The sequence below is a fragment of the Podarcis pityusensis genome, assembly GCF_964106645.2.
Source record: "Podarcis pityusensis genome assembly, chromosome: 2".
Lineage (NCBI taxonomy): Eukaryota > Metazoa > Chordata > Lepidosauria > Squamata > Lacertidae > Podarcis > Podarcis pityusensis.
In genome coordinates this window covers 48,066,325-49,219,757 of record NC_138029.1, presented here as the reverse complement: position 1 = coordinate 49,219,757, position 1,153,433 = coordinate 48,066,325, and the positions used below count along the sequence as shown (strand labels likewise).

The 1,153,433-nt window shown below is 40.0% G+C and overlaps 5 protein-coding genes and 2 long non-coding RNA genes across 23 annotated transcripts in view; 4 read left to right on the top strand and 3 right to left on the bottom strand.

Annotated features, from left to right (window-relative positions):
* Positions 1-124,853, top strand: part of SLIT3 (slit guidance ligand 3) — a 415,965-nt gene extending 291,112 nt beyond the window's left edge. Inside the window, exons 15-36 of one of the 2 annotated variants that reach the window (XM_080995211.1) lie at positions 12,866-13,016; positions 14,237-14,311; positions 21,211-21,354; positions 24,185-24,328; positions 28,729-28,892; positions 34,062-34,194; positions 47,024-47,092; positions 47,973-48,044; positions 48,215-48,286; positions 51,293-51,364; positions 54,222-54,385; positions 58,065-58,189; positions 62,423-62,511; positions 73,915-74,054; positions 83,854-83,947; positions 90,440-90,577; positions 99,968-100,208; positions 103,197-103,327; positions 117,604-117,758; positions 118,500-118,785; positions 119,755-119,963; positions 121,667-124,853. In XM_080995211.1, coding sequence (XP_080851337.1) covers positions 12,866-13,016; positions 14,237-14,311; positions 21,211-21,354; positions 24,185-24,328; positions 28,729-28,892; positions 34,062-34,194; positions 47,024-47,092; positions 47,973-48,044; positions 48,215-48,286; positions 51,293-51,364; positions 54,222-54,385; positions 58,065-58,189; positions 62,423-62,511; positions 73,915-74,054; positions 83,854-83,947; positions 90,440-90,577; positions 99,968-100,208; positions 103,197-103,327; positions 117,604-117,758; positions 118,500-118,785; positions 119,755-119,963; positions 121,667-121,905 — 3,107 coding nt within the window. In that variant the 3' untranslated portion in view covers positions 121,906-124,853. Of the gene's footprint in view, positions 1-12,865; positions 13,017-14,236; positions 14,312-21,210; positions 21,355-24,184; positions 24,329-28,728; positions 28,893-34,061; positions 34,195-47,023; positions 47,093-47,972; positions 48,045-48,214; positions 48,287-51,292; positions 51,365-54,221; positions 54,386-58,064; positions 58,190-62,422; positions 62,512-73,914; positions 74,055-83,853; positions 83,948-90,439; positions 90,578-99,967; positions 100,209-103,196; positions 103,328-117,603; positions 117,759-118,499; positions 118,786-119,754; positions 119,964-121,663 lie in introns of both variants that reach the window. The other variant, XM_080995210.1, reaches the window with a different exon arrangement.
* A 5,313-nt stretch (positions 124,854-130,166) lies between these two features.
* Positions 130,167-220,984, top strand: LOC308471314 (rho GTPase-activating protein 7-like). Of its 5 annotated transcripts, XM_080995213.1 has the most exons (15): positions 194,634-194,809; positions 197,696-197,838; positions 201,409-201,480; positions 202,786-202,867; positions 204,825-204,888; positions 205,828-207,179; positions 207,515-207,685; positions 208,870-209,029; positions 209,926-210,124; positions 210,770-210,986; positions 214,562-214,676; positions 217,592-217,807; positions 218,269-218,486; positions 218,732-218,905; positions 219,796-220,984. In XM_080995213.1, exons 1-15 carry the CDS (start codon positions 194,649-194,651, stop codon positions 219,890-219,892), a joined length of 3,441 nt encoding a protein of 1,146 aa, XP_080851339.1. In that variant the 5' UTR covers positions 194,634-194,648; the 3' UTR covers positions 219,893-220,984. The 5 variants fall into 5 exon arrangements, with proteins under 5 accessions (XP_080851342.1, XP_080851340.1, XP_080851341.1 ...); XM_080995216.1 differs by lacking the exons at positions 194,634-194,809; positions 197,696-197,838 and adding an exon at positions 130,167-130,384; XM_080995214.1 differs by lacking the exons at positions 194,634-194,809; positions 197,696-197,838 and adding an exon at positions 155,213-155,601.
* A 204-nt stretch (positions 220,985-221,188) lies between these two features.
* On the bottom strand, positions 221,189-248,436 carry RARS1 (arginyl-tRNA synthetase 1). Its single transcript, XM_080995249.1, has 15 exons — positions 248,290-248,436; positions 245,994-246,128; positions 243,993-244,187; positions 239,431-239,542; positions 238,299-238,399; positions 236,851-236,972; positions 230,563-230,683; positions 229,094-229,223; positions 228,473-228,577; positions 227,066-227,244; positions 226,337-226,446; positions 224,683-224,788; positions 222,691-222,863; positions 222,283-222,530; positions 221,189-221,403 (listed from the first exon to the last, which is right to left on the bottom strand). The coding sequence occupies exons 1-15, from the start codon at positions 248,332-248,334 to the stop codon at positions 221,294-221,296; spliced, it is 1,992 nt and encodes a 663-aa protein (XP_080851375.1). The 5' UTR covers positions 248,335-248,436; the 3' UTR covers positions 221,189-221,293.
* A 1,603-nt stretch (positions 248,437-250,039) lies between these two features.
* On the bottom strand, positions 250,040-328,673 carry WWC1 (WW and C2 domain containing 1). Its single transcript, XM_080995218.1, is given in 25 exon segments — positions 250,040-251,893; positions 252,426-252,547; positions 254,200-254,430; positions 255,035-255,127; positions 258,275-258,439; positions 259,532-259,606; positions 259,609-259,623; positions 259,625-259,676; positions 260,774-260,874; positions 261,733-261,882; positions 263,468-263,660; positions 266,106-266,192; positions 267,271-267,345; positions 267,814-267,922; positions 270,915-271,450; positions 272,903-272,992; positions 277,973-278,215; positions 282,645-282,718; positions 282,975-283,121; positions 284,186-284,315; positions 285,079-285,158; positions 288,246-288,322; positions 289,548-289,751; positions 297,453-297,562; positions 328,414-328,673. Coding segments are annotated over 25 exon segments (3,345 nt in total). The 5' UTR covers positions 328,533-328,673; the 3' UTR covers positions 250,040-251,826.
* Positions 328,674-348,020: 19,347 nt separating this feature from the next.
* Positions 348,021-1,045,015, bottom strand: TENM2 (teneurin transmembrane protein 2). Of its 12 annotated transcripts, XM_080995195.1 has the most exons (33): positions 1,044,997-1,045,015; positions 997,409-997,705; positions 950,554-950,829; positions 746,062-746,145; positions 621,182-621,238; positions 620,454-620,663; positions 570,471-570,705; positions 553,274-553,512; positions 501,018-501,140; positions 489,691-489,896; positions 481,980-482,175; positions 477,816-477,917; positions 465,427-465,621; positions 451,388-451,588; positions 450,337-450,549; positions 426,566-426,712; positions 414,186-414,396; positions 413,387-413,506; positions 405,626-405,887; positions 404,291-404,558; positions 403,117-403,260; positions 401,490-401,739; positions 399,892-399,912; positions 396,165-396,221; positions 392,149-392,381; positions 390,440-390,594; positions 389,000-389,874; positions 380,307-380,482; positions 376,561-376,796; positions 357,172-357,468; positions 354,369-355,983; positions 351,615-351,745; positions 348,021-349,962 (listed from the first exon to the last, which is right to left on the bottom strand). In XM_080995195.1, exons 2-33 carry the CDS (start codon positions 997,632-997,634, stop codon positions 349,201-349,203), a joined length of 8,523 nt encoding a protein of 2,840 aa, XP_080851321.1. In that variant the 5' UTR covers positions 997,635-997,705; positions 1,044,997-1,045,015; the 3' UTR covers positions 348,021-349,200. The 12 variants fall into 12 exon arrangements, with proteins under 12 accessions (XP_080851321.1, XP_080851326.1, XP_080851329.1 ...); XM_080995200.1 differs by lacking the exons at positions 950,554-950,829; positions 997,409-997,705; positions 1,044,997-1,045,015 and adding exons at positions 820,402-820,555; positions 886,310-886,690; XM_080995203.1 differs by lacking the exons at positions 621,182-621,238; positions 950,554-950,829; positions 997,409-997,705; positions 1,044,997-1,045,015 and adding exons at positions 820,402-820,555; positions 886,310-886,690.
* LOC308471381 lies at positions 361,542-362,507 on the top strand. The gene is made up of 2 exons (XR_013982937.1): positions 361,542-361,972; positions 362,361-362,507. It is a non-coding gene; the product is annotated as an uncharacterized lncRNA (long non-coding RNA).
* LOC308471374 lies at positions 531,961-534,665 on the top strand. The gene is made up of 2 exons (XR_013982930.1): positions 531,961-532,081; positions 534,503-534,665. It is a non-coding gene; the product is annotated as an uncharacterized lncRNA (long non-coding RNA).
* Positions 1,045,016-1,153,433: the final 108,418 nt, after the last annotated feature.

Sequence of the window (1,153,433 nt, the reverse complement as noted above, 5' to 3'; positions counted from 1 at the left end):
TTGGAGAATTGGATTAGTCCTCCAGAAAACCTATTTACCTTATGCATTAAAAGAGAGGCAACCCTTTAGCTTGCCTTGTGGTTTATATATTTATATAGGTACAAAGATAGGATGTAATTTTAAAAGAATGCAGGACTGTATACTGCCTCTAAAAGAGATAAGGTACAAGTGGCCGAATATGTCATATGACTTCTTCTTTAAGAAATGAAAGAATTCAAATGTTTCATTCATAAGAAAAGATCTCACTAACTGAATAAAGGGTTTGTCATGAGGACTTATTTTGCCAGTTAATGAAAGTATGCTTTGTTTTAACTATTTTGACAAACCCCCTCAGGTGACTTTTCAGTAACAATGGTGCAGTCAGTATCTCTTTAGAGGTAGTAGATGTGGAGATAGTTGCAGAGGCCTCTTTTAAGTAAGTAAATAAATAAATTGGCTAGAAGTGCTCCTGGGCAGGAGTTGGGAGTGCCCAACATCTGAAGAATAAAATCAAAGAGATAATACTGATGAGATGATTGGGAGAGGAGAGTCTTTTTTAAAAAAATGTCTGGCAAGTTCTATGCTCTATGGATGAACTATAAAACAGTGGCATAACATGAATGGAAGGAAGGAAGGAAGGAAGGAAGGAAGGAAGGAAGGAAGGAAGGAAGATGGATGCACCACACAGGTCTGTGCAACTTGTGCGACCTACTGGCCAAATTCAACCTACTGGCCATAAATGGCAGTTCACCAGAAGATCAGTAAAGCCTCTTTCTTTTTATCCTGCTTTTAAGACAATTATTGTCTCCCAAAGAGAGTCAAATAAACAAGAGAGTGAGAGGTCCCACCACTAGACTTACAAACTAAAACGATAAGACACACAAGGTAAGGGCAGTAGAGGGAAAAGGTTGGCTAGGGAGATAAGTTCTTCAAGGCCAGAATATAGTAGCGAACTACAAGAATTTATATCCAATTTGGACCAGGCTGATCTTCCATCTCTGGTGTTCTTGCTTGAATAGTAGTTGGTGGCTCTTGTTCTTTAGGACAGTGAATGGGGACAGAGGGTCCTTTCTATTTGCTTCTGTGATCACTGGACAGCTAGCAGCTGGAACTGAGTGTTTTTTTCCTCCCAGGAAGGGGGAAAACAGGCTCCCTGCAGCTGCTCCTTCTTTAGTGGATATATTTAGCCAGGTTGGTCTTCTTATTACCATGATGATTTGGCCAATGGCAGAGTATGTTGCCCTTCAGCTCCACTGGGCAACTCCCCAGGTTAGCTGTCCAGCTGGTCTTCATTTCAGGCCAAAACTCTGGGATGATGAGCTTTGTTCAGCTTGGTAGGTCTCAATTTATGCCATCTTAGGTTCACAAAATGTTAAAGGCAATAGCAGCATTCAGAACTGAGAATGGCAAAAAGCATCTCCACTAGTTGCCCATGAGAACTGTGCCACATTGGCATCATAATATAAACAACTAGGCAACCTGAATTAAAAATATGGTGTTTTAATAGTGTTTGATGTTCAATTGATGTCCCTTTGTGTTGCAAAATTGTGGCTGAATGGAAGTATGAAATATTCAGGAAGAAAAGCAACGGTTAACTCTTATGGAAGCCATACAATAAGCGTATGTCTATATGACAACCGCTTAGAGACTATTCTGATTGAGCAATATACAAATGGTTGTAATAAATAAAATAAATTATTAGTCAAGCTGGCCTTTAAGATTGCAAACATTCAAAAAACAATGTAATTGAAAGAAATATTAAGAATTTATTGTAATGTTTGATCATTTTAACACACCTCGTGTCTAGAGCTCTGCAGTTGATTCAGAGTATTACAGATTGGGATTTTTTCAAGTCTCAGTCAATGATTACTGTTAGTCTGTGTTTCATCTTTTAGGCATGTGCAGAGGGCCGTTTTGTAATATTCTATTTGCTCACATTGTAAGGATGGTATACAGCTAAGTTTTCCTCAGAGCAGACCGATTTAAATTAATGAACCCAACTGAGTGCTGTTCATTAATTCAGTGGGTCTACTCTGAGTAAAAGTTAGTTGTCTACTTCCTCATGTTCTTTACACATAAATGATTTAAATGTGTAGCAGTGGTATAATATGCCACCTCTTTCAGAGCTTCAAGTATAGGTAGATTTTTATGCGGCAGAAAATCATTAACTAGACTGAGAAGAAAAAATGGCTGTCATTGATGGAATATGTTGCAGTACCTTCACATAAAAATGAGTACTGCTACCTTTTCCTCCTGAAAAAAGGATTATGATGAATTGCACTTCTGACAACTAAGAGCAGATGGCAGAAGACACTAGTTTCTTTGTGAGGAAAGATGACATCCACCCTTCTTTTCCTCAATAAGCCTTCATTCATAAACTGCCCTTTGTCAATACAGTAAACGCTATGGCATCTAAATCATATTTATGTAGAGAATATTAATTATATAAATAAGTTAGCGTTCTGCTTGCAAAACATTAAATTTACTTCAAGTTTTATGTATCCAATTAATTTTGCTGTTTTTCACTTTCCTTTTAGAGTTTCCTCTGCTCCCCCCCCCTCAAAAAAAGTGTTCCATAGGGTTGGGGAAAACAGAAGGAGGATAGTAGAGGGGGTTGGGGGAAGAAGCAGAAATTTGGGCAAATTTCCCCCCTTGCTCTTCCATTCACTGAAGTTTCTATTGAATCAAAGAATAGTCCATTAATGGAAAGACAGTGCTTGATACAACCTTGTGGTATTTTGACCAAATGTCTTGTTGTAAAACCATATCTGTTACACAAAAATTAATCAATGTGTACGGATATTTAAAGAAACTGATTGTTAAAACAATACCAGTAAGAGTCAACATAGTGCAGGGAGTGGGCATTTTGGATATGGGTTCAGGTTCACCTCAGCACTGGATGCATTGGGAAGTTACAGTTAAGTTCAGTCAAATGAAGCAATAATTTATTAACTTATTTTCAATGGATTGGAATACATCATTCTTTTAATCGAAAGAAAAATGCATTTTGGATAATAACTAGTGAAACAGATTTTCATTGGTGGGAAGGAAAACTGCATATGACTGGAAACAAGTTTTACTCACATTCTATGTCTTTGTGTGCTTAGCTTTTGGTCAATGGTTATGTAGGTGTAAACAATACATAAATTCAAAAACTTAAGTCATGTGATATGGCTTAATTATGGAGGTATGGAGTCAGTTGTGTCTGAAAATCATACTTGGGCCTAATTGCATGGAAGCTCTTGTCCATAGTTACACAGAGAATATTTGATGGGATCTTTAGAGAGGAGACAACGGTGTTTTGCATATCTGTAATAAGTGTTTTACAAGTCCTATTATGATGAAGACAGCAATGTTAAAAATTGTAGCCAAACTAGGTCAATCCTATGCATACTTACCTTAAACTTAATGAAACTTAATTCTGAGTAGACATTCATAGGACTGCACTGTGAATTTTTCCTTTTGATAAAATTCTGCTTGGTATCTTCCATGTGTAGTTCTTGACAATTAAGACTCATTGAATTTGTTGTTTACTCTCTGTAAATTGGATATAGGATTGCAGCCTGCGTTTGCAAGAAATTATAGTAAACAATATATATACAGTACTTCTAAAGTATATATAATCATTGTACATGATGAGAGCTGGCCATTGCAAGTTTAAACAGTGTATGGTGCATGTGAATGAAAACATATATGTGATGGTGTTTTTAGCATTGTTTTGAGAGGCAATTAATTTTTGAAGATACTTGTTTCATACAGGATATAGTGGAGAAATGTAGGTGATGGGATCTTTAGATTACTTGTTTTGATGGCTTTTTAATTTAAAGGGGATGTAGTAGTTTTGTCTCTCATCCTGAATTGAAGAAACTCAGATTATATTGTGTGAAGAAAAGTTTTCATATTGCCTGATATATCGCAAAGCAAGGTTGATCTGCCTGTATTTGCAAATATTAGATTTAATCGAATGGCTTTTAAATCCTCTGTGCTTGGACCGTTATAAAAATTCAAAGGAGAATATGGATGAGGACATTTTTTCCTAGCTGCAGCCTTGCTATGTATTAAATATGAATTCTCAGAAAAGAGAGGAATGCTGCCATTTTTGGTAACAGTCATAAAAGCAGTCTTCTCCCTCGGTTGCACCTGCCCAGTGGCAGCCAAGCATCAAGTGAGACATGCCAACTCTATTTCACCAGAGGCTCTCCTTCTCAGCAGGCTTGTTCGCTTGGCATCTTTTGATTAAGATAACTGCTATACAGATTTGTTTTCTAAAGGGAAATCAAAAGGAATCCAGCAGTAGATTGTACTTGTTCAATGGCAGTCCTGCGCCGCTTTAGAATTGGCAGGGCTCCTTGATTAGTGTGCAGCTCTGTGGTGTGCACTGCCAATGGCATGAGAAATATTACTCCGCTCAGAGAAACGTCTCTTTTTGTTTTCTCTTGTAGGTTTCTTTCTGTCCACTCTTTCTGTCGCATTTGACTAGCAGTTGATTGATCTGTCCATGTTCTGCAGTTTCCCTGCTAATGAACGGATATTTAAAGGAAACAGAAAGTCACTAGAGCTTTGCCCTTTCCTGCAATAACAATAAGAGTTTTTTCCCCTCATTTGAAGCTCTGATAACCAAATGTGTTTTCCCAGTATCTGCAGCATTTGATTCTTGTTCTATTTAACTGATTTAATTAGCTGCTACAATGCCAGATAGTTGTCATACACACCACTAACACAACTAACAATGAAGGTAGGACAATGAGCCATCTGCCAACAGAAATCTCTCCCTGTCACATGCTGCCTCTCAGTAATTCAATCCAAATTGATGATAGCAGCATTGGTACAAATGTGGAAGACTGAGGCAACATAGGCACCCGCATATTTAGTGACACTTTTTGTAACCTCTATCATTACAGCATAATTATTTGTGTCAGAGCACGTTGTCCTCCATTTATCAACATTTGTAGAAGAAAGGTGGTCTTCATGGCATTTTGGATCACGGCCTGAGTTCTCAACAACTGTTTTCATAGTGGTGACGACTGATTTCAAATATCATTGGCCACTGGTCCAAGGCGGTGTCAAGTGCATGTGCTGTTTTGTGCACCATGTCACTCTCCTCTCCCTTGGTATGCATTGAATGGTACTGGGCAGGCAAAAAAAATAAAAGCTAACAGCCCAACTTGCACTAAACTTGCTTCCTAGAGTAGACTATAACATAACACATTTTAAGCCTTGGTGTCTGGATTAACAGCAGTTCTAACAGTGGTGGTTCTCTGTTTTCCTACAGGTCTGTTCAAATGACAAAATTCTCATGATCGTAAAGAAAATTCAGCTAAACATGAATGCAGCCTATCTTGAGCACAATTAAAGCACAAGTAATAAAATAAAAATATAATGTAATGTAAAATATAAAATAATCTGATAAAATGAATAACAATTATAATAATGTAATAGAAACTTAAAAGCAAAAAGCAAATATAACATTCTGTTCTAGCTTCAAGTGTTGGTTTCCATTTTGATGCAGCATTTTCCCCATCCATAAGAGTCTTCAAATCTTAGGCCTATATATCTGCATTGCAATTTTTTATCCGTTTTATACAAGTATAATTGTAATGGCTTAACCCCAAAATTCTGAGAGGTCTCTATTATGGATTCCTACTTTGCTTACAGAACTTCAGTTACAGGGTTTCCCAGGAAGATGGAATGACTGGTGTAGACATGCCCTTGATCATGCGGACCATCTTCAGATCAGGAAATTTGTTTAATGATGTGGGAAATAGGATGCTGGACTAGATAAGCCTTTGGTTAGATGGAGCTGCTGTTATGGGACTGAGCCCCATTGAACACTGTTGGGTTTACTTCCATGTAGACATACTTAGAATTGTGCTGTGAGGGTCCTTCTCTTAATTGTGGGCAGTTTCACACATAAGAAACTTCCTGCTTAACTATCAGTGGCATATATGAAAACGCTGTACCTTTGCTCTAACATTGGTGGAATTTTAAAGGAAACAAACACTATCAAAATAATTGGGAGTATCAAAATAATCATAAGAAAATAATACATTAGTCTTAAAAGAGGCTAATTGCTTCAGAAATTACTACTGTATTGGCTGGACGCTTTATTAAGAAGAGTAAGAGTATTACATCACTGTATTAAATCACTAGATACTGTGGTATATATGTTGTTCACAATTTGAGCATGCTCACTTTGTATGATCTGTTGAACATTCATTGAAGGCTGTCAATTGCAGACCTTTAACCGGATTCCTACCATACACCTTCAGAAATTTCTGGTCGTTATTCTCATGCACTAACAATCTGTGCTATAGGGCGGGGTTTTTTTTGCATTTGTAGCAATAAGTATTGACTTCTTGAACTTCAGCTCCTTTATGCATGGGAGAAGTGGACAGCAGCTCACAATGAAATCTCCAGCTTGTGCTTCTCCATGCTGCTTCCTCTTCAACGCTCCTCTCTCTTTGGCGGCTGCCTAACTCTGACTCTGACTTGATGGGATTTTCCTTTGTGCTTGATCTAACCATGTGGTAGAACAATACAAATTGAACATGGTTCTGTCAAGCACCATGGAAGGCTCCATGCTTTCCTGCAGCATGGCATGCTGGGATACTTCTGCTGTTTTCAGAACCGTCAAAAGGTGAGCTATTTTCTTGTTTTGACAGGAAAAGTGATTTTAAAAAGAATCGTTATGGTTAAGAAAATTCCATAAAACTAGAAGGCTTACTGCAGATCTCACAAACAGAAAATCCTCAAATGGATAAAAGCAATCAGAGATCAACTTTGCAAAAATCTTGCATGTAACTTTATTTATTTCCTTACGAAAAATTCTAAACTGTGTCTTCAATCAAAACATGAACTCTAGGTGTTATTCATAAAAATCCCAGATATAAATGCAATATTGAAATAAATATCAAAACATTATGAATGGTATTCAGAGTAGACTCGGTTAAATTTGTGAATGTGACTGTTAGGTCCATTAATTTCAGTAGGTCCAGTCTGAATACAACTTAATTGAATAATGCTCTGTAAAGTATGAAAAGTTATAACTGCAACAAGTTGCATTAATTCCTCTTAAAATGAACAAATTGAACATTTAATTCATTTATTACATTTAATTCATTTATTACATTTATTACTTTCAACTTCAGTGATTATTTCATGGCTGGAGAAATTTTGTAAAAGATGTTAGCATTGCATCATTAGCTGAAGATGGTAAGCAAGGCACAGTTTTTGGCTATTATCTGCACTTTTGAGTAACACTGGGGATAGAGGTGTGGGTGTTTGGATATCAAATGTAGCTATTTAAGAAAATGGTGTTGAACTAATCAGCATTCAATCATAGAATTGCAGAATTGCAAGGGATCTCGAGAGTCATCTAGTCCATTCTGCTTGAAGGTGTACTTGGTCACACAATTGGTTCAAATCCTTTTCTTGGCCTTATTTAATGTCACAGAAACAACTTTTCCAAATATAGTGAAACTGAGTTTAAAAGTCAGTAAGTAAGGAGTGTGGTGGAGTCTCCTTCTTTGGAGGTCTTTAAGCAGAGGCTTGACAACCATATGTCAGGAGTGCTCTGATGGTGTTTCCTGCTTGGCAGGGGGTTGGACTCGATGGCCCTTGTGGTCTCTTCCAACTCTATGATTCTATGATTCTATTCTAAGTACTGTCAAGATAGTTGGGAGAGACAGTGCTGAAACCCCTAATTGCAATGCTTGGGGAGTGGTTGCTGAGGTGTGTGGACTTTACAGCAATTGATAAGCTTACAAAGAGGATGTTTATAGGATAGGTTGCGTGCAGCATCTTGAAAATATAGCTGACAAATGAACTTACTGCATATTGGATAACAGTTTGTCGGATAAGGTTTGAAATAAGTTTATTCCATCAAACTTGTATGTTTGTATGAATGGATTGTGATGTGGGTGGCGCTGATGCTAGGGCTTGCCGATCGGAAGGTTGGCGGTTTGAATCCCCACGACAGGGTGAGCTCCTGTTGCTCAGTCCCAGCTCCTGCCAACCTAGCAGTTCGAAAGCACGTCAAAGTGCATGTAGATAAATAGGTACCGCTCTGGTGGGAAGGTAAACAGTGTTTCCGTACAGTGCTCTTGTTTCACCAGAAGCGGCTTAGTCATGCTGGCCACATGACCCAGAAAAACTGTCTGCGAACAAACATCAGCTCCCTCGGCCAGTAAAGCAAGATGAGCACCACAACTCCAGAGTCATTCGCACCTGGACTTAACTTAACTTTACCTTTTTATGAATGGATTATGTATACGCAGCACATTCTATTTACTTTTTGTGATATGAAAACAACAACAAAAGTGCATATGGCTGCAGTGAGTAGGTAGAATACTGGAAATACATAGTTAGAATCCTGAGTCTTATATATGGACCTCCCTTCAATATATTTGCACATTCCATACTGGCAACTTGGGTAATGTACCACTACAATGTGTATGTAACCACTTGACAAATGTCTGTCTGTGCTGGTGTTTTTTATTGTTGTTTGTACCCTTAGAACAGCCTTTCCCTATTGTCTGCTGAAGAATCCATCTGTATCTGTAATGGGACTGGTTCCTCTTTCAGAGGATTCTGGGGCAGATCACAGGGCACAGTGGCCTTCCCCATTTGCATATATAAACTTGGAATGTGCCCTAAATTACACACAGCACTCCCCTTGCAACTGCATGTTATGGGAGATATTTTGGTGGATGGACAAAATAATTTTCAAGGAAAGTCCCCCCCCCCCCCCAATTGTTGAACATTTTATTGAGGAATTTCTATTAAGTCTCCAAGGAAACTGAAAACTCCTTGTCTATGTAATCCTGCTAAGTAATGTACATTGTCCATTGCTCTGCTTTCCCTGATTTCTCATACATTTTGAAGTATGGTAGAATGTTCCTGACCATTAGGCAGGGTGATGCAGACAATCAACATATTGCAGACTAAGAGATCAATTTGGTCATCTGATTCCCATGTCTGGCTTTCCAAATAATTGCCACTTGGTAAATGGTCTTCTCACCTCCAGCTGAATCTTGAAGTTACCTTTTCACTCTGCTGTTGCCTTCCACTGAGAGTACTTCTGTAGGTTGCCTTATTTGCTTAACATGCATTTGAAAAGTAAGTGGATCACACAGTTTTCTTGAGTTTGCTCCCATCTCCTCCCTAGCCACCAAGAAAAATGGAATAGTCTGCCGTATGGGATTAGAAGGAATGGAGCTACATTTTTAGTAGATTTCAAAAATTGGTTTCAGAATTGTCTTTCAAATTGGCTGTTTTGACTAGCATAACAGTTGAAACTATTACATGTGTAAATGGAAGTACCGGTAAAGTATTTAAAAGTGATTTCATGGACCAGGTCATTGAAAGCTTTTATTTGAATACTGAAGTTGCAAAAAAAAAAAAAAAAAAAAAGGATTTTCATGTTACGCTGAAGTTTTGAAGGTAATATTATATTCTGAGCCTCCTCTGCAGGGCTCCCCAACCTTGATTTTTATGATTTGCACATAATGCTTAATGTTGTACCTCTTGAATTGCACCATATCCACTTTAAACCTCATGGGAACCTGCTGATAAAGTAATGTATGTAGAGATGGACGGACACCTATAACTGGTAATGTAACCAGATGGCTGGCTTTCACATTAGTATCTATAATGGGAATAACATGATAGAGCAGCCACCTGTCCAAGTGATCTCAAGGCTCAAGTTAAGTAGTAAATTTCCTCTCTTTGGCAGTTGATTGCTGCTGCCTTACAGGTTGATGGGTAGCCTGGAGTACTTGATGGTGGCATGTGGTGTTTATCACTTTACACTGCATGGCCTCTAGATAATCCATATTTAAAATTTTAATATACACATATATTTATACATAAGCAGTAACCTTTCTTTTTCTTTACTGTTGCTACATCACCTTTACTAAACAGGAGTGTGCCCTTGCCCTGTCCATAGCATCCCAAATCCTTGGGCATAGGATCCAAAGATTCATTGCTAATGGCCGAAGTATTACAATGACACACAACGTTTTGGAGTGGGGCACTGGGGGCTTGGAATATGCTGGATCCTAAGACTTGCAGATCACCTGGAGGTGGATGGGCAAAAACCAGTGGGAAAACCCTCCCACCTTCTGCCCCACTGATAGGAGCCAATGGGATTTGGATTGCTATGGAGGGTATGCCACTCCGCGCCTCCCTGGCCCTCCCCCCTCCCTAGGCATCTCACAAAATACCAAAAACATAAAAAATAACTCATAATGTAATTTCAAACCATAAAACCAAAATCCATAAAACATTTAAGGTCCAGGCATTCAGTGGATGAAGAAGTATTCATTGCAAAGCTGAGTGGTTTACTTGCTTCAGTGTGTGATTGTTTGCATGCCTGTTTTCAGGGAATAAGCTATATATAAGGGGGTGGGGTGCAGGGTCTGTTTCTTAGATGAAAATACAGTTTTCTCCTTCCCCTGCCTAATCTCACTTTGCTCCATTGTTTGAAGCACTTTTGAACCAACTCAGCTCTGAAAGTGAGACAGGTTGGGAGTATTTGGGGGGGGGGGGCTGCAATGAGGCAGCGCTGCAAGGCAGAGGAGGGTTTAGTTTCTCTCACTCATACTCAGCTTTTCATGTAAAAAAAACAGCAGCCTCCATCTGCTGCTTTATACATAAATGAGGAAGACACATGAATAAATACATGTGACTTCCCCTGTCACATCTAGTTTGGCTCCAAGGCATGCATACTAAAAGTGAGAGAAAAGGAGAGGGAATTGTTTCGTTTCATTTTACATACCCAGCGTTCGTGATGGTGGTGTTATGTTACAAGAGGTAATGTGTAGCCCATTTTCCTTTCTGTATCATAGTCTCATATTTGGTGTAATGTTTATTAGTTTTCCTTGTAGCAGCACTTATTAGGTGTTACGTGATTTAAAGAAACCAAAGTATTTCTGAAGCAAGTAGGAAGGAAACTATTCCACTCCTATATATAAAAACTAAAGAAATTGAGTTAATTGGCTGAGGCAATTCAGTGCATCCGTGACTTAGCTGTGATTCGAACCCAGTTCTCACCTTCATTTTCAGCAAAAACATTACACTGATTAACCCAGCACATATGAATGGGTGCCTCAGAAGCCTTGTGCACGTGAAGATGATCCTTGATCAAATCTTTAAATCCTGTCCTATGTGTTTGATTTCAGCCTGATGGTGCAAAATTTAGGCTCAAAACAAAATATTTAGATGTCATCAGTTTGCTGCATACAGTAGAGATGAAAGATGTTGAGAAATAATGCAAGTGGGACCTGCAACAAAATGTTGCAGTGTCTCTTGTCCACTAAATACACTGATCCTGTTCAGGGTTCTAGCCTGTTAGTCATGCCCTTCTCAAGGTTGCCAGAAGGTAGCTGTAAGAAGCTCAAGCAGGTCAGTCTGTGTGTTTCCCCCTTCCCTTTGGCTTCAAAAAACTTGTTTATGTGGAGCTTTCTGTGTGGCAATTTTTGAAGATGTGTATATTTTCTGCACAGCTCTGTTCTGTTGCCATTGCAGGGGCTAGTGATGCTCTCAAACTGGATCGTTAAAGCTAAAATTAATCCAAATCTCTGTACACAGATGCCAGCTTAGAATGAGGACCATTTCAAACTCTTCTTGCAGAGTTCTTCCAGGGACTCTGACTTGGGCCCCAGGTTATGGGTGCCCAGTGGTACTTGTGACGTAATGTGACGTTGTGACATCATGGTGTCACATTGCATCAGTGGCGCAGCAGCTCTTCTAAGGCCTTGTAGTGTCTCAGAGATTACGTACAAGACCTCGCAAGACCTCCGAACGCAACTTCCTCTTTCTACCGGAAGTTGTGTTCAGAGGCTTGGCAGGGCCTGGGACATCAGTTCTCAGGCCTCGCAAGGCCTCGCAAGACCTTTGATGTGACTTCCAGTTTCTACCGGAAGTTGCATTGGAGCCCTGCGTTGTGGGTGCCCTGGCACCCAGGGCCCCCTAGATCTGGCGCCCATTATCCCTTCCAATCCTTTCCCTCCCCAAAATTATTCTTATGGAAAGTTATCATTTTCAGATAAATGAATTTGACACTGGGAAATCAGTGTTCCGATTGTAACTGGCTTATAGAGTCCTGGAAAAGTTAAGAATGATTAGGTTTGTTAGGATGGTTGGACATCACAAATTATTTCAGAGAAATATTTAGTTGTTTCCATAATTAACTATGAAGTGAGTGGGCAAATATCGCATGATTGGATCTGTGCTGCCAACTCTTTGATTGCATATCCATTAATATTTTGGCTGCCATAAGCACAAGGATCACATTTAAACCTCCAAGTAATATTTCAAAAAAGAAAATAAAAGCTGAAAAGATTGATTTGCTGAGACTAAATAAAAAGGCATTTCATTAAAACAAGTGAAAGGGGGTCTGAGTTGTAGTCAATATCAGGCTGAAGTAGGCAATTCTTCCTAAATATACACAATACCAATCATGATTAAAGTAGAAACATTTGCAAGTTATGTTACTTTCAACTGCAGTCTTGTCTGTTAAAATATTTATCCTTGCAAAGCAAACTAGTTGGTTCTAAACATATATGCTGTTTCTAAGTGGATTGAATGCCTTATATTTCTGTCAGTATTTGTTCTAACATGCTATTTGGTATAGCATGATGGATATTAATACCACAACAAATACTTTGCAAATGGTGAAAAGACACTGGAATAGTCCTCTGAGAGACAAGGTGGTCCCTAATTTCTGGAACTACATTGGAGTGAATTATGCAAAACATTTTGAGCATAGTCTGGACTGATTCTTATGGACTTCCCTAAGTAAAGGGAAATTCTCTCTTCTCCAACTCTTACTTCTGACAGTTATTTTATAACTAGCTATTTACCTGGAAATACTTCTATTTTACAGGTTCAGAAGACTACAGGAGTAAGTTCAGTGGGGAGTGCTTCATGGACCTTGTCTGTCCTGAAAAGTGCCGCTGCGAGGGAACAATTGTAGACTGTTCTAATCAAAAGCTCACTCGACTTCCCAGTCACCTTCCAGAATATACCACAGACCTGTAAGTCTGGCACGTTTGTCAAAAAATATATATAATGCTCAATTATGAAAATATTTCAGTTGTTCCTTCCTGCTTTGCTAGCTAAGCTTATACATTTTCAGAGTTATCAAACTATAATGTGTGGATCTTGTAATGCAATTGCCATATTGTGGCCTGATATTTAGTGGTACTACTTTGGAGGAAATGAAAATCTGTCTAATACAGCTTTATATATTAGAACAGCCATAGGCAAACTCGGCCCTCCAGATGTTTTGGGACTACAACTCCCATCATCCCTGACCACTGGTCCTGTTAGCTAGGGATGATGGGAATTGTAGTCCCAGAACATCTGAAGAGCCGAGTTTGCCTATGCCTGCATTAGAACATTTAATGTGTATCAAATATGGCAGTTTATGTTTTAAGTTAAGCGTAAGTTAAATTAAGTTAAAGTGTTCAAATACACACTTTTTCATGCTTTTGCATTTTTATTTATTTTTGTTATATTTATTTATACAAACTTACTGCACACCATGGGACGTGGGTGGCACTGTGGGTTAAACCACAGCGCCTAGGATTTGCCGATCAGAAGGTCGGCGGTTCGAATCCCCGTGATTGGGTGAGCTCCTGTTGCTCGGTCCCTGCTCCTGCCAACCTAGCAGTTCGAAAGCACGTCAAAGTGCAAGCAGATAAATAGGTACCGCTCCGGCGTGAAGGTAAACGGCGTTTCCATGCCCTGCTCTGGTTCGCCAGAAGCGGCTTAGTCATGCTGGCCACATGACCCGGAAGCTGTACATCGGCTCCCTTAGCCAATAAAACGAGATGAGCGCCGCAACCCCAGAGTCGTCCGTGACTGGACCTAATGGTCAGGGGTCCCTTTACCTTTACCTTACTGCACACCATAATTTTCAAAGGCTGTGAAAATGCAGTTTACAGTAGCATTTATATTCTGCCTTTCCTCCAAGAAGCTCAAGGCAGTTTATATGTCCTTTCTACACCATTTTATTCTCACAATAACCCTATGAAGTAACATATACTGAGAGAGAGGACAGAGTTAAGGTTATCCTATGAGCTATGTGGGATTTTGCATCTGGACCTCCCCAGCACTAGTTGAGCATCTTAACCACTACCTCACACTGACGATAGCTCTTTGCAGTTAATATATGTGTGACAAATTTACATAACATGTTGGTTCATCTGAGGCCTAATGTGTTTTATATGCTTTTATTGTTGTTTTTCAAAAGGCGTTTACACGATAATGACATTTCTGTACTGGAAGCTACTGGAATATTCAAGAAACTTCCAAGCCTAAGGAAGATGTAAGTTAATCACTTTTTAATTTTTAATACCAATGTGTTAATACATACAATGATTTAGGCAGGAAGCCTTAGCACATTTACTAGGGAGTAAGCCCAGTTGAGCCCAGTGTGCTTTGGTAAGCATATGGGACGCAGGTAGCACTGTGGTGTAAACCGCTGAGCTTTGGGCTTGCCGATCGGAAGGTCAGCAGTTCAAATCCATGTGACGGGGTGAGCTCCCATTGCTCGGTCCCAGCTCCTGCCAACCTAGCAGTTCAAAAGCACGTCAAAGTGCAAGTAGATAAATAGGTACTGCCCCAACGGGAGGGTAAACGGCGTTTCCGTGCGCTGCTCTGGTTTTGCCAGAAGCGGCTTGGTCATGCTGGCCACATGACCTGGAAAAACTATCTGCAGACAAACGGCGGCTCCCTCGGCCTGTAAAGCAAGATGAGCGCCGCAACCCCAGAGTCGTCTGTGACTGGACTTAACTTTCAGGGATCCTTTACCTTTACAAAGCCCCGTTAAGCCCAGTGTGTTTTGGTAAGCATACAAAGGAGGATCTGGCTGCTCAAAGTGATGCTACATAAAGAAGGCTTGCTGCTTCAACAGGTATTTTGCTGCTGAACCAGATGGAAGCAAACTGTTGAACTACATAATCATAATAAAAAGCATTGTTCTTTCATTTATTAAAATCATTTCTATCTGGTCTCTCTGTCTCAATGTCATCCCAAAACTGCCTTAAAATGATGACATATAGTTTTAACAAGGAAGCTTTCGACTTGGCCTGTACATAATTGTCTTAGGTGCAGAACGGCCTAAAATATGGCATATGTTCATTTTGTGGATAGCACACCAATTGGGCAGCTGCTGTTAGTTTCCCACTCAAATTTTCTCATGGCAAAAAGCATACTTGTACCACCAAGAGTAAAGCATATATTCCAATTACCCCTGTGAAGGAAAGTTTTGATTTGTGGTGCAGTCATTATTTTGCATCATGGGTTGTACAGAATATTTGTATCCTTGAGAAAGGTATTACTCAAATCAAACTTGGTATATGTTTTAAAAGTTATGTTAAATTTCGTGATATAGCAAGTTGGTTCTTGTCTGACCTTGCTGTTGAGCTTGCATCTGAAATGAATTAATAATGTGCTAATACTAAATTGCCTGTACCTGATGCCCAGGGTGAAAGTTAAAGGAAACTATAGAGGTTATATTTATGTATTGATGTCTCTTTTTCCCTTTTCCCATGTCCACAAATAGTGAAACATCTGGTGCTCACTATTCATTCCAGGCTACGCAAAGGTTCCAAGTTCCAAGGGTGGCTTGGACCGCTTTTCTCAGTTCTGGTCCAGCTAGTCTATGTCAAATTGAGCTTTGTAGATCTTGGTTCACAAAAATAATGGAAGAATTTATATAGCTTTGTAAAACTGCCATAAAATCACTCTAATTTAGAGCCCAGAAACCTAAAGTAGAAAATATATCAGGATAAACTGACAAACTTTTGAATGTTGTAGTTAGTTTAAAAATATACATATACTTTGATTTTCTTTTTTTCACTTAATTTCATGTGAGATTTTATTAATCTGGAACTGCAACTGTCCTTTTTTTTGCATTTTGATTTTTAAAGAGTAGGGACAGTTGGACAGAGCCACATTGCTTTTCAATAAATATGGTGTGGAATAGCCATGTTCCTATTTAGCATTTTATGTTTTATGACGCAATAAATTATCTGTGTCCTACTCTTGGCAGAGGATAAGAATTGAAGAGTACAGGTGCAGTTCAGATGCCTGTATTCTGGCAGCAAGAGGTAATAGTGCCTTGCAGTTCATCATAAAACAGTCTCATTAAGATACACCATAGCTGCCTCCAAGCAGAAAGCTCTCAAGTTTTTTTAATTACATTTTTAAGCTCTCCCTTACCTGTATGCTTTTTTGCCCCATGAGAAATAGGATATATTGTGCTCCATATTGCAGTGTTAAAGACAGACTTAAATTAGAAACCATTTCCTTGTGCACATGACTATTTCCTAAAAATCGTGAATCAGGGTTGCTCTTGCCAGCTCCTGCTCATTGGAATTCTGAAACTAATTCAATTTTGTGAAATAGTGTGAAGCCCAAAAGCACTTCAACAAAGATTTATAATAAATAATTTCATGTTTATCCCAAATGCCTCTAGTGTATCAAACTCCTCTTTCTCCGTGTATTCACCTTTCCAACCAAATTAAATTAACCAAATTAAATGGTTTATTAGTCACACAACTTATTTACTTACTTATTTTTATCCACTTCTCTTTCACCATGATGCTCAGAGATTATTTCAAAAGCAAACAGAGAAATACCCCACCCATAAGATGGGTAAGAACAATTGTCTTCTCCACATGGGAGTTAGTAAATAAGTCACAACAGTAACTTTTGCTAAGAGTTACTTTTTAAAATTATTATATAGCCATTATATGCATCGCAGCAGCAGCAGGACCAGAGGAGAAGTAAAAATGGCAGTAGTCTCTGCGGGAGCCTGCACTTTCATGCTATGCCATCATTTGACCACTGTCAGTTAACAGATTGGAATAGGCACTCAGGATCCAATCACCTATTCTCATTCTAGAATTATCCTTGTTAATTGTAAGTATAGTATTACAGAAGGACTATTACTTGCGTGCAAAAGTGACAGTAGTGGTAGGCCCAGAACAGATGATGGACTTCTGTATTAAGGTATTATGGCCGTTCCATCAGCACCAGCACTTCTGCTTGTCGGACAGAAGAATCTCTCCTCTCCTTCCCCCATGTGTTGTTCTGGGGGCTTCCTGAACCCTCCAGGGCAGATTTGGGGGAGGTATTGGGGAGGCAGGTGAATCCTTGTTGTGCTAGCTGAATCCTTGCACTGGCTTCTGCAAGCGTCCTAAGATAGGAACATAGGAAGCTACCTTATACTGAGTCAGACCATTGGCTCCATCTAGTGCAGTGTTGTCTGTAATGACTAGCTGAAGTTCTCCAGAGCTTCAAGCAAGCTTCTCTCCCAGCTGTATCTGGAGATGCTTCTGATTGTACCTGGGACCTTCTGAGTGCAAAGCAAATGCTCTGCCTCTGAGCTACCGCCCTTCCCCATAGTGTGGTAGGAGCAAGAAAAGTTTGTGGGAGAGCACCTGGAAATAAGGCACTACTGTTAAGGAAATTTTTCAAGTTTCAGTTCACTTAAATTGATTTACCTACACCAGTCTGAAGATGTCAACTTTTACGCTGAAAATGATATGACAGTCTTCTAGATACCTCTGTATCCATTTTTTGGCACTTATACTGTACCGGAAGTAAAATCTGTTATACCTTAAAGCTTTAATATGGTAATATCTCTAAACATTAAATCTCTCCAGCTTTCCCCATTTTCTCTCTGTCCACTGTATCAAAGGAGGCAAAGCAATACCTAGATAATAAGACAACTTAAAATGCATTATTGGTATGCAATAACAGTATATATGGGGCAGCATTCACTTGGAGCCTTTGTCTGTTCTGTCAATAAGTCATGTGCTTAAGTGGACCCAAAGGATTCATTGACACAATTGATTTCAGGGTCAACTGTGCCTGCTTTTAAGAAGTCCCTTGGTACAAATTTACATGATAGCTCATCATGAATACTGAAAAGCCATTAGATGCTTGCCTCTAATGAATGTGAACTGCAAGGCTTAGGAGGAAAAGAATATCTGAATATAATACTAGCATGCTGAGTGCTTGCTTGTGGAAAATATTTCATGAGCTGGGGGGGGGGGGGAATCTCTCCCGTGTCACTGTTACGTAAAATGTTGGCAGAACTTGGGAGTTTAGTGTCAATTCACAAAATACATTTTGCACATTATTATGTTACCTGCCATGAAACACGTGCATCTGTGTGAAGCTATTTATTGTAGTTTGGATTAGGCATTTCAAACCTGATCCATAATGTTAATCACCTGAACATGTCTTGCATCAAGTAAGGGTATATCATCTCAGCCTTTGGCAGCTACAAGAAACTTTCATTTGTTTCATGTGGAAGCCATCCACTAAATGCTGAATCCAATATTTAGCAGCTTTTGGCATTCCAGTTCCAGTTCTTTCTTGTAGAAAGTCTCTTCCCCACATAGCAGGGTCGCTTCCCATCTTGTGGAAGAGCTTTCCATTTTAAAACACCCCTAATCTAGAGAAGCTCTATTTGTGAAAGTACTTGCACAGTACTTTACACATTTTTTCCTAAACACGACTCAGTAGAATTCTGTGTTGCAACCTGTATCTTCCTTACTCACCTAGTCTCCTGTACACAACCACTGTCACATTTACTGCTTCTGCATGTAACACTAAATAATGATTTAGCGCTATGTGCATGAGCCTCCTACTAGGCCAGGTGGAGGACTTTTGAAAAGTTTAATTTCACTTATGCTTAGTGTTATGTTCAAACAAGGAATCCTGATTCATAATACTGGGTAATTTAATGAGGCAGTTTCATAAACCATAGTCTGAAGTTGCCTTAGAAAAGTGACCAAAATTTTTTAAAACCCACATTTTTAGCTTGAAATTAATGTTAAGCAGTAAAAGTAAAATCAAGCTCCTTCCTCTTGGCTGCACAGTAGAAGAATGAATGAATAAATCTTTATTTGCATCAGCCATTGGCCATAGCAATGAAACAACAATACGATATACAAAGAACAGAAATAAAAAGTCAATTACATAAAATACATTTTAGGGTTTTGAATCAATAGTCAAATAGTGGGTCTTATTCTAATTGCCCCAGCTAAAAACCTTGCAACCTTTGCACAGTAGAAGAAGGATGGAGGGGCAATGCATGCATCCTGACACCTCATTTGGGGTTGTTTTGGCACATCCATGCAGAGCTAAATTATGGTTTAGTGTTACATGTTAACCAGGCCATTGCAAGGCTGTACTGCTGTTGCTTGTGGAGGAGTCCATAGCATACCACTGACATATGTACTGTACACTTTTCTCTCAAAGTTTTTTGGATCCAGGCCATTATGTGTGTGTTTTTTCATTAGAATAAAACAAAACTGAATATTTAAAAGGATAGATTGGGTTGGAAAAATACTATCTAGAAATAAAAAACAGGTATCTTAATTAGCCAACTTGAGTCACTGAACCTGAAAGCATGCATAAAGTCAAGGTTGTTCCTCCTGTGAGATTTTACAGGTATGGGCATGTTCTCATTATTCATACTGCTTGTAAAAGCATGGGCAAGTGTGACATGATCATTACTATACACAAATCGGTATCTGAACAAGGTACAGATACCCTGCCAATTTGAGGCTCACTATTTTGCAGCCTCCTCAGAGATACAATTAACCTATGTACTTGGGGTTTTTTTACTGTATATTTGCCCATATAAATAAATTTCACAAGCATGTGCCTGTGTCTGTTAAATGTAATGAGAATAGTGGCTCTAAGTGGCACTGATCATTAGACAAGAATACATGATAGCAGCAAAAAGAGCCCTTGCATTATCTGAAGATTTAAAAGAGATGCTTAACTAAATTTTTCATCAGACAACAGCTCAGTACCAGATGAAATGCATCTGTCATAATATTGTTTCTAAGCTGTCTCTGACATTAAACATAAACTCTAATCTCTATAGTATGGATAGAAGTAAAAAGGCATGAAGCTGCTTTAAGAGACATGGGGGGAGGGAGCAGCTCATATTATTGTGGTTATTTTTGTGCTTTATTGTTGCCGCTGCTTCCTTCACTTATTGACTCAGACTGCAAGAGGGGTGATGGGTCACAAGCTGTGCAGCCAGGCTGTCTCTGCTGTTCAGTAGACAGAAACCAGGCTACCAGTTACTCATACAAAGCCTAACCCCAGCCTTCAAAATTACTTTCACCCAATAATAACTATTACAAATTATAGTCTTCTCATCACATACAAGCCTGATCTGTGCTGCTGTCATGTTCGCAATGAATTATTTGCAATTGTTGTCTCTTATAAGTAAAACTGAGTTTTATGGCTGGCTGATGTATGTCCATCTTTAAGCAGCGGCTTAAATACATTTCCTCTCTCACCTGTTTGTCACATAAGCCCCGCTCCTCCATTTTTGTTTGTTCCTATTTCCATATTTCCTTCTCTACCTCACCTCACATCTTTTAGGACTGTAATTCAGTGAGCCAGGCCTGTTCCGCATTTTACCATTTTGTGTACAACACTTAGGTTTGAGAATTTTCTGGTTTTTGTTTCTTAGTGTGGCAATGTAAAATTTTTATTACTTGCTTGCAGCTAGTCTATCAGAAAACACTACAAGGTTCTCCCTTAACCTTGTTGGCATTATATTTTCTATACCAGGATTTACTAATCAGGAAATGCATGCTGACTTGGTTCAGGGTGAAATGACTGGGAACCTGTCAACTGGAAAAACTTGCAGCTGCTATGTAAAATAAAAATAAAAATTCTAAGCTTAATTAATGGAAATAGTTGATGAATTTGGGGTTTAATATTGCAGGATTTCCTGGATTTTCTACCCGCAGTCAAACTTCAGGTGTTCCTGTGTGATAGTATATATATTGAACATAACGGCTTATAACCTGCAAAGAAAAACAGATTCTTAGGATGGAAGCAACCTTGCTGCTATGCCAGCACAATGTCACCAATTACAACTTTACATTGGTGATGCCCTGTAATTAAAGCCAGATATGCTGGTAAACATATCAAGGAACTGTATGCTAGTCCCTTGATTTCATGTCATGCATATCTTTGAAATAATGGGAGGTGTGATAAAAGTTGAAAATGAGGGCAGCTTTGACAGCAGGAAATACCTCGACTTCTATCCTTTTAATATATATTATACCGATTGTTTGCTCCTTTCACTGTCCCGTACAAGCATGTCTGTATTTGTATTACAGAAAGCATGTAGCCTTCTTAAATAATATTGCCTATCTAATTTGTTTCCACTTTCAGAAACCTGAGTAACAACAAGATCAAAGAGATTCGTGAAGGCACTTTTGATGGGGCAGCAGGGGTTCAGGAACTGATGTTGACAGGGAATCAGCTGGAATCTGTGCATGGGCGAATGTTTAGAGGTCTCACAGGGCTCAAGACGCTGTAAGTATAAAATGTTTTTTATTTTGGTGGGGAAAGGGGACAGAGGAAAGAAACAACTGTTATCTGTTGGCTGATTGATCACTTATACAGTGGTACCTCGGGTTACATACGCTTCAGGTTACATGCGCTTCAGGTTACAGACTCCGCTAACCCAGAAATAGTGCTTCAGGTTAAGAACTTTGCTTCAGGATAAGAACAGAAATTGGGCTCCGGCGGCGTGGCGGCAGCAGGAGGCCCCATTAGCTAAAGTGGTGCTTGAGGTTAAGAACAGTTTCAGGTTAAGAACGGACCTCCGGAACGAATTAAGTACTTAACCCGAGGTACCACTGTACTGTGAATCACTGATGTAGTAAATCAGTGCTCCTGGTTTTGACAGCAGCCTTTTTGGGAACAAGACTTAATATTTAATACTTTGCATATGCATAGATCTGTGCTAAATCCCTAATCTAATCTGTTAGTAGTTTCACTGTAATCTTTGGGTGGGTAATTTAAGTCTCTCTGACAGTACTGAATACAGTAGTACCTGGATTCTCGAATGTAATCCGTTCCGGAAGTCCGTTCGACTTCTGAAATGTTTGCAAACCAAGGCGTAGCTTCCAATTGGTGCAGGTGCCCCGGAAACAATAGCCAACAGCCATATCACACGTTCGGCTTCCAAAAAAGTTTGAAAACTGGAACACTTACTTCTGGGTTTTTGGCGTTCAGGAGCCGATTTGTTCATCAGCTAAGCCGATTGAGAACCAAGGTTCCACTGTAGCTGTCTAACAAACCTGTGCTACTTGTCTTAATAATTCCTTAATAATTCCTTAATAATTCCTATAAGAACAAGACATTTCTGATGTTCTAGAGCAAGCATACCATTTCCTAGTGTCAAAGGGAAGTTATCTTGTTTTGAAGACCTATCACAAAGTAAGGGTTGGTGCATATACTACATTTTCCCAGCACTGAAACTGCTCAGAAATCCTTTTCTACTTTGAGCTGCATTTCCCCCCTTCAGCAAGCTGTTGCTGTTTGGTTTGCTGTATGGAATGTTGTTGTAGAAGCATCATAGCCCCCTAATGGATAATGATAAACAGCACTGTTCTGGACTATCTTTTTAGATAAGTATTTTAAAAACAAAACTACATTAGAGGCAGAATGTTTATACTATTGTTGTATGTCCTGTGTACCATTGCAATGAAACATCTCATTCCTCTAGATCAGAAACAAGTTCAGAACTTATCTGTAATTCTAAATCGCACAGAGGTGAACCACTACCTGGCAATGTGTGGTGTAGTGGTTAAGAGCAGTAGTCATGTAATCTGGGAAACCGGGTTCGTGTCTCTGCTCCTCCACATGCAGCTGCTGGGTGACCTTGGGCCAGTCACACTTCTGTGAAGTCTCTCAGCCCCACTCACCTCACAGAGTGTTTGTTGTGGGGGAGGAAGGGAAAGGAGAATGTTAGCCGCTTTGAGACTCCTGAAGGGGAGTGAAAGGCGGGATATCAAATCCAAACTCTTCTTCTTCTTCTCTGTAGTTCCAGATATTTCACTGTACTTCACTTGATGAACACACTGGACCTAAAGGCATTGCCATTTTTTTTATTCACTTATGTTAACTATTTATAGGCTGCCCTGTAACAGAAGTCTGAGAACTATTTTTAAACTGTAATAATAATGATTATTTGTTTGAACTGAAGCTATATTTCTGAGTGGGCAGACTTTGGCTCCTTTAAGCTTCCCAGTCCCAGTGCCTCAGACACAAGGCCTTCTTTTGCATCTCTGACATTGGGCTTTAACAGGGGCTGCAGTTGACTTTTGTCTTTATAACACCAAATATATAATTTGGCCATGTGTGTACATAAGCACTATTCACTAATAGAGGTGGGCAGCTCTCCTTTGAAAATATAACAAAAATTCTGAACTTTATTAGAAAAGCTCATAAAAGCCAAACACCAGGGGATCAATCCCATTTCTTTCCTTAATCCCCATAACAACCTGTAGCCCCCTAGAAAATAACTGTCACAACTTCCCTACCCTACCCAACCACTTCCCTTCCTGCTTCACTGCTGAAGTGAACTAAGGAGTGGGAGAATAGGAGAGAAGTCTTGCTTGCCTACTCTAGCTCCCATAGGAGCCAACCCCAGGGGACCGTGGGGGCTTGGGCACCCACAATGATATACAGTGGTACCTTGGGTTAAGAACTTAATTTGTTCTGGAGGTCCGTTCTTAACCTGAAACTGTTCTTAATCTGAAGCACCACTTTAGCTAATGGGGCCTCCCTCTGCCACTGTGCTGCCAGAGCACGATTTCTGTTCTCATCCTGAAGCAAAGTTCTTAACCCGAGGTACTATTTCTGGGTTAGTGGAGTCTGTAACCTGAAGCATATGTAACCTGAAGCGTATGTAACCTGAGGTACCACTGTAACTGGATTGTCAGAGAGTTAGAAAGAGACAAATTCTTATCTGTTTTAGTTTTTAATCTGAGCCAGAGAAGAATTAGGGGATGTAGTGATTATTTCATATTTGAGATAACTGGCTTATGTACAAATTTCAGTAATTTTTGTATATGCTCATTTGAAACATAGGAAAATGCCTAACACCAAGTCAGAACATTGGTCCATCTAGCTCAGTACTGTCTACATTGACTGGCAGCAGCTTTCTAGAGTTTAAGACAGTCTGTCTAGCTCTGTTTGGAGATGCCAGGCAAAGCATTGCTTTACTTTACTACTGAGCTACTAATATTTATCTAGCACATTATGCCTTTTGATTGCCTCACCTACACATATGGTGTCTCCTTCACCTGCCCTCTTTCAATAAAGGAATTCTAATTCTAGGTTTAAATCATTTCAGGATGCTCAGAAGCAACATAATCAGTTGTGTGAACAATGATACATTCACAGGATTGAGCTCAGTAAGATTACTTTCTCTGTATGACAATCGCATTACTACAATCACTCCTGGAGCTTTCAATACACTTGTTTCTTTATCTACAATGTAAGTATTACTGTTTTTGTCATTTTAAGTGTTGAATTTGGCTTATAAAACTATTTTAATTTAATCACATGAAAGCAAGAAAGATCAATATATTTTATTTTTAAAATTATCCAACAGCTGTTCAAGTAGATTTATGGTTGTGGTTTATTATTACTATTACTATTACTACTACTATTACTTAGCATTTGTATACTGCATTAGAATGTTTCAGGACTTCAGTTACTTTATCTTTGTGGTCCTTAGAATAACTCTTTAGTTATTAGGAGGTCAGCATAATTGTTCCATGTTGCAGACAGGGGCCTGGGACCAAGAAGCATCAGCTTACTTAAGAGAGACAGGTTTTGAAATTTCTGGTTTACCGCTTAGTTTCTTAACCAGTACACATGAGCTACTGTACTAGGTGCATAATTCTGAAATCCTATACCTACTTACCAGAAAGTAAGCCATTGAACTCAGTGGGATTTACTTCTGAGGAGATATGTATAGCAATGCATTGTATATCTCAAAAATAAAAGTAAAGGCTCAAGCAATGGCTTCATATCTGTTCTGGGACCAATCCTGATACATTCCTGTTGCCCCTAAACAGGTTATATAAATTGCAAAGGAGAATATTGCTGGCACTGAATGAATTCAGCATATGTTTATATGCTGGGGGGCAAGAATACTGCAGTGACAGATTCTTATACAAGGCTAATCCCTTATATGTTGTGCCAAAGATGATGATGATGGTGGTGGTGATGGTGATGATGATGAAATTTGTATACCGACTTTCATCCAAATATCACTGGGTGGTTTGTAACATGGAACAAAGTGTTTCCTGCCAAACCTACGCATCAGTAACACTTGTATAACAAATGGTTCTCCTACTAGCATCATGTGAATTTAAATTTCATGACTTAGATCCTTCAGGCCTCTCACTAATCTCTCTTCCACAAATCTTACAAGTTTTGTTCTGGTTTGCTTTTTCTGCATCCATTAAGGCCCTTTGAAGTGTTCTATTTGTATGCCTCATCATTCTTTATTTTAATTGCCACTTAAGAATGCTCACATTTCTTTCCAGTTTTTAACTTGGCAGAACATCAGTTTTATTTATTTTTCGCCTCACAGTACTTTTTAAGAATCACAGCAGAATCCTAACCATGTCTACTCAAAAGTAGGTCCCTATTGAATTCAAATGGGCTTATTCCCAGGTAAGCAGGGCTAGGATTCCAGCCTTACACTTCTCTTTTTGGCTATAAACAGAGTCATCATTAACAAGGAGAATTAAATGCTTACTTCAGGCATGAGGTTAGAGCATTTAGATACAGCTGGTTCATTTCTGAGGTACTCATGCCATTTTGTTCATGCCAAGCCATATGCAACCATATTTATGCATAGTTTGTGTGTCATGTGAATTAAAAGGGCACAATACTCACTTTAAAGTGTAGCTTGGACATTGCTCCATATCTGAATCATAAATAGCTTATCTTTCTTAAGTTCATTGGGTGATACACAGCATAGCTGAAGCAAGCATCTGATCATGGGGCTTCTTCAACCTCTCCTCCCTCTGCAGCCTCATGCGCCCCCAAAATCTGCTCCAGAGGGTTGACCCTCAGCAAAGCAGAATTTGGGGGATCATGGGAACTAGAACAGGAAGAAGAGACACCGAAAGCCCCATTGAAAAAGCAGGTTTCATTGCACTGTTAGGTTGGCATCACTGAATCTAACTCTGTTCTAATCCACTGAGTTTTGCCTAAAAATATGGCTGAGTACTTTTTCCCAGCATGGTATGCAGCCTGGATTTCAATAGTTAACCTGTGTTTTTCTTATGTAAGCCATAATAAAATGAAATATTAATCAACTTTCCAGAAGCCTCACTGTCCTACCTCTGTGTGAGTGACTGTGACTCTCATGAGAGGAAAATATGCTCATCCAATTGTGTAACCTTTTAACTGTCACTGTTTGCAAATTGTAATTCTGTTCTCTAATATCACAGTCAATGCCTTAATAATGCTGCATATTATTGTCCCTTTGATGATTTTCAGTTGTTTTCATTGAAAATAATTTTACACAGTGAAGCTCTTTTACTGTCCAATACTTTCAGTGACATTGGCCATCATTATCCTGTTATAGACATCCAAATTGTGCTGTGGAAAGGGGTTTGACTTTGCCAAGATATGAGTAAATCTAATAATCAATTTATCTAATAAGCTTACATTAATCGGGGAAAGGTACACCGTAACGTTAAAGTTGCAAAAGGCATTATCCATGTAACCTTAAATGGATGCATTTTCCCAAAGGCTTAATTTGTGCTACTAATTTATACTACCCAAGATTTTGCAGTCAGTCAAGCTGTATTTTATGCAACTCGGTTACTAGTTCTACTTACATCTTTAATTGATTTACGACCTATTGGAGCTAATGGGACTAAATTCAAATATATCAGTTTGATAGTAAAGTTGATAGTAAAGTATCATTTAAAGACTACGTCACACATTCCAACGTAACTGGCACACCTCTAACTGTAGCAAGCATGTTTTGTAAACCAACTTCGACACTTTTTAATGCAAGTATGATATGGAAATATTTCAAAATAAATACTTGCTGTATTCATAAATAGCTTGTAACTGGAAAGAACTATTGGCCTACTGTAGTTCACAAAACAAGTGAAGCCAAAATGTAGCTTACCTAGACTGTAAATGTGTGGGCTCCTGGAAGGGTCCTGTTTACTCCTTTGTCATGCTGAGCAAAGCCAATATTTACCTTAGCAAGTTGTCCAAACCTAGGCTCGCTCCTTGCTAAGCATAAGCTATGACCAAAGTTTGGCTTAGCCCAGTGCAGCACAGAAATAAAAATTAACCAGGGGAGAGCAAAGTGGCTGTGAATGCCTCTCTAGGAGCCTGCATGTTTGCATGTTCCCTGTAAGCCACAGTTTGGCTTTCATGTTGTTCAAAGACATCCATTGTAGCCTAGTACAGGGGTAGCCAACCTTTTTATACCTGCTGCCCACTAATGCATCTTTCTTGATGGTAAAATTTCCTTACCGCCCACCAGTGCTCGATGGAAGGAGGATTCAGCTTGTGCCGTAGAACCCCCTACCGCCCACCTAGAATCCTGAAATGCCCACTAGTGGGCGGTAGGAACCAGGTTGACAACCCCTGGCCTAGTAGCATAAGAAAGGGTCTTGAATGTTCAAAATCATTTTTTCTCAGCTTAACTTGATGGTATAATCATAATAATAGTTATTATTATTATTTATTGTACCCTGCCTATCTGACTGCATTGCCACAGCCACTCTTGGTGGCTTCCAACATAATATACAGAAAACAACAACAACCCAACAGAACATCACACATTAAAAGTGGCCCAGTATAAGGATTTTAAATCCAGGGACCAGGTTGACATTTATTTTTTAGTTGTGGCTTTTGAGTCTGGCAGTCACATGCTCCCCCCCCCCCCCTGTGATGTATTTGAGCTTATCTTCACATAACCATTAGAATCCCAGGATCTTATAATGGCTGTATGCTGATCCCTTCCTTCCCAACCATTGGCAATAAAAATGTCACTGAAGTTTTATGCATTAATGCATTGCATACTGCCGGGCTTGAACTCTAGTAGTGGAATTACACCTGTGAGGGTTTTTTTTTGGTGTGTTTTTTTAAATGTCTCTTACTCACTGCTCTTAACCTTACTTGATGGCACATTTCCGTTATGCTTTTGATATATGATGTGTACAACCAATTTTACTAATAAAAAACCCTGTGTTAGCCAAAAAGGATTTGGAAGACTTTTGTACCCCATCAGTCAATATATTTCTTAACATGATTTGTTAGCTTGAATTCCTGTTAGCGTATAACAGCTGGATTGAAACTATACTGAAGTATTCTTTAACACACATATTAAAGGTTACCTGTATTTTATCACCATGAGGCAAATAGAATCTTTGGGGGTGATTTAAAGCGGGAAAATACATAGGAAAGGGTTGAATGTCTCCTTTCCGCAGCATTACAGTACTGATCCAGTACTGTAGCTGTTGTTTTTTTAAATTAATTAAAAACAAATTGATAAGAGATCGTGTTCACAGATCTTCTATGTCATTTTTAGTTTGGCCTTTAGTAGAAGCCAGGTAGGTGGCATGTTGAAACATATTACAGGTTGACTACTTTCCTGCAGGCTGTGATTTGTCAGTGTCTGATCAGGAGAACAGTGGTAGAGCATAGACAAAAGCGCATTGAGTGATGAACAGTTGCTTCCTGCTCAAGTGTCTCATTTTTGAAAAGAAAATGCAGCCATTGGACATACAGCTTCCTTTGTAAGATAGTTAACAGACTTCATTTGCCTGTCTGCCAATTTGCTTTTGAAAAAGCCATGCCTTGATTTCTGCAATGACTGTCACTACGTTTTACCTCATTTCCATCCAGTAATTTGCTGTCTAATCCATTTAACTGCAACTGCCACTTGGCATGGTTGGGGAAATGGTTAAGGAAGAGGAGGATCGTCAGTGGAAATCCACGTTGCCAGAAACCGTTTTTCTTGAAGGAAATTCCAATTCAGGATGTGGCTACACAGGACTTTACATGTGATGGTAAGAACAGTTTCTGGAAACGATAACGAAGCCCCGGCGCAGTTTGTGGTGAAATCTTTAATATTAGCTATATCTTAAGTAGCTTGAAAGACCTGACCTGTCAATAGGAGAACATTGCTATCTCAGTGCCTAATGCATCCAGAAATTTGGTTTTGGCAATATAATTCAAAATCCTTCCATCTTAGGCATCTCATTTTTTCACATTAATAGATAAACATTCTCTTACCTCTCCCCTTCAAGTGTATTGCTTGGTGGAATTTTTCTTGAACTTACATCCTCATATGGACTAGTTTTCCCCAATCTATTTGATAGTAAAGGAAATAACTGCTTTTGAACTGGACACCTGTATGAATTTTAAGTAATGTTTCATGACACTACATATCTGCACTTTAAAACTGAGCATCTAGAAATAATAATGTCAGGGGTTCAGGGACAGAGGCACAGGGTAGGCAGGAGATGGAGAGCGATGGGGATGAATCCCAGGACAGCGAGGAAGAGGATAACAATGACTCAAGAGATTCCATGAGTCTTTCCAGCGAATCAGAGGATTCCCAGAAGGGGGCGCCGGTGGTCAAGGCCAGGGGAGCCCCAGGGGGGACGTGTCAGGAGCAGGGGGCCAGCGGGGGATCCCAAAGTGGCAGCTGGGCGTCAGGACCAGCCTCCCCGCCAGAGTGCAGCGAAGGGGGTGGAGGTTTCAGTGTATCAGGGGAAGCAGCTCCGGCAGCAGAGAAGGGAGGGAGGTCGGAGCAAGCCACCCTCCCGGAAGGGGAGGGGAGTAGTGAAGGGAGTAGTGTAGCTGTTAAAAGGAAGGTTAGAGGTTGGGCGCGCGCGCCAAGTTCAAATGTAGAGGCGCGCGGAAGTACAGGGAGCCCGGAGGAGGGGCCAGGTCCCAAAGCCCGCAGGAGGGGGCAAGAGCAGTCTGGGGATTCCGCGTCAGAGGAATCCAGGAGGGGCGAAACCCCAGCGGGCAGGAAGACCCTGCGGAAAAGGAAAGAGAGAAAGAGGTGGAGCAGCGCAAGCCTCTTAAACTGGTGCAGGGGAGGGACTGATTCAGAGGGGACTTCAGCGGTCTAAGCGTAACAGACGTAGGGCTGCGCGCCTCGGATGTGAAGCAAACAATGAACTGCAATAAACACTTTTGTATATAAGAAGAGATAGGCGTTGGTCTTTTGTGAGCTGAGACTTGAGGCAGCCCTGACAAATAATAATAATAATAATAATAATAATAATAATGCCCCACCCATCTGTCTGGGTTTCCCCAGCCACTCTGGGTGGCTTACAGCATATGTAAAACATAATAAAACATCAATCATTAAAAATTTCCTGATACAGAAATAACCAAAATAGAACTTCTAGGTTTTGGAACTCCTAATGTTCAAGTTGTGTTTTTTGGGGGGGAGGAGTGTTTTAAAAATCAGACCAATTCTCATGAAGCTTAGTGCAATTCTCATGAAGCTTAGTAAGGGTAAATTTAGATCCTGTTGCATAGGGGAGAGCCTTAGGGCCCTCCCAATGGATTATCTGGAACCAACATTTACAACTCCTCATTTGTTTGCATTAATGTTACTTTATCAATGGAAATTATCAGTTTTACAGTCATAATGTAAGCTATTTCTTGTACCTGATCCTATCAAGTGTTGAAATTTATGTTCAAATAGAAGGTACTTCTGTACTAGTAGTGTTGAGAGGACAGGAAAAATCTGATGACTTTGGTCTCCCATGTGCATGCCTAAAAGCAGTTAAAATCTAGTATGTGAATAATCACCAGAGGCTATATTCTTTGTTACAATGTTCAGTACAACCTTGTTTGAATTACAGAACATTCCAGTTTTTATAGGCCCAATTGAATATATACTCTACAAAATATTTCTAGACATATGTTTGGATACCACAGTTTGTTTTTTCCCTGATCTTTGTGAAGCCACATACTAGTTTGAGTAGAAGTCCATGCTTTATTGTTCTTCACTTCAGAGGCTTAATTCTGTAACACTAGCCTCCTGCTCTCTAGTTGTGAGGTTTAATCTGTTTTATAAACTCTGTCTTATAGAAATCATCACCCATGTTGGAAATACTAGATATTTTTATACATGCGCAGATGGATCTCTAATTATTGTGGATGCTTAGCTCATTTTGTTCCTTTATTTTTCATTGCACTTGTCAAAAACAAAAATCCTTATAATTTTTTTTTTAAAGGAATGTGACATATTCAGAGTCTTCTCTTTAACAAATAAATATAATCCATACCAAGCTGCATGTGATATTGTAAAGCACTTAGTTTTCACCAAAATAATAGACAGGAAAGACTGATATTTCAGATTGGTTCATAACTGCATATTCATCAATATATTGTATCATCAAATAGTCCACCACAAATAGAATTTTCATATTATCTTGTCGTCCAGCACCGGAGGAGGAAAAATCTTAAACATGTAGCGGAGTTTCTAAAAAAACAGACCAGAGGCAATTGTACTCCATTCAGCAGAGCTTTACTGGTACTGAAGGCAAATGAGCATAAATGGTCACAAATCCAGTACATTCAGGATTGGCACAGTCCCTAAAAATCCAGTTGCAGCAAAAAACAATAAAACTTACAGACTAAACCGTATCACTACAGCATACGGATACAGAACACTAAAACAGACAGAAAACAGAAAGTGAGTGATACCCAGACTCCTCCTGGTCTTAGTATTATAGTCAACTTGACCTTGACAGAAAGGATAACAAAACCAGTTTAATCCAGCTGTATGCATCTTCCCAGAGAAATAACCCAAACATCAGAAACCTTCTTCCTGTTTCTCTCACATAGAAATAAACCTTCTTTCACAAAGAGAAAAAACCTTCTAGAACCCTTTTGAACTAATCAGAATAGGAAAGATCTCTACACATCAGATCAATACTTTCTGTACTAAGAAATGAAAACTGACATATTTCACATAATAATAATAATAATAATAATAATAATAATAAATTTTATTTATATCCCGCCCTCCCCAGCCAAAGCCAGGCTCAGGGCGGCTAACAACAAACAAATAATCAAACAATCAAATAATCCAACATTCTAAAACATTTCATTATAAAAATTAATTAAAATCAAATTAATGGCAACCGTTAAGCAAAGTTCTGTGCAGGTTGCCAGAGGAGGGAGTCAGGCTGGGCCCTGACCAAAGGCCTGGCGGAACAACTCTGTCTTGCAGGCCCTGCGGAAAGATGTCAGGTCCCGCAGGGCCCTAGTCTCTTGTGACAGAGCGTTCCACCAGATTGGAGCCGCAGCCGAGAAAGCCCTGGCTCTAGTTGAGGCCAGCCTAACCTCTCTGAGGCCTGGGACCTTCAGGATGTTTTTATTTGCAGACCGTAGGTTCCTCTGTGGGGCATACCAGGAGAGGCGGTCCCGTAGGTACGAGGGTCCTAGGCCGTATAGGGCTTTAAAGGTTAAAACCAGCACCTTAAACCTGATCCTGTACTCCACCGGGAGCCAGTGCAGCTGGTATAGTACCAGATGAATGTGATCTCGCAGCGAAGACCCCATAAGGAGTCTCGCCGCGGCATTCTGCACCCGCTGGAGTTTCTGGGTCAGTCTCAAGGGCAGCCCCACGTAGAGCGAGTTACAATAATCCAGTCTGGAGGTGACCGTCGCGTGGATCACAGTGGCTAGGTCAGGGCGAGAGAGATAAGGGGCCAACTGCTTAGCTTGGCGGAGATGAAAAAATGCCGCCTTTGTTATAGCTGTAATCTGCGCCTCCATAGAGAGGGAGGTATCGAAGATTACACCCAAACTCTTAACGGACGGTGCTGGCACTAATTGCACCCCCGCAAGAGATGGGAGTTGCCCCCCAATCCCATATCGTCCCGTCCCAGCCAGAGGACCTCTGTCTTCGAAGGATTTAACTTCAACCGGCTTCCACGTAACCATCCAGCCACAGCTTCCAAACATCTGCTCAGTGTGTCTGGGGCCGAGTCAGGATGGCCATCCATCAACAGATAGAGTTGGGTGTCATCGGCATACTGATGGCAACCCAGCCCAAAACTCCGGACAAGCTGGGCGAGGGGGCGCATAAAGATGTTAAAAAGCATCGGGGAGAGTATCGCACCCTGAGGCACTCCACACACCAAGGAGTGGCGGGATGACAATTCCCCCCCAAGCGCCACCCTCTGTCCCCGACCGGAGAGAAACGAGCGTAGCCATTGAAGGACTGTGCCCTGGATCCCCACGTCGGCAAGGCGGTGGTCCAGGAGTTCGTGATCAACCATGTCGAAGGCTGCTGACAGGTCTAGAAGAATCAGCAGCCCCGACCCGCCTCGATCCAGCTGCCTGCGGAGATCATCTGTTAGGGCGACCAGAGCCGTCTCGGTCCCATGACCAGCGCGGAAGCCAGACTGGAATGGATCCAGAGCCGATGTTTCATCCAGAAACCTACCAAGCTGTTCAGCAACCGCTCTCTCAATCACCTTACCCAGGAATGGACATCACATTAAATGCTTTTTTCAAAGACACACATTTAGCTGCCAATCACGAAGAATACAGTAATTAGATAGACAAATACAGTGACAAAAATGCATGTGTGAACCAGGCCTCAGCAATGTAGCTAAGGGTGAATCCAACTTGTGCCCTTATAGGCACAGAAGGACTTTTGATCCAGCATAGGCATCTACTTATGGAAGAAGAAAGATAGAAAACTGCAATTAGCATGAAATGTTGCCTGAGCTACCTTGCATTTCTTCCCCATATAGTGTTCAGAAGACACTTAACATTTTACTCAGTTATTTATGATTACTAGCGAGATATCCAGGGACATCTTAGCCATAGAGGCTAGTGGCACGGGGTGCCACGGCACCAAGTTCTGGAGGGCACCAGGGAAGAGGCGGAGGCTGGATGCGGCGCCACCTGGCATCAGTTCGCTGCCCTTGCCCGCCTCCGCCATGCCATGCCATGCCTGGAGCCTCCTCCCTGCCGGAGGAGCCGCCCTCTAGCTGCTGCCCACCCGAAGGGAAACATGGGGGTGGGAGGCTCCAGAGGGATCCTTGCACCACGGTGCCAGATATGCTTAAGACGGCCCTGGAGATATCACAGTTTTATAAGAGGTGAGCTGTTATTTTAGAAGTGAATGATCTCAGGTTCCTCTCATCTCTTTCTGACCTTACCTTTTTGCACTTTTCTCTCTCTCTTCATAGGTAATACTGAAAGCAGCTGTCATTTTTCTCCCCGTTGTCCAGAACAATGCACTTGTGTGGATTCAGTAGTTCGCTGCAGTAACAAAGGGTTGCGTTTCCTGCCTAAAGGTGTCCCCAAAGATGTGACAGAACTGTAAGCCATATTTTCATTTACAATAAAGAGTTGGCAATATAAATTAAATTGCTTGGGATGGGCAGCCTTCAGAAGGGCAGTTTTTTAAAAGACTAAAACACTGAGGTCCACCAACCAGCACCAGATTCAAAATAGTGGCTCAGAGTATGGGTATAAATTTCAATATGAGCTACTGAAGTTCAAGTATTTGGGTAGAAAATTATCAAAGTTTGGGATTCGGACTGTTGTTTTGCCTTTCAGTCTCCTCTCCCAAGTTCTTTATAGCATAGTTTTGCATTTTATTTTAAGTGTGGTGGTTACAGATTTTTTTTTATGCCTCATTAGGAATGAAAGACATCTAGAATGGTGTAATTTTGACAGCTAGGTCTTTTGCTACCTTCTTGTTCTTTCTGAATATATCAGGTAAAATTAACAAGTTAAATATTGAATGTTCTGTGCTGCTTTTTCAGCAGGAAGGGAGCATGTTCACAATTGCCCACTTGAATGAGCTATTGAAAATGTATTCCCAACATAATCATTTGTAGGCTAATTATCCCTGCTGGTTGACATTTTTTTAAAAAGAAGAAGAAAAAGAGAAACATTTGAAAGTAAAATTGGATTATTTACTCTGATGCTAACAAAATGGCTAAAATAATAGGCAATTAGATTAAATTATAAAGTAGATTTGCAGGAGGTAAAGGCAGCTTCTTGTTTGTATCTCATTTTAGAATGTGGTTTTCTGTGGAAAGGCACTAAAAAGGGGAAATTGGCAGCCAAGTAGTAGAGGTTTTCCCTGTTAGTTTCTCCATGTGAACATGTTTAGAATTCAAAATGGCTTGAAATATGTGATTTATTGGTTCTGTGGTATGTGAGGTGAGTTAGTGTCTGCAGAATATAGCACTGAAATGTGAGGAATACCTTTTCAACATGTGAACTGCATGAAGTGTCATCTTCACTGCATTGGTGGAAGGCAGAAAATATCAGAGGCTCTGTTGTATTACTCCTAAGGCTGCCAAGACTATCTTAGATCACATGGGTGCAACTCAGTTTCGGATTTATGTATAGGCTACGTAGGCTGAAGCATAGGGCCTCTAAATCTAGGGGGCCTCACCAGCCTGCCCACTCCCCAGTGCCGCAGTCTCCCCTCTCCCAAAATTGCAAACCCAATACTTCATGCGAGGGCAGGGCAACTTGGGCCTCTAAGTTTAGGGGGGCTCACCAGCCTGCCCTCTCCCCAGTGCCTCAGTCTCTCCTCTTCCAAAATTTCAAACCCAAGACTTCATGCAAGGGCAGGGCAACTCAGGCCCAGTAACTATGAGACTCAGGGCTAGCAAGTGGGGCCCAGTTTGAAGAAGTGGGGCCCAACTTTAGTTGTTTTTGTTTTTTGTGGGGCCCCAGTTCACAGCCAAAGTCTGCAAAATCTTATAGATATAAATAAAATCCATATAGATTGCCCTGGTGCAGGGGCCCCCGTAGGAGCAGCCCGGGGGCCCAATTGCTCCAATTGCCTTAAGGTCAGCCCTGATGAGACTGTGCAGGAGTTGGACTGGCAAGCTCTGTACCTTCTAGGTCCCTGGTGTCACTATTCAGAGTACAGACTCAAGGACTTGTTATGGAAATGAAGGGGGGTCCACTTATTAGAAATCAGTTTTGTCACCTCTCACCCCCCCAAACCCCGAGACAATGAGCCTAGCCACCTTTTATTCACAGTGGCATAAGCACTACATTACAGCATGGCCATAAACCTGTATGTTCAACCACTGAAATATACACCAAATATTTAGCAGTGGAGATTTATGTTACTGCTTTATGAATGAACACTGTGTTTTATGAATGGACTCTGTATTTTGTGAATTACCTAAGAGCCACCAATAGGGAGCTCAAGAATCTGACCACTAACCAATTGGGTACTACCAAACAGCGACCCCTATTGCTGAAAGCAGGTAACCAGCAGGGAACGCTTCAGCTCAGCCTTTGCACTGTTCACTGAACACCCCCTGCTGTGCAGATAATGGAGAAAGCTCATAAATTGTATCCCTTCTGGCATCCTGGCCAACTCTATTACGCTGGTGTAAACCCTGGTGCACCAAAAGCCCAGAAAAGCAGGAAATAAAATCTGCTCATACGTCAGCAACTGATAAGACTTTTCAACCAGTTCTTCCAAAGTCTTCCTAAATTATAAAGCTCCAAAATATAGGCCAAAAGAGAACAGGTCTGGGAAGAGCAAAGTATACAATGGGCACCACCAGTGAAAAGGCCCTGTTCTGGGTAGCTCTTGCCCTGTCATTTGATAGGGTGCCCACTTGCCCTCCTTCTTGACATGGAATGCTCTCTATTGGAGTCTTCAGGTCCAGTACAAAGACCATAAGAAGGGAGAACAGGGACCTTGAAGTTCCCAACAGCTGTTAAGCAAGCAAGCACACAGGTCACCTTTGTCACAGTTAGGATGCCTATGACCTGGCCAGGCTTGCACTCAATCTTGTTTTTGTACAATCTTGTTTGTTCTCAAATTATATTACATATACAAGCAGAAAAGTTGTTTTCCTTCATTTGCAAGGAATCATACTAAACAAAGTGGCACTAATAAAGAAAAGTTCCAGGGTGGCAACAGAAAGCAAACTAAAAATACTTTTGCAGTTCATCAAAACTATCCAGCAATATCAAGTTATGATGTGTGATGCTAATTATTTTCCCCAAGAGTTAAATTATAACTAATCAGAGGCAGCTACAGTTGCAAATGGCAACAAAATATCTGTGAAAGGAAGAGGAGCAAGTTTGCTCAAGTGTGTTGCAGGTAGAAATACTGTTTGTAATGAAGTGAGAGCAGTAGTTTACTTGCTCAAATTTACAAATAAGAAAGTTTTGAGAATTTAAATTCTAAATTAAAATTGATTATTTAATTGAGAAGGGGATTGTAACAAAAACACTGGTATCTGGTGGGCAATCTCATCCTTTATTTCCACACTGTGTCTGCAGACCAAATCACCTGTCAGGAGAGTTATGAAATTCAGGTGAGGGTCAGATTCCTTGCCAATCCCAGCAGGTATATAAGAGGACAACCGCCCTGGCCAGGCCTTCGCCCAAATTTTAAATACACGTCATCATCCTTGGCTTCACTCAATTTTGTTTATAACACTCTTCCATTTTCTTCTAGCGTGAAGGTGGGGGATGGGGAAGGGCCTCACAAGTGGAGTAGCCTAGAGCCTCTCTTCATCTAAAACCAGCCCTGGTGCAATTGCTACCAGTGGAATGTCAAAACAACTAATTCTTATTCCAGTTAAACCTAAGGGAAATTTTATTGATTGAATTTCCCATATTATATAAGTTGGGAAGCTGTAGTTTTGGGACACAATAATCCAACATGTGGCCCGTGGGCTGCATGCGGTCCTTGAGGCCTTTTTTGGTGGCCCTAGGCAGGGAAGAGGAAGCAGCTCCTGGGGCAGTGGCCCTGGGAAGGAGGTGTGAGGGCTGTCATGGAGAGATCAATGAAGATGTTGACCCTAGTGCATGGCAACTGTGAAAAAGATGGATTCCATGGTAAGGATCATTAGGAAAGGGACTGAAATGAAACTGTCAACATCACAATGCAGTTATATAAATGAAGCTAAGTGTTTGAAGATTCGAGACAAACTAAAGAAAGTATTCCTTCACATAGCACATAGTTAAACTATGCAATTCAACCGCACAAGATGTAGGAATGGCCACCAGCTTGGATGGCTTTAAAAGAGGATTAGACAAACTGATGAAGGATAAGGATATCAGCGGCTGTAGGCCATGATACCTGTGCTCTGTCTCCACCACTGGAACAAGTTTTATTCTGAACACCAGTTGCTAGGAATGGGCTTGGCGGGGGGTGCTGCTTGCAGGCTTGTCATGAGCACCTGGTTGACCACTGGCAGAGCTCTCCTTATGCTCTTAGAAGTCCTTAAAAGTCATTTGGGTTTTTGAGTCCTAGGGATCAGTACTGTGTGGGGAGGTGGGGGAGTTTGCACACTTTTACTACCATAGAGACCAGTGAATCTAATTTCATTTTCATGTTTTTATTTTCTATATTAGAAAATTGTGCTCAGGAAGTCACTTTTAAATTTAGTTAGTTTATACCCACTTCCTGCATAGAGTCATACTTGTGTTTTAAGATGTCAGAAGGTAATACATGTGTTGACCAGTGAAAGATGCACAAACTCCCAATATGCCTTTGGATGCTTTCCATTTCTGTCCAAAATAACGCACCAACATTCCATTTTCTTTTTTTGAGAGAGACAGGTGTGACTTCTATGATATGTCTCATGAAAGCAATGCTGGAAGTAGTTTTGCTAGCAGCATTTGTCACAAAATAAGAAAGGACTGAGCTTCATACTTCATTCTGCAAATGGTACTTGTGCATCTGCTTTCTTATACAGGGTCTGTATCTAATATTCTAGCTCTCTCTCCTCCATCTTAAACTTCAGAGTAGTAACTAATATTGATGTGTGGATAGCATGCTTTTGCCGATAGCTGATGCAGTGTTTTAGAGAGTTTCTCTGGCATCCCATCTGTCTTTCTCTCTGACTGGCTTGATCTGGCATTCTGACATAGTTCCAATAATAAAGGGGAGGATTTATTTAGTAGCATATTAATGAATGCTGTGGAGCCTTGCATTTATAAACTTCCATTTGCCAAGAGAAAATCGCATCCGCTGTGTGACAAACATGTTCAGCTGAAATGCTTTTTATTAAAATGTAATCATGCATGTTTATACATTACATTTTAATAAAAAGCCTGCCATACATCTAACAAGACCTAGTAAATTAGAGCTGTATATAAAGTTCCAGAATATCCATACAACAGGAAATCTTTTACTGCAACAGGTCCTAAATAATGTTACACTGAAATGGATACACAGACAGATGGAAAATTTCATTCTGCAGCAGGTAGAGTTTCACCATAGCAAAATGCTAAAGTAATACTTAAAATAGTACTCTTTCTCCAGCAGTAGTGAACTGAGGGCAGATCTACACCATACATTTAAAGCACATGCAATGCATATTTAAAGCACATTACTTCCCCCCAAAGTGGGGAATGTAGTTTCACCCTCTCTGAGCAGTTGCAAGATGCAGTTCCCATGATTCTTTGGGAGAAGCCATATGCTTCAAATTTATGCTGAATATGCTTTAAATGAATGTTGTGGATCAGCTGCCTATCCCCCCAATGAATCTGAGTACCCAGGGCAATGTAGAAACACATCACATTTTTCCCTATAGATTCACATGCTGAAATTCTGTATCCTAGAGCATACTTCTAGGTCTAGTTGAATTCCCAGAGGAAAAATATGTTACTGTACAGCTAGATTTGCTTTCAAGTTTGGTATCAAGGAATCTAGAAATGTAGGTTGTTTAAAACTTTGTAAATTAATAACAAAACTTTAAACTTGGCCCAGTGCAGTTCTTTTAATAGAGATGTTGCATGCTGGTGGAAAGTTGCACCACTCACCAGCCTAGCTGTTGTATGCTATACCTGCTGCAGTTTCTGGTCAACCTTAAGGGCAACTTCACATAAAGTGCATTGTAGTTGTCCATTCTTGCAGTTCTCAATGCCCGAGTCAGGGTTGTCAGTGCCTGAACAGGCCACTGAGTGATATCCCAGACCCAGAAACCACTTGCCCACAAGGCTTCTAATTTGCTGGGGTTCATCCTAAATACTATCCTAGGACTTATACAACCAGATATGACTCAGATGTTGAACAGAAATAGCATTGGGTGGTAGCATAGTGGCAACCCCATTCTCCAAATACCCTAAAGCAGCCTTTCTCGACCTTAGGCATCAAGATGTTGTTGGACTACAACTCCCATCATCCCTAGCTAGCAGGACCAGTGGTTAGGGATTATGGGAATTGTAGCCGAACATCATCTGTGGAGCCCAAGATTAAGATTAAGAAACGACTTCACATAGATGTTCAACCAGTTCACATATATGTTAAACAGCATTGGGTACAACCCACAACATAACTGCCAGGGGCCTTGGAAATGCCACTCTCTGAAATTGGTCCCAGAGATAGGGGTGGCAGCACTGAGGCACATTGCCTCCAACACCCAATCTACCAAGTTGGTCTAGAAGGATACCATGTCCAATGGTATAACATGTAAAGGAGTGAGTAGTCGCAACAACGTCAGGCTTCTCCTGTCCTTTTCTCAATAAAAGTAATCCAAAAAAGTTCTTGTGAGATGCAGCATAGCTTCAGCAATGGATGGCAGGAGAAAGATGGGCATGACTGGGGATGACAACAATGCCTTTGACTACTGTGAACTTAGCTGTACCGTCACAATCCTATATGCTGTGTAGTAATTTGTAAGCATGTAACAGTTTTCCCCCTTTTCATCCAAATCTTTTTTTGAAATGTTTTATCTCTTTATTCATAGCGACTTAATTCAAACCACAAGCCAAAAGTACTTAGATGCGTTAAGAATAGATATCTAATGTGTTAAAAATCCAAATCCAAATTTGTATATTCCTATCTTAATCATGAACTGAAACTGCTACCCTCACTCCTGAGTTTAGAACATTGATCAGTTTGGGAGAGGATAGTTGGCCCACATATCATATGACTTGATGCACAGTTAAATGTGTTATTTGTAAGTCACCCAGAGAACTTTATGTTATCAGGCAGCATTCAAAAGTCCTGAACAAATTAAACAAAAAATAAAATGAATTGTCACCGTTGTAAAATACTTTATTGGAATTGACAGTTGGCAATGTCAAATATGTTTTGGTTGGTTAGGTACATGAGTCAATATCATATTGGAAACACTTTTTTTGCATTTGTCTGGCAAGGAATTTCTATTAATATCACCATTTCTCTCCACTCCATAGTAGACATCCCATAGTGCCGTTTTCTATCTCCAGTTCTCTCACTTCACCACATCTCTAAGTTACTCTTCTTTATTTCACTGCTGCCTAATTACACATCTCTCTCTTTACCTTCATCTCTTGTTGTTGTTGTTTAGTCGTTTAGTCGTGTCCAACTCTTCGTGACCGCATGGACCAGAGCATGCCAGGCACTTCTGTCTTCCACTGCCTCCTGCAGTTTGGTCAAACTCATGCTGGTAGCTTCGAGAACACTGTCCAACCATCTCGTCCTCTGTCGTCCCCTTCTCCTACTGCCCTCAATCTTTCCCAACATCAGGGTCTTTTCCAGGGAGTCTTCTCTTCTCATGAGGTGGCCAAAGTATTGGAGCCTCAGCTTCACAATCTGTCTTTCCAGTGAGCACTCAGGGCTGATTTCCTTAAGAATGGATAGGTTTGTTCTTCTTGCAGTCCATGAGACTCTCAAGAGTCTCCTCCAGCACCATAATTCAAAAGCTTCAATTCTTCAGCGATCAGCCTTCTTTATGGTCCAGCTCTCACTTCCATACATCCCTTCATCTCTTAGCTACTCTCTTTTTCACACTTAGCATGTTTCCCCGAACCCAATCTGAACAACAGAATAAGAGTCTTTCTCGATCCAACCCATCTAGTCTAGCATATTATTTCATGCAGTGGCTATCCAGAAGTATCTAGGGAGCTTACGGGGCATAAAGCCACATTGTTTATCCCCAGTATTTAGTATTCGTAATATATTATCCTGAGCATGGATGTTGCTGTTAGATATCCTGGCTGATAGCAGCTCTAAAAATACATCTAACTCTTAAAAAAAATATACTCTAGCGGACATCATAATTTCTTATGATAGTTAAATCCCATACATCATGTATTTATTGTGTTATGAAATGCTTTCTGGCTTTTTTGTTGTTGTTGTTGCTAAGACTCAAAGTTCTGGTATTATGAAAAGAGTAAAAAAATTATCTTTTCCCACTTTGTAATTTTATGTTGACATTTTTTTGTCCCTCACAGAGGTGGGAAAGCTGTGGCCTTCCATACATTACTGGACTCCAACTCCCATCAGCCCCCAGTTAGCATGGCCAACAATCAGGAATGATGGAATTGTAGTCCAACAAGATCTGGAGGGCCGCAGATCTCCTACCCCTGTCCAAAGCAGTAGTCTAAGCTAAGTCTGTAATCACCATATTAACTTTTGTTTTGGGAAAGACTGTAGACACTGTAGACACGATCACTTTTCCATGACTGTACAATATACTATGTTATATGGGATGGACCCCATGTAATCTTATAGGATGCTTCACCAATGCCTGATACAGAATTCAGGCAGTTTGCTTCAGCAGTGTTTTATATATAGTGACAACTTCCAGAAAGTCATATTATGATGATGATGATGATGATGATGATGATGATGAAAGGCTGCTTTGCTTGTCTGCCTGTTGTGGGGAAAACCCTGATTTGCTCTTTTGTGCTCATAGTTTTCTCAACAACCAAATGCATATGCTACTAGGGATGCAGGAATGTGCTTTAATGAAGGGTGGGGGCAGGACTCTGTTTTGCTGCAGTTCACAGTAATGAAGAATAACTCTCTGTTTTTGCCACTGCATTTCTTTTGAATCCTTTTTGCATCCATATAGTTAGGTCTGGCACATTCAGAAGAGAAAACTGAGCAGCTTACATCATTACTAGAAACTGAGTGTTGATTGATGCTGCAGTATTCTGTCATTACTGCTGATGAAAGTCATAAGTGTGAAGCTGAATGGATGCTAGAGAAATCAGTTTGTAGATTTAGAGACCTGTACTGTCTGGATAATAGCTGCTATTTATATACTACCTGTTAATTTGAAATAGAAAGAATTTTCCCTTTAACATCAATGGCAACCAAACAATTCAACAGAAATCTTGCATGGCCCTGTACTGGTTTCCATTAAAATAAAACTGCACCTCACATAGCACACTGTGGTTGAAAAACTTTTTCATTATAGTGTTTTTATTATTCTCTCAAATGATTATCTATTTCAGCAGTGAGCAACCTTTTTCAGCCGTGGGCCGGTCCATCGTCCCTCAGACCTTGTGGGGGACCGGACTATATTTTTTTGGAGGGGGCGTGAACAAATCCCTATGCCCCACAAATAACCCAGAGATGCATTTTAACTAAAATGACACATTCTACTCATGTAAAAACACGCTGATTCCCGGACCATCCGCGGGCCAGATTGAGAAAGCAATTGGGCCGCATCCGGCCCCTGGGCCTTAGGTTGCCTACCCCTGATCTATTTTAATGGTCACTGCATTAAAATATGTAAGCTGCATTTCAAATCCCGAACAGCAGTATCAAATGGTCAGCTCTATCAAACGATGCATAGAGTAATGAAATTCTCACAGGTTTCAGAAAATTGGCTTCACAATAAGCAAATTGGCACTGGAATCCCTGTTTCTCCTGAGGTTGCTGTACACTTGCTGTATGCAATTATTTCAAAAATAACAAATTAATTTAGATTGATGAAATTGCAACTTTTACCCAAATGTGTGTAAATTTCAGTGGCTCAGTTTGCATGTCACAGTAAGCAAGACAAAATATTATTTAGGCAATATACTGTATAATCTAAAGGTGTGCTGAACTAGGTCAGGGGAGAGTTTCACGAACATTTTTGTTCTTCTCAAAAAAGCACCTCTCTAATTTGCAATTACCTTTTAAGGGCACTCAGAAGGACGTTTTCAGCTGGTGAAAAGAGGACAAGTCCCCTTTGCCTTGGCAACTAAACTAGTGTTCCCTGTTTTTCTGTGCTGCACTTTGGCAATGAAACCTTCTCAGTGCCATGTGGCAAATTAGGAACTGTTGGAATGCACACCTGACTGCAGATCTGCATTATACTGCTCTCAATGGGAAGCATGATTTAATGCACTTTCCAGTGTGCATTCTGGCATAACTAAGAGCTATATCATAGCTTCAGAATAAGGCAGTGCCCTCAGTGATGCCAACACATAGCCGTATCTGATTGGCTCTGAGACATCGTTACTCATTGAATGGTCCTAATTTGCTGTGGTCATGAAGGGAAAAGAAACCCTATTAAAATTTTAAAGTGCTGCTGAAGGTGCAGTAGATCAGCTATGAACAAGCTTGAAAAGAGCAAAGTGAAAAGGTTTGGGGCATCATTCTTACACCCTTCAAAAACATACAATTCCCTTAAATGTGTTGGAGGGCAAAAATTTGGCACTGCCAGATCATGTGTATAATCACATGAAAAATGTAATTGCCTGTTCCTACTTATGTTTTCGAGGCACCCATTTACAATAATTTATTTTGTAAAATCTAAATACAGATTTAATAATATCTGACTTTGCATTTAAATCTTAAATATTGCTGCCTCAGTTATTATCAGTTATTGTGTATTCATTTTACATTTTTACTAAACAGTTAAAGTAAATGGTTGTATGGATTAACACAGCTAGACTGAGTCAGCTTCTGATGTGTTATTGAAATATTGCCTGCATGAGCAGTTTGCAGTCAGAGGGCAGAAATAATTCTAATGAGGTCAATTTGCATTTGGAGTTCTTTTTAGTAGCTTTAATTAAGCACAACCTTATAGCAAGGACGTAAGTGATCCTCCCCCTTCTTTGTTAATGTGCTCTCTAGAAGAGGTAAATGAGTTTATTTCAGGTTTCTGGAAAAGATTATTCTTGTATTCACTAATTTTCTTTTTAAAAAAGGAAGCAGTAGTATTTTCCTGTAAGCTCACTGATTTACAAAAGAAGAAAAGGGATATTCAAGCAAGCTACTCTATCAATACATCTAATATTTACTTACTCCAGTATTTACTTACTCCAGTATTACTCCTTGTACCCTTTCTTTTAGAGCTACACTCTTTTACTTTACTTTCAAATCCTTTTACAAACTAAATGGGGGGGGGGGGAGCTAGCAAACTGCGACGTTTAGTACATATAAACTGGTGGGGTTTCTGAGGAACTAACTCCACCACTGCCTATTAGAATAGGGATTCCCAAACTGTGGTCCCTTGACCACCAGTCATCCACAAGCTTTATTCAGTGTCTGTGGCATGTCTGTAGCTTTCCATTGCATTGGAAGTTAGCGCTGATTTTAAAATATGTATGGTATTTATTGCTTCTTTTATTTCTTATATTGCATTTTATTGAATTACGATTTAAATTCTATGGAATCACAATTGCTACACTAGACAGAAAAATAATTTGGTCTTCCAAGACCCTCAGCAAATTTCAGGTAGTCCGTGGTAGCAAAGATTTGACGCTACTGCATTAAAGGATTGGGTTACAATGAACTACAGTGGTACCTCTACTTATGTTCACCTCCGGTTATGTACCCTTTGGGATACGTACGCAGCTAGCCCGGAAGTATTTTTCCGGGTTTCGCCGTGTTCGCATGTGCAGAAGCGTTCTATGTACTGCACGCATGTGCAGAAGCAGCACCTCCAGATACACACACCTCAGGATCTGACCGGAGCTCTGAAATGGATCCTGTGCACAACCGGAGGCACCACTGTACTTCCATTACTTACTATAAGCTCAGCTTTGAACCTAGGCATTTTAGATTTCTCCTTTTCTCCTGAGCTTCCTGGTAGCCCAGTAAGAATTGCCTAATTATTGGGTTGTATCTTTCCCCAAATTACATGTCACAAGTTTGTTTCCCCAACAAAACATATACTGGCACTGCTCTCTAAAATAATTTTTATTGATTTTCCAACACAAATATACAATCTTATCAAAATTTCCACAAATTTAGTTCTTTTTGGACTTCCTTCGGCTTCTCTGACAATCATCCATATTTACCTCTCAATTACGCATTTCTTCTGATTATATTGCCATTAAACTTCCCTCCCACTTCTATTTCTTTTTAACAATATATCTCAACTTTCACAGTGCTTCTTGAAACCCCACCAGCTTTGTTTGCACATCACATATTCTTTTCAGATATTCAACAAACTTCCCCCAGTCCTCAATGAATTTTTGGTCTCGAAGATATCTAATTTTCCCGGTTAGTCTGTCCAGTTCTGAATAGTCTGTCAGCTTCAGTCTCCATTCTTCTATCGTCGGTATTTCCCCTTGTTTCCATTTCTGGGCCAGTAGAATTCTTGCTGCTGTAACTGCATATTGAAAAATGCAGAACCATTATAAATAATAATGGTGAAAGTGGACATACCTGTCTGGTTCCTTTTGTTATTTTTATATCTTCTGTAGTCACATTATTAACAATTAGCTTTGCTTTCTGCTCTGTATAAATTGCCTTTACCCCATTAAAGAACTCTATCCCCACATCCATAAACTCCAAATTCTTCAACATAAAATCCCAAGCACTGCTCTCTATATGTGCTTTTTTGTTCTAAAAAATAAAGTTAACATTGTGGAGTCTGGTGCATCCCAATAGATGTTTTTTTTACATTGCTTTAAAAAAACCTAATTTTTATGTTAAACTAGACTAGTTTTGATGTCACATTATATCTTTATTACCAGCCAGGATTTTGAAGGGGTCCATAGGACACAAACTGCAAATTGGTGCTGTCAAAACAAATAATGTGTGTTTGGCAGAGGTAGTACAAAACTGATTTAACTTGACATGTTCCAGAAAGACCCTGGAAGAAGAAGTTTTAAAAGAACCCAAATGGTCTTATATAGATAAAAGCCCCCCCCCCCGCCTCACTGCAATATAACAATAGAATTTTAGCTTTGCTTTCACATACACTGACATAGACATCTGATTCGCTGATGGCTATCACTATGCAGAAATAGGCTTTTGGATAAGCAGTGGTTGAAATCGTGCAACTGGGTGCATATTTGTATCAGTATACACATTCTGACCCTGTTGAACTGGCTGGAAACATATTTTGGTGTAGTTGGGAATTCACCACCATCATTTGCAATTAAACCTGCTTAAAGTATTTAACATAAACTCACAATTATGATGGTTTCTGGTTGGACATTTGCAGATGTAGCCTATAACTATTTTCAATATATATTGCTTCAGATATCTGGAAGGAAACCATTTACCTGCTGTGCCAAAGGAACTCTCCCTGTTCAGACACTTGACACTAATGTAAGTATCTCAGAATTTGGAGCCAGCCCTTCCTTTCCAGTGCTTTTTTCCTAGGAAAAAATGGTGCCGGTGCTGCGTACCATTGAGCAGTGCCTTTCTATCATGCTGGGGCATCTTATGTGTTCCTGTACAGCAATATATTACCATAACGACTTATGGTACCAGGAGTTGCCAAACATTATTTATTAAATTTCTATACTGCCCTTGATCTGAAGATCTCAGGACGGTTCACAGCAGAAATACCTTGTGAGCAGCATGGCATCCATCATGGCTTTCACTAGTGCCCCTGGGCAGTTGCTCGGGACTTCCATTTAAAAATAAAGTCACTCTCTAGGCATCTTAGAAACTTATGTGGCTACCTTGTATATTTTTCCAGGTACTAAGGAATGCTCCCTGTTGCTATTAGGCAGCAGAAGTATTGGTATGTGCATGTAAAATCAATATTGTATGATCTCCACACTCAAGACCAGTAGTACTCCCCATAGTAGGCTGACTTCCCAAGATAAACATAAATTTGTCAGGGGTCTCTAATTTTGTGTTATGCCACACTCCCCATTACAACCTCAATAGCAGCGACTTTATGATTGGTGCCCCCACAGCACTTGCTCTAAATTCAAAGCATTCTCACTGGTCAAAAAAGGTTGGCAATCTCTGCACCAAGCACATGGAGGAGTTGCCAGCGTAACTTTGTTTGAAATTTCAATAATAAAATTTTCTACTTTTTACAGTATTTGGTTTGGTTTTCTTACAGCATTACATTCTTAGATAATTGGTCCTTGTTGATTTATTTGCTTTGAAATAACTTGAACTTTGACCTAACTTTAAGAAAAGACTTATTTTCATTGCATCAATGACCTTTATTTTGTGTATTTTTCTTCAGTGACTTAAGCAACAACAGCATCAGCATGCTGGCCAATTACACCTTCAGTAATATGACACAGCTATCAACACTGTAAGTACTTAGTAGTTCTGGTATGCACTGTAATTGCTGTTCAGTGTGAGATCAGTTGCATTAACTAAGCATTTAATGTTTCTAAGTTAATGAATTCTGATTTCTGTTCTGCTTTTGCTTCAGTGAATCAATGACGAAGTAATGCAACCTGTGTTCTTTTATTATCCCAGGATCCTGAGCTACAATAAGCTGAAGTGTATCCCAGTCCATGCGTTCAACGGGCTTAAGTCTCTCAGGGTGTTGTAAGTATTGCTTGTTCACTGTGGCTGGGTTATAGTTTAAGAGGCTGCAGGTAACAGCAAGATTTTTAACGAGCAGATGGCTTTCACTTGAGTCACCACATCACGCTCATTTCCAGACAATTAGTTCCAATGTACTTCCACTGAGATGTAAAATAGCCTGTAACCACTGTTCAAGGGGGATGTTGGACTTTTGTGTAGAGAGCGAGATCCTTTTGAGCTTTAAGATGATTATTAATTTTCAAGATACTAGAAATGCAGACTGGCCCAATGCTCAGGGATAATGAGAGCTGAGGTCTGGCAACATCTGAATAGCCACAGGTCCCCAATCCCTGTATTAAAATATACATGTTCTTATGCAGTATGGCTGATATCTAGCATTGCCAGAAGACCAGTCTAGGATCAGGTGCAAGGATTTTGAACCTATAAGTTTCTCTTTCCCTTCTTGGCTGGGTCCAGTACAGTTCTGTATGCGCCTTTTCTAGGAATAGAGAAGGGACTATAGGAAACAGATCATTCATATTTGCAATAGCTGCTCTTATTTTCTGCAAGGAGGTTCATCACTGCCAAGTAATGAATGGAGCATAAACTTCCAGAAGCACATGGGATGCACTTCCTACATGTTTCTAAAAGCTTCCTTTCTCCTTCTTTCTGGCGCACCAGGCAATGTGCCACTCTGAGATATTCATAGGCATTGTTGGGGACGTGTGAAAGGAGACAAGGGTGAGTTGCAGGTCAGTTGAAGATTGTGTACAGCAGGATGAAACCAGTAATCTGCCTGCTGATGAGGCAATATGGTAGTCTGTTTTGCTGAGGACAAACTTCACACACAGTGAATTTTTGTAGATTAGCTGGTGACTCTTTTTCTCGTCATTTGAGAAATGCAGATACTGGCTTGCTTAGAAGACTTGCTTCATCATATCTTGGAACAGGCATTTGCTCTAAGAGAAACAGGGGTGGGAAGAGGCTTTTGCTCTAAGAAAAATAGGAGTGAGAAAAAGGGTGGGAGCTCTTCCATATCTGGGCAAAAGTGAAATGACGCATGAATGAGTGTCTCTCTTTCTGAGTTCTGTGCATTTGGAAGCCTCCAGATTGATTTGATTTATTATAGTCTACAAAACTCTGGTGTCAGCAAAAACCCTCGCCACATGTCATCTACATTGTTATTAAAAATCAATTCTCCTGGGGGCGGGGAAGTGCTTCTGAGCGACAGTGTGCAATCTGTTAGTGTCATTTATTTATTATCAGGATTCCCAAGAGAACCTCAGTGAGAAATAATCAGCAAAAGCATTTCCAGGTTTCTTTCTAGAAAGGATACATAGCTCATTGTCTGTCTGGGTTTGATGTGCAGGTAAAGAGTCCCTTTCAAGCAGGAGCCACTCCTTTCCTAATTGTTTTGTTTGCCAGAAATTTGCTCTATCAATATTAGAAAGGGAAACTATCTTATCAATCAAAATACATGCCTAATTCTAAATTTAGTTATAGGTATTGCAGTGGGAGCCTTGTCCTGTAGCTCAGAGGCTGGGTTCCTCTTAACACATCTTCATATGTTGGTTTTTTAGGAGTATGCTTAAATTTCTAAAAAAAACTTAATAGTGTGAGTGTACAAAGAGATGTTAGATAAGACTTGTTATGCAGGTACAATCTCCTTATTGTGTGTACAATGTATCTCCTTATTGTGTGTACACTTTGGACACATCCACATGTAATGTGGATTTTGCGCTGTGTGATCAAGCTGGAATAGATTCAACTAAGCCCGAGCCATTTAAGCTTTATGGGATCAAAACCAGCTATTTGAATTGGGCCCAGAAACTAATTGGCAGCCAGTGCAATCAGGCCAGGACTGGTTTTATATGCTTAAACCGTCTTACCCAAGAGAGCAACTTGGCTGTTGAATTTTGCACTAGCTGAAGTTTCCAAACCATCTTCAGAGGCAGCCCCACGTATAATGCAATGCAGTAATTGTTGTATTTGTTTGAACTGTTTGGAATACTCTCACAGTACAGTGCCTGTTTCAAACATTATTGAGCTAGAGTGTGCCAATAATTATAATATTGATTGTGTTAAAATGGTATTAATAATGGACTACATTTGCTACAGCTCTTTACTCCTGACAGAATGGCCCACAGTTCAAAACAGAAGCACAGAATCGCAGGATAATATATTTATCTCTTGCTCTTCTTGTTAAGAATAAAGTCCAAAATGTTAAACTAATATCTGCTTAAAACAGTCCGCAAGAGAAAGCCAAAAAAACAAATGTATGTAAATTCTGTGAATCAGCACAGAGATCATGTCACAGGATCATGTGGTTAAAGCTAATGTGTTCACACTTAACCACGTTTCAAGACAGTTTCAGATCCTGAGTTAAGTGGTTATCCCAGTTAACTCTAAGTTTGGTAGATGCAAATGATTAATTGCTGTTGCACCTAACAGTTGAAATTTGTGCTGCAGAATGGAAGGTGCAGAGAGACAGTCTGTGATATCCTGTATCTTGGTTTGATATAATATTGACAATTGGTTTTACAAGCCAATTGTCCATATTGTACCTGCAACAGATTTGTTGATTTTAAATTAGAAATGGTAATTTTTCCTGATGATACAAAGGTCTTGAAATAATTCCCCAGTTGGACAAAATCTCAGATATTTTTATATTATTGAATGGGTGGATGTCACCACAGACCTTAACTTCCTTTCTGAAAGTACATGTTTATAGTTTGCCCCATAACTCCTCCTTTAGTATTCACTGTTATATGAAATTGTATCCCTTTGCCCTCTTATACAAGGCTTGATGAAAGAGTTTACATTCTATGAGTGATTTTTCCCTTGGTTTAAATAAAAAAGCATCTTCCTCAAACCACCTTATCTTTAATTTGTGAAGGCAGCAAAATATGTTGTTTCCTAAGTTATGTATTGAATATGCCTCGAAAAGTGGTTAAAAACACCTGCACTTCTTAACATAATATTTGGTCGAGCTGCGTTCTAACATTGTATTATTCCCGTCTCTCCTAGGACTCTTCATGGCAATGATATTTCCAGCGTTCCTGAAGGGTCTTTTAATGATCTTGTGTCACTTTCCCATCTGTAAGTACTGTTACCCTCAATAGACTAGTGACACTGTACAAATCATTTTGCTAAGTAGGATTTGTACAGCTATTTCACATTGCAGTTGCATTTATTCTTACCAGCGCTGAGCAAATTTCACCTTCAGAGCAAATCTGAAAACTAGCTACATTTGAAACATTAAGCAGTGACTGAGGCTAAACGAAATTTTCACCAAGTTTTTAATACTTTAAAATACTGTGCACATTTTTGATGCAAGATTTTAATGCCAAAATGTCAGCAGAATATGAAAGGGATGAATTTGTCTAAACTGATAGCGTAGGCAAATTTACATTGTTCTAAAATTTCTGGCTCAAGTAAATTAGATCATCGGAATCACTACCATGGTCATAGGGTTTGGGTCTTTGGAATAGACTTTTTAATGCAGTATTTAGGAGGTTTCTGTAATATCAGCTCTTAATTAGCTCCTTCATCCAACCTCTAATGCAAATAATGAGTGTAAAGCTTGAAAGCCTTATTTTGGAATAATATATTCAAGGTCATTTCATTATTTTAGTTTAGCAGAACCATGTTTTATTAGTAAGAGTATATATTACCACACATAGGCTCCTATCATAAATATGTTTGGGTTTGTTATAATGTATTTTAACTGTAAATATTATGGCCTCATGCTGAATTGTCCAACTTGGAAAACTGCACTTGCCTTTTGAAATGATTAGAAGCATTTGAATCTACCAGATCATAATTGTAGGCAGCCAAATGTAAAGCATGTACATTGCAAATTTTTATTATTGTTTGGTTTGATTTGAAACCCACCTTATCCAAAATGCTTTGGGCAGCTCACAATATATTAAATAAAAAAACATTTTATTGTCATTCTAACTACCCTTATCCCACCTATTCCCTGGTCAGTAAAAGCCAACTGAACACAGTAAAACATCAGACATTAAAAGCTTTGCTATACAGGGCTGCCTTCAGATGTCTACAGAAACTCGTATAATTGACATCTGATGAGAGCTTTCCAAAGGGTGGGCGCCACTACCGAGAAGGCCCTCTGCCTGGTTCTCTGTAACTTCACTTGTTACAATGACGGAACTGCCAAAAGGCCTCAGAGCTGGACTTCAGGGTCTGTGAGAGGAGATGCTCATTTGGCTATACAGGGCCGAAGCCATTTAGGACTTTAAAGGTATTGTTCTGGGGGAGTCATTTAGAAATGTTACCTCTTTTTCTTGACTGGAACACACATTTACAGTATCTTAAGGCACCCCTTACTACAGCTCTTCTTCCTTTAGATGTATCTTTGATCTCATTCTCCATCTCAAGATCTTCCTGAGCATTTGGGCAATTCATAAGTGTATGTTTGTGGAACTCCAGATACATGCTTGTTCAACAGCTCATATATAGTATGCCAAATTATTTTTCTTACATGAGAATTTATAAATGGGGTACATTTGGCCCCTTTCAGGAAAGATTGCTGTTCCATTTACTTAATGTTGATGGATGAACCCCTGCCGGTAGTTCAACTCATGAACTCTCAGCATGAATTTGTCTAGGGCAGAATTGTTTAATCAGTCATGTCTCTGGAATTACATTAACAACATTAGTGGAATTTCATCTGTCAGTATTCCATCCGCTTTCCCCAAAAAAACATTTTTTGAGCATGAACTCCATTTTAAGAAATTATTTTTGTTATCTCCAATGGAAAAAGTATACATGTAGACTTAATTTTTGATCACTTTTGTATGTGTAAATAATTTCTTAACTTTCTCTCTAGGGGATGAACCCATCATAATGTTTTTCCTCTGCAGGAACCATAGCTAAGCACTCCTGTGGAGTAAAAACTTGGTTAGAACCAGCGTAATGCCACTGGGATCATACCCCTTAGCCTTTAGATCGTTCTCCCAAAATATTCCACTTGAACTGCAATAGTTTATTTACTGATAAATTCAGAGTTTCAATAAAGTAAAATCTTAAGTGGTCTTACAATGAATTTTTGGGTAGAAGGCATAGAAAAGTATTGTAAAGTATTGGTTAAGGCCAATATGTCCCCTACAGAGAGATGAAAGCCATTGTGCTTTACAGGATGAGTTGACTGACCAGGTAGTGGGATGGTGAGGAGCAGTGAGAAACAAAATAGAGATATCTTGTGAAGAATGAACATGTTTTCTCCCCCTACGGTCCTGTGCTTCTGGGACTTAGTCAGTATCTTCAGATCCTCTGAGAGATATTCATGATTAGACCATGCAGTGAAAGAGTTAATTGCCACCTCTCTTTCCTGAATAACACCAAGGTCTTACTTTTCCCAAACCATAATGGGTTCCTAATCCAGAGTTAGGGAGGGAGGTTTTATGATTCCCCCACTTGCTGTGGATGGACATGGTTCTGCTTCATCTGCATTCAAATTAGCAGTGACTCTGAGTATGGTGGGCTTCTTTCTATCAAACTGAATGTGGTTAAGGCTCCCTTTAAGGCAGGCTAGGTTGAGTATCACCTGAACGGAAAACTTTATCTCCTTACTTCTGATCCCCAAGTGTGAGCTGTTAATTCTCAAGGATGATGCCTGCTACGTTTAGGATATTATTAGTTATTCAGTCTCTACCACAGCAGAAAGATGGGAATTTGTGTTGAGCAGTAGTATACATGAGGAACGGTGGAAGAAAGAGAATTGATGCTTTGATGCTGAAACTGGCCAAATAACATATCAAGAGGCAGCATCAGGGGCACAGATTAATGGCTGATCATCAGAAAGTTTCATTTTAATCACATGTCCATAAAATGTTTTATTGTTTAAATATTTTGATAAAATGAGACAAAGAGTTTTAGGGATTCTCTGAACAACTATTGGTTATATATGCGCCTGTATTTTAACCCACCTTAGGGCACTTGGTACCAACCCTTTACATTGTGACTGCAACCTGCGCTGGCTTTCTGAATGGGTGAAGGCAGGCTACAAAGAGCCAGGAATCGCACGATGCAGCAGTCCAGATGACATGACAGACAGGCTGTTGCTTACAACGCCAACCCACCACTTTCAATGCAAAGGTAGGTACAAGTCCTTAATGTGCAGTGTGCTCTGTTATATACCGGGCTTCTTACTACATCATAGGAAGCTGCCTTACCCGGCTTTGGGAAGGTAGGATGAAGGCTCTAGGATGCCGATGACCCCTCACACCACTTTCTGAAAGTCTGTGTAGTATGGCTGGAAAGAATAAATAAATTGAGAGTGGGTTTCAACTACTCTTCATCTATTTATTTCTTTTCCCCACACCACACAAAGCTGCAGTCACTAAGTTAATTACGTATAAGTGTGAGTTACCTGTATTGTCTTTCGTTTAAATGCCCAAGGAAAATGGCAAAAAAAAATCCCTTCTAGATAAAACTTCTTCACCATGTTTTAACACAAAGAATTTGACTGCAAACGTTTGACTTTGGTTAAACATTTTCATCTCTCATGAGAAGGATTTCACAAAGTTTTTGCTTTCTAAATTTTACTGATTAAACATTTTAATGCAAAATAAATTACACTGGGCAACAATTTTTTACTTTTTGAATGTTGTCTAGATTTCTACAACTGATTTAGGGTATTTTTGCACTGCTGAATCAGGAAATGGCATCCGTTTCTCTCCATCAGGTCAGGTTTTATGTAAACTGAATGGTGGGCATTGATAAAGGTAAGTACCCGTAAATTGCATGTTGCTTCACCATTTTTCAAACTTCAGGGCTTGAACTTCTGTTTCTTGGAACTGCTGGAATGCTCAGCAGCACGGAGGTCTCTCTTCAGAGTCCAACAGTAGTCAGCCATCATGACTGCGTCCCAGCGACCCTGATACCTGGTCTCCATCTCTTTCATGTCCTGATGGAATCTCTCCCCCTGCTCGTCACTCATTGAACCCAGGTTCTCAGGAAACTGGTCCATATGTGAAAATAGGTAGCGCATCTTGACGGTCATGTTGCAGCCCAGTCAGCATGTTGTTGACAAGTTCTGCGTAGTAAGTTCTGCGTAGTTTCTGGCCTTATTGTTGCCAAGAAAGTTCTTCACTACCAGAACAAATGCCTTCCACGCTTCCAGTTCCACTTCATTCATTGAGTTTCCGAACTCTGGATCTCTGATGAGTTGACAGATCTGAGGACCGTCAAAGATGCCAGCTTTCAACTTCTCCATGGTCAATCCTGGAAAAGCCTGGCACAAGTAAATGAAGCAGTCACCATCCTTGTCCAGAGCCTTGGTGAACTGCTTGATTAAGCCAAGCTTGATGTGCAGCGGTGGGAAGAGTATTCTTTCTCTGTCCACCAGAGGGTTGTTGATGACGTTCCTTTCTTTGCAAGGCACCATTTCCTCCCGCACAGGCCAGTCCTTCTTTGTGTAATGCTGAGCACGGTCCCTACTATCCCACATGCACAGAAAACATGGGTACTTGGTGAAGCCAGACTGTTGTCCCAACAAAAAGTTCACCATCTTCAGGTCAACACAAATAAACCACTTATGCTGATCATAACCAATTTTCTCCAGCACATACTTCACCGCTTCATAGTTCTCCTTCAGTGTACTCGAGTGAGCCAGGGGTATAGAGGCAAACTGGTTGCCGTTGTGTAGCAGAACACATTTCAGTGATCACTTGCTGCTGTCAATGAACAGTCTCCAATCTTTGGGTTCGTACTGTGGCACTCCAAGCTTGAGCAGAAGCTGCGCAATATCTGCACAGTACACCAAGTCCTTCTCTTCCGAGAAAAAACGGAGGTACTCTTGATGCCTGTTGCGGAAGAAGCTGATGCGAGCACTGTCAGAGAGGAGGTTTTTTTCCTTCAATCTGGATGCCAACAGTTCGGCAGAGTCCTTTGACAAGCTGAGGTCGCAAACTAGATCATTCAACTCCTTTTGGGAAAATGGATGTGGAGCATCATCTTCAAGAACCACTTCTTCTTCTTCATGTCCTTCAACACTGGAGGCATCTTCGTCACTAATGTCAGGAAGTTCTCCGAAGACAGGCACTGGAATTTCATCACAATGAGCTACAGGACGACGTGCTGATTGAAGATCAGGATACTTCATGGGGCGGCTGCCCCATTAACTTAGTTTTGATCCCCCAACTTTATGCTTTGCTGTACCAATTTATGGAAGATTTCGAGGTTTTATGACTTCAAACTGATCCCTTTTCGACATAATCACCCAGAACTATCGGACCTGAATACTTCTTGTCATTAAAATAATCATTTCCAATCAAAACAATTATTTGACAAGGCATTTTACCCCCACCAACTTCTTCTAAAATGCTCCACACAAGTGTACATGTGAACAAAAACGTAAAAAAGACATGTGGCCATAGCTCAAAAACTTGACCTGATTGAGCAAAACCAATGTGATTTTGGGATTCAGTGCATCAGATTCGTCCTAAATCAGCTGAAAAAACACAGACAACAAATTCATTGTTGACCAGTGTTATCACTCATTATTGTTTAGCAGTGTATGACAAAGATATTACCGGCATTTTCGTTACTCATTAATGTAAAGCTCCTGAGCCCCTCAGAAATCCTCTTGTTTCCATATTGGCAAACATGCATAGCTATAGGCTGCCTCCATAGCTATCACTTTTGCAGATAGACACAATAGATTGTAATTGCATTCAGTGAAGAAGTTTCCTGCCTTTCAAACAGTTTGCTAAGATAAAAGTGTCACATGTATTTTCATAATTGCACAGTTCTCTATGTAATAAACTATGAGGCTTCCTTCTATATGTGGAAAAATGTGTGAGGTCTCTGTGTGTGTTTGTTTTAATGTATTTTTATGCTTTTAATTACTGCTTACATTTGTAGCCTTTTTCAACTACCATGGGGAGTTAAAGAAACAAAAAGATTTCAAGCTGAAAGGGAACCACTTGCTATCTGTAAATAGAAAACATGACATTCAACTATTTTGCTTCAAAATTGAAAAACTGAAAAATAAATGTCAGGCTTAATAACAAGATATGCTATACACCCTTGTAGCTTTTCTGCCCATCTTACTTTGCTGCCATACTATTGCTAAGCTGTAAGAACCATAGAAGGTCTCTTACTCTTCCTATGATGCAGAGAAAGGCATACAGTAATCTATATTCCATTTCGAGAGTGGTGGCTCAGATCTCTAAATAAGCAATATATTTGATTGCAGTTGTGGTAACCCACATTGAGCTGAAGGGGCAGAACTCTAAACACCTTAAAGGATCTTAGATTTCAGATCAGGAGATAAGTTTCTGTTGTGGCAGCTTCCAAGTCTAATTTCCCTAAACTATAAGCTCTGGGCTGAAGGGAAGCAAGTAGAAAACCAAATACTTCCTATCAGTGTAAGAGACATCAGGCCCACTGAAAGCTTGTACCTCTGCATTGCTATTATGCTAGGAGAGTTCCATGGTAGCAGCAAAGAGGACAAAACACATACAAGTTTTGGTCTTTCAATTTTTGGTTTCACCATCACTACCTTTTAATAGTATTTAAACTAATAATTATCAACACACCTAAGGAGTTCCCTCCCTTATCTGGTGGTCCATTTTTCTACCCTACAGACTGGACCACCCACTATTGTTAAAGAGGTTGGTGTTAAAGATCCAGCTCATCCGTAAGAACAGGCCCTTCTCTACTGTCCTTTGCCTTTTCTTCCTTACTGTAAAAAATTATGTCAATAAAAATCAATGTTCATTACATAAACTGTACACACACATTTTTCAGTTGTGCTTTTGTTTCTTTTTAGGAGTTGTTGATATCAGTATTGTATCCAAGTGTAACCCTTGCCTATCCAATCCATGCAAAAATAATGGGACTTGCAGCAATGACCCACTGGATTTTTATCGATGTACTTGCCCGTTCGGCTACAAGGTATGATAACAGCTGGGCCACACCTCTCAGTGGAAATTTAATTTGCCTTTTGACTACTTAAATAATGCAGTGCAGCAGTGGGGATGGTGTTTATGATGAACAACCTCTGCAAGTGATGCATAGGTGGCAGAAATTAGTATGGGATGTGAATTTGGAGCACCTGATTTTTTGGGATGAGTGCAAAGATGTTTCAAGGAAGAAATGACATTTCCTGGGCTCCCTTTTAAATGCTATAGTGCCCAGCTGGGGAAACTGCTGTCCAGATGTCGAGTAATGTTAACACATTTCATAACTTTTCCATTTCATACCGTCTTGAGATTTTGAAGACATTATGTTTGTGTACATACTAATCTAAAAATACTGTTGCATCTGTATGGGCCGTATTCAGATAGTATGGAGTAAAAGAGCAACTAGTACCAGAGACATGGGAGAAAGAGAGTAGAAGCCCTTCTACAACCCTCAAGAAAACCCCTACATTGTTGCCACATATTTTTTTACAGGAGTGACATTTGACAAATTCAAATGTGAACCATATGAAAAGATAATTCTTTTTGTACCAAGCTGTTCTTCTAGAGTGTCATGCTAATTCAGTAACAATACCTTGCTTCCTTCTCACCAACCAGCACCAAACACGTCTGTCCATCTGGAAGCTATTTCCTTTACCTTGATAAATTGTATTGTGTCTGCCCTTTCAGCATTTGTTATTCCTTGTTTGATGTCGATGTGAAGAAAATCTTGTGTGGAGGAGTGCGTTGCTACATCAGTTAGATGGCAGGACCCCTAATCCAAGCATGGTTGTCCAAGAGAGCTGAAAGAGTTTAATTGATTATTCAGTCAGGCAACTCAAAAAGTATTTCCTTATCTGGAACACAGAAGATGTAGCAAGTCTTCAGCTGCATGTGTTGCTTCAGATGAAAGTAGTCACAAATGAAGCTGGAGTGTTGAATTAAATGAGTAGAATTCATTGGATAAAGTCTTAGACATGGAACTTGGGGACCAATTGTAGCTAAATTAGGGTAGCTATCCCCAGTCTGGTGCCACCCAGAAGCTTTGAACTTTAACTCTGATCATGCCTCACCATTGGCCATGCTGGCTGGAGCTGACGGGAGTTGGAGTCCAAAACATCTGGAAGTCACTGGGTTGGTGGAAGGCCAACTTAGAGGCTATCTACATGGACATTTATATTTCTTGATGAGCACTGTAGTGCCTCACCAGACATAAAAGAAGCACTCCCAAAAAGTAGATCAATATTAATTGAATGAACTTCCGTAAGCAATGGATCATAAAGTTGGTGTAATACAACTTTTTAACTCTTTCTACTGTGTAAATGAGTGGGAAACCAGAATAAAACTCTGCTTAGACTTGATAGGGGTTGGATGCGTTGAAGTCCCAAAGTCCTTGGCTGTGCTGAGGACTTGCAAAGATTGTAAACATACGAAGCTGCATTGTACTGGAACAGACAATTGGTCCATCTAGACCTTAGGCACGGGTTTTTCCCAGCCCCATCAAGACCTTAGGCATGGGTTTTTCCCAGCCCCGCCGCTTGAGATTTAGAGATGCCAAGAAATTGACCCTAGGACATTTATGTATGCAAGATGTGTGCTTAATCTCTTCTGAAGTTTGATACCCTTCTCCATCTACTCTAAAACACTTTGTGCATCTAAAGTGCCACACAGACATGGTCATCCATTCAAACACATCTCGGGGAGGGGGTGTCCAAAGAGCCCCTTTGGCATGTCCATGTTATTCTGTACCCTCACTAAGTTTTTCCCTATTTACTTTTCTTCAATTTCAGCTCCTTGTGTCAGAGGCCATTCTTGAACTTAATCTGGTTTTCAGGAGTGGCTTTTCAGATTGTATAAGAGGGTTGTTTATGAAAGGGGGGTTCAAAAATACCTCTATGAGGCCATTTTCATATTTACCAAAATATTGATATGTTTTGGAAACTAATAAAAACCATTTATGCTGTAGTATTGAGAGAAATTTAAAGTAAAATGGATATAGTTGTGTTCAAACAGGAAGTCAGATGCATTTGAATTATGTCAGTCATGTCAAGTAGTGGTGTAGAATGCTGATTGTACCACTTCTTCTTTCTAAGGTTAGCAATGCAGCCACTGGGCAACAAGTGGCTATTGTAAGATCCCCAGGTATTATTTATTATTACAACTTATACTTCATCTTTGGGAGAGTCAAGATGCCAATCAATGACTTTATGCTTTCTTTATATCTGTAACTGAATTTGTTTGCTTGTAAGAAATTCATAGCTCAAGGGGAACTACTCCCAATTATGGGTGAGACAGAGAAATCCTGTGAGAGCTCTCGTGTCTCCCTTGTGAGATGTACTCTAGCTCCACACCTTTCTTAGGTGGTTGAAATTGCATACAAAGCACATTCCCAAAACATCAGATTCAAAGCACTGCTGCTCTTATAAGCAATGCAGCCATTTAACAATGAACTCAATTTCCCTGATGCACTCTGTCACATTCTTGCATTTGCCCAGCAAAGGTTTCAGAATGTTATCTTTAGCAAGAAAGATCTTATCAAATCCAAGCCCGCTTTTTGTCCTCAGTAGATTGGTGATGAAATGTGTGAAAATGTGGCAGCATAAACTGGATGAAATGCTTGCCCTGATAGAACAATTACCTTAGTATGATGTCAGTTTCCTCCCATCATTTTATGCCAATAAGCATTAGTGAAGCAAAATCTATATATTTATGTATAGTACTGTCAAGCCATGTGTATAACAAGGGTGGGGAACATCACACCCAGGGGCTGGGGCTGGGGCTGGATGTGCCTTCCAGGCCTCTCTATCTGACTCTTGGGTGTCTTCCCAAGCCACACAACCTCACCAGCCCTGCTTTCTACCCCACCTTAAGTGTTTTTGCCTAGCTGGAATGTGTCCTTTGATAATATTTATCACTTATTTGCATGGAGGACCGAGAAAAGTGTGTTAGTGTGTGCAGAATCTAAACTACTGTATCTTCACTACTCACTTCATTTTGCCTCTGGCTGTGCCTATCATTGAGATGTAGCCACCGGAAGGTGGCCCTTGAACTGGGGAAAGTTCTCTGTTCTTGGTGCAAAGTTTAACACTGCTTAATGCTGGAGAAATCAGATAAAACATTTCTAGCTAAGATATAATCAGCCTTTTATCTTCCTTTGAAGTTATGCTTTAAAGATACAACATTGAAAGTATCTGAAGAGCAAAGAAATTTAAGCTTTATCTGGTGTTGTATGCAAAATGCAGTCTCCTTGACTTGCTTTTAAAATTTATTTATTCATTAATTTAGTGTAGGTTGTTGCAGGTGTCCTTTTGTGTGTATAAATGACACATTTGATTACATAGGCAAACATGCCAATCTGACAACAGTTTAATAAGCTTTGATTCCACAAGGATAGTTAGGTAACCACTAAGCAAAGCAGCTTGACAGAGGTGTTTGTCAACTGAAAGTTTGCTTTTAGGTATAAACCAGGGGTCAGCAAACTTTTTCAGCAGGGGGGCAGTCCACTGTCCCTCAGACCTTGTGGGGGGCCGTACTGTATTTTGAAAAAATATATATGAACGAATTCCTATGCCCCACAAATAACCCAGAGATGCATTTTAAATCAAAGCACACATTCTACTCATGTAAAAACACCAGGCAGGCCCCACAAATAACCAAGAGATGCATTTTAAATAAAAGCACACATTCTGCTCATGTAAAAACACGCTGATTCCTGGACCATCCACGGGCCAGATTTAGAAGGTGATTGGGCCGGATCCAGCCCCTGGCCTTAGTTTGCCTACCCATGGTATAAACACTAACTTGCTTGGTATTTTTAATGAATTAACTCTGCTACAAAGATAAAAGTCAATAGTACATAATGCTGCTTTGCTGAGATGTTGTTTAAGTTACAAACATTATGTATCTTGCCTTATGTCTCATATATATTCATTTCTTATTGCTTATGTTTGATACTTTACAAGTGCATTACTACATAGGAAGCAACTATCTCTAGGTGATAAAATAACTATATTTTCGATTCCCACTTGACTATTTCTTCTTCTCTTCTCAAAACCCTACTTTAAGGAAAATGCTTTCAGTGAATAGGACTGGATGATCTCTTTCTGAAGTTTGCATCCTTTGTGTCTCTCAATGAGAAAATGCAGGCAAGGGAGATGAGAATCAGCGTCTGCATCAAAGATAAAATAGGACTAACCATTTTACATGGACTTTTTGTTGTTGTTGTTAGGGTCGAGACTGCAGTACTCCTATTAATGCCTGTATTCAGAATCCCTGCCAGAATGGAGGCACTTGCCATCTTACAGACAATGGATTCAGGTAACTGAAAGCAAATTGTGTTAAAACAAAGATAGTGGATAATGCAACTTAGCTGTCATTATTGTGAAACAGAAAAGGCTATCATACAAAAACGTCCCATAAGATAAAATTGTGTTAGGTCATTGTGGCGATCACACAGGGCCCCCGGACGTTTGACGGTCTGTTGACCCTGTGCCACCACTGTGATTGCTTTATTCGCTGCCACCACCCCGTTTCTCACAAGGACACACGGAGTCCAGACAGTTGTTAACATTAACAAATAATCAAGTTTATTTTTAAATGCAGGAACAAGCGTATAGTTTCAGTTAATTTTTCTCTTGTCAGTTTCTTAATCTTAGTTCCTAACAACTCCAAACTGATTATTCCAACTATCTATCTGACTCAACCTAACAATGCCTCTCACGCTCTCACAATGCAACCCGACCAACCCACTGCCTATTCCTCCCTCTTCCTTCTCCAACTCCCAAACCTCAACTAACTTTCAAAACCTCCCACTCTAACTTTTACTCCCCCCTTGCATTCTCACTGGCCAATCACATCACACTCATTTTAACCCTTTCCTTATGACCCATCTAGGAGGCAAACGTCACAGTCATGAACCAAGTAAACCTAAGCATTTTGTTCCATTGTTTTGAATGGGTGTGTTAAGCACATACTTAACTCTCCCATTCAAAACAGTTGGAATCACAATACTTAACTTTCAGCTGGATCATCACCTCAGTTTGATTTTACTGTGACATATTTTCCTTTAAAATGGGCTACCTTGTTATGACAGACTATGTTAGGTTCTTGTTATGGAAAGTGTTTGAACTGGAGATGCTGGTGAAACTCATTTGTCAAAGTTTTTGATAAAAGTTATGGGGACTCAGAATATGTGATTTAAAGAAAAGGGAGACATTAGGCACCACAACCTCATCACAGAGTTTCCCCCCAAGAACTATTTAAAGAGAAAGGGTTTGGAAATTGGGGGACAGGTGGGTGGGAGCTCCGAGGGCCTTCTGGCGGTTCCCTCACTGCGAGAAGTGAAATTACAGGGAACCAGGGAGAGGGCCTTCTCGGTAGTGGCGCCCAGCCTGTGGAACGCCCTCCCATCAGATGTCAAAGGAATAAACAACTATCTGACATTTAGAAGACATCTGAAGGAAGCCCTATATCGGGAAATGTTTAATGTCCGATGTTTTACCATTTTTTATATGTGCTGTAAGCCACCTAGAGGGGTTCGCTCTGATTGTTTAGAAATACACAATCGCTTTGAGGTCCTCTCCCCTAGCATGGAAGACGAAGAGCAGACTCCATTTGAGGATCTCTCCCTCATTACAGTCGATCAGGTATATGAAGACGAGCAGCAAAGTCAGTCCTCAGGGAATGTGCAGGCGACCTTGGAACGGACAGCTCACGGAAGAACCCCGACCAAACCTAAGAGGAGGCGTGTAGTGGTGATAGGGGATTCCCTACTGAGGGGAACAGAAGCAGTGATCTGTGGGCCTGACAAGATGTCTCGGGAAGTGTGCTGTCTCCCCGGGGCTAAGATCCAAGATGTAACTGAACGACTGCAAGGAATCATAAAACCCACTGACAAATACCCCTTCCTCTTGGTTCATGTGGGAACCAATGACACTGCAAGCAATAGCCTCCAGAAGATCAAAAGAGACTATGAGGCTCTGGGCAGGAAATTGAAGCAATTAAATGCACAAATTGTCATCTCATCTGTCCTCCCAGTTGAACGACGTGGCCCAGGGAGAGAGGGAAAAATAGTGGAAGTGAACAGCTGGCTTCGCAAATGGTGTAAACAGGAACGGTTTGGATTCTTAGATCACGGACTGCAGTTTCTTGAAGATGGACTTCTGGCAAGCGATGGGCTGCACCTCACAACGGTTGGGAGGAATGTTTTTGCCAAAAATCTCAGAAACCTCATCAGGAGGGCTTTAAACTGACTAATGTGGGGGAGGGAGACAGTGCTCCTGAAGGTAGGAGTCTATCAATTGATGAAGATGATCATCCAAATGTCATAGACCAAATGGAGCAAACAGCACGCAGACCTAGTGGTGGGAGGAAAAAATCCTTAAATAAGAGACACGGGGGAATGATTAATGGACTTCAATGTCTGTACACTAATGCGCAAAGCATGGGAAATAAACAAGATGAGCTTGAGCTCTTGGTACAGCAAACTAAATATGACATATTAGGCATCACTGAAACCTGGTGGGATAAGTCCCACGATTGGAATGTAATAATGGGGGGATACAATCTATTTCAGAGAAACAGACCAGACAAGAAAGGAGGAGGAGTGGCGTTATATGTCAGGGATGTGTATACCTGTGAAGAGATCCAAGATTTAGAACCTCAAAGCCAAAGTGAGAGCATTTGGGTCAAAATTAAGGGAGAGAAGAATAACAGTGACCTCATTGTGGGAGTTTACTATAGATCCCCAAGCCAAACGGAGGACATAGATGATGCCTTGCTGGAACAGATGGCCAAGCATGCAAAAGGAAGGGAGATAGTAGTAATAGGGGACTTCAATTACCCAGATATTTGTTGGATGTCAAACTCAGCCAAGAGCATAAGGTCAAACAGATTCCTCACTGGCCTTGCAGACAACTTCATTGTCCAGAAAGTGGGAGAAGCAACAAAAGGAACAGCCATTTTAGATCTGGTCCTAACCAATGTTGATGACCTGGTTAGTGGGGTAGAAGTGGAAGGATCATTAGGCGCGAGTGATCATGCTCTTCTGAAGTTTACTATACAGCGGAAAGGAGCAGCCAAGCATACTAGGACTCAATTTCTTGACTTTAAGAAAGCCGACTTCATAAAACTTAGGGAAGTGCTGGGTGAGATCCCATGGACAGTAATATTAAAAGGAAAGGGAGTTCATGATGGCTGGGAGTTTGTTAAGAGGGAGATAGTAAAAGCACAACTTCAGGCAATACCAATGAGACGGAAACATGGAAGGTGCCTAAAGAAGCCAGGGTGGCTATCTAAAGAACTTTTAACTGAGTTAAGATTAAAAAAGGATGTGTACAAAAAATGGAAAAGGGGGGAAACCACCAAAGAGGAATTCAAACAAATAGCCAGCACGTGTAGACACAAAGTCAGAAAAGCTAAAGCACAGAATGAACTCAGGCTTGCTAGAGAGGTTAAAAGCAACAAAAAAGACTTTTATGGGTATGTTCGTAGCAAAAGGAAGAACAAAGAAACAGTGGGGTCACTCAGAGGAGAAGATGGTGAAATGCAAACAGGGGACACAGAAAGGGCTGAACTCCTCAATGCCTTCTTTGCCTCAGTCTTCTCCGATAAAGAAAACAATGCCCGACCTGAAGAATTTGGAGCAAATGATTCAGCAGAGGAAACACAGCCCAGAATAACTAATGAGATAGTACAAGAATACTTGGCTAGTTTAGATGTATTCAAGTCTCCAGGGCCAGATGAACTGCATCCAAGAGTATTAAAAGAACTGGCAGATGTGATCTCAGAACCACTGGCAGTCATCTTTGAGAATTCCTGGAGAACAGGCGAAGTCCCGGCAGACTGGAGGAGGGCAAATGTTGTCCCTGTTTTCAAAAAGGGGAAAAGAGAGGACCCAAATAATTACCGCTCAGTCAGTCTGACATCAATACCAGGGAAGATTCTGGAGCAGATCATTAAGCAAACAGTCTGTGAGCACCTAGAAAGGAATGCTGTGATCACCAATAGTCAGCATGGATTTCTGAAAAATAAGTCATGTCAGACTAACCTGATCTCGTTTTTTGACAGAATTACAAGCCTGGTAGATGAAGGGAACGCAGTGGATGTAGCCTACCTTGATTTCAGCAAGGCATTTGACAAGGTGCCCCATGATATTATTGTAAAGAAGCTGGTAAAATGCGGTCTTGACTATGCTACCACTCAGTGGATTTGTAACTGGCTGACTGACCGAACCCAAAGGGTGCTCATCAATGGTTCCTCTTCATCCTGGAGAAGAGTGACTAGTGGGGTGCCACAGGGTTCTGTCTTGGGCCCGGTCTTATTCAACATCTTTATCAACGACTTGGATGATGGACTCAAGGGCATCCTGATCAAATTTGCAGATGACACCAAACTGGGGGGGGGGGGGTGGCTAACACCCCAGAGGACAGGATCACACTTCAAAACGACCTTGACAGATTAGAGAACTGGGCCAAAACAAACAAGATGAATTTTAACAGGGAGAAATGTAAAGTATTGCACTTGGGCAAAAAAAATGAGAGGCACAAATACAAGATGGGGGACACCTGGCTTGAGAGCAGTACATGTGAAAAGGATCTAGGAGTCTTGGTTGACCACAAGCTTGACATGAGCCAACAGTGTGACGCGGCAGCTAAAAAAGCCAATGCAATTCTGGGCTGCATCAATAGGAGTATAGCATCTAGATCAAGGGAAGTAATAGTGCCACTGTTTTCTGCTCTGGTCAGACCTCACCTGGAGTACTGTGTCCAGTTCTGGGCACCACAGTTCAAGAAGGACACTGACAAACTGGAACGTGTCCTGAGGAGGGCAACCAAAATGGTCAAAGGCCTGGAAACAATGCCTTATGAGGAAGGGCTAAGGGAGCTGGGCATGTTTAGCCTGGAGAAGAGGAGTTTAAGGGGTGATATGATAGCCATGTTCAAATATATAAAAGGATGTCACATAGAGGAGGGAGAAAGGTTGTTTTCTGCTGCTCCAGAGAAGCGGACACGGAGCAATGGATCCAAACTACAAGAAAGAAAATTCCACCTAAACATTAGGAAGAACTTCCTGACAGTAAGAGCTGTTCGACAGTGGAATTTGCTGCCAAGGAGTGTGGTGGAGTCTCCTTCTTTGGAGGTCTTTAAGCAGAGGCTTGACAACCATATGTCAGGAGTGCTCTGATGGTGTTTCCTGCTTGGCAGGGGGTTGGACTCGATGGCCCTTGTGGTCCCTTCCAACTCTATGATTCTATGAATTTGACATCACTAAATTCTGAACTTACTGGCACTGATTTTTTTTTCTGTTTTATTTCAATTCACTGTGTGGATTCTGCTGGCAGAAGCAGAACTGCATTCCTACAACCCTTGTGTGTCAAGATGAGAGACTATTATCTCCTGTGCAAAAGAGAAGGCCCCCTTGGAACTTTCTGTTGTGTGGCCTGTGAAAGAAATTATATATTCTATTCACTCCCCCTCTCACCTCCCAGAGAAACATATAAATATATAAGCTCAGCTGCCAAACTTGTCAAATCTTTGCTCTTGTAGAGGGGATTTTAAGCCAAAGTATTTCTCCATATGAAATGCCAAGTGATTTAACTCCCAAGTTCCTGTAGTCACAGACAAGAAAATTATCTTTTGAGTAATGGGAAGGTGGTGACATAAGCCAGGAAATTCACCCTGTTAGGACTGAAACTCCATCCTCACACCCTTCCTCATCCTGCTGTTTGTAGGTAACATAAGGGGCCTAAACAGCAGGTGATCCCACTACTCCTATCTACTGTCATAACATGCTGCCACAACAGTGTCAGCAAAGGGCATGGGATAAAATGAAACACTGAATCAAAATCAAATTTAGGTTTTTAACAGTAAACAGTTTACTCTAAAGTTGTATTTTTCTTCATGTAAATTCCTGGTTTAAGGAACAGCAAACAAAGCTATATGTACTCATTTCACTGTTTTTATTTGCTTCCTCCAGGAGCAACGGTTGATATTTCTGATATTGTTCTGATCCCACTGGTACATATTTTAACAGTTACATTTTTAGAACGTGTTTTTGTGTTCAGGGCTGTAGGGGTTTATCCCAGCATTGCATTCTGAGATACAGGTGACAATAATATCTAAAATTAATTAACATTAATAAATAGATCAGAATAAATACTGATTTCCAGCTAATATCCGCTTATACACTTCTGTGTCAAAAGTTGCCCAGTGAGAAATAAGTGCCACAAATATCAGGAAGGTGCTATATTAGTACCATGCTGTTTTTACTAAGAATGAATACAAACCTACCTTCATACCAGCCCTTCATCATTGCTGAAGCCTTAAGAGTATCAGATAAAATCAAACTGCAGAAAAGCATTTTTATGTACTGTTGATATGAATGGGAAAGGTTTAAGCATGTGTTTAACTAATCCATTGAGATATATGTTACTCACAAATACTTAATTTTAGTTGGAACTTGCCTACTGTGATGAAGTCTATATAGCTGCTGTGCTGAGTGTATATGTTCTTTCTTCAGCTGAAGTGCACCAATGTGCTTTGCATTATTCCAATAATACAAAGTTCACTTAAGGTTTTTTTTAACTTAACTAATAGATTTTGCAGTGTTAATGTTCCGCAGTTGATGGATGAGTTCGGTGTTTATGGGCTATTGAGTCTGTCCAGTTGATATGCAGGTGTGTGTAGTTCTTTAGCCAAGGGGCTCTAAAACATTTGCTGTTTTGAACACAACAGCTGATTTGTAAACTGCAGTACATCTGGCCAGCATTCATCTCATTCAAATACTAAATCACTTGATAGAGCATGCTAATATAGTACATTTAATATAGCCAGCCATCTCAAGTTCTGTTAAGATAAATATATATATATATATATATGTATATATATATATATATATGTTAAAATAAAAATTCTACTAAGATAAAAATATTTTAAAAGTTTATCATTAAGTTCTGTGCTGTTCTGTGCTAGACTGAGATGCATGTTTCTTAGTGAAAATACAACATTCCTCTGCACCTCAAAGGGTTTAGAGTTTGACCCAATGAATATGTTTGAAAAGTGCATGTTTCTTAGTGAAAATACAACATTCCTCTGCACCTCAAAGGGTTTAGAGTTTGACCCAATGAATATGTTTGAAAAGTGCATGGCTACTACAACTTAAACAAAGAGATTGTGTGGTTCCCATTCAGTAGGGAAAATGTGTAAAGAATCTTCAGCCAATTACACTATGGTAACAGAAATACCCTTTCTGGGAAGGAATATGCAGCCATAGTAATTGGTCCTTATTGTGGCTTATGTAGTCAGCAGCTTCCTGAAACCTCCCACTCTAAAGCCTTGTACACACAACTCCATTTTGCCACTATAATTTATGTTATAAATTTCCATAACAACAACAAAAAAAACACCTGCATCTTTCAAAAAATTCAGACCCCACCAACACGGTGATGTTGTGTAAGCTCGGACTCTACGGATTGGTAGCCCAATCAATAAAATATAGCACTGCATGATCCAGCTGCTATAACTTTGTAGAACATATAATCACATCCAGGAATTGGGGAGAGAATATCTCTTCCTTAATCTGAGTTGTTAATACAGCAGTACCTCGGGTTAAAAGCGCTTCAGGTTACAGACGCTTCAGGTTACAGACTCTGCTAACCCAGAAATAGTACCAGGTTAAGAACTTTACTTCAGGATGAGAACAGAATTCGCACAGCGGCGGGAGGCCCCATTAGCTAAAGTGGTACCTCAGGTTAAGAACAGTTTCAGGTTAAGAACGGACCTCCAGAATGAATTAAGTTCTTAACCTGAGGTACTACTGTATGGCATATGTACAGGCCTCCAATCTCTTAATTCAGGCAAGGCCAAACTTGGCCCTCCAGCTGTTTTGGGACTACAACTTCCATCATCCCTAGCTAACAGGACCAGTGGTCAGGGCTGGTGAGAATTGTAGTCCCAAAACAGCTGAAGGGCCAAGTTTGGCCATGCCTGTTTTAATTCCTAACCTCTACTCTAATAAAGTTTCCAACCTCTCTGACAACACATTCAGATTTGATTAATCTTTATGTTTTCTCTGGCAGTTATTTCTCCGTAGCTTATGCTTGCATATGAAATGAAAAGTGTCCCTGAATCTTTTCAGTTAGTTTAAGGCTAATCATGTTTGCCCTCCCTGAAGTCTTAGTGTGTCACACAGAAAGAAATGAGTGGTTTGTGTTTAATGCAGTGTAATCCTCTTGCTTGAGATGCCAGTCAGAACAGACATAATTTTTGCAGTAGCTCTCCCAGCTACATCATTTATTTATTTATTTGATTATTGACACAGACATCATGAAGGAGCTAGACACATTTAAGTGGCAAAGGAATTCCACAGGCATGGAGCCACAACTGAAAAGGTCCTTTCCTAAAGCCTGGTGCTGTGTATTTTAGGCTGTATTGGGACCACCAGGAAAGCCTCATCTGTACATCTCAAGGCATGGGCAGGTATATATGGGAGCAGGACTTTTAGCACCAAGCCAAACAGATTAACTTTTAAAATGGGGATTACCGGTAAATGCATTCAATCCACTGCCCCATCACCCCCGTGGCCACTACATTTTGCATCAATTGCCATTTCCAAAAGCACATTACAATACTACATCTGGAACAAAAAATTGTATAGATTAATGGCTATCTTTAAGGAATAATAGGTCCTATCCAAAAATTCACTTATCCTCACATTAAGAATTATGCCCAAACCTTGCTATATGCTCTGCAGATTCACTTATCCAGTCAAATGGCTTCCTTACTTCCTTGTTTTGCTGGCCATCAGCAGCCATTTCTGGGCAGAAACAATGGAAGGAGGAGGGGAACTAGACTGAATGAATCAAAGAGTAGGAGTGTTGAGACAAATCAGTTTTTTACTTTGTCTTTCTTTTGCTGATTGGCTGCAGCCATTCAAAAACAGGGAGAGAGATTCAAAAAATCCTAGTTTAGAAATATATCAATAGGAAATAATGGTAACCATGGACTCGTTATGTGAACAGTTTCCATGGAACATACTGTGTTCAGAAAGCAGGACCTGCTTGTATTATATTTAAACTGCTTAGTGCTTATTTACAGTGGTACCTCGGGTTACAAACTTAATTCCTTCAGAAGGTCCGTTCTTAACCCGAAACCGTTCTTAACCTGAGGCACACTGTAGCTAATGGGGCCTCCCGCTGCTGCTGCCGGCACACGATTTCCGTTCTCATCCTGGGGCAAAGTTCTCAACCCAAGGTACTACTTCCAGGTTAGCGGAGTTTGTAACCTGAAGCGTTTGTAGCCCAAGGTACCAGTGTATTTATTTAGCAGTTAATCAATCTGGATGAAATAAATAAATAGGCCCTCATTACATATGCCAATAAATAATACTTCTGGTTTCAAAAGTTCCCTCTTCCTTTTCTGTCTTTTTTAAACAAAGATACGGTTCCTGAGTTTATAGCTATAGCTTGAATGTTGTATGTTAGTGATGGAAATGCATATTATTTGAACAGTGTTGTCTTATTGCCAGTCCTTATTAGTAGTATACTGTTTATTGTAAACATCACCTGTTCTAGTCAGAATGTGGCATACAGAAATAGACAATAAAAGAAGCTAGTACAGGCTCCTCATTTTTCTTTTCTTTTCAAATGAAAGAATGAATTTGTGCTCCCAAACTGAGACCTTGTGTGCCAAGTTGCAGCCTAGAGCACATTTTTATGGCTGAGTTATAAAGCCCTGAAAAATGGGGTTTTGTAATGGAAACGGGAGACATGATGAATGGATCACTTTATTTAATTAGAGTTCTTTTATCCTGCTCCCCCCATCCCCTTTCTTGGCTACAAAAGATGCTGTGCCAGCTCTTCCTGTCTTCTCTTATCTGCCTCATGTGATCCTGAGTATCACCAAAGGGTCAGAAAGAGGACGTTTTTTATTGGTACTAATGAGGTAAAAGACAGGCAAAGAAAATATTTCATACTGATTTAGTGTGCTTTAAGTAGAATTGATTCAAGCAGTTTGTTTTCAGTCATCCCTTCTAAAGATATATCCCTGTCCCTTCTAGCTATTATAACCTATGAGTGGTGAGTGTGGGATGAGAAGTGTCAGGAGCTCTTCTGCACAATCAGTTCAAATGGCTTTTATGGTTCTTTTATTATTTTGGGTGCATATGGTCTGCAAGTATCCAAGTTTTGTGTTGTCATGCTATATAGCTGTGTACTACTTTGTCCTTATACTTTTAAAAGAAAAGTTGTTCCTTTTGCTCAGGAGAGACCACTTGCCCCTTTTTTGTTGTTCATGAATATGAAATAAGCAGATACCTTTGACTCCGCAATGTTGGCTTCTACAAAATTGCCTGCCTCTGCTTTTTATTCTTTGTTTGTTCCTTTATCCAGCTACATATTTTATTTACGGTTTTCCCACCTCAGGCTTTTTGCATAGGAAGCACACAGACTCCAGTGTACACAACACATACTGTAGCTTTCAAGATCAGGGATGACTAAATTTGGCCCTGCAGATCTTGCTGAATTAAAGCTCCCATCGTTACCGGCCATTGACCATTCTGGTTGGGAGTGATGGGAGGAACGTTTGAAAGGCCATATGTTACCCACTCCTGTCCTAGAATATACTCAAGTGATGGGCTGTTTTTTTTAATTGTGGTATGTATAACTACAAACAAATTTCATGCTTCTTATAGTGAAACTGTGGTATGTGGATATTTTTAAAAATAAAAAAGTGAACTTCTTAAAATGTTCCAAAATCACATCTTCAAAACATTGCTAAGTCTTTTTTTGTTGTGTTGCCTGTTGCTGGTGAGCTGCTATAGACTTGAGTTAGAAAATAAATAAAACATAATTCAGAATTACTCCTGTTCTCAGTTATTACACAAACATGCATTCACAGTCACATGTAAAAAGATGCAATTAATGTTGGCTACTAATCATACAATTTTTATTGTTTTTTAAAGTATTTTTACCTCACATTTATCTCACTTTTCAGCCTAAATAGGCTCCCCAACCAAGCAGATTACTAAAACAGCTCTCTAGTATTGTTACACACCACCACAATCTCTGAGCTGTGCAACATTCCAGGGGTACCAGGCACGCTTACCAGAGTCTTTGTTTTCTTTTGTACAATAAGGGACAGCAGAGACTTTGGTTTATGATTTATGGTTTATTTACACATATATACAAGCTGAGCCTATTCCAAAGGGGTCCTGTTTCTTCCATTGCTGCAGCCTCCGATTCAAAGAGAGCCCAAACACTGACTCTCTCTGCAGCATAAAACAGACTGCCTGCCTTCTCTTCCCTGCTACATTTCCGCTTGCGAAACAGACACCTTTTTCCCTGTTCACTTACCTCATCACCCACTGCAATTCTGCCCCTCCCTCCTGAATCTCTGGCCTTTTATATCTGCTTTACCCATTTCTGTCTGGTCCAGAGAGTCTCTGTTATTGGCTTTCTGACATACGACCAGCAAATAATTTTGAAGCCTGGCTTATAGTCAGTTTTCTGATGTGGTTATTAGGAACCTTTAGTGCTGGATATTGCTGGATTCTGTCAATAGTTGATATTGGGGACCTTTCATGGGTGCCAACCCTCTTTGTTCAATACTGATGACCTTTAGTGGTCAACACGTGCAAAACTAGTTTGTGCTGTTTCTGCTACCAACTTATTTCAGTCTGAAATGCAAATTAGTCTTCCTGTCTTGTTTACTCTTCTATTAAAAGTTGCTCCTGCCCTATTGGATTTGAGGGTGAAAAATGTGAAAGTAATCCAGATGACTGTGAAGATAATGATTGCGAGAACAACTCAACTTGTATGGATGGAGTAAACAATTATGCCTGCCTCTGCCTCCCTAATTATACAGGTAAGCAAATATATAAAGTATTTGCCCAAGGATCTAAGAATACAAGCCACCAAATCATAACTGCTTATATTCACTGTACAGTGGTAAGAAAATATCTACACTCTTATAAACCATGAAAATGTGAACTGGTCTTGCTACTCTCTGAGCATCAGACACTTAGTGAAAGGCTCCTTGTAAGCTGGAGTATATTACATATCATGGGATTTAATAAGTATCAGGTTTGAGCGGCTTGGTAAGTAAATCTAAAATTTCCCAAACTCTTAAAATGTTGTTTGGGGCCCTTTTGGGATGCTTTTGTAAATGGTTGGCTGGGAAAAAAACCTTACACTTGAACGAAAACTAATTGTAGCTTTTAACCATCTTTCTGCCAGAAACTTGCTGGAGCTCCAAGAGGAGACGTTAGTAACTGATGCTTTGAGTCAGTAGTTCTTTTTGTGTTATATCTATTTTTTTATCCATTTATTTTTACTTTATAGTTTTGCTTTCTATATATATTTCTGTATCTGCAGAAAACAGCAGCAGGAGACTTTTTCAGGTGGTTCGCAATTTAGCGGAACCACCTGTTACATCGGGGCCCAGTACGGGCCACATGATCTCCTGCAATGATTTTGCAAAGTTTTCTGCAGATAAAGTCGCTCAGATTCGGGAAGAGGTAGGCACCACCGTGGGAGCAGGGCCGGGGCGGGAGAGTGCTAGAGTCCTGTCTAGTCAAATTGCATGGGATCAATTTCAATCTGTTACCTCCAAGGATGTGGACAGGGTGCTTGGACGAGTGAAACCAACCACCTGTCTCCTTGATCCTTGCCCATCCTGGCTTATAAAAGCTAGCCGGGAAGGGCTGGGCGATGGGCTTCGTGGGGTGATGAATGCTTCCCTCTGTGAGGGAGCCTTCCCAGACCCGCTGAAAGAGGCGGTTATTAAACCGCTTCTTTAAAAAACATCTTTAGATGCGGCCACGATGGCCAACTATCGCCCAGTCTCAAATCTTCCATTCTTGGGCAAGGTGATTGAGCGAGTGGTTGCTGAACAACTCCAGGCACGCCTGGAAGAAGCGGACCATTTGGATCCCTTCCAGTCAGGATTCAGGCCTCATCATGGGACAGAAAGTGCCTTGGTCGCACTGGTTGATGATCTCCGGCGGGCTAGGGACAAAGGTGAGAGCTGTTTCCTAGTTCTGCTGGATCTCTCAGCGGCGTTTGATACCATCGACCATAACACCCTTCTGGACTGTCTTGAGGGGCTGGGAGCTGGGGGCACTGTCATGCAGTGGTTCCGCTCCTTCCTCCTGGGCCGTGTTCAGAAAGTGGTGGTGGGGGATGAATGTTCAGACCCCTGGGCTCTCACTTGTGGCGTGCCTCAGGGTTCTGTCCTCTCCCCCAAGCTTTTCAACACCTACACGCAGCCGCTGGGAGAGATCATCAGGGGGTTTGGGCTGGGTGTCCATCAATATGCAGATGATGTGAGATTTTGACCAGCTTCGGCCCATCTGAAGCTGATACAGGCTCGTCTTATCTTGAGCCCAAGCAGAGTAGTCCACACAGCAGAAGGATAAGCAGTATGTGCCACATTCTTAACTTTATTTCCACTCTATGCTGAGAGAATACAAACATGCATCTTGCCTCTGTGAGAGCAGAGAAGCAACTGTCTCTCTAACAAAGAAACCGAGAGAACAGTGAAAAACAGGAAACCAGTGTACATCACATCCAGTCTCCCATTCCCGTGGGAATCCAACAGTAACTTGGACTGTGGAATGCAAAACAATGTCTTGTGACTGCAGTTGCTGCTCAGTGAGGGAAATAGAAACCAACAGATGATACCCAGCCCTACCGCTCTTTTAAATCAGAACCAGTGAAGGCGGTGAAGGTCCTGTATGAGTGTCTGGAGGCGGTTGGAGGATGGATGGCGGCTAACAGATTGAGGTTGAATCCTGACAAGACAGAAGTACTGTTTTTGGGGGACAGGAGGCGGGCAGGTGTGGAGGATTCCCTGGTCCTGAATGGGGTAACTGTGCCCCTGAAGGACCAGGTGTGCAGCCTGGGAGTCATTTTGGACTCACAGCTGTCCATGGAGGCACAGGTCAAATCTGTGTCCAGGGCAGCTGTTTACCATCTCCATTTGGTACGTAGGCTGAGACCCTATCTGCCTGCGGACTGCCTCGCCAGAGTGGTGCATGCTCTGGTTATCTCCCGCTTGGACTACTGCAATGCGCTCTACGTGGGGCTACCTTTGAAGGTGACCCGGAAACTACAACTAATCCAGAATGTGGCAGCTAGACTGGTGACTGGAGGCAGCCGCCGAGACCATATAACACCGGTCTTGAAAGACCTACATTGGCTCCCAATATGTTTCCGAGCACAATTCAAAGTGTTGGTGCTGACCTTTAAAGCCCTAAACGGCCTCGGTCCAGTATATCTGAAGGAGCGTCTCCACCCTCATCGTTCTACCTGGACACTGAGGTCCAGCACCGAGGGCCTTCTGGTGGTTCCCTCACTGCGAGAAGCCAAGTTACAGGGAACCAGGCAGAGGGCCTTCTCGGTAGTGGCGCCCTCCCTGTGGAATGCCCTCCCACCAGATGTCAAAGAGAACAACAACTACCAGACTTTTAGAAGACATCTGAAGGCGGCCCTGTTTAGGCAGGCTTTTAATGTTTGATGTAGTACAGTATTTTAATATATTTTTTGGAAGCCCAGCCAGATGGGCGGGGTATAAATAAATTATTATTATTATTATTATTATTAAAATGACACAAACGAAACAGCATCTTTCCTCTCAACGTGAAATAAGCAAAACGGTGTTTTCAAGCATTTGATGTGGGATGGGGATACTGCATCTCAACAGACTCGCTGGAAATAATTTTGAACAGGGGCTTAGGATGGGATTTCAGCGTTGATAGTGGCTTTCATTGAGTTACTTCTGTCTCTGCTCAGAATAGCTCAAATCTAAAGCTCTTGGCACAAAAAGTCAGTCTGTGGGGAAGATTTTCAGTCATCTTCCACTTAAGTCTATAACAAAGCTCACTGGGGTTTGTTTACCTGCTTGCATGTTCATCTTCATTATTTCAAGTGTGCTGCTCAGAAATGAATGGATATTTAGGTTCAGAGATTATTGCTTTGTATTTCAAGAAAATCTATTTTGATCATACTAGGGAAACAGAATTTTATTACTGCCTTGTGACTTGTGTGCAGCTTAGAGCTATTTCCTGTACTGACTCTCAAAAGAGTTTGGAATTCATTTGTATATTCTTCGTATAGTTGTATATTTGATTTTTTTTTTTTCCAAAAGAGAGTGATTGTAAAAGTGTCTTTGAATTTAGATGAAGTACACTAAAGGTTGGATAATTTAGCTTGGAAAAGAGAAGTATCAGAGAAAGTAAGGTATAATTCAGTGAAATATGAAACCTACCTTGTCTAAAAGCAGTATGTAGGTTAATTTTGCACATAATCTAGGAAGGCTTCCCCCCATTACAGCTGAGCATGATCCCACAGCTGAATAAAGATAGGGTCAAATACTGTTTTAACCTTATTTAAAAATATTACAGCTGAACAATTTTACCACCAGTAATATCTGAAGTGGTACCAATTCAGTTCTCAGGGAATTATGTCATCCTTACAAGGATCAAGCATGGCTGGTTTCTCATGCCTAAAAGTTAAGAATGGTCTGGCAGTTTGTAGGTTTCTTCTGGAGAATATTGCCATTTGATAGACAGATGCTAAAATTACTGCAAAATTCCACTAGAAAAATCTCTTTTTGGCTTAAACATGGTCAAGATTTTATCCCTAGTGACTAAATATGAAACCAATAAAAATGCCTTTGACATAAAGCACCTCTTCTGTTCCTTAATCTTTTAATCTGTGTTGAGTTGTTCTTGTTTTGTTACTTTTTGTGACCTTGTTTGATTACAGAAATACCTTGGAAAGATTTTGTGCCTAGAAGTGGCACACACTTTACTTTGCAGTGTAACCTCCACATGCAGCTTCTGGGTGACCTTGGGCCAGTCACACTTCTCTGATGTCTCTCAGCCTCACTCACCTCACAGAGTGTTTGTTGTGGGGGAGGAAGGGAAAGGAGAATGTTAGCTGCTTTGAGACTCCTTCGGGTAGTGATAAAGCGGGATATCAAATCCAAACTCTTCTTCTATATCAAATCCAAATCATAATATAGTAGTAAGGTACCCTAAATAATGATTTTTGGCTTCATAACCCAGTAGTGGGTTTCCCTGAAGCATTTTGCTTGCCTTGGGCTGCAGGACTACATGAACTGTGGGTCTGATGTAGCAGAGCTGCTTTAATGCTTTTATATGTCAACATTGCCCACTGCATATACATTGCTAAAGGAAAAAAACCTTGCCAAAGATTGTTTCCAGAAGTCCTAGTAAATATATGAACGTGGTGCCTACTGTTTTGCAACTTTATGCTATTTTTTTCTTTAGGTGGTTGCAAATGTTAGCCAATTGTATAATGCACATTTTATTCCTGCCTTTTTGGGGAGGGGAGTTTTTTTCCCCTAGCTTTGGGCTCTGCACAAGATGTTTCTGAATAAAGCTGAAAATATTTTCCATGTCCTATTTCTTATTATAATTAATATTAAAAACAAATGTAAGGAGTGTCCTATATTCAGGCAATGGAAATACAGAACACATGGTATTTGGCTTTACCTTAACCAATCAGCTATTACAATTGGAAGAAAATTTGGATTTATTTTTTTAAAGTTGTTGGTACACCCAGTAGTTTCCCCTTCCACTGAACAAGTTAACAATATGATTCAGATTATGGGTTTAAAACGTTGAATGTGGCATGAAACAAATGGCATGTATTCTGATGTGGTAATTCCATTGTGGTGAATTGGCAAAATAATTAAATGAAGCCAGCTCCATGGAGATTGTTTCTATGTTAGCTTGTTGTTTAGCTGCCTTAGTTCTGGAGTCATAGGAGGTCAGGATGAGTCAGTATTAACATATTGTTACATTTCACCCCAATCTCTGAACAGCATGAGATTCCAGGGGTTGCAGGCTTGCTTTAACCCAGAGTCTATGTTTCCGAACAATGAGGCACAACAGAGCTTCTGGTGTCTTCATGATATATGGCTTATTTACACATATATGCAGCTGGAGTCTACTGGGAAAGGTTCTCCAGCTTTACATTCCAAGAGTTTCTGACTTCTCCCATAGCCATAGCACTGGATTCAAAACAGACCTCAGCATCCTGCTTTTTTGACCTTTGCGCTTTCAGTTCCAACATCCACCTTGCACCACCATCCCAGCTTACAGTGATTTGGTGGCAACCAGAGTCTGACATACAGGTGGAGAGTCTCCCATAAAAAAAAATAGACAAGGAAAAGTTCCACATGAACTTAGAACATTTCATCTGCTATATCGAGCAACGAAAATCCTGCTAGCATGTGAGATGCTCTGTTTCAGTCTACATATCTCTTATTTACGTTATCAGTGCATTGTTTTGAAGAAATTTGCAGAATTTACAACATGGGTTGCTTCCAGCACACTAGCCATTTCATTTAGAATATCATAATTTGTTCTGTTTTTATTGGAAATGTAACTGACATCACCAGTCCATTGTATTCTACTATTTTTTTGTGTTGTTCTCATCAGAACAACACATACCTGATTTGTTGTAGTGTTTTGTCTTGCAAATGTAATTGCAGGATGAGCCAATCCAGTATATTTAATAGTGCCAGAACCAGGCAGTAGCACAGAGTTGAGAACTAGGCTTCTACTGGTGTCTGCCTGAGCCTAACTACCAATTACTGTGCAAATAACAGAAATGAAACTGAAACTAAAGTGCTTTGCCCCTAAGGAACACTGTGAAACTTACTAAACTGTGTAGCTGTGGAACAACCCCAAATTCTCAAATGCCAGCCAGAAACATATATAACAGTATGGATTTGCAAATTGCTGTTGAGGCTTTTCAGGGATGCTGTTTCTTTCATTAGAAACTTCCTCCTTCCTGCTTTTTAAATTTAAGTAGATAAGTAGTTTCTTCCTGTTCATTCCTTATGACTTTGGCAGTTGTGAGTTGTCTCTCGATTAGGCAGTTCCTGTTCTTGTTGCTTTGATTTCCCCTTAGTAACCAATTGCTCATTTATTATATTTTATGAGTTAAATTGTATGAATAAAAAAATAAGACAAAACAGCGCTAAAGGATCCTAGTGTGCAACTAGGAATGTCATTCACACATTAATCCAGTGCATGATAAAGTTTGTTACATATATTATTTTAAATTTAAGCTACTTTAAACTGTTTTAATGTTGCAACCTGCTCTGGAACATTAGGGTGAAGGGTGGTGGGTGGTTGTTGTTGCATTAAAAAATGCAAAATATGAAAATATTAGTACATTAGAGGATGCTAGTACAAGCCAAAATATAATTCGGTATGTCAAATAAATTACATTTTAGGTTTCTTGTTCAGTTTGGTATGGTACTGAAAAAGATACATTTTATTTCAAGCAATGCAATTAAAAAAACTTTTATGACACATGGCATCTATACCTAGAGGCAAAGAATGAGCCCAAAGGCAGAGAATTCTGTTTTTTAAAATGTATTACACAGTATTTTGTAATTTTCAAAGCTTTACAAATAAAATATAATAAAATAGAGGTATAATAATAGATTAAAAAATCCTAGCTTATATGTTTTAGTTTACATGCAAAAATTGAGATTTGGAAATGTGATGTCATTGAGAAGTGATTCAGGAACAAGAATTAAGCTTCATGCTGTGAATCTGTAGGTTTAATAATCATGTGCCAAAATTACCCCACAGTTCCATGTGGATAAGCACATTGGAGACGATGTGGTGAGCAGCTCAGTTACTGTGGAAATGATAGAAGTAAGGTTAGATTTCTTGCTTATTGCATAATTAAAATGGCAGATTTAGGTCTTGTAGTTCGGCAGAGCAAGGAACTAGATGGTAGCTCATATCTTTTATATATCAGGAAGAAGCTTTCTTGTAGAGGCATAGGGATGACATATGGTCTGGGAAAATACAAAATTCTTAAGATTTTCTTTCAGAAATTACTTTTGGGCTTGACAAATTTGAGGAGTAAGTAGCACTGCTTCAATTTTGCTAAAAGTCATTTTTCTAAAAGTGTATTAGTTGGCTACTAAATATGACATTGAGACAACAATCTTCTACCTACTTGGAAGGAAGCTTCATTGAATCAATGAGTATAAAATTGTGTTCTTCATTACACTTGAATTTATTATAGTGATTTCCAGCCTGGTGTGGTCTCAGGGAATAAATGATATCAGTGGAGAAAAATGATGGCATATAATTTAATTATTTATCTGAACCTGCCTCTTTATTCTTTAAATGAAGATTTCAAATGTAGGAGAGATTGGTCATGACCCAGTAGTTCAGGCAATAGTTCTGTCTGTAAGTGAAGGATGACTTGTTGAATAAAATTAAGCTTCATATGTTTGGCCAACAGACAAAATACTGTATAAGATATTTACTACAACTCATTGGTACTAGAAAAATTCAAATTCAGCTTTAGCAAAGTTCTCATTTCCATAATCAGTTGTGAGATCCTTAAAACTATTAGAAGGCCTGGGCCATTATTGACAGGTGCCAATTCCTGGTAAGATGGTTCTACCACTTTGTAGCTGTGATGCTCTGAAAATTGCCTGGATTCCCCAGTCTCCAAACATTTGTTTTAGTATTTGAATGCAGTTCCATTATAACAAATCTGCAATGCCAGCATAAATTCATGCTTTGTGGGTTTTCCCCCATGTGCTCAGACAATATAAATAATTATTATTACCGAAGCATCCAACATAACTAGGTGCTGTACACAAGATAATATGCACTATCCTGATTTAGAAAAGAAAACTCTCTGGTTTGGCATTCTCTGCAGAACTGAACAGGTGTCAGCTGGATTTATAACTGTTCCAGTACTACCTCAAACTGATTTCCCCTCTTTTGTAAGAAAATCCCAGGTTGATACACAATAGGCCTAGCACTTTGGAGTGTCTGCTGGGAACCAGCAGCAAGTTATGAAAGTGGCTGAGTTGTGCTGTAACTATACACAACCATATACTTTTTGAATACTCGTTTGCTCATTCCCCTAAATCTGACTTGAGTTAACACTGCTCCCCTCCCTTCAAGCAAGGTGAGTGTCATAAATTATTTATAGTTAGGGGAACCCCATGTGGTTCTGACTTTGTTCAATTCCTTTTGGCATCATTTACAACAGACACTTAGCGCAGGTTTGTGAGTGTACAGTGCTTTAGCCATAAGCACTAGTAATATTGTAGGATGTTATTGTTTGGTTTTTCCATTATATATTTTGCTATATAAGCTGAATATATAGCAAAATATGGAATTGACTCTGATCTGTTTGCATATTTACAGCTTCATTTTTGCCAGTGGAATTTTTTGTTGTGGCTATTTAGAGACAGTTATGTGTTTGAAATGCATGTTGGGCTATCTACATATATAGGACTTATCTGTGCAGTTTTACATTGTGGCTCAAACTGCTCAGTAGACTTCTAGAACAAATATGTTATAAGGGTTTAATAAACCAGATATTACATATACAAAAAGGGTTTTGCATCCTCCATGGGCAATATCTCAAGTCTAAGTTACAGAAGTGTAACCAAATAGGGCTGGATTTGAACATTGTGGATCTGTTCATTATTAGTCGTTAAAAATACAAAACTAGACCTTAGACTGAACAGGTAATAACTAAAACCAGCTGAACTATTCCTTGCCCTTGAGGGCCATATTACTTAGAAGACAGCATATTCTTTGGGTTCAGGAGGTTCTGTGCTCTTTTAGTAGATGTTTATTAATCATATGAAGTCTTCAATCTGTTTAGCATTACAAAATAGACTATTTTTACCATTTTGAATAAACTTACAATATTCTTGCAGGAAAAATAAAACATTGGCTCTCAATGAAAGTTAGTGCTTTGTTCAAAACATTTTTGCAGCAATAATGTTACTCCACATGTTAATAAATGAGTCACTAGTTCTCTTTGCTGCTGGATCCAGGGACCTTGTCATGTGGTCAAGTACCAGTTAAAGCTTAATGTTGTGCCAAAGCAAGGAACAGTGTATGTGATATTACTCTCTATCCTGTTGTAAAACCTGTTCACTGAAATGGATATAATTATTGGTGTAAGGTAGTGAGCTGCTCCAAATCCAGAGGGCAGCTGTGGCAGTGTGTTGCAACGAAAACAACTTACTTTTGTGGCACCTTGGGCAAACAGGTTTATTGTGGCCTGATAACACTTCATCAGATGCCTCTTCATCTTGTCCACAAAGGCTTAGGCCACAATAAAGGCTCATCCATGCTTACCTTTGCTCTGACTTCCATGCATGTCCGGACTTTCCAGGTTCATGTTTGACAGCTTATTGTTTTGCCCCAGCATTTCCCCCACAAAAACCCACTCTTTACTGCTGCATTGGAGCAAAACTCAATCCACCGAAACCCCAAATTGCTGTTTGCTCCAATTCAGCGGTAAAGATTGGGTTTTCACAAGGAAAGCATTGAAGAAGAAGAAAAGCTCACTCTGACACAGAGTTTTAGAGAGCGAACTGCGCCTTGAAAGCACAGAGGAACAGTAAGTGTGGATAAGCCCTTAATCTGTGCCACAAGATTCAGCTTGTTCAACAGTTTGTGGATTCACTTTTCTTTAGTCCACACACCATCAGACCTTTGCATTAATCTGTTATTCTTCAATGGCCATGTGTCCCTAAACCTTTTTTCCACAATAGTTCAAGAAAATCAACCAATGTCTCACATCAGAGTTATTTTTAAAGCCCTCTTAATTTGTTTCTACCCCAGGGGAGCTATGTGATGAGGTGATCAACCACTGTGTCCCAGAGCTAAATCCTTGCAAACATGACTCCAAATGTATCTCTTTTGACAAAGAATACAGGTAAGCAAACACATATTGATAGTTTCAGAATGGGCCATTGTAAACTACATGGGGGTGCATGTATCCTAATTAACAAAATTCCCTTGAGTGTTGTTTTCGAGAAATGCCTATGGAATTCCACATGTGAGGATGAAGTGAAAAGAGGAGTCTGCTCTTTGATCCTGCTCTTTCCAGTCTGGCACTTTCATTTGACACGGAATCCCCTTTAGAGTCATTCTCATCTCACCACTCTTGGTGCTGCCAACGTTGCCTTTTATATCATTGTAGCCACCGAATCTCTCCGTCTCTGGACTTAGTCACACTTAACTTTTGTCCACATTTTCCACGCCCAGTCAGCACTTTCAAGCTCTGTGTCAGAGCACTCTTTTTTGTTTTCTCCGGACAGAATGCATCTGAGGAACAGCATCAGGAAATGGAACTGTTCTCACCTGAAAGGTGTTTCTCAGAGGTGTTAAACACATGGTGTGGTGGGTAATGCTGCCATCTTGTTTCAGGAGTCAGATAACACATATGTTTGTCCATTCCTTGTTTCCCTCCTCCTTTTGACCAGTCCATTTTATAACAAGCTATACAAGCCTGAGGAGGAGTAGAAGAACTGGGAGTGCACACACATTCCTGCTCTGAGTCAAGACAGGAAATTGATCCAGAGGAGGAGGAGGAGAGCACGTAACAGACAAAGATCTGTGTTTCCTGTCTTTGAGCACTAGAGGGCAGCATGCATAACCTACCACTGCTGTTGGAGAACCATGGTGGCTGGAGAAATAGCAAATTCAGTATTCTTAGTTTTGGAACAAGATGCATTGACAGGAGCATAGCAGGCATAGAATCAAAGGCAAACCGAAGGTAATCTAGATTGAAATATAGTTGGAGAGATGGAAATAAATTTCCAAAAATAAAGGCACAAGACTCTAAAGCGAGGTCCACAAAAACTAGCTTTGGAATTCCACAGTAGCACTTAACAGAGAATCTTGAACTATAATCCTCTTCAAAGCGAAGAAAGAATGGTAAGTTAAATGTTACCATTTCAATTATCCCTGCAAAGCATGATGTCACCATTTATGGAGATAAAGGAAATCTGGTAATTTGTTTCTACTGCAATTAGTAGTTACTTGGGGGAGGGGAATACCGTATTTTTTGCTCTATAAGACTCACTTTTTCCCTCCTAAAAAGTAAGGTGAAATGTGTGTGCGTCTTATGGAGGGAATGCAGGCTGCGCAGCTATCCCAGAAGCCAGAACAGCAAGAGGGATTGCTGCTTTCACTGCGCAGCGATCCTTCTTGCTGTTCTGGCTTCTAAGAGTCAGAAAAAAATTTTTGTTTGTTTTCCTCCTCCAAAAACTAGGCGCGTCTTGTGGTCCGGTGTGTCTTATAGAGCGAAAAATACGGTACTTACTCAGCAGTAACAAAACAAATGCAGTAACACAAGGTGGGGGAAATCAGCACCTGGGGAAGTGAAAGCAATAATAATTTGAAGTATTTTGCTGCACTAACATATTTTGGATCACCTTTAGTATTTTGGCCTCCATGGCTGTAATTATTGAAAGGGGGCATATATATATATATATATATATATATATATATATATATATATATAAAATTGCCCCCTCTACATAATTAATTGCAATTTGCTTATTTTTATTTTAAGAATTTCTATGTCATTCTCCGCAAAAATGTCCAGAGCAGTATATACAGTTAACTAACTGAATGCATCTCTCACAGAAATAAACCTGTTGTTCCAATTGCCCAGAATGTACGTATTAGAGTATTGTTATAAATAATCTTTATTATTCTGGAGCTTGGAATTACTACCTGACAGAATAAAGCACTGATTTAATACAGCTCTTCCAAGAAAAGTGGTGGTTCTATCATTACTGTGATAGCCAATACACATCATAAAAGTGATCCATAGCAGCTTTGAATAGGGACCTGCACATCGTTCATTATTACATCACTTTATATTAGGACAAGAGGGATCGATAAAGTAACAGGATTAAATGCTGCTATTTCCTCCCATAGCATCTTATGATGGATACCGTTTGCATGCCAGTGTGCCTGAAGCATTGCTGAGCTGTTTTGCTATATATTTGCTACATTTTTGAGAAAGAATAGTCCCGGATCTCCAACTTGCTTTTTTACTGTTCCAGAGATGATTAATTACAGAATTATTGTTCTGAACGGCAATAGAATTCTGAAATAGTGCCTTCAGACAATTGTTCCGGATTTCTAATGTTTTGTAGATGTTTATGTGATGTGAATGAGTGCAGGATCAGGTATATAGGCTATGGATAGAGATTATAATGGAGAACTGGTGGTGTACAAACTTGTCAAAAGAGCATGAAATCATTAGATTGTGAGGTAAGCCAAAAGAAAGAGAAAAGAGATACACTATTCATAGGAAAATGGTGAATAATGATAAGTGCTCTCAGACATGCTGAAAAGGCAGGTCCTTAGGGAGGATTTAGCAGAAGGTTTTAGTGTTCCACCAAATAGTTCCAGGTAGCACCTTCACAAAGGCTGCTGAGTTCAGAAAATGCAGAGGGAGAATTGCATGCTGTTGAAAACCTATAGGTTACCTGATTTTTTAACACATGTTGCCTAGGTATTTGTTTCATTTTTATTTATTCTTTCATTATTTAAAATTATAAGCCACATTTCCAGTTTAAAAATTCCAAGGTGACTTGCAATAACATTAAAATTAAAAAAAATTGAAATTACAGGAAATAAAACAGCAATAGAGGCGGTAGAAGATATGGTTTGGTTGACCTAAAATTCCTGTAATTTTCTCCTCTAGTCAGATGCCTCAGAAATGTAGGGAATAAGGAAGATGCCAGCTCTCAAGGTCCAGGATTTGAAAGCTAAAACATTTCATTTATCCTTCGGTTATATTAAAAGCCGTTCCCAGTTGCTGTTCTTCTGCAGCTACTTGGTTGTAAAATAGATCCAACTGTGCCAATTTAGAATTTTTGGAATTAAATCAGAGCTTTTGGACCTGTTCTAATGTTACCTGGCTGCTGGCATTCTACCTAAGGGAGTAATTGATTTAGTCTTTGAGTGTCATGTTCCTTTTTCTATTCCTCTATGCCTCTCCCATGCCCCTCTCACCAGAGGCGGTTTTAGGATAGTGCGAAGGTTTGGCCACACCCGACGCCGTGCTGCAGTGGGTGCCACAACAATGCTGTAAAACAGAGTGTAAGAGGCAAGGGCACTGAATGTTGGCATCACACAGGGTGCCACTGAAATTTGAGAGCTCCAAGTCTGCCACTGGTCTCACTGGGTAAAGGGTAAAGGGACCCCTGACCTTTAGGTCCAGTTGTGACCGACTCTGGGGTTGCGGCGCTCATCTCGCTTTATTGGCCGAGGGAGCCGGCATACAGCTTCCGGGTCATGTGGCCAACATGACTAAGCCGCTTCTGGCGAACCAGAGCAGCGCACGGAAACGCCGTTTACCTTCCCGCCGGAGCGGTACCTATTTACCGTATCTACTTGCACTTTGACGTGCTTTCGAACTGCTAGGTTGGCAGGAGCTGGGACTGAGCAACGGGAGGTCATCCCGTTGCGGGGATTCGAACCACTGACCTTCTGATTGGCAAGTCCTAGGCTCTGTGGTTTAACCCACAGCACCACCCACAAATAAGCTGTGATTAACTAAATGAGAGATCTTCCAGTAACAACTTGCCTTGCAATGAGGGGAGTAGAAGAGCTAATATCTGAGCCAGCCTTGTGCTTCCCTGTTGATCAAATCAAGCAAGTGCTTATGCTCTGTAATAATAGTTAATATTTTGTAATAGTAATTAATAACTTGTAACTGGAGTAGTGCGTTTCCTTGCACATTCGAAAGGGAGAAGACCAAATACTTTTGTTGCTGGCCACTTTAAAGACCATGTCTCTGGTTTAAGTGGTTACTTAAACATAGAAAAGGCATATTCAAAAAGAAGAACAGACTAGGCCATCAATTTGCATAAAATTAGCACATAGTGATTTTTATTATTTGTATGTATAGATGCAAATTTAGAAATAATTATGATAATCAGAAATATATTACATCTCACCATAGTAGTGGAAACTGTGGCCTGTGTTATCTGTCAGCCTGCTGCTGTCCAGGTTCTGTTGAGAGGCAACTTCAAGCCCTTGCTCTTCCTTCAAGTGGTTCTTTATCTTTAAACCAGACTTTGACCCAATGGTCCTGCAAATAGGGAACAGGACCACCCTTCCCTGATTACAACTTATCCTGTGAAAGTGAGCACAATTCATACAGCTTCAAATGCTTACGGGGTCTGCATATAAAACAAGCCTGACTCTGAAATATGTAGGGTCTTAACTTGCTTTGGGCTACAGGAATGGAAGTGTATAAAACTAGCTTCATGTATCAATATATAACATACAGATGCAAACTACAAATTTAGAAATTAGTAATCCAGATACATTGAAAGACTAGAAATCTGTTTCCCCTGGGTACTATTTAAACACCCATGAAACATAAGATGAATCAGTTTCCATATCTATAGACTGTCTAGTCTCTGTCTCTTTTATGCCCATACTTCCTGTGGCCACTAAATACAACCACATAGTAAGGTGACATGAAGTTATCCTCTTAATCTTAATACACCTCTCTTTCCAGCTTTCTGCACCAGTCTTTTTTGCAGTGCAGGAGGAAATCTAGAAGTAAAGAGGCTAGCATTAGAATTAAATAAGCTGTTGACATCCAGAGTTCAGAGGTATACGAAAGTACAATCTCCAAAATATGTAACATATGCTAAACTGGGGAAGTAATGGATGTTTCTCTTTTGTTCTGGTTTGAATGATATGCTTATTATTTTCCAGCTGTACAGCAACATCCAGCTGGGAGGTTTGAAATGTGGTTTATAGGCTGAAATACATTCAAGCCAGTCCAAAGCATAGTGTCTAAGATTTTGAGAGACTGCCTAGATTTCCAGAGAGATTTGCTCCCCCTGGCCTGAGAACTTGAATGCCAAGTTTCAGCCTAGAGCACATTTTTTATGGTTGAGTAATAAACCTCGGAAAATAGGGTATATAATGGAAATGCTGACACAACTTTAATACAAGCAACTTAACAACAGTAATAAATATATAATAGCTTATGTTTGCTGTTACTTTGGATCCTCCAATCCGCTTTCTAGAAATGAGTTGCCATCTAAAGGTGGTGGAATGGCATCAACTTGTTCTTTTATCTTCGTATTAAGATCTGAGAAACAAATATTTATTGCTTCTTTTCATTATAATTACAGTTCAAATGGAGACTTATTAAGTGATTGTCACTTCCATAAGATACAGTGCTTCACTATACACTACCTTGAGGGAATATGAAGTTTTTCTAAATGTTTTTACAATTTGAGAGACCTGTTTTAAATGATCAAATACTTTAAATGGTTAATACTATAAACAGTGATGTTAGTATGTATGGTTACTTATTAAAGAATACGGTTTAACTTCAGTTAGTTACAATGGCTTTAACAAAGAATGTTTACACTATATTGTTACTGTCACTTTAAAATAGAAATTGGGGGATCCTTTTGGCTCCACAGACCAGATCCTTATTAGGATCTACCTTATAGAACAAAATTTGATGGGCAGGTGGGAGTGCCCACCTGTCAGTCACCTGATGTCATAGTGATGCCTTGTGATTGGGTACTTTGAAGTCAGCTGATGGACAGTAGAGCCAAATCTTGCTTTCTGTAGGCATTGGGTGTGTCTGCAAGTTCCCCATGGAAAACATGCTTGCACACCTGATCTGACAGGTTTCAGATTTACCTTCCATCCGCTGATAGGTGGTAGAGCCAAAGACTTGTTTTCCATTGCCAATGCACATCTCTACCTGCCCCATACCTAACATCACATATGATGTCAGGTGTCAAGCAAGTGGGTGTGGTTTGGTGAAATCAGCCATTCTGCTCAAGTCTGAACATCCAGCCGGCAATGTTTTGCCTGCAGGCCAGAGATTCCCCATCACACTTTAAATTATCTATACGCAATGCAATATAGGACTCCTGTCACTTTAATATGAATAGCACCAGCAGAAAGGATGCTTACCTTTCTGCCTCCTTCTCCTCTGCAGCCCCTGAAAAGCCTCCCCTGAGATATAGAGGACCCTCTTGGATATAGTGGGCTGTGATGAAATTCCCAGTCAAGCTGCAGTGACACAGTCCACCCAGTTCCAGAAGGTTCCCTGACCTTCAGGCGCAGCTTTGGGGAGATTAAGGGCTGCCAGGTGTGGTTGTGACAGTCATCTTCCTGATATCCCCCTTCCATTGGCACTTCTCAGGATTCAAGTCAATATTTGTACTCACCCAGCCTCCTATTATGGGCTGCAAAAACAAATACTATACTAACGCTCTTTATTTATCATCAGATATATTGAGGTATGCTGTGGCCTTTATGCTTTGGTTTCTATGGTACTTTCACCTTCACATCACAAACACTTTTGTTGATATACACTGATTTATGCTTATGGATTCACTGATTGATCTTGTTACAGATGTGAATGCTTGCCTGGCTACAGTGGAAAACATTGTGAAATTGATGAAGATGACTGTGCGGGACACAAATGCCGCCATGGTGCATTGTGTGTAGATACTGTCAATGGGTACACCTGCATTTGTCCTCAAGGATTCAGGTAAGCAAAGTGGCATGGGCTCCCTCCAGATAATACTCAGACATTGGAATGTACAGGCTCATGGAACTATTTTTAATGGTTCAGAAGCTATTTGCACAACATCTAGTAGTCCACTTGTATGACAAAGCCATTTTCGGCATGCACGCTGTTACTTCCAGTCATTGCCCCCTACATACCCAGCTGATCACTGTGTTCTGCGGGATAGAGCTTCCTGCAGATACCATCCTATCAGGAGATTTGTTCTGCATGATGTTGGAATGGGGTCTTTAGTGTGTCAGCACTTCCATTTGGAACGACCTTCCATTGCATATCAGCATAATAATAATTTATTCCCATTATCTGAGGCCTCGTAGGGCAGACACTTTTTTTTATATATAAATACCCTGGTTAGTTTATTAAACCATGAACTTATCTTTGATTTCCTCTTCACTCTGTTGTACTTTTCTTCAAAAGAGTATCAAAGCAACTTAGAGTAATAAAATTCATAGACTTGTCGCTAACCAAGTTTTACTCAGAGTAGACCCATTGAAATTAATGGACCTAAGTTAGTCATGACATTAATTTCAAAGGATCTGCTCTAAGTGACTTGGCTGAATACACCCCATGGAAATGCAGCTTTATCAATAATTCACCCGGCATCTTTACTTCAGGCAGGTTCTCTACCCTCCTATCCCAGCATCTTGCATGCCTGTCTGATTTAAACATTTGTTTGGTGCTTTGTTTTTTTGTAAAATCCCCCTCAGTGTTAATTTTAAAAACTGTTCAAAGGAGTAGCAGGTTACGGGCCTGCTAATCGTGCAGTGTACAGCCCAGTTTAGCCATTCGTTTTGAATGTACAAAGAGTCATGTGCAGAAGACTTGTCCCCAACATTTCTATCCCCATCAGAGACCACTGTGTATTAAGCAGAAAGTTGTGAAGGAAGCACATTCTGTTGCTCCACCATTAACTACATTCACAAGAAATGTAAGGCAACAACACGCCCAGAGGCTGATTGGGAATGTTTAAGTTACACTTTATGTTACATAGAATTCCTACCATCATCACACTAAGTGTTCAGATTCTGATTGTCATAAAAGTGCTTTGCATTTGGTGTACAGGATTTCTGTAGCTCTGTCTTGACAATTTCCAAGTTTAGTTCTGTCAGCTGTCAATAGGCCACTCTTCTGAAAATTTCACTGTATGTCAAAGATAAGGACACTTCACCAAATGAGTTCAGTAATCATTGCCTGGAGGGTTAGATATTGCTTCCTTCCAGTCAAATATTTTCTGTATTTGAGAACACATTCACAGCAAGAGAGCAGTCACACCTGGAAAAAAAGAGCTATGATAAAATAGAAACGCAGGAGCATTTGTGAACCTTTTTTCTGGTCATTGAACCTACAGCAATTTACTGTTTTCCCGATTTCATTGCTTCTTTCCTTTTGTTCTTACCATGTACTTCTGTTGCATTACTCTGCTTTTAGCATTCTGAAGAGCAGGTATTGATTCTTAAAGTGATGTAAGGCCATGCTTTCAAAAGCTCAGTGCTTACAAAAGATAAGATAAGGAAATGAAGTTCTTTGTTCACCCTTCCTGTTCTATTCGCTCCTTAAATCTTTGACTTTATGCTGGTTGTACAGAAAAAGGCTAATGGATAGATTTGTCTAAGTTCCTAAATCACCTCTGCTCCTAAAATGTCTATTTGTTGGTGGCACATTATTTTAAAGTATGTTGCTCAAAACGTACCATGCTTAAAAGTAACATGCCACCAAAAAAAAGATGGTTTGGGGGGACATAGTTTTTAGGAACCAATGTAGTGGGAGCACAGTGCCTGTGAAAGTCTAGAGACTTCAGCACGGTCAATGTTTTGTATGTTTATTTTCAGAATTTATATTCTGCCTTTCTGGTAAAGATTCAAAGCCACTTGCAATCAAAACCAGAATTGTCCAAAAATATAAATAAGTTAGTCAAATAGAAAAGAAGTGTGGCACTCTCTAAAAACATCAGGAACAAAAGCAGTAAAAGAACGTCACCATTTGACGTTTTTACAATAAGGATTCATATGGAATTTATATAGAACATAGATACATTATAATAAAACCATACTTTTAATAGCTTGAGTATTTTATGCTGTCCTAGGTGCTCATGCTTTTGCCTTATATAAGAAGATTTGCAGTTGTCCATTTTCCATTTTTATCCCTTTCTGTCACTCCTAGTTCACCTGTGGTGTTCCTCACCTTGCCAAACATAAAAGACAATGAAATGAGCATTGCAAAGATGTATTTACGAGAGGGTAAACCAGGCAACTGCCTAGGGCAGCAAATTGGAGGCGGAGTCGCCTCCCACAAAAGCTCAGCCCAGGCCCTGGAGCCAATGGCCACCATGGTGGACTCATGGGCCAGCAGTGGGAAGGGAGAAGCAAATTCATCACACCAGCCAAGGACAGTGCCCCTGTTGTGAAAGGGGAGGTGACACAACTTCACAACAGTTTCTCCTGAGAGAAAGTGAGATGGGAGGGTAGCACTCGTTTATCGTTTATTGTTGAAAGGGACGGCAGCAAATCTCTTCTGCAGACGCTATAAATACAACACTGTATGTATACTTCCTCTTCAATGCTCCTTTGGCATGGCTGTCAGAAGGCATTTGGAAGCTTTCACTTCCGCTTTCATTTTATGAAATTATCTTGTTTCAACAAATCATAAGATTAATCACAGTTTAGGCCACAGATGTAATGCTAAACTGTGGTTAACTGAAATCAGAAGTGAAATCTTTCCATCTCCTCATGGCCATACCGGAGGAGGAAAGAGGAGCAGTGGAAGAGAATGCCACCCCAAAGGGCTTGTTCTCATAATGACAAACCAGCTTATTGTTCTTTGTAGCTGTATCTTACATTTAGAGCAATGGAGACTGAACTCTTCTGTAGTGAACTCTTTACACTTTAGGCATGGGAGTTTAAAATGAAGTTTAAAATTCTGGTAACAAAATACTTCTACTTATTATTCTTTACACGAACTTTGCCTTCTGTATTTTCCAGGCAGGCTGCTCTGCTGGGGATTTGGAATCCCTTTTTTATTATTTTAAAGACAGCAATGGCAAACACTGTGAGCACCACAAAGTTGAGTTCTCTGATGTGCGTGCATGTAAAATCAATTTCAATTCATTTACAAAAGAGAGCAGTGGTACATGCCTTGGGCATTAGCTGTGTAGTTATTTGAAAGTCTTAAGTGCCAATGAAAAAGAAGGATTGCTTATGGTGGCCTATGGGAATGGAAATTAGGATGAATGTAATAAACTGCAGCCAATTTAGCTAAAACACTGAATGATCTTGTCATGTGTGTACCAGGCTACTTCCAGCTAGGCATTTTGTGTGAAATCACCGTTCATGATTCACGCACACTGATGTCCTCATCTATTTGAAACAGACAGTTTCACCTTTTTTTGAGAAGGATGAGTAAGTATCAGTATTAAGAGATTCAGTTTTGATGTTGTTGTTGTTGTTTAGTCGTTTAGTCGTGTCTGACTCTTCGTGACCCCATGGACCAGAGCACGCCAGGCACTCCTTTCTTCCACTGCCTCCCGCAGTTTGGTCAAATTCATGCTGGTAGCTTCGAGAACACTGTCCAACCATCTCGTCCTCTGTCGTCCCCTTCTCCTTGTGCCCTCCATCTTTCCCAACATCAGGGTCTTTTCCAGGGAGTCTTCTCTTCTCATGAGGTGGCCAAAGTATTGGAGCCTCAGCTTCAGGATCTGTCCTTCCAGTGAGCACTCAGGGCTGATTTCCTTCAGAATGGATAGGTTTGCTCTTCTTGCAGTCCATGGGACTCTCAAGATTCTCCTCCAGCACCATAATTCAAAAGCATCAATTCTTCGGCGGTCAGCCTTCTTTATGGTCCAGCTCTCACTTCCATATATCACTACTGGGAAAACCATAGCTTTAGCTATACGGACCTTTGTTGGCAAGGTGATGTCTCTGCTTTTTAAGATGCTGTCTAGGTTTGTCATTGCTTTTCTCCCAAGAAGCAGGCGTCTTTTAATTTCGTGGCTGCTGTCACCATCTGCAGTGATCATGGAGCCCAAGAAAGTAAAATCTCTCACTGCCTCCATTTCTTCCCCTTCTATTTGCCAGGAAGTGATGGGACCTGTGACCATGATCTTAGTTTTTCTGATGTTGAGCTTCAGACCATATTTTGTCCTCTCCTCTTTCCCCCTCATTTAAAGGTTCTTTAATTCCTCCTCACTTTTTGACATCAAGGTTGTGTCATCTGCATATCTCAGGTTGTTGATATTTCTTCTGGCAATCTTAATTCCAGCTTGGGATTCATCCAGCCCAGCCTTTCTCATGATGAATTCTACATATAAGTTAAATAAGCAGGGAGACAATATACAGCCTTGTTGTACTCCTTTCCCAATTTTGAACCAATCAGTTGTTCCATATCCAGTTCTAACTGTAGCTTCTTGTCCCACATAGAGATTTCTCAGGAGACAGATGAGGTGATCAGGCACTCCCATTTCTTTAAGAACTTGCCATAGATTGTTGTGGTCGACACAGTCAAAGGCTTTTGCATAGTCAATGAAGCAGAAGTAGATGTCTTTCTGGAACTCTCTAGCTTTCTCCATAATCCAGCGCATGTTTGCAATTTGGTCTCTGGTTCCTCTGCCTTTTCTAAACCCAGCTTGCACTTCTGGGAGTTCTCGGTCCACATACTGTTTGAAATTTTGACATGGGCAGTGGCATATCAGGCAGGAGGATGTATCACAGCTCAACACACGTTTGCTATAACGTTTGTGGTGAGCACCATTTTATTGCCCTGTTAATTTTGTTTAAGCAAGTTTAAACAAACTAAACACTTTCCCATCTATAGTGGGGTTTGTTTGTTTTTTAAATGTTTGTGAAATACTAGTTTAATGAAAGTGTAACTACAATGCAGTGGGAAGAAGCCAGAGTCCTGCCCTTCCAACAGCAGCTTTCTTGCGACTTATCAGAATAGGGAGCGGTAGAGTGGTGGTGAAGTTGAAGCTGTGAGGATACACTGTTGGAATAAACTTGGCATATTTGCTGGTGTACCCACATAACCTACACAACCTCAGTTCAACACTTCCAATCTATCTTTTTTAAGCAAAAAAATGTTTAAATGGAGTGTTTTAGCAGTATACCCCTGTGACCCTAATTTAAAAAATAAATAAAGGGGGAACCCTTTCCAACCCTTTCACCATATTTCCCTACATAAAACTTCCAATATACCGTATACGTCCAATCCAATCGTTTTGACATTTCATGGGTAGCAGTAGGCAATCGTACATAAACCCTTATTGATTATATTTTGACTCAATTACTTCTTCAAATAACAGTCTATGTGATTTGTAGCTTTGTAGCACCCACTGGTGTGGACATAACATGGCATGAGGAGCATACAGGCACTCACAGCCAGAATGATTATGTTGTTGGCATCCACCTGTCTTGAGAGACAATGGATTGCGCCTCTAGGGGTGAAGTCAAACTGATAGGTTAGCAGCACTGAAGTGACCTCCCTGGGGTGCAAGCCTGGGCAAGTTTGACCTAGTTTCATGTGTTGGGGTGTGTTATTTATTTATTTTTGTTATTATCATGTGTACTCTCTGGTTTTTTGTTTTAAACCACCCTGTGATCTTTGGATGAAGGGCGATATATAAACTTAATAAATCATCATCATCATCATGATACAGGAAGGTTTTGAGCAACCTTTTCTGCTTATTTTTTACACAAAATATTCATCCTGACCTCATTATACATGTTATTTGTAAACCTACATACAAAATATATCTATGAATTTATTAAGTCTGTTCCCCCAGGAAACACTGTGGGATGTCAGTTGGCATGAGTATATTTTTGATTTTGCTAATTTCAACGTGGCCCACTCCCAAGTAAGTGTGTTTAGGACTGTGGCCTAAATTTTGATAGAATAGCCCAAACAAAGTGCTGTTAAAAAAAAAAAAAAGGCTAACAGGCTGGAGTTTGCTGAAGACTTAGTGGCATCATACCAACATGAAGATGCTGTGAAACTGCAGTCTCACCACCCTTGTAGACGGGCTTTGATGCTGTTGCAGCTGTTGCCAATGTCACAAGTCTTTTTCAGGGCACTTTTGTGAACCTGACATCAGGTTCCAACTTGAATGAAGTGCCTGTGGTTGCAGACTTAGGTTGTACAGTTTGGTATGATCCCTGCTTACTTAAAGGATTTCTGCAGAAACTCCTTGCTGCAAAATGTCACAGCGGGAGAACTTCTGAAATAGCTATGTAACAAAGAAATAAAACAACATGCATTATACAAAGCTCAGCAGTTGTAATGTATGTTTCCCCTCTATAGTGACATCTATCAGAAAAATAGGTGGACTACTAAAGGGAAGGTTTAATAAGTCAGACTCTACTTACCAGGGGTTCATGAATTCTAAAGAGAGTTCATACAAAAGTTAAGGGGGAAAATAACACAGAGTCAATATCTGGGAGAAAGTGGCTGTATTATTTATTTCAGAAGCGCTCACACTAATAAGCTATTTCATAGTTTATAGAGTTGCAGTCAAGAAAGGTTGGCGAAACCTGTGCTTGCTACTGATTCATATATACTAGAATGTGACTTAAGCAACAAGAAAACAATTATCTTTGCATGTAAGTTTTAAAAGCCCAGCTCCTCCTTCACATCACTTTAAGCCGAGGAGAGTCAACTGTCATTTTCACAATAAGAAATTGCTAGATGAGAAGGTACATTAGACACAGTTCTATCCATCTTTCCTTCTCAACTTTCAAAAAAACAAGAGACACGGGGCCAGACAAGTTGTGAGATTAAATGCAGTTTTTGGATTTAATGTGCGGTCCTCTGTCCCCCTGAAATGCATAACATTACCTGGAAGATAGATCACCAGGGTTGCATCATGCACAGAGGGGAAATGTAACCCTTTCCTCTCCTGCTTTGGTGCTGAGGAAAATCCTTCCTCTGAAGATGCTATTTGTATTGTGAGGAAATCCTCCATTGAAGCCATTGAATTGAGGGATTCCAGCCCTTCAAGCTAATGCTATTTGAAAAAGCCTGCACATTCAGTGCGAAACATAGTGCACAGTCTCTGTTGCTACCTTTGTCTGGATATTTTAGGATGTATTGTTCCATTCAATGTCTTTTTTTTTAAAGAATTCTTAATTATTCATTTATATTAAGCAATGCTGCAGCCCTATGCATGCTATCTGGGAGTCAGCTACATTAAATAGTGTGGTCTTAGTTCTGAGAAACATGCATAGATTTTTGCTCTCCTTTGTTTTTGTTTTTTGCTCTCCTTTGCTTAGTGCAGAGAAGTTGTGGTATTATCTTCACACACATTTTCAGTTCTTAAACTGTGTGGGTTTTATTAATATCATACATTTGCTTGTAGCTTCTTGCTTTTACTCCAAATCCATCAAAGGGGCTTTTCTGCAACAATGACAGAATAAACCTCTTAATTGGAAAGCCTATAGAACGTCTTTGGAAAGAGGGCATGCACCATAGTCTGCTTTACATTTTCTGTGTGCTATGGTGTGACTTTCATGTTAATGATACGCTCATTATGTTATGCAAATAGTTTGGTTGGTTTTGGAAAGTTGTTATAAAGAATAACTTTGGGACAACCAGCAGAAAAAATAAAGAAATAAATCTTGCACTCTATCTCTACTTAGCCACATTGCCTGCTCAGAGGCATACATAAGGGTTGCTGAAACTGGCCCCCACCAGGAGTGCAGGCCCAGGGGAACGTGCGGAAATCACCTATCAGGTGTTGGTTTCCTCCCGCAACACCTGGAGCACCCCCTGGCTCACCATTTCAGCTCCTGCTTTGCCTGCAGAAGGAATCTGCTAGGATCTCCAACAGGAAAAGCTGCTTCTGATGATGATGATGATGGTGATGATGATGATGACAGAAAGGGGTCCTCAGAGTGGCTTCCCTGTTAAGAGCAGCACATGCAGCCTGTCCAGACTTGAGGTGGCATGATCCTCCTGTCCAGGCAACCTCGCTTGCTTCTCAGTTTTTTTTCAGGAAGATGCTCATAGCATAGCATAGCATAGCATAGCATAGCATAGCATAGCATTGCCAGGGGTCAATGATACAGCTCCTTGCCACCTTTGTGCCTGCCTAATGTGCCAGTCTGGCAGCATTTGAGAACTATGGGTGAGCACAGCTGGCTTCATGGGCATGCAGTATCAGCATTCTGATCAGTCAGACAATGAAGTAGTCTGTTGTTGGAAGGTCACAGTAGTTCTTCGCACGTCTTCCCTCTGGTGATTTTTCAGTGAAGTGTCTTGTCATTGGCCCTATCCCACAAGGGAAAGCAAATTGTATTGGGTGGGGGGGATTCAAACAAATGAGAATACTTGGAGGCACTACAGGGAAAGACAAAACAATGCAAATATTGCTCAAAAGTAATCTAGAACCACTTCTTTACATTCTGACCCAGTCTTACGTTGTGGCTGACACCTGAAAACTATTTCTCACATAACAGTTTTCTTAGATGTGCCTCACTTTCATTTAGGACCAAACATGAACATCACTACATACCTTGTAAGCAGCATGACTGGCTCAATAAAACTAGACACTAGCTGTAAGTGTGACCTAAGAGAGAATACATTTTTCTTATTAGTAAAACCACTCCTGGAAAGAGGAGCAGATGTCACTGAAAAGACTTGAATTCCATTCAAGTTTCTATTTTAGTCAAAATGTGGACAGAATGGACACACACAGGAATAACAAATTAAAAACAAGTTGAAACTTCATTAGAAACGGAAGGCTGGTAATTGCAAAGAACATGATTACAAATATTTATTTTCAAACCTCTTATAAGAGACTACGGTATGCCTTGCTTTCCAAACCACCTTGCTGCAATTTTACAAGTGCCTGATATATTCTTTCATTTAAAAAAAAACTTAATGAAGTGAATGGTATAGTTTTGAAAGGTTGGTGGTGTTTTCCTTTCCAAATGTCACATGAATATCTATCTGCATATTTAGCAGTCAAATAATTCAATCACACATTTTGATTTAAATATGAATTTAAATGAGTGTTTTATAGCCTGATTTCCACCCCACCCCCATCAGCCATGTACCACTGGTGATTTTCCACTCAGGGTGTAGGATTGAAGTACCAGTAATTGATATATAATGTTTCCTGCTCATATGGTTTTATAAAGTGCTCTCGTGAACATATATACTCATATATATAGTCCATTATGTACTCACAGGATTACCTAAAAAACCAACACAAGAGCTGGAAATGTTTCTTCTGTTTTGGCCCAGTATTTGTCACTTCTGTATACTCTAGAGCAGCAGGAGTTGACAACGGTACATTTAGATCTGAACTTCATATCTTTAAACTTCTGGTGGGTTTAGAATAACATTCTTACTTTCTTATTTTTTAAGTGGGCTTTTCTGTGAAAATCCTCCGCCGATGGTTCTGCTCCAGACAAGCCCTTGTGACTACTATGAATGCCAAAACGGAGCGCAGTGCATTGTCGTGCACCAGGAACCCGTCTGTCGTTGCCTGGCTGGTTTTGCTGGCCAGAAGTGTGAGAAACTAATTACCGTCAATTTTGTTGGAAAGGATTCCTACGTTGAACTTCCACAAGCCAAAATCCACCCTCAAGCAAACATCTCCCTTCAAGTAAGTCAACCCAGTTCTGTTCCCATATAATGTGGCAAAGAATTTATACAAAGGCCAGCACACACATTACATTCACTACCAGCGAAAACAGTCTTACTGTGATAAGCCATACCCACTTAAACCATCATTGGAAGGAACACCTGATGACTTTAAAAGCTGATTAAATTAATCTGCATGCTTTCGCACGCTCCTGATGCAGTTTAAGCATCTTGGACTGGGAGAGAGCCATAATTTCTTTCCTCACTCAATACGATGGATCAAAAAAAAATGAAGAAACAATTTTGTTTATTTTTTTGACATTGCTCAACCCCTCTTCATTCTCTCTGGTTTTGCTTGCATAAAAAAGCAAAACGTGCCATGATCTAGGAGCCGAGGCACATTCAGTCATATAGGCCACATCTTGGGCTTCATGTTGAAAACAGGTTTATGACAAAAGTAGATTTTGAATGATAATATAAAAGCCAGACTTGTTTACTACATGGATCTCTCACAGATGGTGTTCTCAAAGCTTATTTTGCAGTTAAAATATTGCTTCTCCATCTGGTAGCTAATGCCACACAAGTAAAAAATTAGCTTTAATGAAGCATCTCTTAAAACAGGATTAAGGGGTGCTTCCAAATAAAAAGAACTGAAATAAATAAAAAGTCACTTTCAACTTACCAGTCTGAGCAAATACTTTGATTATTATTTTTTTTAGTGAATATTTCAGTTTCAAATAATGCCATTTGTCTTGCAATTTAAAAATCACTCTGGCACATTTACTGCAGAAATAATTGGAACTAATACTTGTTTCTGAGAACCTTAAAGGCCTTTTTAAAAGCATGTCGCTACATAAGAAGGTTGGAAGAAGACTTGTATAGATAAAACTTCAGGAGCAGTGGCTAAATGCCTGAAAACTTGTGTGGAACTAAACTAATCACAATACAGGGAAAGTTGAAATAATGCAGGGGGGAGGCTGCAGAAGCTAGTCATGCCAACTGCCGCTGCTACCTGCAGTGAAAGTGTTTTCAGTAGAAACGCTTCCCTGTTATCTGAATGCATGGGCAACATACTAGAAGACTCCTAAAGCATCTCCACATGAGAGGAGACCTTGCCAAATCCCTGCTAAATATGACATTTGGAATTCCTCCCCCACTCACACAAGCATTCAACAAGCATTCGTCAGTATGTGCATACAACCGCTTTACACAACTGCTGAATGCATGGACGGTGGTTTAGTCTTAATTCTGAAATGGTCCATTGTATATCAGCTGTTACTACTGAAGGATGCAGACAGGAGACTTGGCGAGTGTAGCCTACCACTTGACTTGCCTGACCTGGTAGGGCACTGCACTATTTTCTGAAGTCATTGTAAGTGGTTTACTTATTTTAAAGCCTTCAGTTCATGGCTGCAGTCAGCAGTTGAATAATATTTTTAGAAGTTTGTTGTGTTCCATTCTGTCATTTTATTTCTCAAGCACATTGAGCTATGTGAGATTTTGGGTAAAAAGTTATCAAAAAAGTAAAAAAAAAATGAGAGAAGATGTATGCCATTATGAGTGCTTCTTAAGCAGAAAGAATTAACTATAAATTATATAAACAAGTAAACTCAGGATTTCCTTGGATGGACGGTATAGAAATTTAATAAATTTAGTACTTGGCTGCAATGTAATTTAAAGTTTCATATGTTCAAAAGCTTCCCTCTTCAAAACTGACCTGAGGGATGTTTGACATGAGTAATTCTCAGTGTACATTTTACCTGGTTGTGTTTCTGGTGGTACAGAAACTGTATGTATCCTGTTTATTAACTTTCAGTGAACATTTGTCCTAGCAAAGCTCCTTTTATAGAATAAGCACAGTAACTGTGATCTGATTCCTAATGCCCACTGCACACAGAGATGCTTACTGAAATATCTAGAGATGCCACACTTAAAATGGTACATGCAAAGGAAAGAGGATTTTCAATCATTTTGAGTTTAGGTTTCGGTTGTAAAACTTGGGTTGTAAAATGGTTTTTTACTTCAAAGGCTCTCCAGCACAGGGGGGCAAAAGTTCACAGTAAAGTTAAAAGCACAAATGGATGTTTTGTTCGAGAAGTTGCTCATAGGAAGTTTAAAAGGGGATGTTTTGATCAGGATATTTTGCATACAAGGGCCTAAGGTTCAGCCTAGGAAGCAGACAGTTAAGGGGAAATAAAAACTTTACCAGAAAGCTACTCTCCTTCTGACTGGTAAAAGTTCGGAAAGGCAAAGGAAATAGGGTAGTTAGAAAGCTGTGGAATCAGAGATTTGAAGAGTTGGAGTTGACAAAGCTGTAAGAGATGGAGGGAACTGAAACACTGGAAAGTATAAGAGCATAGTTGAGCACTGCAACAGGAGGAATGTGGAAGAGACCACAAAGAGACCCGGAAGTTGAACAGAGGGATGCCAAAATTGCTGAATACTGGCTTGGTTAGGGGGAAAGTCTAGAATAGGTATAGAATGCATTTATCTCTATTTATGTATCACTTTCTTGCCTTACTAAAGGTTCCTAAAACCTTAAGTAAAAGCATATAGTAATTTGTGGGAGGAGGGGGCAGAATTAGTCTGAGGACCTGTTATTTATGCCATGCCTAATTGCTTTATCACTCTCTGCAGAGGAGGGAGTAGGTTAGGCCTGATAAAATCTGAAAGGCTAACAGGTTGTTCAGTGAAAGCAGCCAAAGAAAAATCAAGATATGCACTGGGTGGCAGTAGCGAGAAGATAAAGGATTGTTGTGTTGGCTGGTCTGCTTGCCACCTTTCCTTTTAATGGTGCAGGCTACAACCAGTGGCATCACACTGTAAAAAAAAAGAAAGTAACCATTTTCTTTACCAAAGAGCACAGTGCAATGGCTTTGAGATAAATGTTTTGGTATTTACTAACTATACATGAAGTAATAGTTGTAGTGACAATACATAAATATTATGTATATGCCTTTGCTTTTTATATATATATTGCCATTAATCACTTTTACTTTGACATTTAAAGGTAGCAACAGATAAAGACAATGGCATCTTATTATACAAAGGAGACAACGATCCCCTGGCTTTAGAGTTGTATCAAGGTCACGTGAGACTTATCTATGACACGCTGAGTGCCCCACCCACAACTATATACAGGTAAGTACACTGGCTACAGAATTAGAAAATGAAGGTTTCCTTTTAAAAGTAAAATTGCATTCTCTCTCTCTCTCTGCTTACAGTTTCACATTTTCCTTATCAGGCTATAAGAAAAGATGCTGTTGGGAATTAAAAAACAAAAAACAAACCAAAAAACCAGTATATTTACAGACCCACACTTCATTACTGTATGGACTTCCTCCTATAAGTTTTTATCTATCCAAACAATCTATTCTAATCCTCATTCTGACACCACACATATAGAATAGGTCACAACCTGATTGCCTTCAGTTGAATCACAATTGGGCCAGAAGGTATTTTGAAACTGGAAGAAATTATGAAGTTTCAACCATGAACCACCTAGACCAGTCCCTTCATGTGAGTTAAAGCCAATTACCCAGAGGTAATTGTTAATGAATAAAGCACCCAGCATTGTCACAGTTCAGCTGTTGCTACTGTCACAGAGAACACACACAGTGCAAAAAGAAGCTTACAGACAAAACAGCAATTAGATGCCTTGCACAAGGAAAGCAAACCATGTATGGATTGAAAGCAGGGGAAATTTAGCCAGTCTGACCTGGAAAGGGCAGAGGGGGGAAATGCTTTTCTGGTTGCACAAATACCAAGAGCACATCCTTACTTTGCACAACCACTGTGTTTGTCCCAAGTGCAAAAATATTTCACACAATAAGCGTGGAAAGTGTGGATGATACGCATGTGTAATATGCATGGTAGAATTAAACCCAGTTAGGGCTCCTGGGTGTGTATGAGTGTTTAATGCTTCATGTCTATTCTTCACACATTGTTTGTTCTCAGCACATAACCTCCTTTCTCTAATTCTGAGAGTTTCTAGTGCCCCAGAGGATCCAAATATGGTATCTTTCTGTTTTAAAGAAATCCTATCACCCTGCATAGTAAACATAAAAAAGACCAATTTGATGTACAGAGGAACAGGAAACTGCTTACAGAGGCTTCAGTGCTTTGTGTGAATTTTTTAACACTCCGGAAACAAGACAGGATGGGTAATTAGCTCAGTTTGGTGCCGTCTGCTCTTTTTAGGGGACTGTGTTGTATGCAACAGAGTGGAAGCAAGCTCAGTAGGCTTCCTTCTTTGCTGGCGGTGTATCGACTAATTAGGCAGTGCATTGGCCTCAGCTAGCTCTGTACTGGAACAGAAAGGCTAATCATTAGGTCTGAGCTAGCCTGTCTACCCATCGGAAGGGGTTTTGTTGGTTACTTTCACCAGTGATTATAGTCTGGTGGGATAGCCATGAAAACAGACTCTTTATTCTGTAGCTAATCCTAATTAATTCCATGTTATAGCAAAAGCAGAGTTGTTACAGCAGTTTTATGCCACTAATTAGAACATAGGGGAAGGCTCATTAGTTGCAGACAACACATGAGGTGGCAGATCAGAGCGGGTGCCTGCTCCCTATTGTTGATAGCAGAATGCTGTAGTGACAAGGGGCTGCTTCTGATATCTCAGCATTTCATGGATCCTCTCCTTCCCGGCAAAGTTACCCGTGGCGTGAAGCATCAGTGTCCTCATTATTCCCGTGCCCTTCATATTGATCAAGGAGGAGGTCTCCATTCAGAATGACACCTCATTACCATAAGATTAATGGCCTGCTCGCTGGCTGTGTTTTGCACTGTGTGATCTGTTGAGATGGTGAAAGCTGCTGCTTAATGTGATGCCCTTTCTGAAATGTCACTCTAATCTTTTATTAGTTTAAGGAGTATAGCAGAATGGGGATTAGCATCAAGCTCCATAGGAAAAGATTGGGCTGAGGGAGAAAAAGCTACAGCTGAAGAATGTCAAAAGGCAGGGGAAGGTGGGAGGAGCTTCTAAGTGAATTAGATTCCCACCCCCACTCACGGAGGGGGGTCCAGAAGGGGAAATTTCCGGCTCCTTGTGCTTCCTATTATGCAAATGGCCATGTTTTCCGAGAAGTAGATCTTGGGTTCTATTTTTTAAAAATGTGTATTGTTGTGACTCTGCTGATAGGACACACCTCTACAATTCTATTATTCTGTGGCTTCAAAAACTGGGGAGATCCTGCCTGTGCTGTGCCATCCCACCAGTGACGGGATCTTTGTGTGTCATGAGGCAGAAGGCGCAGGCAATACTCTGTTCATTTAAGGTGTACAGTTATTGAATGTGCATGCAAGTCAGCAGTATCACCCACAGCACAATATCAAGCCAATCCAGACTACAATTGTGCCACAGTAAGAGAGAAGGAAAATCTGTACACAAAGCAGATATCCCAAGAAGTTAAGCCAAGACCCTAAGCATATATCACTGATGATAAGATATTTTACAATAAAGAAATTAAGTATGCAGAAGGTTTTCTAGAAAATTATTTACCTATTTTAAAGTTGAGAGAGCATAATACCAGAGTGGGGGATGGGGAAAGTAGCACACATTGGCCATGTTTGGATCCAGTGCTACATCAGGGCTTCCTTCTTTGTGAACAAGCTGCAGGAAGTCTTGCTATCCCCTGCCAGCCACCCAAACTCCCACACAGGCAAGAGTAGGACTTTAACAGTGTTTACTTTCAATTTTAAAAAAATATTCTTTATTGAAATATAAAAAGTAATGTGTATATAATTTAGGGTTGCCAAAAACTTTATTATTTTGAAGAAAAGAAAAGAAAAGCAGCTCAACAATTTTCCCAGTTTGTGTCCAGATTTTCACTTTTTGAAATATGACAACCCTAATATAATTGTAAGTTTCTCTGAGTCTCAGCTTGTTACTGCATCTCAACTGGGGATTGTAGTTTACACTAATTATGATTGGTTTAAACAAGCCAGCTTCATAATGCATGGTTTGAAGTTGGCTTGTGAAACTGATCAAAGTTACTGATATATCACTGTCCCTGCTTCAGGTGCAAGAACAAGCTGAGATTCAGGGATTCCCAGACATGCAGCAGGAAGTAGGTAGGTTGTGAATGCAAGGCTCGCTATGGCTTGTTCACATAGCACTAAACCGTGGTTTAGTGCTGTAAAAGAATCAATTTATTTCCTGCTTTGCCAGTTCTGTCCTTTCTTTTTGGTGCCTCTTGCTGAAAGGGAAAGGGCTTTTTAAAGATGTGAGCAGAATGGCAGCTCCTGTCCAGTCAGTGCCTTGCCTTGAATTTGCTCCACCACCACCTACCCTCCATCTTGGTAAAGCAGAGCCATTTGGAATTAGTTACTGCTCTATGGGGGCAGAGAAGAACCTTCATGCCAGCACATTGGCACCAGCTACAAAGAGAACCTGAATTTAAAAAGGAAAGGGGGGAAGTGAGAAAATGTTTTTATAACTTGCCCAATGTGCACTGATTTAAAATATGTTGTAGGGTTTGTGGAAGGTTCTTTTCAAGATTGCTGTTGTTGTGAGAACTTCATAATAGGCCATCACTGCTTAAACTTCTTTTAGCCAATTTCCCCTCTCCAGAAAGAAACCAACCTCAGAACCTTATTTATGTCATTGTTTACTTTAGAACATGTTGAACAGGGTGCAGCTACAGTTCGTTGTTCTAGCACATTTTTTTCAGTATTGCTTCTTTCACTGTAGAATAGAAACTGTCTGGCCTACATATTAGTCCCCACCAGTGGAACATGCCATACATGGAAACTACCTTTTATATGACCAGATCACTTTCACAGCTGGAACTAGTGTTTTAACTGAGCTCCTTGGCACTGGGCATTTAGGATCAGTTTCAGAAATCAATATTAGGGCCTTGGAACAAGTGTGCTCTCAACATGCTTCATTAGCTGGGGCTAGGTATTTCTTTCTACTTTCATAAACAGGTTGGCCAAGGAAAAGGGTATCTTCAAATATTTGATTCGTGCTTTTCCCTAGCCAGCATCTAGGGCTAGAGGAGTGTGTCTTGAACCCAGCACCTCTGTATCACAGATACAATTATATAGTTCTTCTTTGCTTAATACCAGGAAGAACTATGTTCATTCATATAGCTCTGCTATATTCACAGCAGTTTGATCTGATGGTTTTCTACTTTAAGCATACAGAGTGATGTCAAATGAGAATGAATTGTGATCGTTCAGTATGTGCACTATGTGTTCAGCAGCTGCCTTGTATAATGTGCACAATAGAAAGAATCCATCTTTGGATTTTGCTGATTCATGTTTGCTCTGAAGCAATGTGGAATATCTGAGATTCTTTGGGGATTCATTTCAGATTTCCTCAGCCTTATAACTTGGAGTGGAAATGTCAAAGTTTGCATTAATGTTTTCCTGGGCACTCAGCATAATGTCAGGTAGAAGTCAGTAAATATATTTTAGTGGAGATTACATAAAGTATATTGCCATTTATCGCTAACTTTGAAAGAGAAGGAAATTAACTAAAGAAAACATTTCAATTAAACCTGAGCTGTTTTATCAGAAAAAAACATCCTAGGGATATGGGGTAGTTGGTAGAAATTTTTAAGCTAGGATTTTTAAAACATGCAGATATTTTATTACAAACATTTTTAAAAGACACTGCCTGTGTTGATATTTTCCCAATTTATATATAAGGCTTTTTTTTAAAAAAGGGTACTCTTATTCCTTCATTTAAAAATAAATAAATTTGCATTTGAAGACCAGATTTTTTTTCCTTAGCACTCTGCTTATTGCTTTATGTTTTGTAAGAATTTTAGTTAGGATAACAATTGTGATTCCATCTGACATTTGCAGCACAGAATTTCATATTCATTTATTTTTCTCCACTAGACAGTTTTGTTCTGTACTGTAACTGGAATGCTAAGCATCTTAAAATGGAACTTTACAGCCTATATCTTTTAGGAAAATATCCATTGTCAATTTAAAGTAATGTAATTCAGCTGACAAATGACTCCATTTACCATTCCCCATGAGAGTTTGTTTATGGTAAGTATTAAAAAGCTTTAGTGATAGTTTTAAATTTTCAGCCACTGCATTTTTTGCAGTTAAAATTAGAGCAGAATGATGCACTGTTCAACCAAGGTCAGAAGCAGGCTACTAATCTGATCATTTTCACGTAACTGGTTTTCCTACTATATGCGGAGGAGACGGTTGCATGGAACAGGGCTATCATTCTTTCTTTTTTCCTAGCATGGCTCATGTGCCCTACATCATGACCAGAAATTCAGCAGGTTTGACTTTTCCTACTATACAGGTGCAGTCATAAGAAACCATCATATTTCTCTCTGTCATATCACACTTACATTGTTTGTTTGTATGCTCTCCATACTGATTCTTGCCAAATGGCCTCAAGGCAGCACTAAAATGCAATAAAAACAAGAAGAAGAAACTGGAAACAAAAGCAGCAGATAAAATACAGCTGAACTCCTTTGGGAGGAAGGGCAGGATATAATTTTAATAAATAAATAAGTAGCCCAAATGAAAACGGTATAAAAGAACCTTCAGTGCCATTGAAGTTCATTTAAGGGTTAAAGGAAGAGGATATGTTTTTTACTTGTGCATAAAAGACAGTAAAAAAAGCACCAAGTGAACACGTCTAGGGGAGGAAGTGTTCGGTAATTTGAGCATCACCACTGAAAAAAGTCTTCTCTGTGGTAGCAACCCAGTTTACCCACAAGAGTAGACAAACCTCAAGAAGAATCTCTGAAACAAATAGATGGGCAGGTCCATGTGGGAAGGCAGTCCTTCGGATAACCCTCTATCAATACCTTTTGTGGGTTTAAAGACCAAAACCAGCACTTTGAATTGACCCTGGAAATAGAGAAGCAGTGAAAATGTTTTACACTGGAGTGATTTGCGTGTCGAGGTCCCCAAGACACCACCCCAATAAAATACAAGTTAAACATTATTTTTGTTTAAGGTTTTTGGCATAATTTTGGCCACAACTTTATTAAATTACAAGCAATGTAATTTGAAGTAACCTGCCAATAACCCTCTTTCCCTCTCTCTGGTTGTTCACTTTCAGAGCAGGTGAAAAGTGAGAGGTGCTGGATTGCATGCATGCTGGGTGTATGTGTATGTAAGGTGGGGGGTATGGTCTGTATGTGTGGTGGATGCAGTGAGCATGTGCAAGAACAACAAATTGTGTTCAGTGGCTACTTTGGCTATGTTCACTGCTGGCATGTGAATATCATAGGACTGACCAAATTTGAATGTGACTCTCTGGCCAAAAAGTTAGTAGCTTCTTGGTTAAGGAAATTGTTAAGTTGCATTTTATGTAGTAAGGTAAAGGTAAAAGGACCCCTGACCATTAGGTCCAGTTGTGGCCGACTCTCGGGTTGCGGCGCTCATCTCACTCTATTGGCCGAGGGAGCCGGCGTACAGCTTCCGGGTCATGTGGCCAGCATGACTAAGCCGCTTCTGGCGAACCAAAGCAGCGCATGGAAACGCCATTTACCTTCCCACAGGAGTGGTACCTATTTATCTACTTGCACTTTGACATGCTTTCGAACTGCTAGGTTGGCAGGAGCAGGGACCGAGCAATGGGAGCTCACCCCGTTGCGGGGATTCGAACTGCTGACCTTCTGATCGGCAAGTCCTAGGCTCTGTGGTTTAACCCACAGTGCCACCCGCGTCCCATTTTATGTAGTAGGCAACAAATAAATGCAATCAATAATAGAATAAAATGCAAAAAGACCAGTTGGCAGCCTGTGAAGGTTATTTGCTTGCTGCTACTCCTCTGGAAGCCCAAAATGTTTTATGGGTGTGCAGAATGATAACCCTTTCCTAGATCGCTCATATGGAACACAGAGCGGGTACTGAAAATTCACTGGAACAAATTTGGGGATTCCTCCATGGATGAAAGACCTGAGGGAAAGTGTTTTCATTTGAGATATGCAAATTAGATGAAACATACTCTCAGGTACAAGAAATAACAAATCAGTTAAACTATCAACAAAGCAAATCGTATGCATTTCAAGCTGCACTCTTCAGGAATACTTAAATAGATGTATAAATAAATGCAGTGCTTGCTCCGCTGATTCTGTTAATGAATGCTACTTTTAATGTATTGATTTGGGGTTTTATGTTATATTTCTCTTTCCTTTCTAAGTAGCTTGATTATTTATTTGAATTGGAGAAAGGGATAGAAGTATTAAAATGATAACTACACATTATATTAAGTACATGATTTAACTGGACATTGTGTTTGTTTAACAAAAGCAGTTGTGATTTGGCTTAGGACTGTAGTACACAGGGAGATGAGATTTAACCCCTTTCATCCTTGCAGCATTATCCTGCAAAAATATAACCACATAACAGATTAGAATGGGTATCCCTCCAGATCATATTATTCTGTATAGATATTGTGTAATATATTATTTAAGGTATGCTTAAACAGACATGCATGCTGCTAAAATGTGAGCGTTCTTGCATATAATTTTTTGGGATGCATTAGCTTTTTGAGACATACATTGCCCTCTAGATCTCCATGCAAGTAACTGAGAAATCCTTTTTATTTGCTTGATTTCTTTTAGCTGTACTGGAAATGTTGAACCTTGGGCAGCATGTTGCCACCCAACTAATAAAGGGAAAGCAATTTCATTTCCTGGCTAGCTATCTGGTTTCTAAAGAGACAGCAGAGTGATTTTTTTTTCCAGCTTCCAGTTTCAGCTAAATATCTTCATTTTTCTGCTTTCCATTCAAAGCTGGGAACATTTTTAATTATATCCGGCACTAATCACTGTCAACAGAGTATCTCCAAGTGAATAAAGCAGGTGCATGTCTTTTCAGAAGAAGAAAAAGTTATTATAAACCACTTCTGAATTAAAAACTTCCTTTTGAATACATTTACATTTTTCCCCTTTAGTCTTAATCATTATTTCTGTATTGATCTATACTATGCAAACAAATTTAAGTCCTAGCCACTTACGCCTATTTCAATCCTGAATGTAAAAATGCCGGAAATAGTTTCTTGCAAATATTATATAGGAATGCCATTCTTCACTTATATTTGGTAACAGAAGCTGCTACCAAGTAGCTGTTCCCTATGGGTCAAATTACATATGACATTTAATCATGTGAAAGCTGTCCCTGAGGTTTATGGTTCTTTGCTGAAGTCTATGTCAGACATTCAAATGGGAAGAAGGAGTGCTTATCTCTCTCGCTTTTTCTTCTCAAAATTCCACCCACTCCTTTTTTTGCCTGGGGTGGGGAGCAATATCATATGAATAACTGACTAAGCATCATATATAATTTGAGGGGTTTTCTTTCTTTTTTTAACCGAGTAACTGACCACTGCATCAATTGAAGAGTATAAATTGGTGACTGGGGGCGGCCGCCGAGACCACATAACACCGGTCTTGAAAGACCTACATTAGCTCCCAGTATGTTTCCGAGCACAATTCAAAGTGTTGGTGTTGACCTTTAAAGCCCTAAACGGCCTTGGTCCAGTATACCTGAAGGAGCGTATCCACGCCCATTGTTCTGCCCAGATGCTGAGGTCCAGTGCCGAGGGCCTTCTGGCAGTTCCCTCATTGCGAGAAGCAAAGCTACAGGGAACCAGGCAGAGGTTGGTAGTGGCGCCCGCCCTGTGGAACGCCCTCCCATCAGATGTCAAAGATATAAACAACTACCTGACATTCAGAAGACATCTGAAGGCAGCCCTGTTCAGGGAACTTTTTAATGTGTGACATCTTAGTGTATTTTTGGTCTTTGTGGAAGCCGCCCACAGTGGCTGGGGAAACCCAGACAGATGGGCAGGGTACAAATAATAAATTATTATTATTATTATTATTATTATTATTATTAAGCATTATAGTTATTTATTGCAAGCTAGCTCAGACTAAGAATCCTAGTAACCTCTAGTCCAGAAAATAATTGCTGGGTATAGGAGACAACAGAGGGAAACTAACGTTTATGTTTGTAAGGGAGACAAGTTCATTGCATGTTGACGTCATGTTGTTCAAGACCATGTTTATTGCTTGTCTGGTGCACTTTATTGAAAGATACTAACAAGGATGGGGAACCTTTTTCAGCCCGAAGGCCACATTGCCTTCTGGGTATTGCTCTGGGGGCTACATGAGAATACACCAAGAAACCTGACCTGAAGAAACCTGGAGATTCCACCTGAACATTAGGAAGAACTTCCTGACAGTAAGAGCTGTTCGACAGTGGAATTTGCTGCCAAGGAGTGTGGTGGAGTCTCCTTCTTTGGAGGTCTTTAAGCAGAGGCTTGACAACCATATGTCAGGAGTGCTCTGATGGTGTTTCCTGCTTGGCAGGGGGTTGGACTTGATGGCCCTTGTGGTCTCTTCCAACTCTATGATTCTATGATTCTATTCTATTCTATGATTCTATGACCTTGAGCATAGATTTATTCCATTCAGCTTTCAGTTCTCAACTTGGGTTCCAGGGAGCAGAGTCTCTGCTTCTTTCTGAATACTGTATCTGTTTTAAGAAATTCCTGTTGCGGATATCAGTCCACAACAAAGGAAGGGTGAAATATGTGTGCGAATAAACCAATAACAATAACAAATAATTCCACCCTCATTCTATCATAGTCCTGGTTACCCAGTTCTGTTCTTCCATGAAAATGTCGATGAATCACAAATTTGTTTTGACACATCTGTTTAATACAATACCTCCCTGAAAACTGGAATAGGGTTGCTCGATGTGATAACTGCTGATGTCAGCTACTTTCCATACATTTTGTTTGTTTGTGTGTGTGTTGGAGGGGGGTCATTTTATAGGCAGATAGAACAACATCCTTTACAAAGGCAAATCTAATGCAACTATTTTGGAGTGTGTTTATATTTCAATGAGGTTTTTTTAAGCATATATTGTGAATTCCAGAAGAATGGTTTCAAACAAGGCAGATTCCACTTATTGTACAGCATTTTAATAGTTTTACTGGAACGTAGCCCAAAGTAAAAACTTGAGGACTGTTTCTAATTGGTTGGCAGAAAGTTGCTAAGACAAGCTTTGGCTTTATGAATCCAAACACAAAGTTGGTGCTGATCCAATTCCTATTTTAAATTCCCCCTCTTTCTCTCTCTCTCACGCACATACACATATTGCTATTTCTTATTTAATTTCTTATCAAAATAATCCTTGAAAAAGTGCTAGATGTGTTTGCAATCCTAGATCATTTACAGATGTTCGGATCTTATTACATTTTCCCTTTGACAATTGTACAGCTCAGCTTCATTCTTCTCAGTTCCTAGAAAGCTTTAAGTTTCGTGGTACTTTATCCTGCCCCAGCTCAATTTTTCTGCCAAGCTGTTTACATTTTGATTTGAGATGATCGGGTAGTTCACTGTGTAAATATGAAAGCAGCACTAGTCACCATCACCCTTTGCCTGAAATTGCCTTTCAGCAATGCTCTACTGCCACCTAGAAGTCAAATGTTAGACTGCACCTTAATTCCATACTATGCAACTTCATTTCCCAAGGCTGTGTACTTGACAAAATCACCTATGCCAACAATAGTTTTCACTGACTGTATCTGTCTGAAGACAACGAATACACTAGCATTGACAGTATTCTGATTTATGTTAGATATTGACTTCATCAGTTTGGTAGCTAATTCAACAAATTATTTGCCTTATTCGGGTAGTTGCACAACTGAAGACGAAGAGCAATGTAGTGCAAATAAATCCTTGACATAATGCACTGTTTTGAGAGAATGTTCTGAAAACCACCTGGTTGACAACTGACCTCCCATTTTAACAAAACCCTGTCACCATAGGCAATAGCCCTCTTCTCCCTTCAAGGCACAGTCAGTGTGCACTGTTGGCCCAACTGTGATGCACTGTTCAGTGTCTGTGGCTTTCTTCCCTTCATCTCTCGCCAAGCCACTGTCTCCAACTGTCTCAAACGATTGTTGACTCCCCTATAGCAGCAGCAAGCCAGGCTCTCTAGGAAGAAACATTCACATAAGCACTTATCATCTTGAAAGGGAATCCTTTCTTGGAATCCAGAGTTGTCTTTTTGAGGGTACAGCAATTGTATTTAACAAAATGCAATTTTTCAAGTGCTCCTTGGAGCATTAGTAGGATGGTCTTTAATTATACATTATCAGCTTTAAAACTCTGGGGCACAATCCAACCAGAGTCCCATTTATATCTCGCATTGGTTTATATCACATAGGCTTGACCATGCATTTAGCTTTCCCATTGAATGCAATGGAGATTACATGCTTAACTTGGACTGGATTGTGCCCTTATCGTCCACCCTTTTTCAATAAAGTTTAAGTAAATGCTGTTTCACATTGATTGGCAGACCACCACAATGCTTCATCACAAATTGCTTTTGAATCTCACTTTCTCAGTTTTAAAAAAAACGTTTTCCATGTGGCAGGCAGGTGCTACTGCCTGGTAATGTTAAAGCTGTGGACAGAGGCCATGATTGCAGCTATGATACATTCACACTAATAGTTTCCTGCTTGTTTGTAATGGTCAGTGTCCCTCTGGTGGGTAGGCATCATCCATCACTAGTGGTGGTTGAATGTTTTGTTACCTCTACAATATCAAAAATCATTTATAGAATCTCAGTGGCAATAGCAGTAAAAGCTATGCACTTCAGAATAGCTACTGCTAACCCTTGAGTCAGAAATTGCTGATCATTTCCTTTTTAAATGCAGCATATTTCTTTATTTGATGAAGTGTGTACTTCAGAATAGTAGTAAACAGTAAAATGAGGAGCAGTCCGTTGTTTAATCCACACTGAAGGATGATGAGAAGTAAAATGCTTTGCTGAGAGTGTTTGTCTTCAAATACATGTTATGTATTGCCACATTTTCAGTAATAATAATAATAATAATTCGTACCCCACCCATCTGACTGGGTTACCCCAACAGCTTAATTTGTGTAAATGGTAATGGTAAAGGACCTCTGAACAATTAAGTCCAGTCAACGGCGACTTTGGGATGCGGCACTGATCTTCTTTCAGGCCGAGGGAGCTGGCGTTTGTCTACAGACAGCTTTCTGGGTCATGTGGCCAGCATGACTAAATCACTTCTGGCACAACGGAGCACCGTGTCAAAAGCCAGAGCGCATGGAAAGGCCGTTTACCTTCCAGGTGCAGTGGTACCTATTTATCTACTCGCACTGGTATGCTTTGGAACTGCTAGGTTGGAATGAGGTGGGACAGAGTAACGTGAGCTTAGCCTGTTGTGCAGATTCAAACTGCCAACCTTGCGATCAGGAAGCCCAACAGGCTCAGTGGTTTAGACCACAGCGCCACCTGTGTCCCCATTTGTGTAGTTTTTATAGTCAGGGCATCCAGGTCAGTTTGGACTTCTAGACCGGGTCCTAGATTTCTGATTGTTGGAAGTTTTGGGTGAAAACATTTTTGTTATTGGTTATGATATCCTCATCCATTAAATTGCTAGACAGAGAGTACAAAGATTTTTTTTTAAAAAAAAGACTGGCTATGACGACAGACTTAAAGTGTAATTAAAGACAGGACACACTGGAGGCAAATGAAGCAAGGGAAAGGGACTTTTCATCTTGTCAGAATTCTGTTACTAAAATTTAGAAATATGAACCCAATTAGGGCTAAAAAGATTTTTGAAATGGAAAACGATTTAAAAATTAAAAATTTTAATAATGTTAACAGTTGAAATATTCTTCCATTTTTTACAAGTAAAAAACTTTCTTATGTGCTCTACCAAGACATATGGGCCTCTATATAATCCTGTTAATCAGAGCATTTAAAACTTAATCTCAAAAGGCCATATGCTGCAGAGGACCCAGTGATTTATGTCTGTGCACTCTGGCCTGAAATAAAAACCAGCAGTGCTAAATACTGTAGTGTTATCTTCTGACAAATGACTGCGGTTTTGACTTCTTCAGATAAGAGGGCTGAGTTGGGAGAAGGGAGACTGTTGCTGTATACATTTATTCTACCTCAAAAGTTCAAAGGTCATTAATTATGCTGCCTCAGCTCAAAGAAGCAGCTCCTCCCATCACAAGAATTTGAGTGGCTGTGTTTATACCACCACATGGAAGTCCCAGTTCACACACCTGACAGTACCAGCTGGTTCATATGCTCATGCAATAGTTGTGCGTGTGAAGCCCAAGATGTTTTGAGAGTCAACGGGTCTTTTCCTGATCTGGCCTATGTAATAGCCCCAGTGAGAAGAATCAAATGTTATTTTTCACCCTATCACATCAGAACTATCAGCACATCCCGCTGAGTTTTCAGCTGGAGTCCATTTCTCTCTGGCAAGCTTGACAGTAAGCTTTCATAAGTGCTGCTATTACCATTACCACATGGCTTAGATCAGGCATAGGCAAACTCGGCCCTCCAGGTGTTTTGGGATTACAACTCCCATCATCCCTAGCTAACAGGACCAGTGGTGAGGGATCATGGGAGTTGTAGCCCCAAGACATCTGGAGGGCCGAGTTTGCCTATGCCTGGCTTAGACTATTCTCCCAAATCCAGTCAGCTCCAGTGCTGCTGACTCTTACTCCAGACCAAGTAGCTAGTTCCTGGCTACTCTACACATGTAATCAGAAATCAGTACAGTGGTGCCTCGCAAGACGAAATTAATCCGTTCCGCGAGTCTCTTCGTCTTGCGGTTTTTTCGTCTTGCGAAGCACAGCTATTAGCGGCTTAGCGGCTATTAGCGGCTTAGCGGCTATTAACGGCTTAGCGGCTTTAAGAAAAAGGAAGCAAACTCGCAAGAATTCGCAAGACGTTTCGTCTTGCGAAGCAAGCCCATAGGGAAATTCGTCTTGCGGAACAACTCAAAAAACGGAAAACTCTTTCATCTATCGAGTTTTTCGTCTTGCAAGGCATTTGTCTTGCGGGACACCACTTTACCATTAAGATAATTGTGTGTTCATAGGATAATTGTGTTCATATGTTAGCTTAGGTTTCTAATCCTGGCTACAGAATAGAACATGAAAAACATGGTCACCATGATTCTCAATAACAAAGGGTGTAAATCGGGTGCAGTTCCTTGATAAGAACTTCTCACAGTTTTAAAACAAGATATTAGCAGTGGGGTAGGGATTGGATTGGCCCATTGTAATGGTTTAGCCCTCCCCATGTCATTTTCCTGATACCGTATTTTTCGCTCTATAAGACGCACTTTTCCCCTCCAAAAAAGTAAGGGGAAATGTGTGTGCGTCTTATGGAACGAATGCAGGCTCCATGGCTTCAGGGATAGCCGCCCGAAGCCTCCGGAGCGCAGAGGGAGATTGTTAGAGGATCACTGTGCCTCAGTTTGCATATTGTTTTGGAAAGTGCAGATTTGATAGATTCAGCTTTAAATGTGTACTGAATCAAATTTCTTCTCCGACTATAGTAGAAGCCTGAATATTATAGTTAAACACCTTCCTAATTTCCACTTTTTTTCTCTTCCCCCCCGCCCCTCACTCTTTCAGTGTGGAAACAGTAAATGATGGGCAGTTTCATAGTGTGGAGTTGGTAATGTTGAACCAAACACTGAATTTGGTTGTGGATAAAGGAGCTCCCAAGAGTCTTGGCAAAATGCAGAAACAGCCTGTAGTTGACGAAGATACTCCACTCTACATTGGAGGTAAGTTCAGTTTTTGACAGTTTGTTACTTAGAATCAAACCAGATGTAACAATGGAAGAGCCACAATTGCATATATTTTTTTCTAAATGATAGATGCAACTGAAGGGAACAGTTTGAATCAGGGCTGAAGTGCTGGGGGGAATTATTTTTCCAGTTCAAATTACCTTGCCAGAACAGGTATTTTTCCCATAAGGAAAAGTATAGTTCCAGGGGGACAATTCAGATTTGGAAAATGGCAGAGGCAAAAGGGTTAAAACTCCTTCTTTGTGCCACAGTCCCTATCCTAATCAACCTTTCACCCCAACTGGCAGCTTCCTTTATCTTTTTTTTTTTTTAAAAAAAAGAAATAAATAAATGCAAAAATCTGTTCCTGGGGGTACTTGTCTAATATCCCTTGGGAGGGAGCTCCACAAGCTGAGCTGAGCACTGTTTTGAACCTGGGCCACAGTGTCCAAACCTATTAGTTTAACCATTGTAATTTGTTTTGTTTGTACATAAGGTATTTATGTATATTTGAAAATCCAGTATGACTTATACTTTGGAATTAGATACAAAACAATCATGCTTAAGAAATGATGGAACAGGAGAGGCGTAAACCGGAATATAATGTACATTGCAAACTACTACTATTCACTTACCTAATTCCCCAGTGTGACCATCCCATTTCATTGACACATATTTCTCAGAATACCTTGAAGATGCTGAAGTATTCCCTAAAGTGTTTTGCTATGTTCCTTGCAGGCATCCCTACATCCACAGGGCTTTCTTCGCTGCGGCAGGGCACAGAGAGGACAACCAGCGGTTTCCACGGGTGTATTCATGATGTCCGCATTAATAATGAACTGCAAGATTTCAAAGATCTACCACATCAGTCAGTAGGGGTCCTTCCTGGTTGCAAGTCCTGTAACATTTGCAAACATGGCATCTGTCGCTCTATTGAGAAGACAAGTGTTGTCTGCGAGTGTCATCCAGGCTGGACTGGATCACTCTGTGACCAAGAAGTTAAAGATCCCTGCCACAACAGCAAGTAAGGGTGCTTCCAGACTTTTGCTATTTTCAGGTGGGATTCAATCACATATAAGCAAATCCAGGTTGCGTAATTAAGGTTGATTTAGCACTATTTCGCAACAAACCTCCTAAAATAGGATTTTTTTGCAATAGGGAAAGGAGCAGGGAGATGCACTAAGAAAACATTTTCCTCTCATGTAAAAATCAGAATGAATGCTGAATAAATATCTGACATTGTCTGGTCTCTAGACAATGCATACAAACCAGGGGAAATGATTGATAAATAGGTTGCCTGGAAGTAACCTAAGTTTTCCTCTGTGTTGAATGGAAAACAGGGCAGGGGAATGGGATATTTATGCACCAGTCAACAAACATGCTGAGAAAATGTGTGGGAGCCTGCGCCTGTCTCCCCCTCCCACCCCACAATGGTATGTTTTATGGAGAGCGAGTTAAATTTCAGATTATTTCTCATCTGTATATTTAGAACTGTGGATTTAAAATATGAGTCACAAAAACAACTACCGTTCTTTCTGGTTTCTAAATCTCCATAGAATCTCCTTGTGCTTGCTGTGGACTAAGTGCTACTCATACATGCATGTTTTTCGCAACCAGCTCACAATGCCAGCTCATATTTTTCCCATTTAATCTGGATTAATCCTTTCCATGAAAAATCCAGTAAGTTAAAAAAAATAAGAATGCCAAAGACTCATTTGTGATATCAAGCCTCATCTGTAAGCCACAGAATCTACACTTTGGGGATGTTGACATTTATTGTACAGCATTTATCTGAGGCTTTTATGCACCACTTTTCACCATCTGATGATGGTGCAGTTTCTATATAGAAAAGCATCACAGAATAAAACATCAAAACTTACAATTAAACCGTTCATAAAAATCAACCTACGATTTCATTCCATTTCTGGAAGCTCTTTGTTCAGCTTGTGGTAGACACAAATTAGCTTTCTCTCTTTTTCTTCTTTCCTCCAAGATGCCTCCATGGTAAATGCATAGCCACCACCTCTGCTTACACATGTAAGTGTGTAGAAGGTTACATGGGCATGTATTGCGACAGAAAGAACGATTCCTCCAACGCCTGTAGAGGTCTGAAATGTAGCCATGGGCAGTGTAAGATCTCAGCACATGGGGAGCCTTCTTGTGAATGTGATCCAAATTACAGTGGAGAGCGCTGTGATAGAGGTTGGTATAATTGCAAATTGTGTGCTATTGTGCTTTGCCCTTACCTGTTTTGTTCATTAACAAATGAGTATAAGTGAAAAGAGTTCTGCAGATTTTCCTCTATTCCAGAGTCGATTACCATGTTAATACTGTATTTCACATAGTAAGATCGCAAACTTTAAAAAAAGATGAAACACGTCTTGGGTGGTTTGACTGATAGCAACTTTCTTTCTAGGGTCCACTTAGCACCAACACTAGGATCCGTTTCTTTCATACATTTAAATGTATGAACATATGATCAAATAGCAGGCACATGAAGAATCTGTGGGAGTGTTCTCATCTCTCCCAGCCAACCTATGCCACTCAGTGCATCTCCAAGCTATCACTGTCTTGAAAGCTCTGGAAGGCCAGAGGTTATCTGCTCCTGGTCGATACTGACTGCCAGCACCTCTCCATGGTTTCAGATAGGGGCCTTTCCCAGGCCTACCTGGAGTAGGGATGCTAGGAATTAAATCTGGGAACTTTTGCATGGACACTATGTGGACTACCATTGATCTATGACTCCTCCCTAAACATGTGTCCAATCACTGAGAAGAAAACATATTATCAACTCATGACTAGGATGGGCGGTCTGCAAAGTTCATCAGCAAATTCTTTTTCTCAGTTTGTTGCAATTTGGTAAAGATTTTAATGAAGAAAATAATTTACTGTAGCTAGGAAATAAACAGGAAGAACCTCCGGCATGCAGCTAGTAGTAGCTTTCTACCTAAAAGATAGCAACATAGCTCTCCTACATGCCTTCTGTCCCAAAGAACTAGTTGGATAAGTCCCAATAATGCCAATAAGTACACATGGTTCAATGCATGATTAATCCAACTAAAATAGTCATCTGGTCTCTTAAAATATAGGAGCTAAAGTTAAGATAGTCCTGCACAGAAAAAGGGAAGAGGCACTGATACAAAACCCACCCACCTATGGGATATGAGATGGGGTATGATTCTGGTTCTTCTGTGCTAGCAGCTTCTATGCAGGGCAGGAAATGGGTGGTATGTTCAGAAGACCTCCCACCCCCCAAGTACTGTTGCTTACCTGTATGAGATACTTGGTTCTTATATCCCGCGTCACAGCAATGAACCTGAGATTTCTGTTGGGTACTTTTATCTGGACCCACAGTTCCCTGGTGGATAATGTACACATGGACACAAGTATTTAGGTTTATGGGTTCAAATAGGCCACAACTTGATCCCGCGAAGGGCGAGAGAGGAGCGCTCCCTGGCCACGCTGTGGTTTAAATTACCTGCAGCCACGCCTCCCGCCAGTGCTGATTGGTCAGCAGGGCCACCCCTGGGTGGTGCCCTGCCCAGTGACGCAGCCCAGGTGGCAGCAAGTGGGGCATCAATCTCCACCCCCCGCCGGATCACTGCAGGGGGCTGCAACGCTACCCACCAGAAAAGGCGAATGGACTTGCTGCATATTGGGCTGTGATTTGATGCAGAATCCCATCTTCTACTGTGTCAATGTGTAGAATTCAAAGCAGTGTTGTGGAAGCTGCTGTCATAGATATATAGAACCAGCATATCTTTGAAATATTCTGGTATTAAGTGCACTTTGTAGCAATCTGATCTCGGCATAAGCCAAGGATAGGGTTGTGGTTTGGATTCATGTTCTGGATGTTCAAACAAATGATAAGATTTCTGAAAGCATGTGTTTGTTTGTTCTAGCAGAGAATCAGTGCCAAGGAGAGATTATCCGCGAATTCATTCGGAAGCAACAAGGTTCGATTGCATGCGTCTCCCTGGTCAAAGTGCCTCGTGTGGAATGTCATGGCACTTGTGGGAATGATCAGTGCTGCATTGCCCTCAGGAGCAAAAGGCGGAAATATGGCTTCCAGTGTGTGGATGGCTCCTCCTTCACAGAAGAGCTAGAGAGGCATGTGGAATGTGGCTGCGCAAAGTGTTTATAAACAGCTGATCCACCTCTTTGCCCCTTTGTATCGACTCAGATGTGCTATCAAAAACAGGACCTATTTACTTTTAAGTGAAGAAGAGAATATTAAGTATATTGTAAAATAAGCAAAAAATAGAAGTTATTTTTATTATGAAAAGTGACTATTTTCATCTTTTATTATATAAAGTATCTGACCGTTTTGGGTATATGTATCATATAGTGAGTTATTTTTACTATGGATTTTTTTTTACAGTTGTAAAAAAGAAAATTGGGGAAAAATTATTCCAAACCTAAACACAGGGAATAATAACAGAGTATAGTTGATAAGCTTTGCACGATGGCCAGACGTGAAGGTAATAAAGAGAATGCCGCAGAAATCACAAAACAAGTCTTTGAAAGGTTCTGGATAGATACACATCTAAGAGCTATAGCTCTCAGGCCCCCTTCCTATCCAGGCATGCTCGGTTAATAGCCCTTTCGGTTGATTATGGAAATGTTGGTTGTGTTTATCACTATTGTGGATCTGCTTGACTCCATTGCCAAAAAAAAAAAAGCACACCACAATGTTGCCGTGGCTTGAGCCTTACGCACAGATATTATGCACATATTAATGCAATGGTGATAGTAACATGGTGTTTTGTCTTCTATGTATGAATAATTCCCCCACTGTTGTTTTTGTAATTTGTAGCATGGCCACTCTTGCAAAAGCAAAATGAAATGAAGGCTTTTTTTAAAAAAAGTAACAGATGAAAAGTAAGCACTGTGTAACACCTCATCAACAGTAGACGAGATAATCCTGGTACTTGGCACAGCCTTCCCTGGCCATCCAGCACATGGAACAGCAATACCTTGACTCCCATTCTGCATGCGCAGACTATTGCACATTCCTACGCAAGGGAAGGGCCATAAGGAAATCTCCTGTGGAGGTGACACCCTCTACCTCCAGATGACTTTATGTTTTAGTTTGCAATGCAAAAGATGCACTGAAAGATGCCTTACCAGACTATGACAATCCTTTTTTTTTCATCCCCACATCCTTACTATAGGAGTATTTCACTTACTCCAAGGGTTTTGCCACAGTGCCAATTAAGTAAACACAAATCTGTTGTTCATGGCAGTTGGTTTCTGCACATGCTGAATATAAAACTACAAAGTAATGCAGATGACAAATCCTTCTTTAGATTCGAGTCTATCCTACGTAGCCTGAAACATCCTCATGGCAGCTGATTCATACAGCAGTGTGTGGAATGTCTCAACATGTAGATTGCATCCATAGCACTGCCAGACATTTTAATGGGCTAGCAGTGGCCCACATGGGAAGTCACTCTACATGTTACGACTGCCATGTGGAGCAGCCACTGTAAGGAGGCTCTTTGACACAGTTTTCACAAGGCAGTCATAACACAGAGACCAGTCTTTGTAAAGGGAAATGTTAACAGAACAAGACAAAGTCCTATTTGTTGACCACCTTAAATGCCTTTGACATTTTGTATACCCACGTCTGGCTTATTTTCTCAAGTCCTTCCCCCCCCCTTCCTTGCTTGGATGTGTAGTAAGAACAGCCTGTAATTCCAAGGAATCCTTGATGAGACAAAGTGGAATATTCAAAAGTGCCTGAGAGAGCTAGTACTCCACGTTCCAGTTTGATCCTGAAATCCTGGCAAGATCCCCTGAACTTGGTATCAAGTCTCTTCACAGCAAAGGATATCCATATTTATCGGGAACAATGTTTGTCTTTAAAAACAACCATGGGAGTGAATCCCACTAATGACCAGTGCAGCCTCTCCAAACAGAACAGATTTGTATCATGCTACAAGCATTTTACCCCTTTTTCAGATTTCAGGAGTCTGAAAATGCTTAAGAGTCTTTATTATAATTACAGTCTTCTGAAAGCCACAATAGTTTGTTCAGATTTCCTTATGGATTCTCAGGATAATTTCAGACAGGAGGGAAATGACTGATACAATAGTTGCCTTTCAGAATAAATAGTAGTGCATGGAGCCTGCAATCAGTGAAACGTAAAACAATCACTAGTTACTTTGCCAAGAACTGATTGAAATAATACAGTTCAGGAGCTGGTGGGGGAGAAAAGGCCGCTATGGAGAGTGGGGGTTGTAATTTTGAGCACAATATGTGATGCTAGAAGCAGCTGGAATTTATAATGTAGAAATGTACCACAATCTGCAGAGACCAAAAGTTTGCAAAAGCAAATGCAACAACACTCTCTTGTGTGAACAAGACTTTGGCACAAGTATCCTTTTCTTAATGATTTATTCTTTTTCATGGCATCTGTTATACAAGAAGCTATTGCCTCTCTGTTGCTGAGAATGAAAATCCAGCCAGAATAGCCCATTCATAGAGTTGTAATGCTACCAAAGGCTATACACTGCCAAGAAGAAAGTGGGGAAATAATTGTATTAAGATTTAACAAAGTAAAGAAAGGAGGTACGATTTTCATAAGTGTCTTCTTTAAGTACACAAGGTAAAAAAGCCATCAGTGTTTTGTGAAATAATTTCAAGAATGTTTCCAAAATTGACAGGCTGAGGAAGAACTAGCTACAGTAGAGTGAGGCTGGCAGTGTTCCATCAGTACATATTTGGACTATGTGGTGATTTAGAAGAAAGGACACTTTATTTGTTTTCTACCAGTGGCAGTTTATACTGTGCTGTGTTTCAGCTGATATGATATGGAATCTTTTGTTTTGTTTCTAAGTGCCAAAAGGTCTATGAAGTTAGTTTTAAAAGTGTTAATTAGATCTCTTTAAACTGCCTAAATGACGGTACGTTTTGGCTATTGTAAATGGAACACAGTAGCTTACTTTAAAAAAAATTAATATAAAGAAAGATGCTAACCCTATAAAAATTGTACATTGGCAATGTGGGTTGCTATGAATTTTGTGTATTTTACTAGATTGTCCTATTGTGATGTATTAAATTTAAGTAAATTGTTGGGTTATGGACAAATGTACCTTGTTCTGTGTTGCTATGCAAGTTATTTTTCTATCCATTAGGTGCACATTTTCATCAGTACTTGCTTTAATTGAGTGAGCGCCTCTGGTAGTTGCCCATCTAGCTACACAGTTCACGGAATTCATTGTAGCACATCCAGTAGTGGACAAAGCATATGTGGATGAATGTATGGAAGAAGGTGTTGCTTAATATACACAGGTCCCAAACCATTTAGAGCAGGGGTAGGCAACCTAAGGCCCATGGGCCACAAGCGGCCCACAGGGGTTGTTTAACTGGCCCCCGAACCGAGCCACTCGCTGCGCTAAACCGGCACAACGCAGTGTGGGGACTCACTTCTGTGGCGCTGAAAATCATGTCTGCACAGACGCAGATACTGGAATCGTGGGCGCTTGCACAATCTGACCCACAGAGGGATCTCTGCTGGAGTGAACCAGCCCAGGCGAGGGAAACCTTGCTGACCCCTGATTTAGAGCTTTAAGGGTAACACAAGCATCTTGGGTTGAACCTGGAAACAACCTGGCAGCCCGTGCAAATTTAACAAGGCAGGCATGATTTGATCACTTAAATCAATATGAAGTAAATAAATAGGTAGAAATAAGACTCCAGCTACAAAACAGAGTGCACAAAGATGACTTGAAGCCCCTTGCATCACGCTTGAAAGAAAGCATATAAAACTGAGTCAGCCTTGGACATCTGCCCCAACCCAAACAAAGCTTCTCCTTGCCAAAGTAATCAAAATGAGTGTTTCAAGTGTGCTTCTGACTTACTAGCTTACTTAAAAACAACAAGAAGCTGAAACTTCCTTACATACAAAGGGTGCCTACCAGTCATGGCTACTGTATTTCCTGTACGCATTCTCCCTCTATCTGTTGTTAAATAAATAGGCAATAGAGAAAGATGCATACTAAATAGTCTCTTTATGCATTGAAACAAAAAGGCTTTCACCTAATGCTTCTCTTCTTTCCAACTCTAAATATCACATTAAAATGTTAGGGGCCAATACTGATTCTATGAAGGTTGTAAACCATTGGTATGGCCTCAAACTGGAGGGAGTGGCGATATATGGTGATGGCTGAAGACCAATAATGTTTTCCTCCAAATTGACCAGAAAAGCAGGCATATGACATTCAGTTACAGAGTCCAGACTCATAGACCCATGTCACAGTGCATGAGACAGGCTGAGTGACAACGTATCTAGTTTTGCTAACCCAGAAGTACCTCAGGTTACAGTACAGTGGTACCTCGGGTTACATACGCTTCAGGTTACATACGCTTCAGGTTACAGACTCCGCTAACCCAGAAATAGTACCTCGGGTTAAGAACTTTGCTTCAGGATGAGAACAAAAATCATGCTCCAGCGGCGCGGCAGCAGCAGGAGGCCCCATTAGCTAAAGTGGTGCTTCAGGTTAAGAACAGTTTCAGGTTAAGAGCGGATCTCTGGAACGAATTAAGTACGTAACCAGAGGTACCACTGTAAACACAATTTTTTCTTTCTTTTTTGGGAATGGGAATGACACATTGGGGCTGGTTAATTTTTTAGGTTGGAACTACTTTTATTGAATTACTTCTAGCTCATGCTAGCTTTAGGTCTCCTTTTTGACAGCCCAGTGGAGTTTCTGACGTACATACAACACTATGTCATATGAGACATCCAATAGTCCAGGGTGACTGTAGGTGTTTTTCAGGGTTGAAGTAATAATGTAGCAGGAGCCACATTGATTTGTTAATACCTGCAATGTTCACATACATTTGCATCCCTACCCACCACTTTGTAACTCCAATACCAAAAGCTGTGCATGGGAAGGTGAACCCTACTCTGTTCCCTCTCGCCCCCCAACTTCCCTGTGGTCAAGTGCCCTAGTGTGCGTACACACACGTTACCCAAGAACAGCAGAAATTAGCTATGCTGGTAGAAAAGTACCTGGGATAAAGGAATGCCATGAGGGGAAAAGGTTCCCTAAGTGCCTTTTTTCGTTAAAGTTTTATTTTGGTCCTTCAAAATCCAGTGTCCACTCATGACTCAACCAAGTTCTTTGCACATTATGAATGAAGCATTTTTCTGGAATATCCAGTGTGATTCAAGACTGGAATGATTAACATCAAGAAGGGTGGGTATGGGAGTGATCAGCACAACTGACAGATCAGGAACAGTAAATTCCTGTTTGCCCATTCGAGAGAAGCAGAACACATGATCAGACCTAACAACTTTACATTCCAGAACAACACAGCATTGCTGCAAATCTAACTGGTGGTCTAATGTTTTTAGGGTCTTATTACTGCACCTTGGGAATATTTTCCATTCTGACATATGATGACATCCTATTGATGTCAGTTGCTTTTCAGATATTAGGCTGGCTACAAGGCTTTCCATGCAGTGCATTCATATGTAAATTTACTCAGAACCAAGTTCCATTGAGGGTTGGACTACAATCTGAGGTGAAACTGCTTGCTCATTCATTATATTTTGATTAACAAATGCCTTTTATTTTGGATACTTATCTTGGCTTGGTGTTACTCAGCTTGAATATGAGGATTAGTTTATGGATTTCTAGGAAATAAAAACTTTAAAAAAATAAAAGTCAAAATATATGCATAATGTTCCATGCAGTCAGCATTTTTTCAAAGAGGTTCATGGTGCTGAAAAAGAATTATAGTAAGGCAATCCAGACGTAGATGAAGTCACTGCTGAAACAGTGCTAGTTTTAAATAATACCAGGAGAAATCTGGAAAGCTTTGCAGGGAGCCAATTTTAAAAGACATATATTCAGATTTCTTTGCGTTTACATCATAGGTATCACCATCTTTAACTTTAACATTTATGATGCAATTCAACCATCCCTCTTTAAGAACTAGAGCCTATAAGCCTTCAACTGAAGTTTAATTCTAATAGTCTTGGCTTGCCAAAGCTTCCCATGGCAGGGAGCTCTGCCACCATCACTCCTCCTATCCGTTTTGATGGCTGTGCAGATGAGGTAGCATTATTGTGCGGTACAAATGTTTCCCCCCACCCTGCAAGATCGTTAAATCTATTTATTTATTTATTTAGTAGCTGTTTAAAGCCATTGTTATCTGCAAATGAACTACCTGTATGCTTTCTGTCACTGTTTCAGCTTGACGTTAAAAGTAGTCAGTAGGAGGGTGCCGTGGCTTTATTAAGCCAATCAGATTTAGTCATGCTGTGATGTCATGGTGGGGGAATTAAGTCAATTCAGAATGGTGATACAGAGTTCCTGCTTTGTATTGTCCTCATTTTGAATTGCTTTGTTTGATCTGAGTGACATCACATGGTCAAATCTGATTAGTTACGCAGTGTTGTGACTGATTAGGTTAACACTTTTGCTCTCTTGGTCCAAAGTCCTGCAAAATCAGCTTTGTACCAGTTGCAAAAATATGTGAAAAATGCAGCTGCCCCCAGCCCTTTTCAGATCATCTTCAGCCCAGAGTAGCAACCCAACTCTTACTAGGGGCTGTCTGCCATTCTCAACCTGACATTGTAGCTATCCAGAGAAGACAAGGAAGGTACTTAGAGAAAGATGATTAGCCAGCACATAAATACACCTTGTAAGCAAATGCATAACCTGCAACTGAAATACAGTTGAACAGTGGTTTCACAATACAGTTTTAATGACAATTAGGCTGCAGTCCAGTTTGCACACTTACTTGGAAATAAGCCCACCAAGTTTAATGGCCCTTGCTTCTGAGTAGATATTAAAGAATTGCATTGTTAAAATTTCATAAAATCCCCACCAAGGGATTACTTCATTGTAAGAAATACTGTGCAGCTTAGGTGTACATCATCTTATGAAAGCTAATTTCAGCCTGCAGTAGAATCTAAGAGGCAATACACCACATAATGTATGTGTTATTTTACAGTGAAACTATGGGACCTAAGCCAAAAGGAATTTATATAATAAAATAATAATAATAATAAAAAACATTTTACTTAAAAAAAAATGAACTGCTTCCTCAGGCAGCTCTTTCCTCTTAAATGCTACTGTAAAGGGTCCTAAATTGCCTCATTATCACAGAGGACTTTTCTGCGTGATCAATTTAAATGTTCTTCATGGCATTTGGTTTCAAACCACTCTACTGTCTTGTTCTGTTTTAATCCTAAATCTTCAAACAAGTGTTATCACACTATACTATTTTCTTTGTCCCAGTTCACTTTCATGTTATTCAAAAGAGGTGTCTCTGCTCTCCTTCCTCCTGGCAATTACAAACTATACAGACTCGCTGCTCAGTAATGCCAGCTTCTACAAGTAATGCCTGCGTTTATTTTTTTAATTCATTTATTTAATATGCAAATTTTCTGTGTCTTGGTGACTGTGCGCTCGGATGTACAAGATCTGTGTACCATAACTAGCATGTTAACAGGCTGAAATCCAAACTGATGCAAGCTGACTTCTGCTTGTACTTCTTTCCTTCCCCTACATCCTGTGTGTGCCCCGCCCCCTCCAGTCTTCTACAGAAAGTTTCCCAATCCTTCGGAGCACAGTTCTAGGGATGCACAAAGTATTATGTTTTGAGGACGTGGGTGTGTGAACATCCAGCTTCATCTCACGGTCTATTATTTAATGTGTGAGGTCATAAAATAAAGGAACCAATAAGCTGCCCTGAGCTCCTAGGAAGAATGGTGAGACAGAAATGTAATAAAGTAGGAGGACAAAGAGAGGCTGTAATGTATGTTCTATCCATTAAATATCTGTCATGTGGTCCCTTTAAAATAAAAAGCTATATGACCCAGGAGGCCAGCTCTTGGAGAGTTGACTCAAGAGGTGTGGCCTGGCTGGAGAAGCTGGTTTTCTACCCTATGCAGTCAAGTCTTCTGGGCCTCATCAAGAATAAAGCTTACCATTAGCTCTGCTTGTAATTTGTTCATAGTTAAGCATAAGACAACAAGACAGAAGCGTGACCTTCAGAATGTTGTTGTAATTGATACACAAGCTCAGAAGAATTAACAATAGGTTTGAGCCACAGCATTAATTCCATACAGTGTAGAGATTGCTTTGCTTCATTCATACAGGGCTGGCACCAGACTTCTGGCGGCCATTGGCACACTGCTGTTGATACCACCACCCCATGGCCAAAACTACAGAGAATTTTTTTTCCTCATCTGCTGCCTCCATAGCAGCATGACCACCCTCCCAGCCCTCTGGACAGCATTTTAGCAGTGGCCAGCTAATTATGCCATATTTTTTTAATAGTCTTAATTTATCCACGCTGCCTATAGATCTATAAACCTTAGCCTTTACATCTACTAAATTTACAGAGTTCATAGATCTATAGGCTGAAGCACTGCATTTTGGGTAAATGTGGCCTGCACAGGTGGGAGCCAAGTGTGGCTCCCATTTCAAAAGCGGCATGACTGCCTGCCTTCCAGTTAAAACAACAACAACAAAACCCATTGAAATAACTAGGAATTAAAGTAATGCTGTTTAAGAGGCTCAGACCCCCGTATGTTCTAAAATGGAGTGGAAGGAGATAGGGAAGAAACATGGGCAGGCCGTTTCTTCAGCTGCGATCAGGTAAGTGCAAGCCTTTCATTCAGGTACGGGGTTATTTGCATGCTACCATGTCATTTATTACAAGGCAACTTGCATGTAAAATTGTTTCCATCTGTGGCAACTTGGATGCCACCATTAAAGCAGGGTCAGTACAGGGGGAATTTCTATCAGCGCCTTGTTTACTTTCTTGCCTCAATATCCTCCTCGTTTATCTTTGTGGCCTATACAATCCCAGGCATTTTAGAAGCATGTCCATCTTGGCCAGAGATATCCAGTCAGGAGGGGCTGATTTCTATGCCAGAAATGGTCACATTTACTTATTAGAATAGTGCATTGGTCTAATGTTTTCTTAATGGATTTAGGCAACAATCTTAACCCAATTTACCTGGGAGTAAGCCCCTCTGAATTCAGTGGGGTTTACTTCTGAGTAGACATAGTTAGGCTTGTGGTGTTAATTATTGAAAGCATTTATATGTATCTCTCAAAAAAGTTGGAAGTCGTTTATAAATTGAGTTCCCCACTGCTATGGGAAAGCACACCTTGGTTTAAGAAGGCCTTAGTTTAAGAACAGACTTCCAGAACGGATTAAGTTCGTAAACCAAGGTACCACTGTATACAAATTAAAGCAATTGTGTGAAAACATGAGCTAAGCAAGCCAGCAGAGGGTGCACAGAGAAAGACTCCCCCCCCCCCAAAAAAAAAAGATTTTGTGCACGCTGCTTGGAGTTCCATCACAGAAGGTGGGACAGCAGGATTAAAAAATAAAACCGAGAAAACATGCGGGAAGACATGAACTAAGCAAGCCAGTAGAGGGAGTACAGAGATCACTGTTTTCTGATCCCCCAGCGAAAGCACATGTAATAATTTTTCCTCTTGTAAGTATCCATGTCTTATTCTCACCCATGTAGAAGGGGCATGCAAACAACTACTTAAACAAGTTGTATCAGATGCATCCTGGTTAATGAAATTTGCACTATAGGAGCTGTGTACATGGTTTAAGTTATCTTCCTTTCCTTGGAAAAGCAGGGTGCATGAGTACCATAAGAATATTGGATTTATGTCAGTGTACTGTATAAACCTTGACATAAATCTCTGGCTAATGCTGTTGGTACTATTATTTGTATGCCTTTTGCCCCTAGGCTTCAAGAGTGGGTTACAACAATAAATACAAAACCATCAAATATGAAAATAAATTCAGTTATCTACATTATGTGGTCCTAGCATATTGACTATCAAAGGCCTGTTGAATAATACACATTTGAAACAAGGCAGGGTTTCTGCCAGCTGTATACCAATGGGAGTGGTGTGCCCTAGTTGAGAAGACCCACTGTCAGGTTACTGCTTCTTGAGGTTTGCTTACAGATGGCACTACTAGCAAGACCTTTCCAGCAGCTTTCAAATCACAGGTTGGCTGATACAGGGAGTTTCTTTCTCTAAAAGCTATCTCCAGTAAATCCACCTGTTTCTTCTGCCTACTGGTTCACATTCTAATTCCTCACTGGAGTTGTTGTTGCCAGCTACTTGGATAGCTGATCATCCACAGAGAGACCAGTTTGGGTCTCAGAGGGTGGGAGCAAAGATTCACAGTAAGAGCCAGAGGCCCACTCTTTTGCATTCTGGGAACAAGCACTAATCACGACTACGTATCTTGCCAATTCAAACAATGCCATGCTGCCAAAAGAAGTGTGAAAAATTAGTTAAACAATACAGAATATTTGGAAACTCTTGTTTGGCACATGGGTAGTGTCACATAGTACATTTTTCAGTTTGTTCCTGCTTGGACAGTGTACACAATAACAGTTTTAATGTTAGATGATACAGAAATGACTAACTGCATTTAATCTTCAACCTCATTCTTAGCCGTTCAGTAACCAAATCAGATTCCTATCTGCGTTTAACTCCCTTCACCCAAGACTCCTCCTCATTCCTTTCTGGAACAGTTGTAGCAAAGAGGGCCATTGCTTGTAAACCCATCTGTTCATCTCCTCTTACTGAATATTTAAAATCTAGAAAGGAATTCCTGGTTAATCCCAATTGCGCAAACACAAAAACTAAGGAACGTTGTTGTTGGAGAAAGGCACTTGGAAGTGCATTTTACTGCTAAATAATCTTGGGGATCTTTTTTTGGACTGTGTTTATGCAGATTGGTAGGCAAAAGACTGCCCCTGCCCCATGATATCAGCCTGCCTGATATCTGGAGAGATCCTCCCCAATGCCCTGCCTTTATCTGAGGTGCATTTGATACAAAAGAGGCTGCTCTTCAGGTCAGCACCTACCGGTAGGTTGCTGAATTCCATCCCCCAGAATATTTTTATAGCTTTCTAATACCTTTTTGTTTAGGCAGCCATTTCATCTGAGTCGACTGATTACTTTTTGCATTGTTGGGTTGCTTTCTATCACCTCTAAATTCATTTTATTTTAAATCAGTTGTTTTATGGCCTTGTCTTGGGCAGTATCCAAATAACACTTCCTTGTCAGCGCAAGGATTTAAAGTTATGCAACAGAATTTTCTCCATGCACCCCCTAAATCTATTCTAGGGGTTCCCCCAACCCTCCAGAATAGATCTGGGGAGAATGTGTGGTTCATGAGGGGAGTGTTCAGTTGCACAATTGTAAATCCTTCATGGATGGGATGCATTCGTTGAATACCACCTTTCTTTAATGGAATCCCTTATTTTATTGTGAGCCACCTAAAGTGCTGTGTGTGCTAAAAGGTGAGCTAGACACCTCCACACCATACATTTAAAGCACATGTAGACCACTTTAACAGTTAAAGAATCCTGGGAGCTGTAGCTTAACCCCAAGAGAGCTGCAATTCTTAGCACACATAACTCCAGTTCCCAGCTTCTTCGGTGGAAGCCATGTGCTTTAAATGTATGGTGTGTGTGTATTTATTTATAAATCTTATAAATAAAAATGAATGATACCTCATAAGTAATAGCAGCATAGCTTCTAAGTCTCATCTTAGTTATGGAATTTAAAACATATTTTGTTGCATTGTGCAAAATATGAGCAAGCCAGGGCTGAACTGATACTACCCTTGCTGGTACCTTTCCCGGGAAAATCAGAGGCTCACTATGTCAGGTGGAAGACCGGACAAATGCTAGAACATTAGCAGTGGCAAAGTTTTTATCGGTGGTTGCAAGAACAAATGATCCCTATATTCTAAACAAAATGCTTGTTTAACTTGGAGGTAGGCTGTATGAATTGTGTACTGCTTTGTAATGATTTGTTGGGTCTCTGGACCGTAATAAAGGTTGATGAGTTATGGAATTATTATTATATGAAGTGCTCTGTATCAGAAAGCCACAGTAAAACTGTGTAGTTCTCCTGTAATTATTTGGGACCTGCTCTCTTGTTTGCAGAGATGGTCTTTGTACCTCTATTGTTACTTGCATATGAAAGCAATAATTACAGAACTGAGGAACTTTGGGAGTGTGGGGATGAGAGAGGATTAATTTCTGCCCAGCTATGCCCATAAAATGAGAAAGGATAGTTGTGGGTTAGAGGTTTAGGGCCTTAGAATAAGGTTCCCTACAGAGGCCACATGTCCTTTGCATTTGGTCCTTGTGGTCTTCCCTAAAACTGCTGCAGATAAGTCATTTTCCCCCTTTTGAAGCTGAGCTAGCAGTAGTGCTGCCAAGAGCTCCAGCTGAAGAGCAAAAGGTCTTGGAACTGTAGCTTGCGGAAAATCTATGTCTTCTCTCCATTCATTCTGGAATAGTGCCAAGGGTGAACTAAAGCCAAATGTATGAGATGTGTTATTCAAGAAATCAACATTTGTTGTGCAACACACACACACACACCCTTATCACAGCACTGATGTAGGAAACTTCCTGTAACCACGGCAACATGTTAGATTTTACTTTCATTTGAAAGTGTTATCTTGTACTTAAAGTGTTGGCTGTGAAAACTGGGGGATCAGTTTGTTCTACAGTCAAAACTTCCTGGATTTGTGAGAGGCTTCCCATGGAAAAGAAAACCCCAGCATTTCTGTTAAATCTCTCCACCAAACTCAGAAAAGTCTTACTTGTTTATTTAAAAGATACCATTTCAAATGTAACCGTGTGTGTTTTAATTAATTTTTCTTCCTCCATTTGCCTCTTACTGCCAAATGAATTGTAAAGAGTGCAAGTCTATGTACTCAGAAGTAAGTCCCGTTGAATTCAGTGGGGCTTACTCTCACATGCCTAGTATTCAAGTTGAAATGGATTGCCTGGGTTTCCCCATTACTGAAAACATTTCATGTTTTAATTTCATTGATTAATTTCAGCATGTGTGCAGAGTGCCTAGAGAATGGTCAGAATGTATAGGACACTTCATTAAATATAAAAAAATATTTCTACTATAATCATAATAATTTTATTGAAGTTTTTCATGGTGTTCAGAAGCCAAGAAAGCATCCAGAAAGTCTCTAGGTAATATCAGTCTCAGCATTCCTCCATGTCCCATGACAATAGAATTGATCCAAAGTGATGCAGTTTTCCATCCCACTGGTTTAAATGGGAAAGGAGTAAGTATGTTGGAACATAGGAAGCAGAATCAGACCACTGGCCCATCAAGTTTAGTATTGGCTACACTGACTAGCAGCAGCTCTCCAGGGTTTCAGACCAGAGACTTTTCCCAGTCCTACTTGGAGAATGAACCTGAGGTCTTTCTGCATAGAAAGCAGATATTCTATCCCTGACTTGTAGCCCTTCCCCCAATAGAAAGTCCTATTGACTTTTAATTAAGAATGCTAATAGGGTTACCTTTACCTGAATCACATCCATAAGCAGCAAGACAAGTTTGTTATGCAATTATAAGAAAAATCTTCCCTTCAGGGGCCTGGGAGCTTTTCTCCATAATAGGGGTGTTTTTTTGTTGAGATCGGGACCAGGAAAGGAATTGTAAAAGCTCTCCTCCTTGCATGCTGCACTTCCAAAAAAAGTTACATGCAGTTAGTGTTTTTAAGCATAGTTTCAAATGATGATGTGCTTAGCATCTCTTCCAGTTTGGTTCTTCGACTGTAACGTTCCTCAGGACAGGAACCTGCCCTTTGTGCTTTATAGTGTGTCATGAGCATTGATATTAGTATCAGTGGACTTAAACGTTTGTGGATGCCTTTTTCCTTCTAGCCATGAGCTGATCCAATGTATAGAATACACATTTGGATAGCCCATACTTAATGTACAACTTGGTATTTAGGTTATCTGAAGCAACTAATGCATTTTTTAAAGATGCATTTTTTACACGCACAATCACTTAAGAAGGACAGTTAAGGCTGAAAGCCCGTGCAATCCTGAAATAAGCAGGGCTTACTTCTGAGCAATCATGCATTCAGCTGAGCTCTAAGTGGTATTCTTTGTAATGTTCTGGAGAATATGCTTTCAGTCCCCACCTAACAATTACGTTAATATCAGGGGTGCAGTGAAAATTAGCATATAAATCGGATTCAGAATTTCATCTGAAACACCTCTCTCTTCACCAATAGGGTTGCTAGCCACTAAAGTTGAGATTGTGCCTGCTACTTTAAAAGCGCATAAAGACCCTAACTGTTATGTTCCTCTTTCACGTGATGTAAAAGCCATTACTGGAACAACAGTGGAATACACTGCAAGCTTAGTGCTCATTTCTGTGCTCTTTGCTTCCGTTAATAATCTATTTGCAGATAATATGGAAATGAGTGCTAAACTTGTGCTATATTCCCATATAGTTCTGGAAGTGGCTTTTACATTGTGTGAAAGCTCAAATAGAATGTAGAAATTAACAGGGAAATGTGAAAATGGAATAAACTGTCATGTGAATGCAGTGCTTGATTTCTTTTTTCTTTATTTATAATTTTCATTTATGTGTATTACAATTATTCAATCATAGTTTTAGCATTTCAAACTCCGACTCCCTTCCCCTTCTTTCTGTGATTCTTTACATTTCTTTTCATCTTCCTGCATATTCCAAATTATCTCAACATATTCTTTTATATATTCCCGTATATATCCATATATATTTTGAAACTGCAGGTTTTTACATTAATCCTGATTCCTGCCAATGTCTTAATCTGTTTACAGTTTGTTTGTAAATAATAAACTATTTCCATTCCTTTCTTTAAAAAATTTTATCTTGATTTCTTATTCTCCCGGTAAGTTTCACCATTTCTGCGTAGTCCATTAACTTCTGTATCCATTCTTCTTTCTTCGGGACCTCGTCTTCCTTCTATTTTGGGGCAAATAACATTCTTGCAGCTGTGGTTTCGTATATAAATGCATTTCTACAATGTTTAGGTAGTTCTGATCCCATGATTCCCAAAAGAAAAGCTTCTGGGTTTTTTTTAAAATAAATGTTATCTTAAACATCTTTTTCAATTCATTCTATATCATTTCTCAGTAAGCTTTAACCTTATTACAAGACCACCACATATGAAAAAATACCTTCTTTCTCTCTACATTTCCAGTACATATTCAATTTGGATTTGTATATTTTTGCCAATCTACTAGGTGTTAGGTACCATCTATATAACATTTTCATAAAGTTTTCTCTTAAACTATAACATGCTGTAAATTTTATATCCGTGTACCATAAACGTTCCCATGCATCCATTTCTATATTATGACCAATATCTATTGCCCCGCGCAGTGCTTGACTTCTGCTTGTTCTGTTGCACAGGACAGAAGGATGAGCAGCAGGTTAGAAGGTGGTGCTTATCTGAGCTCTTTAAAGAGACAGGTAGAGCATCTTAGTTACGGTAGTTTCAGGCAGCCTTAACCTCTGGGAGCTCTTTAAGAAACACATTTCTAAATACCCCAGAGACTGCCATTTTAAACACCACCTGTTTAATTAGGTTACACAACTAATCACCCAGATCTCTTGGAATATTGTCTCTGTTTGAATTGGCTTCCAGAGCCATTTTCTCAATTTGCTTTGGGCTTCTTTCCTATGAGGCTGTGAGATGAAGACCTTCCATACTATTACATTTTAGAAGTAGGTGGTGAGTACTATCTGTACTGCCTCTTTTCACTTTCTGCATTCCCAGTTATCATCTCTCTCTGCTGGTGGCGGTGGAGGAAAAGTGGAACAGAATTGGACAGAGCAGAATAGATCTCTGCTGTTTCAAAACTGGATTACACCAGTGGAAACAACTGAGATGAAGATTTGTTAATCCGCCAAAGTGAGTCATATTCTAGAGAAAATGCTTTGGGAAAGAAACTAATTAATGTTTTGGTCGTTGTGTGATTACAATATCTAGGATGGGAACACATGTCCAATACTACCAATAATTAGCTTATTCTGAGGAAATGTATTTAAGATTTAACATAATGCTGAGATTTCCACACCTGAATGGCAGCTATGTGGTTTGCTAAATGGAGAGGCATTCTATCACAGGTGGAACTTGTTAAAAATCAGGTACTGCAGCTGAGGAAAGAAAACAGAAAAAGGGGAGGCTCCTTTGCCTGATATTTTGGTGAAGTCATCCAAAAATGTTTGGAAGTTGCTTTGAGTGAATTTTTGAATGGTGCGATTTGAAGAGAGAATAGATGTAAGTCTAAAGGGAGGGAGGGAGGGTTGTTGGTCTGTGGTGTTAATTGTGCTTCTTCAAGGCATGGAATGCTGAATAATTTTAACAAACACAAAAATTCTCAAACATTGATGTCTGTGCTATTTGATCTGAGAGTGTCCCACACTTGGTAGACCACACTGGAAATTCTGACAATCAAGTTAATTAACTTGTAGCACCTCACTGCAATGCTTCTGTTAAGGCTTAATGTTTCTTTAACACCTGGTTTTCCTTGAGCTAATTCTTAGGTAGCTTTCTGCCTGCATTGGCCTCATTAATTCATCTGGTACTTTACAGATATAGTAGGAGAAGAAGGTGAAACTAAAGAATAGGAGAGAAGAGTGGTGAAGAACCCAGGGCTGGGCTAGGAAATTTTCAAAGTTGGTAAATTCTGGCAGTTACATAGTATAAACATATGTAATCAGTATAAAATACTCTCTAAAACACAGTAACCCTGGGTGGTGGGGATTTTTTTTCTCATTCAATAACTCTCAACTCTAAGCATTTCCTGATGATAAAACAACAGGGGCCGATCTTATTCCCAGTGGGTGGGGTGTTCTGATCCTGAGATGTGGGAGGCAGGAAGGAGGGAGTTAAATGAAAACCATATGTTGTCTGACTTTGCCTCTGTTAGATTTCTGAAGTTTTATAGTAGAAAGAGACAGATACTAGATTTAGTTATTGGTTAGCATGAACGGCTCCTGGAAATCTGTCTCAAATGCTCAGATAGATAGATGCAAGACCAAATGTGTCTCCTTTGCCATAGGTGCAGGAATTTTTGTGGTTTGTCAGTGCTGCTAAATCACAATAAGGCTGCATTCAGATGTGGGGCTTACTGCAATAGTTTTGCTGGGTATAATGCTAGCACTTCTATCCCAATTTCTCACATTCCTTTTCCACCGCAGTACCTTGCTGTGTTATGCAACTGTGGCTTTTGAATCAATATACAGTACAGTGGTACCTCAGGTTACAGATGCTTCGGGTTACAAACTCTGCTAACCAATAAGTGGTTGTTCCAGGTTAAGAACTTTGCCCCAGGATAAGAACGGAAATCGTGTGCCAGCAGGAGGCCCCATTAGCAAAAGCACACTTCAGGTTAAGAACCATTTCAGGTTAAGAACGGACCTCCAGAACGAATTAAGTTCTTAACCCGAGGTACCACTGTACTGCCTTGACCTGTTAATTTTGAAATGGTGGCAAAGAGCTGTCGGAAAAAGGATGCCAACAGGATTTCCTAGGCCTGGTACAGTGTATGTAGTTTGGGGCCCCTGCAGTCTATAAGAGCTGTTGCTTATATTCACTTAGGCTATACGAGTTCTTGGTGCTTGAAACCAAAGGAGGGAGGCTGTGGCTATTGTGCCACAGCCATGAGGTTTTGGGTGTTAATTTCCATTTCTTGAGTCAGTTGATAACATGGGCTCATAGGTTTACAAAAAAAGGAATACTATATTGTATTTTTGAAATAATATGCTTACTTTAAATCCCATTGACTTTAGCTATGCAATTTTGTGCTGAATTACAGCCTTTATTTTTACTTCCTGCTTCAGGAAGTAATTCCTGAATACTGAAGCTATTACTGCTTCAGTAATAGCCCTTAAAGTGGCATCCATAAAACCGTTCTTGATACTGGCCAATGCTTGCTCTTTTTATTGCCTGATGACAGTAAAAAGTGTCAAGTGCCTTGGACTCAGTATAATATTGAGACAGGCCATGGTATCTTCTTATGTGTACATGTGTATTCTTATTTTCTTTAGCTATATCAAATTAATCCCACCCCAGTCCTCAGGATCATTGAGTGGAGACAACGTTATTATGGACCCAGAAAAAGAGTTTGTTTTGTTATCTCTTCTGCGGACTGAGAATTCTTGGACAGATCTGCGAGACAACAGGAAATGTGCTAAAAATTAAGTGAACAATCAGTTCTTGTTCTCATGCTTGAAATGGCTTGATGCAACTCTATATTAGAAATGCTTGCTTTTAGATTCAGGAAACCAAGATAGCAGAGCAAGGTTACATTTTCCTCATATTGCATGCCTAACTGGCAAGTTCAAACTGTGCATGCTGCAAAATAGAATGACTTGCAGTGCGATCCTTTCCCCCATGCTCAGTGCTGCTGGATTAGGGTTAGGTTTAGGAGATGTGTCCCTCTGTCGGGCTCCACCAGTAGGAGGCTTTGTCACTGTGGAGGTCCCTGCTGCAGCTGCTGAAAGAACATAAAGTGGAGAAGCTCCTACCAGCAGCAGTGTTCCTGCTGACAGTAGCTTGCTTAGATCCTGAAACAGGATGTTACTGGGGTGAGGAAGGAGCTGAGCTGGCCATGGATTCACCAGATCCACAGCTTCATTATCCATCTGAGAGGGAGCCAGTTTGGATCCCATTACTGTCCCAGCCTGGAGTGCAACAGCAAAAAAACCGGGGCTGGAACAACACTCTGGCCTTCAGAAGCCAACAGAGCTGCAAATTCTATTGTGAATTTGCTAATCTGTGCTTCCTGGCCACTCTTTCTGCCCATATATATATATTTGACATACACCGTGTGACGTGTGGAAACTGTTATTTCCCATCTCGTAATCACTGACTGTTTTGAAGCTACTGTATATTCCGAGTGGTTTTGTTTTTAGAAAAGACCTACTTACAGTGTATGTAACCCAGGCAGTTTCATGGCAAGAACTTGATGGCGTTAGACCTTGATGTTTACCCTCTGATTTGCTCCATAGAAACAAATAGGAACACAGGAAGCTGCTTTACATCAAGCCATACATGATCTAGCCCAGCACTCGCTGGCAGCGGCTCTTCAGGGTCTTGGGCAAGATCTTGCTCCTCACCTGCACCTGTTCCTTCTAAATGGAGATGAACTCAAAACCTTCTGCTTGCAAAAGCAAATGTTCTGCTACTGAGCTGTGGTCACCCCTGCCCCTTTGTTGTAGATGTTTCTCCCTATCTCTAGTTTTAATTCTGTTCTGTATTTTGGAATGTGGATATTTTATCTCTAACTGTTGAAACAGTTGCTGTTTTGGCCCCCAGAGATGTTGGCACAACAATATGAGTTAAACCAGCCCTAAGATTTGTAGCATATCTGCTAAGGGCTTGATGGGTTATAAATGCAATCAGTTGCCAAGATAGAAACTGCAAAACAAAGAGCTTTCTAGTACAAGGGAAGGCAAAATTAAGAGAAGGAATCTCCATTTCATAATTAAAATTAATGAATGATCATGCGGCTGAAATCACAGGTTCCTTACCTCAGTTTTCCTATTGCAGCACATGAAACGGAAAACGCGCCATCTTTTTTGGCAATCCAATGGCGCTAATCATTGCAAGGCAAATGGTCTCTTGTGGCAAGTCAAACACTCCTCCACGTGAAGTCTAGGAAATACTATTTTTCACACGAGGATTTATCCCCTCTGAACCACACAGTTCTCTAGGAATGGATATCAAGCATATGATAATTGTATAGCAAAATGTGCATATCCTAAGTGATTGCATCATCTTTGGCTTGCTATAGTATCAAGAGGGCCAGCAGATTCAATCAGCAAGTGGAGAGCCTTTGGCCACAGACCTAGTTAGCCCTACCAAGCCTACCAGTCATAGGAAGGCTTGAAAGGGAATTCCAGCTGCAGCTACAAAGGAAAAAGCTGGAGCGTGCTCCTGAGCCTTCCTCTGCAGCCATGGCTTGTATTTTCAATCACCTGTTGTCATGTGATGTTGGATAATTGACAGGAGGGTGACTTCATCTACCTGTCCAAGGGGCGCACAGAGGGCCAGATCAACACCTCTCTGGATCAAATGGTACTGTCAAAAGCAGAATATTTGTTTTTGGACTTGTAGCTTCACTGCTCTGACTAATTGATCTAGCACTATACTGGCGATTCACTAAAGAACTGGGAGGATCTGAACCATGTCCGTAGCCAAGGGTGGGCAGGGAGGAGTAACTCCCCCCCCCCCAATAATTTTTTTAATAAAAATACATAGCAAAGTGAGGTTCTTCCCCTGCTAACAAAAGGCCTCCCCCCCCCCCAACAAAAACCCTGGCTGCACCCATGATCTGAACAGAATGTGTGTGTACTTTTGTTCTTTGCGCCTCACAGTAAAACATGTTCCCCGCTGCTGGAGATATCAAGCTAAAACACCTTTCAAACACAGGAATAGCTTGATATTGACTAGGATACCTTGGGGGACCTTTAACGTAAATCCTTTCGCTCTCCCACATTCACTACTGTTGATGCTATTTTTTCTTTTGAATCTGCTTTCCTTCAGTTCTGTCTGATGATAATTCCATTCCTTCTAAGGAAGGATCTCCCTTAACTTGTATGTGTGTGAGAGAGCGTGAGCGTGAATGCACTACTGCCGAGCTGACACATGGTGGCTACAGTTTGCCCCAGTTCCAGAGTGTCATCCAAATATCTCTGTACTCCCATAAGTTCACCACCACCCCATTTTTTATTTATTTATTTATTTATTTATTTATTTATTTATTTATTTATTTATTTCTGAGGTTTTTAAGGTAGATTACAAAGAGGAGAATAATGGTAAGGCAATATTATATGGTCAGTTAAAGTACAGAATAATGCTTATTTTCAAAAAGCTTAATTAGATTGATAGACATTGGTTTAATAAAGATAATATATAAAAGTACAAATATTATGCATTTCTAGCTTATTTAAAATGACACAACCAAGTGCTTAAACTGTAATAAAATAGTATAGCTGTAGCGTATAGTTTCTGATATGAAATACAAATTTGTTTGTTCATGCACTTTGTTCTTGCACACCCATTCCCTTCAAACACTTTCACTTGATCAAGATGAGGATTTAATTTAAGCCTATGCTGGGTAGTGTTAGTTCAAGACTGGCCAAGAACAGTTCCCTAACCCAAGTGACTATACAATGGCAATCCAAGATACACAACCCAGGATCCCTTGAAATGTCGTGGAGGTAATTATTGGCATTTGCATGGCTATACACAAGGTGAGGGTTGTGCCCTGGCCTGACTGGCAAGTTGCAACGGATTATAGGGTGCATGTCTCAGATCTCATGCTGCTTCATTGGCATCCATGAAAAACCTGTTGCCTCCAGCAACTATTTGAGTTGCTTGTGCTGCTGACACCAGCTCTGTTCATTCAGCAGAAGGAACTGAGAAGAATGGAAGGAATCTGCCACCTTTCATCCTCTCCCGGCCTCCCTGCAGTGTATACTCAGCAGGATGTAAATTTCTGTTGGCTGGCTAGTCCTCCTGAACTACAAATTGTGGACTGTGTCCTTCTATTCAGTGTCTTGGCCCTTGCTGCATGAGTGCCTCCTTAACTCATCAAGTTGTGCTTCTGCTTGGCTGTGACTGGGTCCAACTCTCTGCAGGAGTAGCACAATTCATGTGGTAGGCAAGGGAACAGATTTGAGCTGGCCTGAGCACTTTTTGAAAGCTTGCTTCTGTTTTTCCCCTCCACCCTTGCAGCATGAACAGCCAGGATATTTGGAGAGCTGTGAATAGTTTGGAAGGGCACAAAATCCTTATTGAGGCAACAGGGACTTGAGGCAACGAACCGTGTACTTCAAACTGTGTGTCTGTGTATGTTGAGAGAAGGTGCAGTGGGAACCTAGCGAAGTAGGTTACCTTCCTTGGTAGTGTGGAATTCGGTCCTGCTTGTATTGCTCTTTTGCAAAACTTGTTGCAGCTTTGCTTGCTGCAGTGCTCCGAGAAGCTGTGTGTGTGTGTGTGTGTGTGTGTGGCTTTCCAGTCAGCAAAAACTCGCTTCAAACTCGAGGATCTTTTTCCTCTTGCTCTCTTTCTCCATGCTGCCAAACTGAGCCAGGTCCTCTGAAGAGCAGCTCATTCCTGTACAAGCAGTTGGCCTCCTCGAGGGTCCCTGACCTTATTAGCAGTAAGGGGATGCTTCTCTGCCACTTCCAGGGAGGGAGGGTCATGAGAAGCAGCCATGAACGTGATGAGAATGTAAACAAAGGGCCAGATGCACCTTCCAAGACCTACATGGGGGACAGTTTCCTGAGGTGATACAAAATTCGACTTTACAGAACTGTGTTTCATTTTGTGTAGGGTCTCCCCTTCCCTTTTGATTTGCTTGCCCAAAAGGTAAGACTAACAGTGTTTGAGTCTTGCTGACATAACTCATTCCCTTTTACTGAATAATTAAACATAACTGTAGCCTGTTTTTTGCTTTGAGCTATCCTTAGAATGCTAATGCCACTTGTGAAGAGGGTCATTTTGATCGGGGTCCTCTCAGACCTTAACCCCGTGCTGCCCGGATGTGACGTTAGAGGGGTATATAATTTATTATATTTAAGAGCTGCATTGGTCTCTCCAATTTATTCTGTACCAACCTGAAGGCTGTGTAACTTGTCAATTAAGTTGCTTGCCTCCCGTTCTAACACTGATCAGTCTGCCCACTGCTAGAAGAGGTGGGGGTGGGGTGGGGTAATAAATGAGTGTTGTGTCTTTTAGCAATAACTAAAGTGAAGCGCAGGATATTCCTATTAAGCTTTTGGTATCTTTTATTCGCAGGATCAGCTGAGCTCATTAAAGCTAATCTCCTAATATCTTATACAGAAGCCTATTGCCACATGTATTGCTATGAGTTTAGAGGGGTAGGCTTTTGCCTGAACCCCCTTCTAATTCCTGGATCCAGACCAGATTCAAGTTCTGGAATAGCCAGGCTACCTTCCTGGTGTGGTAACTGCCCTCCAAGTATAGGCCATTAAGGTAACAAAGGAAGCGGCTCTGTGCCAGACAACAAATGGGCGGGTAGATAGAAATACAAAAGGCCTGAGTTGGGAGTTGACTTATGTGAACTAGAAGCTAGAAGTAAGGCTGAAGGCTGGACAGCTGGGACACAGAATGATGCCTAATATGTGCTAGAATCCAAGACTGTGGCTATGGGAGAAGCAAGACTATCTTGGGGTGTTAATGCTGTGAGCCTGTCCATCGTAGGCTCAGATTATATATATGCGTACATAAACCAAATATCATAAAGACATCACAGTCTCCGCTGTCTCTCATTTCAAGGAGAAAAAGAACCCCTGGGGAAGTGCCTGAAACCCCTGGAATCTCGCACCGCTCAGTGACTGGGGTTGCATAAAACAGTATTATAGTTACAAATCGGCCACTTGACAGCAGGTGGAGTCTAGCCCATGTCCTCCCTTTATTCAGGTTTGCTTAGAAAGTAAATGTCAGTCTGATTCTAAGTATGGAGACTAACCTTTTCTCTTCTCATATGTGCATACATGAAATTGAATAAATAAGCAGACTCTCCACTATGTTGAAGGAATTTAGTATAAAGGGGCCCACTTGGGAAAGATGTCTCTTGGCACAATCAGGGGAAGTGGTGATAAAATCCCTTTTTAAAATATACTTGCAAACAAATGCCAGAAAACTGGAGCTACATTAAAAGAGATTTCTGAAGAAATAAAAGGGAAAGACTGCTGGGTGGCAGTGGTTTATAAGTCCTGCTTAATCTGCATGCTAAAGTTCTTCAGGAAAAAGGAGCTTAATGAAAAATGCTAATTACTGAAATCATGTATTCATTAGTACCGTAGATGCAGCATGAGACACTTGAAGGAAGAATTTCTAAAGTATTTTTGGTGGTATTCTTAACTGAGAAAGCCAGTTTAGCTGTTTGACTGCTGCTTCTTTTCCAGGTCTCAACTGCTGTTGTACCATATATGAGAATCAAATCCTGAACTGGTTGCTGTAAAATTCTGCAGATTAATGTCCAAGAATTATTACAACAGACTTCAAGAAGCAATGTATTAGGATGGCACTGTGCCATTTACAGAGGGCATTTCCTATGGCCCTCTTAATCAGATGCTCAGTAGTGAGCCACAAAAGAGAGCCTTTCAGTGGTGGGCCCCTAGATAGGGATTTTTTTCCGCAGGGAAAAAAAGCCTGCCAGCCACTATGTTGTTACTTATTTGGTACTAGGTCAAGACTTCTCTGTTCCAATACCTGGTTTTAAGGTCTTGTAGTACAGTTGGTGGTTTAAATGGCAACATTAAATGGCTGTTTTTGTTCTGTGGTGTGTCTATAGTCTTGAATTCTGATGGCTGGTTGCATCTCAAGTTTATTTTACAGCATGGTTTTATTGTAATTTTTATTCTCTTTTCTTTAGTACAATGTCTTGAGAATTTATGAGGTGTCTCATAAATATAATTGTGATACATCCTTTGTAGATGTGAGTTGAACAGTGAGTCCTCTGCCTTGCAATATTAATTCCTTTGTCCTCTTTCCTCCCTGCCTTACTTCCTCCACAGTCCTTTTTGCAAACTTAGGTGGGTGATGGGGTGATGGATCATGACTTATACAGTGGTACCTTGGTACCTGAAAGGCTTGGCTCCCAAACGTCGCAAACCTGAAAGTAAGTGTTTGCGAATCTCTTTCAGAAGCCAAACATCCGAAGCGGCTTCCACTTGAGTGCAGGAAGCTCCTGCAACCAATCAGAAGCAGTGCCTTGGTTTGCGAACGGTTTCAGGAGTCAAATTGACTCCCAGAACGGATTAAGTTCGAGAACCAAGGTACCACTGTATTGAATTTGTTGGTCACCTTTCTACAGGGAAAAACCAAACTGTACCAAAGATAGAAGAATAAAAATGAAGCATTCCATTTTAAAAGTTTCATACTGTAAAAATATGAAACCCAGTCTCAATATGGCAATCATGTCATAGTTGTGTACATATTGCATCTTTTAAAGCACATTCTCCCCCCTCCCCAATATTTCTGGCATTGTAGTTTGTTAAGGATTGCTGAGAATTGTAATTCAATGAGAGGTAAACTACAGTGGCCAGAATTATTTGAGGAGGAAAATGGGCTTCACATGTGCTTTAAGGATAAGAGTGTGTTCACAACCTTTGGTGTTTGACCTTGTGAACTAGCCTTTAGGCCAGCAGGTAGTTAATTGCCTAATACTTGTCTGTGAAGCGAGTGCAAAATCACTGTGTGAACAACGCGGATTCTGAGCTGGCAGGTGGCTGAAAGTTTTATTAGAGAAAATTACAAGTTTATTATATATGCAAGTGGATGGGAATTGGTCAACCTATGTTATTCTGTTACTAAATTATAAGAAACATCTTATATTAGAGCCAAATGATGTGGCAGATTTAACATTTCTTCTTCCCTTGCTGTGTTCACATGCGGTGGTCTCTTCTTATGGAGCTTAGAGGCCTTTTTTAGCTCACAGAGTCTCCAACAAATTTGGTAAGAATACCCTTGTAAATGGCTTGCCCATTTGCAGCTCTTTCCTAGTAGCTGAACCCTGGGGAAGAAGCCATGTCAGTACAAGTCCTGAAGTCTGGCAATAAGAGAACAAGATAGTTGTTGGAGACTTTTAAAAGCAAAAGTTTTTGTTTTGTAGTTCTTGACTAGAACCACTTCCTCTTTCGTAGGAATAGTGTCTGCTAATGCAGAACAGAGCCACTTCTCACTATTTTTAGTTGAAAAGCTTTGTGGTTTGCCTTGTGACCAGCTTCTGTTTTGACTCTGTTCAGACATCATGTGCTGATCATCCAGACATCCATGCTCCATTCTTCTCTTTTTCATGTCAATTCCCTCTTCCAAGTTCACTCTAATTACAATTCAAACATCACAGCAAGCTATGGTTAGAGGAAACCTGGCCCTGGAGGACGGGAGAAAGAAACTAGGTAACGCATGAGGCCAATCTTCTGAACCTGTGTCTGAATCATCCATATCTAGGAACCTTGACTATTTATTTTTATTTATATTGCACATTAAGCACATCTTAAGAACTGCCTTACATCCCAAATACTTGTGTATGCAAACCAATGAAGATGTATCTATAGTCTTTGCACCAGCTATGAAAGTTTTTTTCAATTTTTTTTGTTCTAAAAAGTAACATAATGACAAGCCTTGCCAGACAATAACCTAAAACAGTTTATTTTAATAAATGGATATCAATGAAAGATAAAGAGCTTACTTTCCTGAATGTGGTTTCAAGTATAAATGGAATGTAGGTGAAATTATTAAATTTGTATTTATATAGAATAGTTCATCTTAGTGATTGTGATGTGATTATTTTTTTATTAGTGTGAAAGTGAAAATAAATGTGGACTTCTTGTCATGTTGCATAATCTCTCTTACCCTGCAACATCCCACTGACCTTAGTTCTCTCGCGTGCGAGAGAAAATGAAACCCAAAGATGCTTGATTCTTGGTCTCACAAGAGCATGATACCCAAAAAATGAGCGTCTTTTGGTCAGACGCTCTGGAATAAGGTAGCTGATTTGTGCCAGAGCGCCGGACCAAAAATGGGACATCCCAGGGATCCAATCAGAAGCTGGAATAGGCTTCTGTTATTCCGGCATATCCTGCTGAAATCCCGTTGAGGATTAGGGCTGGGCAGTATCAGCTTTTCAACATCACGGTGCATCACCAGCCAAACATTGCAGTTTGGTGATATACAGTGATGTTGAAAAAACGAGATGCATTAGCCTCTGCCTGCGAGGCATTGTGTGAAACTGTCCCAGCTCTCATCTTGAGAGCTGAGGTGGTTTCTTTCTTTTTTTTTTTTTAAGATATTTATTAGGAGTTTCCAAGTTACAGAAAAAGAAAGAGAACAATAAAGAATTAAACAAAACAAAACAATACCTTACAATACATAAAAAAAAGAAAAGAAAAAAAACCAATACAATAAAACAACGAAAAAACAGAACAAAAACATTTAAAAACACATCCAGCCTTTCCATGTATTTACCTTTCATATACTTGTTTCATCGACCTTCTCACACCTCCCTTTTTTGTATTCTAGTTCAATTAGCTATTTCAGCAAGTCCTTTCCATCTTTCTCAATTTTCGTTCTAAAATTTGACTTAAGACACTCTAACCTTAAATTTTCCACTTTGGTCCATTAACAGTCTATTTTTACTTGATTCTTTATAACATTTCTGCTAAAGCCATATAGCTTCGTTCCAGCATCCTTCTAACATTCATTAATTTTGCAATATTTCTGTAAATATACTTTATTTTTTTTCCAATCTTCTTCCACTGACTCTTCTCCCTGGTCTCGGATTCTGCCAGTCATTTCCGCCAGTTCCATGTAGTCCATCAGCTTCATCTGCCATTCTCTTTACAGTTGGAAAATTCCACTCCTTATAGCAGTTTCAAAGTCCTCCTCCAGAGGGAAATAGTTACTGTTTATATTAAGTTAGTCCAAAGTATCCCTTTTTTTTTTTTTTTGGAAGTTACAATTGCACCATTATATTTTGTATCAAATCTCAACTTTTAAATCAAGAAAAAATAGTTGAAACTTTTGAGTCCAGCAAAGATAGTTAAAACAATGTAGTTAAGGTAGTTAAAACAATGTATCACTCTTGTTTCGCCGACAGTCAGAATGAACGATCTATTCACAGTCTATGCGGAGCTCCGAAATGCAGCAATTTTAATGGCTGCCGTCCCCAGGTTCCGAGCGATGGAAATTTAGCTTCTCGCTCTCTTTTAGCAGGCAACTAATGTCCAAAAACTCCCCCCCCTCTTCCCCTGCTTCCAAGGGGGGATCTCTATTTTTATGCTGGAAATTTAAACGTTTAAAGTAGACTTTTCAGGCTTTAGCTTAAACCTGTTTGCTTCTGATTATTTACAAAAAGAGGAAAGGCGGACTTCCTGTTTTAAGCCTCCCCCCGTTCGTTGTCAAATTCAGCTTTTAAAACTCCAATTCTTCACTTTACTCACGGGTAGTTATTTTTAAGTCCAATTGTCCACAGGGAAAATGTCAGCGCTCTCCGGCAACGGCTGTGTGGCTTCACTCCATGAAAGTAGCAGTCAGTTCGCAGCACCGCGCCACTCACCCCACTTCGCTCCGGAGCCCAAAAATGGGATTCCCTGCGAGTAGGGTGTGGGATATAAACACAGGAGCAGTCAATGACAACATTCCTAGAGTGTACATGTTAGAACATGGGGAGGGATGTCAGTCCAGCAAGCAGGTAAACTTCCTGGGGACGGACTTCCTCCGCATGTGACCAGAGGTGGGTGTGGCCTCACCTGTGCAGGTAATGACAAAAGCACAGGGCAGGCAGCCACTCTCTCTCTCTGCCATTTTCCTTCGATGAGGAAACATCTAAGGATGCTCTCTTGGCTCCCAGCCAAGAGAGGAGATAAGGACTATCTTGCTACAAGATAGATTCTAAATGTATGTAACCTTTTTAAGCTGTCTGCCTTCTGGGATCATATTGTGAACAGAACGTGAGTAAACTCTTTTATACTTTTATAAAGACTGTGTCGTGACTTGTATTTTAAGAGGGAACAAAAGGGGAAATTACCAGAGTAATTATTATAGAGGTTCTAGCGAACCTGCGCACACGTTACCGTTGCGAACTTAAAGGGGAATGTCTATAAACTCTGCTGATATTTTGGGAACTTGTTAGCACAAGTTGGATAAGGATATAATTAGTCAATATATCCTCTCCTGCACCCCAGAACATTCCCACATAGGGGAGGCGCTCTTGGTGCCCGCCGAATCCCACGTTCCCAGGCTACCTCCACCTGGGATTTTTAAAGGGTCCCCACCTTCGCCGCGGCGGGAAGACCCAGTTCTCACGGAGCAGGTTCCTCCGGTCAGAGGAACTCCACCATTAGCCGATGGCGCCGACCCGGAAGTCCTAGAGCTGAGGTGGTTTCACCCAGGCACTCGCGGGCTGGGACAGTGCAGCTTGTTTGCACAGCTCAATTGGGCATTGGGAAGGTTCCCTTTCTGCACCTGAGACAGCCCTGGTGCTTTCCCTGCTTGTGCATGAGTGGCAGGAGCCTCGGGGCTGCTTTGCGCCGCTCACCTGGGGGAGAGAAAGGCTCCCCCTCCCCAGCTGTGATAGCCCCGGTGCTCTGTGCACAAGTGAGCAGAGCATCGGGGCTCCTTTAACTACTCGCAGCAACTGTGCTTACTAGCTGCATTTTGCTCTGGCAGGGATGGAGCCTAGTCAGGTTGAAACAGGACAGAGTTTAATTTCCTTGCCAAATCATGAGGCTCTGCAGACTTCAGAATACAATGGAGACTGGAATTAAACAAAGGGAAGATAAATTGCTACTAAAAAGTAAACAGGTAGATCTTGCTTTCCACTGTATTGCTGACTGCATCTTGTTAAAGATCACTTTGCTGAATAGCTTGCGCCTTATGGGATTTGGACATAGATTTTGCAAATTCAAGGTGATATTTGAAATGACAGATATTGGCAATTTGTGTTACTTTTTTGGTGTATGGGAAGCTAAACAAAGTGCAAAGTTGAGAGCATATGTCTATGGTGATGCAGTTCCAGTGAATTTGAGAAGACAAAAACAGAAAAGGCTGCAGGAGGGTGCAATGAAAAGATAAAGGTGCAGATTTATATTATATTTATTATAGGTACAGTAGTTTCAAGGCTTTGTAGCAAAACCCAATGCTATCCAACCACCTGTGTCAACTTCCATAGTATTATTTCTTAATCAAGCTTGATGGGCTTCATCTCATTTTGATCTGTACAGATCTCACTTCCTTAAAGAACTTCCTGTTTGAAACATTGACAAATGTGTGCTTTATGTAACTCTCACTCAGATCTGGCTGATGAAGAACTGGTTAGGCTCAGGCAATAAGTTTGCAGTACACTTGTGAGTTTGCCTCTTCCCTTTTTTAGCAGTTAACCCCTACTGCAGATCACTAAAGCTGCCTTCTGTTTTCAAAGCCACTTCCTATTATTCCAAGTAAAAAAGCCTGAAGTCTGCACTGATACATCCAAGAATTGAAATATGTAAGCCAAAGTGTTGCAAATTCGTATGGTGGAAATGTTACTCTCATAATAATCTTGGACATTATATGACATAAGCATAGCACTTTATGAGAAATTAGGTTAACAATGGTTTTGGCAAACTACTTCTATTTCTATATTTTTCTACTTGGAAATTGAAAAACTTTATTTCATTTACTTCAGATATACTAAAGATCCCACTGCAGAACTGGTAGCTTTATTTTGCTCCTGGCATGTGTAATTACTATGTGATTTGTCTCAATAACACATTGGGCTTATATTGCTATGCAAATTACTTGATAGATTCAAATGACAAACTCTAGCAATCGTTTAGTGCAGCCACTCTGCTGAACCCTCTACTCTTCCTGCCCCTTCACCATACATGACAACCCATAATATTGCAAAGAGCTGCAAATATGGTTGTAAATATACAGTAAAATTAAAAAGAAACAAAACAATGTGGCTAATACATTGTTTATTGATAAGTGATAACCAATAAAGTTGTCAAGAAACTATTTGCATACATGCATTCTTTTGGAATAATTAAAGCACACTAGCATATGTTTAAAATCAAAACTATTTACAGCAGCTTAAAATTTAGGTTAACAGGCATAGCAGGATTTTCCCAAATCCACAGGCTAGTAGGGTAGAGTTGTCTCTTGCTTGCATAACTTCCTGTAAAAAAGTTCCAAATGTGTCTTGGAATATATTTTTCTTTTTAAAAGATTTGCTTGCTATTTGAATTCCTGAAATGAAGGTAGAACAGTTTTTAAATAAGCTTCCTAAATGTAGTTCCTTAGCTTTATAACTTGTACTATGGAAAGGTGAACATAAGGATTAATATTCAGAGAATGTAATATCAATAGAAATACTACATTGCTACAGGCAAACCTGCAGTAAGTTATTCCTTGCGGAGGAGGGAGGTATGTTTCTATCCAGCTTTTATCACATCTCTTCTCCTCATGTCTCCAGTAGATCCCAAACAGATCCATGCCCTCCAGATGTTTTACACTATAATTCCCAGAACCCTCTGCAGTAGTATTTTATTGCAGGTGTGTTCTGCAATATGTTCCTAAGACAAAACAGAGCTTAGTGGTAAATTTATTCAGCTTTAATTTGTTCTGTGATGCTTCCCCAATGCCACCATATTATATTGCTCTCTGGAGAGGCTCTAATGCAACAAAAATGGGACAAAAATAAACCAGAACATATGAAATAGTTAATTTCTGTTAATTTCTGATTGTGAAACATTTGTAATGTGAATGAGCATTCTGGCCAATATAGTTTTGCATTCACATTGAAAAGTGGTTTAAAAGAAGAAACACTTTCTGGACTTTTTCCACTTGAGGCATAATGTTGTTCAATAAAACAAATACTGTATTTTCCCTCCATAAGGCACACTGGACCATAAGGCACATCTAGTTTTTAGGGGGGGGGGAAATCAAGAAAAAAAAATCTTATTTCCCCCCCTCCCAGCCCCAAAGAGCAAAGAAGCCAAGACAGCGAGCGGGATCCATCTCGCTGGCTGTCTTGGCTTCCTCTTTAGCCGCGCGCAACCTCTCCAGGCAGGAGAGGCTGCGCACGGCTTTGGCAGAAGCCAAGACAGCGAGCGGGATGGAGGGAGCGCTCCCTCTGCACTTTGGAGGCTTCGCGTTGCTATCGCTGAAGCCAAGGAGCCTGCATTCGCTCCATAGGACGCACACACATTTCCCCTTAATTTTTGGAGGGGGAAAAGTGTGTCCTATAGAGCGAAAAATACGGTAATAGCAACTGATAGGTACACCTATCCTTTGCAAAACCATCACAGATTATATGATGTTTGTTTGTTGGCATATTGAACAGAGCTTGGCGCTTTGAATATTATGTCCTTTTGTCTAAAGCAGGGATAGGGAACCTGTGGCCTTGTGGATGTTGTTGGACTTCTGTTGCCATTGTCGAGAGCTCCACAGGTTCTCCATAGCCAGCTCTAAAGCAAATAGACAAAGGGGGGTAGGGAGTTGAGGAAGTGAACAGCCAGATTCTGGATAATGCTTGGGGAATACGGATAGTATTCAACAAAGTTTTACTCAGAATAAACCCACTGAAAGTAATGAATACGACTTAGTTAAAACCATCAATTTCAGTGGATCTGCTCTGAGTAAAACCTAGTTGAATACCACCTTGTTTATTTTCTGACATAACAGCCAACAATTCAAACTGGAGAATCCATTCAGGCTTAAATGATACACTTGAACATAATCTGCAAATGAAATATATCTGTAAGGTGACACCACGTGTGGCACACTCTAGCAGTTTGAGGGAAGAGGTCCTGGCACTGCTGTCTTTTCAGTATACTCTCTCATCCTAGGATGGGAATAGTTAAAAACCTACCACTGAAGGAAATGTCAATGTCAAAGCAGTGTTTTCCACAGAACATCTATTTGAATATTAAATGCACTTTCATTCCAACGGTCATTGTGGATATGACTGCCAAGGTTCCACAACTTTTGTTTGAACTATTCATTTATCATAATGAAATGACAAACACGATTTATCTGGTATTGGGAAATATTGGGCAGTGTGCAGCGCTTCCTGCGCATGCAGTCTGAAATCTGTACTGTATTAACCTTAAAGTCAAGCTATGGAGATGGGAATAGGATGGAAGGGAGAGTGGGCTTTTATCTGTTGAGCGCTTAGCATTTGTTAAGCAGTGGGGGGAATATATGATTTTAGCATGACACATAATCACTGTGGAGCATTTCCTGTCACAGGATAAAGTAATGGCCCCCGGCTTAGATGTGGGGTGCAGGGGGGGGGGATGAGACAGGCAGAAGGTAGCTCAGGATCTATGGATATAGTTTCTGAGTGATTTGAGTTAGACCAGCAAGGATTTTTGACTCCCAATTTAGCAGAAATAAAATGGCTCCTTTCTGCCCCTTGGCCGTCCTAATTTTGCTGCTGAAATTAAGACAGCTTGGGATATTTTTTATGTGCAGGATTGTGAGCTCCTGTACTCGTACCCTGTACCCTGGGCTCAGAATTATTTCATTCTAAGTGTATAAGAATCTTGAGGATCTAGGAAAAGCAAACTCGAACCTGCAAGCCTAATTTCTGCCTGCCTTTGGCTTGCTTTTAATAGGAATCTGTCGAATTCAAAGATAGCTTTGTGCAGTGAGTATGACCTGTAATACTTAAATGAAACTTCCAGGTTGAGACGCATTTGCAGCAGCAGGAGGAGGCAGCAAACTGAAGGGAAAGCCTGCCGTGTTAATTCCTTGCTTTGGGGTTCCCAGACACATCTGGCTGGCCATGGTGAGAAACAGGATGCTGGACCCTTGGTCTGATCCAGCAGGGCTGCTATTCCCACACATAAGAGAAGAACGGAGCAGTAAGAAAACTGGAAAACAAGGAAGTTTGTTATACACACTGTTGAGCTGGAGGAGCTTGGAAGTAGTACAGAGAACTGCCTGCCTGGCAATGTTATTCTGTGGTTGCCTAACTCTTTTATTTGCACTGCAGAGCAATCAGCATGTTTTTTGTTTTTTATAAAATGTGGCAGCTGAGATGCAGATCTGCTCTGAGTCAGGGGGACTCCGTCAGGCTGCTATTTCCTTTTCAGCCTGACCCCAGATTGTTTGGAAGGAGTTTCTCACTCTTCCTCCACCCAATTCCTCCCCCCCCCCTTTCCATCCTGGCCTCTGAGGGGTGTTAACAAATTACATGCATGCTCTTTATACAGCAACCTTCTCTCTCCACACCACACCCCCCATCTGATCTAAAAGGAGAAAACTGCCTGGGAGAACTGCATTGTCAACGATGGTAATTTTTTACTCAGCTCATTGGATCTTAATGGGCTAGCTGTGCCTCTGTGGGTTGCACAGCAAAGGATGGCATACCCAGGGAGGTCTCGTCTGAGGAGGTCTTTCAGTGAGCATATCAGGGTCTCCACCAACAAAGCCTGGGATGTCTTCTGGAAGAGCGCACGAGAAAAACGCTTGTCAGGTCAGTTGTCTGCGTTCTTTCACTACTAATCTTCACAATTTACTTGCCTTTATTGACTGTGTGGACTTCCCATACCAAAAATGGAGAGGAAGTCTCTTAGGGAGCTATCAATGTTGTATTGGCATAAGTATATATGTTATCCCACCTGAGATCGTGGATCGGGGTCATACCTTGGTAGTTCAGAACGGGAAATGCAGGATATCGACTCATTGCTTTCTTAGTTGTTGATGCAAACCAGCCTCAGTACATCACTTTCCCAGTTAAATATGTCAAGTGAATATGTAATAAACTAGACATTGGAATTTGGAATCGTGTGAAATCCTGGATTGTGAAATGTCAGATTAGTCCTGTTCTTTCTTAGTGCATGCAACTCTCAAGTGTGGTGACCAAAAACAGCTGTTATGAAAAGCCGTAGAAGAAATCTAAAACACTTGGAACGAAATGGTTGTATATATGTTCAGTTCACTGCAGTATGCAATGTTTTGATGTTCTAATGCCAAATGGAGCATATATAACTATTGAACCTTAAATCTATGTGATAGCGTGCAGACTGACATGTTGATACCCTGACACTCAGTAGGGAAATCTGGTAATACCAAGCGAAACATTTTAGAAATGTGTTCTAAATACAGCACTTTTCAAATGGTGCAGCTGTGTTCGGAGGACACCTCTTTTTTGGCAACGAAATTTTGACTTTTTAGCTTAACCCCAGAGTCATCTGCGACTGGACCTAATGGTCAGGGGTACCTTTACCTTTTTAATACTGCTTAGCAATTAACCAGATCTGTTGTTAGGAGAATATTGCTTCCTGTTACCCCCAAGTTCAACCAGGTGAGTAGGGACTGTGGGAGGGAGGCTTTGCACCTGTACCAGGATGGGGCAGGTGTGGTTCTGTGCGGCTGCCTGTCTGTCAGCATGTCTGCTAGCAGTGGGGCGGGAGAGGGGGCAGAGCCTGAAGCTATCAAAGTCTACTCTGCTCTTGGCTGTGGTCCTCTATCTGGTCTTTGAATTCTCACTCACTTGCCCTGGTGTAATATAGGTATTTGTTTATTTCTATATTACATTTATATCCCATCTTTTTTTCTGAAAGGAGTTCAAGTAGCATGCATGGTATTAATTGCCAGCCTTGTTTAACTAGGTTAGTCATATTAGTAGGGTTTGTACCAAATTAAAAGCATTGGTTAGCATTTTGAGGTACACCTTTATAGTAAAAGAAGGACTCTTAGACTAAAGACTGTAGGACCCTAGGGTGGGGAAAGGGCATCCTTTGAGACTTGCTTGAACCCCACACTCAAAATATTTAAGGCTGGGAGGGCCTGGGGGATGTGAGTCGGCTAGGCCTTGGTCAACCAAGAGATCCCTACTGCTCCTATTTGGGACAGCTTTCTTTGCTTACTATGAATGACATCCACCCAGGTATTCAAGCTTAATTGTTACATGTTCAGGTGGACAAGTAGTGCCTTCAATGAAATGGTTAACTATGTCCAAAAACATGAGTATTAACCAATAGTGGAGGTGCTCAGGGCACCATTCTAATTGGTTCTGTTTCTGTAAATTTTGAACGCCTAGAGATTTTGGAATTGATTAAAGCAAATGAGAGGCCTATGGCCCTCCAAATGTAGTTGGAGTCCAGCTCCCATCAGTCTCATCCAGCATGGCCTTTTGTTAGGTGTGGTGGGTGTTCTGGTCAAAAAACATCTGGAGGACCACAGGTTCCCCATACATGCATTAAAGGAACCTTAATTCAAACATTGTGATACTAAAGGTTTACTTATACGGCTAGGTCTGCTTATTGCCGTCTGTCCTGGTAAGGTCCAGTAGGCCTGCTGTTTATGTTCTTTGCTGAGTCTGGGCTCATAAGAATGTTAAGAGTCATAGGCAGGCAGAGCAAAGTGTCATTGACATGGACACAGTTGCAAAGATATGCTAGCAGTGGGGAAGCTGGAGATCAGTCTTTGCCAGGAACATCTGTATGTGGCTTTGGGTAGGCCAGTCACTCTAAGTTTTGGTTCCCCATATGTGAAGTATGATATACTGCCATATGTCCTCTTTTTCCAGTACACATCCTCTTTTTCATGGGTAGAGTTGTCATAGCAATCCATAGAAGAAGTCGGCAAATTTGTCCCTTTTTTTTTGCTCTTCAAAACATGGCAACCCTGAAAAACTACAATCTGTAATACAGATTGTGGTGTAAAAGAAGTAGGATAAAAAAAATAATCATAGGGACAAGATTTAGAACATGAGACATTAATTAATTAATTGCTCTTGTAAGTTAAACAGAAAAGTTAGTGCATCTGGGAGATAACGTTAGGAATCTCCTTTGCCTGGCAAAGAATAATCCAGAGTAGTCTAAAAATCTCATGTATTTGAAAAGGTTTCAAGAACTTGTAGATACTGATGCTTGCCAGGGTTAAATCTAGTGAATGGAAAAGCTATTTTCCAGGATCCTCTTCCATAATCCCCTCTCTTTCCTTTGCGATATTCATCATTGATTGATTGATTGATTGATTGATTGATTGATTATACTCTAATCTATTTGGGGTAGGGTGGTAGGCACATATGCTTTGCATGCCCAAGATCCCACGTTCAATCTGTGTCATCCCCAGGTTGAGCTGAGCAAGACACCCACCTGGAGAGCTGCTGTCAGTCTGTCTGCAATGCAGTGCTGAGCTAGGTGGACCAGTGGTCTGATTCTGTATAAACCAGCTTCCTATTTATTCTGTTATCCCGCAGCACAGGCTTGCTTTTTACAGAATTAAAGCTGGGAACCTGAAGGTTGTGGATCATCCTGGTGAACATTCATGGACTTACATCTAGGGAATGGTGGCATATCTCCAGCTCCACTTAACTTAAAGTGAACATACATTATTAAATAACTAGCAAGATGTCTCCCCCAATGATAGAAGGATGCAAATATAAATGACGGGAGTGTGTTGCTGTCAGGATGGACTGCAGCCAGGGCCCATTAACCTCACTGTGGCAGTTCCCTCAAGCAGCAGACTGATGACGCTGGGAGGGGCAGCGGATCAGAAAGAGAAGGGCCTCCTCATGTGCTTTTGCCACTCTTCCTTTGGCTGTGGATTCAGCGCTGTGAGGATCTTGCCGCTGTCCACCTGGGCAGGGCTCTGGGCCTGACGACACCCCAGGCTGCCTCCAGTTGCCTAGGACACAACGTCCCCATGGAGGCCGCCACAGGGCAGAGGAGGCAGTGAGGGGTGTGGACCGCAGACACTGCCCCGTCTGCCACCCTGGTCCCCAGCATTGCCCCCACTGGGAATTTCCTGATGCCAGTGATAGTGCTGTTGCTGCTGCTTGTTGAATCACCCTTAACAAACTATGATTCTTGCAGGGGAGCACCAGTTTATTGTTTGCCTTCGGTGGCAAAATTTATTGGGCCAGCCGTGGCTGCAAGAATGTGTGGTATTGAGTACCAGTTCCTACTTCCAGTCTGATTTTTTGAATGTGTTATTTCCATTGTTCCTCACTTTCTGCATTCATTTGGAATCTCATCTGTCCCTTTATTCACCTTCAGTTTTGACACTGCAAGAGTGACAGATGGAAAAGATCATGTTGCTTGCTCTATTCCTCCAGCCACTAAATTGGAATCCCTGCTTACTTGATTTGATTAGCAGAGATAAGAAAACTGATAAAGGTATTATACAGAGTGGCTCTCTGGGCATCCTCTATCTCCACACATTTTGAATTTGAGCTAATCATCAAACACGTTTAAAAACCTTGCTATCACCTCATTCACTCACCAGAGCAGGGGAGGGGGGATCTCTTGCCATAATTCCACTGCAAGAAGCCTGCTCTTTTGACTGTGTTCAGGATTCTCCCAATAGCAGATTGATGAGATGGCTGTGGGAGACTGGATGTTAAGAGTATAATGCAAATGTTTTTTCTCAGGCACCCATTGGAAAATTTATATTGAAGTATTAAATAATATAAATAATCTTAAAAAAAGTTAAGCTGAATTGATGATGAGAGACATTACTTTTTGTCTACCATTCCACCTCTCACTATAGACACCAATATTTAATTAGCCAAAAGTGGTTGCATTTGCATCACCTAGTCTGCAATCCTAACCCCACTTACGTGGGATCAAGACCTATTGAATTCAGTAGGACTGACTTCTAAGTAGACATGGTTAAGATTGCACTGTTAATGGGCCTTTTTCTGCCCCTGCTTGATTCCTGCTTGTTGCTGTCATTGAGGATTCTCTGTTCTTTCTCATCTCCCCTACCAGCCAACTCCTCCAGTACACTCTAAAACTTCAAATGCCATAGATTTATATAAAAGCCAGTTTGCAATGTTCTGTTGTAATCTAGGCCTGGCAGATAAGAATGACCTCAAACCTCTTAGTGGCTGAGGTCACCAAGGCCCGGTCTCAGCAGCACTATCCCAGCCATCTTATAAGCAATGTGGTTGGTTTTATATATGGAAGTTTTAGAAGAATCTGGGGGAGAGCATGAGATCTGGGGCCTGCATCAAAAAATTGTACTTCAGCCACAGACATACCCAGTGACCCCCTAACTATGCCCCTCTCTGTTTTCCCCCAGTAGAATTCAGGCTTGGAATGAAGAAGGCAAACAGAAAGCAAAAAATGTTCCTCTTCAACCAGGCCTTTGGCCGATTAATATTCTACAGCCTTTTAAATGTGTCTGTGGGAAGGGGGGTATTGTTTTGTTGTTTTTGTTTTAAGTACTTATTTGTGTTTTTATATTGTATTCTGTGAGCCACCTTAAGTTGTTGTGATGAAGGGTGGTATACAAAATTTAACCACCACCATCACCTGCCACAGCGGTAAGAAAATGCCCCCCATATATAATAACATAATAATGAATTAACATAATTATATAATAATGAATCAACATTTAGGTAAAACATTAAATACTTGGCACAGGAGGACTCCTGTGACCAAAATGAAATAATAGATTTATTTCAGTCACTGACCAGAGTGCAACATAAATTATATAAGTTAAAACCTTAATCGCTAATTTAAAACATATTAAGACATTGGCCGTTAGATTAATTCAAAGCTTGTCTCCTTAATTTGTGACCAAAATGGATTTGGAGCTTTTAGTAAGTACAGCAATGTGTTGGCACACTGCTTCAGATTCCAGGAGGTAATCTCTAGCCCCCTAAAGGGGGGGGGGGGGCATAAATACCTGACTCTTCTATGTGTGTAGGTAGCCTCTTCCCCAACAGCTACAATTAATCTTTGATGAAATAACCATTTTTCTTCAGCTGTTGGGAGATGTGAGAGTATTTTGGAGCTAAAATAAAGCATTCCACACATAAGATAAATAAAAGCTTTAATGGCAATGACAGTAACAAATGGCCAAGTTACTTGAACTGGCTTTATAAATATTTTTCTTTTAAGGAGCTTTATGGTTTGTTCATTTGAATCATCTAGTCCTCTAGTACAATCATCTTGTGTTAATCTCAGTTAGGAAGAAAGAGAGATTCATACGGCTGTCCTACAGCTGGTATTTATCCTGCTTTGAACATGTAGGAGTTCCTATAAGTGGGATCAGTCTCCTTCCTGAAAAAGTGATATAAAGAAACATAAAAGTTATTTCTTTGTTTCTTTATTAAAGCAAGGGTGAAACTGCTGTCAGAGCTACCCTGGATATGCTCTATTGCCTTTTGATTTATTTATTTTTTGTGGTTAACTCATTGGTTCAACCTGGGGGTGGGGAGTAACATATAGCTAATTAAAGAAGGACCCCTGGATGGTTAAGTCCAGTCAAAGGCTACTATGGGGTTACGGCGCTCATCTCGCTTTCAAGCCGAGGGAGCTGGCGTTTGTCCACAAACAGTTTTCTGAGTCATGTGGCCAGCATGACTTAACCGCTACTGATGCACGGAGGACCGTGATGAGTGCCAGAGCGCACGGAAACGCCGTTTACCTTCCCACCCCAGCGGTACCTACTTATCTACTTGCACTGGCATGCTTTTGAATTGCTAGGTTGGCAGGAGCTGGAACAGAGAATGGGAGCTCACCACATCGCAGGGATTCGAACCGCCGACCTTCTGACCAGCAAGCCCAAAAGGCTCAGTGGTTTAGACCACAGCGCCACCTGCGTCCCTTAGATAATTACTGAGAACTGGCTTGTGCCTTTGTTAATTCCAGCAAAGTTGGATGAGAAATCTGGAGAGTGTTAGCATTCACATGTAACACAGATAAATGCTGTGAAATTCTGAACACTTGGAGCTGCATCTGAGTGGCCTGCTTAGCCGTTATGGAGCACATGATGCTGCAGAGTTGCTTAAGCTAAGCTGGTGCAAATCTGATTAGTAACCTAGCACCAAGGAGTTGCCTTCATTGTTAGACAACTGTAAGGGAAATGAAGGCACATCTCTCATGTATTGTTAAAATAAAGGCGAATGTAAGTATCTGCAGTATAAGACTGAGGTGCTTCTAGTACAGTTCCATGCCAGAAGCAAAGGGACAAGAAGCTTGGCAGGTAAATGAAAGCCCAGGAGGATGGCAAACAGAACATGCTTGTTTGGGCTTCTGATTATTCCTAGAAGGATTTCGTGACTGATATAAAAATGGTGTTTACCTTTTTTTTAAAGGAATCAATATAAAACTGTTAAATCTCCAGAACATTCTTGGAGCTACCACTTGGAAATCATGGTCATTGAGAGGACCGTTCCCCTTCTGGAGAAAGGCTGCAAAGCTTGCACAGACGGATGAGACATCAGGTGGAATCCTTTAGTCTAACATCTGTTAGGGGGTGAAGTGGTGCTTCACCCCCACCTTCAAATAGCTCAATCACAGGGGTACCCTGTTAGAGGGGGTCTAGTTGGAAGTATGTGTCCAAAAGCCAAGGCGTTCAGCAGATGGGCCATGGAGCTTCCTGCAATGACTTGGGAGGGCCACTTGTGTAGACCTGTGTCTTGCAGTGGACCCATCAACCCTAGGATTGACTTGTCATGCCTCAGTCCTCCACCAAGAAGCTAAGAGGGGTATACACCCAATGTCTACTCCAAATCCTGCCTACATCTGGAATAAATAACATTGTGGCCAAGTTTAAATTCCCAAAACGTTGTCCAGTTTGTTCACTTTCATAGGGTAGGCCTTGCTCCAGTAGGAGGGATCTCTATAAGTGAGCCCACAATGACAGCCCTGTGTCACTATCAGTTGGAGAAAAGGCTTGTTTTTAGCTGGGGGAGTGAATGAGCAATAGTGAATACTAGGCTTTGAGATGGAATTCCATAGGAATATCAACTAGGTGACAAGCAATGTTTCTACAGCAGGGTGACAGTGAATTTTTACATATCCAGCTGTGTTTTATTATCCTCTGTAAACATAGAAGCATGGGGAAGTTTTAAAAATTCCTACATATTTTTCCATTCCTAATGTTTGTTACTATTTTGGTTCTTAATACAAATTGCACACACATTTTTTGTCTAGCATTCCCCACGTCCCTCACACACACCAAAAGCCTGCTGTAGCAACGGTCAGAATGTCCTCTACCAAACATACAATTGTTCTGCAAGAGTAGACATTAAGTAGGCCTTTAATGTGGAACTGTTCAGGGTCCTTTCTTTTCCAATATGCCAATTATATCTTGGTTGATCTAAGCATCTGTTGCAGCAGGCAAATCTCTATATTTGTGCTGGTTCCCAATTTTCTGTCAGGCTCATTCACTGCATTGTAGAAGTATCTAGGCTTAAGAAAAGAATGTTATATTCAGTGGTGTGTGGGTGTGGGATTCCTGTCTTTAATTCCACTTCCAGCTGATTTGTGAAAAACTGAAGCTGTAGAAAGGCTAAGGAACTTTAGGGTGGAGTTGAAATGGGGATTCCATGCAGGAGGGAGGGAGAGAATTGTCTGAAACTGTAGAGGAGCAGTAGTGTCTGAAGGTGCAATCTCCAGGGCGGCTTTGTACAACCTAGTGGGGAAATTAATTTCTAACTAATTTCATCAGCCGCTGCAGAGAATCCAGCTGTAGCAGTGTTTGGATGAAGACCAATCCTGGAACTATCACTTAGCTTCCCTGCTGTGCAGTAAAAGTTGAATTGAGCAATCCTTTTCACTTGCCTTGGCTGCTGGAAGGAGAGGATATGTTGCAAAAGTGAAGAAGGGGCAGGGAGATCTGATGTTCAAGCAGCACTCAGTGTTGTACAGTATTCTTTCAGTTTATTTTCTTTGAATGGTACACATGTGGAAGCCATAAATGCAATGTTGTTCCTTAAAAGCTGTTTAATACTTCTCTAGTACTGGTGACTAGTACTAGAGACTAGTACTGATCGCCGAAGAATTGATGCTTTTGAATTATGGTGCTGGAGGAGACTCTTGAGAGTCCCATGGACTGCAAGAAGATCAAACGTATCCATTCTTAAGGAAATCAGCCCTGAGTGCTCACTGGAAGGACAGATCGTGAAGCTGAGGCTCCAATACTTTGGCCACCTCATGAGAAGAGAAGACTCCCTGGAAAAGACCCTGATGTTGGGAAAGATGGAGGGCACAAGGAGAAGGGGAAGACAGAGGACGAGATGGTTGGACAGTGTTCTTGAAGCTACAAACATGAGTCTGACCAAACTACGGGAGGCAGTGGAAGACAGGAGTGCCTGGCATGCTCTGGTCCATGGGGTCACGAAGAGTCGGACATGACTAAACGACTAAACAACAACAGTACTAGAGACAACTTTCTGGCAAAGTAGTTTCCCCACAAACCATCAAAGGAATTTGTTTCATAGAATCATAGAGTTGGAAGGGGCCCTGAGGATCATCTAGTCCAGCCCCCTGCAAGTTTAATATCACAACTGCTTGTGTCTTACATGCTACTATTCATAAAAAAAATTCAGAGCCATTTACAACAGTCAGTGCAGATGAAGCATTTGAGCAGTGGTGAGTCATTTCTGAAACTCCCCATTTCCCACCCAGAAGCGATTTAAGATGTTCATTTTTGTGCATCTTCAGCAGTTGTTGCCCGTAACTTCCGGCATGGTGCAAAAACTTATGGCAGCCATCACAACTCTCTCACCAGGCTCTAGCCTCAATGCAAGCGGAAAGAATTGTGTCCCTTCATAACCATATAGTCACGTGGATGGCACGCAAAGAAGTATGGCAATATAGACAGTTAATGCATGGCTAAACCTAGATCTGAATGAGATTGGTGCAGCCTCTTACAGTCCCTGGCCTGCTGTCACCAACTTTCAACCAGTCACAGGAGACAGCTCTGTTCCAGAGTGGGATTTTGTTAAAAATATTTTGGGTTTCTTCACATTTTTAGTTTCATTTTAAATTCAGAGTTTATTTAAATTGCAGTCATTTACTGTTAAAATGCACACTTCATTACATTTGTTTATTTAAATAATTGTTTTGTGTACTTATTTAAAATGAAAACTAAAAATGCCCTTTTACGTGATTTTAAAGTGCCCTTTTGAGTTTGTCTCTCCTCCACCTTGCAAAATTCCAGCATACCGCAAAAAAAGCATCTCCAATACTTCCCCTTTGATGTGCATAAATGAACAGTGTCTTGCCTGCTGTCTCCTTTTAATGAAGTGTCAGTATGACTGTGTGAAGCTATTGTAAAAATAAGTTAAAGCCTAAGGGGAAGATCTGCAGGGCTGTGTACCGTTGGGAGATTGGTAGTCTGTACAGGAGAAGATTAATGGAGCCAGAGGCATAAGTTTGGTTAGAGAAGGGAAGGGTGATAATTGTTAAATGATCTTCCTTAAGCTTGCTGACCAGTGACAACATCTAGTTGTTTCTGTGAGTGAGAAGAAACAATGAAAAAATGCAGACTGATGGGGGGAGCTGAGTTTTGTGCTAATGGTATTTTGTTGGGTTGGTTGTTTCAAGGGCTGTCTGGTCGAAGTTTAGTTTGGAAATAAAGAACCATAAGAAGGAAGAGCAAGGGGCCTTGAAGTTGCCCATCAACAGTGAACACCTGAACTGCAGAGTAAGCAGGTACACAGGCAATCTGGTCAGAGTCTTCCCTGCTATGATGAGATGTATTGTATTACTACTTCAATTATAGTAATCCTATCTGAATGTGCATCTGCACACATAAATTAGCATATGTGAATCTTCACCTTCCTTTTTCATCCCCCCCCCCCGACAATCCATTCCCTCCTATTTTGGTGATTTGTATCTGGCCACCTTACAGATATATAACAACATGATTTAATTTAATTTAATCAAACACATAATTTAAAAGTAAGATGGTAACACTAAAAGTAACAGGCAAATATCTCTAAGCAATGATCAAGCCCAGCGGAGCATTTAAAATTATAATACAACCACAATAAAAGAGCATGACAGGTTTCAGGTCCAATTAATATCATTACAAAAAAAGCTACAGTAATACAGTAAGCAAAGATTTTCAAGGCCTGAAGTGATAGGTGCTTGTCTAATAATGCTTGGAGCATTAAATAAAGTGTCAGATTACTACAAGTGAAAATCTCGGTCAGAAATTCAAAACTATCTAGTAGTAGGAAGGTCTACTGAGTTTTCAGTGGCTAAACTTAATATCATTTTTAATACAGTACACGTAAATGTCTGCTGATTTTGTTTTCTTAGTGCCTATATGCTGAGAGACAGCTATTAGAGTCCCTGGATTTCAAACAGAAAGCATAAGTCTTTGAATGGAATTATAAGTTATGGGATAGGAACAGAACTTGTACCTGTGGTTCTGGAGAAAGTGAGGATCTTCCAGATTTTCTTTTAAATGCTATCTACAGCTTGGCCAATGAAGCTGTACTGGCATTGGTTCTTACTGGACCACCGTTTTGGAATTCTGCGCAAAGGTTTGTTATCTGTAAAAAGGCGTCGGTGAGACAGTTGAAAAGATGCTGTGCTTACCCCAGAAGGGGGCAGCAAAGTAGCAGCATCTACTGCAAATCACTACTGAAATACAAGAGCTGAGATTAGAAACTGCAAATAACAATCTTCTTGCTTTCACATGGCAATGCTTTTCTTTTAAAAAAAACCTGGAATGCTGAACTAAAAGGAGAATAGGCAATGTGGACAACTTTTTAAAAAAATTCTTGAAACCACCATTGCTGCATTTTCACTAGCACTGATTCTTGCAGTCCTCCTTTCTTATCAGGCTTTAAGTTTCATACTATTAAGTCACAGTAATTTATCAAGGTACCCAGTTCTGCTAATAAAATAACTAGTTCTTTAAACCCTCAGATTTAGCAGGTATTCTGCTTACTGTAGTTTTAAAACAGATGTAATACAAAATTGGTAAGAATAAACCTTTGTGCATTCCATAAAGATCCTCTTAAGTGTTGAGATCGGCAGAGGAGGTCCTTTTGGTAGTTCCACCATTATCTTCAGAAGTTTAGGGGGTGGGGTCCAAGAAAGGGCATTCTTGGGGCTTTAGTGTAACCTACTTGATTACTTCATTATTTCTAGATAACTGTGGGTGTTGGTTGTGATAAATGGGTATACATAGGATGCAGCTGAATGGGTGTAAGGAACTCCAGATGGCTGAATTTCAGTTTGGGGTTTGTTGACTTTTGAAAGCAGATTGCTGGTATGGAGGGTAGTTTTGCCATAAAACAAGCTGCTAGTAGCTATCCTGTTAAAAAAACCACTCTGAATTAGTGTCATAATGTTTCACACATAGCCATAGGCTCTGTTTGAAATGAAGGCTACTGTAAGGAGTCTGTCTGCATGTGAATAAGGCTGAGAGGTTGACTGTTCCTCAATGGGAGCTAATGATTAGGATATCTTTCCTTAAAGATAAACCTCTTGTATGGTGGGGTCTGAATTTTGTGACTAGCAAAAATGAAACAACGTTGTGGTTTTGAATGTTGGATGAGAGAGAGAGGTTCTAACCCAATGACCCCCCCCCCGCATGTCAGTTTTCTGCTTGCTGGATTTAATAATGTGATTCCCCTCCCTGCAAATCAGAACTGACAGTACAGAACAGAAGCAGAAGAATAGCTCATCTGATTCCTACCTCATTTTGCTTTATGTGGAGAGTATGTTGCTGACTGGCTAGGAGGAGGAAGGTGTGTTCTCTGGGGGAGAGATGCAGTTATTGCACCTCCTTTACAAGTATGCTTTCTTCCACTATGTTGGGTTTCTATTTTTGTAATTAATATTACAAAGTATCTCTCCTCCAAAGGAAAAAGGTAAAGGTAAAGGACCCCTGTGAACGACTCTGGGGTTGTGGCGCTCATCTCACTTTACTGGCCGAGGGATCTGATGTTTGTCCACAGACAATTTTTCCAGGTCATGTGGCCAGCATGACTAAGCCGCTTCTGGTGAAACCAGAGCAGCGCACGGAAACGCCATTTACCTTCCCGCTGGAGTGGTACCTATTTATCTACTTGCACTTTTTTTGGCGTGCTTTCAAACTGCTAGATTGGCAGGAGCAGGGACCGAGCAATGGGAGCTCACTCCGTCATGGGGATTTGAACCGCGACCTTCCGATTGGCAAGCCCCTAGGTTCAGTGGTGTAACACAGTGCTAAATGCTGTAGTACTTCACTGCTTGAGATGGGAAGTATATAGTACACCAATGGAGGAAGAAGCAAAGGGAGGATTGAGAGGCCACTTGTTATTACTTGGTAGGTGGAAGTGTTGTAATCTGAGCTCTCCCAGTTTTTCCCTGTTAACTTCAGAGTGCTCCAAAAGTATGATATAACGGTGAAGAAGTACAACTGGCATAAGAGACTCTGTTGTGGTTTCAGTTCTAATGGAAGAAACAGTTGCTTGAAAATTGAAATGGGAACAGAAACCAGTGTGTTGTTCTAACTCAATTACCGAGCTTGACGTAAACTACAACAATGATTTAACCAAAGAAACCATCATCCTGCCAGCTGACTGTCCACTCAGCACTATGCTGTGAGCTGTGGGAACAACCAGATGAATGGCTTCTTCACACCCCCCCAAAAAAAAATCAGCTGCAGATGGCAGGATAAACTTTTTTTCTGACTTCATGTATACACACAATTTTGTAGCAAGACAGCCCCAGCCCAGCCTGTAGTAAAAATTACACCATTTGAAGTTTGCAATTGTTGGCATCCATCTGTTTCAGCAGGCAGTGGAAGAGTGTGCCTTCAGGGCTGAAGTCAAACCATTGGAGAGTTACATTACTGCTACAGGACAGACATATTTTGTTGAAACTTGGGCCAATGATGGCATCTGATTGTGCTGCTTCAGTCTCTCTTGATTTGTTGCCACAGGGGCTTGAAATTGTGGAGATATAGTTTGTTGAGGCTTCTGGTTATTTGAACCCCTAGGTACCAGAATTTGGTGTGGCAGAGTTTTACCTTTGTGATGTTGGTGAATTCCTTTTGGGTATGCAGGGTGTGTGGGGGTTGAAGCACATAGCCTCAGATTTTGCAAAGTTTACTTGTAGGCCCAACATCATTGCGAATGTGTTGAGTTCTTTAGTTAGGGTGGTTGCTGTGTTTATACCAGTGTAAAGTTGTGTGAGGATTTAAGTATGCAGTTGAGGTATCTCTTTTGAATGTTAAAAGATGTTTGTAATACATTTTGAGTTCTGTACTGGCAGGTGTCCAGAAGCAATACCTTTATTGGGATTTCTGCATTTCTAAAGGTTCGATATGGACTTTCTATACAATGGGGAGCAACAAAACAACACAACTACATAAAAAGCAAACAGTGAAAGATGCTGCCTTCTTTGTTACCACTATAAATACAGGATGGCTTCAAGTGACAGCAGGAACCAAATACCAGCCAGGAGCTGGATTTACTTCCCAGTGTCTTTGAAAGGCTAGATCCTTCCTTCCTTTCATTTCTTACTGCTTTAAATTTTTAAGGGGAAAAAAATCTCAAAGTGGTTTACTGCATATTAAAGCATCAAATAAAACATTACTGAAGAAAGTCAAATATAAAGAAGATTGTTGTTGTTTAGTCATGTCCGACTCTTCGTGACCACATGGACCAGAGCATGCCAGGCACTCCTGTCTTCCACTGCCTCCCGCAGTTTGGTCAAACTCACGTTGGTAGCTTTGAGAACACTGTCCAACCATCTCGTCCTCTGTCATCCCCTTCTCCTTGTGCCCTCCATCTTTCCCAACATCAGGGTCTTTTCCAGGGAGTCTTCTCTTCTCATGAGGTGGCCAAAATATTGGAGCCTCAGCTTCAGGATCTGTCCTTCCAGTGAGCACTCAGGGCTGATTTCCTTCAGAAAGGATAGGGTTGATCTTCTTGCAGTCCATGGGACTCTCAAGAGTCTCCTCCAGCACCATAATTCAAAAGCATATTTTTCTAAAAGAAGATAGCTTCTGCAAATGAGGACCTACATAATTTCCAAGGTTGGAATAGCAGGAAATCCTAGGTGTTGGTTGCAACTAATTTATCATTGAGAGTGCACATATAAGTGTGACTTGGAATACTCTTGAGGGATATTTTATCAGCTATGTTGATTGATGTTTAATGGGCCAATGAACATTTCAACACAAAGTGTAGATAATAAGTGAGGCATACAAAGTACATACTGTGCAAAACCCTGATGGCTTCCAAACACAACACAATCATGCATCTATATTGTAAGAGGGTATAATGCACAAAATATTCATCTTTTGGCATCTCCTGGATTTACTGCTGAAGCTGGCACCTAAATAAGGATCAGCTGCCAGGTGGAGGAGCACAGAATGTTCAGGGAGGACAAGTCAAGTTTTTACTTGTTTTGAAACATCCAAACAATATTGAAAAGTCCATGGAAACGTGATTAAAATAACTCTTTGCACTAGAAAACAGGAAACCTTTGGTCTAAATATTACTTTAAAATATTGGAACGGGGAGCAGGGGGAGAGAGTTATAGAAATATGTGGTTCACATATTATACTTTTGTAAATTTGATGTAGTTTTCTAAACTGACCAGTTTTACATGGAAATGTCTCCTCTTCTGTGGTTTTATAATAAGATTTGGCCATGACCCCTGGCATCCCTACTTAGATAAAACAAACAATATTCATGTATGTTCCTTCAACATGATCCTTAAGGAAATGAGCTTTTAAAAAACAGATAAGCGCTGACAATATTTTGGAACGGTACATCCAGGAGCTTTTCCTTTATAAATATGACAGGTTCAAATTACTTTGGTGGGGTGACAGAGTGAGCTAAATGGAATGTCTTTGTGCCTGTTAATGTTCAACATGATTGAATGTGACCTTTCAGGTTACACAGAACTCTTCAGCAGAAGTTACCTGTTAAATTCAAAATTTCATAAAACTGCCTCACTGCTTTAGACCAGAGGTCAACTTACTTAATACTTGGGTTTTATAAACAGCTAAACAAAATCTCTGGGAAACTAAAAGAAGAACATAATATCAATAGCCTTTCCCTGTTCTTTGTCCCCAGCATTTGGTAATCAGAGGTATAGTGTCTCTGAGCTTAAGGTTCCATTTTGAGCAATTATAATTGATAGTTGGGTCTATCATTCATTTAAATTGTCTAATTATTTCTGAAAGCCACCTCATCTAGTAAGAACCATTGCATTGTTCAATTATTGTCTTAAGCATGAACTTCCTAGGTGACCAAACTACTATTAGTTCAGTCTGAGCCCCATTCATGCAATAGTGGGGTGACTGTGGCCAACATAAGGTGACTGCTTATAAGGGTCATTGAGATAATTAGGGTTTTTCATCCATTGTTAATAATTTTTCAGTTACCTAAAAGGACAGTTCTGATATAGCACAATTGTTCTAAATATAGCAGTTTTACCAAAGTCGCTCCTAATTTCTAGTTAGAGATGTTTCTAAGTGTTCACTTGAATTATTTTTAAAGGATTTCATAAAGTTTTTCCAATGTGACTGACTATTGCATTTTATGTTACATTGTTGCCTGTTTGCACAGCTTTAAGCTCCTCTTGGGACCTCTTCAATTTGCTTTGGCTTCACTTTCCTGAATGATTTTGTGTCTGCTGTTGTTCGTCTTAATTGTAAAAACTGCATTTATTCCTACGCTCTATTTCCTGTGCTTTGAGCAGTTATGAATCTATATTAATGAGTCATGTTCTATTATCTGTTAATTTCTTTGAAGCTTTGGTAAGGAACTTTATGAAAAAACTGAAGTACAAGTACATTAAGTCTACAGAATCATCCCTACTAATATGTTGATACCCTCAAAGAATTTTAAAGGAAGAAAAAGCCACACTATCTCTTTGTGGAAGCCATCCTGATTCTATGTGAGCAAGGTGCTTTGTTCAATATGTTTAATAATTCAAGCAAAAATGATGTTTACCACTTTACCTGGTGCAGACATTAGACTGCTAATTTCCCGGGCATCCCGTCCGTCCATCCGCCCCCACCCCCGCTCTAGAGCCTTTCTGTTATTTTATTTTTTAAAATTGCTTCTTCCAAATATTCCTCCAGATTGTAAAGCAGCTGGTTTTAGAAGTGTGATGAATAATTTTAACTGTAGAGTTGTTGGTTTTTGAGCTCATGCTATTTGGCATGCGCGACTTGTTTGCAAGTACTATAGTTCCCTATACTGATGAGCACGTGTTGAATGTAAATCTGAAGGTTTTGTTTGATACTCCCATAGAATAATTGAATAGCATTTCTGAACATTATTTTGGCATGCAAAAAGTGCAACTCTCTGTAACTGCCTCATGCAGCAATAGATTGTAACATGATTTGTATTTTTAACATTAACACGCGCACCCTGCAACTTCAAAAGAAGTAAGTGACTTGAATAGTCTGCTTTGTATAATAACTGTTCATTCATCTACCCTTCGCATGGTACCTAGAGCCTGCTTAACTAAGGTCATAATTATTCATAACTGCTTACTTTCGGTAAAAGCTTGAGGCAACCCCACATTCCTATCTGACTAAAAGCCTTTAGCATTTCTTCCCAATGTGGTGTTATCTAGATTGGTTCAGTACCGCTAAAGCTGCTGCTCTTATGATTCAGTTTGATATTAGCCAATTCTTCAGGTATGAAGAGAACACACCAAAAAGGGGAGCCTTATCATAGTATGAATGATTTATATTCTATTGGCTGGGAAAGGGAGAATGCCAAAAATGTATTTGGAAGAAGAATGGCTTAGCTTAGACTGGTGGCAGGGTAGAGAATGTAATTTATTTATGGCACCACTTTGAAACTGGCCTATGTGGGAGGTGGCTGGATTTATCTTGTATAATCATTTGTGCCTGTTGATATGGAACAACCATTGTTTCTAGGAAGGCGGGATCAACATCTCTTTCCAAATGACACCAAATAGTGGAGCCAAAATGTGGAAATTGGTATTATTGGTATCAATGGCATGAGATAGAAGTGTGTCTTATTATTAATTTTTTTGGACCAGGCATATTATTTTGCTATCACATAGCTATAAAATTATTCTGTAACGCAGTGATGGATAAGATAGAGTATTTAAAACCACTATGGGAATCACATTTGAACTGTAATATTGAGCCAACTAAATGGCATAAACTTTGGGAGAAATGGCCATTTAAGCCTGTATCAACAAGATAAAAGAAAATACGGTGGTACCTCGGGTTAAGTACTTAATTCGTTCTGGAGGTCTGTTCTTAACCTGAAACTGTTCTTAACCTGAAGCACCACTTTAGCTAATGGGGCCTCCTGCTACCGATGCGCCGCCGGAGCACGATTTCTGTTCTTATCCTGAAGCAAAGTTCTTAACCTGAAGCACTATTTCTGGGTTAGCAGAGTCTGTAACCTGAAGCGTATGTAACCTGAAGCGTATGTAACCCGAGGTACCACTGTATTAAGATTGGTGGCATCTTTCACCTCTCAGAGGCTACAAAATAAACCGTCAATCCAACCCATTATATTGGAGGAGTCTTATTAGCACATGTAGTGGAGCTGTGAGAATGTTCAAGGTTTTTGGAGTTTAGTAATAGATAAAGGTATTCGTTTTACAGTTCAAATGTAAATCCCTTTTTAATGATGGCAAATTTTAGCTCAAAATTGGAAGGTAGCTGCTGATTTGACCCTTGAGGAATGATAAAATAAGATCTAGAACACTGCACTCATGGAAAAACTATCCAAGCAACTTAAGGCTCTAAAAAAATAATACACCAAACAAAGACTATTTTGAGGAAACATGGTATATTTTTATTCAGCATATCAGAAACAACAGGATGAGGACACCGCCTTCAGCACTTGGCAATTTCTGGCATAATCTGTGGAAACAATTAACATGATATTATATAATACCTACAGTTGATCTTAATATATACACATGATTTGTGAAATAACTTACCTCTGTGTGAATGATATACAGGTACACATTGAATGAATGGTAAGGGAGCAAGAATAGGGGTTCCTTTGAGTTAGTTTATCTGTGTTTACTGTTCAAAATGCATAAATAAAGACTACATAAAAAGAGAACTGGAACAGCAAGAATCAATTAACCCTTCTTTAAGATAATTGAAGTAAATATTTAAATGCAGAAGTACAAAGTGCAGAATGGGCATGAATCTTTAGCAAGATACCATCTAACTTGATCAGTGTGAACTTAAAAGGATTTTGCTTTCAAAAAGGTGTATAAGTGGTGTCTTAATTCAAGAAGATTAAGTAGGATATATCCCAGCTCCTGCTGTACTTGGCTGGTGCCAATCCCTACAACTTGACTTGATTTACATTTTCTGATCATGCTTTCATATTGGACAACTCTGGAGAGACTTAAAATTCAACAGATGACAGGTTGCTACTTTTTGATCTCAATCTGACCATACTCAGTCACTGGTGTATATTGGAATAAAGTGCACTGATCTTCCAGAAAACAGTGGCATGTGATGAGTGTTGAAAGTCCACTACAGTTTTGCCCCCCAAAAAACCCTATTCAAACAATAAGTGACTATAGCACTATAAACATCTCATTTGGAAGGGCCCTTGGTAGAGTCTGAGAGGTTCTGACTTCTGAGAAGTAATGGTAGCTGGTATTCTTCATGCTGCTTTACCATCTGAAAGGAGGTAGTTAGGAACAACAACAGTCTTTGTTTCTGGGTAGACCTTGCTGTCAGCCTGCTATGTCAGTCCAAAAGTGTGTGTGTGTGTGTGTTGCTCTTGCTACCTTGTGAGGGACAAAGTCTGTGCCACTTAAGAATCTAGTTCAAAGGCTGGAAGGATTTATGTATACTAGTCTTTGTCTCATGGCTACTTCATTTGCTAATTTTTGCACTTAGGACAATTCAGGAAGACACATCCACAATTTTGGGGGTTTGCTGTAAAGATGCATGCAAATAGTGGACCAATGTGAACTGATATTTCCAGGATTGACTGACACTTGAATATGTGGAGATGATAATAGCGAATGCAACAGCTATGCTGCTTCATAAATGAGTGGCACAATCAACTTTTCCTCTGTCGTAGCTTTAACTTTAACTGCCTTTCTCTCTGGGGTCAATGCTGAATTCAGGTAAGATCAGGAATTTCCGAAGTAAGGTGTTCCTTCAGAGTTTTTAATGGCTCTGTTCTGTGACTGTATTTGTGGTAGTCCAGATTTCCTCTGCTTTGGACAAAGGAACCTGTAACCTCAGAAGGCAGGCCTCGCTTTCATGGTTGCTGCAGCCCTAGAGTGTAAACAAAGATGGGTTCTTCTATACTTAAGGAAATCTTCCAACAGCTTGCAGGAAGTTACAGGGTTTAGGAGTGTTTACACAGTTTCATTAAATAAAAATAAAAGTATATTTGTCTTCCTTGGAATGTGTTAGAGAGAGCAGTTTCTTAGTAGTTAAGAAAAGCAAGATCAGAGCCCATCTGATACAAAGAAAATTTGCCACTTGTAAATTAGATATAAAGCTGTAAGCTTGATCGTTATGGTAGCTGTCTGGGCATTCCTTTGTTAGAGAAAGTGCTTGTTATTTTTATAACCTGCCCTGGGATTTTATGGTGAAGGTCAGGTATGAAATCTTACAAATACATTGGAGAACTAATAGCTCTCCTGTTCAAAATGCTCAAGTGAGAACTTTGAAGATGACAAACCTTCCTACTACCCCAGCTAGGAGGAGCGCAATTATATGAAGTGGTGTGGGTGTGGGTGTGGAGTGGGTATGAGGACAAAAAAAGGAGTTTTGGAAACAGAGAAATGGCCAAGAGTTAGCTGGAGGCTGGCAGCATCTTTGGTGTTGAGTGTCTCTTTGGTGTGTAAGAGTGCACATGTTGCTTGCTGGCTTCCACTTACTCTTTTTGTCAACAAACGAAGTATTTTAAAAATGTCCTAAGTCTTGAGTGCCGCCTTCAAAGAAAGCCAACCTAAGCAGTGCTGCCCCAGAAACTTCTCACCATCAGCAGTGGTGTCTGTGTGTGTGTGTGTGTGTGTGTGTGCGCATAATCACGTTTTCTAAGCATCTGTTTTTAATGCAGCAGTTTTCTGCTTCTTTCTACTACAGCTACTGCTACTAAGGCTTAGAAACATAGAATTGTAGAGTTGGAAGGGACCACAAGCATCATCTAGTAGTTCAACCCCCTGCAATGCAGGGATCTTTCGCCCAATGTGGGGCTCGAACCCACAACCTTGAAATTAAGAGTCTTATGCTCTGCCAACTGAGCTATCACACAATTGTTGCTTTTCCATTTCTATACTAAAGTCACAAATAAAGTTCACTGCTTCAGGAGTAGGAAACTCTTATGTGGTATGTGAAACATGCTTTAAAAGACATGGGAAATGTAAATAACACATCCGGTCAAGTTTGTGCTGCTTTAAAAAACTAACAGGAAAGCAAATGCTTAAATCAACAGAACACGTTAGCATTTATATGTTTACAGAAAGTCTTCAAATAAATCAGTTGTTGAAATAGCTTTCCAAATCTGAGAACTCATTTATTGTGCATCTAATTATCACTTTCTAATAAAATGCTATCAGTTTTTGCATTTTTTTAACGAATAGGTTTCTTTTAAAAAGTTATGAAGATATTTCACATAGCTGTGAATGGTAAAATCATTCACTTTTGCTCTCTTCCTGATGTTAGCCAGACAACTCAAGGGAAGCTGTGTCCTCTTTCACAATCTTAGATACTGCCTTAAAATATTTTTATGGCAAAGCAGTAAGAATGCTTTGTACCTCCATAGTAATCATCACCCCATTCAAAAATAACTGTGGGAAAGTTATACAAATTACATAAACACTTTTGATAGATCTCTATTGTTGAGAACTTGAGCCAAGATGGATTATCATAACTTACCGTAAGTGGCCACTCAGAACAGGGGAAGGGTTTAGTTCTTATGAGCTTTAATGGTGGCAAGGGTCTCTGAGATAGTGACTAGGTGTGCTTTTTGCTTAGTTTGTCAGCCCTAAAGACCAAAAAATGGTTACTATACCAATTTTGTATAATCAGGAAAGTGGGTGTTTCATAGTGTGTTTTTTCTATGAGATTACAAATGAGTCTGTCCCTTGAATCATATGTTTATTTAAGAAATAAATGCAGTTATATCAATCCATATCCACTATCTTCAAGTAAGGCACAGATCAGTCTGTTTACTGTGAATTCTGAAATTCAACGGGCTCTGGTACAGCAAAGGTGCTGACTGTATTTCAACAGGGTGTTATCCTTAATCAGGCTTGAGGCATAATCCTGAAATCTGACTGGAACCTATTGGACTGGAGCTACTACTAATGGATTATCCAGGCAATTGTTTCAAAGAATGACCCTACCACATGTTAGACTTGGGAGGAAAGTTATGCATAGTTTGATTCAGAGGTGTAGCTAGGAAGGGGTGGGGCACACTGGGAGCCACACCGCGGGGGCAGCACTTACCACAGGGCCTGCAGCATGCCTGAGTCACGCAGCTCTCCTGGGAGTGACGCGGTGGCTCAGACTGCCTGTAGGCCCCATGTTGCTTGAAAAAGCGGTTTGGGCACTGGGATTCCGGCACACCTTGCCCTGTCCCATGGGCACATTGCCCCATCCCCTGTGCGTGGCACACGTTCACAGGCCACGCATACCACCCTGGGCGCCCAAGCAGCTAGCTATGCCACTGGTCTGATTAAGATACAATAGTGTGATCTTCTCTATTTCACATGCAATGAATGGAGAGGATACTTTTCATGCAGGTAGTGAATGGAAAAGGTAGTTTTTCTGTAGAAGAGGAACTGTGTTGCAGCTGTTTGCTCCCCTTCCTTTAAAGTCTGTTTGCGTTCTAGCAAATAAGGTGATCATTCTTAGCTGTCCTTAGGGACAGAAAAGGAGGAGCAGAAATTGATGAGAGAGTCCCAAGAAAATGGCTCCATGGAGAAAAGTTGTGCTATCTAAAGGAATGTCTTCTCCAACATGAACCTACCTCCCAGGAAATACCTTCTCCAGGTGCTCCAGCCTAGGGGTGTGGTTACTGGATAGGGGGCCTTTTCGCTGGTGGTATTCAGATTATGGAACTCTCCTCCCTTGCCTGTTTAACTAGTGAGGCACCAGGGCAAAGTCTGTAGAATTCTCTCAGGCCTTTAGTAACTGTCCCCTTTTTATGGCCTGAGCTGCTATCTTCTTTTGCGTGGAAGTTGTCTGTTAGCTGCTTTTTTGTGGTATTTTTTGTTGTGTTATTGTAAGCCTGAGGCTTTTGCAATGAGTGAGCGAGAAATGGGGAAACCGCTTCAGACATCCCCTGGAGCTATTCATTTTCAGTTGTTGTGGATGATGGTCACTGCAATAAGGCACAAATAGGGGAGCTTTGCAATTTGACACTGTTTAAAACCATATTTACTATCAGGAGCCTATGTATGCAGAGTGGCATTTCTGATAAAACTCAAATCATAAGTGGTTTTATCTAGTGCTGCACCAACTGCATTCCATTCTGTCAGTGGGATTTGCTCTTTCTCTCTGTGCACCCAGAATCTGCTCTGGATGGTGCCCCAAAACTATTTGCATAAACACTACATAAATCTGGAGTGGAGTGGCTAAGATGGTTGGATGGTACCTTGTACACCTCTTTCTGGCAACTCCTACAGCCAAGCTGGTGCCAAATGCTGGTGTTTTCCATTGGATCACATCAGTGAGGCCAAGAGGGGGGCGGGTCTTGTCGTCTGGGCTACCCAAGATTTCCATACACACCGCCTAGGCTTTAGCCCCAGAAAGATCACTTTGGTACCTCTAATGCAGGGGTTTGCCTTCACCCCTGGAGGCACACTCCATTGTCTCTTGAGATGGACAGATGTCAACCATAATTGCCTGCATAGAAGTTACACTTCTGATGAAAGATGTGTGGTTTATGTGCAACAACTGAGTAATTTAAAAATGGTATGCATAAAAAAAATAGAGTTCCACCTTCTGGAAAAGCCAAATGCCTGTGTACGGATTGTAAAAATTTATCAACCAAAACATTATGAGGTACGCTAAAGTCCAGCCTCTTTATCTGCATAATCTGTTCAGTGTTGAAGCCATTTTGTTAGACCTCCTTCATCAAAATTTTCTGGAGTTGCTGAAAATCATTAAAATACTACAGGCCTCCTGTTAAGGCTACCATTAGCCTTTAAATATCTTAGAAATCATCTGTTGCTTTAACAAACATGCTTAGTTTCCTTCCTGCATTGTAACTCTATGACTGAATGAGAAAGCGTATTTCACATTCTTTGTGCAGTGATAAGTACAACCTTCTTCATCATAGCTGTGCTGTGCCGCACCTTCTAGGTGGTGCCAGAACATTTCTGCCGATTTTTCATAGCTATGACACTTGAAGAAATGTAGTAGAAAGGATGAGTGGAACTGTAGACTGATAATTAGTAGAAATCCACTGTTTCAAAATTGGTGAATGAATAGGGAGACAGGCAAAGTAAGTAGGAATGTCTTTAATCATCGCATTAATGTGTTGGTGGAAATGCCAAGAAAGTCAGCATTCACACAGAGCACATTCACTCACACGCAGATACGCAAAAAGGAAAGGCTAGATTAAGCTAGGCTGGGTGTTCCTTTTTAGTGTATCAAAAAAGAGGCAATTAGGGAAATTACTTGGACTTTCAAAAAGCTGTTGACAATTTCTGTCATCAAAGACTCCTGAGTAAGCTTAGCAGTCATGGAATAGGAGGAGGGGTGCTCTTGTGGATGAGAATGGGAAAAGTAGAAGTAGGAGAGAATAGGAATAACTACATAATTCACCAAATGGAGGGATGTATTATTATTATTATTATTATTTATTAGACTTCCATACCACCCTTCATTACAAGATCTCAGGTCAGTTCACAGGATAAAATACCAAGGGGTGTTGTTTATTATTTTATTCTTCTTTTATATTCTGCCTTACTTCCATCATGCAACTGAAGTCTGTGTGTACATGGGGTTTCCAGGCAGTTACATGCCCAGGTGCTGAACAGACTCCTAGAACATGTCTGTAGTTCATAGCTTAGTTGATGTAGGTAGGAGTATTATTGTGAAATGAAGTGGCAAGGGGATCACTAATGAAAGTTAAGCGTGTGTGTGCCAAGGAAACAAAAGTACCATATTACTCAAATGCATAACTTGCATGCATATTTTACCAACAGCTCATCACCAGTTGTATTTCATAACACAAGATCAGTTGGCTTTTGCATGTGAGGAGAGGGAAAGATAAGGTGCTTGAAAAATGTGTCTGCAAGCCAGGGCAAATTTGAAAATGCAGGCTTCGTGTAGAACAGCATCCGTTGAGGCCTTCTAGCCCCTGGCTGCCCCTTGTCTTTTTTATTTAAAAAAAATTATTGAATTTGTTGTCAAATATTTCCCATTTTTGCTACATTTTTATGTGATTTTTCAGCTGGTTCATCATTATTTTCCCCACTGCCCTCTCCCAGCAGCTGTCTGGTCTCACAAGGCTGAAAATTAAATCCTTCTCCTCATTGTTTTCTATTTTCAGGACAAGTAGGTGATTTTGCTTCCTAACCCAGAAAAGAAAAACATTTTTTAAAAATCCATTTAAAACACATTTTTGAACTTTGGTAGACCTCCTGATTCAAAGCTAACACTTCTTTTCTAGCCAACAATATGAGCTCATTCCAGATCTGGAAAAACAAAGAAAAATAAATACAGGGCACTTAGCGTTCTTATGTAACATCCGTGGATTTTTGGCACAGACCGTGTGGAAAGCTGCATGGAACTTATTAATACGGCTTGAAAACTGGGTGGACTTCCTTTTCTGTGTTTAACCTTCCCTAGCAGCAGCAGTGAAAGCTATATAACTAAAACAGTGCAGTGTGGTAATAAGGAGTTATCTTGCCAGAGTATTTCCTCCTCTTGTTTGAGCTCTTCAAAAGAGTTTCCTTTGGCTAGGATTCACTGTTTGCTTGGTGGTACAGAACTGGAGGGAACTTTTGCCACTGTTTAGCTATAATGAGGATCTGTGGTGGCTGATCTAGATATGTATGGGTGCCCCATATATCCTCACCCTGCCAAGCTGCTCATAAGGACATGAGAACAGTACTGCTGGAACAGACTAAAAGACTATCAGGTCCAGCATCCTGTTTTCCCACAGTGCTTTGCTTGTTCTCTAATCAGAACACTGGTTATCAAGCAGCCTTTTTTGCATAGTTGTTGTCAGGTGCAAAAAGGAACTCTTCCTCCATGCTTAAGCTAATTGTAAATATCAGATACCTGGTCTTTGGTTACCGCCATACCACCAGTGTTTTTCAGGAGAGTTTCAAGCACATACTGGAAATTTCAGTTTGTGCAGTTTAAGTGGTTTAAAGTGCCTCTGTCTCTAGCACAACAAATCCACTTTAGAATAATAATAATAATAATAATAATAATAATGATGAACAAACAGATGTTTTGTGGTTCAGAAAGCATTGAAGAAATGCATTGAAAAGTGTAGTGTGAACAAGTGATTAACAAGACATCTAAACACAGCAGAAGAAATCAAGATGACAGCTCATTGTCGTATAACAAACAAATCAGAAGAAATTCTCAGTGAAGACCACACATAGTCTAACCCAGGCTTCCTCAACCTCGGCCCACCAGATGTTTTTGAGACTACAATTCCCATCATCCCTGACCACTGGTCCTGCTAGCTAGGGATCATGGGAGTTGTAGGCCAAAAACATCTGGAGGGCCAAGGTTGAGGAAGCCTGGTCTAACCTCTGCAAAAGCTTTATGCAAGCAAATGTGGATGAATGCTCCAAAACATTATTTGGAGGAGCCTATCAACTCTCCTCCCTTTCTCCACCATTATAGCAGCTTGAAATCTTTCATTTGTGAATTAACATCAACATGAGCCAGGCACTGCTGGCCATCTTTTGCCAAAGCTTTCCATTACCTTGTGGGAATGCTGCATGGGCAGAGGGACTTGGCTTGGCTGAGAGACCTTTGGCAGACAGTGCAGCTGGGGTCGCAATCCAGTTTTAGCCTTTCCCTTTGCTCATGGAGCCCTCTCTTCTCTGTTTACAACAGTAAAAAGGTCCGCTGGCAACTGTGTTAATTGCTCACATGGAAAAATAACTTTAGTGTGTGTATTTTTAGCTGCATTTTTCTCCTAAAATTCAGCTGAAAACTAGGAGAAGGGTTGTGGTTGCTCATCTCTTCACAGAAAGCAAGTTGTGAGCCTCTCTCTCAGATACTGGAGGTCAATTTCAATTGACCCAAGGGTCTTTTCGCAGAAGACTCTTTTCAGGTCAGAACAGCTTGACCAGCCTATAAAACTGAAAAAGTACAAAACTTAATTTCTTCTGTGAGGTAGCTCACCTCAGTTGTCCTGCAGCTTACAGCTGTGAACCAGATAAAGGTAAGACTACTGATGTTCTGCATTAAAGTTGGTAGGACCATTATTGAGGGGGAAGGGCAGTAACAGTACTGACAAATATTATCTTACAGTTGCGTTCTGTGTGGGTGGCTGTGTGTCAGATACAATATATTAGTAATGTGCTCATATCAATTTTGCTGGTTTTGGGGTCTTTCTAATACAGTGGTACCTCGGGATGCGAACGGGTTCCGTTCTGGAGCCCCGCTCACATCCTGAATGGAACATAAGATGTGATGGTGTGTCTGCGCGTGCGCGGGTTGCGTTTTACCGCTTCCGCGCATGCGCGTGATGTCATTTTGAGCATCTGCGCATGCGCTCTGCAGCAACCCGGAAGTAATGGAGCACGTTACTTCCGGGTTGCTGCGGAGTGCAACCTGAAAGCGCTCAACCTGAAGCACATTCAACCCGAGGTATGACTGTAATAGTTTACTTGTGAGACCACAGAGTACATGCAAAGAGTACTGCTGGATTATTTGGAAATGCTGCAGTTAGGATTGTCTGACTCTTTGCACAGATGTCTTGTTAGAATGACACTTCTTTTGTGCTTGGATGACTTGGCTACATTCAAAGCTGTTGTCATGTGATAGCAGCCAAAAGCAGCTGTCTTTGTATTGATGACTGAAACCTTAAAGTGAACTTTCTTTAGAAGTGGGCTGTGATTGTGGTGTTAACTCCTTGTATACTTAGGAGTTGTTATGTGTGTGTGGAGAGGGGGGCAGCTTCTAAAAGCTTCCTGAATTGCAATGATGCTTTTACTATAGTATTCCTTCAAGTGTAGAATATCTTTTTTAATATATATTACAAATAGCTGGTGCAACCCCCTCCATTACCACCAAGCTGGATTGAGACAGTGAAGTGGGTGGACAGGGGCTGTGGGTCTTCCAGGTCTCATCTTTCACATCTGTCAAGCAAAAGCAACAAGACTAAAACCTCTGTCAGAACTGTAATATATATATATAACATTTTCTGAAAGCTCACACACAAACACAGATGGTGTATCCAAAACAGATGATGAATCACTATTGCTCATCTTTGCCCCCACCTCCCCAAGGCTTTTTCACCACCCCGTAATTTTAATGTGTGTGCTTGTGCTAATATAGCATCCACACCTGTTTGGGGGAATTGTGTGGGAAGCTAAGTTGCTGGATAGGTATTGGTTACTATTTCATTTAGGAATTTGTTACAATCTTACAGCATTTGCCTACACAAAACTTAAATTAGCAAGGAGTTAATTACTGTACCTGTGATGTGATGGAAACAACTATGAAAACCCTTCTTAAATTTAAACCAACTGTAAACAGTTTTGTTTCTAACCTCTGTGTACTCCAAGTTTTTATTTCAATTTATTGATTATAAGGCCCCCACCTTTTACTCTTGTCAAATTCCAGTAGGAATAGGCTTAAGGCAGGTATGGAGAACCTTTGACGCTTCAGATGCTGCTGAACTACAGCTCCCATCAGCTCCAGGAAGCATGGCCAATGGCCAGGGACGATAGGTATTGTAGTTCAGAAACTCCAGGAATGCCAAAGGTTCACAACACCTGACTTTAGGCTACATTGCTTAGGAGAATTACATATGTGTGCTATGGGCAAAGAAGGGAGCACATTTTGTACTTATCTCAAATCTCAAGGTAACATGCAATCAATGTGTGTTCCTCCTCTTGCTGCTGCTTTTGCTAACGTAAAACAATCCTGTTCCCCCACCTTTTCCCTTTATTCTTCTTCAGTAAGTACATCCTTACATTGTTAGCTACATCACACAGTCCCTGTAGCTGTTACTTGGTTAGACTGGCATGTTTGCACGTATCTGACTCTTGCTTTTGTTTTCTCAGTAGTATTCCTGTTTGCTGGCACATCCTACCCATTTTATTCTATGGAATGGAGAAGGCACATACAGACATACTTGTGCTTTGTGATATGGCCCCAGGAGCCAGCTTTTGTATTAACTGCTGAAACAAAAGACCAATTCATATGCAGTGTAAAAGCTGTCAAACCCCTTAAGATTTCACAATGTGAAACAGAGGGTTTACTTTGCTCTGCTTAAAGGGGATATTTCATCCAAAGCAAATACACCTCTTACTTGGGGGTGCAGGGAATAAGGTTAGTCAGTTGCAAAAGAATCTATCAGAAGATGCATCAGACTCTTGTCCTTTAAGCCCTGACTGGAATGTGCTTTATCAAGTTGAGTGCTGCCCAGCCATATTCTTTCCGAAAGTGCAGTCTGTAGTGCTAATAGTGTGGTACTCAAGTCTATGTGTTGCTTTTGGAGGGGGTAGAAAGGATAGCATTGCTGCAGGGGAGCAGCTGTGCTGCTTTTCACTCTGCACAACCCTCTTACTTAATTCTTTTTAAAAAAAAGAAGGGCTGCCATCAGAACATTGGAGGAAGCTGGAGGAGGTTAGATTCAAAAACCAAAGAAGTCACATGTCAGGTGCTTAGGAGATTTTGCAAGAACATCCCAGAACTGGAGCACTGAGTGCCCCTCAAGCAAAGGGGAGAGCTTAAAAGCTCTTTCTGCACCAGGTAACCCAAAGTGGACCCAGCACAAAACAAGCTTTTTAGTTCTCCACTTTGCTTGGATTTAACTGCACAAGTTCAACCAGCCTGCCTTCAACTGGGTTTGGTTGAGATTGCAGAAGTTAAATGTGCATAAGATGTGATCATACTGCATGTCATCCTGTCCTCACAGTGGCCGAACAGATGCCCGTGGGAAGCTTGGAAGCAGTGCAACAGCTCTCTCCTCGCAACTGCCATTCAGCTGCATACCTCTGACAGTGGATGTAGAATATAGCTGCATAAATGCTTTTGGGGAGCAAATGGGCCTTTATTTTGTCATCTCTACCTAGTATGTTATTTTACTTATCCATGTATCTATTGCAGCTTCTTTCTTTAGTGTAATTTTCAGTTCTGCCCTTGAAACATACTGCCAAGAATAATTTTCTTGTTTGTTCCCTTATGTAGATTAAATGTCCAAGAACTGTTGAAGATTTTTAAAAGGTGTGGTGGACTTGCATAGCTTCTAAGTGTCTCCTACTGTAATGTAATGGAGAAGTTATCACAGCCTAGATCAGGCTCTCCCTAGGTTGGCATGTTCCAGAGGATGCTGAGAATGCCCCTTAGGCACTGATGTGGGTGGGAGAGAGACTATATTGTGTTCTTGCATAATTTCTGTTCTGTTAAGATACATAATGAGGCAAAGACCAAAGTGCTTATGAGTCCTAGCTATTTTGTTACTGGATTTCTGTAGTTGCTCATCAACACATGCTCCCTACAAGCTTGCCAGACAAAACAAAAAATAATATGATACAGATGCCTTGTTGAGAGGTGAACAGCATGAAGTAGATGCATCTAATGCTAAACTGGGAATTACAGTCAAACCTCTTCTTACGTCCACCTCCGCTCGTGTCCATTTCACCCAATGTCCGCAGCAAACCCGGAAGTAACTGGCGGGTTTGCCACTGTTCACGCATGCACAGGAGCGGTGATCGCCGTTCGCACATGCGCAGAAGCGGGCAATCACCACCTGCGCCTGCGCACAATGGCACCTCTCCCAGCGACCCATTTCGACTTCTGGACTGCCTCCAGAACAGATTGTGGTCATGAGTAGAGGTTCCACTGTATGTATTTACAATGGAGTTCACTGAATAGATAAGAGCCCAGAACATAAAGCTAGACACACTTTAAAAAATGTTGCTACCTAGACTATGCGCCACCCCCAATCTCTACCAAGCAGTAGCAAGATCCCAGGGGGTCCAGGTGCTCACCCAGAGTTGTGTTTCCATTGGGAAATCAGGGCAAAGTGGAGACTAGTATCTTTAAGAAATATGGTTTATTGTACACATATTTGCACCTGATCTACTTTGGAGTTTGGAGCATTGCATGTTAATAGGGTCTTGTTTTCCACAGCAGTGCAACATTAGAGTCCAAGGCATCCTGCATACCCTCTTTATGCATCTGTCCCAGCCAGCGCAAGATGGTTCTGCCCTTCACAGCAGCTTATGGAGTTCTGCCCACTTCCTTTCTTCTTCCTAAATACTCCTGCTCCAAGCAGCAGCTCCCCATCTATCTGCTTGCCCACCTTATCTAGACCTCTGATTTTAAAAAGACAGTATTTTTTCTAATGTGACATCACATCCTCCCCATCACCTTGGCAGCTTCCTGTCCTCACCAGCAGAGCTTCCTACCTGGTTGATGGATTCAATCAACCAGGTTATTGTGCTTCTGTCCCAGCTGTCCCAGTTTGGTTAATGACTTGTTTCTAGCACCTTTTTTCATTCTTCAGGACTTCTATCTCAGGTGAGGCCCTGGCCTGGCATCTTCCCTTTAGTACTCCAAATATTATCTAAATTCTATCATTTATTCATTTCTACAATTCGCTAACTCTAGCAGTTATAAACTTTGCTTTGTGTCCACAATTATAGCTCAAGCAGTTCCTTTGAATATTCATGGTAAGGGAGAGCAAGCAGGGTTTCTGGTGGTGGCATGATTACATAGGGAATAGTCTAGTGATATCAGAGTTCAAATATGTAGCGGGTGGGAGGGGGTTGGCTCCAAATGACTCCAGTTGTTGGAACAGTGCCGGTCTTGCATTGCTAGTGTAGTTTTCTGGAATGTGTGTACTCTACAAGTTGCTTTCCTCTGAAGTATAGGATATTAGAGTTCAGGGGCAGTTATCTTAAAAAAAAAGAGGGGGGGAATTAAAGGAAGAAAATACATGAAAGGAAGAATAATTGATCCCAGGGATATACCTGTGGCATTTTGGAAGAGAAGAGGGACCCAGTTTTCTGAAACATTAGTGATCCAATATTATTTTAAAATGTGTACCCTGACAAACATGGCTCATGGAGTCCTTGATGCACCCAGTGCACAATTATTACACCCACCTGACTTCTCTGAATGTTGAAAAGTTTACAGCTGCAACAGAGTTAGTGTCCTTTTGGAAGGAGGTCACTGGAGGCTTATAGCAACTGGCACTATCTGAGTTGATTTACTAAATATTCAGGTTGGACTACATATGGGGAATCTGTGGCCCTCCAGCCCCCAGCCAGCATGACGAATGGTCAGGTACAATAGGAGTTGTAGTCCAAGAATATATGGAGGGCTACTGGTTCCCCATTAAATACTTCAGTAGCCAAAGTCTACTGTCCCACATATTATCCCCATAAAGTGATGGGCCCCCAAATGTTTACAGAACACAAAGCTCAGTTCTCCATTTGCAATTTGTCCGCAAGCACATATGCTGCCACTTGAAAAGGAGAAAAAGCAGGTTTTAGTTTCAAGAAGAACCCAGCTGCCTACTCTGAACAATTGTGTCTGAAGTGGCTGGGTAGGGATTTCTAGGGCTTACGCATGTCCATCAGTTAACGGCTGCATCAGTATTGGGATTTTTTACAGACTGCACCTGCACTGAGGGTGTTTTTAAAGATGTTTTTAATTGCCCTTTTATTGTTTTATTGCTTGTTTGCCGCCTTGGGATCCTTTGGGACAGGCATCTCCAAACTTGACCCTCAAGCTATTTTGGAACTACTATTCCCACAATCCCTTACCACTGGTCTTGTTAGCTAGGGATGGTGGGAGTTGTAGTCCCAAAACATCTGGAGGGCCAAGTTTGGCCCTGCCTGCCTTGGGAGAAGGGTCAGGATAAAAGCATAAAAACATGATAGATAAAAAATAAAATTGCATTTTAATTCTACCTAGCCCTTAGTCTGATCTTCTTTTTAAATTGGACATGAAGCAAGCTAGGCAACCCAGCTTTGTCCCTTGGAGAAGACACAGTAAGCCAAAATCTGGCTTGGGAAAAGGAATGCATATTCTTCTTCAAAAAAATAGTCGGGAGGTGGAGTCCAGGCTTGATTGTGTCAGCTGTAACATATCTGGCAGTTAGGATTGTCCCCATCTGCCCTACTTAGGGCCTAAGAGATTATTTTATAATCTTTAAATAGTTTGGGAATTTTGTTTAAAGTGAGCTGCTTTGAGATGACTTGCAGGATAATTCATAACCAAATAAGGGTATATTTGTCCCCAAGACTGCTTCCATTTCGTAGATACTCCATATATTGTGGAGAATCCCTAAACTAGATTGCATTTCGAGATCCCAGGTGTATATGATTACATCTGTATTACTTCAGTTTAGCAAATAACTAGAATTTGCAGTTTAAAAGCTAGGTTGAAATTAGTCCCACCTTTGTCACTAAACCGTACAGAATCTGAAATACTAAGCAGTTGAGAAATAGTTTTGGAGACACCAGTCGTTTATACGAAACAATTATACAAACAGAAAGCTACAATGTTAACATATTTTGTTTTCTATTTCAAGTCAGCTTAGCAAATATCTGAGAAATGAGCAAACTCATAATTATTAAGTTCTCTTAACTAATAACTATAACCTTTCAGTTTTCCCCATGTTCCTCTGCCTTTTCTTAGCATGATCTAGAGGTGTGTTTTAAATTGTACTCAATTTAATACCTTATCGCTAATACCTTATCGCTCTCCTTTTCTGTGACTGGCTAATCACTTTGACATAGCTGGTCCTTTTAAAGACTATTCTGGTGTGCATAACTTCAGGTAGCATTGTGCTATATGAATCAGGGGGCTTGGAAAGCAAAGCAAGTAAAGGGAAAACTTGAAGCAAGTCTAATCTGGTTGCTGAATGGATCAGATAAATACGGGGCTGTTGTTTGTTGAGGCTTTGCCATCTGTGCTGTGAGCAAACACTTGAAAAACTTGCACCTTGTAGCATCTGTGTGGGTAGGTGCATTGCCAGTCCTATTTAGGTAGGTAGGAATCTCTCTACGGGACAGTTTATATATTTAACAAATCCCACTTTACATTAAATATAATTTAAAAGAGAATAAACATTTGGTATAAATATACAGTGTGTGCTTAAATCACACTTGTGCTCTTCCTCAAATCTGAAGGGAGCTAGGCAACATGCTGTTCACCAAATACTATAGACTACAACTCCTGTCAGCCCCAGTCAGCATGAGAAGTGGGCTGGGATGTTGGGAACCGTAGTTCACAACCTCTGGAGGGCACCATGTTGGCTACCCTTGGGACAACTATTGTCATTTTAAAATAGACTTAAATGCATAGCATTAAAAATGCTTCATAAAAGCGAGTGACATCCAGCACAACAGTTCTGCATCCCTCAGCCCAGTTTTATAGGAATTCCGCTGGTAAGAGATCATCTGAATTCGGGCTGCCATACGTCTGGATCTTCCCAGAGATTACTGTGATTTCAAAGGTGGAATTGATTTCCGGGGGGAATTTCCGAAAGGTGATGCTTTGTCCTTGATTTTAGGCAAGTCAAGTCAACAATTTCAGTGGTTTCTCCCTAAAAAAACCCAACAACAACAACTCAACGACTTTCAGGGTGTCCTGGTTTTTACTTTTTTAAATATGGCAACCCTATCTGAATATATGTTTTTGGATTCTAGTTGTGAACATCCCCCACCCACCCACAACTCCTCTTACAGCAATGAATGATAAGGAAATCCTTGAAATGCATGCTGACAGTTGAGCAATCCTAAATGCTGAAGTTTGCTACTGATGAAACCACAAACTATTTTTGTCTAGACTAAATCCATTAAAAAAAAAATATTATTAATCCCAGCTAGCCAGTTAAATTAGGACACCTGATTACAACACAATGGGAACTTGAAGTAATGCTGGTAATCTTTGTGTTTCTTTCCCCACCCCTTAACTCTGTGTTTAGGCATCTTCCTTTTAAAAGTGAGAGAGCCTTGGACCTGTACAGAGATACCATATATGCTCTTAAGAGATCACACTCTTTGAACTATTGAGGGCCTGTGAACATTTTGTTGATTTATTTATCCCACAATTTATAAGCTTCCTTTGAAACTAGTGCACTCAAAGCAGATTACAAAGTAAACTACAATTAAAACAACCTCCACAGTATGATCTTGCAAATTGCAGTATGATCATACAAATAAAACAAATGGCATAACAGCAGTAATTTAAAATGTAATGATAATAATAATAGGCACTAATTAAGTACATAAGTGTCTTGTTGGATCAGACCAAAGGCCTACCAGGCTCAGCAACCTTTTCTCACAGTAGCCAACCAGATGCCTTTAGGAAACCAATCAGGAAGACCTGAGTGCAATCTTTTCCTGGCAACTGGTATTTGGAGGGGTAGAACATAGCCAAAATGGCTAGTACCCACCCATAGCCTTATTGTCCATGAATTTGTCTAATTCTTTTTATAAAACCACCCAAATTTTGTGTTGTTATTTATTCCTGTATCTGCCTATGAAAAGGCTGTCATGTTTGAGCATGTTAAGGCAGCACTGGGAAAACACATTACTTCTCATTCCCAGCCATTTTGTAATTGGGAACCAGCAGATTGTCTGATTCTTCCGGTCCCCACCCTTGACCCCAAGGTGTTGCAATCCCTTGTTTGCAGAGTGTTTTATGTAAATGCATCTATATGAAGTGTGAATAGGATATGCATATCTGTCACACAGGTACAATTGCTTAGGATCTGGCCTTTCTGACTCTTTGAAGTTCACATTCAGTGGCAAACTTGAGATTATTATAGATAATATGTGAAAGCTTGGTGAGCCAGATAAGAAATCCACACATTTCTCTAAAAACATATTTTTAATAGAAAAAGGGTGACCTGTAGGTGGATTTTTGTGATTAGAGTTAAGCATAGGACATTCTTGGGAACAGATAATGGTTTTCACACACACACCCCACACCCCTCAATTTTCTACATGTAGCTCCTGGCAAAACATAGGTGCAAAATAACACACCAACCTTACATAATGTAGAATAAGATACTTGATCATATCCCAGAATTGTGTCTGTATTTTTGTAAGTCAGCTCACTGATACAGGAAGTTGAAGTTTTTCAAACACAGCTGAGATCATATAGAAGCTAATTGCATTATGCAAAACAGCCTTTGACAATTAATTTTCAGTGGGTGTAAATAGAATCATTTGGAGAACTGCCAAACAGCTAGTGCATGCAAGCCCTTAACGGCAGGCTGAAATAAGTGAAATTTAATTTGTAAGTAAATTCCATTACGCTTAAGTGGCTAAACAACTGTCTAAAAAGCTATACACCATTATGCAGTTTGTTTGCATACAAACTGGTATTTACAGGCAATAATGGCAATATCTCACTCTTAAAAAAGGGTTGTATGACGGAAGATTTGGTGTAACGTTGGCTTGTGTTCTTATAGGGACAGCTTGCATGCTGGGTGGGTTTATGTTTTGAACGTTATGTTGAACTACCCACAGAGTATCTTTTACAACTTTAGATAAGCAGTGATTCTTTGAAGATGTGGGTGTTGTGGTATAAATGCCCACAAGTTTACATGCCCACCCACACACTTTTTTTTATTTCTGTTTTTAATTTTCCTTTCATGTGTCATTTCATGCCCATCTTACTGCTTGGGTGGAAGACTAACTAAACAATCCACTATGTTTGCGCAGAAGTAAGTTGCACTGATTTCAGTGAAACTTAGTCCAATGCAAGTGAGTATTGTACCGTAGCCTTACTTTTAAATGTGGAATCTTAAAAGTGCTTCCTCTTGACTAGAGTCATCCAGAGCTTTAGCTATGAGGTTAAGATACCTCACCATTTCTGTGGTGTGTGTGTGTATAAACTGCATTTAATTTCCTCTGCCCTACCTACTTAAGAAGAGTACATCTAGAATGTATGTAAAATAAGCACAGAGATAAGAAGTGCAATTTGTCTCTGGTCATATCTAAATGAATAGAATTTAATTACTTGATGAATTCAGAAATTTTACATTGGAGCCTTCCTTTGAAATTCCTTTGTTCATGTAGCAGAGTGTTAAGACTGAAAACTTCTACTGATTTTTGAATACTCCCATTTCTGATGTCATTTATGCCTATTGATTCTTTTCCATAAGGACTGGCCTTTTTTTACTTATTATGTAGAATGCAGAAGGAGATTTCTAACACATGACATATATCACATTGGAAGATAAGCAGGTGATGTTGTGGCTCTCATTATGATGTCCTGTAATAGTGTTGCCTGACGACATATGGATTTGTTGCAGGTACTGGTTCCTCTGTGTGTGTTTGTTTTGTGGTCTTTTATTGCTGGTAAATAGCTATTTTGGGTTAGTGGGCTGTAAGTGACCTATCACCTACAGCTTGTGAAAAGGAAGTGTCATTGTCCAGGTTAGACTGTAGGTCCTTAATGGTATGTTTGGCTAGTTTTAGCTGGGACCTATAGATGACAGGTGGTCATTTTTTTCTTCTGTACTAGACTGTTCCTAAGTATCAATGTTTCTTTGTTAATCTGTTGGTTTTTACTTAATTAGAAGGTTTTGTAACCTTAAGCTGCATACACACACCATACATTTAAAGCACATGGCTCCCCCCCCCAAAGCCTGGGAATTGTAGTTTGTTGCAGGTGTTAGAACTTGTACATCTGTGAGGGATAAACTACAGTTCCCAGGATTCTTTGAGGAAAGTCATGTGTTTTAAATACATGTTTTATATGCAGCCTTAAGAAATGTACCTTCTGCCTCTGATGAATTAGACTCTGGGCCACAAAATATTAGTCCATAATCAACATGTTAGCCTTTAAGGTGCCATAAGACTCTTGTTGTTCTTGTGAATTCAGTTTCTTAACTGAAGCATAGGATAAATAAATGCTTGACCTGACAAACTGGTTTTAGGAAGCTTATTGAGTGAAAGGCTCTGTTGAGTAATAAAAAGAGCTCTGGAACTGTGGTGACCCAATACTTGATAAATTCCTAATCTAAATTCAATTCGTGTGCCGATAAGGAAACAAATGTCCAAACTTACATATGCCATTTTATGCCATTTTAGTCAAGCTGCTAACTAGGGATATCTCTGCAATAGCTAAAAGACAGGCCATGGAATCTTACTCTTTAGAGGTTTTCAGAAAAGAACAGGGAAAGAACTTCCTCCCAACTGGCTACTGAAGGTCATAGGCAGAAGTCTTTCCAAGGCACAACAGCCCTGTTACCTGGAGGCAACAAGGTGAGAGAATGGGCTATGTGGTTAAATCAGTGCTAAGAGTGTCCCTGTCCTCAGGCTCACAATCTAAAAATACACAATACACAGGAAGGAGGTATATGTATTATTATGGGTATGGTTGCAGGGAGCTGACGTTGCTAGTGGTACAGTTCACACCCAGTGGCTACCTTGCTGATGCAAATTTACTATGCCAAAATCTTTGCTTCAGGTTGCACAGCACCTTTTCTCTATTCAGGAATGGCACTGGTTGCTTAACATAAGGCTGGGTTTCCCTTTGTTGTGGAAAGCTACTCCCATCCTCCCTGATCTGGCTGAGGTGGTTGAGAGTTCTGTATCCCTGCTGCCCATTCTGGCTGCCCTGACCTCCCTCCCTGTGTTAGTGGCTGGGTCCCCCACCAAACTCAAAAACAGAACAGGGCAGTCAGCTATTCATTGACAAGGGGAAGAGGCCACCCTGAGAAGAGTATGCTGGAGTAGGCGGGTCATGGGCTTCATCCAGCAAGCTGTTGTGGAAGCTTATTGCCCAAAGATGGAACAGAAAGGGGGCATCCTTATGTCTTCCCCCACCCTGTATTTTCATGCAGAAAATTAAATCCTCGAGGCACTGATATAGATAAGCTCCTCAGGCCCTCCTGGCACGTCGCTGTCAGTCACGTCCACAACAGCGACCGTGCCTACTTATTGTCCGCCCAGCCCAGCCCAGCCCCTCGCTCGAGGAGAGGAAGTCGCCAGGTGCCTGCCAGGCTGAGGCAGCCGCCTCCTTCCCTCAGCGCTTCGCCGGCCGCCCAGAGAAGTTGGCGGAGTGGGTGGAGCCGGGGTGGAGGCAGCAGCGCCTCGCTCCATTCGCCTCAGTGGTGCCGGCGGGCGCGTCGTCTCTTTTGCGCAGCGGCGGGGCGGGATCTGTGCCTTCGGCGAGCCCTTCACAGCCTCTGTCACGCTCCCGGCTCCCGCTCTGGTTTCCTTCGGCGGCGATGAAGTGAGCTGGAGACTGAAGCTGCTCCGTTTTCGCTCAGCGCTCAGGACCGAGGCGGGATGATCCTCACGCGTAAGTGGCTTCGCCTGGGGGAAGTTCTGGCGGCGAACGAGGCGCCTTCAAACGGAGAGCGGGAGTTTGGGGAGACCGAGGAGCCGCAAGCGCCACGCGACAGGGAGGGGGTTGTTTCTCGGGAAGGGGCTGCGGGTTTTCCCCGCGGAGGACGAGAGGTTTTCCCAGACTCGAGGAGGATTTTGTGCCTGGGTCGGGTAGTTGCCGAGCTTGGCTTTTCGCTTGGGGTTGGCTGGGTTATTTGAAGGGGTTGAAGTTTGGGGAACGAACAGGTTTGTTTGCGCGCATGTTGAACACAAACGCGACCCCTTTTTTTGCAGCGGGGCGGGGTAAGATACTAGTTTCAGTAAATATAACGCACATTGACTGCAGAACGTGTTTTAGGAAAGATGTATGCCGTTAATAGTGTTGCGAAATACGAACTCACTCGAGCATGGTGATCCGGCAGAGATTGTGCCTCGCCGTAAAACAAATCCATCGTCTGCGCCCCGTTTTGTCACGTGTGGAAGCTGGCAGAAGCTGGCTAGCTATCTTTCCTGGAGCGAAGCTTTTGAGTGAGTGAGAGCGTTTTCTACTTACCGTAAGTGAAAGAATAATAATACTAATCTGCCACTGTTGGGCTTCTAAACAGCCCTAACTCAGCTCTGAAGAATGTAGGTCAGCAGTAGTGGAACATTTAAGGTTAGTTCTCTTCTTTGCAATCCAGACAGTTGGGAAAGGATCCATGGAACTGATTTAAAGCTGAATCTTCACTCTCACACAACTATCTAATAAAACCAACGTGACTCAGGCAATAAGTAGTTGCCTGATATATTATGAGGGATGTTCCCACTCCATAGAGACAGAAGTGATGCTAACAAGTTTCCAATGAGCACCTTTGATATTAGCAGAATGAAGTGCTGCAACCTGCAATTTTGTACATGGAGGGTGAGACTGAAGAGAAGACCTCCTATTCTAGACCATATATTCTGGTACCCTCTATCTCAGTGATTCCCAGTTAGGGGTCCAGGGACCCCTGGGAGTCTGCAGAATACACCCAGGGGGTCTGTGGCCCCATCCATTGCCTCCCCCAACTATTTTTTTGGTCATTTTTGCGTGGTAATATCACAAGTTTTATGGTATGTTTTAGCACTGTGCGTTTTTTAAATATATTGGCCAAAATTGGTTTCAAAATCACACCGCAGTAATGATTTTGACCCAGCAATACATCACTCATTGCATGAGGAAGAGCAGGGGCAGCCAATTTCAAGGCACTGACTGCCACCACCCATTCAATCCCTGTGGCTGTTCCTTCCCTCATCCCCATGCCTGATCTCCAATTTCAGACATTGGGATATATCAGAATATAATGATGCTTAACTACTGATATATCATGATGTTGAAAACCAGATAATCGCTCAGCCATATGTTTTTTAGCATACCTAAAATCTTTTGCTTATTAGGGGCAACCCGACGTTTTGTTTAAAAAATTGCTTTGCAGAAGTAGCTACCATAGTTGTCAAAATTTTCAAAAGTTGTGGGTCCGTGGCTTGGCTTTTGAAAAATAAGGGGTCCTCAGTAATTAGCAAATTGGGAACCACTGCTCTATCTGAAAAGATGACTTCTTAGTTATGCAGTACTTGCAAAATACTTTTTGATTTTACCTTACTATTCTGATACAGTAGGTACCTTGTGAATTGGAGCTCACCAACACCACTGATGACAATGGTGGATGGGAAAGTGACTTGTACTTAACAGTATGGTCATGTGTATGCCAGATTTTGAGCCATACCTTTTTCTTGACACTTTTGTGGAACAGCAAAAATGCTCAAGTATGTGGCTATCCAGGAGGAAACTTGCTGCTGCTTCACTCCTCCCGGCCACTGCTGTGTATCCAAGGCCAGGGGAGGAGCAGAGTGGCAGCAATTTTCTCCCTTAGTACCCACACACTTGCCCCTTCTAAGTCCTAGTTTGACTTAGCATTAAATTTGAACCAGACCATTCTATGATAGTCTGAGCATAGATTTAAATGAAGAAATACTTCCTTAAGGCATGATGTGGCATCCAAAGGATAGTTGGTTTAGGTTCATTCAACTTTATTATGATTTTCATAGAGATATATATGCAATAAAATAAAATAAGCTTATCTGTCTGAGAACAGTATGTGAAAACATTTATTTTTGGGAATAGGTGCTTTATTGGAAGGACTAATAAAATTAATATGCAGCATGTCCTTGCCTTACTGGTAACTCCCCAGCCGCAGACACAGCCAAGAACAAGAACAATACAACAGAAGGCTGCACAAAGGGTCTTGTCAGAACAGTTGCTGATGGGATAGACTCTGGTTCTATAGGTAATGTGCATTTCAGTGTGTGACATCTGGCTGTTGCAGCTGTCAGGCAGATAGATCCCATGCATATTGACTGGTTCTGGAGCAGATGGAGGGCGTTGGAGGAAGAACAATAGAGTTAAGTTTCCAAGAACAGGAGGAGTAGGAGGCAAAAATATTAGTTTAGTTCTGGGGCAGTTTGCTTTTTATTCTTCAGAACTAGCAAACACAATGTTTTGTTTTGTTTTTAATTGTGTTAGGCTTTTTGTTTTGTTGCACAATGAGATTAGTATGCAAAAGTGAAAACCTACAAGTATTGGTATAAGTAGCAATGGGAGCAAAACTATCATAATGTATTTTTTCCCCAAAGCTGGGAGTCTTGTTCCAATGGTAAAACATAGGATTGTAGTGCCAGTTCTATATAAAATGTTTAGATTATTGAAATGTGGTGTTGTACATGCAGCTACCTGTAAAACTCTATGGGAGATTCAGTTAGTCCAAAATAGGGCTGCAAGGTTGTTAACTGGGATTGGACTTCTACCTTTGGTTATTGCTTTTAGCCAGGTTACTTCCCATATGTTACTTCCTGGACCTTGAGGTGATTATTAGTAACCTTCTCCAAGTGTCACTGCCAAGTGAGGTCCTGTAAGTGACTATGAGTCAGAAGGGCCTTCTCTGTGACCACCCTGGTTGCAAAATGCTATCCCCCAATGAGGCTTCTCTGAGGCCCGCTTTGTATTTATTTTGGCACTAGGCAAAAACATTTATTTCCCAAGCTTTTAATGGGTAGTTTAGGACCTTTTTAAGGTTTTGAGGTCTTGACTGTCTAATTTGCCATGATCTGTGGAGTGTTTGTATTTTTATTGTAATTGTATTTTAAATTAGCTAGATCTAGACTTTGCCTTCCATGAATAGAAAGGCTTGTGATCTAGTAGAAGAATCCTGCTGATGGAATGGGGAATGAAACAACATTTGTTTATTTCCCCCACCCTTTACAGCCCTTATGCCCCACTGAAAATATGCTCTGTAGGGGTTGGGGGATTCTATGCAGTAGCATGAGAGGTGGCACTGGGGGTTATAGAAGGAAGTGGGATTCATTGAAAATACTACCGTCACTGTTTTCTCCTGGCAGGAGCATCCTGAGCAGAACTTCACCAGGTGATGCTGCTACCAGTGCCAGCAAACTTTGGAGCCAAACCCTTTTGCTTGCATATTGTGTTAACAGTTTTTATGCACAACAGATACAGAGGGGCATAGAAATACCACAAGCTAATGGTATACTGTACTTTCGATTGGAATTAACATTCAATTGATAATCCAGTATCATTTTCATGTGAATGCAATAATCAAGATGTAAAGCAACAAAGAACAGTAGAAGAGAAACATTCTGCTTTTGAGACATGTATGGGCATTTTGAAATCTTAATATGGAACTAAATGTTTGAGATTTACTCAGTTCTTTCAGGTCTCCACTACCCCACGACATGGGAAGCTGGAAATGGTGGTTGTGCATCGGATATGATTGTTGTGAAATTCAAACGTAGTTTATGCATATAATTGGTTCTCATTTGCATCTAAGCTTAAAAACTGTGTATAAGATATAAAGCTGAAAGAGGTGGCCAGGTGATGAACTTAAATCAGATGTCAGTAGAATGACATTTCCTTCTCTAACCACCAAAGATAGTTAAAAATGAATTACTTAGTGTTTGTATATATGTTTACTGTCAACTAGACATTTTTATATTCTGTAGCTTTAAACAAGGGTCTTTTAGAAGTAAGTACCAGTTTAGATTGTTAAAATGAAATACTTGGACTATTAGTTTTTATTTTTTTATTTTTAAAAGTTTTCAATAATAAAGCATTGTAACAAAGCACAAATATCAAAAGTAACCAATGCTCAAATATGTTAGACAATGGTAAAGGACAGGCATTATTCCTACTTGCATTTCTATAAAATAAAGTTTGATTTTCATTCTTCTGGCTGCTACGTGATTACTTTCTGCTTGTGTGTTTAATGTATTTTCACAGTAATCACAATGATGCATGCAATTAGAAGTGGATATGCTATTGAAATAACTGGAATGGAAGCATGCTAGATTATGTTAATCAGTTTTGCATTAGTTTGCTTCATACCTAAGGGGAAGCTGGCTTAATTTTCTTCAGTACTAGTTGTAAATGTTGCTTAAGGAAGATTTGGTATCTTTGCCTCAGCACAGAAGAAAATTAATAGCACATTCTTCCTGTTTTCTCAGGCACAGACTGATCTGACCTGGTAGCATCCTTTTTAAAGTATTTGTCCTGTATAGCACTCAGAATGAAAAATTAACCAGAATTCATAACACATGTTTGTATAATTTCTCAAAAGGATCTAGCAGTGATAAGTTTTATTAAGGAAGAACAATTCATTTTGAACTTCTGCTTGTTCTTTAATCTTTGAGTAATGAGGCCTGCAGGAAGTGGAAACATTCAACTGTTCAAATGTTTAGAAAGCCAGGAAATGTGTTACATACAAAGAGTAGGGGGTCATGTCAGAGCTGACTCTGGAATCTTGCGCTATATGCCAGTGGTTCCATAAAATATATTTAAAGCCCTGTCATCTTTTTTTCCTTTAGCAAATGCCACTCAATGGAAACTAGAAAACAAAAGACTAATACTGGAGCATTCTTTGAAAAGGCAGCCCGGGAATGAGCTACACAAAAGAAGTTGTCCAATTTGAATCTGTCTCCTGCTAAACAAGCTTCTTTTAAGTAGCTTTTCACACAAAAAAAACCTAGGGCTTGCCGCATATTTTCTCTCTATTGGTGGCATGTATGTGAAATAGGACCGTCAACATATCTATTTTTATGAAAACAGACTTTGCTGACTAGCTGATTTAGGGTGTTCATGCCAAATGAGATATCCCTGGCTCTTTATAAATTTCAGTATGTGTGGCTCCATGTGGCTGGTCTCAAGTCTTCAGCCCCATGTTGATGTGCTGGAAGTGCATAATTTTGAGCAGGGAAGCTTGTTCATTGAATACTTGGTACTTAGCTAGTCCCACGTAAAGCTCCTGCTTCTACACTCCACACATCTTTCTTAAAAGTTTACCTGCCTTAGACTTAAAATCATTTTTGTAAAGGAAAGGTGTTCTCCATAATATTGTTTTGGAATTGCCTATACCAATAAAAGTTGGTTAATCGTCAGTGTGGAACTAGGACAAAATTATTATTATTATTATTATTATTATTATTATGATTATGATTATGAGAGACTGAAAATTTGTTTAATAAGATACAAAGCAAAACTTGTGAGACTCTGGAAATATTTTTTCATACTCTTCTCTATAAGCTGATAACTTAATGATGATGATTATTTTGAGGAAAGGTACACTATAAATTGGGACGCGGGTGGCACTGTGGGTTAAACCACAGAGCCTAGGACTTGCTGATCAGAAGGTTGGCGGTTCGAATCCCCGCAACGGGGTGAGCTCCCGTTGCTTGGTCCCTGCTCCTGCCAACCTAGCAGTTTGAAAGCACGTCAAAATGCAAGTAGATAAATAGGTACTGCTCCGGCGGGAAGGTAAACGGCGTTTCCGTGCGCTGCTCTGGTTCGCTAGAAGCGGCTTAGTCATGCTGGCCACATGACCCGGAAGCTGTACGCCAGCTCCCTCGGCCAATAAAGCGAGATGAGCGCCGCAACCCCAGAATCGGCCACGACTGGACCTAATGGTCAGGGGTCCCTTTACCTTTACACTATAAATTAACAATAATGCATTCCATCAGGAAAGCTTTGCCAGCTGGTGTGTGTGTGTGTGTGTGTAGGGATCCTTTTCAGTCAGCAGTCAGAAGGCCTTGGGTGGCCATATGAGGGCTGTAACATGAACTGGACTAGAGGAGAGAACAGCCTGGGGTCTTCCTTAACAGGAGACACAGTAACTTGCAATATTGGTTCACTTTGGAGACTGATGGCTTATGCTCTTCCAGAAGTATATTAAATATGTTTACATTTTTAAGGCATCTGGTGAATGTTCTGTAGTTCTGCAAAGTTGTGTTTTTCCTTTTTCCTGTGGGAATGTTATACTGTTAGCCACAGGATTTTTATTAATTGCCACAAAATAAGTCATTAGTTTTTAGTTCCTGACATCTGTTTTTGTGAACTAGATGCCAGGTGTTATAGATAGTGAGCTGTAAAACAAATAGTAAAATACTTTAGGAAATAGGTGGGCCATATGGAGCATGGTTGTTTCCTCAAAGCACCACAGAACACCTTCCAAGCCACCAGAGCACCTAGTTGTACACTCTAAAGCAACAAGCATTTCTCGGCACACTGGAGGCATTAGCCTTGTTTTCAAACCATCATCATTTCTCAAATGCAGAAAGTTGCCTCACAAATAATTTCTCAGTGTTTAAACAAAAGTATTATTCTGACTATACAAAAGATGCATCTGAGCAGGAAAATCACTAGGGGCACCGAGTAAGCAAAGATATTATACTCAATTCCACCAGCTTAGATGCAACTGCATGTCAAAAGCATCTGTTGTATGCTTGGATACTCAGAATGAGTATGAAGAGTACAGGCAACCCCTGGTTTAGGCGAGTCCAAATGATGTATGCCAAACCCAGAAGTAGCTCCAAAATGTCATAAAAACAGCATGAAAGGGGCAGAGCAGACTCATGCACTCTACTGACACACATGGGGGTCTGGACACAAAACAAGGATTGCCTGTAATATATTAAAAGGTAGGGAGGAAAGAAAAGGGGTTGCTTTAAAGCTAGTAGCATAACTTAACAATGGGTTGTTTTTTGCTCAGTGTTGGAAAACAAAACTTAATTTGTGTTTTTGTTTTGTTTTGTTTTTGTAATTGCAGAAATTGAGGCCAAAGAAGCCTGTGATTGGCTGAAAGCTGCTGGCTTCCCCCAATATGCTCAGATGTTTGAAGGTACTACTTCACCCATGGCGTTCTGAGATGCAGAATAATTGAAAAGTATTGGCAATATGTTCCTTCCCTTTATAAACAGAAACGCTTGTGGTCCAAAATGCAGTCAGTTATAGAGAAATACCTAACAAATTCATGGATGACAAGGCCATCAGTGGCAACATAGCCATGGTGGCTGTGTTCTACCCTCCATTGTCAGAGGCGTTATGCCTCTGAATATCAGTTGCTGGGAACTGCAAGTGGGCTAAGGGCTGCTGTGCTCATGGCCAACTTGCAGGCTTCCCACAAGCAAACTGGTTGGCTTCTGGGAGAAGATGATGCTGGGCCATTGGCTTGATCCAGCAGGCTTGTCTTATGTTCTTTTCAATGCAAGCTTATTCAAGCTTATTTGTGTGCAGTGGGCAATTGGAACATAAAGCATTTTATTGTCTGCTAATTATTCTGTTTTAAATGTGCATTTTATATTTGACTTTCTTCTGTAATCTTTTCTTCTGGACTGTTTTATTTGATTTTTTAATGTAGGTTGTGAAATGCTTTGAGATTTTTTTAAAAATCAAAATATAAAATGATCTAGCAATGAACTTAGTGATAGACTCTTGACAATGTTATGAGTCTGTTTTGCATTATCTGCTTGTTCCTATCTCTGAGTAGACAATGGAGATAGAGACTGAGCATCTAATAATCAGTGGCTATGTTTGTAGGTAACACTAAGCAAAATCACAGATTAGCATGAATGCTGGGGAGGAGATTGCACCTACCTTGCACCTCTCTGGTCACTTTAGCTCAGTGTTGTCTTAGCATGTTGTCTGAATCCAGGCGTGTGGTTAAGCTCTCTCCTCCTTAACCACAAGCTGCAGCTGAGGTTGCTTCTTTTCTTAACAGCCATGTCTAGCTGAAAGGGCAAGGTAGGCACAAAGTGTGTGCAAGGTCTTCTCTGGGAGCTACTGCATTTCTGCTGTCTTGGTAAGCCATAGTTTGCTAGGCCAGTGTTTATTTCCTTCATAGAAGATTTTGAACCTTTTTTGATTAAAAATGAATCCTATCAGCTGGCAAGCTGATGGTGTGTTCATTTATAAATCTATGCTTTATTCCTTGCAGAGATTGAGACCATTTTGAGACTGGCAGCTGTCACTATAAAAAAACCACTACTTGGGGAGTTGGTTTGTTGTTGCTGGTTTGTATTTTTATTAAGGGTTTTCTTGATTTACAGAAGTGGGGAGTTTGTTTTTGAGCTGATTTGAGAAATTGTGAAATTAATCCCCCTCTCAAAAAAATAAATCATTTACCATTTTGAACTCTGTTTTGCAGATATGCAGTTTCCTATTGACATCAAAACTGTCAGAAAAGATCATGAGTTTTTAGACCAAGATGCAATAGAATCCCTATACAGGTAAACTTTGCTCTGAATTAAATAGATGTGTCTTTAGATTGACAACCTGAGGCTTTAACTAAGTCAATTGGTGTATCTTACTAGTTTCCTGTTGGGATGTCTGAAGACAGGCACATTACTATATAATTATTAGAATATTTGTAACTAGTAAGAACTGCTATATGGCTGTACAAGTCTTCGAAGGGCTTTTTCTTTTGAAAGCTAGGACTATTCCACACATACAGTGTTGCTGGCATGCTGTTGATTGCCTCCAAATCAACCTGGGTTTGCTCATGCATTATCTTCTAAACTGCATAGGAATAGTCTTGTATCTTGTATGAACTGAAATAACAATTATTATTATTATTATTATTTTATTATTATTATTAATTTTGTATACTATTTTTCATCTGAGGATCACAAGGCAGTTTACAATATAAAAACACAAAAATGCATAACATAGAAACAAATAGAAACAATAGCTCTCCACAGTGTAAAAGGCCATAGATGGCTTAATTAGCTTGGGGAAAGAAGAATGTTTTTGTTTTGTGACTAAAGATACTTATGTTTTTGGATTGTTGGCTTTCTGAGAAAGTTAGTAGGTTATTTTAGAACGCTATTTTATATGTTATATTGCAATGGACCAACACTGACTCCACCTCACATCCCTTATCTACTGACTTCCTTTATTTTGCCTACACTAAGGAAGATCCCTCTCCCCCTGTATTCTAAATTTTCAGGGTGCATCATGTTTAGGAATAATCTGACCCAAACTACAGTGAATAAAAGTAGCAACATTTGCAAAATTATGAACCCTGGAATTATTATCAGAAAGAGGTTTGGTAAGATGCTGCAGGCACAAAAGTGATGCTGACATTTTGCCAAAGCAGCTGTAGTAATATAGGTGCACTTTATAATTTCTTTTTCTTTTTTTAAGGCAACAGTAGCTTTGCTAAATATATGACTCTTACCCACTCCAAGGGAGTACTGGAGTAATTGCTTAATTGCAAACAAATTGCACAACAATCTTTTTAAAAGCTGCTTAATTTCTCAACAGATTGCTTAAAGGCTTCATGTAACCCACACTAACACAATTTGGGCCTCCCTTTTAAATAGCTTCTCAAGATAAAAAGAACAAGTCTCTCTTCATAGAGTCAGGTCTGAACTGGCAAATTTTAATTCATTGATCTATTGTTGAGGCTTTTATCAACTTGTGCAAAAGTGGAAAGATAAGAAGGTGCCAGATGTTCGTAATTGGACTGCAAGAATTTGAGATTTACGAGTTACAGAAAAATAAAACTTTCTTAGAAATGACACGAACCCCTGTATTTTTATTTTTTGGGCTTCCGTTTATTCGCTGCATAGAGCAAAAGCACATCAGGAAATTTATATTATACCAGGCAATATGTATATATTAATAGTTTGCTTATATGTGCTACCTTGAATTCAGCATGGAATAAATGATGTTGCCCACATTAACTTTTTTAGCCATTACTTTCTGAAAGAGGGACTTGTTTACTTTACTTTACTTTAACGTTTTCTACCTGCATCTCAAGAAGGTTCTCAGGCACTTTTATCACTGTTGACATTCTGACAATTTTTGTGTTACCGAGGCATGATTTTGTACCTGTTTCCATTTGTATGTGTTTAAGAGCGTTAATAGGGAATTGTAGGGTTTTATCCAATATTAGTTATACTCAATGTAGACCTACTAAAATCAGTGGCCTTAAGTATATTAGATGCATTGATTTCAGTGGGTCTACTCTGAGTATGGATTAGCTTCCCACATTATGAGGTGATAGCCAACTATTATTAGTGGAATAGTGGAGCAAAATGAAGATGGCTTAATGAAATTACATGTTAATTTCCTTTAAGAACTTTAGTGGATTGAGAGCCATTTAGTACAAGAGCCATTTAGTACAAGATTATAAGTAACCTCAGGTTAAACGTCTTAATGTGTCGCCCCCCCCCCTTCCAGGCGTTTGAATACACTGAACAAGTGCACAGCAATGAAGGTGGAAATAAGTCGGCAAAGAAAGAGGGTACGTTTCCAAATTATGCAATTGTTTTTATAAAAGAAACTTCTCAATATAAATTCAAAGGTGTTGACATAGAAGACTATAAACCACAGAGAGATTTAATTTTTTTACAATTTCTGTTTAATAATCAGCAAGCACCAGTTATTTATGACTGGGAATTGTTTGTGAGTTTTGTTGTGCTGAAGTTCTTCCTCAGTTACAAATATGTTTGAACCATTCTCAATTCTCACCAGGAAGCCATGCCAATGGAATAATGTGAGAACCCAACCCTGAAGCTGAGCTCTGAATTGCCCACTTTGATTTTAGAGTTTTAGTAAGATAACTAGAAGCAGATGCAAAGTTTAAAAAAAAGCAAAACAACTCACCTAAGCTAGCATTAAGCAGAAATAGTTCTTAAGTGGTTTAAAAATCACTTTAGATTGAACCATTGCAGCACTAAAATGTTGAGCATAAGTGCAGCTGATTGACCAAAGCATCCTTTTACATTACATGATGTCTTGGCTGCAATCCTTTGCATTTTCAAGGCAAGCTTTAGGCTGACAATATTAGGTTGAATACTTTGAAAAGCACTGAATGCTTTGAAAAGCATTCTCTCACACATGTAAAATATTGCAGGCCTAAAATCCACCATTCATAAGTATATCTTACTGAAATCAATTGGACTTGCTTAAGTATCTTGGATTCAAAGATGAGATCCATGAGTCTAGGCATAGTATTCCCATATGTAGGGTAGGTGTCACACTTCTTTTACCCATGGAATATGTGTCTGGAGTCAGAAGAGTTCTCTGCATTTTTGGAGTGGCTTTCTTTGTGTGTGGGAGAGCTGGCAATAGCAGGCAGGGACTGAACCATAATGCATTGTAGTAAAATGTAAGAATGAATATTAAATCAAAATTTTGATCACATGTCTTATCTTTTTTTAACCTCTTTTCTTGTCTTAAGAGTGATGAATCTGAAGAGGATGAACCTTGTGCAATAAGCACCAAATGGACTTATGAGAAATGTAGTCGGAGATGGTCTCGGTTAGAATGCTCGGAAGGTTCTGGTACACCAGCCTTTGACGGTCTCAGACTTAAATGCTCTGGCAGCGGGGATATAGCCTTTTCTGATCAAGGGGAGCGAAATGACGAGTCTTCAGTTCACAGTTCTAGTAGCGGGGATAGTGATTTAATCAGCTTTCCAAAGACGTTTGAGGAGGTTGAGATGAGCAGGAGTTCTTCAACATGCTCCTCAAATATATTGGCATCTCCTGACTCTACCTTCAGTTGCTCTTCTTCACCTAGTGAAACCTTGAACATAATTAGTGAGGACAAGCTCTTGGATAAGCCATTGCACAGAAAGGGAAGGAGTTTCTTAAAGAGAATGGAGAAGCTGCGCCTGCGAAGCAGCAGCTTGAAGAGAGAAGCACATTCAAAGGCCAAGCCCATTATTAGCGAGCCTATTCTTATAGAGGGACTAAATGAAGAAAAGCTGAAAAATTTCAATTGCGTAAGTATTTCTGACGTGTCTGAGAGTCAGCCGATGCAGCAGTCTTATTCCTCACAGACCTGCAGCAGTAGCAGCCAGTCTGAAAACAGCAGCACTGTGAGCACGCCGAGCCCCATTATCAAAATGAGGAGACACAGTAAAAGAGAAGGAATTTATGGAGAAGAATTTGATTCCAGCAAGTTTTCCTTGTGGAATTATCTTTCGGAGCATAACGAGATACATTTGCACAAGAACAAAGTGTTTCAAGTACCACAAGGCCATAAACCTGGGACTTTCCCCAAAGCCCTTACATACAGCCTCTTGTCTCCAATGGACAACACTTCTGTGAACTGGAGAACTGGCAGTTTTCATGGGTGTAGGAGGAACAGGGTTCAAATGGGTTCTCAGGAGCCTGAAACGCCACCTGGCTCCCTTTCATTGATGGATAACAGACTGAGCATATATGACAATGTGCCAGGCAATCATCTAAACAAAATGGATACACCAGAGGTTGGTGATGATGATGTTTTTACAGAGCTAGACAGTGTTATGGAGCATGTCAATGGACTCAGGAAGTTGGTCAGTCAGTGGACAGAGAAATTCTCTGATGATGGGGACTCCGACTCTGCCAGTCCTTCCAACCAGTCCATCTCTCCGTGCCCATCATCCCCTAAAGAGATCCGTCTTGAGACTGAAAAGCATTCAGAAGGGAAATTGCCAGAATTGTCAGTTACTGACAGTGAAGGGAACTGCAATGAACATGGCCTCACAGAACTGGCATATGTAACAGAATCGAGGATGAGACGGACATTGGCACATTCTATCAGGTCAGCTATATACTGGTTGAAGTGGCAAAGAATTAAAAATGAAATTTGGCTGGGGTTGTCATTGTAAGGGGTTAATCAGTTGGGCTTAAAGCAGTGTAGCATAAACTTAAGCTGAAGTAATGATTTAATAGTGAAGATAATCTGGCTGAATAACTTGAGGTTTTGATGCCTGAACACCGCAGAACTTGGTCACTAAAGTACAGTGTTCTACCTTTCACAAGGTATTTTGAAATTCATAGTGATTTTCTGTGGGTGTGCAGGTTTAGAGAGAGAGGGGGTATGGACAATAGTAATATTGAAGAGCACTGAAACAAATGTGTTTTTTCCCCCTTTAGACATGTGAGGAGACAATGGTCTACTGAGGAAGGCACAAATTTGGAAAGCCTTTCTCAGCAAATTGACTGCCAGTCAGCTGCCCACCTAAATCGATTGCAGAAGCTTGCTTTGTTAAAATTGACTACTTTAATGGACAAATACTCTCCTTCCAGCAAGCAAGGATGGAACTGGTAAGTTAGAATGAAGTTGAAGTGTTTCTACAGTGAAAGAACTACCTTAGTCTTGAATTGGAAATTGAGCCTGACCCTATATGCTGATTTTCAGAGCAAATCCCTCCAAAGGAAACTTACAAAAGACAATCAGCTCCATATACATAAGCAGGAACATGGTGCTTTCAATTGATTTACAGTACCAGTCCACTTGTAATGCTTCTAATACAGGACACCAATGATTTCCCTTTTACTTATCCAATCTGTGACCCTTACTGCTGAACCTATCCACCAACCGGAGCAGTTCTCAAGCTGTATACCTCCTCCCCCCGCCCACTTCATTTCATGCTCTAGATGGTTCAGTTCCTCAAGTCTGTGAAACTTCTGCTGTAATTGCAGAAATATTTTAGACTTTTAGCAGCACTTCCTTTCAGGTAATGATTAGACTTGTCTTGACTTTCTGTCTTGTGTAATGGGCAGTAATTCTCCTTCTCCTTCTGATGGTCTCAGCTGGTCTCAGAACTGTATGCATGTATGATGGAGGTGTGCCCAAATGCTTCTCTCCTTCTGATAACCTCTGATTGCATTAGCAATCAAAACTCAGTGGCATAAATTTTACAAAATGTATTTTGGTCCTCAAGGCACCTTTAGGAAGTTGCCTGTATGTAATTCTCTCATCATAGAGTCCCTGTTTCTCTGGCTAACCATGTAGAACTCTCTACGGAATCTTCAGTATGTTTATGCTGATGTTTTTGCTTACAAACAAGTATATTGGGGTTTGCAAAATTTGGGGGAATAAATTGGCTGAGGATTGCAATAGAAGAAGGGCAGCAGGAGATAAAGAGTAGGAAACTGGAGGGTGGATAGCTATGCAGTAAGTAGCTGTACTCCAGCTTAAAGAAACTGGTATTTCATATTTGAACAGTATCTTGTTTGGCATAACAAATACTAAAGTAAAACTTCTATTGGGATGCCACATGGCTAGCATTGGCAGATGCAGCAGCTCCAATGGTATGTTTCTTTTTCCATTGCTTTGGTAAATACTGCTTTCCTTTCAAACTAATAAGGGTTAGAATTGTTAATTGTGTCCTCCTGATACTTTTTGTATTCTATAAATGAATTCAGTGTATCTACCCCACCTGCCTGATATGCATACCCAGCTCAGAGCATAAATCTGCATAAAAAAATGAATTCTGTATTTTCAGGACTGTTCCAAAGTTCATCAGAAAAACAAAAGCACCAGACTATAAGGACAAAAATGTATTTGGAGTACCGCTTCTGTTAAATGTGCAGAGAACAAGTCATCCTATTCCAAAGAGCATACTCCAAGCCATGGACTACTTAAGGGAACATTTTCTTGATCAGGTATCAGTATGAAAGCTTATACTGTATTAAATAGGAAAAAGCCTTTCTGTTACTAATATGAGCAAATGTCTTATAATATTTCCCCTCGTGATGGTTCTTCCACCCCTTCAAAACTTAAGCAGTTTTCTTTAAATGGGGTAAAGCTTTATTTTACTCACAAAACACTCATTATCTCCATACTTGCAACAATTTCTTATGCTGAATTTATGAAGCTTTGCTCATAATTTTTCATAGCCCTGGCCGGCTCTCAACCCTCTCTTTATTAGAGCCTCTTATTCTGATTTTGTGTACGTACACACATATGCCAATAACATTCGATGTGTTTGGCTTGGTATAGCTGCAAATTCCTTATTTTGGTGGGGTTGGGGAACCCCTGAGTTTATTGTTCTAATGGTCTGAAATGCTTATGTGCTGGAAACAAAAACAAAAAAAGGGATACAAGGCGAGGGGTTGGGGCAGAGTAACTTTGGGACTGCTGAGGCAGACATTTTCATCACTCAGAGCCTGCACTATCAAGCAACAACTTGCTTGTAGGTGACTGCCATTATAGTCCAGACACCATAAACACGACACTCTTTAGCACTTTACATCACCTCCAACCTGCTGAGTGACAATATAGTGTGTACAATACTGCAGATGAAGGGGTCTATACATGTAACAAGGAGAGATTAAAGATGCATTATCAACATTCTTTTTACATTTTCAAACGAAATAATCTCTCCCCCCCCCCGTTTCTTTTATTGCGCATATATCAAAGTGCCTTTGAACATAGTACAATCAAAGTGCCTAGAAAGCTTGTGGATATGTAACCACATTAAGAGTTCCATGCCACAGCCGGAGTCAAAGGACATTATTCTGCAGATTGAATGTTTACCTTTTTTTGTTCTTTTTCATAGGTTGGCCTTTTCAGGAAATCTGGTGTGAAATCCAGGATCCTTTCCTTAAGGGAAATGAATGAAAATGACCCAAACAATGTAACTTATGAGGGACAGTCAGCATTTGATGTGGCAGACATGGTGAAGCAGTATTTCCGAGACCTTCCGGAACCTATATTCACCAGCAAGCTCTGCGAATCCTTCCTCCATATCTACCAATGTACGTACCTGCTGTTGTTTTAATTCTGGTTGGCTATTTTAGACATTGATTTTATAAGTGGAATGTAATTTTGCTTTGTTAGTTTAAGTGTGCCTGATGCTACTTAGTTCTGATTATCAATTAATTCAGTTTCTTAAGTCAGAGGTCAAGGGACAAATGATGTAGGAATATATTTTTCTTTCTTTAAACTAGTCTCTAAGATGAGCCGCCTTCTTCTTCTTCTTCTTCAAATTTGTATACCACCATATACATGTAGATCTCAGGGCAATTCACAACATAAAATTGCAATATAAAAACACAGAATACATAATAGAAATACAAACAAAGACAACCCAATAATCCCCTCTACTGCAACACATTTAAAGGGCACCAGATGTCAGCTCAAAGCCTGGTTATAGAGGAAAGTTGTGTGCCTGATGCCTAAAGATGTGTAATGTAGGCATCAGCCAAACCTCCCTGGAGAGAGCACTCCACAAACATGGAGCTGTTCAGAAAAAGCCTGTTTGGTATGTGTGTTTAAGTTTCTCCCCTACTGTATTAAAAGTAAATGGAAACTACATTGTACTCAAGTAATAAATGTCAACTCTTTTTGTAAGAAGATACCCTAGTTCCTGATCTTGGCTTCCATCTTTTTTTCCTCTCTAGATCTGCCAAAAGATCAGCAGTTTTGTGCTGTCCAAGCTGCTGTTCTTCTGCTTCCAGATGAAAACCGAGAAGCTTTGAAAACACTGCTATTCTTTCTCAGAGATGTAGTGGCTTTTGTGGAGGAAAACCAGATGACTCCAACCAACATTGCTGTTTGTCTAGCACCATCCTTGTTTCACCTTAATACCCTGAGGAGAGAGAGTTCCTCATCGTCTAGGTATTTTTGCGTGAATAATACTTGCTTGCTGATGAGCAGTGAAGGAAAATACATTGTACAAGTGTAAAGGTGCTTCAAGTCAGGTCACCTTTTTATATGGCATAAGCACAGTATTGCCTTTTTACTTGCTTACAACGGTCATTTCTTTCAAGTGTAGGTTTCTTTTAGCCAATTTGTGCTGCTTTAGCTGAGTTCAGGTACAAATCATAGGTCTGTGAGGGTTGGAATGCACCTTATTTCAGATGTTAACAACTGTTAATGGCTGTTAATTGAATATGGCTGTACTTTTTAATCATGGTGATTAAAAAAAAAGAGTTAGCACTGCCAGAATGGACAGTAGATAGAGAAAATATCCCCTGTACTGTTTGGATATTTGGTGAGTAGCTGCCTAAGGATAGCTAAAGGGTTTTATATCAGCCTGTTAATATTTAAAAATCATAGTAGTGCTGATTGTTAGGGAACAAAAATAAGTAGATCAAGAATGGGAAACCTGTGGTCCTCAAGGTGTTGGTGGAATTCAACTCCCATCAGCCCCAGACAGCCTGGTTAACGGCCAGGAATGATGGGAACTTCAGTTGCCTCAATATTTGGAGGACCACAGGTCCCCTCCCCCCAGTAGTTTGAAAGCTTTTTCTCCGAGAAAAAATTCATTTCCTGACAATAGTTAGTGTATGTTGACCTGCTCCATTTAAACGTTAGTTTCTTGCAGAGGGGTGAGTGGGTGGGGTTTTGCTTATGGCTATTCCAGACATTCTTACTCTGGAGGACCTTTTAGCTTTATTATACTCATCAAGTTAACCAGTGATAAGCACTACACTGTCCTTCTCTGAATGTATGTACTTTCCTAAGATGCTGTTATTATATTACCTCATAAGTATAGCAGCGCTTCAGTGTAGCTTCATGCCATACATGGCTTGATGACGCAATAACACAGTGGTCCTGGGCCGATTACTTCCTGGGCCAGTATGCTCCCACCTTTTAAAAGAGGTAGCGTAGGGGTGGGAAGTAGCGACATAACTGGCTGCTCCCACAAGAGATCTGTGACCAGAGTAGTGGGGGAAGCAAACCCATGGTGAAGTAACAGCACAAAACGGGATATTGGACTGCATCCCTCAGGGCTATACTTCCAACATAACATTTCTGTAGAGGCAACCAGAAAAAGGTGGCAGACATTTTTTTAAAAAAAATATGGGGGTAGCTTTGGATCAGCCTGAAAAGACCAGGGTGGTTTAGCAGAGACATACAGCTCAAAGAGGCTTTCAAGAAGTGAATGAATCTCAGTTTACTGATCCCCATATATACCTAAAGTGTAACTTTTTCATCTCTGCCACAGTGAGATGTAGACGTTGCCTCTGCATTTGGGGAGCTTGCCTATCTCCACATGCAGCAATCCCCACCGTCATTTAGAAAGTTGACTGGGAGTCAGGTTTAAAATCGTAGAAAAATAGTACTGTGGGTACAGAAAGTTGCATCAGTACCATCACTGTACCAGAGGCCTGTTCATGATGAAATGCATATGCAGTCATACCTCAGGTTAAAGTCACTTCAGGTTAAATCTTTTCAGGTTGCGTCCCATGGTGACCCGGAAGTAACGGAACAGGTTACTTACAGGTTTCACCGCTTACGCATGCACAGACACTCAAAATGCCGTCACGCGCATGCACAGAAACGGTGAATCGCAACCCGTGCACGAGCAGACGCAGGTTGCATTCTGCTCAGGATGCGAACGGGGCTCCGGAACGGATCCCGTTCGCATCCAGAGGTACCACTGTACTAACTAATAGGAAAAACTATATTTGAGCAAGAAGCGTTCTTTAGATTGTGTGAGCTGAATGTCTGTGGCAGGTTAATGCCATTAAGAGTGCAAATTATGTTTCATGAGTGGGGGTGGGAAGCTTGAAAAAGTATCTGCATGTTTTAGGATGATAGCTCAATCTTTGAGAGAGGTGAAGAGAGGTAAAGCATGTGAAGAATGTGCTTTTAAGAAGAGTACGCATCCCAGATGCGTATCAGGCTATAAAACAAGTCCTGTGATGCTCAGCATTCCCCAGAGAGAGAGAGAGGAATCCAGAACTGAGATGATGACAGCATTGTCAGTCATAAGAGAATGAACACATAATCACAGCCAAGAATGTGTCAGAAGAATTGATTGCAAAATAAAATGCTAAATTCTTAATTCCAGGTGAAGAAACTTATATTTTGGAAGTTTAGAACTTTTAGATGAGGAGGCCTCTACCATCAGACTTTCCTTTGAGCTCTGTACTACAGCAGGAGCAGCTATCTTAAGAAAAGAGGGAGTGCTTGTCTTTTCTCCCCCTCCCCACCCCACCTCGTTGTTTTAACAGCAAGGTTGCTTTGAACGGGAAATTTGGATAATAAATTTGCTAATATTTTACTTTCAGTGTTGGGACTTCAAAAGGACCTAATCTAACAGCTTTGGCTTCAAGGATTAAAGTCAAGCATCTTTATCCAACAACCTCTTTTTAAAAACCATTCACAAAGAATTTTCCAAGATAAAGCTATTAGAGATGAATGCCAGGCTCTTGGCAATCCTAATCTTGGCATGATGCCACAAATAAGCTTAAAATATGAATTAATGCTCTTTGGCAAAGCATTTGGAGCTCTTAAATAATGTGATTGGCTTTCCCTTAGACTTTCTGGGCCAGCCTTTAATTAAACACGTCTAATGATAATAGGCAAATCAATGAGAGCTTTGTGTGCGCCTTTGAATTAAATGTACCTGACCAGGATTGGTTAAAGTATACTCACTTAATAGGCCATTCTTCACTTGTGGCTGTGCAGCGCATTGGGCAGTGACAGCTCCATGACCATAGTTGAGGGAGTTCAGGTTAACCTTTGGTTAACATTAAAAATGAACCACAAACCTTAGATATTGAGAGACCGTTTACCATACTTAATAAACCATAGTAAGCTATGGGGCTTGGTTCACATACAGTGCCAAGCCATGGTTTAATAAAACATGTACCATTGTTTTCCTCCTTCGAAGAAATTCAGTGTTGTGCTTTGGCAATAATTTCATCAGCACAAGCTGTTCAGCTTGCTGGATAGGATGATCCTCCCTCTCTTCTTCCCGCACACTCTTCTGGGGGTTTTTTAAGGACCCACCCTGAGCCAGTCTTGCGAGGGCCCTGGAGGAGGAGAGGGGGAATCTTTGTGTGGGCTTCTGATAACAGGACCAAAGTTTGTAAGCCGACAGCAAACCATGGCTTCAGCTCATGGTTTATTGGACTGCATATAAGCTGCTGGGCACGGTTAAACATACTAACATTGTTTAATAAACCATGGTTTAGCATTATGTGCAAACTGTCTTTTGACATGTAGCCTTCAGGGGGCCTGCCCAACCTATTATCTGTTAAATTTTTAGAATGTTGGTGAAGACTACCTTATACTAGAGGGCTGTCACTGTTTAGATTGACAACAAAACATGCCACAGAACCAGGAGCAGTTATTTTACATTTCTATCCCTCCCTTTCACCTGCAGTCTGAAGTGATAGTGCCCTTACCAGCTACATTGTGTGATTTGAATAAGCAGCCCTTTGTATTCTTCTCCTTAGGTCCAGCCAGAGGAAGCACAGTACAGGAAAACCTGACCAGAGAGACCTGAGTGAGAACCTTGCTGCAACTCAAGGCCTGGCCCATATGATAATGGAGTGCAACAGACTCTTTCAGGTAACTTGCTTTCTTCAGGAAGAATCACTGCTTAACTTCATTGGCATCCACCATCTCTCATGCTGCTTAGAAACTTGTGTAGTGGATACTTTGTTGGTTTGAAATCGGAACAGCAGCCCTTTTCATTGTTGGCAATAACAAAAAGCAGATGTTGGACCAACTCTTAATTGGTATTCATTAGTACCAGACACCTATGGTCTTTTGCTCCAGGAAGTATACCTCTCTAAACAAGTAAAATTTACTTTCTCTTAGTCCCTTGATAGCAAGGAAACAGTTTGCATTTTTATTTTGAGCTAGCTCAATATAAAGGTATATTCATAGGACTATGAAGCATATAATTAATGCTATATATATCAAATCACGATATTCCAAAAAGCTGAACCCCGAGCTTCATGCATCTCTGCTAGTGGTGATAGTTCATTCAATTTATATACTGCTCAGTATTAAAATAAACAAATCTCTAAGCAGTTTACAACTATATTGGCAGGATTACTGAGTACATATAAGGCAGTGTCACTACAATGGTTCAGTTATAGGCCATCACTTGGAGCTGAACAGATAACTGTTCCAGGCTGAACAGGTAACTGTTCCAGGAGCACTTGTCTTTTGTACTTTACAGAGTAGGATCAGCTCACCTTCCTGGGGTTTGATGCTTTCCAACATTTCCTCCCAAATCTCAAAATCCAGTGACTCATTGAATTTCTTGATGGCTAGAAACACTGGTACCACACTAGTTTCATCTCCAGAATCCTCTTGCTCCTCTTCATCTTCATGTTCACTACTTTCATCCTGTTCTTCATCAGACTCCTAATCTTCTCATTTGTACTGTCACCATCACCTTCCTCCTCCTGTACATGGTCTTTGATTCATTGTATGAGAGTTCAGAGCCGGACTAGGTTAATAGTGGAGATGTTTAATTTAGTATGTCATAAATTTCTAAGCACAGTTGAAAGCGAGTGCCTGACTATTTTGATTCTTTGATTTGCTACTTTCCGCCACCCTTGGTTTCTTCTTGGCTTATGCTAAATATGGGCTCAGAAATGCCTTATGGTGTGGACATGACTCAGCCTGTCCTTTTTTGAGGGGCAGCACCCATGTTAAGCATGAAACCAACAGAATACCACTTTCTACATTGATCTAAAAAGTTGTTAATGATGAGGGAGAAGTGTGAGTTTTCCAGTCGCTTGTTTGAGCACAGCATAACCTTGGTTATGCCCATTTAGTCCTGACTTGTAGACCCACTGGAATCTCTTCTTCCTGCATTACGTTGTTTGCATCTTGTGTTTGGGAGTTTGACCTGCTTAGTGTGAGGCCAGAGCTGGGAAGGGTGAAGAATGTGTGGCATTTGGGCCTTCTGACCACTCCTCTTGGCAGCACTTGAGCAGATATGAACTAGTGCCAAGATGCCCTTCCACTCTGGCATTGAAATTACTTGTTGGAAAGGCCTGGTGAACAGGGCTTTCGTGCATGAGGCGGGAGAGTGGCTTTTAATCAATTGAGATGTTCCAGTCATTCTTGCTTCCTCCCTTGTCTTTGACCTTGTTTTGTGGCATGAAGTGTGTGGGAAAGGGATTAAAAAAACAACAGAAAAGCAAGAAGGGGAGGGTGGGGAGGAAACTGCAGAGAAGAGAGGATGGGAGGGAGAGGCCACTGACTATTTGTGCAGCGTGCTGGGCCAAAATTAGACTCAATAGTTCAGGCTAAACACTTGCTAGCACGAACTTTTTCTGCTTTGGCACAGGGAGCTGGCAGTGACTTTAAGAGCTAGAAGCAAAGCCCCAAAGAGTGCAAAGGTTGATATACTATTTGTTCAGCCTCAGTTTTTTGGAGAACGGCAGCTTAGGTTCCTTCAAATAAGTGTTTTATATGTATCAAAAATCCTTTCCTCCCTTTTTGACTTAAGTCATGTGTTTGATTCATACATAACTGTAGAAGCGCTATACTGTAGCATTCAGCATCAAAAAATCACATTCCCAATCTGCTTGCGCCTTGATGGGTGACTGTATGACAATTGTGTGTATACTGTTCTTGAGCTCCTTTACAGGAAGCCTGGGATACAAGTGTAATAAATACAGTGGAATATATTGGGATATCCATTTCTTGTGTGGCAAGTTCCCGCCCCCCACCAAGGATAAATAAAGACACAGGACACAAGAATTAAGGTTAAATGGGCGAATTAGGCCACAACTTTATTGATTTCAGGAATGAGAGGCATTGGCTTAGGCATTGGTCTTATCGACTATCCGGCTCCAGCCCATTTGCTGAAGACCGGGAAGGGTTAACACCATAAAGGGGAGAGTCCTACTGAGGCATGTCAACTAGGAGCTCCCCCGAGTCACCGCTCGGGGGCGTGCCTTAGGCCCACACCTCCATAGGCTTCAGACAGGGCCACACCCTCCGGAGTCCTTTATCGGACCACCCTTCGCTCTTTGGGGGGAGGTGATGACGTTCCTCCCCACACACATCCTCTTAACCCCTCCTTACCAATGCCTAACTGCCAATGCCAAGGAGTTGTGACGAGTTGCTGCGAGGTAGGCGAAAAACCAAATGGCTGCAAATCGCCAATTGGGTAAAATTCCTACCATGCCCCTTGCGGCAACAGACCGAAGTCCATAGCAAAGTCAGAAGCCTACCTAAAGGGAGGGAGGGTGGGAAAACATGAGGGCTGGCCGGCAAAAGAGGGCAAGCCCCGGCCGCGCCGGCCCCCAATAGGGCAGGCCACGCCCCCCAGCCACCCGATTGGCTGGCTGGGCGGACGATGCGGCCAGGGTTCCCCTGCTCTCATGGGGGCTGCAAACCAGCCCCCGCTCACGTGGGGTGGGCGTGATGCCCGCAACCCCACCTCCTTGCCAGGTCCCGGAAGTGGCTTTATGACCTATGCTTCCTAGCAACTAATTTCTAGTATTCTTCTGCAGATTCCTGACTACTGTTTGGATCACAGTTATGAAAATTTACATGATCAAACTATCTCCAGTGAAGTAGATCCACACCAAACCTCCTTATCAAAGCACTGTAACACAGTGGTCTCCCTGGAGCGCTCCATGCAGGACTTGCTCCGAGATGCCAAGGAAAAATTCAAGAACTGGGTTACTTGCTCCACCTTAGAAGGAGTGGATTCTGCATATAAAAAGGTAATGTTGGCATGAGAACGTTAATGAGGCTCAGAGTAAATGAGTTTTAAAATGACATTAATACATGTGTATTCTGTGAAAATAACCAGTTAACAGTATCTTGTCCCATTTGCAAATAACCTTCCTCTGAGAAATAGGTCACACATTAACTGGAAAAGGTATGGCATGGAGCACAAAAGTACTGAAATGCCACCATGGTACTGTTTCCCAAACTGGAAAATTTATTTTTCTTTTGAATATGTGGATAGTCACTTTAGGTGCTGTGATATGACATCCATAGCTAGCAGGACCAGAGGTCAGAGGTGATGGGAGTTGTAGTCCCCAGACCCAAGTTTGGGAAACCATGTCTTAATGGATTGAGGGTCCATGTTGACTCTAGTCCCGGGGTTCTACAGCCATTGGATCCCAGGCTGCTTTTGGCAGACTCAAATAATTTTCTAATGGATTAACTGTCTTCAAAGGTGGATGATAACTACTTGGTCCGGGTATGGAAAGCTTCAGCTGAAATTGATGCTGCCCCTAAAGTGGTTCTATATCGGATACTGATGGAACAGCACCTATGGAACCCAAGCCTTCAACAAACAAGAGTCCTAGAAATCTTAGATGATGAAACAGACATTTACCACTATGCAACAGAGAGCATGTCTCCACTTCCTCCACGAGAATATGTGGTTCTAAGGTAAGGAATCTACAATATTCCTGTCTCTGCCAACTGCTGTTAATTATGAGATGAGCTGCAGCAGATGTAATGACTTAACCGTAGTTGAATATTATTTTTATACATACAGCTGAACACCTTGATCATGTGCAGAGCCTGGAAGTTGATGTAAATGAGCTGTTACAGTTGATAGCATGGTTTCAGTTCATAAGCATAATGGCATATTGATAGGCAATGAGATGATTGATTTGACCTTTTGTTTCCAGGACTTGGCGGACTGATCCTCAAAGCAGCACATGCATATTAGCAGCTACCTCAATAGACTGTGAAGGTGTTACCATGACGGGGATCTTGGGTCAGGTCCTACTTTGTCAGTATCTTATAGAAGTAGTCGGCACTCAGAAATCCAAAGTCACACATGTCTGTCGAACAGATACCAGGTATCTATATTTCTTTTATTTTTCTTTAGAATGGCGTGACATAATAGATTAGGTCCAAATGCAATGAAGGTCAAGGGCTTGCTAGAGGTATGATTCAATTATGAAAAACTGGCATTCTGTTTGTGAATTGGCTGGCTGCTTGTTATACGTCACTGCACGAATTGTTTTGCCCACCGCTACAGCTGTTTCTTCAGATGTATAGAAATGTGATAGAAGCTTTGATTGCAGTCCTTTTAGTTAATAATGATTAAGTGCTTCTTTCATGGCTACATGTGATTTAGAAAAGTAATTTCAGGCAACCTCCTCATAAATCTGCATAAAGATTGAACAATTTTCAGAAGCAGTGCTTCAAGTGTGTGTTGTAAACATGCAGTCAATACAGTGGTACCTCTGGATGCAAATGGGATCCGTTCCGGAGCCCCGTTCGCATCCCGAGTAGAGCGTAACCCGTGACTGTGCGGGTCGCGATTCGCCGCTTCCATGCATGTGTGTGACGTCATTTTGAGCGCATGCACAAGCGGTGAAACCCGGAAGTAATGCGCTCCATTACTTTCAGGTTGCCGCAGAGTGCAACCGGAAAATACTTAACCTGAAGCTACTTCAACCCGAGTATGACTGTAATTTTATAGCACTGGTGGTGGAGGAGGAATGCCTAAAATGAGGGTGGATTTAAGTGTTGCACTAATAGCATTTCTGCTTGCCAGATGGAACAGTCTGTACTCTCCTCCCCCTGTGCACTGTTCTGTGGGTTCCCCAGAGAGATTTTGGGGGAGACATGGGGTGGAAAGCTTTGCTGGAAAGCATAGTTAGCTCAACCTGGCCCAATAGTCGGGAAGAGAAATCGTTTAAGACTTTAGCTTTTTTTAACAGGCTGTTTCATTTATTGGCAGGGGCCGCACAACTGAATGGTACAACAGGGCTTTTGGTCACATGTGTGCTGCAGAACTGGTAAGGATTAGAGAGTCCTTTAAAACTTCATCATACTGAGAGCAAGCCAAAGATGACATGGTGCTTTTGGAAGTTAAATCAAATGTGTGGTGCCCAAAGCTGAAGTTTACCAGACTTCATTATTGTAATTGAAGCATTCTAGAACTGTTAAGACATTTTTATGCATTTTATAAAGTTACTGCTTTTTTATTAAAAAATTCTACTGAGAAAATTAAATTGTTCAATATTACCTATCAAAATAAGTTATTGAAAAATGAACATCTTGATGTTCTAATAATGTGTAAATGTGAGATTTTATTTCCCCCCAGATGCTTTATAAACTAAAAATGTGAGAACAAATGTGTAATACTTTAGCAGTGCTATCTGACTAAAGAGAACTCCGCACCTGTGATGTCTTTTTCTGTTTTTAGCATTCTAAACTATTAGGAATATAATGATCATATAGGAAGCCATGCTGTATTTATTGGTTACAGACATTTATACTTTTTACAGTGAAGAAACAATAAGAAAAAGGATGTCTTTTTTCAGTGGAACTGTGTGTTCCAGCACCTCTGATCTGCGCCCCAGAAGTGGGGGGGGGGGGGGGAGAGAAACTTGACCTGCACCTTTTATGGGCTCCAGAAAATTGCAGGAGGCCTTTGGGGAGGGTCTTCAGCCTAACAGCTGGCATGGGGAAGCCACTTAGGTGGGGGCCTTGTTAAACTGCTCCACCGAGGTGCAGGCAGCTGCACCCCTCAGCGGAACAGTTTAAAGAAGGCGCCCACCTGTACCTCAGCTGCCTTTGCACAGGCAGGCAGTTGGGACACCTCTTGCTCCTGGGAGGAAGAGATGGCCTGCCTGTCGCCTGTGTGAAAGCAGTTGAGGCAGCCCCGCCAACAGAGCAGCCTCTGGCTCGTGAACATACATATTTTGAACTTCAATTTGCAGTACACCGCTGTTTTGGAAATGGAAAAAAGGGTTGTGGGGGTGGGAGGGAAAAGATAATATATTGATACTACTGGTACTTCCAGAATATATATGATACTTTTAAGTCTGTACATTCATTGCATTTCCTAAAATACTGTAATTTAGTGTCAATTGTGTTTTATAAGCTCAGACAATATACCTTTAATAAAAAGGTTAAGCACTCAATGACTGCTTTGTTCACTAAGGGTTATATTGTGACATTTGTGGACTACAGCAGTGGGAGAAATCACATTACCTCCTGCTTCTTGTGACTCTAGCCTTTGCAGGCAAGGTCAAAATGATTGTTTGTTTCACCAAAAACTGGCATAACACTGTATATACACAGTGAGATCTAAGCAGTTACAATAAATACTGCCCTACAACATGGAGTAGAGACACTGAAACTTAAACATTTTTATTTTTCAAATAGGCCAGAATAGTCAACTAAATAGTTCATTTTTGTGTGTAGAAAAGTTATCTGAAAAGTCAACATAGTTACATTTTCTGCACTGGTTTGATTCCCAAGATGTCAAAACCTTTGGCCATAACAGCAGCTGTTGCTTCGCACAAGAGCATTCGCCACATGTTCACTTTCACTATTTTGCCTACACAAGAGACAAAAAAACCAAGTGAGATATGTTGCTATCCAGATTACTAGTCAGCAGAGCCAGCTGTCTCTCTCTCTGGTCCCTTCACATTTCTGTGCAATAGTACTCCACAGTACTCTGCTACATCCCAAGGGGGCACGGTGGAAGCCCACTGCTTTGAAACAGTCCAATCACACCCCAGGCTTGCAAATTAGCATGGGGGCTGCACTCACACTCCAGAGGGGAAGGAATGCTGCTCTCATCAGCCTCTGCTCTAGGACTGGTATGAAGGCTTTACCCAGCAGCACTACAGCCGCTTTTGAGTCCCTCAGCCACCATACACAGAGGGACCAAGTGGGCAGGCAGCTGCCCCCACTCTGGCTCATGCAAGCAGGGCACTTGATCAGCTGAGAAGCAGGCTTTCCTAAACCACACCCTCTTCCTCCCTCCTGGAGGGCGGCGGCAGTCTCCCCTTTTGTGGAGGGGAGACCTGGTTGCGCCCCCCCCCCCAAAAAAATGTGCCTGGGACCACCCACCCGTTATGCCACTGTGCTGCTCAATTAAGAAAACAGTACCACTGCCCCATGCCTTGGAAATTTCAGTGATTGAATCAATGGACCACTTAGTTCCAAAAAGGGAAAAGAGTAGATTCCTCTAAAATGTTTTATTCTACTCATAGAAAAACTCCCTGAATAACCTTTACTCTTACTCAAAATTCAAGTTAAGCTGCCCCTCTGCCACAACACATACATAAAGTAGATGTTTCTACCCTTTTAGTTTACAAAGAACCTTGAAGATATATGACTGGGGTACCTCCCCTTACATCCATTACTCTCTCGGGCCCCCTGCAACCCTCTATACTTGTCCCTTATCTCCTTTAAAATGAACTTAACTCACCAGTTTGTCTGTCTTTTTCCACACAGTAGCAGTTGTCATAGAATTCAGTAAATGTAGTAGCCAGTTCATAGAGGTAGTCACAAAGGGTGTGCAGTAAAAGATCATCTAAAATCTTTTGCAAAATCTCAGGGAACCTCAAAATGCATTTGCCTAGTTTCCATTCCTTCTCATGGTCCAATATTATCTCCGTTTGTGTAGCTGCCTTCTGCAGTGTCTCTTCTCCAATATTGGCCAGCCTTGCTATAGATCTGCCACAAAAACAAGTCTCATATTAGACTCAATAGGAATGCAGCTGAGTCGATCTTCCAACATCAAAGTTGGAAATGCAGCAGTATCAGGCTGTAATTGTCCAATACATGTATTTAAACCTCACAAAGTCTTAAATTTAGAAGCTAGCAATTTCTTTACCTGATTCGCGTGAAGGCATACAGCAAATAAGCAGCAGTATTTCCTCTGTCGTCAAGCATTTTGTCAAAAGAGAAGATATAATCATTTATTCTGTTATGGGAAAGATCTGCATACTTAATGCAGCCAAAGGCAACTGAGGTCTGAGCTGCCTTCAGTTCTTCAGGAGTAAGAACCTGTGAGAGAAATAAAACACATATTGTGACAAGGCTGCACCAAAAAACCAGGGGACAGAACTGGGGAAACCTAGACTGAACAGCAACTGAAGTGAACCCAAGGCAAACATATTCTGAACAGCTGAAATCATTTGAGCAGAAGCTTGATACATTCACAGAGTATGAGACCAGCCATGGAAGTGGTAGCAATTACACAGCCCCTGGCAAGGTGACCAGTGATTTCTACAGCTTTGGGACAATTTTACTCTGAGCAAATGAAGCTGATGTCCCATGCAGAAGCCACACACAAACTGATCTACTAACCTGTCATTTTATCCTCTGCTGCCATCTACTGGAATGCAAGAAAGATTTACTTTGTGGACCAGATAAAAAGTTCAAGCAACAGAGTTTGGGGGCGGGCGGGGCTTTTATTTTCATGTTTTAAATTCAATATTCTTAAAACGTGAAGCTTGAAAAAGTCCAAGGCAGATATAGAGAACTTGTGGCCCTTGTGGTTAAGACTGTAGTGCACTCTAATATTTCTAAACATTGGCCACAGCTCCTAAAGCTGATGGGAGCTGTAATTCAATCACATATTGAAGGCCACAGACTCCCCACCCCTGGTCAAGAGCTCATGTAGTCTACCTAATCCTCTGGAAGATTCCCCTGGGAAACTCTCAAATAAGCATAATGTAATAGCCAACCATGTTTTGTACACTGGTTCTGTTGAGCAGAGGTACACATGCTCTCCTACAGGTGGTTCCACTTTTAGCTATTATGGTAATTGACCTATTACCCCCCAATTATATTTGGTGTTTTGCAGCACAATTGTGAGTGCTGCAAGTTAGACAAATAACATGGATTCATTACTTTAACCTATTTCCATGAGAAAAATCCAAAGCTAACCTAATTCAAAAAGAAATTATCAAGATCAGACCCCATCTTTCTTCTCTTTGCTTTTAAGTAATAACACTGGCACTGCGAAATAAAATGTCATATTCATGTTGATGGAAAGTTCTGTGCGCGCGCACACACACACACACACACACACACACACACTAGTTTTGCTAGTCAGCTGCATTCTTTCAATTCTGTTACTTCTCATTTATCCTGTAATCCTAACAGGATCCAGACATCCACAGAAGACAGTGTCTGCAGTCAATACCACTGAAAACAAATCTTTCTGCTCATTTCCCCACAGACTTACTTTTCATATACATTTTCAAATTTGCTTGGGTGCACAGGCTTTTGGGGCTCTGTATAGTTAAGTACAGAATATATCACATGAATTTGTAGGAACGAGAATGAACACCAACTGTCTATGCTACCCTATTTCACTTCGGAGAGATTTGAACAGCTTTCTCCTAACACTAAGCAGTGAGGTCAACTCCCCGGACAAAGTCAGGGAAAAGTACTATTGGCAACACAGCAAATTCACTGCCATCATATGATGAGGCTAGACAAATATGTGGACAGACTAACAGAGCAATCATATCTTTAGAAAGCTGGCGTAACATGCCTATTCCAAACTTCCCCAGAAGAATTTCACTTACACTACCCTTTTTGCTGACTAAATTGCACTGGGTTGCTAAGTCACATGATCCAATTGAGTAATTATCTCCTTGTTCTGTCCTACTGTCTTAAATTCTGCCAGATGAGCTCGGGTGAAGGACTTAAGCTGCCATAACTGGGAAAGGACAAGATCTGCTGAACTCTTAACCCCGGCAGGTCTTGGGTTGGGTTTGTGCTACAAGCCAGCAACATGCTCCCTTACAAGAACCAGATAGAAGAAGAATAAAGTCTACTTTCTTGACACTGGAAAAAGGAAGCCCATTGTTACCTTATCTCTTTCCTTTTCCTTCAGTTTGTCCATTGAACGCTTAAGTCCCTCTTGAAGAAGGTCAATCAGCCGTACCGTATCTCCAGAACGGGTTTTAAATTTTTTTCTGGCAACAAAAGATGGAAATTGTGGCTTTTCTAAGTAGACAACTCATTTTCAAGTAGAAAGTTTTACTCCAGATGAAAACAGTCAAACAGTGAAACTATTGCTGGTCTTTTCACCAACATAGATACATTATCCCAGACACACACCTTGTTGCATGAAAGATACAATAAATATTTTGTTTCAGCTCAAGCACTCCATCACTGAACTACATAGATTTTAAATTTGTGGCCACACTCATACCATTACAATTCAGCAGGATTATAATCCAACTAATATAGGGATAGAGAATGTATTTAGATAAGGAAAAAGAGAGAGGAAAGATCACCACAGCCCCAGGAAGGAATGGGTACAGTCAGTTATAAAAAGGGGAAGGCAGAAGTAGCAAGTGTTCCCAAAGCAAAACAGTACACTGCTCCCTGCTCTTGAGTACTACCTACCTTGTGATTGCTACCAAAACAGATAATAATACCCATAAAAAGTGCATAATGTGTAATGGGCAGATATAGTTGCACAAATTTCCAATTTCCAGCGCAGACAGCAGAATCCTGACATGCATATCAAGAAAGAGATTGCACAGCTGTTCTTTCATTATAACCATTAGGAACAAGGGAACAGATGTAAACCAATATATGATGTTGTAACATAGCAGTGAAGCTTCCGAATGTACATCAAAGAAGCATGTATATTTACAATGGGCCACTAGGTTGCAGTGAGGATGCAGTGCCATACACCTAACGAGAAAAGTGCAAAATGAAGGTAACGCTGGAATAGTAATGGCTATTCTCTAAATGTGAAGTGTGCCGACAAATAAGAAAAACTCAACAAACTGATTTGGTACATGATTTCAAGCTCAAACGACAGAAAAAGAGTTAGGCCCAGGCAGGCACTCACAATGAAAGGTTTGGGAACCAGTAATGCAACAGATGAGTCCAGTTATTCAATAGCACAAAACACCATCCTGTTAAGTCCTATAGTAAAATTTCTGATTTCAGGAACATATTTGCTATTATCTACAAGTTATCTACATGTTGACCAGAAGTGAACAACCAATACAATGCATGACATTCTTCCTACATGATTATGTTAGCATTGAGACCCACATTCACTGAAGGATTTATCTATTCTTAACATTGCATTTTTCAATAACTATAGCAATGCACAACAATCAGAATCTACAAGAGCTGCAAGGGTTGCCGAAGTCTGTGTACGGAACCTAAAGAGGCACACTTTCTACCATAACTACCATGTTCCTTGCACACACACACCCAGGAGACACTTTAGGTGGGAAATGCTCTGGACTCGTTTCTGAAGCAGCACAAGGAGCTGCAGCTAGAAGGCAAGAAGCCTGGAATTTCTAATGTGCAGCCTATGGGGTGCTCTTACATAAACACAAGGATAGAAGATTTGAAGTACAAAGCCAATGCACATAAGGAGTTCCTTGGTGATCACATGACACATCTTTAACAGAAAAAAATCCTGAGCTTTCCAGTCTGTGAATAGCAACACAATTCAGTCTACTGTATACTGAAGAAATTATCTGCAAACTTACTTGTCTTCTCCCAACACCACTCCAAAAGCAGCATGAGTTACTCTGGTCACTTTGGGGTCATACCAGCCGATCATCTGACCCGCTGCAAATATGGTTTGTAAGTGCACAGCCTGCAAAGCAACACGTCATTAAAGCAACTGATGGTAAAGCACCAGCACTAACATAATAATAGAAATGTCAAACTGGAAGGGACACTCAGGGTCATCGAGCCCAGCCCCCTGTAATGCAGAAACCATAACTAAAGACTCCCTGGTAGATGACATTCCAAACTCTACATGTGTTAACTTTGCTACATTAAATGTGCATTCTGTAGCCGACCTCCTTTGTAATATTTACTTTGGAAATATTTAAGATAGTATTTTAGTTACCGGTTAATTCTGTGACTCTGGATGCATACTTTGTCTTTTACTTTCTTCAGTAATATTGTATTCTGGATAGTGTTGTTTTTAATGTTTTAATGTGCTGTCAACTACTTTGAGTTTTTTTCTTTAAATATATATATAAATGCTTCTACCCTTTACAGTACTGTGAATAAGGTGGCTTGATCTGTAGGCTTAAAATATGGGGTGGATGTAATTTATTATGATTCAGAATCCTGTTTTAAGACAAAGGAGAAGCAACTAGAAAGAGAAGAATACACTAGTGTGTGGTTTTAGTGTCACACCAACACTCAAAAAGCTAAAAACCTGAAAAACAAAGGACTACAAAATAAAGGTCAGTGAAACTCACCTGTCCACTATCTACCACATAAATTATACAATCAGCTTTTTCTTCAAACAGTCTCTGTTTCAATGCTGCCAAGTCTGAGGTGTCATATGTGAACCCCCCATCAGATTTCACAATTGTCAAGGGAACGGAATACCCTGGAACAAATACAATCTTCCGACCATCATCCACTTGCACAAATCCTAAGGGTAGAAATAAATGAATGAGAAATAAGGTTTGGAAAGCAAGGTATTTTTACACAGTAATGTACAAATAAAAACACAAATACAAAACCTTTCAATGAAGAACACTTAACAACCAACCTATTTTGTCATGCTACAAAATGCCATGACAGCAGGTATACAGAGTTAGAACCTACACATTCTCCTGGGATGTGCTTTTTTCCATACCTACATTTGCCAAGGTAACACAAATGTGGGCGCTGAGGGGAACCTGCTAGTGAGAACTGGCAGGAGGGATGAGTGTTTAAAAAGATTTTGCACCTGCCAGTTCTCTCCAGCAGAGCTCATCCACCTCTGGGTCATTTCCTCATGGCTGGTTTCAGAGGCTGGTTAAGCAAAAGAAAACAGTAAACACAGCCTGGAGGGTGGTGGTAGTGAGGAGGGCAAGTAGTAGACTTTAGGATCTCTCCTCTTGCTGAGAGGTTCTTTCCATAAGTGCCCCTGCTGCAGCATTTGCATGTAGTTCGGTGCTCAAACATTATCTTTCCAAATGCACAGTGCCATCTTTTGAATAACCTTTCGTTCCCACTTTGCAGCACTTCCATCTGGTCCCTGGGGCCTCTACTCCTCAGCTTTCATGCTGGCTGCAGAATGAGGGCTTTTCTTCCTTCCTTGCTAGCATGGAAACTGGGGAAGCAGAAGCCCATGTTGATTCCTGATCTGGAAGCTTTAACCTTTTGCTGCCTCCTGAGAGCCTGCCTAATCTGGATCAGCCACTTGTAATTTGCATCTGGAAGAACTTCAACTTGCTTCAATGGGAGTTTTTTTCCTTAAAGCTAACAGCAGCTGCAGGGCCATTATCTACTTTTGGACTACAGCAGTAAGCAAAGTGTTAAAGCCTCTCTGCCTCAGGATCCCTAACCAGATCCAGAGCCCTGCCATTGGAGCAAATGAGAAGTTTTCTCCCAAGGCAAACTGTAGCAAAGACAGTCTCTGTGTGTGTGCATGCACAAGCAAGAATGGATTCATGGGATATGCTTGAATGGATGGGACTGTGTCACTGCCATGCGACCACCCTCCCCCCAGCACACTATTTCTAAAGGACTGTGGTTCTTGGGTAGTAGTGGTAAGGATTCCCCACTTCTATGGTAAAATACAAGCTTATCAAAGAGCTTTAGAAACCCATTGTACTATGGTGAAAAACAGTCTTGAGGAATTTAATTGCCCGTTCTGCAAATAGTTGTGTTACCTCCTTCTTCAAACTCCTTCACGATATCATTCATCTTATCTTGATAATAAGATTCTCCTCTCTCTATTATGGTGACGTCCAAGCAATCGTAGATTTTTTGGAACTCTGACCAAGAAAGAGTGAAATGAAGAATTTTGAGCCCTTTCATTTACTTCATATAATGCATCATCAACATCATAGTAAAATAAGGAAATTGAGGTACTGGCTTTAGAACAGCCTTGCTAGGTCATGTTTGTTCACTACTACTAAAATGCTGCTCTAAAGAATCAATCTGAACACATCTAAACGCTAACTGTACTTTTTGCATTGCCATTCAGCTACAACTTTTAAATTTGTTTTCCTTCACACCTATATATGTATATTTGTGTGCGCACATACAGAAACACACACACAAAAGCACCTGAGGTTCTCACTCCATGCATCTAGTTTAGAAAAGATTTTGTCAAAACAAAGGTGCCACAAGCTCTTTGTTGTGACTCCTGAAACTATCACCCTCAAATCCCAGACAGGGCTTCAACAACAACACTAATAATAATCCTCATCATCCAAAACTGCCGAAAGTGGTCCACTTGAAAAAGAGGCGGATCCTTAAAAGTTAGAGGTAGCATAATTCCTAGTCACCTTTCCGGGACACATCACATATAAGTTTCCAAGCTTTAATGAAATCTGGATTTTTGCTCTGTAATAGCACCACACATCGGTATGCGTGCTTCTTAAACTCCTCTTCTGTGTCAAATCTTCTCTTAGATTCCTAGGTTAAGAAGAATACAGACACCATGAAACAATATCCTCCACAATATACTAAAACAAATCAAACAAAAGCACAGGTAATAAATAGTAAAGAGAAATACTTTTAATGGTCGAAACAGATCAAATAGACAATATTGAGTCGCCTAATGCTTAGATTAATATCCCAGGGGAACATCCACCAACAGCAGCCTGAACCTCTCCATGTATTAGCACATATAAATTGTTGTGCAGTATCTGGAGAGGATTCTCCAAGTTTCCAATGAGAACTAACTGAAGAATTAGTCATCACCGAAGAGCCCTGCATCCCAGCAACTCTCATTTTATGAATTCTCAAGATAAATTGATAATCAAGAATTATGCTTAATGCTGTCAACGATTTGATCAAGAGCAGAATTTGATCCAATATTGTTGCCCTCTTACCCCCTCTAGAAATAGGTGATGAACAGTATCAAATCCATGTGGATTTGTGCATGCAGATCCTGGATTGGGCTTTTTAAGCCATCAGGAATGAGTATACAGAATCTGTTTGTATATTTATTTTACCCTTTTCAAAAAGGTGACTCAGCAATTAGTCCAATCTTTATATAAACTGCCTTTGTTTCAATAAGGAGGGTTACGATGCAAGGAAGTTTCAGAAGATTGAAACATTTGCAATATTAGTTGACATCAAACTGTTCACACAGTGGAACTACTTTTTCCTCTTCTATCTGCTGTAGTCTCCACAATCTGCTCTGGATGGCTGGGGGACCTTTCAGAGCAGACCTGGGAGAGCACAGAAACTGCAGGGGATGGGGGGATAGGAGAGGAAGGAGGTAGTGCTGTTACTTCAGCTTGTACAATATTTGATTTCACCCACTGTTTGTTACTAAACATTCTCTCATCCTAAGTCTCTGCACTGACTCACTTCAATCATTATGAAAGTCTTACAGCAAAATACATTTTTGTAGACGTTTACAAGACAGCTAAGCATAGATTGCAACCATAGTTCATGCAGACTTCCTTCAAATTCCTCCATGGAAATGGCTGCCATTTGATTTTTTATTTTGTTAAGTGCTCTAAACCTTCCCTCAACCAGTACTTCCTTCTGGTCTTACCAAGAGCAAAACCCTCAGGCAGGATGTATACATTTTCAAGTGCTATTAGTATCCTCTCATCCAGGGGTGGCTAACTTGTGGTTCTCCAGAGGTCGTTGCACCACAGCCCCATCAGCAGCATGGCCAGGGGTAGGGCAACATCTGGAGGGCCACAAGTTAGCCAGCTCACCTCTGAGCAATGTTAAGCAGCAGCAGCAGCAGCAGCAGCAACAGGAGGGGTAACCATATATCTGAAATAAAACATACCTTATAAAAAGCTTGGAGATCTCCAATGGGAGGAGAAACAGTCAGATAGTCTGGGAATTTATCTTGCAGGTGAGCAATAAGCATGCCAAACTGGGTACCCCAATCTCCTAAATGGTTTAATCTAGACAGTAAAGATCACAAAACAAGTGAGACTGTAAGCAGAACTGAAATATCTTCTGAATAGAGCTGTGGATAAGATACAAGGCTTGTTCTGAAGTGCTCCTGTGAAGGAAATGGACTGCTAAAAAGGGATCCAAGATGGCGACGTGAGCGGCAGCCTTGTCTTATGCTCGGTAAAGCTATATTTTTATTATCTGCTTTGACGGGTTCTAAGGGCTCTAAGATGCCTTAAGGCGTTTATTTTAGAAGTTTTATGGTTTAGATTATTTCTACTTCTCCCATAAATCTGCAAGAAAACGCGGCAGATAAAGACTGTTAAAGGGAGTAGGGCTCATTAACAGCACAACCTGCCCTGACCCTGCTATTTTGAGAAATTTTCTCCCTATTTTCTTGCCGACATGAGAGGGAAGAAACGCCGCAGGCAGCATTCCAATGAAGCTACGAGCACTGCCAAAAAACAGACAAATATCAGGGATTTCTTGCCTGACAATGACCTAAATGAGATCTGTAGAAACTTCCCCACAGCAAACAGCTATGAGGTCCTTGCTCCCAGTACTACTCATGAGGAGCCTGCCGGCATTGTGGATGGCCCACAACTAGCCTCGAGCCTGTGTATGAAGGAACAGATGGAACAGACTCTTGAGTCCCTGCAAAAAACTTCACCTGAATTATCCCAGTCACCAGCCCAGTTAAACAAGGACCGAGAGGCACTGGAACTGCTAATCTGCCAGACTGAGTTGATAACACATACCATCACCAACTTATATAAAAGGCTGGATGGGATCGAAAAGAAGCTTGAAAAAGTCTTTGGCTTGTTCAGTTGCCCCCCCTCACTTCCTCAGCTTAACAATATTGCAAACTCCGCTCACCCCTGCCCAAGTGTGCAGGCCAACCTTGCACAAAAACAAGTGAGATGCCTGCCCAACCAAGTACAAAACTCAAGTCTGCAACTCCAGAACAGCAAACTTGCAGTACTGGTGGGAAACCACCCCTTGAATTATAACAAATGGGCGGATAAACATTCGGTCACAAATTCCCTGACCCAACTGCTGGGGCAGACATTACGCCCCGTAGATATCGTGGACATCTCATGGCTGCCTTCTGGACCTTATATGAGACGTATGGTTATTAACTTTAGATCTGCCCATTTCGTTGCAAAGATTCTAAAATTAAGAAACCGCACAAGAAAATGGTACATCTATTTTACAAGGGTATTCACCAATCTGACCCGTACACCGCTATGCACCAGGATAGGTGCTGTCGGTGTTGATGCTGGGCCTGTGCGCCATAAAGAACAAATAGACGGGGGAATGGAGCCGGGATCTATTACCCCACAGGGAGTGGCAAGCCTGCCCGCAAATGACTTAATTGATTTCCTACACCCCCCGCTTGGTACCCTGGTCTCTACGTGCAACGAGCCTGGCATTGGACTACCCAAGCAAGACCAGTCTGAAATGCTCTCGTCCTCATATGCCTCGATGCCGGAATTGGAGGCTTCCATTATTCTAAGCCCAATACGCAATCAAGATCCACAGCTTTTGTCAAATTTTGACCCGCTAGCAGTACCGACGCAAGATGCAGCTGTCGACCTGCTACCTGTACAGCCTATACGGGTCGGCAAAACCCTTGCTCAGCGAAAACCAGCTGAACATCATGATACATCAGCTGAACAACATGATATTTGTAACGGTGTCATCGAAGATCCTCTGGGCCAAATCAACCTATTGGCCCCCCAGTTAAAGCTATCACACCTATCTAGGGACCAGCGACCTCAAACCTGGAACCACCAAGCAGGGCAGATAGAGGAGGAGCCCAGCTCAGGAGCCTCAAACCACCGGAAAAGAGATTGACTGCCACTATTTCCACCATCACCCTATTTCCACATTCTATCCTGGAATGTGGCGGGATGGCTATCTAAGCAGGGTGACGTCGACCTTCTGGATTTCCTTACAAAATTTCAGATTTTATGTCTACAGGAGACATGGTGTCTAGATCTCCATGTCCCCTCTTTACAGGGATACGAAGCCTTTGCTACCCCTGCGATAAAACCAAATTCCCGAGGCCGACCTAGTGGTGGTTTAGTCACTTTTGTTTCTACCAAGCTAAAGTGCAAGGCCCGGCAACAGCAGTGGGTGAAGAGTAACAATTTACAAATCTTACTTATTTCTAGCAGTGAAGGAGGAGATTTCCTTTGCTTTAATATATATATCCCTCCCATAGGCACCCCTCCCCAGTCGTCACAAATCTGGGAAGATTTAGAGCTATGTTTGGAGAAGGCTGAACTAGAACTCCCTGGCATGGATATCCTGCTGGCAGGTGATTTCAACGCCAGGATAGGAAATGACATTAATACGTACTGCTCTAAATCTCAGTTCCTGCCAGAGGCAGATTGGTTTATTCCCTGGTCCTCTGACGATAAGGTCTTGAATAAGGCAGGCATTACATTAATGGAGACTGCCTTCAAACATAATTTGTATAATTTGCATGGTACCCATATGGACAGGTCAGGGGGTTTCTTTTCTTTCCTTGGACCTAGAGGTGCGAGCGTTATTGATTATATCCTGGTCTCCCCAAAACTCTTGGAGAGGTCACAGGGCTTCAGGACTTTCAATAGAACTGAGAGTGATCATCTTCCTATATCAATTTCACTAATTCCCCGTGGTTTGGAGGATCCGCAATACCGCAATCACTGTGCAGACCCACCTCCAACTCTGGCCCTTCGTAGGCGTAAATGGAACAGCGACCTGGAATCTAAAATCAAACTACACCTGCATTCATCAGACTTACTGGCCTTGAGAGACCAGTGTATCTCATCTATTTCTGACCCCTTTTCAACATTTCAGCAGGTCTCAGAGTCGCTCTTCCCACTACTCACGAATTCCAACCCTCCCAAAAAACAAAACAACTCGAGGGCCTGGTTCGACAAAGACTGTAGGAATCTAAGATCTTTGCTTAGGAAATTACAAAATAAGGTAAAACAGGAAGGGACCCTGTCCTCATTGGAAAACCTGCACAGGTGGCGTTCTCATTATAAAAATACTCTAAAATTTAAGAAATCCCTCTACAGAAAGGAACAATGGGAGGCACTTGACAAAGCGATCAAATTGCGGGACGACAAAAAGTTCTGGGAAATAATTGCTCAGGGAGTTTCACCCAAAGGGAAAATTGTAACCAACAGTATTTCATCTAACTTATGGTACCAACATTTTTCCCGGCTATATACAGCTCCAAACATTGCTAAACCGAGCCAGTTCCCTCCTCTTAAAAACGATCTATTAATGGGCTGGGATCCTGTTACCGAATCAGAATGTTTACAGCTAATTAAAACACTCAAGAATGGCAAAGCTCCCGGTGAGGATATGATTCCTCCTGAGGTGTTTAAACTAAATGCCCAGTGGTGGGCTGCTATTTTGGCCCAACTTTTTACGGTAATAAATGATATATGCAAAATCCCAGAAAACTGGAAACTGAGCCTGGTAGCCCCCATCTATAAGAAGGGAGACCCCCAAGACCCCTCAAACTATCGCCCCATAAGTCTCCTGGACATTGTGTATAAACTTTATACTCGCTACCTGCTAAATAAACTGGTTGACTGGGCTGACCACTCTAACCTGCTTAATCCGGAACAGGCAGGGTTTAGAAAGGGCCATAGTACAACAGGCCATTGTTTGGTACTACAGACAATGATAGATAAGTATACAAAGGTACATAAGAGCAAACTTTTTGTGGCTTTTGTAGATCTTACATCCGCTTTTGATTCAATCTGTAGGGACAAATTATGGCAAAAACTATATGAAACAGATATTGATAGACGACTTCTCAAAATACTTAGAGAGTTACATTCAGACACCACAGTTAAAATCAGAACTGGGATGTCAGGCAACTATACTGACCCACTGCCACTGGGGAAAGGGGTTAAACAGGGCTGTTTGTTAGCGCCGTTCCTCTTTAATTTCTATATAAATGACATTGTTCAACATATGGCAAAGTATAAGTCATCAGCTCCTGCCCTGGAAGGCAAACACCTGAATATATTACTATATGCTGATGACATGGCTGTCATGGCACTTACTCGAAGGGGCCTACATAGCATGCTGGAGGGGCTCGCAGCTTATTGTTCCCAAAACTCTCTAAAGATAAATTATGACAAAACAAAAATTGTGGTATTTACTAGAGCTCGCCACACATTTAGATGGTCTCTAGATGAACACAAAATTGAACAGTGTCTTTTTTTTAAATATCTTGGTATCACTTTCCAAGCTACATCTAGCTGGCTTGCCCACTTCAAGACTGTAGCCCTTCTAACACGTAGGACAATCGGTGCTCTGCTCAGCTTTTTTTATTCGAGGGGAGGGCAACTGGTGATCCCGGCACTAAAAGCTTTTGTTGGAAAAGTGATTCCCCAGATGCTATATGGAGTAGAACTCTGGGGATGGAATCAGAAGCTGTTAGAACGGCTCGAAATCTTCCAAAATTTTTACCTCAGAAGAATTCTAGGCCTCCCTCAGAGTACTCCGGCAGCTCTCCTAAGAGTGGAAGTAGGATTACCTTCTGTGTCTGCCAGGGCCCACTTAAGATTCCTGCGTTTTTTCACCAACCTCACAGATGCCCCGAACACCTTATTGGCTAAACAAGCCTTTGTATCATTACAAAATAATACTACTTGGCATAAAAACCTACTAGATATCCTATCCAGATACAATCTACCTGAGTTTAATACCCTTAAATTGTGGAGCCCTGATAAAGTTCGGGAATGGATCTTTGAAAAAGACGCCTTTTTGGACTCCACAAAGATAAAAAACTCTGGGTTTTCCTACTGGTTTCCCCGAGTAAAAGCAGTCAAAATCTGTGCCAACTACTTGGTGGAGATCACTGATCCCACCCTTCGGAGAGCTTTCACTATGGCACGGTTTCAAACACTGCCAACTGCATATCTGACCGGTAGATTCACAAAAACCCCAGTAGAACATCGTTTATGCCCTTGCCTTATGAAAATTAAAGAGGATCTTACACATTACCTCCTCTATTGCCCCATCTACTCGGGCTTTAGAGACGCATTGCTGCAAATTATACCCAACTCTATAACCAATCCTGAAGATAGAGTAAAATTTTTGTTAGTTGATGCAAACCCACGTATTACCCATGTGGTAGCGGTTTTTGTGATGAAGGCCATGAAAGCCAGGGAAAGATTTATGGATGACAATGTAAAGACCCCTTCATCGTCTGTTTAACTCGTTGCTTGTTTTCCCTCTCTTTCTATTTTGTGGGATGAAGGTTTTGTTGGCGTAGTATGTAATGAATTTTAATATTTTTTAACTATTGTTGTGTTAATGTTTGTGTACAGGCATGGTCCTCACAATAAACGGATTTGATTTGATTTGACTGCTAAAAAATATTTAAAAATCATGTATGTGGTTTGTTTGGGGATTATGGGCATAATTTATTGTGCAACTCATACACCATCCTTTCCTAAAAAACAAGTTGGAAGGTGATTTAATTTTCTAAATTAATTAGGCAAATTTGTTGCAGTAAAATTATATCTACTACAGGATGAAGACCGTTGTTCTCCTTTGAAGCTTTAAGATGTTTGTGGAGTGAAATACAGAAGATAGGTGACTCCAGGCTATAATTAGGAAGCAACTTGCATTGACATTCAAATCAAGTTAGATCTCAGTGCCGTGTTGTATGGTGTATGTCAAATGTCAAGGACAGTAGGTAAAGGGCAAGTTGGATGCATTCAAGCCAAAGGTGGGGAACTGGGGGGGGGGGGGCAGATCTCTATCTGGCCCCACCCCACAGGCCAAATTTGACAGGTGGGTGGGACAACCCTGTCAAAATCCCTTGTGCAGGGTTCCCAGATGCTTTGCAGCTACACCACAAGAGGTGTGGCCAGCCCTGCTTGGCACCCTGAGAGGCTCTGAGAAAAAGAGGGGGGGGGTCTGAAAGAGTTCTAGAAGGAAAAGTAAGGTTAATTAAAGGATGGTGGATGTGTGCAGGGTTCAAAACATAGGGTTCTGCAGTGATTTTCATAAAGGAATAGCACTTCCATGGAACATAGCAACACTGCTGTATAGGCAATTACTGAGAATCCACATTGACAAGAGACATGAAAGCGTGTGCCCATATACATTTTGAGCATTTATGCAATTCTACCATGGCTGGACTTACCTTAGTACATCGAACCCCACAAACTCAAAGAGGCGGCACATGCTCTCCCCAATTATAGTTGATCTCAGGTGACCTACATGCATCTCTTTTGCAATATTAGGGGAGGAGAAGTCAATCACCACCTTTATGTAGGACAAGAAATGAAAAATATGCGCATTATAAACAGTGCAAAGTATTTTTTCAAAGAAGCATCATTTATATATATCTGCAATTAGGAAATGCACATAAACACTGGCTGTTGTACACATTCACTGGTTATTGTGGGAAGCATGAAGAGAATTGCGCATATTATGCGCTCGTTAAACATAATCTCCAAGTGATGTTGAATGACTTCCTGCACCAAGTACTGCATATGCACAGGGCCTAAGTGAGCCAAATAGTGAGTATTTTGTTCACGCTGTTCAGTTATGGACACCTTCAGATACTATCCACACCGACAAGGTAATATATAAAGTCCTGTTTACGCTGCTCGTTTGTGCAAGTTCTACATGGCGGCTGGTGCTTACACTCACCGTGCACCCAACTGACCTGGCTCACACATAACAGCAAGCCAAACCATGGCTTAGCATGAGTGGGGAAACATGCAGGCTTCTGGAGGGAAGATTACAGCTGCTTCACTCCTCCCTTAATTCTGCTGCTCGCTCTCATGCTATCTGGGCCCTATCCAAACCCAGGCTTGCGACTTGTCATGCTCCAGACAAACCATGAGCTGTAACCAAAGTTTGTTCTTGGTTTACAACTCATGATTTATTTGAGAGGCAAAAAACACAGATCTTGGCTTGGATGTAATGATATGTCAAACCATAGCTTAGCACTGGGTAGCAGAGCAACACCATCAGGAGAGGAGCATGGTTGCTGCAATTCTTTCTCCAGGAGCCTGCGTATGCACGCTTAGCATTATCTGCAAACTGGGCCACTGACCGCTTCACAAGGTGTCAAAAGTGTTGAACAAACAAAAAACTAAAAGTTGATTCACAGAACTTGTCAAAGAAATAAAAAAATAAAATAAAAAAATGAAGGGAGGCAATTCAACTAAATATTAGGACTAAGCAATGGGACTTTCTGACTTTCTGCCTCTCCTGTAGCAGATGTGCAGGGGAGAACATTCAATGAGAATCCTTGGCACTCTACAGAACACAACTCAAAATGTCTCCTTTTACATCCGTCAAACATTAGAACACCAAAGATGCCCATTCACATAAAACACTTCAACGCTAACAAGACCGGGGTGGGTGGGGTGGAGGTAAGGAATGGCTGCAAACAGCCACCTCTGACCTTAAGAAGGGCACGGAACATGCCATGTGGGGCTCTGGAACCCTGCTCTTGTATGTCTGCAGACTGAGTGCATATTAAACAACTGAAATAGTTTATCTGCAAATGCACACTTTGCCTTGAACATTAAGCAGCAGTACCTAAGAAAAGACCCAGTTAACCATTTACTGTCATACCTTCTTCCTTTCACCAAGAGCAGGCAGCTGAACTCCATTCACCAGCATACTGCTTAGTTGTTTAGATACAAAATCCTTTTTCAAGTGCACATTAATGAAACCTTCAGAAAAGCATAAAAAGTGAAAATGATTCCTGAGACTATATACATATTAAGGCCTTGATTTCTTTTGCACAGAGCACATACTTTGCTAAAAACACAGTATTGCATAATTACCCATAACAGGGCAACTCATTTGCAGTGACAGGGGAAAAATCAATTTGATAATGATACAAGGACAAAGTGCCATTGGTTTTGATCAATAAATAACAGAAGCCAATTGTCCAGACAACAGATGCTGTCCTGTAAGCAGCCTTGGTCAGCAATTAGTTTGCTAGGAGCATCACTTTCACTGAGGGGCACTGGGTTTCAATAAAGTTTCTTCTTTATTTTGCAAGCACTCAGGTAATGTATATGATTAAGTAGAATGATAATATTTATATAGGGAAGATTATTTTAATTTCTCTCCAAAACTTCTTCATTTAAATTGCTGCTAACCTCGCTGAAAGAGCCACATTCATTTTTAACTGCAGAGCTAAATAAAATGCTTCCCCACTGTCACAAATACCAAGCTGAAACTCACAGAGAATTATCACACGGTGCAACCTTCCTAATAAATGCCCAACTGAGTACAGTCGTACCTCGGCTCCTGAACACCTTGGGAATCGAACATTCCGGCTCCCGAACGATCAAAAACTGGAAGTGAGTGTTCCGGTTTTTGAAGGTTCTTTTGGAAGCCAAACACTTGACAGGGCTTCCGCAGCTTCCGATTGGCCACAGGAGCTTCCTGCAGCCAATCAGAGGCTGCACTTTGGTTTTCAAACATTTTGGAAGTCGAATGGACTTACGAAATGGATTCTGTTCTACTTCCAAGGTACGACTGTACTCCTCTGCCTATGGAAGCCAGAATGTCACAGGGGTACACGTCAGAATTCCTGGTAGGGTGAATAGGCATCAAGCTTAAGGAGAGGATTCCCCTTATCCTCCTATAGTTCATCTCTAAAGGACTCAGAATTCTACTGAGTCATTTCATCATAATACTTCATAACATTAGATTCAGATGTCCCAGAAAAGTAAAAACAGAGTAACTGTACCAGGACCGGCGATTTCAATCTTTGCGATGCATTCATTGTCAGGAATGTTTCTGGCAATCTTATCAGCTATTTCCCTCGGGCTCACTTTTTGCTCCTTGGTTTTGAGCAGTATCTGAAAGACACAGCAAGAGGTCTCAGCACAATCCCTGACTGAGGAGAACACAGAGAACCTGAGGCAAAGCTCTACAAGCTCATATCATTTGAGCAGCTGTGATGAAAATGGAATTCCCTTTTCACAGGAATCTGTCAAGAAACCAGCCTGCCCTGAAAATCCCACTGGGTAAATATAGCAGAGGCAATCACAAACTGAATAAATACCCTAGGACCCTACTGTTATTCAAGCATATGTGTGGTCCTTTGTTGCCATTTCCTGTCAGAGGAAATGGGAGCAGCAGGAAGTTGCCAATTCCACATCTGCCACATGTAAGCCAGAGCAATTCAAATGATTCTTCTGAGTATGCATCTTTTGAGATGCATAACTCATTACAGATGACTTTTACACTGGCCTTTCCCAACCTGGTGTCCTACAGATTTTGGCTGGGCTGGTGGGAGTTGCATTCCGAAACATCCTAGAGGGCACCAGACTGCAAAAGCTGTTCTACACATTCAAAAGGGAGGAACCCACTGATCTTTATGAAAGGAATTGGTATTGGAGAAGGACAACAGCCAGATGGTCTTCCATGGCAAAATGTAGGTGATTCTAGGTTTCCTTTCTAATAAGTAGTCTTTCTATGGCAAGTACTCTCTCTCTCTGATGTATTGCTTGGCTTCAGAAAGCAATCCTCAAAAAATGGCAAGAGCGTACGTGCCAGGCGACAGTCTCTCCATGTGCCCTGCCAATGTGGAAAGCTGTCACAAATGTGTTTTGTCTTTGTACATGCTCATTAGCATATTGTGCTTGCACTCTCAGCTGGAGGGGCTAGGCGGCTATTAGTTTTAGAGATATATTGCTTGCTTTCTCCTTTGCTTTCCCTCCCTCCCGCCCGCATACACAAACAGCTCTCTCCCTTCACCTTTTAGAATTCTGCTTCCACATGTTTGCTGTTTGTCAAGTGCTGAGTGTTCTGAAAAATGTTGCACGATACATCAAGAAACTGCTCATTCACGTGGAGCAGGAGCTAAAGATAAAAGCAGGAGTTTCCAAATGGCTGGTGTCCAGAATGATTGATACAGAACAAAAATTTCACTGCTTCACTTGGGATGAAAAATATTTTTTGATGGCTGGAAAGTGTGTGGAGGTGGGTGCATGGGTGTGTGGGAGATTCCTTTTTTTTAAGGAACAGATACTATTTCAAAACAAATTTAGTGTCTGGGAAATGGCCGGGGCAGGGGGGTATGTTTACTGAAATCAATTTCAATGAAAGTAACGATCAGCCAAGCAAACATCTAGCACTTGCAAAACTGCACAAAGTAAGCAGCGACATGTCTTGGGTGTCAACGCTGGCAGAGAGAGAGCTCAAAAAGTGCATCAGGGTGGAGACATTCCATAAAGCAGCTTGTGTCCATGCCGATCTCTGGAGGGGCTGTCAAAAGTTGTGGGGAGGGAGGGGAGGCCTTATGATATCAAGGAATACAAACAATACAGACATTGAGAAACCTGCACCAGACAAGACTCCTAACAGTGACTTAATTGGGGTAAAGCAGCGGTCAAAAATATTTTAAAAAGGCACTGCAAGCTTGTGTTGGGCTGGCTGACACCCAAGTGCATATGCTAATGAGCTCTATGAAGAAAAGAACACACATTTGTGGAGCTGTTTCTCCAAAAGAAGTTCATGCCGAGAGGCTGCCGGCTGGCACGTAACAGTATTGTTTGGAAAGAGATCTCTGCCAGGCCAATTTGCTTAGCAACTTTACCATCCTCCAAGGGATGTGACAAGAAGTCCAACTTCCACTGCAAACTTACATTGATTTTTAAATCAAAGGGGGAAACTATACTGGTAAGGATTTTAGAGGTGATTTTTTTAAAAAAGGTAGCTGTTCTGTAGTTCAGGATTTAGCTTGCTGTTATTTTATTTGTTTATATGGAAATACAGGTCATTATTCAGGACAGTTTACAAAAATGAAAATCACTGCTTCATATTAATACAAATGAGTAAGATTCTAGAAAGTGTTAAGCCAAAATTGAACCATTTTTTAAAAAAAAAACATGTATTTTTCCCCCCTAAGCCAAAATGGGGAGGGGAATAAGTTAGTGTGGCCAGCAGCAATTATGCAAGCTGTAGTCCAGCAACATCTGGAGGGCCCCAGAGGCAAAATTATATTGGCTTTTCCACAAATGATATATAATCCTTCCAGGGTTGAGCCAACGCTGCAGCTCTGCTTGAATAATGGAGCTTCCTGTCACGTTCCCTCCAGCCTGTTCTCAAGATCAGTTCCCAAAGATTGGGGGACCCTCTGGAGCAGATTTTTGGGGTATACAGATGAATGGAAATCCTGTTGCACCAGCAGAACCCCATTGGTGCAGCACTGAAAACCCATAGTTTTGATGATTTTTCATGTTTGCATGTGACTTGATTTTCTTCATTTTAAATGCTTTAATACTTGTCTGCTGTGTACTGTGTTCATTTAAATGTGGCAATGTAAACAATAGAAGAGTGCAACAAAAGATTCCTCAACTGTAGGGTAGATTTCTCTGAGAAATTGAGAGGCTGATATAGAGTGGATGGTTTTCCGACTTCCGGGTTGGCGCCATCGCCGAATGGCGGACTCCCTCCGAGCTCCGGAGGGAGTCTGCTCGGCAGGGGCTGGGTCCTACCGCGCCGGCGACGCGGGGACCCTTAAAAACCACGGGCACAGAGCCCGTGGACATGGGTGACTCGGCTGGCACCATTAGCGCCCTCCCGACTCATGAAGGAGCCTTTTTAAAGGCTTCGGATCGGGTGCCGGAGAGCGGCGTGGTGCTTTGAGTCCTCTGCTTTCCCTGCCGAGCGCAGCCGCATGCCATTCGACGGAGAGCGCTGACTTCTTCCATTGGAAATTTGGACTATTAACAACAACCCGTGAGTAATTGGGAAACCGGGTTCAAAAGGAGAAAAAAAAGGAATTTTTTTTCGGATTAGGCACGAGCGGGGGCGATCTAAAAAGGAAGTCAATCCCCCCCTATTGTAAACATTCCAAAACAAGGACTGGGTAACCAAGGTCGAAAGGGAAGTATACTCTTGATAAAAATCATTAATTCCACGATGGGAAATTATAAGAACTGTGCTGGAGGAGAAGAGTGGAGGGTGAGAAGGAAAATGCAACCCCCCCTGGGAACCGGGGCGATTCGCAGAGCCGGGTGAAGAGAGACGGAGACTTTGACAGCTGTCAAAGTAGCTGTCAAAGCTGGAGAATATAAAGAGGACTTTGTTATGAGGACTTTGCTGGTCAATTTTGTTACAATTTCCTGCAATATGGATATAAACTGTCGGAAAATAAGGAACAACAATTTGACTTTTGGATTAGAGGATACAAAGTTATTACAATCCCCCTAGAGGGGTTTCAGGACATTACAAGAACGGTCGTAAGTGGAAAAATACTCCGGGATTCGCACAGGACTTGTTATCTTCTGGGAAAGCTGCAAAACTGAAATAGTATTTTGTCTACAGAGGTATTTACATTAAAGGAGACAATAGAATTTTCTATTGAAGAAAGGAAGGGACTGGACGTAAGTTTTTGTTCCTGAATAACAAACCTCTGTAGAGATACCAGATTTCTGAATTAGAACGTTTTAGCAGCTGCACAGGACAAGAAACCTGAGAAAGTGAGGAATAAGAAGAACAAAGGACTGACTACGACACGGAAAGAACAATGGTAGGAGTGGTAAAGATCAAGGAAATTAAAGGCCTCTGTTAGATTGGACGTTTGAAGTTAAATGTTATTAAAATTAATAAATTAAAAGAAAACTGGCAAGATGGAATTGGGGAGAAATTTGGCCATGACTTGAGACCTACAGGCTGATAACATATAGACTGATGGACATGGGGAATTCAAACCGGGGAAGGGGGGGGGGAGATTTGGAATCCAAAGGCTGTGTAATCATCTTTTGAATCTTTTTATATCTTTTATTTTCTATTTCTTTATATAACTTACATATGTCATTTTATTTTGATTGGACGTGTTTAAAAAAGGGAATTCGTGGAAGGAACTGGGGTGGATCTTGGGGAAAATCTTTTTTCTTTTCTTGTTAATGATGTGGGACGGTGGTAAGATTTGTACAATTCAATTTGGAGAGTGGGTTAAACAAATTAAGCTTCAAATTGGGAGTGAGAACTTGTAGAACCAAATTAATGAAAAGGGAATACAATTGGGAGGGGGAGGGGGGGAGTCCCAGAAAGTAGGTAATGAAAGTAAGGTTTCAAGTATCTTTTTTTTCTTTTTCTTTTTCTTTGTATTTCTATATTTCTGGAAACTTTAATAAATATGATATAAAAAAAAAAAAAATAGAGTGGATGGTTTTCCCTGTTCCACTCAAACTACAACATTATCACAAAGCTGAGCAATGTATATTTTCAGCTGGGTGGCTTTGTGCTGTTTGGATACAGCACTAGAGAACAACGACAAATTCTCACATTATGAATTACCTGGGTTATGCTCATAGCACTGTTGCACTGATAGTCACCAAACTTGGACTGCTGACTTGGTGTCACCAACAGTGGAGGATTTTCCAGATCTGGATACGCAGCTTTAATAGCCACTCCAAAAATGTCTTGAAGGCGACTATTGATGTTAATCATGCCTTTTGATGGCTTGCTTCTACTCCTTTCTTCCTGAAGGCTCTAAATGAAAACACAAATCTAATTATCCATCCATCAGATTGAGGAGCCCATTGGAACAGTGCATCTCAATTCAAGGACCCTAAACACAGTTCATGATTAAAATGAAATGTGTGTGTAAACACAAACACACATAAATCCTAATCTGCTTTTTACAGAAACACAACTTCTTCCAGCTGACGGGCAAAGGAATGCTTTGCACTGCTTACAAAATGTATCAGACTTCATGTGAACCAAGATTAGCAAACCCCGATGGCTGTGTCAGTTTCCATCTATTTTGACCTAGAATAAAGGGAGACATGTTCTCTTTATGTGCTCAGAGTACAACAATAAAATAGCTGCATACACAGAAATGATTTGTAAATAAAATACCCTGCTAAAGAGAATGAAGATTGTCACAGCTTCAAAAGCCTGCTGTGTGAGAAAGTAGCAGGCAGAAGGTTTTCATGTTCAAGAAATATTATTGCAAACAGTCATTTGTTTACAAGTAGACTTGTGGTGGTGTAAAGAAAACCTGCCACTTTAAAAAGCAGATTGCAACTCTCTTTTTCCCTGAGCAGAATTGCTAGATTTGGGGAGGGCAGAATGTTCCTTGACTACCCCCAGCCAGATGTACGCAAAAGTACAGCCCTAATTTACAGCACCAGAGACTCTACCAGGATGAAGTGCAGCCTCTCACTCTTAGAATCAAAAAATTGTACAGTTGGAAGGGATCCTGAGGATCATGTAGTCCAACCATAGCTGTCAACTTTTCCCTTTTCTTGTGAGGAATCCTATTCGGAATAAGGGAATTTCCCTTAAAAAGGGGAAACGTTGGCAGCTATGAGTCCAACCCCGTGCAATGGGGGAGCCAGTGTGGTGTGGTGTAGTGGTTAAGAGCGATAGTCTCGTAATCTGGGGAACCGGGTTCGCGTCTCCGCTCCTCCACATGCAGCTGCTGGGTGACCTTGGGCCGGTCACACTTCTCTGAAGTCTCTCAGCCCCATTCACCTCACAGAGTGTTTGTTGTGGGGGAGGAAGGGAAAGGAGAATGTTAGCCGCTTTGAGACTCCTGAAGGGGAGTGAAAGGCGGGATATCAAATCCAAACTCCTCCTCCTCCAATGCAGGAATATGCAGCTGTCCCATATGGAGACTGAAGCTGCAACCTTGGTATTATCAGCATCATACTCTAGCCAACTAACCTATCCAGGCATTCTTGTTCCTTGGATGTACGCTGGGGGAAACAGCTGGTGTAGATGCATCCCAGGTCAAAGAACAAGAATACTGACAATTAGGGCTGGGCGATATATTGTTCAAAACTGGTCTGAAGTCCATATTGTGGTATCAGTTTCATAATTTTTGACGTGGCAGTGTGTGTGTGTGTGTTATGGGAAAATCACAATGTGAGGAAAACAGTGAAGCCAGCTAATGCCTCTACATAGCTTCATCCTTATTTCAGACATTGTGATATATTGATATATCACAATGTTTAGCTAGTGATATATTGTGATGTTTAAAACCAGGTTATTGCCCAGCCCTAGACAACATAATCAAACAGAGAAATGCATTTCTGTGTAATTAACTATTTCAGGTTCTTCATAACATTTTAAAACGAGCTTCTTAAGGGTCAACGTATCAGTAAAACAGAACAATACTGCACAAATTTCAAAGGAAGAATGATTTCAACAGTAAGGGGGGGGGATCTCTCCTGCGTTAATCACATTTTCTCATTCTCTTCACAATGACAAATGATAATTTTGAGAATCACGACAGTCATGACCATTCGTTTACTTTTTGCACACTTCACACTATTCAGAAAGGGAACATACCTTTTGTAGAACATTTAAGCGATATTTAAGTTTTGCGTTCTCTTCCCGCAACCCTTCCAAATTTGGGGAAACTCCCAAACATCCATAGTTTTTCAAACGATCAACTTCTGCAGTCAGAAACTTGATTTCCTTTTCCTAGGATGCAAAATAGAACCAGTAGTATATAACCTACTCTTTCTTACCCTATGGTAATATATGATAGGGATTGCATCAAAATTTAATCTTTAGTGTTTATTATCCATAATTAAACTAACTACACTGTTAAAAATTAGTAGCAACAAATTCAACAACCAATCCCTAAGGAAAGACTGGTAGAACATAATGACATTAGCTTTTCATTAAAAATCTGATATTATAGAACTTTATCTAGCAACATATACAGTAGATAAACATTGCTGATTGTGCTATTCATATAATAACCATATCATCTAAGATTTCCATTAAATGTAGGCTTGTTCTGTGTAGTGCAAGCAGAACTGATTGAATGGAGCAAAGATAATCCATTATGAGTTTCACCACCACCTGAGTGAGTGATGAGAACCTATTGTTACGTATCAGTATTATTTTATTCAAAAGGTCCTACCATGCTTCCTCTTTTATGGGGAAAACTAAGAAACCAGAACTGAATGCAAAGTACCCCGACATCAGAGACAGTTTGCCTGCTTTGGCTGATTACTGAATATGTTTACCTTCACCCCTTATCAAATTTGGATACAAATCAAAGGCAGCATCAAAAATATTTTGTCTATCATCCTAGGAATACAACTGCCTGAGAAATGAAAGTGCCACACGAAACTACGCTGTGGAAGAAACAGAAGCCATCAGTCCCTTTCTCTCAACAAACCTGCTCTGTTGTTTCCTTTTGCAGCCTAGACCTTCTAGGACCTCCCAATATATTGTATGTGTATAAATACTTTATCATATAAAGTTTATCCTGAGTGCTGAAGTAATGAAAATCAGAAAGAACAGTTTCCACCACTAAAATTATTATGAAGTGTAGCCCTCAAAATGTTGCAGGTTATCTTCTCTTTCAGTTTGCCTCTCTCAAACACCTGGCAGAAATTATTTTAGAAGCACAAACAAAACAACATGCCCTGCATTTCAAAAAAAGAACAAGTCTCCACATGGCTTACCCATCATGTTCCCCAGCTCAAAAACTAGTTCATGAACTATTTCATTAAATTGCTAACCACACCTAAACTTGTGACTGAAGAGTGTCTCATGTGGCAGAATTATAGTTATTAGAAATTATTATGAAATAAAATTACTATTAGCAGATTCAGATTTATTTATTTAGCTACCTAAAAGTTAGGCTAGTAATGAGCAGCACCCTACTGTAAATGAAATTTTCTCTAAGAAATGCCCACATATGCTAGAAATTAAATGTAACTATGTGCCTCTTTAGCTTTGGAATATGGTATAAAAAAGCACCGAAGGATTTTTTAAAAAATCCATTCACCTTCTGCCAAGAGTTGTTGCATGTATCCGGTTTACAAAGAGAATTGTTACATGTCTTGGAATGCTTACTTTCCAGATATTTTAGTTTCTACTAGTACATTTACAAATTTACAGCGTCTCCATCCAAGCGTGCCCAAGGCAATGGATATATTCCGGTTTTTTGAGATTCGTTTTGGTTTAACAAGAACGTAGCAGTTGTTACCTTCAATTATACTGCACTGTTGTGCGAAAATACAAATAACTGATCGGTGGGTGAGGGCAGAGGAATTTTCTTCTTGTAAAAAAAAAAAAAAAAAAAAAGGACGGGGCAGGGGCCCTTAGGAAACCTAGCTTTGCCAATTCCAACACAGGGGGGCTTCCCAAGGTAACGCCCATGAGAGCTAATATGCACTCGCGACCTCTCTCTCCCTTGCTCTCTGCAGGGGCCCTGCCCACTTCAGACGTTGACCCGAGAGAAGCGTGCAGGGGTGGGGGCAACTTAGCTGGCGAAAAGGGCAGGTGAGCAGCCCTCGTTTTAATCATTTCTGCTGGCGTCAAGGTTTCACCCAACGACCCTGCCCCCTAAGGAGCCAGGAGGAAGCGAGAACGCCTCACACGCCTTGCTCGCACGGAGGAGGGAAGAAGCGGGGTCTGCGCTGACGTAAAAGCCTCGAAAGAGAAAGAAGCGCCGCGCTGGCGGCAGAATAAGCAACGCCTCCCGCCGCCGCCGCCTGGCCTCCTCCGAGCAGCTCCGCGCTGCCGCCGCCCCCCCCCCTTTGCCTCTGCCGCCCCGAGCCCCCCGCTCCTCTTCGCCTTCCAGCCGCGCCCCATAAAAGAGAAGGACGCACGCGCCTCTGACCTGCCGCTGAAGCCGCTCCGCGCATTGAGCCACCTGCACCTCCATCCTCGCGGGCCAGACAAAAGGAAAACCAGGACCGGAAGCGGAACTCCTGTTCTCTATGGTGAGTTCCAGGCAAGAGCGGCAGCGGGAGAAAAAATCCGTCTTGCCTCCGTGCTGGTGCTCCGTGCTCTTGCGCCCCCTCTACCGGTCCCTTTGCGCGCTCCGCTCTTCCAAGGCAAAGGTGTCTTTTTGTCCAGCCCCCCTGAGCGAAATCCGCGTAAAAGCCAAACAGAGCGAGGAGAAAACGGCAAACTTCCCGCCCACAACGGACCAAATTTCCAAATGATTATTGTTTTTAATTCAAGGGATCGTTCCTCCTCGCTAGACAAAAGACTAATAAAGAAAAAGAGGGCCATCCTGTGCGCATCCAGTCTCTTGAATTGCGAGTGTGTATCGCAGCGATGCCACGGAGCGGGAGAAAACGCCGACCCCGAGATTGTTCCGGACGGATAAACACAGCGGCACTTGCTGGGGAACTGATTCGCACTATAAATGATTCTCACTAGAAACAGATAGCATGGCAAGCGTGCTATATATATTGCTGGCTCAGATTAGTGTCTAAAGAACCCGTGTAGTGTAGTGGTTATAGTGTGTTGGGACCTGGAATACCGGCATTCAAACCCACAGCCCCCGTTTTTGTTAATGGTCACTAGTTCCTTTTCAAATTCGAGGACATAACTTCACTTCCCCGTCCATATTTTAAAGTGCCCCTTTATATGCAAAATATGCTGTGGTATAGCTTCATACACACAAGCATTTTCTGATTAGCGACTCCATGAACTGCAAGGATCTCGTAGTCACTACTAGAATCTATAGAGTTGAACACATAAAAATATTTTCTTCATCGAGTCAAAGCCACATCCAGTACTATCCACTCTGGTAAGATGTACCCATAAGCCCATTTGCCTTTCTATTATTATCCAGCTGTGAAGCTCTCTACTGAGATGATGGTCCAGTTCCCTTTTCAGAGTGAATACTTGACCCAATGAGGTAACAGCATGCAATGTAATTATCAGATATTGTTGCCCTCTTTCTTTACAGTGATGGAATTCTAAATTGACTCTTCATGGCCTTTAAGCTCAATAAAACGTCAAAAACAAATCAGGATGCAATTTGGAAAATATTTTAGCATGCTCTGGGAACTATTATAGCAATGGGGGGGAAATATCCAGGTTGACGTGCTTAAAGGAAATAAGTACAGTCATAACTCGGGTTGAATGTGCTTCGGGTTGAGCGCGTTCGAGTTGCGCTCCGCGGCAACCTGGAAGTAACGGAGCGCATTACTTCCGGGTTTCGCCGCTCGCGCATGCGCAGACGCTCAAAATGACGTCATGCGCATGCGTGGAAGCGGCAAAATGCGATCCGTGCAAGTGCAGGCGCGCCGTCGCTTGTTATGTTTGCTTCAGGATGTGAACAGGGCTCCGGAACGGATCCCGTTCACATCCTGAGGTACCACTGTATATCCATTTCTAGCAAGCATCCAATGAAAACAAAATTAATAAAGAAAAATAATCCACAAATTGTATTTTAAAATTTTATACACAACAAAGGCCTACACAGCTTCTTGGCCCCTGAGAAGCATCTTTCTTCCCCAACTCAAAGTGTGGCTTGAAACATGTCTTAAAGATCTATACCTTCAGCAGCAGGCACTGATACAATTCAGAAACATCATTTACACAGTCAGAAAAAGAGACAGAGATTAGGTATATAAATTTCTATAGCAATTTTAATCTGTTAATCCTGACAAAAATTTAAAATAGATATAAAGTCAATCATTTAGTGCTTGCCTATTAAAGTGTTTTTATACATGAAAAAGAACTATGTACATCTCAAGAGACTTCCAGTTTTAAACCACTCATCAACTTTACTCATGAAGGTGCATCTTGGCTTGTGGACCTTTAAGGCCTTTGTATTCCTATCCCCATTGTTCTCATTCTTGTGTTGGCAACAGGTAGAGAAATGGGAGGGGGAGTGGTGCTGGTGAAAGATGGAGAAAGTGTGTGAACCTGTTCAGGTATCACATTCCAAATAATTCAACATGGTTTGAGTTTAAAGCTCTCACACACAGCGCCTTCTTGTTTATTCACACATGATATCCTTAAATAATTTATGTCTGTGATTTTTGAAAGTTGAGTGTTCATCAATATACTAATGTTCAAAAACAGTATACGTACCACAATTTGTTCCCACACCTCACAGTGACAGGGAGCAGAATAAGGCCTGGATATAGGACTCACACTAGGCTGAAAGCTTTCTCCAGAATATACTGCCTGAATAGTCTGTGCATACGTGCATATATGCCCCCCCCCCGTGTGTGTGTGTGTGTGTACACACAGGCAAAGGTGAGAGTGTAAGCAAGAGAATGCTTGTGTGTGCACGCAAGTCAAGATAAACACATTACCAACCAAGGTGAACAAGCTGAGGAAAATATATACACGAATACTAACAACAATATGGTAAACTATGGCTTTTAGACATGGTTACAGTATTTCTAGACAAGGCTTCATTGTATTTTGTTTAGTAGCTGTTTTCAAAAGTAGCAACAGGCAACCCACTCCAAATCAGTTATTCCAATCAATAAAATAAGGGAGATTAGATTAAAGAAACCCACAAAAGACTGCTTAGAATTTAATAGAAAATTTTGGTCAAAATACTTGTTTGTAAAAGCTCTTTATCAGGTGTTAGGATTTCATGAGCATTTCTTTGCTTGCTTAAACCAACTTGAAATATAAAATAAAATAAAAAACCAAGTGTCATTTTCCTTAAAAGATGGAATTATTTTTGACTGCTAGTTGGTCATGATTCTATTTTCTTTGTTCAGTAAAACACAGCCATCAGAAAGTCTCACAGGGGCATATGTTCCATGTAGCTCTCTCCCTATACAGAAATGGGTTCACTGAGCTTTGGAACTTTTTATAGGTCAAGTACATAATGAGCTGAAGTAACAATCTCCAAATTAAAGTGCAGTAGATATCTTGAACTCCACACCCATTTTTATGACTTGGAAAGAAATAGAAGTGTTTCATAGCTCACAGAGCACTCATTTACAGCTCTTTAAAAAAAACTTATTTCCTCTTCTGTTGGGTACAAAAATATTTAAATTAGCAAAAGCTAGCTGTATAAGAACTGGGATATATTTAAGAATCAAAGAATTCTTGCTGTCTCAAGATTCAAATTTATTGTGGTAAAACCTCTTTTAAAAAAAGTAGAGCTGTACAAAACATCTAAATGGAATTTATTAAAACAAAAATGTTGAGCTGAATTTGTTCGTATTTAAAAAATCTTTCCCAAAAATACATTGCTAAATATACAAACTATATAATCAAGTCATTTTAATGGTGGGGTTTGCAATGACATGGAGAAAGCGAAAAATCTGGACATGGAGCTGCAACATACAAATGACTTGGTACCTTTGTAATACCACATAAATAAACTTCAGTGAAACAAAAATTATACTTTTCTGAAGTGGTTTGAAAAGAAATACTTAAATAGACATTAAACATCATCCACAGAGAGAGCAGGAATGTTTATCCTCGGCCGTGTGAAAAATGCCATTTTCTCTCTACAAAACACAAACATCAATTGTTAATGAAAGTAAAAAATAAGACTTCACTATTCAACAGTCAGAAAATAAAAAATCTATGTATGCCTTGTCATGTACAACTTCACAGAAGCCCTACAGTAATACTTCCAAAACACTTTTGAAATTGTCATTCCATGTGAACAAAGCCAAAAGATTTCAATACAATAAATCTTACTGAACTATAGCTACCACAAAAGGCATTTTATCAAATCCCACACTGTTTTCTATTTGATAAGCATGCTACAGAATGTTATAGGTAGGTCATTCATTTAAAAACAAAGGGATCTGACAAGTAAGACAGTATTGTGTCACTGCCAGATAAGGACATCATAATAGGAGTCTGTTTTCAGAAAACACCGTACAAGGTTGTGACTCATTATCAGAAGATGACCATGATATGAGCATGACTACTTTGTTTCTACAGCCAAAGGTTTTTACGGTGCTGGTTAGTGAAGCTACATGAAAGGGGTAATCCATGCATTTGAGCAAAATCTGCAACGCATTTTCCTACCTGAATGACTGCACCTCTAGAGGCTCCTTTCGACTCTGGCCTCGTAGCCTATGCACATCTTTAGCAGCTGCTCTCATCATTTTATTAGCTTTGAGCTCGCACTTACATTCGACTTTTTCCACCTAAGTGATTGAGGAATGAAGCCATTAATTTAAATAAAAGCACAATAGGTTCTTTTCTAATCTGGCATCCTCTGTGTAAAACAAAACACTTCATTTCCATGTCCAACATAGGGCATTCAGGTGGGACTGATTTATTTTGAGCCATAAACCACCAAAGCTGTAAAAGAATCGAGAATGGGAGAGTGATTTCATGGGCACTATTGTTCCTACCAATGTGCCTAGAAAAAGCCTCCTTACCTCTGGCCACTTGCACCTGCTGCACACGGTCCTGTGAGCTTAACATCAATCCTACAATTCCATTCATATGAACAAATACAGAGGTAGATGAGAGGGAAAGTATGTGTCTCCTCATATACTTTTTGATCTGGTTTTGCAAACAGATATTTTTTAAATATGTTTTAGCTGGAATTTAAAAGCTTTTTGATGTTTTGAGTCACTGACTTGCCAATCATGCTTGTAATGAACCTACTGTCCCAAGTTACTGAAGCCTTGCTAGCATCCTCCATAAGTTAGGCATTTAGTGTTGCAAGTCCCATGCTGTCAACAATCTCTGAGCAGAGATTTGGCAGGCATCCTTACTTTTGACTTTCAGGTGCCTCTTAAAAACCCTTTTATGACAACAGGGTTGTTGTTTTTTTTAAAAAAGAGTAGCCAGTCACTTTAGTGATAGTTCTATTTTTAAAAATGTATTTGTATTGCTATAAACTGCCCAGATATTTCATGATAGGGCAGTACAGAAATTCTTGAATAAATGCCTGCAGGTCCCACTATGCAAATGTAATCCATTCCAGAGAAATGGTTCATAAAGCGAGCCTATGATTTCCATTGTTTCCAGTGGGGAAAATCCCACTGCGTATCCAACCAAGAAAAAAATTAGAGAGAGAAATCCATGGCTCCACCCTTGCTTCCACCCTACCAATTGTAAGCCCAGCAGGGTGTTGGATGAGCTCGCTTGACCATATTCAGGTCTTCCTCCCTATTAGCTTTGAATTACAACCTTGTGCCTTCCGACAGAGAACCTCATCAGAGGCTGCGTACATCTTTGGTTCCAGGGGTTCCCTGGTGCCCTTGGCAAGGAGCTGTATCAGCACGTCCCCCATTCTCTGCACCCTTGGCAAGGATGGCCTCCACTCCAAGTCAGAGTGGAGAGGTGTGATTCTTGCCCCGCCCCCCGGGCCTGCACCCTTGGTGGGGGGCCAACGTACCCAACCTCTCAGTATATCTCTGTTTGGTTCATATACACTCCCAGAGACAGAGAGATTTTGGACAATCAGGTGCAGATGATATCATGGTATTTCACCATGCCATACACTTCTTTGAGATTGGGCTGAAGAGGGCAAGACAAGACAATTCTGACTAGACCCACTGAGACAGAACGTGTTTTAAATCCCACTAAAATGACAAGTGCTGAAAAAGTACCTCAAAGATTCCAGCAGGTTTCACTACCAGCAGGAGAGCTTTTTTAAACATATCAAGGGTGGTATTCAGCTATAGTTTAGTCAGAGTGGGCCCACTGTAATCAACGGACCTAACTTTGTCATGTTCATTAATCACAATGGGCCTACGCTGAGTAAAACATAATTGAAGCCTATTCCCTTGTTGAAAATTTAATTGATAATGAAAAAGTATTCTGTAGTCGAGGAATGACTTGCCTGTTTCTCTACTAGTCTCATCAACATCTGAAATTGTTCATCTTTGTCTATGCACTGGGGTAGTTCCTTTTCCCCCTGACTTTGAGCTTGCTCTAGTTGTTCCTTCAGCTGCTTGAGGACAGAGATCTCTTGAACCAGCTGGTTGTGCCAGGTCTTTGAAGCCTGCAAGTCCAATTCCAGATCCAGTGAGGTACGGATTAGACGCTCACCTCCAGTGGACCTAACAGAAGACTGAACAACAACGACAAAATATTTATTATAATGCTGAATTGTGATATCCTTTGATACACTTTGTCATGCTTATAGAGACTTGAAATACTAATGGTTGCTGACACCAAACTGAAAATAATGGTTTGCATCCAGTGCAACAGGAATTCCATCTGCTCCTTCCCGTGCACCTCCAAAATATGCTCCAGAAGGTCTCCCAGTTCTCAGAGCTGATTCTGAGAGTGCAGAGAGGGCTGGAGGGGGGAAGTGAGGAAGTGGAAGTTCTGTTGCATGCACAGAAGTCTCCTGCACCAGGGCAGTTGCAGCATTGGATGCATCCCGATATCTTTATGAGAAATGCTTCAGAAACTATGACAGCTTCAAAAATTATTCAAAACTACATGCCAAATGCTCCGCAATATAATTTCTCTTTGACACATTAATGGAAACACAAACCTTCAATAACATGAAGAGCCATTGATGTTAATATGCAAAACTGGAACAGGGCACACAAAGAACAGTTTTACTAATCGTTATTTTAAAAGAAACTAGGCTAGCTTGTGAAAAAATGTATACAGCTCAACAACTCAATAAAAGAAAACAGAATGTAAGATTTATTTATTTTTACCCTTTTCATCCTGACACTTCGCCTCTCCACAGCATTTCGAACAAAGGGTGGTTTCTTGGATAGTGTTGAACTATCGCTATCACTACGATTAAGCTGAAAAAGAGAAATGAACAAAGGCACTGAGATAGGAAAGTTGCTCATCTAAGGAGAGGTGGCTACACAGGAAGTGGCTACAGCGGAGAAGGAGAGCACATACTTTCTATAGAGAAAGTCCTAGCCTCAATCCCTGGCATCTCCAGGCAGGGCTGTAGAAAGACTCCTGTCTGAAACCTGCTTCCAGTCAGAATAGACAATACTGAGTTAGATGGACCAATGGCCGGACAATATAAAGTAGTTTTTATGTTGCCAAGATAAGGTTGTGTTGAGGTGGGATTAGAATCTTAAAACAGCGCAGCCTCTAAGACTTGCATTGGGAAATATTTTTTTAAGCAGGGTTTATACCAACTGCTACTCTGCTTGAATGCAACAGAATATGAAAAGTGAGTTCTGCAATGGGTTCTTCAGCCAAACACGTTGACGCAATATATATAGGATCAGGGTAATAGAATGCAAAAGACCTACTTATCCATATTACTGAAATAAAATCTGTCTCACAACAGAAAATAATATTTGAATGTCCGCAGTTTGTTTAGAGCAGCAGAAGCGTGACAGGATTATATTCCTAGAGTTGAAATTCTTTGCCTTTGTGTTGTTTCAGGATGCAAGGGAAAGCCTTTATCTGTGTGACTTTTTATCCTGAACTCAGATAATGTTCCTTTGCTCTTGGGATACACCTTCCAATTGCATATTCAAGGCACTCACTACATGCAGTGATCTGGCAACAAAGGAAGCAGCTTTATACTCCTTCTCCCTCCTTGAGGCATCAACTATCACACAAACAGTACCTTAATTTTTTTTAAAAAGTGTTGTTATATTTTTGGAAGCCCCAATGCATTCCATTCAGGGTAAGTAAATGGAGCAAAATCTGGAAAACCCTTTAGTGCATCTCCTGTTCACTGCACTGAGCCATCCATCTATCTTGCCATGCCTGAATGCCCCCTGTCATGTGCTATTTGTTCCATGGCCTGTTGCCCAAAGGCCTGTCTTAAAAAACAAGATGATGCAATTTAGAGGTTTAGCCTAGTGCCGAGAGTTCAACTTGCAGCTAAATCAAAAGGAAAATTGATAGCTGGTGAGCCTAACAGTGTCTGAATTGGGAAGCAATAAGTGTATCAGACCCTGTTGTGCTTCATCACAGCAATAGGCAGCCTTGATGTGCAGAAGGAACACCTCGTTCCTCAGCAGAGCGAGCCCATGCGTCAATGAAAGGACCTTCCTGACAGTGTTTTCCTTGTTTGCTTCACAGACTGAAGTTAGAGAGAGAGGTTATTTATAGTCCCGCCTGATCCTGTCTTCTGGAACTAATTAATTATGAATAAACATTTAATCAAAGAGGTGAACTTGGAGCATACGTAACAGATGGACTGCACATATTCAGCCATATCGTACCTAGTTGAAGTCACAATTTTCAAATTTACATTCTCCCTCTCACCTCCACCCTTCTCTATGCAAAGGTCACACTGTTTTGAAAACACTTTATTCATTATTATGCCAGGATAAAATTGGCAGAGGTCTCACCCATGAGGTCTGTTATTAAGAATATTGGCCAGTAAGTCTATATGCTAAGTTTTTAAGAAAACAATACAGCAACACAGTAATAAAGAATCTAATTCAGGGTCAAGTGATTTAAAATTAAAAAAAAAACACTTAAGGATATTTGTCACAGTTGTCCCCTAACTTCTTTTCCAGTTCTAGAGAGACAGGGAAGAATATAGGAAGCAAGCTTTGGAGGTGAGATTAGAGTTCAGCCTATGTGTCGTAACACAGGTAACCCTTGAGAAATTCTATGGCATGTAGAATTGAGTCAACTGCTATCTTTCGATGGACAGCCATCACATGCAATGAACTATTTATTTATATAATAAGTAAATTTATATCCCACCCGTCCTCTCAAAGGAGCCCTACACCTACTGAGATAAAAACTACAGAAAATGGACTTGGTTCAAAACTCTGGGGAGACTCCTGTGAAAGAAGACAAAATCCCATGGGACTCAGAACTGGAAAATGACCTGAAATTGTGATCTCTTCGCTGATGTAAACATTTTCCAGTTCATGGAAGACAAAACAACCCTTGCATATTTGAACCTCTGTGAGTGCACACATTGCTACTGCTGGATGTACACAAAAGACTCTTCTGTTAATGTTTAGATGAAGAACTGCTCTGCTGTCAAAAAGTGACAAACCAAATAGGTATGACTACAAAATTGAACTGATCTAACTCCTGCTGAAAGAAGAGCCAATAGTATACATGCAAGTTTCCCTTAGTTTGGAAGGGTGATCAGAGATAAGATCTACACATAACTTATTTACTATAATCCATATAGTCACTTTAGGCAAATACTGACCTAACAGAAATAGTTATATACTACCAGTTTTATTGTTTGGTAGTATATGTAGTTCTATATGTTTTTCAGATATTATTAAATGTTCTATCATGTTGTGAATCACTTCACTATTTGTTGTAATTAAAGGGCACCATATAAATAAGTCAAATAAATAAATACAAGTAGGAGACAGTTTTATAATGTATTTCTTTAAATTTGAGTAAGCTAAATGAACAAACTAAATGATGTGCTTATGAATCTGTTTCCTTGACTGCCTATATTGGTAATTCTTTAATGAAAACATGTATTTTAAAATGCATTAATATAGGGTGCAATCCAGATAGATGAAACAACCACTAAGTGTTAAGGGATTTCTGAAGCTCCCTGAAAGAACACACCACTGTTGTTTAAATTCTCCCACATTCAAAAAGTGGGGGATCTGAAAAAGAAAGCAGGAGAGGCACATGTTCACTAATTTTTCCTACAGATTTCCCCTTTAAACAGTGGTTGCACCAAATCCTCACACCTTTTTTTGCATTTGAGAGAACTGAAAGCACAACTGGAGTTTCTATGGATGTGCCTTCCAACAATTCCATATGTACGTGTGGGTAGGGCTATTGGGTGTCCTCTGAATCATGGCTTGCAGTTTGCAACTTATGTTTTAATTACTTCTAGGCCATGGCATTTAATACTGGATTTCAGATGTCAATTTATCTGAGCGTCTTAGTGACATTTTCATCTACTTTTTACAGAAAGAGGGTATATGCTACCTATGAGTATTCTGTTCACAGACAGAGAAAAGTACTGTTTTTCTTACCCGACACACATACTGGCTCTGTGGTCCTGGAGAAAAGGTTTTGGAACGGATAATAGTGCTGCCTCTAACAAAAGGAGTTCGTAGAGGGTTAGAAGTTCTTTTATCTTTTGGACGAACTACCGCAGAAGATTGTGCAAGGCTCTCTGTGTTGGTCTCTTTATCCACCTACAATACAGATAGATATTTGTAAGTTTATTTTTCTCCACCAAAGTGCCATCAATCTGTCTTACAGCTCTAAGGTTTGATTGACCGGGTGAATTCTGCACCTTTTTCTTCAATGTATTTAGGGCAGAATAATATTATAGTGCATTTCAGACAAGAATCACTACCATCAAGTTTTAATTTATAATCAGCATTCTAAAAACACCACAGTACAGACACATACCATAACAAGAGAGAGAAAACATGAAAGTTAAAATCCAGCACAGAGTTAAACCTATTTAAGGCTAAACTCATTCATTTCAGTGTCTCAAGTACCCTGGGTTCTGTGTTGGAATTATGGACTATAAAATTTATAAATACAATTTTATGTAAGAAATTAGTACTGGCTGGAAGCTGAGGGGGCAGGGTGCCAGAAGGAAATGACAGGAGAAACAGAATCCAGGAGCTCTCCTTGTAAAACTGCTAACATAGAAATATAAGCCTGTTCAACAACTTCCTAGATTTGCTTGAGAAAACAGATAACTGTGCATGGAAGCATGAACGTAACCTGGTTTGCCTATGCAAATATTTGTTTGTGCTGCCAAGGTCATACAGGTATACTGCATTCTTTGACAGCAATATATTTGGGCAGAGTTTGCTGGCCTGATTCACCATATCTCATTACTGGAGACTTACATGACTCTCTTCTAACAACAAATCAGGGACTTTCAACTAGTTCGGAATGTGAAGTTTCACCCTACAGTAAGAGTGCTACAGAAGATACTTAACTCACTTGGCAATAATGTTTGCAGGCTACAGTGAAAAACAAAACAAAATAAACATCAGACCCAATACTGAATGTTTCTCGCTTCCTCCCTTCTTACCTTCTGTATGCCAAATACTTGTATTCTACTATTTCCCTGATGCGTTCACAACTAAGCATGTGCCGTGTGAAGCCTAGCAAACAATTCACAAGCAAATGGAAAACAAAAAAGCTCAATTCCATCATGTTAGAGGTGAAACAAGGGCACTGCAGCAATAACATAGTGCTTAAGTCAGCTTGTCCTTCTAATCACCTGCTTACATAGGACTTTGCATTCCTTGTGCTTTCTTTACCTTGATGGCTGCTGACTCAGCCGGTGACAAGGATGTGGTCTCTTCTGTTTCCCATATTGCCCTTCCACTATAAAACCCTCCTCCTCCTCCTCCTTCTTCTTCATTTTCACTGTTGCCATCTTGCTCAGCATCTTCTTCATCTTGCCTGTTACATAACAAAACTTCACTGTGAATAGGCAAAGCACCCTTGGAACACCAACCGTAAGAGCTTTGGCAAAGCTAACAGTATTCTCAGACAAAGTGAGCATAATTTCTACAGCACTATGAGATGCACCGCAATGCTATATAATACAGTGGCATGAGCACGCTACTAGTTAAAGGGAGAATAAATTTGGGCTTATCAGTGTGATACACCACATTCCACGCCATACCTTATTCATCCTTTGTGAGGTCTTAAAAACAACAACTCAGAACTACTACCCAGGAAGAGAAACCCCAAACAATCCTTCCACATGGTGTCACTGCATGCAGCAAGCTGTACTGTTTGTACTAGGACTTATCACATTAGTCATCTTGGTTGCATGGAATATAGTCATCAGGGATATGAGTCACCAATTGTGAATATGCTTCACTATACTGGGTTGATTCACGCAGGTTAATACAAAGGTTGTGCGCTTCCATGTCAATATGCAACAAAGGTCTCCAAAAGGTATGTATAAGATGAGTTGGGCTTAGCCCAAGCCCAAGAGGTTATAAACAGAACATTTAGAATGAGTATTTCACTTGCCTTATACATATGAATAAAGTGATCATCAGACACAATCTGGCTCAAAAGGGCAATCACACAGATTCTTTTTTGAACATAATAAAAGCACCACTCCAGCATTTCTGGGAAAACCTTAGCAGTTTTTTTATCTAACTAATTTAAACAAATTAAACTGATTAGGCTACACTCTGTTGCGACACACTATTAATGGAATAAACTAGAGCCTATGCATTCAATTTAGGTAAAAAAATAAAATACAGTTTCTTCAAAAATTAGAAGTGCAAAGGTTGACTTCTAAAAGTTAAGAATTTAACTTTTAACCTTGTTATCTCCTTCATTTCTGAAAAATGGTTAGAGAGAAATATTCTTCTATGGGGAATTCAGGGAAGGGTATGGGCAAAATTGCTACCACAACTACATGTTTTGACTACATGTTTTTACCTTAAATTTAACTCTTTCCTTTTTACTATTATCATAAAAGCCCATAGAAACTACAGCACTGCAGTGTTGTAATACAACAGCTTCATATCACTTACCAGTTCTCACTAGTAAGTAAAGTGCTCCTGCTTTCTTCTAGCTTTTTCTCTACAGCTTCGAGTTCAACAGCAGTCTGTTCCAGCAGTGCAGATACAGAGTCCTGTGGGGAATGAGTTAATGACATTGTTATTTCTTAATGTCCATTTAGTTTCAACCGAAGCTATCATTACTGAAACCCAGAGAATAGTATTCTGCCAGCTAAGTACACAGTTTAGCGAAAAACAAAAGCTTCACATTTTCTGATAGGTGTTACCATATTTTTCTGTGTGTAAGACGCCCCAGTGTATAAGATGATCCCTATTTTTTTGAACCCAAAATTAAGAAAACAAAACCCTAAAACAGAAGGGAAAATCTGGACGATCGGCGACAGCGGCAGAAAGTTGATGATATGTTTTTTGGCCAATTGCCCTCAAAATTTCCAGCGTGAGGTACATGCAGTGGTGCAGAAGTAGAGGCGGAGGCTCCCCCTCTGTGGCTGCAGGGAAGTGATAGGCAGGAAGCTCCCAAGCAGGATACCAAGGCCCAGTCTGCGCCAGGCCATGCAGTCAAGCAAACCAAGCCAAGGAAGGCGAGGAGCGGGGCGGGGCGGGGGTTTGAGGGAGAGAGAAAAAAGGAAAGAAGGGTGAGGAGAGGTAGCCGAGGCAGCTCTTGGCAGTGGCTGCTCTCCCTCTGGTGCTTGAGCTAAGAGTGGCTGCAGGAGGTGAGCTAGCTGCCAGTGCGCAGCCAGCAGGGAAAGGAGAAGGAGGGGACGGTGGCAGGAGGGACCGCCTCAGCCTGCCCAAGCCAAAATCCCAGACATTTGCTTAAATATTTAAAAAATCCCCCCAGATGCCCATGTTCTGTGTATAAGATGACCCCCAATTTTTAAACTATTTTTTTGAAAACAAAAACCCTTGCGTTATACATGGAAAAATTGTAGTGTGGCTTGTGCAAAACATCTTCATTCACAAGTTATTACCATTTTTTCAGTGCAGGGTAGTTTGGAACAGACATCATCTTGCTTATTTTTACTTTGTGCCTGCAGGTATTTATAGCTAAGGAGGTTATACCAACGCGTTGACCTCTCTCCAGATTTGCAAGTCTCAGCGAGGCTAATTTGTGCACCTCCCTGCAGAAACAAAAAAAAAGAGCAGCAATGGACATCTTCATAACATTCAAATAGCAATGAAAACATATGTTGATAGAAATGCATGACCTTGAGGTACGTATATAATTTTCCTTCCCTTGCAATTTCTGCATTACACAGATAACGATTTCCATAATTGCAGCAGCACCTTTATCAGCTGCCAGCCCCACAGTGGGGAAGTCACACCGGCAGTATCTACAAGCATGCCTGGCAAGACCAGTTTGCAGAAATAGCACTTCGGCATGAGTGCAACCCCTGCTTCAAGCGCCATGGGCACTCCCAGGATATTTGTGTTGGGATCCACTTTTCAATATCAACTGACCCATGCAGACACACAAATAAGTCGCTTCAGTAAGCACTGCCTGCTGCATCTGCCGGCAGTCCCATATGCTCCCAAGGTGCTTGTGAGGGTACCATCATTAAGAGAGAACAAAATGAAAGTGTGCAACCTTATGGCAAGAACTTGAAGTCATGCATTCATAAATTCATTGTGACAGAAGAAGACCAGTGGTAAAAATACATATATCTGTAATTTTTGTTCTGCTTAGTTTTTATTAACAGTTTTATGCTAGCTTCATGTTTATAGTCGATACTATTATAACAATCTACAAAAATGCAAATGCAACACACTGGCTAATAACTGTTAGTAAATATATAATCGGTTATGATGTCATTCAAAATATACGAATAAGCCACTTCAATATGATGTATATATCATAAAACACATCTCACAAAATATAGGGATGCCGGTTTTTATAGGGATGCGGGTGGCGCTGTGGGTTAAACCACAGAGCCTAGGACTTGCCGATCAGAAGGTCGGCGGTTCGAATCCCCGTGATGGGGTGAGCTCCCGTTGCTCGGTCCCTGCTCCTGCCAACCTAGCAGTTCAAAAGCATGTCAAAGTGCAAGTAGATAAATAGGTACCGCTCTGGCGGGAAGGTAAATGGCGTCTCCATGCGCTGCTCTGGTTCGCCAGAAGCGGCTTATTCATGCTGGCCACATGACCCAGAAGCTGTACGCCAGCTCCCTCGGCCAATAAAGCGAGATGAGCGCCGTAACCCCAGAGTCGGCCACGACTGGACCTAATGGTCACGGGTCCCTTTACCTTTACATTTATATGTATCAGAGTCAAACAAAGAATCAAACAAATCAATGAACAGCGAGGAACACCAAGCCGTCTCTCAAAGACGTCTCTTATAACAGACGTCTCTATTATAACGGGCTGCAATCCTAAGCCCATATACCTAGGAACAAACACCATGGGACTAAATGGGACTTGCTTTTGAGTAGACATGCTTAGGATTACAGCTCTAGTTGTTTAATATATGAGCTTGTTTTCATTGGTTTGCAGTTTGCATTATCCTTGTATCAATAAACACTGACACAAATACCTTAAAAGGAGGGATATAAGTGCATTAAATAAATAAATAAATAAAATTATTACTTTCCAGAAAATAGTTACAAAGTTCTGTCTGATAATGTAATAGTTATACAGGGAACTATCTATCAGTCAAATGATAGTTTAAACACTAAAAGCATTAAGAGAACAGCATAAACAAACACTAACCAAGCATTCTTCAAGGTGGTACTTATTCAAAGCGCAGACATCAATCCTTAATGTCTTCTGTCGTAATACAGAATAAGGGATTGCAACGCAAAATAATTCATTGTAAATTAGATTGTCTGATGCTTCCATTAGGCTTGTGCGGAACAAACAGCTTGTGCTTTCAGAAGAAGGAAGAATAGCCACACGAACACTCCTGTTGAAAAATAGCTATAATCAGCATTATTTACTTTACAAGCATATGCGGAGAATATTACAGTTCGGCACAGCGTCCCCACACAAGAACTTTGCATAAGCAACAGGATCAATCCCAAATATAATAATGAGCACTATGCTGTTGTATACTTGCCCTGAAACAGTAGCCATATAGTAGGCGCTGCTATTTTACAACGTCTAATTATTTCAGCAGGGTTTCTGTTGGATATCTATCATACAGAGCTGGCAAGATGAAATATATGAAATTTCATTTATTAGCATAATTTAGTCAGAAATTAAAGACAGGAAGATTGTGTACGAGCTACAGGCATGTGAAAATATCTGGGAAAGACTGTCTAAAAACCTCTGTTTCTGTCTTGGATTATTTTCTCCCATCTTTTGTACACAGACAGAAGAGAGACAGAAAACTGTGATGAGCCACATAATCTACATAAAGCAAACAACAGCTTGCTGAAATTCCCTTATGGGAAGACATTAGGACAGATAATTATACAGTTTCCCAGAACTATTCATTACTATTCTTTTACAGAGAAAAACATTTACAAATAGACTATAGTCAGATAATGCATGCATTAATCCATTAACCCATTTATTAACTCCAGTTTATGCTTAATCTTGACTCGGAACTACTATAGTTAATTTCCTATGCTTCCGAGAAAATATTTTCAAGACGAGTACTCCTTAACCAAGCTGGGTCAGTTAACATTTAACGCTTTTAACATTTGCAGTTTTGCTTGTATGTGCTCCATGGAAGTTTCCTTCTAACTTTTGTATTTCACAGAGGCTTCTGTGAGCTATTCAATGAGGACAGATAGAAGGACAATCTATGGTTGTTACAGCTACCAAACCCCATGCTCTGCTAAGTCCTGTACTAGCCAAGGCGGAAAAGGGGGAGTGGCTGGAGGAAAAGAGGTTTCCCAGCACTACAGCGGTGTACTCTCCTCTTCTACCCCGCTCCTTAAACTGGGTGTGTGTCAGGTGAATGGGAATGCTTTGGATCCAGCACTACTGAAATTATGATTCAGCAGAACATCCAATTATACCAATATATACCACTGCATTGCGAAATTTACCATCCTATTTCCTTTGTATGGGTTGTATCCAATACTAGTGAAAGAACTTCGAAGAAAAAAGCACACCAAGAACTCAGGCCAATGTAAGTTTCAACGGTAGGAGTGGTCCCTACTCATAAATCAATAGTAACAAAAATTAATCCATTCAGAAGTATGTATTCTGACAAGGATTACAAACTCAAATAGAGATTGAAACTTATATTGGCCTGAGTTCTTGGTGTGCTTTTTTCTTGGTATATTTAATAACAAGAACTCCAACTTACTTTAAGTGAAAGAACTTCTGCATATGCAATAGGACTTCCTCTCCCCCATCCTGAACTCTCACCCCACTTTGCTTTGGGTTTCCCTCCAGAGTGATTTTTTTTTGGGGGGGGGGAGGTTAGGGGTGTGCAGGAAGTGGGGTGGAGTCCCATTGCACAAGCAGAAGTCCTTTATGCTAAATAGAGTAGTTTGCTGCTTGGTTCCTCATACTACAGGATAATGAGTAGCCATAATGTTCAATTATGGAGATTATACCCCAAAAGAGTGATGTAGCAGTTAAAGTGTGGAAACTCTATTTCACACATTTGGAAGCACTGTTCTTTTCATTTCAAGTTAAATTGTGAATGCATTCTGGGAGTGGGGACTTTAATTTAATATAATTTTTGTACCTATAAAACACTGTACCTGACTTAATAAGCGCAATCCTATACAGTGGAACCTTGGTTCTTGAACACTTTGGTACTCGAACATTTTGGCTCCCGAATGCCGAAAACCTTGAAGTAAGTGTTCTGGTTTTCAAACGTTTTTCGGAAGCCAAACATCTGACACAGCTGTTGGTTATTGGTTCTGGATCGCCTTGCTTTTCAAACGTTTCAGAAGTTGAACAGACTTCCGGAATGGATTACGTTTGAGAACCAAGGTACCACTCTATATGTCTATTCAGAATCAAGTCCCTCCCCATGTTCAGTGGTGCTTACTCCCATGTAAACGTGTATAGGACTGCAGCCCAACAAGACTCCTTAATTAAAGTTTAGGGTAACAACAACATAAACAACAACAAACAGTTTTACTTCACAACTGAAGTAAGCATATTTGGGTTATCACACTTGCAAGCAATAAAATGGATCCTTTATGAGCTGGTCAATTGCCTTCATAACAAATTAGCCAAAAGACAATGAATCTGCAAAAGCACAGAGGAATGAAACAAATTTTAGAAAATAATTCCAATTTCCCATGCCATATGCTAAAGTTGACACTTATCTATCTTTTGATAGTCAGCTTATTCAATACTGATTTCTCTGTCTCGCTCTCCCCCTCTCCTTCCCACAATCTTATACAGGCATGTCCAGCATGTCATTCCACTTACTTACACTTTCTGGTCTTGCTGTGGCAGGAGAACAGGCACATTATTCATCTGGGCAACTAATATTGCAAATTGCTTATTTTTCTCATCATACCTAAATTGGAAAATAAAGAGAAAACATAACTGTAGGCAGTGATAGAAATGACCCTAATCACAAAAGAGGTTGTTGATATTCTAAGACACTTTCTGATTTTCAGACCTGTGTACTCTTAGACTAGCCGAAAACAGTAGAACTCACTTCTGAGTGCACACACAAGATTGGACTACAGGTCTACAACCACAAGAATATTTACCACCAAACACAGTGGGATTTAATTTATGTAATTAAGTTTAGGATTAAAGGTAAAGGTAAAGGTACCCCTGCCCGTACGGGCCAGTCGTGTCCGACTCTGGGGTTGCGCGCCCATCTTGCTTAAGAGGCCGGGGGCCAGCGCTGTCCGAAGACACTTCCAGGTCACGTGGCCAGCGTGACAAGCTGCATCTGGCGAGCCAGCACAGCACACGGAAACGCCGTTTACCTTCCCGCTAGTAAGCGGTCCCTATTTATCTACTTGCACCCGGGGGTGCTTTCGAACTGCTAGGTTGGCAAGCGCTGGGACCGAGCAACGGGAGCGCACCCCGCCGCGGGGATTCGAACCGCCGACCTGACAATCAGCAAGTCCTAGGCGCTGAGGTTTTACCCACAGCGCCAGAGACAAAATTGCTAGATGAAGTGACAAAACTTTTTGGCAAATCAGAATTAATTTACTCAGGGGTCCATTAAAATGCAAAATAGGACTGGGAAATTCACTTTCTGTCTATAAAAGTGAATACAAATGTTTAACATTGTTAACAATATGGTGGAGGGAAATGTATTCAAAGCAGGCAGCCCATCATGCAGTTAGATTTCTCCCACGACTTACACTATGCTGAAATAAGCAAGGGATACTGTATTAAGAAGTACCAGAGGCCTGTACTCTGAGGCCCTGTCATCAAGTCAGCAATATTCTCCCATCAACACCACAGATACGCAAATCCAAAAAATATTTTTATGCCATTTATTTAACTAAATATTACATGAATTGTTGAACACTGAAAGTTATTTGCACAATATAAAAGACTCCAGAGTGGGAGAAGTATTGGAAATTAATTAAGATATTAGTTCAAAACACTGGAGAAATAACTCAGCTTACTTCATTGAAATTTGAACTTTAGCAGTCTTAGTTGCATCTTCATTGTCAAACACAACAGCTTCTGGCACACAAGGCCTGGAAAAAAGAGGACATTTAGATGGCTTAATGTCTGCAATACTGGGGTTGAGTTGGGCGAATCATTCCACAAAAACAATTACTGTATTTTTCCATGTATTAGACGAGGTTTTTTGACTCAAAAATCATGTCAAAAAACTGAGGTCGTCCTATGCATGGATAGTGGACTGGGGGGGGGGGGGAGCGGTGCGCCTGCCAGCCAGTTGGCGGGAGCGCAACTTCCCCTGATGCCACTACGCGCGGGAAACCATCTAGGGAGTGTTTCCTGCCTGCAGCTGTGTGGGGGAGAGAAGCTCAACAACTCTGGGCCATCTCCCCTCATTTTCTTAAAATTGAGTCCGCAAAAATAGGGGGAGGTCTTATACATGGGGGTGTCTTATAGATGGAAAAATACGGTAAATCCTGGAAGCTCCCTTGTCACACTGTCTGATTTGGTTAGGATGTATCCCATGTAAAACATAAGAGTACCTTTGCACAGATGCTTCGTACACTCCACTGTCTCCAGCCACAGACTCATCTGACACTGCAGCTGATACACAGGCTGTCTTCAGCGCAGCTCCTTCAACCATACTTACACCTACAAAAACAGAGGGAGGAAAGGAAAAGCAGTTTTGATCATTTTTATCATGAGTTGGATGCATCAGCAAGTGAAAGACTAATCCTTAATTTGTATGTTGTTATCCCCTTAAAAAGAACCTTTTATTTAGACAATAGACAGAACTTTTAAAATGTTTGCAACCAAGTCTGTTATATTGGGAATTAAAAAACAAAAACAAAAACTTTGCCTAAGGCAGGGGTAGCCAATGTGGAGCCCACCAGATGTTGGATTAAAATTCCAATCTTCCCTGACCACTGGCCAGAGTAGCAGGTACTGATGACAGGTATGAGTCTACCAGCATCTGAAGGGCAGCGTGTTGACTACTCTGACATAAAGTCTTGGAGAAGGGATGCAGATAGATGGTACTGAGCTAGATGAACCAACGGGCTGACTCAGTATACACCACTTTCATATGCTAAGATCAAGAATGTTTTTTAAAAATAGATGTCAGTTGTGCAGATGTTCTGCAGAACAAAGTGATGATCAGGTAAATAAGACAAGGCCAACACAGCATAAGACCCAGCAAGTCAAATGCAGCCTGCCAATTACAGAAGTTCTGTACATTGATTGTCAAGACAGTATGTGAGCCCACCGCAAATTAATTCTTGGCCTCAGTTGTTCTACTATCCTAAGACAGTGGCATGTTCTGCAACTCACCTTCATGCCTCTTACCTTAAGCTGCTCACTACTGGTAATACTTCTCTACATGGGACCTACAGATTTGCAGTCTTTTAAGAATGCAACCTTTGTGGCTTCTCAAGAAAATCCAGTAAGTGTGACAGAAATTATTCTAATTAAATATTTTCCCGATACAGGTTCATTCTATCTCCTGCCCCCCCTTTAAAGCCCTACTTCATTATTATTTTTAAAAATCTGGATGATAGTTTTTAACTACACATAAGCAAAGGCAAATTCCATTGTTCAGGTTAATTAAACTAGATAAAAGATACTGAAATTGGGGACCAGAAAAAGCTTTGGGGAAAAATACGATTTCACTAAAGAAGGGGTGCTGGAGATTTGGGGAATATGCTATTTAGTTCTACTTACAAGAACATGTGAGGACACATGATCCCAGGAGGCCAGGCTGTAACTCAGTCATGCAGCTTTTGCGCTACTCTAAGCTGTGTGAGCAGAACCCAGGGAGTGGATGCTTTCCTCATTACTGCCCTGAAATAAACTACCTGTGGTGATTATTATGTCTGCTGACTGAATAACAACCCCAAATCACTTAATCTGCTTAGCGCCTTATAGCTTTCACTTTAACAGCCGCAGCCATTCTCAAGGAGCCAAGAAAGGTTAAGACTAATTACTAGCAAGATCTAATGGGAATAATAACCATTTCATGCTACAAACGTGGCCATTGCTCAAAAGAGAAGGGAAAAGCTCAGGGCACGATGTTAAAGGCAAACACCATTCCAGTATCTTTCCTTGATCAGGGTTATGTGACCCATTAATATGATGCTTACTTAACACAACAAAACCTTAGAGATACTAACTGAAATTCTACTTGGTGCTCTTTTACAGATTAGCAAGTAAGTCTACAGGGTAGGTGGACTGTGCAATACCTAAAGAGTTCCAACATACCAGTCCTTCAGCAAGCTCACAAAATAAAAGCTCTGTGGCCATCTTGTTGTGGACTATTTGACACCATTTTGTGAGTCATTTTGGACTCAAAGCTGTCCATGGAGGCTCAGGTCGATTCTTATGTCCAGGGCAGCTGTCTATCAACTCTACCTGGTATGCCGGCTAAGACCCTACCTGCCAGCAGACTGACTTGCCAGAGTGGTGCATGCTCTGGTTATCTCCTGCTTGGACTACATGGGGCTACCTTTGAAGGTGACCCAGAAACTACAACTAATCCAGAATGCGGCAGCTAGACTGGTGACTGGGAGTGCCCACTGGTCCTAAAGGATCTTCATTGGCTCCCAGTGAGTTTCTGAGCACAATTCAATGTGTTGGTGCTGACCTTTAAAGCCCTAAACGGCCTCGGCCCAGTATACCTGAAGGAGCGTCTTCACCCCCATCATTCAGTCCAGACACTGAGGTCCTCTTCAGAGGGACTTCTGCTGGTTCCTTCACTGCGAGAAGCAAGGTTACAGGGAACCAGGCAGAGGGCCTTCTTGGCTGTGGCACCCTCCCTGTGAAACACCTTCAGATGTCAAGGAAATAAACATCTGACTTTTAGAAGACATCTGAAGGCAGCCCTGTATCGAGAAGTTTTTAATGTTTGATATTTTAGTATGTTCTGATATGTGCTGTGAGCCACCCAGAGTGGCTGGAGAAACCCAGCCAGATGGGTGGGGTATAACAATAACAATAACAATAATAATAATAGTTGTTGTTGTTGTTATACAAGCAGCAATCCTAATGCCACACTACTTTAAAAAGAGTCACTGACAACAGGATGGTTGTCTGAATCCACCTAGAGTGTGGAGTCTACATACAGATTTGATGATGCTGCTTGATTAAGATTTTAGAATCCTTTGCACTCATAAACTGTGTACCATTTCCATAAAAGAAAGAAATAACTAAGTTGCAGTGTTAACTATTTCTCTTTCAATTAGAAACAGTTGTGCCAGAAGCAGCCTGTTTGCATCTAGGGTGTTGCTTTTATGTTTGACCAACTCCTCTCCCACTTTCAAGAACATATTGTAGTTTCAGTCACAGAGCTATTTGTGTGTGAGCGGGGGAGGGGGAGGGAGAGAGATCTGCTGAATGAATAGACACTTGCTTATGGACACCAAATACACTAAATGTATCTTCTTTCTGGACACACATTAATAACAAAATTTCACCTCCACTAATGTCTCCACCTATGATGGTTAGTATATCTAAAAACATTTTTTTATTTTTACAGTTGTTCCTTGCCTTATAGGTTGTTTTATTTTAAAAGTATTGTTAAATAAAATCAGTTTTTAAAGGGGGGAAATAATTTGGCTGAATGTGAGGAGGTGGGCAACAGTCACTCTACCTTGGTCTAGATGCTTGACACCAGTCTTAGATTCTTCCACTCTGTACTTCCTGCCACTTGCAGTGTTTAGACTAAGTTCAGAAAGACCACTGTTTATTTCAGTATCTTCAAAATCCATTTGACCCGTGAAGGTATCACCTGTGAAGAATGGGTCCATCACTAGTGGTGAACAAGGTGGAGAGGGAGAAGAGAGAGATGACCTTGGAGACAAAGAAGTCAATGATTTTGGTGTCCCAGATAAGGATCTCAGGGCCTGAAAACGGTTAGCAACGTCAGTTTTCTGAGTTTTCACCACCTCATTCTCATGGATAGTAGTGATGCAGCCTGAAGGCCGAAAACCAGAGGCTTTCTCCAGAAGCAACATGTCCATTTTGCTCTGGTAGTCAGAGTCCAGCTGCTCAAACTGTTCATTGTACAGATCAGTAAAGCTGGCTGAGGTTGAAGAATCCTGGCTTGAGGTGACCAGAGATCCCCTACTGGATGCAAGAGAGCCGGGACTGCTGCCAGAAGACAGGGAAAGCATGCTAGACGATAGGCTGCAAAAAAAGAGAGAGCAATATATCTGAGATGAGTATGGTATAGCAGCTGGAGTGTCCTAACTAGTAACAGGGAGACCTAGGTTCAAATTCCCACCCAGCCACAGTTTGTAAGTCTAAGCCACTAATGGGGTTGTTGTGCAGGATAAGGAGAGACATTACCTTGAGCAGGACATAAATTGAGTGAAGAGACAACAAACTCTTAAGTCTTAATTAAACAGACTCCGGAACTTTGTGTACCGGGAAATCCATCAGATTCCCACTTCTTGATGACCTTCCATTGTCATGCAAAAACCCATCTTGTTCCAATGAATATATATGATATCCCAAACTGTGTGTGTGTGTGTGTGTGTGTGTGTGTGTGTTTTGATGCTTCATTTTGTTTGAATAATATTTAAGACAAGGAAAAAAATATTTAAAAGCAATTATCAACTGCTTCCTATTTAAAAAAAACAGCCTAAATGCAATCAAAAAGCAAGACAGAAATATTTGAAGTAAATGAAATAAATACAGATGCATTTTGTATAACAGTACCTGCTAGGTGCATGCAATAAGATAAGATATTGTGTTGGTATCTAAATTCTACAGGAGGAGACATGTTGATGTATTGTGCCCCACAGCCACACATCAGCTCCTTGCATCTCCAGTTGCATCTCCTTATAGTAGTTACTGGGTTGTCATGGGGTTGAGACATATATTGCAAACCAAATGCAGCTTTTCTGCACCAAAGCAAAAAGCATCTGCTCATGCTAATGTTCAGGGCTTTATAATTTTGGGTGGGTTCAAGACAATGGGGAAACCGGTTGATGTTTTTTCTCCTTTTCCTAATATTGCAGTGCAAGGTCACTTAAGGAAGATCAAACAGATAAAGGATTTTTCCACACAATACACAAATAATCTATGGAACTGACAGTTCAGGGTATAGTGATCACTACTTTCAATAGCTTTAAAGAGGGTCAGACAGATTAACGGAACTATCAATGACTATTAGTAATGATGGGTAAATGGAACGCCTATGTTAAAAGTCTATATGCCGCTGAATACCAGTTGCTAAGGGTTTAAAAAAATAAGAGGTCTGTTTCATTCATGCCCTGCTTGTGAGATTCGCAAGCCCAGCAGTGGGCCATTGATGGGAATAGGACACTGAGCTAAGTGAATCACTATAACCAATTCATTAGGAATAAAAAAATTCCTTCCTGTAGCACCTTAAAGACCAACTCTTCTTTATGTTATTACTTGTATTTCAAGCAAAGAACAATGTTTGAAAACACCATTTTGCAACACTATTTCAATCCCAAAGTTAACACAGCAGCAGATGGCACAAAGAAGTGGTGTTGTTTTATGATTGGCAGCAAGTCCGTTTTGGAAATATGTTTCCCATAAGACAGAATTGTAGGGGTATACAGCCAATATTCATGTGAAGTATGTGTAAAAAGGCTGTGGAAAACTTACTTTTTCAGCTGGATGTGCAACATTGCCATTAATCGCGTTGTTTCCTCTAGTTCTCGGACCAACTGGTTTCTTTTACTATTTAATTTCAATCTGCAAACAGGAAAAAACCATCTTAAAATGCAACTCAAAGCATTATCCTATTAAGGGGCCATAGTAAGCCCTTCCAATGCAATGCCCTGAAGATGGGCAGGGTGTCATCTCCAAAGCCCTGTCTATAGCAGCATTTTGTTAAAGCAGCATTTTGTTCTTAATATTCACATTCAACTTCACATCAAAAGCTTCTTGCTACATAACATTTTAAAAGCAATTATAGTGTAACTCAATAAATGTTACGTCAAATAGATCAGAATAGGAATAATGTTTGTCACCCAAAGAAACTTCCTATCTATATAACTATTCCTTTATTACTATTTTTAATTTCTGAAATTCACAATTCTTCAGCATCTTGCACTTCGGACGCATCTTGCACTTCTGGCTTCACACTTTCAGGTGCAGTTTAAGATTTGTTGGTTGTAGAGAACTTTAAGGCAGTTTGGAAAAATAAAAAGTATCACCAGCCATGTTAGTTTTGCGTACAGAAGGCACCTGACCTTCTCTACATTATTCGTCTTTGCAAAAGGTATGCAAACTATTCAGGAAGGAAAAAAAAGATCTGTTACATAAGCAAGATTAGTGTTTCCTGGCAGGGACCCAAAAATATGTAAGGTGTTTCAGGAGGATTGTCTCTCACTTCCTTATGTGAACAGGCTGAATACAAGAGTTGTTTTAAAGAGAACACTTAATAATATTTCTTGGAGATGAGAGAATAGGTGAGATAATTTCAAAAATCTAAGAAAAAATAAGTTTTTTCAATTGTGAATGAACGTTAAAACCTGTCACATCTAAGGTACACTAAAGCCACGTTGTATTTATCTCTATTATATGACAGAAAGGAGAACAAGGGTCACCTTGAGATTTGGGCTTGCCAGAGGCGAGGGTGGGGAGCAGAGAATGCTCCAGCATTAAGTGAGTGTAAAAATGTAGAACCTTGCTGTTGCACACTCAGTTCTTACAAGGACCTGTTCATGCTAAAAACATTAAAAGAACCAGACTTGAGGTCTTGTTTCACAATGGGAAGCACCCCACAATGACAAGCACTTGTTTCACAATGACAAGACTGTTCCTCAGAACACCCCACAACTTTTAGAGGATTCAAGGGGCATACATTTACCGGTAGTTCACATGGGAAAACAGCCAAACTACTAGCAGCGCAGGACCACAAGTGCATCTGAAACTCTTTATAATATACCCCACCACTATTTGTCTAGAACATCCCTTTTTTGGCTGTTAGGAGCTGCCATAATGGTGTGGGTTGAGGAGATTAAGTCAGAGGTGGAACAAATTCTTACAAGAGTGGAAAGACTGAAGAGAGAACAAAGAAGTGAGAGACTCAGGATATTATCGAGATGAAGGGAGAAGCAACCTGGAACACTGGAACACTTTATACTGAGTCAGACATTGGTCCAGCTAGCTCAGTACAGTACTGGTTGTCAGGAGCTCGTCCTACTCTCAAGTAGGACCCTGGCAGAGACACATGCCCGACTGGCATGTTCCCTCCCTCCTGGTCGATCGTTCCGGAGCTTCAAAAGCTTTCTTCTGCCCGAACATCACAGCGACCGATGCCAACAGACATCGGCACACTTAGGGGTCTGTGGAGTCTTCGCAGCTTGTGTAACAGACCTCAGCAACTCAGCATTTTGGCTAATCTACTTTATTTACATATAAACACACACGGAGCACTGCAACATGACTCGCTCTCTCTCTAGCATCAGACAGCAAACAGAAAAAACAAAGGACAATAGTCCCACTTCATGGAACACAGCAACACAAACATCCTGTCTCCGTCACTTCCCACTCTGTGGAGTCAAAACATACACCGTCATGTGCTAGACAAAAATCCCATGACTGCAATCATGGAGCAGGAATTCCAACACTGTCTGCACTGACTGGCAGCAGCCATCCAAGGTTTCAGTCAGAGGACATTCACTGCCCTACGTGCAGATGGCTCAGGATTAACCCTGGACCTCTTGCATGCAAAGCATAGGTGTACATCAATGAGCCATGACCCTTCCCCACTGAGAGAAGACCGAGAACAGAAAGCAGGAGCTTAACATGTTTCTTACACACTGACTAAAATTTTACACCTATCTGAGTTCCTTCCCTTTCCCATCCACCTATTTTAAACACATTCTACTTTATATTCTACTGTATCCAGCTGCCCATTAGTTGGTTCTTTCTCCTACCTCTTTTCAAGAAACATGGGGACTGTAAGGCTGGAGGCACCACATGGTTTTTTAGGACTCTAGCCTTCTTCGCCCTCACAGTTCCCTCCACAACAAGGGGCTACTGCAAGGCACTGTTGGGATAGGAATAAATCCCACTAAAGAGTTGCAGCAGAGACTGGTCGTACAGTGTAGCTATCTAGTATCTAGAAGAAACTACCCTATTGCTTCTATGAGAGTTTCTATTGTTGATGCGGAACCAGGAGAGTCTATCACCACACAAATACCTTGGAACAGCCTTCCCCTCCCGTGAAAGGAAGCATGAAGCTTGCTAGAAAACCTTAATTTCTGGATACTGCTTAATTGTAAATAAAGCCATTAAGCAGGATGAACCTGCTATAGGAGTTTGTTGGTCCCTAGAAGATAATTCAGAATCCACTCAATGCCTTTAGTGGTCTCTTCAATTTTGGGAGGTAACTGTGATGCTGTACCACCCACACAACATTCTACTAATGTAAGAACAGTTGTTGGAAATTATTTTTAAAAAAGTTTGACTTTTAAAAAGGCCCTGAGATCTGTAGAACTATTCAGGATAGATTCAATCAGAGATTGCTCATGTTCTTTTTGAACGCTATCTATTAAAGCAGCCTGAGTGGGAACAAAGTTCCCCAACCTTCAGCCATCAATCAATTCAGCAGCTGCCCTATAAGAATAGGTACATTGGAAGGAAGAATAATAGGAAAAATATTAATGATTTTTTAAAAATTAAGGGGAGTAAAACATGGAGCACAGTACACACCTCACCCAAATGTATTAAATAGTCCCAGTGGAAGATGCATGTAGCAGAATGTTTGAGAAAATGGCCGTCTGTAACTAAGCAGCACCACCTCAATAAGCATCAAGTGGTATTTTTAGAAAAAGAGTTGTGTATGTCCCTCTTTCTCATCTAGACAGCATTCGAATAGCTGGAGGGCAGCAGGAGATGAATAAATATCACATGCACTTAGGATTCTGGAATTTTTCAGATGTCAGGAGGTTTTAAACCCCACAAACACGTTTTTAGTTCATTTGTGTGGGATGGCTGTTAGTTATGCACAAAAAGAAGCCTATAAAATCATGCACAAAAAATAAAATAAGATAAAGGACAGCATGTTCAAGTCATTTTTAGCGAGAAAAGCCTGACTGTCAGAAACATCACTGCAGACTCAAAGTACTATCCACCCACACACCAAGTCTAAAGAATGGCAATTACAGAGAGGCTTTTCACCCTGTTACTACTGCACCTTCCCATGGCGCTTAAACTACAGCTGAAATGGTGATGCAGTCTCACAAGATCCAGTCACCAAATATAATTCTTTTACTAACCAAATGAATTACAGGAGACAGAATGTGAAAAGCGGTAGTTTTTACGTGCTTGATAGTCTTGTTGTCAAACTGCATCCCTCCCAAAACTTTAGTTCCTATGGGGATAACATTTAAAAGAAACATTTGAGTTTAAATATAGCTACAATTCTAATGTTTCTTTGGAGGTGTGAGCCTTGCTTCTGCCTAAATATCCAAGAAAGACAGCACAAGAAAGCCCCATTTCCATATCAATTTCCGTGTTTGTTGGGGATACTGATGTTGAATGCAGCAGCTGAACACATCAACTTTATAGAGATTCACACCATGAGATGACACTTTTTGCCATCTCATGCCTGTTCATTCCAAGGTTGAAACAAATGTCAGGAAGAATGTCACTTATGTCAACAGATATCTTAAGTGACTAGAGACCAGAACCAAGATTTTGGCTGGTAAACCCCAGGTTTTAGTATTCTCACTCTCTTGTAATATTAGAACTTGGGATCATATGACGAAGTCAAATACAAGAAAACCTGGAACAGACAAATAGAACTTATTCACACCACACATAATTAAACTGCGGAATTTGCTGTCAAATGATACTGTATTGGCCACCAACTTAGGCAACTTTAAAAAGGAGGTTAAGACAAACTCATGGAAGAGAAAGCTATCACTGGATACTAGCCATTATGGTAGTACTTCCACTGCCAGAGGCCTTTGAATACCAGTTGTTGGGAACCAGCACTCAAGTCCTGCACTCAGGTCCTGCCTGAAGGTTTGCATAGGCCAGGGGTGAGGAACCTCTAGCTCACAACCAAGTGAGATGAATAGTCAACCCAACAAGAAAAATGCCACAGAAAGGAGAACAAAAGTGGCAGTTAACTGATGCAGGTAAGTCACAGAGGAAGCCTCCATTCTCGTTAGACCTTCTCCTGTGAGGAGTCGCAAGGCGGCAGTGAAGAGTCTAGGCAAGTCGTGGAGGAAGAGTCATGAGAGGCCAGGACACCTTCTCAGCAACAGTCCCACTCATGGAAGAAGGCTTAAAGGGTGTCTTCAGCAAGCTGGTCAGTGGCAACAGCAGCAGCAGAGCAGGACGACTGTTGAGGAGTTGCCCCAGCCTTTCATGACTCATCCTCTGAAGCTTGCCTGCATCATCTGCAACTGCCCTCTGAAGCTGCTTCAATGGTCCAGCAGCAAACCCAGGGCTGTTAACACACTGTAGTTTGCAACATCACCTGCCTGTGACTAAGTGAATTGAAGTGCGATGACATTCTTACATTTTTATTATAGGTATAGATAAAGCAAACAAAACAAAAGATTGTAACAAATGCAATTAATTACAGTCAGATGCAAGCACCTGTAACAGTTTTATTAGATGCAAGTGTCTGTAATGAGTTTTCTAGTCCACAAGAACAGAATAAAATAATCAATTTTTACTATTTAAACAAAGTAAATATGTTAAATGTACCTTTCTGTTAAAGCTTTGCTTTGCGTATCTCTTGCAGTCTGAAGATCTTCTTCTAGACGTTTTCTTTCCATCTCCAGTCTTTCCACTTCACCCTGAGTCCACTTCCTAGGGCTAATGAACCTCATTTCCTTTAGAAGTTCCTCCTTCTCATTGATTAACATTAATCGGTCTCGTTCAGAATCCAGCACACCAGGCCAGGCCTCACTATCCAATTTAGCCAACTGTATTTTCAAATTTGCTATTCTATAGGACGAAGGAAAACAATTAAGTTTGCATATGGCACATATGTTCTAGCAATCTCAGAAAAAACTTCCTGTTGGGCTCTCTTGCATATTCAACTAGAGCAGTACTGAACACCACAATTTATCAGATCTCACCAATCGTATATAAATTGTGTCCTAATCTAGTGACATAAGATGGCGTGTCAAAGCACAGAACCCATTATATCAGGACACTTATTTTTTTAAAGAAGACGTGATTGAGCTTGTTCCCATAGCAGGGAAGTTGCTGCTTAATTAATTTAAATTCTATAATTAATAGAAATCCATTCAAGCTGCACTGAAGCCTTCTTTGCAGCCATTTTAATGTTCAGCTGCCTGGTTAAGCCCAACATTGTGCTCCACTGATGAATTAGCATTGGCATTAGTTCCTAATCTGTGAATTCCACTGTGAATTTATAAAGAGTGTGTTCTAAGAGGATTGCTCAACTGTAATTTGATAACTTCTGTCAACTATCAGCATGGATATGGTAAGAGGTCAGATTTGTTCTTAAGGTGGAATACTTTCCACCTTCAAAAATAAAACAGCATTCTATGCATCCTACATAGTAGTGCTTATGAAAGTAAACAAGCCATCTTTATAAATCTGGCATCATTCTCTCCCTCTAATTTTCACTTTGCAAGTTTCACTTGAAAGAAAGCCATGATTCCACCTGTTCAGCATTCACTGATAGGGAATTTTAGCTTAATCATTAATACCTTGTAACACTCATATCAGCATTACCAGGAAATTTTGTCAATGGGGATTGTAGGATGTCAGGCACCAAATCAATTTTTGTTCCTATAGCTCATAACAAATGAAGGAAAAGTCAGTTCAGTCTTTTACTTGAGTTTGCTTAAATAAAAATCGCATTGCACACATTCATATGCAAGGTTATTTATCATTTGCATTATGCCAATCCTTGCTATTTTCATTCTTATTCTTATTACATTGTTACTACAGTTTAAAGGATTGGGAATTGAAGCTCAGAGATAGCGATAGGCAGAGTCTGATTTCCTAGATTTAGGACAGTGACTTGCAGCTGAACAATATTGGTTCTCAACCATTTTTACTCTAATTAATGAAATATGGGAATCTGACATCATCAGAAAAGGAAAGCAAACAGTGCTTTAGCTTAACCAAACATTTCAGTGGGACCAAGCCTTATCTGAATCCACTACAGATGTAACATGACATTCCATATATAAATAAATAAGTAAATTTAAAAATGGATGCACATCTCAGGAGTCTTAACCTGAATTCATACTCTAGTAATGAATAAGAAATTTATTTTAAAAGTAACTGGGATTTAATTGAAGAGGAACATGGTATCTGAAGCAGGAGTACGTTTTTTGTGGAAACAAAACTAAGAAAATGCCCTCACAAAGTCCGTTATTTTAAAATAGTGTTAAGCATGTCCTGTTGGCTTGAGTTTTTTTTTAATGCTCTGTGGTTCTATACCTTTGTTTAATTTTAATAACGCAAGCCAACTTTGAGACCCTTGGGGACAACTTTGGGGGATCAAAAAGTGGTATATAAATATTTCTCTAAAGAATAAATGAAAGTTTTAAATGCCATTTTTATATGTATGGTCATTATGACGGGCAGAACAACCTCACTGTGTTATTATTTATTTATTTTCATATATAGATGCATGCCCTGCCTTTCTTCTATCATTGAACCCAAGGTGACGTGTGTGGTTTCTGAGTGATGACTTACCCAAGCACTGACCGAACCCAGACATGCTTAGCTTCAGCAAGTGGGGGCCTCCTGTGACTTCAGGACATACCCATGGGCATACCTTTGGTACTGAACCAAAATACAGTGGTGCCTCGCAAGACGAAATTAATTCGTTCCGCAAGTCTCTTCGTCTTGCGAGTTTTTCGTCTTGCGATGCACGGTTTCCCATAGGAATGCATTGAAAATCAATTAATGCGTTCCTAGGGAAACCGCCTTCAGACCAGGTCCGGGGACAGTCTGTCCCCGGACCTCTTCTGAAGGCTGGGGGGGGGCAAGGGCTTTTCTTCCCACCCCCAGCATTTTAAAAAACCCCGGGACAGCGGAGGACTTCTCCGCTGTCCGGGCGATCTTAAAATGCTGGCGGGCGGCATTTTAAAATCGCCCCGGGACAGCGGAGGACTTCTCCGCTGTCCGGGGCGATTTAAAAGCCCCTGGGAAGGCAGGCAGGGGGGACAAAGACTTTCGCCCCCCGCCAGCCTTCAGAAGAGGTCCTGGACCTCTTCTGAAGGCGGGCGGGGGGCGAAAGTCTTTGCTCCCCCCTGCCTTCAAAAGCCGTCCGGGACAGGCAGGCAGGGGGGAGCAAAGACTTTCGCCCCCGCCCGCCTTCAGAAGGTGTTCTCTCCCCCCCCGCCCGGCTTCGGAGCACCGTTCCGAAGCCAGGCGGCGGCGGCAGGTCTTCCCTCCCCCCCCCGCCCGGCTTCGGAGCACCGTTCCGAAGCCGGGCGGCTGCGGCAGGTCTTCCCTCCCCCCCGCCCGGCTTCGGAGCACCGTTCCGAAGCCGGGCGGCGGCGGCAGGTCTTCCCTCCCCCCCGCCCGGCTTCGGAGCACCGTTCCGAAGCCGGGCGGCGGCGGCAGGTCTTCCCTCCCCCCCGCCCGGCTTCGGAGCACCGTTCCGAAGCCGGGCGGCGGCGGCAGGTCTTCCCTCCCCCCCGCCCGGCTTCGGAGCACCGTTCCGAAGCCGGGCGGCGGGGGGAGGTCTTCCCTCCCCCCCGCCCGGCTTCAGAGCACCGTTCTGAAGCCGGGCGGCGGCGGCAGGTCTTCCCTCCCCCCGCCCGGCTTCGGAGCACCGTTCCGAAGCCGGGCGGCGGCGGCAGGTCTTCCCTCCCCCCCCGCCCGGCTTTGGAGGAGCCTTCCGAAGCCGGGCGGCTGCGGCAGGTCTTCCCTCCCCCCCGCCCGGCTTTGGAGCACCGTTCCGAAGCCGGGCGGCGGGGGGAGGTCTTCCCTCCCCCCCGCCCGGCTTCAGAGCACCGTTCTGAAGCCGGGCGGCGGCGGCAGGTCTTCCCTCCCCCCGCCCGGCTTCGGAGCACCGTTCCGAAGCCGGGCGGCGGCGGCAGGTCTTCCCTCCCCCCCCGCCCGGCTTTGGAGGAGCCTTCCGAAGCCCAGCGGCGGCGGGAGGAGGTGTCCCCGCCCAGCCGCCAGGCTTCGGAGGAGGTCCGAGGACAGTGGGGAAGACGCGCTGCGCTTCCCCGCTGTCCCTGAGATTTCCTTATGGGCTGTCGTCTTGCGAAGCAAGCCCATAGGGAAATTCGTTTTGCGAAGCGCCTCCAAACCGGAAAACCCTTTCGTCTAGCGGGTTTTCCGTCTTGCGAGGCGTTCGTCTTGCGGGGTACCACTGTAGTTGACTATTCTGGCAACAGAGACTATCTAATAACAGGAATCCAATACCTTATTATTCATGTTTTGCTATCCCCTGAATAGGACAAAAGTCACCAAAGAATTTCAAGGAACAACTTGGGCACATTAATTCAGACTATTCCCCCATTTACATTATCTTTCTTCCAAAGAGACACAATCCTTCAACAGGCTCTGAGTCTTTCTCTAGACCAGGGTAGTCAACCTTTTTATACCTACCACCCACTAATGCATCTTTCTTGATGGTAAAATTTCCTTACCGCCCACGAGTGCTCAATGGAAGGAGGATTCAGCTTGTGCCATAGAACCCCCTACTGCCCACCTAGAATCCTGAAACGCCCACTAGTGGGTGGTAGGGACCAGGCTGACAACGCCTGCTCTAGACAAAGGAAAGAGGGAAGAAAAGGGCTCTGTTCTCAGATGCTATGCATAGCAACCGGGGAGAAGAAAACGAACCAGGAAGTGATTGCACACTGGTGTAAGTCTGAGGGAGCTTCAGAAAAATTGACCATGGGTTGCTTACAACACCTACTGACTTATTTAGTCTTTAGCTTATTACTGTACTACAGGTCTTGTTTGCTCGATTCTCATAGTGGGAACAGAACGGGCATTTGATGAAATCTAGAACTGTTTTTAGGTTCTAGCAATATCTCAAATTTGGCTGCAAGATGTTCCCTAACTCTAGAATAAAATCAACAGTGGCAATGGTTTGTACCTTCACAGTAAGCTGCCAAAATGAGAGTTAAAACTAGTAATCAGTCTTTGACAACCAAACACTATATAAAAAGTTTTAAACAACTGTAATAAAAGTTTATAGGATCATCACTTATTCTGATCCAAAAGCACATTAGTTCCACATGAAAAGGAAAAGTCCTCTGAGAAATATTTGACAGAAGTCTGTCTGTAAAGAAAGAAATTCATCCTCATGTTATGTTCTAAATGTGTACTTTTAAAACATACTTGTCCTCTTAAAAACAGCTGTTTGTCTGCACTATTGATTTAAGTGCTTATTGTCAATAGTAGTAGGGGAAGGTCCACTTACTTTCGCTTAGCATCTTCATATTGGAGGCGCAGTCTCACCTTCTCAGCCAGTTGATTATTTGTGTTCACAATAAACTAAAGAAGCAAATAGTAAAGTTAAAGGGTGTTGACACATTTCCCCCTTTGTAGATTACGTATGTTGACATGAGTCAGAGCCAAAGCTCAACATATGCATCCAAAGATTAAGAAATAACACATATGCTATAAATCTTTTCCATAAAATTTTACAAAGCAGTGGTTCAAACACTAGGTCCCCACAAAACATTATTTAATAGCTAAGATGGGATACAAGACTAAGAGAAGCTCACACAGTATTTTAGATTTTACATACATTTCCAGAAACATCAGTTTGGGAACCAGCATCAAGATACTGCTTAGACAATGGGAAACTGGAGTCTTCCAAGGATATATTGCTGGCCCACAAGTCTGAATGTGATCCTCTGTCTGTCACAAAATTAGCTGTCAACCTGGCAAGGTTCTGGAACAAGAAAAAAATCAAAGTCATCTTATTATTGCCTCACTGCTGCCCTGGTGCTTTGAAGGAGAAATTTAAGACTGAATTGACATTGTGAGGGGGATATCAGTCCCTTATCAACTGATGGTCTGGTTCACCAATAACTCTCTCTAAACCATGGTTAACATTAACTATTAATGAACTGAAGTGTCTGGCAGAAGACCACCTGGTTTATTATGTCACAGAATAGCTAAAAGCACCAGCAAAAGTTGCTGTGCCTTGACAACAGTTTGAAATTTTTGGCGCTCTTCACTCATGGTTCTTTAGCTTTTGGGTGATGATGGCTCCTTAACCATGGTTAAGGAGGAGGTTTGGATTCACACACAACGCAAAGCAATAGTTAAGGTTCTCTAAGGTTTATAGACTAACGACAAATCTTGTTGAATCAGCAACATTTTGAATATAGTTAATAAAGCACAAGTAAGCTATTGAACTGGGTTCACATGTAATGCTAACTCAATGTTTAATAAATCATATATTAATAAACAATGATTAGGATTATGTGTAAATCAGGATAATGTGAAAAGGCATAGGCCCAGTTACACATCACATTAAATCAGGGGTCAGCAAACTTTTTCAGCAGGGGGCCAGTCCACTGTCCCTCAGACCTTGTGGGGGGCTGAACTCTATTTTCAAAAAATAATAATAATGAACGAATTCCTATGCCTCACAAATAAACCAGAGATGCATTTTAAATAAAAGCACACATTCTATTCATGTAAAAATACGCTGATTCCTGGACCGCCCACGGGCCGGATTTAGAAGGCAATTGGGCCGGATCTGGCCCCCGGGCCTTAGTCTGCCTACCCATGCATTAAATCATAGTTACAGAGGTGGGGGTAGGAGAGACAGAAAGTCTAGTGTAAAGAGATTGCCTGGATTTTTAAACAATGATCTTGTACTGATAATATAAGTTGATGTGTCAGTTCCATACAAGCATTTCTGTTTTTGTAGTTATGGAAACAGAATTGCTGTAATGGTAGTTTGAGATCTGCCTAGCAGAGGAGTTCACCCAGTCAATTTCATACCATAATGAGATCTTGTTTTTCTTTCTCTCCTGAAGTGATGGCCTTCTTAATAGCTTTCATTTCACTTAAGATTGCTTGTGCCTCATCAAGTTTATATCCACCTTGGGTATCAGCCATTTTCATATCAATTCTTCAAGATGATGTAAAAAATAGAAGAGAAACAGTTATTAACAGGAAAAACAAGACTAGTTAGCTCTAAAGTCAAGGGACTTTGCTTTATGAATCTTGTTTCAGGGGGTGGGGGTCAAAAGAGTGCTGTACCCTGCTCAAAATCCACACCAATGGGATTTATTATCTGTCTCCAACTTAATGAAAAAATTTAATTTAAGATTTCAGAAACGGCAGCGGCTGTGTTATTACTGATATTTGTAAACCGCTCTGGAAGCCTTTTGGCTGAATAATAAGTTAATGTTTATTAATTATTTATTCAACTTTCAACTTATACACAGCCCTATACCTGGAGGTCTGTCTCAGGGTGGTTCACAACAAGACCACAACATGTAAAATCAAACCAAAAGCAATAACCCAATAACACCCCCCCCACACACACAAAAGCCACATTCTAAAAGGGTGTTGGATGTCAATAACATCAACCAAAGGCCTAGTTAAAAAGGAACATTTTTGCCTGGAGCCTAAAGGTGTGTAATGAAGGCTCCAGGGGAACTTCCCTGGGGAAGTTAACTTACGTCTGTTTTCATAAAGGAAGAAAAGGGGAAGTATCAAATTAAACGATGAACGGCAAACTATAGGACAAATCTTGGTTACAAGCTCATGGGGAGTCTGGAGAGAGCAAAAATCACAAGCCCAGGTTCAGACGAAGTCAAATCATTACATTACCCAACTAGATATAACTAGATATTAAAAATGGTAGCAGGTGAAGATAATTAACTTACTTCTTCAACGTTTGGAAACCAATTTCCTTATACTGTAGTTCCTGTCTCATGTGGGCAACTTCTCTCTTCAGTTTATTAACCTGTTGAAATGTGAACAGAGCAAAGTATTTTGTTACTTTAACAAATATTTTCCACTACTTTATTCAGAACTTTACTTTAAAACCCCTAAAACATTTCTCGACTTTCACAGAAAATGAGTTTAATTTAATACCAAGTGAGGTAAACCAAGTAAGTGCTGCAAACCTTTGGAAGACGTTAAACAAAGAGATAGCGTACCGTATTTTTTGTTCCATAGGACGCTCCGTCCCATAGGACGCACCTACTTTTGGGGGGGGGGAAATAAAGGAAAAATTTTTTTCCTTTATTTCCCCCCCAAAAACCAGGTCGGGGAACAGTAGGATGGCGGCGCTGTGCCTCCCCGTTGTCCCCCGAGCTTGTGGGGCTGGCCGATGTCTGCCCGGCGTGAGGGGCGCTCTGCTTCAGGGCGCCCCACGCGCCGGGCGGCAGGCTGCAGACACCTGCGCGAAGCACGGGGCGTCCTCCGGAGGGCGCCCCATGCTCCGCGCTGCAGGCTGCCGCCCGCAAGCCTTGCGCTCCCGGGGGAGATCCCCGGGCGCGCAAGGCTTGCCGACACCTGCGCGAAGCACGGGGCGTCCTCCGGAGGGCGCCCCGTGCTCCGCGCTGCAGACTGCCGCCCGCAAGCCTTGCGCTCCCGGGGGAGATCCCCCGGGTGCGCAAGGCTTGCAGACACCTGCACGAAGCACGGGGCGTCCTCCGGAGGGCGCCCCATGCTCCGCGCTGCAGACTGCCGCCCGCAAGCCTTGCGCTCCCGGGGGAGATCCCCCGGGTGCGCAAGGCTTGCCGACACCTGCGCGAAGCACGGGGCGTCCTCCGGAGGGCGCCCCGTGCTCCGCGCTGCAGACTGCCGCCCGCAAGCCTTGCGCTCCCGGGGGAGATCCCCCGGGTGCGCAAGGCTTGCCGACACCTGCGCGAAGCACGGGGCGTCCTCCGGAGGGCACCCCGTGCTCCGCGCTGCAGGCTGCCGCCCGCAAGCCTTGCGCTCCCGGGGGAGATCCCCCGGGTGCGCAAGGCTTGCCGACACCTGCGCGAAGCACGGGGCGTCCTCCGAGGGCGCCCTGTGCTCCGCGCTGCAGGCTGCCGCCCGCAAGCCGGGCGCGCCCAGGGGGGATCTCCCCCTGGGCGAGCAAGGCTTGCGGGCACCTGCGCGAAGCACGGGGCATCCTCCGGAGGGCGCCCCGTGCTCCGCGCTGCAGGCTGCTGCCCGCAAGCCTTGAGTGCCCAGGGGAACTCCCCCCGGGTGCGCAAGGCTTGCAGATAGCTTCCTGGAGCCTGAAGAGCGAGAGGTGTCGGTGCGCACCGACGCCTCTCGCTCTCCAGGCTTCAGCGAAAGCCTGCATTCGCCCCATAGGACGCACACACATTTCCCCTTCATTTTTGGAGGGGAAAAAGTGTGTCCTATGGAGCGAAAAATACGGTATATGGAACAATCTCTCTACTATCAATTGTTATGGTTTTGCCATCTTTTAAGGTTGGAAGAAAACAGTTATTAAAGTTTTTGTAAATGCAATTATAAATTGAGGAAAACTAAATTGTAGGATTATGGCCATGAAACAAAGGTCTTTGTTTTGCACTTTGCCTTCCTTTCAATCACTTCTTGTTTTGATTTGGTTCAATTTTGTTTCTATTTTGCTGACTCTTCTCTTGGATGCATGTATGTGATATATGTAATCAATAAAAATGTTGTTGTTGTTGTTGTTATTTTGTAATGGGCACTGTGCATTGGCCTGGTTCATACATCACCAAACCATGGCTTCACCCTGCACAGTAAGTAGCACAACCACCAGCACATTCTTACTAAGCCATGCTTTGGAGCAGGGGTCCTCAAACTACAGGCCACGGGCCACATCCGGACCGCCAGGGTCCTGAATCCGGCCCACCCAGGGTTGTGAGAGTAAAATGCCTGGAATTGCTGGTGGACAGACACCTGGAGGGAAGCTCACTGGCCTCAGCTGCAGGTTTGGTTCACCTTCCCTCGTGCAACCCCCTCCCCTTCCTCCCAGAGGAAGAGCTGCCTCTTCCTGTCTCTCCAGGTCCCTCCCTCTCTCCCTCTCGCCCAGCCGGTCTGAAACTTGCTTGGAGGGGCGTGTGGCTTGCCCGAGGAAGGTGAGCAGGAGCCATGCGGGAGACTCGGGACCTTGTGGTGAGCGGGCTTGGCGGACAGAGACCCAGGACCTTGCTGGTGAGCGGGCTTGGCAGGTACACCTGCGGAAGGGGCCACGCAGTGGCGGCGGCCTAGTTGTCGAAGTATGTGCAGGATTGCTCGCCAGCCGCATACTTCTGGGCAACTTTGCTCTCCCAAACGCCACCCATCTGGTGCGTGCTCCTCAGCTCCCACTGCCCTTCAGGTCACTGCAGATCAGGGGCCGTGGTTGTCCCAAGAAAGTGCACGAGGAGACGCTACTTTTGCAAAAGGCCACAGTGAGTCATAGGGATGGGCGACACACAGGCAGGCTGTGGAGATCAGGGGTAGGGAGACAAGGACAGGCTGGCGTGTGGGGATTTGGGGTTGGAGGACAGGCGTGCAAGCTGGGGGGTATGTGGATGGGGGTTAGGGAGACATGCGGCAAGTTGGGTCATGAGGATGGGGCTAAAGGAGACATGGGTGCAGGCTGGGTTGTTGGGTTCTGAGTTAGGGAAGCACATGCATAGGCTGGGTCATGGGGAAGGGAGTTAGGGAGACATGTATAAGCTGGGTTGTGGGGATGGGGGCATGGAAGGCCTGCATGTAGACTGGGCCATGGGAGTGAGGGAGATTCATGTGTAGGCTGGGTTGTAGGGACGAGCATTAGCGATATTGACCATCTCATTAGCCAAAAGCAGGCGCATACTTCCCATTGAAAGTTTGTATTGATTAAAATCGTTCTTCATTTTAAATATTGTATTGTTTTCCCCCACAAATAAAATATGTGCAGTGTGCATAGGAATTTGTTCATATTTTTAAAAAACTATAGTCAGGCCCCCAACAGTGTCTGAGGGACAGGGAACTGGCCCCCTGTTTAAAAAGTTTGAGGACCCCTGCTCTGGAGCATTGGAAATTTCAGGTTGTTATATTACAAGGAATTAAAAGCACCACTTTCCCCTCTTACCCTAGATTTTGTGGTAGCAATTTCCGCTTTAAGAATTTCTGGATCATATTTTGAGCTAGATGAGGAACTGGAAACTACTACAATAAAAGGAAACAAACAAACAAAACAAATATTAAAAGCACACCAAAGAAGGAACAGAAAAGTATACAAACAAATCACAATATTTCCCTCGTAAGCATTTGCGTTAATAACAATAATAATAAATGGCTGTAAACACAAAATTTTGGGTTGGCTATCTAGCAGTTTCCGGAAAAAGAAGGGTTAGAGGGACAAAAAGTATTAGAAAATGGAAACAAGGGACTCTGCAGTGATTTCAATTGAAAGCTTGTCTCAAATGTAACGTCAAGATTCGAGAAATAACAGCTTGCTCTTCCAATCCTAACTTTCCATTTTAAAGGTGTTTTCTGTTTTTAAAATTTCAGCATTTAAAGTAAAACCTTTCCTACTTACAAAAGTCACTGTGACAGATTCTACTCATCAAACTTATTTGTATACATTAATGTCATATAGTATTTATCTGGAACAGCAGTGACACAAGTAGCATTTTTATATATACATGCATGTAGACACTATGTGTGGTAGTTTATGTGTATTACCTAATGTTATTTGCGCTTGAATAAGGGAAATAATGCACAGCTGATTCTTCTTTTGAAATTTGTCTGCACTATCCACCACTTTCAAAAGTCACTTTTAAAAACAGAACAGCAGCTCAATTCTTGGCAGTGGGAGCTGCTGCAAGGAAAACCTCCAGGTTTTTATGAAGTTCTTTTTCTCATGGATAGTTATTGTGGATTGTAGCCCATATCTTCAGACAGTTCCAAATCTTAACCTTCAAAAGGCAAGACGGAAAATTCCAAAATATAGCTCAGCTATGCAAAAAATTTAAAAGGCTACAGGCACCAATGATCATGAAATGTTTTTAGTGTATAGCTTAAAGGAGATAGGTTTGTTTTCAACAGACTGATCCTATGGTGTAAGGGACAGGAGGTTGTAAGACAGAATTACAGTGGTACCTCGGGTTAAGAACATAATTCGTTCCGGAGGTCCATTCTTAATCTGAAACCATTCTTAACCTGAAGTACCACTTTAGCTAATGGGGCCTCCCACTGCCACCACGCAATTTCTGTTCTCAGCCTGGGGCAAAGTTCTTAACCTGAGGTACAACTTCTGGTTAGCGGAGTCTGTAACCCGGAGTGTTTGTAACCCGAGGTGTTTGTAACCCGAGGTACCACTGTAGATGCCAAGCTCCATGACATACTAGCAGAACAAGGATAAAGAACAAAAATCTAACCAAGAACTCACAACTAGTCTGAGACCCCAGCTTGTGCTCCCAGACATCATGAAGTTGTTGGTATTCTTGCTGTGCTAGTTCAAGCCTTTGTTGCTTGACCTGGTAGATCTCCTTCTGAGCAGTCAGTGCTTCTTGTGCCAGTACAAGGTAGTCCTTCAGCATGTGTTCCTGCTCCCGCCGCCATTGCACTCGAGGATCCTCTATCTGGGTAGTTTCTTTGAAACAAGTGAACATCTTTACTATAAAGGGTAGAGATAACTTAAAACAAATAAACACAGCCAAATCTAGCCTAGAACATAAGTTTCCACCATTTCTCATTTCTGACACTGCCAACTTGCCCACTAAAGGCGTGCAATTGTTTATATACCATACACCTTCCTTAAAAACAGAGGTCTGTTTCCCTCTCTCTAGAAGCTTGTTTATCCCTGTCAGGAGACCAGGACAGATTTAGCATAAATGAAGCACCTCCTTTCAGATTTGTTTCTGTTAACACAGTATTGTTACTCCCATGGAAACTGGTAACAATCTTGAACATACCAGTGGGGAAACTAAACAGCCAAGACAGATATTGTGCACTGTACATAACACATCTTGCATTTGACCAGTTAAGCTTACTGTTTGCTTCTTTCTCTGATCACTCCCTATGCAATTTGTTCTCAAGATTTTTCAAATTACTGATACTAAGCTTTTCAGGGACCTTCTCTCCCATCACTCTTATATGAAGTATGTTAGTGATTTCCAAATCTAAATTTAGGATTTACTAAAATGACACAAAGGAAGTTTGGATTTCCCTGTTCCTTCAGTACAGATACATAAGGTGGTATTCAACTAAATTTCACTCAGAATAGACCCACTGAAAGTCATGTTCCTAGGTTTTTATGTATCTACCCTCTCAGACCCTCCAAGTGTCCCTATTTTCCAGGGACAATCCTGAATTTACAGAAGCTTTCTCGGTTTCTAGGTTGATCTTGGAATGTCCCGCTTTTTCTTAGGAAATCCCTATTTTCATCAGAGAAATGTTGGAGGATATGGAGTTATGAGACCCCCCAAGCCAAGGAGGTAAGTAAATTACAACCTTTAGAAGACATCTGAAGGCAGTCTTGTATAGGGAAGTCTGTTAATGTTTAATGTTTAATTGTGTTTTTATATATGTTGGAAGCCGCCAAGAGTGGCTGGTGCAACCTAGTCGGATGGGCAGGGTATAAATAATAAAATTGTTGCTGTTGTTGAACAGGACATCCCTATTTCCATTGGAGAAACGTTGGTGGGTATGCCCTGTGTAAAACTTAGTTGAATACCACCCAGCATATGCCAACTCTTTTTAGGCCTACTCATGCTTTTACTTGGCAGGGAACAGACAAAGGCAGGGAAACAAGAACAACCTTTACATAATGCAGCCAAGACTGTGGTAAGTAATTGAATTGGCTTGTAATGTTAGTTATTCCCCATGTGAGATTCACAGAAGCTCCTGGGTGTCATGTAAGCAAAGTGCCCCATGCCACCAATATATGAGAGACTGCAAATAATTTGAATTTGTGTTGCTGATCAAGTGTTGAGAAAAAGAAAAGTCTTGTGTTTCGCTCAGTTCTGCTGCAGGTTTTTGTTTGGAAACCAGGATCAGGCGCTTCAGTTCTTCAGCCAGCGTTAAACGCTTCAGGCTGTCTGAACTAATCATGCTTGAGTGAGGATGCCTAGTTACCACATAATGAATAATTAATATGGAGGGGCTGCAGGATACCAAAGGAATCTAATCTGCATAATTTAGGCGTTCCTTTAAATATTTAGTAAAAACTGTTGTGGCAACGCAGCCATTAAAGGGATCCAAGCAAGCCAGAAGGTTTTCTTTAGTGCTTAATGATCTATGATCCAGAAAGTCACCTGCCACTGACACAAGCCAAAACATTTAATTTTATCAGCATCTGGAGGCTGCTGGTATGATGGCTATAAGCAGGCACAACTCATTTTGACTGGAATACACTGTGTACATGCCAGCAGGTTAATGCTATTAAACACAGAAATGCAATGGTGTGAACAACACTTCAACAAATGGGCCCAATCCCCATCTTCCCGCTTTACACACTTAAACTTGAGTTTGTAACTTCTAATCTAGTCCTTTTCAAGGACCTCTTACTTGACGTCTTCCAGAGCTTCTCAACCTTATTTGGTAAATAATCAAGTATATTCAAGTATAGAGAACTGGGCAAAAACAAACAAGATGAATTTTAACAGGGAGAAATGTAAAGTATTGCACTTGGGCAAAAAAAATAATGAGAGGCACAAATACAAGATGGGTGACACCTGGCTTGAGAGCAGTACATGTGAAAAGGATCTAGGAGTCTTGGTTGACCACAAACTTGACATGAGCCAACAGTGTGACACGGCAGCTAAAAAAGCCAATGCAATTCTGGGCTGCATCAATAGGAGTATAGCATCTAGATCAAGGGAAGTAATAGTGCCACTGTATTCTGCTCTGGTCAGACCTCACCTGGAGTACTGTGTCCAGTTCTGGGCACCACAGTTCAAGAAGGACACTGACAAACTGGAACGAGTCCAGAGGAGGGCAACCAAAATGGTCAAAGGCCTGGAAACGATGCCTTATGAGGAACGGCTAAGGGAGCTGGGCATGTTTAGCCTGGAGAAGAGGAGGTTAAGGGGTGATATGATAGCCATGTTCAAATATATAAAAGGATGTCACATAGAGGAGGGAGAAATGTTGTTTTCTGCTGCTCCAGAGAAGCGGACACGGAGCAATGGATCCAAACTACAAGAAAGAAGATTCCACCTAAACATTAGGAAGAACTTCCTGACAGTAAGAGCTGTTCGACAGTGGAATTTGCTGCCAAGGAGTGTGGTGGAGTCTCCTTCTTTGGAGGTCTTTAAGCAGAGGCTTGACAACCATATATCAGGAGTGCTCTGATTGTGTTTCCTGCTTGGCAGGGGGTTGGACTCGATGGCCCTTGTGGTCTCTTCCAACTCTATGATTCTATGATTCTATAAACTTCTGGCAGTCTGTACCCCAGGATTGTCTCACATTTATAACATTAATGGTTTTGTATGGACAAGTTTGGGGAAGGGGATGGGGACGAGGAAAGAGAACACTGAAGAGAAAGACAGAAGCAAAGAATCCCTGGCTGACTTGTCTCAATTTCTGAATGAGGAACCAAGTACCATATTTTTCGCTCCATAAGGCGAAAAATACTTTGGGGGGGGGGAATCAAGAAAAAAAATATTATTTAAAGGGAGCGCTGAGCAGAGCCTGTATGCATCCCAGGCTCTGCTCAGCGCTTCCTTTCACGAGCCTCGTGGAGTGTGTGTGTGTGGCTCTTGGGGGCTTTTCCCCCATGAGGCAGAAGGGCAGCCCATCACTGACATTAAAGAACACTGTGCACGGTTCTTTAAAGGGAGCGCAGCTCTTTGGGGCTTTTGCGGAAGGTGGGGGAAGTGAGAGACCCTCGCTCTGTCCCTTCCCCCACCTCCTGCAAGAGCCGCACGCTCTTTAAAGGGAGTGCAGCTATCCCTGGCTTTTGCAAAAAGCCAGGGATAGCCGTGCGAAGCCTCCACAGGGTAGCGGGTTGAAGGCTCCCTGCTGCCCTGTGGAGGCGCAACGCAGCATTCTCTCTAGCTATTTTAGCTTCTGCCTTAGCGGCGCAAAGCCTCCGCAAGGCAGCGGGGAGCCTTCATCCCGCTGCCCTGCGGAGGCTTCACTGGCTACCCCAGAGCTGCTCAGGAGCTTGTCGGGGCTGGAGGGGGAAGCCCGGGTTCCCCCCCCAGCCCCAAAGAGCAGCTCAGGGTGCAGCGGACAGGATGCGCAGAGCCTTCCCGCTGCTCCCAGAGCTTGTGGGGCTGGTGGGGGGAGCCCTGGTTCCCCCCCCCCAGCCCCAGGGACCACACATTCGCTCCCTAAGACGCACAGACATTTCCCCTTAGATTTTAAGAGGAAAAAACTGTGTCTTATGGAGTGAAAAATACGGTAGTTCTTACTGACAAAATGGGTACCACACCGAGGCATGTACTTATGGAATCACACAGTGTGTGCCACAGAGTTGGAAGGAACCATGAGGGTCATCTAGTCTAACTCCCTGCAATGCAGGACTCTTTTGTCCAATGTGGGACTCAAACTCATGACCCTGAGATTAAGAGTCTCATGCTCTACTGGCTGGTCCTAAATGATGGAAAACACACTATTGATTCTTCTCCACAAACATTGATGCTGTCGTTGTCCAAGGACCATTTGCGAGGTGGCTGCTCCACTTCCTCTCCCACACAAGAGCTTACCATCCATAAATACATCTCTCTCGCACACATGCACACAAAGCAAAGGAATGTATTTCTCCATCTTTCTCAGCAGAAATCTATACTTCTGTGGCACACTTGTGAGTGCAAACATGTGGCGTAATAAGTGGAACACACATATGGAAAAAGCCCCCTCCTGGGACAAAGCAAGTGCTCACAAACAGCGAATGGACCTATCCCGCTGCCCCTCATTTCCTGCACACCCAGAAAGACAGAAATATTTCTTTATTAGGGTGCGGGGAAGGAACTAACAAAGGGATTTCTCTAACAGGGTGATTGTGGTGCCTCTTCCTTTCTCCCACCCCAGACAACCAGGAAAGCTTCCTTGATGGGGGGAAGGAAGGAGTAATGGGATTGGGATAATCTGTTGTTCCTTTCTTTTCCCTATTCCCCTTTCCTTGATGAGGTGGGTGAGAAAGGGGCAACAGGATAGCTCCAATGGGGAAATTTTGTTCCTCGTTTTCCTGCACCTCTGACAATCAGGAAAGCTTTCTTAATGTTTTTTGGAGGGGGTTGCGAAGGAAAAGGCATAAGATTCCACCATTCACTGTCAAATTTTCTAAGTGTACTAAGAAGGGACTGAGGCAAAGAGAAAACTGGGCAACAAAATATAAGATAAAAACTAATTTCAAAATAAGCAAGTGTAAAAATAATTGCAAACTCAGCAAGTGTAGACTCAAAATGAACTCAAATACTCAGGCTGATAACAGCCTGCTAAAATAACAATTGAAAATGTCACAATGTAATTATTGTAGTTTGGTGAGGAGAAAAGAGAGTAAAAAAACCCAAAACACCTCTTCCCAGAGACCAGAGAGTATATATTGCCTGAAAGAAAAACAAAATGCTCCTAACTGAAGAGGCAACCCCTGTAACGGAAACAGTCACGGTAAAGACCGCAGAAGCAGCCAAAAAACCAAATAGGAGTGGGTGGGTTTGGGTGTGGGTGTGGTAGCTGTCAGCCTGAAACCACTAAATGTTAACCCCAAAACTTCAAAGAAGTGGATGGAGGATACAGCTAGCCGATACCACACCAGGCAATAAGCAGGAAAAATATGTCAGCAGCCCAATGTTTACTCGTTGCTGTGGGTGCTGCAGAGGATAAAGGAGGAAGGAGGAGTTTCCTTTCATGGGAGACAGTCATTCTCCAAAGCTCTCTCTTAGCCAGAGGAAGCCACTGAGCCTTCCTTTATTTTGAAAGAGGGGGTGGGGGGAGCACACCCCTCATAAAGAGCAGTGGAGGAGGAGGAGCAGCAGCAGCAAAAAAAAAAAAAAAAAAAAAGAGCTGTCAGTTCCATCCAAAAAAACAACGGCTTATAGTATTCCTTAAACTTCAAAAAACAAATAAATTATCATCTTCGGCAAGTACTCAGGCACTGGCTTTTATTCAGTCCAGCAGCTATAGAAGAATGGCCCACTGGGGCACTCACAAGTCTTTTAAACCAAAATGCCAAATATGTGCAGTATTTAAGAAAGCTCAGATTATTTTGAGTCTGAGGAACAACCCAGTTGCTTGCGTCAGAGACAAATGCCAAGAGATAGTAATTTTTGCTTCTTCCCATAGCCTCAAAATGAAGCCCTGGGAAAAATACTTGTGAGAATGTTCATTAATAATGTAGTCAGGAGGCGAATATTCTAGGTTCTGAGTTCCATTTTATTATCTTTGCTTTAGATAGCACCATATAAACCACAATTTTCGGCCAGTGAAAGGTCTGTGTAATAGAATGAAGGAATCTGTGCCAGAAAAACATTTTTAAAACCAGGCTTCCTATTTATAATATGCACGCATTATGTTCACTTAACTAAATTTAAAACTTTAAAAATTGCAATGTACTGTATCACTAATAAAATTTCAATTTATCACTTCCATAACATGACATAAAGTAGATCTTAGCAGCAAAACGGATTACAGGTTTTGGGATGGGCCAACACTAACTTTTTTTCCTTTCAATTGAAATCTGATTCTGGTTTTCCAACTGTTGAATTTTTCTGTCTAAGCCTTACAGATTTATATTTAACTAGCAGCAGCTAGCATTTTCACAGTGGTTTTGACTGTAATCGTATGGCCATTTAACTGAGACTTAACATCTACTGAACTCAGTGGGACTTGCTTTGAGTAGACAGCTAAAGAACTGAGCTTTCGACCAGTCTAAAGTGCTTCAAACACCATATACTACAGATACAGAACTGAGGTTAAACAAAAAGTAGCTTTTCTAAGACCACCTTTTCACAGCTGAAACAAGACTTGAACCAGGGATTTATGGTTCATAGTTCAGAATCTAAGCCACTCTACTGCAGCAGGTATCTAACTGAGCAATGACAAGGCACCTGTTGAGATGTACTCCAGAATGAAACAGAGCATTTTTTCAACGCCTAGGCAGGTGCAATATGAGTTTTCATGTTGGCCCATTTATGTAAAAGATGGCTGTCCAATCAGCTGAAACAGTCAAAAGCTGTTATGTGGAGACCATCAAAGGAAACTCCACCTCTCTTAAGAGGTGCCAACATACATAGCAAACAACTTTCCAAAATAGATACTTCTAATCAGTATTAGAACTAACGGGGCTTTCCATCTAGCTCAGCTACCAGGTAACATTCACTGACCCTAGCGTGCACTATGATGTATGATGAGTTTACATTTCATTAACAGACAGTCTTAAATCATTTACACCTTGCTCAACACTACTGCACTAAGCACTAACACCCAAGCAGTAAGTTTACAACAAGAAAAGTTTCTCTATAGCAATTTATGTTATGAGGTAACCATACAAATGTCATAAATAAATAAGAAATTGTATGAATAAAGAGAATGTCTTCAATCCAAAGATCCTGTGAGCAGAGTTCCACTCATGGGATGCTCTGGCCTGATCCCTTGCCACCCCCTTGCTCTGGAGGGTTTGGGTGACCATCCAAACTAGTGTAGGAAGTGGCATGGAAGGATGTAGGAGGAGCGGCAAAAATCACCTCCTGCCCCCACCAGCACCAGGTGCCACAGGATCAAAGACCTCTCTATGAACAGAAGGAACAACTCCATATGCAAGCCAATAACAACTTAACAATATGTTTAAATATATCAGCAAACTCTGAGGAAAAAATTGAATGATTTTTTTGGGGGGAGGAGTCACTAAAATTATGCCTATATTCAAGAAACAGGTGTATCCTCAGAATTCCAAATCAAAAGGAAAAATGAAACAATGAAAGAAATGGATCAGGTGGGATGTTTATAATATGTAATACTTGAAAGTAGTTTCTTATCTAATTCTCATTAGTAATAATGAAAAACCCTCTGTCATATACCTGCAATAGAGGATTCATGTCCCTTGTATCAATCACAAGGTGCATCAGGAATGTACAAGGACAGAATGTGAACAAGCATAGCAATTCTGTTTTTATTAATATATATATATATATGCTTTGATTCGTCAACAAAAAGTTACATGCTTTAGCTAAATAAGAATCAGACCAGCCAGACATTTTGAAGCAGGAGATCAGTGTATGGTAGAGTTAGGGATATCAAGCAAATTCAAGGTGCAGATGTATCTCAACATGAGACGCCCAGATGGATTTTATTAGATGGCTATAATATGTGTGAATTATTATTACATACAGAATCATTTAACACTTACGGGTGTTGTGGTCGATATAATAGACTCCAACCTGGGGGTCATATGCTTCTTCCCATCCCAATGGTAATTCATCACTTATGCAGTCAGCAAAGGTTAGTGGTTTAGTATACCTGAAATGGAAATCATGTCAGTATTTAGATCACACCAAATTGTCCCCAAAGTAGGGCAGACTTTCATTAAAATGTATTAAGGGAAGAGTGGTAGGTTTCTGCACATCAAAGGTTTAATTTTTAGCAACACACCTACAAATTCATTCACTTTCCCCACTTACTCAAGACAGAAAGTTGATTTCAATATTCTTCCTAGAAAAAGGTTCCTAGACCTAGCTCTGGCTCAGGAAGTACTCGTTCAGAAAGAGAACGTGGAGAACTCCTATAAACAAATTCTGCCCCCACAACTGAACAGGCTTGCCTGTGGGGGAGTCTTATTTCAAAAATATGTAGGCATGTAGGAGCAAGTTATGTTTGATTTATGGTGTGTGAATTATTAACACTGTGCAATGCAGGACAAGGAGATGAGGAATATTAACTGTGTCATGTGACTTTTTTCATTCCTGTGTATGGTATTACACCCAGAATTGTAATCGACAAACTAAATTATGTTCTTAAAGTTTTAGACCACTGCAAAGTACAAACCTAAACATTGGGTATCTCAATCAAATCACCTTTCTTCAATTATTCACGTACATGTGAGATTTTTCAAACTATAAAGACTCAGACTAATTCACTTTTCTGAAAACTAAACTAATTGTATAATTGTCAAGCCTCCACTCTTTAGCTTAGTTCTGCAATTAAACTAGGAGGGGAAGGAGCACCCAACAACATTTATGACCAAGAACATTTATGAAAAAATCCAGCCAAGTTACTTTTAAATCCTATAGATGTCACTGAAAGTTCAAGGACTGCTAAAATTCTACTAGTTAACACCAATTACAAACTGCTTTAATAGCTCCACAGTGGCACCTTATATTCCTGTCACAAATCCTGCTGATTCATAATGAGGACCTAAGACTACACTAAAATGTCTTTGAGTTCTCTCAGAGAGTTTATGACCAAGTATCAAAGTTTTAGAGCCACATGGGACATTTAAAGCACATCCAACGCACATTTAAAGCCCATGACTTCTACCCAAGAATCTCTAGAGGGTAGGACCCAAACCAATGGCTTCAAATTACAAGAAAGGAGATTCCAACTAAATGTCAGGAAGAACTTGTCAATCCTTCTTAAACTGTGGCGCCAAGAACTAGACACAGTATTCATTCTTATTGAAGATTCTCCTCCAAGATTGTCCCAGCTTCCAGAAATGCGTGTTTAAATAGCACTAATCTCAGAGCCTAGAGGTAGAGCAGGGCTCTGCCACTCTGGGCCAACTTGTGCAATTTGATTTATGGCAAGCATGCATGTGAATTAACCCTAGGCAGTGGAGAGAAGCCTACTTGTTCTCTTGTTTAAGCCTGAAGGAAATGAATAATTAAGCTGGTAGTTTTTTAATATTTTAAAACGCCACTTTAAAATGAACCCTTTTGCCCTCTTTCTTTTCTCATACCATATTCTATTGGATAAATAACTAAAGAGAAACACAGGTAGAAGGAAAATAGGCATGCTGTCTGTGCTAACAAGTGCTTTAGTAGATGTTGGCAAATCCAAGAAGCAAATCAGTTACTGCGGGGTAGAAAGAAGCATGTCAAGTTTAAGTCTGTGGCTGGTGGGTGGCTGAAGAAACAGCAAGGAAAACAGATTATTATATGGCTTCTTTTACTATCAAGGGAAGCAACAGTTTGAATTGGGTATGGAGGGAGCTAGATTATCTTATGGAAGGCAATAAAATATGATATCTGAAAATAATGGTTTCCCCCACAACTCTTTGAAATCTAGCAAAGGAATACAATTAAGACAGGGTCTATTTTGGAGTTGAGAGAAGTGGGAATTGTGGTCCAATTCCATAGGGAACAGAGTGGAAGGGAGGAAGCCTTGCTGCACAAGTGAAAGTCCTTGCCTCATTGATGGGGCTCTTCTAAAGCCTCTTCCCTCCCCTCCCAGTACCTCCATCCAGGCAAGCAGGATACATTATCCCAGTTCAAAAACACTTGAGAGAATGAGAACAGGCCTGTTGGGGCATATTTCCTGGGGAGAGTCTGAAGCACTGGATAAAGAGGTCTGGAGGGCTGCATTAGGCCCTGTGCCTGAGGTGCATTACTCCAGGCTACTTGATTAAGATGTGAATAACAACGAACCATGCTAACACATTCAGCATGACTTAAGGTGAATGTGCACATCATTTGTCTATGAAGATGGAATTGTACACATGTCTCTGGCAGGCCTTGGGGCATTTGTGTATATTTTCATAGCTTAGTTGGCAGAACATGGGACTCTTAATCTCAGGGTCATGGGTTTGAGCCCCACGTTGGGCAAAAAGATTCATGTATTGCAGAGGGTTGGACTAGATGACTCTCATAGTCCCTTGCAATTCTAGAATTCCATGTGTCTATGGCCCAATTTTGTACATTCTCTGAGCACATTGCACAAACCATCGGTAGAAGCCAAACTTCTTCATCCACAAAGAGAAGGGCTCCTTCCATCTGCAGAAGGGCTTTTGATTCCCCAGAGGGACTCTGTTGGCTCAAGGGGAGAGCTTACTTTTGTCAATTCCTCTTCCCGTCTGCAGCCTCTGTGCCACTTTTCACATTGCTCAGTTTTTTGGGAGGACCTCCCACTTGCCTTCAGTCTAGGTCTTGAAATGTTAAAGGTCCAAAAAGCAAGGACTACCTTACCAGCTTCCCTAGGGAGCCATGTCAGTGTCACAGAATTGTAGAGTTGGAAGGGCCCTGAAGAGTCATCTAGTACTATCCCCTGCAATGCAGGAATCTCAACTAAATCACCCATGATTAACAGGGGGTGGGGTGTCATAAGGGGGTGCAAACAAACCTGCCCCTACCAGAGCAAAAGCTACAGCTAACAATTTTTGTCAACACAGGAGAAACAGTAAGCTTGTCATTGCTGATGCTGAAATGAATGAATGCAAGCAAAATGCATTTGATCTTCAAAGGGATGGACATGTTGCTGATTTATTGGTACCATTTGCCTACTACACCAATATAGAGCTGCTGGTTTACAAAATGAAAACCTTTCTGTACTTTCTTTTTTTTTAATGCATTTGGTGATCATGTGTATCGAAAGAGGTTTTATTTAAAAGTTATCAATATGAAATTAAAGGAGATTTGTCAAGAACGATTTCCCATCACCAAACCTATCCTAATTCTAATTTTTATTGAATTAAGAAACATGATTTTGAAAAAGAATTTTTAAGGTGTGGCTCTTTCCACACCATCAGTCATGATTACTTTATGTATTCATTTGTAAGCACAAAACAAAGAAAAACTACAGAATTCTTTGAGCTTTATTTGCATACCGCATGCAAATTCATATCCTCAGAAATCCCCTAAATTCTCCAACACATTCACATTTATCTGTAAGCTCTCTTGTAATAGAGAAAAAACCATCTCTGCTTCCTTCCCTTTTTCTACATCTGTACACATGATAAAAAAATCTTTTGTCTTGTATGTTTTATTCAAGTTTGACTAACAATGGCTTTCCTGTGAACATTTTACCAAATTTACCTTGCATATCTCCATGCTTATCTCTATAAATATTTTAAGATTCTAAAGTTTGGTACACCAGCACATGCACATGAGCAGCCTACTAAATCCACCCATTCCTTTTTTTGTTGGACACAGGTCATATACACAGATATACACACTAACACCTTGCATCACATCTAGAATTCTTGTATTCAACTGTGAGAAGAAGCAACTTTCAGCAAAGATGGGTAAGTAGTTTATTTTAATTTTCCGTTAACTACCACACCTGAAGAATAGCTTATTGAATACAAAAGTTTGCACCAAAGAAAAAAACTGGTCAAACAAAAAACATAACTTTACTATTTGACAGAACTTAAAAATTGCTGAGGATTGTGCCTATCAATCAACTACCATGAAATGGAATTTAAATTTATTCAACCTTTACTGTCTGACATTTTAATGTATTTTTAATCTTTCTTGGAAGCTGCCCGATGGGCGGGGTACAAATAAATTATTATTATTATTATCAACATCATCATCATCATCATCATCACATTTCAATAAATAAATCTGCACAACCAAAACCTCTATAGAGTCTTTAATAGATTGCTGTCTAAACTGATTAAAGCTTGCAGTGCCATTAATAATACAGAAAAGGCTAGCCATTGTACTTTTCAGTTTAAATAAAAACCCTTTCTTTGCAAAAAGTTTATCTTAACCAGTTTCATCATAGATCACTGGTGTCTTCTATAATCATAGGTTGCACTGACATTATTAGCAATAATGTAGCAAAACAAGTTATTTTCTCTTTTTAGCTGACACACAAATATTTCTGAATTACTGTTAGAGAGGTGAGAAGGATTTAGGCTTTTCTATGTCTAGTTCTGATCCATATTTGTTCCACAAATTTTGACCAAATTATTAAAGCAATAAAGTGAAGTATCACTTGTATAATATGGAAATTACTGGCAAACTAGCAAGAGACTAGCAGACTCCCAATGACTGGTTAATAATAATAATACCCAGCCGATCTGGCTGGGTTTCCCCAGCCACTCCGGGCGGCTTACAGCATATCTAAAAACATAAAACACCAAGCATTAAAAACCTCCCAACAAAAGGGCTGCCTATTCCAGGGCAGTCTAACTTTTAATGCTAAGTGGGCTGCAAGAGTACTTTCAGGCAGGAGACTTTTCCAGCCCTATCTGGAGATGCTGAGCATTAAACCTGGGACTAATTGCAGAGCCAATGCTCCATCACTGAGTCGTGGACCTTCCCCAAATACTGTAACGAGAGAACACCCCATATAAGGCTTCAACTGAGTTGCGCTGATCCTGAAGAACATAATTCAGCGGGGAGAGGGGCAGTAAAGGTACTTTTCTAATAAACATAAGGGTTTCATTTTCTGGCTGGTAGGTTGTGGCAAATGAAGTCAGTAAGGGCTGCCTCACACATGTTTTATACATAATTTTATTTCTAATTACTACCTAGAGGGGATATGTGAACTACTGAAAAGCTCTGTTTTAGGGGGGGGGAACTGCATCTGTGGTGCTTGATCAGCAATAAAGGATGCATACACAGAAATAATGATTTAATGCTACAGTCACTGAATGATTAACACGCATGTGTGAACCAGCTAGTAGTGAACAGTAGATGATTCTCTACATACTTTCAAGTTTACTCGCAGTTCTAAAATAGTAAACTACAGAGAAAAGGGCCACCAAATTCTTCTCCAATGCAACAAAATGTTTCTTTTGTTTACATATTTCTAGGCTCCCAGAGAGAGTTTCCGAACAAGAAGCATGCTTTCTGACTTTAGAGAAGACATTGGAGTGCTTCCAGCTGGAACCTATCTCCTCCTCTGGAGAAACAAAAAACTGGGTCAGTACACATTTTTAAAGGCCCAACAGAGATAGCTTCCGATGAAGAAAAATGTTTCTCTTGAACACTCTGACAAAATCAGGATAATGGAAAATTTGAAGAATATGGAATACGGAAAACTAGAATGCAAAGCTAAGGTAACAGCCCAGCTATACACATGTTGTCTTAGAAACAAGACCTGCCCCCAATCTAGTGGCATATACATCCTAGTATGTGTGTGCATAGGTTTGCAGGCTAGACATCTACTAAAAAAATAATCCACCAAAGAAAGAAATACTTTCTATCCCTACAACAGTTCTGTTAGACTAAAGACAACAATGTCCACATTCAGAAGTAATGCTAAACCATGATTTAGCCTCCTATTAATTTACATAAAAATGTGCATAAATAATTGATGCGCACAAAATTACAGCCCTGTAGATTCCTATTTTGTCAAAAACATCTATCTCCGAGTATTGGCTTGCAAATCCACAAGCTACAATGTAAAACAATGACAGGAACTTGTTTAGTTTTTTTACATTTAATTTGTATGCTGGTTAGAGCAATGTTAATTATAAACAAAAACCAACAACAGATTACAATAATTTAGAATACCGCTGAATTTTAATTAGCAAGAGGGTTGTTGTTTTTGCAAATAGTACACGTCTAGCTTCTTTGTTACAGATATAGCTAAATAGTGGATCTTCTGAATAGACATACTTAGCCCCATTAAATACACAACTGTTATTTGACTGGTCAAGTAACAAATGTACCGTATTTCCTGATGTGAAGTAGCCTACATTAATTGATAATTATGACAATATGAAATTATGAAGTCCTTCTTAAAACTCTTCCAGGGTGAAGGAGTAGGTACCAATAGTACAAATTATTGACAAATAATGAGCAGTACAATTGAGGCCATTTCTGCAGTTATATCTGCCAGCAACTGACCCATGGTCTGGAAGATCTTACAGAGAGAATGAGATGCGTACTGAGATGTGTACTGTAGTCCAGCAGATTAAGTTGCATCTTGGAAGAATTGTGTTCAAATTCTTGCTCAGCAATGAGCTACTCCTGGGTCTGACACAATGGGCAAGCCTACTTTCATTCATCCACTCATTAAGAGGTAAACTGTATTAAAATAACATCTTTAATAGGCAGTTCAAGTGGGGTTCATGTTTTGTTTTCTATTAACATACAAAATTATAAAAACACGAAGGAGGAAAGAGGTGTGGGGTGGGCATTTCTGCTTGTACCGTAGAGGAACAGAATGAACACATGAACATGAACATGAACACACAGACACACATGAACACACACACAGAGAGAGAGAGAGAGAGAGAGAGAGAGAGAGAGAGAATGCAGTGAATATGGATGTGACATTAGGATTGCTATGGAGCAGAACAACAAAGTGTCTTGGCAAACAAGCCACAACGGGCTTCTGAAGAGTCTAACATGTTTTTGTCAGGAGTAGATGTTAGCAGACCCTGGACAATACAGAAAAGCTCTACTGGATGCAGTGGAGACGGAGAAGTGGGCCTTCTTGCCAACTTCATTGCCATGCAGAATGCATGATTATGCACTGTCACTGACAATGTATACAGTGGTCCCTCGGGTTGCATAGGCTTCAGGTTACAGACTCCGCTAACCCAGAAATATTACCTCGGGTTAAGAACTTTGCTTCAGGATGAGAACAGAAATTGTGCAGCGGCGGCGCAGCAGCAGCAGGAGGCCCCATTAGCTAAAGTGGTGCTTCAGGTTAAGAACAGTTTCAGGTTAAGAACAGACCTCCAGAACGAATTAAGTTCTTAACCCAAGGTACCACTAGGCATTGCTGTATGCTGGTATTCATGAAATCTGAGAAGCCTTCTGTCCAGCTATGGATTAATGAGACAGGTTTCTAAGGTTCATTGTTGGTGGACTAACTTCTCTGGCATCAATGCAGCTAAATATACGGTACATTTTCTCTGTCCAACCAGTAAGTTTCATATTGTTAGTACACAATTAAGCAGTCTGTGGACTACAATAAATTTCATAGAATCATAGAGTTGGAAGAGACCACAAGGGCCATCGAGTCCAACCCCCTGCCAAGCAGGAAACAATTTAAAGGAGACTGAAAGAATGAAATTGATGCAAATACAAATTTGCTCCACAAAAGGGGGCTACACCTGACAACAACAAAAATTAGTTCAGTGGGCCTGCAAGCCATTATTTCAGTCTTAGTGTTCACCTTCATAGTTATCTACCATATCGAACAATGGCAGATTATTCCATAGCCAAACCAAAAATGTTCTGCTGCCTCTATGGGGCCTAATTCAAAGACAGCTAAAGGGAAGCTTGAAGCAGGTATGAAGCCTTTCTCAATATATCTAAAGTACTGCTTGAGTGTTCACATCTTCTTCACCCACAGGGTATCTACAGCTAAATGTGCATAATTTCATTATTATAGTGGGATGGATGGGAAATTATGAGTAAGACTTGCACAGGCATGCTCTTAATACAATGGATTGTGAAATATCCTTGGTTTTAACACAGAATCATTATGGCAGTATATAACACTATGGCAATAGCTTATAGGGAACAGCTTATAGAACTATTTGCAGCTGAATATATCTGCACAGATTCAATCATAATGTCTTATTGTAACACATAATCACATAATGCTAGGACACAAATAAGAATTCATACTCTCCAATTCCTACTTTTTATTTATAATAGTAGGCATTTAAAAGTTTTTTTTTTACTCGTTTCCTTGTTACAAACACAGTGAGAAATAATTAAAACATAGCTGCTGAAGCTATAAAGTTTAGATACCAATATGCCGTATATCCTGGGACAACAGGCCAGGTCCTTAATGCATGCACGTAGCATAAGGCAAGTACGCTCCACTCCAGTGAAGAATCCAGATTAAAAGCCAATGTTATTAAAGGCTCCCATCTGCACAAATATCTGCTCACACAAGAGATTTACTCGGTGTAACATTGGGGAAGCTTACTCACTGGAGTCAGTGGCAGCTCCCATGCCTAGGGATTCTTGCATCCCAAGCTCAACCTACTCACAATAAAATGTCTGGGGTCAGACATAACACTACATCATAGTGTTGCTCTCAGGGTGGATTTGATTTAAATCACGATTTAAATCACTAGTCACTAAGCCGTGATTTAAATCACTAGTCAGTAAGACTTGATTTAAATCATTTTTTTTACAGAAAGACTGTTAAAAAATGATTATATTTCTGGTATAATCTTAATATTTACAACCAGATGAAGATTTCATTTTTGGAATAATAAATTTTCAGAGTAGTTTTTACAGTTATATCAAAAATTACTGATTTGGTTATACTATTAGAAATACAAAGACAGGTAATTTTTTGTTTATTTTTGGACAACTTTTCTGCTGTACTTTATTGGAAGGAGAAAAATAATCATTTCCTTAGTAACAATTTAAACAATTTATTTAACTAAAACAATATACATTATAGCATATGTATCAATGTTTGTTAACTGATGTGGTTAAATGATTTTAAAAAAAAAACAACACCACCAGACTTAGTTTTAGCACACATGAAAAGCTTAAAACAAATCCTTATTTCCTGATGAATAGCCTTTGGACTACAGTGGTACCTCGGGTTACATATGCTTCAGGTTACATACGCTTCAGGTTACACACTCCGCTAACCCAGAAATAGTGCTTCAGGTTAAGAACTTTGCTTCAGGATAAGAACAGAAATTGGGCTCCGGCGGCGTGGCGGCAGCAGGAGGCCCCATTAGCTAAAGTGGTGCTTCAGGTTAAGAACAGTTTCAGGTTAAGAACGGACATCCGGAACGAATTAAGTACTTAACCCGAGGTACCACTGTATAATGTAACTTAAATAGAACACTATCTTTTCCTCCAAAAGCATTTTATTTTAAAAATCCAATTTAATTTTTTTAAAAAATCTGATTATTATTTTTTTAAAATCATTTATTTTTATCCACCTTGGCTGCTCTACAGAAGTGAGCCTGGGTGAGTGTTGGGTTCACAAACACCTCCCTCCCATGCTATGGATGCAAGGAAGAGATCAGCAGCTTTCACTTCTGTTTTCAACTAACTACAGTGACTCATTTTGTCCAAAGAAAGAACTGTGATTAGCATTAACTATAGTTTAGGAAAACAACCCAGGGTTTTAAACCAAGTTTGAAGTGGACTTGTTGCTCTAAATTCTACTTAAAGGCTAACCACAGTTTGTCCAGGTTCTGCTGCAAAAAAGTAAACATAGTGAGTTGCTATCAAAATTGAAAGCTTCTAGTCTCCTCACTGAGGCCATACAAGAGGTTTTTTGCTCAAAGAAGGGGAAGAACTTGTATCTTCCATATCAAAGGCCTTATCAAAGCAGCCAGTTTTCCTTGCTGCAAAGGAAGCACTAGTACTATGTTTGTGTGCTATAAAATCATTTCAGTCAAATTGAATTCATTTTGTGACTTCGGCCTGCTTCATATACCACAAGAAACTATGAATGAAAGCTGGAATGTTCATCCAATTCTGTAACATACCTTTGTGCACCCATTTTCCCTGTAAGGAGTTAAGCACCTTTAATAAAGTGCCAAGTGGAGTATGCTTAAAAGCTGTTTTTCCAGATCAGTGCATCTATGGCACCACAAATGCCTGCCAAGTTTAGTGCAAAAAACAACTTAGATGAGCAAATTAATCTTTAATACATAAAAATAAGCTTGGATCATGAACAAAAATGCAGATATTTTACACCAAACTGATGGCTACCATGTTCCTATATCACTTCCATAAGCAGCAAAAACTTCAAAGTTATCCAACAAAATGATATTGGGGCGTTAGCTTAGCTACAACAATCTGACAGATTAAATGGTGTTCCATGGCAGCAAGAGGCGATTGTCAGAGTGAGCTGCAGCTGGTGCTACCAGGGAAACCGGTGGCGCCCCGAAGCTCCGTGCTTGCATGCATGGTGCTATATGGCGCCCTGGGTGATGCACTCACCAGGTCTTGTCGGGAAGCGGCAGAAGCTGTGCACGGTGGCACTGATCATCTGTGTAGCCAGCTACCAAGGGCAGGGGGCAACTGCTGTCTTCCTCCCCACCTTCTTTCCTCCCTTCTGACATCATAATATATCAGGATATTGCAAGGTTTGGCTGGTGATATATTACGGTGTTTAAAAGCAGATAACACCCAGCCCTACTGATTAATAATAACTCTTGTCCATGCTCCTGGCTGCTTTCAATGTCGTCTTCAGTTAACTTACTGCTCCCCTCACTCCCTGTTTTCCAATGGTAAACAACAATTTATAAGCTAAAAGAGGTTCTGTGTCTGTCAGTGAAAATTCAAATTTGGTGAATCTGCTACATCCTGGGTTTAAGAAGGGAAAAAAGCTTCACCCCAAATTTTGGATCCCCTCCGAACTGATACTAAAGTTCTGTGCTTGTTTTGTGCCGCAAACCCAGTGTTTTGTGCCGCCTCCAAACTGAGTAATTTATACCCAAACCACAGTTACAAGTTAACACCCAAAAATCCAACATTGTGCAAACCCTCCCTCAGTAAGGGGGAGGCCATTTTTGCTGATTTCTGCTTTCATCCCTTCCAAGCGGGAAGTCCCTGCCGCTTCTGCTCACAGAGAGTTCTCTGAGCAGAGGGAGGTACACAACTGGATACAATCCATACATACCAAGTTTCACTGTAATCTCTCAATCATCAATGGGGACATCAAACAGGTGAGCTAAGCCGAGAACTCACATTATCTGGCCAACAATGGAATTTGGTATGTATGCAATATTAATTCTTCTGAAATTCCAAACACGTCACATTTCTCCACTTATAATTATTCATTTGAAGTTCACACCAAAGGTCAAGTTACAAAACAAATTTGTAATGTGCTATCTCAAACACTGCCAAACTATCTAGCAACCATACCAGAGGTTTTCCCATGACACTTTTAACCCAAAAGGGCTTTCTTTTCTAAAGCAATGGTAGCTTTAGAGGGGTGTATAGGGTAGTATCTCTGGTGGGGGACACCTTCTGGGGTAGTTTGTCCACCTTTGGTCCCCATCCTGCACTCAGCTCTTGCCTGTGGCTCCTAGAAGCTGTCAGCATGCAACAGCAGCCATACCCTGGGAACTGGCTGGCTAAACCAGGTGAGAGTAGTCAATGGGTCTCAGTGAGGTGGATTTGAGCAGACAAGAGGAATAGTGGGTTTAACAGTCAAGAAGGCAGTTCCTGCACATGCTGTAGAGAGAAGGGCCAGATGAGTCTCATCAACCTGGGAAGGTAGCCCAACTAGAAGGAAAACTCTGGTCCTAAACCTGTGCTGCCTTGCAGAAGATGAAGAAAAGGCTAAGGAGATAACCCTACACAAATCTGGAGTGGAGTCTCTAACACAGTTGGATGATACCTTATACATCATCTTCTGGCAACTTCTGCAGTCAAGCTGGAGCCAAACGTAGTGCTCTGCTTTCCTTTGGACTACATCAGTGAGACCAAGAATGGAGTCTTGTTGTCTAGGCAGCCCAGTACCTCCATACAGTGCCCCCAGGGGCACACTTCATTATCTTTCAAGACAGATGGATTCCAACAACAAGAGATAGCAGAAGACAGATTACACTGAATTAGGGGCCTACTGGTCAATTTATGGGTGTTACTAGCCTACTTGCAAATAATGCTGATGAAATACTCTGTCCCAAAAGGGTACTTCTTACATTCTTAACACATGCAATTACTTATGCCTTGCCTATTAAGGGGTCTTGCTGTTAATTAAGTGCATATTTTCTAAATCAACACCCTCTTGGATCTACAATATCAAAGGCTGCTGAACTCTTTAAAAAGACATTAAAAGAACATTTCATATTTTGCTTGATAACTATTTAGAGCAGAAACAGTTTGTCATGTGCTACTCCTATGAGACTGCCTTTCAAAAAGCCTTATGGTTTCTGTGGGCAGCAGCAGTTGTGGCTTGGCACAGCCGTGGGTGATCTGGGGGTGCCCCAAACCTCCCACAGGGCTGGATGACGGCGCTATCAGTTGTAGCTGGCCATGGGAAGTGATGTGATTCTTTCCTAATTTTTATTCAAACTGGCCAGACTTTAGGGCGGAGCTTTGAAGACAGCAGCACAGTCAGCATAAGACATCCCACCCTCCAACACTGTATAAATTTGGCCCCACTTGAAGTTAAGCAGACAATGCATATGGATGACCTTGTTGTAGAGTAACTCAGTTGCCATATTTGAGGCCAGGGAGGGATTTTCCTGCAGTCAAATTCGGCCAGTTTGAGGGGTTTACCTATGTTGCAGCAACTGCCATAACTTGTTTGCAGAAAAAGGCATTGGGTTGGATCCTCGGACTAATCAGCGGTGGGTAGGAAGGAGCCTTGCCCTCTCTCTTCCAGTTCAAAGTATCAGGGGACCCTGATAAAGGGGTCCAAGAGGAAGGATTTTGTCCATATGCTCAGACAGGGGCTAAAAGGCCATAGAACTCCCCAATTGGCATCCTGGAGGGGTTGTCCTTATTTGATGTGTGTCATATGGGGATCTTAACCCCAGGATTAATTAACCCTGAGAAAGTAATCAGCCAGCAACCAGGTTAGCTGACCTGGGATACATACCCAATGCCTAAGTCTAAGCCTTCTTACATCTGTAATCAATAAAGTTATGGCCATTTCAACCCCCAAATGTTGTCATGCCATTATTGCTTCCTATGCCCCTGTCCCAGCAACCCCAAGGCTTTCTGTGACTAGGCCAGCAAAGAATCACCATGCCTTGAAAAACAGCACAAATTAATTCTAGCAGTTTATTTTTCTCCCAGTGAGTTTTCTCAATTAGTTAGTACAAAATACTTCCAGAGGGGTAGCCATTTTAATCTACTGCACTGAAACACAACACACTCTCTTAGCACCTAAAGATGAACAAATCTTTTAACAGCATCATAAGCTTTCAGTGAGAGCTAATTGGCAAAATTGTTTTATAACAAATTTGTTTGTTTTTAGGTGCTACAACTTTCATTAGTCTTAAATGAAAACTTGGTTAATAGCTGGTGTAGAAGGGAAAATGAGTACGGTATTTAAAATGTTCACATTTTCTCTCTCTCAAGGCTGGGTGCAAAATGTTCCCTGTAACTGTTCTTGGGTGTCAAATTCAATGCAATGAGTCTAAGGGGCCTGTCTCCCCTCCTCTGGTGTTAATTGTTTTCCTTTTCTCATGCTGCGCTACATCTTATCAATCTCGCCTAGTGGTGAAAGTGGTGAAACTATGTATCATATTTACAAATCAAGTCATTAATATGAAAGTATAATCCTTATTAATGTAACACTAGAAAAACATTTTTGCATGTCTGTTGAATACCCTACATGTGATCCCACAGAGATGGCATTTAGGAGATGTTCGATACTCTTAAATACTTCACTGTTGGTTTTGAAATGGTACAGTAAAATTTAGCACTATGAAGCTTGGTCTATTTATACCAGAACACTGTGAATAGCAGATATTACCCACTGCATTAAAAAAATACAACACAAACCAGCAGCCCCCAATTTACTGAACTAAGATTAGTGAGCCAAATGTTTTTATTGATTACAGAAAGATATATGCCTGCATGCACACATGCAAGCCAAAAACAGATTTTATGGCTCAAGTTCTGTTTCCCGGTCATTTACATACATTGTTAATAGTTTCTGCAATATATTCAATACATCTGTGGCTTAAAACCTTCTGTGGTATACAGGGTTAATCTGATTTGGGCTCATCTCCAGAAGTTATTGGACATGCTAAAATAGCAATATTAAAGTGATTTTTTCTTACTGTGAGGAAGGAACAGCAACAACCTTACAAAATTGACATTAGGAGGGGCAGGGCTGGTAAGCCACTGAGCACAAATAACTGTGATTTTTAGAAATTAAGCACAGAAAACAAATCACCATAATTCCAGTGCTACCCATAGGTGAACAGAAACCTATAGGCGATGGGGTTGTACCCAATCTTAGTCCTACACAGAGTAGACACACTAAAATTAATGGACAGCTCATTAATTTTAATGGGCATATTCTTAGTACAACTTAGCTGGATATAAACCAGTGGCTTGGAGCCAGAGTTCCAGTGAGCAGCACTCTATACCCACTGGATGTTCTCACAAGAGATGGGGGAGGTAATTTTCATGGGTGGTATTCAATGCAAGTCCTGCTCAGAGTAGACCCATTGAAGCTAGTGAGCATGACTAACTTAGGTGCATTAATTTCAACGGGTCTACTCTGAGTAGGACTTAGCTGAATACAACTCACCAGTCCCTCCTTTCCTCCGCAGTCCCCTGTGCCCCATGAAAGCCTTCCATGATCTTTTGCAACAGTTTGAAAAGTGGAGAGGAAAAAGAATCAGCAAAAATCATCTTCCACAAGCACCCTCCCTCCCTCCAGAAGCCGCCTCTGCTGGATCACAGTCTCCTCTTCAACTACAAGGTCAATGTTGGATCCAACCCAATGCCTTGCCCGAGGCCACCTTCTGAGCACATATGGCTCAGATGCAATTTGAAGCCACGTTGACACAATAGACACACACTCACCTACTTCAACCCACAGTGTGTGTTCAGAACTCATTGTGCAATAGTATAATGCACCAATTGTTTGACTCTTCTGAGGTGGAGATACCTGCTTTTCTAGCATTCTGATCTTGCTGTGAAACATACCACCTTCTTCCACATTTTGCCATGTTATCAGATTACTGCACTACAACACTTCAACTGAAGAGACCCTTATTAAAATCACTTCCCCTGAGAAATCCCATTTTCAAAGAGGACATTTCACAGCAGCGACCACAGTGAGTTTTATTTTATCTTATCTGAGTTACCTACTTAAGTGCCACTATCAAACACAAGCTGCTCTAAAGCAAAACTTATTAAGTAACTGCTTCCTCACAAATACAAAGTTGGGTGGGGGAGGGCTTTTTCCCATGGAAATGCAGTACCTCTTGGCAGTAGCAATTCACCTGTGTCACAGTAACGAACGTGACACTGAGGTTTTGCCCCCAGCATAACTCCAGGTTGTTGTTTTTTTAAAATGTATGTGTTCCGTATTAACACCTTTTATCTTGATCCGAACTCTCAAGTACTTGAGATCATGTTCATTTCCCTCCTTCTCTCGACTGAAGTGAAATCCCAGGAATGTGGCCATGGGCTCTTGTTTACATTCCCACCCTCCATGTATCCTGGATACCGGATCAAGCTGTCACATTCCACTGAGCCAATACTATATAAACCAAGAGTCCTTCTGGTGCATGTACATAGCTACCTGATTAGCAAGCCCCCACCCCCGCCACCGCCGCCCTAAGGAATCCAAATTACACTGCTTCTGAAACTTATGAAAAAGCGAATTGCCTGTAGGAACAGGAAACATAGGGGGGGGGGAAATCTTTAAACATTCTACAAAGAGTTCTGGGTAATTTTAAATACTAGCATTTTAATTGAGACATGGACCACAATCCACTTCATCGGAGTCCTAGACCACAAACAAACCTGTTAAGATTTAAGGTTCTGTAAGATTCTCTGTTGTAGTAATATAGGGCTGCTAAGACCAAGCACTATACTACAGAGAACTAAGGGGACAGTCTGCACACAACTTGTTCATGTAAGCACTTCATTGCTGGACTGTAATATACTGCAAGACGGGATGGGGGATTTGTGATTTTAAAAAATAGAGGGAAACAGTTTATCTAGGCATAAAGAAAATTACATTTCAAGGAGCTTTAAGCCAAGATTTTCCCCCAACATGCTATTTTTCTATGTCCAATGATTTGTTATTATTATTTAAACAAGGAGGAACATTCAAATTGTTTGTGTTTGAAGTATACCTTCCAGGAACAGTTTTGGTATGTGATGTATGTAAACCAAGACCTGCTCCCTATCTTACCACATACAGAGACGAAAGTAAAGTCCTCCAAACAAGGCCATTGGTTGCCAAAAGTGTCAAAGGAGAGGAAATTTCACCTGTCCTTTGGTAAGGTGAGAGAGCAGTCCATTGCAGTTCATTCACAGCTAGTGATTAGGTCAGGACCGGCCCCTCCAGATGCTGTAAGACTCCAACTCCCATCAGCCCCAACTAGTGCGACCAACTGTCGGAATTTATAGATTCCAACAATATCTGGAGGGCCACAGGTTTCTCACTCCTGCTATAGGTGAACATACATTGAAAATCTGACAAGCATTATAGGAAGAAAAAGAAAGTAAAATGCTTGTGCAGACATCATTTTTAAAGTATATTTGCAGAAAGCTGTATGCTGAATTTTCAAGGAGCTATGCTGCAGCAAACGCAGCAGAGGCTTGTGGAAATTTCAGCATAAGCTTGCATGCACTGCAGTCTACTTCATCAGATGCATTTAGCCTTATCCTGACTTGCTAGTACACATGAGTACCTGGGAGGTTGTAAACAGTGTAGGTCAGAGCGAAATAAGATGTATGAAGTTCATACAGAGACAGTGACAATTACACCATTAAGCAGCAGTCAACAGGTCCATGTGGTGTGCTCAGGTCATATGGTGCATGCCTTGTTATAAAGAGTTGAGGAAATGCATATCTGATTGAAAATTAAGTCAAACTGATCATAAGGAGTCACATATTTGTTATAAGGCGTCAAAAACATACAGGGGGGAAAACCAAGTTAAAATAGAAGTAACTTAACTCGTGTGGTTGGCTATTTTTCTCCCACAATCACATATACAGAGCTTAACTAAATATCCCTCAAAACATTTTTCTCTCAATGTCCAGGAGTGGAGAGAGAGAGGGGGAAACAAGCAGCAGACATGTTGAGACTATAGTGGGAAAAAGGCACCATTTTAAAGCACCACAACATACATTCCCGACAGCGGTGGTACAGCTTGCAGCAATATAAAAACAAAACCCACTTGCCACCAAATTCATAGTTGCTTCTGGATCTCAGACTAAATTGTGACCATCTTGAATGAAGCCAAGATTACAGCAGCAGGGACTCCCATCCAGTCTTGCTCCCATTCAGGCAATTTATCACAAAGCACATAATCCAATCTAAAGTCCCTGGAGATTCTGCACTTGCTCAGAGGGAAGCCTCTTGTCACTATGGCAGCAGCAGTAACCAGCAGGCAGCTCAGAAGAGCATCCCCATCTGGCACTCTCTTGGCGTATTTACCAGACCATTTAATAATGCGTTAGAAAGTCAACCTTCAGAAACACTCTTTTCATTTTGGATTCTCCACCCCCCTGGCTTCACACTTTAGTCATCCTCGTTTTAAATGTCTGATTCCTACACCTCTGAAGAGCAACAGGAGTGCAGTGGAGCCCTTTGTGGAGTCTGCACGTTGTTCTTCAGCACAACGAAATCAATGTGCTGTGGTTGGCTATGCAGATCCTTTGGCATCTAACAATGCATTGGGTGCTACTTTACATATCCTCCCACATATCACTCAAATGTTAAGGTAATCACAGAAGCCAGGGAGTTCAGAAATACAACAGAGTCCATCTGCACCTAAGGGATGCGGGTGGCGTTGTGGGTTAAACCACTGAGCCTTGGGCTTGCTGATCAGAAGGTCGGCGGTTCGAATCCCGAAGGGGTGAGCTCCCGGTTGCTTCGTCCCTGCTCCTGCCAACCTAGCAGTTCGAAAGCATGAAGTACAAGTAGATAAATAGGTACCGCTCCAGCGGGAAGGTAAACAGCGTTTCCATGCGCTGCTCTGGTTTGCCAGAAGCAGCTTAGTCATGCTGGCCACATGACCCGGAAGCTGTACACCAGCTCCCTCAGCCAGTAAAGCGAGATGAGTGCCGCAACCCCAGAGTCGTCCGCGACTGGACCTAACGATCAGGGGTCCCTTTACCTTTACCATCTGCACCTAGTGATGCTTTCGAACTGAGTAGAAAATGCTGCTTTCAACAGATCAAATGCAGGTCATTAAAGAAAATCTACTGGAAACAATTTTTTCTCAGCAGTGACTTTAACATGTTTTTTAACATAGCAACATTCTTTTTTTTCTTTTTAGAAAAGTGGGGTTCTTGTTAGAAAATATGCTTTGAAGTTAAAGATTTAAAGCATCGTATCTGTTTTATAAACACTTATTGAAGAGCCAATCACTGGACACCTTTTTTGAAATGCATCCCATGCCACTTCAAATGACAGAAATGCACCAGAAAGGGGTAGCATTGGATAACTATCTAGTTTTGCACTTAAAGTAATAAAGGATATATGAAGAACTTATGAATGGACCCAAGACACTAAATAATTTCTGTAAGTTTTATTTATAGCAGCAGTGTTGTTATTTACATGTACCAATAGCAAGAATTGCTATTTCTGGCATAGTAAATGACTTATTAATACACACAAGGCTGTGACCAACCATGAAATAACTCCGCAGGGTTCAGTCTGAATTAGGACAATGTGAACCAGAAAACCACTTAATTGATTTCTAAGCCTTTGGTGCAGCTTGATCACAAGTAGATTAAGTGATGTCATATTTAAGGGGCTTAACTACCAGCATAGGAAGTATAGAAGTCACATATGGACAACCCAGGTCACATCCCAAGGCCACATGCAAAACTCCTGGTCTCTTCTATGCAGCCTCCAAGTCCGTTTTCACTCCCCTGCCAATTAGCACAGGAAGCAGCTGAGGAACATAAAATCAGAGTGCCAATCAGATGGAGAGCAGGGAGAGGTGCATGATGGTAGAATCATCCACATTCCACAACATTAAGCTTCAATTTAGAGCAAGGGGAAAGGGAGAGATAATCCAGTTGGTGTATTTTATGCATATAGCATATCTAATGGAAAATGTTATCATATTAATTTTTTACTGATATTTTAAAATTGCATTTTGCTACCTTTCTATTGAGTTGCTTTTGGGTATATTTTATAGAAAACAGGTTTAATGTAGCCAGGATCCCAAGAGCTGCCTAGAGTCAGACATAGATCATCTACGTGTGTCTGTGTGTTTTAAAAAGCAGGTGTCATGTGAAATGGAAGGTGGGGCCACTTCTTAAGAAACAAAAGGTCCTCTTAGCTCAGAAATTTCCACCAACAGCAACAAGCCATGACTGTTGCTGTGTGAATGGTTGATTACAACGTTCCAACTCAATCTAGGTCACAGTCAGTCATCAGGCTAGTATCTTCTAAATGTAAGATGCTATGTACACAGATTTGGAAGACAGAATTACCATTCTGGAGTAAAAATGGTAAGGCCGCTAGTTCATCAATACTGAACGCAATGTAATGTCTCCAGTAGTTAAGGGTCAAAGAACAATAGCATACCAGTTGCCAAACAGCAACACATACATTTTTTGCATTCCTTAGTTACTTGTAGTCATAAATAACTAATATTTAACCATGTAGAATGTCACTTTGACCTCACGCATAATGGCTTCATAGATTCTTTTAGGCAGAGTCCAGGGTCATTCATGCATGTTCATTTTCTCTAGTATTCTTTCACACTCTTGTCTTAACATTAAGTTCCATCTCACTAACCACTATCAGAGCACACCTTGTGCAAGAATAAGTAGAACTGTTTCCTTATACATCTTCCATATTTATTCTGACAAGTCTCATCTCCCTACTCTCTAAAAGCAAGTATGTTCTTCACTTTCCATTCTCTATACCAATCTAGGCAAAATATCAGTTCCAAATGTAATATGATCCTGTTTTCAGCCAGTCCCAGATGGGACTGGAGCTCTTGTGCTTGACGTACTCCACTTCTGGACCACTGCAAGTCCTGTTTATCCCTCATTCTGCATTTTCACCAGGTACTGGCCACACATAATGACAACTAATTCTGTATCCTAAAGTTAGGAATCCACTTTTTAACAACAATGAAAGTAAAGGTAAAGGGACCCCTGACCTTAGGGTCCAGTTGCAAATGACTCTGGGGTTGCGGCGCTCATCTCACTTTATTGGCCGAGGGAGCCGGCGTACAGCTTCCGGGTCATGTGGCCAGCATGACTAAGGAACTTCTGGCAAACCAGAACAGTGCACGGAAACGCCATTTACCTTCCCACCAGAGCGTTACCTATTTATCTACTTGCACTTTGACGTGCTTTCGAACTGGTAGTTTGGCAGGAGCAGGGACCGAGCAACGGGAGCTCACCCCGTCACGGGGATTCGAACTGCCGACCTTCTGATCAGCAAGCCCAAGGCTCTGTGGTTTAAGCCACAACGCCACCCGCATCCCTTTGACAATGAAAGTAGAGGTTCTCATATTACCAGCTCTTTCATCAAACATACCATTTAAGCACTCAGCACTGACACAGAATATGTTCAGCTTTTGCTTGAACCTAGTCCAGCGAAGAAACCTTTCATTAACCCCATGCCTGGAAAATCTGCCATTCCTTCCCTGTTGGCATATATACTGGTAACTTTTGAAGCTGCTTGGGTACATTCGTTGCAGGCCTGATGTCATCCGTCAACGGTTTCTGTCATTGTTAGTAATTGTTAGCATCAGAGTTTTGGCCTTGACTGAAGCAGCCTTGCAGTTTCTCCACTTCCTGCTGGTAAGGTCACTGCCCAGGCAGAGGCAGGTCACGGGCTGCGCTTGCTGCAAGCAGCCCTATCCATCTGCACAGCCCAACCCACCTGCTCCCTCTTTCTTTACAAATCTTCTGGAAGACGTTCCCTGCCACCAATCACTATGGTGTTCACACAATACAGACAGAGATGTGGCAGTACTTGGACAGTAGTTTATGTATGCAAAATCCCAATAAAGTGTACAAGATTTATAAATTAATGAGAGGGTGACTGCACCCAAGTAGACGCAACATGAGAATGTAGAACTAGAATCACCCTAGGCTACAGGAACACATACCATCAGAAAGAGAAGGAACATTAGCATAGGATTGTTCTTTAGGAGCTCTGTAAATATGGTTGATCTCATAAATCAGTGACACTGTTGTTTCAAAGGAGCTGATTTTTACTCGTACAAAACAAACAACGATTGTGGAACTAATATGATGCAAGTAGAAGAGCACATGCTTTGTGTGCAAAAGATGCAACGCCTGGCATCTCCCTGCCTCAAACCCTGGAGAGCCACTACAAGTCAGTGTGAACAGTACTGAGATAGATGGACCAATGGTTTGAATAACACAACTTCCTATGTTCACAAGTAATAGCTTTGCAACCTAAATGAGCTAGTTTTAGAAACTGTATATGGGAAATCTTTATACCTCTTGAACATGAAGGTTTTAACAACAATATCCAAATTCAGAAGGTGCACCCAACCTTCTGTATATACATTCCAGAATACAGCACTGTAAAATGCCATTGCAGTTTTATGTCAGTTTCCTTAAGTATATTCTTTAAAGGTATATAAGATTTATAAAGGCATTTAATATTGTTTTTTATTTATAAAAATCTGTATATACCAATTTGTCATAAATAGATATCAAAACCATAGAATAAAACCATAAAAAGTTAAAAACAGACATCAATTAACCTTTGTGGAAGGATGTTTTCTTAGCTGCCTGTATAGCCTGGTGGAACAGAAAAGTTTTCAGCAGGCATTTAAAAGTTGGCAAAGAAGGCACCTGCTGAATCTCTGTTGGCAGAGTATTCTACAGAACTGGGCCGATGACCCTACATACACAGTTTCTTGTTGTCAAATGAGCCTCAGCAAATTGAGGAATGGCCAATAAGGCTCCCACAGATTATTTCAATGATCAAGCTGGGATATAAAGGTTCAGGCGATCCCTGGGGTACCCTGGACCAGAGTTGTTTGGGGCTTTGTAAATTAAAACAAGAATCTTGAACTTGGTAGTAGATGGGCAGCCAGTGCAGGTGTTTTAACAATGGTGTCACATGAGCCAGCTTAGCCCAGCGGTTTGATCGACCAATGCATTGCTTGGATCCTGCAATCGCCCACAGCGGTTTGAAACCCGAGGATACTACATGGCTTAAAAAACAACAACAATGGTCTCACATGTTCTTGACCGGATGCTGCCATCAGCAGTCTGGCAGCTGCATTGTGCAGCAGCTGGAGCTTCCGAACCAGACACAAGGGCAGCCCCACATATTGGACTACAAGTCACACTGAGCGATTGTTGTATATTTAATGTGATTAGAAGGGGGGTCTGATAGGTCAGCTCTTTTGCTATATTAAAAACATCAACATGAGGATATGTCAGTAATCTGTATGAAAGTGTATCACTCATGTCACATTAGAGCAGGAATGGAGAACATCAGGCCCAGAGGCCAAATGTGGCCCTCGAGGAATCTCCATCTGGCCCTTGAGAGTGTCACTGGACTGTGATAATGGCTCTTGCCATTATATCTGACTTTATTAAGGCTATTAAACAAAAGACTTAGTTGCGCTACCCACTTTTGTCTCCGGCATGCAGCCCTGCAAGGCTGCCCATAAGAGAATGTGGTCCTCAGGCTGAAAGAGGTCTCTGCATCCCTACTTCAAAGGGCCTGATAAGATCCCTGGGGCATCGGCTTAGCGGTCCTGCTCTATGAAGAAGAACCAATTCCAATAAGACAATTGCAGTTAACTGGTACATGCATTGTTTAAAGAAATAGATAAACAATGTAATACTATCCTATTCTAGTCATTAACATTCAGCGGGTGCAACCCTACGAGCCAATACAATACTGTACAATAGTCTCTGATTCAAGTAGCCTGGACTTCCTCCTTCACACTGCCTATGTACACTCTCCCACTTACTCTGCCCCCGGTTCAATCCCACTGCTGATTTGGGAAGCCATGTACACACATTAGCCACCATCCACATCTATCCTGGGTTTTCTGTATGGGTTTTTCCTGAACCAGCTTCAAACCAGCAGCCAGAAAGAACTACCTCTCTGTGTTTTAAGCTAGTAACCATGTGCACAGCCACTGACTACCACAGGCTACCCCTAATTTAAGCCATCACTCTTGCTTGCTGTAGAGCCATGTAAGATGAAGAAATGAGACATGTGCCAAATTACCAAACATGGAATTTTCCGCAAGACTTCAAATGTTAAATTCCCAGAACAGAAACAACATCTCTATTACTAAATCCTGACTTTTCTCGAAACTCTTGAAAAACCCACATTAAAATGACCCAAACCACATTTATAGCCTCACTGGGGGGGGATATAGCCCACATACACAAAAGTCTCACAGTTTGATATTCTTCTTTGTTATCTGTATTTTAGCACCAAAAAAAATGTACTTTGTACTAAACACAGTCATTGTAAAATGTGTTTTGAAAGGAAAACACACAGTATTCAAATATTTTATTCCAACTGCTACAGCAAGGATGTTATTTATAAGTGCTTAACAGCTAGGATAAGATTTTAAACATGGGCCTACAGAGAGATATACAATCAGTTATGATTACTGCAAAGTACCTTCATGAGTTTATAGGTGTAAAGTACTTTGATCTTCACTTGTATTGTCTGTTACATAAATGCTAAACAGTTATATATAGGTAAATCATTTATTTTTTAAGGTAGAAAATCTCAGTTACAAACATAGTTCAGAAATTCACTTTAGGTTTGTAATTAGCAGTTAAAAGATGCCTCAGTGAAATGCAATTAAATTTAGTTAAACAAAATAAGAGTTCTCAAAGAAAGTGATTTGAGAAGAAGAAGAAGAAAGTGCAGTGAGAAGCACAAACAACGAATACCACAGGGCCAATTTACAAATGAAAACCCAGTGTGTAAAGAAAAAAATCTCAGAGATGTGGGGCATCTCTCAGCTGCTTTTGTTCCTTTTCTTGACTGCTCTCATTATTCTTTTTGGCAGAACTGCAGCTTATGCAGCTGCAGACTTTCCCAATCCAATGCCTGCTGTTGCCCTTTCTTGACTGGGTAGCAAAGCAAAATCACCCAACTGCACTCATGACAGACCCTAGCCAAAGCTGGCTACTTATCCAGCCTTCTCTGGAGGATGAATTCAGTTACAGTACCAACAGAACACATTTCACATCAGCCGATCAACAGAAACAGAACAGAACGTCACTAAACTGCAATACTGAAAGGTGGTTCCAATCTGAAAGTCTATTGGGGGAAGGGGAGGGGAATTGAAAAGGACAATGAAGAGAAAGAGTGCTTTGATTCTCCACCCCCACCAGAGTATTGTAACTTTTCCAGAAGACTGAGAAGTATATTTGACAGTTAAAAAGAGAGAGAGAGAGAGAGAGAGTGCATCTCAAACCTAAGCACTATTAAAACTGTATTAAGAAAGCATGTTTCCAAGACGAGCAACTTAAGTGCACCTTAAATCCTTCTGGTGGGGTTCAAGTGAACATACTTAGCACAATGTAAACCAAATACAACAATTTTCAAAAAGTGAGTTTTTTAAACAGCACTTATAAAGCAGTATAGCAGAGGAAGCATTCACATTGAAGCCTTGCTGAGAAATGTGTTTATTTTGTCACATGCATTGCCCCACATTACTCCAGCGGTCTTTCTAACCTGGAAGCCAGGCTGGAATAAGCTCATCTTCAGAATGCCAATGTTAACACACTTTAAGCACTCAACAGCTTTTTTTTTTTTTAATTGACGCTGGCTTGACTGGCATTGGGAACAAGTATCAGCAATATTTGCCTTCACATATTCAAATTTCTCTCCAGAACCTTAGGACAGAAAGCTTTAAAGCTTGGCTTTCATGTTTTTTTGGAAACCAAATCAAAATTAGATGCATTATGTCTCCACCCCTTGCAGTTCCTCACAAGTAATATTTATCAGCTATGGTAATCAAAACTTGTAAAACAAAAATTGAATACCTGCTAGAAAAACAATATACTGGTGCCAGGACTCAGCTGGTGATCAACGATTGCCTGCAATACAAACTTTGGCGTAATCCTACAGAGCTGCATGGCTGAGTGCTGTGTGTGCGCGCAAGAGAGAGGATGTGCTCTGAAGAAAGGGGGTGTGGCCTTTGGAGAGTTGGGAGGGCCCAACAGAGAGGATTATGGGTCAGCATTTGGCCCTAGGGGCTGAGACTCCCCCATTCCTGGTTTATGCTCTTAGGAAAGCGTATAGTTAGGCAGTGTTGGCACAGAAGAATTACACAGTCACTAGTTGGCAAGACTCTGACTGCCTTAAATTAAAGCTGAATGGTTTATTGCTAATAGTTAAATTAAAACCTCTGCTTCACCACAGATGCTGCCTCGATAGCAAGGTCAGAAAAAGATGAGGAGCAATTTCCATATAGATTGAACAACACTGCAAGATCAGATAGAATGTAGATGAGTCAATTCAAAAATGCAGAGGGAAATAAACAGTGTTTAAGAAACAAAGGAATTGTCGGAGAACATTAGTTTTGTGAAAGGTAATATGTGGTGACATGAATTCATTCCATTATCTGGGTTCAAAGGAGTAAAGAGGAAGTGGCAATCGCCTCCCAGCCTCTTTCTGCCAACCTTCCACTTGCAGGAAGTTGGGATCTATGCCCACATACAAATGCACGCTCTGGTTTAATGACTATCACTAGTACTATACCGGAGAGTGCTTGGGCTTTAGCATTTACTAGTGTACCGTAATTTACTGCACCAGCGCTAAGTAAGCATAATGCATCATGAACCTTGTAAATAATGTTTTAAAGGGTATATAAACTCTTTAAAATGTCCATGTATGAATGTTTCAAGATCAGCAGTGATCTAGCATTTTAATTGTTCAAGATTAAAATTCTCAGTCATCATCTCCCTTTGTTTCTGCTCATGGCAACGTTTTGTGTGCACAGGCGTTTGTTTTTTAATAAACCTTTCATACAATCACGCATATGGAACCCTAATTTCTACTCCTTAAACTAATCTCGGTAACAGAAGAAAAGCACAGAAAAGATATACTGTATATTAACCTGCAAATATTTAAGTTACCTAGGCAACTGCAATAAAGTACAGTGGTACCTCGGGTTACAAACACCTTGGGTTACAAACACTTCAGGTTATAGACTCCGTTAACCCGGAAGTAGTACCTCAGGTTAAGAACTTTACTTCAGGATGAAAACAGAAATCACACAGCGGCAGCACAGTGGCAGCGGAAGGCTCCATTAGCTAAAGTGGTAGCTCAGGTTAAGAACTGTTTCAAGTTAAGAATGGATCTCTGGACCACCACTGTACTTGACAATGAAAGGAGGGGGGACACAGAAAGCAATATAGAATTTACATCAAGGAGGCAGATCCCCCTACCGATCTAGGTATTTAATTTTATTATATTTGTATCCCCCCCACTCCTTTCCCTTTAGTGAATTCAGAATGATGTACATGAGATCATTCCCATTTTATCCTCACAACCGCTCTATATTAGATATAGCTTGAGGCAAGAACTCAAGGTTACCAGATGAGCTTCTTATTGTCAGAGAAGGGCTTTGAACCGAGGTCTTCAAAACCACACCTAGCTTTCACTAGAAGCTACACCTAGGTTACTCTCCCCCACCCCAGTTAAGAGTCTTTTATTGCTCACAATATATTTCTGTGCATTTTCTCTACAAGCATACAGTGGTACCTCAGGTTAAGTACTTAATTCGTTCCGGAGGTCCGTTCTTAACCTGAAATTGTTCTTAACCTGAAGCACCACTTTAGCTAATGGGGCCTCCTGCTGCTGCCGCACTGCTGGAGCCAGATTTCTGTTCTTATCCTGAAGCAAAGTTCTTGACCTGAAGCACTATTTCTGGGTTAGCGGAGTGTGTAACCTGAAGCATATATAACCTGAAGCATATGTAACCCGAGGTACCACTGTACTTCAAAACCATGCTCTCCTATGTTCTCACGAACGTAACATAGGAAATGTGAAGTGGCATCCTAGATGTGCACATAAAATGAGAACTACTACATTCTTGCAATTATGGATTTATGAGATTATATTATATATATTATTAGGATTCCGGGATGAAATATAGTTTACATAACTAAGTGTTGCTAGATTGACCCAACCACATTGAGAACAAGGAAAACAATCATTTTAACTATTGTTATATCATCACATTTGTGCATATGACATATTTTTTGTGGAAAGCAACATGGTCCTTAAAAGCCTAGGTGGACCGAAACCATTCACCCTCAAGACTGAAGCTATACAAGTTCTTAGATCACCTTAAAACTACAAGAACAGAGAAACTGGTGCACTGCCACCCTGTGAAATCAAATACACAGCAGTGTTCCTTCAAGGTATTTGTTATAGTACAAAATATTGACAACAGGATTTCTGAAGCCACACCACATATGCACAAGTCTTTCAGTTGTTTACATTACTTCAGTACCATTTGAAAACTAATTGTTCATTAAGCTTAAGCTGCACAAGATTAAAAATTCTTCTGAGTTCAAAGCAAGATCAGTTAGACATGTGAGCTGACAAGGCACAAAGTCTGAAATTTCTTGCCCATGCACGATTAGTATTTTTAATGGAAAAACAAAGCTATATTTGGATCAATCTTTCTTTATTTGAGGCATATTTTTTATATAAATAAAAAAATAAAAATGCCTGGTTACAATATTTGCCTAACTTTGCTGGAAGGAGGATAGAAGCAATCTTTTGCAAAAGGAGTTAAGTATTATCTAACATTTCATATACACTACACTGTACCATATGCACTGTATACCTTTCACAGAAGTACCATGAACTTTAAAACTTACAGAGAAGAGGTCAAAAGAGAGAGAATTGGAAATAGAAAAAAAATAAAGCAATAAGTGACTCAGCAATAAATAAATAGATAAAAATTATTTAGAGCACTCTTCCCTAACATGGAGCCCTCCAGATGTTCTGGACTGTTCATCCTGCACAGCTGCTCCAAATCCAGCACCCACATTAATGTTCTAATTGCTTAACTTTAGAAGCAAACACTATGATATTTTGTACATCTCAACAAAATCAACATTTGTCTGCATATATAGAATCAAAATGCAGTTAATTGCTAAGATAGCAAAACTGGTGTAATAAGGTTTTTGAAGGTTTTCTGAATTAAATTGGTATTAAAGAAAGAGTAGCAAGGCACAACAAAATACACATTTTTAGTTCTGCACTTGAGTATTTTATAGTGCTATTAAAATCTTAATTTCCAACACTTTTAATTAAAACACAAAGCGAACCTTTGCCAAATTTCAGGTTTTCAGCCTTCAAAGACGTTATGCTGTTGCAACTAAAAACAATGAGGCAACCAAATTACCTGCATTCTGTTCTTACAATCTGGGAGTGGCAATTTGTGATATTTGGGCTTTGCCCAAATGTGTACAGCAACATTACATTTCCAAGAATACATACTTGTTTTTACTCACACCCAAACTGCTCCCCGGAAAGGAAATAAATAAATAAATCTCCAAATACTAAACACTTAAAAGTTTGTCAGCCATGAATGTGACCAAAGAGCAGTGTGAAGACTGTATCCACGAAAGAAATTCTACAAAGCTTCTCCACTCTCAAACTCTTTGGCCAGACTATCATCTGCAAAAGTAAAAGCCCAATAAAGTGAGGTACAACACAAAATAGAATAGGATCTTATACTGGTCACAAAAACAGTCAATTTACAGAGTTTTTGCTCTACACTTCCTACCATTCATCTTGCTCTGGAACAAATTCCAGGATTCTAAACGTTAAAGTATTTTCTTTTCATCTCAAACAGAACCTTAACCCATCTATGCATACTTAAGACCAGTACATTTTTTCTGTGGGGAGGCAGGGGTACGCATACCCCTAAACATTTTGTGAATCTAAGTTTGGCCTTATTGAGGGGCAGTATTTCAATATGAGTAGGAAAATGAGAGTACCTCTAAACATTTTTTTTTTTTAGAAAAAAGCACTGCTTAAGACTATCATACTTAGGTATTTTATACTGATTTGACAGTTGGTGCCTTCAGAATAGAGATAAGCAGGGATGTCCTAAAGTGTTTTCATCTGAAGAAAGTGTTTCAGAAGTGGGGCAAGTGAGGAACCAACATGTACACCTCACAAAACTTCTACATCATGCAATCTGCAATACAACCAAGTGATTTTAGGTAGTTGCACAGAGATTTATCATTGCTTTTGGCAACAGTCTCCTATAAGCAATAGATCATTGTGTTCCTGGGGGCAAATTTTGATGTAGCTGTTCCTAAAAAAAAATAAACTAAATTGGCTTAGCATGTAGCAACCAAGGAGTCTGACAGGTTCTATGCACCTGTTTGATTTCTCCAGTTTCCTGAGACACACCTTCAGTTGAGCAGGTGCAATTGTGTTCTGACAAGTCTTAAAAAATGGAGGAAGGAGCTAGTCCTGACTAGCATCATTCCAGGTAACATTCAATTTACATAAATATCTGGGAACCCATTCAAGTGTCAGGATTCACTGTACAAAATGCAAAAAGGTAAGGGTAACTATTAGCAAGCAGTCGCTACAACCACCAGCAGGACAGCAAAATGGAGCCCTTGGGATAGAGACTGGTATGCTGCATTTCAAAGTTTCATGCCGAATCTGAGCTTTAGAACTTGTGCTGTAATAATATAGAATGAAGCGTCCCTGGTGTGATTTGGGAGTGGATTTCCCAAGCAGATTTCCCTGGGCACCAGGTAACCACAGCACTGGCTACGCCATATTTCTGGAATTAGAGGACAAGACTCTTCTTGAGTCTCATAACTTCCCCACCCCTTGCCTTTTTACAACTTAAGGCTAAAATAGAAAGGTGTCAGGCTCCTGTTGTGAAATGGGAAAGGCAAAGAGAACTGTGGCAAGTCTGTAGAAGCCTTTTCACCTGTACAGTTCAGTTTAGGACTGAGACAAACTTGATATAGGCCACAAGTAAAGTGCTTAGCCATGTAAACATTTCACACATGCCTATCTCATATACATGCATCTACTAAATGGAGAAGCACCTAGAATTACAGGTTCTGGGACAATTTTGTTCACTACAAAGCTCAGGAATGAAACTCACCAGGTGGTTTGGGAGCACACACTGTAAACCTAATCTACCTCACAAGGTGGTTGGGGAATAAAATGTGGGCGCGATAAAGAAAATAATGCACACTACCAGAAAAGTGTGTGCAGAGGTCTAAGAAAAATGTAGTAAATACTTACAATTAGCTTGAGGTTACCAGCAGTGTACCCTACCAGGCCTCTGAAAGCTTATGAGTACTAAAAGCTACATGTGAGTGGTTTGTCCCATATGGCAAGTTGATGTGAACAAGGCAGGCAGCTAGAGTAGGTCTCCTTCCCATGGTGTCTTTCAGCCATTTACAACTACACAGGTGCCAGGGGCTAACGCTTCCCACTGTCTGTGCGCGCGTGTCAAATCTAGAGTAATTTAAGGGCCGAGGGAAAGGCGCTTTGCACATGCTCAGAAACCCCTTTCTGAACTGTACTACAACTTCGCATCTTCCAGAGCGGAGACCAAGCATTGAAAACAGTCGAGCCCACCTTCCCCCCGGCTAGCCCCAATCCTCGCGTCCCTCTTGCTCTCAAGTCACCCCTCCCGCTGACTAGCTTCGCGCCGAGCTGGAGGAGGGGCGAGATGGAGGCGTGTGGAAGCGCACGCTTCGCCCCCAAGTCGCTCCCCTCCTGGCCCGGGAGAGCTCAGGCACCTGCTGCCCTCGCCTGGCAAGCCAAGTTCCTCCCAGCCGGCCAGCCGGCTCTCTCTCTCTCTCGTCCTGCCTCACCTGTCCCGCGGGTCCACCCAGCTGGTGGTCTTGGTGGCGTGGTCGATGTAGTAGACTTTGCCGTCGTAGTCGCGAGCTTCCTCCCAGCCCTCGGGCAAAGGCAGCTCCTGCCTGGGCATCTCCTCCTCCTCCTCCTTCTCCGCCGCCGCCGCCGCCGGCAGCAGCAGCAGACAGACAGAGCGAGCGAGCCCGGCAGCGGCCCCATGCAAAGAGCTCAGCAACCCCCCGCCCAGCCCAGCAGCTGGCACGGCGGGCCGGGGCGAGGGGCCGCGGCGGGCCGCGGGGCGAGAGCGAGGCAGCCGGCGGGGCGGGAGCCTCGCATCCTCAGCCAGGCGGCGCTAGGGACGGGGGGGGGGGGCGGGGGGCGAGTTGGAGTCCTCCAGGTGTTGCAAGCGGCGCCGGAGAGCCCCGTCGATCCTGGCTCTGCCCGTCCCGCCAGGAGCGGACCCAGCTCCCCTCTTTCCCCTTCGCCGGGCAAGTTCCCCGGAGCCCGTGAGCTGCAAGACCGACGCTATTCCTTCGACGGGGCCAAGCCCACCACGCTCCCCGCCAGGCTTTCTCTTGTGCCGCCAGCCGAGCTCCCTCTCCGTCGAATGGCTCCGGCGAGAGACGCGCACAATGCTGAGCCTGCCTCCCAGGTTCCTTCTGTCCCCTCCTCCTCCTCCTCCGCCCCTTCTCACGCCGGTGCTACTGTAATGCAGGTAGTAGAGCCGCCTCAACCTTACATGGCGCGCGCGCACACTCGCACGCAGAGGGGAATGTGTCGGAGGCGGCTATTAGCGCAAAGACGGCCAGCCCGCTGGAGACAAGCGCCGCCGCCGCCGCCTCCTACTGCTCCTGCCTGGAGCGGGGAGCTGATAATCCACGGGGAGCCTTAGATACTCCCCAGCCTCTGGCCAGGTTGGGAGAGGCCGAACCTGGAAGGAACGGGATGCGGGGGGGGGGGGGATTCGCACGCAGCCCTCCCTCTCTGCGGCTAATGGAAAAGTTGCCCAGAGGCAACTGGGGAGGACGCGCTTCCCCACTGCCACTATCTGCGGAGAGCGGGCGGGGAGTTCTCAGGCTGCTAGGGGGTCACTGAGGAGGGGGGAGGCGGTTTCCCCCCGAGACCGAGCATCTCCCTCTGTGCGAAGTCTCTGAACTGAGGAGGGGGAGACCTGAGGAGCGTGGCTGCCTCGTTGGCTCCGAGACAGGTTGCCGTCGAGGAAGCAGGCGGCACCAAGGCAACGGGGAAAAGGGAGGACGCACTCGAGAGACGTCGGGACGGACGGCCCCTGTTGTCAGTCGAAGAGGGGGAAGGAGTCCCGGAGGTGCTGCCGGGTTTACCCCGGGAAAAACATCGAGAGCCTTGTGGCAACTTAAAGTATTATTATTATTATTATTATTATTATTATTATTATTACCTTGAGCTTTGGGGTGCGCCTCTCCACTTCAGCAAAGGACTGCAACTTACCCCTACACCTTTAAAAGTTGGTAACTTTCTTTCAAGGTGCCACGGGACTTTGTTTTCGCTGCAGCTATCCTCCGGGGAATTTTCCATATACCTTTCTGCAGACATATCTGGAAAATAAACTTATTTCATCAAAAATATCCATGTGATCAAAACTGTTAGTCTTGAAGACACTACATGGAAATTTTCCCAGCGAGCACCCCATTTCCAGATGTACAACTGAACACACACACACCCTACGCACAGGAGTGCCAGCCTTGTGTATCACCACAAGCATGTGCCAAAGGATGGGGGGGGGGGGAGAGATTCTGTATATCCTGAAAAATGACACTGATTTATAACTTAACACTGTTTATAAGTCCTTTCAATTTCACAGATCTTCAGGCTGAACAAACATTTTTTAAGCTGCCCATTTCATGGGAAACTGCAAATGAAGTGGAAAAACTGAACACACTCAAGGATAGCATTTGCATTACCTATGCTCAGCTGACAGTGTCACACAAATGCAGCAAACTTTAAGATAAAACATAGGTAGGTAGTGTAAGCCATTATGCCGACCACAGATGCCATGGCAAGTGCACCACTCCTCCACCAATCACAAGGATGCATCAAAAGAAAGCGCCTCTGCATACGGAGGAAGTGCAACAAAAATGAGCACGTATTTTGTTAGGATGTAGAATGGCTGCCCTTCACCTTGTCACTGCAGTTCTTGTCTCATAATAAAGCTGAACAATCTGATTTAGAACAGCTGTTAAGATCCCTACTGCCATTTGCCAACACCATTATTTTTTATAATAAATGTATTTTTCAACTCTGATAGTAAAAATTGATTCCTCCACTCTGACCTTTTGGTTTTTTTAATATTCAAGACGACGTTTTAATTTATTGCTTCCCCCACCCCCATGTTTTAAAATTCTGATAAGGCCCCTCCATTTCAGTCAGTGGTTTCCAACCAGTGTGCCGTGGTACCAAGGTCCTTGAATGATGGTCAGGGGTGCTGCGGGCAACAGTGGCCTCCCCCCCTCTCTCCTCCCCCCCCCCATGCCCTCTTGCGTCTCTGCCTCTCAAAGGCTTTTGCGGCTGTTTGTTGCAGCAGCCCTGGCTACAAGCTCCAGAGGCGAATGGTGCCGGCCAGGGGGTGCTGGTTGCCAGGTGCTGAGGTGGCCTTGGAGTAAGCAGGCAAGTGGCAAGGAAGCCCAGCCAGCCAGCCCTTGCTGTTGGGAATGGACAGTCAAGTCCCAGCATAGCTGTCAACTTTCCCCTTTTTTTAAGGGAGATCCTATTCGGAATAAGGGAATTTCCCTTTAAAAAAAGGAAAATGTTGACAGCTATGAGTCCCAGGCACCTGTGGGGTAGTGTGAAGAGGCACCTCTCTACAGGGCAGCTCAGAGACCAGGGGCAGCGGCAGCGGCTGCCCAGAGGGCTCCCAAGGCTGAGGGAACACTCCACAAGGGTGTTCAAAAAAGAGTGAGAGCCTGCCAGCTCTGCAGGCAAGGGGTGACATAACAGGGCTCCTGAGCCCCACAGGGGTGCTGCAGAAAGAATGTAGTTGCTCAAGGGAGCCATGGACTCAAAAAGGTTGAAAACCTCTGATTTAAGTATCTGATAGAATTAGTTGTGTTTTACAGGGATAGAATCCTATGCATGTTTACCCAGATGTAAGACCTGTCATGTCACTACACAGGAGCACAGTCTTAATTGTTCATCTTATCACTGACAGTCACAACAAAAGAATTTGACATTTTCAAAATATGTTTGAATTATGAAGTAATGGGTGACTCTTGGCTCATGTACAAATAAGGCAGAGGGTGGATGATTCAGTGGTATAATAGTTTTTACCTATGTAAAAGGGAGTGTTGTTTACTATACAGAACAGGGAACTTGCTGTGAATTCCTAGCAACCTGCCACTGTGTGTAATGCTAAGTAGTTTACCATGCTATGAATGCAAATATCAACCTAGGTATACAACGGACAACCTAGACTCAATTAACTGTAGTTGGCATTTCTTGATTTCTATGTTTTCCTACAATAACTTAATTGTACTGTAATTGCCATTTCTGATTTCTGTATTTCCCCCCAATTGATAAATATATTATTGCTGCTCTTCCCTAGGCCAGTATGTTTTGTTTCTTCCCAAATTCTTTGTCTTTAAAACACTCCCAGGGAAACACACACCTCACTCCATTGAGGTGCTGTGGCAGAATGGAACAAAAGGATCTTCCTTCAGCAGTGGAAAGGAAAAGGCACGCTCTGCTTACGTCAAGCCATACTGTTATGTGATTTCAAAACAAAACATCTATTTATTTAATACCGAATCTTCAAGGGCCAACATAGCATAATCTAAACAATCTCAATAAGTTTTAATCCAGTGTTGTGGTTGCTTTTAACACAGGGGCAGCTCCCTGCTAGCTACCACTATAAGGCCTGCCAGATCTAGGTGAGTATGAGCTCTGTGTAATGCTTTTGTCTCCTTAGTGCTTGAAAAGCCATGCAGATAAGAATGCCTAATACCAGTACTTTGTTTGCTGTTCTTTTTGTTGTACAGAATGAAGGGAGATTCTCCCTCTGCAGACTCCTCAGCTATTCCTGTTTTGTGGTACCTCTCCCTAACTGGTTGTTGTTTTGCTTTGGGGTACTTTTTTTGGGTGGTGCTACTTAGTCATGCTGGCCACATGACCCGGAAGCTGTCTGTGGACAAACGCCGGCTCCCTCAGCCAGGAAAGTGAGATACGCACCACAACCCCAGAGTCGTCCAAGACTGGACCTAACAGTCAGGGGTACCTTTACATAGGGCATGGCTGGCCATCTTACATGCTGAAAGTGGATGAGGTTCATTTTGAATGATTAAATATGATACTATTGTTATGAGTTTGTGGGTGTCGGATGCCTAATCCCTAGGTCCAGCAAGTGTTAACAGCTAATCAGGCCAGGCTAGCCTCCTGGTGAGGTATAAGGAGAACAAAGGAAGAGGCTTTGTGGGAGATGCAAATGGCTGGGCGCCCTCCCTCAACACCCAGATAGTGAGAACAAATAAAGCCTGGAATGTAGGGAATTTTAGGGTTTGCTGTGATGTGACCTAGAGGGAAAAGTTGCAGGCCGGAAAGACAGAGAGAGCCAAGGCTGATTTCTGTTTGAATCCAAGGCTGTGGCTATGGGAGAAAGAAGGCCATTTAGGGTGTCCATATTGTGAACCCCTCCATTGTAGCATTGTAGGCTCAGGCTGTATATATGTATGTGTAACTAAACCATGTATCATAAAGAAACACCACAGTCTCCACTGTGTCTCATTTCTAAAAAGAAGCACGAACTCTGGGTAAGCTCCTGGAACTCCTGGAATCTTGCACCGCTCAGAGATTGGTGTGCCATGCAACAATATATTAGCAGACAGGCCATCGCAGAGCAAACTAATGCAACCATGAAGCAGGTGGATGAGAATCTAACAGTAAGTAATAGTATGTGCGGAATGAGTGATCATTTGTATGAGAAGAGTTTGTTACATGTGCCCAAGACTAGAGTCCTTTCTTCCATCCTGGTTCCTTATCTATGAAGCCTCAAATCTCATCCCCACCTATTTCACCTTGCTCTGATGTGAAGTTATCTCAACTCTGCGCGTCTCCTGAGTGCATAAGAAGCAATCCTTCTTGGCAGACTACTCTGTGGGGGTGTAGGGGGTTCTTACAATCTTTAATCTCTCAACATTTAAAAATCTGTTGGTACAAATTCTATCCCTACCCGCAAATGCATGCAGTAACCGTGACAATTCATATTCTGACTGGCTAGTCTTTAAATCCTTCCCCTTTTCTATTAATCCTGATTTGGTAAATTCTCAACTCTCATAGCAAATCCAGGTGTATGCATGTGATTCTCTTTTGGAGAAATTGTAGCGTTGCATGACCAGGCATGGAACACAGTTCCTGCTTCTCCTTTTTTTCAACAAACAACATATATCAGTCTCTGTTTTGAAAAAGTACTTGTGGATCACTATGTAAGTTATTGGAGAACCTTGCTAGCCATAACTTCTAAACCAGCAATCCAGTATTTTCTACTTTTTAAGTGTTTGGGTGCTTTTTATAAGCATTGTTTATAAGCACTGTGCAAATTCTAATATCTGTAAATAAACTCTTGCTTTTCAACTGCATTCTGTGCCTTGTGAAATTCCCTTCTGCCTTCCCAGGTTGCTACTGAGTCTTATTACCAGGCTTGCGTCCCAGATAATAATGAAGGATTTTAGTAAAGTGCCTCTGGAGAACCGATGAATGTCCAGCATGGTTACAATGTACTGAACTTTTAAAGTAAGTTTGGTCCTTTGGGAAACTAATAAACAGGGTGGGAATAGGCAGGAAGTTTAAAGAGAAACTCTGCATCCCCTATTTTTGTCACAAGCAGGAAGTATTGGATATATTACTCCCCGCCCCCCAGCAACATGTTGTATACCCTCCTGCTGTGGAATGTGATTGCAGTAGAAGTTGATGGATGGATGTTTAGAAAGATATAGCATCACTTCATTCTACCTACCCTGAAGGATGGGAAATGGAGGAAGCATTCTGCCAAGGGTTATTCCCCTGAAGTTGGTTGCCCTGGCCCAAAGATGACCTCGCTGTCAATCCATGGACTTGAGTTTTGTTTACTAAACAGAGAAACAGGATATCCTAAAGAAACCTATGCTTAAGAGATCGGTTTCATGACGCAGTGTATCACTTTTACTTGCCTAACACATAATATAGGAGAATCCCAGTAATCATTGCAGTGTGTGTGTGTGTGTGTGTGTGTGTGTGAGAGAGAGAGAGAGAGAGAGAGAGAGAGTGTGCTTTTTCTGGGGGGATGCAGGGGTACACATACCCCCAAACATTTTGTGAATCTAAGTTTGGCTTCATTGAGGGGCAGTATTTCAGTGAGTAGGAAATGAGAGTACCCCTAAACATTACTTAAAAAAAGGACTCCCTCTCCCTCTCTCTCTCTCTCTCTCTCTCTCTCTCTCTCTCGTGTGTGTGTGTGTGTTCTCATTGTTGGCCTGGAAACAAGCAGGTTATATGTGATATTAAGCCCAATATTAGTTTTCAGATCTGTGTGTTCGTTGTTGTGGTCCTCAAATCCACTTTCACTGCTTGAAGTGGAAAACTTCGGGTTGTGATGACTTCATGTCAGACATCCCCCCTTATTACATTTTACTTGGAGAGGAAAGCAGAGACGCAGGCTACTGTTTTGGACGGGTGCAATATCTGTCCCATAATGTGCAGTTCTGTGGTCAGTGCTGCTCCAATAAAAAGAAGGGGGGTAGAGCACAGAGGTGCTATGAAGCCCAGTGGCAACATAGTCAATAGCTTTTTAAAGAACAAAAATCCAAAAAATACACCTCCACCTTTACTGGAAAGGAGTAGGCCTTGGGATGTCATAACCTATTAAGTACAGAGCAAACATCACTCAGTGAAGCACACTCTTCCTATGGAATGTGTGTCAGGCATGCACCTGCTCTGGATGCATGAGTCATGTGGAATTTAAGTGACAGGGCTTGGCTGGTGATTGTTAAGTAACTCAGCAGCCTGTTTGTTCTGCATCACCTTTGTAATCATTAGTACTTTGTACACCTGCAGTAGAAATTCCTATCACTCTACAATTAGGTCTGTAGCAAAAGAAATACTTAATTCCTTACCACTAAAACCTACAGATGCTAGAAGGGCAACCAGTTGTTTCTACTGTTGATGTAAGACTCTGTCAGCAATGTGGCTAAAAAACACTATGGACTCAAGTACGGTATATTGTGTTGGCCCCAAGCCCTCACTTATAATAATTTCATTAGGGGAAATAGGGAGGGGGGCTTGCAAAGTGAGGACCTTAAGGCTTCCCAGGGGCTGATATCCTATTCAGGCACACATTGCATGTATGAATGGTTTAGTGAGCTTACTTTCTGTTTTGCAGTCTATCAGTAATGGTGTTGGTGGTAATATGGAAAGAGATAGAATTCATATTTGAGAATAAAGTTATCTGATTTATCCTCTTTGCTGCCTCAGTTTTTAAAAAAGCTTCCCCCCACCAGGCATAGAGAGAGCAAGAGAGCATTACCAAGTAGGTTGATCCTCTGACATATTGATCCAAAAGTGAAACATTTTTATGGAGTACAGGTTTCAAGTGCATGGTGGCAGCAACATGAGGCCATTTGCTTTGGATACGGAGGACACTGAATGTAGGATAGTGTGGTCAATTGATCAGGAAAACAACTGTCCCAGCTATTCATTGTGTCAACAGGTAAAGCTTTTCCTGGAACAGAAAACATTTTCACTCCCAAACGCCGCAAACCTGGAAGTGAGTGTTCCGGTTTGTGAACATTCTTTGGAAGCTGAATGTCCGATGCAGCTTCCACAGCTTCCAATTGCATGCAGGAAGCTCCTGCAGCCAATTGGAAGCCACGCCTTGGTTATCGAACGTTTTGGAAGTCAAACAGACTTCGGGAACGGATTCCGTTCGACTTCTGAGGTACAACTGAATTTGCTTCTGTGCCACATAATGCCTTTTGTACTCTTGAAGATAGATAGATGAATTGTTTTGTCTTTGGTACTTATCGCCTCCCAAATAAAACTTGTCCTGTGAAAACAACTCAGGCTGCAATCCTAGAGATACTAACTAGGGAGTAAACCCCACTGGATACAGGAGGACATAAGTCCAACTACATATTGAGAGGGTTGCACTAAGTTTTGTGGCACCTTTAAGGCTAATGCTTAATTGCCTTATTGTGGCATAATATTTCTGCAACAGGACATTTGTGTCTTTAAGCCACCACAATACTTCCCCCCTCTCTCTCCTCCTGCTTCCCCCTCCTTTATACTGAAGCAGATTAATGTGGCTACTTCTCTGGAATTTGTTCTGTGAAATCTCCTTACATTCTATGCCACTCAGGAATGGGGGAATGTAAAGGAGGAGTAAATACATTTTCAGCTGAAAGCTCTTTATTTGTGTTGCTGGGCCAGATGCTGCGATGCCTGCTTGGTGGTTCATTATTGTGCTCTAGCCTGTCATACCAGGGCTCAGTTGGAGAGAATCATATTTAAATTAGTTTTTTTAAAAAAGCTTGGTGGGTCAGCACTATGGGCACAGATACTGCTGGAATGTCCTTTGATTTGCTTTATTTGTATTGCCTGCTGGTTCATTGTATTTGCTCAGAAGTTAATGAGGAAACTTGGCCAGTCAGAAGTATCTTTCTTGATTGCTAGGACACTTTTTAAATAACTGCTGGGTTCGGGCGACTTCACTACTTCTTTTACACACACACACAAAGTCCCAACACTCTCTTTGGGTTCATCTGCTTGCTTTTAAATCTAGCTGTGTGTTTTCTTAATGATACATTTCACAGCCTTTCATAAAATCTCTTGTGCACACAAAATATTTGTCAATTACTATTAAAGGAATAACAAGCAAACAGTTACAATCAATTCATGGTTCCTTACTGAAAGTTAATTGGGCAGCATATACTTTTGGAAATATATGAGCCTACTCAGAAGTAAACCCCATTTAATTCAATGAGATTTAATCCCAAAGTAAGCGGACTCAGGATTGCAGTCTATGAGTCAGTGCTTGCATATAATGGAAACTACCGTATGCATGCCAGTCTTTTGGTTACATGGGGAAACATAAGCTACATAAATCAGAACTGTGGATATTAAAAAGCATAAACAAACATACTTCAAATAACTCATTCATTTGTTGACAAAACCAGTTGCGGCAGGACACTGTGAGCAATGCTAGAAATGGAGCTCTGGGCGGATGGTTCATAGCAACCAGTGCTGCTTAGCAGACATGTGGCAACGTTTTAAACTAGGCGTGTAGGTGAAAGCAATGTTGTTTTCTTCTTCCTGTGCAAGATCTTCCCCAGTTTGGACTTGGCCCCTTGCAGAGATATGCTAGTGTGGCAACTGCTGGGCAAACACAAATAATGTGAACAAATGAAGGATGCTCCAAGGTACTTGCACTCCTGAGCCCTACTAGTTATAGGACTACAGTTGTGGCCCTATGTCAGGGGTCAGCAAACTTACTGCACCTCGGGCCGGTGTCTCCAGCACCGATTGTGTGGCGGGCCAGAGGGCAGGAGAGGGCGTGCCCATACGTGTGCGCACACACTATTTCCGGTGCACTTCCCGGTCGGAGCACCGGAAATAGCTTGTACACATGTGCATGGGCCTCCTCCGACCCGGATGTGCACCAGAAATAATGCTTGAGCATGCACAAATAACGCTTGCGCATGCACACAAGCTATTTCTGGTGTTCCTCCGACCCGGAAGTGGGCAGCTGTGCAGCGCAGCGTCGGTAGTAGCAGGCAGCAGCAGCAGGTGGTAGGGGGCACAGCGGGCAGGATAAATGAGTCCCTCGGGCCTTATCAGGCCCGCGGACCTTAGTTTGGGGACCCCTGCCCTATGTTAAGGGTGAACTGGCTGAATAACATTCCGCCATTATAACGAGAAATGGTAGGGGCAGTAGGTTCTATGGATTAAAGTGAGGAAATAGTTCATCTGCCTAATATGTAACAAGTCTGCATAGAAGAAGAAATTCCAAGGGTGATCTGTGCCAAATTTGAAGAGAGGGGATAAAAAATGGCTTGTTTTAAATTAGTTAAACATTTGGTGAGTGACTTCATTAATTCACCCTCCTACAAGACCTTGCTGGGGTGGTTTTTCCAGACATGTTTATCTGTTTTCAGTGCATGTTTTGGGAAACTTTTAGATCAAGGTGAAAACTACTGCATGCTTTTGTCTAATAGTAGTGGAATATGATTGTAACATGTATTATTTTGTGGCCAATAATCATCAGCTGGAATTCAGAAGGGTGTCCAAGGCACTTGCTTCATACCAACCTGATAGTTGAGAGAAGATGAAGAAAGGGGGGGGGGGGCGGTTTGAAGAGAATTCCCTGGCTGAGCAGTAGTTTTTCAGTTGGAGCTGAAACCAGCATCAGCAATTCCCTGCATGGCGGGTAAAGGTGGATGAGAGTCAGAAAGTTTGGGATGGGGAAGGAAAAAGAGCTCTCCCTCATCAGGTGGAAAAGGGTCAGAATCAACAGCGTCATATCTCAGGTTCTACAAAAGTTAGAGTACGGGGATTATGGTTCATCCAGGGAGTCAGCTGTCCCACTTGCATTTTTTGAATACATACTGGTCTGTGCTGAGTTTGGGAAGCGGCAGCACAATTCACTGTGTCCAAAAAGTTTCTCCTGCAGCTGCCAAGTGCTGCAGATGGACTATGTTATATACTACTGTGCAGGCAGTACACATTTTCAGCTTTAGTGATGTGGGACTCCCCTGAAGACTCAATGTGGGGCTGCCTTCAAAAAGAGTTCAGAAACTTCAACTGTCTCAAAGAGCTGCAGCCAGACTATTGCTGGGTCTGGTTATGGGAAGCATACGACTATCTTGTTCCAACAGCTCCGCGGCTACCACCCTATTTCTGGACGCAAGTGAAAGTGCTGGTTGTGACCTATAAAGCCCCAATGCAACTTAGATCTAGGCCATCTGAAAAATTGTATTCCCTCATACAAACTTGCCCATGCTCCAAGATCTTTACAGGAAGTCCTTCTCTCAGCCCCACCATCCTCACAGGCATGCATGGTAGGGATATAGGAGGGGGCCTTCTCAGTGGCTGCCCCAAACTTTGAACTTTTCTAGAGAAGTTAGACTGTCTTCCTGCCAGTGGATGAAGTCCTTTCTATTTCAACAGGTCTTTTGGAATGGACTGTTTTTGAGGAAAGGGCTGGTGCTGTAATATTTTTAATGTTACAGTGGTACCTCGGGTTACATACGCTTCAGGTTACATACGCTTCAGGTTACAGACTCCGCTAACCCAGAAATAGTACCTTGGGGTTAAGAACTTTGCTTCAGGATGAGAGCAGAAATCGTGCTCCTGCGGCGCAGCAGCAGCAGGAGCCCCATTAGCTAAAGTGGTGCTTCAGGTTAAGAACAGTTTCAGGTTAAGTACAGACCTCCGGAACGAATTAAGTACTTAACCCGAGGTACCACTGTACTGTCTGTATTTAATGGATTTTAAAATACTATTTTAATTCTGTTAGTGTTTAATTACAATTTAATGATTGTTTTCCCCGTTGTTTTTAGCTTGTTCTATTTTATCTGTGTAAGCCACCTTGAGTCCTAGACTGAGAAAAATGTGAAACATAAACAAACAACAACAAACATCTTGTGTCCTGATAACTCAGTCAGGAAACACTAAAATCTTGCATGTCCCCAATTCTTTCACACCATTAATTTGTAGTTAGTTGATAGGTTAAGATCCAATATGAAATCAACCATGGCTCAACTGATGAGAATAAGATCAAAGTTCTTAAGTCACTTCAAGCCCATGAGTCTTTCAAGGTTCTCAAAATAGCAGAACATTGTACTGTTCTGACTGTGGCAGAAACAACATAGGCTGAGAAAGTTATCATAATAAAAATAGTCATTTGCCCTGTGGAATGATTACACTAAATCAGAGGTTTACAGAAGATAGAGTTAACATTTTCCACATTTGCCAATACAAAATCCAGAGTTTCCATGAAGTCTACTAAATGTCATGAAGCAAAGTACTTCTATAAAAATGAGGAAATGCTCATTGTTGGGACTTAAAGAAAATATGCTCTGTATTTGTAAATACATGCTTCTTGTCACAAGACATCTGGAATATATTAGTTGCTTCATTTAGTGACCCTCCACAGTCACGCCTACATCCAGGTCTGTCCATTTCCCATGGCTGAGCAAAATGCTTAAGACTTTTCTTCATAACTTTTAAACAACAAAACTCCCTAGTTTCATTATATTACAGACATGTTTTCCTACATCAAGGTAAATTTTTATGTCAGTCTTCTTGGAAGCATGTAGTGGGACCTCTCTATTCAATATAGAACTACCTGTAACTTTACTAGGGCTTAGCCACACTTACCTTTTGCCTTGCTCTTTGCAGGCAAAGGTTTGCGCTTTAAAGCTCTGTGTCTGAGTGCTACTTTCTTTCTGCGTAGAGCTTTTCCCACAAAAACCTGCTCTTGAAAGCTGAGGTGCAACAAATGGCAATTCAGGTTTTCTATGGATTGCTGTTTGCTCCCATTCAGCTTTAAAGAGCAGGTTTTCACAGGGAAAGCTTCGGAACAAAAATAAAATGGCACTCACCAAGCTTTAAAGCGCAAACCATGCCTGGAAAAAGCAGAGGGTACGTAAGTGTAGATAAGCCCCTAGGGCTTGGTATAACTTGGTGGTGGTGCTAAAGCAGCAGGAAAAGCTACTTCTGCAAAAAGTTTCCCATGTGCAAAGGAATAAAAGGTACAGGAGCTCCAGGATCTGCTGAATATGACCGAGGTGTGGAGGGCAATTCCTTATCTGAAGATCTTGGAAAACTGTAATAAAATGAAGTAGGATAATTCTAAGGATCTTCACGAGACTGCATTTGCAATGACCTTTGAACAGAGGATCAACAAGAACCTACTTCAGTCATCACATATTAGCAAACGTGTAGATGCACCTGGAGGAAGTAGCCAGATTCTGAATCAGTCACTTCCAAGCTTTATGCCTTGCTGAAATGGCATGTTTGCTGCCTGCATTTGTTTACAATTTAAAGGTAATGTAATGCGTGAAGCAGCCTTCTTTAAAAGGTAGCTTGTGAGAAAAAGGTTATAATCCTTCTTAGGACGATCTCACATTTTTGTTAACCTAACAAATACATCTTTTTAAAAAGTATTAAATGACTTTCACATGTGTTTAGTGCAGATAGGTCCAGAGACAATGTCTGGCTTGCCTTCACATATTTTTGATTAATTTATACATGTTTACACAATCAATATTCAAATATGTTGGCAAACATCCACCTACCAAACCACAATTTCCCCCCAAATGAAACTAGCAAATACTAGCAACACCTTAGTATTGTTTTGGAGGCAAGTGTTTCTCTTCAACTATGCCTGTGTGATTATTGGTTGAATAAAATGAAAGCAAATTTAACGTGAATGAGAATTCTGCCTAGTGTATGTTTACATTAGATGTACCAGTTTAAGTGAAAACACTTAATGCCTTATAAATGCAAATGCTATTACTTTTGCATGTGATTGTTCATTGCTTAAGCCCCTTCTCCACTAAATTTCAGTAACCAACAACATTTGGTGATGGAGGGGCTATAATAGGGATGGCTTATGGCTTGAGAGTTTCCCTGTCAGCTTTGCTGTTGATTTGCAACAGAGAGCCTCTGAAATGAAAGGTTCAGGCTACTGTTTTCAACGAACAATGAAGCTGCGCCCCATATGTGTATGGCAATTATCTTATACATCTTGAAGTAGTTCTTCTATTTGAGAGTTTCATATTCCTGAAAGGCAGCATAGTACTGTAGTTAAGAGACTAAATCACGAACCAGCAAGGGCTTAGTTAAAAACTTCACCTTTACAATAAGCTCATCTTGTGGCCTACGGCAAGCTGAACGTTGCAGTGAGCTTATTTCCAGTGCTGGACCACTAAATGCAACAATAAATATTAATGATTTGAAATCTAAATTGATCAAATACATGGTTTGGAGAAATTGTACAAGTTCACTTAGGCTGTGGGAGGTATTCTGTTTATCTCCAAAATTGAGAAACCAGGTTGCTGGTGATTAGCCAACAGTGTGTTTCTTGAATGTCCAATTTCAAACCCTGAACAGAATACAAACCCTGAACAGAATACAAACCCTGAACAGAATACAAACCCTATTCCATCACATCTACTACTAGGCTCGAGGTTTTGTGAATGTTGAAAAAATAGATTTAAGAGATTTAATTCAAAAGTTAATGTGAAAAAAAGATTTACAAGAAAATTAGGACCAGTTTCATTATTATGCTTAGTGCAGAACTTGGTATCACAATGAACACAGCTTTAGGACTGTGTGAAAAAGAATCATCTTCATCAACATCTCTCAAAGAGGGAAAGCTCTTTGGAATCTTTGACAAGACTGCCACCATGTGGTTTCATAGTAATGGTACACCACCAAAAGAAAAAGGGATACTAACATTTAACATTGACTATAGGAATGACTGAGATCAGCAACAAAGCTTGTTTGGCCTGCAATCATTTAGGGATCAAAAACAGTTCACTGCTCATTTTTAAGCTTAAATACAAATTTACCTTCCCCCTCCTGCTTTTCCTTGATTATATAAAAAGAAAATCTGAATTAGTCACCCAATAACATAGATCAGATAACTGAATATTTTTTTTTGAAACGAAGCTGAATATCAAAAAAATTATTATACAAAAAGCATAAATGTGCTGGCAGTCTCCAATAAATAAATTAGGAAGGTAAGATTGTTTTCTGATCTTCTCCCCGCTCCTTTCTGCTGAGATCCCTCTGATTGCGACAACTGCTGATGGAACAATGGATGAAATTAACAGGTTCCTGAGCCAGCCCTACCATTAGGCAAACTGAGGCCATTGCCCCAAGGAATAGATGCTGAGGGCAAGAAGTGATGGGACAGTGTAGGAGAACAGAGATGTGCGCACCACATGGCCTGCCCTGCACCTCCCGTTAGCCTGTTGCCCAAAGGTGTGTTGGAGGACGCCATCCTCTAGCTAGCAATTTTAGTGCAAATCTTAATTATTGTTGTTATTATTATAAACCCTGATCATAGGCTTGTCTTTAGTTATATATAGTTATTTTGTCATGGCATTTTGGCAGAATAGTCCCTAACTTGGGATTTTATGTCTATTCCAGTTTAAACGACCCTATTAATGACAATAACATGTTGGGGTCTACTATAATTAGAAATCCATCTATATCCCAGTTTAGAATTAAGGATAGTGCATAATAGATCTTAAAGGGCAACTAATAAGTTAGAATTAGCCAACAATAAATTAAGAATTTTATTGTAAGGAGCATTCATCCACCAAGTGGCTTGATATTTTACCTGGAATTATCTGGGCTTCTTGTATTTACCCAGAATCAATACGCTTGTATTTTGGTAACTTTTCTGTTTCTGTTTTGGTAACTTTTCTGTTTCCAAGCATCTTTGATATGTTTTTACAGACAATATTACTATAAAACAAATCACTACAGTAAACATATTGTTAAGGATTTGTGGGGTGCCTGGATTCCCTTTCAAATTTCTGGATACCAAACATTGGCTTTAGCATGGTAAAATACAGGCAAAATCTGTATTCCTGTGTCCAGGCCACGCTGAATGGCCGAGTCTTAAGCAAACAAAGACAGGTTGGTGACTCATCAAGGAAGCCATCAACAAAGCAAAGACTCTCTGAACAGATGCAGAGGGGTGGAGTCCCATCCTGGGCTAGAGATAGTTAGCAGGAGACAAAAGGCAGAGTTGCAGGAGGGAGGGGCAGAACTGGAGTGGGCAATGATGCATTTTACAAGCTGGAAAAAGCAGGGGTTACCACACCAGGGGGGCAGGCAGTTTTAGATCCAACGCTGCAGCCATGAGAAAGAGAGAACTTGCTTTGAATGTAATGCTTTGCACCCCTCTACAGCAGGCTCAGGTTGTATATAGTAGAGCAGGCTTCCTCAGACTCAGCCCTCTAGATGTTTTTGGCCTACAACTCCCATGATCCCTAGCTAGCAGGATCAGTGGTCAGGGATGATGAGAATTGTAGTCTCAAAACATCTGGAGGGCTGGGTTTGAGGAAGCCTGTACAGTGGTACCTCGGGTTACATACGCTTCAGGTTACAGACTCCGCTAACCCAGAAATAGTACCTCGGGTTAAGAACTTTGCTTCAGGATGAGAACAGAAATCGTGCTCCGGCGGCGCAGCAGCAGCGGGAGGCCCCATTAGCTAAAGTGGTACTTCAGGTTAAGAACAGTTTCAGGTTAAGAACGGACCTCTGGAATGAATTAAGTACTTAACCCGAGGTACCACTGTAGTAGAGTGTGACTAGAGAGGCAGAAAGGGTGCTAACAGTTGAATCTTAAGCATGAAGCAGAAGATAAAACACGTTTCGAGTGTGTTGGGGGAGGATTCTGCTGCGTGCCGAGACGCTTCTAATTCCTGGATCCAGCAAGTGTTAAAATCTAGGCAAGGATTTAAATACCTTGACTAGCCAGGCTATCTTCCTAGGGAGGCAATAACCTAAGTATGGGTCCTTAAGGTAACAAAGGAAGTGGCTTTGTGCCGGATAGAAGATTGGAGTGGTCTCCCTCTCTCAACTCTGGTAGTCAGGAAGACAAAGGCCAGAGTTGATGGCTGAGTTATGGGAGCGAGAAGCTCAATAAAAAGTCATCTGGTATCTTAAATGATTTTGGGCTGGGATTTGTAGTAACAACCTAATTCACATGGCTGTTTTAGTTATAGAAATCTGTTAACCAGTTCTGTGCAATGCTTATGTTTCATTGCCATTATTGCCCTCATGCACACTTAGTAGCTTATATACATGTATTCCTTCAATTTCAGTAGCATACATGCATGAAGCCCATTCTATTAGCTATTGAAGCAAAGTTGATTCCTTCTTTTCTGAAGTGCTGCATCCAACAAATAATTCAATATTGTCCTTATGCACGCTAATTATTGACTTAGACTTATCCGTATCCATCCACTAGGCACCCACTAGGCACCCACTAGGCTAGAACTTTAGCTCAAGGTTCCTTATAAAAAGGTGTTTAATAGCATCCAATTTGAATGGATTTCTTTTTGCTGTTTGTAAACTTTATTTTTGACTACATTCTTCTGTGCTTGTTCTCATTTCTAAAATATGCATGTCAGATAATAAAGATTACATATTATTTTAAACAGTAAGTTGTGAGATACCTTGGGGATCACATGGTTAAAAGGTAAGCTAGAAAATCTTTAAAGAAAAATGTTAACTACATCTCAGTGAAAACCAAATTCACCCTGTGTGATGCTAGGCTCAATAGGCTTTTCGTTCTTGCCAAGTGAAAGGTGTTTGGAAAGGTAGGTACAATACTTGCTTCTTGAAGAATCGTACAGCACCAGATAGCTGACCTAGCAAGGAAACAGAACAAGGAATGCAGAAAAATCCTTTTAAACTACTGGACTACTTACATTCAGTGACACTGCTGTCTGAACATTACTTAATGGTAGGCCTCTTAGGCCCCGTGGTAAAATATCTACACAAAGGAGTTAAACAGATTGTTGAGTGACAGGCTCTGTAGGTATACAAGAATTACTAAAACTATTGTTCTTATTTCAACTTCCAGTTAGGGCCAATATGCCTCCTGCTTTCTGCTTCACATAGGTTCTTCGATTGTCTCTTGCTACATCCGCTCCAACTAATTCAAACTGCATGATGAACAGACTGTAAAAAGGCAAATATGAGACAGAAGGAAACAACACATACCTTTCCTGAGTACATATCAATTTAAGGCAGGAAAACAATAAGCAGAACAATGGTGCCTTTCTTTTCCTCTAATACCGCAAAGTGTCCTCAACAACTTGCCACAGAAAACTGTGGTGTGATTGCTGCCTGGGTGGGATCTCTTTGCACCTGTGCTGGAAGGAGAATAGGCTTAAGGCCAACATTCCAAGCAGCTGCTAACCATTTAGCTCACCTGTGCAAGCTACAGGTTGTGTCAGCTGAAGCTGAGGTAAAGTTCAACACAACCTTGTAGGAGAATCCTGTTCAGTGCAGCACACAAGCAGTCTGGGAAGGTGGAGGGTGGCTATACTTTTCCTCTTTGTATTTTCTTCACAGGATTGCAACACTTGCTTCCCTCTGCTTGACAAAAAGATTGGCTGCCCATATTCTGTGTGAGGTAGAAAGTGTTAGCAGCTCTTGTTTTATCTGCTGCTAAGTGGATGCTACTAATTGTTTGAGCCAGCTTTACTCGGTCTTCTCCCACTGTTTGTGCTGCTGCTTTCAGAAATGAACTATAAGCACTGGGTCGACCATGAGCAATGCGCCTAGATGCTGTGACAGATGCCCTGATATTATGGGGAAACACTGTGTTTGAAGCAACTATGAGGCTGGTTTGATTGAACTCCAGGAAATGCAAGGGATAATTACTATTTGGGTGTGTCTGTTTTGAAATCCCACATGGGCATAACCTACTGATAAACAAAACTTCCAAGAGACTGCGATCTACTCACATAAAAAAAAACCTGGCAGTGATCTACCCCTTTTGGGGAGAGGTTCAGGTCAAAGTTGTTGAGCTTTTTTGACCTATTGGACATCCCTGCTCTATGACACCTATGGAGAGCAGCCTAAGGGCAAGCTGCACAGTACTTACTTTTCTGTCCTTGAACATCTGGCTACTGCTTCCAGCATTTGCCACTTGAGGCTGCTGCCTCACTCTGCCTTATGAGAGGGCTGGTTCTCATATTTTATTTTAATACATGACACTCCAAGTAAAAAATCACGGGCATTTCTAAACATTTGCTTAAAGTAATTTAATAGCAATCTCCCATGGTAGCCCTGGGAACTATGAGGGGTACTAGACATTTCACGAGTCATTCACCAATCCCAGGATTTGTTTGGAAAGCTGTGATAGTTTATATTGTAGTGTAAAATGCAATTCCTCATACATTACTATATTGCAGACTACTTTTCTGGGTTTATTGTTCTAACCAGGTAACCATATTTTCTTACGTTACAGCCAGAGTGTAGAAGGCCAATTGAACAGTTCCTGGATTTTAAAATCCAACAGAATGTGTAGGGTGGGGGAGGAAAAGGAACATCTAAGAAAGAGGAAGTCATTGCTAAGTTTGCACATGCTGCATATTATCATATTATCATGGACCGCTTTGTGCAATATAGAGCGGCAAACCTGTGAGTCATGAAGTGCACAGTCTTTGGGGAGCTCCAGGCAGTCCCAGAACACAAATATATATAAATCACACATTTGCTTATGCATATTTGTCACATTATCAAAAATGTAATATGCAAGATTTGTCAAGCAAGACACTACTATGGTGGGTCAATTAAATCATCAACCTTGTCTGTAACAGGAGTTTCTTTCTACTGAGTCTTATCATACAAAGTCAATGAAGTAGGCAACCATGTACATTAGAACAGTGGAAAGGGCAAGTCTCCAAAAGGCCTTATCTGGAAAGGATGGCTGTTAATATATGTATAGCTGTCAAGCTATCTTTACCTCCCCATATACGAGTCTTAAAGCATTACATCTGAAAGAAACATAATGTAATATTTCCCCACTGCTGACTATTATTCTATTCATTTTTCTCAGGACATCTCTAATACAGAAGACATTACATTCACAGGGGTTTTAGAGACTTTATTTATGTATAAACAATTTAAACACTTTGCCATAAATTATCTTTGCCTGTCTCTATTCTTTGCTTAGCAGCAAATTAAAATTAATATAAAAACTCAATGAACAATTCATACATGTATATTACAAAAAAGTTCTGTACCAAAGTTCTTATTAGACTTGTTTTTATATATTTTTTAATTTCTCCCCCCCGCCCTCGGTGACCATAATGTGATTGTCTCAGTTTCTCGACCAAACAAACACACTAATAATTTTTTCTTTTTTTAAAATCTGAAACAGTGATTGTGCCTTCTGGCTGATGTATGTACAGGGTGATCTGAATTGGTGCCCATTTGCAATAGTGTTAACACAATGCCCACAGCTCTACTAGAACTGATACCAACAAACTACTGAATCTAAACAGACTACACCCTGTAACTGTGTTATACTGTCCACAATGGAATCTTCAAAGACATACAGAGTATGAAATTTATCAGTAGTGATTTATAGCCACCATTTTGAATTGAACTTTACACTCTGCCCTCTTTGAATAAACTAACTTTAGGCCAGACAAAAGCAGGGTTGGAGTGCAAGTGCAGGTTTATATTCCTTAATATACTTCTTTTGCTATTTCCAGTGCTCTGTTGCTCCTGTTCTCATTTCTTCCAGTTGCTACACACAAATCACCCCAGAAGTCATGTATTAAATGCACCTGTATTTTGCTTTTAAATGAAAAAACCTCTTGAATGTTTATCAAACAAGCAGCCTGAAGAATCTTTCCCCATCAGCTGGTCTAGTGGAGGTGGGTGGCCCTCTTGAATATCTTGAAAGTTTGCTCACGTGTGAATGGAGTGAGGTAATATAAGATGAGGCCTTCTCTTTAAATATTTTTTTTCTGTTTTGATTTATGTTTTCTTTAGACCCAGAACAAGTGGGTAATATTTATGGGGTACTTTTGAATCTGCACGGTTTAAAGTTTTCAGTCTGGCTTTAGTCCACTTCAGGATGTGGTTTTTAATCACTTGGATAGCAGCATTGAACTCAAAAAATGTGAGCTTTCTTGCCACTTACTATCCCAAAGTAGCTCAGCCAAGTGCCCCCGTTGGTCTTCATCTCCTTAGGAGAGGAGATAACAGTTGTAACTACTGGTTCATCCAGACAAGGATGACAGCAGGTTAATTTGTTACCTCTTTCCCATTTCATTCTGTCTTAAGAACTGGATGTTGCTGCTACTGTCTGCCAGCTCTGGGTACTGCTCCACTGGGAGCACATAGTATCCTTCATAACCTTGAACCCTCCCTGTGCTCAAAAGCTGCTGCTTCTCTCCTTCAGTCCACAGGCGGCTACCCTCTTTGCCATCCCGTGCCTTCTGCTGTTCTTTGGCCCAGGCTGACCCCAAGGCTCGCTGCCGAGCTTGGTCCAGCACTCTTGCCTTCTCTTCATCCAGTGTGTCAGGGGTCAGGCCATAGCGTATGTTAAGGAGCAAGGTGGAGTACTGGAATTCAATATTTGTAAACCTTCGAGTCCTTCCATTGATTAGGAGGGTTGGCTGGGATACCGTAACGTTTACTCCACTGTCCAGCACCTTACGCCCACTGGTCATTGCCAGGGTAACAAGGTCGCCGTCAGATGAGCCAATCTTGACAAAATAATGGGTGTCCTTCCCCTCAATGCTATAGTGCATCTTTTCCAAGTAGTAAGCATTGTTAAGCACTGAGGCGATCTTTCGGCTGTCTTCCGTTGTGACACTTGAAACCCCTGTGGTTACTCTGCCTTCCTTCACGGCAAACATGATTCCCTTGCCAATAATAGGAGTGGTGGTTGCAAACCAGTGACCTGCTTTCTCTCTTATATTGGCATGTAATCTTTTAGATATGACTTGTCCCTCAAGGGCCATGAAAGCTTGGTTGTGCCTCTCTGTCGTCTGCTGGACTCCAGTAATTAACTAGAAAAAAAAGGAGGGGGAAAAGTTACATTATTGTTGAAGCACAAACAGTAAGGGATTATTTAATTCAGGGATAGTGAATCTGTGGATTCCAGATGCAAGCTGGACTACATCGCCCATTGCCCATGCTGTTCAGAACTGATGGGAGTTGAGGTCCAATAGCATCTAGGAAGCCACCTGTGCTATAATTCTCATTGAAAGCCCAATTCACATGAATAATTTCTGTTGCAGATCATTTTACTATGATACTAATCAAATTATACCTAAACCTCACGATTTATGCAAGTGCACAGAGAGCCTGTGCAATACTATTGTAATATGTTCTGCATGGGGCAGACTTTAAATATTATTTTAAAACTTTACCTGGCACAGAAAACAACTGCTCTAACACTTGTAGAGAGCCAGGCATTAAGAACATATAACATCACTACTATAATAACTGCATTTACTTCCTGTTCAGTTCCGGGCTCAATTTAAAGTGCTGGTGTTTAAAACCCCAAGCAGTTTGGAGCCACACTATTTTAAGGTCTCACTGTACCCATGCAAACATGCCAAAGCCCTAAGATTGAGATACTGCTCAATCAAGATCTATAAGGGAATTGAGGGAAATTAAAAGTATTACTATGTCTAGCTGGCTACAGATGCCCAGACTGCCAGGCCAGAAAAAAAGTTAAAGGGAGCCCAGAGTAGGCAGTGGGCCCTGGCAGCTGTCGAAGGTTGCCAGGTGTTGACATCAACCCTGCAGAGACTTACCTGGTGGTAGCACATAGCCACCATGGCTGGAAGCCATTGGTAGCCTTATCCTTTATAAATTTGTCAAACCCATTTTTAAAAGTTATCAAATGAGATTCAAGCTAGTAGTACCCATGCAAAATCTTATGCATTTGTGAACATATTTTACAATGTGGTATCTGAAGTATTTTGTAGAGGAGAGATACCACATCCAATTCTGACATTAACAAAGGCAAAAATAATAAAATGTTTTTGACTATATTCATGAGAATTATTCAAACTTTTAAAATCCAAAACATAATTTTACTATTTTAATCCAAAATAAAAAGTGCATCTGAGATTATTTTTGGATTTGTATCAATAAATAGTTCAACTAATGTTTGCAGCTAAATTTTAGCAAATAATATGAGGTAATTATTGAGAGATGATCCCTCTTACATTATGTTTAAGTAAACTGAGAAGCAAAAATTGCAAGTTGCCCACAAATCCAAAACTCTACCAAATGAAATACTAAGGATTTTGGCATTATTTTGATTCAAGCATGCGTCTTGACTTTATGCATGACACTTAACCATATATCACAATTTTTAATGCTTATATAAAAGGTGAGCAGAAAGGGTGTATGATATTACAAAATGAACATATGATAAATTATTGTGGGAGTTTTTTATCCATGTTAATCAAGCATCATTTCAAAGGTAAATCCAGAAAGGTCTGCATGCTGCATTGATGGTAATAATCTGTGCTGACAGCAAACAAATGTGCAGAGTGTGAAATCCAGCTGATTCAGTTTTCTTCAGTTTCATCAGTTTTACTTTACTTTCTCAAGTATGCTTGCTATTGTTAATTTGCAAAATAATGCTAAATGCAACATGAACCAAGGTAAATTTACCATGTGGCGAGAAAGAGCTTTTGCTTACCTGTCCCTTTTCACATGCCTGAGACACTGACAGCTCATATGGAGGTGGAACAAAGTACATTTTTGCTCTTGGGAAGCCAGGTATAATGTTGCTGAGCTGAAAGCCAAACATCACTAACCAGCTTTTCACATCTGAGAATTAAAAGTAAATATGTGTGAGACTTGAAGGTGTGCAGTAAACATCTGTAGCAGTGAACCTGAACTCCTAATTATAAGGCAGGACAAGAGTTTCAAGATTTCTACCCTACTTCTTTCTTTCTTTTTTACTTTGACATTTGGATAACAAAAATTCCCCAGCAAGTGTAAAGGACAGTGTTGTGACATTTGCACTAAAAACAGATTACTGAAAGGGAAGCCCTCTTCTAAATTATATTTAACCCACAGGAATCCTAAGAGCCAGTGTGCTGTAGTGATTAGAGTATTGGACTAAGACCTGGGAGACCAAGGTCCACTTAGCTATAAAGTTAAGTCATCTTGTGCCAGTCACTATTTCTCAGCCTAACATACATTACAGGGTTTTGTGAAGATAAAATGGGGTGAGGTGGGAAACTATATATACCGCCTTGAGCTCTCTATAAGAAAAGTTAGCACATAAATGCTCTCAGTTCTACTACTACTACCAATAAATTTTAAAAGAACTTCTGAGCATACCAAATACTTTATAATATCTAATTTTGTGGTTACACATTGAAATGATTATTCCACAAAATGTTCTCAAGTACCGTGACAAATATTTTACCTCAGCTAGTTTCACTATGATGGGAGGATAATGTCAAAATACAACAGTGTCTATTCACCATCAGATAAAGAGATTCCCCTCCACACCTGCAGCCCCTCCATGTTATCCCCCCAAAAGAGGGTTGGGGAAGCCTCTGGAGCAGATGTTGGGGGCACGAGGGCTGCAAAGTACAAAGGAGCCCTGGTATATGAGTGGAAGTCTACCAGGGCATTGTTGGATGTCATCCACTGCTTGTTTCTCAAAGTCCATGTTTTCAGCAAATCATTTAATCCTAGAAGAAATTATGGCCTCAGCTAAAGTATGTCTGCACTTATATTTGACTATTAACAACTGCAGAGCAGTTATTTATGGAAGGCTGAAGGGACTGTCAACTTAGAAAGAAGTGTTGAGCAGCTACTTCACCAGGGGTATAATAAATGTACAATATGACAGGATAACCTATTCCTTCTCTGTATGTGTGAATAATTATTGTTGCAGCTTCAAGCAAATATTGATGGTTCAACTAGTCTGAAAATGAGCCAAGTTCATAGAAGCCCTAACAGATGTTACATAGCAATAGGCCCATGGTTTCTTAAAAATAAAATAAAAAGCAGCCTCAGGAGCCTCTAACAGCTCCTGAGTAGATAGTAACAGTCCTTAACTCTTCCCCTTCCAACCATTTTTACACTCAACATGCCCCATTTTCCACTGTTGCTCCACTTAGAGCTGGGATATAACATAACACTTTCAGACCACTAATTAGTCCTCTCCCTTCCCCCCTTTCTGCAGCCTTTATAAGAGTATATCACAATGTAGTTACCCCAAACGCCAAGGTGACTTTTAAGAAACAATACAAGTCCAATGAAATCCTGAATAACCTAATCATATATACTTCCACTTTCTTGAAATATAATTTACTGTTCCTTGAAGTTTTAACCTCCTCTGAAATTATATTAGCTGCATTTATGGGGAGGGGGTTCTTAGTCATAAAAAAGGCTGTGACTTTAATTATGGCACACTCCATGTTCTATTCTGAAAGATTTTCTCTTGAATAGCTCTTAATTGCCTTTCTTTTAAGAAATAGTTAGCATCTAGTTCAGCACTGTGTGATTCTACTAAGAGGCAAATTAGTACCAGTGGAGCAGAAGTTACAACTTCCACCCAAGCTCAAGGCATGCAGTTTATATTTACTATCTCCAAATGTTTCTTAATAGTTCTCAGCACTTACAGGAGAAAGAATTATTTTAAATTGTAAGGTTTATGCCTGCCCCCCACCCAGTTGGGCTTTAAACTGTAACTCCTACTGGGCTTGATCCTCAATCTTTTTAGGATGATGGCATCATTTTCACTTCCAGGACATTATGAGCCAGATACTATATTTGTTGTTAGGAATGTGGCTTTACTTCTCAGTTCTAGCACTAGTTTATTTAATGGACCTTTGCATACAACTTTTCTCAAGGCAATGGCTTAAAACTCACTGAATTAAATGGCTGCATGACTGCAGTGTTCTCATCTGTACAATGAAGGAAGCAGTGGCATTGCATCTGTAAATCAAGGTGAGGTCTGCTTGCAAACTGTCATTAGCACAGTGTCTTACAAAGAGATGAACATGAAGCTCTTGTACGGCATTCAGCATTTTAAATTGGCAAGCTTTCTTCATATGCATGAACTTCAGTGGTTTTGTTTGTTCTCCCAGTCAGCTTAGAAACTTTGGGGATCAAGGTTATAGTACTTAACTAAAAATATGCTGATTTGTTATCAGGTGGGGTGATATCAGCTAATTTCAGAGTACCTTAAGGCCACAGAACTGGATGAAGGACTGCATCCCAATTTGAAAAACATGAAGCCATGAGACCCTTTCTCTGTACTGCTGAGTCCCAAAGTTTTAAACTGAAAATAAACTTCCAATTTTTTCTAAGCAGAAGGATTCTGAAATCTTATTTGATACTAAATTATTTACCCAAATACAAAATCTATCCTATACACGTTCCACAAATCTAACTTCCACAGATTCCTAAACCACAAATTATTTCTCACCTGTCACATAGTTCTTTAAATCCAGTTCATTGCTGAGAGGGTTGTTGCTCTTGAACATATACAAGTTGAATGGGGCAGGTTCCTTACCAATATTTTTCCACATTGTATAGTCGGGAGAGGTCCAACGTCCAGCCAAAACATCATAGTCCCTCTGAGTAAAATGGACCAGTTTTGTTAAGGGATCATACAATCCTCCATGAAATCCAATTACTATCTGGAAGTCAGGATTAGAATCATAGTAGATTTCTCCATATGCCGTGTACTGTAGTTGCTTGATCATGAGGCCATTGATACTGAACACTGCCAGAGGTGTACCTGTGTTATCTGAGGCAACATAGTATTCTTCTCCACTGCTGCTTTCCATTGCAAACAGATGACCTTGCAGATCATAGTAGAGAGAGGTAATTTCTGAATTTGAATGATTATACACATGTGTTATTCTGGTTGGGTTGTGAAGATCAGCATAAAAGTACTGAAGGTGGTGTCCCAAGTTAGTCTTGTAAGAAGCCCGTCTTCCTACTCCATCATAACGGTACTGAATACTCCATCCATTAGCCTTATTGTAAGCTCTTGTTAAGAGCCCTTTGGAATTGTACTCAAATATGTCAGAGCCTCTTTGACACAGAAAGCCATCATCATCAATTTTATACTGCATATCACCTAGGCGTGTAATCCTATCTCTTAGATCATAGCGCAGTGGCATCAATCGTACACTGTTTCCAGGATTCAATAGATGCAAGTTGCCATTTAGATCATAACTATAACGCCAGTTTGGTCTATCATTGACTGCCACACTTTGGAGTTGCCCATCTCCATCATAATCATAGGTGTATTTAGTTGTGTTGGCATAAGGCCCAAGTTTCAATTCTCTCTTAGTTACCCTCCCCATGCTGTCGTATTGCACTGTCATCCAATACATGAGCGATCGGAACATTTCATACTGAACTTCTTTAATGCGTCCATGTGTATCAAAGTGTTTGCTCAGTGTCATTACAGCTGTAGTGATTATTTGATTTATATCATAATAGATCACCCCAAATTTTCCGAAGTGTTCTACTTTGCCTGAGATTTCATCATAACGATAAAGGTCAACTGGAAGAGGTATCTCACTTATTATAGGCTTGATGCTAGCAATTCGAAAACTATTATCATGATAGGTATAATCAAACCTTGCATTGACCATACCTTCCTCAGAGAATCTGTAAATCTGTTTGTCAACCAGAGGGCCAATTTTACGATAGCGGATTGTACAAGAAAAGCCTCCACTCTGTAGGTTTACCATCTTGAGAACTCCAGTTGTTTCGTCATATCCAAAAGTCACTGCTGTACTGTCATAAACTATTTCCGACAACTTGGATAATTTCCCATATTTGTAGAAAACCTGCCGACCAGTTCCTAAAAAAGATGTTTTCAAAATCCTTCCATCATCGCTGTAATCAAAAATTACGGAGGCATTACTCTCTGGAGGGTTATAAATATTGCGAATATAGCCGATAGATGTGTGAGTGGACATACTGTGACGAGCAATGCTTGGCATAGTGACAGCATGCAGTCGGTCTGAAGAATCATATTCAAAGATGTACTGCCGCTGACTCTGAAGTAGTAGTACCATAGACTATCAAAAAAACACATAAAGAATATTAATTATATGTTGTACGGTCAAGAACGTACCAAATAAGGTTTTAGAATTCCAATCCTGAAACATTAATAAGTTTAAAGAAACATTGAAAATTGCTTCTATGTATGTGACAGTTCCACCCACTGCCATTAATATATTTTAATATATGTGCCAAGTAGCTAGTAAAAAAAAGCAATTGTCAGATATAAACTAAAATTGATAACCTAAACTGCATTTTGTCAAATTCTATTCATTTCATGCACTATATTTAAAGAGGGGGAAATGGAATTTTTTAAAAAGTCGCCTCCTTTCTAGATCTTGACATTGTTACTGAAGATATAATAAGGGTAGGATTCAACTAATGAGGCTTCCGCAATGGGGCTTTGCCCCCTCCTCCAAACCAAAATTGGCTCAGGTGGGTGTGTGCCAGGTAAATCCCGAAACAGCACACAGAGGAAGGAGGGCAGATTGTTCTGTCTGGCAAGCTGAAATGCTTGCCTTGATGGAACAATTGCCTTAGCGTGATGTTGAATTCCTCCCCAGTTAATTAACAAATGGTGGTGGTTTTATTCAGTCCCTAGACCCACTGAAATTCATGGACCAAATTTAGTTATGTCCATTAATTTCAAGGGGTATGTTCTGTCTAAAACTTAGTTGAATACCACCCAATAGTTTTGGTTTCTTTTAAAATTAATGCACAATTTTAAAAAGCTCACCTAGAAAGGTAAACATGGCATAAACAACTAATCTTCCTAGAGGAGGTTAAGAGATAAACTATGTGCTGCCAATCCACCTGGTTTAGTCAGTGATATTAAGCTTACTGTTTTCTTACCAGAAACTGACATTTAGAAGACCTTTCATAACAAAGGTGCACGTATATGTAGTGGTCTTTCCTGCTTTATGGCAGCACCAAAATGCCAAAAGGTTATCAAAGAATTGCTACTAATTAATATATGTTACGATCCTAAACACACTTACCAAGGAGTTAGCCCCAATGGACATAAGGAGGAATACTTCTGAGTAAATGCTTATGACTCTGCTGTTAGAAATGCTTTGGCACACACTTTCAACTATTTGTACATCAATGTTTGCAATATATTAGATACATGTCTATGTTTAGATATTTCCCACAATAGATGGTATTCCATGTCTGTAATGCTGTTGCTCATGGCAAAAGTTACCTACTTTTTCCAGGTATGTGTAACTCCATACTTTTCCATCAGCAAACATGCGGGAAATAATCCTGCCTTGTTTATCAATATCTGTCCTTTCACTCATGGCACCACGCTGAAGTCCAGCCAGCCGCCCATTGGAGAAATAGGATACATTCACAGCAGCAAGCCCACTGCTGGGTAGCCAGAGAAAAGGGCGTCCCAATTGATCATAAATAATACGCAGTGTAAACTTTCTGTGATCATCATATATTTTCTCTGTACGAATGTTTCTATCATAATCAATGGAAAGCAAGTTCCTTCCATGGACCTGTTTAAACAAAAGATAATTTTGTTTACTTCAGTAAATAATTTGTCGTTTAGAAATTCAGTGTAAGAACCATGTAGGAGGAGCATTCAGTAAGTTCACTAAAAAATTTCCAAACAGATTTACTTAGAACTTTTAGCTCTAAATGTTTTACATGACAATTAAATAATTGCATCTTTTTGTGATTGGATGTTGCTCTTCTTCTCAAACTAGTTACTTTACTTGCAGCAGTTCAATACAGTGGTCTGGAATATTGGACACCCCCTCCGTTGACCCTATAACCAAACAGGTTATCTTACGGTTTTTGTGTGAGGTAAAACTTTGATATTGGAGACTCAGGCAGAAGTTGAACAAATAAGAAAGATTTATAATACAGAACTAAGTTGGTAGAACAAAAGGTGTCAGGAAATAAAGTTCTTTGAGGAAACAGTTAACTTATTAATAATTATACTAAATCTAGTGGATGTTAAGGTTTCTAAACAAGGTAGTTAACACACAGTGTTTTTAAATTCCAGTTGCTTGTTTTGAATTATTACTCTCAAGTTAGATGTTACAGGTTTCTAGACTAAATGATAAATTAGCTTATTTCACTTCAGTTCCTTAACTAAGTTGTTGCAGTGTTACAGCTTAATACTTTGGTTTTTAAACAATGTGTACTTTCTGTCAATGTCCCAACCCAACAGTCACACTTCTGAGGTACTTCTAGTAGTATAACAGACCCAGGGGATCACTACACCCCTGTTAACTTTCTTTGGATTCTTCTCTATTTAGAAGATCACTCCCCTCCTGAATGAAGACCCAAGTACACTGCATCCTCACAGTTCTACTTCTCCTCACTCACACTCCGCCCTCTAGTTAACTCCTGTCTGAATACTCTCACAAGACACTATTCAGTAATATCAGAAATATTAAAAAATGATGCCCAGAGGCATCAGGGGTAAGTGAGCAGGAAAAAGACTACATATATTTCTTATCCAGCAATGATTTCTCTCCCACCCCCCTTTACCTGGCTAGAAAAAGCAGCCCAAAAATTTAACCAGAACGGAACTTCAGAGGATGAACCTTTTGCAAGGCTATAGGATAGCCAGGCTCATAGCAGGAGCATACTTTCAGGCAAGCAGATCTGAAAATATTAGCATGAGCCCTAAGTGTTATAAGCATTTTTTACATATAAGAGTGCTATCTATATAGGTCATGGACTAATAGTTACAGCATTGTGATGTTCATAAATGATATGGGATTCTAGATAGTATAGGATAGGGGTGATCAGAAGGGAGGACGCTGGATGATTTGCAGTAAATCTACACTCAGCTGTTTAACAACAGCAACAACGACAACAGCAACAACAAAAGGCTTTCCCCACCAAATTTAGATTACTAAAGTGAAGAAAACCAACCAGAAGTGGACTGAGCTTAGTTTGGGTTCTGGTACTGAAAACAAATTCGTAGGGGCAGAATGTGCTCAGAGGCACCCTGTGCTTTAATTCTATATCTTCTGCACCTGGTCCTGACTAATAGATATTGGGGGTTCTAGAAGAAAAAGTAGATCTGAGATATCTGAAATCTGGTATATGAGTATGAAAAAGATGGTCAGGGAAAATGTGTTTGGGATTGAATATGAGACATACTATAGGATGACACATCTAATAGTAGCATTTCCCCTTTTCACCTCTCAAATTCTAACCACTTTCCCCAATGACATCTGTTACTTTACATTTATCATGCTTTTAATACAGGCCCCAGTCAGATGGAGAGCTTCTAAGAGAGATTCTCATTGCCTTGCTCAGCAAGAGGCTCTGTAGCACAAGTATTGGCTAAGCTATAAATTACATTTGACTGCTGCCCCAGGAAAGACAGTAACAGATTGAAAAAAGAGTGGACTATCGCATCTGCACAAGTGTGGTATAAGGCCATGGGCATTCCTGTCCCTGCTGAACATGCATGCTGATGAGCTGACTCACCGCCAGAAAGATGCTGCTGTGTTGCTTAATGACAAGCTAGGGAACCTGAAATCAGCCTGCAACACAGTCAACATTCATTAGCCTGAGCTAGTGCTTCTCACACTAATGTGGGTAAGATTCTATACACAGACAGAAAACAAAAAGTCAGTGTGGAATCTGAAATGCTTCTGCTGACATTCCTGCAGCAAAAACATGCTGTGTGTGTGTAAATGCAAATGCAAATAGGGCAATGAGTGGAACTAGTGTGGACTAGCATAATGGCCTGTCTCCCTTAAATTTACTCACTGCCTTAAACTACTCACTTACAAAACTCTTCTTTATCATGCAGAATTCCCCTTTCAGCTATCCTCTCCCAGCTATCTATGTATATAGATTTCTCCTGTCAATCACAAGCTCCTCCCCTCAGGTTAATGTGTCAAGGAAATTTGAAGATTTTAAACTTCCAGCAGCTATGGAGTTTACATTATCTTGATATTTGAGCCTCTGACTATTTGCTAGGTTTCTGCATTAACCATACACTCCCCAAACAAGAGAGATATGTAACAGACAGGAAAGATATGTGTGCCCCTCTGATAAGCAACGGTCCATACAAGTAGCGAAGGACATCAAAGACCAATTCCTTCATACACTTAAATTTTGAAATCACAGATGAAGTAAACACATCTATATCATCTTAAGAAATTCCTGACAACCAGGTCACTCCATATCCATGCACCCTGGTGAGAGAACAGACATCAGAATGTTGGGATCAATTGACATGTTGTACTTGCCAGAGGGTGAAAGAGGGGAGCGCAAAATATGGTCTGAAGCTCAACATTAAAAAAACGAAGATCATGGCCACTGGTCCCATCACCTACTGGCAAATAGAAGGGGACGAAATGGAGGCAGTGAGAGATTTTACTTTCTTGGGCTCCATGATTACTGCAGATGGTGACAGCAGTCACAAAATTAAAAGATGCCTTGGGGAGAAAAGCCCCAAAAACCTAGACAGCATCTTATAAAGCAGAGACATCACCTTGCCAACAAAGGTCCGTATAGTTAAAGCTATGGTTTTCCCAGTAGTGATGTATGGAACTGAGAGCTGAACCATAAAGAAGGCTGATCACAGAAGAATTGATGCTTTTGAATTATGGTGCTGGAGGAGACTCTTGAGAGTCCCATGGACTGCAAGAAGATCAAACCTATCCATTCTGAAGGAAATCAGCCCTGAGTGCTCACTGGAAGGACAGATCCTGAAGCTTAGGCTCCAATACTTTGGCCACCTCATGAGAAGAGAAGACTACTTGGAAAAGACCCTAATGTTGGGAAAGATTGAGGGCACAAGGAGAAGGGGATGACAAAGGACGAGATGGTTGGACAGTGTTCTCAAAGCTACCAACATGAGTTTGACCAAACTGCAGGAGGCAGTGGAAGACAGGAGTGGCTGGCGTGCTCTGGTCCATGGGGTCACAAAGAGTCGGACACGACTAAACGACTAAACAACAACAACTTGCCACAGGAATGCTGCTGAAAACAACTTTCTACTTTAAGGAGAAATGTGAGTTTTCAAATAAAAGATAATAACATTTTAGACTGAACGGCAGCAGGCCTGAATTTTAAAGCTTGACAAGGGGATGGACTAGATGATATTTGGGATCACTTCCAACTCTATGATTCTATTGATTTCCTTCAAAACCTTTTCTCACCATACAGTGAGAACTTTGAAGTGCAGTGCTTACCTTTCCTCCTTTTGGAGGAAAGATCACTGGAGACTTCTGGCATTTCAGTAATGTTTGATTAATTTCCAAGTGGAGCACAGGTGGGACAAACAGGATAATGCTTCCCTACCAGGCAGCTAATCCACTGTATGCATCAGTTCCCTGGAGAAAGTTATCTGCAACCCAATATGCTTCCACAGCAAACTGATAGCCTTCAGCTTGCTGACTCTTGCTTCTGTCTCTATCTCATAGAATCACAGTTACAGATAGGTAGCTGTGTTGGTCTGCCATAGTAAAAAAACAACAACAAAAAAAAACAAAAAAAAACCTGTATCTGAAGAAGTGTGCTTGCACACGAAAGCTCATACCAAGAACTAACTTAGTTGGTCTTAAAGGTGCTACTGGAAGGATTTTCATAGAATCACAGAGTTGGAAGAGACCACAAGGGCCATCGAGTCCAACCCCCTGCCAAGCAGGAAACTCATTCGGTGTTTCTCATTCGGTGTTTCTTTGTTCCAAAACCACACACAAAAGCGGGTAACATCTTCCCCATTTAGAATATTCCAGAGAAATCTCCAACTATTTCCCTGCCATTGGCTCCCAATAAATACTGTAATCTGTTTAACAAAAGACATGGCCCCAGCCCTCTTTCAAAATAAATCTTTTTGTTTTCTGAGAAGCAACCTGGATTAATAAGAACAATGTAAACCATTCTCTTATTTGGTTTTCACAGTCCACAGTTAGGCAACACTTTGTTAGGACCAACCAAAATATTTATTCTGTGGATTTTGTATGCTTCAAGAAATTTAAGGTAGTCAGCTGACCTGGCACCAAATGTTATGGGCCTCAGGTAAGCCAGTTATTCCCATGTGTTTGAATCCTAAGCAGCAAACTGTGAGATCCAATACCTAATCCAACACACACCTTTATGTTACCTCTTTCATGATAAAATGTCACAAATCAGGGCCAACCTTTCTGAGATCTCCAGAGCTCTTCATTAGGCAAGATGGTGGACAAAGCAAGGTGGAATGGGATGGGGGGTTACGGTAAGAAAAGTACAATAATTACTGTGGATGTAGCAGCTATAACGCCAGTTTTTAGACTTGCTTCCAAGATGGAGATTGCAGACTGAATAACCTGCCATTTTCCCCTGGAAAACTGCCTTCTGCCCTAGTCATATAGTCACCATTCTCATTCCAGTGCAAAGCACCCTTTGAATCTTTCTTTTTTTCTTTCAGTGCATGCTAGCACGAAGAAGCTTTAAGCCCTTGTTTGCTGAGATTCCTCCAAGACTTCCCACAGTGCATAAAAATGGATGTCCACATGAGTGTAATATACTTGCAATGTACAATAATTACTTGCTCTGATAAAAATCGTTTGATGGAGACTAGACTCATGTCATCTTTATTCTGTTCTCAAATAGTTCACTAATTCCTTATAAAAGGAGGTAACATATAGATCAACTCTCAACTCTACCAGTTTACACCCAAACAAGTAATTCCTTCCCCAGCCTTACAGCAGAACTTTTAAATTGCACAAGTGCTGGAACATGGTGAGAGACGCCATGTCCTGGTCATATGATTGGCAGAAGCACATGAACCCTCTAGATGTGACTGGAACGATCCTTAAGGTAAGCAGCTTTCAGATTGGCCCTCCAAGCAGAGCCCACAACACAGCAAAGCATTTGCAGCAGCTTTCCATGTTGCAGCTGTAATCTTTGCATTGGGTCTTAGTCAATGGTAACTATGCCAAATGGATGCCATATTCCTCTTTTATAGGCAGCTGTCACTTTCTTCAGATTCATATTTTTGAAGGTCACACAATAAACACACAATATGTAAGAAGTTGGTGGTTTAGGGTCTTTCAAAAGTGAGAACAAGGAATTGTAGTAACCTTAAATGTGTCATGTGCAAACAGTGAATGCTGTAATACGAAAGATAAATAACTGCATTCACTGGAGACGGACCAAAGGATCCAGGCCAACCCTGTAATCTAATAAAGCTTCTTAAGCAATTTAATTGTGAATGCACCATTAATAAAGTAGAAGTCTTTAAATTAGATATCTTTTGACAGCAGTGACTACTTAAGAAGTATTCATCGCTTCCTGAGAATCTGTTCTTCAGCTTATATTTTACAGTAGCTTTGATTAAGCAACATTTTCTCTTATCCAAATTTAAACAGCACATCAAACAATATGGAAATAGACCCCCAGCCTTTCTTGAGGACATGAAAGTTATTCTGAATTATTTTCACAGCAAGGGTGAGCTCAATTCCCACCCCAACCCACTCTGTAGGAATTCTGTTACAGAGAAAGCAATTTGAAAATTAATACAACTCTATATTTGTAAGGAAATAATTTTTAATTATCATTCATTTTCTGCATTCTGATTTTTTCCACTTAATGAAGTAGATCTCTCTTTACCATGGTTTTCATTTCCTCAGTGGATAAGTCGTAAAAATCACTATACATGCAGGATTTCCCAGAAAAGGTTTTGATACTGCCAAGTAGGCTGTCTCCAAAGAAATGAGTAGCTTTTTTATTTTTAAATGAATCTTCGTTTAAGCAACAACAAGAAGTCCTAATTCTTACCCTGCATTTCAGCGGTCCCCATAAAGAAACCAAATTTGCCTACATCTCGTGTGTGTGTGTGTGTAATCTTAGGTGGAGACAGAGGGTGCTCACTAATAGTCATCTTCAAAACAGCACTCTCCCAACTTCTGATTCCTAGCAACTAGTACTCAGAGGCATACTGAGGCAGAAAAGAGCCTCTGTGGCTAGTAGCCATTAGTAGCTTTATCCTCCAAGAATACTGTATTTTCCCGTGTATAGGTTTTCCCCCCATAAAAAATAATGTCAAAAATTTGGGGGCATCTTATACACGGATATATCTCTCCCCATTTTCTTAAATAGGAGTTCTCAAAAATAGGGGGTGTCTTATACATGGGGGCGTCTTATAGACAGAAAAATACGGTATGTCTTAACTTCCTTTAATGCCATCCAAGTTGGTGGCTATCACTCTGTCATGTGGGAGTGATTTCCATAGTTTAACTATGTGTTGCATGAGGAATACTTTAGTCCTCAGTCTTTCAACATCTATTGGATGATCCCAAGTTTTATTATTATGAGAGAGAGAGAAACTTCTCCCAGTCTATTCTTTTTTCTCATCATGTCCAATTTTACACACCTTTATAATGTTGCCCCTTACTTGCCTTTTCTCTGAGCTAAAGAGGTTCAGATGTGACCTTTCTTTCTACAGGAATTGCGCCAGGCTCTTGATAATTTTGGTTGCCATTTTCTGAACCTTTCCCATCTCTACTGTATCCTTTTTGAGGTGCCACAATCAGGCTCTGGCTTTTTTGTGCATTCTCTGAGGCAGAGAGAGTACCTGGCTGGAGACATGGTGAACGTAATACATTTCACACTTTTACTGCCTGCTTGCTTTTATAATCTCACCCTCGTCCTACAACCAGACCCTGGGAAGTAGGTGTGATGGAACTGAGTTTATTATATGCCATCATTCCGATACAGAGTGTTTTGTACTCAAAAGCAAGTACTCAAATGAATGGCTTAATGTTGCCCCGTATTTTGAATCCAGGTGGTCTGGATCACAAAGTTCTACTTAGCTATACCCTGGGACATCATGGTTAGGCAACCACTACTTCAGTTCACCATCTGGAAGTGTGGAGGGAAACTACATGATTATTATGAGAATGACTAATCTCTGATGCACCATTCTAATAATGGAATATGTATGGATGTGTCTATGTGCAAGCAAACAAGCTTCATAAACATTACTCAGGAACATAGAGCACCTGCTCCAAAGCATCATTTTCTACTGGCAGAGTAAGAAGCACCACAGAGTATAATTGCTGTGTCATATTAATTATATGGAAACCCAAACAAAATGACTAATTCCCACATTCCCACTCTCTCTGGGAACAAGAATAACATTATTATCAATGGCATGACTTTAAATTATCTAGTAAACTATTTTGCCTTTCTTCTGCCACCTACCCACACACCTGTTCTTTCATGCTTGTGTAAGGCACAAGAGGCAATTCCTACGAGTGCTTACTGACTCTTCCAGAAAACATTTCTCACTTGAAATTAAGTTGTATGCAAAAGAGATCAGTCTTCATGAGGACTCACATAAAACAGACTAGCATTCAATTTCTGGCTGATAACTTATTTTGTCAGTAGGTGCTAATACTTGTCTACACAACAAAATTATAGCACACCTCTCATTCTGCAAGCTTAATCATGGTTTTTACCTGACTGATTAAAAGTAGAACTTTATGCAGCACAGGCAGAAAGGGGCAGAAACAACTTCTCTAGCCATTTCAAAGAGCATGCTAAGCAGAGGTCTTTTATATAGGTGTGTGTGATGGGACGATGAGCTGCTTGTGTGTAAAATCCTAGTCCCTCAGAGTTTGGTCAAGTTTGCAAACCTCTGTCTGTAACGGAGCCCCTTAAACATGGCTCCGTCAGTCGCTGGCAGATTCCGACAGTGGTTGCTTTCGGAATCGCTTCCAACATAAAAGCTCCTTAACGGAAACACGTCTTCTGGACTCTCTGCGTGACAGTTTCCGGCGAGGAGTGGGTGTCCCTACAGGAGGTCCTGAAACCTCCCCACTGTTTTCGCTGGAAGTGTCTCTGAGCCATCCCTCCAGCTCCCTTTCCCTCAGCCCAGCTCCTCTCCCCCTACTGGTTCCCTCTTCAGCTGCTGAGTCTCTCCCAACCTGTGTGAGCCCTTTCACTTCCCTTCCTTCCGATGGCAGTTCCCTGACATCCACCTCCCCTCCAGGGCCCCCTTCATCCCCTCTCGCCCCCTCCTCTACGGGCGGTGAGGAGGCAAAACCCCGGAATGAACTTCCTTCATCTTCCGATGTCCCGAACACTTCTCTCCACCTGTTGCGGTTCCTGGTCTCGAAGTACTCCTCCTCCTCAGAGTCCATCTCCCCTTCCCCTTCCGATTCCGAGAATCCTTCCAACTCCTCCTCCTCATCGGTGGTCCCAAAGTATTCCCTCCGGAACCTCTCCACAGGCTGAGGTTTCCTTGGGAACCTTTGATGGAACGTTTCTATCAATACCTCGTCATTGATATCTTCTGCCATTACCCAAGTGTTTTCTGACTCCGGTTCTCCTTCCCACGCTACCAAATACTCCACCTGATCCCCCTTCCATCTGGCGTCGAGGATTTCTGCCACATGGCTGCTGCATTCCCTTTCTTCTATGACCGGTCCCCGAGTGGCCATCCCTTCTCGTCCCCCCTCATACGGTGACAGTAACGACCTGTGAAATACTGGGTGCAGTTTCATGTGGTTGGGTAACCGGAGCCTGAAAGCCACTGGGTTGACCTGTTGAATGACCTCAAAGGGACCCAATCTCCTGGGTCTTAATTTCTTACAACCTCCTTTGAACGGCAACCCTTGGGTTGACAGCCACACCCTATCTCCCACCCTTATGGTTTCACCTTCCCTTCGGTTCTTGTCTGCCTGCCTCTTGTATTCTTCCTTCGCCCTTTCTAAGTTGAGTTGGAGCTGACGATGGATTGCTTCCATTTCTTCTACAAAATGCTCGGCTGCCGGGACACCCCATCTCTCCCCTTCTCCCCCTGGGAAAGCCCTGGGATGACACCCATAATTAGCCAAGAAGGGGCTCATCCCTGTGGACACATTCTCGGCATTGTTGTAGGCAAATTCCGCCAGCGCCAACTTTTCTACCCAGTCATTCTCTCTGTCATTGACATAACACCTCAGGTATTGCTGGAGGACCCCGTTTGCTCTTTCCGCCTGCCCGTTGGTTTCAGGGTGCCGGGCAGTCGAAAAGTTGACCTCCACCTGCAGTAAGCTCATGAGCTTCCTCCAGAACCTGGAAGTAAATTGTTTTCCTCGGTCTGAGACCACCCTCAATGGCACCCCGTGCAACCTAAAAATGTGTTCTACAAATAACTTCGCTGTCTCTTCCGCCGTGACTGCATGCGAGCAGGCTACAAAGTGGCACATCTTTGTTAGTAGGTCTACCACCACCATGATGGCTGTTTTCCCCTTGGACTTCGGCAGATCAGTCATAAAATCTATCGACACTGCCTCCCAAGGTCGTTCTGGGGTTGGTAAGGGTTCTAATAGCCCCGCCGGTGCCCGCCTCTCCCCTTTGGCTCGCTGGCATTGCTCACACCCTCTTACATACTCCCGTACATCTTCCCTCACCTTAGGCCACCAAAATTCCCTGGTGACCAACCACATGGTTTTGTGTTGTCCAAAATGCCCCGCCGTGGGGCTGTCGTGCAACTGCTTGAGTACCCTCCCCCTTAAGTCTCCTTCAGGGATATACAGTGCCCCTTTGTAATACAAAGCTCCATTTCTTTCCTCGAAACCCCCTGGTTCCTCTCCCTCACCCCTAAGACCTCTGAGCTTATTCTGGGCGTATTCATCATTCTCTGTTTCCTCTACCAGTTCTCTTTGTCCCACCAATGCCGCCCCACACACCCAGCGGTCCTCTGGAATGACATGTCTCTCTTCGGGTGCTCCCTCCTCCTCCAAATATTCAGGTTTGCGTGAGAGAGCGTCCGCCCTAATGTTCTCTGGGCCTGGCACGTAACAAATCTCAAAGTTAAATTTGGAGAACTCCTGGGCCCATCTCACTTGCCGTTGGTTGAGCACTCGTGCCGTCCTCCAATACTCTAGGTTCTTGTGGTCAGTGCACACTTGCACCTTATGTTGTGCGCCAATTAGCAGGTGCCTCCATCTCCGGAACGCCTCATGAATGGCTAGTAGTTCTCGGTCATACACCGTGTAGTTCCTCTCGGATTTGTTCAGCTTTCGCGAAAAAAAGGCACACGGTCTCCACTCTGACTCCTCCTTCCCTGGCTGCAGAAGCACCGCCCCAATCGCTCTGTCTGATGCGTCAGTTTCCACTCTCATCGGTTTTTGTAAATCCACATGCAGGAGTTGTTGTTCCGAGGCGAAGGCCCTTTTTAGTTCCTCAAATGCTCGCTCCGCCTCCTCAGTCCAAACGAACTTCTTCTTACTGCTGAGACAGTCCGTAATGGGCGCCGTCAGGTGGGCAAAGTTTCGGATGAACTTACGATAGAAGTTCCCAAATCCTAGGAACCTCTGCACATCCTTCCTTGTTTTGGGTGTTTTCCATTCCAGCACCGCCTGGACCTTGCCGGGATCCATGGCCAATCCCTTGTCTGACAGGCGATACCCCAGGAATTCCACCTCCTTGGTATGAAACTGACACTTCTCCAGTTTCACCCACAGCTGGTTGGCTTGCAGCCTGCTCAACACTTCTCTGACGTCTCTCACATGCTGCTCCTCATTCTCAGAATACACCAACACGTCGTCTAAGAAGGCCACACAATTCTTGTAAAGCAAAGGCCCCAGGACGTGGTTCATAAACGATTGAAAGCACGCGGAGCCTCCTTGTAGGCCGAAGGGCATAACTAAATATTCAAATGCCCCCAAAGGGGTGAACATGGTGGTTTTCCATTCATCCCCCTTCCTTATTCGTATCAGGTTGTACGCCCCCCTTAGGTCCAGTTTAGTAAAAATCTTTCCCTTCCTGACCCTTGTCAAAATGTCGTCAATCCTGGGCATAGGGAAAGCCACTGGTTCTGACACTGCATTTAAGGCCCTGAAGTCACACACAAGCCTCGGCTTGTTCGTGTTTTTTTTATCCACAAAAAACACTGGGCTGCCCCCCACCGCCCTGGACTCTCTGATGAACCCTCTCTTCAGGTTCTTGTCAATGAACTCTCTTAGCTCCTGCATCTCTCTGTCTGACATGGCGTACAGCTTGCCTACAGGGAGCTGTGCCCCAGGGAGTAAATTGATTTGACAGTCAAAGGGTCTATGCGGGGGTAATTGGTCAGCTTCCCTTTCGCTGAAGACGTCGCGGAGATCTGCGTATTGTCGTGGTACCTTCACGTTCTCCGTTACTTCAGTCCCTGCTAGGGTGGCTTGCGCCCCTGCCAAACCCTTTCCCTCTTTGCAGTGTTCTAAGCAATGTGCTGAACCAAAAGAAACCACTCTCTGATGCCAGCCCACCAGCGGATCATGTAACGCTAGCCAGCTCATCCCCAATATAATGGGAGCTCCTCCCAAGGTGGCCACATTAAACGCTATCAGTTCGGTGTGCCTTGCCACCTTCATTATCATTGGGACGGTCTGCAAGCTGACTTCTCCTCCCAACAGCTCCCTGCCATCGATCGTGGTCACCTGCAGGGGGTTGCTTAAAGGGATCGTCTGTATCTGGTGTTCAGCTGCAAACTCTTTGCTCATGAAATTGCAGGAGCTGCCTGAGTCCAACAGCGCCTTTATCTTTAGAGGGTGTCCGTTTGGCAGCTCTAGCGCCACTTCTATCACTAGGGCGGGTTTAGGAGGTTCTGGCGTGGGCACTTTCACTGCTCTTTGGCCTGACTGCTGTGCCCCGACGGTGGCAGCCAGGCGTTGGCTTTTACTTGCTTCGGTATTTCTTCCTCTCTTCCCTCCACAGCTCCTACCATCCCTTGCCATTCCTTCCTCTGGGGGCAGACTCTGGCAAAGTGACCTGGCTGTTGGCAGAGATAGCATTTCCGGGCGCCTTTTCCCTCCTTCTTTCCCCCCTCACTGGGCTTTGAAACTGCGCGCGCGCGCGCTGTTCCGATTTCCATCGGCTCTGCCGGCGGGAAAGTTGGCTCTGGAATGTCTGGAATGCGGAACTCCTTCCAACGTTCCCCCTTCCCTTCCCGCCTCTCCAATGCTCTCGCCTCCTGGCGCGCTCCTATGGTCAGCGCTGATTTGGTCAGCTGGTCCATAGACTCCGCCCTGGGCGCCCGGGAAAGTTCGTCTTTCACAGCCGAAGAAAGCCCTTCTTCAAAAAGCATTTGAATGGGTTCCGCCGATAGATCCCACCCCAATTTATGGATCAACATGGTGAATTCAGTCCAGTACTCACGGACAGATCGGCTCCCCTGTTTGCAAGCCATTAACTGTCTGCGGACCACTCCCTGTTCAATATCGCTGGAAAACATCAGATCCATGGCGCGAAAGAACTTCATCGTGTCCTTTAGGACGTCACTATTCGCTGCCATCAGGGGTCTAACCCAGTCTCTCGCCCCCTTTTCAAGATGCCCAATCACGAAAGCCACTCTTGATTCCTCGTCAGGGAATTCATCAAACTGCAGATTGAGGGCATATTGCATCTCTGTCCGAAAGCCATGATAGTCTTTGGGCTCCCCCCCAAACTTCTGCACCAATCCTGGTACCTTTCTGACGAGCTGGGTGTCTTTCCCCTTTTTGTCTGCATCCTGAGCCCTCCTCTCCTCAAGCCTCGCCGTCTGCAGCGCTAGCTGGACCTCCAACACCCGGTACCTTTCTTCCAGGCTTGGACCCGCTCCAGCTCCTGCTTCTCCGGTTCCGGCTGGGTTGCTCATGATGCCTTCTCCTGCACAAGCTGCTCACGAAGACTGTCGGAATGCTGTGATGGGACGATGAGCTGCTTGTGTGTAAAATCCTAGTCCCTCAGAGTTTGGTCAAGTTTGCAAACCTCTGTCTGTAACGGAGCCCCTTAAACATGGCTCCGTCAGTCGCTGGCAGATTCCGACAGTGGTTGCTTTCGGAATCGCTTCCAACATAAAAGCTCCTTAACGGAAACACGTCTTCTGGACTCTCTGCGTGACAGTTTCCGGCGAGGAGTGGGTGTCCCTACAGGAGGTCCTGAAACCTCCCCACTGTTTTCGCTGGAAGTGTCTCTGAGCCATCCCTCCAGCTCCCTTTCCCTCAGCCCAGCTCCTCTCCCCCTACTGGTTCCCTCTTCAGCTGCTGAGTCTCTCCCAACCTGTGTGAGCCCTTTCACTTCCCTTCCTTCCGATGGCAGTTCCCTGACAGTGTGCTAATGGTTCAGCATGATTTCCAGCCCCATCCCCCTAGTTTTAGACTTGGAAAGCCATTGAATGTTTCATTTTCCCAGGAGTCTTCCTTGTGGCACTATCATAGCCAGTGCCTTTTCACACGGTTGGCAGTCATGGGCAAAAAGAAATAAATAAAAGTTGCATCAGACCAGGATCCACGTTGTCCATTTTTCTATTTCCAACAGGAGTTCAGTCCTCCTCTGTAGCATGGGTGGGGAAATGTACAGACTGAGGGCCAAATCACGTTGGTGGAAACTTATTGAGTGCCACATTCCAGCGGATTTCTGCAAACTTAACTCTATGCATTCTGAGTAAATGCATGCAAGAACCCTAACTGGATGTGATGCTAAAAAATCTGTTAAGACCCCACTTTCAAAAATCAAAAATATATTTGGGAACTGAAACCAATTAACAAGTTTCTGTCCAGGTGCTACAATTACCTGACTTTCTCAAGTTCACCTCCAATCTCGTTAGTAATGCTCTGGGCACTCTTCCAAACTGTCAACAGCAAAGGAAAGGGGGAAAACAACCCCTCCTTAAACACAGAACACAATCAAATGTGTTCACTTGCTTCTGTGTAAAGTATTCTCCATTCCTGATGCTTGAGAAAACAAGACCAAAATATAGATCATCTCATAGTTCCCCTGAGCTTATACATAGAGCTTTCCTTCTTAGTTGTACAATTCAAATACAGGTGGTGACCATTTTAGGTGCGTCCAATTGAAGCGTGATCACTCATGAGCGGGTCCTTTTGGACCCAGAAGAGTGTATAATGGGGCATAACAAGAGGAGCATACTTACACTCTGTTGACACTTGCAGGGGCCAGGAACAGAACCTCTGCATGAAATGATTGTCTCCTGTACTGTCCATTTCCACAAAACAATTATTTGACCCCCCCCCCATTGGGCATATCAGTCCATTAAGTAGCTGGCAGAAATTTTAAAAACCTTAGAAGTAAGTCCCACTAGGCTCCATTAAAAGGTGTTTAGCACTGTAGCCCAAGACTCTAATCCTATGCACACTTACCTTGGAGTAAGCTCTACTGATACATGGCTTACTTGTCAGTAGACATGCATAGGGTTGTGCTGTTACTGCTGGCTCAAAATCTGCTATTTTCAGGTCGGCCAGAAACAATATAAATTAAAAGCTTTTGCAGATGACCTGGTTTTGACCTTGCAGAAGCCAGAGCCCAGTACGAAAAGAGCATTACAACTGATTAATGATTTTGGTCGGGTGGCTGGATTTAAATTAAATAAACAGAAAACTAAGGTTTTGGGGAAAAACTTGACTAATACAGAGTCAGAACGGTTTCAGAATGAGATGGAACTTAATGTGGTAAAAAAAGTAAAATACCTAGGGGTAAACATAACAGTAAAAAATCTAAGTCTATTTAAGGATAATTATGAAAAATGTTGGACAGAAATTAAGAGAGACTTAGATAGTTGGTCAAAATTGAAACTTTCTTTGTTAGGCCGAATTGCTGCTATCAAGATGAATGTATTGCCAAGGATGTTGTTCTTATTTCAAACACTTCAGGTTTTGGACAAAACGGAGTGCTTTCAGAAGTGGCAGAGAGATATTTCCAAATTTGTCTGGCAGGGCAAAAAGCCCAGAATTAAGTTTAAGATATTAACCGATGCAAAACAAAGAGGGGGTTTTGCCCTGCCAGACTTAAAGTTGTATTACGAAGCCGCAGCGTTTTGCTGGCTAAAAGACTGGCTACTTCTTGAAGACACTGATGTGTTGGATTTGGAAGGATTTAACAATACCTTTGGATGGCATGCATATTTATGGTATGACAAGGTTAAAGCAAACAAGGCCTTTAAGAACCATATTGTCAGAAAATCATTGTTTAATGTCTGGTCAAAATATAAAGACTTGCTGGAAAATAAAACACCAAGGTGGCTTTCACCTTTGGAAGCCAAGGCCCGAAAAAGACCCAATATGGAGGCTAAATGGCCAAAATATTGGGAAATACTAGAAAAGGATGGAGACAAATGGAAATTGCAGAGTCTAGAGAAAATGAAAGACAAAGTGCGAGATTGGTTACACTACGCTCAGATTAAAGAAGTTTTCAAAAATGATAAGAAATTAGGGTTCCAGGTGGAGAAATCGAAACTAGAAACAGAATTGTTAGAACCAAAGATTAAGGTACTTTCAAGGATGTATAACTTGCTGTTGAAATGGAATACACAAGACGAAACGGTTAAATCGGCTATGATAAGGTGGGCACAGGACATTGGGCACAATATCATGTTTGAGGACTGGGAGAGGTTGTGGATTAATGGATTGAAATTTACTGCATGTAACGCCCTGAAAGAAAATGTAATGAAAATGATTTATAGATGGTATATGACCCCAGTCAAACTTGCTAAAATTTACCACCTGTCTGATAATAAGTGTTGGAAATGTAAAGAGTGTGAGGGAACGTTCTTCCACCTCTGGTGGACTTGCCCTAAAGTGAAGGCGTTCTGGGAAATGATTTATAATGAACTGAAAAAGGTATTTAAATATACCTTCACTAAGAAACCAGAGGCTTTCCTTTTGGGTATTGTCGGCCAAGGGGTGGCAAAGAAGGACCAGACATTTTTTATGTATGCAACAACAGCAGCAAGGATACTTCTCGCAAAACACTGGAAAACTCAAGATCTACCCACACTGGAAGAATGGCAGATACAACTGATAGACTACATGGAACTGGCTGAAATGACCGGCAGAATCCGTGACCTGGGAGAAGAGAGGATTGAGGAGGATTGGAAGAAATTTAAGAACTATTTACAAAAACATTGTAATTTGAGTGAATGCTAAATAAGATGCTAGACTAAAACAACTGAGCACCACTAAATTTAGAAGTTTTTTAAGAAATTAAGTAAGACTGTGAAAATTTAGCTCCTTTTGAGAATTATATGAGTATGAAATATAGAAGGGATATAAGATTTTAAATAAGATGATAAATTGCTGACAAAATGTTTTAACGATGAAAATGGGAGCGGGAGATGCGAGGAAGTCCAAAGAAAATGTGAAAATATGTTAAGATCGATGTTACATTGTTTATTATGTCTATTTTTATTGTAAAATTTAATAAATTGCTTTAAAAAAAAAAAACAAAATCTGCTATTTTCAGCCAAATCACAGTTGCAAATCACAGACATATTGAGGCATCACTATTAATCACAAGCCTTCACCATTTGTCTCCATCTGGAGGCCAGCACTTCACCAAGGTGTCGTCTGTGACTGACCTGAGTGTTGTATTTTATGCCTCCTGTCTGCTCCTTTGCTATTTTCTAGTGCAGCTTTTTAATTTCATTCACTATGCAGTTTGAAAAAATGCTGAATTAAAATAAATGAGATGCAAATACATTCAACGCTTTCCCTCTTGTTTTCAAATTGCACTTTCAGTCCACTCAACCTGTTATAATCTCATAGTGATTTTCATTTAAAAGAGCTAAATGGATATGTGATTACTGTTACAGGAACTAACACAAGACAATTAAATGCTGAGGTGTTGATAGATAAAGCTATGTTTTGATTTGCATATACATGGTGCAAAAAAAATAAAAATCTAACTCTGGCAAGAATTCAGCTCCAATACTTGTACATCTAACTTCTGCTAATTACTGCAAGTATTTCTATTAAGGCTTTATTACTCAGAGCCAGGACTATATCCATTTATTTTAGGGTCTTATTATTTGAGAGCCTCCTCAAACTGCAGAGTTGATTTCATGCAAAGAGTATAACACAACCTCTGCAAATATTTGAACTTGGGTTGTGGTGTGTGGGTGTGGAACATTCATTGTCTTCACTCCCTGATCAAAGAACTGTACCATGAAAATAAATGAAAACATTTTATATATATATATCTATATATCTATATATCTATCTATCTATCTATCTATATATATATATATATATATAAAATCTACAATGGTAAATATGGAATGATGTGACTACAAAACGTTTCAAAAGATAACTGCCGAATGTGACTGTGTTCTGCAGGATTTCAGACTCTGAGCTTTGCAAATGAAATAGCCCAGAATTCCTCAACCTTTTTGTGCCCCCCACCCTGAAATGTTTGGTGGAAAGCATACACAGCATACACAGCTGAAGTAGCATATATGGTTCTCTGTCTTGCCAAAAATACAGCAGATCATACCAACAGCCCAGGCACAATAGGGTAGGGAATAACATTGCCTAGGGCCCTTTTCTGTTGTAGTGCCCTGTCTTTCGAACTTACTGCCTTGCCTGACACTATCTGTGTTATCTTTTTAGTGTCAGGAATGCTTATTTATTCAGGTAGGCTTTTATGAATGTTTAGTTTATCTGGCTTTTTAAATGCTCTTCTACTGTGATCTTTTTTGTTGTAAAAGGTAAAGGTAAAGGTAACCCTGACCATTAGGTCCAGTCGTGACCGACTCTGGGGTTACGGCGCTCATCTCGCTTTATTGGCCGAGGGAGCCGGCGTACAGCTTCTGGGTCATGTGACCAACATGACTAAGCCGCTTCTGGCAAACCAGAGCAGCTCACGGAAACGCTGTTTACCTTCCCACCGGAGCAGTACCTACTTATCTACTTGCACTTTGACATGCTTTCAAACTGCTAGGTTGGCAGGAGCAGGGACCGAGCAACGGGAGTCACCCCGTCACGGGGATTCGAACTGCTGACCTTCTGATTGGCAAGTCCTAGGCTCTGTGGTTTAACCCACAGCGCCACCCGCGTCCCATCCGCCACCCGCGTCTTTTGTTGTACTGGATTATTATTCAATGAGGACCCATCTGCGCTATACATTTAAATCAGTATCATACCACTTAAAATAGTCATGCCCTTCCCCCGCAAGAATAACGGGAAGTGTAGTTTGCAAAGGGTGCTGAGAGTTGTAAAAAACCCCTATTCCCCTCATAGGGCTACAATTCCCAGAGTTCTCTGGAAAGAGGGGAATAGGGATCTCCTAACAACTTTCAGCACCTTTAGCGAACTACAGTACCCAGGAACCTTTGGGTGAAGCATTGACTGTTTGAAACTAGTATCATGCCACTTTAATCTATAGTGCAGATAGTGCCTAGGGCTGTATCATTTCAAATTGTTGTAAAGAGATATGGAATGGTGTACACCTGAAAAACAATGCTTGACCAGTTTTCTTTAGAGTGCATTTTACCACACTGAGGAGCAAACCATATGACAACTGCAGGCACCATTCATCAAAGCCAGGTGTGCCCCAGTTAACATTATGGCCAGGAGCTACAATTTAAATTGTCCCTTCTTCCCCTCTTTAGTCCCTTCTTTCTGGGGCTTTATCCCAGTCAGGCTCACTTCTAATACTGTAGCTCAGATTGGGGTGGGGTTGATTTTGGTGAATGGATTGTGGGATAGGATTTGCAAACAGAGGTTGAAGCTTATGTGTACATATAGTTAATTTAGTTCAAATAACCCAGGCATATATCACTTTCACATTTTATATGAAATAAATGATACAGCATATAGGAATTGATAATAGTCCCCATTTCTGAAACAACTTGTTTTATTGTAGGACTGGGTTGAACTTACCCTGAGCTTTCTTCCAAACACAGTAACTTTTCCTTTAATCTGTTCCTTTCTGAGGCGCCACTCTATGGAATTTAAGCCATTCTCCATTGGCAAGGAAATATTGCATCGTCCTATGGTTGGGGTCACAGTACCGGCTAGCACATGTGGTTCGCTGTGGAAGCTAATACTCATTCCATTGGCATACATCACCCTTAAGGTGCCATTATTGCAGAGCTGGTAGCTGTTCCTCACTTGATCTGAAGCAATAACAGGGGTGGGGGAAAACTTAGCAGCATTAGTCATAAAGAAAACATATTACCTAATTTTCTAGGCTTTCATGGTGCATCTGCAAATCTAAAATGATGTTTCCCAGCAACTGTTGTGTGGTGGGGAAGTGGCAACAGTATTTGAGATGTTAGTTGTTTATGTGAAGAACAATATTATTAAAAATTTGAAGCCAGCAGAGGTGTTTCAGTTAGGATTAGGATTTTGTTTCCCACTTGCTTCTTAATTGTAAATCAAAATGTCTATTGATGTTTTTTATAGCAAATATCATTGATATTTGTGGCTACATGTATATTGATATTTTTATAGCAAATATCATTGATATCTGTGGCTACATATATAATCTGAGGAAAAATTATTTTAATTGAAGTGTTGGGTCAGCAAGAAATCAACACAAAAAAAACAGATGGCTGGAGACTTTTCTTAGAAATAAGCAGGTTTTCCTTTTAAACTGGTTTAAGAGCTCCATTAGTGTATGTGTGTGTGTATATATATATATATATATATATATATATATATATGGCACAATGTTATAGATTAGGTTTTGGTCCTTAAGGCATGATGCTCACTCAGAATGAGCTGCCAGACGTAATCTTTCGTGAGAATGTCACTCTTCATTCTGTCTTGAATAAATAGTACTAGCCAAACAGACACCTGGCTTTTTACTGACTGACAGAAGTTACAGAAATAAAACCAGGTTTATGACTTAGTTATACTCTCGAGTGGCTGTTGCAACCAGACCTATTCTTTAGAATAATAAAAAAAGAGTTTCTCCAGCAAAGCAATGCTGTGACCAGCTGCTATCGAAGAACCTCTATCCTTCTGTCAGAAAGAAAAGATCTACATAATTAATCATCATAGCACAGAAATAAAGGCATTGCAACACAGGCAAATAGCTCATAAATGTTGGCATTTATATGTCAGAAGGCTACTGTTGTGTGACAATGTTTGTTTTCAGTGACATTATTTCTCAATTTTAAAAAATCAACAAAATTCATTTCACTGCAGTTTTGGTAACAGTGTCATAGCATATGAAATATGGAATTGCTTTTGTAAGGCTCCCATTAACTCCCTTACAAATCCCTGCTGCAGTGGCTATGATGTAAATTTGTCTTCTGAAGCTGAGGAAATCTAAGCCTTCCTTAACAGAATAAACAAGACTGTTAGTTCTCTTGGCAACTCTCTCCTGACCTCAGACTAGAGGTAAATTGGTCACAGGAAAATAGGTGAGTGAATAAAAATGCTTTAAACTGACCCACGGGAGACATACCATGGGGAGAGACACCAGCTTGCTTATCTGTACTTGGATTTTTTTTAAAAAAAAAATATTTATAATTTTCACTTACATACATTACAATCATTTAACCATAACTTTAACATTTTCAATTTTGACTCCCTTCTCCCTCTTTCTTCGGTTTGTTACATTTATTTTCGTCCTTTCCTGCATACTCCAAATTGCCTTAACTTATTCTTTTAATCGTCTATTCTCTCATGTTTACAGTTTGCTTGTTAATACTCAATGAACCCCTTCCATTGCTTTCTAAAAAGTTTGTTGTTCTTGATTTCTTAATTCTTCCAGTAAGTATCGCCATTTCTGCATACTCTATTTGTTTCTATATCCAATCTTCTTTCATTGGGACCTCTTCATCATTCTACTTTTGGGCTGTACTTGATTTTTGTGTGCATGGTAATGAACTCACACATCTGTTCGCTGCATCTGTGCAGAGCATGCCCTGGAAACTTTCAAGAGTAGAAGTTCAGGATAAGACACACATGCCTCAAGGTACAATGATTTAATTGCTGCACATGCCTCAAGGAGGAAAATAATGTCCTTTGCCTCATGACTGAGATGTAAAAAATGTCCCAGTTGAGAATGAGGCATCTTTAGCGGGAAAGGGTATGTGAGTTGTGATCATCTAAGGTAACATCAATTAGTGACTGGTATTCAGGCAAAAAAACAGCAGCACCCTGTTTAGAAAGCTCTAATGAATTATATATCAGGCCTTGCTGATACACCCAAGGTGTAAAGCTTTATGAACATGATTACACTGGGTCATGCAGGTAAACATGGCTTGTTTGGAACAAAGGTAAATTCTATCAAGGTGGCAGGACAAAGTCCTCTAAACATGTGGCAATTGAAAGGTGCTTTCCATGTCAGGAAAACATGCAGAAGAACCAAATCTTGACTGAGATGGAATTGGATATAAATTTAGGCAAAAAAAATAGCATTATCAAGGTATAAAAGCACTTTATCTTGATGGTTGCAAAGATATGGTGAGTCACAGAATAAGTCACATGCTAGCTGATGTAACAGCTGCCAAAAGGGCAGTTTTAAATTATAACAAATAAGTGTCATGTGCCCATGGGGGAGCCAACAACCCAAGTACAAGGGAGGTGGAAGCAAGTGAACTCAAAGGCCATAATATCAGATGTCCGCAAAATTCACTTCCAGAGAAAAGCACAGAAATATGATGACCAATCAGTTCCTGCAACCTTGTTTAGCAAATTCCTTCCCCTGAGGGCAGGATGTATTTCCTAAACAGATGAGGCAGCCATCACAGCTGTTGGAGATCTGTATCTTAGTTCCATCACTGTGAATACTTGGGAAACAAGACCCACTGCCCCACAGGTGCACAGGGCAAAGGAAGAAGCAACTTGATTAAAATAAACAACCACAAACCATGAAAAAAACATCTAATTAATGTAAACTGAGTAAGTAAAAGTTTCCTAACAAACCACAAAAAGACAGGGACTTAATAAAGCTCACTGAAGAGAATCTCCACTAGGAAGGTTTCTTCAGCGTGACTGTTGTATCAGTCAAAAGAAAACTGAAGGAAAGAGTTTTCCTCCTCCTTGAGGCATGTACAATAGGTAAGATATTTTTGCTTGAAGAGAGGGACCATGTGCACTAGTTCACAGGTTTCAGCTTTAGAAAGCTCCTGAGATAAGCTCTACACGGGTACCTAACACACATGTATGTCTGCACAGGGACCATGACAAAGAATAAATGGCTTTCAAAATAAAAGCATGGTTGTCACCTGGATCCCCAGCATGGATAATCAATGCAAGATACATATTGCATTGAGTGAGAAGTTGCAGATCTGGGTTAGTCCTGTGTCTCCTGGCCTAAGAAGCACAAATGTGTTGAGGTCTGGAAGGAGCTCATCTTGGGAGGCTCTTCTATCACTCTTGAGGAACGTTTTTAATGTATGGATATAGCTCCTTCTCAAACTTGTCATTAGATCTTATATGGGAAGCATTAAAAAAATGCTGAACAATCTGATTTCCATTTTTGAACTGGAATGATCCACAGGACATGAAATTATTTTTCTGTGAACAAATGCATTTGCTCAGCGACAGAACATATAATATCTATGCTTCCTTCCAGTCCTAAGGAAAGGGTGGTAGTGATGTGGACATTCGTTAACTAAGATGTGATTATTGTTATTGGATAATGATTCTTTTGAGAAGCATTTCTATACCTTGAACAACTGTATAGGACGCCTCCACAGAGGAGAGATTGGTAATTACAGTGACATCATCGTCCCGGTTGGAGTTTTCAATATCAATAGTAATGGACTTTTCCATTTCACGATGAAGGCTGGTTACTACACCAGTAGGGCGAGTCACATTGGTTAGGCGTCCTTCGTGGTCATAACTAAAAGATGCAAGAAAGAAGTCCCACATATTTAACTTTTCAAAAATGAATGGAGCCAATATATACATGTACTTTCTGAAGTTAAAAAATATGAAACAGATGTGAAAGTCTAGAGAATGGAAATAAAAATATCACAGGAGCAAATTATTACAGCAAAGATGAATGGTGTACAATATTTTTTCAGTATCAAAACCAAAGATGCACCAGCATTTTAGAGAAACAATTAACTGTTAGATTCATGTGCCAAGGCAAATAGAACCCTAGGACCAGAAAGGAGTATGCTGCATATAGCAAACCTTTGGGGATGCCTTTTTCCCTATGAATCTTCCTGGAGAATGGTTATTTGGATACTCAGTTTTAATTCCTGATATATTTACAGAGTGCAAGAACATCTTCTCTTTGCCTCTGCTTACTGAGCAACCATTCTTGCCATTTTCCCCTCATAAGATAAACTAAAAAAAATATTGCAGAGAATTTCATTCTTCAAAGTGTGTAGTGACATTATCTGCCTGGAAATGTCTGTGAGAGGGACAGCAGAAATTTCAGATGGGAGAAGGAAGAATAAGCAAAGTCCAAATGTCACTCTTGGAAACGTTAAAATCTAAATTGCAAAAAAGCAATAAATTTTAAACACTTTAAATGTAAATAATTTAACATACAAAAATAGTAACATTTTTACCTACATTTCAGAAGAGTCAGCACACAGGTGCATATCAGGGCATTGTATCTCAGGCAAACCACTTCTGTTCATGTGCTTCCTTCTCCTGATATGCACTTGTGCAATAACTCATCTAAGATATATCATAGTTTGCCATTGCATCTGAACCAGCAAATTATGTTAGTATCTCACAAAGAACAATTTGCAGTTTTGGTTTGGACAGCAAATACAGCCTATAGTTAGTGGTTACATCCACTACATTCCAAATCGTGTCTTGCTATGAAATGCAATAACCAGAGTGTGCTATGTAAGGTGTGAGGTCTGAATTTTATCATGTTTTTCTCACTGTGACTTGGTATTATGTGTGAAATGAGCCAGTGAATAGGACCAATAAGTTGACCACAGATAAAAGTGATCTTTAGGGAAAACTGTGTGTCCTGATTTCCTTGTTTCTGTCGTTATTTTGGTTGGTGTGGAAGTTGCTGACTCCCACCCAGGCCCGTAGCTGGGGTGTGTGTGAGGTGGGCCTCTGCCAGGGGTGCAAGCGATGGGGTCGCAAAAAATCGGCTAAAAAATGTCCATAAATATCAATATCCATTATTGCCTCATAAGAAATGGTTTTAAAAAGAGGGTGAATTGAACAGGTGGAAATGGGTGGTTGGGGGTTGGAGGAGAGGCGGAAAGAAGTGCTTTGTCCGTGGCTAGGGGGCACAATCTGGGCGGTTCTGCCAGGGGCAGAAGATCACCTAGCTACAGTTCTGCTCCCACCATGGGGGAGCAGCCTCTGGACAAGTTCGGGATCTGCTGTGACCAAATTCTGTACATTTTGAAGATAAAGGTACTCTACTTTGGAGGAATCTTTACTCTGCAGTTATTGCAGCTCCAATTGAAATACATAATGCTACACTCAGTGATAAGGTTAGGCAGATCTTTGTGTCAGAAGGGCAGAGGCGCAGTTTTGACAGGGAGGGCCAGTTTCCCCCTCCTCATTCCTGTGGCAACCTCAGAGGCATTTGCTATACTGATGCCAGAGGCTGTGAGGTCGCTAGGTTCAAAAGGAGGGCATGCCAGGGAGAGGAGCAGGGGAAAGCATGGATCCAAAGAATGCATAGCCTCCCCAGTCCCAACACACACACCCCAAAACTAGCAAGGAAATTACACCAGCCCAGGAGCTGATGTAATCCAATCTTGCTTATTTCCTCCCCTTTGTGACAGGACACTGGATAAGGCAGAAAAATCACCTTCAGCCTCCACCCCCACAGTCCCCTAAGCTTCAGAATTGCAGCCTTAGAGAGACTGTGTGTGTGTGTGTGTGTGTGTGTTTGTGTGTGTGTGTGTGTTTCTTTTGTCTACCTAGCCTTCACAATCCTTGATGGCAGGGATAGTCTTTGTTCCTCCTTTTTTCTGCTTTGTGAGACTTTTTTGGCTGCAGAACAGAATTTTTTAAAAAATCTCGAGATGAATTCATAAACAAATATGCAAGCAGAAGGGGTTCAGAAATAAGCAATACCATTTTATCAGGAGGAGAACCTCACAAAAAGAACTACTGAGAAAAAGTGGGTGGTATCTACTCCTGAAGCAATAGAAAACACCAATCATTGTTCGGGGAATAGAGCTATTAATGCCTTCTCTCATGGCATAACTGGATTTAATAAAGCAATTTAAAATTAAGTATATGATAAAAATTACTTCATTTGGCAGAAGAAAAAAGTCATTTGGTGCAAATTGCTTTGATCATTTTTTTAAAAAAACCTCTGGATCAGCAATTTTTTGGGAGGAGCAGAAAATTAATGTTATCTGTTTCTCAAGAGACATGGGGGGGGGAGCAAGGGGGAATAGTGATGTGTTAATGAGGCACTAATAACTGAAACTGGCAAATTGTCCCATTGTGTAACTCTTTCTATACTTGTCCAGGAGGAAAGGTAAGCAGCAGACTGAACAGCATATGGGGAATGGCAGCTGCTGTCCTGCTTGTCATCATCTGGAAACGAGTCCTCCTGACTGGGTTGCGTTAGGTGCTCAATAATGTGACTTAATTATTGCACAGACCCAGGCAGTAGGCAGCTATAAATACATTTATTAAGCAATAATTATGATGGAGCAGGACATTTCCTGGGAACTGATGAGTGGCTGGGAGGAGTTAGTATCTCAGAAATGCTGGAGAGTCATTAATCTGAAGAAAATGCCCTGATCTAGCAACATTAGTTAGAGGAAACTGAGGATGGGGAGGAGAATGGGATCACTTTATGGCCATGGTAGTTCCTTTCAGCATGTGGTGTTTATTTCTAAATGATGTAATGTATTACTACAAATTAGCCCTATAGTTAAAATAATTGCCAGGCATTCACATGTCAGATTCTACACCATGTTCATTAATTTAGGAGAAACCGGTTTACATTGGTTTACATGAATGAGACTCTTAATCTCAGGGTTGTGGGTTCGAGGCTCACATTGGACAAAAGATTCCTGCATTACAGGGGGTTGTACTAGTTGATCTTCAGGGTCCCTCCCAACTCTAAAATTCTAGGATTCCATGAATCCTGCTACTATTTTTCCTAACGTATTTCAGGTTGCTCAAATTGCTCCTAGTATCTTGGATTGTTTTGGGTGTCCCTTATGCCTGGTTATGCCTGACTGCTATTTTTGTTGTTGTAAATCTTACATTTGCCTGTGACAATTCATTCCCTAGTGGGCTTAGCCAGCAACTTGGCATTTAAAATATACAAGGCTCAGCAGAATGTACATGGAGCATTTTAGCCAATATACCCATTAGACTGTTTTCACATCATCCACAGTCACTAAATTCTGAACAATTAGAGTCAATCCTATTCAGTGTTTTCAAAATAGGTGAGTTATTCTATAGGATACAGAAGCACCTGACTCTGCCATTATCTAATGGGAGCTCTCTAAAGTGTGACCCCTCCAAAGTTACACTGCCCAAATCTGCTGTTAGTTATTACCTTAATCATAAATTTTTATTATTCATCAAATGAGCATTTCTTTCTTTTTGTAACCACGGTTAGCTTTAAAAGGTTTATATTTGTATGCCAGCACTAGTGAGCCTAACCCCCCCCCAACAAACTGTGCAGTACCAAATCATAGAATCATACTGTTGGAAGGGATACTGGGGGGTCATCTAGTCCAACCCCCTGCAATGCAGGAATCTCAATACATGACAGATGGCCATCCAAGCTCTGCTTAAAAACCTCCAGTAGTTGACTGTTCATGAAACTGCTTCATGCTATTCTAGATGAAGCCTGTTTCAATATCATTGTAAACTGTCTTTCAGACAAGGAATGACAAGGTAGTCAATATCTCCTGGTTCAAAAAATAATAACGTAACTCCATCAGCAAGATCCATGAAACATACATTTACAAGTGGCTATTCTACAAAATGATCAGCAGGTGGCAGTGCTCTCCTACTCCATTGAAAAACTCCATCAAAACCTAAAAAAGAGATAGCTTTAGAAATGGTAGTTAGTTTCCAACTATATCAGCTATGTGACTTTTTATGTCCTTGAATATAGTTGTCTGGTGTACACATTATGGGGGTATATACTTTGAAGAGGCCACGTAACGATTAATAATTACCAACAAGTAGCCTGATCTAATGGTGCCCTGAATCTTTTAAAAAGTAAGGTTTATTTTTTAGGGTGTGGAGGAGAAATGAAACATACATAGGGTGTCTTTGCATCAGTTTTTTCCCTCAAGAAAAGCTGAAATAGTTATATTCATGTTCTGGAGGAGGCACTGATAAAATGAAGAGGAATGTACTTCACCACAGTGTTTGTTTGATATCTGTAGACACATTAGTCCAGTGCATATGTAAAAACCTCTGCACACACCACTACTCTGCTACAGCCACAAGGAGATTCAAAGAATCCACTACCTAGCTGAAACTAACTGTAGTCTGTCATTATGTCTGAACCAGTGAATTTTGGTTTGTTAAAACTAAGGAAGCTTGAAGAATTTGGCTTTTATTAATTCCAGTGCAAACAGACCTGATCCACAACTCCTGTACTAACTGAAACATAATTATCACACTTCTCTGAATTCTGTAATACAGTTCTTGACTCTCAAAGCATACCAAAATGCATTATAATGTGCATTTTAGTAAAAGAAAAAAAGTGTAGAAATGCATTTTCATTCTGTGACAGAACAGCATTTAAACACATATTTAAATACAAATTTTCATGCAGTTTTTTTTTTTTAAATGCAGACTAATGCAGAAATGAGATAGAACGTATGCAAAATTGATATGGATCATAAACAGTTTAAACTAGCATTTATTGAAACAACCCAGGATAATAAGTCTGGGTTTGACCTTGTCCTGTTTCAGTAAGCCACAGTATAAACTATAGACAGCTTGACCCAGTCTGAAGGTAACAAGAAACGACAATTAGTTTAAACCAGGAAATGGATGCTTCCAATTTATTTGTGGCTGCATCAGAGGAGAAATAAACAGCCAAATATGCAAGCCTGAGGCTCGCCCAGCCTCACTCACGTATTTCTAAACAACAGCTTAGCATTATTATCACTGAACTGAGCTGCTGTAAGGAACACTGAGCTGACCATACTTAAGTGAAGCAGAAGGCTAGGGTGCTTCCTTGCACATAGATCTGCTGCTTGTCCAGACTTCCCCTTAAGATGGAAGCTTTCCCCAGCAAGCAGAGCTATTGCAAAAAGAAAAAAAAGTTTTGTTTGCTTTTTTATACCAAACGTCCATACAAACATATATAAGCATGAAAAAAGTAGGGGTGGGATTCAATACTAGAGAAAGATCACTGATGTTAATGAACATGGAACCACAATTTAAGAAGGATATTGACAAGCTGGAAAATGTGCATTGGCCACCACAATACTCAAGGCAAGGGTCTGGAAACCAAACCTTATGAGAAATGGCTGAGGGAGTTGAGGATGTTTAGCTTGGGGGGGAAAGGAGACCCGAGAGGAGAGATGATAGCCATCTTCAAGTATCTTGAAGAGATACTTTGGAGCAATGGATCCAAACTACAAGAAAGAAGATTCCACCTAAACATTAGGAAGAACTTCCTGACAGTAAGAGCTGTTCGACAGTGGAATTTGCTGCCAAGGAGTGTGGTGGAGTCTCCTTCTTTGGAGGTCTTTAAGCAGAGGCTTGACAACCATATGTCAGGAGTGCTCTGATGGTGTTTCCTGCTTGGCAGGGGGTTGGACTCGATGGCCCTTGTGGTCTCTTCCAACTCTATGATTCTATTCTATTCTATTCTATGATCTTAAGGGCTGTCACATGGAAGATGGAGCAAGCTTGTTTTCTCCTGCTCCAGAGGGTAGGACTTGAACCAATGGCTTCAAGTGACAAGAAAGGAGATTCTGACTAAACATCAGGAAGAACTTTCTGACAGTAAGAGCTGTTTGACAGTGGAACAGATTCTCTCGGCAGGTTGTGGACTCTCCTTCCTTGGAGGTTTTTAAGCAGAGGCTGGACGGCCACCTGTCATGGATGCTTTAGTTGAGATTTCTGCATTGCAGGGGGTTGGACTAGATGACTCTCAGGATCCCTTCCAACTTTACAATTCTATGATTCATTTATGGCATGACTTAGGTTAATTAATTTCAATTGGTATACTGAGTAGGGTTTGGTTTAATACAACCCAAGAGCCCAGATTCAGGTAACCTGGCACTAGTGGAAGCCAGTGTGAGGGCTCCTTGCTAGCACAACGGCACTTTCTCCCCTCTCCTCCCTCCAAATCTGGTCTGGAGGTTCAGGAGAACCCCAAGGACAGCATGCAGGGGGATTGTCTGGCAAAAAGGAACGCCTGTGCTGATGGAACGATGAGAAGAGTGTGACACTGAATTCTTACCAAGGTAAATATGTTGATACAATAAATAATACAATAAATAATACAATTGTAATTAATCACCAGTGGGAAGCACATTAATCATAGTAATCCTTACATATTGTACCTACAAAATGGAAAAGAAAAACAAATCAGAGTAATGTTAAGGGTGTATGTAAGCTAATAGTAAACATTTAGATCATTCTTTTAAACTCTCAAAATTAAATAAAATTTATTTTAGGGGGCAGTAGAAAAAAGGGGGGAAAAGAAAACCAAAAACCAGCTTACTAATCATATTGTTCCTAACACAGCATGTGGCTGAAGTGCTTCTTGTACCTTGCCATTCTTGTAGTGAATAATCAAGCTCCATTTATGTATAAACAAATCATTTTGTTGCTTCCTCTCTCTTAATCTTATCACATTGGTTAGTTTGACCATGTAGCCTAATCCCATATACCATTTCTTAATAGATGGTGGATTAATCTTTTTCCATTTACAACTGACAGATAACTGGGTGGCTGTCAATAAGCGCTATCAAAAGCAATCTTATCTTGGAAAATATTTGATTTCCAACAGTGGGGATGGATACTTCCCTGACAAGGACTCTACTTATGAATACTAACCACCCCAGCCTACTGTGTCACATGGCAAGTTGATGTGCTTTCTTAGAAGGGTGTGAACTCCATATAAAGGACAAGAGATGCCACATAACTATCAGTAGGCAGCTAAACATTTTACCCTTAATCATCTACATCTGCATATTCATATTTTTCATAATCAGTATTTGCAGAATGTCACTTACTTGAAGAAATTATACAACACTGGCAAAATATATAGCTGAGGATGTTCTTTGGAAAAACATTGGTTAATGACACTGGTTTTCTTGTGCAGACACGCATACACACGCACACGCACCCTATTATCTTATCTGTCATCTGTTTCAGTTAAAGAGGAAATTTTGTCTTTCTCATCTACTAGTTCCTGAAACGAGTGTAATTTTGAGCTCTCTAGAAATTATATAAGTCACACTGAATTTCTTTCAGATACCTTAGGATCCAATTTCCTCAACAATCTGAGGAAAGAGCAATCAGCAAAGTCAATCAATGCTTTATCTGCCCAGATAGAGCACGGTCCCAATATCCTGCCCATTTGAACAGCAAGACTTGTCATCTGAGTTCCAAAAGAAACTGCAGTATTGAAATCCCTGGAGAAAGAAAGCTTAGTAGGGTGTAGCCATCATTTATTAGGTTATGAGTTGGGCAGAGCAAGTATGGGAAATATTCTCTGTCGTGGCATGCAGGATCATGAAAGCTGGGTCCTATCCTGGCAGCTGCTATACATATGCATGCATCCTAATCATCCATAAATTGTAGTTGCATTTTAGGCTGCTGGGCATTGTACTACAACTGCTTCTCCAAAGGACATTCAAAACATTAGCAGTTATCCAAATTCACTTGAATGTCATTACCGTATTCTCTGAGCTGCACTGAAAAGATGTGCACATTTGTAAATAAACAAATAAAATTTAAAGGCAGATATTCTGGGGAAGGGCCAGAGCTCAGTATTAGACTATCTGTCTTGCATGCATAAGGTTTGAAGCTCAATCCAGGTAGGGATGCGAATGTCCTAGCTGCTGCCTGTGAGTATAGGCAATGCTAAGCTAGATGAACTGCTGATCTGACTCTGTATAAGGCAGTTTTATATGTTCCTATGCTTTTCTCTAAAACAAAGACCACCAGTTAATTCACAGGATGGTTCTTCTCTATATAATTCTCTACCCGTCTATCCTTACCTGAAAATTCTTTCACCCATCTCAAGCCTCCTCCTTTGACCTTGCCAAATTTGGACCTTGAAAAGCAGTTTTCAATTACGCAGAAAGGAATTTAGAGTAGATTATGCCAAATAAGAAAATGTGTGCAAAACTAGTGGTCTTTTGAGGCACAGAATATGCTGCCTTGTCCTTGAACCATCACAAAGCCCTACTTGTTTATCACCTAGACACAAAATGAATGTGCAACATTATTTTGAAAAGAGCCTTACTCATAAAAGGTCGTCCATGCTGTCTCATCACTTTTTGTTGCCAAGAGACCACTGCTCCCATGATAAGTCATTAATCCAAGTTCCAAGGTCTGGGTTGACACTACCTTAAGCCCACCATTTGTGCCAACAGCAAGAGTCACTATTTGATTGTCGGGCATTAGAAAATGACGTGGTGCTCCATTGGTATCCCGCCGAATTTTTAGAGAGTTGCCATTGTTATCAATCACCTCCGTCACATCATTATCGGCACTATAGGTGAAATTATATAGATATTCTCCCGTAACAAGGCTGAGGGTATATTGGTGGATGCCGTCAATGTTGAAGACATACAGTTCCTGCTCTCCCGGAGATGCAATTTCATATTGGTTGAAAGAGTTAAGAACAGGTTTGTTTTTGCTGACAGCCCTGATACGTATATTTCCAAGATCTGCTATGTAAATAGTGCCATCTGGTGCCACAGCTAAGGAGGATGGGGTATTTAAGATGGCATCAGTGGCATAAGCGTCATCGCCAGCATAGCAATTACAGTTGACATCATTTTTGCAGTCACAGTCTGAAGCTGCTCCAGCCAAGAGGCAAATCTCGCCATTCGTGGTGACCTGGCGAAGCCGGTTAATTTTTTTCTCATCTGTTTCACTGATGTAAAGAATTCCAGTGTGTGAGATGGCAATGGCACTGGCTGACTCCAGTGCAGAATGAATGGCCAGTTTGCTGAGAGAGTAGTCTATACCAGGAACCTGGCAGTGCATTGGACGGCCAGCAATGATGCTAACCTGATGGTTCTCGGTGATCCGCAAAATGACATTGTTCTCCAGTACATACAGGGAGTTATCCATTGGATTAACAGCAAGGTCAGTTGGCCACTCCAGGCGCACCTACAAGAGGCACAATAAATTAGGACTGGTTTTAGAACAATCTGGACATTTCTTTGAACGCATATAAATTATGTACTGAGATTCCTGCATTCAGGGGGTTGGACTAGATAACCCACAGGGTCCCTTCCAACTCTACAATTCTATTATTCTATGTATGAAATAACAACTAATTGCTCAAATCTTAACTGAGCAACTCAAAGAGCTACGCTGTGTGTAGTTCACTTGGACACATTTCTTTTCTCTATTTATTAAAACTACACACAGTGCCTACACTGAGTAATGATATATGCAGTACATGGGACTAAATGCTTCAAAGATATATAGGAAAAGCAAAGCCAATTAAACACAATATGACCACAGCTCTATTTTTCTATCACTGAGATATGTCATCTGCTGCAGAGAAAACTTGTTTGTTATATCAGTAACTGTATTTCATCATCACTACATTCAAAACCCCTTTTCTCCATCAGGTTGGAATACATAGTGTTATCTAGGGAGAACAACTAGGCATTTATCAAAAATAAATAACCATCTGTTTTATTACAAACAAGAAGTAACACTCTACCTGGGTAACATCCATGCTGGAATCACAGCTTAGTGGCCGAACAGCAGTTAGGTCGTTAGAGCCAAGCAGAGTTGATATGATTCCATTCTGATCAACTTTTCGGATCATTGTAGCATCAACAAAATACATAAGGCCATACTTATCTACTGCAATTCCTACCAGGGTGCAAAGAAAGTAAAAATGAGTTGTCTGACCTCATGGTTTGCTGATAAATTCACCAATTATTGTAGCTGTCCCTCACTTGTAAGTATTTGCTTCTGACTTTTTGAGCTGAAGTATGACGCCATTTCAACCATCTCAAAAGTACTGCTCCATTAGAGTGAATGAAATCTTTGGTTCTAAATTCTCAACAAATTAATTTACAAGCTAACATTAACACCACTAGTTTCCTGGTATTATATACAAGTATATAAAGCTGACACTACTTTTCAGTATTTTTTTTTGGCAGAAAATAAACTAATTGAAATAACAGTCCATCTAGTCCGCTTTTTATCTGTACAGTCTTAGTCTCTGTTTGTTCTCTATGCTGTAATAAATCTGCGCTTTTGTTGCCCCACCAAAACTGTACTACTGTAGATATTGTAGCCAATCTCCAGTCATTAGGCAAGGCAACCTCCCCCTGGTGCATTGTGACTCCAGTCACAAGATCTTAGTAAACACATTTTGGCTGGATACCCATGTGCATATGCATGTGTGTGTATGCCTGAACAAGTACATATGTAAGCACTACCTTCTTATCCTTTAAGTGCTTCTTCCTTTCCTTCAGATGTTACTGTCCTTGAGCCACAGAAGCATGTGCACCAAGGCAGTTTTGGTAAGGAAAAATACCACCAGTTATGCCACCTACATCATGTAAGGTAATAGCTTCTGTGTTTGGTGCCACTAAGGTGAATTTAATTAGCGCAATGAAAGAAACCTCATGCTGCAGAAAAAGCTAGAGTACTTCATATTGGTTTATTTTAAGAGAAACAATCAAGTTATAAAATTAATGTTTATCATTTTTATATTGAAAAATATCCTAAGTGTTTGAATTTTCAGATTTTTATGATTCGCTTCAGCTGTGCCTTTCAAATTTATTGAATCAGAATTATTTATTTATATGAGCTACTGAAGCTGGAATTTATACTCTTCCAATAGGTAGACATTTCTTTTATACAGTGTTTGTTTATATTTCTTCTGCTCTACTTTCATTCATTCCCAAAGGGAACACTAGCTGAAGCGTAGGCACTTAGGCTGCAGTTTTTTTAAGTGCAATATTGACAAGCAAGCAAAGGAAACATTAACCTAAGAACCATTATTCCATACAATCTTTACATTTAAAAAAAAATATATATATTATTAAAATGGAAAATAAAGTCTGGCTTTTGTTTCTTTTGCAGAAACAGAATATAGACCAGACAGTGCCAACCACCTTTGCCCAAAATAACAGACACTTTTGCATCTCCAAAGAGATTTTGCTTCAGACAATCCTGATTGTTTGTACTTCTTCTCCACAGTGGAATGTGAAGGTTGTTGTTGTTTTGCAAAGGAACAGGGGCTGCAAGCAAACCCCATGAAAAGAATTGTCTGTGGGAAACAATTGCCAACTTGTTGTGATTCAACCACAGATTAAAAAATAAGTCAGCAAGCAGTGTTTTAATTACCAGATAATTATATATGATTCAGTCTAGCTTCAGATTATAGTTTGTGCAACTTTTTACATCCCTTACCTCGTGGGCTCATTAAAGTTGCATCCACTGCTTTCCCTCCGTCACCACACCTGGCTTCATCAAAAGGCAGACACTGCTCCCCTGTACCTGCCACTACTTCAGAATTTCCAGCTAGGTCTTTTGCACCAGTAAGGGTTTTGACTTTGTAAATACGGCGGCTGTTAGTGTCTGACACATAGAGTGAGCCCGAAACAGGATCCACAGCTAGGTAGTACTTGTGGGCAGGGTTGTTGCTTTAGAAGAGAAGAAAGAGAAAACACAATGGCTAAACCAGACCCCACAAAGCGTAGTTCTTGTCAGTAATGAACTGGGATATGACAGGGGTAGTCTTGGGCAAGAAATGTAGATAGTATCAGTCCCACCACCCTTCTGTCTGAGGGTGACTCCCACCCTCCACCCCACAACAGTGTAACATTAGGTTTGGCAAAGCCTGCCCTTTTCTCAGTCCCATCCCTTAATTTGGTTATATTAGAGTAGAGTTTGGGTGTGAGAAACTCAGCATCAAATCCCTTCTGTGCCATTTGCTGGCCTGGGGCAAGTCGCTATCTCTGAGCCTGCTCTTACTTCCCAGGTTGCTGTGAGGACTACATAGGTAATGCCATGGATACCATCTTGGATGAAGGGCTGGATAAAAAAGTGACAAATAAATAAATGAATCTGAACAGGGGCTGCTGGGTAGAAGGTAGCGACATAGCAACTTATGTAATTTAATAAACTCTGGCAAGGTGTCCCATCTCAAATGATGTCTGCAATCCCATGCACACTTTATAGAAAAGAAGTTCTGTTGAATTCAGTGGGATTTACTTCTGAGTAAACTTGCACAGGATTGGGCTAGATGCGTTAGACACTGGCTCTTAACAGCTACACTCACTAACTGTTAGGTAGTGTCTGCCTTGTATAAGACCAGTTCACCTTGGCTTCTAATCAATCTTCCTCTGAATATTACATCATTCTATATCTTTTTGACAACTGGAAATTGTTTTATATCTCAATAATTTGGACACTGAAGATATATATGGTTCTCATTAGCTTCCATTTATGGATTGCTTTTTACCACCCATGTGAATCCATCTATTTTACAGAGCATGGCTGTTTCATTTAGGTACAGAGCTTTGAAAAATAATATAGCCACAAATGCAAAATATATGGGAAGCCAACGTGAGATGTCTTCTGACAAGAAGCTGTAAGTTATTTTTGAAAAAGGTACAGCATCTGTGCCTCCTCGTAAAATCTTTAGCTGTCTTCCCACTGTGCCAAATAATAGAATACACTACAGCCTGCCCTGAAGCTGCATAAAAGACGAATAATCTCATAATTTTTAATTGCAGTCCTTTCCCTTCTCATTCTTCACTCTTCATAGATATGTTTTTTTTTAAATAAAGAGTTCTGTAACGCTTTATAATAAGATGGTCAGTTTGTGAGGGTTAGAGGTTAACACTACCATTTAGGTATTCCAAAATGTTGACCTCACATTTAAGGTTAGTACTGAAGAAGCAAACAGAAAAGTCTTTCTTATTACTCAGAATAAAAACATTCTAAATCATTCTCCATCTGGTAAACCATATGCTGTGGACCACTTCCACATTACTTTGAGAAAAGACTGACATACATCCTATCTATCTATCTATCTATCTATCTATCTATCTATCTATCTATCTTCTTGCATTTTTACTCCACTTTTCTTCTATCATGGAACCCAAGGTGGTGTACAAGTACCGTATTTTTCGCTCTATAGGACGCACCAGACCACAAGACGCATCTAGTTTTTGGAGGAGGAAAACAAGAAAAAAAATATTCTGAATCTCAGAAGCCAGAACAGCAAGAGGGATCGCTGCGCAGTGAAAGCAGCAATCCCTCTTGCTGTTCTGGCTTCTGGGATAGCTGTGCAGCCTGCATTCGCTCCACAAGACGCACACACATTTCCCCTTACTTTTTAGGAGGGAAAAAGTGAGTCTTATAGAGCAAAAAATACGGTAGTTCCCAGATGGTCATCTAGTAATGTACTGACCAGACCAAGGCCTGCTCAGCTGCAGCAAGATGCTGGCCTCATGTGCTTTCAGAACACAACCAGGGCATCCTAAGTGTGGTGGATCTGGGTTTTATGCACATTCTCTGCCCTGAAAACAAATGCCTCAAAATGAAGCAAATGCATGTTGACACCATTCCATCACACTTCTGAATGCATGCATGTTTTCACCCTCAATCTGACATAAAATCCTTTGCTGCACTATCTAAGTATGTACTTTGTGACACTGAAACGCTGTCCTGATTTTTTCTTTTCCTTTAAACTCTAAAGACACAGATGGAAAAACAGCTAAGATTCCAAATCTGTGTATTTGTGGCATAAAAACACCAGTATAGTGGCAAAAGTGGTAGCCAGCTTTTAGTTTCTAAACTGTGAACTACTGGATTCAGGCATTATAGGGTTCCTGTAATAAGGGGACATCAACAATGCCCTTGCTTGCCCCACCCTATCTGTCAAATTTCCATCGCCTGGCTCCACCGTGAACATGCTATACAGGAGTATAGCAGGCTCAGCACTGCAGACCTTATTCTCCAATGCCTGAAGACAGCTGGGATCTCAATGGTGGGAGGCAGGGCAAACTGCAATCCACACAATTCTGTGAGAGCTTTCACACCTGAAAGGGCCTTGTGGGGGCTTTAAAATTTGAAGTCTTACTTCCTAATCGCAAATGTTTTGGGATAACAATGGCTACTCCATAGGAGGGAAGATTTATTTTATGATTTATAAAGTATTTATAGATCTCCCCTCATATAAAATATCCAACAAAATTATCAGCATATGCTCAGAAGTACATATGAACATGAGAAAACCCCTGCTGGATTAGACCAAAGCCCTGTCTAGTCCTATGGGAAATCTACCAAGACAAATGGAAAGGCGGTAGCTTTCTTTTGCTGTTGTTCCCCATTGATTTGGGGGTACTATATAGCCATCATGACTAGTAGCCATTGATGGCTATATCATTCCGGAATTTGTCTAATCTTGTTTAAAAGCTATCTGTTGTGGGCTATCATTGCATCTTGTAGAAGTAAATTCCATAGTCAACTATTCACTTTATGAAAAATTACTTTCCCCTTTTACAATTATTTCACTATTGAGATACCTTGGGGTATTAAAAACAGGTTTTGAGACTGAGCTCTTGGTCATATTGTTATTAAAATGGGACTCCTGGAAAAGTCATGAATATATCAGGGAGAGGGGGAGGTAAGAGTGTAAAAGTCCTGAACCATGCACTAAAGTGTTGAGTATTTAAAATGCTCCTTTTCTTGTACCTCCTTCATAGGTTATTTGATGGAGAATACAATGGCAACAAAATGGTTCACTGAGCAAAAGATATTCATTCACCACTATGCAACAAACAGAAGTGGAGCGGAAAGATGTTGCTACTGCACTCTAATTTGGAAGCAGGAATTGACTGCAGATTCCTATTTTATAGGTTGCATGCCTTTGTCTTATTTCTGCCCATGTCACTCCGGTGTATCAACAGCCCTCTGGTTATCTCACACCACCCCAACAAGTCTCCAAGAAATCATAGCTAAAGGTTGTAACACATTGCTGCAGAGAAGATGCTGATAATATATCCATCTCTAAGAGGACAACTTATAGGCCTCTGGTCAATTGCTAACATCAACTGATATCGCTAACATCACTATTACTTTCTTTGGTGAGGCACAATTGGATGGTTTCGTTTCCCTTGTCAGAAATAGGATTCAGTGCTAACTGCAGCAGTACAAGCAATAGCTTGTGGCCCCAAAATTAATGTACATCAATAGAATAGGACTGTAGCAGTCAAGCTTATAATGCCTTAGTTTTGAGGTAAACCTGTTTCTTCTGTGTCTTCATACCATAGAAAGCCCATTATATTATTTGTGCAAGGCTGCAGTGCTAACTGAAACAAGCAACAAGTTCCCCAGATTTGACAGTAAGCTAAGCTAATGTTCTGCTGAAGTTTCCCCCCTATCTTGTGGGGTCAGTGGATGTCTTGAAGTATTACCTTATTTCTAATAAATCTGTTTTGACAGCTGTTCGAGGTGTGGAGCCAGTGAGCCACCTGCAAATTTAGAAATGTCAGCCTCAGCTATTCAAATAGACAACTGGACTAAATGGAGAAGTTCCTGCACAAACATGCCTGGCTAAAAACAGGCAGATGTAATGAGTATTTTAAACAAGATTTCTGCAGATGCCAGCCATGGGTGATATGGGGCAAACTTCTTTAAAAGCCAGTAGAGGCTTTAAAAATCAGCAGGACGAAGACAGAAAGTGAATGATCTAGTTATTTTTCTGCAGTTGGACCTACTGGCCTCTGAAGAGCCACACTCTTGGATTTTTGAGATAAACAAAACCAAACCCCATGAGCAAGGGGTTATGTTGAGACAAGTACAGAAGTAGGCATTCTTGCGGACAGAATAGTTAGGTGGTGTTACCCAGATTTTTGGAGGATGGCTGTGGATGAAGATATAGATATGACAAAAATCCAATCTTTTGTTAACTGTTTTCAGAGGGAGCACCTGTGACATTGTGAGATTCTTATAGTCCTATTCTATGGTTACCCTGGTAAATAAGTGTTTATGGCAGGCCACTACAACTGCCATCCTAGCACAATATCGTAACATGCAATGTTGCAATAGTATTGCAAGCTGGGCAAGTATGTGTTAATACTGGTCTAAGGACAATAACCATACAGCCAAAGATATTCCTGGCACAGAAGTGGAGCATGTGGGAGAGAGACAGCATAGGGGTCTGGTAGAACTGGGCTCCTAACCTGGATAATCCAGTTTGCCCCTTTGACTGCAAGAGCCCTATTATGAATACTGCTTGTTGGTCATTCTGGAATATTGGGAGAATAAAATGCTGAGATGCTTCCACTTAGGTATTTAGTGCAGCATTGCTATGTTTTGTTAATTCACTTTTTATGGGGTGTGTGCATGATGTTGCCATCCAATCATTGCCATCCCAGTTCTTTTGCCCTTTCTCACAAAACAAAAAGTTTGAAAAATAAGAGAGTGGTACAATCTCCATAGCTGTAAATGACCTTTTTTGCAATTCTATCTTTTTAAAATGATGGGGTTCTTATGTGGGTAGGGATGTAGTGGACAGAGGAACCTATTAAGCTTAGCACACACATACTGTACTTTCTGTGTGGGCAGTGCAGCTATTTTATTACCCCCTTTTTAAAAACCAATTTTATAGTCAAAAATTATTTTAATGCTATTAAAAAACACACACATAACAGTGAAATACCACTTAAATGAAAGGGTGTTATAACATTATGATGCTATAAATGCATTTTTTAAAAAAGGAAATGCAAAAATCCTTTTGAGCAGCTGCCATTTTAGCAAGATGGTTAATGCTGTTGATCTTAATTAGTATTATTTTAAAATTATATATTTTGGGTGGGATTCACCTAACAAATACAGTCAGCAGAAGCCCTCTGCAGGGGTTTCCATTTGCGCATTTAGGTTTCTCCCACCTTCTTCCCCACTAAATTTGCTTGGGTTGCTCAGAAAACCCCCCCAAACAGCTTGCATTGTGAGGGGGCATAGTTCCACCTGACAGGATGATATGTTCACACTGACAAAATGTTCAGCATAGAGTGATGTTGAATTCCATCCTTTGTTAATTATTCTTTTAATGATCAGAACTACACACACCACAAACAGCCACAAATACAACCACAATTTCATCATTCCTCCTTCCTAGTTCAGTATCCTTTAATATAAATATGCTAATATAGGTGGCCCCTCCGGTCTCTTTGGGGCTTCCTCTGCCCTCCATAGAGTCCTCTTTGGGCTCCAAGGAGGGTCTCCTTGTGAGCCGCAAGGATTCTCCAGCTCTCTCTCGCCATTTGCATATACACATATATGCAGTCTCATGTGAGTCAATCGTGTGTAAGTTGGTGGATATTTCCACCAAATTTGCCACACATCTGCTTTATAGTATTTATACCTCCAGCATTCAGCTTATCATTAGAGTTTTGTAATGCTATAATATAATAAGGTCATAATACTTTAAAGCCACACATTATCAAACTCCTTTCTGGTCACCGCCTTTAATCGCCTTTCTAACCAACTTTGATTTTCATCATTGTGTTGTTACAATACAGCAGCATTTTCATTTAAGTGGTGTTTGACTATTCTTATATATATCTGATGATTGGCTGAGGCTGATGGGAGTTGTAATATGACAATATCTGGTGGCTACCCTTGACATGCACCAAAAGTATAACTTTTCCATGTTTGGGACAACAGAAGCAAATCTGTGATATTGGTAATGTTAAGCAATGAGCACAGTTGTGTACTTGTGTACTATTGTTATTTGAAACATGTTTCCTTTATTTCCAATACACTATTTTTTTCTTTTATGTCCATTTATTGGGTCAAATGCTTTCCTTTTAACACTTATATTAAGAAGATTCTTTTTTCAAATAGACAGCATTGACTTCACAGGAAACTTAAGAAATATAGCTTCCCCTTATTTTCTACTTTGATATATTAACACACACCTTTTTTTAATGAACAGCTACCACTAAACTTAGTTCTAACCAATACAAATGCATTCCTCTTTGAACACTGGCAAGAACTATGTACTGATTTATTTATTTTTTTACTCTTTAGCATATGGATACCAGTTTTTGTCAGTTACAAGCAGCTATAGCTTGTGTGGCACTCACAACAGCATCTACTCAGACAAAAGAAGGTACTTAAAGAGTAAGCCAGGAAGTGAGGGAAACGGCAGGAAGTAACATCATTTTGGCAACAATGTGGATATATTAATAGAGCCCTGGGCTCTCCTAGCATACACATCACACCCTTCAACAACATGAATTCCATCTAATTAATCTAGAAGCTTCATTTTTTCTTTCCGCAGGTTCATGCCACAGTTGGCAACTTGTAATACATATTTTCAGTCATTGTGAAAGAGGAGAGCAATTATATTTATCAAACACAGCAGGAGGCTTACACTATCTCAGACACCAAGTTTGAGTTACAGGGCCAATATATTTATCCTGGTCCAACTGGGTTGATGAGCTAATACCTTGAGTGTTTAGTGTAATGTTTTATTTTTTTAATTTTGCAGTAAATTAACTTTTGAGTACAGGCAGCTCCAAGAATTGCCACTGGTGCCAGCAAGCAGATGCATGAGTGTTTCATGCTTCTACTGTGCTTCTACTGTAATGTCCAAGATGTACATGCACCTAAAGAGTGAGCAGAGAAACTGACCAAGGAATTAACTATTTTGCAAAAGAATTCAAACTCTATTTGAAATAATAACAGATCAACCAACTAATATTGTATTAAAAGGGAGGGAGGAGCTGAATCAAGAAAAAAATTAATGAGTTGGAAATGAGTTTTTGACCCATTTCCAGTTCATTAGTGCCTTCTGAACCCTCTCCAGAATTTACAAAAGCCACTGCTGTAGTTTGCCTCAACCATTTAAGCCAATTACAGACTGCAGGGAGAAGTGCTCATATAAAAGTTAACTTGGGGTTCATTATACTTGCATTCCATTAGACATTCCTAATTGCTGTCAGAACTTATTTGGTTGCTTTTTGACTGCAGTGTATAATTGCTAATGCTTATCATATTCATAACACACAATTAGCATATTAATGTTGCTATATTTGATACATTTAAAACAGAACATTGCAAAAGAAGCACAACAGAAAAAGTAAACACAATGGAACAAACTATAGTAAATAACGATTGTGGTTTTGGTCTTACCTATGTTTAAATTCTTTATTTCTTTATAGGAAGGAAACAGAAAAGAAAGGGGGGGAGGAGAACAGTTAGCTGAAGTAAAGGCTGTAAAGCAAACATAACATTTTATCTTATGCGACAAGAAGACATGGCAAAGGAAACCTCTTTTTAGCTTTAGCCTTAGGTTAATTTAAGGATGAAGCACAACAGTCACAAGATAGTTCCCTGCTGGAATAGCCCCTCAAGGCATTTTTTTTTTGTAAGAAACTTTCTGGATCACTGAAAAAACGTCATGTGTAAAAGCGTCCTGTCTTTTATACTGACAGTGAAAAGAGTTGGCAGCTGCCTGTCAGCAGGCTTGATGCAGTGTAGGCCTGACAAAAGTGAAATGTGCTAATATCCTTTCCATTCAAACAATTGAACCACAAGAGTTTTTAAACCCTGAGCCCATCTCTACTTTGCAACTGGCTTTCCTCTTCAGTCCCTAAAATTGTCACTTAAGGCAGGTTTGACTGTCAGTGCAGCTATTCATCTTATGTGCTGTCTAACTGAGCAGAAGTGCTGTTTTATAACAGAGCAAAGCGACACTGAGCTTTGTAAATTCACACAGTATTAATCAGTGTTTATCTCAGCACTATAAGATGAGATTTTATATTAAATTTTAGGGTCAGGATGTATATATATCACACATATATGTGCATACATATATCAATATTAATACCAATACCTATTTATCCTGCAATGTTTGTAAGCCATGCTGTGGGATGCCTGTTTTGCTATATACATGAGAACAAAAGTTGAGCCCTGTCAAATCAATCACTGGGTTAGTGCAGTCCAGAATCCTATTTCTTACAGTAACCAACTAGATACTTCAAAGTAGCCTACAATCAAGACATAACAGCAACAAATTCCAGGAAATGGTATTCAGTGGCATACTGAAACATGACTGTGCTCATTATGTTATCAGGCAGTTATATGTGATCACACTTTCAATCACATTTGCCTCTGCAAAAGTTTCAGCTGTCTTGGTCATACTGCTGTGTTTAAAACAGCTGCACAACCCACAATTTCCTTCCAAAATCCTTTAATTTTTCATACAACAAATGTTTCATTGTGGGGAGTTTTGCCCTGCTTTTGTTGCACTATAGAGCAAGATTACCTCTCCAGACAGCAGTAATGCAGTAACATTTGGGAAGCACTGCAGAACCAACAAAGAGGAACTATATGTGGATGATTCAGTTATAAATCTACCACTAATACACTGTTATTGTGTCAATCACGTGTTGCAGAATACACCTGCCCAAAAACCACCAGTCTGGAGGAACCCTAAATATAACTATCCATCTTGAGTATGGGGGAGGAGCCCATCTGATTCCAGGTGGCCTTAGTAGAAAATGGTGCGGCTAAACTGCTGCTTGAATTCCTACTGTAATCCTTGGAAGAAGGGATAAGGCAACTTCAAATATACTCTGATCCAGCAGCCTTCCCTAAACTGAGTCATTCATGTTTACATACTAAGCTACAGTGGCAGGTAGTGCTGAAAGCAACAATGATATAGGGAAACTAGAAAGAAGGACCAAGTACAAAGGCATTTGTAGCAGTGCAAATAGCAGCAGAATTACCTTAATTCCAAAATGCTAGTGACATTCCTAGAAGGAAAGATGCGCCGAATGTAGTTGAAATCCCCGACAAACAGGCTTCCATCAATTCCTACCGCAAGTGCCACAGGGGCCAGAAGTTTGTTTCCTTCGGCAAGACCATTGCAACTTGGACAGGAAATGCTCCTTCGACGACCGTTTCCCATGATGCTGGAGATTACAGCAGGCTGCTGCGTTAGAAACTGATTCTCCCCACTACCTTTGTGTAGAATACCTAAGAAGAAGAAAAGCAAGGACTTACAATAATTTAGAACAAATGACTGTTAAGTGGCTGAGCCAGTTTACCACTGGTGACTGTTTAGGACCCAACACATCCACTGACTCCTTTCCCCCCAGTATAGGTCCAAACCACTTTATGCTATGTCCCTTGCTCTCTTGCTTGCAGCTGCCACTAGCAACTGTTTCTTTTCACTTAACCCTGTTTCAGCTGTTTCACTTTTTGTTCTTCTGTAGCAGGGGTGGGGAACCTATGGATGGTACTGACTACAGCAGACCCACCCATGAAGTAAGGTGAGGCAGCAGACTTCGATGTAGGTCTTTCCTCCCCCTCGTGTTCCTGATGAAGATCTTCACTCACCCCTTCTTCCTTGGCGGGGAGGGCAGCACAATTTTGTGGTTCACTTCAGGGGCCAATATTTCTTGGGCCAGCCCTGACTACAACTCCCATCATATCTGACCACTGGCCATGCTGGCTGGGACTGCTGGGAGTTGGAATCAAACACTTTCCATTATTGATATTTAAAGTGTGGTTTATGGTGACCTGCTTCACGTGTTGTGCACAGGGAGGTTTCGCTTGTGTGTGTGAATGAACATTTAAACATGAAACCTGCCACATGTGTCCCAAAGAACTTGATGATCCTTGGGTCCCTTCCAACTCTACAATTTATGAAAGTGATAAAGTGCAAGAAAACCTTTGCTGCTTGAATCCTTGCACAAAGTGGCCCCAAGAAGCACTTTTAGGAGAACTATACACCTCACAAATTGTAGGAATAAGAAAATGCATGGTGAGACGTAGAAGGGAAGAGAATATCAATATTATATCCCACTCTTATATGGAGCTTCTGGTGGTCTCCCATTAATGGAGGAATTAGGTTTCCATTTGCCTTTCACAGATGCTTAGTTTCATAAATGCTGCAATGGCAAAGACAGTGGATTTGTCTTCTCTTGTTCGCTGGCCACCCAGCAACCTATCTGCTATTACTTCTCATTCCAGGCGTTCTGGGCAAGGTGGTCTTGGATATCAGCTGTATCCAATGCTGCCTTGCAGCAGCTAATACCGTTTGCAATCTCTAGTGTGGCAGCTGCTGCTTGTGTGGACTTCTAGCCACAAATGTACAGTAATACAAAAAGGCCAAAGGCACTGGCCAAAGGCAGACAGAGAATTCTCAATATATTTCAACTGTTTGCTGCAGTGTGCTATAAACCAGTCAATGAACACCATATGTAATGCTTATGGTTGGCATACAAATAATCGCTTGTGTGAGTACCACCCATCAGATGTCAGCACAAGCACTCCTTGATATTCTGGAGGCAACATGAGAATAGGGCTTGCACCCAAAGCTTAAACACATATTAAAATTGGTGAACTTACCACTTTTTATATTAAGCACATGATGTTTTTCCAAAGACCAGCCCCCTAGATTTGAGGGGTCAAGTTCAAATCCTTGGAGCAGGGCAGTTCTTTTCTCCCATAAAATCAGACTAGGACAGGTCTCATACTCAAATCCCACAGATACTGAAAAATATGTATCAATAATCAGTGATTGTGAATGATTTGTCCTCTACCACAAACTACAGTTCCCAATATATTATCTTTTATTCTGAATTAAATTCAGATAATTGACTGCAGTTGACTGAAAAACTTGATTCACTGATACCCAGGGGAACTATAGATCCTGATAGTTTGGGGGACTGATTTAATGACGGAGAAATAGGGGGGAAGTCAGTTATGATGAAAAGGCTAGATTCTATTTTTAATTAACTGGCTGTTCAGCACTGACTGTATTCAATATATATGCTCAATACAGTATGTGATTATGAGAAAAGTGAAAAAGAGTGTTAATACATTAACTGATGCACTAAATATACAGTAGTGAGATTTCTTCATGTGGAGACCTTTAGAAAATATAAATTGCACTTGATCACTCCTACCAAATTGACTTTGCCCTTGCTCCAAATTTAACATGAACCCATTTATTGTTTACTGTAATAGTTATTTATGGAATCTGAAGAAGCCTTCACCCATTATGCGGTACCAAACAGGTTTGCCACTGCACTTTTACTGAGAAAAAAGCCACAGTCCACACTGGCTTCCTGATATTTCTTGTGGTAAGCACAGTGCATAATATATATTTTTAATGCACACACAAACAGTTTTGTGAGTATATATTAAAACATTGAGTTCCTTACATATACCGGTATATTTTTTACCAGAAAGCTCGTGTGTTGTAGTGGATGGAAAGTCAAACTAGGAACTGGATGCAATGCATCGTTCAGGAATGAAGCTCAGTTGTGGCCTAATGAAGTTCTCTCTAAACTTCATCTAGCTCACTGTATGAGGAAAACATGTAAACTGTCCTAAGCTCCTCCAAAATACAAATATGATAAATCAATAAATAAGCAAAGTATTATCTTTGAACACACAAAGGACACATATGACATCAATTATGCTGTAATGGCTTTTTTCCCCAGATGAAATTTAAGATACTGCTGTTAGCATAACAGCCAATACTTAAAACCTGCAAAATGTGAATCTGATGGCTTACCTACAGCATCTGAGAGCCCATAAACCTTCTGGCCATAAGCATCCGTTTTGTCCCAAATAAAAGTGTAAGCCAAGTTGGGAGATGCTTGAAATGACTTTTGAAAAAGATGTCCTTCCACTGCAACCATCAGATGTACTTTAATTAAGTTCAGAGGCACAAGTGATTGTGTCATGGTGATCTTAAGCAAAGATTTGTATCCAGCAGTACGGGAACTCAGATAGCAGAGTTTTATGTTGGAGCCTGGGACTTCAATTTCTTCATGAAGAACCTGAGTGAGAACGCAAAGCACACTTCAAATATGCACTGGAAGAGGGGTTTTTTAAAAAATAAAATAAAAAAAGATATATCATGTGTTTTATTTCAAGACTGATGACTTTTTGCTGCTGAGATGTTTTAATCTGGCCTTCCTGCAATGACCCAATTTAAAGTAAGATTTCTGGATATTTTGGTCACTTTTATAGTTTCTTTTTAAAAAAACAACAACACACTTCTGGTAGATGTGTAAATAGGAAACACATGTTATATTGCTAGTTATATGCAAGAAGGTCACTAGAGACTGTAAGTATTTGAACCTGCAACTTCCTCTGACAATAAGCATTAAACAATATGAATGCCCAAACGGGGAAAACATCAGCAAAATAATAATAGCAATCAAGGTGATTACAGGGCCCCATATTACTTATGAATCCTTGCTTATAGGAAGAAAAATCAGTTTGTTTTTAGTTAATTATAGCAGTGGGGTCTGCTATAATTATGTCTAGTTTGACTTGTACTTGATCTATAATATCAAGAAAGAAAGCTAAGTGTATTTTTAAAAAGCAGTATATGGGGGGGGGAATTAACAGATGCAAGCGTAGAATCAGGTACCTATTACTGGAAATGCACATTTGTCAGCAAGGACAGACACAAATCTGACACATATTTGTTTCGTTGCTACAATAATTCTATGTACATGAAATACTCATGCCTGTCTTTATGGATGTGATTAAGACTTTGGCCTCCAGAAGTTTTGTACCCAATTTTGTTCAGAAATGCAATGTCAGAAATGGCCACAAAGAATGTCTAGACAAGTATTTCACTACTTCAAGTCCAAATTAAAGATTTTAATCTGATTTGCACATTATGCAGCAGCAACATTTGCTGTACTTATATTAGTGTTTGATGAACACCTCATATGCGAAGGGTTGAGTGTCTCCCCATGCCAGTGAGCCCTGGCCAGCCATGCTATACTTGTGCCTGCTATATATTCTGAAGTATTTGGATATGTGTGTCTCCCCCTTCACACTTTCAGCACTATCACCTGCTTGTGGCTGTTTTTACATTCATGCTTGATACCTGAGTCTCTGGAACAATGGGGTTTCGGCCAGGAGCATCACTGAAGAATGTGGAGAGTGGAGATGAAATTATAACTGGATCAGGTCGGATAAAACCACTTAAATCACAGCTAGGAATGGAATTCTCTTCAGTCTTCATTGCAAGTGTATCCATGGCATAGAAGCTGTTCCATGGCAGCCATACTGTCCTCTCTTGGCTCATGAATGGTGCTCGCTCAAAGTGTAGAGTTAGAGATGCTCCACCATTCGCAATCAAGTCAAACCTAGGAAATTTTGAAGTCCACATCAGGAATAATTCTAGAGTGAGACAAGGGAATAGGCTAGCCTTTACCAACTTGGTGTCCCCGTCCCCCCCGGATTATTGGTCATGCTGGCTGAGATTGGGAGTTGTAGTCCAAAACATCTTGAGGTCACCAGGTCTGGTAAGGCTAGGACAATGAAATGTAGGAGAGTATAGAATAATGAATGATCGAGACCTGCTGGAGGCAATTGCTGTCTTAGGTTATACCCAGATCAACAACAGTTGGCTCACTGGTGGCACATCATATTAACCATCAACCCACACTGCCATATTTATGTGAATCTAATGCACTATTGAATCTAATGTGCGCCTCAATTTTCAAAACCTTGAAACCAAAAAAGTAGTTGCTGGCAAATGTAAATGCCCCATCAAATCTAATGCGCACCCTAATTTCCGCAACGTAATTTGGCCTAAAAAGGTGCGCATTACATTTGTGTAAATACGGTATATGTACAAGGTGGGGCTGTGGTATAATGCAATATCCTGCAAAAAATGTGTAGTTGCTGGTGTGACTGTAGTGCTGTATATACACTGATTCAAAAAGTTTAGGATGTAGCTGAACCTTTGAACAACAAGGGAGTGTGTTAAAAAAAGTAAATTTACATATTTATTTAGAAGTTTTCGTAGCTCATCCTTCCCTTCAAATCAGAGCACAGAGTAATTTACAACGCATGAGATCGCAGAGAAGATTAATAGATTCTTGCATCTATCTTCACTTCAAAACCCACATGACCTGAAAGTGTTGCTGTGCAATGCCAGGTCAATGATGAATAAAACCACTGCCATCCACGACTTGATTGTGGATGGAGGATTTGACCTGGCATGTGTGACGGAGACCTGGTTGGAGGAAGCAGATGGGCCTGTCCTTGCCGCTGCTTGCCCACCAGGTTTCTCTTACGCACAGCAACCCAGGTCATGTGGGCGGGGAGGGGGGTTGCAGTGATTTTTAGGAAGTCACTAGCTTGCACCAGGCGTCCTACTGGGAAGATCCAGTTCTCTGAGTGCATGTTCTGGAAGTTGGGCAATAGGGGCAGTACAGGATTCCTTTTGGTGTACCGACCTCCCCGCTGCACCAAGGATTCCCTGTCCGAGCTGCTTCAGGTCGTGGCGGATTTTCTCCTGGAGACACCTAGTTTGGTTGTCCTAGGGGATTTTAACATCCATGCCGACACGACCTTACAAGGGGCCGCTCGGGACTTCGTGGAAAGCATGGCCTCCATGGGGCTGTCCCTGAATAAGTTTGGCCCAACTCATAGTCATGGACATGCCTTAGACCTGGTGTTCACCTCTAGTGACGTGGGTGATCTGACACTAAGTAAAAGTGAAACAAAAGAAGTGCCATGGTCAGATCACTTCCTGGTGCAACTGGACTTCTCCGCGACCCTTCCCCTCTGCAGGGAGGTGGGACCAATTTGGATGGTCCGCCCCCGCCACTTAATGGATCCAAATGGTTTCCAGAGAGTGGTAGGGGATGCTTTAGCCCATGTTGATGGCCTTTCAGCTGATTCCCTGGTGGCCCGCTGGAATGTGGACTTAACCAGGGCTATCGACTGTCTGGCTCTGAAGCACCCTCTCCGATTGCATGGAGCCCGGACAGCCCCGTGGTTTTCTTCGGAGCTGAGGGCGATGAAACAATCGCTGAGACGGCTAGAGCGTCGGTGGCAGAAAACTCACTCCGAATCTGACCGGACACAGGTTAGAGCTCAGCGTCGAGCCTACCAAGTGGCGATAGCGACGACGAAGAAGACTTTCTTCACCGCCTCTATTGCATGTGCAGAAAATAGTAGCAGGAGACTCTTTCAGGTGGTTCGCAATTTAACGGAACCACCTTTACCACCGGGGCATTGTAAAGACCCCAAGATCTCCTGCAACGATTTTGCAAAGTTTTTTGCAGATAAAATCACTCATATTCGGAAGGAGCTAGACACCACCGTGGGAGCAGGGCCAGGGCGGGAGAGTGCTAGAGCTCTGTCTGGTCAAGTTGCATGGAATCAATTTCAATCCGTTACCCCTGAGGATGTGGACAGGCTGCTTGGACGCGTGAAAGCAACCACCTGTCTCCTTGATCCTTGCCCATCCTGGCTAATAAAAGGGCTGGGCGATGGGCTCTGCAGGGTGGTGAATGCTTCCCTCTGTGAGGGAACATTCCCAGATCCGCTGAAAGAGGCGGTCATTAAACCGCTTCTTAAAAAACCATCTTTAGACCCGGCCAGTATGGCCAACTATCGCCCAGTCTCAAATCTTCCATTCTTGGGCAAGGTGATTGAGCGTGTGGTTGCTGAACAACTCCAGGCACGCCTGGAGGATGCGGACCATTTGGATCCCTTCCAATCAGGATTCAGGCCTCACCATGGGACTGAAACTGCCTTGGTCGCGCTGGTTGATGATCTCCGGCGAGCTAGGGACAAAGGTGAGAGTTGTTTCCTGGTTCTGCTGGATCTCTCAGCGGCCTTTGATACAATCGACCATAACATCCTTCTGGACCGTCTAGAGGGGCTGGGACCTGGGGGCACTGTTATACAGTGGTTTCGCTCCTTCCTCCTGGGCCGTGTTCAGAAAGTGGTGGTGGGGGATGAGTGTTCAGACCCCTGGGCCCTCACTTGTGGGGTGCCTCAGAGTTCCGTCCTCTCCCCCATGCTTTTTAACATCTATATGAAGCTGCTGGGAGAGATCATCAGCGGATTTGGACTGGGTGTCCATCAATATGCAGATGATACCCAGCTCTACCTCTCTTTCAAATCAGAACCAGTGAAGGCGGTGAAGGTCCTGTGTGAGTGCCTGGAGGAGGTTGGAGGATGGATGGCGGCTAATGGATTGAAGGTGAATCCTGACAAGACAGAAGTACTGTTTTTGGGGGACAGGGGGCGGGCTGGTTTGGAGGACTGCCTGGTCCTGAATAGGATAACTGTGCCCCTGAAGGACCAGGTGCGCAGCCTGGGAGTCATTTTGGACTCACAGCTGTCCATGGAGGCGCAGGTCAATTCTGTATCCAGGGCAGCTGTCTACCAACTCCACCTGGTACGCAGGCTGAGACCCTACCTGCCCGTGGACTGTCTCGCCAGAGTGGTGCATGCTCTAGTTATCTCCCGCTTGGACTACTGCAATGCGCTCTACGTGGGGCTACCTTTGAAGGTGACCCGGAAACTACAATTAATCCAGAATGCGGCAGCTAGACTGGTGACTGGGGGCGGCCGCCGAGACCACATAACACCGGTCTTGAAAGACCTACATTGGCTCCCAGTACGTTTCCGAGCACAATTCAAAGTGTTGGTGTTGACCTTTAAAGCCCTAAACGGCCTCGGCCCAGTATACCTGAAGGAGCGTCTCCACCCCCATCGTTCTGCCCGGACGCTGAGGTCCAGGGCCGAGGGCCTTCTGGTGGTTCCCTCATTGCGAGAAGCAAAGCTACAGGGAACCAGGCAGAGGGCCTTCTCGGTAGTGGCGCCCGCCCTGTGGAACGCCCTCCCATCAGATGTCAAAGCGATAAATAACTACCTGACATTTAGAAGGCATCTTAAGGCAGCCCTGTTCAGGGAAGCTTTTAATGTGTGATATTTTAGTGTATTTTTGGTTTCTATGGAAGCCGCCCAGAGTGGCTGGGGGAAACCCAGCCAGATGGGCGGGGTACAAATAAATAATAATAATAATAATAATAATAATAATAATAATAAAAGATGTGGGGAAATCCCTGTGCCTGATCTAACATTCTCAGAAGGGGAGTCTGAAGAACACCTGAAAATAGTGGTGATGAGATGAATTCTAAGTCTTTACTGACAAAGTAAAAACTAGCAACTCACTGCCTCCTATGATATTCACCTGAGAACAAGACTTGCTAAAGAAGAATCAGCATGGCTCCTGTAAAAGTAAGTCTTGTCTACCAAACTTTTCAGTGTATTTGAGTGTCAATAAGCATGTGGGTACAGGTGATCCTGTAGACACTGTGCACTTGACCTTTCAACAATTTTTTGATCAAGTTCCTCCCCATAGTCTCTTGACAGTCATATGATAACAGGACAGGTTTTATCCTCTTATGGAACAGTTACTAGCTAAGGGACAAATAGTTCTCATGATGAAGAGATGTAGGAAGTGGGTGCCCCCATGAATCTGTATGGGAACTGGTGCTTTTTAAGTTGTTCATAAATAATGTGAAATTACAGGTGAGCAGTGAGGTGACCAAGTTTGCTGATGACACCAAATTAATCAGGGTGCTAAAAACAGATAGTAATTGTGAGGCTCTTCAAAATTGCATTAAAATGGCAAATGTGGTACAGTGTAAGTAAGTATATATGGTGTGACCACACTTGGTATACTGTGTACAATTCTAGTTGCTGCACTGGAAAAAAAGATATTGCAGAGCTGGAAAAGGTGAAAAAGTGCAACCAAAGCTATCAAGGGGCTGGAACAAATCCCCTATAAAGAGAGATCATGTGGACATACTTAATTTAGAAAAAAGGGAGAAAGGGAAAAATTATGTAAAATTATGTATAAATTATGCATGGTGTAGGGAAAGTAGATGAAGATATGGTCTTCCTCTCATAATACTAGAACAAAGGGTCATCCACTGAAGGATTTATTTGAAGCAGCATTTATATACTGCTAAATCACAAAACATATCAAAGTGGTTTACAACATTAAAAAACCATACAATAAAAGCATTACAAAGATTAAAAGCAATTTAAAAACAAATATGCTAAAAACAAGCATCATTTTGAGAGATGTACTCTTAATTTCTTGCATAGGCATGGCAGAATAAAAAAAGTTTTCAGCAGGCGTTTAAAAATTGGCATAGAATTGCCCGCTGAATGTCTAGTGACAGCGTATTCCACAGCACCGAGCCAATGACACTAAAGGCTCAAGCTTTTTATTTTTTACACATTGCATAGTTAAACTTTGGGACTGCAGTGGTGGCTACCAACTTGGATGGCTTTTAAAGAAAGGATCAAACAAATTATTGGAGGACAAGGGTATCAATTATTAGTAGTAATGAAGGTTTTATTATTTTTGTATCAATGGCAGCACACCTCAAAATACCAGCTGCTGGGGATCAAAAATGTGATAGTGCTATTGTGTTCATGTCCTGCTTGTGGGCTTCCTATGGACATCTGGTTGGTCACTGTGGGAACAGAATGTTGGATTTCATCCAGAAAGGTTCTTCTATAGAAGAAATGTGAGACGTGTGTATGTATTTTACTTATCTGCTGTTCACATGTTCTCATGATAGAAGTCATAGATGCAGATATAGCCTAGTAATTACAACAACATATTTTTGTATACAGCGATACCTTGGTTTACAACCATAATCTGTTCCGGAGGTCTGGTTGTAAACCAAAACAGGTTGTAACCCAAGGCGTGCTTTCGCCAGTGGGGCCTCCCCCCCAAAATTGGTTGTAATAACAAAAGAAAAGGTTTGTAATCCAAAAAAAAGGGACACACACTTCAGGGTTTGACGTGGTTGTAATCCAAAATGGTTGTAATCCAAAACGTTTGCAAACCAAGGTACTACTGTACTGCCCTTCATGCAAAGATCAAAGTGGAGTTAATGATACAATATGGATATGCATTGTATGTATAGCCTGAAACAATGTTTGTAATACTAGGACTCCTCTTCCCTTCTGGGGGCTCTAAAAATGACAGTTCAATAAGGTTCTCCACTAAATAATTTTAAGCACCCTCACACAAATTCCAATGGTTCCATGAGGAAATCATGAAAGTTTTATAATAGTTTAGAAGAGTAGTACAGAGATGGTCTTAAATGAGTATGCAGGATGACATATACAAAATATTATCAGATTCCACGTAAATGTTTTTGTGATTTAATCCTAGCCATCCTTTCATTAGGTTGTGGCAGATGGCAGAGAGCAATGATGGAAATTTGCATGACTGCTCTCTGTGCTGGATCAATTTCAAAATGAAGAAAATGTTTCTCTCCAGAATTTAAAAACACTAAACATTTCCTCTAATGAACCTAGTAAACCTGTGGTTTTCAAAATGAGAGATTGGCTTTCCAAGGGAGGTGAAGACATCTGGTAGAGAAGAGCTAAACCCTCCCAAATACTTGCCATAACTGGAGAGGTCATATTCTCTCCCATCATTTAATCCAGGAAGCAATACTGTTCTGTACTGCATGCTCTCTCTCGTTTGTATCAGCAAAGCTGAGAAATGGAGAGTGTAAAGCACTAGTTTCAAACAAGATTGCTTCCTTCTTTAACCGCCCCCCCCAAAAAAAAAACTGTTAAGGATATGGCTCTGAATTGCTTTTTTAAAATTCTGAGTTCTTTCAGAACAGAGACAAGTAGCTTGCCTAACAGGCTGTTTCTTTCCCCCCATGTATACATAGGAAAGTCCAAATATTCATTTTCTTGATTCAAGGATGCATTCTAATGCAAACTTTGAGAATTTCCACTGTGAACATGGAGCTGCTGTTAACAGCCCTTGAAAAAAAGAATGCACATGGGTTTGTGAAACATGGTAAAGCACTGACTGGGGCGTAGCTATCACTATGTTGCTCCTGTGAATAATCCTTGAAAAACAATGCGAATGCATTCATGAGAAACTATAAAACGTTGAATGGCAGGTAGCTTTGAGCAAACAAAATTCTATGAAGCAAAGATACAGATGGAACAATGTAATGTATCAAAGCCCTGAACCACCATGGTTACTGTGGTATTTGTCCTACATAAAACCTGGAAAGCTTAGTACTGCAGCTGTGCAACAGCAACTTGAAGCCGCCCCCTAGCCACAGCTTGGTTTCTGATTAGTTATTCCAATTCAAACTATTTTATATGAGTGCATACTGCTGCAAACAGTCACAATGCCTTTTTCAGAGATGTATTATTTTATTGCCATATCCAATAAATTAGGTAAAGCGTGACATGTTGCATTTTGTTTGCGCTGAAGTTGTGTGAACTTCAAATCAGATGATAAATAGGAAAACAAGACACACTTCTTCACGCAGCAGGAAACTGTCTAAGTATATTCAATTATACTCCTTTGATTGTGTTCTGCCCCCAAGAAACTCTGAAGATAGTGTATTTTCAGAAAGGAAAGGGGGAAATAGGAACTTTTAAGATAACACACTGTTTTATAAAGAACTCCCCACCCCACTCACTGCCCCCCATATGAATGTTATCCTTCCTTGAATTTCAAAATTAAGTATTTCTGGTCTCAGTTGGATATTGCTGTAGCCCACAAATGTTTTCAGAGATACAGTAGAGTTTCTGAGAAAATAAGCTCGACTGCTAACACATTATTTTCAGAAGTCAGCCCTTTCATATTTATTTCAGTTAGTATTCAAATGCCATGTGAAAAATTACTTTATTGTTTCCTTGAAAGCTCTTTAGCCCAGTAGGAATTCCATACATAATACCACATGGTTTCATTAGATAGCACCACCTGTTAATCTGCACAGATACTGCATACTAAACAGGGCAAACACTAAATGAAGGAAGCAAGTAGACTTACGTGCCATCCTGGCGAGTGATGGTATAGCCATACTTGGGAAACTTGACAAATGACACATTGACTCCAACGAGTGGAGTTCCATCTGTAGTCACCACTTGACCTCGTATAAGAGATACAAGACTAGGAAAGAAATGCAATTAAATGTCAGTTCTGAAAGATTCTTTGGGAACAAAGAATACTATTCTAGATGTGTTTACTCCTGCACAAATGCACATTCACTCTTGACTCTGATCTCTTCAGTTTCAGGGAACAGACTACAGGAATGTACAGTGGAACCTTGGTTTTTGAACATAATCTGTTCCGGAAGGCTGTTCAACTTCCAAGACGTTTGAAAACCGAAAACTGAAAGCGGAAGCCTCAATTAAATAGGGAAACTCAAAACGGAAGCTGTGTTGGATGTTCGGCTTCTGAAAAACGTTCGAAAACCGGAGCATTTACTTCCAGGTTTTTGGCGTCCGGGAGCCAAAACATTTGAAAATGGTGCCATTCAAAAACTGAACTGACTGTATTTAAATTGAGGTCATCTTGGCTTCAATCACTTAGCTATTCTTTTGGTTCACTTAACATTTCAATGCAGAATAAGAAAGTATTCTGGGTTTATGCCTATATGGAACTAGAGTTGAAAGCAAGCATCCTGACGACAGTGTTAGAAAATCACGAGGAAGCCCCTAGAATGAGATTTTACCTCAAGATGGAAAAGAATATCATTTCTAAAAGCAGCAATCCATGTTAAGCCATTATTAAAACTTGTGTCAGAAGTACTTCCCTGTCTCTATAAAATCATATTTTTGGCCATTACCTGCTGTTGAAGGGATTTTCTCCTGGGATTATATGAGTGCTGTCTTTCCCCACTAAAAGCTTGATTCGATCATAGAATGACTTTACAGTTGGTGAACCAGAGTGACTTTGTTGTATAATGTCTAGAGGGTCACGTGAACCACGGCATAGCAGGCTATTCTGACAAGTCGACTGGAGGCAGCAGTCTGGATCAAGGCAGTCAACAAGGCCATCTGAAAGCAAAAACACACAGGCTGTTGTTGTAGTTGTTCATTCATGGATAGAAGTAGCCCCAATGTTTTTGCCGTCTGCAAGCATTCAGATTGGTTGTAAAAGGTAAAGGTAAAGGTACCCCTGCCCGTTCGGGCCAGTCTTGCCAGACTCTAGGGTTGTGCGCTCATCTCACTCTATAGGCCGGGAGCCAGCGCTGTCCGCAGACACTTCCGGGTCACGTGGCCAGTGTGACAAGCTGCATCTGGCGAGCCAGCACAGCACACGGAACGCCGTTTACCTTCCCGCTGGTAAGCGGTCCCTATTTATCTACTTGCACCCAGAGGTGCTTTCGAACTGCTAGGTTGGCAGGCGCTGGGACCGAACAACGGGAACGCACCCCGCCGCAGGGATTCGAACCACCGACCATGCGATCGGCAAGTCCTAGGCGCTGAGGTTTTACCCACAGCGCCACCCGCGTCCCCCAGATTGGTTGTAGTGCTTAGTTATTTCCATACAATGAAATTACAAGTATACTGAAAATAATATACGTTGTATATATTAGCTGTACTAACTTATTGCTACCCCCTTGTTTCATATATGGTGTTTGCTGTCTTGGTGTCCTAGACAACATTACTGTATTTATGATCAACCAGAAATAGGGATTTTTTTCTGTCTGGGGCACAGGACAAGATGATGTCACCCCCTACCCACTGCCACCCCATATATAAAAGGTGATTAGATTGACAGTTGAATCTTAGTCTGATTCTGGCAATGGGACAAAGTCCTCCCCTGCACCTTGGGACAGTAAACCAGGTTAGGGGGCATGGCAGGTAAAGTAGCACACAGAACCTTGTCCACTTTCTACCCCTCAATATTTGATGCATTAGGTGGCTGCCTCATTCTGCCTCTTGATAGGGCGAGCCCTAATCCAAAACTGTTTTGGAAGAACATGTGTGGAGGAAATTCTCAAGGACTGCTAGTAGTGGATGACATGGTGGGTGGCAGCGCTTACCTGATCTCAGGTTCGTTGCATTAATGCTGCTTATGGAGAGGTAGAGGAGGAGAAATAAGTGGCTTAGTTTAGACACACTAATGGAGTCAATCTGGTGCTTCAGCTGGTGTGTGTGCACATGCCATTCTCCCCCCTCCCCACCACTGCTTGGTAAGCAGCAGCAACATGACTCACCAGAGGTCAGGTGAATTCTGCTGCCCCAATGCACCATCCACTACTGGCAACCCCATAACTTTGGAAAGTTTTTTCACTCATAAATCTGCTAAATGCTGAATATTCACACCTTGCAAATGGGATGAGAAATTTATCCAAACTGAATTTTGTTGGCTATCCAGGGAGAGGGCAGAATAATTAATAAACTGTTATCTGTCCCAATACTTTGTGGTGGATTGGGCTATAAGTTCAAGAAATAAATAATACTCTGCTTGAGCTTGCGTGGGCTTTATTGTAGACCTTTTCTGTGTTGGTATTATTACCCATGGACAATGCAATCTCTTAGAAAAATTAAAAATGAAACAGTTCTTGATTAGTTCTCCTTGTTGTTTGAGCTGTAGATGTTTTTCTTTTAAGGTCAGCAGCCTTTACACGTTAGGATCCCCATTCATCTTGAAGCCTGTTTCTGTCATGGAGCAAGGATGATCCACCCCCATCCTTTGCAGTCCATTTGCTACCCACTTTATATAATCAATGTGAGAAAATAATTGGGTTCCAATAATAATTCAAGACAGTTTTTCCATTAAAGCCTGAACACTTTTTCCTTGATATCCTTCCTAGGCTTGTTGTATTTCTACCACTACAGACTGAAAATTGTCTTCTGCTTTTAGTTTGCTCAGTGCTTTTGTTCAGGCAACTGTGAGAGAAGAGAATCCTATCAATACATTAAAGAATCAAAAAGGCAAGACACAGGATAGAAATTACTCCCTTTCCGCAAATTTATATTTACCTGCTCAAGCTATTGTGTGTGTGTGTTTTGCTATGTCTATGGGGGTGAGAATATGTTATGCCTATAATGACCTCATCAAGTTGCATGATTATGGGCTGCAGCGGCTGAACACTTTTGACGACACCATGAACTTTAAATTGGCACACCAATCTCCCAGTGGCCTGTCAGTCATGTGAATAACATCTTCATGCCAGCGAGCCCCCTTGGATATAGTCTGACATTGCAATCTTCAGTAAATTACCCTGTCACTGCCAATCTTACAGTTATCTCGCAAACAATCAAGGAGGCAATCAAACTGTTCTGAAGTACCAGTTCAGGACCTAGGGGGGCTAGAAATGCCTCCATTCAATATCAGTGAGAAACCTGAATATCACTGCTTAGATACTAAATTGAAATATACACACACCTCTACATAAGAATAATACACTATAGGTTTCATGGTTAGGTCTGTACAAAGAATCCACATAAAAAAAAATCTAAAATCTCTGACTGGGCAATACTTTTATTAGGCCAACCAAAAAGTAAAGAAAAGAAAAGAAGTAAGCTTTCAAGTTCTTTAGAACTCTATATCAATAGACTGGATGTTTTTTTTAAAAGAGGAGGGCAGGGTGGAGGGAGCTGGTTTAATGTTAAACTTTAACATAGCACAAGGGTCTTTGCTAGCCCTTTGCTTGGTGCTGAATACAGAGTTTGCAGAGCTGGCAGTGGGGCATTTGGCTGTGCAAAGCACTTTGGAAGCCCTGTGCTCAGCACTCCCCCAGTGCTGAGCATAGGCCTGGCAAAGCTGTTTCTATAGGGATCTGCTGCATGATCAACAGAGAACTCAGTCTTGCAGACAATGCAGCATACTTACTTGAACCCGCTGCCCATCACTTAAATACAGCTTTCTGTAGGGGTTGGCTGCAACTAACCCACACCTGATGTGATGCAAAGTTTGGACAGGTGGGTGTGCTTGGTCTTATAGGCCAAAGTGGGACCCATGCTGGGTCCAATTTGACCCACAGGCTGGAGGTTCCAAACCTACGACTGCATAGAAATTGGCACTGCTCAACTATGATGCATATTCATGTTTTTGCTTGTTTTATATATGTAGATTAGATGCTTTGGAAACACAAAAGCCCTTTCAATTTCAGCACACTGTCAAATATCTGTTTGAAATTATGATAATGTAATGTACACGGTGACAGGACACATTACAATAGATGTCCAAAGAAGTTATCAAGTTTACCTGGAGAGAAAACATCCAAAGTGCAAATGCCCATTTCCCATTGACCAATTTCCCATTACTAGGGAAGCACATTCAGGTCTAGCATTAGCAAAAGCAAGTCTTTCTGAAACTCTAATGCTGCAATTCTAAACACACTTACTAGGGGGTTAATCCTATTGAACGCAGTGGGATTACAATAGAATAACCAAGCACAAGATTGCTTTGCAAATGGGAGCACAAAGGAAAATGTAATATTGAAGAACTTTAGAAAGTCTACAGTCACACCAATTATTCAAACACTCTCACATTTTTATATATTACACTGTATACATTTGTATTATCACTGTATTGATCCTGGGTAATGAGGCATACAAATGAATATATTTTACTGAAGCAATATTTGCTAGTGAGAGTAGGTAACACTTTTAAGTTTCGCATAACTTTATTTGAAAGGAAAAATAAGGCTATCTCCAAGCTTAAGAATTATACATTTACTATTCTGCTTAACAGATAAAATACACATTTAGTTTACCTCATTTTCCATTTAAATAAACCTAGGAAAACCTGAAAGCTAACATTCTAATAAACAAGTTGGAATATTAAAGGGAAGATGTTAAAACCTCAAAACCTAATATGTTATAGATAAAATATAGATCACATAGTCTTACAAACGAAATTCAAATATGTTGGTATTCAGCAAACACTGCTATGCCTAACCTTCTATTTTTCTGGGGTTAAAACCTTACCCCAGGCACACATATTATTGTGCAATTTACACATAAGTAGACCTGTAGGGTAGCACTTCTAGGACATTGTTACAAATTGTTACCTGTACAACAACATCCTGAAAATTTAGCCAGATGTCACTTACCATTTTCCTTCCAGAAACAACACACACACACACACACACACACTTTGCCACTGGCGTGCATTTACTACCCCAGCCAATGCTAGAAAGCCCCATCATCCCCCCTCCCCCCATGAAAGATCAAGAAAGTGTCAACAGGCTGGCAGAAACTGTATAATGTTGTTTGGGAACCGTTTTTTAATCAATGGCAGTTTCCTTGAAGGTTTTTTAATGGGATAGAAAAACACCCCCCAAATTCACTAACATTAGTTTATGTTTGTTTTCAGTTGTAATAAAAATAATTCTAGACAGTTTACAATATTTTACAATATTTTCACTTTAAATTATATTTTTGTTGTTTGCAACAGAAAATAAAAATCATAGCTAATGAAAAGAACAGAAATGGTGCTGTTTATTCAATATGCAAGATCAAGCATTCAGCAGAGACAAATTCTGCCTCTTCTGAGTAAATCCCCCCCCCCCCCTAGAGTATTGGGTATTGTCAAGCACACTTCATCTGACACTGGAGACACAAATATTACCTGTGGTTCACACCCTGTCCCCACTCAGCATACATTGGAAATCTCACTGGGGCAGAAAATCACACACACAACCTTGATGAAGGTTAAGTGCCATTGAAATTATATGATAAATAAATAATTGAAATAATATTAGAAAAAATGATGAAATATAGGCTAACTAATTTTTTCATATAATGTATGCATCTGTATGTGAATGCATGCACACAGTATCTCATGTAACATTCCCTAAACTTTAGGGAAGGCTACATTAATATAAGACTACAATGGAATAAATTAAAAGCAGTAGCTTTTGTTCATCCCCTTTCTAAAAGCTTGTCGTGTCAGGAATTTATATTTTTTATGTCAAAAAGTGGTTTTGTAGGAAGATAATTTGTCAAATTGCAGCAGTAAATAATCCGGAATGGAAGCTGAAATAATGAAGAACCTCTATCTGCTTTATAACACAGCTCAACTCAACTATCCCAAGTGGCTAACTCTACTGAACTCAATGTGAGTGATGATTATACCAGTATATAAATATGGTCCCGTTGTTGCAGCAAATTCATACTTGTCTTTTCATTAAACCAGGGGATTATACAGCATCTCCTCCTCCTTGCTTTGCTGCTTCCACAAACTCATGACCTGATCATCAGATTTGTCAATGAAAAGCATTCCTAAGGGAAGCTGGAATGTTCTGGATAAGCAAAAGATATACCAGCTATGACAATTTAATTTACTCTTCCAAAGACTTTAATCAGGAAATAACTAGAGTATTTCTAATCTATTTCCCATCTTAACCACCTGTATTTACAGAGACAATTTGGCAAGTAAGTTGGTTAACAACTGATGATTTTTAGCGCACTGTGTTTTAATTGACTAACTAATGGCAGGATGCCTGTATTATCAACCACAGTTTTGTGAGTTGTTGTTAAATTACATGATTATCACAGTTTTCGGCTGTTATGAGTTTGTGGGTACTGGACACCTATAATCCCTGGATTCAGTGAGTGTTAGAATTTAATCAAGCCTTGGGGTGTTAAGATACAGACAACTCTAATCCCTGGATCTAGAAAGTGTTAAATGCTAATTAAGACAGGCTAGCTTCCTCATGAGGTGACTGCCTAGGGGAATGGGCCATTAAGAGGATAAAGGATCAAAGGGACCCAGTGAGAGACAGTAAATCAGTTGGGCCCCTCCATCAACAGATTAAGCCAAAGTGGGTGAAAAAAAGGCTAGGGGTGGGATGCTTGCAGCCTCCAAGCCCCTGCCCCCAACTGGCTAAGTTATCACTGTCCGCCCTTACCCTGATGTGGCTGGAGGTGGACAGCGCCAGCCATAACCTCCCCCAGCCACACTGGAAGATGGCAGCCTCCCTGTACCACTACAGACATGGCAACGGCTGCCCACCCAGAGTCCCCAGTTAGTGGCTATTATCTAGTAAAACATTAAAACTCCCCTTTCGTAGTGTGTTATTAGGCTAATAGCCACATGTCATGAGAAGTATTTATTTGATGTTTAAACTTGCTAAATATTTGTGGCTACTGTTCAGCGTATCTAAGAGGATTTTGTATAAATTAGCTGAATGCATACAAACACTTGCATTTCTCTCATTAGTCTCAGTGGCCACTCGAGGAATAATAAATGGATAAGATTACAGATTGTTACAGGATAGCATGATGGCTGTTGTTTAAGCACATGACCAAGTACAGCGGAGGGGATATTTTGTCCTGTAAAGAAGTAAGTATAGCAGGTATTGATGGAGGTACAATGCTCATTCAGTCAAAAGAGAACATTGCCTGCTACCTGTAGATGCTCAAGAAACAGAAGCATAGTTGAGGAGGCAACTGACGCCACTGTTTGAGTGACCTGCTTTATGTCTCCTGAATATTGCCACCCTAATAGATGTATTCCCTTTTTCTTTCTTTTTCTTTTCTTTTTGATAACCGGAAGCCTGGAACACAACCCTGGTCCCTGAAAATGATCAGCTGAAACCTCTGGGCCTGCTCAACTGGTTGCAAGTGCCAAGTGCCAATTTTTGAAAATGCTAGCACTAGCTCTACTGCACTCATGTCCTCTGTAGCTGCTTTCCCAACTGAGTCATTGCCAGAATCAATAAAGTTAATGTCAGTAACAGTTTGGGAAGACAAGAAGTGCAAAGCCTTTGTTACAAAGTATAAAAGATATTTTCTTTAAGTTAGAAAAACAAGCAAATGAGGATTTAGTGACTCATGCGAAGAACCATATTTGCTGCAGATGCTGCCTATATTTTATACATATTTAAAACTGTCAATAACAGATACCAATTGTTTATTATAGTAGCAATTTAAAAGATGCCTTTGAGAACCAGGTCTATTGTATTTGCTCTAGGGAGCCTTTTTATCTCCTGAGGTATTGTGGGTATTTGTATTGAGAACCTTATAAATCTTTTGTCTGACTTGAATTAGAGACCCCTGCTGTGGCAAAGCTTGATGAGGCAAGCTAAATTACATGATTTGCTTTTGTGCTGTGAAATACTTGTATTATCTTAACTATCACAGGCCTGATGAAATATCAAATCACAGGAGTCACTGTTCTATAAAAGCAAAGCTTGTCCAAATAATTATTGCAGAAGGGCAGGATCCACTTTCCCCCTTTCCCATTTCCCCCCTTTTTGTTCCAAAATTATTTGTTCTAAGAAACTTAAAAACACACCCTTACATTCCAATATATGAACAGGGCAAACATGTTCAGAAACAGTATTGCTCTAGAAGTGAATTTACCTATGAAGGGAAGAAAACGTTAATTTACAGCTACAGGCTTAAGTGAGAAATGGAACCAACCCCTGGTAGATTGTGCAGCAGACCATGCAAAAATCCCCTCTAATATCATTTTGTGCAAAAGACACAAATTGGGAAACCTGCTGCTCCAGATTGGGCTTCAGTGGTATATTTTCCTTCATATTGAATAGTATTTTCTATGATGTGCAATATTTTGAAAACCAAAACAAGATGTAATAATAAAAAGGAGGGGTTTCTGTTTGTTTGTTTGTTTCAATGAGTATTTATGTGATCAATTATTGATTTTAGGTCTTAATCACTGATGGAATGTTTAATTTCATGATATTCCCTCCATTTTTAAAGCTGGTTTGAGACTTTCCAAAAATAGGAGCAAGAGCCTGTAAATTATACATAAATAATGAGATACTCTTTTTAATTTTGTGTGTGTACGCGCGCGCATATGCGTAGAGGCAGTAGGAGTGGGAGATAGGCTTAGGGGGGGAGAGAGAAAGAGAGAATATGCCATATCCCAAATTCCTGGAGAAAATCCTCTTAGCTATTATACCAGTGTGTTCTGTGATTTTGGGATATCAGGCTGGCAATAGAAGTAAATGGGCAATGCCATATATATAGATGTTTTATGCCTATGGACATTTCACAATGGCATTTTGCATTATACAAAAATTTGTCAAGACTTTCCAAAGTTTAGGTAGATTTTAATAGGTAGAGTTTTCAGTACTGAGAAGGAATATAATTGCAACAAGCTAAAATAGTGATGAGAAATATTTTGAGTTTCTGGCTTAATGCTATATGTACATACTGTTGCACACCACCCCAATCTCTGAGGGGTGCTAGAATCCGGGAGTTCCTGGTGCTTACCTACAGTTTGTGTTTCCTTTTGGAATGAGGTACAGTGGAGACTGGGGTCTTTATTTACACACAATACAAACTGAGCCCATGATGGAGGGGTTCACAGCATTAACACCCCAAAACTCTGTTGCTTCCACCATAACCACAGCCTTGGATTCAAACAGAAATCAACCATTACTCTGACTCTCTCTCCAGCCAAAAGCACATGGGATTTTGCAGTTCACATAACCCCAAGGTTTGCAAGCAATCTAATTGTTGCTATTAACATTGGAAATCCAGAAAAGTCTGTACTTGATAATAACTTTTAGCCTTTTGTTATCTTGTGAATCTTGTTTTGAAATATTTTAATTCTCTGAATTAAGTCATGGTGTTTTAAATGGTTATATGTGCCATTTTGAGAGATTTATAGATTTAATCACAGTACTGTGAGTATTAGATTCGTCATTTAATCTTGAATAACTGTTCATAATCCCCACCAAAGATACTTAACAGTTATTTAGACTACTGAGGACTTGATTAGAAGAGGGATTAAATTTTAAAGGATGCTGCATAGAGTAAATTAATGGACTTCAAACATCTTTTTAAAACCAAAAAAGGATTCTGGAATGAAAGCCTTTAACAGGGAGTTGGCCTCAGGAAAACGCTATCTTTTAATTAGACTGCCACCTTTGGAAAATTATTTTATAAAAAGCCTCACCTTTCACATACACACACTTTATATATTAAAAAAAAATCAGTTTAATGAAATCAGAAACAAATACCGTATTTCATAAGACACATATACTGCGCCATTCTTCTCCTGGGCACAGAAATTTATTTTGTTTCTATATGAAAAGGTACTTAAATTTTGTTCCACCACCACAACAGAATACTAGTATGTGACTGAGATTTCACTGCGTCCAGCTGTATTTGTATGATTAATAAGACTAGCAGATATCCATAATTAGGAATACATAATTCCCTTCCATGGGCAGGACAGCAAAAGCATACCAGAAATAATTATACTTAACTCCTACAGAGATTCCGACCTGAAGATAACCTGCTGAAAGCTTAGAATTCACTCTATAAACATTTAGTAGAATGGCATTTTTTCTTTTAGTTCGACATTTCTACACCTTGGATCTGATTTATGCCACATGTAAGGCTGAACATGACCCTGCCTTTATAAAGACGAGAGACTACTTAAAGGTATGATTCTAACTAATAATCTCTGTATGGCAAACCAAAAGCATCCTTGATTATGTATCTCCTTTGTGAGCAGTTTTCTGCCTTTAAGGCTGTAGCAGCTGGACATAAGAACACAAAGAAGGAAGCACAAAGAGAGAAACCACCGGGCATCCTGCCCCCTCCTGCAAGCCAGCAGACAGAAAATCTAGTAAACAACACTTTAGCTTCTTTAAATGCTTAAAAGTACAACATTATCACTGTTTTCCACTAAAGATAATTGCCAACAGCCATACAATTATGGAGAAATTCTGGTCAAGGGCACCCTGTGGTGTAACCCTATAAAAATATTGAAGGGAGAAGAAGCATGAAAATTTGTTAACACAGCAGCAGTGTGGAGTAAGGAAACAGACTACAAGAACAAACGAGTATTGGGTCACAAGTAACTCAAATTCAACAGTTATGGGGATGTCACAGCAGGCAGAGACAAATGGAGAGGTGAAGCTCTATTATGGAAATCGGAAGATTTCTGTGAGCTCTCTTATGAAGAACGCCCAAAGAATTTAGAAAAAGCAGCTCCAATAGAGATGAAAAATGATATTCGGAGTAGCAGAAAGAATGGCTGGTTTTAACTCTTGGCTCAGTCACAAGTTTCCTCTGTGACATTGGGCAAGTCCTTCAGACATACATTCAAAATACTTTCAGAAGCGGATTATTAAAAGAGCTAGTGGCATGTAGCTGCGGGTATATGTGAAGGTGAGCCTCCAGGATAAATATTTTACATAATCATGAGGCAGCTACTGAGAAGATGCCTGTGTGCTTCTGTTGTAGTAGTTTCTGCATTTTTTCTAGGATTAGAACATTTCCTCTTCCCATGGCTTCTGAGTACTTGGTCATAATTACTGAAGCTATTTGGCAAACTTACTCAAAGGCGTATCTTGATGTCCTAGAATAGTTTTTCATGTTGGGAATGCTGCATCAGGGTTTTTATTAAAACATTTAGAAATACTTCTTGAGATGATGACAAGACAAGGAGAAATTTATTAGTTGAAAATGCTGAGCAAATATTTAATGTTTAACAGGGCAATTAGTTTTGTTAATTATCACATGGCACTAGGTACTGTATTGAAGACTTCATGAAAAGTTTATGAATTCTGATCTGAAGTCTACTTTTATCAAATTTTTGAAAAGGTTCCTTGGAAAGGAATGTTTCTACAATAACATACGTGGCACTGAGAGATTTAGACATCATTGCATCCACTATTTTTGATCAAATGTCAAGTTAAGTATTCAATATTTCAAATGAAGTAGCAATAAATTATTTCTATTGCAATAAACAATTCAGTTTGTCAGTTTGGGGAAGGGCTAGTTAGAGCTGAAATTATAAATGAAATGATAAATGGATGGAAATGAAATTGACAGGTTCAGGACAGACTATATAGAAAGCCTTTTCTCATGGAAGATATCATTCACACAAAGAATTCATTTTTACATTATCTGGTGATGGCCAAATATTACACAAATCCATGAACAATAGGCATGATAAACCTATTACACATAACTTCTAAGTAAGGCCTCTGTGTCAAGAGGGAACATGGTCCTTGATTATCAGATACTATGAGTAAAGAAAAGGAGATGCCTTTATGACCTGTTTATGACATTTCCAGAGGTAACAAGCTGAATGCCTTAGAACCCAGAGTAATGCAAGAGATGGCATTATGGGCTGAACCACCAAGGCAATTATTCTGTTCTTATTTACATAGCTATTTTGGAGGCAGCCATTCCTGTTTGCAATTCTGGCAAGTACAGTTAGCACAATAGCTCTGGGGAGATCTATGTCCCCAAGGTTTGTTTCAATACCTTAAAATGTAAGCAAATTATAATGCATTGCATCAGTGCTTTTTGCTTGTCTGGTAGGTTTGAGAAATATATTGACTGATCCTGGGACTGAACCCTCGCCAAAACAACCCTGGGTGAAGGAGCAGGATGAATGCTAACAGGGGTGGCATTGGGAAGGAGGTGGGAAGGCACCCCCCTACCCCCTGTGCACCGTGTGAGGGAACCCGTCATGCTGCCCTAAATCCACTCTGGTGCTAAAATGAAACACTAAATATGGATTAAAATTGTCTGATCAGCAGGACTTTAAAGCACAGCTCAGGGCTCTTGCAAGCCGCCTGCAAAGAGCACTGTGCGGCGCTTTCAGACATCTGATCCGCAGCACTTCAGGAGCCAGGTGTGCAGTGCCTTCAAAACTCCACACACCCCGATCGGCAGGCCTTCAGAAGCCCCTTGTAGGCTTCAGAAGCCTAACCATCTTTTTATCTGCCAACATGTGATGTCCTATATGATTTCAGGTGATTGGCAGCTGGCTTTTCAACTGCATCTCTGAACGCAGAATATAAAGTTTCCTGTGTTATCTTTGTCTAAGATTCTGCCTGTCATCTTTGCACTAACAAATATTTACAGTACTTTGTAAAGTACCCTACTTAATCAGCTGTGTCTTTGCTTGAATAATGTGTAGTGCAGGCTGCTTTTCTGGACTTAAAGGTCATAAAGGGTGCATACCTGAAGACAGGACCGAGTCCTAAAGTTCTAAACCATACAATTCCCAACTGTAAACTCCGGCAGCAAAAACCTTAGTTTCACCAGAGATGAATGAAGCTCTACATTTTAAAAAGAAGTCTTTAAGGTCACATCATTTCCCCCACAAGAGCTCTTCTTTCTCCATCTCATTTGTTTCGAAGGAAATGTAACAACAACACTTGACAATAGTAGGAGAGGGGGTCTTTCTCTAGTAAAATGACTCATGACGAAGCCGCACATAACCCTCTGTTCTTTAGGGGCTGGGAATTGGAAGACTTTTGCTCACCTCCCTCATTATCCTTGTTATCAGCACAGGAGGTTTCCATAGCAACATTGCATCCAGGCCCTCTCCAGCCGGTCTGGCAGACACACTGCCAGCTGTTCTGACCGAGTGTGCATCTCCCATTGCCATTGCACAAATCAGGGCAGCCATCTGGTTGAAGAAATGAAGAAGATAAGTACAAGAAATACTATTTGCACTAAGATTCTATGCTCAAGGCACATTAAACAATGTTACTGTGCACTCAAAAAGAAAGCTGAAGGCTGTATCAAACATGCTTGCTGGTGTAAGGAACATCTTTTTGCTTAGAGGGTGACTATGGGAAGTAGAAGGCAAAAGAGAAATAATGCGTAAAAACACATGTAGTCTTCAGTGTCATAAATGTATCTTTAGGGTTGATTTTAATAGCAAAAAAGAATTAAGCTTCTACTGCAGCTAGATCTTATTCCTATTTTTTTTACTTTTGAATATCTATAATTTTATGACATGTTACTAGCTTTATATAAGCATCCCCCCAAAGAATCTGAGACTGTGGTTGGATTCCTGCTGCAAGTATCTATAAATTATTAGGGGACAAGTGTAATCTCAATAAAAGGAAATTTAATCCACGTGCATTTTTGCTATATCACAGTTCTATAACCTAGATTGTGGGCTTGTACAAAACTCTGAAATAGAACCACATTTCAAAATAAATGTGCACTTTATACAAAATATGGTTATGGGTGGGAAAATGAGTGCACTCGTTCTTCTACTTAGTGTCGTATCTTATTACCTGCAAAGCTACCTTAAAATAGCGCAGAGATCATTTAAGGGCTCCAAATTATTGAGGGTGTCTTTCCTTGCTTTCAACTAATTTTAAGTCTTGGATTTCCCTGGATTTTTAATATACACACTTGGAATTCTGCAGCAGCCAAAGGCTACAACCAAACTACTCAGGAGTAACCATGTCACAGTAAAAATTGCAGCCTCCCTTGTACAAAAACACAAGAAGGTTAAAAACATCTAATAGCTGAAACCCCTTTCACAAATTGGAGGCAAAGTAATTTGTGTTCTGATTGCATAATTTGCTGAGCTGCAACACTAATGGATGTGGAGCGGTGACCCCTGCGGCAATGGAATGTCATGACTTGTGGAGTTGCACTAACGCAGTGAACTGACCTGGAACTTAGAACCACAGGATCACAGAATGTGCTTGTGACGCAGCAGAAAGTGATTTATGTGCACCAGAACCACCCATCAACAGCTGTGGTCTAGCACAGCCAAGCAAAGCTGTTGCATGAAGAAATTCAGTGGGAAATTAAATCTAAACAATATCTTTAAGCCTTCCTGGGTCACAGCTACAATATATACAAGATTCAGAAATGAGATGATGATTCAGTGCCAACTAAAGAAATATAATCCCATTGAAGCCACAGTTTAACATACTACAAACAAGCAGTATTTTGACTCTTTAACCATAAAAATGAATTAAAAATTGAACTGAAGTGAATAGTTACTTGTTCTCTCTTCCATTTCACTGAACACTTTTTAAATGGGTTTGGATTTTTATTAATGATCTCGCACTATTTTGACATGTGGAATTACATGGAAGCTAACAATTTCAGTAGGTCCCTATGATCTGTAAAGTGAGTAGTTCTGTTTAAATGTTTCGTTGTTCTGAACATACAAATGTGTACAGACAATTCTGACCACACAGAAAAGCAAAATATTAATGGATAATAGGAAGGCTTTGGCACTCAGTATCCAGAAGGTAAAAAAATCTCAGAAGAAATAGGACCTGTACTTTTTGATCAATAAAACAACGACATAGAGAATAGGAATCAGGAACAAGAGTGTTTGAGCAACTTCTTTCAGGAATATATTTTCTCATTCATGCGATGGCATTTGATGCATGAATGTGATACAGATCAAAGGCTCGTAAGCTAACCAAAAGGACATGATCTGATCTATAACGGGAATATCCAAGACCCTTAATTATTATACAGATCATGCTATTTTATAATCTCTGCCTCAAAAAATAGTCACACTGACATTGGCATAATTACACATAAGTTTTTCAGGATTGTGACCAAAAATCCAAAAGAATCAGTTTTAATGCCAGAAGCAATAATAAATATGAATATGGATGGTGCCTCTTGGTTATGACAGCTGCACAATATCGGAGATAACATCACATATCTTGCATCTAAACAATGTGCTTGTTTACTGTGATGAAGTAAAATAAAATAAAATAGTTCTTTGATAAAAATCCTTGGGAACGTTCCTAGCAGGAACGTTCAAGCAACAACCCCACACCAAAAAAAATCAGGGCATGTTTCGCTATCTTGAAGGGCAGTAAGCACAAGCACTGGTGTTAGAGGACATCCTCTGGGGAATTGCATTTTCTATGCCCTATGCCTGCATAGGGGTGCAAAACAGGGCTGTGGAATAGAAGTCAGAAGTGGCTTTAGAAATGGGACAAAATTAAAAAAATTCCACCCAGTAGTATATTAGTAAAGGTAAAGGGACCCATGACCATTAGGTCCAGTTGCGGATGACTCTGGAATTGCGGTGCTCATGTCGCTTTATTGGCCAAGGGAGCTGGCGTACAGCTTCCAGGTCATGTGGCCAGCATGACTAAGCCGCTTCTGGCAAACCAGAGCAGCGCACAGAAATGCTGTTTACTTTCCCGCCGGAGCGGTACCTATTTATCTACTTTCCTTTTAACGTGCTTTCAAACTGCTAGGTTGGCAGGAGCAGGGAGGAGCAACGGGAGCTCACCCCGTTGCGGGGATTCGTACTGCTGACCTTCTGATGATAAAGCTATTTTTAGCCATCACACCCCTTGCTTTTTCCTGTAAGACCTATTGCAGTTGTTAACAGTTGGCAACAGGTTTACCACACCTATCATCCAATCATCCGTTCCCACCACCCTTCTTAGTAATACCCTTCCCCATCCTCTCACTAAATATAAGAGTCTGGTGACTTCTGTTTCAGTGTATCTGAAGAAGTGTGCATGCACACGAAAGCTCATGCCAATAACAAACTTAGTTGCTCTCTAAGGTGCTACTGGAAGGATTTTTTTATTTTGTTTTGACTATGGCAGACCAACACAGCTACCTACCTGTATTTAGAAATGGGGTTAGAAGATGACAAGAGAAGTTAAGAATTACATTGGGTGGGAAGGGGAAGCTCTTGGGGTGAATGGGGGCAGGCTGCTGAGTGGAATGAGCACAGGCACAGCCCCTAGTATAAGGTGGGGGGGAGAGAGACATATTTCTTCCTTCGTACTTCAGCTATGGCATAGTATACCACCTAATTCAAGAGACGGGTTGAGAGAGCACTAAAAGTTTCATAACAAAGTGCAAGGTGTATACATCTAAACTTGGCTTGCTGAAAAGACAACTACTATGCCCATTTTGGATGTGGGTGGCGCTGTGGATTAAACCACAGAGCCTAGGGCTCGCCAATCAGAAGGTTGGCGGTTCGAATCCCTGCGACAGGGTGAGCTCCCATTGCTCGGTCCCTGCTCCTGCCAGCCTAGCAGTTTGAAAGCATGTCAAAGTGCAAGTAGATTAATAGGTACCGCTCTGGCGGGAAGGTAAATGGCATTTCCGTGCACTACTCTGGTTCGCCAGAAGCGGCTTAATCATGCTGGCCACATGACCCAGAAGATGTACGCCAGCTCCCTCAGCCAATAAAGCGAGATGAGCGCCGCAACCCCAGAGTCGTCCGCGACTGGACCTAATGGTCAGGGGTCCCTTTACCTTTACACCCATTTTTACTTTTTCAAGCGAGACAGGGGACAACTTCAAGGTACAATTTGCAACACTCAGCTAGTGCTGACAGGTTCCTCAGAGAAGCAGTACATCAGCCTTAACTATGCCTTCATATAATCTTTTCTATTTGAACAGAAAGTATGTGTACAGCTTTAGGCAGGAGGGAATTGGATACTTCAACTTGTTTTAGGTATGGTGTACCTACCGGTACTATTGCTGAACCATTATGTCTAATCTGGACCATTTCTTTTTTGAAGGTAAACTGTTCACTTTCCTTTCACAGTTAGTCCTTGAGCTCTCTGTTGCTACTGCCAACTGTGTGATGTGGGCTTGTTTTTCACAAGCCTGGAGAAGGCAACCTCAATTTATAATGGCCAAGAATCACTACATACTAACAAGCCCTATAAAACTCCTTCTGCTGCTCATAAAGTGTTCTTAGAAAGTACTATTCACCCTGCTCTCAGGCAGAAAAAAAGAAGTGCTTGCATTATACAGGCACAAAAGGAGGCAAGTACTCTGTGCAGTCTAAAATAAATCTTGAAGATGTTTTATTTTACCTCTTCAGCGTGTCATGCATGCTGTCTGAACAACCACAATGATACTATATCAAGGGAGGCATCATGCTGCAGGACACCTGATTTGTTTTAAATGTAAAATGAGCATTAATTGTGAATAGCTACACTCTGGGTTTTCTTGATGGAGGGAAATTGGAGAGAGATAAACAGATCAGAGTAGCAGAGGGGTTTTCTCCCCCAGTACATCTGAGCAAGATGAAAACATGAACAGTAGGAAGCCAACAAAATCTCTGAAAAAGTTTTCATTGCAGCTGGGAATTAATGGACATGACTTTGCTTTTAGCTTGAAGAAGGAAGGAAGGAAGACTATAACGGACATGGTGTTGCTAGGAAACACTTTACCACCACAGCAAAGTTCATTCCATTTGTGGCCTTCCAAAGACAGATTTTATATTTCATAAACATATAAAAAATCAGAAACAGTTTCCATTAAAATATAATAAATACCTAAAAGCTAGTGCATAGATAGTCCACAATGTGATCTAATTATTTACGTCAACATGGGTTGCTTTGTGCCTGTGTCCCTTTTAAAAAGCTGTGTAAATGAAGGATAAATTTAGCTTTGACAAAAAGCTCTAAGTGCAAAGTAGTGGCTACTTAGGATCTTTATAAATGCAAAAAAGCACATTCAAATTATCTCCGCATAAATATTTATTTGGTAGACAACACAAAACTGCTTTGTCAACCATTAGATAGATAGCTAGATAGACTGATAGATATATATACATATAGCTTGTCTTAAGAGCCCATTTATACAATACCTAGATGTCTACACAATCATCTATGGAGTAATAATTGTTGTTAAAAGTGTGTCCATTATTTTCATGCAATATATTTACATTTCAATCTAAATTACTTGCTCTTAAAAACTTCCTGAATATGTATAAGAGCTGGTGGTGACTGGAGTATCATGAGATGCTTATATTCATCTAACACTTACTAAGGCTCTTTACCAAATTATCTTGAAGAGCAGGAATCAAACTCTGCATGCTAGAATAGTGCTAACATTTTTATAAAACTCCAAATGCTCTCACAAAGAATTCTGTTGCAACACAACAATATGAGTACTATCTATGTAGGTAAATAATGGGCACTTCAATCATTCCTTACAGAAACTTGAGCCAGAGTTTTAAAGTAAACTGGAAACTTAATGCAAGCAGAGTATCCTAAAGATAGGTACACTGCTGTAACCCTATATATATGAAATATGTTAACAAAAGATATTATCAATGGGCCTCTGAAACAGAAGGACATTATACTAGGACAGGTTTCCATTAGCTTCACATAATACACTACTTTAACTATGCTAGCGCAGATGTCTTAGTCTCCAAATTAATATACAGGTATATTTTCATGACAGCTTTTTAGCCTATCAGTTATTTAGAGCAACAGTAGCCCTATCCAGGCCTGTGCAGAGCTTGTCTGAGCCCTGGGGTGGCAGTTTTGTTAGAATAAAGTTAACATTAATGGCATTTCAAAGGTGGAATTGACGTCCGGGGGGGATTTCTGAAAGGCAGTACTTTGTCCTGGATCTTAGGCAAGTCAATCGAAAAATAGCAGGTTTTTGGCGTTTTTGTAAAAACAAAAAAACTCAACAACTTTTGGGATGTCCTGGCTTTTACTTTTTGAAATATGGCAACCCTACTATAAACTCAATAAAAAAAGCAGCTGGTTCCTGGCAGGACCTTGGCTGGCTTATCCCAGCAAGGCCCGGGGTATGTATACCTGGCTCCCCCCACCGTCTGTGGGGGGCCGTCTCACATGCTCCTTCCATGCAATAGGCAATGTATGAACAGGGGCAGGCTTCTCTAAGTGATGGTTCCCTAAGTGATGACAAAAACCCCTCCCCATATTTCTTATTTTCATGCTGTCGTCCCTCTTGCTTTCCGTTGTGCACTCCCTCAGCTCAGTGCCCTGAACAAGGGAACCGCCCACACCACCCTAAATCCGGTGTTGGTCTCGCTATTCTCAACCTGTGGGTCCCCAGATGTTATTGGACTACAACGCCCATCATCCCTGACCTCTGGCCTTGCTAGCTAGGGGTGATGGGAGTTGTAGTTCAACAACATCTGGGGACCCACAGGTTGAGAAAGGCTGACTAGAGGCAGGCAACAGCTCCCAAAACTGTCCCTTAGATCATATGTTGTGCCGTCCCCACTCCCCAGTGTCCATGCATTGAGCATGGGCATCTGCAAAGGACTGCATCAGCTGCAATTGTCCACGCTCAATGCACAGATGTCAGAAGTGGAGTCAGAAGGCGCACCCTGTGCTCCAAATATTAATCCTATGTGTGGGCAGAATGCATTAATACAAATATTGACTTCATGTGTTGCAGAGATACAACTTGGGAAACAGCATTCTCTGCATTAAACAGAGTTGTCTTCCTTCCAATATATAACAGAAAATGTATTTTAAAAAGCTCTCTTTGTTCAACTGCAGTATACACAGTCGAGCAGATAGCTTATCAGAATGGGCAAAGCATAAGTAAATGAGGGCAGAACTCTTGGATGTCTCCAGCAGTGTGCCTCAACATGATCTAGCAAGACCACATATCTGGATAAGAAGTTACCTTTTCTTGACCTTTTGGTTCTCAGCTTGCCTAAATCAATATTAGAGGAGGATTGGGAAAGGCTATTAATTAAGAGAATGAACTTACCTGACTCAGTAAGTTTTGTAAATTTATTGTTTTTGCAATATCAATGCAAAGATAGATGATTAAAGTTCTTTTGTATAAGAACAAGAAACAATTAGAAAATCCCCATCCTATACTATATACTATGGATAATGGTATTAAAGTATAAATAAATCACTGTGAACTTGAGAGCATAAAGCAACAAGACCCAAATTAACATGGTTTCCTAGTATAGGATTCTATGTTCATTTTAAATTTGATTAAACTTCCATATTAAGTCTAGTTTATCAATGGTGGAAATTGTTAAACAGCTTAAGTAAAATGTATGCTAAGCTCTCAAAATGAGTTACCAATTTAACTCACATATTAAACCCTAACTAAACTTTTCAGACTTGGAATATGGAGAATAGAGGGGTATTGGTACATAGGATTTGATGTGGTTTTTGTTTTTGTTTTTAAGTTTACAGTATGTGGTTATTTGTAGTGGGTATTAGAGGTGGACAAATATGTAAGTTTCTGTTTCTTTCCATTTCTCATTTTTCCAATCTTAAATTTGGTTTTTATAGTTCCACATTGGTTTGCAATTTCTTTTTAAAGGCCTCATGAAACAATTCCTCCCAACAACCACACTTTTGTGAAGCAATTTCCACTGATACAATGCACACACACTTGTATTAATTGAATTAATGGCAATATAAGGGGTATAAAAGTGGGCCAACAACATTATAAGTTAAAAGCTTATGTGGATGATGTCGTTTTGACATTGGAAAACCCACTAGAAAGTGTTCCCGTGGTTTTGGAGGAATTAAAGGAGTTTGGTAACTTAGCAGGTTTTAAACTAAACAAACAAAAGCAACTAGTCAAAATGCTAGTCAAAAATATGGATGCTCAACTCACGAAAGACTTGGAAAGAATTAGAGGTATGAAGAGTGAAAAGAAAGTAAAATACCTTGGGATGTGGTTAACAGTAAATAACCACAATATCTTTAATGATAATTACTAAAGGGCTTGGAAATAAATTAGAAAAGATTTGCAAATCTGGAGTAGAATGGAGTAGAATATTTTCTGATTTTTTTTGTCAATTCCTTGAAATCTTTGAAAGGAAAGATTTTTCTTTGTTGTATCGTTTTGGTTCATGCTTTGTTGATGTGGAATGTTATCAGAAAAGCACGTGCATGTGCACGCACACACACACACACGGTTCTTTCTGTGAAAAAAAGAAAAGCATGACTGATTTTTTCCAATAAGGTTGAAAAATCAATAACTCCTATGGATTGTACCTTGCACATTCCTAATGAACTCAGACCTTGGCATTCTTACAGCTGCATTTCTTCTCTGTAGAATCTATAACAAGTTGAAAAGCAGTCTTTGGTTTTATTTTGAAGGACGGGGAAAATGATCAACAGATTTAAGCAGTACTCGATGAAATTTAGTCCTGCTGGTTGCATTTGTGTCATGTTAAAGGTATTGTTGACAGATTCATACGAGATTTAGTAAACAGTATTAGTTTTTGAGATCAGATTAAACCACAGAGTACTGTTATACAACTATTGTACATGAGTTTACAAAGAAACAGGTTCCCTTTTGAAAAACAAAGATACTATGGGCTCCTGTCAAAAAGTTACTTGGTTCCCTCAGGAGATGAAGTATGATGAATACAGAGTGCCATAAATCTGTCTGCATCTAGGAAGAATTGCACTTCTAGGCCATTGTAACATGAAGTAGACTACTGCAAATACTACATATCACACAGTAAGCAATCTTTAACCGAGAACCCAATGATTTGATAACTTCTGAAAGTTTTAAGGACACGGCAGCATCCTTGTTCTTGATTTCATATGGCAGTGCATTATATCCCAACACTAATAGCAGCTCAATCCAACAGCTCACATCAATTTAAAGGGCTGGTTCAGACATAATACTAAACCAGGAATGACAAACTTCTCCTTTTGGCTATGAAGAAGGAATTTAGAAACTAGTAAAAGCATGGCCTCAACTGGGTTCAAAGACTGGTTTAAAACAGAACCATTTCTTTTATACCTTAATACACTTGTGTATTTGCAGAAACTAAGGCAAGGTATTACCTTTTCCCAAAGTACAAGCTACTTAACAATGCCATTTCAAAATTCCTCCCCCAACCCATTACACACACAGTACCAGAACAAATGTACTGAGATATATGGGTCCTGAGAGACAAATACAACAGCTATCCTAGTCACACAATTCCCAAAGGAGGAATTGTTTGTATATGGGAAAGTGCTCCATATCCGCCCAGATGGAAAGGCTCTGCTGTAAGACCCCAAAACCAGTCCAGGGGCTATGGCAGATATCTATCAGTTCAGGCAGGGGCATGGTCAAGAGGCAGCAGTTCAGGTAAATTAGTTGCGACTGCCATACAGAGCTAGTAGAAAGATATTGTTCCAGCAGTTCCTTCAGCCTGGTACTGAGACTTTCAAACTGGAACTGCTGGAACTACGCCCAGGATGATCCCCAGGCTCCTTGGACTATGATTCCTGACTCTTCCTGAGCTTCGCTAAGGTACAGGGCCTCCAGGTCATCCATCAGTGAGGAATCCTACAGCTGAAGTATGACAGAGAAAGACATAGCCATACTCCAGGACAGTGAGGGGCAAAGCTGTGACAAAACTGTGACAAAAAGTGATGATGGATCTACATAATTTGAAAAAACTTTGAAATAGAATTTCCAACATTTCTGCACTGCTGATATCCTGAAAAATGGTTCCAATACCAGAAGGTCACAGGTAAAATGTATATTGTGAAGCTCATCCTTAGTGTGAACAGTGTGTAAAGCCCTCCTAATCCCTTTCTTTAATCTATACTATATGCAGGGACTACGTGTAGCATGTACTTTCTACTGACTACTACATTTGGGCTCCTTCATTGTACAAATTCCTTCTATTTGCACACTGACTTGGACTACTTCTATTTGTAAAAACTCATTTTTTTTCACACCACATTAGATGATCAGTAATGTAGTCTTGCTTGTCCAAAGTGCGGCATATCTCCATTAGGGAATGGTTGTTGCTGTACTCATAGCTCATGAACAAAGCAAAGTAGAAAACCTGTTGCCTCCTTCATTCATCATCTTAGTTTCCTTAAGACAACCACAGCCATGGGATAAATTGTCATGCAACCATCTCAGATCAACCTAAAAATACTCCCTTTAAAATAATTAATACATTTTGCTTTATTGGATCCATAGTGAACAACAACTTGCTACTTGAACAGGAATAAAACATTTGTATCAGGAAGGAGGCCTTGATAGAGTTGACAGAGTTGGGAAGTATGTTTGGAATAATGCCAAATTAACCACCCAAATGAAAGGCGCTTCAGATGTTATGGAATGCAGGAAGACCAGCAAGTAGTATAAGCTAAGGTTATTATTATTTATTTTATTTATTAATCTCTTCCTATGAAGCGGATCAAAGCAATATTATATAACAGCTGCCAAAAAGAGTAATAGTTAAAACAATTACAAACCAAGTATAGATATTGGCTGGGATAAAAATATCCACTTAGAAGGCTTGTTGAAAGATGAAAATGTTCAGCAGAGGCCAAAAAGACAATAGAAATGATGCCTGGTAAAGGTAAAGGTAAAGGTAAAGGTAAAGGTAAAGGTAAAGGTAAAGGGACCCCTGACCGTTAAGTCCAGTTGTGGACGACTCTGGGGTTGTGGCGCTCATCTTACTTTACTTGTCAAGGGAGCCGATGTTTGTCCGCAGACAGTTTTTCTGGGTCATGTGGCCAGCATCACTAAGCCGCTTCTGGCAAACCAGAGCAGCACACGGAAACACCATTTACCTTCCCGCTAGAAGAAGGTATGTGCTTTGGACTGCTAGTTTGGCAGGAGCTGGGAACGAGCAACAGGAGCTCACCCCATCGCGTGGATTCGAACCGCCGACCTTCTGATTGGCAAGCCCTAGGCTCTGCGGTTTAGACCACAGCGCCACCCTGATACAGTGGTACCTTGGGTTACAGACGCTTCAGGTTATAGACTCCGCTAACCCAGAAATAGTACCTCGGGTTAAGAACTTTGCTTCAGGGTGAGAACATAAATCATGCAGAGGCGGTGCGGCAGCAGTGGGAGGCCCCATTAGCTAAAGTGGTACCTCAGGTTAAGAACAGTTTCAGGATAAGAACTGACCTCCAGAACGAATTAAGTTCTTAGCCCGAGGTACAACTGTATATAGCAAGTCACAAAGGGTAGTTGTCACCACACTAAAAGCCCCATTCTGAAACTGTGAGGAATGAAGCTCCTGATAAGATGGTATTTGCAGGATGCTCTTTCCTGCAGAACACAGAGACCAATTGGGTATATGAGGGATGAGATTACCTTAATTTATGATTAGGTAAGGTTACATTAATGGTTTTAGTGCCACAGATGAACCCTGAAGAAGGACTTTGCTGGTAGATTGAAGAGTATTGCCATGAGACTGAACTGCATCAGAGCACTGTACTTGCTGCCCATTTACTCCAGGCCCAATTCAAGGTGCTGACTCCAGTGTATAAGACAAGAACTTGAAGTTGTGTCTCTCCCATGATCTGTCAGCCTGTGCCTTAATATTTTTAGGGGAGTTTCTGCTGGTGGTCTTGTCTATAAAAGTTCATTCAGTGGGGACTCAGAGCAGACTTTTCTTTTATATGGTGTCCCAGTTGTGGGGACTTTTTCCTGGTGGCGATACAACTGTCCCTCATACAACTGGTCTTCAGATGTCACATGAAGACATATTTATTCCTCCAAGTCTTTGGAGATTACTGAGCTGACTCCCGGTTGTTTCCTGCTGAATTATTTGCTGCTTTTAGTATTCCTTGTGATTTTTGGATATGTATCATAATCTAAATATTGATGGGTGGTTTAACAAACAAACAACATCTGGAGGGGCACAGGTTAGCCAACCCTGTTCTAGACTCTTTTGTATAATTTCACCCTGAATTTTACCATGAGGCATTGCAGCAGAAAATGGGAAATATAAAGGACATTCATCAGTGGAAAAAAATTTATATAGTATGTATACACATATTTGGATGCACTTTTAACTGGATGCTTAATTAGCAGATTTTCTTAACAGCTTTATTAAAGCGGTTATGGTCTGTTGTGAAAATCCTTCTTAATCAGGATTTTATGCAACTGTGCAATGACCCAAGAGTCTCTTTCTGGTCAGTGTACAAATCTAGGAATGATATATACTTAACGCATTTAAAGTATTTTCTCCATATAATTTATAAAGCAGTTTGCTCTTAATCAGAGTTATCTGAAAGCTGTGTTTTCAGCTGCACCATTCCAACCCAATATGCACAAGAGATATCTAATGTTCATATGGAATGTGATCACAAATCATTCTGCTCGCCTTCCCAGTTCTCCCACATAAAAGAGAATGAGACTGTTTCTGGTTGTGTGGAGCACTTTGTGTGCCCAGGCATCTAACTCCTGCAGGTCATCAACCAGGTATGTTGCTGATGTCCTTTGCACAATAAAGCACACCTACCATCCCTAATAATATTACACTCAGCTCGTATACATTATATACGGTTAGACCCATAGATCAGAGACTACTTTCACTAAGAACAGTATAGTACACGGAACAGAACTGGAAAGAAATGCTGGGGAAATGCAACAGCAAGTATCTGGAGAAAAAAGATCTGGATCCCCCTTCCCTTCACATTTCTGCATTTATTATGAGCCAGTGTGGTGTAGTGGTTAAGAGCGGTAGTCTCCTAATCTGGGGAACCGGGTTCGCGTCTCCGCTCCTCCACATGCAGCTGCTGGGTGACCTTGGGCCAGTCACACTTCTTTGAAGTCTCTCAGCCCCACTCACCTCACAGAGTGTTTGTTGTGGGGGAGGAAGGGAAAGGAGAATGTTAGCCGCTTTGAGACTCCTGAAGGGGAGTGAAAGGCGGGATATCAAATCCAAACTCTTCTTCTTCTTCTTCTTATTGCATTAAAAATATAATATGTAATAATATGTAAAGAATTAATCTAGGAAACACACAACAACAACAGCAGCCAGATTGCACAAAAATACCTTACACCAGCATGCTGGCCTTTGCTCCTTGTTTCTCTTGAGATTTATAGTGCTTCAGTATATACTACTTCATAATTTTTTTAAAAAAACAAAACACAGTTACTACTGCCATTTTAGTTAAACTATAGATGCCCTTGATCCAATGCCAACCCACTCTGTATTTTCCCACTGTAATTGATGCATTTCATGCTTTTATTTTATTTTTTCCATCAGTTTCTCAGAGCATGCTCTCTATGGAGAAGGCCATAATCAGAAATGTGGGGATTGGTATTCCAATAAGGAATCAATTAATAACGATTCTAGAGAAACAATAGTAAAATACAATTTTGTTTCTATGATGCCAGTTAAGGAATCAATGGGTCTAACCATTTGCACACTTTGTTTCTTTTCCTTGCTTTTATTATCAATTCCTATCACAACAAAGAAACCAATGACAAATTTCATTTGTTTTCCCTGTACCTACTAACTTTCTAAAACACAAATATAAACAAAGCAAAACAAGAGCTTCAGTCAGAAATCGATGCTGCATCTTGGAAATTCCATTCAGGAAACACAAGACTTGTTACCGTTATGCTACCTGTGAACTGTTACTGTAAGACTTTGAAAACAGATGAGGAGCTGATGAAAAGGTGGAAACAGGCTGGGTTTATGTGCCCAGGAGTGGACTGGAGTGAAGCCTGTGAGATTGGTCCAGTCCGCCCCCAGGGCGGAGCCAGTACTGCAGCCTGCCCACAAGTGGCAATTTGAGGGCAAGCTACAATCCCAGCTGGCTGGGATGAAGACCAAACAAGGTTGTGCCAGCCTGGGAAAACCCCAGGCCATGTCTCTCACTGGAGCCAAGGGGATGGGGAGTTCCTGTCCTGCACTGTTGCCTGACCACATATGATAAGCAGACCTGTAAGACTTTGAAAATAGATAAGCAGGAAGCACAGCTTATCAAATGCTGTAACCCTAATGCTGTCTCATATTGTGCTTTATTTTTTATTTTAAAAAGGAACAAATAATTATCATGAAATAAACTTTGACGTGGCATGCAACCCCCCCCCCCAGTAAAAGTGCTATGATACTTTAAAATCAAAGGAATGCAGATTTTTTTTTAAAAAAAAAGAAAATTAAACCCTGCTTTCTAACTTTAATGATAAGCAAGCTGCTGCCATAAAGCTTTGTGCTATGATGCTAATTTCTTTATTGGCTCACAGAGGGAATAGGTCTGCAAGAGCAAAAACACACATTCTGCCTTGCTTCATTAAAGGGAAAAGCAAAAGATGTCGGCTTAGTTTATATTCACAATGTGCTGAAAAGTTGATGGCAGCATGCTGAAAGAACCAAGTGCCACTTTCCACCATTCCCAGTGGTAAAAACAAAAGAATGTTCTCTCATCTGTACTGACGTTTCTTTGGTTTTATGAGAATTACAATCATCAATGGCAGTTACTCCTTTTGTATTTGCACAAACTGAATTTGCAAAAATAACATCAGTTCTCTCCTTGTGGGAGATTCCAAGCCATTTGAGATCAGTATTTTGATGCTGAACCACTTTTGTGATCAATAAATCACTAGCTTGTAAAGAAAGAGAATTAAGTAAAATGTTATTACTAAACTAGTAAGATACTTATTTTCTCTCCCTCCCCACTTTAATGCAGCTTTCTGGATAAAATATGAGACTATAATTTCTATACTTTTAATTAATTTTATATACAGGGAGCCCCCCGTTTACGAAGGGGTTATGTTCCAAGGCACAGTGCACGTTGGTCGTGTATAACTGAAACCCATTGAAAAAGACTGCAGACACCTGCTCCACCCTTTTAGTGACATTTCACTGACATCTTTATGATGTTTCCCAGTCACTTCTGGGTCCACATATTGAACACGCTTAAACAGGGGGCTGCCTGTATTCCAATATCCTTCACATATTAAAAAAAAGTATGAATAGCACTTTGGAATGGACCTATCACTATCATGCTAATGGTGTTATCGTTTTCAGTAGGATGGTGAATTGGGACCATGTTCAAGATATTTGGTGGACCTTTTGGAGAAAATTAAAATGTACGCAGCTGAAATTCTAGCTACATATATTATTCACTAACAACTTTGTTATTTAACATACACCTAAAGAAAACATAATCACCTTCTTTGTGGCTTTGACTTAGAACTCATATAAAATTGAACACATATTCTATAGTTACCAGTGCTTGTATATTTCAAATTTTTGTATTAAGAAATGAATCAATGTTTAATTATATGAAAAAATACCTCTATTAACTCCTGTAATTTGATGAAGAATAACTACCTCAAAATGCCTACATGCTGTCCTTCTTTGCTGTGCATAAATAACATGACTTGTTCTTTGTAAGTTGATTGAGCTACTCTGCACTGGACTGCTAATGCATCAATATAGAATAAAGATATAATGGGATTAGGAGAAAAGCAATAAACCTGCATCTTGAATGGCAGTTTTTCAAAATTATGGTTCCCTGTTACCAATACAGCAAACCTAGTGCCTTTTGATTTACATAGTTTCTTAGAGTACTATGAAAATCTTATAGGATTTAGGATACTATGAGTCTTATAGGATAGGATTGAAACAGGAATGAAAAGAAACAACTTGCTCGTTTGCTTGTTTGAAAACCCAAAGGGGGAAAAATAGTCTTGATAAAAGAAAAACATGTGACATGACAATTGCCATTACAAATTAAACACTGGGATCACATAAAACCTCATCCAAGCTGCTGTGGGGGTGGGGTGGGGAGGACAAGTACAGACGGTCTCTTGCACATCAGCTGCCACTGAGCAGTTCACATCATGAAAAACCAGCTGCATGTCCTGCATCTGGAGCAACCTATTATAGGGAGAATGCTATAAATCAGTCAGTCTACACATGCAATAGTTGCTTTAATCTGGCAGGGATTTTTGCAACCGCACAATACATTTTTCAGCCACAGTGATTATTGGAATCATTGCTAAATTGCTGGGGACAGCCTAGATCACACATTGTGGCTTTAAATGATAAACCATATGAGATGGGATTCACCTAACGAATTGCATCAGTGCAATTCTGCCTATCCTCCATACCACAGTCCCAATCCACAACTGCACTCAAGCCCAAATGGCATGGTCAGTGTCACATGTAGTAAGACTCTTACAAGGGCATTATTCATTTTCATCCTACGATTCCTATTACTATATCAGACCACAATGTAAATCTAATTGTAAAATGTCTCTTTTGCTTCTTATCCCACATTAGCAACACTCAGGTATGTACATAAAGAACCTGAGAGGCTCAGTTACATTTTTGGTGTAAAGAGTGATAAGTTATAGGAGAATGTTTTTTCAAATATATTCAATTAGTAGCAGAAATGATTGAATTATACTGAAATAGGACGCGGGTGGCGCTGTGGGTAAAATCTCAGCGCCTAGGACTTGCCGATCGCATGGTCGGTGGTTCGAATCCCCGGGGCGGGGTGCGTTCCCGTCGTTTGGTCCCAGCGCTTGCCAACCTAGCAGTTTGAAAGCACCTCCGGGTGCAAGTAGATAAATAGGGACCGCTTACCAGTGGGAAGGTAAACGGCGTTCCGTGTGCTGCGCTGGCTTGCCAGATGCAGCTTGTCACACTGGCCACGTGACCCGGAAGTGTCTGCGGACAGCGCTGGCTCCCGGCCTATAGAGTGAGATGAGCGCACAACCCTAGAGTCTGGCAAGACTGGCCCGAACGGGCAGGGGTACCTTTACCTTTATACTGAGATAGTGACAATACCAGGATCAGCCCTTCACCTTCATGCTAGGTCTTGATGAGGATAAAGTTGGTTGAGAATTTGTGTTTACAACTCTAAGGCATCTCCATAAAACCATACATGATGCCTGTGGAAATAATGCCACCGTCTAGCCCATCAAATGTCAAATAAATAAACAACTATCTGACGTTTAGAAGACATCTGAAGGCAGCCCTGTTTAGGAAAGTTTTTAATGACTGATGTTTTAATGTATTTTTAATCTTTTGTTGGAAGCAGCCCAGAGTGGGTGGGGAAACCCAGCCAGGTGGGTGGGGTATAAATAATAAATAAATTATTATTATTATTATTATTATTATTATTATTATTAAAAAACAAATATTTTTTTGCTGACTTTTATTTTTTATAAAGATAAAGATTGAACATTGCAAGTTTACTTACAAATAGTTCTACTGACCTCAGTGAGTGTGCTTCATCTGAGCTCTACAAGAGAATATCACCCAGATCATTTGCAAATTTCTATATACATACAACTTCAATATGCAGCTGGTGTCTGGAAATGCATGATTTCAGTCTCAATAGTTAGCTGAATATTCTGGATTTTTCATTCAAGAATTAAAAGTATGATGCTATATTTTTTTCAATAAAATAATAATGCACAGACCAATTCTGCAAATCATTTTCATGTGTGGCTCTGAGAGTTTCTTCTTTTTAAGAAGCTCCCTACTTTTTCTTTGACTTCCAATAGTGAGCGCCCAACTACCACCAGAGTTTATCTCTACAGTTAAAATATCTCTGTTATTTTGTCTCCAGCAATACTGTGTAATACCTTCACTCACGGAAACTGGTGCTTGACACTACAGGGTATAAAATAACATAGAAAACACATTGTTGGAACATTAACAGTTGGCTAGTGCAGTAAATACACTTCAGGAAAGCAAACTCAGCTCTGTCCTTTTAGCAGTTAGATCAGCAGCTTGATCAATCCTATTTCATTTTTCTTTTCTTTCTGGGGCTTCATAAAAGTTCGAGAATTGATAGAAAAATCAATATAGCCCATGTAGACATAGGAAAGAAATACTCTGATTTAAGTCAGGAAGTTATTTACAAATATCTGCAGGATGCAGCTCTTTGAAGTCCTTCATGACACAGCTGAGAGGAACACAGCTGAGAAGTACACTGGTTGCCTTTTAAAGTGGCCCAGAGAAGGAATAAAATTGCATGTTTTGCACATAAATAAATGGAAAGGGAAAAAATGGCAACATTGTGTGGCATTTTCTAGTCATGACTAGAGGCGCAAAGTTAAGTGACAGACTGAAATTGTGTTTTATCTGTTCCTAGATCATACAACAAGCAACTGTTGATTCTCAATAAAGCCTGAATATAATTACGGTATGTTTTTACCCTATCAGCAGATAGAAAAAAATTGTCACCCAAGTAGATGCAAGAGACAAAAAATGAAGCACACTTTAAAATTCCACTAAATTATTGATACTTAGGCTGTAATCCTAGACATATTTATTTGAGAGTAAGTTCTATTCAACACAATGTGAATTATTTCTGAGTAAACTTGCACAGGAATGTGCTACTAAGACCTATTAGTGCGCAGTTACCAACCAATGGGATCACCACAGCATCAACAGCCTTACCATGCATGGAGGCCAGAGCGGGGGGAGAGGCAGATTGCTGCACTAGCGAACAAGAAAATTGTGGTCATTTTGATCCTAAGACACTGTAACGCCATTATTGTTGCTTCCTGCACCCCGGCCCCGGCGACCTCGGACTACCTGGCTGGCAAAGCCACAGTTTCTTTTACTAAACTCAGGTGTGCCTGGAAAGACTGCTTGGCAATTATGGTATTATTTCATTATAATTTTGTTTCAACATAGATTTAGGCAAATGTCATATATTCTCTCGTACAAAAGAAAATGCAGTATTGATCACATTGGATGAAGACATTTAAATCTCTATTGTAGAAACTTTGTTGATTAAGCAGAAGGTGGCATTTGTATTCTTTATCTAGTCATGTCCTTTTTCTCACTTTCTTATAGATTGGAGTGAAAGGGCTAGAAATAACTACAGAAATATGACACCCTCTCCTCCCCAGCACTTTTTCAGAATTGCTTGCTTTTGTCAGAGGTAGCACATTTCCCTCTTTGTTATCTTCAAATTTTATCCCATCTCGTGCGGAAATTGTTTCTGCTTTCTTAAAGCTATTATTGTAATTACTTTAAGGAAATCAGTAAGAAAAAAAGAAATATTTGACACAAAGAGTATTCTAATAGGACAAAACTATCCAGCAGTGCTAGAAAGTAACACAATGTTCTACTGGGCATAGATTTGTTGATTACTGACTTAGCTATAACAGTAGATGAAATGCAAGCAATATTCTTGATCGGCTGCAACTCTTTCCCCCTTCCCTAATACTCTCCACCCCATCTGCTCCCTGGGCCTGGAAAAAGCAGAATGTTTGTTGCCTAACAGGGCAACAGATGCCTAAAAGGGCAAATGTTTTAAAGTGATCTTATCGAAACAATATCTACTGCTCTACACAGTAAGGTTAGTGGTGAATACCAATAATCACAATCTAATGTACAATATTATTATTTTGTCATTCCAAGGAATAGGGTCCAAAATGAAAGCACTTTTGCCGCAGAAATATCCAGTTGAATAAAATATAATACCAAATATTACATGTAGTTGAGTGTGTGCTGTTTTAAAAAATATCATACATGTGAGTAAAGCTCAGTTTAACTCTTCATTGAAAAGTGGAATCAAACACACAGCAGCAGCCCTGAAAAACATTAACAAGACTTCTATGTAAAGTCTTCTACAACTCTGTATTCCAAGAGTCCTCAACCATGGGTGTTTCATCACCCCTTCATTTTTTAAGTGAAAAATCAATGTTTTTAGCTTTATGATTCTTGACGTAATGCACATAAAGCTGCTAAGGGTCACACTGACTCAAACAAATGCTATTTAAAGTAATTAGTTACTTGTCATGTCTACAGATGTTTAGCTCAGAATCTGTACTGTTTATTTCATGGGGGGAAAAAAACATAGAAGGTAAAACACCCACCCCACCCTAATATTTTGTTTATTTTATAGTAGGCAAATCACCCACTTTCCTTAATATCACCAAAAATGGTATCAGGGGTCAACAGTATCCCACAGGTTTGCAAAACATATTTACAAACCTAACCGGTTTAAATGTGTTCTCTCATTGTTTAAATTTTTATTTGGATCCAGCAAAACTATTTTTTCATCATAGCTATCACATTGCATGAAACTTATTAATCTGGCTTGGGTTTACTGAGTTCCAAATTTAAGGCGCAATAATTTGCAAGCCAATAGCTCCCACACCTCAGCAAGATACCAGACTTAAGGGCTATTCTTAGTCATGAACCTTTAGGTGGCCCTTTTTCTCTGTTCATAGTAATGTGTTGCTGAGGGATGCCCTCATCACTTCTGGGGCACAATGTCACTTGCCTCCTCGAAAAAATTCAATACCATCATCAGATGTGATGATCAGCTTCAACACTGAAGTACCACTGTGGGACAAATTTGCTGCTCTGTAAGATCTATGGGATATGTTTACCTGCACTCCTGCACAATCATACTTGCCATGTGAAAATAAATGCCATTCACATGAGATGTCCAATGAAGCAGCATATTTATGATTGAAATCTAGGCCCAGTGGAGGTTAACAAAGCAACAATACATTTAATGGGGCTCTGTATATATAAAAACTGGGCAGTGGATGATCTAAGCAAAAAAGCAACCTCTGGTTTTCACATGGAAATCATCAAACAAATCACAGAACAAAAACAAACAAACAAACCCCAAACTCTCATGGTAAAATTTTAGCATGTAATATGTTCAAGAATTCACTTTGTATTGGCATATTTCTTTTTGTTGTTGCTCAGTTGTAATTTCTGTTCTATGGTTTCATTATAACCTTATCCGATGATTGTAAATCACTTCATAAGTACACCACAGACCTTCATTATCACTGCAGGGAGCTGTTTGTGAGTTAGCAGGTGCAGGAATGGGATAGTGGTTGCAATATGCCATATAGAAAGATCTCTGGGATCTACTTCATTGACATAAGGCCACCACCTACTGTGGCTGTTTAAGTGAAGATCAGTGGCAATGAGCACATTTTTAAAATGGTGCATAAGGTTTTTGCATTACCACTTTTCCAGTTAGATATATTCACTTAACCTCTTAAGATTGAAAACGCATCATTTTCAACATATATATTATTATTACTGCACTGCGTGTTCTTCAGTAGTTGTACAGTACTGTTTTTACCTGTAGTGAGCATCCACGTCTAGAATAGGTGAGAGTTTGTGTCAAAAATTAACTCCTGTATTTCAGAATTCTCCTACCCTTTACACTCGAATTAATCTGGCAGTTGGGGTAATAATACTGGGGACAGTAGGGGCTGGTGCTTTAATTTTATTGAGAACACTTCTGCAGCTGCATTCTGGACACCAGGACCCCCCCCCCCCAAGTAAACTACATTCCCTGAGGGAACCTAGGACAGCATTCCTCAAGGTCCTCCTTGCTGTGAAGCCCAGTGTTAGCACCACCACTGTCAAGGAACGTTTTGGAAATACGGAAGAGGGTGATTTGGGGGGGGGGGCAGGATATGGAATCACATTTTTTCATCAGCTTGGAAAAATTATGGGGAAGTCTACTTCTATGTACATGAAGCTCCTGGCAGGACTGAAGAAAAAATGAAGATGCTCAAATTCATTTGTTGAAAAAAATAGAAAAAATAGAAAAAAATAGAAACCGAAGGATAAAAGTTAATTTTGTAAACATTTTAAGATTCTGTAAGCTCCAATCCTAAAGCATAATAAGGCCACATTATTCTCAGTATATTTTCTATTCACCAATAATAAGGCTACAGTTTTTATACGACTCGTAAGTCCTACAAAGTTTGAGAGGAGTGCTTATGTGTCAATATTTTACACTGGAAAAACAAAGTTCAAATCTGTAGACAATGCTTTGGAAATTATTTGCAGGAAAGACTGTGACAGTGTACATTGACAGTACTTCAAAAGTGGCTGTTTTTTCCTCTCACTTGTGAAAAACAAGGTAAAATGCTTTCTTCATAGTTTAGCCTTTGTAGTTGGAACTATTAACCAGTAGGCATAAAGTGTTATCTAGAACAAATCATATCCGAGCAATCTAAATACATTCATCTTGTTGGGTGCACAGTAACATCAAACTAAGATTGCAGTCCTATACACACTTACCTGAGGGTAAGTCTCACTGAATTAATTCGGACTTACTTCTGAGTAGATATGCATAGGACTGCACTGTAAGACACTTAGGTTACAAAAATACATGAAGACGTTTTTAAGAATAAAGACGTTAACACAAAGTTAGTGGAGTAAGGTAAACCTTTTTGGAACAATTATTAATTAGATACAACATTCATATAAACCGAAATTAGTCTTGAAATTTACCCCATAAATGAAATTTACCCCATAAATGAACCACATTAAAAAGGGATGCTGCTGCTGTTGCTGCTGTAGAAATGCATAACGCCAAAACAAAAACAAAAACAGAAAACCAGCCTGCATCTGCTTGGGAATATTGATTCAATGTTTATAAACTGTGTTAGAAGTATGCTATAGCAGTATGCTAGCATCACCTTTAAATATGTGCAGGATATATATATATATATATATATATATATATATAGTCATTTCTCTTTCTAATTTAAGTGTGTGTCCCAAAAGGTTTAGCTACCCAAAGAGACTTAAAAAAAAGACACTTAACAAAAATAAAATAAAATTCTGACAAACACATCCAAATAACTTTGGTTTAAAACAAAAACAAGTCACTGGTAATAGGGCTGTCCTTTTAGAGTCTCCAGTTGCCATCATAATTTCAATTATAATTTGTCCTTTTAAAAAATGTTTCATTCACCCACCAAAGAAACGTTAAAAAAAAGAAATATTGAATATCTGCTTGTTTTTAATTCTCCTGGACATTTTGAAAAGAATTCATTATCTAAATAAATGGCACAGGGGAAAAAAAAAACAGGCACACATTCTTGAGGTTTTTCTTCCAGGTTTACAAATAATGATGTGCTCAGTCTTGTATTACTTTTGTACACAACATAAGTAAATTCTCAGCAGCTATCTGGGTTTTCCATGCACAACATACATCTTGAATGGATAAATTAAGTAACTTAGGTTTAAAATTCAAAATGGTCAAAAACATCTGAAGCGATATATGTTTGTTATTACTTTCCAGGCTGACATATCACAGTGGAGATGCAATTGTGTTAGTCATGGCACTCGGCATGATTCCAAAGCTGTGCTGAGTAGCATGCTGTTTGGAAAGGGTATACCAGCATGCTGTAGCATTGGCTCGGCCCTCCCATGCTGTGTCAGTCTATAGGCAAACACCATGACCACTGTCACAGAACAACGCATGAAAATGCTAGGGAGCTATTTCTGTAACAACGGGAAGCCAGTTCCCCCTCAACTTGACCCCTGCTCCTGATGGGTATTGTGGTGATGTGTTTTGGATGGAATATTTAATAAGCAGGAAGCATCAGGTCAGGAAGTGAAAAAAGAAGGACATTTGTTGAAATACACACACACTAAAATTTAGTTGAAAATCTCATCTTGTAGGTAATACCCACATAGAATAAATAGTATATCGTTTAGTGGAAACCTAGTTTACATCAGTACACAATTTAACTTAGTACTGACTTGAAACAGATTTTCCTGCTTGGGGTTTCAGAAATGAAGCTAGCGATGTTTGTTTATAAAAACTTAAAACCTAAATATTTTTCAATAGAAACTGATGACTGCTACAGTTATAAAATTAATTATTTATAAAATATAAAACAACCCACATCTCAACCAAATCATAAATACAAATGTCAGCATAAAAAACAAAGACCACAATAACACTAAAAATTGGAAGCATAAGAGTCCATAAAGGGACAGCCCTTTGCCATACACAATAGTAACTATGTTTCTACAAGTTATGAAAAGAAAGCAATATGTGCCTGTTTCGGTGGCTGTCGTTTGCCTACCAATGGTGCAGTGCTCCCCATTCCAGCCCTCTCGGCATTCACATTTCCCATCTTTACAAGTTCCATGCTCTGTGCAGCGGGGATGGCAGACACGTTGGTCACAGGCTACCCCCGTCCAGCCCTCTTCACAGCGACATGCTCCGCCAATGCAGACACCATGGGTGCCACAGTCTACAGAGCACACTTCTGGGAGGAGAAAAAAGAGGAATTCGGTTATTGCCAAACATTGTCATGGATACTGGCAGCATCTTGGATTTACGGATTTGCACTATCATCGGCAAGATATGCAGAAGGGGTACACCTTTGGAACTGAAATGGTTGCTACGACCTACTCAAGCCTTTGCAATTCTGCTAGAAAGGCTACTTCAAACTGAAATTTATGCTACAGACATCTGAGTAAACCAGCCTAGCTTCAAGATTCACCCCAATTAATACCTAAGAAAATGAGTACATTTTTAAATCACCAATTTGTTGGACGTACTCTGAACTGCCACATCTAGATCCCAGGATGCTTCTTCATGACCATGCTACAAAATACAGCCTCCCAAAATGAAATAAATTGGAAGTGTAAGTCTTTTGTATTTTGACCTTATGTATCAGCAATATATGCCAGCTACATTATCATTCAGATACCTTTTGAGGAGTGAGAGTAAGTCGGATGGAATCATGTTAGTTACCAAGGATCATATGGATACGTGAGGAGGGGACAATCAACATTTCCCCTTAAAATATAAAGTGAGAATGGTGGGGCAAGAACTAAATTTCAAAATTACATTGTATTACTCTAATCAATGAAAAAAATAGAATTAAAAAATATGTGTCATATACTATACCTTCATGTAGCAGACTCATCAGAATCATTAAGAGAACTTCAATATAGGTGTCTGAACTTACCTTAGAAGTGTAGCAGTCACTGTAACAGTTGAGTTACTGAGCTGAATCACTGAATGAGTAGTCAAGGACCATTGACTATCAAGATTTCAAAAGGCTAAAATAAATTGCACAAATTAAATGTTTTTCTTACCAACGGAGCAGTCTGGTCCCATCCAGTTGGGATCACAGTTACAGAGGCCTGTGTCAGAGAGGTATGTGCCATGCCCACTACACTGGTCTGGGCACTGGGCACGTGGAAGTTCACAATTTAAGCCTCCCCAGCCTGGGCTACAGAGACACTCTCCATTTACACAGATACCATGGTTGGAGCAGGAAGGATCCAAGCAATCAACTAAACACACACAAAAAAAGAAAAACAAAACAAACACTCTGTGAAAAAGGTCAGTGCAAAGAATGTACAGTCTGAATTGACACCATTTGATGGATCTGTGCTCAGCAGGTTCCGCCTTGCTGCAATGAACTAGAGCAAACACGTGCAGTTGTTCTTTAGGCTATCTATTTTGGGAATCTGAAAATATAAAAAGGTCACTCTGCTTGCTCTGGAAGAAATTCCAAAAGCTGAATCTAGTCAGAAAAACAAAGGAAGGGGAGATCATCAAAACAAAGTTGCAGGCAGGGCTAATTTGAAAACACACCACAATATTCCAAACATTGGGATACCTAAGTGGCTTTTATTCAGTTCTAATTCTGCAGATGTTCCAACAGCACAAACCTGTACATAGCAATTTCTGTAACTGAGAGTCATTAAGAATCTAATCCTTTGTGTTTTTCTGCAGAATCTCTCAAAATAATTACCCCTCTAATTTACAAAAGCTTTATCCTGTTGAGAAGAGATGGAAAGGCTACAATAGAGATGGAAAGGCTCTCTCTCTTTCTGTTACCTGATTTAAGCTGTCAATCTGAATGCTTAAATCAGCATAAACCAGGTTGTCAACACAAGACATCCATATTGATAGACACACACGTTTTTCCCCCAGCTCTGCAAATGACTCCAGTGTACCATACATTCACACCAGCGCTGTTAAGTTCAAGTGGGAGAGGGGCAGATTTGGTGGGAAGAATAGTACTGAACAATCCCACTAAATGTGCTGATCAGGAAAACATCAGATCCCCGATGAACATGCCAAACAAGAGCACAACTTTTGAACAACTTGTGACAATTGCCTGTTTCCACACAAGCATCTGTATCTGAAAGTGTGAGCTATTTTATCCCAGCAGCTATTTTACCTGTGATGGGGTTTGGAGTCCCCTTTTCCTTAATTTCTCCTGAGTCCTGCCACTCTGCACTGAGTAGTTCTGCGAGATATAAATGCCACCTTGCCAAGCCCCCATCAGCATTACTGATATGAAAGTTTGCTAAGCAGCCAAAACACACATCCTTAAGTTCTGTACTTTGAATCATTCTGTGTGGCTGTTGAACAGTGGTAGTATCGGGGGTGGGTGAGTGGGATGGGATCCAGGAAGGGACACATAAGGGCACAAAATGCATTTCTTGGCGGGGTAAAGCTTTCCCCCCAAAATAAATATTAGCATGGAACTGGAAGGCCTTTCCATCTACACTGCTGAGAGAAGCTTCACCACATTACTCCTTTAACTGCCATTTAACCCCACACATTTCATCAGGCTACAGCAGATATGATGGGACTTCAGAGTTTCTTCATTGATTCATCTGAGGGAACCAATCACTTTTGGCTCCTCTTCTTAAACTTTTTACATTCCAGCTGGATATTACAAGAAATTTGTAATTAAGAACTAGTGCTTGACTTGGCTTCCTTCTACCTTCCAAATTGTTGCATGCACAGAACAGGGCCCGCTCACACAATGGAACCTTTCTCCCTTCTCCTTCCCCAACAAAGCCCTTACTCCCAAAACTGCTCTGCTGGGCTGGGGGAACCCCAAGAACAGATTTAGAATGTACAGGGGCACTTGCACTACTTTGAATCCCACCCAAAATGTCTAGGAAATTTTAGCATACTTGGGTCTCAAGGATTTCAATAACAGTGCCTGCTACTGCTGCTACTGCAGGACAAACAAACCCTCTTGGGACTGTGTGACCTGCTGCCACCACCGCCACTGTGGGGCTGTTTGGGTTTTGTCCAGCTCTGGTACCCTCCATCACTCCCATAGGGCCTATCAGGCCAATCTGCACCTCCACTTGCGCCTTTAGCACTCAGAAAATGACAGGTGCCAGTTGCCATGCCAGATCTCTACTCCTCTAGGTCTGCCATGTCCAGCATGAAAGCTAATTAGCATGTCCTTCTGGTCTTGAGTGAGGACTTGACTGCCCTTTAGTTTGATGTTTTTGTCATGTTGCTGCATAATTGGTTCAGTAAGTTGAGACCCAGCTAGGTAGGATTTTAAACAGGTGGTAAGCAGCAGCTCAGAAAATTTTGTATAAAGTCTGGCAACTGATTATGAAAGGGATGAGTTTAGAGGTTGATCAGGTCAAGGTATATATGATTAGTTGTAGAACTGATCAATAGGGGAGGGATAAAGTAAGAATTAATTAAATAGTAAAGGAGAAATCAGCTATGAATTAATTAGCAAGGGAATATAACATATACAGATGCTGAGGGGAAGGTGATGCCTCAGAGAAAGATCAGCAACAATGTACAGGGGCAGGGGTAAATCCCAGACAAACAGAGTTCTGAATTAAGAGAGGAAAATGGTAACTTTACCCTAAGTCTCTAATCACACACACATTCCTCACTGCACCCAAATTTTCTGCACTTGAACACATACACAGAACCAGAATTAGAAGGCCACAAGGGAACCATCAAATCAGATCCCTTTCAAGAGAGACAGGAAAAATGAACTGGCTCTCCAAGGGAAGGATAACTCTAAAGATCATTTTGGAGTAATGATGCTTTTCCTGCCTTCGAGTGATTGGAGGATGACAACCCATTTGGTGATGTCCTGTGCCCACACACAAAAACAGAAAACACTGCTACTTCCAAGGAGTATCACGAGTGTACTAACTTATAATTCTGTCAGTTTCTAATCTCTAGCTACATCTTCACCAAAGAATTATCATATTGTTTCTTTAAGCAGGGCCTCAAGAGCCACCTCTGTTTCGCCATGGGCCATGGTGTTTGAAGCATGGTTGATGATGGTGAGAAGGAAAAAAAATGTGAGAAGGGTGCCAGGGCAGAAACAGACATACTAGCATGCAGAAAGTATCCCAGCCCAGGAGGAAGATACTTTTGCCATGGTGGCTGAAAACAATTCCTTTTAGAATGATTAAGGTTTTAAGCTCTCTTTGTCTTTCATATAACATGCAAATGCTGAATATTTTCAGTTTAGAGCTACTTCCATTCTAAGATAGTAGGAAGGAGGACATTTTCTCAACTGGAACTCACTGGAACTGAGTTCCGGCACCTCTCAGGTGGGCGCCATTGCCATTGTAAGAGAACAAGGAAGGCATTCATAGTGAGTTCTGGCACCCCTTTTCCAAAAAAATAAAATAAAAATAGCACTGGTCTGAAGTGATCATTTTTCTTTCAATTGTACATCATCCTCTAGATTGCATGAAAGAGCATACTGTACAACTGCATACAAAGAATTAATGAAATGAAATCAAGAGTTTAGACTACATACTATCCACCCAATATAGCAGCTGTCCCAAGAAAGAAAGAAAGAAAGAAAGAAAGAAAGAAAGAAAGAAAGACTAAAGGCCACAATCCATAAACTGTTGAAGCTAACAGGACTTCATCAGTATAGAACTGCAAGTAACGTGGCTTAAAGGGCTCATGGATCTTCATCATAGATTTATTTAGTATGACTAGTTTAACAATCCATTTTGGCTACTAACAACCATCCCATTTCCTTCCATCTGCTCACAAGCTGGTTTTCATCTTTTCATCATTTATTTTACCTTTTTCAGAAATAAGACAAACTGATCTATAATTCCTGACCCTTGCATTTCTTTCTAGCTTTCCTTCACCTGACTTCCAGGAGCCCTCAAAGATAATTGCTAATAGCTTTGCAATTTCTTCAGCTAATTCCCTCAGCACCCAAACATATACTTCATCAGACCATGTTGATTTAAATTTATTAAAATATGATCTATTCATTTCCTGCCCCGACCTGTATTTCTTCTCTTTCTTGGTTATCTTCATCTGATTAATTTGTCTCTTTCAGTGAAAACTGAAGCAGAGTAGGCACTGGAAAATTATGGTTTTTGTATGTGTCACTAGCTTGCCTTTTACACAGAGATGGCAACCCATGGTTTCTTTTCTTACTTTTAATGTACACAGCCGGGCTCACCGACTATGTCAATATCCCTTGTTAATTTTAATTTGTTATGTGCCTTTACCACTATGGATTCACACTTGCCCCAGTCTTTAAATCTAACAACAATAACAACAACAACAACAACACCACACCTTTAGTAGCACCTAAGTTTTGCTAAGAATAAAATACACAAATTCCAACCCTCATTTTCATCATCTTCTGGCATTTTGCTTTATGAAAGAAAAAACTTGAGTTCTATGCACACCATACTTTTAAAGCACTTTCCCCACCTGCCCAAAGAAGCATGGGAACAATAGTTTACAGAGCACCTTTAACAAACTACAGTTCCCAGGATTCATGGAGAGGGGGATGAATGGACATGCTTTAAATGTGCAGTATGTATTCAGCCTTGGTTGTTTAAAACAAAATTCTAAAGATACTAGTTTAGCATAAGGTGAGCCTATGCATGTTTACTCATAAGTAAGACTCACTGCCACTGGGACTTAATTACAGCAGTCATATAAATGTCTTCTCCAAAGATCTATGGGACTTAGTCCTAAATGTGTGTAGGATTGCATCCTTAATCCCACTGAGGTTATCAGGGGCATAGTGCCAAAAGGTTCTCTAGCATTGTCAAAGTGCAAGAATACCAGCCAGAGGTTTGCCCCTTTAAGATTAATTTGTTTTATAGATTCCAAAGATGTACACATTTGCTGTGTAGGTAAGAAAATAAAACCATTTGAAAAAATACAATCTAAATAATCAATTACAGGCAGCATCTAGAGCAAATAAACAAGTAGCAGATGAACAAACACAAATGTAAGCAGCAGACTGACCAAGGATTTGCTGAAAAAGAGGTGTTTTCTTCATTGAACAACAGACCACTTGTGAAGAAGCAAACAAATCATTTGGGGAAGGGTTGTCTTCTTTGAGTGTCACAACAGAAAAAGGCCCTCTAGGAGCGACTGTGCCTCAGAAGGTGGTGTGATGCACAGAAGGGCATCACCAGTTGATCACAGATTCATATGGGAAAGTGGTCCATCATGGTCCAAAGCTGATTTGTATAAGGCTTTAAACATATACCTCCTACTCTGAGTTGTACCTGGAAATAGACTACTAAGTAGGACTATTGATATAGCTGTAAAGTAATACTCGCCAAGAAACCAGCACTAGCCGGAACTCTTGCAGCAGCATTTACAACTAGCTGAAGTTAGACTGTGTTACCATAATCCAGTGTAGATGGAGCTAATTCAAATGTGTAACTATGAGCTGGTTGCTATACTAGCCTAAACTAAGCTAAAGCACTCCCAGACACAGCTGCCTCCTGGAATGCAAAAGGAGAGCTGTTCCCTTTAAATGTGAACAAACTTTGAAAGCAATGGAGAAGGAATTAAAAGCATTCACCTTTCAATTACCTTGAATGAGATGCAAGTAAGTCAGAGAGAAAGTATAAAAGTTGGTTAATGGATACAAGATCCCTTCCAGGTGACCTCTTTATTGATTGTTCGTCCTGATTTGTTCACAGGGAGGCTAGATGACGTTGGGTATTTAGCGAGCATTCATTCTGATTTGTTTGTGAGGAAGTCAGATGATGTTGCATCAAAGCAATTGTTATCCCACACTTTCATTGCATTTCCCCAGTCACTTTCCTTACTGCAAGAAGCCTGATCTTTGGGGGAAGTGGGTTTGCTGCGCAAGACCTGTGAATGAACTAGAATTGCACATCCTGAACTTGGTGGTATGTTATTAAATCCCACCTGAAAATAGTGACGGTCTGGAAGCACATGTCCCGTCTGCGTCACTTGAACAGAAAAGGCTCACTCCTACTAATCTGCACAGCATTAATTAAGCTAATCACTTTCCCCCATTGTATTAGGCCAGAAGTAGAGAACTTGTAGTCCTCCGTATGTTGTTGGACTCCAGTACTCATCAACCCCAGCCAGCATGGCCAATGGTTACGGATGGTGGTGGTTGTAGTCCAGCAACATTTGGGGGGTTACAGGCTCACTATTCCTGTACTAGGCAAATGTGTGTTACAGATTCCTGGCTCCATAGCTAGTTCACATAAAATAGATACAAGGAATACCTAGCAATAGTGATGTTACTGCTGCTTACTGGGACAGTGTAGGGGTGGGCAGAGCAGTGGTGCAGTTATGACTACAAAGGTACATCAATAGGAAACCTGGATTGGATTTACCAGTGCACCCAACCCGTCCTGAGACATCAACCTCCCCACCCAGTAAACTTCAGTTCATCACATAGCATTATCATGTGCATGACAGTCTAGCTACAGAGTGATGTCAGCACTAGTTGCTACAGGCTCAGGAGGTGAGAAAGGGCCCTGAGTCACAGCCCATTTCTTTTTTAGAAGGATGTCCAATATTATTCAGAAAGGATTTGTGAATGGAGCCTATCATACTTAGACAGTGCATCTCAAAAGTTGTCTTAACAATATGAGACTTAGAATCTGCAACCCCTTAGAGCTCAGATCATTAGAACTCATTTAGTGATGAAGCCTCCATGGATTGACAAAAGGGGAGAGTGAATGTAATTTATTCCCACAAGGACAAAAAAGAAGGTCAAGGAGTTTCCCCGACAATGTGTTCTGTAAGCTCCTCTAGGGCCAAGAATTACACTTACAAAGTTAAATGCCATTGAAAAATGACTCAACCATGAAAGTGACAAGAAAAACACTGTTAACCTAACCTAATTTGTTAATTTCACTCACTTTCTACCCCAAATTGCATTGAATGAAGCCTGACAAGTTAGCTATGTTCATTTTTGTGTGCAGACTTAATAGAGCAACAGTGTTTATGCAGCAAAATTTGTAGACCACAAATATTGATTTTGGTGCCATGGCCATTTCAGGTAAATTGTTTGAACGATATGACTATGATGAATATCTGAAATAAAAAGCTAGCGGGGGGAAAATGCTGACCTACAGTATCCAATTCCATTTCCTAGCTGGAAAGTAGCATATGAATCAACCTTGATCATTCCTTCCAAAAGCACAAATCAATAGAGAAGATTTTTACCCTTTAATAAAAATTCAGGTATGTTTATGTGTTTTGTTACTGTGTTAATTCCTGAAATGCAACGCAACAAGATTTTAAAACTGTTGAGGAACTGCCTAACTATTCATTATCTACACTACTAAAGGGGTGGGGAAGCTGTGTCCCCCCAGATGTTGTTGGACTCCACCTCCCATCAGTCCTGGCCAGCAAGGTCAATAGTCAGGGGTTATGGGAGTTGTAGTCCAGCAACATCTCAAGGGCCAGAGGTTAATCCTGTACTATTGTATTCAGAAACCTTTGAAGAACTGTGCATAATGTTTGTAAAACGAAAGTGTTTAAAAGAACATGTGCCAATACTATGGAAATCTGTTTTTTCAAATGAGGCGTGCAAAAGGTTATTTTAACCTTTCTTGTCATGTTATTTCACCTTCTATGCTTGTAGTTAAAACACATTGCTTTCTAAAATCGATTTATCTTTCAAATTTCTTATCCTTCCATGCTTTTGATGAAATTATTTGCACCCTTTTTCCTAACACAAAGGAAGGTCAGACTCTAGCAGTCACAAAGAGTTTTTAAAAAGAACAGGATTTCATTAATGTTCAAATGTTTATGGAAAATGTAAAGGAACTGCAGTACAAAGGTGATCTGCCTGTAGCTGATAGTATTCCTTTCCCGTACTCTGATAACTTGAAGATGAAGACTTCCGGGTCAGCGCCATTGGTAAATGGTGGAGTTCCTCCGACCGGAGGAACGGGCTCCGTGGAAACTGGGTCTTCCCGCTGCGGCGAAGGTGGGGACCCGCTAGAAATCCCAGGCGGAGGAAGCCTGGGAACGTGGGGTTCGGCAGGGCACCAGAAGCGCCCCCCTATTCGCGGGGAATCCCATCTAGGGGCTCCGGAGCGAAGTGGGGTGAGAAGCGCGGTGCTACGAACTGACTGTGGACAATTGGATTTAAAACAAGTACCCGTGAGTAGAAACGGAAAATTGGATCAAGAAATTGTTTAATTTGGTATCGAAGCGGGAAGGTGCAAATAGGAAGTCCGCCTTCCGCTTTTTTGTATATAGACTAAAGCAAAAATTTTGCAAGCTAAAGCCGGGAGCTGTCAAAAAAGACTAAAGTTCCTTCATTCAGAACTACTGAAACCCCCCTTGGAAGCAGGAGAAAAGGGGGGGGGGACTCTGTTTAACCCTGGCAGGAGAGGGAGTGAAGAAGGATAAGTTTCCACCGTCTCTAACCTGGGAACAGGGTGTCAGAGACAGAAACTGTTGGAGAGGTTCATTGACTGTGAACGTAATACTTTGACAGATAGCTAATGAAGAGAAACAAGGGGATTCTAATGTTGCCTTTTGCATTTTAAAGAAACAAAATATCTGAAAAACATCTGAAATATCTGAAAAATGAAAGTAACTTTCCTTTGTCTTCAAAAAAAATATGGATACAAATAGTTTGTCTCCTCTAGAGGGAGCTTGCTAAATTGTTGCTGTAGGATATTTGAGACCCAACATCTGTGAGATTAAGACTGTGGGAACAGTCTTTTCTGACCTTGAACAAAGATGAGCTGGGAGGGAGACTGGGTGCTTGCTATATGCAAGACAAATGCTTTGCTGGAACAGATGCATGAGAAGATGGACTTGATGAATGAGAAAATGGATTTGACTGTTGTGGTTGATAACTGTGGACAAACAGGGAACATTGATACAGAAATCAGTCAGGAACCAACCTTTGAATTTGTACTGACTGGGCAAGTGCAGATGACAATGGAGGAGGATGTGGCTGCACCTCAAATAGTACAAATGGAGAGACCCGAGGCCCTACAGGAGCATAAGCCGCTGTTATTGAAGATTGAAATTGGAGTGGGCCAAGGGGAGTCTGGAGATGAGGAGATTCCTAGCTTTGGAGAGATCTTGAAATTTGATTTTAAATACATTTTGGATTATATCGAGGACTGTGGGCAGTGGGACTGTGGGGAATGGGCGAGCTGGATGAAGGGTGATGGAGACAATTTTGGGTTGGAATTCCCCAGAGAACTACTCCTCAATGGGAAAGGAAAGAAACTAAGACAGAGACCAACAAAAGACAAGGAAAAGGGCAAGCACAAACAAGATGAAGAAGAATTGCAGAAGGGATATGGAAGAGACTTAAGGGCCTCGGACATAAGGCTTCCAGGTTGATGGACTAGATGGGCTGGGCAGTAAGGACTGACACGACCCGAGACCAGGAAGAAGAGATGCTGGATGATGATTGAAAGAGAATTTATAATGGAAATTTTGTATTTTAGAATCAGCTTAATGAATATTAGGGAAAATGTGGGAATGAAACTATACGACTCTAGCAGAAATGTTATCAGGAGCTATGTATATTTGAAAACTAAGATTTAAGTCTTAAGGTGCATAGGGGTAAGATAAGGTTAAATAAATTAAGATAATTTGAATAACAGAATATGGGGAAAGATAGAAAGGATTTGTTGAGTTAATTATTAGGTTAAATTGTTAAGATAAATTTTATAACAAAAATTGAGAAAGATGGAAAGAATTTGCTGAAATAATTATCAAACTAGAATACAAAAAGGGAGGTGTGAGGAGGTCAATGAAACAAGCAAATGGAAATTATGGATATGCAATTTGGGATTTGTGTTTTTTTTCTCCTTTTTTCTTCTTCTTTATTTTCTTTTGCTGTATTGTCGTATATTTCGTGCTTTTCTCTTATTTATTTATTTATTTATTTATTTATTTGTATTGTAGTGTTGTTGTTTTTTATTTTTTATTTTTCTTGTAATCCTGAAATTATCAATAAATATTATTTTTTAGAAAAAAGATAACTTGAAGATGAAAACTAGTTTGAGGGAAAGGCAACACAGGTTCTGACTACTATGACTTGTAAAGGACAGTTGAAATGGAATAACAAAATGTCACGAGTATGTACATGTATAGACATTAACGGTAATAACTGACTATGGACTATGAACATTAATGTGTTATACAGCATTAACATTTCCTAGGTTTAATTTTGAAAATCTATTATAGCATTTCTTTCAAAGGAAAATGTGCTCATCTTGTAAGTAGTTCTTAAGCAGATGAATGAGCCCCTGTAATTATGTCGGATACAAAAAGCTGCAGTATACATTCTGAAAGCCAGCATTACTATATGCATGCATGGCTACTGTACATATAATGCCAGGTATTTGTAAGCACTTTATGCAATAATGTAGTGATCATCAATCACTGCCCCTGCCTCTGTCTCTGTCGCGCTCTCTCTCTCTCTCTCTCTCTCTCTCTCTCACACACACACACACACACAGACATAGAAATAATACACTTTTATTAAAGGCTTAGGTAATATTAATAGCTTTCACTTCAGTAAGCTTTAGATCAGATAGTAGGGGAATTCACACTGCTCACAAGATTTGGTCCAGCCCCCACTTCTGTGCTTTGAACAAGAGCAAAATTCAATCCAAAGTGCTTTGGAAGCTGTCCAATTCAGCTTGGAGTTTGAATCTTGACTTGGAAAATGAAACTCATGCCTTCTGCATCATGGAAAAATTCTTTTGACAGAAATGGATGAAATGTGCAAGCAAAGTAGCCCCCCCCCCCACTTCTGAGGGGATAATGTCTGCCAAACTACAGATAAAAATGTTTACAGATTTTTGTGCTGAGCATCTTTAATTCCTCCCCCCCCCAAAGGATTATATTATTGGCAGAACTGGATGGAAATGGCTTGCATGGTAGCACCTTTGGAAAGATGAACACACATGTTTTGGGCAATGAAAGAGTTAAGCAAGAAACTACAATCAAAAGGTCCAGAGATATTAGTGTTGTGCACCTTTAAAGTGGATTTTAAAGTGGGGGGTGAGATAACTAAAAGGCATATGCTTCAATTTTTGTGGTTTTATGGACAGCAATGTTATTATTAAAACGTCATACATTGTAAAGGAAATGTCAGAACAGTGGAGCCAGAGACATATGATTAAAAAAATAACTTGAGCCTTGTGTTCTGCTCAGTTCACACCAAAACTCACAGAAACAAAGTGCAACACTGATTTGACAGGAGAGGATGTGTGGAAACATGACACAGAGACCATGTCCAGCAGTTTTCAATCAAGCACAACCAGCAGAACTAGCAAAGAGCACAGACAAGAGAACAAGGTGATACACATTGTTTCAACATCTCTTCCCCAAAGCGCAGTGCGTAGAGAGCTCTGGTAAAAGCATGCCATCTAATTAGAAGCTTAGATCTATCAGTTATGAGTATCCCCCTCTAACCATGGCATTTTATTTATATGGCAAATCTAACGAGAAATGTTTGAATTTTTGCAAATCCACTATTTGCAACATTTTTAAAACATCTGAACCTCTGAAGCACCACCAAAAGGTCCCCGCTTCACTTTGGAGAGATTCTACCAGGACAAATAAGCCCCAAGCCCCAAATCTGTCTGTAGTAATTCCACTTTCATTTTTGGTACAAGATTTGTCAGACCCTATTGCACGTCCCTATCAAACAGTTCCTCAGTACATTATCCATGGGGAAACACAATGTGATAAAACTGATGGAGACTAAATGGCCATTAAGGCATTAGCAGCATACATCTGAAGCCCACAACAAAATGTGGAAGCATATTCCATAAGTGGAGTGCTTCTGTGTACACCTCCAACCTGCAACAGAGCCTTGTAATTCTGTTCAGGTTATTTATTTATTTCTATGAAACAAAATTTATATACTTCAAGACTAGTAAAATCTCTAAGCAGTTTACAATAAATATTAAAATTATCAATACGTGCACTTAAAAAATAAAAACAGAAAATTAAAATTAATACCAAAAACAAACACGTCAACAGTCATGTTTGGATACATTTGCTCAAACAAACATGCTGAAAAAAGCACAGCAAAGGCACCTGTCTGATATCAGTAGGCAGGGAGCTCTAAAGTACAGGTACTGCTACACTGAAAGATTGATATTTTACAACCGCAAAACAAGTAATATGAGACAGATCAAAGTGGTCAAGTGGGCATATTTGGGGCAAGGTGAGACATCAGGGGAGGGTTGAGTTTCAGGAGTGGAGGGGATAAGGGATAAGGAACAGGCCTCACACACAAAAATCTTCTCCTACTATGAAATATAGTATTAGAGGGCTGGTAATCCAAACCTTATTATTTTACAGCTATACAGCAAGGGTGGGGCAGAATGCATTTATGGAGATGCAAAATGTATCCATCAACCATAATCCCCAGTTATCAGAGGCTTCAGAAACAGGGCTGGCTTTTCTGTGCAGCAGGGTAAAGCAACTTGGAAAGGAATTGGTGTATGAATTTTGCAGCAAGACTTTTAAATGTGTGTGGCTCTAGCCGTACAAGGGGTGCATGCCATTTGGGCTCTAGATGAGGCAGCAAAATGCCTCGAGCAAGCACTGTTCAGCACGTACATCCCTGTGTTCTTCTGCTCTCAGTTTTCTTTTCAATGGGTTATTTTCACCTGACACATGACAATCTTGTGTCTTAAACTGCTCTCAGCTACAGACTTACTCGATAGCCTTATTCACACATTATTCCAAACTGTGTGGAGTTAATGCATGGAGATGATGCCAGGGCTGCACACAGTGCTCCCACCTGCTGCATCATCTTCCCAAATGGAAAGATCTCAAAGCAGAGTCTAAGTGTATCCTCCTGCACTTAGAAGCCTCCCTGTGATCCGGAACCTACATGTGGCACACATACTGCCACAGCAGGACTCACTTTACCTTAGCAATTAAGGAAGTGCACTAAACAAGGAAGCTGCCTTTGCAAATGACTTTAGAAGAGGTTGAAGCAAATCAGCATGCTTCTACTATTCCTGCAGTATGTGCTAATATAAAAGGAAGCTGGAGGTGTTTCAAATTACCTCTTACTTTCCCTTGAAAGGAGTGCTTCCTTTGCCTACAAGTATGTCCTGACACTGAATTCTAAATATGTAGGTAAAAATTTGACATGCTCATCCCCCGAGGACAGGTATGCTCAAGAACAGAGAATGGTCCATACTGTCACATGCATTCCTTACATGATAATTTAGTAGGAACATAGCATTGGATGCTGATAGCATATATCTTCTACTGTACATGGAACCAGCTACTTTGCACGCTTTGACTGTAGCACCTTATTTTCTGGCAAAGTGGAGTATGCGTCTGAAAGCAGCAGTATTAAATGAAATCTCTCCATTTATGGCAGGCAACACCTTACAAAAATTAACCATATACAAAAATCATTAAAAAGCTTCATTGTTGACTATATATGGTCATGTTCGATTCCACTTCTCTTCTCTGCCCCCAACTCCTTCTGCAGAAAACTGCAGCTACTTAAATGTTCAATACAAAGTGCTTTTTAGAATTCATTAAATTGCCGTCCTTTCTGTGTACCATCTACTTTCCTTTAATTCAACGTGATTGCATGTAACAATAATAATTTACTCTACATGGGGTCACTAAGTGACATGGATACCTGTAGTCTTTCAAACCTGGTTCCTCTTTTTCTGAATTAATTATGACTGAAGTGTTTGCTTTTATGGGTTTCCAATTATGCCATTTTATATACCGTCTTTTTTATTTGTTTTGTTCTGCATTTTGCACTTTAAAAACGTTCAATAAATATAATCCATATTTCAAAAGAAAGAAAAGATGGATCTGGACTCTTCAACAAAAGAATCACTCAGATTTACCTATGGTATATACTATTCTGCAATTGGTAGAATGATTAGGACTCTAAGTACATGGAAGAAAAGAAGTATAAATAAAAGTTCTACCAGCCAATAACACAGGAGGTACTGAATTTCTGAGATTCTTGTCCAGTACTATTATTCTTATTGTAACCACAGCATTATGGCACATTTCTTTTTGTCCTCTCACCCCCTTTACTCAACAAAAGCTGCAAAAATATAGTTTGTATTGTAGCATTTACCTTCCTCACAGTTTTCGCCTTTGTAGCCAACAGAGCAGACGCAGTTCCCTTCAATGCAAGAACCATGGCCCCCGCATGAAGGATCAATACATTGGCTTATTGGTACATCACACTCTGGCCCTTTCCAGCCACTGTAGCACAAACAGGCTCCTTTGGTGTATTGTCCATTGCCACTGCACAGAACTGGGCACGCAGCTGGAAAATTGAATTAGAGAAAAAAAGGTAACAGCATGTCATGCATATATATCCACATACTGACTGTGTACAAGGCTATGGGTAAGACTATACTCATAAGCAACAGACTTCAAATTGTGATTTAATGGAAAATGCAAGTCATGCTGCTCTGATTGATCTTTGAGGACCTATAGATCTATGAGAGATGCAAATAACTTTTACTGAATAACCTATACTTGATGAAAAGAGACCCCAACTTTGGGGTCTGAATTGCATTTTATTTCAACAGTGGATATAATTTCAATAAATAGGTTCACTTTCTCATTTTGCACAATTTATAATCTGAAATCTATTACTTAATAAATCTCTATATCAAGCAGCATACAACTGTGGATATTGAATATTATAGCACTATCTTTGCATATGAAAGAAAAATAATTTCCATGCATTTTATAGTTACAACTATAAAAGCAATCGCCAAATAAGGTATACAGCATTAAATACAATAGGGCATTAAAACATCCTTAATTAAAAAACACAATAAAATAAACAAGTTTAAAAACCAAGAATAGAGATAGTATTATTAAGGATGAACATTGTTTGACACGGTAGTAACATCTAAACGAAGGGACCTTTCAGACTAGTTGGGCTCTAAGTCAAAATAATAACATGAAAGATACATTATAATAATGTATTATTATAATGAGAGATCCAGGGAGGATGCTGTGGCAATGGCTTTACATGCTGTCCTGACTCATTTGGTGAAGGGAACTATGTGAGACTGTTATTTGTAGACTTTAGTTCTGCATTTAATACTATTCTTCCGCATAGACTGGTGCCCAAACTATTAGACCTGGGACTTCCACCATGTTTGTGCAGGTGGATATTAGATTTTCTAACAAACCATTCCCAACGGGTCAGGAAGGGTTCCCACATTTCTGCGGATCTCATCATGAATACGGGGACGCTGCAGGGGTGCGTGTTGAGCCCGCTTTTATATACACTCTATACAGCTGACTATGCCCCCTAATACCCCAGTAATAAGATCATTAAGTTTGCAGATGATACAACGGTGGTTGGTTTAATCACGGCAGGAGAGGGGGAGGCGGCCTATAGGAAGGAAGTTGAGCAGTTGGGGGAGTGGTGCAGGAAAAACAACTTACTCCTTAATTTAAAGAAAACAAAAGAAATTATTGTGGACTTTAGGAAATGTAAATTGAATATTCAGCCACTTATTAATGAGGGGAAGTGCGTGGAACAGGTCTCGGTGTTTCGATTTCTGGGAATGGAGTTGAGAGATGACCTAACCTGGGGAGAAAACAGCAAAGACCTGGTGAAGAGAGCACAGCAGAGGTTATATTTTCTGAGAATCCTCCGGAAAAACAATCGCTCAAAGGACCTGTTGATGACACTTTACCATTGTACTGCGGAGAGTATATTAACTTATGGTCTGTGTGTGGTTTGGGAGCTGCACGGTCAGGGAAAAAACAATGCTGTCCAGGGTTGTAAAGACTGCGGAGAGAATAATTGGGTGCACTCTTCCCACCCTGGATAAAATCTATGCTTCCAGGTGCCATAAGAAAGCTGCAGAGATAGCGCAGGATAGTGCGCACCCTGGAAATGATCTCTTTCAGCTTCTGCCTTCTGGAAGAAGGTACAGGGTTATAAAGACTAGGACTAGCCACCTGAGAAACAGTTTCTACCCAAATGCAATTTTGGTTTTAAACGCAGTGTAACAAGTCTCTATGGGAGTATACTGTATTTAAAAATGGGGTATCAGAGTCATTAGGGGGCTAACCAGGTTGGGATAGCTGGAATAGCAGGCTTGTTGGGTTTTGAATGTTTTATGTAGATTTTTCAATTTCGTTGTTCTGTATGGGACAATGACAATAAAGATTATCGTATCGTATCATAAACGTCCTTAACACAAATAACTGAAATGTTATAGAAAACTGTTATTACTCCTAACATTTTACCCGTTCAAAAGCATGAAGACCTGAGTTTGTGCATATTAACATGAAGGTATACTTATGTTATGGGACGTGGGTGGCGCTGTGGTCTAAACCACAGAGCCTAGGGCTTGCCGATCAGAAGGTCGGCGGTTCGAATCCCTGCGATGGGGTGAGCTCCCGTTGCTCGGTCCCAGCTCCTGCCAACCTAGCAGTTTGAAAGCATGTCAAAGTGCAAGCTCCAGCGGGAAGGTAAACGGCGTTTCCGTGCACTGCTCTGGTTCGCCAGAAGCGGCTTAGTCATGCTGGCCACATGACCCGGAAGCTGTACGCTGGCTCTCTCGGCCAATAAAGCGAGATGAGCGCCACAACCCCAGAGTCATCCGCCACTGGACGTAACGGTCAGGGGACCCTTTACTTTTTTATATTTATGTTATATAGTTATGTATATATTTATAGAAAGGTCATTATAAAAAATCAAATAATGACTGTAAGATATTATTTTAGGTATTAGCTATTTCTATTAATGTCAAGATGCGTTTATAAGTGCTGTGTGAGGCTGCTCCAAGAATGCATCTCTCATATCCTGTCTAACCCTGCTCTTTCAGCTCAATCAACAAATGCATGCATAGACGTCCTGTCCCATTCTTTGTAACCACCTGGTGTGCTTGATGGGGATCCATCCATGCATAGGAATTATGCTCACAGAAGAAGCGGACTGAACTCATTTGTTTTCAAGGGATTCTAAGAAGATGATTATTGATAGCTACTTAATTAGTTTACATCATATTTATTTTGAAATGAATGGAATGTAAAATAGATATATGTAAGATTTGTGGCTGATGATGTATATAATGTAATGTGTGTTGTTGTGTATCGGTAAGTAAGTTTATGTTGATTGTTGGATAAAGTTCTTTTTAAAAAAGGAAATATCATGCTGATGTTACACAACACAATACATACAAAACAGTACATACATACATACATGTACACAAAGAAAAACTGTAGAGGCTTCACAGTAGAAAGCATTTACTGGCTTCTGATTCATAGTTATGTCACAAACCACATGAATTTTCGTTTCTGACAGTGCCCAATATGATTTTTTTTAAAAAAAATCTATTTAATTAGACCAAAGCAATAAATTGCAGCTTATTTCTCATTATGATGACATAGAAAATGGTGGAATCCCCGCCCACGTCATGGTCATTATGTTTCCTGAATAACACTCAGGAAAGCTCAGGTTTGTGCTTCTGCAGCTTACTCCCTCTGTCAGTGCAGTCCACCTGTTATTCATGGCTCAACTATCTGTTCATTTCACTCTCTGTTTTGAAAGCAATGGAAAATGTATGTATGTGGGGAAAGTTCCACAAGAACATTCTAACACCTAACATGTGGATCCTCCTTCTTATCACTTGGAACTTTCTCCACTCTAGCACGGTCACTATGAGGAAGGCTCTCCTCATTCATTCATTCATTCATTCAACACTTCTTCCTGTAGGAGCCCAAGGCAATGAAGACCATAACAATATAATCTACACCAGGCGTCAGCAAACTTTTTCAGCAGGGGGCTGGTCCACTGTCCCTCAGACCTTGTTGGGGGCCGGACTATATTTTGAAGGGGGAAAAAATGAATGAATTCCTATGCCCCACAAATAACCCAGAGATGCATTTTAAATAAAAGCACACATTCTACTCATGTAAAAACACCAGGCATGTAAAACTCATGTAAAAACACTAAGGCCCCCGGGCCTTAGTTTGCCTACCCATGATCTACACTATAAAACTTAAAAAAAACAACAACCCTAAAACAAAGTAGTAACAGCTGCTAAAATTTCAGTGGACATCCCTATCTCAAAGGTATTCTGTGTGGCAGCTGCTGTCATGTTTTCAAAAGCTGTCACGTGAAGACTCTTCACTGCGGCTTAAACACAGAGCTGTAATATGTAATTCTGAGCTGTGCTGCAGCAAAGAAGGGGGAACTAATCCTGTGTAGAAAAGGCAAGTCCCAGTGCAGGGCCCTGCAGTCTGCTCCCTCAGCACAAGCACTCACAGGAGCAGGGTGAAGCTTTAAGGACTGGGCTGTATTAGACAGTATGGTGGAAATCCTGTCTTTTATTATTTCAGAAGTAAATGACAATTTAAGACAGAAGTTCATTATTCCACAGACGACTGGGAAGTATGCTGTAGACAGATGTGCAATCAATTTATTACCAGTGCTCTTCAAGCTGACCCTGTGAGAATCCTTCCTCAAGAGGATAATTAATTCTGCATCTGTAATAACTCAAGCCAAAATGTTCTTTTTAGCAGAAATTAAACTGCTGCTGTGATATTGTATATGTTTTCCCCAATGAGAAAGATGGATGGTGGTTCACTAGGGTCTAAGCTGAAAACTACAAACTTACTCCATATCTAATTTTACTCTAACCTGGAAAAAAAACTTCAGTTGTTAACAAAATGCTTCACAAACAGGCAATCTATTTTACTTTCCAAGGAATGAGCAGGAAGTGAAGATGTTGGGTTTTCTTATCTGTCAGAATTATATAATCTTATTTAACCCTCCAATCTTGAAACCAGCACAGTCTTCAGAATGTATGTTTTAAAAGAGGGGAATTTCAATATTTTTCCAAACCCATTTCAACTATTTTCCCTCTTTCATTCCCATCCTCATTCAGGACATTTCCAACAGAAAAAACTGTTTCCAACTCTTTTTTTCTATTTCTGTTCTCACATGGCCAGCCCCCCATACTGGCAGTTCCTGTCTCCTTAGTTTTACTCAATATGAATTTCAGACAGTGTTTCCTAATCCCAGTTTTCTCTCTTTCACCACCAAATTCTCAGGCTAACTTCCCTTAAGATCTGCATACCTGCTATCTAGGAAAGATAAGACTAACTAAATTGCATGTTTTGTTTGGCACCAGAAAGTATAGACAACCCTGCTGACACTAAACTTTCAAGGACAAAAATACACCTTTAGCTCCAAGCAGAGCTGCAGCCAATATGGCTGGTTGTTCAAAGCATTCATGTTGACAATGCACAGCTGAATGTTCAGTTTAGAAGCAGAGAAGTTTCTTGAGTGGGTGGCTGTCCAATTGTTTGAGACCAGGAGACACTGCTTTCTTGAATCATGCTCGTCTAGCTTCCATCCAAATGAAGCTTAGCTTCAAAATTTGTCATCAAGATCTGGTTGCTGCTACAAAAGCTTTTTCTTCTGAGGGTGGGTTCCATTTACATAATGTTTGGAAATATCAGCTATATAGGTTTGTTATTTTCTGAATTTTGAAATATGATGAAAAAATAGTTTACATTGCTTTTCAACTTTTAAGTAAAAATTGAAAAGACAAATATAAAAACGTATTGTTTTTGTGTGAAGTCACTGCATGGTAGTACTTCTCTAGTAGTAATTGCATTTTTAACAGACTTCAGACAGGGATAGAGGTCGTTATCCTGTTTTATTGTTAAGTGGCCTTTGAAATGTGGTCACATTGGTATTGTAGGTGCACAATACCAATTTTACCACATAAACTGACCTTCTGAGGAGTCGTTGATCACCATAAATAAGGCTGACACCATCTAGCAAAAAAGGATTCCCCATTATGGATGATACTCACTCAGGCATACTTTGGGAAGTTCTCAAAAAGAAATGCAACCTTTAATGATATATTTTTATCCTATCTTACAACTTACTTCTTCTTTCATTGTAAGTAAAACTATGGGCCACCGATTTGCCATTTGTGGTATAGATAACAGAAAACCAGGTAAGGCTTACAAAGCTTTATATTACTTTACATTCAATACTCTTGGTTTTAAAAACTGCAAGAGAAACAGATACAGAGACACAAATGTATGACCATTCTCCTAATGAGAACTGTGGTAATAATTTAAATTTCTTATTCCAGTGCTATCAAACTACACATTAGCAGGCAAAAAAAGAGAATTATAGAAGGACAAAAAAATCATCAGGTGTGTCAAATTCCTGACATTCAGAAGCCATGTGGGGAAAGCAGCACACGCTGACTTAAGCACTAAAGTATAGATGCTTTAATTAATCCGGGGTGAATTTAATTGCTTTAGTTAAGTGGAAATCGGGTTAAAAATGATGCAGAGCATGCTGGGGTGTGTTAAAAACATGACATATGAGTTGGATGAATCGATAAATTAAAAGTGCACAGATGTTTTAATTAAACCCAGAGAAGTTAACCAAGATCACTAGAGACTTTTAAGCCCATGATTAATTCAATTCATTTTAAATACCTGTAGAGATATGAGGCTGCCTCCATTTTGAGAGTTATAAAAGTTCTCAATCAATAAGCACTTAAGCTGCTTGGGTAAAAAAAGCCTTTAAGAATAACAGAAGGCAGATCACTGGGTTCAAGACTTGCTAGTACTAGCAGCTATGAACAACTGGAAAGGATGAAAAAGAGGAGCGAAGACATAATAATGTAAGAGCCTGGTGGATCAGACCAATGGCCCATTCAGTCTGGTATCATGTTCTTACAGTGGCCAACCAGATGCCTGTGGGAAACCCACAAGCAGGACCCGAGCACAAGAGCACTCTTCCCTCCTTTGGTTTCCAGCAACTGGTATTCAGAAGCATTACTGCCTCCAACCATGGAGGTGGAACACAGCCAGTAGTATTCACTGATAGCCTTACTCACCAAGATTTTGTCTATTCCTCTTTGAAAATCATTCAAGCTAGTGGCCATCACTGCCTCCTATGGGACTGAGTTCCATAGTTTAACTATGAGCTGCAAGAAGAAGCACTCCCCCCCTATCCTGAATCTTCAGTGGATATCCACAAGTTGAAGTGCTATGAAAGAGGAAGGAAAACGTTTCTCTGTCCTATTTCTCCATGACATGTATAATTTTATACATGTCTTCTATCATGTCTCCTTTAAACTGACAAGTCCCAAATTCTGTAACCTTTTCATATACAGGAAATCTCCCAACCCCTTGATCAATTTGGTTGTCCTTTTCTAACTCTCAAATAACCTTTCTGAGGTGAGGCAACCAGAACTGTACACAAAATCCAAATGCAGTCACAAATTTAGAGAAATGTGGAACAATTAGATTCGGATACTGACTCAGGAAGGAAACATTTGAGGACTCCTGTACAGTGGGCAGGAGCTCAGAGGGGAAGGATCTGGAAGCGTAGTTGTAACAAAATGGCAAGACACCATTATGGGATTGAAATGGCTACAACTTTATTGATTACAGAGGCAATTTGGTTTTGGCATAGGCACTGGGTATGTATCCTGAATCAGCCAACCCGATTGCTGGCTGATAGCTCAGTCAGGATTGATCCAGGGGTTAAGGATCCCCCTATGATGCAGATTGAATTGGGCAATCCCACCAGGTTGTCATTTGGGGTGTTCTATGGCCCATCAGTCCCTGTCTGGAATTTCTAACAGAACCCTACCCCTGGACCCCTTTACCTGCATGCCCTGAATTTTGATCCAAGATCCAGAGGTGGGGCACCCAGCCATCCCCTAGCTTTTGACTAAAGGATCCAATAAAATTCTTCTTTCAAGCAAAGTTGTGACAGTTGCTATGAGGAAGGCAGAACCCCAAGACAGGCCCAATTTGTCTGCAGGCAAATTCTGCCCTGGCCCTGAATATGGCAACAGAGTAATTTCATAACAAGGCCATACACATGTTCTGCCTACTTTCCTCCAGACAGAGCCAGAACATACTGGGTAGTTGGGCGGCATGACCAATTCTGGTCTGTGCTGTCTGACCACAGTGCAGCTGACTTTTATGCCTTTGTGATGGACCTGACAGAAGACTGGCTCTGTGAGGTTTGCGACCAAAGCACCGTGCCCCGCCTCCCCCGAGCATGATTGGTCAATTTGAATTTGAAGTTTTGGGCAGCCAATCCTGCCAACCTCCATGGGTGAAACTGACTGTGACGTCAGGAGGCCATGCGAGACTCTCCCCTTCCAGCCGCGCAGGGCTGCACCTGCCACCACTGCGTGGATATGATTAGCAGTGGACAGAAGCGGACAGGGCAGTGGACAGAAAGTCTTGAATGACTTGTGACACAACTATCTGTTGGAGCTCCTCTACCCAAACCAACCTTTCCAAACCTTACAGTCAGTAGAGGAGCCCTTCTTGTTGTCCCACCAACAATGGTTGTGTTATGTGGGGACTCAATGGAAGGCCTTTTCAGCAGTCACATAGTGTTGTGGAATTCCCTTCCCCTGGAGACATAGATGACCACATTAATAATGAGCTTCTACTGCATAATCAAAATGTACCTTCACACCTAGGCTTATTGTGAAATCGAGATCATGGAATAGTATTATACCATAGTACTTGAATTGCAGTATTTTTGTTACATTGATTTTATGATACTATTATTTGCTTTACTGTGAAAATGTTATATTATTTTAACTGATGAATTTTACTTGGAATCAAATAAAGCTCCTGGAGAATATATGATTCCATCTGAGCTCTATAAGGAATACATAGAATGGTGGGTGCTTCTCCTGGTTGGCTCATTTAATCATATAATGCATATTGACTAACTGTCTTAAGTTATCTCTGTGCATGTAGGGAACTTTCCTGCTTTCTAGTTGCTGGACATCTTGCATGGACTAGAAGCCTACAGATGGGTGGAGGGCCCATCACATAAGTGTATTGGGCCCAGAAAATCCCATTAGTACTTTGAAGAAATCACATTTTAAAATGTATTTACAGGGACAAGCCGCTTAACAATCTATGATCCGGCTTTCCAACCCAGCTTTCTTTCTTCTCCTCTCCACCAACCCACTCTGTAGGGTCAAGGGAACACCAGAACAGTGTGTCAGGATTGTTCCATCTAGCAAACTTGCACTGACAGAATGATCAGAAGAGCGCAACATTGAACTCCTTCCCATAGCTACCCCACTGTTATTAATTAAATGGGTCCATGCAATGAATATACATACCAAATTTACAAACCCCTATATTGCTAACCATGGGTCTAGCAAAGGGGAGGCGGGGGGGCAGCTGCCCCCATAAATAAAATAAATTTACGTATTAAGTAAATAAAAAAAATACTTAACTGAGGTTCTGCCCCCCAACATGAAGCCTGTCCCCCCTAACATAAATCCTGACTATGCCCATGTTGCTAACAATGGTTTAATGCCCCTGTTGATTACATTACTTCTCCTTCTGACCCAGACTTTGTAAATGCTGTGAATGCTCTATGGATAATGAGTAAAAGGAACCTAACGAGATGGTAGATTTGTAGATATTGAGCCTTTCTCGGTTTTTTTTAAAAAAACTGCATGAGAAGTTATCAACAACGATTAAAATTTCATTAGTCTTATTTAAGAAAGGGAAATGTATGCCTGCTACCATTATGACAACTCCTGGATTACTCTCAAGGTAATAGTTTCACAGGAAAGTTCCAAACAGCATGACTGCAATGCACATTTTTGTTATTTGCATATGTGAGAGCCCCTGCTTTGCCTACAAGCTGGAGAATGCCAACATACTTTCACCAATGTCTAATTAAAGACAATGTCTGTGTTTTCTAATAGTAACATTGTTTGGCCTTCAGTGACAGATGCGGACCAGCAGGAGTTGTCATTTCCAGTAGTTAGTATCTACTTACTTACCCAGTAATTTGAAATTTACCTTGTCAAGTTCCTATACAGGAGGTCACAAGAATTCATGTAACATAGGGAGTGGATATGGCATGAGTACTCAGCTTGTCAGAGGTGGTAATCAAACGGTAAGCATTTAAACATGAAAATGGATGCACTGTGTTTAATGGGCTTAATTATTTTAAACAAAACAAAATGGAAGGCTATTAATGAAATTTACAAAAACAACTACTACAGCAACCTACCCTTATATTGATACTTATTGAAATAGGACCATCCTTTGCCAGCAGTCAAAAATAAACGAAGTGAAAGCAGTAAAATGATGAAGCCACATTGCGGGGGGGGGGGGGGGGATGCTGACAAAAAACTAAGCTTAAGAAAGCAAAACACTTTTATGGACAGAAAGGGGAAGTAATTGTAGCAGGGTGGTGGTAGTACAAAGTAGTTATCTAAAGGTAACAAAAATTCAATTAAAATTATTAAGGTAAACAAATGGTTTTTATGTTTATTCGCTTAAGCTTATCTGCTTAAATGATAGTGTAAATGCCACTAACTGAATATTGCTAGCTGTGTCTCACAGCATAGTCTTAAGCACATGTAGTGGGGTGTAAGTCCCATTGGGTCTTACTTCTGAATAAACATAGGTCTGCATTGTTAATTTATCTGAATGCTATGAATCACATATCTCTGAATCAAATACTGCCCTTTAAGTTAGCTACAATAGCCACAGACCTATTTATATTAATCATTTACGAAAGTAATGCAAGCCTTCAGTTTTCAAGACACGTGCTATGCAATCCTATGCATTTTTACTCAGAAGTAATAGCCGCTGTGTCCAATGGGGCTTACTCCCTAGTAAGTGTGTTTGGAATTCCTGTGGACCCCATAGAGAAAGTGTAACGTATTGAAAATGAGTCCAGGGTTGTTGTTGTTTTGTTTTTTGTTTTTTCTTAAGAGTGATGCAGAAACAAACATGACAACCAACTATGGAAGATACAATGGCTATCTCAGCAGCAGGTGAATATCATGTAACAATAGAACTCATGGAAACCCTTTCACAAGACATATGTTTCCTTGATTTTTCCTTGCTGTGGTTACTTCTCCAATCACATATAAAAATTGCTTCTTTACAGCATTTAAACTGGCTAAGTAATTTAAGAGCTGGCTAAAAAGCCTTTTAAAAAATGAAATAAATTTTGCCTGTAGAGACACACAAAGAACATACCTTAAAACATAAATAAATTTCTGAACATAACTTTAAACATAAATAAAATTCACTTCCAGAGATTAACAGGCATAGCAAATATTCTTTGCAATGTACAGCATGAAGATAACAAGTGTCACTATTATTCCTACTGTTACTACAGCATAAATAAACAACTATGAGTTTTACAAAGTAGCATACTGAGAGAATTAATCACTGGGATTACAACATTAGTTTTCTTTTTCACATATATGACAAAAATCATACCATTCTGAGTTAAAACTCTCTCTCTCTCTCCAGTCACTCTAGTCAACTTAAATAGTCACCTTTTCAACCTAAGCTGTATCCCCAAAATGGGCCGTCATTAGATTTCTTCTGTTAAAAGATGACTTATCAACACTTTACTTCTCAAACTGTTATTGTTGTTTGAAAAAAAAGTTGTCTTACTATTTCCTAACAAGTTTACTTTCTTCTTTACACTGCTTGACGGATGGTGCAAACATTGTCAGGCATATATCCAACAGATTGTAACAAAAGAGGGATTACAAGAAAACAGGGCTCATGTAGCCATAAGATGTCATCACAATACTAGCCTTCATGCATGACTAACATGTGGAGCGCAAGCACAGTGAAAGGGTTGTGGGGCCACACGTTCAGCACTGCACCCAAATACGTGCTGCTGCTCCTATCCCTGGGCTAAATCACATGGGAAGACTCCCCACATAGAGAAGGATCATGCCATATATAATGGCATGATCCTAAAAATGTGTAGAACAGAAATCTCATGGTTAGCCTACAATATAAACATTAATAGTATTAATATTAATAGATGCTACTGTATATGCATTAGCAATAATAATAGTAACAACAACAACAACAACAACAACAACAACTTACCTTTCTTTGTGTGTTATATGCTACATATGTGGGCAGCCGAACTCTAGTGTTTGTGCCATTGGAATTAACTGGCAGGAAACATCTTTAGGAACCTCTTAAATATACTTAGTCAGTATAATAGCCCTATGCTTTTAAGTCCTAAATGTTGCAGTAACATAAAAAAGCCTTACACTTGAAAAAACATGCTACAAAATACTTTCTGCAAAATCATAGGATTAAATGCAACAGGCTTTACACCAGTGTGAGAATAAAAGAGATGCCAGTGCCAATGATCTAAACAAACCCAGACTTTATCAATTGTACAATTTAATGTTAATATTTTCTGGGCGTGAGATGGAGATGGGAAGATGCATTTGTAGGATTGGGCTGCTACTCACTCTACATTTGATTCTTTTTTTCTTGTATAGCGTAGCACAGAAATTAAGTCTCGCTTTCAAAAGTCCTACAGGAAAACAGAACTCCAATATGTCTTAGGTAAAATGTTACACAAATCATTTTCACTACAATGACAAATGATTCCTATAGCACAGGATAAAACACATAATGAGGAATATTTGAAGACAAATATAACACTACCTTTAGCACAATCTGCTCCATGGTAGCCAGGAAAACAGTGACAAATTCCAGACACACATTCGCCATTCCCATGACAATTACGTGGACAGTCCTGCACAGAATCTGAAAGACAGGTGCAATTAATGTGTTAGCCCTTTTTAGTCTATGGTGATGTTATTTTTTAATGGTCACACACAATGTAAGTTCAACAACTGAACTCCATAATCAGAAGTTACCTGAAGAAAGACAAAAATGTTAACACGTCTAAGAAGTATATCTCTTAAGGATTCTTGAATCACAAAGACTGTGTTTAACAGGTGGTTTCTGTAAACTTTTTCCATTTTCTTTTTCTTTGGCAAAGCTGGTGTTTCCGCTACATGGAAAAAACCTATTATATTGCACTTGTAGGCATTAAACAGACCTATTTTCCATATGAGGAAAAGAAGAAGCAGAGAGGTCCCTTCTGTCATATAATGAGTCCAAATTACACAGTCACAGCCAGGGGTCTCTTGCGCTAATGATTAGAACGAGTCATTGTAACTTTGGTAACCGACTGCAATCGTATATTATGAGTCAGTAGGGAGGTTCCTATATAAGATGTGGTTTTTGTTACTGTATGTAGCTTTTGTGTGTGATAATTGCTATACCTTGACAATAGTTTTGCATGCACAAAGCATGCTAATGTGGCAATTTTTCAACCTGTTTTCCACAGCTTAACGTATTATACTTATGTTTGAGATACTGGAAGCACAAGCATAATACTGCATCAATCTCAATATAGAAATTATGTTATTATTGCTGTATTTTGTGTGAAAATGTTCTTCATTTGCATAAATGTAGGAAAGCATATGTAAAGGACCTCCATGTTTGAAAGCTTGATTTTACAGCTACTTTTGTTTTTATCCACCCTATTAATCAATTACTTTCAAAGTTATAACACAATAACCATAATTCTGTCACATGTAAATTATTAGTGCATAAATTTAACAGCGAAAATCTGCAATTTAAAAAGTTATACATTTAGAAAACGCTGAAAGTACAACCCTTCTTATAACAATGGAATCTTATCATGTCTATTCAGAAAAAAGTCTGAAGGAATTCAATGGGAATTGCAGCTACATACTACATAAGAGTTATTGCTGAGAGTATTTTATATCTCATCTTAATATGAGGTCATATTTTAGATTACTGCCTCTGGCAATACTTTTCACTTTTCCAAAAGCTATTCATTTCAGCCTTTGTGTCATTCCTTGTATTTCTCATATTTAGACTGTGAATGCTGCTGTTTATGCAGCCAAAATAGCAGGGACAAGATTTGCAGAAGTACTGAAAATATTTAGGGGAAAAACCCATAAGGAGGTACTGTTGGGAGACTCTACAGAAATTCCAGAATTCAATTTGCTTCCTAGTACTCTGATACAAAATGTCTGGCCAAAAAAATAGCAATGGAATACAAAATCAGCTACTATATTATCAGTTCAATATTTTGCTGCTGACATAGTATTGTCAGATTTTAAAATTGTATCATAATTTAAATATAAGTTATCAGGGTTCCAAATCTGTACGGCAGGCTTCCCAGCTATAAGTATTTTCCTAATTTGAGGCTGGTGTGGGGAGCAGGGTCTGCAACAGAGCAAAAGTGTTGAGTCTCCCTGTCCACATGGTTACAACTGTGTGGATCATAACTGAATAGGGGTGAATAAAAGTGCAATGTACTTTATGAACTTATGCTTGTGTGTGTGTACAAACACAAATAATTTATATACTTCTGTAAAATATAAAGAGCAAAAAAAGGTACTACTGCTATTGTTCAGTCTTCTGAAATTATATACCAATTGAAATAACAAAAAGCAAACCATGTAGTAAACCAAAAACCATGTAGTAAGACAAAAAATAAACCATGTAGTAAAAAGGGCATTGCCAATAATAATCATCAGCATTTTTGAACATTATTTACAGTACTTGATAGGAATTATATAAACTGGCTGTAAACATTTTCTAGTTCTCTCATGCATTGAATAATATTCCTATATATATGTATTTAGTATGAGAATATCTGGTTGACATTGGCATTTTTTCTTCTATTTCATCTGGGTTGACATTTCAGACCTCTCAATCTATCTCGATGCTGAAAGTTCTCATAATAGATATGTGTCAAAGAACCTCTGAACTGAATAAAAGACTGTTCTTTTCTTCACATTTCAGGCCAATTACTATCATTGCACCATCAAGACGTCTACCTAACTATTACACCTATTACCTTCGACTTTCTCATAAACTGTACTTCATTTCTAGCAACACTTTCAGACCAAGCTATATAGACGAAAATGTTGCAAGCTACCGAACATGCATTACTAGGATATCTTTGGCATGTTGGGCATCTGTGTCTATTGTGGCAAGGTGTATACTGTATATATCTCAATTATGTGTTTGCATGGGGTGTATGGGGTCTTAGCGGAGCAGTAGCACCTCTGGTGTTGGACAAATCATGCTCCCTCTGGGGTAGTTTGTCTACCTTTACTCCCCATCCTGCATTCAGCTCTCACCTGTGGTTTCTAGAAGCTGTCAGCATGTGACAGCGGACCCACCCCAGGACTGGCTTTGACTGGATGGCTAAACCAGGTGAGGGTAGCCAATGGGTCTTAAACCCTCCATGAGTTTGGGACTTTCCCTGCATGCAAATACAAGCTTCAGTGGACTGAGTGGATGAGACCAACAGTGAGTCCAACAGTCAAGAAGGCAGTCACTACATGTGCTGTAGAGGGAAATGAGGGCCAGATGGGGCTCATCAAACTGGGAAGGCAGCCCATCTAAGAGAAGCAAAACCAAACCTCAGTTGCAATGCAGCCATACTTATTTGTGAGAAAGTATTCAGGAGGAAACTTAGAGGAAAAATCTGTACCCACTGCCTTGCAGGACATCTTCAGGAGAAGAAAGGGCTAAGGAGTAAACCCTACACAAACTGGAGTGAGGTGTCCATGACAGTAGGGTGGTGTCTTACTTGCCTCCTTCTGGAAACTCCTGCAGTGAAGACAAATGCATTGCTCTGCTTTCCTTTGAACCACATCAGCAAGGCTGAGAGGCAGGGTCCTGTTACCTGGGGCAGCCCAGGACCTCTATATGCACTGCCCAGCCTTGCGTCCCAGAGAGGTTAATCTGATGCTTACTAAGGCAGTAAAAACAGCGTGGAAGGCAGCAGTTACGAGTTACCAATGTCTGCAGCCACAGCAGTATGCAGCAACTTGGCTTCATCCCCAGAGCCACACTCCATTGTCTCTTGAGACAGACAGATGCCAACAGAACAAAATGTGTTTGCAGGTACACATATGCATATTCTGTTATTACAGCCTACTTCTTGGCTATTTTCTGTTTCTGGGAAAATTTAAAGTTATACTGTCAGGAAAGCCCAAACGATCTTTCTTGATAGCAACATTTCCTCAAATTTATACAGAGAATTCCCATCTAATTTTGTTGGTTTTTAAAAACTATCCTTAGTGCAAACAGCCCGAAGGGCAGATGTTTTCCCTCTGGTCTGCTCCAAAACCACATGCCCCCCAACTTGCATGTGATTGGTTGAAAAGCCCACAAGCCCTGTGGTCAGTAGGGCTGACTGAAAAGGAAGTGACTCCCACTGTCATGCTGGAACCAGAGGAGGAGCCCTGCCTGGCTGCATTAGGCCCCACCCACAGCTTCCTGCCAAACAGCAGGTAAGAGGGGCCTTAGTGCAATATATTATTATTATTATTATTATTATTTATTAAATTTGTATACTGTACTATACCCACAGGTCTCAGGGCAGTTCACAGGATAAAATCACAATATAAATACACAAAATACATGTTCAACATAAAACAAGAACAACCCAATAACCCTCCCACACCCACCATCACACCCCTCAAAAAAGGAAGTTCTATAATTTTTTCTTATCAGACACTGTAAACTATAACACAAAGAAAAAGCATTAATCATTTATTTGGTCATTGTCACATTGTATAATATCTGAGGCAGGTCTGTCTTTCCCCCCTTAGATTCAAGCATGATTGCTAAATTTGCATTTATTAAAATTATGCAGTCCCTGACAATACTGAGTTCAATAAAGTAAATTTGTTTAAAATTGCACCCTGAACATCTTTTCCACATCTTACAGCCAACCAAACACAGAGTCCACAGCCAAGGCATACATACCCAAAATAACAGTATTGAAAGACACGACTTCTTTATCCTTTCCATCATTGTAAAAGGCAAGGTGCCAGGACCCCACATCCAAGTACTGAACAAATACAGCTTCATTCTGGACGAGAGTCTGGATGCTCCGGCGCTCTCGTGGAGATTCCACCACACTCCATTTCTCTTTCCCATCCAAACGTTCCATGAAATCATACTATTGGATAGAAGATCAGGGAAAGGCATTTCATTATAAATTTAAATTGGTGGTATTCTTATTCTTATTTCTTGTATCCCACCCATCTGTCTGGGTTGCCCCAGCCATTCTGGGTGGCTTCCAACAGAATGCAGTGGTGCCTCTGGTTGTGGACGGGATCCATTCCAGAGGTCCGGTCAGATCCTGAGGTTTCCGCAACCTGAGGACCGCTTCTGTGCATGCGTGCGCGGCGAAACCCGGTAAAATACTTCCGGGTTTGCCGTGCACACATCCCGAAGTTTACGTAACCAGAGATTTGACTGTATATAAAAACACAATAGAATATCACACATTAAAAACCTCCTGATACAGAGCTGCTTTCAGATGTCTATGGAAGATCATATAATTATTTATTACTTTGACATGATGGATGGCATTCCACAGGGTGGATGCCACTACCGAGAAGGCCCTCTGCCTGGTTCCCTGGAACTTCTCTCAAGGAGGGAACCACTAGAAGGCCCTCGAAGCTGGACCTCTGTGTCCAAGCTGAAAGATAGGGGTGGAGATGCTCCTTCAGGTATATAGGGCCGAATCAGTTAAGAGCTTTAAAGATCCACACTAACATTTTTAATTGTTCTCAGAAAAGTACTAATACTGTTCAGTATTTCATGTCTTTATTTTTACTGTAATAATGGTTAATCTTGGCACCTACTTTTAATGCTATCAGGAATAAATAAATACACAATAAGGAGAAATAGGCAGCTTTATATGGTTCTATATATATTTTTTAATATCCCAATAACTTTTACAGGCCAGTTTTTTTACAATATAAACTACATACTTTCACTTTTATATTATCATGGATACTCTACTATTATAACTCACTCCCAGAATGCAGAGCAATGTGGAAATGAAGTTATTGGGTGGTATTACTCAGAGCTGATCTATTGAAATTAGTGGGTCTAACAATACTTTTCATTACAGGTGCACTCTGATTAATTCTAAGTTGAATTTGTCTAATCCTCTTTTAAGCCATCCAAGTTGGTGGGCATTATGAAATCTTGCAGGAGTGAATTCCATAGTTTAACTATGTGCTGTGTGAAGAAGTACTTTATTTTGACTTCCAACATTCAGCTTTCTTGATTGTCTCCCAAGTATTATGGGAGAGAAAGAAAAACCTTTCCTTATCAACTTCCTCCACACCAGCTACAAATGTTGTAACCTTCCATCACAGGGGAGTTACTCCACACACCTTGAACATTTTGGCTTCTATTCTCTGAACATTCTCTAGCTCTACAATATCCTTTTTGAAATGCAGTCACCAGAACTGTATGCAGTATTCCAAGTGCGCTCACAACATAGATTTCTATAACAGCATTATTATATTGGCAGTTTTATTTTCAACCCCTTTCCTAATGGTTAGCATTCCTGCATCATCGCTGAGACATTTCTATGCTGGTGTGGTGGTATCAACTAGCTTATCCTGCATGGTATCCTGATAAGCTGGGGAGCTGAGAAATAGCATTGCCTCAGGTCAAATTTAGCACTGGACACTAGCACTCAACCATTTAGCTCACAAGAGAATTGTAATAAATTAAAAAATTGTCCTGTAGCACCTTCCAGAACAAATTTAGTTGGTCGCTAAGGTGCTACTGGGCAATTTTTTTTAATTTTTAAATTTATTTTGACTGCTACCTACCTGAATCAAGAGTATTGTAAAGCAGCTATATAACCCATTGCAACCCAGTTGGGCACATCAACAGGAATTCTAAAGGAGACCAGTTGCTTAGGATCTCATTTGAAACACGTCTGTACCAATAGTCCACATCAAATAAAGGTACCCTCATTTGAATAAACTGTATTAATATGAAACTAATAAAACCAGAAGCAAGCAGAAATATCTGGTCACCAATAATTGTAGGCTGATGATAACATCCCACCCAAATTGTTTGAGGAATGGAATATGTCTTAAATGAGATGCATAATGCTCTGAACTTAATTGAACAAAACCTGTTCCCTCAGCTTGGGCATAATTCCACATAGATTGGTACAGACTTTATCATCAATGTGTGAGAACTTTAGAGTATATGGCAGCCTGATAGCCTTTAAAGCCCTTTTATGGATACAGTCTTATGATTTATACACAAACATATCAAATATTGTAATAGTTCCCAATGAAAATGTGTCTTGTTTCAGGCACATTTATCTCTCTAGCTGCTGATAGAGATAGATGGATGTGTCTGAAAGAAAGATGTATGCACTCAATATTAAGTTACCATAACTATGTGTCCCCTAACACTGGCATGCACAAACCAAATAGATTTCATATAAAAGGATGAGTCATTGGAAGATACTTGCCTTGAATCTTTAATATGCCTCCATTATGAAAACTAACCATTGTATTGCAAAGTGAGTTTTGCTAAATAATTCTTAAATCTTTATTTAGTAAAGTATTTATTTTCCGAAAAATGAGGGTCACCCTCCTCTAGAATTGTGGAACTACTTTCAATAACAAAATGAAAAGGTTCTCAGAGGTTTTCTTCCAGATGCCAAACATGTGCCTGGTGCTTTGCTCATAGAAATAGAGGAACCACTAAGTGATCCAAATGTAAATCTGGCTAATATTCTTAAACTTAGTTACCACTGAAATTATAACTCTAGGTGTATGCTGGACTACTTCAGAGCACAGGTGGGGCTTATATGATTGAGTGCTCCTCCATACAAAAATCTATTCACATAAGAAACTGCCTGTGCAGAATTCCTGGTGGTGGTGATGGTTTATGAAGGAGCATGCAATCATGTGAATTCCCACCTGCCGCCTGAAATGAAACAGCCAAGTCACAGGTTTATCACTTCAGTTACAACTATGTCTTAGGAGAGCACAGTAGAACTAAGAGGTTGAATCCAACATATACATTGGTATGAAAAATAAAAAGCACAAAGGCTTTTTATCAGCCCCTCTGTCTAGCATCTTTGACAAATGTTATTTAAACCTAGCTGTCAAGAGGAGGTTGAGGAGGAAGGAGAGGTTAAAGACGCAGTCATTAGCCTTTTGGAAAATATCCTGATTGGGATAACACCCTTGGAAAAACAAAGTTTATTGCTCTTTGGAAGGTTTGCTCACTGAGGGTCAACACAGAACAGTGTAGCAATAAAAGCTGACATTTCTCACTGGCAACATGCTGCTCTGCTTGGATTGTGTTGGCAGACTCTTCTGCCTCCCCTGCGTCTGATACTGATTCTATCTCAGACAGCAGGCAGGCTCAGCAGTTGGTAGGATCGAAGAGGAACAGCACACTGAGGAGCTAAAATGGTTTGAAGTGGCTGTAGCTGCAGGGACCTGGTCTCATTCCACAACTAGAAGTGCAACACTATTGTTAAACAGATAAGCCATTCGAGTTGACCCACTGAAAATGCCTGTTTAATTTATGTATACAACAGAGCCCTGGGGAAAGGTAACATGCTTGAAGAGTGTCTTGTATATTTTGTTAACTCTGTTCCATGTTTAGTTGTTCATCAGAGCAGTTTACTCAAACAAAAAGGGAAAACCTCAGCTTTCACCAGTAATAAATTAAATAATACCAGCAATAAATAAAGTTTTGGACCAATCGATACTTGCAGAACCTGACCTGTAATCTTACTTGAGTTTCCTCTTAACAACATTACACTGTCATGTGAGCAGTTTGCTGAGTACAAATAAAATTCCTTTAATGTATCCTATGATAACTAGCAATGTTTTGAATTTCTATATGGTTCTTTACAGAGAAGTATTATGATGATACTACAAAATGGGGGTGGGGAAGAAGGGCTGAGCTGGCTTTTTGTCATTTGAGGTGCTGCACGAATTATAGCTAACTAATTAAATCAAAGAATATTTTACTGTTAGAGCAAACCAGCCCCAGACAAAAATCCTAGGTCTGATTCTGCTTTACCACTTGGTCACTTGGCTCATTGCTTTGCATTTTTCAGCTCTATTGATCTGATATAGTGCACTATTATAATGAATTGTTTTTACAAAATGTTCTTGCTGAAAATGTCACATTCTCCCTAAAGCCATGTATAGACAGATAAAAGTGTAAGATGTGGGCCACGTAATGAAAGACAGTGACAGCATTTCTGTTAATCAGGAAGAAACGCTGCAGATTCTACCCACGCAGCATAGAGGTTTTTGAAAATGTTGAGCACTGACCGTTCTAGACATCTCAAAAGAACTATATTTCTTAGGAAACAATGGATCTGTAAACAGAAAGAGCCACCGTATAGAAACAAAAATGTTAAGAGTTATTGTAAAGCAGTTATGGAACCTGTGGCCCTTCAGGTGTTCTTGGACTACAGCTCCCATCATCCTTGAGCATTGCCTATGCTGGCTTAGGCTGATAAGAAGCTAAGTCTAACAAATTTAGCCTGGATAGCTCAGTTGGTGCTGATAACCAAAGGCTGCAGGTTCGATCCCCGTATGGGACAGCTGCATATTCCTGCACTGCAGGAGGTTGGACTAGATGATCCTCATGGTCCCCTCCAACTCTATGATTCTATCTGATCCCAACATCTGGAGCACCACAGATCTCCCCACTCCTGTTATAACAAACCTAGCTCCTGTAAACCAATAAAAGGCCCCTTCCTATGCTTTGTGCAAGATTTGTATTTTTTTAAAAAAATAACTCCGAATTGTTATAACAATTCAAAGTAAGGCTGGATAGGATGGGTTGACATCCCACTTTGTTTTCAAACTAAAATATAGCCATGCCATTTCCTTTCAGGTGATTATCAGGCTGAACAGTTCTACTTCCTTTTTCCCTCCCACTTCTATACCATGCAGCTTGCTCACCTCCCCCCTCCCCAACATCAGGCATAGGCTTGTTACAAATAATTTTTCTCTTCACCAGCCTTTTATTTGCAATCTTGTCTATCCTGCTCCTCACAGAGAAGCTGTTGATATAACAGAAGCAAGTGCAATCGGATGCAGTGCTTCCTTGGTTTTGAGGTGAAGTTGTCCTTGATGCTCCTATGAAGTGTTGAGTGTTGCATCTTGGAATTATTCAGTTTTGCATTTTCCCCACTTCTTGGAATGTATGCCTTCATGCTGCATTTAATGGGTTCTGTTGTTATTTGTGTTTTTGAAGCGTCAAATGCTAATTACAAAAGAATACAATGAGTGAAGCATATTCAGGCAACGCAAGTTCCTAAGAAGTAGTTTGAACCTTCAAAGAAGAAGCAAAAGAAGTTTTCCCACGGAGATACTGCAAGTCCCATGCAACACCAAAAGTAAAAAAGGAAGAGCATTGTGATCTCTCTTCTTTTGCTGTGTTCTTTGAATCTCTGAAGTGTCTCTAAAGGGTAAGCATTATCTAGAGCTTTCTCTTAGTCAACGGATTCCTTCCCTTTCACTACCTCCCTTTTTCTCCCTTGCTATTTCTACTCCCTGTACTATCATGCAAATGTTCACAGGAAAATTACCTCAGGGCACCTCATACTGTTTCTTTCTATAATGACAAATAAACAATTTTTAACTTTTTAGTGTGGTTACCTTGTAAGAAAGTTTAGCAAAACTTACTATAAAAACGTATCAACACATGGACGCGGGTGGCGCTGTGGGTAAAACCTCAGCGCCTAGGACTTGCTGATTGCATGGTCGGCAGTTCGAATCCCTGCGGCGGGGTGCGCTCCCGTCGTTCGGTCCCAGCGCCTGCCAACCTAGCAGTTCGAAAGCACCTCCGGGTGCAAGGAGATAAATAGGGACCGCTTACCAGCGGGAAGGTAAACGGCGTTCCGTGTGCTGCGCTGGCTTGCCAGATGCAGCTTGTCACGCTGGCCACGTGACCCGGAAGTGTCTGCGGACAGCGCTGGCTCCCGGCCTATAGAGTGAGATGAGCGCACAACCCTAGAGTCTGGCAAGACTGGCCCGAACGGGCAGGGGTACCTTTACCTTTACCTTACTATAAAAACTCTTTCTCACCAACATATCCTACGGACGTCTCACCAACATATCCCACAGTCTAAAATGCACTGGGAAATGTCAGTTTGGAATTCAGCACAAACTTGCCACCCGGTCCTTAGCAACTCAGCCGCTAATGACACTCAGCTGAATAATATTGTACCTACAGCTTACCACTAAACATTATTATAGGAACTCTCACTCCTCCTGACAGCCCCTTCACTTGCGGGGGGGGGGGGGAGGCAAAACGTTTAGCAAATATTTTATAATTTGCCACATGATAGAAACCAATTTGCCTGAGATAGCACTGCATTCTTTTATGTTAAGCTCACAAGCATTGCAAGCCAGCATTTATGGAATTTTCCTGCCCCTCTGAAACACTACTCCCTATCCACAGAATTGCAAAACATATTCTGAACAAGTATACAGCTCCATCAGTTTGACTGACTAAACTAGGCTCTTGGAATATTTGCTAAACAGTAATACAGAGAAGTTTCAATCTCATTGGAGCTCTCAGACAGGATCTGAGTCTTCATAGTCTCAGGTTAATCATGTACCTAATTTTCTGATTATTGACTTGTTCCCACAAAGGATTCGACTTGCTTTGGCATATCAGCACTCATCAGTGATGAACTGTCAAGTGAAGTTTTATGCTCTTTTCACAGATCACATTTTTAAACTGAAGGAACATGGTGTTTTCAATTTTAACTTTAGGGCAACATCCAATGTCAAATTCAGATTATTTCTATTAATCTAGTGAGATGTAAAGGGTGGGGGGAGCTTTTATTGCTGCTTTCATTTTGATATGGAACAGGCTGTCTGTTTGTTTCTAGAATCACATTAAGCAATCGATGGATCCTGCTCAGTTGAGTTACCCTATTGTCAAGCTTTATAGCTGTGCAGAAAGTTAGTGCATAATTTTTGGTTATTGAAATAGGTGAATATTGTTAACTCAAGCCAGGATAAAAGAAGAATTGAAGCTTTTGTCTGGGGAATGCTTGAGCTGTAGGCTCCTGCAGGGAAAAAGCTCACTCAGGAGAAAGCTTAAGCCAAGATTTGTGGATTTAAAAACTTTTTCAAGACAACAATAAAGTAAAATCCCAGGATAGAATGTGCCTTATGGATCTGCTGTGTTTGAGCTATGTTAAGGAGATGGAACTGAATTTTCACCTGGTAATTCTCTCTTTAAACTAAGAACATCCAAAATGATGAAAATGTAGAAGAGCTGCATCCATACAAATGCTACTACAAATTAACACACAGCAAAGCAACCTAGGACACAGATAATATTCCATATGTTCTGCAGAAGCTAACTTTGACAAGAAATGTTATGGGAAATGCAAAGTTTTTGCAGAAAACAGCAGTTCTGTACATTCTCTTTCTTCTACATTCACAGCAAAGTCTAGTAATACAAAACAACTTGGTGGGTACTGCTGAATTTCCTCACTCCTACAAGTAGCAGCCAATAAGGTGAAGTGGAGGCAGGGAAACTCACAAAATTCTTTCAGAAACTCTGTATCTCCAGATCCTAGAACATAATCCCACTGAAGAATTAAAATAATCACTAACACTTCCCCCCATGAAACATCTTCATACAGTACCTGGACATGTGAAGGTGGCAGTCCTCTTCTTATGTATACAGCAAAAAGGGCATCCTTCCCTAACGAGATATTGAATTTCAGGAATTGTGGCTGTGTGATATGGATTTGTGACCGCCAGAATACTCCTTGTGGTACTTCCTGAGTGACCCTCCGTCCGACCTCTGCCTCCCCGCTATCTATGCTGTTGTTTCTAGAGGCCCAAGGTCCTGGAAGACAAGAGCCAATAAAAGCAGAGGAAAGTCAGATTCAAATAGCTATATATTTAGCAGTCTCATTTAAGATGAAACTGTGTGGCAATCTTAGACGTCAAAGCAAAACTTAATTGACAAGACTAATTTATCAACCCATTTCTTTAAAAAAAGTAGTGAAAATACACTGCTTTCAATAGAGTTATTTCAGTGTAAGTGTGAGAATCTGCTTCTTAGAAAGCTATAAACTTGCTCCCTGGGGCTTCTGAAATCTTGCATACAGCTTCCTCTCCCATTTTTAATTCCATGATTGCTCTTTACTGATCAAACATAATAAGAACAGAGAGGCAGCTAAGCACATTAAAAGCTCCTTGCAGCCTTTTCAACATCCTAATGTGAATGGGATATAAAAATAAATCCACATGGGAAAGTAAGGCAGTAATTTCAAAAGGGAAAGGAAGGGGGTAATTTCAATGTAAATTCACTGGTTGAGGAATTTTATTCATCATATGTCAAATACCAAGCAAGTTCGTAAACAATCAAACTATTAAAAAAAGAAAAACCCAAGTCCATTAATTTTAGATTTGCTTCTGCTAAATATAAGATTAGAATGAAACCAAATGTATTGTTTTCCAAAGGCTCGTGTTGCTTGAAACTTGACCAGCTGAAAAATAAAATTATCTCTCCAATATAGTTAAAAACCCCTTGCTGATTCTTGACAAACAACTTCTTCCTGGACAAGCAACTTTGGACTGCACCTGGGAAAACTGTGAGATTTTGGATGAAGAGTGGTAGAAAAATATTTTTAAATAAAATAAATAAGAGCATCACCCATTATTTGTCTTTTCAGCAACATAAGGTAGGTCGAGCTTCATGATTTTGTCTGCATAATTTTGCCGCCTTTAGAGTGGATTTTTTTGTTCATTATTGGTGTCTGGTAGTATAACCATGAGGACATAAGAATTGCCTTGCTGGATCATTTCATTTCATGTAGAACCATCTTTGACATGACAACCGGGTGCTCCAAAGCAGCTCACAAACGTGGCACAAAGGCAACAATCATCCCAATATTTGTCTAATGATTTAAAGAACCTTGACTAAAAGTCACATCTTTCAACAATTAATTCCATAAGTTAGTAGAACAAATATTGTGTATATTGGAGCTTCTGCAATTCAATTTAATTTGGTGACTTGGGCAGTTGTATAGCTTGAGGGTACTCCTGCATGCAGTATTGTCAGGTAGTGTCAGTGCCATGGAGCGCTTATCATGATGTTTAGCTAGTTCATCAGCTATGGCATTCCTGGTCACTGCTGGCCACAGAGACCCATCTTCTGGTAATTTCCCATTTGGATTATGAAACTCGGTAACACTTTCAACATGGATTTCCCCTGAATATGGTTCAAAAGCTACGGCTAGTGCAGAATGTTACTGCCAGATTGTCAAGTAGATCAGTTTATTTTATTTACTTTGATTCTATGATATCTGTACTAACAACGTATATGTTACTCGATGCAATTCCAAGTATTGCTTAAAATATTGGAGCTCAGGAACACCTCTCCCAATACAGAGTTGCACATGTGTTAAGATTTTCAGAGGCAATGATGAGGGACTGGATAGAAACCTTAACTAAAATAAAATGAAAGTATTTCAAGATTGTGAATCTTATTTCAGTTTCAGCTATCCAGCTGCTTTAAAGTACATGATAAAATGGAAGCTTTTTTCTACCCTTCTAATGCATATTTATAAGAATATTTATAGAAGTTTCTATCACTATATGTTTTTATTTCAGATTGTTAAATCTGATATGTTGACATGATCACAAATATAGTTTAGATAAATTTGCACCCATATAAGAACACACATCTAGGATATAGTTACACCTCTAGAAGTGAATCAGTTTGCCAAAATCTGTCATAATTTTTGCCAAATATTATCTTTGAGAGACAGCACTTTCAACAAGGGCATAACAATGTGGCAGGGAAGTGTGTATAATCCAAGTAAGTACCAAAACATATCCTCTGCATCCATTGTCTTTAAATGTAATTACCACTGCAACAAGTTTTCAATTTTAAATTCCAAATTGCCTGTGCTCTTGAGGCTTACACTTGCATGTAATGAAAAGCCATTTAAACATATTCTGTTGCCAATGTCTTTACATGGTAAGAGAATGCTTTGACTGAATACTGTTAATCTTTGAATAACAGTTTTTAATAAGCTGTGTCTTTTTTGAATTTTCTAGGTTAATGGGTCTTCAACAATATCCGAGGACAAAGAAAAGGCAAAGAGAAACACAAGAGCATGTTGGCTACAAATGGAACAAATGGGATTAATGTAATATCAAGCAACATGCCTATGTGGGTATGCCTGAGCAACTCATCATCCTCAAGAGGTATCAAGTGAAGATTCATAATGGAACAATGATCCTTTCTACAAGCACTGTCTTTCATCTGAGGATCTGTAAGTACCTTGCACACATTGAGGAACCAAGCAACACAACCAGGTTTTGGCATCCTCATAATAAAAAGAGAAATACCAACTATCAAGAGCATGGCAATGTACTAAGGGTAGCACATCAGTCAGTGGCAGTGATGGATAGAAAGGCTAGAATATAAAAGGTGTAATTTGCATCTATCACTTAAGAACGTAAGAAGTGCCATGTATTTGCAAATTGATGCAGATTTCATCATTCAATTAAGACAACAAAGCTTTTCCTAATCTTGTAACTTCCATGCTTGGACTATAGACCCAAGGTTACCCAAGGAATGAGTCAAATAACGAAAACGTAACAGCTTTACTATTTGTTCAAAAACAACACAGAATCTTATGTCAGGTGTAAGAACTAAAAGCTTAAGGCATAATTTAAGGTGCCATACAATTCTTTTGTTTGGAGCCGTATGGGGAGAATATAATCCACTGAGGAAGTTTCCATGGGTTAAAAACATGTCTAGATTTTAACTTTTAAATAAAATAATACCGTTTTGTGGATTGACACACCTCTATTGTGGGTAACAGATCACATTATCTGCTCCTGAACCTGGTAAGAGGACCATGATATATGCACATAATATTCAGCAGTAAGTCAACAAACATCTGCCCTACATTTTCTCTTTCTCTGCTAAGCTTTGTTGATCTCTGCTTCCAAGATGACAATGGACTCTAGTTGGCTTAAGCCAAGGTGATGCTTCCCCACAAAAGCCTAAGTCAACCCTACATGATTGCTTGAAGAGTTGCTCTAAGATCACAGCAGTGGGCTGGGTTTAGAGAGCAGTAAAACACCACTGCCAGGCCATTGGCAATGCTTTGGAAATTGAGCCCAAGTATGACCCCATGGATACCTTCTGATGGGTAGGACAAGAAGACAGAACTTCTGATTCTTTGTTCTACCAGCTTATTGTGAAACATGAGCTAGCAAAATGAATATATAACATTGTCTTATAAACCAAACCACTCTACCCTAACTTTTCCCGTTTGCAGTGGGGGAGCCCATTGGAGATGTCTGTTGCCACCTTCACCACTCAAGTCACCCACACATGGGTATAGTTTTTGAACAGGGTTTATCCACATGAATCATAGAGTTGGAAGGGACCTTGAGTCTCATCTAGTCCAATCCCCTGCAATGCATGAATCCTGCCCACAGCTGTCCCTGGGTGGGCTCAAACCACCAACCTGGTTAACAGCCAGATGAACTGACCCATTGCATCACAGAGATTCAAAGTTCTATGCAAGTAAGCCAAACCAGCTCGCTTGACAGTGCAATTTGATCCCACAAACGTTAAATTGTATATGAATAGATCCCATTTAAATACTATACCAGTGCAGGGACAGCATTACACCTATGGACACTGTCACAGTGCAAAGACAGGAAGATGTTTTTAAAAGAACTTGTTTCATTTTTTTGTCCACTGTATGCCCTTCCATATTATCAATTATTGGCTTGTATGTTTCATTAAGATATGTTTTCTCTTTAATTGAGGCATACTGGCACATTAAAGATGTGATAAGCAAATGGCATTGTAGTAACTGAAAAATGTCCCCTGTACTGAAATGGTGGAGAATACATATATCATGTGCCTTCAGCATACTTGCGTAGTAAGGAGTATTTGCAGAATTAATTAACTTTGTTTTCAATTTCCTTATCTGAATATTTCATAAGCATGAACCAAACTGCAGTGAAGTTAATAAGAAGCTCTCTGAAAAACTTAGCTTTGGGCTCTAGAACAGCTTACTCCTTCTGCAAAAGTAACAGGTGTTTTAACGTGGAAGGCTACACAGCAGAAGTCGAAGGCTGTGATGGAAAGACCACTGTAGTAGCCTCATACTTGCATATTTCATACTTCTTGTTACTGCAGTGGATAGGCTATTTAATACAGATCTTTGAAGATGTACTTTAGGAATAATGGACTAAATTGGTTAGCTACATGAGTTATCATCCTTTTTTCATGGTGATGTTAAACTAATCAATTTGACATCACATTCAAATGTTATAATTCTATGGAACTGTGCATAATTAGGCAGTGCACAACTCAGGAACAAATTTCAAATATTTCAATCAATTAAAAGGAAATACAATTAAAAATAGTAGTGTCTCCTACAAGCATTAGAGGCAAATCAGTTTTGAACAGTTTTGTCTCCTTAGACTTAGTTCAGGGGTCAGCAAGGTTTATCTTGCCTGGGCCGGATTGGCCCTGTGGAGATCCCTCCATGGGCCGGATTGCGCACGCGTGTGAGTGCGCACGCTTGCGATTTCCAGCATCTGCGTATGTGCAGGGGCAATTTTCAGCACCGTGGAAGCAAGTCCCTGTGTCGTGCTGTGCCAGTTTAGCACAGCATGCGAGCAGGCAACTCAGTTCGGGGTAGCTCGTGGGCCGGTCAAATGACCTCCGCAGGCCGCTTCTGGCCCATGGGCCTTAGGTTGCTGACCCCTGATTTAGTTCATCTAAAACTGAAATGATAAAAAGATGCTGCAAGGTAGGTTATAGAAATGAAGCCCCTACAAGAGTACCTGTGAAATTTAACAAAAGTTACAAAGTACGCCTGCATAAATCTGGTTTAGAAATTATTCTGCACCACATATTTTTATCTGTAGTAAATAAAACTGAGTATTTTGTAAGACATCACACTTCATTCCCATTAATTCTATAGGCAGTGCAACTAGCTCAGGGATCATTTGAACTCTTAGAAGGGCTCAGAAGACTTGTATTTCATTGTCTATTAACACAGTTCATGCCATACATGATACAGTTTTGAGCTGTCAATAAATTCTGCTAATAGCACTTGCTTATAGTTCTGCTGAGTCTACATTCTCCTGTAGTAACTACTGCTTTACTTCCTAGAACTAAAAAAGTGCCTATCTCTCACCAAAGCTGCAATGTCAACTTACTTGCTCTAAATGAACACTAACAGTTTTTTTAAATGTAGAAGAAAAGAACACATTTCAGATGGTCAAAATACTAAAATAAACATACATGGGGGGGAAGGCTGCTCCCATGACGTGTGTGTGTGTGTGTGTGTGTGAGAGAGAGAGAGAGAGAGAGAGAGAGAGAGAGAGAGAGAGAGTTTAGTAGTGTGTGATTAGATAGGCAGAAAGAGTACTAACAGCTCAGACCTAGGCATGAAACAGTAGATGAAACATATGAGTTTTTTGACGGTGGGGCTAGGCTACATACTGAGACCCTAATAATTTGTGGATCCAGTAAATGTTAAAATCTAAGCAAGGATTCAAATTCCTGGAATAGGGTGTTAATGCTGTGAACCCCTCCATCGTATATATGTGTAAATATACCATATATCATAAAGGCTCCTGGAACCCTTTGAATTTCACACCACTTGGAGATTGGAATGGTGTATAACACATACATACAACCAGGCTGCAATGTTGCCATTAAATAAACTCATATCCAGTCTGATCTACTTTGTTTCTAAAACTAAAGCACTGCAAATCTTATGCACGTGTGAGTATATATATATATACATATGCACATACAGAGTAACAAATTTTGCACTAAAGACACTCCAGCGGTCCTAGATAGCTTAAACAAATGTATTTATTTGCAGCATTGATCCATTTTGTTTTCATGGTCTACAGCACTACCCTGGAGTGCCTTGAATGATGGTCAGGGCTGCCGCGGGCAACACTGGCCTCTGTTTCTCTTTCTTTCCCTCCCTTCCTCTGATACCTTCTTGTGTCTCTACCTTCCAAAATCTTGCAGCAGTACTAGCTACAAGCTCCTCAGGTGCCTCTGGGGCTGGCCAGGGAGTGCTGGTTGCCAGAAGCTGACGCAGCATTGGAATAAGTAAGCAAGTGGGCGAGGGACCCTAGGCCAGCCAGTCCACCAGCCTTTGCTGTTGGGAATGGACAGACAGGTTCCAGGGCCCCGTTGGACAGTGTGAGGAGTCACTTCTCTTTGGGGCGGGGGGGGGGGCAGCTCAGAGGACTCCCAAGGAGAGGGGAGAGGAGAGGAGGTTGAGGAAACACTCCACAAGGGTGTTCGAAAAGGGTGAGAGGCTGCCAGCTCGGCAGGCAAGGGGTGACATAACTGGGCTCCTGAGCCCCACAGGGGTGCCACAGAAAGAATGCAGTTGGTCAAGGAAGACCTGGACACAAAAAGGTTGAAAAACTCTGGTCTACAGCAATGCTTGCATCCCCCATTTTCACCCACTGTTTGTCAATCTGTTCATTTACTTGTGCATATTTCAGGGGGCTAATGCAAACCATCAGTAACATTCTGATATAGCATAAGCTAGAAGAAACCATGGAGAAAATCTAAAAAAAAGAAGAAGAGGTGAGCCTTTAGCTAAACTATAATACTCTAGAATAGAATAACAGTGGCAGAATTTAAAAATGCTGCAAGCTGGTGTCTTGGAGTTTGCTTATCTCAGGTCTCATAGCTGCTAAAAATACTTTGCAGTTTTTTCTCTTTTATCACAAGTCTATATGAAAGGAAGTTTTAAATGCTTATTTCTTCTTTTTACCCAGGGAAGTCATTTTGATCTGTAAATCAAATATGTATTTAGCCACCTGTAAATATAAGATTGATCTCTTTTCTCCATTATTTATTTTTAGAGGGGTATTATTTACCCAGTTCAAATTATTGTTTTGTTATGTGCACTGCAGAGTGGAGCTCAGTACTCCTCAAGCATGCCCGAGTGGGGGAAAAAATCTGAGGCCAAAGGTATCCATTTATATCCCCCCTTCAAAAGGATATTCTGAAAATGACACAGCATGGACAATAGCAGCATAAGCTGCATCTCAGACAGACAAATTGACTCATAACATTATTGAATGTGCCCAGGATAGCACGTTTTGTTTCTCAGAACTGAGCTCATATTAACAAATATCAAGGAAGTTTGGAAGATTTAAGACCCAGACACAGTGAAGCTGTGGTGGTGCTGGATTAAATTGGACCACAACTCTACTGAGCATGTCTCCATGTGATCAACTTGCCCATCAGCTGATTGACAAGCTGTCATTCAACCACTGTTGAGGTCTGCCACAGTGTGAACAGCTTCCAGTGGACCTCATCCAGTCACTAGTAGGGGGTGCTGTGGCCCACCAGCCCTGAAGCTAAGCTTCTGGAAAGCACCACCCTCCAAGCTCCCTTAAGGGGATTCCATTCCAAGTCAGGACATCATAGCATAGAAAAATTAGAACTATAAATAATCCATTTGATTGTTTACCCACTATTCTATCATTTGAATTATTTAGGAGTTATGGATGGAACAACCATGCCTACCTGCACTGTGTGAAAAATCCCCCCTCTCTATCTGGTGCTTATTCTCTCTTTTTTTTATATATAATTTTTATTAACCGGCCAATCAAATCAAATTAAATCACATCACATAAATTCCGAATTACAAAGCCGAATTTTAAATTTTGTTGGGGGGACCCATTTTTCAAGATCCGAAGGGGGATTCTGATCATCTTCTTGCTACTGTGTTAATGTCCAAATCAGTCCAAATCAGTCCAAACAGAGTTCATAATTCTATCCAGTCTTATCTTGCTGTTTCCACATCACATCTTGTTCATATATTTTCTCTTTTTTCTTTATGATCTCTTCTGATAGTCTCCTTAAGCCGATAAACACCAATAATAATCCTGTGTGAATTTTTCCGTTCTTCCAATCCTCAAATCGAAATGGTTTCCATATATCATCACCTTCATAGATAACATCGCTTTTTCCATCATTAATCTCGCAAAACTGTTGCTCTTAAGTCCCTCTGAGGAATTTCACCCACAATATAAAAACAGCTCTATTTCTCTATTTCTCCTCCCAGACTCAAGACCTCCGACAGAACTTCCCAATATGGCGACGGCATTTTTAACTGCGTCATTCCAAAGCTCTTATACATTCCACGCTCTTCTTAAAACATGCTTTGGTTCGAAAGTTTATCTCCACATAGCCTTAAATCCACAGCTTGAGTCCTTAAAACAACATTTCTGACTCGTGAGGGGAGGGGATTCTTGTTTAATCACATAAGGAAAGAAAGGAAAGTTTTTCCCCCCTCCCCCATCAGTCATTTGCCATACCGAGTCTTGGCGTATCTTCTCATGATTTATTCCTGTTCCTTCGACTCGTCGTTTTATCGGAGATCTCTTCTGTTAGCAGTCTTTACTCCCCCTCCTTCCTTGAAATATGTGCATTCCTTCATCCAAATTGTTTCTTTTGAAGTTCTTGCAGCTAGTGGCGCGAATCAGGGACGGCGTCCAGGAGCGCCGAAATCCCACAGGAGGGCTTTGTGCCTAGTGCCCCCATCCCCACAAATTCGGGGGTGATATAGGGCACAGCAGGCAAGGGCAGTCCCCCCCCCATCCTGGGGGGGGGGTAGGGAGGCTAATTACTCCCATCATAGCCTCCAAATTACCTCGTGTGGGTCGGAGAGATGTTATTGTCGGCCATCTTTCGATGCGCCCCCTAGTGGGCCCCCCTATCTGGTGCTTATTCTCTTTAGATATTTATAGATTAGTAGTTTTCAACCATTTTAGATGTGGGACATACATTTAGCTGAAACATGCATTTTGGAAACCACTTCTTAATTTTTAACCACACATTTGAATAGTGATCGTGTCCCAGGTAAAACCCACAGTAGATCCGGCTGTGACCTTGTAGCATACCCTGATTAATTAGCAGCAGGCAAATATTGTGTACTGCTATAATGTTTATCCTTCCCTCTGTTTCTTCTGTTTCACCACAGTTTTTCTGCCCAAAGCAGACAAATGACAAATGTAATGACAAATGCCCACTCAACATACTACATTACTTTCAGCTTTTGATCATGCTTTGATAAAATACCAAGTTTATTAGTACAAGAAGAACATCTGGCCAGTTTTCAACAGCAAAACGTGCACTCACCCCTGAATACAGGGAGACAATGCTTCTTATATAGCCAGCCCTATGCATGTTTACTCAGATGCAAGTCCCACTCCTTTCAGTGAGTTTTTCAACATAAGAGGTTCACATTTACTTCCACACTGCAAAAAGGTAGCATAAGACAGAGTTATCTTACTGCTCATATTTCAAGGGCTAACATGTGTCTCTCTCAGTTTGGAAGGCTATCATCTTTTTAAAGTAGTTGCTGGCTTCATCCTGGGCTCTGTCAATTATGAAAGGTCATTCTGCACAACCGAGGAGGCAGGACCTGAAACAGCTGGTGTGTGAAAAGCTTGACAGAGGGCTTCTTAAAAACTGCTGGCCTGGCAATATTAGCCTTAAATTAAGTGAATGAAAAGGAAAAGGCAGCAAACCTTTCAGACTTCTTCTGCTACCATGTCATGTCTTTTTGAAGTTTGTTTTATTATTGCAGAGAAGAACATATGGGTTCAAATATAATATTCAAAGGTTTTATTTGGGATGTCACTCAAAAAGATCATTAATTTCTTTATATCTGATGAGATGGCCTCTAGATCACAAAAGCTGATGACATAATAAAATTTGTTGCTCTTTTTTAAGGTGCCACATGACTCTTTTTGCTGTACATTTGGTTGTAAATTTTTCGCTCTTTTCTAGCTGCTCCTAAATCATCCATTTCTTTCTTTTCTGCTCTAGTCCTGGAGACTGCCAGTACATGATAAATGTGGTAATCTCCCCCCACCCCCAGCAAGACTCCTGTGTCATCAGCATTTGTATTACAGGCAGAAAAATTCAACAGGTGAGGACTCTTACGTCTTCATCTCTGTGACAGAAAAAGGTCTGCTTGCTGAGCTTCTGCCTGTCGTGCCACACAAGGGCCTTGACAGAAAGAGCAGCAGCAAGCCCACAGGGGAGTAAATCGGAAACAATCCCCTTCATTGTGATACTGTGTTTGAGGTCTATTCATGATTAGGATTACCAACTGGCCGTAAGAAGTATGTCCTACCTAGCTTGGGCTTGTGTTGTTAACAGAAGTTCACTTTTCAGAAATCAGCAAGTAAAAACTTCTATGGCACTGAGATAAATTTTCGTGCTTGCCAATATCTGCATATCAAGCCACAGCAAAGGGAAAAGAAGGCTGGGGTAGGGGAGGGGATGGAGTTGGCAACTCTATTCATGATGTTAACTACCCTCAGCATAATTGATCAAAAATCTAGTTTATATGGTGACCTGAAAGTCCTCAGCATATGTTTTATAAACAAAAATGGTTTGTGCTTTCCTCCAAATATAGATTTCTAAAGGAAAATGACCATCCTACCATTTCTCCATATAACCCCTGTTTTTTCTTAGTTTCCCAATGAGGGAAGCATGGAAGCAATAATCTATTTCTTCAGAAGCAACCCCCATGTTGTTTCCCCTCACTCTGGTTATGCCTGGTTTTTGCATCTCTTTAAGATTTGTAAGCTATCCACAGTATGGGATGTGAAGTTCAGCAGTCCATATTACTGTTGCTCAGAACTGCTAGGGATATGTATTAAAGCTGACATTGCAGGATAAGGTCCCTTTTAAAACTGTTGCAATTTTGCCAGATATGGCAGTACAAGTGGAATTCATGGAGAAGAACTGCTGTAGTCAAATGATGCAAGTAACAATACTCCTGGAAGTGGACTATGAATAATGTTTTTAATATACTCAAATGAAATACATTTATTTTAAAGCCTTAACTACAGGTTGTTGTATGTGAAAGACTGGCTGTTCTACAAATAGCAAAAGATGCAGCTGAATCCTCACCTTTACCTCCAGATGGCATTGTTGCTACATCATCAGAGCCTGGCAATCCAGTCCGTATCCCATTGTTAAAGGTGTGTCCATCTGCTGGTTGTAGCTGCCAGTTTAGCCCAAGCATATGCATTGCTGCAAGACACAGAAAGCCGGGAAAAATAAACATACAATGTATACATTACAAAAGTCATGAGGGAAGAGAAAACCATTTTAAAATAAAGCTGCTTCAGGAGGAAAAAAAGCTTTTTTCGGGGCAGGGGGTGTAATGCATGGGAGCAATGTATTTTATATTTGTTGAACTGCTTCAGTGTAGTACAATGAAAAATATATAGATAAGACTACATGTAATAAAAATAACGGGATAACAGAGACAAAAAGTGGTTCATTAACATGCCACTATAAATCAAGTATAAAGACAAAACATTCCTCAAAATAAAATCATATTATTTTGTTGTGCAAAGACTGCAATAGTGTGCACAATCAGATAGAAGTCAGTTCCACAGAGTAAGGGGGACTTACTGCTGAGTAAACATGCCAAGAATACAGTTGAAAGTCTGACAGCTGCCTCTATTTAGAACTGAAATGTGCGTAATACATTTCACAATAAATGCAAAGCCTTTCTTCAGTGTTTTAACATGTGTAGAGTTCATTTTTGGATCTCATTGTGTAGAGGACATTTAAAACTCACTGGGGAAAGCAACTGTTTAATTAACAGTCGCTATTAGCCGTTGATTAATCAGAAAACATTTGCTTTCGTGTCATTGTCTTTACCTTTCTGGAAGACACCTAGGAACTGTAAAAAAAGGGGGGTGGGGGGTGGAAAAAGAATAGCCAAGCCTAACCATAGTTTTTAAGAGGTTGAAAGTAGTATGAGAGAAGCATTGTCATATAGGTTATACACTCCTTTCTTTTGTGTCTGTGTTGTCTCTGGAGAAACAGACTTCTCAAAACCACCTATGAACAAAGAGCCAGATCATATGTTACATTTTATAGGTGCTTAAAGATGTTTACACCTAAAATTGTATAGTATGATGGCCATGCTATATGTTATGCTAAATGCTTATCATGCTGCTACAGATGTGCTTTTATCTTTATTCAATTATAAGTGCAGGGGTGTGTGGGATTGTCATCAAGACTGCAGCATATGGGGGTATCCTTTTACTCTTCCACTGCAATCCAGAAATACCCTCCCTCCATGCCTATGAGGGTTAGCACCCAAGGGAGCTCCCCCCCCCCAATTTCATTTGCAGGGGGGAATCTTTCTGTCTGGATCCCAGCTTGAAAGTGAATGAATAACCATTTTCCTCCTGTATGCTGCAGTACCAAAAGAACCCACCTATATATATTTTTTAAAAACCTCACAGACATGGGCGTGGCAAGGGGAGGGGGGAGGGGAGCAAATCAAGTAAATAAATAAAAATACTTAACTATCTGACCAATCACATCGTGGGTAGCTCAGTTTTGCCCTCCCCCCAATGATCCTGGTTACGACCATGCTTAGACATTGCTGCTTGCTACACAAATTGATGTCTAGTTTGGCTCTGAATACGTTCCCCAACACTGCAATTTGTCTGCAGCTCCCTGCCTGCTCTCTGCGAAATGGCCCTCAGGTGTGTGTGCCCACCATAAGGAAATAAACATCAACCATATTACCCGTATTTTTCGCTCTATAACACGCACCTGACCATAACACGCACGTACAGTGGTGCCCCGCAAGACGAATGCCTCGCAAGACGAAAAACTCGCTAGACGAAAGGGTTTTGCGTTTTTTGAGTCGTTCCGCAAGACAAATTTCCCTATGGGCTTGCTTTGCAAGTTCTTGCGAGTTTGTTTCCTTTTTCTTAAAGCCGCTAAGCCGTTAATAGCCGCTAAGCCGTTAATAGCCGCTAAGCCGCTAATAGCCGTGCTTCGCAAGACGAAAAAACCGCAAGACGAAGAGACTCGTGGAACGGATTAAATTCGTCTTGCGAGGCACCACTGTAGTTTTTAGAGGAGGAAAATCCGGACTTCCGGGTTGGCGCCTCTGGCAATGGCGGATTTCCTCCGATCGGGAGGAACCTGCTCCGTGAAAAACAGGGTCTGAACCGCCACGGCGAGGCGGAGACCCATTAAAAACCACAGGCAGGAGAAGCCTGTGGACGTGGGATTCGGCTGGCACCTTTGCGCCTCTCCTACTCGTGGGGAAACCCTGTTTTGGGGATCCGGAGCGACGTGGGGTGAGTGGCGCGGTGCTTTGAATCGACTGCTTCTTTCACGGAGTGAAGCTGCATTGCTGTTGCTGGAGAGCGCTGACTTTTTCCTGTGGACAATTGGATTTTAAACAACTACTCGTGAGTAAAACGGAAAATTTGATTTTTAAATACTTCAATTTGGCACTGAAACGGGAAGGTTATAAACAGGAAGTCCGCCTCCCGTTTTTGTAAATGACTGAAGCAAAGACGTTATAAGTAAAGCCTTTGAAAGCTTTTGGCAAAGGATCAAATTTCCACCGGTTTAAAGTTACAAAACCCCCTTTGGAAGCAGGAGAAGAGGGGGAAATTTTGGATCTAGTGAGCCTGCAGGAGAGAGTGAAAAAATCAAATTACCACTGCTCTGAACCTGGGAACGGGCTGCCAGATGACGTTTGGAGAGAGTGCTTTTGACAGAACAGATTTGACAGCTAGCTAAACAAGAGTAAGATACTGTTTCCATTGTCCCTTTCTGCGTTTAAAAAAAAAAAAGAGGAAAAGTAACTGAAATTTTATCTTTAATGTTTGAAATTGTGCTTGAAAGAACTGATACAAGTGGAGACTGTTTCCCTCTAGAGGGAGCTTTTGAAACTGTAACAGGACTGTAACTGGGGAATTTCCAGCTGCAGAAAAGGAGTTTGGGAACCAGAGAGTGACCTTGGACTATTTAAAGATGTTGACAGGAGAGGCCATTGTGACTGTTTTATGTAAGATAAGCTGTTCGCTGGGACAGCTTCACAAGAAGATGGATGATATGACTCTCAAAGTTGATAATTTGGAACAGAAAGTGACCAACTTGAGTCAAAAAGCGAACACTAACACAGAAATAATTCAGGACTTGGTACAGGAACCCATTTTGGCAGGACAAATGGTGGAGGAGAAGGAGGAGAAGGAGAATGCAGCTGTTGTTCAACATAAAATAATACAAGTGAGATCTGTGGATTTACAGAAACAAATTGGAGATTATAAATTGAGGCCTTCTATGATTGAATCCAGGAAAAGCCAGACTCCGAGGAATGGATCCCGGTTTGGATTAAAGAAGGAAAGTTGGAGAGAGCCCTCTATGCAGGGATTAACTGACTTTTGGGACATGGACTCGGGCCTGGAGGAGATTGAAGTTTTGGGGGCCTTTGGAATTGGAGGAATTTTGAAATATATCCGGAAATACTTTATGGACTGTAGTTTTAACTATGGAAATTCAGCTGATCTGTTCAGAAGTAAGAAAAGGATTGACAGGTTGGAATTTCCCCGAGATTGGCTATTTAGCATTAAAGAAAATGAAGAAGACCTGCAGAAGGGACTTGGAAAAGAGTTAAGAGCCTCGGACATAAGATCACCAGGTTGATGGACTTTATGGAATTGACGGAAAGGACTGGCAGAATCCGAAACCTGGGAGAGGAGATGGTGGAAGAAGATTGGAAAAATTAAAGTTTTTATATAGACTTATGGTAAAACTAATGAGTGATAGAAAAATGGTGGAATGATTTTTTATTTTTTATTTTTTATGGGCTTAACAGAAATGTTATAAGGAGTTAAGCACATATAAGTAATTTAGTTTTAATGGAAAATAAGGTTAAAATAATACGTTATTTACAACATCACAGAAAATGGAGAAAGATGGAAAGGATTTGCTGAAACAATTAATAGAAGTGGAACACAAAAAGGGAGGTGTGAGGAGGTCGAGGAAACAAGGGAACGAAAGATAGAGTATGGAAAAGAGAGGATGTATGTTTTTAAATTGTTTTTCTTTTGGGGAGTGGGGTTTGTTTAGTTTAGCTTAATGTGTTTAGTTTTGAGTTTAGGTTGTGTTTTGTATTGTTTATATATTGTATTGTATTGTGTGGTTTTTTTCCCTCTCTCTCTTTGTTTTTTTATTTGCTTTCTCTTTTGTTTTTTTCTTTTGCTTTTCCCCCCCTTTTTGTAATCTATAAAAGTAATAAATATTTTTTTTTTTTTTTTTAAAAGGAAAATCCATAGGCATGCCACCCGTAGGCATTTCCTCCATAACACGCACAGACATTTCCCCTTACTTTCTAGGAGGAAAAAAGTGAGTGTTATGGTGCAAAAAATACAGTACCTTAAATTCTCTCAGGAGCAAAACTGTCTCTTTCAAGTGCAATATATTGAAGTCCAATTACAACACATAGTTTGAAAGACACAACCACAGGGGTATTGCTAAGTACTTAGATACTTATAATATTCAAGGGAAAGATCCATGGTACATATTTGCATAAAATTTGCATATGCCAAGATGCCCATACCTCCTCAGAAGTACAAGGGGAACAGGACCCTCCAGAAGATCCCAGCTTTTAAAGGTCTAGGAGCACTGCCATAAGAATAGCTGGTTGAAAGTACAGTGGTACCTCGGGTTAAGTACTTAATTCGTTCCGGAGGTCTGTTCTTAACCTGAAACTGTACTTAACCTGAAGCACCACTTTAGCTAATGGGGCCTCCTGCTGCCGCTGCGCCGCCGGAGCACAATTTCTGTTCTCATCCTGAAGCAAAGTTATTAACCTGAAGCACTATTTCTGGATTAGCGGAGTCTGTAACCTGAAGCGTATGTAACCTGAAGCGTATGTAACCCAAGGTACCACTGTAATTGATAGGACAGTGATATTTTTATAGTCCAAAGATTCATACAGTATAAGGAATATGACTGCTGGCTTGACAGTACTACATCTGCCTGCCTTTTGAGCTATCCTTGTGGAATCCTTCCTGAGAGCCTAATGCCAGATTTCGTTTACAAAGGAACAGGTTACAGATGCTCCTGTTCCTTATGTCATCAACATGAAGGGTTGCCAGAGAACAGCCTTGCATCTTTCAAGTTCCCAATGCAGAGGGGAGCAAGGCAGCCATGGTATCTCCTGTCCATTCCTTTTCCAGTCCACTCACCTGCCCTTTTCAGCAGGACTCCTGATGTGCCTTACTGCGGGTGAGGGAAGCAGGCAGACAACAGAAGCAGCAAGTGATGGCTGTCTCGTGTCACCAGGCAGTTTAAAAGGATGTATATATTCATGAACCCCAAGTTGTGACCCAGCATCCCTAAGGACTATCTATCAGCTAACCAACCATCCTTCCTTCAGGATTTACAGAACTCAGTATTACCCAGGTGCAGCAAATTATGTAGCTTTGTACCCCATTTCCAATTGCTTGGATCTATCTGAAAAACTTGCCTCATTACAACCAGTGCAATAATTAAATGTGCTTTGAATTATTAATGTGCAAGACCAGTTAATGAGTTTGGAGGTATTATTCTTCACAAATATACTTCGTTCCTAGTCTGTGTTGAGCACTAAATGGTTTTGCTGAGTTCCGTTCTCTACCTTAGAAATGGCCAGTCAGCCGTTGAAGGACTGGAAAGAGGACACAGTGGGTTAATTTTTAAAAACAGTTTCTCTCAGGAGAGTCTGGTTCAAATGTAGCAGGGGTCACAAGTGAAATGAATTTGGTAGGTCTAGTCTCCAATGGTAGTTATGGCTACAGTTCAGAAGGAATGTACAATTCATCACCATTGACAGTACCTACTCAAGAGAGGCCTGGAAATGGAATAGCTGGGTCTTGAGGGTCAGGATAAAGGGCCAACAGAGCAGCTATGTGGTGAAGCAGGCCCAGGCCTGACAACATTATGTTTGAGGCTGCTTAGTGCAATCGGCCATTAAAAATGTATGAGTCTAAAGTGACAAAATCCTCCTGGGCTGATTTCCACAGAAATGTTTGAAGGGGTACATATATTAAGGTAAAAGTTAAAGGACAATGAAGTCCAGTCAAAGGCAACTTTGGGGTGAGGCGCTCATATTGCTTCAGGCTGAGGGAGCCGGCGTTTGTCCACAGACAGCTTTAATAAGCACCCCACACAAACATCCACATCCATGTGGTGTTTTTCCCTTGGGGAGGAATACAAAGCAGAATGAGCATAGCTAGATGCAACTCTGATTTTGCTAACAAGCAATACAGTTGTTGAGACACTGAGCAATCACATAGGGAAACAAGAGATCGTATCCTTCACGTACTGAGGTCACAGCAGCTTTGTGGGGCATTGCTAAACTGTTCTCACACAGAAGTGTCTGGTAAAGGATAAAGAACCAATCAATACGTATTAGATGAAATATGTGGAGTGACATCGTCATCTGCTTGTGTAAACACAGTAGCCAGCTACACACTGTGTTTAGAGAGAGGGTTATCAAGAGCTGAAGATTTTTTAAGGATCAACATTGTCAATATATAGCAGGAGAAGAAAATACCCACTGCTCATCTTAAATGAAAGACAGTTAAGTTTGCAAGGCCAGGTCTTCAATAGATGCTAGGCTCTTTATTTATAATAAAATTTGTTTTATACAACATCATTGGTTCGGACTTTATAACTGTGAATCAGACCCCAGACGATTAGTACTACAAGTAAATATAAAGAAAGCAAGAAAGGTATGTTGCTGTCAAAGGTGTGCAAATGAATTTTTGTTAAACATTATGACTGGGAAATTAAAACCAAAACCTAAACAATGGGGTCACTTTCTACACATTTTTGCTCTTCACTCGGAGAACTGGCATGTTAACAGGTGATGTCAGCTGATGGGTGAGGTTCAATCCAGTGTGGCAGTGCTTTGCAAACACATTCCCTGTGGGTTATATGTTAGTAAAGCAGACCCTGCAGAAAGCAGGATCAAACCCTTTCCACACATCATCTGTCAAGCAGAGAGTTTAATTCTGCTGGGTGCTTTTTTGCCAGCATGTTCTCTGAGGGGAATGGGCTGGTGGGCTCCTGCGGGTCAACGGTCACAGGTGGTTGGGATCTCCTACTCATAAGTAACCTGACATAGGGAGGGATTCAATGTAGCACTAAAAAGATTGCTCCCCCAGTGCAAGCATGCCTGCTTGCCTAATGGAACAATCTGCCCTCTTCTCCCTTTGCTCACAGTTCTAGGTTCTTCTGACCCCTCAACAACTGGGGAGGTGAAGGGGTCATGTAAGGGGAGGAGAAGGGGGAAGTTGCCTTGCAGTAGCATAAGTTCTTGCACAGGCTTCCACTGGCAGGGCTTGTTGGTTGAATCCTGCCCACAAACATGATGTCAAATTATTGACAGGCGTGTGTCCCTGCTGACCTATCAAAGTTCGCCTGTGGAATGAGGGAGATCAAGATCTGGCCCATCAGGCCAACAAGTTTCGCCACCTCTGGTTTAACCAGTGAGATCTGTCTTGTAACTGGCCTGTAAATGCAAGTCACATCTGTTCTCTAGGCTGCCTTGAAAGCCCAGGTATCTTTAAGCATCGACATGTTCTTTCAGTACATTCAGCCTGGACCTCTTGGCTTCTTAACAGCCTTGTGGTGCTTTAACTTATGTTGTGGCATAAGGTGCCTTGCAATGTGAACCCAATTACCAATCATTCCCCAGCACAGATGCCTCAAGTATTGTTTTTAAATCCCAGCAGATCTACAGGATCAAATTACCCAAGGCATTTCCCACAGAAAGCCATTCTGCATGTGCCATTGGCTGTTTTTGCAGGCTTCAGAATGAGTCATAAAAAGGCTGCTTGACGGCCCAATTCCAAAGCTAAAACCTTGTACCCAATTATTATTATTTTTTAAAAAAATTCTAAACATGGTTAACAAATGGCTGAGGACCAGTTTTAGTTATGGGAATGGAAGAGGCACATAATGGTAAGCTTAGGTGTCACAAATGATAGTCTTTACATGTCTTTAGAGGGTATAATTTCATGTAAGTGGCAAAATTAGCTAGGTATCACTACACAGAGACTCTAGATTAAGCAATCTAATGCCAGGAAGCTGCTAAATCGGTATATCTCAATGATAAAAATGTAGCATTGCAAATGTGTGTTGCTGTATGCTGCAAGCGGCAAAGCATGATTGTTCTCAAATTATATTTTCCAAGATTATGGCTGCAAACCTATACACTCTTGCTTGTGAGTAAGTCATTTTTAGCTCAATGGCATCTACTTCTATGTAATAATCATAGTGTGTGCATTAAATCACACACTGAGTTCATATTCTGCTGTACATGTTGATGTTTACCATTACTTGCAGTTCTAGAATAAAGTCTCTTACTTGCTGCTTGATATACAGGTGGAAGAAGGCAAGAGAATGAGGAATCCTTTTCATTTATCTGTTATCCATCCACAGCTACTTCTGTCAGTAGGTGGGGAAAACAGGGGAACTAATGGCCGTCAGCATGGAAATTGATGAAGGATGAATGATAGCAGCCAACAGCCGGGGGTGGGGGTGGGCAGTAAGGAAGAGTCCAGGTTCCTTTAAAATGTATGTCTTGCTTCATTTTGGATCCCTGTTTCCAAAAAGGGAATGGGAGTCATCTAATGCTTTTCAGCGTACATATATGTAGAAGAGGATTTGGGTGAAATAAACACAAAATCGTCTTTCCAAACTGAGTCAGTGATATTTCTTCTCCAGGCCTGCATTGCGTGAATGGAATGGAATGAATTTTCAAAGCAATGCACGACAGATACGCCCACAAATCCCATTAGCTGTAATGGGATTTGTGCGCCTATCGCCCATGCAATGCTTTGAAAATTTACCCCTCCGTGTCCAATTTTAGTCTTTCTGCTTCCAAAATACTTGAAAAGCTTACACACACTTGGAATTACATTACAGTTTTTTTTATAAAATAAAATAAAAATCACAAGATCTGGCTTTAAATTCCCTGAAGCACCACCAGAAAGCATGTTTAAAAAGAACTGGAACAATAGTAACAACCTGTATTATCATTAGTTTTCTATCTTCTATTCTGACAGCAATGAGAACAAACTTCTGTTTTATTCTCTTTTTGTATTTCTTCCCTTCAGTCCTTTTGAAGAAATGTTTTGATTTTGTGCCACTTTGCGAATGCAATTTTTGTCACAAGAATGATAACAGCACTGCATGCTGCATTCAGAATTTGAAATCTTAGGACAAAGGCTGTGCAAGAGAACATATTGCAGCAACACCATTCATCTATTCTCATGACAGACCTTAGATTGTACAGAGAGCAGAAAATTGGCACAAGATTCATCAATTCCTGAAACCAAATATAATGAGCCTGCTTTTGTGGCAACCTTAAGATTCAAAATGCAGTCTCTTTGCCCTGTGTCCTCTTTGGCTAGAGGACCTGAATGAAAATAAAGAACAAGAATAATACATTGTATTTTACATGGAAAAGGACACGCATGTCAAATACAGTCTACGATCCATTTGCCCATCAGCCCCTTTTTACTCTGCATCAATTCCACATGTGTTATCTTCAATATACAACATAATGCCAGTAATTCTAAGATTCTAACACACATTTTTATTTGTATCTCGCTGCATCACAGTAAGCCAAAACAAGTAACAACTTATTATTGACAGATCCATTAAAATATTGTATGCAAAACACAAAATTTTGGGGAACCAAACGAAAGTGCCTGTAATTACCACTGATCAAGCAAGCATGAATGAATTTGGTCTAAAAAAATAATATTGCAGGTAGACTTAGGACCTTGTTTACATGTGTGCAAAACAACTTCGTTGTGTGTGATAAATACAGCAGTAAGAATGTAAGAGCCCTGCTGATTCAGACCAAAGATTTATCTAGTCCAGATTTCTGTTCTAACAACGAACAACCAGGTGCCTATGCAAAGCCCACAAGCAGGATATGAATGCAAAAGCACTCTCAAACCCATGTTTCCCCGCAACTGGCATTCAGAGGCACACTGCCTCTGAATACTGGAGGTAATATATATCCATCATGCAAAAAAGCCATTTATAAGCAACTACCATTAGGGATGGAAGGATCTGCCAATTTAAGTTCTCTCCACAACTCTGCAGCAATTTGCAATATTTCTTTAATGTGAATTTCTCCCAATAAACACAATTTGCATGCAGTTTTGACTAATGTAAACCTTTTTGTTTGCAATTTCTCCTAATATAATTCATTTTAAATATATTTTTCACTAATGTAGTCATTGTATGAACATGTTTACCTAATATATGCTTTTTTGGTAAACACTGGTTGGTTGGGAAAGTGCATCACAAAAATCAGATGTGTGAATTTTTAAGGAGGGCTGTGTTTCATTTCCCATGTGTGTCAGAAAGTGCAAAGTTGATAAATTTGGTTTTAAATGTGAACTGAATCAAATTTCTCCCCTACCATGAATTTGCCTAATTTGGGTCCTGCATTGTTGTGTTTAATTATGTTATTTATGTAACCAACCCTGGGACAGTTTGTATTTTTTTTTATTAAATTTCTATCCCTCCCTTCACCCAAAGATCATGAGGTGTATAGATCACAGTGTGATGAAGAGTGGGCTACACGTACAAATAACAAATAAACCACCCCCTTTTACTACATCTTGAGAAAGCAAATTTTCTACATTAACTATGTGCTTTCTACTGGGTCAGTCATAACATTGGGCAAAGTGAGGCAGTGGTTTTCGGTATCATCAAAGTTTGGTATATTATTTTATTTATTATTTTTACAATTTTACTGTCGTGAAGGGAGAAGAGGTGCTTCCGGGGTTTCCTTCCCCAGGTGCAAAAATAACTTGGCTAGCTTTGAGTACCATGTGCCTAGACTTGAGGGAGCTGGCATTTACTGCTCCTGTTAAGGCACCAAAATATATTGGGCTGGTCCTGGTTATGTGAAGTACTTCCTTTGGTCTATCCTAAATCTCTCTCTATTCAGCTTCACTGGATGCCCCCAGGTTTTAGAATTATTGGGGGGGGGGGAGGAAGAGCGCGAGAGAGAGAGAGATGTCTCCCCATCCGCTTTCTCTGCACCATGAAGCAAAAGTCTGTGCCCAGGAGCCTAGCCCCCTCCCCATACCAGCCATCTTAGAAAATAGTGATTCTAGGCCCTTTCCTTCCTTTAGCTAGACAAAATTGTATCTGTACATAGGGCACGTTTAAAATGCATCTAAAAAGCAGAAGACACAGCTATACTTTTACTCGACAGTTTTCTCTGACTGTTCCCAGCAGGAATGAAATTGGGTAGGAAGCAGGAAAAGTGCAGAATTGTAAAAGAGGTACTTTTTAGGGAAACATTGTAGTAACATCTAAGGTAGTACACCTTTACTAGATGTGCATTTGTGGCCAAGTTGAATTTGGAACCATTGTAGCATATTCAAGACAGGATTAAACATTAGGCTTAAGTATGTAGTAAAACAGGGACCCTGCTGTTGTGTAATTATCTGAGAGTGCCTCTGGGCGAGGAATGAAAACTGTCTGCCATGTGCCAGCTTACTTTAATACAATTCACCGTTCAAAATATGGTGGCTATTGTGTTATTTTAAGAGAGGAGCAGTAGCCAAGTTCCCAGTTGTGGAAAGTTTAAAATAAACGAGAGCTAAAATGATCATGCATGACCTGTCAAAGTTCTTAATTACCAATAAAAGGCAGAGTGCTCATTGCATGCATTAGTTTGGTGCAAGCATATCATTAACTCCTTGCAAACCAAGGTTTGCAAATTAGGAGCCATCACTGGAGCTCTCTCTTTTCTGGGCTGAATGTCATCCTCCGTTACCATGCTGGCATGAACTAAGACTGGGAGTCTCAGTAGCATCAATGCAACTGGTTTCTTCATAAATCAGCATTAGAAACTATTGTGGAAAGTAGGTTTGAAAACAATGGTTACGAAAGAATCTGGCTAGTGTTACCTAAATCATGAATTTTTGAAATGTATTTTTATTGCATTTTCAAAATGTAACAATAAAATATGAACAATAAGCACATATGTTTCTCCACAAAGAACAGCTAATGCAGTCAAAAACAATGCAGACGTATAAGACAGTACATGAAAAACAGACAAAATCTTTGCATCTATCCACAGATTGCAAACAATCTAGGGCAGTTGTCTTGTATGGTCCTCACATTGCATATGTGAAATAAATGATTACCAAGTGACATAAAAAGATAATGGGTTCATTTTACCCCGGCTGCTTGGAATTGGCATGCCAGGTTTACTGCCAGAGCAACTGCCCAGACTCAAGCACACTAAAAATCAAGAAACAAACCTATTGCAGAACACCAACTTCTAGCTATCTCTAAATTAGCAGCCACCATTAAAAAAACCTAACATCTCGCTATGACATACTGTAAATGTTGACAAGAATCATTCTAAATCCTCCCACAAGACTAATAAAGGAGACAATAAAATAGTTGTGCTATATATTAGATCTATTTCTGTAAAAACAGTTGACCAAAAGTTTGGTGTAATAGCACAATGCCACCATAAATGCAAGAAGGTTTGTGGCCCCTGTGTTAGAAACTGAGATATGAAAGCTGGGAGCTAAATGGCACCTTAAACCTAGGTTATGAGTGCAACAATGGAATGTCCAGGTGCACTTTTTTTATAAGAACACAAAGCTGAAAATTAATTATCTGCAGCTAGAATATTATGTTCATTTTTCACATGGTCTAGTCCTTCCCCTGCCCACCCCCCTAATATTCTTAAGAGGGTCTCTTCTCCAGTCTTCAGAGAATAGCTGGAAGTGGGGTAGCAGAAAAAGGTCCTCCTTTCCTTCCACTCTGCTGTTTTAATCTGAAATCTTAGGCGCAGTACTGCACCCAGAGCTCAGAAACCGCTCGTGCCAATGAAATTCCATGTGGCAAAATGCACCTAGAACAATGGGAGTTTCAAACACTGTGTGGCCCTGCAACCTCTGCAAAATGCAGGGTCAAAGAATTCAAAATATGGGATAGTTTCACTGACCTAAGAAACCACCCGTGCAAGAGCTTTAACAAGTTCTCTCATATTCCCAAAGAGACGGATTATAGTGGTTTCTTAGAGCATATTCAAACACAAGATTACACAATATTTACATCAGTTTAAAACAGCTCTAGAATCTAAGAGTCTAGGAACACCTTAGAAACATTTGGCCAAACAACATATTATAGAACAGATGAACTAAGCTAAATCAGTTAGCTACTCTGTTTTTTTGGATTCCATTAATCTTGATACCCTTGCAATCTCTCCTTCTTGTAGCCAGTTGCCGGGTTCTTCAAATTATTAATATTTAATATTACAGATCCCATAATATTTTGATGCATAAATCCATGCTAACACTTTCTGGTGTTCTTATGCAACGGTACATGCCTAATATTTGATAGGTGGCACAACTGATTTATGAAAGGTCTCCTCAAAATACACCAATACACATTTAGTGATAGACACATATCTGTTTGAAAGCATTATCTTACAAAGAAAAAAACGATGATAGCATGTGCCCAAGATTCAGGATTGTCACATTATGTATTTATCTGTAAATGTATGCCTATCACTAACCTTGGCTTGACAAATTTCTAAGTGATCCAAAATGAAGGTGAATGGAACAAGGATTGCCTAATTGTACAAATACACAGCTCAATGGTTGAAAGACAACTTGCAGACAATCCAGATATACCTCTCTTTTCTGATGCTTATCAACATATCTTCACAGGTGATGCTGATATTACTATACTGATATATTGCTATAGACAGGGGTCGGCAAGGTTTACCTTGCCTGGGCCGGTTCACTCCAGCGGAGATCCCTCCGTGGGCCAGATTGTGCGCGCACCCATGATTTCCGGCGTTTGCGCAGATGCTATTTCTGGTGCTGCAGAAGCGAGTCCCTGTGCCTGGCTGCGGCGGTTTAGCGCAGTGCACAGGGACTCGCCAAGCGGGTGGCTCAGTTTGGGGGTGGCTCATGGGCCAGTTAAACGACCCCCATGGGCTGCTTGTGGCCCATGGGCCTTAGGTTGCCTACCCCTGGCTATAGATATGGTTTGCGCATGGAACATGAGTTGGACTGTTAATCACGTATTTAATTAGAAGTAGTTCATACATGCATGGGAAAACTGAACACCAGTTAGTTTTCACTACTCTTGCTCACATAGGTAGTGGGGAAAGCTGTATACATGGACCTGAACCAAAATAAGTATCATTGGGACTTTTGGTAGTAGCAAGAAGTAGTATGAGGGCAGCAAAGCTGGTTCCCAAGCTTCTATTATTTGTCTTTGAGACTGGGTCTTGAGCACCTCAACAGAAATGAAGATGTTAGACTGAGAATCAAATACAAAAATTAGACTCTGCATACCCACTATTAACTCTGAAGGTTTGATTTCCCCCCACCCCGTTTTCAAGCATAGAATTACAAACTAGATTCTTGCATAGTTTTAAGAATGAATCACTGCTTCATATTTCAGTACCTGCAAAATCCAGCTACTGAGATTTCAGCTTCTTTCTTTGCAGATTATCAATACCCTTTAAATGCCTAGACACATTTGTCATAGCCGAAATTTTCCTCCATCTGTTTTAATTCATGAAAAAATGTATTTGATTTTATAGTCTTAACAAAGGAAATCAGTTACTGACTACTATAAGTGGCTGTCCATACTAATCCTGTCACTTATAAGTGAAAATTGCTGCACTGCTACTTTCTTGGAACAAATGGATAGAGAGAAATTGAGGATAGCAGAAGTTACTCATCTCTGTAAGTATTAGCATCAGGAATACCTTATTCTCAATTTTCCACTGGGTTTTATTACTAATTTTCCACTGTCAATTTTACATTAAAATATTAGTTTAGAATTCTGATTAATTCTTTCTTTTGGGAAGAAAATGGTATTAAAATGGTATTAAATGGTATTTAAATTATTAAAATGGTATTTGTGTAATAGAAATCCTGGTCCTCCAACAGTTTCCAGAACATTGTTTTCTAAACTTATTCCCATTTTAAAAATAACATTCCATACACACTTTAAGGAGGATGCAGCATGAAGGCTTTTTGCACATAGATTTAATCAAAAACATCTCAATCCTTGTTGTGCATCATGGAACAGAATGCAAAATCACTTAACAGTTGAAGGAGGCAAGGGAGACCACATAGCACAAATGTAACCAGAGCACTCTATCGTCTAGGACAGAGGTCCTCAAACTTTTTAAACAGGGGGCCGGTTCACTGTCCCTCAGACACTGTCGGGGGCCAGACTATAGTTTGAAAAAAATATGAATGAATTCCTATGCACACTGCACATATTTTATTTGTAGTGCACAAAAAACAGGAAATACAATACAATATTTAAAATGAAGAACAATTTTAATCAACATAAACTTTTAAGTATTTCAATGGGAAATATGGGCCTGCTTTTGGCTAATGAGATGGTCAATATCCGGTTCCATATTTATCACTGCTAACCAACGCTCAGCAGTAATGCAAATGGTCAGTGCTTATGCCATATTTTCATTCATATGAAGTATATACATCAGCGGCGGTTCTACTAATGAAAGGCTCCACGCCGCGATGAGGTAAACACTGATGCGGCCTTTCATTGGTAGAGCCACTGCCGCCGCACTCCCAAGATGCACTCCCAATGAGCTTCCTGCAGCCAATCAGAAGCCGTGGAAGCGTTGCCACCCACGCAGGCAATCCCCACGTGGCAAGGTGTCCGCGGCTTCTTTTCAAGGAAATGTCTCACCACTTCAAATTTACCTCAGCACGCGGGGACTGACTGAGTGGGTGGCAGGGTTTGTGGGCCGGATTTACGAACCTAGTGGGCCGCATCCAGCCTGCAGGCTGTAGTTTGAAGACCCCTGGTCTAGGATTAAGACTGCTTCTCTTTGGAGTTTGCAAAGGTGCAAGAAGGTACATGATAAGGCTATCTGGTTGAAGATTTTCGCATAAAATAAAGAATCACTGTCAGGTTCTTATTCCCAAACACGACAACAGCAGCTCTTCTTTGAGAGTAAGGAAGAAATCTTTATGCCAGCTGTCAGGGAACTGACATCGGAGCGGGAGGCGAAGGGGAGGCTCCTAGATGATGCTGGAGAAGGACCCAGCAGCAGGGGGAGAAGCAGCTCAGTGGAGGGGGAAGCATTTAAGCGCAACACCAGGAACAAAGGTGGGCAGATGGGGGAATCGGAGAGAGGGCTCCCGGACTCTTCACTGGAACTCAGTGAGGAGGGGACAGGTCCTCCGCTACCTACGCCCTCCCTGCGCAGAAGGCTCCCGCGCAGTGAGAGGAGGAGGAGACTGGGTGTCAAACAACCCTTATGTTGGAAGAGATTCAAGAAACGCCCACTGACGGATTCTGCCAGTGACTGAGGCAGTCATGATTAGAAAGGGCTGTGCAGTCAGAAAGGTTTAACAAGGCAAATTAGCCTAGAGAGGCACCAGTTTATGCATGAGTAACTCATACTCATCACACCAGCTAACAGCAGTACACGCTCCACAGCAAAGCCCAGAAATCAAGATTTCAAGGTACATAAGCAAGTGAATTTTTTCATACTTCTGAAATATACTGAGACTCATTTTTGCCCAATAGATCTAGATAGACCCAACACGGTTGCTCACTGCCAAGGAACAGGACTCCTGAAAGATTAAGCTTGTTGTATCACGCCTCCCTATCCCCGTAACTGATCATCCTGGGAGGTTAGAAAGGAAACAAGAGTGTGTGCTGACAGCTTAGCTCAGCTTGAACTCTCATTTTTCACACGGAGCTAATTAAAAACTGAAATTAGTTAAATATGGAAATGACACTTGCAAGCACTTTAGCACAGTATTGGCAAAATCCCTCCAGAGTGATGCAGCATTACCTGCTGCTCTGAAACTCCCCAACTGAATTTCACAGTTAAAAGGCTGAGCAAAGGGAAAGTTATTACTGAGATTTTCAATTCAAAATGTGACTGTAAAATTCTAAATTAAATTTCATGGTTGCCCGTGGAATAAGCTAGGGATGTTCTGTGCAGTCCAATGATATGGTGCTCAAATAATGTCCCTATGTGCATGCTCTGATTAGCTCACCTTTAGGCACAGTGCTGGTTTTGCCAAGGTTCTGAAACTCATAATGCTTACACTACTATAGAAATTATGAAAACAGAAAATGTGCCTGGGTGGAAAAGTAGGCTATATAAAGGGTGCATTTTTGAAAGTTAATAGCAAGCACATCTGAAGCTTAGAGCCCAGAAGTTGAAATATATTCTATGCTTCATAATTTTAATATAGGTGTGTGATAATCCATCAACTTCATAACAGATAGGAGAAGGTCTGACAGTGCAATAAATTATGTTGTAGGTAGTATAACAGGGCAGGCAAGGTAACTGAAAGAATGCATCCCTTTCGCCCTGATCAGGAAAAGGCAATCCATGAACAAAAGCAGGCTTCCATATGAATATCAGGAACTGCAAACATTAATCAGACAAACATCCAAATGTGAAAGCCGTCTATCTGTGCTGTATTACTTTCAATGGGATGCATATCCATATCCAAACACAAATGGGAATTTGCATTCTACTGCTCATCCAAAAACATACCCACTGAAAGTAATAGATGACTTCTGCATAAAGATGCTCATTCAATTTGTAGTTCTTGATATGGATGCAAAATCATGCTCCTGCACATGGATCACCTTTTCTGGATAAGGATACTAGTATTTACATCAACTGTTTAATATGCATAAAATGGACAATGACTGACACCAGCTTTTTGAACACAGTAGCATTCATAATAATTGTGCCTGAGATTATATGACTGGCTTTGATATACAAAAGCAAGGGCAAATTATGATTTCTGCATGCAATTTAAACAAACCTGCCTGCAGAGAAGAAAATTTGGGATGTGAATCAAGAATTTCAGGGTGTCCAGATACTTCCAAAACAACTGAAGTGCTGTGATTTTATTGTTTTTCCTACATCCTTTCCATTTACCCTTAAGGCAATTCTCTCCCACTGGTCCCCATCACTATTGTGCCAACAAATCCCTATGCTGAAGGACTGGCAAGGGAAGCCACTTCTATGCCACAAATCAATTGGCAGAGAACAGAAAGCACTACAAAAGGTGCCAGAATCACATGTCTGGCACTTATCTGTGTAATCTCTGCATCACACCAGGCTTTGCTAGCCTAGAGTCTCAACATAATATCTGCTTACTTAGCTGGGAAGACAGGAGTGCTGCAGCTGTGGCATCTTATGTTTAATTTTGAATGGGAAATTTCAGACTCATGCAAATGAATTTTCCCAACCTTCCAGATCAGGAAAACTCTGGATATCACCTTAGAGGCACCTTCACCTACACTTTGTAATTCAAAAACAGGTGGGAGGCTGGGCACTTCTGTTGTCAGAACTGACATTCAAGGCAGAGGAGGGGGGAAAAAGAAGAGAAGCAGACTACTACATATGGACTGCAAGAAGGACCTAAGTGATAGTGAACCCAGATTCAAGAAGAGCCTTACTGAGGCAGGAATATTCCACGTTCAAGAGTAGGTTTGAGTTATCAAAACTGTGGATATGCTACTTGGATTGCACATTATGACTGCAACTTTAAAGCTTTCAGTAAAGTCTGCCCTATCAGTGCATTATCATTTTGTATCTATACATGCAATATTGCAGAGATTTAAAATACTTTACACTGTAGCTAGTAGCAGTGAAACTGTGATCCTTTGCCGTGAAAGAAAGACATCATGCATGCACATATAAGAGTCTATGCTTATATTTTCCCTGGACTCAGTGGACTAATGCTTTAAATGGTGTGTGATTGCTTAGAGCTTACTTTTTATGAAATATTTTCATGCAGAGATTTTCAACAATATCATCTATAGTTTGAAACAACCTGTCTCATTGCACTAGTTTTCCCAGAGATTCTGCATTGCATGCAAACACATGTGACCTGTCAGCTTTCCCTGTTCATGATACCATCTAATGTGGATGTTATGTGGCAGGTTGTATACCCTTGAAATCATTCCAGGGCATGTATGATTGACAAATACCAACAAAAAAGCTGCTGGGGTCTGCAGCTGGCCAGCCATCAAACTGGTGTGGCAGTAAACTTGAGACAAAACAGAACATGTCAACCATAGTTCTTTGCAAAGCTACAGACCTGCCCACTCCAGCTTTTCAGTTCAAATCAGGCAGAGAATCAGGGAGCAAAATTCAAAGCAATCTTTGTATATGCAAACCTACCCCTGAGGAGAAATGGTAAATAACACTGTCTTGTCTTTTCAAAAAGAACTATGTTATTTTTCTGGCGTGGCTCTGGTTGTGATTAAAGGGTTGATTTATACCCTTTTTGATAGCTATACCCTCATCTTTGAATGCTGCTAAAGCCTGATCCTGTTGAAATCCCAAGATGGGTGGATTTTCACTTTATTTTTTCTTCTTCATTCTCCCCCAGAAACAGGATCAAACTGAATCACAGAAAATGGAGGGTGCATAAAAAGGATCAAGAAGCTAATGGAAAGTAAGAAGGGTCTGATGAATGGGATTTCACGTAATATCTGGTCATATACCTTATTTTAGAAATAAAAATGGGTAATTTTCTTTTTTTTAAAAAAGCCAGCCCTAAGAACAACAAATCGTCATAGGGCAGTATGACACACCTAGACACCTCAAATTTGTACACAATACTTTCAGTTATATTGCTCCTGGGTCAGGAAGTCACCAGCACTCAGCTCATCAGCATTGGTGACCACATGCTTGAGGTGGTAGATGATTTTATCTACCTGGGCTCTGCCATAACCAGCAGCCTCTCAATTGACAATGAGCTGGACAAGTGTACTGGCACACTTGTAGTTTAACACTGAATTATGGGTGTAATGGAGACTTAAAAGATTTGGATTAATAGAGAAGATGCAGGAGGAAAAAGTTAACATAAGGATCCACAAAAGGGAGGAGGGAAGTCCAGGGGAATCTAAGGAACTCTCTTTCTATTTTGGTTGTTTGATATTTGTTTGTAAATTTCAAAATTTGAAAAACTAAATAAATGAGAGAGAGAGAGAAGCCTATTGGCAAGGCAGCCATGGCAATGGCTCAACTATAAAAAGGGGTATGGGAAAAGGTGATATTAAAGACCAGAACCAAGATGAAGGCCTACCAGGCATGCATGGTGAGCATGCTGCTTAATGACAGTGAGATGTGGGCAACTTATACCCGTCAGGAGCGATGCCTCAATGCATTCCACAAGCACTGAATCAGGAAGATTTTGGACATCACATGACAAGAGTGTCTCAAAGATGTGCCCTCCCAAGCCCACTTTTTTAGCATGTCCACCCTCCTCTCAGGACTGTCTACGCTAGCTTGGTCATGTTCACAGAAAGAAAGATGGCAGGATCCCCAAGGATGTGTTCTACAGGTAGATGATTTCAGGCACCAGGCCCATTAGCAGACCAAATGTGCATTACAAAAATGTCAGCAAATGAGAAATGAAGGCTGGCAACATTAACCCTACCATGTGAGAATCACTTGCCGATGACTGCAGCACCTGGAGACAATCAGTAATGTCATGTATCCACAGCAGTAACCAGAGGAGGAATGTCTGCTGGGAGCACACAGAAAAAGAAACAACATGGTACACCTGCATCATCACAACTAGATATCTTCATATGCCCCAGCTGCAACAAAACATGTCTCTCCTGTATCAGTCTCTACAGCCACAGCAGAAATTGTAACTCTCTAATGGTTTGACCTCACCCCTGAAGAGGCACTCTTTTATTGTCTTCCAAGACAGACGGATGTCAACAACAATTTATTGCTCTTGATGACTGCAGGTAAGTCAAATGAGTTATTTCTGTCCAAGGCTCCCCCACCCCATGATTCCACATTGCTAATTACATGATTTTACATAGAATTAAATTGTCCCAGAGGCTATTTTCAGAAAACATTATGTTAGTGTGCAACATGGCCAGTGTGGAAAGTTACCATGTGGATATGCCCACAAACACAAATTCTCTACTCTAGCACAGCACACATTCTACACTTGCCTTGAAACATACATAACTTCTAAGGAATTTGCTCATTTTCATATCTAATCTCAAAATTGCTACTATTACAGAGTCTTTCTCCAAGTGTTATTTTTACCTATGGCCACACATATGTGAAGCTAGGTAGGAGTCATAAGCCATTCCTTTGAAGACCTAAAATCTGCCTTTACAAGACAGATGCCTGTAGGCAAAGATGATTAATACAAGCATGTTATAGATTCCTTTGCGTTTTCATAACTCCTTGTAAGAAATGCAGAATATTTCCTTTAAAAAAGGAAAGTTTAAAGGGGAAATAAATCTGCAGTTGAGCAATATCAATTAAAATGGACCAACCAATTTGTGAAAATTGGGTACAAGTTATAGCTAAAAGATCTGCATTTAGACCTAGACTCAAAATGAATATTACAGACATTGATGGATTGGTCTCTGTTAGATGCTAGAGGTTGAAATTTACATCTAAAACAAAGAAGAAATGGCTGGTCCCCATTTTTTGAAATATAAAGTCTAGCTGTTAGGGATCTGCCATCAGCCTGAAATGATAAGATAGCAGAAGCAAACAAGCCAAAATTTGGAAAATATTGCATAAGCCCTCAAAAGCAAAGTCCCTCTTCAGCTGGTAGGGCTGGGCGATATCTGGTTTTAAATATTGTGATATATCAGCAGCTAAATACTGCAATATTATGATATACAGTGGTGCCCCGCAAGACGAATGCCTCGCAAGACGAAAAACTCGCTAGACGAAAGGGTTTTTCGTTTTTTGAGCTGCTTCGCAAGATGATTTTCCCTATGGGCTTGCTTCGCAAGACGGAAATGTCTTGCAAGTTTGTTTCCTTTTTCTTAACATTGTTAATACAGTTGCGACTTGACTTCAAGGAGCAACTCATAGAACGCGGTGTGGTAGCCTTTTTTGAGGTTTTTAAAGACTTTGGTGATTTTTGAAGCTTTTCCAAAACTTTCCCGACACCGTGCTTCGCAAGACGAAAAAAATCGCAAGACGACAAAACTTGCGGAACGAATTAATTTCGTCTTGCGAGGCACCACTGTATCACGATGTCTGGAATTTATCTTGGCTGCTTCTTTCTTCCCCAGGCAATGTATTGCCAGTTCAAATTGTCTGAAACCAGTATCGCAATCTGAGCACTATACTGGTTTCAGACATTTTATCAATATATCACCAAGCACTACTGGATGTAGATCATGCTCTTGAACAGTTAAATTTGTCGTTCTTCCAAGGTACATAAAATACAAGAAAAGCTATGTTGGTCCCCTAAGAAAAATGCCAACAGTTGGGCAATACCTTTATTTGGAGTAACAAAAAGAGTTACTCCACAAAAGTCCACAAGAGTTACTGTCACAAAAGAGTAGGTAAGCACGCTAGGAGTAGAGGAGCCATCTCAAGCTGTTTTACTGAGCCCAAGGAATAAGGAGGCACATTGGACAAGTTTTCTAGAAACATGGAAGTTGTTATGAAGTCACCAATTGTATCATCTTCCAGTTCTGTAAAGGTGAGCTGGTTTGGTGTCTTCAGAACAAGACGGAAGGAAGGAAGGAAGGAAGGAAGGAAGGAAGGAAGGAAGGAAGGAAAGGGGTGTGTCCAATGGTGAACTGATACCACCAACTGCCAACTGTTCCAACAAAATCATTCAGTGTTGCCACCACAAGTAATTTTAACAATGTCAGATAGGGCTGAAACTATTCCTTTACCTTAAGTAAATTCAGGATACTATTAAGTTCTAGAGCTGTAAGGCACAGTCTGAGTGGGACCCAGGAGCAGATGACAGCTGACACATAGAAGCCTGCTGCATCCAGTGAAATATTCACAATTTAAATTGAAAAAGCAAGCCTGAGCCTGCAGCACAGCTATCCTGGGCTTAAAAGGCTAGATATCACAAAATATATTATTTACACAGTTGGAATACAATATATATGCTTCATGAAGTGCAGGTGAAGCTCTACGTGCACAGAGTATACACTGAAACATGAAGACCTCTACCAAGTGCTATTTTTCTAGAAAAAGAGGCTCTGGAACTCAACATGAACAACCTCCCTTGTTCTCTTATAATGGCAATGGCACCCACCTGAGAGGTGCCAGAACTTAGTTCTAGTGAGTTCTGGTTGAAAAAAAGAGCCCTGTCTCTCTCTTTTTTCATACCAGTGCCAGATTGTTAAATGCCCTCAGTATAAAGAGGACAGACTTTGTTTCTTTAATTTCAAAGTGATTGCCATTTCAGCCATTCTTCTCCTTTACACCAGATATTTTCTCTGCAGCAGGTTGTAAGTGCATTAAGAAACATAGGCGCTAATACTTCAATCTACCGTATTTTTCGCTCTATAACACGCACCTGACCATAACACGCACATCGTTTTTAGAGGAGGAAAACAAGGGAAAAAATATTCTGAATGAAACAGTGGACGTATCATTTTTGTGCTTCATGCTGTGGCCACAGACATGTGATCTGATGGTGAATTTGGGGTGACCCAATGCAAAAATCCTGAGAATCCCTGTGGATCCATGCTTTGTAACCACGTTTTTGCACCATTGCAGCCCCAGGCAACAGTGGGTGCGTGATTTTGGGGGGGCAGGCTGTAGCCATGGACATGCTATGTGCTCTGATGGTGAATTTTGGCTGACCCAATGCAAAGATCCTGAGGATCCATGTGGATCCATGCTTTGTAACCACGTTTTTGCACCATTGCAGCCCCAGGCAACAGTGGGTGCGTGATTTTGGGGGGGCAGGCTGTAGCCATGGACATGCTGTGTGCTCTGATGGTGAATTTGGGATGACCCAATGCAAAGATCCTGAGGATCCATGTGGATCCATGCTTTGTAACCACATTTTAAGTGGGGAGGGAAGGAAAAACACAGAAGGCTAAGAATGCAGGAGAGGGCTATAACGTGAGGAAAGGAAGGCAAAAGTTCCCCCCCACCCACCCACACAAGCCAGCCAGCGCGCGCGCGCTCTCTCTCTCTCTCTCTCTCTCTCTCTCCCATCTGCATGTTTTCCGGCTGCCTGATATTTATTTTTTTTAATTGCCTTGACAGAAGAAAGCATTTTAACTGCATTAAGAACTATTTAGCAGCGAAACCTAAGCTTTGCCATCCCTTAAGAGGTACAGACACTGTAATCTTCCAGATCGCATGAATTTACAGGCAAAACACTGTTTAAGGATTTCATCCTTTTAAATTGAAGAAAGCATATTTGAATGCTGTGTGTCCCCAAAAACAAAAAGCAGGAAGTCAAATCAGAATTTTAAGCTGAACCTGTAATCTCTCTTCCCTTCACAAACATTGTTCCCTCCGAAGCACAGAGAGGAAAGCAGACACTCTGCTTTCCCCTCTGCTTGCCTGGAGGGGAGGGGCTTTCCCTGCTCTTTGTTCCGTTTCAGCAAACACAGCAACGAAACAGAGCGGGTGGGCAGTAAGACCCTGAGGCAGAATGCAGGAAAGCAACCACTTCCTCTTTTCCCCTCTGCTTGCCTGGAGGGGAGGGGCTTTCCCTGCTCTTTGTTCCGTTTCAGCAAACACAGCAACGAAACAGAGCGGGTGGGCAGTAAGACCCTGAGGCAGAATGCAGGAAAGCAGCTGCTTCCTCTTTTCCCCTCTGCTTGCCTGGAGGGGAGGGGCTTTCCCTGCTCTTTGTTCCGTTTCAGCAATCGTGAAGCCCGATTTGATTTTTGTCTGATTTTTCGGCTCCAGGGACCACACATTCGCTCCATAACACGCACAGACATTTCCCCTTCCTTTTCAGGAGAAAAAATCTGCGTGTTATAGAGCGAAAAATACGGTATATGCAGTTTTCTTTCACAAAAATTCCTGACAGATTTCAAAGGGGATGTTGCAACCAAGAAATGAAGAACCAAGCCTACAGGGTTTGGCTTCACTTTCGGATGAACTGTGCTGGCAATTTTAGGAGGCTGCCAAATAAGCAAACTGCAAGATTGCTACCCCTCTAAGTGACTCCCCAACCTTGTAAATTGTAAGACTGTGAGAAAAAGATATCTTGTGATTGGAGCAAGGGTGACAGCTAGATAACTCACTGGCCTTGGTGATGTTGCCATTGCGTATGTATGCACTGAGCAATGTGCAAATGATATCTTGGGTGAGCCAGATTAGCATTGAGTACAGTCATACCTCAGGTTACAGATGCTTCAGGTTGCGTGATTTCGGTTACTTCCGGGTTTCGGCTCTTGTGCATGCGCAGAAGCGTCGAATCACAACCCGTGTGTGCACAGACACGGCGCTGCGGGTTGTGAATGCTGTGGGTTGTGAATGTGCTTCCCGCACGGATCATGTTCTCAACCCGAGCGTCCACTGTATTTGATTTTCCTAAGATGTATGATCTTTACACATCTTTTGCTCACACAACATATCATGGTTCTGAGAATATGCCCAATCATAGGTTCTGTGATTGGTTTCATAGGTTATGTGATTCTGAGGGTCCTGGCACTGGGTAATCAGGACAGACTGGAGATTCTGCTGGTTTACCACCCGAGTCTGATCTCAGAAGCAGTGTTGAAAACTACCAAACTGCTGATTCTGGGAGACTTAAACATTCATGCTGAGGTGGTTGGCTCTGGGATGGCTCAAGACTTTATGGCTACCATGAGAACCATGGGGCTGTCCCAACATGTCACTGGCCCAATGCATGTCCCAGGTCAGACTATGGGTCTTGTATGGGTGGGATGGGAAGGGACTGGATGGGAAGAGGGTGATCTGAAGGTGGGGGATATAGGACATCTATCCCTTGTCATGGTCAGATCACTTCCCATTGTGCTTTAGATTTTCAGTACTCTGTCCCCCCTGCAGAGGTGGAGGACCTATTGGGATGGTCCGCCCTGAGAGGCTGATGGATCCAATAGGCTTCCAGAAGACTCTGGGGTTTTCTCTGACTGATATGACTTGCCCTCCTATTGAGAGCCTGGTCAATCTGTATCCATATGGCTGGGCCATCAACACAATTGCTCCTGAGTGCCTTCTCCTGCTTTGTGGAGCCCAATTGGTTCTGTGGTATACTCCCAAGCTTAGGGCAAAGAAGCAAGCTGGGAGACGGCTTGAACACAAGTGGAGGAAAACGCCAGATGAATACAACCAAACCATGGTGAGTGCACATTTTGGAGCTCACTCAGTGACAGTGAACGCAACAAAGAAGGCATACTTTAAGCTTCAATTGCATCCTCACTATGCCACCCAGCAGAGCTTTTCCGGGTAGTGCAGAGTGATGCGGAGTGCCTTCTGCCAGCTTTGGCTGGTGGCCCAGCCATGTCCTATCTGGACAGGGATGGCCTAACTTCTGTGGTATACATTCTGATAACCTCTAAGTTGGATTACTGTAATGTGTTATGTGTAGGGCTGCCTCTGAAGTCGGTTTGGAAACCTCAGCTGGTGCAAAATGCAATAGCCAGGCTGCTCACTAGAGCAAGACGGTTTGAGCATATAACACCAATCCTGGCACAATTGAACTGACTGCTGATTAGTTTCTGGGCCCAATTCAAAGGGCTGCTTTTGGCCTATAAAGTCATATATTGCTCAGGACTTCAGGATCACCTCTCCCCATAAAAACCGACACAGACCCTGCACTTGTCACATGACTCCTTTCTCTATGGCCCCCATCCCAGAGAGGTTTGGAGGGTGCCAAAAAGAGAACAAGCCTTTTCTGTGATGACTCCGATTGTGGAACGCTCTCCTCAGAGAGGCTTGCCTGGCACTATGCCAGGAAAAAACATTCCTCTTTACCCAGGTTTATGGCTATTAAACAATCTATGTCCTATGAAAGTGTGGGGGAAAGGATTGTTATTATGATGACTATTTTACTAGTAGGCTGTCAGCTGTCAGTATGTTTTTTTTATGATTTTATCATTGATATTTTGTAATGTGCTTCTAATGCTGTACACCGCTCTGAGATGGTATTATTATTATTATTATTATTATTATTATTATTATTATTATTAACAGGTTCTCTGAAACAATACCAAAATATATACATTTTTAAAAGCAAGCCTTGGAATCATAGGGAGTGTGGTTATGGGTGGGTGGAGAGGCATTGTAGAAGCATATATGATAAATACAAGAGAGGGAACAAGAAGGTTGCTGACTGAGTAAATGTAAATAAGAATGCAGCAGGCTTGTAACAAAATACTTTAAACACATCCTTTGTAAGGCACCCTTATATATGACGTAGCTGTCACAAACAGTGTTGAATGCTGTAATTGAAAAGATATCTGAACAATTATCAGGCAGACACTGTAACATTACTCTTGGCAGAATGAAAGCACTGATACTGCACATCAAGCTGGTGCAGTGAAAAATAAGATAGGATTACACATAATATTGTCCCAATATTTTTAGTCTTCTTTTTCACTGAAAGTAATATATCGCAGATGTACTAGCATTAACACATTTGTCTCCATTTCCTGACAATTCTAAAGCTAATGGATTCTGGGATGAAGATGTGACGAAACCAATAAAGAGCACATTTTAAAGACTACATATGATGTAACACTTTGCTTCTGGGTTTAAAAAACAGTGTGCTTTTTATCACATGTACAGATATGCTATACTGGAATCCCACACCTACCCCACATAGAAATATCAGTGAAAGGTACAACTCTATGATTCTATGTGAACAGTATTGGTTGTCAGCTGGCAGAATGGGGAATTTCAGGCTCACAGAGGTCTATGGCAGACACCCATAATAAGTTACAGATAGGTAGCCGTGTTGGTCTGCCATAGTCAACATAAAAAAAATCCTTCCAGTAGCACCTTTAAGACCAACTAAGTTAGTTCTTGGTATGAGCTTTCGTGTGCAAGCACACTTCTTCAGATACCTGCTATCTGAAGAAGTGTGCTTGCACACGAAAGCTCATACCAAGAACTAACTTAGTTGGTCTTAAAGGTGCTACTGGAAGGATTTTTTTTATTTTGACCCATAATAAGGTTACTGTTATTTCCCTCTCCTACAATTTTTACCCATATACTTGCCATCAGCCTGCCACACTCTAAGTCGTGATTCTTTTCACTAGTGTACACGTCATTTACATATAATGCTTCTCCTCCACCATTCCTATTTCTTTTGGGCACATTGTATCCCTCAATTTCTACATTCCATTCATGAGTTTCATCCCACTAGGTTTCAGTAATACCTATTACATGTGATGTGTCATCCTGTATTAAGAGCCCTGCCCCATAAACTAAGAAGTCCTGAACATTATAACCTCCTATAGGCAAATTGCTGCATCCTCCCACCCTACCTAGATCATTTTGGCTGACCTTTTCTGGATCTTTTCTACCTCTACAATATCCTTTCTGAGGTGGGGTCACCAGAACTGTACACAGCATTCCATGCAAGTCACACCAAAGGTTTTCACAAAAGCATTAGAATATTGGAAGTTTTCAATCCTTTCCCTAATGATCCCTAACAATGGAATTCACCTTTTTCACAGGTGCTGCACATTGGGTTTGTGTATCACTGAACTATCCACCACAACCGCAATATATTTTTTCCTGGTCTGCACCACCAGTATAGACCCCAACTGTGCATCTATATGTGAAGTTTATGGCTTTATTTTATTGCCTCAGTGTGGATCACTTTATGCTTGCAGCTCTATTGTTCAGTTTTGTAATGTCTCTGGACAAAGAAGTCAAAACTTAATGCTGGTAATCAAAAATGAGTAATATGAAGAGAAAGCAATTGTCTGATCACAGCAAGTCAACTTTAACTTTTGTAATTAATGCATGTTGTACTGTTAATTAAATTGTATCACATCAAATTTAATTCCCTTGCATGAAAATTGGTGCCTCACTATGGACAATTTAGAGAAAATTGTCTTGGCCCACTGCTCAGTATTATCTAAAGCTTTCACTGTGCTTGGCAAGACTTGCGGGGGGGGGGGGGAACGTTTTCAGATGTTGTGTTTCTCACATGAGCATTATCCTTACAGTGCATTGGAAAATTCTGAATAAAAAACCAAAGCAAAATTCCAGCAATATCTAAGACTTTAGAGACAAAATTCACAAGAAGCAGTTGCAAAGTCTCAGTTCATGCCAGGCAACATATTTACAGAAGATTGGCTTGAAATATATTTGCATTTCTGGCATGGTAAAACATTAATGGTAGGTAATAATTTATTCTGTCTTTCATACCTTCTTAAACTCATAGAAATGGAGAGCAATTAACTGAACTCAATGAAGCAGTTGCTCAGAGATGTAGCACAGCATAATGTCTACAGTAGGAGTAAAAGAACCCGTCAAGTTCGTCATTTTTCTCATTGTCCCTCTACAATAGTTTAAAATTTACAACCTTGGGCTACTGACAGACACACACACAACTTCTGAATTGGAAACTATGGTGAATGGTTTGTAAATAGGCCAGGATCCAGAAGCCATATTTAAATATGGCATCCAAATCTGGTTTATTTGGAACACATTCACCATAGTTCCCATTGCAGATGTAAAAGGAAGCCATGATTAATTGCAGCTTCCTGGTTTGTTTTGCAAAAAGTAGCAAAAGATTGGTGTACCCACAGTGTATCCATATCCTGGTTTAAGTCAGGATTTGATCATCCAAATGGGCCACTAAATTAACACATCAGTTGTAAAATGACTGCAAATATGTTTTGTAGAATATGGCTTCAGAAATCACTGCACCATTAAATAAAAACCTTGTCTTGTGTATATCGAAGTGTACCATTCATTTCAGTGACAAATAAGTTCCCCATTAATGTATCCTTTTGATTGCAGGAACACTGTTTAGAATACCTATCTCTATTATAAAAATCACAGTTTCCTTTTGCCTTCTATTTGCTAGCATTAATCACAAACAGCATGGTTCCATGTTTAATTTCAATCACAGCATCTATTTCTCTCAGGGAAAAAATTAGGTTTTTATTAAAACATTTAACCTCGGTAGTTTGTATTTCTCCTAATAAGGTGAAGGGTTTTTAAGGGGGGGGGGGAGAAATAATTATACTAAAAACTTTACAGCACATCACTTGTGAATTTTGCATCATGTTATTTTTAATTAATGCAGCAATGCCTGGAGACTCATGGGCTCTCCAATTTAATAAATGAAAGGAAGTAAATAAAACAAAACAAATAAAGTGTGGTATCAAAATCTCCCTGGCAGAGGTTCTCTGTGCTACTAAGACTTTAAAAGGATAATGTTAAGAGAATATAATTGTCTCTCCACCCGCTCACTTTTGCATTATGACATCAAAGCAACTGTTTTCTCTATATTTGCAACATTTGATTGTAAAATAGGTCTGCAGCGTTTTGAGTTAAATAACAACACAGGGACAGAGGCAAAGGCTGAACACAACCTAATGGTTTAAGAGGTGGTAAAGCTTGGAGAAATCTGGTGAATCAGGCACAGAACCTGAAGGAATCTGGTGAGTGAGGAATACAGCCAAGATGGGATGTTTTGCTGCAACTTTTAACAGCAATGGACTACTCCTCCCCTCCAATTTTGTACCAACAGTGTCTTCCACCTCCACTTCCTACCTCTACTACTACTTCCTACTCCCGCCCAGAGGAGGCTCCAGGGACGCGGAACTCGGCGTAGCCTCCCCGAGGCCTAGCTAGGCCTCCGGAGCCGGGGGAGGCCACGCGGCGCGGCCCGCGGCCCCCCGGCAATCGCAGGGGCGGCAGGAAGGCCCCCGCCGCCCAGGGGAGGCTCCAGGGCCGCGGGAGGCCCGATTAGGCCGCAGAACGCGGCGGAGCCCCCCTGAGGCCCAGTAAGGCCTCCCAAAACGCGGCGGGCCTCCCTGCGGCCTAAAAAGGCCACTTGGAGGCCTCCGAGGCCCCAGGGGGTGACCGGGGACCCCCCCAGCCACCACCCGCCACACCCCAGGGCCACCAGTGGCGTTGCCTCCCCCCCGCGGCCCACACGCCCCCGCAGGCATGGGGGGGCAGCCAGAGGGGCCCCCGTGCCATCACCCAAAACCCGGGGCATCAGGGCCCGCCTAGGGAAAAGGATCCTCTTTTAAAAGAGGATCCTGATATCCATTACCCCCCCCCGCTATCCTTTGGGAACCCTGTCGCGGGGGGGGGGAGGCCAAAGGCCCCAGGCTTACCTTTTGGAGCGAGGAAGTCCAGCGACGTCCTTCCTGAAGAAGCTCTGGAGCCAAGTGAGGATTCCCAGGTAAGATCCTCCCTCTATTGTGTGGGCAGGTAATCCCTCCCCCTACCTGGCCTGGTTTCCTTGGCAACGCTTCCCCCAGGTGGGATTGGACAACTGACTGAGGTAGGCGGGGACCTCCAGGTATCCCACCTGAGGGAAGGCAAAGCCAAGCCTATGCTGATGGGGCCTCTCCAGATCCAGGGCTGCGCGCGTCCACGCAAAGGGCGCCCCCCGTTTTAAGCGGGGAGCGGTCATTGCTGCAACTTTTAACAGCAATGGACTACTCCTCCCCTCCAATTTTGTACCAACAGAGTCTTCCATCTCCACTTCCTACCTTCTTTCTTGGTCTAGGAAAGGAGAAGGGAGAAAGTCTTGTGAGTGGGCAGAAGATGGCAGGTCTGACCAGGCAGGAAGACTGCCACCTGTAGTCACTAATGCCAGATTCAAGGACTCCCAAAGTGCATAGCCTGGGGCAGTTGTCAATATCTGCCTCCTTCTCTAGGGACAGCCCTGGCTCCAACTAGCTTTTCATTTAAGAGTTAACTAATCAGTTCAAAAATATATCCCACGCTTCCTGTTCTTCCATGTTTTCTAATCTCCATAAACAGATCAAAAAAGAGAAAACAAGCCCAAAGGAAGCAAACTTCAAATGTTGCAATCAGCATTTACACTTAAAAAAATATTTTATGCCAGTTTCTTTGCTGGCCAAAATGAGAATTTATATGATCACCAACAATTATTTTTGACGTTTCCACAGAATGAAGTATATTAAGAATTCAGAGGCCTACATTAAAACTTTAGTGGGCAGCTTTTTCATGCTGTTCATTTCTAAAGTTTTGGCTTTATGTGTAAAATAAGTAAATGGTAACTTTGTAACTATGGATATGTAACAGATAGGTAACGGTAAATAAGATTTTTCTTTGAATATGGAACCCATGGAGGGAAGGAAGGAGGTCCGAAGGTTTGAAAGAACCTTTTATTTTAATATTTCAAAACAGTTAAAGATAAAATGTATAAAATTATGTAAAACCTATAAACATTTTTTTAAAAAAATAAGTAAATGGTAAAACTCTGGAACTGCTGAATTGTGAGGATTTCACAGCGACTCTGGGTTAACACATGGTTAACACCCCTGTGACTATTTAGCTGGGGAAAGACCAGAGGAGGCAGTAAGAATCTTTTATTGGTTAATTGTAAATCCCATTCTTTATATTAGAAGTAATCAATGAAGTATTTTCCATTGATCTGATTTCATCCAAGTTCAATAATGTGTTACTTTTAACACAACATTATTATTATTAAACTAAGAGCACCATTTAAATTTCACTGCAAAACACAGCTAAAATAGAAACAGCAAGAAAATATATCTCAGTATTAATTAACTGTACTCTTCAGTCAATTAACTGCAAATTCAATAATTTGTTTAATGGCATCATATGGCATGTACAGCTCAATTTCTTTTTTCAGTTCAATATCAATCAGCAAAAGATGCTTAAACACACACACACATATTTACATGTCATTATGCTAGTATGGGTTAAGTAGCCTTTCAGGTCACTGCAAATTCAATCAAAAGCTTATTGCTTTCAGTGCATAAGTGGTCTGCAAAGCAATAGATTAATATGAGGCTTGCCCCGAAGAACTTGACTATTTGTGCTTTTGGGTAGATTATTTCCAGGATCCACCCTCTTGTCAACATAGGTATTTTCAAGTGATTTTGACCACCCTTACCCATGTTGATCACAGCAGGGCAAAAGATTCCTTCTACAGTTTCTCTAGAGCTATTCATAGAAATCTCATCACACACTGGGAATGGCATGTAACCTTTCTTGCCACAACAAGGAGAGTAAAACAACATCTAGGGATTAGTAGGAAGTAGGAAATGAGAACTCCTGAATCCTGTGCTGCCTAATGTAAAGAATAACAGTAAAAACTCACAGTCAAGCTGAGAGAACTTCTTGCAAACAGAATTAAAACTCTTGGGGGCTTATAATACTGTAAACGCAACCATAACCACTTTTAGTCCTAGACAAACATGCCAAAGTGACTGTGGCCAAGATCTGCTTGTATTCTTAATAAACCATATTTATGCTATTAAGTGGAATTAATGAGGGAGGCGGGAGGATAATGTTTTAAATAATAATAGAAAGCAAGATGAAACGTTTTCCAGAGACATACTCCAGGTGAGCAGCAGATTTTGTTCTGTGGGTCAGACATGAAACAGAGGGTTACAGAAAATCATGGGACTTTCCTAATACTCTCTCTACACAAGTCAAACTAAATCACAGAAGTAATTTGTAATCTCTGCTGCATGTGTGATTTTTTAAACCAAATTTTATTTTATATATAACAACTCAAAAGAAACACAATAAAAAGGACCAACTGAAGAAGAAAAAATAAAAACTGCATTTCACTTATTAAAAAAACTTTGTTATTTTACAGGGTCACTGTAAGGACCAGTTTCAAAATCTCAACACACTAAATCCAGATAAGAAGATACATTTCAAGCTAATAATTCCACAAACCAGGTTATGATGCTGGGACTCTATGAAAGGTGTTTTCATTTGCAACATGATCAATAAATACTTGCCATGCAATATTAAAAGTGTCTTTCTTAAGCTGCCCTTAAGGAAGCATACCTTTTGTGACATATTTTCCAGTACTGCCAGACTTTATCATACCAGGCCTTGAGAGAAACGGCCTACAAGTTTTTTGAATAATTAGTAACCAACATTCAGCCAGCCATACGGCTAAAAAGGTCTGCACTTGTCATCCTTGATCTGGCCACCCCAGATGTTAAGAAGTGCCAGAATTAGTATGGCTATGGGCATATGGTCCTTGTCTGTTGTCTTTAATTTCAGTGAAGATTTTGTTCGGAAAAGAAGCTACTGTGGAACAGTCCCATCAAAGAAGGAAATAGGTCCCGTTCTTATTTCTGTACCACCGACAGATAGGGATGCTATTGTAGAGATAGTGGCATAACACTGCAGTAAGACGATCCCACAAACATCCTGCCCCCTCTTGACTGCTTGAGTTAGTGGAACTGGCACTATTACAAGTGCCACATAATACCCATTCCACATTGGTAAGAACTTAATCTTTTAGTGTGGCACCACATATACTTTGGAACTCCCTGCCTATTGATATCAAGCAGGTGCCTTCACTGTATTATTTTCTGTACAAGCTAAAAATATTCTTGTTTAGGCAAGCATATCCAGGTGCTTAGAAATGCTGGTGTCCATTTTAATCTGTTTTAATATTGTAACATTTTGGAGAAAAAGTTCCTAAGCCAGTGCAATCCCCTCTCTTGCCCTTACTGAAACTGATTGAGCCTGCTTTATTTTCTTTATTTTATTTTACTTACTGCATTTATAGCCCATCTTTTTCTCCAAGGAGCTAAAGGTAGCATACATGGGTCTCCTTCTCCTCATTTAATCCCGACAACAATCCTGTGAGGTAGGTCAGACTGAGAAGCAGTGACCAGCCAAAGGTCATCCAGAATGCTGGTCTTTGCCCAAACAAGTGTGAGTAGGGATGGGGCAGGGCCAAGGACTTAAGCCTAGCTGTCTGGCTGGATGCAGAGGAGTGGAGTGATGCACCAGCTAGGGAACCCCCAAGAGAACCCCAGGGGAAGAAGGTTCAAGAGTCAGGGGATTGGTGGTGGGACGACAATGCATGGTCAGAGGGAGCAAACTGAGAAGGGGTGGTGTCGGAAGCTGAAGATGTAACAGGATTTTGGTGAGCCAGAAGAGTCTGTGGCAGAGAGCAGTCTAGAATCAGAGGCATAAGCGGGGAGCGGGGGGGGGGGGGAGAGGCAGAGATCAGTCAGGCTGCTGAAGAAGCCAGTGGGTCTCCTCCTCCTGCTGAGACCAGCTCCTTTCCCCCTGGTCTCCCAGGATCAGAAGAGGTATGAAGAGGGCAGAGCAGAGACTGACTCATCAACAAAGTCTCAGGTTGCTTGGTAAGGATCTGGGAGTGGAGGAGGCTTAGGCAGCTGTAGGACGCTGGGGATCTTCAGTCCTTGCAGATGCTTCATTGGGGCAAGATCTACTGGGAAGATTTGCTGTGCTCACTAGGCCTGCTCTCTGGAGCTGTTTGTTTCTTTGAATAAAGAATTAACTTCACTGAAGTCGTGTGAGTTATGACTGACCTGCTTCTAGCACCTGTCCTTACAGTAATGCACATTTCATTTGAATATATTCCATCAACACCCAGGGTGAGATTTGTATCAGGGTAGGTATGGCCCTCTCAGCCACTAGTTCATTGAGACTTACTTTACAAGATGTTCATTACATTGCTCAAAAATCACATGATGTTTTTTAAATAGGTGCAGGGCTGTAGAGAGATTATTCTTCTTTAAATAGATTTTATGAGGTAAAATTTTGTTTTTAAAGTAATATTTATAGGAATTCATTCTGTATACATTATATTCACTTGCTGCTAGGGGCTGTAAGAAATATAATGTATATTCAATAGTACTGCAGGTGACTGGAGCAGTTGAACTGTGAGTTAACGTTCCGTCAAAACAAGAACTGCTTTGAGAGAAAGGTCCTATATATAGCAGACTGAAATTGTGGGACAATTCATCCTAATATAACAAAATATGGTTAAGTCTAATGCATGGAGAGGTTGAGACCATAGACTAAGCTATCTTGCAAGGTTTAGCTAGGTGACATGCCCTAAGCTTGGGAGAAAGGGTTATATCAAAGCCTTTGTTCTCTCTCTCTTTTCCACCATGTAACCAACCAGTAAGGATGTCGGGATTGGTTGCTCCAAGCATAGACTGTGTGGCTTTATTTGTATTTCTATGCAAATAATTTAGAAACACTTATTAATTTTGAAACTAAGTTGTACTGCCTGTCTTTTCTTGCTACTGTATGGAAAAGCACATTAATCTTATCTTTGGTAAGTTAAAAATGGTTTTTCTTACAAACTCTTCAAACGTGCAGTCTCTTTCTACACTAAGGGGAAGTGGGAAACTCTTGAACTAAGGAGGAGATATTTTAAAGGTCTAACAGCCTCTATTTCCACACTCTACTCTGCCACATGTTTTGTGATTTTAAATCTCACCAAAGAGTACTTGCCTCAAACCTGGATCTAGGCACCCAGGAAATTACCCTTTTGTTCTTTAGCCAAATTACAAAAAACCTAAAATACCAACAGAAACCTGGTGAGTTTATAACCAGACAGATCATTGGACATTCTGCCTCACCCCATTGGACCAGATTTGTGGCCTGATGCAAGGGGAGATTTCCACTCAAATTTTAAAATATTAGCTGGAAGGAGAACTTGATTGAGCATAAAAGGCTGGTCAAGTTATTCAGCCTTTGGAGACTGTCATTGCGGTCAGGTCATCATGTGAAGCAGCAGCAGAATCTGGAAGTGGGAGCAAAAGGCCAGGGAAAGGAGACTGTGGCTTGCAGAGGCTAGGGAAGCCAGCAAGGAGCCAAGAATTGGAATCACAGGTTGTAGTGGAAAGTCTGTGAAGGAATTAAATTATCACAAGAGTGAGACATTGAGGGAACTTAGCAGCCAAGGGTCAACATCAACTCTGCAGTGCCTGAAATAGCAGAGGTTGCTGTGCCCAGATGAAGATTTTAAGGGGTCTGGTTTGAAGACTGAGAGTCTCCAGAGCATGAGGACCAAATAGAAAACTTGGCAGGTGCAGCCCTCAGTGCCAATTGGTTAGGAGTTAACCAGGTTGGGGTGGCTAGGGTACTGAGACTAGGTTTAAATAGAGTGAAGAACTCTATTCTAACAGCAGCAGAGGAAGGAAAATTATTTTCAGAGGGTGGTGGTTTAAACATCACTGCATACCCAGTTTACAAAAAAAGACATGATTGGAAGCAACAAAGCTAACATCACGTGTAGATATGATAGTATGGCAACTAAACCAGGAGAAAACCCAGAAAGCCTATAAGGTAAGGAAAAGTAGTCAATTACTAAGAATGTCTCTAATCAGAAATTGTCAGATGTAAGTGTGAAAGGTCAAGTGGAATTCAATCTTGCACAGAACAAAGAAAATAGCAAACTATGTATATATGAAGACAAAGGCAGAACAAATCTACAGTAGCGTACAAGGAATGGAAAGGAGATTAAATGGTATATGGCCAAAAAACAACAGCACCCCACAGTCAAGATTTCGCCTCAGTTTTTGAACTCAACAGGCCTGTGTTAGAAAGAAGATGGGGATGGAAGTGTGAGACTATGAGTGTTAGCAATTACGATGTTGTGGAGACAGCTCTTCATGTTTTCAATAAATGGAGTGAGAGTAAACCTGGGAGTCAGCTTAACTTCAGTGGTGACTAAAGCCCCAGAAGCAATTGTAACAAGGGAGTGAGAAAAAACAGAAATGTGTGAAACCATCACCTGCTTTCTGTGAGCCTTTTAAGTGCACACAAGCAGAATGCACATTAATTTACAAATCTGTTGTTTATAAAATGTTAGACACTGGACATACACCATGGTGTGAACAGGGCAATTCAAGCTAAAGAAAAGGAAAGTAACTGTTTCTGTATTTCTGAGAACTAATAGCTGTTTCTTGCACAGCTTCATTGTTTCACTATTATCTGTTAATACAACAGCAGACAAAGTGCAGCTGTGGTCCTCAGCATATTCGGCATTTCTTGTCTGAGCATAATCCCTCAGGTAATGAAAAACCCATTTCTATTTCCACATCCTCACTACTCTTCATAGTGAAGGCCCTTGCAGCCTGTTTCCCATTTATTGAAGCTTATTCCTCATCCAAGCTGTCTGGTTAGTATTAAAGAATTAGCTTTTAAAATGCTGCTTTGCCAATATTTATTTTAGGATTTTTCTGATAAATTCCTGAGATTTAAAACTATCAAGAACACAAATATTCTAAACCTAAATATCTGATCCACACCAGAGAACTCTAGTGACTTTTAAATACCATTTAGGTTTGTAAAGAAATGGATTATGTATACCATATTTTAAAATCAAGAGTTAACAAGATAAGATTAGGCTCAAAAATTGAAGCTACTATATACTCATGTTAGAGTAAGAATAATCTTCAAGCCTCTGAATATTTACAACAGGCAGGTCCACAAAGGGCCGTCTGCCTTTATAGCTTTCTGAACACTGTTGGAAATGGCTTTATGCTGATTCCTTTAATCATATAATAATGGTTACTATACAAAGAAACTGAGTGCAACAGTACATAATTGTTGCCTTGAACATTCTTAAAGGTTATAACTCTTTTAAGATCCTTTTTCTGTTTTCTTCCTCTTTTGTGCACTCACATTACAATTATGCCTTTATATCAGTGGTATCTCTTGGCCCTCCAGATGTCGCAGGACTTAAACTTCTATCAACCCCAGCCAGCATGGTCAATCATCAGGAGCGGTCTGAGTTGTAGATCAACAAATCTGGAGAGGTACAGGTTATCCCTCCCTGCTATGCATGGCAAAATGGATCATTTTCATCTTCTATATTTGATGTTTACTCACCCCACCCCTGCATAGTCCCAAATGTGCACTAGGGCAGTTGAATAGTGACCAATGTAGCATTTGTAAACTTCTTGACATAATATTTTGTTTTAGCGAATAAATGCCTCCAAAGCAAGAACTTGTACATGTGGTCAGCGCCAAGTCCACATGGGAAGTTGTAATGCCCACAGGAATTTACACTGAGCTATGGCAACACCCTGATATTGTTTCTTTTCAACCCAATGTTTATCATGTCATTTTGTTGTTTAGTCGTTTAGTCGTGTTCGACTCTTCGTGACCCCATGGACCAGAGCACGCCAGGCACTCCTGTCTTCCACTGCCTCCCGCAGTTTGGTCAAACTCATGCTGGTAGCTTCGAGAACACCATCCAACCATCTTGTCCTCTGTCGTCCCCTTCTCCTTGTGCCCTCCATCTTTCCCAACATCAGGGTCTTTTCCAGGGAGTCTTCTCTTCTCATGAGGTGGCCAAAGTATTGAAGTCTCAGCTTCAGGATCTGTCCTTCCAGTGAGCACTCAGGGCTGATTTCCTTCAGAATGGATAGGTTTGATCTTCTTGCAGTCCATGGGACTCTCAAGAGTCTCCTCCAGCACCATAATTCAAAAGCATCAATTCTTCGGCAATTAGCCTTCTTTATGGCCCAGCTCTTACTTCCATACATCACTACTGGGAAAACCATAGCTTTAACTATACAGACCTTTGTTGGCAAGGTGATGTCTCTGCTTTTTAAGATTCTCTCTAGGTTTGTCATTGCTTTTCTTATCATGTCATAGAAGTTCCAATTTTAAAAGAGGATTTCATACTAATGAACATCATTTAATTTGTTATGACCTGGTTAGCAAATTTTCTTTTCAATTTCCCAGTCTCAAACGCAACATTAACAAAATTGTAAACTGGTACCAGTACTTCAGTGACTGTTTCTGCATTTGCCCTTTATTTCAACATAATCACATTTCCCATAGGGTCTTTATTTACTATGTTTGTGTTGTTTATTGTAATTTATGAAATAAAATAACATTTCTTGTTAGTTCACCAGATGAGAAAGCAAACGATCAATACAATAAAGCACAATTAACTTATTCTTTTTTTCTTGGAGAACTTTGTGGGGGAGGGAATAGAGAAGTATGTTGTGAGAGTGGAGAGAGTTATACTTTATAAATGTATACAAATATGTATGTGAACAATTCGGGGGGAATTAGGTTGAAAGTGATAGAATAGGCTTTAGCCACAACTATGTTAAGTCTAAGGGACGCGGGTGGCGCTGTGGTCTAAACCACTAAGCCTTGGGCTTGCCGATCAAAAGGTCGGTGGTTTCGAACCCCCACAATGGGGTGAGCTCCCATTGCTCGGTCCCAGCTCCTGCCAACCTAGCAGTTCGAAAGCACACCAAAAAAAGTGCAAGTAGGTACCATTCCGGCGGGAAGGTAAACGACGCTTCCGTGCGCTGCTCTGATGTCAGTGCTCCGTTGCACCAGAAGCGGCTTAGTCATGCTGGCCACATGACCCAGAAAATCTCTCTGCGGAGCGGAAAAACACTGGCTCCCTCAGCCTGTAAAATGAGATGGGTGCCACACCCCCAGAGTCGTTCGCAACTGGACTTAACTGTCAGGGGTCCCTTTACCTATGTTAAGTCTGATTGATTTCTGTGGGACTCATTGTGACTAACTTTGGCTGGACTGTGTGGCCTGCAATTTATTCCAAAATTGAGTGTAAAAGTTCTTATTTTTAAAAAAATTGTAGCATGTTTTTGAGTGAGGTTAGCTAAAATAATAAAATGAATAAACAAAAAATAATAAACTTTAAATTAGGGGAATCAGAAGAGCACAACTGATTTAGAGAAAGTTAGAACATTAAGAAATGTAGCATTTCATAAAAGATACTGGAGGCTTTTAGTTTCCATAGAAATATCTTGAAGTGCACATACTCAAGACCAAATAGTTTACTTGACATATAACATTTGTGAGGAGCATCTTTTTTCTTCTCCTCTTGTAGTAAACATAAAGACCAAACATTTCAAAAACCCGCTTTGCTGTAGTTTCCTTCAAGGTTATAAACAATATGTTTCCACTTCAAGTTATATTTAAAGCATAATGTTTTAGCTTATGTCCACGCCAGCGCCTAACTACTTCCTACAACAGAACACATTAGTGCTCAAGTGCAGTACCTATATTAGCAACGGGCCAATTGACCTTTCAGAAAGTCTCTTCTAATCCAAATCAACTTGAGCAAAGCAAATAAATATCAAGTAAATAGAGTATGTGTACCCAGCAGGCAAATGGAAACCTATCTCACCATATTCTGCTTGGGGGGGGGGGGGAATAGTAAGTCAAGAAGTTTCTACTTCCTGTAAGTTTCTTAAAAAAGGCCTACTGGAAACCAGAGATCTTAGCAAAGATGAATTATCATAGTACAAGAAAACATTATACCCAGATAAAAGCACTCAAGAAGAAGGAAGAGCAGGGCAAGTGAATTGTGCAGTCTTGAGAAAGTCCCAAGGACCAAACAGAGAGGCATGGTAGGCCACATTTGCCACCCAGGCCTCATGTTCCCCATTAGGCAGAATTAGGTGACTGCCTCAGCTGGCAGAAGCTGCAGTGTGTGTGTGTGTGTGTGATGGCAATTCCTTGACTGCACCCTTCTGTGGAAAGACAAGAGTTGTGTGTGTCATGTAGTCCGTCCTGGACCCTCAAAACTGGCCTGCTGCCTTAAGGTATAGCAGATGACATTATCCTGCTCTAGTTTTGAAATAAAACTGCCAGACTTTTTGCTTCTGTACATGGAACAGTGGGGTATCATCTTACCCACTGCCTCAGACAACACACTGTCTTGGACAGGCCTTTAATAAGCTGTTGGATTCAGCGGAGAACAGGGACCAAAGTCACAATAACTATGGCAGCCAGAGAGAAAAAAAAGACAGGGCACTTACAGAGCCCATAGTTGTGTAGAAGGTGGAATTTCATTGAGTGCAGCTTCTCATGCAATCTATGTTTGCTGGAGCTCCCTCTTAAAGGTGCAGGAGCCTGGGCAAGCTAATGCTCCCTCTCTCTGTGTGAGGGAGGGTCTGGAAGATGAATCCTCATATTACCGTTGTCAAGTGGGAGTGTCAGGCCCAGAACTATTGTTAGGCAGAGTGAGGCTGCCACATCAGGCAACAGATACTGAGGGGTTGGTTGTATGGTGTTGGGGAGCTGGTGTATTGCATTTAACTTGCCTTCCAACACCTAAGTGAGCCTCCTGCCTTTAGGTGTGGTAAAGGATCTCTGTCCTATATCCAGTTTATAAATATTGAATTGTCATTCTAGTTAGCTTTGGCACGTAGAATTGTAAGGGGCGATCTTGTCCTTTTCTTCAGGTAGCAAAATGTCAGACCCTTTAGTTCCAAGCACTCTACTATAAATGAATATTCCTATCCCTGTAGATTCAATTACATTTAGTAATATTTTCACTTTCCAATATATTTATGTCACCAAAATCAGCTTAGATTCAGCAACAATGCAATAAAATGAATGGGGGGGGGGACCCTTATAGAAATTAATTCTGAATAATCAGGATGTGAAGTTAATTAGAGCGAACAGGTGTTGTTTTTACTAGCATTATTGTTTCGGCAAAGGCAGAATTTACTGAAGAGATATTTATTCACTTCATCATAGAAAATTGTGTCTAAAATTTGATAGAATTCTATATCTCCTGTCAGTTCCATTCCCACATTCCACCACAAAATGCTACATTGCAGCATTTTTATTACCCTTTCTAATTATTATTTTCACACTCTTTATTTCATACCTACTTTTTACACTTTGTTTGCTTTCTCATCATTTTCTCACTTACTTTCCTGCTCTTTTGTGTATCCTTCCTCAGGTTTTGGGGGCATTTATTGTATTACTGAGACGGTATCTTAATTGTTGCTTTAATCCATATGCAGCAAAACAATACTGTAAAACTTAAAGAATGTGATTTATTCTGAAGAAGTTTAATGCTATACATGCTCTAACTTTTAAAATGCAACTTAAAATAGAACACATTCTGCTTAGAAAAATATAGTTAAACCCACAGCTAAAATGGGAAACACTTTCATTGTTGTTGATAAATTTCTCATTTGCACTTTGTTTATGCTTTGAAGATAAGTATACACTAACCTCTCAGGTAAATTTTAAATGTTATAATATACGGACAGAATAGCTCCACAATGCCTTGACTTTTGTCATTCTAATGTGCCTGAGACACATCATGCAAGCCCAGTCTTGAAGGTTCTAAGAAAAAATGTCTTCAGAAGCATAAAGAAGTACTATGGATGCAGAGTGAATTAAGTGGAGAGAGATAAGGCTTAAAATCCTTTGTTACACATAGATACAAACACATGTATACAGAAGTCCAGAGGAATATGGGAAAGAATGATGATGACAATCCAAAAAAATTTCCTAGACACCTTAACACTGCAAAATAAAAGGTGTGAGTTAACCCTCCCTTAGTGTCAGGTGTGGGGGACTCCAGGTTAGACTGGACAGAGGTGTCCCTCCACCCAGCCTTGCTAGTCTCCATCAGCATCATTCCGCCACCACAGAGATCCCTGTTCTGCCTCCTAAACATGAGAATGGGGTAAAATGCTACTGGCAGGTTTCCTGCAGCCAATGGAAAACTCAAAAATGTAGCTTCCCAAGGGTGGAAGGGGCTAAGCCAACTCAGGATCCAATACAGCTGGCTCCACCGCCATCACTTGACAATATGAGGCCCAGTTTGTGTTCAATTGCTGTGATCTACCTGCCCCACCTTTCACTCCAGCTTGTGCGCCAGTAAGGCTGTGGATGGAGTGGTGGCCCTGTTATTCTGTTAAGCTCCTCTGGGCAGCACCTGGGATCTGGATTGTGTTCTTCCTCATTCTTCTTCTGCTAGTGGCAGTGAAATGCAAGTCTTTTGTCAGGAAAAAGGAAATATTTTCCCAACTGAGAATGAGTAACTTGAGATTTCAATCTCCCTGGAATTTCCCTTATTATGCAAAACCGGGTGTTCACAATCAATTTTAACATGGACCTATTTTAATGTAATGCCACAGTCCTGTGGTGGGATCTTGTAACATGTTTTTACCTCTTCAAAGCAGCTGTGGGTGAGTTTTGATTTTGACAGGAGTAGCATAAACACATCCATTTTATTTGATTATGAAGCTGCTATTATAGCCACTTGGGGTGGGAGAAAGATACTGGGTAACTAACTCTGTTATTCCAGTCATCAGAAGAGTGAGTGATGTAGATTGGGGAAATACACGTGGAAAGTTTTTTGGGTTGTTTTTTAACTTTCTAAATGCTGTTTTTCAAATAAAATTGGAGCCCACAAAACCACTTTAAAGTGTCAGATGATCCAGTTGTGTATGTTCTACATCATATCTGCCTAAGCTCTCAGTTTTAATGTACCAAAATATAACCTGTAATAATGAAAAAGAAAGCCTTAGTCTATTAAAAAATTCAACACACTAAACCAGAGAAAGGACTGCATTTCCCATTTAGGGAGCAAATTGTGAGTTAGTTAAGAGCCCAACAACCCTTCTTTCAGAGAGCAGGAACTTTTAAAAACCTGTGTTTCAGAAGTCTGGGTCTGGGAATGTGGAACTCAAACACAGGGGCCCATGCACAACAAACCAAGTACATTAACAATACTTACACAGTCAAATCACACACAACACTGGATTCATTGCAGCCAATTGCAAATTAATCATCAAGTCAAACACTAGTGTCCTGCAGTATGCTCTATTCTGCAGCCCACTGTGCAACCCCCCTTGGGAAAGAAATGAGAAATTTCGAGGGCTATTGAACACTGACCTTTCAGAGTGAATTGTCACACAAGTTATTTAACACTGATATTTCTGGTAGGAGTGGACTTCAAGCTCACTCTTCCTGCCGAGTAATGGCCTAGTATCAGTATGCAAGGCTATGATATGATGCAGAAAAATCTTATCAAAGGGCCAGGCAATGCAGGCAAAAACATCCTTTGAAGAGATGATCCCTAAAATGGCCCAGGAGGGAGCTAGAAAGAAGCTTACAGTCCTGAAACCAATTGTAAAACTTTTATGCCACCTATAGAGAATTGTATTCCCTGGAAACCAGAGTGTATCATGTCACTTCAGAACACCAACTGTACCATAATTTAAGTATATTCTTAATTTTAAAAACCCACAACTTATTATTATTAATTGAATGCATTTGTTGCTTTCCACAAAAAAGTCTCAATACAAGATTAAACTAATAATTTATGGAATCTTGCTCATTCACTAGTGCTGCATTTGCTATCAGTTCTACCAATTTGGTTCTGCCCTTTTGTGAAGTAGAGATTTGGAGTCTTGACTAAAGAAGTGTTTGCAAAGGAAGAGCTTCTTCAAATCCTGAATAAATTCCCTAGTGCACTGAAGTAAGATTGAAACCCAACCTACATATATTTTCCACTGTTTTATTAAATCAACTTGCAAAAAACAAAAACAAAAAACAGTACAGAAGGAAAACAGAGGCTTCCCCTGACTGTAGTGAAAGTTTTCATTAACTTTGGCTGTAAAAAGACATCTAGTGTAATCTAAGCAAGAAAAAAGCCACAATTGCATCAGAAGTGTAATCAGAATGAGAGGTATTATGAAGTACTTACTAAGACAATAAGCCACTGTGAATAAAGTTTGCAACAAATTTACAGCCGTGTCCCAAAGTAATGCAGAAGAGGCCACCGGGGAGGAATTCACTCTAATGGATCCGAAGAAGGCATAACAGCAAAATGACGATAGCTAGAAGTAAAGGCTTCCTGTACGCTAAAATTAATATGTGTGGTACAAAGACATTGGGATGAAATTCTGGATAGGCTCTGGGGACTAGTTGCTCAAGGCATTCCTTAAAACTTGCAGGTGCTTTCACAAAGGGCTGTAAAAAAAATACTTCTTTAATATTCCAAGCCCCTTTGGTCACATCATAATGATTTGTAACATTCATGCCCATATGTTAATGTTTTCACTTGCACAGCCCAATTCTAGGCTTATTCTTTTGGAGGGAAGCGTCCCTCTGACTTCAGTGGAGCTTATCTCCAAGTGAGAATGCATAGGATTGCAGTCTTAATTATGCAATTACTGTTTTCCAGTACAGAAAAGACCAGGTAGGCCTATAGGAGGAAATCTTAGTTGCAATTTCTGTACAGTATAGCCAAAGAAGTCACACAACACTGCAATCACTCAAACAAACCAGCTGCTGATTTCCAGATTACAAATCATAGCAACAAAAGTCACAAGTCTTTTAAAAGCCTTTGTTGAAACCAAACACATGTTCTCCCTCAGACATGTGACTGATTTATTTGTTTTTAAAATATATTTCTATACTGTTCTTCACCAAAACAGTCATAGGACAGCTTGCATCAGAACAAAGTAATACAAAGCATAATACTCAATAAACCAAAACATTAAAATAATTCCAATCAATACATAAATGTCACAATTAGCATCAAAACTTATAAAAAGAACTTAAGCAGCCCCTAAAAGCCTGACAAAATGTGAGTTTTTATATGGATATAAAGCAGGGGCAAAACACTACTCAGTGAGGTCATTCCACAGAAGTGGAGCTACTATCGAAAAAGTTCCCATACAACATAGCTCATTTAACTGAGGGACCACCAGGACAGCCTCCATTACTGATCTTAATGCATGGGTGAGCTAATACAGGATAAAGCGGTTTCTTATGTATTTGTACCCTAGGTCATTAACGGCTTTAGATGTCAACATAAGAACCTTGAAGTGGACCTGGCAACCAGTGCAGCTGTTTCAGAATAGAGTTGTATGTGACCAGCCCACTGTTCCCACCAGCACCCTGGCGACCATATTCTGCACTAGCTGCAATTTCCATATCATATTCAAGGGCATCATCATGTAAAGCACATTTCAGGAGTCAATCCAGGATGTCGGCAGAGCATGGATTATTATGAACTGGAAATTGTAGTTTGTTTGAGTGAAGGAGACTGCGAGTGGAAGCAAATGACAAAACTTGGCTCCAGATCACGGCTTGTTTAGAGATAAACAAAGCACAATTCCTGGTTCAATTCTCACACAGCTAAGTAAAAAAATTGTGATTTGGTCTGCCCCCCCCCCCCCGCTCACTCTAGGAAAGAAGCAAAGCAGGAGCAATCTGCTCATCCATAGCAAACCATTAACCATGGCTTACCATGATGTGTGAACACTTCTGTATCTTAGTAGTGGTGAAAATGGAGAGAAATAGCATATTAAGGATATTGCAAGCCAATTTTAAAAAATATATTTGAGCACTTCAAGTTTCTGATATAAAATTATTGACTTCAGGGAGCAGAAATGTAAAAGATAAAATAGCATAAAATGTTAGGTGGCAAACATATGAAACTAGAAAACTAAAAACCTCAGTGATTGGGGGGGTGTGAGAGAGAGGGGGGGATAGGTAAAAAACAATGTGATGAATAAGGTCATCATTTCAGTCTTGCTAGCACTTTCTCTTTGTATCCTAACTGAAAGACAGAGCCAAAAAAATCTTAATTTACTCTCTAATTGGCTCATTCACCTTGACCTTCAACTAAATCCAACTGCAGTCATTGTAGTGCCAGTGCCAAAGGTGGCAGCCAGCCAAAAGTAAGTTCTTTCCAACCATATAGATGTAGTTATCCACTTTTCACAGACTGAGATATTCTTTACTGTTTTAGTGTTTGTATAACCTCTCAAACATTTCTAGTTAAACATGTTCCAAGTCATCTCTGGATTGTAATGAATTATAAATCTGAAAGCATTCATATATCAACATATCCAACTAGTATATATCCAATGAATAACTTAATATATCTAATTAATGATACAGGGTTTTGTTTTTTTTTTTTTTTTTTTATAAATACACATATATCAAAGTTGTTACTCTAAAACTATGTCATTTGCTTTGGGGTTTCTTGCATGTATAATGAAACCTGCAATTTCCCCCTCAATGCTGTATGACTATTATCTAGCACAAATCATGTACCAGTACCATGACATCCTTGACATGTGTAGACGTATTTTTTTAAAGACATGCTAGAATTTCTTTCTTACTGCTGATGTCACATTAATGTTACCCTCAATCCTGCAGCAACTGTGTAACTATTGGGCAGTGAAAATATTATGGACAGAAGTAAGGACTATAATGCATAGGAGAGCAGTGCTGGCTAGAGAAATGGCTGATTACGGTACTTCCTAACACCCCTGCTTCAGGGAAAAAAATACTCAGGAGATGGAAAGAGTTAAAAGAAATGCATGCAAACACTTTTAAATAACAGGAAGCTATATAAGTGTCTTTACAGAGGAGCAGATAACTAAATATAGGATATGTGTAAGTAAAAGCATGAAAACCCTTTTAATACACCCAAATATCATGTAGGCTTGATCAGTAGGAGAGGCAGCAAGCAATTGTGCCTCATACTGATGTCAGCCCAGTCTGCATGTAATGTTTACTAGGATAGTAGTTCTCAAACTTTTCAGACCTGGGACTTATTTTTTCGCTCAACCATGGTTTGTGTCACATTTATTATTATTTTTACTATATATTTGTTTGATGGTACTGTTGTTGCATCTACCTTAGTCACGGTCCCCATCCCTAGTTGAAGCCCAAAGTGTTAGGCAACATCCTGATACATCTTCCATCACTTTTGGTGATGTGATTTAACTGGCCAACTATGAAACAGCTGAGCCCTACTAGGCATGGAAATATATTACTATGAAAACTTAATAGGTGTTAAGATTGTGCTAATTACGTTCCTGTTAGAATACTGAATATGGTTGACTATGTTGCAAAGCTGGATTGTAGGAAAGTAGCCAAAGACAGCAGTTTCTGTGCCAACTGGGGATGGGGTGTGTGGTCAAATCCCAAGGTACAGTTATGACACCAGTTCTGAAAATCTTATGGTTGATCTTATGAGCTACTATGTTAACGTAACAGATTGTAGGAATTGGAAGTTTTCTTGTTATACTTGCCTTCTTGTGCCAAAATGTAGACCATCATGGGTCAATCTTTTATTTAATCAATTTACAAGAGAGAACTGATGATTTAAGGTCTGAAATAATAATATTATCTACATTTTCAGTCAAAAGCTGAGAACTAAATGGATTGTATTCTCCCTATTCTGTGCATACACTAGGGCTGTTATATAAGTGTCTCTTCTTCACCATCTTTTTCTGTCATTTCCCCTTTATTTCCCCAAGTCCAGGTCTATTTCACATGATGGAAGGCAGCAAAATAGTCCCAGCACTCTAAAATTCATCAGTATGAGTCTCAACATATCAATTTTCAAGTAGAACAACTTTAAATACATTGCAGGCTTTTAGCTTCCCTAGAAAATAATACTTCTATTGTTTCCCAAGGAAACCCTAAGTACCCAAAATTACCACGCTTTTAACATACTGACATGTTGATGGCCTGATGCTTTTCCAAGCTCAGAGTCAGATTGACAGAAGTCAGAGTAGTTTAGAGGAACACTTAAAATATGGCATTTTACATTTGGAAAGAATTACTGCAGCGAAAAAAAATGACAAGGTGACTTTCTAATTCTCAAAGTTTGGCATGGAAGGAGAGAACAAAAATGAATTTAACTGACAAACGCTTTCATCTCTGATCCAGCTACAAAGAGCAAAGATAGGCCAACAATAGGGTTTGTGGTATATGCTTCATATTAACTACTCAGAGCAATGCTGACTGTATTTTTTTCTGGGTTTATCACTTGATCCACTGTTTTAGAGGCACACCTGTTTTAAAAGGACTAAATCCCAATCTCATAGCCTTCACAATGGATTTTGTTATATTTTGGTTTGGGGCGTTCAGAAATATCTGACAAAGTGGTGACAAGTTTTTGACACAATGTGCTGATGCTTAAAGAAACCCAACACAACAACATAATGTACAATATATATGTCACATGATGTTAGAAGGATCACACAGAGAAACCCCTTAAAGAAAACTTACTGCTGAACTGATACACCTGCTTTCTTTCTAATTATGTAAAACTGCCACATCTTAGTCAATTGCATTTGTGCAAAAGTAGGAGGGAGCACAGACGACAAAAATTAATACATGAAAGCTGTTGAAACTGCTCTATAAAAACCAGCTCTTTAAAAATAGTTCTATCTTCAAAACTTTAATACGTTTCCATCTACTTTTTCCCTGAGATAAAACTTTTTCGTCTTGCTTTTAATTTTATGCTGTTGCTTTTGTTGTCCAGCATTACTGTTTCAGGGAAAAGTGAAAGATGGCACAGAGCTAAATTTCCCAGCCTAAATGCCTCCAGGAAAAAACCAAAACATTTCTGTTGAACCTCTTTGGGGGTGCATAAACATGCATATGTGTAATAAATATCATATGGAACATAATACATTCCACATACTTTACCATGCACATTATATTTGTACTTTTGTAGTAACTGACTTTACATGTTACCAATATGAGAATAGAAACATGGGTTTTTAATGAAATAATTAAGGGGTGGCTTTTTTTGTTGTTTAACCTCTAGCTAGTGTAGTATGATGCCCTGAAATATTCACCTACAATATTCTATTTCCATCTAATATAATAATGACGCCTGTAAATTAAATATCAAATCTTGCTAAGGTCACGGCTTAGAAGCATGTTGTGGACAACTTATTTGAAAAGTTAAACTGTACATTATATATAAATGAATTTATCTGTATCTATAAAAAGCAGAATTTAAGAAATGCTTAACGGCAATTTAACTCCTGTACTCGTCTTACTGGCAGCCAATTGAAATGTTACTCCACCATATGGAGGCTGATAAATGCTTCCCTATGGTGGCACTTCTTCACAGCTGGGGATAACATTTGCAAGCACTTTTAGCACTTAACCTGTGTGTTCTTCCAATCCTGTGTACAGTTTCTCTGCCAGTATAGTTGCAGCGTGGGATGTTCAGCACTGCCATACAAACTACTTAACTGGTACAGCACATGGTATAAGGTAGGGCTTCCAAACACCCAGCACTGCCACAGAAGCATTTTAAGTAGCTTCCAGAGGGAGTGTGGCCACAGTTTTAAAGGAATACCTTTTGCAAAGTAACAAACAGCATACATCTTAAATACACAACTGGAAGTAGAATTTTCAAAACAGAACAACACAAATAATGTTAGCCACAATAACACTCAGTAGGATTCAAAATATTTTTCTGTTACAGTCATACCTCGGGTTGCGAATGTGATCCGTGCGGGAGGCACATTCGCAACCCGCAGTCTTCGCAGCCTGAAGCGTCTTGTCTGTGCATGACGTCATTTTGTGTTTTTGCGCATGCGAGAGCGCTGAAACCCAGAAATAACCCATTCCGGTACTTCCGGGTTCGGCGCGGTTCGCAACCTGAAAACGCGCAACCCACAGCGTTCGTAACCCGAGGTATGACTGTATACTTCTATACCACACTTCAGGAAGTCCAGTGCTGTTTCTATGGGTTCCAAAAAGTTTTCCATCTTGACACTTACCAGGCTGACACCTGATTTTGACTGTTTTAATCCTCGCTCTCCAATGACAATATTAATAAATGTTCACGGATGTTAAACAATGAATTAGCTTTTGTGCCAGGTACAGAAGATGAGCAATGCAATCCTATACATACTTACTCAGAAGTAAGTTCTACTATATGGGATTTTATTACCTAGTAAGTGTATTTAGGATTAGAGTCTAATGTAGAAGAGGGATGCAGACTGCACAAATACTAATTTGGTTCCTTTTAAAGGAAATTCACTCTCCACTAACAAATGTCATTATTCATTCATATTTTTCTCCCTTTTATTTGCCACACATGTATCTTGGGCAAAATTAAAGCTTTTTTGCTTGTATTTCTATACATAATCTTCAAACTCCCAGCAAAAAGACCTCTGTCAAAAGCAAAATGTATAGATGTGTGGAGCTTGCAGCATGCACTCTAATTAATGGTTGCATGTTTAATAACTGGGACAGTGGCTTTTATGTAATCAAAGAATGAAGTTTGTAAATTATGTAGGTTTATTTGATTTTTAGCAAACTTATGGCTGTCATTAGAATTATGGTGGAGGTGGAAAAGCCCATTCACTGCCAGATTGTCTTGATACAGTAGACTTAACATCTGAGGACACGTAAAAGATCAATACCAGGACCAGCCAATAGTACACGGAACAAGCTGATTCAGAAACAAAGACAATACGCAATCTAACAATGCAAGAGTATGGAGCAGCTAAATCAGTGCCATAGAGCATGACACGATGAAATAAGAACAAAAGTTAAAGAGAGGCTTTATGTATGTTGACTTTCAAAGTACCAATTATTGTGCAGAGAACAAAACCTGTAAAAAAGAAATAGTGGCTATACAGTATTCCAATTCACTAGCTATTCTGCCTCCCACCACCACCAGCCTGCCCCATTCAACTCAGGATGTATAAAACTGAGAGAATTAGGTCGTATAAAGAATCCAACACTTGTTGTTATCTCAAAACAATACAAACTGGGCATGCTTCAGGGTTTTACAGTGAAGTATTTCGTAGCCCAAACTATTAAAAAAGCTTGGTATATATGCTAACAAATTTAGAAAACAACAGCCCTCCTATCTAATTAAAATTAGATTAGATTAGATTCTAAAACCTCCAGTGTCTTTAAGCAATGCATTTCTCTCCCCCTACCCCCAAATAATTGAAGAAAGGGATTTTGGATGAGGGGCACGGCAGGGTGGAGTGAAGCAGTTGCACACTTCATGTGAGATTTTTTTGAAATATGGACTTACCTATGAAATAGGCCAGCAGGATGGCGAGCAAGATCGCAGCAGCAATCGCTGATAAAGCAGCACATTTCCAGCTACAGTACTTAGAGGGCTTTTTCAGCTTGAACGCATTTCTGGAAAAAGTATTTCTTGGTAGCAGTCTGGGAGGTGGTGTGTAAACTGTTCCTGAGGTCAAAGGGTATCCAGGGGAAGAACTGCTGAATAGAGGAGTTGTTCCAGAAGATGTCTTGAACAAGAAATGCCTAAAATGCAAACAAATGAAGCACAGTTAACAAATACAGGACAGACGAATAACTCAGCTCTTTTGGAATATGAAGTAAAATAGTGGCACAGCCGTTCAAGTGGGTGGTCATAACTACTCCTTGTGGAGCAAAATCTGAAGGGAAGTTCTCTTTCTGCAGTTCTCTTACTGCACATAACTGTGGCATTGTGGGAAGTCTTACTATGAGAACTATTGCTTCTTTTCTCTTGCATGCTGGGAAGTTTTTGCCTCTGCACATGAGTCTGAGAATGTTCTGAACAGTTCCCACTGAGTTCATGAAACAGTGTACCCTGACCTGTTCTTAATGCTTTGCTGACCACATCTACGGAACGTGATTGTTGTATTCTTTCATGTTATGTTCTCTCAATATTAATCTTTAGTTATAATTTAATTAGGAGGATTCATGCCTGTCTAGTTCCAGCTCCGTTTCTCAGCCTTTGATCTATCAGTGATAAATGGTTATATGTAATTCCCACCTTGTACCTATGTTAACCAATCAGCAACAAGATGCTTTGTGTTTGTATCAACCAATCAGCCACAAGCACACCTGTGGCAATGTTTGTAATATTCAATAAAAGAGAGTTCCCGGGGCTCGCCCCGGCAGACGCCTCTCATATGACACCTGCCACTCGTCTGTCGTGATTTCAACCCAACAAAAATCCATAGTTTAACTACGTGCTGAGTGAAGAAGTACTTTCTGTCATCTGTTCTGAACCTTCCAACATTCAGCTTCACTGGATGTAAATGAGTTCTAGTGTTATAAGATAGGGGAAAAAACTAGTCTCTATCCACTTTCTCCATACCATGAACAATTCTATATCCTTCAATCATGTCTTCTCTTATTCACATTTTCTCTAAACTATAAAGCCCCAAATGCTGTAACTTTTTCTCATAGGGGAGAGTCTCCATTCACTAGAACAGCCCAGTTGCTCTTTTCTGAACCATTTCTAGCTGTACAATGTCATTTTTGCGGCAAGGCGAAAAGTAGCGTACACCATTGGTTGTAATGAACAGAGTTCTGCTCAGGCCCATTTAAATTAACAAATATGGCTAGTCTAGGTTCATTAATCTGTGCAGAACATAGCTGGATCCAACCCAGGATTCCAGGTGTGGCTGCACCATAGATTTGTATTATGGCATTATGATATTGGCAGTTTTATTTTCAATTCCTTACCTAATGATTCCTAGCACTGAATATTTCACAGCTGCTGGATCTTGGGTCGGCATCTTAATTGAGTTATCCACTATAACTCAAATGTTTCATTCCTGGCAGTAACCACCAATCCAGACCTCATCAACATATATGTGAAATTAATATTTTTGATCCCAATGTGCATCACTCCACACTTACTTACATTGAATTGTATTTGGCATTTTGCTGCTAATTCACCCAGTTTGGAGAGATCCTTTTTGGAACTCTCTGCAATCCCTTTTTGTTTTAACCACTCTGAAACATTTGGTACCACCAGAAAACCTGGCTACCTCACTGTTCTCCCCTAATTCTAATTTGTCATCCAAATATCCAACCACCTCCCGGGCCAGTCTCCTGCTACTAATGTATTTAAAGAATTTTTATTTGTTGGTCTTTATGTTCTTAGCAGTGTGCTTCTCAAATTCTTTTCTAGCATTCATTATTGTCTATGCTACGGAAATAGCAGTACTCACAGAGAATTAGGTGATAGGAACCTTGGTGATAGGAACCTTTCCAAAAACAAAAACACCAAATAGAAGGCCAACCAGAAAACGGAATATTATCGTGCCATTCAGGAAAAAATCCTAACATTATAACAGAAAAAAATAAAACCACCACCACCAACAATAATAGAAGTAGTTGTGAGATATAAAGAGAGCTTCATGACTGACATATTGTCATTTCACCTTAAGAGACCTAAATAAATTTGCATGCAAAACTGGTAGAATTGATTCTAAATAAGCCTTTGTCAAGGCAACAGTTTCCTGGGCACACTGACTGATTCTAGGAAGAGCCAGAGTTCAGTAATAGACAACGTCCCAAGTTTAATTCCAGTTAAAAGCAGAGGATAGCAGTTATGTGAATAGCCTCTGCCTGAGGCCCCAGAGACCTGTTGCCAGTCACAGGAGACAATACTAAGCAGGGTGGACAATTAGGCTGCCCTGGAATAAGACAGTATCCTAAGTTCCTATGAATGAAGGCCACAGTCACTTCATTCTTTTAAATATCCCCACCCTCATTTTAAAAAGCTGTATATACCGTATTTTTCGCTCCATAAGATGCACTTTTTTTCCTCTTAAAATCTAAGGGGAAATGTCTGTGCGTCTTATGGAGCGGATGTGTGGTCCCTGGGGCTGGGGGGGGGGGGAACCTGGGCTTCCCCCGCCAGCCCCGACCTGCTCTTTGGGGCTGGCGGAGGGGGAAAGTGCTTCCCCGGCCTGCTTTTTGGCGCTGGGAGTGGGGGAAACCCGGGCTTCCCCCGCCAGCCCCAACAAGCTCCTGAGCAGCTCTGGGGTAGCCCGCGAAGCCTCCACAGGGCAGCGAGGAGCCTTCATCCCGCTGCCCTGGGGAGGCTGTGTGCGGCTATCCCTGGCTTTTGCGGGAGGTGGGGGAAGGGACAGAGCGAGGCTCTCTCACTTCCCCCCCTCCCGTAAAAGCCCCCAAGAGCCGCATATTTTTTTCTTGAATTCTCCCCCCAAAAAGCCTTATGGTCAGGTGCGCCTTATGGAGCGAAAAATATGGTAGCCCACATAATTGACCTTGCATCACTCTTAAACTTAGCTGACTTTTGCATAATTAATAGCAGACTAAATACAGTAACAGAACTGCTGATTTGATTGATACAGGTTTAAGAACATGTATTTATTAATTATTGGAATTAAATTAAATACAGTAACACAGCTGTTGATCTAGGTGATACTGATGTGAAAGAAACACTCTTGATATACTAATCAGAACTGGCACTTAAAAGAAAATTGTTTCACACATGATTTTCAAGCATTACCCAGGGGTTGCTGTCAGCATTAGATGCCAGTAAAAGTTGCAGTTATCCTAAAATAGATATTAATAGCCCTGGAGTTTCAACTAGTAACTATTTGATTAAGGTTTGCTTTACTTATTGCTATACTGGGAGGGCAGAGGAAGTGAGAAAACATAATGCTGTAAGATCCATTAGATGATGTGTAGGATCCATAAATGCAATTAGGCTATATACGTAATTTCTTCTTAATGTAGATGCCTCAACCCTATTTTAATGACAGCCCTGCTATTAGGTATGGTGACATATCCTGCTTCAGGGACAAAATTTGAAGATACTGTGTTGTCCATTATATCTTGCGTGTATGTGTGGATTTCCTAGGTTAAATAAAAACTGTCTCTGCGTTATTTCCACTATTTACCCATCATTCATGGGAACAGGCATACCAGTTGAAGCCACAACAGATGCAAAGCACATGTTCATATTTTCTGACTTTATTCTTAATATGTTTTAACCTGTTCTGGGAGTCATTTTGGTTGATCACATTACATAGTTCAATTGTACTGGAATTTCTAGGGAAATTAGATTTGACTTACAGATACCAAAAGCTCTACTGTTTAACAAATGAATGCATGCATGATGCTACATAACTTTCATGCAAGGGATACCTTCCACAGAAGGCTATTCACATATAAAACCCTTTAGGAAGAAACAGGAGTCATGCAGAAATGGTGCTTTGCTCCTTAAGACTAGGAGGTGGTTCACACATTCAACTACAGCTCATCAGCTGTACTATAATCAAGTAATGTCCACACATGTGGAAACCAGCTAGAGCCTAAAAACATGAAAGGATCTGAATGTACAAGGAGAAAAAGAAAAGAATAGAAAAAAGGCAAATATTTTCACATTGTTTATGAACATTACCAGTCCTTGGAACAACGATATCTGTTCTTTGTTTCCTGAGCATTGAGATTAATCCATTCCTTTTCTTAAAAAAAAGCAGTGTCTGTGGCATATGATACTTAGCACTACAGATAGAAAGGTTGGTTATGGAGGATGTCAGATTAGAAGTCATAATGAAAGACAGGAAAGAAGAGAATCTGTGTAATAGCACACTGGAAAAGAATAAGCATGAGTCATGTCAGAAAGTGAGGAGTGCCCACGGGGAGCTAGCAGAACTCTTTGTGCTCCTGAAGCTGTAATTTTCTAGGACAGCAGCTTCTTCTTTGTGGAAGGGAGATTGCAGTGATATCTTAAGTATCTCACCAAAAATATAGTTAACAGCTTATTAATCACGCTTCCATCTGTAACAGTCTCTCTAGAAATAAGCAGCAACATACAGCCATTTGCAAGTGGGTTAGAAAATAAATATAAGTTTAGAGGAGAATAGTCATAATCAGAACAAAAGGCTAAAGAGCACAACCTTCTTAGGATTACATTGAGGGTTAGGAATGGAAGCAAAGCTATTATTCTTTTAGAATAGTATTGACAGACTCTGATTTCAATAAAGATAAAACCTTTTAAATACACTCCTATTTCTACCATACTGGTATTGCTTTGCTTCCCCTTGCCAGCAGGAGCTTCATAGCACTGAGCTGATGCCTGATACAAAATGCTGACTCCTGGGATAACCATGGTGTGCCATTCATGAACCCACCATCTGAAGTGTGCCTTCCCTCTCTATCTTCCCCAGTCTGTCATTCCCCCCCCAACTCCCAGGTGGGAGTGGGAAGAAGGCAAATTAGACATCACTTCCAACTTTAGCAGGACTGTCACCTCTCCTACAATGCCTCTATTAGCAAAGGCCCAGTGGGAGAGATCCTGATGACTTTTTTATTGTGATTTTACTCCTGCACTAGGGGTAGCCAACATGGTGCCCTCCATATGTTGTTGGACTATAACTCCTATGATCCTCAGCCAACGAGGCCAAGGAACAGAGGTGATGGGAGTAATAGTCCAACAACATCTGTAGAGCACCACATTGGTTACCCCTGTCCTACACTGTATTTTAAGAGCTTCCCATAAGAAGATGAAAAGTCAGTAGGGGGTGGACAGATGAGCAAGGTTACCAAGAAGTCCAAAGAAGAAATCTGTAGTCAGAAATCACAAGACCCTCTGATAAAGGAGATGACCAAACTCCCTCAGGTGAGCAGTTCATTATACACAGGGGGATTTCAAAACAACTTTCAAACCTGGATGTTTCTCTTGCCTTTGAAAGATGACAATCTGTCATGGATAGTTGTGATTCCTGCATGGCAGGGAGTTGGACTAGATGACCCTTGGGGTCCCTTCCAATTCTACAATTCTATGGTAAGGGCCTGGTTTGCTCAACACAATAAGCCAAACTATGGCTCACCAGGAATGTGGCAACATGTGGGCTTTTGGAGAGCAGACTGCAAGCATTTTGCTCCTCCTGAGTCCTTTTTCTTCTATGCCATACTGAGTTGAGCTGAGCATACTGTCCAAAAACTGGGCTTGCGGTTATGCTCTCTCCTTGTGAACCCCAAGAACAAACCTTAACCACAGCTTGGGGTTAGTGAGGAAAGAGCTTAAATCACAAGCTGGAGTTTAGCTTAGTGTGGCAAGGGAGGAAAAAGAACCATGGGGAACAAAGTATTTATGAGCATCTTCCCAGAAGCTCATACCAATAAGGTGCTACTGGGAGGAATTTTTTTAAATTTTGTTTCGACTATGGCAGACTATGGCTACCTACCTGTAACTAGAAGTTTGTGCAGGCCCTGCTAAGTCATAGCATGGATGAGTGTGTCAAGTGAGCCAAGTCAGCAGGGAACAAACTAAACTTCCAAAACAAAAGCACAGTGCCTGGGTAGAAACATTGGTCTACTTGAAGACATCAATATCAAATCTGAATTAAAAAATGCTACTAATGCTACATCTTTATTGGTCTATGCAATATTCAGATTAAATAATAATGATAATAATTTATTATTTGTACCCCGCCATCTGGCTAGGTTTCCCCAGCCACTCTGGGCAGCTTCCACAAAGACCAAAAATATACTAATATGTCATACATTAAAAACTTCCCTGAACAGGGCTGCCTTAAGATGTCTTCTGAATGTCAGGTAGTTGTTTATCTCTTTGACATCTGATGGGAGGGCGTTCCACAGGGCGGGCGCACAACAGGAGTGGAAGTTAACCTAGAACAAGGTCCTAGAAAATGGGACACAAATTCTAAGTCCTTATGACCAAATAAAAAATGTCTATTTAGGGCATTGTCACAGACAGACAGGCACCAAGTGAAACTGATACACTAGCTGCCCAAGTGCACATGGATGTAGGTAACAAAAAGTGCACATCTTCATGGGTAAAGATTACACACATGCCTATCTTACACGTGTGTGTGTGTGTGTGTGTGTGTGTACTGGGAATCCACTACTGGCAATAGATTCCCAAGATATATTTACATTAAAAAATATATGATCCTAGCTCATAATGCTGTATGCTCTTCCTCCAAGGAAAATGTAAGAAAAATGTCATGTGTGAAGCAGCTTGAATTCAGTAATTAAAGAATGAAACAGAGGATTAGAATTCTATTTCAAGTGTATGTCTCCAGATAGATAAGCATATGCACAGATAAGCTGTAAGTACAAACATATGGAGAGGCATCTCCTTTGTCCACACAAACATATGCCCATGGTCACAGATAGACACAACTTGCTGTTTCAGTATGTTTGCTGGCCTCCAGCATATAATCAATATTCAAGTAACTGTTCATGGTTTGGTAGCCAAGGAAATGCCATTAGGTAGGGAAACAATGATTTAGAATCAACACATATATATTGTGGCACTTAATACCTACTCAAGCACATTCTGAAGCCTTTCAGGAGCAAACATGTTTTTAGCACAGCTTTATCTAAAACGTGGCACACCAGTCTTCCAACAGTTAATGTTTTTTTAAAAAATGCTAGTTCCTTAGGCCACAGAGGCAAAGCTTTTAAAAAAAATAAACATAAAAAAATGCAAGTGTTAAGTCAGGCTGTCAAGTGCGGTGCCTTAAGTTCCAGAATAGCTTGTCACTGCCATCTTGGTACTCTTAACACAGACACATTTGGACACGCAGAAACACAGTGCTTGAAAGTTGCCTGACAGGAAAGTAGCATGTTAGACTAAAAGGCAGGTGCCAGTTTTTAGGCAACTCGTTCTGTCAAAGCATTAAGCTGAGCCTAAAGGGACATATGTGTGCTGAGAAAATATCTTAAATCAGGTAGAGGAACAATAGAATTGCTGCTGTAGCATCACATGTCTAAATAAGTGGTAACACCTTGCGGGGAACTAGTTCATTTTCTACAGCTGAGATGCTATTTTCCTTGTAACAGGGAAATGCTGACACTTGCACTCCTGTGTCACTTCATAGGTCTAGAGGGGAATGGCCTTCACCTAGTCAGAGATCAAAAAGTTTGATTTTGCCTCAAGGAAGGCACATGTACATTGCCACATTGTGGGGTTTGAGAAATCAATGAAGACAGACACTTGCTTTTCCAATTGATAACACAACATAACACATGCTCGTCTTTTTATTATTATATCTATTTATACCTCGCCTTTTCTCTGACATGGATTCAAGACAGCTTACATATAAAAATAGGAAGAGCTAAAAACATAGAAAAAATTTAAGAAACAATTAAACATTGATATCTATTGATCTATCTATCTATCATCTATCTATCTATCTAACTAACTAACTAACTAACTAACTATCAACTACATATATCAGTGCTTTCCAAACTTTTCATGTTGGTGACACACTTTTTAGACATGCATCATTTCACAACACAAAAATTAAGTTTTACTAGCAAACTGGAGACGCTCTTCAGCGGTGGAATGTGCCTGTAAGCCGCCCAGGGTGGATGTATGTGTACACCCAACCCCCTGCAGCTGGGGCAACACCAGCCCCAAGCAGCATTGCTCCTCGTGCCACCATCCCCGGATCTGAGCCGTGTAAGGTTGCTTGGGCAGAATGGTGTGGAGACGCAACAGCCATGCACCCCAATCAAAGGGCACATGGTTGCCACATCCCCACACTGCCCTCTCTGAGCAGCCTTGCAAGGCTTGGCTCTGGGGAGGGCAGCGCGGGAAGGGTGTAAGCATGCACCCCTCAATCCAGCCTGGGATCGTACGGCTGCCGCATCCCCAGCAGCCTTGCAACTTGGATTGCAGCCTCAGTGCCTGCTTTTGTGCTGATAAAGCACAGTTGTATGTTTCGTGTTGTTTTACTTGCTGCAAACCTGGAAATAAGTTGTCTTTGTTCTCTTTCTCTTTGTTTCTCTCTCTATCTGGTGAGGTGCTCCAAGGGTTAAACTAGAGATTGTCCCATTGCCTAGAGAGGCCCAGAACTACTGGAGAGACTATTTGGGGGGGGGGGGCATTTAAATACTACACTATTCTGTTCTAGCCACCCTGGGGAGAAAATAAAATGACATTGGGATCTTCCAGGAGTAGTGTTGGTGGAGGTTGGTGCATTTGGAGCAAAGGTGAGTAAATAACTGCAAAAAAGGAGGATGATTTGTTGCTGCTTTTCAGAGACTAGAGTGGGGGGAACTGGACTTCAAGCGAGGATGCAGATCAGGAATCCCATTTCTTTGCAACCATCAAGTTCAGCCTGGGAGCAAGACATTTGAAAAAAAAAAAAGCATTAAAAGGGTTCAGAACTGTCAGATCTTTAAATCCACCCCCTGTAGGTGTTTGCTTTTAAATGGTGGTGTTGACCTGCAGGAATCAAGCCCACTGGAGCTGCCATGGTGATCAGCACAGATCACCTGCCTATTTGCTGTGCACAGAAATGTGTGCAGGGCAAGGCTGTGATGCTGAATAAACGGGCTCTCCTGAATAAACAGACTCTCCGGGCAGGAGCGCCTGTACACCCCTGGCACTGACCCCTCCTTGTGCGCCAGAACCCACCCACCCAGCACGCACAGACCCCTGACAGGCCACAGCCGAAGGAGGCGCAGCAAGTGGAGCATGTGCTGTGGTGCTGCTGGTGGGGACAGGCAGGCTGGGCAGAAAAGGAGTGTGCTGCCCCGCAACCCAAGAGGCTTCAGTCGCTTCAGTGGAGGCAGAATTCTCCTCAGGTAAAAAGATTGGAAATCAACTGGTTGATCCAGCGTGGCACAACACACTTCCGCACTGCAGCCGACACACTAATGTGTTCCGACACACAGTTTGGAAATCTTTAATCTATATGATACGGATGGTTACAATAAAAACAGCATGGCACCAGCCCTTCAATAAAAGCAGTCCAAAAGTGTGTTGGAACAAGAAAGTCTTCACCTGCTGGCAGAAGGGCAGTTCCTGTAGGAAGAGAGTTCCTAAGTCTGGGAGCAGCCACCAAGAAGGCCCTCTCCCACTTCCCTAGCAAGTGTGCCTATGAGGGTGACAGGACCAAGAGAAGGGTATTGCTTGGTTCATGTGTGCACTAATATAAATAGGAATAAAATGGTCTAAGGATGTTGTGCTATGAATCAAGCTGTCATTTACCTATACAGTGGTACCTTGGGTTAAGTACTTAATTTGTTCCGGAGGTCCGTTCTTAACCTGAAACTGTTCTTAACCTGAAGCACCACTTTAGCTAATGGGGCCTCCTGCTGCTGCCGCGCTGCCGGAGCACCATTTCTGTTCTCATCCTGAAGCAAAGTTCTTAACCTGAAGCACTATTTCTGGGTTAGCGGAGTCTGTAACCTGAAGTGTATGTAACCTGAAGTGTATGTAACCTGAGGTACCACTGTATACAACTGCCTACTTGACATTTCTAGGGTATATTTAAGATCATGTTAATCTTGTGCCCAGTATTAACCTTTTCGAAAGAACCTAGATGTGATCTTCCTTACAGCACACTTTCTGCTCCTGTAGTGTGATGAAACAGAATGTGGTGAAAGCTCTGGATTGCTGTCAGATATGTACATATGGATGAGTACAATATAAAATGAACTGTCCTGAGAAGTATTTTGGGAGAGAATGCAATGAACCAGCAGGCATGCATGTGTACCTACACTGAGTAGAAGAAGAACTTTCCCACTGTGTGTTGCAGGCACAAAAATAACATTAAGCTCCAGGCAATTCTCTTTGAGCTTCTACATCTGAAGGAGGAAGATTATTTTTTAAAATGAGCTTTCAGACGCCTTCTGACCTCACAGGGCTTCTTGCCAATAGTTATAATGTCCCAGCATACCATGCATTTGTTATTAACAGTATCAATAAAGCTAATATCACGTTGCCCTTCAGTGGAGGGTTGTGGGGTTTGTTTTGTTTGTTTGTTTTGTTTGAATGAGGCGAATATGAAAGCTACTCATGTTAATTAATGAGTTAAGCCTCATAACCTCCCCCGAGAGAAGGGCAGACTCTGAAGCTTGTTTAAATCTCCAGAAGGACATGCCTTTTCTGATTGTCAAAAAAAATAAAAAATAATATCACAATAAATAAGACATTCCACCTCTAAAATATTATTACATTTTAAAGCTTGTCGTTAAGGGCCATCACCAGCCAGTAATCCAGAAATAATATGATTGCCACCACCTACTCCTCCTCAAAAACAGGGTTTGTAGACTCAGAATCAGAGTGCAAGCAAAAAAACACACATACGCAAAATATTTCTATCCTGCTCTCAGCAGAAAACTAAGTATTTAGGTATTAAGTCCACTGCTGCAGAAAGTCATTCAATGGAAAGTGGAGACATACTGGCAAGCCTCATCCCCTCCAGTGTGATATACGACTATAAGAAGAGCCTGCTGGATGAGGCCAGGGTCCCATCTAGTCCCATATCCTGATCTCACAGAGGCAAACCAGATGCTTATGGGAAGCCCACAAACAGCATCTGAGCACAACAGCATTCTCTCCAGTGGTTTTCAGGAACTAGTATTTAGAACCACACCATCTCCAACTGTGGAGGTAGAATGTAACTATCAGGGTCAGTAGCCACGGATAGCCTTAGCCTCCATGAATTTGTCTTTTAGAGCTATCTATCATTGCTTCTTGTGGGAGTGAATTTTACAGTTTAGGTGTTATGTAAAGTATTTTCTTTCATCTGTCCTGAACCTTCCAACATTCACCTTCACTGGATGGCAGTGAGTGCAAGTGTTATAGGACAGGGAGAGAAAATTGTCTCTATCCACTTTCTCCATACCGTGAGTAATTCTATACACTTCTATCATGTCTCCTCTTATTCACATTTTCTTTAAACTAAAAAGTCCCAAATGCTGTAACCTTTCCTCATAGGAGAGTTAATCCATCCCCTTGATCAGTCTGGTTGCCCTTTTCTGAAGCTTTCCCCACTCTGCAATATTATTTTTAAGGTGGAGAGACCAGAACTGTATGCAGCATTCCAAATATGGTTGCACCATATATTTATGAAATCATGATACTTGCCATTTTAATTTTAATTTCTTTCCTAATGATCCCTTGCATGGAATTTGTCTTTTTCAAATTGGCTGTACACTGGGTTCCTTAGGGTTCAAAATCATGTGTGAAGGCCCTATGAGTAGAGGAAGCTCCTCATTCACAAATTTAGCCTCCAGCCCATACAGCGCTATAAAAAAAAGGGCAGGACTTAACAGTGCACTTCCTCTGTTCATTGTGCAATTGTCTTCACATGAGTAAAATGAATATCCAAATAGGGCTATAGTTGCAATTTTCAAAAACACAAGCCTCCCTCACACCATTGTACACATTGACTAGGGTTATGATTTAAGCATATTTTAGTCATTTGTTATCTTGGTAATATTCCTCCAAGGAATATTTTCCATCACTATTTTACCCTCACAACAAGCTTGTAATGAAGATTGAGAAAGATGAGAAATATTCACTGGCCCAAATCATTCAGTGAGCTTCATGGCTGAGAGGGAATTAGCCATAGAAGCCATAGAATCATAGAGCTGGAAGGGACCCAGAGGGCCATATAGTCCAATTCCCTGCAATGCAGGAATCCTGTCTCTGGATGCGCTCAAACCACCAACTTTCTGGTTAGCAGCCAGACACACTGACACATTGTGTCATCTTACAATGCAGGCTGCCAGGTTCCGCACCCTCACTGCCCCTTGACTGGACAGAAAGAATAGAGCAACACAGTTTAAACTGGGTCAAATAACGCCACAACTTTACTGACTACAGATGTAAGAGGTCTGACAATTACTTCTGACCCGCCTGATGGAAGTGAATCAGGGTCAAACCGGCAATGGGGGAGTCCTATGATTTACATCAAATAGGGGGACCCTTGCAGGGATCGCCGCCTTGAGCAGTGCTGTGGCCCAAGCCCTCACCTGGGAGTACGAAAAAGCCACTCCTCCCGGATCCCTTTAACGGGATACCCTATCTTTTGGAGGGCGGGGCAGAGACTACAACTGAGTGCAGGGGGCCAGGGCAAGGAACCTTAAATACGCTGGGAGCGGACCTGAGGGATGCCTATGTGCTCCGTCAGGCCTTCCCTCAAGGAGAACCCGGCCGCCAAGCCTGCCTGTTATTGGCCAATCTGCAGGCAGGCTTGGATCCACTTCCCAGCCGGTGAGGTCAGCATTAAGCCCCAGCATCCAGAGGCAGAGGCAGATCCACTGGGGAAGGCGGTGAAACTTCAAAGCACTGCTGAACTGGGTAATGGTAAGTGGACTTATACAACAGCAACAAAATGTAGGTTCTTGATAAAAAGTTCTGCTATTATAAGGTCCCTAGAAGATCAGAAGTATCTGCCTAGTGTCTGAAATTCATTAAATAAAGAAACAAATATTTTAAATTACGCAAAACCCTGGTTACTGACAAAAATGAAAGAAAAATATTCTTGCAGTGCTCAAGAATAGCCCTAATTTCTCTTGCTATTTAAACTTTTTTCTTTCTCTCCAGACTAAAGCATTGCTAATTACAGTAATGCAGACTTAATTCATACCAATATAAATAACACCAGGCAGGCATCAGAACTGGCATTAGGACATCATGCAATCTTTGACAAATATCCTTTCAAAGGAAATCTATAATAGCTTTTGGGTTACCCTAATTTATGAGCCATTATGCCTTTGATTGGCATCTGCAAATGGCCGATGTGTGGTTTCCATAACAAAGGAGCCTAATACATTGAAGGCAATGATGTAAACTTGCACTGTAAAGCATGGAACCATCAACAGAGCTCTCATGAAGAATATTTCAAAGTAATTAAGCCTTTAAACAAAAAACTGTTTCCCTACTCAACGTCAAATTATGTTATCTAAGTCTGAATATTTGTTATCAGGCTGCTCATAATTCACCTCAATAAAAACGACTGTTTGAATAGCAATAAATTGACACGACCAGACTAGAAAATGTGGATCTTTTGCAAAAAGGAAGTCAACCAAACAGACAACCAAATAAGAAAACATAAAGTTTCGTACCTAATGGTGAAACAGCAACTACTGAAGAAATGAAACATAGCATCTTTGTGACACAGTCACATCACTTTAGTCAAGGATATGACTGCTCTCTTATGATAAGTACCCCACTTCCAAGTAAACACTTTCAAAGTTTACAAGAGTTTGCAAATATTTAAGGAAACCAAATGCTAAATAGTTGGGGAGAATTTCTGTACACGTAATTGTATTATTTTGTGCTACATAGGGAAAACAATGTATTTCATTGCAACACTTAACTCTAAATGTCTGGGGGAAAGTTATACATAAACAATTGCATCATTTCATGCTAAAAGGGGGGGGGGAGTGAACAAAACATAATAAAAATAAACTTTCGTTCCTAAGAGGTGTTTAGTATAGATCGCAAAAGTCCCAATATTGAGATTAATAAGCTGCCACATTTCAAGGAAGACCAAGAAAACTGTAAAATTAAAGTGCAGCGCAATGTGAAAAGTCTGTGGCCAACTGGGAGTACAATGTCAATGAAGTAAGCTAAAGTCATAAAGTATGATTTCAGGGGAATGAGTCCCGTTGTTTCTCTGATTTTCCCAATAAAAAATTACAGGTGGTAGTATTTGTAAAAGAAGGAACTAAATTATGGATTAATTTTAAAAGATATAGGTATATTGAGATCAAGTGACAGAACTTAATTTCACAAGAAATTGAGAACACTTAAAAGCTCTAAAAAGGTTAACCATCTCATGATGAACTATAAGAAACTGGGTTATCTGCTTTTACTGTTACTTTAAATATAATTCACTTCTGAGTAAGATGAACTTATGATCATAGCACATCACATGTATTCCTCTACAAAGAATCGTCCTATTGTTCCAGTATCATGAACAAGAAGAATTCAGCAAATGCCTCATGGAAAAGGTATATTGTGGATGAGAGAGAGAGAATATATTTTAAATCTTAGTCCACAGCAACTTCTACAGGCAGATACACTGTGTCCACAGCCTGTAAGCTAAACCTCAACAATGTTCTGAAATAGCTGGATGCCTCATAACCCTTTGTAATCTAATTTTAGAAATGGTAACACTGAGAAACTTGGAAGGTTCAGTGTGTCAAAATAGGGTCAGAATTTTCATCAGTGCAATTCTCAGCAATAAGTGCCAGATCCACTATACTACCCAAGATTAAGCCACAAATTGTAGCTGACTTATTCCCAACAAATTTGGCAGCAAAGAACAAGGCCTGGGCAGCTGGCCAAAACATCCTTATCCCTTACAACCTTCTTGAGTCAAAGAAATATGCTCTGGGGGGTTCTGTAGTTGAGACTACATTCACTTATTGTGTCTATGGTTGCCGCTGGCTTGTGATAGCTTTCCTTTCACCTTTGGCCTTGATTCTCCACGCCTCACAAACTTTTCATGGACCCTCTGCAATAGGATGACATAAAAATACTAAATTACAGCTATTTAGGAGTTTAGAGTTCTCTTTTCTAAGTCTACTGCAGTAGAGCTAAGTGGGGGAAAATCTTTTACCTTCCAAAAACACAGAGATTGACCATGAAGTCTTAGTTATTTTATTTCACTCCCAATATTAACCTTTTAAAGTATTTGATAGTATTCAATGACATTGCTTTCAGGAGTGAAGGGAATTAACATAAATTCACTGTTAAATCTTACCACAAATATTTTTCAGAACAAGTTTTAGAAGTGTCAAGGCCACCATTAGGTCCTGTCCAGCCACCAGTCTCTAGCCTTTCACCGGCATTCTCTGAGTGAAATCTTGCCAAGGACTCACTACAGTAGTAGACAGGTGCAAAGCCTTACCACCCTAATCTCCCGTCTCATATCTGAATGCCTGATTCATTAGGTTTCATGTCCGCCCATGTAAATATCCCATTTCCTCACTTCAGCTTCTATTTTGACTCATTTGGACACTATGTGCACATCTACTGAGACAAACTGTGTATCCTGTTACCCACTTTGGACCTTTCCAGTAATTGTTGCTGCTTCTGTCATACTGCTTCCTCACTGTTAAGCTTGTTACCCCTGGAACTATGTTACAACACAAAAATGACTTTCACTTCTTAAATGAAGGCATCTATGTTGCATCAGGTACCACATCTCCAACCCCTAACCTATTCAGACCATAATTTCATTCTGCATTGTAACATTTTAATTAGCAAATTCAGGGGGGGAAAATTGTCATATTGAAAGGGATTTGCACAAGGCTTCACCAGTTCATCCAAATTCATCAGTAGAGATGATGTCTGGGGAGCTAGTGATGTGTACTACTAGGATGGGATGTTAAGAACTAGCAATAATTTATCCGTGGGGAACTGGGAACTAAACAGTGCCAAGGAACTTCGCCAGAGGAGCAGGTGAGAAAGGGATTGTACAAAGAAAACAATAAATAAAGAGTTATGACTATTCTGGCATTTTGAAGAATCTCAATTTTTCTGCATTCATAAACTGAGGATGAATTTAATAAAAGAAGAAAACATATATAATAATAATGGAGGGAATTTACAAACAGTAAATTGTATAATTTTTTCTATGTGTCATCATTTAACAAGCACAGTACCTTTTAAACATTACGGTCTTCCCCACAGACATCAAACTGACAGTATGTACAAAAGGGATTTAAGTGAGCTTGTACGTTGTATGAAATATAAATTAAAAGTATTGTTCTGTCAGTCTTGAATCTGGGATTGTTTCTCCAGGTCTCCCAAAACACTGTCAGAAGAATAAATCAGTATTCAAATAAAGCAAACAAAGATAAGCTGAGCTGACCAACATTTGTTTTTAAATGAGTTTATTATTAGTTTAGAAATTAAATACAGTAGTTGGTGAAATTACTTCAGAACACACCTAAACCACTGTCTTTCCATTTAGGCATATTCTTTTGTTTTTGAGTAACACTTTCCTTACTGGCAATTGTAATTTCTATGGGCACAATTCAGCCAAAGTGAAGCATCTAAGTCCTATTGAGATAGGCACTTACTTGAATGTCTCCCATTGGAATTAATGGGTTCTCAAAATGCTTAATGTCTGACTAGATCGTATCTATAATTTTATGAAGCACTTAAGTATAACTTGATAACATTTGATTATAAGTATCCAAATAAAATTGCTGCTTATCAGAAACAATGTATCCAAATATTGGTTACTTATCCCAGAAACCAGACTCATACACTGATCCAGTTCACACATAATTATAAGGCCAAACCATGATTTTGCACTAATGTGAAAACATGTGAAGTTTGTGGCTGCTGCAATCATCCCGAATCCTATGCTGTTATGCTACTCAGGACTAAACCATAATTTGGTTGAGCATTATATCCAAACATGGGGTCATGGTTTGTCTCACTCTTGACAAGCTCTGAGCTGTAACTAAGGTTTGCTCTTGGATTCCTAGTCATGGTTCGTTTGGGGTGACACACCACAAGCCTGGATTCAGACATAATGCTAAGCCATGGTTTAGCCATGGATAGGCTACAGGAGAAGCACAGGGGCCATAATCTTTGCTCCAGAAACATGAGCATTCATGATAAGCCATGGTTTGGCTTAGTGTTATATATGAACTGGACCAATGGCATTCAAAGTCATAATGCCTTCCGGTCAATTTCACCAAATGTCAATCTTTTATTGATAGCCTACCTGGTCTCAAGTGGCACATTGCTATTAAGCACCCAGCTGTCCTGTAACTGAACAGATTCAGGAGTGGTGGCTAGATCATTCGGAGCAGGAGCTGGTGCATGGATCTGGTTCCGTCGATTAGTTAGGGAGTTCCTGTTGAGGGAGTTGGCAGAAGAGTGATGATGGGATAGAGTATGATTGTGAGGTGGTGGAAGAGGTGGTCTCAGAGTTGACTGGCTGTGATGATTTGAAGGGCCTAAAAGGGAAAAGAGAAGTAATAAATAACTATGAATTTCCCAATATTTTGGGAAACAATCAAACCTAAACACTTTAACCCAAAACTATGTTCACTTACCAAGTAAGTGTTCTTAGAACTATGTTCTAAAGGAAACAGATAAACTTCAGCTCTTTTGAAAATATACCACTTAAGAACAGAAGCAGCTATGTGTATATGAAGAATGTTAAGCAACTCTTTCCTTTTCACATTAGCATCTGATTCTTTCTTTAATCCTGATCCACGTCACCAGAAAAGCATGGAAGCCACTTGCCTGACATTTAGGCTCATGCTACTCTAAGTAACAGCTTAAATAGGATATTATGTGAGTCTACCTCACATATTTTACACATTGCCAGAGCAGTTTGGCTTGGACCAGAAGAACATGGCTCCTGTACCACTCTGGCAATGCATTCATCTGACTTTAGATCGCTTCAAACCATTCTGGTCCACAGCATAATTTGAAGGCACACAATATAGTAACCTTTCTGAAACTGAGAAGGTTTTCGTCTGTTCAGTGCCTTGAAGGAAGGTTGCTAGGGAACACAACATATACCTACTCACCTCCAAAATAGAAAAAAAAGAAAGATGGGATATAAATGTTCTAAATGAGTAAGTAAATAAAATGCTGTACAATATTCCTACTAAAGTAACTGGAGTATTTAAAAGTACACGGTCATCTAATCAATGTGCTTGAAATCTACATTTTTAAATAATAAAGGTGATTAGATAATTTGTAAAAAAGATACCCTACATTATGTAAGTCTTCAAAATGAATGGAAGACAAAAAAGCAAATGTAACAGGCAAGTGAAATATTAATATCATGTTTAATAATTACACTAATTTGTAAATTTCTAGAGAACAATAATTAGTAAAAATAACATTAGCAAAATCGTAATTATACTGATGTATGTTTATTTTGAGAAACGTGAAAATACATTTTGTATTTAATGAATCAAATAATTAAAGAAAATATCAGTGAGGAAAGTGTTGTAGTTAGGAACAAAGGTTTATGGCAATACGTGTTCTAAACAAAAGTTGAGGAATTTAAGTTATCTTTTAAAAATATGAATGCAGCTAAATCACATTTTAAGTGGGAATGGTCGGAATCACCCTCTGCCTGCAGGTTGAGGGCTATTTGTCCTACTTTGGGAAGAAGACAGGAGGCCCTAGGACCCTGCCAGTGCCACAGACCTAGGGCCTCCTTGCCAAGCTGGGAACAGATGCTGACTGAGTGCTGCCTTCCCAAAGCTAGGTAGGGAGTGGTGGTGGGAGTAAATAAATCAAGAGTAGGCTTCCTCTGCTCTCCATTTATTCCTCACCCACCCATGCAAAGTTGTGACCATATATATAAAATAAGCGCGAGTTGCGAGTTACCTGTATATAAACTTTTAAAATATGAACATAACTATAGGCTTCTTCAAAAATGCTGAACAGAAGACCTGTGGTTTAGAAGCACCACAAAAAAGATCATATAGTTAACTTTTGGAGTGCACATTCTAGCAATCTATGTGTGGACAAGAGCGAAAAACCGTTCTCAGAATCAAACCTAAGAAGTGTTTGCAAAACTGGCTATGGGAGTAGTTAAATTCCTTCTCTCTATGTCAAGAGCCTAAACAAAAATCACCTCTTCAAAGCTATATCCATTTAACCATTTTTCTCCACATCACGATTTCAACAAAAATCACCTTTCCAAAACTGCTTTTATCAGTGGGAGCTTCCCTAAAAATGCTACTAGAAGCTTTCAAGGAGTTGTTTTTGTTGGGATTATGGCAAGGAAAGGGTTAAACTTCCCTTCTCAAACCCCCCACAGTCCATGGCTTTTAACATAACACACAGCCTGTGCTGTCACCACCACTTTGTTCCATTCACATATATAATAAGGAGAATGAGCTGCAGAGACAACCATCAGAGAAACAGGAATGGAAACCTCTATACAAATTATTTACTAAAGGTGTTAACTGTGAACATGACAAACAGATTAAAACACATATGTAAGGCAATAATCAGAACCAGGATTGTCTAAAGCTCCTTGCTGAGTGTGGGGAATGGCTCCCTTTTCCCTCTCATCTCTTCATCAGTCAGTAGAGAGCATTGTAACTATTTAGTGTGCGCTGCAAGAACAGCTGCTGCAATCTGTTCTGTATTTCCCAATATGAGGAACAGTCACCACCAAGGAAGGGCCTAGGCTATGCTACAATAAAAGAATTACCGTGGTTCCCTAAATCATTTTCTGGACTTGACCTCTCATTAAGTAGATGAAGGAGATCAAGGCAAAGAGAGCCAGAGAAATTGGTTTTTATAGTGGGCTTAATCATATAATGTACACAGAAACTTGTCATAGGAAGAGATAATGTATATTTCAAAACTGCAACAATAATGAAAAGTTATATTGTTCCTTAAGATCTCCCCAGTTATCATAGTAAATGGGTATTTCAGTGTTTACTACATGTCCAACCAGAAAAGTCTGTCTTGAAGAATGGAGTTACAAAAATGCTTTCCTAAATATAAACCCCCCCACACACGCAGGATAAAAAGGCAAGGGTTGTTGTTTGTTTGTTTTTAAATGGATACATTTTTACTACTCCTACAAATAAGTTGGAAGGAACACAATCAAGTGTCATTTTCCTATATATGTTAATAATTTATTTAAAGTAGGGGAAGTGACCAACACAGACCGTCACTTTTCTAGGAAGATCCCTCAGGTGTCTTTGAAGCTCTCTATGCTAGAATAATTCCTCATGTTGGTAGTTCTTCTAGAGCTGGGGTGGGGAACTAGATCAGCAAATAGATCAGTAGGGAACTAGATCCTAGGTTCCCTCACCCTCAGCAGGCCATTTTGACCTGCTATAAAGCAAGGGATGCCTACCTGTTTATCACCTAGCACCACTATGATGCCAGGTAGCCAATTTTTCCTTTGTAGTGCAGGAAACTGTCCTAGCAAGCAAAATTCAAGCCTAGGCAAGCAAGGCTTGAAGTTACAGCCAATCAGCTCTACTTTCTACAGGTGATCCCAAGCAGCTTGAAGTCTCCAGATTCTATAGACAAATGTTGAATTATCTCCACAGCCCACCAACCACTGGCATTTGGTTTCACAGCCTTACAACAGCAGCTGCCAGTCATTCACACTTGCTCTTCAGGCATGCACAGCTGGCCAACGCCTACCCGGCCTGTGTCCCTGTTGTAAGGCCCCCAAACAGCATGCTTACCACCATTTTGGTCCCCCAGTAGTACAGCAGGTACCAGTCCCTTTCAATTCCCCCTGGATACACTTTATTCAGCAGCAATGGCACTTTCATATGGGAAGTGAGCTTTGGGCATTGCATTTTGGGAGATCCAATATGGCAGCTACCCAGCTTTTTTAAAATCAACCTATCAATCAACAAAAGCTTTCAGTCCCGGCTTTATATCTAGTAAATACATTTGAGTGGGTGAAAGAATGCAAATGCATGCATTGCACATAAATTTAGGAAACTTTTATAACATTTTTCACTTCTAATTAATTCAGCCAATATCCCTGAAATAGCTTCGACACACTGTGCACTAATTATGTATTTTATCCAAACATCCTTACAAAATTGTAGATATAGATCATGGCTCAACAATATAACGACTTGGTTTATATGGGAATAAGATAATGAAATGTGTCTTAGCTTTATTATATTAGAAAGTATAAACGAACAACAGTCATGATCCAGGAAATAACTTTAAACATTTTTGGGGGAGGAAAGACATTAATAACATTTTTAGGGTTCTGTTTGATTGTATTAAAGTAGAAAAATTAGTTATTTACCAATTTGTTTGTACACTACTTCCCAAATATATTCATTACAAGAGCTAGCATTTAATAGTATTCCTCTTTTTATATTCAGTAGGTAGTCTTCCTAGTTTACATTTAAGAAGCTCAAAATTGGCTTAAAATCATTTTTAAAAGACACAAGAACTTCCCACACTGGAGGAATGGCAGATGAAACTTGTGGACTATATGGAACTGGCGGAAATGACTGGTAGAATCCGTGACCAGGGAGAAGAGTCGATGGAGGAAGACTGGAAGAAATTCAAGGACTATCTTCAGAAACATTGCAAAATTAAGGAATGTTAAAGTGATGTTGGACTGAAAATAAGTGGTTTCCAGCTGCACAGGTTAAAGTCAATGATAGATTAAGATTAAAGATCAAGATTAAAGATGTTTAAAGAAATGGAAATTCAATATTAAAAGGGAAAATTTTAACGTTATATGATATTAAGATCAAGGATTAGGTTTAAAGAAGTGGAAGTTATATATTTTAACATTTTATTAAATTAAAGATTGGGATTAAAAAAGTGGAAAAGAAACTGCTGGACAAATAATTTGGATTGGAATACAAAAGAGGGAGGTATGAGGAAGTCCAGAAAATAAGTAATCTAAAAATGGAAATGGAAAAGAGAGTTTGTTTTTAATTGTTATGTTTTTTGTTTTTTTATTGTTGAGTTTTGTATTGCTTCTTGTGTGTGTTTTCTTTGTTGTTTAAAACTTTAATAAAAAATTATTTAAAAAAATAAAAAATAAAATCATTTTTAAAGAACATGGTAGTTACTGAATCAATAAAACGCTAACAAATAATAAACATTATTATTGTTATGTATTAACAACACAATACTGTGTTTAACACTGTTTTAATTGTTGTCACCTGCCCTGGGACCTTACGGTGAAAGGCAGGTAAACACCAATGTCACCTTAATAGATCAAATTGATGCCTCCAAGTATGCATTAAATGACACTTTCTACTTATTCTTTAAGTATCTGCCCATGTAATCAGGTTCAAATTGCTGCTGTTACCTTGTTAATTTTTAAGTGGTATTGCTTTTAGTTATGTGTTAGCCACTCTGAGATGCTTTGGCCTTATAAAGCAGGGTGTATATCTTCAAAACTATAAATAATACGGTTTACATACCACATTATTATGTACCAAAGCAATTATATTTTGGTGTATCTCTAAATAAACTATTCCTGTTTCTTCACACACACATTTGCTATAAGACTGTAGTCAATTTCTAATTTAGGTTTATATTTCAAAACTGGAAATAAAGGTGAGGGGGTAAGAGAAAGCAAATAATCTACCACCACCAGTCACCAGTACTATGTAGAGGCTTCAAATGAAGATTTGAAAATTTACCATCTTACCTAAGGGTAAGCAAGTGGTAACAATTGCATCATCATATGTAACTTTCTTGATCAGGGAACTTCAAGGGAGAATTCATTACTCATATAGCCAGGGTTAAGCATGGATTACAACACATATCTTACAATATGTGGTGCTGTGTGGATTCTTCCTATTGCCTCAGCAGTTGGAAATGTAAAGATGATAAATAACTTGATGGGATAGCAATAATTCTGTTCTCTGAAGAAGTGAGGGAACAGTGTTTTAACAGTGCCGTTATGTGAAGAGATAGATGATAGATAGATAGATAGATAGACAATTAGACAGACAGATACACCCCCCCCCTAAAATTCAGCAGGCACTATGAGATTGGTTTCTTTAAAGAAAAGCATAGATGTGGAATTATGTCTCTTGGTGTGCATGTGTAAATGAATTTTCCAGTTTCACTCCTTTTAAAATAATTTTTTTAACACAAATGCTTGGAAGCACAAGGAGGAGCAAGTGAGAGCAGGGAGCTCATGAGACCTCAAATGCTATCTTAATAATGGATAAGAGATCAACTGTACTATGCTATAGTGATGTTAGGTGTATTAGTCTTAAAGTAATAGTTTTAAAGCAAACAAAAATCAGATGGATAAAACCAGATCTAGTGCTTACAACCCATTTTTAAAAGGCAGCATTTTTGAAAACCGATTTTCTGGCGATGACCCACGTATATATTAATTTTATGTGTGTGAAATAGAACCGAGTATCCGAGTTATATTGAAAACTAGTGGAGCAGGGATGTTGTGTAAAACTGAATAGAGTAGTATGTCACAAGCCTCCATCCTGAAAGTGGTGCTACACCTCCCGTCTTCACCTTCTTCAAGGATCAGGAAGTTATCTTGAGGCACAGGAAATAGGCAGGGAATTTCAGGGACTCCACAAGTCCTGGTGGAGTGGTCCCCCCCACCCCCAGCAGGGATGAGACTAGGATCATCACTCGCAGAATTCTTGCTGAGAAACAAACACTATTCACATCATTTCTGCTAGGGAGAAGGTATTCCAAGGCAACCATACTCTTAACTACTCTGCTATAATGTATGGTTATTTCATTGTTTCAATGAAAGTATATGCGTGGTGTGGGAGAGTCCTAAAAACCAAGGTGGAATTTAGACACATACAAAAACCACTCTGAAAATGATTTTTTTAAAGTATTTTTAAAAATTCACTTAATTTTCCATGAGGCTCACCATCACCATCTAGTGTCAAATTGTATATTGCCCTTAAAACACACTTAAAATGGTTTATTTGCAGCTGTATAGCTGAGTCCCAAAGGAGGAACTAGAACTACCAGCTCACTTTTGATATTTGACTGGATTTAGAATAGGGATTTGCTTTATTTATTTCGTTTAATTATTTAGTTCTAGTTTGGTCTATTCTAAGTGATTAACAATACATCAATACATATATAAAATATCCAGTTAAATAAGAAAAGGCAACTGATTTTAATGCAACACAGCATTATAACTTTAATCTTGGTCACCAAAGCCAACCCAAGTAAAAAACACATTCGTTAAAATCACACTGCTAAGAACTGATGCGTCTCTACCACAGAGGGAAGCTTTCCTTCATGTTATTCCAATGCCCCTGATAGTACAAGCAAGAGAATCATCTCTACCAGACTGAGAGACTGCAATGGCACTTGGAAGAACTAGTTCAGGTATGTTGGTACAATGCATAAAACTACTGTTCAAGTCAAAAGCCGACACAGTTTTGTTTGAAGATTGCAGGTGGCTTGGTGCTGACCCTGGAAGACTACTTTCAGCAGGTCATCCCAAACAAGAGGTGTGCTATAATTTATTATTTTTGCAAGGGAAACAATAATGAACAGCACCACTATATAGAATGTGTCGTATAGCGGTCCAATCACAAAGTTAGTAAGGCATGATAAATGATTATATAGCCTCTTTCCTAGAATAAGCTGAGGAAAACAGCTGTGGTGTGGAAAGTGGAAGTTCTGAACTCCCTAATCTGATGGGTAAAACCTCAGCACCTAGGACTTGCCGATCGCATGGTCGGCGGTTCGAATCCCCGCGGCGGGGTGCGCTCCCATCGTTTGGTCCCAGCGCCTGCCAACCTAGCAGTTCGAAAGCACCTCCGGGTGCAAGTAGATAAATAGGGACCGCTTACCAGCGGGAAGGTAAACGGCGTTCCGTGTGCTGTGCTGGCTCGCCAGATGCAGCTTGTCACGCTGGCCACGTGACCCAGAAATGTCTGCGGACAGCGCTAGCTCTCGGCCTATAGAGTGAGATGAGCGCACAACCCTAGAGGCAAGACTGGCCCGTACGGGCAGGGGTACCTTTACCTTTACCTTTAATCTGATGAAGCTGTGTGGAGAACCTGCGCAGATCAAACGCCTTCAAACATATAGCGGTGTTAGAGGTTGTTGCCCTCTCTGTTTCCCCATGCATAGGAGGAGTGCAAGGGCCTTTCCTTTCCAAAAAGATGCATAATTTGATCTTCAAGCTTGAAATTGCAAATCAGGAATAGAAGATTAGCTGTGGAGAGTTATTTGAAGTGCATAGGGTGTTTAGAGTCTAGGCATTCACTCTACACCCTGACTAGCAATTCTAGCGCAATGCTTGCAAATGAACACTGGGAATTACAGGTCTACTATCTTATTCCACATGCTGTCCTAGTTATGTTGATAATACTTCATGCCTTTTCAGTTGCCTACAGATCTCTCCTAAAGCCAAACACGATCTCTTGACTATTGTCACTCTTAATTTTCTGCACCATTTTATGCAAGAATACTGACCTACCACTTTCCCGGCATTATCAAATCACTTTGCAAGCTGAGATACTCTGGCATGTGCACTATAGACTCTTGCTAAAACCGCACTACATAGGGATTTCAAAGATAGCCTAGTTAATCTCTCACCTCAAAGCTTCACTTAAAATCCTGCTGAAATCAGGAAAAACATCTGTGAGCACAGTCAAATTGCAGAGCAATCTCTTTTCTGTATCAAAGTTCCATACCAACAGAGCCTCTGAAATGCCACATTGGATGTAGCTTACTCATACTTACTGACAGAATGTGATGTGAGCTTTAACACCCTTCATTAAATAGCAGCAACTACAATGACCAATACATGGCTCCATTCCTAAAAATAGCTATGGACCTAAGAGCAAATGTTGAAAAATGAGGCAAAGGTAAGTTGCGAAATATGCCGAACGCCAGTATTACTCCCAGCTAATTTGTAATCTTGTTACTTTAAGGCAAAGCATCAAAATTGCTTCAAACGTATACATCCAATTCATCAGTCCAGCTCTGGGAGCTGATAGAACAAAATACCTCGCTCATTCAAAGTAGCTGTGTGTGCCAACAGTATTTACGCTGCATATGATTTTAGCAATAAAAGTACAATGTAAATTTTCTCTCCGCTATGGTAATTTGAGCAGTTCCAGATACAAAACAGAACTTCTTAAAACATGTAAAGTTTGATCCCAAAAGTAGATGCACTTAAAAACAATAAAAACAGTGATATCCTCCCTTTAACAACCTAAAAATGCTCTTCTACAAAAACCGTTTTGGCTAAAGTTCCAGTCTGTTGACATTTTTCACACAAAAAGATCATTAGCTGAGCACAGCTTGAAAATCTGATTGTTCTCTAGATGGTCCATGAGGGAGCCTGAAAATTGTCACAGTGATGTAAGAATAATTGTGTTAGAAGGTGGCTTCTTTTCCAGCGCATTCTGAAAATGAGCACTGCTGCCAAGCACATGCCATCCAAGATGAAAAATTCTGGAATCAGGTGCACAACTGTTTCCCCCTAGAACGGAACTTGAACTATACATTATGTTTTCATGTAATCAGGCTATCATACAATGGATATAACAGAAACACTATTCTTACATGGCTTAACAGCGTATCAACTAACTCTGAGGGCCAAACAAGAAAGTTAAATGTGTGAATGCAATAAATATGCTTATGTTTTGTAATGTAAATAACAGCCCGGGTAGTGGTGGTGGAGGGGGAACAGTGTTAGGACTGCTCTGTTGCAGTGCAAATGAAAACCACCCCAGCTATTCCATTGATAAAGGGTTTCCTCTTCACATGCATTAAAGTTAAAATGAATGGTTTGCAGTGTTCTGCTGTGTTCCCTCTAGCTTGGAAGCCCTTTCTTTTCAGACATCTCTGAACATATGGCTGATGTGCAGGAGTATCATGGGAGCAATGATTTGATGGGACGCTCAGAGTGTGCCCCCTGACAAGGGTATTATGGATTGTGTAGGTCAGTGGCATAGCGTGGGTTGTCAGCACCCGGGGCAAGGCAAGTAATTTGCGCCCCCTAACTCGTGGATTTTTGCACTCGAGTCTCTTCCACTAGATTAGTTAAAGAAACCCTTACCCCCTAAGAGAGTGAGTGAGCCAGGTAGGGGCAGAGAGCTGCGAGTGCGAGCGCGCCCCCCCAGATGTTGCGCCCGGTGCGGCCGGCCCCCCCTGCACCCCCCACGCTACGCCACTGGTGTAGGTATAATGTGGGAGAAGGCTGTCCTGTAAACCTGGAATGCAATTGTGTATACTTTTGCTTCTATAAATATATATAATGCTTGGGTAAACAGTAGTCACTCTAGACATAAATCTCTTTTTGGAGGAAGGGCAGGATAGAAATTTAAATAAACAATAAATAATGCTCTGCAGCCCTACCCATCCCATGCACAGCCATGCTTTTTTATTCAGTGAGAATGTGTGCTCATATGCACCTTCACATACTAAAAAATATCAAAATCACTGACTCAGTTTACATGAAAGCTTGTGCACATAGATAATTCAGATTAAAATAATAATTAATGCAAATGGAAGCACACTATGCATGCACCAGCTCCAAAAAATAATAAAATTGTCCATATAGTATTGACTTAATGAAACATGCAGCAGCCAACCCATGGAAAAATAGTAAAATCTGCTCATCCTTACGTTATGTGTCATTTTTATTGTTTTAGTGATTGTAGGGAGTCATTTGGAAGTCATTATTTTATATGGCCTATTAAAGCCATATCTTTTTTTCTCACACAAATTTTCACAAAATGGAATGTTGTACAAGGATTTGAATAAATCAACGCTATCTGAAGTATTTCGCCACCCTCTTGAGAAGAAGAGCCTATTAGTATGAAATAATCTTTTGATTACTCCGAGGATATCTACAATACCATTAAGGTCTACAAAATCCCTGCTGAAAAGTTTGTGAAATTATAAGGTGAATGTTGCTCAATAACATGAAATGGCTCCAATATTTTTCGAGAGGCATTATCATCATCTCCCAGCGCTTGGCTTCATCAAAAATTTAAATTCTTCTTGTTCCAACTTTAGCTATTACACTTGGGGCTTTAGTCATTACAAGCCCTTAGCACAGAGTTTGAACAGGGTTTCAGTGCAAGGAAAATATCAATTTATTTATCAGGAGGTCTAAATAATGAATAATTATTATTATTATTTCTTAAATCTGTATGCCATGCTTCATCCGAAGAGCACAGGGTGGTTCACAACATAAAGATACAGAATAAGAACACAAAAAATAATAATAAACAAACAAACAAACAAACAAACAAACAAACAAACAAACAAACCAATAACTCCATTTTCCATAAACACATTTAAAATAATCTACAAGCCATTTAGACTTGTCTCTTGTGCAAGGAACCAGCATAGGCAAAGAAATATCTAGCTGCAATTTCAGCACATCTGAGGAGTTACAGCTCAGTGAAGTCCTATATTCTATAAACTTTACAAGGATCCTGAAGCAAGCTTTTTCTTTTTTGGTCAAAATACGTTGACCAGCCATGTAGTGAAGCATGAAGCTAAAAAGGAAATACTGTCATTGCAAAGCAATCTGATTGCTATCTCTCCCCACCCGGGCAAGTCTTTGGACCTCTTTTGTCAATTTCAAGCAGGCTACTTGGGACACTGAAGTTGTAATGTGAGAAAATATTCAGCACTTTGTAAGTGATGAAACTTACAACCTTTTGAGTGGGGTGGGGGATAGAAATTCAATTTAAAGATACAAGAAACAGAATTCCATGAAGCCCAACCACCTTCTAACACTGAAACTGTCCAAAAACTACTGGGTAAGTTGAAAAGGCAAAATAGCTGCCAACACTGCTGAATCCAAAGGTCAAAGGCAAAATGAATATCATAACTGTGCCAATTTAATGAGATAGAGCACAAGAAATATTGAGATTTTGACACTTAATCCCCCCCCCAATGCTTCTTAAAAGGAAGACTGTTTGCTGGGATGTAGGGATATTAAACTCTAACAGCAGCAATATTTATGGAAGTTGGAAGCAGCTTATACCTCTAATTATGCATGTATGTAGTTCACTGTAGCACTGGCATGTGGCTGCTCTAGTGGAATACAGCAATCCATTATAACAATGGGTAGACTACATAATACTGCATAAGAGCGTAGGAATAGGAAATGAAGAAGGCAGTCATACTTGATCCAATTACATTCACAAGGGAATGGAGACAGGCAGGCAATAATTACCCAAATTGCAATTTGGCTACAACCTCTGGATTAACATCTGCACTCTTGAAGAAGTGGTAAAAGCCTTTTAATGACCACAAATCTTCAAAATCTTTACATCTCAACTAGAAAAAGGTGTTCTAACGGTTTAAATGTATCAGATAGAGGAAGATAACAATAGTTGATGAGGTTTTTGTGTGTTGGCTGTGCTTTAGTGCTTTGTACTCAAGAGTAAGAAAAGCGGAGTTACATAAGAAATTAAATTTTGTGGTGCTATTATTTAATCATAGCTCAACAGGAAATGACCCACTAAAAAAAGACAAGAATACAAATCATGAGGGACAGAATAATGCGTTATGGTTTCCATTTGGATCTTCCTGAATACACCCTTCCCCAGGGAAGGAATCCCTACCTGAAAAGCACTAGAAACAGTGATTGGGAAAGCTCAGCACTCCAACCAGCCAGCAACACTGAGCAGACACACAATGTGATATACAAGGTCAATTGGAGTATGTGCTTTTAAACTAAGGGGCAGGTGAAAATAATCACACCCTCTTGTAGGAAAACATTTTTAGCACCATTCAATAAGTGACTGTAACCAATACTCCACCTCTAAGATAAATAAAATATGTTATTTTTAATAAATAATACTGATGATACTCATTAAAAACATCAAACTTTGAATAATAATATATAGGCAGAATTGCCAAATCGAGACAGGATTTAATCTAAACCAGGGTTCACTAGGGAGCAACCCCAAGACATGTTTTCAGTGCCAGGCTCAGCTCAACATGTGAAGTAATGATGCCACTTCATGTGAAATTTCAATAGATGATATTATGGGGCACTGGCAGAAGCCTTGTGTCTTCCATAATGTCTAGTTATGCCCAGAATGAAGCCTTGCAAGACAGATGTGTATTGCACAGGTTGGCACAGTTCCAAAAGAGCCTCTGCAGTTGTACAAATTCCACAGGTGCTTATAATCATCACAGATATTCTGACTTGAAGCTGTAGTGCACTGCCAATCACATGAGGCAGTTTTGTACCAAAGATTTGTTTAGTCGTTTAGTCGTGTTCGACTCTTCGTGACCCCATGGACCAGAGCACGCCAGGCACTCCTGTCTTCCACTGCCTCCTGCAGTTTGGTCAGACTCATGTTGGTAGCTTCGAGAACACTGTCCAACCATCTCGTCCTCTGTCGTCCCCTTCTCCTTGTGCCCTCCATCTTTCCCAACATCAGGGTCTTTTCCAGGGAGTCTTCTCTTCTCATGAGGTGGCCAAAGTATTGGAGCCTCAGCTTCACGATCTGTCCTTCCAGTGAGCACTCAGGGCTGATTTCCTTCAGAATGGATAGGTTTGATCTTCTTGCAGTCCATGGGACTCTCAAGAGTCTCCTCCAGCACCATAATTCAAAAGCATCAATTCTTCGGCGATCAGCCTTCTTTATGGTCCAGCTCTCACTTCCATACATCACTACCGGGAAAACCATGGCTTTAACTATACGGACCTTTGTTGGCAAGGTGATGTCTCTGTACCAAAGATACTGGAGGCTTAATGTCCCTACATGCCAATACTGTATATATAATTTACCATGAAAACCTATAAGCTGTCTCCTCCCCTGCCCCAGCCATCTCAACTGAAAACATAATTAGAAAAATAAAACAGATTGCTCTGTATAGAGGTTCTCTGTCTGGAGTTGTTGCAGGGTGCAGGTCAAATGGTAAAATGTCAACACACTTGAGGGAAAGTGTGGTGATGTAGATGTATCCGGGATATCCAATGGTCTGACTAAGGTATAAGGCAGCTTCCTAAGTTGCTCCTGTGTCAGGAAGGAAGAACTAGGTTAATGTCAAAAATCCCCATTTTGAAGGAAAATAATGTTGCTGGCAGCAATTGAGAAAAGGTCATGGGATATAGGATATGAGGGATCTTTGCACAGCAGGGCAAAATACTGATATATACTATTATTAATCTTGAAGGCAAGGGGGGAAAACATATTCCACCATCAAAATCTCTAAACAAGGTAATTCTTAATCTCGTCAGGTACGCAGGTGTGTGAATTTCTGTCTTGAAGCTTTTTTTAAACTAACCTTCCAGTTAAACTACGCTGCAGAGCACAATGAACATTGACATGAATGTTAATTACTACCACTTAGAAACACTGTAGATGTTTGACTAATCTGTGCTATAAAACGAATTGAATATTTACTGCCATACATTTGCCTGAAAAATAAGAGAACAACATGTTGTGGAATGTAACTGCTTTATAAACATCAGAATGTTTTACTCTTTCCACCACACATCCAAAGGATTGTTTTACTTTATATAATATCTCCTCTCATTCATAGTCACCTCTTATCATAAGCAAAGCTAAAAGTAATAATGTTCTACTCTCAGCAGTGCGTTGTTACAAGATAGAAGTTCTCAAAATCATGTTTCACAAGGATTCTGATTACATTATTGTGCAAGTAATTAGTATTTATCAGATTTGCCTAAAACATTTAAATGCAATTAAGTGTTTTGAAAACTTAAAATGATTCTTCTGCATTGGTATCGACAAAGTTATTACAACAGTGGCCACTTGCACAATGCCAAAGAAAGTGCATAGATAAAAAAGAAGACAAAGGGGGGCACTGGTTTGCTTTAATTTTACATGTTATAATCCATATGTATATATGAAGATTTAGAAATTATTACTGCAATTTAAACAGAAATGCAACATATTTCACCATAGTGGGCAAACCTGTGACCATGACCTTCTCAGTCCCCTGTTCTCCCTTTGTATGGCCCTTTATTTTTCAGCTGGACTTGGAATCAGATAGCACTTCAAATTAATGGCATCTTCAAACAGAGGGCTGTCATCTGTAAATCAGCACACATGGCCATCCTATATGACTGAGGGATCACCCGCACTTTCACCATAAATAGTGAGTAGTGTGTTTCCTCTTCTGAGTGCATATTCCTAAAGCAACAGTCATGCACTCAGAAAAAGATGCTCCCAACAAGTCCCGTTCAGACATTCAAAGCATCTACAGTGAATGTGTATTGGAGAAGGAGAACTAAGATAGCTGCCCAGCTAATGCCCCATGTATTCACTAGACTTTCTGCACACCACATCACCACATATGCAAACTGTGTGCATCTAAGTTGATCTATATGATCAAGTACCTGTTTTTCCACGGCTTCTTACAGCTTTTACAGAACTAGCATGCATATAATTTGTATGCGTGTGGGGATCGTGCAAACAGTCTAATTAATCTATGTGATATGGAGCTGGGGCCTGCCACCATGATCCTGCACTCCATGCACACTGATCATGTGCGTTCTGAACATCAGAAGAGCCATATTACTTTGGTTGGTCATACTGAATTGGTGGATATACTTGACAAGGTTAAATCTTTGGTCCCTGAATGCACCACATACACTGTAGTTGTGGAATTTTTGTTTGTTTGTTTCTGTCTTGTTGGCATCCATCTGTCTTGAGAGACAATGGAGTGGGCCTCCAGGGGAGAAGCCAAACTATTGTGTTAGCAGCACCAAAGTGACCTCCATGGGGCACAAGTCTGCCCAGTGTGCATGGAGGTCCTGGGCTGCCCAGACAAGACGCCCCTCTTGGCCTTGCTGATGTGGTCCAAAGGAAAGCAGAGCAATATATTTGGTACCAGCTTGACTGCAGGAGTTGCCGCAAGGAGGCGCACAAGGCAGCATTCAACTGCCTTTGGGACTCTGCTCTGGATTTGTGTAAGTTAGCCTTTGTTATCCCAAAGATGTCCTGCAGGGAAGCAGAGGTTTAAGTTCAGAGTTGTCCTACTAGATGGGCTACTTTCCAAAATCAATGAGCCCCATCTGCCCCTCATTTCCCTCTATGGTCAATGCCTTCTTGACCATTGGGCCCACTATTGGTCTCGTCTGCTCAATCTGCTGGAGCCTGTCTTCACATGCAGGGGAAATGCCTAACTCACCATGAGTTTTAACCCATCAGCTACCCTCACCTGGTTTAGCCAGTCAGCTGAAACCATTTCTTGGGGTGTGGCTGCTGTCGCATGCAGACAGCTTCTAGCAGCCACAGGTGAGAACTGAGTGCAGGGTGGGGACCAAAAGTGGACAAACTACCCCAGAAGGAGCATGATGTATCCCCCAATGGAGGTACTACCCCACCCCTAACACCCCATACAAGGCAACTGAAGGTGTAATAAAGATCAATTCTTGAAGTGAGGATGTTCTTCTTTCCCAGCTATGTTAGACTGACCTTACAGAGTGCAGAAGACAGGAGTACCACTGTACTTACTATATTTAAAAATAAATAAAAGATCAACCCTATTCTAATACAGATCCAATTCTAACAAAAGAAAACTAAAAAGAAAAAGACACTTTTCAAATCAAAACATGTGAGCATAAAGAAATGAACAGTTGCTTTCCCTAAGGATCTATCTGAGCATATTGCTGAGTCTTGTATTTCTGTATTAAAACTTTCCCTGAAATTATTAATTGCTTAGACTTTGTGGCTTCAGATCTTTCTTTCAGTGCATCTGAATCAATGGAGAAAATGGCTCTGCCTGAAGGTGCTTCCAGCTCTCATTCAAGAAATAATCATTTTCCTCTAGTTTCTCACAGCTAGAATGGAAAGAGCACTATGGGTGGGGAACTAACAGTCCTAGGCTATGGTAAGAGTGACCTTTATACTATTTTTCTGCATGGTTACTTACAACACTTGGAAGCAGCTCTGTGTTACTGCTCTTGAGTCTATACTTTTCCTCAGAGGATATTCCCCAGAGCTATAATGGGAAGATAGCTATGACTCTTCTCCTGCCTTTGGTGTAGGACTCAGAGGCAGAGATGATTTGGAAGAGACAAAGGGACTCTCTAGACATGAAGAAGAATATATCTTGCATTTGTTTGTATATGTGGGCATGCATGCATGCTTCACGCACCTTGAATTCATACTCTTATTTCCCTCACCCCTCCAGAACAGAATAAAAGCAGCACTGGGAGTCCAATTTTTCAAACAAGGCTGTGTACACATTCCTGATTACCCTGCAAGTGGTTTACACACAGTGTTAGCCACAATCCATAGCTACAGACAATCCTATATCTATGTTGTTTCTTATTGTGCTGTTTCTTATTGTGTTGTTTCTTCCTAGGGGAAGAACCACTAGGAATTGTGCTTCCTTTCACTCCCCCAGCAAAACATGTTTCCTGGCAAATATCCTCATATTAATCTGTGGAAACTTTCTCAGTGCTGGGCATTCCACCTTCACCATCAAGCCAATCTGAGGCAGCCTCATTAGAGTGCATACCTCAGAAGCAAAAAACACTGTTCCTTTATCTGAGGACTCATAGTGGACTAAGAACATGCATGCACATCTCTGCAGGAGTATTTCAGCAATCAATAAGCTTCAGACCATCAATGGATCAACACTTCACGTTACCTTTTTCTGGTATAGACCTTGCTCGTTAGCTTTTGAGCAAAACTGGATGCAGCAAATAGTTGCTGGTGTGTTTACCTTGACAGCCCCCACCCCCATTAAACTAAGGTTTGGACAAGGTGATTGGTGTGAAATGGTGCAGGCAAAGCCCTCTTCCACAGCTATTTTTCTGCCCACCCCCCACAGCTATATCTTTTTCCTCCTGTGGAGAAAAGGATTCTGAGAGGACCAACAGACAAGGAAGGCAATCAGACTCACTTCCTGTTCCACTCCAGTATTTAGGGCTGTTTTTCATTTAAAAAACCAGACAACCCATCCATCACTGGTGTAAGCAAACAGATTCATGACTCTGTGCTATGTTTGCTTTGGCCATCAGTCTTGCCTGCAGCTCCAACCATGAACTGTCCCAAGCCTTCCTGCCAAACTAACAACAAACCATAGTTACTGCAAGCTGTTTCAGTCAATTTCAAACTATGGTTTTAGATTATGGCTTGTTGGCCACAACCAAACATAGTTAATGATCCCCAGAAAGCCAAATAAACAAACTACCATTTAGTGTTCTGTTTGAACCAGGCCTTTGTCTCACTACCCCCAACCCAAACCACTATCCAATATTTCAACATTTTAAAGTCCAGGGTATAGACCCACCCCCTCTCTCCCCCCAAAACACTTATGAATCTGGAAGTGTCACCTCTCAAACATACATGCCACAGTGGTATTACTTGTTTAAACATGCTATCCTAAAAGTTACCATTTTCCTTTTGGGGGCAGGGGGGGATTATATAACCTTCTACAGTGGACTGAGCTGAAAAGATAATGTGATCCTGTAGGACATACAAGGCATTTACTTGAAGAAAAGAATGCTCTGGCTGATGACAGCTTTTCAAAATTGCATATAACGAAGGATAAGTACTAGAAATTGGGTTGAATTACTTTTTAAAATAAAAAAGTCTAATTTGCACATGAGGGAACTGAGATACAGAAGCCAAAACTATTCTTTATGGAACAAGGGAGAAAATCAGCTACAAAGCAAACGGAGCTAAAAAAAATCCACAAAGAATAAAATCCTAGCTCCACATCTGTGTCGGATTCCTAAAGGCATGTGTACAATGGCTTCTATATTTCAATTTGTTTACATGTTTTTATAAAAGCTCTAGGAAACATATCCTCAAAGACTGCCTCACAAAGAAAAGCACAAACATGAATTAGCAAGTGGTGTCTGTGTGCATGTGTGTGTGTTGGTTATCCACTGAGAGTATGTAAATCCAAAGCTGTCCTATTAATTGCAATAAAAATATTAAGCAAGCAAGCAGAGGGTTTGTTTGCAACTTGCATTTTGTACAAGGAACCCCATAGTTTCTAGCAGAATTTTTTGTCAAGCTTTGTAGTATATTCTAAAATTAAGTATGGCTTCACACATGTACATGTTCTTTCCTACACACAGAAATCAGACTCCCACTGCATATCCCACATATATCTAAGGACTGAATTACGTACATGGACAGCAATTTATAGCTGCATATGGGATTATGCACTTACATAAATAAAACAGTAATGTGGCAACTGGATAGCAAGAGTAATACATGAACATTGTTTGTAGATTCTAGAGAATTGTGATGTTGCTTCTTTTAGTTTTGGAGAGAAAAACCAACCATCACTTTTATAGTGAAGTAGAAGAGAAAAAATAATTAGAAGGTGATTTTTCAAGATTGTTTCCCCATCCTACCTGCACTCCTTCATCTGAGACCAAATTTGTTCTATATTCTTGTTTTATTTATTTTAAAAATTATATCTTGCTCTTCGTCAGAAGACCTGAGAGGAGCTTACCAACAGCAAAATGTTAGCTCTGCAAGAGTAATGTTCTCCTAAACAAGTTCTGGGACCAGAATAGTACTACATCAATAAGTCTGGCATTACTTTATCTCTGAGAACATACTGCAATGCTATCTTATAATGTGGCTATGGCAAACCACAGCACAGTACCTAAAGTGGAAACATTTATGCATCTAACAGTTCAATCCTATGGATATCTACTGACTCATTCACTGTATAACCAGCTATGTTTTTCTTTTTCTTTTTTTTTTTTAAACAACCTTTTATTTAACCCAATCCTATTCTGATCGGAACTACTATTACTGCAAAACTGGCAGACCACACAAACAATTTTAGAAGTATAGGAAAAGAAAGTTCAGTAAGAATCCAGTTATCTGTATCTCCGTTTTGATCCAACAATGAATCAGAGCCTGCCTTTGAAAAATTCAAACCAAAACATAAAAGATAGTGCTCAATTTCAGTTTGAAATACAGGGAGAGGGCAGGCACAATGGGTTCCCTACAGTTATTCCGTTCTACCTCCTATTCCACCAGTGTGCTAACGTATGTGGTGGGTGATATAAAAAGTCATTCAGACATTATTCATTTACAATTATTATTCAATGGAAATGTAGAATGTTGAGCCACCAGGGGTGACACCCAATTTAAAAAATCTTAGCCAAGAAATAATGTGTTTTAGTTGATTCATCAATTATTCAAACAATAAAGGTTGCAATTCTATGGACATTTACATGAAAGTAAGCATAACTGTAAGAACATAAGAGCCACCATGCTGGATCAGACCCATAAGCCTGTCTAGTTGCTCATGTCTCCTAGCAACTGGTATCTTTGATACTGAAGATAACATATTGGCATTATGACTAATAGTCATTGATCCTCCATTAATCTGTTTAATCTCTTTTAAAAGTCCTCCAAATTGATAGCGTTCACTACACCTAGTAATAGCAATTTCTATAGTTTAGTTAGGTTTTGTAGACTTATTTCTTTCCAGAATCTTACACCGTTCAATGTCATTGGATGACGCCATGTTTTGACTTGTTGGAATGCTATTGCTCTGGCTCTGCCCATCACGTGAGCCACTCCTGGTTTTAGAACAAGTAACTTGCAGCTCATGAGCATTTAACTTGTGCACATTCAACTTTACATGGTTGGCAAAATAAACAAACTAAAATAAAATAAAATGGAGGCAGAAAGGAGGTGGGTGTCCGAAAAAAAAGACATTGGCAATCCCACTGACCACTGAACCCAATGTGTTCTGGCTATGCACAATTTTGGCATTATGCACTATCCCGAGTGTAATTGGAGAGTCGCCTATATTATGAGAGGGAGAAAACCATATCCAGCCATCATTTTATGCACCTCTATCACATCCCCCTTTACTCACTTTCCTCCTAAACTAAAAAAGCCCTCAAACATCATAAGCTTTCCTCAAAAAGGAGATGCTCCACCCCATTGATTATATTTGTCTCTTTTTCAGTACGTTTTCTAGTTTGACAATATTCTTTCTGTATACATGCATTATACAAAATTATTATGGAGAAAGCTAGAGAGTTCCAGAAAGACATCTACTTCTGCTTCATTGACTATGCAAAAGCCTTTGACTGTGTCAACCACAGCAAACTATGGCAAGTTCTTAAAGAAATGGTGGTGCCTGATCTTCCCATCTGTCTCCTGAGAAATCTCTATGTGAGACAAAAAGCTACAGTTAGAACTGGATATAGAACAATGGATTGGTTCAAAATTGGGAAAGGAGTACAACAAGGCTGTATATTGTCTCCCTGCTTATTTAACTTATACACAGAATTCATCATGCGAAAGGCTGGGCTAGATGAATCCCTAGCTGGAATTAAGATCGCCGAAAGAAATATCAACAACCTCAGATATGCAGATGACACAACCTTGATGGCAGAAAGTGAGGAGGAATTAAAGAACCTTTTATTGAGGGTGAAAGAGGAGAGCGCAAAATATGGTCTGAAGCTCAACATCAAAAAAACGAAGATCATGGCCACTGGTCCCATCACCTCCTGGCAAATAGAAGGGGAAGAAATGGAGGCAGTGAGAGATTTTACTTTCTTGGGTTCCATGATCACTGCAGATGGTGATAGCAGCCACGAAAATAAAAGACGCCTGCTTCTTGGGAGAAAAGCAATGACAAACCTAGACAGCATCTTAAAAAGTAGAGACATCACCTTGCCGACAAAGGTCCATATAGTAAAAGCTATGGTTTTCCCAGTAGTGATGTATGGAAGTGAGAGCTGGACCATAAAGAAGGCTGATCGCCAAAGAATTGATGCTTTTGAATTATGGTGCTGGAGGAGAGTCCCATGGACTTCAAGAAGACCAAACCTATCCATTCTTAAGGAAATTAGCCCTGAGTGCTCACTGGAAGGACAGATCCTGAAGCTGAGGCTCCAATACTTTGGCCACCTCATGAGAAGAGAAGACTCCCTGGAAAAGACCCTGATGCTGGGAAAGATGGAGGGCACAAGAGGACGAGATGGTTGGACAGTGTTTTCGAAGCTACCAGCATGAGTTTGACCAAACTGCGGGAGGCAGTGGAAGACAGGAGTGCCTGGCGTGCTCTGGTCCATGGGGTCACGAAGAGTCGGACACGACTAAACGACTAAACAACAACGTCAAAACCAGCACTTTGAATTGGGCCCGGAAACTGGTAGCCAGTGCAGCTGGACCAGGATCAGTGTAATATGCTCAAACCGTCTTGCTCTGGTGAGCAACCTGGCCGTCTTGCTTTGGTGAGAAACAATGCAGGAACTTTCACATCATGTCATGTTTCACTCACAGGCATATTTTAAATGATCACATTTAAAATACTGCAGCTCTCTCTGTGTTTTTGAGCAATTTCCATTGTAACTTCTTTACTGCATGTGACCATTCACAGCTTTTCAGGAAGGGAAGACGAGGGAGATGATTGGATTTGTTTCTGTTTGTTATAACATTTTTTTTCGGGGGGGGGGGAGATGTCTTGCTGCCTGAGGTTCTGTGTCATTCACACACAATGATTTTAAGTATTTTGTTTTGTTTCCTGCCCTGAAGAAGTGCAGACTTGTAGTGCTAGTGTAGTTTATTAGAAAGAGGTTCCACAATTGCTGGAGTTTGTATATGGAATTCTGTCTCCATCTGCACCCAATACATCTAAGTCTACCATCACTTCCTTTGGGCTTCTTCTTTCAAAAACACATGATAATCACAGACAGTCAAACTACAAACCCTGGAGTCAGGAAAATGGTTATAGTGGTACTGGTTCAGGCTTGGCTCCCAAACAAATCGGCTCCCAAACACCGCAAACCTGGAAGTAAGTGTTCCGGTTTGCAAACATTTTTTGGAAGCCGAACGTTCGACGCGGCTTCCAATTGAGTGCAGAAAGCTCCTGCAGCCAATTAGAAGCCGCACCTTGGTTTTCGAACAGTTTTGGGAGTTAAACCGACTCCCAGAACAGATTAAGTTTGAGAACCAAGGTATTACTGTATCTGATGGATAATCAAAAATAGTGGCAACTGTGAATAACACTATTTATTATGTAAACTAAAATTGCAATACATCAGGAGAGTAGAAAAGAATAGTGCTATTTTTTCAAATCTTCAGCCTGGGCCAAGATCATACCAACTGAACAAAATGCAACCTGCAAAGGACCGAGTTTGAGTAACAACAACATGATCTAAAGACGAACAGGTGCAGAACAGCAAATGCCATGTTTACTTCTCAGTAAACAATCATAGTTTCAATCTAGCTGAAAAGATTTGTCCAAGAGAAAACAATAGGTATAAAAACTTTGCTTTTAAAGGGCGCACAGCAGACATCATCTTAGAAAGGTGATTCCCTATTCTCCCTCAACACAGTAGTGAATGCCTCTTTTAAGATATAAAATCTGCAGACGGCAACAACCAAGTACTTATATTTAAAATAATTACTTAAGGGAAACACTTTTTAGCTGACTTTTTAAAATCAGTTAAACTGGTTAAATATTGCAGACCTATTAGCCAACATTTTAAGTCCATTTTAATTCATTTACATGCCTGAGATGAAAATTTTTAATCCATTCTCCATATTCCAAAAATAATGTGTGTGGTCACCTGCAAGTACGTTTGCATAACATATTGGTTACAGACTTACAAAGAGCCAAGGGGACTTACAAAGAGCCAACTAATGTGTCCCATCAGAACAAGGATTTCCTTTTGTGCAGTGGGACTTCCGCCTCTCTTTCCTCCCGCCCAAGTGCCCTCCACCCTGTCCAAATCTGCTAGAGGATTGGAGGAACACTTAGAACAGAGTCAGGAGGTACATGGGGAAGGAGACGGGTGATGTCCTTTTGCACAAGTGGAAATCCTCAGTACTCCTTTGGATACAACCCAAGTTTCAGGTTTTCTAAAGTGTGGTTCAAGACTCTGCCAGAAATGCAATTCTGAATCTCTAGCATCTGTAGACCTGAATATAGTAGCCTGAAGCAGCAGCAGGCTGTAGTGTTGATGAAAAAAGCAGTGCATGGAGCATAGAAGCGGGGTGGGGATACCAATGATGCTTTTAGATCGAGTAAAGAACACTCCTCTTCTTCATGGTTTTCTTTTTAACAGCCTTGTCATTATGAAAGAGAACACACACGGCTTCATCTGTCCTTTCTCCCTTGGCCTTAATTCCCTTCCCCCCACCTGCAGCAGCTAGGACTTGTTAATTAGTTTAATAAAAATGATATACAGTACTGCTCAATTGTAAAAAATAAATAAATCTCAAAGTGGTTTACAAAAACCAGGTGAATATGTCCCGTAACATGTGGGAGGGCCCGGTGGGCTATCATCAAGGAAGGAAAATGTGGCTGTGTTTTCTTTGGTGACTGCAGAAATAGGTAGGATATTAGATAGGATCTCTAAGATGTGACTCGGCAACCTTAGCACAGAACATCAAATGTAATACCTAAGGAAATTCAAAAGCCATTGTTTTCAGTCTCAAACCACTTCTTTTTTTTTGGGGGGTGGGGTACTCTGAAAGAAGCAATTAGTATATATTGGTCCCCATGAATTGAGAAGAGTTGGAGGAGTGGATTGAGCAAAAAATATCCAGAGAAAGGGTTAAGCAGAACTTCCCCTTACACTTACAAGCTCCTGAGGCTTCTTTTGATTAAACCTAAATGCCACTGGAAAGATACATGCAACTGCATGTCAAGTTTAATTTGAGCAACAAGCATAGTACATATTGTTTATATTTTTTATTAATCCCACCCCCCCCCCAAAAAAACCCCTGACATACAATATATGGAAAATAAGTCAGTATGTAGTGCTAAAATAATTATTTCTACGCTTTAATTAAGATACCAATTATAAAAAGTCAACAACATTCAGGATCAGAAAAAAGAGAGCCTTCAGTAGAAAAACATCCTACTGAATGTTTTCAATACTTTCTAAAAAATAAACACTGCTATCTCCTGAGGGCTCAGTGAGCAGATCTGAGCATGCTTCTTTTTAAAGCAAGAACCATCAATATGGCTTCCACTTGTACTAGACATCTGTAATGCTTTGAGCTGCATTTTCTCTGGAGATAACAGTGTTGTCCTGAGAACCAGAGCATGAAGAGGACAGAAAGGCAGAGCTGAACTGTTCACTCATACTCCTATCTAAGGGGCAGCAGTCTTATCTTTGTACAAAACAGAGCCTTAAGCAATAAAAGGAAAGTTTCATAAATATTTTTTTTCTACCAATTTTGTCAGTTTCTATGCTTTCCTACTACTGAATTTGATTAGAATCAGTATTTACAAGAATGGCAGGGACCTATAATGACTGAAGAACATTTCCGAGCCCCCCTGAGTTGCCGGATATTCCAGCTGCTAACGTTGCTGATAAGAACTAATGATTCCTAATAGTACTAACAACACTGTTTGCACAGTGGGTACTATAATGCTTCTTTTGTTTTGGCATTACTTACGTAGTCATGTAGATGTTTGATAAGTACAAAGATACTATATAAATGAAGCAAGCTTGCAGCAACGAATGGCAAATTACCCCACAAGGAGAGACAATGCATTATCCTGCTTCCTTTTCGCAGGACCTAAATTTTACGACGCTGCCAAAACTGTAGCCACAATAAAACAATACCGACGTAAACAATTACACAAATGTGTTAAGACAGGAATGAAAATGCATCCATTTGTTTCAGAACATTGCATTTTTTTGTGTTTATGGCAGTAGTTAATATTACTAATCTTCACAAGAAATAAAATAATAAAAGCGAACAATAAGTGTAAAAAAGAAGAAAAGAAATATACCCTAATTTTGCATGCAACAGTAAAACTGGCACGATACACTGAACACATAAAATAGAATAGCATGTGCCTTGCGGGAGGAGGTGGGAAGGAAAAGGAGATATAACACACCTTGGAAAGGCTACATCTGTTATTGTTGGGTGGAGCAACAGGGTTTCTGTTCGTGCAACAATGTCAAATGCATGGATTACTAGGCCCTTCAACATTTCCCAGGATGAATTTAATAAGCTAGATATTGGAGAGAAACAAAAAAAGAAGGGAGCACAAGGCAAGCAGTACGAAGAAGCAATATCCAACCATGTTCTTTTCCAGCATGCTGCTCCCTGGCACTCTTCCGGCCAGGGTGAGGGGCATGTTGTTAAGGAAGAGGAACAGCTAGGTGACACTTGCATGATGTGTGCATGTGAACCATGCCAGCAACACTGGGATCAGTATATGTATGAGCTCAGATGTTACCTCTTCATTCAGCTTTAGCTCCAACACAGCTGCAGTGCCCTTTGCAGTGCTGCAGGGGATGCTGGAAAAGCAACTCTCGGGCTTTCAAACTTCAGGAGGTAGCATAGTTTATGCTGTGGGCATGTTCTACTGGCTTATAAACACTTAGTTTTCTTGTTGATTAGTATACACTAGGATAGCTTCTAGTGTATACTAGACGCTTATAGTTTTTTATTGCATTTTATGTGGCGCATTTTTATGAAATAAATACAGATTTTAACAATATAAATAAAAACAAACACACACATGTAATCCAGGGCCACTTTTAAACAGAAAATTCACTAAAGCTGGAATATTATAGGGCCAAGAAAGAATTCCCAACCGTGATCCAGACAATCCAAAAAGTTACAAGGGGCATTCCTAAGGATATTTGGGGTCACACCAAACAGCATGGTTTCTTATTTTGGACACAAGGCCAGATAGGATCATATTTCATAACAAATAGTATGTAACAAGAATGGGAACCCCAGAAAGGAACTGGAAGCAGAAGCAAAAAACAGGGAAATTCAGGGAAATACAGAGAATAGTGGTTCAAAATTCAGCTGTACCGTTTCTTCTATTTCTTAAGGAGTTTTAAAGACGTTTTCTGAATTTCTTTACAGAAGGACCAGTAGGATCTGAAACTCATTAGATTAATTCACATCTTTCTCTTGTTATGATTCTGCTGACCTCACAGTGTATGAAATCCACTTCATATGTAAGCTGAACCTAAGGATTTTCATCTATCAACTCAACTGTATGTATTTTGGGCTTTTATTTTATCTTTTTATGTTGTGAACCACCCTGAGAACTGGGGATGAAGAACAGTATACAAATTTTACTACTACTACTATTACTACTAAAGTTACAAATAAAAATATACACAGAGCCTGGATCTGTATGGACTTTGTATTTTCTCAGTATGCTAAACCCAAATGTAATACATGTTAACTGGATAATATTCTTTTTATGTATCTATTATTATAAAATAATAAATTATTGGTGCAAAATGTCTGCAACCTTTCTGCTTTCCAAATTACAGAAAACACTGTTGCTTGGAGGTGAGCTCTCCAATATTTTAAATATGGGAAGAAATGTGTCATCTCCCACAGCAGGAGATTATTATGCTGATAATTTTTTTTATTATTTCAACAAGCTGGTTGGTTGGTTTTAAAATAGAAGCATTTAGCTACTTTGTTTATTTGGATAACAAAACAAGAAATAAATCTAACTATCATAATGGAGGAGGTTAAGGAAAAACTCTTAACAGCCAACAATACACACAGAGATTAACTTTAAAAGGCTCAGGTTTCCCCCCCAAATTGAACTCTCTTCCATTTATTCCATATGAATTCTTCACAGATTAGATTTTTAAAAAAAGTTAAAGCCATTTAGAAAAAAGTAAAAATAACGCCGCTTCAGTGTATTTCCAGATAAGCAGCATAAACAATAGAAAGTAGTAACAGTAGTATTCAGCTAAGCCAGGACTATGCTTTCCAGGAATAGTGAATAACTCATCTTTAAATTATAATTTTCTGCATTCTATGACTTCCTTCCTATCCATTGCCACAATATTCTTTTATGGAAATAAGATTTATTTATTTGCTGGCAGTAGCATTCCATTACTTTTGTCAAAACTGTTTTCATGTGTTCAGTCATCTCTGCATTCTTATAAACTAACTGGATAAGCAATTAACGTTCACCAGCATTTTAGGCTGGCGTGGGAGGGAAAAAACCCTTCATCCCACTGTTGCTAACATAACCTCTGGAGGCGTACGCTAGTGCAAAATGACTGCATCTCTGTGTCGGGGGAGATAAGAGAAGTGACACAGATTAAAACAAATTGTTGATCCACACCAGAGAGGAGCTCGGCAAACAATAGAAGTAAAAGCATAAATGTCAATTTGGGATGATAAAGGATACAATCTAAATGTAATACGAGAGGCCTCCAGATAAAAGCAAGAAATAGAAATTACACATTACTGAAATAGCACAATGTAATAAGTGCATGCATGCACAAGCATATAGACACATATATGCATGAATATGCACACAGAGAAGTCCACACAACAAGGCTAATTGCTCGGTAATGTAGATTAAAGGCTAGCACAATTATGTCGACAAAACCTTTAAAAAATTTCGTATGTAGATCACAATGCAAAGCCTTGCTTGCACTCTGGGCACATTTGTCATAATTTTCAATGGCTCTCATGTTTCCTGTCCCAATTTCCCACCCCTCTTTCTGCTTCCTCTGCATTAGCATCTCAGAGTAATTGCCCATGGGGGAGATGTCTGCGATACCCATGCATCCTTCCTGACAGAGGAGCATTGCCAAATGCTTGCTATTTATCCAGTGGAGAAACTCTGAACAACAGCACTTCAACAAGGTCAATCTCGTGTTGTTTTTAATGAATGGGCTTCATCCTGAATGAGCCTCATCCTTCTTCCTCTATCCCATCCAAAGCACGTCCAGAAATATTAAAGCTGTTTGCCTGATGAGACAATGTTTTAATGCTGGTATAAACTCTACTAGGTTTTATGGGGACTAAAAACAAAGAGCAGCCCAATGTGCAGGCTTCAAAATTCTATCTTCTATTATTTAAACGCTACAAAAATAAAGAAAACAAAGAATTAGAAATGCAAACCATAACACACCACAACACCGAGTTCAGCTCTAAAGGAATAATAAAGTACTGACTCATACAAAAATTCCCTTTATTAATAAAAAAAATATGAACTTAACTGAAAGTGCCGAGAGACAGGGCCAATATTCAGTTCCTGGTCCCTCTCCTGTATATGTGAAACGAAGTTAGCACACCCTCCTGGAATAGCTTCATCAGGATCAGCACCCAGCTAGCCATTTCCCCTTCTGCGGAGCTTGTCAGATCTTCCAAACTAGAGCTAACAAATATAATGCAATCTTTCTAATGTTTCCTTGGACTCACCTTCTAATATCTCAAAACCAAATCAGCTGTTTGGAGCTCTTCCTTTTTACCACTGTATACACATTGTTGACTTATAATACTTGCTGTTTGTGCGCTGGTATTATAGATGTTTTAAAAGAGCTTCAAGCAACTGACCTTCCTAACAATTTCCTTCAGTTTTCCCTTAAGATCTGAGCATTTTTAGGAGGATGGATCTTTCTCCATCTCCTAATAACTTGAGATGCACTTTCCCCATTGAATATATGAAACTGAATCCAGAAGCAAGTGACAAATTCACTACTCGTAAAAGCAAGTGTTAAAAGCAAAGTTAGCAATGAGAAAGTCACTTCTGTTGTGTTCATTGAAATATTTAGGGCACTGGGCATATAAGGAGGTACCAGTCCATCAGCTTTCAAGTGACTTTGTAGTGCATTCCTCTGCCATGAAGTAAATTGACTTATTTTGGGTGAAGAGACAAGAAAATTTTAAGTGTTTTGAGGTGACTAAAATGAATGTTAATTAGAGTAGAAGTATACTGAGGTTGTTATTTTTTTACCTAAACAATTAGCATCAGCAGGAATTGCCCAGCTTATATTCTATTAAAAGGGAAGATGTGAAAACACTTGTAGCATCAGGAAATGAACGTAAGCCTCCAATAAGATTCCACACTCCCTGTTTCACGCTATAATAAATAACATGTTTCTTGCTAACTTAAGCCAAACAAAGGAGTAAGTTACCATCAAACGAATTACTGTGTATCATAGGCACACGCAGTTATCTTTAAAAGAGGAGCAACAAACAACTCTACCCCTTGAATGCTGAAGCAGGCAAGCAAAGTACTAGAAATCAGGAAACTGGTGACAGGAACCGTGCTGGATCTGTTTTCAAGGACTGGTGATTTTTGCTGACCCACTGACAAAGCTGTTGTTTGGAACAGTGGGTGTAGGTGACTGACTCATTCATAGAATCATAGAATAGAATCATAGAATCATAGAGTTGGAAGAGACCACAAGGGCCATCGAGTCCAACCCCCTGCCAAGCAGGAAACACCATCAGAGCACTCCTGAGATATGGTTGTCAAGCCTCTGCTTAAAGACCTCCAAAGAAGGAGACTCCACCACACTCCTTGGCAGCAAATTCCACTGTCGAACAGCTCTTACTGTCAGGAAGTTCTTCCTAATGTTTAGGTGGAATCTTCTTTCTTGTAGTTTGGATCCATTGCTCCGTGTCCTCTTCTCTGGAGCAGCAGAAAACAACCTTTCTCCCTCCTCTATGTGACATCCTTTTATATATTTGAACATGGCTATCATATCACCCCTTAACCTCCTCTTCTCCAGGCTAAACATGCCCAGCTCCCTTAGCCGTTCCTCATAAGGCATCGTTTCCAGGCCTTTGACCATTTTGGTTGCCCTCCTCTGGACACGTTCCAGTTTGTCAGTGTCTTTCTTGAACTGTGGTGCCCAGAACTGGACACAGTACTCCAGGTGAGGTCTGACCAGAGCAGAATACAGTGGCACTATTACTTCCCTTGATCTTTCAACATGTCCTTCTGTACCAGCTTGCTGAACAACGTCAAAATAAAGTTTTTAAAAAGTCATCAGTAACTCAAACCAAATCTAAGCACTTCATTTTTCCAGATGCACTGTAGATACAACAGGCAAAAGTTCACAACAGAACGATAAGAACAGACTAGGATGTCTGAAAGCAGATTTGGCAGCAGAGATCCCCGTGGAGAGAAAGCCCTGATCGTAGTGTCCATCTGACAAGCAAGCCTCCCTACACTTCTACTCTGTGCTCCAGCAAGAGCTGGCTATGTGGTTTCTTGCACTATGAAGGAATACTGGAATATTTTGTTGTTGTATATTATTATAAGCCATGCTTTTGCCAGTGCTTGAAGTATTATTAGTAGTAGAGCTCACTGTTGGAGCACATTCAGTATGCAGTGTTTCAGGGTAGGGTAATTTGGGTTGCCATGCATCCGGAATTTCCCAGACATACCCAGAATATTGCAGTCGGAAGCAGTGTCCAGGCAGAAATTGGCTAAATGTCCAGGAAAATCCAGATGTATGGCAACCCATGTTGGCAGTGTCATTTTTTTGCAAATTTTTTTTGTCAAAAAGGTGTCCAGATTTTCAGTTTGAAATATGGCAACCCTAGCTAACGATTGTCAAAAGACTCCAGCAGTCCAGCCTAGCCCAGGAAGAGAGAAGCTGCTCCAGAGATATTGGGAAGGCCTGCAAGACTGTTAACTTCCAAGCCTGCTTTTGACTATTTGCTGAGATCAAAATATTAGGGGACTTTTTTTGAGACAATGGAGAAAAGTAGGGCCAGTCCTATTAGATGGAGCAAGATAGCAGATACCGAGGGGCATGGGGAGAAAGTGGTGGTGAGAACAGAATGTGCCCTGAACTCCCTAGCCTGGTGCCCTTACGTGATACAAAGGAAGCTGCCCATTTGCTGGTTTTTTGTGGGGGTATATTGTTTATGGAATATATTTTATAAGGTATCAATAGCTATTATAGTCTCAAAAGAGGCTATGTTCACAGATCAGTAATTCATTAGTGGCAACACCAGGGGGCAATGAGGAGCACAGAAGGGGGAAAGTATATATCTAGGTGGCTCAGTAGTGTTCCATATGCTAAGATCTCTGAATGAAAAATAACAGTATATGTTAATGACAGGAATCCAACAATGGGAGTGGGAGGGGGGCAAGCTCTTTGTTTGGAGATGCTTGCTGTCCTTGGGCACCACCCATGTAGTTCATTGCCAGGGTGTGGGTGGGGGGTATTTCAATAGGAAACAGATGAGAAAATGAGTCCCACTACCAGATGATGGCAATGATCACCTTTGAGGAAAGAGGGTGCAGCAATAATTATAAGTGAAATGGAGTGAGGGTGGGGGACACACAGCAGAAATAGAAACTTCATGCCCTGACACACAGTCATAGGAGCAGAAAAGGAGGCTCCTGATGAAATCTTTGTATTCTTTAAGGCGACTAAGCTGTGAAAGTTGTGGGGAACCCCCACAGCAGTTATTTTTGGGTGCACAATGGGCTTGGGGAGGGGCGGGAAGAGAAACTGGAAGTCCTGGCCTGCAAGAGGGTGGACATCACTGAATGTCACCATATAAATTTATTATCTGGACACATAATTCTACATTAAATTCCTGGATACCTTAACTGTTTTATATTGAGCATTAGTAATTTCTCCAACAGGGAAGACCAGTGTAAATTCTTTACAACAAATCAAAAGGCTAGATAATGTGCATTTTACCCAAGTCTTCTATATGTCTAATTGGCTAAAACTACTTTCCTAAATGTCAATCACTGCTTTGTTAAAAAGCAGGAGAATTTCTTATAAAGCAAATGAGAATAGTGTCTGCACATTTTTACTTAGATCTGAGGTTCCATAAAAGTTCCTTTTTTGTTTTCTTGAAAGCTGTGGATATGGGCATTATGGTGGGCCAGAGCAGGGAAGGGCAATTAACTGCCTCTGTGAGGATGCCCATTAACTGTGTTTTTGCTGGCATAGTCTCTGATTAGTTGTTCTTGGTGTCACCTGTTTTCACACCATTGGGATTTTCTTTGTTGTGTGTTCCTGGCTTAATATCTATATAGGATTGGCCTGTGAGTTAATATAGTGTTTTGATAATGTCTTTTATTTCAAGGTTTGTAGATTGCATCTTGCAGATTTTTTTTTTTTTTAGCAAAACGTGTATTTTCGGTGTAATCCTAACATGCGTTGTGCTAGCACACTACTAATTAAGAATGGTATGCATAATAGATAATCAATAATAAATAGCACCTCTCAAATGGACAGAGAGAAATTTCTACCTGGGCACTGAAAACTCACCAGATATCTCTGATAACAGAAATGCAAATAAAGTTATTATTTTATGTAGCACAAATGAGCCACAGTTAACCTATAGAAAAGGGGAAAGGGGTCATCTTATTATCCATTTCAAAAAAGGTGCTATAATGTCCTTTGACAGAGCACAATTCAAAAAACTACCTTCCATTTCTGTACTTTGACATTTTCTGAATTCTAAAAAATGAAGTCATTAATGTTAATGATAGGCTTAAAGCTTTAGTTAAACAAATATTTTTAAAAGGTTAAAACCAGATTGAAAGGAAACTTGCCTGTTTTAGCACTCTGAAGTTTGAAACCTAAATCTCTTCTCAGTAATGCATAGTCCATATTTTCAGTATGGAGGACAGAATATTTAAGTTGACAGGGAGGCTGCAGTTTTATACGGAGAAATTGAAAATATAATAAATCAGTGATACTGCTAGAAAATTTTGTAAAAGAATCTTAGAGTTGGAAGGGACCCAAGGGCAATCTAGTCCAACCCCCTGCAATGCAGGAATCTCAACTAAAGCATCCATGACAGATAACCATCCAAACTCTGCTTAAAAACCTCCAATGAAGGAGTCCACAACATCCCAAGGGAGTCCATTCCACACTCAAACAGCTCTTAGTGTCAGAAAGTTTTTACACACGTCTAGTCAGAATCTCCTTTCTTGTAACTTGAAGCCATTGGTTCGAGTCCTACCTTCCAAAGCAGGAGAAAACAAGCATGCTCCCTCCTCCATGTGATAGCCCTTCAGATATTTGAAGATGGCTAATTGTGTGAAAACACAATTTAGACAACCTGGAACCTTAAACCTTTTGATAAAACAATATATGCATATATTGCTGAAAGCACTAAACCGTTATCATCTAAGGGGTAGTTTAATACTGGAACTACAGCTAGATCTGGAACTACTGTATGATTTATACATCATACATACGTTTCTTCTCTGCCTCAGGACAACAGAGAAGAGCAGTGGTAGTTTCTCTAGTAGCAGTAACTATATAGAACTAAAGTACTTTACTGCTGATGTTACCGCTGCAATAAACCACTGATAATAATACATAATGTTTGTGTAGTGCTTTCAAATGTTTGAAGTGCTTCACCAGTATTATCTAGTTGTAATCCTTGAAACAATCCTGTAAAATAAATCAGTATTATCTCCATATAGCAGATGGAGCATCTGAAGCTGAGAGAGTGTGACTTAGAATAATAGGATTGTAGAGTTAGAAGGGACTACAAGGGTCATCTAGTCCAACCCCCCCAATGGAGGAATCTTTTGCCCAATGTGTGGCTCAAACCCACAACCCTGAGATTAATACTGTAGTCTTATACTCTACCAACTGAGCTATCTCAGGCTACCTAGAAAGCACATGGCAGAGGTGAAACTTCTGGATTTACAGCTCATTCTCATAGACACTGTGCTATACCAACTCTCATACTGCCAGGGCCACCATACACAGTTTATGTACTGATGTCCGAAAAGGCAGGTAAACCTGTTAGGTAGGTCAGCAAGGAAAGCAGAAGCTGAGAGAAAGTGGGTTGTCTAAAACAATTATGTGAATTCACTGGTCTGAATTGAGAATTTACCAGCTCATTGTCTTAAACATTGTGCTTCACCATTATGAATGGCCAGGTTTGCACAAAATGCTAAAATATTATTTAGCATTACCAGCCTAAACTGAAATAAGCCTGAGTGAAGCCTCAGATTCACCTGGTCTCCTCTGCTTCCCTCTCCTGTGTTCTAGGAGAAGGATTTCACCACCATTTCACAGAATCTCCGTTTGACATTCCATTCCAGTTTAAAACCTACTCTGTCCAATTTAAAAAAATCAAAAATCAAACCATGGCTTATGAATCTGGCTTGTTTAAAAGTACAGAACTTCTTATATGAAGTTCAGTGGTTAGGCAGTAAAACGGTTCAAAACACAGTTCAAGTGTTAAATCACAGGACTGTGGTGTGCAATTGAGTTTTACTTATAAGAATAAGCTTACCCACTGACACCTCTCTGGACACGCTGACAGTTTCTGTGAGAAAGCCTGGGACCTGAATGCATTAGATGCTCACTCCTACAGCGCTGGCAGGTATGGGATACGTCAAATAAATTTATTACATTCTGTGTTAATAATGAAAATTATGGAAAAGCTAGATGAAAGTGCTCTACATCCAGCTAATTTGAAGCTACCTTAGGAGACAATAACAAGCTTCTAACAGTTTTTTATTTTTCTAAAAAAAATAATACACTAATTATGCTTAATGTTCCCTGTCGCATTAGCTTTCATGGTAATTATATTTCAAAACTTTTGCAATTAGGGTGCAGTTAATATTGTGGAATATTGCAATTATTTTTCATTGTGACACCTCTATTGAAAACTGGTGGCATAATGATCACATTGTTCAACTAAATCAGAACTGTAGAAATATGGCAAATGAACCAATTACAGATTATTATTTCTAATTACAGATAATGCCATTTTCCATGCCTTTGTCCAAAAGAATTTCTCTAAAAATGCACGTGCCCACAAACGAGCACATACACACTCTCTCTCCTGGTCACAATCCAAAGCAGCACATGCACATGTTCCATATCATACTAACCCCCCCCCCTAAAAACAGTGACTAAGGGATTTTCCATGAAGATTGTTTTATGGGAAAGCTGAGCAAAAAAGATGATGTGTGTACTAACTGCATGAGAACAAACTGCCTTTTGAACTCAGTAACATTCATTTGTCTTTTTATTTATACTAATAAGTTAGTATACACTTTTCAGCCTTGCAAGGTAAAAGATATAAACCAGTTCAAATAAAAAAATAGAAACACCCATTAATGAACACTAGAAAACAAGCATCGCTTAAATAGCCATTCAGATCTTTGCAGGGAAGTGATGTGATCTGATAATAAAGTGCCTCCAGACCTTTGAAGCCCCATTCTGAAGCTGTGAAAGTGGGGAGGCACTTCAGCACATTTGGGGGTGAACTGAAGAAATCCTTAAGTTTTTTGGGGGGGACATATATATATATATATATATATATATATATATATATATATAGCAGTCAACGATTCCGTAGCAAAAGCTTCCTTTTTTGTTAACCATTTCTCTCTTATGAAATGATTATGCCAGTGATGTAAAGGATGAGAGCAACTGTCCTCCATCCTGGGGCCATTTTTGCTCCACGGTGCATTTGAGGAAGTCCCATTTTGTCATAAATCCCATTAAGTAAGATCCGAATATCATTTAGGTCACTCCTTTTATTCAATGACCTCCTGCACTGTATATTCACAAGTCATTTGCTTGCGCATGCTTAGTGAAATAGGAGTAACAACCTACCCTTCAACCTGGTTAAACTGGGGTCTGTGCCAATCAGAACATATACTCCTATGTAACACTGTTCTAATAAATTCCCGAAAATAGCAATGAAACTTGTAGAATAATTGTGTCTTGTCTGCTTTCAAAACTGATGATAAAGCCACCAAATATTTTCCTTATGATCCTGTTTATTTGAAAGACAAATATTGCCCCCTTCCTCAAGTCACTCATGGCGTCCTTAACTATGATCAGTAGCATTTTAGATATTTAGCTAACTATTTATCTATGTATGCTAGTAATATAATTTGACTGTCATAATAACTGTGAAATAATTTGAAAAACCAATCTTAATGAAGCAATTATCAGTTATAAAATGCAGGTCAAACAGTCGGGGGGGGGGGGAATAAATACCGGGAAGAAATCTAGCCTATATAATATACCAAGACCAAAACCAAAAAAAAACACGCATGTCAAATTAAAGGCCACAAACCCTGGGGACATACTATGCAGCAATACAGAGTAGAAGGAAGTAAGTTCTAAGCCAGGCGTAGGCAACCTAAGGCCCATGGGCCACAAGTGGTCCAGAGGGGTCGTCTAACCGGCCCATGAGCTGCCCCTGAACTGAGCTGCCCGCTTGGCGAGTCCCCGCCGCTGCGCTAAATTGGCGCAGCACGGCGTGGGGACTCGCTTTTGTGGTGCCAGAAATCGTGTCTGTGCAGGCTCAGACACCGGAAATCGCAGCCACGCAGATGCCAGAAATGACAGCCAAATGTGCAATCCGGCCCACGGAGGGATCTCCGCTTGAGTGAACCGGCTCAGGCAAGGTAAACCTTGCTGACCCCTGCTCTAAGCAGTGACTTGTGCAGATACCCAACAATGACAGCTTAATCTTAATCAGGCAATTCTGTTTTGTCTCTGGATTGGGAGTAACTGCATGATCCATTCACATTCAACAGAGGACCTTTCTTATGTTCTGCCGGTCCAGGGAATTTCGTTAAGGGGATCCAGGGTGGAGGTGCTTCTGTCTAGATGCCCAGGTGGGGGCTGATGGACCATCGCCACTCAGGCATAATCTCAGACACTATAAAATGTAAGAGTGAATGGATTTTTATTTAAACAATGTAGTTTATGAAACACCTCTTATAATTTTAATTATGTTGTCCTCATTCACACTGAATATCTTTAAAAGAAGTTATACTATTTGGATTTAAAAAGTATCAGTCTCACAGACAGCTTGTGAAAAATATCTGTTACAGAAAGAACACAATAGGAAAGCTATTCAGTTGTAAATTAGTATTTTTACAAACATCTGAATGTTCCATGGCCTTAATTTGCTAACTTAAATATCTACGTATGTGAAAAGGAGAAAAGTGTAACTATGCATTTACTAAGTTTTTGACACTTATTAAAATATAAATATGATGCATCCTCTATGTTCTTTCTTTGATTTCAGAAAGCTCAAAATGCAGCTCTGCTTTTTATTTTTCCAAAGGTTTCATTTAATTCATTGACTTGTTTTTTCCTTCTCTTTCATGTACATATCTGATGACTCTCTGCAACACTTCTAACAAAGGCATTATCAAATTCTGTTTTCATTCACAGGACATGATGCAGCCTTACTGATTTCAAGGAAAGAGACTCAAAGATTCACCTAAGTCCTCCTCTCAAAACAGTCAACAAAGACTCAGTTGTGTTTAATTTTGTTCCTATATTAGCACATTAGCCATCAACAATGGAGTATGTGTATATACAATGTAAGTGTCACCTAGAGTGACCATATAACCACAGTTGAATGTGCAATCCTAAGTAAGCCCAACTGACTCAATGAAACTTACTTCTGAGTATCAGAATATTACCAAACAAGAATATTCCAAAACAAGAAGGAATTATGGGTTTTCTCCCCCTACTTGGAGCATGGAAGAAAACAATGAGTGCATAACTGGTTGAAATGTCGTGCAACATCAGCTATGCAGCTAATGAGATGACTGGTCCGTACCTACTACTATAACATAAATTGTATTATATTATAAAAATAGGCACAGAAGAAACAAGAGGAAGGTGAGGAAATGATGACAGGGATAAATAGGGAAATGACGTATTTTAGTTACATCATTAGGTTTAGTCACAAGTAAGGTAACTTTTGAGGTGGGATCCAAAGAAAGATGCTTCAAGCCATTCTGGGAGGCAGTAAATGAGAAAGGACATACTGTTTTGAGGATCAAGGAAACCTGGATAAGCAAAGGTCACAGACAGGAAGAGAGATATAATTAAATATATAGCAATGATGGGCTTTTAAAGGAAATGACAAGAAGCTGTGATGGATCTGGAAGATGAGAGGAAGCCTGTATAGGAATTTAAGGGGAATATCATGTGGTAAGAGCAACCAGAGGGGAGTAATTTTGGCAGCAAAGGGCTGGGTAGACAAGTGAGTACTAAGGCAAGATAGCAACACCAAGCACAATAAAACTACTAATAGTCAAGGCAAGAGATGACCAGAGTGTGGGACAGAGTTTTTGCCAAAGTAACAGGTAGGAAAGGGTATGTAATTTTGCGTAGGGAAATGTTACATAATTTTGTGATGGAGTGAAGACTCAAAAAGAAATGAAATCTACACATGAACCTACAGAATCTACATGTGAACATATAGAACAGCCTTGCTAGATCAGACCAAAGGCCTATTTATTCCAGTATTGTGTCCTCACTGCAGTAAACCAGTTACCTATGGGAAGTCAATAACACTCTTCTGTATATGATCCCCATCAACAGGTATTCAGAGGCATAAATCCTCTTATTCTGGAGGCAATATATCAATCACGATTAATAGGTATTGATGGCCTTATCCTCCATGTATCTGTCTAATCCCCTTTTGAGGCTGACCAAATTGGTGACTATTTGCATATACATTATACCTTTAAAGCACATTTGAAGATCATTTTCCCCCTCAAAGAATTCTGGACACTATGGTTTGTTAAGTACTGATGGGAATTGAAATAGCCTAACAACAGTTTGAGGCATCTAACAACACTTCTGTTAAAACAATTTAAATCATAAAAATTCAATTAATGGCACTTAAGCAGCATAAAACAATAAACTATAACAATCTACAAAAAAGGCAGCAGAAAACAAAATACTGAGCACAACTTGTACCTCTTTAAGGTAGTATAAAACCCTTCATAGCAGAGCAAAGCCCCGCCCCGCTATTACTATTCAGAATATTTTCTCCATCAAACAGAAATACGCAGAGCATGCAGATACTTTGGCTATTAGATTAAACAAATCTGTAGTTCTAAAGTTGTCTAGCCCTAGCATTGCCATGACACCTCAATTCCAGTATCCCCCTTCCTTTCTCGCCCCGTCACAAGCATCCTCTCCAATATACAGTACTATGTGATGTTTGCCTCTTGTCTGTCAGGAACCAAAGAGGGAGATCCTTTTGCTTCTCTGGTCCTCATGAAGGGCAAATGCTAAACATCCATTTCCTCTGAAGGGCAGACATTCCACACCTCCCTTTTCTGCCTTTTGATGTGACATTCTTTGTCTTCCCCCAGTTATCATCCTTATCTCACTCTTTCCCTTATGTTAATGCTTTTTCCTTGCATGAAACTTTAAAGGAGAATTAAAGGTGACCTACTAATAGTTCTATACCCTTCATGAATCTGAATTTCATGTGTCCATATTTTGGAGAGCTAACATCGTGGTAATTGATTTAAGGAAATGTATCTTAGCCTGTTCTCACTCACAAAAAGAGTGTGTATGTGTGCCTAGGTGCATGCTTTTAACTACACAATCTCAACCAGCTATTAAAACCAAATATAGCCAAAGAGCTTTCAAAGTTTCAAGGGGACGGGGCAAGACAAACTTCTCAGAAGAGAGTTCTGGACCTTTAAAAGAAGATCCCTTCTCTAATTACCAATTTGTTGGTATATGATAATTCCTGGAAGCCAAGATACAAGTTTGGGGCCAGTAATCTTTGATGAGACAACTCCAGTAGAGATTTAAAGTCACAAAATGTACAGCAAAGTGTGGAAATATAGGTGGCTAGACCTTTAAAATATGTCCTTCCAAATGAGTCCCAAAATTTCCCTCTTCCCCTACCATAGGAAAAGACCACACTTTTGGTAAGTTCAAAATATTGGTTTACTTACCCGCTCTTCAAATGTCTGATTCATGTTCTTTTTCCTCAGAAAAGCAGTAAGCCTTAGCTTGGTTACAAAGTGGTAAAAACTCCTAGATTATTGGTATAGGAACTCAAGAGTGGCTTGTGAGAGTCATGCAGCTGAGCTGGAACAATTAGCTCAAACATTTTCACATGCTGAATTTCTCAGGGGGCAGGGACAATAGTCTTGATTAATAATTTCCTTCCAAGGTAAGGGAAGTGACATAGCTAAGCCTGGCAGGGCAGCTTACTCTATAGTCTTAACCCTTTCATGCATTAATTAGACTTAAGCATGCTGGTTATATGAGTGTGGTTATCCCACACAATTGCACCCAGAAGCAAGTCAGAAGCTACTTTATAGGCAAACAACTATATTATAGGCAAATGCACACAGCAACACAAACACTGAACCTCATGGATATTCCAAAGGGTAGAAAAGAAATATATTATACAATTGATACCTCCCTCCTTAAAATATGCTTTGGATGCAGCACTCTGTGTGTGTGTGTGTGTGTGTGTGTGTGTGTGTGTGAATGAGTAACTGATTCAATCATTGCAATATCATGTTATTAGGTTATTGCACACAACCCAAGGCTGAAATCTGGTTCACATATAATCCAAAACATGCCGTTTACTGGGGGGAAACCCACAGAAATATAAGCTCTATGTAGAGAATATTCAACCTGGATTTGGGTGGGTGTGTGGAACATAGTGGAACCATACCCCCAGCTCAAAATATCATCACATAGCTTTGCTTATAATGCAGCTGCAGAGGGAAATGTGTATACCAAGCCCCAGCTGCCCCCTTCCCCTCCTTTTTGCCTCCATTTAATCCTCATGAAAAATTACCAAAATGTACCGCAATTTTACTGCCGGCAAATGGGATAGTGAAATTGGGGGCCCATTTTGACTCTACCATTCAAAGCATCTTAAACCATACTATTTGTATATCTTTACTTTGAAACAAGAAGCCTTAAAAATTGTAATATTGCACAAAGAGAGACAACTCCAGGCATTCAGAATACTTAATGGTCTGAACATTGTTTCCTTGAAATGGAACATATGAAGTGTATTCCAAAATGGGCAATATATTTACAGACTTCTAGAACTTTAAATCTGGTCCAAGGCACCCTTGTTATTACAGAAATATTAAAACCAAACTTTTGGACATTGAATGGTCAAAATCTGAGATATGAAGTTCACTTCATAATAGAGCCAAGCACAGCTTCACACATGGAACAGAATTCTGTTCCATGGGGCTTCCATTGTATCGTCCCACCTTTGAATTGGGTTCATATTGGGGCAAAATAGACTCCCAGTAGCAGCCAGAAACATATCTATACTTGCAGGACGCAAGCTTTATTAACTTTACAGAAAATGAGCAGGTATTTTTGTTATTGGCTATACCTTTATATACAAAAGCAGAACATTAGTTCAGAAATACTTTTGAAGGTCCTTTATCACAGAACCTTATTTTCTCCATAGTCCTGAACATTTCTCTCACTTAAGTCTTTGGTGTGTTAATGCAGGTAGGTTGTCTTCCTTCCTGTGATAAATGAACGAATACAACTATCAAACTACTAAAATAAAAACCTAAGACTTTTAACACTTGTTCCAGAGTTGAAACAAAGATGCTTATGGCAAAATGTGACTAAATCCCAAGAGATCATCTCACTGAGGCCTAAAGGGCTTTGAACTCTAAGTGAAATCATAGAATCATAGATGTCTGAGCAAGGCACGTCTGATGGAGAAGCAGTGATCATTACAAAAGACAGAAATCTATGGCAATCTTCACTTACATTCTAAGAGCGGGGGATTGTTTCTGAACAGCCCTTTAGAATTTCTAAGGATCAGGCTTGAAATTAATATGAAAACCAATCAATTATGCATTAAAATGTGTGAAGAAAACTGAAAGCTAGGTCACCTTACACTGCAGACTGAAAGAGCCAAGGAAAGAAATAGGTAAACTCATGGAAATAAAATGTGCATGTGTATTTCTCTTTGTATGTATTTTTGTGGATCCTTCCTAAGCACTTTGTCTAAGCTAAGTACCATAAATTGCATGCCACAGCATAAATGCAAACAAGTTAGAACTTTAAAGCTCGATTCTGTGAGTCACTGGACTGGTGTAACAGCTCAGAGAATTGAATGTGAGAATCCCAGGGCTGGTAATAAAAATACATCAGCTGTCTTAATTAGTTTAACCTAGTCAGAGCCTCAATGGTCACTGTTGCTGTGCAGTGGGGCTTGATGCCCTTCGTGTCTAATTCAGTAGGTAAGCAGCACAACAACTGCACTATAATAATCCCATAAATCAGGGATCACCAACATGGCACCTATGGGCACCATATTGTCTGTGAATGACTTCATTGGTGCCCTTTGGCAGGGGCCCCAGGTGCTGAGATTTTTCTTATAAATAGCCCTCCTAGAAAGAAAGTTTTGAAGCAAAATAGGTCAGTAAAATACAGGCAGCAACTGTTTTAGGCGCATTCAATATGTATCGCGCCAAACCCGGAAGTGACCTGAAAATGTCACAAAAAGGGGCGGGGCAGGAGCGGAACAGGGTGTTTGCAGGCTTTTTCAATGAGTGTTCCAATTATACGCGATTGCATGCAAGTAAACAATGACCTGGAACGCAACCCCTACACAAACCTGGGAGTTGCCTGTAAAGGATTTCTAGGAAATGAGCAAGCTTGCCTGCTCCCATCTGTCAGTGTTTTCTGGGTAGCAAGCAATACAAATACCGGTACTTGGGGTCCCAAAGTACTGCTGTTTGCCTCACCTCTTTAAAGCACTTTTGCTTCTGTCTTATCTTACGGGCAGAAATTCAATAAGTTAAACCTATTGGAAATACAATTATGAGAAACGATTCACCATAACTGTCTGTACTCTCTCTAAATTTTTGTTACGCCATGCCCTCCTTGGCAGACATGTTGTGTTATGCCATTTTGTGACTGCACTCTCTCAAAATTCAAAATGTGCCCTCAAGTTCAAAAGGTTACTGACCCCTGCCACGAGCAATGGCATGCACTTATGTTCTCTTGAAAAAGAACCAAATTGTTCTGTTCCCTACGTAAAACATGAACAAAATTCTTCCAGACATCAGGCAAGTGATCTTGAAACTGTCACAAGGTGATACCAATTTCATGTCATTTCTGTTTTTTAAACACATAGCTAGAATTAGTGGGTACTGATGAGTTTTCCATGGTATATTTTTAGAGAAGTTAATCACCTGTCTTCTCACTTAATCATTATCTTATAGTAGGCCTATTACATGCATATGTCTTCAAATCAGTACAGCATGAGCATACAGTAGGCTAATTCAAACAACCTGCATTACCAACTCTTTCGTTGACATATCAAATTTGAAATTAACTGTTAAAACAGAAACAGCAAAGAATCTAGCAGCACCTTAATGTTATGCCTAAATTTTAATAGATTAGAGTTTATTCCATAATAAACTGGCTAGTTTTTAAGGCACCACAAAACTTATTTTTGCAGCAGCAGACTAATACTCCTCATAAAATTTATAAAACATATAAGGGGGGGGGGGAGAGACATTGTCCCAGCTGCCTTAATCTGTACCATAAAGGAAAAAATTGAACTTTGCACTGTCAATCGAATAGTGATTTCAAAGCACTAAATTCAGTTATAATAAGCGTAAGTGCTCAAATGGAACATTTTAATCGTTTTAACAGCACACAACAATTGCATGTGACCCTGTGATTTTTTTTCTACATAGCTGGGAGTTACGGTAAGCTTTGCCTTGCCAATTAGAAAAAAACCCTGATATTCTCTCAAAATAAGCAGAAATGGAAAGGGCAAGAAAGCACACTGGCATTTTATAATGAACTTGGGCTACAAACAATGCAAATCTAACTGACTGACAATGTCATTAGCTCATTTACAATAGGATATTGTGATGTGTTTGAAAAGGAACCAGGATCCGGCCCAACTGGAAAAGATTCCCTGCCCTCCTTTACAAAAAGTCTGCAAAGTTAATATGAAGCCATGATGACCATGGCATTATTGTTGATTCCCACTGCTGAGCCCAGGCATGTGGTGTGGTTGACATCTTTTTCAATCTCACTGTCCATCTTGAACCATCACACATACAAAGGCGTTCATTTGAACTATACCAGCATGACCAGCAGTCATCCATAACCATCTTCCATTACAGTTTGTCTTCCTTATGCATCATCTGTGTGGCCTTGTCTTCATGATACATTTCCAAAGGGCAAGAATAGTTTTCCAGTTTGGATGTAAGAGCGGAATATGATTTGCCAAAAACTAGTAACTAATTACTCTGGGAGCACAATGAGAGGGTGGTTTTTATTTAATAAAAAAAATCATGACTTGCATAGCTCTGGAAAGTCTATGCTGTAACATACAAGTACTCCGCTGACCAAATATAAATCAAAATAATGATTTAAGAAAAACCTGACTCATGCAAGGAAAAAAAAGTAATGTCAGTGGGCTTTTGCACTTCAACCTAATAATGATTTAATTCTACATCTTGGGCATACGTGGCTTTTCTTTTCTTCCTTTGGACAAATTCTTCATGTTGGCAGTACTTCAGGATCTATTGACTTTCCATGAGCCCTGCATCCATCTGGATGGCAGCAGGGGGTCTGTGATGGTAAAGGCCCGGAACTCTTAAGCCAAAATATATTTCCAGGGATTTTATATTTATTTATTTTTAAAAAAAGAATTGACCAGCTCACTCTAGTTTGAAAAGTGCCAGGGGATCTTTAATGCCCTTACAACTGAGCCCACTTTAACACAGAAGAGAAGTTCCTCTAGCGATCTAGCAGCTACAGAAGTCAAGCTGGGATGGATACGCATGCCTAGGTTTCTTATCTACAGCTTAAACCAATGTCCTTCTGGCAAAGAGATGAAGGCGCTACCTACTGAGCTGCCCAAACCCTTTTATTTAGTCTGTTAAAATAACTCAAAGTCAATGTTTTTTTTATTGCGCATAAGAAAAGAAAAGCTAAGGATTCAGGATTTTTGTTGTTGCAAATGTATTTTCTACCATGTAAGCTGAAAAATACACAATCCATTTTTTCCCATTTAGTAAGGGGTGATACTCAGCCATCTGCAGGAGACTCTATTCTGTATCTGTGGGATTCCATTTTTAATGATTTGTCATAGGGCTTTAAATTATACTGCTAGAAAATAGAGATACCCATTTCTGTAAACCCAGATTGCAGAAGGTCATAAAACAGAATGTTTTAAGCTCTCTTAGAAGAGTATATGGAAACCACCAAGAGGGATGAAATAAAAACAAAACACAACAAAATAGGGCTCCTTTAGGGCAGTGTTAGTACTGTTAATTTTAAGATTATATAACCTTATACAATGTACTGTTCATAATACACCACTTCGGAAATAATTCAATACTGCTTGCTCCTTCACAATAATTTGTTTTATTTGTAATTCATTAGAACTTGCATTCATTTCTATATTATACACATAATGGCCATGTTTATACCCATAGTTAATTTTACTGGCATTACCACAGTTACTGTGAATGTAGAGACCACTCCTTCTTCATGCCTCCTCCAAGAAATCACTTTGTGCTATAACTGCAGATCATGGTCTACTGAACTCATATAAACTGTGATTGGGGAGCCAAGAACAAATCCCCAGTTCAAAAGGAAACTAAGCCAGAGATTTTATCTTACTCCTCCTTCACTCTTCCCTTAACATGAAAAGCAATCTGTGCCTTCATGGTAAACCATTAACTGTCGTTTATCATGATAGGCAAATGCAGATAGTATTAATATGAATCAGATGACTGAATATAATTCAAACCAATATAATGTTAATGTGTCAAATGTTTTATTTATTTTTTGTGAATAAAATTATAGGGCTTTAGTGCAAGGCTGGTATTTGCTAAGGTGTGGCATTCAAAATCAAGGTAACAACCAAAGAGTAAGAACTGCTGACAGTGGAACTGTTTCCCTCCCTCTCTTTCCCTGGAGGTGCTTAAGCAGAAGTTAGATGGCCATCTGCCATATATGCTTTCGTTGAGATTCCTATATTACAGGGGGTTGGACTAGATGACCCTTGGGTCCCTTCTAACTCTACAATAACTCCATTATTTTTCTCTTTCATCCGTATTATTTGCAACTCAAAGAGAGTCCTTGCTGCAAGTATGAAGAGCATCCTTTTAATTTGTAACTCAATGTATAGAGAGGTATCTCACCCACAAATGGGATTCTAGATTTGAGCATCAGTATCTATTCTTATCTTATCGTTGCATTTATTGCAGTTGGGCTACACAAAAAAATTATGAATGAAATGTAAAAAGTGTATTTAAAATCAATGTATTTTAACTGCAAAAAATTGCAATTGAGGACCAAAAATTGCAACTGAGGACCAAACTATATGTTATCTTAACTGCATGGTGAGATATATATATATATATATATATATATATATATATATATATATGCCACCAGAGCATAAGTTTCATCAGGACTACACACACCGGGAATATAATATAACCCTCCCCTCCCCTCCCCAGTCAAAAATTCCTATCAAAAATCACTTCATCTGCTATGCTGCAATTAGACTGAAACCAAGGAATAATGAGAAATTCTACATATTATTAATTTCTACATATTTTTAATTATATTTTTTTCTAAAACATTGTTTTTTTTATAAATACTTTCCAGTAAGTTGGCACTGTATTTGAAGAAAGTGCATTTCTCTATTTAACTGTAATGCTAGTTTTGAGCAATTAAACGTCTTTCTGCAGTAAAAAGGTTGAATTCATTTGCTGTGTGGTTATGCTAGTTATGATTGATGTCACTTCTGCAAATGATAAACCAATCACCTCGATGATGTAATGTCATTTTAAGAGTGCTAGAATCTAATTTCTCTCAAACTGTAAGCTCTGATGAGTTCTAATAAAGATTTATTGTAGATTAAAGACCTTCATAATATCAACAATGGATTGCTCATTTGATGAGAGATTTGATTATGTATTTTTTTTTAAGCATAGGAATTTTCCATGTATATGAAGAATGGTTAGCAGGAAAGGCACAGAGCAGTGTAATCAGATGACTATCTGCTCATCTTTGGAAAGACTCATAATAAACAGATCTAGGAATTAGTATCTAATTGTGAGGGTTGACATAAACGTAAGTATACATTTAAGTCAAGTAGCATAAATCATTTGTCTAAGTGATACTTTATTAAAGGCAACACAATGAACTTAGTACACTAGTTCAAACTCACACAATTATTTTAAACCTGCACCCAACAGCGCCTCTATTTGTTAAATCAGGACAAAAAAAGTAAACATGCTAGATCTCACCTAACACCCTTGAATTTCAAAATCTAAGAATTCTCATCTACAAGAAGTACTAGATACATCTTTCTCCTGCACCCCTCTTCATAATAATAATGAATCTTGGCTCTAGGATTTTTAAGGGTGGAAATAAATGGGCCAACAGTTTGTTAATTTACAGCAGCATGAACTATTTTGATACTCTGAAAATCAGCCTGCAAACTGCATGCATTCTTACTAATTTATTCAGGTGCAATTACTGCATTGCTCTTGTACATCTTGAAAAAAGAAAGACGACCCAATAATACAAATACATTAAATCATCCAAGCTACACTTACAGGTTCCAGGCTGCTACTGAATCAGAAAAGTCACAATCTAACGCCACTGAAAAAAGGAGGTATTTATCTTACAGTGCTACACATTTCAGGAAAATGTAGCTGAAACATAACCGTTGCATATTTGCATTCAGGACTGATTATTGTTGAATTACCTGATTATCCTACTTTTAAAATGAGAAGCACATAACTAGAGCGTATGACCTATTTCATGCTCCATTCTAAAAAGGAAGGAAGTGTGAAAGTAAAAATGCCAGAAGAAACACAAAGCAGCATGGCGCTTTTAATGATTTTTGAAATACTTTAAAGGTTTGGTTGCAAGATGTGCTATAATACCAGCAGGTGAATGAGCAAAGTGAATTCAGACCCCCTTCAAATAGACTGGCTTAAATGTTTAGGGCAACGTCAGCCACCTTGAGTCTAATCAAGGAGAAAGGTGGGGTGTAAATAAATGTTTAATAATAATAATGGTTAAACCTATTTTGCTGTCTATTTGTTATAGTTAATTTATGGACTGTGTCCTATCCACTAATTTTGAAGTGGTTTATAATAAAATCAAAATACATAAATATACAAGGAACATGATTTCAGATGTTTAATTTGGATGCAGTAAATGCTAAATATATAATATCCATATCTATATAATTAAAATTGGAGAAGACAACTACTAGACAATATTATACAAATTTCTTATCACACCTCAAATGGTGAAACTTTAAACTTCCATGTAACCATGCTTAGAATAACAATTTAAGGTGGCAACTTTTCTTTATCATGAATGGTGGCTATCTTTTTTCATTAACAAAATATTGACGCTTTTTCATAATACAGCACCATAAAAAACATACTAATCTAAATGAAAACAAAAACGAAAAAGAGAAAGAAAATGCAAAGTCCTCTCTCAAAGCTAGATCTTAACCCTTCTCTTACACAGAAAGGGGTGGACCTTCCCAGCTCACACTTGCAAGCTTCCCTTTGTTCTCCCACACATCCCTGCCTCTCACATGGGGGTCCTTCACCAACCATGAATGGTGGACATCTTAAGAGAATTGTGATCTCTTATGCTTCCTTCTCAAGAGAAATGACAGCAGATTGCAACTCAAGTTCATTCCTCCAGTTTTACAGCTCATAAATACTGAGAATACTGTTCACTGTAATGTGTTAAAGCAAAAACTCAAGTAAAAAGTTTTATTTTATTTACTAGTTCTGGATTTACACATCCATTAAGCATTGTGACATATTAATAGCATATAATAAGCAGACATGTTACACTACTTTAAAATGGTACTATAATAGAAAAATTGGGATAGTAAGATTCTTTACTTTTATTTTTAAAAAGGTCAAAGAGTAAAAAAGGTCTAAATTTGAAATGGCAGAGCCTCCAAAGACTTTTATACAGAATCTAAAATGATACTGAATATTGGAATGAGTATTGAAACCAAACTAACCTTTAAACGAAATGAAGAATCACAGTCTACCAGTCTGTTGATTTAGGTTTCCCAAATTTTTGATGCCTGTGTGTGAAAACCACCTGTACCTGGTTTTTCCAAGTACTCTACAATGCTTTTAAAGCATCTGAACTCTGACTTGTGAAAGGATCTTCTGCAAGCACTGAGTTATGCAAATCAGAACCTACTTTCTCATGTAAAATGGAACCTACTTTCTCATTTAAAAATACAATCTAAATGTTTTATAAGCCAGAAGTCAATTTCAAAGGGCATCACCATTGCATGAAGACTGGAAAGTTAGGATTAGCTGTTAATACCGATATGAGGATAGTGTGAAACATAACAACAGGGCCAGCTTAACATTTTGCATTTTAAAAGCCAATGTATTATTCTATATAAATGCAAAGCAGTGAAAACCCTATCGGTTATATTTTTCCTGCAAACAAGTACAAACCATTCATGAAGATTTCCATCAGTTAATAAGGCACATTAATGGTTTCAGTTTCATATGTAACTACTAATTCAAAGGAAACACTCCCAAATAAAACTTTGTCAATGAGATATCAAATGAATATTCATCTATCAAGATATAAAACAATCTAATAAAGCATTCAAAACCTCCAGTTTTTCACAGTTACAAATATTTGCCCATTTCTCACAATGTTCATGCTTGAGTCACTGTTTTCATGACAACTAGAAATTGCTCATTTGAGCTAAGAATTTTATAATCAAATGCCACATGTATAGCGTTTCCTTACCACTGCTGGAAGTCTGCTGTGGCCCTGAGCATGCTCTTAGCAGGTATGAATTTGGGGAGAACTCCTCATCAGGGTTGGTATCCATGATTTGATGGGAAGTATTGCTGTCTAGCAAGGGCATCTGGCAGCTAACTGGTGGTGGATTATGGGAACTGGGCAGCTGAGCGGATGGGAGAAGGCTAGACGAGGATGTAGGTGGAATGGGACGACCTGGGAAAGAGGACAGAGGGATCAAAGTTCAGCAATGAATGTAATGAAAGAAACCACAAACAGTAACACTGAAATTGTTTGTTACCACATATGATTACAGCTGGGGCTGAATCAAAATACCCATTGTCAATTGGTATTGACTCTCCCCTTTGCATCATATTCAAGACGGTATGATAAGCTGTGTTGACAAGGCATTCCAAGAAAGGGGATTGGCCTCTCCTGATAATGTCTTCACAGCATCAGCCTGTATCAGGCTATATGAACCGATGCTAGATGAATGAAAATAAAACCTATTTGTAAAACAGCACTGAACACACACACTTAAAACCCCCTCATCACTAATTTTTTTAATATAAGAAAGTTTTAATGCCAATAATTTATTTTAGAGGGAACAGGCAGTTTTCTATACCCACCAATTGATCTAGCATCAGCATTATGTTTGAGGAGATTCACAGATCCACAATCACAGAATAAAAATCCCACTTGGAAGCATTTTGTAAGCCAGTTATTTTCAGTACCTAAAAGAAAACAGCACTCCTCCCTCTGTTGTTTTCTGCTCTGCTGAACCAGGGTTTCTGAATGTTGTAAAGAAAAATGATATGAACTGGACTCGGAAAACTTGACTGACACATTCAAGTCCGTTTAAAAAACAAAAGCATTATTCGCAAAACAGCTTCACACTGAAGCCTCCATTCACTGAGAGATGGGAATGAAAGGCAAAAGGATTATAAAAATATTCCTCATAAGTACCAGTAATGCACACCTCAGTAAGCCATTGCAGATGTTGCTCCATTTTTGTAAATTCAGGCAATAAATTATTTTGACTCCTGCTGCTGCTGCTACTACAACTACTACAGCATTACACAGAGAATCTACAAAGCATTGCACAATAAAATAAATACAAAAGCAAAAAAACAAAACCTATTTTAGTTTCATAACATAAATGAGAAATGCATCCTAACTCAGTATCAGCAGCAATGCTAAACTAGCTAAGTAGTCCCAGGAAAATCTCTCTTGAATAGCAACCCAAATTCTAACTAGAGTGCTGGTAACATTCTCTCAAGTCAGACTCAAAGAAAAACTTTGAGGGTTTGTAAAAACCTGCCTGAAACCAGATAACAGCTTTTGAAATTTCACCCTGTATCAGATCAAGTCTGAGCTGGAAAATAATTCCTGGCTTCCCTTCCCACATCTTTGGGAGCTCTCCCTGTTACCATAATCCCCATTCCCAAAAAAACACTCCCTCTTCCCTTACTTGGCAAGCAGAAGTGGCATGTGTTTTAACATGCAGAGAGGAATGAGTTTTCTCCTACTTCCTTCTGTCCTTCCCTCTTGTTGCCCCCCCACAGCAGAATAGTAATTGAAGTAGCTCTTTTAAGAACATCTCCCATGAATCCCTTTCAACTACTGCCACTCATCATGCTGTGGGACAAAGAAGGAAGGAATTCTCTTCCTGTGCACCACCATTATGTTTTCTGCCAGGCAAGTAACGGAAATGGGGATGTACTGGATGGGCACTGAAACAAAGGTTATTTGGGAACAGGTATGGCTGGTGGAACACGAGGCATTCCTAGCTCAGAAAAATGATCAGAGTTCTCTCCAATTTTGGACGAAGAATTCACTTGTTGCCAAATTAACCCAATGTGTCTGGAGACAGCTTGCCCATCTCTAGTTTTAATTATCCTGCAAGGTGTACAAGGTGTTGTACAGGTGTTGTGAAGTGGGTTTTGCTGGTTCCAGAAGGGTTTGTGTAACAACCAATAAGAACCTCCTCTGAGTCTGAAAGGGAAGGAAAATGGATGGAAGGCTGCTCTGTTAACCTTAGAAGATTAAACTATGTGGAAAGATGGTCTTCAATTATGCAGGGCAGAATCTTTAAAACACTGAACATAATACTACACTGGAATTGGGTCCAGAAATAATTTGATAGCCAATGCAAATGAGCAAAAATAAGTGTAACATGTTCTTTGGAGGGTCTGATCTTTCAGGAGTATTATGGCACCATCAACGAAAGTTAAACTCCCAGGCTTATATATAACAGTCCTAATAAAACTAGCTGTCCTTTTTTGTAGACTCAGGTGGCACCTGTCCCATCTTGGCATGTTTATTTTAAATCTGTGTCAGAGTTCCACACATAAGCACATGAATTTTAATTTGCCAAAGCAAATTGCATTCCAACATAATCATGATTTTGAAATGGATTAATATGTTGTACACACCAGCACATTCCACCCTATACAACCTACCCAGAGCATAGTCTTCATGGTTACATTCCAGAACACAGTGTGTGCCCTCAGTGAAGTGCTTTCATAGCACAATCGCCAAGGCACTTGGGAAAGTCATTCTGTGGGTCTGTTTCCCCTGGAAATTTGTTTAAACACTATCTTACCCGCAGGGTATTTATGTAACTTTGTGGCTGTATGTTATTGGCTTTCAAAAATCCGTATATCCACATAATAGAGAATGTATTGAATTGTGGCTGTAAATTGTGCAGAACGAAAATAATGTATATATTGTATTTTGCTGCTGAAAAGATATGGTTGACAAATTAGAATTAAGTTAAGCCAAAACATTCTTTGGTTTAATCAGAATTGTACATTTACCAACTCATATTTCTAACTGCTTCTATCTTCCAGATAGAAACCCATCGATGCACAACAGAGAAAAACACCCTTCTATATGCTCCCTTTCCTATATTATTTTTCCAGCTCACCACGCCAAGCCACCCATTCAACAGAACTTAGTGCAGGAATACATGTTTTAAGGCCTCAGCATTAAATGCTGACTCAACAGAGTTGCTTGCCTAGGGTCAGGACAATTCTCTGCAATTACAGTTCCTAATGACTGAAGCACCTAAATGCCCAAGCTTCTTTCTTGCTTTAGCACTTCAAACATGGAAGGATAGATGGCAGGAGATTCTTTGCATTGCACATATTCATCATCCTTGTCAGGGAAAAAGAAATTAGAGAAGACCTGCTGCTTGACTGATTTTTGGGAGGAGTAAAAATGGTTTGTGTCTGGTGAGATGGAGAAATTGTTCAGGAGTAGCTTAACCATGTGGAAATGTGACCTCTGTATTGCTGCCAAGGTCAGTGAGGCATACAAAGCTCTGCTGCATATATGAATTAGCTACAAATGTTAGAGAAATGGGATTTTACAGTAGTTCTTTTCAACTATGGTTTATACAACTAGTTATAATCATGCAGTAAAATAAAGAAAGGGGGTTATCTGAAATCTAAGGCTTGCAGATATCATCAAAGTTAATGATACTGATTTATCCAATACTAAAGGCTGATTTATATACTGTTGAGAAACGTAAATCTCAAGCAACATGGACATGGGGATTTTGCCCTCCTCCCCTTTCATTCTCAAAACAGACCGTGTGAAATGACAGATTTGAAGAATCACAGATATTTGCGTCACTAAAACAATCAACATCAGAGCAGGCTTCTATAGCAGGAATTGTACTTTGGAATACCCCATGGTGCATTATCAGTAGGAGACACTTCCAAGCCACAGCCATAGAGTGGATTGTGCCCCCATCCCCGCAGTGCAAGTTGAAACGCAGAAAGAGGCCTGGCTGACAGTGACATTTCTCCGAACTGCTGTGCACCAAAAGTTCTGTAATTTCACAGCAATATGGCCATTCTCATAAAATCATTGTGGCTTCCACTCCCCCCTCCCAAACTTCAGGAGCACTCTTTTTTGGATGTTGGCCCTAACCACAGCTATTGGCTCATAGCAATTAATTGCAACAGCACCTGACTAAATGTATGCCTGCATTTTAGACAATTAGTAGGTCATGGTGGGTGTGTAAAAACTGTATGTACATTTAAAAAAGCATTACTGCCTTGGGTGAAATGGAAGCAAAAAAATGCAAGCTTCAAGGTTTGCTACAAAAGCAGCCAAACACTTTTTCAGTACCAATAACTCTTTTTCCTAACCTTATCTAAGAGATGTGTTTACTGGTGATAAGAGGACCAAAGTTGATGTCATAAACCCATGACATGTATATCCTTGTGAAATATTACACTGTATGTCAGAGAAAATTAATATACAGATTCAGATTTATTGTGGTTCTCTTTCCAACAAAATGACTCAAGCATCAAGAATTATATTTGACACACCTTGCATGGGAAAAATATCCTGTATATGAGAAATTCTCACACATTCTGACTGTGTTTAAACACCACATGTGAAATATAAGGAAAAACAGGAAGGATTTTCATATTTTGTAATCCACATATGCTCAGCCATATGTGTGTGTTTTCTAGCATGAGCTCAGCTTGACCATATTTAAAAAGAAGTGGTAAAATTCTTTTTTAAAGTGATATGCGGGTCATCATAATTAAATACAATCTTTTTAAATAAATTGTGCAGCCCTAATCATTTGATATATATGAAACATACTGCACATACTGCAAAAGTACAGAACAGATAATACTCATAATACATCTATCCATTCCATCATTTTGAATTTTATCTTTAGCACAATTATTAAAGTATTTATTGTAACCATGATTAGTAAAGATTTCTGTAAAATCACAAAGTCATAAAGTTGTTTCCCAATATTTGTAAATATTTTTCAGTGACGTATTAGTAAATGTTTACAGAACTATGCAAATACCAGAAAGAAACAAAAATAAAATAAGGTAACTTCTTCAAACATACACACAAACTTAGAGCAAATAAGAGAACAGGCACAGGCCATAAACCAATCCTGTTTTACTTCAAATTAGTAGCTATTATACTATTGCATAATGTGAGACAAGTTTCATCATCCAAATTGTAGTCAACCTTAGAAATGATATATGATTGCTGCACTGTAAAAAGTTGTAGTGAGCTGGCCAAGACTAGAGTTGTGTACCCTAACTCTGAGCTTTTCATGCACACACAAAAAAGGGAGAGTATGAAAAGTTCCCAAACACATTTGTGGAGGAAAAATTAATGCACTTTTCAAGCATTTCATATGAACACTTGAAAAGTCCCATTTAGCAGCCACCACATTCCTCCTTGCCCTGCTTCTTGCTAGTCCCCACCCATAGGAGCCGACTCCTAGGGGCCATGGGGGCTTTGGTCCCCGCAATAATTTTTTTGAGGAGGCCGGCATCTACCAAGTTGATGGGCATTGCCATTCAAAAGGTGTGTGTTCACCGTGTCATGTGATTAGTTATGCCGGGTGGGGCTTACCTGAGCCCCCGCAATATTTAATTCAAGTTGACACCCCAGTCCCCACCCTTCCCAAACAGAAATGCCTTATCTTGAATACAATTTGGGATAAGAAATGGTGACGAGCACAGCATTGTTTCCTCTCAGGATCCATGACAGGGAATGATATGCAATATAAGTAAGAAAAAGACAAGAAGAGTCGCCATTGGCCTTTTGTGTCAGCTGGAAACCTTTGTTTCCTGTACTATCCCTTTGCCCAAGATAATGAGTGTGGGCACGCACATATGAAAATGTGAACTAGCATTTTATATTGTGGAGCACCCTGAGATCTGTGGATGAAGGACAGTATACAATATTATGATTATGCTAAATGCTATCCATTATTCTTTCACAAAGTAAGCCCTTTTTTCTTGGAGAAGGTGTGGTACATTGGCAGCAGGGCTGGCCCAAGACATTTTGCCACCTGAGACAAAAAAAAAGCTTGCTGCCACACCTACTCCTTCTCCATGGGCGTGCATGGCACCATGCTCCCGCTTCCTTCATTTCCACTGAGGGTGTGCCATGCTGCCACCACACACCCCTCTTCCTGCAGGCAAGCCACACTGCTACCATCCCCCCACAGCAGGAGCATGGCTGAAGCGGAGGTGGAGGTGACCGTGGCAGCTGCAGGGCATGGAGGAGGAGTGACATGGGAGTGTGGCAGGCCCATGACATGGCAGTGAATGACATGCTCCTTGGGCCCAGATCTGCCACCTGAGGTAACCACTTCATCAGCCCCTAGTTCGCAGAAGGAATAAGACAGCGGTAGAAGAAGAGTGTCAACTCCAATTTGACTTAGATCCATCTTGAAAAGGGCTGGACCTCATTTCAATTTGGGCTGCGCTTTACAAGTGGGGGAAGTCTGCATTTCAAATTTCCCCGTTCAATACTTGTCCCATTTCTACAAGCAATTAGAAATATATTGAGAATAGCAAGGGATCAAGCTCACTAATGCATGGGGTGGTACTATCATTAAGTACAAGCCCATCTCCTGGCATACCAGTAACTGAAGCTCAAATTACACAATGGTCCCCTATGTTTGACAGCTTTTACTACCTCTGTATCAGTGAGGAGGAAAGAGCCACTAGTAAGAATCAGTCTTGTATCTGCAATCCTGTAGATGGCTTAGCCATTAGGCTTCAAAATGTCTTTGTCACAGAGTGATGACTGTTAGAATTAAGAAATACTTCAGAAGCATGACAATCCATGAACAGTCTTGCTTTGGAGTCTCACAAGGACCATCATGGGAAATCAGTAACCCTGACTTATTGAGAAAAATGAGAGCATAAGAAAAGCCTGGTTATGTGCAGTACACCATGCATACTCTTATTGCTCAGGCATCCAGGAAAGAAAACAACTTCCTCACTCTTGGAGAGCAAATAGAGCAGGATAATATGCAAGTTAGCTTCTGCAGGCCTACATGAGAGTCAATTCCCATGACCACTTCTGATGTGCTAAAATCACCATAAGGTGATGTTTACCCAGTATTTTCACATCACAGGTTTCAAGTGATAGCTCTCTCATGTTATAAAATTAAAGGTTACCATATCTTACAGGTTAATTATGAGTCTTAGAATTTATTTAACCTGTAATTTAATGAAGTTCCAGCTCAGAATTTATCACAGGGGGAAAACAGGGAAAGGCACCTTGTGTAACTGTAACTTGTGTAACTGAGTCATGTATTTGCGGAAGGGGAGCATTTAGATCAGAAAAACAGGGAGAAAGGGTTAAATATCCTCTCCCATTTTGCTGCTGCCCCAATCCAATTAGGGAACAGTTGAAAGTGAGAGTGAAATATCAGGAGATTATATTATAAATGCTTGCGCAACATGTTACTTGACCCTCAGCAATTTGGAGCTAATTGTTTACAAATTTATACCAGCTATTGTATACTTAATATTTACATTAAAAAGAGTAGGAGAGAACTCATATTAGAAAAATGTGTATTCTGGCATGAATCCCTCTTCTGCATATTCAGAAGGCAGTTTCAACTGGTGGAAAGAAAAGTAAGAGCCTTCCAACCTTCTTCATCTGAAGCATGTTGACATATTTATGTATACAGTAGTCACAGTCCTTCACTTGCTACATAGTTCAGGAGAAGATATGCTTGTGGCAACAATCTGTCTACAGATGTGAAAGTCAAGATGGCATCTATATACAGGCTAGTCAAAACAGTATATGCTGTACACCATAGGACAAATAGTAAATGAGTCTAATGAGATTCCCCATTTTGTGCATTTTTTGACCCATTTTGTACAATGAAGATGAAGGCTAATTACTTTTTTCTTTTCTTTTTTTGCATGTGAAAGGGTTGAAATCCTATTTAAATACATTTGACAAGATATGAAAATTCCTTCCAGCGGAAAAATAGCTGATGTTGTGTCCATATTTTAATAAAGTACATGATCTTAAAACAAAGGTTTCATGCATTTATCCTTATGGTATATGTGACTGGAACAGTCCGTATGTCTATAAGCATGTGGCCAAATAATTAGGTGATTAATTCAAACTAATATGTAAAATTCAGGTGGTCCTCTGCCCCTCCTTGTCTCTTTAACGTTGTGGAAATGTACTGCAGCAGTTTAAAATAAAAGCCACAAAGGGTGTAATTCTCATGTCAGAAACTCTAGTTGAGTGGCTAGGGGAAAAAATCATTTGCACTTGCTCAAATAACAACATGGGGGATTCATAAAAGTGTGCATCAAATGAAGGCCTCGGCTTACATCCTAACTAAACTTCTACTTGCAATAGCATTGCATTACATTTTCCCAATTTTGCCTTTCCCTGATAGTCATTTTCTCCCTCAGATATCTGTTCTGGGACCTTCTGAAGCATCTTGAGAGATGGCAGAAGGGGCTGCAGGTGAAACGGGAGATTGGCAAAAATTAAAAAAAATGCTGTCTGACCCCCATACTTCAGCAGGCGTCTCTGTGAAAGGGAAAAAAACCTGGGTTTGTGAAGAGTCAAGCCAAGACCCTTAATTTTTCTCCAGCTCAGATAAAAAAGTAAAACATTTTTACAGGCTCTCAGATCTCTCTCAACCTGTTCTTTGTTTGTTTGTTTACAATTTTTAACATACCCATGAAAGAGCTTTTTAAAATGAATGCAAAATGATATCAATACATGGAACATGCAGCTGTGTGCTGGTGGCAGGCTCTGACCACCTCATCTGGACTGTACTGCAACACAGAGGTGCATAGCCTCTGTCCACATGGTCTGTATCCTACAAAAATGCTGGATATATATCCTTGAGAGAAAGCCTTCTCACATACAGACTGGCTGCCTTTTCATATAATGCTAAGCCAAACCAAGGCTTAGTGTGAACATGCTAGGTTCCAGGAAGGAAGTTTCTGCTGCTTTGCTCCTTCCCAGTAATTTTAGCTCAGCACAGCTTGACAGCTAAATAAATGTTTGGCTTAGCATGTTGAGGAGAAAGCCTAACTAAAATCTTGGGTTTATATGACATGCTAAGCCAAGCCTTAGAGCTGGACCATAAAGAAGGCTGATATCCGAAGAATTGATGCTTTTGAATTATGGTGCTGGAGGAGACTCTTGAGAGTCCCATGGACTGCAAGAAGATCAAACCTATCCATTCTGAAGGAAATCAGCCCTGAGTGCTCACTGGAAGGACAGATCGTGAAGCTGAGGCTCCAATACTTTGGCCACCTCATGAGAAGGGAAGACTCCCTGGAAAAGACCCTGATGTTGGGAAAGATGGAGGGCACAAGGAGAAGGGGACGACAGAGGACGAGATGGTGGGACAGTGTTCTTGAAGCTACCAGCATGAGTTTGACCAAACTGTGGGAGGCAGTGGAAGACAGGAGTGCCTGGCGTGCTCTGGTCCATGGGGTCACGAAGAGTCGGACACGACTAAATGACTAAACAATAACAACAACAAGCCAAGCCTTGGTACAAAGAGGATACCAACAACAGGGCATTTTCAGCCGATCTTATAGGAAAAAAGCTGAACTTATAGAAAGATATAAATTCAAGTTACGTATGATACAAGTCATTTTAGCTGCACACCGTGTTCTATCATCAACCAGAGGCAAAGATACAAACTCTCTGACTTCTGAAGTGTGTGCCAAAACCCAAGATCATTTTGCGAGGCAAGCTGCAGTTCTACAGTTCTGTCAGTCATGTGACAGAACTAAAGAATCAATCAGATACCCGCTATTGGACTAATGAGTAGTTTCTCGAGAAATAGTATCAAAAGGCCACAAACTTTTAGTTCTCATTTCTGTGGCACCATATGGAAGTGAGGAAAAATGATTGTGATGTTCTTTGTTGTGGTGAATTTAAAAATCGCCCACTGAAGATCTCTGACACTACACATTGTGGCACTTCAAGTTAATTGCACCCACTTCATTGCTAAAATAACATGACGGCTAACCTAGCCACATTTGGATGCATTTTCTTATTTGTACTCATTAGCATAGCAGAAAAATCCTCATTCAGAGCAGTCAGGAAGTATTTATGCATTTCAGAGCAGTCCAATAAATAGAAAAGCCTGAAAGAGGTTGCATCCTGCCTTTCCTAAGAAAATGCAAAGGTAGCAATATAAACAGAAAACCACATTAAAATATTATCTAAGCTCTCATTCTAATGAAAAATGTCAACTTCTCCTTTCACATGAATCTGAAAAAGGGACAAAAAAGTGGGGGGAAGACTCTGGCTCCTATTCAAAGACAGCCTAATTGAAGCATCTATGCTGTCAGCAATATTAATGTAATTTTAAAGAGTGGAAAATATTGTTAAATATGCCAGAATGGTGTAAAATGGATAGTAATGTGGGACACAATAATGCAAATTGAAAGATATATTACAGCACATTCAGTAGGCTCTTTGTCAGGTGGTGGCTGGGAGGCAGGAAGGAGGTTCAGTAACCTCACTGTGAGACAAACTGCTCAGGCAGAGGAGCCAGGCCAGAATCCGGCCACATAAGACTTTATTTCAGGCCACACAGGACTTTATTTTCTCAAATCGCCAGATTCCAATGGGCAGATTGTTGCACTACAACTGCTGACTATCTTCAAGATGGCACAGCATGACAGATCACAGACATCAGACTGACAGCTAATAGTTTGTTTTGCCTACGCAATGCCCAGAATGAGGCACCTGAACTCTGCTGCTGATTCTGCTACTAAGAAACCACTTTGCAATTAGTCATATTTCAGATAAACACAAAAGTGATTGTCTATTTGGGGACTGCTCAGTATTTGAAAAAAGGAATCAGAATCAGAAAACAGTACATATGTTCAAATTTTATTTTGTACATGTTAAAACAGTACTCCTTCCCTTTCCAGCTTTCCTTAGAAAATCACAATTAAGGGAGCAAAATATTCTGCTCTATAGTTTGCCGATCGTGTCTTCATTTTTATTTTATGACAGAAAGAATTTTCTAATTGTAAATATACTAAATATACTAACACCAAGTTCCCAAGACTGTGGGTGATAGTCAGCTAAGGTTTACTTAAAATGGATCCCCTGAAATTAATGAACATGACTAAGTTAAGTCCACTAATTTCAGTACGGCTACTCAAGTTACAGGCTATTGAAAGTAAAACATCGTTAAACACCATCTTATGTTTTACACGGACATTCAGAAGTTGTTTTTAAAATACAGTATATTTTTCTTCATATGATGTCTGCCTGTGTACTCAAGGCCCAGCAAATTAAACAGCTTGCCTGGGATCCAAAGATTCTATTGCCTTATTATACCATGTATAGCAAGGATGGAGAGCCAGGGCTCCAACTCCCATCAGTTCAAGCCAGCATGGCTAACAGTCAGGGATGATGGAAGCTTTAGTACAGCAAAATCTGGAGCATTACAAGTTAGATAGTAGCTATTGCATTTTCCTCATCTGAAATCCAAATCTCACAAAAATTATGTTCTGTAAGGGCCAAATTAGCCGCAATGCAGGACACCTGTGAATAGGATCTCCCAGCCACAAGAGTTCCCAATATAAATTACAAATTGTAGTCATTCCAATAAGCTAGGGTTGCCATATTTCAAACAGTGAAAATCCGGAAAGAAAAGTTGTTGAGCTTGTTTTGCTTTTTGCCTTTTTTTTTTTTTGCCCAGAGTTGTTCACAAAAACAAACAACACTGCCGGATTTTCCTGGACATTTATATCAATTTACACCTAAACACTGCTTCCGACTGCAGTGTTCTGGATACGTCAGGAAATATGCCAACCCTACCATAAACTGCCCTAAGCAAAATTAGCAGCTTTGGCTGCTGGTTTCCACCCTGGAGAAAGCATTTGGAAAGAGTTAAACCCCCACTTCCTGGAGCTACAGTTGTCATCTGAATCTGGGAGTCCACATCTGTTTTGCTTTTTAAAAATATATATCACAAGGCACCCTATTTACAAAATGTTCATGCCATATCTAGTTTGCCCCTAAGATAGTTATCATCCCAAAGTGGTTTGTTTTTTTATGGGACAACCATAGGCGCATGTTTGTGAAAACTGAACCTACTGTGTTAGATAAAGTCACATATATCTAACAATAAATATGTATAATTAAATATGAGCTTTCTCACTTGGACTCTCACTTATTTCTTTTAACTTTAACAAATTATTGCTTCTCAGCTATGAAGATATCATTAAGCATATGCCAAGTAATCAGCCTGCAACTGTAATGGTTTCAAGAACAAAAAGAATTTTCTAATCTTATTCAGTGATGTTTTTTCCCAAGACAGCAACAGATTTTGTAAAATGAGGGTTATATCTTCTCATTATAGAATCTAATCTCCCAAAAGACATTCAGCAGCTGCAAAACCTTTACATCTTTTAGTTGTAAATTGTTTATATTATTTATCCTTCTTTAACTAAAAAAGAAAGGGCCATCAGATTTTTTAACAAGATGAGAATATAATGACTTGGGCTTTCAACTTCAGCAAACCCACACTTTAACAAGGTCTATGTTGTTATGATGACTGGAAAACATATCACAGCCATTTATTTCTAGTATTAATCTCTTTTCATCCTAAATGTCAATTATGTAGAATTATTCTCTCATGGCCTTTTTTTAAGACACTATATAGAGCGATCAGTTTGTATAAGGTGAATGAAAATCCGATGTTCAAGATGGCAAGGGTTGATTGAAGATTTTATTTTTTCTCAATAAGAAACAGATGTGTGAACATGCCTTGGCTTCTGCCACCTATCCCTTCACATTTTAAAGTTGCAATCCCATTGAACACAGTGGGATTTACCTCTGAGTAACTATGCACAGAATTGAGTTGTAAACCTCATGAATCTCCCAGCTTCTTTTTTATACATTACATACATATATATATCTGCTTTTAAATAATCATTTTTGTTCTCCTGATATTAGTTCACATAATGGAGATTTATGTAGGAAAATCATATCAGATTAAAATAATTTCTGTCAAGGGACATTTTTTGTTGCATGGTAAGTTGCAAAAAGGACATTTGCCCTTTTCAGACAAATTCCAAACACTTTGCCTTGCCAATAATGCCAATCAAATGTACATTTCATGTGATCAAGTCTGCACTAGTCTGCACTAGTCACAAAGGACACAGCACATATATGCATATTATGTACACATACCCTCATATGGAAGCCGTAAGGAATACTATAATAATGCATATGCTGGCATGAACTTTACAGAGTTTTTACAGAGAGAAACTACACTACATGGTCTCCAGCATTCCTGGAAGTTCTTGCACAGCAACACCAAGAGCCCTCTGTCCTCACATTTCCTCACCTCAGTAAGTTAGAGAAAATAAGATGGCAGGTGGGCTTTCAGGAGGGTGAAGACTGCAAGGAAGCCTCAAAATCATTACATTCCTTGTGGCATTACCAGGAGCAACATGTTTCCCATAAACATAACATAAAAACAAAAACAACACATGGAGTACATATTATTAGAATGTCAATTACAAAAAGTAACAACAAAGTACATATATAATAGGCCCGCTGATTAGTCCTCTTCATAGAGATGCATATATTATAGGGGACTGAAATAACTGTGCTGACTTATTGATGTGATCAATAAACAAAGAACGCGTGCCTAAAAATCTCTCTCTCTTTGCCTGTCCATTAATAAGTCTTCTGTGTTGCACCATGCGTTCAGAAAGTGCTGTTTCCCATACACATGCATACCAGGAAGGCAAAGTAAGAATTTTCCTGTTATCCATATGACAGCTATCTCCAGCCTGGCAGCAGGTAAGAGAAAAGAGACTAAAGTATGAGATGGAACCCCAGGGTTCAAAGCAGTAATTTAACAGCAGCCACAGAAGCACTAATTTAGGATCCAAAATCAAATTATGATTGATTATAATATAAAATTGAGAGAAAACATTTTGACAAAATGAATGTATAAGGACACAGTCCCATCCCATATAAATCAGAGACCCTAAAGTGTTGCACCACCTCCAGCAACTCTGGGAAAGCTTACAGTTAAGTTGTGCTCCAATGCTGCTTTAAGATAATTTATAAGTGTTAATGTGCTTGTTTTAAAGAAATTGTATTATTGTGATTCACCCTGAAATCAATTTTTCACGAAAGGTGATATATAACTATTTTTTAAAATATTAGATGTTATTCAAATTAATCCCATTTATACAGGCACATTTATATATCCTCCACCCATCACTAAAAATAATGTCTTCTCTCTTTTTGTCTTGCTGTGACTGCTGTGATTTACAATAAATAAATAAATTTAAAAAGACCACCGATGATGATGATGATGATGATGAATAGTTTGGACTTGATATCCCACCTTTCACTCCCTTTAAGGAGTCTCAAAGCGGCTAACAATCTCCTTTCCCTTCCTCCATTACAACAAACACTCTGTGAGGTGAGTGAGGCTGAGAGACTTCAGAGAAGTGTGACTAGCCCAAGGTCACGCAGCAGCTGCATGTGGAGGAGCAGGGAATCGAACCCGGTTCACCAGATTACGAGTCCACCGCTCTTAACCACTACACCACACTGGCTCTCAGTGTGTGCAATGTGCGTGGAATGAGGACACATGGAGAGGTTATATGGTGGCTGTCTCAGAAAAGCCTTGGCAATCCCACCACCACCCAGCCAACAATGAAAACTGCAAAATTTGGCACATCCTGAGCTAGTGTTGTAAACTGTCTTTTATGAGTGAAACTAGCTGAGTATTGGGGAGCAGGGAATTATGGCATCTGCTATGTTTCAGCTGTTTTAGACTAATTTTAATATAAGTTTAAGCAGATATTTTATATTTGCTATTGATTCATTGCTACTTTAGAATGAACAGCCTACAAATTGAAACATTCTCAAAGCAATCATTTTCCAAGATGAAAGTTTCCATGAAACATACCGTTCTTTCATTATTTTATGCACTGCATGAAGAATCCTTTGAAATTATAGCAATAATTAGTGATTCAAGCAGCTAGAGTTAGGAGTAGGTGGGAAAGATCACACTTTTTGAAAGTAAAATGAGAATATTCAGAGCTGTAACAATTTAGCATTTCTCAAACTAGACTATGTCAATGTCACAGACAGACTAATTTGAATCCAACTAAAATACCCAAGACTAGGTGTTAACTCTTTACCATCTTTAAACATCAGCATAAGGCATGCCCTGAATTAAGGTTTTGGGAAATGTACTTATTTAAACAATTTCAAAGATATATAACATATACTGAGAGCATCACAGCAGCGCAATTCAGTTCTCTCTCTCTCTCTCTCTCTCTCTCTCTCTCTAGCGTCTTGATCCAGGCTGTTTGCATTCGCCATACGTGACTCCATTTGAATACACACAAAAACAGCTATTATGGAAAGCCTGCACTATTATGTTAAAGAATCTTTTACATATTGGCTTGGATCGTAATTTTCCTTCAATGAAAAGAACAGAGTTCATGGAATACTTTCCCCCTTCTCCTGTAGCTCCCTGAAAATCTGTTCCTGGGAATGTTAGGAAACAATGGGGATTGCAGAGAGGGGAGTGAGTTGGCAGAAAGCAGTGGTATATGTGAGAAGTATGTGGCACTTCTGATTTCTTAATCATGCTTAACATATCAAACTGTGGGTCAGAAATTGGGAACCTATTACCAGTCTGCAGTCTTTTCCTATAAGACTATTTGTGAATAATGACAGCTGCCACATGTGATATTCCATAAACTGGCTATCATTATTTGTGACTTGCTCCATATACATACGCATTCAGGCGATTTTCTCGATGCCACTTCACACATGGCTTTGGTGTGGTAAGGTGAATAAAGTTGTCTAATGCATGCAGTGAGTACCTGCAGACAGATTATCATATTTTGACAGGATGCCACCATATGAAGTAGCTTGAAGCTACAGTGCTATATGAACTGGAATTGAGCTCTTAGAAATGCTTAGAGCACAACTGCCTAGAACAGTTTGCTTCGTTTAAAAAGGTTTAAAGTTGAAACATAACAATTAGTATGCTCTTAAAAGCCACTGAAACAAATATTGATTCCACCTCCACCGCTACAAAAATACAAACTATAAGTAGAAGTTTTTAGCTGAGATGCCATACCATCACCTGTTTCTGAATAATAATTACCTCTTTTTAACACCTCATTAATTAGTTAAGTTAATTTAAATATAAGATTCGTAAATGTAGACTTTAAACAGCAATCAGGATACATTTAAAAAAAATTAAGGACAAAAAAATTCTCTCCTCCTTCTCCCCCAGATTCTTGTGACCTTAGCACAAAAGTATTTGTAATTTGTATATAACATATATATCTTTTCATTTTGTTGGTGGACAGCCTTACTAGCTATAAAAGTTGTCATGGGAATATGTAACCAAGGAAAATCTTTGGATCTTGTTTCAGACCTCTCACCATGGCACTGTTTCTGTGAACTTATACAGTTCTGCAAATGGACTCTACAAGTGACAGCAGAGTAATTTACTGTATTTCAGGGGAAGGTAGCTCTTTAAAGTAGCCAGCTTCACACTCCTTGTTCTCTTTTTACACATTTAATCTTAAGCCCCTTTACAACTTTTATAAAAGTGAATATTTTTTTTTAAATCCACGGTTGAAATATGCTATGTACATATCCAAACTTTGTTTACACAATTAGAAGACACTCAAATGTATATCCCGGTAAATGACAAGGTTCCAGCAGCGAATTAACAAGAACAATTTTCCCATCTCAGGAGCTGTCAAGATGGGACCCGTTGGCCAATTTATCTTACTCTAGCACATCTCTGGTGCTTGTCAATCAATATGTGAAACATTTGGTGCTGATTGCCATTTTTCTATCCACTTCCTTTTGCCTCTCGTACCAGGCAATTTACTGCAAGTCAATCAAGGTTGAAGCAGACCTTGTTTAAATAAAACACTGTTGAGCTCTTTTCACACCAACAATTTCAAAGACAGAATGAGCTGTATCTTTTTACATTTACATTTATACTGCTTTTTCATTTTCTCCCAAAATGCCACGGTCAAACTATAAGCCATAACGATACCCACACAAAGGCTCAAGCAATAAAAAACAACAACAACAGTCCGTCATTAAAGGTGGATGGAGCACTAGTGTGCACATTTTCACAGTCAAAAATGCAATCAGTCAAGAGAGGGGAAGTGCCTAAAAGAGCAGGTTGCGTTTACCTCTATCTTTAACTTCAACTTATTCTGGGACAGAATAAGACAGATGTCATGTCCCATGCTGTCTGACCCAACTAACTCAGGGATCTTATTTCAAGGAGATTTTCCAGAACTAATTCAGTAGGTTCAGTAATATAGTGTACATATTATGCCAGTTTACCAAAATCAATTTCAATTTGATGCCATTTTGTAATTTTTAATAGGCTTCTAAAACTCTTTGGAATAAGTGCTAGTATTGGCTTGCAACCAAAATTTCATCAAATTTGGTTAAAGACTGCAGCCCCAAGAGCCAATGTTATGTTTGTTACAAGTTGAAATCAGTCATATTGGTTGCCTGATGCTCAAAAGTTAAGGTAAAGTTTTGGATTCAGCGGGTCCCAAAAAGTATTTACTGGCTTTGGGTCTGTTTCTGAGCTTAATTCAAAGTGCTGGGTTTGATATTCAGAACCCTTCACAGCTGGGGCTAAGATTCTGATGGATTGCCTCTTCCCACATCTGGATGCTGATATCATAATCTGGAGCCCTGCTATGAGGGAAAGTGACGTTTCAGAAGTCATCCCCCTCCCACCTGATTATGGAATACCCTTCCCAGGGAGACCTGGTGTTCCTCTTTCTTTTTAGCATCAGGCAAACACTGTTTATTTTCTCACTATTTAGAATTATGTTGTGGTTTTAACAGTGTTCAGATTTGTGGTGTGTTTTTTTATGCCTGTGCTCTCTGTTTTAATTAATTTGGCTACATGTGTTTTTTTTTTATCTGCTCTCTGTTTTAAAGTGACCATTTACATTTTAATTGTGTTTTTATTTGTTGCTTTTTCTGTGTTTTATTATAATGTGATTATTTTTATGTTGTAGGCTCCTACTCAGATCTCTTGTACTGGGCATCATATAAATAATGCTGAAAGAGGAACATCTTTGCCAAATAGCAAAAAGACAGAAGAGAGAGGCCCAAATGAGTCTTCCAAAGTAGAGAGTTCCACGCAGCCACCAAATAGGCCATCTCCTATGTCCCAGACAGTTGCACTTGTGGTCATAATGAAGCACGGAGGAGAGCTTGCCCATAGATCTGAAATAACTGCAGGTTGGTATAAAAACAAGTTGTCCCTCAGGGTGATAGCTTCCAGCCACGGTACGGCTGGAACGATAGACATCTCTGCTTCATCCAAAATGATGGCTTGGAGGGTTGCATACTGTATGAAGGGGGAAATGCTTCTGGGCCTGTGCAAATCTCCTTCCATTCATGGGCATAGCCAGGATTTTTGTTGGGGGAGCAGAACCTCAGTTTGCTATGTATTTTTATTGATGGGGGGGCAGCCGTCCCTCCATGCCCCGTCCCTTGGTTACACCCATGCTTCCATGCACATTTAAATAACACAATAAACCCCTTTGGGACTCCAGGTCCAAAGTCATGAATATCAGACTACAGTATTTTTAAAATAAAATAATGTTGTGGATATTAAGAGGGGGGAAATGAACTGAAATATTTTTTATTTTAGTAGCTTCATTTACTCTGTTTGATTCCATTTTTACTTACAGACCTACTAATGCTTTCACCCCATTATTTAAGCTAGATCCTTTTTAGCATTGTGTTTTGAAGTCAACAGAAAACAAGTGTAAAAGTGCCTACCTGTCTTCATCTCTCTCCTGAATTAAGAGAGAACAATGCTTCAGATAAAAAGGAAGCCCTCACAGCCGCTAGATAATTAATAAGGAAATATTATTTTAAAATCAAACAGTTTATGTTATTAGAACTAAGGAAGAGACATGGGGTTTCAAAGGAAAAATAAATATTATTTTTTAATATATCCTGAAGCTCAAATTAGCCATTGTTTGCATTGTTGAAAAATATGTCCGGGAACATTCTTTTTGACTGTTTACTGCTAACCTTGAGGAAATGACTGTAAGTTAAGAGAAGGCAGGCTGCAGAAGGAACGCCTAGAACCGCTTCTCCCAGGGGCTCTTCTCTGGGATGGGTGCTTTATTTCTATAGTCACTGGGTATGGATTTCCTTAAAACCGCATTTTCACTTGTAGTGTGTTCTGGATAGGTTTTGGAGAAATTGTGTTGTATGTTTGCTCTAGTTTTTATGTAGTGCAATACTTTGCTTGAACTCTTCTAAGTAAAATAGTTCTTAAGGAAACCTAACTGATGTCTTTATTTCATAAAATGTATAGACTTGACTGTAAAAAAACCAACTCAAAAATGGTTAACAAAAAGAATAAAACAATGAAATGATCAGTAAACAAAGTTAAACAACTTAAAACCTTTAAAAATAATTAAAATCAATGATAAGCTAAAAACAACAACAACACAACAGATTAAAACAAATGTCAACATTCTACACGCCTGGATAGGTTTGCCTAAAGAAAAATGTTTTTAGCTGCCAAAAAAAAGAGTGCTTTGAAGGCACCTACCAGATATGAATAGGCAGGGCGTTTCAGAGTTTGGGTGCTGCCGCACTAAAAGATAAATTTATTAGAAATGCGGAATGAGCATTATGTGGCTCCTGTAACAGTGTCAGTTCAACCAATTGAAACACTCAAGTGGGCACACGTGGGGTAAGGCGATCTCATAGGTAAACTGGTCCCAAGCTGTTAAGAGCTTTATATAGTAATAGTAACACCTTGAACTTGGCCAGGTAGCAAAACGATAACCTGTGCAGATCTCTGTGCAAAGGTGTTATATGCTGACAGGTTATCACTCTCACCAGCAATTGTGCTGTAGCATTCTTCACTAGCTGCAGCCTATGGGTGAAAGACAATGGAAGCCCCACAGAGTGCATTGCAAAAATGCATTATTGAAATAACTGTTGTATGAACTACTGTGGCTAAGCTTTCCCAGTCCAGATATGGTTGTAGCTGTTGCATCAGTTGCAGCTGCTACAAGGTGCTTCCAACCACTGAGGCTACCTAGGCCTCCATCGACAAAGCTGGATCCAGAGGCAATCCCAGACTGTGAGCCTTGTCTCTTGTATTCTTTTTAAATTGAAAAATTCTGTGCAATATTTGTCAGACCTACAAATACAGCTTCACAGGAGATTTCACACTGCCTAGTTAACTGAGCAACTTAGGGTTAGCCTAAATAGCAGGGATGTGAAGATTACTCCATAAGAGGCAGATAGCAACATTAACTCCACATTGTGTTGAAACCTTGTGTTGTTGTTAGTCTGTCGAAATAAAGAGCTGTCATGGAGCTAAAGAGATGATGCATGAAATGAATGTAGTTTATCATCTCCTAGAAATATGATGAATTTTTAATTAAGCATATGCAGCTATGAGACAAGAGACAGCCAAAGGAGTAAACAGTGTTTAATACTTGAAAGAAAGAAACACTGGCATGTAAAAATTCTAAATCTGTCACTAGATCTCAGCATTATTTTAACATCTGATAAAGTTTACTGAATTTCTGTATTTGTAAGCCCAACTGACCATGAATGGGCTGAATACAGGTCATACATTTCAAGCATGATTCAGGCGCTACAATTTGTTAAGCTCCCTTAACAAACTACAGTTCCCAGGATTCTTTAGCAGACATCATGTGCTTTATATGTATGGTGTGTCTGCAGTCAGACAGATAATAATAATAATAATAATAATAATAATACCCCGTCCATCTGGCTGGGCGGCTCCCAGCAGAATATTAAAAACACAATAAAACATCAAACATTAAAAGCTTCGCTGATATAATATTCATAGTAAACTAATGTGTGTACATATATCAGATGAGATAAAATATTGTGGAACAATCTAATTATTACATTTTGCTCCTCCTCAAAATCCTGTCCTATTCACTGTTAGCAAAGTTTTAATTACAGTTGCACATATTGGCTGTAGAATTTTGTTTCCATTTAGAAATTACTAGGAAGATAAACATATGACAAACAAATAATAAACAAATAAATCATTTGATAGTTGGATGGTAAGCAGTTAACTGGCTTGTGGCAAAAAGTTGGTCTGAAATTTTATTCTCTCTACGGGTTCCCATTGATAGACCAACCTGAGTACATGGGAGTCGACTGAGAATGTTCGGCTAGAAAGAGAAAAAAATATGGAGGGGGGGTGTGGAGGGAGAGACCGGGGGGGGGGAGCACTTCTCACATACATTTATATCACCTGACAGATGGGTAAAAAGAATACTTAGTTATTACTTTAATTCGCCAAAAGGGAAATAACACAATTCTCAATGAAAAGTCAATCACATATTTTCCCCTGCCCTATAATAAGCCAAAAGGGCCAGCATTCTCCTCTCTCCCTCTCTCTTTCTCTCTCTTTCCTTTGCCAGATTGGTTAAAGCATCAACCTTAATTTTATCCCGAACCTATAATTTTAGACGCTGTTAAGAGAATTGCACTTCCTTGACTCTCCAGAGCCCTAGGGACTAATTGAGAAGATTACCTGGAGGCTCTTGGTTTAAAGGAAAGAAGAGAAACTAGTTTGAAACCATTTGTATACAGAGTGACAGAAATAGGGATGTCTAGGGCATTTGTCTGTCACTGTAGTTCCTTTAAGTTTTAAACGACAGTCAATATACTGTCTTATCATGTGCGAGGGAAAAATAACAGTAATAAGACAGTGGCTTTCAGTCTGAAAGGATAAAATGTCTCTCGGTAAAGATGGCTAACAGATGCCGTTTGTATAATAGATGCCTTGCTTACAGGCACGAAACTGCATTAAGCAGTAACAGCTTTACCATATGAATTAGATAAGAGCAGTAGTATGATTCCCCAATCTAACTTCTGAAAAGTTATGAAGAAGCACAAACCAGTTGAAATTATTTTATATAAACAGTCGACACTACAAAGCCTTTTTTCAGTCTTCTAGTGTGCCTTGCCTATAGCCAAATTTCTAACAGGGTGTCACAACATTAAACAGGTGCTTTGATGCTTCATATATTTTGCCAGGGTTCAAGAGGAGGTTCAAGAGGAAAAGTGAGTTTTGGAACAGACATTGCCACCTTGGATCGGAGGAGGAAAGGAAACCCTCCAGCACATCATTAGGAGTGTTTAACTCCCCTAATTTTAGAGACCATTCTAGAGAGAAGCTTAATGTAGAGATTAATTGAGCTCTGTCACAGCTATTTTCATTACTGAGCATCACAAGTTGAGGCAGATGAAGCAAGAAGAGTATGCTTCCAGGAAGGGGTTGAATATGTTCTCTCTCAGAGAGGCTTCACCTATGACTTAACTGCAAACAGCTATCACACATATAAGATAACTAGAAATGGTTTCCAAGTTAGCTGGTAGGATTTACATTTGAGATATTATTATTATTACCATTACTATTAAAATAATAATAAATAGAGCTATATTAGTTATTTACCTTGTGCAATGCCAATAAATTGAAGGGGGATTTGGATCCTGCAGATCCAGTGCCTCCCACAATCCTTTTCTACATCTGCAGAGCTTTCTGTGGACACGTGGAGCAGGCTTCTCCTCTGCCAGTGGAGCAGTATTTGCACTGCATCCTAAGGCCCCTCAGTCAGTCTTTAGGGCTGCAGTCTAAGGCAGATATTAAGAAGAAGTACATACAGAAACACTTTCTGCATGCAAAGCATATGCTCTGCCACTGAGCTGTGGCCCTTACCTAAAGCCAAGTTCCAGTGATGTAAATATTCAGAATAACATTCTTAGAGAAGTTAAACTGAAGAGGCCTGTTAACTCTAAAGACAATTATAAACTGCAATTAAAAATTCAAATTACGTTAATAGGCCAAAGAAAAATAACTGTTTGCAGAAATCAGTGGCAATTAGTAGACATAATGTTTTTCAATTACGCTTGAGGGTATTTTTAGCCCTTCATAATTTACTATCATTAAAAAAACCCCAATAATGAGTTATTAATAAACTTGTGTACAAACACAGAACTGTCTTCTAGGGACCTAATTCATTTAGATTTAAAGTGCTCTCTCTCCTAAACTTAGTCAATGTTTTTATATTAATAAATTGAAGGTAGCTACATGTCTCTCTGTCTCTTTAACACAGATTTCCCTCCTAAGTTTCTTGAAAACGTTTACTCCTTCACTTATGCAGCTTTCATTTCCCGCAGGATTCTAGTCAGCATTCATGCATGCCCTCACAATTCTATTCTTAGACAATGCAGCTTACTGTATAAATTGCACTGCACATGTGATGTGAGCCAGGGGACTTACTTCAACCAACTTAAAATATTTGAGCTTTTGATATTTTTCAGTGGAACAAAATTGATATTAAGCAGGAATGCAACAACAACAAAAATAGTAATTAAAATGTGTGGAATGTCTAGCAGGTTCTTATTTACCATTCTGAAACTATTCACTTCCACTAATCCTGTAAAATGGGGAAGTCATACATATACATTAATGTGGAACAACACAGCAAGATTAATTCTGTAAACGACTGACATCAAGAGGAATGAGGAGCAGGCAGGTGGGAAATTATTGCAGATGACTACGGAATCTTTCACATGTTACAAAATTGTTAGCTACATTGTGCATAAGCCATATTTACTAAAAGTAGAGAAAGACAGCATCCAAATATTTAGGGTAAGCAAATACAGATGTGTAGTTAAATTGTTCCATAATTACCAAGAGATACTCACAATTTTGGCCTGCATGTACACAACACCCATTTTGCACATACAGTTACAAACACCTTGGGTTACAGACTCCACTAACCTGGAAGTAGTACCTCGGGTTAAGAACTTTACCTCAGGATGAGAACAGAAATCGTGTGGCTGCGCAGCGGCGGCAGCGGAAGGCCCCATTAGCTAAAGTGGTACCTCAGGTTAAGAACGGTTTCGGGTTAAGAACAGACCTCCGGAACGAATTAAGTTCGTAACGAGAGGTACCGCTGTAATGCTCCTAGAATAAGCCTCAACAAGACTTGAGCTTGTGCAGTATAGTTCATAGCCCAGCATAGCCACGAGAAAGAAACTGGAAGCATACATTTTAACTTTTAAACATAAAAAGTGTTCCCTATTAGGAACAAACTTAGGTCTGAGGGACTTGGGTTACTTTAAACTATGGTTTGTTAAGAAGTCAGGATTCAAAAGCCACTGTCTGATCCTGGTTTGCTTGAAAAACCATAGTTAAAATAACCAAGTTTCCTAAGATCATTAGCCAGAGAAGAAGAATGAACCAGAGCCCTGCTTAGACTTCCTTCTGTAGTTCTAAGCCATGGTTTTTAGCATTATGTGCAAAAACGCCCAATGAATCATAATTGATTCTGGGCTTCCATACATCACATTTGTGCCACTAGAGGGTATATCAGGTATACTTTGTGTATCTGTAAATTTTGTAGTACGTGAAGAATCTCTAACCAAGTATTCTATTCTATGCTGATAAAAACATGTCAGTTCAAAGCAGTCAAATGTATCTCCAAGAGCTATATTTGCTGGATTACTGGTATATGTGCTGTTATGTTTTGTTTTGTTTTTAATCGTAATCACCTTAACTGGTGTTGAAGGCTCAGCAGTATTACTAGCCAATATTCCAGATTTCTCTGAAGGTAAACATATAAGACAAAGGAAGAATCAATATAGACACAAACAAAGGCTACAGAGGGATACTAGTGGCTACATGATCTGTTTAACAATGACAGTTCATACAAAGCCAGCTAGCTGTTGTTTGACCTGACTTAAAAAGGCCAAATAATACTTAAATACTTTTCAATATTTACCTGCACAATCTTTATTACCTGCCCCTGTACAGAACCTGTTAGCAAGTCTCCCTCTGTAACGCTATCACAGCAACTACCATAATAATTTATATGCTAAAATGGAGCGGCGTGTTATGATGCATGGCAGATGATTTAATACAAAAGTGGGGAACTATGGAATAGGCACATAAACATTGTTCTCTAATAGAATTATCCCCTTAAGAGTGCTAGTACATGCCTTTTTATTTTGGTTGGGTTTGTTAGGAAATGGGGCGGCATCTCCTATACATGACCACCATGACTAAATGATTTTTTTGTGAATATACCGGCCATATTCTCATGTAGCACCAAATACAATTTGCTTTATCTGTGCTTTGTTGAACAAGCTAATATCAGCTTCACAGACCAGCAAAGGAACGTAATCTTGTTTTACTAAACAGTGGTTTATTCCAACCCAGCCATGCCAATATGTGGCTGATATCCTGGATGCCTTCATTGTGGTTAGGAAAAAAATGTGTAGGGAGGATATAACATTTCTAGGTGTACAAGTTGTGTCCCACACATTAGTATTTCTAAATGAAAAATAGCCATATATTGCAGAAGTTCAGCCATAGGAGGGAAGAGGGGTGAGTCCCTTGTTTGTGGGGTGCTTGCCTCTCCTGCCTCCTCTCTGGCACTGCCCATAGTTGGGTACTGCTGTCACTCAGGATCTGCAGCAATTTATGCTGGGCTAAAGAGTTCTGAGTGCCAATTCCAGTAGTGAAATTAGCATGATTTATCAGTTAAACCAATCTGGGTTGGATAGTAATGCAGATGCAAAGTTGCTTTACTACACAAATTCACAGCTCAGCCCACATTTACTGAAGTACCATGAAGCTTTAATACTTAAGTATGGTGTGTAGATGGGTAAAACTAAGACAAGCCCCAAATAACTAGTGTAGCCTTTGGTTGCACTGAAATGAGGAAATTTGGTGCCAGATATCGACAACTGTTGATTTGACATTGAATTTTCATATGTTGCTGTGAGCTTGTTTTTATAGCAATCCGACTTGCTTCCACCAACATGATTTAAAAGCTACACCTTGAAAAAGGGCCTGAGAGGAGAGATACTCAAGAGATATTTTCTCCCCCAGGTATAAACCTCTAGTTTAATATACAAACAACAGCTGCAAACCTACAGTATCCACTAAGCACTGCATGAGACAGCCATTCATCATCTAGACTACAGAAACTGCTCAGGCTCTTTATTGCTTTGACCTCATTAAAAGCATGTGAGCCATGCACTGATGTAAATCTGTGTCTCTAAATACTTTCCTCTTTAATTTTTTAATAGTTCGCAGATGAAGGGAAAGGTTAAAGTCAATTAAAAGAGATACAAATACCATTATTATTGCCTGGCAAACCGTTAGTTATTGGATTTGGCTGTGTCACTTCAGAAAGTCATTATTTTTCTTTCTGAATGAATTCATAATTACACTGTTTATTGACTTGCCTCTTCATTTCTTTGGGGTGAGGAAATTAGATATCTTATTTATCTTCTACTCTACTGTTTAGTTTTACTAGAAACCAACCCTTCTTGCAACAGAGGCTTTTTGCAGTTGAGCAAGGAAAACTGCATATAAATTCCCTGATACAGCCATTCTTATACAGGTTCAGGATGTTATGATGCACATATGGGGTTCATCACCAAGGGTCCTCCATTAACTAAACTTGAGGAAGAAGATTTTCACACTTTATGTGCAAGGTCCAGTATCATAGTTGAAATTATTGGAGAACATGTTCATGCAGTAAATCACTGTGCTTGGGTTGTATGATGGAAGAAAGATCTGATATAGAATGAATAAAATAAAGTAAATGGTAAAAAAAATTTTAAAAATACCCCGCATATAATTGATATGCAACCTCTGTTCATTTCAGAAACTGGTACAAGGAAGGTACAATTAATTAGGATGTGTAGCAGTACTGATTTATGGATTATGTACATACTTAGGGAGTCTGTAGGGGAAACTCCCACAGACCAGGAGTGGCACAATCCTTAGTATTGATCTATTAGGATGTAACGCTTCCTTGAAACCATTCTTTATTTTATGCAGGCTAATTCAAATTCTTTGAAAAGGAAAATTCATTTTATATTTTCTACTGAAATAACTGGTAGTTTGTATTTTGAAAGTCTCACCTATCAGATTATTATTTTTAGTTAAATCACTGATATATTCTTAATACATGTTTGTTTGATCAAATATTGTTTTAGGAATGCAAAAGGGAAGAATCTTGGTAAGAAAATAAAACCTGAAAAGGTTGAATAATTAAAATTATGAGCCCAACCTTTCTCTTACATTGTTAGAAAACATAGCCAGAAAGTAACTCCACCTAGAATAGTTCAGAATATTTAAAATGTCATATTTTTGCAACAGCCCAATGTTAGACATGCCTATACAGTGGTACCTCAGGTTAAGTACTTAATTTGTTCTGGAGGTCTGTACTTAACCTGAAACTGTTCTTAACCTGAAGCTAATGGGGCCTCTTGCTGCTGCCGCGCCGCCGGAGCACGATTTCTGTTCTCATCCTGAAGCAAAGTTCTTAACCTGAAGCACTATTTCTGGGTTAGCGGAGTCTGTAATCTGGAGCGTATGTAACCTGAAGCGTATGTAACCTGAGGTACCACTGTACCAACAGAAGGGACAGTTAAGACCATTTATACCAGTGACTTTAGATAATCTAACTGATGGATTGTAGAATCTCAGATTTCAGGCTTTGAAATAAAGCTATACAGTCATTTAATGATTATGTTCAGAAAACGCAGTAAACCATGTCTCTCTAGGTTGGGAATAAACCTGTATAAGCATACGCCTTTATGGCTTTCCCCCTTCTTTTCCTCTGGTGCAGCTGCAGGGAGGAGTTTGGAAGCTTTCAAGAAGAAGAAGAGTTTGGATTTGATATCCAGCCTTTCACTCCCCTTCAGGAGTCTCAAAGCGGCTAACCTTCTCCTTTCCCTTCCTCCCCCACAACAAACACTCTGTGAGGTGAGTGGGGGTGAGAGACTTCAGAGAAGTGTGACTGGCCCAAGGTCACCCAGCAGCTGCATGTGGAGGAACGGAGATGCAAACCCGGTTCCCCAGATTACGAGACTACCGCTCTTAACCACTACACCACACTGGCTCTGATTAACTGCGCCTTGTCATGTAATCTCAACCCAAAAAACTGGTTTATCTTAACTGTGCTTTGTTTGGCATAAACCATGGCTTAAATAAATGTTTGAACAAACTATAGTTAATATTAACCACATTTTAGGGTTCAGATGTAGTGCTAAACTGTGCCTAATCAAAAGCAGAAGAGTCTCAGCACACTGCTGATCCCATGAGGAGTGGAAGAGCGATGGTTTCTCTGTTTTGCTTGTCCTGTTTTCTTTTGTGACTATAGATCAGGGGTAGTCAACCTTTTTCTACCTACCACCCACTAATGCATCTTTCTTGATGGTAAAATTTCCTTACCGCCCTCGATGGAAGGAGGATTCAGCTTGTGCCGTAGAACCCTCTACTGCCCACCTAGAGTCCTGAAACGCCCACTAGTGGGTGGTAGGGACCAGTTTGACAACCTCTGCTATAGATGTACAAAGTAGTTTTGTAAACAACCAGACAGTGGTATTAGCAAAAGCCACTGGAAAATGCTATCAGATTTAACAAGAAAGTTCATAAACATACTTCTGAAAAAGCAGCACAAAATATCAATTTCATATATAAGGACATATTTCTTTAACAGACTTTCAATAAAGAATCACTATTTTATTCATGCTCATTACATTTACTTTTTTCCTCATTTAGATCTCTATAATAATAAATATAATTACAACCATCTTTAATAACTTTGGTACCTTGAGCTGCAGGTGCTAGTAATGCTGTATCTATTATCATATTTTAAGCCCTCTGAAAAGATTGCATTAATTCCTAAGATAATTTAGAACCCATAATACATTCTGAGTTCTGAATAGATGTTAATCACTGTAGAATGGCTGATTTTCCTGTATACTAATGAAGTCATGCAGTAACTAGTAGCTACTAACTTTCTAAATTCAATATTGCCAGTGAAACAGTTGATTAAAATTTTGCTAGCATAACAATTCCCCAGGAGAAAAGCTGAAAAACTGAAATGAATCACAAACTGTTAGGGTTGTTGCATTCTTTCTAGAGAGATTATTAAGACAATTACAAATGTTTATATTATCCACAACATTGGCTGTCTTGAAAATTAATAGAAGTAATTTCTGCATATTTGTCTTTTGTCATTTCCATCTGGCTAATGTGGGAGCTGTATCAGAGAGAGCAAGTAGCATGTTCCACATTATTAATACAATGTTGTTTTTTAAAATGTCAAAGGGTACAGGGGAAAAAATACAGCTCTGATTTATTTTAAGTAACAATTAATCTGGATTCTAGATTAAGGACCAAAATTAAATAAATCCTATGTAGGGAGATGCAAACAAAATTCTTCGGGCATACGAAGAAAACTGCCATGACATGTTTGTGCCAAAACAAAACTGTACAACCACTGTAAAACAGCTGTTCTCAGCACTATTCGGATATTTCTGTAACCCTGGAATCAGGGCTTCTTATACCCTGTGTATTTTTGCATTCCTCCTAATCTCTTCTGCAACATTTCTTAACTCCCTCAAGATCCTTTGCATGAGAAACTGTCCAAAGCACTTGGCATAGAGTATGGGGAAGTGGTAGAACATAGCTCCCACACAAGGGAGGGAGGTATGGCGCTCATATCCACACAAATGGAATATTACTCTACAGAATAACAACCCTAGATTTGTACTCATTGTGCTATCACAGTTGAATGAAAAAATGGCACATCTTATGTTTTTATATGAAAGCTTTGAAATGCAACTGATATTAAATCTCATCTCAGGAATCTTGAAAGGAAAAACCAGAATCCAAAGGGAAAATATATAAAATATTGAATATTCCTTATTTAATTATTGATGTCAGTTAACAGTCTGAATCTCATATTCTATCTATTGTGTATAGGTTTACAGTATATTTCGCTCTCACACAGAATGTTATTTGCTAGGCTATAATCTTATGTGCACAAGCCACAATCAACTAGCTGCTCGCTAGCAAGAAGCTAAGCTGCTCTTTGATTTTCAGAAAAGAAACTGCATCTGAAATCTACAGTTTGTCAGCCTACAAGCATCTGGGATCCAGAACCTGCCAAATACCATTCCACAAGTTGTCTTCCTGCAACAGCACTTAATAACTGTGCCCAATCTTTCTATCCCTCAGACATTTATTACTTTTGAAAGCTTAGCTGTATCAGCAGTATAAATAAGTATCAAACAACTGCTCCTCTCCAAACCACAGAGTTTGGAGATAAGCAAAGTATGTATTCTAATCCTGTTTGGAGAATCTTGGACTCAAAGGTCACTGTCAGCCACTCTAATGCTCATTAAGTGCCAATGCAATCACATTTAGTGGTTTATAACAATCAAAACGATCTGCTACCATGAACAATAATATGTACCTGGAGTGTATTTGAGTTAATGTGTTGCTATTCGATTGCTTTGCCCATCATTTGAAAGGTGAACTGCAAATGAAATGGTGAAAATTCCACCCACTTCAGCAGTATGTGCTGAATGACCCTGTTAGTCATTAGAGGATGAGAAGCTTTCAGGAGATTATACAACCTAGCTATTTACCTTTCTTCCTCCAGAACCCACATCCAACCTTGCTGGCAGCATGCTGTGCATGTCCTGACTGATGAATTCATCTGCAGCACAGAGAGGGACAGTTTGCAAAGTGTACTTAGAATAGTTTCTCAAATTCTGTCTAGGCCCTAAGGGAAGGGGGCAGCTGACAAGTTCTCCTGCTGTTTGAGTTTGCCCTTGACCTCCCTGCAGCTGCAGAACAGAAGGAGGGGAGTGCTGCTGCCTGCATATATTTTCTTTTGTCTGTGGCCAGGTTCTGCAACGGCAGCCAAGCCACAGCTTGTCTCCTTCTTGGCCTCTCTATGGCCCACCCATGGCTGAAGCAGCCACCTCGGGCAGTGGAATCCCATAGGGCGGTGCCTCTGTGGGGGGGGGGGCGCACCAGCCCATTCCACCAGGGTTGTGCCACCACTGCCGCACAACCCTGGTAAGTGAGGCTTTGGCAATGGGCAGCGGCAGTACCTTCCTATTTTGCCCCAGGAAGTGAAACAGGACAGGCTGCCTCTTTCTCTCCATTGTTGTAACTTAATAAAAGCAAACCAAAGGGTTCAATAAGCTCTCACAATATCACCAGTTCATGTGGCAACTCAGATGTCCCATCAGCTGCCACTACAATCCAGTCACTCCTCCTTCCTGGCTGCTCTGTTGTGGCAAGGTTTATTGAACCTTACTACTTGGTAAGCTGGTTACTGATATTGGACATAACTACTGTAGTGAAATGGGTTGAATTTGCACAAAGAACCTTTTTCTAGGAAATACTTAGTTTTCTTTTTCCCTGTCTCAAAAGGTAAAAAGGAATTACAAAAGCACACCTTGGTAAAGTTGCACTACCAAGTTTCATTCTGCACAATCCCAGAGTTACTGGATAGTAACTATCTAATACTGATGACAGTCATGAGTGGTAAAAAGGCGAAAGAAACAGTGAACAATTCCCCCTCAACCAAGTGTCACTAGGAAGTGTTACCACAAGGCAGTATCATGACGATGCAGTGGATAGTTGAGAAATTAAAGCATTCCTCACCCCTCACCGAATGATCCTCTCACTGGCATGACAAGGCAACAGAAGTACTGTATATTCAGGCTTCTACTCAGGCTTGATGTTCCTGCACATTTCCTATGCTTATTGGACCTTCGGACTGCAACAAAAAGTGGATGAACATAGATAGGTCCTATGTTCCCCTACTATTATCTGTCCGCACGCCAGAATTCATAAGGTTTCAGTGAGCACACAATATAGTGCCTGAGTAGAGACTAACGTACAGTGGTACCTCTGGCTGCGAGTGGGATCCGTTCTGGAGCCCCAGTCGCATCCTGAGCGGAACACAACCCGTGTCTGTGCGTGCGTGGGTCGCGATTTGCTGCTTCTGCGCATGCGCGTGACGTTATTTTGAGTGTCTGCGCATGCGCAAGCAGTGAAACCTGGAAGTAACCCGTTCCGTTACTTCTGGGTCACTACGGAACGCAACCTGAAAACGCTCAACCTGAAGCGACTTTAACCCAAGGTATAACTGTATTCTCTTTAATGACAGGTAAAGTTCTTCATTACAGAGAGATTCAGGCTATGTACACACTGTACCTTTAAAGCACATTTGAAACACATTCTATCCCTCAAGGAATTATGGGCACCATAGTTTACACCTCATAGAACTACAGTTCCCAGCAAACCTTAAGTGCTCAGAAATCTTTCAGGAGACTGGGTATTTTCACATTTGCATTTCAAAGTTCCTGAACTAAGCCTGCAGTTCGCAGTTTAGGGACTGGTGAACATACCTGGTCTGGGGAAACGTGAGCATTTTAAAAAACTTAATTAATAATTATTATAGAAAGGTTATTTTGTCTTTGGAAGTGGGTTTACAAATACTTGACAATTGCAACTCACATTTTAAGCTGAGAATTATTCACAAGTGAAAAAAATAGTTCCTTACTGTTTTCGAAACAATTCATGAAGATTCTATACAATTATTTACTAACATAATTCATTATCTTTTGAAGAAGCATTTTCCATATTCCAAAAAAAGGACTGCCAAAAATGTCAAAAGCACACTCAGATGCAGTTGAAATGATTGCTTATTTATCAGCATTTCAAAAATAATAAAGGAATACTTTCCTTTCTACAAAAAAGGCAAATGCTACCCATCAACACAGCCATATGATCTAATGGCTAAAATAATATATGGGGATACAGTTAATCTGACAGCAGCTCTGGAAGTTCAATTAGTATCTGCTCATAATTCAGTTACTTTACTCAAAATTTTTGGAGCCAACTTTGCCTCTTTGGTGTTGTAGTTTTTCCAAACCTTCCGCTAGGTAAGAGTTAAGGAGTGATCTTTTCTTCCCTTGAACAGCACCTGACCTTTTTTTTCAGAGGTACTAGTAGTAAGGAAATAACTGCATTTGTGCTGATGCTAAATGCTAGAAGATTTGCCTAAATGCCTCCTAATAGCACCCCTAAAATTAGCTCGGCTAGTAGTGCATGCCTAATGTGTTGCTTTTGCTATTGTTGTTGCTGAAGTTGTTTTCTGCCCCTCCCCCGCCACACACCAATGACACAGCAAAAAGCACTTGGAATCTATTTTCTATGTATGCACGTCCTTTGCAAGATGCAGTGCAGTTCATATTATATAGCACTTGACATGGTGTCATTAAGGTTATAAATCCTAATGTTCTTCTGTTTCATTAAATTAAACATGAAATGTTTAATGTTTTGTTAAATTAAACATGAAGCCGTGACTTTGCCAGGGAAATGCTACGTCCTTCAATCACCTCCCTCTATATGGGCACCTCCTTTGTTCAGAAAACTTAGCTCCATTCAGTCATGTGCCACACTCAGTTGCCATGTTTCAAATTTATAAAGAATGTTCAATGTAGAGTAAAGCTTTGGGATATTATTTTTTCCCATAAGCCACAGCACTTAACACAGTTTATTCGCTTCCTTTGCAGTAACCCAAGGATCCCAAAACACTTTACTGTGTAGGTTTCGGAAATGGTGAACAGCAGCAAATGTTTTAGTTAAAAAGAATGGCCTTTTACACAGTGGGCAAAAGTAAAAAATCTGCCTGACTGGGCTTGCAAGAAGCGCCTGACAGAAACTTTATCAGTTAAAGAACGTTGGCAAAAAGTTCTTTGACATTCATTATCTTTTACAGGCAACATATTCCAGCTTTTTAATATGTGGCAACATTTTCCAGCTGTATAGCTGATACAAAGAGACTCAACATGTAATAAATATGCAGATTGTGCTGATTAAAATATCTTGAAATATTATCTCTTCACCATTCCTGATAGGACTTGATAAACACCTTTTGCACTGTGACTGCCCTTCAAGTTTGCACTATATTCTCTCTCTCTACCCGAGGCCCTGTTTATTTTAAGTTTTATAGCCACACACTGAATATTAACTGGTAACGGAAATAATACACGAGCAGTCTGAGGGAGCAATCATAGCCTGATTGCCATTCAGCAAGCCCTAGCTTATAGTTTTCCAGTTTATGTTTGGCAGAAACAATTCTATATGCATTTACAAAAGCAAAATGTCCCCATTGAAGCAAATAGGGTTTCATGAAGCTAAAAATCAAGTCGTTAGATGGTGCTTATTATAATTTAGTTATAAATCACATATAATAACAAAAATGTAGAATTTTAAGATCCTCACTTTCTGGAGTCAAAGGATAGTCTAGGAAAGCTTTTTCAGATAAAGAATAGGTTGATAGAGCACTGAAGAACTATGGTGTCTTTTGTAATCATCATTGTCATCTAAATACTGATTCTAATACAGTGTCTTTGGAGAAGAAACTGGCAAACCACTCCAGTATTTTGCCAAGAAAACTCCATGGACATAAAAAAAAAGGAGAAGCTTTGAGAAGAAAGTGAGAGTTTCCAAGGCATGCTCTGGTTCATGCAGTCACGGAGAGTCAAACACGACTAAGACGACTAAACAACAACAACAACAGGCACCATCCAAGCACAAGAGGAAGTTTGCAGCAGAGTCAACATAACCCAAAGGTTTACAGAAGCACAACATTCAAAAATTATAAATGAATTCCTGCCACATACGGACTAACAGTTAAAAGAAGTGTGATACCTGATGGGGAGGGGAATGGAATGCAGAGGATGGAAAAAGCAGATGGAAGAAGAGACACATAAATATAAAAGTGTAGAGAGAACCATGTCATTGTTTGTAAAGGTCATTTCTTTGTTCCTGCTGAGAAACTATTTTTATATATTCCCAGGATTGGAAGTGAGAGCTTCCTGTAGAAATGAATGGAGTAACTCAAAATTTTAATGCCACTAAAATTGGGCACACACAAACACACCACCCAACCCCATGATCCTAAGATAGTCCAGTGAGCATACAAAGTGGGCACTGAATGCAGACTGACTGTTGAAAGATAAATCCAAATGAATTGCCTTGAGATATAGATTATTTTATAGTTTATTTTAGTTTAGTTTAGATTACAGTGGTACCTCGCTTCAGGTTACATACGCTTCAGGTTACAGACTCCGCTAACCCTGAAATAGTGCTTCAGGTTAAGAACTTTGCTTCAGGATGAGAACAGAAATCGTGCTCCGGCGGTGTGGCGGCAGCAGGAAGCCCCATTAGCTAAAGTGGTGCTTCATGTTAAGAACAGTTTCAGGTTAAGTACAGACTTCTGGAACGAATTATGTACTTAACCCGAGGTACCACTGTAGTTTATTTTATTTTTATACTACCCGTTCTCCCATGGGAACCCAGGGCAGCAGCTGAGATTACTATCCATGACTCAAAGGCCCCCAGAAATAAATATGGGCGGGATTCACCTAACTAGTCCCATCAGCGGAAACAAGGACGTTGCAAGGACTTCTGCTTGCACATCAGGGCTCCCCTCCCTCCCTCCTTTACCACCCCTTGAAGTTGACTCAGGGCTGTGGGATGGTATCTAGAGTACCCCCAGAATAGTATGCAGGGGAGGAGAGTAGGAATCATTCCATCTGGCTAGCTGAAATGTTTGTGCTGATGGAACATTTGACATAACTCAATGCTGAATTCCCTGCTATGTCTTTCATCCACATCTAAACACCCACACAGGGGGTAGAGGCATTAGAGGGAGCAGGTCAGCAAGAAAGCACTTGGTGTTAGTGAACTCTTTATTCAAAGAAACCAAAACAGTGCAGGCCTAGTGATCAGAGCAACTCTTCCCAGTAGGTCTTGCCCCAATGAAGCAGCCCCAAGGACTGAATGTCCCTGCCTTCTGACAGCTCTCTAAGGCTGTTCCCCTGGACAATCCCTCCCCTAAAATCAACATCAATGCGCATTAGAGAAAACTCTTTTAAGTTGGCATCTAGCACAGCTATATAGACAAAGCATCCTCTTCAGTACACTAGACATGTTGCAAGGTAATTGGCACAAATTTCCATATGTGGTGGACATGTGAATTAGTGCAACCATTTGGGGAAAAGATATTTGCAGAAGTAAGCAAAATTAGAAACCAGGACGTACAATGCAACCCGTGCCTAGGTATATCAGCACCCAATTTAGGGTGGTGTAGGCGGTTCCTCTGCCCATGATAAAAAGCTGAGGGTGCAAAATAGTGCAGATCCGTAATTGAGAAGATCCATCTGGGAACACCAAATTTTGGTCTCATACAGGGCACCATATTATGAAAGTTTACCAAAGTCCACCCCAGGGTATACAAACCATTTTTAAAGAAACCCAACTTAAATTATTACACAATGAAGTTCCTTATCACTTTTCTTCTGGTAGCGGCACAATTACTTATAGCAAAAAGCTCTCCAAATCTTTTTCTGTAATTGGGAATTTTACAAACACAACTGCCTGAGACATCACTGCATTGGTACAGCATGTGCCTGCTTACACATACACACACTGTTCAGTTTGCTTCTTTGCCCATCAATGAAGGGTAACACTTTTGGTCCTCTGGCAATTTCAGATGGCCCTTTAAACAAGTTTCTCTGAAAGGGATTCTACTAAACAATAAAACACATTTTGCAGGCATCATTAAGGCAGGAAAATCTATAGCAGCAATGGGTATGCTTTTATCTTCATTATGATGAAGCCACCTAGACATATCTTGTTAGTGACAGCTCTGTACACTTACCCAGACTGTGGAAGACCAGTCCATCTTTGTGGAAGATGCAGAGATGGATAAATTAACCCATTCTCTACCCAGAAACACTGAGTTACATATCCTTCACTTTCATGTACTCACTGATCTATCGAACCAATGCAGATCTAGTATCTGAACTACACTCCCTGTTTATTTGAATGTACAATAGTGAACACAATTAAAAACACTGTATGGTATCTTGTAAATCAGCAACTGATATTGATACTTTACAGACTACATAGGTTGTTTCTGCTACATTTACTAAGTCAACATTCTACTGCAAGCCCACACAATGTGCCATTTATACCATACTTGATAGCGTATGCTAATAACTACATTTCTAATACAAAAATTATCTCTTATGTTTATCTTTCTTTCCCTATCTTTCTTGAATCATTGGAATTCATGCATTTGAGGTCTACTCTAATAATAACAAAATAGGTGCTATTTGCTGAGGATTGCTGACCTGAAGAATACTCTGGAATCTATGACTGACACTTGTTTGTTCCCAAAGTAGAACCTTCGTTCATTTTTGGGGGCACAGCACAGAGCAGATGAAAATAAGGAAAGAAATGGTGAGAAAGACGAAGTATTGAACAAAAGTACTTAAACCTAATGAAAATCATTTTATAAAATTATTCTGCCACATGGTGGCTTGTATTTCTATTTTGCTCTTAACTCTTGAAGTAATTGCTACTTCTTTATATGAATATTTATATTAATATCATAGTAGTAGAATTTAAACAACTTATTCACTACTTACGCAAACTTCTGTCTTGTTGTTTCGTTGCTGCACTCCTATAAGGAAGAGCTTATTTTTGTCTCCCAGTTTCGTTTCAGGAAAACAGCTACTGATTATTCTGAATATAACATTGGTTGGTTTAAACTTTGTGAACTTTCTGACCTTCGTTAGAACTATGAGGCATGGAAGTATTTACTGGTAATATTAAGTCATCATGAGAACGTGCCACTACAAGAAAAACATGTGTAGGAGGTAATCAAAAGATACATATTTCTTTAGATGATTAAGAGTTCCTTGGGTAAATTAAACTCTTGTGGGACTTCACCTTGGTGGGTGGGAGATCTGAAGCAAATTCCAAGATGTTTACTATCAGTGTTAGCAGGAAAATACCACTAATGAATAAATGTGAGAGTAGTTATGTTTGACAAAGGCTGCATTTTAACTGGAACATCTAACCTCACATACAGTGCTTAATGTTCTCACATATAAAACATGCCTCAACCAGCTTATTTAACAGGCTCACTGGATAAAGACTTGCAGCTGATAAGAAATGAATTCATAGCTTGGAGAGAGGTCAAAAAGCAAGGAACTGAGAGCAATGGCACAAACTGAACAATCAGTATAGCTGTGATCTCTGGGGCTTACTCTCAAGTAAGTGTGGATGGAATTATAGACTAACATTAAGAGCATAAGAAGAATCCTGCCAGATCAGAATATAGGTCAATAAGGTCCAGCATTCTGTTCCTTTAAATGCCCATTGGAAGCCCACAAAAGTAGGACATGAGTGCCATAGCACTCTCCCACTTGTGATTGTTAGTAACTGGTCTCCAGTGGCATACGTTTCTCCAATATTGAAGGTAATATAGCTATCTGGACCAGTAGCAATAGACAGCTGTATCCTCCAGGATAATTCTCTCTTAAAGCCATCCAAGTTGCCAGCTATAATTATCTTGTAGTAGCAAATTCCACAGTTCAACCATACTATTTATTTATTTAAGTACACTTTTTATCTCCTCTTCATCAAAATATTCCAGAGTAAGTAACAAAACAACAAATAAATCAACACAGTAAAAACAGATAAAATAATAGTAAAACAAAATATATCAACCATAGCAGTGACTATTTACTCATTAATTCCCTGGTGCTGAAAAACTATTTCCACAGTTGGAGAAGGCTCTATCACATGTCACTGCGCAAAGTACAGACTAGATGATATACTGAGAAATTTTGATTCAGATTCATTTGGGACATTGTGGGTTAACAGCAGTACCATGAATTCAGACTGTAAGCATAGCAGCAGCCCTTGGAGCTCCTTTAAGATTTGTATTATATGATACCTTGTAGCAGTCCCTCTCAATATCTGGAAGCTGCAGTTCAAACCAGTCTAGAATATTTTGAATGACATTCCCACCTAAAGTGCTCTAGAGTAGTCCATATGGAAGGTAACCACAGCAAGGGTCACCACAGCCTGATTAACACCCCAACAGATTTTCCTTCTCTTTGAGGTTTGTAAATAGGGGTTCCAAAGTCAAAGCTTTGGTTCCACACAGAAACCAAACCAAGCCTCTCTTGACTTTTCCCAGCTCAAGATAAGACAAGACGGGTCCCTGGCTTATTTTTCGTGCCTCCAGCCATGTGAAGTGGGAAGGCCTGCCTCCTTCTCCTGGAAGCATCTCAGAGTTGTAGTTTCTAAGGCAACACACCTGTACTTAGCCAACTGTTTAGTCATACAAAGAGATACTTAGCAGACCTGGCTTAAAAAGGAGACTGGTTTGATCACTTATGCAACCTCTTCCTCTACATAATCCCATTCTACAATTATAAAATCATAGGCTTGGAGGGGATCCAAAGATGACATCTAGACTAACAACCAATCCCATAACAATGACAAACACTTCAGCCCCCCCCATCCTATAAAATTCAGTAAATAGTTATATCTCTATCGCACAATTCTACTACAAGGCTCAGAAAACCTATATGAAGGTTATGATTCCCTACTCATTTTATACAATTCTGTACTTATTTTCATAAACTAAAAATGCATTTTGATATAGCCATACTGGTTCCTTCCTTATGGAATTATATACTGGAGTATTCCAAATAGGATTATTATGAAAAACACCACTTTAGCATCAGAGCAATTTAAGTTTTAAAAAATCTTCCACATGATAAAATAATATGTCAGTGTTCCTTGCTTAACCCCCTACCACCAAAAAAACAACCTATACTGAACCTGATCGTTTTTAACACTTGCCAAATTAAAACGTGTGAATTTTGATCAAGTGCTGCTAATCACCCATGATGTCTACATAACCTTATCGCTTTGCAAATATATCACAATGTAAAAGCAACATTGCAAGAGGATACCTGTAATTCACACACATTGCTGTGCTTTTCACTTTTTTCTCTGTGGCATTTTCTACAAATTTCTATAAATTTCAGTGTTCTCATTTCTCAAATAAATGCTTCAGCGCATTTTTATTTTAAATAAATCAATGTCAGCAGCCAAGCACCCAGGAGAAACCATACACTAAGCAACTACTGTACATATCACAAGGTGGGAAATAACAGTGCAAAAATAGCTGTGCAAAATGCAGTCCTTAGAGAAGGATCCAAATTTATATACTGTTCAGGATGTTAAGCTTTGGAAGTTTGGTTTGGGCTAGTATATGGATAATCTGGGTCCCAAATCACCAAAGCTTTAAGACTTGTTTATTTATTTTGCTTCCAAGGCATCAGACTGATCTTTAGGTTTTGTAATGATGGCCAGATTTTTAAAAGATTTTGAGCTTGCACATCTGCTGCTTTTCTCTAATAATGAAATGTCTTGTCCCAGATAATCTCCTTAGGGTCTGATAATCTTTTTGGAAATATCTTTTAGCAGTTTAGCACACTAAACTTTTGCTTCATGACCAGAAACACTCCATTTCCCAATTATATCAGCATCAATTGTCTAATCATTTTGTGGCAAAGTTGCAACCCTAAGCACTTTTATCATGGAGTAAATTCCATTGAACTGTGTGGAACTTAATTCTGAAAAAACATGCTTAGGATTGCATGCATTGAAGATAAAGCTTCAAAATGCACTTGGCTCTTTGATAAACATAAGTTAAAGCTAAAATCTTCTACAGGCTATGGCAGTACACAAACTACTCTCCAGTTCTGCACACATCGCTGTTACTACTTTAAGGAAGAACTTGGAAAACTATTTCCAATTCCCCACATCAAAAAGAAAACTACTGCTGATCAACATTTCATTTCATTGATCTTCACCTGTGAAGTCTCCTATCATCCTGACAACAAAGGGGTTTAAAGCAGTTTTTGGTGAAATTATCATGACTACAAGTCATACTTAAAAATTTGTCAGAGAGATGTTGGGGTTATCATCCACTGGATGTCGAGATTTCCAATGTTGTTCTTAATTTTGTGATGAACACAATAAAAGCCTGCTGGATCAGGCCAATGGCCCATCTAGTCCAGCATCTGTTTCTCACAGTGGCCAACCAGATGCCTGTTCTGGTTTACAAGCAAGACCTGAACACAACAACACTCTCCCCTCTTGCAATATCCAGCAACTGGTTTTCAGAAGCCATTGACAGACTTACCCTCCATGAATTTGTCTAATCTTATTTTATAGCCACCCAAGTTGATGATAATCACTGTGTCTCATGGAAGTTCCATAGTTTAACCATGTACTGCATAAAGAAGCATTCCACAAGTATTTGTTTGTTTGTTTAATTTGTATACCGCCCTTCATCTGAAGATCACAAAGAGGTTCAGAACAAGTCCTAGCATTGTGAGAAGGAGAACAAATTTTCTCTGTCCACTTTCTCCATGCCATGCATAATTTTATAAGCTTTTATGTCACCTCTTACTCACATTTTCTCTAACCTAAAAAGGCCCAAATGCTGCAACCTTTTCTCACAGGGATGTTGCTCAATCCCTTTGATCATTCTGAACCTTTTCAACTCTACAATATCCTTTTTGAGGTGAGGTGACCAGAACTGCACACAAATGTGGTTGTATCATAGGTTCGTATAAGAGCATTATGATGTCTGCAGTTTTATTTTCAATTCATTTCCTAATGATCCCTAGCATGGAATTTGCCTTTTTCATAGCTGCCACACACACTGAGTCGACATCTTCACTGAGTTCTCCACTATGACCCAAAGATCTCTTTCCTGATCAGTCACCAGTCACCATCAGTTCAAATTTTGACTGTATATGTTTGTTTTGTCCTGACATGCATTATTTTGCACTTGTTTACATTGAAACTGCATTTGACATTTTACCACCTATTCACTAAACTTTGAGAGGTCCTTTTGGAGCTCTTCATAATCCCTTTTTGTTTTAATAACTCTGAACAATTAGCATCAGAAACTTGGCCATCTCATTCCTCACTTCTAATGCTAGATCATTTATGAACAAGATAGAAAGCACAAGTCCCAGTACATATCTGTGGGGGACTCCATTATCTACATCTCTCTACTTGGGGAGCTATCCGTTTATCCCTACTCTCTTATTCCTGCTACTTAACCAACTCTTCTCCTCTTACTCCATGACCACTAAGCTTATGCTTGGTGAGGTGCCTTCTTGAAAGCTGATTAAAACTCCAAATACACTATGTTAACTGGATCACCTCTATCTATCCTCTTGACACTCGCAAAGAGCTCTAACAGACAGGACATACAGGCTCAGCTTCACCAAGAAATAACCTATATACTTGGTTATTTTATCTTTAACAATACCTTCCACCAGCTTTCCTGGGATTGATATTAAGCTAATCAGGATTGTATTTCCCAGGGTCCTCCCTGGATTCTTTCTAAAAAATCAGTGTTGCACTGCTACTTTCCCTTTCCTCAGCTATGGAGGCTGATCTGAAGGACAAGTTACGTACAGTCATACCTCGGGTTGCGATCGCTGCGGGTTGCGCATTTTCGGTTACGGACGTGCCGAAACCTGGAAGTACCAGAACTTCTAGGTTTCGGCACTAAATCGCACTTTGCACATGTGCAGAAGTGTCGAATCGAGTCACGCATGTGCGCAGATGTGGCACTGCGGGTTGCGAAAGCTGTGGGTTGTGAATGTGCCTCCCGCACAGATCACGTTCGCAACCCGAGGTTCCACTGTATTTTTATTACAAGACCAGCAATTCGATATCTGAATGAAATAGGTTTAGAAGGCAATGGCTATCATAAGTAAGGCCTAGTTCCTTCAAATTATTTACATGAAATAATAAAGTTACTAGAAATTAATACAATATTTTCTGACAATTTCATTTGCACAATCGCTTCTGCTGGAGCAACAGGGCTTGCTCCCTCTCTTCCCCCAAAATGGTTTGCTTGGACATCAGGAAATCCCCCAGAACAGTGCATGGGGAGGAAAGGGGAGATTGTTCCAACTGGCAAACTGAAAAGTCTGTGCTGTCAGAACAACTGCCATAATGCTACATTGAATTGCTCCCTTTGATTAGAGCTAGTTTGCACTTTATCTTTTTCATGAGTCCACAGTAAATGGCCTCTAAGTGGTTGATTCTTCAATACCACCTTTCTGAGATGTAGAAAACTGAGGGCTGTTCAGGAGGTGAAGCCTAAGAGCTCAGACAATTCAGTGGGGCCTATAGACATTTACTGATTCTCAAGCTAGTTCCTCTTATGGCAGAAGTATTATTACTTGCTTTCTCGTGTGTTCATAGATTTATTGTGTTCATATTGATGAATCTCAGTCAGAGAGAAAGTAATGCAATCATAAGCACACTCACTACAGAGTGAATCACACAGAACTCAGCGGGATTTACTTCCAAGTTAACATGCTTAGGAGTGCACTGTAAGACTGGAAAGCACACAATGGAAAATAGGGTAGATTTAACCTTAAAGTGGAGAGAAAAGGCTGGGAATACAGACTCTACTGAAAATACCTGGTGGGGAATGGTCCTTTAGAAAACAGCCCTGACATTTTCCTTCAGCTGGAAACTTTGAGAAAAAGAGGCAAAATCCCTGAGAGGTGTGGTAATATGCATTATTGCTTAGCTTTCTGGAAAGAGTTTCAGTATTAGCATACTAGTACCATATATTCCTTGAAATGAAGTAACTCCAATATGGAAACTTTCCCAAACCACAAAAGAAACCATGACTGAAACAGTTTAAAGAAGCTGCTATGGTGGTGAAGCTTTTTGAGCCTGAGGGTTGCATTCTGTCATGGGCAACCTTCCCAGGTTTCCATGCCAGTGGTGGTTGAGGCCAGAGGCTAAAGTTGGTTGAACACAGGTGTGGCTATATTTGAGCTATGCAAAAGCCAGAAGTGCCCACACTGCCCACATCTCTCCATCCATGCAAGCAAGAGGCACTCTTATAGTTCAAGGTCACAAACTAGTCAGGTAAAAGCATCCCTTTCTCTAAATACGTACAATGCAACTCTGTAATACACTGCCTGCCTGCTTCCATTACTTCTAATTCTAGCCTCACAACAAGTAGGCCATAACTTACAGAAGCTTATATGCTACTAAAATTAGTCTGTCTCAGAGGTGCTACTTGATATTAAATAACTGTTATGTGTGTTGCTCAGATGATGCTTTGTCATAATTGAGTAAGAGGTGCTATAGCTTAAAGTCACATTCAACTATTATTGTTTAAACTGTGGAAAAGGCAAATATTGGTTTGTTTTGTACCCTATTGCTATATCTTCATATTTTGCCAATCTTCTCCAACCCTCCAGGGGGAAAAAGAAGATGAATAGCTGCTGAAATCAGAAATATACACAAAGGAATTAGCAATTACTTAGCCAGAGGATTCTTTTTCCAAATAACTATATTTATTAAGAAAACAAACATCTTTTGCCAAGGACTAAGTCTGGAAAAATGTGCGACAAGTAGAAAGAAATCATGAGACGAAAGTTGGTAGAATAACAGATTCTGCTGATACCTCTGTTGCACACAAGATAGAATACATGTTGTAACATGCTCTCCAAGGTCAACCTCTTTTGGTTATGTTCATAATGCCACACAAGTAGTTCACAAGCAATAATTATTTTATGTCCTGAGGCACTCACAGGCACATCTTTACTACAAATATCTATATTAAGCACAAGCAAAATGTGTCTATTATGTTATCAAGAGATATGCAAACAAGAGGAGTACTCTCCTGCAACACCAGCCTGTATGAACATGTGCTGTACATTCAAATCATTGTTCAATGTGAGTCCATTTCATGCCATTCCCCAAGCAATAATTTATATCTATCTCTTCACAAACATTCATATAAAGACGCACATGATGGTAATTTACACACGCATGTCATTGCGGGAATGAGGGAGTACAGCATCCTACAAGGAAATCCTTATCTGTTTGTGTTGATAGACATACATGCATACATACATACATACATGCATACATCCCTTCGTCTATGGAGGTCAGAGTGGTGCATATGATCCTTCAAGTTTATTTTCATAACAGCTGAATAAAAGAGAGTGGTTGGTCCATGGCCACCCATATCTGAGTGAATATTTGAACTTGGGTCTTCCCAATAAAAGGGCCAAACTAGAAGTTAACTAAATTGGTGACTGTTTAACTTGTCTGTTTTTTTTCTCTGTGTAAAAACAAAAGTGATGGGAAGGCCTGATCCAGATTAGGACTGCAGCTTGTACAGAAGTGGATGTAACCCTTTCCCCTATACCTTGAAAGCAATGAAAATTGCTCTTGCTAATATGAATTCTCTCTTGTGACAAACAGCAGCTTCATGAGGGGTGAGATTTTTGTTGCATCTAACCCTCCTCCCTGCATTTCCAATCATGATGCCCAAGATATTCAGAAAGGTAAAGGAGACAAGATTGTAACAAATGGTTAAACATTTTCTTTTAAGAAACTGCTGTCACCTGTCTCGTGGAATAAGGCACTGCACAATTTCTTTTTCTTTTTTGGCAGCAATATGCCTATCAGCACAGTAGCTCTCAGTGGCACAGATCTCAAGGTCTATGTCAGCAGTTCTTCTCCAGACAGTGCATTAACCTAAAAACCATTCTGTTGTTTGGTTTGGTACATATCAGCCTCACTTGCTGTCATACTACATTATCCTCTTTCCCACTCCCTGTTTTTCCTTCACCTTGTCACTAAACTATCACTATAGCCATAGCACTGGGATGAGAACTAGGTTTCCTTTTACCCAGGAAAACCTATAGGTTTTGATGTGCTACACTGTACAATTTGTGAAACAAGTATGTAGGCAAGTAACAAATGCTTTAGCAAACAAACCACAATGGTTCTTCTTTGACCGAAGTATTGAAATCACCAGCACCTCAGTACTATATTAGTGTCGTATTTTCAAGTAAAGCACGGAAGGGGAACATGTGGTCATTAAGATTTTTATTTTTTTTAAATAAATATTTATTGGGTTTTACAATAGAAATAAACATAATAAACAGTGTAACATATATCTTAACATAATTTCACATTTTCTTTGGACTTCCTCACATCTCCCGCTCCCACTTTCATCGTTATAACATTTTGTCAGCAATTTATTATCTTATTTGCATTCTTATATCCCATCTGTATATTTATAATCTTATAATTCTCAAAAAAGTTCATATTTTCTCAATTTCACTTATTATCTTAAATCATCTAGTTTAGTGGTGCTCAATTATTTGTGATCTAGCATCCTGCTTAGCATTCACTCAAATTACAATGTTTTTGTAAATAATTCTTAAATTTCTTCCAATCCTCCTCCATCTTCTCTTCTCCCAGGTCACGGATTCTGCCGGTCATCTCGGCCAGTTCCATATAGTCTATCAGTTGCATCTGCCATTCTTCCAGTGTGGGTAGATCTTGAGTTTTCCAGTGCTTTGCGAGAAGTATCCTTGCTGCTGTTATTGCATACATAAAAAATGTCTGGTCCTTCTTTACCACCCCTTGGCCGACAATGCCCAAAAGAAAGGCCTCTGGTTTCTTAGTGAAGGTATACTTAAATACCTTTTTCAGTTCATTATAAATCATTTCCCAGAACGCCTTCACTTTAGGACAAGTCCACCAGAGGTGAAAGAATGTTCCTTCACTCTCTTTACATTTCCAACACTTATTATCAGACAGGTGGTATATTTTTGCAAGTTTGACTGGGGTCATATACCATCTATATATCATTTTCATTACATTTTCTTTCAAAGCATTGCATGCAGTAAAGTTCACTCCAATACTCCACAACCTTTCCCAGTCCTCAAACATAATATTATACCCAATGTCCTGTGCCCACCTTATCATAGCCGATTTGACCATTTCATCTTGTGTATTCCATTTTAACAGCAAGTTATACATCCTTGAAAGTACCTTAGTCTTTGGTTCTAACAATTCTGTTTCTAATTTCGATTTCTCCACCTGGAACCCTAGTTTCTTGTCATTTTTAAAAACTTCTTTAATCTGAGCGTAATGTAACCAGTCTCGCACTTTATCCTTCATTTTCTCCAAACTCTGCAATTTCCAATTGTCTCCGTCTTTTTCTAATATTTCCCAATATTTAGGCCATTTAGCCTCCATATTGGGTCTTTTTCGGGCCTTAGCTTCCAAAGGTGAAAGCCACCTTGGAGTTTTATTTTCCAGCAAGTCTTTATATTTTGTCCAGACATTAAACAGTGATTTTCTGACAATATGGTTCTTAAAGGCCTTATTTGCTTTAACCTTGTCATACCATAAATATGCATGCCATCCAAAAGCATTGTTAAACCCTTCCAAATCCAACACATCAGTGTCTTCAAGAAGTAGCCAGTCTTTTAGCCAGCAGAACGCTGTGGCCTCATAATACAACTTTAGATCTGGCAGGGCAAAGCCCCCTCTTTCTTTCGCATCGGTTAATATCTTAAACTTAATTCTGGGCTTTTTGCCCTGCCAGACAAACTTAGAAATATCTCTTTGCCACTTCTGAAAGCATTCCGTCTTGTCCAAAACCTGAAGTGTTTGAAACAAAAACAACATCTTTGGCAATACATTCATCTTAATAGCAGCAATTCGGCCTAACAAAGAAAGTTTCAATTTTGACCAACTATCTAAGTCTCTCTTAATTTCTGCCCAGCATTTTTCATAGTTATCCTTAAATAGACTTAGATTTTTTGATGTTATGTTTACCCCTAGGTATTTTACTTTTTTAACCACATTAAGTTCTGTCTCTTTCTGAAACCGTTCTGACTCTGTATCTGTTAAGTTTTCCCCCAAAACTTTAGTTTTCTGTTTATTCAATTTAAATCCAGCCACCCGACCAAAATCATTAATCAGTTGTAATACTCTTTTCGTACTAGACTCTGGCTCCTGCAAGGTCAAAACCAGATCATCTGCAAAAGCTTTTAATTTGTATTGTTTCTGTCCGACCTGGATTCCTTCCACCAACCGGTCCCCTCTGATCATATTCAATAGCACTTCCAGAACCGAGATAAATAACAAAGGGGAAATAGGGCAACCTTGTCGTGTTCCTTTTTCAATTTTAAACTCCTCTGTAACCACATTGTTAACTATCAATTTAGCTTTCTGCTCTGAATATATCGCCTCAATCCCATTCTCAAAACCCCGTCCCACTCCCATTTCTTTTAGGTTTCCCATCATAAATTTCCAGGAGATGTTGTCAAAGGCCTTCTCCGCATCTATAAAAATTAAAACTGCTTTTGTATTTATATCTGTTTGCAAAAGTTCCAAAATGTCAATAATGTTCCTTGTATTAGCAAACAAATGTCTACCTGGGAGAAAGCCTGCCTGGTCCTTATGGATTACTTCATTTAAAACTTTTTTAAGTCTACTTGCCAAAATGTCTGCAAATATTTTGTAATCCACGTTTAAAAGAGAGATGGGACGATAGTTCTTAAGTTGTGTCTTTTCAGCTTCCGTCTTTGGTATTAATGTGATAAACGCTTCCTTCCACGACTCCGGTGCCCTCTTCCCCTCCAAAATTTCATTGCTGACCTCCATCAAAGGTTGTATCAAATAGTCTTTCAATGTCTTATAGTACTTGGAGGTCAGCCCATCTGGCCCTGGAGATTTGCCCAGTTGCATGTTCTGAATGGCTTGTTCAATCTCTTGTCGTGTTATTTTGCAATTCAGGATTGTCCTATTTTTTTGTGACAGTTTTGATAGTCCATTTTTTGCCAAAAATTGTTTAATCTCAGCCTCGTCTTGCGGCCCTTGGGTGTATAGTTTTTTAAAGTATCTCTGGAAACACTTTCTAATGTCCACAGGATTCTGGATGTTTTTTCCTTCAATCTCTAAATTTGTAACCGTATTTAATCTTTGTCTTCTCTTCAACTGCCAAGCTAGCAGTTTTCCACATTTATTCGCCGACTCAAACGTTTTTTGTTTCATTAATTTAACCTTCCATTCTATTTCCTGGTTTATCAATTTAGAATATTGTGTTTGATAAAGTTTAATTTCTCTCAGAGTTGGCTGTGACTTCGGATTTAATCTTAACTTCTTCTCTAATTCTTTTATTTTATCCAGGATCTTGTCTTTTTTCTCATTTTGTGTCCTTTTCTTTACGGCATTCTGTTGTATCAAGAATCCCCTCATTACAGCTTTACTTGCGTCCCAGACGATTCTTTTTTCCACCGTAGTATTCATGTTTATCTCAAAATAGTCCTTCAAAACTTTTTGGGCCTTTTTGGTAATTTCCTGATCTCTGAACAAATTGTCATTCATCTTCCATCTAAAAGAGCCGGTTGGTAGTAGTGTCATATCCATCTTTACTGCATTATGGTCGGAGCAGGTCTTTGGGCAGATTTCCACTTTTCTGGCCTTAGGTGCCAGGCCTCTAGATATCCATATTTGGTCGATTCTTGTCCAGGTCAGTTGGGCTTCAGAAAAGAATGTTCCCTCTCTTCCTAGTGGGTTCTTTGTCCTCCAGATGTCAATCAAGTCCATATTGTCTGTCATTTCAAAAAAAGTTTTAGGTAGTCTGCCGTCTTTTGTGACATTTTGACTTTGTGACTTGTCCATGTTAGTTGATACGACCCCATTCATATCTCCCATCATTATGATGTTGTTGTAGTCCAGATAATCCAGCATAGTCTCATGCAGCTTCTTGTAAAATTCCGATTTCCCTTCGTTAGGTGCATAGATTCCTAATATCAAAAGTTTCTCTCCTTGGTGTTGTATCTCAATTGCCAAAATTCTTCCATGTTCATCTTTAAATAAGAATTTGGGTGACAGGCTCTCTTTCGCATATATCACCACACCTCTCTTCTTCACTTTGTCCGAAGATATAAATTCCTGGCCCAATCTTTTATTTATTAACACTTTTCTGTGGAGCCTTGTCACATGTGTTTCCTGTAGGCAAATAATGTCCAATTGTTCTTTTTTTAATATATGAAATATTTTCTTCCTTTTTTCCGGAATATTACAGCCATTTATATTCCAGCTCAGCAGTTGCAGAGACATCCTGAATTAATCTGATTATTTTTCAAGGGGTGGTATCTTGTTCACAGAATCTTCAAGTTCCACAGGTGCTGGTACTGCCGTTGCTCCAGGCCCAGGAGGTAGCTCAGTTCCTTTTTGAAGGTCCTCTCCGTATGTAGACAGAAATTTGTCTCTCTCTTCCGATGTTCTAATTTTGACCTTTTTCCCTCTAAAGGTAAAGGATATTCCTTGGGGGAATTCCCACCTAAAAGCAATTGCGTTGCTCCTTAATAATTTGGCGAGTTCAGAATAGGCGGCTCTAAGGTCCAACAGTTGTCTAGGAATATCTTTGTAAATTTCAATTCTTCTGTCCAGAATGTCCAGTGACTTTCCGTAGTGTAGGCCCAAAATCTTGTCCCTTTCCTCCTTTGATCTCAATGTTATCAGGCAGTCTCTGGGCCTCTCCTTTTTTATAAATCTTCCAAGCCTGAAGGCTGACACAATTTTAAAATCCTTTTCCTCTAAATTCCAGAACTTGGAGAATTCTTTGGTTAAAAACTCAGCTAGGTTTCCTTCTTCTGCTTCTTGTAGCGACCTAATCCTCAAATTATTCTCACGATTTCGCAGTTCTATCATAGAGAGATAAATCTGATGTTCCCCTACTTGTTTGGTGAGTGGTCTTACCTCTTGTTCTAAGTTTTCTAGTTTTTGTCTGGTATCCTCAGCCAATTTCCGATTTTCTGCTGTGGCCTCCGTCAACTGTCCAATTGCCTGTGTGTTCTGTGCCACTTGTCCAGTTAATTTATTTAGGCATTCTGTATTTTGGTCAATCTTTGCTGTTTGCTCATCTGCTTTCTTGTCCAAAGCTTCCAATTTTTCAAAAATTTTCTCTAAAATAGAAGCAGATGCTCCTGAGGCCATATCTTCCAATTGTAACTGCTCTATTTCTCCCTCTTTTGCCTGTGACAAGGCAACTTCTTCTACTTCTAAAGGCAGAGTAGGTACAGATGATCTACGTTTCTGTGAGGCTGAGGTTAGAGTTGTCAAAGTTGTTTGTCTAACTCTTCCTCTTCTTCTTGTGCCACTCATTCCAACGTTATCTATCAGTCAAGGTCACACTGAGTTATTCCCATGGGAATAGAGAGGCCCAGAGAAAGCAAGCAGCCGGGGAATCGAAAGTAAATGTAAAGTCACTGTTTTAAATCTCCAATCCTCTAGAGGGAGCTTAAAATGTCTTTCAGAGTCTAATTTAATGTCCAAGAACCTTCAAGTACAAGTATTTAGCAGAGTTGATATTAATAGTCACTTTGTTTCAAACAGTGCTTACTGGTCTCCAAAAAATGTTTCAAATTAGGAGGTCTAGGTACCCTCAGATTGTTGCAAGTTCCAATATACAGTATCCAAATCTGCAATACTGACAGCTCAGTCTCTCAGAGCTCAGGCAGTTCCGGACCCTGGGTTTCACCTTTTAATTGTAATCCAATAAAAGAAGGAAAGTCAAATGCAAATAATAATTCCAAGTCATAAACTTAAAGTCTTTACTTTAAATTGCAGGTTCAGTGGGTGCTTAGATCAATAAAGTTAAAAGTTCTTTTTTCAGCCTCCACTCCTCCAGCTCTTTGCTTTTTAAAGTTCAATGGCAGCGGAAGACGGACTTCCTGTTTCCACGTCTCTCCGCTCTCAGCCAAGTTCAAATCTTTTAATTCAACTTTTAGTCTCTAATTTAAAGTGATTCAGTCTTTACTCACGAATAGGTTAGTTTTGGTTCCGGATCCAGATTTTACAGGAAAAGGGATCAGCGCTCACCGGCAGCAGCAGCGCGGCTTCGCTCCGCAGATTGTGAAACGGCTCACAGCGCCGCCACCCCCCTCCACGCTCCGGAGCCCCTTACGGGGTTCCTTTGACGTTTGGGAGGTCGCTTCTGGCGCCCACTGAGCCTCGAGACCACAGGCTCTTGCCGCCTGTGGGTTGCCGGAGTGGGTCTCCGCTTCGCCGTAGCGGACGACCCAGTTTCTGCGGAGCCTCCTCTTCACGGTTAGAAGAGGACCGCCATTGCCGTTCGCGCCGCCCCCGGAAGTCCGGTCATTAAGATGTTTTTGGACTTTGTCTCTCATCATCCCTTAGTTATCCAGTGGAGTTCAATGTTGAAAGATTTGAGACGGACAAACATACTTCTTCACAAAGTGCAAAGCTAAACCATTTAATTTGCTCCCACAGTATGTACTTATGACCATCAATGTGGATGGCTTTAAAAGAGGATGAGACAAATCATTGGAGGAGAATGCTATCAGTGACTAGTACTAGCCACAATGGCTATGTTCAGAGACAATGGCTATGCCTCTGATACCAGAAGGAAGCACATGTGGGAGGAGTGTCATTAGTTCTGTTTGTGGGTTTCCAACAGGCATTTGGATGGCCAATGTGAGAACAGAATGCTGGACTAGATAGGCCTTTGGCCTGAACCTGAAGGCTCTTCTTATGTTCTTACTGAAACAAGTTTTTGAAGAAGCCTGATATTTCCTATTAAACTCCAAAATCTGACCTCATTTTTTTCTTAAAGAAAAATTTGGTGGAAACCCTAGAAAGGCTACTGGTTTGAGGGAGGAAGCCCTTTGAAATATACACCATATTAAATACAAATAAAAAGCAAGCAAAAATAATGCTTTGGATGATCATAAACTGAATTTATTACTAAGCAATGAAAATTTGGCTTCATTCTTTCTGTTTTTAAGGAATGATAAAAGAGAGCACTTGCTATGTAAGAGGAAAAGCAGATGTTTTCTGAGAGATAGCCTGGCTTGAATAATTAATATATTTACGATTATAATCTTAAAAGCAATGAAAATGATTAGTCCTAAGTGGGAGGAAGATAAATGGATGTTGGAAGAGCTTCCCAGCACGAAAGTCCCTTCTAAGGTTCTGTGTGCTATCCCTGTGAAAGTGTATTTTGTTTCAGCTGCAAACCACTTAGAAAGATGTCTGTGCTTGAACTGATGGGCAGGGGAACAATAGTTGACAATTGTTTTTCCCATACAGTGTTTGATGAGCTTCATTTTTCACGGTATCTGTGCTACATCTACATTTCTCACAGCTGTAACTAACAACAAGAAAGCAGTAAGGGAGGAACTAAACCGATTTGCCTATTCTCTTAATTAGCTAGATGCGCAATCTCTTACAGAAAATTGCCGGGCACATCACTTCTCTACGCTTTAAACTGACGTTGGGCTATACATGAAATATTCAACTCAAAGTTATCTGCCTTGGAACTTTTAGAGCTACAGCCAGTCCAGCCACTTGTCTCAATTATGATACATGTTTTACTAGCTTTTCTGCTTTCTGTAGCTATGGAGGCAAGGGATGGAAATTACTTTTCCTCAGCCCTGATCTTTGAAACTGAGAAAGTTTTAGTTTGAATGATCACTTTTGCTTAGCAACAAACCTAAGTCCTTAAATTTATTTGCATTATCTACAGCCAGATCTACAACATACAAAATACTACTAAAGAAGAGAGTTCCCATGAGAATGTGTAAAGTGCCTTTGCATCAACACTGACTAAAACCACAGCTAATTTCTATACACTTGGAATTAAGACAAAGAACTTCCAAGTTGGAGAACTGAAGCCCAATACTTGCTGTTTGCATGGACAAGCCAACTATCATTTAAAATTCATGCATTTGAAAATCAGGACCAAGGAAGCTTGAAGAGTTTATGCTAAAGTTTAATAAATCAGAATGTGCCAGGGGAGGGTATACGCCGCACAATCCCCTGTTCTCCTGTCATCACAAACTTATTTCTCACTAGCTAATATTCCAGAGTTTGTACTTTGAAGAACAAAACAGAAAACCAACACCCCACAAATTGAAGTACCTTTTTCACAATTGTACCCAATACACTTTAAAAAAAAACAAAAACATTTTCATCATTCCTCTACGGAGTGCAATAACTTTAAAATGTTTTTTGCTCACTGAATTTGGGTTATTTTTAACTTACTGAAATGTAGATTTAGTACTGAAAGTAACAGAAGTAGTTAAATCTTAAAAAACCAGAATCTTAACAAAAAGACTATCCCAGTTGTTCTTGCTGCAAAACACTTAACACTGCAAAAAAGAATAGTGTGGGGTTTTTTTAAATGACAATCCCTTCTACGATAATTGCTGATGCATTTGGGTGAATCTGTATATAGCCTGTTTGTGCAAACCAATTCTTCTAAATAAATTGGACTGCATTACAGGAATTACTTGCCAGAGGTTAAAAAACAAAAACACAAACCTTACCATTTTATTTCTAGCCTGCTAAAAGACAATTACCAAACTTGTAAACTTCTTTAAAAATGCTAGCCATTTATCTTCATCTAGGGCAAATATAACAAGTCACAAAGATGGAATTCCCTAGCTGGCTCCATTGAAAGATGGGTTTATTTTCAGCAGCATTTGGTTCATCAGTTTTTGAACTGCATCTGAAATGTTATGGGGGTGAATCACTGAGGGAATTCTATTTAGATTTATCTCTGTTGGTAAAATAGGGCTTTTGACTCAGATTGTTCTCACAGAGTCATTTTGGTAAAGTTTCTATCTCAGCAAGATAAATGTCAAAAAAAGATAGGGTGACTGACAATTTTATAATTGTGGTAGAATTTTGTTAAAAGAACACAGGCAAAGAACACACTGTTTGTTGCTACTACAGCTTTTTACCAGAGTTTGGTCAGTGTGGTTACAGTCAGCCCATTGATATTTGCACCCAACTTTCATGAGAGCATGGCTATGTCGTTATCATCTCAATTAATTACATTGACAGGATCCAAATTACCATTTCAGCATCATTTAAACCTTTGGACTGCAACAGACAAAGAATGGAGTATGCAACCAAGCATCTACTGAATCTGCTGATATACTTCACTGTGTGTGGAACCTTTTCCATATTTACGACCAAACTTGACATGACCCAAAGATCCATCAATAGATTGTCCCATAATTTTTATTTTTGAAACTACTTTTAACTAGAAAAATTATGGGGTGAAAAATGACCAATCCTCCTCCCCAGTGCCACATCTTGATCTGAATATGCTCCCCACACATATGGTCGCTATCTATTGTCCATATAAACTTAGCTGATCTGGTGGGAGAACCCAGAAGTTCAAGATCTTCCCCAGTAACACCAATGGCACAAGCTTCAAGGCTCCCATGGAACTTAAGGTTGGAAATTACAATACACATAACGCAGCTATAATACAGCTGCACTGTTTTGTTAGGTGTAAGTACTCATAGCTCTGCAAACCAATTTATTCAGACCAAGAGAACATTGCTGAACGTATAGCTTACTTTCTTTTAATAGAACAGCCATAAAGGCCCAAGTTGTACTATACAATGGTCTTCCTTCTTCCGACACAAGTTTTATTTACTGCACTGCCCACAACACTGGCTTCACAAGGAAATAGCATGTTTTCCAATTACAGCTCTCTTTCCCACATATAATGAAACTATCTAATTTAAAAGCTACCATCTCAGGGCAAAAACCTCCCATTTATTTATTCATAAATACTATTGATACTTATACTGCCATATGAATAATTGATAGTCACAGAGAAAAAGAGGTGAAAACAAGACACGTTTAAGAGTGCTGACAGGAGTGTTATGCCCCCAATACCTGAGGGAATTTATTCAAAGTTCAAAGCTATTTTGGTCTTGCCACATTTTAAGAACATCAAGAACATCAATTTTAAACATGAAGTAACAGAATATTCACACTATTTGTTAACTACCGTATCTCAGAAAAGCTATTCACCTGTGTTCTGTTTCTTTTAAAATAATAATTTAACTTATTTCCCACAGCCTCATAAAAGCATGATGGAGTTTGTGTGTTTGGTGGGGTGAGTAAAGGTAATCCATAATTAACACACGAGAAAGGAATGTGCTATGGAGAGCAGGCAAGAAGGAAACCCTGGCTCTTCCAGTATAAGTTGAAAGGATTTAAAGGTTGCTCGAGATTCATGTTAGAGTGATTTCATGATACGTACCTGTAAACAAGCTAAGAAATCAGACACATTACATTAATACACTAACTACTGAATATTGGTTAAAAACCACACCATCAAAGGTTTCTGTCACATCACTTTGTGAGAACTTTGCAGGCCCAACGTTTGTTTATCATTCAGCTCAAATCTCATCCTTAATTGCAAATATTTATTATTTAACAACATTCTTCTGGTATCATAAAATAAGTGTATTTTTGGTATAAAACTTATTTGAAAGGTAGATGTAGGCATTCTGTGTGAAAATAACAGTCAAATTGTCAGAAAATAGAAGCCGATTGTTAGGAAACATGTTCAGGTATCATTAGTTGCTGTATGGCACCCCCCTACTTTTCAAGCTAGCCATATAGTTTGAAAAACTACGGGAGAACATGTCGAGCTGATCGGCAGATGCAGCGGGAAAACAGTCTATTAGCAATTACTATAGATGCAAAATCAACACAGTGAAAGGAAGTGCCAGGTGTAATTACCTCTAGATGCTAGCAATATTTTTGGTTTCACTACCAGGGGAAAAAATGAATTGATCAAAACAAACTCATGTAAATCAAAGGTTTGTTTTGTATTCAAACTAATTCAGTGTTTCATTTTTGTTGTTTTGTTTTCCCCTGTAACATACAATAGTTGGTAGTTTACGACAAAATCGCCTTCCTAGTCTTTTGGTTGCTAACAGAATACTGAAAGTGAGACCTGAAAATACGCCCTAATAACATAATCTATAATTTTAATGCTTTGGGGCACCAGTGGCTCTAGCTGAGGTTTGCATTCTTCTTTAAATGTTTCCTGAGTGACTGCATGCATAATTGTGGGCAGACATGAGTGGAAGACGTCAGCAATGGGCAGACAATTAAACAGGCTAATGCCATCTTACATTTCCCCCCTTTGCCAGTTGTTTATATATATTGTTTTTTAAAATCCAAAACAAACAAACAAAAATAGACAGATGTACATCTTGTAATTACTAAGAGAAAATAATGAGTTTAAGGGGTGGCTGAGTGGCTGTGGATCTGAGCCCCATATTGGATGAAAGATTCCTGCATTGCAAGGGGTTGGAGTAGATGATCCTTGTGGTCCCTTCCAACTAGGATTCTGTGATTCTGCTTTTTGTATAAGGAAGAATCTATTTTAGATTTTCAAGCAAATTTCATCCTTCCACAAGTATAATTCCAAAAGACAATTGTTTGTGAAAAAAAATCTGGAAGTGCTCATCACAACATTACTTATGAAAGTTTTTCTTTCTTTCTTAAGAAGTAGAAAAAGAAAAGATGAATCTGGAGATCACCTGGTCACCTGGAAGCGGTTCTCATTCACCAGAGGCATTGAGGAGTGTGGCTTTTGACAAGTTTGCACGGAACAAATAGTTCTAACCTGCCTTTCACTATGTTGACATGTTTCAGGGATTGTTCCTATCAGCCTTAAGTTACTAAACTTCCTTTGAACTGTTTTTTGGTGCTCTATCAGAATCTAATCACTAAGCATTTTATTACACCTTGAGGGATTTATTCAAAATCCAACAACTAGGTTTAACCTTCCAGCTTTTTTGACACCCCATTCACATTTTAGCATGTTGTACATGCTAAAATTGGAGCTGGCGAGCAGCTATCCTAGCACTGAAGGCTACATTCCATTAATATATATACAGTATTATTATTTCAAGAAACAAAAGGAATCAGGATCTCTAAGATTGGCTTTAGTACCTACTATGCTTAGTCTTTGTCAGGCAGTCTTAATATGAACTTTCATTAGTCAGGGAGTTTTCTTTAGCAAACGTGTAGTCTCGGTGGTAGGACTTTGAAACAAAAATTAAAGGTTTTATGGGAGGTTCTTCAGTGTGAATGCTGCTGTGCAAAAACAGATTTCACATTTGAAATGCAGGGTCTTACAATAGCATCTTATATATGTCTACCCAGAAGTCCCATTAGAGTTCAATGGAATTTGGTCCAATGTAAGTGGATATAATATTGTATTTAAAAATAATAACAATGGAATATTATACATGTTTACTTGTAAATCCCACTGTATTCAATGGTGCTTACTTATAATTTTATTTAGGATTGGTACACTGTCTGGAAAGCCCTGGTGAACTGACTTATTAAGGAGGAAGTATGCATAGGATTAAGCTGACATTACCTTAATTTAAAAGCGCAACACTAACACGCAAAATGTTTGGAGTGTGATAGACCAAGCCAGGTATTATTTGACAGAAAATGCATTGTGAATAATAATAAACACAACCAATTTAACAGTGCAGCTGCATTAATATGAAGATGAGTGTGAGAAACAGTCTGTGGATTTCAAATGCAGATAACTGCATGCAGCACTGCACACAATAATATTGAGGTATCTGTTTCATGCCAAAGCAGTAGTCTGTGCTACGCTCAGTGTGTCACTAAATAATTGTTTGCTGGTGTAGCAGCCTTTACAGACAAATTTCTCTTTTTATACTTGGGCACAAAATACAAGTCACAAGGTGTATGTATGTAAAATGAGTTTGCAGTCCATGAAAGCTTCTGTCTTAATAAATTCATTAGTCTTTAAGGTGCCAGAAGGCCATTTGTCATTTTTGCTGCAGCATATTTGCTGCTACATCTATGGAAATTGTTAACAAGGGATGGGGTTACTGCTTCTGAAGTGACCAGTGGGGTAGTGGGCACATGGCATCTGGACACGCAAAAGGGAATGCCTGTGAAAATTCAGAGGACAGATGGGTTTGTGGAGCAAATGTAATCCTATTTAGTAATCTACAGGGTCATGTGGGATGCATGTCCAAGCATATACACAGCACACTGGGCGGACCTTATTTTAATACTGAACTGCATACTTTCTGTGGAATATGATATACAATTCTGCAGTGGAATTAAGGGTGAGCCATAACCACAAAGGTTAGCAAGAAAGTGTGGCAGGCAAACAAACATTATGGGTTAAAAAAACACTGGAGAAAAATATTCCTTACCAAGGATCAAAGCTCACATAAATATAAAACAGGGGGCACAGTGGTTAAAGTAAAAGATACCTGTTTCTGGGGCAGTGTAAAAGTTAACATAAGAATTGCAGTCCTGCCTTGTGAAACCCAGGAAGAAAAAGCTTAGGCTCTACTAGTGCACTCACCTTTAGAACTCATGACTGAAGACAGATTTAAATTCTGGTGGATGAGCTTGTGCTCAGCGACAACTATAAATTCACACTGGCTCTAAGCTTACTTTCTGCACCTGTTTATTTTCTGGTAAGAACTGCAAAAGCATCTGAATACAAGAACCTTGTGGGTACACCTGGGCACTGTCAACTCCTTGGCAGCTTATGTGTTTGGAACTCAGATTGCACTTTGGGCTTTGATCATTATTTTGGTTACAGAACAGTAGTGATAGTTGTACCAGAGTAATTTTAGCAGATGTTCTACAATGATAACACTAATAAAGAAGTAGCCAGAAGTGTGGCTAAGAGATTTGGTAAGTCCTTGAGGAACTGCTTGAGTTGATCCCCCTTTGGGCCGTTAATCTGAACTCATTCAAAAAGAAAAATTCAAGCAGTTGCCTGAATATGTGCAAGGTCTCTGTTATCTGTTTGCGTTTGTCTAAAAACAGCTTACGCACATCACAGCAGGACAAGCCTAAAATAATCTGGATCAAATGTTATTGAAGTGACACTGCCCCTCCAATCTAAATGCAATCCCACCACAGCAGTTCCCAAAATTTATGCATGTTTATGCATGTAGGAAAAACACATCAAACCATTTTTGTTTTCTTTTGTGTACTGGAGTTGCTTTTCAGTGAACTCTATTAAACAATCTAAACTCGAAAATTATTTTGACATTTGTCAAATGGTAATTAAACTACACAGACATAACATTCCACAGATATTAGTTTGTAGGAATCTCCTCTGTCTATTCAAGAGCACGTTTGTCTGCTTATGCATCCTTCCTGATAGTGACCATTACAAGATTTTCTTGTAGATATTTTAAACTGACCTTTTCTGCTCATATGTGGGTCACCTGCTTCTACTAAAAGTGTCCCTATATTAGCAATATGTTACCTTGCTTGAATTGCAGTCGAAAACCCTTCAGCCTTGGTGTGCAGCAATAAATTCAACTGACAGTTGAAATTTGGAACGCTCACTTAATATTGATTCTGAATGTAATAACAAGCGACATGACCTTTTGGAGGGTGTAAAATATGGCTGCCACAACATCTGTGCCACATTTCTTGCTGTTTAGTAATATGCTGTAACAGCATGAAGCTGGCATTAAAGCTAAGCTTTATTATCAAGCAGATCGCTCCATCTCTCTGCCTTCATTAAAAAAAATGCTTTAAGCTTTCAGGGGCTAGTATAGCCTACAATGCACATGCCTTGTTTAAAGACCTAATTTACCTGGTAGTTACGAAAGGTAAAAATATTTGGCTGCTTCAGAATTCTGTCAGACAGAATACACTTTAGCAGGCCAATAAGGAGAAGAGTTTATACAAGAGGATCACACCAAATGTTTCATATGTCTACATTATCTCTCCCAATCTTGGAGGATGCTGTCATAGTCTCTCTTCCACTTATAAGGGCCGGGGGGCGGGGATGGAAGGTTAATGGTTCTATTTTCCTAGACACTAGAGATGCATTCTAATTTAGCGTTACCCCAGGATACCTTGAACTTATTCTGCTATACTGGACTAAGAAATGTTTGCATTAGGTTAACTTTCAGTAGCTCTCTTTGAAGTGCTGGTATCTTTTAAAATACACTCCAAGTAGCACAACATCAATTTCTGCACTTTTAAAAATCCAATTTAAGCAGGATAAAATTGTCAAAACAGTCTAAGCTCATCCCAACAGCATGGCTCTCAATCACAGAATACACAATATGGGAAACTTGCATTGCATTGCAGAGAGTATTTGAAAAACCTTTTGACTTATTCCGTCCACCATTGTGCATGTACTGAATTGATTAATCCCGTTATCATTACTGCCTTCTTTTGATGAACATTAAAATAAGGCTGCACATTTTATGATTTCATTTTAATTTCACATTTTAATACCAAACCACATAGGCAAATAAATTGTAGCTCTTTAAAATGGTTTATAACTCATCTTTAAACAGAAAATACTGCAATCCTTCATAGTTTACAGTTGAATATAATTTATAAGCAAAAGGCCTGTCAGCAGTTTAAACTAAAGTATAACTTAGGGAACAAGAAAAACACCTTTATTCATTTATCATGTTAATGGCCAGTCTATGGATAGTATTGCTTTTCTGTATACGTAATCTAATCTGATACTATGGTAATCTATATCAACAAAGTTATCAGATGTCCACTTCAATGTACAGTGGTAGCTCTGATTACGAACTTAATTCGTTCCAGAGGTCCATTCGTAACCTGAAACAGTTCTTAACCTGAGGTACCTCTTTAGCAAATGGGGCCTCCTGCTGCCGCTGCATGATTTCTGTTCTCATCCTGGGGCAAAGTTCTTAACCCGAGGTTCTACTTCCGGCTTAGCAGAGTCTGTAACCTGAAGTGTTTGTAACCCGAGGTGTTTGTAACCCGAGGTACCACTGTACTGGGAATTGCAGAGACTGAGTCTGATAATTAACTATATCCTAAAAGAAATTCCCACACTGGCAGGTAATTGAAAGCTGGTACACACATGCAGACTAGCATCAAGTGATTACTTATATGTGTGAATCAACCATTATAGATCTATCATGACAGACAGAACTTTCATACTGCTCTATGACAACTGCTACACGGTATTTTATGCATTCTTTTCTCAGCAACCCTCTGAAAGGTGAATTTGCCTTTGTTCAAGTAGGCTAGTTAGTTCTCTCTCTCTCTCTCTCTCTCTCTCACACACACACACACACACACACACACGTCTCGATCCTCTATCCAGTCCAGCAAGAGGTATTATCAGAGTTCATGGGTATATTCCAGACAGGCAAAATAAGTCAGCTGAAGAACAAAGCAGGGTCAATAGGGATGTTGCTGGCAAATGGTTATGGAGAGGGGAAAGTACAAAGGGTAGGATAGAAGGCCTTGGGGATTTGCATTAAGCCTCCAAGCCTGAGATTCTTCATTCCTGGTCTACCATGATCAGAAAGCATCATGATTTGTAATGAAGAACATATAGTAGTCTATATAAAATAATGTATACAGCTGAGTTAACAGTCACCTCTAACATAAAACCAGCAAAATCCAATGCTGTTCTTTTTGAGATACAAGAGGGTGCATTGTCCTTCCTTCTCCCCCACCTTTTTTAAAAAAAACATATTTTTATTTTTAGGGGGAAATGAGGACACTTCCCATTTTAGTAGTCCCATTGCTTTAGAACCAATCTTGCACTTGCAGTGCAGATGGAGGAAATATTTGATTCAGTTTGCATTTAAAGGCAAACCTACTTAATTTGCAGTTTCAGAAACAATACTAAAGTGCACCCATCCTTTGATAGTTGCAGTTCTCTGAATTTTGCAATGCAGTTCTCCAACCAAGTAATGTCTGCAAAAAAATACACATATGGGGGTGGGGGTGAGGCCCTGTGGACCATTTGGCCTGTGAGACTCTTTTGAGGAAACCATGGTTACCTGCCTTACATCAAATATCATACATGATGTCATGTGTGGGTCAGCTAAGGGTTCAAAGGAACAAGCTGAAGCTTAAAGTGGACTCCTGAGGTTCCTTTGCTGGAGCAAGGCATGCTTCCACTCACACACCAGCTGATGGACAGTAGGATCACACCTTGCTCAAGGTGTGGGGAGCAGCTTGCATTAAATTGGACCTGCTTTTCCTTCCCAGTACTACTCTCTGAAGCAGTCCTGCAGCCACTTTCAATTCCTCAAATCAGAAGCTGAGAGAAGCTTGCAAAGCTTGGGTGTGTGTACCAAATCAAGCAGCAGCATCCTCTCAGGTGGGGTGCAGAAGGGAAAGCTTCAACTCCATGGTGAGGGGATGGCTTGCTTTGGCTATGTGGGCAGCAGCTGGAAAAAGCTGGTCTTTGAAGCAGTCCTGTGCTCTTCAGCTGATGCAAAGAGAGATCCATCTAGCTTGATTTGGGTGTGTGAGAGGGACCCAGCACCGGCTGCGGTCATCATGTGTCTGTGGTGGCAATATATCTGTCTTTAAGAAGGAAAACTACCTTGAAAGTCTGGTCAGCTGGGATTTGACTCTCCTAGACTCATACCATGTCCTCACCAGTGCTGATGTGGTGAAAATAATAGGACAACAGTGGAAGATTGTGTAATGGCATGCTTTCATGGACAACAACATGGAAATAAGAACGTTAAGGCTGCAATCCTATACTACTTACCTAGGAGTAAGCCTCACTGAACTTAACAGAACTTACTTCTGAGTAGACATAAGAAGATCCCTGCTGGATCAGACTAATGGGTAATCTAGCACAGCATCCAGTTCTCCAAGTGGCCAAACAGATGCCTATACGAAACCCACATGGCTGACACAAGTGCAATGAAATTCTTCTGTTCAGGTTTCCAGTAACTAGTATTTAGAGGCAGGCTGCCGCTGATGCTGGATGTAGGATACAGACATCACTAATAGTGGCATATATGGGGTTACATTCTAACTTGGATTCAGTAAATGCAACCATATACTTTGTATTATTTCTTATCATTTTGGACCTCTTATAATTAATTATTACCATAAAAGGATAGGTAAAAGAAGGAAGAAATGATTTTTTCAATGGGGCACCAGGTCACTCATGTCTGGTCTTTTTGAAAGCTTCCAGGTTTCACAGAGGCCGTCATTCACAGATATGACTGTTTAAATTGATTCCAATTTTGCACATCTCCACTGCTTGATAGCTAGTCCCGTGAAGAAAAATGTTACAACCACACAAGGTAAAATAATTAAAGGATCAGAGGCAGTCATGGCACTGAGCTTTGAGAGAAAATTTGCCAACTGTATCTTTCTCAATAATTTAACTGTACAATCTGGCCTTAGAGTACTAAGTGGCATATCCAGAATACACAACTATCAGACAAAAACTTATTCAGAGCCTTAGACAGAGGTGTAATATTCCTCTTACTGAACTATTAAACATTCACCTGCCCTGCTTACTAAGATGCTGATATGAACTTGTTGTTGGAACTCTTTGAGGGTAACAAAAATGCACATATTTTTAAAAAAACAAAAACAGAAGACACTAAAAACATTCACAAATTGGATGATTTCTACACTCTCAGCTGAGGTAAGATTCAAAACTAATCTGATTATATGTATATTATGAGCCACTAAGCATCTTTCTGCAGCAATTACGAAGCTTTCACACATAAAAGAGGGCATTTTCTTTAGCACTTGGCTAATCCATCAAGTGTTTAGCTTCAAAGGGAAAGTTTTTAAAAAAAGAAAAGAAAGAATGACTGAAGTGGGCTTATAAGGCAGTGATATTTCTTTTTTATTGAGCTACAGAGGATTATTTTCAACTCTTAAACATACTGAAACAACTTTGGAATATAATACAGTTTTTCTTTATTTCAATAGCCTCCCCTTCCCTTTCTTTTTGAACTTCTAGAACTTTGAGCAAAAGAGCAGAACTTTCGGATTTTAAAGACTCTGCTTTGGGAGGTTTGTCAGTATTTCTGACATTGCATGGAGCACTTTAGCTGTTTGGGGAACATTTTAATTGGCAGCAACTTTTGACTGTTCACACAACTTTCAATATATGATGACCTGATCATTATTTTTAAAGAAAACTATCGTTTTGATATACAACTTGTAAGTTAAAGAGAAAACCTTTTGGTAACTGGAAATGTGGGGCAACTAAAGTTAAACTGCTTAACTCTAGCTGAATTGTGCTCATAATTTGTAATAAAATGTAGTCTTTCTCACACACAAATACAGATACACACGCAAAAGCTACCTACTGGCTCTGAAGACTGAACAGTACAAAGTAAATGTAGAATTTATTTATCACGTGTATCTCAACTCTTCCAAGAAATGAATAATTTTTATGGGATTATTCAATTTATCCTCTTTAATCCTGCAAGGCAGGTTGGCTGACAGATGGTAAACTGCTCTAGGCCACAAAGTGATATTAATGGTCATTTGAACTCAGGTGCTCTTTTGCCAGAGACCCAGTTCACATGTAATGCTAAGCCAAAGCAGGGTTTATTGTGAATGAAGAAATATATGGGGTGCCAGATAGAAGACTGCAGCTGCTTTGCTACATCTCTGCTCCTGCTGCTGTGGGCTAAGCCATGGTTTGGCTTCGTGTTGTGATTGCAGCCAAATTTAACTCCAGACAAGCCATGAAGCATAGCCGTGGTTTGTTCGATGACTTACCGCTCATGGTTTGTCTGGGGCAGATAAAACAGAAGCCTGGGTTTGGATGTAAGACCAAGCCAAACATGGCTCAGCTTACAGCAGCATGGCAGCAGCAGGCCTGGAGAGGAAAAAAGTGGCCATGATCTTCTCCCTGGGAACCCATATATGCTTGTCCATGGTTTAGCTTTAGTCTAGAATAAACCAGAGTCTTCACTGATCCTACCTAGGCATTATGATTACTTAATGCATACCACCAAATTTCACAGAGCCTTAAAAGGAAGCTCCATTAAATAGGCTAGTCTAGAGCTTTCCAAACTGTGTGTTGTGACACGTTAGTGTGTCGGGGGCAATGTGTAAGTGTGTTGTGCAAACACTGGAAAGGGGTTAGTTTAACCTCCAGTTTGCTAGTAAAACTGAATTACTGTGTCGCAAATGATGCATGTCTAAAAAGTGTGTCACCAACATGAAAGGTATGGAAAGCTCTTCAGCACCATCCTCTAACCAACTGTTTATGTCCCTCCTCTAACAGAAGCGCTTGCTGGGCTTATGTTGGCCAAAGCACATGCCTGGCTCCTCCCATTTTTCTCATATTTTGGAAGTGTGTACCCCTGCATTATTCTATAGTGAAGGGATTCTGCAGCTAGGCTTGATGGTATCATGGACAGGAACACTTAGCAAGAAGGTACCAGGCTCCACCCTCAACAAAGGGTAATGACGGGTGTGGTAACAGGGGCAGTGACCCATGCCATGATTTGAAGACTCAGACATCCCTGGGAAACGCATTTCTGATGAATATAATGAAAAATATTTATCTATTATAAATATGATGACAATTTTTCTGATAGAACAGAAATGTACCGATGTAGTATTCAAGGGGTCCTGGTCCCTTTCCCTCTTTTTCTCACATCTTTTCATGAAAAAAGTCTGTGAGAATTTCTTCTGTTTCTTTACCATTTAAATGCAGGCAAAGAAGCAGGCTGAACAATAGCCAGTTGTTGCAGATCGTTAGCAAAGAGCTGGGAAAGTTAGAAAAGGGGGGGACTGGCTAACTACCCACTGAGAACTATCAGTTTCAGCTTCCATAGCCTTAACTGCCGGGAGCATTAAGGTGGGAGAGGAAGAAATATGGAGGCTACTGATACTTAAAGGTTGTGAAAATAAGTAACAATCAAAGCCAGACAGTAAAGGAACTAGAGGCACAGAGAAAATTCAACAAGAGGTAGAACAAACAAGGAATTAACCAGCCTGAAAAAAGGTGAACACCAGGAGTCTCAGGAAGAAATGACCACTTTCTGCGAGGCAAAATTAAAAATTGAGGGAGGAAGGAGCAGGGAGGAACCAAGACGGCAGCTTCCTGTTTGTATTATTTATTTCTTTATGCAAACTTGCAATGTTGCCTATTGAAGGTCAGGCAGCACCAACCCTAAACCCAATCTGGCCGCAACTTTTACAGGGGCTTTATGTCTGCTTGACACTGGAGAAATGGAGGAGACATTTATTTTCAAACTACAGGTTTTAATTTTTTACAATAATGTTGATTATTCTTCCTGTTTTATTGTTATTTTGCCTGCTTCTCATCAATAGGCAAAATGACATAAATGCTAGGTTTCTTAACAGCTTGTTGCTCCATTTGTAACTAAGAATTTAAAAGTTAATTCAATTTGTAATTATGGTCTGAATAAACTGTACTTTTAATATACCACATATGATCATTTAATTGCAAACTCAGTTATACAGATTACATGTTATTCCTAAAGTAACAAAGGGACTTTTGATCTGTAAAGAAGAAATGTATTGCATATTTTTCAATCCCCCCCCCAAATATATATTTCCCCTTGAATTTCCCCATGCCACACGGCTTCAAAATTTTTGGAAATTTTACTTCTCAACTCTCTCCCCCCTTTTCATTGAACAGTAAAGCTTGAATACAATAATTGTGACTTTTCAGTTTACTGTACTTTGGTAATCTTGACTCTCAAGTTTTGTATACTGTCTTGAAGACTTTTAGAAGGTAGACTATATATATGCAGCCTGAGATATAATTTGCTTTCTTTTAAGCTCTGCACGGTGATCTCAGGATAGAAGTCTGTGCAGAAAGAATTCTAAATAGAGAAGAATATCCTAAAGCAGGCTTTAAAGCATTTTTATTTCAATCTGTCTTTGGTTTAAATTATCCGCTGGATTTGGAAACAGTTATTGCTCTCTTTTTAAATTGTAACCTTCATTTATTGGTCTGCATTAGGAATTTCTTTGTGCTGCTGTTTTAGTTTTTAAACATTTTGATATTGGTTTAAAATATTTTTATGCTCCTGACAGTGTGTTGTGCATATAGATAGATGCACAGAAAGATAGATAGAGAGATAGAAGGCTGTATTTGATATTATAACATCTTGTTTTCCTGCAGCGCAGACCTCTATATATTTTATTGCATTCAATGAAATATGCATCCATGTTTGTATTAATAAGGTACATTTAATTAACTACATTCATGAGATCAAACTATTAACTCTTTTACTATTGCCTCACTTTTATTGTAGCCTACTTATATAAGCATGCATCCTTAAGTATATAGTAAAAGATAGCAGCCTTTAGCTTAAAATTATCACGGTAAGCCAAAACCTTAATTTGCATGTTCACTCAGATATGCACAAAATATAAAGTTGGTTCCTGTAGGTTGCATGAAGTGAGAAATGTTCACTGTTGACATCAATTCTGTTGGCAAAGAGTTTTCTGCATATTTTAAAGTAATACATTTTCTCCCCTTCAAGAGATAACACTTTCTGACTTGTAGCATTGCTAAAATGTGCAGTTCCACCCAGGCCAAAAAATACTGTCTTGAATAAGTTTATGTTAAGTTTAAAGGGCGGGAGATCAGTGTGTTTGTGAGGCTATGTGGCGAGGTTATGCTGCTGAGATTACAAATATAAAACCAGCTTCTCTAATATATTTTTTTAGGTGTCAGGTATCCAACAGGACTGCCTATAAAAGTGCCAAGATGCTCACCTCAGGCTTTCAATTAATTTATCTCTAAGTGTGTTATCATTCTATTTCTGAACTAAAAAGACCTTACTGGAAGCATTTTCTCAGAGTGCTATGACTTCATCTGCATACCTATTTGCATATGCATATCCATCAGTCATAAGAGAGAGTGCCACACACAGTAGGTATGGTAAAGCACCCCATTGATAGAGAGAATGAACATTTATCTTGAGATCATAAATATGCATTCTGAAAGTTTTCATCCCAGTGTGTGGGTAATAGACTAGATGTGGATAAAACTAGGTAAATTCAATCCTCGCAGGCCCATATGTCCTTCATGACTAAAAGATGCTCAGTTTAGAACGAAAGGCAAAGGTAAATGTAGTCTGCTCTCTGGAGAACACTATGTAAACAATGTTTCTCATGCAGCTAAAAACATTGCCAGATTGTCAAGAAAGAAAATGCAAACAACGAATTTCTCACAGGTATGCAACAAAAAACGGCAAAGCAGCTGAAAACCATCACCACACGATTCCATTGTGTACTTGGAATCGGGGTGAACAGGAAGCTCTGATCAGAAAATTATCCACAATAATGGAAGCATATGAGATAACTTCATTTGTAGCATCACTTAATTTTTCCTACGTTTGGCAACTATGTCTGGAAGGTAACCCTTCCAGTACAAAGAAGAAGAAGCAAGCACTGAGTTATTGAGAGACATTCTTATTAGCATCTATTGAGTTAGTCACCATTGCTAATAAGAAAGCTAGGATTAGTAAATATCAACTGAAGTGTGTATTTCACAGCGCAAAATTGAAAATGAATGTCAGTTGTTGTCCCTCTGCACATCAGGACACTCTCTTCATGGAAGGAACTTTTTTTTTTTAAAAAAAATAATATTTATTAAAGTTTCAAAAGAAGAAAAAACACATTAATAAAAAGATTAACAATAAAAAGGAAAAATACAAAGTAGAAAAAAGAAAAAACAGTTAAAAACAATTCCATCTTTTCATCACTTCTTTTACGTTTACTTTTTTCCCGGACCTCCTCATACCTCCCTCTTTTGTATTCCAATTCAATTTGTTAATCCAGCAATTCCTTTCCCTCCTTTTTAATCCTAATGTTTAATCTTGATATATTATAACATTACATTTTTACATATTAAAAACCAATTTTTCCATATTCTTTTGTACCTGTACAGCTAGAAACCACTTAACTTCAATCCAACATCATTCTAACATTCATTAATTTTACAATATTTCTGTAGATAGTCTTTAAGATGGAAGGAACTTTTTTTATTTACTCAGGTAACTATATGTGAGTGTTTCTGCAAATTTCTGACCCCAGTTAACAGAAAGTTAACCCAGTTCACCACCTGGTTAACATTCAGCTTCTTTCTTTGTGGCTTCCCCCCTTCTCAAAAACTAAGGGGCTTTTAATAGCTCACAACAGAGACCCCATTTGTCTCTGGGCCCACATGTTTGGCTCACTAGGTGCTTCTTCTCTCTCTACAAACTTTGCTGTAGGCTCATTTCTGTCAGAGCTTCTCCACAGGCTCTACACTAACCCCAGTGCTGTGAGCAGCATCTTATTCCATCTTACCTACTATCCTTACTCTCCAATGGTTATAGGAATACATTAAATGTTTCTGGCACCAGGTTCATTAATACATAGAACAAGGATTTTGTATTTGATTCTATAATTATTCTTCTCTTACATTATTTGGTAAGCAAAGATAATATTTTGCTTCCATGTCTGAATAGGTCAGCACACCATTTTAGTTACAGAAAGGCCGCTGATTGACCACTCGATGTCAGTTCCATACTGTAGAGCCAGGCACATACATACATACTTTCACAGCGTAGGCACGTATATGAAACATTAAGAATAAGGCAGGAAATGTGCTTATTTTAAGATAAAGGAGTTTAAATTTATCTTCATTTAGAAATTCTACCATGCCACAAAATCTGCTTTCCAAACATCACATGATTAAAAAAAATAGTAATCGTGCACCTATTGGTAAGACATGAGACAATACTAACACAATAATAGGCAAACAGAATTTCACAGAGATATAGGTAAGAGCTAATTAGACTAAAATAAATATTAGGGGGGAAAGCTTGAAGAGAAGCTGTTATAGAAAGTGTGCAATGGAAACATCCTCTAAACTGAGGCTATGCTTCCAATGCTACTTTGATTTACCCTTCTTTTCAGAGTCAGAAATTACTAATTACATTGAAATGAACAATTACATAATTGCCTGTTTTGTATTTCTCGGACTGTTAACATTTCTGTGACAGCTTAGCATCTTCAAGCTGCTGAGCAGAGACATTCTTTCCTGACAATCTCAGCTCCACCTCATACAGCACACATTCATATTAGCAACATTGAATGGCCCAGGTAATCAGTACATGTCTAGCAGCTCCAAACACCATGACCAATATAATTGTCAATACACACTAGGCCAGCTGTTGGAGACTGGTTGCACTCCTGCTGTATATCTAATACTGTGCATTGTACAGACCTGAACTGGGCTAATCTGTCCTCTAACAATGATCTGCACCTACACATATCCATTGAAATAACTGCAGAATCAATACAGGGTGCCCAGCTTGCTCAGCCTCAGTTGGTGCATGAACATCCTCTTCCAGACATACTTCCTGAATCTCCAGCTGTGAGCACAGACATAAAGGACTCATCCACATCTCAAATCCATTTTGTGCACTATAGTCCTCTGTGCTTCCATACCTATCTGGTTTGTTCATTGCTCCCACAAACTGTTCTACAAGGAACACACATCTGCATATTTTGTATAACATTGCCCGTTATAATTTTCTGCCCGTGGCTTTGCATGAGCAATACCCCACAAACCTCTCACTGTGTACTGCTTCTGGTAGAAAGAAGGGAAATTCATGTGTCGTGTGGGTGGGGGTGCTTTTGGGGTATGTGTTTCATCAAATTGTTATTAGTTGACAGGGGTAGCCTGACTGCTGAGACCCTTCTAAGCCCTAGATCCAGCAAGTGTGAAAATCTAATCAAGAATTCAAATTCCTTGAATAGTCAAACTCGTTTCCTGGTAAGGTAATGGGCCATTAAGGAAACAAAGTGGCTCTGTGCTAGATAGCGAGTCAGTGGGGCTTCCTCCATCAACTGGCTGGTAGTTAGAAAGACAAAGGCGAGAGTTGAGAGATGAGTGATGTGAGCTACAAGCTGGAAGCAGCAGGCTGGGAAAGCAGACTCAGAGCAAGACTTGATTTTCCATTTGAATCCAAGGCTGCAGCTATATGGGAAGAAAGGCCCTCTTGGAGTGTTAATGCTGTGGACCCAGGCTCAAGTTGTATATATGTGTAAATAAACTATATTATCATAAAGACACCACAGTCTTTCCCTCATTCCGAAGGAAACACGAACTTTGAGTAAACGCCTGGAACCCCTGCAATCTTGCATTGCTCAGAGATTGGGATGGCGTGCAACAATATTCTTTTTTATTACTAGACTGTGCTGCACGTTATTGCTGTAAATACCTTAGAAGGAGCACACACACACACACACACACACACACACACACACACCAATGAGAAGCAAGGAGCTAGATTCCAGCGTGGTCTCTATCTTAGCCAGCCTGCCTTCTCCTGTCTGCGTCCCTTGCCCATTTGCCACTTGCATGCAGGTGTCTGGGATGCTGGGGAAAACAGAGGCCATGCACACACTGAAACAAGGGTGGCAGCCTAGCTTGGTCTGTCTGAGCAGCTTGAGTATCAGCTCTGGCTCATTTGCTGCCCAGGGGTGCCAACTTGAATAAGATATTGTGGGGCCCCAGGTAAGCCCCACCCCTCATAATCAGTCACATAACACAGTGCACGCACACCCTTTGAACGGCAATGCCCATCAACTTTGGGGCGCCCGGCCCCCTCAAATATTTTATTGTGGAGGCCAAAGCCCCCACAACCCCTAGGAGTTGGCTCCTAATGGGAGGGAAGGAATAGGAGAAAAGAAATAAGGAAAGCTTTTGCAAGTTGAAGGAGTAGGGAGAGAAAAGCTTTGGGTTTGTTCCTTTGCCAAAGTGTGTGTGGTCTGCAAACTGAGGAGGGGGTATGTCTCTTCCTCAAACAATCCCTCTCAGTAATGAACAAGTAAGCAAGCAAGCACTAAACTTCGTGCCCCAGAACTACTAGTTATCTTACAAACAGACTAAGGAAAATCCATCCTGCAACCATTACTGACTAACACATCTAACAACTCAGTCTCAAACACTTCTACTCAGAAGTAAGCCCCATTAAGTGCAAAGGGACTTGTAAATTCACCCAATGTAAATTCACCCAGAAATTAACAGCATCAACAACACGAAAGAAATGAGGTAAGTAGGGTTGGTGTTGTGTGGAGGGGGAGGGGTCAATAGCACAGATGATAAGTTAAGAGACAGGGGGAAATGAGAAGACCTCAACACTAAATTAGAAAACCTTTTCATGTTACCATTGGTTAGTGAAAAAATAGATTTTAGATTCAGATAAGCCAACATATTATCCAGTCAGTAGAAACACCATCATCATCATTAGAATTTGTTAGTCACTTTATCTTGCCCAAGGCAACCCAAAACAACTTGCAAGTTGCAACCAAACATCATGTCAAGTGATGTACAAGTCAACTTTAGACATGGTTGATTCAGGGCTCATCCACAACAACAAGTTTTTCAGCCAACAACCTTCTGTTTGAACATATAGGGAAAAGGTACAGAACACTGTAACTTTTGCAGATGAAACATTCCCCTTTGCGGTCTGTAGTAGAAGATGCACTGAGGGCCAAACTTATATGTTTAAGCAACCATTCTTTTGCTGGTTGTTTTTATTTTGGAGAAAAAGCAGCTGTCTCCTAAAGTGCTGCTTTCTGCAAACCTGTACAAGGCTCCAATCCAGATACTCTCTTTCCCTGCTCCGAAGTAATGTGGCCACGTTGGTTGAAGCATGTGACAATGTCATGTATACTTTGGTCTTGAATCAGCAGATAACTCACTAAGGTTCTGCCCTATAGTTAAAGCAGTTGTACCCATGTATCATACTGAATTACTAGCTTAAATATGGGAAGACTTCAATATATATCACTGTTTTGAAATACTGATCAACCAGGGTTAGCCAAGCTGGATAAAAATCTTAAAATAAAGAACAAGCCCAATAATATTCTGTAATAGGAACAGAAATTAAGATTGGCCAATATTTTATATGAGCCTATGAAGCACTTAAAAAAATAAAGCTTTACTTGCTTTTAAATGCAGGATGATAAATAAGTATACCCTTTTGCTGAAAAAGAATGAGAAATAGCTAGTGGAATTTTGATTGTCTTGCAGTATCACTATAAACTTAATGAACCATCTCTAGTTGAATGTTTCAGAATTGGGTCAAAACTAAAAAGACCGGAGATGGTACTGCAACATATACAAGGAGAGGCTGAAATCCTCAGAAGGATTACTCTGAAATAGTTTCCTTGAGAAGGCAGCTTGCGGCTTCTAAACTGCATTGCAAGGAGGAGACAAAGCACAGCACAGAGAGCACAGAGAGCATTTCTACTGCATGGAAGTCAATAAAAAGAACTCAACCCAAACTCGTAAAGCACCTTTGTTTTCAGTGGCAGAGGGTTAAGTAATTGCTTAACTCTCCACTGAAATGAATGACACATAAGGGTACTTTGGCTAGATTGTATCCCATAATTCCCTCTGTTTTCAATGTTCAGGCTGTTAGGGCTCTCACATATGCAGCCAAAACAGGACCCCCACCCCCCACATACAGAACTGAAAACCAGGTGGGAGCAGCAATGAAATGGAGCATTGAGGGAATTTGCAGGGGCCCCTTGATTTAACAGGAATGTATATTGTCTTCATAATTGCAAAATAAGTGCACTATCCTACCATTGCTAATCTAGTCACACAAAATTCCACCTCATTACAATTACAGTAAGCAAAGCAGCATGAGCAAGAAAAGCAGCAACGGAATCATGGTCCATATGTATGTGAATACAAGGAAATATACTTCCACTTTCCACCTGGTTTTGTCTTTCTTTCATAATTATTTTACTTGGACTTAATACTCTTGTTTATGCATTATAGTTTTACTGAAAAATAAGTATAATATTGTTCCATGTACCTCAATTCCTAAGCAGCAAGAGACTTCAGGAGTTCCAGTTCTTACCCAGGTTTCGGTTTCCTTTGAATGAATGGCTTTATTTACACACACATATACAGTGGTACCTTGGGTTACGAACTTAATTGACTCTGGAGGTCCGTTCTTAACCCGAAACTGCTCTTCACCTGAGGTACCACTTTAGCTAATGGGGCCTCCTGCCGCCGCCGTGCAATTTCTGTTCTCATCCTGGGGCAAAGTTCACAACCCGAGGTACTATTTCTGGGTTAGCTGAGTTTGTAACCTGAAGTGTTTGTAACCGGAAGCGTTTGTAACCCGAGGTACCACTGTATATAATCTGAGCACAAGATGGTAGGATGCACAGCATTAACACTTGAATAGGTCTTTCTTCCCCAATAGGTTTTTTTGGGGGGGGGGGCATGTTCCAAAGCCATAGCTTTGAATTCAGCACAGAGAGCAAGCCTCTGTGTCTTCCCACCTCTAGCACCCTAGACAAATGCTAGCTCTTGCACTATTGTTCTCCTGCCTACAAGATGATGTGAACCTACCTCTCCTGAAAGGGCATCACCAGACAATTGTTGTCATGCCAACACATCTGTACTTGACCAACTCTTTAAATACTGTGCTTACAGGCCTGGCTAGGACCATTAACTAAACAAGAAAACTGGTTTGGCCACTTCAGCAGTCCCTACTACTACAAACTCCCATATTACAGATACAAAATAAGAGACTTGGTTAGGACCCAAATACAACATTCACGCCCCCATCTCAATGCTACAACAATATAATCTCTTATATAATTGCACTAACTTTTGTGTCCATTCTTCAGTATTTGGCTGCACAGCAAGTCTTAGGATTAGGCTGGAGACCTCTGAGTGCATATGGATAATCTTAATATTAATATAATATTCCCGATGGCTGATATGCTCATTATTCAGAATAATACAAAGAGTCTCAGTAGGCTTCTGCCTGGAGATGTACAAAAACAATAACTTCCTTTCCTCTCCCAAGTTCTATTTTCCACCACTTCAAGAACTGAGGAATTTGATAGCCACAGCGATTTACATTGCTCAGCTCAACAGACAATGTGGGAATCAAACTACTGTTCTAAAGAGCAGCAAGCTCCTCAGGCTAGCCTCAAGCATGTTGGGACAATACATCTGTTAATTTATTTCCTGAACATGATGCCGGTTACTACTACATTCACAGCAGAAAACAGGAACCCCAAACCCCACCTGCACTAAACTTAGAAACAAATAATATTTCATTTCTCAAGATGCCAAAGAAACATACAACTAATTTTGCTGCGAATCACCCATACGTATGCCTATTAATGCAATAAATAACAAAAATACCTCCATTATTGCTACTGATGATATAACATGAATAAAACTGAAACTAGGTTGTAGTGGCTTATTTTTCAGAAATAGTTTGATATCTGGTGGGGCCACCCCACTGGAAATAGCCATGTATTCTCAATCCTTCTTAACCCATGTCTCACTTTACGTAACATAACAATCCCACTTTCCTGTTGAAACCGGTTTCCACTAATTATTTTATCTGCAGTTTCAAAAGGTTTGAAATATAATGACTTTTACTTCTAAATAATAATGAATCAAAGTACATATATATTCAAATTTTCAAACTAAACTTGCAAAAAGAATGCTGTCCTCCCATGGCTTCAGGAAGTTTATAGTAACACACTGTTTCTGCTCGCAATCAAATAATACAGGATATAGAAATAAAGTACAGCTTGAACTGTTCATGACACTTCAAAAGAAGGTCCCTATCAGCACTTCATTCATTTCCAGTTTACACATAGAATACTCTAGCATCCTACTCCAAATGCTCATTTTACAAAATGGCTGAAAACTATGCTATTCCATTACTACATAGTTGTTTTTTTGTTTTTGTTTTTCAATGTCATGCTAAGATTACTCTTAGGTATATGAATTTTAAAGTACGTCCCAGCAAGTGGGACTTACTTATAAAGAAAAGCTCCTATTATTAAGCTATCTGTCTCTCAAAATCAAGAAAGGAAAAACCAACCCAAGATTCCTCACTAATGATGGCCCCTACTCAGAGGTAAAAGCAATCTGCAACAATGGGCATTTGCCACCTTCTCTTGGTAAGATATCTTGGTTTTGGAGTCAGTTGTGTGCTGCTGAGATGGAGGGATGTATCAGAGGACAACTGCTTACACATTCTTAGAAACTAGAAGGCTGGTTGTCACTACCATGATATTTAAATCACACTTAGCAAATTGGGAATTACTAATTTGCACCTTGCAACTGACTGTTAAGTAACTTGAATTTCACAGGCACATTGTATATTTCATGTTACTTAGATACTGAAGCAATAATTGTGATGAATTATGAATGGCTGAGAGACAAATGACAAGCACATTCCTTCAAGGTTATTTTAAATACAAACCTTTATTATTCAGCAAAGGGCCATCAACTGTGTTATTTTAAGTTTCTCCCACTTTCAAATAATGTTAATTCAAAATCTAGGAAGGAAACTGCGGGATGAAGAGGAGCCCCCCTTGCAGGAGTGGATATCCACTCACTTTGATACAGCCTGAACTTTTGATAAAGGACTTATAAAGCAATTCGGGATACCAGATTAACAAATTCAGATAACGAGAAACAATGGCTTGCTCAAAGTAATGGAGGGGACAATTTATGCCAACTCTTCCACAATCTCTATCACAGTATCCCAAACCATTCCTAATACAGGGAGAATCTTGCTGGGGGGAAAAGCCACACATATACATCACTTTTGTTTGGGGCGGGGGGGGGTATTTCAAAGTACACAGACTTAAAAGGTAGTTTTAATAAGATTATTCGCTGCCTTTGGGGTGGGGCAAAATGGGAAATTATTAGACTACACATTCAAAATTTCGTCTCACAAACGTGAGGCCTAAATTCTTTCTGTTAAAAAGAAAACTCAGATTTACAATTGTGGGTGCAAGTACATTTATATACTAATATTATTCTTGACTTCTGACATAAAAATAATGAGATCTGGTAGCCTAACAGGAGAATCTGGGTCCAAAAAACATCACCCACAATAATGCAAGGCACAGCTATTTCCAAACAAACAAATAAACTGACAAAGAAAAAGGCTCCAACTTTACTAACCTTCAGTAATTGTGGAAGCAACATTAACGAGCTGTACATTTGAATGTGTGGCATAATGCCTGCCTTTTATGTTTTTCTCCCTTTTCAAAGGTGAAAATCATAAGCAAATCCCATCTGAGTAAACTCAGGATTCATCTGGGCAGGAGACTGAACAAACACACACACACACCCCTCCCCATCTCCCCTCCGTTCTTTTTTCTTTGCTTTGCTTTTCATCCTGCAGTCCCTCAGAAATTAGTTGTAGAAGTTTTTCCCTGCTGACAGCCAAGTGCCAAGTGTATCCTATACATGTAATGCACCTGACATTTTAGCATTTCACCAGGTTAATACGTTTTGACAAGCCCTTAAAGATATATATATAATTATTGAAATGTGTGTAAAAGAAGCTTTTAAACTTCATTCAATTAATGTTTAATTTAAAATTGTTTTTCCTACAAAACCAGCTTCTCATTGTGCTTCCCTTTACATGAAAATAATTGGCATCTGAGAGTGGGAAACCTTTCTGGAATCAGTGAGTATATACTGGTTGATGGATGCTCTAAATATTATATTTCTCATGCACAATAGAAATGTTGAAAACTGAGAAGATAAGGTATGATGGACATTTTGTAATTGTCTGTGTTGATTAAATTTTAACTTTCTAATTTCTTTGGGCATTTCTTTTTTTTTATAGAAATTTATTGGGTTTTACAATAGAAATAAACATAATAAACAATGTAACATATATCTTAACATAGTTTCACATTTTCTTTGGACTTCCTCACATCTCTCGCTCCCACTTTCATCGTTATAGCATTTTGTCAGCAATTTATTATCTTATTTGCATTCTTATATCCCTTCTATGCTTCATAATCTTCTACTTCTCAAAAAGAGTTATATTTTCTCAATCTCACTTATTTTCTTAAAGTCATCTAAGTTTAGTGGTGCTCAGTTATATTGGTCTAGCATCCTGTTTAGCATTCACTCAAATTGCAATGTTTTTGTAAATAGTTCTTAAATTTCTTCCAATCCTCCTCAGTCCTCTCTTCTCCCAGGTCTCGAATTCTGCCGGTCATCTCAGCCAGTTCCATGTAGTCTATCAGTTGCATCTGCCATTCTTCCAGTGTGGGTAGATCTTGAGCTTTCCAATGCTTTGCGAGTAGTATCCTTGCTGCTGTTGTTGCATACATAAAAAATGTCTGGTCCTTCTTTACCACCCCTTGGCCGACAATACCCAAAAGAAAGGCCTCTGGTTTCTTAGTGAAGGTATATTTAAATACCTTTTTCAGTTCATTATAAATCATTTCCCAGAACGCCTTCACTTTAGGGCAAGTCCACCAGAGGTGGAAGAATGTTCCTTCACACTCTTTACATTTCCAACACTTATTGTCAGTCAGGTGGTAAATTTTTGCAAGTTTGACTGGGGTCATATACCATCTATATATCATTTTCATTACATTTTCTTTCAAAGCGTTACATGCAGTAAATTTCAATCCAGTACTCCACAACCTTTCCCAGTCCTCAAACATAATATTATGCCAAATGTCCTGCGCCCACCTTATCATAGCCGATTTAACCATTTCGTCTTGTGTGTTCCATTTTAACAGCAAGTTATACATCCTTGAAAGTACCTTACTCTTAGGTTCTAACAATTCTGTTTCTATTTTTCGATTTCTCCACCTGGAACCCTAGTTTCTTGTCATTTTTAAAAACTTCTTTAATCTGAGCGTAATGTAACCAGTCTCGCACTTTATCCTTCATTTTCTCCAAACTCTGCAGTTTCCAATTGTCTCCATCTTTTTCTAGAATTTCCCAATATTTTGGCCATTTGGCCTCCATATTGGGTCTTTTTCGGGCCTTAGCTTCCAAAGGTGAAAGCCACCTTGGGGTTTTATTTTCCAGCAAGTCTTTATATTTTGTCCAGACATTAAACAGTGATTTTCTGACAATATGGTTCTTAAAGGCCTTATTTGCTTTAACCTTGTCATACCACAAATATGCATGCCATCCAAAAGCATTGTTAAACCCTTCCAAATCCAACACATCAGTGTCTTCAAGAAGTAGCCAGTCTCTTAGCCAGCAGAACGCTGCGGCTTCATAATACAACTTTAAATCTGGCAGGGCAAAGCCCCCTCTTTGTTTTGCATCAGTTAATATCTTAAACTTAATTCTGGGCTTTTTGCCCTGCCAGACAAACTTAGAAATATCTCTCTGCCACTTCTGAAAGCACTCCGTCTTGTCCAAAACCTGAAGTGTTTGAAATAAAAACAACATCCTTGGCAATACATTCATCTTGATAGCAGCAATTCGGCCTAACAAAGAAAGTTTCAATTTTGACCAACTATCTAAGTCTCTCTTAATTTCTACCCAGCATTTTTCATAATTATCCTTAAATAGACTTAGATTTTTTGCTGTTATGTTTACCCCTAGGTATTTTACTTTTTTAACCACATTAAGTTCCGTCTCATTCTGAAACCGTTCTGACTCTGTATCAGTCAAATTTTTTCCCAAAACCTTAGTTTTCTGTTTATTTAATTTAAATCCAGCCACCCGACCAAAGTCATTAATCAGTTGTAGTACTCTTTTCGTACTAGGCTCTGGCTTCTGCAGGGTCAAAACCAGGTCATCTGCAAAAGCTTTTAATTTGTATTGTTTCTGTCCGACCTGAATTCCTTCCACCAACCGATCCCCTCTAATCATGTTCAATAGCACTTCCAGAACCGAAATGAATAACAAAGGGGAGATAGGGCAACCTTGTCGTGTCCCTTTTTCAATTTTGAACTCTTCTGTAACCACATTATTAACTATCAATTTAGCTTTCTGTTCTGAATATATCGCCTCAATCCCATTCTCAAAACCCCGTCCCACTCCCATCTCTTTTAAATTTCCCATCATAAATTTCCAGGAGATATTGTCAAAGGCCTTCTCCGCATCTATATTCTTTGGGCATTTCCTTTCTCCGTGTTACTGTGCTTGGAAAGCAGCACAACATCTTGAACTGATTACACAATGCATTTCTCATGGCATTCTAAAGACTGTGGTGACTTGATCTTTCAGCAATGGTGAATTTAGTAGCCAAGCACACAGAATGCACCCACACCAAATGAGAACAGTGGAAGAAGACCTTTGAGAAGATGTAGGCTGCCAACAGCACCAGATTTACAGCAATGCAGGCGGTTTCCCCGCACAAGGAGCCAAACTGAGGGGGTGCAAAATTGAGAAGATCCATTTGGGGACACCAAATTTTGGCCATAGTACCAGATTACCAAAGTCCTCCCCTGCTGCCAAGTAATTTGGAAGAAATAAACATTTTCAACTGGCTGTTCTGTCAATAATGGGGGATTAAAATTGGCCATAACTTTATTGCTTACAGATATAGTAGCTTCTGGCATAGGCACTGGGTAAGTATCCTAAATCAACCAACCCACCTTCTGATTGGTTACTCCTTTAGCGGTGATCCTGCGTTATCATTACACAGATTAAATGAGGCGATCCTACCCAGATGCCAGTTGGGTGTTCTATGGCCTGAATGCACCTGTCTGGACCACTGGACAGAACTCTCCAGTACCCAAATGCACAGCCTGCCCCAAGCACAGCCAGAATTCCAGCAGGCTTTGCTCCTCCCTTCAAAAGCCATAATTGGCCGGTTTTTAAAAAATATTTGAGTGGGCAAATATCCCGAGAGCTCTGCGACATAGCTGTCAACTTTTCCCTTTTCTTGTGAGGAATCCTATTCGGAATAAGGGAATTTCCCTTACAAAAAGGGAAACGTTGACAGCTGTGCTCTGCGACCAGCCAAAGTCAATGGGCGACAGACCCCCTCTCCCCCTGGCTTGCCAAGGCCGCAGCAGACCACAATCGCCACTGTCCCACAAAGAGGTAAACTGTCCTTAGAAAGAACATGGCAAACACAAAGGTCTGGTACTCCTGGGGAGGGCTATTGCCTTCATTCCCTGCTTGTGGATTTTCCTAGAGGCATCTGGCTGATCACTGTGGGAAACAGCATACTGGCCTAGATGATCCACTGATCTAATGCAGCAGCCTATTAAGTTATTGAGGTTCCTTCTTAACCTGAAAGGGTTATATCCTGTGCTCAAGGCTGACACAAGGCAACTGTTTTTATTTTATTGTGTGGAAGTTTGGCTCAGTAAGCCAGGTGTGTGTAGCTATTTATCATGTGGATACTGTTTTCTCTTTATCACTATAAATTGGGTTTCTTTGTTGTTGTTTTTTGGGTAGCTGGTTGTACAGTGTAGAAATGACAACAAAACCATTCATATCTATATCGACATAAGCTAGGATTGGAATGCACATTTACTGTTGGCATGTCTGACTATGCAACCACCTCTGCTTGAACTCATGTAAGGCCCAGCAATCTCAGTGGTGCTCACATTCATTCATCCAGCCCACCTCTACCTGCTATCAACTCCCCTCCCACAAGGAGACTGGAGGAAGGGGCATCAGGAAGAGAGAGGATGACATTGTACATTTGAAGCATGATTGCAGAAATTGGAGGATTTCAGAGCCTTTGACTTAAATGATTGGACTGCACAATACATTGTCAGGGAAAGCAAAATGCTTCTTATCAAGTTCTAAGAGAAACCTAAATGTTAGCTGATTTTAAAGGATCAATCTGAAAAGATCTGCCATACCAGAAAAAGCTAAAGAAAATTCCTCAAGCCCCAACAAAGGCAAAGTTTTATGATATTTGGCACAGCTGTAAGATATACACTATTATCATTTTTTAAAAAAAACCAACAACATTGAGTTAACAAACTGATTTATAAATGCTTTCAAATTGCTATTTGAAATATAACATTTTTCATTAACCATACCAAGCCTCTCAATATTAATGGTATGCTCAATAAAAATAGTAGGCCATTTGTGTTAATTACAAATTAGAATAAGGATGTGATTTTAAAAATAAATCACCATCGTATTCATTAAAATTATTTTTCCAAGAATAATAAAATGTTCCTCAGTAATAATGAGCACAAAGGGTCAAGTTACAAAAGAAAGATATTACAAATTCTGACTGCACTTTCCTACTTTTTTGGTAAAATGGGGGGGACGGACCGCAGATAGCCTCGGAATTCATACCAATTCAAGTTCTCTGTTGAACTATTTTGCAATCCACACAAGTTTTATTATCATGTAGTCTTGGAAGAATATCATATCTTGTTGGGCACAGAGTTCTGCAGGTTTCACCACCCACCAAGATATGTTTTAGCTGCAATGTGTAAATACAATGTGCAATCTATGCTGTAATACACTAAGTGTGATGTCTCCATTCCTTGAGCCCTACTTAGGAGGAGGAATCTAAAACAAACATGTGCTCTGGAAGCAGCCTCCTGATGCTTCAGGAAGAGTTGGGGTAGTAGGCCCAGTTTAAAGCTGTTGAGTTTGTGTATATCAGTTGCTCATCCAACACTTCATGTGACTCAGTGCCCAGTTCCACTCTGTAGTTGTACAGCTTCCCTGCTAATTTAGAAATCTTGTTCCCTGACCTGCTTACTAGACAGCTTCCCAATTTCACTGTAAGATTAGTACCTAGTCTATACAGTGGTACCTTGGGTTACAAACACTTCGGGTTATAGACTCTGCTAACCCGAAAGTAGAACCTCGGGTTAAAAACCTTGCCCAGGATGAGAACAGAAATTGCGCAGCAGCAGCAGGAGGCCCCATTAGCTAAAGTGATATCTCTGGTTAAGAACAGTTTCAGGTTAAGAACAGACCTCTGGAATGAATTAAGTTCTTAACCCAAGGTACCACTGTATAGTGGTGGTGATGAAAACTGGGCAGTAGACAAGAGCAGTTCTTGAACAGCTGTTTTTAAAGTGGATAGTACTGGCCTAGGTGGAACCATGGTGCAATTTATTGTAATGTAAATTCATAGGGTAGAAACTATAAGAAACAACAACAAAAATAGTTAGCTAACATGGTGATTGGGGTGGGTGGGAGTTGTCCAAGTTCCTGAATCTGAAAAAAGTTCTCAAAGATTTGCTGGTGTCACCAACAAAAGTATTCAGCTTAAATAAGCTAAATACCTTATCATATGTAATGCAAATTATTCTTTGCAATGTGCAGCAAAACCACTATTGCTTCTTAATAATGGTCTTTGTCTCTGCTTTGTTCACCAAAACGAATTATTTTTAGAGTCATCTCTGAATTAATAAAAGAAAGATTTCATTATATTTATAAAATATTACAGAAGCACACTTTTCTGAATCAATAGGTGCAGTCAGGATAAAGGTATCCTGAATAAGATCACGGGAAGGAGATGCCAACTGATTATAAAACATGTGCAATAACACCCCTTACTTATAGTCAAAATAAAAAATAAATAAATAAATAAATAAAATAAAAAAAATCCTTCCAGTAGCACCTTTAAGACCAACTAAGTTAGTTCTTGGTATGAGCTTTCATGTGCAAGCACACTTCTTCAGATACACACTGTGTATCTGAAGTATCTGAAGTATCTGTGTATCTGAAGAAGTGTGCTTGCACACGAAAGCTCATACCAAGAACTAACTTAGTTGGTCTTAAAGGTGCTACTGGAAGGATTTTTTTTATTTTGACTATGGCAGACCAACACGGCTACCTATCTGTAACTAGAACCCCTTACTTATATTAGAAGAAGGGTTGACGCCAACCTTGTGCGGTAGGAGCAGAAAATATGCCAATATATTTCACACCTCACAACCAATGCTCCCCCTTAGGTTTCAGATGGGTAGACGAGTCTAAAAATCCTGGGACACAAATTTTCATGGCCTTCTAGCGACTATGGTAGCTCATTTACCGGAGGTTACGTATTTAGCGTTAACTCTGAAAATGTATACTCCTAGGCGGCTTAGTTTGGTCAGAATCGGATATACAGAATCAAGTACATTGAGAAGAACTCTGGAGTTTTTCACCAAATCAGCTGAGCCCAGTCACACCCCTGAAATCACCCAAGCGGGTGTTTGAAGCTGAGCTGGGTGACCTTTTCTGACAAAGGCTTTACAGTGGTACTTCGGTTTACGAACAGCCCTGTTAATGAACTATTCAATTTATGAACTCCGCAAAACCGGAAGTAGTGTTCCGGTTGCGAACTTTACCTCGATCTATGAACAGAAGCTGATTTGTGGAAGGCCAGCGGCGGGAGGCCTCATTAGGGAAAGTGCACCTCGGTTTAAGAATGGATTTGGTTTAAGAACAGACTTCAGGAACGGATTAAGTTCGTAAACCAAGTTACCACTGTACATAGGTCGCTTGTTCACTTGCTTGCATCTATATAAACATGCAGCATGTCAGTCAGGAAAGCCAGCAATTTTTCTGCAGCTTGCATTGATTCTCAGCTGGGAAAGGATTCAGGAGCTACTTTGGCATGGCATATGGTCCCATATTTCCTGTTCCAAATCTCGGGCACACTCGAATCATGCTGCCCCATCCCCACCTCTCACCCACCCAGGCTGCCATGGCCCACAAGCGTGCCCAGTCCCCATCAGCATGCCACTGCCAGGCTGCCTTGGCTCACCACAAAACAAGCAATTAACATTTCTTCACAAAACAAGCAATTACTCTGTGTAATTCATTACTACAAGATGTGGGATGGTAAACAGTATTTTCAGAGATAATTTCTTCCTTCTCTTTCCTGTGTGCTGAAGGGCCCCTCTTGAATGTCCTGAAGGACTATCTGGCTGGTCACAACTAGAGTCGGAATACTTGGCAAAATGGCCCTTTGTTTTAATACAAAAGGTAGATCTTATTTCTTTATGTGAATCAAGTTATGGGATAAACCAGCAGAGATTGATAGCAGAATGAAGACAAGTTTTTCCTTAGCACAATATAAACAAATGTGAAATTTTCCTTTGACTGCCATCTTAAAAGTAATTGGCTAGCCTTAATAATACATAGGTGTTTTGTTTCTTTTACAGACTCCCAGGCATAACCTGCTTCCATGATCCTACAATTAACTGAAAAACCAACATCAAACCAGATCTTTTTCCTGCTCTCATCAAGCATACGACCAGTTATAAGTGCTTTGCTTGATGGAAAGCAATGAGGACAGATCATTATTTAAATGCAGGTTACTTAACCAGCTTGCCATTTCTTTCCCTCTCTCCATACTTGAGTGAGCTTGGCGATTGTACTGTAGCTTTATCTCTCACTAAACCTATCAAACTGACAGTTGCTCTAATTTAACTCCATTACTCCTCTGTCTTAACAACAAGAAGAGAATCATTTCCTGAAGTAAAAAGAGACTCTTGTTCTCCTTCTTTGAGGTTTATTTCAAACAATTTTCTTTATTTTTTTAATGAGAATGATCCATATGTTTGCTGTTGCAAATTGTGTTCAGTTAATGGGAAGATTTCAAACACTGCAAGGGGGAAAAAGTTACTCCCCACTGCAATCCCTCCTGTGCTTTGTGTCATTTTGAATAGCTGCTGTAATGCTAGATTCAATGCCACATATATCAGCACGTTTTATTTCTGAATAGTTACACATACACCCACCCCATAAATGCAATCTATCTACGTAGTCAACTGGGCTACCTTGTTTCTCTCCCCACCCCCCTTTCCCACATCCTCCTCTACATCAACTTGTGGACTCCAAGGGCTTGGTATTTCCCCCCTTTCCATGTTTTGATCAGGTATCCTACAGTGAAGCATTGTACATTAACTGATAAATGGGAGCTGCTGCTGATTCACTTTTAGGCAACAATTATAGGACTTTTAAATTCTGTTGTTGCTGTTTCCCATTAAGTCAAGCCCCGGTTATTAACTGGAAGAAAATGAAATTACTATTCACATTTCTGGTAGCAAATGAATACACATTTTTAAGATGCAAAATGATGAAAGGTTTAATCCTAATTGACAATGTACGTTTAATTAAAAAAAACCTCAGGAAAATACTAATAGCATGGTTGCATAAAAACAAAGACATGAAAGCTTAGGTGTATTCAAATATACACTCTGAACACTGCTAGTGGGACAAATAACAGTAAAAGCTATTTATGGATAATACACCATAATACACTAGCTTTGTAGCACAGCATTGGAAATGGTTATGGAAGACCTGAAATTGCCATGTGTGATCCTTAATTGCAACACTATTTACACTGGAATAAATTGATCATGTTAAAAAAACCAAGATGTCTGCTTTTTGTGTCTTTTGCTTTGGGTTTGTGCCTTCACTTAAATAAAGCACTGTAGAGTTTATGAAGATTGCACAAAATATTTATTTCACAAAAATGTGGAAGGCAAAACTCGAAGCAGTAGCCTCCATGGACAGTATGACTCACTATAGGGAGTAGCAGTTCTCTGGTATTCTGCCTGCCTCACTTTTAATATGAAATCCTATTGCAATAAACTCAACAGGCCAATGGTACTTATTTGTTTCAATTTTGCTGCAAATAAATTCCATTGGGTGCCCTTTTGTATTATTTGGAAAGGCAGGCAAACGTTTCCTATTACATTTTTCATAATATGCATTGTTTTGTTTCTAAGCAAAACTATCACCTGTAAAGTAACAAGTTAAAACAAAAATTTTCCTCTTCCTTTATTTAAAGTTCATTTAACAACTCTTGTTCCTCAAACTCATTAATTAAACAGACCAGGTTTATTTTTATGGCTTTCTCCCAAGGGGATAGGTCCTAAATGCAGCTGCACCTGCTATTCCTGTCAAAGAGTCCTATGGGGTCAATCTGTGTACTGTATTTTGTACACAGGACAAAATAGATTATTCTGAGCATCCATATTTTCCATGGATATATCTCCTAGAGTTCAAATGACAAAGAAAGAAATACAAACTAATGGAGGCATTACACTATTTTTATTGTGAGAAATTCAAGTGGGAAATTTAAGCACCCTTTTACATCAAAACCATATTTTTCATTCAAAGCAGACTACTTACTGATCTATTTTAAATAATGTAGTGGGGCATGTGACTTATATTATGAAATGAGATACAGTTTACGTGATGGGATAAAAAGCACCCTCACAAAGCACACGTTTAGGCTACTGAAGCATCTCAAGACTGGATGGGTCTATCATCTATCTATCTATCTATCTATCTATCTATCTATCTATTTATCTATCTATCTATCTATCTATTTATCTATCTATTTATCATCTATCTATCTATCTATCTATCTATCATCTATCTATCTATCTATCATCTATCTTAAGGACAGCGTTTCCCTGTCCAGTCTGGTAAGTAGTTTTGTTTGGAATAACAGTCTTTTGCTAAATATAATGGCAGAAAATAGGGTCTGTGGCGATTAATGAAAAATAATTGTCTGATTGTCTTCAAATGGATGTAGATTGGATGATCTATAGCCAATAAAGCTAAACACCAGCCAGTATAAGCCAGATACTTTTCTGTCCAAGCAGTTTTTCCTGGCTGTCCCAAATCTGAGATAGGATGGAGACGTATTAGCTGAACTCAGTTGTACACAGATGGCTGGCAGTTATTACAACAACACCTTTTGCAGCTGCTGAGATCATGGGAATTGCTGTTGACCACTTCTGGCTGTATCTGTATAAAGCTCCGTTCACACAGACCTGCCATTTAAAGAGCTCTCTTGACAAATCCCTGAACTGCTTTTTTGAACTTAACATTTACTGATTCAAGTCACCATGGTTTAATTCAATCCACCTCACTTGAAAAGATTTAGAAGCAAAGATACCAACCGTCCGCAAGGGGAGAACTGCGGGACTAGGTTTAGAATTGAAATATAACATTTGTCATTGTTCCATGGAAACCTCTGACCATCTTAAGGTAGACATATTTAGATCAGACCCAAGCTCTTCAAGCTGCATAACCTCAACTCAGCCAGTAACACATGGGGGTATGTGAATCCCCCATCTGAATGAGTGTCAATCAAGACAGCAATTACTGGAAGACCACCACTAATTTAATCACTTAATGATAACAAGCTCTGTTTCCAGTAGGGCAAACTGAAATACTGGGTCTTTCTAGAGTCAACATAAAGGATATTGCTTTTGTTTGGCTTTTTTTCTTTACAGAGAGTCAGGAAAAACATCAACTGAGAATAGCAACAATGAAGCACTTCCACTTTAGATCACGTTTGTTTTGGAAAAAAGTCAAATTGTCAGTTTGGCACATCCATAACCAGGCTTGTCTCAAAGCTCTTCCTTTAAGAGATGGAATCACAATTTCTTGGGAACTCCACGCAAATCATCTATCCCTGTCAGAAAGTCATCAGTGAACAATAAAGGAAAGTGCCACCACATGTCATTAATGAAAATACTCTAGTCTTCCAGTCAACTTAAGACAAGAGAGTGGCAGAAAGAGCTAACAAGTATAAAGAAATAATCATGTGAAATTGGTAGCAAAGAAAACTGTTGACATTCTGACAACAAAATGGAGCAGAAAAACACCTAGAAAATCAAAATTTCAAATAAATAGATGTCTTTCTAGCCATACTTTTAAGCCCTCTGAAGAACTGCAAAACATTTAAAGGCAATTTGTCTTTCATTTTGATTGTTAGAAATATTTACTGGAAATGCAGTAAAATTATATTTATCCTGGATGACATGAATTTATAGTGACAAGAGAACGTAGCATTTCTCTAAAGACAAATCTGTTATTTAGCTTAGAAAAACATTAGAGAAGCACAATAAGAAAAGTGAAGGAACTTTTGCTGATAAATGATGCCACCTTTGCATCCATAAACAACAGTAAGGCATAGGAATGTACTACCTGTGAAGTGAAAGAGAAAAGTGAAGTGTGATTAGGCACTTTCTGTCATGATATCCATAAAAATGGGACTACAAGTTTTTAGCCAAAGTAATCTACAACCTTAGGGAAATGGCTACAACAGAAAACCCAGATTCATCTGATAAAAGTTCACTAAGGTCATATCCAATCAAATCCTTAAAGAATAGCATCCTGTAATTCAGTTAAAACTCTCTCACAATCAAGAATATGTGGAGGTCTAAAAATATGGCACATAGTTTTAAAGAATTATGAATATTAATGACAGGGGGTAAAATTGTCAAATGAGATTAGCACAGGAATCTTCAAAGTTTTGTGCCTGCAGCACAAATTGTGTGGATTAGGCTCTAAATTATGCAGATGGCTATATTAGCGATGGAACTTCCAGGTCAGAATTCACTTACATTGAAGTTGTTCCATTGCTACAACTACTGTAACAGCCTGCCTCATATATTACTGCATTTTGAAACCTATCACCCTGGTGTAGTGAGAGTGAACAAAAACAGTTTTCTTCTCACAAAACACTGTTAAAGCTGAGTGCACATTCAGCATGTGGAATGTGTACAGCCCAAGCACATGATAGTCTCAAATATTTCGCCTACACTGAGAAAACCACCATGTTTCTGTTGCATTTATGGCCACCCAAGGCGGCTTACAGCATATCTAAAAACATAAAACATCAAGCGTTAAAATTAACTAACAAACATGTTTGTAGTGGCTTGAAAGATGGCTTCCAAAAACAGATTCTCCCTTGTCCCCTTCACCACCTAAAGCTAATCACCGTGTGGTACATGGGCACCTCCGTGCTAATGCTCTAAATTCCTGGTGGCTGCTTATCCTTGTGTTGGGATGCTCCACCCTCTGTTAGGAAAGTAAGAAAGGTTCCCACTCCCACCTTTGCTGTTGAAAGTCAAAATACTGTTTCACAGGAAACCAAACTGACTGTTCCAACAAATTGAATGAATTAATTTATAGGTCAATGGATCCCTTTTATTAAATACAACAGATTTAAAATACAACTACAAGAAGAGTTAGCATCTCATTTCAAATAAACAAAATATACAACTGGGGTTAATCAGGATGTTTACAAAAGTCTTATTTTGGAATAACACAGTAAATGCAACCCCACCCACTGGGGTTAGCCATCTTTATAATAAAAAATATAGAGGCGCAATTAAGATGCTTTCAATTTTTGATCAAGAAGGTCTGAAATATTTCTGTGCATCAGCAGCATGATCCACACACTTTAATGAGGAGCTAATGTTTAGCTGAAATGGTAATATATACAGCTTCTGTGACTTAAAATACTAAGTTCTACAAGTTCGATTTCAAAGAAGTCTCCAACTGTCAAGTATTGACATCAAGAATGTTAAAGCATAACTCATAGGTTTTCTCCTTTCTTTTAAAGAGATATCTTTATTATTATTTCTAGCTTCATATATTATCTAGCAAAAGAGAAGATCGATGGCTATCCAAACACACTCCCATTCCATTGTGAAGGTGACAACCTGCTCTGAAGACATTCTAAGGCTCATTCCAAAATTACTGTGTCTATAAGGACTGCAGAAGCATGAATTCCTCCGAGTGTTTTACATATATTTATTTAGTGAGAAATGGAAGTGATTCATGATTCTACTATCCTTGCATATAATGTAACATCTGAATATAGCTTAGTGGACATGAGTGTTAAATGTCTGGTTCAAACTTCAGCTCAGCTATAAATTCACGAAATTGCTTTAGACAAGCTTCCATTGAATAATACCAGCAGCCCCTATTTCCTAAATCTCCAATAGAGGGATAATAATACTGATATACCAAACAGGTCTATTGTAAGAATTACTGAGATATAAAGTACTTTGAAACTTGAAATGATCCTACTGTGAATAAGAGCCAGCTTTGAAAGTCCCGCCAATTGGACACTGCTGGGAAGGTTTAATTCTTCATCCAGATTGCTATCTGGAAAGAGGGTAAAACTGCAGGCGTAGGGGCAGTTTCCACAACGTATTATATGTGAGCCTCTGGGAATGTCATCACTGTGGCAGCTCAAAAAGGGGCCATACATACATATTTGCACACACAAACCTATCATGTGGACCCCCAGAATCTATCCAAAACAGCATAAATTATATTAAATTATAACTAGTAAGAGTTGGTGCGAGCATGTAACATCTACACATTATTTTAGGGGCGTACACAGAAACCTTCTGAATATATTCCACAAACTTATTTCCTGCTATCTTCCATATGGCTGTTGCAATGACTAAATAAACTCACACTTCCATTTGATAGGTTCCTTTGGCAACCATTAACAGCACTTTAGTTTTCTTTCTTTCCGTTTTATAAATGATCATGTCTGAGCTGGTCATATAGGTTCCGTCTGTGGCCATTCCAACTGATTTCATCTGAGAGAAATGTGACATAGCAGACATAGCAAGGCCCCCTGAATTGCTAAAAGAACTGTTATTTGCCTATTCCCTTACAAAGCCATCTTCTGTATCTCCCATTGCAACTGGTCATCATGTAACCTTTTTGCTTTTCTATCATTTCTTTTTTTATTGTAAACTATCAGAAAGGTGACATTAAATTTACCAAATAACCCATATTTCTAAATGATTTATTATAAAAGAGTATAATGACTTTTGGCTAATGCAAAGGAATGGGATATAGACACTTAGGATTATTTCTCTTCTTCTTCAAATAGCTGACACCACTATCTGATTAAAAATGGGGATAAATATGGATTGGGGGAAGCTTTGAAACATTTGCAAAAGACTGAACAGACAAATCTAAACAAGCACTGATGAGTGCTTTTATATTTCAATACTGTCATATGGAGTGAATTCCTTAGTTGCTTAATAAAGGTGTATTTGCATGTACAATTTATGCTTTATAAATTATTAAAGCTTGTTCATTACTGAATAAGGACTAGTGTGGTCCCTGAAACATAAGGGATACTGGCAGAGGCGCCAAGGTGTCCCCAAGATTTCAGCGTCTGGAGGAGGCTGAGTGCTCCTCTGGAAGAGCCGGCTACTGAAGTTGAACTGCACTCAGCTCTGCGCTCAGATTCCCCCACCCTGTAAACAATGAGGGGGCCCCTCCCCCTTCCAACAAATATTGAGGGGGCTGAAGACACTTCACGCCTGGGTACTAAGGCTGGGTAGAAAACAGCAGCCAGGAGGCCACTGACTAGCTTTGAGAAACTCCTCCTAACAACAGAGGGACACAGTAAAGGGGTGGTCTCTACAATATATAAAATACTACTCCAAGACACTACAGACCCCCTTATCACAATTAAAAACCAATGGGAGCAGGGCATAGGACATGAATTAAACCACACCCAATGGTCTAGACTATGGTCTAAACCACCATTCAAGTCCATCTCAGCCAAAAGACGAGAAGTCACCCTAAAACATATATAGAGATGGTACCTAACACCACAGATGCTAGCACAGGAACTTCATCTAAATGCTGGAGAGGCTGCACCACAATAGGCACATACCTCCACATGTGGTGGCAATATCTCAAAGTCCATTCCTTCTGCATATCAGTGCTGCAGGAAATTTCCAAAATAACAAAACAGATAATAGAAGCAACTCCAGAACAAGGAAGTCATAAGTCACTTACTCTTAGCAGCTAGAAATATCATAACTAGCCACTGGAAGGACCTATCACAAATGAACATAGACCACCGGTACGAAAACGAATGGGAAACCACCCTACTAGAAAAGTTAATCAACAAACTCAAAGTAGCATGGGGTCAAGCTACGGAGAATGCCTTCACCCCAATGTAGTCCCCTTTATTACATACTTAGCACAACAGGACAATGACCAAGACCTATCCCCTCCAACAGCATAGAAATCAATATGGCTAAACTGACCCAACAACTTAGCCCATCTCCCTCACACAGATAAGCCACACGGCTATCAACTAAACACAACCAACCAAGCTCAGGAATCCCTAACCTCTCTCAATATCGATAAAAATAAATAAATGCAGAAACAAAGGACCTACCCGTGTGATGCTGTCACAACCCCCCCATTAAGAATAGGCAATAGAATGAAAGAACATCCCCCACCTTCTCTTTCCCTCAATTGCAAGGTGTCTATGACAAAAATGTCTCTCACCAAATGTAAACGAACTGTGAAAAAGAGTATGAATTAAAAATGGAGACAATAGATTTACCGTTCCCTGCTTAGCTGTTTGCTCTATAACACAACCTCCCAATTAAAAAAAGTGCTTTGCACAATTAAAGCAAAGACATTATTTAGAAGTGATAAAATAAAAGGTTTCAGATTATTGCATATAAGCTAGCCTTTGATTAGTTTTCACTCCAGTTGTGTTATAATTGTTGTATTTTTAATTGGCTAATTAGGGTCCATTGCACAGTGAATATTTGGATACCATTAAAAATAAATAATTCTCTTGTTCCCTTAAAAAAAAAATTGAATCAAATAGCTGAATAAGGCCCATTCTTAAATATCAATATTTGACATTGCATATATTTAAATTAATTATAATTTCTGCCATTAAAGGCATGTTTACACAATGCATTATCCTAGGAAAGAAACACTTTAATTAACTTAAATCATTGATTTGTTTACATGATGGAGCTAACTCAAAATTGAGATATTCTGAAAATTAGGGGAAATGTCTCTGTATAATCAGAGCATGTGCTTCACTCAGGGCTTTTTTCCAGCCAGAACTCACCAGAACTCAGTTCCAGCACCTCTCAGGTGGGTGCCATTGCCATTATAAGAGAATAAGGGAGGTGTTCTGGAACCTCTTTTTCTAGAAAAATAGCACTGGCTTCACTTACGTTTCATTTCAGAATAAGTGACAATTGAAAAGGCCATATCTGTCATAGTCACCCAACTAACCTCAGAAAGTGGAGGTACTTAGGGGCCTCTTATGAGGATCCTGGCAGGCAGGCAAGCTTACATGGAAGGCGATGGTCTTCAGATACCATGATATCAAGTCATGTAGGGTTTTTAAGGCCAAGACAAGTATGGAAGCAAAATGGTCTCCAGGGTTTCAATACTGATATAGTATGCCCATAGTGGGACGCGGGTGGTGCTGTGGGTTAAACCACAGAGCCTAGGACTTGCCAATTGGAAGGTCGGCGGTTTGAATCCCTGCAATGGGGTGAGCTCTCGTTGCTCAGTCCCTGCTCCTGGCAACCTAGCAGTTCGAAAGCATGTCAAAGTGCAAGTAGATAAATAGGTACTGCTCTGGCAGGAAGGTAAACGGCGTTTCCGTGCGCTGCTCTGGTTCGCCAGAAGCGGCTTAGTCATGCTGGCCACATGACCTGGAAGCTGTACGCTGGCTCCCTTGGCCAATAAAGCGAGATGAGCGCTGCAACCCCAGAGTCGGTCACAACTGGACCTAATGGTCAGGGATCCCTTTATCTTTACCTTATGCCCATGACAAACAGTTCCCATTAACAATTTGGCAGTTCCATTTTGAACCAGTTGCTATTACCCTAGTCTAATGCAAAATCTTGATATGTTAAGAAAATAAATGCCAAGGATAAGCAAAGTAACTGATAGGCCACCCACGACACATGTTAGACTAAATATGGAAATGTTCTCCCAGCAGTATGAGAAGATATCCTATTGCCACTATTTGCAAATGAGCTGCTGGGCACACATAACTCTGAATTTTCCATATGCAGTAAACTACTTATTTGTTTTAATGTTTTGGCCCAACTTTACAGATTAATAATTTTGTGAACATGGAGTCCCACCGTGTAAGCTTAAACTGGTTGGAGAGCCTTTTCATACTGAAGAAAGTCTATGCCTGTCCTGATCTATAAGAAAAATTAAATTAGTAATATAGGAAAAACCTACATTACCCTTTATTTCCAAAAGTTGATTATCATTATTATATTAACATAATATTCCTATCATATTCCAAAACCCATCAGCCCCATAGCTGGAAAAAGATACAGATCTATAATTAGAAACAGTCATTCAAGCAGAAAAAGTACAATAGGAAAATATGTAAGAATTTGCATACCAGAGTTACTGCAGTAATTATACAGAAAATGAAAGGATCAAAAACAGAACACAGTACACCATCTAAAGATCTAGCCATGTCCCAAATCTGGATTTAAAAGCAGAGGTCTTTTAAATCCAAACTGCAGAGCCATTTAATACATTTGGTACTGTGTTAACCTGTAATTAATAGCAGTAGAATGCATCCTAAGTTATGGGTTTGGGAAAATACCAACCCCTCACCCTGCAATAAATTCTTTCTTCCTTTTGGCTATCGTTATTCCCTATCTGATTGTAGGCTGTAGTATACTATCTATTGGGGCATGTACACATTTTATTAAGCATGTACATTTTTTTACACCTCTTCCTAGGAGTACAAAAGATCAATACTACATACTGAAGATAATATTCAGTACTCTGTCCCACGGCAAAGAAGAAAGTACGAAGAAAACCAAGTATGAGTCTGTCATAATTTAAAAACCCATCCTTAATAATTAAAAGGCTTGGCAATATAATAATGATTGTTGCACCTGTTTTTAATTAGCTGCTAAAACCCCAAAGTCTCTTGGGTAGTTTAACATCACAGTGATTATTCAGTTAAACTCTTCAACGTTGGGAAAATTTTCCCACCATCTCCAGAGTTCCTCAGTTGCTTCTTTCGTCTGGATAGGGCATCTGGCTCATCTCTAAGAATAAATTATCTCATTGACTATACAACATAGAAAAGCTTATGTCATTTCACTAACAAAACAAAAAATCTCCCCAATGTGTTAATTCATTTTCAAAACTGATATATTTATACAAATACTTCAGCAAGACAGTCTCATGCCATACAGCAAGACAATACATATTGTTCACATGTAAAAATGAATCAAACAGGAAAACTCAAGTACAACCACATAATCTTGCATCCTGAAATCAGGCTAAGTCTGAATTTTTAAGGATGGCTGCAGTTTGGTTCACATATTGTTTTTGGCAAGTGTGAATTTGGTAGGTTCACCTTTATATATGAACTGAATCAATTTTCTCCTTCACTCCTACAGACAATTTAGGCCTGGATCCAAGTTTCTGTGTAGAACCTGACATGATGTGAGCCTTTGTCTCCCAGAGACAATAATCCAGAGAGATAATCATCTGCCACTGGCAGTGATTTCACATCCTTGCCAATTATGTTTGCCACTTGCCACATCTAGACTATCCCCACACTCACTCCCACACCAGATCCCGCTGCTGCCCACCTACCCCATGCTTGCTTGTTCACATATTTCTACCATCAGCACTTGCAGGTGGGTGTAATACCAGAGGGAGAGGTATCAGTGAGTGCATATGGGCTATGGCTGTTGATTCTTTATCTTATTTGCCCATCTAATAAGAGAACACTTGGGAGGTGTAGCAGTAGCCAACACCTCCTTGAATCACAAAGGACCAGTGAATAGTCGTGGTAAAGGATGAGGAGCCACAGCTACCTAACAACAATCTGGGGGCCTGGGCTCTGGTACTCCAACCTGATACAATTAAACCTTTGTTTCCTGTTTATTTTTTAATGTTTTATTTAAACTGCCAGGAAATGACATTTTACTCCAACCTCTTTAATCTTAAAACAGTCTGGCATGACACGCTTGAGAAATGGTTTATCTCCAATCACACTGATGTGCTCAAATTATTCCTTTAACAAAATATTAAGAGCTAATCATACAGTGAACCGTAGCCACATGTTTGCTGACACCAGTAATTGTCTGCTTGTAAGAATCACTGCCTGCAGGAAGGTAGAAATTGCACAGCTGAGCCTCACTAAAACAGCACATGGGCTGTAAGATGACACAAGGGAATTTAAGATGCAAGGTAAAATAGGATAGATTTTAGCCTGTATCTCAACTACATATGCCTCCCAAAAGTGATTTATGCCATTTGATCTCTGTTACGAAGTCTCCTTTAAATGAAATACATTTTCATTAAGCTATGCTAGCCTACACAGGTAACTGTAATGGTATTAATGAATATCCATGACTGATAGCTGGGAAAGGAACACAATGCCTCTGAGAATTTTCCCTGTGTTTTAGACTAGGCAAATGCAGCAAATTGATTTCACATGTTACCAGGTAACAGTTCATATGCTAGTAGATAATTACATTAAATACTCATTCCCTTGAATGAGATGTGCAACATAGCAGCTATCGTGTGTGTGTGATTAATATCTCCTTTCTTTGCACCACCACCCTCCTAGTTGGGCACTGTGGTTGTAGAGAAATTAACAATCTGGGATCAAATTAAAGAACACAGATATAGATTTGCCACAAAAACCCTGTACTTTTGTTACTTTCTTAAAAGAGCTGCAGATTTTTGAAAAGGGACATAACATGAAGTAAATAATGGCTGCAGTCTTTGAGACATGTCCAATTACTAAGTTGGTGTGACATTCAGAGAAAGTCAGTTGTTCCCCCCACCTTTCCCCAATTATTGGCTGAGTTGCTGTGGTGTCATAAAATCTTCCTGATTATTCTTAACACTACAGTGTTACCTATTTTTGGTGGAAATAGTGTCATGAGCTTTTTCCAAGCATGCAGGCCCTGGGAGGTGGCAGTAGGTACAAGCAATACTTGCAGACCATTACCTGGAGCTTCTTTGCAAGGCTAAATGAGAGGGTGTAGAAATTTCTCTATAAACAAACAGGTTTCTAGCTGGACTCTACCCATTATTTTTAAAAGGCACCTACTACTCAACCAATTATCCTATAAAAATAGTACCCCACTGAGTTATCGAAAAAGTCCTTGGGTTTAGAAGGTCTTTGTCTATATTCCATTTAAAAAAACACAGCAGCATAGCACAGTTGGCACAGAAAGAATAATCTAATTGTCTATCCACTCAGAAAACATAATCACTTAACAATTCTACATAGCTCTCCACCTTTCCTGGTAAAAGCCTTGACCTTCTGCTTACAGAAGCCCTTGACAAACCATGCTTCAGTGGTGAATTGGGTTATAATACATTTTCCCCCCTCACAGAAGCTCAGTGCAGTTATGTGGTGGATAAAATTTCACCAAGTACAGCATTTCCACAAATGCGAGATAGAGAGACATTCCACCTGTTGAAAGTACCCTAGTTGTGAAGAATCCATAGCCTGGAACTGAGGCAGATCTGTAAACATGTGTCTATGTGCTTACAAACTGGCAGACCTTTCCTATGATAAATGTTTATGCCTCCCTCAGGGAATGGTTGGGGGGGGTACAAGCTGGGTTTAAAATGGGCCACAATTTTATTGATTACAATGTCAATTAATTTTATGTAGCATTTTTGGCATTATACCAGGGACACACTCAATACAGACAGCACCTCATTCCAAATATATTAATGATATGTGTATTCAGACAAAGCTCAGGTCTGTTTCTATTTTTCCGCTAATTCAGGTGATGAAGCAGAGGTACTACACCAGTGTGCACATTGTTGGACTGGATGGTCAACAAACTGAAGTTTAATTCAGATAAGATGAAAGTACTATTGATGGGCTGTTTATCTCCCAGGGTAAATGGTAGTCATTCTATTTGGATGGGGCTGCACTCTCTCTGAACGAATAGGCTTGCAGCTTAGATGCTTGTCCATCTCTGTCACTGGAGGTGGGGGATTCTTTATGGTACAGAATGCCTTTTATCAACTTCAGCTAGTTCACCAGCTGTGACCATACATGGATGGAGTCAGCCTACCCATGGCCTTGTAAACTTCAGGTTAGGCTGTTATAATATATTCCAGATGATAGCAAACAAGATAAATAAGAAAGCTGCCAACCTTTCTTTCTTTCTCCCTCTCTCCTTTTTAAATAAGTTGGCTTTTACAGTAAGACTGCAGTTTAAAGGTAAAGGTCAAGGGACCCCTGACCATTAGGTCCAGTCGTGGCCGACTCTGGGGTTGTGGTGCTCATCTCGCTTTATTGGCCAAGGGAGCCAGCGTACAGCTTCCGGGTCATGTGGCCAGCATGACTAAGCCGCTTCTGGCGAACCAGAGCAGCGCACGGAAACACCGTTTACCTTCCCGCCAGAGTGGTAACTATTTATCTACTTGCACTTTGACATGCTTTCGAACTGCTAGGTTGGCAGGAGCAGGGACCGAGCAACGGGAGCTCACCCCGTCACAGGGATTCGAACCGCCGACCTTCTGATCAGCAAGCCCTAGGCTCTGTGGTTTAACCCACAGCGCCACCCGCGTCCCTAGGACTGCAGTTTACACACAAGTAACTTGCCTGATATCAACCACACACTGCTGAAGGTCAGATGGTTGAATTCCTGCAAGTTAAATACAAGCAAGGTGGCAAGCTTAAAATCTCTCTGCCTTACTTGGGGAGGAAGGCCTTCACCACACATTGGGTCTGGGATGCTTTCATGAGATTTTGTGGGAACACAGACAGTCCAACAAGAGCATCCTGGGGCTTCTGGAGCCAACGCGTGGAGAAGGTCTTACTCCCCATGCAAGGCAGAGAGCTCTTTTTGCACAAGGAAAATTTGGTGAAAAAATAACTTTTAAGCTTCCTGAGTTGCTTTGGGAGAGTGGCAAGGCCTTTCAGTATACTGGCTCTGGAAACCTTGGTAACCTTGTGCAGGGGCAGTTCCAAGTGCTTGAGTATTTACATTTTTGTCTCTATGCAGAAGCCTTGGAACAAATCCCCCTGTGTAAGATGCAATTATAGAATCATAGAGTTGGAAGGTAACCCAAGGGTCATCTGGTCAACCCCCTGCAATGCTGTAATCTCAACTAAAGCATCCATTACAGATGGCGATCCAAACTCTGTTTAAAAACCTCCAAAGAAGGAGACCACAACCTCCTAAGGGAGTCCTTTTCATTGTCAGTCACCTCTTACTGATCATACTGTATACAGAGATATTAGCATATGTGACATTGTATCCTTTTTTTCAGTGATACATAACTTCTCTTTCAGCAATGCATAAATAGACATGCATTCCACACCTCTGAATGCTACGCTCAGTTTTTTTAACCCAAGCAACTTTGTATACATTATAGCAGAAAACCTGAGAAACATTGCAGAGCTATATATTTTAGGGTTTATTTTAAAAACACTTTAATTTAAATAGACAGAAATAGTGTCTTCTTGAGGTGAAAAATTCCCAGTATTTATTTAAGAAAAAAAGGAAAATGATTAGCAGAAGGGTTTATATATGTTCCATATGGCCAATCTAAATTCCACAGTAATTCTGCCAGTGCAAAATTTTCCTCTTCAATTAATAAATAGGTATACATATGTTTCAACAGATCTGATTCTCAAGGAAATGCTCTTATAATTAGATTTCACATATAAATAAATCAATTAACAAAATGTTCCTGTTCTTTTGTTTATAAGTGGCCTTTTCTTTTTTTAAGATTCTGGAGCTACTGAATAAGAACATTTGAAAGGTTTCCATCTCCAGCTAACTTCCATTCTCACTGACTTCAGCATATTTGTAATGTAAATTCACAACTAATTAATATAGAAATTTTATAGAATATTACTAATTTGAATGAGTCTAAATTAACCCAGATAAGTAAAGGCTGTAGCTTAGGAAGACAACAATCTGGACAAACTAATTCAGATTCAGATTCTGCATCCTTTCTTGATATAATCTAAGGTACATTTGGGCTTTTGAATTAATGGCCAACCATGCCAAGAAATGCATTGGGTACATGATTTTACAGGTTTGCAATAATGAGTAGGTATTTCATTCAGATTATTCAAGACCATGGCTTTATGGGCATTAAAATATGCTGCATACTGAGATGTAAACTATACCACTATCCATTAACAGTTGAAAATTAGGCTGCATTGTGTCTATTTGTGCAAAAAGTAACCCCTACTCCAGTTGCAGTTGTTCCAATACAACATTTTAAAATTCTTTGTTTTTATTCTCTGGATACAAAAAAATGAACTTATTTGCAGGAAGAGATGAGAAGTAGAACATTAATTCAGCAAATTAATCACACTAATCACAGTATCAGAGAAGAACTCAAAGCAGCCCGAAACATTATTTTAGGGTTGGTGCAGCCTGGGGTAGGGGTAGGGGAAGCTTTAGCATCCAGATTCAGACAGAGCATGGAAGTCTTCTAAAAAACCTTTGCCATGAGTTGAATAACCATTACTGCATTAATCAACTGTTGCTGCTTACATGCTACTGCTCACTTCTTGAACACGATAGTAGAATCTCTTCTAACTGAGCATTCCTCTTCATGTTTGCTCAGAGGTATGCCTTACCATGTTGAAATGGCCTTATTCCCAGGTAAGTATGTTAAGAAGTGCTGCCTGAGCTGCTGACTCTTTGAAAAAAGTGCTCATCGCACAGGCAGGCAGGGCCAACGAAACCATGGGAAATGGCCAACAACTCTGCTGGACACCTCTGTGGCAGCCAAGAAGTGAATGAATGCTGGTCATACTACTTGCAGCAGTGGCCTCTAACCCATTCTACCAGGGAGCTGTGCCAGAAAAGAGCTGGGATCTCTCCCTTGCTGCTCACATTACAAGTGCTTGCTGATTTAATAAACAACCTCATTATCAACTCCTATCAATCCAGCAGCTTTCCTAGGCATTAGAAATCAACTAGAAAGTGCTTTTCTTTAAAGCTAAAAAAGAAGCACAATCTCTCTGGAGCACACGAGAGGGTATAGCTTTCTGTTTGTGGTGTAATCTTTTGGGAAATATGTCAAAGTCTTGCAGTGTGTCTGGAGAAGGCAAACACTATGGTTTGATTTTAAAATACCCATTAAAACAATAATTTAAAAGTCATTGTTCTCTCCCTGTGACTCCAAGAATGTAGAAAGGATAAGAAATGCTCTGCCTTGGCAATGTCACAGACTTGATCTCTACAATCAAATGCCTCCAGCAGGAGCACACTAAAATCTAAAGCTAGAAATGATTTTATCATTTAATAAAGGAAATGCACACAAACTTGCAGAGAGGTTTGTTGAAAGAAATATAGTGTCATTTATGGCAAGTAAATAGGATTTTCCCCCCACTGAACTCCTGCTGGGAAGTACACTGAAAAATGAGTTCTAATTTGCTTGAGCCTCAATTCCCACTGCATGTATACAAACTGCATCTGCTTTGGTGCTCAGGTTCTGTTGTAATATCGACTAATTTTTTTTGGGGGGGGGGTGTTACGCAGGCTTATTTTATGACAAAGTCTATGCATGATTTAGCAAAATGTGGCAATGCAACACATTCACGTTACACGAAAGGTAAAACCAACTTTACTATCTGGCAACAATATATGTACCTAAATATCCCACTAAATACTATACAGTGGTGCCCCGCAAGACGAATGCCTCGCAAGACGAAAAACTCGCTAGACGAAAGGGTTTTCCGTTTTTTGAGGTGCTTCGCAAGACGAATTTCCCTATGGGCTTGCTTCGCAAGACGAAAACGTCTTGCAAGTTTGTTTCCTTTTTCGTAAAACCGTTAAAACCCAGGGTGCATTGCTTGAAGAGGTGCAGTTGCGACTTGACTTCGAGGAGCAACACATAGCACGCGGTGTGGTAGCCTTTGTTGAGGTTTTTGAGGACTTTGCTGATTTTTGAAGCTTTTCCAAAACTTCTTTTGCAGCCATTTGGTAAGTTAAACTTTTAAAACTTTTTGTGGGGTTTTTGGATTTTGGGTTGGGGTGTTTGGAATTCAAGGACTTGGTGTTGGGGAGAGGTTTGCAAGAATCTGGGAGCTTGTGTGGTTTTTTTCTGCATTTTTATGATTTTTTGTGACCATTGGGGCACTCTGCTGTTTTTTTAAAAAAAATTCTGGGTTTGAATTTCTGTGTGGTGGGTGGCTGGGGGAACAGTTGAGGAGGGGTTTGCAAGAATCTGGGAGCTTGTGTGGTTTTTCTTTGAATTTTTATGATTTTCTGTGACCATTGGGCCATGTTGTTGTTTTTTTAAAAAAAAAAAAAATTCTGGGTTTGAATTTCTGTGTGGTGGGTGGCTGGGGGAACAGTTGGGGAGGGGTTTGCAAGAATCTGGGAGCTTGTGTGGGTTTTTTTGAATTTTTTTGATTTTCTGTGACCATTGGGCCATGTTTTTTTTTAAAAAAAAATTTCTGGGTTTGAATTTCTGTGTGGTGGGTGGCTGGGGGAACAGTTGGGGAGGGGTTTGCAAGAATCTGGGAGCTTGTGTGGGTTTTTTTGAATTTTTATGATTTCCTGTGACCATTGGGCCATGGTTTTTTTTTTTTTTTAAATTTTCTGGGTTTGAACTTCTGTGTGGTGGGTGGCTGGGGGAACAGTTGGGGAGGGGTTTGCAACAGTTGGGGAGGGGTTTGCAATTTCTGTGTGGTGGGTGGGTGGCTGGGGGAACAGTTGAGGTTTTTGAAGACTTTGGTGATTTTTAAAGCTTTTCCAAAACTTCTTTTGCAGCCATTTGAGGATTTTGAAGACTTTGGTGATTTGCAGCCATTTCGTAAGTTAAACTTTTAAAACCTTTTTTGGGGTTTTTGGATTTTGGGTTGGGTGTTTGGAATTCAAGGACTTGGTTCTGGGTTTGAATTTCTGTGTGGTGGGTGGATGGGTGCTTTTGAATTTTTTGGGTGTGAAGCACTGATTTATTTATTTTTCTGAGTTTACGAAGTTAGGAGCTGTGCTGCCATGGGACCCAAGAAGACTGCTGCTGCAGAGGCCGGCGAGAGGAAGAAGGAGAAGGTGACGCTGGAAATGAAGAAGGAGATCATCCGGAAGCACGACGGTGGAATGCGTGTGACAGACCTCGCCAGGGAGTATGGCAGGAACCCATCGACCATTGGCACCATCCTGAAGATGAGGGAGAAGATCCTTGCGACTGATGCAGCCAAGGGAGTCACCAGGATCGTGAAGAACTGCCCAGCTGTTCTGGAGGAGGTGGAGAAGTTGCTGCTCATCTGGTTAGAAGAGAAGCAGCGTGCAGGGGACACAGTGACTGAGGCCGTCATTTGTGAGAAGGCCAAGGCCTTGCACGCAGACCTCGTCCGGGAACAGCCAGGAACCTCAGGTGAGCCAGAAGTCTTCAAGGCAAGCAGAGGTTGGTTTGACCGGTTCAAGGCAAGATCTGGAATCCACAGCGTGGTCAGGCATGGAGAGGCTGCCAGTTCTGATGTTCCTGCGGCTGAAGACTTTGCAGTGGAGTTCCTGGAGGCTGTGAAGATGGAGGGCTACGTTCCACAGCAGGTCTTCAACTGCGACGAGACCGGGCTGTTTTGGAAGAGGATGCCCAAAAGGACTTTCATCACACAGGAGGAGGCCAAGTTGCCTGGCCACAAGCCCATGAAGGACCGTCTGACCCTGCTCTTCTGTGCCAACGCAAGCGGCGACCTGAAGATCAAGCCCCTGCTGGTGTACCACTCGGAGAACCCACGGGCCTTCAAGAAACACAAGGTCGACAAGGAGCAGCTGAGTGTCATGTGGCGATCCAACAGTAAGGCTTAGGTCACACATGTGCTGTTTGTGGACTGGGTCAATCTTGCTTTTGGCCCTGCTGTCAAACAGTACCTGCTGGACAACGACCTGCCGCTGAAGGCTTTGCTTCTGATGGACAATGCTCCTGCTCATCCTAAAGGCCTTGAGGAGGACTTGTTGGAGGAGTTCAGCTTCATCAACATCATGTTCCTGCCGCCTAACACCACGCCACTGCTCCAGCCGATGGATCAGCAAGTCATCGCCAATTTCAAAAAACTCTACACCAAGGAGCTTTTCAGGTGATGCTTTGAGGTGACTGATTGCACCACCATCACCCTGCGGGAATTCTGGAAGGACCACTTCGACATCGCCACCTGCTTGAAGATGATCACCACGGCCTGGAACGGGATCAGCCAGAGAAATTTGAATTGCGCTTGGCGCAGCCTGTGGCCGGACTGTGTGGCACCAAGTGACTCTGATGCACCAGAGTCAACAGTGGTGCAGGACATTGTTGCCTTGGGGAGGACCATGGGCCTGGAGGTCACAGAGGACGTCTGCGAGCTGGTGGAGGAGCACGACCACGAGCTGACCACCCAGGAGCTGGTCGAACTGCAGGCAGAGGCTGCGCAGGAGCAGGCCTCGCTGGAAGAGGAGGAAGCAACTGAGGAACGGCTGTCCTCCAAAGAACTGAGGGACATTTGCATGAAGTGGAAGGATGTGCAGGCTTTTGCACAGCGGCACCACCCTAACAAGCACGTGGCACATGACCTTGCGAACACTTTTGATACGACGGTCATGTCGCCTTTCAGGGAGGTGCTGAAAAAGCGAATGAAGCAGCAGACCATGGACAGGTTCTTCAGCAAGAAGCAAAGAGTGGAAGAGGAACCTTCTTTGAGTGGTCCCCCAGAGTCTTAGAAAATGTACTGTACACTTTGTTGATTTTTAAATGTTTTTCTGTCATGTTTAGAAACTTAATTTATTGTTCCTTCAATTTTTGAAATGCTCTTTACAGTATGTGTGACTTTAAAGAGCACTTAATAAACTCTTGTTGTACCAAATTTGGCTTTGTTTGGACATTTTTTGACCATAGGAACGCATTAATTGAATTTCAATGCATTCCTATGGGATTTCGTGCTTCGCAAGACGAAAAATTCGCTAGACGAAAAAACTCGTGGAACGAATTAATTTCGTCTTGCGAGGCACCACTGTATCATGTTTTAGCTGATTTAATTAACAGTGCCGTCCTATACTTCCCATTTTAAAGTAAGTCTCATTGAGTTCAATCGATTCCTTAGTGAAAGGAAGTGGTGGCTGATAGGCAACCTTCTTTATTTGTTTTCTATTAAGATGTGTAAGCTACTTTTTTGCCCTAAAAGAGCCCTTAATGTGGTATAAAACAATTACACAATAATATATTAACTATTTTGAGCAGTATTAGAACAGGAACAGGTTCATCAAACCCTCATTGAATAGGGAAGCCACTAAACAATATCAAAAGCACATCTATGCAAAGCAGTATTCACCAACAGAATAATGACTGATATAGAAAGGACCCGCTGAGGCTCCCCAACACACTTGCTGTCATCAGCTTACAATTGTGGCACAGTGCTGAGGGGTGCCCCCATCTGAAAGATTGTCACCCAAAGCTTATGCACAGCTTTCCAAACTGCGTGTTGTGACACATCAGTGTGTAGGTGTGTCATGAGAAAACTCTCCATGCTCCTCCCGGCGCTTGAAAGGGGTTAGTTTAACCCCCAGTTTGCTAGTAAAACTGAATTACTGTGTCGCGAAATGATGTATATCTAAAAAGTGTGTCACCAACATGAAAAGTTTAGAAAGCTCTGCCCTACAGCCATGAACAGTGATGTCTACTAGCAAGCTACTGCACTGCTGTTTATTTCAATGGAGTAATAACAGCTTCAGTGATTATTTACTACTAATACATGCAGGGCCCACTTACTGAACACAAAACATTCCCTGGAAATTATTTGTTAGGCGAGTGTTCACATAACGAGTCCAAAATTTCCATTATTTCCTATGGAAACATTTATAATTAGGGATTTTTTCCGATCTCCCCGCTTTTTCAATGGTTTATTCCTGAAATGGCTGCAGCCAATCAGCAAAAGAGACACAAAGGGAAAATCTGATTTGTCTGATTTCTCCTTTCTGATTTATCCAATCTCGTCCTCTCATCCCCTCCCTGCATAGTTTCTACCTGGAAATGGCAGCTGCCTACCAGCAAAGAAGAAACAAACAAGGAATTAAGGAAGTGGGCAAATTTGGAGGAAGAGAGGGAGGGAGGGAGGTGAGAGATTGACAATTCTACCTGTGTAAAAAACTAGATCAATGTGATATATATATACTGTATCCTCCCCCTTCTCCCTCTCCCCCACACTGCATATACTTCTTAGATTTAAAACCACAATGCTCACATTCTGTCATTTTTAAAACACTCACAAAGCTAGTCCATAGCTTTTAAATGTTTCATTCTAAGTGGAGTCTAAAGTGTTCATCACTTTCAATACCCTTGCTTTACGGAGCACCAGGGTCTCTGAGTTGCAGTACACTTTCTTTTAACATTGTGCATGCTTGAGACAGCATATATTTTCCTGACATTTTGAGTTTTACCAACTCTGAAACATCTCAACAGCAATGTCAATAATGTGGATCACCAAAAAAAAGAGACTACAAAATCAATAGATGTCAGTCCTATCTATCTTCCTTAGACTGAGCAGTACTCAATTTTCTTTCTGCACAAAATGCTACTTGTTGGTTACAAACAAAGGACAGAAAATGCCTCTTCCCCGTTTTTTCTGGGTCACTGCTATCTTCCAGCCTTTCTGATGCTGCAATGGTCACTTTTAACTTAGAAAATATTCATTTTCTCATAAACTTATGATTTCAGTCATAAGGAAAAATATACTTAGAAACAAATCGCTCAAGAAATCCATCTAAGAAGAGACCTCCCCCCTTCAATATGTGAGTTAACATGTGATATCACTGACAGGTTATTGGGGCACATCAAAGATAACACGGAAGAAGACATATCCACTGTTTGATCACATTCTGTTTGTCACATTCCACAGAAGAATGAAAGGCTTACTAATTTACAGGACAACCCTATATCATAATTGCATTATGCTGAAGATACTAGTGGAACCGCTACCTTAGCTAATATGTGCTTAGCCTGCAACAAGAGGGGGAAGCACCAATCCCAGCATGCAGTGGTGAGGACACAGAGCACAATACCACACAGACACAGAGGGATCCAATGCATGGTGCCTGCACAAGGCAGCACAGTACCCCTACATGTGAATCCAAATGGCATGGATAGCAAACACACCTCAGGCAGTCTTTCAGCAAGCAATTAAAGACTGAAATAATCCCGACACCCCATTTGATGTTAGCCGCCCTTGACCGGGGAGGGCAGAGTATAAATAAAAAAATTCTTACTTTACTTACTACCCAACTGTTCATCCACTAGGGTGGCCCTGCTTAGAAGCATCTCTCTGTTCTCTCCCCATCCATCCATCCATCACTCCATATATTGTTGCGGCAGCTACCAGAACCTTTGTGAATCTGAAAAGTCCACTACCAGAAAAAGTAGAGGAGCCCAGTTTGTACCAAATTCACCAACCCTCCCCCTACCCCCGCTCAATACCTATTTAGAGCCAATTAAACTCAGAAACAACATATGGCATATTGGCAGTCTTTAGTGAACAGCATCTGGAACAGACTAGATCCTGCCTGCGGAGATTAAGTCATATCAACAGGACTGCCAACCAGTCATCCCTGCAGGATCCCTGTGTTGGCTGGGAATCCCACAAACAAGCAGGTGGAAACTCCTGGCCATGGTTGCCAGTCATGAATTGACTCTCCTGATTTACAGAGAACTGGGTAGGGGATGGATCATGTACCTGTGGGAAAGTGACCTGTGGAGAGGAAAGGGGAAAAGGGAGAGAGAGAAGTGAGCTATAGTCAGAAGCTGGAACAAGAGTCAGAAGCTGGAACAAGAGTCAGAAGCTTAAAAACAGCTACAGCAGAACCAGGGAAGGGCTGTAGCTGTTTGTAAGGGAGTGGTGCCACCTGCGTGCTTTGCTAGTACAAATGGTTCAGCCTCCCATTCAGTAGGGAAGGGTAGTCTGCCCCAGTGGCATAGCGTGGGTTGTCAGCACCCGGGGCAAGGCAAGTAATTTGCGCCCCCTAACCCGTGGATTTTAGCACTCGAGTGCGAGCGCGCCCCCCCCAGATGTTGCACCCGGTGCAGCCGGCCCCCCCTGCATCCCCCACGCTACGCCACTGGTCTGCCCTGACTGTGACTATAAGTCCCAATCTCCCATTGAAAGTTACAGTGAAACCCCATGTGCGCAGAGGCTGTTAATTCTTCTTCATGCATCCAGGGTGTGGTCTTGCAAGACAAAAAGTGTTTGGTCAGCAATAATGGGAAGCAATGGTTGGAGTGTCTGGCCTTTACCAACAGAGGGCTTACCTGCACAGAATGCCTCCCCTGTGTGTGAGGCACTGCTCCCCACTAGGGTGGAGGGAAGAGTGCTGCAGCAATACAATTCAGGCAAGACACAGTGCTTTGGTGGTGTGCTGTGATTTGGTTTTGAATTTTCCTATATCACATGCTCTGTCATGGGATGGCTGCAGGGTGCTTATTTTTACACCCCTTCCCCTTTACCACTGAAATGGCTTTTCAATATAGGATTGAGTCATTGGGATTAACTTAAATAAAGCAATGAGAGTCCTTACTACTTAAAGAGTGCTACTTTTGCCAAAATACTGGTTTTTTAAAAATCCACCAAAGGGACCTTATTTTGTTATGTGGTCATTGATGGACAGCCAAGTGCTCTTTGGAGACTTTCCTAGCAATCCATTCTGGTCTCAAAGGAGCCACCAATCTATGTTTCTCGGCAATACTTTAACAGTTTGACATTTACATGGTGACCATGGCTAACCATCTAGAGACTACTTCTGCAAGGTGATGTCGACTGCCTAGAGTGCAGACTAATGTGTACTACAAGTCAACCCCTGTAATAAACTGTGAACTTTTCAACAGGGCTTAAAAAGACACTTGTCAGATAATAGAAAAACACAAAATTTGCCATACAGGTGTTAAAGATAATTCCCCCACCCCACCCTTTCTAAGATGCATTAGAGAGACTATTATCTCCCAGTACCAAGGAATAATCTGTGTTTTTAAAGTAGCACCCACTATAGTGATAGTGGAGAGGGTACCACTTGGGAGAAGACACAAAGAATGTTATATGTCTTATTGACAACAATCCTAAGCTCATGACACCATCAGGGCTTATAAACAGTGTGACTCATGACAGTCTCAAGTGTCAGTGACGCCCTGTGCAACACAAAAAATGGGTGCCCCCCACCTGTCACGCTCCATTCTAAATAACAGCTGTGCAACCTTGCACCTTCTGCAACCAAATCAGGTCACACTCCCCAAAATCCACTTCTGCACAAGACAGTACTGGTCAGCAATGGTCACAACTGTGTTGAGTATTGGTGTAGTTGTCAGAGCTGGATAGCTTGCAGCTTTCTACAACATGTGTGACAATGGTAATATAAAATAGTTAATTAATTCATAAATAATTAATTTACAATCTACAAAACAGACTGGACATCATTCAGCTCCACAGGAAAAGCTGCCATGAATAGTACCTCCATCTTGTCTAAATTATGTCTCAGTCAACTGGCTCTCATCTAGCCTATTACTGCGCCCAAGCACTGATTCAAAACATCCACGGATGAAAATAAGTAACAGAGTTAAATGTCATGAACATATTGGCAACAAATTCTGGATAATGTATCCCAGCAGTTTCATATAGATGCTAAATAACATGGGACATAAAATAAAGCCATTTGGAATCCCATAACATCCCATAACCAAGGGATAAAGCAATAATCCCAAAGTACCACCTTTTGGAATCCCTCATTCATGCAAGTCAGAACATAAGTAGAGCTTTCTGAATCAAGGGCCCATCTAGTCCAGCCTCCTGTTTTCACAGTGGCCAATCACATGCCTGTTGGAAAACCACAAGCAGGATTCGAGCACAAGAGCAGCTCCCCTTGTGTGGTTTCCAGCAACTAGACCAGAACTGCCGCAACACAGTATTTCCAGCATGCAACCCAACAGCCTATCCTAAAAGTTATCATGGTTGATGATACTGATAGGCACTGAGAGGTCCAGAAAATAAACAGGGTCTCACTCTCCCCATCACTTTTTCAGTAGAGGTCATGTTGCAAGGTCACCTTTGATTTTCTTTCTAACACTAGGCCTGAAGCCTTTTTGAAGAAGATCTAGCAACTATTTTATCAAAGGGAACCTATGCCACAGAAATAAGAAAGTTTATTACAAACATAATACCAACTCTATGCAGGATACAAAATGTTTATTTTTAAAGCATTATTCTGGGTCCATGTCAGTAAACAGGCTTGAGTGCCCTAGGATGGTTCATTTTTGATCCCTGCATTTTGTAAAATGAGAATGGTTACGGAACCAGCAACAAAGAGATGCTATTCCTGATTCCTGCCCTGTGGTAACTTTGCTGGATTTGGAATGTATGAAAAGGGCTAATGACAAAATAGCAGAAACTCTATAAGAAACACTACTGGGGTTTGACTGGTTCAACAAAGATCTCCTAGTCCCATTCAGCAAATCAAACCCTATTGCTATATAAAGAAGAACAAGACAAAAATCTTGCCTTATCAAAGCATCAGAAAATTCATAATAGACTTGAATGCATAAGTGATCTTCTGTTCTAATTTCATGCAGAGCAACTGGAAAGATGTTTCAAAGTAAAACAGAAATCATAATATACATAATGGGCAAGGCTATATTTCAAAGAGATTTTTGATAATTCATGTCTTCAAGGTTTACTCAGTTTAGGCCAAGTCAAAGAGACATCTGATACAATCTTTAAATTTATGCAAAGTAACACATCATTTGAAATGATAAAAAAACAGGATTGACTCAAATGTCATTAATATTCAATATTCTACCTTATACATAAATATGTGTCAGACTTATTTCATACCATTTTGGGGCAGAAAAATTGCTACTAGTAGAAATCCAGTTAGCTATATAAATAATATAGTCAATATGAGATCTATGGTTTCTTTAAGTGCTTTGTTTACAGCTAACTGACTTTGAGCAACTAATTATAAAACCCACGTAAAATGGTTTTGAAAAACATTTCCACCCACCTGGTTATTTCAATATTGTCAATACCTATTACAAATGTGAAGAATCATAACCCATTATTATTCAAGTGTGGTGTCCATTTTTCCCAGTACAGGGAAGATTCAGTAAAAGAGATCATATATATTCAGTGCTTTTTTTCTGGGAGGACTCAGGGGTATGCATACCCCTAAACATTTTGTGAATCTTTGTACTTTTGTCCATTTACTGTATTTATTTTCCCCGATCTTAACTATAAAATGGTGATTTTCTTGAGTCAAAATGAGAGTGCCCCTAAACATTTTTAGGGGGGGGACACACTGTATTTTTTTTTTAAAAAAAACATTTTTAAAGGGAAAAAACACACACAAATATTTGTGGTGAGGCACAGCCACTCTCCCAAAACTTGCATCACTACAGCTTACTTGCTGCTATGCTCCCCAGCCTTAGTCCCCTCCAGGGAAGCTGAAGAGATGTAGATGTTGGAGGACAGCTTCATGGGTTTGTTCTACAGCTCCAGCCACTACTGGGGAAAATGATTTACATGGTGTCAAAAATCCATGTTATGACTTCAAACTCAGTTTTGAATCCAGATTCTCATAGGTCCAAACATGAAACCCTCAAGGTGGTGTGTGCACGGTTCCTAGGTGATTTCCCATCAAAGCACAGACCAGATCCAGATCTGCTTAGCTTCAGTGAAGTCGTAGCCTAATGTACTTTTAGGACATTCCACTATGTTGAAAGTGGTTCTCAATCGTTTTGAGGTGGGATGTTGGAATATTATTACCTTTCATGTACATTTTATGTTTTCAAATATAACAGATAATGCAGATATAAATTATTCCTTTTATTGTAGCTTCCTTAGGTACCTAGAAGAGGAGAAAGTCTTCAAAGCCACACAGAAGTTCTTCATTAAAGCGTTGGTAGTCGGAGCAAAGTTAAAACACACTTTTGGTTCTAAAAAAATCTTAAATATTAAGGTTAGAATTGTTAACCTGGTTGCTCTGAGAAGAAAAGTGAGATGATATAAGTACATGGATGTTAATTAAATTACCTTACTAAAGGACTTCAGAGTAGTGATAACTCATGGGTCAGCCGTCTTTTAGGATAAATGTTCCAAAAATAAATTACATGGAAAACAGGTAATGAGTTAAGGCACAGATCTGTCTCCGTTTCATTCAAGCTGTACAAAATCCTCGTAAGGCGGTGAGCAGAAAGGAAAAATAAATTTTCATATTAGACTTCATTCAGATATGGGGTTTACTGCTTTATTTTACTGGTTACAATGCTAGCACATTCTGACCCAATTTTTAATGTTCCTTTTACACTGCAGTACCTGTTGCAATATGCAACTGTTCCTTTTTCATCAATATGCTGCCATGTCACAAAATATTTAAACAGTGGGAAAGAATTATGTGTTCAGAATCTGCCCCAAATTTTGCCACATGAGCAGCAGTGGTGTGATCATGAAAATCACAGGAAAATCACAGCTCAAAAGTCCCACAATTCTCTGAGTTAATGGGGTTGAAATTGTATTTCGTCCGGAAACAACACAGAAATGATTGCTAAACATCCACTAGATTTCCAGAAGTTGCCTTTACATCATGTGAAATATCACATAATATACAAAAATTATTAAGATGTAAGGAAGATCAGAAAGATGGAATAAAGTGGTATCTGAATGACACCTTAGGTGAACACAATTCAATTCAATTGTAGTTACCTAGGTCATATATTATTATTGAACAGCTAGAGTTTCTCAAATGAAATATGTGAATTATGCAAAATGTTATCCACCATAGGTGCCAACTTCCTGGGGGCCTGGGGGCCCAAGCACCCACAAATTTCAGTGCCAGGGCCATGCATGCTGCATGGCATCCACAGTCCTGGGCAAGCTGGCACTCCTGCTATCCACCACAAATATGTCATATAAACATGGTAGGTAGCCAAAGGTCCAGCCTGAAGTCACATGAGACCACCACCTTGCTGAAGTTAAGCAGAACTAGATATGGTCAGTGTGTGGATGGATGACCACCAGGGAATCAAATGCATTAACTAATTAATATATCACTTAATGTTAGACTATGCCTTTCAGCTTGAGCTTATGTGGATAAGGAAATAATAAAAAATCTAAAAGAGCTGGGGAAAAGGGAATAGGACCACAGAGGCCAAGATCTTTAAAGTGAGTCTTCATAACTTAGAGGCTGTAGGAATCCCATTTCTACATATATAGTTAATTTATGGAAGTTGCTGTGTGATCACAATAAGTAGCTCCTTCTTGCAACTGCATGGCTCTGGTCATAACCCCTATATTGAGTGGAACATCACCAGAGCATCTATGTATGTACAGTTGTACACCTATAGGCTCTCCACACCAGTATGAACCCTGTATAAGGGTGGGGTTGTCAGAGGTGGTCTCCATATATTGGCTATACTTATAGATGAGTTTCTTGCAGCAGTCATTTTACAAAGACTTAAGGAGCTGGATAATGTAGCCATAAAAGCGGGATATAAAATAAGTAAATAAATAACCCCGTAAAAGAATGATTTGATTGGCAAGGACATTTTTTTAAAATCTGGAAAAGACAGCACATAGCAGCACAGAAACAAACAGCCAGGGTACCTTAGTCCTACAAAGACTTATTCCAAGTCTTTGGACATAGACATAGGTTCTAGCCTGCACCACAGAGAACTAGTAGGCTTCTTATTGACCACAATACAATTAGCAATAGCTCAACAATGGAAAAACAGACTGAGATACCCCTGAACACATGGAAAAATAATATCTGGGATACAACAATGTCAGAGCGTCTTACCAGACAAAGGAGGGCAATTAAAGGCATAATGAATAGAGACACCTTCCAAGAAATGTGGACCCGTTTCTTTAACTATGTTAAAGGCCAAAATCAAGACCTTGTTATACCAACCACTCAATATTCTCAGTGGAGGGGTTACATTAAGTAATATGTTTAAATGTTGAATGTGTAAGTTCACATCTGGAGTCAATGGATAAAACAAACACCATTAGATGTACTGCTGGATGTATTAAATGGTTCTTGTATTTTAAACAAATAAACAATTGGGGGAGGAAAGTGAAGAAGAAGAACAGCCAAGGCAATGAGAAGAACAAAGCACAGACTAGAATAAAACAAGATATAAGATTAGATCTTGGAAATACTAGCAGGGTAGAGTCCATGTTAATGTGCTTGTTAGTGGAGAAAAAGGAGGGAGATGGAAGTTACTTTCAAGGTTTAATATTTCTGAAACAGGGAAGGTCTCCAGTAGTGAAAGACTGAATCAACTGATAGCAGGTCAGTCCTACTTAGGCCACTTTATTCCCCTAGTTCAAAGAGACATGAGGAACCAAGAAGAGCCCAACTAAAACTAAAAGACAAACTAGCAAGCATTCACATGTGAAACAGATGTGGAAAACCTAGTCTACTCTAAACCCATCTTTATGGTACAAAGTAACCATTTAATGGGCAAGGCTAGACTTCATCAATTTAGTATTCATCATCGTTAACAATGATTAATTCATTTGCTGTTCTGCGGTCATTACAGTAACACCCCAGATATTCTACAATTATTTTAGTCATTAGTGTGAGCCATTATTTCAAAGCATTAAGACAGTTTTAGTGAGAAAGCTCTTTCACTAAAGCTCTAATCTCCCCCCCCCCCCGCCACAACGTCTTGCTACCTTATCTGTAACTTTCTCTAATGTATGCCTTTCAGTGCTCACTGGTATGATGTTTCCAAGTCTTCTGATGTCCTTTCCTTATATCAATGATTATAAAAGAGGGGAAATAATGATATCTGATGCTTCCCTAAAGGTTTGCCATGAATTTCTCAGTGTCTTAAGGTTTGAAAACAATAAACTAGGCTTCTTCATGCCTTTTGGATACCACAGAAAATACAATATTGTAAATTGAAAGTCAGGTGCACACGCTTTAAGGACTTCAGGAAATAATCAAGGATATACTATTGTGTGTACAGCCCAATCTTAGTTATGCTTACCTAGACACAAGTCCCACTATGTTCAATGGAGCTTGTTTCCAAGTGCATAGGGTTGTAGTCTTGGGTTGCAATCCAATACTTTTCCAGGACTAAGCCCCATCGACCTCAATAGGGCTTATTTCTGAGTAGACATATAGATAATTATGCTGCATTTTGTCATCCTAAACAATTTACTTGCAAGTAACTTCCATTAATCTATCTGGGATCACTTCCAAGAAAATAAAATTGTGATGCCTGTCTATGATCCTATGCCAAGTTAAATCATTTATGTGCCTCTATTACTAGTAATAGTAGTGAGCCAGTGTGTTGTCAGAATGTTGGCCTATTCTCAGCCTAACCTACCTCACAGAGTTGTTGTGAGGATAAAATTAGGAGGAGGAGCATTGTTCCATCTTGAGCTCATTGGAATAAAAGTGGGATATAAACATAAAATATATACTATTTATCCATATATGTATTACTGTTGCTACGACTACCACTTTATACCACTTACATGTCAAAATAGCTTCTAAGTTGTTTACAAATATAAAACCAATTATAAAATATCCACACAAAATTAAAATACACATAAAAACATTTCCATCGAAACATTCAATGTATCCATAATTAAAATATACAATAAACCAAGCCTGTTAAAAAGCATATCAAGTGAAAGAGTTAAAAGAATTAAACAATTAGGTCAGAAAGTTCAACTGCAGGGGAACGCTTGTCAAAACAGGTATGTTTTCAAGAGGCAGCAGAACGCCAATATCAACTAGGCCCCTCATATTTCAGTCATAGCAAAACTAGCCAGACTCCAATTGCTGATCTAATACCCTTACCAGACAGCGAAGTTGGTGATACGCCATAGTCTTAGACAGTTCCAAAAGCAATGTTACCTGTGTACTTGTTTCTAGAGGAACTCCACAATTTTCAGACTTGGAACTTCTTACCCATAGTGCCTCTGACACAAGCAGCAGCATCCACCCAAAGGAAAACACTCTAAAATCATATTCATTTCAATTGCAGAGCTGTATTTATGCTTGACTTCCCTATTATTATTATTATTTATTAAATTTGTATACTACCCTTCATCCGAAGATCACAGGGCCTATTACAACACAAAAATACAAAATGAGAACAGAAGATACATAATAAAACAAAACAAACAAACCAATAATCCCTCTCTGACAATAAATAAATAAATTTAAAAGGCCATAGAATGTTACTCAGCCAAAGGCCTGGTCAGAGAGCAACATTTTCGCCTGGCATCTAACGATATGTAATGAATGTGCTAGGCAAACCTCCCTAAAAACACTTAATATGCTGAATGATGCTTAAAGAACTATAAGGATCACAGCTCATATTATTGGTATTATTTTCATTATTGTTCTAATTAGCTTTCCATATATTACACAAAACGAAGATAAGAGGACAAATTTCCATGGATAAATATGACAACTGTCACTGAGTTCCACAGGAGAAACACTGCACAGCCCAAACTTTCTTTTAAATGTGTTATCTACATGTAGTCACCACAAAAGCACTTCTGTTCTATACCACATGTGTCATTGACTATTTCTGAAAAAAATGCTTTAAAAAATAGAATGAAATCAGCTAGCGTTAATACTATGGAGTAAGTCGGCACTAAGAGATGGTGTTTATTTTGTCACAGCTTGTGTTAAAAACTGCCACCTATGGGAAAAGTGCCATACAAAATGCTGTTTTTTAAAATCTGCCGTCATTGAATTTCATAAAACATGAACACTTCTTTTCATGGTTTCAAATTCTCCAGGACATGGTACAATGCACCTGAGATAAGTTTATATAAATCTGACAAAATGTTGTATTTTGCCAGAAGCTCCATCTTGCAAGATGCAATCTGTTTTATTTCAGAAACAAAGTTTGCAAATTTGGTGGTTCGAATACGAGTGTTCTGAAGACACAAATTCTATAACAAAGAATAAATCTGTCTTGGGGGTTTCTATCACACACAGTTGTCAGTTTTCTTTCTGCTAGTAACTAATCTGCAATTAATTCCCCCCCTCCAAAATATATTTGATTCTTACAAATTATATTTTTATATACTAAGCACACATATTTCATAATGTAGTTTACAACATGCACTGATAGATGATTCATGGGCAAAACAGCATGTTGTAAGAAAATTAATTGTTCAATCTGAAACTGGCATCTGTAGAAATCAGTGCACATACCTGCAGGATGTAAATACAGTTTTGCTTACCTATTATATAAATATATAACCTGTATGAAGTGAATAGGAATAAATATTTGAAACCTAGAGTGAAGGAGCCGGGTTGACTAAACTAAATACTGGGTTACCCTCAGTGGAACTGCAACAGGGTGAACAGTGTCTGGTTTATTTAAATGCAATTTCCTATCACGACAGAAATAGTTGGGTGTGAAAATTGCCAAGATTATGTGTTTTAGTAGCTATTTTAAGATTAATGACAGAAATTTTAGAGATCTAAATTCATAACCATACAGTCACGGTAGGCTAAAATACACCTGTCATTTCTTTTAGAAATATAAACTATACTGTGAATGCCTTCTTAAAACCTCTTAAAAGGTTTTATAGATGCCACTCTGAAATTAAAAATCAAAGACTTGAAACTTATCATGACCATTGTTCATAGAACATGGCTTTCCCAGCTTGTTGTCATAGCCCCCCTCCCCCCAAAAGAAGCTGATTGGGAGGGTCAAGGGAACCTTAGGATGGTGTTGGGTATGGTGCAGGGGCATACTGAAGATGAGTCCACAATGAAAGTGAAAGCGCCTTCCTGCTTCTTGCACTAGGCTTCTTTGGATGAAAGCAAATTATAATTCAGTTTGTAAGCTTATTTATCACAGAAAATTAATAAATAAAGGACATGAAAATATTTCAGTACTTCTAGAGCACCACAGACATATGAGAAACAGGAGTGATGTAGACATCTGTCCCAGATGTCTTTATTCAACAAGTTATTTCTCATGCCTCCATACCCAGGTTCCATCACAAATAGGAATGGAGAAATTTTTGATTCCCCCTTTCAGTTTCCTGAATGAACAATATCAGAAAGAAACTTTGTAGGAATCACAACAGGCCTGTTCTAGAGATAACCCCACAAAACATAGTGCTCTCAATGTGATGCAATTAGTAATACACAGGGGAATGTCATGCGCAGAGTCCCCAAGGTGAGGATCACCAGTCCTATCTACATTAAAAGAGATGCCTACAGTGAAGAATAGAAAGGGTAAGTATTAGACCCAGTTTGCATATCTTGTTACCCGCCAATCTAGCCCACCAGCCATGTTGCAACTGCCAGGTATTTGACAACTTCCTCATTTCTTTCTGGGAAAAAGAGAAGGGGCTTAAAGATTTCCTGAAAAGTTTCAGCACACTGGATCACAGCTTCTTCAGACTTACAATAATACAATGACCGTCTGCATCTTGTCCCTACTAATCTGCATTTGTAGGTTGGCCTTTGTACAGAAGTACAGTGCCAACATATTGAAGTTGGAAGCTGATCTGCCCCGTTTGCTTATTGGTAGCAGCACCGAGCACAATTCCTTACCACAGTGATTACCTAACTAGAGTCTGTATATAATCTACTTTCAGACAATGAGAATAATCACACCAACTTCAGTAAGAGTAGAATGTGTCACACACTGTTGTGGTCTAAAATGTTGTATACTGGAACTTCCACTGTCAAGTATTTATGAACAGTGCCATAGCGTAAAAATAACAATGAAGTTGGTCATTCTAAGTGTGGCTTAGTATCAGGCTAAGATTTACAAGATTCACATTCAAATAACCACTTGGCCCTGAAACCCACTGGGTAAACATTTGACTAGTTACTCGTCAGCTCTATCTAGCTCATGAGGTAGTTGTGAAGATTAAAGGAAGAGAAGCCTTTTACACAGATATTTTGTTGGAAGAAAAGCAGGGTATAAATGTAGTAAAGGTAGAAAATAAAATAAACATACAAGCTATCAGCATGTGTGTCAATTTATAAGTTACTGGAGGAAAAGATATATCCCTATTCAACATAACATGAAATTTAAGTATCAACAGTACAGAATAAAATAAGAGTAGGTAAGAGAATGGACGAGAGAGACAGCAAGGGTTAGAAAGATGAATATGAAGTACAATGGTGCCATTTCAGCTGTGGAACTGAAAAAATGGTAAACTATACTTAACCCATAGGTCAGTTCTTAAGTTTCTGAGTAAATGAATTGCAAAACAGAACCTTTTTGTGCACCACCAGCAGAACACAGAATGTATGAGCAAATATAGTGAGGCACACATTGGGGTTTGGTCAGGGAGATAACTGATTTAGATTCCTGATCAGTGATTCCATGAAGCTCAATGAGTAATCTTTGAGCCGCACTGGTGATATTATGAAAAGAAATGAGATAAGAATAATTAATTTTTAAAAACCTTTGCACATTTCTGCAAATTATATTACAGTGGAACGTCGGTTTCTGAACGTAATCCATTCCAGAAGACCGTTCGAGTTCCAAAATAGTCAAAAACCGAAAACTCAATACAGAAGCCTCAAAACAGAAAAATTAATAGGAAAAACTCAATATGAAAGCTGCCTCGGAAGTTCAACTTCCAAGGCACATTCGAAAACGGAAGCATTTACTTCTGGGTTTATGGCATTTGAGTTCTGAATCATTTGTCAATGGAGACATTCGAAAACTGAGGTTCCACAGTAGTAATATATATACATAGGTACCTGGGAGTAAAACCCACTGAACTTAGTGGTATTTACTTCTCAATATATCTGGGACGCAGGTGGTGCTGTGGTCTAAACCACAGAGCCTAGGGCTTGCCAATCGGAAGGTGGGCAGTTTGAATCCCCACAATGGAGTGAGCTCCTGTTGCTCGGTCCCAGCTCCTGCCAACCTAGCAGTTCAAAAGCACATCAAAGTGCAAGTAGATAAATAGATACCGCTCCGGCGGGAAGGTAACTGGCGTTTCCGTGCGCTGCTCTGGTTTCGCCAGAAGCAGCTTAGTCATGCTGGCCACATGACCCGGAAAAACTGTCTGCAGAGAAGCGTCAGCTCCCTCGGCCAGTAAAGCGAGATGAGTGCCGCAACCCCAGAGTCGTTCGCGACTGGACTTAACTGTCAGGGGTCCTTTACCTTTTACCTTTTGAGATCTGTGTCAGATTGCAATGTGAGAAGGTACAATAATGATTAGCATGCACACTGCAATTGTAGAATGTTTTAAGGAAATCACATGCATTTAGGTATCTTCGTAAATTAATCCAGAATTGTTATCCTTGCACTGCAGATGTAGGGCTATGACTAAGGTAGCAGCATGCCTGAGATCTAGTTAATTTATGGCTGAGAAAGATTTGAACAAGTGACTCCTTAGTTTGCAGTATGTTAAACAAGCTCTCATTGCACATCATGCCCAGTGGCTTTAAAACCAGGCTTAATCAATCTTAACCTTCTAATTGGCTTTTACAGTGCTTTATTGTCACATTTTAACTGGCTTTCACAATATTTTCAAGAATTCATATATTGTTAAAAACCAATTAAAAGATTACTGTAAAACATTCAAAGCAGTTTTAACTTGTGTAACCATTTTCAAAAAGTGGTAGTCATCAACACAAACAACAGCACAATAGAAAGCTTTCCCCTAGCTACAAGCAAGAACTCATCTAGAAAAAAGGCTATGTATGTCTAGAACACAGGCAGTTCTATGCCATTTAAAATACAGAATAAAAGAAAAGTAGATTAAATGTTTAAAGCAACCTTACTCACAAAAATAAAATGGAATACACTTTGTTAAAAACATTGCTTCCATGAAATAAGTGCACCTATTTGAATAATTGTTTGGGAATCCATACAAAATGGGGCTAAAATGTTTTTCTACTTAAGAGTGAAATCACCTTCAATCTGACCTGGCTTGGTAAGATGGTCACATAACCATATCTTATTGGCTTTATAATGACATGGTATCATTAACTGCCAACTTAATTGCTGATTGATAGGTATCACTTCAGGAAGGAGCCTGTTAAATTACAACTTGCAGGTTAGGAAAAGAAGCAGGTACCAATAGGTGATAAAAAGCACACAAGAATGTCATGTAAGAATGGTTTGGGGGAAATATTCACCCGCACAAAAACTTATTTCTACCCCAAATATTTCAGTGAAACTCTTGTGGCACACCTCCCAAAACTGCTTTGCACAATTGCGGGGTCCTCTAGAACTGGGATGGGGTGCTGCTACAGGAGAGTCAGGGCAATTAGCAAAAATGGTATTTTCTGCCCTTCCACCAGTGGGATCCTCTGATGGATCAAACACCTTCCATTAACATAAGGAGTCCTTCCATTCATGGAAGATACATGTAGGATCTAATCTTTAATCTACAGAGAAACAAAGGTTTTGCTTTTACAATAGCCTCATGTGTTGTTGAAACATACTGCAGTCATTGTAGGGATGTGTCCTCAGATAGATGACAAAGTCTGTGCCATCTGTCTATTCACAGAACCAAAATGCATGATTTGGTCATAATTCTTTCAACAAATTGCTAGTACTGCAATGCTGATATTACTGCCAATTCCCACATCTGTGTCATTTTATGTAGTATACTGTTATTTCAGTATACAATGCCCAACTTCTGAATTACTACATTAAGATTATATATGTAAACATGATTCTCATCCCATATTAAAGTATAATAAATTAAAGGGTTATATCTTAATGTGCTAAAATGCATTTTATAAGCATGTGCTTTAACTGAGGTAAATAATCACACACACAAATAAAATCTGTAACAAAATATTCAGTTTGCTTATCATTATTATTGTTGTCAGAGCAATAGGATTACTCAATTTTCTACAGCGAATGATGTGATTCTTTTTAGATGTAACCATGTGCAAACTATACCAGTAACAGCATTTGTCCTTTCTACTAGAACAAGTTCCTGGCAAGTAATAAAATGGACCAAAGCAAACACAGTGTTTCAAATTGAAAGCAAAGGTTTCTAGAGGAAATTATTCCTAGCATGAATTAAGTAACTGTGGTTATTGGGTGCAGATACTGAGTCACATTATGAATGTTGCGATATAATGGCTGATCATAAGTTTTCATAGTATTCATGTCTAACAGCCTGTAAGAAAGGAAAGGAAACTAGCCTTCAGGGAATATTAAGACACCATGGTGTCATTATGACAAATTTTCCTGAAGTGATAAGGAACTGACCACTTGCAGACTGTGAAAGAGTTGAGAAAAAGTAGTTTCAGACTGTAGTGAAAATGTATGTTTGAACATTCATTTGTGCCATTAACTCCCTGCATGTTAGGGTGAAGGGTAGTTTATAATTTGTATTCCTCGTATGCTACCTTTCCAAACAAATGATTTTCTTCCTGAATTTGGAAATGCTACAGTACACTACTGTTCCCTTGTCAACAAAACTTGGTAGCTGAATGAGGTGGGGTGGGTGACTGACAAAGCACCTTTTCTTAGCATTTTAGGTCAAATTAACCATTGCTGGGAAACGATAGCAGAAAAGGACTACTGCCGCATGTCCTTTTTCTGAGCATCTGGCTGGCCACTGTGTGAAACTGGATGTGGGAGAAGATAGTGTTTTCATCTCATCTAGCAGGGCTACGTTTTTTGTTGTTATGAGAGCCTGTCACTCATGGCTAGAGTATGCTTTTCATGCACAAGGTTTCAAGTTTCATGTTTGACATGTTAGGAAAGTTAGCTAAGAATAATTTGAGACCAGTTCTGGTCACTTGTGTGGAAGAAATAACAAGATCATATAATGAGATATTAGCACTTTGGTTAGTAGCCCTAGGAAGAATAGCTTCCCAAAAAGACACACAAAGGAAAATAAGCAATCACATGTTTACCATATATCTAGTGTTCCTTGTTGCTTACAAAAATTATGGCTACATATGTGTGGAATATATAGTATGTCACTGAATCTTAATCTGGATAATATCTACAGCTAGAGTCTTCAACTGGAAGCATACTTCTCAAGCATCCTTCATTGTTATGAGCACCCCTCCATCTTTTTCAAATATTAGTAAATAAAGGAAACTGGCATAAAAACAGACTTGGCTAGCAACAAAGGGTTAGCTGACAGTCCTTAGATGACCAGCTGGGGAATGTGTGGATGTGCTGTATGTGCAGGACACACTCACAAATAATTTCATTTGGAAGAATCATGTTGCAGCTGCATATGGGTCTTGAAGTTTAGGCAGCACCTTTTACAAGTCAGCACAACTGAATATACTGCAGTGTGCATCATTCCCATTCAGAGAAGTTTATTTATGTAAATTATATCAAATGTATATTGGCTGGACATGAGAGCCCACTGGCAGGATAATATATTGTTGTGAGGGTGGTTTTGGGGGGTAGGCTATATGCCTGAGTCCCTTCTAATTCCCAGATCCAGTGAGGATTTGATAGTTGGAATAGCCAGACCACCTTCTTAGTAATGGACCTAAGTATGGGTCATTAGCAGGGCCATCTTAAGCATATGCGGTGCCAGGGTGCAACTATCCGCCTGGCGTCGTCCCCCCAGGTTGCCCAGAGTTGTCAACCTTTTTATAGGGAGCTGACACCACGCTTATCTCTGCTCAGGAAAAGAAAACAAGAAACATAAGGAGCCTTGCGCAACAAACCAGCCCAAGGCGTCTGCGTCGACGACTGAGCAAAGCCAGGCGCCTCGTGGTGTAAGCAGCGTGCGCTGGGCGGGCCTCTCCATGGCCCTATGCCAATCCCAGGCGTGCAAGAGGGTGGAGCTGGCCGGCCGCCTCAGTGCCTCACTGGCTCGCCCACCCCCGAACTCATGGCGCAGAAGAGCCCACAGCAGAAGAGCCCGCCATGGCGCTCTGACGGGTGGGCTCTTCCCCGGACTCCAACTCTTGGGCACCGGACTCTCGGCCTGACGCCCCTGAGAGCCCGGCGCCCCGCACCCCTGGTGCCTATGGTTAAGACGACCTTGGTCATTAGGGTAACAAAGGAAGTGTCTCTACACCAGAGGACAAATGGGTGCCCCTCCCTCAACACACTGGGAGTTAGGAGAAAATCAAGAGTCTTGGGGTGTTTGAACTGGGCTAAAGTCAGCAGACAGGCAGAGGCCTGAGATAGAAACAGCTCTCTGTAAATGGAAGGAGCCCTTCCAGGGTCCAAGACACAGTAATTAATAAAAAGTGTTCACATGTATAAAACCTGGCTCTTCTATGTCAGCAGCAACACAAATGAAAGGTCTCCTCCACACACACGTATGCAGTAAGTAAAAGCCATGTTTTTATACATGTGAGTTCATTCTGCACTGAGGAATTATTTTCCAAAATATAGCACAGGAAGCAGCCTAAGTTAGTAAAAACCAAAGGACAGTATAAAACTACATCGCTGCACACAGAGAACAACTTATATGAGTGCAACAGAACTTCACCTTCCTCTCCTTCCCTTGCATGCACCCCAAATCTGCTCTGGAGATTCCCTTAATCCACTGGAGCAGATTTGTGGATTGTATAAGAAGCACCAAGGAGGAGAGGGAGGGAAAGTTCCATTGCATTCATAGAAGTTGTTACATGTAACGATTTAGTGAGTTAAAAGCCTATACGCTACCATTTTTGTTACTGAGATAATTAATTTAAAATATTATTTACTTTAAGGACTATTTTCAATATGCTTTTGGAATATTTTCACAGATTTTGATATATTTGAGCTAAATATTTTTGTGTAGAATTTTCAGAAAAGATTATTGCATAGGACAAGATGCTGACCAGATCCTCCTGGTAGCTTTCCTAAGAATCCATCATGGATGTATAATCAAATTTCTCATGTGCATCCTTTTAGAACAAAATCCCCGGGGTGTGTGTGATATTTTGTGGAAGAGGTCCTAGTGGAAGTAGTGGAGCATTTGCAATAAACAAACTTTGTATTTTAACAGTCAAAGGGCAGGTATCAGATTCTGTAACCACATTTTCTAAGAAGAAAAAATGCATCTAACTTTCCATATTTTCAACACTAGGTCCTGTACCTCTCACACTTTCAGTACTGCATCTTGACAATGAGCTCTCCATCCAATACATAAACCAATATTTTTAAAAGAAGAAACTAATTCTAAGCAGTAACATTGACCAGCAAACAAGAAACACACAAACAAATAAAAGTAAAAACATCATATAAATTTGGCTAGACTAATCAAAGCTGGAAACACACAGCTAGCAAGGCTGCAAATTGAGTTATAGGAAATACAGGGTGAAGGAAGATGAAAACCTTACGTATTAGAGAGTTCTTTGTTTCAGCCAGCTGCTGCCAGCCTGTCTGTCTGTCTTTCAAAGTCTCAGAAAGTTGTGTATGAAAATCTAAATAAAATAAAATACATAAGTTTTAGAACCAGCTCTTTATCAGCCTTCATTGTCACATAAGCATTTTTAGATGGCATGTTCAGCAGTCAGGATTTTGAGAATTGTTCACCTTCGCCACCCACCACACATCAGCAAAACATTTTGTGCAACTACATCTAATATCCCAAAAACATGCTGATACAATTACTAGGTGTAATGTATATTAGTCCCCATGGACTATACCATTCATGAACAAATTTTCAATGTGAATATTGTCTGTTTATATTAAGTCATAGATTTTGCCTTGAGTTACTTTACTTACAAATATTAATAAAGAATCAACATCATCTGGATTATTTTTGCAGAATGCAAATTAGACAGGAAACCAAGTAACTGAGAATAAACAGAATAAGCCTAATAACATGTTTCCAATTTATATCAAAGGTAATTTCTCTGACTTTTTAGGAATCATTATGAAAGCATATTAAGAAGCATTTTGCAATGGAAGACATATATAAAAAAATCAAACAGGTCCTTTTCAGATTAACCAAAACATTTTTCAATGCATCTATGAATATCAACACTAAACTCATTTTTAAAAATTAGTATAACCAAGCCTTTTTTGTGCCACTACTCACTGGTATGGAGTACTTCTCTTTTTTCTTAATAAAAAACCCACTATTATTTGGCATTTATAAGGCGCCTAAGATGTTCTGGGTATGGTACAAAGATGGTTAAAAACAAGAAGACCCCTAGCTGATGGCTTACCATTTAATAGACACAAAAGGGAAAGAATAAGGAGAGAAGAGAAAGGCAAGTAAACTCAAGCAGAACAATTTTGCTGGGGTGGGGCTGATCTGGCTCCAAACCAGGGGTCAATCACCCCCTGTGCACACATCCACTATTGTGAATCAGTAGAGGATATGAAAGTTGCAGCACCTCTGGAATCAATTTTAAAAATTATCTATGATACATTTGATGATAAGCTGTGCACAATGCAGAGCATTTCCATGGAAAAATGATGGGATGAGGTGGAAATTCACTAATATCAAAACACAGTCAGTTATTATTATTTAAAAAATAGACCAGGTGTCAGGACTGGTCGTTGTCTTCTTCCGATCACCACACAAAAGCTTCTTGTTCTTTTATAACTTTTTATTGCGTATTAACAAACCATCTTATAAACGGTTTTTATCTTTAACTATTATGCCTCAGAGTTACTTATTCCAGATACCTTCTGAGCTCTGCTTCTCCGTGACCAGCCACCCTCAAAATGGCGAACGCGCAGTTCCTTTCGCTTTCCCGCTCTTTTTTTTAACCTCCTCACTAGAGCTGGCTTGTATCTCCCCTCCTCCAAATCTGAAATAGTACCTAAACCTTGCCTTTCCTGTGAACATCCTGTCCTTCCCTGTTGTTCCTGTTGCTCTCTTCTATTAGATTCACTGCTCTCCTCCCCACCTTGGGGAAATCTTTCTCCCTCTGGGAAACTGGAAACCTCTAACTCTAACTCTTCCCTGACGCCAGGGTAGCCAATGGGATACCCATCAGCTGTTTCAGGCTATGGCTCCCTGTAGATCCAGGCAGCATGCCCAATGGCCAGGAATGATAGGAGTTGTAGTCCACAACATCTGAAAGACAACATGTTGGCTGTCCTGACCCACATTTGTATTCCCATGTTACAGTTGAAGGAATTATATTTTGCAAAAATGACATACCCATGATACACTATATACTAAACACATGACCTGCCATTTAAAAGATCTCTGACATCTAGTTTCCTCTAATAATGAACTTGGGTGGCTGAATGTCCATTGGTTTCAAAGTGAAATGAGTTCAGCCGAAAGGTTGTAGTTTCTATATATTCAGGGATACCCTGGCAGATGGAGGACATTTGTCTAAAAGATGAAATATAAATATTTTAATAAATAAATCATAAATAAAATATAAGTTTGTAAATTAAAGTAACAAAAAAAGTCCCCCCCCCCCCCAATAAGGACATTATGAATGTTGTTGTAGCAGTTGTGGGGAGAAGGAGAGGACAGGGGAGCAGGGATAAGGCAGAGTGAAGAAGTTGGCCTGCTGAAAGCCCTAAAAGCTTTATTCTGGAGAGGAGGATTAGGGTTGAGGAAGAATGCTCCAAAAAGCCTGAACAGCACAGCATAGCTTCTGTTAATGGCAGTCTGGAATCTGAGCAAGATCACTCCTTTTAGAAGCCGAGGATACACTGCAACACTTGGTTGCAAGTCCCACTTGTCTAATGTGATGGACCTTGGGACTTTTCATAACAAATCAGTGATAATTTGTTACCAAATTAACCACATTACAATCAGTTGGATTTCTTAAGCCGATTTCACATAAAAATGTTATCCCATTCAATAGGTGTCTAAAGCTAGACCCATGTGTGATTTCAAAAGCAGGCTGCTAAGAGCTCTTATTCTACTGTACACAAAGAGAAGTTTGCTGTCTGTAAAAACTGATATCAAAGGTATGAGTGTTTCAAACCATGTCATTTTCAGGTGCTCTTGTCCAGGTCTAATCAGCTGAGCTTTATGTCTGATGAGTAACTCTTGATTTTAAAGCACCAGAAAATATTGCAGCTTTTCAAGGGCCCTTCATTGCAAGCAAAAAGCTATGCATAATACTAAGAAATATGTAGTCAAGTCAAAAGTACTTAGAAATGCAGAACTCAGGATTTCTACTGAATGTTATCTACTAAAAATACAGTAGTTGATTTCATCATAACTAACCATGTAATAATTCAAAGAGCATTTTCTCATTTTAAGGTTGCCAGTGATCACCCAACATTAAATGAAGAGGAATATATCTTGTTATAGCTGGCATCATAGAAAGGAAATGAACTCCAAATATGTATAATACTAGCTAATGAGGTCAAGCTCAGTGTTGGACACTCCTGGTATTCCAGCAGCTTCCAAGGATGTTGCTTTGTCACACTGGACATTAGGCTGGGTGATGTCAGGTTTTCAACATTGTGATGTATCACCAGCTAAACATCATGATCTGGCGATACACCTTGAGGTTGAAACAACAAACTGCATTGGCTCCAGCCCCGTGAGGTGAAACTGCCACCGTTCTCACCGAAGGAGCTGAGGAGGTTCACCCCAGCACCTCATGGGACTGGAGACGATGTGGTTGGTTCCCAGCACTGGGCACTGGGGTTGGAGGGAGTCCCTCTGTCTCCAGCACTCAGCCCTCTTCCTTGTGCTGCTCAGCTGAGGATAGTGAAGGCTGAGGAAGATACAGGGTTTAGGAAGCCTTATCGCAATGACTGCGCTTTCCTGATGGGACTTCAAAGAGAGGCCCCCTCACCCCAATCCTCTCATTCTGTTCCAGCAGCTCCTGCATTAGCGTTATTGTCCTCCATGGAATCCCATGACTCCACCCAACCACACGACCCTCTCATCTCACAAGGCAGCAGAAGTGCTCCTGCTGTCGCCTTGCCTTCTCCTCTTGTTCTCCCTCCCTCCTTCCCTCCCTTTCTCTCCAGCCCTGAGCTCAGCCCGCCTTGTACGGTGAGTCATTGGGATGGCGCCAAAGGTGCAGGACTAGAAAAGTAAAGTTAAGAGCAGTTTCCTGGTTCATTTGAATACTATGTAGCGAGAACAGAGGGGCAGGGGAGGAAAGGTGAGCCCATCAAAGGCGAGTGTTCCCCAGGTAGCAGAGAGGGGAAAGTGCCTTGGTTTTTCTCTCACACACACTGTTGTATGAAGGAGAGGCATGCAAAATGGGCTGCTTCTGGGTTGGGCTGGGGCTGCGCCGCTCATGTGTGTTTCTCTACCAGACAGTCATTTTCTCATGACTTCAGCCCAATCCAACACACTCCACTTTCTGTGTTCTCAGGTTTTCCCCTCCCCCTGTCCCCTCCTTCCAGTTCTCTGGGCTGCGGGGGGGGGGGGGTCAGCTCAGCAGGAGTTCGCAGCTATTCTCTGTCTCTTTCTCTTGTGTTTGTGTTCCTGGCTCTCTCTCTGTGTGTGTTGCCACCCCTGCCATGATATGTGGGCCATCTCAGGATGTGTGCAGGGAAGCTCGCTCATTTCAGGGGCTGCTCATAGTTACTGATTTAGATAGATGAATAGATATCCCCCCACCCCTTCCCTTTGCCCTGGTGCTAAGAATATTTTCCTATTGATGTAGGTGGACCTACGCAGAAAGCATATTGTTGCTACATTAAGGAATGCAGCAGAACCCCTATAGATCTTAGAAATATCAGTGGTACAGATTTGTTTTTGAAGAACTGAAATAGCGGGTCCATGTATAAACATGCATATGCATAAAGTTCAAATTGTTATGCAATAAATAAAAAAAGTAGCTCACAGGGAAGGGAGACTCATTTTCCATCACATTACCAATTTTGAGGTAGGTGCTTTTTGTTCTGTAGCACTTTCTGTATTTATGTATAGTTGGATGATTGAGACCTCTACTGCAGCTGGAGGTTATGCTATTAAGCACACCTTGCAACCACCAGCTTGAGTATCAACTTTCACTGACAGGTTTCTATCTTATTGGGAAACAGCTGAAGTCAGGAACAGAGCTAAAGCCTTTTGGGCGATTGCACATATGTAATTAGCATGCCAAAAGTGCATGCTCATGAACGTAGAAAGTGCTTTTATTTATAGCACTTCTCTTAACATTTTAAACTGCTGTAAGTGTCCAAAACTGGTGTGAAGCTGCTCATAGTATTTGTGAATATTATGACATGGTTTGGGCTGCTATTGCAGGGGCTGAGCCCCATTTATGTTTGTAGTGTCCAATCAAGAACTGCTATTAAAAATGTGATATTAACAAGGTTTCACTTGTGTGAATTGCATATGAGTTCATGATTTTTGAAAAAATAAATAAAAAGCTGGAAAGGAGAGTGAGGATCCTTTTCCATTGGCTGTAGCCATTCATGAGGGATACTAGGACTTCCTGTCAATAATTTGAATTCAGTTCAACCAATTATGGCTGATCTGAGAGACAGGGCTTTGGGGAAGCCTGTATCCACTCATGTCTGCCTTCACAGCTGCGCTGAGTGTGGGCACTGCAGTCGGCAACAGATGCTCCACCCTGTATGTCTTGGCCCTGCCGAAAGGTAAGATGGTGGAGCACATGCATGACCCTGCTATGGAATTATTGGTCGCTGTATTCGAGGCCAGCGATAAATTTGCTCGCAAACAAATTGGACCCGTCTGGGGGCTTTGCCTGCCTCATAGCAACTGTCACAATTTTATGGCTGAAAAACACACTGGATTGCATCCTTAGTCAAAACTGGAACACATTTTCAGGTTACCTCGGTAAAGAGGTCCAAGGGAAAAGGTTCTGTCCAAGGGCCCAGACAGGGGCTAACAGGCCATAGAACTCCCCAAAAGGCACCCTGGTGGGTTTGCCCTATTTGATTTTCAGCATGGGAGGATCCTTTAACCCAGGATCAACCCTGGTAGAATGATCAACCAACAGTTGGGCTGGTTGATTCAGGATGCATACCCAATGCCTGAGGCAAACCAACTCACATCCGTAATGAATAACGTTGTGGCCATTTCTATCCAAACATGCTGACCTGTCTTATTGCTGCTTCAGTAAAGAGACAATGGAGTGTGCCTCTGAGGCTGAAGTCAAAGCGCTGCATTAGCAGCACCGAAGTGACTGCCCTGGGTTGCTGACCTGAGCAGTTTATATGAAGTTTATGGGATGCCCAGATGACAAGACTTGGTCTTGTTGATGTGGTCCAAAGAAGACAGAGCAATACATTTGGCCAGCTAGGCTGCAGGAGTTGCTGGAAGGAGGTGTACAAGGCACTATCCAATTGTCTTAGGGACTGCACGCCAGATTTATGTAGGGTTTACTTCTTAGCCTTTCCCCCTAAGGCAGCAGAGGTTTAGCATCAATTTTCCTTCTCCTAAATGGGCTCTCTACCTTCCTAGGTTGCTCCTCACTTCCCTCTACAGCACGTGCAGAAACTGCCTTCTTGATCGTTAGACTTATTATTGGTCTTGTCTGCTCAATCTGCCAGAGCCTGTATTTGCATGCACAGAAATTCCCTAATTCACCAAGGTACCCACTGGTTACCCTCACTTTGTTTCGTCAGCCAGTCAAAGCCATTCCCAGGGTGTGGCCGCTATCACATGCTGGCAGCTTCAAGGAGCCACAGGTGAGTGCAAGGTAGGGACCAAAGGTAGACAAACTACCGCAGAAGGATCATGACATATCCCCCAGCAGAGATACTACCCCTCCTCAACACACCATACCTGCACCACATCTGCAACAGCTGAATTGTTTAGTGAGGCAGCATCAACACTTTGGAACTCCCTGCCTACTGTTATCAGGCAGGTGCCTTCACAGAATTCCTTTTGGTGCTATTTAGATAAGCCTACCTTACTTTCACATTAGATGTCCTCCCACAAGCAGCTCATCCACACAATATGCTTTGCAATGAGTCAGGAACAGAAGCAGAACCATAGTCTAATCATAACAAGCCATCACCTTTAATCTTCCTTCCTCCCACAATCCACTAAATGACCTAATTTTAAATTACTGCTCTTTGGAACCAACAGTATTTAGGGAGTAGAATTATTTGTCTCTTGCCCCAGTACTATGTGATGGTCACTTACTTCAATCACAAATGGGTTTTGAAATAAAATCCTGAAAGGTCTGCCACAAACAAACAAAAATAGTATTGCTGGTTAATTTCCAAGGACTCTGTGTTCAGTATTTGGAATATATATATAAAACAATTTCAAAAATTGGAGAGTTAATTTCTCTGAACACTCATACATGTAAGGATCTAAATATTTAGGGCACTGAATTTAAAAGTGTAAAATAAATATTTTTATAGCTGCAATATGCCAGATTTACGGTTTACATAAAACTTTACTCCTGATCCTAGCAGCACTCCTTTTGGTACCATAAAATTAAGGATTACACAATATACTGTACATGAATCGTTAGAATGAAAATGTAATGCATGCCTATAATTCTTGCATTTCTTAACTATGTAGTGAATGGCAAAGTATTTCCTCTTTTAAACATAGATAACTGGAGCCAGATTTGATTCTTAAACATTAGTGTGTGCATTCTGCAAAACCCAAACCCTTGCATTCTAGTGACAGGAAATGTTATATGGTTGGTGAAACATGCTGTGTATAGAACCATAGAACTGTAGAATTATAAGGTACCTAAAGGGTCATCTAGTCCTGCAATGCAGGAATCACAGCTAAATAATCTCGGTCAGATGGCCATCTCCAGCGAAGGAGAGTCCACCACCTTCTGAGGTAGTCTGTTCCACTGTTGAATGGCTCTTGGCATCAGAAAGTTCATAGCAGAACAATACATTTGTCAAATGTTCCATGATGCTTTGTATCTCCTCAAAAGGTCTTTGGGCCTTAACACAAAATGCAATGCCCTCCATACTTAAGACCCTGCACCCTCCCCCCACAGAGTTGCCAAGGTGCTAAGCTGCTCTTAGCACGTAAAATGGTAGTACCAGAACAAATTAGTAGTGTCTGGAACACAATTTGTGACTGAGTCACAAGGCGGAATACAGAATCCAGGATAAGAAACACGAGATTTCAAGCTGACCTGGAGAACCGCAGAGCCTCAGGGCTCATTCCACCCATTCCACTAAGAATGGCACAAGTGCAACTGAAGGCTTAAGCAGCCTGGAAGCGAAACAGTCTGCTCATCTACTTGGACCGTATCCTGCCCAAACTTGCCTGGATTCTCCTGAAGAAAAGGCTGCTCAAGAGCAATGCTCTTAGTTATGCACTTCTTTGGTGGCATACAATGCCTGTAGGAGCTTAGAATCGTAGAGTTAGAAGGTACCCTGAGAATCATCTAGTCCAACCCCCTGCAATGTAGGAATACGTAGTTGTTCCATACAGAGATTGAACCTGCAACCTTGGCGTTATCAGCACAACACACTAACCAACTTATTTAATTTCAAAACAGCTTCTGTACTGGTTTGGGGACTGAAATAGCCTTGTGCAAGGTGAGAGAAACAGTGACCTGTTGTTTCTCCAACACCTCTCAGTAACTTTTATTAGTGTTGTGCACCACCCCAATCGCCAAGCATTATGAGATCCCAAGGGTTCCAGGCACTTACACAGGGTTCAATTTCCTCAGAATGAGGGCCAGCGGAGATTGTGCTGTCTTTAGGATATATTACTTATTTACATGTATATACAATCTGATCCTACAATGGAGGGTCTCACAGCATTAACACCTCAAGAGGGTCTTGCTTCTCCCACAGTCACAGCCTTTGATTCAAACAGGGATCAGGCATGGCTCTGCCTCTACCATCTGCCCAGCCTGCAGCCTGCAGCTCTAGCTCACATAACTCAACTCTTTGTCTCTCTAACTAACAGACAGTTGAGGGAGGAAAAGCCCACTCATTTGTCCTCTGGCACTGAGCCACTTTCTTTGTTACTTTAATGACCCATACACAGACGGCAACTACCTCACCAGGAAGCGAGCCTGGCTATTCCAGGAATTGAATCTGTGCTACATCCAGGAATTAGAGGCAGCTCAGGCATACAGCCTGCCCGCCCCTCAAAGTCACAATACCATGGTTTCCTTCTACATTGCCTCCTGCGGTTCCAGAAAATAGTACCAGAAGACCACTATTCTACACCAGGACACTTGTGCAATTGAATTCCTCAGGGTTACATTTTGGAAACTTTTATCAGAGCAGCCACAATGACTAACACGAACTGCTATAGATTGGCACTGTGCTTTGTGTGTGTGTGAACCTGCTCCCTCATGCCAATCCCTCAAAGCAGCCCAACCTTATTATCCCCAGAGAGGGAAACACATTTCTTCTCTCTGTGCCTTCACACGTGCAGTTTTCATCAGGGAAGTGACATGGAAGAAAAAGTTAAGCTGTAGTTTGGTCCTGAGCATCTGGACAGTACATTTTTCTTCCTGTTTTGTGGGCAAATTGTCAAATAGTAGCAATGTCCAGTACGCAGGTGGAAAGAAAAGTCTTTGTAGGCCACTACCAGTGGGATGTGGGTGGTGCTGTGGATTAAACCACAAAGACTAGGGCTTGCCGATCGGAAGGTCGGCTGTTCGAATCCCTGCAACGGGTTGAGATCCCATTGCTCGGTCCCTGCTCCTGCCAACCTAGCAGTTCGAAAGCATGATGTGCAAGTAGATAAATAGGTGCCGCTCCGGGAGGAAGGTAAACGACATTTTCGTGCGCTGCTCTGGTTCGCCAGAAGCAGCTTAGTCATGCTGGCTCCCTCGGCCAGTAAAGCGAGATGAGCGCAGCAACCCCAGAGTCATCCGCGACTGGACCTAATGGTCGGGGTCCCTTTACCTTTACCTTTACCAATGGACCTCATATTTTCTGGCCTCCTTTCTGAATAGTTTTAATAATAATGATGCCCAGTAAAACCTTGCCTATTTTCTTAATATGCAAACTATACTCCTGCAATTTATATACAGTGGTACCTCGGGTTAAGAACTTAATTCATTCTGGAGGTCTGTTCTTAACCTGAAACTGTTCTTAACCTGAGGTACCACTTTAGCTAGCGGGGCCTCCTAGTGCCGCTGCACCGCGTCGGCACGATTTCTGTTCTCATCCTGAAGCAAAGTTCTTAACCCGAGGTACTATTTCTGGGTTAGCAGAGTCTGTAACCTGAAGCGTCTGTAACCCGAGGTACCACTGTAACAGTATACAGTTTTGTGTTGTAATTATTTTGTATATTTGTTCAGCAGCTGCATTTACAACACAAGGGAGAGAGATTTAATTGACCTTGGATCAGTTTGCCCTTTATAACTTGTATGTGTTTAGTGAAAACAGTAGTTTCCTTTTGTCCTTATCACTGACTACCTTGGGAGAATAGTTTCTAACAATTACAAAGCTTACAGATGAGGACAACAAACTGCTTCCCCATGGTGGCAGAAGCATCCATCTTTTTGATGTGAAACATCTAAAACAAGTTTCTCAAAACTAATTTTCTACTGTGTGTTTTCCAAGGCTCCAGTAATTCTTAACAAAGGTTTTGTTGCTGATACCCAAAGGAATGAAAAATGTAAATGTTGGAACACTTTTTTTTAATGTCATCTTTTGGGATACCTCTATGTGACTACTACCTTTGACACACACAGGGAGTGAGACCTAATTGCATCTAGGGTTCTCTCTAGCAGCTACACTCAGAATCAAACATTCTCATGAGGACTATTGTTCTAAATAATCTACTTATTAAGCTTTTATTCAGATTCTACACCATCTTTTTTTAAAAAAAAAATACTAATTTCAATGGGACATTGATGGATTTTGCAGTTTTCAGGAAGGCTAGGGTACACTATGACCTGCAATCTCTAAACTATTCTTTAAGAGGAGGGCATTTTGTAAGCAAAGCCTTAAGGATAAACAATTTAATCTCCTACCCATCAGGTTTCACATTTATTTTATGTAATATGCTTCATCAATGAACCTTCACAAATTCATGCTTATGTTATATTCCTGCTCATCAACACATTGCAGGTCTTTTTTTTTCAATGGGTAGTCTCTGCTATCTTGGCATCTTTCCAATCATCTCTGAAATGCTCATTTCCCCCTCACTCTTCAATTCCAACAGCCTTTAATTCCATTGCTGCCACACTCAACTTCATAGTACATGAACCACTCCATGGCATTTTCTTATAAAAAACCAACATGCTAGAATAACAACACTGGCTGTGCAGATGCACTGATGAAACCAATTTAAAGGTCCCACATGTGCTTCAGAACAGTCCCAACTTCACCACTCCCTATCTTAGCTCCATCCAGGTAAGCTGCAGTGATGTTGTTGTCAGGAGGTAAATGCAACTCTGCTGCACCATACAAACTGCTACTGTAGAATGTGTGTTCCCAGCTGCATGGAGGACAGTGTAATCAAAGGGTAAAAAAAAAGTAATATGTTGTTTATTAAATATTGAGACTGTACTTTTAGAGTCTAAAAGTAACCTATATTAGTTATCTTCAGAATAATATGTGCTTACTTTTTCTCTTCAATATTATTTCTGGAAACCAGTTATCAAACTCCTTCTAATCTCAAAAGCAGACAAAGCAGGATTTGAGAAACTCCTCATTGGGCTTAGATCAGGAAAAGTCAGGTTCAAACCCCAACACTGGCAAAAAAATAAAAAATAGCTTACTCGGTGGCTATACATTGACGTTGAGCCTTAAATACCTTACACAGCTATTATAACCGTGGAGGAAACCATGCCATTTTTCTCGCACACACAAAAACGAATTGAATGAATCAGAATTTTTGAAATATAGAAGCAAATCCATTTGTATTATAAAGGTATTGAAATATAAAATTCTGGTTAATGCACAGTTTGGTACAAACCCTTTTTGTCTTACTCTGCTTCATTAAGTATGTGTCTCTCCCCACATCAAATCCAATAACTAAAAATGATCTCATATTAATTCTACTCTAAATGAAAACTATCTCCACATGCAGACAGAGGCTATGGAGAAATAAAAACAACCTTTGAAAGTAACAAGACAGAAACAAAAACTCAAAGACAATAGAATATGAGCTGTTATGCCCCCCTCTGCTGCAGAAAGCCTGCTTCTTCATCTGATCTGATTATACAGTAAAAGAAAGGATTTGTCGTTTCTCTCTCACACACACACCTATCATCTTTAAGTGATAGAATTACCTATTCTGTTGTGTTTTACACTATTATGTCCATTTTTACATTTTCTTTCTGATGAGTTGTTTGATCTTTTCTTGTCCTTGAAGCCAGAGAAGTAGTTATTGACTGTTCTTCTTGCCTGAACTGCATTCACCAAGCCAATTAAACTAAAAACAGCTTAGCTTTTCATATTTATATGATGCATTGTTAAAACGACTTGCAAATACCATCTTTCTGAAACACAGAATCCGGAATTATATGTTCCTTTATATGCTAACCATAGAACCCCCACTTTTTAAAATTACAAATTTCTGTGTTTTAAGGCTCTCTGTAGAACCGTCAATTTAATTATGATACACCCTACTGTAATGTGTTGCTCAGGCATTAACTTATGCATTTGTTAGCTCATTATAACTCATTTGACACTTGTAAAAAAAACACCCTTATTTGTTCTCTTCCCAGGTTCCAATTCAGAAGTGTACATATTACAACATTACAAGGGAAGACTCTTGATCTATGTTTGCATCACTTCAAAACTGGAGCACTGACATTATTTTTAGCCACATGGACATCCATACTTCCCTAAATTGTTGGTGCTTATTATCCACATTAATATTTTATACAATATATTTTGAAGTGTATTGCTGGCAAGGCTCTATAGCACGAAGCAATTTGTCACACACAACAGTAAAATGTAACAGTATTAAAAAATGGAGAGAAATAAAAAAGATTTGAACATTTTTGTGATTGCACATGTAGCTCCTAGGCATAAGCAAACACATTATATATTTTTGCATTTATATCTCTATCTATATATCTATCAGCATGCACAGTATTACTTAATGCATCACAGGAACTGATACCCATATAAAAAGGGACTCAAACATTTATCTTTGTATTAACCTCAGTGTAAAGTACAGCGTTATCTCAGTTCTTGAATGTCACTGTTGATAAACGTTTCGTAACCCGAACGCCGAAAACCCAGAGTAAAGCGGAAGTAAATGCTTCCGTTTTCAAACGTGCCTCGGAAGTCAAACGGCTTCCGCTGCGTATTTTTCAATTTTCTCAATTGAATTTGCAGAGAGCCCTTTGCGCCTCAATTTTTGGACGTTTCAGAACTCGAACAGTCTTCCGGAATGAATTATGTTTGAGAACCAAGGTACCACTGTATACTTATTAGTGGCAGCAATGTGAGGATATAGGACACACTTTCTGTGTATCTCCAAAACATATCCCTCTGCTATGAGAACACAAACATCTTACTGGTATATACTATTCTAGATAAGTAGTTACAACTGCTCATAAAATACAAAGGAATAGTATCTCATACATTGTTTTCAAAGGTGATGTTTTCTCTTTTCAATTAGTAAGAAAGTACATTTAGTTTTAAAATGTCTCCCTTCCATTTTCTGTACTTCATTATCAACAATCAGAAGTCAGGATGGGGGAGAAATTTGATTAAGGACACTTTTAAAGAAAAACCTGCCAAATTCATACTTTCCAAAACAAGGTATGAATCGAAGCACGCTATCCTTTGAAATTTGCACTTCTCTGAATTCTCCAATGCATTTTTTTCAGCCAGGTAATGTGCACAAAAGTGTATTTTATTAGTATCAAGCATGCATAATAATACATGTATTAGTGAATATAACATACAAAAATGCATTACAGTGGTGGAAACTGTTTTGCAAAAATGTGTATATTAGGCAAAAAAACAAATCCAATGTGTGTTTATTAGGAGAAATTCACACTAAAATGCTAACAGATTTTCATTAGGATTAAAAATAATAATCACAAATTGCTGCAGAAATGTGGAGAACTGAGAAACTGAAAAAAACTAAAATTGACAGATATATCCATCCTTGGTCAGAAGTCACAGACTCCAGAATTAAAAGAGTTCCTGTTATCACTTGAGTTGTAAAACACAGGCATTAAACAATTCCAGATACGATACAGAGAAGCATACATAAAGCATCTGTGCATGCACTTTTTTTTAGGTATTTTAATTGAATTTTAGCCATAAAACCGAAATAACAAAATAGGAATTCATGAGACAAACACATAAAAACCAGACCAGACCAAAGCAGGCATGGGATGTTACATCCACAAGGGAAAATGATAAAGCCAGTTTTCCAGATATTTGCAGTAAGATACAATCGGGTAAGTGGATAACACCATCGAAAGAAGTGGGAACTGTGGCACACATGCAGGCGCTACATATGGATACTTTGTGGACATTTCCTGGCAGCATGTACAGTATGTACAGTGGTGCCTCGCAAGACGAAATTAATCCGTTCCGCGAGTGTCTTCGTCTAGCGGTTTTTTCGTCTTGCGAAGCAACCCTATTAGCGGCTTAGCGGATTAGCGCTATTAGCGGTTTAGCGGCTATTAAAGGCTTAGCGGCTTAGCTGCTAAAAGGCTATTAAAGGCTTAGCGGCTTAGAAAAGGGGGGGAGCGGAAAAAAAATCTCAAGACTCGCAAGACATTTTCGTCTTGCGAAGCAAGCCCATAGGGAAATTCGTCCTGCGAAGCAACTCAAAAACGGAAAACCCTTTCGTCTAGCGGGTTTTCTGTCTCGCGAGGCATTCGTCTTGCGGGGCACCACTGTACATGCAAAGGGGCATCAAGTGAGTTACATGATGTTATCATGGTGACTGGTGCCTTGCATGCATGGTTAATATGGAGGTGGCACTGTGAATACACTGAATTGTTGGTTGGCCACAGTTTTATTGGAAACTGTTGCACAATCTTTTTTTCCTGCGGTTATCAATGTGCTTCTGACTGCTATACGAACATGTGATATGCTATGCTGGTCTAAGCTCTGATAGCAGCAGGCTTCTTAACTTAACCACAGCAATATCCTAATATTACAGATACAAATTCTGTCATGTTTTAATTGGATAATAAGTGTATATGAGGTGGCATACATACCACTACTAGGGTATGTCTTACATACATTCTGACCATTTCCTATTCTCAACTTACCATTCAAGAAAATACTGTTGCAAATAATAGTCAGAAGAGAGCTTTTCCTGAAAACATTTTGCCAAGAGCAAGACATGATCTTATGCCTACCAAGATCAATATCTTAATTGTCAGGTTAATAGGGAGGATTAAAATTGGTGATGCATAAAACAGAGATAGCAATAGGCTGCATTGGAGCTTTGTTTTGGTTTCTGTTTTCTGTAAGAAAATAGAGGAAGAAAAATATACCCGAACACAGGGGATGAATTAACATTCTAGTGAAAAATTGGATACGTATAGCTTCAACCATGAGCGTCTTAGCAATAACAGAGATACATGATCACTAATACGATCACAGCACATATTGGTGACTTTTATCTATATGTTGAGTAAAGCGTGAGATAAGCAAATTAACCCAAAAGAATAATTTTAGAATGTATGTTTCTGTCCTATGCAGAAATGAAATAGCTCCAGCATCCTGGCTCCCACTCTCAGACTGATTATTCATGGAGGCTTTATTCCAAAAGTCACTACACGGTTTAAACACAGACCAGGCCACAGGTTACAAGCCTCAGCAATTCAGAAACAGGACTCGAATGCATATGACTAGGCTAAAGCGAATACACCCCAGGCTTCCCTTTTGAAGAGTGGGGCAGGCACAGTCATTTGCACAGTTTTCATCTCAAGCAATATGACTGGGCAAGTAAGTGGGCACTCCTGTGAGTGGGCTGGGTCTCTTTATGCAAATGTATCTGATAGAGATGGGGCCTGAGTCAGCCAAGTCAACACACTGTTAAGACTCTAGCTTATGTGCTTCCCCAGCTGCCGGAACAACCTCTTGCTCCAGGGAAAGAGCTGGGAATGACTCTGTTGGATCTCCCTCCTCCACTGGGGTGTCAGGTTGTGGCAGGGCAGGGATATCATCTGAGGACCCACTCGGCTCCTTCTCATCTACAGTCTCAGTAGTCTCATTCCTATCCTCCTCCCCTTCTGGCCAATCTTGCAAAGATGTCTCCACACGCAGGCTGGCCAAAATAAAGAAGTCAACCCACCACAGAAGACAGAGAAGGCTATCTAACCAAAGCTTTACAATAATTCTTGGCAGCAGCAAACCTTTCAAGAACACTATTAAGTGGCCAAGGTATCAGTGAGGACTTCAGAATCCTTAGTATTGTAGCATTATAATTTGATTGAGTAAGGACAGCTAAAATTGACAAATTGTTCAGTGTCTTCAGTGGCCTATTATTAACCTTAGAATGAAGCCACCAGTATACACATGTGCACCTCAGATCAAGGAAGCCAGCCAGTGACTGACCTGGCACCGGAGCAGGCTAGTATTTGAGTGCATTAACCTTGTGCAACCTTCACAATCATATAGCACTCAGAAATATAAAGCAGCATGCCCAAGGAAGACAGGCCTGTTAAAATGAACACTGCATTTTCCATCTGAAATGATGGAAGCTATCCATTTTCTATGAATAGGTCCAGCTCTGTCCCTGTGGAACTTACAGATGGAGCATTTAGAGCAAGAGGTATCAGTAGGCACTGAAGTGGAAATCATCTGCCAAATATTATTCTGCTTTCTCCTTTGTGAGTGGAGGAATAAAACCAGAGTTAGCAATTTCTTGATCAGATTGTTATAGTTTTAATTGAAAAGATAATGTCAGTGAAAAGAGAGCATTCTGGCAGACCCAGCATAAATGTTGAGGCATTCACAGAAAATTGGAGAATCTGTTCCCCAGTCAAAAGATTCAGGTCTATTCATACGTCAACTGCTATATACAATTTTGTTTTAAAAGACAGAAGAGAAAAACAAAATAAATGAAAGTGACCCACAGGAGTAAGTGAAAGCCAGCAATTACTAGTCCCTTGCTGAGAGATTGCAAGTTGAGCGAAACATAAAATGAAGTTGTGATTTCCAGGAACTTGGGGTCAAGCTATCAAATATCCACAGGCTATCTTCTGCTATCTCTGTTAGGAAAGGAAGACATTTTGTAACTTAGTACCCAGCCCTTGTGTACAAGAGATCAGTCACAAGAGACCCAATGCCAGCTCAAGAGGATGATGTTTTGCATTTTGCCAAAACATTACCTGTGACAAAGAACCAGCACACTGAATTGGCAAGTACATCATACCGTAACCCTATAGATCTAGAGAGACTGCACATGTCCCAGTTAAATGTAAGGGGCTTCTCTAGAGACTGGGCTGGGGAGAAATTACCCAGCCTAACTTTGCAAACTAGCTGGCTATCATAAGTGGTTTGCCTTGGATGCAATTACTGATACAAAGGTGAGATGTTTAGGGCTTGATAACTCTTCTCAGGGGCATACCTAGGGGTTGGCAAAACCAGTTCTCTCCAAGGGCACAGACGGGGGGCGGGCAGGGGGCATAAAAATAACCAGAGATTGCTCTGACTGAGGAAAGAGTTAGTTGTGTGGGGTGAGAGGCACAAGAGGCAGATTGCCTGGATGAGAATCGCCTCAGAAGAAATTGAGATTGGGGGTGGGTGGTGTGACGCGATGGCTGATATCGCTGCTGCGTTCTTCACACCCACTACTGATGGAAGTTTTTTAATTCTCCCAACTTTTGTGTGCGCGCACAGCCCTCAAAATCCCCCCTTCCTGGGGAACATGACTAGGTCCTGCCTTCCTCCCTCCCTGCTGGGTTAGAGAAAAGCCTAGGGAGTGGCTTTTCCTCTCCATGTGCCTGGCTGAGTGGGGAGAGAGGACTGTGGAGGCAGATGTGGTGGCCCCAGCAGCTCCTTGCTCCTTGTGTGGGACTCGCTGGGCTGCTGGCTATTGTGGTAAAGTGATCCCCCCCCCCCAAGGAGGGGTGCCTATACAGCTCCTTACCAAGGGAGCAAGGGATCCTAGGTACACCTCTGCCTCTTCTCATGAGCATTATTCAGGTCATGTATTAGTATGGAAAAGTTCAGAGTTTGGTTGAGCTGTTGCTTAATAAACTTGTGGCATAGATAAAATCCAGATATTGCACTGCATGGAAAGCTCTGGGATTTTGTCTCCTGCAGTACCCTACATTCCCCCCAAAAAATGTTCCTGAGGGTTGGAAGTCAGTGGACTCCTTCTATCACTGGAGAGCACCTTTGGATCCAAACATAGTTTCCTGTCTTTCTTCTGGGGAAACCTGAATCATTTCAAAAGTAATTAAGGAAGCTTTTAATGTTTGATGTTTTATCATCTTTTTAATATTCTGTTGGAAGCTGCCCAGAGTGGCTGGGGGAACCCAACCAGATGGGCGGGGTAAATAGTAATAGTAATAGTAGTAGTAATAATAATAATAATAATAATAATAATAATAATAGTTTGAGGGTGACAGAAGTATGCAAACAACCTGTAACATCACCTCATTCATTATCACTAATTGGTTTGTCATAATCACAATAGTAAACTCTTTATAATTTTGCCATTAGTGACAATTCTAGTGGGGGAAAGTTCATTACGAAAAAGGTTCAAGTAGATTTATTTTTAAACCAAATACCAACAACCTTTTCAGAAATCATAAACCTCAACTACAAATAATTTATAGTGTTCCTAATTTTTATCTTTTATAAGTAGTTCAATGAAAATACGGAATTGAATGGCGCTTTGCTACCGATTCTGTTGCAATTTTAAAGATGACTACATATCTTAAAAGCTATTACCCAAAATGGAAATGAAAAATAGGAATTCTGTTACATTATTTCAAATGTTAAACATGAACAAAGAAAACAAATAAACCCATCCTTTATTATAGGCTGTAGTATCAATGATTTCTGCAAACATTTCATAAAATTCTCATCCGTATTTCATCTCCTTGAAGTATTAACACCTGAAGTGATTTGTGACAGGTCTATGTACTTGAACTGTTATTCTAATGTTAGCCTGCTTTCCTGTGAACCTTGATTTCAGCTTCAAGCTATCGCTCTATAGTGTTTTGTCAATCACAGTTTATCAAATGCATTCTGCTGAGGCAGCTGCCAAGACAAGGCTTGGCACTGACAAGCCATCTTTGCTCCTGTTTATTCCATCCTTAAGTCACCAACTCTCATTTTATCTCTCAGAATAAGAAATGTTCTGGCTAGTCAGACGGGATGTGGAAAGTTACTCTTTAAGCAGGCAAGACAAGCCACTCGGCTGGCAGGACTTTTGATCAAGGGAAGTTGGAGTACCAATAAATTCACAGCAGTCCATTCATGTTTGCTTTTTCCTTATCGTTGAGTGCTATTCTGAAAATACTACTGGCATGCAGTGAATAGAAGTGATTGAGTAAGAAGATACAGTACAGCCTGTCAACTTATCCTGAAATAGCCTGCAGTGGATGGAATAAAAGCTGTTCCAGCCCATGGCTATAGAGTTCTGTTGTGGAGAAACACTTGAGGGCACATTTCAGCTGGCAGTTAAGCATACCTGATATTTAAAGCAGTTCTGGTAAACCATGCAGACCCTGTAAGAATGCGTACATATGCCTTGTGGGAATAAACCTGAGTCACCTCTTATCCCTGAACTTCCAAAATCCCCAGTTTCTCTCTCACAGCAATCCATTATGCTATCTTATGTTTTCTTTATATACCACTTTTTTTAGCCCAAAGTCTATCAAAGCAGTGAACATATTAATAGAAAAGAAATATGCAATTAGGATACAATTAATCAATCAAACCAGCACAAAACAGAAGAATAATTTAATAATTATAATTATAGCCTGCCCATCTGGCTGGGTTTCCCCAGCCACTCTGGGCAGCTCCCAACAGAATAGTAAAAACACGATAAAATATCAAACATTAAAAACTTCTACCAATGCCCACCTATCACACCGGGTATGTTTTTGTGAGCAGCATACATGCTCTCATCACATGCAGCTCTCACATACATGCTCTCACCACATGCAGCTCCACAGCATCCCACCTCTCACATGGAAGCCATATTACTTCACATCCTCTCAAGGACTGGCTGTTTCAATCAACCATGGGATTTGCTCTTGATCTTGTCACACTTGGAGCCATCCCATGAGGGTTAGCCTGTCAGTGGCAACCCACCATCAGTGGTGCCTCCAAATAAAAAGGCTTCCCCTTTGGAAACCAGCTACCACTGTGCCATAGTTCTTGCTCTTCATGAGCCAGGCTAGCTGGCCAAACCTCTTGGCTTCTCCAACAAGCTTCTGTTCTACAGGTGCAGTAGAAAGCGGGTGCGGATGCTAAGGTAGGTATTCATCTTCTAGTCAGCAATGGTCCTGCTGCTGCTACCTGTCTCCTCCTGCCTTACTCAGAATTTTTAAAAAAGTGATCTTAAGAAAGGAAACTCATGTCCCCCCAACCCCAGAAATTGAGACTTGTAAACATAATTTTACCTTCCTGTAACAATAAAAACATGACACCATTTTTTAGCATGATATCCAAACAAGGTTAGAAAGAAGAAACATGTATCTTCACAATTTATTCCATATATGAAACATATTTGAAGGCAATATATTTAAGGAAGTCCTCAGGCAGCTACCTTTAATTGAGTTAGACCACTGGTCTAGGTAGCTCAGTATTATCTACTAACTGGCAGCATTTCCCCAAAGTTTCAGAAAGGAATTTCTCCCAGTCTTACTCAAATATGTCAGGGACACGACTGATAATACCCACATTTGAGAACATGGCCTGCAAACTGCTTATGCAATTACTTAAATATTCCAAGGTTTGTTTGTTTTTGTGGGGGTTTTTTTACACATAAGGCATCATACAGCATTTGTAGGATAATGTTTGCTGTATATACTATAGTTGTGTATTGTCTATGAAGTCAAAACATTTTAAAACAAAGTAATTCTATGACAAATATTTAGATAGTGCTTTAATGAAGCCTAGCGATAATAGGAAATGACTCTGCTTATATAACTGCTTTCATTATGCAAAAGGCAACAGAACAAATAACTGATATCATGATTTGCGGGTACTTTGGAATCCAACCCAACAGCACCCTTATTATGAAGCAAAATGAAGCAGTTGCCTTGATGAACACATTGTATAAAGGGTTCCAAGTTTGGGGTTCTAGTATCTATCTCTGCAAAACCCTTCTTTCATTTATGACATATACCAACACCTTCTGTAAATGTCCCTTTAAATGTTTTCAGAACAATAAACAGTGGATCTTTGCAGCAGAATAAGAACACATTTTTCTAAGGGCCAAGAACACATTCAAAGGTTTCAGCACCCTAATTAGGAAAGTATAACTGAAAATCCAGTACCTACTTTGGGTCGCAGGTCCCATGTATCCATGAATACTTAGTATATCTACGTCTTGTGGTGATACTAGCTTTATGCTCCATACTTTAAAAAAATATCCACCCTTTCCAACAGGTCTCTTTCAGCTGCCAGTTTCTCTATAAGCTAGTTTCACAGGGGAAAACATTTTCCACTGCAGATTCTGATAGGTTTCAAAAGAGCACATCTGGTCGTCTAAAGGGAACAACTATTATTAGGCAGATATGATTAATCCTCTTTGGGTTTCTTTACTGTGGGGACAGTAGTGTATTATTATTTTTGCTTTTATATGTGGGATTTGGAACAACAAACAACAACTCACATAAACCTACATTGCCATCTTATTTAATGACATGCAGAATCCATAGAACATCAGAGATTGGAACTATACTGACTTGTCATTGAGCTTTCATTTGAATGGGACGTGCAACTTTTCACGAATTGAAAGGATCTGGCATTAGTGGGAACAAATAACATAGCACTGCGAACTTTCTGGAAGATGGCAGTGTACATGGCAGGGCAACCTGTGACCCTCCAGTGTAGGTTTTGCTACACTACAGCTCCCACCATCCTGACCATGAGCTGTTGTGGCCTGAAGTCCAATAAAATCTGAATCAGCAAATGTTTCCCACTACTGCTATATGACATCGCCCACAATAGAATAAATGCTGAACTATTTTCACTGTGAGAGATGCACTAGGTATGTAAAGGCATATTGTATCTCACAGCCATTTGAAGCAAAGTGCTGAAAGCCTCCTCCTTCCCCAGTATCTTATAATATGGGAATTGTTAGAATATACACCTGGGAGTTGCAATTTGTATGTTACACCAGTGTGTGAACCACTGCGAACCGCAGCTGTTCTGCTGAGGCAATGCAAGAAAACCATGCTGCGGTTCTTCACCACAGCTCCAGCATTCTAGAAAGTGAGGTAATTCTGGAATAGGAAGCAGGAGACCACTGATGGGCTTCTACCACATGGCCCAGAACTCTTATTCACATTATACTTGCAATGCAGGAAGGAACAATTCTGTAGTGGTTCCCATGTCACTGGTACAATATAAGAACCCATTTCAAGATTGCTTTCAAAATGGCTGCTTAATTAGTTACTTGCATTTTCTGTATCTGTATTTTGTTTTTGTTTTTTTTAAAAAACCAGACATTGACTTTTATGTTCCTTTAGTTAAATGCCTCTCTTCTGCTCTCTTTACTATATTGATAATATAGCATTCATGGAAGTTGCACATTCCAAACAAACGTATTTTCTTATAATTTTTTTATTCATAGTTCTGTGTGATAAAAATGATTTTATTTTGAAAATGTAATTATAAATATTCCATGAATTCAACAGAGCAAACCTACGCATGTTTACTTAGAGATATGTCTCCTTTTGTTCAATGGAACTTACTTCCATGTAAGTGTGCCTTCCAGGTAAGACTACAGTCTTGGAGTTTGTTTTTTAAACGTCTTTACTAAAACACCAAGCTCAGTGCTAAGTATCTCATTTGTAAAATGCATGTTTCAAAGTATAATATACATAATACAGTGGTACCTCAGGTTAAGTATTTAATTCGTTCCAGAGGTCTGTTCTTAACCTGAAGCACCACTTTAGCTAATGGGGCCTCCTGCTGCCGCCGGGCCGCCGGAGCACGATTTCTGTCCTTATCCTGAAGCAAAGTTCTTAACCTGAAGCACTATTTCTGGGTTAGCAGAGTCTGTAACCTGAAGCGTATGTAACCTGAGGTACTACTGTAGAGTATAAAGGGTATAGAGTTCAAAGAATAAGAAACATGATAGACTGGTCTAGGGTAGATACTTTTAAGCCTTAGGATGCATTCCCTAATGATCAACCTTCAGGGGGTGGGGAGCAAATTCAGTGGTAAGCAGGTACAAAGGGGACTGAGCAACTGAAGTGGCTCATATCTTTGTACATTAGGCTACTTTCTACACAAAATCCAGTGATTTCTACATATACAACAAGTAAGTTAAATTGTCACATCCCAGGATACATTCCAGCCACACAAAAGAACTTGAAGAGGGTGTGGAGCAGACCAGTCAGGGGTGTGGTCGGGGGGGGGCAGACGGAGAGGCCTGGGGCTGCATTTTACATTTTACACTTGGGCTTGAAGTTACCCACCAGGGGTAAACAGTAACCACTTGAAGAAGAGAAACACACAGAAGCAAAATTATTGAACCTGCAAAATCTGAAAGCAATGAACCAAAAAACAGAAGGGGAATTTAAAGCTCATACTCAATAAAGTTAATGTTTTCATGCTTGTTCTATTCTTGCAAGCACTGTTATTATTGTTATTATTAGTAGTATTAGTATTATCAATGAAATTGTTTCTAGAATTTGATTAATAATCTATACCCCTCTGGGGTATAGTACTGGGAGTAAAACTTGCATGTCTGCGTGGTACCAATATAGCTCATTCAACTGACCTAGAAATAGAATTATATAATTTAATATCCATGAAGGATGCTGAAATAAAAGCAATGCAAACAAAGCAAAGAGAAGTGACAAGATTCATTTTTTGTCTGGCTTTTGAAAGGCCTAGGCACTGTACTGGGGAGAAACAGTTATTTATTTCTAATCTGTTTTCTTTTGTTTGTTTCTTTGCTTGACAGAATCATTCTATTTGTTGTTATTTCCTTAGTGCTGTTCTGTTAGTACAAATGGGATGAAATACAAGAATATATTTCAGTAGAATATATATATTTTTCCTTTAAAAAAACATTTTTGAGAATGGCCAATTACAAGGGACATCAGGGTTTCCTTGAAAAATGTTCATGGCTTCCTCAATTAAATGATCAGTAATGGTGGACCAGGTAACCTGAAAAGCAAACAAATTGCAAGATAGTGCTGGCTGTTTTTTAGGGAATACTCTTTGTTCACAAATGGAAGCAGTAATGCGCAATAGGCCTGATGAGCTTTTCACATGAACTAAGTATCAACATCAGCTTGATTTTTTACATATGGAAAGTCCTTGGTTTCAACCACTGACTGCTATCATGATTGCTATATATTACTTCCAGTATCAGGGGAGTTATGCCTCTGAATGCCAGTTCCTGTGGTACACAAGCAAGGAGAGTGTGACTGCGCTCTTGTCCTGCTTGGAGGGCTTTGCAGAGGCATTCAGTTAGCCACTGTGGGAACAAAATGTTGGAGTAGATCTGATACCACCATGGTGCTTCCTACTTCCTACTGACCCAGGAGAAAGTCCAATCAAACTTACAAGTAAACATCCACAAGACTGGGCTGCAGATGGAAAGATATCCCTGAAGGTAGTTTGAAAATCACTACAATAAAGGACGCCTGAGGATCATTCTTAATCAGCTGTAAAGTAGGAGTTTCTTGGCCTTGGGGTAACCTCTTGAGTATGTACATAAAACAGAGTTTTCTTCCTAAACCTATAGTAATAAACAACAGTACAGTGTGCTAACATGGGGTCCTTTCAAGGCTGTCTTTGTAGCATGGAAGCCACTGTTGCACATTTAGATTATGAAAAATAAAACATTACCTTGCTTTTTCTAGTGAAAGGAAGGAAATTTCACTCATGAGCAAGGAAAGAAAATAGCTTTCTATTGTGAGACGAGCTCATATTTTTTAAGGGAGTTATAGGGAGATAAAAGGAGATTCAATATTTAAGGGAAGCATTCCATAAAGATCATGTGATTATTGGTGCAAAAATGTAATGAAGCAGTAAGTTTAAAAACAAAACGGATACTTCAGTGATAACTTTGTTACAATGTAGAATAATAATTGACAAAAGCAACCAAAAAAGCATACAACTATGCAAATAATTATTGTTGGTTGCTGTGAAGTTAAATGCTGCCAAACATATTAATGAAGTGCTTTGATATCTTGAGTTTCTACAGTATGTTATGGTATGCTATGATTTATTTCTATACTTCCTTTTGACCAAAATTTTCCCCAAGGCAGCTCGTAAAGGTTAACACAAATACAAAATTCAACCAACACAATGCAACTTTGTATTGTACAGAGCTTCTTTTGTGAAATCTGAGGCTCCTATGTGGAAGGTTTGCAATAATAATACTCTTATAAGCAAGGAAAGGATCAAATTTCAGCAATCATGTTAAACACAGGGCTATTTAAAAGTGACAACTGTGCTAATTCTCTTCTGCAAGTGAGACTCACTACTTTCGGGATACGGTACATATTCTTCTCCTCTAAAAGCCACAGTGCCCCAGATCAAAGAACACTCAGCATCAGCATGAGAACTGAGTCTTCAGAATGATTTCTGGTCCCCAAACCAATTTCATCTAATAATTAACTGATCCCCAACATGAAAAGGTGGAAGAATTCCACAGGGAGTCAGGAGAGATCAAAGCTTGTGCTGTGTGTTTCCCTCCGCCTCTCCCTCTTTTCCGGACAGCCATCCATCTGACTTCAGTGCGAGAACAGTCACACACATTTAGCCACTAGAGACTGACATCAAACAGACTCTAAAATAACTTTCCATGATTCCAACTTTTGCTGGAGAAAATGTTGGTGGGAAGGGAAGAGGCAAGGCAAAGAAGATAGAAAACAAGAAAACAGCAGCGATTTAAGGAAAGAGGTAGCTCTGGGAGTAAAAGTTTGTGATTACGTGGTGTTTCACTTAATGTATTCTACCCTATATAAATCATTGCTTGCTTTGAATGTTGAGACTGAATGTACAAAAACCTTAACGTAATAAGCATTTTTTTAAAATAAAAAATATGGTATTCACACTTGACCCTATCATAACCCTCAGTTTGTACTAGTTTTCAGCCTCAGATGGTAATATGATTCTGACAGAACATTAGAAATCATAGCAATTACAGAAGTACATTGCCATATATTGCAGAATGGTTTCCTCGAACAATTGAGCAAACTGATCCAACATGAGGGATTTAAAACTAGGGGGCATAGCCCTAGGAAAGGTTTTAAATCAGGGTTTCAAATAAGAAAGGCATGGCTTCCAGGCAAGCTTCAGTCCCAGTATCTCTATTTTTTATGTATGTTATTTTGGGAGTTTTACTAAATTCGCTGTGATGTGCTCCCCTTGGCTAAGATTACCTCCTACTTATTATCATTGTCCCCTAAGGTACTGTGGATCCTAGCACAGGCAAATGTTGAGCAGTTAGTACACCCACAGCTTAAAATTTTGATGAGGTTCAAGTGTTTAGTGCAATCTAACAGCAAATAGAAGAAATAATGTGTGGTGCTATAATAGATTCATTTTTTAAATAATAATTGAAATACATTATTGTTCTCACATTTCCCTCTTTACTTGTCATTCCACCCCAGTATTCCATCTATCTATGCACAATTTGTCATAAGAGTTTGAAGTCTGTGTGTAGTACGAGACGACATGTTTGTGGCAAACGCCACCACTATCAGAAACAAAGGAAACAGGGAAAAATAGAGAAAAGGGTCTGCCTCAATTTCAGAGTGCATCAGTTTGTGACACACTTTCATTCCCTGATTGTTATTCCTGCATGTACATGTCATATGTGCTTTAAAGTCTTAAACGCTTAATTAGATCATACTGAACTCAATAGAGGAGATGTGGATTCAAGGACATAATCCGTCCCTTGTACTGTTGTAAAATATTTTAAGAGTGTGACATTAGGCTGCAATTTATGTCTGGCAGTGATGAAGGTTTAACCTAATAGCATACATAAATGCATTTTTACTCTCATATTAACAAAAGCTTATTGTCAGTGCTTTTAAAAATCATTGGTGTTCTTACTGCACAAGGCGCATGTGCCATTCACATTCCAAGTGTGTATACTCACATATAGAGGCACTGACTTGGGCCCCAGAATGGAAGATGGCAGGAAGCCCAAGTACGTGCTCCATGGGAAGCAGGCTTCAGGCACCAGGCCTGTTGGCAGACCAACTCTGCATTACAGAGATGGCTGTAAAAAATGGCTGGTAACATTAACTCAGCTGTGCCCAGAGACAATCAGTCAGGGTTGTGTATCCACAGCAGTGACCAGAGAATAAATGACTGCTAGAGGGAGCACAGAAAGAGTGAAGAAAGTCATGGTGCATCTGTAAGAGCAAAACCAGTTACAGTCGTACCTTGGTTTTCGAAGAAGCTTAGTTCACGAACAACTTGGAACTTGAACGTCGCAAACCCGGAAGTAGGTGTTCCGGATTGCGAACTTTGCCCTGGAAGCCAAACGCTCCTGAAGTCAATCAGAACGTTTGGTTTCCAAACATTTCGGAAGTTGAATGGACTTCCGGAATGCATTCTGTTCGAAAACCAAGGTATGGCTGTACCTTCATCTGCCCCAGCTGCAACAGAACATGTCTCTCCCATATTGGTCTCTACAGCCACAGCAGGTGCTGTAACTCTCCAATTGTTTGACTTTACCCCTGACGGCACACTCTTCCACTGTCTCCTAAGACAGGCGGATGCCAACCAATGTTTTAGGGTGAAACCTTCCAAAGAGAGCTTCCAACATACATATTCACAATATAAAATCAATACCTTTGGGGGCGGGCTATTGGGCACATTTGGAACTTTGATAAAGTGCTGTGAGTCAAAAAATGGTTGCCTGGGGTGTGTATGTGACATAACACAAAATGGCCACTGCATCTAAAAGAACAGAAAAAGAGACAGGGCCACATAATGGTATCTGCATCTCCCCAGTCACTGGGAGAAAAGGCACCTACACCAGAAGTAGAAACAAAGAACGCTCACTCACACTTCCTATTTTCGTACTTTTGTATAATGCATGAAGCCACTTTTAATACCCGAGTTTAACTTTGGTTATAAATCAGGCTGAATGTATTTTTGTAACAGAAATGTATATGCAGAAAAAGTTACTAGCTACAGTGATAAGTAATAATGATAATAGCAACTGTAATAGAAACAACCAAGAAATTAATGTGCCAAAGACAGATGCAGGATTCACAGGAAATCAGCTATTACCGTACCAGTTTAATTTGTTTGGTTATTATGCCTTACACGGCTTCATTTTTATTTAAAACATACAGGAAGTTTTTAATGTAATTTCTGAAGCTCACTGTGGTGCACTTTTCCCTGAACATTTATGATGTTCCCACAAGTCTACATCCAAAAAACTATTATAAGATTAAATGGAACCAGGTGGGAAATTTAAGATAGTAACGATATTGCAGGGAGCAAAGACAATATGTAAATATCACTGCAGTTTCTCTGACATTAAATTAAACTAGGAAGGAAAATGAAATCAGCAGCAGTATGAGATACTGAATTAATTTTCCTTCAAATATTAAAAGTAATGAATCTTCTGCTCATTTTTGGATTGTTAAAGCTACCTTAATACTAAATAGGTTACTTTTACTGTGTTACTTAATTCATTTTAATACTGTAATGCTCCTCTGATCATCAAACAATGACATAATCAAGTGACGATTGTCAGGGAACTGCCATCGGAGCTAGAGGCGGAGGGAAGGCTCCAAAGGGATGCAGGAGAGGGTCCCAGTAGGGAGAGGGGCAGCCCATCTGCTGGGGAAGGAAATCAGCGTAACACCAGTGGAGAAGGGGGGCGGGTGGGGGAATCGGGGAGGAGGCTCCGAGACTCTTCGCTGGAGACCAGCGGAGAGAGTACGGGTACTCCGCTGCCCACACCCTCCCTGCGCAGAAGACTTCCGCACAGGGAGAGTAGGAGGAGACTTGGCGTCAAACAACTTTTATGCTGGAAAAGGTTTAAGAAACGCCCACTGACGGATTCTGCCAGCAACTGAGACAGTCACGATGCTGGAGGCTGTTCAGTCAGAAAGGGTTAACCAGGTAACCTAGCCAGGAGTGGCGGCAACTTACACACGAGCAACCCCTAAACCCATTACAACGATAATGCAGAGAAATGCTACTGGAAATGGTATATGCAAAAGGAAGTTGTGGATTTAGATCCTGAAGCTGAATCTCTATGAGAAGCCCAGGTTTCATTGCAGTTTCCAGTTAAGATGTATTGCTTGCAGCTGTCTTAGCGACAATGTTGACAACAGGGGGACTGAATTTAGAAGGGCACATTCATCTTTTCTTATGGGCCAAGAGGAAAGAGGGAATTTGTACGTAGGTCATCTCATCCTTCCTGAATAACTGGGTAGTCTTATGTGACTAGGCAAAGCACTAAACACCTTAGAACCGAATTACCTTAAGAACCATCTGATTCCTTATGCTCCACCTTAATCACTGAAATTCTCTGATGGGCACTTCTGATGGTTCCCCGAGACTGGAAGACAGGCCGCAGCAGATTGAACATACAGGGATAGCCCTGACTCTCCTTCCATAAAGTTAGCCTCAGCACGGGGCTTTAAGGATCCCTTGGAATAACTGCCCTGGGTTCTGCAGCCATTATGTTGGAAATCACTGTCTTAAACAAAAAGGTTATGACAACTGGAATAATGTGGTAGACTAACTAGAGGGTTGGTCACTTAACAAACCAAATCCCTCCCAACACCATTGTCTCATCCATGCACCAAAACTAGCTGTACCTGACTAGCTTTTCCTGGGCATGAAACAGTTAGCATTTCTCTTAAACTGGGCCCAAAAGAGGAACAAATATTAAAGATAATATGTGGCACAACTAATTATTCTAAACTATTTTTCTGTACTAGAACTAATAAAAAGTGAATAATATTATAAACCTATCCTAAATTAACTGTAGAATTCTTCTCTTCTCTTTTCTGCTATTACAAATAGTATCTCAATTAATCTGTTTCCCTCAAGCCTGTACAGATTCCCCCAAAATGTGTTGTTAACTTATAAGAGTTAGAAATAACAAATGCCTGACACCTTATTGGACTGCAGAAATCCTTCAGAATGGGTACAGACTTTCATTAATCATGTACACTTGAGCAGCAAGCAGTTCAGCAATTGCTGAGTATGCTGGATTTGAGATTTCTAACAACTCTTGCCCATGTCTGCGGTCACTCTGCAGGAAGGAAACCCAGCAATCTACCACAGAGAAGTAATGTAGAACCAACCTTGACTGAAAGGATAGGCTACAACTGTAATTAGGGAACCTTGTTTTTGTGACTAGTGAAATTAGCACCCGTTTATATATGTCATACACATGAACCCTTGTTGACATCTTGAGGATAGGGAAATGTATCTGCTAATCAAAACATGTAATTATGTCCTATGAAGCTGAAGTAACACACTGAGCCCTTGAATATTGTGGTGTTAATGAACAGGGAAATTCATTTATCCAATCACCTCAAGCCGTCCTTTCATGCTGTTTCCCTGATCTCCATACCAACAGAGATTAGGAGAAAGCTAAAGCTGTTGTATATCAACAGAAGGACAGTGAATGTACTCTCAAATATCATTCATTAAATACCCATCTATTAAGAGAGGGGCTATTTTCTTCTGACAAATAAGATAAAATAATAAATGAATTAATGAGATGCAGGGTATATAAAATATAGCATGCTAAGTCATCTCCCATTAAGATTGCTAGTGACATCAAGTCATATTTAGGCAGTTAACAACTAGTAATATGCTAACTGTTATAGAGTGTAAATTAAGAAGTTACTTCTGCATTTCTTTACTTCATCTATTCTTCTTTTTTTTCTTTTTGAAAGGAAATAAATGGTTTGGAGCTAAAGTGACTAGGTTCGATAGAGAAAGTACAGCTGTACCCTGAAATAACATGTGCCATGGCAATTTGACTTAGCTGATAAATCATGAAACACTGAACTCACTAGATGGATAAGAAGCTTGGCTCAGGATGGAAGTACTATTAAAATGCATGTCAAGGCCCATTACATCAGCTATTGTAATTAGTGAATAAGGATACACAGGTGGTGGTTGGGCTACTTAATAGCACCAAATAATGGCTGTGCATTTCTGTTCTACACTTTCTGTCACTGTGTCTGATCAGTGACAACATGGGCAACAACATTCTGAGCACAAGTTCTGCCGTTTCTTTTTGTCTGTCATGCCTTTAGCACATCCACTAAAAAGTAGGAAAGTCACAACTGACAGGACACTTTTTAGTGTTACTCCTCTCCTGACAACCATTCTTATGGAAATCTTTTATGTGAGTGTTTTTTTAAAAACGCCTTAGCTAGAAACAAGACTGAAAACAAAGGCAAACCATTTAAATGCTGATGTACAACAGGGTCAAAACATGTCTGCAGTGTATTAGGCTTGTACAGAAAGAATAGCAACTCCTTAGCATGCCCTACACTGAGAAACAGACTAGAAATGGCCACAAGAAACTCATTTCTTTAAATGCAAGTTTTCCTCAATCACACAGAAAGAAGGGGATAGGGGTTTCCATTTAAAGAACTAAAAGCACCATGTGTGTGCTGAACTACCACTTCACTTGCCAGGTAATTTCCCCACCACTTCTGGAATCTGAAATGCAGTTTCTCTTTATTTTAAAATTACTTCCCCCACCCCCGGCTTTAATCATGTTTGGCCCTGTTGGGTTGAAATAAACGACAGACGAATGACAAGTGTCATATGGGAGGCATCTCTCGAGCATGTCTCGGGGAGTCCCTTTTATTGAATATTACAGCATTGCCACATATGTACTTGTTGCTGATTGGTTAACACAAATAAAATTGCAAGGGTTGCATATAGGCATTAATCATCAATAGATTAAAGGTTGGGAAAGGGAACACATGGTTGGACAGGTATGAAAACCTCCTTATTAAACTATTACTAGTGATTGATATTGCAAAACTTAAAAGAGCATAACTATCGCATTCCGTAGATGTGGTCAACCATGCATTAAGAACAGGTCAGGGTACGATGCTTCATGAACTCAATGTGAACTAAACATTCTAGGGTGGGTGAGGAAGGAATGCTTCAGCTTAGAGCGGTTTGCCAGACTCATGTGCAGAAGCAGAACTTCCCATCATGGCCCCATTCTGCAGTTATGTACACCTATGTCAGCACACATCTAGTGACTTCATTTTAGAGAGACATTTCTGCCACACCAGTGTCTAATTTAAACACTGCTCAAGTGTTTAACACATTTAGGCACATATCAAGTAGAATCAATATGGATACACCATTCAACATTTGAGACAGCATGCAGCATTCAGAGTAAGCAGAGTAAGCATTCAGAGTTATCATAAAGGATTGTTTTCCAAATACAAGAAAATTTCAAAGCTTTCTAAAGACAACAAGCAAGAGAGCTGCATCCTATGACCTGAGTTTTGGTGGTTTATTTCAGATCAGTATGTGAAACTTCAGCCCCTTCCTCTAAAATACCCTCTGCATCACAGTATCACTGATTTCAAAGTTGTGCTCCTCCTGGTTAGCAGCCCAGTCCCAACTCGTCACAGAACCTGTGTGAAGTCCCATGCACCCACCCAACCACAATCTTCTTTTTTGGTGTCTCCTTTTGCCAGCATTCTTCCTTTCTTGGCACACCCTCTCCCTTCTTTCAGTCCACAGCTGCTTCTGTCCTCTCTCTCTTTCCTTGCATAACAGCCTGCAGTTTCCTATGCCCTTAAAGACAGATGTGTCAAATACAGTGGTACCTTGTTAGTCGAATGGCTTGGCTCCTGAACAAATCGGCTCCAAAACGCCACAAACCTGGGATCGTGTGTTCTGGTTTGTGAATATTTTTTGGACGCCGAATGTCCAAAGTGGCTTCTATGCCTTCCGACTGAGTGCAGAAAGCTCCTGCAGCCCATAGGAAGCCGTGCCTTGGTTTTCAAACTGTTTCAGGAGTCAAACGGACTCCTGTAACAGATTAAGTTCAAGAACCAAGGTACCACTGTATAAGATGCAAATAGTAATCAGGTGGCTCACCATGTGTAGGGGAAATTCATCCCCTATAAGGAGTAACAGTGTAGGTCTCTGAAAATTTAGTGTGTAAAGGAGGCAAGTGTACTGTCAGTGAAACAGAGAAACTGTTAGTATATATTTAAATAATAATGGGTATTGGTTCTTACTTTTAGGTATCTAGGGATGTGATCCTGTCCCAAATAAATGTATTTTGACATATTTATAGCTTCACCTACTAACCAAAGTTCTTGAGGCAGCACACAATGGGAGGCATTCGCTTAACAAGTCTAATCAGTGGAAGCCCTGAACAAGGTCTTCCACTTGTACAAGTGGGGCTTTTTCCCTTCCACCAGAAGACTAAGGAGAACCTCCAGAACAGGTGCAGAGGGGGGAGAGTGGGGTTGCTCCTTCTGGCAACCTGAAAAAACTGCAACTTAGCACAACAGTGAACTCCTCCCATTACATTTAAACCAATAAAATAGACAATAGTACAAGTCAGATCAGGAAAGGTGCCACTAGTGCAAGGGAAAACCAGCATGGCTAACAAACAAGAGCCAAAAATGCAATTAGAGGGGAGATAACTTTCTTCAGAAAGTGGAAGTCTTGTCCAAATGAAGAGAACAAAAAAGAGCACAGATGCAAAGGGAAACTAAAAAATAAATTATGGAATCTGGCTCCACAAACTTGGATGGCTTTAAAAAAGGAATAGACAAACTCATGCAGGACAATTTAATGTCTACCAGCCATGAAGCCTATGTTGTGTCTCCACTGAAAGAGACCTCAGAGTCACAAGTGAGAATAGCACTCAGGGTTTGTTTATGGACTTCCCATAGGCATCTGGTGGCTACAGTAAGAACAGGCTGATGGACCATTAGTGCCTTTGTCCTGATCCAGCATGGTTCTTCTTATGTTCTAGTTACTACAGCAGGACAAATGTATATATAAATTTGCCCCCAGTCCTGAGATGTTCTAGCTGCCAGTCTGGTCAATAACTGACTGCTGAAGCAACCATACATTCGTTCCTCATAAGCCAGGGCTTCTGCTTCTTATGCCCTTCTGGTTCTGGTGGCAAATGTATCTGAGATCCTGGGGGAGCAAAGGTGTCAGAAGTCTCCCTCCCTCCTCAGATATTCCAACTGCAGTGAGGAAGGAGTTCGGGGAACATAATCACTGACAGGAAGGCAAGGAGGCACTAGTCACAATTGTAATATTTTAACAGTGAAGAAGGCATGCATTCCAGTATGCAGCCTCCTAACAATTTTAAAACTTATTTTAAAAGAAGTAGCAAAAATGAAATAGTACTGCTGTTGTGGGAGCGTTCCTCCACGAAAGCTCAGCTTCATGCAGCAACACCTGCTGGGCTTAGAGAATGAGTGAGCAGCAGGAATTTTATTCAAGTGAGAGGAGGTGAATGAGAGAGGACATGACACATTTTTTGGTGAGTGGGTCAAAGTACAAGAGGAATATTTAAGCACACCCATACACCACATTTACTTCAAGCATTCATGCCATGAAAATGAAATAGTCTCAGGAGTGCTTCTCATGAAATCGTTTCCTTTGTAAGACAAGGGTCAGAGAGATCAAAGAATTAGAGACACATCCACTTTGACTACTTTTTACAAATATATGTTTCAGAATGTATAAATCTACTTGAATATTTTTTAATTAAAAACATGGTGCAGTTGGTGAAGGAATACTTTTCAAACAGATAATGGGGAAGAGTGAGTAGGAAATAGAGAAAGAGATGGCCTTCCACACTGTCACAAACCCTATCAGAAATCTAGTTAGTTTACAAATTTGTACTACAATTGAACTAGAGGTTTCAGAAAACACTACAAGCCAGTACTTGAGAAGTCCAGACAGAACAAAGGAAACAGAGGAATCTAATGGTTCAGCACATGGAATAAGGAAATGAATAAATACAGTGGTACCTCGGGTTACAGACGCTTCAGGTTACAGACTCCGCTAACCCAGAAATAGTACCTCAGGTTAAGAACTTTGCTTCAGGGTGAGAACAGAAATTGTGCGGCGGCGGCAGCGAGAGGCCCCATTAGCTAAAGTGGTACCTCAGGTTAAGAACGGACCTCCAGAACGAATTAAGTTCTTAACCCGAGGTACCACTGTATAACACAATGTAATATTATCTAGTCTACCCATGAGCAGGCTAAATGCCTATCCAGGGCTACTGTCTTCATAGAAACTGTTCTCTTTTTCAACGTTTGTGAACTTTCTAACCATACAAACATCATGGCAAGTAAGCCAGAGAGATGTGGCAGGTGGTACTATTGTACCATCCTATCTTCACATTTATCTTTTAGCTTCAGTGGAGAATAATATAATTGGCGCATACACACACATGCACACACACTTTTGGATCTTTTTACCCTTTAGCTTATTTTGACTTTTTTTAGTACAATAGTGATTATTGAGCTATGCATGCCAAATTCACAAAAAACTCAGTTCATATCATTAGCTGTCACTAATTATTGTAAACATGAGTAAGTCCAAATAATAATTAAGGGGGGGGGATATTGTACAGAAATGACTAAGCATCCTGTTAACCTATGTTTAATTATTGAAGCAAACAGTTAGCAAGAGGACTGCTGCATAAATCTGTTTGCACATGGATTCATACGCGTGTATTATAATTACTCACAGCTGTTGGACTTTTAAAACCATATTAGGATTCTAATTGAAAAACTTTCACAACGACATACATCTATCTGCCAATAGCAAGTACAGGCTTTAAATCAAAAGCTTTGCATTTCCATTACAGATCTTCTATGTTATGATTCAATCAAACATGAACTTGAGAACTTCTTGATTAGACAAAACAGAGTATATTTTCACAAAATAACCAACAGGATTGGGGACAATACCTCATAACACAAAAATATGAGCAGAAGGATTTTCTTAATGGAGGTGCTTATTAGGTAGGAATGTTTATTGCTTACACACAGTTTTCCTGAACTCATAAGCAGATTCCAAGTACATGTTTACAAATAACACATATTACACACACACACAAACACACAATCATAAAACATATATCCCAATAAACTAATGTGGCTTTCACTTGGAGTACATTTGTGGTTGAGGTCTAATAATTGTTATGACCCACAAAACCTAAATATCACACTTGACATATCAAGTAGATTGCAGAAGAACAAGAATATATATCTGCTTTTTCTCACTGTTTGAAAATCTGGTAATGTAGTTTGTAGTATACAAAAGTTCATGCCATTAAAATAACATGTTGAATGTTAAGGCGCCATAAAGACAAAGTCTTTTTTTAAAAAAAGCATATTCCTGTCACTAGAAAGACCATCTCTCAAAAGTTTACCATTTACTGGATATCTCTAATGTTTATCAAAAAAGCCTAGTTACTTTAGATTAGTTTCTCAATCTTATAAAGATCTTGACATTTCTAAAATCTATTTTGATTTTGCATTAATGTAATACGGGCAACTTTCCACTTCACTTTTACTGCTAGGCAATGGCATGTGTCAGGCAAACACAATAAAGTGGTACCTCGGGTTACATACGCTTCAGGTTACATACGCTTCAGGTTACAGACTCCGCTAACCCAGAAATATTACCTCGGGTTAAGAACTTTGCTTCAGGATGAGAACAGAAATTGTGCAGCAGCGGCACAACAGCAGCAGGAGGCCCCATTAGCTAAAGTGGTGCTTCAGGTAAGAACAGTTTCAGGTTAAGAACGGACCTCCAGAACGAATTAAGTACGTAACCAGAGGTACCACTGTATAAAGCCTTAAAGTTACAGTTACAGGCCCCATCCCTGACTATTCATGGCCCCAAGTGAATTCCAAAAACCTATTACATGATCCCTCTCTCGTTTGAGGAAGCAAAAAAAATCTGCACATGTATTTATTATTATTTATTAAATTTAATATTTTTTGTTTAATTTATTAAATTAAATGTGTCAGCACAATGTCTTGGGCAAGCACAAATATGGGTATGCGAGAATGCCAGCCTCACTATACAAGTACTGCACGTGTTCTCTGAGTTTGAAGGTCTATTGTGAAATTGCAGCCACTTTTTACAGCCGGTTGTAGCCAGACAGCCATGTTGTGCATCCCACTATGCCTAAGATATCCTCAGTGTATGCGCTGCTGGAAGACTGAACAGTTTGTGTGTGTTGAAAGAAAGGGATTGGAGGAGGGGCAGAAATAGAACAAAATAACATGTTGAAGAAAGAAAAAATGGAAAGGAGACTAGAAGCTGAGGTACACAGAGTTCAGGAAGAAAAGACTGCAGATTAAAATTGCATAGTCAGCTAATAAGGAGGAATAAAAATGGAGGTGCAGGTCTGTGGCTCTGGAAAGCAGTGGGGAAAAGGCTTTAAAAAGATAGCAGTTCAGTGAGAATTGTACTGCTACAGAGAAAAATGGAATGAAGTATATTGTGGTGGTACTATATGGGACATAGAAAATGGGAGGAAATAAATGAGTTTGAATTGCAATAAAAATGTTCTTATGAAAATGGTATATAGATGGTATATCACACCGGTTAAATTAGCGAAAATGTTTAAAACATGTAATAAATGCTGGAAATGTAAAGAAAAAGAAGGGACATTTTATCATATGTGGTGGGAATGTAAGAAAGTGAAGGGTTTCTGGGAGATGATATATAATGAGTTGAAGAAGACGTTGAAATATACATTTGTAAAGAAACCAGAAGCCTTTCTTTTAGGAATAACAGGAAGTGAGATAAACAAAAGGGACTGCAAACTTTTCCAATATGTAGTAACAGCGGCGAGAATATTAATGGCCCAAAAATGGAAACAGGAGGAACTACCAACTATGGAAGAATGGAGAATGAAACTTATGGACTATGCACAATTGGGTAAGCTAACTGGGAAAATCAGATATCAACGAGATCACAAGTTCATCGAGGACTGGGGAAAATTTACAGAATATCTGAAAAAATATATGTGATGAACAAACAACGCTAGTGGGGTTTAAAGAAGCTCTGTGAAAGTTTGAGGAGTATTGTAAAAAAGAAAACATGTTAGGAAGGGTATATTAAAAGGCAATATTAAATTTAGGGAATGTGTAACATAAATTTAAATACGGATGATTGGCAGAGAAGCTGACGGAAGTCCAAAAGTTGAAATTTGTGAAAATGTTTGATATGGTGATATTTGTATAATGGAAAATTTAATAAAAAATATTATATAAAAAAAATGTTCTTATGTAGTTAACATACCAAGATTATCTTCATTAGTGAACAAGAAATGAAAAAGTGGTTCTGGAGTCATATGTTTTTAGATAGTTTTTTTAAAAAGTGTTATTTCTAATAACAACACTACAAATAGCCTGGATTTGTAAAGGAATTATTGATGAATTCAGGCTACAAAATGCAGAATGCAAACAAAATGCAATTGCAAAAGGTTCTAACGATGTCTTAAAGGTAAAGGTAAGGGGACCCCTGACCGTTAGGTCCAGTCGCGGACGACTCTGGGGTTGCAGCGCTCATCTCGCTTTATTGGCCGAGGGAGCTGGTGTACAACTTCCGGGACATGTGCCCAGCATGACTAAGCCGCTTCTGTGGAACCAAAGCAGTGCACAGAAATGCCGTTTACCTTCCCGCCGGAGCGGTACGTAAGCTGGGGAGGCATTAGCTAAGCTTTGGGAAGGAGGCGGGAGGACTCAGGCACCCTGCCAGTCCTCTCACACCTCCTTTCTAAAACTCAGCACCTCACTTACCTGGCTTGGGGAAAGTAGTGTGAGGGCTGTGGCAGGGGCATCAAATGCTGTGGAGGGCCACCCAAAAAGGCCTTGAGGGCTAAAGATTACATTAGAAATGTGAAGGATTAGTGCTGTGTGTCTTTGGCCAGGTTCTCTACAAGGCTTGTCTCTGCTAGTTATATTTACAATTAATCTTAACTGAATTGACTGAATTAATAGTCTAAGCTTGCACAATGTATTACAAATCTTTTCTTGGTTGGCAATATGGAAGAAACAAGATATAGCAAGCTGTGAAATTTTGGGAGATTGCAGCATGTGTTCAGGAGTGTTAGAAAGCATACAAAGTGTTATAACCAGTCTGAGAACATTGCATAAACAAAATTGACTACATATGAGAAAGAAAGGCGTGTGTGCAAAATAAGCCTAAAATGAATGCAATAATAGAACCATCCATACTCCCCAACTGTTGCTATTTAAGATGAATCATCTCACTTTCATTTTCTGTGTCTGGTTTTGCACAAAAACAAATCTTTTAGTGAAAGAAAGGAACCACTTGGAGTTTAAGAACATTTGCATATATATAGTGCCTTACCCCATCACCTTTTCCTGCTTATTGCCACCAGTTAGATAAATGGTCCTCTTTCCAGATCCATATACTAAGGCACAGACAGCTGGCAAACACAGTTATGTGAAGGGATGCTTCTCTGAAGTGATCAATGTTGAGACACTTGCCAGGCAACATGACTATAATTAAATGTCCATCCCTTTAAATATGTTAGGTCTCTGCATATCAACAGATACTACCTTTGTTTGGTATTTGAATTTTAGAACTTATGCTCAACCAGGGCCAGTCTGGCACCTGAGGCAAACCACAAATTGGTTTGTGTTACCAACCAGAGAAAAAGGGGAGAGTCAAGAACTACATCAGGAAAAATGAGGGAGATAAAGATAAACAATGGGAAGATGTGGTTTGGATTTTAGAAATCTATATTGCCTTTGTTCAATGGACAATGTATATAGCTAGTTTCCACACAAATCCCAAAAATGAGTTCATAAATCTATGTCCTGATGGGGTTTGCTACTGGTAAAAACATCTAATTTAATACACTGCAGCCTTTCTTCCTTTATGTTTTGCCCACATCCTCAATTGCCACCAATTACTGTAGCTTCACAAAAATACACACACAAGCACATAAAGAGGTCTGCCAAACAAATCCCTCTAGCGCCAGTGTCACAGCTATACTTCAGACAAACCAACAGGGCATCTGTAAACTTTACTGCACCTACCTTCTCCCAGAGGAATGAAAATGTCACTTTAACAACTGTAGTCCCTTCTGAGTTAACTGTGGGTCTGTATACCCCACTCTGATCTCTAAATCAACTTGTCTGTTTGGCAGACAGTTCTGCCTACCACATTCACAGCTGCCAAATAATTCCAATGCAATGTTAATATTTAAATCTTCCTTCTGAATATTTTATTATCTATATTCATAATTTCTAACTCCACAAAAGTATCAAATTATTTTGTGCGCATTCACAAAGCTCTTATAAATGACAAGATACTTGCATAACATGTTGCCTTAATTTGTTATGAACGTTGCCATCTGATTTTTGTGTGTATGTGTGTGTGTAACATTTTAATAAATATTACTTACGAAGGCAAATTCACAGCTGTTAATTATTATCATGTTTCTCCCCACTAGATTTGTTAAGTTTTGTGCAAATGATCAAAGCAAAGCTATTCATAAATGTCATCATAATGTATATTTAAACATGCCTGTTTGAAATTTGCTATATTCCAAATTTGTGATATATAAATCCCTGAGAATGTTACATTTTAAGTCTACTTTCAGTCATTGTTATGCTCATCCTGTTGCATCTGAAGTCTTTGGTTCAGCAGGGACATCTCGATTCAGAATGAAATTTGCTATTACCTGTAAAGCATGAACAATGTGTTTCTGGGTCAGTGCCATACACAGAACCATTCTCTAGAGCAGATATCTGCAGGGAAGCTTCTTGGCAAGCAGTGAACTCATAATCAGAATGCAGGACTACAGAGATTCCGGCCAAAGCAGCAGAACTCCCCTTTCTAAAAATAACAAACACATCTGACTACAAGAGTCAAGTACCTGGTATGCAGTGGGAATAACAGACAGAATAGGAGACACAGTTCACTTCTTTTGTTGAAGTGGTGGCTTTTACTGCCAAAGATTAAGATTAGTACTTCCTAGACCTACTTCTATGCATGTGGCTTCTAAGGGCAGCTGATAAACGGCAAAACATAGGAAGGCCTACTCCAATATTTTCCACATTTGCCTACCTAAACAGTAGGGTTGATATATCTGTCTCAGACAAAAGTTGCATGTACAACATGCAGATAACCTTTGTTATCATTTGAAGAAGAATTGGCTGTGATAACCAGCATAAAGGAATCTGATGAGGAATGCAAAGCAATTGAAACAACAATCTAGAAGGTCAAAAGTAGGGGTCAGCAACCTTTTTCAGCCGTGGGCCGGTCCACCATCCCTCAGATTTCCTTGCCATACAAATAACCCAGAGATGCATTTTAAATAAAAGGACACATTCTACTCAAGTAAAAACATGTTGATTCCTGGACCGTCTGCGGGCTGGAATTAGAAGGTGATTGGGCTGGATCCAGCCCCCAGGCCTTAGTCTGCCTACCCCTGGTCAAAAGTATGAAGAAAGAAATCTGGGCATGTATAATTCTTCCATGATTTTTTCAGAAAATTTTCAGATTAGAAAAAACAACAACCAACCCTTGCAAGACACTTTGAGAAACTAAGGCCACTATGATTAATTTTGCACCTCTTTCTTTGGCCAAATTGATTTTGACAAAACTAGCTTGATTAATGAGTCCTTAGGGCTGCTTCTGATATGGATAGCCAAGTACAAACTCTGCATGTTGGTACTGCATGAGACAGAGATATAAGTGCACACATTTATAATTTTTGACTTCTTTCACATACAGGGTACCTAACCATATTTTATTGCACTTGTCCAATTCTATGAGATTACACCAGATAAAAAATAGTCCCATAATCATATCATGTGGAATAAATTCCAGTATAGCTAGAATATATGAAACATATAAATAACACCACATATAACATATAAATAACACCACATATAACATATAAATAACACCACTGAGCCGTCCCATTTTGGTGCAGTACCCTAAAATGAAAATACGTGGAAGTTATCATTCCACCCCACTCATCTACTCCAAACTTTTCAATGTTACAGACAGGGATGAATGCAAGTTGGCTGACTTCCTATGTGAGGGACAATATATATTACATCTGAAGCTATGAAATTTGATCTCTTATATAAAATTGTGTTGTTTAAGAAATATAGCTATTCTCTCTATTATTATTATTGTACTAGCTCACATTCAAAACAATTATTCCAATTAAAATTGCCAGCTCTGAAGAAATATTTATTTCAAATACTACCCATGTTTCTATAAAATTAATGTTTTCTCAGAATCATCTATTTTAAGTACTTCTCTATCCTCTATCATTTTTGCTTGGGGTTTTTGAAATACAAGTAACACAATAAAGATGGACCAATTTACAGGTCTATGGTTCACAAATGTCTGCAGTAGTTTTAAAAGAAACAACAGAAAAACAAATAAAACACAGGAAAAACAAAGTGATGAAAAACCAAGCCAAATGGGCTTCTATCTAGTATTTGAAATGGTACATATACAGAAAAGAATGACTGCGAGGCTGCTTCTTTCTCCCTAGGGAGGAGCTGTCATTTCCATCACTGGAAATGGTACTTTAAGCAACTGTCATGTCTGTAGGGTTCCCCCCTCCTTCTTATTTTTAACATACTGTATTTTAGGACACAAACAAATATAGAAAAGCTAAAGCTGTTATTCTGAGAGCTGAAAATAAAAATGCATTATTTTGTTAACATTTTGTCTTTCATTTTATTTTTCTAATTCAAATGTTCTCTCCCAATCACCACACTGTATAATTGAAACTTCAACAAAAATATAACAATTATTTATTTCCTAATTTCACTCAGTTTGCTTGCATTAAAAAAGATAAATTAGCACTGTTGTAAAACAAATTGCACCCTAATGCAACCTTGTTAGGTTCAGTCTATAAAGTATCCTTTAAACGTATGTGGCTGTCAGCAACAATGACTCATGAATATGCAGATCTTTCACTTTTAATGAATTTTCCTTGGAGATCTCATAATGTAAAATTAACTTCTTCGGATAAACGAAAGGTACTGTTTCATTCAATCCTAGAGAGAAAGCAACTTTTGCTGTTCTGCTTTGAAAAACCTTATTATGATTTGGCTAGCAGGTAAAAAAAAGATAAAATATGCTGGAATTAGCAACAGAAACAATTTTTCAAAACCATGAAAAAAAACTAGTCAAATACAAAACAATGGTAGACAAAATCTCAAACACGTAACACAGACATTCATTGATCCTTCACAATGTAAGTGTTGAACAAGTTTTTTATGCTTTATTTAAAAAATCTTATCTAATTTTTGCAAACATCAACCAGCTCAATAATACAAGTTCTTTGAACAATATTAACAGAAAGATATAAACACTTTGAAAGCATCTGAGATGCTTGAAATTGTGTTTACTCTCTTCAATATTTGAGGAGACTGCCCCCTCCTCCCCGGTTGATGGGCATTGCCATTCAAATGGTGTGTGTGTGTGCCACATCTTATGATCAATTATGTGGATGGAGTTTACCTCCCCTGCCCCCCCAATATTTTATTCACGTTGGCAACCCTGGTCCGATCATATGCATAATATTCCCACCTGCCCAAATTCAAGGGCTGCATGCTGTCAGTGGCCAGGGCTGAAGTCAGAAGGGGGAAGGGCAAGAGTGAAAAGTGGCAAAAGTCACCTCCTTTTCTTCCTGCCACCCTTTTCTCTTTCCTCCACATCCCTTGCTTCTCCCCATCCAGAAAACTACTGGAGGATCAGATCACTCTTGCTAGAGGTCTGAACTCCTTTTCTCCTTCCATCAGTTTTGCCTTCCTTCCTTCCTTCCTTCCTTCCTTCCTTCCTTCCTTCCTTCCTTCCTTCCTTCTCTCTCTCTCTTGATTCCTTCAACCATGTGAAATTAGACTGAGGGCATAAGGTGGCCCACACCTGATATACACAATATCAAACAACAAAGGAAAATAAAATGTAGGCTTTACTCCTGTGAATAGAACTCTTCTTACAAGACACTTTTGCCTGAGACAATTTTAACCCACCCTCACCCCGTACTTCCCTTGCCACAAACTGCTCCAGTTGGAAACCTTCTAGAACCATGGGTGGAAGAAGAGGGAAACAGCAAAAAGCATTGTATATCCCACCTCCTTCTTCCAGCAGGGGTCTCCTCTGACTCTCATTCCCTTCAGAGATTGAAAGAAGTCCTGTTTACAGAAGCACAAGTCTGGATCTAGCCCATTAAAACATTTAATGCTTAAATAACAATGCAAAAATGGTTATATACTGACCAACAAATACAGTGTTTGTGGATATACAGAAACAAAAAAAGCAACCTAGGTGGGAATGTTCACTCTAAATACAATCCAATTTAGCACAATATTTTACTTCTCCCTGCACTTTTAATGCCACATAAGCACAAATAAGCTAAATAAGGTTTATGGAAATTTGTGTCAATGATATCTGGCAATTCAGAAAAAAAGAAAGAATTGTGGTTGTATTTTGCAGTACACAATAGAATTGCCTTTTAATAGTATAGTTCATCTAATCCATTCTTAATCTAATTAATACAGTGTAAAGCATGATGGTAACACTTCTAAAAATAGATGGCATATTATGAAAAGCAAGCAAGTGATCAGTGCACAAAAGTAATGACAACCTTTTTAAAAATAATAATTAAGGTTGTGTTTTGATTGGACATTTAGGATTTTGAGCATTTTTAAATTTTCTGTTATTTTTTGATGTGTAGTGATTAACACCTGAAAGCAAGTAAGATATTCTAAACCATTTCAGAGCTATTAAATCTGTTTGAAAAATAAATTAAAATTATTATTTTTCATTTTTTCAAACTACTTCACTAAGCAAAAATATAATATGCTAAATATTATTTTGTTAATGACACCTTCTCTTGCAAAAAGAAACCCTCAAACCCTCAGTGAGTTAGGGAGTTCCCACACATGCAAAATGGGCTCTGGAGGATTGAGTGAATGAGACCAATAGTAGTCCCAAAGTCAAGAATGTAGTTTCTACATGTGCTGTGGAGGGAAATAAGGAACAAATGGGGCTCATCAACCTGGGAAGGTAGCCGATTTAGAAGAAGGAAAACTCTGATCCTAAACTCCACCTGTCTTGTGAGATATCTTTGGACTAAGGAGCAAATTCTACAGAAATCCCAAGTGGAGTTCCTAAGACAGTTAGATTGTGCCTCGTACATCTCCTTCTGGCAATTCCTGCAGCCAAGCTGGTGCCAAATGTATTGTTCTGCTTTCCTTTGGACCACATCAGTGAAGCCAAGAGGTGGGTCTTGTCATCTGGTCAGCCCAGGACCTGCATACACACTGCCTCAGCTGGTGCCCTGGGGAGGTCACTTTGGTGCTGCTAATGTAGTGGTTGACTTCACCCCTGGAGGTAAACTCCATTGTCTCTTAAGACAGATGCCAACACACAACACACATTACAATTCTGAAAAATCGAGCTTTTAGCTTCCCTCTTCTTCAAGGGATGCAGCATGCATTTGTAAATTTGATATGCGAAACGCTAAAGAATTGGAAAGTAGGAAGCAGGTAAAAGGAAGGCTAAACTCATTAAGGCCTTCATTTCTGAATATTTCTAAGTCCAGATGTCAACAGCTGACTCAAGCTTTTCACATTTGTGGGTTAACAATTTCGGGAAAAGAATACAGTCACTTTTTTCCAGTAAACAAGTGTTTGAAATCTTCCACATTCATTATAATGATGTGTGAAACAGCCTCATGGTGATAAACCCCTTTCTACTAGTGACAAAGCTGTCCTCCTTTCCTCACCTAAAGGTTTATTTTGCCTATGATGCCAGAAAATTAAGTGTGAGGCACAGTGTCAGGGTCCGCACAAGAGATTTCAAGGTCTTAAGTTAGCATACTCTATGAAGAAAACCTACATTATTATATCTACATTACTTAGTAGTGGATGTAATATTTGTTTGTTTTATATGAAGACAACGCGAGGGTGGGGGTAGAGCAGATCAGTAAAAATAATACAGCATATAAACAAACAAAAATTTGAAAACATATAGTGAGAAACATTTTCATTCTTCATCATTTCAGCTGAATTAATCGTTCTATTGGGCCACCCAGAAGTTTGCTTGATGAACCTAGGGCAAAACCACCAAGGGAGGCACCCTACTGTCAGAAAGTAATGAAGCGTGCCCCTGCCCTTTGCTTTCAAAATCAATTAAAGGTACTTACGGTCTCAGGTTTCATAAAAGATAATTATTTCACAAACTGAAATTTCACAGGTCATGTAGAAAAGAAACGTCAGTGTGTAACAATTCCTCATATGTTTAATACTAAGCAGAAACATGTATCAACTATGTCCTACTCTTCAATCCTCATTGCACAAATCAATTGTACACTGACTACTCATTTTAACAGGCTGTAGAGAAAACGTGGCTTTGTTAAAAACCATGCTGGGTTTCCTCCATAGCTTCATATCTACACAAGCCCAAAAGGTAACCTAATACTTGAATGCGTGCTGCGCTTCATTATAAATCCCCTGCCCTGGGGACAAAAAAATAAAGAATCAAAAGCATCCCAATTCCCAGTAGAACATAAAGAGTATGACGACTTCAGCATAGCATGATAGTGTAGCATTCATTGCAGGCAGTGTGTAGGCCATACTTTTGTTTGAAGTAACTGTAATGTTTACCATTCAAACAAGACAGGCAGATTTATGAAATTATTAGATGGGTGAAAAGGCATGCACCTTATGCTAACACAATCATCTCCACTATTAGTCTGCAATGTGTGGACAATACAGGAATCAAGGTGTGTGTGGCTGCTCTGGCTCAAATGATTTGTCTTTACTTCATGGATACAGAAATATCTGAAGGGGGGGGGTGTCCCACACAGAAGATAGCTTAAAAGGAAATGAATTATCTATCACATTTTATAAAATGTGGAACTGATTTCTGTTGTCTTGCTATCAGAGAGAAATCTGTTTTTAAGCAGAGTGGATGGCATACAGAGTTTTCTTTCACTAGCCTTCCCTTTGATAACTTTCAAGATGATTTGTCGCACTCCTTGTAAGAATTATTGGGAACGCCACACTTTCTTTCAGAATGCACATTATTTCCCCTCCATTGTTTAAACTTTAAACTACCACAAAATTCTTGATGTTTCACCTTCCTCAACTTCTACTTCATTAGTTGTCTTGCTAACATTTTCTGCTGTATGTCCAAACTCACTTACAGCTATATCTATTCAATATATCTATTGAAAAGCTCTTATTGAAAAACTGGTTTCATTCCAAAAATAAAAGCTCAATGCAGTTTAATTCTGCATTACCCCATAGTGTGTCCATTTGAAAACAGATGTAAGAGGTCCAATGTGATTGGGCAGGTGTGTAGACTATGCAGAAAAAACAAGTAACTAGTCTCCATTAATTCTAGAATAAAATGTAATGTGTGCACAGCCTCCCCTCTCTCTGTGTATTTATATCTATTAAAAAATAAAAATGCCCATGTGCTTAGTAGTAATGAAGACACTCAGCTCTAAGGCTGAGCTTTCACTGTGTTCATTGTGAGAGTGTGCAGTTGTCGTCAAACTGTGAGCAGAAGATCTGGGTGAGAGGGTAAACAACTATTTTGTTGTATATTATCTACACACATTTTATTGTTATTATCATCATCTTCATCATCTAAATATCACAATCACCTAAACCTAAGCTTGTAGTTCAGGACTCACCAACATGGCCTGCATGGACAAGTAGTGCCCAGAGCCTTCCTTGGCACCCAGATTCCCCTCCCACCACCAGTCTGCTTTGCCAAAAGAACAGATTGCAGTGTGTACTTGGTTGCAGTGCCTGTGAAAGTTTTTCCAGCTTGCAAATGTGGCCATGGGCCAAAAACGGATGGAGATCCCTGCTTTGCGAGTTACAATACAAATTGATTAAAAATGTCAATTAAATACACAAGCCAACCACAGTAACCAAAGGATTCCAAGCACACAAACTAACTGTATGTCCCCTCTGTCTAGACCTTAATATTTAATTTCAAAGTTTTAAGGATTATTAATTTATTAAAAAATTCTCTGGGTCATATTTTTCAATGAATTTTAAGTGTGTATAATTTCTCTAGATTGTGCCCTGTGTTTTTCATGAGGCAAATGATTATGTCATAGCCTTTACAATTAATAGTGAAGCTGTCAGAGTGATCTGTGACATTCTAGGAAATTTTGGCCTCCCACTTACCAAGCTACTTCACATTTACATTAAAGTGACTGTCTGTTAGCATTTGCTTGCCAGAATGTGCTTTAATCTGTCACCTTCTTCAGCACGTGTGATGTTCCAGCAGCCTGACAATATTTCCATCTTAATAATCTAGAGTGCTATTTTTCTGATGCAACATATAACACATATCTGATAAGTGATCTAGCATAAAAGTGAAGGATATAAACTTGTTTTCTGACTTTGAGTAAATAAAGTCCTCAACAATTCCTCTTTGCTTATTTGTTTATGGAGTAGGTAAAGGTAAAGGTACCCCTGCCCGTACGGGCCAGTCGTGTCCGACTCTAGGGTTGTGCGCCCATCTCACTTAAGAGGCAGGGGGCCAGCGCTGTCTGGAGACACTTCCTGGTCACGTGGCCAGCGTGACGAAGCTGCTCTGGCGAGCCAGCACCAGCGCAGCACACGGAAACGCCGTTTACCTTCCCACTATAAAGCGGTACCTATTTATCTACTTGCACTTGGGGGTTCTTTCGAACTGCTAGGTGGGCAGGAGCTGGGACCGAAAGACGGGAGTTCACCCCGCCGTGGGGATTCGAACCGCCGACCATGCGATTGGCAAGTCCTAGGCACTGAGGTTTTACCCACAGCGCCACCCGCGTCCCCTGTTTATGGAATATGATCTAGCAAATTAGACCTACAGTTTTCATTACAAATACAATGTAAATGAAAATGAAAATTCATATTTTGGTCTCAATAATCTACCCGTGCATATATACTTGACATTATGTTTATCTTCCTCCTTTCTGTATACATATGGAGAACTGAAGACAGCTCCAAAAGGCTTGAATCAGTTGAAACAATGAAGATTAAGATCTCTTTGATTGCAATGAGCACACTACTGCAAAGTACTCTATTTCTTGTATCAGTAAAGACAGCATTTTAGTTAGACAATAAACTTCAGAGTTGAAATTTTCATTCAAAGAGTGAGGGCATGTGGTTCTTCTCCATTTTAAAGAGGAATCCCTCCTTTGGGGCATGGGAAAGTGGAACAAACAGTTTCAGGAAACACTAGCCAAGCCATAAAAGGTATGCTTTGATTTTATTTTTTTTGCAAATTTGCTGGCTCCTGCAAGTCACAAAGCAACAAGCCTTAGTCCATTAGTATGACAGGTAGTGTTCTTACTAACAACTGCTTTTTACTCCCCCTGACAAATGTGCTCTGTGCCATGGTTGACGTTTGTGTAGTAATCAGGACTGATGGATAGGGACGCCAATGCTGCCGAAAGTGCCCCCCGATTTAATGTGAGCGATTTGTCAAATGTGTTGCGATTGCATTGCTGTCAGGCACAGCCAGGAAAGCACTTTGTCATCTTTCCACCAAGCAAGGTCACTTTGGCAGGGGATAGAAGGTCCCACCAATGAAATTTTCATGTTTATTGGTGATGTGCATGGCCTACTTTCAAAACTTGTTTATTTTCTATTAAATAGCCATTTCAAGTCTCCTCTGAGAAGCTTCTTTTGTTAGAAACATCCGTAAGAAGGTTTTTTGGGGGGGGGGGTTTAGATAAAAGGCCATTGGAATAAATATACATTTGGAACATTCAAATGTAAGGAAGTGCACATTACCATTTCCACTGAAAGAAGGTGGTTTACATGAGATGTAAGAACTCTACTTATAACCTGATTCTTAAAAAAGTGTTGGGAACACTCAAAATGTTATGAATCCTAAACATATGGGATAAGTGAGAAGAAAAAATACATCAGTCAAGGCATTGGATACAAATGGCCAATAATTATTCTATATTTTAAACAGGGAATAGAAGAGTCATAACATTCAACAAATGCACTCTATCAAATTCCACCATTTCAATTAACAGTTAATGTTATAAAGCTATACTTTGGGCAAATTAGCAAAATGTGAAAAAAATATTTTAGTTCCTAGAAAGCTCCAGGAGGTATTACCACTGGAAAATTGAACAATATTTTCAACTGGCTGGTAGCCTTATCTGACAACATCCCAGTACAGCTCTAGTTTTGAGTAATTATGCACTGCTATCAATGAAAATAGGATAACTATATGTACATCCAATTGACAGGATCATAGTGAAGGTCAATAACTTGTTTTCATCTGCAGCACCTGATCCAGCAAGGGATACATGCATGGAAGACTGCTTTTGCAGCCTTCTGTTCCTATCCTTATGCAGACTGGGATATTACTCTGCATTACATATACTGTATTATCAAGGGCTGGTCCTGCGTCTACTGAAGCAGCATCACTTACTGAGGGAAGGAGAATGACCCAAAGCAAAGGTGTAGGGCTATACTTAAACTAAAGCCTCTAATTTTGTCAAAGTACTTTAAGGATTCCATTCATTTGTCATGTGCCATACTTTCTCCATTTCATCCTCCTTACCAGAGGCTATGGTATGGAAGAAGCAATAACATTTCAGTGCACGTAATTGCTGCACTTACAGAATTGGGAACTTGAAAACTTGTTATGTGAGCTACCATGTCTTTATGCACAATTATTTTACATGAGACTTCCAAATGGGCAATTGTTAATGGGGACTTATAAGACAGACTCACCAATCTCGTTAGAACAGGGATGGGGATGTTGTCGAATGACAATTCCCATCATCCTTGATCCTTGGCCATGTTGCTTGGGGCTGATGGAAATTGTAGTCCAACAACCACTGAAGGGTCGCAGGTGCCCCATTTCTGCTTTAGAATTCAGCAGCTAACAGCATGAGCAGGAAACCCTCAGTTCAAATCTTGAGTCAGAATTGAGATCAGTGGGTTGCCTTAGATAATTCCCCTTTACTGGCATCCTTATTCTAAGAATTATCAACATAATGCATATGTGAACTGTTTTGAGTATTCAGGGAAAATCTTTATATAAATCCTAAATATTATTCATCAACATGGAAGCTATAGAAATTAAACTTCTTAAAGACAATCACCTAGACATATTAAGCAATACAACAGCCACTTTCCTTGATATATCCTGAAGTAGGGCAGAGATATGCAGCCACAGCTTTGACTCCCCCTTGCCCCGCACTCTAGCACCTGGTAGACCAGGCAAGTTCCCATTTAAAACTAGTTTACTGAGGCCACAGTGGCCCATGCATTGGTAACCTCATTACTTTATTACTGTAATGTATTTTATGTGGGGCTGCCCTTGTATCTGGTCTGGAAGCTGCAACTATGCATTATGCAGCAACCAGACTGCTCATGGGATAAGGTTACTGGCAAACGTAACCCCTCTGCTGAGAGAGCCGTACTGATTGCAATTTGCTACCAGGTCAAGTTCAAGATTATTGTGTGAATTTTAGCCCTAAATAACTTGGGACCAAAGTACGTTAAGGAGCACCTAATTCTTTATGTTCTACCTTCATCACTGAGATCCTCTGATGTGGCACTTTTGGTTGTTCCAAAGCCCTGGAGGCCTTAGCTGGGGACCAAGCCTTTAGTGTGGTAGGCTCTACATTGTGGAACTTCCTGGCAGAAGATATTTATAACATAGACACCCACTAAAAAGTACTCAAGGCAGTGAACAATGTAAGACTCAAACATTAAAAACACTGCAATTTCAAAACTATAAGAAGTAATTAATATTTTATTACTTCTTATAGTTTTGAAATTGTAGTGTTTTTTTGTAGAGTACATTTCTCTGCCCACTGAAGTATTCATTCAAAGAGGAAAAACCGGCCAACAGAAACAAAAAAATGTCAGACAAAAAATGCAGATCTATGCCCAATTGCAATAGGATTTGCATGTAAGAGTTGGAAAGGCTGAACGATCAGCATGGAATATATAGAATGCCTTTACTATTTACTGCAGTGAAGGATATTAAAGGCAACCTAAGACACAATGCAATGAACAGTATTTGTCAGCAAATGTTATATACTATCTTATTAATTGAGATAAACTGTAAGAATGTGGTTTTAAGAAATGTTATCACCTTAAACTAAATCATAGACTGATTTATAATCTACCCACACACTGAGATCAAGGACATTGTTTCAACCCTGCTTATCAAATATTCAAGATTCATATCCCTGCTCTTATAGATTCCTTCTAAAGCTGCTCAGTGCACAGGAAATGATAAATTGAACTACTATGTACTTCAGAGATTCTCTGGCAAAATGCTTTATAGTATTCACTAAATATTAGAAAGAACTTCCAAAATTGTTTAATGGGCTCAGACCTCATTGAATGAGTAGATTCCCTTTATTTGTATAGAATGATTTTTTTTAAAAATTAGTAGCATCCATTCCTACAAAAAAGGAAACACTTTATTGAAAGACCTAAAATCAAGATCTTATTCCAAATCACACTGACGAGTGTGCTGTGTGCTTCAGAAGTAAATGGATATAGAACATAATTCAATACATATGAAAGTGCAAAACGGGGAAGGGGGAGAGATGAGTTAAATAATGTTGAATTAGTAATTGCACTGAGCACAGATTTGTCATAATACATTAGATAGGAAAGGGTGTAATTGCCCACCCATGTACCTGTGGGAGTCAAGCAGTTACCTATTCCCACAAATACTAATAGCAGTTTTGCCAGTTAATTCCTTAGATGCCGTGGTGTAGCAGTCAAAGACAGGAAAACCAAATACTATAGCAAACCTATTTTACTGATGCTGGCAGCTTCTTGGGCAGAAAATAGTTAACCCAACACAGCAACGTGAAAGGTAGGAATTCCACAGGGAGCCTAAAGAAAGAGATGTTTTCATCTCATTATGTCTACCTTCGTAATTATAAAAAACTCATCAACCTCTAGATGAATACCACATATAATCATTTTTCCCTGCATATTTTCTGAAGCAGGAAGCCTAACAAGATATAAATGCTACAAGACTAATTTAGGTTATTTGCAGTTCTCATATCAAGTAGAGCCAGAATGATATATATAAAAGAAACAGAAGAAAGCTAAAAATATGTTCTTAAATGATTGGTTCATAACCAAATAAATAAGAGCTCTCTTCTGGAAGAACCGGTAAATATATTTAGATCCCACTTTTCCCCCTCGGAGAATAAGAGGGCTTCACTATAGCCTAAAAAAAAAACCAATCCTGGAAGTATCCACTTCCAACTCAAATATCATCAAAGAACATTGACTCCACATAAAGAAATATGTGCAGTTACCCCATCTCTTATATAGTTATCAGAGGGTTTGAAATGGGGGAGCTGATAAGATTCATTTCACATGCACAGCAGCCTATACCCACCCTTCTCTTTCACAGTCTAGTCTGTCATTCCATTTCTTCCTTCAGTGGACCATGCAATGAAGCTGCAAAAGTCAATGTTATCAGACTGTCCAATAGAATACCATCTTGACTTTTCCATCATCATGTAATGTGATGCTGGACTCTCTACCTCACCTAGCAAACTGTGGAATGAAGGTAATTCAAATGTCACAAGTTAATCCCAGCTTTATGTACACTTTGCTTACCCCAGTAGATGCAGAACAGGGGTAGTGGGGATCCAAGGAAATAAAAAATGAGCAATGACTGTCGTAGCAGGTTATGTAATTTACTGAACCGTTCTTAAAAAAGACAAATCAATAACATCCCCATTCCTGGTCCAATGTGGAAATGAATTATTTGTAGTCAGTCCTCTAACTCACACACAAACAGAGTTTGCATTTCTGGGTGTGCCTGGATATACGCAAAGTCGTCAATTTCCCAAGATATGAAAAACTTTGTTTTCAGAATACCTCTGTTGAGATACAAAACTTGATCAGTCAATTCTGAATGTATGGAGGGGTGGAAGCAGGACTGATTAATGCATAAATTTCAGGGCTCCACTGCAATCTTAATTTACCCTTTTATGTGTACAGTATGCCCTTTGGTTGCAACCAGAGTTACATTACCAATATTCACCATTTCTGCCATACCGTTTTTACACTGCTCTGAAGAAACATATAAAGACAAATGGCATATACAGATGTTTGCCTGAACATGCAAAGGGCTAAACCATGTAAAGGGGCATGGATATGCTTGTCTGTCATGTGGGCTGCTGACTGAAGAGGTTCTTATGCATATTCTGTTGGACTTACAAACCTCCCTGCAAACAGTAGTCCTGTCTAATAAGGATTCCCAATTATGGAGACGCTTCTAAGTGTATTTGACAGTACATACTTATAAAACCTCATCAGACATAGTACAAAGATCTCAAGAGGAGCCTGTGATGTGAGAGGTGTTGCGGATGACCCCAATGTGGCACCCCTGTCCATTGTTTAGGGCACTGTGTGTTCAAGCTAATACCAGAACATCTAAAGATGTAAATGCAATGTGCCAGTTACTGAAGATCCACTATATAATAGTTCTATAAACAGTGATTTTTAAAGTATCTCACCATTAATTGAAACTTGGGACAACAACATTGTAGCAAAATATATTGCCTCTTGCAATGACTAAAAGCTCGCATGGATCTTGTAATGCAGTTATTCCTTTGGAGAAATTAGGGGGAGCACTTGCCGGTCTGCTGTTGCAGCAGAAGTTAAACTTTCTTCCATCACCTATAACTGGGGTCACTAAACGTGGTGCCCTGGGTACAATGGCACCCTTGAGGAGTCCCCCTGATGCTCACATGGCCTACATTGCCCTCTCCATCATGAGGTGGTGAATGTGATTACCTCCCCACATCTGAAAAAAACACATAAAGGTGAAAGAGGATGTAGGAAGATGAGTGCTCTTTTCCCACTTCCTCCTGCAGATATATGTACTTTCCAATTTAATCAGAAAAGACAATTTATAGATTCAATATACTTACAGCAGGTTAACATATAAGCCACAACATCCTTCCTAATCACGCATGCTAGATGAACTAAGAATAAGGACCTACATATGTATGTGACTCTGGTTCTTTATTTGCTGAAAGAGGATGTGTAAGCCCAAGGCTTGGCTCCAAATCCCAACATGTGACTCTAAAATAGGATGGATGCACTGCCTCCTTCCCTTCCCCTCCTCGCTGACACTGTGATGCATTTGGTGAGGCATCCAAAGCTAGCATCTCCATCGGTTTATCTGTATTTTCTCCTATAACCAAGATAAATATTGATTGCCAAGTACTTGCAGTTATATTACTTGTCAATCAGTGCTATTGCTACTACCATCCTGACCAGTGGGAACTGACCTACAATGGCTTGTAAACTGAGAACAAGACCTAGGACATTCATGCATATGAGTAACTGGCAGAGAGTTGTTGCCCTCTGAACTCCCAAGTTTGTGAGAAGTTATGAGGTATGAACTACTGCTAAGAGAACAAAGTAGTAAGGATATCAAAAACTCTGATTTTGGCTTCAACATCAGAGCAAGCCATTCTTTGATGGAAGGCCCACACCACATCTTGTTTCAGCTGCAGTGAGTTAGGCTGCAAAAGGAGGCTGTAGTGGATGCTGTTTTGCCAACCATCCAGAACTCAGCATGATATGCATTCAGCAAAGTGATAAGTAGGATGCAGCTTGAAGAAAGGGCTAACTACAGCTTGTATTGAATAGGGTTCCTTGATGCCATCTGCTCTCCTGAGCTTTGTGTACAAGAATTTGGGACAGAATAGTCGTAATTTGTTAAGCGCTGCAAAGGTCAGATGAATAATAGTTAAATATCACAAATGCCACATACAAAGGAGGATTATGACATTAAAGAGCTACAATCATGTTGACAGAAAACATACATTTACTCACTCCTCAAAGGGCACAATCTGTGGCTGTTACGCAGCTTTAGTTTTCCAGGGAAGTTAAACTAAAAAAACCCAGAAATTTTCTTTGCCCCATCCCCAGCAGAAATAATGAGAACTCGTGTGACTTTTCTCTGCAACCATAGGAAGACATCAGCTTCAAAATGTCCAGATTTTGTTCCAGTTTCCAACCTTTCTTCATTACAAGAAGAGTAATGCCAAAAATGACATTCCTCCTTAGCTTCCATAGTCATCCATATGCATTACAGTTGGCAAAATTTAGAACTATTGCTCTATCTACCCATTTTAATTACCAAAATCCTAGTTGCTTTTAAAATAACAAAGCCTCCTCCCCCCTTGAGTATTCAGGAGAGCTGAAGATCACCATGGAAATAATAAAATGGTGCCAGAATTTTTTTTGGCACTGATTTACTATACGTCTCCGGAGAGATATGCACAGGGGAGAAGATGGAGGCAATGTTAAAAAGCAGACGTCTTCCCTACAACCCTCCTTTTAAAAATCATTCTATTTTTACTAACACTACATCACAAAGAAAATAAACACTAATATACTGTGAAAGCATGTTTTTTCTAATGAAGCTGGAATTTCAATCAGTTGTTCCAAGGTGAAAATCAGATTAATTAGGGTCTTGGCATATGAAATTCATTTATTAACTCAGTTTAATTCATTCAGTTATATTTTTTTGTAATTTTGACAAATAGTGAAACTCATCATAAGGCCAATGATAATGGCACAGCCCTCTAACTAGATTGAAAAAAAAATGCTATTTGCTATATGTAGCACCATTTTCTTACTGTCATGACCACCCTTTTTTCTCCAGATGTTGTTTGACTCCAGCTCCCAACAACTGCAGCCAGCAATGCTGATCGCCACATTTCCCATCCACGCAGTAACACCTGTAAGCTACATGGAGGTTGTGCTGATCCCTCTGCTAGTGCCAAATAGCAGTGGCAGACCTTGGGGTCTCAAATTTTAGTAGCACCCTGTGCGACATCCAAATTCTGTGGATGCCCCGCCCTCGCCTCTCACCTTCCATTCTATATCAAAGTTCTAGCACCCCTGAGGCTCTGCATCCAGTGCAATTGAACCAGTTGCACTCCCCTAAATCCACCTCTCTCAATAGCTCAAGTGGCAGATGGGCAATTGCCAGGATCAGCATGGATGTAACAATCTAAAAAGGGGATTGATCAGAAATTGTTGCACAACCTCCTGCAAGCTCTTACTGGTGCTTCCTATGCTTCGTGCTAAATCACACGACCAACACTGTGTGAAGTTGCTAGATAAATGACGCCTTATAAGAAAGTGTTTATTTGGCTATACACTGCTTAAGCATATACACAACACATGAGATGAAATGTATTTTATACCACTGGCAACTACATTTCCCATGATGCACTGTGAATATACATGAATTGTGCTTTTTTCAGGGAGATGTATTAATTGAGGCAGCAATGGTTCCAGAAATGCTGGAATCCACAAGAGGGGAAAGTAGTTGAAAAAGTGCTCATGTTGTGCTTGCTAAATTCCCACAGGCATCTGATTGGCCACTGTGAGAAAAGGATGCTGGACTAGATGGGCCACTGGCCTAATCCAGCAGGCTATTGTGATGTTCTCATTCTCATTCTGCAACACAATATTCACATTAAGTATGTTTTTGCTAAAGACTTCCCTCCCAAATAAGTTTTATGAGGAGTAAAGCCGTGTGTGTGTGTGTGTGTGTGTGTGTGTGTGTGTATATATATATATATATATTTCAACAGCTTAGCATCCACACTGCTGGTTTGATCCTACAGCCTCAAAGCAGCTGTTGTTCTTGAACAAGGATAAATATGCTCTAAGCCATTTTTATACAGGAAAAGGAAGATACTATGATGCTTAGGATTGCATACAGGCCTTTTCTCTTTTGAACAAAGGCCATGGCTCTCCAATACTAAATGAATTCACAATGTCTGTAAGAATACCAATACCACTAGAGAGGTCAAAAAGGATTCTGAGGCTGTGCACACTAATGAGGATACTTCAAGAGATATTATAAGGAGCACTAAAAGGATAGAAATGAAACTGTATTGTAAAAGCAGAAATCCAGATACTCTCATAAGAAATAAGTATGTATTATTGTTTCCTTCAAATAGTATATTCAGAGACTGCATTGTGGATAACAGAAATGACCATGATAATCAATATTATTCACACATAGCAATATATGTTTTAGTATCATAACTTGATGTCAGGAAGGAAATCTAAAATGTGTCCACACCCTAGGTTCAACAATACATTATATAGTAATCACAATGCTTGAACTTGTTCTTCTACAAACAGCCAGATCGGTTGCTTGATCTGGAATGGGAATCTGGCATAGGGGTTGGGGCAATTAAACCTTTGTGCCCCACTGTAGTTCAGCATGGGGGAGGAAACTCCTATTAATTTCAGTGGGGCCTTTCTGTGATACAAGTAGGAGGTATGCCTGCAGCACTGATCAGGACTTCAGTGGCAACCAAAGGATTAAAGTCTCCAAATTCCTCTCCCTACCAGAGTCACAATCTGGACCTTTGCCTGAAATCTATTGAAGAACAATCCTTGAATCTTTATTGAAAAACAACATGATTAATTTGAAATGTAGCAACCTGGAGCAAGGCTTAGATGTTGAATGGATCTTGTGGAGAAGAATATATGAAGAAGGCAGTCCTCAAGTGTTCAAAAATATTCAAATTGCTCTGTTACATACATGTACATATGGGTCAGATAGTCAATATTTTTGTGGAGTAGAATATATTTTGGATTTATTGAGAAAGATATGTCTTGAAGGTTAGAAGAGTGAAAGCTTGCAGTCCTTGTGTTTCTGGTTCAAGGAAAGAGCAACAAGACATGTTCAGGTGAAATGGGGAGTGGTAGCATGCAAAACCTGCCCCAAACATTTCCAGGTGTGCAGCCTCATCTTTAGACTTCTGCACAAAGGTCTGAAGAGGGTTTCTAAGCATGTTCCAATTAGACAGTGCTCCCAATCACGGGAAGATTTGTAAGCGTGTTTAGGAGAACATTCTTGGAAACCTCCTTCAGACCTTTGAATTAATTTAATGAAGGTTTGAATATGAGACAATGGTACTTAGTACATTGTGGGCAGGGCTTGTGTCTGTGCCACAGTGTTTTCTTATATGAAGGTCAATACTAAAATCTGCTTACTGTGTTGTGGCACCAGGAGGACATCTAACTCTTCCCAGTCTCAGAATAAACCAATGAGTGGCCAACAGTATCCCTCTTCTAAAATCACAGAAACTCTGATCCAGACAGAATTTGACAATTAGAGCCTCTCAAAACACTGCAAATCTTCTCATGATCCATCAACAAAGGTTAGCACAAGTTGTGCCCCATCTGCCCTGTCTCTGTCACTGGAGGAAAAGTGGTGCCAGAATTGATGGATATTTCCAGCAAGATCTCACCAAAAACACGAGTTCTTGAGAGTGTGAGATCTTGTGTGATATTGCTGTGATCTCACCCAAAATTAGTATAAATGCCAGTAGCAGGGCAGCACTTCCCATTTCACCTCAAGCAGCAAAATGGGATGTGCTGCCCCAGCTATTAAGGTTTTTCTTTAACAACAGCCTTGCCACTGCTTATTTTAGGCCTGATAAAACAGCTTCCTCTCTTAGAGTAACACTGACCACAGCTCTTCCCACTTTTCTAAACCAATAAGGACTATTGTTGAGAATGCATGAAGTAAGCCTCCAAGAATCTTGTCCATATCCTTGAGCTCCATGAATTGAAAAGTATCTACAAGAACTGGGCATGCAGGTATCAAAGCTACAGAAACTGAATCTGCAGCTTTGTCGCCACAAAGAGTTCTGGAAGTGAGACTGGACTAAGGGGAAATAAAAACCATCGCAAACTGAATACAGTATAGTCTCTTTGGTTGTCCAGTGTACACCACTGAACTACAATCATATACTTTTTCAGTTACGTACTGTAAAAACAGCTCTGACTAAGCAGGCTTTCTCACTCTCTTAGTAAATAATCCGTATGATAATTTGTAGACACAAGTCTTCATTTATATTCATACTGGGGGGATTTTTCTCAGAACTGCATATCCTATATTTTAGAATAATTTAATTGTAAATAATATATTGAAACACTGAAAGAAGGAAATTGCAAGGGTTCAGAAAGCATTCAATTATTATTCTAGCACACAGGGAATGTCTATCCTTCTGTCTTAAAAAAACCCCTCACCTCTGTACAGTATTGAACTTAAATCTACATCTAGTGATGTCAATGGTAAGTTATAGAAGACACCAGTGGAAGCAGCTTTCTATTCTGCCCTTTAATTTTCTGGGCAATTATTAATGTAAAAGAGCCAGCCATCTTCAAGTTCTAAAATTGGAGAACCATTCCCTAATATTACATATTGATAACAAAATATTAAATTATTTTTAAGCTGTCAGCTTATTGGACATCACACAATTTCTAGATTTACAGTGGTACCTTGGGTTACAGTCGCTTCAGGTTACAGACTCCGCTAACCCAGAAATAGTACCTCGGGTTAAGAACTTTGCTTCAGGATGAGAACAGAAATTGCGCTGCGGCAGCACAGTGGCAACTGGAAGCCCCATTAGCTAAAGTGGTGTCTCAGGTTAAGAACAGTTTCAGGTTAAGAACGGACCTCCGGAACGAATTAAGTTCTTAACCAGAGGTACCACTGTATACAGAAGAGATGTCAGTACCATACAATACAATCATTTGCTTCTCTATTTAAGTTAAGAGTTTAAAATAATAATTTTAAATAATAATAATTTTACATGTTCTATGAATTCCATACATTCCAACACTGGAATAAGATCCTTGTGCTGTGTTTTAATAGGAAGGGCAAATTATCATTTCTTTTTATCACATGAAAATATTGTACTGATTTGATAGAGATAGACGATTTATTTTAGCAATTAATAATTATGTGTTTATCTGTTTTCAAATAAAATCAGAACTTTTCATGTAAAAACAGAAACACATCAAACACGTATATAAAAACAAGGGAATATAAGAAATCCATGCTGCCTGCTAGTAACAAGTTATTACAGGCACAATCAGGCGACATCGCAGCCATGGACCTTCCATAATCAGCTTGCTAGTGCATTCTGCCAAATCAGTTCCACTGTGTGCCTCCTCTAGTATGAGTGAGAGCAACCATCTCTAAGCCTTGGCTTACTGTGACGTCTGAACAGGAGCTCGTGGCTTGTTTGCCTCCAAACAAACTACAATATGAAGTTAAGGTTTGTTCTTGGCTTCTCAATTGTGGTTTGTTTAGGGAAAATAAACCACAAGTGCTGGCTTGGATGTCATGGTAAATCCAGATTCGTGGTCTGTTGTTTTTGCTCATGAAAGGGGATAAGCACAGTGAGAGTTATTTGGCAGCATGCAAGAGCATGTTGCTCACTCATCCAGTTATAGCCTGTACACAGTTATCCATTGTTCTATATTTTAATAAAACATTTTCAAGCTCAAATAACTGTGCATAACCATTGTCTTCCAATTTCAAATATAGGGAGGGACCGTGTCCTTAAAAAAATGACTTCTATAGGTTTATAAGGAATTGTTTTGCCAAATGTTATTTTAACTTTATGGTTTCATTCAAGGAGCTTGTCTATCTATATGTATTCGAAGAAAATTGTGCAGTCAACACAAGCTTTGAAGAATAACACTCCAATTTACAGTGGTGCCTCGCAAGACGAAATTAATTCGTTCCACGAGTTTTTTCGTCTTGCGGTTTTTTTCGTCTTGTGAAGCACGGTGTCGGAAAAGTTTTGGAAAAGCTTCAAAAATCACCAAAGTCTTCAAAAACCTCAAAAAAGGCTACCACACCGCGTGCTATGAGTTGCTCCTCGAAGTCAAGTCGCAACTGTATTAACGGTTTTAAGAAAAAGGAAACAAACTTGCAAGACGTTTCCGTCTTGCGAAGCAAGCCCATAGGGAAAATCGTCTTGCGAAGCAACTCAAAAAATCAAAAACCCTTTCGTTTTGCGAGTTTTCCGTCTTGCGAGGTACCACTGTATTATCTCGTTTAAATAATAAGTTAATAAATGAATTTGCTTGATAATAAATAATGCTACTTCAGTTGCTACCGCACCATCATACCTACAGCTGCTTGATAAAATCTTGCTGTTCAACCAGTTTCAGAAACGTATATGTATTCTACTCAACACTAGCAAGATATCCCATTTGTCTTGAGATGACCATTCATATATTCTGTTATTAACTGAAATACTTATTCTGGACTTCTCTGTATTGTACTGAACTCCCATTACTGAGCAGCAGTTCTGTCAATTATAAATAGAATTAATATGTTTTACTGGAGTCACGTCTTTCTTATTAATTTCCTAAAGCATTATGCAAAATTATGTGTAACTAGCATTTATGCTGCCAGGCAACAGCACTGATGCCAAAAATTAAGCCATCCTCCACCCCCAATTAGTGGGTAATTCAAGGTAACAAAACAAAAAAAAAAGTTTTCTTTCTTACTCTGATAGGTTCACTGTCTGGATTACAGTTGTTGAAAACAAAGTGGGTACCAGCGCATTAAGGAGGCAACCAAGTATAGCAGCTGGCTTCATGCACAGCATGAGTCATAGCATAACAGCAGGATATGCCAGAAACATTAAGAAACATGCTGCAGAAGATCCTAACTGGAACTTGTGGGCACAAGAACAACAAGAGTAAATGATACAAAAGATGACAATAATTTAGCAGGATAGCATTTGTTCAGAAGGCAAGACTCTACTTCTGTCTTTAATAATAAATCAAAAGTTCAAAGAGTTTAAGTTAGAATAATTTTGTTGATTTCATAAGTAACTGAAACCTGTATTCACTGTTGTGTGCAAATAATCTAATCTATAATAATCAAAAGCTTGAACATCTTGATTTTTTATGTTACATACAGATACTGCATGTAACGTATCCATTTTGAGCTTGTTTGAACTCTCCATTAAATTAATTGTATCTCCTCCCTGGTTCTTCTTCATGTATGATTAGAAGTACAGGCAGAGCTCATCTTACATTGATTTTACTTATGCAATCACAGCTTTATGCAGATAGCAGAAAATATAAAAAATAAAAAGGGGTAGTAGAGTGGGGTGGGGCATGACCCAGAAGGGCCACCTGAGATCTGGCGGAAGCCCTCATGCAACTTCCCCAGAGCCTGCAAAGTGGGGGGGGGGGAGGGATGCGGGCGAGGGGCAGACTTAAAACCTCTTTCCGCTCCAAGTTTCCCTGCTGCTGAAACACCTTGGAAGGTTGCACGAGAGATCTGTCCCCATCATCTAGTGATCAGAAGATTCCGAACAAAGAAGTTCCATTTAGCCATCAGCGTTTACTCCCCCTGCCTCTTTTTTCTTCTACCTACCATGCTGCTTCCTATAATCCCTGGAACTGTTTTCTACATGGAAAGTAGTAAATTTATAATTGTATGAATGAGTTTATCTCAATATCATTTCTTCTCTTCTTGGCTATCTCTTTTCCCAGTCTTTACTGAGCACATTTTCTGACTGATTATGCTCTTTACTCTATAAAGCTATACCCTTCCTCATCTTATTTCACACAGATCCCCTCACTTTATTTTTGAAGTGTGAGTGAAAGAAGAAAAAGTATGACTGGATGTTAATAATAGGAGAAAGTTTAATTTCTTGTGTTAGTGTATATTATTAATGCTTGAAGTGGGACTTGTGTATACCTTTTGCTTGTGCTTTCAATGTGTGAGTCACCACTTTCGACATTCTTGATAGTCACAAATATAGCCGTGCAACTTATGCTTCCTGTATTTGGCACAAATCATCAAAAGCCAATGACAATGTAAGAAAGATGGGTTTTAGGAAACAATACCATTCTTTTTCTCTAAATTTATACACACAGAAAATAAAACAGAAAAAGCTGAGGTCTTCATACTTTATAAGAATTGTAGCTTAAGTATAATTTCACCTATTTCTGTCCTAAGGTCATCTCTTTTGAATAACAGAACCATGTCACTATCCATGAAAACTTCCAATTTTCAAAGACATGTAAAACATGTTGAAAATATGATCTGCCTTCAATCTAAACAGTTACGAACACTGATGAATTCGGCTCTCCCCGTCACTATCCTAAGAACATAAGAAGTTGGGCTACCTAGCTCAGTATTATAAACATGAATCAGCCGTGGCTTACCAGGGTTTCAGATGTGTGACTTTTCACAATTCTACCAGTAGATGCTGGGAATTGAATTTGGGACCTTTTGCATGCAAGACATGGGTTCTCCCCCCCCCCCCCAATCTGTAGACAATAAAAATAAGGATCAACTGGGAAAAGTAAAGAATTGGTGTGTTCACCCATCACTTTCTTGTGCTGGAAATGCAAGCTTCACTGACTATATAGTTTCAACACAGAGCAAATAAATGCTGGCTAACAATGTATTAGTTTAGAACTGGTGATAGTTCAGGGGTTTAAAAGATTTTACTCAAGTTTGCTATGTAGTATTTTATCTAACTGTATATTGTGCATTTTCTTCTATGTAAAATGTGGAGCTATTTCCTTCCGTGAGAACAGCTGGAGATCATGTGCTGGATGTATCAATCACTAGACATTTAAACACTAATCTTATGCTACTTCCTTCTTTCTTTCGCTCGATAATTTTATTGCTTTGGCACACTATTTCCTTTAACCACAGATGAGTGCTCAGCTTATTTACGATATAATGCATGAGACCCCCAAACTTTTGCCTAATATCAGATTTCAGAAAAAGTATGAGCTTTATCCACGGTACTTAAAAAACCGAACAACCTAGCACAGGGCATGTTCACTAAGTCAAGTAATTCTTCATGGGGTGGGCACTGAATTGCTTCGAGAAATACTAGTTATCTAAAACCAATAAGTTTATTATTTATAAAACATATTTTGACAATGTCTACACCAGGGGTAAGGTAGTCAACCTTTTTATACCTACCACCCACTAATGCATCTTTCTTGATGGTAAAATTTCCTTACGGCCCACCAGTGCTCGATGGAAGGAGGATTCAGCTTGTGCCGTAGAACCCCCTACCGCCCACCTAGAATCCTGAAACGCCCACTAGTGGGCGGTAGGGACCAGGTTGACAACCCTTGGTCTACACAGTTTGATAAACATGCACATAGCATCAAGTATGACCTCTTCCAAATCTACACTGGGACCCTTTTCTTATAACTGATGTAACAATGACAGCTTGAAACTATCATTCATGAATGTCTTAACATTAAAAGGAGGACTTTGTGGACATCTAGCCCACAGCTGTTGAGCAAACCATGCAAAATTCACAACAGTATTACATGGATCTCCATATAGTTGCAACAATCCATTTTCAACCCAAACAAACAAAGGAGCCATCAACCCTGAATGACTGTTGTCTTCAATTTATCAGTTACTTTCTTGAAAGAAGGATCTGAGAACACTACTGAAAACAACAATACAAAACTTGGCGACAGCTTGATGACACTTTGATAAATATCATACTACAATACATGTAAAATATACCAAGTAACCAAATACACAATTTAACTTCTCTGGTTCTTATGAATTTAAAACTGTTTTGGAACAGGGTGGGTTCCAGTACAATCTAAATGAATAATAATAATATAATGCTCTTGACTGAAGTAGTGTTTCAGTACTGTTCTTGGCATAATGACAGTAATTTAAAACACTTCTAAGCTGCAGCCTATTTTGTAAAGTGTTGACATACCAACTTATTCATTTCTATTCTGTTTACAAAGTATAGATAAGTTAGGAAAGCATGAGGTTTCTTTCTGGAGGTGCTTGAAGAAAGTCTCTTGGCATTAAAAAATAATAAAAAGAAAGCTAATGAAACCACACAGAGTGATAAGGGACTCAGAGTTACAAGTATTAAAAGAGATGAATTGCATTAACCCCTGCCCTCCCCCATTATATTCACTGCCCACTGGAAACAACAACAGAATTACTAAAATCCCACACTCTCTAATGGGATGGTAATAGGATTCAGAGGCCATTAGGGTAAAGGCAATCCATATTTTACAGTTTAATAAGCTCCTGCTGAAGATGTTGCATCCTTCTTCAGAAGTCCAACAATTACCAATTTAAGGTTAACTAATCCTCATCCATAGTCAAGATAGCAAACCTAACCTGAGCTTTCTGAGTCTGCTTTTCATAGTGTATGCACAAGGGGGGGGGGAATGGGATGAAATAATTTATTATTTGCTGTGACATTGCTTATTACTGTCATTTCAGGGTACTTTGACTAAGAAAGAAACCACGGTTTCTGCAAAGGAGATATTATTCAACACGTGTTGATGATTTTTACCACCACTACTACTATTACTACTACTATAATATTAAGACAAATGCTGTCATCTGTTTTTTGCCTAATGTTTAATCTTTTTCAATCTTTTTCATTTTTATATGACATTAAAAGCAAATTGTAAAACCAGAATAAAATAATACAGAAAGAAACAAAAAGCAGATAAATAAATATATATAATTGATGGCTTAAATCCAGACTTATCACCTGCCCTTCATCTATTTGTGTCGCTGCTGCACAGTGGGCTGAGGAAGCAGAAGCAGGTGGTGAAGTCAGCACAGCACAAATGTACTGGCAGGAGCTTTGGACTGGCTCCACCCTCACTGGCATCTCATCCTACCCCGCTATCTCCGTAGGCAGCAGCAAAGCATACGGAGAGAAGGCGAATGGTACAGCTCCTCTACACCTTCTGAAACTGATCGTGGCTAGCAGGTCCCATTAATTCCAGTGGATCTACTCTAAACATGCCCAAGTACAGATGCAACCCTGTATGCTGTGGTTTCCTGGCTGCAGCATAAAGCAAGAAAGGCCATCCATGTTTTCCCTTCCCAGATTAATATTTCAATTCAAAAGATAGTTTTGTCATTATCATAAGCTCCTGACTCCTAACTCTCATGGTCCTGAGAACTCTTTGCTCTCAAATTAGTTCAATAATATATAATGTCATGTTCAAACATTGCAGTGAATTGTTCATTTAAAGGATCCTATGGAAATTAGGAGCAGAAAAACTGGCATCCTTGATATGTGCGTTCCATCAACAAAATAGTCTTCCAAACACAGCTGCTTGAACGGCTTAGCTTCCGAACAAATCGGCTCTTGAACACCACAAACATGGTTTGCAAACATTTTTTGGAAACCGAACTTCTGACGCGGCTTCCACTTGACTGCAGGAAGCTCCTGCAGCCAATTGGAAGCCGCGCTTTGGTTTTCAAACAGCTCTGGGAGTCTAACGGACTCCCAGAATGGATTAAGTTCAACAGCCAAGGTACCACTGTACGTAATAAAATATGACACGAAACAAGACCATTCAGCTGTTTGTGAGGCATATTTGGCAAATTTGCTGTAAACTTTTCTCAGCATGGTTAGATAAGCATAAATTGTTAAAAACAGATAACTTAAAATGCTTAACATAAGGTAATTTGTTAATGGAAAAGATACATGAAAATGAAAAAAACAAGGCCGCCCACAGTGAAATGTCATGGCTGCCAAACTTGACATCAAGGACACCAGGAGCTGAGAAAGAAAAATGCACATATATATCCTTCATATTGCTTAAATGATCATCTCATTACCTTTTTACATTGCTCTATTAATTTTTAAAAAAGGCATGCAACTCCCTCTAGTTCCTCAAGAGATGACATGCGGCAATTATAGGACTTTTGTAGATTAATTGATGTAGATGCTACTGCTAAAATGGCCTGCGTCGTTGATTTAGATATTGGCAGGTTTAACAGAAGTGTATTCTATTGATTATCTGTTTACAGAACAATAAGGGTCATATCATGTAAAGTGCTAATCACAACTCTTCCAACATTAGTGAGTTCTTGCCACTTTATTCTACTGAGCAGTAAATGCAGCATTTTCTGTCTGTAATAGCCAGTTTCAAAGATCCTGCTAATATAGTTGAGGACTAAGAATTGAACCCATTACATTTTTATTTTAGGAAGGACTTTGGGAAATAGAAGGTGGCAACTACAATTATAATGCAACTTTTAACTAAGAAGAGCTATCAACCAGTTTTAATTACTTGTTGATTTAAAAAATATTGTCTTTAATATATATCTACTTAATTTTTTCCAGGTTCATCATGTTTGGCACCATTCTATTTGGGAGACAACAGATTTATATCATACTTACTTGCCCTGGTTATGATGACACAATGCTATCCTCGATGTCCAACAACACAAGAATCTGGATCGTAGAGCTAAGAAAGAATGATGCCTTCCCTGCACTACTCGGGATATCACTACAGAAATTCTGAATCTGATTATTTTTCTAAATGTGTGCTTTGCTGTCTCAAAAGCATGTCCATGAAATGAGGTTTTACCATGTTATTCTACAAAACTATTTTCTCAACATGTCAAGCGAGTTGAGCAAACTCACCCCCATTTATTACACAAGGATGTGGCAAACTCCAGGTCAAAACCCTGCTCAGCCATGGAAGCCCTTTGTTAAGTCAGCTCAACCTATCACAAAGGGCTGTTGTAGCATAAAATAGATAATGATACAATTGCATGCCCACTGTGCCCATGAAATAAAGCAAATAAGAAATCAATTCAGTAGTGACACTTCCTGCATACTCTATGGGTAGGTTTTCTAAATACTAAAAAGATCTTTCTCAACGTCTGTTATCCCAACAATTTAACCCAATTAATTCTAAAAGCCAACTAAGAAGAAAAGTGTAAAAAATTAACAAGATACTGAACTATAAATTATAAGAATCTATGTTTCTGTAAAATTTTGTCTACAAATATGAACATTTATCAGGCACATCCCTAAAACAAATAGATTAAATTTATTTCTGTAACATGAACATATACTATTCAATTTCAGTATAGTCATTCTTAACTTAATTTTTTAAAATAACTACAGTATATTTATTGTCTCCAAGATGAAGAGAACTAGTCTATGGACTCTCCAGGCCTCACTGAAAAAGCAGAAAAACTGCCCATTCCTTACATTCTACTGACCTCTAGAGACTGTGATTATATAAATATATATAGATATAGATATGCACACATTTGTGTATAATCATAAATGCTAGAGCAAAAGGATCTAAGCATACATTTACACACTATAAATGTGTGTAAATACACTATAAATACACACACATTTTATTGTTTCCTAAATACACTTAGGCAAGCCAACACTTATTTCTTTTCTATACTGGCAGCAATGTGAGACTATTATGGGAAGCATGTGAGTTCAGCATATCTTACATTTTCCAAAGTGGGAGCTAAGCATTATATTGTTGAATTGTTTAGAAAGTTATTTGACTTTACTCACAATTCAAATTATGTTTCACACTACTAAGAATTAAAGTATTCTTATATTGTATTAAATACCGTTACAAAGTATGAAATATTCTCTGAGTAAAATGAATGCATGTGTGATATATAACAAGTGGGTGTCAGTGCTTTTTGGACATGGTAAGATACTAGTTTCTGCGCTGATGCTTTGATGGCATCTGCGGAAAGACCCTCTCAGTGTGATATCAGTTATTGACCTAAGAAAAACGGTAAGATACGTCAAGTAAGAGATTTGATGGCATGTCCATAAGAAAATCTCACCAAAGTGAAGTTTGATACCCATAAATATTTGGGAATGTAGGTCAGATTATATTTCTACCCTTGTACTAAACAACAGACTATATTTCTACCCCTGTGTTCCCACATACATATGGTATGTCTTTACATATGACAAATTATATAGATGGAATTTTTCGATTAAAATGCATTACAGATAATTTCTGTTGATGCAAATGATATGAGTGCAAATTCTGAACACTAGCAAGTCTCATCAACAAATTTCCACTGCAATGTTCTGCAATCTTACCAATGCATTGTTCAGCACTGATAAAAACACCAGTACAACATGAGAAAACAAAAAATCATTCATAGGATTTTTCGCGGTTAAAATAACAGGTGCAGATATTGTATAAGGCTGACATCCATTAGTTCTGGGTTTCATAATACTTCACTTTGCATCAGGTTGTTACAGCATTTTACATCATACTGAGCACTGTAATGCATGATGTAAATTTTACATGTCCTATAAAAAGCAGTGAGATGCAAACAGAAGTTTTAGTGAGAGTAGTACAAATTGAAAATATTAATTGAATCTTAAAACCCTTAAACAACACCACATTTGGATGGCCAAACCCTTCACAAACACACAGACATTCCTCAGATTATCAAGCTTTTCAATAAAAGCTTTAAAAGCTTATATCAAACTTTTAAGGAGAAAAAATCCTTCAAGAGTTGCTTTATATATCTTCACTTTTAAAAGCCATTGTGTTCAGTGTGTGTGATATGAGCAGCATTCTTCTGAAGGCATTATATGACAATATAAAATATAAGCACCAGACCTGTATACATGCACACATTAAAAATCATACAGCACAATCTATGGGGAACCCCCACTTGTAGGAGTGGGTACAGAGCAGTATGTACATAGATTCCAATTCATCTATGCCACATATAAAATTTACACTCAGAACTGTGCATTAACATGAATGACAGAAAGTAACAGCTATATTACAGATATATAATTCCTGATATTTTATTTTTTATATAACAGGTCAAAATATAACTATTTCGAGGCCTTGATTTTATTCCCTTTATTTTATGAGAACATTAAGTATGCAAATAAAAAAATTAAAATTCAGGATTTCATGTCAATAATTGAAAAATAATTCTAACTTTTACCCTAATTTAATTAAATGTCGGGCAGAAGAGAATAACATTATGATTTTGAAGTAACAAAAATGATCTGAAAGTGAAGCACATGAAAGTACTTTCTATTCCAATACAAGAAATCTGTTTGCCACATTCTTCTATAGTGTTTGAAGTTCCCCAAAAGGGAATCTCTATATATGTTTGTATAACAAACTGAACTTCTACTTCAGCCTAAACACAGACTAAATATCCTTTCTGTCCATACACAAGTTGAATCATTAACAGCTAAAAAAATAAAACTAGGCTCTATGCATATGAAGATCCAGAGTTATTAGAAAGGTCTCGTAGAGCTAATATAAAAACCTATATGCTAAACAATCTTAATGTTTGTAATAAACATATCTACAATGTGCACACATTAAAATAAGACTTACGAAATAATTTCAATATTAATTTTAAATCTAGTATAATAGAATAATAAAGGTCTGAGTATATATGCACAATCAAGAAGATGGTATGTGTGATTCAACAACTTATTAAGCCAAGTACTTAAATCCAATAAGTTTTTGAAAGCTGTTAACTACACAGAGCCAGGAATCACAAAGTGTGGCTTAGAAAAGCAACTTATTGTTATATTGCAAGTATCCTGCAACTGTTCTATATTTAAAATAATTCCTCACTATTTTAAACCTGATGGTTTGGTGATCATTGCCAAAAATAAATATTCCCACAGATAGAGGTCAGTGGTTGCCTGAAATTGCATCAGTAAGTAGCTGTATAGCAAAACTCTCTGGGTTTGCTTTGTCATGTTATTACTGATTACTAGTACAAGAAGGAGTTGCACCATAGGGCACTACAGTATGCAATACACCAATTTCCTCTCTGTCTACTTGCATTACTCTTTTTTCACTACAAAATCCAGCTTTTGTGTTTCTTACTCCACTGACAATATTATAGTGTGATTTTTAATACTCATGGATATGGATCTTTTCCAATCAGCAATTTACGCTTTCTGATTCTTTTACAGATTACTCTGTTAAGCACCGACTATTCACCAGGAAGACAACTGTCAGTGCATTTCATTTCTATTAATTTAAGGGCTGCAGGTTTTTAATTTCTTAATATTTTACTTGGCATTGGCAACCAGTGCACATTTTTATAATGAATCTGGGCATTATTCTTTTAAGAGTGCGCCATTTCAGCTCTTCCCCTTAGAAAATTTGCATGTTAAAGGGCTTTAGTATTCAGTGATGAAATGTTCTGCATAGTAATGTACAGTAAACTGATTTTACAATTTAAAATAGCAGACGTGCTATGTGCCTAGCAGAACTGTGATAATTCCAGTAAGTGTGGCTGCAGTTTTAATAACACCCTATAGAATGGTATGAAAATGTAATGATCTCACATTACTCTTCAATCAGCAGCCTGCATACGCAGTATCAGCAATGTTTAAGATTTTTTCTTGAGCTTTTATATTCCCATTGCACTGCTCTCTCTTCCTTTCTCCCCCAACAAATAAAATGATGTTTCCTTTGCTCTACAGCAGCATCTACTGGATTATCTGTAAAATGCTTCAATTCATATTAATCACACTGTTAATGTTTAGAAGAAGCAAGTTAGCATCTGCCAAAAAGGGTGGGGGAGGAGAGAGCTATGAATGAACTGAAATTTGGTTTGGAAACAGAGGCTTTACTATTGCCATTTGGCTTAAAGTACCAATGTTAGAAGTATTAGTCTTCCACATTTGTCTTTTGAGTGGTATGGAATATGCATTACTTATTGCAGGTTAGCTTTTGTTTTATTAACTATCATTACAGTATAAAATATTTTTAAAGACTTGGTTATGCATAACAGAATCTCAGATTCTTTGAATTTCTTCCACAATTGATATTCAAAATCATACCCAATATTATTTAGCTGCGTTTCATCTGACACAAGGATACACAGAAGCAAAATTGAACTGGCTTTTATCATATTAGCTTTTTAAAAAAATTTAAAACAGGTACTGCTGCATCGCATATCTTCCAGAGGTTTAAACTGCAATAAGCTACATACAACTTTTTAAATTTGGCAATGAATTTGATTTTTCATGTTCTACCTGTTCTATATTGCACTTCTTCATTTGTTTGTTTTAAATGGCAGGTTTCATACAAAAAGCTACCATGCAATGGGAGTGAACACCTACATTTCTATACACTGATGAGGAACCATACTCCCTGGGGGTTCAATTCTATTAACAGAGGCACTGTGGCTCACTTTTACATGTCTTGCAAAGTAAAATGTCTTTTCAAGTATATGAGAACAGAAGGCAGTCATAGATATTGTTTACAATACTATTTTTCATTATTCTTGTTTCCATACTATTGTCTACATTCAAATTATCTTTATATCATGGAAAAGCACTACCGTAAGTTTTTGTATATTCTATTGCAATAATAAGATGATACCAATCTTAACAATACCTCGACTGAATTTAAATGTTCCTCCTTTTAGTTAAGGAGTTAAATATATCTAGACCTTAGGGGAAAGGAGGGGCAGAAAAAGAATGCATCAACTGCAGATAGAATAATACAGTAGTCTATCAAGTTGGGAGTAGTCTTACACTAAAAACTATTTTACACACAAACAAACACACTGCAAAATACAGATAATGACTTTAAGCAAGGACTTCCAAACTGCTAAACACCCTGGCAGCTGTGAACTTTAAAAAGCAATTAAACAGCATGTGACTGTTAAATTTAATTGTGATATTACTTTCAGCTCTTCTATCCTACCTATGCTCTTCCCTTTAAAAAACATTAAGGGCCTAACTATGAAAACCAGGGTTGTTGTATGGTACATAATTGCATTTCCCATTCACCAATCCAAAGTTCAGACCTTCTGACTGATAATTAGCCTCTTTCTGTGTAGCTGTTATACAGGAAGTCCTTTATTATAATCCAGGTGCACTTGTAGGCAGCACTTTCAGAGTTAACTCCATTTGACAGCTGACATTAAACTACTTTTCTAATGCGGTGATTGCTTACTAAATCTGGATAGTATTTAGGTAGTTTGGTAACCCGTTTCACAGAAGATGATTCTTGGTGCCTATTTATTACATGCTTTGTCTCTACAGCATGCAACGGACTGCATAACACTTTGGAAGGGCTCTCCTCATTTAACAGGGATGCTGGACAAACATAGCATTGCCACCATCTAGCCTCAACTGACCAAGCACACTTAGACCAAATCCCTACCGGAAAGCACTAAAGATTAATTGTGCTACAAACGGCAGAATGCCTTCTACCTGCAAGGTTGCAAGCTGAGGAACTGGAATTGCACCTTGAGATTTCCTGAAGCACTGAATTTAACCTTCTGCCAAAGTCCTGCCTTTCACTAGAGCAGCATTTGTGTTCTGTCCACACTGAATATAAAAAAAGCAAAGAAAAGCATTCCTTGCAAATGCAGCTGCCACACAAGCCCATTTGCAATTGAATCCGTATCACGCTCCAATTCATCAACATTACTACAGGTACTTAACATCACAAACAAAAGAAAGCCCGCACAAGATCCTTGCCATCTGCCACTAAAGATGCCTTCCTTGGGTGCGAAATGATTAAAATCTACAGCTTGGATTAAGCGACTCCACCAAACCCTCCGATGCAGGCAGGCACTTCTTACCTGCCTCGGTGGAAGCCTTCCTTCCCTTGTTAGCAGTATGAAGCATCTCTAGCCTTCCCAGTCCTTGGCACCGATCGCAGATTGCACGGCTAAGTCCCTTTTTCCGAGAAAATTCTTATCGAAAGTGATTAGTTTTTGTTGTCCTTTTTAAGTCCCTCCTGCGGGAAGGAGCAGGGGAGCAAAGTGACGCCACCTATTAATCTTTTGCAAGAGTGAAAAGGCAGAAAAGGAGCGCTCGATCAAACTGAGCTTCACACATGACTAAAACTCGCCCGAGAGGCTGCTAGCTCTGGCTTAAAGCACCACTAGGCGTGAGTGTAAGAACAGAGAAGAGGGGAGAGTCAATGGAATGTGACAACGTATGTGCATCAAAGACAAGAAAAAGAGAGAGAACAATGGGGGAGAGAAAGAGAGAGGCAGAGCAGAGCAGAATAAGCTGGAAAGCAAGACGGAGGAGTTTTAAGGAGAGCGCTTGCAGAATAAGGCAAAGGCGTCTAGCATCTTCTGTTTACCTCTCACTGAGCATGACATCCTGCCTCCCTCATATTCAGCAGCACATTCTTCTGTCTCTTAGGTTTGAAAACGGAGCCAGAGTCACCATGTGTGCTGCTCTCACCTCACTGTCATTTCCCTGTGCCCGGGAAGCATGCACAACAACAATTCATCCTGGAATATATTTACATACAATTTTAGTTCACGTATTCATTTGAACTGCCTCGCCACCTCCCTCTAAAAGTGAACTGCTAATTTCTACCTCAATTTACAATGGAGTTTAACTGGCAGATGGAACTCTACTTATAACTACTGACAAACTGCCACTGGTAAACAAAAGCCTGAACAAATGCTTAATGCTACTAATTGAATTTGCACTGTAAAAAGAAGGGGGGGGGGGGAGAGAAAACCATTATCACTGCTGAATCTGTGCTTCAAAAGGAAAGTATGATAGACGTTCCCCTCTGTTCACACTGTTATTTTTACACTGAAATAAAGTGGTGGTGGAGGGGAGTTGTGATCAAGAACTAACAATATGCCAAATTAGCCAGCCATTAGATTGGTTTTAGAAATAAGAGATATGAATGAGAATTTAATCTGAGAACGATATTTAGAATTTCAGCTTTGAACCATAAACTGCATCCCCAAATATATTGTATTTATATTTGATGTTCAGCACATTCCTATACCTATTGCTCAGACTGATATGTTTTATTTACCAACATTTTTAAAAAACGTTCATTGAGTTTTCAAAAATTACCACATACAAACAAGACAAACAATAAAGAAACAAAGATCAACTGTGTCGAGCACGTTATTGCAGGTGGAATCAAATAAACAGAAGGTTCAGTACACTTTGCAGACATAATAAGGAAACATTCTGTGAATGGAGATGTTGAAACTAAGAGTCGCATATTGATAAGGAAGTCTTGCCTCATAGAGGCCTGTCCTGTTGGGGGCCCATGCAGCACACTATTTTTTATTTACAAACCTATAAATGGTACCCACACAGCACCAAAATGGTTTCATTTCACAATCCTTCTTAGAACTCTCCTACATTGGGTGAAATGCTCAGACAAGTCTGTGTCCCACACCTTCTCAAACCATCCATCCCTAGAAGGGACCCAATGCAGACTGCCAAAGTTTGGCTATCTCAAGTCTGATTGCAGCCAACAGCAGAGCAAGCAGCTCCTTGTGGACAAGAGTGAGATTTATTTACTAAAATTAAGATCACATATAGGTCTAATCTACACTAGTCAGTCATAACATTAAAAACGTGTTATAAAAATGTGACACCAGAGGGCGCTGTAGAGCAGAGATCCATCGTCAATTGGAAATTGCATTGAGAGCTATATTACGTGGGATTTTTTAAAAAGCGTTTTTCAGATCAGTGTAGATCTAGGAACAGAAAGCAACATCTGGTAGCCCACATTTTCTATCTGCATACCAAGCTGGAGTTACAGGAAAGGTTGTTGAACCAAAAAATAGCACAACTCACACATGCATATTCATTCCCCCCTCCTGCCCCCTCACACACACCAAGGCTGTAAAAACAGCCCTGTTGGATCAAACCAAAGACCTATCTTTTGTTTTCAGATGAGGTGACCACAACTTTACACAGTATTCCACGCATGGTTGTACCATAGATTTGTACAAATGACATTATGTTGTCAATTGTATTTTCAATTACCGCCAGCATAGCATTCACCTGTTTCACAGCTGAAAAGCACATCTACATTGTGCTACCCCAATATCCTGTTCCTGATCAGACGCAGCCACTTTACAGCACATGACTGCATATGTGAAAGTAAGGTTTTTTGCCCTCAGGTGCATCACTTTACACTATCCTACACTGAATTGCATCTGCCTTTTTACTGTATTTTAATTGCCCTGAACAATTTGGTATCATCAGCAAATTTGGCTACTTCACTGATCATCCCTAACCACAGACCCCAAGAGTGCAAACTTTAATAAAATATTGTGGCAGGGTAGCGGGGAGAGTAAGCCCTGCCCTACATAATCAATCACAAGACATGGTGCATACACACAATTTGAATGGCAATGCCCATCAACTTTGCGGTGGCTCAGCCCCCTCTAATATTTTATTGGGAGGTGGGCCAAAGGGACCTCGGCCCCTAGGAATTGGCTCCTGTGACAGGTCCTGATACTCTGATTGACTGAGAGTACTGCCCAGAGTGGCTGGGGCAACCCAGTCAGACAGGTGGGTTCAAGTAGTAAATTACTATTATTTCTACTCTCTGCTTCCTGGTTTTTTAACGAGTTACTGGACCACAAGAGAACCTTTGCACTTATTCTATGAATGTGATGCTTACTCAGGAGTCTTTGGTAAGGAACCACACCAAAAGCACTAAGGTTTGCACCAAGCACACATCCACGGGTTTTCAACTAAGTTTTATTCAGAGTAGACCCACTGAAATTAATGAGCATGATTAAGTCAGGTCCATTAATGCCAGTAGGTCTAAACTTGTGTAAAACCTAGTTGAATACCACTCCTACTCTCAAAAACAGGAGAGGACTAACTCTCCTAGCTTCCTTTCCTGGTTGTTCCTTGTCACAGTTGTCTTTTATTTTAGCCACATTACAAACCAAACTTCTTGTGATGGCAAGCAAGAACACCACCATTTGCTCTTCCAATGCAAGGTATATCTTTTCAATTCCTGGGCACTCAGTTTAATTTTTTGTCATAAGAAAAGTCTTTTCCTGAAGGTTTATCACTGTAGCACTTGTCTAAATCAATAACGAGTTGTCATTTATCATAAATATGTCAATTCCAAAATGGACATTGGGAGCTTTCAAATGAACTATGTTCCCAAACTAATCCTCAAATTCACTTGGCCTAAATAAAAGATAGATGCACAGACAAACCTCTGTAGGTAACCTGTCTTCTCATATTTAAAACTACATATAACTTTAGATTGTTCCGTCAGTATCGGAAGGCTTGCTGAAACCTACCAATCTAGCATGACTATTATTTCAACAGGGACGCAGGTGGTGCTGTGGTCTAAACCACTAAGCCTCTTGAGATTGCTGATTGGAACGTTGGCAGTTCGAATCTGCGCAACGGGGTGAGTTCCCATTGCTCTATCCCAGCTTCTGCCAACCTAGCAGTTTGAAAGCACACCAGTGCAAATAGATAAATAGGTACCACTGCGACGGGAAGGTAAATGGTGCTTCCGTGTGCTCTGGCACTTGTCACAGTGTCCCATTGCACCAAAAGTGGTTTAGTCATGCTGGCCACATGACTTAGAAAACGGACTATGGAGAAACGCTGGCTCCCTCAGCCTGAAAAGCAAGATGAGCGCCACACCCCATAGTCACCTTTGACTGGACTGGTCTTTACCTTTACCTTTTACCTTTACTATTTCAACAGTATAAAAATTTACTTGGACAAGTAAATTATCTCTGTGAGGAAAGAGAATATGAACTGCCCAAAAGAGACTATGTGCTTAGAGTTACATGAATATATACAAGTTATTTTTCTTCTTAAAATGTGCTTGGAGTTAAATTTTCTCCACCATCATTACTGAGCCATGCAAAAGTCATCCCACAGCACATTAGAATAACTATTACAGAGCAAAATTTAGTAATAATGACATTTTCCATGGAAATGTAAATAATTGGTTTCAAGCCCAAGCCTCATGTAAGTTTCCCTAGCTCTAGGGAAACAACTAATCAAAGGTTTCTCTCACCATCACCTTAGAAAAGGCAATTATAAGGCAAGTTTAACACTTAAGAGAAAGACCTCCTGCTTCCTTCTCTTACAAACTAGGCCCTCTCATTTCTTTAGCCTTTCTATAGTCTGAAGCTGTGATACCAAATGCCCAAAATTTAGGAGATTAGGGGTATCAAACATGTAATTTTCCAAGAGTGCAGGGAAATGTACTAGTGGTAAGACAGCGCAAATTTCTGTTAGTTACTCAACCTCAGTGCTGACCAATGAACTAGATTTGTGGGCAAAATGTACTTTTGCAATGCCCAACAGCATAATATCTGATTATTATTATTCAAGTGGAGTAGTGACTGCATGTGACAGTGTAAGAAGTGGCATTTATTCACAGCAATAGATAGATATTGAGCCCTGGCTGCATACTTGAAAGCCAAATTTAACTGTCTGACTACGCAAAGTACATGGCCCCAGGTAAATGCCGTGAAGTACAGATTCAGTGATTTAAACTTAATTCTCCCCCTGCAGATGGGAAATCCCAGAATCCCCAGCTAGTTCTTTAAAACTTAGTGAATCATCCTGTAATAGGCACTAAGACCACAATAACGTAGGTTTCACATTATTTTTTCATTTATCTTTCAGTCAAGGTTCTTAACAGCTTGCACAGTATATTTTTTAACTGGAGAGGAGATGAGGGCAGAAAAGAAATGCCACTTCATCTGAATACTGACTCATTTGAGGAATGCAGAAATCGTATGCCTGCATCCAAAACAAAGGTGCCAAGGGCTTGCATTTTATTCAAAAGTGTATGTGGCTGTATCTAATTGTGACATAAGGCTCTTTGATCCAACAGAGGACACATTCTCCCTTTGTTCTGAAGCCCCCTATACCACTTCGCATACTGTTCCAAAGCATCTACCAACTCTCTGTAGCAGATGTGGGAGGGTGTTGCAGAAGGGAGGAGGAATCAACAAAAATGGCTTTCTGCTCTCACTATTTTGAATTGTAAGCCATCACTGAATCAGAGAGCCTTGGGTTAAACAGAGGAACATAACTGGATACAAAGCTTTTGTAAAAAAGAATAAATTTAAAAATATTACTTAATTGACTATTTAATCCTCTATACAGGTAATTAAACCAAGAAAGGACAGTGAATGACTTTGAGCCAGCCGGCTTCTCAGTTAACCTATCTTACAGAATTGTTGTGCGAATAAAATGGGAGTGGGGAAACCCTATATGCCACCTTGAACAAGTTGAAGGAAAGGTGGGATATAAATGTAAGATGAAAGGAAGGATGGACAAGCAAGTGGCCAGGTTTCCGCACAATGATAAGTCACAATACAAAGCATGTTTAATTTTTCCAAAGTTTGTTTTTGCTTTCTAGGTGCCCTTGTCTCAAGAGCCTTTGTAGGTTGGTGAGCATCTGGGATGAAATTGCCAAACTGTGGTTAAGAAAGGGTTCTGGATTCCAACCGTTAGACCAAATCAAGGTTCATAGGTCAACAACAAACCAAGGCTTCAAACTGTGGTATACTGGCAGTAAACAAGCCATAGTAAAACCATAGAATAATAAATAAACCATGGTTTACTGTTATCTGTAAAGCTTGCCATTGATGGATGGCACAGGTGCTGCAAAAGCTTCCTCTCCTGCTTTCAGTAAACAAACAAAACAACAACAACAACAACAAAACAAATGCAAGATTCTGCATTAGAAGCCAATGTGATAAAAGTGTTGTTTGTTGTAGAACCTTTGGCCCAAAGACTAATATATGTATGTGTCTAACACATGTAATGTAAATGACAGGCTAGTAGTACTAGTATTTAAAATGTCATGAAACAGAGTTAGGGAGCAATCCAAACCCAAGGATCTGCTGGAATAAGGAGAGTGGATCTTCAGCTGAGGCTGGGCTCAGCCAGGACCATGGCAGCTGAAGTCCCTCACGCCAGCTTAGTTGGAGATACATCAATGTAAGTCCTCCACCCCAGCTCAGCCAGAGCTCAGCTGGCTAAGCTGAAGCCAGATCAGCCATGACCAGTGTCAGTTCCCTCAAAAGGGTGTTGTGGGGCAGTGGCAGGGATGTGGTGGAGACAGAATGGAAAGGGGTGGGACCTACCCATATTCCAAACTCTTAAACAGCTCAGCAGCATGATCGCAGGGCCAGCCTACCCATGAGGCAAAGTGAGATACTTGTCTTAGGCGGCAGGATCCACTGGGGCAGCAAATCCCGACACATATCTTTATTCCCCTCTCCTTGTTCCTGATGCAGACCTTCACTTACCCCTTCTTCCCTGGAATGGAGGGTGGTGCCATTTTGTGGTTTGCCTCAGGCCCCAAAATGTCTTTGGGCTGGCACTGAATTTAACAGAATTCACACTGGCAGAAACTCCTGGATGGAGTTAGGAAAAGGGATAAGTTACAATTGCATAATTTACACAAGTGTAAATTACACAGGCTTCCCATAGTTTGGATTGTTGTTAGTACATTACAGAAAAGAGGTGGGTACAGATGGCAGTAGGAACAGAATCTTTACTCTGAATTTTCTTTAAGTATAAGGTAGACTCTCCCATTCTACTTATCCTTTAATGGGAGAACTACGTGTTAAGAGAGAAAAAACATGTTCCCCAACTCCAGGCATTCCTTATAAGAATATATCAAGCAACAGCAGCATTTGAATGGCGAGATGGAAGAAATGCTTAAGCAACTATACAATGATTCTTCCCTGAGATTCCCATTGGCCTTTTTAATTGTTATTTGCCCAGCAAGTCTCCTAAACGTGAAGCAAGCCCAGCTGAGGTAAAAATGGAACATTTAGAGAGTTATATCAGGCATAAAGGTAAAGGTAAAGGTACCCCTGCCCGTACGGGCCAGTCGTGTCGGACTCTGGGGTTGCGTGCTCATCTCGCTCTAGAGGCCGTGAGCCGGCACCATCCGAAGACACTTCCGGGTCACGTGGCCAGCGTGACGAAGCTGCAGCTGGCGAGCCAGCACCAGCGCAGCACACAGAAACGCCGTTTACCTTCCCGCTATAAAGCGGTCCCTATTTATCTACTTGCACTTAAGAGTGCTTTCGAACTGCTAGGTGGGCAGGAGCTGGGACCGAACGACGGGAACTCACCCCGCCGCGGGGATTCGAACCGCTGACCATACGATCGGCAAGTCCTAGGCACTGAGGTTTTACTCACAGCGCCACCCGCATCTCGTTAAACATTCTTCCACATCTCCCCCAATTCCCAATTATACCTTCTAACTGTCCCCTTTGCCTCTGCTTTAGGTTACCTTGGCAAACATGAGGTTCAATTAGATAATTCTGTCAAATAGTCACAGTTTAATAACAGTACTATGTACCTCATGAACCTACACATTTGGTTAAAAACTTACATAGTGTAGCTATGAAATATGCTAGATAAGACTGAATCATAACTTTTTAATCATGGGGTTTCTCATAAATGTCTATAGAAAGTAACCCATCATTACAAAAACTGGCTATATAGAGCAGAGCAAGAACAACATTAAATCAAAAAAATGTTGTATTTCTTCAAATATTTACTTCCCCCTGTGGAATCGCTAGATTAAGCTCCAGCAAAAGCTGATGACTGAGTATATACTGTCTCTTCCACTCAGTTGCATACAGGCATCGGCAAACTATTTGGTAGTTATTATGAATGTTTTCCAACACTGTAAATTCAGAAGCATCAGAGCAGAAGCTTTATAGTAAACACAGTTTCTAACGTATTCATAAGCAAAGAAATTCAGTATTACAGATTTTTAAAAAAGATTTAAAAACACACACACACACACAACAACAACCAGCAAGCCAGTTTGCTGCAGCTGTTGCCATTTTCCAGTATAGTCCCACCTATGGCAGTCACAGAAGCAATTCAGCAAGCTTATCAACAAGCTCTTTTCATAATAATCTGACTGTTATTTGTGAAATCTGGGATAAACTGCAATTCTGGATGACAAATAACTAACACCTTTTTGAAACTAGGAGACAGAGAGAGAGAGAGATGAACTTCAGAAGATAATATGCTACAGCATCTATACCTATCTGTGAGAGAGGTACCTATATATCTATGAGGTTGCCCAGAAACTCGGTTGCAAGAATCACTGAAAGATGCTTTACTGCCTGTTCTACTGACAGGGAGAAACACATCAGCTGAGCAATACCACTGGATACAGCCCTTTGTACACACCAAAGTATATTCAAAATACATTATTTCCCTCAAATAATTCTGGGCACTGAACTGAAGTCAACCAACCATGCCCTGGGCCCCCTAACCTTTCTCAGGACCAATGAAAACTAATAAATGAACAGAAAGAGAACCTACCCACGTGACAGTGACATAAAAACATTGGATACAGACTATGTAAAAGGACAAAAGTTTACTAACTCCCCTCTCTCCCGCTCTCTCTTTCCCTATATCTCTTCTTCCCCAACCTTATACTGTCTATAGCACTGGTGTCTCACAATGAATATAACTGTTTTGTAGAAACGATTCTATGAACGGAAAACAGATACACTTTATGTACTTTTGCAATTCAAGAAAATCTTTAATGAAAACAACTGAACAAGAAAATAATTAGCCCACACAGAGTTACAATTCCAAGCAACCCTTAACAAACTGCAGTGCCTAGAATTCTTTGAGGGGGGAAATGTGCTTCAAATGTGCTTCAGAAGTATAGTGCATAAACCAAAAGTGCTTGCCTTAATGTAAGGCATGACATGGATAACACTTAAGGGCCCTAGTCTGGAAAAACACAAATAAATATTCTATCTTCAAAAATAGTTGAAATAATCTAAAAAAAATAAAACTGTACACTTGAAATGCAAACTTAGTTTGATCACCATTTTCATAAATGTGCACCTGCATGTTTCTAACTTGCTACTTCTTTGCTCACCAAAAAAGCACACTGACAATACATTTATCCACGCGCCCAAGCTTGCTCCCTTCTGGTCCTGAAATAGTGCCTATTCTTTTAAGAGCCTCTGCTGTGAAACATCTTTTTACTTGTCCCCAGATCTGCTCCCTGCCAAGTGATGACTGAGAGGGGAGAAAAGGACAGTGAAAAGAACACAAGCCTGGTTTACTTTTTGCAAGTGCTATACTTACACAAAATTATCTAGGGAACTATAAAGGTAAAACCAATATATGCATCTCAACAGTGGTGACATCTGCACTATCGGGTTTTAAACACTTTTGTGGGAACAAAATTATAGCACAGAGCAAATTGGGCTTTCCGTTATGTTACATTGCCTCTCCTCCTATCTAGTCAATCGTCACTCCTGGTAGGATTAGAATTCCTGGAGTCAAGTTTAAAATTATATTCATAGTGTTTAAAAAAAAACAGCAAAAGGAATTGCATGCTGTCAACCAATGTGACCACTACTAGTTTACTTACAGATGCTTTAAAATCAATATATTCCATTGCCCTTCATCTTTTTATTCAATTGTATTACCCTATTGCTGTTTCTCATTCACTGCATCTTACTGGATTTAAAAGCTTTCTGAAGAATTAATGAGCAAAGATATCATTCAGTAAGGTCATGGTGAAGGAATCTGATAAACCATGCAAGGCAAAATTAAAATAAAATTAAAATAAAAACACTTTCCATTTTGTCTTTATCTAGCACCCACAAAATTACTTTCCTATCACAAAGGTTATTTATTTATTAAATTTTCAGGGAGCAGTTAAACGTACATGTTGCAGTGCTCACCAAAATGAGAGTTTATTAGGTTTATTTAGAAAGTAAAATCATTTTGATAAAGGACAATATGAAAGTGCTACCTCAATGGTTCTATCGCCTGTGAATAGAGTCCACAAGATAATGTGTAAGACATTATGAGGGGAAGAGAGTTTGAGCAATTAGTATCTTCTCAGAGGACTAGTTTGCACTTTGCACAACTTGTGAGCAGCAGCACAATATTCATGTAGCAGTGTGTTAATGAGCTAACCTTCAGTGTAGGGGCAAATCTGCCCTTACAGTTTTCATTTACATACTTAGCAAATTGCTATAAGCTAGGCATTTCCAGATTGTGATCCACTAAACTGAGTGCTGCTTACCAGACATATACAGTAGTTTACATCTATGTTTTGCTATTATATGTAGCTTGACAAATGTCCCGTTTATTGCTTCCTGCAGAACAGTTTGGCAGACAACATTTGGCTTCGTAGGCTACAAGTACCACAGGCCTTGTATGGACTATACTACATTCCAGTTCACTGAAATAACACAAATATTCACAGTTCAAATGATAATATTAGTCCTGTTCGGATATTACTCATGTGTAAAGGCAACACCAGAGAGCTACAATGCCAGCACTGCAAAGGCATGGTTACCACCTGTTCTGGATGTGGTGACCCTCAAATTCTGGGACTAGGACAAGGGCTTTTCCCACTTCAAATTGAGTTTTCTTTCTTTCTTTTTCTTGGAGTTCCTGCTTTGTGGGTTAGAAATGTGTGAGGTCACTCCTTGATGAGAGGAGTTCCACTCATCCTTGAGTTCCACTCATCCTTGAGTTAGAATATTGGGTGGGAGAGAGCAACCAGGGTGAGAGCCTGATTACTGTCTCTAGGGCAATATATCTCTGTGATTGATGAGTGACAATTTGCTTTGATCTTTTGTATGGTTTTCTCTTTTTTTGTATGGTTTTTTTTGTATGGTTTTTGAATTATGGTGCTGGAGGAGACTCTTGAGAGTCCCATGGACTGCAAGAAGATCAAACCTATCCATTCTGAAGGAAATCAGCCCTGAGTGCTCACTGGAAGGACAGATCGTGAAGCTGAGGCTCCAATTCTTTGGCCACCTCATGAGAAGAGAAGACTCCCTGGAAAAGACCCTGATGTTGGGAAAGATGGAGGGCACAAGGAGAAGGGGACGACAGAGGACGAGATGGTTGGACAGTGTTCTCGAAGCTACAAACATGAGTCTGACCAAACTGTGGGAGGCAGTGGAAGACAGGAGTGCCTGGTGTGCTCTGGTCCATGGGGTCACAAAGAGTCGGACACGACTAAATGACTAAACAACAACATGGTTTTCTCAGTGCGTGGTCTAATTGTCCCCTTGCGTTTTTGCAATACATTTTATAGGAATGTGGATGGAATTATTGGTTATAGTGGTTTGGTGAAAGGGAGAGATATTGGGGGGATTGAATGGATGATGCACTTATATGTAATGGTAGAGGTGTTAGAGTAGAATGGGATTGGAGATGGTGTTTGAGTACATGTCAGTGGGGTGAATACTGCATGTTGTCAGTCTGGATGCTCCTTGGCAAGAGGGGAAATGGAGAGGGAAGGGATCTCTGGTTCTTAAGATGTTTTGGAAATGTGCTATGTTTTTGCTTGGGCGGGATTTTATTGTTTTATCTGGTGTAGTTTTTTAGTTTCATTGTTTATGTCTTTGTGTGTGTTTGGTTATTTTTTGTGAATTATTTTTTATAAAATTTATAGATTAGAGACTGGTTTGGTATTAAGCAGTATAAATATATTAAATAATAACACAAATACAAAAGGCAATGCATCTTTATCACCACAGTTGTGCAGCTTTTTCTGGCTTAGCATGTGTTCGGGACAAAGACTGACAGTGAAAAGCCTACTGTACTTCTCAGAAGATTCAGAACCCCAAAAACACCAGAAACACACATCATGGTCTGATTTTTAAAGCTCTGTGTCTGAGCACACTTAATTTTGCTCCAGAGCTTTGCCTCTCAAAAATCCATGCTTTAAAGTTCCATTGGAGCAAATGTCAATCCACAGAAAACCCAAAATGACATTTGCTCCAACTGAACACTAAAGAATGGGTTTTCACAGGGAAAGCTCCAGAGCAAAACAAAAACAAAAATGCTCAGAGACAGAGCTTTTTCTTTTTTAAAAAATAATATTTATTACTTTTAAAAATTACAGAAAAGGAAAAGAAAAGAAACAAAAGAGAAAGAACAAAGAAAGGAAAAAAAGAACAATACAATACAATATATAACAATACAAAACACAACCTAATCACATTGAACTAAACTAAACAAAACCCTAACCCTAAACAAAACAAAACAAAACAATAACCATTTAAAGACATAAATCACACCCTTTCCATACTCTATTTTTCATTCCCTTGTTTCCTCTACTTCCTCTCACCTCCCTTTTTGTATTCCACTTCTATTAATTGTTTCAGCAAACCCTTTCCATCTTTCTCTATTTTTTGTCTTATTATAAATATCTTAACATATTTTTTATCATTAAAAACTAAATACTCATATATCCTTAACTCCTTATAACATTTCTACTAAAGCCATAAAATTTCTTTCCACCATTTTTCTATCATTCATTAATTTTGCAATATTTCTATATATAAACTTTAAAATCTCTAATCTTCATCCACCATCTCCCCTCCCTGGTTTCGGATTCTGCCAGTCCTTTCCGTCAAATCCATATAGTCCATCAACCTGGAGATCTTATGTCCGAGGCTCTTAAGCCTTTTCCAGGTCCCTTCTGCAGGTCTTCTTCATATTCTTTAGTGCCAAAAAGCAAATCTCGAGAAAACTCCAACCTAGCAATACTTTTATTCCTTCCGGACAAGTCAGCCAAATTTCCATAGTTAAAGCTGAGGTCTATAAGATGTTTCATGACATGTTTCAATATTCCTCCAAGTCCCAAGGCCCCCAAAACTCCAGTCTCCTCCAAACCCAAGTCCATGTCCCAAAAGTCAGTTAATCCCTGCATAGAAGGATCTTTCCAACTTTCCTTCTTCCGTCCAAGCCGGGATCCAATCTTCAAAATCTGGCTTTTTCTAGATTCAATCATAGAAGGCCTCAACTTGTAGTCCTCAATTTGCTTCTGTATGGCTGAAAATCCCACTTGTATTACTTTAGGCTCAGCCACCACAGCTTTCTCTTTCTCCTCCGCAATCTGTCCAACCAAAGTAATTTCTTGTGCCAAGTCCTGAATTGTTCCTGTATTGATGCTCACTTTTTGACTCCAATTAGTTACTTTTTGGTCCAAATTGTCAATTTTAAAAGAAGTGTCATCTGTCTTCTTATGGAGCTGTTCCAGCGAATAGCTTATCTTACATAATACCGTCACAATGGTTTCTCCTATCAACATTTTGAGTGGTCCAAGGTCAAACTCTAGTTCTCTCACTTACTTATCATACAGCTGGTGCAGTCCTGTGACAGTTTCAAAAACTTCCTCTAGAGGGAAACAGTCTCCACTTGTATCAATCCTTTCAAGCACAATTCAGACCATAAAAATAGTTTCACTTTCCAGTTACTTTTCCTCTTTTTTTAAACGCAGAAGAGGACAATGGAAACAGTATCTTTCTCTTATATAACTAGTTGTCAAAAATGTTCCGTTCACAGTCAATGAACTCTCCCAAAATTTCCCTTTTTCTGGCAGCCCTTTTCCAGGTTCGGAGCAGTGATAATTTGATTTTTCACTCCCTCCTGCAGGCTCGCTAAGTCCAAAATCCCCCCCCCCCTTCTCCTGCTTCCAGGGGTTTTTTTGTAACTTTAACCGATGAAAATTCAATCCTTTGCCAAAAGCTTCCAAAGACTTTAGCTTATAACGTCTTTGCTTCAATCTATTTACAAAAAAGGGGAAGGCGGACTTCCTGTTTAAAACCTTCCCCGCTTCGGTGCCAAATTAAATTATTTGAAGATCCAATTTTGCGTTCTACTCACGGGTAGTTGTTTAAAGTCCAATTGTCCACAGGAAAAAGTCAGCGCTCTCCGGCAACAGCAATGCGGCTTCACTCCGCGAAAAAAGCAGTCGATTCGAAGCACCGCGTCACTCACCCCACGTCGCTCCGGATCCCCAAAACTGGGTTTCCCCGCGAGTAGGGGAGGCGCAAAGGTGCCAGCCGGATCCCAAGTTCACAAGCTTCTCCCGCTTGTGATTTCAGTGGGTCTCCACCTTTGCCGTGGCGGTCAGACCCTGGTTTTCGCGGAGCTAGTTCCTCCCGATCGGAGGAGCTCCACCATTGCCGGAGGCGCCAACCCGGAAGTCCCCAGACACAGAGCTTTTAAGCGTGGACCTGTGCCTGGAAAGAGCAGGGCAAAAGGTAAGCGTGGGTAAGCCTTATGGCAGCAACATGGAATCCATAGAGAGATGCTTGTTTGGCTCAAGGGGCCCAAGCAGTGATTATAATGCACATAACTGTGGAAATGTTCAGGAAGGCAGGAGAGGATATATTGTTTAATTATATCCTTCCCAACTTGTGTTAACAAGTTCTACAATTTAGCTTAGTAACATTCCCCTTTTTACACCTGTACAGTGAATAATGTCTTTGCCAGGCTTGTTTAAGCCTCTAAAATAAGTTTCCTGGTAATTCCCCTTTATTCCCTCATAAAAGATTAGACATGACACAGTCTTGTATAAAAGTAAAAAGGAGTTTACTCACACACATTCTGTTCACAGATGGATCCCAGAAGGCAGACTTAGGTTACAAAATACATACACCTGGAATCTATTCCATAAGGAAATAGCTCCTTTGTCCTCTCTTGGCTGGAGGACGTTGCTTCTTCGAGGAATGGAGTCAGAGAGAGCTGCCTCCCCTGTGCTATTTTGTTACCTGAATAGGTGAGGTAACGCCCACCTCTGGTCACATGTAGTGGAAGTTGTCCCAGCCCAGGAGGAAACAGGAAGTTCCAACTGGCTGGTCCAGACATCTCCTTTTTATGTCCACTCTAGGAGTGTTGTATCTGACTGCTCTGTGTTTCACACCCCACAATAACTGCCTCAGCACATGGTTCAGCCACAGATATAGAAAATCTCCATTTTATAGGGCCATATGGAAAATCACTTTCATATGGAAAAGATTCACAGTATGGGGTAGATGCGGTCTTAATTACTGAACTTGTCATCATCATATGAAATAAAGCTGCAAGAATATTGTCTTGTACAATACATTCCTACATCAAGTGAGACGCATGGGGATAAAGTAGCATGCAAGACATCAGAAAGAGTTTTAGAATCCTGTAGGCAACCAAATGCCTAGAAAATAAACAAACGCTTCCTATTTTGTGTCTGAATACTTCTGAATTGGCAGCAGTTATTATGAATTGATCCCCTTAAACACAGTAGCATGGAAAAAGCTATGCCACCACCCAGTGATTTGCAAGCAATGCACAATGTGCAGTGCCTTCCACATGGAATGCTTTCATCCAGGTTCCACACTACTTTCTCCCACATGAACCTGCTGAACAATTAAGATATCCGTAAGTGCAGAACCTGATATTTGTCCATATTGAAATGTATTTTGTTAGTTTTAAAGAACTGGAACAAAACTAACAAAATGAATTTCAATAGGAACCAATGTCAGGTTCTACACCTAGGCAGGAAGAACCAGCTACACAACTATAAGATAGGGGACACCTTTACCGGGATCTAGGGATCTTGGGATCTTAGGAGACTACACCCTTAACATGAGTCAACAGTGTGATGCAGCAGAAAAAAAAGCAAATGTTATTCTAGGCTGCATTAACAGAAGTATAGTGTCCTGATCAAGGGAAGTAATAAGGTAAAGGGACCCCTGACCATTAGGTCCAGTCATGGACGACTCTGGAGTTGCGGCTCTCACCTCGCTTTATTGGCCGAGGGAGCCGGCGTACAGCTTCCGGGTCATGTGGCCAGCATGACTAAGCCGCTTCTGGCAAACTAGAGCAGCGCACGGAAACGCCATTTACCTTCCCGCTGGAGCGGTACCTATTTATCTACTTGCACTTTGACGTGCTTTTGAACTGCTAGGTTGGCAGGAGCAGAGACCAAACAACGGGAGCTGACCCCATCGTGGGGATTCGAACCACCAACCTTCTGATCGGGCAAGCCCTAGGTTCTATTCTGCCTTGGTCAGGCTACACCTAAAATACTGTGTCCAGTTCTGGGTGCCAAAATTTAAGAAGAATATTGACAAGCTGGCAGATGTGTAGAGGAAGGCAACCAAGATGATCAAGGGTCTGGAAACCAAGCTGTATAAGGAATTGTTTAGGGAACTGAGCATGGTTAGCTTGACAAAGAAGATACTGAGAGGAGATATGATAGCCTCCTTCAAATACTTAATAGGGCTGTCACATGGAGGATGGCGCAAGCTTGTTTTCTCCTTCTCTGCAGGCTATTATTTCTATAATTGAAATATTAATAATTGTAATCTGAGCAATATTAGCTATTCACTTGTATTAATTATGCTAGTCATGGAACTTTTGCTTTTAAAGTTTCTCAGTTCCGCAATAGTAATTATTCTATTTCATAGAACAATTTCTTTAACGGCAGAAGAGATTACTAATATTTCAGTATAGTAGATTATGACAGAATCAGGCACTTCTTCCTTTCTTTCAGAATTGTGTATATTTTAACATTTGAACTCATTTAACATTAAATATTTGCTTCGTGATTTGCAGTAGAGGAAAATGCCTTTTCCCCTTTTAACTAAATTACAAAAGATGTAAATGTGGTCTCACTTGTAGACAAATCAGCTACTCTTAACAATGAGGTGTAAATTGGTGTCTAGTTAATTCTATTCACAGTAGGGGGAGAAAGTATAGAATCATCAGCTTCTTAATTTTAGCAGTGGAACCTCAGGTACTTCATAAGAATTAACACTTTCCTTTGATTCTAAAACCATTGCTGATACTTTTTATTGCATCTACAATTCCATTCAGGTAGATTACCCATGCAAATAAACATGTATCATGGATATGCACGTGTATTTTTTTATAATTTAAATTTTTTAAAGTGAATTTGCAATGAGTTAACTTCATTTTCAAGAAGGAAGAAAAATAAAGAGGTATCTGTGGATCTATAAGAGTTGGAAGAGAGCCTGAGGATCATCAGGCCCAACCAGCTACAGTGCAGGAATATGCAGCTGTCCCTTATGGGGACTGAACCTGCAACATTGGCATTGTCAGCACTACGCTCTAACCACCTGAGCTATCCAGCTATAATGAAAGACCAATTTCTGCCATAATAACTATAACCATAGTTAATATACATATGTAGTCTACATCAGGCCATGATCAAGGCAAGAATGTAGGTGAGCTGATTGACCCTGAATCCTGACCATACTAAGGGTACAAGACTTGTCTTATTGGTTTGTCAGCTGCAAGGTGGAAGATGCCAGATACTACTGAACATAAAAAACTGCTGCTCTGTTGAAAACCTGTGCCATCCATTACCACTGTAACATGCTAATGTGGGGTGGGTACAATCCCATACAGAGAGGAGGCGCTGGGCTAGGAAACAAGAGACATTATTTATGACAATATGTAAGCATTCTTCTACAGCAGCTTGGCCAAGCACAACATGGAGCAGTGGCCTTGATTGCCTAGACAACGGACATTCACCCACCCACAGATTGTTACAACACAGAATAAAACAGTGCAGGGTGATGGAATCACTATGGTGATGTGCACTACTTTCCACCGTAGCATAGGATTAAAAAATCTTGTGAGACTCGGGTTCAAAACCTTAGCCATGTGTGGCCATCTTAAAAAGCCTTGAGTGCAGTTGATCATAGAGGAAAGATCTCTGGTGCTCCCACATTATTAGGAGAGGATGTAAAATAAGCAAAGTATTTGAAGAACTTGTGTTTCTTTTTGCTGTGGTCATTATAGTGGGTTGCATGGAGACACAATCAGCCTCCAACTATCCTTATATGTCTCATGGTGGCTCTTACAGCTGCTGCTGCAGCCATGATACTTCTAGGCAGTCTGAAATACCTCACTTCTCTATCTCTATCTCTGCCCAACCCCAGATATGCAGGCAGGGGGGCAAAGTAAGATCAAAGTGGTCTGGCTTGGCTGCAACAGTGGCCCACAAAAAGACCAAACTGAATGGGTGCAGCCTTACAACAGATACATCACAAACCTGACACAATATAGGTACATCACTTCTCAGCTCATGTCACTTTATTTTTATTAGGGCACAGTAACTCAGAGTATATCAGTGTCAGCCTTCTCTGTCATTTCTCTTATATAACAAGTTTAAACAAGTCCATTTCTGTCTAGAAGGATCGAGTGCTGTCACCATCAAAAAGTGTGTCCACTGTTTTTAAAGTTTGCTCTAATGTTGGCCACCAGTCTACAAAATGGCCAAGGAAGATCACATAATGGAAAGGAAGGAGAATGATGCAGTTGACTTAACTCTGCCAGTCTGTGTCTGTTTCACTTACTTTGAAATAATATACAGTGGTACCTTGGGTTAAGTACTTAATTCGTTTCGGAGGTCTGTTCTTAACCTGAAACTGTTCTTAACCTGAAGCACCACTTTAGCTAATGGGGCCTCCTGCTGCTGCCGCGCCGCCGGAGCACGATTTCTGTTCTCATCCTGAAGCAAAGTTCTTAACCTGAAGCACTATTTCTGGGTTAGTGGAGTCTGTAACTTGAAGCGTATGTAACCTGAAGCGTATGTAACCTGAGGTACCACTGTACAGACTATATACTTTGTGTGTGTATATATATTTCTGGGGGACAGACTATATGAGACCTTCACTATATGGGTGGGAGTGCAGCTGATAGTTTCTAAGACCTACCCAAGCTTTGCTGCAAAGCTGTTCTCAGAACTGCATGTCATATGATGAAGGCACAAATTATAGTTATTGGTGAGGAAGATATAGAGAGGTCATGCCTCTCTGATGTATATAAGTTCCATTGTACTCTGAAGCTGAACATGATTTTGAGATCCAGCAGCAGCATCTGTAGCATACTGAACAAAGTATGCAGGAAGACTCCAAGGGTGACCCTGTTCTAAGGCTGGGCTGCAAGAGAGAAGGAATAGTCTTTGATGTAAAGCAGGACTGACAGTGTCTGAACTGAGAAAACGCTCAAGAATGGAGAGGGGCAAAGCAGAAAACTCCTTATGATTGTGGTTGCTGATGATGCAGAAGGAATACCCAAGCAGCACAGCAGATCAAACAGATGCCAAAGGACTAAAACCAGGGGCATTCTCCTTGTGGCAATGGTGTCCAGACAGTCACGACTATGATCAAACTACTACCTACATGCCTGAATAAAAAGGCGTCATTTTTAGTCTTATTCTGTAAGTGAAGGGTACGGCATTAATCCTGTTCATGCGTAAGGACGTATATTAACATATTCTGAGTAAGCACAGCAGACTATTAACAAATATACGTGATTCAAACACCAATACATCAATTTAAAACTACCTGAAAGATCTGCACTGTTGTCAGTTTTTTTCATTTAGAATAGTTTAATTAAAAACAGCTATACAGTAGTTAGTCTGAGTTAACATTACATTCATAAAGCACTACAGCAAAATGTGATTTAAAAATATAGTGATGCAAAACCTCTAGTTAATCAAAGTAGGAGATGAAAACCAATTAAATCAACCAACCTGTGAAAAATTAACTATCCTACTAAATAAAAAAAGTTATCTGATTGGTTAGGATTTACCTTGACTTAATTAAAAAAAACAACAACACTAGAAATGTGTATAAACTTGAGAGAAAGGAACTACTAGGCTCAGAAAGCTATCAGGAAAACCACAAAAAGAATATTAACAATACAACCCTGTGTAAGTTTTCTTTGGAAAGTCCACTTTCTTCAATGGGGCTTATTCTCTAGTAAGTGTGTTTAGGGTTACAGGCTAAATCAATCAAGCTGATTTAGCAGAATAAGGTCCAATGCAGAATAGCCTATGCTAGGATCAAGATAAAAAGCCTGCCAGATAAGTATTTAAATCGGGACCAGTGATAAGAAATTTGCTTACAATAGCAAACTGAACCAACAATTGAATAGGACCGACCTGCAATGAACAGCCTCTCACTAGCACCAACAAACCAGTCAGTCCATTATGCAGCAGCTAGAATATAATATATTATCCATTATAACCATTCAGAAAATTCTTCCAAATCAGTTTATATAATAACTGGTTCAAAAGCTCCCTGTTTTATTTTTGCATAATAAATCAGATCAAGAACTGTTTTCAGGATATTAGAATGTAGTAGTCACCTCTCCCCTTCATGGAGAAAGCCTTTATTCATGTGGTCTGTTTAAGACTGTGGAGGCAGGTGGACTTCAGGACTGGAACAAATGGGAATGGGGACTAGCAACGAATAAGGAGGTGCACTGGTCTTTCTAGTTTATATAGCAGAGGTTTTCTGAGGTTTCCCACGTCCACAGAGGACATCATCTCTCCTGAAGCAGGCCCCATCATTAAAAGTGCCTAAGAAACAGCTTCTAACAGAAAAAAGTGGAATCCTGGCCCTGGTCCTTGTCATGAAGGGGAAAGAAGCAGGTTGCGATTCTGACTCAAATTCAGATGGATCTGTGACTGTGCTCACTGCTTTACATCTATCTCACTCTCAAGCTTATCAATACCAATTTAGTGTTGAAACAACAACAGGGATCATACCTAAGTATAAAGGGACCCCTGACTGTTAGGTCCAGTTGCGGATGACTCTGGGGTTGTGGCGCTCATCTCGCTTTATTGGCCAAGAGAGCCGGTGTACAACTTCCGGATCCTGTGGCCAGCATGACTAAGCCGCTTCTGGCGAACCAGAGCAGTGCACGGAAATGCCATTTACCTTCCCGCCGGAGCGGTACCTATTTATCTACTTGCACTTTGACGTGCTTTTGAACTGCTAGGTTGGCAGGAACAGGGACCGAGCAACGGGAGCTCACCCCGTCACAGGGATTTGAACTGCCAACCTTCTGATCGGCAAGCCCTAGGCTCTGTTGTTTAACCCTTTACCTAACTATACTTACTATGAAAATAAATTTAACTTCTCTAATAAATTTTAATCTGTTTTATACTGTGCAAACATGAAGCAAACACTCATACACCTTTGAGACCAAAGCAATACTAAATAGAGCAAAGCATACATGGATGCCAACAATAATTTTGTAGCCTGCTTTCTTTACAGAGGCAATGAGTCAGTGTAACTTTGTCCTGCTTGAAACTCATTTATGATTCCGAGCAGCAAAGTAATAGTTACCTCATATGAAGAATGAAAATAAGATAAAATATCAAGTGACAATAAAACACAAACTTTGGTTTGTGCTGACAGAGGCACACCTAGGTTCTCTTTCACCCTTGGCAAGGAACTGTATCAGCACACACTGTATCTGTGCGCATCTTGAGTGCACAGATGGGCAGTTGAGCTCCTAGCCACTCCAAGCAGAGTGAATAGGCACCATTTCTGTGCCCCCCTGGCCTGTGCCCTTGGTAGGGGCCAACCTAAGCAACCCTAGACGCATCCCTGTGTGCTGATATGTGACAGATGTTGCTGACTCCTATACTGACAATTTCTCAGGCAAAGGGAAGTAAGCATGGACGCAAAGTATTAAGTGGATAACTATTCCATATGTTGTCCAGCAGCTAAAATGATGATGAGAAGATTATAACATATAGACAAAGTACTCTTCTTGAAACACAAATATGTTATTAAATAGCTACAAATATTAATACAGAAAAATGAAACTATACACTATCATAGCTATCAAAATATTTCAAATTGAAAATATATTGCTCTGTTTTTATTATCTGATTTGTATTCCTCACTATTTTTATCCGCAGCTCACTCACAGAACAAGTATGTGAAAGTTATTTGCAGAAACATTTTATCGCAATTAGACCAAGGCTTTTCTTCCACATCCCTTCACTATATCAATGGTCAATAAAATTTGAAGACACTATGCCTGCTAACCAGTCTGGAATTGGTTTAAAGTAGAAATTCACCCACACATTATTTTTCAGAATATTCTACATTGATGTTGAAATATTCTGAAAAATAATGTTGGTCAGCAAGGAACTATATGTGCCATCCATGCTAAAAATATTCACATGCATGAATGGTTAAAATGTCAGAAAGAAATCTAGACTAGAATTCTTCCAGCAGACATAACGGTTTTTCCACAGCTGGGAAGCTTTCACACATGCAATTCCATCATTATACCCTGAAATGGTGTAGGAAAACCACATAATTTTTCCTCAATGTGTTGTTTGGCCCATAGGCCCAATTTGAATATTATAGCATATAGTATAACTGTGCTCATTCATGAAGTTTTCCACACACCTGATAAATGCCATGACAATATACTTAAGTTACAAACAAAGTGGCTGGATATCCAATTTAAACATTAAGAGAACCATGTGGAACAATAGATAAGCAAGCAGCTTTAATCAGCTAGACATCATACCTTAGTTTGTGCATCTTCATGGAGCAATGTAAAATAAATAATACTTTTTGTGTCTTTTTTATATGTACTTATTATGTATTTTGGGTTTGCAAAATGTCACCCACCCTGAGACGACTGATAGCCTTCCCCTCCATTAATCTGTCTAAACCTTCTTTAAAGCTATCTAAGTTGGCTTCCTGTGGGAGTCAGTTCCATAACCTAGCTATGCACTGTGTGAAGTATTTTGTTTTATCTGTCCTGAACCTTCCAACATTCAGCTTCATTGGATGTTCATAAGTTCCAGTCTTAAGAGGAAGAAAAGCTTTCTGGCATAATTTTATAAACTTCTATCATGTCACTTGTTACTCATCTTTTCTCTACACTAAAAAGTCCCAAAACCAAGCTGCAAACTTTTGAGGAGTTGCTCTACCTCCATCATTTTGGTTGCTGTTTTCTGAACCTTTCCCAACTCTACATGTTATAATAGCACCCGATCTCCAATGACATGCCAGGTTCCCTTGGAGACAGGAGCATTACGTCATGGTAAGCCAAGTCTCATGTATTTCCACTCATGTTAAGCAAGGAATGCAGTGAGAAATATTTAACGGTAGGCGCTTGCATGCAGATTGTTCAAAGAAAGCCATGGTCTAAACATGGCCACCCAGTTGCACTGAAGCCATCAGTATTAAAACAAAAGTTTCAGGTAGTTAAAATTGAAATCGGCCTTAAACATATCTCATTCTATTGCCTTTGTATTAACCTGAGATGAAAACTATGGTCTGGACATTGGATAGACAGAGTTGCTAATTCACAGCAAGGACCTCAAATGGTGGTCCGAAGCACATGTAACACACTTTGGGATTCACTCCATCGTCATTATTCTCATTTACTTGTATACCAATGCTCAAGGCAGCTTTCAACATCAAAAAAAATGTGTAATTCACTCAAACACTTACAAAATTTCAATAGTTATATACAATAACTGTTGAAAACATTTCAATAAATATAGAATAAAATTAAGCAATTCTTGCATAATAAAGTATAACAATACAAAAAGATATTTCCAATAGCCCTAAAATTAGGATGACTATAAGTTTATAATACTGTTCCTAAATACATGTTCCTGTTTTTCTGTTTCTGTTCATTGTTTTTATGTTTTTAAAAATATACTACAAACAGGTTTCGAAATATTAATTGGCTTCATAAATATTTAATTAAAACCTCTGAATTAAAAAACAAAAAACCAAACCACTAGCATCTCGAATCATGTGAAATATTTTCAACTAAATTTACTGCAATCCTATTCATACCTATCTGAGAGTAATCCCCAATGCCCTAAATGGGCCCTACTTCTGAATACACATATAGATTTGCATTGGAAAAGAAAGCCATGACAGGATCACAATATACCGGTAATTGTCACTACCCCCAAACAGGCGTAATTTAACACGGAGGTGGAATAATAATAAGCTATTTGCATAAATTATCAAATTATTGTATGCTTATCAGTGCTTTTACTGACAGATCTTATCCCTGCATGGTGAAAAGGCTCAACAACTTTCATAGTGACAAATTGGCAGGTGAGAGTTGTAGTTCCCCAAACATGTCAGATTTTAGCCGGACAAATATGTACAAATATTTTGTATGGAAAATTTTTAAAAATCATCTTTTAATTGTGTTTTTAGTTTAGAAAAATGTAATTTACTATTTTACAGTAACTTTCACTTCTTAGCATACTGTAGGAGCTGTCTACAATATTTAACAATATTAATTTTTAAGAGTTAGTGTTATGGAATCTCTATTTTTTAAAAAGGAACCTTTGAAATGCTACATACATTTACAAACATCTTCTCAGTGTTCAAGTGCTGTATGCTTCTGACACAGAAACTCAGAAATGCCTAGTGGGGTACTTGAAAAATTTCTATTAATAACTAATGAAATGCAGTGATTTATTGCATGGATTTTATATAGGGCTCTTCTTGCTTTGAGATGAAAACTGAAGCAGCTCTGTGAATGAGCAAGCAGAGGATGCTCCCTGAAGGTTTGCAGTGGTGTGGGTGACACTTTTCTTGTCTCCCCAAAGGTGAAGTGTGTCATATCCTGAGCTCTTGCAATCTTTACCAGCCTGGAAAGCTACAGGCTATTCCCAGAGCAGGCTATCTCACATTCACACATGCTTCTTATGTGGTTCGATTTCTTCCTTCTCCCATCCGCATTTTTTCCTTGTGTATAAAGAAAATAAAGGACTGAAGACAGAATGGATGCAGCAAAACCTAAGTAAGAATAGAGCTGAGATAATACTGTTGTATCCCTAGCTTACAATATTATGTAACATAGAGTTTCTCAACTTGGATTTTAGCACAAACTGCTGGTTGTCACAGTAAGTTCTTAGTGTAACAACTGAGCCAACCAATTTAGGGAGCTTCAACTTTGTCTAAATAATAAATGCTACATTGAACAAGACACAGAGTGGGACAAGGCAAGTCTTGTGAAAACTCCAACCATCACAAGCATTCCTATTTCATTTATTGTATTTTTCCGTTTAGAATCAAGAGAAATGATTGATCAAAGATTAAACTAAAAAGAAGCTCATTTCTGTCTATTGTTAGTAGAGATAAATGCTAAGCTGGTACTAGTATATTCCACTGAACAATGGAAAATTTATCTTTCTTTATTCTGTTTTCATTGTCTTTTTTCTACTGAAAGGAAAGGGAAAACGAAAGTTGTAGAATTCTCACTAAAATTGTGTAGCACAGCTTGAGTATATCGTTTCAAAAGGGCATGCAGTAGCACAAAAAAAATGTGTTGCTACATTTATTGCAAACTAAAAAGAAGACTATAGTGTGGAGTTTCCAACAATAATACTTAAGATGTTTAAAGACCTGTGCTCTGGAATGTTCTAGAGAAGTCACATTCTGCAACTTCAAAACCCTTCTTGCTAAGTCCTAGTACATGAACACTGCTTTCAGTAATTCAATTTAATGGGGAATTCATTCTGTACATGCTCAGAAGCAGTTTTCCCCTCCACTGATTTATGAGCTTTGGGGTTAAATTCTGTCCAGAAAAACAGGTTCTGCAGCTGAAGTCCAGCACAAATCTTAGGAGCTGGTGGGCAGTATAGATCAGAGGATGAGTGATGTGCAGTTAACTCAAGCAAGCAGTTAAGTAAATAACTTGTCAGATTGTTTCAACAGCTAAAAATATTTTTTTCCTAATGCATTTGACTGAAAAGGAAAAATGTTAGGTAGATGATAATTTAGCAGATGTCTAGTTTTGCTTCATCAGCCTGAAACAGGCAATTTTTGGCAACTCTTCCTCCTCCAATACAATGTTACAACCTGTGAATTCCTCATGGATGTGCCTCTCACAAGCTTCCATTTTCACTCTTGCAAAAACAACTGAAATTGCTCTTGAAACACACACACACACACACACACACACACACACACACAATGTGAAGATCTGAAAGAAATAAAATGTAGTCTCAGAAAGTGATAGCTGTTTATATGATTTTTATTTCATTGTTCTAAAAAAGAACACATTTCAGGCAACAATGGACATTTCAATATTATTTACCTCGAAGGCAGAAATTTGAAACATTTTTAGAAATACAGTGTTTGCCCGTGAAGGGGGTATAAGCTCCAAGGAAAAGAAAAGCACCTTAAGACAAGCATGTTTGGAAACAGTTAAATGCAATGCAGCCATCAGCAAATAACATATATATCAACAAGTGCAAAATTGTGTCTTCACATATATTGCATTCTGGACATCAGCTATACTTACACAAACCTGGGAGTAAATAAAAAAATTAAAGGAGGTGGACAGTATAAAATGTACAATATGGTTATGCCAGACAATATAGTGGCAATTCTTTGCATTTTTTATTTTTGAAAATGTAAGCATGTAAAACCCAAATTAAAAAAGGCAGCTCTTCCTCCACTGCTTCAAGAATGTCACATTTGTTATTAAATAATTATGGGATGTATAGAGCATAAAGCAATGCCTTAATGTAACTTTGCCATCATGATGTCAGTCATGCATCTTTAAATCAAATGACTGAAAATAAATTAGGCCAGCTGGTCATGTGCAGGAACACATTTTTAGAAATGTAAGGTGTTTAGCCACATAGACAATTTCAGCTGTATGATATACGGTAATTTTATCTTTGGAAACTGCAACCATAATTGCATTCATAATGCAATGATCCACTTGACAAAGGAATGTAAATGGTTAAGTAAATACAAATTAGTGATCATTTGTTTGTTTTGGAAAAGACAGGTGAAACAATAGATGCATCACCATTGTTTACAAAATTTCTGGGCACAATTCAAGCTTCTTATTTTGACTGATAAATAGCCTGCTTCTAAAACTATTGAAAGTTTTGGTGGCAAGATTCATTTGAGTTCTTTGTCATTTGAACCTTTCACTTCTCACTGCACCCTCTGGGAGTGTTGTTTTCCCCTCACTGTTAATCTGATCTCCTTTATGTGTAATTTCTAGGGCATACTGCCCTCTCCTCTTAAAACGGACCTGCTTAGATCATAGAACATTTGTCTTCCCCTCCCCCAATCAGCTTGACTAGGACTATGCTTAGCAAACCATAGGAGACATTCCAGTAATTTCTCTTAACCTAAAAAACCACCCCTTCCTCCAGTGACTTGCCTAAAACTAATTTTTTTTCCCCTTGGGACAGCATAACTTCTGTTTAGGCTTTTCTTTGGCAGCATATACACTCATCATGTACCACAAGTCATTATGCAGCTAGGCCATCTTAAGACCACTGAATCTGAAATTATAACAATAATATAATATAATAATGTTATGCATTGTAATGTAATGCAATACATACTTCTTAGTTTTATCTTACAGAATATGATTCCCATCCCAGAGCTTCAGTTAGAGCATGACATATGATAGCATAAAATTAATGGGGCTTTTTATTTCAGATAAACAAACATGCCTGCACTTTGCTTTGTTGTATATAACATTTGTTGAATACTAAACATCCTTAATCCTTAATGACATCTGTGTGGTGCAGTATTTACTAGGGGGGTGGGTGAATGTTCTTGCATTCTCATTGAGATGTCAATTACAAGAAAAGGGCAAAAATATTGCCTGAGGGTGTTGAGTTCTAAATTAGGACACTCATACTGACAGAGGGATTAGCTCACTCTTTGAGAAAGAGAAGAAAGATGCAATGCTGAGGCATACTTAAAGCCAGCGAACGGATCCTGCTTCCACAGTTAAGGGTGCCTTTCCATAGGTACCCTCCATTAAATATGAAATGTTCCTGTCATAGCATTTTTTGCTTTGACACAAATAAGGTGAGTTTAAAAGCAATGCAAATGTAAGCACAAAGGTATAAAAAGAAGTCTTCGATTTCTGAAGAACATCAGCTCAAAAAGATCCCCCCTCCCAATCCCTCTCAGTTTCTGTGTAATCTGCACAATGAAAAGTTAGGCTCGATATACATATTCTTATACTGAAATCATGATCAAAGTGCAGCTTGTTTCTTTGTGTAGATATTCATTGAGGGGGGAGTGAGAAGCACACATAAGAAACACTGAAATGGAATTCAGGTCAAGGTAAAAGCACTTGACACCTGATAACTTAGATGAATAGAGCCTGTTTAGAATTAACAACTCCACCCTTTTACTAATCCTGTGTAAAACAGATTTTAGCATTGTTTTACCAGCCTTTAATATCTTATTTTTTCCTTTCAAGCAGGAGTACATTTCTGCTCTGAATTGCTGCTTTACCCTTGAAGACTTGTTGTGTTGATGCTGCTTGCTGCTGAAACAAGTACAATCAAATTTTCTCTTAAATCTCCTTCATTTTCCTTGTAAAATCTCAATATGTATTTGAAGGTTTTTGTAAGAAATGAATTTGACTATTAATTTAATTGTTGAAGACTGGCTATATAACAGATGCAACAACAATATTCTTCATAACTTTTTTCAAATGAATCTTAAGTCAAAAATATAACCTAGCTTTTGAATAACTTGAAATCAGTGTTGGACTCATAATTTATTATTACATTCTTTCTCATTTTGTATAGCAACAATAAATGTGAAGTTAAACTCATTATTATTTGTTATCACTTTCTTTATAAAATGCCACCAATATGTGATGCTTTATTTATCCCCCATTGATCAAAATGTCTGAACAGTATCAAAATTAGGAATTTATTGGGACAGGGAGTTCCACAGTCTGGGTGCCATCACAACCAAGGCCCTTCTTTCTGGTTCCCAATAATTGCTCTTTAGCCAACAGTGAGACACACAGAGGGCCCATCCAGCCATACACATAGGGTGAGGACAGGTCTATATGGGGAGAGTTGATCTTAAAGGACTGGTAATAAAGCTTTTATAATGTGTACACCAGCCCCAGGATAACAGCCTGAAGATATTTCACTTTTCCCATTTTAAGTTTTCTTTCAGTTTGTCTCTTTATAAGCACTTTCTGTTTTTGCGTTTAATTCAGCTTCTTCTAATTTATTTAATTAATTGCAATTTCTGGCATTTCACAGGAAAATAAAAGTTGGACCATTTAAAGTTACTGTACCTTAACAAATGCACCTAAAGTGTCACTATTTCTGCATGCACGAAAGCTTAAAGCTTCAAAACTCCCATGAGCAATCTTCTAACACTAATTAGATATTTGCTAATTAGTGTCTGATGTGTGAAATGAAAAACATTTTGAAACTGAAGCAGGTCTAGAAAGATAGTTACTGTACACTAGTACACCTTTTTTCTGTGTTATCACATTTCATAAATATGAATAAGATCACATGATACTACCCATTCTATAAAATTATCTCTCTGAACAAAGCCTTTTGTATAATATAATAAGGATGTGTCAATATTTTGCATTTAGAAGCACTCAATGGAGGCAAGTGTTTTCTCTCAATGTTAAAGAGATGTCACATTTCACACATCATTTTTATGCTGCATTAACTGGTGCCACTTTTAAACTTGGCTCATCTTTGATGCTTCTGAAATGAAGAATGCAAAACAATAGAAATAATCCTTTTCACTTCTCAACTATCTTGTTCAGTTCATGTTGCTCACAGATGACAGAGCTATGCCATTTTATGCAGTTACAGCAAACAACTTTGAAAAGTCAGCTTTGGAAAGCTATTAAATACAACCAGTGAACATAACTGATTTAGAAATTCTATGTTGTAGCTATAAGGAACAGAATGCAAATAAAGCATTCTTCTACTATGCAAATCCGCCCATTGTAACTGAAATAATTTTGATATTGTTTTGAGACTACACACAAAAGTATGAATGAAAGTTAGCTGCAGTAGTGGCACATAGTCAGCTACCCACCAATATCAAAGTACCCCAAGAACCATTACAGACTTATTTTCAGTTAGGTAAATGATTTTGTTGACTGATTTATTCTTACCAGTGTTACTTATCCAGCTATATATGCCTCATTTTATTTTAAATAGTGTAACACTTTCTCTTTTATGGCACAATGTCATATAAATAATTTTGTTTCTGAGCTTTTACCCCCTCTGACTTGTTAATTAGAATTTGAGTTTCATTGGTGATTTTTAATTATAAACCCTTTTTTATCTAAACAAAAGTGGCACAAGGAATTTGTCAGAAGGCTGATTTTATACTGTTATCAATGAATAACGCACAACATATTTTTAGAAGTTATTAAAAGTACTTAATGAGACTGGATTCAGCTACTTCACACATCATAAATGTGAAGGCCTACGGACCCAATGCTATTTACACACTAGTTTAAATGCTTGTACAGAGGAATATTCACTTTTTTCAGAAAATGACATTTAGGCTTGTTTCATTTACTGGTGCCATAAAAGAACTGTAGCCAGGTCACACTCTATGAATGTTTTTAAATAAGGATCAAATTTTGTACTCTGTTGGAGAATCCTAGACAGCCACAGTGTGCGGGGGAAAGTAATAGGCATGTAGCTGTCAATTATTTACTGCAGTTGATCACCCAACTGAAGAAGCAAGGAAGTTTTAAATGGGAGATTGACTTGCCCTTTTCTCCATGTGCTCATCTGTAGTTTAAAAACAACAACACTTCTTTCTGGCCTGCATTACGGCCGTCTTGGATTACATCATTGGAATTATCGGCCGTATTGCACCAATGGTTGGCCAGTTGTTTGGGAAGTTGTTAACAAATTGAAATGTATTGCATCAGAATATCACTGCCAAATCTGCAGAATCCTTTGAAATAGGGGTTTTTCCAATGTATTTTACATAGCCAATATGTTTACTATGTAACTACAACAGCTGTGCTTCCTTCAGAAAATATGTTAGGGTTATAGATGTTATATGCTCAACTGGAGTTTGGGGATGCTGCTGAGTGTCTTGAATGATGTGTGAAGGAGACATTGGAATAGAAAGCTAAAAGAAAGGTTTGGATTGGAATTCCGAATTTTGTCCTCCCCCCTTTTAAATAGCAACAATCATGCTTGGAAGCCAAACAGCGAAACTTTGGAAGCTGAGGATGTGTTGGGCTGTATCCAATCTTTTCTTTCTGAGGGTTTGGGGACCCCCTGGGGCATGTTTGGGGTGTGTGTGTACACAGATAGGAGTTGATAGAGAAGTCCCATTGTGTGAGTGAAATGCCACTCATGCAGCATGGGATACCAGCCATCATTTGGTAAGCCAAATAATGTGTCAATGTACCTGTAGGAAGAATAAAAGTTCCTGAAGAAAAAGGTTGTGAAGGAAGGAGAACTGGATAGATATTAACAAGGGTCCTGACAAAGTAACAGGTGGTTCTGGCAAGGAAGCTTCAATTGAAAGAGAAGGGAACCATGAAGTTCAGAAAACCTGGGGGGGGGGGGGGGGATTGAAGGAAAACTCACAACTGCCCTGAGAACAGGAAATAAATATTTGGGAGACTGAGAGAATAAAGTTATGGCAGGGACATGTCTTCATATAATCAATGGGTCTGATAAGAAGTATCCTGAAATCCTGGCCTACCTGGCAACAAGCCAGTATGTCAAGTCTCCAGTCCAGTGTCAATCCACATGTCCAAACAGAGGCAAAGTCCTGCAGAGACCCTGGAGCATTCAAATTGAGGTCCATCAACATAAGCAGTGAGCAGACACAGGACCTCAGCTCTGCTGCCCTTTTATACCTTTGCATGCTGATTTCAGCATCTGGGCTTGATGAGGCATGTGACCCTCATCTGTTCCAAGCCTACTCCAGTCAAGGAATCACACATCTCCTCCCAGAGCTAGCAAGTCCCACCTGGTCAGCCAATGAGCTGGGCTGTGGGCCCTTGCCTGCCTCAGCCTCCTGGAGCACCCTGCTCACTGCTCCCTATCCCTCAGAGCCTGCCGTGTTTGTGGATACACAGGCCCCTCTGGCTCTGGTGATGGGTCCTGCTGCTCTGCTTCCTGTGCACTGACCCCTATCCCCTCATCACCTTCTGTCACCCTGTACTTCCTACACCCTCCTCCCCATTGTCCTGCCAACTCATGACAAGGAGTTGGGGCGGGAGCAGAACAGTAATGAAAAAAGAAAAGCAGTTCTCCTGTGTACATTTCCAAAAAGAGAGAGATGATGTCTCTTAAAAATACACTGGAAATGAAAATGGTGGTGATTGCCTCCCAATCAGGTTGTAAAGGACTGATATCATGTACCTACTTTCTTCTGATTTTTGTGGTTGTAATATCTCAGTATAATTAAAAATATTAAAGCATGTCATATGAAAAGGGGGGGAAAGTTTCAATAAAATATAGTACTAGAAAACTCACAAGCTATCATAATTATAAGGAAAATGCCATGCTCTCCTCTTACTTGGAAGGAAAGGCAGCATAAGGAATCAAGATAACAGTTGCAGACCCTTCATCAATCCAGCCATATTGAGAGGCACGGCTTATCTGCAGTATCATGAATGATTTTGTCTCCTTAGTTTAAAAATAGCTTAATTCACGAGACAGGAAGTCTGGGGCTTTGAGCAGTTTTAGAGGCACTTCCATGTAATTTTAACTGATATTTTGATCTTAATGTATTTATATTCATTAGATGAACACCATTAACCTCAACCCTCAGTCACCATAGGCAAGAAGATTAAGAACTAACCTACACAAAACCACACCTATAATTTTCCTTATTATCTTTGACGCTATGCAATAAATTTCATCACAATATATTATCTCCACTGGGCTCTATTTGAAAGAGATCCCAGTCCTGTGGAGCCAGCTTCCATTTCTTTGTATTTCTTAACTAAAATTAAAAAAATAATACTGTGGCTTTGATATGACATTGAAGATCTTCTCCCTATTGCTCATGAAGAGGAAAGGCTGAAAGTCTAGTTTTGATTCTAACTAAACAATTTCAAACATTTTTTCTATAACTGCAATCTACAATGCCTGCCATTTTTTATTTTATTTTTTGTAATTGTATGTTTATGTACTTAAATTCATTTACCAATAGCCAACTCTGTTATATTTGTGATGGAGAAACCTCCTTCTGGATACGTATCAGTGACTAGTTAAAAAAACAGACTTGTCATCTTCCTGGACAAAGCAAATAAACTCCCAGGGTTCATTTTAGCTGTGCTTACATAAAATTGGTAAGCTGAAAACTGAAGCTGATGCTTCTGTTCTCCTTATTGCAGCTGCCCCAGTTGAGGAGAGAGGATGTGCACGGGGCCAATTTTTATGTATTTTTAATGTATTTTTATTGTTATGTTTTTTATGGTAGTGTGGTGTATGAACTGGGCCATAGGACTGATCTAGACAACTGTACCTCTGCATAATAAGCTCTGATACAAACAAGATTTGTAAGCACACATAGAGTCATTCTGCTTCCCTCCCTTCTGGTGTGAGGAAACAAATCAGGACCTTTTCAATTAAGTATAGTTACTCATTCTGTTCAGATTGGGAAATTATGGTTAACAGCATCAGAGCAAGACAAGTTATTATGCCAACTTCAAACCATGACTTAATATCTTGGCTTGTTCTGAAGTTGTAAACCATAGTTTTCCAATTATAATTTAACAAAAATGTGTAATTATTTCTTATACTATTGTATGCAGGCAATGACCATTTTACACTTGTTCAGCACACATGTGATCATGCATGCGCACATCTTGCAACCCAGAAGTGGCCAGAAAAGGGGCTGGAACAGGGCAGACTTACACTGATAGTTATTGCTTTCTTCCCCCATTTGCCTTTAAGAATAAATGCCACACTGAGAAAGACAAACTTCAAAACTACCTTTCTCTCTCCGTGGTCCAAATCTGCAACTGACAATAATCTCCGGTTCCCTTGCCTCATTGACCAAGAGCTCCAAAGCAAGATTTCACCTCCCAAAGTCCTTTTGGGAGAAACATACGTGTGTGAAAGAGAGAAACAGGAAAATAAACAAATCCTATACCTGTTGATGCTTTTCTAATTTACAAATAAAATACCTATTTGGTTTTAAAACAGTCTAATCTAAAGTTGTCCAAGTGTGAGCAGAACAAATTTCAGACCATGCAACATAACTTCACGTATTCTGAACCCCATGGAGACATCATGGTAGGGCTGGTGAGAGGGAAGGAAGAACTGGAAGGCAGTATGGTAGCTGATCCCAGGGAGCAGCCAACTGGATTCTTAGGAGGAAGTCCCATTTCAGTATCATCAGATATCCCTAGCATTAACTATGTCAATGGCTGGACGACAGCTTTGCTTATGCCTAATCAAGAACTGTAAAGCTCCATTTTAACTGTTGTTCTGCAAAACCTGATATGTGTTTGGGCATTGTCATGAATTCCAGAATAAAGCTTCTGGAACTATTCAAGACAAAAGTGAATGAGATCCAGAACATCACCTTCCTCTCCTTCCCCTGCAGTCTCACCCTCTCTAAATCTACTTTGGACAATTGGGAAACAGTTTAGATTAGAAAAATTTCTATTTGCAGTGTTGGATTCTGTCCTGTGTGTGCTTGAACTCCTTCATACAGCATGTTTTATTTCACTAATCTGCATTGTTTAATTTGCTTTTGCTAAAAATGCATCCAATGCTATACCAGTGAAGTTCTGGGACTTCTGTTTCCTTTCCTACCCCATGCACTCCAAATATATGCTTTGAAGGGTCCCCCAACATACTAGAGTTGATTTTGATAGGCTGCAGGGGGTTGGAGGGAAAAAGGAAGCTCCTTTGCAGGCATGGAAGTCCATCACAACAGAGGGGCTGCAGTTACATAAAGCCCTCTGTTTTGAAGCTACTTGGTTAAAACCTGCACAAGCTTCAGTTCCTATGATTCTTGTTCAATATAACATTTCCGAGCAAGTTCAAAAACATCTTCAAGGTTCAGAATAATTATGGTTTCCAAAAACTCCAGTTCTAATTATATATTTTTAAAGAAATTATGTTTCTGAACATACTTAGAAGCATTTTTTATTTCAGCACTTCAGAACGCTTCGGATAGGAGCAGAAGGGAGCATATTTCACTATTTCTGTTATCCTACCTCCATGTAAGCACAGGTGATTTAAATTTACCCCACCTCTTCCACTCACCTTTGCTTGTAACGCAAAGGATGATCAGGTTTTAGCAAGTGGGTTTTTGCATGTCTTCTTTCAGGTTTTTACAAGTCCTCAATGGAAATATTCACAAGAACCAGATTATTTTTTAAGCCAAACAGAGGGATGTTTTTGGATCCCTAATCAGCCATCAGGTGGAATTAATCAATTAAAACTTTAATAAGAGATTTAAAATGCATGCTAATTCATTAGGAAATGAATTACTAGAAGAAACTCTTTTTGTTTGAATTTGCTTGAGCAAGGCAATGGAGAAAGATGAAAAAAATGTATATCCCAGTTATATGAGGTTTGAATGCACACTTCTCCCATTTGTATTGTAAAAAATGCTCACATACATCAACTTTGAAAAAACGAATAACATGAAAACTAAAGAGCATTTTAATTGTCTCAAAAACTAGTCACTTAAACTCACAAATCTAAGTCTGTACAAATATTTCCGGCTTGACATGACTGAGGAAGAATAGCCAATATGACTTCCTATTTTTAAAATAGTGGCAGCTTTTTCTTTTTGACATCTCACATAAGTAAAACTTTCCTTAAAGTTTTCCTTTAAAAACAGGGGACATTTATTGATGTATTGCAATGTATACATTTAATGAGTTATTTATCAGATTAATTAGTTCAAAAGCAGCCTAAGAATTATTTGGCTAAAATGTTTTTTTTATTCAACATACTAGACAACAAGGTAATCAAAAAGCAGAATGTAACCTTTACAATTCAATTTATTGAAAAGAACATACTGTATTATAATAATAGGCATCTGTTTGTTGTTTTGTGTAACTTGAAAACAAGCTATTGCACTCCATGTAAAACTTTTCTAGTTTTTCTTAAAGACCAAAACCACATAAATTGTATTCTTTGGAAATGCAGTATGTGAGTGCTACGAGTAAATGAAGGTTAACTGTTCTACTGACAACAGGGAGGACTACTTATCCATTTGTAAAATCTCTGTGGTACAATGATGTGACCTGTGGCAATAGGTTAGACCTAATATTGTTTAGAAGACCAAGCTATTGCTCTATCGGTCTGGACATTCCTTTTCCTTCCAGAATGTTTTTCTCCTCCCTTTCCATTAGCTGCCACACCTGATATGTTCACTGTTCAGAAGCCACATCTGGCTTGGCAGCTGAACGATTGGAGTACTTTAGTGAAAATGTGCATTGAAATCACCTCTTTCAGAAGAGATCTCTCTAATAACAGTATCCATAAGTAATAGGCTTCAGGAAGAAGAAGAAAAAACATAAAGACTATTGATACTAGCTTGTATGGTTTCCATTTGACAGAGTACATAGCAACTGAAATCACACTACTGTATGCTTTAAAAATCAGGACCCCCCCCCAAAAAAAACCACACACTCACAGCTGTAACTTTGGTAATTGATACAAACATTTCTTCTTGTTTTTTAACTAAAGTAGCGCTCTGAAATTTCTGATTCTCCAGAGTGACTAGCTTCTAAAAGTTTCCCTCCATATATCTGTACAGTACAAATTGCCCTACAGCTGAACACAGACTCCACCAAACAATACTTAGTGGACTGCACAAGTGTCTTTGTCAAATGACAAGGTTACCTTTCTTTCCCCTTGTTCTTCATGGCTATACAGATGACTGCATGAGAGTAACAGTATAATGCCAGACAGGCATTACTGGTAGGTGAGTGTAGTTTTGTTTACTGTGTGCTCTAAAATGTTTCTAGATAACAGCTCTGTTTGTCAATGACGCAGCAGGGAGCAAATGAAAATGTTTATTCAGACCCTTCAGCAAAAAAAGAAGTGCATTAATCCACTCACTGGTAAGATAACACAGCAGAATGTCCTCTGTTAGGAGGCAAAAACTATAGGATTACTTGCCCATTATGGACAATTCTTTGCTTGCAACACTTTGTGACACACGGATTCTAACGAGTTCTATTGCAATCATATAGACTGCAGTAGGTGGAGCCTGATGTCAACAGTGGGCATGCTAAATCAACAGTGGGCATGCTAAATAAGGGGTGCTAAATCCTTACTATCACTGTAGCTCATTGCCCCAAAGCCTTTCTCTCCTAGTCAGTTTTTCCATCAGTCACACTCCAAGAGTGGAAGTTATCCCAGCTGGGATAAAAGAGTAGCTGAGGGGAGGAAAGTAATGTTTGGAGAAGGATTTAATATACTTCACATGTGAATCCTTCTGTTATTAAAATTGCACCTTTACCCTCCACCATTTCTACAGTTAAATACACAGGTCTGCTACGGTCACACCTGCAAATGATTATGTTGTAGTTGGCAGTTTGCCCTAGGACCAGGATGGTCTGAGTTCAAATTCCCAATCAGCCATGAAGCTCACTGGGTGACTTAAGACCAGACAGTAATTTTGATTCTAACTTACTGTACAGAGTTGCTTTGCAGGTAGGTAGGAAAATAACCATGTGTGCCATCTTAAACTCCTTGGATTAAAGATGGGTCAGATAATAATAAGTATGTTGGCTCTTAGACATCAAACTAACTTTTATACAAAAGGTATCAATTTAACCTAAAACTACAAGAAAGAACAGTAGGCACTGCTGCGGTCAGTAAGTGAAGTCTAAGGCGACAGATGTTGACAATATTTTTTTTTCCGTTTTAAAGCATCCTCAAAGTGGAATGTATTACACGTAAATATTTGTTTTGATCTTTTATTTAATTGGAGATAAAAATCTCTCAAAATTTCTGCCCCGCTACTTGCATATGGAGATTTCCTAGAGCAAAAGCTGTGCAGTTTTTTTACAAGAATCTGAAATAAAGTCCACTGACAAATAACAAAGAATATTACTCATTCACACATTAGTTTGGTTGAAGTTTGGTTTAAAAATATATCTAATAGAATGGGAAGAGAGGGCTGTTCCTTCAGACTTGGCTCTTTTCCATGCACTTTCCCAAAGAAATTTTTAAGTGTCAAAAATACATATCTTGTGCTCATTATTAAATGCTAAATACCACAGTGTTTTGAGCTGCCTTGTGGCCATTGTAAAGAAAACAGGTGTTCTGATAGATTATAAAGTGTGAGTCAGATGATGTGCAGAACAGAATTTTAATGAAGCTGCTAGCACAGAAGTCTGACTAGCCTTTTTAACATGATGCTAAAACACTGGAAGTAGTCTTTAAGAGACAAGTAACACAACTCAAAATCCTCACTGATATACACGAAATGGAAAGATATAGGAAGTCATTGAGGCAATCACGGTTAAAACAACCAGATATGGATTATGGCATGGGAAGTAGAAACAGAAGTTTGCTTTCTAAAAAGAGACTAGATGACAAATTAAGCTAAGGCAGTGTGAAATGGGGGGGGGGGAGAGAGAGAAGAGCAAAAGGTTAGTGGGAGAGAATTGCAAAAGTGTGTGTGGGGGGGGTGTTATTGATGACTGCTAATTCTAAAGTCACAATCATATCCTGCAGTTTAATACATCCGTCCTGTTAATGTATTTTGATCCTCTGTGATAACTGTGTAGGACATATCTCACTAGTAATTTTAGCAATATACAAGAAAGAGCCACTTGCAACGTGTTACAATTGCTCCACCTCACCCCACAACCCTCCACCTCCATTTTCATGACTTCTTACCCTCATTCATGACTTCACCCAACTCTAATTACTTTTATTAGAATAACTAGTTGCACATTTAATGAAAGGTTATTGTCTACCTATGACTTCTTGTGAAGCATACAAGCAGAATGTCAACATTATAATTCTTCAAACATTGATGGTGTAGTTTGATTAACTTGTTATGCATCCTAGAGCTCCTTCCTACACACTCTAAGACATATGTTGTTTATTTCTTAAACTTTAAAATGTATAGATTTTTTTAAACTTAGATTTCAGTTACATGTTTTGAAAATCAGCATGCATTTGAGTTCCTGACCATGATTCAAATATCCTCTTTAGGCATGAAAACGGTATTTAACATGTTTTTTAGGTCACTTATAGGACAGAACACTTTCCAGGCAGCATATAAAAATAGAGCAAATACCACATGCACACACACGGGCAGAGCAATCTAAATGCCCCTTAACCTCCTGTGGCCACCAAATTTTTGGACAGATGGGCCACTGTCAGGATCTCTACCTCTGAGAGCCAGCAGAAAGCCATTAAATGGAATGTTGTGAGGACAGGGAGAGGCTGAGTGAGCCTGGGATCCAGTAGTTCCCAAGCTGGCCTCACTGCCATCACATGATAACATCGAATCCAGCCTGGAGCCAGTGCAGTTGTTCTTCCCCTGTTCAACTGCAGTCTCCATGAGCGGCAAGCCTGCACATTCAGCAGTGGCCCTGCCAAGCTGCAAAGTCCTGTAGAAGGAGGTGAGAAGTTTGAACTGCACCTTTAGGCCGCAATCCTAACTACAATAGGGCTTACCCCAAAGCAGGCATGGTTAGGGTTGCAATGTAAAAGTCAGAAACAGCACTACTATTTGAGCCCAGAAACAAATTGGTAATCAGTGCCAATGATAAAATATCAGAAAATATGCAACATGCATTATGTCCCAGTTAATTCTTTGGTGCCCACATTTTGAAACAACTGAAGTTTCTGGATGTTTTTCAAAGGTAGTCCCATGTGGATGACATTACACTTATCCAAGATGTATGTTACTAAGGCATGAATAGCCATGGCTAGACTGTTTTCTCCAGGAAAGGTCACATATGGTGAACAAATCAAAATCTGCCAAAGCCACCTCTACAACTTTGGCATCCAGTTGCAGTGGCAGATCCAGAAGCACCCCCCCAGCTACAAACCTGTTTCTTAAGGTGGAGTACAACTCCATCCAAAACATGAAACCCACCTAAAACCAGATAAAAACATCCCCAGCCAACAGCACTTCCGGCTTATTAGGATTAAGTTTCACTTTGATCACATTCAGTCTAATACTGCCCCTAAACACCAGCTCAGGGCCTTCTATCATCTCCATAGGATCAGATGAAAAATAAAGCGTTTGTTTAGTATCATTCATTTTTTGGTAACACTTTAGACTAAATTGAAACCAGTAGTTTCATGTAGATGCATAGGAGACAAGATGAAATTTTGTAGAACTCAGTAAGTCAAAAGCCAAGGTGTTGAGCAACCATCTCCAAGCGTGACCCTCTGGACCCTACACTCCACCAAAGCACTGTTGCTGATTAATTTATAACCAACAATCTGATATTTTGATATGGTTTTCCTTAAGATTAGCATGGGTGTGTGGTTGGGCCTTTTGTAGAAATAGCCTGTTCTGTCAATAGGTATTCCTGGCATAAGCTGCCTCACATAATTCATTTTAGATCCCACTGGGCCAATGCTGATTACGGTTTGCATGCATAGTTCTGAGCTTATAGAGCCTATTCTCACATTCCACTAAAGGTATAGGCATTAGAAGCAGGACCAGCAGGCAGACATTAACTGGCACAGGGCAAGTGGTTGCAATCCTGCTCCCCCTTGAGATTTTGTGACGGCATGAATGAAGCGTAAGATCAAAGCTACGGATGAAACGGTAATGACTTTTCTTGCACAGTAACAATTTGTATGATACAAAGGAATAGGACTGCCAGACTTTTTGTTCTTGTTATTCAAATTTGTAACACTTTGGGATGGAACTCTGGCAGACATCAAGACAGATATATACGATCCTTTGCAACATCTATGGCTGTCACGGAGCTACTGCTGGTGCTGCAAACCTTGTTTTGACGCCATGACTCTCTGCTGCCTACACCTGGTATCACACATCACCTTCATCATCCTAGCCAACCCTATGTTGCCATTTCTGGTACCTGTGTGTTCCACCCCTAGTTGGGCCTGCAAGTTAGATATTTCCAGATCTTAGAACTATAGGGAGAAAACTGCTGATTTCCCCTGCTCCCAAACACTTGGGGGATTATGATAGTGGTGCTCCTCCAGTTCCTACAGTCCTTTGACTTCTGATCAGCTGTTTGTTGGATGTGGAAAGAAGATGCATAAATGAAAGAAGAAGCTCAAGTCAACTGGCAGTCAAATCATCTCTCTTTTGGATACAGAACAACAACTTTATATATTGAGTGATCAATGAAAAATCCTGTTGTCACTGGAATTATTATATGCTTACTTTCTGACAGCTATACTGTTTTTATCACACTTCTTATTTTTCATACCAATTAAGCACAGGATGTTAATCCAAATGGTAAAAAACCCAACCCATTTAATACAGGCCCACTTAACATATGGCCTAGAGCCAGATAAAGAGCATTATGAAAAACTGAATGAGGCGCTCAAACAAGCATTCTTGTATCCAATTTTTGTGAGGTGATGCAAAAAGTCTGTCTCAAAGTCGGCAGGGCCCCTGTGTCACTGTCCCTGTCCTCTGTGTCACTTTCACCTGCCCAAGATAAGCTTTGAGACTATTGTGCAACCCTATAAATAATTCCTCAAGAGTTAGTAGCCTGTAAAAATAAAATAAAAACCACCTCACCCTACTAATCTGCTAGGGGCTGCCAGAGGAAGGATGGAGAGCCTGCTACATTTTTATGCTGGCTGCAGAGGAGGTGGTTTTCCTCCCTCCGACTTAGTTTTTATGTTGGCTACAGAGGGTTGACTAAGTGCTCTGTCCCTCCTTCACTGGAAAACTCACCTGCATGGAATTCTTTGTCACCTATGGCTATCATTAATTACAAGGCTTCCCCTGGAGCAGGGAAAAGTGGAGAACGGAAGAGTGGAGGAGACAGTTGTGGGAGGAAAATGACATTTTAAAATATGTGGATGAAAGCTCACGTGGAAAGCCCATTCAGGAATTCTAAACATCTCACGCTCTGTGAGGGCAAATGGGAAGGCAATTGCCCATCCCTAAGATAAACAATGATTTAATTTAAAACAAAAAAAATTTCAAATAATGTGAAGTCTGATCCAATGAAAGCAAAGATTCATATATCTCCTTACCAGTCAAGAGAGGTATAGTTAAGTCACATTTTATATAACATTGTTTATAAGCACCGCTAATCACTTGCCTACAGAGAACAGGTGGGAGGCTGAGATTATTTGCCAAAGAAATGTCAGTGAATGAAATCTAAGTGCCTGAATTTTCTAATGGAGAACAATAACCTCTTCTAATTATTCTGTGGAAGGTATTGCTCTCTTGCTGCATATATCCACAAAGCTAAGACTGAATGTTAACTCTTTAGAAGTCTGAAATGTGTTGAAATGTCAAGAGCAAATGGAATGCCCTATGCTCTTTAAAATATCAGAACATTTGAAGTTAGTTCTGTAATTAAGTTTACATTGTTCAGACAAAACTGTTTTCTGGAATAACATCTCTTTTCTAAAAAATAATAATCCTTAACTCTTAAACAATTAATCAAATGGGGAGGAAATGCAAGCTACATAGTGAAAGCCTTTGCAGATGACCAGCAAAAGAACACACCTATAAATTAATTATTTCAACAATGTGCTCTATAGAAATAACTAAAAATGCCTAATTATCCAAATCTGTTTGTTGCCTGAGCAAAATGAGATATTTGGCCCACCTTGCTCATTTCACATTTATTTGTTTAAAAGTGTTGGAATTTGATTATTCTAATGAATATTAAGATATTGGATATATTTTTCTCGTTCTCAGATACAAGTTCAAATGACAATTTGAAACATGAACCAATTTCAAAGGTATAGAGAACATGCATAACCATTTTGGGCTTCAAGACTGTTGATATATACAGTCTATACACACACACACACACACACACACACACACACAGCTCTTTATTTTTCAAGCCTGACTTTCAGGTTGGCTCCCATTCCTGTTTATAAAGACCAAGAAAACACACAGCAAGGCATTATGTCCTTTAAACACTATATGAATGGAAGCTGGTATTCATGATCAGGACCCATTTTACATTTCAGATTTGAAGCCCAGCCTAACCCTGATGCTAGTTCCAATAAAGCCTTGAAATATGTTACAAACATGGCAACACAATGTGTATTCTTTGAAGACTTAATGTCCAAATGAAAGACGACATATACATCCACACCACAGACCACTTGATGATTAAGAAAGCATACTGAAACCTGCTGTCTTTACTGACCTGAGAAACCTAGGAGGATGAAGGAAGTTTCCCAAAATTAGTAGCTTTAGTATCAGATTTTGGATTCTGTTGATGCACTGTACTGTCCAACCACATCCCAGTCTCAGTTGGTCTCTGACCTAGTATTACAGACACCCAGGATTATTGTCCTTGGGGCTTCAGTATTTGAGGCTACCCCATTTGAAGTAGCTCAGATCTTCACGGGGTTGTCCAACGCATCAACAACCCTATATTTATAGTAGATTATACTCTGATCTGGGACGCGGGTGGTGCTGTGGGTTAAACCACAGAGCCTAGGACTTGCCGATCACAAGGTCAGCGGTTCAAATCCCCGCAACGGGGTGAGCTCCCGTTGCTCGGTCCCTGCTCCTGCCAACCTAGCAGTTCAAAAGCACGTCAAAGTGCAAGTAGATAAATAGGTACCGCTCCAGTGGGAAGGTAAATGGCGTTTCTGTGCGCTGCTCTGGATCGCCAGAAGCGGCTTAGTCATGCTGACCACATGACCTGGAAGCTGTACGCTGGCTCCCTCGGCCAATAAAGCGAAATGAGCGTCGCAACCCCAGAGTCGGCCACGACTGGACCTAATGGTCAGGGGTCCCTTTACCTTTTTATACTCTGATCTGGTGTTTTCTGCAGGATACGAGGATAATGTACAAATTATGGAAGGGTTTGTCTAGCCCCTTTTATCAGGTCAAAACGTTTACTGATGAGGTTCAGACTTGCATCAGCTATTTCGTTCTGCAAGTGGATAAGAACTATTATGCTGCCCCCTAGAGGCTGATCGAATCTGAAGAATTCCTTGAAGCCATCAAGGAGTTCTCATTTAAAATGAGTTACAGCCTGTAAGAGCATTAATCTTCCTGTATGGAGATGATTGGGCAGTTGAAATGATCACTGCCAAGTTCTGTGCTTAAAACCTTTTTCTTTTTTTTCATTAATTTTAAATACTTGACTGCTAGCAATTTTATGGTTTTCGTATTTTGAATATTATTCTTATTCTTATATATGTGATTACAGTAGTTATTATATTGCATTTCAAATTGTAATGTAAATTGTCCTGGGATAAGAGTTTATTAAAGGAGGTATACATATACCCCAACAGCACAATCCTAAACATGTCTACTCAGAAGCCAGTACCACTGAGTTCAGTAGGCCTCACTCCTACATAAGTCAGCAAAGACTTCAGCCTAAACAAAGAAGCCAAGAAGCCATGATTCCTAAACAATCTGAACATGATATTTTAGAGCTAAGAAGGGTGCAAAACAGGGTAACCCAAATTATCATCCCGGGCAGTAAAAAACAAAAAACAAAAAAACGGTTACAAGATCTCGGGCTTTTTAGTTAAGTGGGGGAAAGGCCAAGTAATGGGTGAAATGATGTGGACAGTATTATGTTTTCCCTCCTGTCCCATAATATAGGAACCTAGGGTCATATAGTGAAGTTGAATATTGGAAGATTCAAGACAAACAAAGTACTTTTTCAGTGGAATTCACTGCCACACAATGTAGTGATGCTCACTAACTTGGAAAGCTTAAAAAGGGGATTAGACAACTGATCTTAATGGCGACTAATCATGATGACTATAATTACAGCCAGTATCAGATATGATATGCCTCTAAATACCAGTTGCTTGGGAATTGGGGAAGACTCAACACTGTTGAGTCATGCTTGCGACTTCCCACAGAAATCAGGTTGGCTACTTTGAGAACAGGATGCTATGCATTTGGTCTGATCCAACACAACTCTTCTTATGTTCTTAACTCCAGAGACCAAAGCTCATGTTTTTTAGTTCAAATCTATGCATGTTTACTCAGGGAGTTCAGTGGGGCTTTCTATCATGGAAGTGGATGAAGGGTTGCAGCCTAATACTTGTAACAATTTATATAGAGAATGCAAGAAATGTCATGTGCAAAAATTATGTAATATACCCTGCATAATCTCTCCAAATTATTGTTTCTCAAGTGCTATTCCAGAATCACAAATGATCTTCCCCATATCCCTAGTCTACACAAAAGATAACCAAAGAAACCTCATCAATTAGTGATGTGCTGCTTCAACATATTTTGTAAATTTCATAAATACTTCATGAAGCAACAGGGTGACGTGAAAGTCTCCAACAGAGATTCCATGTCGCTACATAAGGTTTTAACAGAGCAGCTGTTGAAAGTTACAGCTTCCTTAGAATTTGCTCGGCTGCATCAGCCTTGTGCTAAGGGAGCAAAAAAAGTTAAAAGGTAATAAAAGCTAGGACAGCCTCCATTATTTTTTCAGTCTTTCCATAAAAGATGCACCCCAGGTACACTAATGCAAACTTACAGCCAATTACACAGTAAAGCAGTCACACTGCTTATCTTGTGGGTTGATTTATTCCTCTGTTGTGCAAGTTTCATGCTGATGTAACTCTGCTGAAGTCAACATATTCACGTGGAATAAAATTGGTGTAGCTCTATCGCAAAAGTCCCTGAAGTTAAATAGCAGAACTTGTCTTTTTCAGCAGCCAATAAATACTAAAATGCAAAGCAAAAATGGCTGTATATAAAAAGTACATGGCAGGGGTGCACATGAAACTTGCCATCCACCTTATGACTGGCTTTCATGTTCAACAGCGTCAATTCATTTCACTTCAGTGTGAAGGCTTATTCTACACAACCACCAGCAAAAACCTCTATGGGGCATGGGAGTGTCTTGTCTGCACTCCACTCAAGTGACACATCCCTTCCAAAAATATATTAGATAGTGATGCATGCCAAGGTTGTTTACCCAGTTCATGCTCATCTTTATCACATCTTTTACAAACTGCCTAGGAGTTTACATTTACTTTCTCATATATGGAGCATTGCGCTGCACATGTCTACTACAGTATTGTCTGTTTCCATGTGCGGGAAAATGCAGGTACACAGGAGGAACCTGTATTGAGTCTTTAATCAGACAGCAAGCCAAAATTTAGAATAAAATAAAATGCATTTGTTACAGAAGACAAAGATAAATATTAATGTTGTTACAGATGTAAAACGATGATTATACCAGCAATAATTGAACTTTTTCCAGAAAATATAAATTACGTAAGTAGGTTCACATTAAAATACAAACTGAACCGAATTTCTCATCCCCACCCAAGGGAGGGTTTTTTATAGAACAAAAGTGGGAGAAAGGTCTATACACCAGCATCTCATGGGAATCTTAGTTTCCTACCCAGGGTGATGAGTGCAGGATTATGTAGTGCACAAAAAGAGCTGCTTATGTGTCTGGTGGTGAGCTCTAAATCTTAAGTAATGCTAATGAGTGCTAATGTGACTACTGGTGCTGGTAGTGCCTCAGTCATAAAGGTTTCTTTGTCAAACCAGATAAAATCATGATGTGTCTTGGGTGGCTTAATTAGGCTAAAAGGAAGAGAAGAATGCATTTGCATTTTCTGGAGGACTGATATGCTACATCCCTATTGTGGATTACTGTGGGTAGTGGTCAGCAAGCTCATGCTGCAAGTGTCTTACTTATACACCTAAGTTTTTGTTTTGAATATTTTTCTAGGCAAACTGCATATTCCTTAATTAGGTACTTAAAACAACAGCACGACTCATCTACATGGTACCATGCGTTTCAACACAAAATTGTAACACATGCATAGAGTATACTTACACAAATAATCATTTATGTCCCAAACCAAAGAAATCAGAAACGAAATTAGCTACTCTTCTGCTCACAATGGTCTAATAGCTATAACACTGCCATATACAGCTGTCCTGCAATTATTCTTCTCATTTTGAGTGTTATTCGTACATATTTTGTTTTGGATCCAGACAAGCACCAGGAGAAGGTGGTGAGCAGAGTATAACTTTTAGGTCAATTTAGTTTCTTGAAGATAGGAGGTAGAAAATGGGTCTTGATTAAGTGTGGAGTAGACAATGAGTGTCAAGTTAGTGGGGAATTAACTCCCTTTGGAAGATTCCTTCCTTCTTGTTGAAGCTTCCTTTTAAAAACTTTTTTTAAATTAAAAAATAAAAACTAACTAGCTTTTACCTGATATTATACTGCACTGAAAGTACTTTTTAAAGTGCATGTTATCCTGCAGTTTTACGCTGTAACTTGCACTTTAGCTTGAATAAAGTAGACTAGTTTTTAACTGGTTTTCAACTGAATTGAAAGGTAAAACTTTCAAATGAGTCTTTTTCACCTTAAAAAAAATATCTCTTAACCTTTCTATCCTTGAAAAACCAAAGTCTACATTGCACCTATTTTAAAGGCTAAGCTCACTTTTTTTGTAATATAAGCTGACTCTCCCACTAGCTTGTTCTGTATTGTGTGGAACATTATTACTGGGATTTTCATTTCTTTTCTGCTCCAAAATTGGGATTCAGTCTAGTTTTCCTAGTTACTGTGTTTATCTGTTCACTGTGGCCCCTCAACCCTCCCTATACCATAGAGCAGGGGTAGGCAACCTAAGGCCCAGGGGCCAGATGCGGCCCAATCGCCTCCTCAATCCAGCCCGTGGATGGCCTGGGAATCAGCATGTTTTTACATGAGTAGAATGCGTGCTTTTATTTAAAATTCATCTCTGGGTTATTTGTGGGGCATAGGAATTCATTCATTCCCCCCCTCCCCCCAAAAATATAGTCCAGCACACCACATGGTCTGAGGGATGGTGGACCGGCCCACGGCTGAAAAAGGTTGATGACCCCTGCCATAGAGAAATATAGCATGCACCTTTTCATCATTCTTTCATAATTACTGTTTTCACTCTACTTGGCCACAGGGTGTTAGGGGAGGGGTAGTACCATAGGTGGGGGACATACCATGCTCCTTCTGAGGTAGTTTGTTCACCTTTGGTCCCCACTCTGCACTCAGCTATCACCTGTGACTCCTACAAGCTGTCAGCATGTGACAGCGGCCACACCCCCAGGAAACAACTTTGATTGGTCATCTAATCCAGGTGAGAACAGCCAATGGGTCTCAAACTCTCAGTGAGGGACTTCCCCTGCATGCAAAGATTGGTCTTGTCCATTCAATATGCCAGAGCCTTTCTTCGGTCTAACAGTCAATAAGGTGGTTAGTGCATGTGCTGTAGAGGGAAGTGAGGAGCAGATGGGGCTCATCAACCTGGGAAGGTAACCCGTCTACAAGGAAAACTCTGACCTAAACCTCTGCTATCTTGCAGCTCTACTCATTCATGAGAAAGGTTTTGGGAGTAAAACCTGAGAAAAAAATTTGTACCCACTGCATTTCAGGACATCTTTGGGAGAAGAAAAAGCTAAGGAGGAAACCCTACACAAATCATGAGTGGAGCTCCTAAGGCATTTGTATGGTATTTTGTACGCCTCCTTCCGAAAACTCCTGCAGCCAAACTGGTGCCAGATGTATGGCTGTGCCTTCCTTTAGGCCACATCAGCAAGGCTGAGAGTGGGGCCTTGTCGTCTGGGTATGCCAGGACTTCCATACACACTGCTCAGGCTTGTGCCCTGGAGAGGTCACTTCATTGTTGCTAACACAGCAAACAATGTGGGAGGCAGCAGTTACCTACAAGTTACCAGTCTGCAGCCACAGCAGGCGCTATGATTCCCCAGTGGTTTGCTTTCACCACTGGAGACACATTCCATTGTCTCTGAAGACAGACAGATACCAACATGGCCTGGACTCTTCAAGAACCATGGCTACACAGCAGGCAAACCATTTTCAACTTTCCTCATGAGTTTGCAGTTGGGATGGTGGAAGAGATCAATGACACCAGCCCAATTATGCAGCTTTGGAGTTGGGAGGAAGGAAAGCCGCTTATCACATTTGCCAGAGAGCAGTAACATACTAAACATGATAAGTGTATTGTTGAAGCCTGGATAGTTTTAGTGGCCACCAGTTTGAAGATTGGGAAGAAATACAATATTGCAGCAACTTGCTACTTAATCACTGATAGCAACGTTATAATCTCACTCCTTACTCAAATTGGAAAGAAGATCTTAAAATTCAAACATAGCATCATGCATTGTCTACAAGGGCAACATCCCCCTTACACTGTCAATCTTGTAAGTAACTGGCTTACTTCAAATAATAGGCTCTATTCGTTCCTACAAGGACTATTATTATCATTCCCACAATGCCGTAAGTGTGAATGGCACTTTACCGAGAGATTAGTCATTTTATAAGTTTTCCTTAGAAATGCAACTACAATAATGAACCAAACATAGCTATTAAGCTTTATAAATGTCTCTGTCATTTCTAGAAACCACAGATTTTATCCACATAATTTGACTTAATAGAAAATATGAAAAATCATTTTAAATGCACAACTATTTCAGCCTTTCTTCTATATGTGCATATGACCTTTCAAGCATTTGTTACAGAAGTATAAGTGGTCAATGTATTCCAGAACTAATTTTGGCATTAAGAAAAAAAAATCCAATATAAATATATTCTAGAAAAGAGGAAAATTATAGTACAGCCCTGATAAATGACTTAAATTATAAAAATCATAAACTGCTATTGAAACTAATTCAAACATACTGTATACATGAATTAATTCACTTTCAAAAACACTAGTGGAGATTTTACAGTTTAAACTGCTAATGAATTTTTGTAAGTGTAAGAAATTTCAAAATATTTGTTTTGGAAGCACTGGCATTGTGTATAATGTATATGATGATATACATACTGAAAGGATATTTAAAACTATAGATTGTGTGCCAGTCTTGTAAAATTAATGCTATGTGTGTCACCACTGATTCCCAGAAGGGTCAAGATATTATCTAGGATGAGAAAGGGCAGGTTAGACTATCAGATAACTGAAGACCTCATCATGCTAATATTTCTTCATAACTGCATTCTATGACTGATAGTGCAGACATCCAACAATCTCATGTTGCCATTCTTGATTACAGTGGTTCTGTAAAGCCACAGGATTCAAGTATCTCAGCTTCGGGTTGCAATCCTGTATTAACTTATCTGGTAATATGTCTCACTGAGAGAGCTCACTTTTGACAGATATATATAGGATTGTGCTGTCATTTTAAATTTTAATTAAAGATACTTAGTACCAGTTTGCATTTGACCCTACCACGTTAAACAAGAAAAGTAGAACCATATACTTCAGTTGAGAGCCTACTTTTAATGATTTCTGGTTGTTTCTATACAAGACTGCTTCAGCAGTGCTCAGGCCCTGCTCTTCAGCAGTCTGGTAGAAGAGGAATTAAAACACTGCAGCAGTTTCCTTGCATGCTTTTGTGTTTATTTCTTTATGTATATTATTTAAACCACTGTCTTATATTCCACCAAGATTAATTTTCAAAATTTGGTTAACAAAGCTAGCAACACTTAAACACTCAAAACTATCTTTAAAATCAGCATTAAAATTCCCTGACCATCATTCTTTCTGGCAGAAGGATGATCCAGGCTCATGGACTTCCATGAAGCTTCTTGTTTTGCCTTAGAATTGAGTAAATGGCTCATTTTAGCTGCTCTGGTCTGTCTCCTTAAGGAATTCTACCTATACAATCATATGCATGTTTATGAGGAAATAAGTCTCATTATTATTATTATTATTATTATTATTATTATTATTATTATTTATTATTATTTAAATTTCCTACCCATCTTCTAAAAGGAGAAATGACGTAATGTGTGACTTTCTTCTGAGAGGAAGGGACACCTGCTCTTCACTATGCTGGGATAGCTCAGTTGGTAAAGCATGATACTCTTAATCACAGAGTCATGGGTTCAAGCACCGCGTTGGACAAAAAACTCCTGCACTGCAGGGGGTTGAACTAGATTACCGTATTTTTCGCTCTGTAAGACGCACTCCCCCCTCCTAAAAAGTAAGGGGAAATGTGTGTGTGTCTTATGGAGTGAATGCAGGCTACGCAGCTATCACTGAAGCCAGAAGAGCAAGAAGGACACCGATTCCTCTTGCTCTCCTGGCTTCAGGGATAGCCACGCAAAGTCTCTTGAGCGCAGCCGGAACACTCCTGCATCTTCGCCCAAGAGGCTTTGCGTTGCTTTCTTGTTTCTTGTTTTCCTCCTCTAAACACTAGGTGCGTCTTATGGTTGGATGCATCTTATAGAGCGAAAAATACGGTACCCATGTGGTCCCGCCCAACTCTACAATTCTATGACTTTAACTGATAAAACACCAGTAAAACATATTTAAAACAATTAAAACCATTTAAGACATGTAAAATAATCACCTACTCTCAAAGCTGATAATTTCAAGTTTGACAGGAACAGTATCTTTCTGCCATCCAATGCTAGGATAAATGGAAATGTTTGAAATTGCCTCCTGAAAGTTAATAATGAGAGAGACAAAGCAGCCTCATCAGGGAGGACATTCCACAAATGAGGAACCGCTACTGAGCAATGTTTGTCACGGGTCGGTACTAACCAGGCATAATCTAGGTAGCAGCAACAGGGGCTCACTTGCAAATTGTAGGGCCTGACATGGTTGATCTTGGGAAAGGCATTCCTTTACCTACTTGGATCCCAAGCCATTTATGGATCCATATGCCGGTACTAATACCTTGGATTGAGCCTGGTAGCTTATTGGCAGCCAATGCAGTGTTTTCAGACTGATGAAACATGGTGCCATCAGGCTTCCCCACTTACCAACCTAGTACACTGGTTGTAGCCTCCAGACTATCTTCAAAAGTGGTCCTTGAATGCATAGCATGTTACAGTTGTTCAGGTAGGACGTGACTAAAGCTTGAGACATGGTTAGCCAAGTCTAGGAACGATCATAGCTGGTGAAGCAGCCAAAGCTGGGTGTTTGCATTTCTAGTCACAGAAGCTACTTTATTTATTTATTTATTTCAACAATTTGTATACTATTTAATCATAGTAAACTCTAAGCAGCATACAAGAGACACAATACAATACGACTCCAAATAAGTTAAAACTATAAAGTCAGAGTTCAATTGAAAAGCCTCCTGGAATAATTTTTTTTTTAAGTATTCAGTAAGCTGTGGGAGTTCAACAGGAAGGGGGGCTGTCTGACCCCAGCTGGAAGGGAGTTCCACAAAATTGGGCCCACTATACTGAACACATGGCTACTTGTGAATATTCCCTTTGGAGTCACTCCTTTAGGGTTGCCACCCTCTGAATGGTGATCCTCTGCCCATGGCTAGCTCCTTTTTAATGTCTCCCAATACAGCTAGCTATCAATCACTGGGAGCTAGGACCTGATGTTTCCATTCCTCATTCAAACATGCCTTTACAATTCTATCTCCCTCCTCTAGCACAGCTCTTTCGCTTTCTCTCACAAAGTCTAGGCACCAATGGCTGCTTCTCAGAAGAATGGCACATATTCCTTGCTATAGCCTCTCCTCTGTTTGGACTAAGTCTAATGGGTCTGCTACATGCTGCTTCTTCTTCTGAGGCTTATGTTCAGGTCTTACTCCCATATAAGTGTGCATAGGATGATAAATAGTCTGTGTTCAGTCCTCATCTCCCAACAGACCACTGTGTGAAACCTACTTCTCCCAGTTTGAGAAAAGTTGCCAGTGAAGGCATAGGTAATTTTTTTTTAAAGGATCTAATTATATGTTTCATCAAGTTAAATCTATAAAAAGGTGAATATCCTTGTGGACATTTTGAGACTGAAGCAGGTATTATTGATAGAAAATAACTTTGATATTCAGAAGGGCAGACCACTTGATAATATAGCAGTCTCTTCTGACCTAAAAACTGCTTAATTGAAAGCAGAGATTGACTTTTCAATTGGTTGGTTTTTACCAGTTCGAATTTACCCTAAGGTTAACCACTCCCTTTTCTTCCTTTCTTTTTCACAAAACTTGCCATAACATCTTCAGGAGTTTTGAGCTTTATTTATTCCACATTTTAAAAACCCCCAAACACTTACAAAGGAATGTAATGCGCCTTAAAAATCTGTTGCATGAATTGCCTGACCCCAGAACTAAAGGCAAAGGTGTTAATCTGCTCATCAGAACAGCCTCACTTCCTGCAGCGCTTTTATAATAGACAATAGAACAAAACCTAACAAATGACCAGAAGAAACCTTAATAGGCTCACGAGTTCATAGTAAAAGGGAATACGGCTAAAGGCTATAGAATGATCTTGTTCCCTATAACGTTGCAGACTTATAGAAAACACTTCAAATAAGATAATATGAGGCTTCAAAGAGGATTAGAAAATTTGTTATTACATTTATAACATGAATGGATAAAGTCCAAGTAAAAATACAATACCACTGATTAGGAACTTTATTAAGGGAAATGGCGAAAACATTACGCATTTCAGTTACATAAACATTCACCCTGGAAGATACACAAAAGCACACACAATGCCTGTCCTGCTAAATGACCTAAAATTATTGAATCTAAATATTAAAGAGATGTGAGTGCTGGAGAAAAGACCTTGTTTGGCCACTTGTGGACCACAGACATTGTCTTTCTTATCTGCACAGAGTAAAGCTGTTTGATCATTATAATTCAAGAGTGGGGAACTGGATCCAGCCAGTGGACCAAGTCCTTAACTCCACATCTGCCACAGTCAAAATTTGGCAGGTGAGTGGGGCTGTCCACCTGTCAATCACCCAGCACAATGGCAACAGGTAATATGGTATTTTAAGCATTGATAATCAGCTGATTGTTGAGACTTCAAGACACCATGTTATACTGCCAGGTGAGTGGCATATGGATGTGGCTTGGCCAAAATGGCCTGGCAGGCCAAATGGGAAGCCTGGGAGACCTCATTAGTCCCAAGAGCCAGAGGTTCTCCACATGACAAGTCTATGTCTACTCACAGCACAGAACTGGAAAGGACTTGAACATCTACACGTCACTCAATGGAGACAGAATGTATGGACAATTGCCTTATCTGAACAACTGACAAAAAGGACGCATGCCTTGAACAATATATCTGATGTGGACAATTTTATCAAAATATGATACCCCTTTATAAAATATTTGAACAAGCACTCTGATGACTGGCACTAATGAAGGCTTATGACAAAATCTGATACAGTACATTAAACTTCTGTTACAGCGAGTAAAATTAGGGGAAGCTTAATGCTTTGTTCATATTTTGCTGGGGGAAAAAATTATTTAAAAAGAAAGACAAGCCTATATGCATAACACTTTATCATAACTACGTATGTCAAACTACCACAAGTATATACAACCACTAAGACACATTTCACAAATTTAGTAAGCATTTTATACATATAACAATCATATTGAAGTTACATGTTTCAAACACAAGGCTTCCACAAAAGTGAAGCAACAGCCAACTGTCCTTTATTTATGATTAACACAAGACATTTCTCTTTTATTTTCTTATTTTCACCCATACTGTTTAAACTGTGCACAAACACAGAACTCTACTTTAATTAAAATATGACGCAGCAAAAAATTGCACCTGGCACATATTCAATTCAATTCAATTTTCAATTCAAATTGTAATACAAAATATACAACAAAATCCAGTTCACTGGCTAACCGAGCTGCAGGTAGTTTGGTTAACTACAACCACGTTTACTATCAAACTGATTTCAACTTCCTGCTGATGGCAACAAAACCGCAATACAATTTTGTATTTTTACTATTTTATTTATTTGTTTCTTCTTCTATAACTAAAATAACAGCTAATCACAATCTGTAGCCATTTCCAAAAAGAAACATGTCATTTGAAGTGATGCATATTATCATATAATACCTGCAGATTATGTTTTATGCAGTACCAAAGTTGTGTCACTTGAATAAAATTTTAACTTTTATTTCAATAGTTTCACTAATGCCAGCCCACTGAGCCAGTGCTTTATCTTTCTGTTTTCCAGAATAAAAGTAAAAGGTAAAGGGACCCCTGACCATTAGGTCCAGTCGTGACCGACTCTGGGGTTGCGGTGCTCATCTCGCTTTATTGGCCGAGGGTGTCAGCATACAGCTTCCAGGTCATGTGGCCAGCATGACTAAGCCACTTCTGGCGAACCAGAGCAGCGCACGGAAACGTCATTTACCTTCCTGCCGGAGCGGTACCTATTTATCTACTTGTGCTTGATGTGCTTTCAAACTGCTAGGTTGGCAGGAGCAGGGACCGAGCAATGGGAGCTCACCCCGTTGCGGGGATTCAAACCGCCGATCTTCTGATCAGCAAGTCCTAGGCTCTGTGGCTCTGTGGTTTAACCCACAGTGCCACCTGTGTCCCATTTTCCAGAATACTGCACAGCAATAGTAATTTTGTAGGTTTTATGGTCAGGGGCAGCAAGGCCACAAAGATAGATAGATAGATAGATAGATAGATAGATAGATAGATAGATAGATTGTGTGTGTGTGTGTGTAACACAGGGGGGGAAAGGCATGAAGCTTCATCACTCACAAATGACATCAAGGTCCTATTGTCCAAAGAGAGGGAAATAACTAAGCCAGCCCCACCATGTGCAGTGCTCCACATGCTTCACTTTCTTAAAGATCAAGATCTCTCTGGGGGCTCATGCCATAAGGACACAGAGACCATGTGTGCAGAAAAGTATCATACATACATGCAGAGGGTTTTCTGGAACCCTGTCAATAAATCTCCCCCTGCTCCTTCTTCTTAAAGGTTAAAATAATTCAGTATCTTCCTGAGTTTGTATCTGATTGAACTGGGGCAGGAGGCACATTTGCTCTTTCAGCTTCATTTCATTAAAAAAAAAAAAGTGAATTCAAGAGAATGCATTATTTTTAAACTGTTAATGGAAAATGTAAATAGATAAAATCTTAACATAATTCATATAGAAAACAGTGGTTGAATTTGAATATTAATTTCCTACCATGGAATCCTAGCCATGTCTACTCAGAAGTACTATTGGATTCAATGGGTCTTATTTCTAGTTAACTACTGTTAGGACTGCAGCCTTACTCATAAAAAATGAGCAAGATATAAGTGAAGCTAAAATAATCAAACTGGTTATTTTAGACACAGAAATTTAGAGGTTTACTTTTTATTCTCCCTTCTTATGCATAGCCATAATTGACTGAGTACCATCAAATAGTCCTACATTAAAGAAACTTCTTGTATGATACAATAACAAATGAAAACGGTGTCAACAAATCACTTGCCTGATTACCAACTCTTATTTACAATAAAAACTATTCACTAAAAATAGGCACAAAAATTAACTTCCACTCAGAAGCAAACTTCAGTTTAAATTGCAGCAATTACATTTTTAGCTCTCCTATTTATGTAGTGCACTGATACTTGCTCACTTGAAAAGGTGGTATGTACACGTTAAATATGAAGCATAGACTATGTCACTGGTTTCTGTAAATGATTTGTTACTTATTCAGATCAGTTAAAAAAACACCACAGCAACTCCCTCCCCCCCAAGCCACTTCTGCAAAGGAGGAATAACAGCAATTTGCACTTTTACAATGGAGTTATGAAATGTTGGTCTGTCACATGTCTGTGCTATCAGGGTTAATTCTAGTTAACTATCCTTTACCTTGTCAGCTCCTAAATTGTGGAGATTGCTTAAATTTTCATATCAGCTTTGTAAGAAGTGCAGCTGAGTATTGATCTTGGAGGAGGAATATCAGTTTACTGAAGGCAGCTTAATTGCTTTTTGAAGGCCATTGCATTGCTGTAGGGAATAAGCTGGTTTTCTTAAACTGTCCTCTACTACATTTCTATTGGGAAACATAGCTCAATTGCTAAGTACATGCTTTGCATCCAGACAGTTCCAGCCTCAATCCCTGACACCTGGCAAAGACCCATATCCGAAACCAGGGAGAGCCACTGCTCAGCAGTGGACAATACAGAGTCACGTGGAACAATGATCTGACTTTGCCCAAGGCAGCTTCTGACACCTTTACATAAAGCATAGCAATTCACTAGGTGACGGCAATGTTTGATGCTACCATGCCTTTCTATTTTTAATCATGCAATATGATACTATTGTACAACATTATCATGACATTATTATATCCTGCTTTAACAAACACCTTGATTAAACATCTTGGTTTAACCTCTGTGTATATATTTAATTAAACCCCCACTTCACCTCTGTATTTTTTACATCATGAAAACACTGCACAATTTAAATGTTCTGTTCTGTTGACACATCTTATTTACATGGCAGCTAATAAATCTCTTCTCTCAATGCCCCTGCATATATTATGAACTCGCTCAACTATTAGTGCCAACATTTCAGAGATGATGGCACTAAATATTTTCCTCTAGGCATAATATCATCAGACACATCAAGGGTTTCAATGTATCCCTAAAAAGGCAGCCTCTGAGATAAAAAGACTCATTTGTTTGCTTAAATCAAAAGTTGTAGTGGATTAACTAAACTTTGAAATAAAATGGCGTGTAGTGGTAAACAAATCAGATCTGCACTCAAGAGAACCACATGACTATATCTGCACAGTCAGTAGCAATGTTCATGTGTTTTATGCACAGTTGCTTTCTTCCACCTCTTCTGTGCTGCAAGCCAACCTATTTTTAGAGAAGATGGAGTTGGAGAGTGCCGTTCAAGAAGAAATCAAAGGTCCCAATAGGCATCTGCTACGTTTGTTTGCTGTAGTAGAAACACCACATTATGGCACTTAAAGACTAACCACTACATTGTTGTATGAGTCTGGATCCAGATACTTAGGTGATTTGGTGATTTAAGTGAACTTTGACCAATGAAACCTTATGCTAAAATATATGTGCTAGACTTTACTGTGCCATTCACATCTCCAAACCCCAGCCAGGCATTCTTAAAATGTATTTTTTATATTTGTTTGTTACAACTCTAGTGTGGGACACACATTTCTATGCATTTCTGAAACCAAATTTCCCTGGTTCAGGAGTGAGCAACACAATGATGGTAGGTGAATTACTCTAGTCTTGTGTCTGGGAAGCTCTATCCTCTACAGCCCTGGCAGTACTGGGCCTGAGGACAGGCTGCTGTCAGGCTGGCAGAGCTAGCCCAGATACATTTAATCAAAGACACAGGCATAGCACATGAGAAACTTTGAGAAATTAAGTCTAGATAGCAGAATGCCCTCATTAGGCACCTGGGAGGGAGAAACTGATATGAGCATAGAGCTGTTCCAGAAAAAAAACAGGTTTTATTGCTAAAGTTAAAAAAGGCACACTGTAAGGCAAATTACTGAAGGCTTGTCCCAGAAGAGAGAGGAAGGGAGAAAAAGATATGGACAAAGAGAAAGATGAGGTGGCTACAAGCCAAGAGTAGACATGCTGTGATGCTTCAATGTAAGTGGGGAAAAGGGAAGGGAAAGTGGTATAAACTGGAAAGTGAATAGAAAGAGAGAAGAAATAATAGGAATAGAAGAAGAGCGAGAGATTTTAATCATGTTTAATATGTTACCTAGTTGCCATAGGCAACTAGGGATTTCATCCAGGTGAGTGAGTGGGAAGGATGGAAGAGGAAGGTCATCACTGATCTAGGAGTCCAACAACTTTGCTTTCAAAAAAAAAAAAAAAAAAAAAAGTGGAAAATGAAAGGGAAATTTCAAGGTGAACAAAAAGTAGAGGTTGCCCGTAATTTTCTGAATAGAGTGATACATAACTCTTGGTTGGTCTGTTTTGGTACTAACTGGAAGGTTATGTAAGTGCTTAGGGCTCTCAGTAGTAACCGATAAGCAATTGGGTGTTGCCTTGATTGGTTTAGAAAACTGGGGACTTCTTAGCCAAGGCATCAAGGCGAAGATGCTCATTTGCCCTTATCACCAAAAAGTGGGAACTAGTCCTTCAAACAGACGATAACTTGGTTCAGACAATGCAGACAACATGGCAATTATGAGCAAAGGTGGTAGCATAGGGACAAAATGTAGATGAGCTGGTATTTTATTGTAACTTCAAAAAAAAAACACACACACAAAAAAACACCTGAAACTACATAGCACCAAGCAGCTGATGGGTGCTGAGAAACATAGCTTTGAAGTCTGTTTGAAAATGGTTTCAACACAGACTGCTTGCAAACTTCAAAGTGATGGCAGCCACACCTTTACCAGCCTCATACCTCAACATGATACACAGGACAAGAAGTCGCTGTAATGGCCATGAGAATCAATAGGACAGATGTGTATGACCTTATCTGAGCAGAAAATTTAAAATAAATTTGTTAACTGCTTAAGTTAAAATTAATTTGGTAGTCCAAAGCTTTGTTTCCATTACAAGACAGATATTTTGTGAGCATTCTAGAAATGAAGACTACTAATTTATATACATATATATATATAATCCAACCACAGAATATGATTTGAAACATAATCTCCATTAAATGTGAGTTCACTGGACTTTACACACTACAGTAAAATAATTGCATTCGGTTGTACTTGCACTCTCTCTTATGGGACTTCCTGTTGTATCCAGGATTGCTACCCAAGTGTCCTGGTGTTTACAGTTAGACAAGGGAAAAGATATAAAGTGAAGAGGAAAGAGGATTTTAGCAAAGTTGTCAAGTTTTATATATGTCTACCATAATAGCTTATGCTAGCTTGGCTGTTGCTTTCCATTTAAATCAGATTGGTAGAGGAAATCTACCCCCCTTACCCCTTATATTTATTATTTCCACAAAACAGATTTAAATACAGACTTAGAAAAGAAAAAAGGGGATCAACATTTAAGTATTATAGATTTTTACAAATGTAAACAGCTCTGATGACTTAGTTATCAAAGCACTGGAAAGAAAAACAAATCCATGTGCCATACACTGCTTTTCTGTAATTTACATTAGGGTAAACTTTAAAAAAACCAGTTTCATAGTACAATAAATAATGAGAATACTATTTGGTTGAGTACGTACAAAGATTAAATTATCTATCATTAAATACTAGTAAGTAAAGCACATATTCTTGCACTAGATGTGCTTATCTATTACATACAGAACAAATATAAAGGAAGAATTAGAGAATTGAATACCACCCTAAGGACAATCCTGCTTCTGGTAATAACTTAGAGATACAAAATGAGCTCATTCATATGAATATAGTGCTTGCACCAATTGTAGTATAAGAAGTAGTGAGTGATTCAACATCAGTACCATTCTAAGAATGCTTTCCAGATAATCCATCCAAATTTTATCTCATGTAAATTGAATTCTGTCAGTCGAATTTACTTAGGAAAAAAATATATACCAATAGAATTCTACTTAAGAGAAATATCTACTGTTGATAACACTGGAACATTCACATTTTAAATATAAATTGTGGGAAAGTGTGGGGAGGATGGCATGGGCAAGTCTGTTACAAGCTGGGCCTAAACGTCAATGGAGTTCAGGGTTTAGTTCAGTTCTGGGATCAGAAGACAAACTCTCAGTTTGCCTTTACAAGTCACCCGATTATAAATTTTATAATTACCTTTAAGACAGTCCCCTTCCCAATTATCAAGAGAAAAACAAACTAGCTTTATGTGATCTGGATGATAACTACCGGTACTCTTTAACTTTGTGAAATAATTTGAAGGCTTTTTACCATGTTTCTTTCAAGAATACAAGCAACTTGCCTGATCTATCCATCTCCCCATCGGTTACCCACCTACACATGAAGAATTTTATGCAACTAAGGCATACATTAGGGACTTACTGGACCATCCCTCATGGATTTTTTTTAGTTTTAAAATTATTTTTGACTAAATGTAAGGCCCTTTCCTTCTACAAAAGCCTTTCCCCTCCTTTTAAATGTCTTTCTCAAAAAATGCATCAACATTCTGTAGGTTATTAATAAATAAGGTAAGTGCCTTAAGTGAGAATCTTAATTTAACATTCACTATCTACTCTGAGACTATAATGCTCAATTAATTAAGAAGAGAAATATATATACGCTGAAAAAGATATACGGTATACTGTTACTCATTTATTCCTTGAAAATACATCTAGTTTAACACTAAAGTAAAATTTCAGAAGGCTAAGAATGCAATTTGGACAAAGATCTATAATGGCCTCATTCACACAATATGGTAAGTCAACCTATGGCTTACTGGGATGGCACTCTGCGTCTTCCTGGTCCTTTTGCTCCAGTACTGCACTGAGCTAAGCCAAGGTTTGGCATACTGTGTCATCTGAAATGGGTTAATCTCAATCATCACTAACCATGAGCTGTAAACTATATGCTTCCAATGTTTGTGATTGTGTATCTCATAGGAAGCTGCATTCCATGTGCAGGAAATAAAGCTGAACCATGTTCTATAAAACTTGCCATATTTTGTGTCATTTCTTCAGTCTAATATTTTCTAAATTGGCTGGCGACAGGTATCCAAGAGGAATATTTCCCAGTCCTACCTGAAGAACTCAGGGAAATAACCTGGGAGTTTTACATGCAATATATGTGGTCTACTACAACGCTACAACTCCATCTCACGTTTTAATTCCACAGACATACTCACAGTATTTGTGTTTCTTATAGTAAGCACTTTTATAGTTATCATAATTTTTCAACTGAAAATATGCAGAAATGTGTGTTTTATTTATCTGTTCTCTGTATTTTCTGCATTTTCTGAATTTGCTTCATGACTTTTGCTTTATTTAGAACACATTCTATTTCCAAAATTTATTTGAATTTTAAAGATGATTCCAGTGTTAAAAGAGATAGAAAGAGTCTTTAGTAGTTTTTTCACAGTCAGAACTGAAAGTGAAGGGTACTTTATTCAGGGTCAGCTGCCTACCTACATCTTTAAGGAAAACCTTTCCTGTTTAAAACATCTCCCTTTTACTCTCAGGAGCTTTCAACATTATGGTAAGTCAGCAGAAAGTGGATCTGCCAGAGATTTGTGCATCTAGTTTTCATGCTTCCAGTATAATATCCAGGAAAGGCATTCTCACATTTTATCACACGAGGAGATACACACATTCTTACCTCAGATTGAAACCCAACATGAGACCCACTTTCCTTCTTTTAACATACTGTATAACCAAAGCCCTTCTTAAAGTAAGACCTTCATCCTACATTTTATAAAGTAGATTGAGCAAATGTTAGTGTTTGTGTTATGGTTGGATTAAATAAGATACCTAAAAACTAAAATAATGGTTTCCAAATATCACATTTAAAAACCATACTAGAAAAAAGTCATCTTGTTACTATGCAATACCAACCCACTCTATTACAAACACTTTATTACAGTTATTGTAGATTGTGCATTGCAGGAACTGCTGAGCTCATGTATGAAAATATTAAACAGCAACCCCCCAAAATATTCCCAAGTTTTTCCAAAGCATTCACTTTCCTGTATACCATGTGTGTGTGTCCAGAACTGCTATCACAGTGCTCTATCATGAAAAGAAGAAACAATGTGAATTTGAAAATCCAGCTTGATTGGTTCTTGCACACTCTGGGTTCCAATACACAGATGTCACTTTTTTGGCACTAGATATATACCACATCGGACAGCATTTGCAGTTCTAATTATAGTTGTTTACATGGGAACCAATCAAGAGATCATCATATATAACAATTGTGCTTACTGCTATACTGTAAAAAAATCCCCTCACAAGAGGTGGTTAGCTGATATGATCAGTATGTAGATGTGCCATTTAAATGGCTCAGCCTTGCTAGGTTAGAGGAACTTGAATGTATATTTTCATTTTGCAGTGGTCAGAAATTATGGCTGGGCTTATCCCTCCCTTGTGTTGTCTTTGACATCAGACATTCGACACCAGCATGATAGGAACAACCCCCTGCCCTCCATCTTAGTCCATAGCTCAGGAGGAAAAATGGAGGCTCATCCCTGTTGCACTCAGCTTCAAGATTGTTACTGGAGGGGCAGATATTTGCAGAAGGTACATTTGCCAAGGCAACCATGGTGAAAAAATTTGTGGAAACTTGGTAATTTGTATGAATGTGGCTTTGTGTGCACTTCATAATTATGAAGTTTTATACTGGAGAACATGAGCCAAGTCTGAGTCAGTGTCATATAAACAGAAAATTAAAGGTTGCTTCATGCTGACAAACGTCCCTGTTCTCTTGTACTGCCCTGATAGAGATTACAGTATTTCATCTACCCATCGACTTGCTGCCTAACTGCTGAGGTCAAGGATTCTCTTGCAAGAGCTTCCTCTATCTTAATTCTCAAAGGATACAGAGAAATAGGTCATCCATAGCAGTACACTGCAATATGCTAATTCAGTATGCTAAATTCTGTCAGTTGTATCAAATGTTGCAGGCAATGTAATGCCTTCGAATAATTAATTGCTGATGTTAATACATATATTAATCTAGCTGGGTATATGTTTTGAATACATGCAGGACTTGTATTGTAATTTTGTCAAAGGAACACTGTCTTCCTCTAAAATTCTATCACTAGGGCTGAATCAGAAGGGTTGTGGTCTGCTTTCCTACTGGTCACCTATTCTTCCAAGAACATCCAGTTTTCTAGCTCAATTAGTTTTACCTGAATCAATATGACACTAACCAATATTTCCAGTAGCTGGATGTTACTTTTAAGCTGCATAAAAAGGAAATACAGCTGCATTGGTCCATAAGAGGCAATATTAAAATCCACAACAGGGCTATATGCATATTAAGATCCACCCAAAATATAGTTTCCCAGAACTCTTCATCAGGCTAAATGGTACATAAAGCAGGGGATGAGATGGATGAGGAATCAAAAACAAAAAAGTACAAATACTAGGTTGGATATTGTAGTCATGAGGTCTGCATTTAAATGCAGTCTTAAGATGGAGATTGCAAACAATAAACTAGTCCCTGTTAGGTGCTGCAGTTATCAGGTCACCCATAGAATTATGGGATAAGGAAACAATGGCGTCTCCATTTTTTGAAAATATAAAGTCCAGCTGTTACTGAGATCTGTCTCACACCTTAAGCAAAACACATGGGTTCCTCATTCTATCACTTTCTAGTCTTCTGTCATTCCTGTTGTCAAGGCTGCCTCAGGTCTCAGCTCACAAAAGACCAACGCCAATCTCTTCTTATATACAAAAGTGTTTATTGCAGTTCATTGTTTGCTTCATATCCGAGGCGCGCAGCCCCACGTCTGTACGCTTAGACCGTTGAAGTCTCCTCTGAGTCAGTCCCTCCCCTGCACCAGTTTAAGAGCCTTGCGCTGCTCCACCTCTTTCTCTCTTTCCTTTTCCTCAGGGTCTTCCTGCCCGCTGGGGTTTCGCCCCTCCTGGATTCCCCTGACGCGCTATCCCCCGACTGCTCTTCCCCCCTCCTGCGGGCTTTAGGACCTGGCCCTTCCTCCGGGCTCCCTGTACTTCCGCGCGCCTCTACATTTGAACTTGGCGCACGCGCCCAACCTCTAACTTTCCTTTTGACAGTTACACTACTCCCTTCACTACTCCCCTCCCCTTCCGGGAGGGTGGCTTGCTCCGACCTCCCTCCCTTCTCTGCTGCCGGAGCTGCTTCCCCTGATACACTGGAACCTCCACCCCCTTCGCTGCACTCTGGCGGGGAGGCTGGTCCTGACGCCCAGCTGCCACTTTGGGATCCCCCGCTGGCCCCCTGTTCCTGACACGTCCCCCCTGGGGCTCCCCTGGCCTTGACCACTGGCGCCCCCTTCTGGGAATCCTCTGATTCGCTGGAAAGACTCATGGAATCTCTTGAGTCATTGTCATCCTCTTCCTCGCTGTCCTGGGATTCATCCCCATCGCTCTCCATCTCCTCCCTACCCTGTGCCTCTGTCCCTGAACCCCTGACACCTGTCATTCACATTTTTAGCTAGTCTCTTTTGCTTTTTAATACCACAGTCAAAGTGTCTTGTTTATTTTATGCCTTATATTCAGTTTTGAGTATATGAAATAATTTTATCTAACAAGGAAGTATTGCTGCTATAGTCTAAAAGTACAGATACGCTTATTGCTCACAGACCTCTACATAGCTTTAATGCAGACACATGCAAAGGAGGAAGTAATTTCATGCACCGGACAGAAGATATATTAATTAAGATAAGCTTATAAATGTCAGCTGTGGTTCTGTTTCCTAACCTTTTCCCTCTCACCTCCCTAGTAATCTCAAATAGGAAGAATTATAATTAACCCCAGCATATGCTCATTGAGCTTTTAACCCAAGAACATGTACAACACACTTTGTTCCCCAGTTTAGAAAGGCACTGGAAACAACTTATAAGATCTATGTTCATATTATTTGCAGTGGATCTAATTTCAAACACAACTACATTAATCACCATTTTAAATGGTAACCTTTTAGTTTGTCACTGTGGAATTTGTGATGAAACATGAATGAAGACAGCGCAAAATGTTGACAAGATATCTAGGACACATGTTGACTGATCTATCCCCATCCTCATTATTGCCAGTTCTCACAGGGCAATTTCTACAATGGGATAAAAGGCTGTAAGCAATGATATTTAATGAGAGAGGCATGGTTGGGAGATTTACAGTGCTTAAACCCTGCCCACCAGGGAATCAAAAAACAACAACCACCTCACTGAAGAACATGTTCTGCTGGAGAAACAGAAGAACATAGAGACCATAATAAGAAAGAAGTAGAAATGTCTGGCTGCAGGGGGAAAAGCACAGTATAAAGGGCTGAGCTGCTATAGGAGGCTTCAGAACAATGGGGCACGTCTTTTACCAAGTAAATCTTAACAAAGCTATCATTTATTTTCCTATCACGTTATAGTGGTCCTGACTGCCATTTGATGGCTGAAAATATCAAACCAATATATTCTTTCCCAAATTAATAAAATGCAGATGCTAGACATCAAACCTGGTGTCACACTTATGCAAAGCATGCATGGACCCTGTAGCCCATGTCACAACAAGGACTTCAGAGTGTCAAGGAATGGTCAGGGAATCGTGTAGTCCCCAAGAGTAGCATCAAATTGTCAGGCTAATAAACCTTCAGATATCTTTCCTTAAAAAAATTCGTATCAAATCCCCACTTGTTATTTCAAGAAAATGTATCTTTCCTAATATTTTGAAGCTATGGAAATGTAAAGTAGCCTTTTTATTACTTCACGTTAACAAATTTCCTTTCAAGCAGTTCTACCAATTTAAAAATACAGCACACAAGTGCATTGTGAGCACAGAATTTAAAGCATCTCAGTTCTATATACTTATTTTAAATTATTATAAATTGACCTATACCCAAAAATACTTTTCAGGGTGGGACACAAATATAAAACACAAGCAGCGATACAATAAAATTAAGAGGAATAAAAGCATCCAACTAACTAAAAACACCACCATCTAAAATACATGAGCAAATAAACAGGTTTTAATCTGGTGCCAGATATAATAGTTTAAGTTCCAGGAGTACCACCATCAGGAGGGTATTTCACAGTTGTGGCACCATCATAGATAAGGCCTCCTTTTTTTGTAGATACGTGTGATGTACTTCTCCTAAACATGGAATTTGGACAAGGGTTGTCTCTGATATCCTGCATATATTTGGGTCTAAATTATTTGGGACCCAAATTATTTGGATCCAATTATTACTGTGATACTATGCATTAGTCTAAAGAATGGTTTAATCTGAAAGAGTTTGCATATCTCATTTATAAAGGGTCTTTCAAACACTTATTGTGGTTTATTGTGAATGTGTAGCATGTTCATGCATGCTGACTAATCACTACAAAACAGGGTAGCACAGCTCTAACCCAACACCACCAATCAGATCATTCAAATAATAACCGATGTCCCATTTATATATATATAAAAGTACCTGTTTCTTCAGGCTGGAGGTAAGGAATAAAGCTTAAGCTTCTTCAATCCCCTCTCTCACTATTCCTCAAGGTAAGTACTGGCAGAACTGGCAGAAATCCCCTGACTTGAAAGTCATATGGAGCTGCTGTGAAGTCTTGAGGCGAATGCAGGTGAATGAGTAGGCCTGTAATCAGACTCGGGGTATTTTCCTCAGTCCAACATAATGTTTAGGCTTAGGTTTGTCAGCTGAAATACCTGTTTCTTATTTAGCCATATGTTGTCTTCCTCTTCAAGTTAATAAGGAATGCTGTTCTTTTCTCCCGGCCCTCCCTTTGCCTTGGACACTGTTCCCAGTGCACAGAAACAAGAGGTTGTAGGCCTATAGAGGGCAGCTGTGGGCACTGATAATCAGCAGAGTTCCCTGTGGTGATGACTACAATTCCCATGATGCTTCTGTTAAAGCCAAAGCTATCTCTTGGCATTTTAGGCCAAGCTGGAAGTTAAGCAGTAGGAGGTGAGCAGCAAGGCATATAAATAATCTCCCTCTAGTTTAAATAGGCTTTGGCTGCCTGCTCTGTCATGGTTGTCAATGTTAATGTTCTGAGACACGGTCCACACGTAATATATAATTTTCTTCCAGTGTTACAATGAACACATTGACATGATCAAATTTGGCTTAATAAATCAGGATATGCATGAGCTCTTACTTTGCTACTCACTTCACATGAGTGGAGAAGCAAACCACGATGCTGCAGTTACGTATAGCTTCCTGTTAGGTGTGAATCAGGAAACTATGGTTAATGGTTTCTAAACAAGCTAAGATATGAAACCATGATTTAAAGTTGGCTTTCACTTCCTGGGTGTTTGCAGGCTATTATCCACAGTTCCTGGTTTGCACAAAATGGTTGACTGCAGCTTCCTAGCTTGGTTTCCCACTCAAATGTAGTATCTGCATATGATGCTCTGTGGGAGCACAAAATTTGGCACTCCGAAATGGATCGTCTAAATTATGTCTTCTCAATTTTGCACCTCCTCGACTTGGCACCCTATGTGAGGGATCCACCCATATCGTCCTAAATATGAGTTTGTGTGTGACATATTAAACAAGGATTTGATCATGTGAACTAAGTCAGCATGTTATTTGTGTTATAGCTCTTCAGGTAGAAACCCTCTCTCCCCCCCTTATGCTCAATTTTCTATTCCCTACTCCCCCTGCTCCATTTTCCTACAACCTACATCCTAGGGACAAATGTTTGTTACTTGCTTCATTTAAAATTCCACTGTTTTCTAGATCCAGGGTTAAAGAGACATTTGTTATACAATTATACCCCTATAACTTATTTCTTTTGGTTATTCCATGACCCAAACACCCATTCCTGATAAAATGGAGAAGGTGAGAAAGCATAGCTGGAGCTAAAAAAGCTTGCTGTTGATTGTGTGGATCTGTGGATTGTGTGGATCTGTGATCACAACATTGTATATTGGATATGGATGCAAGCTACACAAACACCATGGGGCCAACACCTCAGCCTGAACACATGGGCTGAGGCCATATTACATATTACATGGCTTTGTTGAAGGGGTATGACATGGGAAGGCCTGAAGCCTTATCTGACCTCATGCAATTCAGTAGTGAGCCTGCCAGATGCCCCGATCATTCAGCTAGGTGAAAATAATCTGGTAAACTAGAAAGGCATCAACCTCACATTCGCAGCAGCACTGGACCTCAAGGCATTGTACACAATGCACCCAGTAATGACAATTCTGTGATCAGAACTGCTGGAACATGAGTCAATGAACAAGGTGATGCAGCACATGTTGGCACTCAGGACCAGATCATTTGGCATCCTGGCATCAGGTTTGACAATGGGGCTCTATACAGACCCAATTTGGTGCGTTTTTGTCAGCTGGCAATGAAGTTTGGTTGCTTGATGTGTGCAGTGGCATTAGGGATTGGGGTTGCAGATGTGAGTAGTTTGGGGTCGACTCAAGTGATGGATAAGGCATTAGGTTGGATCCTGACAGAGAGTTGGGAACACCCCACCCCGGTCCAAGGAATCAGGGTATCCGTTAAAGGGATCCAAGGGGAGGTACTTTTGTCTGGCTGCCCAGACGGAGGCTGATGGGCCATAGTACAACCAAAATGGTGTTCCTTTTGAGGCTTTAAAATGCAGCAGTTACTCAGTCACTGTGGGGAATCCAGATGTCTTCTGCCAAGGGTGTATTTTTATGAAAATGGTGAGCTTCCTCAGTGTTCAAAGTGCAATACATTGACACTGGGAAATTATACTACCAACACCAGCAATACCACTGTGGTAGAGAAAGCTCTGTAAAATGTGGTTACACAAACAGCTGGGTACCTATTGGATAGTGCCTGTAAAATCTGTGGCAACAAACACCAAGTACTTCTTTGGAGTAAAGTGCATGCAACTCTACTGGGAAAGTGAAGAGTTAATAATTGTAGGAGGGCCATCTGTCTCCCAGAGATATTGATAAGATGGTTGACTGTTCTTAGAGGCCCTAGATCTTAATTGCATTTTATATTAAAATAATTTAGTGTTATTTTAGTAATCAACAGTGTTTGTTCAAACAGGAAACTTGAGGACAACTCTACTACATCACTAGTCATATTATACAAGCATGACAGCACTTCTGTAGGGATTTTAAAAATACTGTGAATACCTGGAGAACTACTTCCCCCCTCCTCCAGCAATGTTCCATCATTTCCAGAACTCTCTCTATTTTATAAGATGTTTTATTTTGTTCTTCTTTGCAATCTCTCAGCAATCCTCCACAACACAGAGAAAGACTACCCTCCATCTATTATGTCCGGAGAACTATATATCACACTATTACAGGTCTATCCTTCAAGGCTAAAATGAGGTTGGGGCATGCTCTGACCAATTTCTGGGATAATATAGATTAAATTCTATGCTAGTCCTTTTCATTTCCAATTGACATCAACTATTGTTGCTATTCCATTAAATACTCAACTCATTCTTAAAGCTGCTCTAACCACAATGCTGAATGTGAAAGGGTGACATAAATAGAAAAGAGAGCCTGTCATTGATTTCTTCTCTTCCTTTTAGCTTTGTTGTAAGATCATCCTGGGGGGAAATTATTTGGGTAGACATGGAGCAGGACTGGTACCAGAGATGGAAAACCTTTTGTTATTTTATTCTATTAATATTTACAAAATTACATGCCCTCTAATTGAATACAAGTTTGTAACTCAATCAAGGGCTTGTGCTAACATCATAAATATTGACAGAACAGTTCACACGCTTAATGAATGGTGGAAAATTCTGGGAGAATAGTGCCCACCTAAGGATAATAGTACTTTTGGGTGTGTTGCCCTATCTTCTAATGAAAACAAGGATTATTGTAGGACACACCCCGAAAAGAAAAAAAAAGATAAATAGAAAGATCAGATCAGCGTTTAAAATAAATGGGGGGGGGGGGGAGAGATGAGAACGGTAGGAAGGAAGGAGAATGCCTTTAAATTGATGCTGACAGAGGAAGATTACAGTTTGTGTGATGTCAGGTTTCAGATTACTATGCTCCATTTATAATTAAGGCTACTGTGAAAGCCTTTTTGACTGTAATCAAATCATAAGCAGCTGAAAGGAGTAATACCTTACAGAGAACAGCCGTTATCCACTAAACATATCTTACAATCTTGCACTGGCAAACATATCCACATTTGGAACATTAATGAAAAGTGGCATGCAGGAGCATTTACAGCGTCAAACTGTAACCTCTACTGTGCGCTATCAATTCAGTTTAGCACCCTGCAGAAGGTACTCTGGGCCTGGAAGAATTGATCCATAAGGGAATATTGAATATTAAGGAGGAAAAAGAACTATATGGACTAGCAAATTGTTATTATTTCTATAATTTCACTTTGAAAGCCACATATGCATACTTACATTGCTGTTGATGATTTTAATCATGACATTTTTATTTTAGGGTTTTTTTTGCTTTCTATGCTGTGTTGGGTGTTGCTTGCAATAAAAGATTGCAACATAGAAATATGAGATACAGTACATACTTAAAAAGACATATTTTATTATCTGCTATTTGGAAGGTAATTTGGGTTAATACTAATGCTAAATACTACAATTTCTATAGGAGTTGAGACTATATTTACTCATAAACATTCCTTGTTTAAAGAAAAAAGCAAATTATGGTTATACAGCCCTTTATATAATCTTCAAATGGCCATAAAGGAATCAAGAGATTCTCCTTCTTAAATCTTGGACTCAGAACTTATTAACGTGACCTGTGTGCTCAGCCAACTGCTTATTTAACTTGATTTTAGAAATGCATTAGCTAAAGAGATGAATGAAATTTAATCCTAGCTTTATACTTCTTATTAAGATAATATGTAGCTCTGTTACAAGTGTGTACTATTGTACAAGCATTTAGTAAGTACGATAAGGTTAGCACAGAAAATTTGTATGCTGTAACTATTATGTAACACAAACCAACCATTGCTTATTAAAATACTGTCACTTGGACCTCTTTCATGCTAGAAACTTTAGTTTTAATTAGTGCAGGGTAATAGGATCTAATTCAGCAGAGCTCAGCCACTCTACTCCCCATTCCCTGTAATATTTTTATGACCTCAAGTAGATTCCTTGAATTGAAATCCCATTCACACTATTGTTATACTTACACATTAAGCAGGGTAGTGTGAGTGAAATATTAGATTCTCCTGCTATAATAGTTTAATTAGTATCTGAATTCTATTATTTATGATGTTGATATAAAATACATCTGTTTATACAGACACTGTGTTGTAACCCCAGAATAAAATACAATATGTGACATGTGTTTGTCACTCAGGCAAGTAGGGGGAAAAACACTTTTATAGAAGGCTAAATGGCGTATCTCAAACAATAGTTTACACTGGAAAGGTTAAACTATCAAATGAAGCACCACAGTGATTAAGCATTTCCTTCCACTACATTTTGTTTTAAGACAAAAACAATTCTACATCAGGCAGGAAAGGGGTACTTGTATAGATTCATGCTCATGACACTAGAGTTATGGGTGAATGAAGCCACTAATATCACTTTTGCACTGCAATATCCATTCAGAAGGGTCAAGTGTGAAATAAGGACACAAGACAATAATTTTCAAAATCAGTTGGTTCTGTACATATGCGCAAGGTCAGTTTCAGAAGGTAAGATTGGTTTTGGTTTTTGCTCAGTTCATGGCATTTGAATTGTAGAGTCCCACAAGTTTCCGTCTAATCACCCATTTTTTAAAAAACATCTATATAAAATGGCTTGTTGAAATAACCTGGGAATTTGGAGTTAGGTGTCACAGGGCAACTATTTCTCCTTGTCACCTTGATCAGGTGAGGCTGTAGAAATGCTGAACCACTGTCAGGACTTGGTGATGAACTACATGAGGATCAATAAACTGGAGCTGAACCCTGACAAGGCAAAGTAGGTGCTTCCCAGGACTAGGAACGGGGTGTGCAAATAGGACTGGCGGGTTTGCATTCCCACCAAAGGAATAAGCATACAACTCCAACACTGTAATTATAGATCCAAGTAGCCTTAGATCACCTTTTGCCAATTTTGGCTGGCTTGTCTGATATAGCCTTTCCTGGACAAAAATAACCTGGCTATAGTGATTCAACCTTCCAGTTGGATAAATGCAATGCATTGCACATGTGGCTGCTGGTTCGGAAGATGCAATTAGCACAGAATTCTGACTGGTTAGTCTAGATAGAATCATATTAAATCTATTCTGAAGGAATTACACTGTTTTTATTTGTTTCCAAACTCATATAAAAATGCTTGTGTTTACCTTTAAAGATCTCAATTGCTAAGGACCCAAATATGTATTTTTGCATAAAGCAAGCTGCCTGTACATTAAGGTCTCCAATGAGACCCTTATCTGAGTTCTGCCTGTAAGAGAGGTGCTTTATGTACTTACCCATGTAAGGTAAAGTAAAGGGACCCCTGACCGTTAGGTCCAGTCGCAAACGACTCTGGAGATGCGGTGTTCATCTCACTTTACTGGCCAAGGGAGCCAGCATTTGTCCGCAGACAACTTCTGGGTCATGTGGCCAGCATGACTAAGCCGCTTCTGGCTAACCAGAGCACCGCACGGAAACGTCGTTTACCTTCCTGCCGGAGCAGTACCTACTTATCTACTTGTACTTTGACATGCTTTTGAACTGTTAGGATGGCAGGAGCTGGGACCGAACAACGGGAGCTCACCCCATCGCGGGGATTCGAACCGCTGACCTTCTAATCGGCAAGCTCTAGGCTCAGTTTGGAGGGGACTTTCTTAGCAGGGGAACCCTAGCTTTGGAATACCCTCCAAAAGGAAGTAAGACTGGCACTAACATAGCATTCTTGTTGGAGCCAAGTTAAGTAGTTTTTTTTATTTGCCCAGCCTTTTAAAATCTCAAAAATAATTTAAAAGGAAATTAAATTTTACATGACCTTTATATTTTTACTGAAATGTATTTATATTTTTTAATAGTAAAATATATTCATTTAAGGAAAATACAGTTTTTACAGTTGTAATAGAAATCATGGTTGCACCATTTCTATTCCCCTTACCACGTCTAAGCCACATATACGAGTGAAGAAAGCCAAGTCAACTAACCTAGGATGTAATTGACAATTGTAAAAATTTTACATTTATCTCACTCAGCATGGAGAATCAAAAAGGCTATCTTGAAACTCCATTCCCAGAAACACTATTTCAGGAAGGCTATCAGCATTTAAGAATGAAGCACAACATTGGCAGATAAACTGATCTTAAGGGACTAGTAAAACAAATGGGATGGCAAATTAATCCTGCAAAGGAATTCCACCTATTGTTTTAAAACGCTGAATTTTTAAAAACTATGTCTCCAACTTTTAAAGGGCTTAAAGTTATCATTCTTTTGCCTCTTGAGGACATTTTCCCATTTGTGTATTATTATTTTTCTTGAATCCATTAAAAGGGTAATTATTTGCAAAAACTACTGATTAAGCTTGTGTTTGTCACAGCCAGATTCACTGAGTACATTATTTTTATATTTTGAAAAAAGATTCCTGTGAATTATTCTTTTTATATTTTTTTGAGTAGGCAGGTGGAAGTAGGCGTGAGTAGGAGGGTAAATGTTCAGGTGAACAGATGCCATAACTTTATTGAGAGGTTGTAAGGAAATGGCGCACAGTGACATACTGAAGGCTGACATGAAGTATTGCAACTGAAACATTGTGACAGGGAAACATGAAAGACGAACTTCCTGAGGAGCTCTCATAAGACTAACAGGAGAGTGAGAGGCAAAAGCAGGAAAGTTAATGGGATTTCCTTTTCAAATATAGGATCTCCAGTGCAGTAACCATAACAATATACAGTGGTACCTCGGGTTACAGACACTTCAGGTTACAGACGCTTCAGGTTACAGACTCCGCTAATCCAGAAATAGTACCTCGGGTTAAGAACTTTGTTTCAGGATGAGAACAGAAATCATGCGGCAGTGGCAGCGGGAGGCCCCATTAGCTAAAGTGGTGCTTCAAGTTAAGAACAGTTTCAGGTTTAGAACGGACATCCAGAACGAATTAAGTTTTTAACTTGAGGTACCACTGTAATATGTATAGTGGAGTATGAGGGTGAGTATGTAAAATGCCTTCACAAGGTTGAGACTATTGGTTAGTTTAGCTCAGTACTGTCTGCTCAGGTTGGTAGCAACTCTCCGGTGTTTTAGACAGGAGGTGTTTTTTGGGGGGGGGTTTCCTATTCCCAGCCCTACCTGGAAATGTCAGGCATTGAACATGGGACCTTCTGAATGCCAAGCATGCATTATCGCTAAGCTATGACCCATCTCCGTTAAGGTCTTGTAGTTGAACACACTTAATAATATCCTATAATTGCAGAGTTGGAAGGGACCATTAGGATCATCTAGTCCAACCCCCTGCAGTGCAGGAATCTTTTTGCCCAATGTGGGGTTCAAACCCACAGCCCTGAGATTAAGGGTCTCGTGTTATACCAGCTGAGCTCTTGCCTAGGTTCTAGGAATCTTGGTAGATAAAAGTTTGAGGTATACTAAACAGCCTTAGGATGAGTATCTGTCCAATTCATGCAGTTTCGTGAATATTTTTCTGAAGAACATAGACATTTCACCATTTACTCCTAAGCTGTTATGAATCTGGAATAGGATAAAGCCTGAAATTCAGTATTTTCATAGGCAATAAAATCCACCAATACTGCAATTGAAATTCCATAATATGCATATAAGTGAATGTGAAATTTCTCAAGGCAAGACATTGTATGCCGCATTGGAAGATATCAATTTCACACACACCAACACAGATCATATTGTTTCTATAAAATAACAAATACAGTCACGGGAAAAAGAAAGTGCACCCTCTTTGAATTCTGTGGTTTTACATATCAGGACATAATAGCAATCATTTGTTCCTTAGCAGGTCTTAAAATTAGGTAAATACAACCTCAGGTGAACAACAACACATGATATGTTATTCTGTGTCATGATTTATTTAACAGAAATAAAGCCAAGATGCAGAAATCATGGGTAAAAAACTATTTTGAAAAGAAAGACTTTAGCTTGAAATCTCTGAAACACATTTTGGTCATTCTAATTGCTCCTGGAGGAGGTTCTCTGTTTAGAGTGAATGGCTTGGCCATAATACTGGCAGTGTAGACTGTACTGGCTTCTATGTAGTGGGTCTACGTGCTGCCATTTGCACCCTTAGTATTCAGTTGCAATTTAAACGTTCTCAAAAGCAGTTTCACTTTAGCAAATATTTTCTGTACCCTTTATATGCACAATTATTTCAAGAGACAATCACACGCTCTTAAATCACCCCCAAGTTTCAGTTTAATAACAGGATGAGTAGCACAAAACAGTCTGGCAGATGACCAGTGCATGAATATCATGCATACCACTTGCGTAGGAGCTAAGTTGTTCTCTGCACCTAATATATGGAATCACGTGTGAGGATAATGCATTCACTTGATAAATACAACCACTGAAGAATAGCAAGCAAAATCTATTGTTGGCAATCACCCAAGATTATAAACCTACTCATGCTGCCCTGTTCTCTGCATTTATAGTTGACTAGCATATTAATCTATACCTAGTTTCTACAGAAAAAACTATTCAATTCATCCACTTTTAGGTTAATGGAAGGAAGCATCAATATAAACCTATTAAATATTAAAATCTAAATACTATTTAGATATATATTATAGAGTGTTTGGGGAGGAATGTATGTGTAGCATGGCACACTCTGAATATGACAATTCACACAAGCAAGCAAGGTCTCTATGGGAAGCATTTATTCTTTGTTTTTTTCACAGTCATATCATTACTTGATAAAGACATAGAACTTTGGGCTTCACAACCTGTGAAAGGGTAGGAATTCTATTAAGAGGGTCTACCATCATTCATGGTTCTTGCTGGTTTCCTACAAGAAGGGAAAGTCTTTATCAGTCTTCACAGGGCTTTTTTGAGCTGGAACGTGCCGGAACACAGTTCCAGCACCTCTCACCTCGTCCCTGTGGCTCACAAGGAGACCCTCCTCAGAACATGAAGGGGACATCCTCCATGGGCTCCAGAGAAGGTCTCCTTGTGAGCTGGAGGCACAGAAGGGCTCTTCAGCCTCCAGGCTAACAGCTAATGCATGGTAAGAAGCCCAGCGCATCAGCTCTGCAAGCTGCCCTGTCTCTCCTGCTTGTGCTCAAGCCAAAGAAGCAAGGCTGTCCCATGGACTGTCAGAGCTGAGGCACAGGGAAGAAGCCTCCCTGTACGTCAGCTCTGCAAGCCGCCCTCTTTGGGCTCTGGGGTGGGTCTCCTCTTTGAGCCACTAGGACTCTCCAGGGTGCTCCCCATTATATGCAATTTTGCATGTGCCCGCAGGGGCCCCAAACGGAACCTCTGCACAAATGGGGAGTCACCTCTAATACTAGTACAAAGGTCTGTTTGTGATGAGTTCCTGCACCTTTTTTTCTAGAAAAAAGCACTGTGTCTTTGAAAAGTGAATGTACCTGGCAGGTGTCCTTTGGCAGAACGTCCTTCAAAGTAGACACCGGCAATGAGAAAGCCCTGTTTCTTTTAGCCAAATGCCTAACATCAGAAAGGCAGTGTTTCACCCAATGAATTTAGAAATGCAGATAACAAACAGAAAGAGGCAAGCCTTCAGTTACCTTAGACCCAGGCCATTTAAAGCAAAACCATACGTGGTAGACAACCTAAAAAGACAATACTACATTAAAAACAAACATGTAAACACATCAGTAAACACCATTCCCTGATCTTTCTGACTGATCCCTCTTTAAGCTTTTGGGAACAGGCCTGAATCAGAAATGTGGAACCTGTGGCCCTCCAGATCTTATTGGACTACCAATCCAACATCCTGACCACTGGCCACACTGGCTGGGGCCAATGAAAACTGGGAGTCCAACAACAGTTGAAGGAGCTCTGGCTCTGCATTCTTTGTCTAAATGGAGTCATGGTATCTTAACCAGTTTCATTTCAAATTCTGTAAAGCACAACTTTTCTAGAACTATATCTTTGTTATAATTATTTCTGCCTTCCTGATATTAATTTATGTTGACATTAGTATCCTGTCATATGGCACAGCAGTGCTCTTAGTTCTTTTGGCATGGCAATCTTCTGTTGCAAAGGGCTCTGCCTTTTCCAAGGACATTTTATGGACTTGCAGGTAGGTGCTACAATGCCCAACTGGGATGGTGGGAAGCTGCCATATGCTTGGTAGCAAACAAAGAAGAAACACACAGTTCAAACGTAATGAAAAGGTTGGCACACGGTGAACACTATGCAAAAATGCCTGACACAAACAGAATGTTTCCAGTTATCAGATAAATATCATATGATATTGAAAACCTCTCCCACCATTGTGTATGTTTCAAGCTCCTAACATAGAACTTGACAAATTGAGTGATGCAATTCCTAGGCTGATTAATTACTACAGTGGCACCTCGGGTTTCAAACGCTTCAGGTTACATACACTTCAGGTTACAGACTCCGCTAACCCAGAAATATTACCTCGGGTTAAGAACTTTGCTTCAGGATGAGAACAGAAATCGTGCTCCAGCGGTGCGGCAGCAGCAGGAGGCCCCATTAGCTAAAGTGGTGCCTCAGGTTAAGAACAGTTTCAGGTTAAGAACAGACCTCCGGAATGAATTAAGTACTTAACCCGAGGTACCACTGTATTTACATTTGTTTCTTCTTTAGAAGAGCACAGGTGGTGCCACACAGGAAGCCCAAGTCCTTGCAGATACAACCGTACCTTGGAAGTCCAGTGGAATGCATTCTGGAAGTCTGTTCAACTTCCAAAATGTTTGGAAACCACGGAAGGCCCGTTGGATGTTCAGCTTCCAAAAATAGTTTGCAAACCGGAACACTGACTTCCAGGTTTGCTACATTCGGGAGCCAAAATGTTCAAGAACTAAGCTGTTCGGAAACCAAGGTATGACTATACAGAGAAAATGTCATAAGGTACTTGCAAGTGTTTAAGTTCCGCAGATCAAAGTGGTTCAGTAGGCATGTAGGGGGCAAGGCAATCCCTCAGCTAAACAAGTTCCAAGCTGTTAAGGGCTGCATATACTTGGAGACCTTGGATGTGGGCCAGTGGCAAATTGGCAGCTAGTGCAGAACTTTGAGCAGAGGTGAACTATGCTAGCAGAATCTCATTTGGGTCAGCAACCAAACTGCAACATTCTGTAGTAACTGCAGATTCCAGACAAATTGCAAGGAAAGCCCCACATAGATTGCTCTGCAGTAATGCAGTCTTGAAGTTACCAATGCCTGAATTACTTCGGTCAAGCTATCAAGCTCCAGGAATGGCTACCACTGCCACATCTGATGAGACTCTGAGAAGGTGCTCCTAGCCACAGGGGTCAGCTGGGCCTCTAGTAAACAGGTCCATTTTTCAGATATACGAACCACTCATCCACAGCACTTGCTGGAATTCAAACTTACTTTATTCACTCTAATCTAGCTCACCACTGTATCCAGGTCCTGGTCCAGGCCTGCATAGCCTCCTTAGTGAGATAGCATTGAGAAATAGAGCTAAGTGTCTCAAATCACCTAATGTAATGGTTCTAGGGGTTGCTCGTGCGTAAGCAGGTACCTATCTCCCCGGCTGGGTGGAAACACCTGGCTGGGTTGCCAAAGTGAACCTTTTTCTGTCCGGACAGCCACTCACCCGTGGCTGACTCAATCGCTGGCAGAATCCGTGAGTGGGCGTTTCTTAAACTTCTTCCAGCAAAGAAGTTCTTTGACGCCTAGTCTCCGCCTACCCTCTCTGCGTGGAAGCCTTCTGCGCAGGGAGGGCGTGGGCAACGGAGGACCCCTACTCTCCCCGCTGGTCCCAGGCAAGGAGTCATGAGACCGCCTCGCCACTTCCTCCAGCTGTCCCCCTTCTCCACTGGTGCTACGCTGATTCTCTTCCCCAGAAGATGGGCTGCTCCTCCCGATCCCTGGACGCTCTCTGGAATCCCTCTGGCTTTTGCTCTCCCCCTCCAGTACTGATGGCAGTTCACTGACACCTAACAATATGAAAAGCTAAGAAGAAACATAGGTCTTTCCTTTGCTCAGGTGTTTGTCTATCTGAAGCATAAGAAACTATTGAATTTCAAGGTGATGTTCAAGACAGAATGTGATGGTACTGGGGAAAGGCTGTAACTCAGTGGTTGAGCATCTGCTTTCTATGCATGAGGTCTCAGGTTCAGTCACCAGCATCTCCAGGTAGTGTTGAGAACGGTTTCCTTGTCTGAAATCGTGGGATTTTGAAGGGTGGCTGTATTTTGGTTCTCATATTGTTTCAGAAAGTATGAATTTGGTAGATTCAGCTTTCAATAAGAACTAAATCGAATTTGTCCCTCATCCCTAGTCATAACATGCATGTTCCTGACTGGGGTGGTGGTGGTACAGAGTTACATAAGAGAATGACACATTTCCTGTTTTTTTCACTAGATTTGGAATGTATGTTTGTGTTCCTGAAACTAAAAGGACATGAATAGAACTGCCCAAGATTGACCTCTAAGTAAAGGACACTTTCATGAGCCACGCTGAGGACTGCTTCGCACAATACAACAACCACAAGGAGTCCACATGAAACTGTTCCATACACCTTGTGGCTTTTGTTCTTCACTGGCAAATATCCTTTTCCGTGGCTTTTCATAGAATGCAGCCAAATTAAGAGGTCAGGCTGATCTATATGACAAACCAGTATGTACAAAATGGCTTGCTGCAAGGAGCTCTTGCCACCCAGAGGCAGTTTCAGGCTGGCAGTGCATATGGTGTCTGCATTACAAAATGTACCCCTTTCTTAAAATGGTATTTTTTATTGTATTCTTAAAAGTAAATAATGTAGAGTTAGTAAATAAGATAAAAACATAGATCCAAAGACTGCTAGAAAATACTCAAAGAAAGAAAAAAGAATGAACAACAAAGATGAAACCTTAAGAGTTGCTTGTTAAGCTGACGTTTTTTAAGTTCCAAGGTGTATTAAACTGAATCTGAATTCTATCCAATGCACATCCATATTATGTGAGGAAGTACAAAAACTGATTTAAACATCATCTGTGAAAATAGCCTAAGTTTTGTCTTGATACAGGGCAGATGACTGACTTTTTCCCATTAGCTGGACTGGGATTCTGCAAGTGGTCAGCACTCCTGTGGGTTACTGAGGGCAATTATGTACTTCTGCCTACAAGTCAAAGATTAAATGGTGGAAGAGTTATGAGCATTTCCAACCACCACACTTCTTAATTATTTACTTTCTTTTCTTAAACCTGAGCTCTGAAGGGAAAATATTTGCTCCTTTTTCTCTTCCTGCAAGCCCCTCTAAAACCATTTATTATTAAAGATCTTCTGGGGAAAGATGAGGACAAAAAAGACTCCTATCTAGAAAGCAAACAAACAAACTTTTTTGCTTACCTTATTTTGCTTGCTCTATCATGTGTTGAATTACTGAATAATATCAAGTGAGATCTAGACATTTGGATGATATAATGTGGTGGAACAATGTTTTGCTTGCAGCAATTATTTGTGAGTTTAGGCATCTGCAACACGTTCAGGATTTGTGTGAGATAAGACTCTGAAATAACTTTAACATTGCCCTCCTCTGTCTATTGTGAATAAAAAGATGAATGCAGTTGGAGAATAAAGTATTACACAAGTGACTTCAGCAAATCAGCGACACAGGCAGCAAAGGAAGGAGGCAGATGTACAGAGAAACAAATACATAAATAAGTTCTCTAACATCTCAGTAATCAATCAGAACAATTATGTTTCTAACAACTCATTCCCACAACAGTTTTTGGGTTTTTTTGTAATTAAACAGGTCTCTTCCCTCTCCCCCCCTCTGGCCCCGCATATACTTTTCATTAGGGTGGCAGTACTCACATCTCATTTACTGTGTGGACATCATTAGAGTGAGCAGCACAGAAAGATTATTAGCGTTGCATCTGAACTCTGCAAATGTCAAGCCAAATGGGAATGGTGGATAGTGATACGAAACCTATTCCAGTTATCATATGTTAATGAAAAGAAACAATTCAGTTTTCAAGAGGAAGAATGCATGAGGTAGATTTATGAAGAGCCAGCATATATACACTTTTCTGTATTCCCCTCCTCATTAAAATATGTAGATACTACCATTAGACAGTCAGTATACAAGCTTATACCACAAGCCTTCAGAGTGAAGCTAAGAACAGTGCAATTTGCAAGTTAGGACAACCACAAAAGTGGCCCTTGCTTCTATCTCTTAATAAAAATAAATAATTTACCATCACAGCTGATCAGACCAATTAGACACTAGTCACCAATTATTTATGCTAGTGCAATGGCAATGAAGTTGATTGTTCTACACTAGTCTAAGGTGGCTCCTTGCATCATTGCTTTACCAGTGCCTCATCAGCAAAAGTAAAGTGTGTCAGCATAATTTCTTACGTTTTTTCTAAGAAACCCTCTTCCAACTGATTTGTCAGAATCCAGACATCCAATTGTTTTTCAAAAAATGTTTAATGCTATATTACCTCAGTCACATTTGATATTTCTCAGAGGTTTTGTATGTTTATATATATGAATTTAATTGACAGTTTCACATTTAATATTTTGCAAATGCATCACAAATAAGATATCCAGATATGAGCACATGACCTCTATAAATTTTTAATTAATGAAGTTTTCCTAGTAGGTCATGTGTGTGTGTGTGTGTGTGTATAGAATAAATCAAACACAAATACTAATAAAAGTGTTATAATCTGTTACATCATTGTATTCAATGTTTACATACTTGTGTCTGTACATACAATGGCCTGGAATCAACAAACTCATTCCACTAGTGTAAGCCAGCTCAAGGACTCACACTAGCACCAAGGGGCCCCTCCTCTCTCCCTATGCCTCTTGTGCCTTCTCCAAATCCACTTTGGAGAGTCGGGAAAACTCCCAGATAGCATACAAGGGAAGGAGACCCTCTTGACCCTCTCTAGTTGCAGGGAACTGCTTTCATATAGCTGTATGTGTATGCACAACCTAATGCAATTGTCCAATACCAGTCTGTGTATCAAAATGTGTCTACATGTGTATGAAATATATATCTTGGCCATTTATAGGACTGAGAGCAGCATTATATTGCAGGACCACCTTCTTTCATATATTTTTCCCTTAATGCTCTGGTTTTCATCTGAGGTACTGCTCCAGCGCCTCAGCAGGACAGACCTGAGGATTAGGGATTTTTTCTGCAGTGGAAAACACTCTGTGGAACACCCTGCCAATGAAGATTCTTCAGGTACTGATGCTTAATGTTTTATATAAGTTTAAAAGAAATAAATCAATTTAAAAATGCAGTGCACATTCAGACATGCATCAGCACCAGCTACATGAGCAAGATGTTGCTATTGAACATGGATCTTCCTTGCTAGATTAGGGCAAACATTAATATAGGTCTAGTAAATGCTATTAGTGCTCTAATACTCAGACATATTCATGCAAGCAATAAAATGTAGAAATAAATTAAAATAGTTTAAAATTAAAATATCACACCTCTATCTGATGCACAGTCCATGTTGGAACCCTTGTTTATGACAACTACTGAAACTAAGACCACCCAAAACTGCAAAGTTTGGAAACTGAACACGTGAGAGGACTTGAGTGGATTTTAAGATGGAACTTGTGGAGAATTTTAGAATTCAGTTTTTGTCCTCCAAGTATCCTAGCTGCACCATCACACACTTAACTTCTTCAGCACCTACCAATTATCCAATATGTCCACAGCTAACTGAATATCATTTTAGTGGCCTGTCTCAAAAGAAGAGATTTTGAGCTTCATCTCTCACCTGTTTTGATCTCTAGACAGTTGCCGAAGTCTCATTTTCAACGTTATGATGCTCCTGCCTAGCCCTAAGTGTCAAGGCTCTGCCCTGAAAGATACACATGGTTCATTCTTCATTGTTGTGAGCACCACAAAAACATCACCTATCTGCCCTATGACAGCTCTCAGCTCTTCCTTTCGATTTCAGGCAACTGTCCCTTCACAATTATTTTGTGAGTATCTGAGATTAGGGCCATCTTAGAATTTCAAATGTGTAGGTGAGTCAAAAAATATCTTCTGTTTTACAAACTATTTCCCTTTTATTCCTCCACCTGCATTCTAATAAAACAATAGACCTTTTGACTAAGTGGTTTTCATGCTTTGAAACTTCCCCCAAACAATACTTACTTCAAGAAAATTGAATAAGGCATATTGCAGAGAAGAGAGAATGTGCTGCAGACTTATTCAGTGGATACTGGGGAATTAGACTGGTTCTCTCCAGTGACCCTAGTCCAGAGCCTAACCTATTATTTAGGCTACCTCTGGTTTTAGGAATATGTTTCCCCAACCCCTAGGAAGGCTGTGTAGTATATACAGGGGGAGGAGAGGAGGAAAAGTCCCATTCCAGAAGTAGGAATCCTTTCACTGATGGGACATGCAATTGCATACCATCCTATGGATTTTACTTACCCATTTTCTCATTGACACTGCTGTTGTGGCAAGGTTTAACTGCTGAAAGCTGTAAGGCATTAGGGGTGTTCTCAGCCCAGGGTTTCTCGTAGCCAGGCACCTCAAGAATCCAATCAAAAGCCAGACTAAGCTCAAGAGTGCCAACTATGCTACACTTCAACTCCTGTCACTTAGTTGAGAACTCCATCAGTGGATCTCAAGGCCTGGCCCTGCATATCTCCACCCTGAGGAGCAACTTTTTTCAAGAGAAAATACCCTTTGCACCTTCCCCTTTTGGAATCTGATACCTGAGCACCTGCATTAGACTACATTATGTAACTCTGACCCCTTTGACTTTCGACTAGCGCCTCTGGAACTGGACCTGAATGTATCTTTAACAGGGTTTCTCACATCTGTCTCCCCCACAAATAAAACTGATGACCCCTGGAGCTCAACCTCTTGGTGGTATGATACCAGACGGGTTCTGACACAGTACAGCTGACATCATAAATAACCCCTTCTGCCTTTCTTGTGTACCTCCAAGCTTCTTTTCAAAAAAATGCAAGAATGTTCATAGTGTATCATTTTTCAATATTTGCAAATTATTATTATTATTTTTTTGCTAAGGTCTGTTGCCATATCAAGCAATGCTATCTTGGTCTATAATTATATTTGGACCACAAAATAAGTATTTTAAAAAATCAATACCATTTATGTATTTAAGATCTGCACAACTGATTTATGTGTTTGTGATCACTGCTCATTTCATTTTGTGAAGCTGCCTATTACTGGTTTATTAAAGCCTTATTATAGTATTAAGCCTGAATGTCAATCTTGGTTCCAGTCCAGGCTCTGCCTACTCTATTTAGTAATTACCAACATAAATAATATCGGATTGGAGTGAATTTGGGTCTTGCTGATCAATAGAAAATTTACTCTAGACATCCTGGCACTTTGTCACTATTCCCCAAAGAAGCATTATTAATACAAACTTGCCTAGCTGAAAAGAAATATGTGCGCATAGTCAGAACAGTAAGTTGGCCACTAATTCAGTTTCTCCACAAAGCAGTATTATACCACACCACAGGGGAAAAAATGCTTACTTGATGGGCAGTGCAGTATTGTTTGCACACTCTTATATAGCAGAGTTTTTAATCCTACCAGATAAAAGCCTAGGCAGCCAATAAGGGCCACATTAGGCATGACATAGAAGACCCATCATTTGATCATCTAAAACTGTTTCTGTTGCTGAAAGAATCTACTGCAGGGTGGAAAACTGGCAGCAGGGGTTAACTTTTTCCTCATGCACCATTGTTGACATAAACTCCTCCCAAGCTAATATTATACACAGAAGATGGAAATGGAGGTACAATAGAGGTACCGGTACCTTTTTTCCTTCTCCACTGCTAATAGAGAGGTTACTTTGGGAGGTAACCTCTCCTTCCCCAGAACTATGGGTCATATCTGAGGGCACTGTGGATGCTTTAATGAAAGAAAAAGACTGAGATAGATCTAACTTTACAGATTTTACACCTAGTCTGACCCTAAGAATGCAATGAATGCAAAACATACTGTAAATACTATCATTCACCAGAGGGGATATATATATATATATATATATATATATATATATATATATTCATTTACTATGGTAAATTTACATTTTAGACATATATTTAAGTGGACTATAGGGTGCACTTAAGTAGAAAGATAAGCAATCAGAATCCCTGTCCAAATACCATTCACCAAATATTGATATTGATGAGAAGCAGCTGTGTCAATGGAACTTCTCTGTGTCTTATACTACTTTAACAGCCATTGCTTCCATCAAAGAATCCTGGGAACTGTAGTTTGTTAAGGGATATGTCAGTCTGTGAGGTCAGCAGCCTTAAGGATGCTTTAAATGAATGGTATGAATGTGACTGATTCATAAAAGGCTATTTTAGAATGAGGGGGAATCAATTTTTCTCATAGTTTTCTTCCAGCAAACAAGCTGCTAACCAGCAGTGGTGTAGCGTGGGCTGCCAGTGCCCAGTGCCGTGCAGAGGGGAGGTGGGAGGGAGGGAAACAGACGGAGGATGCATGCACATTCAGCTGCCTAAGGGTGTCACCCAGGAGATCACAGAGATACGAAAAGAAGAGTCATTCCATTATTTGGAAAGGTCACTTCCAGGTTTGCATGGAGAAGCTGTTTTCAGTGGAGCCCATGTGTGCCAAAGCTTGCACATTTTTAATATTATTTTTATCTAGCTTAGAACAAAAAAATACAAGCAGTTCCTATGTTTATTTTACTGGCTGAGGCATTGTAGTAATGCATCACTTTCTGAACACTGATTTATAACATTAATAATCATTTGGGAAAATACCTTAGTTTAGAAAATGCTTATCATAATTAAAATGTAATTAAAAATCCAACTTTAAAAAAGCCCCTCTCTTCACACTGTTAGTCATGACACCGACACCACTTTGCCATTAAAATATATCTTTAAAGGTATCTATCAAAAGTGTTTATTAAAATCTAATTACATAGATGATAAGTGTGCATTTCTCATGTAGCACTTGAAATAATCCCGTTGATTGGGTCTCTTTTTCCCATCAGGCTAATTTTATTCTTAAAAAAAACATTTTTATTTAATCTGTTGTAGAGGGTTTAACACACTCCATAGGATATTTAAAAGATCTAAAAGAACAATTTAATTAGAAGAGTGTTTGATGCTCAAATGCAGATCGCAAATGCATTTTCTTTTCATTTTCACTACAGGAAATGGCCCAATGGAATTTTTATTTATACGAGATCTGCAGTTGGAAGGAGGGTTGAACATTTCTCAAATGAAAGGGGTAAATCAGCATATGGAGCACAAGTAGTTGATTAATTGCTGTATATTCATCTCCGTGCTATACTCCTTGGCTCCAATCAAGAGATATTATGTATTATGTACATAAAACAACATCTGTCAATGCCTGATTGTCCAACAGGTGGTCAGCAGTATCACTTTTGATAGCACCAGTCACCTCTTTGGAATGAATGGGGATAGTGAATCTACCACCACCATCTTTGTCACAAAGTTGTTGGCATCAATCAGCAGCTCAGTGGCTCCCAGTCTGGGATCAATAACTATACAAGCAGCTCCAAGGTCCAGATATTGGGCATCATATGTGTCACACCTTTTGTATATATGACTTCCAAACCATCTGGAAATGTAATTATGAAAGCCCATATCATTGTAGACATTCCCTGATATGGATGAGGACAGCTGGATGGGGGTGGTAGACTCAGATTTATAAATGGAAGCTAAGCATCTCATGCAAAGAAAGAACAGATTATTTCTCATTTTGATTTACAGTTAGAATCCCCAAATATCAACAGGGTGGTATTCATTTAAGTTATTTACTTTAGTTATGTCCACTGATTTTAATCAGTCTTCTAAACTAATTAATAGTACCACCCACATTATGTACTCTGCAAGGTCTTCTGTTGCAGTGATGCAGCTGCCCATTCCCTGGGTTCACTATGGCACATAGGAAGTAGAATGATGGATCAACCCTCAAACAAATTTGGTTGAAGTAGGATATGTGCAGAATATTTGCTCATCTTAAAACCAAAGTATAATTGTCAGGAGTTTTAACAGATGGTGGACAAAAGAAGAAATAGCTAGTGCATTGTATGTAGCGTTAAACAAGTGTAAACTGATTATTCTGCTCGTTAATACCAAGATGTTAGTAGTTCAAAATGATTTATCTGTTGAAATGAAACAACCTAATTTATGTAGCTTTCTAAACAAAACTTATACTCATTTCTGAAATTTAAAAAACCTAATATCTTGAAGTTTTTGTTCCTTATGTATATGCCAATGGATTTTAGGACAGAAAAGGAATATACTCAGGTCATAGAAACAGCAACAACTTTGAAAACCCTTGGATAAATGTAATGGAAAACAACAGAGAAGTTTAAAAATGTAATATATGAATATAACAATTTACTGAAGGAAGAGATGAACGACCTTGTAAAAATCTCTTGTTATTGCTAGACATTGTGCTGGATAAATGTTCTTCTAGCCTTTCCAAGGGATAAAAGTATTTCTCATTCCCTTGAAATTTATTAATATTAGAATTGTCTCCAGAGATTCAATAATTTTGCAAAGGCTATCCTGTCAAGGCGGGTTTCTTTGTGTTTTTTTTTGCTTTGTTAGGCCAGAAGACAGACATTTTTGGAAGCTACTGCAAAAGCCACTTACTTCATGAGCATAACTGATAAATTCTAAAAATTACTAACAATGGGAAAAGGGTTTTCCTGTTGTTGATGGTTCTGAACAATAAAATTTACTGTACTTGAAACACAAAACAGGAATATAAAATTAACCAGAATAATGCATGCAGGTTTCAACAAAAAATTACCTGCAAATTTTATTAGAATCTGTATTCAATTTCAAATGGCGACTTAAACTATGGGTACCATTCACTGTGTTCTGGGGATTCTCCTAATCCCCCAGAGTCATTTTTGTTTTGGCGCTGCAGGTGGGGTAGATGGGGAAGAAGCCCTGTTATGCTAGTGGGAGCCCTTTTTGGCTTGTATCTAACACTAGTCCTACTCAAAGTAGAGCAACTGAAGTTAATGGACATACACATGGAAGTCATACACATGGAACAGGATTTATGAAACTGGGTTCTACTGCCTCTTCTTTTCCCTGCACTCACTTTCATCCCTGAGGGTCTTCCCTAGCTAACAGGACCAGTGGTCAGGAATGATGGGAGTTGTAGTCCCAAAACATCTGGTGGGCCGAGTTTGCCTATGCCTGGTCTAAGAGGTGACTATAGATGAGAATTCAAACATTTAAATCAGCAGCAAAAAAAATGGGGGCATCTTATGTGACCAGAAGTGTCACATAGATTAGGCCATACGTCTGGATCTTCCCGGACATTACTGGGATTTCAAAGGGATTTTGGCATTTTTGTAAAATAAAAGGAAATCCTGGGCTTAAGCACTTTTTGATCATGTTTGAGCTATATAAATTAGACACCGTACATCAACAAGGGCCTATAAAGTGGTAGTATTCAAATATGTTCAGTATGCACATTAATAAAGCCTTGTAGTAACATTGAACATCTGTTACTGCTTTCCCTATTTCTTCATTGATAGAAAGAGATGACCATTTGGAAATCTGTACACAGCTGAAAGTGTGCGTGCCAATATGCCCTAAAACTAAATTTTAATAATGGTAGTAGATAATTGCTGCAGGCCAACAGAAAGGGCTTGCATAGCAGTTTATTTGACAGGACCTCAGAAGTGTCCTTGAAAGTTTATTCAAGTCCTGTAGGTCAACAATAAAAGAGTTCAATCAGCAATTCTGCCAAGCTTTTTCTCTGACCAAGATGATATGCCTTTGATGTTTCTGTTACTTTGAAATTTTAACTCAGTACAATTCTACCTTCAAATATTTCCCATTGCTTGAAAAGGGGTTTCAAAATAAAATCAGTTTGTGCTTTAAAAAAACCAACGTTAATTAAGATTTGGACAATATAGTTGCAAGAAACAAAACAAATGGGCAGGAAAGTGTATAAAAACTGGGTCACAAAATGAAACTATGACTGAGGAGGGAACTGCCACCCAAACCTTCATTTCCCTGTGTGATGGTAACTGGCCTCACATTCCACACCCCTTGGCCCAATATTCTCCTGCACTTCTTTCCCTCAGCTCTAAGTACTGTCTCAACTTCTCCCTCATTTGTCTTTGATTTTCCTTTTGTGGGCACCATCACTTTCTGGTCCAACTTTCGCCCCTTTGACCCCTCCTACTTCTACACATTCAACCTTAGCTCCCTGCTGACTGTCCTTGCTTGTGAGTGTTTATTTTACAGCCTCCCTTCCCTTTGGACCTCTTGAGCAAAATCTTGCTGTTATTGATGGAAAGATCTGTTTGGGTAGTATGAAAAGATTGGACTAATGACTGAATGTCACACTCGTTCCTTTTAAATTGTACACGCAAGAGGTCTGTCTCACAGATGAAAGGTTACAGATTCGTCTATATTTCCCTCCATCTCAAACAGTAACCTCTCCATGTAGCAAATACTAGTGAAGACTGGTAAACACTTGTAGACACTTTAATATTATTTCTTGTAGGCAGCGGCTCCATCAAGAAATGAAAAAGTAATACTGGAAGAGGCCCTCCCATTGTGGGGAGTATGTTTCTGACTGTGGAAACAAATTTGCCCCTCTATTAAGGAATAAAAACTGGCAGAGAGAAGTCTGGGGTTGGTTTGCATAAGGTATTAAAACTATATTAATGAACCAAAATTAGCATAACAAATTGCAAATAGTAATCCAGTCTGGGTATCAACCACACACCAGCAATAAATTGTCCCATGTAACTATCTAATATATTTATAACTATATTTTAAAGTGGCAGAACTTTTTCTTCAATTTCATTAGTAGTTTCCTTGGTCAAGGTGAATAATAATATACATTTCTCCACCCCTTTTCCTGTAATGAAACGGGCTTCAGTTTAAACTTTCATCTGCACAGTACTTCAAAATGCATAATTATGATATAGCATTAAAATAGATAGGATTAAGCTATTCATCATCAAGTGATCTAACTAAAAATATCAACAATAATTAGTCATTCAACTTAATTAATTTTCCATACATGTAAGCATTTATATCCCTCACTTAAACAAGGTGAAAATAAAATAAGAGGCCCAGATTTCTCTGTGTAGATAAGTTCCCTGTGTCTAAAAGAGGTGTTTTAAAAATATACGTATCTTTGTTACAACTGTACTGCTAGCAAAAGGCCTGTGCTCCAAAGCTGACTCTGAATAACCAGGATGATTAGATTTGAATGTGACAATTTACTGAAATCTGTGAGCAAAGACATCTTCGCATCAGAGTCGATTGATTCCCATGCTGAATTAACCAAGAATGGGAAAGTTTTAAAAACTATTGGATGAGATTATTTTCATAACTGAACTTGAACCTACAGCACTAGGAAGGATAAAGTCAAACCATCCAACAAAAGAAACATTAGTTCCTTTGAGCTCCAGTACCAGCACTTTAATGTTGTTTTCTAGCTATCTCCTTTGTGTAGCTAATATTATGATCACAGATGAGATTTTATACACCTCAAGCCTACATGTCCTTGAGTTTGTGCTGAAGAATGTAGCATGGCCTTGTACAGTTAATCAAAACGGAGCTTGCAAATTGAATATTAAAGTCCATGTTGAAATGGAACAGAGAAGGATAAGCATCTGAGAAAGGTGTAAAAAGACACTCAAATCTCTAGGGGCACAAATTCTTCACCCACATAACCTCTGAGGTCATTTCTCACCCACACAGATTCTGTATCCAGCAAGGACATGAAGAATGTGCCCATTCACACGTTCTGTCATTTTTTACTCAGTCCTTTATCAGTGTGTCCATCTTCAATGCAGTCATTCCTATCCTCGTATGTACGGCACTCCCCATTGCTTCAACTGCTGAAAGTCTGCTAAAGGAAAATTATTCTGCCATTTAAAACCTTGTTTCTTTAGATTTACATAACCTCAATATTCAGTTTGGAGAGTGACATTTCTAAGAAACTGAGGGCAATCCAACTTTTTAAACATGTAAATTGTATCTGGTGCAAAAATCTGAGTATTAAATGTATTTTGCCATGACTGTTCCAGTATGAACCTTTGTATCTAAAATATGCCACAGCATAGGATAGAGTTGCAGAAACATTTACTGCATACTAACTGAAAATTAACCTTTTGACACTGACCAGTAGAAAATCAGTTTTTTGTGTGTGGAGAGTCTGGATGTTGGGTGACCCGTGCTCGTGATTACAGTATCTGAAATTCTGAATGGCTAGAGAAATAGGCAGGGATAGAGCAATATATTTTCTTTGGGAGAGGCTCTCCATGTTAATCAGTGCTCATCAATTAATATTTTTAAATTGAAAAAAGTAGACACTTCTTCATTTTACTGATGCCTCCATTCCTGACTGGAGAAAGATTTTCAAAAGGTTTTTCTTTTTCTTTTCTGTTTTGAAAAATCTTTATTATCTATCTGCCGCCACAAAAATAGTTGGCTCCAAGTATGTTATAGGATCATGTTTACTACATGAAGTTACTTAGAGCTACTAGTACATGATACATGGTTTCAATTGCAGCTTTGATATGACTAGACAGCTTGGTGCCAGAGATGAACGATTGAAACAAGTAAAATGGGTTTCTTCTTCCTGGTTCAGTTATCTAAGCCTCTGCTTTTTACCCAATCCACACTTAAAACCATAGAATCTACAGATTGATGTTTTAGAAAACTGGCATAGTGTTCCGTGCTAAAAATAATTTCCACAGCCTACTTGTAATATTGGAAGTAATATTGATATTATTCTTGTTTAGCGAGTTAAGATTTTTAGATTTATGTCATTATAGTTCCAGAGCGTGCAGGAATTAAATTGAAACAGAGACCAACGTATCAGGAATGCCCTAAAGCTTTTGCATGTTTACAAGCAGTTTAAGTACTCAAATAAGTACTTTTCAAAATAGGAGAATTTAACATGTGTAAAAAGGTAAAGGTAAAGGGACCCCTGACTGTTAGGTCCAGTTGCAGATGACTCTGGGGTTGCAGCGCTCATCTCGTTTTACTGGCCGAGGGAGCCAGCGTACAGCTTCCGGGTCATGTGGCCAGCATGACTAAGTCGCTTCTGGAAAACTGTAGTGTTTAATGAACAATAAAACATGTATTTTACACATGTGTGTTTGTTATGATGCAATCTGCTTTCCTGAGACAATATCAAAAATTAGCAAGCATCAGTTTGTTGTAGGAGTGCACTGGCTTGCTTTTATTGTTTTAATTTATATTGTTGATTTTACTATGTGCTTATTATAATTTTACATGCTCTTAGTACTTCAACAGTCCAATGGGCTAAGAATGTAAAACATGATTTCTTGAGCTGAATAATAAAATTGATTAGTTTCAGGCTCTTTCTTTGAACTCCTAACAGGTTTTATACAGTTGTTGCACTATATGCATCTTCATGACTATGAATGGAACAAATTATATACTATACCTAATAGCTCACCTATCCATTTTCATCATTGCAAAAGTGATGGTTAGGGCCAGTCAGCACTGGAATTTCCCCTAATAGTTCAGAATTTCGTAGAGATTTCCCCTAATAGTTCAGAATGGATAAAGTTCTTTCAGGCTGCAGCACAGCACCCCTCAAATGGTTTGTTCTCCTTGGTCTGACAATAAATGTTTCAACATCAACCATCAGTCTCTGTGCGACAACCAGAAATTCTCACTTCGCTGAGTGACTTTCTACATCTCTGTTTGTCTGCCTGCCTGCCTGCCTTCTTCCCATTCCTGCAGCTTCCTTGTACAGTGGTACCTTGGGTTACATACGCTTCAGGTTACACACTCCACTAACCCAGAAATAGTGCTTCAGGTTAAGAACTTTGCTTCAGGATGAGAACAGAAATCGTGCTCCGGCGGCGTGGTGGCAGCAGCAGGCCCCATTAGCTGAAGTGGTGCTTCAAGTTAAGAACAGTTTCAGGTTAAAGTATGGACCTCCGGAACGAATTAAGTACTTAAACCGAGGTACCACTGTATATCAGTTGCTCCCTTTCATTCCTGTTCCAGACATTACTTGTAACAGAAACCAACTTTTATTCTAAATCAATTCTCTGTTTTTAAAGTTTTCGTTTATCTCTGGATAAAACACCTGTTGATTTCAACCTTCCTATACTAGAAAGAAAGAAAGAAAGAAAGAAAGAAAGAAAGAAAGAAATGTGGCACTTAAAACTAGTTGCTAAATGAACTAAATCCTTAGTTTAATTTCAAGAAGAAATTTTCAAATTAAGATGAAATGGACTCACCACTATCCTAAAACAAGAGAATAAAATAACAAAGAAACATGCCACTTTGTTCTATGTGAAAGAGAATACTTAATCACGTATCAGCAAAGAATTAAAACACCACAGCACATGAAAGTGTTCTCTTTCTTATTTTACTGGACAAATTAATTGCCAGCAATGGTAAAACTACAAAGCTCTTTAAAATTGTTTCCTAAATATAATAAACAGGACCTAGCACATCTAAATTGCAGCTTCTAAGATCACCACACAAATGACGGTGGTTGAGGGGCTTCAGCTGAGCTTCTTTATTTAAAATTAAATTGCATCCATCTTTAATGAGTTTGCCAGAAAAAGCTCCTATTCTTTTCTTGGTGCCACAGGACAAAATTATTTACATGTAATCATATTGCTCTCTTCTTCCTCTTAATGTAGAGGATTTAACTATTATATGTATTTTGGCGTCAGATCTAACCTGCAAAAATGGGCGCGGCCTATCTGACGTCCCTATGGCAAACACATTAATAAATCAATTAATCAAGAATTCTTTGGTCCAACTAATAATTTGCTGCTATTCTTAAAATTAGGATCATGATTTTAATGTTTGCTCTACTGCCAGGTGAGTAGATAAGGGTTCCTGCAGTGCAGCTTGTAGCATTTTGTAATTTTTCTCTAAACAGAGGTCTAGGAGTACAAGCAAAGCAATTGTGTTTATCACAAAAATCAAAACAAGAATAATCTTGGGTGTTTTTTCTTTCTTGGCACATATTTGATATTAAAATATAACAGCACAGCTGACTGCAATTGTTATAATAATAATCACTTAAGTGATAACTGGGACAAGAGCAAAATACAGAAATATAAAAATAATCACAGCAAATTTTGTATGCACATCACTCCCCACCCCGTCTCAAATGAAACCAAGGACTGATTTTGGCCATGTTTCTAGGTCAGATTACCCCATTTTCTGCTTTGAAGCATAGGAACAGTTCTGTGAAACACACATGCTTGACTTTGTAATTCAGTTTCTAATTGCCCCTGCTTGCACTGGGAATTCATAGGGGAAGATGTTAAGCACCTCAGTTTATGAAATGAAATTAACACAAGCCTTTTTTTAACATTTGTGTTTATATGGAGACTTGAACTCTGGCTGCACAAAAGCTGTGAAACCACTTTATTTGCTAATATAACTTATGTAATTGTCATTTTTACACGGCCATGCATTGCTTCCTAAGCTGTTTGAGAAGGCTGACAGTAACAACTACTACAACATTCCTAATCAAATTTCCTTGAAAGAAAAAGCTGAACTAAGCACATTTGTTTTCCTATCTATAGCTCCTCTTACCTATATAACATAAGAAGATAAAGTGGAGGTGGGTGCATTAAAATTACCTATTTTATTTCTATTAAGTAAATATTATGGTATGCTTCACAATAAAAAGAAATGATATCATGCACAAAGACTTCGTGGAAACAGGCAGAAGTTTCTAGGTTTCCCATTTCCCTTTGTGGCTTAGCAGCATGAAACAACAACAACAAAACAGTGGTACAGATGCTCAGCAGAGAACACGAATCTTATTTACAGTATATGTGCATGCAGTGACGCATTATCACAACATAGCCCAGAAAGACACAGGGTCATTGTGCTCCATATAAGCAGCAATTCATTTCAATTACTTTGGCTGCTAATGGGAGCTGGTGTCCCTGAAACAGATGTTACCAGCTGATAGGCAGAGACTAGAAATGACATTTTTTCCTCCTAGTCATTCATATTTCTACATTCCGTATGTAGTAATAATTACTCACATACAGCTGCTACTTGCAGGTAATCTGCAGAGTCTTCTCTGGATGCAGGTTTCTGTAAATTAGGCACGAAATGAGCACTGGATGTTGGTCATAACCAACAATATAGAATCTTATAAATACTCATTTATTTTGTGCCCTCTGCCTTTAGGCATTTAAGTATTCTGTTCAACTCTATCCCCCACCACACCTCAAAAAAGTTCCCACCCCCACAAAGATATGGTTTCTAAAATAAAAACACAAACAATACACCTAGGGGATTAACTATATGTTAAATGCAAATACACGTCCCCATGTATTGGGTTGGTACAAGTGCTTAACCATTTCCCCACAAATTTCCTTTTTATCCAACGGGATTCTAAACATGTTTGCAAGGGTAAAAGATGTGTTTACAAACATTAAGAACAAGAGTCCAGCTAGATCCCTCTAAGGTCCCTCTAAGATTCTGCTTACCACAGTAGACAGACATGACTAGCAGGGCATGAATGCCTGCCCTTCTGCAACTGCTATTTACAGGTACATTGACCACAAACCTGGAAATTTAATTTAGCCATCATGGCGAATAGTCACTAGCACATCTCATGGCTGTGAATCCCACCAATTAATTATATGTTGTGTGTATATGCCCCCCCCCCCCGTCAGTCCTGGATCTATTGCCTATCAATTAAATTGGGTGAAATACAAGTGCCACTCTGGGGAAACTCCATGGGGGAAAGATTGTTAGAGAGCATTTCAAGTAGGAGCATCAAGGGTTGAGCACTACCTTTCCCCAGTGCTCCTCCACTTGAGTAGAGCAACCCTAACCATGGCTGGGCAGCAGTGGAGTGTTTTGGGGCAGCATAGCCACCATATTTGCAGCTCATGCCAGTCACGGCAAAGCCCTGATCTGTGCCATGCCACCCTAGACTTGGGTCTGCTGCTAATTAGTGACAGCAGTAGGAACAGCTCATCCCTCCTCAACCCTAGGACACCATATTTTTGAGCATTTGAGCAAAGTAAAACAGTGTTCTAGCAACTGGCTGACAAGGTAATAAATGGTTAGATCCACAGGGAACTGGGTGTTTGTGGTTAACATGTTGAATGGATATGGTGCAAACCTAACCAAATCTCTGGTCATTCATATTCACAACAGATACAATACTAGTGACTTTCCTCACATGTCTGTTGACAGGATGGACACTATCAGGATGGCAGAACACAAAATACTATAGACCGCATTATGGTTCTGTAGCATGGCAGACCTGCCTGAGGTAATGATAGGGCTGAGGAACTTTCCAAATTAAGAGTTGTTTTCTACTGCTATAACACAGTTGCTGTGAAAGATACAGATGATGGGTCAAATGGGGAAGAACTGAAACAGTGTTTCTTGAGGTAGTGCTTTGGTTGCAGGAAAATTGCTGGTTTCCATGATCAAAGTGCAATGTATGATTAATAAATGTGGTTTCCCACTCCCAAAAATGGTTCACTGCAAAGTTGTGTGCTCCCCCCAGCAAGATTATGTCAGTGGCATGAACATTTATTATCTATCGTACATTTCCTGCTATTTCTTCTTCTTTTAATGGCAAATGCATTTTTTCCTATTAATAATTTTATTTGGCAAGTAGGAAAAACCCTCAAAAATAGAAGAACAACCATTACCAATTAATGGAGTTATTGTTTATAAAGCTTGCTAATGTGAACCACAAAGGATATCTAAAATAGCCACCATTCTATTCCCTCACCAAGCTGTTACAACTTAAATAACATTTTCCAAATAAAAATAAATTATGTCTGTCAGTACTGTTCTATTGGTGTCTGCATGGATTACAAAATATATAAAGTCATTCCAAAGGCATCAAGAGAGAATGTCCGCTTGGTCTTTCAGGAAATGGTAAATCACAGTCCTGGGTATGTTTGCAGACCTGAAAGCTGCGTGTTGGGAAGGGGTGATAATATGGAAAGGGTTCATGTTAGCATGTTATGTTGTTTCCAAGATAATTATTGAAAATATATGTTGCCCTCCCCAGAAACAGCAAATATATCCTTTTGCCATATAAATGGTCCTTCTATCTGCACTCCTCTTCTACAGCACACACATAAACTATTTTTTCTTAATACTGAGAGTGAGCAGGAAATTACTCTAAGTCACACCTGTCTTTTTGCAGGAAGCAGCAGTGGCTCAGAGGTGTGGGCATGTGCAGGCAATGGCGTCCTCCTATGGCAGCACTGAGCTCATTGGTTTGGTAACAGGGAAGTTGCAGGGGGCAAAATTGATGGGGCAAGGATGAAGGAGCTTTGGGAGAGCAGTGGTAGCCCTGCACATGCAAGTACACACAGAAGGTGCACTGCCAACCTAAGCTCTCATCTTCGCTGGTACCGCCTGGCACTGCACTGGCTGCCTATGTACTGCTGAGCAGCGTGCTGTTACTGTTGATTTTGATTCAAGGTAACAGTAATGGCTTACAAAATCCTAAATGGCCCTGGGCTAAATATCTACAAGAGTGCTTTCTCCTTTACAGCCAAACTGGTCCTTAAGATTGGCTAAGGGATCTAGTCTTCGGTTCCCATCAGGATTGGAAAGGTTGGGGTACAGAGATGGGCCTTCTTTGTGGCAAGCACCCAATTCTGAAATAGTCTCTCCCCTAGGGAGTCTACATATGCCAGTTGAATATATTTTTGCTTACTTATATTTTGATAATGAGGTGTTTAACCCTCAGCAGCCATGTTTGAATCAGTGTTTTAACAAATTGTTACTATTTCATTTTAGTATATGCTTTTATTATTTGAGCTGTGATGTTCCTACGATTGCCCTCAGCTCCTTTACAGGAAGGGCAATTAATAAATACTTTAAATATACAAACTTTTTTTTAAAAAAAATGATGTTTTTTTTTTAGGAAAGTTTAAGTATGATCTGAAAGGCGACCAATTAAATTACAAAAGGGGTGGGCTAAACAGGGGGTAATATGAAACAGTATAGAAAGGGGAATTGGGACAATACTATATGTCATTATTACCAGTGTGTGCATTATCTTGTACACAACAGAGACGTAATTTAATTTCAGTGTAGTCATTTATGAGAAAATTAGACTTGTTGATGGGTAAGCACCATTTAAAAATTAACTGAATCAGAAAGAAGCAAATGCTCTTACTTGCTAAGAGCAGCACCAATAATTATTCAATGAATTTGGAAATTTAACTCCAGCAGTGAAGTATATGAGACTCCTGCTGACACTGGTCATCTGAGAAATAATGATTTATAGCTACTCAGTGCATGCTTACTTATGTGAATACATTTTTCCACTAAGGAATCAAAACAAAATAAGTGCCCTATCCATTTGAATGGTTCTTTCAAAGAGATGGAAAAGTAAATTGAATGCTAATGAGTGGATTTAGCACAGATGATTTACTCAGCAACTCTGAAGTATAAAACCTGCAAAAGTAACAACACCGTCAAGTTAACATTTATATATATCCAGGTTATGGATATGTATGCTACTTTGAGCAAAAAGGAAAGAGCAAAATTGGAAGCATATTTTTGTACTATACAAACTGCAAAATTTTTATTGTATGTGTATGTTTCTGATACCTGCAGCAGAATATGAAGCATTATCTGCAGGCACTGCTAAGTTATATATTTACTCTGTTGTAATTTCACTCATACACAGAAGTTACTTCTGATCTACCTAAGCCATGACTGCTCCATATACAATATTTTGCAATTTAATTTTGATAACTGCCTCTTTTAGGAATAATATTTCCAAAACAACCCTCTGGTGCTTTGTAGCTTGCAGACAGAGGTCTGTGTGTTTGCACTGACTGATACCATGTCATAGTTTTCTCTATCCATTTCACCAAAATTGAATGGAGAAGGGGGGCTCTTTTTCTTTCTTTTAGGCAGTGCTATTTTTCTAGAAAAAGAGGTGCCATTCTCTTAGAGTGGCAGTAGCGCCTACCTGAGAGCTGCCGGAACTGAGTTCCTGTGAGTTCCCCCTACAAAAAAAGCCCTGCTTTTAGGTAGGAAGTCCTGTTGTTTGGTATAGTGCCTGGTACAATATTGCTCTCCAGAGCAGTATCATAATTGCACTAATGAATAATAATGAATAATAGAAATAATTACTTTGTCTTTCAGCAGTTAACTTTCAAAAAAGAAATGTGGGAATTCAGACACATGAAAACATATGATTGGCATCTACTTCTTCATAGCAGAACATAGTATTTCAATGTCAGTGTCAAGAGAGAGTTGAAATTATTGCAGTCACTTATTGTAAAGCAGTATTGTAATTAGACTTCCTTTGTTTCTTGTATTTTTTTCTCTTTGGAACTGCTGCTCCAGAATGTGTGGTGCTAGCCAGTGTAAAAATGCATATTTTGTCACTGCTAGAAACGAATTAAATTGCAACACATGCAGATTCTTAGTATTATTTTCTACAAATCTACAACTTTTTCTCTTATATTTTTAAATCAAACTAGAAGAATAAATGAGACATTTGAAAACAATTTTAGAAAATGCATATCATAGGGTATAAATATATATGTAGAAGAGTTAACAACGAAAGAATGTACAGTAATGCCAGATGCTGCCACCAGTTGTTGTTGACTATATTTCTTTTTTAAAAAAATGTAAATTTTAGCATACCCTATCTGTATGATGTGCTTTCACAACAATCAAATTTCTTGCATGGATCCAGCTGTGAAATTACAACCGAAAGACATCTGTCCTTTCATCTTTTATTCTGGGATTTCTGAAAGGACAAGCTATTTATGTGTCTGGTGGGGGCTTTTGCTCATGAAGATAATATTTTAGTGAATCAATCATCTATCTGCTTAAATAGCCTAATGCCTAGCTAAAAAGTTTCAGAATACAGAGCTGAAAATAATTCTTCAGCTCTGCTCAAACAAAGCTCCATGACACACAGTTCCTGTTGCTCTACTTGCTTCCAAAACTCGGAAAAACCCAAATGGTAAAAAAATAAAAAATAAAAAAATTGTCCACTAGCACCTTATAGACCAACTAAGTTTTTTCTGGTATAAGCTTTCATGTGCATACACACTTCTTCAGATAAGGTGCTACTGGACATTTATTTATTTATTATTTTTACTTTGACTGTGTCAGACCAACACGGCTACCTACCTGAATCTAAAAACCCCAAGAGTTTGTGTTTAGGCAGAAAAAAAAGAAATACACCTTTCAAATCAAACAAATTAAAAGAATCTTTGAAAATAATAATTGGGTGAACCCACTGATGATATCTGCTGGCATCCTATGTGCGATGTGTCCTTTCTGATCAATCTCTGTAAGAGTTAAGAGAAAATGCGCTCAGAATATGGACCCTAGGATTGTTCTTTTTACCATCTCCTCTACAGACTATCTTCTCTCCTCTCTCTCCTGCAGATGCTCAGGACTTCACCCAGAAAGACTTTATAACTTGCCTAATGAATGTAGTGTGCCTTATAATCACTCAGTACTGGAGAATTCTAATGCTGGTTTAGACAAGTGTGGGACTTTATTTTAAGGGAAAACTAACAAACCTTGAAACTGAAGAAACAACATAAAAACCAGACAAGGTTTATAAAATCTATATCTCCTTTATTTCCATGAACATGGCTACAGACTGTCAGTAACTCATTGGGACATATGGAAATATACACTTCTTTGAACAAGAAGTATTTGTGTGTATTTAAATTGGATTGGAACTGTGCTTGAGGAGCAACTGTGCTTGATGGGAAGGAATTTTCCCTTTCGATAAAGTTTATTTTGAAAACGATAAACTTTTTAAAAAACCAATAAAATTACATCAATAAAACAAATACAAAATTCATCATAGAGTATTAGACCAGATTAGTACAGCAATATAGCTGGATCACTTCTCAGGTAAAACCTGGGTGAACAGGTTAAAAGCAAGTGTTCAAATGCCAATACTTATGGAAGCAAATTCCAGAGGGCAAGTGTCCTTATTTCACATAGTGTGTCTGTCTATCTATCTATCTATCTATCTATCTATCTATCTATCTCTGTGTATTTGTGTGTGTGTAATAATTTATACAGTGGTACCTTGGGTTACATACACTTCAGGTTACATATGCTTCAGATTACAGACTCCGCTAACCCAGAAATATTACCTCGGGTTAAGAACTTTGCTTCAGGATGAGAACAGAAATCGGGCTCCGGCGGTGTGGCAGCAGCAGGAGGCCCCATTAGCTAAAGTGGTGCTTCAGGTTAAGAACAGTTTCAGGTTAAGTATGGACCTCCGGAACAAATTAAGTACTTAACCTGAGGTACCACTGTATTGGGATTATAATAAAAATGGCAAAAAATATTGGGAACAAAAAGAAACCTCAGACTAAAATGATGGTTTATAAGTGGAACTGTTACTCTTAAGTAAAATAATATGAACCACACCAGTAAAACAATGAAAGAAAAGGATAAATATATTTAAGCCACTTAGGAGTTTTCTTAAAACTGCACAAGCGGGCAAGGTATAGTGAAATCCTTTCTCTTTACTATTAATTTGGAGGATTGTCTATGTCTTCAAACATTTGAATTCTGTAATTGGACCTATGCTTTAAATTATTATATGATTGGGTATTTGTGTTGTTCATTCATCTATAATGGTAAGCAGAAAAACTCTTACAAATTATAGGAAACTGACATGTTTCGATATTGAATTTAGAGAAATGAAATTATTTTTCTTATTATATGTACAGAAATGATTTGGATAATTAAATATTCTTAATATAATCACTTAAATTCATCATCAATTATAAAAATGTAAGCAAATACTTTTTCCGTTTGATTTTTTCAAGGCCCTAATATACCAGTTGTTACCCAACAATGTTTGCACATAATCTCATGTAGTAGGATCTGCTGTTCTATGGAATAAGTTCCTCTCAGAACACTAACTCTGCTGTGTATGCCAATTCTCCACCTCAATTTTTGCCTGACGTGTATATGAACTAGAAAATGCAAGGAATGTTTGTTGCTTAGCTTCCTCAAATAAAACCTTCCCTCTCGTCCATATAGTGACGAAAATGTGTTAAATATCACAGTCAGCTAAGAAGCACTCATACACTATTCCTAATTTCATTTTCTACAGCAAAGCCAAACAAGTGCCACTTTGTTCCATCTTATCAAAACAGATGAAAAGGGGAAAAATATTGCAGTGCTAAGCACAAAAGGGAGGTGTTCAAACCACCGGGGTCAAAATGGCCTGGCATACATAGTGAGGACTTACAGTAAGAATTTTGGAATGACATTGCAAAAGTATTATAAGAGTTAAAGAACTGCGGCGGAAGGTAACAGGAAGGACACAAATATATTTAGTTAGCAAAGTACTGATGTCATTGAGGTACAAACTGAAATGGGCTATGACTGTACTATTTTGCTCTGGGAATCACAAACAGAAAAGCAGTTCAGCTTAAGCCCTGCTGATGAAACTACAGGAAGAAACACAAGCATTTAACTGTAAATGATCCATGCAATCTTTCATGCCTGCTTATTCAAAGATAGCATTTATCTTGATGTTCATAACTAATAAAGACTAAAGCAGTGGGAGGGTAAGTTTTAACGTTTGGGGGTGGCGATGGCAGGAATAGTGCAGAGATTTCTCGCAGTGCTTCATTTTCTACCAAGCTAACCATAGCTGACTTTCTTTCTGCCTCGCATTGCACTGTGGCAGGCATAGTGAACTTCCAGACCACAAGTCAAATTAGGCTCAGCAGGGTTCCTAATTTGGCTTAGGAAGCAATTTTCTCAAGCCACCCGCACCTCAGGAGATTAAAGTGTGGTCCCAATATTGCTTGACAAGTGGGGCTTGCTGGCAGTGAATCTCACTAGCATCAACTACACTAAGATTTTCCTTTGGCAACTCCTAATGCAGAATGTGGGGGTTGCCATCTGCACTGATAATCAGATTGGTGTTGAAAGGGATTTGCTTTCAGCATAGGTAACTAATTGGTGCTGACAACGAGCCTTTTTCTTTAAAGTTATCATGTCAAAGTGGCCTTCAGGAGGTGGGAAAGGTTGGGCTCTGACCTGCCAGCCAGAAAAAGATTCCTCACCCCTGCACTATGGTATCCATCTAAAACAGGGCAAGGTACTGGTCAATCTAAGATAGAAGTATGGCTTCCAGGTTCATAATTATAAAAAGAGCAGGAGAAAACAAACTTGCTCCATCTTCCATGTGACAGCCCTTTAGATATTTGAAGATGGCTATCATAGGTTCTCTCATCCTCCTCTTATCCAGGCTAAACGTCAGTTGTAAGCTGTCTTGAAAATCTTTCAGTTGAAAGATGGCTATAATATTTCAAAATGGAAAATATGTGTTGGAATAAGATTACAGAGGCAGAGCTCACTTTGTTGGACACATAGTGAAATGAAATGAGAATTTGTGCAAAAGGGGGTGTGTGATGGTGAGAATGAACTTAAATAATATACAGTGGTACCTCGGGTTACAGACACTTCAGGTTACAGACTCCACTAACCCAGAAATAGTACCTCGGGTTAAGAACTTTGCTTCAGGATGACAACAGAAATTGGGCGGCGGTGGTGCGGTGGCAGCGGGAGCCCCATTAATTAAAGTGGCACCTCAGGTTAAGAACAGTTTCAGGTTAAAAACGGACCTCCAGAACGAATTAAGTTCTTAACCAGAGGTACCACTGTACTAAAAACCAAAGATACTGATACCCATTCAGAGCACATTCTCAGTAGCAATTGGTTTTGTTTCTGGGTTGCTAGTATTTGCCACTCTTCATGACTTTGGCTAATTGATATTTTAACTACGTATGCAGTTTGTAAATATAGTATAAACAAAACTGCCAAGTTGAATGCTTTACCAACATAAAGGAGACTGCATAGGGAAGGACAGTGATTAAAATCAGAATGAGTTATCCCATAGCATTTTGAGATAGCGTACTTTAATGCTAGATACATCAATTCCTCAATGTCCACTGTGCTAATCTGCATGAACACCTTAACTGATGGCTTGTTAGCAGCTCATTAGCAGCACTGAAAATCCCATGATAAACAATGAACACAAACCAGGTAAATGGACAATGTTTTCAGTGATAACCTATATCCTAAACATTCAAACACTGCAGGTTAGAAAGAAAAAAAAAGATTATGTGAAGTTGAACAGAGGGTATAGGAGAAAATTTAGGGATTCATCTTTATATAAAAGCCCTGAGATCACAGGGTATTGTATTTAAAACATTTGTATGAAATGTAATTATATATATATAATTGAAAATATTTCTGATAGCCATCATATTGGTCTGTGTTAAAATTCAATCAGATTTCCTTCCCACATAAATGATCTAAAAAATACCTCAGACACGTTGGCATTTTTACTATCTGTATGCAAAGTGTATTAGTATGAATTTCAACATACCACATAACAGGCGTTAGCAGCATCATAACACACTGAAAACCTATTTGTGTTTTCTGGTAAGGGAGTATCGAGCTACTGAATGTTGTCTTTACTTATCTTTGGAAGAAAGCTTTATTATAAGCTCATTTCAGTTGAACAAATCTCTCCAGACTCCCTGCTGAGCAGGGCATTTAAACTTTAAAGCTGAAAGTCATTCATTTTTCTTTGCTGACAGTGAAAACCTTAACTGTAGAGGCTTCATGATGTACACGGAAGCTTTTAGACTTTTCATGTGTGGAAAGCATTAAAGTATTTAGCTGCTTACTATATTTTTCTTCAATGAATGGACATCAAAGGCAGACACTTTCACTGGTCGCTTTGCTGGACTGTTTCTTAGCCAAGTGGCCTTAATCTCATTCCATTTAGAGTACCCTTTATACAGAAAGTAAGGTGCGAAAATGTTTGCTACATCATGATGCAGTTCATTTTGATATATTACTATTATTGAAGTGAAGACACAGTTATGATGCTTATAGAGGACATTTTGGACTAGAGAATGTAGCTGTATGTATGTGACTTCCAATTAAAATGTTATAACTAACATAAATATGGAAAATATAGACAATTCAACTTCTGCAAGTATCTTTTCTGAACCCCCTAAGAACTTTTTTTAAAGGAACTCACTAATAAAAATCTTCAAAAACTTGAATGTAAATTGTTAAAAAGTGTCTGAGGGGGACACCTGAATATATATAAACTCATGAACAATCAGCTTTAACTTATCTCATTGATAAAAAAAATCATCTCTCATACTGATCTAATGCCTTTCATAGGGGCTTAGATCATAATGAGAGCTTCACTATGGAAAGGAAAATAAACCTTGGCACTCCTTTTTCAAATGAGTTTTGTTTTAATATAATAGTAATTTATTATTTATACCCCACCCATCTAGCTGGGCTTCCTCAGCCACTCTGGGCGGTTCCCAACATAATATTAAAAACACAATGCAGCATTAACATTTAAAACTTCCCTAAACAGGGCTGCCTTCAGATGTCTTTTAAAAGTAAGATAGTTGCTTATTTCCTTGACATCTGATGGGAGGGTGTTCTACTGAGGCGCCACTACCGAGAAGGCTGTCTGCCTAGTTCCCTGTAACTTCACTTCTTGCAGTGAGGGAACCACCAGAAGGCCTTTGGTGTTGGACCACCAGAAGGCTGAACGGTGGGGGTGGAGATGCTCCTTCAGGTATACAGGGCTGAGGCCGTTTAGGGCTTTAAAGGTCAGCACCAATACTTTGAATTGTGCTCGGAAAAGTACTGGGAGCCAATGTTGGTCTTTTAGGACAGGTGTTATATGGTTTCGGTGGCCACTCCCAGTCACCAGTCTAGCTGCTGCATTCTGGATTAACTGCAGTTTCTGAGTCACCTTCAAAGGTAGCCCCACGTAGAGCGCATTGCAGTAGTCCAAGCGGGAGATAACTAGAGCATGCACCACTCTGGCAAGACAGTCTGCAGGCAGGTAGGGACTCAGCTTGTGTACCAGATGGAGCTGGTAGACAGCTGCCCTGTCACAGAATTGGACCCAGAATTGACCTGCACCTCAATGGATAGCTGTGAGTCCAAAATGACTCCCAGGCTGCGTACCTGGTCCTTCAGGGCACAGTTGCCCCATTCAGGACCAGGGAGTCCTCCACACCAGCCCACCCCCTGTCCCCCAGGAACAGTACTTCTGTCTTGTCAGGATTCAACCTCAATTCATTCATTCATTATTTCATACTTAAATGGTTCGGTGCTATAGTCTAAGAATAAGTTAATTGAAATAAAATAATTGCAATTGTGGTTGATGTGTTTCTGAAGAAAATCTGTGTTAATTTGTGACTCATACACATAAAGGCTGAGCAACTGCCATGCTGAAGAGGCTGGGGAAACACTTCTGAAACTGAAGCCAACATGGACGAAGGATTTAAGAAGGAACATGTTCAGAAGAGGGCAAGCAAGATGAACAAGAGTCTAAAAACCAAGCCATATGAAGAACGGTTGAAGGAGCTGAGTATGTTTATCCTGGAGGAGGCTAGAGGAGATATAATAGCCATCTTCAAATACCTAAAGGGCTGTACCATGGAAGATGAAGCAAGCTTGTTTTCTCCTGCTCTAGGGGGTAGGACTCAAACCAATAGCTTCAAATGACAAGAAAGGAGATTCTGACTCAACATCAGGAAGAACTTTCTGGCAGTTAGAACTGTTCAACAGTGGAACAAACTCCATTGCGAGGTTGTGGATTCTCCTTCCTTGGAGGTTTTAAAGCAGAGGTTGGGTGGCCTTCTGTCATGGATGTTTCAGTTAAAATTCCTGCATTGCAAGGGGTGGGACTAGATGACACTTTGGGATCCCTTCAAACTCTATGATTCTATGAAGAACTGAGCTTTTGTGGAAGCCACAAAAAATGGTTCACACACTTATACACAGTTGCACATCACTCCAATCACCAAACGGTGCGAGATTCCAAGGGTTCCAGGCACAAACCCAGGGTATGGGTATCTTTATGATATATGGTTTATTTACACATATATACAACCTGAGCCTACCTCAGAGGGGTTCACAGCAACAACACCCCAAAAGGTTCTTGTTTCCCCCCTAGCCATAGCCTGGAATTCAAACAGAAATTAAACATTATCTCAAATGCTGGACACTGTCTCCAGCTTGCTGCTTTTCACTCCTAGGTCACCTCACTCCTAAACTCTCAACTCTGGTTTTGTTCCTTCTCAATGTGAGTTATTTGCTGTCTCCCACAGAGCCCTTTCCTTTGTTCTTCTTACATACTAGCCAGGAAGCTAGCCTGGCTATTCAAAAAATTAGAAGTATTGATTAGATTTTTAGACTTGCCAGACCCCAGGATTAGAGGAGTCTGGCACCCAGCTTAACACCCTAAACTCACAAAGGTATATAAATTTGTCCAGTGTTGTTTCTGTGCTCATGGAAGTGCCTCTCCTTCAGCAGAGGCTTCTGTGAACAGGAAGGGGAAGAAGGTAATTTCCCCGCCCCCACTCCAAATTCTCATTTTTATCCATATCACATACTGTCGTGTATAATTCCCCAACCCTCTTGAGGGTGAAGAGGTGCCTACAGAGGGAAGGGGAAACCAGCAAAAGTCATCTCTCTCCTTTGCCTCCTCTGGGTCCAAGTGACTTCTGTGAGCATAGGGAGGCAATCTGATACAACTCAGTGTGAGCTATATATTCAGCTATTTCAGAAGAATTATTTATATTCAATGTAATTTTCATAATGAAAATGTCTGCTGCTCCAACAATTAGTTTATTTCATTTACAGATTCTTGCGGGAAAAGGAAGTGACAACCATTTTAGTATTTTTAAATCTATTGCAATAAATATACTCAGATACACTGAAAGCAACAACAATAGCAACAACAACAACAACAACAACAACAACAGCTGGTTGTATCTGTAGCAATAGCCTGAATACACTGGACCAGGATTTACAAGTATTTTATAAGCAAGAACATTGTGATTGTATTTACTTTTATCTTACCCAGAGTAACATTATCTCTTGCAACTGTGAAGAAACAACAGTAGCATATAAATCTGTTTTCGGGAATTGCCAGAGCTGCAATATGAACAAAACAACAACAAACCTATGGTTACATGGAACATACTCAATAAACACACAAAACATAATCAGCTGTACTTTTGAATAAATAAGGTATACTAGTCATTGTATGAATTTGTAGATTTCAACAGAAGTCTCATAACGTTCAACAAAAAAAGCAGAAGACCCAGTGGATCAGTTCATTCTCTAGTCAGTTCATGCATAACCCTCCATACATGTATAAGTATCTATTCCACCTGTCTGTTCAAAAGTACAGCCGGTTACGTTTTGTGTGTTTATAGAGTTGTAATATGAGGCATCTTTCCCTGTGCCTTGCTCACAGTTGCACATGCTAACTGCTAAAGAGAGCCTCATGATCTTCTCCTTAGAGTGTAAACCCCACTGTAAACCCCTTCTTCAACAACTATACCTCCACTTCTGTCAAAAGCAAGAACAAATTTCCTAACCAAAACTGAAAAGTCCTTGGCTTTTCAAATGACTATAAATTGCATGGCTAAGTGCATATGGCCACAGGGCTGTCACAGTTACTTTTCTTGACAATTCATCATAGCATACTAATTCTGTAATATCATTACTGCATCTCTTCTCACTGTACTGATCCAGGCAGTTAATTTAATCAACTAATAATAGATTCAGAAATGGATGCAAGGGGCCCTAGCACTTCAAATTATATTACTGGAGATGCACAGCAGTGAAAGCAACATATTCACTTCTTACCATTAAATGTAACCTCCAGAAGTTATATATTCCTAGTGAGATGGGATTTTATCTCTTTAAAAACACCAACAACCTCAGAACACAATTACAGAGTTTTAAAGATAGTTTTCCCTCCCAGCAGTAATAAAACCAGATCAGAAAACTTCTCACTAAGCAAATTTCTAATTTCAAATGAATACTAACAATGCAATTCTAAATATGTTTGCTAATTTCAACAATACTTACTCCCATGTAATGGAACATAAACTTGCCTTCTGAAATAGGTTTCTTGATCATTTCACAAAATAGGCTGTAAATAATCTTACGGTACTTGCAAAGAAAAATTAACCCTCTAGTGTTCAAACATCAACAATTAATTTTATTAAATTTTAATATTTTCTCCAAAAACATTTTTCCTAGAGATACTCAACCTTAAACACATGATTCCCCTTGAACCAAACTATCTATCTCCATCTATAACCGTGTATGCTGTATGTTATACAGTATATCTTTCCTGATAGCCATGCCCTTATTTCTTGATAGGAAGGTCTTTGAATTGTCAATGTATGTATGTACAGTATATATTAATTGAAGGACACATGTACATCATGACATCCAATTCTTACTATAGCATTACATACAGCAAGAAGCGTGCCAAACTCTACTCTGTCCCATAGTTGTGTGGGTCTTGGTCTTACTATGAAATCTCAATCCTTCCATGTCATTTTTGCATTCCTATGATACATGGAATCACAGGGAAGCACCGCCACCACCATGTTCTGGCTCTTCAATAGAGAGATTAGACCAAACTCACAGAGGATGGCTAAACAAAACTTCCATGAGGTGGTTTTAATACATTTTAGTATTTTAACTTTTGTATGTTTTAAAGTATGGTTGTGAATTTTTCTTTCATTGTGTATAAATTTCATAAAATAAATAAATGTTCAGATGCTGCGTATGTTTATGGAAGTGATCAGGGGATGCCCATCACCTTGCTATTTTGCTGTGAGTTTCAAGAGAATCTCATTGTCAGAACCAAAGTGGAAGCATGTGGACCGAGCTCTGATTCATCAAGTGAATATTTATGGCTTGTCCTTGTCGTGAAGCCAAATTAAGTCTTCCATGTATAGGGTTACTCTAGCAATCAATAGTTTAAGAAGCAACTATTTTCATATCTAAAATTTTAAAGAAAGGAAAGCGGAACTGTACACCAATTATATGAATTAGCTACCTACACAGATGCCTGATGAGTACAGGATGGTTTTTGCAGTAGGTGTACTTGTTGGAGAACAAATTAGTGTTTCACTGATGCACTTATAATCCTGTTATCATATCCACAACTGAAAGATGATTAACATACATTCCTCAGAGAACTTATCTGGAAATAATTTTAGATCTATTTTATGCAGAACTATGGAAGCTGCCAGTCAATTAGATCTTCAAGCACACTGAATTCCACTGAGAAAAACTATAGCTAACTATAAACTGCTCATTTAAATTCATTTAGGAGTGGCTATGTACAGGTTTGTTGCTGCGTTTGAGTAATGATGTATCAGATATTTAGCACCTTCTCAAGGATTTCAATTGTGTAGGAGGAAAGAAGGAAAAATGTCAAATTCATGCTGAAACACTGGCAAATTTTATGTCCGTATCTCAGAACAAAACAAGTAAAATTACTGAACATATGGCTGATTTAATTTAATAGACCCTTTCCAAAATTATTCTGACTACCACATTTTTAAAAAATTACATTTTTAAAAAATGTTCACCATTGGACCATCTGTCTCTGCAAATGGAAAGAAGCTGAAGACTTCTGATTGCTATTTTCCTAATCAAGATTGTCTAATATATTTCTAATATGTTGATTAACCAGATCTGACACTGTATACTGGAGTCATTTAGAAGTATGTTCAAATAACTGGCCACATACATCTTTAAATTCCATATCATTCACTCTACTAAAATAGTAGCATAGAAATAGGGAGTGATTCCTGGTTTTTTAAAGAATGTAAATAATCTTAGCGGCGTTGTTTTACTTTTCTTAAAAATGGCAAAATGGAATGTATGTATCTCAAATATACTTCAGGGAGTGCATGAAATTTGGAGACTGTTCACAGACACAATGAAACAACAATTGCTCATTTGATCAAAAGTGCAGAGATAGTTGTGTATATGGTAATCAGGTCACATAGAAGCACAACAGGTACTTAATAGGAGGCAAGCCATCAAATATTCATTGGGGCTGAATATTTCTTTCCTGGGTCAGGAAGACTGGAGCTTGGAACAGCTCAGACTAGGAGCTTTTTCATGTATGTATATATATATGTATGCATGTAATTTGCACCCCACACCTTTCTCCAAAGAAACCCAGGGTAGCAAACATATTGAAACTAAAACAATACAATTAAAGCTTCCAAAATCAGATAAAAATACAGGAGCTAGAACCTCCATCGCTTCCTGACTCTCAGCCTGGCTTTCTCACCAGGTTTGCTCGCACCTCTGAAGGAGGATCTGGAAGCTGGCCAGGGACCCAAGCAGCTGATGTGAGGACCTCTAGTCCTGAGGCAGGAACATCCAGACCTAATGGCTTTTCAGTCACTGGCAGTGTGAAGATCTGCTTGGAGGTTCACTCTGCCTACTCCTTAGGTTTGAGGTCTGGGTAGGATGGAATCCTAGCATTGAAGTATATGAGGAGGGAAGCTTTGACAGTTTCCTTTCCAGCTGCGTACACATACTCCATTTACAATGATGGAAGCAGCAATTTTTTCTAGCAACATTCCTGGAACAGTAGTAAGGGCCACATTCAACTAAACAATTGTGCTAGCAGGAGTCAGCTCACTACACACAGACAAATCAAAATACTCTAAGCATTGAATTGCTAATATTCCCATAAGCAGGTACAAGTACTTTGTATGTCATCAGTGTGTGCTCTATGATCTTGCTCTTATTAGCTAAAACACACTTTTCAAGTACATTATGGCTTCACTTGAAATAATTGCAGCTGAAATGAACCCATTAAATGTTATCGATCTCTCATGATGATCATGATACACTACTATCAAGAGTGACTTCCTGAACTTCATTTTGAATGATATTATAAATGAAATGTATATTGTTAAAATGTGTGCAGGCCGTGCCAATACTTAAGGCATTTAATGTTTTCTTTATACATTTTAAGAAGCAACAGCAACAAACATGTCAATTCTATAACCCTCCTTCTTAGAGGCATTAATGTCAATGAAACTAACAATATCATAGAATCATACATCTGGATGGAACCAAAGCCCATCTTGTCAACCGTCCCCAAAGTAAGGACGTCGGTCAGTCAGTCAGTCAGTCAGTCAGTCAGTCAATTTTACACCTGTAATCTCTTCACTTTGAATATAAGAGGCAGAACAAAGTTCATCTAACAAATATTTCAAAAATGACATATTTTGCAAGAAACTCAGTTTTACACTTGTTTTTTAGCTGTGAAAGTTCCTGATGCCTCAGAAAGAGAAAGAGAAGGGGGGAAAGAACATATTTGCAGTGCACAAATCTTATCGGAATGCATGAATACAATATGTGATTCTAAGTAAAATCAGTAGGAACTAACTGCTTAATTCTGTTCTTTATTTTCACTGGATTGGATTCGGAGTTCAGTGACTAGTGTTGCTCATGGAATGGAGTGCTCTTGGATCTTGACCCCTTCCTCCTCATGTAGGTTTTCTAGGTATCTAATGGCTGACAGAGCATGTATGCAAAGTACCATGGGGTTTGTTGTGAGAAGTCAGTATTGGTCCCCCCCCAAAAAAACACCCCTTTTACTCAAATGTAATGGGCCCTTCAGAGGCTCCTTCCATCTGTGGAAAGGATCCAACCTACTAATTACAATTGGATTCAGATGCACCCATCTTTTTCTGGATTAAGTCATCATTCCTAACCCTACTTACCTAGGAGTGAACCCCACTGAATTACAGACATAGTTAGGATTGCAACCTAAAGTCATTAGTAACTTTAGCTAAAGTGGGTAAGAAAAGGTAAGATAAAAGGTAAATCCAAAATATTCAATGACTAACAGAAATACCACTGGTAATATTTTGAAAAATTCTGGAACCAATACCCAATACAGTTTTCCTCCATGCTTGTAACTAAACACCAACAAGTGAAAATTTGTTTTACTGCTATAAGGTACTAGACAATTTTTTGCATTGTTCTTTATCCCAAACTTAGGCCATTTTCATAAAAAGTATTCTTTTGTAAGCATTTTTTTAAAAAATGGTCTAGGGGCAATTTCTAATGTATTTGGGATTTTTTATGCCACAGAAAGCAAAATCTAAAGTGAATTACAACTTACAAAAAGGCTCACTTCTACTTTTTATATTCTTTTGCAACATTCAGAAGTAACACATTAGAAACTATGAGTGCAATCCTATGCACACTAAAACTGACTGAAACCAGTGGGCTTTACCTCTGAGTACACATCCATAAAATGGGCTATAAGTAGCACATGGGTGACCTTAGAAATTCTTGTAAAAATGTGCTTAGGTTTCAACTGTTTAGTACAATGTGCTACAGTAACTTGATATACAGAAGTTTCTTTCAGGATTCCCCCCACCCCTGCAATCCATTGTTACTAAATAGTTTTCCTCATTGTACAAGCAAAACAAATGTTGAAAGGTACACGCTTGTGAAATTTAAGCATACAATGTTGCTCTATGTATTTAGCTGAAAACCTGGCAGTTGGCTGCAAATCAACTTTTTGTCTTTCCTGCTTTTGTTGGCAGACTTCGCAGAATTTTTTATTATACGTACTTTGAAATTCATGGCTGGCATGAACCTCTGTGTGTCATATTTTTAAATGAAATTTGGGCAAGAAAGTTAATTCTTATTAAACACACACTAAGCTGGTTGTGTTGCTAACAACGGAAAACAAAATACATTTGGCTGCAGTACTAAACTTATTTTCTCTGAAGAAGTCTCACTGACATTGTTGGGATTACTCTGGAATAAATGCGACATGAATTGTAGCCTTTGCTTAATATTGTATACAAACAATGCTATTAATTAAGAGTAGAATTCTGGAAGCACTCTACAAGATCTGAACACATACATAAGCTGGTTGGTAATTGACAATGGGGTGTGTGTCAAAAAGATCTTGTGAGAAGCTTCTTTGCCTGCATTTTGGAAACAGAAGAACTTGTTCCAACAGAGCCCTCACCCCTTTTAAAAGGTACTTACAAATGTCAGAAAAATCAACACCATTTTCAGTGGCCATTTTTTGCTCAAGCCTACATACCTGATCTGATGGCTCTTCATGGAGAACCATCAGTTCAGTACAGTGGTACCTCAGGTTAAGTACTTAATTCGTTCCGGAGGTCTGTAGTTAACCTGAAACTGTTCTTAACCTGAAGCACCACTTTAGCTAATGGGGCCTCCTCCTGCTGCTGCGCCACCGGAGAACGATTTCTGTTCTCATCCTGAAGCAAAGTTCTTAACCTGAGGTAATATTTCTGGGTTAGCGGAGTCTGTAACCTGAAGCGTATGTAACCCGAGCTACCACTGTACTAGAGATAACCAATGACTCACACTCAAGATATAGACTGCTAAATGAAATTATTTCCTTTGGACTCCATGCATATGTAACAGGTTCTGTTAAGATATGACTTTGCTTCTGAATTCAACCATTTAGTCTGCCTTGGGCTCTCATGCTCCCTTTCCACAACACAACCATAAAACTCTTTCTCCACTAGTTAGCTGTCTTACATGAAATGAGAATAAAAGGGGTGGGAGACAATTTGTGCAAAGCCTGTTACCTATCTTATTTCAGATAGTGAAAGAAGAAGCAGTTTTTTTGCCACAGCGTGCTCCCCCCCCTTTTTTACAGAACATTATAATTAAAGGACTATGTCAGATAACTGGTCCATTATATATCCAATATTTTGACTCAGATCAACTACTTTTCCTTCCTGGGTAAAATTAGTTGCCAAAGCTGCCATAATGGTCTCAATGCAGGGTGGAATTAAATAATCTAACTGGAATCTGAATTTCTCTGTTGTCAATAAATATATGTGTATATATGCATCCTATTATATGTGGGAAATAATTCAATTTCAGTACAGTCATTTCTAGCAGCCAGTCAAATATGATGTAGAAAATAAGCTAAGAAGTGACATGTTTATTAGGCTTTAACAACAGCAAAGAATATAGTGATTTACTGTTTTAAAATAGAAATGTATTTATAATCAATATTGTTTCAAAACAAATTGTTTCTGGAGCATTAACAAAAATGTCTGCAATACAGAAACAACACATTAATTAATTATTCTCTTTTAGTCAATGCCACTATAAATGAAACACCTTTATAGTTGTGTCACAGAATAACTGGCATGCTTAATGGGAGGTGGGGAAATTCTTGTAAATACATACACTCCAAATAAATTTCAGCATTGCTAATGATATTTCAAAGAATAAACTACATAGTCACTAAGGGAAAAAGGCAAGAAAAAGTGCAAAAACAATCAAATCCAAAAGCTACAGAGGGAGGGAAGTAAAACTGTTGATGCTAACAGAAAAGGCCGAGGACCAACTTCCACAAACAAAACAAAACAAAACTTAGCAATATCACCACCAAAACAAATAAACTTATATTCCTTTAATGACTAAGAAATTTAGTAAGCTTTGGTGGTTTACTCGTGTATACTGCACCAGATGCATGAAGTGCTACCCTCTTTTGGCAGGCTATGAGCGTGGAAAACAACTGTAAACAGTGAGGTTAAAATAGTATGGAAAAAGCACAGGGAAGAACTCAGTGCTTCACACTTCTGATCATTCCATCACTACATCTCTGCTCCCCTTTCACGCTGTTCTGGAATTTCTCCCAAAGCCCCCAGAACCACTTTCGGGGGTGCGGGGAGGGGAAATACCACTGCTCTGGCAGGAAAATGTACCCTCAGTGTGAAACGTACCCCCAGTTTTTGAACTATTTATTTAAGATAAGTACATTGAACATTCAAATATCAGTAATTAGTGATAACACAATCTTTTAGTACACTAAGTAAGTTAATATCTGTACTGCAACTGGAATTCATTGCTTCCACTGAATCCCAAATGAATAGAATCAAACTTCATTTTTAGTTCAAATTGAGGTACAGTCATACCTCGGGATAAATGTGCTTCAAGTTAAGTATTTTTGGGTTGCGCTCTGCAGCGACCCGGAAGTAATGGAGCACAATACTTCTGGGTTTTGCCGCGTGTGCGTGCGCAGGTCATGCGCAGAAGTGGCGAAACAATCGCTTCAGGATGGAACGGGGCTCCGGAACGGATCCCATTCGCATCCCGAGGTACCACTGTATTGTATTTCACACTGAAGTACGATAGTTACATATATCAAGCATCATATAGCAAAGCATGTGGTTGTATCATTGCCCTCTATAGATATTTGATATACTAGTCAACAATCAGTCATGCAGAGAATATATAGCACAAGAGTCCTGTAAGTCCTGTGCATCTTTTGTTTTGGGTGTAAGGTTGCTCACCTCTTCTGGAAACCCTTCTTCTACATTCAGTACAGATGTCTCTCACCCACAGGACTCTAGGGCTGGCTTGGGGAAAGTGTACTGAATTAAGCTAATAAGAAAATGAATAGGTTTCAGTTAATATTAAACGTTATAAGTTATCAACTTGAAGCATCTGTTTCTAAATTAACAGTAATCAGAAAATCGATTCCTATCTGCATCACTTGTATATTACCTTCCGCCCTATACACGTGTTGAGAAGTCAAATGTTGTATCAGCCAGAGTGGTTACACTTGTTAGAGATCGGATTCCAATAATGGTTCCTTAATGCATATATATATATATATATATATATATATATAATCTCTCTCACACACATATGCACACATGGCACTACCATATGTATGTTGTTGTAATGGAGGAGGCATGACTTGTACTTAGGCACAGATAGTATCTTCTGTGGATTGAAGTGTAATGTGGGAAAGAATGGCCTTCTCCAGTAAACTTTGATAAATTTTGATAAAACTGCATTTCTGAATAGCATAAAAGAGAGTTATATAATTCTAGCTACTTTGCTTGGAATCACACACTGTGCATCAAGATTTGAGTGACATGAAAAGACAACATTTGTCCTCCAAACAAACTCACTGCAATAGCATGATTATCCTCTGATCTTAGCACTTAGCTTTCTTCTTCTTATTTTCATGGCATTCATATTGTTGTGCAATTTATATCACTTTCTGCTCAGTGACAAAATAATTTTAAACCACAGGAGGAATCTCAAAAAGTATATTTCTCTTTGAACTCAGGCAACAGAAAAGATATATAAAGTGAATATTTATACCATGTTATGCCATTGGTTTACAACAAATGTATGGGTATTCTTTGTCTTTAGCTCTGCATCTATATTAATTTCAAAGTCACTACTAACTTTTTCAGCTATTCCCTAATGCACATTTGTACATCTTCATAATACCTTCAGAATAATTTATAATATATTATAGCTCTTTAAAAAAAAATATCATCCTTTTGATCTAAAAACCCTTATATTTCATCTTTAATACATTCTTTTGAAAAAATACTTTCTGGAGGATTTATCACGTATGTTTTATTCCTCTAAGGCATCAGCAACATAGAGCTTTACAAAGGAACGCTTCATCACATGTACAGAATGCTTTGAAAAGTTGGTGTTTTGTCAAGTGACAATCTTCTCCTGGAGATAAATTAAATATTATTGAAAACACCTAAGTCTAAGGAGCATTTTTAAACATTATTTCAAAAATGTGGTACCACCCAAGAATCTTGTCCAGCAGTTTCCAGAGGGAGAGTTGTCTGTTGCTCACAGTTGTATTTGTTTTTAGGATTAGTTTTATTGAGTCAACTGTGCTCCAGTACAGTGTTTGAAAGAATGTGAAATATATCCATTCCATTATGATTTGTATTTCTGCAACTGTAAATTGTAGGCTCTTAGCCAAAAGATGAGAGATACAAGAAATCATCCCCCCCCCCCGAATGTTCTGTTTTCAAAACAGAATGCATGACTGAATAATCAGGCTTACATCAAACACCACTGAGAAGACTAAATGGGTATTTTGGAACTAAGAACATATTTCCTACAAATATTCAAATCTGCATGTAAAAGAATTGGCATGTAGAATCACTCTTTCTGCAATGAAAAGACAAGGAAATAAGATAGGTTACCTTAATGATGGTAACCAATATTTCTGCTGGAAAAGAAGCTTTCAACACCTTGATTAAAAATTATAGAAGGCAAACAAGTTAGAGTTTTAAGTCTAACACATCTATTTCGAGTACATGACATGGTGTCTAGGTATTTTATTAGCTTTAACTATGTTGTTTGTGAAAGATACCCAGGAGGACTATGGCAGGGAAGCACCATGAAAAATATAGTGTCACACCACAGTGCTGATTATTCACTGCATATTTTCCCACAGGGACAGAGTCTTAAGTCTCGATTAAAGCTGATAGCTAGGTTTTAGACAACTTTCTAACTTTTCACACAGGTTTCTTCCTAAAGTTTTTCTCTCTTTGTTTTTCAGTCACTGAAAGCAATACCAGAACGTCTAAATCAGTTAAATTTAGTAGCCATTGTAGTTATCTAAATTTTAATAAAATATGCAATATCAGAAACACCCACTTGAGAAAGTGTGAGAAAATTACAAATTTTATGGCTATCCCTGCAAAAAAAGGTTTAATTAAGGAGAGATTAAAATTAAAGTAGAATTATTTTAAGCTTTTTGAGCATCTCAGTCATGTTCACATTTAGACTATCCATGCACCAGAGGCAGGTACTAAACAGTTTTTATCCATATTGTGAAAAATGCATGGCAATTGTGTGCTCTAAACCCCTATTGAATAATATTAGTCTTACTTAGCCTTATTACAGCTGTTTCCATTCCATCTGAGAAACAGAAGGGAAGAGTTCAGTGTCCTCCTATCAGCTCCACAGAACTCAAAGTATGGAGAGAATTGTCACTGCTGTTACATCCAAGCAGGCAAAGGGAATCTCTGTTTAATATATGTCAGCTCGTAATCTTATGATACTAACACACAAATAAATCAAGGAAATGTTAAAGTTTAAATTTGTCCTTTTGTTATTCAATGAGGCTGACAATAAAAATCAATCTATGTATCAGTCAATCAAAAAATGTGGACTCCTGAAGGTCTGTTACTATGCTGGCTGCACAAATGCACACACTAAGTACTCCTCTCGGAATAAGATTTAATGCAAAGGGAATGTCATTTCCTTGCAGATTCTTTCGAAAGCTACAAAACTTATTGCTTCTTGGGCAGAAAAGGTTATCTAGTTTTGGGTAACTATAAGAACTGTAACTGATGGTGGCAGTACTCAGATGAAATTAACACTGCTGAATGAGGTGTAAAAAGAGACATATGCTCCTTTCCTTTTACACCTTGCTGTACCAACCAAAACACTTCTAGCTAAGGTTCAGAGGGACACCTGGAGTGGCCTCCAAAGCAGTGTGGAGCCACAACTGTGCACATAGTGAACATATTGATTTTCTAGACTATGGCATACTCTCAATATGAATTTTTGAAGGTGGACATTTGTTGAATATCTATGAAGGACATTGGTATGCTGCTACAACAAATAGCCATTCTCCTGCGTAAGATGAAAAGTATCATAGGCTCTCCTTTTAACAATGGAATGCTAACAAAAACTATTAAACAATAATTTCTCCTGAAGGTTCTTCTGTTCTTTCTGTTTGCTAAAGGACACTCACTTTGGAATATGTAGATATATTCAAATGTAGTGCTCTAACTCATAAATCAATGCAGATGGAGACAGACAGATAAATAATTATAAATACACAAAAGATTACATAAGGGAAAATAATCTCTTTTATTTGCAAAAGTAGAAGAAGGTGGTAACATCTGATAATGAATTTAAAATGAGCAATTAAAAATGAATCAGGTGGGGGGGAGCTATTCAATTCTAAAGTACTATATTGTTAGAAAAGGAACTAGCTGACACCACTGAAGATGAGAATTTAAGATTGCATTTATAGGTACTAGGAAAGATGTTCTGTTGAACCCAGTGGGGCTTATTGCCAAGAAAACTTTCATAAAATTAAGTAAAACAAGAGATAACTGCACAATAAGTAGGCACAGTACACATACTGTGTAACTTTCAATGCTGTGGCCCAGTTTGAGATATTATATGTTGCATAGGAAACCATGAGCATAGGCACATAGGAGTATGTGGATCCAACAAGTGGAGCTGCATGCTTGACTCTTTAATACAAGTAAACTCTACTACCCAGCTGTTTGGGTGGGTGAGCTAATTTCCATCAGAATTCCCTTTCCATACAGTAAGGAACCTGAGGCCTGGGGGCCAAATGCAGCCCCCCAGAGCTATTTATTAATAAATTGCTTTGATATATATATATATTTACAAATAATGTTTACGAAATAAATACCCCAACCAGGGCAAAAACACTCAAGAGTGGAGACAGACACGAGTGTGGAATGCCTCCCTCCTTAAGCTCTAGTTTGTCTCTACTCTCTGGAGTGTTTTAACCCTGGTTGGAATGTGACCTCAAACTGTGCTAATGCCTGTTGCTTGGATGGATGAAGAATGGAGAGATGGACTTGTGTGTTGGAAACCTCTGGCTTTTATGTGGCTGGAATATAGTTTACAATGCAAATAAAAGCATCACATTTATTCATCGGCTCATGTTTGGCTCTGGCCCTACGCACACCATCACTGGAGTGTTGTCCATGATGCAAAGTGGTCCTCAGGCTGAAAGGGGGGCATGATAAAGGGGGTAAAGAATCAGGTCAGACAGTCCTTCACACAGTATATAATTAAACTGTGGGATTATCTGTCACAAGATATGTGATGGCCAACAACTTGAACAACATTAAAAGGGACTTAGACAATTTCATGAAGGATAAGGCTATCAATGGTCACTAGTCATTGTATTCTTGATACAAGTACAAAATGAATAAAATATGTATTCTCTTACCAAAGTCTCTCTATTTCTTTTTTAACCATTTGTCTAAATTTGTCTTAATCTTTACATTAATACTATAGAATAATTCTGCCTTCTGGCCTGTACCGCACACTCCTCTATAACTCTTAAATGTCCAGAAACAGACCTGATTTCCCTCTGCTGTTTTCTTGCCGCAGAAAAATCTCTCCTGTAAGAACTGGGGGCAGGGCTGAACCTCACACCAAGGTGAGAACCAAGGTAGAGGTCTTTAGATGCTCAGTAAAGAGTCCCTGATATCTGCCTGTATATCTCTGTGTTATGTCTTACTTCAGCATGTTGATGGGGAAGCATAGCACAAGAATTCCAATGGTTGATGGTAGCTGGAACAAGCTAACTTCCAAGTAAAACACCAGGATCTAAATAATGAGATAATGGTTTATTTGAGGGGTGAAATGCCTATATAAAGCATTGGTTTATTATGTACCCACGTTTGTCACAACAGGCAATTACATAGCTGTCAACTTACAGATTTGAAAATAAGGGACCAGCAGCCTTGAAAATAAGGGACCAGCAGCCAAAATAAGGGGCCTGCAGCCTCACCTGTTCCAGGCACTCCAGTCTTCCTGTCCTCCTGCAGTCTGGTCAAACTTATGCTGAGTAGCTTCAAGAACATTGTCCAACCAACTTTGTAACCAGAGGTTCAACTGAATAGAATCTGAATCACATGCAGCCTCAACTTAAGATGGCTCCCTGGCCTGGCTTTGCACTGCAAAGTTTGCAGCAGCACGTGCAACAAAATGGCGTCCAGCATTCAAAAAACCCCTCAGCTTGCATTAACTAGCCACACACAAGGCATGCAAGCTCCACCCCCCAGTCGTTCTTAGACTTCTTATTGGGTGAGCAACACAGCCAAGAAACACAGTTGGAGCCTCCCTCCTCCCTGGCCGGCAGGGAGGGAAGGAGAGGAGCTGCTTCCTTTGAAATTTAAGGGACATCATTTAAGGGACATTTAAGGGACATCCATCAATAAGGGACAGCAGCGGAACATGGCGCTGGAATAAGGGACTGTCCCTTCAAATAAGGGACACTTGACAGCTATGCAATTAGCAAGTTGTATTTTACCAGGATCTAAATAATGAGATAATGGTTTATTTGAGGGGCGAAATGTCTATATAAAGCAATGGTTTATGATGTACCCACGTTTGTCACAACAGGCAATTAGCAAGTTGTATTTTAATCATCCCAGAGAAACTATCAAAAATACGAGTTTCGTGCAGTATCTCAATCTGCTAATAACTGCCTAGGTTTCTTTCATTTACAGAAATATAATTTTAAAACTGTAGCTCAGCCTGTCCTTTTGTTACATCCAAATGCTGACTATTAAATTTAGAAATAATTGGAGTGAATTCCATTTGTCAGGAGAAACACTTGTAAAAATCTGTAAAGGTTTTGCCTCCACAACGCCCTATATATAATTAATTCAGATCTGACACATCTCTAAGGTTACCTCCTGAGGAAAAGGTAACCTTTCAATCATGAAAGTTAATCCAATGTTAAGAAAAATCCCTTCACCATCAGTGGGGAACACTCAACTGCTACCTTTCAAGATTTTTGAAAGTGATTCATGCCTCCAGCAAACAAAAGATGTTCATATATTGTTTATTTCCTATAGTCATGCTGCTATACCACATGGCAATATGCCTACACACAAGCTGGATTCTCGGATTCAACAGGGAACATATGCCAAACAAAAATAAGTTTAGACGAGGGCACCCTCCTGCATGTTCCTGTCAGGCCTTTGTTAGCAGTGAAAACTCTTTCTGTCTGCCTATTCAGTGTCTTCTTTACACGCCTTGCCTCCATGGAAAAAAACCATGGGTACCCCCCCCCCAACTTTAAGTATTACTAACACACTTTATCTAAAATCTATTTCTTTTAAAATAGTAAAAGCATGTGGTAGGAGGCTGGTGGAAGCTGACCCATCTTCTTTCAGCACTCTGCATTCCTCAACAAATCTGCTTGAGAATTGAATCATAGAATAGAATCATAGAGTTGGAAGAGACCACAAGGGCCATTGAGTCCAACCCCCTGCCAAGCAGGAAACACCATCAGAGCACTCCTGACATATGGTTGTCAAGCCTCTGCTTAAAGACATCCAAAGAAGGAGACTCCACCACACTCCTTGGCAGCAAATTCCACTGTCGAACAGCTCTTACTGTCAGGAAGTTCTTCCTAATGTTTAGGTGGAATCTTCTTTCTTGTAGTTTGTGGTCACTGCTGAATGTGGTGGGCTGTAGGTGGAAGGAGGCTGGCTGAAAATGGGGGCAGTGGCAATTTCCATGAGTGGGATCCAACCCCTAGTGTCCATTTTACCTGTCTTGCACGACACAAGACAAAGCTAGCTTGCATGCACCAGCTGAAAGCCCAGGGAGGCAGTTACTGGAAAACAAACAACTTTCCAACCACTTATCTTCATGCTAACAAGTCTATGCCTGCCTTCTACTTAGTGGGACAGTATTATTATTATTATTATTATTATTATTATTATTATTATCAATCAAATTATACCCCGCCCATCTGGCTGGGTTTCCCCAGCCACTCTGGGCGACTCCCAACGGAATATTAAAAACACGATAAAGACAGAATATTAAAATATTATAAATATTAGAAAGAGGAAGTTGACACTGCTACGTTATAATTCACTCTGAAAATCCCAAAGCTGCTGGGTCCTGCTACACACTAAATCCTTGCAGCCAATGACAAATACCTGTCACTATTGTGAGGCCCCAACATCCATTAGTTCCTCAGTTACTGTGGATTCATAGTGGCAGTAGAAAGCCCTTCTGTCCACAGAGAATTTTGCGCACAGTAGAGGAGGGAAAGTTCATCCTTGTGTGTTACCTCTTTCTCATGTCTGCCCAGTGACATTTACTCTGTCAAAATGAGGTGAAAACAAGACAATTGTTCCATTGTTTTACCTTTGCATTTTTGCTCCACTGTGAAATGTGTGATTATGAATGTGCTGGAGATGGCTGTGAGCATGTAAGGGTTTAAGGTGTCTGAAACAGATCATGATATATGTGTGTTGTAGGGGGTGAGGAAGTGTGTGATATTGTGTGCATGAGCATATGGGGATTGTTACTGACAGTGTGTGAGGGTGGTGAGGGGGCTAGAACTCTAATGAATACATGAATATGGTACAAAGAATGACATCTGGGCCTAAAATATTTCCAGGGAGGAAAGCTTATGTGAAAACCACACATGAATGATTCAGAACATAACAACAGTTATATACATATAAATATGCATTTAATGGTGCATGATATTTAAAAGTTATAAATTTATCTGTTAAAATGCATATATGTATTTGTCACCTTTTAACATTTAAAAATTATGATACAAATATAAACATAACAAAATACAATACAATGGTGCAGTTGCCATTGTGGCATTGTCAGGTGATATTTTTGTCACATGAAACTGGGGTGTAGAATTGTTTAACATACTATTTACACAATTATCTTACATGCTCAATGTTTTAAAGATTATTTTATATTTTTATTTTACTCAGTTTGATTCATTGTATTTCTGAACAATGAATTGTGTAAACCCTTTACCTGTATGAAACCCAGACTGTGTGTCAAGTCCTTTAGCTACCTCCGCTAGATAAATTCCCTCACTCCCCAACTATTTTCTCTCAGATGTGCCCTTAGGGCTTTGACAGAAAAACAATTTAGAGCCACTTAAGTGACAGAGCTTGATACCATACTTAATGACCTTGTAAATGTGCCACTAGAGAACACATAAAGTAGAGACAAATACATGCATGACTCCATGCAAGTTCTCTTTGCATCTGGGGACAGTTTCCTTAATACCTGTTTATTCTGCAGTGTGTGTGTGTGTGTGTGTGTGTGTGTGTGATTGAATACATACATGGTATACATAGAACAATTTAAAACATTTATCAATCTACAAATAGTTTCAACAAAAATTATATATATATATATATATATATATATATATATACTGTATATGTACAGTATATATACAGCTCAAGTAGGGATCACGTTGCCTGTCACGTGCCTATTCAAGCATTTCAGTCTGAGCAAATACTCTAGCAAGTACCATATGAATGCTTTACATCTCTGAGAAGTTCGGTTTTCACTATTCCCTGTAACCTCTCCTCTTAGCAATAGGCAAGCACCCTCACTGTGTTGTTTTGGATGCCTTCTTTTATGAGCTTAGACTGCTAGCAAATCAGAAGCCAGTGTAAATATCTGAGCAAGATGTGATAAGCTGGCAAGATCTTATTCCTGTCAGCAATCGTGTTGCAGCATTCAGCAAGTTTGTTCAGCTTTTGGACAAACTGTAAGGGAAGCCCCATGAAGAGTGCATAACAATAATTCAGTCTTGATATTAGCAATTGCTGGAATACAGTGGTCAAGCTATCTTAGTTCAGGAACAGCCACAGCTGGCACAACAGCTGAAGTTGGTGGACAGCACTTCTATCACAGAGGACCCATTGGCTTCTGGTGACAGACCTGGATCCAAAAGCAGGAAGCTACTGCAGCCAATCAGAAGCCGCGGAAATCCTGTCGGACGTTCATCTTCCAAAAATAGTTCGCAAACTGGAACAGTCACTTATGGGTTTGCGGCATTCAGGAGGCAAAACGTTTGAGAACTAAAGCTGTTCGAAAACCAAGGTATGACTGTACATCCCACAATGCCAGTTGGAGGATACAAATTCTGCAACTATACTCCTTCCCCTGCCTTTCACTCAGGGGGAGTCCACCAAAATATAAAGTGAAATTATCCTCTGTTTATATGCAGTCAGAAGCACTGTGTTGGCTTTCTGGTGGTTGCTGTTGCTTTGTGGGAGGAAGAGGGAGAGGGACAAGGTGGGAGGAATGTTGGCCCAATGCAAACGCTAAAGCAGAGTCAATCTGGTGGTCAGTCATGCCGGACACCCCTTCCACTCTCGTTAAACAATAGTGCCCCACTTGCCAGGACACTAGCATAGTCATTCTGCCCATGCAAATAAACTGTGAATAGGATTGAGATCATGCTGACCCTAATAAATTGGTTATTATGCCATGTACTGCTGCTCTTTGATGTGTGTGCATATATATAAGAATGAATCAACACAGCTGCCTGCATTTTAAACTTTCCTTTGCAGCATTGATATTGGCTCTCCTTGGTGTTGTGACTATGAGAGCTGCCATATTAGCTCCTTCACTTCAAAATTCACCACTGAATACCAGGTGCTGGGAACAAACTTCAGGAGATATCAATCTGCACATATGCTGATCCTGAACTTCCAGAAACATTAGACACTCAGTGCTGGGCTAAATGGATGCTACCATGAAGCAAACTACCGTATTTTTCCGTGTATAGGACGCCCCGATGTATAAGACGCCCCCTATTTTGGGGGACTCCAAATTAAGAAAATACCCACCACTACCCCCTCACCACTACCCTCAGCACTACGACCCCCAATTTTAAACCTTATTTTTTTGTAAAAAACCCCCATATTTTTAGACATTCGAAGATGGGGAATCTATGTATGTGTGAAATACTATATACTTCAAATTTAACACGTTCTTTTGTAATAAAATTTAAATGAAACTTCAGGAACATGTTAACTGTATTATTTCGGCTTCTTTGTTACTAATCAATGAAACACAAGAGACAACCAGGCTGTCCTGAATTTTACTTCATTGTTCTACTTGCAAAATGATGTTCAGTTATTATGTCTCTGAAAGGGAAAAGTACAGTTCCAAACTTAAGCGTATTATTTGAAAACGAACTGCCAGAATCCAATACAGTAATATATTTGTGACTTTTAAAAAATATTTATTTGTGAATTTTACCATTTTTAATTTAATCTAATTTAAAATGCCTCTATTAAGAAGTAAAAAAATAGTTTTGGTAAGAATCATCTACTTGATCAAAGTATTAACCTATTTACAGTACTTACCGCCAGGAAAACCTTTTCCTATTAAACTCAGTATACCCCGGAATACTTATTACATCTTTATATTATTGCATCCTGTGTCTAACCATTTAATTGCATTCATTTTCAGTTTTCCAATGAGACCACATTATTCTTCACACACATCCAAGTCACTAGAAACCGGTACTACGTATAGCCCTTCCTAATGTATTCAGATTTTTAAATGACTTATATTTGTGAAATTCAACACCAGATATTCAGTTGTCCTTATGTCACTGAAAGCCCAATGCTAAAACACAATGAATAAGCAACCCAAAGCATAATTCCTATGGAGTTCAGTGGGATTTCCTCCCACCTAAGTGTGCAAAAACCTACAGTGCAGATTCCAATAAAGGAAAACATTGTTGAAACAATTCTGAATGTACAAAAACAATTATTGCCTGAAATTTCATCAACTATAAAAGTTTTGTTTTCACAACAGTATCTTGTCCTTGTTGCAAGTTAGTTTTGCTTAGCTTTTAACCATTTTTAGGGATGCCGTGTCTACTCAAACTCAGGTCACGAAATTCATTCATATATATATATATATATATATATATATATATATATATATATGTGGCAGACTGAATCAAAACCTCTAAAGCATGCAGATAAGAGCCTGTGCCCTTAACACTCATTCCTACTGAGACGGAAACCCTGAGAAGGCAATAACCCTGATATTTCAGATCAGATATTGAAACATGGCAAACACCTTTGGCAGCACCGTATAACATTATAAAGGCAGCAGAAATAAGCACAATTAACTTGTGAGAAATGTACTGCTCTGCCAAGGAGCTGGAGAGCCTTGCTCCCTTCGCCACACTCCTCTTCTTCTGCCCCAGGTAAGTTCTGAGTTCTTAAGAGGGAAAGGAAAGAGGGACCAGATGTCAGAGGAGGCAGTGGCAGGGACCCAAAGTGTGGTTGAACATGGCCTATTTAAAGGTAAACCAATTAGAGGCACTCACTGTTAACAAGTGTCTCTTCTTGATGAAGTGCTACATCCCTAGTTGTCTGGAGCACAATGGGGTTTCCAAATATAGAATTCAATTCGAGATATCCTCTATTTTTCATACATTTTTGCATCAAAACAACAGCGGGGAACATTTGGCCACTGCCAGTTTGGATAACTGAGCAAACTGAAAATACTGTAATTGAGTTTATACCCACACAAGGAAAGACTACAGTATCCTTCTTTGAACTTTCAGGAGTTCCCTCTGTAATAAATATTATAATTAATAATGGTTCTACCCCTCTGGCTGAGTTCAGAATTAGGCTTGACAAACAAAAAACAAAACAAAACAAGTTTATTCCTAGAATAATTCAAATCCCACTGCCCTGCTGAACACCTGTCCAAACTCCTGCAGGTCCTTTTAACTCCGGCTCACAACCTCACAACCCTTGCTGATAAGTCCTTGTAGCTTTTGCTGACTCCCACTTACAAGGCCTGGTGGCAATGGCAACAACAAGAGCAGTGATGCACATGCCTTGCTGGAGACCTCTCTTGCTCCCTGGTATAATGCTGCTACAGTTGAGTCCCCAGCCCTTGTGATGCTAACATGGTCCTATTCAAGAAACTAGGGAGAGAGCAACAACCTAGTTGTTGCCTGCAAGTTACCAGGGAAGGTGAGAGGGAGAAAGGGTTTATTTATTTATTTGTACTTATAGCCTGCCCTTCACCAAATGGTCCTAGGGTAGGTTACAAAAATATCACAATTAAAAACAAGTGCAATTTACACTGAAATCCCAAATAAAATTGAAAAACAACCAATGACAAAATGACAAAACAGGAGTGTATGAAACAGCAACACAGATCAATGCAGGAGGAAGGAAGCATCTATTCAACCAAAGGCCTAGGGTAAGATGTGCATCTTGACCGACTGTTGAGAAAACATACAATGATGCACAAGGGAGGTTATTCCACAACCTGGGACCAGTACAGATTAGGCCTTTGCTTGCATTGCCAAAGAACTCACATGGATGTAATGCTTTCTTCAGGCAGAAAAACATTACAGAATCCCCCCCCCCTTCAGTTGGACCCCATAAGACCTACATGTAGGTCTACAAAGGCAATAGTCTAGGCTTGGCAAATATTGTAAAGAGGGAAATCTAAAGATTAATTAGTCAAAAGAACAAGGCTATAGTCTTTGGAAAGGAACATCAACAATAAATTAAAAAGTCATTGATTTATTATTGTAATGAATTCAGATAACGAGGAATTCATTTTAAGGATACACTTTCTTGAAAGACTCATTTTGAATATAATGTAGCTTTCGTAATCTAGAGATTCAACAATCTTGTTAACATTTTATCATACAAATGCTAGCTTTTATTTGGCACTGCTTTAAAATTGTTTTGAAACTAGAATTCAAATTGTAAAACTGGGAAAGTGGTCCCCAACCTTGAGATAGATGAATGATTTTAGGTTTCCAGGTGGCTGTATAATAAATAAAATTGTAGAGATTTTTATTTGGTTACTCTTATGTCTCTGAAACTCTGGAAGCCGTTGTGGTTATCCATTTTCAGACATTTATATATATATATAATATAAATTTAAAAACATTACTTCAGTTAATCAACACATTTTTCAAACCTAGTAATACTTCAATGTTCATAGAATTCTACTTTTAAATAGAATTCAATCTTAAGAAGCTCTAAAAGTGAAGAGGCATCCTGTAAGCCTAGAATGTGAATTAGAATTAGCACCAGTGTTGAAAATATTCATGTTAGAGTGATTTATTGCAATTAAGCTTCCACTAAGCTACTTGCAAATGTACAGGAAAGTGCCAAAATTGATTTAATACCAAAAGAAAATTGACAGTTTATTATTTTGAAGTGGAATGATATAATCTGTGATTAGCATTCAGTATCAAAATGCCAGGGTTTTTTTTTATAGAGCTTTTAAGTGTGTTTAATATAGCAGCTGAACCATAGCAGTAAAAAACCCTAAGAATTAGAAATAGATTCAGTGAAATCTATTCATCACAATGACAGTTCACATGGGCAGGTGTCCATGTATAAAATTCATTTGAAAAACAACAACAACTGAGCCCATGTGCCTTGCAAATTTGCACTGTGTGTGTCTGCTTTTTCCTACAGTATAGACTCTTGTTATACCTTTTCAAAAGGTGCATACCTAACAAGTTATTGATTTGGATCTGAAGGACACAGTGTTTATTATGTAGGAAGCCATTGCTGGGCACAAGCGTGAGAAATTAATGATAGCTTTGTAAGTGTCCATGCAGTGGTACTGAACCAGTGGGGCACCTGTCAATCTGTATGATAATATAGCTCCAAACTTTATAAAAATCGGTGATGTGAAAAAACATTGATTTTCTTGTGGTAAACAAGATTTTTCAAAGAGAAAAGCAAGATGTTTAAAACGTTAATACCTCTGCTTGTACAATTGTAATTTAACATGTGTCTAAACAGTTTCATGCTATGCATAACACACAAGAAACCTTTATTTTCCGAAAGACTTTTAAAAAGAAAACAAGGGCTAACCACCTTTTGTGTTTTTCAAATAAAAAAATCTCTGACATATTTACCCAAATATGACTTCAATCCAATGCTAGCCTTATACAATTTAGTGGCCTGAGACAGTCATATATACACAGTCCAGTTCTGAAATGCTTTTTAAAAAAAATGTAGTTTATACTTTTTGTATCCAAATATGTTTGCTTTTATCCAAAACCTCTATACGAGGGCTAGAAATGTGACTTTCGGGAAAGCTGAGACCTGTCATAAATTCCTAGGAAGATCTAATAGCTGCAAAAGCAAACAACAACAACAACAACAAAACTTGCTCCTGTAAAACAAACAAATTCACTAAAACAGATGCACTATGGGTCTGCCAGTTGCTCACCTATGACTGAGATTATTGCAGCAACATGTTTATTTCACAAGGAAAACGGGCAAATAAAAACTTTTATAATATATTATAGAGCAAATACCTGATCCTAAATATGCACCTATAGATGTAAATTATGAAATTTATGGGAGAAATAGGCCTACCGTTTTCCTCATCTGATTTATTGTCATTGTCAGAGTCAGTCAGGGTAAGGGCAGAATTTTCACGGCTTGACAGACCGGAACTGCGCCTCGATTTAATCCCTCTCCCCCACAGCCGTATGGCGTGCTCTGGAGACATTCCTCCCTCTGTATCTGAGTCAGCGTCAGACCCAGTGCTGAGGGAATAGCCTTGGTGAAGCATCCCTATGTCTGAACAGTAGCCGCTTCGGTGGGGAGAAGGTTCACAGATTCCTAGTTCAGCAAGGGTGAAGTTCGTTCCTAGGGAAAAAATAGGAAGGGAAAAACATAATTAAAACCTGAGACCACTTTTAAATTTAAATGTAAATTTATTGGAAAATTAAAGTAACAGACCTTTTTTTACCTTTCCATTTAGGTAGAACATGTATAGAACTAGGTGTGCAGATATTGGCATGGCTGTTCAGGCAGAACAATATAGCAACATGTATGAAAAAAAAGTGTTTTCAGGAGTTGCAGGGTCCACAGATACTTCAGTAAAAACAGCTGGATACCTAAATGGTAACGTGTCACTTTCGCTATCATGTGTATGCAATGTTTTTCTCTTTTGTGGATTTTTTTAAAAACCACTGACTCCTATGAATTATGTAAGAACAGGGGTCAGCAAACTTTTTCAGCAGGGGGCCAGTCCACTGTCCCTCATACCTTGTGGGGGGCCGGACTATATTTTGAAAAAGAAAGAACGAATTCCTATGCCCCACAAATAACACAGAGATGCATTTTAAATAAAAGCACACATTCTACTCATGTAAAAACACCAGGCAGGCCCCACAAATACCCCAGAGATGCATTTTAAATAAAAGGACACATTCTACTCATGTAAAAACACTCTGATTCCTGGACTGTCCGTGAGCCGGATTTAGAAGGCAATTGGGCCAGATCTGGCCCCTGGGCCTTAGTTTGCCTACCCATGTGTAAGAAGATGACAGCCAATGCTAATTAATAAAAGGGAATTGCAAAGGCTTGCACACATGTTATTCAAGAAATTGACAGCTCCAGACTTAATATCAATAGTGGATAGACATAATTTATTAGTGATAAGCAAATACCTACCCAGATAATATTGAAATGTAGCACAGCAAGCAACAATAACTATCCTGAAATAAAAGTATGTTCAGTATGTATGTATGTATATACAGTATGCTGAATATGTACAGCTGTTATGACTTATTTTCAATTGCCATTATTCAAATAACTAGTTATTCAAATAACTAATAAACACTATAATTAAAATAACACTTAAACCAGAAAACTGAACTCTGTTACAACTTTTATTTCTATATTATTAGGTCTGCCAATACAGAGAGAAGAATTCTTTTTCATGCTAACACAAACTTTCCATCATTAAAATCATTTCTACTTGTCTGACAGAATGATATTAGCTCTCCTCCCCCTGCCCTCTGTTTTGGGGTTTCCCTTGACCCCCCTAGGACTGATGGAGGCATTGGGGGTGCTTGGGGAGAGGAGAGGAGAAATGATATTGCTCATCTTTGAAACACTGTTCTCCATGGAGTGTGCAGAAAAGCACTGCAAATAAGGTTTGAAGGCACAGAATGGAAATTATTATTATTTATTTCGACAATGATCAGTGTTTGAAACTCAGTATGTTAGCCAAATGTTGTTCATGAGACTTAGCATTACATTAAATGATTCTTCGTTTAAATTTTCAAGAAACCAAAACAAGTGTTTCTGTACTATGATATTGTGCCCAACATATTCAATGGTTATAACCTAAAGAGTTCCTTAGGCCGACACAAGTAAAATGAGGCAGTGCAGCGTATGCCTAAGCTAAATCACAAATTGCATACTATATCATAAAGTTCTCTTAGTAGCAAACATAGTTTACCCTGTGGCCTTTGGCAAGAGTAGCTTATTAAGAAAAAACAAGTTGAAACTCTGATTGAGCTCATGTACGTAGTCTTATGGTTCTCTGGATCATTGCCCACATCTAGCAACTTTTATCAGTTTCCTAAAATGGAGAAGGGAAACCTGGAAAATGTAATATGGTTGGGACAACTTATAAGCATTGGCTTACTTTTCAACAGTCTTCACCTGGTGTACTCCAGATATTTTGAGCTCCAGCCCCAGCAGCACCCAGTTGAAGTCCAAAACATCTGAAGGTGAGTGATGGCTGCTCTATAGCACAGTCATAATTGTATACCTAGAATAGTTTGAAGTACCCCAAGAACCATAAATGAAGGTTGCTTGATTTTTTAGCATTAATATTTTATTGATTTTCAGTAAACTTAGTGGTATTCAGTCGCAACTCATTTTGCAGGATTGTACATGTTATACATAATGCACGTGTATTTGTTTTCTTAGTTTTTATTTTAAAAAGATATATAGATATATCTATAAAAGCATGTAAGTGATATGCCTATGCCTTTATTTACTGATCAACCTATATGCTGATGGGAGGAGACTGCTATTCTCGCTGTCTATATAAATGAAGATACCATGAGTAAGTTCCAGCTCAAATGAAATGCTTTCAAGTTCTGTTGATTTCAAAGGTAGACTTAGGCTGCAATCCTAGTATATCCCACCTCTTGCTCCTAAACCTCGAGTTGCTTAAGACCTGCAGAAATTAACCCCAGGATATGGAAATGCTGCTAGTAAGCTCTCTGCTCCATACCTTCCTCCTACAACTCTTTAAAAGTTTGGAGCATGAATGAGCAGTTAAGTATGTGGGTGAGACAGCAAAATAGTCAGCTCCACGGCTCTGATTAAAGATAAAGAAAGGTGGTTGCCTGAAAATAATAATTCACACTCAGTATGAATACTAAAGTTAGTTTCAGTAACTCACAAACAAACTGTAGCATACTTCAATATGACAATGGTATGAGTTCTGTTCTGGATATGAACAGGTAAAAGCTTCTCTTTAATGAAGACATTAAAAAACCCCTGTCCATTTTATGCCACATCCTAGTTGGCAAAGACAAAGAGAGGGGAAAGCTACTGACCAATAAGATAAGATGTTGGGTTTCTCGTTTTGCAGATACATATGGACGGGATACTTAACACACTGTATAGCTCAAAGGTATAATTTTTAAGATATGTCCTTGAGGAAATGTATCCTCCCTTCCTGCTACTCAATCCAGAAAAACTACCACCTTGTGTACATATGCAAGTTGTATCCAGTCTCTTTAAGTTCATATGGGAGTTACCTTGCTATTATGGAAAGACATTATTCTTGGCAGATACAGTACGGTGATTCTTAAGGAGAAAAAGGTTCATGCTCCTACACCATGGAAGCTTGTAACCACAACAGTTATTTACACCAGGGATCGGCAAACTACGGCTCCTGGGCCAGATCAGGTCCACCGGGGTTCTAAATCTGGCCCACCTGGCCATTTAAGAACCTGCCGCAAAGCCGAGACTCCTGGTGATGGCAACTTGTAGGCTTCACACATTTTGTGTATGCATGCATGTTTCTATCTACATCTTTGGTTTATCTTTAAAAAAAATAATTATGCTATGAAACTTAAATAGGAAATATGCATACAGTACGAGCACAAAATCAACAGATTTTTATTCACATATTTATATTTTGAAATAAGTGTTCATGCACGCATGCACGCACAAACGCATTCATCTTTTAAAGTAAACAATGGAAAATGAGAGTACTGTACATGAAGAATTTGAAAATTATAAACTCAGCAAGCAAAGCAAAATCATTACAACTTGTTCACCAATATACTGTACATGGAAAATGTATCTGTAAAAGTGGCTTATTTATTAAAAATGGAAGGGGATAATGAAGCTACAATGGAGAAAGAAGTCTACTATTAAGTGATCCTGAAATGAGCAGAGAATATCAAAACATCTAAAATGTATTCTTCTTTGTTGGCAACAAAAGCAAACATGAACATAATCAAATTCTGAATACATTAAATAAGCTGTTTTATAAATGCAGTAATATATTTTAATGATAAGCTGTAGAATTAAATATCCTTTAAATGCCCAGATGTTTACACTCTAATTAGCATTTGGTTTTGACGTAAAATAGTGTAACACTTGATGCCTGAAATGAACTTAATGACTCCTCTTGTTATTTTGTATGTCATCACTGGAACTATAATGAATGGGACAAAGAAATAAAGAACTTGCTTTTTCAGGCACTTCGGCTTTCTGAAAATTAAATGCCTGGCAAAATGCACATGGCTCCTGAGATAAGAAGCTAACTATTCTAATAAACTGAAATATGCATCAGAACTGTAACACTGCCATTTGACCTAAACCAATAGTTCTTCTATACCAGTGTTCAATGTAATAATGAGTAATGTGTCCAGAAAGATCAAAGTGGCTTACATCAAGAAGCATAAAATGGCCAATGCTAATTCTAAATTTCAAATAATTTAAGTTATGCATATAATATCTGTAGTACTTGTGGAAAAGTAGACTATTTCTTCAAACTTACAAATTGCTTTATTCATAAGTTATACAATAAAAGATTATACACTTGGACAACACTTTTTGGATTGCCTTGTTGGGCAATGTACAGCTTATCATAGGGTCCAGATGCTTATCATAGGGTCCAGGGCAGTTCATAAATGCAAAAACTATATCTATTTTACCAGAAGCCTTTTGGCAGGGACCAAAAGGTTCAAAGAAAAGACAAACCAGATGGAATGTTATATTAACAAGAAAGGAACAGGATATGCAAATAATCCAAAGACAAGGCAGTGGGTGGGATAGGAACAATGAATGAAAATATTTCCCACTGCATGAGGCTTGGCCTTCTCAGAGACTATGGATGAGATTCAAATATCAGCTTACATTTGTGGAAGGGGTTTCCACTAGTCTACTGAAATGGTTTTAATTTGTTTTCTTTGAACAGCTAGTCCCATATCCCAGCTGTTTTTGAAATGGCCTTCTGGCAAATCATTTTGTGATTGGCACTAGAGCCCTTTAAAATTAACACTAGGTGTGGAAGCAGGTCCCTTGTGGTTGGGGTAATGTTTAAATAATTTGACTTCCTGAGTGCGGAGTGACTGCTGATAATGGTTAAACAGTACCCATTCTGATTAGATGCCAGTTCTGTGGTCAACACTCAAGCAGTCAATCCTCACCCACCCTGCCATGAGGGAATCATTCATGGGAAGGTGGTTTCCATGGGGCTGACTGGTAATTAATGGGTCACATTGGGTCATTTAAAAACAAACATACATACGCAATAATCTGAAGTGCCCCAAGGCTCCTAGAACTATTTGCACATTTATGCTGGATTTGGACTATGAAGACCAGGATTTAAATCCATTCCAAATCATGCAATTTACTCAGAGTTCATTGGGTAACCTGTCTCACAGGAATACCACAAAATAAAAATGGGTGACCCAGTTTACACACTGCCTCAAGCTGGTTTGATAGAACTGGTGATACATAAATACTCAACAAGGATGATTAATTTTTAGTAGTGGAGGTCAGATTGTCTTTCCTATTTTATCCCTCTAAATCACTTTTCAATTAAGCATTGCACTTATTAGGGCAATTCATACATAGCAATTTCCCAAAATTGTTTTTTATAACAATTACTGGCAAAGGTGACGGGAAATAATTCAATGGGAGCATTCATTAAGACAATCTGATTTGACAAGGCTTGTTGAATTAGTACAAAACAGACTACTGCACTGAACCAACAGAATGAAGTAAAGGTTTCTGTCTATGTGATTTTCAGTCTTCAGAGCTGGAAATGTAGAATGCAGTTACATCAAACAACTTGGTTACACTCTGCTTTATAACTTGCCAGTTCAAAAAGGAAAAAAATATTCTATAGATTAGCATGACCCCAGTTACAGGTAAAGAGTTCTCTTCCTTTAATAGCTGTTAGATCTTTGCTTAGAAGGACTCTCTGTACTAAACAAATAGTGTTAAGAAGGCAGGGACATCACAGCAAAACACCCACATAGAAATTCAACCAAGCTCACAAAGTATGTGAAAGAGGTTCCATGCACCCATGTAGCCATGGCTTATTTATTTTAGCAGACTCACACATAAACAAAGAGAAAAGCTAACCAAGTTTAAAAGCATGCTTTGTTATGAGGAAAGGGGTTATGGGAGTAATAAAAGTGAAGTGTGGGTGGGTGGAAACTCTTAGTGCTGGTTTTAGAAAACAGAGCCAATCCTGTAGAGCAGCCTTTCCCAACTTGGTGCCCTCCAGATGTTAATAGACTGCAATTTCCATCAACCTCCAACCAGCACAGCTAGCTGAGGGCTGATGGGACTTACAGTCCAATAAGGTCTGGAGGGCACCAACTTGGTGACAGCTCCTACAGAGCAAGATACTGGAGTCTGACATCACTATATAGCAAATATTTCTGTGTATTTGACTGGTGTGAACTTACACATTTCTAAAATAAAAAACACATTTTATTGTTCACTCAAAGGTTCTGGAAAAATATTTCATAAAACCCAGTAGTTTAATGATGATGATGATGATAATAATAATAATAATAATAATAGACATATGACTTTTTATGTAAAGAAGAAGGCGAAGAGCAGAGAGAGAGAACAGAGAAAAGCCTCTGGTTTAGCAGATTAAAAATGCCAGACCATGAAAATGCCAGACCATTGTTTCACAAAGCTTATTCCAAAATCAGTGGGAATGGAGCATTAATGGGATCTGATGACTATAACTATGAATAAAATAAGCACAGATATCAGAGTCTCAATCATATACTATTATATCAAAATAAGCAGAAAGAACAGCACATTACCCTGCTATACTGTTCACTTCTTTTTTTGAATCAGGAACACTTTTTAATGTGGTGTGCTATATTTTATCCCCCCCCCCCCGTTATTTAGACCTTGTGAAATAATTCCTTGCTTTCATGGTCAATTTCTATTGTAGTGATATAAAATGGAGCACTTGGCACCAACTCAGCCAATTAACCATGAGCTCGAACATTCATTCCTACAGATAGTGTATCTGTTTTAACATAAGATTCATTTATTTGTTTGCCTTATCTGCCAATGACTGGCATCTGCAAATTTAATATACAGACAGGAGCACAGACAAGTATACTGACCCTTTCCTTAAACAAAATCTGCACAGTACAATGTGCTATTGTCACAAGTAAACAAATGCTGATGCAGGTCAGCATTACTAGATGATTACCAACTTCCATATTGCTTGTAAAGGGAGCTGAATGTGATTCTCTGCATTTATGTACTAAGCTTATACACTTCCTTACTCTAATCCACGAGTCAATATGCACATAAAATAATAAAAATGTGTTGTTGGACCAGCATGCTATTACCAATAGATACCAGCTAGATGCCTCTTGTAGCTTACAAGCAGTTCATGAAGTGAGAGCCTTCTTCTGTTGTTTCTCCCCAGTATCTGGTACCCAGAAATATACAGTGGTACCTTGGGTTACAGACGTTTCAGGTTACAGACACTTCAGGTTACAGACTCCGCTAACCCAGAAATAGTACCTCGGGTTAAGAACTTTGCTTCAGGATGAGAACAGAAATCCCGCAGCGGTGGCGCGGTGGCAGCTAGAGACCCCATTAGCTCAGGTTAAGAACAGTTTCAGGTTAAGAATGGACCTCCAGAATGAATTAAGTTCTTAAACCGAGGTACCACTGTATACCGTTCTCACAGTTGCCAACCAGATCCCTGGAAGCCTTTAAGCAGGATCTGAATGTACCAGCATTCTCCCTGCTTATGATTCCCAGCAACTGGTACAGTGGTACCCCGGGTTAAGTACTTGATTTGTTCCGGAGGTCCGTTCTTAACCTGAAACTGTTCTTAACCTGATGTACCACTTTAGCTAATGGGGCCTCCTGCTGCCGCCACACCGCCGGAGCACGATTTCGGTTCTCATCCTGAAGCAAAGTTCTTAACCTGAGGTCCTTTTTCCGGGTTAGTGGAGTCTGTAACCTGAAGCGTATGTAACCCGAGGTACCACTGTATTGAGAGGCATACTGCATCTGACAGTGGAGGTAGAACCTAGCCTTTATCATTGTGACTAGTCATCATTGATAGCGTTATCCTCTATGAATTTGTCTAATCCTCTTTCAAAGCCATTCAAATTGATGACCATTGTTATATCTTGTGGAAGTAAATTCCATTGGGAAACTTCTCTTTCACTTTTTCCACGCCATGCATAAGTTTATAAACCTCTATTACATTGTCTTCCTTTATCCCATCTCTTCCCTAAACTTAAAAGCCCAAAATGTTGTAGCCTCCTCATAGGGGAGGAAATGTTACAATATATAATTTGCTATCTCATCTACTGGATGGGGTGGGGGTAGCAGTTAATTTGGAAAAGATGTCAGTGTGTATGTGGGAATGGAACTTATTGTGAGATATAATTATTTGTGAGTTGTTCTCATGATTACTAATGAATGTCCCTACCATAAATCATTGATTACTCCATTTCCTGAAATAATTCTATGTGGGGAACTTGAGACTCAGAATCTAATGGATACATTTTTGGACTGTGATCTGGGACAGAAACCTTTTCAAATCCCTTCTAATCAAATGTCTATTCAGTATTTCCTCCATCCCTATAAACTATCAGTGACCTAGCTGGAACCCTAATGGCATTAAATCTATTAATGGCAATATCAAAGTTATTGTGTATCATACAGTTTGGGTTTCAGAATCTCACACAGGAGACAACACAATTAAATATCCATTATCCAAAACATGATGATTACAAAGACTCTCATACATTTCAGAATCCTTCTGTTTATGATGACAAATAATTTGTACTTATTTGAGCCTCTGTATTTATTTGAGTGTCAGTGGGACTATTTAATTTTAAACTATGGTATTCCTTCTTCTAACAGTTCATAGATTAGCCTGTCCATATGATTAAATGAGACCTGGGCTGCTGAGAAGAACTTAAATATTAGAAAACAGATAGAATGGATCTGAACTGATTTAAGTTGCACCATCATAGTACAATCACAAGCCCAATTTGAAAGCAAAATAATTTTAGTAATCCATTGCAATCCCATGCATATTTAACTGGAGGCAAGCCCCACCGAACACTGTGGGACTTGCTTCAGAATAAGCATATTTAGGATAGCATTGCTAATCTCACCTTGTGTTATGAATGTCTCAGTTAGGATCATTTTCTGTTTAATAGCTAAAATATGCAGCTAGGGCAGGCTCTATGGGAAGCATTTTGGAACGGTTATCTCCTCGAAAGACCAAGGGTGGAAGTGTTTCTTTTTTCATAGGATGCCAGGAATGTCTCTCAAAGGAGCCTGAGATTTGTTCCTATTTGATGTCCTAATTTTCATAGAATTAATAAGAGCCTGGTGGCCTCTGCAAACTTAAATATTCTGTGTTGGAGTACACACTGTGGTAATTTTTATCTACATTGTTAAGTTTCGTCTAGCTTCTGTTTGAATGTGGATTTAACTGCTTTTGTAAGTTTTCTATGGTACAATTATTTCAAAATGCCTGGCATTAATAATCCTTTTTTATATTGCTAATAGAAATATTCTGCTTCAGAACCTCAAAAACAGAAAGTTTATATATTTTTCTTTTTTGCATTGCATGCACTGATGAACTAGCCTGCTCAGCAAGCATTTAACAGATTAGACACTTGAACATGGTTTCAGGCAATGCTCTCTCATGTTTCTGCGTATTGCCTGATAAACACTTCAAAGTAAACCGCTCATAAATATGAAATGAAAAGCCGAGAAGTCGTTATGCACAGCTTTGAGATACAAATCTCTTTATTCCCCTCTGAAGTAGGGTTTGATTGACATAATGAGTCATAGATCCTGTCCAGGGACTCACTGCCTTATCCCCCTTTCCTCAGGAGACAGGGAGACTTTAAAGAAATGTACTTCAGAACTTTGTGACAGACAGCTATATAAAAAAGTTGAACTCTACATACAGTGCTTATTATGTTGCATTCATAACCAATTTTGGATGACTCTGACATATGCCAACGATTGATAGCAGATCCATGCAGGGGCAATAATCAATGGCTCCTTTTACTCTCTAAACACATTGATTTCAAAAGGCCATATATGCTTAGAACAGCATCTTCAAAGGACTATCACAGTAAGATTTAGAAACTAACCATATAACTGTGGCCACTGCATGTTAATAACGTGCAGGCGAGTTTATGCAATGACCAGGAAATGGTGTTGTGCCCTTGCCCCTGCCCCCTTGATGCCAACACAGTAGAATCCTATGCACTGCAATGCAGCCTGACTCTCTAGTTATGACATGGAGTCCCCTTCATGTGACCAATGAATGAAGGGGGGTCTTATTGGGTTAATTTAGGGATTTTACTATGATTGTCCTTTGAAGCTGCAATATTAAGTAATCTGTTGCGGAACAATTTGTGTTTATTACAGAAGCATCTAAGAAATGTATTATCCATAAGAAATTGTACTTCCAGAAAAAAAACATTTTCTGGGATTCCTCTCTAACAAATGTAACAAAAATTTCAGCCATTGACCATTTCACCCTGATTATACATTGTCACATATCATTAGCTGCATGCACATATCTATCTGGCACTGTCTTTGTTTAGTTTTAGGTGCCAGTTGAAAACCTTATCTCTTCATGCAGAGCTTTGGTTGGGAGGGTCACAAGTAGATGAGATTGGTGGTGATACACAGTGTCAGTATTATATGCTGAAATTTTTAATTTATTTTTTGGTTGTTCAGTGGTTTCTACAGTACCACTGCTGATAATGTAGCAAAATATTTGTTTTCACATGTACTGTAACATGATCACTTTGCAAATGAAGATAATATTTAGGGCTGGGACCAAAGCTCAGAGGGAGGGATTTCTAACCTGTTTTAATCAAGCTTTAAAGAAAAACAAAACAGAATTACCTTTACCGTAAGTTTATTTTCAGTTTTAATGTATCTGTTTCTTTGTTTCCTTGTTTTATACTCCAAGTTGCTTAGTTATTTTGGTAAAAAAAGCAACCAATAAATTTAATGTACAAACAAACACTTTGTTTTTTTCTGAAAGTGAAAAAATTCCCACATTATTTATTTTCTGCTAGTAAAAATACAAAAATTATAAAAGCAACTAACAATTTGCTGCCCTTTCATGAAACCCAAGATTAGGCAGCTGTTTCACTGTGGCTAATGATAGGGCTGGCTTACTGAAAAAGGAGCTACTATTGGCACCGGTGGCAACTTACCTCCTGGGTAGAATGTCAGCTTTGGCAGACTAAGGTGCAATTTTGTTGGGACCATGGGAGGTGGAAAGAGTTAAACCCCATGTACTTTGTTCTCAAACATGAAAAATTATATGCAGTCATGCATTTCACAGACCATCTAGTTTCCCCCTTAAAATGTTTACAAATGAAATATATTGCACTAAAGAACACTTTGATAATGTAAGTCAGCATTCCTATACACACTTATTTGGAAGAATCCTGACATAATTCTCCCCCAGAACTGCTGCCTAATGAGATCCAATTTAAATAACCCTAGCCCTACACAAATAACACTTCCATGTTAGGTAAAAGCATGCAAACCACATATAATCATTACTGTACTGATAATTGCATGTACAATTTCAAATACATGTATGCATAGTGGAAGAGGCATAAAAAATTGCTGATATACAAGAAAGGAACACATTTGTTTCCCATACAAAAGTGCTAAAGTGTAGGAAGTTGACTCCTTCAAAGTTGTCCTTGGAAATTTGAAAATCATGATGGTTAAACGTTATGCAGATTGTATCACTATTACTTAGCAACTTCACTAGCATTAGCTTTTGTTTGTGAAATGTAATAATAATATAGGAATGGGGAAAAATTAAAATTACTTATCTAAATGAAATTAAAAATAAAATGTGAATAAGAAATACAGTGGTACCTCGGGTTACATACGCTTTCAGCTAATCCAGAAATATTACCTGGGTTAAGAACTTTGCTTCAGGATGAGAACAGAAATTGTGCAGCGGTGGCGCAGCGGCAGCAGGAGGCCCCATTAGCTAAAGTGGTGCTTCAGGTTAAGAACAGTTTCAGGTTAAGAACAGACCTCCAGAACGAATTAAGTTCTTAACCTGAGGTACCACTGTATATGGAAATTATCTGATATATCGCACCATCATAGTCATGTTGCTTGGAAGAAACTCCAGTTGGCTTCCATTGGATTCACTTTCAACTAAGCGCTTTTAGAATTGCAGCTTGAGTGGTTTTGCTGGGTGTATTTTTCCCCTAGAGGAAAATGGAAAGCTTGCAGAATTCTATAATCTGCATTTATTAAAGTGGGCTTTTGTATTTGTAACACAGAAAAACTCAGTTTTGTAAACACACTATCACACGAGGTGTGTTGAAATATAAAAGTTTTCGTACTGCTGATATCTATTTCCAGATATATTAGTACCAGAAGTAATTGATTTTAGATGCCTTGGTTTTTACAAAATTAGTAATATAAGAGCACAGACATACACTTTTGCAAATATCAATGTGCTATTTACATTTACATTTATAGACCACATCTTCTGGTATGCCCCACGGAGGACCTTAGGGTCTACAAATAACAACACCCTGAAGATCCCAGGCCCCAGGGAGATTAGACTGGTTTTAGCCAGTCAGCGCCTTTTCGGTCGTGGCCCCGGCCTGGTGGAATGCTCTCTCACAAGAGACAGGGGACCTGTGAAATTTAACATCTTTTCGTAGGGCCTGCAAGATGGAGCTGTTCCGCCAGGCCTTTGGCCAGGGTTCAGCCTGACTCATTTTCTCTTTGTATAAGAAAAAACACAAAGGAGGTTTCCCAGCCTGCTCACAGGTTCTTATACAGTGGTACCTCAGGTTACATATGCTTCAGGTTACATACGCTTCAGGTTACAGACTCCGCTAACCCAGAAATAGTGCTTCAGGTTAAGAACTTTGCTTCAGGATGAGAACAGAAATTGTGCTCCGGCGACACGGCAGCAGCATGAGGCCCCATTAGCTAAAGTGTTGCTTAAGGTGAAGAACAGTTTCAGGTTAAGTACGGACCTCTGGAACGAATTAAGTACTTAACCTGAGGTACCACTGTAATATCAGTGGAAATAGTTGGTCCTGGCGAGTATTAACTGCTTTCAATTTTAATCTGAGGATTGCCATTTGTCCAGTCTAATCTTAATTTCAATTTATTTGAATTAATTTTAGGGTGCGTTTTAATCGTTTGATTGCTTGTTTTTATGTATATTGTATTATTTTTATGATGTCAGCTGTTCTGAGCCCAGCTTCGGCAGGAGAGGGCGGGGTACAAATAAAAATTATTAAGTATTTCCTGTACCCAAATTGTTTTAAAGAATTTTAGACAGACCTTTTTTGCCCTTGGGACAGTTATGCAGAGTCACTCAGATTCTAAATTAACAGTAATTTACAAGTTAAACAATTGCTAAAAAATTCAATCTTCTTACTATCTCCAGCTCTCCAAATGGCAGTTTTGAATTCTGTGTAAAATGTCAGGTGGATTCACACAAAAATCAAAACAAATTGATGGTGGGGAAAATATCTTCACCTCAAAGGTTTGTATATTAGATGGCTTATCATGACCGCACCATTACCAACACAGACATACAGAAAGACAAACAAAACTCAGAAAATTAAAACATTTCCTTCTGAAGTTATTTTAATTTGACTGTGTTATGCCAAAAATCCATCCTGCTTACTGTGATATTTAATGCATTAGATAAAACACTTTGATAAAAGAGGATCGCAATAGCATCGTCTCTTCTATGCTGATCCAAAAAGAACAGCTGTCACTCACATCCTTGGCTCCAAAGGTCTCTGGAGTGCACTGAAAGCAAGCTGTCTCCAGGATAAGGGCTCCTCAGAGACTCGCAGTCTCTGCATGGCCTCCAGCAGAAAAGCAATGCTTTGCTCACTCAATAGATTAGCCCTTTGACTTCGTTCTTTCACTGGCTAATATAAATATATGGCTTAAGTGAATGATTAACACTCTCCCTACAGAAATTCAATTAAATACTTGGAACCTCAAGTAAAAATATCCAAGGAGGTTCCAAAACATTAATGTAATTAATTATCAATTATTAAAACTGTCTGTGAAAGACAGGCCTGGCAAAAGCCATTGTCTTCTACTTAACCTTTTCCTTCAGCTTTTTCAGGAGCTACTTTCCCGTTTTATTGGATTTTGTCTCTCAGAACTTTTGTATAAGACACAGCTGAAAGGATGATCTTCCTTCAGCACTTGTACAGCCACATCATCTCTGTGGATCGATATTGCAACTGACCCTTCTTCATAACACTGGCTTACACCACGGCAAAGCTCTGCTTGTAGTTAGTACCCTTAACAATCATTGTGTGCCACCTCTTCTACAAATGTCATTAACCTCAATAGTACTCAAACACTCTCCTTCTCCCATTTGCTGGGGGGGGGGGGGAGCAAGTTCCAAAGATTAAAACAATCTGCCACTAAAAAAATATTTGCCATTATACTTTAAGAAGCAGCTGTGCCACCTTCTGATTTTTTTTTTTAAGTTGATACTGTTTGTTAGTACAGATTCAAATATGAATTAGATCACACAGGCTAGCTCTAAACACATCCAAGAAGCGTTTCAGTTTGTTGTTGTTTAGTCGTTTAGTCGTGTCCGACTCTTCGTGACCCCATGGACCAGAGCACGCCAGGCACTTCTGTCTTCCACTGCCTCCCGCAGTTTGGTCAAACTCATGCTGGTAGCTTCAAGAACATTGTCCAACCATCTCGTCCTCTGTTGCCCCCTTCTCCTTGTGCCCTCCATCTTTTCCAGGGAGTCTTCTCTTCTCATGAGGTGGCCAAAGTATTGTAGCCTCAGCTTCAGGATCTGTCCTTCCAGTGAGCACTCAGGGCTGATTTCCTTAAGAATGGAGAGGTTTGATCTTCTTGCAGTCCATGGGACTCTCAAGAGTCTTCTCCAGCACCATAATTCAAAAGCATCAATTCTTCGGTGATCAGCCTTCTTTATGGTCCAGCCTTCAGTTTCAGTTTAAAGCGTTGTAAATTTAAACAGGGAAAACAAGTAGAGAAAAACAGGACTTCACATCGCCATCTGGTGGCACAATGTTATATCGCACATATAGCACATAAAAATCACTTTTTCTTTACCAGTCTAGCTGAGTCCTCAGTCTAAAAGCCAGACAAACACAGGGTCTAGTCTCACAACAACAGCACAGCCTGATTTCCCTCCACTACACTCCCTGCAAACTGCAGCATAGTCACTAGCACAGGGTGGGGAAATGCTTCTATAAACCTTCATTAACAATTACTGCTAAGATGACCCCCGAGTCCTGTGTGTGACAGACAGGACTGATTTGAGATTTTTTTCAGGTGAAGGATGAAATGGCAGCCTCCTATTCCACAAACAGAAACTGACTGCACTGGTGGTCAAATCTTACTTCAACACTGGGGATGGGAAAGCATCTACAACCAAACCAAACAGAAGGGCTAACTTAGGAGGTACCTGGAACCCTCCAATGCCTTGCCCCTGTTCCCTGTTCCCAGCATCCACTTCCCAACTTGTTTCCTTGTTCTGCTTAATATTAACACACACACACACACACACACATATATATATATGTATATGAGTTACTACGATTGAACACAGTAATCAAGGTGGAGGCATGACTACATTTTATCTATGATTTCCTATAGAATCATAGAATCATAGAGTTGGAAGAGACCACAAGGGCCATCGAGTCCAACCCCCTGCCAAGCAGGAAACACCATCAGAGCACTCCTGACATATGGTTGTCAAGCCTCTGCTTAAAGACCTCCAAAGAAGGAGACTCCACCACACTCCTTGGCAGCAAATTCCACTGTCGAACAGCTCTTATTGTCAGGAAGTTCTTCCTAATGTTTAGGTGGAATCTTCTTTCTCGTAGTTTGGATCCATTGCTCTGTGTCCGCTTCTCTGGAGCAGCAGAAAACAACCTTTCTCCCTCCTCTATGTGACATCCTTTTATATAGTCTTCTCCATACCCTTAACACTTCCTTTTTTGTGATAATCCAAGGTAGTCATCATTTTTAATCACAAGTAATAATAGTAATTTGTTTCAGCAAATTGAGATTATTAAAAATATTTTAGTTGGCCGTACAGACTCCTTGGAACTGGGAGGCTCTAAACCAAAATAATTTGATAGCAATTGTAAAATGACCAAATGCAAATCTGCACCCAAGTCTCATATTTAACTTCCTTCATTGTGGGAAACAGGAGTTCCCCCAAAATCTATTAGAAAACATAGCTGGACTACCAGAGATTTTGTATGGCCGTTGTATAATAACTGTTGAAGATGATAAGGCAATTGCAGAGTATCATAAATGCTACTTTAATGTAACTCCTATACTGGTGACAAAACTGAAGGACATTGAGAATATTACTTGGTACAAATTGGCTAAGATAACAGATAACATTTATACAAGGATGGGATCTGCTGAACAATTCTGGTTCTCTAGTAAGTTCAAGGTGTTGATACTAACATATAAGACAATCTGTAGTACAGGACCATGTTTATTGAGACACTGCCTTATCTCTTATACACCCAATAGAGCTCTGTAGTCTGTGGGGAGTTTCCTGTCAGTTTCAAAGATCTCAGAGGCCAACTCCACAGTAACTCAGAGCAGGGCTTTTAGTGTGGCTGCCCCTGGTCCATGGAATAGCATTCCTGTCAAGATATGCCAGGCACTCACTATCTGCACTTTCCAGAAACAAATTGAATACATTTTTGTCCCACCTGGCTTTCCCAGCTGCATAAATGGATCTTTACCACAAATGTCTACTTGTTAGGGTTTTATCCTTGTTTTAAATGTATTTGTCATTTTTGTGTTTTCCACTGTTTTTAATTCTCTTATGTGTGAATCGCCTTGAGACGGCAGTTCAGAAACTGATCAATAAATCAATGGTAATAATAATAATCAGAAATGCTTGCATGCTAAAACAATCCTAGAAGTAATTCTAAAGACAAGAGGCCAGAGATGCTGTTTTTAGTGCTTCACGAGCTGGCAAAAAATTACTATGGAGGAAAAAAAAATGGGTTAAATACATGGATAAACTTGATAAGTCAGGAATTTTGTAAAAGGAAAACCATGACATACAGCCATCAATAAACATGAGGATAAAAGCGGCAGCTTTGATGCTGTGTACTTTGACTTTCTAAAAGCTTTTGACAGGGGTCTTTCCCAAGGCTAAGCAATCATGACATAAAAGGAACGTCCTTTTGTGGGCATATCTTGTTGCTTTTGAGAACCTCTCTTACATTACTATACCACTGTTTAGTCATGGTATTATTCTGAATCTCTTTGGGTCTTTTTAGTTTGTTATTATTATTCAACACAAACAAGTCTGTTGCCAGTGCTTTAAAAATATTCATTAATTGTGCTTTTAAATTTCAAACTTGTGCTGTAATTTTAAACAGATATTGAAACTAAGTTTACATGCACAAGGCTTATAGCATACAGTAGACTAACATGCTGGTTATAACTGCACATTACATTCAACCTATTAAGAATAACATGCTGATAAGGTTTCTAATGTGCTATTATTTCCAACCCACATTTATCAGACTGATTTAGAAAATATAAGCATTGGCAAAACTATCCCTGCAGAGGTTTATTTGGAAAATGAAGGCTGGTTTATTGCATTCAAAGTACAATAACTATCACTACTATTTTAGAACAACACGGAAGATTTTCTTTAGTTACAAAAGTACGTGCAACGTCTCTTTTTTCAGATCACAGAGTCTTTTTTTTTTTACTGATCAATTATATTCAGTGTGAGACATTGGTAATGCAAGTCTCTATTTAGTTTTGTAGATGGTTTATTGTTTTAGCACTTGTTATGTGCTGCATTGGGCTCCTTTTGTAGGAAGGGTATGATATAAATTTAATATATAAGTTAAATAAATAAATAAATAAATAAATAAATAAATAAATAAATGTCAATAATTTATGAGCAGGGTGGAAGTGGAAAGGTCTTCCAATGGCTAGATTCCACACAACTCAGATACTCATTTGGACGGAGGAATCACATGGGATGAGACAACCATATGGAAAGTAACTGTATCAATCCTCCTTAGGGCTGATGACACTGACAGGGTTGTTTACTTCCCACATGATCCATCTGCTGTAGTGTAAGATCCAGTTACCTCAAAATGGCTCCGATAACAAATTACTATACAAACAGTACCATGAACAGTGGGTAGAGTAGCTCATATAGCCAGTCATATTATTCTCATAGAGAGGGAATGCATCACTGTTATGCTCTGGTCCAATCACGGCACAAAACTAGAATGGGAGAGAGCACAGAAATTGAAACTACCCTGCCAACTGTTTGCACACACTGAAAGCTGAGAATGGCAGGTTCAAAGAGAAAAGGATAGGTGACAATATAAAATGTTGTGTTTAATATTTTATCAGAAATTGCTGCATTAAAAATGCTGTGGGAACATCTGTGTTCAGATAAGTAACTTGCAAATGCAGCATCTATTGGTATGTAACATCTGACATTTCCATAAAGATTATTACCTCACTAGGGCTTCTGGAACACATTTCTGATGCCAGAAGGAAAATTTGCTACTCTCAAATCTCAGACCAATTTCCAGTCCATTAAAATTTCCTAAAATTAATTTAAAATGCTTCTTAGTTGGAAAGACCATATTTAACACCCGCGTTTAGAAGAAGTAATATATCCTGGCATCCCCTGATGAGGATAAATACTGTTGGTGGTGGAAACAACAGTACATGCAGATATCCTTCTCTGAATGCAGCCGCCACTAGCCATTTTATTCAAGGCAATGCTTTGATGCAGCTTTTGAATCTGCCTTGGCAAATTGTTTAACCAAAGAACATGGCCATCAAAAGCTTCCTGTTCTTGGACACGATTAAGAGCATCATAATTCTTTGCAGAATTGTGCAGAAATCTACTTGAATCAGTTGCTCTGATCAAATCTCTTATTTTGTGGAAGAGGGGAAAAATGTCAGTTTTAAATGACCTTGATCTGTGTTTCTTTTTGGAGTTTTAAAAAAACAATAGTGAGCTGGTTTACATGGCTTAGTACAGATGTGTGAATGTGAGGGTTCCTGGAGAGGTGATCCCAGCCACTCTGCTCCTCTCTCCTGGTACTCCTGCTGCTATACTGTTGGGAGTCCAAGGCCTTTTTCAGCCAGCGCTTCACAGTTTTCACTTTGCTTTCTGTCAACCCATTACACTGGGCTATTTAAGATTTGATGTTACATGAATAAAATCATAGTCCTTAGTAAATTTACTAAATTCTCATGCTGTACACTGAAGACCATTATCACTCCTGGGAATCTGAGGCATCCCATATCTGGAAAAAATAGACCTCAAGTGAATTATTACCTATTGAACTATGGTATCCTCAGGTGTGGCTATCTTGAGTAAGAATCTATGACCAATAAGTAGTCACATCCAAGACATGCAAATGAAACTATTCCCACCTTGTACCAAGGTCCTAAAGTTTCTTTCTGTTGTCTAGGCTGATACAATTGACATGTGGGACATTTTTATCTATAGTCTCATTCTTTTGTGGCTACTAGAACCCTTGCTGGCTCTTCTCATGCATTTCTCTATCCCAAGATGCTCTTCATGCATTTTCATAAGCATTTCTGCCTATAAGTGTTTTGGGTACCACAATCATATTTGTGAGCTCAGTTGTATGATAATTATATGGTCTTGGCATTCTGTGTCCTGACACGCCTGTAGAGATGGCCATTTTGACCACTGAAGGGTATCACCATTGGCTTCTCTCAGTTCAGTCCATGCTCTTGTAGGCACTGGCAAGTTTTATAATTTTATAATTGATGTTTTCTGTCTCACCCTCTGTCTTGCTCCTTTTTTCCACTATGCTCTGGACAATGCATCAGCCACTACTAAATCTTGTCCAGGTGTGAACTCCAAGGAAATATCATAGAATTGCACCTGAAAAAATAACCTCTGCATCCACAATGACGACTTGAGGTTTGTAATCTGCTTAAGCTAAAATTAGTCTCCCTCTAAATACAAGAGGCAGTGCCTCTTTTTCTATTTGTATGTAGTTGCATTTGGAGCTGGTGAGATCCCTTGAAGTGTTTCTCCAGGGTTTCTCATATTATTCCATCAGTGCAGCTCCTATGCCTTCTCTGGAGACATCTGAGGACATTTTAGTCTCCCTTTCATTATCAAAATACTGCAGCACAGGATATTTTTTCAAATTAGAATCTTTTTATGTGTTTGAACTTTTGGGCCATGTTTGCATCCCCTGTCCATCTTTTTGTAAAAGTGTTCTCAGATTGAGTAAAAATATTGCCATGTTGGGTATAAATTAAGCCTAGAAAATTCTGTACCCTTTCTTTGTCTTGGGGAGGGGGCATAACTGTGATGGCTCTCCCCCCTCCAGATCAATCAGCAGTCCTTGATCTGTTAATATTTCTCCCAGAAAGTTTATTTCCTTTAATCTGAATATGCATTTTCACAGTTTATTTTCACCGCTGCGGCCTAAGCTCTTTCTAAAACTTGCTATAGATGTGCATCACGTTATGCTTTAGTACTACCCCAAATAAGAAAGTCATTTTATGTGCTTCTTTTGGCGAGGTGTTAATTCAGAGATGTTTGCACGTTGCAGCCTAGTATCTCTGTTATTTCCTTGTTTCTTTACATTCTTTCCCCCCAGGGGCTGGTTCTTCTATGAAAACCTACTCTCGTTGCATCTAAGATTCCTGGGGCTTCTGTCTCCACTAATTGTATTAATGGAAACATTTGCAGTTTTTCTCTCTGAGACTTGCATTCTAGCCTCTCTTGCAGCAGCAATTGGTGCAGTCTTGATTGCCCTTTCTAGAGTCAGATCACATTCTTCCAGGAGTCTTTTTTGCAGTTTGCAGTCTCTAACTCCCAACACTATCTGATCTCTAATTAATGACTCTGTTAGGGTCCCAAAGTTGCATGTCTGACTCATCAGTTTCAGGCCAGTAAGGAATTCTTTTACTGATTCCCCTTCATGCTGCACTCTGAGGCAAAACTTTTATCTTTCATAAGTCTCATTGCTCTTGGGCATGCAATATTTTTCAGCTTTAGAGCTACTGAAAAACTAGCCTGTTCCTCCTGGCTTAACTTGCATGGCATGGAAAAAACCCTACTACCTTGTGCCCTGCTATATGCAAAAATATTGCGACCTTTTGCGGATATTATTTTTCATGCTTTTCTGTAGCTTCCATGTAGATGGTCAAGTCTTGCTTAAGTCTTTTCCAGGAATTTGCTTCATTGCCAGTGAGTTTCAACTCCCTTGGAGCCTTGAGCCATTCCATCTTTTATACAGGCCATTCTTGTTTAGCATGCGGGTTCTGTTCTGGATGCCTACATACATAAGCCTGCTCTGCTCCGTCCCTGCCCCATTCCACCCCTTTTCATGATGTTTTGGGGTTTGGCACCATGTGTGTGTGCGCAATCAGACACCATTTGTACACGCCTGAATTGGCCATTGCCTGTACGGTGTTCTCTGTTTAAATGATGAGCAGGTCCATTTCCCCCCTGCACTCTCCTCCCACAACTCTCCAACTAGAGTTGAAGCTCTGGGGCCAGCTGGGGGTTGGAGGATGCATGGAAAAGCGGTGGTGGCTGTGCTACCACACGTCAGCTGATAGGCAGGGAGGTTGAGCAGCCTCAACAAAGCCCCGCTGTGCCTCTGGTCTCTTTGGGGCTTTCTCTGCCCTCACCGAAGTCCTCTTTGGGCTCCGGGGAGAGTCTCCTTGCAAGTCATGGAGACTCTCCAGTTCTCTCCCGCCATGTCTTGGTTTGAATCCATTTATTTATTTATTTATTTCCCAGCACTGTCCTATACATTGTCATGCACAAGTCAACCGCACATAAGGTGGGGGTGTGTGTGCCTGTATTTTGACCTGGAGTGAAAGAAGCAGCTAGCAGGCTTTCAGAATTAGAGTGCTATACCACACAGTAAGAGGGTGCAGTAACCTCAAGATCAGGGCAAAAATTTTCAGCAGGGGGCTGGTCCACTGTTCCTCAAACCTTGTGGGGGGGCCAGACAGCAGCGGTTGTGGCGGCGGGACAATAAGCAGTGCACAAAAGGGCTCCAGAGAGGGGCTGCTTTAAATGGTGTCCACTTGAGTGATCACGCTGCTGACGCTGGCACCAATCAAAGCTCAGCCCCCTTCCTCCGCAGAGCGGGGAGAAGCCAGGAGGAGGGAGGGAGGTGGCGTTGCCACAGCGTGTGTGTGTGGGGGGGGGGGAATGGCACAGCCCGAACGATCAGAATCAGATCCACGTGGTGATTCCCGGACCGTCCACAGGCCAGATCCAGAAGGCAATTGGGTCAGATCCAGCCCCCAGGCCTTAGTTTGCCGACCCATGCTCAAGATAGTATGGTGTAATAATGCAGATATATGCATTCCTCAACCCATTCTTCACCTTACTGTTCTTCAGAGTAGTGTTTTTATACTGTTAAAATATTAACTTGCCTCTTGACGAATCACTGTATTTATGAAAGCTGTGATCTGACAGGTACGGTATACATAAAGCAAAATGAAATTACATATTATATATATGCAGTACTTAAATGTCATTACAATCTGTTTGGTTTTTTGTCTAAACTAAACCCGTAATCTGTCTAAATGGCTATTTTACTTTTGACATGCACCAATTCATCCTTATATTTATTTTGTGTCCAGTCATGAAATTTTATTCAGAATGGAATGTGAGAGAACTTCAGGATTGGGCTCTGGGGATTCAGAACATGAATAAGTTGATGGGCTGTGGGGAAAGTCAGTATTTTAAAGAAGTCTCTTCCAATTCTCCTGTCATAGCCTTCACCAGTCACTGAGCTTTACTTTCCAAAATTCCTAACATAAAATGTATTTTTTTCTTTCATAGGTCGACATTCTTCAACTTTACACAGATTCAGTCTTCCAAGTACATGGGCAGGAAGAGGAAAACATCAAACTTTGTGGATGTCACTTAAAATGCTTTAGAGGAACCCTCCATAACTTTGCGCCTTCCAAACGTTTTAGAGCGCAACTCCCATCATCCCTCACCATGGCCATGCTAGCTGGGCTGATGAGAGTTATAGAGTGAAACTTGAGGAAGGCTGCCCTAGAAGGTCTTAACCAAAGCAAATTTCAGGGGAGTGAAATTGGTGAAGGGCAGGTTAGAAATATTATTATTTGTTTGTTTATATGCAACTTATAAACCACTTAGAAGCCATTTTGGCATACAACTACAAAAATTAATAAATAATTTTAAAAACACAAGAACTATTATGTTGTTGTTTAGTCATTTAGTCGTGTCCGACTCTTCGTGACCCCCTGGACCAGAGCACGCCAGGCACTCCTGTCTTCCACTGCCTCCCGCAGTTTGGTCAAACTCATGCTGGACTATTATACTGGACACTAAAACATCCTCAAAATATACAATAAAAGAAGCAATTAAAAAAGCATTAGAATCAGAACAGTTAAAAAAATAAAAGAACATGAAATGAAATGAGAAGTTCAATTCAGGTGTGTCTAAACAGGTGTGTCTTCAGGATTCAGCAGCAATTCCAACACTGATGTGCCCTCTCATTTTTCAGCAATGATGACTTTTCACAACGCTAGTGCCGCCAGTGAAAAAGCCAACTTCTGTGTTACTGCAAGTCTATAACCATCAGGGCATGGCAAAACACAGCCCTAAATGGGCAGTGGTCCAGTTTTTTAAGGGCTTAGTATGTAAGCAGCAGAACTTTAAAACTGGTTTGGTGGCTAATAAGCAGCCAACACAGATCCTTCAGCGCCAACGTGATATGTGCCCAATAAGGAGCACCACTCAACAGCTGTGCTGTAGCATTCTGTACCAGCTTTAGCCTCTGGACAAACTGTACAAATAGATAAATAAATAATCCAAATTAGCAGAAGAACAGGTAGGGCCTACTTTGTATCCCCAATAAGAGAAGTGAAAATGCCCAATGAAGGTTATAATCAACCAATCTATGTCTCAACTCTATAAAGTTTTCAGAGGAAAAGGCAAGCCTTCCAAAATTTGCTTTGCAACACATGGGAAAACATACTGCAATCTGATTGTGCAAGTTGTACTTCAGCAACAGCCAGAAGACTTCTGTGAAAATCAATATCATCTTTCTTTAGTTGAAAGAGAAGATACAACGAATCCTGTAGACATCTGTGTGAAGGGTTTTAGTGCTCACAAGTGAATTATATCAAGTGCATATTTTGAGAGGACAATCAGGTTTACATTACATGATTATTTACTTATTAAAATGACTGAGCGATTATGGAAATCTGTTTTGATAAGTATTGCCCTGATTTATTGCTGTAGACTATCATGAAATTATTTAAGATGATGCTCATCTTATTTTAAGGTAGGTTTAGGTGTCTCAACACAGATTAAAACACTGATTAATTAAATTAACATTTCCACCATGTAACTAGCAACATTTGTTTGGCTAGTTATACTAAAGGAAGGAAATTTAGTCAGCATGCAATATTAAATATGAAGGTGGTAAGCGATATTGCTGCAACATTACATTGCTTATGAAAGTAAGCATCACGTCCTTCCATTGGAGACTACTCTGAACAGTAAATTTTGTCTGAAGAATAATAGAATGGTAGAGTTGGAAGGGACCACAAGAATAGTCTCATCCAACCTGTGCAATGCAGGAATATTTTGTCCAAAGTAGGGCTGAAACCCACAACCCTGAGATTAAGGATCTCATGCTCTACTGACTAAGCTATCCCAGCAGAGGAATAACTGATTTTGTGGTCAAGGAGAATGTTTTGGAAGCAATGCTAACTGTACTGTCATGGGCGCAGCACCACTAAACATAAACATTGAGGGGCCAAGTGTTAACAAATCGTTTTTATCCAATAGTGCTTTGTGCTAGTGGAACCGCTTCTTCTAGTGCAAGACAGAGAATTGTATTTTGCCAATGCAGCCAAAAGTGATTGGTGAACTCTCTAGAACAGTATTAGGCATGGCACAAAAGGCTGCAATTGATAGTGGGTAAAGGCAGTGGGGGAGCAACATGCCGCAGCCCTAGGAGCGGAGAACAGGTGGAGGTGTGGTGCATTGCCCACGAGGGCATGGCGAGCGGTGCAGGGGTGTGGCACGCTGCCCCCGGGGGCGTGGCGTGCATCCTGGGAGGGCGTGGTGTTCGGCACGCACTCCGGGGGGCAGCCGCAATGGCACCCTTTCCCCAACTGGTGCCCGGGGAGGTGCACTCCCCCCCCCCCGTACGCCAGTGGGTACTGGTGAAAATGGGCTGCATTTTGTAGGGTTTTTTTGTCCAAGAGGCCTTTCATTTTTCATCATTTGTCTGCTGTTTTACTGGATGATGTTTCTGCTTCATTGTTGTTTACATGTCACACACAGCATTTTTAGTTATTCAGTGTAAGCTACCTTGGGGGAATTAATAGTGGAAAGGACTTTAAATAGCAATTATATAGGGATCTGGTTCTTAGGGTATTTTACATTAAGTTAGGATACCATACATGGGAAGCTAACAGCTGCTTTTTCCTCTCCTCTCCTTATGTCTTTGATTATTATATTATTCATTATAGAATAAACAACAAAAGCCTGAAATTTCAGACAGGAATGGAAGAAAATGTGAAAATGGTGAAAGAATTTAACAAATTGGAACAGCGCTGAATTTAATGGGTATTATAATATAGGGAATTGTTGCAACAAAATTTGTGCCTTCTTTTTAAAAGTTTTGTGTGCGAAATGTGGGAAACTGGATTCTGTGGCACACCTACAGTTACAAACATTTGAAGTAATTAGGTGGTATATTTGAAATGATTAAAAATAATTGAGTGCACACATCATAGCAAAAGAGCTGCTGAAGAATAAATTGATACACCTTAAAAGGAAAATCTTTTAAAAGTTAATATAAGGTACAAAAAACCCAACAAAATAAAAACCCACATGAGATAATCTATTTGGGTAGAAATAATCTTTGCCCTTCCAATAGCCCAGAAGAGCAATGATTAACTCCAGTTGTGGAATGAGAAATGCTAAACAAAACAAAACAGAACAAAACAAAAAACAAAACCCAAACCCAAAAACAGACTGCCTAATGATCTCAGACTATTAAGCTACACACCAGGCAACAAAATAATTATCTGCAACTCATCTCTTTAGATAATATGAAAAGTAATATTTAATCGTAAGATTATGGGACTTCAGTACAAGGGTAAAAACTATTTACCAAACATGCAGTAGCCATGGGTTATGACAAGAAATCAGCAGGTATTTGCATGTTGGAGATAACTGCAATGCTAGTATCCTCTCCATAATTTAACACCACCTCAACATTGATACTACACAAAAAACAAATAACCATGGATTGACTTCTCATTGCCCCAAGATAAGTTTTGGATATGTGAAAATGTCTAAAGAAGATTTTGACTATCTTCATAACATGAGACAGCAACTGCTCCTTTGTAAACATGGTACTACACCATGTGGACCCTCCAAGTGTCCCAATTTTCCAAGGAACACTCCCATATTTACAGAAGCCGTCCCAGTTTCTGATTTGATCCTGGAATGTCCTTAGGACGTCCCTATTTTCATCAGAGAAATATTGGAGTGTATGGAGTTATCTGAACCCCTAGTCATCTGAAGGCAGCCCTGTATAGGGAAGTTTCTAATGTTTTATTATGTTATTATATATTTTGGAAGATGGCCAGAGTGGCTGGGGCAACCCAGTCAGATGGCCAGGGTATAAATAGTAAAATAATAATAATAATTTATTGTTTATACCATGTCCATCTGGCTGGGTTGCCCCAGCCACTCTGGGGGTGGGGGGTTTCCAGCATGCATATATATTAGAATAGAATAGAATGACCTTATTTTCATTGGAGAAATGTTGGAGAATATGGCCATGGCTTGCACTATTTCTCAGTGACTTAGAGCCACAGCACATATGTCCAAGCAGCAGCAACGAGCATAGGTTCTGTAGGATTAACAGATAGCAGATCCATTGTTTGCCTCAGCATTTCTTGAAAAGTATGGGTTCCATAAAAAATCTTTTCCTACAATGTCCTAGGAAGTGAGTGAAGAAAGAAATAAGCTGAAGAGGTGCCTTTATTCTTCCTGCTGTTGTGTCCTGGATCATAGGGAGAGCAGAAGCAGAGACTGAGCCCAGCAGGGAAAGAGCTATAGGAGAGAAATGCATTTCAGTAATGACCCAGACCTCCTAGAGTTGCTTTCAGCTAGGGAGCAAAGCACAAGGGCCCCTCCCCACTCTGGATTTCACCCTATGATGCAACTACAGAAATTTTATTTCTTTCCTCTGTGTTGCTTGTGGTTTTAGAAATCTGAACTTCACAGTCTGGGGGTCAGCAAGGTGAGCTTTCCAATAACTGGATTCCCCTGACAGTTACAGTATTATTTTCAATCTTACAATCCCCATTAACAGGAAAGTACTTCAGGAACTTTTCATATGGTTAGTAGGGGCCAAAGAGATGATCTATATTTCAAAGTATGGCATATCTGAAAAATGTGCATGCCCAATCTTTTCTTCAAAACTTTCAAGAAACATGACTCTTCGCTAAACCTAGGTGGCATCCAGTGCTTTTGCTCCATGAATAGAAGCTTTTAGATTTAATGCCACCACAGACAAATTGTTCACTAATGTTGCAGTTAAGAAGTTCTTTCTCAATTTTTAACACGAATATAACCTCCTATAGTTTAATTATAATTTTTTTGAAAATTATTAAAGGAATTTTCATTATAGACCGGATGAAAGAACAATTAAATGGCACCCAAGTCCCTTCAACATGTCAAATGAAATCATGGTAAAAAAGAAGAAGGGAAGAGTTTGGATTTGATATCCTGCTTTATCACTACCCTAAGGAGTCTCAAAGCAGCTCACAATCTCCTTCCCCTTCCTCCCCCACAACAAACATTCTGTGAGGTGAGTGAGGCTGAGAGACTTCAGAGAAGTGTGACTAGCCCAAGGTCACCCAGCAGCTGCATGTGGAGGAGCGGGGACGCGAACCCGGTTCACCAGATTACGAGTCTACCGCTCCTAACCACTACACCACACTGGCTTACAACAGAAATGCATTTTTTTTTGGAAAACCTTACTACTTACTACTCCTACTACTATTTAGAGCTCTCACCCAGTCTTCACTATAAAATCTGGGGTGGGGAGTAGTATAGCTATGTAAAATAAAATAATAATTATAAGTTCTTCCATTTATATACTGCCCTTTATCAGAAGATCCTAGGGTGGTGCACAATATTAAAAACACATTACAGAACATCAATGATAAAACATAAAAAGTTAAAACAGTAATAAAAATAAGTTAAAACAGTTTACAAACAAAAGAACAGGGTGGGTCCTAAAATCATATATATCAAGTGTCAAAGGCCAGGGTAAAGGAGACATGTCTTCAGCATATGATGGAAGCTCTACAATGGAAGTCCCAGACTCACCTCTGTGCATAGGGATTTACACATCTTAGGTGCTACTACAGAGAAGGCCCTTGCTGAGGCTGCCACCCCAAAATTTATGGTGGTGGTGGAACTACCAAGAGGGCCCCCTTTGCCAATTTTAACCCCGAAAGTGTCTATAGGGGAAGAGGTGGCATTTCAAATAATTGGGACTGAAGTCTCAAACACTAGTGTGCACGCTTTGAATGAAATGAATTGGCAACCAGTGCTGCCATTTTAAAACAGGGGTTATGTGAATTCAAAACAGAACCTAGCCACCATCATCATCCTTTTTATTCGACCGTCAGTCAGAAAAAAGTACATTTTGTCAATACACAGTTAAAAACATCCAGGAAGATTTTAAAACTTAGCCAACACTAAAATGGGCTAAACAGATAGCCCCATATCAATACAGTCAATTTTAGTCTTGCGACGCTTAAAAGCTAAGAAGAGAAATTTGGCCACCAAGGAAGGTATAGCTCTAGTGGCGTTAGTCAGCAAGTGTAAAACCTGGTTTTCTCCGGGTAGGAAGCTGAATTGACATAAGAGTGGGTCTATAAAATTTTGTCTAAGCTCTGCATAAGAAGGGCAAGTCAAGAGAATGTGTTCGGTGGACTCAACCACACCCATGGCACAATGACAGGTTCTCTGGGCGTATGGTACTCCCCTGTACCTTCCCCACAATATCACAGAGTCAAGGACATTTAATCTAGCCACTGTAAGAAGTCTACGGTATTCCACATAGTGGATTTCTGCAAGGTAGGGGGCTGGTATGGTCCGATAAATCTGGTCCCCTAGGAACATCCCTGGTTTTACCTGGGCTATGTCCTCTTGTCTGGCAATGTCACTCAGTCTCCGGGAGATCACAGCTCTAGCTTGATTGTACGTCATGGACTCAAAGTAAAGGAGAGACAATCCGCAGGATTGAACCTCATTAATGACCTCCCTTTCCCACGATGATTGGAAATCGTCCCTCAATATCAAGGGGGCAATACCCACTGGTTTAAAACAAAGCTTGAGCCATAGCCAGAGCTTCGTCTTCAAGGCCACATACCGTAGAGCTTGCCAGCCGACCTCTAATCTCATAACCGCACCCGCTACCGAGGGGGGAATCCTAAGGATGGCTCTAAGGAATCGCGTTTGGATAGAATCCAGTTTCAAAAAATCCCTACAGGAACCTAGCCACCAAAATCTCCAGGTTGGATCCTGGAGTACCCCCAAGCTATGGCTCTTTCCATCCAAAGGAAATACAAGCCCATCTAGAACAGCCAGTATAAACATCTAAAGTGTGGATGGCATGTTCACTCATAAATATCTATGTTAATGGATCACCTTTTCCCCCCACTCACCCTATAAAAAGAATGGCCTCTTCATTTTAACTTACCTAGCAAAAGAACCTCACAAGTAACTTTATCAGCCTAGCTCATTCTTGACAGACTGCCAACTGAATAACACCCATTATTGTATTTCCCAGGCCTCAACAGGAAGTACACCGCAAGCCCTTTTGCCTCATTTTGCCAAATATTCACAAACCAAATTATTTTATAACAGAACAACATAGTTACATATACAGTGGTACCTCAGGTTACATATTCAGGTTACATACGCTTCAGGTTACACACTCCGCTAACCCAGAAATAGTGCTTCAGATTAAGAACTTTGCTTCAGGATAAGAATAGAAATTGGGCTCTGGCAGCACGGCGGCAGCAGAAGGCCCCATTAGCTAAAGTGGTGCTTCAGGTTAAGAACAATTTCAGGTTAAGAATGGACCTCCGGAAGGAATTAAGTACTTCACCCGAGGTACCACTGTATATGCATCCCGTTTTGCTGCGTGAGGTGAAACAGGAAGTACTACTCCACCCTGCTGCATCCCTTACCTAGGCTGTGTGGCAACGACACTTCTCTGCCAGTAGCAGAGGAGGCAGAGCAAGAGGGGTTTCAGCAGGAGCTCCGCCGCCTGAGGCAAATGGTTTATGCTACCTCATGGGTGGGCCATCCTTAGTGGTGCTCGCCAGAGGATTTTAGATTACAACTCATATTAGCCCCAGTCAGAACAGCCATGGTGGCTAAGAGTGATAGAAACAGGAGTATAAAATCTATGGTGGGCACCAGGGTTGGTGAAAGCTGATCTAAGTTGATTTCAGTATATTGCACTGGCAAGCAGACAAGAATATTTTGTATCACAATATTCTGAGTATTGAGTCTAGAACATAACACACAATGACAGCTTCCCACCACAACCTAAGGCTACTAGCCATGTTGTATTACTGCTAAGCTTTATATAAACTCCATTGCATCCCATAGTAAGTAGAATATTCATTGCTTGCCAACAACCTATGTTTATATCATGCTCTAGAGGTGAAGCATGTTACTCTTCATACTACTATACTGTTTTCACAAGTAATAGAATCTAAAATATAAAAAATAGAGCAAGAGGCTCAAAATAAAATGCTGCACTGTATCCTGGTTGTGTGTGTGCAAAAGCAAGTTAGGTCCAAGACAGGAATCCATGTTTTAACACACGTTTTCGTGTACAAAATATATTTTGTATTACTATTATTTACATTCAAAACCAAACTGCATGTATTTTATTAGAGCTTTTATTAGAGGACTGAAAGGGCAATTTAGGCAATTTAGCCTTTGTTGGAATCTGAGAGGTACAGGGAGTTATGGCTGGGAACCCAATTTATCCAAACCAATCTCAGATCCATCTCTGACTTGCAGCAGTGATAATGGACTACACTGTATTGGGTTACACTGCTGTAAGCTATTATTTTTCAACACATTTCCCCAACCTGTAATAGGAACATGACAGTGAGCTACACTGCAGGGATGCTATATGCTACTTAATACAACCTGCAATGTGGGCATAAAAGGACATTGAATAAATTTGCCTTTCAGTGTTCCTATTGCAAAGGAAGAGACTGCCTTGGAAGGTGGTGGACTCTCCTTCATAGAAGGTTTAGAAGCAGGGTTTGGACAGCTATCTGTCATGGATGCTTTTGTTAAAATTAGATGGCGGTCGGGACCTCTTCCAATTCTATGATTCTGTATCTATCAAGACACACACACACACACACTCCTTCAAACATGCTTTCATGACAACTTACATAAAAATAAGAGTGAAAAACCACAACTAGGTAGGACTGAGGCTGCCATTTATTACCCTTCCATGGGTAAATTTATTTCTCTTGGCACTACCTCACTCTAAACATTTTTAAAATATTTGTTTGGCATTACCTCATTATTTAAATTAAATGGCTTTTTAAAAATATTGTACTAAGATTAATTTAAACACTGTCTCAGACTTAGGTCTAGTAGACTGAATCCTAACATCTCAATGTGCTTCAATAGGGGATTAAAAAAAACCAAACTGGTAAATTTTAATTTTTTAAAAAAGAATAGTAATAGCCTTCCTCCATGCCCAAGATGCTTTTATAATGTCTATTCATAAGTAAATTCAATTCAGTGAAGGCCCTTTCTAATATAAATTGAAAGCTTTCTGTTTGCACATTCAGCCCATTTTATTGCTTTCTTGCTTAGTGCAGCTGGAGGATTACAGACGCCCCTTAATTGGTCAACCTTTGTGCTGTTTATGTGTGTGTACTAATGTACTGCTTGCTGTCCATTGTAAGAAAATGGTGCTATGTCATTATAATGGCAAAAAATAATTATAAAAGGAAATAAAACATAACTTTAACGGGGATTCATGAGATGAAGGTATAGATACAACAACCCCTTCTTCTTGTAAGCAGTGTTTGTTTTGGGCCTTTTAATAACTTTTTTGAGGTTTTAGAAAATATTTTCAGGTTTTTTTCCACTGTTCAGCTTATTGCCATTGATATTAGTTATGTAAATATCATTATGATTTTTTTTACTCATGTTTTAATATTGTAATTAAATAATTTGCCTGACCTTTTTCATAATTTTGTTATTGCTAAAAACTGCGAGAAACAATTTAAATTTTATTTTCGTGTTTCATAAAAATGGCTTTGCACAAATGGTTTGTAATATAGCTTTATAATATTTATATTCACAAAATACTCATAACGCCCTGAGGAGAACTCAGTTCAGAATATATTCGAATTAATATTCTCCTGCATCAAGATTTCCCATTTTCCTTCCCCTCACCCCCTACAACTGGCTCCTTCTTGGGTTTTTTCTGTTAGAAGGAGCCACATCAACATATAACATGCTTCAGTGCCAGGTTCAGGGCTTATCAATATAACATGGTGTATGCACCATAAGGCAAGATTAATGTTGTAGAAGCCATGTGCTCTGGTGCAAAGTGATATCATTTAAACTTGTGTTGGAGTGCTAAAAGAAGAGCCAATGTAGTACAATGGATAAATTATTTACCATTTCGCATTAGCAGATACATGACCTATCAGTGCAATATAAGTAATCTAAGCAATAAAGGTATATTTATAAACAATCTTAGCTACAGATCATACCTTTTCCATTCTTCGTGATTTTGGAAGAAAGATCCCTGTTGTCTTCAATTGGACCCATGCAGTTAAAGTTCTCTGTGACTTTGAAAATATATCCTACTGTGTCAATGAACGTTTCACTAGCACTTGTGTGAAACATTTGGTTTTTCTAAACCCTATTTGAAAGAAATCGTTTGACTTTCAATAAGGTTTACTGTATCTTTCTCACTTGTATAGAAATGTTGGCCTCTAGCAATAGTAAACCACATATTACTCATACTTCTTAATCCCTCAAAAATCAAGATTTTAATTCGCTTTAATGCCCTTTCTTTTAATTAGAATGTTGCTAAATCTCTAGGCAGTCTTACTAACCACTTTAACCTCCTTTTAATTTGTCGTCTAGAAAATTATAACTCTTCATTAACTTTGGGAGACAGAGCATTAAAATTGTGATATATCATTCCCCATTTTATTAACAATCTACTTAATGAATTCAGTGCTTGAAGCAGATCGTGGTGATAATATATGCATTTACAATGTTTTTTTTAACAAGAATTTGGCAAGAAAGCTAATATGAGAGCACACATTTAATTGCATGCATAAGAGTACACGTGCACAGACTCAGACAGAGAATCAAATGCAGTTTGGAGAAATTCGATTTAAGAAATTATGGAAATCAGAGAACAAAACACAAATGCGTGCTTTGATTAACTTTGCCAGAGATTCAGTATCGCTATCTCAGAATTTCATTTATAACACTGAATCATGACTGACAAATAACAAACACTATTCTTATGCAGTCAAACGTTTGATGATTATAGTGATCCTAACCTCTTTCTCAGTTTGGCAGTGTATCATTTGGAACATATGTCAGGACATGGGTTAGGTTCAGCCAGTGAACCTCTGAAATAGTGTCAAGTAACAATCAATATTTTTTAAAGCATCAACTTTATTAGAAAACAAACTAAGATACATTGATAAAGTACAATTGGTACTTAACTGAATGGTAGATTTAGGAGGGGTTGTTGGGCTATTGGGTTGGGCTTAGGCTTCACCATGAGGATGAGGCAGGAGGAAAAAAATTCTTCAGAGACAAGATTGGCTCCTGATCAGGAAAATAACAGAAAACTCACCTCCCGGTAAAGGGAGGGGGGACACTTCATGAACGACTGTGAACGAATCTAAAGAATCTAAACATTCTAACACAAACCTATAAACCGTTGCAGCCTCCACTAGGGTGTGGTCCCGATAGCCCAGCGACCCTTCCTAAATATGCTATTCAGGTAAGTACCAACAGTACTATTTCAGGAGCATAGCATATCCAACTAGGATGATTCCAAGCCACACTGGAGCAGCGGCGTAGCGTAGGTTGTCAGCACCCGGGGCAAGGCAAGTAATTTGCGCCCCCTAACCCGGGGCAAGGCAAGTAATTTGCGCCCCCTAACCCGGGGCAAGGCAAGTAATTTGCGCCCCCTTACCCCTAACCTGCCACCGCTGCCAGCTTCTTCTTGCTGCTGCCTGGTCTGGTCTGGTGTGGTTCTCTCCCGCGCTCAGCGCTGCGCTGGGCGGCTGCTGCACTGTCCCTCCCCCAGATAGCCCCTCGCTCTCTCTCCGCACCGCACGCCTGGCACCCACCCCCTCCACAGTGGGCGGCGACCCAGCGGCTCGGATCGCATTCGCACAGCCAGCATTGCAGTGAGAGTGAGTGAGTAAGCCAGGTAGGGGCAGAGAGCTGCGAGTGCGAGCGCGCCCCCCCCCCAGATGTTGCACCCGGTGTGGCCGGCCCCCCCTGCACCCCCCACGCTACGCCACTGCACTGGAGATTACTAAGGCAGAAGGACCTGCTGCAGGACCATATGGCCAAAAGCGACCTCCACTAAGGCATTTTATGATGCCTTGTGAATGTAGTCAGGGATACCAAAGTAGCTGCCTGACAGATATCAATCAAAGAAAGCTGCTGAAGTGGCTGCTGCCCTAGCAGAATAAACTGCAATAGAAGGTCATGGGGGTAGCTTCAACTCCATATGTCACCACAATGATAAACTTATTAGATGTGAGGTGTGCACTCAAGGTATACATAACCAGGACTAAAGAATGTAGATTTACTAGCTCCTTATTTGTTTCCTTTCATCCCACTTCCTTAGGCAAAAAGTTTAGCTCCTCCACCTTATCTAGGTGGCTTAAAGCTTTTATTGTGATGACATATGGAGTGCCAGGCTTTTCCAATGGGTGAGAAGGGTTGGGACAAAATGTAGGGAGAACATGGAATCTTGACAGAACTTTGGGTAGAGAGGAGAAGTCAGTTCTCAAAACTGCCCATTCCTTATGGATAAATGCTTTGTTATGGGATAGGGTCTCCAACTCTGACACTCTTAAGACTGGAAGTAACAACTATTTGTCCAAGGGTTCAAATGTAGGCTTCTGTAGGGCTGAGACAATAGCATGCAGGTCCCAGGAAGGAAAACTGTGGGCCACCAGTAGACACAGTAGGGCTGTCCCATCAAGGATGTGCTTCAGCAGAGGATGTGCCAATAAGTGGGAGGCATTATCGAGTTGCCACTTGGCGCTTCAGTGTGTTGGGTTGAGGATGTCAGGGACTGCTACCTTGTCCACTGACATAGCTGTGCCCAAGGACCACTTCAGAAAGGTCTTACAGGTGGCCTGGTATATATGCTTCATGGAAGGATGGGAACGCAGGATGGTTGTAATTATTGGTTGAGAGAGGCTCAGTCGCTTCAGGTGCCTCCACTCAAAGTACATACAGTCAGACACAGACAACAGAGAGCAGAGTGAATGAGTGGGCCCTGGGACAGCATGTCCTGGTGAAGCAGAATGGGCCAAGGGGGTGATGTTGCCAGAGCTAGAATCTCTGACATCCATGGTCTGTGTAGCCAGAAGGGGGTGATCAGCATACCTGGGGCTTCTGTTCCTGTATCTTGCACAGCATTTGTTGGAGAATGGATGTGCGTGGAAATACATAATGTAGATCAGGAGGCCAAGAGAATATGAAGGCATCCCAACCTTCTGTTTGAGGCTCCTGGAACCTGTAAAAATACCTAGGAAGTTGGTGATTTCCCCAACTAGCGAAGAGATCCTCTTTGCAGAGTACCATGTGAAACTGAAGCAGGCACAAAAATGGGGAGTGCAGAGTCCATTCTCCGGGATCCAGCCTGAAGCAACTTAGCCAATCTGTCTGTACATTGAACACTCTTGAGATGTGCTCTGTTGGCAGGCTGAGAAGATGTTCTGTCCACTGGAACAGCAGAAAAATCTCTGCCTGTAAGTCTCAACTCCTGGTGCCACTGTTTTTGATATACGCACACAGTGAGCAGAAAATCAGTGAGCAGAAAAATATGCTTGATCCTCAAATGTGGAGTGAAATGCAAAACTGCTTGTCCATTGCAGTGAGTCATCCATCCCTGTAGGCTGGTGTCTCTGGTTATTACTGTGTGCAGTGGATCACAGGATAGAGTCCCTTTCTGCAGGTTGAAGTCCACCATGAAGCACTCTGGGAGGAGGAATAGGTGCCCTACAGGCATGTCTATCCCCCTGATAAGTCAGCAATTGTGGGGTGGTGGTGGTGAGTTGACTCTTCGTCCAATAACAAAGCCAAGTCTCTGTAAGGCTGATAGAGTTGATTCCAACCGCTGTTGTGCCAGAATGACAGACCGCACTCTCAGGAACAGGTCGTCTAGGTATGGATAAATATGGTCGCTGTGGAGGCGGAGGTGTGCCACCAAGATCGCCATAATTTTTGTGAATACTCTGGATGCTGATACAAGGCTGGATGGAAGCAAGTTGTACTGGAAATGAAGCTTTCCCAGTGCAAATCTGAGATATTTCCTGTAGGAAGGGTGAAGGGTGAATGAGAATGTGAAGGTACATGTCCTGAAGATCTATAGATTTTTCATAACCGCTTTTGTTTAAGGGTTTCTTCAGCTGATGAGAGGAATTCCATGCAGAACTTCTTGTAGATTACCTAGCAGTTCAGGAACTTGAGGTCTAGGACCTCCACTTGCTGAGGTAATTTTTGAGAAACACAAAAGAAAATTGAACAGAATTGCTCATCTGCTGGGAATGAATCGATAGTTGCTATGTCTAGAAGCTGGTGTACACACTGTCACATGATCCTTGGAGATTGGTGATGGGACAAAATGGAGGCATGGCTGAGCCAAAAGTTCTGTTTTGTATCCATACATTAAAGAGTTCAGAATCTAGAGATCAATACTTATTTTCTGGCAATAACTGGAGAAGAACTGAAGACAAGTGAATTATTGAATAACCCACAGTAGGATACTGCCAGGGGTAGACAAACCCTGCACAACTTTTTCAGGGATTGTCTACCCATGGCAGGATCCTGCTGTGGGTTAGTCAATAATTCAACCCATATGATAAATGCCCTTGAGAAAATGGAGGCAACACAAGCTTATCTAAATGAAAAGCAGCAGCCTCATGAAGTCTGCGCAAGGCAAAGTCTATTCATCTCTCCATGGTGTCCTTTAGTTCAGAGTCACCTTTTTTAGGAAGCAGATTTCTAGAAACTAAAATGGCGACTGGTTTGTCCACTGAGGAGGATTTTAAAGAGGGCATAAACATTTATTTGCAATCTGGCCATTTTTTTTAAACTGAAGGGAGGTTGGAATTAGTTTGGAAGAGGACTGTGGCTCTGGAGCACTGAAGTTTCCTTAGAAGGAGCAGGGGGACTTGGGTAGGGAGAGTTTAAATCTAGAGCAGTCAGGGATCTGCAAAGTCGTGGCATATAATGCAGATCCTGAAAAATATGACGGGGCTCCTCCTCCTCAGAGATCTCACCATTGCTCCATTCCACCTTCTCCATCTCAGGGATGGAGCCTTCCCCATGAGATTGCATAACCAGTGGGTCAAAGGCTTCCCTTGCTGTGTCACTCTGGATTAGTTGAGCCAGGAAGCATATCATCAGCACCATCAGCAAGGGGGGTGGAGGTCTGGGAAGAGAGGGTTCTCTGCTGTGGTTGCTTCTGCTTCCCAGATTGAGAAGCAGAGATCTCAGAGGCAATAGACACAATTAAGGCATCCTTCAGTTGACTAATTAACTGAGAAGTCAGCTGCAAACCCCGTGATGTATTGTGGTAGGTGGGATGGAAGGCCACCACTTTTCTCTCTGTACCTGTATTGGAGAAACAGGCAGGAGCAAAAAGCTGATTGGTAACCAGTCACATCCCAGAGGAGTCTTTTCCTCCTGCCTCATCATGAAGGCGGAGCCTAAACCCAACCTGATGATCCAGCGACACTTCCTAAAAAATAAATATGCTTATGCTAAATTTTAGAAAGCACATTAGTTAACGCCTATTCTGCACAATTAAATTAACTTTTAAAACAAATGAAGTGATTCAAAAACAAAAACAAAAAAATGTTAGGCAAGATTTCTATAAATGTGAACTCATTGAATAGCTCTTCCCTGGTTTTTATCATAGAATACTGGGGCCAGATGGGGCAATACTCATATCCTACCACCACTTGCCAGCCAAGGCATTGATGTGAACACAAGCATGCTGGCCCTCCTTGCCCAGTTGCTGCACTGCCCTCACTTCTGCACATCCACTTGGGACGGAATATGCAAATGCTGCCTACACATGCAATGTCCAACATGTGTAGGTGATAATCATGCAGTTGGTTTCCCAGCCCCAGCCACAGGAAATCAACTGCATGGTTTTAGCCTATGTGAATTAACTAGTAAGGTGTTGCTGCCAAACAAGCTGGGGGGGGGGGGGGAAGAGACCACTCCTCTCCATTTGATGGCCAGATTTGGGGTGTGTCAATATCGTCCAAACCAACAACAACTTTCACTTGCAGCAATATATATATTGTTTTCTTGACACAGTATATTCAGTTATTTCAACAGAAAGCCACCTACAAGACAGAATGCTTTCTGAGTCCTGCAGCAAGCAAGCACTTTGCCAGGGCTGATAATTGCTTCTGTACCTCTTTTGAGATGCCTGCAGCTGTAGTAGGTAGCAAACAGGAAGAGCTGCTAAATTCATTCCTAAATTCTCCAGGACTAGGAGGCAGCCAATGGACTTGCTGAATTGGCAACCAGCCAATTTAACCTTGCTGAAAGACCCAACAATGGAATTTTAAATTGTGAGCAGCTACTTATTTGGTTGCATTCTTGGCATCATGGAATATTTGAGGGAGATCATTCTACTAGCTAATTGATCAGCGTGTCAACTCTATACTGAAAATTACTTCTATGTAAAATGTATGCTTTCTCCGAGGATTCAATAGCTTTTAATAAGACGCGGAGTCCTCCTTTACATGTCACATTTGTGCCTTCTCCAGGGACGAACTAACTGTAAGTAGTGTTTTCTTCCAGGCAACTCTTATGGAAGAATTACATTTTGTTGATTTGTTTCAGTAATTGTATGTACTGTAATTGTATGTAGACTATCACTCTCTGCTCCAAAATATATTATTTACTTACTTTAAATAAACAGCTATCCAACTACAAAATGAAAGTGTAAAATATTAATCAGAAATCAAATTTAAAATAAAAAGTGGGCATTGTCTCCTGCATCTTAGTATAAGCAACTCCCTGTCTGTGTGGGGGCTGTGTTCTGGGTCATTATGCATGTCAGCAGAGCACACATAAGCACACTCCACCCCATTCCACTCTCTTCAGGGTTTGAAAACAGCATGTGCATTTGTGGCTGCACACACATCGTACCCACACAATCCGACTGGCTGGGGGGCATGGTTTAGCCATTTTAAAACGGCCGCAGGCCCACAAGCTCTTCACAGTTTGGATAACTGACGTACCCTGCTGTTGCAGAACCCTTGTTATGGCAACAAAACTCTTATCTGCTTGATTATATTATTGCTCCAGTTGCAGTTAAATATCATCTTAATTATGTGGGCTCATCTTTAGGGGCTTGAGCCTTAAGGGCAAAATATTGGGTGAGATCCATTTATTTCCCTTTTCCAGTCCCAGGATTCCACACTAGAAAACTTGTAGGGGTTTTTTTGGAAAGTGTGAGAAGAAAAATTATCTTGAATTTTGAATTAAGAATCTCTGGAAGAAAGCCAAAGAGCTCTGGGAATGTAGGATAGATGGGGAATTACAGAAATAACCAATAGTAACCCCCCTCCCCTCCACCTTATGCTAATTAGTGGTAGCAGGAACAAGAAACAATAAATTTAGATGCCCCCCCTGACAATTTGGAGGGCTAGAAAATCCCTTATGAAAAGAGAAGGGAATTTAAAACTAAAACTATATTTTGAAAATGCTAGATGAAGTGATGGTGTGATCGAGCAACACAAATAAAAAACTGTTGCCTCCCAGGGCAACACTTTTAAAATTTTAAGTAATAACGTCCCATCAGACTATATCAATAATAATGTCCCAGACGTCTGTGTGTCTGTGTGTGTGCGCGCGCGCGTGCACACACACACACGTGTCTTCCACATAATAAAAATTTTGGCCTCATTAACAAGCCCCTTTTCAGCTTTGCATTTATTAAACAGAAATTGTAATCTGTTAATAAGAATGATAGAAATGGTGTTAGTTAACAACAAAGCCTCTCCTCCTCAAGGAGGGGAGGAGTTGTGAGCGGGAGCCGTTTCCCGCGTTGGCAGGGGGTGTTCCACCCCCGCCCAGCTGCTCCTGCTGCTGCGCCACACCCCCAAGTGGCCAGCCAATCGGCTGGAGGCTTGGGGGCGGGGTTTAGCTGCTCAAACGCGGCCGCAGCAGCGTTTCCCAGCCATTGTGCTGCTGCTTCTCGTCAGGTCGATACCGTGTCCATGTGTCTTTCTTATCCTCAAGCGGGTGGCAGGTCCTCGAATCACAACTGAATGTTTCACCAAACGAAATGCAAAATGATTCAGGTAGGTAGTCGTGTTGGTCTGACGCAGTGTGTATATATACATATATATATATATATATATATATATATATAATGTTCAGTAGTACCTCAGAGACCAACTAATAGTTGCAAAATGGTTATTTTCTGCATCCATCCCTATGAGATGCTACCATTTAACACCAGTTTCATGGGCAAAAAAAATGCAGCTTTCCACATACTGTGACCCAAATTTTTAAAAGCACCTTTTGGTTTTGAGTAGAGGTCTCTGTACCAACTATTACCTGAGGATACATGGAAACTGTTGGAAGCCATAATCCAAGTATTATCCCTAAAAAGTACGAGGAAGAAATAAAACTACTAATATTCATGCATGTTGTTTGGTAACAGCATTATACCATAAGGAAATCTGCAATAATTCATAACAGCATCTTGTAATAAAACAGTTTTATGCATCCCTCTCAAACTGTTTAGTGCTCAGATCTCATCAGATGGCTGAGTAAGCATTACTCTTTGGGACAGTAAATCTCAGTTTCCAATATGGTCTGCATTCAGAGATATGTATTTTAGCATTCATTCTAAAACACTTACAGCTAAGTATTTGTAAAGAATGGGAAGCTATATATTTAAATGTCTGAATGCCATTTGCTTTGTCAACTCCACTAATCTAAGTCTGTTCTAGAGATGAGTCAAATGGGTCTTCAGGCAGTCCTGCATCAATATTATGGTATATTCAACCACTTAGGACAAAACAATTACAGCTGTTTATTTTTTGTTTATTTGAACCTTGCACAAAACGGGTTTCTGTGGTTTTTTTAAAAAGACAGAATTCACAGCAATCTTGGCAAGCTATGCTAATGTGCAATTTCAGGAAGATATGGAAGAAAGAGTGACACTGGGACAGCAGGAAACACATTTTTACAGGCTCCTTTGAGTCACATAACATTTTTCCTAGGCAGGCGTAGGGAAATCTATGTATGTAATTGCATGTCACAAGCATGTGAGTATCTATTTTTTTCTGCAGCAAAGCAGATTCTAAATAAGTATAATTGTTGCAATATATACAAACACACATACTTTTATGTAAGGGCTGGTATCTCGGGTTACAGGAAAACAAGTCAGAAAAGTTTTGTCAGCATCCCTAATTACACACACACACACACACACACACACGCGCGATGCTATTCTTTTAAGGATTATTCACATGAAAATGTAATTCCTCTGTACTACACAAGTACAACATATGGTAGTAGTCAATGTCTACTAGTGTAGGGTTGCCATATCTTGAAGAGCAAAAAAGAGGACAGTCCGAGCCGGGCAAAGAGGCGTGTGGGCATGCGGGGCTGCTACGCCTATGTACATCTTTCCCTGGCTTGGACTGGCAGTGACCACAGCATGCAGAACACCCACACACCTCTTTCCCTGGCTCAGGCTGGCAGTGGCAGCACGGTGCAGAGCAGCCCGCCCCGCCCGAGCCCCCAACTCCCCCCCAAGCCCCAGACATTTCCTTTAAAATGTAAAAATCTGTCCAGATGGGCATGTTGCGCCCCCAAAAGAGGAGATGTCTGTGTTTTCCCAGACTTATGGCAACCCTGTACCAGTGGCTTGAGCCCATAGATGAGAAGTTGCAAACTTCAGGCTTGAGGGCCATATACAGGCCCTTTGGACTCTCCTCAGGCCGCAGACTCTCATTTTTAAACCGTTTTATTTCATGGTGTTCTGATGAGTGCTGGGCAGCTAATTCCTTGCGATTCTTCTGACATAGCCACTATTTAAATTTCCCACAATATCCCAGTGATGCTATTAGTGGGATGATGCCACTTGTGTTTCCCACAGTGCCTCCTTTTGAGTGTTGCTCAAAATGATCTATTTTAAGTTTGATTGTTGTGTCCCCCACATTATTTAATTTCTATAGGAAGATGCTGCAACAGAACAGACAAAGATGTGTGGAAGACCTTGGTATTTAAGTTCAGTGATGGACTGGATATAAGTTTAAGACCTGAAGCTTAATCTATGCAAGTCAGACATGTCTTTCATTAGTCTTTCATTATCTTTAATAGGATATGTGCATGCTTTTTGTTGCTACACACCCTTTAAGAATCAGGTTTACTGCTTGGGACTGCTCCTAGGCCTGACACTCGTGGGGGTACATGAGGGCTACTATTTAAATCCTCATTTTCAAGTCCCCGATAAAGCTTGTTTGAATTTGTGTTATTACTTTCAATTGGGTGCTTTATGAATGCATGTTCCTCTTTAATTTATGTAGTTATCACTCCATAGTGGAAAATGCAAAGAAGGAAAGTTTACTTTATAGTTGTGTCAGAAGGTTAAACTATCTCAAGGGAACACTTTTTAAAAAAATAGTAAATATGTCATGACAAACTGAAGTGCATATCAAGACCACTGCCATTTTCTTAACTAATGCCATTGAATTAAATTAGAAAAACAACTGGGGAATTTTATTTTTATTTTTAAAAAATATAAAAAAATAGAGGGAAGATCCACACAGCAATATTATACAGATACCGTGCTATGCTTCACTGAAATTAGACCTCCTTGCAAGAAAAAGTACAATAAATATGTGCACTGTACACTTATCAACACATATGACAAATTAGAAAAGACTTTATCAAATCATTAAATAATTCCTTGTTGGCTGCACATATTAAAATTTTAAAGCATATACTATTTGTCCTCATAATTCCTGGAGGAGATGGATTACTAGATTGGCTTTGGTTACAACGAGAAAGAAGAGAGTGCTCAGTAATAACTTACTTATGTGACAGCTAAGAGATGGGGCTTTTGATCATGTAACATTCTAACTGTAGTTTGCAATAATTGTGTGTCAGTCTTCACACCTTTTCCAAGTTGTTCCAGATCTTCAAGAGAAAAAATTATGATGACAACACTGATAATTAGTCATATCCTATGTCTACCTAGAGACATACAGGATATTATACAGACTCCCTGCTTTTACCTTGCAAAGTACAAAAACACTGCAGCAGCTCTCTGCTTTAAATTAATGCAATTAAGATATATCTCAAGTAAAGCATCCAGATATAAATCCTCCCAATACTATTATAAAATTATGGCCCTTTAAAAAAAGGCCTCTATCTTGTTTGTTTTGGACCAGACCATGTTGGGACCGCAGAAAAAGCAAAATTTTTAATTTATTGTGGCATAAAAATTCCCTGCAGCTCTGCAGTGTTTACCTAATACAGTGGTACCTTGGGTTACATACGCTTCAGGTTACATACGCTTCAGGTTACAGACTCTGCTAACCCAGAAATAGTGCTTCAGGATAAGAACAGAAATTGTGCTCCGGCGGCCCGGCGGCAGCAGGAAGCCCCATTAGCTAAAGTGGTGCTTCACGTTAAGAACAGTTTCAGGTTAAGAACGGACCTCCAGAACGAATTAAGTACTTAACCCAAGGTACCACTGTACATATTATTACATCAACAAGTTATTAACTTGTTCAATGGCATCCACACAAGGCAATGAAGTGCATCTAGTGTTACCTTGCTCAATGGCACCCACAGGAGCAGGGCCGGATCTACCATGAAACTATTGAAAAAGGTCTAATTCTCATTACTTTTATAGATATCTGTCCATTGCAACTAATGCCCATTCTATTCCTGTGACTTCTGAGCCACAACAGGGCACTAGTTGCTAACAAGATGTTATTCCAAGATAGAAGATTTATGCTGTTATGAATTGTGGAAGAAAGATAGTCAACAAAAACCTTACTTTTACTTCCCTTGCGATATTATTATAGTCTACGGGCAGCCTCACTGCAAACTGTTGGCCTGTGTGGATAAAGGGGGACTGCATGAACAACCAATATTGGGTGGACCAGCAAATCAGACAAATGCCCCCATTTAATAGAATGAGCCTCTTGTCTAGAGAGTGGCCTGATAAATCCATTTCAGTGTTTCCAGTAAATAAATCTTGTGACCTCATTTAAACTCCAAGTTATTCTGTCGAAATCTAATTCTGCATCCTGAGGCAAATCGGTGCAGTTGGCACAAATCAGCAGTTGCCAGTTTGACATATGTGATTCTGCAGTACTCCAGTGTACTTAGAATTCAGAATACTTTGCTAGCAATAAAATGCACTTTTTCAAAGAAAAAAAATGTTCACAAGATGTACTGTAACTTTCCTGAAAGCTGTGTTTCCTTTCCATCAAATTATACATAGGACAGACCTATATTTATGTACCGCTAGTAACCACCTGTATACTTGATCCACCAACAAACAAGAGAACAATAGAGTAACAGGTTTTTTTTCTGGCAGTGCATACATTTACCCTTAAAATACACTCATACAAGGCTAATTTACTACACATATTGTTTACTTCAAAGTGGGAATAAACAGTCAAGGAAATGTAAATTAGTAGTTACAGAAATAGTAAGTAGGCCAAAATATGGAAAGAAAAATAATACCAGGGGAAAATACTTGTATTTGGGAAACTGATGTACACAAAACTAACAAAGATGGTAACCATTTTATACCAAAAGAAAGCTGAAGCAATTTCATGAAAGAAGAAGAAAGTTGGGAAGAGGTTTTAAAATCAGTGATCTAGAAACAAAGAACCCTATTGCAGTTTTGAAGCTATGCAAACACAGGATAATTTATACACTTCAGGAGCAACAGTTCTTCAGCTGAAGCATAGTTACAACTTAAACATCACAAGGACCATTGACAAGAAGTGTCTACGCTGTTGTGCCTGAATGTGAGGAATCCAGATTCAGATGCTGATTCAGCAGTAAAGCTCACTGGGGTCCTTAGCTAAGTCTCTATTCTGCAGTTTAAGCTGCCTAGCTCACTGGAAAAATGGTAGGGAATATATCTACTGCACAGAGATATTGTGATTTAACGTTCATAGTGCCAAAGAAATTTTAACAATTTTGAAAGAAACAACAAATACCTCACAGGGAATTCTATCACTAAGAGCTATTAGCTCCAATCCAAACCAAGCACATGCATACAGTAATTTAAAACATGTTTAGAGGGCATCAGGTGCTTTTAGCTTTGTATAGTAGGATAAAATTAAAAGCTATGTTGAACAAATACTCTTCCATGAGACGGAGCCATATATGCTTGTGGATCAATTTTGCTGGGAAGACAATCTTTTGAGAAAAGTATTGCCTAGGATTCATTCTGGGCTAGGAAAAGCAACAGAAATAACTTCATTGGCATCAATCTTACAAAGGGATTATAAGACTTAATATCATTCTATATGACAACTGGAGAGTTGAAAAGTGTGCTGGTTTTCCCCACCCACCATTTATGCCTGTCTTAGGAATGCAACTATCTCTTAATAGCCAGACTATCTGGAACTTTTCATATCACAAGTCTGGGCTATGTTTTTCTGTATTTGAATTATTCACACACTGAAAAGGGTAAGACATAGAAGCATAATAAATTGTCACTTAAAGTAAAATAGAAAGAAACGTACGCAAAGTAAAAACAACATGTAAAGATACTTCTCTCAATCGTTTTTGTTATAATGGAAAAAAGCCATCAAAGGAAGTTTACACATTCATGTGAAAAATTTATATCAATCTAAAATTTAATGTGGGGTTTTGATTCTGTGTGAGGCACTAACAAACTACTAATGAACTTGAAAATAATTAGATGGGTCTTCTCCCTCCATTTTTAAATTAAATTAAATGTAAGGCTTATGCAGTGACAAAATGGTGTCAGAGAAAAGTGTACATTCTCCATATTTCAATTCACTTCAGTAAGAAATATGGGATAAATTCCAAGTACCTCATAGGTAATGATTACCAAATGTTAATCACAATGTTTTACTTATCAGTAGTGCTAGTCCCTTAAAAAAATAAGTAGTGAAAATGTCTCTATTATACCTGTAATGAACCTTAGTGACATAACACAAGGGTATAATATGTGGGCCTCTCCAGAAATATGACAACATGACAGCTGGTTAATACTAATAATTATTAATACCTCTATGTTAAAAGGAGGAATCTAGAAAGGCTTTCTGAATATGACAAAGCTAACATATTCACCACTTCACTTCACAATGAAAACTGAATTTTGTACTTGCATGTCAAATCACAACTGAACACATCTTCCCATACAAATGCAGAGTAACTGCATGGACACTTAAATATAGTACTGTAATGGTATCATTGAAGTAAAAAAAAAAAAAAAAAAAGGGTCTTAGAACATACCTTGTCTTGGAAACTCATCAGACTCTCTGTGAACTAGGTCAGTAACTCGATTTCCATAGTGCATTCTGGTGTCATGATCATAAGCCTTCAGTGTCTCACTTGAACTATAGGACTTCTGAGTAGGCACTCTACAGTCCTCACTGTCCAGTGATGAACTTGTGTAGCGACATTCCTTTCCACACCTGCCTCTTGTCAAAGAGCGGTGCCTTCGATCTTTTATATCCATAATTCTGGGAGAAAATGAAACTTTTTCCCACTGTTGTAAAACTTTAAGGCAGAGACTGGTTATTTTTCCACCTAAAAGAAATAAAAATAATGTTTAAGTATAAAGTGATGACTTAAATATACATTTGTTTGTGTGTGTGTGCATCTGTGTGTATGTGTAAAGTCACATTTTCTCACTTTCTTAGAAAACTAAAGTGAAAAAGACACAACAGCCAACAAAGGATTTCAATTGCTTTAAAAAAACCTATATGGGTAATTGATCCTAATGGAAACAAATGAAAGAAATTTGATTTAACTGCATGAGTTATATTTTATTAAAACTATGTTTTTATTGAAGAGTTTAAAAATTGATGATAAAACAAACTGCTGTAATCTTTTCATTTATGCATGCACACTGATAACAACATGACAGTCCTTTTGACACTCTGATATTAGCTCATGCTCTGCAACAACACACAGAAAAACAGATTGGAAACAGCTTTAATTACTTCCTTTTATAGCTGCAGGAGGGTCTGAAATGTAGAGCATCATATGAAGTGTGCAGATTAGAATGAAGCACACAGTGAAGTTTAAAGAATGAACCATTAAGATTCACATGCTATACAAGCAAGTTTCAGAAAAACCAAAAACGCTTCCTTAGTATTCCTTCATAATTTCCCTTTTTCATCATACTTTTTTTCTTCAACTGGCTTTCTCACCCACCATAAAGCTCCACTGGTGTTGGGCAGTTTAGGATTGCTCCCTTAGTCTAGTTATGATTACAGCCTAAGCATTTTTGAACTCTCTTACTACATCAAGGGCTAATAACCTTTTGGACCAGCAGGCGCATTACAAATTGTTAGAAAGTGCTGTAGGTGTCAGTTACAAAATGGCTCTCATGGGAGCAGGCCATAACACAAAATGTGTACCATGGAGGGACAGGCATAATTTATCATAGCTGCTGGGGATGGCATGGAATCACACGAAAACAGAGGGCCATCTTTGCTGCTCCCTACTCCCTCTAACCACATGCTTGTTGTGGGAAGTCACCTACGTGTCCTGATTGTGCAGATCATGCACACAATGATGCTGTTGGTAAACAGGAGATGTTTCCATGTACCAGGGAAAATATACAATGTGGCCACACCACATTTTCTGTCCCCCTCTCTCTCACACACATACACACACAGAGCACATGCACACATATAGACCACAGACACACATGCTTCTCTCACACACAATCACATACTTCACATATGCATCCCTCAATCTCTCACACAGACTGTACACACAGCACATACACCCTTCCCTTTCTTACAGATCACACGTACATGTATGCTTCCTCCTCCCTCCCCCTCTTGAAGGGAGAGGGAAGGATTGCTTTCTATATGCTTTCTATACCTTGTACCTTGTACCTAAGAAGGATCTTCTATATTCTCTGTACTTTGGATCTAAGTAAATTTCTGAGCTAATTTGACTTCTGCAAAAGAGGCCCCTCGCTTTAGGAATGTAAGATAAGAAAGACACATATGAAGGAGACTGTAAGCTAGAAATAACCAGAGGCCCCTCGCTTTAGGAATGCAAGATAAGAAAGACACATACGAGACGAGGGAGACGGGAGGAGGAGGAGGAGGAGGGAGAGAGCTTTCTCAAGGTATAAGAAAGTTTGCAGAGGCGTATTTCGGGGCAGCCAGTCTTCCAGAAATTATTCTGCTGGCTGTCTCTGTGCACAGAGAATAAACTGCTTTCCTCCAAAGAAAGATCTTTCCTGGTGCTTTCTTTTGCTCTCTCTCTGGATCTGAGGACGCGGGCCAACGATTCCCTGGCATGGACTAGGCTCAGCCTACATCTTGGTTCCCTGACCGGGAATCTGCCCCACCTCAGAGGGCTGGGGAGAGCCAGGCTCGACCTTGGTGGACAGCTCGGATCGGCAATTGCAGGCTCCACGCGCGCCCTGCCAATTTGTGGGGGGAGCCAGCCACACCGCTCCGGAGCAAGGACCCAGGTCGAGGGAGGAAAGAGGACTGGCCAGGGAAGGGAATCTGCAGCAGAAAACGGTAAGCCCAAGGGAAAGGGCGTGGGCGTGAGCCCAAGGGAAAAAAGGGAGGCCTGATCAGCCTCACCTGGTTATGCAGTAGAGTGCAGCCAGGAAGGGAAAAAAAAGGGGCGTGGCAGTGGTGTGCCACCGGTAAGGTTTGGTAAAAAAAAAAAAAAAAAAAAGGGGGGGGGGAACAGAGGGGAAAATTATTTTGGTGTGTTTTGTGTATTACATGTTGAAATTATTTTGGTGTGTTTTGTGTATTGCATGCTGAAATTATTTTGGTGTGTTTAGTGTGTTACATGTTGAAATTATATTGATGTGTTTTGTATGTTGTATGTTGCATGTCAGATACTCTAGTGACTGAATTGTCAAGTGTGGGCCAGGGCTTAGTGTCCCCCTTGGCCGAGCGATTGTAGGGCTGTAGTGTGTGTAGAGTGAGAGAATTTACAACCTGTTAGCAGCAGAGTATCTGAAAATGGGGTCTGGGGCAAGCCAATGTAGTCCTCTGGAATGCTTTTTAAACAACTGGAAAGCAGCCACAAAGCATGATGATTAGGGAATCAAATTGAGGCAACGGAGGATGAGAACATTATGTGAGGTTGACTGGCCCTCGCAACAAACTAACTGGCCCTCGGAGGGGAGCTTTGATTTGCAACTAATCAACCCACTGTATCAAAATATCTTGAACGTCCACCCAGACCAGATCCCCTACATTTCTACTTGGAAAACCAATGTAGAAAAGAACCCATCGTGGTTGAAAGCCTGCCGAGGCGACGCCCCACAAAGTACAGTTTGTGCAGTTCGACCGACAGGGAAATCAGAAAAGCCCCCAGTGATACCAGACCCAGAAGAAGAGGAGGGGGAAGTCATTAAACCACCTCCACCCTATGCTCCACCAACTGCCCCTCCCCTGGACCCAGGCCCCCAGGCACCGGGAGGAGTTGGCCCCCAGCCTGAACCCCCCAAGGCTAATGAATCAGAAGAGGAAGAAGAGGATGATGAGGAATTTGTAAAGGGATTGGTTGAGTTAGCAAGGAAGGTGAAGAGAAAGGTGTTGTTGATGATGATGATGATGAAGACTTCAGAAAAACTCTAGATAAAGAGATAAGATGGACTAGTAAGCAGTTTGACAGAGTGTTCCAGTATGTAGAACTGTTTAAAACAGAGCTGGATGTGGCTTCTTGGTTCTAGAAGCAGCACAATGCAAGGATGTGAACTGGCAGAAAGAAACAGAAGGGAAGGCTTTGAGAGCCGCATAGGACAGAACTGTTAAAAAAGAGACAATTAAAACCCAAGGGATTTAAAACCCTAGAATTACAATTACTGACCATTGAGGAAATCCGCAAGAAAAATGCCCTCAGGGCAGCGGATAATACTGATGTTGCAATTGAGGCAGCTAATAGTTGCAATTGAGGCAGCTAAAACTCCACTTTGATGGCCCCACTCCACTGAGTGTACGACCCCCTGGAGTCATCCGATGCCCAGGACCACAGACCTCCAAGCACTTTAAATCAGAATCCTTCTTTCGAAGAGGACCTGGCCAAAATAATTAGGGGTTTGTCTTCAAACAGCCAGCAGCCAGAAAGCCAAAAACGCAATCCTGGAGCAAGCGAGGGTGTCCACGGGAGGGTCAGAAGACGCCTAGGGAAGAAGCCAGTGCGCCATCTGCAGGCAAGGGAGTCATTGGGAAATGGAATGCCCACAGGCCCCACTCCCCACAGGCTGGGAACAACAAGATTTCTCAAAAATTATTTTTTTTCATCTCTGTTCTTGCTCAAAAAGACTGTTGCAGCAAAAAAGCAATTGAACAGACTGTTTTTTTAAAAAAAAATCATGCAAGTCACAGGACATCAGCTCCCCCCCCTTTCTGCCAGGCGCTTGGAGGTAGCTTCAGAGCGTTATCTCTTGGCAGCTATTCCAAGAAGGACACTGCTGCATTCAGCCAGCTACCGTGAACCTCACACTTTCTGGATTTACAGTTCAGCCACATAAACCCAGAAGGCCAAGAGTTACCCACCCCCCTGCCCCAAAGTATTAACCTGAAGAAGTGACTTTCTTAAAAGCAAGTGAATGCTTTCTGTGAACTTTGTCAAGTTTTTCTTTTTAAGGTGCAATTTTATTCTGAAAAAGGAGCCGCAGCATAACATAGGAATTGATATTTTGAGGAATTTGAAACTTTGCCAGAAGCAAGGAGCGCATTGTTCTTTCTACAGACACTGGCAAATGAACTGAAATTTGCAACATGGCTTAAAGCTCTGAAACCTAGAGCACACAAATGAGACTTTTAAAAAATCTCAGCTGGCAAAATTTAACCCAAGGAACAGAACTGTTAACCCCTTGCGAAGTTTCCTGCCAAGCATACCCTTTTGAATTAATGTTTGCTAGGCCTATACGTTATGTGCAAATGTTACCTATCAATTTGTTCTGTGCAATCGCTGCCGTCTTTGTTATCTCTTCTCTTAACAGGTGAGCTTTTGCTGGAACGCCTTGTGCCTTGGTCGAGCCTCTGCATCCCTATGATGAGGACCCAGATTGGACCCAGACGCCCAGACATCGCTCCAGCCTTGTTGGAAGGGACCCAAGATGCCCAACGCCCACCAGACGACCCGACACCCACCAGACTACAGCCCTGCCTACGTCACTCCGGACGCTGACGTTTGGCACGGCTCCAGGATCCAGCATGGATTGAAAGAGAACATTTTCACATTTTCTTTTCTTTCCTTTCGCATAACTGAACTTTATTGAAGGTACCTGGGCCTGGTTTGCTTTACGCCACCCCTGCAGAGGAGGGTGTCTAGTGGGTCTTTTCTTTCAGCGTAATTACACCCCAGCCCACTCTCTAGCACTTACCTAAGCCCCTCCCCGTGCATACAATGGCTCAAATACGACTGTGGGTCCCCATGCTGGTATTTCTGCTGCCTTTGACCTTTGAAATGCCAATACCACTCACAGTGACCAGACAACTGCTGCAATCGTGGGGGGCCCACCACACATATAATAAGTGGATTCAGGTTGCTGAGATGGTTGCGTTCTCTGCAAATCGGACCAATTGTGCCGTCTGCACTCTGGCCCCTGTAGATGCTCTGGGAGGAATGCCACTCCTCCCTGTGCCTTGGAATGAATCCTTGGTTACAACTCCACTTGTTGCCTTCCAGCCTCTGGGCAACCATTCTTCTTTATGGAATCATTCCGTCCCTTTCCAGGTTCACAGGATCACTGGCTGCCTTTGTGGCAACAAATCAAATGACATAAGTGACGCTCAGACCTATGTGGGCACTTCCCACTGTGATCGTACCTTCCCAGCCCCGACTAACATGTTTGAGTCCGAGACAGGAACCTTTTCTGGTTCCAATTTGATTGCATGCCTGGCCCGCTTGCTGAGAGGCACCATATCTGCCCATGGTCAGGACGTTTACTGGGTGTGTGGCAGGAAGGCCTATCATGCCCTCCCAAGAGGATGGTATGGGGTCTGTTTTCCAGCCTACTTAATACCCCCCATGTGGATTCCTGACCAGATTGCCTCTGCACCCCGTAGAAGGAGGCGTTCGGCTGACCTGGCAACACTTGCAGGTGGCAGCTCCCAGAATTGGGGCAAAAATCAGTGGCCTCCGGAAAGGATACTGGCCCATTATGCTCCAGCCTCATGGAATCAGGGAGAGAAAATCTCTGGGGCAAGGGGGCCGATCTATAACTTGAACCGCGTAATCAGACTCCAGGCAGTGGTAGAGATTGTTGCTAACACGACAGCCACGGCCCTTAGGCTAATTGCTACGCAATTGGATGAGACACGCAATGCGTTTCTCTCAGTCCAATTAGCATTGGACTTTCTCCTGGCGCAACATGGAGGCTTTTGTGCAGCGTTAAATCTCACAGGTGGAGCATGTTGCTTCAACATTTCAGACCACGGCGAGGCTATCCGTGATCTGGCAGCAAGCATTGAAAAGGTAGCACATGTCCCTGTACAAACCTGGGAGGGCTGGGATATGTCTTGGTTGGACGGCATCTTCCCAGGTGGATGGATGGGGAGGATATTTATTATGGTGATAAGTCCAATAATGCTTTTATTGCTTTTCTGCTTCTGTATGCCCTGCTTGATGCAATGTATGCAAAATATGATGGAGAAGATGATGTCTCGCATGATGGGACCTCGTGTGCTTGCTTTCATGAGAGATTATAGACCCCTACCCCAGAACGAACCTAAGTATTAGGTTGTTCATAAGAAGAGGAGGGAGTGAAGGGAGAGGGAAGGATTGCTTTCTATATGCTTTCTATACCTTGTACCTTGTACCTAAGAAGGATCTTCTATATTCTCTGTACTTTGGATCTAAGTAAATTTCTGAGCTAATTTGACTTCTGCAAAAGAGGCCCCTCGCTTTAGGAATGTAAGATAAGAAAGACACATATGAAGGAGACTGTAAGCTAGAAATAACCAGAGGCCCCTCGCTTTAGGAATGCAAGATAAGAAAGACACATACGAGACGAGGGAGACGGGAGGAGGAGGAGGAGGAGGGAGAGAGCTTTCTCAAGGTATAAGAAAGTTTGCAGAGGCGTATTTCGGGGCAGCCAGTCTTCCAGAAATTATTCTGCTGGCTGTCTCTGTGCACAGAGAATAAACTGCTTTCCTCCAAAGAAAGATCTTTCCTGGTGCTTTCTTTTGCTCTCTCTCTGGATCTGAGGACGCGGGCCAACGATTCCCTGGCATGGACTAGGCTCAGCCTACACTCTCACACACCGAGAGACATCTCACTCTCTTTCTCTCTGCCCAAGTGGATATCTCTCAATAATACACACATAGCAAGAGCATACTTGAGCACACACATTCAGAAAGCCCCTCCATGGGTGAAGGAAGTGCCTGCCATTAGAAATAAATAAAAAGGAGAGACATGAAATGTGTGCCCATGGGCGCTGGGTTGGCAATCTCTGTACTACATCATTCCCAAATCTCTTGTATTAATACTCATGCAACCTCTGAATCTTTATGGGCCTGACAGACATAACTTGTTTTAAAATTTATATCCTGCCCATATGGCTGGGTTTCCCCAGCCACTCTGGGTGGCTTACAGCATATATAAAACCACAACAAATCAAACATTAAAAAAACAAAATATCCTATACAAGCAACAAACAAACCAAGTAATCAATAGAAATCAACAACAACAACACTAACAGTTTACAGTTACACCCAAATTAAAATAACCATCAACTCCAACTAAACATTTAACCAACACCAACTCGACAAAAACCCCCTCAGAGGAATCAAAATTACAAACATTTTAAAATATTTTAGCCAGTTGTCACAAACCAAGAGTTGTTCCATCAATGTCTCATTGGCCTCTCAGGAGCCTCTTTTAGCTGTTCAGGGTGAGTCTGGGCCCCGACCCCTAGACCAGGTAGAAATGTGTTTTGCAGCATTCATGGCAACAGCAACATCCCTGGATTTACATAACTAATATATGGAAGATAAGCCAACAGATGGCTTCTAGCTTAGCTATAGAAAAAGTGTGGCCAACACCCTGAAACCAGTATTCCTCTGATTGCCAGGATTAAGAGCAGGCTACATGAACCATGAAGCATTTGATGTTCTTTCCCCCCACTTCAGAGTATCACTCTGAAAAGAAGCAATTTTAGGTAACCAGGAGAACCAGATGTTTGAAGACACCCACATGTATATTACAATCTGTGAATACTTAAAATCATAACAAGTTTATTTTTAAAAAATGTGAGAATCCATGAGACAAGGTAAAAAACCAGAACAATAGAAAACCAAATACCTATCGTTTTCTGGAAAAAAACCACCCAAAACCAATATAAGATACTTACTTAAAAGCCTGCAGTGTTACAATTGTAAAAACCACCAGCTTGCATATATTAGGCAAATTTATATACATGTGCATAACTTTAAGCACACGGGTAGCATACTTTTAGTATTCAGTATGTGTTTCTAATATTGGAAGTTTTGCTTCAGGCTTGGAAGTCTAAATATCACAGAAAGGTATACGCATGGGGGAAGCTTTTTGCTTAGAGGGCATGGCGAGTACCTAGGTCACCACCCGCAGATGATGATGATGATGATGATTAATTAAATTTGTGTACACCCCTTCATCTAAAGACCACAAGGCAGTTCACAACTTAAAAATATAAAAATGAAAAAACAAACACACTTAAAACATCATAGAATTTTAATCAGCTAAAGGCCTCGGATCACTTGTAGGTGGAAAGCTGGAACTGATAAATACTATATGACATCATATTCATAGGTATCAACTAGTCCAGCCCAAGGTTTTTTGTTGCATAGATGATTTAAAGTTTTGCCACCACACTTCTTTGGTGAGCAACATAACAATAGAACATTGAACCCATCCAGCATCTTCTATAATATTTTTAGAAAGTAGCCTTGACATGTCCACCCGCTTTTGTGCCGAAAAAACCTCTTGGTTGACATTCTGTCAGAAAGAGAGAGGAGGAATGGAAGGAGATTACTGAATCTGTTGGTGGAGAGGGTCTGGGTTGTCCCCTAGGAGACCACATTCTCCACATGCTGCCGTATGTTTCAATAGAGGAAGGAGAGTTGAACAAACCAGCTGTCACCCTGCCACTGGAGATGAAGGCTGCCCTGCCAACTGGGAAAATGCAAGACCCTGAGTCAGATAGTAAGTTGGCCAAGCAAACTTAGGCCCCATCTCCCAGGGTGCATCATCAAATGCAGCTGTACAAGCCAACAAAGCCTACTTGGGGTGTTCGCTTGCTTGCCCACTCCCATTGCTTGGGAAGAGAACCAAGAGAATGACTGTGCCCACCACACCCTTGAAAAGATGAGGAAAGAAAGTGTGTAAGGTTGTGCCAGCCATGTATCTTAGAGCCCTGCTTCTGAGCTACTAATTTTGCAACCTGTATCCTAATTTATGTTTAAACTATGTGCTAACCTTTAGAATCAAGTCCTCAGGAATACTTGAGCCGAGAGTCCAAGTTCTGTGTCTGAAAGCAGAGTTCCTAACCAGGCACTTGTTCTGCATTTCACCCTCAGTGCAGCCTGGGAATGCATGATTCACCTTTTCTGGCATTTTGGCAGTCTTCAAGAGTATTCCTGGATATGGCCACTTACTCCAAAACAGCTTGACTTTCTCTTGGCTCTTCCACCTGGATACCAATCTCCACATGTTATTATCCAGTAAAAACCTTACTGGGGACATGAATCTCTCTATTTGAATTTACTCAACCAATAAAGACTGCTTCTCCCTTCCTATGTTCCGCTCAGTAAACTTCCTCCATCTTTCTCTTTTCCCTCCTCATTCTGCCTTCTCTCCTTTCCATTTAGGCACTACAGTGGTACCTCAGGTTAAGTACTTAATTCGTTCCGGAGGTCTGTTCTTAACCTGAAACTGTTCTTAACCTGAAGCACTACTTTAGCTAATGGGGCCTCCTGCTGCCACTGTGCCGCTGGAGCACGATTTCTGTTCTCATCCTGAAGCAAAGTTCTTAACCCGAGGTACTATTTCTGGGTTAGCAGAGTCTGTAACCTGAAGCGTATGTAACCCGAGCTACCACTGTACAGCACAGCCTATACTAGTGAATACACAGAGACAATAAAAGTATTCCTGTTTCACATTCATGTCCATGTCAAGTAGTTTGAAATGAGTTACAAAGCAAAAATGGATATATAGAATAGCTAGTTAAGACTGAGAATGAATTACAGCATAAATGAAATAAAACAAATGGCGAAAGAGTAGTATAAATGACTTCAGGTGACTTGGAATCAGTAGTTAAACTGCAGGTTTAACACGAGTTCTGAATGGTAGTTGCTTTTCTCTGTGCATTTGTTAGCTACAAGGTTCCTCTGGCTTTTTGATTTTTATCATACTACACAGAAAATATGTCCTGTGCACTAGAATCACATTTATTACAATTTTTTTAGTGGTTACGTAAAAAAAGAAATCAGTCATTATGATGAAAGTTCTTAGTCTTTGTTAAATTATAAATACTTTCCTCTTGCATAAAAAGAACAATTATCTACTGCTACAGTGTTGTTAAGGTAGATAAAATAATTTATCATTGCATAATTAACACAATATTGTTAAGCATGCTTTAACAATTTTGTATAATGGATTCATATCACTAGAGAATACTTTCGATTAAGCAACAACTTTAGAAACAATTTTTGACCATGACTGTCTAAATTGATTGTCTAAGACATCTGAAGGCAGCCCTGTTCAGGGAAGTTTTTAATATGTGACATTTTAGTGTATTTTTCATCTTTGTTGGAAGCCGCCCAGAGTGGCTGGGGAAACCCAGCCAGATGGGCGGGGTACAAATAAATTATTATTATTATTATTATTATTATTATTATTATTATTAAATTGACTTCTAAAAATCAGATATGTATAAATGACTTTTTTAATAATAAAAAAAACCAAAAACCCCCCACACAATCTTTTCAGTTGCAGGTACATAGATCTAATCTACATTTTTTGACTCAAGTTCTCTGTCTCTCGTCCTCTGACATCCAGTACGTAGCTGTTGGAAGCGCATATATTCCCCAGTATGTTATACTGCTTTGAGTGAAGACAGCACAGCACATTCCCTCTACAGTATATACCAATGTTTTTAATATTTTGTTTCACACATAATGGTAGCATTGTTAAATCACCCTGTTAGCAGGTAGAGCTGCCATCAGGATCATGAGTGATTGACAATTGTGTGGAGGATTATTTAGATGAACATATAATTTTATATGGGCGCTGCTGCAATTTCCACAATGGAAGATGCCGCTCAAAGATGCTGCCACCATTAAGCAAGCCATGACAATCTTGGATAAAAAGGCAACACCATTTCTGCTATGCCCATATCTGATGGACGTAAAGAAAATGACATTTCAGCTATAAAGAACTTCATGGTTAAGGATAGGAGAGAAGGGAGAAGGACAGTGAGATCAGAAGAAGGCAGCATTAATGAGAAAGGAAAAGGGGAAAGGCCAATTCAGGAGATACAAAGTGTTAGTAATTTCATTCTCGCATTGCTGTTGGAACTCTTGATTCACTGTTTACATTCCATTGTGATAGGAGTGTGGGAACGGAACTCAGACACTGTACTTCCGTTCTGTGTGCTTTTGTATTTTTTCTTTGTTCTCTGCTTTTGGACAGAGAGGACATGCTCTAGCTCTAGCTAGCTCACACTAGCTATGTTTGTTGTTTTGATTTGCTGTAAATAAAGAAGCTTTCGCGATGCCAAATGCCTCCACAGCCTTGCTTCTTGCTGGTACTCTGCTACTGCATTAGCGTGCCCACAGCTCCACTGGATGTGGGTCGCTGGACAAAAGCGTATGCGAAAGGGTACACATGGCAGATTTGTGTATGCAGCAGCATGCTTATTTCTAGTTATGCTATAGAGCAGATATTGGACTACAGTGCCCATCATCCTATGCTGTCTTGGATTGAGAGAAATGTAGTTCAGCAACATACAGAGGATACCATCCCTGGTATAGAATGTCCCACTGGGTGTTGGGGAGACATGCTTCTTAGCTTTAAAAATCAGATTGTCCTTTAAGGAGTAGGAACTGCTGCACCAAAAATTAAAGCAACAACAACAGCAGCAGAAACAGCAGCAGCAGCAGCAGCAGCAAAGGTCTGGCTGTGCTGTGCACAAAATAGATTGTATGCACATATTTAATTTTCATACTACATTACATCTTTAGACTCCAGTTACTTTCAGATATTCATGTTGAGAACAACTTTGATAATATGCTTCAAAAACAACATATTTGTGTGGAACTCTCTTTCTCTCTCCCCAAAATATGTATACATGACATGATGGCATCACATTGTGAATTTCTCCGCCCACACTTACATTATTGACTGATGCTGGTATGAGTAAAAAAATCTTATGACATTATGATGTCATGCCATATGATGGCTGCTAGTACACATTATGAGGGAGAGGGGGGGATCTCAATATGGGGATGTTTCTTTTGGCAGCATTCCTGTGTCCTGTGACAGCTCAAAAATAATAATAATAGAACTGAGCTGGACAACTTCCCAGACTGCATCTCAGTACATACAATTTGCAGCCAGATCCAACACATTTGTATCCATTGGGTTCAGTGACACTAATTCTCATGTTTGTGTGCGTATAATGGAAGCTTTAATTGTTCTGAGGCTGTAGCAAAGACAGACAAGTCCAGCCCTAGTCTTTGAGTCAAACTACATTTTATATTCAAGGTGTTGTTTGCCCTTCTGTCTATTTTTTTAAATGGGTGATCTGAATTAGGACCACAGTGGGGGTGGAGAGTGATAGAAATCCTTTCCTTCTTGCGGTGGTCTTAACAACCACCCCCACTCCAAAAGCTGCCCCCCATGAGAAAAGCTGCTCTTGGCACTGATAGCTTTCCTTTCAGGGCAACTCCCAGCTTCAGGGAGCAATTTTTGTGATTTATATGTATGAGGGGAAAGAGTTTTAACATGCATACACACTGACTTGGTCTTGATCATGATTGCCCTATCTATATTTTAAACAAAGATGCAAGTACAAACCATGTATATGCATTATGTTTGGCCAATTCTCTTTGTTTTCCTTTTATTTGCTAAATCATATACTGTAAGCAAGTTCCCCTATCTTGGCAGCAGAAGCTCAAAGCTTTTCCTCCAAACATCTGAAAAAAATAGGGAAAGAAAGAAATTGGGGGAGGGGGGGATCTCTCCAGCAGTATGAATTCTCTGCTATTGAAATGGACACACCGAAGTTTTTTTAGGCTAGGGAATCTTAGACCAGGGGAGCTAAATTAGTTGTGTGAATTGCATATGTTGATTGAAACTTGACAGCAAAATTGTCAACTGGAGTCTTCTTGTAGTCTTTTAATTGATTCATTTATCAAAATACCTTTTCTGTTTATTTTCTTTGTGATACACCATGGAGCATATAATTTGGGAAAGGGGAATTGTTGGAGATAATTTACACATTTCCAGAACTTTCTCCAAAAATAATTTCAAAGATTAGTTTAAAAGCCCTAGATTTCAGTAGAAGAAAGACTGAAGTTGTTTCTTATACAAGTAAATGGAGCTTTGTTCCGCCTACCTTTGAGCATAAAAGTTTTCTTTAGTGTACATAAACCATTAACTTAGTTACCATGAATTCCCAGTGCTTTATGCACACAAAACTTTGTCAGAAATAAAACAACTTCCTACCGTGAACCTTTGTCCTAACATTTCAAAGCGGGCAGTAAAAACTCTAAAAAAGCAAAAGGTAAAAAAACACACAAAGAAATGGACAACTGAAACCTTTAATGAATAAGGAATTGAATTCCAAAAGGGGAAAATTCCATACCTTTATTTACTATTTTATATCCTGCTACCAAGTTCTTTTGAAGTTCTTTTATGAACTTCAGCTAATCATCAGTATATTACATTTAATACAATCATTTTTTCAAATTAGTAAATGGTAAAATTGAAACTATTATGAATTCAGTAAAAAAAAATCCTATTACTGAACCACCCCCCCCCCCGGTCCACCCACAGAATGCAGAAATACATTGCCTTATTTACAGCCTACCTTATTTACAGCCTACCATCCCAATAAAGATACCTATGCATAAAATACTACTTAAAGCCTAGTGCTCCAATCCAGAGATCAGTGCATGCTTAGGCCTAGGCTCATGTTGGGAACTCAGGAACCACTCACCCTCCATCTTCAGATTCAGTTCATCAGCCCACTACTGCATCCAGACACATAGCCACTCATGATTGTGAAGTTACAGAAAAATAAAAGCTTAGTATCAGCATACGATTACACCTCACTCCAAATCTCCTAATGACAGCTCCAAATGGCTTTATACAGATATCAAATAGCATAGGAGACAATATAGTGCCCTGTGGCCCTCAGAGCTCAAGATCCAGAGGACTAAGAAACACTTATCCAATGTTTTTTTCTCCCTGTTCCTGGAAGCAGTAGTTTAATCACTAAAGAAGTGTCTCCAAATATCTATCTCCTAGGAGGATACTATGTTGATGGTATCAAAAGCAGATGATAGAATGTACAGAAGCAGCAGGGTCAAACTCCCATTTGTCTATCTTCAAATGAAGGTCATCAATCAGGGCAACCAAATCACTCCCAAAAGCAGCTCTGAACACAGAAATGGTTTGGAAATGGTTTAGAGCAAGACCTCTCCTCGGGTGGCGGTTAGGCACTGGAATATGTGTGGTGTGTTGGAGGGCAGCTTGTGGCCATCATCTCCTCCTCCTTTTGGGTATTCTGTTAAAGGGATCCGGCGGTCGTGGACCCTGTCCGATGCCCTGCTGGTGGCTAGGGCCACGGCACAACCCCCGGTGACGTCAGGGGAAGCTTCCAGTTGTATTTGCATCAACAAGCTCCTCCCACTGGTTGTTAACCCTCAAAATGACTTCCTGCTGGACGGGGTTGAGTCAAGTATAGTTTGTTTGATCCAATGCCTAAGCCAATACCACTCACATGCTGTAACCAATAAAGTTGTGGCCTTATTTAACCCACTGACCTAAAATACATGTGTCCTTGTGTCTTATTTTATCTCTAAGCGGGTGGCGGGTCCTTGACACACAGTTACCATAATTTTGCAGGGGGGGAGAGTAGTTATGAGATGCATGATTTTGTAGTTCAGAGGCAATATACTTTCATTGTATTTCTATGAAAATTCTCATCAAGATGGTATGTTTGCCTTACTGAACAATTCTTTCATTTCTTGCCAATTTCCATCTATAATAATCTGTTCTTCTTCCCATTATGTTTAATATATTCTATGTTATCTTACAGCATATTTCACCAGTCAAGTATAGTTAGCCATTTTTTTTGTTAAGATGCTGTATGTGTTGGTAAAGAGCATTTATCTTAGCTCTATAGATGATCTCTTAAATTAATTCATTGAAATTGCGTTCAAATATTTAATATAATATTCTGACCTTTTAATTGTATTAAAAATGTTAATTAACCTATGGTTCCATGCTTAAGAATTTCTCTTTAGTAATTGTTTCTCACTCTAGTTTCAATGAATACTTTAATTGCTGGTGAATATATGAGTAGTCAAGGGTCCAGCTTTATGAGGGTAACTATATATACAGTGTTTATGTATATTTTAAATATTTTACTTTAAACTGCCCTGATAAAAAAATGCCATTGAATTTGAACAAACAAGATAACTACAAAATAAATGTTGCTCTAGTATAAAAAACTTACACTGTCCATTTCACTTTTCAAGAAAAATATGTATACAGTGATACCTAACTAAGACATATTCAGAGAAGACATATTGAAGTCAATTGTCAAAATCATTTCATTTGGTCTGTTCTGAGTATGACTAACATTGGATATTACTCACAGTATTTTTACATATATTTTTTTTAAAGGAATTCTATGCATAAGGGAAGGTGTATTAAAATAGAAACTATCCTTCAACATGGCCCAGATACATTCAGCAAAATCCATATATGTCTCAATATCCCTACAAAATCCACAATGATAAACACTAAACCAGGAAGAAAGGCCTAAACAGAGGTATGGTGCAATATATGTTGATAAAGGTCAGGGCAACAATCAATCAATCAATCAATCAATCAATCAATCAAGGTATCTGAATATGTTGCAAAAATTAGAAGAACAATATTATTTTAAAGGTAAAGGTACCCCTGACTGTTAGGTCCAGTTGCAGACGACTCTGGGGTTGTGTGCACATTTTGCTCTATAGGCCGAGGGAGCCGGCGTTTGTCCACAGACAGCTTCCGGGTCATGTGGCCAACATGACTAAGCCGCTTCTGGCGAACCAGAGCAGCACACGGAAATACCATTTACTTTCCCACCGGAGTGGTACCTATTTATCTACTTGCACTTTGAAATGCTTTCGAACTGCTAGGTGGGCAGGAGTTGGGACCGAACAATGGGAGCTCACCCCGTTGTGGGGATTCGAACTGCCGTCCTTCCGATCGGCAAGCCCTAGGCTCTGTGGTTTAGACCACAGCGCCACCCGTGTCCCATATTCTTTTAGAAGCAGTCTAATCAATCATCTAGAGAATGTTACAAGGAGGACCTACAACAAAATGCTCAGTGCTTCTGTTCATGGTTCTAGCCAGTAGACCATGGTGTCTTCAAAGATACTCCATTCCATTTACTTTATTTACTTATTTAAATTTATATACCACTTGATGGGGGGGGGATACCACCCCAAATACTCAAAGTGGTTTGTTGGCTCTCGTACACAAGCTTGACATGAGTCAACACTGCAATGCAGCAGCAAAAAAAGCTAATGGTATTCTAGGCTGCACCAACAGATGCAAGATCAATAGAAGTAACAGTACCACTCTATTCTGCCGGGGTCACATCTGGAGTACTATGTCCAGTTCTGGGTGCCACAGTTTAAGAAGGATATTGACAAGCTGTAACGTGTGCAAGAAGGGTGACCAAGATGGTGATCAAGATGATAAAGGGTCTGGAAACCAAGCCTGATAAGGAATGGTTGAAAGAGGTGGGGATATTTGGCCTGGATAAGCGAAGACTGAGCTGAGATATTATAGCCATCTTCAAATAACTGAAGGGCTGTCACATGGAAGATGGAGCAAGCTTGTTTCCTCTGGCTCCAGAGGGTAGGATCTGAACCAATGGATTCAAGTTACAAGAAATGAGATTCCGACTAAACATCAGGAAGAACTTTCTGATGGTAAGAGCTGCTCGACACTGAAATGGAACTCAGAGGGTGGTGGCAGTATCTGCAAATCTTGGAGAATTGTATGCAGCTATTAACCAAATGAAAAACAGGAAAGTCAGAGGACCTGATAGGATACCTGCCGAAGTCTTCAAAGTGGGCAGAATTGAACTTACACAACTTCACAACTCATCAAAAAAATCTGGGAGAGAAGAGATCCCAGCAGACTTAAGGGATGCCAAAATTATCAACCTTTTTTTTTAAAAAAGGTGATACAACAGATTGCAGAAACTATCGAGGGATCTCTTTATTAGCTGTGGTCGGCAAAATTCTTGCAAGGATCTTAGCAAACCATCTCCTAACTATATCCAAGGCTACCCTTCCTGAATCCCAAAATGGTTTTTGGCCTTCTAGGGGGACAGTGAACATGATTTTCACTGCTCAACAGCAGTGAAAAATGCAGAGAGCAAAACCAACCCCTGTATATGGCATTTATTGACCTGACTAAGGCCTTTGACACAATAAATTGGCTGCCCAGATAAATTTTTGAACATCCTTCTGCTCCTCTATGATAACATGACAGCAACAATTACAGTTAACAATGACTCTCAAAGTGAACCATTCACAGTGGGATCAGGTGTTAAACAGGGTTGTGTTATCGCCCCAACTTTGTTTATTATTTTCATTGCCATTATCCTACACATTGTCAAAGGGAAACTCCCCACCAGGGTAGAAATCATATATTGAACAGATGGAAAGCTCTTTAATTTGAATAGGTTAAAAGCAAAGAGTCGGGTTACCCTAACTTCTATCATAAAGTTTCAATATACTGATGATAACGTAATGTGCACACACTCAGAGGATGACCTCCAAACCATCCTAAATATCTTTGCAGAAGCTTACAGAAAGCTTCGACGGGGTGAGCTCCCATCGACGGGGTGAGCTCCCATTGTTTGGTCCCTGCTCCTGCCCACCTAGCAGTTCGAAAGCACGTCAAAGTACAAGTAGATAAATAGGTACCGCTCCGGCGGGAAGGTAAACAGTGTTTCTGTGTGCTGCTCTGGTTCACCAGAAGCAGCTTAGTCATGCTGGCCACATGACCCAGAAGCTGTACGCCGGCTCCCTCGGCCAATAAAGCGAGATGAGCACCGCAACCCCAGAGTCGTCCGCGACTGGAATTAACAGTCAGGGGAACCTTTACCTTTACAGAAAGCTTGGCCTATTGCTCAACATCCCAAAAACCAAAGTGCTGCACCACAAGGACTGACATTGATGCCGAAATCCAGCCTTGCCTGAGCTCTGTAAATGCAGCTTTCTTCCGACTGAAGTCAGAGTGTTTGAGGACCAGAACATTCACAGGGAAACCAAAATGCTTGTTTACAAAGCTATTGTTCTACCAACTTTACTGTATGCTTATGAAACATGGACCACCATCTCCAACTCCATCAATGCTGTTTCTGAAAATTTTTACATATCACTTGGGAAGACAGGTGAACTAATGCCAGTGAACTGGGCGAAGCAAAGATCACCAGTGTCGAAGCAATGTTTCTTCAACATCAACTTCGTTGGACTGGTCATGTTATTCGGATGCCTGAATAGAACAACTACCGTATTTTTCGCTCTATAACACGCACCCGACCATAACACGCACGTAGTTTTTAGAGGAGGAAAATCTGTAGGCATGCCACCCATAGGCATTCCCTCCATAACACGCACAGACATTTCCCCTTACTTTCTAGGAGGAAAAAAGTGAGTGTTATGGTGTAAAAAATACGGTACTTTATTCTGAACTTAAAAATGGAAAGCATAATGCTGGTGGTCAACAAAAGAGGTTTAAAGACTCACTCAAGGCAAAAAAGTAGTATAAACACCAACAACTGGGAAACACTGGCCTGTGATGGCTCCAATTGAAGAACAGCATTTTCCAACGGTATCATGGACTTTGAAGATGCTCGAAATTGAGACGAAAGGGAGAAATGTGCTAAGAGAAAGGTACATTTGGCAAACCCTCACCATGATCAATTCCCACCTGGAAATCTATGTCCCCACTGTGGATCCAGAATTTGCCTCCACAGTCACTTACAGACTCAGTGTTAAGACAGTGTTCATGAAAGACAATCTTACTTGAGTACGAGTGATCATGGACTCTCATTCCTTGGAGGTTTTTAAGCAGAGATTGGATAGCCATTTGTCAGGGATTCCTTAGTTGAGAATATTATATTCCTGCATTGCAGGGGGTTGGACTAGATGACCCTTGGAGTACCTTCCGACTCTACAATCCTATGATTCTATGATTCAGTTCATTACGAAGACAAGATATCAACCCACCACATTCACTCCCACACCTGCAGTTGCAAAGGAGCAGCAGAACTGTATGTTAGGCTTGACATATTTCAAAAAGTAAAAACCAGGAAGACCCCAAAGCTTTTTAAAAACAAAAACATCAAAAACCTGCAATTTTTCAATTGACTTGCCTAAGAAAGTGCCACCTTTCAGAAATCCCCCCTGGACGTCGATTCCACCTTCGAAATCCGGGTAATGGCAGACCTACTATATGTCGCCAGCATAAAGCTGAGTGTGCCAAAACTCTGGACAGCCCCACTCAATGGTTTCATGTGGGATAATATTGAATCTTGTGGAGCTTCGCACAGAAGGCTCCATGTGTCCGAACAACACTTTCCAAGCACCACTCTCTGAAAATGACCACCTAAGTAGGACTGGAAACACTGCATAATGATGCTGTCCACCCTTGCTCAAATAGCAGCTCCAGAAGGATATCTGGGTTGGTGATATTGAAAGCTGTTTAGAGACTAAGGAGAATTAACAGGGACACTCTCCCTCTGTCTCTCTCCTGACAGGGCAACCAAAATAGTTTCCATGCCAAAACAGCCTAAAACATGATTGAAATCAGATTACTCCAATGGATCCTAGATCTGGCCTGTGACCAGAATTCAAGAACTTTGCCCAAGAAGGGGAAACGAGAGGTTGGTGATCAAAGGCAGAACTGACGAAAAGGCAGGAATGACTGCCAGACAGGCTGCAGTTTAACAACCCCTGGGAGCAGGCCCAAGCGTCCCCATTGGCTGGTTGGGCCCACTGCCAGGGGAACACCAAAACAAGGACAGCCGGCAGCCAGGTGATCCAGGCTGCCATTGGTCAGATCACTTGCATGGTCTGTGGCCTGGCCATAACATCGCCCACCCAGGAAGGCGAGTGAACTGTGAGGATTATATTATTCAGAATTTTAAGATTAAGAAAATTCATATAAATCAAAACATAGCTACATAGACAATAATGCTATATTTGCTAAGAATAAATGCTGCGGGTTCATAGTGTTGAAGTCAATGAATTCACATGTATAATCATGATATGTGGGACTTTTACCATAGTAATAGAATAGCATGAAATGCAAGAAAATAAGTATTTGCTGTTATTTATTGAAGGATCAAAAGTATAACAGGGACTGGAAAAGTAGGAAGCAAAGCTAAAAGTGTGATATATTCAGATTGGTTTAACAGGAAGCATTTACAAATAAAAAACCACAATTAATTGATCACATCCTTCCATAGGTAACTTTCACTAAAATCAGGAATAACTACGGTACTTTTCATCACACTGTAGAAACCCCTTCCTATGGACTTGTTTTTAAAACGACTTTCAGAAAGTATTTATAGTTGCCTTATGGGTTGACTTCTACCCCTTTAACCTGGAAAGGGTTTTCATGAGAGTCATTTTGTCCTATAACATCAGGTCATTATTTTTCAGCTTGCACATCTCCCAATAAATCACACAAGGTTGATAGTGACTAGCAGTGATCCCAGTGCAAGAAAGGCCACCTTTTTCATGCTTCATTTAGGCAAACTCTCCACTGATGTGACAGGGGGTTTGATGGGAAAATAAATAAGGCCCAAACCCTGCAATTATTTAACTGCCATTCAACATGAGGACTGAAGGATCACAATCTCAGTAACCAAGCCCTCAGTAACTAAGCCTATGGACTGCTGCATGTTCATACAGCTACCTTCCCCCCCATATTAGCTGACTTCAAGTGAAAACAAAACAAAAATAAGCGAAGGTATGAAATTAAGACCTGAATTTGTATCCAACTCATTGTATGGGATGTTATATTCTGCAATTTTAAGTCAAAAAAAGTATTTAATTTTATCATTTTCTCTGTGAGCTGCAATACTGGAATAATAAAAATGCTGCATATTTAAGCATTTGTCATTTTTCCAAAGTATATCATTATATTATTCTGTCTATTCATATTACTAAATTAGGTTACAAAGGAGAACTTATCTGACAAACTGGAAGTCAGTTAGCTTGCAATGGACCTGAGCTGTGTTATGAAGTGAATCCCCGCCCCCCACCTAACATAGCCAACAACTTACTTGCCAAGAATATGAAGTGATTCTTTTTTTTCCCTCCAGATGGTGCACATGGTGACCATTGGGACATAAGACTCAATACACTGAGTATTTATGTAACAATTCATCTCATACTCTGTATACAGTTGAAAAAGTTCAGTAAAACAAATAGAAACTGTTCAGGAAATATTTGTGAATGGGGAACATGCTAGAACAATGGCAAAAATCTGTTTCAGTTGAGAGTTAGAGCTAAAAATTAGGTGTATCTCAAAAGCAAGAAATTTGGTAGGTCAGCTAATAGGTCTTAAACTAAAAATGGAACCTTTGGTCCCTGAATGCCGGAAGAGGGCACCTCTGAACCCACCATGGCTGCACCATGCGGCAACGGCCGCCCACCCAGAGTCCCAGATGAGTGACTATTGTGATAAATTCTGCAGTTTTAGTTTTTATTATGGGGTGTACAGTGGTACCTCCGGTTACGAACTTAATTCGTACCGGAGGTCCGTTCTTAACCCAAAACCGTTCTTAACATGAGGCGCACTTTTGCTAATGGGGCCTCCCGCTGCTGCTGTGCCGCTGGCACATGACTTCTGCTTGCGTCCCGGGGCAAAGTTTGCAACCAGGAGCATCTACTTCCGGGGTAGCGGAGCTCGTTACTTGAAGCATTCGTAAGGAAGACGGTATGTAATCCGAGGTTCCACTGTATTACATTTTACTTTCCCAAAACTAGTGACTTCAATACAACTGCAGTCACCATCTTCAATACAGTGGTACCTCGGGTTAAGTACTTAATTCCTTCCAGAGGTCCGTACTTAACCTGAAAGTGTTCTGAACCTGAAGCACCTCTTTAGCTAATGGGGCCTCCTGCTGCCGCCACGCCGCCAGAGCACGATTTCTGTTCTCATCCTGAAGCAAAGTTCTTAACCTGAAGCACTATTTCTGAGTTAGCGGAGTCTGTAACCTGAAGCGTATGTAACCCGAGGTACCACTGTACAAGGATTTAAAGATTAACTGGGTTATGTATCAGCTCTTATAATATGTCCTAACTAGAAAAACATGTTAACTAGTCCCATTTTCATCAGAATGAAATCACACATTAACAAAATATCAGACAAAGTAACAATACATTCAACTGCTGGTTATAAATAAGTTGTGTTTACTTATAGTGTATCAAATCATGATTTTTTATTCTCTTGCTGTTGGACTGGAAAGACATGTCCCTCCACCCAGTTGTGATGATCAGCGCTCACAGAGTGGCTTATTAGTTAACCTCTCTTCCTAGGGAACTCTGGGAATTCTACCTATGTATGGGGAATAAGGATCTCCCAAGAACTCTCAGCAAACTATAGTTCCCCAGCATTCTTTGATGAAAGCCATGACTCTTTAAAGTGGTGTGATACTGCTTCAAAGGTGCAGCGCACATGGGGTCTAGGTCTAGAGATTACTTGGGTCATTTTCCTGAGTATATGCGTAAATGTGAAAAACTATTAGAACAATTAATTTATTCTATTTACACCTCATATAGCGTGCCTTTTTACAAGGATACACATTGCATGCAAGAGCTACTGTATGCACGATCATGATCACCTGCTTTAAATCAATAAAAATACAGACGTAAAGAAAGCATATCTAACCAAGTTAAGTACATTATTATTAAAGGAGAGATAGTATTGCAGGTTTGCAGAATATAAAATTTACAAGTTGAAAGCTGCCAGGGAAGGTTTGTAGGCTTAACTAAGACTCTAAAAAATGATGACAACCACTTATTAAAAGCATTCAGGTGCTTCACCAATTTTGAAAGAGTACTTTCTCATAGCATTTGTTAATAATGAATCTTTTCAGGCAAATATCAAAGAGTGTATGGTTCACATATTTGGAACTGAATTAACACATACTTTTAGTATTTATGAAAACTAATGCCTAATTATTTCTAAAGTGTCTATCTAGGGAAAATATTTTATTAAAAAAGTAAAAAAATAATGTTCTTTTTTGGGAACTGAATGGGATTATTTGGGCAGTCAGACAAAACAGCACTTGAGTATCAATTGCTTCATAGACTTTATTAGACACATCTTATTGTTTATCTATTTGTGCAGAATTTAGCTGCACACAACATTAAGATGACTGAAGTGGTTATTTTCAACCCATGTGCTCACTCTTAAATCTGTTAAACCTGATTTCCTTACTAATATGCAATTTTAAACTGCATTTCCCCCTCAAAATTGTATTTCTCAACTTATTTTGTGATTTTTAAAAATGAAAATTGGTATATAAATACTCAAAATAAATAACAATGATAGCTTTTTAAAACAAAAACTGAGCAACAACATTCCGGAAGTGCAAAAGCTGAAGGAAAACTAGACACTTGTACCAACACAGAAGGACAATGACTCCTTTTCACCCCAAAGGACCCATGATTATTACGTTTTTAAATTAGGTGACACAGCAAATATTGTAAGGTGGCCTTCACTGTTAGTAATGCATTCTAAATTTTCAAGGCTGAGGCAAAGCTTATAATGTTCTTTATAATGTTTAACCAGAATCTCTGTTGTAAATTGAGCCCATTGATTCGGGTCTGTCTACACTCTAGAACAGCACTGCTGATCACTAGTCAATACACTGAACAGCCTCCATCCAGCATGGATTAGTGCAATGAACCAAAACACAGTGCATAGAGTATAGTTTGGAAGTACATGAATGATGCAGTTTTACTGTCTGGCTTTGAGGCCTTAGATCTAAAACCACTGGGGTGTTATTTGAAGAAGAAAAAAGTTGTATAATTGACAACACCACAGAATGCAAGTAATTGCAGCCAACTTTCGCAGTAAAATGATTATTGGGTTGGATCCACAGAAGAATAAGCAGAATTCTGCTTGTGCAACACAATTTTTATAGCTCTTCTCCATATTACAGCCCTGTATCCACACAAACTCTTTCCAAAGGTCAAGGGACAGGCTTTCTTAAGAGTGCCAACTCAATCACTGCTCCTTTCCACTTTAGTGTGTCCAACCGTGTTGCTTCCTGACGCTATTCTATAATACTGCACCTGTTTTCTATACAATAATTCTTTAAAGTAATACACTTTCAAAATACACATACACAGGAACATGCACTCACAACTAAAAATTGTATTTTGAAGTGAAGTTGTGGTGGGAAATCCTATTCTTTCAAATAGATTCCGTACCATTGTACTCTATAAGAATATTAATTTCACATTCCTTATTGCTCATTTAACATGCAGTACTGCATAATAATCAGTTATATGCACAGAGTAAAATATTTTCATTATATAACTTAGCAAGGGGTTTAGAATTAACAGAGAAAAGAAAATGTAAGTAGATAATAATAATGGAGTTTATGTCAGCAGAGAAATTGCATCGTAATTAATAGTTCAGTTTTGGTGTGTTGACTAATTTCTAATTAAAAACATCATTCTTACATTATTTTTAAGGACAAAATGATTTTTTAAAAGTAGGGATGTTAAAGAATGTGATGTGTGTGTGTGTGACATTTATCTTTTAAATACTTAAATTATGTTTTTATAGAAATATGTTTAAAATAAGGTAAATATGTTTTAAAATATAAGGTGGTGAGTTTTTAAAAACTTGTAAGTATTGTATGCTTGGAGCTGCTCATAAAGTTGCATTTTCTATGCTTCCAGTAAATGATTAAAGTAGTGTTAACACCAAATCACCTTTCTGTATTTTAATAATAGACTTATATGCTCCTCAGGTGTAATATTGAATTTTCTCCAATTTCGTATTCAACATATAACATGACACAGCATTGTGTATTTAAAAATGAGAGACCATTTCACAATATTTGCACTATATTTGCTACAGTAGAAAAAGGGAGGCAGAGTATAATCTTTAAAATCAAACTGTCAAATGAAGTCACTCAATTTATAAAAAAGAAAACACAACATTTCTTTTAACACACAAGCATGAATATGTATCTAAAAATCTACCAAATGAATATTTATAGAAAAGAAGACATAAAAATCTATAGCCCCAATTTAAAAAAAAAGTATTTCTGGGGTGAGCAGAGTAATTCCTTTATATTTATATTTTTGCTGTTAAAAAAGCAAGACAAGGATAATATATATACTTTCATTATCAAATTAGTAAGAAAAAATATTAACCATGGTTGCCAGTAATGTAATGTCACCATGCAGACCACTAAAAAGTTTAGATAATAGAACACGACTTAATTATAAATATAATAAAATTACTGTGCTCCTGAAATGCTTTCAATTTGAGGTTATAGGTTTTGATGTGGTGTTTAATATGAGAATGCCATTTGGTTTGCCTTATTAGAAACCCTCTTGAGTAGCACTGCTTGAGTCTGTTTAAAAGAAAACATATTTAGAGAAGAGTTTTTAAGAGCCTGAGTAATTTCCATAATTGTGACAATTGGCAAAATTTGATTTTCATGTTTCAAGACAAACAATCATTGGATTATTATCTGCAGTCTAAGCACTGGAGCCTAACCTCCTAATTAGGATGAAAAACTCTGTCAGTTGCAAGCCTAGTAAGTCACAACAAGTCAATATTTTTAATAAGGATTAATTTAAGAAACTCTACAAGGTTGTATTGGAAGCTATTCTGGCATGTCTATTGATTAACATTTGGTATTACAGCCCATAAAGGATTTATTATATAAAGTAACAATGTAAGTGTACAGTTTCCACTTATTAGCAAAATTGCTTAAACATATCATATTTTAGAAAAGTATAAATTAGCGCACAACATCAAAAGACAACAGATACAGGATAATTGTTCACTGCAGCATTGATTTTCAATAGAGTAATACCGTGCAAGTTTGCAGATTGTGCTTCTCGCAAAGCAACCTGCATTAGAAACTTTCATCTGCAGTTGCAATCTCTCTCAATTACTTCTCTACATGTTGTCATGCAGTGTAACAAACCTCCTGGTGCTTAGACAAGGCAGAGGTTTACGTGCAGTCATGTAGGGGATGACTAATTTCATAATTACATCAAATATGCTAATTACTGGATACAAAGAAGACTGTACAGCTAGATGTGATGAAGTATTTCCACAGCAAGAAGAGCAAGGAGTCCGAGGCTTAGCATTACTGTGCTTGATTTCCAGAATGGGAATGTACAATATTCTGGGCACCCTCTGGAATTATATACCTATCTGTAACAATTCTTCAGGCACAGAAACATTCATTCAAACCAGCATGAAGTTCACATATAAATAGTTTATCTGACTTAAAGGTTTGGGCTGGAACTGACTTACATCTACAAGAAGCAAAACCTTTTAAAAAGAGAGGGACTATTTCAAGTAAATTAACTATTTATACCTCTCTGATTAAAAAAAGGAATCATAGCCATTGTAAAAAGTAAATCAAAATTCAAATGCAGTTTTTCCCCTGGAAATTTCAGAGATCTAAGCACAAGGCTATTAACTGATGCTAGGTGGCAGTAGCATGCAATTGAAGCTACACATTCTCCAATGCTGTTCAAAAACAAGTAGCGTGTTCACAAAAAATTACCGTATGTTAACAACATACAGTAAGACCCTGTATTTACTGCAGTTTGAAACTCTTGAGCACTACATTACCTAAACAGATACCTTGAGATAACATTTCCTACTTGTGAAATCATACACTGGGAGGAAAAAAACCTGTATTAACTAAATTTATATTATGTTAAGCATAATATATCTGCTGGAAGAACTATAATGGAAGTGGCAATCATTTATATATATTTTTGGCAATGTGGAACATGATTCTTCTCCCTTTTCTTCAAAGCTAGCACTAGTTCAGAATTTCATTTTCCTCACCTATGTCTCTTTGGCAGGTATCCACAAATTTTTGGTGGGCATGCTGGTTTCCAGGAGCTGCCCTGACCTTCTGCTGCATTTCTGAAACATAGCATAGATCACAGGCAATTCCTCTACTTCCCTCTCCAGCTCCAAGCTTGGAGAGGTTGAAGGAAATGACCAATAGGCATAGAAACAATGTTCAGCTTGAAGCTGAACAAAAGCAGAGGGGTGTCGTATTATTTTGCCTCTGTACCTGCTGGGTGCTTTGAAATCAGAGTGCCTGGCAGACAGAGACAACTGCACATGCTTCAGCCTACCCCTCTCCAGCTTGAATATGAAAGAGGGTGGAAGAAATGTGCTGTACCTTCTTGAATCTCTGAGCTTGAGGAATGCCTGGAAATTGCATAGACAGGTATACTTGCTTTCTCCTCCCACTCTAACCTGGAATCCTGAAAAAGTGGTTTCTTGCTTTGGTCCTGGTCTTTCATGTCGCCACAGCAGAAGAAAATATATTAAAGAAGCATGGTTTAAGAGAGAAGAATGTGGGTGGGGAATAGGCTGAGATCCTCCTTCCTATTCCACACTTTAAATCTCTCACTCCCACTCTCACATTGCTTTGTGATGATTTGAAAATGACATGGTCCTTATAAATGGGTCTGCTACCATGACAAAATTCTGTTTTTCAGCTCAGTTCTTTTGTCACTGAGAAAAACAAACAAGTATTAATTGTCTCTGCAAAGAAGGAACTTATCTGGATTTGCTACACTTGGTTGGATAAAAGTGTTTCACTGTTGCTAACACACAATATGCCCAGTTTAAGCAAAATTATGTTTAGAGTTTGTAATTTAAGACTATTTAAAAAACCAACCCTGCTAGATCGGGCCAAAGAGCCCATCAAGTCCAGTTTCTATCCAGATGCCTATTGGAAGTCCACAAACAGGACGTGAGCACAACAGCACTCTCCCCACTTGTGATTCCCAGAAACTGGTATTCAGAGACATATTGCCTTCAACAGTAGAGGCAGAACATAGTCATCACCACTAGTGGTCAATGATAACCTTATCCTCCATGAACTTTTGTCTGTCCTGAATTTTCCAGCATTCAGCTTCATTGAATGGCCCCAAGTTTTAGTATAAGGAGAGACTGTGAAACATTCTGCAACTAAGAGGCTCGATGCACAGGACTTTTCAGGGGCACAATACTTTCTCCTACTTCTTGATTTATATGACAATATTTCGTTCCTAATACAGTGGTACCTCGGGTTACATACGCTTCAGGTTACATACGCTTCAAGTTACAGACTCCACTAACCCAGAAATAATACCTCGGGTTCAGAACTTTGCTTCAGGATGAGAACAGAAATTGTGCTCCGGCGGCGCGGCAGCAGTGGGAGGCCCCATTAGCTAAAGTGGTGCTTCAGGTTAAGAACAGTTTCAGGTTAAGAACGGACCTCTGGAACAAATTAAGTACGGTACTTAACCCGAGGTACCACTGTAGCCTCAGGAAAACAATAGTGAATGTAAGACTGGGGGAGAGTTCCACTATCATGCACATATAACCTATCTCTCTTCTCCAACTCAGTTTTTATTTGGGTGGAAGGGGAAAAATAGAATTAAGCTGCTTAATCATTCATATTTTTACATCTCTAAAATGCAAGTTATAAAATTATATTCACCCCTGCCTTTCAGGGCAGAAATGTGCATGTCCCAATCCCAACTTTTTGTGCAACAAATATGCACTGCAGAATCCCGATGAGTGTGTAATCTGATTGGGACATACATTCTGCACATATTCCTCCATCTCCATTGCAATCAAAATGTCCTAATCCTTCAGTGGGCAGCTTTAAATAAAATATTTTGCACCCGCACAACTACCCATACCATTTGTAACACAGATTTAGAACAGTTGATATAATATTTAACTGCACCACTTTATAGTAGTTCGGTTTGAAACAGAGCCACATCTCCTCCCCATTTCTGCATACAAGGCGTTCACTAAGAAAAAACATATTGTGTTAATGATTTCATGTGGAACATATTTATTTTCCTTGTAAAACAGACATAATAGAAGAGACTTGCGAAGTTGTGGTAATCTACACAGAAAGTTCATCACACTTCTCTCCTTAGATTTTACTAATGATGCAGACACATTTGCTGAATTACTATAAAAGCTACTGAAGTATAAAAAAGGAAACAGTGATATGTATGCCTCCAAAGTATAAAACTGTAGGTATCATAGCCAATTTCTTCATTAGTAAGAGACACTCTCACATGCATCCATCCTGTGTATTCTCAGATATCAACACCTTGTCTTATCCTGCCTCAGTATCTGGCTCATCAAATTATTCTATCTAACTGATCTTTCAGTTTAGGAAACCTTCCCCCACCAATTATTTAAGTGTAGTTATTTGTTGTTGTTCTTTAAAAATAATAATACTGTAAACCATTATTCTTCATTCTACTGTCCATAACTCCTGCTATTAGTAGCCTTTCATTTAAGCACTGTCCCAGGGAGAGCAACTGCCATGAGGTAACTTGGTATACTTGTTTGTATAACATTATTCTTGTTTATAAAACCCAATAAAAAAACCCCAAACAAGCGAATTGCAGCAAGTTGTGGGAAAGGAAAAGAACTAAGATAACATCAAGAAGATCTTTTTGGCTAGAAACCTGTGTTTCTTACATACTGGAAAGGAAGAGGTTACAGTAATCATACCACAACAATGTTCCTTTTGGTCAGCAAAGTTCTTTGCTCTCCTTGCTTAGTGTACAGATGTTTTAAGAAAAAGCTGATAAGCTGATTTTCATGATTCCACATATTCCTTAAAGACTCACAAATTATATAAACTGTTTTCAGTACTTTTGCTGCCTTTTTGAACTTGTGTTGTAATTACAGCTGTTTAAATAGAGAAACATAACCTACCTTTTCCCCCTGACAAGTATATTTTACATTGCACACATGCATTGAATTTTAGCAACAAATCACAGATTACTAATGACTGAAAAGTAAGACGCTACCCAGTAACTGCCAAAATATAAGCCACCCTGATAATTACAGTACTTTCCTGCCAATATTAAGCCACAGTCCGTCTGCAGTGCTAAGATAGTAACATCCCCATACCTTACAGCTATCCTAATAGGAGCATTTACAGTGTAAAAAACAGTAATCTTGAGAAGATCTGAAATGAAATGAAGAGTGGACTTCTTGAGAACACCCTGCCCCCTGCATCATAAGCATCCACTTTGGGCGACTGAGGAGGGACAAATGTGTTCACAGCATGGCTCCCTGTGAGGGCACATCCACACTTCCCTTTGTCCCATGATTTCCAGACATGGGTCCAAGAGGTTTTCCTTTCGCCCTGCCGTTTCCCCAGGAAAACCTGCTGTCTACTGCTGAATCAGAACAAACAGTGATCCGCAGAAAACCCGATTGACATCTGTTTCGATTCAGTAGTAAATAGTACGTTTTCCCAGGGGAAATGGCAGGGCGAAAGGAAAACCTCTTGGACCCGTGCCTAGTAGTCATGGGACAAATTGAAGTGTGGAAGAACTCTTAATGGGGACAGAAAGATTCTTGCCAATGTCGTGAACTGGTTACATGGTACTGCAATGTCATCACGTTGGCTACTTGATTCCCAGTTGACTAGGATACACAACCAGCGAGAAGAACATGCAGTTTGTAGAGAACATGGCTCTGAAACAACAAGATTTTGCAAGGTCCAGAGGCAGAAGAGTGATCTGAAACCTCTGCCCTTCTCACTGCATCATGTATTAATATCATTTTTACCTTCAACTGTGAAGAATGCATAGTCCTTTCTTTAAAATGATAACTATATTTTACACCAGACTGACTGACACCCTGTTACTGACTGACTTGACTGACACCAGAAGCAGCACGTTTAATTTTTAGGGACAATATATCTAAAGACAAAATTTATATTGGATTCATTTGCAATGTATACAGGGGTGTATCTAGAAATCTTCTCTTGCTGCAGCCCAATAAATTATACAGGGGCCTACTGTAATTCCTATGCATAGTGTGTGCTTCTGCAACACACCTTGTATTTCACACCCATACTGCATACTGATGCAATACACCTGTGCATTTGCCTTGTTTGTATGTACATGCTTCGTTGCTTAGAATCACATTCCATGACATTTAGAATCCTACATAGTGGCAGAAAATCCTCAGAACTGGGAATTTGATAGCACTAATGCAGAACAGCAGAATTCAAGCTTCATGCAAGAAGCAACATGAACTCTAACAAAATTTTATTTGTAGTGAGTATGTCAGATTGGTTTCTCTCTTTTTTTGCATCCCCACCCTTACCAGAACATTGACAACTTCACATGACTTGTCAGGAAAGATACCCCCATCTTAAAAACACTGATGAACACTCTGTGGAGAGTATCAGTAAAAAATGCTCCCTCTCTTTCACAACTGGATGTGAGACAAGTGGGAACAGTTTTAACTGGGGGTCTCTCTTCTCTGTATTTGTAGAGCCTTGATAGGACTGTTTTCTCCTTGTCTCTTTTCTGAGTCGCCAAGCAGAATCTGGCAGTGATGGCAGCTGATAGCCTAGAACAGGCTTCCTCAGCCTCGGCCCTCCAGATGTTTTTGGCCTACAACTCCCATGATCCCTAGCTAGCAGGACCAGGGGTCAGGGATGATGGGAATTGTAGTCTCAAAACATCTGGAGGGCCGAGGTTGAGGAAGCCTGGTCAAGAAAAAAAACCCTAGTTTATCTAGTAGTTCAGCTGTGTTGCTGCTATTAGCATTACCTATGCTAGGGATGGGGTAGAAATTTGATTCAGTTTGCATTTAAAGACAACTTTATCAAATTCACACTGTATAATACAATATGAGAAATTTGCACTTTTGTGATGCAGTTATTCAAACAATGTTTACAAAAATGCATGTATTAGGGAGAAAATGTGGAGAAAAATATGATAGTGAAAATGGCATACAAAACTGTACCATATTAGAGAAAATTGCCTCCAAAATTTGTATATTAAGCAAATCTGCAATAAAAATGTGCTTATTTTTTAAATACATACTAACATTATGACAGGATATTTTTAAAAAAATGCTGGAGACTTGTGGGAAATTGAATAAAATTGAGAGGTCATTCCATCCCTTCTTTTGGTTATCATCTGTTGGTCATGCTGTCAAGGCAACCCCACAGCAGCATTTGTATGTGAGTTTTGCCATTAGGCTTATGGACTTTGCAAAAAAGAAAAAGGAAGTTAGTCGCAATGCCAGTATTGATGTGGCTCCCTCTATATTTTGGTGTGACCTCCTCCAGTGCCTCACTTAAGAAGTTAAAAAGGTAATTGTGGGAGGAGTACAGTGTTATGATTTAGGGATGGTGGTCTGAGTGAACAGGCAGGATCCATTCTAATCCAGTTACTTCAACTGTACTAAGCCTTTGCATGAACTGTGTTAGCTGATAGCTATCAACTCAGCTGCCACCAATATCACAGACACACCAACATTCAAAGAAAACAGAACCAACCATGTCAATGAGGAGTTGTGCTTTCAGCATTGTAGGCCCACCTCTATGGAGCTCCTTTCCACAAGAAGTTAAACCATCCCTACTGAGTTTCAGATGCCTGGTCAAAACTGTTTTATTTCAGGTAACTTTTAAACCTTGAATGCTCCTAAGAAGTTTTACATTTTTTAAAGAAAAAAGTTCTTAAAGATTTAAATTTTGGAGGTTTAATTTATGTTTTAAATATTTTATTGTTGTAAGCTGCTGTGATATTTAAATAAATAAATAAATAAATAAATAAAGTTACTTTTAAACAACAGTTTTATTTTATTTTAAACATCATCTACACTACTATGTTTTAACTCTCATTTGCTCTGTTTACTATAAAGGTTTACTTGAGCAGTCTGATATGATATTCATTGTTTATTCAGAACTTACAACATTTTCTTGTACTTGAGTCCTGTTTGATGGTTTTCCATAGGCATCTGAGTGACTACTGTGAGAAAGCGTGTTCTTCCTAAAATGAGAGCACAGGTTGTGGTGGGGGCTCCCAGGCCAGCCCTCTGTTGCCAGGCAGGTTAATGGTTATGGCCTGGCGCAACTATTGGGTGACCGGGTTGCTGGGGCAAATTGCTTGTAGCAAATTGGGTGGGTGGGACCTTAGGCTTTAAATATTGGGGCTCACTGCTTCTGCTTTCTCTTTCGCAGTGTGCATCGGATCATCTGCCTGCCCGCCCTGTGTTCCGGTTGACCTTGCTTTGCCTGTCATGGGGTCGTCTGCCTTGGGGCAGGGGCCTAGTAGGAATTTTGACATTTGGCTGATTGGCTGGTGCCATCTAATTTTTGCCTACTACTTAGCAATTAGTCATAATGTGTAAGGTTGCGGTTAGGCATTGGTTATAAAAATTGGTGGTGGAGGGGTCAGGATAGGCTGTTCCTGCCCCTCCAATGGTGCTGGAAGGGAATTCCGTTAAAGGAATACTGGGACTTGCCACGATTTCGTCCAATCCCTGAAATGGGACCAGGGCCGGCAAGCCTTGGGGAGCTGGTTGGGTGAGCGGTGAGGGACTGTCACTCAGCTCAACTGATCCACAACATTGTTTTCCCTTCACTGGCGTCCGATGGAGTTCAGATAGTCAGTTCTGTCCCAGGCGGGGGGACAAATAGTCATAACCAGTGCCTAAGCAACCACTCACAGATTTTGTATTTTAAAATAAAATAATAATAATAATAATAATAATAATAATAATAATAATAATAATTTATTATTTGTACCCTGCCCATCTGGCTGGGTTTCCCCAGCCACTCTGGGCGGCTTCCATAGAAACCAAAAATACAGTAAAATATCACAGATTAAAAACTTCCCTGAACAGGGCTGCCTTAAGATGTCTTCTAAATGTCAGGTAGTTATTTATCGCTTTGACATCTGATGGGAGCGCGTTCCACAGGGCGGGTGCCACTACCGAGAAGGCCCTCTGCCTGGTTCCCTGTAGCTTTGCTTCTCGCAATGAGGGAACCGCCAGAAGGCCCTTGGCACTGGACCTCAGCGTCCGGGCAGAACGATGGGGGTGGAGACGCTCCTTCAGGTATACTGGGCCGAGGCCGTTTAGGGCTTTAAAGGTCAACACCAGCACTTTGAATTGTGCTCAGAAACGTACTGGGAGCCAATGTAGGTCTTTCAAGACCTGTGTTATGTGGTCTCGGCGGCCGCCGCCCCCAGTCACCAGTCTAGCTGCCGCATTCTGGATTAGTTGTAGTTTCCGAGTCACCTTCAAAGGTAGCCCCACGTAGAGCGCACTGCAGTAGTCCAAGCGGGAGATAACTAGAGCATGCACCACTCTGGTGAGACTCCATGGACAGCTGCGCCTCCATGGACAGCTGTGAGTCCAAAATGACTCCCAGGCTGCGCACCTGGTCCTTCAGGGGCACAGTTACCCTATTCAGGACCAGGGAGTCCTCCACACCAGCTCGCCCCCTGTCCCCCCAAAACAGTACTTCTGTCTTGTCAGGATTCAACTTCAATCCATTAGCCGCCATCCATCCTCCAACCGCCTCCAGGCACTCACACAGGTAAAGTTGTGGCCAAAATAGTGCCAAAAACCTTAAACTTAAATTACTTGTGATTTGTGAATTATTTTGAGGGTGGCTTGGGGACCTCCACACGCAATAGTTTATTGGATTAGATGAACCATTGGCCTGATCCAACCAGCTCTTCTTATGTTCTTATGCTCAAGAAATTAATTTAAAACAGTAACAAAAAAGTATTTCAGGGGAGAACTGAATTCTCTTCCTCCCAATATTAGTTCCAGTTATTGACAAATATACTGACATCCCTTAAATTTAACAGTCTTCACTTTCCTTCATTCCAACAGAACCAACAATAAGAAATACGAGAGTTTTGGTTCAAAAAATCATATACATATATTCCAAAGCAGCACAAAAAGGGAAAAGGAGAGAGAAGACTTTAACAAGCTTCCCTATGAAGGGGAGCAGTTGTTGGTTGATCAGATGATAAAACAGTTTAAAGAATGGAATGTTTGGCAGCAGGAGGCATGATGGAGGCAAACACTAATTAATCAAACCTCCACCTGCTTCCCAAATATTCTTTCCTTTTCTGTGCACTCTTACTTGAGAGCATGTCCTTCTGAAGTAAATGGAGCTGAAGAACAGCTGGCAGGGAACAGGAAAAGACAAAAGTAAGCCACTTTCTTTGCAAGAAAGACCCTTCCCTTGAGAACAGGAATGGAAAAGTTATCTTGGTCTTATCACCAATGAAGAGTTAAATTTGCTGCCTCCAACAGCATAGTCCTAGGCATGTAGAAGTAACTCAAAGTATTCACTAGGGCTTCCTGCCTAGAAAGGGTATTTTCTTCTTCAGAAAGGGGACTGATTGTAATTAAAAATGGTGAAATGAAGAAGTAGAGGAGGAGATTATAACTTTGCATTATCAAGGCAACATTCCTTTATCCACCCTGAATTCAAATCAAAGGGATTCCAAACAAGCTTACAGCCACAGCTACCTCATTGATCATATGCCACTAGTCTTTGTAGCACACAACACTGAATTGCTTTTCCCTGAGGGAAACTGTGTCTCCAGGTGTGCTAATAATAAAATTAATAGCTTAGAGAAACTGCTTGCTGCTGCTGCTGCTGCTGCAGCAGCAGCGGCAGAGTGAGCTGATCGATTCCAGTGTTTAACTGTCCTAATACCATAGTGTATATACCCTCCTCAGCTACTGGTGAGTTACATGCAGTCTCACAGCTAATCAATATTTCCCTGATTTCAAACAAAGCAGCAGGTTCAGGATTAGAAGTCTTTCTGAATAAAAGATGTATGGTAAAACTGTCAAAACTCTTTCGCTATCATCTTAACATGAGAACAAGAAATTGAAGTCTGAACCACAAAGACAGCAAATGACATTATGCTTCATGTACACTGATTAAGCTGCTATTACGAAACAATTGCTGGTTGATCTGCACTTTACATTAATAGTACCTTAACAGTGCAATCCTATGGATTTTTAGTTGGAAGTAATTCCATCAGGCCGGGCTTTGGCACATACCTGTTCCAAAGGCACAACCAAAGGCTGATCTATAGCCACACATTGCCACAACAGTATAGAAACCATTTCCCTGAACTGCAGCCCCAGGATACTTTGGTAACGTCCAGATAGAGGAAAAATGTGTGTAGGACAATTGACATAATTCCCTGCACCCCAACTTGAGTGTCACTCTCTGTCCTAGGAATAGTGTTACTAGATAGCACCATGAGCAAAAACCTTCCCTGCAGTTGTGATTAATTATCTGGGCCTGGAGGGAATAAAGATATTAGGCGAATTCCAGTGCTGGGACCCTGCTTGGCGAACAGCTTTTGATTCAGCAGAGGCAACACCAATGTTTAAAAAAAGGAAGGTAATTTTCATCAAACAACCTCCTCCCACCCTGGGAAACTTTCCATAGCTTTGTGAAGAGCAGCCAAATCCCCTGGAACAGATTTTAGGGAAGGGGCTCTAGGAGGAAGCAGCAATTGACAATCTCACCTCCCCTTCTCTTATATTAGTGGGCATTTCTGCTGGATCATGATTTCAACCATGAAACTTGTATTATATAATACTAGCTAAGGTGAATAATAAAATTTCTGAATGTGAATAATAACCAGAATGAAACAAGCAAACTGTGCATTTCCTCCCAAAGTTAAGGGAAAGAAATTTAGCTGATATGTAATGAACATCACCATTAGTAGAATATAGTATAATAATATTCCAGCAAGTCCAATTTCTACACTGCAATTTGGTTTAATATGTGAAGCAGTTGCCATATGGACTGTTCTAAACCCGTACAAACCATCAGTTGTAGTGGATGTGGACAGGATTAGTGCCATTATGATGATTAAAACACAAAAGTCACAGTCAGGCAAAATCCTTATTCAGACCAATGAAAAATGTCACGAATAGTGATCAAGCATTTGTGTTATCTAGAACTTTTTATTGTAGTGTATCCTAGGCAAGGTGGGTGTGGGGGCAGAAGACAGGGGAATAAGCTTGCTTGATGTTGAAACCATGGACGCACTGGATTTCCACCCCCTTTCCTCATGGACAAAAGGCTTCCTTTGCTTCTCTCTGTGTATTAGAATGTTAGCATGCTTCAACAATGTCAGCATCATTAAAAACAAAGCACTCCGCAGCACTCCATGCTGAATCTAGGGTTACCAGTTTTTGGGAGAGGTGTAGAAACTAGAAGTTTATGGTGCAGCAGAATTGCACCGCCCCCCCCTTATTGTGCAATGTTCACATTGTGTAATCACCCTTGCTGCTTCCCGGATTAGTCTCGCAAGCGATTCCACCCAATTAGGGAATCTCCCATAGCCTATGCTTCTCCACATTTGATCATTTAATAATGCTATGAAGACAAGTCAGTTTCGCCTATTTGGTGATGTCACTGGGGGCAGATGACTCCAAACTAAATTAATAGTGCAAGTGAGTAGAAACTAAATTAATTTTCATAAAGGGGCCAAGATTGTATGCAAAAACATTTTTGGTGCTGCCAAAAATGGCAGTAAAAACTGCAATTTTCAGCTGAGCAATATAATAAAATATTATTTATACCCCACCCATCTGGCTGGGTTTCCCCAGCCACTCTGGGCGGCTTCCAAAAGAATATTAAAATACTGTGATACATCAAACATTAAAAGCTTCCCTAAACAGGGCTGCCTTCAGATGTCTTCTAAAAGTCTGGTAGTTGTTGTTCTCTTTGACATCTGGTGGGAGGGCGTTCCACAGGGAGGGTGCCACAACCGAGAAGGCCCTCTGCCTGATGAGTCTGAACACTCATCCCCCACCACCACTTTCTGAACACGGCCCAGGAGGAAGGAGCGGAACCACTGTATGACAGTGCCCCCAGCTCCCAGCCCCTCAAGACGATCCAGAAGGATGTTATGGTCGATGGTATCAAACGCCGCTGAGAGATCCAGCAGCACTAGGAAACAGCTCGCACCTTTGTCCCTAGCCCGCCGGAGATCATCAACCAGTGCGACCAAGGCAGTTTCAGTCCCGTGATGAGGCCTGAATCCCGACTGGAAGGGATCCAAATGGTCCGCTTCTTCCAGGCGTGCCTGGAGTTGTTCAGCAACCACTCGCTCAATCACCTTGCCCAAGAATGGAAGATTTGAGACTGGACGATAGTTGGCCATTGTGGCCGCATCTAAAGATGGTTTTTTAAGAAGCGGTTTAATAACCGCCTCTTTCAGCGGGTCTGGGAAGGCTCCCTCACGGAGGGAAGCATTCACCACCCCACGAAGCCCATCGCCCAGCCCTTCCCGGCTAGCTTTTATAAGCCAGGGTGGGCAAGGATTAAGGAGACAGGTAGTTGGTTTCACTCGTCCAAGCAGCCTGTCCACATCCTCGGAGGTAACAGATTGAAATTGATCCCACGCAATTTGACTAGACAGGACTCTAGCACTCTCCCACCCCGGCCCTGCTCCCATGGTGGCATCTACCTCTTCCCGAATCTGAGCGACTTTATCTGCAAAAAACTTTGCAAAATCATTGCAGGAGATCATGTGGCCCGTAATGGGCCCCGATGTAGCGGGTGGTTCCGCTAAATTGCGGACCACCTGAAAAAGTCTCCTGCTGCTGTTTTCTGCAGATGCAATAGAGGCGGTGAAGAAAGTCTTCTTCGCCGTCACTACCGCCACTTGGTAGGCTCGACGTTGAGCTCTAACCTGTGTCCGGTCAGCTTCAGAATGGGTCATCGCCACTGGCGCTCTAGCCGTCTCAACGATTGTTTCATTGCCCTCAGATCCGTGGAAAACCACGGGGCTGTCCGGGCTCCATGCAATCGGAGATGGCGCTTCGGAGCCAAACAGTCAATAGCCCTGGTTAACTCCACATTCCAGCGGGCCACCAGGGAATCAGCTGATATTAGGATGAAAGAAGTAAAAGCATATTGAGGCCACTGACAAACCTAACCATGTGCAATGTCTCTGTGTTGGTCTGAATATGAACAGCCTTATGGCTGTTCTTACAAGTCGTTACCAGATGAGTATAGATTTTACAAAATATGCTTTGAAGACAATTGGTTCCTCTTCTTGTTTTGTTTACTAAAGAGCAACCACAAGATACTGAACTGCTCAGTGCTAATTTAGACACCCCAAACACCCTCTTCAGGCATTAGTTGCAGTGAAAGAGTGAAAGTATGATGACAGTGATGAGGGTGGTACATAGAGCTCCATCCCAAAGTTATGCAGTTCCTTCCACCCCACAGTTGCCATATTGGAACATAATCTGTGACACAGGGTGCCCGCTGTATACATGGAAGCTGGCATGCCCAGGCGCAGTGAGCCTGCCGCCCATGTTGCCAAGTGCACAGGAATATAATAACCACAGAATGAAATTCTTGGAATCAAAACAGGCCACAACATTTATTGCAGATGCAAGTGGAATTTTGGCTCAGGCATCGAATATCCTAATCAATCAACCTACCTGCTGGCTGATCACCACTGGGGGACAGTCCTGGGGTAGTATTTCCCTATGACATGCATCAAATAGGAGAACCTGTCAGTTCTGCCACCTTGGGGATACTATGGCCCTCAGCCCCCATTCTGGGCTTACGGACAAATGCACCTCCCCTACGATTCCTTTAATGGGATACCTTGTTTCCTTGGAGAGGGAAGGCAGAGGCTTACAACTCCACCCCACCCCCGTCCATGACTATGGATCCTACCCAGGACCTTATCCACCAAAGTTGTGACAATTGAGGTTGGCAAAAAATTTAGTCATTCTGTCTAAAACAACACTGCAAAATCACTAGATTCCTTAAGATACTGTAAACCGGATAACAGATTTGTTGTACAACATGAATCCAAAACTATGCTGATGTGCTGTACTACATTGAGTTCACAAACACACTTGTTCTTTTATAGACATGGTAGCTGAAAAAAGCCACTTGCCTTCTATTAAATTAGGTTGCATACAAAGAACATGAAACAGAGTATGCTTTTAATGTGTTTTGTTCTCACAAACGTTAGGTATAACAAAAGGTACATTGAAAGAAAGCAGACATTTACTGACTCCTTTACAAAAGGAAACCCCTACTATATGCCTTATTTAGAGTGCAACCCTATGTTCTTGGGGAACAGTTGGGATAAAATGAAAACATAGATACTGCCAGAGGCTGGTAACTTTTGACTTGGTAGGGCTGCAATTTTTACCCTTACCATTTTCATCTCAGCAGGACTGGTACAGCACTTTTTAAGGAACCTGTGTCATTACACATGTGCAGAGTGCTATAATAATTGATAATAACAATTTTTTTTATTTATACCCCACCCATCTGGCTGGGTTTCCCCAGCCACTCTGGGTGGCTCCCTACCGAGTTGCTACTGTCTCCTCACTGAAAAACATCAATCAATCTCTGCAAATCTATGGACAGGGAACAGGGAGAGGGCCCAAGTAAGCTTTTCAGACAATATCAACTCCATGGTAACTCTTATTTAGAAATTAAGCTGTGCTGCATGACATACATTTTGTAATTAATGTATTGTTTACACCTACACATCAGCTGCCAAAAACTAAACATGCACACACAAAACGTTTAAAATGAGAGGAAGACTTCCTTCCATTTACAGTTAGTTTTTAGTATCTAAAACACCCCCCCCCTCCATGAACAAAGTATTCTAATTAACAGACATAAATGATTTCATTTGAGCTATGGCACATTACAACATAGCAGAAAATATTTGCAATGCATGGCTCAGTGCAGAAAATGTGAGGTAATACTCTTAGTTCAAATGTGTAATCATAATCACCTGCTTAAAAACGAGATTTGGAAGAATATCTTCCAGGTTTGGGGAAGGACATGGAATTGGTCAGTGTGATATCCAAACAGGCACAGAACCCAAACTTTTCATTTTAGAAATTCACTGACACAAGCTCATGCAAAAGTAAGATACAAATAACAGCAACAGCATTTTCCTCCATTCATCTGCATTCAATATATTCCGAACTTAAGCTAGATGTACGCAACTTTTCTGGAAATACTCTGGAAAATACTGTGGAATTGCACTTTGCTCATTGTCCACCCAGCTGCTGCAGCTTTAAATGAGTCAATGCAAGGAAATGGTTAATCAAAGCCTGTTGCAGTACATACACAAGCCACCTGCCATTTCTCCCAATCTAGTTCACAAAAAATAAGTGCAAAATAATTAGGAAAAATAATTACTTATTGTAGAAAGAGACTTAGGGCTAATCCACAAGTATCCTTCCTCTGATCTTTCCAGGCATGACCTGCGATTTCAAGCTCTGTATCCGAGCACTATTTTTTGTTGTTGTTGTTGTTCCCACAAAAACCCACTCTTTAAAGCTCACTTGGAACAAATGTCAATCCACAGAAAACCCATATCTACGTTTGCTCCAATTCAGCTTTTAAAAGAGTTTTTCCAGGGAAAGCTCAGCACAAAAAATAAAAAAGCTCAGACACAGAGAGTTAAAGTGCAAACCTATGACTGGAAAGAGCGGAACAAAAAGTGTGGATAAGATGTCACACTGTGTCTACTGTTGCTTACTCGCTCTTTCTTTAGTAAACGACTATATATTTGAATCACGCTTATCCCTGTAAGTGGAGATGGAACGTATGTGAATTAGAAAGAAATTTAGATACTTACAGTATTGGTTGGAGCTGGGATATTCCTAACATTGGAGTGCAACACTCCCAGAAAAGAATCCATCTAAAAAAACCCCCCACTTAGATTCATCTCCCAAAGTGACAAAAGAATAAAAATACTGTTATTCTTGAAGCATTACTGGATGGAACTGTACCATAATGAGCTTCACTGACTTTGCCCACAAATACTCTTGCAAACCCTGTATTAAAAAAAGTCTTCACTTGTGATTTCATTGTTTGCCATTGATGAAAAAGTAGGATAGGGAAAATCTATTTTTTATTTAACTGAGGATCAGTTTTAATGCCCATGAAAGCAAGGGAATAACTGCTCTGGTTTGATTCTTGAATAGCAATGGTGGTATTGTGATTCTCTACACAGCTGTTATAGCCAAACCTGCAGTAATCCGGTTGCTCCACAGCTGAGCAAAAGCTGAAGGTCAAATTCTGAACCCTTCAGCTGAGTCAAATCCTACCACAATCAATGCAGTACTGTTGAATGAAGGACTTCAGAAGGAGAGGAACATGCATTGACACATATACTCAAGTATTGTTAGCCTGATACAATAATTTTCACATGAGAAAATAACATTTTAACTTACAAAACAAGTATGACAATTCAACAATACTGAAAAGGTATAGGAGCCTCTCCTTTTTTTGCAACACATATCTCCCCCTTATTTCCTTGAATATATTTAGCATTTACAAAGGTTTTTGATAGTTCAAAGTATTATTTGGGTGTCATCCAACATTATATGAGCAGAATTACTCTCCCCCCCCCATACAGAATTACTCTTCTGCCATATACCGCCCCCCTGCTATATGGAATAGAGTTGGGTGGCATTTGGGGAACTACACAGGACAGGACAAGACAGGACAGGAGAGCAGAGGAACAGCAAGTCCTGTTGCACAAGCAGAGTTCCAATGCACAGCTAGGCACAACTAGGTATCACTGTTACCTTACTAAACTTAAAACATAATTAATATCTGTATATAGCAGAACAGTGGACAGAGGTCTACTGGCCTGCCCAACACCATTGAGTAAATTGATGAATTGACGTGAGATTTGAACTTCAGGTAACAGATCCTAGTCACTAAACCACACATTACAAACTCTTCTTTATATAGCAAAATGAACTCAATGTGCCAACTTGAAACTGAAACAAAATTTGATAACTATACAAAAAATAGCAATTTCTTTAAAATTTTCACTGCATTTGTAATAAAAAGTGGCATAGTCACTTGCAATTTCCATCAGTAAAACACAGCTTGAGTTGAGTTAGAAAGACGCATATCACTGTATGTAGCAGAAAAAAGGAATATGGTCCAGACAGCGTCCATTCATTCTCCCCAAACAAGTTGACACTGGGAAAGGGAAGTGTTAACAGGAGATAAATACTAAATAAGAAACAAAAAAAAATTAGAATAAGTAAAACACAAAAAGACATTATATTCCTTTCCCTTTCAAAGCAACTTAAAATATTGGTTAATGCAATTTATTAATGAAGAAAATAGAAGAAAAAAAGAAAAAAACTAGGTAAACTTAGGTAAAACCTAACATTATTCAATAAAATATTTTTCTAACATTCACAGCATTGCTCTGAACCTGGCATGCTAGTAAATGCAGACAATAAAAACATACTTTGAATTTTGCAGATCTGAAAGTGACGTCTGGAAATAGTGGATTTAGGCAAGTGCCTTTTCTGAAAGGTGTTAGTAACCTTTTAGAATTCTTTAAGAGTGCCGCTAAACATATGGGTAAGGGTGATCCAGTAGACCTCTGGCCTACAGTCCAAATAAGGCCCATGAAGTCATTTTCTATCAGTGACATCCACTTGACATCCACCTGATGTCATATACTCCAAAGGAACAATCAGAAGTGGGTTAGAAATATTGTAAGTAAATAATCCGAGTATATAAATAAAACTTTAGGGCTTTACAGCCATCCAATGTACCATTTCCCTCTGCTCCAAGGTGAAGTGTTCAAATAAACATTGCTACCATTCACAATGAAGACAGAAGTGCCTGGCGTGCTCTGGTCCATGGGGTCATGAAGAGTCGGACATGACTAAACGACTAAACAACAACAACAACAAACCATTCACAACATCAGTAACTGATGATAACAAAATCATCCTAGTATTAAGTTTGTGGTTGTCTGTAGTAGCACAGGAAACCATTGTTATGACTGAAACCTAAATGAATAGAATCAAGTTGCTTGGTAAGTTCTAATTCAACAGTTTCACATTGGAGTACAGTGGCACCCCGGGTTAAGAACATAATTCGTTCTGGAGGTCTGTTCTTCACCTGAAACTGTTCTTAACCTGAAGCACCACTTTAGCTAATGGGGCCTCCTGCTGCCGCTGCACCGCCGCTGCACGATTTCTGTTCTCATCCTGAAGCAAAGTTCTTGACCCGAGGTAATATTTCTGGGTTAGCAGAGTCTGTAACCTGAAGCGTATGTAACCTGAGGTACCACTGTACTTCATTAGAATTGTTTCGTGGAAGAATAGCAGCTGTCTGGTCAACAGCACTCTGCCCTGGGAGGATCAAATTCCCACTGCTCTCTGAATTTTGCCATTTCTGATGTCAGGTTTGTGTCTGGTTATGCTTTTGCATAGAGACTGATGCGTTTGCCTTATAAAGAAAGCAGAAGAGCACTGCAGGTGATGACAGCATATGCCACATTGTAAGACGAGCAGGTGAATAGGATGTTATGGCTGACATTATTAGGTCCTGTATCAGTGTCACCAGAAAGCAGAAGGTGGGGGGGAGGGGAAAGAGAGTTGGCATATGGGATTGTGGCAATGTCTGGTCCCTGTGTTACTGCTGCCTGTTACTGCTGCTGAGTAGCTGTTTTTGATTAGGCCTCTTAGCAAGGACAGACCTATGAGCCAAGGTAAGTGAGAGGGAAGTATCATTGGATATAGGCTGTAAAAAGTAAAGGATGGATTGCATGCAGTGGTTACATAAATGGAAGGCAGCTTGTACTTTTCCTTTTCCTGGTACCCCCTGTAGAGAGTCAGTGGGCTGCCCTGAACAGTATGGGCTGGGCTATACAGTACAGGGCTGTGTAGTAGGATGGGGTAGTGGAGCGAATCTTGCACCAACAGAGCTCCCTTCTCTTTATGTAACCAGTGGATATAGCACAGGCCCCCTTCTACTGAAACAAAGTGCCTCATATTCTTGAAAAAACTATGACCAACCTGTGTTACATGTAATGCTTGGACATAGTGATAAATGTATATATGGTGCATCTTAATGTTTAAAATAGCTTTTCATGGGAAATGACTGATTACCAAACCACCCCCCCTCAGCCTCAGACACACTTTCTTTACCAGACTGGACACAAAAAGGACACTGTTTAGCTCACTTAAAAGGCACGAAGGTAACAGATTAGGCTACAAGTGATATTTAGTCAGAATTTAATTAGATAAATTGGAATTTGGCCATAGTGCTAGACTGAAATATTTTGCTCCTATAAACTGTGGCATGGGAGCTTTTAATGGCCACAAGTGGCCAAGGTAGTTTTAAATTTCATATGACAGGCAGCTAATGAGATTTCTAGTACTTGTTACTTGCACCGAGACTGACAAAAACCTTTCCTGAAACCTTTCTCCCCTTTTATATATATATATAGATATGGCACACCTGTCCCATAACTGTGTAGCTAAATAGATATAAATTGTATGTATATGGCTACTATTGTATAATATTGTACTGTACAGGAAGGAAGGAAGGAAGGAATCCACATCAAAAATACATTACAGCTTCCTTCTTGGTGGAAAATTGTGCAACCTTTGCAAGAAGTGAATCCATTTCATTTCCGCATTTGTTATCTTCCAACTGGAAGAGCTCAAATAAGAATGTACACTTTGGTGACTCTCTTCTGTTTTTTGTGGTTTCTCCAGTAATGGGACACTGAAGAAAAAGCCCTCAAATATATATATAAAAAATATTTGGGAGGTGTTTTTTATCCTACTCCCTGAAACCTCTGAAAATCACTGGGCTGAGTGGCAGCCAGGTTTGTTTGTTTTTTCTTAAGCCAAGGATGCTCTTGCTAATTGTGATATATCTTAATGTAGCATCATTCCCATTGAACTGTTCTTAAAGTAGGAAGGTTTCACTTGGGAGGAGGGTTAAGATTCTATTGTAAACAATCATTCAGCAGATGATTAGGGAAAAGAAGAGTTGGGTTCCCCCACAAGGTCTCTTATAAGGAGGGAGCAACAGAGACAAGATTAGAAAAAACTAAAAAAAAAATTACTTATGGGGTATTTAAAAGCTGGGAAAGACTTCAATCAGTGTGGAGTCCATGGCTGTGTGTATTCCATACATTTAAAACATGACTTCCCCCAAAGAATCTTGGGAGTTTATCCCTCACAGAAGTACCAGTACCTTTAACAACCCAGTTCCCAGGATTATTTGTGGGAAGTCATGTGCTTTAAATGTATGGTGTGTAAACAGTGCAAATACAGTAGTGAGCTAGCTGGACCAATGGTCTGATTCATTGTAAAACAATTTCCTATGTTCCTAATGTTTTATTTTAAAATGTTTTATTACTTTATGGAAGCTTTTTTGGGGGTCCTTCAGGATAAAACCAGGGTATCCAAATCAACTAAATGAATGAATAACACATTATAAAAAAATTTCTTCCAGTAGCACCTTAGAGACCAACAATGTTTGTTATTGGTACGAGCTTTAATGTGCATGCACACTTCTTCTACTGTTCAGGCATCCATTCTTTAGCAGATGAACAGAACTTTCAGATCACAGCTGTGCTTGTGGTTCTGTGGCTCAATGTGTACGCATATTTGTGTATCACAAAACGAGGTGCAATTATTATTGGAGAAACACTGGGCAAAATGAGCAGTTATTTCTTAGGCAATCATGCTGAAATTCTAATTGTTGTGAGCATTGGTTTTGCTGCTAATTTGAAAGAGTGAGGAAACAATATTTTTCTAATATTTATGTATACTTTTATTAAAGTGGGATGTGCCTAAAACTGACAGTGTGAAAGGAATAAACTATTTTTAGGATGAAGTCAGCTACATCTTATACTAATTTCTTTTTATGTACTAGTCATTTTGACCTCTCTTGCTATCTTCTCTGCAAACATACACCCTTCACCATCAAGTTTTTAAACGTATTTAGTACATTGATATCCTGTCTTAACCCAAGGTAGCATACACGGAGTTCCCAAATGGGTTCTTATCCTAGGCACTGATCAGACTGAGACCTCCTTAGTTTCAGCAAGTTGACTGTGCCATGCACCTTCAAACCACACCCTTTGTAAATAAGAAAGGACAAAGTTGGCGCAATCAGGCACTTCCTTATTTTCCTTCTAACTCTGTCTGTTGCCTATTTTGTGCCAAGCTGAAGACCTCCTGTTATTTATCTGTGTGTCACAGTGTATTTCCTTTTATGCAAATGTGTCTTGAACTGTTTCCTATTTTCATTTTTAAAAAAAAGCCTAGTTAAATAACAAGAAAAGATGTGATTTCTTTATGCCTCATCCCATTTTGTTCTTCTATTCCTTTCTGTTTTTTTAATACCACTTTCCCACTGAGAAAGTATAGAGTGTTAATACAGAAAACAGAGTTAAACCAGAATGTCCTGTAGAGATTCACTATCACAAAGTCTAATGCTGCTTTATTGATCCCTTCCATACTGTCTCCCACAATTGTGTTAAGCCTGTGGCAAGTACAATCTCTGTACAACCAGATCAGGAGATACAAGTTAGCATCTAAGATGAATACTGCCTGGAAAAACAGGATGAAAAGATTCCCCCCCACCCCCAGAAGTGGAGTACGTTGGTATCTTTGTTATATACACTGTAAATATAGAGAAGAACTACAAAGCTGAGAATCATGTTGATTTTAATAGTTACCTTTTAGTCTCAAAGACTGGAAGAGTAGGTATTATGCTTGAATCAGTTTCAGGAAAGACTTCACAGTTCTTTTGTTTGTGGACAGGCACATTTTCCCTTTAAAGAGAGGATAATCTTTTTGTGCTGTAGAGATGTTTCCTAAATGAACAGTAAGTTTGCAGATTGTTTAATGCTGGAGCCAGTTGATGATGGGCACAAAGAAAGTTGTATAAGTTTCACAAGATATATTTCAGTGTCAGTCTTGAGTAGATTACAGGGTGCAGAATATAAACACTGCAGCATGCAATATATTCTTTACCAAATTGATTCTTCTTTCTTAATTTCTTATAACAACAAAGCTTCTCAGTGCTCCTTCTTTGCAAACACCTCACATAGGTAGATGTAAAACGTGGTTGAGCCACCTTGATGGGAGAAATCTAGGGAGGCCAAACTGCATACCGTCAGGTGAAAAGCTCCAGATTTGTAGGACAAACTAGGGCACCGCTTGATTGGGAATGATGCATTGGCCTACTTATCAGGCCAGCTGGACCATACAGCAGAAAAACCAGGAGAAAATTTTGTCTCCTGCAAGAGATTAAACAGCAGGAGAAAAGCAGATACTGGGGGAGGAGCACAGATTTAAAGGGAGGAGCAGGATTCTTCTGGCCAAGGCTCCCAAGAATGTGGGGAAGATGCTGAGGACTAAAGGTGTGGTTGATACTATTCCTTCTAGACTGCGCTCTAGAGAGAAGAGTGCCCTGACACATGCATGCATTACAGGGAAAGGTGTGATATAAACAGTATGTAGGAATGACTATGTAAATAAATGTTGAAGTGTATTTACTCGATACTAAAGGGCTCTTGAGTAGAACCACTGGCTGATGAGGTGGTGGTGAGGTGACAGTCTAAAATCCTAATTCAGTGAGGCTGCCTTAATGCAAAGGGGGATGTATCACTGCCATTGCTGGGAGTAACTATCAGAGTGTGATGTAGCACGTAATCCCCTAATAAAAACTGTGAACTGAATATTCCATGGATTGTGAGTGCTTGTGCAACAGAAGAAAAAGAAGGCTAGAGGAATGGGCACTGGGATATTAGATGTGCCGCTGTCCATGGAAGCCCAACAAATACCACCATAGCTTTTTTTCTACACAGATGGATTAATTGTAAATTTATTCTTTGTTGACTCCCTAAGGATTCATTAGTATGGACACAGCTAATGTACCATGACCTGAACCCTATACAGATGTAGCTGTGGCCTCTAGAAACAATTTCCATAATCAAGGCAACTGAAAAACATGCCATTGTAATTGCAGAAATCCCTCTACAGCCAGGCACTTTGTTTTATTTTTATAAGACAAAAGTTAAGAGTCTCAGCATTTTTTATTTCATGGAGATATTTCACTTGTCCTGCTTGCCTCTCTGTTACCCTGTGTTCTACAACCAAAGAGGAAACAGGGAACATACCCTGAACATGACACCATGGAACTCCGAGAGAAATTAATATGTGCAAGACTGTTTCGTATAACTTGGTTGCTAACTCAGCATGCTAGCCACTGTATCAACTGGTTCCCTAGAGACATAAAGACATTATCATAAATATATAGGCAATAATATTATCATTCTCCCTGAAATTGTTGACCTTCAGGCTTAGACCACTGTTATCTATTAAGCAATAAAGGGTATGGTGTTTTGCGCATGTGTATGCCATTTCCTAGATGAAGATATGTAACTCTTGTTAATAAAACACTGAGTAGCATACAATGCAGTGTTAAGAAGATTGTTTCATCAGCACAAGCATTTCTTTTCTGGGAGTTTTCTGAGGGGAGGTCATTGCACTAATGGAACTTCTTGTACTGGTTCCTGCTAGTGCAACTATTTACCTGAATCTGATCTACTGAAACATATTGTTCTGTTGTAGACCCAGCCCCCTAATTTAAAAAATCTGGTGGGAGAAGTATTCCTCTCCTGACAGTCATTGGGAGTTTGAATTTGCCAGCCTGTGAAACTGACCAATCAACATGCACGGTAAACATAGTGCCATGGGGAGGGCAGGGCTCAGGGAAAACCCACCAGGGTTTTTGCCTGCCTCATAGCAATCATTACAACATTGGCAGATAAGGCATTGGGTGGGATCCATAATAAGGAATGGGGGAGGGGGGAGGCCATATAGCATTGACTTCCCCTTCTTGGTAGTCTCTTAAAGGGTTCTTAGGGAAGGTGTTTCTGTCTGAAACCCAGAGTGGGGACTGAGGGCCATAACACTTTCCAGGGTGGTGATTCTAAGGGGCTGTTCCTACTTGATGTATGTTATGGGGCAATCCTATCTCAGAATCAACCCCAGGACTGGCAGTCAGCAGACGCGCTGACTGATTGGGAAATTACCCAATGCCTAAGCCAAAACACACCTGTAAACGTGGCCTATTTTTGTCCAAGAAAGTTGTACCGTGTCTCTGTGAACATAGCTGCAAGGCACCCAGGTGGTGGGCACACTGCGCCTGTGAACACAATATTACTTTATCATAGAAAATGTGTGATAACTGATATTTATTTTTATAAACAACAATTTAACCAATGAAACAATTACATTTGTTTGGTGACATAAAAACCAAATTATCTGGAAGAAAGAAATGCTTTATGTTCTGGGAAAAGAGATTCACACTTTTCAATTTTTACAGCTATGGATATTAAATATTGCCTTTCAGCACTTGAGCAAATATTTGCGAAGAAATTATGTTCTGATAACACTGTTGTGCAGTTTTAAGCCAATATATTTATTAGAACATTAAAATGATTTTGAAGCCAAGTTAAGTCACAAAACATTTTCAGGCTTTGGCACTGTCACCAACAAGAACTCTGAAAATCTTGTACAGTAATTCACAACTCTTTGTTCATGAGATTTAAAAAGAAAATACTGCCATGTACAAACTAACAGAAAGCCAATAGAAGGTATTCATGACTTCCTAACAAGCATACCATGGGTGGACAGAGCTAATTTAACGCTGTCCTGCTGATTCACTTTAGCTGTCCATCTACTTAGATTGAATGTAATTAGTTGGTATCAAAAATGACACAGCTTGAGCTATGGGTAAAATTTATGGGCATAAAAAGAGAAGCTCAATCAGCATGGGACACCCTCATTTCCATTCACAAAACATTAAGCTCAGTATTTTGCCCTAAATTAACTATCTGCTAATTAATACCTTATCTAAAAGATATCCTTTTCTTAAACTAGGAGTGCAAAATAATTCTCCTCAGCGTACTGTAACATAAATTCATTTAAAAATTATTCCCTAGAAGTTATGTCACAACTTATTTTGAACTAAATCTATAACAGAACACTCAACCAGAAAGTACTAAACAGTGGTACCTCGGGTTACATACGCTTCAGGTTACATACGCTTCAGGTTACAGACTCCGCTAACCCAGAAATAGTGCTTCAGATTAAGAACTTTGCTTCAGGATGAGAACAGAAATTGTGCTCCGGCAGCGCGGAAGCAGCAGGAGGCCCCATTAGCTAAAGTGGTGCTTCAGGTTAAGAACAGTTTCAGGTTAAGAACGGACCTCCGGAACGAATTAAGTACTTAACCTGAGGTACCACTGTACAGGAAACTCCCATTTTGCACATGTTCAAAGAACGTGTGCCCATGCACAAATGGGCCATTTTTGGATCTGGAAGAGGGCATGATGGGGGTGTAATGGGGTGGGTAATGCACGTTCCACAAATGCATGCAGTGACCCGGAAAGCAACCCACACACAAATTTGGGGTTGCCTTTATTAAAGTTCCATTAGTGGATGGTCTTAACTTCCTAAATATAAAAGTAGACACAGAGTAATGTATGCTTTAGCTTCCAACATTGTAATCCAGGGGTCAGCAAACTTTTTCAGTCCACTGTCCCTCAGACTTTGTGGGGGGCTGGACTATATATTTTTTGGGGGGGGAATTAACAAATTCCTATGCCCCACAAATAACCCAGAGATGCATTTTAAATAAAAGCACACATTCCACTCATGTAAAAACACGCTGATTCCCAGACTGTCTGCGGGCCGGATTTAGAAGGCGATTGGGATGGATCTGGGCCCCAGGCCTTAGTTTGCCTATCCATGCTGTAATCACACACAGACACAAAGACCCAGCTTTAGTCCTGCCTGGGGTTTTAATACCACTGGGCCCTCACATGGATTGCTGCTAGCACCCACTTCCACTTAGGATCTCAGACAGCCCTGTTGTAGTGCCATCAGCCACTCACCTCCTCCCCTGTCCACCAGACCCTTATCCAGTAGCACTGGCAATTTAATGATGGGATGGGTACCATGTTATGTTTCCAAAAATGCAATTTGACACCAGGCATTGACTTTGGGGAGACAGAACATTGCAGCTGTCTGGCATTGATTAACTGCAGTGCTTTCACTGGCCCAAATCGTAGCACGTCCCAGCAACAGTGCCAAACAGGTACCCAGACCAGTGGCACTATTCTAAAGCCTACCCCATGCACAATGGTTTAGATTATCAAATTAATGCCATGCATTAATGGAAACGTTAAACATACTTTCACACTGGAGTATTTTTATTTAAGCACAGACCCTATAAATAAATCATATTTACTTCACAGTTCTCATGTAACAAACCTCTAGCTTAGTTTCCATCCAGTGCATCTACTTAATCATAAAGTCTCATGCAAGCAAGACTCATAGGACTGTAATGATCAATAGCCTCACTCTTCAGAAACTCCAAAACTGTTTTTAACAATAGTTGGTGGCATTCAGCTAAGTTTTACACAGAGTAGACCCACTGACTTTGTTGAGACTTTATCTTGAGAGGCATCCAAACTAGAAAGAACAGGTGGACAGACAAACCACGTTCATTCAGAGTGTGTGTTTGTGTATTGACTCACTGGCCCCTCTTCATCAAGAAAAGCCATAAAAGGGATTCCCGTAAAACTGAGCCTTGTCTGAATAACATGTTTGCCCTGAATTTTGAGGTGCTCCTATTTACATACTGGTTTGTCCTTAAGCCCTGCTTTCTATGGTTTTATGGTTCTGCCTTCTAGTTTCCTCTTCAGTCCTGCTTTCTGGTCTGCTTGTTTCTTGGCTTTGACCTCCTAGATTCTTGCTCACCTTGAACCATTGCCTGTGTTTCAGCCCTGACACCTGTCTTTCTAAAGCAGCTCCTTGTACTCCATGGTTATTGTTTTCAAGGGTGCCCTGCAGCTGGGGAAGGATAACATTTCAGGGGCACAAGAGAATGCAGAGGGGCCTGAGAAGCACTACTCTGTAAGCAGAAACATGCAGATACCTCCCCAGTGTTCAGGTCTATCTATATCTGTAACATGTCTACATTTCTATGAAATGTAAGCGGCAACACAATTGTAATTATTTCATGAAATTGTATTCTTTCCATGGTTTGCAATAATCTTCTGGCAGCCTGAAATTCAAATCTATTTCTTTACCAAATTGTTTTCCTGCATTGGGTGTGAACAGTAGTTTGCTATAATAAGATTGCTCATGAGTGTCAGGCTGCTGCCATTGATCTTTTTTATCATAGAAAAAAGAACAGTGAAACATTTGTTCTCAGGGGTGAAATGCACATATAAAGAATAGCACAGTCTTTGAGGAAAGGTATACAAAAGAGGAAGCAGATGAAAATCCTGGACACATCAAGAACAATTGTGTACCCTTAATATTCACAACACCAAAGCTTCAGAAATCCAAAATTAAGCTTCCCAATCTATTGCTGAATCATGTACATGAGGTTTTTTTTAAAGTGCATTGCTTAAATAGTGTCTGCATTTTTGCTTTAAGACTTTTTAATCTATTTTTTTCTCCTCATAGTTTGTTAATAATGCAGTATGTCCAAATGGGATAAATTGGATATGTCAAAACTGGCCAGTTCCCATCTGATTTGTACATAGAAATATCACAGTGACTTGCACAGCCCACACTGCCTGCACAACTTAATGTGTCCCATTGTAGCGAGCTCAGTTTCAGGGAAAGTACCGTATTTTTCGCTCTATAACACGCACCCGACCATAACATGCACGTAGTTTTCAGAGGAGGAAAATCTGTAGGCATGCCACCCGTAGGCATTCCCTTCATAACACGCACAGACATTTCCCCTTACTTTCTAGGAGGAAAAAAGTGAGTGTTATTGTGCAAAAAATACGGTATTTCCTTAAACAGAGATTGTCTTTGAAAAAGAGGTTTACAACATCCTCAAACATTGTCCCACCTTGATAGTTATAAGTGACTTTTTAAATAAATAAAAAAGTGATGCATTTTATGAATATCTACCCATTCACCACACAACATTCCCCATGAAGGGGCTGAGCACTCACAATTTTTTTGTGCCAGGGTCGTGCACGCCAAGGGGATGCGGCCAGGCAGGGCATGAGAATGTTGCCTTAGCAGCATCCTTGGGTAGTGCTACCCAGTTGAGGAGAGGGGTGGCAACACTGCCGCAACTCTGCCCCTTCTCTCCGCCTCCAGGATCAGACCTGACCCAGGAGCAGAGCCACGGCTGGGAGCAGCCCTATACAGCAGACAGACGCCGTTGCAGGAACACAGCTGCCACTGCCTCTCCTCCTACCCTCCACCCAGTGCAGGAGAGGGGTGCCGCAGCGGCAAAGCTGCCGCCTTGACTTTCCACCCAAGCAGAGTTGAGGCTAAGTGTGAGGGAGATGGCTGCTCCCTCTTGTATGTAGCCGAGTGCAGGAGAGGGGTGGCAATGTTGCCGCCACTACCCCCTCTCCTCCACTCCATCCCCAGGTCAGACCTGACCCTAGAGCAGAGCTGCCACTGGGAACGAGGAGCCAGACTCCAATGAGGGAGTCTGCGGTGGGGAATGCCCCCTCTAAAAAATGTGCCCGGGCATGTGATGTCAGCACATGCCATGGGCGTGCTGATGTCAGATGCATGTGCACATGGTGTGCACGGCCCTGGGCACCCATGATCCTGGGGCCAAGTCAGTGGACCTTTGTACAGCTGCCAGCATCTGGAAGGTGTAATGCACCTTTGTCCCTGGATTCAAGTCTATATTGTTCCTCTTCCCATTCCCTTCTGGTGAATTGCAAACAAAAACAAAACAGAGTAACTGTAAAAGCACAGGACAGTGACTCAGTGGCTCATATCAGCCCAGAGTAAAAAGGCTTTCTCACTTTTCTGGCTATTATATTATATAAATAATTATACTAAATGTTCATACAGCTTTGTTTCTTGATGAATGTCAGTGACTTGTGTCTACCTTTTGCACATTTTGATGTTGTAGTAAAGCAGAAAATGGGATAGTTTGTATGCTATAAGTGAAGAGTAAAAATCATAGGCTGTTAAACTGTAAAACAGCATTGGCTGCTGTGCTCATCAATAAACAAACCACCCTCATTTTATTTTTATTTGTTCCACCTGTGAACCATGTGTTCCCTCTATTTGTTTGCTGAACTAGGCCCTTTCAAACCAGAATGTAAGAGGAATAACAGTAGTATCAAGGACATTTCATTTTTTGCTGCATGAAGTAAACAGATCCACAGCCCATTATTATTTAACATTTTTCTACTGTAGCAGATTGGAGAATTACCGCAGCATCAATAGCACAAGAATCTGCAAAACAGTTCCATTAACACAGAATGCTGGAGTATTATGAGTCATCATACTTGCCTGAATACAAATTATGACAGTATACATATATAGCAAGAATGTAAGATGATGACTTATAAAGGTTTTTACCATCAAGATTGTGATCTGGGTGTATGATGAAAAGTTACAATGAGTTACGCAGATCACTGCATGCAAGAATGAAACACCTCCCTTCTGTCTTTGCATTGCCTTAGTTTGCTGTGATGATAATCTCGTTTTCCTTGTTAGCAGCCAGCACAGCATTAATTACTCTGCTCAGTTGTCTATTCTGTCTACATGCTGCTCTTGAGCTAAAACTGTGATTTATAAGAGCTCACCCATACTGTAGTAATTTACAGTACATAGTAAGCTTCCTGCATGCACCTCCATTAATTCTTCATTCTTCCTATTGTGTTCTCCTCCAAATCACTGCCTTCCCACATATTGCCCTCACTCAACCTTGATTTTCAAGTGCCAGGGATACTCCAAAAAGGAGAAAAAAATTGATTGAGGGAGGGGAAAGTGTGGGAAGGTAGTGATTTGGAGGAGAATGACAACAAAGAATTAATAGAGGTACAGGAAGTTTACTATCCCTATTAAACAACAGTATATGAACCTAGAGTTACACCAAGAAAGACATAGTCCTTGAACAGGAAGTACATAGGGTTCAGAGCACTGATCCAATCTACTGTATCAGCCAAAATTCCGTAATTTTGCCTCGTCTGCAGGCTAAATCCTGAAACAAGTCAGATTCTTAAACTATGGGTTGAATTTGCCTTTTTTCCAACAAACCATACTGAAGGTTAGCTGCAGTTTGGAAACGCTAACCCATTGACAAAACCGGCAAAATATATCCATTCTCTTTCCCCCCTCAGTTCCCTAATGTTCTAGTTTTAGGTTGCAGTAAACAAATCTAAACCTTGATCACACTCATTTGAAGCTATCAGTGACATGCTAATCAAATTTCAGTAAGATTAAATTTGCTCTCTTGTTTCTTCAGTTTTAATTGTCACTAAAACAGAAGGTTAAATACCCTGGGAGGAATTCAATGTAACATTTCTGCTTGCCTGATGGAACCATCTGCCCTGCCCTCTCCACACTTTCCCCTAGAGCAGTGGGAGGAAAAGAACAAAGGCCCTATTATGCTAATAGAATTCCTTGCACGGGCTTCTACTGGTGGGGCCTGTCACAGCCAAAAATTGACCGCTGTTTCTTTAACGCTAATAGAACTAAGTCAGCATGAGTCAGCAGCCTACAATGACTCATGCAACCTTTCACCTAATTGTACCTGTATATATAGAGTGGCCAATGTTAGTGTTGAGTGTGGGTTGGTTGGAGAAAGCAGGTAGTGTTGATGTGTGTACAGTTGGTTGGTCGTTTTGCAGATAGAGACTTTTAAGAATAAAAGCAGAAAATACTCTGCAAGGACACTCTTCTCGTGGACTCTTTTATGCCAACAAGGGTCTGAGGACCAGGCTGAGGAGACAAAGGAAGTCAGGACCTTTGCTTTTTTTCAAACACGGACAGGGCCAGTTAGTTTAATTCATCCCTGTATATATTAAAAGTTAAAAGTTAACCTTTCCCCAAATACAAGCCTTTTGTCTTTCAATGAGCAAAAGTCTTAATTTTTGAAGCCCATAAACCTGAAAGAGTTAACAGTGACAAATTGAAGTCCAGTTAAACCATTTACTGTACAAAGAAATTGAGAATTTCTTTCAGTCCCAGGGGTATGCAAAGGAAGAAACAGAAGAAATGTGTACAAGAGCAAGCAAGAAGATCCAATTAAACGGAAAGGGGGAAAATCCACATGTAAAAAGGAAACGACAACAAAAACAAAATGAAACCGAATCACCTGCAGAACAATTTTAGCTAATTTGGTCAGTAAAGTCCAACCCAAACAAAATAGTTTGACTGATTTTTTCTCAAAAGCCTCTGGCTTGAATTTAGTAGGTTGTAATGCAGGAGATAGTCTCATTACTAAAAGGTAGCCTCTGATACTGCCTTTCAGGCAGCCTTGTCTAAGAAAGCATAGGCAAGTTTCAAATACAGGAAAAGAAATTCCCACCCCTCATTGCATCTTGTCAGTCTTAGGATATTTGAGATCACAGCGTAATACAGCTGTGGACATCAAGGTCACATGCAAAAGTTGATGGGTGGGGCATCCACAAACCAGTGGTATACGTAAACACATACATAACTCCTGACCTTCAAAGTGTCTCCTTGTTGGTGTGGAGAAGGGCTGACCACATCTTCATCCTAGCTGGGAGAGGTTGCCCACATCTCAACATGCCAAATAATTATTTAGTGGGTTTAGATGAGTGTGATTTAAATGGGAAGAAGGCACAGAGGGATGGCTCTCCCTGTGCACCCTAGCTTAATCATGCCCCCTTCGTGTTATCTTGCTGGGATTTACATGGTACTCCCCTCCAGAAAGCAAAATTTGGTAGTGGACGGGGGGATGACTTATGTGGCAGAATGTGGATTGGACACCTGAGGGACACTGCAACTAAGGCATGTTAAGGGCTACAGGTGGCCTTTGAGCAAAAGATCATGCAGTCTTACAGAATCCCTAGGACTTGGCACACTAGACCCCTTATGACAGCCTCTCATTCATTGCAGTTGTTGTTTTTGTTTTATTTTAAAGTTTATCCTTTGGATTTGAGACCTTACAGGGTATGGATAATGGACTAGGCCAAACCCTTTTCACATCCCAATGTATTAGATATCTGACACAGTGAGAGGGATCCTGCATTTTCAGGCTATAAGGAGGGTGTAATGCAACTTGGGGGAAGTATGCTCTGTATTCCATAAAAAGCAGGTCTCTGATACAGCAAGGTGAAAGTAAAAATACAAATAAAAACCTGACTAGATCAGACTACACACACACACACACACACACACACACACACACACACACACATTAACCTTCTCCTCTCTGGAATAGGAACCTTGACTCCTGGGATGCAGAGTGCAAATTTAGTTCATTGCTAAAGGGAAATCAATATATTATTTAAATGAGAATGATCTGTGCATAAGCTTCATTTGCTGTATGTAGCAATTATTTCTTGACTAGAAAGAATGAAATAACATGTTTTCTCTTAGCATCTCTGGATACCATACTACTGTTAGCTGTAAAAAACACACTAATAGAACAATTATTATACCTTTCAGTAAGGGATATGGTAGAAGGAACATTTGGTGTTTTGGAGATAACAGCCTGCAACATGGTGCAAATAACTTTAAAAAACTGACTTAATGTAGATTTTTATAGAAAATAGTAAACATTTTGTGATATTTCTTTTTGGACACATTAATTGCTTTTTCACACACAAGAAGAACAAAAGAAGCAGCATGCTATATTTATTCAATGAAAGCTGAGCCACAGGGGTTATAGTACATTCTTCCCTCAACACCAGCCAAATTATCTCAGTGCCCAACATTTAAGAGGCTGCAATAATACTCCATCATTTGAGAATGCTAGTAGGGCTTATGCATCATTTTAACAGCATGATATAGCAGATTGCGATCATCTTCATGTTATAGGAAACTCAAAACAAATGGCTGGCTTAGTGAATCATTTTCATAAATTACTATTTCCCCCCACAGAACTCTTTAAAAATGACAACAATGAAGTATTCAAGATGCATATTAACTTAAGTAATTAAAAGAAAAGCAGAAAGTCATGTTCTACCTGAAAGACGTATGCTTTATTCCATTTTCAGTTAGATCTGAGCAAGACTGAAAAACACTTCATGGAAAACAGTCTTTCATTATTCCCGCCCCCCTTTCAGATTGACCCCAGAATCATTTATTTATAGTTGAGAGATCGATCAGAATGATAAGGGATTACTCCAGATACCTATGGTGATGGTGAGAAATATTTTGCTACCCATCTCCATAAGCTACTCATATAATAAGATTGTTGGCATCCATCTGTCTTAAGAGACAATGGAAGTGTGTGTAAAGATGGGGTACAGTCAAACCACGGAGAGGTACAGTGCCTGCTGTGGCTGTAGAAACCGATACAGGAGAGGCATATTTTATTGCAGCTGGGGTAGATGAATGTGTCTGGTTATTTCTCCTCTGTTCACTGCTGTGGAATCACAACCTGTCTATCTCCAGGTGCTGAGGTGCTGTGGTCATCTGCAAGAGATTCCCACACAGCAGGGTTAATGTTGCTAGCCTTCATGCCACACTTGCAAGCATCTTTATAACACAGAGTTGGTCTGCCAACAGGTCTGGTGCCTGAAGCCAGCTCCATGTAAAGCACATCCTTGGGGCTCCTGCCATCTTCCATGACCTGCCAGAGTAGACATCACTGAGATAAAAAAGCAAACATGCTGGGAATGTGGGCTTGGAAAAGCACAATTTTGTTGTAGACTCTGTCCTGCCATGTGATGTCCAAAATCTTCCTGACACAGCACATATGGAAGGCATTGAGGTGTTCCTCCTGGTGGGTGTAAGTTGCCCATGACTCACTTCCATAGCGCAGCATGCTCAACACACATGCCTGGTAGACCTTCATCTGAGTAATGGACGTCAGCATCACATTCTCCCATACCTTTCAGGATTCCTTCCTGTCCTGGGGCTCTCCCACATGCCTGAGAGTTGATGGCGTTCTTCAGCTCATCAGAGGAGTAAGGGACACCCAGCTTTTCTAATACAGGCAGAGAGCTGGATACTGTCAGTTATTCATAGTTATTCATAGTGCTCTGCCAGTCACTTCATCTGCTTGCTGTGGTTTGTGATGGTTTCTCCAGACAAGGGTTTCAGTAGTGCAGTTTTCCTGACAGTTGATCCAAAGGTTTTCTTCATGCTTTCATCCATTTTGCGAGTATTGCCACTGTCAGCAGCAAGCTGAATGCTCTGACACAGCTTTAGCCAGTAGCCACTGGCACATTGTCTGGAAATCCAATAGGCATTGCTCTTTGCCATTATCAGTGCAGAACACACCTTCTTGCAGGGAACACACTTGTGATTCAATAGAGCCTTGTGCTTTGCTGTGATAACAGGCTCCATGTCTGTAATGCCGCCCTAAAATCAGTTGGGGTCTGCTGCTCTCTTTTGCCAAAAGAGGACATAGCTGTGTTGTAGGTTACCTCTTCACTGTGGTTCCACATTACTTCAACAGTGTCTCTACTGTGGTTCAGTAGTGCTTGTTTGACTAGGGCTGGATCTAGACACATCAAAGAAGTAAGTGTTTCAGTTAAACCCACTGTAAACTTTGTATGAGAAATTGTGTTGGCAAAAACGGAACTCCACAGAGTCCAGAGAGAAACGTTCAAAAACTTCAGGTACAACAATTCTGGCAGTATTGACCTGAGGCTGCACTTTCTGCTTTTTGCTATAGGTCATGAACACAGTTCAGTGCCAATTACCTGGTGATAATCAAGTCCAGCTGGTGCCAATGGCCTGACCCTGGTTGTCTCCATAACACTTGCCATTTTGCCTTGGTAGAGAAGAATGTGTTTGTGAAGCAGAGACTTTGATATGAGAACAGCAGAAACAGCCTTTGTCTGTTTTCGTTCATGCTGCCAATACCAAAGTGGCCTATGCAGTTGTTCCATGTATGATGATCATCCCCAATCCTGGCATTGAGATATCTATTTTATTATTATTATTTATTGAATTTGTATACTGCCCTATACCCGCAGGTCTCAGGGCAATCCACAGAATCTTCCAGCAGGAATAGGTGTTTGCAGACTTGGACAGCCTTCTCCAGTTCCTCGTGGAACTGGTCCTTGATCTGTGTATCAGAGCACATAGTGCACATAGTGGAGAGAAAGGTAGTGTTCTGAGCCCTTGGCTGACAGTGCTATTGCTGACAGAAAGGAGCTCAACAATGCAAAGCCTACACCGTGAATATGTGGTTCTTCTGAATGCTTTTCTTGCCAAAAGAATGTTCTTCTCTAGGAGGCTGTCATTCGAAGTGAGTCTGGTCGATTGTGAACCAGCAGCATCAATGTTGAGTGTTTTATGCTCAGGGTCAGTCATGGCCATTTTCCATGAGTTGGTGACCAGTAGCTACCTATCTCCAAAAGCTACTTGTATAATAACCCTTATTGGAATTAAGCATTGCCGGCAAATAACCATGTTGTATAGTATATTTAAAATGAACAAAAACACAATCAGCAATGCAGAGAAGCTGGATCCAATAAAGTTGTTGCACAATGTACAAGCTGCATATACTGTATAATAAGCAAATATGCACAATAGCAACTGCCATAAGCAATATTCTACCCAGTCCCAACTCCAAGAAATGGAAAATCCATATCTTTATGAGGATTGCATTGATAAGATGTTTAAATTGTATGTGAACAGATGCTGGAAACAAAATTATGGTCATAAGTAGAGCTCTGGCTTTCAATTCACATAGACACAATTCAAAGCCAGGCACCACTTGGACCAATAAGCACACAGATCTACAAGAAGTCTCTCATACTTACAACCTCAAATGCTTCACAGATCTAACATTACAAACCACTTTTCCATCAGGAAACTATTTGAATATCTATGTTGTGTTACTAGTGGTTTATATATGTTGCTTTTCAGCCAAAGACCCTTAATGCAGTATACCAAAAAAGTATTTTAAATTTTAAAAAAATCATAGTAACAGTTTAGCATAAAACCTGCTAGCAAGTAAGGCATGCAATTAAGCTTTTCTCATTCAGAAAGTTTTTAGGTCCTGCTCACTGTTTCAGAACCAGTGTTCTCAGCCCTCATCCTAAAGGGCAGGGCTCATTCTGAGCTTCAATGTTGAACTCAGTTCCAATTCTGAGCTCTAATTCAGTTCACTTTGGGCAGGAGCAGGCAGAATGTATAGCAGGATTTTTTGCAGGAAGTCTCCCCCCCCAAAGAAATTAGAGGAAGGGTTTCAGCACAGCACTAGTCACCATTTCTCTTGAGCCCAATTCCTGTGTTTTGTGGAGCAGGATGGCAGCCTGTTTTCACACTATTCACCTCTATTGTACTTTCATTTGTAGTTGATGTTCGAAAGTTTACTTTAATTAAACCGTGCATCGTCAACAAATGATATTATGGTATTATACCCAGTAGAAATGAAATGTTTTCCTATTACATGTTTTACTGTTGAGATACTGCACTTGCTGTTGTAAGCTATGAAAAGGAATTTGGGTATACTTTAAAATGCATCATGAATGATACAGGAGCCTTGAGAGAGTACACATTTCGGTGCTGTGCCAGCTCCAAAGACTTGAGTTGCCACAGCATTCCAAGTGAGTGTAGATAGGGTGGTACCAAGGGGTTGGTGATGTGGGCTGACTGGGACACTTAAATCTGTGAATGGGAACTATAGATGTTAGTGGATTTAGGAGTGTAAGTAGGTTTGAATGGTGTGGAAGAGTGTATGTGCAGGGCTATTGTTTGTATGTCAAGGAGAGAACCACTGTAGTCAATAGCCCTTCTCTGTCCAGCACCTGAAACTCTCCCAGTTTGGAGCTGGACTGGAGAATCTGCATCTGTTTGACTAGAAAGACAGATCAGGGATTCTGCTGCTGTACCATCTACCAGGGGTGCCATCTAAAATAAAATATGGGGGGGGGGGCAGGTAAGACCCGCCCTGCATAATTGATCACATGCAGCACACACACCATATGAATGGCAAAGCCAAACAACTTTGGGGGGCACTGCTCTCTCAAATATTTTATTGGGGGGTGAAGGGACCTCAGCCCCTAGGAGTTGTCTCCTATGCCACCCTGCTGCTCATCAGTATCCCTGACTGAGCTGGCTGAGGCAGTCTTGGATGTGGCACTGGAGAAGCCAAGGAATATTTTTCTTGGTTATTTTCAACATTCATAGCTGAGGCTCTTTGCCTGGTTACCTCTATGGCAATCATGGGTCTGACTACTTGGAAATAAGTCTCACTGAGTTCAATGAGCTTTACTCTTGGAAATGTGGCTACAGGATTCCAGTCAAAGTCCCTCAACAAATGTCCTGTTACTTCTTTAATAAAGGGAATGGTTTTGGTAAGAGAATCTTAGTAAAACTGGACACAACTGAATGGTGACTGATGATGAATATAAAGATGGTGAATTCATTTATTTACTAATGAGTAAGCTCAGATACTTCATTTCCTTTAGAAGATTAAGTTATTTGAATACAAAATGTTACCGTATGTTTTTCCCAGCGATCTAATCTCATAAGCAGGATGTCTTTTTCAAAAGCCATTTTAATAAGAAGGGAATGGAAAAAACACATCGCATTTTCATATTTTAAAAATATGTAACTGAGCATAAATGGCCTCATTACTTAGGTTTTTCTTACATTGCACACAGACATGTGTCTAATAAAGAATGTTTGGGGGGGTCTGACGAGGCTGTAAAGAGACAAAAAGTAGATACTGGCCCTTAACACAATGAATAATGATCCTACCATATACACATGAAGCTAAATTATCCTGCTTAGTATTTGGCCAATTATTTTTCATAAGCCTTCTGAGAGTCAGCATATAGGCACTTTAAAGTAAATAAATAAATATTTGGAACACTGAAAGCCACCTTTTACCACATTAGATTATTGGTCAATCTAGCTCAATATTGCTGGCACTGACTGGCAGAAGTTCTCTAGTGTTTCAGGCTGGTGTCTTTCCAGCACTATCAGAAACACTGGGGATTGAACCTGGGACCCTTTGCATACAAAGCACTTGCTCTATCAGTAAGTTACAACCTTTATTGGTCTTATGATGTTGAATGGCAAAGCAACAACAATGAATGCCTCACTTTCAGAGTATGATACAGAATTCAGAACTCAATATTTAGATTTCAGTCTTTCAAAATTTAAAATCAAATATCTGACAAATTTATATGCAGAACTTTACATATGCAGAACTCTGCTCCTATACAACTTGCTTTTTTTCCACAGTTGGTCTTCCACAGCTACTACAGCAAAACAGAGTATAAAAGTGCTAGAATTTATTAGGTATGGGGCTACTGCTCTAGAGTCATGCAAGTCTGTACAGTGGACGCTCGGGTTGCGAACGTGATCCGTGCAGTATGCACATTCACAATCCGCAGCGTCCGCAACCCACAGCAGCGCGTCTGTGCACTCGCAGGTCGCAATTTGGCGTGTCTGCACATGCTCACAGCACGATTTAGCGCTTCTGCACATGTGTGACCGCCAAAACCCAGAAGTAACCCATTCCGGTACTTCCGGGTTTCGGTGGTCCGCAACCCCCCCCCAAAAAAACGCAACCTGAAGCGTCTGTAACCCGAGGTATGACTGTATCTGCATACATTAAACTCTCATGGGTCAGTTGACTGATCTTCCTATTCAAAATTTTCAAAACTATCTCAGTGAGTTCAACCCTTTGGAAAAGTTTGGCAGTTGCAGCAAAGGCTAGAAATATAATTTCAGTATCTAATAGGTAGCATATCAGGAAGTTCCTAATTTGATGCAATGCAACCTCTACACACACACACACACACACACACACACACACTAACTACAGTGCTCAAAATGACGTGGGATGGAGCAGGATGCCATCCTACTTCTTCCAAGTGAACCTCAAACCATTGTACCTCTTTTCAATTGAAGTAAAACTATTCTGGGCTGCTAAACGGAACAGGCTTGCATCAGCATTGTGAGAAAGCTTCCAAAGTTTCTAGAGCTTCCTACAACAACTGAAACAAGAGTGTCAATACCTTAGAGAAGACTGAAGCTGCCTTTCCAAATTTTTGCTTCTTGGAAAATAGCCGCTTGCTGCCTCTCCCAGCTCAACACATCCTGTGACTCAAGCTTGTGCCTTGAGTACAGTATTCTGTGCTGGTTCTTTGAGATTGTCTTCCTTTAGTAATGAAGGAAGTCCAAACATGTTCTCAACATTTGTTGAAAATGTTTTTTTTCTGCCCAAATATATCAGTTTTCTTTCTCAACGGCCAGCTGCCTGAATAGACGTTGTTTTGAGGTGAGCAAAACATGCAAGGTGGGAGGGTGGGACATCCATTGTCAACTGCACTGCTGGAAGCAAGCACAACTGGTTTAAATGCGTTCAAGACAGACTTGAGTGAAGCCAGGCTTAAGTCAGGTCCACCTCACAAGTGCTGTCCCTTAGCTTGGCTGCAATTGGCCTATTAAAAAAAAGTCCTGATAATCCTTGCAACTAATGACAATGCCAGCTGGTTAGGTGGAAGCTTTCCGCCCCCCCCCCGCCCTTGGTTCCTCCAGTCAATGCTGGGCTGCAACTGCTGCCACTACCAGCACAGTAAGCGATTTTTATGCCATGAGCAAGGGTAGGAGACATCTTTCCTCCCATTTTTTCTGTCATTCACTAACCAACAATATTTTCCTATTTATGCAATGTATTTACCAGTGGACCAAATAATAAAAACAGCATTAAAAATCAGGCTACACATAAAAGCAACTCAAACATTAAATGACTCATTAATAATATCTGATTAATCAGATTAAATAACATTAGCTAAAAATCTCTTGAAAACTTTTAGCTAATTATTACTGAGAAACTATGGGCTCTCTAAGGTGGTAAACTCTATGTCTTGGCTGAATCAGTTCAGGCCACAGGTGGTGGTGGGGCTCAAATGGAACAGCATTCCTCTGTATCCCTACCACCGAGCTGGAATGCTACAGAGCAAGCACAGGTTTACCACTGTAGTGAAAATTGGGCTTCTTTCATCATAGAAAGGCCATGCTGCTCTCAGAGAAACAGACACCTCCCCAATTCATAGGACATCATTATTACAATTGAAATGGTTTCTGTTACCCATACTTAACGGGCTGCCTTAGGCTTCCCATATATATATATATATATATATATATATATATATATATATATATATATCTGCAATCCTTTTATTTTCCCAAAACGCAGAACTCAAGTGTTGTTCTGCGACATTGTGGGAGTTTAAATGGTTGGCTAAACCCAGCTGCCCAGCACTGCTTGCAGTTCTTACAGCCACTGCAGGGAGATAAGCCTGTTGTGGCTCACTGATAGGAGGAGGGCCCAACAGAGACCCAGGGCACCCTGAAAACCTGGCATTGATCTCCACCTCCTATTCTCACCCTCAGTCAAAACTAATGCCACATAATTTATGGACACAGATAAATCACCATGATTTTGGGGAAATAAACAGTGAATTCAGCAGAGAAGACATACTTGGATGGAAGTCATATGAGGAAACATGGGAATCCATTAAAAAAATATTAAACTGCAGCGTTCCCTCTGTTCCACATCTTAACATATAAAAAGCTGATTACATAATGCCAAAACCCCCACATACTCTGATTCTAAAAGACGTTTTATTTCCAAACATCATTCCCCAGGGCTCAGTAAAATGTTTCATATAGATGATCCCAATTAAATCAGAGGTTTGGTTTTTCCTAAAGCCAGCCTTGCAAGTTTTAAATAAGAAGCCATATGTTCCCAGCAATTTGGTGTACCTACAGTTATGCCTTTACTAAGGTATTGCCTTATATTTCCTTCTGCAGTATTCTCATTGTTATATAGTCAGAGAACTATTCATCTAGAATATATAAAGAGAGAACATATGGCTATCAAGGTCACTCCCTTAGCTGAAAGTCTTGCAATGAAAAGGAATTCTAGCTTCATGCAGAGAGCTTAGAGAAATGACCTTCTATACTTTTCTGCTAGTGTTTTGTCATCATGGATCCCCTATATTATTGCATTTTATCTATTATCAATTTGGATATGATTGTTTCATAGGATGTTATTGATAGGAAATACTGATTGGATCCAGGGATCGTGTTGCTCACTTGATACCCTAAAGAAATCTAGAAATTAATCAAGTTCAAACTCTAAGCATCAATGTTGTACAGTATTTTATCTTTTGCTTTTTAAAAATTGTCTATACTATTGTATATGTGTGGATATAGTTTTAACCATTTTTGCTTTCTTGTAAACAAATGATTGCTTGTACACTGAAATTCACACATGGGTTAATCCCAGAGATTTCAGGTGCCTGTAGCTAGGACTCCTCCCCTCTCCTTGATCATAAAATTCCTTTGTGGTAAATGTGGTGATGTATACAACTTTTCTAACGATAAACTATTGGAAACCTTGATGCACTCTGCACTTCATATTTGCAGTTCCCCACAGATTCTGTATAATATCACTAATGCTGTCATAAACCTTCAGAAAATAATGTTTTATTTTTGGTATATTCATATGTATTCAGTTAATATATGGCTGTTTCATTGATACTTTGGCTGGGTTCAGATCCAGATGATCAGAAACTTCAGCTTCCTGTTTTAAACTAATCAGAGTGCTTTGTTAAACTATCATGTGAGAGCAAAACTAGAACAACAACAGTTCACCCTGGTATGTTCTCAGTAACCACAATCTAATATAGATTATGGGGCTCAAATGGAACAGCATTCCTCTGTATCCCTACCACCAAGCTTTTATGTCCTGTCAATGTCACTTTTGCATATAATTTCATTCCATGCTCACATTGTAGAGCAATTCAGACCCCTAATCTGCTATACCGGAGGAGATTTGCATAAGGCAGAGATTTCCTCCTGCCCAGTGCTAAACAGCTTTGCCAGCCTCCATTTTGCAGGAAGCTCTGCTGTCATTGGGGGACCCAGTTGTCAAGGAATGCCTCAATGTACCTGCTCAAACAGCAGGCAGCAGTAAATTACTGCCAGCGAGATCCCCACCTGCAGCATTTCAAGGGCAGGGAGGGGCAGAGGTGGCACAGGATCTGATGTATCCACTGGATTTTGTGATGCCCCTAACACAATCACATTAAATTTGTATTTTGGTATGTCTCAGCTACTGAGAACTGTACCAAAACATTTGGAGAAGTACAAAATTCAGTGGATACGAAGTTCTCATCAACACATCAGTCTGAAAGGTGTGGATAAGGGCATCTTAAGATGTTGTTAAAGTGTGTGGCTGTGCTTTTGCTTTTCTGGGCTTTTATTGCCTCATCTGGTACCGTAGTATTTAAGTTTAGAAGTTAATTACAATTCTGAGATATATAAATGAAACTAAGTTTAGAAGCATGGGAATTTGATGCAAAAACTTTGAAAAAGATAAATATTATGTTCACTATTGGCTCTTGATAACCCTTTAAAAAAAACATATACTTAAACTGTTTCATGAACTCAGGGGAGTTTTCAAGTTCTGTATGGAAAGCTTCTGGAAGCCAAATTTTGACAAGGTTTTGCATGCACGACCTCCAGGATCTCCTGAACCTCCAGGATCTCCAGGATCTCCTGGACAATGACAGTTCTCTTTCTCAAGCTCTGGGAGGAAGACCTTTCATTGCCTACAGACAGCCACCCAATCTTAAACAACTCCTAACCCACAATAATACTACAACCAGACTTAACACGGACACTGGCACCAGAGCCTGCAATAAACCCAGATGCCAACTTTGCTGCCACATACACCCGGACAACACCATTACTGGCCCCAACAACATCACACATACCATCTCGGGACTATTCAATTGCTCATCATCTAACATTGTGTATGGCATCAAATGCCAACAGTGTCCTTCAGCTCTCTATATTGGACAAACAGGCCAAACCTTACGCCAAAGAATAAATGGACATAAATCTGACATCAAGAATCACAAAACAGAGAAACCAGTAGGAGAACACTTCAATCTCCCAGGACATTCTATACAAGATCTCAAAGTAGCTGTTTTACTACAAAGGAATTTCAGAAATAGACTGGAAAGAGAAGCTGCTGAATTGCAACTCATTACCAAACTTAAAACCATGGAGAGACCTGGTTTGAACAAAGACATTGGATTCTTATCCCATTATACATGACTAAGCCATTTCTCACCTTCTCACCCCTTGCCTTTTCCTGTAAGACCTATTACAGTCGTTAAGAGTCGTCAGCAGGCTCATCTCAGCTATCTGCCAATCTCCCATTCCCACCACCCTTCTGAGTAATACCCCTCCCCACCTTCTCACTATATAGAAGGATCTGGCAACTTCTGTTTCAGTGTATCTGAAGAAGTGTGCTTGCACACAAAAGCTCATACCAAGAACTAACTTAGTTGGTCTTAAAGGTGCTACTGGAAGGATTTTTTTTATTTTGACTATGGCAGACCAACATGGCTACCTATCTGTATCTGCTCCAGGATCTTGTTAGAGTGTCCATTAAGCTGAACATTTACGGAAAAGCCTTTGCTTTTTCTTTGCAATAGACACAGTACTGTAATTTTAAAAGCAAAATATTATGTACCAAAATAATGGTGACACTTTCAAAAGATGCAAATGTCTTGCCTTAGCCTTAAATTTTATTTTCACAACTTGAAATAATTTTGCATACCTTACATATTGCTAGCAATGTTCTTTTGGTTTCATTCATTCCTGATGATCATTAAGTGAGACTTAAAAATAAATAAACTTGAACACTCACATTTTATAATACACACAATTATCTGGTTTTTAATTTAATTAATGACAGGTACAGTGATACCTGAAATGTATTTTCACAATGAGTTTTATTGTGATTGAAAACCAATTAACTATAAGAAATGCAGCACAGTAAGATGGTGCCTAATTACATAGCTTGTGCTTTCATTTAGTTTATTGTCCAATTTTGTTGAACTTTTGTTTTGATATCAAACAACTGAAGCAACAAGCACTATTTACACATGGAGATTAATGGGTAGCAGTAACACAGGAGAATGTATTGCATTTTTATCTGTCTTCCACTGCTTATTTCTAGAAAGTAAAATTACCAGCGGCTTGATCCAGAACAAGGCTTATAGCAGAAAAGGACTTGGAACACAGAAGGCCAAATCATAATAACTGTCTTTGTGCCAAAATATTTATATTTTGACTTTTAAATTAATGATAATGATACTTTTTCCTTCACACTAATTCATGTTACTTAGAGTAAGGATTGCATCCATTTTCTTGGCATAATATTATTGTTCTAAAGATCTTTGCATCAAGTTCTGTGATGAAAACAAGATGACACCTACATTAAAACCAATCTCTTTAAGACTCTAATCACAATGTTTAAAAATGTGCTTTACATTAAGCAAAAAGAAACATTCCTGTGGGAGAATTAAAAGGTCTACAGTTCCATTACCAGATTACCAACTGGTGAATTCAGCTTTACTTAGGTTAAAGTCCTTAATGAAAACTATGCAGAACATCAAGATGTTTACAGCAGTTCAAATTGTGATTGATAAAATATGCTCAAGAGATAAAAGCTTCTGACTTGGTTTTACTAAATTTAGTACTTTAAGAAGCACCATAATGATTTATTTTCTTAAACGGTGATCCATTAGCTGCTAATGTATTTAGTTTTTTATGCACACAACAGATAAATAATTATTGGAGCAAGCCAAAAGCTAAATAGCCGTGGCTTCAAAGTAATCAATAATATTAAAGCATATTCACATCCACTTGGGCCATGAATTCTCTTGCTCAGAGTGTATCACTATATTTAAATGCTCTAGTTTGACTTGTTATGAAGTCTTGTTACTTATGACTTGTTATTTGACTTGTTATGAAGTCAAATAATATATTATTACAATTAATTCCCCTATATTTTGTGTAATTCTAAAGCAGATGTGGCCAAAAGGGTGGCCTCCAGATATTGTTGGACAACAATTCCCATCACCATTGGAAATGTTGACTGGGCCTCATGTGAGTTGCGGTCCAATAACATCTGGAGAAAACCCTATTGGTTACCCCTGGTCCAAAGAATCTGACCTAGTTTTCTATTAGACACTGACATATGGGTCTACAAGCTGGTAGCTCTAATTTATGCAATGTGTCCAGCAGCCGTCTGTTTTGGTTTTTATTTTATTTTTGACAAACAGTTGTCCCTGAATTAGATGGAAGACCATTTTTCAAATCAAGGGGGAATGGAAAGCAGCTCATTGTGCAGCGTGAGAAGAAAGGGCAAGGAACCTGTTTAAAAAACACTGTTAATACTGATTTCTTGCTGGGTTAAGCTAAACCTTAATTACATCAGAAGGGAATCTCTTCTTTCCATCTCAATCCAAGGAGGCTGAATTGATGTCTTGCATTGGTAATGGACTGGATGAGTGCAAATAAATTGGAGTTTAATACAGAAAAGACAGAGGTGCTCCTAGTGAAGAGAATGGCAGAGTAAGAAATAAAGGTTTACCTGTTTTGAATGGAGCAGCATTGTCCTTCAAGGCACAGATCCACAGTGTTCCTGGATCTGGTTCTGAGCCTGAGTGTCCAGGTGTTGGCAGTGGTTAGGTGCACTTCTATACGGCTGAGATTAATTGTGTTGATTCTATGAAATGTTAGATCTTGCTATGATAGGGACCAGCTGGCAAGGAGGGTAATGCCATGGACCTGGCTGACCAGCAGTGGTGTCACAGCTCTGCACTTGAATTGTGCTGGACAGGATGGCAGTGAGGTCAGAACAGTCTAGGCATACTGGCATAGGCAATTTGCTGCTCCCATCAGTGTGCCTAAACACCCTGACCTTGCTGCTGCTCTGCCCCACACAGTCCCAGGAGCTCCTTGGCTATGATTACATGTGTCTTAGTTATTTTTCAGGTGAATTACTCTAGTCGGACATGCGCTATTCGGAACTGCTTTTGAACAGTGTTTAGAAATTTCAGATAATCCACAATGCTGTGAGCCTGTGGCTACTCTGCTAACCAAGGCCAGTTTTGGGGAATATATGTGACTACAATTGCTTTACTAGCTGCTAGATCATTTCTAGGCACAACTGAAACCCACATAAATTGGAACCAGATTATAAAGGCTCCCTTTATTGGCAAGAGGTATATTAATACACAGGCAGGATGATATTGAAGATCATCCTGCCTGTGTATTAATATACTTCTTGCCAATGTACTTCTTACCAATGGTAGGTGATGATTCTTGGAGAGGACTTTGGCCTGTTGAGCCGATTTTCTCGCTGTAGGCCACTAGCAGAGGATTTTAGTCATCTGCTGTTTTGCTATTCTATTTTTAGCTGCTTATTCATAATTTTGATAATTGTTTTATTATATTGTTGTTTATTACTGTTAGATGCAGTTAGTTTACTGCATAACTGCAAAAATGGAGTAAATGGTAAAATAATAGGAGCACGCTGGTCAGGCACCAATATAAAAGGTTCAGTTTCATCAGTAACATATACTTTTCCACCAGAATATGAGCTTGGAGACTTAGAAGTATAGCTTTCCTAGCTGGGAAATACTACCTAAAATATAACATCACTGCTTAGCATATCTATCTGAGAATGAACTTTTTGTCACTGGCATCCAGCAATTAAACCACATTAATATGAGTTAATGCAATCTCACAGTCTCGTTAAAATAATTGTTCATTAGCAGGTATTTTAGAAGCTTGCATAAGAAGTAGCCCTCCACTTGTATAAGTCCATTTCTTTTTGTCTGTCTAATTATTCCTTGTAGGTTCATCATGTTAATTTCAAGGTTACATTTTAATGGTTTTATAAATGGCACTTCCATTGCATGAAAATAAATGGACTGTACCAAGTTCCTCATCCAGGTGATAATATGTTGTCTCCTAGTTAAAGGGTTCACAAATTACTATCTTCAAAGTACATTCATAATCGTTACTTCAAAACCATGTTTGTAGAAACAATTGAGTTTGTATGCAATCTATTTAAGTTTGATAAACTGCATATTAATAGCTTTAACAATCTGTCACAGGTAGTCATTTTCATTCAAATTAGCAGTAGACTAATTTTGAGTGATTAATCTAGAAAACTCATTTTTGTCTACCACTTTTAACTTTTCTTCTTTATTTTCCTTCATCTATTTTTAAAATTCACCTGATGATGTCCTTTAAAGCATGCATAAGAGATGTTGCTGTTCTGAACCCCATATTAATTACAATGGGTTTACCTCTAGATACTGCAACGAGGAAGAAACACATTTCATCGTTGGTGTTTTCTAATTATAAAATACCCTTTATCAAAAACTGGTATACAAAGAAATTAAAACTTACAGAAATGCATTCAGATTAAGAAGTATAAAACCTTCAACCAGTTAAAAAAACTTTACCTAAATCTAATTCAATCATTATGAATATGTATACATTTTCTGCCATTTCATTAAGGAAAAATAGAGATCAAAATAAAACATTTCTTCAGCATCTAAACCGAATTACTGGTTTATGACATCTTTAAAAATCTTTCTAGGGTACAGGTCAACAGTAAAGTCAATAGGGCATACAGAGCCTTAACCTCATGGAAACTGAAAGCTACATCCTGACTGAAAATGAAAAACATAATAGTTTTAAGCCAGAAAATAAATATATCCCAATTCCCCAAGGAGCCCTCAAGAAAATAAACTTAAAAATATAAGACAGAAAGGCAGATAAAAAATACATTGTGAGATGTTTCTTTTAGAGGATATTTATTTATTTACTGCTTTCTTAACAGAAAGCCTTTCAGTGATTTGCAAAAAACATGTAAAGAAATGCAATAAATATGCTCAGAATCACAGATTTGACAGAATAGTGCTGTAGACAATTTTTATAGGAAATATTCGTCTATTCTTGGACGCTACCAGAAGAAAAGTGATCAAAAAAAGGGGCCAAACCACTGCGAGATTACCAAAGGAGTGCAAGATGAAATTCGGAGCTAGCAAAGGAAACAGTACACAAGAGATACATGAACACAGCAGTGAGCTGTTTAATAATGGAGGAAGCAGAATTATCCACAGATTTTAGGTGAGAAACTAGAAGACTAGAATGGGAAAGAATTACATAAACTAGGTTGATATATGAATAAAGACTGAACAAACCTAACTTATTTTTTAGAAAGGGATGATACAGAAAATAGGCATCTTTCATGCATGAATGACAAATACTGATATTTTTTTTTAATCCTTCCAATAGCACCTTAGAGACCAACTAAGTTTGTTATTGGTATGAGCTTTCGTGTACATGCACACTTCTACAGCAGACCAACATGGCTAACTACCTGTAACAAATCCTGAAAAAGAGTGTGATATGCATTAAAAAGGCATGGAAAAAAATTAGGCAGCCTTACTTCAGAGCCTGAGGGCCGTTTCACTGAAGATGTATTTTCCCTACATTTATATTGTTTACCAGAAAAATAGTGAAGTACTGTAAAAATACTATTGTAAATATAAAACAACTGGGTAGCTGCTATATCCAGCCAAAGCCCAAATGATTTACTGTTGTGTTGCACATGCTTTCCCCTTATTATATATGTTAGCAGATCAAGTACACAACAGAGACTGCAAACTACATATGGAATGTTGTGGAAAGGTATTCTGGATTGATATCCAAGATTACGGCAGCAATAAGTACCGTATTTTTTGCTCTATAAGACTCACTTTCCCCTCCTAAAAAGTAAGGGAAAATTTGTGTGCGTCTTATGGAGCGAATGCAGGCTGCACAGCTATTCCAGAAGCCAGAACAGCAAGAGGGATTGCTGCTTTTACTGCACAGCGATCCCTCTTGCTGTTCTGGCTTCTGAGATTCAGAATTTCCCCCCCTTGTTTTCCTCCTCCAAAAACTAGGTGCGTCTTGTGGTCTGGTGCGTCTTATAGAGCAAAAAATACGGTACCTATTGGAAAGTCTCCACAGCTTGATCAAGTGCTGACTAAACTGTTGTTTTTTTATCATGTATTATTATTAGTTATTTACAAAGATATTGGAACCACTGTAGGACTATATATTTAAAAATAACATATCTCCACAGCTACATGCTGCCTGCACAACCTTAGAACACAGACCTGTAAGGCAAGTATACGGTGTAACTTCACAACTTTATTAACAAGTGTTTAAAGCTATGTAGTAATGAGCAACAAATAACATCAGGCTTGGAATAAAGGGCATCTCAATATTTTTATCTGTCGTCTTGGGCAACTATGGGTCAAATGCAATCTCCTGATCTCATAGTCAAATCACCTGAAGAAGAGTAAGGAAGTCTGTTTCCCCACCCTCAGCAGGGTGGTTCCTTCAGGTCCTAAGAACTTCAAACAAAATAACCCCTCAAGCAGGACAGCAATGTGAGGTTGTTAACCCAAGCGTGTCTCCACTGCTTACCTTAGTTCCCTGCCCACTCTAAATGTCAAGTTGTAGCAGCAAGCTAAAATCAGCTAGAAGTCAATTATCCACCTGCACCCCAATCTGAACAGTGTGGACCAGGCAAAAACAAAGACAACAGCAGGTCAATCAAAGGTGCCCTCCCAATCCTAAAGGCAACTCACTAATTCTGTGCTGTTCACTGTGTGTGGCAAGGAGGATGGTGCTTCTTGAGAGTGGTGCCTCCTCTATAAAGGGATTGATCTATTGGCTATTGAAGTGGCATGAGTTTTCCTGCTTCTCCCTCTCACTGGAGGGAAGCCCCATGAGACTTCTTCTGCTTCAATTAATAATGAATATTACCAAGACATGAAATACTATGACAATATATAATTAGCTAACTATTAAGCAGCCATTAATCTCTTAGAAGTCATTGCTCCAGATTTAGCTGATTACCAGGTTGGACCAGTACTCTTTGGAGAAAGAGGTTGAAATTAACAGATTGGTATATTTCAAGGCACTAGTCCATGGGTAGGCAAACTAAGGCCCGGGGGCCGGATCCGGCCCAATCAGCTTCTAAATCGGGCCCGCAGGTGGTCCGGGAATCAGCGTGTTTTTACAAGAGTAGAATGTGTCCTTTTATTCAAAATGCATCTCTGGGTTATTTGTGGGGCACAGGAATTTGTTCACCCCCCCCCCAATATAGTCCAGCCCCCCACAAGGTCTGAGGGACAGTGGACCGGCCCCCTGCTGAAAAAGTTTGCTGACCCTAGTATACTTCCATCAGTACAGTGTGGACTATTAGGTTGATTTGTACTCATAAACATGGAAAAAATACTGGATTTCAGAAAGAAATAATTTCTGGAATGGATGATAGCAATCTGCCTGTCTGGTATTGAAATGTAGAGATATAGGCTTGTGTGATGCCACGTGAACTACTGACAGCAGTACACAGGCTCCCCAAATTGTCCTTTTAGGGTGTGTCTCTATTTACTAACAAAGGTATAGTGCCTTAGAGCTACTTGCCAGTGGCAGCAAAGACTGGATCCAAGCCCTTGGTTTTTATTTCACCTTTAATTAAAATTGTGGTGTTGTCAATTGAATTGAACGAATTAACTGAATTCACACTTTCAATTACATAATTAATTTTTAAATGGTTTATATGCACCCTGTGACAGAATATACAGCAAAATATTTATCTGTAGATTTTGACAGACAGGAAATCCAAAATAATTCTAAAAACAAAATGCACTTTGAACAGGGAGCTTATATCAGTCTAAAAGCTAAATGCATTTTCAGAAAGGATTACATTTTCTTTGGCAATTTATTTTATTGACAAAGCATATTTCATCAGATATTGCATTGCATTTTGTAGACAAATGCATGTTGTCAAACATCCTATTTCCTTTGTTGGATGAGAAAGGTTTGTTTTTCACATTCTTTTCTCGTCTGGTGAATACACTCAATGCTATAAAACAGTAAGTTATGTGGAAGAAATATTTCATTATAATTTTGTTAGACTGCTATATAGGGTAGCAGACAGAACGCAGACTTATGATATGTTTGGAGAAAATTAACTTTAAGCACTTTATGGATATAATGTGATTTGAATACAGTGGTTGTGATTTATTTTCCTCTACTTTTATTTTGAAAAGCAGGTACACTGGACAGATACTCTCAGCTTTCCCCCAATGAATTTTCAAAGGCTAGGATAAGCCATCAACGGGTAATGTTCTCAAGAATGTGCCTGCAGTGAAATAGGGAATCAAAGGACTGTAGAGGGTAAATTCTAGTATTCACACCCAACAATCCCAGTTCACTACAACATGCAGTGTATAAACACAACCAGCAAAAAAACGTATTGAAACATTTAAGGTTAATTAAATTTCTGAGTGTGTGAACTTCCTAAAAAAGCACTGAATACAAAAGAGAATCCAAGTCCATAAAAAATGTTGGTATATGGACCATTTGCTATCTTGCACTCTCTGGAAACATTGCCTACAATTATTTAAGAAAGAAGGTTTAGATTTATTCATATGGATAAAAAACTTTCACATTCTTTTTTTATTTACAAAATATGTAGAAAAATAAAGAGAAAAGTAGTTAACAAAAATATTGCTTGATTGCTCTACACTGCTCAAATATCCTTTAGAAACACACAAAGAATAATCTTAAATGTGTATCTCTATGTTATATGCTTCCTTGATAGTTTTATAAGTGATAAAAAATATGTTGCACACAAATACTTTGCAACCCATGCAGTTGAGTCTTATCTGAGAAATTGAATACTGATAATATCTGAGGCCATCATGATTTCAGATGTAAGCTAGCAAGATCATGTCAACAATCATGTGCCGGTCTTGAAGCTCAGTCATTTTGCCAAGCCTCAACACACATAAATGTGATGGAAGAAGTGGTTGTTCTATGGTATACGACTAGCATTTCCTTTTAATTTATAGCTCAACTCCTTGCCTCCTTTTGAGATTTTTCGCCTTTGCTTAAAAGGCTCTACAAAATAGCAATTTGGGGTCAGTCCAATAAACATTTTGAGCAAACCATTGCAAGTGAGGGATAGTTTTTCATGTAAAGGCATTTCCTTTCCAAAAAGAAATGAATAATCCAGAAATTTACTCTACATATAAATAATTTACCAGGGTTTATAAAAAACCCACCTGATTATATAACAAACCAAAACAAGAAATAAGATATGAATACAATCCAAGAGAACAAAACCCCCCATCAGATTACAACTTTGAAAGGTACACAGGTATCATCACACTGCACTACCTTAATGCATTTCTAATTTCAGTTAGCGATAGCTGAACTCCCCTTGGCTCACTTCAATTTCCACTTGCTTCTTGCCTTCATTCTTTGTGAGAACTTGAAAAAATTGACGAGATTTCACAAGATTGCAAAAGCAAGTGGAATGAATGTTCCTTCTCCTTGGATCATCATGAATCACGAATCTGCCCTTCTCTTCTTCCAGTTATGGTGATAGGCAGTATCACTAACATTGAGATAAATGTTTTGTGCATGGTACCTGTAAGCACATGTACAGCATAGTACTACCTGTCACTTACCCATCAAGGGCCAAAATGTTACCTTGAGCAGCAGAAGGGGTAGAGATAAAGGTGGTGGTGGGCCCTTCATGATATAAGCAGAGTGTCCACTTCATTCTAAGAAGTGAATCCAACTAAGAAGTGCAGATTCAAAGCCCCGTGTCCTGAAGGAAGCCCTTTGCAGCCGAAGCAACTCTATATGAGGCAGCCACAGGTTCCACCCCTTGCTCAAACTTAACAAAGCCTTTACCCATCTCTTGTGAAAGCACAAACGGACGCTTTGCCCCTTTGTGTTTGGCACCTGGGCTACATGACCATTTCCAGCTGAAGAGCTGTGGAATCTTGGATTCAGGCTCCGCATCCCAAAAAGGTAGTCAGAGCTGGCAGAGGTCAATCTGTAAGGCAGCCAAGGATATATAGCTGTGTATGCCCAGCAGTCACTGCTAAGTAAGTTTGCTGGCATAGGCACATAATGGCCACAGCACATGCAGGGAGGGCCACAAGAATGTACACAGGAGACTGGTATTGGGTTGAATTAGGCCACAACCTTATTGATTACAGGAAATAGTAGATTTGGCTAAGGCACTGGGCATGTATCCAGCATCAGGCAGCCTGCCTGCTACCTGATAGGTTGAGGAGTCACCGCTAATATGGATTGGGTGCTGTGACCCCTTACAGGCTGCCAATGGGCAAGGTGTGTTGCCCCATCCGTCCCTCTGTGGACTCCTGGACAGAGTCACCTCTTTTGGACCCCTCCCTCCAATGGGGTCCAGGATAAGCCCAATGCCTTATCCTCCAGTTATGATGGTTGCTATGAGGTAGGCGAAAACCTGAAAGCCAACTTGCTTGCAGGAGAAAATTCCTCCCTGGCCCTGAATATGGAGATTAAGTAAACCATAGCAAGGTCCACACCACACACCCGTTCCACTATTGTGTATGTTCCTAACAGACTGGGTGGTTCAATGGATAATCCGGCAATAAAGAGCCAAGGGGGAGGCTTAAATAGGCGTCCAAGCCCCTGCCTCTGATTGGCATACTAGAGAGACCACTGAGGCTGGAGGTGGGTGGCGCCAGGTAACCTTCCCCTCCCCTGCCATGTTTGAAGATGGCGACCTCCATGGACCTGCCGTGCCCAAGCTATGTGGCAAACATCATCCACCCTGAGCCCCAGGTAAGCAGTTATTTTCCAGATTCTTTTTTATTGGTGAAGTATTTAAATGGAAAAATAGTAAACCAAGTGATATAGGAAATTCTAGAGGAGTAGCCATGTTAGTCTGCAGCAAAAAAACCAAAGTAACACAAAGTCTTAGTCCTTCAAAGTTTATGCATTAGTAAAATTTGTTATTCTTTAAGATGTCAAAAGACTCTGAGTGAAAGAACTGTACGGGGTTTAAGCCTCTTTATATTTATCTGTCTTCAGAGTTGATTATGTTACAGCTGTAGGGTGGATAAAGTATCATTAGTTACCAAGCAATCTATGAAATCCAAACAAATGTCTGAAATAAATCAGAAACAGTAATGATTACTGTTCCATTTGTGTCATATAGTTAAATGCACAATAATTCATTGATGAGACTAGAAATGTTTGCTAACCAGCACAGGGTAACGAGAGGCATATGCATTACCAACAGTACTTATGGCCATGTTTTCTGGCCTCATTATCACTGTAAGATTTCTTAGTAAACAATTAGTAGTTAGCCAATTCAGAGAAACTGTTATTATTATTTTGAAGCAGCTACATACTTTGGATTTAATGACTAAGAGAACATAAACAGATGCATCTGTTACTAAGGAGACAGAATGGAAAACAGGTAAACCATATTCCATATTCTAAGCTAAGAAAAATTATTTGATTTTGGGTTAACTATTTATTTTATACATAAACTGTCTATTACAGCTTTTTTTCAATAATCCTGTCGTCTACAATATTTATTTGCAGCCTAGGGCACTACAGCTAAAATGTGTAAGTGCATTAGCCACAGCACTGAGAATACATTCAAGTTAGAAGAGGACAACCACGTTTCATTATCATATGGAATTCTCTTCCCCCAAAGTCACACAGGGAAACAAACTTCCACTTCACATTAAGGTGAGGAGTCTGAAGTGGCTGTGAGTGACTGACAAGGAAAACGTCTAGGTATCAAAATGTGCATCATTTTGCACTTACATTAAATTAGGGTTGCCATATCTCCGGAATTTCTGAGACATAGCTCAGCCTTCGTAAACAGCATCTGCACAAAAATCGCTGAAATGCCTGGGAATATCCGGACGTATGGTCAGGGCTGTCTTAAGCATATGCAGTGCCAGGGTGCAAGGATCCGCCTGGCGCCCCCACCAGGTTGCCCAATGCCAGGCTCCCAGGAGGGTGGAGCTGGCTGGCAGCCTCAGCGTCTCGCTGGCTTGGTCACCCCTGAACTTGCGGCACAGAGCCGCCCGCAGCAGAAGAGCCCATTGCAGCGCTCTGACCAGAAGGCGGACTCCTCTCTGGACTCAACTTTTGGGCCCGAGACTCTCAGCCTGGTGCCCCTGAGAGCCCGGCAGCCAGGTGCCCCACGCCCCTAGTGCCTATGGGTAAGTCGGCCCTGCAGATGGCAACCAATGTCAGAAGTCTAGATTTCAGCAAATTTAATTAAAAATAGCTCAAAAACTATTTTTCTTAGTTTTATTTAGCTTCTGAGCTATTGGGCAGAACTTTTCAATCTCTTTTAAACAAAATGTCCAACTTGGTAAAAGGATTATCAGTGCCAGTGTGACAATGCCACTTGATCTGCTGAACTAGGAAACTTCACAGAACGGGAAGCTGAGATGTCTTCTTACAAATGTGAATACTGATTATGTCAGCAGATGCAAATGACCAACTCAGCAAAATTTGTGGCCACTGTGCACAGGCTTGCCAGTAATTTTACCTTTGATGACACACACATATACACAGGTCATAAGAAGAGGTTCAAAGTTTTGTCTCACTTAACACAAAAATAGTATGGATATGTTTATTTGTATACTATTATTAGCTATAGTTTACTTGCAATCTAGCAAAAGCCTATGTAAGTAAATAACATACAAATTATAAAGGGTTGAATATAGTCTTATTCCACCAATGAACTCGAGGCCTCCTTCCATTCACTGGATTGGAATCCAATGGTAGCTTCTCACTGGAAGGAAGAGGGGAAGTAATTTTTCCCACTCTCTCCTTTCCCCTACACTACTTCCCCCAACATTTCCAAGAGGTGTACAGGGGATTACAGGAAGAACCAGTGAAAATTGCCTCTGCAGTCCCTTCCTTCAGTGTCAATAGAACTCTGCAAATCTGGATCTAACACATTATATATTAAAAATAATAATGGGAATTATTTTACTGAGCTACCATCGTTTCAATAATGTTTATAATGCTAGGTATTGCTACATGCACTTTAATCTCTGAGCGATGAGAAATTTCAGGAGTGCCAACTCATTCCTTGGGTTTATTTCCACATATTGTGGAATTGTAGAGTTGGCAGGGACCCCAAGGACCATCTAGTCCAACCCCTAGGCTGAGCATAATAAAGAAAAGCTTGCAGAATTAAGGCTGTGTACATGCCATAAATTTAAAGCACATTTAAAGCAAAATTTGCCCAAAGAATCCTGGGATCTATCATTTGGACACCACAGAGCTACAATTCCCAACAATCTTAACAAACTACTGTTCCCAGGCTGCTTCTTTTTTTTTGGGGGGGGGGGTAAAATGCACTTTCAATATCATGTTCCCTATTATGTTTCAAGAATTCAGCAATTCAAGCCTCTGAGATTCTTCCAAGTCCAGTTCAAGGCAAGACAGTCTCCTTTTCCCCTGGTCTAACTATTCTTTTACTTAGCAGTGACACTGTCTTCAACCAGGGGTTGGGAGAGATGCCTGCCTATTTCATCACACCTTCTGAAGCTCCAGCTAGTGGTTTCTGAGACAGTCTCCTTACTTGACAGACTTGGCTGTTTTACGTTGCTTTCACAGGAGAGAGAGGGGGTGACTTCATGAAAAGCTTTCTTACGTAAACCCCACCAGCAGCATTGGCTCCTGCTGCTCCTCAAATCAGTGTTCCTGATTATTATGTCCAGCTAGCAATCTCTCACTTCTGTTTGTGCACATGGAACATGCCCTCCATCCTGCATATTCGGCATAATCCTTTAGTTATACATACAATTCATGATTCATGAAAGCCATAGGGGTGCACAACTCTCTCTGCCTCTCAAAATACAAGTGTTTGTTTAACTGCACTAACACTCACTATGTTCACACATAATACTAAGCAAAACCATGCTTTAGCAAAAATAGACAAATAGGCAGGTTTGTGGAGCAAACATCATGGCTACAGTGTTCCTCCCCCAGTCCTGCTGCTGCCTTGTTACCTGGGCCTAAGCCATGGTTTGTTGTAGATTTATGTCTGAAGCTGTGCTCATGGTTTGTCTCATTCCAGGCAAACCCAGCGGTGTAGCTAGCCACTCGGGTGCCTGGTGCGGGGGGTGTCCTGCACCCGGGGAGAGCCCCTCCGCCATGTGGAGCCTCTCTGCTGCCTCCCCCTCAGTTTTATGGTGGCTGTGGGAGAGAGGCAGTAGGTAGACGCAAGTTCCATGCTGCCGTTTCAAGCAGTGCGGAACCTGCAGGCACCTATGCCACCACGTCACTCCTGAAAAGTTTCATGAGCCCATTTTTTAAAAAAATCATTTTGTCACCCACCCCCCCAGTGATGACACTGAGGCGACCCGCACACCCCCTTCCTCCGCCACTGGGCAAACCACAAACTGTAACCAAGGCTTATTTTTGTTTACCTCTTGTGGTTTGTCTGTCAGTAATATCATGGAAGGAGTGTCTCCAGTTACCCCACCCTTTGCCCTTGGACCAGCAACTCAGTGTTCAGAATGTTGCTTGTTTTACTGTAACACATGTTATGATCAGCTCCAGGAAATCTCGTAAGATCTGGGCAAATGGTACACAAATAAAGAAAAACAAGCTTTCATAAATATTCACAAGCATGATCTACAATTTAGGTTCAATTTCCTACCTCATGACATTTATTTATTTTCTTAGTTACTCACTCATCCACTGTATACACATAGGCCACTGAATAACACCTGTTCTCTGGGCAACTCACAAGACATAACAGAATAAAATACAAAACAAATAAGAGGCAAAAAGCACTCAGTCCCAAATGCTTCATTGTTCAGTGCAAATACTAAGATTCATATTTTCTTCATTTGGGCAAGAACATCAATTTTTAAAGGAGACGTCTTGATTTTTATTTTTATTTTTTTACAATGCTTATTAACCATGGTAACATCATATGGTATTCAGTTTCCTTCCCCAGAGTTTCCTTCTCCATGATAACATCCTACCCTTGTCAATCTAAGTTTCCCGTCAGCATCACAACCTTTCCCATCTCAACTTCTAAACCAACAAATAGGTCACAATATCTCCATCCCAAGACTACCCTCTCTTCCACCCACAACTTCCCCACAAAAGACAGTGATACATATATTCCCACCCCAGACCATCCTCTTTCCCACCCACAACTTCTTGCCAAATGAACATTGAGAACTCTCCTCCCCCTATTTCCCTTTCTCTCTCTCTCCTGAATGAAAGAAAGAAAGAAAGCCTTTCTCGGTGCCAGGGAGAAAGGGGAGCGTGGAGCCCCCTGGCAGGTCATGGCAGCATCTCTCCCTTTGGTCCTTTGAGAAGACCCATTTGGGCTCTGAGGTAGATTGGGCTCTTGTAAGGGCCAGCTTCCAAGTACTGGCTCAGCCTCCAAGCCTCTAGCACCATCCAGTGGCTCAGACTGTCATCACAGAGTGAGTTGCCTTCAGTTTTGTTTTATCTAATTGTTTTATCTAATTCCCTCATTTTAAAGAAAGTTCCTCCTCTGAAATAAAATATTACTGTGCTGGGCCTTCTACACAATTTCCAACTCACATATATAATGAACCTAGTAGTGCTGTGGTTGCTCTCAAGCAGTAAGGCAACATTTAAATATCAAACCAATTCCTGAGCACAGTTCAATACAATCAAAGGTTGCAGTCTTTGTTGTTGGATCCATAACTAACTTCCAAAGCATAATCATTTACTATATTATTATTATTATTATTATTATTATTATTATTTGCTTATTTGTCCTGACTGGAATGTACTTATCAGGTAGAGATCAAAATTAGTATTCTGAAATAGTAATTAGCACAGATGGAAGGTGCACCTACATGATCTTCTACATTTTAAGTGAGTTTTAGCATGTACAGTGAATTTGTAAAATGATCAGCTACAGAGGTTATGCTTTCTTTATCTTCTTGAGGTGTTACCAAGCCAGTCAAGTTGGTTTAGTGGACACACTAACACAGAATGTTAATGTAAGTAATTAGATAGAATGTCAGAGCATATGCACTACAATATAATTAAATAATGGAGTGTCTTTCAAACATTTTAGCTACTAGTTGTTAATTTTTGCAGTGCAAACATTTCATTTTTAAATGGAAATTCACAATGTTATCAATATACAAACTGATTGGATAAAGTTACTTGACTGTTTTAGTATTATTTAATGGCAGCAGCCAAAATAGTAGCAACAGCATCAGTTTGCGCAAAGAAGTTCCAGACTGATACAAGGACATTCTTTGAGGGTGAACAAATTCAAGAATGTAAATCCAAGCAGGCACAGCTAAGAAATAAATCCCCACCCCACCCAAAACAGTTTGATCAAGTTCAAATGAACTGCCAAGGAAAATGCTAGATACTAGAAAATGCTGTTGGTGGTGTTTTTTTTGGTTTTTTGGATTTTTTAAAAGTAGTTTCTGTAGATGACTTGAAAGATAATTTGTAAAAGCTCATGAAGAAGCAATATGAGGCAGTACCGGATTAAAGCTACATACAGATCAGCACACAATCCACTTACCAGAATGGTGGATTTCCAAACCCCCCCAATAGGTCTCTCAGAGATTGTCCAACCAGTACAAAGCGACAAAGAGTCCAGACTTCTTAGCCAATGAACAGCAACACGTAGCTGCCAAAGAGAAGGGTGGTATATAAGAAACAGAGAACAGTAGGGTATCTACTTATCTGTATATATCTACAGTGGTACCTCGGGTTAAGAACTTAATTCGTTCTGGAGGTCCGTTCTTAACCTGAAATTGTTCTTAACCTGAGGTACCACTTTAGCTAATGGGGCCTCCCGCACGATTTCTGTTCTCATCCTGAAGCAAAGTTCTTAACCCGAGGTACTATTTCTGGGTTAGTGGAGTCTGTAACCTGAAGCATCTGTAACCCGAGGTACCACTGTACCTGTAAATCTCAAGAGGAAACTTGTATGACATCTAATAATTTCTCTCCCTATCTGCTGCACATCTACCTTTAAACTGAATATGATGCTACCTTGGATGTGTGTGTGTGTGTGTGTGTGTGTGTGTGAATGAAGGTATGTGTACAGCTACATCAAGGGAATATTTTCTGTGTAGCTGGCTGAGTGTGTCATGAAGGTGAAAAATAATGCAGGACCTAACAAGTAGAAAGAGACTACGATATGATTCTAAGGAACAGGCAGTGCTGGGATGGAAACTCTCTAGACCAGGAAAAAGTTACATGTCATAAGTCATATGACGTGTCATTACTACATAGTGAGAAAGTGAGAATACAAAGATTGGTTTTCTTTTTCTTTTTCTACTTGTTGGAATACAGTGGTTCTCACTTCCAAATAAAAGTGGTTATCTGTTGGGTGCTTGCATAGATTAACAGATTATCCGAGAATCAATAATGAATTATTTTGCTTGCCAAAATCAAAGAACAAAACAAACAAAGAAATTCACTTGTTCACATTACCATGGAAGGCAGCAAGCAATTACAGAAAGCATACCTTTAACAGGTGATTTGTTTTTGTTTTTGTTTTAAAAAAGAGACCATCAGATAAAATTATTTCCCCTTAATGTTGATCTATTTCCCTTTAATGTTGATCTGGTTTCATTCATATTTCTATATGAAATTAACAGACTTTGTTGCCATTTACAGTAGAACTGGTGAAGTGATTAAACTTACTATCACTAGAAAGGAACAGACACTATAATATTTTAGATCTCTTATTGTTCATAAAACAGCAAACAGTTAAATACACAGCACAGAATACACAGTGGCACTACATTGTAAAAAACAAAAAACTACATGAAGCCACAGAAATGAGCAGTTCTTACACACAACTCCTCAAGGATATTCAGAAATGACATAAATTGTGTTTTCATTTCAAATTGGATTGAAAATAAAAGTAAGCAATGTATGAAAATGGATCTTTGCTATTGAGATGATGGAAGTACAAACTAGCACTAGAATAAAATGCACATGTAAGTAGTTACACAATTAAGACAACTGTTTGACCTAATACTCATTACATAGTAGTACACGCTGTAAGTATTCCTTCAGTTCCTTTCTGTATTTAAAGTTATGTTTTACTGCGGTACATCTAAGCCAGGAAGGAATTGCCTAGTCTCCTGGACATTCCCAGGGGAACTGAAGGGAGCAGTGGTGTGTCCACTCTTAAAGAAAACTTCATCAGATCCCTTAGACCTATCCAATTACCGCCCAGTTTCAAATCTTCCATACCTGGGTAAGGTAATTGAGAGAGCGGTTGCTGAACAGCTTGGTAGGTTTCTGGAGGAAACATCGGCATTAGATCCATTTCAGTCCGGTTTCCGTCCTGGTTTTGGGACGGAGACGGCTCTGGTTGCCCTAACAGATGATCTCCGTAGACAACTGGATCGAGGCGGGTCAGGACTGCTGATCCTTTTAGATTTGTCAGCAGCCTTTGACATGGTCGATCATGATCTTCTGGACCACCGCCTCGCAGACGTGGGGATACAGGGCATAGCCCGTAACTGGTTGTGCTCTTTTATCTCTGGTCGGGGACAGAGGGTGGCACTAGGGAGGGAAATGTCGTCGCGCCATTCCTTGGTGCGTGCAGTGCCGCAGGGCGCAATTCTCTCCCCGATGCTTTTTAACATCTTTATGTACCCCCTTGCCCAGATTATCCGGAGCTTTGGGCTGGGTTGTCACCAATATGCTGATGACACTCAGCTCTATCTGCTGATGGATGGCCACACCGACTCGGCCCCGAACACACTGACCAGATACTTAGAAGCTGTAGCTGGATGGTTTCATGGGAGCCGATTAAAACTAAATCCTTCAAAAACAAAGGTCCTATGGCTAGGTCAGGATGGCATGGGGATGAGGGACCAACTCCCTTCTCTTGCGGGGGCCCAATTAGTGCCATTGCCTTCCGTTAAGAGTTTGGGTGTAATCCTTGACGCCTCCCTTTCCATGGAGGCGCAAGTTACAGCAACAGCCAAGGCGACATTTTTCTACCTTCGCCGCATCAAGCAGTTGGTCCCTTACCTTTCCCGCCCCGACCTGGCCACAGTGATCCATGCGACGGTCATCTCCAGGCTTGACTACTGTAATTCGCTCTACGCTGCCCAGAAACTCCAGCGGGTACAGAATGCTGCAGTGAGGCTCCTCACGGGGTCTCTGCCATGGGAGCATATTCACCCAGTGCTTTTCAAGCTACACTGGCTCCCGGTGGAGTACAGGGTCAGATTTAAGGTGCTGCTTTTGACCTTTAAAGCCCTTCACGGCCTAGGACCCTCGTACCTACGGGACCGCCTCTCCTGGTATGCCCCACGGAGAGCCTCAAGGTCCATAAATAACAACACCCTAGTGGTCCCAGGCCCTAAGGAAGTTAGATTGGCTTCAACCAGAGCCAGGGCCTTTTCAACTCTGGCTCCGGCCTGGTGGAACGCTCTGCCTCATGAGACCAGGGCCCTACAGGATCTGATTTCTTTCCGCAGGGCCTGTAAGACAGAGTTGTTCCACCTGGCCTTTGGCTTGGAGCCAATTTGATTCCCTCCCTCCCTCTCTTTCTTTTTTCTTTTCCTTCTCCTCCTGCGATGAGGCTACATTTTAATATTTTAATGTTCCATTATTTTAATGTTGTATTTTATTTTTGTTTTTAAGTTGTAATCATTCATCTTGTTTTTATTATTGCTTGTAAGCCGCTCTGAGCCCGGCCTTGGCTGGGGAGGGGGGGTATAAATAAAAAATTATTATTATTATTATTATTAGTCTCAGAAGAGTGAGAGAGTGAGACCACCATTTAATGGCAAGTAAATTGTTACTCACTGGAAGTTAAACGTAAAGAAGTAGCTTTTCCATGCCCATTGCTCCAGTGCTTAGCTACTTGTTGAGCGTGCTTTTGATTTGAAAAAGGAGATTTGAAGATATGTTATAGGGTATTTTCACTCAAGGGCTTCTAATACATAGTGAAAATAATCTTCACTATGTGATGAAGTACTCCTAATGCATGGCTCAGCACATGAAATATCTAATTGGTGAAATTTAAAGCATAGCAGAATTTAAAAGCAGCCACCCACTGCACCTGTTAATGCAAACCCAAACTACCTTTGTAGGTCAAGGTGGTCAGATCCCCCTAACATTTTTATTCACCTTTTTACCTGTTTGTTCACACCTGCACATTGGCTAGGGATGGTCCAGCTTCCCAGAATAAAGAACACTAGCAGCAGTAGAGAACAATCTTATTGGTACAAATAAGAATGTCAGTCTGGAGAGAATGATGTCCAGTAGTAGCCCTGCCTTTTGCCTGCTCAGAGCCTTCCCTTCCCGAGCTATCGTGAGGTCTCAGCTGCAGTTTCTAGCACCTTTGTACCAGCATTCCTTATATTGAGGCACATACAGCCAATATACTGTGGGTGCTAATATGGAATCTTTAGTACAGTTGGTACGTATGTATAGTACGAGGATATTTTAGTGTCTTGCACATGTTGACAAACAGAGGACGAATAAATGAATGAATGAATAAATAAATAAATAAATAATCCAACGTTGAGACTGTTCTGTTCAGATTCCTACTTTACAAATGGCAAGGTGGCTCTCCATTCAATAGAAAAGATAAAAACGGAATCCAGCTGCTCACTGCAGGAGGTAGCATGTAAATATTCCGTAATATAATTTGTTACATCAACACACAGAGGGCTTGATTCTTTTTAATTATAGCCACTTTACACCGCTGCAGTACCATCATCTTTGTCGCAGTTACTCCAGATTCATAGCAGCATAGCTGAGGGGAATTAAGCCTAAAATATCCTAATAAAATTTGTCATCTACTGTTAACTGCATTAATGGCAGATATAATCATATGTTAGTATTGTATTACAAGATAACAATATCACTGCAGATTAAAATGGAAAACAGAGAGCTATTCAGTTGTACATAATTTAAGAAATCATTTAAAAAAATCAATTAACAGGTTGGAGTGTTCTCCAAGCTCAATTTCTTTTTAATTAAAATAATAAATTCATATGTCTAATTTTTAAAAAGCATTATTGGAGGAAGGGAAAGTGTTAATTGGCGGACTTCTTTGTTCAGTTTAACAAATACAAAATGAATACAAAATGTAGCTCTAGTAAGCTCAGACCCTGAATCCAATTAAACCCTAAAGATATCCCCTTCATTCCCAAATCCTAGAGGGCAGAATGATTAAAATGGGACTGTTCTTTTCACATCTAAGTTTTGGGAGTAAAGAAGGAGTTCCATAAGATTACAAACTGACTCTGGGTGATTCAAATCCAAATGTACTCTTTTTCACATTTTTGCCACTGTTCTCAATCTTGTTGCACTTTGATGTGGTTGATGAAAGTGTTGCAGTGCAGAGGGCCAAGGAGGAAGCATTGCCTAGTTGCTTAGTAACAGAAAGATATTATCTCCCCCCACCCAAATGGGTAGGCAATGTAGCTTTATTTTCTTGGCTACAATGTCATCTTGCTCAGTACAGGAAACCTAATTAGGTGGGACCATGCAGTGTTAGAAGACAATGGCACTGGAAGAGAAGCAGCAAGAGAGAACACAGCAGCTTCTCTTTGCCCTTGCACAATGGCCAAACACGTTCATCCTTGTTCACAACCTACTCTCAAAAATATGATCAAAAGAGTTGGTCTTTATATCCTTATATCTCTTTTTAACTATATATATCTGATGCTGGGGTGGAAAATGACCACAGGGCTTGAAACTGTGCACTGAGAACTGTGAGTGGAACGTAACGCCACATATTGTGGAATTGCTTTATCTTCTCAACTTCTTGTCATTACACTCATGAAATCCATACTCGGTAAAATCTTTTTAAAAACATTTAATTTCTTCCATAATACATTAGTTAGACACTTGAGATTCCTACTTTGGCACAGTTATTATTTTCAAGTTGAATCCATCTGCTGGTCCCATCACACAGCTATAATTATAAGCCTAAAGATGTCTCTCTCACAATGACGTATTATCCTAGGACAACATACATATTCCATAAAGTTTAAAATACAAATGTTTATAATTCTTGTATATACAAATGTATAAATCTACAATTTGTTAACAACAAAATAAACATTAGGGTTGGAACTATATAAAAGTAAACATTATTCTTCCTGGTTTGTTGTAGTTGCTGTGTTAATACATGAACATCAGTGGCTCTGTTTGTTTGAATGTCATTAATAGGTCCATTATTGCCAAAAGTTCAGACTTCTCATATGCACAGAAAACAAATATACGTATGTGTGTGTGTTGATACTTTGTCTTCATGTTGAATGGCTGTGATATTTTGAAATGTTTGTATTTTGTTGGCTTTCTTTATGTTAAAATGTTTAACATAAAGCCTAGAAGCTCATTACATGAGGTGTCTCAAATTTAATTAAATGAATGTGGCTATACCAAGGCAAAAACAGCAACATATATTCATTAAACAACAGCCTCAATTATTCTTCAGTATTCTTAATGCATGGAGTATAGATTTCAAGTGTAACCACAACAAGGAATGGGGAAGGTACAGTTATACTTCCATGTGGAGGTGAGAAATTAGCTGTTCCATTCACAGTTCTCAGTCTTGAGCTCTTACTGCAGAGCGTCAAGCCCTCCATCATGGCTTCAGGAGTAAAAAAATTTCCTATGTGTATTTTGGAAAAAATGTTTTACTGTAAAATAAAAATTCTCTCTCTCTCTCTCTCTTTTTCTGTGTGTGTGAAATGGGTTTTTAATGGGTTTTTTTTAATCATACCCAAATCAGCTTCAGTCAGGGCAACTCTTAGCCAAGCCTCCCTTGCCTGTAGAAAGTCAGTGGTGGCAGCTGCCCTGTCAGGCATTCCATGGCCAGGCAGCAGCTGAAGCACCATGCTTGGCAATAGTCACCTACGGAGAGTAGCAAGGCCACATGGGGAGAGGCTTATGTAGGATCTCCCTCAAGTCTCGTGAGAATTTGCCCCAGGACTTTATGAAGAACAAGATTTGGGGCAGCTGTTGCTTGGCTGGATGCCTCAGTCACCAGTCTGTGCATCTGGATGCTGGCCATGGAGTACTTGGTCAGGCAGCAGCTGCCATTGTCTTCCTATTCAGTGTTACAGTGTCTAGGCAGGCAGAAGCCAATAATGGACCAGGGGGATTTACTGAGGCAGAGAGGCCTCAGGCTTTGGCTGGCCCTTCAAGTAGGGAGTTCTACTAAACAAGCCATAGGCAAACTCAGCCCTCCAGATGTTTTGGGACTACAACTCCCATCATCTCTAGCTAACAGGACCTGCTGCTCTTTTCCCTTTGGATGCTTTTCTCCCAGGCATGCCCAGAGCAGAAGCAGCTCTGGAGCTGCTCGCATTGTGGGCAATTCATCTCTGCCCTAACACATCTCTATAAAAGTTACCTTAATCAATTAACCTGTTTATTTGTGTTATTTGCTTCAGGTGAGTAAATGGTTCCACACTGACACACTCATTTACAGCATTAAACAATTAGGCAATTGTGATTAGTGCAACAGCCACAGAGGGCAAGACGCTAAAAAAGTAAGAGCCTGCTGAATCAGGCCAAAAGTCTAGCTAGTCTTCCGTCCTGGCCTCACAGTGGCCACCCAGATGTCTGTGCGAAGCCTGCAAGCAGGACATGAGTGCAACAGCATTCTGCCAACTTACGATTCCCAGCAACTGGTATTCAGAGGCATACTGCCTCTGACAGTGGAGGTAAAACATAGCGTTCTCCTGTAGGAGTGCTGCATGGAAAAAGCACTTTATTTTCTCTGTCCTGAATTTTCCAAGATTCAACTTTATTAGATGGCCATGAGTTCTAGTGTTGAAAAGGAGAAAAACTTTTCTGTTTCTTCATGGCATGCATAATTTGCTGGAAGTAAGACCACTCCCTACTGCAAGGCCCATTTCCACCTGGCCTAGGAGGTGGGACCCTCCTGGGGTCCAGAGGAAGAGACCTGGGAGACCAGAGGAACATTGCTGGAACAACTCTTGGGTTGGGGCAACTGGCTAAAATGTTTTAAAATGTTCTAATTTTGGTTCCTCTGTTTTGTTTTTGACAGGTTGGTTCTGGTTAAATGTTTAGTTTGGGTTGGCGGTATTTTAATTTGGGTATAAGTGTAAACTGTTATTATTGCTACTGTTGTTATTGTTGTTATTATTATTGTTATTGGTTTCTATTGATTTATTAGTTAGTTTGTTGCTTGTATAGGATTTTTTTTTTTAATGTTTGATGTTTTGTTGTGTTTTTATATAAGTCGCAAGCTGCCCAGAGTGGCTGAAAAAACCCAGCCAGATGGGTGGGATACAAATTTAAAAATAAAATAATTATTAATTGATAATTTTCTATCATGTCACCTCTTGTTCGCATTTCCTCTAAACTAAAAAGTCCTGAAAGACATAAACTTTTCTCACTTTGTTCATTTTGGTTGCCCTTTCCTGAACCTTTTCCCAGCTGTATAAAACCCTTTTGAGGTGTGATCAGAACTGTACACTATTCTAAATGCAGTCACACCATTGGTTTATATAACAGCATTATTGTATGAACGATTTTATTTTTAAATCTCTTTCCTAATTATCCCTAGCATGGAATTTGCCTTTTTCACAGCTGCTGCACACTGGGTCAACATCTTCATTGAGTTATTTGCGATGACTCCAAGGTTTTGTACATAGTTAGTAACTGCCATTTCAAACCCTGTGAGTGTGTATATGAAATTAAGATTTTTTTGGTCTGCCATGCATCACTTTACACTTGTTTACAATGAATTATGTTTGCCATTTTACCACTCATTCAGTCAGTTTGGAGAGGTCCTTCACACAATCTCGTTTTGTTTTAATGAACAATTTTGTATAATCAACAAATTTGGTCACCTCGTGGTTTACTCCTAACTCTAGATCATTTATGAACAAGTTAAAAAACAGGTCCCAAGACCGATCCCTGGAGGACTTCACTTCCCAAGTCTCTCCATTCAGAAAACTGTCCATTTATTCCTACTCTCTGCTTCCTGCTGCATAATGTATATCAAATTATCTATCTACAATTGTGACAATCCTTGCAGTCCCTGTTGTCATGCTTTGCTCTAATACAGTGCATACACAAGCTGACCAAAATATGCCCATTATATGGGCATTTTTACGATGAATTGACATTCCAAGTAATATGCCAATTTCCAATGTATTCTTTCAAAAAATAAATAACATTTTACATTCTACAATGTAAGAGTTGTGTTAAAAAGTAACTGATGCTGAAACAGGGGATTAAGCCCCATTGAGTTCAAATGGGAAAGTGAGTACAACATAGGATTACATCCTAATTGGCATGGTGTTATGATTCCATGAAAGGAAATTCTTTATTGGGGGGGGGGGGATGATCCATGACATTTTTCTTGAAATTTAGAACTACTTCTGCTCAAATCTAATAGAATACAGGTGATAATCTATCCAAATTTAGCATGACTTAAGGATAGAGGCTAACATTCTCCTCCATTACCTCTATTTTCAGTATAATTTTGCAGCCTTTTGCAGCATATAGTTTTTCCTGCCTACCTACTGACACTTAAAATCACTGAAACTGTGTACACTAGTTTAAGACATTAGAATGAATTATTCTACTCTTTTAAAGGCAGGGCTCATTAGCTTGTAATGAAGCTATGTTTTTGAAATATGTATTCCCCCCCCTTCATTTGACTGCACCAGCTATAAATACTAATTTACTGCAGACACTTTTCATAATGGCAACGGAAATAGTAGGTGTTAGTGTATATGGCTGAAGAATAGGTGAAATGATCAGATGCCATTCATTTAGTGTGTGAGTTTCAGACATCCTCATGGAAAAAGGATGCTTCTGTTTCAAAAATACTAGGTTTCCCCAGAACTCAGTATGTGATTTGCTGATATAGGAGAGAAAAGCCATATTTTCCCTACAATTCTTTCCTGAGTTTCCCATTTTAATCTGAGTACTGCCTGGAATGGGGTCATACATATTGAATAGTGTCTGTGATATCCCTAATGAGATGACAGTTTTTCATAGGCTGTACTGTAAAATAGTCACTGCTTCCGGTTTCACAGGCCTGTTTTTGCTGTCTCTGCATTCAAGATTAATGTTCACTCTGGATAACTTCCAACTCAGTACTAGTTGTTTTGCACTGTTGTTTGGATCCTAGTTTACAACAATGCAAGGTATCTAGAGTAGAGTTGAATGTGCTGGGTCAGAACCAGACTCAATCAATTGCAGAATAGACCTTTCCGTGGGATTTATGTTAACAATCTGTATGCAACCCAGTGTTTCACACTTCAAGAGACAGAGAAATGGATTCTTTATGCATAGTTTATGCTTTGAAAGCCATCAGGTAGCATTGCTTGTTAGGATCATTGCCAACTTGTTATTGCATAGGATGCAGTGCTATTTTTCCTCATTGATGTATGGAAAACATCTTGTTCTCTTTCCCCCTTATTTTAAAATCAGCAATACTTGTTCATAAACCTGTTGCTAAGTTTGTAACAGCTATTCATAGCTGCAAATCTACAAGTTTTGCTTTAGGAAATAAATATAACTGATACATTGAATCCTTAGGAAAAAGCGCTAAAATAGGCTGCTGCACTCTCTCACACCTCCCATAATAAGAAGCCCACTCCTCAATGTGCTCGTGCAAAATGAGTACTTGTAACAGGTTAGTTGCCCTTGCCAGTAAAATAGCGGAGTAGGTTTAGGTCCTTAGGGAACATTCTGAACAGGAGCTGGTAGAGGCTCTTTCCCCTCTCTATGTTGCCTCAATGTGCTGAGAAATACTCTTATACTTCTTGTTCCCTTTGGCAATACAGTGGTACCTCGGGTTAAGTACTTAATTCGTTCCGGAGGTCCATTCTTAACCTGAAATTGTTCTTAACCTGAAGCACCACTTTAGCTAATGGGGCCTCCTGCTGCCGCCGCGCCGCCGGAGCCCGATTTCTGTTCTCATCCTGAAGCAAAGTTCTTAACCTGAGGTAATATTTCTGGGTTAGCGGAGTCTGTAACCTGAAGCGTATGTAACCTGAAGCGTATGTAACCTGAGGTACCACCGTATGTAGGAACTTTGCAGCAGTTCATAAACAGGCAGAAAGGGCAACTGTGCTGTGTGCTTGGGTCCTTCATATAAACAATGACTTCAAAGAAGGTTATTTCCTTAAACTCTTTTCATTTACAATACCCACAGTCTACAAGTCACTGCTGAAGTCCACTTTTATGTTTCTGTCATACTGCTTAAAATGCAAGTGTCAGGACTTATGTATAGTAGCTAAAATCACTCATGCTTCACAGTCCTAATTTGTGTAATTTCAGAAGCCTTTAATTCAATTAAAACCTTGTAAAACTAAGCAGAACTAAGCAGGTTTTGACTTTATTCTCCATTTTGAAGAAGTATTTTCTGCTTTTATACTCTATTTTTAAGCAACTCATTTCAATTTTATTATAGTTCACTGTCTACAGAGAATAATAAAGACTTATTTTAATTACTTTCACTTGTAAGAGCTGGCTGATAGATATTCCATCACAGTTATGATCCCCTTGGATGAAAAAAGAGCTAAATGCTAACCCAAACAGATTTTTAAAATGATAATTACTTGGTAAACAAGGGAATTGTAGCCAAATAATTATCTATGAGGTCTGATTAAATTAATCTGAAAGAAATTAAAATAAAATTGTTATCTGATTTGCCTCTGTCTGCTATAGAATCACTGAGCATATCATTATCCAAGGTTAAATATCAAAATATCATTAAATTGCATTATTTTCAAAAGGTCTTTTACTCAAAGGAGGCAGAGCCCTCAACATATTTCTAACTCATGAGCTGAAGTATAAAGATGCAATGCTAGCTTATACAGTACATGCCATACTGAGCATAGTAATGTTTCACTATGTGAAATGGCCCATCCAAGGCAATAAAACAGGAGGTTATATGAGGAAGGTCACAATAGGCAGATTATTTCTAATCTGCTTTAAAAATATCATCAGGACTTTGTTTTGAGGTCTAGGGAAAGACTACAAGCTGGCTGAATGATAAACCCAGGTATTATTTATCTTTTTTTTTGGGGGGGGAGACTTTTTTGCACATTTGTATTGCTTTATTTTTTAAAACAATTTTAATTCAAGATTTTATTGATTTACAAAAGACATGCACTGTCTCTTTTTTCAGGTTGTTGAGTCTTTTTTACATTTGAAGTGAGACATCAGTGTTATATACAGAATAAGGCTGGGGAAGAAGAAGCAGGGAGAGGAGAGGAGTTGGGGAGGGGTGGTAATAGTGTATTTGTGAGGTTTTTATGTCAGCTTCACTTGGTAGAAAAGCTAACCAACAGACTGAAACTGATATGGGGGAAAATAAAAGAGGACGACTTCACCCTGGGAGGTGACATTTTTGTCTTTCTCTTTGTATTCAGGGTACATATACTCACCTACATATGTGACCACTTCATGCATCTGATGAAGTAGCTGTGGCCCAAGAAATCGTATGCCACAATAAATTTGTAAGCCTTTAAGATGTCACAACTCATTATGTGCAATTCTGAGTTGCACTATTGCAAACATTCTGTCTGAACAAGCATTGCAGCTTGCAGATGGAACATTTTCCCCTCCCCTTCCCCTGTTTGCTGTTCTCCTGACCCTCCCAGAAACAATTTCAGTGGGGGGAAGTGTGGGGGGAAAGCCCCATTGCACAAATGGAAATCCTTGCATAGGACTTTTGTTTACTGGGCATGAATCGCAGCCACTGTTTTTGGCTACAACACAAAACACTGCTACCTGTATTTTAAATTTTTATTTTAAAAATTTCAAAAGAACTTGGACTGACATTGATTAACCTTTAAAATGGAACTATTTAATCAAAGGGAGAAAATGTTTAATGGGTTTTAGATGAACTAATAAATCACAAGATTTTTCATGGAAGAAACAAATGTTTAAAATTAATTTATCATATCCTTGGTTTGTAGTGGTGCCAACTGGAAGGAAAGAGATCAGATACGCAGAATACTAATATGGTGGCATTTGCACACCCATTTTTGCAATAAGTAGGCAATACATCTCCCCTTCCTTTTCTGATAATATTTAGTAAAATACAATGGCTCTTCTCTCAAATGCTGTTACCACTATTGTTACCACTATTGTAATAATATCAACCAACAATATGGGGTGAAATCCTGTACTTGAGATATGTCAACTAAAGGATTGATAGGGTAGAACTGCTCAATGACAGTGCAATATTATGCCAGCGTATTTGTTCTGCCAGCACATCTGCACCAGAGAAGCAGCCAAAACAGGGTGGAAATACAGGTGGAACATTGGTTGAATAGAAGAGGAACAGTCTTGCCACTCACTTCCCAAGATAACTTGTTCTAGACTAGGGGTCCCAATTGGGGTGGACATGCATAGGGATACCCATGTACGTGTGTGACTATGTGGTGCTGTCAACATGAATTGGTGTGTGTTTGTGTGTGAACAGTTTGTGTGAGAATGTACAAGGGGAAATTGATCCTGTGTCTGCTGAGATTCCAGGGGACTTGTAGTCATTGTTGTCTGTGCTACAGTTGCTCATGGAGTGTGGAAGAGAGCTGCGGTAGGGCAGGGCAGCGCAGGGCAGCACAGGGTAGCGCGCTGTTCCAGACATTTATCAACATCAGGTAAATGCATTGACATCGTATAAGTGTAAGTAGCATTAAGAGTGTTGCTGTAACAGGTGATTTTGCCACAAACACTGAGATGTGTTGTTGGCTCCTAATGTGTTTTTCCAGGTGAGATTTCCCTCCTCTTTAATGAGGTCTTTAACGTTGTAATCTTGACGGAGGACCTTCCTCAGGAAGCAGTCATGTGCATACAGTTATCTTACTGCACTCAGAACAAACATGATGTAAAATAACATTATAAAGCAAACATAAGGAGAAAAACTCGATGATGCTAGTGCCCCAAATAGACTCGTACAAATATATATATCATATTCACGCAACCTGATTTCCTTCCTTGACAGGGAAATCAATTCAGCAGTTAACAGAATTGCAGTGGACGTAATATATTTTTTCTCCAAAGCACACAGCTCTGCATGAGAAAGGAGCTTTTGGCAAATGATCTGCGCGCACACACAGTGTGCAGGAATTTCCCAGCGCTGAAATGAAAGTGGAAGGTGCTGCTAATGGATGGCAATGTACACATCAAAGCCCTGCAGAGTTTTAGATTGGAGCTCTTTGACTTCAGAGAGGTTACTGGAACAGTTTTACATGACACTTTTATATTTCACCTAGAGAAATGAAGGTGAGAGGAATCATCTATGATGGGATAAAGAAATCTGAAATAAAGAATTGTGCTGAAAACTAACTGGTACAGTCCAATACCATGCATGTTTACTCAGAAGAAAGACACTCAGAGCTGACTTACTACCTGGTAAGTATTCTTAGGAGCAGAGATTTAATATGTAAACATCAAGCCTGAAGGAAATATATACTGTAGCACTCTATCATTGGTCTACTCCTGTTTAATTATTTTATTGTATTAATGAGATTAGAAAACAATTGAAGACTAAAAGAACAGGCCCATGAATTAAAAATCAATGCTCAAAATTAGCACTGAGAAATTGGGATTGTTCAGAAGACATTTATAACGGTAATAAGTGATATATAGCAAAAAGAAATGTTTTTATTTACCATCTTAATAATGCAAGAACAGGTACAAATTGAACATATATCAGCAAAGTGGTAATGCTTACAGAAAAAAAGTCTGTTGGATTGTAGAAGGTAAAGGGCCCCTGGATGGTTAAGTCTAGTCAAAGGCGACTTTGGGGTGTGGCGCTCATCTCCGCTTTCAGGCTGAGGGAGCTGGCATTTGTCCACAGACAGCTTTCTGGATCATGCAGCCAGCATGACTAAACTGCTTCTGGCACAACAGCACACTGTGATGGAAACCAGAGCGCAAGAAAATGCTGTTTACCTTCCTGCCACAGCAGTACCTACTTGTCTACTTGCACCGGTGTGCTTTTAAACTGCTGGGTTGGCAGAAGTTGGGACAGAGCAATGGGAGCTCACCCCATCACACGGATTTGAACCATTGACCTTCCGACTGGCGACCCCAAGAGGCTCAGTGGTTTAGACCACAGCACGTGTAGCACATAAACAGCACTCTCTGTTTGCATGTATGTATGTATGTATCGTATTTTTCCGTCTATAAGACGCCCCCAAGAATAAGACGCCCCGTATTTTGGGGGACTCCGATTTAAGAAAATGGGGGAAGATCTATCCTTGTTTAAGATGCCCCCAAATTTTGGACATCATTTTTTAGGAAAAAAACCCTAGTCTTATACATGGAAAAATACGGTATGTATGTATGTATGTATGTATGTGAGTGTAAGACTGGGAGTGTTTTATGCTTGCATATCTGGTGTGCCTATGTGTGTTTTATGTGTGGTGAATGTGCATATGTGATGAGTATAGGGGTGTGTGGGTATGCACACACGTTTGCAATAGCTACACCTACTACTGGCATGTGGATTTTGGAGGGGTGAGATGCCAAAAAAGGTTAGCTACCCCATCTGTCATGATAATTTGTTTTTTCACCAGCAAGAGGTAATGGTTTCATACTAGTTGGTTATAATGCACTTTACTTTTATATAAACACATGGATCTCTGCTTAGCTTTGGTGAGTAAAAATTAATATGAATTTGTAAAAAAATATAATCCTCAGTAATTTATTGAAAGACTCCATTAAGACATAATGTATTTTATGGGTACATTTATAAGAAGTTTTAGAGAAAGCAAAGCATATTTTTATACATTAATGTGCATTCTTCTAGTCTACCAGATAATATTTTGGAACAACAATATATGTGCTGAGAATAAATTGAAATAGTTTTAAAAACAACCATTGAACAGAAATACTTGCATCATTTTGAGAAAACGCCTTAATATCTCAAAGAATAAAAATAAATATTAAACACGAGCACTAGCATCATTTTGAGAAAATACTTAACCATAAACAATTTGATCCCACCCACACATGTTAATTTAAGACAATGCTGCACTCTGTATTTACTAAGTGCTATCTCAGCCAAGGAACTTAGTACATTTAAAAAAATCTACAAAAGGAAAGTGTGAAGGGAACAAATACCACTGACATAACTGGAACAGAAATTCTATATAAATGAAACAAAATGTTAATACTGAGTTTTAGAGAGTATGAAGCCAAGACAAAAGGCTTCCCACCTTTATTCCCACATGCCAAGTTAGTCCAAGTCCTACAGGAACTTGCAGTTTTATATACCCATGCACTTCCATCTCACCCTCTTGGGCTTCACATATTCATTAGGGAGCTGGCACTGGAGAAGTAGCGGGTGTTGAAACAGTAATGACAGATAGTATTATTGATTGTTTGTTTGTAAGCCAGGCATGTCCATATATATGTTTACTAAAATGTACAAATCACAATAGGAGAGGGAAATCCCATGCACAAACAAAACAAAACAAAACAAAACAAAACAAAACAATCTATAACATAAAATCGAGCATGAGAAGACAATTGCGATATTTTCCATGGAAGTAGGCATTTCCTTAAACTAAAGAATTCTCATACAGACTTGCAAAATGAACAAGAAAGAAGGAATGAAGAGTCAATGCCGTTGTTTCATTTACTCCCCAATTACTAACAATCCAACAGAAATACAACTAATGTATGTCTGCCTAAACATACATTTACAAAATCCACACCTTGGAATTAACAGGAGGGAATCCATAGATGTTTCTTTTATAGTGGGTTTCCTATCCCTTGTACCTCGTAGACTGGGAAGATCATCACCCACATAGCACATAGGCTTGTATCTTGCTTTTCCCTTAATATGTTGTATACTACTTGGAAACTATTTTGCATCTGTAGTCTGCAAATAAATAAATACAATTGGTACATGAATGTGCATCAGAATACACATCACTCTGAGATTAAGGAAATGTACTGATGTTTAGTCTAATGCAACTTCAGCCATCCTTTCTACTGTCTACCTAAACAGTTCAAGAAAATAGAATTGAGTTAGAGAGCTATAGACTGAACTATAGACTAAACTACCAGTTTGGTCAGACAAGCTCATGGACCTCACAGCTCTGTTACCTCAGTGCACACGTATGCATGAACATGTATCTTAAATGTGTACAGTGGTACCTCAGGTTAAGAACTTAATTCATTCTGGAGGTCCGTTCTTAACCTGAAACTGTTCTTAACCTGAGGTACCACTTTAGCTAATGGAGCCTCCCGCCGTCGCCGCACCACCGCCGCGTGATTTCTTTTCTCATCCTGAAGAAAAGTTCTTAACCCGAGGTACTATTTCTGGGTTAGCGGAGTCTGTAACCTGAAGCATCTGTAACCTGAAGCGTCTGTAACCCGAGGTACCACTGTATTAACAGGAAAGCTAATATTGGGAAATTACTATACTTGTGATCTTTAATGGATATGATTGCATACTATAGACAGGACTGCAGTAGTTATGAATATTTTGTTTCCTCTGAGGAATTTAGTGATGACCAATGAAAAGAAATCGACATTTTACTTAATTGCGCAGCTAGAACAATACCATACCATGTTTGCAAATGTAATATTAATCTATATTTTTAAAGAAATGGTTTAAGAGTAACAATAATAGTTTTTGTGGTTGGGAAAGCTCTTACAAAAATACCCAGAGCAAAAAGGCTTAATAAAACATTACACAGGCCACTCACCCACATTGCTTGGACCATATGTTTAGTTACTCTTATAAAAATAGAAAAAGAGAAGTCTGAAGGCAGAGACCTTATACTCTTTATAAATATGGAAAGGCTAGGCAGACTCTTAAGGATCCAGCTTAGCTACAGAGCTACAAGGAGAGAGAATGAACGAGGAAGGAGAAAACTCACATGCAAAGTAATAGGTTTCCCAATTTTGCAAGAGCTGAAAGAGGTCAAGGAAATACAGGAGTTAGCAGAGCAGCTTGCCCAGTGGAGCAGAGTCACAGCAATAGCCTCCCAGCAGCAGCATCACTGTTGCTTACTGGATGATGAGAGGAAGATGCAAGGCAGCAGCAAAGTCACACTGCACAGCATACCAGCAGAAGCTCAGGACTTTGCTGCCACCTCTTCCCTTCCCCAGTAATTTGTCCAACAAATCTGGACAAAAATGGGGGGTGGGGTGGGGAATCCTATGAAGAAAAGTCACTGAGGATTGTCTCCACAAAGGAGTTCTATCTAATTCCAAAGAAAATAACAAACACAGTTCAAAGACAAGGGAAAGAAAATTGGAGGCAATGAAAGGATTTACAGTGGTACCTCAGGTTACATACACTTCACGTTACATACGCTTCAGGTTACACACTCTGCTAAGCCAGAAATAGTGCTTCAGGTTAAGAACTTTGCTTCAGGATGAGAACAAAATCATGCTCCGGCGGCGCCGCGGCGGCAGCAGGAGGCCCCATTAGCTGAAGTGGTGCTTCAGGTTAAGAACAGTTTCAGGTTAAGAACGGACATCCGGAACGAATTAAGTACTTAACCTGAGGTACCACTGTAGTTAAAGTTAAAAAGCGGGAATCCAGTTCCTTTATTATCCACAGGGGTATGTTGTGTGAAAATATATAGCATGAAGCAGTCTTTTGCAGTGGTTCCAGAAATCTGAAACACTTCCGCATGCAATGTACACCCAGTAATACAAAAATTGTACCAGTGAAATGTAACCTGAATTTTAAAATGCTTTCTCATAAAGGTCCTAGCTGCACATGGGAGCCATTACATTACAACAAGAAAAAGGTTTTCTGGGATAGCCTGCCACCATACCAGCTAAATTTATTATTGTTTTTATTATTATAATTTATTAAATTTCCATACCGCCTCTCACCCATGCACCACAAAGCGTGTTCTCTTTCATAGAGAGCATTTGTTGTGGTGGGGTCTGACAGGCCTCCCCTCTGTTGCTGGGCGGGTTAGTATGGATGGCCATCCACAGTGAATGGGTGGTTGGGTTACTGGGCAAATTTTGGTGTTGCCATTTAGGGGGACGGACCAAAGGTTATAAAATCAAGTCACGCAGCATTGACTGGGCTCTTTTGCTGCATGCATCAGATCACCCGCACACACTCCCTAATCTAGGGCTATTGCATTGACCTTGCTATGCCTGTCATGGGGTCGTCTGCTTTTGGCGCAGGGGCCTGATAGGAATTTTGTCCATTTGGTTGATTGGCTGGTGCCATTTGGTTTTTGCCTACTGCGTAGCAAATTGTCACAACTTGTAAGGTTGCGGTTAGGCATTGGTTAAAAAACTGGTGGGTGGAGGGGTAAGGATTGGCAGTGCCTGCCCCTCCAATGCTGCTGCGTAAAGGGAATTCCGTTAAAGGAATCCAGGGGCTTGCCATTCTTTCGTCCATACCCCTGAATGGGGCTTAGGGCTGCGCAAGCCCCCGGGAGCATGCGGGGGAGGGGGGGATAAGGGTTTGGTGCCCGGCTCCATGCTCTCCCCAATATTGTTTTCCCTTACTGACTTTCGCTGGAATCTGGAAGTCAGTTCTGTCCCTGGGCGTAGTCATAACCACCGCCTAAGCAACCACTCATATTTATGTATTTTAATAAAGTTGTGGCCAAAATTATGCTAAAAACCTTAAACAAAAATTATGTGTGAATTGTGATTTATTTAGGTGTGGCTTGGGGGAGCTCGACACGCAAGGCAGTTTACAATATGAAAACACATAGCATAGTAACAAGCAAAAGCAATATCCCCCACACCAATTTAAAAGGCCATAGCTGGTTTAATTAGCCAAAGGCCTGGGAAAAGATGAATGTTTTTTCCTGGTGCCTCAATATATGTAATGAAGGCACCTGGTGAGGGCTTAAGCAAAGTTACAGCAGCATCTCTACCTGCCAGTTCTTATTTTAGTAAGGTGCTCTTACACTCACTGAAATGGGATGAGCTTGAAGTACTTCAGAAAACACAAAGTGCACACATGGGTGGCTCAAATCAGGATGTGTTTGCCAGTTGGCATCCATCCATCCATTCACAACAGATATTAATGGCCAAATTATACACTCACTTGTATAAGATATGGCAATGGCTTCCACAGAGCAATAATTAGGCAATTTACAACCTCCTGCTTGTGACTGGCATTGCTTGGATAAGTGATGGCTTGCGCCCTAGGGGATTTCTCTGTCTTACTGCAATGATGCCCTCGTTGCTCAGAGCAAAGCCAGATTATGAACATATTCCTGTGGCACATATAAACTTCCAGTTCAATTGAGTTTCTTGGTAACACCTCTTTCTGCCCAAAGTACCAGAGCTTGGGGCTTCCTTGTCAGCCATTGGGTGGAGTGACCTGTTTCAATTGGTTTGTTGAGTGAGGAACACATTAGAGCAGGAATTGAATTTTGAGCAGTGATGAATATCTAGGACCGGGGGGTGGGGTGGTGAGGGGAGAGAGACTAACTGAAACCACATTTTGGCACATGTGCAGAGTGTCATTTTACATTCTATTTCCTAGAAGAATTTCTGACAAAAAATATGTTCAATTTATAATGCATCCTAATACACTGAGATAAGCAAATCCATAATCTGAACCAAATAATTAAAAACTTAGTATTCAATATTGGGGGGGGACATAGCTGAGCTGCTTAAAATTCAACAAGATAAAGTTTTGGTTTTTTTGTTTTTTGTTTTAAATGCTGGTTGTCAACCAAACTATGCTACTCATGTAAGAACCCACTTATTTTTAGAATAATTTCAGGCAAATTTATCAATATGAGCTTGGATGAACTATGGTATTATGTTATGATCCTATTAAGTTATTAATCCAGAAGTTGTAAGAATCACTCAAGCAATAGCTCCTTCCTAAAAGCCTTCACATTTGCTTTAAAATTCCTATTAAGAATTATCATGTGATGATATAAGTATACAAGAAATAATTGATGTCAATATATGTACCCAACAGTGCTTTAAAAATAAAAGGTCTGTTTTATATAGTAACATCGTCTCTGGGTTTACATATTTAAGTCTGGAATACTATTTGAAGTGACATCTCATGAAGGGAAAGAATGCAAAGATGTAATTATAATGTTAACACACTGTAAACTAATAAATGCATAGTAGTTTTATATGTGCATTGCAAATAAGGAGAGAGGTACTATCAGGCATGTTTGTAAGAGTATAGCTGAAAATACTTCACCTCCAGAGCTGAAGTATTTTAATCTTAAGCATTTTAATCTTAAACATATCCCCCCCCCCATTATACTGGAACACACTGGTACAAACACTACCAAAACATATTCACTGTTGTTTAGTAAAGCCATATAAATTTAAAATGATTGCATGTCAGTGAGTAAGTACACAGCTGGAAATACTATTGGATTTATCTATTCTGCTGCAGCACTTGCATTTCTCCAGTGGCAGTTCAGTGTTAAATCTGATTTAAGAGGTAGTGTACTTCTAAGTATCCCACTGGAACTGGAGTTAAAGAGACAAGGAGGACAGCTCCAGGTTTCAGAGTAACTACATTTATCTCCTCCAACAGAAACAGATGGCTAGAGTACACTTACTTAACTTCTTCCTGGCTACCTTACCCTTTTGCCAGTGGGGTAGGATGACCATCCCAACATGACGTGCTTGAGTGAAGGAAACAAGACACATGTCAAAAATATTTTGGAACCATTTGCAACATGTGGATGAAACAGTAAAAATGTATTTATGCTAACTGTAGAAACGGGAAAAGAGTTGCTAAAGGAAAAAATTTCCATGCGCTCATCCTTTTTACTTACACATGATTTTTAGCAGCTCAGCTTGCAGATGTCCCATTTCATACAGGTGGGATCACCTTTAAGGAGACTTTTGTGTTGATTTGACTTGACGTTAATTTAATAGCCACATGTGTTTACTAGAAATGTGTTAGGGCATGTGTCATTTCTTGGACATCTAATAATTTTGTTTGAAAAGATCTTCTCATAGGCTGTGCTCATTTCTTGTGTTTTGAACATATTTTACAATATAATCCTAGCCATGTTTACATAGAAATAAGTTACACTGAATTCAGTGGGGCTTGTGCCCAGGTAAATGGGGTTAGGATTACAGCCTTAGTCTGAAGCAGTTGTAACAAGGCATCTTTGATCTGGGTTATTTGATTACCATGAGTTGGTGGCAGTCTTTGCTAGCAGATTAGGCCTCGAATATTTTTGGACCAAATGTTTATTGTCATTTCTTGGAGGGCTTGAAAAGCAGTGAAGCTTTTCCTTGTGTCCCCGAATGGACTCCCCGCCCCACCTAATTATAATAACTACTGATTTGATCTTTAAAATTAGGGAAGCAGAAGCTTGAGAGGAATAGCATTTCAACAAAACAAGCCTGAAAATGCCCTAAAAGAAACTGATAAAGAAGCAATGTTCTTTGAGCCAATATTACCTATCTGATATGAAAATTATGGTTATATAAAGCCACTCCTAGAACTTTTGGCACTAATAAGAGTTATAAATATACTCTCTCATTGATGAGTGTCACAGTGAAAGTCTTCATGTGTCTACTCAGAATCAAACCCATTGATTTCAATGGAACTTCTAACAATAAAAACCATGATGCTTTGTACACAAGAATTAGTAAATTCGCTCCACTTAACAGTGGGGAGGAGTTGCGGTGGACCACGTGGCCACCAACTCCCCTTCGGGTGCAGGGGACAGAGTCCCGTATTACCCGGAGGCTCCCTGCCATGGCTGGGCCCCAATTTAAACAAAGGCACAAGCCGATGAGCTTTCTCTCGGCTCGCTTTACCCTTATCTTTGGAATTAGAACAAAAGTGCTAAATTTATTTAACTGTTTTACTTAGACCTGTTCACTAACTAGATAAAATCAAGACTGAGCTTTTCTAGCACTCACTGCCTGAATTCATGACATGCATGTGCCTCAGAAATCTTAGGAGATGAATTAAACCATTTGAACAGCTTTAAAATAGTTTCAGATAGGATAGACTAAGATGGAACTGAAGACTCCGCAAATATTTCCAGTTCTAATACATTTCTACTGGGCACATGCATCATTATATGCTTGTGCAAAATTGAAATATTTCTCAATTAGTTGCGGCTTCACTCCATATACTTATAAGCGGTGTATAAGTGGTTCTGCAAGAAACTACTTTTTTTAATCATACTAATTTACATGAACAGTAAATGATCAAGAAACATGTTATGTCTGAAAAATTGACTTATGCTTTTTATGTTCTCAGTTAATATTTAATGATGGAAGTTTTAGATGCATGTTGAGACTGCACATCTTGCTGCAAGGAGGAAAGTTGTAGATGTGGAAAAACAGAAGTATGACTCACTCACACTTTCTTTTCACTGCTTCTTGTAAAATGTGAAGTAGTACAGTGGTACCTTCAGTTGCGGATGGGATCCGTTCTGGAGGTCCGGTCGGATCCTGAGGTTTCCGCAACCTGAGGACCGCTTCTGCTCATGCGCAGAAGCACTCTACCACTTCTGTGCATGCATGCAGGTCGAAACCCGGTAAAATACTTCCAGGTTTCCCACATGCGCATCCTGAAGTTAAATATCCTGCAACAAAATCTTCCCAGACAATAAAGTCTCTGAATTCATTGGTTTCACTAGTATATTTTCCTTGCTGTATGCTAACTATATACAGTGGTACCTTGGTTTAAGAACAGCTTAGTTTATGAACAACTTGGATTAAGAACGCTGCAAACCCAGAAGTAGGTGTTTTCGTTTGTGAACTTTGCCTTGGAAGCAGAACATGTTCCGCTTCCTGTTGAGTGTGTTCCATTTGTAAATGGAGTCCCCCGCTGCTATGAGAAAGCACGCCTTGGTTAAAGAATGCTTTGGATTAAGAAAGGACTTCTGGAACGCATTAAGTTTGTAAGCCAAGGTACCACTGTATCTCTCTATATTCACTTTTTGCTCTCTGAATGCATTGGTCATTGGTCTTGACTTAGATTTCTAACACACCAGTAGCTTAATTGTTTAAGATTGTTGAGGCACGGGAACACTCTTTCACAGCAAAAGCTACAATAGTATCCAATGCATAACACAGTACATTTAAGCACCGTACTGTCTCCTTCCACTTAGAAATGTGAATCATTGCCATTTGTGAAAACCCTTTTTCATGCCGTATTCCTGTGTACTCAAGATAACTTTATTTATGTGTGTATCTGAAGAAGTGTGCATGTACACAAAAGCTTATACCAGAACAAACTTACCGTATTTTTCGCCCTATAGGACGCACTTTTTCCCCTCCAAAAATGAAGGGGAAATGTGTGTGCATCCTATGGGGCGAATGCAGGCTTCGCACACCTCTCCGCAAGCAGCGGGAGCGCTCCCGCTGCTTGCGGAGAGGTGCCTGCATGCTGAAGCCTACGCTCGCTGAGCTCAGCGCGTCCAGGCTTCGCGGACCTCTCCGCAAGCAGCGGGAGCGCTCCCGCTGCTTGCGGAGAGTTGCCTGCATGCTGAAGCCTGCATGCGCTGAGCTCAGCGCATCCAGGCTTCGCGGACCTCTCCGCAAGCAGAGTTCTGTCAAGAGAACAAGCTGGTCATCACAAACACTCTTTTCCAACAACACAAGAGACGACTCTACACGTGGACATCACCACATGGGCAGCATCGAAATCAGATTGATTATATTCTCTGCAGCCAAAGATGGAGAAGCTCAATACAGTCAGCAAAAACAAGACCTGGAGCTGACTGTGGCTCAGATCATCAGTTTCTTATAGCAAAATTCAAGCTTAAACTGAAGAAAGTAGGAAAAACCACTGGGCTGGTAACTTACAATCTAAATCAAATCCCTTATGAATACACAGTGGAAGTGAGGAACAGGTTTAAGGATTTAGATTTGCTAGACAGAGTGTCTGAAGAACTATGGATGGAGGCTCGCAACATTATACAGGAGGAAGCAACGAAAACCATCCCAATGAAAAGGAAATGCAAGAAAGCAAAGTGGCTGTCCAATGAGGCCTTACAAATAGCGGGGGAGAGAAGGCAAGCAAAATGCGAGGGAGATAGAGAAAGATACAGGAAATTGAATACAGATTTCCAAAAAATAGCAAGGAGAGATAAGAAGGCCTTTTTAAACGAGCAATGCAAAGAAATAGAGGAAAACAACAGAATGGGAAGAACCAGAGATCTGTTCAAGAAAATTGGAGATATGAAAGGAACATTTCGTTCAAAGATTGCCATAATAAAGGACAAAAGTGGTAAGGACCTAACAGAAGCAGAAGACATCAAGAAGAGGTGGCAAGAATACACAGAGGAATTATACCAGAAAGATATGGATGTCTCGTACACCCCAGGTAGTGGGGTTGCTGACCTTGAGCCAGACATCCTGGAGAGTGAAGTCAAATGGGCCTTAGAAAGCACTGAAAATAACAAGGCCAGTGGAAGTGATGGTATTCCAGCTGAACTATTTAAAATTTTAAAAGATGATGCTGTTAAGGTGCTACACTCAATATGCCAGCAAGTTTGGGAAACTCAGCAGTGGCCAGAGGATTGGAGAAGATCAGTCTACATCCCAATCCCAAAGAAGGGCAGTGCTAAAGAATGCTCCAACTACCGCACAATTGCACTCATTTCACACGCTAGCAAGGTTATGCTTAAAATTCTACAAGGAAGGCTCAAGCAGTATGTGGACCGAGAACTCCCAGAAGTGCAAGCTGGATTTAGAGGAGGCAGAGGAACCAGGACCAAATTGCAAACATGCGCTGGATTATGGAGAAAGCCAGAGAGTTCCAGAAAGACATCTACTTCTGCTTCATTGACTATGCAAAAGCCTTTGACTGTGTCGACCACAGCAAACTATGGCAAGTTCTTAAAGAAATGGGAGTGCCTGATCACCTCATCTGTCTCCTGAGAAATCTCTATGTGGGACAAGAAGCTACAGTTAGAACTGGATATGGAACAACTGATTGGTTCAAAATTGGGAAAGGAGTACGACAAGGCTGTATATTGTCTCCCTGGTTATTTAACTTATATGCAGAACTCATCATGCGAAAGGCTGGGCTGGATGAATCCCTAGCCGGAATTAAGATTGCTGGAAGAAATATCAACAACCTCAGATATGCAGATGACACAACCTTGATGGCAGAAAGTGAGGAGGAATTAAAGAACCTTCTAATGAAGGTGAAAGAGGAGAGCACAAAATATGGTCTGATGCTCAACATCAAAAAAACGAAGATCATGGCCACTGGTCCCATCACCTCCTGGCAAATAGAAGGAGAACAAATGGAGGCAGTGAGAGATTTTACTTTCTTGGGCTCCATGATCACTGCAGATGGTGACAGCAGCCACAAAATTAAGAGACGCCTGCTTCTTGGGAGGAAAGCAATGACCAACCTAGACAGCATCTTAAAAAGTAGAGACATCACCTTGCCAACAAAGGTCCATATAGTAAAAGCTATGGTTTTCCCAGTAGTGATGTATGGAACTGAGACCTGGACCATAAAGAAGGCTGATCGCCAAAGAATTGATGCTTTTGAATTATGGTGCTGGAGGAGACTCTTGAGAGTCCCATGGACTGCAAGAAGATCAAACCTATCCATTCTGAAGGAAATCAGCCCTGAGTGCTCACTGGAAGGACAGATTGTGAAGCTGAGGCTCCAATACTTTGGCCACCTCATGAGAAGAGAAGACTCCTTGGAAAAGACCCTGATGTTGGGAAAGATGGAGGGCACAAGGAGAAGGGGACGACAGAGGACGAGATGGTTGGATAGTGTCTTCGAAGCTACAAACATGAGTCTGACCAAACTGCGGGAGGCAGTGGAAGACAAGAGTCGGACACGACTAAACGACTAAACAACAACAAAGGTAGGAAGCAAGATGAGCGCCGCAACCCCAGAGTTGGCCACGACTGGACCTAATGGTCAGGGATCCCTTTACCTTTACCTGTAAGGTAGGAAGCAAATAAGATCAGACAAGGGCTGTGATGGGGAAGTGGGTGAATCATCTGCAAATCAGTGCTTTTTTTGATTGAAAAGAAAAATGAGCTGCTGGCACTCATATCCTGATAGAAGTGGGTGGGTGCCAGAGCAAAATGGCTGCCCTTGGTAGCCAAAAGGGAAGGGAGGTGACGTTTCTCCATACTGGTGACTTCTAATACAAAAAAAAAAAAAAAGCACTGCCACAAATAATCAGTTTAGCCAAGTGAGTTTCTGTGTCCAAGGTATCAAAAGTAGTCAAAGTCTCATCTAGACTGGATTACTATAATTGTGACCTACATAGGGTTGCCTTTGAAGGCCATCGAGAAGATGGCACAAATTGCGGCTTCTACAGTTTTTAACTTTTGCCAGCTCTTTGGAGCATGTTACTCCTTTGCTGTATCAGCTGCGCAGCTATCAATCATTTTCTGGATCCAATTCAAAGTTTTGATTATCACCTTAAAATTCCTCAGTGACCTAGTGCCATGGTAACTAAGAAAACCCCCTCCAGTCAGAATCTGCTGTCTCCTAAGATCAATCTAGGAGGTATTTCTGCATATCCCACTTCTGAGATACAGTTGGCTAGAATGCACAGGACTGCCTTCACTCTTAGCATGCAGTGTTGAAAGCCTTGCCCTGGGGGTGTTAGTTTGGCTCCTGATTTATCACTGTTCCTCCATCAATTGAAGACTTTGCACTTACTAGTGCTCTAATATTTATACAGATTCCTTATTCATATATTTATTAGTTATTATTTGTCTGCTGCTTTTTGTTTTTATTGCTTTTTTAAAAAACAACAACTGAGGATGTCATCAGACCAGGAAAGGGAAATACAATTTTTAATTAAATGCCTAAAATCCTTTTATTGGTTAAAAGTATCAACAGTCTAAGCTCATTTCAGAAACCAGAACAAAGTCCTCAAATATGCAGTTATTTACATGATGATCTGTAATGTCTATTTTGTGTGATAAATCAGCCTCATATAACCAACATACTTAACTCTAATTAATACATGAACAGGTTAAGACCAGCGCTTTTTTCTGGGGGTACTCAAAGTATGCAGTACTGGCACCCCCCCCCCCCATGTTAAAAATGTGGCACTTACTGTAACTACTTCATTGTGAGTACCAACACCTTTTTGCTTAAAAAAACAAACAAACCAGGGGTTAAGACCATAGAGTAAGCTGTCCTGCCAAGCTTAGCTAGGTCACACACCCTCATCATAAGAGGAGGGGTAACCAAACTCTTTGTTCTCTCATCTCCACCATGTGAATCCTATCAGTAAGGAGGTCTAAGCTAAAAGCTCCAAGTCAGAGCTTGGTTTAAGCAAGCCATCTCTGTGTTTCTATACAAATAATTTAGAAACATTTCACATTTTGGAACCTAAGTTATACTGCCTGCCTTTTCTTACTGCTGCTGTATAGAAAAGCACACGAATTTGCCCTTTTGAAGAATTTGTAAGTAAACCATTTTTAACTTACCAAGCATGTGGTCTTTTTGTATGCTGCTTTTGAAAAAATTAGAAGCAGATATTTAAAAGGTCTAATAGCCTAAAATTTTCACACTTTCACACACTTTGTTGCATATTTTGTGATTTTAAATCTCTGCTGGGGTGCTGTCACCAAGAAGTAATTGCCCCAAACCTGGATCTTGGCATACTCAGAATTTTACCAGGTCTATTTTTCCTTTTAATTAAACACAAAAAACCAACATATTTCATTACACACTAGCAATTACAGGTATGTTTACTGATCAGTATGTCTGCATTATTGGACAAATTGAAATGTTACATTTTTAGGAGTACATCTAATAATGCAATACTTGATGTGCTCCTCCTACCTCTTACTGAATTCAGTGGAAGGTATGCCCAAGTAAGTAAGGCTCAAATTGGGCTGGGGGAGGGGGAAGAGGAATCATTTCCTTTTTATTTCTCAAGAAAAAAAAATGCTAACCACTTAAATTCATTTGCCTTCTGAACTACCAGATTAACTGAATTGCTTTACAAGTTAATTCTGTATGGCAGTATTTTATGTTCAATCCATTTTCACATTTCAGTTCACACATTTTTATAAAGAATGACAGACTATGGCACATGCAAATATGGAAGACTCCCTAGAGCACTTTATGTCCAAAAACCTCTGAACACATTATGTTTATCCATACATGTAATGTTTTCATTTGTGACAAAAACACTGATAACATCTTTCATTTATTAAACTGAATATAAAACTATGTGAATTATCACCAATACCAATCAACACAATACTGCAAATAACAATTGTGACAGGATTCTAATGAGTGTAGGTCAAGAAACAGTTTACAATTGCAGCAGCTGTGCCTTGTAGACAGGATTTACTCTCAAGAAAGTACATGGAATGCTTGATTTTTGCTGCTGTGAAATATTAATGGACATAACGGTTGACATTCTTATAATGCATGTATCCATTATATTCTGTTTATTTAAGTATATAATATTGTTTCATTTATACAGCAGCTTTTATAGACACACAAGATTCTGCTTGTCCTTCTACATAACATTATCTTTAGTATTGCATTCAAATCATACATCTTGGAAACATGCAATCAAACTACAGGTTTACCACACCTATCAGCCAATCACCCATTCCCACCACCCTTCTGATTATTCCCCTCCCCACCCTCTCACTATATATAAGGGTCTGGTGACTTCTGTTTCAGTGGATCTGAAGAAGTGTGCATGTACACAAAAGCTCATACCAATAACAAACTTAGCTGGTCTCTAAGGTGCTACTGGAAGGAATTTTAAAATTTTGTTTTGACTACAGCAGACCAGCACGGCTGCCTACCTGTAAATCAAATTGCTGCTCATATTTTATGAATGTATTCCATGTAGAGCAAGCTTGAGTGACAAAGCATTTGAAAAATAGATATGACTACTACATGTGTGCTGTATCCCTCCAAAATGTGTGTCATAACCTAATTATTGTGAGAATGTGTAGGAAGATACTACCAATGCTTGTTTTCTTCCTCTTTATGGGAATAAATTTGGTAAACTGTTATCAACCGGTTTGCTACCAAAATCTCCACAGTTTGGTTAAGCCTATTTGCTGTCATTAAACACAATGGGAAAGCTTCTCTATTAAGGAGTATGCTGGATCAGGCCAAGGGCCCATCTAGTCCACCATGCTGTTCTCATAGTAGCTGAGCACAATGACCTGAGTCCCCTCCTGTGGTTTCTAGCTACAGTACTCGTACTCAGAAGCACACTGCTTCCAGCTGTGGAGGAATAGCATAGGTATCATGGCTAGTAGCCATTGTCCTTCTTTACTAATCTGCTTTTAAAGCCATCCAAATTGATGGTCATCACTACCAACCTTCATGGTTTACCTACTGTTTATTAAGATAGCCTACTTTCTAATTTCCAGCATATCAATAAGTATTTTTGAAGGGTTTTCTTTACATTCTGGAAAACTGAATAGGGACACGTCCAAGTTTTGATAATGGGACAGTCCAGCTAGCAGAAGAGGGTGGGATGCGATTTTCTCCTATTTCTTCTTCAGCCTCTTCTTAGTCTGCTCCAGAGAGTTGCTCTCTCCCCGTGTATGGGAAGGTGTGGGAGGGTTACAGAGAAAGGACTACTGGCAAAAGTCACCTCTCCTGCTTTTCTTCAGTGGGAGCCTTTTCTAGGAGTACCTTGCATGTATGGAAGGACCATGTATGAATCCATCACAGTCTATTTCCTTTCCAACATTATGTAGTTTAAAACAGTTGCCAAGGAAGTTTACTTGTTACATAAGCCTAATTGATGTTTCATGAAAAAGTGTGGCTGGGTAGACAAATCAGAAAAAAATAAGCCTGTGGTGTTCAGTTTTGCCGCTCACAGTCTTTGCCTTCTTAAGCTTCCTAATGGGAAAAACTGCCTTTGGAGGAGGTACTAGCATTGGTGGAATTCCAGCCCACCCCTTACCTCATCCACCTATCCTTGCACATACACAACAATATCAGAGGGAAAGCAAAATAAAGAAAAAGGCAAAATGCAGCATAACCCATACGGAAATGTGATGAAAAATTAATATGTAGAGTGAGCTCTACATTAACAAGCAACTCATCAAACCAAGTATTTTCCTGTCTGATAAACCTGAAGAACAGAAACAGTGTGGGTCTGTTTTCCTCTTGTTGTTGCTACTCTACTAAAGAAGAAGAACACTGAAAATACTTTATTTCTCACTGCTGTCATCACTCATCCTAATGAGGACAAGAAAGGTTATCCCTACCAGGAGCAGAGTGCTTTCATGTACTCCAAAACCCACCTACTCACTTCTTAATGAGAATGTAAGACTTGCAGGGATTGTGATCCTGCTAGGTTCCTCTTGAAACGCATCAGCTGCCTATTCAATAAATAAGACCTGAAATGGTTTTCTGGGATCCTTCTGCCTGACTACTATGCCAACCTCACTAAGCATCAGGCATGTCAGTTAGATTTATGCTTTGAGAAGCCTTGTTGGTTCCTTTTGACTTTACAAACATATTCTGGCACACATATACATACTGACAATTGCAGGTTATGATTCCTTAAAAAAAAAAAAAAGAAACCCGAGAAAGCCTTTTGAAAAATATTGGTTATCAGTTGAAGAAATGATATTTTCAATAGATTGCTTCTTCTTTTTCACTTTTATCACAGGTTACCAAATTAAGGTGATAGTAGATCTAGTTTCAAGTGGATATAATTACTGCTAAAGTCCAAAGGTGATCTTGTAGCAGGTGTTTTCAGTCCTTCCCTCATCAATCTGATAAAGTGTAAAAATATTATTGGCGTAGACGCACAATAATCTTTACTGGAAAGTAAAGTAATGGGAACGTAACAAAGCTGAGTGAATTATGTGCTGCTCCATATTAAGAAAATTTAGGTAGAGATGTGGGAGTTTTGTGGCAACAATGAAAAACAACCAATGATGCTGAGAGAGAAGAGTAAATATGAGTGGCTGCAATGACAAATCCTATTCAGCACATTTGTCTAACCAATAAGCCATATTCTCATTTGTGCCAACAGCTCACATCCATTCCATCTTGCCTTTTCCTGTGAAACGTACGTATTACAGAAGAACTGTGCTCCTTATGCTGTCCAGAATAAGTAACATTTTCTGCAACTGGCATCTTGTCCACTCTTCCCTGTCACTGGAAAAGAACTGCCATCATGCTTTGAACTAGCAAGGTGGAAACTCTTTAACAACTGTGGTAGAGTAGGGGCTCCAATTTGACTGGGAACTTGCTCTGCAGCTTCCATTCTTAACATTGTTGTTGTTGTTTAGTCGTGTCTGACTCTTCGTGACCCCATGGACCAGAGCACGCCAGGCACTCCTGTCTTCTTCTTAACATTAGAAATGTGCAAAATATGATTACTTTATTTCTGCAGCTGTTCCATCCACATGGTTTTGAAAACCCAATGGAAAGTCTGAGTATCTTGTGTTTTGGTTTCTGAACCCCTCCCCCACTCATGTAGTCCTGTGTTGTACCCTGTGAGGACCTTTATTTAGTCACTTTGCATTTTATTTGGGGGTGCTTCCCTCATAAGCAGTCCAATAGCTGTGTCAGAAGAGAATGCTATGCATTTGTCAGTTGCCTGTGCTTTTCAGCTTGTGCATCCTCTTCGCATTTTAATTATCTTATTGGGTGGTAACATTCTGGGCCTCCTTAAGGGCAATGCACTTATTTTACAAAACTGTACAGGCTTTGTACTGGTAACAGTGGCCTGGGCTGGTTACTATTTGGTCTAATATTCTTCCCAGGCATGTTTGTTGAAAAGCAGGTAACCCTAGGTTCCCTAATAGAATTCATAGAAAGGTTAATAAGGAGGTTAAAATCATCCTGTCCAGTGGCCAGGGAGAAATCATTCCTCTTAGTTTCTTTATGTATAGGGTCAACTGTATCATACTGATATTGTACAACTTTCAGATTTGGGCAATTTATTTTTGTCAGATCTGCAGCAGAGTCTGCTAGAGGTCATCTGCATGTGGTGAAGGGAAGGTGGCTAAGTTGAGGCTTGTCATCCTCTACAGCTGATAGGTATGGGAAAGTTCCAGGTAGTTAAGGTTTGGTAAGCATCCTTAAGCACAAGGATAAATGATGTAGTGCTGAGACCTGCTTTCAGGGCTGTGGGACCCACTGGTAGGGTAAGGAGCACCTTTGAGGCCATCTGTGACACCCTCTGGAACAAAGGCTCCAGACGGAGGTGAAGCAGTAATGCCTCTCAACTCACCTGAAAGGGTGGGGCTCAGGGTCAGGGGTAGATGAATGGTGGAGCTGGCTAACCCACAGTTTGTTATACGCAGTTAGTATCTCACACAATGGTTTCCTACTGATTAACTGTTGCCAAATTAATAAAAGTGCCACTGTTCCGCCAACCTTGTGTTTTGCCTCCTGATTGCCCTGGGTTCTTGGTGAAACCTGGTTCATTTTTTCTTAGTAATTAATCTGCATTATTTAAAAACAAACTTATGTGTTAAATCTTATAGTTGTTGTAAAGCTTGAAATTTGAAACAGATTAAAGTATTAAGATCTAATGATTTTCTCTATGCTTTACTGTAATCTAAAATCTATGGAGAGCACTCAATAGTCAGTGGTCATCTAATCATATCCTTATTATAGGTAGTAGCTGCTTCTTATGACTGAGGATATATATACACACTCCTTACCAATGCTCATGCATTTTTCCTTTTTTTAAAAAAAATAAACATGTCTACTCAGAAGTAATGTCATGAAGTTCAATAAAGCTTACTCCTAGGTAAGTGACATAAGATTTGATGCTTTGTTGTTAATTGTCTGCACATCACATGAAAATTCATGCAATACTTTATAACAGAGAAAATTGCAGACACAAACTATATTAGGCCCTTGAGGTTTTACAAACCTTTGTTTCAAGTATGGATGGAAAAGATTTTATTCCTGTTGCTGAACCTGGAAACAACATTACTGCTTCTTTGTAATGAGTGGGTTCCAACTCGTACCCTCTTGTGGCAGCATCTACTAATGGAAAGGGATACACTTTTTGTAGATTCCTCCCACCCTGTCACCAGTGGCGGAGCATCATGCGATGGCACCCCACCAGGATCACGCTGCTAGGGGCGGTGCGCTCCCCCCGCACCCCTCTTCCTCCGCCAGTGCCTGTCAACCAGCTTCTCCTGAAAATCAGTTCCAGAGATCTGGGAATCTGGTTGACGGTAGCATTAGAAAAAATCTTCTGCTACATCAAAAGTCCCTCCTGTGGGTGCAAGAAATCCACCCAATGTTTAATCTCCCATTATGTTTTCACCATAGGGTAAGGGAAAATGTATTTCTCTTCTTCCCCCTATTCACCAATAAATGGCTGTAGGAATAAATCCTTGTTCTTAAGTGCTGTCAGGGTGACATCTTCTTTGCCACCTATCTTTTGATGTTCACAGTTAAGCCAGAGAAGTCAGGTTCTGGATTCCTGTACCTAGTGCTTTTTTCCTAGAAAAATAGGTGCTGGTACTCACCATGAAGTTGTTACAGTAAGTGTCACACTTTTTATTTATTTATTTAAAGGTGCTGATACTGCGTACCCTTGAGTACCCCCCTGAAAAAAGCACTGCCTGTACCTTTAAAAAAAATAAATTCTTGGCAAGCTATCAGTATAAACATTTTTAAAAAGCAACTCTGCTTTCCCTAAGAGATCATGATTGTAACATATGACAATTAATGAGCTGAAAGGAGCAAAAATCTTAATATAGTATTATTGAATGAATACCAGTTTCATCACACCAAATAGATGTGAAGTACTTCATTCACAGTCTAACAATGCCAAAGGTTTGAGATTAACGTTGATCAGAAAGGAGAGGGCTGGGGGACTGATCTCATGATCATAGGAAAACTTGACTAGCATAACTAATATATGTAATGTCAAGTTATGTGGTCTGATTCATATCTGATTTATAGTCAAGCTAGTTTTTCTCAGCCAAGTCTTCTTGGCAAAGCTGAATTTTCATTTTTAAAACCATTTTCACAGATTCCCAAACTGTTTCTTTTTCTCCCTTGGACAAAAGAGGCAAACAAAATTTAAAGATACCCTAAATGAATACTCGAGGAAAGCTTGATAAAAAGTGAAGAGTTTAAATAAAATTTGTTGACACTACAATGCTATAAAGAAAATGGGGCCCAGTTTTTATATGGATGCTTTTTCCTCTTTAATAGATACAAATTTCATGAAACCAAAGCACAAAGCCAAACTCAAATGGTTGTCTCACACTATTCTTTTTTGTAATAGTCTAATTCAATTGGTCACATCAGGGGAATCCTGCATTCATAAATGTCTGTGTTTAGGCAAAGAGGCTGAATGTTACCTTTGTGATTGATAGTGTTTGTTTTGTGTTCTACTCTTCAATAACTCTTCACTTTAAGCAGTGTGTTGCCTCAAACAGGAGTGGGTGTAAGGATACTCAGCGTAATGGAATGGGCCAGGTTTAATTCCCTTAATCGCTTGGTCAGGGCAACAGAATTAACCATCCACACATCTGTTCACTTCAGAATGCACATGTCTAGTTCTCTCTATTATATAACAAATGAGCACAGGGCCATTATGCTGTTCCTTGCCTGCCTTTTCCTAGAGTACTGAATCAATTCACAAAGCCCCAAAAGGCAACTACAGACTGACTGTGACTTGACACTGGGTTGATTCTGGACTAAAATTACTGCAATTACATTGTAATTCTACTTTTAAATCAGTAGTTGGAAGGATATATATTCAGCCAATATTATATCCATGGTGCCCAATTAGGAAAGCTGGGGTTTTAGTAGGAGCAATTTCAGAAAGCACAATTTGTGACATCAAAGGTGTGGTGAATTTAAAAAAGCATTGGGGAGAAAACACATTAAGACATTTGCTTTAAATTAACAGACTATTAAATATTAGTGACAGATAGATGATAGATAGATAGATAGATAGATAGATAGATAGATAGATACTGGAAGTACAATCCCAAAGGGGCAATAGCAAGTGCTATTTAAATCAGCGGAACAGAATCAAAGAAAGGATATTTAGGATTGGGGTGTTTGATTTGGCTGAGCTTTTCATGCCAGAGCCAGCAAATTTCAACTTCAAGCATGAGCCATTTCTGAGATCATTGTTAATGACTCCAGCCACATCAAGCAACATAAAAGTAATTCAGCAAGCTAAAATGAAGCGGAATGTATACCAGAGTGATTTTGTTGAGGAACAATTTACAACACAGATTGGCTGCCCCTGCTTGCTAGGCTATACTAGTGCTTTCCACATAAAGTGTGGCTGGAGGAATTTCATCTAAGCATGTGTAAATATAGCTCTCACCTTTTTAAGGACAAAGCATACATTTTAAGGTGCAAAACAGTGGTTTTAACAGAAATGTATCTCTGGCCATTATGATGGCTATATAAAGCACAGAGTGGCACTTAGGGCCTTTCTGGACTTACCATTTATGAGCCAGTGCTTTGAGGTATGAATTAGTAGCTGATTGTCTGTACCTTTTGTCACAAGCTGATGTTATTAGTGTTTTTAGAGAGTTTGTGCGGAGTTTTCCTCTCCACGCTAGTGGTGGGTTGTTCTTGAATTGATAAAAGTTATGTGGTGGAGTCACACCCCTTACACAATCTCATGTGCCTCCAGCTAGTAAATGTCAAGAGTTATGACAGGGATAGCCCTTTTGTGGATTTTTAAAAAAAATGTATTTAAGGTTGGTTCCAACCTTTAGTTCAGGATGTCCACCCCAATGTGGAAGGAAGTCTTATGTGGCTTTCTTTTGAAGGGAAGGAACACATGTTCTTCACTATGCTAGGATAGCTAAGCTCATGGGTTTGGGCAAAACGCTACAATTCTATGATTCTATGTGGCTTGTTTGGGGCTAATAAGCTTGGGGGGTGGGGAGAAATTTCCTATAACAGATTGCTTCTCCTCCAAGTATTCCTTCTCATCTTCATAGTGGTCTCCCACCCTTGAGCACCGTGTTCTTGGTCAGCCAGGTGCCAAACTGGGGATGAACAGGAACTTTTTGGGAGTACGCTGATTTTTGGGTGGTCCCCCCCTCACCACTTCACACTGCTCTGATTTCTATTGGCTTAGTGTGGAATATAGCTTAATTTGGCTGTTTGGTTTATTTGGCATTTAGTTCAGGCATGTAAGAGGTTTAGATAGTGGTTAGCATCCTGAGGTGTGTTGGGTAGAGGGCATAGCTACCTCCTATTGTTGACTGTCTAGTGGGGGCTGTTTGGTTTGGTGCTCCCGGAACCTTGCAGGTGTCCCCTGCTGAATGCTGCACACTGAGATCTTGGGGTTTCCTTTATGGGAAGATGGTTTTGCCACCCTCCACAGCAGTTTGGGTTAGGGAGCTGCTCTGGGGTGGTTTGCCACAATATTTTTCTGCCTGTTAGCATAGGTAATGGTCTGCCCATACTTCTTTTTACTGTAGTCAAAGTTTTCCTTGTTATATTTTAATAAACATGTTGTCTTTAACCATATTATTGCATCAAGTCTTCACTACAGGCGTAAAATGCCTCGTATTCTGGACTTTTAATCTCATGGGAATATTAGAAGCTATTTATCTACCTGAGCTATGGTGAACCTGCTTATTGTGATGAAATTTTATCTGCAGCTAATGATTGCTGCTATGGGCTGTACTTTGACTCAGTACGATCATCTAAATCTGTCATGCATCTCCTCTGAACTGAGCTCACAAAGAGCACATAGTCATGGGTGAATTCTGCACCCTAATGATACTTCTCTCCATGCAGTCAGTTCCCCCCAAAGATATATCTGCAACGTAGATAGTCAGAAAAATAATGTGTGCTATCCACAGGTGTGATTGAGTGGACAGCAGGTTGTAGGATTTTAATTCTGCAATCTGATCCTTTCCTGTTACAACATCTCAAGAAATAGTGCATTGCCCTATGTCCTACGTCCTTTTTAGGAGTGTTGAAAATACATTTAAAAATCTGCCCACTGTCATCCTCTAATTTTGACAAAATTAACAAAAAGTTTAAACTGTACAGCAGAAATATATTTTTAGATGAAATATCAGTGTCTAATCTGTTTTAGACATATCTGCTAATCATGTACATTTGATGTTTGGCATAAAATACTTGACATGAATTTAAATAAATAACACACTGGAGTTATTTAAAGTTATCACTTAAGACAATAATCTGTGGTATTTAAATAAGCTGTGCTACGATTCCATAGACACTATAACTTGACAAGGCAACATTATTTCTCCTAAAGTTCAACATATTTTGTAAAACAGTATGCAATCTTATGTATCAACTTATAATATTAATATATTTAATTATAATTAAGACTTATTGAAACCATACTGTCTTGAAGCTTTTTTCCTTTTTTTTCTAGTCTAGTAATACATAGTTCAGTAAGAGAGATAAAGTATGTGGGTGCAGATGGAAGGATGCTAGTATACCAAGGACATCATCATGTCCGTTTCTCTTTTATTGAAGAAGAACAGGATATTTTAATGCCACCATCATCACAGAAGTGTCTGTGGAGGGGATATATATTAATTGTAAATGTATTATATTGTAACTGTATTGTAACTTTTAAATAAATATTTTCTTAAAATGTCAATTCAGTGACACAATCAAAGAAGATGTGCAAGTTAAAGTTTTATAATTTAATAATTTAATAAAACAACAACCCAAATAAAATAAAATAAAATAAAATAAAATAAAATAAACAATAAATACAAAGTACTTATCTATCATACGATAGATACTCATTGATCATATTGGGAGTTAGAAATGAATTTACTTTTATCTGAACTTTAGGAAAACATGATACACACTATGCGCATTTCCCACATTCCTCCGTAATCAGAAACCTAAAGCAACTCTTTTTAAAAATAAAAAAATGAAAACTTTTTTGGATCTGCCACAGACCATGAAGGAACAACAGCTTTTGGATAACCAAACTGTGAATAACCAACCATAACTGCAGCAAAGACAGACAAGAAAAAGCGGGTATAATTCAGAACCATCCAGACTGAGACAGAAAGCAAATGGGCAACAAGGTGACAAGCGATTCCAGTTTCAAGGCAGCAGCAACTCATAAGAGTCAGGAGGCTGCAGCACCTGGACAGCTCCAAGTGTAATAACTGCAGAAATGTTGCTTCAGCAAAACGACAGAACTAGAGTCAAGTCCAAAGTTATCAGCATAGTACTGAGAACTTTCTTCATATTTTTCTTTTTCTTATTGCCTCATTCCAAGAAAAAAGCCACTTTCCATAATTTCCCCCAAATAATTTCCCATCATTTTTTTCTGGTGGCCTCCATTCCATCCTTCCCTAGAAATGATGCTATTTTCTGGGTTCTATGTGAAGGATGCAAAATGGTGGCCAGGCTACCAACATAGTTACTGATGCAGTATCAGGGGATGGGAAGTCATAGGAGAAGCCCCACTTCTGAGAATCTCTTTGAGAAATTGTTTCCCCAAATTCTCTGACCATAAATAGGGTGGACAATTTTGAGGTGCCATTTGCTAACAATTCTAGATTATTATTATTATTATTATTATTATTATTATTATTATTCTAGATAGAACTCACATGACCCCTTGTTAATCCTGCTCAGTTTCAAAATATATGCCTCCATAAGCACTACCTCTTAAGATGAACATGTGAAAGATTTAAAGAAGTGGTGTTCTGGTGTAGTTAAACAGTAATTGATACCTTCAATATATGTATGTTGTTCACACAGTTCAGTCTTAAAGAAAGTAATCAATCTTACGTGGTTGATGGGCTAATCCAACAGAGCAGTCTGGATAATTGCTTAATGATCTGTACTACCACTCCAAGTTCAGTGGCTTACAACCTGTAATTCTTCTTGGAGTTATTCATGGGTTTCCACCTCAGGGTCTCTTTGGTGGATTTGGATGCTGTGGGTCATCTCATTTTGTAAAAACTCTAAGTGGCACACATAGCTCTCCCTCTCCTCATTTAATCCCCACAACAACCCTATGAGATAGGTTAGGCTGAGAGCCAGTGATAGTCCCAAAGTCACCCAGTGAGCTCCATGAGCATGTGATCTCCCAGGTCCTAGTCCAACACTCTGACTACTACACCACACTGCGTTTCTCCAAGTCAAGTTAGCTAGTAGAGGATGGTGTGGGTAACAGTGGGCAAACTGTGTCTTTAAATAATGCACATTAGATTCAAATTCTAAGGTATTATGGTGCTGAGGGATATGCCAAACCTTCCTTATACCTAGTTTTACCTAAATTATTATTTTTTATCAGAAAACAAAGTATTGACAGCTGTTTGAACTAACTTTTGCATATGCTAGTCAGAAAGAGAAAGAGAGAAAGAGAAATTTAGATGTAGCTGGATGTGCATCTTAGATAACCCTTGACAACTGCATATAATGGATGCAAAGAAGAGCAGTGAAACTGACAAGTTTCCCCTTCACCTCTTCATTTATTCCACAGAAGCCTCCTCACAATAGAGTTGAAATTGACAACAGATTTGAAATGCATGAGTAGCACTGAAAATGTAAATTATAAAATGAGCAAGCTGCAATATTGAAATGCCAATAAGCAAGTATCAGCCAGCCACTTTAATGTGCATTCATTTACAAACTGCTAATTTAGGATTTTTAAAAATGTAGGAAAATGTCCCGAAAAATGAGGATTGCTGAGACACTTTCTCTGTTTAAAGTTTAAAATGTACTCCAATTCAAGTCCTTCACTGTGTGCCCACAAAGAAATATTTCTATAAGCGTGTGTCATTTCTTTCCCCCCACAAGGATTACAATTCATGTAATATATGCTCTAATGTTGGACACTAAACAATGCAGTGAAAAGGCTAGAGACATGATTTAATGGAAAAGTCTGGCATATGGATGATACCATTTATTAATATGCACAGAGAGGCTTATATTTATATATCATATGTCAAAAGTTGGTTGAAAATGCTCTTTATAACTACAAAATACCACTGTGCTCTCATCTTCAGCAGTTATGAACCATATGCATCTTGCATATATTCTGCATCCATCTAATGAACAAGTGACAAATTTGTTGCTAATTTCACTGGTTCCAAAAGATCTTTCCCATCATCATCATAATCTAGCCAACTTATCATAACAAATTGGATCTTAGGAAGAGTTGAAGTTGTTAGTCGTGGTTTGTTATTAGGTTATTGGACACTTTAGAGCCCAGTATTGTTGCAGTATTTTTGTCAGTATCTTATTTTCAATGAAATTAGTTTTTTTTAATTATTACATCTATATAAAGGTTTCCTAAAATTCAATTTCCTCCAGACTGCTCTTCCTTGTCCTTCTGAAGAGCAGCAGATGTTAAAACAGTGCTCACTAAATACATGAGAGACATATGTTCAATTGCATTATTTGTAACAACCATGAAATATATCTGACATAAGACATTCAATATAGTCATCAGAGTAAAGTAGTAGAAATATTTCTTTTAAAAAAGGTTTATTGAGTTTCAGATAATGAAATTCACACACCCTCTGGTTTGAATATTACATTCAATGTATCTGTTTCCTTTCCCTTTTCTAAACCTTTAATACCTTTGAATCAACATAAGAAATAGCTACTCTATGGAGAGATATTTTAAAGCTTGTATGCTATGTCATTAGCTTGGCATTTTAAAACCAATCCACTGATAGGGATCCATGTGTATAACCAGGTTTCCACATGGGCACCACTTGCTAGATGATTAAATATCCAGTATGCACACAGTATATGAGTTTTCAAAAGATGTGTTGGCATAAAATTGAAAGCATGTTGGGATGCACTGAAGTGTGGATGTGTCTATGTATGCTTCATTGCTTTCAATGGAATGCAGAACCCTATCCACATGCTGGCATAGTTAGTTACAGGTAAATAATATCTCTATTTCCTTTAAGTACAGCTGGTTTAGAATATTGTGTATTGCTGTAAGTGGGCTTCCATTTTTCTAAAGGCCTCTGCCAATGTCCTTGTAAAACTAACACCACAGAGACCATATTTCTGATTAAATGTGCTTTACATTGCACTGTATAAAACACAATCAACTCAGTCCATCAGGAGATATTGTTTGGGAAAACTTCCTAAAATAAAAACATATTTGTGCTGGAAGGGAACTAAATTATTGCCCAAATAAAGCCCAAAATGGGCATGACAAAAGACCATGTTTCTACATCTAAAGGTGCAGGTGAGGACTTACTAAAGAACATTACAGTCCAGCAGGCTCAGTTTCTGATATTAATACTGTTGTTCTGCTGGTGCAGACAATTATCCAAAGCCTTCCTAATGTCTGATTCTATCCAATTTATTTTCTTTCAGTAAAGAAGATAGCATGCACAACTGCCAGTTAAACTGTTGCACATCCTATGGAGAGATGGAGAAAAACAGAAGCTGAATACACATCATAATACAGTTGTACCTTGGGTTACATACACTTCAGGTTACAGACTCTGCTAACCCAGAAGTAGTACCTCGGGTTAAGAACTTTGCTTCAGGATGAGAACAGAAATCGGGCTCCAGCGGCGTGGCAGCAGCAGGGGGCCCCATTAGCTAAAGTGGTGCCTCAGGTTAAGAACAGCTTCAGGTTAAGAACGGACCTCCAGAACAAATTAAGTTCTTAACCCGAGGCACCACTGTACACATCAATGAAGCATGCTTCTAAATTGAAAACCATGTGACTAAAATGAACATACATTTGAACGTGCATTGAAATTCACACTCAAGTGTGGATGGTATCTGTTTGCACTGCATAAAGGTTAAGGTAAAGGACCCCTGACAGTTAAGTCCAGTCGCGAAAAACTCTGGGGTTGCGGCACGCATCTCGCTTTACTGGCCAAGGGAGCCAACGTTTGTCCGCAGTTTTTCCGGGTCATGTGGCCAGCATGACTAAGCCTCTTCTGCCGAAACCAGAGCAGTGCACAAAAACACCGTTTACCTTCCCGCCGGAGCAGTACCTATTTATCTACTTGCACTTTGACATGCTTTTGAACTGCTAGGTTGGCAGGAGCTAGGACAGAGCAACGGAAGCTCACCCCATCACGGGGATTTGAACCGCCGACCTTCCGATCGGCAAGCCCAAGGCTCAGTGGTTTACACCACAGCGCCACCTATGCACTGCATAGGGTTCCCATATTTCAAGAAGTACAAATCTGGACCACGGTTGCTCCAAAGTTGTCGGGAGATTGGCAGTGGTGATTAATGGGGTGGTGAGCAGGCTTCCAAAATCACTGTCTAGGAGGCAATAAGGAAGTGACCGCTGCATAGCACTTCAGCTTCTGCCAGGGAACAGATGAAATCCTGAACATTTACTATTAAATTGAAAATTCCTCCCGGCCGCCAATTTAGCCCCCCCCCCCAACATTACTGGATCTTTTTGGTTTATATGGTGACCCTAGCACTGTACTGCTTTCATTGGCTAAGTGCTAGAAAACACTTTCTCACAGTCAACACATAAATACTACAGTATCTTCATGGCAAGAGCTGAACAGGGACATATATGGTGATTTGGAAGGAGATAATCCTTGCAAAGCCTGGCAGACCAAGCAGTATTAGATCCGTGAAATGCAGGGACATCCACACAGAATGACCATCTCAGCCATAGAAAACTGAATGCTAGAGTCACACAGATTCTGGCTCTTGGGCCAACAGGCTGGGCAGACACATGACATCACACAAAGCTGCATCCTATGAGAGCACAATACAAATTCTAATAATCACAGAGGTTTCTCATGCCAAATCATAATGAAATTTTGGAGGTGATAGTTTCTGAGGTAGAAAGCTGAAAACCCAATCTGTCAACCATACAGGATAGACATTGCCATCAAACGTAAGCACAATGTGGCTAATGTGTTCTACATGTAGTACTTAGACCAGATTTCAAATTTGTAACAAACTGCTGTTCTGCCACTCCAAATAACTTAAGATTTCTGCCACATTCCAAAGGTGAAAAATAATTCCAGGTCATGAAGGAAAACATTTACCCATTAATAAGCCTCTTCTGATCTGTTCACTTTACCAGTTAGTAAGCTTCACTGCTTTCAGTGGGACTTCTTCCTGATTAGACATATATATGATTTTATCAGAAAAAGCATTAACAATTTAAAAATCAAGTCTTTAAACTTGCCGATTCATGACTGATGAGTGACACCATAGTAAAAGATATTTCATGCTAACCTAAAAATCATAACTAACAATAATTAGGGAAGGCAATTCTAAGCTACTATGACTGTTTAGTCAACATGTGTTTAATGTGTGTTCCTATTTCACCCACCACACAGAGATGTATCAGGTTTTCCTCAAAACACAAAACAATTGTTGGAGTTTTCATCTCACATTAGCTAAAAAGGGCTTTATGATTAAATAAGATCAGCCCTGTCATTTATAACAACCACAACAAGGTAATTAGGCAGTAAAGAAAACCATGAGAGAGAGAGAGAGAGGAATAAACATTTTTCAAAATTCTGGTTCAGAAAGTGGTTTCTGACCAGTCTTCATTGGAATGCCATTCTTAGCATTTTACATAAACTTGTTCATTATTGACAGAAGCTGTCAGTGACGGTCACTAAAAATCCACTGAAGTTATTCCCCATACATAAAAATATTATGAAATCAATAATTTAAACTATTTAGTGACAATGTAACAAAATTTGTATTACCCTACAAACAGCAACATAACCAGGCTTGATGTGAAAAAGTCTTTTCAGGCACAGTCTGCAATTGGGGGGGGGGGGGGATTCACAGACTAAAGACATAAGCTAATTTAGTGCCAATAAAGTCAAATGGACTAAGTGAACCTATATTTTATATCTCACACACACACTGATTCCAGACATGTGGCTCCTACTGCTACCTAATTATTGCTCTTCTATTGCAAGTGACTTTCCACACTGTTGGGAATACTTAGTTTTTTGCTACCCGTTGCATCCAGTTGTGTCCCTCTACTCACAGAAGGCACTTTGATCCAGTAGATCAAAGGGTCGTAAAATGGCAGCCACTGCTAAGAGTGATGAGATGTATAGGTTTACTTTCCAGTAAGTCATTGACAATGTCAAAACTTTGCCCTTTAAAAAAGATGGAAGAGACAGCTCCATCCACAGATTCTGTTCTACTGAAAAACACTGAACTAATAATTGTATGATGATGTCATGTGGATGTGCTAGAAAGAGTGAGTGAATGAAGCATGGCAATTCCACACTAAACACCTAGTGAAAAAACATGCATGCATACACAGAGATCTGGATTTACATCCCAACTATAATTTTCTCTCTTTAACTGATATTAAAATCTAGTTTATTTCATGCAAGTTTAAAATCAATTAACTTTTAATTAAATTAAATAGAAACAGTTCTGGTGCGTTTGACGGAAACCCCAGTATCCTGACATTAATCGAGTCAGAGCTTTCTAGGTCATATCCAATGATGAGCACCAACTTACACAATGATGTCTTTGTACAATGCAACATCCCCTTCTTGTCCCTTCCCTGCTGCCCCCATGCATCCCTCAGAATCTGCCCCAGAGGGCCTCTCATGGAAAAATCTGAATGGAAAGCTGCTGTGGAAAAGGATATGCCATCCTATGGGTTTAAGATCAGATTCAGGTCAATCAGGTCAGAGTATCACAGGCCGCGGGATCACATTCATCCAGTGCTTTACCAGCTGCACTGGCTCCCAGTGGAGTACATGGTCAGGTTTAAGGTGCTGGTTTTGACCTTTAAAGCCCAATGCGGCCTAGGACCCTTGTACCTACGTACCTGGTACCTCTTACGAGGACCGCCTCTCCTGGTATGCCCCGTGGAGGACCTTAAAGTCCATAAAAAACAACACTTTGGAAGTCCCAAGCCCCAAGGAGATTAGATTGGCCTCAACCAGGGCCAGGGCCTTTTCAGTTCTGGCCCCGGCCTGGTGGAACGCTCCGTCACAAGAGACTAGGGCCCTGCAGGATTTTACATCTTTCTGCAGGGCCTGCAAGACGGAGCTGTTCCGCTTGGCCTTTGGGCTGGACTCAGTCTAACTCCCCCTCTCATTTTTTTTTTTTAATGAACCCTTACATGGGATTTTGTATATAAATTTTCCCTCAGCTCTTTTTGCTGGCCCATGTAGGACCAGCATGGATTTGACGTTTTCTCCCCTTATGGCTTTGATCTATAGGCTACCACTAAAACGAGGCTGCATTTAAGCTGCATTTTAAACTGTATTCTAACTTAAATTTTAATCAACTGGTTTTTTTGGGGGGGGGGGTTGTTTTGTTTTTTAAAATGTTTTTACTGTATTTATATTTGGTGTTAGCTGCCCTGAGCCCAATCTTGGCTGGAGAGGGCGGGGTATATATAAAATTTTATTCTTATTCTTATTCTTATTCTTATTCTTATTCTTATTCTTATTCTTATTCATATAAAATACTCTTGGTTCCTAATCCTACAATATTTCCTTCCTTCCCCTGCCTCCACTATTCCCACTTATAGAACAGCCACTGGAAGCCTTGTGGAAATCATTCTGAACACTCTAAAAAGGGATAATAGCTTACATAATAAATTATCAGTGTTCTCCTATCCAGAGACTAATCAAGTTTACACATGATTAGTTTTAACAACATTTCAACTAAGGCCAAAGACTGTTGACTTGTAAACAAGCAACTCTTAGCCTTGAAGGTAATATGGAATGTCTAATGGGGAAATTAAAACAGAACAGAGATTCATAAATTTATGTTCAATTTCAGTTTCTTGGAACAAATGAAATACATTTATAATGATCAAAAGCCATTTTTGAGTTATCTACCAAACATCACCGTTATTTCTTTTTATCTCCCACGACTAGCATTTTCCACTACAGAGGAGGTGCTTCTTGAGTAGAAAACTATGATCTCAAATAGCTGCTCACGAAGGATTTCTTAAGTACAGGTGGTGCACTGAACAAAACACAAAATGTGGTAATGGGAGAAGCAGGTGGATCAGAAAATAAGGCTGACATGCCTGACAGTGTGATGGATAGAAGGCAACTCCTGGAAGATGCATGCAAGGGTCAGGGTTTCACAGGGCAAGAACAAGGACAAGAAGATATGAAAGCTGAAGTCAGCCAAAGAATTTGAGGAACAGGGAGGAGGAGTACAATAAGAAACTAAACGCTGGATAATTGTGTAGCTATTTGGTTGCTTTTGTAACTCAATTTCTTGGCTTAGAAATCTCAGAAACTGTAAATATTCTGCCTTTCTGCAATTTGCACGCATGTACTATTGCACCTACTACAGAATCGTAGTCTGATTTAATTATTAAAAGCAAAAAAAGTTGTTAAAGATTGTTCAGTAGTCAGAAGGGAACTGGACATATTTTCCCAATTTAATTAGACATCGGACCACGGCCTTCTGATGACTGTACACCTGTCCTTCTTCCTCCAAGTGTAAATTCCATTACCGCATGATTCTCACTTCTGTTTACCCTCAATTTTTTATGGTAGCTATTTCCTAAGCAGTGTAGCACATTAAGTGAATTATATTTATGCAAAACTCCTTATTTAGATATTTTATTCATTTTATTTTGGTCTAGAGATTTGGATTTGTGTGCCGAAGTTAAAAGACAGTGGTGGTATGTGCAGCCTGTGTTGTGGTCCCCCCCCCTCCTCACCTATGCATATGAAGGAGAGAGTAACTCCTTGCCATTCAGTTTTAAATTATTAAATTATCAATGGATTTTTCAGCATCCCTTGTCTTCCCCCGATCAAGCGTAATTTATTTTGAAGTACAGTGGTACCTCAGGTTACATACGCTTCAGGTTACATACACTTCAGATTACAGACTCTGCTAACCCAGAAATAGTACCTCGGGCTAAGAACTTTGCTTCAGGATGAGAACAGAAATCGTGCTCTGGCGAGAGGCCCCATTGGCTAAAGTGGTGCTTCAGGTTAAGAACAGTTTCAGGTTAAGAACAGACCTCCGGAACGAATTAAGTACTTAACCCAAGGTACCACTGTAGTTGCAGTGTAAATTTTGATACAGATAAGACATGTTAATCAGAGAAACAAGAACACTTTTAATATTATATTAAAAGTGGCTTGCAGATTTCACAAAAAGCTCATTATTTATAAAGAAATAAGGGGTTTCAGTATTATTCATAAAAAAATAAGGGCTTTGGCCATGAATAAGCAAAAATCTACCTAGGACTTTATCAAACTTTGTTGCTAATCAAAAGTCTTTCAGGATTTTAGTCTATTACGCTCTCTCTATCTCTTTTTAAGAAAGAAAATGATAAAGGGAGAAAAGTGGTCAGGCTGAGATTTTATTGTCAAAGATGTTTCCCTTTTGATCTTACATCAGGGTAGCAGGGCTTAGAAGGAAGAATAGTGTATAATATTTTGAATGCAGAATGATCAATCTGCCTGTGCATGCTATGTGGTTAAAATTCAGTGCAGCAACTTTAGCCTGCTTAAAAGTAGCCTGACTGCATTATGATTAACTGTATGGGGAAAAGTTACCTTTATTATTAAACTTATTTATGTAAAATAAGAAATAGGATTCCTTTTCTTTTTATTGCAAGGACTTCAGCTTGGGAGGAGACAATCAGCCCTCCTGCAGATACCTTTTTATTTAGCCTCCACCTGCCTGAGCACCTTGCCTAGGATAAAGTCCAAAAATGTTGTAAAAATAGCATGAAAATATGCTGCAGGTGTCTCTTTTATTGATGGTTTTTAAATTTTGATATTTTTAAAAAATGTATGCTATACCATCCTTTACACAGGATGACAATTATCAAAAAATAATATGCAAGGGTGTTGAGCAGCCAGTTAAGTACTGGCACCAACTGTTTCTTATGTGCCATCAAATATGTTGTAGAGCTGCTTGATCATAAATATACATTCTGAGGAGACCTAATCATGCAACCATGACCTGCAAAATCATGCATTTTCACTTGAGTGGAGGATAAAAATAATCAAAGCTACAAGGAGAATCATATGCAAAGTCATTATGGGGGTAGACGAAGAGTTGGGTGAGTTCTTCAGGACTAGTGGCGCTTACAACAAAGCATGTTTAGCAAGAATTAATATAAGCCCAGGAATATATATATATGTGTGTGTGCGTGTAAACATGGTGCATTTTGCAACAGGGATATTGCAGTAGTTCTTTAGTTACCCTCAATATACAGCATATGCAGGTGCTTGTGAAAATGAAGCTTTTCTTGTTCAAAAATGTGCTTTTAGCAACAGGAAAAAGAATGAGTTGCTAGTTTCTCCCTTAGTGATAAGAAAACAACTTCAGTCTGCAACTCATCACAGTTGCTCTCACTGCTAACTGTTGACTAAAGTGGTGTTGTTGCTCCAGGGAATAGTTATAGTCTTAAATACATAAAATAAGGTTAAGAGAAAACATAGGAAAGATGAAGTTAGTTTTCTTTCTAGCAGATACCTAAAGCTGAGTTGCACACTTTACTTGTGCTGAAAGGCCTTTCTTTATGCCATTAGTTTGCATATCTGAGTTCTTTCACATGTGCACTGCATTGTAGCCTGCTTATTTAAGAGTGAGTACCACTGAACTCAAGTGGATCTTCTTGAGTAAGCAATAGCTATGACTCCACCAAGTGGAATTCAACATTGTGCCAATATGATAGTCCTGTTAGCACAAGCATTTCTGCTTGCCAGACAAAATGATATTCCCTCTTCCCAGTTCCCATGTTTTCTGAGGGTTCTCCTGACCCCCTCCAAACAGATCTGGGGAAGGGTGTGGGAAGAGGGAGGGAGTCCCATTGCACTAGTGGGACTCATTGTGCTGGTTTCCTCTAGGAAACAACTTAGTTGATTCCAGCTTGATGTAGTCTTGTGTTACAATGGCTTAATTTTTAAGAAATGTACTGTAAATACTCAGTTTAAAAGGAACTAAAGATGTCTACAGTTTCTCAAGCATTATGCAATAAGCCCTTACACGGTGCTGGGTCATATACACGCTTATCAGAAGTCTCAGTATGTTCAACAGGGCTTATACTCAAGTTACTGTGTTCTTTATTGGGTTAAGGGAGTTGAAGTCCAGCAACATCTGGAGGTCCACAACTTCCTTTTTCTTCCTCTAGTCTAGATCATGTCTATGGAACCTTTGGCCCTCCAAACGGAGACAAATGATAACTCAGCCACCAGAAGTCTGAAGTGAAACAATCCAGACTAATTTCTACTAATTTGCATGTCTGTTTGCAGAGAAAACCTTAGTGCAGGCACAGCTGTTCAAGCTCTGTCCTACCTTGTTCATGTAGAATGATTAATAATGGCCACATTCAATATAGCATTCCTCCATTTTTCCTTTGCTAGCCAAGGAGACTTCTATTAAGAGGCTTAAAAACCCATGCCACAGGTGCATATGTACCTTATTTCCTCAGTCTACATTCATAGCTGCAATGAATTGGAAGTTATCATCTAAAATTACTCTCACATTTTGAACTTTAGGTCTCCTGAATGGTCCAAGATGGCTTTCTCTATTTAGCATAGGGAGTTATCTGTGACAGAAAAATGTAAACTCCCTTGGCTAGACACATGAATCCTCCCCACATGCTTCCCGCCACACACTTCATCCTACGTATCTCTAACACTAGCATTCAAACTTCCTGTGTCTGTCAACTGCATGAAAGTGTCATACTGATTACAATTTATATTTGATTTTTAAAAAGGTTCATTCCACTTGGTAATGTGATAACAAACATTCAGGTATGAAGTGTCCTTAATACCAGATGTGGAAGCACACTGTGATGTTAAAGTTCACATTTTACTCACTAAGGTTAAATCTAAAGCATATGTTTTAGTAACCTTTATATTAAGTTCATCTTATGCAAAAATGCATGTTGTGTTCATGCTGCATAATTTTAAAAGTGGTGGGAAGAGGATTGTGGGATCCAGGAGGTATTTTACTGAGGCTACAGATTGGTAGGAGCAGGCACAGTGTCACTGTTTCTGATAAGAAATTTCAGGGATGAAATAATGCTGAGCCAAATTTTTCAGTACGAATGTTCATCTCAAAATCACTCCTCTATTGCCCTCATTTCACCCCTAACCTCTGCCCCCTTTGGCAGCCTGGCCCAGCATGTGACAACATCTAAACTAGTGCTCAAATAACTTCTGAACAGGTATTTTTGAGACGGTCAAAACTTAAATTTATTAAGTGGTGGTGTAGATTAATTCATGTCATTAGTTAGTGCCCTATTGTTGTTACAAAGTAGAAGCATAGGTAAGACTAGCTTTGTTCTTTGTCTGAATTAAGAATATAAGAAAAAAGCATGCTGGATCAGTTAAGCATCCGTTTTTCACAGTGGCCAGATGCATTTCACAGATGCTTATGGGAAATCCACAAGCAGGACCTGAATGCAACAGTGCTCTCCTCTCTTGTGATTCCTCAGTGTTTGGTATGTCGTTTGTATGCCAATCCCTTTCTTGCTTACTAGTTTTGTTAGTAAGCCTTTACATTTGGGTAGCAGCTCATAATATCCACTTTGCAAAACCAGGAACTAGTCTGTTTTTAAAGAGAAAAATGTAAGGAATATATACAGTTCAGTCAGTATGGAATTAGTATTCCAGGTCATGCTATTCTGTTTCCCACAAGATGCCCTAAGGCTACAGGAACATACAAGATTTTCTCTCTCTCTCTTACCCACCACCTATTTGACAGATCAGTGTAGACATTACACAAACTACATGTTTTTTGAAACATGGTCTGATTGTTCAAGCTTTGTTCAAGGAGTTCCCAGACTATTTTTTTTTTAATGAAAAATTGGCCAACATCAGTTTTAAACGGAACAGATGAGGAAGTCTATGTTCAAAAGCTTTATCCATTTAAAATCCAGGTCCATTTTATGGCTAGCGTTTAATCTATTATATTCTAGGGTAAAAAAAAGAAAAGAAAAGAAAAAAGAAACCTACAATATCCTAGTAATTCAAGTGCAATAGTAGAATTCCAAGAACTTTAGTGGAGACAAGATAAATACCATACTGAATGTAACTTATACCCCCATGTATCCTTTTGAATACATGCAAGATATTTTCTTTTCCTCCTCCCTCACCCTCAAACCCTCACTCTCACTCTCTCACTTTCTCTCACTTTCTCACACACAGTGTGTCTTTGTCTCTTAACTCTTTCTCTCTCACACAATTCTTGTTGATAAAACTTCTTGTGACTTTTAAGCACTTAAGCCAGTCTAATTAGACTGAAATTTGTGTCCTACCTTTCTTCTGTAACATAACTCAAGGATAGGGTTGCCATATTTCGAAAAGTGAACATCCGGACACAAAAGTTTTTGAGCTTTTCTTAGTTTTACCCAAAGTTGTTGAGCTTTTTATACAAAATCTCAAAAAATAAAATAAAATTGAAGTTTTTGAGCTCTGACACTGCTTCAGACTGCAGTATTCCGGCTATGTCCGGGAAATTCCAGATGTATAGCAACCCTACTCAAGGAGGAGTGCATGTGGTTCCCAGTTGATCAGCACTGAGCCAGGCACTAACCAGACTCAGATTCCTTAGCTTCAGCAAAGTGATGGCTTCCTGTGCCTTTAGACGATACCTAGGACCATTTTTTTTATATAAATTGCTATAATGTAATAATACACACACAAAATAAAAATTATGTTTCTTTCATTGTTAAAAATCAAATACATTATTTACTCTGAAACAAATGAACTTCGTATATCTTAATTTAGTTGCCCTAAATAATGTATGTTTTATGAAATTGAGACTAAAAGAATGGGCAAATAAACTTAAAATTAATTATTGAAATCTCTAATTCTGTCAGAGTGGACAATTTCAACCTAATTTTCAATTCAGATTTCTAGACTCTCTTTTGACACTACACATAAAAAAGAGAGTATTCTTTTCTCCCCTATAATTAGATAAGTGCTGCATCATTCTGCTACAATAGTAGCAACATTACACTTAAGAGTTGGGCATATTTCAAATTTGCAAATGATTCCTGGGAAAGTCTGCAACATATGCACACTCAGTATATACAAGATTCTTTAACATGCATTTTGCAACATGATAGAACAATATTAGTTCAGATCAAAATGTGGGCCATCTACTAGTATGTATTTCTTAAAAGAAAAGTGAGCTATAATTTACATGTTTGCATCAGGGCCAGTCTGCTCATGAGGCGGGATAGCAGCCACCTTGGACAGCAGAAGCCCAAAGGCAGTGTCCCTGTGGACACCCAGTTCACCCCACCACTGGAGAAGAAGCTATGTTGGCAGCAGTGCCAGCTTCCAGTGAGATTCCACTGAGAGCTGCCATTGTTGCAGGCACCACCACACAAACCAGGCAGGGGAGGAGATGGCCTGGCCTGGCGGATTGTTCCCATTTCACCTCAAGTGGTGAAACAGAATGCACCACTGCTGAAATGTAGCGTATTTCACAATGTCTTTTATAAATCTAAACAAACATCCTTCACCACATGGGCATCATACCTGCTAATGGAGGGATCCTATAGAGTTTGACCAAGTCATATTTTCATTTCCACCTTTAGTGTGAACACAGGCAGCTGTATCCTGAATGAGCAGAGGAGAAGGCCTTCAATTCAACGTTCATCCACTTGGTGCTCTCCAGATGTTTGGGGTTACAACTCCCATCAGACCTAGCTGGTGTGATGACACCATGCTCCAAATTCACTAATAACCACTCTCAGATAGCACTGGGGGGAAAGCACCCTACAGCAGAACTGACAGGAGGCTGAACTATAGCCACTCAATACTACTATCTGAAACCAACCCTGCAGGTAGGAGCAGAATTATGATTAACACAGTGCTTCTAATTCCAATCCACAGAGTTGATCCAGGAGGATACCACTGAAAATGGTATCAAAAACTGCTGACAGTTCAAGGAGAAGCAACACGTTTGCACTCTTCCATTCCTCCATACCCAATAAAGATTATCAAGGCAACAAATACTAATTCAGTCCCCCAAGCTGGTCTGCAGTCAGACTGCAATAAATCCAGATAATATTTTTTTCCCCAGGAGTGTCTGGAGCTGAGCTGCCTAGAGTTCAACAGGGAAAAAGGTGTCAAAGATCTCTGGGTCCAGGGTAGGGCTTTTCAGGAGCAACAAACATGCTATTGCCTCTTTAAGAGAAAGCAGGCACCAACTTCAAGCAAAAGCGTGTTAACTACAATCTAATCAACTTTCCCTAATGAGTTTGAGTAGGCTGGGATGGGCATATGTTACTAAAATACCTTTTTCAGAAACTGATGCCACCAGACAACACAGTACATGAAAAATCTTTACTGAATCTGTCATAATAACTGTGTCCAAGTAGTCATGGAGATGAATGACCTTATCTCAAAGTGCCTTATAAGCTTGTCACAGCAGATATCTGGGTATGGTTGCACTTAAGACATGGGCCAGAGAGATTTCACCTTTCTTTCCTTCCCCCTGCTTCAGATGGTCCACCAACATTGTGGAGAAGAATTTGGGGGCATACAGAGGTCTGCGGGGAAGGGGAATGAAGGCAAAGTCCTGCTCTGCTCACACATGAATAGCATTGGCCATGCCCCAATATAACTTGCAAACAAGGTAAACAGCTAATAGTCAACTCACATTTTAATAACACGGAGTGCTGCTGCTTTCCTATTTACAGTATAATGTACTGACCTCTCAATGATGGTAGCAGTTGCTAGATGGTTTCTCCCCCCCCCCCAGCACAATCCAGCTGATCACATACAACATTTACAATACCTTTCATATATGTTTATAATTATTATTAAAAACAAAATATAACTGAATGCATTTTGAAAACATCATGGCTTCTAACTTGGCATCCTCCCCACCTGTTCAAATGTTGCTTGCAACTCACTGTCACTGCATGCAGACCTTTTAAAAATGGATTTTATACAATGTAAATGACTGGTGCCTTTCTGCCAGAAATTATTAATTCTGCATCAGATGACAGGGTGACGAGAGAAATACAGCCAGCCACCTGCAGCTGGTATAATCTGTATACGTATCTAAATGCCCCTTTCCGTATTAAGTATTCTAGAATATATTAGTGTATCTCCTGTAACAGAACTTTTAGTATGCCTTTAATGTTACGCTTATGAAATGTGGGTTGTATTTCACCTTCACTCTTGGATACTGGCTATATAGTTTTGCTAGAATAAACCAACATTTCACTTTAGAACCAACTCCAGTTATGTGTTACATATGAATTCTGGGAAATGTGGTTTGTTTTAGACAAAATTAATTAAAACAAACCAGAATCAAATTCTGATTTGATATTCTCACTTGTTAACTTCATTTGGTTTGAACAAACCATAGTCTGCTGGGTCCATATGTAGCACAGAACTGTTGTTTGTTCTGTAGTTGAAGACTTCAACCTCCTTTTGTATATGAAAAAAAAAAATAGCGGGCGAGTGTGAGAGTAAATGTTTTATCAATCAATTGATCAGGCCATAGTCAGACTGTTCAGTATGCCACTTAGCTCATTTCAGGCAATAAACTGACCATAGTTTAACTAATTGCAAATGAGTTGTGGCGAGCCTTGAGCTTGTATACTTCCCCTCTAACTGTAAAAAGAGAGTGAAACATTCTGCTTTCATTTTAGAACAAACAACAGTTGCAACTTTGGTATGCAGATCTATGGTTTCTTCTAACCCAAGGAAATGTTGTAAGCCACCCAGAGTGGCTGGAGAAACCCAGTCAAATGCTATAAATATCATCATAATCATCATCATTTGTTAAATGAACCAAGCAGGAGCTGCTTTGATCCTGGTTTGTTAAATCAGCTTTGGTTAAAACAGATCCCATTGAAGAACTATGGTTTGTTTCTAGGTGAAAGTAGAAGCTCTCACTCTCTTCCTATTGCACACAAACACAGAAAGGAGGACAGCAGTGTGGATGTATGGGGTTCACCATGATTCATTTGCAGTCATCTAAAGTTCAGATTCTAAACTATTGATTTTATCTGAAGTAGGTTATATATTTCTCCTATTTACTAGTTAACTAAAGGTCTGCAGATATAAATTCTGTTGCATTCTTAACTCTGGAGATAAAAGCAAGTGTGTTGTCTTCCATTCCCAAATGTAGCTGAGAACTCGCTTCATAAGACAATGTTTGCTATATGTAATAATCACCAAGAGTTATTTCCTAGCTCTTCGAAGTAAAGTGGAACTTATAACTGCATGCTGTATTTGCTGTTGAGATGCCAAATTGTATCCCCTTTTGGGGATGATTACTACATTATTAATGTCATTCGATAAAACTTAAAGGAACCAATTTATTACTTTAACATATAGATTGCCTTCTTCTGTGAAAAAGAATCTATAGATAACAATATAAGAGATTTTATATGAAGAAATCAATACACTGTTTATCCAAAAAGTCTGTTTTCTAATATTGAGGAAGTCAGGAAAGAGAATTTACAAAAACAAAAACAACCATATCTGAACATTAGTGACACTGGGAATTCCCAACAAAGACCAATAATACTATACAAAGATCAGCTAATAGAAGAGGCCACAATATATTAAGAAATGCCTCTAGTGGATTAAATGAGACCAGTGTTGCAGCTATACTTTCATTTTAAAGAATGCTGTTTTGAAACCCCATGTAAAGAAGAACTGCAAGAGTAAAAGCACAATGTGCCATAAGACTAGAGACCACTGGTGCACAAAGACAGTCTTTTATATGACTGAAACAGCTTGATACATGCACAAAGTCATTTAGTACCTTACCTCCTACATATACTGTTTTTAGGTCTACTATATGTGAATTGTTCTGCACAGTTAGAAATCAAAACAAATGATTCGTTGATGTTAATTGCCGTGGAAACATAACAATGTGAACAAAAGATCCCCCCAAAACTTGATTCCCCCTGTGCGTTGTGTCCTAAGTAAGAATGATGTATTTTTCTATATATGTATACCAGAACAAGTATTTTACAAGAGGCACTCATAGTTAGACTGAAAAATTGCATTTCATCTCAATTCATGAAATGATCTCATTAGTTTTACAGCAAACACTTGTCATATTCTGTAAATGTGCTGTTGGTTAACTTGTAAACTACCCCAAAGCACTTGAATTAAAAAGTTGTCTATTAATTTATAAAATAAATTATGTATTATTTTACTTTTTCTCTTTGCATTACACAAGCGGGGGGGGGGGGGAGCTTTTTTCCAAAAAGAATTTGACAGCTATATTTACACAGTAAATGTTAAATTGTAAATGTTCACTACCACAATCCTTACACTTGAATAAATCTTGACTTCTGGGTAAAATTATTGTTAAGAAGGTTATTTATTATTATTCTATACTTGTGTTACATTATCACATTCACCTCTAGCAGTTACTATATATATCCATTACTTTTCAAAGGTCAGTGGGAACTGGCTGGTAATACTGCGTTCTAGTGACTCTCCATTTAATTTGCAAAAAAGGGCTTGAACGAACTGACAGAGGAATCCTGAACAGATTTACTTAGAAGTATATCACACTGATTTCAAGGCTGAGATCCTAAACACACTCACTAACTTGGAACAGAGCACAGTTATATCAATGAGACTGAATTTTAAGAAATGTGCTGAGGATTAGGATATAGGTCATTCTCTCTTAGTTTAGCCTCCATCACTCTAAAAACGGGGGTGGGGGGAGAAACCTTATTACAATGTCAGCTCAGACACCTCCAGTCTTTTCCAAATACAACATGAGTCCTAAGACGACAGACAAATCTGACTGTCAGCCGCCTCAGATCAATACTCCTGGAGCAGTAGTAATTCTCTCTCTGACCCAACAACTGCAGGCACCTTTTGTCTGCCTTCCTATGTAGCTATTTGACTTCTGGAGGAGGGTACAGAGATTTAAAGCATAGGTCATTCTGCAAGGGGGATCATTTGTGACAGTATTCTCATCCAACTATTCTTCCCTTCACAACATATAAAAGATGAAAGTTGTGCTTCTTGCAAATAAAACTAGCATCCATCTCTTACCTTTGTCTTTTTGTCTTTTTTTTTGGTAGTAACAAGATTCTAATTCCATAAAGTTGAGCAAAACAAATATTTGCAGTTATATTCCATTATATTTTTAGTCTCTTTAGAAGTTCACTCTTTTAAAACAACTAGTCCAGTATATGCATTTAGGAAAATACATCACCCTGATTTAGGACACAAGTGGTTCATTTTGGGAGTCAACCATTTGTTTCACATGCCACTATTGTCCTCTTCTATTTATATAAGTTCATATCACACTCAAGTTACTTTAATGAACTAAAAAGACAATCTTATTAATTTTAGTATAGAAGTTATGACAGAGGGTTTTTTAAATAAAAAATAGTGATCCAACTATATAACAGTTCTGAGTCATATGAGCAAAATGAAGTCATGGTGGGTTTTTGTGTTTTAAACTGTGAAGTGTGAACATCTGTATTTCATGCATTGCTTTTTTAACCTAAGAAATAATATACTGATTTGCATATTCACTTATTTCTATTTGATTTAGTACCCAACAAATATTGGGTACTAAATCAAATAGAAACAACTATAGTGTTTGTGCAACAATGTCATTTCTGGCACCAAGAAATGCCAAGAAACCAAAAAGTCATCTGACAAAAATTTCCTGATCATAACCAGTACACACAGGTGGGGATAGCACACCTAGAAATGGGTGGATGGGTGGAGTTTGCTGTGCTATAGACACAGAAGAATCCAACCCAATATATCTTTGTAATAACAAACTCTGTAAACCAAACATCTTGATTCAAAATACCAAAACAGTCCAACTGAATGCCAAACAAATACATTCATGTGACCCTAATAAGAACAGTGACCAGGCACACAATCTACAGGGAAGTTCTCTTCTGCAAGTCCAACTGAAAGGAACAGGACTTATGTGAAAGCATGTTAGCACTATTCTGCAACTCCCATTTATTTCAATATGGCATTCACAATAAACACTTCCCAGTAGATTATGCCCCAAATCACTTGACAAAGAACACTGAAAGAATGCATAATTTAAAGTAATGCATATTCATAGGATAAAACATATGGTCACAAACCAGCCCAAACTAAGTATTTTAGTTTAGTTTAGTTTAATGAGAGAGATTTAAGCATGAGATTCTCATTGAAATCAATGGGGAGAAAGTACTTATTTTTATTGGATTTTGCACACTGTTAAATAATAGTTGAGAAGGAAAGCAATATTTAAAACTTGAATTACTTTGAATATCATACTTATATAAGTGAATGCTTTTTATTTTTGGCATTTTGCCAAAGCCTGCTTGAAAGACATCTATGACCCTTGTCAGTAGTAGGAAAACTGACATTGTTTGATAGCATTAGTAATTTTAAAGACATCTTTTGAAAGACTCAAAACTAAAACATGCCAGTCTTATTTGGTTTCGCATCCTTTCAGTTAATATGAAATTATCATTAATTAATATGAATAAAGTATAAAGAGAATAATACACAACTAATATCCCAAGTTAATGTTAAATGATAAAGTTTGGGCAGGTGATTTGTGATGTTAGTCTCCCCCCCACCAAAAAAAGAATTATATGATTTAAATTAATTTAATAATTAACTGTTTACGATCCTGACTATCTCTTCTGAAATTCATGACCTTTAGAAAAGTTTTATATAAGGTCATATTTTAATGTAACACTATAGTGACTCCTGGAGTTTCATTTATGGAAGACCTTCATTTTTAAACTCATGCAGTTGAACATGGCAAAGTATAATTTATATAGTATTATTTCGACAGAGTGTCTCTAAAACCTGAAGCTGTATTTAGACTTATTTTTTACATGCAGCATTGGCATCACGTATGTTTTACAGTGCAACTTGAATGTTTCTATAGCCCCTGCTGACTGGCTTGCATATCTTCCCTTCCATAAAGAACTAATACAATTATGAACTTTGTTAAAAAACAGAACTGATAAATATAGTTAGTCCATATCTTATGCATCGGTTCTAAACATATGTTATGATTGTTTGTCCTAAAATTTAAAGCTATGCTTGACAGGAAGACCTTAAAAGGAGATATAATTCAAAGGTATCAAAAGCCTGCCACCTTACAGCTCCATTTGCTTTCATCAGGTTTGCTAACCTAAATATCACTACACCAATTGGCACGATGATAATAAATCAAGCTGCTACACAGTGTAAAGTCTACCAGGAGTGATATCAGCAAATACTAGACACTGGACTTAGATATGAGTACAGTAGTACAAAACTAGCAATCTCCCTCTCCCACCACATTTTGGAATGCATATTAAGTGAAATTTAGCAACAGCTCAAGCACTGGACAGTATGTGATGCACTAAAGCACGTCCACGTTTATGGTCTTTGCAAGCAACATGAGCAGTGCTTGTCCTTTATTGCCTCCTGGAAATCTGCAGCAGTAATGCATAGCAACATTTATAAAATAAAATAAAATAAAAATGACACATAGAATACAAATGCTTTCTTGCTCTTAGTTCTGACTATTCCAGCCAACGTGCCCCTTTGCAAAGCAGTTTCTGGGTCAAACGCCACCTCTCTCATCTATCGCGTTACCCAAAAACTGGAATAAAATTGCACTTGGAATGTGTGTTGGGGGGGGTGCAAAAAAAAAAAAGGAACCTTGAAGACCAAATAAATAAATAACATAACGTTCAGTAGAAACCACCCACTAATAATAAACAGCCCACAAACCAACAACATGGAAACTCCATTGAAGCACAACAAATGTCAACAGCCAAAGATGACAATTAATGGGCAGAGAAAGCAGAAGCAGCAGCAGCACTTCTAGAGCAGGGACAAGAGAGCGAGTCCTCCTGGAACTCGGGCAACTAATGACCTCTCTCCAAGTGCTGAATCCAAGGAGACAAACCCCTCGCCAGCGAAAAAGCAGCCGAAGTTGTCGACGGCACTCGCGTGCAATTACGGGAGGCAAAGGGGGGGGGGGAGGGAGGGGAAGACCGAAAGAAAGCGGGGGGGGGTAGGGGGGAGAGCAAGAGCAAGAGCGAGCGGGCTGCAGTTTGAGGCGCCGATGCAGAGCTAGGAGAACCCCTTAAGCATGCAGACAACTACACGACAGAAGTGAAGAGCGTTTACCAGCGGCGGCGGCAGCAGCAGGTTGAGCAGCCGGAGCTCCTCACACCATCTCCGTGAGGTAACTTCGCCAGCAGAGCCCTGGCGGATTCCTTCACTGAGGGAGGGGAGGCCCCTCCTGAGGGGGAAAAAGGCGCGATATCCCGAGCGGCCAAAGCGTCTCTCCTGTCGCCGGGCTCGTGCCTCCACCGGCGCCGGGGAGAGCCGAGGGAGGAAGGCTGCCTGCCTTGCCTGCCTGCCTGCCTTGCCTGCCTGCGAGCTTAGCCACCCAAGCAGCTCAGTGGCAGCTGCTCTCTGAATCCAGCCTAGCGGCGGGCGGCACAACCACCAGGTTGCACGAGCTCCTGAATGGGGGGCGCGAGCCAATCCCCGGGCTCAGTGGCGCGCGCGCAGGGGTACTGTGCACAGGCGCGCCCGGCCGCCGGCTGCCTGCAAACAGCGAGCAGCAGCAGCAGCAGCTTTAAAGCCAGAGCGGCGGCGGCGGCGGCGGCGGCGGCGAACAGCGGCCGCTGGGTTGGTGTTTTATTTTTTTTGCTCTGTGCACGGCTGGGGAGGTTATGCAGGGTGCGAGACGCGAAGGAGGCATTTGTTTTCCCTCGCGGCTGCTCAGGCAGTTAAAGGGGAATCTCAGATATATATATATATATATATATATTCCCCCCCTCTCTCGCGCGCGCTCCAGGCGCTTTCCTGCTGCTGAGAAGGTCCCGCATAGGCGAGCGTTGGCGAGGCGCGGAGGCGTTTGCCAGCGAAGGTAGCAGGCGGTTGGGGGTCGGATGTCAAGTTCCCAGCAAGTGCTTGGGGCTCAGGACCAAGGTCCCTGACAGCACTGGAGGGGAAAGGGTGGAGTTTCCCCCAGCATCTCCATGGCGGTGGGGCAGGTAAGATGGCTCTCTCGTGCGCTGTTAGGCGTGCTGCCTCCCGCCTCCCCAAAAGCCCTCTTTAATAATTGCACCGAAGGAGTCAATGGACATTTCATTTGCACGTTGCTATGGGGAATAGGGAATGGCACTAGGGGAAAGCTGAACAGGGAAGAATTTACTGGCAGGCTGAGGGCCTAAGTAAAAGTAAAATCTATGGTGCACTTGAAGGATCCTGGATTTTTAAAGTAAGGATCACATATGCTTTGTCAAAAACTCACCTCTTGTTTATCCGCCTTCCTCATCTCTTTACCCTCTGATAGCTGAGCAATATATTTTTAGGACCCACCCTATTCTTCATTTTGTTTTACCTGATTTTAATCTTTTCTTCTTATAGTGTTGTAACCCACCTTAGGCCCTGTGGTGAAAGCCAGGTAAAAAATCAAATAAAGAAATAAATACGCCTTTTTTTAAAAAAAAGGATCCAGCAAGGCCTGTATGTACAAAACTCCAGGCCCAGAACATAAAGACTCCAAGATTTGCCTCATTTCTCCACACAAATTTCAAAAATATCCCACTTTCTGCTGACTATCACAGTGATGAGAAAATCTAAACTGGGCACGTGATTTCTATATACAGTTCTTCTCTCACACCCCCATGCCTAATTGTGCTTTAAAGACACTGCACTTTTCACCAACATTTCTTTCTCCCCCTCCCATCATTCATAAGAATTGTGTGTACCTACCAATAACATTAAAAGAACTTTTAAATAGGCTTACTATATTGTTGTATTATTTTTCAGCAGAAAAGTCAAGGATCGTGATGGAAATACTTTCCGTGATGGATACTTTCTGCACTTTGCTCAGGATATACTTGGTACTCACAAGGAAGAATTGAATATTACAGCCTTTTATTTCTGTGATCAATATAATTAGAGGGAGGCAATGACTACCTACTCCAATGAACAGCCCAAATGTTGAACCATAAGTAAGGATGACTCCTGGGAATACTGTCATTTCTCCCAAAATATTTCATGGGACATGGGTGGTGCTGTGGTCTAAACCACAGAGCCTAGGGCTTGCCGATCAGAAGGTTGGCGATTCGAATCCCCGCGACGGGGTGAGCTCCCGTTGCTCGGTCCCTGCTCCTGCCAACCTAGCAGTTTGAAAGCACGTCAAAATACAAGTAGATAAATAGCTACAGCTCCTGCAGAAAGGTAAACGGCGTTTCCGCGCACTGCTCTGGTTCGCCAGAAGTGGCTTAGTCATGCTGGCCACATGACCTGGAAGTTGTACGCCAGCTCCCTCAGCCAGTAAAGTGATATGAGTGCCGCAACCCTAGAGTTGTCCACGACTGGACCTAACCGTCAGGGGTCTCTTTGCCTTTACCTTTACCATATGCACACATCTCCCAGGAACATAGCATAGTTTCTTGAATGCAAGCAAATGAATGATGAGTTTAAATTTTAAGAAAATGTAGTACTGGTAAGCCTGAGATAGTTTCAAGAAGAAAAATAGATAGTTCCATATATCTACCAACCTCCAGCTTGGCAATCAGAAGCTAGTGAACTAACTCTGCCACTTTTAAAAATTTTATTGTGAAAGAACTTGGCCAGGACTGAAAGACAAGCCTTCAGCCTGTCGCCAAAGAACCAATACAGTCATCTGTAAGAGAGCTCTGTAAGGGCAGCTTAATTAAAACGGAATAGAGCTTTTACAACCACATCAGAAAATTATTTGAAGGCTGGATAGCACACAGTTGTACACAAAAGAAGTCCAAAATGCTTCAGTAATACATTTTGATTGAAGTGTCAAGTGAAGAATAACATCTTTCCCACTCCTTTGTATGAAAGAGACTTCCAGGGAAATGTCTTTTTGTCCATACTTCATCATATAACTGGAAAACTTTGAAGGACATTACCTGACAACCAGTTTCTTCTTATTGGTGTCAGTGGCCTTAAGCTAAAGTATGAAAAAAAAAATGACTTTCTAAACTTAAAACCATTTGTAGAACACTATGGATGTGCTACAGACATATTTGTATGTTGTAGATCACCCTGTGATCTTTGGATGAAAGGCAGTATACAAATTGTAATAGTAGTAATAGTAGTAGTACAATAGTATTCATATTCACAGGACTGGCCCTATCATTTGCCAAAGTGAGGCAACTGTCTCCAGTGGCAGAATGCTGGGGAGTGGCAGCAGTAGCCCCTGGCTGATCCTGCAGAGCCCCTTAGGCATTCCTCTCTGTTGCCACATGGGCTGTCCTGGTGCCCCTAAGATCGTCTGCAGCCGCAGGTTTGGTGAAGGATGCTATCTGATCGCCAGCATCAAAATAAGATTCAACTTCCAGTCTAGTCAGTTTCTGCATGTGGAGTGGGTGGGTGCCATCTTGTCCTTCACATCAGGCAGCAAATATTCTGGGCCTGGGCCTGCTTATTTAGGTGTTGAAGTCATGAAGGGGCAACAATAGTAGAAAAGCTCTGCCCATGTTGCTTGGTTTATGCCAGCTTTCCTGTGTTTCCTGTGTAACGTCTGCATTTGGAAACTTTTTCTACTCCTGTAATTAAGTCTTACAGCATTCTCTGAATAAACAGGAAGCCTCCACAGATACAAAATGTCCCTTGCTTCAGACAGAAGTTATACAAGGACATGGGGAATCCAGAGGGAGCCATGTGATGACAGGGATAGGCCCCTACAGCCCTTTTCTAGATGTTGCCGTTTCATGGCTGTGACACCAGAGGAGGGCTAGTGTGGGGATCACATGAAACTGATGTCAAAGGCAAATTAATAATATGATGAACACTTAAATTAGAAGTGGGGACTGTTGCAAAAGATTAATGCAAACCTGCATGCCATGAACTTGATAAATTATGTGTGATGAGTGTTCATCAGTCAAGACCTCTGTGTGAAAGAACCAACCTCTGCTGTATGAAAATAAAATCCCTTTCCCTCAAATAATGGACTTTTCCCTTTAATGTCTTCAGATGAATTAGTGTAGCGTTAGAGCAACCCACACAATCTAGATCCCATTGTGCTTTGCAGCAGAAAGCAGACACACAGCTAGAGATGCTTGCAGAGTGAAAGCCCCAACTCTAAAGGGCCCAGGTCCCCCAATAAAGGCCCCCCAATATATTATTGTACAATAAATAATTGTACAATAAATAATTTTTAAAAATAATAAAAATGAATAAAGAAATGCAGAACACACCCAATGGCTCCATAGCTGCACCATACTTTTGAAAAGAGAGAGAGAGTAAAAGAAAGAAAATATTTATGTGCAAAATGGGTGGGAAGTTTTCTGAGTTCTGCTTTTGGAGCCAGCTACATTCCACTCTATTATAAGATAGGTGCTACCTCACTCTTCAACACACAAACACATCACAAGAGAGGGAGAAGGTGGAGGGAGAGAGAGAAAAGAGGTGTGTGCATCGGGGGTGGGGGTGGAGCAAGCAGAGGAAATCCCAGCGCCTCAACGTTCCAAACAAGAAGAGAAAAGAGATTTACAGTCTTTGGCTACTTCTGCAAAGTGTGTGTGTGTGTGTGTGTACACACCGTAATGCTTCTCAGGAGCTATAATATTTTGTAAGAATGACTTTTGTTCACTTATTTTCCTAGACTTAGATAATAAGCAACACATAAACGATTAGAGGTAAAAGTATGCATGAACAATACAATATTTTGCAAATGAGATTAATAATGGAAAATATAAGCCATGGAGCACTTCCACCTCAGTGTAAAATGATATATATAGATATAAACTGAAGCACAAATTTGTTAAAGAAAAAAAAAGATGACCTCACGTGGTAATTTTTTGATATTCTTTTAACCCATTCATTATTTAGCTAGACTCTTTTGACAGAATGACCTTTGGTCAGAATGTCTGGGGTGTTAGGGGAGGTGTAGTACCTCTGTTGGGGGGACATGCAATGCTTCTGAGTAGTTCATCCACCATTGGTCCCCACCCTGCACTTAGCTCTCACCTCTGGCTCCTAGAAGCAGTCAGCATGTGACAGTGGCCACATCCATGGGAATGGCTCTGACTGGCTCACTAAACCAGGCGAGGGTAGCCAATGGGAGTCAAACTCTTGGTGAGTTTGGGACTTCCCTTGGATGCAAAGACAGGTTCTGGCGGATTGAGCGTATGAGATTAATTGTGGGTCAAACAGTTAATAAGGCAGATTGATGCCAAAAATATTGCTCTGATTTCCTTTGGAACACATCAGCAAGGCTGAAAGGGGGGGGGGGTCCTGTTGTATGGGCAACACAAGACCTCCATACACACTGCCCAGGCTTGTGCCCCAGGAAGGTCACTTCAGTGCTACTGATACAGCAGCTTGACTTTACCCCCAGAGGCATACTCTATTGTCTCTTGAGACAGATGGATGCCAGCATCATGCATACATATCTCCAAATAATTTACAGCCACTATGGAGAATGCATGTGTGGGCATTAAATGATGTGCTTCTTAATGCTGTCTCCCCCCCCCCCCGAAAAAGCACACAACTGTTAAATAACACATTGGAAGATAAATCAGTTAGCATGAGAAGAAATGTTGAATTGTTCTACATGCAAGAGTCATTTGAACTAACACATTTGCTGGTTAGCTATTATTCAGACTTAGATCTTCCCTACAGTAGTGCAGCAGAAGATCAGATGCTTTTAGTCATTCATCATTTAAAAGTTTTTTTCATACTGTGAAAGAAAGACCCCATTCCCATGAGGTTTATGCTAGTCATACAGCACTAGTATCCTTGTTTCTGGTGATGCCTTTCCAGATCTGTGCTAGCAGATCTGTGAGTACCATCATTAGGCTATGCAAAAATTACAGTTACTGTGACTATGAACAAAATCTGTTTAATGTTAATAGACTGCCTTAGAATCTGGAACAAGCTAGGACTTGACAATGCCCTGTGTATTAAAGTCCTTGGGAACTAACTACAAGCACTCACCTTTGGGAGGTGTTCTCTCTAATGATCTAGCAATGCGCATGATGTGCATTTTGTAGTATGGTATTCTCTCATTCTTGTATTCCATGGTAGGTACACATTCATTTCAATAGCACTTGCTTTATAAGAATATTTTTTAAAGCCTGAAATGGTGGAATCACTGGAAGTTTAACAATATGCAATCACAATATGAATACACACTATTATATAATTTAGCTTTCTATTTTTCTTTAGATTGTGCCTTAGATCCATAAATCTTTTCTGCTCCATCTTCCCTCTGCAATCCCTTGCTTATCTGCAAAAGAGAGGTTTTTGGGAAGGGGCTGGCAAAGACACTTGTACATACAGCCTTTGAAGGGACATAGGTGGCACTGTGTCTAAACCACTAAGCCTAGGGCTTGCCGATCGGAAGGTCAGCAGTTTGAATCCCCACGATGGGGTGAGCTCCCGTTGCTCTGTCCCAGCTCCTGCCAACCTAGCAGTTCAAAAGCACGTCAAAGTGCAAGTAGATAAAGCGGGAAGGTAAATTGCGTTTCCGTGCACTGCTCTGGTTTCACCAGAAGCAGCCTAGTCATGCTGGCCACATGGCCCAGAAAAACTGTCGGCAGACAAATGTCGGCTCCCTTGGCCAGTAAAGCGAGATGAGCGCCACAACCCCAGAGTCGTTCACAACTGGACTTAACTTTACCTTTAAATGTTGCTAACTTGCTATTACAGAAAACATACTGAAAATAGATAGATATAAATATAGATTTTGCTTGCTTGAGAAGTAGATGTTTTTCAGTGTGGATTAATATTTTCACAAGCAATCATAGCATCTGTTATGATTACTGATTACTTCATTCTTCATATATGGGCATTTGGAGATTCCCTGAACAATGCTCAGCATTATTTCACTACACACATGATAAGAGTTAAATTTGGTAATAAATGGTACATAAAGATATTCGCTTTGTTATGCCACAATGATTCACATCCTGTTTTATTCTATTTATCAACTTTTAAAATATTCAACATTACTTGAAAAAATATAATAGGGGCAGTTTATTTGAAAGCAAAATTGTTGTTCCTGTTACCATTATTAGCAAGGAAAATAAAAACAAGGCACTGACTATTATTATTTATGCTCTAGTAACATCAAAAGCCTTCCTTCGGTATGTGACTTCAATGTGCTGGAGACTGTACAAAACACATCGGATATCATGGCAGTTCTGTGAGAGGTTTACAAAGTTCAATACTTTTCAAATACATTTGTAATGAAAAGCAGAATCATACAACTAAGCATTGTGCTTAACATTTTGCACTGGAAAACAGTAGATGTTTGATTTCTACTTTATTCTGCAGTGAAAACTCTGCAAGGTGCTTATTATTTATTATTTTTGTGAATCAGTGCCAGTTCACATTACCATCAAACTTGTGGCAGCCACTTAAAAACATTTGTACATCTCTTAACTACCTGTTCACAGGCAGAGTTGGATTCTTAAAAAGAAAGTAAGTTCCCACAAAGCTAGCGGAAGGTCTGATATCCTCCCATGTGTCCAACTTAGGTTTCTCATAGGGTTTGTTGTAACTCTTTAATTTTCCTTTTCCAATGACCATTGGCTGGGCACAAGCATTGTAGCACTTTAACAATACTTGTAAGGGAGAACTGTGCATGCCTCCTTAATGGTAAAGTATAGTGCATTTCCTTTTCTAAACCAAATATGCTGTTCCTCTCTTGTCAGTGACCTAAATAAATTGATTCAGTCAGTCCTATGCTGTTCCTACACATACAGTCTGTGTTGCAGACTAAGTAATATGTGCAGATTGGATTGTGCACCATTCTTTGTTTGCAGTGACCAGGAACACAATCAAGCTATACCTGTTGAGTAGCAAACTAATACATGCAGAAATTTGAAGCTGGAAAGAGTCTGCAGGCTATGTAAATCAGTCCTTATAATAACTGTTACACCTCTAGAGCAAGATATAGCTCATGCTAATTATTTTATGAAAATAAATGCAAAAAAGAAAATGACCCTGCCTCATAAATGTCAATGAGAGAGTAAATTATATGCTTCAAGTTTCCAATATAAAGAACCAGAACTTTAAAGTATTGTAACATTGGAGGTTTGGACAGGAGGTGGTTAATGGGACCCAAATCACTGCAGATGTTCTTTAATGGTCTTAGGTTGTCAAGCATCTTGTTTTGTGAGAGAGATTATTAGGGAGAGAGATTATTAGGGAGATAGTGCTAGGAATGAGTGTATGGGGAGTTGGGGGGAATAGTACCTCTGGTGGAGGACACAGGGTAGTTTGTTCAGTCAGCTTTCACCTGTGGCTCCTTGAAGCTGTCAGGATGCAACAGCGGCCACACCTCAGGAATGGCTTTGACTGTCAAGCTAAACCACGTGAACCAATGAGTCTCAAACCCTCAGTGAGTTAGGGACTTCCCTTACATGCAAAGACAGACTTCAATGGATTGAGCAGATGAGACCAAGAGTGATCCAACGGTCTGCATGTTCTGTAGAGGGAAGGGAGAGGCAGATGGGGCTTGTCAACCTGGGAAGGCTAGGAGAAGAAAAACTCTGGTCCTAAACCTCCACTGCTGTGTGGGATATCTTTGGGAGAAGAAAAGGCTAATCCGGAGAAGAGTCCCTAAAATGTTTGATGGTACCTCATATGCCTCCTTCTGGCAACTCCTGCAGCCAAGCTGGTGCCAAACCTTTGTCTCTGCTTTCCTTTCAACCACATCATCGAAGTCTAGAGTGGGGCTTGCATCTGGGCAGCCCAGGCCTTCAATACACATTGTTCAGGTTTGCACCCCAGCAAGGTCACTTGAGTGCTGCTATCACAGGTTTGACTTTCCCCTGACACACTCCACTGTCTCTCAAGATTGGCGGATGCCAACAACAAAAGTGCTAGGAACTATCGAAATGGGTTTTTTCCTTTCTCTTTCCCTACCCCACAGCTGATGAGATCCAGGTGCCTTTGTGTTAAAAAGAGCAAAATACTGTAGTTTTTAACTGGGAGTAAGACAGAGGAAGAAAAGAGGCACCATTAGAGAGCTGAATTCAGTCTTTGTAAGCAAATAGCATTTGAGGGTATACCATGCCCCTCTCTGGAGTAGTGAATTTGGAATGTTTAAGCTGCACCTTTGTTTATATCCAACCTGTATATTTGTAAATAGACTCAGAGCTGTCAAAAATGCCAATCAACCTCCAGTTACCTCCTTCTGAAGAAAACCAAACCCACAAAACTGTTTGGAGAAGTGGTGGGCCGTAACTGTATTGTACTTTGGATGAATCATGTATTATATTCCATTGCTGACAATATGATAATTATAGCACCCAGGACTGTGCTGCAAGGAGTCGTGTGTGCATGTGAATGCATGCATAGACATACATGCAGTTTATATGAAAATAATTATGTGACCATTTTCAAGAAGGTGGAGTTATTTTTTTAAAAAACAACTAGGTATAAAGGCCTGTAATAATACTTCTCTCTAATGAAATACTTACTGAACACTTAATGAATATCACCATCACCATTAGTTACCAGAATTACTATAATGTTAGCAATGAAAGATGAAAAGAGAGCACACAGACTGATCCACAACAGATTTGTGTCTATTTGATTAAAAATGTTACATTTGAGAGAGTAAAATCAAATGAAACTAACATAAGAGTCAGGAGTGCATATACTAACTTGACTTGATTGATAGGCTTCGCATTTCTCTTGCTTTTATATCTCACACTTCTTGTTTCATAAGCTCTGCCAAATTACTGCAGCACAATTACTTTTACTTATTTTTTAATGCTCTTGGAATAATTCTTTTATATTCTTTGATATCTTCAAACAATAGTAAGCTATATTCAGGCTCATGTCATAGAGATATCTTTTTTTTAAATAACTTGATTAAGTTAACTAAGTATCTTCATCTGCAGTAGTTAACAGGAAATTAACATTTTCATCACTGCTTCCAAGTAAGCACATGCAAATGTTTGCTGGTCTTTTGTATTGGTCCTTTTGTTTTATCCTGATTTTAAAACAGAGTTGAGCTGCCATGGGATTCATCGTCTATGCCAACAAAGGGTTGCATTCGGTATCATGCACTTGAATAAGGAATAGTTCTGTTTAAGAGGAAGGTGAAAGCTCTGTTGGATCCAATAGCCAGGCCCTGTTTTCTTATCTCTGTATACAAAGCAGCTATAGGAGGACATCTATCAAGACCAGAGGAGGGACATTGGTAGTCCACGCAGTCTCCAACATTTTTATATTTATTTAATTTATAATATTTATAGGTTGCCTTTATGAGTAAAACTCACTCAAGGTGGATTGCACTATAACAGATGAACATGTAATTTTCAATAATAGTAAAACAAAACACAATACAAAACCTCACAATATTAACAAAAGCTTCAGTAACTACACATCTATGGAATAGGAGCAGAACGTACAGTCCTGTTGATTAGGTTAAGATAAAGCGTGTTCTCCTTCATGGAGAGCACGTGTTGCGGTGGGGTCTAACAGTACATCCCCTATTGGTTACTGGTCGGGACCGTTTGTTTGGCCATGACTGTGATTGGGCCAATTTGGGCTGTTGGGGAGATTCTGATGTTACCATTTAGAGGGATGGCCCGAAGGTTATATATTCTTGGCACACAGTTTTTTCAGTCTCTTTTGCTGCGTGCATCGGATTGCCCTACCACCCTCCCTAATTTAGGGCTGTTTGGTTTTTGCCTACTGCGTAGCAAATCGTCACAACTTG

Coding starts and splice junctions, on each gene's coding strand:
- TENM2 (XM_080995195.1), bottom strand. CDS start 997,634: ATGGATATAAAAGATCGAAGGCACCGCTCTTTGACAAGAGGCAGGTGT. Junction 482,176..489,690: donor TGCCACCTTCACATGTCCAG/GTACTGTATGAA, acceptor TCTATCCAATAG/TATGATTTCATGGAACGTTT. Junction 451,589..465,426: donor AGGCGAAAACTGTGAGGAAG/GTAAATGCTACA, acceptor GTGTGTGTTTAG/TTGATTGCTTGGATCCTTCC.
- LOC308471314 (XM_080995213.1), top strand. CDS start 194,649: ATGCCGTTAATAGTGTTGCGAAATACGAACTCACTCGAGCATGGTGAT. Junction 204,889..205,827: donor TAAGTCGGCAAAGAAAGAGG/GTACGTTTCCAA, acceptor TCTTGTCTTAAG/AGTGATGAATCTGAAGAGGA. Junction 218,906..219,795: donor GTCTGTCGAACAGATACCAG/GTATCTATATTT, acceptor ATTTATTGGCAG/GGGCCGCACAACTGAATGGT.
- RARS1 (XM_080995249.1), bottom strand. CDS start 248,334: ATGGAGGTGCAGGTGGCTCAATGCGCGGAGCGGCTTCAGCGGCAG. Junction 229,224..230,562: donor ATCTCCAAGCTTTTTATAAG/GTATGTTTTATT, acceptor TTCTTAACCTAG/GAATCTAAGAGAAGATTTGA. Junction 226,447..227,065: donor ATGTGGTAGATAGTGGACAG/GTGAGTTTCACT, acceptor GTTGCTTTGCAG/GCTGTGCACTTACAAACCAT.